This window comes from Peromyscus californicus, unplaced genomic scaffold (genome assembly GCF_007827085.1).
Source record: "Peromyscus californicus insignis strain IS unplaced genomic scaffold, ASM782708v3 Scaffold_22__1_contigs__length_63687245, whole genome shotgun sequence".
Classification (NCBI taxonomy): domain Eukaryota; kingdom Metazoa; phylum Chordata; class Mammalia; order Rodentia; family Cricetidae; genus Peromyscus; species Peromyscus californicus.
This window is the reverse complement of record NW_026294525.1, coordinates 14,130,716-15,284,148: the sequence shown is the minus strand read 5'-3', so window position 1 is coordinate 15,284,148 and position 1,153,433 is coordinate 14,130,716. Positions and strand designations below refer to the sequence as shown.

General features: G+C 42.0%; 5 protein-coding genes, 1 non-coding gene and 1 pseudogene across 25 annotated transcripts; 5 read left to right on the top strand and 2 right to left on the bottom strand.

Moving 5' to 3' along the window:
- Window positions 1–26,148: 26,148 nt before the first annotated feature.
- On the top strand, window positions 26,149–103,800 carry Ccdc170 (coiled-coil domain containing 170). The gene is made up of 11 exons (XM_052750954.1): window positions 26,149–26,263; window positions 47,641–47,769; window positions 49,292–49,548; window positions 54,511–54,655; window positions 59,430–59,615; window positions 73,392–73,709; window positions 82,580–82,780; window positions 87,894–88,067; window positions 90,413–90,655; window positions 98,187–98,423; window positions 101,071–103,800. Exons 1-11 carry the CDS (start codon window positions 26,198–26,200, stop codon window positions 101,269–101,271), a joined length of 2,157 nt encoding a protein of 718 aa, XP_052606914.1. The 5' UTR covers window positions 26,149–26,197; the 3' UTR covers window positions 101,272–103,800.
- Window positions 103,801–119,713: 15,913 nt separating this feature from the next.
- On the bottom strand, window positions 119,714–190,199 carry LOC128118730 (pecanex-like protein 4; annotated as a pseudogene).
- Window positions 190,200–260,558: 70,359 nt separating this feature from the next.
- Window positions 260,559–519,759, top strand: Esr1 (estrogen receptor 1). Of its 2 annotated transcripts, none has more exons than XM_052750952.1 (9): window positions 260,559–260,767; window positions 262,721–263,264; window positions 300,808–300,995; window positions 332,391–332,507; window positions 383,872–384,207; window positions 458,038–458,176; window positions 485,789–485,922; window positions 512,183–512,366; window positions 515,357–519,759. In XM_052750952.1, the coding sequence occupies exons 2-9, from the start codon at window positions 262,792–262,794 to the stop codon at window positions 515,589–515,591; spliced, it is 1,806 nt and encodes a 601-aa protein (XP_052606912.1). In that variant the 5' UTR covers window positions 260,559–260,767; window positions 262,721–262,791; the 3' UTR covers window positions 515,592–519,759. The 2 variants fall into 2 exon arrangements, with proteins under 2 accessions (XP_052606912.1, XP_052606913.1); XM_052750953.1 differs by lacking the exon at window positions 260,559–260,767 and adding an exon at window positions 262,052–262,505.
- A 19,162-nt stretch (window positions 519,760–538,921) lies between these two features.
- On the bottom strand, window positions 538,922–1,016,562 carry Syne1 (spectrin repeat containing nuclear envelope protein 1). 19 transcript variants are annotated; one of them, XM_052750933.1, is made up of 147 exons: window positions 1,016,281–1,016,556; window positions 1,007,268–1,007,550; window positions 934,072–934,133; window positions 920,356–920,451; window positions 913,753–913,836; window positions 909,727–909,747; window positions 909,170–909,262; window positions 907,760–907,938; window positions 903,318–903,514; window positions 899,538–899,647; window positions 895,337–895,387; window positions 892,240–892,347; window positions 887,449–887,586; window positions 885,302–885,466; window positions 867,166–867,278; window positions 866,459–866,627; window positions 861,118–861,214; window positions 860,076–860,278; window positions 857,600–857,764; window positions 856,998–857,150; window positions 855,879–856,022; window positions 853,184–853,357; window positions 850,679–850,837; window positions 849,945–850,109; window positions 848,175–848,309; window positions 847,847–848,005; window positions 847,459–847,667; window positions 846,742–846,850; window positions 845,241–845,405; window positions 843,105–843,272; window positions 841,272–841,436; window positions 840,031–840,171; window positions 836,977–837,137; window positions 834,912–835,062; window positions 831,433–831,660; window positions 830,961–831,059; window positions 827,191–827,378; window positions 826,704–826,827; window positions 824,571–824,737; window positions 821,319–821,472; window positions 818,827–819,449; window positions 815,756–815,935; window positions 812,788–812,938; window positions 812,251–812,409; window positions 811,007–811,189; window positions 806,400–806,501; window positions 804,060–804,263; window positions 801,555–801,762; window positions 800,248–800,360; window positions 797,022–797,227; window positions 796,215–796,370; window positions 791,413–791,704; window positions 790,205–790,377; window positions 786,436–786,745; window positions 784,512–784,676; window positions 780,682–781,038; window positions 775,706–775,842; window positions 775,050–775,227; window positions 772,570–772,752; window positions 767,601–767,744; window positions 767,112–767,267; window positions 764,984–765,148; window positions 762,547–762,719; window positions 760,991–761,144; window positions 758,683–758,826; window positions 757,285–757,449; window positions 752,990–753,307; window positions 751,910–752,065; window positions 751,579–751,749; window positions 750,367–750,693; window positions 748,586–748,738; window positions 748,042–748,209; window positions 745,342–745,518; window positions 742,791–742,937; window positions 737,962–738,087; window positions 736,716–736,892; window positions 735,277–735,542; window positions 731,368–733,528; window positions 727,825–728,162; window positions 727,485–727,629; window positions 726,199–726,417; window positions 724,397–724,656; window positions 722,157–722,322; window positions 721,702–721,854; window positions 718,047–718,199; window positions 717,081–717,263; window positions 715,819–715,956; window positions 710,085–710,270; window positions 709,792–709,914; window positions 708,819–709,001; window positions 706,770–706,913; window positions 701,955–702,149; window positions 700,774–700,914; window positions 694,170–694,340; window positions 693,811–693,972; window positions 683,474–683,680; window positions 682,138–682,311; window positions 677,840–678,031; window positions 671,021–671,155; window positions 668,661–668,773; window positions 665,031–665,187; window positions 661,730–661,861; window positions 661,178–661,333; window positions 660,436–660,645; window positions 653,468–653,569; window positions 650,459–650,578; window positions 647,679–647,879; window positions 644,792–644,965; window positions 642,768–642,899; window positions 641,158–641,354; window positions 639,892–640,024; window positions 638,924–639,106; window positions 637,050–637,199; window positions 635,901–636,077; window positions 635,168–635,323; window positions 629,539–629,694; window positions 625,110–625,280; window positions 622,234–622,367; window positions 621,670–621,874; window positions 619,294–619,476; window positions 618,589–618,735; window positions 617,452–617,606; window positions 616,277–616,424; window positions 613,839–613,933; window positions 610,427–610,661; window positions 608,536–608,730; window positions 604,327–604,452; window positions 601,314–601,469; window positions 593,839–593,997; window positions 588,087–588,253; window positions 578,178–578,340; window positions 570,829–571,016; window positions 569,475–569,625; window positions 565,951–566,133; window positions 565,556–565,693; window positions 562,635–562,826; window positions 561,077–561,407; window positions 558,776–558,844; window positions 557,046–557,188; window positions 554,709–554,832; window positions 553,907–554,118; window positions 553,298–553,498; window positions 551,558–551,686; window positions 549,548–549,760; window positions 548,433–548,525; window positions 547,007–547,065; window positions 538,922–539,876 (listed from the first exon to the last, which is right to left on the bottom strand). In XM_052750933.1, the coding sequence occupies exons 2-147, from the start codon at window positions 1,007,332–1,007,334 to the stop codon at window positions 539,636–539,638; spliced, it is 26,487 nt and encodes an 8,828-aa protein (XP_052606893.1). In that variant the 5' UTR covers window positions 1,007,335–1,007,550; window positions 1,016,281–1,016,556; the 3' UTR covers window positions 538,922–539,635. The 19 variants fall into 19 exon arrangements, with proteins under 19 accessions (XP_052606893.1, XP_052606906.1, XP_052606895.1 ...); XM_052750946.1 differs by having other exon boundaries at window positions 561,077–561,260; XM_052750935.1 differs by having other exon boundaries at window positions 671,021–671,152.
- Trnaa-agc (transfer RNA alanine (anticodon AGC)) lies at window positions 711,425–711,497 on the top strand. The gene has a single exon. It is a non-coding gene; the product is annotated as a tRNA-Ala (tRNA).
- Window positions 1,016,563–1,060,610: 44,048 nt separating the features above from the next.
- Window positions 1,060,611–1,072,649, top strand: Myct1 (MYC target 1). The gene is made up of 2 exons (XM_052751592.1): window positions 1,060,611–1,060,742; window positions 1,070,023–1,072,649. The coding sequence occupies exons 1-2, from the start codon at window positions 1,060,691–1,060,693 to the stop codon at window positions 1,070,532–1,070,534; spliced, it is 564 nt and encodes a 187-aa protein (XP_052607552.1). The 5' UTR covers window positions 1,060,611–1,060,690; the 3' UTR covers window positions 1,070,535–1,072,649.
- A 22,641-nt stretch (window positions 1,072,650–1,095,290) lies between these two features.
- Window positions 1,095,291–1,103,529, top strand: Vip (vasoactive intestinal peptide). The gene is made up of 7 exons (XM_052750932.1): window positions 1,095,291–1,095,441; window positions 1,096,604–1,096,720; window positions 1,098,472–1,098,594; window positions 1,099,283–1,099,387; window positions 1,099,729–1,099,860; window positions 1,100,849–1,100,930; window positions 1,102,710–1,103,529. The coding sequence occupies exons 2-6, from the start codon at window positions 1,096,614–1,096,616 to the stop codon at window positions 1,100,892–1,100,894; spliced, it is 513 nt and encodes a 170-aa protein (XP_052606892.1). The 5' UTR covers window positions 1,095,291–1,095,441; window positions 1,096,604–1,096,613; the 3' UTR covers window positions 1,100,895–1,100,930; window positions 1,102,710–1,103,529.
- The last annotated feature ends 49,904 nt before the right edge of the window (window positions 1,103,530–1,153,433 follow it).

Sequence of the window (1,153,433 nt, the reverse complement as noted above, 5' to 3'; positions counted from 1 at the left end):
CCTGAGTTCGATTCCCAGCACCCACATGGTGGTTCATAGCCATCTGTAATGGGATCTGGCACCTCCTTCTGTGTACATAATAAATAAATAAATCTAAAATAAAAAAATCACCATACTTGACCAAGTTGGTTTGTGGGGGAAGAATATGATAGACGCTTTTGGAATTTGGGGCTGGAAGTGCTCAGAGCTTAATGAGCTGTTGCAGGAACTTGGAAGGTAAGTATGTTCCGGAAAAAGCAGACAACGGAAACCTGGCTTGTGAAGTTTCAGAGTCCCTTGAAGACACTGTCCTTCGTGTAATTTTTTTTTTTTTTGAGGAAAGAATCTGTAGAAGGGAAACTGTCCCCTTATTGGGACAATGGATGCTGGTCTGCTAGGGCTCACAAACCAGTTGTGACTAATGAGAGATCAGTATCACTGAGGGGGAAGCTGGGGAACTATTTTTTCAGGGTCAGCTCACAGACGCTGTGGTCCTGAAGGGGCCAAGGCTGTACCTTGTGCTGGCAGTCAAACTTGCTAATATGGAAGAGCTTCCCCAGGTGGTGCTGGTTCTGAAGGCATGAAGGGGTCAGGGAGAGCAGCTGAGCCTTGGCACCGTGTAACAGGGTTGAAGTCCTGGCAGAGAGACACCGTACTTGGGAGGAGGGCACCTCAGTGGAGAAACTACCTCCATCAGGTTGGCCTGTGGGTATGTCTGTGGGGTATTCTTTGGCATAATGATTGATTTGGGGGGCCCACCCACTGTAGGAAGCGCCACCCCCCGGGACAGGTGGTTCTGAGTTGTATAAAAAAAGGCAAGCTGAGTACATTGGAGGGGCAAACCAGGAAGCAGTGTTTCTGTCCGGGTTCAGCTTCAGTGCCTGTCTCCACGATCCTGCCTGTGCTTTTTCTTGATGACGGGCTGTGCTTGCAAGCCAGATAAACACTTTCCCCTCCAAGCTGGTTTTGGTCAGTGTTTTATCAGAAAAGGCCTTAGGAAGGCTGGGCAGGGGTGGCACACACCTTTAATCCCAGCACTCAGGAGGCAGAGGCAGGAGGATCTCTGCGAGTTTGAGGCCAGCCTGGGCTACAGAGTGAGTTCCAGGAAAGGCTCAAAGCTACACAGAGAAACCCTGTCTCAAAAAACAAAAAACAAAACAAAAAAAAAAAACAAACAAACAAAAAAACAGAAAGAAATAAAAATAAAAATAAAAAAGAAGGCCTTGGGAGCTGTAGACCCAGAGTTATACAGGTGCAGAGATGTCAGGGGCGGGTCCCAGGGCCATTTCCTAGATCAGTTTGAAATAGCTTGAGTGTTAAGGGCAGAAGAAACTGCAGTTGAGCGGGAGCCTGGAGACAGTGGCAGGAGCCCTTCACTGGGGTAGCTTTCTTGGATGTGGGCTTGGGACAAGTGACGGTGATTAGTCAGTGTGCCTGCCACTGTTGTGGAATATCATTTTAACCAGGCAAAGCTGTGTTACATTTATTTATGCTGGGGAATATTACTTTAACTATGTGACAGTGTGTTGCATTTGTTTCTGCTTCCTTTGCTGACAATGTAAAGATGTGTTACATTTGTTTAATTATGTAAAGATGTGTTGCATTTGTTTCACTTTGCCCAGGCACCTGATTGGTCTAATAAAAAGCTGAACGGCCAATAGCTAGGCAGGAGAGGGATAGGCGGGGCTGGTGGACAGAGAGAATAAGTAGGAGGAGAAATCTAGGCAGGAGAGAATGAGGGAGGAAGAGAGGGAGATGCACAGGGCCAGAAGCCAGGCAGTCATCAGCCAGCCAGACATGAGCAGCAGTGAAGGTAAGATATACAGAAGGGAAGAAAGGTAAAAAGCCCCGAGGCAAAATGTGGATGAAGGGAAACAGGTTAAGTTATAAGAGCTAGGGCTGGAGAGATGGCTCAGCCATTAAAGGCTAGGCTCACAACCAAAAAATAGAAGTTATAAGAGCTAGTGGGACAAGCATAAGAAGGCTGAGCATTCATAACTAATAAGTCTCCGTGTCATGATTTGGCAGCTGGTTGGTGGCCGAAAAGAAAGCCTGCTCCATGCCACCTTCTAACCTCAGAGTGCTCCTTATACAGTCTCGGGTCGAGGGTTCCACTGCTTGTGGAACTGTGACTGAATGGCTCGTGTAATCCCAGGCATGGCTAGGCGTCCTTGTTTTCTTATCTATTAGTGCCTTCTGCACTGGCAGACAGTGGTTGTTTGTTTGAGCCCTTGAACAAGATGTACTACGGCTGTTCTTTGCTGGCATTTAGGCTCAAAATGGTATGACTCAGGTCAAGACTGTGGCTTCATGAAATGGGATCATTTTAAGCTAAGCGTGACCTGAAAACTGATATTACTTATTACAGATACTAAACCAGAGCAGGCCGCCTTCTGCTTTCACACCATGTGTAAAGAGCCAGCTCATGGCCTGACCATGATAATTTTGAGTCTGGCTTATTTTGCTCAATGTGATGATCTTCACACCCATTTTCCAACAGCCATTTCCTTCTTTTTTAAGGTTGAATGAAACTCCATTGTATGTTAGCCATGTTTTCTTTATCCATCCTCTGTGGGTACTTGCTTTGATGGTATAAGTTGGCTATTGTAAATGTTGAACATTTCCCCTACATAGTTAGCCCTCAACTCTTTTTTCCTTCCTTGAGACAGAATCTTACTATGCAGCTCTGATTGTCCTAGAACTCACTCTGTAGACCAGGCTGGCCTTGAATTCACAAAGATCCTCCTGCCTCTGCCTTCTGAGTGCCAGGGTTAAAGTCATGCACAACCACACCCAGCAGCCCTCAACTCCTAATGGCATCCTATTGGCCATTATTTCAATACCCAAATTTTGAAGGAGACATTTAAATCATGATACTATTTCCTATTAATTGCGTGGCCCCAATCATAATCTCAAGAAATACCACGAACCAGATGTTCTTTCTGGTCTGTTTGGGTTATGTTAAGGCTCAACTCCAGATTATATTAGGGAAGTTATCAATGTGGAAAAATATTCTAGCATTCTGGTATCCACTAATGGTCATCAGAATACTCTGTCAAAGCAGATTTTTCCTTCCTTAGTCACCTACATACAGGGAACCTCTGTGGCTCTGGATCCTCTGCAGTGACATCCTAAGCAGTCACATCAGAGACCATTCAATCTCTTTTCTCTCTGCCTTTGCCTCTTGATACATTATCACATTCCCCTGCTCAGTCTTGACTATTACCTCACCCCATCTTCAGACTTTTCACAAAATAACCAAGGGAACCAGTTCATCCTGAAGATACTTCTCACAGGTGAATCGCAGTAGCTGCACATTTCCTGGGCAGCCAAGGCCTGCGTCTTTGGTGATTTTAGCTCTGCTGGAATTCAATACAAAATTTAGGCACAAGGGGGAGACCCATTAGCACAGTGGAGTGGCTGGATTGTGCACAGAGATTTCAGTGAGAAAAGCTAGCAAATCGTGATTTTCATTTTGACCGCAAGGATTCTTGTGTCTTCACCTTTAACAGGACTACAGTGGAGCTAGCCATCTGCCACAGTGATCAAGGCAAGCATTGTATGGAGGTGCATGTCCTTGTCCATTCTTGGGGCTTAATTAATGCACAATTTCTTGCAACAACATATTACAATGATTAGTCATTAGGCAGACTGGAAAATAAAATTCAGGAAGAGGAAAAAAGATGAGAATTTGTTAATGGGACAAAGTAAAAAGTCACATTGTGGAAAAACCTTTCTATGAAAAAGAAATAGCTTTTCATTCTGCCAGCCTTTGCTTGAATGTTACACACAGCAAATTAGAGGAAAAGAATTGGACCAGGTTGGACTCGAACTCACAGAGATCTGCCTGTCTCTGTCTCCCAAGTGCTGGGATTAAAGGCGTGCACTGCTGCCGCCACCGCCACCCACCCGGCTCCCCTAATTTATTAATTGTGAATGTAACAAGTGATTTTTTTTTTTAAAAAACCCACAATTGAGTGGACTTAAAGGAATAACTTTCTGGGCTATATCTTCATTTAAAAAGACACAAATTGAGCTAGGCAGTGGTGCATGCCTTTAATCCCAGCACTTAGAAGGCAGAGGCAGGCGGATCTCTGAGTTTGAGGCCAGCCTGGTCTCCATGGGGAGTTCCAGGACAGCCAGGGCTACACAGAGAAACCTTGTCTTGAAAAACCATTTTAAAAAAAAAAGACAAAAATTGGGCTTGGTGCATCTCTAATGCTGGGATTCCTACATTGGTGTTCAAGAGAGTCAGTGGGGAGCATCTGAATGTGATGGTTTATAGACGGGGTGGGGGTGGAGGGGTGGGGGGGTCTTCCATATTTCTAATTAAGATGCAGTGTTTCCAGATCTCAGCGCTAGCTGTCGTTATGTGATGTTAGATGACAGTTATTTCAGCTGTTCCTCAGTGTTGAGTCTGCACCGTGTCCCGGTCAGAACCGTGGGACCATTCTCAAACTGATTTAAAGCGTTTAAACATTTATTTGGAGGAGTCCACACTACTGTACAAAAACAGCTTTAAAAATCCCGTTTTTCTTTTTGTTTTTTTTTTTTTCCTTTTCTCTGCACACTTCCTTTCTTCCCCTTTATGAAGTTGTTGAATAGGACAGTTGGGTTTGTTCTCATTTTTGTTTATTTATTTGTGTGGTGCGAAGGCTAGACTCCAGGGTCTTTTTGCTCACGCTGAACACACACTGTGCCATTGAGCACTTCCCTAGCCCCTCCCACCTCAGGCATCCAGGGCACAGATTAGAGTGTGTTTTCCCTTTTTACCTTGAATCTTAATATAAATGCTTTCCTTAATGCTCTCAAATGAATCCTTAAAGTAAATTATTCTTTTCTTTTGTGTGCGTGTGCGTGTGTGTGTGTGTGTGTGTGTGTGTGTGTGTGTGTGTGTGTGTGTGTGTTTTGTCTTTTGAGAGAGTATCTGTTGCTCTGGCTGTCCTGGAACTCACTCTGTAGACCAGACTGGCCTTAAACTGAAGATTTGCCTCCTGAGTGCTGGGATTAAAGGCGTGTGCCACCACAACCCAGCAAAGGAAAGATTCTTATGTATGCATATAGACTAAGTCATTGGGTTTTTTTTTTGTTGTTTTATTTTGTTTTGAGATAGGGTCTTTCTATGTAGTGCTGCATGGCCCGGAACTCTCTGTGTAGCTCAGAATGGCCTTAAGATGGTAACAATCCTCTTGTTTCTGTCCCTCAAGTACTGGGATTACAGGTGTGTGCCACTAAGCCTGACATAAGTTTTTTTGTTTGTTTGTTTGTTTTTAAATAAAACTGAAAAAGCCAATCATGGTGGTTACATTGCTGTGACCTCCTCATTTGGAAGGCTGAAGCAGGATAGTCATGAGTTCAAGATTAGCCTGGACCACATAGCAAGATCTTGTCTCAAACAAAACAGAAGTTGAAACAGAGTCCCAAAAGGGGTGTGTCCCTATAAACCACAGTAGTTGGGAAGGGCAGGCAGGACCATCAGGAGTTGGAGTTTAGTCTGGGCTACATAATTAGTTCCAAGCCAGCCTGGGCTATATGAGACACTGTCTCACAAATGAAATAAATCAGTAAAAAAATAAAAGCACAAGAAGAAGGCAAGAAAAGTATGAAAAAAAAAAAAAAAAAAAAAACAAACCCGCCGGGCGGTGATGGTGCATGCCTTTAATCCCAGCACTCGGGAGGCAGAGCCAGGCGGATCTCTGTGAGTTCGAGGCCAGCCTGGACTACCAAGTGAGTCCCAGGAAAGGCGCAAAGCTACACAGAGAAACCCTGTCTCAAAAAACCAAAAAAAAAAAAAAAAAAAAAAAACCAAAAAAAAAAAAAAAAAAACCCAAATGGAATGGTTTTCCTATTTAGAACCTAGAACCAAAATCCACAAAAGAATATTTCATTCGTTTTTTGACTTTCCCGGCCAGAGGCACATAAAATGCATCAGGCATATAAAATGTGTGGATACCACATATGAAGCTCTGCATTCCAGGCATAGTATTAAGCACCTTACTCATGATGTGTTGTAATATGCTAATACAGATACCTACAGCTGCCACAGGCAAATACACTTATTACATTCTGCACACAGACATCGAGTGGCAAGAGTGTTTCTTGCTGCTTTGAGGCCAGCCTTACACTGTAGCTCAGGCTGGCCTAGGACTCACTGTATATAGCCTAGGCTGACATCAAACTTGTAACAATCCTACTGTATCGGCCTCTAAGGGCTGGGATGTTGACCGTGAGTCACTGTGCCCAACTGAACACAGGATTTTAAGTTACAAACCCAATGTTATCCAGTTAGTCAATGAATCAAAATTTAAACTCCAATCTGCTGGAATCCAAAACTCCGTTTATATCTTTATAAATTATTTCATTTCAGCATAATTTATAGCCATGGTGACACGAGGCAGGGTTCTGGATGTAAGCCGTACTATGAGTTTCAAATACATCACAGCCTCACAAAGTCCCACACTGAAGATCGATGGTGGACAGATGGAGGCTGTTTTTTGGTAATGTTGCAGTTAGCATCATTTGGCACATTCGAATTCCTGGATTTTTACAATGAGCTGAACACCACATGAGATGAAAGCCTTCTCTAAGGTCTTCAGTGTAGAGAGCCCCAACATGAGCAACTCCCACGATGAGAAGACATGTTTCATGTTTCAACAGGCCACTAGCAGCTGGAAGCCAGTAGGGAAGAAAAAGGAAGTTATTTGGGGGGACAGATGGAAGCAATTTGACAAAGATGAACTGGCTCACTCTTCTAACCAAAGGGATGCTAATAAAATTTGCTGGTGAAATCCAAAATTTTGCTCATATAAATGATCCCAATTCCAGCCTGGTCTTTGACAACATTACCGACAAATTATTTAAAATTAAATGAGGTATACTTTTATGTTGATCTTTTCCATGTTTTCACTTCCTTAGATCTCAAACAGAAATCTTGGCTTGAGCTGCTGAAGGCCCAGAAACTGTGGAAAATGAACTTGATCATTGTTAAGATGGATTCTGACTCAGAGTTGAGCAAGGATTCAAGTCCTATTCCAATACTAATTAACAATGCCCTTGCAGATAAAGTATACGGCTTAAGTGTTCAGTTATTTTTGTACTTAATATCCTTTATACATAAACACTAAACTCACTTTTAGCTCTGTCTATAATTTTAGTGTCCAATTGCTTGTGTGTGTATATGGTTGTGGTGTTTCCTCCCTTCCTCCCTTTCTTTCTTTCTTTCTTTCTTTCTTTCTTTCTTTCTTTCTTTCTTTCTTTCTTTCTCTCTCTCTCTCTCTCTCTCTCTTTCCTTCCTTCCTTCCTTCCTTCCTTCCTTCTTTCTTTCTTTCTTTCTTTCTTTCTTTCTTTCTTTCTTTCTTTCTTTCTTTCTTTCTTTCGTTTTTATCATGTACCAAACAACATGACCCTATTTATCCCTTTTGCTTGAAAGTTGATACTTATTAAAAAAAAATTCCAAATCCCTTTTCCCACTAAGTGCTATTTTTCTTCATGGACAACTCCTGTGAGATGATATGATGATTGGTGGTGTCAACTTGTCAGAAATTGTTGGCATGATTGAGGGGGTGTTATTGTGATTAAAAAGGTGGGCAGAGCCTTCCACCTGTGGGCTCCTTACTGCTCTAGAAGTGGTGGGACCTGGGAGAATGAAGCCAGTAAACGAGGCAGACTAAAGTCCATGCAATAGCCAATTTTATTCAGAACATCAGACAATTTATATTCTGACACTTAAGGAGAGTCATGTGAGTAAAGTGTACAATCACAAGGACAAGACACACGTGGCAGACAAACTGCACATGGAAAAAGCATGTTCTTCCATAGAGGTGTAGCAAACAAATAACAATAGTCAGTTGTAACAAATAATCAGAAGTAAACTCACCCCTGTCTGATATACCTTGGAGGGTCATGAAAGCACAATCCAAGAACAGTGCCATGTTTTTGAAGAAGTTGAGGTCAGGAGATTCTTGGTTTCTTGGAGTGCCTTTTCCTACAAGCACACAGAAATCTCCTCACACAACTCCATTCTTGGACTATGTTCTGACAGTGGAACATTCCTATAGGGGGATCTTGGGCCAGAGAAGAAAGGGAGATAAGTAGTGGCATACATACGTGAGGTGGCTGCTTCTGACTTTGGATGTGCTGAGATCCGCTGCTACACACTCCTGTGCCTGGTTGGAGGGGTGGGGGAAACTGAGGCAAAGGCAATAATGTAATATTAGTATGAACTAAGCAATGGTAGAAAAAAATAGAGCAAAGACACACACACACACACACACACACACACACACACACACATAAATAAGGAAAAATTGAATTTCTTGCCTAAGAGGTTATACAGGTTGAAAATTGTAAATAAATTTCAAAACACAAACTGGTAGATAGTAGGGTCAGTCTAAGTTATAAGGGAAACTAAGTGTGCCCAGTGTGACTCTTCCTAACGTACCCTGATTGGTTGATATAACTGTGACTTTTATACTGTGCTCCCAAGGGCTCTGGGAATTTCCTTACAATGTTTCCAAGGGGCCAGAACCGGGTGGAAGCCATATCCTCAAGTCCCATTTCAACCAAGGCAGCACCCACATAGTCTGCTTTGCATGTTTGATTCCCTGTAAAACTTCATCAAGATAAAGTGTCGCAAAGTAAGAGTGTTATTGCACAACCAAACACTTTCTGTGTGATGAATGGAGTCTTAGTCCCTCCCACAGACAGAATCTACTCTGGCCTCATAGCTAGTGGGGAGAGGGTAATGCGGAATCTAGGCTTGTAATTTATGAGTGTAACTATACTTAGAATTTTAGTTATACTCATTGTTCAAATGTTTTGTTTTGACTTTTAGAAGTGAAAACGAATTCGCAGTAATCTCCCTTCGTAAGTACACAACATTCCCCCAAGAAAATTGAACACGCTTTCATTTCCAGTAGCCCCCCTTATCCCTGGAGCCCACCCTCCAATAAACAGGCTCTGAAAAGCCCAATAAGCTGCTGCCTCCCAGCCAAAAGGATGGCGTCTACCTCTAGATGAAGACATGGCGTTGTCTCTCCTCCCTTAAGACTTAATCCAGATGGGCAGGTCAATCTCCTGGCCAAGAGACCACCCCTAGGAAACTGGGCTCATCTAACGCTATCCTAAAGAGATGGGAGGTATATTTATCTCTTTAATGAGATAGTACTTTTCTTTCCCAGAATTCCTGGCTCCTGGGTGGTCCCATATGAAACCACAGCCATTCAGCTTCCTAAATCAGCCCTCTTTTCTGAATGAGTCAGGAAAGCGCATAACTTCTCCTTTTTTTCTTCCTCTTTTCTAAGCATGCTTTATAATAACACTTTGGGCATCCTCATGCTTTCACTAAAGACCATTCCTCCCCCTCTTTTGCCATGAAGCTTACTCCATTGCCCAACATGGCAACTTAACTCAAAGAGCATGATTTTCTGTCTTCTGTGTCTCCATCTCCCTCCTTTGGGTAGCTGCTAAGATTTATAGCTTGCATGCCCTGGATTCTTCCTTTGAACTGTAACAAAATTTTCTGTAAGTTTTCTTCTGAGTTTCTTTTTTTTTTCTTTTTTTAAAATAAGTCTAAGAGCCCTCAAAGGGGACCTCAATTTCCCTGGTAACATGAAGCAACCCCAATGGGACTCTAAAACGTTTCTAGGAACAGGATGTTTGAAATCCGTTCTAAATGCACTACAGTACACACCTACCTGTGTGTTTAAACCTGATAAGATTTAGTTTATAAATTAGGTGCAAAATGAGATTAGTACTAATCATAAAGTGAAACAATTGTAGTACTCTGTGATTTTCCTCCCTTAAAAGAATTAAGGCACATGCCATTTCTTTCAGACTGTGTTGACAAGGCCATCTGAAATGTTAGAAAATTCAGCTGCAGATAGTGGAGCTAAGGTACAGAGGTACTCTTTTTTTTTTTTTATGACAGGGTTTCACTGTGCAGCCCTGGCTATCCTGAAACTCACTCTGTAGACCATGCTGTCCTTGAACTCACAGAGATCCGCCTGCCTCTGCCTCCCTAGTGCTGGAATTAAAGGTGTGTATCACCACCACCACCACCACCACCACCACCGCTGCTGCCACCGCTGCTGCCACCGCCCCCACCAGCTCAGAGGTGTTCTTTTTAAAACGGTATTATTTTATGTATATAAGTGCTTTTCCTGCAAGTATCTGTGTCCCAGGTGTATACTGTGCCTGCAGAGGTCAGAAGAGGGCACCAGATCCCCTGGAACTGGATTACAGAAAGTTGTGAGCTGACAGGTGGGTGCTAGGAACTGAGCCCAGGTCCACTGCAAGAGCAACCCGTGCTCTTAACCACTGAGCCATCTCTCCAACCCCTAGTGTATCTCTATCTTCTTTTCTTTTCTTTCCTCTTTCTTTCTCCCATTCTCTTTCTCTTCTCTTTTTCTTTTTCTTTTTCTTTTCCTTCTCCTCCTCCTCCTCCTCCTCCTCCTTCTCCTCCTCCTCCTCCTCCTCCTCCTCCTCCTCCTCCTCCTTCTTCTTCTTCTTCTTCTTTTTAGGTTTTGGTTTTGGTTTTTTGAGACAGGGTTTCTCTGTGTAGTTTTGGTGCCTGTCCTGGATCTCGCTCTGTAGACCAGGCTGGCTTCGAACTCACAGAGATCCGCCTGCCTCTGCCTCCTGAGTGTTGGGACTGAAGACATGCGCCACCACCACCCAACTTTCTTCTCTTTTTCAAGTGACATTTCTTTCGTGTGTGTGTGTGTGTGTGTGTGTGTGTGTGTGTGTGTGTGTGTGTGTGTGTGTGTTATGCATGTGCGTGTGCACACATGCCATGCATGCTCTAGGAGGTCAGAGGACAATCTGTGGGTACCATTTTCCTCCTTTTACTGTGTGAGTTTTGGTGAGTGAACTCAGATCCTTACACTTAGCAACACACACCTTTACCCATGAGCCATCTCACATGTCCCCCATTTTCTTTGTTTCAAGTGACAGTACACCTTATTGTTAAGATTGTGCTAGCTGTGATAACAGCCGCAACTTAACAGCTTGATAGAATAGAAATTATTCTTATGACATCTACGTCTCTGGGATATGTGTGTGGAAGCATCCAGCTCTGTGAAGACAGGATGGCAGCTCTGGGCTCCTACAGAAATCAAGATCTATAAAGACTAAAAGAGAGCAGCCACAAGCACAGGTGATTTTTTTTTTTCTGGGCTGAACTTGGAAGTCATGTACTTCACTTGTGCCTACATCCCTAAGGTCATATTTCAAGGTCACACCTAACTCTGATTTGTGACCAGCAAAACAGTTGGCCACACTATGGCTGTGTCAGAAAAATGAAATTATACATTTATGCTTTTGATTGGGGCAAGTTAAGCTGCTTTTTGTGTTTTGTGACTGAGAGTGAATGCATAGGTGGGTAAGGACCGATACAGAGATCTGTGGGCTCATGGGAGGCCCAAATGGCTGTCCTGAGGCTCCAGCATATAAGCGAGGGAATAGCTTCTTTCTGTCTGTCTTTGACAGGTTGAGTAATATCCGCTTCCCGGGGAAGTCATTTTCTAGCCTGTCATCAAACTATTACCAGTAACATAAAAATCAAAATGGCTACAGAATGGGCAAAAAGAGCAAAAATCTCTTTCGAGTCAGTGGTTTTACCAACAGGGCTAAATTGCCACACAGAGATTATGCTGGGAACTGAATTTGCCAGAGAGAACAATTTTCCAGACTCCGAAAATACCTTGGAAAGTCTAAGAAATACCAGATTGGCACAGTTTGCCTCTTGACCTGGACATTCCAATGCGCTTGCAAAATTTATAACCACCCTGATTTGTGCCGAATTTGCCTCCGTCCACCTTATGTCTCGCAAAGAATTCTAAACCTTGCCTCCTGTTTCTCTAGGTTTCCCTTCCCCATGTGAGAAAGCTATGTTCGGTTTACTTGAGCAGCACTATCCATTTGCAAATCTCTTATGCATCCCCCCCAAAAATGTCTTCAATTTTTTTTTAAAAGAAAACTTCCTTGATCATATTTTTAAGTCACTTTATTACCTTGAGTTATGCTTTACCACTTAGCAAACTTTTCAATAAGCATATTATGCTTTTTCTTTTTGAAATCTCACCATTTCTTATTAGTCTGAATCCAGGAGGGCAATGTTAAACACTTGCCGCTCTCTTTAACTCACCAGCTTCATGATCAATGCGAGGTATTGATCAAATGAAATACAAGAAGTTGGTGTTCTGAATTCGGTGCTTTGCATCTAGGACGAAACTTCTAGAGCCGTGTCAAGAAACCCGGGACAGGCTCAGGGGCTTGCTTGTTTTTAAAATGGCCATCTGATGACCCAACTGCCTGTATCTCGCATGCCTTCTCTTCTCTGCTTCCTTCTCTTTCTCTTTGAAAGAGTTTTATTGACCAAGTAAATTCATGACTGGTAATGCAAATTTATAAATAGATTTAATTGAGATCAACCCATGAATCAGCAGAAGATAAGGATCTCTTCCAAACAAAAAATTAGACCAGTTTATTATTTGGATGTTTCTGGGAGGGATAAAGGAGAGTCACTTTATAGATACAGGCATGTGGTTGACTAACCGACAATTGCTTATAAAATCTGGTCTCATGTGATTCCGAAAAATCATCAAAAGGGTGCGGAATGCTGCTATGAAAACCTTGGCAGGAACTTAAAGTCAGCCCAAGAAGCTAGGGACAAAAGCAGCATGAGCAGGGACGGTCTCCCTCTTGATTTTTAAAAACGAGAACTGCTTTTTGTTTGAAAGTTGGCACAATTTTAAAAGCAATCCGGAACATGTCTAAAAACGGGGTCAGGAATATCCCACACTCCTCTCAACCCTACTCAGAGCCATGAGATTTTCCAAAATGATAAGGACATTTGAAAGATTCAGAAATAGCTGGGGCTTCTGCCTAAGTTTAGAAACCAGCTTGCTTTTGAAAGCTTGATTTTTAACTGAACGTTTGATCCGTTGTCTTCATGTTTTCAGGAACTTTTAACTTCACTCCTTTGAGAACTTTGTGGTGCAAGAAGGATCCTGGGCGAGGAGGGTGGCTCAGTGGGTAGGGATGCTCTCCTGCACAAATGTGGTGTCCTGGGTTTGATCCTGGGAACTCAAGGTGACAGGAGAGAAATGGCTTCAGAGGATTGTTCTCTGACCCCACACATGCGCTGTGGCATGTACGCCACACACCACGATGATGATGTTATTAATAATAAACCAATCTTAATATTTTCTCATTGCTGTCTCAGCATGAACTTGAGTAACTTCAAGTAGGTTGTTATAAGTCTGCTGTTAACCTCCTGTTCCTGGACCAATTACCTCCAGAATCATTTTACAAATGGACCAGCATTCTAGGGAAGGCAAGTTCATGGCTGCACTGTGACATGCACTCACCCACCCACCCACCCACAGATCACACATGTACACAAACCAGGGCTCTCTTGGATAGGGCTCCATGCCATTAAAATAACAACAACAACAACAAACAACAATAATAATAAATCTAAAGCATAGTGGCAAATTTCAGTAAATGGCATTAAAATTATCATTGGACAATTCCATGCATTTATGTAGTACCTTTTGATCATATTTACCCCTTACCCCTTTCTTATCCCTCTCATTCTCTGAATCCCTTCTTCTTCCCAACATGCTTTCCTCCTATTTTTGTATGTATGCATGCATGCCTGCACGCATGTCTGTATGTATTATTTTTATGATCCACTGAGTTTCATTAAGGTTGCTTGCATGAGCATGGGTGTCATGTTATTGACTGGGTCGTCAGCAGCTTCCCAGTAGCTTCACTCCTGAAGAAAAATGACCCTTCCACTTCTTATCAGCCTTAACTGCCAATAGCTCCTCAACTAGGGGTGAAGCCTGGTGAGCCCCTCTCCCATCCATGCTGGAATGTTGGCAGGCTTGATCTAGTGCAGGCGTGCTGCAGAGAACAGCTGCTGAGTTTATGAGGGCCATGGCCACGTCATGCCCGGATGACGGTGTTTCTCGGCACGCCTCTCCTCATCTGGCTCTTGCCTTCTTCCCGCCCCCTCTTTGAGATGTTTCCCAGGAGGTGGGGAGGATGTGCGACAGCTGTCTAGATTAGGGCTGAGCACTCAACCCTCCACTGTGAGACTCTCTGTATTAACTCTTGCCCACTGTAAAAGGAAACCTCCTCGACCAAGGCTGAGAGCAGCACAAATCTATGGTGTGGATCCAGGCACAGTTGAGCATCGTTGAAAGAGAAGTTCTTAGATCTCTCCAGCTCTAGCAGGTTCTGCTTGGTGCTGTGTTGGGTGGAGCCTTGATCTTTCAAAACTCAATGCCTACCTATTGTTTTAGATGATGACCAAAGCTACCGAAGGGACAAGGCATTAGTGACTAAAGTCCACAGCCTTCCCTGTCTCCTGTCCCCATTGTGGAACCACTTGTCTCATGGTGGCCACATTCTTTCTCTAAATATGATGCGATAGTTAGTTAGGTTAAGGTTTTTCTTGGGCTCAGGAAATAGTAGGGTTTTCTAAGGCATTCTGCATATCTCTGCTGTGGTTTAAGAAGAGGAGGCCCATCGGTTTGTATTTTTAATTCAAAAAAAGTTAGAAACAATGAAATCATTTATTTTCTTGGTGTGTATGCGTGTGTGTGAATGTGGGCTCAAGTCTGCCATGGGAGTGTATAGAGGTCAAAAGGCAACGCTTGGGGGTTGGTTCATTCTTTCCACTTTGCCGAGAAAGGGCCTCTTGTTTCTGCCACTTTGGGTACTCCAGGCTAGCTGGCCAGCAAGCTTCCGGGGAATCCTCCTGTCTCTGCCACTCATCTCACAGGAGGACTGTTGGGAATATGGGTCCACGTCACTTGCTACCTCTTCAAGGTTTTTGCATGAGTTCTGGGGATTGAACTTGGCTTATCAGGTTTCTACAGCCACAAATACTTTCAACTTTTAAGTCATCTTCTGGCCCTGTGTTGTTTTGAGGCATGGCCTCATGCAGCCCAGGCTAGCCTTAGATTCCCTATATAGCCATGGGTGGCCTTGATCTTCATGTATTTGCCTCTCAAATGCTGGTGTTACATGCCTGTGTCTCCATGACCAGTTGAATGTCTGATCTTAGAAGTGAGGTGTTTTCAACTCCTTTCTAAAAATTCTTGTTTTCCCAAAAGCAAAGAAGATGTTTTTAAAATTTATTCTTGTGCATTTAGTTAATATAATTTAAGATTATGATCTTCCAAAGTTGTTGGTCTGGTAGAATAAGAGTAAACACTGCTTTTGTGGCCCTTATGGGGAGAATTCTCTATTTTTAGGACAAATAATGCTAATAGCTAACACTTATTAACTTCATCCCAAATTCTGCATGCTAGGTACTTTGCACATGTTAAACAGTATCATCTTTGTATCCACCTCACATTAGTACCTCTATATCACTGATACCAAAATAGGTGTAAAGAGATTAAAGAATTTGTCCATCATCCTAAGACTAGGAAATAGCAATATAAGAATTTGAACCCAGACAGCCTGGATCAGGATGTGTCCACTCTGGTGATCTGAGGACCTCCAAGCCTAGGGACAAATCCAAGGACTTTCCATATTTTTTAAATGATAAAATACCCTTTACTTTATGGTCATTTTTTTCATATATGTGAAAAGATCTTGATCTCATTAATAATCTGATTTCAGTGAAGGGTTAATTGCTGATTGCCAACTTAGTTAAAGTCAAGAGGATGCTTTATTCTACATCATTTTCCTTGAGCCATCTATTATTTTTAGCCGTCAAGAAGAAGAGTTAGGCTTTTGTCTGGGAAAAAAAAATCTGCCATCTCCAGAGGCCAGTTTTGATTTCTCAGAGACCTATCTATTGAGGACTTTTGCCCCTGGCTGTCTTCCTCTATCATCATCCTTGGTGACATCAACATCCAACTGGGTGACCTGTCCAACATCTTGGCCATTTAGTTCTTTGATTACCTGCTTTGGGAGCAATGATTCCTCCCCCCCCCCATTTTTCGCCTGAGTTACCTGTTTCCATGGTTACAGCCTAGCCCAGGAACTGCACTGTCTCTGGTTTCAGACATCTCACTCTACCCCGCACCCACTGTCTTCTCAATTATTTTCTAGAATAGCCCACCGCTGCCGGGTTCTGACCTCCTCACATCTTTCATTCACCGCTCCTGTACTTTCATTATTACTCTGTAACTCTCACATGCTTTCATTTTTCTTCCGCCCCCCACTTCCTGTACTATCCCACTCATATTCCATATCCGTTATTATGACAACTCCCTTGCAAATACAATAAGGTCTCTGTTCTTCTCTCGATCTTACTGGCCTGGTATAACCTTGACCTTGGTTGAAGGTAAATGTGTTCCATTTTCCTCAAAAAATTGGAACGGAGGAGAAAAATCATACAATAGAGACCACTGGTTTCATTTTAAAACCTTGACCATAAGCCTTAGGTGTTTCCTCAATGCTACTAGGAAGTCCCACTATTTCCCAAATGCTAGCCATTCCCATGTCACCTAAAAGATATTTTTGTGTCTGAATACTTTCTATACAATGATTTACTACATAATCTACCTTAAATTGATTCTGGATGAAAATTTAAAGCTAGATGTGGCAGCACACACCTGTAATTTTTGCAATGAAGCAGGAAGATTACTGCAAGTCTGAGGGCAGCCTGTTCTATGTAGTGAGTTCCAGGTCAGCCAAGGATACTCAGTGAGACCTAGCCTCAAAACGAAAACAAAAAATAAAGGAAATGTGTCTCTATCTCAGATTTTGTTCTAGACTATAGGAAGCATGTAGGTCCTTGTGTTCACAGACAAGCCACAGGGAAATCAGGAATATTAACCTCACAGGGTTGTCTCTTCAAAGAGAGAGATGGATAACCTGTTTTCTGCCCAGAACGCTGGGATCAGATGTGGTTAATAGCCTGGTGACCTTTGTGCTGTTTGTATGGCCAGGCCACAGCTGCTACCCTAGCTCCTTGTCATGAGCTTGTTTACCTTGAGCCTCTTTCCTTGGTTAATCTACAGAACCTATCTTCGTAGATGACGTCATGTGTACTTTGCAAGAGTTTGGAGTAATCGCGTCTTAAGCTGTGTTGTACGCGGGGGTTTGAGTTAATCACCAGCAGGAAACTTTTTCCCAAGTTGTGCTGCGTTTAAATGTGCCTTAAATAAACTACTTGGGGTCAGATTCTCAAAGTTTGAACCAACACCAGCTACTGAGTCATGTTGGAATGGATTTCCTTCTTGTCTTCCTCCATTGATACTCTGCTGGCCATGGCATTTGCAGAGACCGTCCCCCACCCTCACACGTTAGATCAGGGATTACAGGTTGGAAGCATGGCCCATGGGCCAAATCTAACCTGCAACCAGTTCTGGGTGTATGTTTGTGCCCATGTGTGTACATATTTGTGTTTGTCTATATGTAGGACAAACAACATCTGGTCAACATCTTTTTTTCCCTCATTGACTTAGAATTTGCAAACAAGGCCACGTTGGTTGAACTAGCCTCCTGGAATCTGCCTATCTCCTAGAACTGGGATTACAATTGAGTATCACTACACCCATCTTTGTTTTATATGGATTCTGGGGATCAAACTCAAGTCCTCCAAGCTTGAAAAGCAAGCACATTACCAACTTCAGAAAGTTTTATAATCTCTTCGATGCTTTCCCGGATCTTTTGCCCATGGTATTAATACTTAAGATTCTGTTTTTCTTTGTTTAAGTGCATGTGTGTGTATAGTGAGTGTTCTACCTTGTTGGAGGAGAGGTCTCCTTTCTTGTTTGCTGCTATACTGTAAACTGTGATGTGTAACTAGTCCACAAGCTTCTGAGGAATTCGGTCTCCACCTCTCATCTTGTGCTAAGTTACAGTCATGAGCCACTGTGTCCAGATTTTTTCATGGGCACTGGAGATCTGACCATCAGGCTTATGTGGCAAATGCTTTTACCTAATAAACCGTTTTTTCCAGCTTTACTTTTGTTTTTTAAACACTACCAAAACGATCCAGTGCAAATACATCTAGAAGTTATTATATTGTAGAGCAATGTTTGGCCTATTTAAGATTTGTTATTTTTTTAAGTTTATGTGTATATGTGTGTGCCTGAGTGTGTATATGAATACCATGCATGTAGTGCCCATGGTGGTCAGAAGAGGGCATCACATCCCCTCGAATTGGTGTTAGAAGGGTTGTGAGTCACCATGTGAGTGCTGGGAACTGACGCTTAGGTCCTCTGAAAGACCACTGAGACATCTCTCCAGCCCCTTGGCCTAATTTTTTAGAATTCATAAGAAACCCTGCACATACATAAATTAATCCTCCAATCATTGTTTTCACATTTATTACTTATCTATTTTCGTGGAGAAGGGGTGCACCTGCTCCGGTGCATGTGTGGATGTGGGAGGACAGCTTTTAGGAGTCAGTTCTCCCCTGCCACTGTGGGGGTCTGGGAGATCAGACTCAAGCTGTCAAGCTGGTTGCAAGCACCTTTATTCACTGAACACTCTTGAGAATCCCAAGGTCTTTGCTTCTTAAAATAGCAATTATAATTCCCCTTAACAGTGACAGAGAAGGTGTTTGAGTGGGTTATTTCCTATGAAGTGAGCTCCCAATGGCTCTCTCAACCTCTCTGACAGTGAAGTTACAAAAGGATCATATTTACTTCTGTTATTAAAAATGTATGCTCGCATGTACATGAGGAAAAAAAGTGGACCTTAAACATAAATGGAACGGATGCTTGTGGTGATCACCAAAAGTGGCATTGATAAATTGTTTCACAACCAGCTGCCTATTACAATAAAAGACATAACAGATAGGGGATGCATTTGAGGATGAACTGATAGCCACAACCATTGTTCATTTATTAGAGAGTAGGGATTAACACACACTCAGGAGACCTTTCCCTGCTCTTACATAGGTTTCAGTAATGTGTGTTTAAATCATTGCTCTTTTCCTTAAGTGACTAAGTAGCTATTTGTAGCTTTGGGCTAGGTTTCATTCAGTTCCGTCTTAGTCCATGCTGGTTGCTATAATAAAATATAAAACACTAGAATGGGTCACTGTAAACATAAAACTATGTCTCATAGTTCCGGGGGTTGAGAAGTTCAAGGTGAGAGTGCCAGCACTTCTGGTGGTTGTGAGCTCTGCTCTTTGCAGATGATGACGTCTTGATGCCGTGTCCACGGTAGCTTGCTGGAGCAACTCTTACACTGGCACTGATCTCTCTTTCTCCTTTTTTAAAAATAAATAAATAAATAAATTTATTTATTAATTTTACATCTCAGCTGCAGTTTCCCCTCCCCTCCTCTCCTCCCAGCTCCTTCCTCCACTCCCCGACCCCCAATCCACTCCTCATCCATTTCTGTTCAGGAAAGGGCAGGTCTCCCGTGAGCATCAACAAAACATGGCACTTCAAGTTGCAGTAAGACTAAGCACTTCTCCTTGTATTAAGGCTGGGCAAGGTGACCCAGTATAAGGATTAGGGTTCCCAAAGCCACCAAGTGCTGGCATCAAAGACGTGAGATCCCAAGTGTTGGGATTAAAGACTTGTGCCACCATCGCCTGATTCTATTTCTCTTTTAGACTGGTTCAATCTCATGTAGCCCAGGGTGGCCTTGAACTCCTGATCTTCCTGCTTTCCTCTTCCCACGTGCTGGGATTAAAGGTGTGTGCCACCACTGCCTGGCCTCTAGGGTTAGCTAGTGGCAGCTAGCTCCATCCTCTGATCTCCAGGGAAACTATTTGTCAGAACACAAACAAAATATCATATAACAAAAGAGTCAGAGACAGTCCTGTTCCCAGTGTTAAGAGTCCCACAGGAGGACCAAGCAATAAAACTGTAACATATATGTAGAGAGCCTAGGTCAGTCTCATGCAGGCTCCCTGGTTGTTGATTCAGTCTCTGTGAGCCCCTGTGAGCCTAGGTGAGTTGATTCTGTGGGTTTTCTTATGATGTCCTTGACCCCTCTGGTTCCTAAAATCCTTCTTCCCTCTCTTCAACAGGATTCCCCAAGCTCTGCCTAATGTTGGGCTGTGGGTCTGCATCTGTTTCCACCAGGTGCTGGATGATGCCTCTCTGATGACAATTGGGGTAGTCACCAATCTATGACTCTAGCAGAATATCATTGGGCATTATTACATTGACATTGTAGTTTTTCTCCAGTCGTGTTTGGTTCTCTCCTAGGTCTCTGAGTCACCTAGCCTGTGGGTCCTGGTGCTCGAGGCAGTGCCAGGAGTGGGCTTACTCTCCTGGCATGGGTTTTAGGTTAGACTGGTCATTGGCTGGCCACTCCCTCAATCCCTAGATCACTCTTATCCCAGCACATCCCATAGGCAAGTCAGACTATAAGTCTAAGTCTGTGTGGCTGGGTTGGGTTCCCAGTCCCTCCACTTGAAGTCTTGCCTGGTCACAGGAGATGGCCAGTTAGGCTACATATCCACTGTTGCTAGGAGTCTTAGCTGGGGTCATCCTTGTAGATTCCTGGGAGGTTCCCTTGCACTAGGTTTTTACATGACCCTGAAATGCCCCCACTTTCAGTAGTCTCTTTCAGTACTCTCCCCATCCTTCCCCCTGTAACCTGATCTCTCATGTTCCCATCCATACCCACCTGCAGTCCACTCATGAAATCTCTTCTATTTCCCCTTCCCAGGGAGATGTAGACATTCCCTCCCCCATGAACCCTCCTGATTACCTAGTCTCTCTGGTTCTGTGGATTGTAGTATAGTTACCCTTTATTTTATAGCTAATATCCACCTATGAGTGAGTACATACCATGTATACCTTTCTCTGTCTGGGTTACCTCGCTCAGGATGATTTTTTTTTTCTAGTTCCATCCATTTGTCCTCAAATTTTCTGACGTCCTTGTTTTTAACAGTTGAGTAATACTCCATTGTGTAAATGTACTGCATTTTCTTTATCTGTTCCTCAGTCGAGGGGCATCTAGGTGGTTTCAACATCATGGCTATTACAAATAAAGCTGCTATTAACATAGTTGAGCAACTTTCCTTGTGGTGTGGTTGAGCATCTTTTGGGTATATGTCCAAGAGTGGTATTACTGGGTCCTGAGGTAGGTTGATTCCCAATTTTCTGAGAAACTGCCACTCGGCTTTCCAAAGTGGCTGTATAAGTTTGTACTCCCACCAGCAATGGAGGAATGTTCCCCTTGCTCCACATCCTCTCCAGCATAAGTTGTCACTTGTGTTTTTGATCTTAGCCATTCTGACGGGTGTAAGATGGAATCTCAGAGTCATTTTGATTTGCATTTCCCTGATAGCTAAGGATGTTGAACATCTCCTTAAGTGTTTCTTGGCCATTTGAGATTCTTCTGTTGAGAATTCTCTGTTTAGATCTTTACCCCATTTTTTAATTGACTTATTTGGTTTGTTGATGTTTAGATTCTCGAGTTCTTTATATATTTTGGAAATCAGTCCTCTGTTGGATATGGGGTTGGTGAAAATCTTTTCCCATTCTGTAGGCTGCCATTTTTGTACTATTGATAGAGTTTTTTGCACAGGCACTGATCTTAATCATGACAGTGAGGTCTTCCTAGAGGCCATACTTCTTTATAATTGTGTGTGTGTGTGTGTGTGTGTGTGTGTGTGTGTGTGTGTGTGTGTGTGTGCATTTGCCTGTGTGTGCATGTGTGGAGGCCAGAGGTAGATGTTGAGTATCTTCCTCTATTACATTCTACCCTATTTTTTGAGATAGGGCCTCTTACTGAACCTAGAGCTCACATAGTCTGGCTAGGCTGCTGACGCAGGCTTTCTCTGGGGTGCCAACCAGCTCCCAAATGAAGACATGGAGACTTACTATTACTTATGAATGCTCAGCCTTATCTTATGCTTGTCCCACTAGCTCTTATAACTTAGTTTAACCTGCTTCTCTTCATCTACATTTTGCCTTGGAGCTTTTTACCTTTCTTCCATTCTGTATGTCCTACTTTCCTGCTTCTTCCATGTCTGTCTGTCTGGCAGTTGTCTGGCTGACTTGACCCAGGCATCTCCCTCTTTTTCTCCTTCATTCTCTCCTCTTGAGCCTAGATTCCTCCTTCTACTTATTCTCTCTGCCTGCCAGCCCTGCCTATCCCTCTCCTGCCTAGCTATTGTCTGTTCAGCTTTTTATTAGACCAATCAGGTGCCTTAGGCAGGCAAGGTGAAGCAAATACAACACATCTTTACATGAACAAATGCAGCATAAACAAATGAAACACATCTTTACACAGTTAAAGTAATGTTCCCCAATGGGCTGCTACCCAGTAGTCCTCCTGAGGTCTTTCTCTCTCCTCCAGCCAGTGCTGTGATTACAAATGTATGCTGCTATGTATGCCCAGCTTTTTATGTGGGTGTTGGGGAACTGAATTCAGGTCCTCAAGCTTGCAAGACAAGCGCTTTACCCACGGAGCAATTTTCCAGTCCCCTACCTTTTAACGTTAGCACACTGAATGGAGTATTCCAACATATGACCTTGGAGAGATACCAACATAGAGCATAGCAAGTTGTACTCTTTAAATCAAATGTACTCTTTAAAAAAAAATCCTTATATAACCCAAGTGTCATAGGAGTGGTTTGAGTGACACACTTTTATTTTTGTGGTTTTTCCAGACAGAGTTTCTCTGTGTAACAGCCCTGGCTGTCCTGGAACTTGCCTTGTAGATCAGGCTGGCCTTGAACTCACAGAGATCTGCCTGCCTCTGCTTCAGGAGTGCTGGGATTAAAAGTGTGCACCACCACGCCAGGTGGATGACACACTTTTTTTTTTGGTTTTTTGTTTGTTTGTTTGTTTTTTGTTTTGCCTGTATGAGGGTATTAGGTCCCCTGGAACTGGAGTTACAGACAGTTGTGAACTGCCATGTGGGTGCTGGGAATTGAACCCGGGTCCTCTGGAAGAGCAGCCGGAGCTCTTAACCACTGAGCCATCCCTCTAGGCCCAGTACAAATTTTCTTATAAGAAGCACGTGCATTTGCAAAACACACAAATAAACAAATGTCATGATTTAGAACACAAGAAACTATGTCTGAATGAAAAACAGCTTTCCATCTTCCTTCCAGAAGCTACTTTCAGGCTTAAAAACAGAAAAATCTTGTCTCAGCATTTACTTAACATGGATGTGGGCACTCCAGGATTATCAGGGTACTTCAAGACAGGGTTAAACACTGTTGGAGAATGAGCTGAATTTCTGCTTTAAGCTTGATGTGCCCAACACTTCCCATTCCATACCACAAAATATTTGTCTTCTCCTCTCCACACCTCAGTCTGAGTTTGTCTGTGTGGTGGTTTCAGTATGTATGACACCCCTAGACTCATGTGTTCGAATGCTTGCCTCATTGGGAGTGGCACTATTAGGAGGTGTGGCCTCGTTGGAGGAAGTGTGTGGCTGTGGAGGTGGGCTTTGAGATGTCTTCTATGTTGAAGGTATGCCCAGTGTGGCGCGCAGTCTCCTTGTGCTAACTGTGGCTCCAGATGTAGAACTCTCAGCTACCTCTCGAGCATCATGTCTGCCCGCATGCCGCCATGTTTCCTGCTCTGATGATCAGGGACTGAACCTCTGAAACTGTAAGCCAGCCCCAGTGAAATGTTTTCCTTTATAAGAGTTGCTGTGGTCATGGTGTCTCCTCAGGCACTAAGACAGTCCCTGACTGAACTTCCCCTCTTCCCTCTTTTGCTTTGCTTGCTGTCTGATTAGGTCCCACTATGATCCCCTGTGCCCTGTGCCCAGATGTAGGTAATCTCACACATCTGGCTCCCCTCTCCTCAAGACTCCCCTACCCTCTGTTGAGTCACGTCTCCCCTTCCCTGTGGCAGTCTTCTCCCTGGGTCTCCTTGCCACCCCCCCTCCATCCAGCCCACCTCTGTCCTACTTGAAGTTTAACATTTATGATATTGCTCTTCTCAAACTTACTAGCTTTAGAACTCCTGGACCACACAGTTCAAATTCAGCCTGAGCCCAATTAGGAGCATTCCTCTTCTGCAAAAAGTTATATGATGTGTCCAAGGGAGGACAGCGGGTAGCTCATATCTCTGTTGTCACTGTAAAGAAGAGCATAAATGCACACTGGTGTATTACGGACCATAGTGTATTACTCACCCATGGATTGCTCCCACTCATGGAGTTCTGTGAGAAGACTGGATGGGAGCAAGCTTTACTCATTTTACTTCTTTCTTTTGCTAAAACGACCATCATAATGGAATGCTCCAAAGCCCAGCCCAGAGTGCTATAACATTATGTAGCCCCCTCTGTAATCCAGGCCTCTGAATCCACCTGCCCAACTGCCTAGACATTGTTAGATTCCAACATCAGATGGAGGCATCAAGAATCACTGGGTTCATGTCTTAACACTCCAGAAAGATCAAAGGCAATACTTGTCTCTGTCCATTACAGTACGAGTACTTATGCCTTCACACGGAGACAAATCTTTTCACAACAAGTCTTGAGAACAGTGAAAGTTGAGATCTCCTGTTTTCATGAAAAAAAAGTCTGCAGTCAACCAAAGTGACCACACACAGACTTCAGCAAATGGAATTCTGCGATAGGCTTTAGAGTTATTGGAGAAGGGGCTTTTACCAGGCTGGTTCTTCCAGAGGCCTCAAGGTCCATCTGCTTTGAAGTTTCTTGGACAGTATCAGTTCATTGAAAATTAAATAAATCCACAGCGATTCCCCTGTGAGGGAAAAAAACAAAAAACAAACCAACTAACTGGAAGGTATGTTTCCTATGAATTCCACTGAAAATAGGAGATTCTAAAAGCATAGTTTCCACTGGGGAAATTTAAAAATTAATGTGGCTTCGAGCGAGAGTACTGACAGGAGCTTAGATTGAATATATAGCTCTATTACTGTAAGGCTACAAGCCTCTGTCAAGCATTGCGTGGTACCCTGTGAATATGCATGGCTCTGATGTGTCAATTAAGGTAGTACAGGTTGTTTTTTCAGTACTATTCACAGTATTTAAATTATGGAACCATCCTAGATATTTAGCAACAGAGGACTGGATAAAGAATGTGTGGTATATATTCATGATAGGATTTTTTTTTCAGTCATAAAAATTCTGGAAAATGTGAAGATAATCACATCAAGTGAGTTAAGCCAGCCTCTGGAGGACAAATTTTCTCTCATTTGTAGTTCTTAGATTTTGTATGTATGTTCGTATAGGTAAATCATGTGTATATGTGACATAAGAGCAGAAATAAAACTGTCCTTGTGGCAAAGGGGACTCATGAGGGTGCAGAAAAGGTCGTGGGAGGTAGAATGAAAAGAATTACGCTTAGCATACAATTCATACTTGTACAAAACCTCAGAAAGTTAAACAATAATAACCACTTGCCAAGGCCAAGACACCCGGAGATACATCTAGATACATGTAATGGGTACATCGAGAATGACTGGATGGAACCTAAGAAAAGCTGCCTCAGCCCCGATATCACGTGTGTTTCCAACAGCACATGTGTCCCCCAGGGTTCTCAAACGATGCGACTGTGGGGTTCACTTCCAGTTCCTCTAACTAAGGCAAGCTCCTCCACCACACTTAGTTTTCTGGTCTGGGATGTCGCCCGTCTTCCACTTGACAGCTCTGTGTCCTCGGCTTTTATTTCATCCCACTGTGACTGTTTGCTAATTTGGAAAACGGATTATTCTAATACCCACTTCCAACTCTCACGGGAACACTTGGAGCTGCTGGTGAAAGGCCACCTGCCTGCGAGTATGTCGCAAGAAGCCACGAGGTTACACAGCGTTGCTACAGCTGTGCTTCTGGGCAGGGTTGTTGAGAAGGTGGGATGGAAGAACGTTCACTCACCCAGGACAGGCTAGATACTTTGCAGAGCCAGGTACAAAGTGAATGCATGACTCTTAAAAAAGAAAAAACAAACAACAACAACCAACCCAGCTGAGACGGTTGGACATGTGGCTCAATTGTCTAAGTGCTTGCCTAACATGCATGAGGCCCTGGGTTCAGTCTCCAGCGTTGCCTATGACCTGGAATTACACTCACCGTAGCAATGTGCACCCCTCCACCTCTTAAGAACGACCTCTGTCCCTAAGTGTCATTGGCAGCTAGGAGGACAGATCCCTAAGGGATAATTGCATTGTGGCCTGCGGGTCTCCGTGGTGGCTTTGGCCACTGGCTAGTTCAGGCAACAGGCGCCGCCTCCTGGTTCTGTTTACTTGTTGCCCCAGGAGACGCACCCGTGTCCCTGGCTCCGTGCGCTGCAGCACTCCGCTTCCTGGGTCCCAGCAGCATCTCGTGGAGGCCAGCCAACATGAGCCACAGCAGTTCCTTGGGCTCCAGGAGCCTGGAGCGCCCCCACGACGCCTCACCACCCGAGGTAGAGTTCCCGCTGCTGTTTCGTGGGAGGGGCACGGGAGTCTCGGGTTTGCACAGTGGGTGGGATTGAAGCAGCTCAACTCCTACAGGGAAAGTGGTCAGGAATGGCAGGTCTTGAGGTGGTGCCACACGGCCTCTCTAACCACTGAAATTGGCTGAATTCCCCAGAGTAGCCTCTTCTGGAGGTTCTTCCCCCACCCAATCTCCAGGGAACAAAGGGATTGATTCAAGGAACTGAATTTTCCATTTGGTGCAGCGTCTTCTAACCTAGAGGTGGCGGGGTCAGCGCTGGGCCTCACAAGGCCTCCAGCCTGCAGGCTGCTAATGGGTCCCCAAAGAGTGTTTGGTTGGAACTATTTGCTCGTTACTCCTAGGATGTACTAGGCATTGGGGACTTAAGAGGTGTCACACTCCCAAACAGGAAAGGGAAACTTCTGAATCTGCCTGGTCCTCCTTGGAAATTTGTGTGTGTGTGTGTGTGTGTGTGTGTGTACTGCTTTCAGAATAAATCTCCAACCTAGGAGGTGTCCACCATGTACATACTCTGGGCAAAATTAGATTAAATACATGGTTTGGAGCCGGGCGGTGGTGGCGCATGCCTTTAATTCCAGCACTCGGGAGGCAGAGGAAGGTGGATCTCTGTGAGTTCGAGGCCAGCCTGGTCTACAGCGCGAGATCCAGGACAGGCACCAAAACTACACAGAGAAACCCTGTCTCGGAAAAAATAAAACAAAACAAAACAAAAAACCCAAAAACCCATAGGTTGGATTCTCTAACATGCTATCAGAATTCAGTTATTTAGCATACTTGACTGTCACCCCACTTCTAGGTTTCTCTGATTCTTCACATACTGTGGGGAACCAATATCATGCGTGATATGCAGATACATCTAATTTTTCTTCTGACAATTTCATATTTGATATTACATTTTATCTTAATGTACTGTCTGTTCTCTGAATTAAGATGGTTGAATCATATATGTCATGTAATACTTTTGTTATTAATGTACTTTTAGCAAGCCCATTCAAAGTAAATTACAGATCCTATCTCCAAATTTGTTCTTGTAAGAATAAGGGAATTCACCAAAGTGCAGTGGTCAAATTCAGAATATTTAGCATTATTATAATCATATCGTCGAATGTATATTATCTGCTAAATTTCGGCAATTATCCCAAATATAAGATATTTTACTCCACCCCACCCCCCCACACGTTGTGTTTAGTGTCTTTAAATTTGAACCAGCTCCTCAGCTTTTTGCAACTGTGACTCCCCATGAGCTGATGATTGGTAAGAGGCTACATAGGAGATGCTGTGTCTTGGTACATTACTTCAGGAGCTGTGAAATATCAGCATGACCATTATTGTTAATGTTTCCAATGACGGGGACTATGTCTAGCGGATGCTTCCACTGTAAAATTCCCCTCAGTGATAAGTAAACGATTATCGGGGCTGGGAAGATGGCTCAGTGGTTAGACCATGTGTTGACCTTACATTGATATGGTGGCTCAAACCAGCTGTTCCTCTAGTACTGTGGGACCCACCACCCTCCTCTGACCTCCCGTGGGCTCCAGGCTTGTACGTGTGCACCTACACATACACTTGGCAACACATTCATACACGTAAAAGCACTTGTTTAATCATCATAATCATCATAATTGTGTAATTATCTTTTAGGATAAACCCCTACCTACTATAAAGGAGATTTTTTGATACACTTGATATTGGAGCTGGCTTGGAAGAAATAGACTTTATTGAGACGGGTGGAAAGAGAAAAGCCAGCATTTATTATCATTAGAATTTGAATTTATAAAATCGTTCGTCTGAGATGATTTTAGGTAGATAATAAGGACGTTTCAAATTATACAGTTGGGTTGCTCGGTTGACAAAAGACGCGACTAAGACTTAACTGTCTTCTGAAAGTTTTATGCATTTCCTGCTGTGCTGCACTGGAAAATGGATTAAAATGCAAAGCATGCACAGGAGGTCCCTTTCTGATAGCCTAGATATCAAAGGGACCGAGACACCAGGCTTGGAATAAAAGCAGGGCTCAAGCAATCCGGATTATTCTACTTCTCCAGAATATTTTGGTTAAAAATTCTTTAGGACTTTAGAACTTGAATGTTCTCACCAGAAAGAAGATGCATTAATGTTACCCTTTTTGCTATGATACAATATCATGACTCAAAATGGCTTATGGAAGAAGGAGTTTATTTGGACTTTTGGTTCCAGAGGGAGAGCCCATGCATGCCCTCTGCATGGCAGCAGGTGGCTGGAGCCAGGAGCTGAGAGATCACACCTTCAAACACACTCAGAAGGTAGAAAGAGCAAACTGGAAGTGAATTCTCAAAGCCTGCCCAGTGACATGCTTCTTCCAGCAAGGCTCCATTCCCTAAAGGTTCCATGGCCTCCCCCAAACAGTGCCATTAACAGGGGACCAAGTGTTCAAATATGGAAGCCTTTGGGGGGGGGCATTTCTCATCCAAATCACTACAGAGAGAGAGAGAGAGAGAGAGAGAGAGAGAGAGAGAGAGAGAGAGAGAGAGAGAGGAGAAAGGAGAGAGACTGAGCTCATAATACCATGTAGTGTCTTTGGGGGATTTCATAGTCAGTGTGTGAAGGGCACTTAACAGACTGCTATGATCCTAGTTAAAATTAGCATTAGTCTCCCTCCTGCTATAACCATCACTGGTATTTCAACCAGTACCTCTGCTGCCACCTCAACAATCAGTTTCTTGAGGATCCGAGAGTGTGACCGAAGCTAGAAAAAGCAATGAGTTCTTGCTTTTCCTGGAGAGTAGCGTTCGTGGTCAAGGGAACTGGAGTCATGAAAGGGATATTCCTTCTCTGGTGTCACTTCAGGAGGCAGAGTTCATGCTAAGATTTTCCTCAGTTGAATTTACCGAAATCAAATCACCCACCAGAAGAGCTTCCCGAGGCTAGAAAAATGTGAGAGCTGTGGGCGATGTTAGAACTGACCGGAGCTTCTCAGGCAGGGAGGAGGGGGCCGTGCATTGGAGAATTAATGAACAATGTGGGGGCCGTGCATTGGAGAATTCATGAACAATGTGGTAGAACTGGGAGTCCTCATGCACTTGAGACAGTAGCGAGGTGTGAAAGTGCCACCCAAGGATGGGGCAGCGACAACAATCAGCAAAAGCTATAAAGCGGGAATTTTGTGAAAAGTGTTTTGATTTCTTGTCAGGGCCACGAACTAATGGTAGCATTCAGGCTATTTTCCAATATTGCTGTTTTCACTCATTTAGAGGCTCTGAATGAAAATTATGACTCTAGTACAAGCTACTATTGGGAAGTGGAGCAAGTCTCTTTCCTCTGGGCGTCACAGGGGCTGGAGAGATGGATCAGTGGTTAAGAGCGCTGGTTATTGGTACAGAGGACCCGGGCACATAAGGAACCAAACAACTGAATATGTTAAGGCAAAAAGACATCACTCGAGGTGATGGTAAAAATTGATATCCTAAGATGATAAAGATTTCATTCACTGGGAAATTGTAATAGTTCTAAGTGTGTATGCAGGAAGTAATATAGCCTCAAATACCAGAAGAAAACCTGGTAGGTCTGTTAGGATGAACAGACAAATCCACACGAGGTAGCACATGCCCTTCCTTTTGAAATTGAACATTTACTGTGTGCATGTGTGTGAGTGTGTGTTTATGTGTGTGTGAGTGTGTGCGTATGTGTGAGGGAGAGTGTGTGTGAGTGTGTGTGTGTGTGTGTGTGTGTGTGTGTGTGTGTGTGTGTGTAAGCCAGAGGATTACCTGTCAGAGACAGCTCTCTCTCTTCACCATGGGTGTCTGAGTGACTGGAATCAGGCTTCACAGTTAGTACCTTCACTCCCTGAGTCATCTCATTGGCCCGAGAACACTTCAAGTATACCTCAGTTAGGGTCAGGTGGATCAACCAGTCAAGAGTTTAGTAGGGGAGGCGTTAAAGGGCTAAAATTCAGATTTAGTGAAGTTATTGTGAGAATAGACATGTGTAAAATAGTGGAAGGCTGGAAGAGGAATTGGAGAGGAGGGAAAAGGAGATGGGTTTGATGAAAATACTTTATGCACGTATATAAAGTTCTCAATAAACAAACACCAAGCCCCGAACAATGCTTTGAGCCTTTGAGTCTCTTCACTCATGTGGGTTGCTGTCGATCTTGGCAGCTGCTCCTTCCTAATCTGTATTATTTCTTCACTTTAAAGTTTTATTGCTCTGTTGCAATCCCTATGAGATAAAGTTATCAAGATGTTTTTCTCCCCTGTGCCTAAAGTGGTGTGTGTGTGTGTGTGTGCACACGTGCGCACGCTCACGTGAATCCTTAGATTATGAAATAATTAGACCTAAGCCTAGAAGTACTTTATTGGTAGGGGCTGAATGAAATGAGAGCTTTATACTATTATGAACGAAGGAAAACTATCAAATCATTTGAGAAAGTTAGATAACCCAGCTTTAAAGGAATTCTGCAAAATCCTGGCCAGTACCCTTCCAAAGTGTTGAGGCAGCGAGGGAAGACTGAGGGGATATGAAAGCCAAAGGTAATATGGGACCTGCACTGGCTCCTGGTCAGGAAAGGGTTCTTACTGCAAGAACTGTGAGACTGGATTAAGGCCTGCAGAGCAGTAATATTATAACACTCTAAGCTCTTAGTGTTGATAAATGTGCACAAGTTGTTTTCAGGGGAGGCTGGGGGAAGATGTCTTTGATCAGAAAGTCTTTGTTCGGGTTTTGCATCATTTCCAGGATCCTAAGTCATTTCAGAGTAAAATGCCTAAGAGGTAAATGAATAATGATGGCAGGTTTGCTCATTTACACTTTGACTTGGAGATTTTTATTATACCGTTCATCTTCTCCTGGCTCCTACTCGCCGGCCACCTGGCTTCAGAATGGAGTGTGAGATAAAACCTTCTGGCTTTGGAATGCAGTGGGAGATAGAACCTTCTGGCTTCAGAATGCAGGGGGAGATAGTACCTTCAAAGAATGGGCAGGACTTTTTGAACACCAAAGAGAGAATCACTTTTTTTTTTTTTCATAATATCCTTTAAAGAGATTGTCTTTACTTAGTGTCAGCAAATAGAATGTGGAGGCATTTCAAACAATAGTGGATGCTTCTTGATTTGAGTTAAATTGATAAATTTATAAAGACTTACTTTTTTCCCCCCCATGTTCAAGGACTAATTTTTTAAAAACTGTATGAGGGAGCCACACTGGGTACACGAGGAATTTTTTTATGCCATGTTCTTTTGCTCAAGGTTTCCTTCTTTCTTTGTTTTACTTCTAGTTGATCTTCTCCTTTGAAACTGGTGTGTTGCAGCTTTGATCTCAGGGTAGGGAAGTTCAAAGGCATTGCTGGGGTAGACTAGGACACTTCACTCTTTGAGTGACTGATAGGCCAGCCCCACTGGCTACAGTCTCGGTATCAAGATATATATTGCTTGAATAACTAAAGGTTGCTTATAAAATTATCAAATGGAATAAATAAATATCTCTTTAGGGCAGTAGGGAGGGTATTAGTTCATAAAATAAATACCTGCTTTATAGTTCTGAGTAACCCAAATGATTTTCTTCTCGTTGAATTTTCCTTTATATTTTTCTTCTCAAACCTTCCCCATGGATATTCATTTTCAGAAATGTGGCTTTTGGCAGAGGATGGTCAACATGCTGTAACCTCAGCATCAGTGCCAAAGGCAAGAGTTTTAAGACACAAGGGTAATTAGGGTGTTTTATAAATCTATAAAGGTTTCTATAAACCTCTTGGATTTGGGGTCTAGTAGGATTTCTGATAGGAGGTCCTGATGTTGAAACCTAAATGTTTAGATGAGCAAAAGTGAGAACTTGGGGAGGAAATGGGAACCGCAAGGGTTCTGCTAGTGAGTTGTTGGAATAGCCAGTCACAGGGCAACAGTCTCAGGAGTTGGAGCCCCTTCCTGCGGCCACCATAGGGCCTGCCTTAAAATCCGCCCTCACAGAAGTCGTGTATGAGTAAGAGAAAAGGGTTTATTAGAAACGAAGCAATGGAGAACAGCATTTGAGAGAGTGGCAAAGGCTTTGAGAAGACAACCAGACAGGGTTATGAGCTGAGATTCGTAGGGTGCAGGGCAAGACCCATTTGGCTAGGGTAAGGAGGGGTGACTCCAAGGAGATGAGTGGCAATGGCTGAGTCCTGGGTAACCTGGAAGGAGCGTGCCCTAGAAATAGCAGACCTGTTGATGGGAAAGAGATAGATGTATGCGGTGATATTTTATCTGTGTCCCCCAATAAAGCTCATCTGAGGATCAGAGGAAAAAGCCAGCCACTATAGTAAACACAGAGGTCAGGCAATGGCAGCACACGCCTTTAATCCTATCATCCTCTGTGAGTTCAAGGTCACACTGAGAACAGAGCCAGGCATGGTGGTACATATCTTTAATCCTAGCACTAACCAGACAGATAGGAAGTGACAGAGCTGGGCAGGAAGAGGAAGTGATGTAGCTGGGTGGAGAGAAGAAGTGAGATGGCAGAACAGAAAGGCATATAGGTACGGGTATACAGGAAGTAGATCTTTTTGGCTGCGGATCTCCAAGTGGTGAGAATGTGGCTGGCTTCTTTTTGCTTTTCTGATCTCTCGGTTTTAACCCCAATATCTGGCTCTGGGATTTTTTTTTAAATTAATAAGACCGTTTAGCAATTCGTCCTACAGATGTATTTATTCAAGAGTAGTTTGAGCCAGACATTCTGAGTTTCCAGCCAGAAATCCAAGAATTTGGGATGCTGAAGCAGGAGGATTGCTATGATTTGAGGCCAGCTTGGTCTTCTTGGTGAGACTCTGTCTTTAAAACAACAACAACAACAACAACACCCACAAAGAATCCTGCAAACAAAAACAAACAGCAGTAGATTGTTTTCAGAAGCGTGGCTTTTGGCATAGGAAAGTTAACATATTGTAACCTCAGCATCAATGCCAACGGCATAAGTTGTTGATTCACAGCAGCAAAAACAAAAGTTGTTTGTTGACTGATGTTTCTCAGTTTGGGCATGTGCAATGTCTCTCCATGACTGACAGTTCCATGGAGGCACACGAGTAGTCCATGACAGTTTATCCCATGGCTGAGGATACAAAAGACAAGCACAGGCTGAGAAATGGCTACTTGACAGCCACATGCCATGCATTCACTGTTACTCTGAGAGAACATCACTGGGATAATTGGTGCATAATTCTGCAGCCTTGTTAAACGTCTTGAATTTGACGTTACGTGGAAAGGAATGCTCTTGTTCTTGGGAAATATGTGTCGAAGGACTTGGGCGTAACGGGCCATCGTGTGTGCAAATTGCTCAGAAGTGATTCAGCCATCAGAATCGTCATTCACACACGAAGAGGTGAGTTAAATGCAGCCAAATGTTCTCATAATTGTTGACTGAGTCTAAACGAGTCTTGAGTTCATTGGATCATTCTTGGAAGTTTTCTTCATCATGAAGCAAGAAAACAAAAACAAAAAAATTCCCACCAGCACATGCCAGTCAGCAAAGGAGGTTGCAGAGTAGAAAGTACTGTTTCTGGCAATTGAGATTATAGCTTAGTTAAGTGACAAATAATGAGCAATAAGTGACGTGTGCACAGGGGAGATGCCAAGCATGGCGAGTGTCAACACACTAACTCATGGAGGAATCCAGAGGGGTAAACACGACGACGAAGCACACACATGTGTGCTTTCCTAGACTAGAGTGTGGGGTGTGCGTGGAGGGAAGCCTCGAGACGAATGACTTCTGTCTTTGTCGTGTGAGAACACGGGATAGGGTCCTACGAGCTAGGGAGAGTGCTCTCACTGAGAAAACCTTGGTTTCAGGCTTCCCAGCCTTCAGAACTGGGGACGAGAAAGGTTTTTGGTTTAAGTTGTCTAGGCTCTGGTATTTTGTTATAGTAAGTCTGAGTTGACTGACAGACAGCCTTTGCTGAAGTTAGAATCCTTATTCACGTACTCGGGTCTTACACCCAGCAGATCCGATTCAGGGCAAAGGCCTTTGGCAACATTCTGGGAAGTATCTTTAACTGCAGAATCATGCCTCACATGAGGGCTTCTCATAGCCTTTGACTACAAAATGCTAAATTGGTTCTTGGAAAAGTTCTTTTCTTTTTTCTTTCTTTTTCTTTTTTTTAATGTTTTCCACTTTTATTTTATGTGCATTGGTGTTTTGCCATGAGTGTCAATGGAACTGGAGCTACAGAGAGTTGTAAGCTGCCATGTGGGTGCTGGGAATTGAACCTGGGTCCTCTGAAAGAGCAGTCAGTGCTCTTAACCATGGAGCCATCGATTCAGCCCCCGAGAACTTCTTTTCTTAGAGGACTAGATTCGTGGTGCTTTGCCTTGCAGGACTGCAGGCAATGGCCGCTCGGACCCTTTGGTTCACCTGAGTTTTCTTCAGGTGGTCAGCAGATGATGGCTAAGTCTGTGGCGAGGGCCAAAGTCCAGGGCGGACAAATGCATGAGTGTCCACTTTAGAGATGATGTCCTTTAGGTGAGGAAAATGAAGCTTTTGGTCACGACTCCATTTATTATCAGGAGACATTAACTGGAGTGGAACTATATCTCTTTCCCTGTGCAAGGAAACCCACCCCATTGTTTTCTCTGTCTCTCTTACACTAATTTCTGATGGTGAAAATGATCATGAATATGTTGTCATGGGGCTGAAGATTAGGAACCCTCTTCATGACCTTGTGACCCCCAAGTCTTTCTTCTTGGCCCCCATGGACATCAGTGTTGGCTGAGTTCTCGGCTCTGCCCTGCTTCTGAGGGTTCAGCCAGCGACCTGTTCCGCACTCCCATTCCATGGTCCTTTGAGTCTCATATACCTTATTCTTTCAGTTTTTCTCTGGAAAATGGAAAGCCACATACAGTTTCCACCTAGCTAGTTGTCAACAGGGCTTTCCGCTGCCTCCATGCCCCTTAAATGGCTATGTTCCCAATATTCAGTCATCATCCATCCAGACAGAGGCACCTAATGCCTCCTGTGGAGAGAGAGCCAATTTAAATGCAAAGACAGTACTAGACGCTGAAAATAGGCCCTGAAGTCAGTTAATTTCCCTGCAACTTCTTTGAGTCCAGTTTGAGAACTATATTGGATAATATATACACTTCTAAATCTGCCAAATCCAACCTGTACGTTTCCGCACTTAGAGAAAAAAGAACTCATCTTTTAGACAGTAACTGGAAAGAGATTTATGAATTAAAGTCAAAGCCCTTAACATTACATATAGGATACAAGCCATCATTACAGTAGTCAGACTAGCAAATAGTAGTACTGGGGCTTAGGGACAAGTTCAATTTATGAAGAGAGATTATTTTAAACTTTTGACCAGACAGATAGAGGATAGTAATACAACAATTGAGAATATGGACTCTGGAGTCAAGCAGTCTTGGTTTGCATTTGGATGGATCATTCATTCTTTCATTCATCCCCCCATGCATTTGCTGATGGCTAGTCACTGGAAAAAACAGCAGTGAACAAAACTGACATTCTCTTGCTAATAGTCTCTCAGGGGAAATGGATGTTGTATAAATAGTCATTCAGATAAATCATAGCCACAGTGGTCATGACACAGAGGATAAAGGTTGGTCCCACGTGCGGGAATAACACAAGAACTTAACTTATGTGGAAGAGTCAGAGGACGCTGATTTAGTGGCTGAAGAGCCACCGTGGCTGGAGCAGAATGAACATGGGGGGTTAGGGTTGAGAGGAGGAAGGAGACAGATGGTTCCTTGTCCTCTTAGAGCCTTGTTTCCTTTTAATACGTTGTGGACAACACCGTCAGCATTACGAAGTCACTCCAGTATTAAATAATGCTGCATTGCATTATGCTGAGTCCAGGCTCGGTTTCAGTATTTAACACTTGGTGTGTCCTTTGTGGAATCCGTGAGATGGTGTAGACAAAAAACAGTGTGGGCCAGGGTTGGCTTCTCCAATGGGGTTTTGAGTACAGAAGGGTATATAGCACATGACTTATGGAAAGTTCAAGAAGAAAATGTATTTTAAAAACACTATCTTCATTTATATTTTTGTGTATTTTGGTGATAACCCAGATATGCACAGGAGTACACTTTATATAAACATAGTCCTGGCAAGGTACAAGCAAAATTATTTGTAGATCCCAGGGTAAAATCCTGGGTTTAAGGATCAGATGAGCAGGTAGACTTGAAATCAGGCTCTATGGTGCACTCCCTGTGGGCTCCTTGGGCAAGACCAAGCTGCTCATGTCTTGTGACATTACTGTAAGAGCTGAATGCAGTAAAATTAGTGTAATGATAGTTTATGTTTTCATGTATCCAGTCCTTGAGAAAGGATCACTAATTTTGTGTCCTTCAAGGAACAAATATTGAATACAGACATCTTTTTAAAGATGTGTGTGTATTGCCGGGTGGTGGTGGCGCACGCCTTTAATCCCAGCACTCGGGAGGCAGAGGCAGGCGGATCTCTGTGAGTTCGAGGCCAGCCTGGGCTACAGAGTGAGTTCCAGGAAAGGCACAGAGCTACACAGAGAAACCCTGTCTTGAAAAACAAAAACAAAAACAAAAACAACAAAAAAAGATGTGTGTGTACGATGCTTGTGTGTGTGTGCATGCATGTGTGTAGATTTGCATATGTGTGGAGGTCAGAGGACAGCCTTGGGTGTTTTGGTCTTCCCTTTACACTTTGAGTCGGGGTCAGTCTCTCTGTCATTGTATAGTTGTGCAAACCAGGCATGCTGACTGTGGGGTTCTTTTTCCTGCCTCCCATTCTCTTGCGGGGATTACAGACACTCGCCACTGTATCCAACTGTATGGGTTCTGTGGGTTTGAACTCAGTTCCACATGGTTGTGTAGCAATTGTTTTACTCACTGAGAGCTTTCCCTAGCCCTGGAAAATGACGTTTTGAAAGGCCTACAGAAATAATGAAAAGCTGGTGTCTAAATAGTGACCCTTCATCAGGGACTCCACGAGAACACGACCCACAGAATCAACTGCCTGGGACTCATGGGAGCTCACAGAGATCAGAGAGTCTGTAGGAGTCTGACCTAGGGCCTCTGCATATACATTATGGTTGAGGAGTTTGGTATTTTTGTGGGGTTCCTAACAGTGGGAGCAGGGACTGTCTCTGACTCTTTTGCCTACTTGCGGGACCCTTTCCCCCTGCTGGGTTGTCTCATCTAGCCATGGTGGGATGGTATGTTCTTATTGGTCTTATTGTAGCTTTGTTACGCTGTGTTTGTTTGGTTGATGTCCTGAGAGGCCTCTTCTTTTCTGAGGGGAGACAGAGGAGGGGTGGATGGGGGAGGGGCAGAGGAGGGATGGGACGGAGAGGGAGGGACTTGGGGGAGGGGAGGGAGGGGAAACTTCAGTTCGGATGTACTATATGAGAGAAGAATAAAAAAAAAAATATAGTGACCCTTCATGGGATGAATCTCAGTTTATTGGTGAAGTGTAAGTTGGTGTTGCTTTTATGTGAGATAAGCACCCAAAATCCTTAAAATGTTTATTACACAGCCATGTTAGCAGACATTGCTGAAGGTCAGAGGTCGAAGCCTCAGCAGGGCCTAGCAGCTTATCTCAGTAAGCTTCGCAAACTGGAGCTCCCTCCCTGGAGCTCCCTCTCTCCAGCAAAGTTCTCTACCCGCCCTTATCTGGAGAACGTCCCTGGGCCTGGAGGACTGGCCTTATCTGAAAGCTGTCTCTAAACCAGATGTCTGATTCATCTTTAGCTTGACCCTTGGCACAGATCCCTGCTAGGAAGACTTGCTCCAGGACCCTACTGCCACATACTAAGCCCTGTGATAGGAGTGTGACAGTTATTGTAAATTAGGGTTTGTCCCCAGGCTCCCCAATCCTATGTGTTCCTTATACTCTGGAGTAAAATTGAGCTGATTCACTGAAATCCGTCTCCCAGAGGGCTGTCTCCATTTGTGCTCATGGGTCGCCACAGCTTTCTGTTTCCCCATCTGCCTCTTTCCCCTCTTGACCTGGTGGCCAGAAGGCCGAGGGGGAAAGAGGACCTCCACACAGCCATTTCTTTTTCAGGAATTATTCCTAAGAATACATTAAAATACATTTTTTTATGCTGGAATATCATGTAGGTGGTTAAAACTGCTAGGATTGTGGGGACCGTTGGAGATGGACTAAATGCATTTCGTAGTAGAAGATGGACATAAACCTTTTGTGGGTCCTAGAGTAGAATTTTATGGTGTCTATTTGGGTCAAATAGACGTTTTGGGTGTCTATTTGACAAAGGGTGGACTTAAACCCGTGACGATTTATCCTGAATCTCAGCTTGATTGGGCTGTGAGATGCCTAGGGATTTCTAAAGTCCACTTTGCAGCATTTGTGTCTATGAAGGCATTTCAAAGAGGACCAGCTAAGGGAGAGAACCTGCCTTGGATGACTGTGGCACCATCCTGCAGGTGTGTGTGTGGGGGTGCTTTATAGACTAAACATGAACAAAGAGAAAGCTTCCTAGTGTAGGCAATCTGTGTCGGTCCAATTCCTGGCTGCCATGCCATGAGTTAGTCTCCTCCATCATGCCCCCACTCCATGGTGGACTGAAGGCTGGGCTAGACGTTGAGGATTAAAATAGAAATGAGGGAAATGTGGATTCTGGTTAAACGAGAAGTGTGTTATATAGAGCTTGAGGAGTTTATTTCTTACCTTGTTTACCTGGGAGGGTTTTATATGTTCCTGTTGATTGTCACCTTGCCAGGATCTAGAATCTCCTAGGGGACAGGTCTCCAGGGATACCTGTGGGAGTTATCTGGTTAAGTTGGCCTCTGGCCAAGCCTGTAGGGGATTATTGTGGTTAATTGATGTGAGAAGAATCATCATAATTATGGGCAGGATCATTCCCTGGGCAGGGAATTCTAGACTATATAAAATGGAGAACGAGAGCTGAGCATTAACAAGCATGTAAGCATGTACTCATCACCTCTTCCGATGGATGCAATGTGAGCAGCAACTTCAAATTCCTGCTGCCGTGAGGCCCCCTCCTCCACCTATGATGGACTGTACTTTGAACAATGAGCTAAAATAAACCTCCTCCTCTTCCTCTTCCCTTCTTCCCCATTTATTTACATTTTATGTGCATGAGTGTTTGCCTGTATGCATGTATATGTACCACATGCATGCCTGGGGCCTACAGAGACCAGAAGAAAGTGTCAGATCCCCTGTAGCTGGAGTTACAGATGGTTGAGAGCCGACACGTGGGTGATGGGAGCCTACCCTGGAGCCTCTGTAAGAACAGCAAGGGTCTAACTACTGAGTGTTGCTCCAGTCCCCCCTTCTTTATATTGAAGTTGCTTTTGTCGGGGAATTTTATCATAGCAACAGGAAAGAAAAAGACACCGAGGAAGTAGTGATCAGAGCTTCCCGGAAAGATCAGCACGAAGGAAGACGGAAGGAAGGGTGTACAGGAATTCTTCCTACTGTGTCAGTCTTGACTTGTTTCGGGGTGAGGTTTTGGTAGAGTCATTTCAGCCCTGACGTTGAAGTGCTTGCTTCAACTCAGGTGCTTGAGAGCTTGGTGAGTTGGTATTAGTCAGAGGAGGCTGCCACACTTGCCTCACAGAACACACCTTGCTATCTGTCTTAGGGTTTCTATTGCTGTGAAGAGACACCATGACCACAGCAACTCTTATAAAGGAAAACATCTCATTGGGTGGCTTACAATCTTAGAGGTTTAGTCCATTGTCATCATGGCAGGAAATAGGGTGGCGTGCAGGCAGACTTGGTGCTGGAGAAGGAGCTGAGAGTTTACATCTTGATCAGCAGGCAACAGGAAGAGGGCTATGACTCTGGGTGTTGCTTGAGCATAGGAGACCTCAAAGCCCACCCCCACACTGACACACTTCCTCTACCAAGGCCACACCTACTCCAACAAAGTCACACCTCCTAATAGTGCTACTCTCTATGAGCCAATTACATTCAAGCTACCACATTATCTCAACAAGAACCTGGGTTAGGTGATGAGGAATACACACCAAAGGACTTGAATCTTGGAAACTGGGGGCTGGGGCGATAGCTGGGATGGTAACACATCTGTCTCCCAACTGGCCTGAACTCACTACGTAGACCAGACTGGCCTCAAACTCACAGATCAACCAGTCTGTCTTCTGAGTACTGGGATTAACATGTTCAGTTTAGTCAGCTTTCTTAGACAACTGAATCACAACCCCACAGTGGGCTGGGCCCTCCTCCATCTGTTAACAGTGAAAACAATTCCAGACAGACATGGCCATAGGCTAACTGGATCTGGACACGCCCTCCTTGATGAGGTGAAGATAACTCTTAACTGTGGGTATAAGGACAAATGTTTATAGATTGTTGTCAGGGTTAGTTTGGTGCTTTTAACTGCTTTCTAGAGTCTCATCTTATGGACAGACAAAAGTTTGCTCTTTCCTATTGTAGCAAATATTACAGTGATAGGCCTTGTGTAGAGCTGGAAGGACTGTGGGGCAGAGAGTACGCACCAAAGCGACAGCCACAGTTTATATACCCATTCACAGAGTGCACATTGAACTCATTTTTATGTAGATCTATAGTTCTTCTTCTCTCTCTCTGTCCCTCCTTTGCTCACCTCCCCACCCTCTCCCTACTATTGGCTTTTTAAAACATCTGCCAATATAATTTTCTTTTGGGACCTTACTTTCCTCAGTTTTAAGTGGTGTTTTAAGGACAGCCCCTACTGATGGGGTCATTGTGAATGGGGACAGCTCCTGGATCAGTGGATATTAGTAGTGTATTGTTATCTAACACTTCAGGAGTCATTCTTAAAGCAAATACCAAAAGAGGTTGTCATTTATGTATTTGTTGGTGGAATTTTCTGTCCAGTCAGCCAGCTCCCAAATAATCACACAGAGACTTATTATTAATGATAAATGTGCAGCTGATAGCTTAGGCTCATTACTAACTGGTTCTTATAACTTAAATTAATCCATGTTCCTTTTCTATGTTCTTCTATGTGGCTCATACCTTTCTTCAGCATGGCATGTCCATCTTACTTGTCCCTGAGTCTCCTGGTGACTGTCCTTCATCACAGTGCTCTCTCCCTGTCCATAAGTCCTACCTAACCTCTTCTTGACTAGCTATTGGCCATTTAGTTCTTTATTAAATCAATGAGAGCAACACGTCCTCACAGTATACAAGAAGATTATTCCACAATAAACTATGGCTCCTGCTCACCATATAATGTCTTTAGCAGAGCAATACTATGAAGGTTGTTCAAGAATAATGTTTTCTTTTCAATGGGTATATTGAATTAGAAGGGCTTTTATGTGAATAATAAATAAGTCTAAGGGAAGATAATATAAGACAGCATGGTCAGCTTTGTTTGAAGTCCTTGGATTCATGCAGAAATATCTTCTGAAGTTTGCCTACGTCTGCTAAGTTGTAGATACTTGGACAGCTTTTTTAGGTCCTCTACCCATTACTTTGCCCCCTTAGGCATGAATAAGCCCCAGAGACCAAATGCAGGCAGAGGAGAAAAGCAGAAGGTTCAGGAGAGTCCTGAAAGATCATCAAAATTTGACTAGAACAGCCATGTCCAACCTCCAGACAATGGTCTACGTGTCTCAGTAAAGGTCTAAGTGTGGTCCAGTACATTTTAGGTTAATGCCATATTGCGACATCTAAAAGATAGACATCTGTGGACTGGAGGAGTGATCAGGTAGAAAAATTTGTTTTTCAAGATGGTCAATGTGCTGTGAATTAAGGAAGAAACTAGTTGGTGAGGAGAAGATGGACAGCAGAAAAGATTATCTTAGAAGGGGTTATTCACTAGGCAGCACTGGAAACCTGTGTGTGTGTGTGTGTGTGTGTGTGTGTGTGTGTGTGAGAGAGAGAGAGAGAGAGAGAGAGAGAGAGAGAGAGAGAGAGAGAGATATTCAATAATGGAAGAGTCTGTGGTAATTCAGTTGAACATTATGGTGTGGTGTAATGCTGGAGCAAAGGGGAGATTGGCTGTGGGACCCAGAGATGAGAATGGAGTGAACATGAGAGCTTTTGGGTGTCCCGTACTGGCAGTGACTTTCCTCTTCTCCTTTTTTCTTTCTATTTTTGTCCATGGGATGATAAGATAGCTGGGCACTGCAGTAGCAAGACTGGCCCAGACACTGCCCACAGGTCAGATAATTGGGCACATTGTGTACTAAATTATGAGTGAGCTCATCTTGGCTTTATGGCACCGAACTTCGAAACTATCCTTTATTCTGGAAAAAAAAAAAAAAACAACAAAAAGCCATGAGCCTCCGGAAAGCAATTTCATTCATTATCATAATAGTATCAGCGGCAGAATCAAATCATAGTTGACTCTCTAAAATTAATGTAAAATTGCTTCATGCTAGCTGGGTGGTACCTAATGGCTTCAATTGTCCTCATGGGAGGACAAATGGATGGGGCCTTAATTTTGCCACTGTGGGTAGAATGGAAAAAAAAAAAGATTGTTTAATACTTACAGGTAAAGTTGAGGGATTTAAAAAAAAAAAAGAGGACTGCAGGAGGGCTTGATTAAAAGAAACCTCCTGAAATATCAGTTCTTACCCGTGTTCCAATCTGTGCTGTCAGTCACCTCTTTGTCACTGTGGTCTTCGCAGAGAGACTGCACCGGAGGGCTGGTGCATTTTAGCTCTGCTTGACCCTTTAAAAACTGCTTAACGGGGATGGAGGACGCCATGAAAACAAGATCCCCCAAATCAACATGATCAAAGCCCATATGAACTCAGAGAGACTGAGGCAGCATGCACAGGGCCTGCACAGGTCTCTACCAGGTGCTTTGGGTATACAGTGTGGCTTCCAGTTTAGTGTTTGTGTGGGATTCCTGAGAGTGTGAGCGAGTGGGTCTTTGATTCTTGTGCCCTCTCTTGGGCTCTTTTCCTTCCGCTTGTCTTGTCCAACTCCAATGGGTGAGTTTTTGTTTTATCTTATTATATTTTATTTTGTTATCTTTTATTATTATCCCTTAGAAGCCTATTTGTTTTTTAGTGAGGCAGAAAGGGAGTGAATTCCGGTGGGAGGGGAGGTGGGGCGGGGAGAAGTGGGAGGAATAGAGGGAAGAATCACAGTATTTCTGGCCAGCATTTTAAAACTTATAGTTAACTATACAAACGATGCAAAACTAAGCCATTGCACTCTTACCCTGTATTCAACACTGGTGCCCCTCCTGGAGGTCATTATTACTACCAGGCAGGTGTGTTTTGTTCACTTTGATTTGTCATAGATGTACAAATAGGAAATACATAGTAGTATTTTCCATTTTCCTTTCGGTTTATGAACACAAGCATCAGGTTGTGGCTCTATACTTTCTTGGTTTTGTTCAGTGATGTCTCTTGGAGATGATATAATGCTCTGATGTGCAGATCTGTCTCCTGTTCCCCATTTTGTGGGGTTCTACAGTTCAGGAAGGCCTTTGTTTAATAACTGTCATGTGAACAGGAGTTTACAATGCTTTAATAACTTCCTCCTTTGTTGTTACTATAAATCATGTAATAATAATAATTATCTGTATGCTGTCTCTGTGCACATGTGTGAGTAGTTTTCAAGGAGAAATAGCTGGAGAGCTGAGCTGTGGGGTAGCTTGTTAGTTTGCTTTGGTAGTGCAAGAGATTGCCATCAAGGCTATATACATGCTTGGCAAATTCTCCGACCTGGAGTGCTTTGCACCCATAGCCCCGTTTTTAACTGAAATACATCCGTGTCCACCCATGAGCCCCTGAAGATGTTAATACTTTTGGTACAGAGCTCCTTTAGATCAGGACCTGCTAAGATGAAGGGCTATTTCTGAACTGTTTCATATGGCTCTCAATATTATATTCAGTGGGCACATTGCATTTATTAGAAGGAGATCTAAAACAATGAGATAATTACAGCGCTTCTTAAGTGAGATAATTACATTACTTCCTCAGTGAAATGTGCTTTGTTGTTGAAAGAGATCATAGCCATTGGAGAACTTATTCTCCTAATAAAATTTTTGTTAAGTGGTGGGCTGTGTACACTAAGGTTGAAACCTCTCCCGAGCACACTTGGGTCTCTCATGGCCTCATGTGGGAAGTGCAGCTGTGGTGTCGAGGGTCAGGAGGCCCTTCTGAATCCTGAATGAGGCCGGTAGGATGTGACCCTGCACCAAGAGCTTCCGTTCAACCTGTTCGGCTCTCTCCCCGGGAGTATTTAGCCACCTTGGTTGTGTTGGGACTGCAAACCCTGGCTGTCGCTTCGTTTCCCGGAGCTACACGTCCTGCTTGGCACCTTGTGGATTGCCACGCACAGGTCACGGCAACGTTTGTTTTCCGGTTCGGGGCTGCTTGACGACTTGTGTGCACCGAGTGCCTCGGTGGTTGGTGGTGGAGCCGTCTCTGGTGGTCATTAGTGATTTTACTCGTGTGTCCTCTGAGGCCGCTGGAATATTCCATGAGATTCTCCTTGCTGTGACCTCTTTCACATTCCTTCAAAACAAAAAAAAAAGTGAGTGGTTTTCTTGCATGTCTTTCACAAAGACTGTAGGGCCCGGAGAATTCACAGAGGTGGGCAGAGACATACGTCTGTTTTACTTATTTTTCTCATTGCTGTCGCAAGATACTCGACCAATGCAACTTAAGGAAGGAGTCGCTTACTCTGGCTTAGAGTTTGAGGGTCCAGTCCATCGTGGCCAGGATGGTATAATGGCAAATGCCCGCGGCAACCGGTCACATCGCACTCACAGTCAGGAAGCCCAGAGTGGTGCTTTCTCATTTTTATTGCCTGGGTCCCCAGCTCACGGGATGGTACCACTTACCGTCCCGTGTCAGCTCCCATCTGTGTTCCAGTCTGTGTTCCCTACAGTCATTTCACTGTCGTTGTCGTCGTTATCGTGTTCTGTGCAGACCAAACAGAGCAAGTGGTTTTCAGCTAAGCTTGTCAGCCAACCCAGTCTAGAGACTCCCTCACAGATACTCCGGGGGGTTTATGTCTCTGGTTATTCTAACTTCTGTGAAGTGGCTGGAGAGATGGCTCAGCGTACATCAAGGGGGCTCACTACTATCTGCATGTAGCTCTAGCTGCAGGGGATCTTATACCCTCTTCTGTACACACACACACACACACACACACACACACACACACACACAGACCCTGTCGAGGTAACATCGTTAACCACCGCAATGTCCAAACGAAGGGATCATCCTTACCAGATGTATACTTACACATGAGGAGCAGAAAGAGGACCAGAGGTGGCAGATTGGGACCCGCCCTGCCCAATCTGCTGCTCAGCTGTGTCCACTTGGCTCCTGTTTTTCCTGTTTAAACATTAAAGTTGGTTGCCAGGCTGCACAAACTGGGGAAGTTTGGCTTGTCTTGCAAAACTGGAATGAGGGGCTGGAGAGATGGCTCGGTGGTTAGGAGCACTTGTTGCTCTTCCAGAGGACCTGGGTTTGATTACCAGCACCCACGTGTCAGCTCACAACCATCTGTAACTCCAGTTGTAGGGAACCCAACACCTTCTTCTGGTCTCTTCGAGCATCAGGCACACACACGTGGTGCACAGGTATACATGCAGCAAAACACCCAGACACATAATATAAAACAAAATCTTAAACAAACAAACAAACAACAACAACAACAACAACAACAAAAAAGTGTGACGATTTGGACAGGCAGGGACCCTTACTTTTGCATCAGCAGCTGTCAGTGGAGCCCAGAACTGTACCTTCTAGAAGGGCCTAGACTTCCTGCGAATCTCCACCACCCCATCTCTCACCTCATGCATTCACTTAAGTTGCTTTCACGATCTGAGAGAGATTGTGATATTGAGAAAAATGGCAAAATGAGCCATTAGGAAGAAGGCGACCTTTTACATTTAAGCCGCACAATTCCTTGGCAAAGAAGTGAGATCGGAAAGCAGCCCATCATCTTTGTATGTGGAAGGACGGTGAAGCTTGCTCCACAGGATGCAGCAGTTAAAAAGAAGCTCTTTTCAGAATTTTTTGCTCTCTCTCTCTCTCTCTCTCCCTCTCTCTCTCTCCCTCTCTCCCTCTTTGGGTTCTTCGAGGCAGAGTTTCTCTGTGTAGTTTTGGTGCCTGTCCTGGAACTTGCTCTGTAGACCAGGCTGGCCTCGAACTCACAGAGATGCACCTGCTTCTGCCTCCTGAGTGCCGGGATTAAAGGCGTGCGCCACCACCACCCGGCTGCTGTCTCTTTTTGTTCTGGGCTGATGTAAGACCTTGTTTAAGTTAAGTAGAAGGAAATTTAAAAATACTATTTTAATTTAATTTTATTGTGCATGTGTGTGTGAATGATGTGTGTTCATTTACAGTCAGTGCCCATGGCATGGTCCTCTTGTGGAGGTCAGAGGAAAACCTTGGATGTTGGTCCTTACCGTCCACCTTGTTTGAGACAGGGTCTCTTTGTAGTTCAGTGCTGTGTATTCCAGACGGGCTGGCTGGCCTGTGAGCTGCTGGGATTCCTCTGTCTCTGTCCCGCATCTCCCTGTAGAATTGCTAGGACAGACGGATGCCTGGCTTTTATACGGGTCCTCAGAATTTGAACTCAAGTCCTCACATTTGCATGGCCAGTGCTTTATCCACTGAGCCGTCTTCCTAGCTAGGAAAAAACTAAACTAGCAACCTCCAATTCTTTCTTGCTTGGTTTCTTTTTCTTGTTCTTGTTCTCCTCCTCCTCCTCCTCCTCCTCCTCCTCCTCCTCCTCCTCCTCCTCCTCCTCCTCCTCCTCCTCTTCCTCCACCTCCTTATTCTGTTGTTTTGTTTTTGCTTTTTAAGATAGGGTCTCACGTAGCCCAGGCTGGCCTTGAAGTTGCTAAGTGGTCAATGTTAATCTTAAAGTCCTGGTCCTGTTGTCTCCAGCTCCCAAGTGCTACCATGCCTGGCTATCTACCTTCCTCTCTTTCCCTCTTCCTTCCTTCCCTCCCTCCCTCCCTCCCTCCCTCCCTCCCTCCCTCCCTCCCTTTCTTTCATTGGAGATCCAACCCAAAGCCTCACTCATGGGCTCTGCTACTGAGCACCCACATTATTTTTCTCACGGAACAGTCTAAGACTTATTTTTCTTGTAAGATACAAGGTTTTGCTATGTTGTACAGGTTGGCCTCACACTCTTGATCCTCCTACCTCAGCTTCTTGAGTGCTAGGATTATAGGTGTGGGCCATGGCACCCAGCTCTAAAGATCAATTCTTAAATGCCTTATCTCTCTACCATGATCTCCGGGGTGTGTGCATCATTATTTCTTGGGCTGCTTCTTGTTTGAACTTTGAGAAAAAGACACAGTACCTTCTTGGTAGCATTTTCTATGCATTTGAAATACAAAGATATTTGTATTTCTGAGATACCTTTGTGCAGTCTCAGATGACAGACTGTTTAACACTCCTTTTAATGCTTTGTCTTTTGGGGAAACTCTACCAGGAAACTGCCAATCATCCCACGGAATTCCCAGTCACCTGGGAACAACTGAACCACTACCGGGATGTGACTGAAAATGCTCGAAGTGAACTGGCAGCGACTTTGGTCAAATTCGAATGTGCTCAGTCTGAGGTGAGACGCTGTACACACTCATCACTCAGAAGTGAATCTTTAAAGCCTTTTATAGGGTAAAATGGGTTGCTGAGCATTAGAAACAAGATAGTAAACGAGGGCTTTTGACCTATTGACAAAGTTTAGACTTACTTTCCTTTTTTTTTTTTTTTTTTTTTTTTTTGTTTTGTTTTGTTTTGTTTTGTTTTGTTTTTCGAGACAGGGTTTCTCTGTGTAGCTTTGCGCCTTTCCTGGAACTCACTTGGTAGCCCAGGCTGGCCTCGAACTCACAGAGATCCGCCTGGCTCTGCCTCCTGAGTGCTGGGATTAAAGGCGTGCGCCACCACCGCCCGGCTTAGACTTACTTTCCTGTGTGCTTAGCACCTCCAACTCCATGCTGGCTTTTAGATTTTAGTGAAGTCTGTACAACCCGGGGACACCTGAGGACTTTGGGTTAAAGTTGCATGGGCCTTGGGGAACATGAAACCTCCTTCAGAATGTCTTCCCTTAATATGGATTCGCTTATATTCCAGAGCTCTTAGAAGGATTTCTGAATTCTCTTCCTGTGGGAGTTCTGATTGGGCAAATTCCAAGATTGGCGAGCGTAGTGGAGTTTTGGAGCCTCTCTGGAACCATTCTGCTCCAGAGCAGTGGCTGTGAGGGGTCTAGACTGGCCTGTGAGGTAACGAGTAGTGTCACTGAGGGTGCCAGGGACCAAATGAGAGATGAACTTGTAACATGTGTGTGACTCTGCATGCATGCACATTCTCAGTTCCAAAGAACCACATGTGTGTGAAGATAGTCCCGCAGAAGAGACTGGACATTCTCGGCCAGTAGAATGCAAACACCCACGAGCATTTTGATGCTTCAGAACCCACAGAAGTCCAAAAGTTCCCTTCGCATAATTTCCCTTTGTTGCCAGATTTCCCCCAAGAATCTGAATGTTATTTTCCTTTACCACCTACAATTATGGTCAAGAAGGCAAATGGGAGAAATACAGTGATATCCTGAACATCTGGATTTACTTGAGAGACAGTTGCGGCTGTGAAATCACAGTGTGGCTTGGAGGTTCCCCGAATCATTGTAAATCAGTGCTAAATGCAGCAGTACTGATAGAGTAACTGGGTTCCCACTGTGAAATATTTTATTGCTTTTTGTAATATCCACCACAAATGTTTCTCGAGTAGCATGAAATCAGCTTAAGATGTTGCTCAATTTTATTTTTGTCGTCTGTGTGCTGAGTATTGAGTTCAAGGTCTCTCACGTACTATACAATTATTCTTCCACCAGGCTATTACATTAGCCTTCAACTGATTTTCGTAAAAGATAGACTATGACTATTAGTCAGGAATTTATTCAGCCATAGTTTCCAATTTGGTAATGCAGACCCAAATTCAAGAAAGAGAAAGTGAAATTGGACTAGGTCATGAGTAAAAAGGTGAAAATTTAAATTACAATTTTGGTTCTTTTGGTAGGCACTTCCAATGGCACATTGTTAAATCTCTTTGCCCCCCCCTCCCTCCCCGCGGTCTCTTTACATTAGCTTCGAGAGCTCCGCTCCAAGATGCTTTCTAAAGAAGTTTGCTGTCAAGAGCTGAAGGCTGAAATGGAGAGCTACAAAGAAAACAGTGCCCGAAAATCATCTCTCCTCGTCTCTTTGAGGGGCAGAGTGCAGGACCTCCAAGAGGAATCGGCAGCTCTTTCTGCTTCTAAAATCCGAACAGAGATCTCTGCTCACACCACGATGAAGGAGAACCAGGAACTAATGAAGAAAGTCCTAGAATTGGATGAAAAATTACAGTAAGAAAGTTGGAAATGTTTCCCCGTTTGCTAGTGGCCATACAAGCTTTAGATCTCAGCCTATGTCTGGAGCGAACTTTGAATGTTATACATTATTTTTCCTTGAAACTCAAACTGAAAAAAAAATTACAGACCTCAAATATCTTTGTAGTCTTGGAAACTTTGCTCAAAGTTCAAATGTCTTCAAGTATTTCAACAAACATAGCATTGTCTTATGCATGCTTGGAACCTGTTGGTGAGACCCACAAAAGCTTAAGGCATATATTATATGTGAGATTTTCCTTAAGTATAAGCTTAACTCTGGAGTGACAGGGAAGCCCACAGGAGTATATTTAGAGGTTTGCTAAAAAAAATGCAAGGAAGCCAGACATCATCCCTAAATAGGTTTTATTGGCATTTTATACAGAGAACTCATGAAACTCAGGTTTTTTTTCCGCTTCATTCAGTCAAGAGGTCACTATTAAAACAAAATTGGGAACTGCTGACTCCCAAAATATATTTTAAAATTCTATGTATGACTTTATTTATTTATTTATTTAAAGATAAGAGTCTCTCCATGTAATTCTGGCTATCCTGGAATTGTAGACCAGGCTAGCCTAGACTCATAGAGATCTGCCTACCTCTACCTCTCAAGTGTTGGGATTATATTAATATGTTTTGAGACATGGTGTTGCTGTGTAGCATTGAACTTAAGATGGCCCTGCCTCTGCCTCCTGAGTGCTAGGATTACAGTCATGCCGTCCCATGACCAGCTTTAAATATCACCATTAATGAAGTAGTTGATACTGTTTATATGTATTCCATCTTAAAAATGAACGGGTGCTCCCAGCCCCTGTCCTTTTCCACCTATAAACAAACTTTTTTTGTTTGTTTGTTTGCTTGACTTTAAACCAGGCTCTCCCTGTGTAGCCCAGGCTGGTGTTGAATTCACAATCCTCCTTCCTTTTCCTCCTGAGAACTTGGATTACAGGAGTTCTTCAGTCTTTTTATGAACCGGTGTCTCCAGTTTATCTCTTTTCTCTGCTCCACTGAAATTCCTTGGTATGATCACCAGTGATGGTACAGGGCTGCTGGCCTCTGCAGCATCAGTTACGGCTGATCTGTGAACCAATTTCTTCCCTCGGCTTCCAGGACATTACACACAAATGGTTTATCTCTTCCTTTTCTCTTTTTCTGTTTTTCTTCTTCCTCTTGACTTCCAAATATTGGGGTGCCTTTCTCCCTTATTTCCATGCTATTTAATCTCCTGTCTTTTAAGTATGATCTAGATGCGGGTGATACCGCAGCAACTCTGTTCCAGCTTGAAACTCCTCTCACAGCACAAGGCACACAAACCTGGGCATCTTCATGTGGACGCCCAGCAGACATTTCAACTTTATGTATCTGACACTGGGATCCTGAGGTTCCCACCATATCTTTCTGTACTTATTTGATTTGGTGATAATTTCATGCTTCTAGCCATCAGGTAAAACATCCCTGGTTCTCTTTTTCTTTAATATTCTTCTCTATTTAGCAAATGCATTCACAACATCTTAAAATAAAACTAAATGTTAACTATTTTGCATTTGTTACCCCGATCACATTATCATCTCTCACCTGGACTTATTGTAGCAAGGATATACTACTTGAAGACCCTACTCCTGGTACCAGTTTATTCTTTGAGTAATTTAGGGTATTATTATAGTATAATGGGACATGTGGCTTAGCCAACAGAAATTTTCTTTTAAATATTTATTTATTATGTATACAAGTATTCTACCTTCATGTATGCAGGCAGGCCAGAAGAGGGCACCAGATCTAACTACAGAAGGTTGTGAGCCACCATGTGGTTGACTGGGAATTGAACTCAGGACCTCTGGAAGAGCAGCCACTGCTCTTAACCTCTGAGACATCTCTCCAGGCCCCAGCCAACAAAAATTTATTGCTTATAGTTCTGGAGGCTGGGAAGTCCAAGATTAAAGTGCTGACTGATTCATTTCCTGGTAAGGGCTCATTTCCTATTTGAAGACGAATTTCTTTTTTTTTTTCTCCCATGGTAGAGAAAGAAAGAGAGATAGCCTCTTTCTTGTTTCCTCCCAAAATATAATAATAATCTTATTCATAGGGATTCACATTCATGACTTAATAATAACCTCTTGGAAGCCTCAAGTACACATACCCTCTCAACAGAGGATGAGTAATTCAACATATGGGGGACACAGAAATAACCAGTTCAAACATGTTTTTCTTTCTTCTGTCAGTGTGCAACCCCAGGCAGAATGATCCAGAATTTAAGTACACATTAGATGTCATGTCAGTCCTCAGCTAGGACTCCTCCAGTGACTTCTCTTCTTACTCAGGGTAAAGACCTAGTGTTTTTACAACCAAAAAGGCTCAGACTAACCTGCTCATGTCACCCTCCTCTCCCTTATCCCTTCTGTTCCAGACCACTGGCTTCTTTGCTGTTCCTTGAACTGACAGACACGATCCTTCCTCAGGCCCTTTGCAATGGCTCATCCCTTTGTCCCCAAGGTTCTTGCGCAGAAAGCGTGGCTACGTCTGATCCAGACGCTCACTCAGAAGGACCTGTGCATCGAGTCCTTCCATGAGTGCTGTGTCTACAAACTTCTTACTCCCTTTTCTTTTTGATCGTTTCCCTCCAGTCTTTATATGACAATTACATGGATTAATATTTTGATAAGCTTCATGGAGCAAGGATTGTTATCTATCTTGCTCACTTCTGTGTGGGAGCCAACAGAGGTTCCCTCTAAGGCCTTACTCAAAGTCAGAAAGTCTGAGCTTGCCTCACCCAGCAGGGCTGCATAATGGGATGATTTGGCCAAAGGCGTGGTTACCAGGTGTTTTGAAGTGTCTACACTTGTTGCTACTTTATACCTCAACCTTGGAAGGGGAAGGTCTTTTGCCCCTCCCCTTGGTGATATTTAAAAGGCCCATCATGAATAAAGTCTGGGTGACTGAGTATGGACCCAGGGCCCTCCTGAAGCTATCCTGTGTCTCTGTCTTTTCTCTCTGTCTGTGTCTATATTTCTATGTAATAGTTCTTCACATCTCTCTCCTCCCACCAAGAACCCTTTGACAGGTCGGAGCTGGACCCCGACACTTCTGCATCTTTTGTACCCCGATAGGATCCAGTCATAGTTATGTTCATTAATTATCTCTACATAAATGTGTAATGCAAATGTCATACACTTATTGTAAAAACACCCTTTCAATACAGAAAATCTCAAGAAGAAATTAAAATTACTTAAAACCTTTGTTTATAGAAAATCTTATTAGCATTTTTGAATAGACTTTCGGATGATTTTGCTGAATTGCATGGTGTAAGCTGGTACTTTTTCTGACTGCTACATTGTTGATGTTTTAAAAAGTCATTTAATTTATCATCTTAATGGCATTTTACATTCCACTTCTAAAATAGCTTATTTGGGAGCTGGAGAGATAGCTCAGTAGATAAGAACACTTCCAACTCTTTCAGGGGAGCAAGTTTGGTTCCCAGCACCCACATGGCAGCTCACATTGGTCTCCTTATAACTCCAGTTCCAGAGGATCTAGTGCCCTCTTCTGGTCTTAATGGGTACTAGGCAGACATGTGATGCACATACATATAACTAGCTAAACACTCATGCCCATAAAATATAAATAAATAAATCTTCAAAAGCTTAACTTACTTAAAACTAGTTCCTTGGCTCTTTCCTTTAAATACTTAGATTAGTTTCATTAAAAAGTTTACCATAAAACAATCTGAACAGGACATCTGCAGACACTCATATTTTTAGTTATGTGGATAATTCCTTAGGGTAGATTCTTGGGACTTTATTTGGTCAGTTAAGAAGCAGATAGCTATGGACATAGTTTAGGGACCTTTGCAATAGAGCTGTGATGTTGAAATCTTGTAGTTAATGTGTGGGGTCACCTAGGCAGATCTATCAGAGCCATGGCAGGCATTGTGCTTTTTTTGTGCGTGCAGAAACTACAGATAGATCAACACTAGTCATTTATTAATGCACTTTCCTAAATGGAAATATGATATGCTTTTGAGTACGTGCAATTACATGCTTTGTTAATCTTTGAATAGAGTCAAAAATTTTTCAGTAAACACTTAACGTGGGAAAAAGAAAGCAATAATCATGATTATTGTCTAGAATACTGAAAAATGGTACTAAATTACTGAGATGATTCTAATTTGCTTTAAAAGTATGCCTGTTTTTTGATGATATCTCTCTGAACATTGAAAGCATTAGAAATGCACTGTGCTATTTCAATAGACCTATTGGAGACCAAATACCTGACATTTCATTGACTTGTCAATTTCCATACATTGCCAATATGCTAAAGATTCTCTGTGTGCCTGCTCATATTACTCTTTGCTGGTGCTTGAATATTTTCCTCTCCACAGGTGGAGTATCCCCTGCTTCGGATATTATCTTTGTATGTATGTATGTATGTATGTATGTATGTATGTATGTATGTATGTATATGTGTCCACCAGTTATACTTGGCTATGAACTAGGACCTTATAGATCACATAATATCTAAAAAGAAAATGAAACTTGGCCTTCTAGCATCCATACAGTGCCATTCTCCTCCTCTCTGAGGTCCCAGTAGAGGCCTCGGGGCTTGTGGATTGTGACCACACCCATGGTGGAGGGTCTGTGTGTGAACTAAGTGCTTGCCTTCATGTCTGCAGATCAGTTGAAAACAGGGGGCAAAGACTCTTCCCCTCCTGGTACTAAATCCAGGTACCATGGAGATTTTTATCTTCTGTAGACTGTAGGTGTGCTGAAGTGGCTCCGGCATTTCTCTTTTCCTGCCAGGACTTAGCTGTCAATCATTTGTACTGGGACATTACGACGTATTGAAAGTGGTAGTTATTCCCCATGGAGAGCTTTAGTTCCAACTTGGTTTGATGAATGTTGTCTGCTATAGTGCTAACCCTTGATCTATTTGTTATTTTACTGATAGAAACTGTTCAAAGGAAAATGAGGAGGCTAAGAAACAAGGCTCTGAGAATCTCCGCAGACATGAGGAATTTCGGACTCAGCTTCGTGACTGCTTGAGCCTAGATGAGAAGCACGAGGAAGCGTCCGATGAAGATTTCATTTTAAAGGTATTTGCACACAGGTTTAAGGCACTATACACCCAGGGTTATCCTGACATGTGACAGGAAAGGGCAGTGTGGTGGATGAGTCTAGGGTTGGCAGAAGACTGGACAGTAGCCCAAAGGGAGCATTAATTAATGGTGTAGACCAGGATAGACCACATCACCTCTATGAGCTTCCATTCTAGGTTCTTCACTAGCATTGTTTGAGATTAATTAGTGTCTAAAAGGGATTAATTATGTTGTCTAAAATGCATTTAGGTATTCAAATGTAATTAATTATCAAAATGATATGTTTGTGCATGAACTTTTTTCATTACAAACACACACCAATAAAATCAGACATATAAAACATTAATGTTTTAATTTTCATTGATATTTTTAAATGAACACATGTGGCATTAGACTTCACTATGTATTTTCAAATAAAATGTTTTTGTGGATTCTCCTCCTCCCTTCTGTTTTCCCGCCATGTTCCCATCCCATCTTGTATCCTTCAAGGATGGGAACAGGACCAGAGGACCCATGTGACACCAAGTGGAAAGACGCGGGCTACAGCTTGTACTTTCGTTACTGCCCCAGCTGCTGCCCTGTGTAGTGTGCTTAATAAAATATTTCCTATAGCCTAAATTTCTTGGGTCCCTGCCCAGCCCCCCACGGTCCAGACAAATCTCTCTCACCCACGGTCCACAGTCTCTTATCCATGGTCCCACAGCTGGTCAGTCCCAATTAAACACACAGAGGCTTATATTATTTACAAACTGTATGGCCTATGGCTAAGAATTCTTGCTGTCTGTCTCTTATAACTTAACCCATTTCTATTGATCTATAAGTTGCCACGTGGCCATGGCTTACGTCCCTCTCCAGACTCCACCTCTGTCCTTCCTTTCTCTCTCCTTGGATTTCCCACCTGCCTCTAAACTGCCTTGCCATAGGCCAAAGCAGCTTATTTATTAACCAATCATAGCAACACATAGTCACAGATTACAGAAAGATATCCCACAACAATTGCTCCCAACTCTGCCAAAAAAAAAAAAAAAAAGGTGTCATTTTGGGCATATGTAGTGAGTAAAAAGCCAGACTTAGTTCTAAAGTACTATTGCCTTTTACATCAGAACTAATAAAATCTTATCCTTTGGCAGATTGCTATTAAAGGTGGAAATTGATAATTCTGATGTAATACTTGGCTTGGTACATAGTGATTCATACAGGTGTCTGCTCATTCATAAACATTTTGTGTCCTTGTATCCTGACAGATACTCATACAGCCATTCTTAAAAGTCTCCTCCCAGCTGTCCACTCGTCAGCCCTACAGCGTCCCCTGCAAGCTGATTCATTTTGATTTAGCAACAATCCACTGCATAGAGTGAGGGCTAGAGTGCCAGGGACCCTTGTGTGTAGCTGGGGTTATCTCCTGGTCCTGCCTGGCCCACGGTCAGGACAAATCTCTCTCACCCGCCAGTCCTGCAGCCAAGTAAACACACAGAGATGCTTATATTATTTAAACTGTTTGGCCTAATGGCTCAGGCTTCTTACTATCTAGTTCTTATATCTTAAATTAACCCATTTCTATTAATCTATACCTTACCACGTGGCTCGTGGCTTACCGGTACTTTACATCCTGTTCCTCATGGCAGCGGCTGTCAGTGTCTCCTTGCCTCAGCCTTCCACCTCCCAGCATTCTCCTCCTCCTTGTCCCACCTACACTATCCTTCCTGCCTGGCTACTGGCCAATCAGCATTTTATTTATCAATCAATCATAGCAACATATATTTACAGCATACAGGACATCCCACAGCACTCATGGGTGATGAATGTTCCTACTCCTCCTAGTAAGTATAGGACTAGGTGCTCGCTTGCATGAGTCCACTTTTTGGTGTGGTTTGGGGGACTTGTACGTTTCTTAAGCCAAGTGGTGGGCAGAGCAAAAGGGAACTTAAAAACTTTGGGAATCCCTTCCCTCCACTAGTGACAACCTAAGCGTATTTCAGGAGGATCTCTGTTAATCATGCCCCTTTATTTTCTGTATTCCCAATGCTTTGCCATTTGGCCCTTACCTACCAGGAGAGCCCATCCCCCCCAAACTCAGCCAGCTGGTGCAAATGGTAGGTGAGTCACTTGGATGGCCACTTTCACGTGCAAACAAAAACAGAGGCCACTCCTCAGCCGCCTCCTGGATCTTACACTCTTGGCCACAGTCTTGCTGCTCTGCTCATCTCAGAACTAGATATCAGATGGCTCTGAGCAACCCCGGCCCCCCCTCAAGTCCTGCAAGTATTCATTCTAGCCAGTCCTCAGCCTGGATCACTCTATTTTCTTCCCACAGAAGCCATAAGGAAGCCGCTTGTCTGTATTTCCTTGTTCCTCTTCCTTCCCAGTGGCCCCAGGGATTCTGCAAGTACTGACCCTTGCAACAAAGACATGTATAATGAATAATCTCTTCTTTTCCAAAACATTTTATTTTTGTGGTTTGTGTGTGTGGTGTGTGTGTGTGTGTGTGTGTGTGTGTGTGTGTGTGTGTGTGTGTGTGTGTGTATGTGTGTACACATGTGAGTACAGGTGTTCCTGGAGGCCAGAGGTGTTGGATCCCTTAGAGATGGAGCCACAGGTGGTTGTGAACTGCCTGACATGGCTTCTAGGAACTGAATTCGGGTCTTCTGCAAGAGCAGTCCACACTCTTAACCACTGCGCCATCTGTCCAGCCCTGAATGGTCTTTTCAATAACAATTTCCTTGTAGGCCTTACCAAACCCAAAAGCGAGGGGACCTGTGTTTTAAAACAGAGTATCCCAGCTGAAGCAGGTACTCCTTTTTTTTTTTTTCCCTGAGACAGGGTTTCTCTGTGTTGTTTTGGTGCCTGTCCTGGATCTCGCTCTGTAGACCAGGTTGGCCTCGAACTCACAGAGATCCACCTGGCTCTGCCTCCCAAGTGCTGGGATTAAAGGTGTGCACCACCACCGCCCAGCGCAGGTACTCCTTTTTAAAGATCTCACTGTCAGACAGGAAATCTTGTACCTACTAAGCATCCCTATGAGAAGCAGAAGAAACTCCACACTATCACAGTCATTCCTTTACTTTCACATGTCTGTATAAACATATGGTAAAAAAAAGGGGTGGGGGAGCATTCTTTAAAAAAAAAAGACCTTAGTTTTAATTATGTGTGTGTGTGTACATCTGTGTGGGGGTGTGGGCATATGCTCTTGGAGATCAGAATAAGGCATCAGATGCAAACCAGCTCTTAGTCCTATATTAACTGGGAGGAATAGGAAAATTCATTCCCTATGAGGGTCCCTGGTACTTTAGTCACTCCATATAGTGAACTGCTGCTAAATAAATCAAAATGAATCAGCTTGTAGAGGACACTGTAGGGCTGACTAGTGGACAGCTGGGAGGCGACTTTTAAGAATGGCTGTATGAGTATCTGGCAGGAAGCAACTGGAGTTGTAGGTAGTTGTGAACTGCTTGATTTGGGTTCTGGGAACTGAACTTGGGTCCTCTGGAAGATCAGTATATATTTTTAACTACTAGTTCATTTTTCCAATATCTCCCACATTTTAGACATGGTCTTTCTATGTCACCCTGGTTGGCCTGGAGCTCTCTGTGTAAACAAGATGGCCTTGAACTCGAAGAGATCTACCTACCTCTGCCTCCTGTGTTCTGGGAGTGAAGATGTGTCACTATGTTTAGCCAGGAAGCAGGTTTCATAATTTATTTGATGTTCATGCATCCATTTTACCAGTGTTTAATGAATGTATTTTACATGCTGGGCACTGTTCTGGGGATGTGGCAGTGAATGCCACAAGATTAATTCTCCACCCCTGGGGAAACACCCAGCTTTCATTGTTATGGGGTTGAGATGGTGCCACGGTGAATAACTGTGATGCCATCCTATCTGGTGAAAGGTTCTGTGAAGAAAATCACCTTGTGATGCAGGGTTAGGGAATGAAGGATGCCAGCGGCGTGGGAAGCTGGCTTAGGCAGACTGGGGCACTACACCAGAGGTGGGGACTTAGATGGATGCTGAGAAGTGAGCACGGGAATGCGAGGAAGTGTGCAAGAGCGATGGACAGCATTGAGTTGTGAAATGGTCCCAAGTGCAGGGGCTGAGAGATGTACCACTTCCACGGGTGGGCAACACACAAACGCTGACCATGCCATCTGGGGTCTCAAGCCCTGTTACGGGCACTGTTAATGGCCCTAGAGTGTGAGCTTATCTACATGGCTAGTGAGTCTTACAAATGCTTCCAGTGAACATTTTTCAACACACAGCATGGAAAGCAAAAAGCCCTGCGAACGCTAACCCCCATGACAACCATTTTTAGCACGCTCCATAGGATGCTTACAATTATTTGGAAAGATATTCGTAAACACAACTGCTCTGTTTTCTCTGCAATTCCCCCCATGCCAGCACCTTGCAAGGTGCAAGTGGATGTGGGCTGAGGAAGGACAGCTCTCTTGGTCAGTGACCTTTGCCATCATTTTAGCGTGTCATCTCACCTCCAGCACACATCATCTGGCACTCGCCAAAGCTTACTCACCTCCCATCGTCCTTGCCTTGTGGTCTCCTTTGAATGATTTTAATTTGATCACTGGGTCTGCAAATAGTGGCGTTTAGAGGCTGCCTTTGAAAATGTGACTGTTTGGATCTGTCTTTCTTATTGTTCTGTAAGGTCACAACCTCATTAGGCTATAGATTGTGAGTTGCTTGGAGAAAGTGGATGGAATTGTCTGTCTTTGTTTTTTTGTGTTTCTTTTTAGCACAGCTGTAATTTCTTTCTCTTCAGCTTAGAGAGCTGTGCAAGGAAAACACATTCCTGAGAGGACAAATCAGTACTCTTGAAGAGACTATAAATGTCCATGAGATGGAGGCAAAAGCTAACAGAGAAACGATCATGAGGCTGGCGGCAGAAGTCAGCAGGGAGCAGAAAAGAGCTGCCTCCTGGGCCCTGGAGAAAGACAAACTGAATCAGGTACAGTGGGCTGAAGGTGCCTCTGTGGCGTGCTCACAGAGCAGAAATGCAGGAGCAGATGTCCGGAGTGCCCTGAAATTATGGGCTACCGTTTCAAAGGGCTGCTCTCAGCAGGAGGGGTGGGGCATCGCGGGGCTAAGTGATCCAAGTAGCACATTTGATATTTGAGATATACTTTTTATATATACTAGTTATATATTTCTAATTGCAGAAAAGATGTACAAAATGCTCTAAAGGATTTGTAGACAGGATGGCCTACTTTGATTAGATAATAAGGATGTTTTTCATATTCAAGTCTTAGACTTTGAACTAATAGGTAATGAGTTTAAAAGATGCAAAATTCTAGTTGTATAAAAGATATTAAATGTCAGCTCCTCCCTCTCTTCCCTTTTCTTAGGCATCCACTTCTCTTCCGGGGATACTTCTTATAATTCCTTTTTTATTTAATTAATTGTGTGTATGCCCGTATACACACGGGTGGAGGTCAATGGGTTAACAATGGCTGTCTTTCTTTATGTCTCTCCACCTCATTTTTTGAAACAGGGTTTCCCACCGAGCCAGGAGCTCGCCAACTGGCCATACTGGGTGGCCAGAAGGCTCCCAAAATCCTGACTTCACCTTTGGGGTTATAGTGTGCTCTCTCTCTCTTTTTCTCTCTCCCTTCTTCTTCCTTCCTCTCTCTCCCTCCCTTTCCCCTCTTCATACTTGGCTTTTTGCACAGATATTGGGGATCCAAATGTAAATTCTCATGTTTATGTAGAAGCAATCTGAGCAATCCTAGCCTTTTTTTCTTTGAAACACATTTAAAAAAATATATATAACCTGGAACTATTCAATGTACTTGTATATGTATAATACAATACACTACACACTGTTATCAATAAGACCATTATGAAGAATTGCATCAGTTGCTTTGCTGTTATGATAGAATACTCTAACAAAGGCAATTTGGGGAGAAAGGTTTCATGTTGTTGGCTTACAGTTCCGGAGGGGATATGGTCCATGATGGGAGAGAAATCATGGCAGCGGGAGTGAGAGGCCACCTGGTGGTCAGGAAGAAGACTGATCATATTTCATCCACACGCAGGAAGCAGAAAGGGAGGAAACAGGAAGTGGGGTCAGCTATAAAACCTTAAATCCCACCCCCAGTGATATACTTCCTCCAGGAGGGTTCTACCTCCTGCAGGTTGTAGAACCTCCCCAACAGCACCACCCACTGGGGACCAAGTGTTCAAACACATGAGCCTATGAGGGGCATTTCTCTTTTAAACCACAATAGTCCTATATAATTTTTCACATGTCATCTGTCATGTAAAACAAAGTCCTAGAAGACTTGACGGATCCAAGTACATGGATGCTGTAATTCTGAGAGGTGTCCACCAAAGGAATTGGCTCCTGATTATAAACTTTTGTTTACACAATGAATAGCTTGGTCTTTTCCAACTAGCTAGCCCTTGTTTGAGTGTGAGAATAAATACTGTATGTTTAACACTGTGTAATCTTTTAATTATGTTTTGAGTTACGTGATGAAGAAACTCATTATTGGATTAACACTAACCATTCACTTTCAAAAGCTAAAGTGAGCCAGTGCAGCCAGTTGGGGAACATGCTGTGGCTCTAGTCACAGATTGGGACTTTCTGATTAGGTAGTGACTGGATGTCCCAAAGAGGCTCCACAAGGGAGGAAGGCCCAGTGGCCTCCAGGCTAAGAATGATGTGAGTTGGTGTATGAAGGAGGCATCTTCCTTACACCTTCCTTGTCTACAACGACGTCACTGGGTCTGACAGTGATCTGCAGTAATGATGATGATTTCTAATTATTCCACAGTCATGATGGCCATTTCTCATTATTTCCAGTTCTCTTCATGAACAAATCCCCTTACCTTTGGCTCTCCTTCCCCGGTACTTCAGCACTGGGGAAAAGCAAAGACTGTCGTTTTCGTCAGCTTCTTGTCCTGGACAGTTTGTGCTTCTAGAACAAAATGCCACAGGCTTGGCTGGGGATCCAGCGCAGTGAGAGCACGAGAGTCTAAATGTGCAAGCCTTGGGTTCGTTTGATTCCCAGGACCATAAAACTATAGGAAAATGTCACTTAAAACAATTCAGAGCGTATGGCTTATACAACAGTGAGTTGGAAATGCCAGGTCAGGTGCTGGCGTGGCTGAATTCTAATGAGGTCCTCGTCTATGCTTATACACGTAGCATTTTTTTTTTTTCTGTGCCTCACATGGCGGAGGGAAACGGAAGGGGATGGAGCAAGGTGGAGGGAGGGAAAGAGAGAGAGGAAGAGGGAGAAAGGGAGGAGCTAGGGAGATAGATGGATCGATAGATAAATAGACAGACAGACAGGTAGGCAGGCAGGCAGACAGAGAGACAGACAGACATATTTGTCTAGCATTTGCTATGTGGCTCCAGGCTGGCCTCAAATGCATAGCAATCTTCCTTCATTAGCTTTCCAGAGGCTGGAGTTAGAGGCATACACCCCTATACCTGGCTCCCAACTCTTTAGTGTAATATTTTTTTTCCCTTCTGCAGTTACCTGAGGTATCTGTGGGGTAACAATTATGAGGTCATTTCTTGCTTTTTTGTTTGTGGTACTGGAATTGAACCCAGGGCTTCATGCATGTTAGGCAAGTGGTTTACCATGAAGCTGTGTTCTTGTCTTTGTTCTTCAGGATGTTAGCATCCACCAAATCTTGTCTTGATGAACTATCCCCCAGATAGTGGCAAAGTGATAATTTATACATTGATAGTTCCTTCTAGATCAGCTGCCCCTCCCTCCCTCCCTCCCTCCCTCCCTCCCTCCCTCCCTCCCTCCCTCCCTCGCTCTCTTGTTTTTCTTAAAGGACCCAGAATCCAGAACAAAGCGATGACTACATGGATGTTCAGCTGCTACAATTCGATAAAAAGCAGCTTCTTTTTCATTCTTTGACATTAACTTTTATTGTTTTATTGTCTTAACAGTCAAGCTTTTCTCTTGATAGTCCAAATTCTCTGATCTTGTGAGTCTGAAGCTCCTTGGAGATGGCCCCGTGCCCCTGCCCCATGACACTTGTTTAATACTTCCATACTTTCAGGACAAAGGCAATATACTAGGCTTACTTGAAATTTCCAGGTTACCAGCCCCAACCCCTCACTTCCCTAGAGAACTGACGTTCTACTTGTCAAGGAAACAAGGTGCTTTGAGACCATACTTAATCCTGCAGGCGCGCTCACTTCCTGTACGTTCACCGTATCGCAGCGACAGTGCTCAGTGAGATTGTGTGATCTGTTCAAGTTCACACAGTGATCACGTGGCAAGCCTGGGGCCTGAACCTGTGTCGCCACAGTGCTCGGCCTCTGTCAATCATCCTCTTTGCACGGCAGCCGCCACATCATCCTGTATATAATTGTGTTGGCAGGGATTATTTATTAGCGGAAGAACAATAATAAACAGCTGTGCAATTTCCTTAGTGAGTATAAACTTTCAAAAAGTGTCTCTGGACCTTAGTAGGAAATGAGTGAGAAAGTGTGTCAGAGTACTACATGAAACAGGAAAACAGAACCCAACTCCTTTTCTTATATAAGTGTCTTTACTTGGGAGTGATTCTGGAAACTCAAGCACTTTGGCTCTAGGTTCCTGCCAACATCATAAAAATTGTAAAATAAAAATATGGGCAATAAAAACCTGAGGTCTTTAATAAAGTGCTCATTCACAGAACTATTACTCTGATGATTTACTATCAAAAAATTCCGCCCAGTGCTTCTACTGACACGTTAACAGCCTCGGAAAGTCTCCAGACTGCTTTCCAAAGCTCTGTTTTTGAGGTAGGAAACTTTATTTTATTAGGAAAGTCCAGATGTATGGAAGAGGCTGGAGTAGCCTAGCCACACAGCTGGGGGGGGGCGTGTCTACAAAATTTGGCTTTATCGCTTTGTTTAAAGACTGTATTAAGCGCCAAGAGTGGTGGTGCACACTTTTAATCTCAGCATTCGGGAGACAGAGGCAGGAGGATCTCTGTGAGTTAATGGCCAGTCTGGTCTACATAGTAAGACCTTGATTCCAAGAAAAAAAAATCCAGGTGATTTATCATGTGTAGTAAATATATTCTTTGGAAATCTTTAGCAGTGATTTTGTGTGTTTGGGTACTGGGAACTGAAGTGAAGCTATTATGCCTGTTAAGCACATGTACCCCTCAGCTGCACCACAAATGTTGCAGTGTGTTTTAAAAGCTGTCAGAGCTTGGTACCTTTTATCTTTGTGATCTTAAAAAAAAAATTCAACTCTGTTCAAAGTAGCCACTTTGCCCATAAAAGCCACACACACCTTTCTTAGAGCCTAGAAGTTAAATACACACGTTCTACTTTAAACAGCCTCTTTTGTTTAACACCGTTCATATTTCCTTGGTTAGAAAGAAGAAACTAGGGGCTGGTACTGTTTTTGGATCCAGTCATGCCTAGGTTTGGAATGCTGACCCTTCTGTATTATTTTCTTCCTTATGCTACATTCAAGGAGTACGGACAGCTGAGCCTAATATGGTGGGCAGAGGAGTTAAGAAGCAGGCTGTAATAGCTCAAGATAATGGTCTCCTTCTCAAGACCTGGCATCCCCTATTAGAAAAGCCTCAGGGGACACCTAGGAGGGATTGTTTAGCCTCTAGGACACTTCATGAGAGACTACGTTGATTAGGTTAATTGAGGTTGGGAAACCCACAGTAGAAATGGGTGGCACTGTTCCCTAGGCTCGGGTCCTGGACTGTAAAAAGGAGAAAGCTAGCTGAGCACATTGTGTATGCAATGGGACCAGCTGCTTCATGCTTCCACTGTGTTGACTTCTCCAGCATGAGGGACCAACACCCTTAAACTGTGAGTGGAAAAAAATAAACCTCTCCTCTGGAATTGTTTTGTCATTTTATTGTTGTTGTTGTTCTTATTTTTTTTTTTTTTTTTTTTTTTTGGTTTTTCGAGACAGGGTTTCTCTGTGTAGCTTTGCGCCTTTCCTGGATCTCACTCTGTAGACCAGGCTGGCCTCGAACTCACAGAGATCCGCCTGGCTCTGCCTCCCGAGTGCTGGGATTAAAGGCGTGCGCCATCACCGCCCGGCGGTTGTTCTTATTTTTGTTTTGTTTTTCCAGACAGGGTTTCTTTATGTAGCCCTGGCTGTCCTGGAACTCACTCTGTAGACCAGGTTGGTCTTGAACTCAAAGAGATCCACCTGCCTCTGCCTCCCAAGTGCTGGGATCAAAGGTGGGCACCACCACCACCTGGCTATTGCTGGGACTTTGGTTGTGGCTCCAGAGTCATTTGATTATGAAGTCCTTTCCAGGCATGCAACTTTACTTTTGGAACCTTTGGTTTCTTTGAAAATTATCCCTAAAATGGGAATATGATTTAAGGCTATATGTTGTATGTATTTTTAGTATTAATTTCTAGGTAATGATCCCTTGATATCTGTGGGGACTCCAATCCAGGATGCCCCATGGAGAGCAAAAAAAAAAAAAAAAAAAATCTGTGGATGTTCAAGCCATTGTGTAAAGTACTATAGTTTAGTATACATATCATCTCATAGATTTTAGGTTATCTCTCAATTACTTCTAATACTTAATACAATCAGACTAGCACACAAACTATTATTTATTAAGAATTTACAAGGAAAAGGTCTGCACCTAATTTCCTTCCTGTGTATTTTTGACCTGCTGTTGGTTGGATCCATGTTTGTGGGAAGCCACAGCTACAGAGAACACACAGTAACATCTGTGTAGTACTCAGTGTGCATCCGGTACACAATTTACTTTTTCTTCTCTCTCTCCTTGTGACTCACTTTTACCTAGAGATTAAAATGAGTATGAGATTATACGAAGAGAAGAGGCAGGCAGAACAGTTCCTGGAAGTGAGAAATGGTTAGACATAGATTACTAAGGAAACTAAGGCCGTCTAATACCACGTGCCATGTTGGAAGAAACCTTCAGGTAATTTCCTATCTAGACCCCAGCTCTCATAGGAATGTGAATTATCTTTAGCTACTTGTTTTGAGATAAGTTCTCACTATGCAGCTAGTTGGGGCTAAACTATGTAGACCAGGCTAGGCTCACACTCACAGAGATCACCCTGCCTCTGCCTCCCAGGCACTGGGATTAAAGGCGAGCGCCGTGCCTGTCATATTTTATTATTCCAATTTATTAGTTGTTTTTGGCAGTTCTGGGGTTGACCCCAGAGCCTTGTGTATACTAGGTAAGCATTTTAAAGACTTATCTTTCCCCTGCTACCTGGTGGCTAGCCCTTCCTCAGGCTCCCCCAGAGGTGGAAAGTCCCTGATGCTTCTGCACTTCCAGCTGGGGCAGTTCCCCATCAAAAGAGCCTGAGACCAGAGTTTCTACAATTTATGCCCTAATCCTGGTAGTGTCTTACTTCACAGAACAAACGGAGATGTATTTTCTTCCTCTTCTCCTCTCCCCTCCCCTCCCTTCCCCTCCCTTCCCCAACTCTCTCCTCCCTTACCTCCCCTTCTCTCCCCTCCACTCCCTACCCTTCCCCTCCCTTCCTCCCCCCACCCTTCCTTTCCTTTCTTGTTTCTTCAGTTCTGCAGATTGAACCTATGGCCTCATTCATGCAAGGCACATGACCCTCAGGCATATTTTCTTTACTTAGAAAAAAAAATTCTTGGAGACCAGATCTTGTTAAATTGCCCAGGCTGGACATGAATGTATTCCATAGTCTAGGCAAGCCTTGACCCTTCTTCTCAGTCTCCCAAGTACCTAGGATTTCAGGCCTGTGCTACCAGGCCACATTGCAAACATTTTGAAGTAATTTCTAAGTTTCTTCCTTTGGCTAAGCAGTCCAAGGGTTTCCCCAGTGCTCTTCACTTGGACCCTCTCTGTGTTGTCTAAGAGGCTGAGGAGTTCCACTCTCCAGATGAGGAATTAGCATGAAAACAGACACGAATATAACACCTGCTCATGAGGTCAAAGTTCCAGCTGTTCCTGGGAGTCTAAAGTACAATCAGCAACTTTGCCAAGGAATGATGGATGAAACAGCAGAAGGTTGTTCATTGTGTTCCCTGCCACAAAACAGGAAGAATTCCATCCTCTTAACTTTTCATCCCCCTCTTTTTACTTATTAGCTTTTAATGTATTATTGTATTGACGTTGTCAAAGTTGACATTCTGATATTTATTAAAATTTATTAGATGATTTATCCTTAGGGTTATTCTAAAAATTTAAAATCAGAACAGCATTTAAAGATTACACGATACAATACTGTTTATTGTGGGTCTAATCTTATCCATGACAGAACCGATCTCATCTTGCTGAAAAAGATCCAGTGGGAACTGTCCGTGGTCCTCCAGGCACAGAATGAGCAGCCTAGGGCAGTGTTTGCAGCCCAGGAACACAGTGGCTTCTGGGGCAGATACATCCCCGGTCAGCCAGCACCGAGTTTGCTAATAATGAGACTTTCAAACTTCAGCTACCTTTGTCCTTTTCAACATACACAATGCCACTGGGACAGCCCTGATCTGGGAAAGGTCGGCTCATCTGAAGTAAAATGTTGCTCTGCAGCTTCTGCATCACTGAGCATCTGTTAAGAGTAGAACAGAGCAAAGCCTCCTGGACGACAAGGCAGCCTTCGGATCCCCGGAGGCATCTGCAGGGTAAATGCTCCACTTAAAGAAAATCTCCCCCCAAAACACAACTTCAAAACTTCCACCAGTCTTTCTGTGTGTGCACTCTAGTATGAATGTCCTCCGGGCTGTGGGCTAGGGTCATAACTCTTTATTTATTTTGAGTCAGCTCTTGACTAATACCTCTATAGATAGAAAAATAAATTAGGTGGAAAATTAACATTTATTTGCATAAAGTGCAAATCCAAATTTCAAGTGTTTGAAACCACAGCCTTAAAATGGAAGCGTAATCACTGTATGGAGAATAAGTGTGGGGAAAAAGAATCACCCAAACGGTACCCATCCTATTTTGAAAGTTTGTGCACAGGAGATTAATAATGAAGCTTTTGGTTATACAATGATATCTGAACAAAAGTTAAAACCACACAGCTTTGTGTTAAGAAGAAAACTATCTGCAAATATATTGACAAGGAGTGATGTTTGTGCCAGCATTGAAGTTTGCTTGTGATCACACACTAGCTTTGGGTTTGCCTATGAAGTGAGGAAGTCTTGGTTAGACCCATGATGCTTGCAGGAGGGGTATGCTTGGATTTCAAGACATTTCCAGAAGTTTCTGGCTGTGGTGACATGGTAATCCTAGCTTCTCAAGAGAGAAAGAGAGACAGGAGGATCCAGTTAAAGGTAAAGGCTAGCCTGGTCTACATTGACCCAAGATAACTTAAAGGCTAGCCTGGTTTACATTGTAAGTTCCAGGCCAGGCAGAGCTACAAAGAAAGAGTCTGTCTCAGCAAAATGAAACAATAAGAAAAACAAAGACACAGGACTAAACACTTCTTACAAAGGTTTGCTGAAACCAGGGTTGTCAAGGTGCAGCCTCGGAACTGGCTTCCAAGAGATTTTAAGGTGATTTCTTCACTTCCAAGATATTTATTTTTAATTTGTATCTAAATCAAACAAGAGTAAGTCTGCTTTCAAAATCTATCACTAGCCCTGTGTCGGCCGACAGCCCTATGCATTCTTCTGTAAGGTCTAGTGTCACCCAGGGACATATAACTGTATTCTAATTGAATAATTTGGAATATTTGTCACTGCCATACTTAGTAATTTAGCGTATAGTTATGTTTTGGGGACGGAATTGTAGTTTTAAAAGATGTTTGCATGTTATATTTTATATAAAAAATTTATACCCACATTGTCTGTGCTCACACGCGTGTGCTTACTTGTGGGCACTTGCAGGGTTTATTTGTTAATCTTAACTGCAGTGGGCAGAATTAAACAACTGACATTTTAATTTATAAAATTAGTTTAGAATTGGGGGAATGAAGCTTCAGCCAGAAGTTCCCACCTTGACAAGAACTAATTGTATTTTTCTTTTTTTAAGACAGGGTTTCTCTGTGTAGTAGTTCTAATTGTATTTTTAAGAGGTAATTTGATCGCAGAAATATGTACGTCCATATTGTAGTTAGCAAGTTCATGATAGGAAGCAATTGTGCATGTATACCATGCATGAATGTGTTTGTGTGTACCGGGCTTTTTCTTTTGAGCCACAAACCAGCTCCCAAATCATGACATGACGACTTATTATTAGTTATGAATGCTTGGTCTTAGCTTATGCTCATTTCTGGCTATCTTTTTCCCCATAACTTAAATTAACCTGTTTCTCTTCATCTGTGTTTTGCCTCGGGTTTTTTTTTTTTAACCTTTTCTTTCTGTATGTCCTACTCTGTGTCTGCGGGCTGGTGGCTGCCTGGCTTCTGATCCCAGACATCTCCCTCTCTTTCTCCCTCATTCTCTTCATTCTTCTTCTCCTTCTCTAGACTCTTCCTCCAGTTTATTCCCTCTGCCTGCCAGCCCCGCCTATCCCTCTACTGCCTAGTTATTGGTTGTTCAGATTTTTATTAGACCAATCAGGTGCCTTAGGCAGGCAGGGTGAAACAGCAACACATCTTCACATAATTAAACTACTGCAGCAGAAACAAATGTAACACACCTTTACACAGTAACATTCCACAGCAGAAACAAATGTAACACATCTTTGCCTAGTTAAAATAATATTCCACAATGTATGTGTGTGTGTGTGTGTGTGTGTGTGTGTGTGTGTGTATGTCCCGCATGAATGTGTATGTGTTTGTGTGCCTGTGGAGGCTAATGGTTGATGGAGAGGCTCTCCCTCTATTGCTCATCATCTCATTTTTGAGACAGGACCTCTCATTGAACCTGTAGCTCACTGGTTAGGCCACACTGGCTCCCCTGCCCGCTCTGGGGATCTGCCTGTCTTTCCCCACCCAGCAGATCTCTTGGCTCTTTCATGTGGGGCCTGGGGATTCAAACTCAAGGTTCTTATGCTTTTGAGACAGCTACTTTACCCACCGAGCCTTCTCTGTACAAACCATTGAGAGGCTTTTTTTGCTTCAGACAGATTTTTGTCTTCCACTGAACACTCCATGTTATTTGTACACAATTTTGTTAAATGTAATGGTGACATCATTATTGCTCATTTAGTGACTTAGAGGCCTGAGCCTAAAGATTTATTATTATTATTATTATTATTATTATTATTATTATTATTACTATTTTGATATTTTTTGAGATAGGTTCTTTCTATGTAGCCCTGCCTTAGAATTTGCTATGGCAGACCAGGCTGGCCTTGAACTCACAGAGATCCACCTGCTTCTGCCTCCCAAATGCTGGGATTAAAAGCATGTAGTACCACACCCAGCAAGATTTGTTAATTATTACAAAATGTTTTAAGCATTACCTTCCGCCAGGGGTGGGGGGGGCCTGCCCTTATTGCGCAGATGTGTCCTCAGTGGAGGCCACTTCTGAGCTTTCTGGGAAAGAAGGTGTGTGTTTCTCCTTCCATGTCAGTGTGATCTGACAATTGTCACCAGGTCACGCCTAGCCATGCTCATGTCACCTCATGTCTCATGCTTCAGGGCATCCTTGAGGTAGCCATGCAACCAGACTCCAGTGCGGTGGCTTGCTCCTGGGGACTTGGGGGAGGTAATTGCATTTGCAGTCCCGAGGACATCTATTTCCAGTAGACCAGTGCAGCTGAGTCCCAGAGTGATTAATCAGAGCACCAGGGAGTGGCTGTCCCCAAGGTCTGCTGCTGGCTCCGGTTCCTTCATTTCATAGAGAAACAGATTAGAGTTCACTGGGCTGAATGTTTCCAGAAAAAAAATCCAACCAAACTACTTTTGTGATTTTTTAGTAGACATTATGAGGGGCGCTTGGATTAAAAAGAGGCAGTGTTTTGTTTTAGGGTGGTTCTCAACCTTCCTACTGCTGTGACCCTTTAATACAGTTCTTCATGGTGACCCCCTAATCATAAAGTTATTTCATTGCTGCTTAGTAACTGTAATTTTGCTACTGCTGTGAACTGTAATGTGAGTATCTGATATGCAGGATATCTGATAAGCAACCACCAAAGAGGTCATGACCCACAGGTTGAGAACCACTGTTGTAGGGTGTTAGATTAAGTTGGTAGTAGATAGTAGGGTAGAAACAGTCTTCAAAGCTAAAATATTTTAATTATGTTTGGTGCTCTTTTGGTATTGGAGGACATTTAATTAATCTACTTCAAATTGTCAGCAAGTCTTTCATACTCTATCATCTGATAGATTTAAATTAAAAACATGTTATATCTATTTATTTTTGTGTGTGTTGCTAGCATGTTATGTGCATGGATGGAGGTCAGAGGAAAACTCACAGGTGAGTTGGTTCTCTCCTTCCACCATATGGGTCCTGGAGATTGAACTCAGGTCTTTGGGCTTGGTGGCGATCGCCTTTATCTACTGAGCCATCTTGCTCTGATAGTTTTGTTTTTTTTTTTTAATGTATCTTAAAGGCTTTTTGTAGAGCTGCTTTCAAATATCATGACCGACAATGAGAGATTCCCGCTTTTGCAGGAAGAGGCTTCTTTTCATACACAAGCTACTATGTAATCATCTATATGGCTTTGGAACTCATTCCGGTTAACGTTTATCCTTGCATCGAGTTTAGGGCATCCGTTTTCTAAGTAAAAACACGAGTCCAATTGATCATTGCCAACACTGCTTCTGGCTACCAAAAGTGAGCAAGTGGGCAGATACCATGTTCCTATCTGAAAGAAATCGGTAAATGCTAAAAATATGGTGTCTTTGCTAAAGGACCCTGGGTTGTACTTTAAGGCCTGTGATTTAATTAGCAGTGATGCGGGTGTTCTTGAAAGAGAAAGGGGAAACCAAGTCCCTAAAAAGCAAGGCATTTTACAAAATAAGCTCCCCAAAGAGTGATTACCCTGCAAGGGGCAGGCTTTTCTAACTACCTTGCCTCTGGGCGGCTTTGCTTTCCAACTGATAACTGAGACTTCCTTGTTTTATTTATTTAATTTTAGAATCACCGTAAGAAAAAAGGGAAGATGTTATATTTTCTCTATGAAATAGGAAGTAGCATTTCAGCCCACCCATTTTCCTGTCTCCCAGCTGTTGGTGGAGAGAAATTCCCTTTAAAGACCATTTCTAATGTAAAAACAATGATTGTATCTTAGCTAACAGCCAGAAATGTTACTGGCCCCGTCGGGTGAGTCTGTGGTCAAGGATGTTGTCTCTTTTCTGTGTTTTTTGCCCCTCACACTCTATTTTCATTACAAAATAAAATGAAAGATCCTTAACTAGGTAACTAAGCGTCAAGACTTATTTGATGTGAATTTGTAAGTTTGGGCACTTGACCCATAGTTAAAGAAGCAGGCGCACGTCTCTGTGCCCTGCATGTCATTTTTCTTAATCTCTGGCTACCTATGGTATTTTCTCAAGATTATTTTTCTGAGTGTGGCTCTTCTTCCTTTCAATCCACGTCCCCCCCCCTCCCCCCCCGCCCCCACAGGTCTTTCAGTCTTCCTTCTTCAGGCTCTCTCAGTTCCTGTTTTCTCCTCTGAGAGAAATCAGTCAACAAACTAGAAGGAAGACCCAGCTCTTCTCTGTGAAGTGACACTTCTAAGAGACTGCCAGTCTAGTTTTAAACACAGGATTAAAGCAGCCACTGTATTCATATAGTGTTTGTTTGTTTTTGAGACAGTGACCCTTGTAGTCCAGGCTAGCCCCAAACTTGTGTAGCAGAGGATGACTTTGAACTTGTGATTTCCTGCATCTGCCTCCTCATTGTTGGGTTTTCAGCTGTGCCCTACTGTGCCTGGCTTTCTGTGACGATGGGGCTAGAGCCCAGGGGTTTTTTTCTGTGACGTTGGGACTCGAATACAGGGCTTTGCGCATGCTAGATAAGCACTCTATTGACTTAGTCACATCCTAAGTACCTCAAACAGCTTTTTTTTCTTTTAAATAAAAAGATTTATTTGTTGATTTTTATATATGTGAGTGTTTTGCTTACATGTGTGAATGTAAATCACATGCACCCCTGGTGCCTGTGGAGGTCAGAAGAGGGTGTCTGTAACATGAATCTTAAAAGGTCTTATTAATAAAAACAAACCCAGAGCCAGGTATTGGGGTGAATGCCAAATGATCAGAGAAACAGAATAAGCCACAGCTTCTTCACCTCGCCAATTCCTCAGCTGATCCTGTTTCCTCAGACTGGATGCCTCTCAGCTGAACTGCTGCTCAAAAGCCTAAAAGCTTAACCAGCTCTAGTTCCTGGTCCTCATGCCTTATATACCTTTCTGCTTCCTGCCATCACTTCCTGGGATTAAAGGCGTGTGTCACCATGCCTGGCTGTTTCCAGTGTGGTTTTGAACTTACAGAGATCCAGACAGATCTCCGCCTTTGGAGTGCGAGAATTAAAGGTGTGTGGGCCACCACTTTCTGGCCTCTATATCTAGTGGCTTTTCTGTTCTCTGACCCCAGATAAGTTTATTAGGGTGCACAATATTTTGGGGAACACAATATCACCACAGGTGTCAGATCCATTGGAACTGGAATTCTAGATGGTTATGAGACACTGTGTGGGTGCTGGGAATCAAGCTGGGGTCCTCTGGAAGGGCAGCTAGTGCTCTTAACCACTAGGCTCTCTCTCCAGCCCAAACAACTATATTTAATAACTTTATGAAGCCATGGAGAGACCTTAGAACTAAGATCGTAAGATACACCTAACCCTAAGTTCTTGGACTCACGTGGGTAGGAGAGGTAAATGAAGACCTCATCCAGTGCAGATGTCTCCATTACTCTTTTCGTTCTATCATCTTTCAGGACTTGCTCAGTGCTGTGGAAGCAAGAACAGCTCTAGAAAAGGAAGCTAAGCTCTTCCGGGAAAGGCTGCTTGCTGTGCGGCGAGCCTGGGACGCTTCAAAGCAAGAGCTGACCCAGCTGAGGAAAAGCTGCCAACAGCTGGGCCTGAGCTTGACAGCCAGCAAGGATGCAGCCGCAGCCTCGCAAAGCCAGAACTCCTCCTTCAGGGAGAAGCTGGCGGTGCTTCTTTGTGGCGGATTGGATACGGCTGGGTCCACGGAGGGTGCCATATTGGAGAGAGTTCGAGAGCTCGGCATCCAGGAGGAGAGCAAGAAGAGGGTGAGTAGGCCATGGCCCCACACAACTTCTTCAGCATTCACTCTGCACACAGCATCCGTGTCTTGGAAGCAGTTACTATGTAATGGAGCATGTTTGCGCCACCTTTAGCTATACATTGGATGGCCCGAGTTCTTTTTTTTTTTTTTTTTTTTTCGAGACAGGGTTTCTCTGTGTAGCTTTGCGCCTTTTCCTGGAACTCACTTGGTAGCCCAGGCTGGCCTCGAACTCACAGAGATCCGCCTGGCTCTGCCTCCCGAGTGCTGGGATTAAAGGCGTGCGCCACCACCGCCCGGCTTGGCCCAAGTTCTTGATGGAGTTGGAGCTGTCCATGTTTCTCCTACATGCTTACTCAGGGTGGCGTGAGCTCTGGCAAGACCCTGAGGTCATGGTTTCTGAGATTTTCAGTGACCTTTCCTGTTTCTTTTTCTCTTCCTTCTCCCTTCACGGTCTCCATGTGTCTCTGTGTGATGTGTACGTGTCTATTTGTATGTGTCTGTGTGTGGTGTGTATGTGTCTGGGGCCCTGCAGGTGCATGGGCCTATGGAGACTGGAGGTACATATCAGGAGTCTTCCTTTGGGACTAGTCAACCCCAAAGCTTGGTGGTATGGTCAGCCTCACCAGACAGTTTGCTCTAGAGAGTCCTGTCTCTGCCGTTCAAGGCTAGGATGACAGATGAGCCACGGGCATTTAATGTCAGTTCTGGAATCCCACATTTGGCCTCTTGCTGATGCAGCGAGCACTTGAACCATGGGGCTATCTCCCCAGACCCAACGATCTCTTTTTCCTTTTTTACAATACTGAAGGCAGAACCCAGGTTCTCACACTGGGAAGGATGCTCTGTCAGTGAGCTACCGTCCCCACTTTTTAGATTTTTACTTTCTTATCTTATTAGCATCTGGTACAAAGTTCGCAGTTCCTGTTCCAAAATGTGAAATTCTTCAGGCTCATTGAGTGTTTTCTTTTTTGGGGAGTGAGTAGTGTTTTTGAGAAAGAGTTTCATTATGGAGCCCAGGCTGGCTTCCAACTCACAGGAACCCCCCTCCTTTATAAGGCTTCCCGAGTGCTAGAATTGCAGGCCTGTTCCACCACACTCCCAAGTGTGCTTTCGAATTTAGGGTACTCATGGGCTTGCAAACTAAATATGTAAAAAAGCCATATATCATCCACACACAGCTCTCCACAAGGGGTCTAGACTGTATCCCATTGCCAGCCACACTCACTGCGTTACAGCGGAACCTGCGAGCCCCTCAGGATGGGATGAATGGAGACTATAAATAGCCTGAGTCATTGAGGATTCGATGGCCTGCGGGGTCAGGTCAGGCCAAGTCTTGCTAGGAAATAAGTTACCAGTATTTGCCTCTTAAGGTTATTGTTTATTAGAGGCATTCAATGGAACAGTTGTTAAATGTTCACACACTGTCTGGCAAATCAAAACAACAAACATTAACTATTGCTGCTGTGTCTCCTCCCCCTCTGTCCTTCCTTCTGTCTTCTGCATACCATGTTGAGGCCCCAGCGAGGCAGTGAGGAGACCTACACTATAAACAGTAAAAGGGACCATTCAGGTTAGAGCAGATCCATGCTTAATTGCGTCATCATCCACACTGTCAGTAGCTGTCATCGGCAAAGCTCCACTTAGTGGTGTTGATGTCAGCCTGTTGCAGGGATCATCAACTCCAAATGATTGGGTCCTAGTTAATGAGGTCGAAGGTAAATGGCATCGCACGTGCATGTAGAATCCCGTGATGGCTAGTTCTTCTTTTGATGTTAAACTCATTCAAGAGGAGACAAATGTGCTTTTGCATCGGTCAGTGTCGCTCACCCACAGGTCGGTGCTGTGTGTTTTGTGTTCCCCCATCATCTCTCCTTCTCCTGTCCCAAGTAATGACAGCTTTATTGTCTACTGCTTTGTATAGGTATTTTAAAGATTTTTAAGATTCTGCACGTAGGTGAGATCATGCAATGTTTTTCTTTCTGTGTCTGATTTCTTTCGTTTTGCACAGTGTCCCCTAGGTCCATCCATGTTGTAGTAGAAAGGGTAAGAGGAGAGATGATATATGTACTAATCTGTTCCAAGGTGTTCACTAAATATGGATCTTGCAACATCTTTCTATACCTTAAATATACATACTACATTTTATTTTTAATTTTTTCTTGTTTTTTTGTGAGTGAGTGAATGTGGTGTGTGTGTGTGTGTGTGTGTGTGTGTGTGTGTGTGTGTGTGTGTGTGTGTGTGTTTATATGTGGAGGCTAGAAGTTGACCTTGGTTCAACATTGTTCAAGGTACCACTAAAATTTTTTTTTTTTTTTATTTTTTGAAATAGAGTTTTTCACTAGCCTGAAAATCGTTAGTAGGCTACCCTGCCTGGCCTGCGAGCCTCAGGGATCTGCTTGTCACCACCTTACCATGCCCTGCTTTTGATATGTAGGTTCTGGGGACTGAATTCAGGCCCTGGTCCTTTGAACGCAGTGATTTACTGACTGAACCCTCGAACTAGCCCCACAATGACTTTTTAAAAAAAAGTTAGTTTAAGAATGCATTTGTAAATTAAAAAAATAAAAGAAACCAACCTAAAATTCATGTGTATGTTCTACAAGTAATTCTCATGGCCTTTTTACCCAGTGCACAGTGTTTTTATAGCTGAGCTGCACTCTGTAATGTATGAGGTTAAGTCCATTTTTTTTTCCTGTGACTCAGTTTACACATAGGAACTCAGCTGAGGCCAGGAATTGTTTACCGAACTGGGAAGAACTTCAGGAAGTTGTCTTGAGTGGTAATATGTGTGCACTGATGGCTCATGTTCCCCCCACACTCATTTTATTGCTTCTCATTCTATATTTCCCAGCCTCCCCCTTGCTATTTTAATTCCAGTACGTGAACCATGGCATACGGTTACCAGCATGATGTATATGTTTATTTTCTAAAGCAAAGTGGTGTAAATTGGTTAAGCTGACTATGCCTCCCCCACTTCCCATACAAATGGGAATGATTCAGTCGTTTTAGTGTCTTTCTCGACCTCCCCTACCCTGTAATTTTTCTCAATAGCTGCACTTCCCATTTAAAAGCCCCAAATCAAGCATGTAGCTGGTGTCTTGCGTGACTCATCTTCAAGTAAAATCAGGAGAAAATGGATTTTGCGCATTGTCTTAGAAATGTTTTTGAAGAATGGGCGCTTTAGAAATTGATGAATCTGTTTGTGGAGGAAGCTGCTTCTCCCTGCCAGCTGCCATGGCTACAGGCAGCCAGCTGTTGAGTCATCCCATGTGAAGGCCCCGCAGGCTTGGCCTGGCACACTGTCCACTTCGTGTGCGCTCTCCGCCTCAGAACACCTACTCTTCCTGTTTCCTCTGGGGCTGTACATTCTCTCTCGTCTAGATGTGCAGTTCCCAGTGGAATTGGGGACACTGCCCCCACTTCTTCCCCACGTCGTTTCTACTTCTTCCTTCAGTTTCTGCTTCTGGCAGAATTTAATTTTCTCTTTAAAAATTAGCTGTATCATATCTTAGAGCAGGGATTCTTAACTATGGTACTGTTGATATTTAGACTGGATAGTTTCTTCTTCTTCTTCTTCTTCTTCTTCTTCTTCTTCTTCTTCTTCTTCTTCTTCTTCTTCTTCTTCTTCTTCTTCTTTTTCTTCTCCCTCCTCCTCCTCCTCCTCCTCCTCTTTCCTCCTCCTCCTCCTCCTCCTCCTCCTCCACCTCCTCCTCCTCCTCCTCTTCTTGTTCTTCTTTTTTGAAGAGAAGGTCTTATATAGCCAGACTGTTCCTGAACTCATGATCATCTTGCCTCAACCTCCTGGGTGCTGGGATTATAGGTGTGTACCCTCACAGCTAGTTCTGTATGGGGTAGTGTGTGTATATGTGTGTATGTGTGTGTGTATGTGCATGAGTGTATATATGTGTATGTATGTGTGTGTTGTGTATCTGTGTGTGTGTGTCTGTATATAAATGTGTGTGTGTATGTATGTGTGCATATGTGTATATGTGTGTGAGTGTTGTGTGTGTATTTGTGTTTGTGTGTGTGTGTGTGTGGCAGTTGGTGGTAGTGTCCTGTGCATTGCAGGGTGTTAGCAGCATCTCTAGCCTCTTCCTGTTAGATCCCAGGGCAACCCTCAGCCCCAATTTGAGACAACCATTGTGTCTCTAGACATAACCAAATGCCTCCCCACAAGGGCAAAGTCATCCCTGATTGAAACCCTCTGCCTCAGAGGAAAGTCCTACCTCTGGATTCCCAGGAATCCAAAAAGACTTTCTAGATGTTATTTTGCTTAGAATTTCAGGTCATGTAACATATGTTTAAGAATAAAAGGCTTCTTGCACAATGGCTGAAACATACAACATTTTTACATTTTACATTTTGAGGCAAAATTTTCCGCAATTTGAGGTATTTCCTAGCTTACTAATTTGAATGAGAATTGATTAAGTGTAGAGATGATGTGACCTGATCAATTTCTCCTCGTTTCCTAAACTAACTATAGAGTCACACAAGCTCGTTCACCTTGGTGTAGACTTCCTTTTTGCTGGCTTTGCTTACTGCCTCAGCTGGAAAGGCTCTGCAGGTGCCGTGGACATAGCCTGATGCTCCTGAAGGCCCGAGGGAAGTTCCACACCCCCAGTTCTTCAACTCTCATAGCCCACCATCATTTTCCTGGTACTCCCTACAGCAGACGTTTCCGAGAAGCACCAGCAGACTTCCACTGACGTGCCACTGTCAAAAGTTACTCTGCATGCTCACTCCGGGGTGCAATGGTGTCTGAACAGCCAGGGGTGTGGTGCCTCCAGCCTCCCAAGTTGTAATTGGTTCCTAGCACGTCATTAACAATGTGCCACTGACTGGGTGGTGTCAACAGAGCTTCCTAGTTCACAGTTCTGACGATAGAATTCTACAGTCAAGGTGTAGTTGGGGCTGGTTCCTGCGTTTGTGAAGCTCCCCTGGCTTCTGATGATGGCCCCAGACCCTTCCTGGCTGGTGCGTGGGTTCTCCCCATGTTTTGACAGTATCTTCCTTTTATATATGTCTGTTTTTGCATCAAAGTTTCTCCCTTTTATGAAGACACTGGACAAACTAACCAGATCTTACCCCAGTGAGCCAATGGTAACACTATCTCGGTAAAAAGCTTATTTCTAAATAAATCCTGTTCTGAGGGCCTTAGTTACACCAACCTTCCTTTTCTGCTGGTACCAAGTTAACCTGTAACAAAAGTTAGCTTGAACAAAGAGGAAGGGAGCAGGGTTAGCTAGTCGACACTGTTGGCCCCACATACTGATGTGGAGGAAGGAGAACTTGGCTGATATTAAGCCTGGTGTTAAGCTACTGGATAATTTACTTTATATAATTCCAAAATGAAAGATATTATTTGAATAAGAGAAAGTACCAGGCCTTGGGTGACCCAGGAGGCTTTTTTTCTGGGCACAGAGCTCTCACGTTGTTTGGTAGAGTCTCAGAGCAAAAGGCCTCTCTGTGGAGATCAACAAATCCTTGTCCTTGGGAGGTGAGTTAGCTCTGAGGGCATTATAACTTTGCTTCCCAAATCTCTCTTGTTTCTTTTTGGAGGGTAGCCTGCTGAAGTAAGTCTTTAATTAACAAAATTGAGGTATGTGTTTTTTTGTGATGCTCCCATCCCCAAGCCCCTACATCCTCAGTAGAGAAACTTTGAGAACATCCAGTGTACATTCAGACAACACTACAGAAGGACGGGAGAAGGAAAAGTTCATTGGCTCTTCACACTTCTTGGTGTGAAAAGCAACAGGTGTACAGTTTGGGTGGGAACACCCGGGGACCGGTATCTGGTGTTCAAAAGAATGGAGTCAGATGGTGCTCTTAGTTTATTTGAATAAGTTTATGTAACTTTAGTTCTGAAAACAACAACAACAACCATGTGCTGTGTGCCCTGACAGCTAGCAAAACTTCTGAAGCTCAGCTCTGTGATGGGGTAGATTGGGAAGGGCCACAGTGTGATGATGGGGTAGATTGGGAAGGGCCACAGTGTGATGATGGGGTAGATTGGGAAGGGCCACAGTGTGATGATGGGGTAGATTGGGAAGGGCCACAGTGTGATGATGGGGTAGATTGGGAAGGGCCACGGCTCTTTGCTCCACTCTGGATCCCAGACTCTCGAGTAGCGGTTTGGTACATTGTGTACAGTTCAACCATCCACTTACTAGTAGTTTGCAAAGTGGCCTGCGTTGGGCTTTCAAGGCTCTTTGGAGCATCCTCAGGTCTAACAGGTGGTGTGCAGGCAGGGGTCTCTTGGCTTTGACTCAAATGCTTTTGTCCCTCACTTGTCTTCTGTAGAAAGATTTCTAGTTGACAAAAGACTCCATAGCTAAAGAAAAATAGTTTGGGAAATATGGCATAGGACAATGTCTTTTTTTTTCTTTTACTACTTTGAGACAGGATCTTGTGTAGCCCAGGCTAGCCTTGGACTTGCTTTATAGCCAAAGATGACCTGTGTCAACCTCCCCAGTGCTAGGATTATAGATAGGCATGGGCCACCACATCTGGCCGGCGGAGGAAAATTCCTGAAGGTTTTCAAACACTCTTTAAGGAAAGAGCACTTGGTTGGTTGAATTCATACATCGGATCGGGAATACTGATGGTGGAAATTGTCACACCCATGAACTCTCAGCACAGCTACTGGCGATAGTTCTTAGAGCTGACAAGGTGAATCGAGGTTTGTCAGAGTCTTCTGCTCTGTAATAATAGTACACATTTCCCTGGGGGGAAAATAATTCCTCAAATATAGCTCTGAATGACTTAGCATCAGATACTGATATGAAATACCCACTGAAGTATAGAATGGGTTGTATTATAGGCTTGGTACTCTGAGAGCCATCAAAGCGGAGGATGAGATTTCAGTTTGCTTGGTCTAATGCCCTCCAGGTGTCACTCAATTCAGTCCACTCTGGAACAAGGAATTGATTAACCTCTGTCCTCCACTGACCTGGATACACTACCTGTTTGCTGTCTGGTGTGTTTAGACAGCTTTGGTCATTAGAAGAAACATTTTCTTTTCTTGTACAGGAATGCTTAGGCTGGGGGTAGGGGCATGGAGGCGTGGTCTCACGTAGATCAGGCTGGTCTGGAACTCCTGACGGTCTTGCTTCCATCTTCCAGTGCTGAGAACTTTTTCTTTGTTTTTCATGGTGAATTGTTTTAGAGATTGAACCCAGATTCATACAGGCCAGGCATGTGCTGTACAACTGGCTTATGTGCCTAGCTCTGTGGTGGATTCTTTTCAAAATCTTTAAAAAAATTATTTTTTTATTATTTTAATGTATGAGTGCTCTGCTGCATGTGTGTGTATGTACCTTGGAGATCAGAAGAGGTCATTGGGTACCCTGGGACTAGAGTTACAGACAGTAGGGCCACCATATAGGTTCTGGGAATTGAACCCTGGTCCTCTGCAAGAGCAACAAGTGATCTTAATGACTGAACCATCTCTCTAGTCCCTCATAATGAATTCTTAATGCAGCCTTTGCAATGCTAGTAATTTTGAATAATAGAAAATGACAGAAAATGATGCTTAAACCATTACTAGGTAAAAACAAGGACAGAAAGTTGTATACATGACACAATCTTGACTGTATCATAACAATACAAAACCAATACGTTATTTAAAATAGATAAATAAGTAAATAAATAATTGTGGTCTCTGGAGGATCATGGAAAGTTTTTTTTTCCAATTTATATTTTTGGCCTTTAATGAACATTTTACAGTATATATTTATTATATTGTATTATATTACATAGGGATGGATGAAAACCTAAGTAAACATGGACTTTCTTTTCTAGTTTATGCTTATTGGCCCTTCACTGAAGGTCTGAGTGTAAGTCAGATCAAACATTACATAAAATAGTGTTTCAAAAAAAATTGATGACAGCTTCAGTCTCTTGCATTTAGCATGTTTGTATAAATGACTAAGAAAAAAGCAAAGTCTGATTTCAGTTCTTGATTTAAACTCTAAAAAAGCCAAAACAGTCCAGGTCATTAGTACTGTAAAATGACACTGTAGTACCATTTAAACATCTATTACTCTTTTCCTTTACACTTCCCCAAACAAAAGAAAACATTTATTTACTGATGTTTTATCCCAATTTTATTGAGCTCAGCATTTTCCAAAAACCGAATTTAGTAAAATCAGTGGGTGGTCTGAAAGTGTGCTTTAAGTCTGTGATTTGACTTTTGCTCTTTGTTTCTGGGGACAGGACGATCAGGACCAAAGAGAGGAATTCCTGGGAAGGATGTAAATCCTGGGAGAATTTTTGGTCTCCATATTAAAAAGAATTTGACCTTTCAGATGCTAAAATGATAATATCAGTATATAATTGTACCACTGAAGTCTAGGATGTACATAACCAATATTCAGTAGAAGGCTAAATAGAAGAAAAATGTCTGTCTGCATTGGAATTCCCAATAACACCTCCAGGCTGCTTCTGACGATAAATTACCACATAATCTTTAATCAACTAGATGTGCTGAAAGAGTGTCTCTGGGGAAATGACATTTTTGTGGCTCTTGAAATGACTTTTCGCCTGAACCTTTTTCCTTCCAGCTTAGCTTTGAAATCTCTAAATTAATAACAATTTTGGAGACAAGTAAATATTATCTATAAATATTTATTGACTAACCATGTTGAAGGAATTATAGAAAAATGAAAAAAAATCCACCATTATCAGTCTGATAACAAATGTTGGTTTATTTCAAACAGGGGGAAACAGCTACAAATGACCTATTTTTAATTTAATTTTTACAAGGAATCGGCAAGTGGGTGTCATAGTGGTGAGGCTTCTTGGGCAGAGTGGTGGATCTGAACACTTTGTGTCATCTAAACAAGGCTTTGCCTTCTTCTCCGTCTTTGTTTCCAGATGGTCTCCCAGCTTGAAGCCCAGATATCAGACCTTGTCGAACAGTTGGGAAATGAAGCCGAGCTTCACCGGAAAGCCATACAGAGGGCCCATGAGGCAGAGAGCAAGTTGGAGGTCCTTCAGGGTCAGCTGAGTCACCTGGAGGGAGAGCTGCTTTCTGGAGACATTGTGAGAGACAACTTGAATCTTGAGAAACAGAAAGTAAGAATGGGACGGCGCATCCATGGTGCGAGTATCTGTCATGGGCTGAAACTGTACCTGAGAACATTCTGAACTTTGCAGTGGCTAGGGACTGATCATGTCTTGAATTACAAGCTAATTTCCAAGGAATAATAAGTCTCTTCCTATTGTTTAGGGTTTCCTTGATTGTTAATCCAGTTAAAGCCAGTATGTATTTATTGTGTGTCCACTATCTATGAGGTTGGAAGGTTTGGGGTAGCTGAAGTATGGGTGATGTATAATTTCTATTAGTAAAGGCTCAGCATTTAATAGAGGAGACAGACATTAAGATACCCTGCTGTACCCTAGACTATATGTATTATAGTTGTCATAGTGCATTAATAAAGTATTGTAGACACTTCCGGACAAGGAGGGGATTTTACAAGAGAGGAGATGGTTCAATTCATCTTTGAAGGCTAAATAGGATTATAGTGGGGGAGGGGGCAGATACTGTAGGTAGACACAGTTTAAAGGTGTGAAGTCTTGTAAGTGCTATATTCAGAGACTGCAGAGTGGGTAATCATATATGGTAGAATGTGGAATTCTTAGTGGAACTATGGCAAAGAGAAGAATGGGATGTGAAGATCTTTTAAACCTGAAGGTTCTTTTCTTCTATAGAATATAAAGTATAATTAATGACTGTGAACATCAGAGTGCAGTCATTTGCTGCCTGATGATGTTTTTGTCAGTGGTAGATTGTGTGTATGACGGTGGTCCTCTATGACCATGGCTGGGCTATTGTGTAGTGGTAGAGTGTGTGCTTACTATGCACAAAGCCCTAGGTCACATCCTCAGCACCTCAAAAGTTAACAAAGATAAACTCATCGAGTGGTGGTGTAACTGTCCATGATGTCCACACAATGACAGCCCTGTCTGATGCTGCAGCTTTCAGAAACTGGATCCATGGTTAAGCAATGCATGCCTGGTGGAGCTGAGATGTCGCAATGGAACTACTCAGAAGAAATAGTACTATTAGGTTAGAGGGAGACAAGAATAGCATGAGAGAATAGTCCACTCTAAGGACCTGAGCCTGGGTGGGGGGCAGCAGGACTTGGAAATGGTTTTGCAGAATGGTGAATAAGTGAATTCACTTGCTTTGCGCCGAGTGTAATTAGAAGGGAAGGGGTGCAGAGTCACAAGAAGAACATGAAAAGCAGGGTTAAAGAAAAGCTTTGTTGGTAATAGTGAAGACGTAAGAGCTTGTGAACTACAAGGGTCCATGGAGAGAGGGCAGGAACAGAAAAGGAGGTGCCTAGAATCAAGAATAGGGGGACAAAATTTGTCATAAAAGATACTCTTTGATTGAGAAGAGTGTACTCTGGAAACTCACTCCTTTTCATTCTTGTGAACTTAAAAGAAATTGAGGATGGCCATGGCTACATTAGGGGTCAGATAGGCAGAGATGCCCAAAAGGCCTCTATGGAAGCCAATCCACATGAGACAGGTGGACTAGGGCATGACTAGTACACTTGGTGCTCTGATGGAAATGGATGTGGAATGTGGTTAGAACTTGGAGGCAGGAGTAACAGCTTCTTTCTTATTCACATATATGGGGACATGATTCTCCTCTTCCTCCTCCTCCTCTTACTCCTCCTCCTCCTCTTACTCCTCCTCCTCCTCCTCTTACTCCTCCTCCTCCTCCTCCTCCTCCTCCTCCTCCTCTGGCAAGGATCAGTTCTCATTCTGTAGCTCAGGTTGGCCTTGAACACCATATCCCAAGCTGGCCTGGAACTCACTGTCTGGTGCAGGCTGGCCCTGAACCTCTGGCAGTTCTCTCGCCTCCCTCCTAAGTGCTAGAATTACAAATGTGAACCACTGGGACCCTCTCCATGTAGGTTGATTTCTCTTCCCTTCTTTCCACGTAAGTATATATTAGACTTCATCAAAATTATGCCAAAGTAGTTCTCAGCTATGAAAGCAGATTACATAAGTTAGTTATGTCCACAGTGAGTTTTCTGTGCAAGTAGTAAGGGCATGGTGATGTAAAATTGAAAGTAAAGTTGTATAGATTAAGTGCCAGATATACTCTAGATTAGTACAATATAGAGTAGAACGCATGGTCTCTAACTCATGGTAACCTGTGATGCAAATGAATAAAACACACAGTAACCCCCCCTTTTTATTTCTACAAAACTAAAGATTTTTAAGCCAGTTGGGCATGCCTGTATTACTAGGGTGCTGAGGCACAGGACCATGAGATTGAGAATAGCCTGGGCTACATACATAGTAAGTTCAAAGACAGCCTGGGGTATATGGTAATAACCTACCTCAAAACCAAAAAAAAAAAAAAAAAAAAAATTAGAAAAAAAAACCTTTCCATCAACTGCAATCTTAAAAAAAGATAGATTTATTTTATTTTTAATTGTGTGTGTGTGTGTGTGTGTGGGGGGGGGTTCATGGGTTTGTGCACATGAGTGTAGGTACCTGAGGAGACCAGAAGAGGGCACTGGATGCCCTGGAACTGGAGTTAGAAGCAGCTGTGAGTCACTTGAAGGGGTGTTGGGAAACAAACTTGGATCCTCTGCAAAAACAGTGCATACTTTCATCTGCTGAGTCACTCCTCTAGCCCCTCAACAGAACAACTAAAGGCCTTGAAAGAGGCACTTCCTCAAGCCAGGAGGCGGTGGTGCACGCCTTTAATCCCAGCCCTCGGTAGGTGGATCTCTGTGAGTTCGAGGCCAGCCTGGTTTACAGAATGAGATCCAGGACAGGCACCAAAACTACACATAACATTTTAGATATTCAACCTCTATTGGATATGTAATTGGTAAAGATCTTTTCGTGTTCTGTAGCCTGCCAGTTTGTCCAAATACCCTTGTCCTTTGTCACACAGAAACTTTTCAGTTTATTAGTTGTCCTTAGTGCCTGTACTTTCGGGGTTTTGTGCAGAAAGTCTTTTCCTATGCCAAAAAGTTCAATACAGTTCCTCACTTTCTAGTCTATCAGATTCGGTGTATCTGGTAATATGTTAAGGTCCTTGATCTATTTGGAGTTGAGTTTTATGCAGGGTGATAAGTATGGATCTGCATTCTTCGACATGCAGCCATCCAGTTTGACCAGTGTCACGTGGTAGAGATGCTGTCTTCTACCCAGGGTGTATTTCTGGCATCTTTGTCAAAAATTGGTGTCGACAGGTATGTGGCCTCATTTCTGGGCCTTCAATTCAGAAACATGTCTGTTTCTATGCCAATCCCACGTGGTTTTTATTCCTGTAGCTCTGTAGTGCTACTTGAGATTAGGGATGGTGATAACTTCAGCAGCTCTCTTGTCATTCAGGATTGCTTTAGCTATCCTGGTTTGTTTATGTTTCTGTATTGAAAATTGTCCTTTCCAATTTCTGTGAGGAATTGTGTTGGAATTCTGATGGGGATTGCATCGCATCTGTAGATTGCTTTTGGTAGGAGGGCCATTTTCACATATTAATTCTACCAATCTATAAGGGTAAGTCTGCTTCCTCCACTTAAAATGCAAGCAATACCAGCGAGGTCACGTTCAAGCACATATTAGAGGTTAAATAAAATCCGAAATGGAGAAACCACCAGAGCAAGAAGAACCGACAGTGTGACAACTCAGATGTAAAACTGTCTGTGGCATCAAAGCGTAGTGAATGATGCTATATTGGTAGTTACTGTAGATTCCAAAGATGATTAAATTGTATTTATCTATATGCTATTTAACAAAATTGAAAAATATATACTTGCAGATAATTCCATCCTGATGACTAAAATATAAATAGTTCAGGCTTTAAACTGATACACTTAGATGGCAGGAAATGATACTCATTTCACCATCTAATTGCCTGAAAGTGCCAGATGCTGAGAAGTTACTGCAACAAGAAGGTGATATTGGAGATAGAACCCCAATCCTGTAATTGCCGTAGAGCAAGAGCATTGATGGACCAGTGCGCTCATCCAGCACACACTGAGCGTTCTGTGTCCGAATATGCTCAGGTAAACAATAGCAGCTAAATGAAGGATGACCTTTAAGCTTTGTGCAAGTTGAGTCTGTTAAAACACGAGCTGCGGGGGCTAGAGAGATTCAAGGGTCAAGAGCACTTGCTGTTCTTGTACAGGACCTGGTCAGTACCCACCCACATGGTGACTCACAAAGAAATGTCTGTCTCTCCAGTTCTAATGGATCCGATGCCCTCTCCTAGCCACCTCAGGTACTGTCTGCATGTGGTGCACATGCATATACATATGATGGCAAAAACACACATAAAATAAAGATAAATATTTAAAAGATTTGCAAACTATGACATCTATCACACAGTTCTGTTTTAGACTGTTGTTCACCTAATTATGTTATACTGAACACTTTAAAGAGCATTTCCTGAAGCTCTCTCCCTATGTATGTGCATGTGTGTGTGTGTGTGTGTGTGTGTGTGAAAACATACATCTTCCTCAGTTGTGTTTCACCTTATTTTTTGAGACAGGGTCTCTCACTGACCTGGAAGCTTACTCATTTGGCTACACTGGCTGGCCAGTAAACCCCAAGGCATCCTCCCGTCTCTGCCTCCCTCATGCTGGAATTACAGGCACATTCAGGGTCTGGCTTTTAAAAACAATGTATGTTTTGCAGTTCAAACTCAAGTCACCATGCTTATACTGCAAGCATTTTACCAACTGAGACGTCTTTCCAGCTCCCTTAAAGCATTTTAACAACAACAAAGAACCTTAAATGATGTTCAACTTTAGTATACATGTGAAGAACTTTGGTTGTAGAGTGATTGCTAAGTGCTGGGACAGCCTGGGAGGGGCAAAGTCACAGTGGCTTTTTGCCAAGGCACATAGAGAGAGACCAGAGTGGAATTAGGGGCACAGCCCATTTGTCACGTGCCAGGGCTTAGAAGTGTAATTAGTATTAAGCTGACATCAAGGTTACTGGCCAGGACAGAACAGAGTGTTTGGACAGGAAGATGGCAGAGAATTGGTAAGGTGGTTCAGACATTCACTACCCAATCTTGGGGTCAGAATCTAGGCTCTGGGGTGACGTTAAAGAGAACAACCTGTAAACTTGTGTGAGAGAGAGAGGACTCGGTGAGACCACACCCTAACTCCCGTGTCTCATTTTCATTCTTGTTTTCTGGGTTTAGTATCTGAAGTTTCTGGATCAGCTTTCAGAGAAAATGAAATTGGGCCAGATAGCTGCTGAACTTGGCTTTGACATGCGCCTGGACGTAGTTTTAGCTCGCGCGGAGCAGCTAGTCCGCCTCGAAAGCAATGCTGTCATTGAAAACAAGACCATCGCTCACAACTTACAGAGAAAGGTAGGCACCGTCACACTTCCTGGGACCAAGAAAAGAAACTCCTGGAAAACCCGAGTGTTAAAATGATCTTATTACACCGTCATCAGCCGTGTGTTTAGGAAGCATATTATTAGAAGACTATCTGATGTGTGGATCTATCACTAGGCTCCTGTAAGCCTTGGAATTGCCCATCCTTGTGGTGGTCGTTGTCTCCGTGGTTAAAATAGTAACTAGAACCGTTTGTCTGTGTTCCATGCCGAAGGCTGGAAGAGGGGAAGACGAGGGAAGATGAAGACCCAAGTGATGGCTTGTAAAGAAGATTCTGGAAGATACTAGCTGAACTTACGTTTATACCGTGGCCAAACCTGGTCGCAAGAGAGACTTGCAGACACAGTCGTTAAATCTCATAGTTTCTGCTCCTTTGAGTGAGGAGGGAAGCCGAGGGGTGGGGGTGGGGAGAGGGGGCCACTGAGCGGTTCTGCACGCACTAGCTCTATTGAACTAGAAAGCACAGAGAGAAGCATTCACTTTCCATCCAATTGAAAGGCAGAGTTCGAAATGGTTTCGAGCACATGGGTGAATGGACAAATGCAAGCGATGAAACATAGTTATTAGTTGTGTAATTATCGGCCCCAGAAAAGGAGAAAAGGAAACACAGATGTGTTCTTGTAATCCTTCTTAGGAGAAACGGTTTGTGTAGAGGCTGTATGAGATGAGCCACATCTGGGTCCTTGGATCCGGCCAGACTGTGTAATCTTGGGCGAATCACGTACCTCTCTGTTGGTTTCTTCATATTAAGATGGGAAGAATGACACACCCCTCACGGGAGAGTTAATTTTAAAAGAGAAATTGTGAACTCCTGTCTCATAGAATAAACTTTGTTCTTCTCACTTAGCCCTTACACCAGCTCACTGTATCTGGAGGAATTTTTTTTAGAAAACAGAAACCATCAAGGATGTCGAATTGGGCCAAAATTCCTTCTTCACTTCTCCTCAGAAAATTGATTTTGTTCCTTAATGTCCAGTGCTATTCCTTCTTAAGAATTATATCATCATTAAAATTACCCATGTACAGAATTTATCAGTGGACATTTGTATCAGAGTGCAATTTGACATGACGTGGTTCAAGAAAGGGAGTTGGGGGTAGGCCAGATGGCTCAGTGGGTAGAGGTGCTTGCTGCTAAGCCCGACAAACTGAGTTTGATCCTTGGTACTCACAGGATAGCAAGAGAGGATGGATTCCCACATGCTTTTCGGTAACCTCTGTGGGCTGAAGTTTCAATAAGATCAAAATGCATTGTATATATGTATGAAAGTTTCAAAAAATAAATAAAAGCATTATTCAAAAATATTAAAAGGGATTTGATTAGAGAAATATCAATAGGTTTGTTAAGGAGTGACCCAGGTGTGGACACAGCTGTCACAGATAGGCAAGAAACGCAAAATAGTTTTTCTGTAAGTCTTTCCACCTCAGAACACTTAGGGGAAAATGAAGGGGTCACGTAACAGTCTCCAGCCTTTGGGCTTTGGGCATTGGACCATTCTCAATTCCCCCTCCTGGTGTTTGTGACCTGTGACAGAACTGCCTGGATTTAATATCTGCCTACTGAAGCGACAAGCAGAGCTCAGGAGGCTTTCTCCGCTTGTAGTAATTTTCTACAACCCACTCCAATGCCCTCCATCAATTTGATTGTCAACATCAGGGATGTTGTTCCAAGAACTTACTCCCCGCCTGGCTGGAGGAGCTCACAGCTTAACACAAAGAGTTCAGAGAAGCGAAATCTTCATGAAGTCCTGTTTCGGAGATTCAAAGTTTGTAAACAATTTCCTTAAAAGTCTCCTGCGTATATCTTCTGCAAGAATGTATCAACTCTCATCCTGGGAGCTACTCAGCCCGGTTCTAACTGGCTCAAATTATCTAGGGCAAGTTTCCAGTATGATGTGGGACCTCTTGTTTCAGAAGACGCCACTGAGCACTGGAGAGGATTTTGTCTGTGTCTTATTATATTTTACTTATTCTGCTCTTGATAAGCCTATTTTATTAGTCTTAAAAGTAATTTTGCATTTTTATTATGAGGCACAGAATATTGGACGAAGCAGCTGTGGAGAGCTGACTACTTCTCACATTTTCTGGGGCTCTTTTGTCCCGTACTTTGTAGCTACAGAATTAATTCTTGGAAAAAATACGAATAAAAAAATTCAATCAGGGAAAGGGACCCGGTGACCTTTTTTTTTTTTTTGATGGTTTGCAAATGAGTCTTATTGAAGTGCGGATAAAAATCGACATTATCTGGGTAATTCATTTATATTTACTGACTGTTCAATTATTTTTTTTTCAAAAAAAAAAATCCTCTTGTATCAAACCAGCTAAGGACTCAGAAAGAAAGGCTGGACAGCAAAGAAGTGCATATGAACCTCCTTCGGCAGAAAATTGCCCAGCTGCAACAGGAGAAGCAGGCACACACAGCCTTGGCTCTGGAGAGGGATGAGGCCCATCTCACTGTCAGGAAGCTGGAGAAGAAGGTGGAGAGGATGCAGAAGGAGCTGAGTGCATGTCGGGAACACAACACTGAGCTCAAAGCCAAGTTGGCTGACACCAACGAACTCAAGGCAAGTGTGTATGGCTCCTTTCTCTTTCTTTCTGCCAATGCACATCCAAGTGTACACTAAGGAATGGCGCCCTTGAGTCAGGCGTAGCTGTGCGTGCCTGTGATACCAGCACTCGGAAGGTAGACGCAAGTAGATCAGGAGTCCAGAGTCACTCTTGTTACACAGACAATTCAAGGCCAGCCTGGGTTATATGTATTTTCCTCAAACAAAAGAGGGAAAAAGGTGGAGCTGCCGAGGTGGTTCAGTGTGTGAAGTCTCATTCTGAAGTGGTCTGACACATGTCTGGGGCCTTTCCTGGGGAAATTCCCACTTCTCTGGGGTCCGCTGTTTCAATAGTCTGAAAGATTGAGAGACCCAAGTGTCTCTGTAGAATATCTTCATTTCCAGCAGGCCAGTGACAGAAGTCTTCATTAGATAGGAATTTGTTTAGGAGGGGATGAGAAAATAGAAGCTCTACTTACTGAGAATCAGAGTTTTGTCTTTGGGTTACCATTGTCATGAAGAAACACCGTGACCAAAAGTAAGTCGAGGAGGAGAGGGTTTATTTGGCTTCCACTTCCATTCCGCAGTTCATCATTAAAGGCAGTCAGGGCAGGAAGCTGGAGGCAGGAGCTGATGCAGAGGCCATGGAGGGGTGCTGCTTATTGGCTTGCTCCTCATGGCTTGCTCAGCCTGCTTTTTACGGCACCCAGGACCACCAGCCCAGGGCTGGCCCCACCCATGGTGAGCTGGACCCTTCTCCACCAATCACTAATTAAGAAAATGTCCCACAGGCTTGCCTACAGCCTCATCTTATGAAAGTATTTTCTTAATTGAGGCTTCATTCTCTCTGATGTCTCTAGCTTATGTCAAGTTGACATAAAACTAGACAGTACAAAAACATACCATAGAAGAGGCCCACAGACAGGGGAGATGGAAGGGTTCTGCTGTAATACATGTCTGACGTAGTTCAGTTCTGGATTTTTGCTTAGCAATTTCCCTCTTGTTCAGGGGAGGTTCATTTTATTTATTTATTTATTTATTTATTTATTTATTTATTTATTTATTTATTTATTATTTATTTTCCTTGTAAGCAGGAACTTCACTTTATTGGAAGATACCTACCCACACTAGCTGGAACAATCTGGTTTGAAATAGGTCTGGAGTCTCAATTATAATTGTAGTATCTCTCTGGGCAGTGGTGGCACACGCCTTTAATCCCAGTACTCAGGAAGCAGAGGTAGGCGGATCTCTGTTAGTTCTAGGCCAGCCTGGTCTACAGAGTGAGTCCTAGGATACCCAGAGCTGTTGCCTAGAGAAATCCTGTCTTGAAAGAAGAAAAAAATAATTATAGCATCTCAGAGGCTGATGCAGAAGGATTATGCATTTGAGGACATCATTGGCTACATAGTGGGAGTCTGTCTAGGCAAAGCAAAGTGAAACAAAACCCAAAACACCTACCTACTTTTAATATCATCTGCAAATATCCTCCAGGAAACATCTAGAACACCATTTTTTTTATCAAATATCTGGACATCGTGGCCCATCCAAGTTGACATATAGCATTAACTATTGTAAATCTTTTTGGTGGGTGAATAATAATCCATTACATAGATGTACCACTTTCTGTTTGTCCATTTAGAATTTAATGAACATTCAAGTTGTTTCTACCTTGGGGCTGTTACCAATAAAGCTGCTATGAACATTTGAGTTTCAGCTCTCATGTACATTCCCATGTCCATTGCAAATTAAGGCTGAAGACCTTGACTCCTTGATCTCCTTTTAAGACCCATGCATTAAGCTTTCTTGAGTTCTAGACTGAGAGAAAACAAAACCCTTTCCAGACGAACTGTTAAAATTTAAACCATTGAAAATTATCTTGGCATGCAAACCTAAGTATTATGGAAATATTTTTTGAAAGACAGAATTATCTTTGCAAAGATCTCCCTTTTTGTGTTAAATTTAGAATAATTCTATGATGTCACTTACTTAAGACTACATGGATTTGTCAATTGCATTACATTTTTGCCATTATGAAACCAAAACTGATTGAGAAATCAAAGGATTAAAACTCCAAACTAAGAAATTATTGATATTAATTCAGTATAACTGATGATGTTGTTTAACTAAAATCATCATTGACAAGAATGTGTGGTGCCAATTGTAGCTTTCAAGTTTGTCCTGCCTATGAATTCTCCCTGTATGATGAAGTGTGTTCTACCATATGCTTCATTTTACCAGTGTGAACCTCCTTACACACATGGTGATATAGTTTGGCCTTAAGTTTGCATGGATGTATAATTTATGAACTAACTGTACCTTTGTTCTTTTCTCATTAACCTGGAGTTACTAAAGTAGTGTCCCTATTTGGCACAAATATCATCTTATAAGAAAATGCAGGCACAGAAATCTTGTGGCAGAATTCTAGAGGATGTAGAAGAGGCTTTGTGTAACCTCTCTATAGCCAGATACTTCACAGCTTGCCATAGCTACAACCAGTTTCTAGGGAATATATTGAAACACCCCATAATGCCAGTGGCTCAGACAGGAAGGATGTTAATTACTGTTTCACTGAAAAGAATCAAGGAGCTGGGGTGGTAACTCAATGGTCGTATGCTTTCCTTGCATGTATGGGCCTCAGGAAAACCCTCAGCACTGATGGTATGTGGTGTGTGTGTGTGTGTGTGTGTGTGTGTGTGTGTGTGTGTGTGTAAGGAAATGGGCATGCCACATTTAGAAGGACGTCTCAATGGTCCTCAGAAGTCTGGCTTATTCTGATTTCAACTTGAGCATCCTAACCAATGCTTTCATTATCTCTCACCCTAAGTCCCATGTAGTTTCTGGGGCTCCAGCCTCATTCCAGGTACTAGCTAGGAGGAAGGCCTAAAAGACAACCTGTTGGCTAGTTTCTGGGAATGATGTAACAGCTCTATGTCTCCATTGCCAAGAACTTAGTCTCTTGACTTTGTTTAAATGAGATCAGCCTGAGGAATAGGTCTTCATTCTGGCTAGTGAGAAAGAATGGAAGACCAGCTGACTGGTGGAGAGCCTCAGCTGTCCGCTGTGGCCAACCCTTGTAGGAGCCAGGTTCCAAAATCAGCTCCAAAACTCAGGGGAGACATGTGTAGCTAAAGTTTTTCTGTGTCTCACCCAGTCCACAGCCACTCAGACCCAAGTAAACACACAGAGGCTTATATTAATTAAAACTGCTTGGCCATTAGCTCAGGCTAACTATTGATTAGCTCTTATGCTTAAACTCAGCCCATTTTTGTTAATCTATATGTTGCCATGTGTTACGTGGCTTTAACTGTGTGCCATTACATGCTTCTCCCTGGATGGTGGGCTGGCGTCTCCTGACTCAGCCTTTCTCTTCCCAGAATTCTCTTCTTTGCTTCTCCTGCCTATACTTCCTGCCTGGCTACTGGCCAATTTTATTTACCAACCAATCAGAGCAACACATATTCATAGCGTACAGAAAGACATCCACAGCAGCCGTGAGTGTCTCCTTTGTGGTCTCTCAGAAAGCACCAGAGCAGACAGTAGCCTTCAGCCACAGACAAAGCTTGCTTCTTTTTCTGACTTTTTCCATATATCCGCTATACGGAAGCTGCTCCCCATGTTCCTTCCCCGTGGACGTGGTTCCCACCCAGCCAGTGTAGCCCTTACTCACCTTCCATGGAGTCAGCTCTGTTCTACAGTAGCCCAGATCTCCTGGATTGCTTTTCTCACTGTGCACAGTGAATAGGGCCTGCAAAGGCAGACTGTTTGCTTTTTGTGGTGAGGGTAACTATACTTTGCCGGTTCCCAGAGTGTGGGCTGCTAGGGACAAGGAGGGGAGAGAGACCGAACAGTCGAATGCCTCCCCTACATAGCTGTATCTTTGTGGGCACAGCATCTGTTTTGGCCATCAGGACACTCCAGAACAGTAGCTTTCAGCCTGGGGGTCGTGACTCCCAAGGGGGTCAAATGCTAAGATGGTAGGAAGACACAGATCCATAAGAGCAGCAAAATGACAGTTAGGAAGTAGCAATGAAAGTAACTTTATGGTTGGGTGTCACCAAGACACAGGGAACTGTATTAAAGGGCCACAGCATTAGGAAGGTTGAGAACCACTGCTTTAGAACTTTGCAGCCCTACTTCATGCAGACTCATGCACTCTGCTTGATGCCTGTCAGGGGTTTTCAGTGAACTGTCTTTAACAACTGCAGCTGGGCAGTTAGACCCTGGGGTCAGCCAACATGGAAGAGTTCAGATTTAATCACCTTTCCTGTCTGGGCCTTTGGCACTTATGTATAAGAGGGAATTGCCCACCAGACTGCACAGTTCTTTCCTGGGAAGCAGACAGCACACAGTGTTCACCACGAGTGGCACCCTGGGAACCTTCCCCATCCTAGCTGGACTCTTGATGATACATCAATCTTGTTTATAGCCAGTTCTGTCTTGCTGCAGGAAAATTAGAGGCCAATTGCTTGCTGAACTCTGGGCTGCTCTGAGAAGTTTCCTCAAGGGGATTAGGAAACCAACTTAGTCCCACCCCACGCCCAGGAATCTGTTGTTGGTTTGATTTCACAGTCTCCGTCACTCTTGCTGGCTCCCAGCTCCATCCCGGTGGCTCGACTTGGCACTCCCTTCCTTCGAATCCAAGCAGTCCTCTGTGTGAGGAGTGGTGATGTCCTCAGTGAGTGTGTGTGTGGTTGACATGGACACAGCCATCTAAGGACCCTAATGCCTCAGCCCATGGGAGAGGTAAGGCCTTCCCTGATGAGGCCCAGAGAGATGGGAAGGTCTTTCTGTGGTCTGAGTGCCAATGTTGACAGTGAGTGCAGAAAATGTCCACTGTAGCTTTCTCCCCTGGGTGTTTATTGCCTGAAGACTGCACCTTCTAGAGACTGCTCCTACGGAGATTAGGAACACATGCCTCCTTAGTCAGTGGTATATAATAACTCTGCTCCTTGTTTATCTCTATGTAATAACCCCACCTCCATGTTCAGCTGTATGTAATAACCTCGCCTCTCTGTTGAACTCTATGTAATACACATGCTGAGCGTCTGGGTGCTGTGACTTCTCCATCTGAGAGTCCTGACCCCTTGATCTAGATGTATGCCCACGTGTTTGTCATCTCTTCATTCCCTGGTTGCCCTGAGTCAGGGTTCTGGGACCTAAGTTATACAGGGACATGACACCTCTGGGGTGTGAAAAGGCCTCTGATTATTCAGAGTCCTCTCCTCTTTCTTCTCCTTAGGACTGTCTCCAAGCTGTGACCTGTCACCTCTGGTAGACATTTCCCCATGTTTCCTCAATCTGAACAGAAAGCTGAATGTATCCATTCCAGTAATGCAAAGTTTCATACTCAAAATACCAATCCCAACAGCTTTGTGGTTGGGCACAGCTTTTCTCTGTAATAATGATGTAGTATGAATACTAAGAATCTCTGTTTTGATGGGTAATGCCTTTTTTTTTCCAAGGCAGGGTTTTTCTGTATACCCCTGGCTGTCTAGGAATTCACTCTGTAGACCAGGCTGGCCTTGAACTCACAGAGATCCACCTGCCTCTGCCTCCTGAGTGCTGGGATTAAAGGCATGTGTCACCACCAAATGGAGGGTAATGGTTTTGTTTTAAAGTTTAATAGGTGTTTAATTCATGATGCTTACCCAACTTGAAAAATGTTTGATAGTCTATACAATATATTATTTGAAGTAATATGTTTAGGTCATCTATAAATAAATATACATATTCCTTTTTTTGTGGGATCTTTAATCAATATAATTCCTTCCCATCTTTGGCTTTGAAAAGAAGTCTTCTTAAGTTGATTTGAAATATGTGTGTGTGTGTGTGTGTGTGTGTGTGTGTGTGTGTGTGTGTGTGTGTGTGTGTGTATTTGGTGGAACTAGAGGTTGGAATGAGAGCCTCATGCATGTTAAGAGTTCTACCACTGAGATATATTCGAAGTCCTTTTAAAACCTTTGTGTTTTGAGACAGGATCTTGCGAAGTTGTCTACACTGGCCTAGGGCCAGTGAAAAATTTCAAATCTATAGAACAAGTGCCAAGAATAGTATAATGGATATTCTTTTACCCTTCGTATAAATTGGTAACATTTGATTGATTACTATATTTTACAAAAGAGAATGAGAGAGTTAATTTCTTCTCAATCATGGAAAAGTGCTCTGCATATTTTGACACACCACCCCTTAATAAGTTCCCCAAGTTTCTTTTTAAAAACAAAGTCATTCTCACTACAATGGAATTAGCCATTCAGGAATTACCATTGAGATACTCTTTGGACACACTGGATTTGGCAGGAAATAACTTTCAAAATGTGGTTTTGACAACATGGGATCCATGAGTGGTCACCAACATTGGCTCCCGCAGACCTGGGCATTTCCCATCTTAATGGCTCAGCCATTTCACTCACCCGTTTCTCTATGCTGCCCTCACCCCAATGGCGGGCGCTTTACTTCCTGTCTATTCCCAGAGCTGTAGAAGGTGTTCTTTTGCCCTCTGGACTGTGAGTTCAAAGCTGTTGTCAGAGTCCCAAGAGAGTTCATATCACTCTAGAGCCGGTTCAGTGGCTGTGAGGTCAAGCATGTCTGCCATTGACCTCTTTCTGTTTAGATAAGTATCTTAGTCTTTGAGTGTCATAACAATATGCTACAAGCTGGGTGGCTTATAAACAACAGAAATGTAGCTCTCGGATCTCTAGGGGCTGGAAGGCCCCAGGGCCAGGTGCCAGCAGATTTGATGTCTGCTTTATCTTGGCTATGTCCTCATATAGTGTTAGGGGCAGAAAGCTCCACCTGTTTTGCCAGGACATCCAAATGCCTTGTTTCTTTGTGTTATGAGGGCATCTTAGTCACTGCTCTACTGTGTGAAGAGGCAACTCTTATAAAAGGAAGCATTTAATTGGGGGTTTGCTTATAGTTCCAGAGACTTAATCCATTATCATCATGGTGTGGAGCATGGTGGCATGCAGACAGGTGTTAGAGCAGTTTCTGAGAGCTTTACATCCTGATCTGCAGGCAGAGAGAGAGAGAGAGAGAGAGAGAGAGAGAGAGAGAGAGAGAGAGAACCTGGGCCTGGCTTGGGCCTTTGCCTCACGTTCACTAGTGGTGTCTAGAGACACTTCTGATAACTGCTGATGGAGAGCTGAGGCTTGCTGATGGGCTCCCCTGTGACACCATTAGAAGAGCGGGCATTCTACCGCTGCTGTCATTTGTCTGCAAGGCACAGGGACCCACTGGTTAGCATAGAAATTCCAACTTGCTCACAGGCTTTATTTTAGCGATCTCACTTCAGAACCATGCTGTCTGTAATTTTATTGAGTTGATTTCCCAAATAAGCATACTCTGCTTTATCGTTCATAAGCTGCAGTGACTGAGGCCATGCTTGTCCAGTTTATGCTCTTTCTGCAAGGTCTTTGTAGCTGCTTGGGATGAAGTCCATTCTTTATTCATAGAACAATTAAGTGAGTTCCATTGCCTTCCCAGCTGTCGTTGTATACCGTTCTCCTAAAGAAGAACAAGGGAAATGATCCTCATCCTCTTGACTCCTTAGATTAAAACTTTGGAACAGACCAAAGCCATCGAAGATTTAAATAAAGCCCGAGACAAGCTGGAGAAGATGAAGGAGAAAGCAGAGCAAAAGCTTATGTCGGTCAAGTCCGAGCTGGAGACTATGGAGCAGGAGGCTAAGGAGCACAAGGAGAGGGCCAGGGCCATGACAGAGGTGGTCACCAGTGAGCTGAGGACCCTGAAGAAGACTCTGGAAGAAGCTGAGAGGAGAGAACAGCAGGTAGATAAAAATCTGCTGGTTGGATCCTCCTCAGGACGTGACAGGATGGCTTAAAAGCTGCATGAGAAGTCACATACTTAGTGATACAGACGGCTTTGGGAATGGGTGTGCCATCCTGTGCAGGGCCATGCTCAGCTCCCCTGCGCCATTTTAACTTTAGTTTATGTGCTGCCAATGAGAGCATTATTCATACATTTCTCCCAACACAATTTGTAAAGATTTCTGTATCATTTCAACAGTTCCGCCCACTCCCCCGCCTCTCTTTGGGCATGCCAATAATCATTATGAGTTTCTTGGCCAAGAAAAACAGTTTATACTTGCATGGCATAGACTATAAGCAAGAAAAAGAAATTAATGTGCTTATCAAAGCAATAGAAAGCCAGTGTGGACCTAGCTTCTGGTGGTGATGAGATGTTTTAAATTGTGTTTGGTAATTGCCTCTGGAGATTGCCTTGTCACACATCGTTTATGGTTAAGCAGGGTTTGGGACTCATAGGGAAGCTTTATCTCCCACAGAGATCAGTTGCAGGAAAAAGTCTCCAATCTCAAACAGTGGCACCCAGACTTCATGGTTGACCAAGCGCAGATGTAGGCCATAAAAAAGTACACATCAGCTGTCTGGCTGCAAGAAGGAGCATTTTATCTCCTGAGCACATCAGGTCAGACATAGAGAACTCTGTCCCGGGCAGTCTGACCCCTACTGCCTTTGACTAGCATGTCACTTTCTGAAGCTGAAAGGGCAGAGAATGGACTCTGCTCCTAGGATTTTTTTTTCTCCCTACTCTGCTTTGGCTCATGTGTCAGGCAGAGCTGGGAAGAGCTAAACCATAAGAGCAAGTGTTCTCAGGAAGAAAACATCTCAGGAATTGTGAGTTTTGGCCGCATTCAAAAGGGTGGGAAAGTTGGAGAGAAACTCTTGCATTCGAGAGGCGAGGCTGGTGCCTTATTCTATTTAGGTGCTTTTACAAAGCATGGGAAATGGAGCAGCTTGTATGCAGGGCAGTTCTTTCTCTTAGGTCTAAGGCTGGAGATTTAAGGTCAAGACGTCAGCAGATTGGGTATCAGACTTATAAATGGTGTCTTCAGGAACCCTCAAATGGTCCAAGTTCTCTGGGGCTTCATTGACAAGGGCACCAAGTCTATCTTGGAGACTCCACCATGGTGACCTTATCCAAGCCTAATTACCCCAGAAATCCCCTTCTCCCAGTGCCATGGCACTGAGGATTATGTCTCAATGTACACTTTGGGGGTGGGGTGTGCAAGTAAGAAAAGCTTTCCTCTCCCATGCTGGACCATTCTCAGGAAGGAAGTTGGGGATAAATGTTTGGATGGTGTTCTGATGACACTCCGTCTACAGATTGGATCTCATCTTTTCTGAAATGGAAGGTATTTAGTGAGGGCTTGTCTTGATGATACCCCATTTTGCCTGTGTTTAGTCTAGGGCCACAGAAACGACCCTAGAAGAACATGAAGAGAGGTGATGCCCACTCTAACCACTGCCCTGGTTTCTACTTTCCTTTCTTGATGGACACCTAGCTACCTCAGTGTTAGAACTATACACAGAGGCAGCAGTCTTTGCAAGGTAGTTTGAGAAGGCCTGAGAAGCCCTCAGGTTTCCATCAGCTTGTTCTTTCTCTTTGAGTTTCAGAAATTCATTACCCAGTTAACATCCCAATGCAGAAATAGTTATCATTCGTGGACAGGCTCACACCAACATTTGTGTAGCACTTTGTGGGCCCCAGGGCATGTACTCAGTTATCATTTCACTTGTCCCGGATGTCAGAACAGACTTAGTGAAGGCAGAGTCCCAGGGATGGTTGTTTCCTGGGGTTCTTGACTCTGTAGCAAATACACACATGTGTGACTGATATAGTGTGCACCCCAATAAACTTATCTGGGGGTCAGAGAACAGAACAGCCACTATATTAAACATAGGTTTAGGCAGTGATTGCACACGCCTTTAATTCTAGCATTCTGGAGGCAGAGATCTGTCTGGATCTCTGTGAGTTCAAAGCCACACTAGAAACAGCCAGACATGGTGACATACGCTTTTAATCCCAGGAAGTGATGGCAGGAAGCAGAAAGTTATATAAGGCATGAGGACCAGGAACTAGGTCTTGTTAAGCTTTTAGGCTTCTGGCAGAAGTTCAGCTGAGAGCCATTTGGATGAGGACACAGAGGCTTCCAGTTTGAGGAAACAGGATCAGCTGAGAAGTTGGCCAGGTGAGGTTAGCTGTGGCTTGTTCTGTTTCTCTGATCTTCCAGCATTCACCTCAATATCTGGCTCCAGGTTTGTTTGTTTGTTTGTTTGTTTTGGAGCTTAGGATCGAACCCAGGGCCTTGCGCTTGCTAGGCAAGTGCTCTACCACTGAGCTAAATCCCCAACCCAGGGTTTGTTTTTATTAATAAGACCTTTTAAGATTCGTGCTACACATATGGCCACTTGACTCACAAGAGATTATGAAACTGCTGAAGCCTGGGGAACCTGCAGGGATTTTAGAAGTCAGGCTAGAGTGGGTCATTCGCCTACCTCATGCAAATCTGGGCTTCCTGCTTTTGCTATTGTTGTCGCGTTTGACCTGGCAGCAGTGATCCTTTTTTTTTTTTTTTCTTTCCCAGCTAACGTATCTCTGCTTGCTATCTGCAGCTGGTGGACTTCAGGGAGGTGATTTCCCAGATGCTGGGCTTGAACTTGACCTCTCTGGCACTTCCCGACTATGAGATCATCAAATGTCTGGAAAGACTGATCCACTCACACCACCACCACTTCGTTACCTGTGCCTGCCTCAAAGACATGGCTGCTGAGCCAGAGAATTGCTCGCCATGCCACTTAGAACTCCTGCATTGATCGCTTGCCTCCTGGAGGGAGGAAGGGAGAGACGGGGGACGATTCTCAAGTGATGCAGCTCAAAAATGCCTCGTAGTTTTGAAATTTGGCCAGCGTGTGTCGATTATAGACTTTGGTGACACAGTGAGAATGTATCATGGGAAAAAAAGGTCTCCCTAGGGCCAGAGAGATGACTCAGCAGGTGAAAGCATTTGCTACGAAGCCTGACAACCTGAGTTCAATCCCTGGGACCCCCCTGGTAGAAGGAGACAATTGGCTCTTGCAAGTTGTCCTCTGCCCCCCCCCCAATCTCTGTTATACAAGTACACACACACACACACACACACACACACAATAAATGTTAAAAAGTTCCAGTCCTAGTTAATATTCAGTACTAAAACCACCTATTGCTTCATTAGCTATAGGGCATTGAGACCCACAGGAATCCCCCAGGTTCATGCCTAGGTTGGGACATATGAGCACAGAGTTTAGAATGGCAGACCTGACCTGGAGCGTTACTGATGCCTTTACATCGTAAGATAACCATGTGCAGGAGTGTCCTGAAAAATATTGTTTAAAATTATTTTATTTTTAGTTGTGTGTGTGTGTGTGTGTGTCCATGTATGTGTATGTGTGTGTGTGTGTGTGTGTGTGCAGGTGCAGGCAGAGAGTGTAAGAGGGAGTCATATCCCTTGGTACTGGAGTTACAGGCAGTTGTAAAGCACTTGATGTGGGTGCTGGGAACTGAACTAAGGTCCTCTGCAAGAGTAGCAAGTGCTGTTAACAACTGAGCCATTTCTCCAGTCCTGTAAAAATTTCTCTCTCTCTCTCTCTCTCCCTTTCTCTCTGTCTGTCTCTCTCTCTCATCTACATACATACAATTTGACACATAATAACTGTACTTGTTTGTAGATTTCTGAGTGACATTCCAATCCATGCATACAATGTAATCAAGAGATCAGGGTAACATGGGGAAGTCTTAATGCGCTTACTACATGCTTTCCAAGGCCCAGAGACAGTTGAACTAACTCGGGGCTCTACGTGGTTAGCGTGGGAGCCAGGGTGTACAAAGCAGAGGCGGTGCCTCTTGTGCTCTGCAGTCTCAGAGTCTGCTCAGTTTTGATGCTGATGGGAATTGCTGGCATAAAGGAAAGGAGGCAACCCTACAATCAGGAGGAGAAGCCTAAAAGTGACAGATAGTGACTCATTTGAATAGCCATCACATGGGTCTGAGGGCTGCTAGGAAACATGGCTGCTTTCAGTACTGCTCCCAGGTTATGAATGGTGGTTTTGAAAGTCTGAACAGGGCTGACCTCAGTTTTCATTTCCTTGGGGTAGAGTCTCTCGTTGAACCTGGAGATAGGCTGGCAGTCACTGAGGTGCACCATCTGCCATGCTCCTGTCTCTCCAGGAAGAGTTATAATAACCACATGCAGAATCACACCCAGCCTTCGGCAGATCCAGCTGGGATCCGAACTCAGGTCCTCATGCTTGCATAGCACTCTTACCCACAGAGCCGTCTCTCCAGCCTCATCTTGTATCTTTATGTGCCTCATTAAAGTAAACAAACAAACCAACAAAAAATCTTAATGCCTCACAACACTGAGGAAAATGAGAAGTATACAGCTAAATGTTAAGTCTGAGTCACAAACAAGGCATAAGCTGATTCAAGACAAGGGCTTATGGATACCTATTGACCAGTTGTGAAGCTGGGAATGAGACTAGATATGGGTTTGAATGGGGAAAAAAAGCATAAATATATTCTTGCAACCACTGAGTAAATGGCTCATCCAATTGTTTTATAAGTTACACTGCTTCCCTCATGCCCAGTGGCATACTCATGTAATCTCAGCCCCCAGGAGCTGGGCCAAAAAGACTGACACAAGTTTGAAGCTACTCTGGGCCACATAGTGAGTGAGGGCCAGCCTGGACTACAGAGTGAAACCCTATCTCAAACCAAGCTAGCAAGCAACCAATGGCTGACTATCCAGCTAGGCAATCCTCCTGGACCCTAAACAAAACAAATAACCCTATTAGGCTGACTTTAGCTCAAGCAGTTACTCCTCAGGCCAGACTTTTATCTGTCTAAAGTGATAAGTGTGTTATGTTATTTTCCCTTTGATTGGTCATTAGTTCCATGTCAGGGGGTCATATAAGAGACCAAACATAACCCATATTGGTTATAACTATACTTTATCATGTGAAATTACATTTCGTTTATCCAAAATGTATGGCGCAAGTGTGTAAATAACAACTCTTGATCCATATATTAATAATTCAATATGTTGGACTATATACCCTAGAGACATTACTTGGAAAGGACAGATGGGATAAACATAAATAAGTCCTGTGCCTACAGATAGTTCGTGTACACAGTAACTGTTTGCTGTTTGGACAAACTGAATATGTGTTAGTAAAGCCGTTTCCTTCTCGTCAAAATGCCGGTTGTCTGCTTGTCTCCCCTTTGTGCATGCATTCCAGAGTTGGCAGCTTAGCTTCACATTTCTGGGCTAAGTTTTGTTTTTCTATAATATCCATGTATATTTTATATTGTCCAATAAAATGCCTTAGATTAATGTGACTTTTAGATAAGGTCTTAAAATATTTATTACTAACTCGTCTAACAAATGTACTCGCGGGGAATTGCTATTGAGGTTATTGTTCTGGTCACTGAGACATCAAAATATTCAGAAAATACCTCACGAAAAACCGTTCCCTTGGATCCATCTAAATTTCCAATCTATTCTTCCAGACTTCTGAGGAGGAGTGGCCAGTGATCCAGACCAGGGGGTGATGGACTGACGGGCTGCTAGGGACATCTGTGATACTGAGCCATGAGAACAGCATGCAAAAGAAGTATCTAAGTTTTACTGGGGTGACGTTTTATGGTGGCTAACCTTTAACCTAGAAGGCTTCTTCCAGTTTGTAAGGTCGTGTTTAAATGGAGTTACCTTATAATGGGGCAACAATGTCCCTACTAGATACCAGAGACTAGCAAACAAAAAGACCAGTGTTAGGAATGGGCTACCTCTTCTGGAGTTGCTTGCCAGTGAGGCCTGATAGACCCCCCCAAATATTACAGGCTACCACCAATGCTCTTGGTTACTCTCCAGAACTTGATGGTAAGATCCGATTGCTGAAGACACCACATACATGAGTCAGAGGACATGGAGAAATCAAACTGGTACTCAACTTGACCCTTCATCCCTATTGGCTAGGTTTCATAGTTCTGGAAGGTGCTCTGCACGCAACCAGAGGAGAAAAGTAATCCATCTTATCCAACTGTGAACCCTGTGAGCAACGATCATGACCAGTCTGGCAAGACATGCCCACTGGCACAATAGTGATGTGAATGTCATGGGAATACCCAAGCACTTTCTGATTGGATTTCAGGGCCACTGTGCAAGATGAAAACCGTGTGTGCCACCAATATCAGGAAACACCCTGGCTACCACATCCTAGTAACACTTTGTGTGTGTATACACACATGCGTCTTCTCTTTTCCTAGTTGAGCTGAATTCCACTGCCTGTGAGGGCACTCACATCCTTAGCAACCCGTTTCCACCAGCTGATTGATTCTCTTTCAAATGTTTGCATCCTCCCCGCCATTCATAGCTTATGCCCACCATTTTTAAACATATTCAGCTCTCTCCCCTCTTAAAACACATTGCCCCCCTTTCCTCAGAGCCCTCTCTCACCTTTCTAAGCTCTGGGGGAGAAGCTCCTACTACTGCCCTGATAAATGACCATGACTTATCGTTATAGATTAGTGCATCTCTCAACCCTTATCGTGAAAGCTTCTTTTTGCAGTAGATGGAGATTCAGAGAGAGAATCCAAATTAGTTCAAGTGCAGAGAATGAGACTGTGGAGTGCTCAGGCCTTAATGGTGTATCAGTATCACATGCTCTTCTCCTGGGCTCAGGGATCATTGTAGAAGAGAGTGTGGATAGATTCTCAGAGCTAGAAGCAGTGGGTGATGTCGAGTATTTTAAGGTGTGTTATTTTTGTTCACATTGCATTTGTTTAACTCCGTGAAGCTGTGTTACTGTGCCTGTGTGAAACACCTGATGGTTTAACAAAGAACTGGCCAATAGCAAGGCAGGAGAAAGGATAGGCAGGGTTGGCAGGCAGAGAGTATATATAGAAGGAGAAAATTGGATGGGATCTAAGATTGAGGAGCCAGAGAAGAGGAGGATGCCAGGGGCCAGCTACCCCGCTACACAGCAAGCCACAGAATAAGAGTAAGATTTACGGAAGTAAGAGAATGGGAAAAGCCCAGAGGCAAAAGGTAGACGGGATAATTTAAGATATGGAAGCTGGCTAGAAACTAAGCCAAGCTAAGGGTGGGCATTCATAATTAAGAATAAGCCTCTGTGTGTGTGATTTATTTGGGAGCTGGGTGGCGGGCCCCCCTAAAAAAAGAGCAAAAACCTCCAACAACAGGATGACTACGAGGAAATAATGTTTTCCAGACAGAACAGGGCAGTTGCACATATCAACCCACAGAAGTTGAGACAGCATACACGGAAACTTTCACAAGCCCAGGTCAGACAAAATCCCTTGCATGGAAATGGGAGTGGAGCATGATGTCTCACCCCTCGCTAAGAAGCTATTGACAGCTGATAACTGCTGGGAGGGGGAGAGCCAGTTTTCTTGGTGTGTGGTCCCTGTTAGCTTGACCACGCTCCAGCGGAAGGCCTGATATGCACGGATATAAATCCAGAGAGCCCTCACGGATGGGAACATTCAAATGTGCATCACCTTCCCCCAGCCCTTCACCCCACACTCTGGAATAGCTGGTCTTTACGTCTGAGTTTCCTGGTACTCCATTTCCTCCTCGCCTTGTCAATCTTATTCCATCTGCGGCCAGCCTGGATCTTATGGTTCATTTCTCCAGCCATTCTCTTTCTAGCACCTTTGACTTCTTATCCCTTTGCTCTTCTGCCTTCAGCTTTGAGTTAATCCCGGCTACCAGTGTTTCCACTGATTTATCTGCCCCACTGAATGAGGCTGGAGAAAATCACATAAAATCGCAGTTAAGTGGCATCCCAAATCCATGGCCCTTGATCTCCGCAGAGCTGTCTGCGCCAGCTGGTCATTCTACACTGTTTTCCTGGTTGGATCCCACTGCCATTTTCTGAAACAACTATTGAAAATATTCGTTTCCTCACCGCCTTTACCCCATCTCTTCCTTCTTCATTCTCAGGGGATAATATCCCCTGATTTCACTCAGAAAATAGAAGCCATTACAGGAAACACCCTGGCTACCACATCCTAGTAACACTTGCTGTGGGTCCACACACACGCATCTTCTTCCCTTTTCCTAGTTGAGCTGAATTCCACTGCCTGTCAGGGCACTCACATCCTTAGCAACCCGTTCCCACCAGCTGATTGATTCTATTTCAAATGTTTGCATCCTCCCTGCCATTCATAGCTTATGCCCACCATATTTAAATGTATTCAGCTCTCTCCCCTCTGAAAACACATTGCCCCTTTTCCTCCCTTTCTTCTGTATATTTGAGCCCCTTGAAGGTGTCATTGGTACTTTGCCTTCCTGGTTTCAACTCACATCAGGCCATCATGAACCGGCTGCCTAGCTCTGGCTCCACCCACCCTGCAGATTCCGGCTGGCAAATTTTTGTTACTTCCCCAATGCTGATCTCACTTGAGCTTTATGAAGCACCTTACCACCCTCTGCCTTTTCCTCTTCCTTCGGCTTCCATGCCGTGATAGTCAACCCACTTTTACCCACCTCTGTGTGCCTGAGCCAGGTCACTCGAAGGTTCTAAGACACAAAACCGTGGTGAGAGATTGGTGTAAGGCAAAGTGGATATGAGTGTCGGCAGCGGGAAGCTTGCCCTCGTAGTTAGAGCTTTGTGGAGAATATTCCGATGCTCTGCAAACCTGATGGCCGTAGACTGCCCTAGGAGTAGAGGACTCCATGAAGGGCCCCAGGACTTCTTTGTCCCAAATCGCTCCCAAAGTTCCAGGTTTCCTTTGATTCTGTCGTGATGGTCCCACTCCTCTCAGTTCCGGTCCCTGCCGCTTCAGGTGGTATTCGTCACTGTCTCTCCATTTCTCCCGTCACCTCAGGCTCCTGCCATCTCAGGCTTCTGCTATTGTGGCCTGCCCCCTTGTTCATGTTTTCTGGTACATTCTGGATATACTGTGTCTTGCTGCTGCTGTTCCCACATTCAATAGGTCTTATTCCTCTGGAGACCCTGGTTGGGTAGTCTCTCACTCTTGAATATAAGGGGCCCCTGATGAAGAGAAACACCATTGACAAACCTGTGGGTAGTCTGTCTTTAGACAAGTCACCTGTTTCTGGTTCAGTCCACAGTGGTGACAGAGTGGAGTCTTATGCCTGTCTCCTGGCTGGGAATGTTCCATGAGAGTCTGTTCTCTGCCTTCCTTTTTTATACGTCAATGCATTAGCCTCACAGTGTCAGGTAGATGGTCTCTTTGTGCCTTATCTCCATCTGTAAAATGGATGTTCTACCTACTTCTTTTGGGTTGAACTGTGTCCTGCCAAATGATGCCAAAGTCCTAACCACAAGTGTCTGTATATGTGACATTATTTGGAAATAAGATATTTGTAGATAATTATGTGACAGTGTTATTTAATCAGTGAGTCCTGATTAAAAAACAAAAAGGCAGATGCCTTTCTAGGAAAATATTGACATGGATGTAGATGCAGATACGGAGAGAATGTCACACAAAGATGGAATTAGACATCAGAGTGATGGCTCTATATGTAAAAGAAGCCAGTTTGTCAGTGAGCTAGGCAAGTGTTTGTACCTCTGAGCTACATCCCTGGTCCTGAAATTCTAGATCTGCCCAGAGATGCTGGCTCCCGACAACCCACAACTAAGCCCCTATCATGGACTTGCATCTTGTCCTTCTTTCATAAGGATAGCTCTCATCTAGTGACCAGTTGATGTAGAGGCACACAGACTTGGCATTTGTCCCTAGTGCAGGATACTCTGGAAGGTCCTCTCAGCTTTATACCCTTCCTTCCTCATAAGATTGAGTGATTGTTAGCTTTAATTGTCAGCTTGGCACAACTTAGAATCACTCTGCAGGACAGTCACAATTGAGGAATTGTCTAGGAATAATCAGGTTATTTGATGGAGGATTGTTTGGATTGTTCAAATGATGTGGGAAAACCCAGCACACTGTGGGAGGCACCATTCCCTAGGAAGGGTGTCCTGAACTATATGAGAGCAGCAAGCAAACAAGCAAGCAAGCAAGCAAGCCTACATGCATCGTTTCTCTTGTCTTGACTGTGGATACAATGTGAACTGCTTTGAAATCCATCCACTGTGACTTTCCCACTGCAATGGAACATAACCAGAATTGTAAACTAAATCAACCCTACCTTCCCTGAGTGCCTGTTGTGATCAACACATTTTACCACAGCATCAGAAACGGAACTAGATGGTCGTGCTTCTGCTGCAATCACACCCTCACACCACAGTGTCACCACACCATAGCCAGCCTTGCCTTCCCACTTTCTCACAGGTTTGGTTTCTTCTGTATGCAGCTGACCAACTCTCCGCCTCACAGTCTTCTCAGAAAACGAGACTCAAGATGGGAGTCACATCCTCTGGTGAAGCTAGGCCTGAAGACACTAAACCATCGTGGTATCTCTGTCACATAGTCTTATGACCCACCCAACAACTATTCTTCCATCACTCAGCACTACAGTGCCTACCAAAGCCCCTAAACAGCAAAACACACATATCAGTGACAAATTTTATTTTTCGCTTCTTTCTTTCACAAGTCTCCATGGGTACTCTTAACTAAGTTCTGTTGTAAGGCCGAGAACCAGAAAATAACCTCTTATTTGGAGTGTTCTGTGGTTGTAACAGTTCACAGTACAGAATAGCTTCTACTTAGAACCGGACAAGCAAGAAGAGCTCATTATGGGGTATAGCCACTTACAGAACCCTCTGAGGACTGAAGGAGCGGAAGTGTGGTTGAGCTTTCCAGGGGTATTCCTAAATGCACAGAGCAGGAGGAAAATAACCATACAGCCAGTGATACAGGATTGTACAATTCGTGTTCTGGATCTACCCTTCCCAGAGTTTTGTTGCTGATCCCAGATACCACCCAGTACACCTACAGGTATCTCAGCCAGGAAGTACATGCCAAGTACTCTTCTTCTCAGGGACCACAAATCTAGTGACCACATGTTATACTTTATGCTAATGATGCCACAGAAAACCAAATGTACATATCCTATGTCCAACAACAGTAGCTGTGTTAGTAGAGGTGTGACTACTGCCAACACCCAGACCTCACACTGAAGCATGGAACTGGCTAAACTCAAGTGTCTTCTAAGGGAAGATTCCAGGAAATACAGTGTTCTACATGTCAGAGGGACAGGAAGGCACACTAGAAGATCATTTCTCCAACGTTTTAACATATTCCCTTGGAAAACTCATTTTACTCACACATCCGCACAATCACATCCATGTCTGCCTGAAATAAAAGGTTCACAGGAAATTGTGATGCATCCTGCTGTGCGGTGCTGTGTTACCCTATGTGAGTCTGTTCCACTAAGAAATAGCTGTTTTGACTCAGTGTTTCGTGACCTCCCAATGGACGGCCACTGGCAGTTTGGAAAAACACTTTATGGTAAGAAAGAAATGGATGTTGATTGCCAATCACAACATCCCCAGTTCAGTGCTGCTCCTTCTTTTGTTCATGAATTAACAAAGAGGATTCAGGGCCATTTGCAGAGGGATCCAGCATTTCAATATAGTTCACAGTGCACCTAGGAGCAGGAAGGTGGCTCGTTCTCAGATCAGCACCTTTTCAGTCATAAGCAAGAACACCGTGACAGCTTGGGGCTGCAAAGAACCCCACTGGTGTTGCGTGGTAGGTGAATAGAGGAAAAGACCATCTGCATCTTGCAGTTTTTAGTACAGAGTGGACCAAGCCCACATAGTGGTCCTGATGCCAAGTGCATTGTGGGTTACCCACTGGATGCCTTAAATAAAAAATACTTGTCTTTCATCCAGTTTCTGACTTTACATGTAGATATAAAACCTAACAATTAATCCCGAGAGCGTCCTGGTATATACTGAATGGGAAATGTCTGGCTGGCCTCCTGCCCCATGTTAGGAGGTAATTGTTAATTTTACTGTTAAGGTTTGCAAAAAAATTTTAATCCCTTAATGTAGAGCTTTTAGATAAAAGCTCATATTTGCTAATGATCAAGTCTTTCAATAAGAATGATTTCCTAATGTGCTATGGCTTTGAAGGTAGTTTATTTTAAAAAAGAAAAGCCAACCAAAGACACGAGGCAAATAAACACTCAACATACACCTATTCTATGACAAATGGCGTTTGCAGGCACGCTTACCCCTATAATGTTCGCCAGGAGTTTTAGAGGTGGGATTGAGTCTCATTTTTGCAGACGAGGTAAAAGGGTAAAGTGATTATCAGGGACTCATCCAAGGTCATTAAAGTAGAAAGTGACGGAATGTGGGTTTATACTGGTCCTAACTGGCTCACATCACACACTTTGTGAATATAAGTGAAAAAAAAAAAAAACAAAACCCAGACTTGAAAATCTCAAAACAGACTTGATTAGCAAGACTACAATTTTTATGTTCTGGAGAAAATATGTTCTAATGGGTCCTCAAACTACTCATTTAATCCGCGTCCCAAGCTGTATTTTGTTTTTTCTAGGACCTTGACATCTTAAGTGCATTGCAGAATTGAAAAGATAATTTGCAGGCATTATTTTAGCCTTTCACTTTTTTTTTTCAGGCTTTTCCTCTGCTTGTGACACTGTTTAAAGTGACTAGAGGAATTTGCATGTGTTGCAAACTGAATGTCAGTACCTCTTGAAAATTCATATGATGAAAACCTAAGCTCTGCTGTGGTGATATTTCCTGGTGGAGCCAGGAAATGGGTAGTCATTTCTCAAGATGAGGGCATGAGGGTAGAGCTCCCCCATGATGTGATTAATGTCCTGGGAGGAAGAAGGAGAAGAATCATCATCATCATCACCACCATCATCATCACCATCACCACCATCATCAACATCACCATCATCACCATCATCCTTACCATCAGCAGTAGTAGCAGCAGAAGCAGCAGCTAGAGCTTGCTCTCTGCCTACCATGTGAGGGCCTACTGAGGTGGCATAGGATGAAAATCAGGAGAGAGCCATCACCAGAGCCATGGAGACATTAGGCTTGTAGCCTCCATAAGAGTGAGAAGTAAACTGGTCTTCTTTAAGCTCTGTCTGCTTCCACTTAGTCATGGCTGTCTGAGTTGACTAAGGTATTAACACAAGTCCCTCAAGCGCTTCCACTCTGTAATGGAGTGCAACGGCCAGTCACATGCATGGCATTTCAGTTCTGTATAGTTGTAGCAATCCGAAGAATGCCATGCCTGTACAGTATGTGAAAAATCCTACAAAGTATTTATGCTTCTCTTAATTCAATATTGAGTCTTACATTTTTCTTCTTTTGGTAAAAATACACAACACAAATCAAAATGCAAGGGCACAAGCCAATGGGGTTCCTCACCCATGTAATTGATTCTTATTACCCTCAGTGCAGGGGTTGAGCTCATATCAACATCAATACCATCTATAATTTATGGCTTTGGAAGACATTGCGTCATGCTTTTGAGAATCAAGATTTTGTTTTGGCATAGGCCAAGTTTATTTAGAAACAATTCTTGGATTTTTTTCTTATATATAAGTTAGTATTCAGCCTACACAATCCTGTTGAGAATTCTCAGAAGGTGGTAGTGATGAACTTTAGGATTGATAAAAAATCTCGTATGTGCCTCTCTCAGAGGATGGGATAATTAGCAAGGAAAAGGCAGAGGTTCCAGACAAGTTCTGAAAACCCACTCAATCATAATCTTAAGAATGAGAGTTACAGCCGGGCAGTGGTGGCGCACGCCTTTAATCCCAGCACTCGGGAGGCAGAGCCAGGCGGATCTCCGTGAGTTCAAGGCCAGCCTGGGCTACCAAGTGAGTTCCAGGAAAGGCGCAAAGCTACACAGGGAAACCCTGTCTCGAAAAACCAAAAAAAAAAAAAAAAAAAAAGAAAAAAGAATGAGAGTTACTGTTTATTTATACGTCAAGGTCTCCTTTGAGCACTTTGTAAGTTTTGTGAAAATTAGTCTTCTCCGAAGCTCCCAGGCAGTTGGCAGACAATTTTGGTCAGTGTTCACGTCAAAGAAAGTATCTAAGATGGGAAAAGTGACTGGTGCCAGGTCCCACACTGGATGATTTTATTCTAGAGGCATTCATTTTTGTGCATCGTACTTTGTTTTTGGAAGGTCCTCATATCTAAGTGTGTGTGTGTGTGTGTGTGTGTGTGTGTGTGTGTGTGTGGTCAGTGCCACATCTGCCCTATATGAGAGTGTATACTGAGTCTGTGCATAGGTCTCAGTGACACCAAGGAGAAGAAAGCTCCCTCCTGGCGGAGAGTCCTGCTTCTCTAGGAGCTCCCTCTGTATCCCTGCATTGGGTACCAGGCCAATTGACTTGATCTGGGTGTTAAAGACTAGTTTTGAAAGCCACACCTCATCATTGCAGTGGGATGTTAGATTTGTCATCACTGTGACAAAATCCTTGAGAAAACCAATGTACAGGAGGAAGTCTTTATGTGGTTTATGGTTTCAGAGGTCCTGGCCCATGGTCAGCTGGATTCATTGTTTCTGGGACACAGGGAGGCAGAAAAATCATAGCACAAGGGCTTGGAGAGAGAGAATTGTTCACCTTATGGTGGACAGGCAGAGGGTAACAGATAGGAAATGGTCAGAACAAGAAACCTTTCAAAGGCATGTCCCAGGGATTTACTTCCTTTAGCCAGGGTTCACCCTTCTACAATTTCATAACCTCCTAATAGTTTCTCCCAATTTTGACTCCATTCAGTGGGTTAAACCCATTGATGAAGGCAGAGACCACATAATCCAACCACTTCCCAAAGCTTCCACTGAGTACTGCTTTTACTGGGGACCAAGTCTTCAGTACACAGGACTTTTGGGAAGACAATTCATATCCAACACACACACACACACACATCATTAGTATGTATATATATATGTATCATTGGTATATATATATATATATATATGTATATTATATATGTACATATACATCATTGCTGTAATCAAAAGCACTTTAAGGAAGAGAGCTTATTTTGGCTCACAGTGTGAGGGCACAGTGCATCACAGGGAAGAGGGTGTGGTAACAGAACCAGGAAAAGCCATTCACATTACATTCACAGTCAGGAAGGAGAGAGCAATGCATCCTGGTACTCAACTCATTTTCTCCTTTTATTCAGCCAGGGAACACAGCCCGTGGACGGTGCCACCCATATTCAGGATGAATTTTCTATCTGCACTTAAGCCTTTCTGGAAACATCCTTGTAGACAGCCTTACAGGTGTGTTTCTAGGGTGATTATAAATCCAATCTAATTGACAATTGAGATGATCACAGTTGGTGTGGGTGTCAAGTGAGATAATAGATATGTTTAGTGCCCGGCATATTGTTATTGTCAAAGATCGATCAGGTATTTTTTTTAGGTCATCCAGATGCACAATCATCATGGTTTGTATTTAATAACCTTACTTCTAGACTAAATCACTGAACACCGACTTCTCTGCTCTTTGAGGTGGACTATTAGGTGGATAGTTGTATGATTTTTTTTTCCGTGGGGAGTTATGAATGAAATTGTACTCACCTTACACAGGGCACTGACAGTAGACCAAAGACATCATTCCACCCAAGCTTAGCCTAGTGAACCTGTGGGTTTGTGAAGCATTTACAAGTTTTCTATGTTAAAGGAGTGTGGGGGAGGGGTTGCTTGCAGAAGCATGGGATGCTCAAAGGCAGCTGCACCATGGAAAAGCTCTCCTCAGCATGAGTGATGGCTCAAAAAGATGTAGCCCATAGAGCTCTTTGTATCTTCCAAAGAGCTTGTCAGAGTCTCTTTCTTAGCAGCTTTAAAACACAGAGTCTGGCTGGGCAGTGGTGGTACACGCCTTTAATCCTAGCACTCGGGAGGCAGAGCCAGGTGGATCTCTGTGAGTTCAAGGCCAGCCTGGGCTGCAGAGTGAGTTCCAGGAAAGGTGCAAAGCTACACAGAGAAATCCTGTCTCGAAAAACGGAAACAACAACAACAAAAAAGGGCGGGGGGGGGGGGGGAGTCTGTAAATTTTAGGAACTTCCTGAGGCTTCTGAGGTTTGTTCTTTACTTCCCGAGTCTTATTCAGCTCACCTCCAGGAGGGAGTGCTTCAATTAAGATGAAATGCTACATAACCACGGTCTATAGGGACTTGCAGGTATTGATGCCCAGTGTAATCCTCCTCCAGTCCACACTAACTTTTGGTTATTTGACTTGGTTTAGGCCGTGGGATACTGTCAAGTGTGCTGTGAGCAGTCTTGATTGTCATTGTGTGCTGGAAATCACCTTCTTTGGATCTAGATGCCATACAAGAAGAACAAAATAAGCTAGTCTTTTTTTTTTTTTTTGAGAAGCACCCTAAGATTATTTGTACAGCGAGGTGCAGCCATGCCAATATTATAGTTGAACTCAATCACGAATCCATTTTTCCAGTCAAATGCAACCGCAAAGGCATTCTGGTTATGACCAGAGCTGCCAAATCACCCACAGACTCCTGAGAATAAGTTGGTATAGTTTCAAGCCCCTGCTTTTGGGGAGTGGTTTTCCATGTAGTGACTGATAACTGAAACACTCTCTGTAATGACATAACATGGCGGGACTTCACCTCACAGCACAACTGTGCCAATCAGAGTGAGCACACTCCTCAGTCCCCTGTGCAAGTGGGCAGCTGGAGGGTGGGGGCCTGGAGAAGAGATTTCAGAGAGCCTAAAGTCACACTTCTTTCGGCAGAGAAATCTATCAGAAGGCACCTGGGTGATTTCCCGAAGAGAAAGCCAGCACTGTGGAGGTTAGCCTGTGGGGAAAAACAAAAAACAAAAAACAAACAAACAAACAAACAAAAAAACCAAAAAACCAAAAAAAAAAAAAAAACCCAAACAGAACAAGATACCAAACAAACACAAAAATACAGGAACACCGACCGCCTCCCACAGTAATTACACTCATGTTGCTATTTGCTGTCCTACTAGTGATTATAATAGAAAATCAGGACAATTTATATTTTTAGAAACCAGTGTTTTATTTGGAAAATGTCAGTTGTCAATTGCACCCTAATGGTGTTTTTCTAAAATGTGTGGTTGGTAACATGAGCAGGGTAGAGCTTTGGGTTCTTTTAAGAGAACTTTGAGCAGTTGACTAAGCATTCTGGGTACAATTGTGTCTGAAGGGATTTAGACATTCTGTTTTGTGCTACAAAGTTCTGATGTGTGACACATGACATCCTCTAATTGGATGGGTGGCTTCAGTACATGTCCTGACACCACTTTATCCTCTGACTCAGTTTCTCTTTTCTGAATGGTTTTTTTTTGTTTACTATGTTTGAATGAAGGTAGGGCATTGGAAAGTATCACAATTCTTCATGAGAAAATACATATAATTCATGCTGGGAGGACAGGAATACAAAAGAAAATCCAACCCAAAGAACTAGGTTTTAAGAATCCCACTTTTTAAGAGTAGTTCTAGAGTTACTGAACACGCCAAGTGAGCCATACAGAGATTTTCACATCCTCTGTATGTCTACTTTTCCTGATGCTGTGAGAATGTACCTGACAGAAGTAACTTAAGAGAGAAAACTTGTTCTGGCTCATAGTTCTCGTCGTCGTAATAGGAAGGGGTGGTGGAATTCCTGGCAGGGGGAGTGTGCGGCAGGAACTGTTCATGTCTTGGTGGATCAGGAAACAAAGATGATACTGTATGTGGGGTCAGTCCACATCCTGCGAAGTTCTTCCCCCAGTGTCCCCTTCCACCAACTCCTAAAGGTCTCATGACCTCCTCAAACACTGTCACTAGCCAGGGACCAGGTGTTCCAGAATGTGAGCCTTGAGGGGACATTTTAGATTTTTACCGTAACATACTCCATCCCACTGGCATAGGCATAGACTCCCTCACTGTCAAAGTGCTGCATCTGAATGCTGTTATGATTAATGACTGTGCATCGATACAGTACTGTCACCCAATATCTAGAATTTACATTAGGGTTCAGCCTTGGTTGTTTATTCATGGGTTTTGACAAATGTATAATGATATATATAACACACACACACACACACACACACACACACACACACACACACACTCATTCCCACCATTATAGTCCATAAAGAATAGTTTAGTTGACCTAAAATAACCTGTGTTCCATCTCTTCATCCTCCCCTCTCCTCGGCTCCTTCTACTGTCTCTACAGTGGTGCCTTTTCCTGAATATCGTTAGTCGGATTCCTACAGTACTTAGCTCTCAGAATGCCTCTTTCTTAAGATTTCTCCTTGGCATTCCATGTCTTGAGAGTACATTTCTTTTCTGAGCTCAATAATATCTCACTGCCTGGATACGCCATGTTTACCCATTAATCTGCCAAAAGACACCTTTGCTGTATCCCAATTACGACAACAAAGGACAAAGCTATTATAAATATCCGTGTGTAGGTCTCCATGTAGATGCAAATGTATAGCTTGTGTGGGTAAATACCAAAGAGCCTGCCTCCTGCATGCTGTGGCTCATGTAGCTTTGTAAGGAAGTGACAAATTGTCTTCTAAGGGAAATTCTCACTAGCAGTGTTGAAAAGCTCTTATTCCAAACCCATGACGTCATGTTCTTCTTTAAGTTCGAGGTTTCTATGGCGTCTTAGCATTGTTTTCACTTGCAATTCTGTGATGACATATGGTGTTGAACATCTTTCCACACCCCCTTTTCCCCTGGTTTATGTCTTTTTTGGTGAGGTGTCTGCTGGAATATTTGGCTTGTTTTAAAAATTGGATTGTTTGTCTTCCTTGTGTTGACTTTCAAGACTTTGTATATTTTGGAAAATGGTTCATTATAAGATATATATATATATATATATATATATATATATATGTATATATATAATAAATACTTTCTCCTAGAATAGTTTTATAAAAATAATAATGGTTAAAGGCTGAAATTGATCTTTGCATTGTATAATTAAGAATGATTTGGAAAAGAATAAATGGAAACATATTAACTATCATGATCAAGTTTGGAGAAAGACTGTTAAGACATTGATTCTTTTCAAAAAATAACAATTTTATGTGAAGGAGAGACTGTAATAAAGTTTCTTTCTGAGTTCAAAATATGCTTGTGAGGGGGCCAGAGTGATGGGTTGGTGGGCACATTGCTTGTTGTGTGAGAATGAGGGCCTGAATTCAGTTCCCTCTTACCAAAGTAAAAGCTGGGCATGGCTATTTCCTGCCTGTAAACCCAGCACTTGAGGAGGGGACAGAGACAAGAGAATTCCTGGGCACAGAGTCAAGATGAAACCTGGAGCTCTAGATTCAGTGAGAGACCATGTCTCAAAATATAAGATGGAGAGCCACACAGGAGGAGACATGAAGTCAGTCCTTGGCCTCTACATGTGTACTCATATATACACACACATGCGTGAGCATTTGAATACACATGAATAGACATGCCACAAGCATACAAAAAATGTAGCTGTGAAATTCACCAAAAGACAGACTTTCTAATTGATTAATTAGGCGGTTTGAGCAGAGGTGATCTGTGGGGAAGGGGACTTGTTGGTACATGTCTGCTGTTTGCCCTCTCTTGGTTTTTGTGTTTGTCTCCCCCGCTGGCCTGTGAGCTCCTGAGATAATGTCTTCCTAACATGTTTATCTTCATGCAGAAAGGATAAGACATGGTAGATCCTAAAAAGTGTTTCTTCACTGAGTAAATAAATGCACTTATCTCTTGCTTTCTGCAGGAGGTTGAAATCTGCAGGGTTCTAGAATTCCCCATAGGTTAAACAAAAAACAAAAAACAAAATAAACAAATAAAACTATTACTGTGGATTCTCAAGTCCTCCACAGAAAACAGTGTAGTATTTGCGTATAAACCTTTCTACATCCTACCTTACAGATCTTACATGTTAAGTCATCTCTAGGTCCCCTGTAAGATCTATCACCATGCAAATAGTTGTTGAACTGTGTTGTTTAGGAGCAATGCTAAGAAAAAGCAGTGTGTGAGGGTACAGTGCAGTTTGGTTTTGCTAGGATCAAATCTAGAACCTTGCACATAGCGAGCAAGTGCTTTATCACAGAACTAAAGCCCCGTCCTTTGCAGACAGGGTATCATCATGTAACCCAGGCTGGCTTTTTTAAATTAACTTTTTTCTTACAATATATTTTGATTGTGTTTTCTCCCCCACAACTCCTCCCAGATCCTCTCCTCCTCCCTACCCATCCAACTTCACGTTCTTTCTTTCTCTGTTACAAAACAAAAATAAAACAAAAAAACCAGAAATAATAATAAACAAAACCCAACAAGACAAAAAATACTAAAACAACAACAATAAAAGAAACAACTCCCCCCCCAAAGCCCCCAAAACATGTGTTTTTGTGTTGGTCCATTTGTGTTGGTCAACTGTTCTGGGCATGGCGCCTGTATTGGAGTGTGGTTGAAATACCCGTGATACCCCATTGAATAAAACTTATTTCCCCTTTCCCAGTAGGAAACTGCAAACAGCTTTTTGGATAGGGGTAGGACTTTGTGTCCACTTCCCCTTCTCGGCAAACGACACCATCATCTGAGCCAAGTGGTGGTCTACAGAGTGGGAAACAATTCTTTCCCCATTCTATATCTGATAGAGAATTAGTATCCAGAATATATAAAGAACTAAAAAATAAAAAATAAATAACCCAATCAAAAATGGACTATAGAACTAAACAGAATTCTCAAGATATGAAACACAAATGGTTGAGAAACATTTTTAAAATGTTCGACACCCTTAGCCTTCAGGGAAATGCAAAATAAAATTAAGATTCCATCTTACCCTGATTAGAACAGGCAAGATCAATAAGACGAAGGACAGCACATGCTATCAAGGATTTGGGGAAAGAGGAACTCCTGGCTAGTGGGAGTGCAAACTGGTGCAGCCACTATGGAGACTAGTGTGACCTTGAACTCTTCGTAGGCCCCAGCTGGCCTTGAACCTGTGCCCCTCTGGCTTCCATCTCCTGAGTGCTAGGACCACAGATTTGCCAGATTTCCAAATGCAATTGTTTGAGGATTTCCTTTTAAAAAGTGAAACATGACTAAAAAGATGATTTGTCTTTAAAAAAAGTGTTTTTTATTATCTTTGGAGTCTTCAGCAAGACTTAATTACTTCTTTATAATATGAATATTTTATAGAGTTCATTCCTAAAAGATTAATCATCAACCTAACCTAAGTACCCCAGTAGTTTGGTCTTAATTCACTGATTCATCATTTGTCAACACTAAGAAGAACTCTCTCTCCAGGTACACTTAAAAACAAAGCATGCTATTAAGTATTCACTAAGTTTTTACCTGTGTGCAAAATCCACAGAAACAAAGAAAAATAATATGAAGTATCTTTATGAGAGGGATGATTTCATAAGTATTCTGGGTTTGGGAAATTGCAGTCTCTGTGGCGAGGCTTACAGTTAATGAATACAAATAGTGAATCAGTTCCCCCAGACAGCCATACAGCATGGTTATTCTGTCTAAGAGCAGATACCATGTTCTAAGACCACATACCAACCCAGCGAGAACAGAATGACAAGTTCTGTTGGGGAAACACACACACACACACACACACACACACACACACACACACACACACACACACACACACACTGTATTTGGCCAGGAATCATAAATTTGATGGTTTCAGCACCAGCACAACCTGTAAATTTGTACTTATCTTCCTCCGCTAAAATTTCTCTGGTTATCACCCTTTTTGTGCCACCACTGATTGGCTCTTGTCATACACACCTGTGAACCGGATAACAGATGCAGTAAACACCATCTGTCTGCCTGAAAGAGCTGCCACCGCCAAGTTGTCACTCATGATGCCTGGTTGGTATGAAAGTGTTCTTGTTCCACCTAAGGCCCATGGCATCAGCAAAAGGACAGTTTGATGAACACATAATGTAAGGAGGGGCTCCATAGCCTAGTTTGAGTTGAAGGTCTCCAAGAACAGTTTGTGGAAAGCGCTCCAGCAGGAAGTCCTGTTTGTAATTGTTCAGCACAAGGACATCTGGACTACTCATACTTCCCACTCAGGATTGTCTAAAAGTCACATCTTTTTCATAATCAGCAGTATCTGGACTCACTGGAGGGGAGAGGCAATGTGAGTGCATCATGAAACCATATCTCCCTCAGAGAACTCTGTTGGATGCTCTATCTGATGCTGGCTGATTCATCATTACCCAGAGGCCTCCAGGACCACTCCCATTTCCATGTCTAACATCAACTGCCTAAGTGTTTTCTACCTGTGGTTATTTGAATTTGTGGATGTTGAACCTACTGACACAGTGGGCTAAATGCATATGATGCCTACTAATTTAAAAATATTCTAAAGGGAGAGGGGAGTCCTGAAAAATTATTGATAAACATCTGTGGCTTGAACATCTGGGGGAACGTATCAGATTGCAGTTAGGAGCTTGGCTTTGAAATGTGTATGATCGCCAGGTGGTGGTGACACACGCTTTTAATCCCAGCACTCGGGAGGCAGAGCCAGGCGATCTCTGTGAGTTCGAGGCTAGCCTGGGCTACCAAGTGAGTTCCAGGAAAGGCGCAAAGCTACACAGAGAAACCCTGTCTCGAAAAACCAAAAAAAAAAAAAAAAAAATGTGTGTGATCTAACTTTGAGTTCTGAATTAGACCACAGGTAATGCCTGTCTCGTGGGGTACTCAAGAGGTTGAAATAAGAACATGGACGCACAGTGAGTGGGAGAAGGTCAACCAGTCTCTGTAATCTCAACAAACTTGACATGATTTGCAAACTATAAATTGTGTTTGCAGGAGTCAATGCCAGCTCTCTCTGGAGGAGACCGACTAACCCCTAGAATTCAGAGGCCCAGTTAGAAGTAGGTTGACTCTGATAGCACATAAGAGCAAGCCTTGACTTGGCACAGGGCATCCTGGGATAGCATGGTTTCTATGACATTTTCTCTCTGTACCACGAGTGGTCATAGGACAAGAACACGTGAATGTAAGTTTCTCTTGTGAGGCAGGCGTATCTGACCATGCTCATGTCAGGGGTAAGTACAGGACCAAGATATGGGCTGGCTTTGGTTCCAGGTGGCCATCTTTGGAAGGAATCCTCTTGTCCTTATAGATCCTAACTAAGCAAGATACTTTTGGAACCCAAGATACCAACTCCTTTGATTCACATCACCTGTGGGTCCCTTTGTTTTCTGTCTGTAGTCATAAAACTACTAACAGTAAGAAAATGTTGTTACTTTTGTTATTCCTAAATCCTGGCCACAGTTTGCTCCATGGTCTGATGGGGAAGAGCCTGCTGAAGAGACAAAATGTTTAATCATGTGTGTTATTGATGTTTTTAGAAGATGTCTAAACATGGACTCTTGAGAATTGCTGCACAGCCCATAATTAAAAGACTTCAGTGTAGAACTCTAGAGGCAGATGGCCATGTAAACAAATCATGTCGGTGTCTGTAATGGGTATCTAGAAAGGAAGACTCCTTAAGTGAAGAGCTGGCATAAGGCTTGCAGGAGAAGACTCTTGCTCCAGTCAGAAAGTGGAGCCAGCTTAGATGTCCCTCAAGAGTCTTAAAGAAAAGGGAAGTCATGGTGTTTTCAGGAAAATGGATGCAAATGGAAATCATCATGTTAAGTGAAATAAGTCAGAAAGATAAGTGGAACCTAGCTTAAATGATATATGTGTGTATTAGTGCATCTAAAGGGGGCTCATTAGAGGGGAGGCAACAGTGTTAGGGGAAATGGGAAAAGAGAAAGCAATGGATAATGCGATAAGAAAGCAGAGGATGAGGCGGGCATATCTCAGTGAAGGAAGGAAGCCACCCAGAGGGAGCAGCAAGCAGGTGAGGGCAGCGTGGGAGAGGAAAGAACCACAAAGCTATAATGACGTGGATATGAAACTCATTACACTGTGTGCTAACCTAAAACATTCATAAAAAATAAGTCCCTCATTCTAGGCTTGATTTCCACAGAATATTGGACCTAAGTGTGAGTCTCAAGGGCAGAAACATTGGTCGTGTTCTGAGTGGACGTGCAGTTCACACCGCCTCATGGCCAGCCAACTGCCTTTGTAAACGTGCTGTGCAAACATAAGGAGTTTTCCTATCTGATGCTAGCCTGGTCCCACTGGCAATGAGTTATGAGCTATAGTGTGATGCATATTTTAACACATACAGACAAAGACTGTCATGTGTATTCATCCATCTAGGCCCCCTCCTCCCCGTGGTGATATTTTAATTGTGCTGAAATGTGATTTTATTTGTATGTTAATAAATAAAGTTTGCCTGGAGATCAGAGGTCATAGCGAGCCAGGGACAGCAGTCAGGCAGTGGTAGCCCATGCCCTTAATCTGTTCACATGGCAGGCAGAGTCTCCGTGTGGTCAAGGACACAGCCAAGCGTGGTGACATGAGCCTTTAATCCCAGTACCAACCATAGAGACCAGGAGGTCTGTATAGATAGGCAGTGACAAGGAAGTCATGTGGCTGGGCTTAGAGCCAATGAGAAAGCAGAACAGGAAAGCAATAAAAACACAAGTCGGACATAGAAGGTCCCTCTCTCTCGGGGGAAGCTACTGCTGGTGGTAAGCTAAAGCTAGGTGGCTCTTGCTCTGATCCCTTTGGCTTCAACTCTGTATTTGGCTCCGTGTTTCTTATTGAATAAGACTGTTTAGAAATTCGTCTACACCTCCCCTCTATTCATTCATCCCCACACCCACATATCTATCTATCTGTCTGTCTGTCTACCTTACTGACCTACCTACCTATCCAGAATAAGATCTCTCTTACCTTTTGTCAAGTTTCCTGGGACTGGCTGTTCTGTGGATTCTTAAGATAGTCAGTTTTATTGTGTGTTTGGTATAACCAGAACTAGTAAATGCAACCTTGATCCTTCAAGGTGTTTTTAGATGTTGCATAGACAATACATGTTTAGTGTTCATAAAACCTCAAATATGGCCCAGTTGCTCATGAGGACAAAGAAGAGAAGAATAGCTACAGCCTGAGTTAAGAACTATATTTAATAAATAGTATGTGAACAGATTCTCCCTGAGAATATTAACAAAAAAATCAGGTAACGCTGAAATGTCCATCATCATCTTGATTGCATTTTTCCATCCAAATACAACTATCAGTTTTACAAACATTGAGAGAGAGAGAGAGAGAGACAGAGAGACAGAGACAGAGACAGAGAGAGACAGAGAGATAGAGAGACAGAGAGACAGAGACACAGAGAGAGATCTTTAGTAGGGGATTATTTTTGGAGTCTGTTTTGAAAATAAATGGCACTGTACTTCATGTGTCTTTCTGAAGATTGCTTTTTTATCATTGCATGTACCATAACAGAATACCACAAGCTGGGCAAATTAAACAGAATTTCTTTTCCTCACAGTCATGGAGGGTGGAAATCCAAGCAGGGCTGGATTCTGATGAGGTCTCTCTCCTCAGCTTGCAGAACAAATCTCCATAGTGTGTCTTCGTATGACTTCTCTATGCTGGAGGAGATGAGAGGGAGGAATGGTTATGAGGTCCCTCTTCTTCTAAGAACAAGAGCCCTGTCTCATTGAAGCCCCACCCTTATGACCCGTTTTAACCTTAATCACATCAGAGTTTGGGGCTTCAGCCTACAGGTAGTGGAGGGACACAGTGCTGTCCACAGGGATCAGGCAGTACGCAGCAGGATGTCCTGTGGGTCTTTCACTACACACAGACCTGTGATTGGCAAGTGTCCCCGCCATTCCAGATGCTGTCTTTCATTTCTCCACAGCTTCTTATGAAGTCAAAAGTTTTAGTTTTGGTGAAGTCCAAATTATTTTAAAATTAGTTGTTGGTGTTTTTTTTTTTTTTTTTTTTTTTTTTTTTTTGTGTGTGTGTGTGTGTGTGTGTGTGTGTGTGCGCGCGCGCGTGATATCTGAGAACCATTGTTTAATCTAAGATCATCTATTTTCTTCTAAGAGCTTTGTAATTTGTTTTATACTTAGGTCTGTGTGGTTCCCTCTATCCCTGACTCCTTCCTTCCTTCCTTCCTTCCTTCCTTCCTTCCTTCCTTCCTTCCTTCCTTCCTTCCTTCCCTCCCTCCCTCCCTCCCTCCTTCCTTCCTTCCTTATATCCTTCCCTCCATCCTTCCTTCTTTCCTTCCTTCCATCCTTCCTTCCTTCCTTTCTTGCTTGCTTCCTTCCTTCCTCCCCTCCTTTTCTGTCTCCTTCAACAGCCCAGGGCAGCCTCAGCTCCTGGCAATCCCTTCTGCCTCAGCCTTTTCTGTACTCAGCTTCACTGATAGTTTTTTAATAAATTTTTGCTTTTTTCTGAGATGGCGGCTTGCTTTGTGGCCCAGCTTGGTCTTGAACCCTTCTTTTGAAGATTTATTTCTAAATCATGTGTATGTCTGTGTGAGTATGTACACATGAGTGCAGGTGCCTGGAAGCTGGATGGGACACCAAACCAGGGTTCTCCGCTGGATGGTACCTCATTTCTCCCTGATCCTGTAACCAACCCCTATTGGATGTATGCAAGTTATCTCAGAAATAAACCTGTCTTGATTGCCAGATAAATTATGTGGAATTGTCTTGCTAATATCAGTAATACACCACTGCTCTAGCTCAGTGTACAGAAGGGAAGGCATGGTGAGTTAGTTCATGGTAGCAGGTGGAAGCTTCTCACATATTTTGCATCAAGCAGGTATAATCCTGCACTAACATGACATTCTTGAATTTATCTAGCACATGCATTGATGTTTTCCTTTTTTTATTAAATATCTTGTATAATTTTCTGAATCACTGACCAACTTTAAAAAATATTTATTTGTGCCTGTGCATGTATGCATGTTGTATGAGTGTAGGACAAAGGACAACTTTGGGAAGTCAGTTCTTTCCTTTGACCATTTAGGCCTCTGGGGTAGAACTCAGGGACTCAGGGTTGGTGGCAAGTGTGTTTACCAAACAAGCCATCTTGTTGGTCTGCTGAACAACTTATTGTATGAAAAAATTTGCACCCTTAGTTTAAGGGTTATATAATTTCCCCTTCTAAATCTGCCATAAAAATGAAGGAACTGGCATGCATTCACCTAAGTGGACTGTAAGTGTTATAGACATACCAATATATGCCTGGCTTAAAAAATTGTTCACTCAGTTTAAAGATGAATCTGATGTAATTTCTGTCCCACTTTGTATGTAAAAATGGTTAAATATAGAGAGTTTCCTTTTCACATTAAAACCTACTACCTTTCATTTGGGAGGTTCTTGGCTAACAGTTTGTGATGACTAAAAAAATATTACTCTTTTATCTTAAGCTTTTGATTTTAAAAATATTTTTCCATTTTAGAGGAATACAAACATGTTCCAAAGGACATTAGAATTTTTTCATGATTGCCCCTCATTTTTATTTTTAAGCTGTATCTTCCTCCCAATTAGATATTTTTTGTACAATTGAAAAATTCTAATTAATTTAGTGTGTGTGTGTGTGTGTGTGTGTGTGTGTGTGTGTATGTGTAGAAAGCATACCCTTAATGGCCTGTTCCCCAGGCTAGTCATTGTCCCAAAGTTTTCACAGCCACAGCCTACGAGGGACACTATACATTCAAGCCACAACAGTAGTCAAGCCTGCATCTACATCAGGTTTTATTTCATATTTATACTTTTTTGTATTGAGTATCAAACACAGGGCCTCATCCATGCTAAGAAAGCTCCCTACATTGTGGATAGTTCTTCAGTCCTTTTTTTTTAAAATCTTCATTTTGAGGCAGGTCTTTGCTACATTGCCCAGGACGGTCTCTAACCCTTTCTGTATCTTAGGCTAGCCTTTGATTTGTGGTCTTCCTCCCTTAGAGTCTCAGGTAGCTGGGATTACAGGCTAGTTTTAAATGCTAAATCGTATGTGTGCATTGAAAAGAAAGCAAAGGTTTCCTCCTGGGTGGCCAGCTCAGGGTACAGTAGATAGAAGCACACGGAAGCTGGCCCCTGCTATGCTAAGAAAGCACTGATTGATTGATTGATTGATTGATTGATTGATTGTGTGTGTGTGTGTGTGTGTGTGTGTGTGTGTGTGTATGTGTGTAAAACTAATCCAGTGTTGGGACTTTCCTCGTGAGAATCTACTATCCATGGCAGCATCCCTTTCTGGGTCTAAAGTCCCTCCTCCTAAGTTCTTCTAGGAAAGTCATGTTTCAAAAGTCCAGAACTTTCCCTATTGAGTTTTTCCTGGTTCACAAATGCATTGGCATTCTCTAGAACTCTGTGAGCAAGGCCCTGAATGGGAACTCAGTTCTCAGCTGAGGTAACATCTGGGGTCTTGCTCTTCATGGGGCAATTAATACTGCAAATATCTTTCCTGCCTGTATTCCAATCTCTCCAAGGAAATGATATGAAAACATCTTTGGTCAAGGTTCAGCCTATGTTTTCAAGCCCAATCTAGAAATGAATATTTAAAGACAAAAGCCAGTATTTTAATAACTGGCACAATTATGACCAGAAGAATAAGCCTGTATATTTTTTTTATCTTTTGCAAAGATTTAAAAAATTCATTTGGGATAATGACCACCATTTATTATTGTCTTTACAATATGCGAGAGTGTTAATGCTATGTATAACGTTTTATTCAATTTTTACGATCATCTTATAAGATAGGTATTATTAACTATGTGGTGGCTGATCTTGGTTGTCAACTTGACAACATCTGGAATGAGCTAAAACTCAAGCTGCTGAGCCCTCCCATGAGGGATTTTCTTTTTCTTCCTGATATAGGATTTCTCTGTGTAGCTCTGGTTGTCCTGGAACTCACTTGTAGACCAGGCTGGCCTTGAACTCAGAAATCTGCCTGCTTCTGCCTCCTGAGTTTTGGGGATTAAAGGTGTGCACCACCACCACCACCACCATCACTGTGAGGAATTTTCTTAGTCAGATATTTTGAGTAGGGTGACCCAACCTGATGCAGGAAGGCCCAGCCCTCTGTGGGCGGCACCATTCCTTAGACAGGCGGTCCTTTGCTGTGTAAGAACACTAGCTAAGCGTAGGTCTGTGAGTGAGCGGGCAGGCAGCATTCCTGCTTGGGTTTCTTCCCTGACTTCTCCCCGACTGAGACCAGATGAAACGAATGCCTTTGCTCCCTGAAGTTGCTTGAGTGAGCTTTCTCTTGCTTATCACAGCAAGAGAAAGGGAATTAGGACTCTATCTTCAAGGGTGTATACAGACCTCAACAGGAAAAGTCTTGTGGACTTCCTTCCTGGGACTTGCAGCTGAGAACTACTGGAATTTGCAGCCCCACCCCCTTTGCTCCCCTCACATTTCTTCAAATTTTTTTTCTTCATTTGAAAATAGATTTTTTTCCCCTCACATAAAACATATCCTGATTATGGTTTCCTCTCCCTCTACCCCTCCCAGTTCCTCCTCCCCTCCCCTCCCATCTGAATCCACTCCCTTTCTGTCTCTCACTGGACAACAAACAGGCTGCTAGGGGATGAAAATAATAAAATAAAATAAGATACCATAAAATGAGATATAACAAACAGAAGGAAAAGAAGCCAAGCAGAGGCACGAGAGGCACAGGGACACCTTTGTTGGCACACTCGGGAATCCCATAAGAGAGAAAAACTGGAAGCCATAATATGTATGCGAAGGACCCGTAGGGTAAAAAAAGAGAAAAAAAGAAGTAGAAATATAACATTAAAAAAAGCCCTAGCCTGAAATTATGACGCAAGGAACCCCCAAAGATGCCATCAAGATTGTTTTCTGTTGACCATCCACTTGCAGTCCTTTTTTGGCCTGTGGGTGAGTGAGTTCATGTGGAAAGTGGGAAACTTTACAACAGGATATCCAGAAACGAGGTAACTGGGGAGGAAAACCCAGCCTGCATTCTGTTCTTCAAGGAGGGTCTCTTGGTGAGGGTTATTTTCAGTGAGAAGAGTATTTTTTTCTTAATCATCATCAAGGTTCCCTAAGTGCTTAGCTGTGTCCCCTGGGTACAGCTCTAGTGCCTAAGATTATAGAATGCCACAAAATATATTTTTCAAACATCAGCAGTTGTTTGTAATGTCACAGGCAGGGATGAGCACCAGCTGATGACCGGTGCTGGCCCGTGACGCTGAAGGAGGGGTAAGTGTCTTCCCCACCACCTACGTACTGTCTTCCTCGAATCTGGTTCTTAGTTGTTGGAGGGAATGAGACGGAAGGGGCCAAACTGGCTAGGGGACTCAAGGTCATGGCCCCTCAGCTTCCGGTGAGGGGTTATCTCAACATTTCAGGGCGGCCAGTCCTGGTGTTCCTCTCATCTCCTTTGCCATCAAAATACATTTCCCGGGCCGGTGTGTTAGTGGTCTCATTGCTATGACAAAGCATCCAACAAGAGCAATGTGATGAGAAAAGCATTTGTTTTGGTTTATGGTTCCAGGGTACAGTCCCTCACAGCAGGGAAGGCATGGTGACAATGCCTGTTCACATCCCATGGTCACACGCAAAGTCAGGAAGTAGAGCTGACCACGGTGCACACTGCTCAGCTGGCTTTCTCCTTTTTTATTCAGCCCGGGACATCAGCCCATGGAATGGCGCTGCCCGTAGTCAGGGTGGGCTTTTTCTTCATTAGTTAAACATTTCTAGAGACGTTAGTCTCTCTAGAGAAGTCTGTCTCCTAAGTGACTCCGGATCTTGTCCAATTGATACCACATTCACCTTCAGTTCTGGGAAATAGTCATGGCAGTGGTTTCAGTTCATTTCATCTTCATATGAACATTTAGAGCCACAACATTGTAAGTGGGGAGGGCAGAGATTAAGACTCTGGTCTGCAGGGCCTAGGTAGGAAGTAGAAGAATAAGCCTTCAGTTGCAGTCTTGCCTGGGTCCTAAGCCAGGCTAGAACTCTGTGTTCTTTGGCTGGTACTTCAGCTGCCAATCTCCCTGCCTCCTCATCCCTCATCCCGTGCCTTCAAATCTGTAGGCATCCAGGTGGGAATTAGAGAGGAGTGTGGGTGAAGAAGCCCAGAGTCCCCTGAGGTGCTGGAGCTGCTGAACCCCTTTCTAAGAAGGGATGGACAGTGAACCCCGGACACCAGAGATGGAGAGAAACCTCCATAGGCAGAGCACTTCACAGGTTCTGTCCAAAATAATTTGCAGAGGATCATTTCAAAGGTCTCTAGCATGTACTTAGAAAATGAGGGATTTTGTTTAGAAGGACAGAAAAAAAAATGTGGATTGTTCCCAAGCTTCTCTAAAAAGCTTCTATTAAATTTTTGTGTAGCTAATAAATTAAGTCACTATTTATTCTATGTAATGGAATGCATGCCTGGGTTGTGACTCAAGAGACTCACTTGGCGGAATGGCCAGGCCCCAGGTTCAGGGTAACAACAGGGATGGAGTCTCTGAAGGCACAGGGGCCTCAGTGTTCTCACCTGCTAACCAGAGAGCTTGGTCTGGTCCGTCCCTCAGGACATGCCCTCGCCAGCACTTCTCAGCTGGTGGAGCCTCGGCTTTCCTTTCGGGAATTACCCAGTTCCATGCGATAACAAAAGTAGAAGATTTTATCCTATGCCTGGTGTCCGAGGTGTCTGAGGTTGTGTTGAAAGGAGGTGGTTCAGAAGTGAATAATTAATGGCCTGTGGATCTCAGTGTCGGTTGAGTGTTTAAAAAAAATCCCTAAGTGTGCTTACCTATTCAGCACTTTTATTCCCAAATCCTCAGGCAGACGCCAGCATTTTTCAATGTATTTAGTAAGAACTCAGCTTGTATTGATCAAATTCCACTTTCTTAGATTTGGTACCTTTTCTTTCAACATTCTGAAGTTATCTATCTATCTATCTGTCTGTCTGTCTATCTATCTATCTATCTATCTATCTATCTATCTATCTATCTCGCGTCCATCTACCTACCTATCACCATCTATTTGTCTATCTACCTGTCTATCTATCTATCTACCTGTCTATCTATCTATCTATCTGTCTATCTATCTATCTATCTATCTATCTATCTATCTATCTATCTATCATCTATCTGTGCGTGTATGTGCACATGGGGCATGCACACATGCGTGTAGGTGTGCCTCACTGCGAACAGGTGGAGACCAGCAGAGGGTGTCCGGTTTCTGGAAGCTGGAGTTAAGGTGTTTTCAGGATGCCTCACTTATTCTGTAGGTGCTGGGATCTGACTTCCAGAATTTATGATCATGTGGCGAGGCTCTTAACAGCTGAGTTATCTTTCCGGTCCCTGGTTTCAATTTTAAAAAATGTTATGAAGGATTATTTTTGTCTATGGTTCTGACCACACTGGGTGATGCTTTTCTGCTTGGCCGAGGTCCAGGGTGGCACAGTTATTCATGCCAACAGATAGGGAGCACCTCATCTTTTTTGACATTCACTGCCCGTAAGAACAGGAGCATCTGTGCAGTTTCTTTGGATCATTAAGTAGCCCTTGACATGGGGATGACGTCTGTCCTCCTGCTCTGTTCTGGTCATAGCCTGATGGAGTTCTCACTGCATTCCCGGAACTGTGCTAGGCTAGCTGTGGCCGCAGAAGTACGACTTTACATCCAGAGAAATGGCAAAGCTACTAGGGAAAAACAATAAAGGGCTTATTGACACATAGACCAACCAGGGACCAGCACAAAATTCAAGTTCTTATCGCAGCGCTTAAGACTGAGCTTAGAACAAACACCCTTTGTCACAGAAAGCTCAGAAACAGGACTGTGGGTGACGGACAGCAAAACTACCATGATGTAATTTTTATTTAGCTCTGTTTGATATAGGCTCCTTTTTGTGGTGGGTGCTTTTGTGTCCTTTTGCCTGGGACCCCATTTTTGAAGGGTTCCATTCCATGAGGGTTACTGGATGTGCCTCAGCAGCCCATGTCCCCCTCCCCAATTACACCCTCTATTATTGTGCCGGTTACATCACACGCTTGCTGAGTGAGTCACGTTAGCAAGATTGGAAGCAAAACAACCAATAAACAATGGCAACACAAGGAAGAGTGACGCAGAAGTCAGGAAATATAGATCCTATGGAGAACACCCTATTTGGATGGTGGGGTATGCTGAAAATTCACATTTCCACCGGATGGAAGTGAACACAGGAAGCGGTGGACCTGTTGTAAGAGAGAACAAGCAAGGCATCACCATGGCATGCCTTGGATGTGAAAGGTTTTCCATGGGCTCGGGTGTTTGAACTCTTGGTCCTCAGCTGGTGGGAAGACTATGGATCTTTGAGGATGTGGCCTTGTTGGAGGAAGTAGGTCCCTGGAGGCTGGCCTGAAGGCTTTATAGGATGGCTCTGCTTCTGCCTGAACTCAGTTTCCTGCTTCCCTGGTATGGAAGGAAGTGGAGTACCAGAACACCCTGCCACAGTGGTACCAAGCTGCCTGCTGCCATGCCTTCCTCGCTGTGATGGACTGTATTCCTTCAAAGTGTGAGCCAAAGCAAGCGTTCCTCCCTTGAGTTACATTAGCCAATTATTTTTATCACAACAACAAGAACAAACCAAACAAAAACACCTCTCCCCCAATATGCCACATTTTCAAGTAACTTAAATTACAGATCTTATGTAGCTCTGATACTGACAAAATTTCTAAATTATTATCTCTAATAATATCCCCAGTAGCTTACAGAAAAATGACCACGGGAGACACAGCTACTAAAATCACACCAGTTTTTGATGAGGATGAAGCCTCAGATAACACGAAAAGAGAAGACAAGTTTGCATTTGGGAGAGAAACTTCTCAGCACAGATTTATCGCTGATGGGATGACCTGCCAAGCACTTGGTGTTGTAGCCCATCTGATAAAGGTCACCAACTGGACACCCGACAAGCTGATACACACAGCACCTGCCTGACCCCAAAATCGCCCTCTTTTTCTCAACCCAGAGGACATCCTCCTGTTAGAGTTTAAACACCAATAAACTGAATTTCCCATTACCATGCTCAATGTTTTATCGTTAGGAATGTTAGGAAAGATGCCATGTGGCTGTTGTTTTCTGCTCTCAATCCTTAAAAAAAAAAAAAAAAAATCCCCAAGCTCTCCCACTTCTACACTGGGAAGGTGACAGGAGAGAAGGTCCCCAAAGAGTCTTTGAAGAGGAAGAGGGGCAATACATTGTCCTTCCATCAACATGACAAGTTCGGGTTTTTCAGTTAGAAGTATTTTCCAGATTAGTGCCTCCGACTGTTAAGTGGGTAGGAAATGTGCCAGTCGCACTCCCAGAGACTTGTAGACCTCAAAAGCTATTACTATTATTATTATTATTATTATTATTATTATTATTTGACTGAAATACCAGGTGTGACGTTCAAATCCAGCTTTGTGAACATCTTGAATTCCATTTGTGTGTGTGCCAGGCGTCGGTTTAGAAGTCATAGGATGTGCTGCACTCTTGCTCACAGCTGTCCCTAGCACGCGCACTTACATGCTACGAGCTGCTCTAATTTTCCTGGCCGGGAGCCTCCTCCATTAAACAAGAGAATAAGGTGGCAAGGATCAGAGAGACAGCGGGGTCACAGGGAACTGGACCTGGGCCTGAGCTTCATCCAGCCGTCGGATTTTTTTTTTAAGGGGTTTGTTGTTTTAGAAGTGTCTGTCATGAGCTGTAAATCATGGTTAATTTCATCATTAAGCAGGCCTCAGAGATTCCGTCTTAAAGAGACACTACAGAATTCTGATCTCTGAAGTCAGAAGCACAGAACCCCAGAACTGGGAGTGGCCGGACCTGAGCCGGAGAAGGACTCTGGGTGCTTGGTCTAGTAGGTTGGGATGGCTTTGAGTGTACAGCTTTCACTCTTGACTGCTCTCCCTCTGTGCCCCCTCTCTTTCCTGAAACAGCCTGAGATCAGTGGGAGTAAATGTTGATAGTTTATAATCCCTGTAGAATCAATTTTAATTCAGCAGATTTTTGAACTAGAGCCCCCACCTCATACCCTGGTCTTTTTTGCTGAGGGGTTAAAGAGGGTGGCTGGGGGATGGGAACCTGCCCTCTATGCCAAGGAGTTTTCTCTGCCTACTCTTTACTCAAGGGTTCCTTCCCTTTTCCATGCCAAGACTTAAAAAGAGGTTTCAAATACTTTTTTTTAAAAAAGTGGTTTCTAAATTATCTCAAGGCCACTAACACATAATGTTTTGTCAAACTTTCCTGAAGTGCAATGGTATATTAAGGTTGATTTCATTTTTATTCATATTCTCTTTTGGGGATGTAAGACATTATCTCAAATTATTACCCCAGAGACAGTCATAAGAATTTTGTGCTATTCTACCTCTCAAATCATTTTAAGTATTATATTTCATTTCATTTTGCCTCAATCTCTTAGACAGTTATTTTCTTCATATTTCCTTATATCATTTAAAAATTACATCTTACTTGGCCAGGGTCTAAAGAATTGTGTTGAAAGACTAAGGAATTATTGGGAAGAAAAACCCCATTAGTACAATGAGAATAACCAGAAGAAATTGGCTAATTTCATCCGTCTTCTCCTGGGCTCTTAAAAGAAAATGGTTGAAATGTATCCGCTATAAGCAACTGGCATTCTGAAATCGATTTAAGGTTGGAGCACAAAAAAAGAAGAATTCAAATGAATTCTGAAGAAGATTCAAATCTTAGGTTTGGAGATAACTTTTAAAGTCCCAACAAATTCCATGCCGAGGGGATGACAGACGTTGGCCCCCGTTCCCACCGTTAGACGTGAGGAAATGAGGCAAGATAGCTGGTGTGGAGCGAGAAAAACCCTCACCCTCGAGGCTTTTTAAAGTTGAAAGAGTGTTTTGTGATTAAGAACCCCAACTATTTCTATGGGGAAAGATGCATGTTCCCGATCTCTGGTGTAAGAGATAACCAAGGAAGTCAGCTTCGGCTACCTGTCTCATCCAGCAACGCCCATTGATGGTCAAGTCCTCCGGTAGATGCAGCCCCGGGAGAGCCCTGTCTTTTTCTGAAGGTGAGGCACTTCTACTGAGAGGCAGACTTCACCTGGCTGCTGACTCCCACCTACCATGTCCAGGCCTCCTCTTCCTCCAGGAGACACGTGGCTGGCCCAGTTCTTTGCAAACTGAAGAGCACATGCATGGATAGACACAGTGGAGCCTGAAGCTCTTACCACCCCACTGGACCTCAACCCAGATAGGTTCAAGGACACAACAGTTGTCATTTGCTCACGTGGGTAGGTGGGAGGCTGACAGGGAAGTTGAGTGGGAGGAACAAGAAGGCGAGGGAGTCAGAGAAAGAAGAGACGTGAAGTATGGAAATGGGGTTGAAATGTTATCAGGAAATCAAGGGGAGTCAGAAAGAATAATAATAGCAAAGGGAGCTGGAGGCCTCAGCCTCCCTCACCTTCCGTGAGCTACAGCCTGGGTGTAGGAAGTGGTACTGACAGGTTCTTAGACTTCCTTCCTGTAGTCAGAATCTTCCGCCTATATTTTTTTTGCTGACTCATCTTACCCGACTCCTTATGTATGACATCTGTTGGTGCCAACAAGGGGCACTGTATATTTCTGTAGAAAACAATTCCTTTTGATTTAGGTATTTCATTTTATGTATGTGAATGTTTTGCCTGTATGTATGTATGTGTGTGTTCCATGTGCAGACTTGGAACGGGAGTTATGAGTTATAATTGGTTGTGAACCATGTCAGTGCTGGGACTGGAACCTGGGTCCTCTGCAAGAACAACACGTGCTTTCAACTGCTGAGCTATTTCTCCATCTCCTAGTAAGCAGTTCTTTACACACCCCATCACAATGACATTTCATCAAAATTGCTTCTTTGCTTCCTTTCCCACTAGCCAGTCAGTTTGTGAAGGACCATGGGATCTTTTCCATTATGATGACCTCAGCACTTCACATAGTGACAGTTGCCCTAATAAATAACTATTCACTGGAGACCTATAGTTGGGGAAATTTCTAGTTCTCTGAGCTGTGGAGTCCTCGCCTATGCTGTGAGGGAGTGTTCTAGAATTTCTAAGACATCTTCTCACACTAGTCATCTAAGACTAAATACACTGGGCTTTCTGCTCAGTGCTGGAAACAATTCAACTAAGACAAAAATGCTACCCTAAGGACACTGAAGATCTTGTGAGACAAACTGTAATCCCCTGGGATACTGTTCAGAGAGGACATTGGATGGGGTCTGGGAGGATGTAAAGGTACCATTCCTACTGCGCAGGAAGATAAAGTCAGCCACGCCTCGTCACCCAGGAAGGAAAACGTGTCCACAGATCTACTCCAGTAAGCCAAGGCAAGTTCATTTAGGAGTAGCTTCAGAAGTTAGCCTGTTTCTCCAGAGTGATGGGGAAGAGTGATCTTTAGAGTGATGCGTTTGTCTATACGCTTTATTGTTGTATGCATATGTTTGTCCAGTAGATAAATGTTGCTAAATACATTCTTGGGCAAAAGGCTGAGGGGATCAAAAGATAAACCAATCTGGAGGGATGATGAGGTTTGATTATGAAAGAAAGATGTATTCATAATGAAAAAGTGGCCAAGACAGTAGAATATGGGATGAGATGGGTTATTTCTGTTCCGACCACAACTATCTTAAATCACCATAACTTACTAATGGTACAGTGTGTATATATGTATATGTGTGCATGTGTTTCTCCAAATTGTTGTGTTACACGTTGTGAATGTAGTCAACTGTTCTTTACCACCAGTATAAAAGAATGCAAGGGTGGAACTGGGTGTAGATACGGCTGTCGGGAATGTTACCGTAGAGCTTCCGGAGGAAGTGGCGTAGTGGAAAGGGCTGGGGCTTTTCTCAGGGGCGGAGAAGAGATTTTAGCACTGGACATTCTCAGGACAGGCATGTAAACCGAGTTGGCATTCTCACTTTTGGTGTTTCTTGCTCTGTCTTATTTGGATGTAGCTTTCTAGGGCTAGCTGAAGAGCCAACAGTGGCTACCGCCGTCTGAGTACCCGCTACCACCTCAGTAGAGTGTTGAGTCTTTGCAGACATTCCCTGCTCACCTTACTTACACAGTGACGCCCCCCCGGGTGGGGGACTGCTCATCGTCTCTTAGCTGGGAAATTGAGGCAGAGTGGTTAAATTACAGTCAGTAGGAATGTTAGGAAGCAATCCGGGGCCTGACTCTGCTGAATATTGTCTCAAGCCTTGGATCTAGGGTCTGCGAGGTTTCAGAATCTGGATTCATGTTTGAACGAAGGGATGGGGTGTTCAGGACTCCGGTGCCACTCTGCCTTGATTCAGGGCCTCTGGGACCTGAAGCAAATACAGGTCTTTGCCACTGTCTTTCCCCTGCATTCAGTAGGACTCCGCTGCCATCTCAGGGTGCAGACTCCTTTTCAAAGACTCCTTTTCAAAGAGGTTCCTAAATAGCCTTCCCTGCTCGCTATGATCTACTCAACTTTCTCCACGATTTCTTAGGTCAATTTTAGTAATTTATTTTTTCTAGGGAGGTTGACCAGGTAGATCTCCCCTCCCCGACGGTGGACACAGGTCTACCTGTATAATCCTCTGAAGCACCTGCTGTTTGCTTATTCTGATTTTGTACACTTTAATTCTTCCCCCCTTTCTTTGTGTCAGGCATAGAAGTTTATCAGATTTACTTTTTCTTTCTAGTTTTTGTCTTCCCTTCAGCTTCCCATCTCAATTTCTTTAAATTCGTTTTTATCCATTGTTTGGTTTTCTTCAACTGATATAAATATATAATATATATGTACACACATATATACTTACATAGGTATATATTATATGCTAATTTTTTGCATATTTTAACCATTGAGCCCTTGTTTTTATAAATCTTAAAATAGAATTTGAGACAATTGTTTCATTTCCATAGGCTGGAGCCATCTTTTCAGATTGTCTTCAAGGTAATTGAAATATTGCTGTTAGTTTCCTTGATTACAAAGGTTGTCAAAGCATATCACACATACACACACACACACACACACACACACACACACACACACACACACGCACACGAACACACACACACACACACATCTATTACAACAAAAAGATGTTAGCTATTGTTGTGCCCAGATTGAGACCCCCAGAGAGACCACCGAAGACGAGCATACCGGAATGTGAAAGCAAGGCTTTACTGGGGAGCAATACAAGCCTAGGCAGGGACCCCGTCAAGCCATCCAACACAGTGAAGGCTGGAAGAGGTGCCTGCCCCTCTGCAAGCTCAGTTTTTAAAGGCAAAAACCACAAGATTACATCAGTTAGGGGTGCTGGTACAGGTACAATTCTGATTGGCTCGCTTCTAGGGCCTTTCCAGAAACCTTATCTTCATCTTACTGCTAGGTGGGCTGTTGTTTGTCAGCATTTCTCATTGGCTGCCCAAGGGTTGGGGCATTCCGTGGTTAACCAGTCACTACCAGATGGCTAACTTGATATCCGCAGTTCTGAGAATTCGACGAAACTTGGACCTGTTTCAAACTGGGGTTAGGGGATTGCTTAAAATGGAGGTGCTTTGGTTCTTCACTATCTGACTCTACCCAATAACAACGATTTACAATGCATTGAATGAATGTATGACTTATAAATTGCTCTTTGTTACATGCACATTCACTGATTCATTCAACACACACAGACTGGAGTACTACTGATAACAAGTCCACCAGGACCTTGTGAAGGAGAGCTGAATGGGCCAGATAGTTAGGTGCTGGCTACTGTTTCAGGTAAGATTGGTAGTTTGAATGAGAATGGCCCCCATAGGCTCATATATTCGAATATCTGGTTCCTACTTGGCAGATTATTTGGGAAGGATTAAGAAGTGCGGCCTTGTTGGAAGGGGTGGGTTCCTGGGGGGTGGGCTTTGAGGTTCCAAGAGCCCATGATAGGCCCAGTCTTGCTTTTTCTTTGCTTCCATCTTGTGGATAAGATGGAAGTTCCAACTACTGCTTCAGGCCATGCCTGCCTGTCATTAGGCTTTTTACCATGATGATCATGGACTAACTCTTGACAAATGTAAGCAAGCTCCCAATTAAATGCTTTCTTTTATGGTGTCTGGTCACGGCAAAAGAACAGTGACTAAGAGAGAAGCTGGTGTCAGGGAGTGGCGTATTGCTGTGACAGGCCTGACCATGCTGTTTATTGGCAGAATGTGGACTTTGGATCACAAAGGTGATTGAATGGTGTAAGTGGGGCTTTACGGGCCGTCCTAGTAGGAACTTGAAAGACAGTAGAGCTGAGAGCAATGTTGACCATGGAGGTTTCAGAGGGGAAAAACATTAGAAACTATTCCTGTGATATTTTGGCAAAAGAGTGTGGCTGCTTTCTTCTTCTTCTTCTTCTTCTTCTTCTTCTTCTTCTTCTTCTTCTTCTTCTTCTTCTTCTTCTTCTTCTTCTTCTTCTTCTTCTTCTCCTCCTTCTCCTTCTCCTTCTCCTTCTCCTTCTCCTTCTCCTTCTCCTTCTCCTTCTCCTTCTCCTTCTCCTCTTCCTCCTCCTTCTCCTCTTCCTCCTCCTCCTCCTCCTCCTCCTCCTCCTCCTCCTCCTCCTCCTCCTCCTCCTCCTCTTCTTCTTCTTTGGTTTTCCGAGACAGGGTTTCTCTGTGTAGCTTTGGAGCCTGTCCTGGATCTTGCTCTGTAGACCAGGCTGGCCTCAAATTCACAGAGATCCGCCTGCCTCTGCCTCCCGAGTGCTGGAATGAAAGGTGTGTGCCATCACCGCCCGGCTGAGTGTGGCTGCTTTCTGCCCTTGTTGAAAACATCTGCCAGAGGCTCAATTGAAGAGTTTTGGACTAATATCAATTGCAGAGGAAATTTCAAGACTGTTTAGTATTAACTGCATCATCTGGTTGTTAATGATCACTCTTAAGCAGATCTACAATGAAAAAGAGCAAGCCGGGCAAAAAGAAATGTAAAAAGCAAGCTGGATCTCTGTGAGTTCGAGGCTAGCCTGGTCTACAGAGTGAGATCCAGAACAGGCACCAAAACTACACAGAGACATCTTGTCTCGAAAAACAAACAAACAAAAAAAAACAAAAAAAAAAAGAAAGAAAAAAAAAGAAAATATAAAAATCACAGTCTGAGTATCCTCAGGGTAAGACCCCACCCAGATAATCTTAAAACTTGTACAAAGGAAAGCTTATGTGGCAAAGGAAACCTTCAACAAATCAAAGCTTATGCAAATGTAGTTCAAGGAGGGAGCCAGATTCCATCTCAAGCAAGATGAAGAACTTGTCAGCTTTGGCTGTGTGGTTCTGGCTTTATCAGGAACAGTACAGGAGTAAAGGGCTTGTAGAATCTTCCTGCCTGGTAAAGGAAAGATGCTGAGGCCACGAGTGAGGAGTTTTGCATGGAGGCCCAGAGAAGCCGTTTCCTGAAGTTGTGAGGCCAATGTCTCGATCGTGTTGGGGATCTCAAGATGTTAGCGATCCCAGAGCCTTGGGATACTTGCCAAGGACTGCTACAGGCAGGGTATGGAGTCAGCCCACAAGAGAAGAGTGTACTACAGTCAACAAAGCTGGAGGGAGTTGGAGATCTGGAGAGCCCTCCGACTTCAGACATGGAGATGCAGGATTTGGAGTTTGCCCAAATTTGGATTTGGGGTTTCAGTCTTGCTTTGGTTCAGTATTTCCTCATCATGTCTCCCTTCCTCTCTTTTGGCATGGAAATGTATATTCTGCGCCATTGTATGTTGGAAGAATGTAATTAAAAAAAATTTTTTTTACAGGGATTTACAGTTAAGAGATTGCCTTTGACCACAGAAGGGACTTTTGACTTTTAACAGTTTTGAGACTGTGAAAGACTGTGGGGGCTTTTGAAGCTGGGTTCAAAAAAATAAGCATTTTTCATTATGATGTGGCTACGAGCCTATAGGGGCCATGGAGTAGAATGTTATGGTTTGAATGAGAATGGCCCCCACAGGCTCTTATATTTGACTGGTTCCCAGTTGGTGGACTGTTTAGGCAGGATTAGGTGGCATGACCTTGTTGGAGGAGGTGTGTCATGGGAGGGGGGATGGGCTTTGAGGTTTCAAAAGCACATGGCGGGCCCAGTCTTGCTCTCTACTTCTATCCTCTGGATAAGATGTGAGCTCTCGGCTACTGCTCCAGAGCCATGCCTGCCTGCCTGCTGCCATGCTCCCTGCCCATGGCATGGACTCACCCTCTGAAACTATAAGCCAGTCCCAGATTAAATGCTTTTCTTTTATAAGTTGCCTTGGTCAAATGCCTACATGGTTAGGACTGTGAGTAAGCTGCTGGAATGTATCCTAAGAAGTTTTCTAAGTGTCTAGGGAGTTCCAGACGATTCCTATCTTCCTCCTTCTCCCTTGACATCTTGCCCCAAACCCCCTTATTACCACCAGAGGATATTTGAGGTAGAATGAAAGGAAAATATCAACGTTATGATTCTGGAATAATTATATTAATATATGGTATCTTCACAATTTGAAAAAAAACCTATTTTAGGATTAAAAAATTCTTAATATACCACCACTGTTTTCCACTTATTAAAAAAAAAACAGCAATAAGGTATTACCTGACATAGCCCATTACTTTGTAGTATAATTTTGCCATTAAACATTAAGAATGGTTTGGGATCCATAAATTAAGTCAGGTTATAGTGAAAGAAAATTAGTCAAATTCAAATTGCCTTCAGGAATCCGGGCACTAGATTTTAAGGATGCTCGGTCAGATCACCACCGCAAGATTCTTATATGGACCAGGTGGGGGCAGCAGAGAGCCAACTGAGGTCTATGGAATGGAAGGCGGGCATGTGTCCTTGGAGTCCCAGGTACCTGAGAAGAGGCGATAACTTGGGAAGCGGGAGTCAAGGTTTCAAGTCTAGCCGAGAAGGGAGTGAAGAAAGAGAAACACTACGGAGATCTGAGTGCACCACTACACAGATGTGATGGCACCCTAAGAGCATGGTGCTAAAAGCAGAGGCAGAAAAAAGAGAAGAGAGGTGCTATGGGAAGCCAGAGTGCTTCACTAATGTTCTGTTTGGACCTTCCCTACATGGTGGATCAGGTCCCTGTTCATTCCTGTTGGATCTTCCAAGGGTGGTGCAAATGCACTGAGACCGAGAAAGCCCAGCCACCTATCTCTCCTGAGCTGAGATTGCCAGGGAGGCTCTTGTTCCCGTTAACAAATACCGACGCAAACTGAGAACTCTTGGACCACTTGGCCATGAACAACAACATCACGGCCTGGTGGTGTAGTCCATCTTCTGGAAGATTTTTCTCAAGTGTTAAAGACTGCGGTTTTGAGCTCTGGTTTACTTGCTGGTCTACTGCTTGCAACACTTTGGTGCGCTCCCTGTGTGGTCTCATCATAATTATTTTCAAACCGTGCTAATTAGCCGAGCCAACACTCAGGCAGCCCCCTCTCCCCTGACTTGGCACCCTCACACATTGAATTTAGCACCCCTCATGGGAAGGCATTCTGGAGAGGCCCCATTTGCACCCCTCCCCATCTTCCCATCTCCACACATGTAAATCTGTCTTACTAGAGAGACTGCGGTCCCATAAAGCACATCTTCAAATCATAGCAGATGGCAGTTTACCTCAAGGCACATAGACTCCCCCAAATCCTAGAAGAAAGAGGCTTTTGGACAGTTCCCTGGAGCTAATTATAACCAATCTTGAATTGTGTAGACAACCTGGAAATTGGAACAGAGTATGGAGAAAGAAAAAGTCAATACAGGAGAGAGTTCTGAAGAAGAAGAAAAGTCCAGTGTAGGCTTCAGAACATCCAACTATGAACGCCGATTCGTTTGAAAAAAAAATTGGTAGAAAGGTTTGGTTTTCATGATACCAGGAGCCCAGCTGGTCTCTAGTCTTCCCTGAGTCCAGACAGTTTAACTACTATTTCCTTAACAGAGGATTCACCTCTTCCTGACTGGATTTCCCTTTCTGGAAAGTGGGAATTATAGTGCTTTCTGACAAGGTCTCAAGAATGACAAGTATTCAGGACACATGAATGGTTCTCTGGTTGGAGAGGGTTCCTTGAGTCAATGCCAGCAGGGAGCGCATGTTACCAACAGGGGACGCCATGTTATTAGTGCAGCTCAGGGTGGGTAGTGTTTCTGTAGAGACAGGCACTAGTTGGATTGACTACTTCGAGTTGTTCAGCTGTGTTGTTTGTAAACTTTTGGAGTGATTACACAGTGTTTGTTCTCTATTGTTTGAAATACCCTTTAAAAGCTGAATATAGAATTCCAGGCCCCCTGGTTCTGTTCTTTTTGACTTGGCTAAGGTTGATTGAATTTTATTTTTCTTTTGGCCTGTGCTTCTTGGTGGCTTGAAATGAATGTGGCTTTCCTTTGTGTTTATTTACCTCTTTCTCCATTGTCAATAATAGATGCATGCTGTGAACCTGGTTATAATTTCTGTAACACAGTTTTCAGGAGGAGGAGGGCTTGGGATGAATTAAGAATATTGTGTTGTCTCAGCTTCATTTTCTCAAGGGCCTGAACTGATTCTTACGAGTTAGCTGTTTTTCACTAATGAAAATTCACACATTCTCTTGAGTGGTAGTATTGAATAGGTTAAAATCATCATGAAAAATCCACTAGAACCAATTAATCAAAGAGGTGGGAAGGAAGTGTGTAGAAATGGCCATAGGAGAAGCCAGTGATGTCACGGTCTGGTTTGCTTATATATGAATGGGGCTCAATGGAATAGTTTTTTTTTTTTTTTTTTTTTTTTTTAGCAATGGTAAGAAAAGATGAGTTCAGGGCTGGAGATATGACTCAGTGGTTAGGAGCATTGGCTGCTCTTCCAGAGGACCTGGGTTTGATTCTCAGCACCCACATGGAAGTTCCCAACTATTTGTAACTTCAGTTTCAAGGGATTGACACCCCTTCTGATTGCCTTGGATACCATTCATTCATGTGGTACACAGGCATACATGTAGGCAAAATGCCCAACACATAAAATAAGTAATAATACAAAATTTAAAAAGAAGAGTTCAATCAAATCTCTTTCACTTCTCTGCACATGTTAGAATCACATGGAGATTTAAAAAAAATCTTGATACCCATGTCTCTCCTTACAGACCAGGACACTTGAGGGTGTGGATTAGGAATGGACATTTGTAAATCTCCTTAAGGCTACAGAAAGGCTTGAGAACCACTAGGAACAGGTATTTTCTACATGTCTAGAAAGGAACCTTAGCTAATGGATCTGAAATTGCTTATGAGGCAAGCTTCTAGCCACAGCTGTGAGCGATTCATTTCTATTAGGTTAACCTATGAGCATGTCTGTGAGGGATCATCCTGATTAGAATAACTGAGGTGAGAAGAGCCACCCTAAGGGAGAATGGTACCATTTCCTGAGCTTGCATCATGGACTGAATAAAGAAGAGGAAGCTATCTGAGTACTCATCAATCTTCTCCTTCCTGGGTTCAGATGCAATATGACCCATTGCTTCAAGCTCAGGCTGTCTGGACTTCTGCACCAAAATGTTTTGTTCGGGATGACTCATCCTCCATGATGACTTCTCCTCCATGAGGACTTCCCCTCTATGATGACTTTCCCTCCATGAGGACTTCCCCCCTATAATGACTTCCCCTCCATGAGGACTTCCCCTCTATGATGACTTCCCCTCCACGATGACTTCCCCTCTATGAGGACTTCCCCTCCATGATGACTTCCCCTCTATGAGGACTTCCCCTCCACAATGACTTCCCCTCCATGAGGACTTCCTGTCCATGAGGACTTCCCTTTCACAATGACTTCCCCTCCATGAGGACTTCCTGTCCATGAAGACTTCCCCTCCATAAGGACTTCCCCCCTTGAACTGAGCCTAAATATATCACTCCTTCATTAAGTTGCTTTTGTTATGATATTTTATTATAGTAACAGAAAAATTAACTAAGCCTACTTCCATACAAGTCCTTGGGCCAACTTCCATGAGTGGATTTTATTCAAGTCCTTATGGGTCTCCTCTTTTGTTATTGCTTTTATGTTATCTGTCTCTATCTCTCTTTAAAAATCAAACTTTCAGGGGCTAGAGAGATGGCTTAGTGGTTAAGAGCATTTGCTACTCTTCCCAGCGCCCACACAACAACTCACAACTGTCTGTAACTCTAGTTCTAGGAGATTTAATACCCCTTTGTGCCCCTCTACCAGCAGCAGGCATACATGTGATGCACATGTATACATATGTACATGCAGATAAAATACACATAAAAATAAAAACATAAACAAATACCATTTTTTTCTTCAATTGAATTTCTGTGTCATTCAAAATAGTATGAAAATGCCCAGGGAAGCTGCCCCCCCAAAAAAATGGGTCTGTGATTGCTTTTACTGAAACTGGAGTAGAGGTTTTACAATGGTTCTTACTCACTTGTGAGGAGGTAGCTTTTCAGTGTGGAGGACACATTTGTATTTCATCTAACAGTTATAGCCTTCAGCCTCCAAGTGAGTTGTCCTCCCCCAGGTGATATACAGGGTCACAAGTCCAAAATATGTGTCCGAAGTATGGGCCACTTTTTTCTTGTTGACAAAGCCCTTATTACACTTGTGACCCTACTGTACCCACCTATTCAGTGTACACTGCCAGTGCGCGTGTGCAACCACAACCAGAGGACACAGCCCTTACTGACAAGAACTCATGTTGACTTGGGAAGAAATGGATGGACAGACAGACTTCCTAATGCCATTTGCGTCTGCCTGTCTGTTGTGATATGAATTTAGTATACAGCAGTTAGCACTTGAGAGAACAGGACTCTGGAAAAGTCAACGCGTTGGGGGTAAAAGAGGTGACAGAGGCGTGGAGAGCAAACCTGGGCAAAGGCAAATGATGGGGAGACCACCGCAGCCTGAGGTCAGGGAGGGTGGGGGGAGTCAGGGCCAAGCATGTAGAAGAGAAATGGTGGTGCCGTGTCACAAGCAGGAGTTACTGTTCCTGGAGTTTAATACACCATCCGCATACCTGTGGAATCCCCAGGCTTCGTTTAATCCCAATCCTTTCTGTTGACCTTTAATTTGGTTGTCTAATTGATGTATCAAATTTGTCATGTCTAAAACTAAATTCTGGAAACTTCTTTTCCTTTAAACCTGTATATCTTAGGGGGTTTCCTGTCTCTCTTGGGGCTTCGTACATGTTAGGATTTCTGAAAGTCAGAACACTGGGGTCATTCTGGCCTCTCTCTCTCTCTTAAATTAGGCATCCAATCGGTTCGCAATCATGTCAGCTCTGACTCTCAAATGTACCCAGCATGTAAGATGTGCCCAACATTTACCACCCCCAACTCTTATCTAAGCGCCTTCGATTCTCATCTGGAGCTGGGGGCAAACGCTAGGGTCCTTCTTGAATTCACACGTTGAAATGCAGCATTTCATGCCATGGTATCAGGAGGTGCTCAGAAGTGGGGCTTTGGGAAGAACATTAACAGGATGGAGCCCTCATAAGAAGAGACATGAGTGCTTGCTTCCTACCCATGCTCCCTGATATGTGAGGCTACGGACAGAAGAAGGAGGCCCTCACCATGCACCAGATCTGTCGGCATCTTGATCTGAGGCTTCCAGCCTCTAGAACTATGAGAAATACACACCTGTGGTTGAGTCCCCCATGGTCTTTCTTTCTTTCTTTTTCTTTCTTTCTTTCTTTCTTTCTTTCTTTCTTTCTTTCTTTCTTTCTTTCTTTCTTCCTTCCTTCCTTCCTTCCTTCCTTCATTTCTCTCTCTCTCTCTCTTTCTTTCTCTCTCTCTTTCTTCCTTCTTTCCTTTCTTTCTTTTTTAAAGATTTATTTATTTATTTATTCTATATACAGTGTTTTTTCTTGCATGTATGTCTGCATACCAGAAGAAGGCACCAGATCTCATTATAGATGGTTGTGAGCCATGTGATTGCTAAGAATTGAACTCAGGACCTCTGGAAGAACAGTCAGTGCTCTTAACCTCTGAGCTATCTCTCCAGCCCCCTCTCCTTTTTTAAAAATTTATTTTTATTTTATGTGCATTGGTGTTATCCTGCATGTATATCTGTATGAGAGTGTAGGATTCCCTAGCCTAGAACTGGAGTTACAGTTGTAAGCTGCCATGTAGGTACTGGAAATTGAGCCCAGGTCCTTTGGAAGATGAGCCAGTGCTCTTAACCACTGAGCCATCTCTCCAGCCACCATGACATTTCTAATACAGCTGCCTGAATGACCTGAAACACCCCAGTTGTTGAAATGTTCTCACTGGCTCTTACCTTTCCCCATTTTTCCCACCCACCCAGTCTATCCTAATCAATTATCGTGTGCTTTCAAACATAGGGCGGATCACACACCTGCTCACAAGCTTCTGTTGGTTTTCATTGATTCAGGACAAAAGTCACTCATTCTACTTAGGATGACCTGTGAATCACCCCAACTCATGACTCAACCATTTGGCAATGACATCTTTTTGGGGCTTTTAGATTTCAGCATGCATGTGAATTTTTTGGGGGGGGACATTAGCTTTAAATCCATAGCAATTTGTGCCATACCCTTACTCTACTCGAATCTAAGCTCTACAAGGTCGGATCTTCATTTGTTTTCATGTACCCAACAGTTAGAATAGTACTTGGCACCCGGTAGGTGTGCAATGAATAAGTCTTGGTTGAAGAGATGAACTGGAACACATAGTCTTTAAGAACCTATCCAAGCAACTGGGAGAGCTTTGTTCCCTTGTGGCCAAGTCTTGTCTTGGATACTGGTCCCCCAGGGGTGGAATTCCCCACTTGTGGGAGAGCTAGATGCTCTTAGGGTCTATCGATTTTTGGTTTTGTCTGAGACAGGGTCTCATGCTGTAGCCCAGGTTGGGCCTCCTCTCTCAGCCTCCCAAGTGCTAGGTTTACAGGTATGAGTCACCACACCCAGCTCCCTCTTACAGTCTCATCTACCCACTCACCTGCAAATTGCCTGGGATGGCATCAGGTCACTTTACTCCCAGCAGTCAGGACCTGTCTATCCATCTCTCATGGCCCCTTCTCCCAGCCTGGATCTTAACTTCTTACTTTCCCCTTAAACACAAGCACCATTGGCCCTCACTGACTGCTCAGCTCCTAGAGTGGTGATGCATTGGTCCCCAGTTGCGCCCGGGTACCGCTTTGAATGATTCTTGTGCCAACTCCTGGCTAGCCTGCTTTGCAGATCCTAAAATAACAATTGTTTCTAAGTTGTTCTTAGTCTTTGGCTTCCAAAGAACTAAGAGGACCCTGGGCAGAACCTCCCTTCTTCTGACAGTGGGGGCCTGCTAGGTTGCTGAGGATCCTCTGACTTCTGGGGTGTAAGGTCATTGCCAGGACTCTAACTGTTGGCCTTGTCGGCTAGAAGCCTCGAGAAGCACCCAGAACTGTGGAAATTGGAGGCTGTTCCTGGACTGTTTCACAATACCTTTCTCCAGGAAAAAGAAAAAAAAAAGACCATCTTTTGGCCTCCAGTGTTATATAACCTAACCTTTCCCCTGCTAGCTCAAATGCATGCCATTTCTATCTTTCTTTTTCTTTTCTCTGAATAGTTCACAAACACATAGGGCCACGCTGCTTTCTTTACTCCTGTGCTCCTGGGGGACTGGTCCCTCTCATGTTGAGTGGTGCCCACAGCTGCACACTGGCAAGACCTTCCTTTCTGCTTCTTCCTTAGGGTATGGCTTCTATGGGGACACCTGTTAATCACCCCAATGCATAGAAAGCTAGGTTCTGGCTGTGGTTGTAGCAGCAGCTTTGGAAGACCTGTTTACCACAGACGTTGGTGCCATTGGAAGCCTGAAATCTGTTGCCTGAGTCATCCCTCCTAAGGACAGAGCCTTGCAGAAGGCACTGAAAAGGACAAAGTCTGGAGTCACAGACACTCACGGGTCCATCCATCCATTGCTAACCCTCCATAGGGAAACATCTAAATAATGCAATACTGACTTTGGGCCTTTGTGTCCCGATGTGCTTTGGACATCCCATTGACCATTTTCTCACACTCAGGTAACTCTTTCTACAGTCTGTTCATTAGTCTGTTCATGTCTTCTTCTTCTTCTTCATTCTACTTCCTTTGTGTTTCTGCACAAGAAGAGTAGACAACACCATTGATTTGCCAAGTAGAGGCTGGTGCCACTCCATGCCAAGGACCACTCCTACGACCTTGTTTCCTCAGACGTGATGTTTCCTGGTGTGATGGAGAAGGGCAAATTGGATCTGCGTGTGGTGCTCACTGTGAACCTCAGGGTTCATGTCACCACTTGGTAATTACAAGTAGGCCCTAAGTTTTGAAAATGAGGAATCTCTTTGGATTGTTACAAGTGAAAATTTCAAAATTGAAAAAAAAAAGCTCAGTCATGGTATCTCTTCATAGCAAGGGGAAGAAAGTCTTCATGAAAGTCTTAGAAGAATTTTCAGACCTCATTGAATTGGCAAAAGGCATCAAGTTGGAAAAGTAAAATATAAGCTGTTTTTGTTTTTTTTTTTTTTTTTTTTTTTTTTTTTACAAATTGTGAATAAACAACATACATGATAAAACCTGGAATGACAGGCTCATTCATTTTATTCTTAATTTTGTGTAGCTTCAGTGATGATCTGACGAAGAAGGTTCCAGACTCTTCCTTCAGAAAAAAACATGTTCATGTGCCCCAAATCCAGGTATAATTTCAGGGGTTCCAAGTGCCCTGGAACTACCCATGTGGGTGTTTGTCTTGGAGGGCAGAGAAAGCAAACCAGTCGTGTCCAGAGTGGTTTTTGAAACAGAGGTAGCATTATGTAGTAATCAGACAAAGTTTAATTGAGAGGAAAATGATGTTAAAACACATTCATGCACGAAGTTGGAACCTTATTATTACGCATGTTATGCATATTTCCCACCTAAGATTATTTAGTAATCTAGATTCTTTCTCTTTATTTCTTAATTTTACTTACTATTATGAAACTTAGCTGTTATGTGGTAGCTCTGGTCTAACATTCTAATTTTTGTGTGTGTATTTGTTGTATTTATTTACGTGACTGTATGTATACATACTCTCCATCTTATTTTTGTGACAGGGTCTGTCTTAATTATTTTCCTATCTCTGTGAAGAGACACTCTGAACAAGGCAACTTAAAAAAGAAAGCATTTATTTGGGGCCTTGTTTACAGTCTTAGAAGGTGAGTCCATGGGCATTATGTGGGAGAGCATGGCAGCAAGCAGGTAAAGCATGGTACTGGAGCAGTAGCTGAGAGCTTACATCAGATCCACAGGCATGAGGCAGAGAGCCAGAGACTGGGCATGGTATGGATTTTTGAAACCTCAAAGCCTGTCCCCAGTGACACACTTCCTCTAACAAGGCCACACCAATTTCAAGGCTATACCTCCTAATCCTTCCCCGAAAAGTTCCACCAACTAGGAACCAAGCATTCAAATATATGATCTTACGGGGGCCATCATTCAAACCACCACAGGGTCTGTCACTGAACCTGGAGATCACTGATTCATCTTGGCTGGCCAGGGAGCTGCAGTGATCTACCTGTTACTGTGCCCCCCACCCCCTGCCAGTGCCAGGATTACAGACACAAGCTGTCGTCATGCTTGACTTTTTATGGGGGTGCTAAGAACATGAACTTGGGTCCTCACGCTGTGCAGCAAACACCCTGCCAGTGAAGCCACCTCCTCAGCTCCTCTCTAACTAATGTTCTCTCAGGAGTCACCAGTGCTGGTGGGTCACCGGTGTCTACCGGTGCCAATCAAAGTGCTAACCGGGACAGGGTGATCTATTCTGCTGTTAAGCCAAGGGATGCAGGACACTTCCAACAGAGCCGACTCTGCAGTCCATTTCCATTTCTTAATTCCTGTTCTAAGTAGCAGCAAGGCTTCCTTTGACTCTTGATGGTGGGCAGATACTTTTCTACTGGAAAACAGCATCTATTTTCACTGGCATTTGGGGAACTGAACTTAGCTCTATTTGAAAATTCTGCACTGCACTTAGAAAGTCACTTCTTTATGACTCCTTATCCTTGGATGAAATTGGTGATAATTTTTTTCTCACCAGAAGAAACCTAATGGTTGATGGAAACAAACTGCTGGAAGGAGCTACCCTTCTCTCCTTTTTTTATATAAATAAACAAATAATTTTATTAATTCTTTGAGAATTTTTATAATTGTTTTAGTGTAGCCGGAGTTTTCCTGCCTGGCCCACAGTCAGGACAAATCTCTCTCACCCGCCAGTCCCGCAGCCGCTCAGACCCGACCAAGTAAACACACAGAGACTTATATTGCTTACAAACTGTATGGCCGTGGCAGGCTTCTTGCTATCTAGTTCTTATAGCTTAAATTAACCCATATCTATTCGTCTATAAGTTGCCACGTGGCTTGTGGCTTACCGGTACCTTACCTCTCGCTTTTCATGGCGGTGGCTGGCAGTGTCTCTCTGACTCAGCCTTCCTGTTCCCAGAATTCTCTTCTCTGCTTGTCCCGCCTATACTTCCTACCTGGCTGCTGGCCAGTCAGTGTTTTATTTATTAACCAATCAGAGCAACACATTTAACATATAGAACATCCCACAGCATTTTAGTCATATTTACCTCTAACTTTTCCCCCTAACTCCTCCCAGATCTACTCCCCATCTCCTAATCCCCCAACTTTGTGTTCTTTTAAAAAAATTAATAACCCATTGACTACACTTGTGCTATTCATACACTTCTGGATATGGGGCCATGCACTGGAGTATCTCCTGGGAGCCATATCCTTAAAGAAATCTGACCTTCTTTCCCCCAGAAGCTGTTAACTGTCCCATAGCTCCTGAGTTAGAGGTGGAAGCCACATGCTCTGCTTCCTACTCCATGCTACAATGTTGGCTGGCTTGGTCTTGTGTAGGCAACCTCAGGCCATGCGTTCAGGAACACAGTGGTCCTGTTATGCTCAGAAGACATTTTCAGTTCTGGTCTCCCTTGACCTCTGCATCTTATAATCTTTCCATCCTTCCTTTTCTGTGATGGTCCCTAAGCTTAGGGAAGATAGTTCGATACAGACATTTGCGGCAAAGCACTCCAAAGACACTGAATCTCAGCACGACAATCAGTTGTGAGTTTCTGTGTTAGTTGTCATGCACTGCACAAAGAGATTTCTCTGACAAGGACCAAGAGATGCACTAATCCATAGGCAGAGAGACGCTAGTTTGGGGGCACGTTGAGACTATGTCCACTAAGTAAAATACTATTAGGAGGTTCAGGCCTGGGTCCTGTGAGCTCCCCAGCTGTGGGTTCTTGGCCAGATTGACAGTAGCAGGCATGTGTTTCTGTCATTCTTCTCTGACTTATAGTTGTGACCTTCCACAGAGAAGTCTGTGATGCCTGTGTTTGTGAATCTAGAGACTGGAAAGGATGGGACTTAGCGGGGAGGGTTTGGGAAGACTAGGGGAAGTCTGTGAGCTATTTGAGAAAAATCGTAATTGCATTTATTCCTTTAATGTGTGCATATGTTTGCCCATGAGGAGGTCAGAGGACAACATGCTGGAGTTGGTTCTCTCCTTCCAGCATGTGGGACATGGGGATTGAACTCAGGTCATCAGGCTTCGTAGCAAACATCTTTACCCACTGAGCCACCTCACTGGCCCCCTAGAGCGGTTTTTGTGTAGAGTGTACTCTGTCTTTATTGTAAACCATCATCTATGTGATTTTATAAGTGTGAAAGTCCATTTATCCTAACAGAAAACTTTCCATGGTGATTTCCTGGTAGAGGGTGTTTGCATCTTGCTATGTGTCTTTCTCTGTATTAAAAGTCTTTCCACTGATGGTGTAAGGTTGACTTGCATCTTAATCTTTTCCAAAGTATTGTCTTGGTATTTGTTTTCTGAAGAAAGATAGCCTCCCCACGTCCACCTTTCTTTCTCTTGAAAAAGAGAATGTCTTCACCCTTAGAAGTTTCAGGCAGAGCTTCAGTGCCGTTGAGGGGGCAGTAGAAAGCCTCTTCGGATGTTGGCCGTATCCTAGCTCTGTTGCCAGCCGCTACCCTGTCCCTGCACACTGAAAGTACAGCCGCTGGGTCTTGTGTCTCCCACGAGCAGCACCTGAGATCCAGGAAGAAGACACCATTAACCTCCTGATGAGAAGAGTTACTGAAGGCCTTGAGACATATGCGAGGGTGGTAAACACAGTGATGCAGTTGTGGGTCCAGGGCCCCATGACCACTCATCTCTGCTAATTGATTTTTCTCGGTCCATAGGTAACTTCATTCACTAGGAGTCTTCCTGCGTCTTCTACTCTACCCTAAGATGTCCTTGCCGAGGCTCACTACCCTGTTGGGGCTCGAAAACTCATAGCCCTGCAAGCTCCGGGGTGTTGGCCATTATATTAGTTAATTTTCTTGCTTCTGTGACTGAATACATGAGGAAACAGTTTAAGGTAGAAAAGACTTATATTGATGCTTATGATGAGAATGCATCCAGCCCATCAGGAGGGGAAAGGCATGATGGAGTTCACAGCCGCAGGACTAGAAAGCTAGAATTCCTCTCACACTGGGGTTCAAGAAGTAGAACTCAGGCCAGAGTTGGGGCTCAGCTACAACCCACAGGCCTATCTCCCAGCCGTCTCCTTCCCACAACTACACTCTACCTTTAAAAGGTTTATAAGCCCCCTAAGCAGCACAACAGGCTGAGAACCACACATGAGTTTGGGGGGAATGCTTCACTTTCAAGTCACACTATTCACTATCAACTCTGGTATCTTAGGTCCAGAGGTTGGCTTTTTTTTTTTTTTTTTTTTTTTTTCGTTTTTGCCAGATGCATAATAGTGGTCCAATTAGCAATGAGAGGTGGGGGATGGGAAGCCATCAGGACTTCACTTGGTTGTCTAGGCAACAGGAAGCCACGGGCAGGACAATTTCTTTAGCAAATTGGCTAAGTGAGTGGTCAGGTATCCTTGCTATCTCCAGGTAGGTGATCTCAATTTGAGTTTCTCTTCATGAGGAGAACCAGGAATTCAGGGCTGCTTTTCCAGGGTGGTGGAGCTGAGAGTTTTTTTTGCAGTTCTCAGTGGAAGCATCTTTGCTAATAAGGACAAATGGAGAATTGGGGCAATTACCTGTATATTTGAGTCTCAAGCTCCCCAGACAAAAGTACACACTCCAAATAAAAAACTTGATTTTTTTTTATTTTAGCCTGAATCACCCGTATCACAGCAAGATCTTACTTGAATGACCCAGACAGACTACAACAATTTTCAGCATTCTTTTGCTGTGGAAACTGAACTGTTAGTGGCCACTTTTGAAATAGGAGAATGTGTCAAAAAAAAAAAAACCCAAGGTTGTAACCTAGAAAAATTTCTAGAATTTCATTGTTTGGTATTTCTTAATAAAGTGTATGGCAGGAGGAAGGGATGCATGTGTTGGCCTTTTCTCATTATTAGTAAGGGTGTAGTAGATGGCATGCTTTTGATGAAACGTTAGTTTTAACTTTTCATGTGGAAGCGTGTATGTGAGGAAGTCGGGAAGCATGCCACTTCTCTTTGATTGGTCTTGAAGAGATTTAACGTGTCCTGTGTTTGTTTCAATTATATTATAGTCTACTTCTCCAGTTAAATTGTTCTTTATTTAAATTGTTCATTATCAAGTCAGTTTAATAGTGTTGAATACAGCATAATTCGACATTTTCTTTTCCCCTCAAAGGAGATGTTCCCCCCCATGAAAAACACAGGATATTTTAAAACAATGTTTTAGTCTTGGCAGATATCTTTATCTGTAGTGAACTCATGAGGAAGCTAAACCACAGCACAATTCCTGGTAGCCTTCGCCAACCTGATGGAGCTGATCTTCCACATTCTTGAGACTTCACCGTCTTCCCACGACACATCTGTGTTCACTGCATGTGTGTGATTCTGTGGGTTGGCTCAGAAGCTGCAGCAGAGGGCTGTGGCCTGGAAGCTTGACGTGGACCTCCTGAATTTGAGTACATTCTAGCTGGAGTGAGCACGATACATCTCGGCCTCCCATGATTCCTCTGTCAGTCAGTGGCGCCTGCCTCGGTGGGTTGTAGGAAGTGCTGAGAGCACCTTAGACATCTGCTTTTATCTGGGAGATAACATCTGCTGTTATTTTCGTCCCTTTCCTCTCAAGAAAGCATAGTCTAGAATGCAAAGGGCCATGATAACAGTCCCTTAAGGACAGACAACTTCTCATACATTTTATATATATTTTTATGTTACAAATTTGTATTTTAAAAGAAAAGGACATGGAAGACTAGTGAGATGCATGCTTGCATGTGTCTGTAACCCAGATTCTCTCTCTCTGTCTCTGTCTCTCCCTCCCCCCCCCCCCCATGTGAGTGCTAAGTAGATCCCAAGAGCTCACTGGCCAGCTATCCCAGCCAGCTTCTGGTTCAGCAAGAGACCTGTCTCAAGGAAATGAGCTGGAGAGCAACAGGGGAAGTCACCGATGTCTTGCTTTGGCCTCTGCATGCGCGGGCACAGGTGTGTACCCACGTACTTCTACATACCTGCACGCTCATGTACATCCCCTCCACAGAAAGGAAATAATGTACACTTGGTTCTGAAGCCAGTGGGTGTTCTACGTACCTGCACGCTCATGTGCATCCCCTCCACAGAAAAGGAAATAATGTACACTTGGTTCTGAAGCCAGTGGGTGTTCTATTTTGAGAATCCCTGCCCTAGGTAATTTTCTTCTCTGTATTGATGTACACAACGGATTCTAACAGGTAGCTAAATGCTATTTGAAAGCCTGATCCATCCATCCTGGCAAATCAAATAATAACAGAGGGATTCAATTAATTTTGGGGGAAAATACTTGGCTTTTAAAACGTTTGAACTATTCAAAACATTTTATTGAATTACTTACCCTTCACCAGAAATCGTAATAAAAACAATAAAGCTAAGGCTGTCCCTGCCATGCTTAGGCTATGTGATTATTCCTTGTATATATGAGTTTTATTAAGTTCAATGTTTGTTAAATTGAAATAAAACATTCTATATAACAACTAAAAGACATTTTATTCCATGTAGTCTGGGGGAGATAAATTCAGACACATTTATGCATTTGGGTCATTTTAGAGCTAAACTCACTTGTGTATAGAAAACTGAAGACAATTAAGATAATTTATTATAAAAGTGTTTAAATCATTAGTTATGAGACATTTGGCTTCATTTCTCCTCAAAGCCAGTTCTGATTCTTCTCTTACCCAGCATGCACCAGTGTGCATGTAGAGGGATTGAGGCAGTGGCCAGAGAGGTCCCTTCTGGTTTTTGCCTGTCACTATTCTGATTTCTAGAAAAGGACCCTTTCTCAGACTTATAGCATGGGAGAAAGCTAACACATTAAAACAACAACTCATCATTTAAAACACATGTTACATAAAACATAGCAGATTTTATAAGCTATTAAAATTTCAAATGTTTTTAAAACTGAGGGGTCTGAAGGTTGTGGACCAGAGGTAATACGTTTGCTTAGCACATCAAAGTTTTGGGTTCCACTCCTAGAAAATAAATTTAAAATATTTTCAATCTCATATTTTTACTCCAATCTGTTTGTCTTTGAGTCTAAAAGAAAGACAGACAAACAAACAAAATCATAAGTGTTTAAAAAGCCAGTCATGTGGGCTTACACCTCTAATTTTGGGTTCCACTCCTAGAAAATAAATTTAAAATATTTTCAATCTCATATTTTTACTCCAATCTGTTTGTCTTTGAGTCTAAAAGAAAGACAGACAAACAAACAAAATCATAAGTGTTTAAAAAGCCAGTCATGTGGGCTTACACCTCTAATTTTAGCACTTAGAAGGCTGAGGCAGGAGGATTGCTGAGAGTTTAAGGCCAGTCTGGACTAGAGAGTGAGACCTTGTCTCAATAACAAAACGAAACAAAACAAACAAGATTAAGTCCTAAAGCAAACAAAATACACCCGATCCCCATAAACTTGTAACTCACTGCAGGAAATGCCAAGCAGTTTCTAGAAGGCTCATATACATACGTGAGGGGCTTCGGAGTCAGCCTAGGGTTCCAAAATCAGGAACCTAATTAATCAGTGACAAGACTTGCTGAGCAGCTTGGCGAGTCAGTGACTGAAAGGGAAAGTTTGGGAAGCGCTCACCGAAGCAACGCCCTCAGGCCAGCTTCTTAGCTAGTTTTGGGTGAGGAAAATTTATGCGCCTGGAGAACGCTTTCTTATTTTATTTTTTTTCCAAGTCAACATGCCCGTCTAGACTTTGAGCTTTATTGCAAGTCAAGAGAAAATGGGCTGGATCACCTTAAAAAAAAAAAAGGTCTCAGCCAGCTTCACCGGAGGCTTGTCCCTCTGCAAACATCTATCTGTAGACAAACGCTGAGAAAGTTGGACTCGGGCCTGGCTGGAGAGAGGAAGGCCACCCCCTCCCCTATTATCCGGAGCAGAGTTTCCAATCCCAGTCAAGCGGTGGTGCTAACTGCTTGCTTCTGAGGCTCTGCGTTTCCTAATTTCATGGTCATAACAGCCTCGGAACGGATTCTACCAAAACTGAAAACACAAGGTTCCATGCTCAGCAGCCCTGTGACGCCAGGAGAGGCCAATGCCCCCTGCTCTGCCATTCTCGGGCACAAGAAGGCGGTCTCTGGGTGACATTCTTCCCAAGCAGGTATTTCTATCTCTTCTCCACTTCTTTATAGTCCCCCCGCCACCATTCTTTCTTTTGGCTGTAACGTGCTACTATGTGCAAGCAGGCTGGAGTCTCAGAGCTCACCTCTCCTGTGAAAATTTGTCATTTTCCTTCCTTTCATTGCTTGCAGGGATATATATATATATATTTTTTTACAAAGTTTCTGGCAAACGCTATCATGATGTTAACATGTTAAACCTGACCTTGGTCCCATGGAAATTCACTCTGGGAGCCACATTCAGCTGAGTCAGAGGGCGACACAGTTATCTTTTCTTAACTATAGCACTGACAGACTTCCTGCCTGCCCCAGATCACGTCTACTTATTGGTCCCAGGTCTAGCTATGGGGATTCTGTGTGGCTGAAACGGGGACGCGAGTTAAAAAAGTCCCTGCTTAGATTCACTTGGCACTTGCCCCAACACGACCTTGTTTCTTAATCTTTGGTGCCGTGACTTGCGGGAGCTTGATCTAAGCAACTGCATAAGTCATCGCTTGTTTTCCCCGAGGGTAGTCGAGTTTTCTGAAAAGCTATGCAATCTAGTAATTCATCTTGTCTTCAAGTTGCCCCATGGTTGGAGGCGAGTTCTGAGCCCTGGGGCTTTGGTTCTCTCTGATCTGAAAGTAGCCATGGGTGACTGTGTGTTTTTTTTTTCTTTTTGTATTTTTGTTTTTGAGGCAGCGTGGTGTGCATGTTGAGGATGGTGCCACACGGTGTGTGCCGCTCGTTGGTGACGTGGGAGTCACAAAGGGCAGAAAAGGATACTTTCATTTTGGCCACAGGAAAGCCACCCGTTTCCTGTAGTGGAAAGTCTCAAGCTTGATCAAGAAGTTGCCAATTGTTTGTTCTCTCTGACTTGCCTGGAAAAGCCTAGATGGTTAAAATTCATTTTTAAAAAAATTTACCTAGATAAGGGTTGGGCATTATTAAGATGTTCGATCGTGGCATGAAGTACCACTCATGGGTGCCAAACGTTTTAAAATTAGCTTCTTGGGCCAAATATAATAGATTTATAGAGCACCTCCACCCACAAGGCTGCTGGGAAATGTATTTAGTTTTGAACTTGAAACGATAATATATACTGAGAGGGTGGATGTTGGAGCAGCAAATGAAAGCATTTGAACTTATTTTTTAAAAATGTCAGTAGGGCGGGGACCTCTGTGATCTTAGGCTCAGCACTTATTCCTATTCATTAAAATTCTTTTCTGTCCCCCCCCCCCCAATAAAAGAGACAAATGTTAATGTTAATGTCCCAAGAAGGCCTGTTCTTCGCCCTGCCTAGATAGAATACTGTAGCGGTTGGATCCAACCTTGTAGTGATTGGTCTATTTTTTTTTTTTTGTCACAGACGTTAGAAATAAAATTGACATAGACACAAGGGACAGGGCAAACAGGAAAGAAAGGCAAACTATTGAATGTGAATATCAGGGTTGTATGTGGAATGTGGGCTTTGACCCTTGGAGGTAATTGTTCAACGTTGCTACTCACAACAGCAGAAGAGAACAAAGCCCCAGAGAATTAATTTGCTGCAGCAACAAAGTCAGACAACTTTTCTTGCAATGATCTCGGGCTTTCATTCATTCAGTTTAGGACTGAGAACCATCTGCTGTCCGTCTTCCTCCAAATGTAAACCCCTAATCCCTGTAGACATTCCACCAGGTACCTCCCTCCTGAGCCTGCTTCCGTGGGTAGTCATCTCTACCCTGTCTGAGTCCGTCTCTGTAGTTCTGGTCCAGTTGGCCAGAATGATGGCTTGAGCTGAGGCCATGGTTGGGCTTCTGTTTGTCCCATGGGTACAGAGAGGCTGTAAAGAAAAACAGACAACAGAGTGACCAGCTTGGAGAAGACCATCATGCCTTTGGTAAAACACATAGGAGGTGTGGCGGTCCTGTCCATCCACCTCTGCCTGGGCTGACTGGCTGTTTACTGAGAAAGAGATACAACCTGTGAGACTCCGTGCACAGGGACTTAACAAAGTGGTTTTTTTTTTTTTTTTTTTTTTTTTTGTGTGTGTGTGTGTGTGTGTGTGTGTATGTGTGTGGTGTGGTATGATGTGGCAGGGGGACATGTGTGTTCCATAGTGAACATGTGGAGGTCAGAGGACATCTTTGTGGAGTCACTTCTCTCCTTCCATCTTTACATGGGTTCTGGGAATTGAACCCGGGTCGCCAGGCTTGCACAGGGAGTACTTTTCTCAGTCATCTCCCCCTCCCCACAAGTTCTTTTTAAAGGACAGCACTTTACAGGTAGCCTTTGCTACAGGTGATGATGATGATGGCGACTTTGTCTCTTAAGTGACATTCTAGTCGTCTTTTCCTAGCTCATCTCCTGAGACCACAGCAGCAGAACTGCATGCACCAATGAATTGCACCACTCTTTCTAGAAGTCTAATATTTTTTCCTCTGAAAGTCTGTGACTTTTAGAGATCTGAGGGGGTTGAGCTCTTCACCCATCCCTAGATACATTCCCGCTCTAAAGCATATTCCACTGCCTAGGTTTTTCACTTCAGCTAACTTTTTGGTGAGGATTCATAAACCCATGGGAAGTGACCAAGTCCACGCCTTAATTCCTACTACTTTCTTTTTTGTGGTTTTTCGAGACAGGGTTTCTCTGTGTAGCCTCGGTGCCTGTCCTGGATCTTGCTCTGTAGACCAGGCTGGCCTCGAACTCACGGAGATCCCCCTGGCTCTGCCTCCCGAGTGCTGGGATTAAAGGCGTGTGCCACCACTGCCCGGCTAACTCCTACTACTTTCTAGCTGTGCTATTCAGGGCCAAGTTTCTTACCCTTGGCCTCTAATTTCTACTGCCAAGGAGGAGGAGTAAGAGAGTTGCTACCAGGTATCATTCCATGGCCTTAATGAGCTTAGAGCATACATTTAACTACTCGCAGCTTTCACGTTTTAGGAAGTCAATATAATGCTTGTAATAATACCAGAACTCAGGGATTAAATACAGGAAGGTTATGACTTCAAGGTCAGTCTAGGCTACCCAGTAAGTCCCTATGCCACTCAACTATCCCCACCCAAAAGAAAGAAAGAAAGAAAGAAACTCAAAACGGAGAAGTCTTTTCATTCTAAGTCTGACACTCAGTAAGTGTCATCCGAATAAATGGATAGAACCTAAGGGCAGCATCCTAGATGTGAGAGATTGATGTCCATCCAATTGTTACTCTGAGTTTGTTCTGACAACATAAAAGGGAGTCATTCCTGTCAGCTGAGCATTGTACCTACTGAAAACACCCCTCCTTTGTGATCCGTGTGGAAAGAGAAGACTGGATGCCCCCAACACTCAGCTCTTCATCTCCCCGTCGCCTGTTCTTTACATCTCTAAGCAAGGTCACACCCCTTGGTGATGAGCAAGGTCTTGATGAGATGAGCATTTCAGAGCCATGTAAGGTACATTGTGTTTGTCTTCACATCAAAAGATCACATGGAAGGGTGAGCTGCGTAGCATAGTGGCAAATGTTTAGCGTGCATGAGATCCTGGGTTAATTCCTGGCATCATTACTCCCAGAGAGAAGCACTTTGATCTGTTGATGGGCAAATGCTCCTCGTCCATGCACAGGTGGGCAAATGCTCCTCATCCATGCACAGGTGGGCAAATGCTCCTCATCCATGCATAGGTGGGCAAATGCTTCTTGTCCATGCACACACAGTTTGCATGTTAAGTTTCTAATTCGGCCCAAAGGCCTGAGATAGGCTTTCCAGTACTGGTCTTGCATATGTTTAATGTTCACAAGGTTGTAATAGTAATGGTATTACATTAATACTCTATATTTAGGGAGCTCTTGTTTTGCTTAACATCTTTATTCCCTAAGTGGTGAGATATGCAATACTTTTCTTTTTAGTGGATATTGTCACATTTAACTCTCACACCGACCCAGCTCACCAGCTAAATAATATGATTTCCATTATACAAAGGAGGAAATTAAGGCCTTGTACAAACATGTGGTAGGTCCCACACAGTTTCAAAGGTGACAGCCCAGTCTTAGGAGACAAAAGTTCATCCAATTTCCAAGTCTATGTTATAGTCAGTAATTGATAGAGAATATTTGTTTCTGAAGCATTTTGTTGTTATGAACCTTGTCCTGGAGGAACAGACTGAGCTCCTATCCCAGGAGATAGTATGCGCTCCTCCCTCCCCTGCCCCCAAGCCTCAGTCTCTCTGCAATGATGACACCTGAGTTACAGATGGTTAGTGGTTCCTGATACAAATTCAAGACAATAACTTGTATGCCCATTCACCTTCGTGAATGCAAATTCTTGGGTGATGCACAAATAACTACTTAGTTGTATAGTATAGTATAGTTGTATTGTATTGTATATTGTATTTACTTTCTTGCAAGTGAAGACAGCAAGGTTATGTGGTCCAGTGTGGTGCAGGGAGGTGCTATGAGAGGTGGTCTCACCAGTGCTTCTGAAGAACTGATCGTACGTGGAGATGGAAGTATGAGTGGAGAGAATCCCCAGGCGGGTACTAAAGCTCGAATATAAGATGGGTGTGGCAAGGAGACGTAGGAAGAAAGCCAGTCATCCCCATCCTGGGGTGCCAGCGTGACTTAAGAGATGTTCTCTGGTGTGAGATGACGGGTACTGGGTGAAGCCCTACCTCTTCTAGTACAAAAATCACCAAGAGTCTTGTTGGTTATACACCTGTCACTCCATTTTCTCAGCTTCAGCCTTCAGGAGTGTAATCTGGCTTTAGCCTCTCACTTAAATTCAGCAACTCTCAATTCTTTGATGTGAGTGTGTGTGTGTGTGTGTGTGTGTGTGTGTGTGTGTGTGTGTGTGTGTGTAGTTCTTCCTACTGACGATAGACATTACTAGGGTACAGTCTTCATCTGCCTTCCTTTGTTGCCCTGAAGTCAATCACAGAACCTTTTGGTTACTGCTCATCACAAGGAGATGAGGCAGATGGATGGGGGATGAGAACTCTGGGACCTCAGGCTGTGTAAGGTTAGTCTTGCTAAGAGGTTGGTGACCCTGGTTGCTGTCCTTCTCTGGAGTGTTGACATGCCATCCTCCCCCCTTTTTTTTATTTTAAAGATTTCTTATTCCCTGGTTCTTGTCAAACCATTTGATTGTCAGGTGGCAATCAGCTCAATTCTCGAAACAGACTTCCTTCTCCATTTGCTTCAGAAGAACCGCTCTGGTCCTTTTGCACATGGGACCTACGTGTCTGAGACCCTTCCTCCTTCTGTGCTCACTGAAGTAGTTTCATTGGGCTATTTCCCTTGAGAACTATGATAAACACTCTTAAGACATTGGCAAGGAATTTTAAGTCTCTCTGTAGGATGACATTCATCTTTTGAACTCTGATTTTTATTTGCTACAACCAATCATTCACTAGGATCTGCTTTATCAAAACATTACAAAGAAATGGAACCTATTAAAGCTGGTCATATCACATATACAAGAGTCCATTTTTGCATCTTTTGGTGCAAAGCTATGTGGCATCTGTAAATTCTTTCCCAATAAGAGATTTGGGGAATCCCATTTGCATGGGATGTCTTATTGGAAAAGATGTAGTTCAACTTGACTTAGTTATTAAATTCCTAATTTTGCTCAGGAATCATTACAGAGCCCCTCCTGTGGTTCCTTAAACTTGACTCAAATGAGTCTGCTTCAGACCCAATTGAGAGGGCCCCAGGTGCCAACATTGGGCTTTTGCTCAGAGTTGCATTGTGGTAACCTGGAACAAACCTGGTACCCATCCATGTCAGGTACACAGTTGCTGGGCTTGATTGAACACAACACATTCTTTGTTCTCTAGATGATTTTTAAAAAATCATATGTGAAGAGTTAGGCACATACTATGATGTATGATTGCTACAGAATAACTATGACGTGTACTTACTTAATTGAGTAGAAAGTGATATGTCTTTGATAGGGACAAGCACCACGGTGTGGAAGTGCACAGAGAAGAAGTTAATTCTGATTGGCATAGTGGAGTTGGGGACAGGAAGGGTACTGTTGCCCTGGGAAGATGTTAAGAGATGGAAGACTCTAATCCAAGGTACGGGACAATCACTTTGGGGAATTGGGAGTTGGTCTGACAGGAAGATAGGTAAAAAGTATGCAAGGAGGTGTTAACAAGAAATTAGGACTGTGGAGTTCAATGTCATTTTAAGGACCTTGGGTTTTATAATGTAGGCATTAAATATTTTTGAGTGAGCTTGAAATGAAATGATGCCTTAACTTTGGAAATACTGTGTAGACTGAAGTTTTTTGATGAAGAGTGAGCACATCAATTTGGAGGTGATTGGAATAGTTCAAGAGAGGTAAACTATTAATTTAAAGTGGATGACATAAATTGGGCAATTTAACAGATCTTTTAAGGGCTCATTTTTCTTTTTAAATATTTATTTAATTATTATGTATACAGTGTTCTGCCTGCATGACAGAAGAGGGCACCAGATCTTATTGTAGATGGTTGTGAGCCACCATATGGTTGCTGGGAATAGAACTCAGGACCTTTGGAAGAACAGTCAGTGCTCTTAACCTCTGAGCCATCTCTCCAGCCCCAAGCACTCATTTTTCGAATTATACTTGTTGATGGAGGTGAAAAAGAATTTGTTTCAAAAATGGTTAGTAGAGGAGTGGGATGGGTGTTAAAAGACATTATTGTAAAATGAGCCTGGTGGTGCACACCTTCAATCCCAGCTGCTCAGGAGACTGAGGCAGGAGGATCACTAGTGGAAGATCTAAATGGGGCATGTAGTGGGTTCAACACTAGCTTTGAAACTTGGTAATACCATTCTCCAAATAATGAGTTAGTAAAGGGTGAGGGACGTAGTTCAGTAGTAGAGGGCTTGCTTAGAACGCGCAAGGTCCTGTGGTCAGTTTCCAGTAATAGACAGACAGACAGACACATGCATACTAGGTACTCTGTTATCTTCATAATGGCAAGTCTATCCAAAAGCTGCTAGAGGTTACATTCAGGGATCACTAGGGACTAAACAGCACACTTCATATGTGCAAAATGCTTTTTTCCCTAGGATATTTTTATGGCAAAATAATCTTATTTGGATAGGGTATAGAGTCATATGATAATAGCTCCCATTTTTGTGAGATGGAGGCTACTACAATTATTATAATTTATTCATAGTTGTCAAACGTATTCAAACAGGTATTCTAAATTGAGTACTTGAGCAACTTTTTGACTGTGGAGGCCTAATTCCCTAGCAAATGGGCGAAGGCATGGCCCAAGGGGTATAACTCCCCTGCTGGTATCGAATTCTGCTTCTGTTAGCCCCTGTCTTCAGCAACTTCCATTTGGAATAGTGAGTCAAGACATTAGCATAAGCACAGGTAAACCCATAGGGGCCTGCCTGGGAGTGAAAGATGGCAGATGTCATTGGAGGCTCTCTTTGGGAAGGGAGCCTGTTACACCTCTCGCCACTACCGAAATACTCCAGGCTATGGGAGTTTGGAACTGAGCCCAGTGATTAGATTGCCCTTTCCCCCTTTCTCTTCTTTTCTTGTCCTTTAAAGGAGGAGGGTATTGTAAAAGGTTAGGGTGATAGTTATGTAAGAAAACCAGACAAGGGTCTATTAGGGACAGGGGTTGGGAGAAAACACTAAGCTTATTCAGTAATCCAATTCCAGTCGCAATGAATCTGGAGGGCTGCTGAGACGTGCTAAGAGTGTCCCATGGTAGCTGATGCCTGGCTCTCCTGTTTTGAGCAGAGAAGTACAGGGGGAGGGTGACACAGTGTCGTTCTCCAGGAGGGACATTGCTCACGTTGCCTTGGTGGCCTTCCCTCCGGTCCATTGAAAGTTCACAAATCAAGGCGAGAGCCGCTTCAAATCTAGTTTGCAACAATAACAAAGACAGATTCATAGAAAAATGTTTTCTAGGAAAGGAAAAAGCCAGAAACCAAAAGTCAGCTTACTGTAGTGCTCATGTTGCATAAGCAGGATTCAAGTGGTGGGTATTAATCACCGAGAACAGTTCACAAATTATTCCTGTTCAGATGAGACAGGCCCTCACTCTTCTGTCTCACCATCTGGACTCTGTCCATCTCACTCCTCCCTGAGCACTTGGAGTAGAAGGGACATTTAAATGTGCCAATTTTCTCCTTGTGGGAAGCCTTGGTCAGATGTTGAGCAAGGAGAGGGATTTATGTCGTTATACAGAAGAAGGCTGGGGTTCTCCAAGGCCTTAATTTGTTGGTAGGGAATCCTAGCATCCACCACCACTTACAATTGAGACTTAAGCACACTGGGCAGGTTTGTAGCTATATAAAAGTGTGGCTGGGCTGTACTTGGCTTTTTCATCCAGTTCTTTAGTTCAAAATTTATTACCAGTTTTTTTTTTAATTTATCAAACCTATTCTCAGAGGAGAGGTATTTTCTGTGGCCACAAGGAAACATCTGTGAGCTCCAACCTCAGAGGCAAAGAGCCAGTGAGAACATTTGGCATGTGAAGCTTAGATTACAGGAGAAGAAAATTAATCAAGGGAACCCTTAAAACTACGAAGAAGGCAAGTCAGAAAGGTTTCTTATCGCTGGCAAGCTGAAGTCCTGAGTTCATATTAATTAAGGGATGTCAGAATCCACCATAAATCAAGGAGGAGTGTCGTACTCTGGTAACTTTGGAAACTGGTGTCGGTCCTGACTGCCGGGATTTATGGTAGATTATATAATGGAATCCCGAGTTCTAAGACATCAAAGGAAAATTCTGGCTCTTTCGCCACTCATTCTCTTAGGTCAAGCCTACCCAGCAACAAGCCAAGTGGAGAGTTGAGTAGTTATCTGAAGTAGGCAGTAGAGACAGCCAAACCAGATAATGCGTAACCAGAAAGTCACCGTGGAGGGAAAAACATAGCCTGAAATTGGATAAAGACTGAGGGTAGAATGCCAGGCAACTTGGTCAATGTCCACAGTCCAGCTTTGCTGAACAGCAGCCAATGCCTTGCTTCGTATAGTTGTTTAGAACCAGTCTGAAACATTAGGGCAAAATTAAAAGTTCATTCCTAAGGTGGTTGCACGCTTGTGCAAATTTTCTCCGTATCAATATTATTGGCGATTGTGTCTAATTCTGAGTATCTCCAGGGAGTGCATTTCACTCTCTTAGAAGCCTGGGCGGAAGTGGTGGAGGAAGCCCAGGCCATCTGATTTGACATGGGGAAAGGTTTCTTTCAGAAAGTAGTTGAGTATTATCTTTTCTCCCAGTACATATGTTTCCCATTGAAAACACCGATGCTTTCTAGCACTTGGAGTTCATCATGTTTACATGTCTGCATTGTTTTACTTTTAGTAGAACACAAGAAAGAAGTATACAAGCCTACAGAATGAGGTTTGAATTACTTTAGTTACACACACACACACACACACACACACACACACACACACACACACACACAGTAGTAGAGTCAGTGTGATGTTTTCTGCTTCTATTTGATAGAGAAACCACAAACTACTTAATTTGAGCCGCTGTTTCCCACCCTGAAAACATAGCCACCACGCATTGTTCTTTGTCAATCTGCCAGTGTGGACCTGCTGATTCCAAAGACTCGTTCACTATTAGGCTTTCCACTTACTTTCTTCTAATTTGAGAAAAAGTTTTGAATAAGGTCCATTGTTTCTTGTCATCAGGGAATAAAGATATCCCAACCTCTTAGAAGGAAAAACACTAGGAAGCAAGTTTCCCCACTCTGTTGCGTCTTGTACATTTTAACCATGGCCCAACACTTTCCAAACAAGGAGCTGGCACCATTTTTCTTTCAGAAGCTCAGGATGATATATGAAATGGCCCATGGATCTGGTCCTAATACACTGTATGCATGTATGAAACTGTCAAAAATAAAAAAATTAAAATGTTTTCAAATTGGAAGTGGCTTCACAACCCTGTGGCCAGGATGCACTAACACCCATGGAATTGGGTAAATGGGCAAATGGTATGCTAAGTGAATTACTCATCCAATAAGGATTTTATTTAAAAATGGCCATGAAATATTTCCGAAGTACTCCTAAAGAGTCTACTAAGATATCCCTTGTAATAAAGTAAAAATGCAAGAACAATTTTACATCCAAGATAAGAAAGTTGTGAGGGTGGTGAGCTAAGCTGTATACTGAGTGGTGTTGAGGTATCCCTTCTTTTCTCTGTGTGGTGAACACATTTTCCACCATACTGTCATGTCTATCTGACAAACCCATGGTGCACATCTGGAGAGGGGCATTCTGGGGCTGAATGCTTGCTTTCAAATACTGTGGGTTAGGAGTTTTTGTTCTAATGGCAAAAACAGAAGTCATCCCAGGGGCCTGAGTTCAGACAGTGAGTCCTGGCCTGGGCAAGGATAAACCAACGTTACGAATTATGTCAGTGACATAAGAACTCATGTCCCACTTAGATTTTTGTTTTTACATATGTTTGTGTGTGCTTGTATGTTCACAAAGTGTGTGGACTCACTGTGTGGGCAGGAAGATAAACTCTGGTTTTTTCGTTTGTGTGTCAAATACTTTCTCCACTAACTCATCTCCTCCAGGCCACTACTTGTGTGTGTGTGTGTGTGTGTGTGTGTGTGTGTGTGTGTGTGTGTGTGTGCGTGCGCGCGCGCGCGTGTGCACGCGCACGCATGTTTATTCACATGCAAGTATTCAGGTGCAAGTAAGTGTATGTGTGCACATGTATATGGACACCTGAGGACAAAGTCAGCTGTTGATCCTCAGGTGCTACTCACTTTGGACTTTGAGTCAGGATCTCTCATTGGCCTGGAACTTGCCTCAGGGATCCACTGTCTCCATCTCTCCAGTTCTGTGATGACAAAACATGTGTCACCATACCTGGCTTGTTTTACGTGGATTCTGGGGCATAGAACTCAGGACCCTACACTTAGAAGTCAGGGACTTTACTGACTGGGTGATCGATTTAGCCCTTTATTGTGTAGGTGAATGTAATCGAGGAGTTCGATGTGAGTTGATGTGCAGAACACATTAGTTTTTAATTACCTCGTTTCCATTTAAATGGGGGCCCAAACCAGCATATTCCAAGGAAATCATTTGAAATCACCCCCATCGCTTCTGCCTCTCTGTTAGAACACAAAAGGAAGAAGACCCCTGGAGAGACATCAGCACAAGCACTTCTTAATGTAATTTGTACCTTAGCGTTCAATCTCAGTCTGGCTCTCCCAGAAAGGACGCAGCTGGTGATCTCAATGGAACTAGCACGAGATAGGTGTGGATGTGCTAGTTTCTCCTTCTTGTTTCTTGGGTTCTCCTTTGATACGTAAAGCCTCATGTGGACTTGAGTTTGGGGACGAGTTTTCAATGCTTGCTCCCTGATGAGCATTCCGCAAGTGTTTCCTGAGTTGAAATTAAGAACCTCTCACCCCAGTGACACTGTGTGATTGAACCTCCTTCCCTCGTCTCCTCCTCTGTCCTCTCTCCCCCACTCCCCTTTCTTCTTTCCCCTCCCTTCTCCCCTACCCCCCTCCTCCTTCTCCTTTTCTTCACTCCCCATCCTCTCCCTGCCCCTTCCTTTCCCTTCCATCCTCCCCTTCCCCCACCCCTCCTTTACTCTATTCCCTTCCCCGTCCCTCTCCCTCTCTCCTCTCTTCTTCTCTCTCCTCCTTTCCTGTTCTCTCCCCCCTCCCTTCCCTACTCTTCCTTTCCCTTTCTCCGTGGCCCTGGAACCCAGGGTCCGGCACCCTCATGGAGGTTGCTCTACCGCTGAGCTGCTTCCCTCTCCAGCCCTGGCTTTCTGCGTTATCACAGAGAGTCACCCACTTACCCACAATACAGACTGCCTGTCCTAAAAACAGACCCCCCCATGTCTTTAAAGCCTTTAAATTGCAGTTTTTCTCTCACAGCGCTGCAATAGCAGCCAGCAAGTGAAAACATTTCCCTCTTCTATTGCTAACTGAATGACACTGATAAGAGGTGTCATGCAGCCAGGCGGTGGTGGCGCACGCCTTTAATCCCAGCACTCGGGAGGCAGAGCCAGGGGGATCTCTGTGAGTTCAAGGTCAGCCTGGGCTACAGAGCGAGATCCAGGACAGGCACCAAAACTACACAAGAGAAACCCTGTCTCGAAAAAACAAAACCAAACCAAAACAAAAAGAGTTGTCATGCGAATTTTTTAACCCTAAAATGGAGAACAGACTTGTATTTTCGGTTGCTACCTAATAATACCTTCTCAATAATTAAGAACCTTTGCCACTGAACTTAGTTACTCAAAGTGGCAACGGAAAGCTTTGTAAAAGAATGTGTGCCGTGTAAGGAGACAAGCAGCCTACATTTCATACGTTTTGTGGACACCAGTCACAACATTTTCTACCTAAAAATTAAGACCGAAAATGTCTTACTGACTTTCAAATCCATCTCTCACTTCCTCACAGAGCACTTTTGAACCAGTCCACAAACACCCTGGAAAGCCATGCCCATATTACAACAAAAGTCCACATTGTCACCACTGCTGGCTGTGTTGATTTGCAGGGTTCGAATCCAGGAGCAGGCATGTGATAGAAAATATTAAAAGCCCCTCCGGTTTGCAAATATCTTGTGAACCTTCAAAGTGTTCAAACACACAGGAAATCTGAGTCAACGGAATAGTATGTAAGTTTATTTTTACATAACCTGCCTGAACTGTGAGGGAGGCGTGGGGCGTGGACCAGGCCTGCCTGCCAATCTGTGCTGCCAGTGAACTCGAGCTGATCTCACCGAAGGTCGGACTGGCAGGCTTTGCTCGGCATGCTGACTTCCTACTTGGGGAATTGGGCAGATCGGGGGAGGCACTTCAGGAAAGCTTCTGTTGGGCCCATGTCTGCCCAGCTGTGTAGGAAATGAAGGGTTCTAGCAAAGCCTTTACTTAGTGACTAATCAAGATATTAAATAATTTTGCCAAGTCTGGGCTTAGTCACTGTCCACAGAAGTGTTGTGGGACTGGTCAGGCAAGTCTTCGGAAGGTATAGATGATCAGCTGTCCTTAGGCACAGGGAACCCTCTGAGCCCCTTGTCTGCAAAGACGTGGCTGACTCCAGGCTGTTTAGGAGCACTCCCACCCCCAGTTCCTCTGGCCTAATAATTTAAGCAGTTGTGGTTCTAATTCCTCCATTAAAAGTCTGAGCAGCCGTGAATCTGCCCTCAGGAGAGTCTTAGTAGAGCCATGGGGATGGCGGCTGGTTCTTATTTCCAGGAAGACAGTGCCTGTAGCTGTTTGCCAGCTCAGTACACGCAGCTAGTCTGATTCTTCCTTTGGATAGCAAGGGGAAAGATGATGAGGAAAAGAGAAAGCGGGGTGGGAGTGGGGTGGGGGGATGGGGCTTGACAAATACATATGTCCTTTATCTTGATGGGGATGTGCAAAGTAGGCTATGCGTTACCAACCTGGGAGATATGGTGCCACGCTGTTTTCAGTATTCTCTCTCTCTGTCTCTGTCTCTCTGTGGTATATGCACGTGTCTGTATGGATATATGTGTGCTAGTACCCATGCTCGTATATGCATATGCATGTGGGTAGCTTCCCCTTTTTTCCACCTTAGTTTCTGAGATGGAGTCTCTCCCTGAATATAGAAACGATTGATTTGGCTAGGATGGCTGGCCAGTGAGTTCCACGGATCAGGTCACCACTGCTTCTTGGTGCTGGCATTACAGACCCATACCTCTGCACACAGCCTTTATGAGTGCTGGAGATTGGGATTCATGTCCTCATACTTGTGTGACAAGCACTTTACCCATGGAACCACCTTCCCGGCCCCGCACTTGTGTGTGTTTCTATGCACGTGACAGTCTCGGGGTTGTCTTGTGTTTTTCTTCTACTCCCGAGGTCCTTGATTCAAAGTTGATTAATTCCAGGACATGGTGTTGTTGCTAGGATTTTGATAGAAGTCTGGAAAAAAAAAAAAAACCCGTCGAGACTCATGACACCATTGAACTCATCTGCCCAAGTAACTGTGACACTCTGGCTCTGTCACCAGAATAACGCTTCCCTACTTTTGCTGGGGCTAACAATTAACCCAGAGCTTCTTTCTCCAATTCTCAAGTTTTTTTTTTTTAACTCTGTTAATATTAAATGCTCTTCTAAACTAGAAACTCTAAAGGGCTTAAAAATAACACACGAAGTGTTTGTCAATAGATTAGTGTAGAGTCCACATGCAGGACTGCCTCCTCCCCTTTTTTTGAAGGCAATTTTCTACAGATAGGAGACAGTTCTTTAAAGTCTTATTTCTTTTACAGTCTGCTTTTCACATTGCTGGATAAACTGAGCTGTCAGGTAGTTAACACCATATCTGAGGGAAATGTTTTCAAGAAGGGAAACTTCGTTTTGGCTCACGGCTTCAAACAGTTCAGTCTTCAGCCCCGTCACTGGAGGGCAGTGGTGAGGCAGAGCACAAGGGCATGGAGAGTGGAATATAGCAGAAATGCTCATCTTGTGGCATGAAGGAAGCAGAGGAAGAGGTACAGGAAGGTACTGGGGACAAAGTTTATCCTTCCAAGGCATGTATCCAACCAACTTCCTCCAAATGGACTCTATCTCCTAATTCTACCACCTCCCAACAATGCCATCAAATTGTGCTTCTAGCAATGGATTAATCCATTCAGGAAGGCTGGGCCACCTTCAACTAGTGCCATAGCTGGGGACGAAGTTTTTTACCCATGGACTCTGGAGGGGTACTTCATATCCAAACCACTCATCACAGTATTCAGCCATCACGGTATTTTCTAGTGTATTGTGCTTTACAGAGAGCAGCTAGTTTGGACATCAGCACAGCTTTAAGATAAATGGCAGGGTATCCCCTTGCTAGCATAGTAAACCAAGCTCCAGAGAGACCATGTAATTTCCTGCAGATGCCTAGTTGTGAAACACATGACAAGGCGAGCTTGGGAAGATCCCTCAGGATCTTGGCCACTGTAAATTGGGGTTTAGGTTATGAGTGCAAGCAAAAAACTTAGTTGGCTGGAAGAAATATGAACACTGTGAAAAAGAAGGCTCTTATTCTTCTTATCATCATTCTGAAAGGAAGAGCTCAGATTTTACTGTGAATTAGCATGCCTGTCTCTGGTGTGGGGCAGAGTTTTGTGATTTCCTTTCTCCTTGTTTAGAGCTTGTTTACTTGGGCTCTGAGTCTGAGCCTTTCTTCACGAGGCTTTATCCTTGTTCATCAACATGAATAGTTTTCTGTCTCCAGAAGATACCTAATAGAGTTGATATATACTCTTTCTGTCTCTTCTCTCTCTCTGTCTCTGTCTCTCTGTCTCTCTCTCTCATCTATCCATCCATCCATCATCTATCCATCTCTCTCTATTATATATCTCTCTATATCTCTTATCTATTATCTGTCTATATCATTTATCTATCTTCTATCTACTTGTCATCTATCATCCATGTCTATGATCTGTCTGTCAGTCTATCATCTATCTATCTATCTATCTATCTATCTATCTATCCATCTATCTATCTATCTTCTATCATCTATCATCAATCATATATTTATATATCTATTATCTACCAATTTTACTTAGCAAAAAGGCCATTACCCAGTATCTTCATTCATTAAACTCAATTCCACGTTGACTTCTCTCATATTGGTAAAAACGTTTCACAGGATTTAGTCTCAAACCTGAGAAGCAAAGGGACTCTTTGACCAGTAAACGCTAGGCATACCTCGGTTTTGCTTTCCTAGTGAACTCTGACATGGATTACTGGAACACATTATTTGGGGAGTTCTGGAAACACAGGAATTAAAGATGGAGATGACTCAGATGTACAAAGGCTGCAGAGGGAAGGATAATCCACAAAATTGCAAAATCACACACAAGTAATCAAGAACTGACTGAAGTATAACAATGCGTACTCCTTTCCACTAATAAGCCAGCCATCATTATGTCTCTTCATTCTCTGTTTGGGACAAATTACTTAGTGAGTTTATTTCTATTCTTACTGGTACCTATTGGCTGTGATTTTTTTCCCAGGCTCTAATCTTGTCTCTGAGTGAATTGCAGCTCAGAGAATGTATTCCAGCATTGTTCCTGCTATTCCTGCCTTTATGTGCCGTGGTGGCAAGAGTAAGAAGCTTCTTCTGTTAATTTGTTACCAGCAGGCAGCCAAAGAGCACTTTGATGATGGTTGATTGAGCCTACTAGATTGACTTTGGTTTATGTAATTTATCCTGGCCGAGGCAACAGCACTACACAGTTAAGTATACTAGTTTTCTGCTCGTATTGTTGACCTGACATGTAGTCATAAATAAGATAAACCAGAATGTTCTGTCTACTCTGGAGCTCCATGTATACAAATGGAGATCTCAGTCATCTGACACTTTGGGTGCCATGATGCCCGAGAAGGACTCTATTCTCTTAAGAGCATACATGGATGTCTACTGTCTTCCTTCTCCAGTTTTCGGCCATTGTCTTCATCCCTATTTATACCACAATGTGCTCTTGTCCATCAAAGTGTAAACGGCATTTTGCTCTTGGTTGGGAGCTGTTAGTGTCTACGGAATAGTGTTCTGATGTATTATTCCATTCATGCATACAGAACACACTTATTCTAATGACTCCGGCAACAGGAGAGATTGTCTACAATGCTTAAAGAAATGGGCCCATGTTCCTGATGATATTTCTTTAATTTCACTGAACAGTGGGAAGATGTGGCAAGAATCCTCTTTTTTTTTTTTTTAAATCAACCAAGAAGCAAGGTCCTTTTGAGGGAAGAGTAGGAGGATGTAAGCCACAGGCTTTCTGGAGCTGCTGTTTACCTTGCTGGCGTCATGGCCTTCCAGGTAGATTGGCTGCGATAAGAGCCAGAGTTTACAGGTTGTCCTCCTGTGCCCGAGAGCACGGAGGGTCCCTCCCACAGACTTGTTTACCTTCCCACAGTGCTGTCCTGTCTGTGGAGGAGCCAGATGATGGAGCTTCCAGTTTGGAGCCCTCACCCACACTGTAGGAATCGGTGTCACTGGCAATCTGAGAAAGGATGAGAAAAAGCTTCATGGCTGGCTTTAGATCATAGCAAGGCCGTGTGAGCAGCCTCTCCGAGAGCTGCCCTGAGGTTCAGCTTCCAAAGGCAATGCTTTGGGCTGTACTCTGCAGGGGCCATTCCAGCCCGGAGAACAAAAGGTTTCCACCTGTGTGCAGGGCCTTGTGAGACACAGTACAGATGACCCAGAGGCCCAGTGCCATTCTCTCGGGTTGAAGGAGCATCGAGGAAGGTGGTGCTTCTGACCAGTTCTCATTGTCCAAGAAAATCCTTGCCTTTCTCAGACTTCCATTTAGAAATGATCATTGTGCTTTTCCTATTGTAGAATGCGCGTTATGTGGAGCAACTTTAGAAAAGAGAATAGAACTTGTCTATATTCTCATTAGCCACAAATCATCACCAACACTTTAGTATATTTTATTTTAGCTCTTTCTTCATAATATGTATATATACATATTATGAAGTATACATATACATATACTGAATAACATAACAACACAACAACACTCCCATGTTTAGACAACATGTTAATAAGTTTAGGAAAATCCAAGATACAACATGATTTCAATTATTACATATGATATAGAAAATATATAGACACATAGTATGTATCTGTAAAATGCATACATGCAGACACAGGACCATATTTTGCACATTGAAATTGTGTCATATTTTGTAACTTTACATAACACTAGAATTTGTTTAGTTGCTTACATATTTTGACAAGTTTGGCTGTCTACATCTCCATTTTATTTCTTAAAAATAATCCCTAAAAGCAAAAACATCAAAAGGGAAGTTTTAAAAAATATTCTTCAGGGATATTGCTAGACTCTTTTTCCATTTTCTTTTAGAAAATTATTATGTGGCAGAAACTTATTAAAAAAAAATTCCAAATGGGGTTGGAGAGATGGCTCAGAGGTTAAGACCACGTACTGCTTTTCCAGGGGACCTGCTTTGCTTCCCAGCACCCACCAGGATCTGCTCACAACTGCCTATGACCTTAGCTCCAGAGGATCTGACACCCTCTTCTGGCCTCCAGAGGCACTGCACTCATGTGCACAAACACACACATAAACTCACATATACATAAATAATTAGCTCCAAAGGATCTGACACCCTCTTCTGGCCTCCGCAGGTACCACACTCCCATGTAAAAACCCACATATAAATTCACACATACACAAATAATTAAAAACTCTTTTTGAGACAGAGTTTCTCTGTGTGTAGCCCTGGCTGTCCTTGAACTTGCTCTGTAGACCAGGCTAGCCTCAAAATCACAGGGACCCACCTGCCTCTGCCTCCTGGGATTAAAGGCATAAAAAAAATTCCAAGCAAAAATTGTCCATGATTCCACTTAGACATAAAGTCTCTAAATTATTAGGGTAGCGATGTCACCTGTGGATGAAATGAGCTGATTACAGTGTTCTAGTGTACAGAATTTCATTTTCTGCATTTTGTGTGACCCTGTGCCATGCGTGTTTTCTGTTATGCTGCAGTCTTTTTGTCCCATTTTCTTATTCTTCTATTTTAAATTGATTCTTTGGCAATTTCATCCACGTATACAATGCATCTTGATTACCCGCACTGTTCCCTTGGTACTCTCCCTGGAGCTCCCCCAACAGGTTGCCCTCCTACTTTCATGTCCTCTTCCTTTTTAGTGCCACCCATGGAGTCCAATTAGTGCTGCCCACATGAGCGTGGGTGTGGGGCTATCGTCTAGAACGTGGGCAATCTATTTGTGGTGGCACCTCTCAAGAAAAATGACCCCCCCCTTTTCCAGCAGCTACCACATGCCGACAGCCCCTCAGCTAAGGGTGGAGCCTCCTGAGGCCCTCCTGCACTCATGCTGGGATGTTGACTGGCTTGATCTTGTACAGGTCTTGTGCAGGTAACCACAGCTGTTGTGAAGTTATGAGTGTGGTGGCTAGGTCGTGTCCAGAAGACATGTCATAACAACCCTCCCCCGGCTTCAGCTTTTACACACATCAGTTCCCTGAGCCTTTCTCATTAGGGCTGAGCACATATTCTCACATATTCTCGGCACTGCAGCCAGTGATGAGTCTCTGTGTCAGCGACTGCCCACTGCAGAAGATGTTCCTTTGACTAAGGTTGACAGCATCACTGATCTATGGACATAAAGATAAATGTTTAGAAGTCAGTGGGCTTGGTCCTGTGTCTCCCCCTTCTCTTTAAAAATAATGTGGGCTGGAGAGATGGCTCAGAGGTTAAGAGCACCGACTGCTCTTCCAGAGGTCCTGAGTTCAATTCCCAGCACTCACGTGGTGGCTCACAACCATCTGTAATGAGATTGGGCACCCTCTTTCATATACATAATAAATAAATAAATCTTAAAAAAATTATAAATTAGAAATAATGTTGCCACAGCTAATATCTGCAAACACTTATTCTTGGCTATTGGTGGTTTTGATTTCATGGTAAATTCCCAGATGTAGGGTTGCTGGTTCAAAATGTGTGTGTATTTTTAAAATTTAATGGCTTTTTCATTTTATTTTCTAAAAATATTATTGTAAATCCCCTGGAAGGTTTGAGAGTATCATTTTCTTTATATTTCCACTAACATTTTCCCCATCTAAAAAACAAACAAAAAACAAACTCAAGAATTTTTATTTCCCTACTTTCTAATTTTTTGATAGTCTAGTGGGTGTTATTAACATGCATTCCCCCCCTTTTTTTATTAATGGAGCTGGCTATCTTTACACACACACTACTGTTCTTCTGGATTCTGTAACTGCCAGTTACTTACGTGCATCCTTGACCCTTTCTCTCCAATATAGTTGCCTTTTTTCTTACTGATTTATGGATGCCGTTTGCTTATATAATATATATATATGTATATATATATATTAAAAACTATCAGAAAAACTTGTATTTGTCACATGAAGCATTATGTTTGTCTTAAACTGTACTTGAATTTCATCTATCAAATTTATTTTAAAAATTTTGTACGTGTGTATTGTGCTTATGTCATCTGCCTCCTTCCCTTCATAATGTCTTAAAATATGTCTACACTCTGAGATGAAACAGCTAATTAATATATATGCATCATCTTACAAAGTTTTCAGTTTCATGATGAGAACACAAAATTGTGTATTTACTGTGAATACAGTATAGTGTTATTATTATTAGTTTTTGCTTAATATGTAAGGATACAAGATAGCAAACTAGGCAACTTCTTATAGTAATCACTTGCTATATTTTATTTAAGATTTATTTTAATTATGCAGGTGTGTGTGTGTGTGTGAGAGAGAGAGAGGGAGAGAGAGACAGAGACAGAGACAGAGACAAAGAGGGAGACAGAGAGAGAAAGAGAGCGTCTATGTGTGTCTGTGTTTGGATATGTACACGTGAGTGCAGTTTTCCACGGAGGCCAGAAGGGGGCATCAGATCCCTGGGAGCTGGAATTACAGGGGTTTGGAGCTGCCCAACATGGATACTGGGATCTGAATTCAGATTCTCTGGAAGAGCAATCTGGGCTTTTAACTGCTGCTCCATCTCCCTGGCCCCAAAGTAGTGCTATTAACTACAGTCGTTATTTTGTGACAAGGGTCTCCTGAGCTTGTTTTCCCAGGATAACGTTTTGCATCCTTTACCGGAATTCTCTACACCTCCCCACCCTCTCACTTCCTCACCTGATGACATTACTGTTTATTATTTGCATCTTGGGAAATGGACCCAGAGCTTCGTGGATGCCAGGGAAGTGCTGTAGCACTGAGTGATAACCCCAGTGCTTAAACTCTCATTTATGAAATGAAATCTGTCTTTGTACCTGCAGAGTCTGTATTCCAGTCCTACTTTGAGAAGTCTTCCTGTCCTGTTTTCTTAAAAAATTTCCCTAAAGTTTCTACTTTCTCTTTTCCCAATCTTAACATTTCAATCTAGTTTTACACATGGAATTTTTTTAAATTTCAAAGTGGAAGGTTCATCTATCTTTTCTATATGGGTAGTGTATTTAAATATCACATATGGAACATGTCATCTTTACTCCAAAGAATTAACTTGTGTGGGTCTTAGTTTTCAGATTCTTTTCTCTAATCATGTATCTATTTTTCTCTTGTCAGGCCTGGGAAATATTGCTTTTATTGTAAGGAATTTGAATGGCTAACACGTTTCTGTTTTTTATTTTGCATACGGGAATTGAATCCAGGGTCTCACAATTGCCTAGCAAGCACACTACCACTGAACTAAACCACCCATCCACCTATCTAGCCCACACCTAAAATTAAATCTAATAACAACATTTGTGATAATTATTGATACTTTTGGTTCAAAATATTTAGTTTATGACTGTAATAAACATAAATATATGTCTCAACCTTCAGCGATTTGATGGCTTTGTGTTATCCTCTTTTCCAAGACTTGGTCTACCTTTATGTTGTTTAGATTTTGTGTTAGTTTATTCTGTGCAATTAACATTATTGGTCTCATATCTTTATGCTGTTTTCTTTTAGAGTAAGAATATGTCAGCAGGAGGGTTCACACTGGGAGGGCATGTATTAAGCTATCAATGTGACCAGACATTGGTAATGTTGGTTTTGAATGAGTTGTTTTCCATTCTTTTGGTTCTTGATGCTCCCAGCCTTTCCAAGCTGATCATATATTCTTTTTGTAGTGGTAAGAAAGGACTAACCTTTGCCCTTCTAAATGGGTGGGAGCCATTAGGTCTTGGAACATCATCTGTCCAGTAGCTGTGATGGTCAGTGTTGCTATGAATTTGACAGAATCTAGAGTCATCTGAAGACAAGCCTCTGGGCATGTCAATGGGGCGGGGAGATGGATTGTCTTGATTGTGTTAATTGAGATGAGAAGACCTGCCTCCCATGGATGGCGCTGTTCCCTGGCTGGGATCCTGGACTGAAAATATATGAAGACAAGGATCTGAGTTCTTTATACACTCACCATTCTGCTTTCTGATTGTGAATGCCATGTGACCAGCTGTTCCAAGCTTCCATTGCCTTTACCTCCCCACCATGATGGGCTGCACCCTTGAACTATGAGCCAGATTAAACCCACTCTCCCTTAAGTTGCTTTTGTATTTTTATTACAGGAAGTCACCTCGACAGTATATTATGGAACAGTCTACTGTTATCTCACAGTGTCAGTTACTCTCAAGGACAGCAGGGGCTGGGAGTGGGGAAGGGTCCATGTGGTTGCATGTCCTAGTTGGGGTTTTCATTGCTGAGATGAAACACCATGACCAAAGCAAACTCCATGAGGAAAGGGTTTAAACTGGCTTATGTTTCCACATCACTGTTCATCACTGATGGAAGTTAGAACAGGAAGTCAAACAGGGCAGGATCCTGGAGGCAGGAGCTCATGCAGAGACCATGGAGGGGTGCTGCTTACTGACTTGCTTCCCCCCCCCCCCCCCCTTGCTCGGCCTGCTTTCTTATAGAACCCAGAACCACCAGCCCAGGGATGGCCCCACCCACAATGGTGCCATCAATCACTAGTTAAGAAAATGCTCTATAGGCTTGCTGGTAGCTTGATGTTATGGAGGCATTTTCTTAATTGAGGCTCCCTTCTCTCAGATGACTTTAGCTTGTGTCAAGTTGACATAAAACTGTCCAGCACATCGGGTATACACATCATGACAGCGCTTCCTTCTGCTTCTCCTTCACAATCACTAAGTTGGCATCTAATAGCACTCAGTGAACACTTGAATGAATGAATGAATTGAGGGGTGAATGTCATAAAGCATTTTGACAAAATGTAAATTGTGCATTTGGAAAACAAACCCAAGGGCTGGCTTTTTTTTTTTTTTTCTGGCAACAAGAAAGGGGAAAATAAAATTTGATGGAAATGTCTTATATGTTGTTGGGGTTATACAAGAAATACCTTCCTTCTCTTTTGTGGTTGGATAATGATAAATGATTCTGAGGAAGCCAGTTCTCTCCAGCAAATTCTACTTGGAGACAAGAGCATGAGATTTGCCTATTGGTACAGAGAATGAGAGATAGCATGCTTTGGTACAACCAGGAGCCACCCTCACATTGTCTTATTAGTTGAGCAGCTACCTCAGAAACTAACTCAAGAGGCTCTTGAGGAGTACTCTGAATTAGTTGATAGTGGATTCTTTTTGGAAGAAGACTGAAGCCTTGGGCTTCTCATTCTGAATGCGTGGATGGAAATTCCTGCCTTTTAACCTGCAAATAACACATTATATTAGTGAGAAAAAATTATGCAAGGGCTGGGGGAAACACTGCAAGTGTCTTTGCCAATGGGCTGGGAGCAGAGACAATGAGCTGGTTTTACTACGCATAAGACTGAGACACAGGTTATGGTGCCCCAGCAAGTCCTGGTTGCTTGCTGACAATTAGTAATGTCTGTTTAAATCATGTGGTTTTATTGGGCCTGACAAGTATGTTTCAGGTGGTTTCGTTTTCGGCAATGGAGAAAGGAGGGCCGAGAATGTGGAAGGCCAGGCTGGGAGGTTAAAACGTTGTTTGCCCTCTTGTCAGACGTGTGTTCTTTACGGGTTTTCTTCTTTTCTTTCTCATCTTTTTACCCACCTCTCGTATGGCAGCCTTGCTTTTCTTTGCCAGTTTTGGGTTGAGAGAAACAGCCCGGATCAGTAATGAGTGGGAAGGGAAGAGAAGCATCCCCTTGCCGGTTCCTCATTCCCGCCTCTGTCAACTCCTGTTCGCCAAGGCCTGCTTCACCTCCAGTCTTCCACAGGAGCCAATTGACAGTCTTCTTTTCTTTGTTAAAAAAAAAAAAAAGGGCGCTCCTGCTGCACCCAGGAAGTGTCCTGCTGCTGAGCCCCTTCAGTGAACGGTGCAGACACAGGTCTTACCGTGGGGACAGGTCGAGGACCAACAAAGCCCTCAACAGGCAAGTGGGGATGGCTGGAGCTGGTGACAGTAGGTTTCACTTTCTACTTTCACCAATGTTAGGCAGGTGGCCCACCCGTGTGGTATGGAGGGAGGTGACCATAAGATGGTCCAGGTAAGCCTCCCAGAGAAGGGACACATGAAGAGGGGGAGTGAGACAGAGACATTTCTAGACAAAGGAAGAAACTGCTAAATCCTAAGCCCCTGCCTTTGGGTGGGATGGAAGAATCATGGGAGGGCTGGGTACTTGGAGCCTAGTCTGGAAGAAAAGTTACAAAGGGTAAGAAGTGGGGAAAGCTATGGACTGCTTATTTTTTTAAAGACTAATTAAAGAGTAATATTTTGGATAAATGTAAATGACAGCTTTCTCAATTTTTTTTTATATCCTCTATGTAATTACTTTCATGTGAAAACTTGATTGGCAAGCAGATAGCCACAGGATCTCTAGGGAAATTTTGTCTGTCAATATCTTGCCTTTCATTCACCAAAGGAGAAAGAATTACCAAGGAGCCGCAGAAATTTTCTTCAAGTTTCTCCCAGTGCTACTGAGAGAAAAGGGCTTAAGTTACTACTGTGTTTATATATTTCTCTTTAATGTGGACAGGGATGGAAGTATTCAACTCAGGTCAGCGGGCTGTTTAGGATTGAGAGCCCACGAGGTACATGATTAAACGGCGTTCGGAGAGAATGCAAGGTCAAAACTCAGTGGCTGACGGTAACAAAGGAAAGGGCAGAAGGTTCCAAAACGGATTTGGGCAGGCTGCTGGCATTTATTTATTTACTTGCTTTTAGGCCAGCCTACGGGCACTGGGTAATTATGTTGCTAATACTTTTATTTTTGCTGCGTATCTTCATCCCGTCATATTCCTGGCAATATCCTGAGCGGTTTAGCTCCCTCGTAGCATGTATACTGTGCAACCTGCTCGCGCTGACTTCGTTTCTGTAAGGAAAGTAAAACAAGGTTCAGAAAGATTAAATCTGAAGCTGAGGATCACGCAGGGGCCGGGGAAATGCACTCGGGCCTCCTCTCTTTCTTGCCCTGATTAAGTTTAATTGTGTGTTGAGAGATTTATCTCTGAAAACAGTATCTATCTTTGGAAATGCTTGCAGATCTCCACTGTTAAGCCTGCTGCTTCTCAGAGTTTTAACTCAAAGCATATAGCTTCCCTCCCTCCCTCCCTATCTCCTCCTTGGATGTCCGCCCACGCCTGAGCATGCTTTCCCTGACACGGATTTTCGACTGTTTCTCTGAAGACCCCTCCCGTTCAGTCTCCATCCAGCTGCACGTGGCCCTCAGTACTTAAACTTAAAAGGCTTGATTTCCTTTTTCTCCTCCACTCCCCTTCCCCTCACAGCTGCCAGGACTTTCGGCTTGCCTGCCTCACTCTTTTTTATCTCAAACTCTAATAACAATGTCAAGTTTCCTTCGGAATCCATTTTTAAAATTATTTTGTCAACAGGACTAAGAGCCCACAAAAGGGAACCCCAGTTCCCCTGTAACCGGCATACCTTCCTGAATACCTGTGAGCTGGACTTGACCATATCAGTTGTAACTCTTTTCCCTATCAGGTGTACGCACCCCCCACCGCCCCCAGGAAGATCCCTGTGATCTTATTTGTGACCTTTACTCATCCTTTAAAGATAAGGCTTCACCCCTCCCCACTCCATGTATGACTGTTGTAAAGGCAATGATGTGTGACTTTTGTTGTATTATTTTAATTTTGCTGTGACTTTTTCCTTCAGAGACCCATGCTCTCGGGTGCATTTTGTCCTTCTTGCCTGAGCATCTCTTGCTACAATATTGTAGCCTTTGTGCTCACATCTACAAAAGACACCTTTATTCAACCCAACTCTGCCCCGTTTTTTCTTTAAAGCATTTTCAGAAAGTAGTATGTACCAAATGAACTGCACAGGGGGCTCCAATACAAGTGTCTTGCTCACGGAAGTTTAGAAATATTCTGCAGCAAATTTCTTGGAGCGGAAGCATTCAGACATTGCTCCTTTGCCCTCGGAAAGCAGGATTTCTTTCAGGCTTAAGTGACGGTTCCAGATGGTTCTTAGCTATGTCCCTTACCACAGCAACTTTATATGTTTGTGATTTGGGTTTGTGAATCTTTCTAGTTTGTTGTATTGATGTTCTCATGTAGTAATTTTTAGTTTGGTTGTAAAAATAAAAAGAATAGCTCCAGACTACAATTAAATTTTTTGGGTTAAAACAAAAAACAAACCAACCAAAACCAAAAACAAAAACCCCGCTACTTCCAGATTTTAAAACTTGAAATAAAATTGAAAGTCACTGTTGTTTTCTTTAGAACTCTAGCAATTGAATTTTGATCACGTTTCATATCGAAGTGGGTAATATATAATTTAAAAAAGCATTGAAAACATCATTTGGGAGGCTTATAGGAAGGAAACCCAATTAACTTATTTATGCCAACTTTCGCCAAACATGTTTTATCATGCAACTCTAAAGAAATTCAGTATAATAGCTTTTAAATATTCTTTGGGAAATAGTTGGGAAAGTGTTATGTGAAAAGGCGTCATTGGGTAAGTGAAAAAAATAACATTCTTAAACATGACAGTAGTTTGGAAAAGGACATTGGTTTTTATTTTGAGGTGATCTGACATAGATTAGTAAGGGCATGTGTGATATATAGTTTTTTTATTTTCTTTTAAATTTTTGTCACTTTAAAAAAGTATTAATTGAACCATTTGTTAAGGGTCACACATTGTGTTGGGTACTGGCAATATGAAGATAGCATATAAACACACACACACACACACACACACACACACACACACACACACACGACTGAAACATGGGCTCACGTTACAATGAGAGGCACTAATAACTAATTCATGAGACTGAAATAAGCGCTACATTTATCACATCTATTACATGCTTTGAAACAAAGTAATGAGCACTTCACTGTACTCCAGAACTCGGTCCAGGGGATAAGGATGTTTGAGGTAGATTTTAAAGGAGGGAGAGATATTTATAGGGAGAACCAGGGCAACGTGCCGGAGGTAGGTGTGAAAGGAGGAGGTGACAAGAAACGTGTGGTAGGTAACAGGCTAGCACGTGGTGTATTTGGGCACTTGATAGTGATTCACAAAGGCTGGAGAGCAGGGTTCCATGGAGGGGTTGAAAGTATGTAAGCAGACCACTCAGGGCCTTGGTCATAGTCAGCAGGCTACCAAGACTGAAATTACACAAACCAGATGTGTTCAGACAGGGCACTTTGGCTGTAGTACCCAACTTGATGGATCGTGGATGCTGCAAGATTGCCGAGGAGATACATGGGGACAGTATGTGGCACATCTGCTTATGTTTAACATTCTGAAAAGAAGTAGACAAAGTGAGGAGAGACCTGCTTAGTCTTTGGAAATCGTTGGAGCAGAACGATAAGAGATGTTTAGGGCTTTCTCCATTTGCTTAACTCCATCGCATAAAGTGTTGGGCCCTAGGGCAGGGTGCCTGGCTTGGGGGATTAAGACCCCGTGTGGGCTTCTGGAAAGCTCCAGGCCCTCCTTTGCTGAAATTCAGTGTGGCTGACTCTGACATGTACAACCATGGGTTTTTGGTATAACCATCGAAAGCAGTGGTTCTCAACCTTCCTAAAGCTCCACCATTTAACACAGTTCCTCCTGTTGTGGTGGCCCTCCCCAACCATAAAATTATTTCATTGCTACTTCATAACTGTAATTTTGCTACTGTTAGGCATCATCATGTAAATATCTGATATGTAGGATAGCTGATGCGTGAACCCTGTGAAAGGGTCATTCAACCCTCAAAGAGATTGTGTGACCCACAGGTTGAGAACTGTTGATTCAAAGCAACCACTCCCTTTCAAAAGTAGCATTTTCATCCACCCAACAAATATTTATTAGGACTTAATAAATACTTAATTGATTTAATAATTAAGTAAATGCGTGTGGAGTCACAGCTACAGTTGGTTCACAGGGAGTCCAGTATATATGCCAAGGAGGTCTTATTCGTTGTTGTTTTCTGTTGGTCTCTGGAGTCAGTCTTTCAACATATGAGTTAGTCAAGTGTCAAGCCTTTCTAACAGTTGAGGTACCTACCCATTTCCCTGACAATCTCCAGTTCAGTGCAGAGGGGTAAGTACATCCCAGAAAATAGACGTGGTAAGTGAAGACATCATATCAGATGTGGAGAGCCCACCCCGCCCAGCCTCGCTTACCTCAAGACTTGACAGCGAGGTTTGTACCAACTGCTCAGACAGAGGAGCATTTCTGAGGACAATAATCACTGTAAAAGAAGGACCTTCTGAAACCAACGGTCCCTACCTCCTCATCCCGGAGATGTACGCAGAAAAATGTGATTGGGCAACCGTGGATTATCATGCGATGCTGGTAATGTGAAAGACAAACTCTCCAATTCCCGTTGTCCAGTTCTACTGGAGAAGCTGGAGAGTTACTGAGGGTGAAAAACATCTTATATCATTCTTCAGATACTGTTTGCCAAAAGGAATAGTTGCATGTATTCTTGGCCAAGGGAGCTCCACTCTGAAGACAGATCTGTGAAAGGCAGAGAAGTCTTTCTATTGCTTGCCCATGGAGTTTAGCATGATCTCTGCTCTGACTCATTTTTAGACAGAAGCTCATGATTATTTACATCACAAGGCTGGGGCTCTGTTTCTATGCTTCATCTTCTAGTTATCTCAGAAAAACCTGTGAAATACACCTACTACTTGGTTATCTGAAGAGCTAAGTTTCTGAATGTCGAGTACTGTATCCCATATTGCCAACAGACAAAAATCAGGGAACACACTCGCTGCTAACTTGTGTATTTTGTGTCGCGTTTCAGATTTGGAGTATTCAAAAACTTTGATTTTGTGCATGATCCCATGGTTTTCTACCACAGACTTTAAAAATTCTCCCACCTCTCATCTCTGATTAAGGAATTTCAAACTTTTCCATGACATCCCATTAAATCCATCTCTCTCTCCCCAGGCTCTACTCTTAGCCAGTTTTGTTGATTGGAGCTTAGCTTTTGTGTTTGCTGAACCACAGTCGGAGTGTTCTGAGATTGGGTAGGGTTGTAAGTTAATTGTGTCCCGCTAGTATTGTTCAACCTCCAAGAACATAAAACTTACTTAAAGTTCCTTGAGCCTCTTTGTTTGGTTTTGTTTGTTTCTTTAAAGCTAAACTCTTTGATTTGGGACTAGAGAGTTTGTGGGGGGAAGGTCTCTGATTCTTGGGGATTGTCAAAGCTCTCAAGATTGCTGTTTGTCATGCTCTTCTAATTAATAAGGAAAGAGGCATATAAATCTCTAAGATCTTGGTCTATACTCACACTTGGCTTGGGAGTATGCAAATCCGTATCCAGCAACTGTGTCAACATGGTTCCCAAGCGAGTCCTGTTTGTAAATGGAACTGATTTTTTTTTTTTTTTTTGCTTCAGAAAAAGAATTCTGCAGAGCTCAAAGAAAGATCTATGTTCTAAATTTTGTCCCATTAGAGAGAATGTTCTCATGGAAGAGATGGGTTGGGAAAAGTGAAATAACAAGTATTTAATACAGATGATGTGTAAGTCGACAAGTGTTGAGACTAATCACAGGCCAAACATTCTTACAGAGTTCAAGGCAAGAGAAGTGACTTTAAACGGAGCCACACGAGGGAGAAGTTATAAAAACAAACAAATGACAACACAACAACAACCCAACCAAGCCAAACAACACCCCCAAACCTACAAACAAACAAAAACACAGCCCCTGCTCCTGTTCGATGAGTGGATTTGGGCAGTTGGAAAAGATGGGCTCATAAAGTCGAAGGTGAACCCGGAAGCGTTTCTAGGAGACGGTCTGACAGCAAACTCCCTGATCTGATCCTTTGGCTCTTCTGATCATTCCATCCCTCTTCTCTAATGTTCTCTGAGCCTTAAGTGCAGGGTTGTTTTGTTGATGTATCCCTGGGATGAGACTCCACAAGTCTGGATGTTGGTTGGTTGTGGTTTTCTGTAATGGTCTCCATCTGTTGCAAGAGAACTTTCCTTAATGAGAGGTGTGGATTACCTTACTGTGTGTATATGGACAAATATTTGTTTATTTGTTTGTTTATTTATTTATGTATTTTTATGTATGAATGCGCTGTCTGTCTGTACACGTGCATGCCAGAAGATGGCTTTGGATCCTCTTATAGATGGTGTGAGCCACCATGTGGTTCGTGGAAATTGAACTCAGGACCTCTGGAAGAGCAACCAGTGCTCTTAATTGCTAAGTCATCGCTCCAACCTGAACAAATATTTAGAATGTAGTTAGAAATATTATTTGTGATGCCTATTTTTGGTTGTCAGCTTGGCTACATCTGGAATTAGCTAAAACCCAAGCGATTGGGTACAACTGTGAGAGTCTCTCTCTCTCTCTCTCTCTCTCTCTCTCTCTCTCTCTCTCTCTCTCTCTCTTTCTCTTTCTTTTTCCCCCAACATAATCTTTTTTTTTGATTATTTGGAAATTTCACATAATGCACCCAATTACACTTGCTTCCCAGTCATCCTAGGTCTACCCTACCCTTATGGCCTCCCCCGAGTAAAAAAGAAGAAAGAGAAAAAACCACAAGTCCAATTTGTGTTACCCATATCCTTATCGGGGCACCGTCAAACTCCCAGTGGCCAGCCCCTTAAAGAAAACTGAGTTCTTACCCACCCCAAACCCTATCAGAAGGCTTCAGTTACAGAGAGCTATACTTTAGCATCCTTATCACAATTTTTAAGACTTCTCTTCAATGGCTTCTTGTTTAGGCTGTAACTTTTGGGGGGGAGGTGGATGGTGGCGGGGAGGGGTTGTCACAAAAGCCTTCTATGTCCCTCTTTCTCAACTGTGAGTCTGCAGTCATCAATACCACTGCAAAAGTAGCTTCCTTGCCCTTACCACCAGCGGAAGCCCAGATCATGATCTTCCACATGGTTTCTGGTGACAGCATGGACCACAGACATCCACATGACTTCTGGCATCAGCACATGTCGTGGACCTTAGCATGGTCTCCAGTGGCAGCATAGATCATAAACATAAACATGGCCTCTAGGGCATAGGCCATAGACACCAATCTGGTCCCTATTGGCAGTCTGGCCCATGGACGTCAATATGGTTTCAGATGACAGCACAGACCATGGACATCCACATGGTCTTTGGTGGTGACATAGTCAACAGGCATCAACAAGGCCTTTTGCAGGAGACAGATTATGGACATCAACGTGGAATCAGATGACTTTGCATGCACCAATATGGCCTTCATCAGCAACCTCGACCACAGACACTAACATGGCCTCCTGTTATAGCAGAGACTATGGAAGTCTATCTGGCCTCCTTCGGCAGTGTGGGCTGTGGCATTTGACATGGCCTCCATTTCATCCCAGACCATGAACATCCGCATGAATGAACCTCAGGCTTCAACACAGCCTGGGGCAATAGTACTGACCATAGATATCAACATGACCTCTCTGGGGGTGACATAGACCATAGAGATCTTTTGAGAAGGTCCAATCTAGAAAATGAACTGTTCTTCATCTCAAACATCCTGTGGTTGCTCAGAGCCAGGGCAATCTTGGGGCTGGGTATTGTTTTGGGGGGCTGAATCTGCACAGGCTCCAGGCTGCTGCACACCATCCTGTCAGCCCTACTCAGCAATCACATGTTCCCCCACTGAGCACAATTTTCCCTCACAACTGTCACGTCTCTAGTTCTGCTTCTCTCCACTGTGTATGCACCTCTCTGTTTCTCCCTCTTTCCCACCTCTCCATCACATATTCATTTATTGTAATGGCCTTGGAAACTGCAGTTTGTCACACAGTAAGTTTTTTTTCATGCAAACAGCTTTACATGCAAATATTCATTGCAATAAGTCATTGGTCTGGTTCAAGGTTTCTGGTTTCTGACACACAATGACTACTGGACCATTGCCAAGACTCGTCTTGGATATCCTGCTGTTCCCCAGAGTCAGGGTGATCTTGCAGCTAGGCAGGACATCCGGGGGCAGGTTCTGTGTGAGTTCAAAGTTGCTGTACACCTCCCTGCCCTCAGTGTTGGCCCCCCAAGGCTCTTTGGGTTCCACCTTTGTGCTTACAGCCTGCAGGCAGCACCACTACCCTACACTCTCCATCTGCCAGCAGTAGGCTGTAACCACAGCATCTCCATGCTGGGGGTGGGCTGATGGACCTAGGACCAGCCATATACATGCATATATATGTACACACATACACACACATATATGCATACACACATATATTTCTGTCCCTCTAGACAACCATGACTAATACAATATTGCTTTAAAAAATGGTACTTGTGGGCTCTCCTACAAGATCCGTGATCTCACCAGCTCCAGGGAGTTGGTTAGGTTTCCAGTATTAGATGTGGTTTCCTTCTTGTTGAGCAGGTCTTAAGTCTAACTAGAGAGATGTTGGTTACTGCCAAGGTGTGCACGCCACTACAGCATCCTTAGGGTTAATGTGCCATGCTGGTCATTGATACAGACCATAGGCATCATAGTTGGGTAGGACTGCTAGTTTCTTCTCTCCTTTGGAAGCTTTTATAGTACCAGAGGCACCATGTTCTCAGGGAGGAGGCATTCAGTTAAGTTTCAGCTCAAGGGCCTCTGGACCCTGTGTGTGACATTTTGGTGTTTTCGGCAATCAAGACTTACCTTCTGTTTCTTGTGTTGGGGGAGCCAAATGCAATAGCAATAGTCTGTAATATTTTGAGAGACTCTTGGTCAATCTTGACCAACTTGAAAGAGGGCTTCTCATGCTCTATGTTGGGGTTTTTATTAGGTGATTTTTGGGCTCTTAAAAGGGAGCATTGTTAGCCCAAATGAAGAAACTTAATTTAAACTTGATATGTACATTTATACACAGAATTACATGTATAAATAGTGTTTTTTAGGTATTTAGTTAGTATTATGATACCTTATTACTCTTTCAGACATCTTTTATTGCTCCCTACCTCCCTGCCCCAATAATGGTCCCTTTTTTCCTTTCTTGGTATCTGTGGTTACTCCAGGCTTTGTACTCATATCTGATTATTTGGAGCAAGGAATCTTTGATGAAAGAGAATATGTGACCTTTGTCTTTCTGCCTCTGGGTTTTGCTCATTCAGTATGATCACTTCTAGTTCCATCCATTGACCTTCAAAGTTCATGATTTCAATCTTCTTTACAGCTGAATAGTATTCCGTAGTGTATATGTATCGTATTTTATCCATTTATCAGCTGATGGACCTTTAGGCTATTTCCATTTCCTAGCGATTGTTATTTTTACTGTTTCCCATCAACTGGTTTTAGGTTTGGCTTGTTCTTGTTTTTCTAAGAATTTGAGGTGCATCATTAAGCTATTTATTTGAGAGCCCTGATTTAAAAAACAATCTGTTATTATCATGTGTATCATTGTCTCACTTCCTACTGGATTTGTGGCTCATGAGAACTGTGGGTTTGTGAAGTGGGTAAAGTACCAGTCACTTCTTGGCGGGCTGCCTGACTTACTTCATAGATGAGGCGTCGGTGTTCTCCACCCCACCATGAGCAACCAAGGATGTAGCTGTGCTTCCCCTTCTCCTTTTTGCTGCTCTACCTTCCTCTTTGTCCACACGTTGCGGCTGTCCCATTATCTGCTTTGCGATTTCAGACACCCGCCCGTCCACTCTTTCCCTCTTTGGAACGGAGGCTCTTCTTTGTTACCCAGTGCTACTTGCTGGCATCAAATAGAAGGCGCTTCTGATCTGCCATCTCATCCTGCAAGCAGCTGCTTTCAGAGTTAAGAAAAAAAATTTATTGTGTTTGTTTGTATTAAAAGAGGGTCTTGACCCCGAGGGCGCTAAAGCAGGAGAATTGGCCCCGCCCCCTTGATGATCACTGTAAAGGGTGAACTAGCCCCAGCGACGCTGGAGAGCTCACCCTGGTGGTGAGGACAGGGGAGAGCTGGCGGGCTGACCAACCCTGCAACTACCCATGCCCTGAACCAGGATTATGAGTTTTGCTGTCCATTCACAAAGGATGGAATGTTTTCATCTCTCCTCAAATTCGCATACTCAAATCCTGGCCCCAAAGGTCTGGTATTGGAAGATGAGGTTTTTTAGGATGTGATCGGGTGAGAGAGTGTAACCCCCCTTGTGAGCAGGATCAGTGCCCTGTTGGTGGGGACCCCAGAGAGCTACTTCACACTTTGCAGTTTGTGAAGACGACAATGAGTGGACCTCATCTACAAACCAGAAGGCACACTCTCACTGCCCTCTACCTCCGGCCAGCCTCTAGAACTGTAAGAAATACATTTGTGTTTATAAGCCAATGGGTTGATAGTACTTTGTTACAACAGTCTGCACAGACTAAGCCACTATCAATTCAGTTTGTCATTGAGCACACGGGCCTGTGTGTCCCTGGCCCTGTGGCAAGGACCGGATGGGAGACACAGGGTCATTACATAGTTCTCAGAAGTACCTTTAAGAAACCCAGAGGATGGGGAGATGCACCGGAAGGAGTAGAGCACAAGGTGAAGGAAGTGATGATACATGCTGTGCTCCATCACCTGCTAGACATACTATCTCACTTAAATTTCTCAGCAAGCCTATGAAGTTCCTGTTTGCAGACAGGAAACTGAGGTTCAGAGAGGTTAAGTCATTTACCCAAGAGTCTAGGATTCTTTGTGGGGATGTTGGAGATGGTAAAGCCCTGTTTCTAGTCCGAGAGAGTGCGGAGAGCTAGGGATCATTCTTCCTCTAACAGCATTCCTTTAGTCTAGCTGTGGTCCCTACTTGGAAAAGCTCCACCTCTGCTTTGAGTCTGGTTCCTAGATTTCTGTTCCTATTAGGCAAACCAATCTGAATGTCTGAAGCCCCAGGGATCGAGTCCCTGCTTGGCTGTTATCCCTTCCAGGGCCAGACACCCATGCACTCTTGGTCTCTGTCTTTGGACCCAGTCTCTCCCTGTCCTTAGATGGGGATGCTGGTCATCATCTTGTTCTATTCTGCCTCCTACCTGGTTTCCCATCCTTCACCTTGAATCCGACTTGCCTGTTACTCTTGATAACGCCCCACCTCTGCCAGCTGCCCCGTTCTTTGGGCCCATGCTCTCTGAACATCTGGTCTGCTCCAGCCCCTCCTCTCTCACACTTGGTCTACCCTCCCTCTCCCCCGCCCCGGAGCGCTACTCTTCTTCAAAGTAGCCATTCCAGATGAAGCCAGCCCACGGCCAACGCCAACCCCTGCCCTCACTTGCCCTGTGTGACTTCACCACTGGCTCCTTTTTGCCAGGTTTCTCCTCTTCAGATCTAATGTTGGCTTTGGTGTAGGAAACACAAGCAGATCAGCCTGTGTTTTAGCGACTAATTCCTTCCAGTTTGCGGCCGAGTTTAATCCAGTAGATAATGAGGAAGCGCCGCCTCATGCTGAATGTCCTGACACCACTATGAGGAACCGAGCACCCTGGGCTTCATCCTCTGATGTGCTGAGGTTGCCGGACTCAAGCACAGCACTGGAGATGTTCCTGGTAGTCTCCCTGGTGAAATTTTCCACCGTAATTTTCCCTCTTATCTCTGAGGCCACTTTCACACAAGTTTTAATAGGTCATTAAATTAAATAGGTACAATTTTCTCTGTCTAGCCAGATTGCAGTTAGCAGGGTCTTTGTATAAAATTCATCATAATGAAGACATTTTACTTGTCTCTTTTCTCTGGAATTGCCCTTGTCACCCAAGGGTGAGAGGCACACTTGCTCTTTGCAGTCTTACTGCTTTGCTTCCGGGAACTGGATGAGCACACAGAAATGTGGGTATAGATAAGATTTCCTCTGCTTTGTTCTGTTATTAAATTTAGGAAGGGTTGGACTTGGCTGGCTGGGCAGCCAGAGCAGCGTGGTAATGAAGCAGCTGTTGAGAAGCCACAGGGTTGCGAGGAGGGTAGAGGTAGGGTCCGAGCCTGCTGCCTCATGCCAGGCCAATTCCCAACTTGAATATCACTCCTCTAAATCCTCAGAAAGATTATACTATCCTAGTGCCTCAGCCAGGGCTTACCCGTGATAAATTACGGATCAGATTTTAGCCCAGTTGCATGGAATAACAGCCACGTGATCATGGTGAGATTTAAGTTGCACACTCTTTGGTTGCTAACTGGCTTCAGAATCTTCATGTTCCTCTGGCTAGGGGAAGCAAAATAAGATGTTTGCATTCCTTCTTGTGTTATGCAAGTACAAGTGAGAGGTTAATCCACACTCCCTCACATCTTGATAGAGTGTGTCAGATCCCATAGCAGGCAAAAACACCATTATCTTCTCCATCACAAAGAGAAATCACTAGCCATCATGAAATGGGTCCTCTGTGAAGCGGCAGACAACAGACTGGGTGTGTGGAATCGCATAAGTCAGAAAGTGCTAGAATTACCCTTGTTAGCCTGTTCCTCACATCGCCTTCATTAACTGCCCGGTTTGCTCCGATAGTTTTCCTGTAATTTTTTCTGGGAAATAAACCCTGCAAAGGTAAGTTTCTTCAAGTTACAGTTGGTGACTTTTTATAATAGAGTTTTAGAAAGCCACGCGTCTTTCTTTTTCTAGGATAACAGTTTGATTTCAATTACAAAATCATCACTATAAATAGTTAGCTTGAGTTCATAGGGTGCTAGTCTCATCAGGCAGTTAATTTACATTGCAAAAAAAATGTATGAGTCACTTAACTGAAATAAAAAAGTGACAGCTTGTTTTCACATACTGCCTGTGATCCAGTTTGTCAGAAAAATGGAAAGTGATTTTGTAACTTAGCCTGTGTAATTCCAAAGAACTATAGACTTAGCTTTATTTGCTAATTAGAGTTATTCTGTTTATGAGTAAGAAACACTATGTCTGTGTTTAAAAACAGAAAGGACTTTCTGCTTCCAAGATTTGCATTTTGGTAAACAGGGTTCCCTTGGTGTGTGTGTGTGTGTGTGTGTGTGTGTGTGTGTGTGTGTGTGTGTGTGTGTATGTGTGTATCTGTGTGTCTGTGTTTGTGTATGTGTGTATTTGTACATATCTATTTTATGATTTTAATGCTTAATGTTTCTATGATAATTCATTTTAGTGATGTTTATCAGTTCACCTATTATATTTTAAGAAAAAACTTGGGCCTGCAGAACTAGACCAGTGGTTAAGAGAACATACTGCTCTTGCAAAGGACTCAAGTTAAATCCTCAGCACCCATGTTAGGAAGAGTTCACCCATATTAGGCAGAGTTACTACCTATGACTTTGGAAGCCTCTGACCTCCATGGACACCTGCAAGCATGTGCATGTACACACACACACACACACACACACACACACACACACACACACACACACAGAGTAAAATAGAAATAAATCATAAAAATGGAAATCTTTGGGTACAGCGTATTAGCCAAGAATTCACTGTACCAGCACAAAGGCTTTTGGGTTCTCACAGAGGCTCCTGGGGATGCACTTGGGAGCAGAAGTTTTTGCCAGCTGTCTGGTGGATGTGGCTGTCATCAGGACCCATGAAGGGCAGTACAAACCACGCTTCTGAACTGAGGGGATGGTTATCTGTTGAACATGAGGCAAACTAAAGACTTGTCCAGACACGTCTCCTAGGGTCACCTGGACACACACCTTATTCCATTCCCCTCCCACCAAGTCTACCATACTTGGTTTCCTTCATCCTGGAATTCTCATTTTCTGGTCCCGTGAAAATCCCAGATAACATTAACAGATGAGATCAGTTATACCACACTAGCTGTGGACTACCAACTCCTGTCATACTTCACATACATTTATTAGTTTAACCAGCCCATTCACAACTCACTTCAGAGTTGAGCAAATAGGAACTTAGGGTTAACTTGTCTACCTCCACACAGTCAGTGAGTAGGGAAGCCAGGATTTGACCTTGGCCAGTGTCATGCCGCTGTCCTCTGCTCAACTGGTTGTTATTTTTGTGAGGGATGGCCATGTGCAATCTCTGTCACTCGGGTCTACATACGTATGTGACTTGTGACTGTGAACTGTTGTTGTCAATGTCATTGTTGCCATTCTCTACCTGGCAGGCACATTGATGTGTCAAGCACATTTCACAATTCAATCATTAGATTAAATTCTACCGCATTCTTGTTAGATGAATATTGTCCCCAGGTTAGAGTTGTAAAGATCTTGCACCTAGAAGTGGTAGAATGGGGCTTTGGATCCTCTCTCCTTGGTTCCCAAATCCTTCCCGTTGAGCACCATAAACTACCTGCTTGTCAGGCTGTGGTGGTGCATGCCTTTAATTCCAGCACTTGGGAGGCAGAAACAGGAGGATCTCTGTGAGTTCGAGGTCAGACTGGTTTGCAGGGCTAGGACAGCCAAGGCTACACAGAGAAACCCTGTCTCAAAAAACAAAAACAAAAACAAAACAAAACCCAAACAACGCCCCCCAAAACCCCCAACAACAACAAAAAAACAAAAGCAAAAACAAACAACCCCCCCAAAAAAACTCAAAAACCAAAACCCAACAATTACATGCTCAGTTTATTAATGGAGAAATGAACTGAGAACCGGGGTTGTAGCTCAGCAGTAAAGCTCTTACTTTGGGCAAAGCCCCACATTCTATCCTCAGCATTGAAAAGAAAAAAGGAAAGAAAAAAAAATAAATGAATGATGATATGATGAATTTTGTGTTTCAAGCATTAGGATTCCTTCTTCTTCTTGCTAGACTCCCTGGGTGCTTGGATCAGGTTCGCATTTCTCTTAGGAGAAGGCCCACGGTCCTCTGTCCTTTATCAAATGCATCCCCTGCTTACTCAGTTATTTTCTTCCATGACGTCCGTTGATTATATACTCACTTGGGATAACTGGACTACCTCCTGCCCCCTTTAAAATGATGAGACAGATCAGTCAGCTTCCACCTTTGTGAGAAGCTCCTGAATCAGATCTGTTTGCTCGTAATATCTCAGCTCATGTCCGTATAGAAACGGGAGTGTTGATTTTCCCCGGGACTGGGCATTGAACCTATCACCCAAGTGTTAGGTACTTGGTTCTGGGCAAGTGTTCTATCACCGAGAAGTACCACCCTCAGCAGTGAGAGTTTTAATTTGCCACAATATTGAAAGACTATTTTGGAATATCGGATTACTTTAAGAAAGATAAAATGGTGTCTAAATAATGAAGCTTCTCCCTGGGTGTCCTCAGACAGCCACTGGCTTGTGAGAAAATGAGAAGGCGTTTTTAACATGAGTGAGGTGCAGAGAAAGGAATGGGCATAACCCAATCTCAGGTTCCATCATTTTTGCCCTGTGCCAAGGCCAGCTGGCGGCTATGAGCTGAGGGTCACGGCAAGGCATTTTCTTGAGCTGTCTTTGGAGATTCTGCCCCCACACCACCTCAGCTGTTCTACCAAGATTGATTTATGGTAGTTTTCAAAGGACCTGGCCATCTCTCCTTGACAAGACTCCTCAGCTGGCTTGCTGCTGCTCTGGGTGGGGATCTACCTCTTCACCCCTGCCTTGCATGGGGAGAAGATCACTACCACTGGGAAGGTTAAAGGTCACTTACTGCATTTTTTTTTATCAGCTTGCTTTTCCCTGTATATAGGCAAAGACAAGCTCCAAACAATTAAAAAAAAACCCAAACATATCAAATGAGAGACAATCTAGGACCTAAGGGGTTATTAGATGATTTAACAAAAAATTTTAAACTAAAATATTTTATAGACAGCTGTGAGCAGACAGAGTATATTCTTTTTGGCTATTTTTTTTTTTTATTAGAACAGGATTCTGTTCTGAAGACGTTGTTATTTGGGGATGGGGTGATGGCTAACAGGAGCAATCTAACACCAACAGGTTATTTTTTCACAGTTCTGGACCAGGTTTCTTAGCATAATGCATTGTTGTGGTCCTCTGGGTCTGTGATTCTCTCTTGCCAAGGCCGTCTCATCAGCTGCCTGTCGTCCCGCAGGTTTCTGAGGCACTGGAATCCTAGCAACAGATCTCTCATTTAAGTGGGATGGGCCTGATCACCCGTCTCCCACAGCTTGGCAAAAGTTTGTTCTTGTCAACCACAGAATATTTCTGGAGATTTTTTTTTTGTAGTACCTGTTCTTCCTCCAATTTAGTAGAAAAATGTGCCTTGATTTTTGAATCTGAAATCAGATGTCCAAACAGAATGCCTCCCTCCTGGAAGGTAAGATTGAAAGGTCCTGTATCTGGCTCTTCTAGGCTTTTGTTTGTTTTGTTGATTTTACATTAAGCTATCAATAATAGGAGATTCAATTACTTGCAGCCTTTGCATTATAAGAAACTACTAATTATACATATTTTTTCATTAAATGATTTTTATACATGTATAATGTATTTTCCCCTCCTTTCAGCCTGTCTTGTGATTTTTCCCCCCCTCTCAAATTCACGGCCTCTTTAAAAAATGTTATTTTTACATGTATGTATAAGTGTATTAAATAAATGAATATATAAATACAATTTACTGAGTCTAGTGTTAACTTGGATGCATAGTTTTAGGGATGATCACTTTGTATTAGATAATTGACTAGGGGGCTCATCCCTCGGAGCGGGGAATGATTCTCTCTATTATTTGCTGGTAGTTCTGCCTTATGAGATTTCCCTCATCATTTCTCAGGTCTTGTTAGGCAGCCATATCACTGAGATTTCATGTTGCAGCTTCCCTGTCATATATCGACAACACAATCAGGTGTCCTGGTCCTCTGGCTCTTACGATCTCTCCATGCCACCTCTGCGTGATGTTTCCTGATCTTCAGGTGTACGGGTTGGTGTAGATGTATCAAATGGGGTAGGCATCATCCCATTTTCTGCGTTTTGACTAGGTTTGGCTTTCTTTCATGGCCTCTGCTTTTTTTTCATTCATTGACTCCTAAATCTTATATGTTTCTTTTATTCTTAAAAAAAGATGGTTTTATTTGTGCGCACGCGCACACACACACGTACATGCGGCATGCACCAGCTATATGTGTGTGGATCTCCTCTAAATCCAGAAGAGAGCATTGGATCTGCTGGAGCTGGAGTTACAGGTGTTTGTGAGTCCCCCTATGTGACTGCTGAGAACCGAACTCAGGTCCTCTGCAAGAGCAGCAAGAACTTGTCACCACTGATCCGTTACTCCAGCCCGTCTACCCCCTCCCCTGAATAACATGTAGTAACATAAAAAGCTGAGATTATATAATAGATACTACACTATAACTCTTAAAAGATTTTCCCTCAAATTCTAAAAGTAACAGCAACAACAATTCTATATTCTAGGACCCGTTCTAAGGGCGCTGTCTCTGTAGTTCACTGAACTAACTCTAACGTTCTGAGGTTGTAGCAGTTACTGTCCCTTTCTTACAGGTAGGAGGAGCCAGGGAGAGGTTGTGAAACATGTACAACCGTGGCAAGGAGCAGCATTTGGTTCCTGGCAGTCTGGCTTCTGGTTCCACTCACCTCAAATTGTACCCTTCGTTTAATAACGAGAACATAACAAGATGAGGGGATGTAACTTTTCCGTTTTTCTACCTATCAAAGATGTTTGTTAAAAGGCAACATTTGATGCTTCACTACACACACTTTCCAAGTTTTCACGTGTGTGCAAATGTGAAAAGACCAGTCGTTTCTCTGCGTTGTTTGGTAGCATCCCCTCCCGCCCACCTTGGTGCTTTCTAGGATCGTGGCTCCTCTTCACCCTGTGTCTTCATCAGCTCGATGTTCCATTGCATGGAAGCACATAATTTCCATAATCCAATTCTGACTCAAAGATGCACACAGTATTGGCGAATCTGCAGGAAGTGACTGCATATTGTTTTTAGATGTGCACTTGGTTGTTTTTTTACAGTCGATTCTTAGAATCCTGTCAGGGTGATGGAGGTTAGGCAAAGGAGATGCTCAGTTTCGGTCTCTTTCCTGATCTTGTCAACTGCCCTCCAGAAAGACAGTCTCAAATTTCATTAATAACAGTAGTTAGCAAAGGTGCGCATTTCCCAGGATACTGGATACCTTGGGGTTATTATTCTTCCCATTCTATTTATTAAACAAAAACCATAGAAAAATGTCAATGTGCAGTTTCTTGTTTACAAGTTCAAAATTTAATTATTCCTTGAATGGACATAGGCATTTAAGTTAAAATCTGAAAAGAACGAGTACTACACCCATCAGTACCCCTTTCAGGGGCAACTACTTTTAGCATTTTCTTGAGTGGCTTCCATAAGTGGGTTATGTAGACAAAATCAAAGACATGTGTATGTGTGCATGCACATGATTATTTTTTGAAAATTTCATATATATATATATATATATATATATATATATATATATATGCATTGTATCTTGGTTATATCTACTCCTCTACTCCCTCCCTCCAACTTCCCTTGGACCCCTTCAACACATCTCCCTCCCAGTTATTTTTCCTTAAATAACTCACTGTGTCCAACTAGTGATGCCAATATGCACATGGGTGTGGGGTCCTCTCTTAGGACATGGGCAACCCCAAAATAGCCACCCTCCTCAAAGAAAAATGACTCTATTATCCATAGCCATCAATTGTCAATAGCTTCTCAGCTAGAGGTGGGCATCAAGATCCCTTCCCTGACTTGTGTTGGAATGTCTAGCTAGCTTGATCTTGTACAGGCAACCACAGCTACTGTGATTTTATGTGCGTCCCAGAGCATGGCACGCCCAGAAGACAGCATCCCCTAGCACTCATCTCATCTTCTAGCTCCTACATTTTTCCATATCCTCTTCTACAGTGTTCCCTGGGCCTTGGATGTGTGTGTAAAATATAAATGTCTCCTCTATGACTGAGCACTCATGATCATTTATTCCCGGCACTTTAAGAAGATACTTTTATTAATTCTTTGATAATTCTATATACTGCATTTTGATCATATTCACCCAATTCCTCCCATATCTTCTCTATTCCCACTTTGTATTCACCCCCGATCTCTCTTTTAAAAAATAGCCTATTGACTTCTTCCTGTGCTGTCTGCACAAACTGGTGTATGGGGTCATCCATTGCTGAGTGGCCAACTACCAGAAGCTACACAATTAAAGAAAATTGACATTTATTTGCTCAAAATTCATCCCCGCTGTCCGTAGCTTTATAGTTAGGGATGGGGGCTCAGGAGGCCATCTGCCTTCCATCCTGGAGTGCTGACTGACTTCATCTTATGATGGTCTTGTGAACGCAACCCCAGTTGCTGTGAGTTCATGAGCACAGTTGTCTGGTCATGTCTAGATGACCCTGTTTCTCTCCAGCCACCCCCGACCTCTGACTCTTAGAATCTTTCCTCTCCTTCTTCTGTGGCGGTTCCGTAGAGATGGTCCCTGTGGAGGTCTCCTGTGGGAGACCGTGTGATATAGATAGCTCATCTGTGGTTGGTTCTCTGTACGTTTAACACACAAGCTGAAACAAACCACGTGTGCTGTCTTGCCCTGGAGCTCTCCATTCAGCACTATGTCCTGGTGATTGTTCTATGCTTGAACACAAAGAATTGTCTTGTTATTTTAAATATCGACTTAAAATTGTATTATAAAGGAATGGCTGAAGATACTCACACATTTATTGGTTGTGGCCATTTCTTTCTTTATAACTGTATACTAGTATTCTTTGATTTTTTTTTTTGCATTGTGGTTTTAGTTATTTTATTATTTGTGATGATTTACCGGTCTTTATTATAAAAAAAAAATTACAAAGCTATTTGGGTTAAATGTTGCAAATTTCTTTTCACATTTCTTGGTTGTTCCTTTACTATTGGTTTTTTGTGTTCTTGTTGTTCTGTGTTTTCCCACGGATACAGATAAGCATTATAGAATCAAATCTATCTTTTTACCTTTGTTTTTGTTTAGTTTGTGAATAATTTTCCTTTATGATCAAAGGTCCCCATTGTCTTGTCATGTACTTGAATTGTTTTGGCATTGAGAATTTAGCTATTGTGAACAACACTCTGGTGTACGAAAATACCTTCGTGAGGTCTAGCATTCAGTTCTTTTGGCTATATACATAGAAGTGGGGTTGTTGGATCATCTCTCCTACATTTTATGTTTTGATGGTTTAGCCTTCTGTTTTCCATAGCAATTTCTCCATCTCAGAATCTGATCAGCAGTGCACAAAGATTCCCGTTTTTCACACCCCACCAGTACTTCATATTTTCTATCCTTTATTACTTGTATTTATTTATTTTGTGTGTGGAAGAATAAGTTGGGTGTGCATGCCATGGCACACATGCGGACACTGAGGACAACCTGAAGGATCTGGGTCTCTCCTTCCACCTTGTGGATCCTGGGGGTTTAACGAAAGTCATCAGGCTTGATGGCAAGCGCCTTTGCCCACTGAACCGTCTACCAGCTCAATATTTTCAATTTTTCTGAGAGTAGCACATTCTACTAGATGTGAACGTAAGTTATGCCAAATGGAACATTTTGGTCATAATTTTTAAAAGGTAGTACCTACCCTATTTCATATATTATAGAAGAATATCATAAAAAGTATAAGGCTATGAAGACTTGTTTTGGGAGATTTGTTTTATAGGAATCAAATCCATTTTACATATGCTTTATTTATGAACTAATTGCTAATGGATGCGAGCTGCAGTTCAATGCCTGCGGCCCAAGTAGGTGGTTTGTGAATTGGAGCTGATTAAGATGAAATGACTAATTGGCTTTATATTGACTTGGGAGTTGGTGCTGGCTGAATGTTCAGCAAAGAAAGAACTGTGGAAACTTTGTTTACCTCTTTTCCTACTGACTTAAAAGTAGGGTCCCCATTTAGCACCCAGCAGGTATTTTCTCGTCCCTGAAGGCAACGGAACACCTGTAATCAAGAGAAAGTGCCTCACTGAGTAGGACATTACCGGCTTGACAGCTGGGAGCTTAGGGGCAGACACTTTCCTAAGTTGTTGAAACTAAGTGACTATTGAGTGTTCCATCGTAAACAGGACCACTCTGTCACTCTCTCCAAGGCTCAGAGTCCATTGTGGAAGAGGGGGATGGGAAGACGTGGAGGATGGGAAGAGTGCTGAACATCACTGTCTTCTGGATCTGTCCGCTGCTGTTGTGAAAGCACAATAGCTTCACAACAAAGCAAGCAACAACAAACAAGCAAAAGGCAAGAAAGCAGGTGGAGAACTCACTGGGAAGAGGAAGAAGGGGCCAGCAGGAGGGGATGAGAAAAGGGAGCAGGGGTTGAATAGACGCGATATGTTGTATCCAGCTAAGGAGACTGTCCAAAATTTAAAGATGGTAAAACAGTTTTTAATATTGGAAATGGAGGTGACACTAACAGAGGCAATAATGCAGGCACCTGTCTCATAGAGCTGTGAAGACCAAAAGCTGAGGAAGGGGGGTATGTAGCAGTGTTTTCCTCCATGTGCGTGCCAACCAATTGTCCCAGTCTTGGTGTGGCATCTTGTGGAGGTGTTGAGGTCAGTCAGACTTGGCTTATAGATGTCCGGGATAAAGGTGTGAAGCTCTGCTGTGGGCACCTTCCCAGGGCACTTTTATTAATACCAGGAATGCTTTGTTCTTCTTTGGTGTAGCGGTCCCTCCCTCCCTCTTTCCTTGCTTCTCATCGTCCCTCCATTGGAGCTGAAAGTTTTCCTGTGTCCCGCCTGGTCTGCAGTCAGGACAAATCTCTCTCACCCACTGGTCTTGCAGCCTCTCAGACCCAAATAAACACACACAGGCTTATATTATTTTTAAACTATGGCCATGGCAGGCTTTTTCACTGCCTAGCTCTTACATCTTAAATTAACCCATTTCTGTAAATCTATGCTTTGCCACATGGCTTGTGGCTTACCGGTACTTTTACATCTTGTTTCTCCTGGCCTCAGCTGGCAGCGTCTCCTTTGTTCTCTTTCTCCTTCCTCGCTCTCTCTCTCTTTAGAATGTCCTGCCTAACCTTATTCTGCCTCACCATTGGCCAAACAGCCTTATTTATCAACACATATTCACAGCATACAGAACATCACCCATCACTCCTTCCTTCCCTCCCTCCCTCCTTCCTTCCTTCCCTCCCTCCCTCCTTCCTCCTCTCCCCCACTCCCTCCTTCTATTCATCAACATGAAGAGGTCCTAAGTCTAACTCTGCATGTGTTTTGCTAGCGAGTGTGAGGCCGCTTGCAGAGCCATGGCTACAACCTCTTCCAAGTACACCATGTAACGTAAGCCGAGGATTTGTTTTCCTTCCACCAAACCACGCTCCTTTGCTGTCAAAGGACGAGGATGTCCTTGCAGACTGTAACATCAAACACTAGAAATCCCCATTTCTCCAATCTAGCCCTGCCACAGATCAAGGCCAGTTGTTTAATTTCATCTCTTGACCTTCGCTTCTTCCCAGGCTGGGCTCCTCTTGCATATCTGTTTTCTGTATTCCATATTCAGTTTTCTCCCTTTGCTTCTTATTCTTCCATGGTGCATCTAGTATTTATCAAGAACCTACCGTGTGAGACACCAACACTGGCTGTTTGGAGGTTGTCTTTTCTTTTCTGTCACTGGAGACTGAGCTGATGACTTTAGATTCATGGTGACAATGTCACCAGAGCTCACACATGCACAAGGAAACAAGTGTTCTCTGAGTATGTTTCCGTTTCCTTCTTCTGATGACTGGGTTGTGTATTTGAGCTGTGTCCTGGGTCATTGGTTCTCCATGATATCCCTTAGCTAACAAGATGCCTCTGACCTCCCAGAGGTTCTCACTGCAGCCTTCTTTCTGCCTGTGGCTTCTCTCCTATTCCTTGGGAACATTCTTTCACATTTTTTGAAGCTTCATTAGTAATTTTGAAAGATTTATTCATTCATTTTCATTTCTTTTGAATTACATGTGCGTATATGCATGTGTGTGTGTGTGTGTGTGTGTGTGTGTGTGTGTGTGTGTGTGTGTGTGTGTGTGTGTGTGTGCATGTGTGTGGGTGCCCAGAGAGGCCAGAACTTATCAGACACCCTGGATCTGGAGTTACAGGAGATTATGAGGTGCCCAGTATGGGTGCTGGCAACTAAGTTCAGGTCCTTTGTAAGAACAGAACGTGCTCTTCACTGACCCATCTCTCTAGCTCCTCTTTAGCTATTAAAATGTTGTTATGTACGAAAGTGGTGTGTGTGTGTGTGTGTGTGTGTGTGTGTGTGTGTGTGTGTGTGTGTGTAGACAAGAAACTGATGTTGATTGCTTCCTCCATCACTCTCCACTTTATTTTTGAGACAAGGTTTCTCATGGATTGGCTAGACTGGCTAGCCAGTGAGCTTGGAGAATCCGGCTGGCTCTCCCTGTAGCTCAGTCCTGTTTACAGAGGCGCACTACCACAGCGTTTACATGAGTGCTAGCGATCTGACCTCGGGACTTCAAGCTTGTCTGAGACATTCTACTGATGGGTGGCATCTTCTGGGCCTTTCCTTAGTTACTTTTTGGTAACTCTATTTTCTTTAATTTTTTAAAACTAAGCAAACGATGAGGGCTTGTTTCTGACATGCTCTGTGTGCATGTCTGTGTAATCACTACGCCCAATTTTCTCTTTAATTCACAGAAAATATAAAATTTTTACTTAGGTACATTTTTAGCATTGGACCTCATCTCCTTGAACTCCAGGCTTCTAAGGAAAACAATGTCAAGGCCATTGCCCTGTTCATAGACCACCCATGCTTCCGAGGCGGCCTTTCATGGTCCCACTCCCTGTGGCCACCTGTGACAGCAGAGATAGTGCTGCAGCTGGTGGCCGAGTCAACCTCCCAGCCAGCAGGATCCTTTAGAGGGAGGGCCTGGCTTGGCTTCTGACCTGTGTCTTCAGTTTTGGCACTTGCCCAGTGGTCCATCCAAGGTCCATTCCCATCCTCTGTCTCACACCATCTTCCTCTCATCCTGATCCTCGCCACCTCTCTGCCTGTCTGGTCCTTCTCCTGCCTTTCTGCCTCTTCTTCCTTTTCTCTTCTCCTTTACAAGGCTTAGACGTTGCTCAACCTAAAGCCTTCTCTTTTTTAAAACTAGAACTCACCAAGTCCCCCTCTGCATGCCTCTGCTTATCTTTTTGGCATAGAATTTGTCACTTTGTTTTGTATCACCACCTATGACATCATGTAGGACGGTAGTATGGTATTATTGTTGTTTTGTAGCATGGGAAAAAATAGTGTTTTTTATTATTGTGACTCCAAGGTTTAATTTCAACATTTATGTCTCAGAAAACTTCTTCAACTTTAGGAAAATTGTCTAATAATGGAGGATTATTGAATTATTGATATTCCCTCTTTTAAGGCTTACTTTCTAGGTTTACTGAGGTATAATTAATAAGTAAAATTGTGAATATTTGAAGCATATAGTTTACTATTTTAAAAATTTAATTAACTTAAAAATAAATCTTACATATGTTTGATGTATGTACCAAGATGATAAAGGATGCATATAGATGGTAAAGCCATTGCTGTAGTGAAGTTATTTCATATTAATCATGTCATAGAGCCTATTTTGTGTGTCAAGATCCATTAATATAATCTACTCATTAAATAAAATTCAGTATAGTGCATTTTAAAATAAAACGACTAAGATGTTAACATTATCTGACAAAGCTTTTAAAAACATTTATTTCTATTTTATGTATTATGGGCATTTTGCCTGCATGTATGTCTTGCATCACATGTGTGCAGTACAAATGGAGATCAGAAGAAGGTGTTAGATTCCTTGGAACTGGAGTTACAGATGGTTGTTATCGGCCATGTGGATACTGGGAATGGAACCTTGGTCCTCTGCAGAAGCAGCCAGTGCTCTTAACTGCTGAGCCATCTCTCCAGTCCCAACAATGTAATTTTATTACCCATAGTCCTTCTCTGTACACTGAGTATCGAGACTTCTTCATCCTCCACATTTGCTACTCAGTATTCTTTGATCCCACCCCTCTCCAATTCCTCAGTCTTCTCCTAGCCATGACCATCACTCTTTACTCTATTCTCCCCACCTCTTTAACTAAACTTGATATTCCACACCTAATTGAGATAATACAATATTTTCCTTCCTGACCCTGGATTATTTCATTTAGCACAAGAGACTTCAGGTTTATCATGCAGTTTTTCTCTGTAGTCATCTGTTGATGGGCACTCAGATTGACTTCATAATTAGGCTTTTGTGATCAGTGCTGTGTTGTGCATGGGACGAGACACCTCCTTAACATGGTGGTTCCTTTCTATGTAAACCCAGAAGAGAGATAGAGGAGGAATATGCTAGTTATATTTTTATCAAGTTACATGTAGTGAAAGATTCCCTCAGATGTGATGTGTAGCTGAGGCTGGCTTTTCATTCCTGACCCCTCCTGCCTCCATCCTCTAAGTGCAGAGATTATAGGCATGTACCACTATGTCTTATTTTCATTTAAAAACATTTTTAGTGTGTGCGTGTGTGTATGTATTTGTAAGTATGTAAGGTGTATTTATGTGTGTAGGTCAGAAGGTGACATTAGGTGCCTTTCTTTAAAGATCTCCACCTTGTCTATCTGTCTCTGTGTGTATGTATGTATCCATCCGTCCATCCATCCATCCATCCATCCATCCATCCATCCATCTATCTATCTATCTATCTATCTATCTATCTATCTATCTATCTATCTATCTATGTATCTATCTATGTATCTATGTATCTATCTATGTATCTATGTATCTATCTATCTATCTATCTATCTATCTATCTATCTATCTATCTGTCTGTCTGGAGGCAAGGTCTCTTACTGTATGAGGAGCCCACTACCAATTTAGCTAGACTAGCTGACCAGTGAGCTCCCGGAATTCTTCTGTCTTTATATCCCTGGGCCTGGGGTAACAAGTGTAGGTTGCCTCCTCTGGCTTTTGGTTTGCATGCTGCTGATCCAAACTCAGGTCCTCATGATAGTGCAGCAAGCACTGTATGGACTGAGCCGTCTCACCAGCCGCTGACTCATTTATAATGATTTGGGTGACTTCTGTATTGGTTTCCCTGTGGACGGTACCAGTTCCTCATAACTACAACGAGCATACAGGATTCCCTGATCTTGAGTTCTCTAGTCTGCCTATGTTCATGTCTTGTACCTTCCATTTCTTTCTTTCTTTTTTCTTTTCTTTTCTTTTTTCCTTTCTTTCTTTTTTGGCTTTTGGTTTTTCAAGACAAGGTTTTTCTGTGTAACAGCTCTGGTTATCCTGGAATTGGCTTTGTAGACCAGGCTTCGAACTCACAGAGATCCACCTGCCTCTGCCTCCCAAGTGCTGGGATTAAAGGTATGTGCCATCACCTCCAGCTTGTATTATCTTCCATTTCTTAAATGGGTAGCCTTCAAAATGTTGCTTAACCTCTCTCTGCCTCAGTTTTTCCTCTGTAACATGGGGATGATAATTCTGAGGCTTAAGCAGCATTTAGTGAGTATATCAAATTCAGTATATTAATATCATGATCAGGATAGCTAGTCATGTGTTGGGTAAATGTATGTTTTGTTCACTGATGGTAGTTTCTTCTAGAATAGAACTCTGCTTATGGAAGTGTTCAATAGTATCAAGTCAATAACGAATGAGTGAATGAATGAATGAATGTGCTAGATGTCACAGATACAAAGAAACACGTGATTTCCCAGCCAGACCTCACTGGTTGGGAGCAGAAGACAAAGATCAGATGCTAATTAAATTGTGCTTAAGGTGCTGGGGAGATAGTTCCATCAGTAACGTGCTCACCTCATGCAAATGTGAGGATCTGAGTGTGCGAGCATGGTGGACCAGTACCCTTGTGAAAAGCTAGGCATGCTGGTTGGTACAAGTCTGTAATCCCTGGGCTGGGGAGATGAAGACAGTTAGATCCTTAAGCGTGTTCAGAACAGCTAGTCTTGACAAACTGGGGCACTCCAGGTTCAGTGGGAGATCTTGTGGTGGTTTGAATGGGAAATGTCCCCATAGATTCATGTGTTTGAACACCGAGTCACTTGGTGGTAATGTTTGGGGAGGTTATGGAACCTTTAGTATGTGGAGCAAACACATGACTTGGCATGGCCTTTGAGAGTTCATAGCCTAGCTCCACTTCTAGCCGTCTCTGTTTCCTGTGTTGTGGATGGACATGTGATCTCTCTGCTTCCTGCTTTGGTCACATGATTCCATACTGTTCCTGCCATTATGGGCTTTAACCCTCAGAAACCATAAGCCAACATAAGAGCTTTTATCTATAGGTTGCTTTTAGCCATGGCACTTTATCACAGCAACAATAAATAACTAATACAAACCCCGTATCAAAAAAAAATGAGGTGGGAAGTAGTGGAGGAAGAAGCTTTCACCTCTGACCTCCACCCACACTGCACACACGAACATGTATGCACGCCTATCACACACCAATTTAAAAACATGGTAGGGAAAGTGGCTATGTCTTTAAGCTGAGTGTCTGTAATCGTGCATGTAGCTAGTCAAAATGAATTCATTTATTTTTCCCTTGGTTTTCCAGATAGGCTGGGAGCACTTTCCCAAATTCACTAAGGAATTTTCAGCTGATGGCTTCCATTTTCCAACTTAGGGGCTTTCCCTGTCGCTGAACCTTCCTGTCTCAATACTTTGCTTCTTTCCAGAGGTCCTCCTTGTGGTAACCCAGAGAGATTCCTGCACGAACCCTCTACTGATCTCTACTTTCCTCTAAAACAGAGAGTGCTGAAACATTGCAAACCTAAAAATACAAGCGGATCAGTCATTCTTGTGTTATTAACTAGCTTCACACTGCCCTAGGAAAACACTGCCCAATTCAGGGGAAAATGTATCAGGTCAGTCACCAGGGAACAATGTGCTCAGGGGTGCATCTCAGTGCTTGCCCTGGCTTCAAACACCACACACACACACACACACACACACACACACACACACACACACACAGACATACACACACACACAGACACACACACAGACACACACACACACACAGACACACACACAGACACACAGACACAGACACAGACACACACACGCACATACACACGCACACATACCCCTTCTCTTATTTTTTGGCATTTAAAAATAAAAGAAATATTTGAATCAAACAAATATTTAATTTAAATTGTTATTTTACTTTTAAATTTGTGTGTTGCTTATAATTTTAGATATAGCTAATCAAGGGAATGATTAAATTATCCCTATAACAACAATTAAATTGTTTCTGTATAGGGTTTTAGTAATTTTCTTTAAAGGTTCATTTTTTATTTTGTGTTTGGATCAGTTTATGCATTTTAGTGCAAATATCTCAGGAATATTTGGTATCAAAACACAAGGTGCAGATGCCTATGAGGACCAGCTTGATGCTGTTGTGATCATGATTTTATCTGATGTGGTAAAGAAACAGATGTGTGTCTACAGCAGACAGGTTGTTCTTACTGAGTCTGGTCATAAGTCTTCAGTGAAGAAAAGTACGCACTAGGGCGACTACATGAATTTCACTTTAACTTGGACTAAAAAAATTTATTAGTTATTAAGAACACGTTCTGCTCTTCTGGGGGAATCAAGTTTGGTTCCTAGCACCAATGTTGGGCAGCTCACAACTCATGTAACACTAGCTTTAGGGATCTGACAACTTCTGAACCACACGCACACCACACACACACACACACACACACACACACACACACACACACACACACACACACACGCACACCACACACACACACACACACACACACACACACACACACACACGCCCCTTAAAAATATTATGAGAGAAAACAATATGTTGTAATTCTCACTTTAAAACTGGAACTTAGGTAAGGGAGGGGAGAGTAGGCTTAAAAACGTGGAATTGCATTGCACAAGTTCCTCATGGTCTCAGAGGTCATTCCTGCGAAACAGAGCTAATACTGGGCTGCTGTGTAGTCAGGGTTAGTCAGAGGAACAGAGCCAAGAGAGAATGAATACATATGATGGAAAGGGATTTACTAGATTGGCTACGGAGGAGGTGCTGGCTAGTCTGCCAGTGGCTGTCTGCATGCCAGAGAGGCTGGGGACCCATAACTGCCCAGTTCACCAAGCTGGATGCCTCACCAGTACCAAATTTGGTGCTGAAGGCCTGGAGGGTTCCTGAAGAGTGGCTGATCTTCAGTTTGTGCTGGAAGACTGAGGACGCTGGGCTCAAAAGCTAGCAAAGCACAGTGGCGGCGGCAATGTACTCACCAACAAGGAGATTTGCTTGGAGAGCAGCCAAACGCAGCCTCCTCCTCCTCCTCCTCCTCCTCCTCCTCCTCCTCCTCCTCCTCCTCCTCCTCCTCCTCCTCCGGGCCGCTTTCGGCACCGCCCACTCTGGGGAGGGGCTTCTCTGCTGGGTTATTCCTTCAAGGAAGTGTCTTTGTAGACTCATCCAGAGGCATGCCACTTGGTTGATTCCAGATCCAATCAGGTTGGCAATCAATACTAAATTTAAAAGAGTATACATGCCACGCACGGGTGCCAGATATCGAGAAAGGGCTGAAGAGAGACTTCGTCATGGATTTTCTAGTACAAGCTGTGACCTCTTAGGCTAGTCACAGCGTTTTTGCATTACTCTAGTTATCGACATGGCCATCTTTTCTTTTCTGAATGGTCTTAGAATGTAAGCAAATCAATGATGTTTTCCTTTTGGTGCTGGGTGGATGGAAAGAGCGATGGACAAATGTTCTGTACCCTGAAGTTGTCAGTTGGTGAGTGCACAGGGAAGACCAGGAGAGTCAGTGTGCATGTGTGCACACACAGATAGGTTCTGGGTGGCAGCGAGGGTTTTTAGTGAGTGAATCACTGCCTAGGCAAATGGGTGGTGGGAGGTAAGCCCTGAATACATTTTTTTTTTCTCTTACTACGGGATTGTCTCAAAGAAAGAAGTGCTCAGGCCATGATTTCATCCGTGATGGCAGATGTTTATGAATTTAAAAGTGACCATTGTTATTTTTTTCTTTCCATCTACCTGATCTCACTCGATCTTCATTTCTTTGTGTTTTCTGAAGCTGAATGTGGAGAGTGTATGCCATCATGCTGGGATAGTACTTTTAAACACTATTGTTCAGTTTTGTTGAGACACGTTTTATATAGCTTAAAATTCACCCATGGAATGTGTAAAATGTACAGAGCCGGGCAACCATTACTAGACTATAATCTAGAACATTCTTAGTCTCTTGTTTTCCCCCTACAGAGCCCTGCTTTGAGTTTTTCCGTGAAATGGAGCAATATAATACATGGTCTTTTAATCCGACTTATTTTACTTACCATGATGTTTGCAAGGGTCCTTTACACTGTAGCCTATATCAACTTTTGTTTTTTATTATCAAGGAAGAGCTGATGTGTTTTTCCTTTTTTTTTTATTAGTTCTTTGAGAATTTTGTACAATGTGTTTTGATCATATTCATCTCCCATCTCCCATCTTCTCCCAAATCTGCACGCCCTTCGGTACCCACAGAACTTTGTGTTCTCTCTCTCCTTTTAACCATCAAGTCCAATGTGTGCTGCCCACATACTCTTCTTGGATGCGTGGCCACACTCTGAACAGTCATTGATATACCAGGGCCACACTTTTAAGGAAACCTGATTCTCCCTCTCCCAGCAGCTGTCAGTTGTGAAGAGCTCCTCATCGAGGGGCGGGACTTTGTGTCCACTTTCCCCACCCCTTGCTGGGACTTCATTTGGCTCCCGTTTGTGTAGGTCTTGTGCATGCTGTTACAACCACTATGAGTTCCCATGGGCAACTGCATGGTTGTGGCTGCAAAACCTGTTTCCCTGTAGTCATCCACCGCCTCTGGCTCTTCCGATCTTTATCCCCTCTCTTCCTCAGTGATCTCTGATCCTTGGGAAGGACAGGGTGTAATATAGACGCCCATTTAAGGTTGAACTTTTCAGAGTTTCTCTTTCTCTGCACCTTGACCAGTCTGTGATAATTGCTATCTACTGTAAATAGAAGCTTCTCTAGTGAGGGTTGAGCGAGGCGCTAGTCTATGGGTATAATGATGAATCGTTAGAAGCTGGTTTAACACCATGTTCATTTAGTAGAAAAATAATAGTAGAGTCCTGGGGATCGAACTTGGGTGGCCTGTCTTGGCAGCAGGCATCTTCATCTGCTGAGCCATCTTGTGAGCCCTTCTCTAGGGATTTTGAAGGATCTCTTGTAGCTTTCTTTTAGAACCATCAGAAAGACATCTTGGAGTTAAATCATTTCCTAGCTTGTCAATAACAGTTTTTAAATGACTAGGTATCATTTTTCCCCAGGCTTTCAAGAGTGGTTTGCCTTCAAGGTGAGGAACAATCCTCTGATTTTCTTGAAGTTGAGGCCTCTTCTAATGCTGACCCTAAAATAAGACCTTTTCAGGCAGATTTTGTTTTGCTCTAAATGTGTAATTTCTGAAGAGACAAGCTTTGAGAAGTCTGTGCCAATCAGGTTGCCTTTGTTCTGGAAATCAGTCCTAATTTTGTGGCTGTGATTAAAAAAAAAAGAAAGAAATAAAGAAAGAAAACAAAACCAATACACTTTCCCAATGGGAAAACAAAGGTCAGGGTTCGGGGCATTCACACTGCCTCTGTAAACGTTTGTTCTAAGAGCTGAAGGTTGACTTGAGGAGAAACCTGGAAAGCTAACCCAAGTAAAGAAAAAACACAAAGACAAAAACACGAAAACAAAACCCAAGAAACTGCTTTCGTGTGAATTGTGGTGAAAACATTGCTCCTGAGACCTGGTGCTCAACTGGCCTCAGCACTAATTCCCAGACACTCAGACCTGCATTTGGACACAGTTTGGGTATTTAAGGAGACATGTTCATCAATTAGGCATCAGCAAGAGTGGCCTCAGGTTTTGGCTGAACTCTGTTTTGCCATATGACTCTAGATAAACTTGCCTAAAATATGTGATGTAGATTTCTTTAGGGGTAGGCTACCTGTTGGGGTTCCAGTGGGGTGTAACATGAATTGATAGAAGGTCTTATTAATAAAAACGAACCCAGTGCCAGTTATTGGGGTGAATGCTGGAAGATCAGAGAAACAGAACAAGCCACAGCCACCTCACCTTGCCAGTTCCTCAGCTGATCCTGTTTCCTCAGACAGAAGCCTCTGAGTCCTCATCCAGATGGATCTCAGCTGAACTGCTGCTAAAAGCCTAAAAGCTTAACCAGGCTCTAGTTCCTGGTCCTCACTCTTTATATACCTTTCTGCTTCTTGCCATCACTTCCTGGGATTAAAGGTGTGTGTAATCATGCCTGGCTGTTTCCAGTGTGGCTTTGAACTCACAGAGAGATCTCTGCCTCCTGAATGCTAGGATTAAAGGTGTGTGTGCCACCATTTTCTGGCCTCTATATCTAGTGGCTGTTCTGTTCTCTGACCCCAGATAAGTTTACTAGGGTGCACAATATTTTGGGGAACACTATATCACCACAATGGGGCCTGCGATCTGTCACAGCCTCGATACAGTAAGCATATGCTCATTTACATAGTGTTTAATCATATGATCATTTGCATAATGTTTATGTATATCTGGTCCCTACTTCTGGGGAAGGGAAAGACTCATTGAGAGTAAAGTGGGATCGTTTTAGTGATACTACTTTGGGAGTTTTCCCTCCTTGCTTGTTATCAGTAACATCTTTCTGATGGTTTGCCATCACACAACATACTGAAGACAAGTAGCCAACATCCTAAGGATCTTGGGAAATGACTGAGATCAATGAAGTTTCTGGAAAAGTCTTTACAGACCTTGAATGTTTCATGAAATCATTGCTGGGGAGTATCGTTCAAATGTAGTTTTTTAAATGGCAGCATGTATGAATGAAGCTGTAAATTTAGGAACACTGAATCAAGACAACCCAGACAGAAAGGGTCAATATTTAAGTCAGGGGACTTAAAGGATAAAATGTAATCAAGTTTGAAGTAAAACTGTAGCATTCTCAGAAGAAACACACTGCATAAACACAACTGCTGATCTCAGTCCACAGTATCTCCCCAAACCGTAGTGCACCAGTCAATTGGTGCACTGGTAAGAAGTGACTGAGAGTGTGGTAGTGGCATCTCATTTTGTAACCAGTTCCACATGGTACATGGCTTGAAGCACCATACTGTAAAGGGCCGCCACTACACCCATGCCTTTCAGGCTGAAATAGTTACCATGCATTTCAGAGGTCCACATTCTCTTCCAGTGACGTCTTTAACATTTCTGTCTCTATGTGTTTAAGGGATGGAGCTGGCTCCCAATTTTGGTTGACAAATTTTGTAGCTGCGGCTCTGGTAGAAGACAGCCAATAGCACCGCACCCTCCATGTTGGTGGAGCAGCCACATAGCAACAGGGGCTTTTAGCGGCTACCAGATTTGCTAAAAGCAGTCGCTCCAATTAGCAGTAGGAGCCGTGCACCTGGCGTCCTCAGAATTCTGTCTCTTTTAAGGCCAATTTTTAATGTAATCTATTTGTACTTTAAATAACAAAAATCTTATTCATTCTCTGGGAGGGGGGAGTGTATGAAGAAAACCCGGCAAAGGTGCATGGGAGCATTTCAAAATTGATGATTGATAGAGAACGCGGGGGCATGCTTGGTGAAAGGTTCTTTCCAACGGCAGAATTTGGAAATACTGTTTTCTCGTGGTTCACGTCTTGATTTTGACTATGATCATATTGATACTGCAGTTAGTTGTCTCCTTGGAAATCCTAACGCTGCCCCTCCAGGCTCCCAACGTGTGTAGGCTCTGCTGCCAGCCTTGTCACCCGGGCTAATAAAAATGATAGCTCTGAACTGCAAACATGTAGCAAAAGAGTCTTTTCTTCAACTCCCCTTTCAAGATGTCAAATCAATACAATGGAAGGAACGGCTACATACTAGCAAAACGCTGCAGTCCGTTGGGCGAGACAGCTCGGCAGGCAAAGGCACTTGCCTTGTCAGCTGGATGAATGGAGTTGGATGCCCGGAAACACAGTAGCGGGAAGGGAGGAAATGACTACACAAAGTTGTCCGTCTGTCTCCACATGGGCACAGGGGCCTTGCGCACCTCCCTCCATACACACTAAAACTATGCTATTGTCAACCTATAATACTTTAAAAAATGTTTTTTGGCATGTTTCTCCTTTAAACATTTGATTACCCACCTCCACCCCACTATGTTTATTTTCAATCACAAAATATTCTGGAGTGTTTTGGGTAGCATGATGGCTTTCTTGCAGTTTCCTGTCTTTTTAAGAATTATGTATGTATGTATGTATGTATGTATGTATGTATGTATTTATTTATTTATTTATTTTGTGTGTGTGTATGTGTATGTATGTATGCATGCCATGCTCATGCAGGTGTCCACAGAAATCGGAAGAGGACATTGGTCCCCTGGAACAGGAGTTACAAGTGGTTGTGAGTCTCTATATGGGTTCTGGGAACGGAACCCAGGTCCTCGTAAAGAGCAGTACCACTCTTAACCTCTGTATTACCTCTCCAGCCCTCTTCTGCTCTCTGTTTTAAGGACTTCAAAACAAAACAAAGCCAGAATAGTATCTGTTGAGTCAATATTTTCTGGGACTTCTAGGTTTTAAGAAGACTGATAAGCTAGAGTTCATCTTCCTGCGACTGGAGTGCATCTCTTTCCTTTATTCTTGGTCAGAATTCTTTTTTCTTTAAAACTGAAACCACTGAAGTAATTAATCAACTCAGTAGGCCTTACTGGCTCATCACATCCTGGGATTCACCCTCATGAGATATAGTTTCAGTTTTTTAGTGGGCTCAGTCCACTAATATCATAGTCACTGTGTGGCTTCTGTAGCTGTTGACACTCTCTTAGTCTCGGATTGTGACCTCCCACTGAAAGGATCCAAACCACGTTGGTTTGTACTGCTAACTATTGAGAACCAGACAGTTCTTATATAGAGAAACAGTTTGGGAAAAGTATTCAAGTTGCAAGTTCTCAAAATTTGTTCTTTATCTGATTTCTGCTGGCTCAACTGCCACCAGCTTGGATGCACAGATATTGCCAATAATGCTGATTTACTAACAATGAAATTATCTAGGTGAGATGAAAGTTTGGCAAGGCTTTGTTGGCATGGGATTTCCAGATTGTGCCATTCCTGGTTTATGTGTGGAATTGTGGAAACCTGTGGTTAAGTTTCCAAACTGCAGCGTCTCTTTCCCCCTCTTTGTACCTGCCCATCTTCTCTATTTCCCGTCTGTTCTCAGAATTCATTACGCTCCCTCCATGCCATGGATCTGCTCTGTGGGATGAGCGAAATGTTCTAACCTAGACTGAATTGCTTAGGACAGTGCAGAACACAGATGTGGGCACAGTCAGGGTTGGTGAATTAGAAACATTCACATAGTCATTGAGACTCTTCAGGGACTTGCAAGCAAACAGAGAACAAAATTTAGAATCGGAAAAGCTACTGGAAAGAAATGTGTGCCTTAGAATTATGATCGTGAAAAGAGATTTAAGTTTATCATTAATAAAGAAAAAAATTAAAGTCACCTGTAACTTCCAGAGTCTAGAAAATGAACTATAGCTGGACCTCATATGTTAAACTTCCCACTGTTAGCTAAGAGGTTTGCTATTAAGTCAGTCATTGAAGATAATATAAAAAATACTTGTCTGTCCATCCATCATTTATGATTCCTTTCTTTGGTAAGAATTCAAAAGAGAATGCTGCTTCTAACCAGCTTTTGGCCCGTGGAGTAAGATTTATGAGACAAAAAAATAATTAAAGATGATAATTCCCCCCCCCCATAATTTCTGTTTATTTGGCCCAAACTTGTTTGATTTCTTTCATGAAAGCTAGTTGCCATGTGGGCAGCTGGTCTTTATTGGTGCTGCTTGTGACAGGTGTCAATCTGCACTTCTTATCTTATTTAATCTAAATTAGCCACAGCAGGTCATTCTTGACATCTTGAGACCTTTCTTTTTGGTTGCACCTTCTCAGTCTCCAAACCCAGAGTCTCTCAGGTGGGAATCTCTAGGACCCGACTTCTTCATCTGTCCTTATATCATTCACACCGGGTGTCAGGGCTGTAAGTAAACCCCCATGGCTCACTTTCCTCTTGAACTCTAGACCAGAACATCTTTCCTCTTGAACACCCAGCTGCCCTCTTGACATCCTTGCCTGGTTTTCCAAAGCTCTCTTATATATTAAACAAATTCCTAGTCTCTCTTGGAAGGCCCTCATCGCACAGTAGATCTTACTTGGATTTGTAGAAGGTCCTTTCTCCCAGGGATCAGCCAAACCCGTGGGGATCACTCTCAGCCCCTCTACTGCACACTGTTACCCAGATGACAGAGCATCTGCTGGTGTTATAAGAATGAATCTAGAATGTAGCTCACGACTGGCATCCCCAGTCTTAATCCAGCTTTCATGGTTTGCTGCCTGGACCATTACGTCACCTTGGAACCGCCTCCTCTTTTCTGTCTTTCCTGTTGGAAAACAGTCAGCTCTGTCACGTGGAAATGGAAGCCAGGTGGTATCAGGACTATTTAGGATCTCCCGGTTACTTCTGGGGTCACTCAAGGCACACTACCACCATCTCATCCTCATTCTTTGGGCTACTTCATTGCTTTTTTCTCCATCTTCCTTCATTTCTCCCCTCTTCCCCTTTCCCCCTTTCTCTCTCACTCCTCTCTCTCCCTCTCTTCCTTCCTTCTTTCCTTCTTCTTTCCTTTCCTTCCCTCCCTCCCTCCCTCCCTCCCTCCCTCCCTCCCTCCTTTCTTTCTTTCTTTCTTTCTTTCTTTCTTTCTTTCTTTCTTTCTTCCTTCCTTCCTTTCTTTCTTTCTTTCTTTCTCCTTCCTTCTTTTCTTCCCCTCTCTCCCTCCCTCTCTCTCTTTCTTTCTCTTTCCTTCCTTCTTTCCTTCCTTCTGTCAGGGTCTTGCTCCATTAGCTCAGGCTAGCCTCAAACTCGTGACCCTCCAGCCTTGGCCTCCCACACACTTGTGCCACTACCTCTGGCTTCCCTTAGACTTCTCATGGATTTGTGCTATCTCTGCTTCAGGGTCCTGGTCTCTCTGGCTGCGGGTTGGATGCGATGAATGACCCTCTGACCCAGAGCTTTTCATGTGCTGTCTCTCAAACACACCCCTTGTTCCTCTTTGTTCATAAGGTGATCATTCCTGTTTCATTATGATTATTTTATCTGAAGTGGCAATTCTCTCTGTATCCCCATACTCTTTATATTTCACTCATTTATTTATCCATTTATGTCTTCATCACCTTCTAACCTACAGTAGGTTTTACTTACCCATTGCTCCAAAGCAGAATTGGACATCCATAAGGGCAAAATTCTGTTTTGTCCAATTCTATGTTGCTAATATTTAGGACATAAGCTGGCACATAGTTAGGCATTCAATTCATCTTTTTTTTTAATGAGTTGAGAACAATATGTGTTACTTCTCAGAATAAATTAAATGGCATAGTATATTATGATTTGATTCAAGGAGCAGGAAAGGGTGTGGTATGTGTGTGTGTGTGTGTGTGTGTGTGTGTGTGTGTGTGTGTGTGCGTGTGTGTGTGCGTGTGCGTGTGCGTGTGCACAGGGGAGGGGAGTTCATAGCTTGCAGAAGCCTCACCCACGTTGAACTCAGCTCTTTTGAGTATTTCAGTGGACTCTGCCACCCTCATTTCAATCCAACTTACACACTTGAACACACCTTTTACTAGTACCGAGGCTGTTTTTTTTTTTTTTTACCATTCTGTTGAAAACCATTAAAACTACAAAACAAGACTGTATTGCTTTAACTCTGACCTTACAAGACTCTCAGTTTTATAACTGTTTAGAGAAAATGTGGAAAGGTTGACTATGTTTGCTGGCCCCAATCGTTTTATTACTCATCTCTATAAAGAGGTTTTTAAAGCTCATATTAAAAAGTTTCCATCTCTCTTGTCTCATACTTTTCTTCTCATCTTCCTTCCTTGGGTTTCAAAGGATCCAAAGCAAGACCCCTGTGCGTCTGGAGAAAATGCGTTAGAGCAGGCTGGACCCTGGCCTTGGTCCTCAAGTCCTGACCTCAGGGTCACTGCTCACATGCCTGCTCTGTGCAGGAGTCAGCACATGCCTGCTTATCATCACCAGCCCTCGGCTGCTCTTCCGCCCAGAGGGCTGTCTCTTGTGGCCCTTTGCTTGCTTGTACTTCCACAGATGTGTCTCCTCAGCTCCAGCTAGAGCCAGGCTAAGATGAAGGCCTCGATTCTTAGAGCATGCACTGCAGCAGAGATGCCTCGGGGTGTGCACTGGGAAAACTGGGATGGCAGGTAGCTTTCCAGAAAACTTGCTAGGCCAGGAATGACATCACCCATTTCCCATAATAAGGCGATGGGCTGACCTTGAGGACAGAGGTCGTTTCGAGGGCTCCATGCAGGACAGTGTTTGCCTTCAGTTGCATCCCCAAATGAGGGAAGCTATAAACATTTACATCACCTACTGGGAACCTCAGAAGGGTCAAGTTCTACACTTTCCGGAATCCCCCAGAGTATGTGTGTAGCCTCCAAGCTGTCGTTTTCTGTCTTGACTATTTAGCATTCATTAGAGACAAACGCATGCTCGAAATTTAGTGGAGATTTGTGTGTAATTTTGTTAGTCACAGGCTGGCTTGTTTCGTTTTCCTAAACAGAGCAGGTAAACAAGCTAAAACGCAAGCTACTTTATTATTACCCGTGTCTCACAGGGCCCCTCTCGATCAGGGCTACTTAAAACACGCTGTCGCCTCTGTTCCTTTTTATACATTTTGTTTAATAGCCTTCAGCCGATGTGTTCTTTACAGTTCGGTCCACTGTGATTCAGGAGAAGCAACCGTCAGGACACATTTAGAATCAGAAAATTGTAGCGTGTTTGAGCTCCAGAGGATGCTGGAGAACACCTCGCCTAACTACTTCCCCTCTCCAGAAGAGGAGAGTGGGATGAAGAGGGGCCAGTGACTCACCCAAGTTCCCACACTGATTTTCCGGCAGGGTTAACTGTCTGAAGCTGCGTCTCCTAATCTCCTGTGAGTGTTCTCCTTGACGGAGCGAGTTAAAATGAAAATTACCATAAACCTGGGAGCAACAGCAGCCGCCGTAATGACAGTCACGACAAACTCATCAAAATATACTGTGTGGTCTGGAAAACCAGACACAAAGTATTCCTGTGACTTCCATTGCACAAGACAGAATGGGCCTGCTGATATGTTAGCATTGTGTCTAGAATGTTGATTATCATGTGAATGTGTGTGTGTGTGTGGACCCATGCACATGGCTTAGTGCCTGTGTGGTGGTCAGAGGACATGGGTTCCTGAGATAGAACTCAGGTAGAGATCACCACCCACCCACAAAAGGAAAGTGAAAGTATCTGTGTTTGGCCGCTAGTGTTGCTGTGATGTTTTGAGTGTTTATACCATGTGTATATTCACACTTGACAGATGTGGGCTTGGGGTTACCGACTGGCTGGATGCTGGTGTTCTCTCCATTGTATTAGAGAGATTAACAATAGAACAAGATTCCCCAATGCTGCAAAATGCAGAGATGTGCTGTTTTAGCAGCCACTTGCTGTTTTTTTCACCAAAAGGAGGTTCCTAGCTGGAAGAAAGCCAAGCCAAGGATGTTAACAACAGTACAGTGCTTTGTAAGACATGCAGCCTCCATTCATTCACAAAGTCAGCAAATATGCAGTGATAAGTCCAAAAGAATAGGCAGACATCAAGGTGTGCACGGTTGGCGGAAGGCATGGGGACCAGAGGGAAGATTAAAATTCACCATGCTAAGTACAATGTATTTTAACCTCGGGGTATGAGTGTGTCTGTCTTGGAGAGACACCTATGCCTGGAACATTACTGGAATTTGGGCAGGTGAGGAGAGGGGGCAGCCGTGTGGGTGAAAGGAGAGAGAGAGAGAGGCTGAGGACAGCAAGGCAGCACACATGCTTTTCTGTGGGTCCACCCTCTTGATTTGCTTTCTGGATTGGCAAGGAAGGAATCCAAGGTCCTACTCTGTATTCAGGACTGAGGGGGTCAGGAAGGGCTCCCGACAGTCTTGCTATGCGTAGGGCTGAGGAGGTTCCTGGAAAGTAAGACTTTCAATACTCATACCAGGACTGTTTTAGGCAAACAGAGCAGGACGGTTGGACACTGTATCTTTATGTGGGGATCTGCCAACTGAATCGAGGGCCTGCCTGCTTTGTTTTGTTTTATTTTCCTGTTGGGTAATAGGTGAACATGTTAACAATGGGATATGAAAAAGAAGGAAGAGGAGACATGGTATTTGTAGACTGGAAGAAGACATATTTGGTAACAGATGTGCCCATACTGTGGAAGAGGAGAGACTTCAGACACTAAGGACCAGGGAGGGACCCAGGAGGGAACATACCCTGGGCTCTGAGTATGAAAACCAGTGAGAGATGGTCTCTCTCTCTCTCTTTCTCCCTCTCCCTCCTTCCATCTATCTATACACCCTTCTATCCACACATCATCTATCTATCTGTCTGTCTGTCTGTCTGTCTATCTCTCCTATCTATCCAGCCTTCTATCCACACATCTATCTATCTATCTATCTATCTATCTATCTATCTATCTATCTATCTATCTATCTATCTATCTACTCACAAATCTATCCATCATCTATCTTCTATTATCTATCTCTGTATCTATCATTTATCTGTCTATGGCCTTATGACTGATATATCTATAGATATATAGTCTATAGTGGGTGATCAATGTGGAGCAGTAATGTTGGAAACTTTGGAAGAAATGGAACAGGAAATAACTTTAATCAAATTTCTATAAAAAGATGTCATTCCTGTTAGCAGTTCATTAACTCCGATAGAGATTATCACGTGACTGAATTCATTAAAATTAAATTTCCTATCATTTAAAGATATTCATTAGTCACAGTGATAATCATGGAAGGTGGAATTGAGTTATTTCCTCTAAAAATTGTGTTATATTAACCTATCCAAACCTCACTGTTTGTTACATGTTTTAAAAAATGAATCTTGTTTCTAGAATGTACCGGCACAAGTGTGCCATCTCAGCACTTGAGGGTGGAATCAGGAGGATCAAAATTTCAAGGTTACTTTCAGCCTTGGAGTGAGTTTGAAGCCAGCTGGGACTGTGTGAAATTCTGCCTTAAAACCAAACAAGTTCATCTTCCAGCGTGTAGTGATAGGTGCCTATAATCCAGGAACTCAGAGGCTACAGGAAGGAGGATCATGAGTTTCAAGCTAGACTGTATTATATAATGAGGCTCTGCCCCTTCCCCCAAACAAAATAAAGGCAAGATTCATTTTGATAGCAAAAAGGGCATCTGTAAACACAGTGCTTCAGGTGACTGTGTTAGCATGACAAGCCTTACCTATCTCTCTTCTCTGACTTCAAGTCAATTAACATAACAGCAGGCAATAGAAACATGCCGGCCACCTGTCATTTAGAATGTCCTGACAACTATATTCTTGAGAAAGAGAGAGAGAGAGAGAGAGAGAGAGAGAGAGAGAGAGAGAGAGAGAGAGTAATAAAACTAATCTTAATAATATATCTTAATTGACAAAATACACTTAAGACATCACAATTTTAATATGAAATCACCGTAGAGAATTATTGAGATACACCACTTTTTTTTTTTTTTTTTTTTTTTTTTTTGCTTTGTACTGTCTGTGATTCTGTGTGCACTTTTCAATTACAAAGCATCCCAACTCAAATACAAAATGTTTATTAGGAATGTTTGATCTGAACAGAGATTTTTTTTTTCAAGTTCAGGTATTTGAAAAAGTAGACTAATATATGAGAATTATTGGAGGCATATTTCAGTTTTTAATGATTGACTTGCATAACAGTTTGAAACCTCAAATCAACTTGATTAACAAAAACAAAAGGGTTATGAATAGTAACTTATAGTGGCTTATTCAAGTTGTACACTCAGAAGAAAACTAGTTCTCCAAGTATAAGCCTTGTAATTAGTGTTTAGTAGAAATAAGAACACAGCATGTGTCTCTTCATGTATATGCATATATATATATCTGAATATATATATTACATATGTATATGTATATACATATATGTATATACAGATGTCTGTTACATCTCTGAATACATGTATATCCAAATATGTGTTATCTATATCTGAAATATTTGCTATAGGCCCCATGGCAATTAGCAAATTCTTAAATAAAATCTTACAAATTCTGTTATATTGATAACCTTGAGTATCGAAGCAAGACATAGTAGCCATAGATTTCATGATAACACTGCTCTGACCACACCATCAGAACCTGAAAGTGGTAGTCAATATCCTTTAATTATTGATCAGCAATTCCAGGTTAAATTTTTATCACAGGAAAACAGTCTTTGCCCGGAAAGGGTCAACATACTATTTGATCACTTTCAAATAAAAAATGCTATAGCAGCGTTATTACTGGATTGAAAAGCAGTATGACCAAACTAAACTATCAGGCGTAAGAGTGACAAAGACTTGGCCAGATATCCCGTATGTCGAACACAGGTAGTTGGCATATGCAGAATGGGACGGCGAGGATGCAGGTCACATTAGGTTTAAGAGTTTGATGGCGGGCACGTTTTAGTCTCTCCTATGGCTTACCACTTCCTCTCCCGGCCCTCCCCACCCCCCCACCTGCTTTTGCAGACATTAGTTCTGTGTCCTCCCTGTAGATGGCAGCACTTTCTTCTTGAAGTTCCGAGGAGTACTTTTCACTTAAGATTCCTGCAGTTTTCATAGAAAGAATCATAATTCTCTAGAAAATTCTTTGGAAGCATAGGTCAGAATATTTTCAGTTCCATTGTGATTCTGCCGTTGGTTCAGAAAAGAATCCATTTGCCTTCTCCCTGGAGAGCTGCTTACAGCCCAGTGTGGAATGAGGTAGAAGAGACTTCAGGGATCCAATTAAAAACCCTTAGTAAACCTGTGATCGCCCAGGGCCACCCCTCCTGCAGCGATCAGAATGGACAAGAGACAGTTTCTGTATCCCATGCTGTGACAAAAACCCATGTTTTCATTTTCCACTGAACTTTGGTAACCAGGGTTTTAAGAGCTCCTGCAGAACCCAGTATTGTTTATATCACATATATAATACATATATATGTATATATATGTGTAATATATGTGTCCACATCTGGCATTAAGGGGGCCTAATACAGTGTAACTGAGGTTAATACTTTAAAAATTCGTTTACATTTATAAGTACCCTTTCTCTCTCCTTCACATCATGTTGGTGATAAAGAGAACATATGTAAAGAGTGAAGCTCTGAGGAAAGATGGAGAGATTCAGTTGTGTTTCCCAAGGACTGGCACACATCTGTGCCCAGCACGTGAATCCTGTGTGGAACCCAGCGCACTGTGAACTGATATCTTGATCCTTTTTTGACTGACAGTTTAAAATTACAGGCTCCCTTTTTCTGTAATTTTTGCTTATTCTGTTTCCCCAGTACAGCTTCAATGCTCTATTTGAATTTTAATCATAATTTTTCTTAGTTTAGCTTTGTGCCAACATTGTACTGTAGCTGGTATAATGAGTTTAAAGTGCTATGCTTTTGACTCAAGAAAAAAATCACTATTTTCTTAATATATTCTTTAATTTTTTTAAACTTGAACTTATGAGATGGATTGTCAACGGCTCTGAGTAGAGAGAGAAGATGAGGGAGAGGGGGAGCTGACTTTTCCCAAGCACGCACACGTCAGTAGATCTACTAAGTCCTTTGTCAGATATTTGCTTAATATTAACTTTTATAAACCACCGAGCATTTTTTTTTTAAATGAAGAATCTGGACTAAGAGAGTATCGATCTTTGTCATCTTGTAAATGACGAATTCAACAGAGAAAAATCTACTGGAACATTTTTATGCCTTTTGCTTTCCGTGGGGATTCCTTAAGGACGTGTATCTGAAGGCACCAGAGGACAGAAAATGCGGTGTCCCATTTCCATAATCTCTTGCCCTTCATTCTATTGAGACCATTTTTCCGTCTGCTTTCTTAGCATGTGTGTCCTTCTCCAAAACGCAGCCCTTGCTCAACATTTACACCTCCACTCTCACCCCCCTTTATTCTTAATAATCATATCCACCTTCCCATGCATACACCTTCCCATGCATACACCTTCCCATGCATACACCTTCCCATGCATACACCTTCCCATGCATACAGAAAAATTTCCAGATTTACAGCTTTATCCTTTCCATTCATCTGGGTAGGACGACTGCAGAACAAAGAACTCTCTAAAACTCATCTTGAGGCTGAGTGTCTTCTTCTGTCACACAAATTCTCGTGCAAATATTCCCCACCTGCTTTCCTGAGTGACTACACTGGGTGACTCAGGGAGCCACACCCTTCAGCTGGACTTATTTTATGTTTTGGACCATTTGGGCAGTCCCGGGAAGCCTGTGAACATCCTCCCAGAATGATGCTCCTAACAGAGTAAAGAAGACAAGGCTATAACAACATAACTCAAATGTAATGTCAATTTCAAATTAGTGGTAAGTGAATCTATTTCCAGGAAGCATCACTAAGTATGTGGGATTAGAAGGACAAGCTGCAGAGAACTAGCATCTGGTTACACTGTAATGGTTATTGCCTATGTCCATCCATGGAAGATATGCCAAACTCCAGCTAAAAGTTAGTGAAAATAAAGACGGATTTCCTTTACCCAAGTTCATTAGACCCCCTGAACTGTACAGGCACTAAAGTCCAGTGATTGTACAGTGAGTAAATCCTTCCTAGAGGCCCCTTCTGGATCTTATGCACTTATACAACCAAATGACAAGCAAAGTCCTTGTGGGGGTCATAGGAGACTTTTGAGGTGTACCACTTACAATCAGAGTCTGTGATTAACTAAGCATATCATTGCCCCTAGACTCGAGAGGATTGGAAACTCTGTTTCTACTACGTACGCAGGAAAAGGCAAAGGTACTGGGAACAGGGAGAAATTCTCATCTGTAGGTGCTGAGGTTAGCAAAGGCAGACAGATTGAAAATAAGTATCATCAAAAATCTCAGAGACAGGAAGAGGAAATCGAATGGAGACCCACCTCATCCCAGCATGGGGGTGTGTGTAGATGATTAGAACGTACTTCCCATTCCTATCATGGTGCACATAGGACAAATGATCACTTCTGTGATGTCCCTCCCAAATCTGTAATTTGAAAGAGACATTGGAAAAATCTCATATTGTGGGACACGTTACAGAAAGTGATAACACATTTCAAAATTGTCCAGATCATGAATAATTCCAGATCAAGGGAAAAGAGAGACATGTTGACCAAATGTGGACCCGATCCTAGACTGGATAGTGGATCAGAAAACAGGTCTTCATAAGACAGTTGACAAAATTTGGATACTACCTATAGATCTGAAAATAGTGGTGCATCTAGGTGAATTGCTTGATTTAGCGAGGGTACTGTGCTTAGGTTAAAAAAAAATGACCTTGTTTTTAGAAGTATGTACTGATATGCGCAGTCTGCTTTCAAATATCCTGGAAAAGAGATAGACGATATGATGAGAAAGCAGGGGTGACGTGTTAAACGGTGTTGTTAAGAGAACCCAGGTAAAATGCATACGGGGACATTTTGTTTGGTTTTTGTTTCCTTTAGGTATGGCATTACAAAATAAGTAAGCTTGGCTTTTAAACATAAACAGGGTGATGGAAACTTCCATGTGTTTATGGTGTCTCTCAGAGACTTCCAGTGACAATCAGAATCATTACTGGTGTTCTAATTAGCGCCAGAAGACATCTAGGCGTTCCTGGGCCACGTGGAAGGACACAGTGCTTCATGCTTCTGTCTGTTTTTGTGGTAATGGCCAATCCGTGCTTTAGTGTACTGACAGTGCCTGGTAGTTTGCGAAGAACCCACACATTTTGGAGCATTATTGTCACATCCTCTTTTGTATTTGGATAGATTTGAATGCCAGAACCGTCAGTCACTTTGCCAAGACTTCACAGGGAAATCTGGACTGGGAAGTCTGTTCTTCCAAGGCATTTCTTTAAGCATCTCTTCTGGAACCATAATAGAAACTATCTCATTAAACACACTTAGTAACAATGATCTATAGCGGTATTTATAATTTGAAAGTCTGGAATCAAACGAACCCGAAAATCTGAAGTTCTTTGAGCATCAGCATAATTGTCCTGTGTGGAAAATTCCACACTTGACCTGCTGTGATGGGATGCAGTTAAACACAGGCACACAAAGAACATTGCATAAAATTACCTTCAGGCTATATGTGTAAGGTATGTATGAAATACAAATGAATTTCATGTTTAGACTTGGGTTTCTTCTCAAGACATCCCGTTATGCACATGAAAGTATTCTAACATCTGAAAAACATCCCAAATCTTTCTGGTCCCAAATATTTCAGAAAAGGGCCATGAGGCTACAGCATTAAATAATAGTCTTTGATAATCCGAGGGATTAGTCACCTTTATTTATTTACCTTAAAAAGGAACTATTAACTCTTAGAGTCTTTCTACAGTTAGAACTGTTAAGTTAGAGGTGAGTTAGCAGTGTGCACTTGTTATTCTAGTGTTTAGAAGACTGAGGCAGGAGGATCACAAATTTGGGGGCCTGCCTGGGGTACATAGTGAGACTCTGACTTGGTAAAATATTGGTTTAGTATTAACCTTAATTCAGATCTTTAATATAGCGAGTCTTGCCTCTGAATCACCCTTCTCCGTAACACCAGTAAGATGGCCAATGGGGAGGTTAAAGTTGAGTAGATAGTTCTAGAACTTTTAAATCGTAATTTGACACGCATTTAGGAAAACTGTTGCTAGTGTTCTCACATCTATTTTTAATTAATGGTCTTGGGTGATAAATTTATTGAAACTGTCATTTTTTTTTTTAGAAATCAAGCATCATAAACAAGTAGACAAAAAACTCTAAAACCAAAAGATTCCCACACATTAAAAAAAAGGCTCTAAACAAGATCTGGTTGAGGCTGCCCACCCTATTCTACCTGATATAAATAAAAGAATTTTAGTTAGAAACAGGGATGAAGAAAAAAATCAAACCTGTGAAAAATCCTGTTCTCCTCATAGTTATATAGAAGCCTTTTGATGTGGAGTCTGTCCAGTTTGTTGATATGGAGTTGTTTTTGTAGTTTTAAATACGACATCTAACTTACGTTTTGAAATGATTACATTTTTTTAAAATTTTTTTTTATTTATTTTAATTTATTTTGCAATACAATTCAGTTCTACATATCAGCCACAGATTCCCTTGTTCTCCCCCCTCCCGTCCCCCTCACCTTCCCCCCAACCCCCCCCCCATTCCAATCTCCTCCAGGGCAAAGCCTTCCCCACAGACTGAGGTCAACCTGGTAGACTCAGTCCAGGTAGGTCTAGTCCCCTCCTTCCAGGCCGAGCCAAACAATCCTGCATAGGCCCCAGGTTTCAAACAGCCAACTCATGCAATGAGCACAAGATCTGGTCCCACTGCCTGGATGCCTCCCAAACAGATCAAGCCAATCAACTGTCTCACCCATTCGGAGGGCCTGATCCAGTGGGGACCCCTCAGCCATTGGTTCATAGTTCATGTGTTTCCATTCATTTGGCTATTTGTCCCTGTGCTTTATCCATCCTTGGTCTCAACAATTCTCGCTCATATAAACCCTCCTCATTCTCGCTAATTGGTCTCCCAGAGATCCACCCGGAGCCTAGTCATGGATCTCTGCATCCAGATCCCTCAGTAGTTGGATGAGGTTTCTAGCACAACAATTAGGGTGTTTGGCCATCCCATCACCAGAGTAGGTCAGATCGGGCTGTCTCTCGACCATTGCCAGCAGTCTGTTGTGTGGGTATCTTTGTGGATTTCTGTGGGCCTCTCTAGCACTTTGCTTCTTCCTATTCTCATGTGGTCTTCATTTACCATGGTCTCCTATTCCTTGTTCTCCCTCTCTGTTGTTGATCCAGCTGGGATCTCCCGCTCCCCCAAGCTCTCTTTCCCTCAACCCTCGCCTTTCATTACCCCTACTCATGTCCAGGCTGTTCATGTAGATCTCATGAAATGATTACATTTTAATTGATTGCTTTTATGTGTGCACATGCATGGCATAGTACTCATGCAGAGGTCAGAAAGCAACGTGCAAGGGTTGGTTCCCTCATTCTGCCATGTGGGTTTGGGGGATCGAGTCTTGAGTCTTGACTGGGGTCTTGATGTTGGCAGGTGCCTTTACTCACCCAGCAGCCACACTGTCAGCCCTGCCCTGTGTTTCTTGAACTTTGATTATTGTATGCACCCTTTAAATGTATCTACTCATCATTAATTCAGTGTAATTTCATACAATGTACACATGATAGCTGACTATGAAATTAAAAAAACTCTTGAATAAAAACTTATTAAATTCGTCCATTATTTGAGAGAGAACTTGGCATGTTTTTCATTTAAAAAAAAAACCCTAAGTAAAGTCCTCACTTCCTCTGTAGAGACACTGTATGTTTGTTACTTTTAGTGAATGTGTTGCGAGGGTAGATTCCCAGAGTTAGGATTCCTGTATCTAAGAATATGCATATCATCCATAGGTGCTGGGTAGTAGATAAATGCTTGTCTGTGTATTATTACTATGTCTTATGTCCATGATGTTCTCCTCAGGTTGTAGTGATATGCACATACCACGCACACCATTTTAAACATTGGCACTCTAGATGCATGCATTAGATTCTAATTTTTGCCAAGCCTAAATATGGAAGATAGCAGAGGGAGCTTGTGGTTTGAAGTTGCAGTTTCACAATACAGTCCTGGTTCTCAGAGAATTTACAATACTACTCGGCTTACCTAGCCTTGTTGTGTACCAGCCCAGCTGAGGAACATTTTGCCAAAGAAGAAAACCGAATAAATGCATACCCTCTCACTTTTCAACCCCACAACTTTCACAGGAAGAATTCTCTCAGTACACATAAGTTTAAGGTTAAGTTTATTGGCAAATGAGAAAATTCTCCCTCTTGGCAACATTAAAGACTGGTTAGTATTCTCAACATTCTTCTGAAAGCCTAGATCGGCCCCTTTCTTAATAGCCTACTGTTTGTAAGAAAATTATCAGTTAGGATGCATTTTAGCACACACATACACACACAAAACCGCTAAATTGTTTTCGGCAATTAGAAATTCAGTTCACAAAGCAGAACTTCCAGATGCGGGGTGGGATGGGCTAGAATCACTGGTTGACTAAATCATTGACTTAATGTTATCAAAGATCTGGGTTTCTTTCAACTTTCTATGCTATTTTCCATGTATCTATGGTACCCTAGGTGGGGTCACCACACTGTCATAGGATGTCTCCACTAGTCTCTAGAAAAGTGTTTGTGGTTCACGTTAACGAGAGGACGTGACTAAATTGCTCAAAGCCTGGAATGTTAGTTGTCCCATTCAGTCTGATGAATTCAACTGAAGTGATGGGCTCACCCCGGACCAGCTAATGGTCTAGATACATCAGAGTCTCCCTCTGAATATGTTCAGTTGTGGTGGTGCCAAGTTTGGGGTTGCTATAAAATGTCCCTAGGGAGATGTCCAAGGGGAGCTGCATTTTCATGAGCATGTTCCTGTCAGTCAGTATGCTTCCAAGAAAACAATATCTGGGGTCCTTTGAACAGAGACCAGAGACTGTAGTGAGATGTAAGGATATTTTTTAGAGAGGACTTTGAAATAAGATTTCTGGGGAGAACTCAGGTCATGTTATCTGGGTAGAATAGAGCCAGGTGGAGGCCTGGTAGGTGATTTAAGGGAGGCTTTGCTTCTGTGATGAGCTTAGGTGAGTTTTAGTGGCGTCTAGTGGATCTGAATGTACTCTTAATTTTTCATTTATAAATAAGGTGACATCATACAATACTTGTCACACTTCTCACAGCTGAGCTTAGAATGTTAATGAAATTAAAATTGAAAAGCTATTTCCTTGGGAGAAATTTCATTACAAATATTTATTAAATTAGGGCAAAATACTCTTGTAATTTTTATTATGCATAATTGAAAATATGGTTATCACGAATGAAGCCAGGCGTAATTTCAACTTTTTTTTTTACAATACTCTAGCTATTGCACATAATTGATATATAACTGTAACTAATATTTAATTTAATGTGAAACATCAGTAAATATAAAACTGAAAAATCAATATTAAATGATGAAGAAGATAGAGGATCAACTCAGGCCACCAGGTTCATGTGAGAAGTAATTTATGTCTAGAATTTTCTCAGCAGCTTCAAATGTTAAGACTCTTAAGCAAAAGTACCTTTGACATAACTCATTTTTGTATAAATGGTCATGTTTAATTTTGTTATCATGACTCCAGTGGAGTCTGGTGTTTTTCAAGGATTCTGTCATAATCGATCATGGATGGATAAAAATGACAGATAACAATCTGTCTTCATTCCAAATTGCACTTGGAGATGGTTAGTTTGAGAAAAAAAAAAAAAGGATGTAAATACCCAGAGTGGAAAGAAGAAAAGTTTGAAGAAGAGAGAAAAAAGGAGAGAAGAGAAAAACAAAACCAGCAGAGGTATAAGGAAAACCCTCAGCTAGTAAGATTCCCCATATATGTATGAATTCACCGGAGCTGCCCACGGACGTGCGGAAAATCACTGAGAAATAGCGCACAACTTATTTGCTTAAAATTTTCGGTTAATGCATTTTGCAGCATTTTGCAGATAACGACTTTCACTCTGCACTTTATTACGAAGCAGAGCTCTTTCCCTTTGTCCCACCTTCCATCCCGGGATATACTTTTATATTGCTCAAGAGCTATAGAATTGTATCCATGCCTATTGTTGCCCTCCTGATGGGAATTCACGTAATTGAAAGCGTTTATCCTCTCTTAGTAGAAAAATTGGGCACTTGGACATAATGAAAGCCCCCACCGTTGTCCAAGGCACAGAAAATACCGTACAGTCAGCTTTGTCCTCAAGTTCCCACTTTCCCCAGGACAACCTGTTGAAAACGGAGCCCAGCACCAGACACTCAGGAATGTCTCAGGGCAGGCTTGGTGTCTGGAATCATAGTGTTATATCTCACCTACTTTACCACTCATTTAAAAAACAACAACAACAACAACAACAAAACACCAAAACCAAAACCAGAAAACAAAAAAAAAACATTGTATTCTTTCCAAAGCAACAGGGAATGGCAGGAAGCAAGTTCTCAGCATCTCATGGGGTTGCTAAAGAAGTTTACAGTTTAGGTGTCAAGTAGAACCACTCCCCCCCCTCCCCCTTTAGATAAGCAGAGGTGGTTGTCACATTTAAATATATATGCTGACATATTCACTAGAGAATGGTGATTACCCCTGTGGAGTTAGGTTAATTAAAAAAAAAATCAAGTGAGGTTTTCACTTTCACATTATTCTTTATATCCTTCTGTATTGTCTAAAGTTTTAAAATGAACAAGTGTTATTTTGTAATTAAAAAAAAAACTCGACTGACAAATAACTACAGGGAGTAAGAAATTACTTGGAGTGGAAAATGTTTAAATAATTAATTTGTCGATATGCCGCTTGGCTATTATTTTCTCTTGCTAAATCAAAACTCCCCTGCCTTTCTCAGGAGGTTGCTTTGCAAAGGAAACGTAAATGTTTCTAATGAAATGAACAACCCAACCTTCCCACCTCCCGCCTAAATGCCTCGGTTTGGTTTTGTTAGCAACAAATGCTGCATACCAGTCTTAATGGCAAATCAAGGAATGTGGGTGTTTAACAGGCAATTACAACGGAAACCAAGCCTTTATAACCATTGATTTACCAAATTGAAGCGGGGGGGGGGGGGGAGGCTTGGGATAATAGGAACGAGGTGCCAGGAGGGGTCTCAGTTGTACTGGGCACTGTGACATGGCACCCCAGATGTCACAGAAGAGTAGTGTTTCCAGCATATGCCCTGACTAGAATCTCTCTGAATTTCCTTGAATACACCACAAAATAGTGAGGGAAAAGTTTTTGCCAATAACCTTTATAATAACTTTTGCAGCATATTACAGGGTAGACTTCATTTGTTTGGCCATAAATATGTGCCCCAAAATATGGGGGTTATATATGCAGATACTCTTTTGATCTCTCTCTCTCCTTTTTCAAAAGAAAATATAAATGACAGATTCTTCAGCCACTTATCAAAAATCATTATAAAAATCAAAAACATTTTTTATGTTAGGTAGATTTATAATGGAGGGAGTTTTTAGGGGGAACTTGAGGGCAATTTGGTACAGAAAGACAGAAGAGACAGCAGGGTTGACTGTCCCATGATGCCACACACCAGGAGGCAATTCAGAATTAGTTTCTGTTGCATGGAGAATCGTGATTAACAAATCAATTATCAAACTGGAAATTTGTCTCAGATGTTTCACCTTAATAACGTATTTGTAAATGTTGAAAGACTGCTCACCAGGGAGGCTCCAAGGAGAAAAGCCCTGGGTGACTGTAAATGGACACATCTCAGGCTTGTTGGTCCAGGCTTATTCTTTTTCCATTGGCTTGCAAAACAATCCTTTTTATCATTTCACAGTGCTCTAAATCAGTTGCATCTTAAGATGAATTTTATTTTTTTATGAGTTCATTGAGAATTCTATACAATGTTTTGATCATCCTCATCTCTCTTCTCCAGCTCCTCCACCCACCATTTTTCTCTTTCAGGATCTTTGAATCTTTCCATTATAGATGAAAACTATGCCCCTCTCAAGGCATGTTAAAGCACTGAACATCCCAGTACCTCAGGAGGTGACCTAATGCGGAGATGGGGCTCCCCGGGGCTTCCCTCCTACCTGAAGATCTACAGGCAGTTGATGTTTACTGTGGGAGGGAGAGAATTGTTCTTCAGTGGTGTAGCCGCTGAGAAGTTGTTCATGCTTCTGTAAATGACTCCCCATCCATCTTCTCATAAGCAAGGCTTCCTGAACTCATTGGCACCAGAAAAAAAGAGGAAAATAAAACAACCCTTGAAAATGGAAAGGGTTCTAGTTGGGAAGAGGGAAGGAATTAGGGGGACTAGAGGGAGGCAAGAGGAGGTATGGGTAGAGGGTTAATATGACAAAACACATTAAAAACGTGTTTGAAAAATGTCATAATATAACTAATTATTATAATAGTAACTAATAGTATAATATTAGTGTAAATTATTAGTGTAAAATATAATATTAGTATAAAAGCGACATAATGTAACTAATTAGCATATAAAAGTATATGCTAATAGAAACAGTACAAGGTGGTGGTGGTGGGGGACAAAAATCTTTACAGAAGTAATGGGGAAATATAGTGGTATTTGCTCTGCCCATGACCTTGGGCTATACGGCCTGAAGAAGGCGGTGCTCCTTGCCGTTGTATGCGATGTTACACCATGGTAAAAATTAAAAGAAAAAAGAAGAGAAAAAGGAAGAAGGAAGCATGTGGCCCCTCTCTCCTCTCCTTTTAAGGGCTTATAACTGGCTAGAAGCCCCGCCTCCTTCGGGCCATATAGCCCAAAGTCATGGGCGGAGCAATTACCACTACAGGGATAAATATCATGAGGGATTAAGGACTGACCCAAGCCAATGTGAAAGGGAAACTTGGGACTTTGGCATGCACAGGAAAGCAAGCCCTGGGAAGATAAAGGCAGGAAGCAGAGTGATGCTCCCACAAGCCAAGGCGCGCCAAAGATTGCCAGCAAAGAATCAGGATCCGTAGAACCGCGCAGAGCAGACTTTTCATCAAAGCCACAGAAGGAACCAGCCTTACTTATGCCTTGACTTGGGACATCAGCTTCCGGGACCGTGAGAAAACACATTTGTGGTGCTTTATTGCAGCAGCCATAGGAAATACATCCTCTCATCTGTTCAAATGCTCCAGAGCAAGTCTTCTCCATTCTTTCCTAGAAACAGAAAGTCTATGGATGGAGACTATTTTTGCACTACCGAGAGCCTGAAGGCAGCTTCATGGAGGCAATTGGAGGCAACTGGAGGCCTTTACCCTTGACCCAGTTGAAAGAAGGGCCATGGGTGGAGTTGGATAGTCTTCTTGGCAGGCAAAGCAATGACTCAGGGGAACTGAGGTTGTTTCCTCACTCCATGTATCTCTGTGCAAGTAGGAACGGAAGCATCTCTCTTTTCTACTTATTTATGGTGACCAGAGCATGCTGCTGTCATAGAACCATGGGTAGAACTTTGAGACAGAACCCGATTATCTTTAAAATGTTACCTCCCACGTCATCTACTGGTAGCTGATGAGGCTATGGGGGTTCTAGTTGGAAAAGTGATGTTTAGAGCAATTTTGGCACATCCCTGGTCAAGAGGACTTTTTTGAGGTTTGTTTTTAACAAGATGGTGAGCGGGTTGGGACATGATGCTCTGTGTGAAGTAGATATATTATCAATACCTGTAGAATTGGGGGAAGTTGGTTAAACAGGGATAGCATATGGGTCTTTGTTGTCACAGAGGAGAAAGGGACAGCCTGCTCAGTTTGACTCAGGCTGCAATGAATGGGGAGTCAACACTCCACTCTCTGGTATGATTTACTCACAGCCGGTAGTAGAGAATATCTCTCATTTTCCTTGTGGATTTACTGCCAAATGCATGCTTTGAAATGGTGCCATTTGGGGATGTATGTTGTCTCTCAGAACACAATGGACTTGGTGGTAGGTGAGGGACCTAGTGCTTGTTTTGTGATAATGAGTAACTGACATTTTGTTTGAAGTCATGTCCTTTGAACTTTTTTTGACTCTGGCCAAGCCATCCTATGCCAAGGGTTTCTGGATGACTGGAGACTCATTTGTCCTGGATGGGTAGTCGGCCGGTGTGAGGGCTTTCCTGTGTTATCCCAGAGTGAAGGAAGTCAGGAGGGATTCTTCGTTTTTGTACAACTACTGGGGGCCTTTCTGGTGGAGTTGTGTCTTTGCACCAGCTTGCATCTGTGGAAGTCTTTGATGAGCACACTGTTAGACATGTGAGTCAGACAGTCTATTTTTAGGAAAAGCATTCTCTACTCAGTGGAACATTTACAGGTAAAACTGAAGGAACCAGATCTTGCTGGCGCTTCACTGGTGTATTAATAGAAGTAGCTGATTAAGTGTGGGACCAGTTAGAGTCACCACTGACAACTGTCTAGGCAGGCAATTATGTCAGTGGGTCCTGTGCTTTGAATCCTAAATGCCCCTCACAGTCCCGTTTTTTTTTTTTTTTTCCTCAGCCGCTGGTGCTGTTTGGGGATGCTGCAGAAACTTTAGAAGGTAGAGCCTTAAGTGGGTCATTAGAAGTACCTTTGAAGGTTCCAGTCTGGCTAAGGTTCCAGCCTTGCTTTCTACCTTCTGGTCCACCATATCATGAGCAGCCTCCAGTATTGCCAGGGACTGCTCTCCACCATGGATTGAAATCCCCAAAGAGTGTGAGCCAAGATAACTTCCTCTCACAAGCTGTTTCTCTGAGCCTTTCTCACAGGTCACAATAGTGACTAACAGAGAGGGTAAGGCTACAGTTTCAGAAAAGGTCAAGGAGGAGGACAAGACAAAAGGTGGATGCTAAAGGAAGGGTTTCCCTCAGGGAGGAGCTGTGCCCCAAGTAACAGACAAGCACACTGACATACAGTACAAGAGATATAGACGGCTTGATTTATTATTTTGTTGTAGCCTACGCTGTTTCTGCTTCCTAATGGCAGAAATAATGTACATTCCACATGGGAGAAACTTCCCTTCCAGTTTTGAATGTTGATCTTTTCCTGTGCTCCCAATGCATGCCTCTCAATGCTCGGTCAAGAAACCAAACAGTTCCCTCCCAGCAACCATCACTCCACAATCCATCATGCTGCTAAGTCGGTGTGTTGAATAGGTTAGGCATATACAAAGCCTTTTCCAGTGAGGCTATTTTACTTGCTTTCTCCTCCCTGTGATGGACAACTTCCTACACGTGAAAGGAGAGAAATACTTATTTTGGCTCAAAGGGTCAAAGGCAGTGGGAGCCTGTGGCAGAGGGTTATACTGGGAAGGGGAGAGGGAGGGGCTGGGGAAAAGCTGCTCCCCCTGACCCACCTTGAGCGACCTACTTCTAGTGGGTCCGACTTTCTAAAATTTTCTGAATTCTTTCCAAACAGCGCCACCAGCTGGGGAATAAAGCATTCAAAATGTGATCCTATGGAGGACATTTTAAATTCCAGTCAGAACAGATCTATTCAGCTTGTGGTGGGTTATCAAGACATAACTGCATGGTTAGTTGAGGCGTGTTGGTACTAACAAGTTAAAAGTTACTGCCTAGAGCAGTGGCCAGAGAACAACAAAATGATGGGTGGAGATGGCTCCAAAGGCCCGATCATGGCAGGAATCAGATGATCTCCAGATAGGACAGGCCCAGTGAAGTCACCCCAGAGGTCTGATCTGACCAGAAGATGTTCTGGATTTGTATGGTCTGGATAGGCAATAGTGTGGTCAGGAAGTCAGTTAAATATGAGCAGGTGTGAGAACACTTTAAATTCCAGAAGGGAGACAGGGTGGCTAGTCAATTTTGATTGCCAGTGGGAAGGGTCAGGATTTGGGAGCCTTAAGAGAATAGAGGAAAGAAGGTCAGGGCAAGAAGGGACCGGCAAAAGGAGCTAGATGCCTTTGTTAGACGTGCAGGATACATAAGGGAGGGCCAGATTATAGGGTGGGGAATAGAGCCTGGGATGAGGGACGCTGCACAAGCTATCAGAAGTCAGAGAACTGGAGTGGGAGGAAGCAGGCCCTGGACATCAGTTCAGGGTGGAAAGGATTTTAGGCAACAGCAGTGGCTCCTGGTGTGTGTTATAGAGATGTTAAAACAGCAGCTACCCTTTCCTCTCCGTGACCAGACAAGGGCTGGGAGAATTGCTTGGCCACCAAAGAGGATTATTGTATTTCAGAAGTAGTGGCGAGTTTTCACGAACACCAGTGCAGAGATAAAAATGTGGTGTCAGGAAGACTGGCTTGGTTGGAGAAGAGGAGATTTTCAGACAGGAAAAAAGAAGTTGTATGGATGGGATCGGTTAGTTGGTGGGTATGTAGGTTTTATGCAACATCTGTAAGATCCAAAATTGTATTTGGGTATAAATGGTTTCTGAGAAAGGTTAATCCAGGCTTGTGTGGAGGCTAGCTCTGAGTACGAGAAACCCAGAGGTATCCCTGGCCAGCTCTGAGGCTTTGCTGATTTTTTTTTCTTCTTCCTTTACAAGTTCCAAATGTGAGTATTGGTTAGGATTATGGCTATGGAAATTGGAAAGAAGAAGTGAATGGAGAATTTTTCTGGACACATATGTTGAATGCTGGTGTTCAAAAGAGCAAAGGGTTGTGGCCAGAAAGATTTGAATATGGATGGAGAGGACCAGGAAGCCTAGAGTGGTGTGAATATCGGAGTGGGAGGGGATCAGAAATCACAATGGAGAAGAGCTCAGAATGATGAACCCAGGGGCCAGAGGTGACTGTGGGTATTATGTATACAATAGATAGAGTATGGAAAACCAGGAAGTCCATATCAGAAGAATTGCATCCCCTGGAACAGGTGGTTATGAGCACCTGATGGGGGTGCTGGGAACTGCAGTCAGGTCCCCCACAACAGCAGTTCAAGCCTTTGACTGCTGAGCCGTCTCATTAGCCCTAACCTCTTGGTCCTTTACTGGCAGCATTTCTGGATCACTCAGAGGCGTTTAAAAGAAATACCTGTGGCTGACTCTCTCTAGGTTCTGATTTTGTTGGTATGGAATGGAGCCTAAGCTTGACTAGAATTTAAAACCTCTGGTCATGATCCTAAGGGGTAGACAGAGTGGGAGACCATCAGACTTTCAAATGCTCGACGGGCAGAATGCAGACAAGGCTTGTGTTTACTGTCATTGGGTTTTTTATTTTTATTTTGAAGCTCCGTCCATGGAACATGTCCCAAGAGAACATTTGGAATCAATACTGTGACATACACCTGCTTGCCCTTTCTAGCCAAAAAGGCGTCTTAGTATTTGTCTAAATACTTTGAATATTGTAGGAATTTCCATCGAGACATCGTTTCATTTTTTTAAAATCTAGTTGTTTTTCTTTCTTTCTCTCTTTTTTTTTTTTAATAAAAATGTGGTAGAGCTGTTAAATAGAATTGGTTCTTAAAAGGTCAAATTTTGGCTCTTTTATGTAGGACACAAATGCTGATAAAACTAAGCTTTAATTTTTCTTTTAGGGCCATTTTTTTTGGGTTTCTTTTAAAATAGAATTTTTATAAGCGAAGCGTCCTTGAAGTTTATTTTAATAAAACCCTTTAATGTTGTATATGGGAAGCAGAGACTTGAGCCTAATTTTTTTTTTAATGTGATCCAAGTTTACACAGTATTTAAAAACAGATAATCTGAGACCCAAACCTTGAGATATTGTCCTGACAGTTCTTTCTCGCTCCTCCCGTCGTTCCCCTGTATCTCTGTTTTCATCTGTTTTGTTACACCTTTGCTAACTGCTACACATTCTAAACGTTACACAAGGTAGGCCAGAGTGATTCTCAACTTTTTTCCCCAATGGAGTAGATTGAGCATGTTCCTGACCAACACCGAAAAATGGCTGTTTAGAAAAGAGTTGTGCCCGAGCTCAGTTTCAGCTGGGAGGCTGGCTGTAACAAATCCAGCTTCCAGTTCGAGCCATGGAGCTTTTATGTACAGCTGGCAGAGTTTATCTTCGACTCTGCCTTTCTGTAAAATGACTGTTAATAGGACTGAGGAAGCAGTAAGTAAAAATTGCAAAGATGGGACCAGGCGGTGGTGGCACACTCCATAATCCCAGCACTTGGGGGCAGAGGCAGGTGGATCTCTGTGAGTCCGAAGCCAGCTTGGTCTATGTGGTGCATTCCAGGACAGCTGGAGCTGTAGAGTAAGACCCCGTCTACAAAAACAAAAAAGAAAAAAGAGAGGCGAAGTGAATGTAGAGAGAACATTCTCTTTCACTGCCTCTTGGAGTTGAAACACCTGTTTCTCTACCTCTTGTATTGGGAATATTTTTTAAAAGGAGAATTTTGTTTTCTTTTTTTTTTTAATTTATGAGACTAGCTTTTGATTGTGTGGAAATATAGGAAATGTTAATGGATACAAGACAGTTAGCAGTATGGTTCTTTTTATACTTTTGTTTCTTTGCATCAAATGATGAATCCCTTTTGGAATAAATAATTAAAAACTTTTTTTGGTATTATGGTATTATGATTCACTGTCAGAGCTAATGATTTTCTTTAGCTATTTCCCTTTTAATATATTTTGATGTTGTTTAATGTTTATTTTCAGGTATTTAGTGGGGAAGGTTCTAAAAAGCATCTCTGTCATATATATGTATATATCCATATATTATAGATACCAAATTTTATATATATGTATATATATTAGATTAATTTATCAAGACATCAAGTTACCTGTATTTTATTTATTCTTTGAGAATTTTATAGTGTATACAATGAAATACAATCATATATACCCCCAGTTTTCCACTTCGGCTCCCCACAGAGACCTTCCAACACAACTCCCTTCCAGTTTCACATCCTCAAAAAAAATTAAATAACCCACCAAGTCCCGTCAGTGCTGCCCATGAGTGCATGGATATAGAGCCATCCCCACATCAGTGGCTGGACCCTTGTTCCACGCTTTCATCTCAGCACATCTTTGTGGAAGCGTCCACTGCTGAGGTTTAAATGTCCTCTCAAAATTCTTGCTGTGCTTTGTTACTGTACAGTCTGAGAGTGGAACAGCATCGGGAGGCGAGGCATGTGAGGATGAGATCAGACCACGGAAAGGGCCTCGTGGGTGGGATGGGGCAGAGGCGAGGCAACATGCATCCTTCTGCCCTTCACCTTCTGCCCCGAGAGCTACAGGAAGAAGCCCTGCTGCCTTGGATTTCTCTGCCTCTGTAGTAGTAAGGAAGCAAGCGTCTGCTCTTTGTAAATCACTCTGTCCATGTTATTCTTGTAGATCACCACAAAACTGACATAGACTCCATCTCATCACTCCTTGTTACATGGAAATCAAGTTACCCCAGGACTATGCCTCTCTGTTAGAAATATAATCATTTAACCACAGGAAGTGAATGTGTGGACGGACAGTTAAGTTCTGATTGTATGAGGCCGATGCTCACAGAGAACCAAAAGGTTAAATGAAAATTCAAATCAATATGAAATTAATTTCTTTTTCAAATACCCCATGCCCGTTGCTAAAATCAGCTATGTTTATTATGATTCTAGAAATTTCAGACTTGGGTTTGTTTAGGTGAATTTTCTGCACCACAAACTGACTCCACTAGTCCAGTAATGCTGCCCTCATGTGCTTCCAGTGGTAGCTAGCCTGCATGCCATCCTGTGCAACCCACATGCACTATGATGCACACAGCTACTCCTGCTTGGTTCCCATCAGCTCTGCTCTCCAAACCCAAACCCTGTTGCATGGAGACCATGGGTGATTGGGGAAGGCTTGCTTCTTCATGCCACACGACAAAGACTCCAAAGGGTCCCTAGCTGCCCCATAGTGTCTACTTTTCCTTCTAGATGCAGCTATTCTGTGGACTAGAGATGGGCATGCAGGTTGTTATGTGCCAGTGGCCTGTGCCAGGCGAGAAGGGTTGAGGAGTAGAAGCCTCATACCTCTGGGGCAGATGAAGGTGAAATGGGCCAGTTTCAGAGTTCGATAGTTAGTAGTGTTAGAATCTTCGCTTATTTGGAGAATAGTTTCATGCTTCACTCTTCATAGAAGATATACCTGCATATTTGGATACACTCTTTTGGAACAGTTCTAGAGTTACAGACAAAGTAGGCAGATACTTAGATTCTGTGTGTGGCCCACACTGCTTTCTCTATTAGTAGCCTTCTATAGTCAGGTGGCATGCCACATTTAATCAACACAGAGTGACATGCTATTAGTGATTAAAGATCAACATTCTAGTTTCCTTAATTTCAACTTAAAGATCTTTCGATATTCCAGGGTCTCAGCCAGAAAGCTACAGCCACAAAGCTCTCTGTACTGTGACGTTTTCTCAGGCTTTCCTTGTTTCGGATGACCAGGACAGTTTTAATGAGTGCCAGAGAGGCAGTCCATAGAACATGTCCCTGTTGGGACTCGTCTGATGGTTCTCTCAATAGAGTGGGTCTACAGGATTCTTCTAGAGGAAGACTACAGTGATAAAACATGCCCTTCTTGTCACACCATGTCAGGTGCACACACCGTCAGTGTGACTTGGGACTATGATGTTGATCTTAATTGCAGGTTGGGAGTGCTTGTCAGGTAGGCCCACTATGAATCCTCCCCCTTGCTGCCCTTCTGCACAGTCTCCTTGGAAGGAAGTCATTGTGTGATGTCCTTACTAAAAGAGAGAAGAGCTGCTTTCTTCTTCCATGAGAATAGAGTATCTATGGGAATCACTCAGGATTCTGCCTGGGAGATTTGTCTACTTAGCCCCATTCATCTATTTATCCAATCATTTATATCAGTATAAATTCATGGATAATGACTTTATACATTTTATAACACAATACTGCACAATATCATACAATACTACTTTATCACTCAAATTGTTCTGGCTTTGGAGACATACACACATATACATACAATTATATATACACACAGATATGTATGTGCATATCTATATCTATATCTATCCAAAGAATGAAGTCAACAAAAGAAAATATGTTCTGTTTTACCCATTGAATAAACTTCTGTTGACTGTAACTTAAGAACTGGTGTTTGTAGTTTAATGTGTTAAGATCAGAAAGGAATGGAAGAAAAAGGAAAAGACAAGCCTGAGGGACACGTCTTCCAGGCTGGCTCAGGCAACATGTCTTATAGACTCACCTTCTCGTTCCCCACTTCAAACCTCTGTGGTGGCCATCTCTTCTGTAGCGATGACAAGTCTCTCTCCACGGATGTCCTTGGGCTGTAGGGTGCTGTCACTTTGACCTTCCTAACCCCACCTTGGGTTCTGCTTGCTGCCCATTCATTTCAATTCTTCTAGCATATTCTTCCCACCTTTCACATCCCTGAGTCCCTCATTTTGAAATATCCTGTACTTGCCCCCAACTCTACATTTTTGACTATGTATTTCTCATGCTTGTTCCTTGGCTCAAGCCATTTTAGGAGATGGAAAGTTTAAAACGTGTGGGACAGACGGTAAGGCTGGTAATGGCAGACTGAGAAACTTCCATTTGAACCAACTGGGTGAGGCCCACTCATGTTCCAGAGGAGAACCTGGAAATGATGGCTGTAAACATCAGCCACATTTATAGGATACCTTCACAATAATCCCATCCTAACCATGTGGAAACCTAAGACTGACTTCTATAGTGACCAAGATATAAAAAAAATATGTTCTGAGCAGGACCCAGGAATAGAACAGTGAGAGAAGAGTCTGGGGTGAAGGGTATTGTGGGGCAGGCAGAATGACTGAAACACTTGGCGTTTGAGTTGAGACATGAGATGCTGAAAACGGAGAGGAGGGATCAGTTACTGAGGTATGGCATTCCTACAGCTTCCAGGTCATCTTGGTACATTTGCTTCATGGAACTAATTGAAAAACCACTGACTATGGATATAGTTTTTTTTTTTTCATCATACAACTAATTCTGGGAAAGCCTGTGGGGTGGTTTGAATAAGATTGGCCTCAGCTAGGTTTAGTCACCAGGGAGTGGCACCATTGGAAAGGATTAGAAGGATTAGGAGGTGTGGCCTGGTTGCAGGAAGTGTGTCACCAGGAGTTGAGCTTTGAGGTTTCTAAAGGCCATGTCAGGCCCAGGGTCTCTCTGCTTGCGGATCAGGATGTAGCTCTCAGCTGCTGCTCCAGCGCCTGTGTACCACCCTACTCCCTGTCAGGATGATAATGGACTGACCCTCTGAAACTGTAAGTGAGCCCCAATTAAATGCTTTTTAAATATAAGAGTTCTCATGGTCATGCTGTCTCTTCACAGCAGTAGGACAGTGACTAAAATAGCCTGTGGGTTCTTAGTGCCGTCACTTCCCTCCAAAGGCTCCGGGGCTGCGGTTTTGTGGGAAAGGCACAATCTCAAGAGGAAAGTCAATAAGGCGATGCTGTGTGTGAAGATGAGGCGTAACTGGAGCTGACACTGGACACAGATCCCAGCTGTTTTAATGAGATAAGACCATAATTCTGGCTTGTCCCTCAGGGAAAAGCACTGAACATATGAGAGCCTCAGTTTCCCCATTGGTTCAAAGAGGTAGAAATGAATAAGTATGAGTGGGGTGGGATCTGTTCAACCACATGGCCTTGCTTGTCGCCCCAGCCCTGAGGTCCTCTAGGGACTTAGTACCACAAGGCTTCTCACTTTCTGTGATCTCAACATGGGAGCTGTGGTGCTCTAGGCCCCAGCGCAGCTTTACAGAGGCTGAATCCCCCACCCTGCTCCACCATGAGGTTGCCCTCTCTGGTTCCAGCTCGGGCTCAGGTAAGCCGCAGGCAGTGGGTGGGGGTTGCTTTCTCAAAGAGTGGGAGACGCAGGGGTCTGGACCTCTCTTAATTGAACACATACTTTCTTCATCCCACCCCACTGCACTTGATTTAGAGAGTGGCTCAGGAAAGAACATGATCATTCTCTCCCAGTTTAGTGCTTTCAAACATCAACAGACAACCACTTATGAACGCAAATGTTGCTGAAGGAGACATTTGGCTTTATACAAGGGTAAAATAAATGAATCTCTGCAGTATTATTTGTTGACTAATCTTAAAAGTCCGTAGTTTCATGTTTGAAGAATTTTTTTTTTTACATTATGGTTTTTTTTTTTTTCTGGTAGGTATCAAGTCTGCCCCTGAAAGGTAGTAGGCACAATGCTGACTTTCTTTGCATAGCAAACTTCTCTCCTTTGAGTCCAACACAGTGGTTCTCAACCTTCCTAATGCTACAACCCTTTAATACAGTTCCTTATGTGGCGGTGACTCCCAACCATAAGATGATTTTGTTGCTGCTTCATAACTGTAATTTGCTACTGTTATAAATCATAAAGTAAATATCGGATTTGCAGGATACATGTCCAGACCCACGGGTTGAGAACCACTGCTCTAAACTATCAGCCTGGAAATCCGTTTGTTTTATTTCTTAGGGGGAAAGGCGAGAAAGAGGCCTAATTCCTTAAGAGGCTGTTAGTGGGATCCTATGCTGGAGGGCGGGCTGTGTGAAATATAAATGTGGAATATCTCTGTGCCTCTACGTGAGGTCACTTCCTTCCCTAAAGGTAGTGTGAAGCAACCTCAAGAATTTCTGGTCACTTCCAAGCACTAAAGGCCCTCTAGTCACTAATTAATAATGCAACCAGTCCAATGTAAATATCAAAGTGTGAGTTTCATTTAATGTCATAACCTTTCACCTTTCCAGGACTCAGCCCAGACAAGCTTGCTAACTGCCTGCAGTGGGTTAGGAGAAGTTAGTCTCCTTCTTCTCTTCCCTCACACTTACTTATCTTTGTGTATCCCCCAGCCCATACTTCGGAACCCTGCAGGGTTGGCCCATGTGGGCCAGGAGCAGGGCCTGGCCAACACTGGTGTGAGCGGTGTGTGTGTGTGTGTGTGTGTGTGTGTGTGTGTGTGGTTTTCTAGACCTTTAGCGGGTGCTGGGCACTGTCCGCTTTCCAAGGGCTCATTAAGGGACTTTCTAGACTCACTCTTTTGTACCCAGCCTTGGGTCCTGGCACCTGTGGTCCTCTCAATGTATGTAAGGCCACACCCTCTGCCTGCTGAAGCATAGGCTTTAGGAGTCAGCTCTTAGAATTACCAGAGTACTTCTTGTTTGGTCTGTTGTCTTCTCCCAGCAACCTTCTTGGGGTGGATCCAAATTGCTGCTACCCTGATTTTCACTTAAAAAAAACAAAAAACAACTTGCCGGGTGGCAGTGGTGCACACCTTTAATCCCATCACTCAGGAGGCAGAGCCAGGCAGATCTCTGTGAGTTCGAGGCCAGCCTGGTCTACAGAGCGAGATCCAGGACAGGCACCAACACTACACAGAGAAACCCTGTCTCGAAAAACAAAACAACAAACAAACAAACAACAAACAGAAATTTTTTAAGAGAGGAAGAATTTATTCTGACACATGGCTCAGGGGATATAGTCCATCATTGTGAGGAAGGCATGGCTTGGTAGAAGGAATGTGTACCAGTCAGGAAATGGACAGCTAGAGCTGAGCTGGGGTCACTGTTCTCTGACCTTACTCCCACAGTCCCATGACTGCCGGCTAGTCCCCATGTCCCAGAGATTCCACAACCTTCCCAAAGAGCATCTCCAGCTGGGGACCAGATGTTCACACACATGAACCCGTGGGCGACATTTTACATCGAAACCGTAACAGTTCCTGGCTCATGGCCATCCCATGGCGAAAAATATGTTCAGTCCAAGTTCAAGATTCCCTGTAGTGCTAACAGTTCCAACACTGTTCAAAAGTCCCGAGTCCAGAAAGTCTTCTGAGACTCAAGGCAGTCTGCTGGTTGGAGCTTGTACAGCTGAGGCACTGCTCCCCCTACCCCTGCCAAGGAGCCCCACGGCTGGAGCAGCTTGGTCCTTGCTCCTTTCAGTTGGATGGCACTTCCACTTCTCCACACTTTTCAGTTGTCTTAACATCCACACTTTGTGATTTCTCACTCTCGTCCATTCTTCAGAATAGAGCTGAGTTTTTCCTTAGGGTGACTCTTTCTATCCACTGTGTTACAAAGGGACAGCTTCTGATCCGCCATCTTATCCCTGAATTCCATCAGGTATTCCCCTCTTAGATGCATACTTATTCTCCTTTGCACGTGATCCGTCACAGCTCTATCCATGGGCTGCATAAGCTCTGAGAACTGTCCAATCCTGGTATGATCTCTCCTCACCTGCCTTCAGAATAGGGGCCAGAATTCCTTTGTCCTTTAGCTTTGTGAGTGTGTGAGTGAGTCAGATACCTGATGTCCATCTGTGAATTCTTCATCGGGGGGTTGAATCAAACCTTTTCCCCTGGGCGTTGTTGAGGCAGGTTTGGTCTACTTCTTTCATCTAAAGTGGAAGGGATTTGTTACAAGCAAGTGCTTCAAAAAAATCCTCCAATTTCCCAATTCCTGATGCTTTCATAATGGCTTTGATGTACAAGAAACAATAGCATTCCCTCACCTTACCACTATATTAAAAAAAATAACCCTATAGTGTCCTTAAACCTCATTTTGAATATGCCACCTAATGTTTAGGGATTTAAGCATGGTAGTAGGAATAAACAGCCTCATTATCACACTTTGCATATAAATGTGCATTTGATCTAATACACATGCTTCAGCTTTTGTAATCTATTGACAATCAAATCACTTAACCCAGTTAATTGAAAGACTAAACTGATAGTCTTCCTAATACCCAAGCACTCTGCATTGCTCAGATTTGAATGGGTTCCTGGGCTTAGTTTCCATCTTTAAGGCGTTTTGTGATTGCATTTGATGAAATCAAAGCTCTAAAACTTTCTGGACACAAGAAAAGATCAGATAGAAAGTTGGATATCACATTTCCCCAAGAGCATCAAATCTAAGTTGTAAATACAGTGAAGAACGTCAAGAAGTTGGTGGCTGAGCAGGTATGGAGACAGAGAACCTGAAAGCCCATCATCCTGCTCCTGAGTGTGAAGTTTTAGGGGGGACCCTAGGTTGGATCCATGTCTTCACTTTATCAGCTATGTGGTGAGTCTGTTTGTTGGGCCACATTGTATGGAATTCTTTAAGTCACTGAGATGCAATATTGTGGTGATATATTATGTACCCTAATAAACTTATCTGGGGATCAGAGGACAGAGCCAGCCACTAGATTAGAAACAGAGCCAGGCAGTGGTGGCACACACCTTTAATCCTATCACTTGAGAGGCAGAGATCCATCTGGATCTCTGTGAGTTCAAGGCCACACTGGGACCAGAGCCAGGCATGGTGGCACACACCTTTAATCTCAGCACTAGGAAGGAAGGAAGATGGCAGGGCACAGAAAGGTAAATAAGGTGTGAGGAGACAGGAACTCCCTCTTTTGAGGCTGAGGATTTCTTAGAGGTAAGAACGTGGCTGGCTTGTTCTGTTTCTCTGATCTTTCAGCTTTCACCCCAATATTTGGCTCCTGGTTTTTTTTTATTAGTAAGACCTTTCAAGATTCATGTTACACAATATCAACCCTATGGGCTGATGTGAGACTCAAAAATCTCAAAGGGGACTCAGGACAATGACCAGAAAGCCCATGCCGATCCTGAGTGCAGGGCAGGGCTGGAGTCATACAGCTCTGACATCTGTTGCTTCGTGCTTGTCATCTTGCCCTGTAGTTCTAGTGAATCCATAGTATTCTATATTTCAGACCTGAAAAATGCTTTGTGACCCCAAGCAACAGGCACAAAATCAAAAACCATTCTACATGAAGCCAAACAGCAGATTTAATTACCGTATTCACTCATTCATTTGCTTCTACCGTAACTGCTGACTACTAAATGCATGCCAGTTAATATGGTACTGGCTGCAAAGCACCTCAAACTCTAGGGAGGATTTCAACATGAAAATTATGTAAATCGAAGAGAAAAGGCCTGTGCATAGCAGGTTGCCTAACTTCTTCTCTGCAGAAAACTGAAATTTACTTGGTTGGTTTTAGACCCATGTTCTTGCAATATGGAAAAAATATTCAAAAACATCAGGGCAGCATGATGCTATCGTTAATAATTTCCTCTTCATTGAATCATAGCAGTTTGGGAAAGAGTGCATGCAGCTATGAAGAATAGTTGTCCTATAAACCCCTCCTTCATGTCTTGATATGGATAAAAAAATTCATAAACACAAAACAGGTATGTTTTGTCTTAATACGAAAACAATGATTTGGCTCTTTTGAAAGGATGGAAACTTATATGTATATATATATTATAAATATATAGTTTCTTCTTTCTATTAGATGTAGGTCGAGATCATTGTTTTTCTCTTATTGGCTCTAGTGGGTTTCTATATACTTCAGATCTAGTTGTTCATTGATTATATGAGTGGGAAACTAAAGGGTATCTTTAAGAAAAACATGAAGTATGGTTTTCCCTCACTGATAATACTGTGCATAAAGGGATTCTAAGTGATATTAGAGACTTTCGTCATTCATGTTCCAAGAGCCTTAGCTAATACTCACAGGCTACTTCCAAATGCTTCTTGTTTTTCTTTTCGCCAGCCACAATCCTTTTCTCAACATGTCAGCGGTGATTTTTGCCCGCCATTTAGCACTTAGGTACACAGGTTTAAAATCTTGTGATGGGTGTTTACTCATGTTGTAAAATATTCCTTGCGGGAGCAATGGAAGGTAGTTTTCAGTGGATCTGTAAACATTGTTTCATAGTAAGAGCTGACACTTCAGCCCTTCATTTCTGCAGCCACATAGGAGTAGTAAGTGAGTTTCTGCTTTCCAAGTTTGTATAGCTGACTTCAGACGCCATTCCTCATGGAGATCTCTTACCCCCAGAGAAATAGTCCTGGATTGTACTGAATCGGAAGGACATCATGTTAAGCAAACTATCCTTCTGAAAGTGTTGCAAGCAAGTTCTGAACAATAGCTTTTTTACTGCATCTGAAAGTTAAAAGATATCTTAATGAATTCTTAGAGAACTTAATACAATGTATTTTGATCATGTTCATCTTTCAACGATTCCCATATCTACTCTCTCTACCCACACCTCGCCCACTCAACTTTGAGTTTTCTTCTGCTTTGCCTCCCCATCATGCCCATTTGTGTTGTCAACTCCTCTTGAGAGTGAGGCTGACCTACCAGGGGTTACCTAATTAAAGAAAGCCGACTCTCCTCCCAGCAGCTGTAAAATGCCAATAGCTCCTCAGTTAGTGGTGGGATTTTGTTCCCACCTCCTCCCTCAACTACATTCTGGGAGTTTGGCTAGAGCTTGCCCAGGGCTTGTGCATATTATCATAATTTCTATGAATCTGTTTGTGCAAGTGTCCTGTTGTGTCTGCAAAACACTGTTTCCTTGATGCTATCCACTTCCTCTGGCTCTTATAATCCTACCCCCCTTTCCTGCTAAGATCCTTGGCTCTTGGAGGGAGTGTTCCGATATATAAGTCCCATTTAGGGCTGAGGATTCCACAGTCTCTTATTCTCTGAACATTGACCAGTTGAAGGTCTCCGTGTTAATTGCCATCTACTGCAAGAAGAAGCTTCTCTGAAGACAGTTGACAGATGCACTATCTTTGGGTATAGCAATTAGTCATCAGAAGTCATTTTAATATTATGTCCATTTAACAGAACAATAATATTAGGTTCTCCTCTAGGGCCTATGACCTATCCAGCCACATGTTCTTGTTCTAGAAAATCAACTCCAGAAAATATGTTTTGTGGTCAAACATAGTTGAAAGAAAAAAAAAAGAAAGATCTCCAAATGAGATCGTCTTATTCACACTGCAGTAGTTAGTAGGGAAAAAGAAACCACTCTTACCATTACCTTGCTGACAAAGAAGTTTCTGGAATTTGGTTGCCTTGGCCAGCTTCCTTCCTCCCCACCTCCAGAGTGAAAGCAAAACTTGCCAGCGAGGTCTGTAAGGCATCTGGGTCGAAGACTGAGGAGGTTTTGGAGCAAGCTCCTCTTCAACAAAATGAAAAAGAGGTAACAGAACCTCAAGTATTGTTGGTCACCCAGAAAGTGTCTGATAACCCCAATGGATGGTGGTGGTGATGGGCAGAGGGGCAAGTCTAGCACTGAGTGAGGGTGAAGTGCAGCTGGTTGGGAAACACTCGCTGAAATGAACTCACATTTATATACAAGAAGCAGCATGTCCAGGCTCACTGAGCAAGAACTGTATTTAATTTAGTCAGTCTTCTATCCGTTCTGAAAAAGCTGAATTATCGTATCAGGAGTCAAAGATAGCATTTTGTGTGGAAGAGGAAAGAGTGAAAATGGGACCATTAGATTCAAACTTTGGGGGTATTTTATGCTACTGTTTAAAGAAGACTCCACTGCTACTAATGTTTCTGTCTACATAGCCTGCAGTCAATGAGTACATTTCCAATGTTGGAAATATGCTCACCTTCCATTTTCCTTTGGTTGAACCTTTAACTTCTCTAATCTTAAAGGGAGTTATCTTCTAGCATGGCTGTAGGTGGTGTTCATGCTTGTTCCTAATATGCTATTAATCATGGACACACAGATAAGGACCACCCTTGTGAAGGTAAATGTGACATATCCTTACTGAAACACAAAGAGTCTTGGACAACCCTCGAATGGTGTAACATGACTGCCACCTCCTCCTCTCCCTCCACTTCTTTTTAGAATACCTTTTATTTATTCTTTTATCTATTACAATGCAATATATTTTGTTCATATCCACCTCAGCTACTACCTTCCTCTTCCTTTGGACACACTCCAACATGTCACCTTCTGAAAAGTTGTTGGAATTTGCATGTGCACGTGTGTGTGTGTGTGTGTGTGTGTGTGTGTGTGTGTGTGTGTGTGTGTGTAAAATCTATTTCTTCTATTTTCTCTTTGAGATATACTATTCTTTTTTTCTCTTGATCTAATTTGTCAGTGAGACTTTCCCCTAAGCTTTTTTTTTTTTGATATTCAATTTCTCAGTTCCAGTTATATTTAAGTTTGGCTTTTCTTCAGAGGTTCTATCTGTTTTCATACCTTGAATTGTTTTTATTATTCTCATTCAACTGTTTGTGTTTTGGGAGTCTTCATTCAAGCATTTATTCTTATCCTCCTTAAGCCCCTTAATCATATTTATAAGTACCATTTCAAAGTTCCTTGTCTTGTGTATCAGCTAAGTTGCTTTTTTGAGGGGGCTCTTACAATGGGGGTACCCACTGAGTCCAGTTAGTGCTGCCTGCTGGAATATTGACTGAGCTTGTTGGCTTTGTCTTGTGATGGTGACCACAGTTGTGGTGAGTTCATGAGAGCAACAGCCATGTTGTGTCTACAAGACAACACTTCACAGCTCCTCCCCCGATACTGACTCTCACAATCTTTCTGGATACCTAAAGCCTTACTGGGAGGAAGGGGTTAGCATGGCTTCATCTCATGATATTTTATGTCTTGAGAGAGAAAAGTTGAGGAAATGCTTCCTTCAAGACCTGTGCTATCTTTTCTGCACTTCTGCGCTTCTATAAGTTAGAGCGGCTTCATTTAATCAGAGCTCTCTATAAGAGTAAAGTTCCTGCCAGGTAGTGGTGGTGCACACCTTTAATTCTAGCACTTGGAAGGCAGAGGCAAAGTTTTATGACATCTTGGTCTACAGAGAGAGTTCCAGGACAACCAGGGCTACACAGAGAAACCCTATTTCGAAAAACAAAAACAAACCAAAATCAAAAATCAAAAACCAAAAACCAAAAACCAGAGAGAGAGAGAGAGACAGAGAGAGAGAGAGAGAGAGACAGAGAGACAGAGAGACAGAGAGAGAGACAGAGAGAGACAGAGAGAGACAGAGAGAGAGACAGAGAGAGAGAGACAGAGAGAGACAGAGAGAGAGAGAGAGAAGAAAGAAAATCAGGAGTCAAATCCTGTATAAAAGGTATATTGGAAATTGGTTCAGTTAGAAAAGTGCCCCTATGCTGCTGGCTGAACAGAAGGCCTGAGCAAGCTAGAGTCATGATGGGATGGGGCTGAAGGGCTGGAAAGTCATATGGCTTGGCATCTATACTGGAAGTAAGGACTGTAGAAGCTGTATGTAAAGGTATCATTGGCTGGACCTGTGAAAGGGGGAACTCAAGGAGAGGCATCAAGGACCCACTGTCACAGAGCACCCCAGCCCATCAGGCACCTTCTTCTGCTTCATAATCAAATCAGAATCTGGGGCTGATGGGACATCCCACCATGATGAATAGGGTGAACATGGCCTGCCAGGAAAGACCATAGGGAACAGACAGGCTTGACCACATGGTAAAAGAAGATGGCCTGTGGTAGGAACAGGAAACTGAAAATAATAGAATGTAGAAAACGGGGTGGGAGGTGTGTGTGAGGAAACTGTACAATTTGTATGATGCAGCCATTTACTAACATTTGTAAAAACGTTTGTGGCGATATATTGTTTGTCCTCTGGATTTATGGCCCAAAAGTTACTGGCAAGTGTCAATAAAGGGTTGTCTTTGTGCTGTGGTCTACTGGGAGTCTGCCACTGAGTTCTTCTGAATCTTTGTGTGTTTGTGTTCTTTGCAAGCAGCTTTCTAATTCCTTTAAGGGGCTAATGACTTTCAGGAAGGAGAGCACTCTGAGACCCTAAAGCAGCTTCTCTCATCACTGCTGTAGCAGCTCAGACAGGAGTCTGAGCGTCTCTCAAATTCGATTCCCTTGGAAATGGAAAAATATCACGTCAAGTCAAGTAATTAGTTTTGTTTTTGTTTTTTGGTTGAAGGTGTTACATTTTCAAGTTTGTACAATTTAGCAGCTGCAGGAAGGATAGAAATGTGCTTGGTAGCAAGAAAGTTCAATTCAAATTATGTGGAGATAAAACACGAGCCCTAAATGAGCTGTCTTCTGAGGAGCAATGGGTGGAAGGCAGATTACTCATTTCTTCATGTTCTATTAAGGGAAGTCATGTCCCTGAACACAAGTTGCTCCTCTGTTTGTGGAAAACATGGTGTTCTCTTCACGAGTGATTTGGGAATGTCGAAAGGCAGTCTTCTGGTGTTTTCCAAAGAGATGGGGTTCTTTAAGGCTCTAAGAATAGCACATGGAGCCTCCAAAATGATGCCTTGATTAAATTTGTGTTGACCATGGGCCATACTGAAAAGAGGGTGTGGTATCCACTGAGTCTGGGGACAGGCTAGGAAGAAAGACATAATACCCTGTGCTCAGTGCTTCAGATGATGCTAATGATGCCCAGTGCTTTGCTCATGCCTTTCTTGGCCTCGGTCCTTCATAAGCACGTTCAAGAGTCTGGACATGATGAGCAGAGGTGCCATAAGTTGTAATGATCCTTTCTGTGCTAGGAAGCATAGATTGTTCTAGAAAGTGTGAGTCTGTTTCCAAAATGTCCTCCAAGCTCTGGATCTAAGTTTCAGCTGCAGTGATCACTCCTTCCGAATTAAGCCATTAAGGATGCCAGTTAGCAAAGCTAATAGGTTTGAGACAGCTTTCTAAATTTGTTCTTCAAATGGGATTTGTTGGGGGTCAACTATACATCATGCAACTATGCACTGAGACTTTGAAAAACCTGCCAGAGCCTGTCCTGCATTCATGGGCCATGGTAAGGCAGAGAGAAGTAAATAGGAAATCCAACAGAGTCACCAGGGATAGGGCAGGAGTGGTGGTGAGTACTATGGTTTGGATGCCGTCTTCAGAACTAATGTTGGGATTTAGCAGCCACTGCAACTATCTTAAAAGGTGCAGAACTTCAAGAGATGACCAAGGCCATTCTTGTGGAAGCCAGTTCCAGAAAAAGAGCAGTTTGGCTTGATTCTTCTCTGCTTCACACACAAGCCTTTTCATCAGAATCCTACCCGGATGCAGCCTTTCCATCAGGGAGTTCCAGCCCCCAGAATCACAACCAAATTAATTATTACTGTTTATTCATGACATGGTCTGTGATATTCTCTGAAAACAGCAGAGACAGACAAAGACCAGGGAAATATGAGCATTTGTAAAAAGCACCCAAGAGGAAATCAAGGCAGGCTTCCTGGTGGCTGTGATGTCTCAAGGAAGACTACCTGTGAGACAGATGGTAAAGAGAGACGGAAAGATTCCATTTAGAGCAACCTGTGTATGGGAACACTCACATCTGGAGCAAGTATTTGCACACTGTGGAAGTCATCTGCTCAAAGGAATGGGTGAGGGGAGATGGGGGGGTGACTTTTGAGAATCAAGGATGGCAACTCAAGTTTCTTTGCTTGTGAGGTAGACTAATCTTTCTCCAGTGCAGGGGATGGGAATGAAAGCAGAGGGGTGGAGGCAATGACCTGGAAGAGAAGACAGTGGCCTGGAAATCATGATGCGTGTGAGGATAGAGGGCAGACTCAAAAGAGATTGAGGAACTAGAAATAAAAGCTTATGATAGATGCATTATAAGACGGAGGAAGGGAGCTGGGGGATAGAGGGCTGATTTCTTTGGGCCTGTGCAGTGGTATGTATGAAGTGCTATCTACTAAGATAGGAAATGAAGAGGAAGATCAGGTCTCAGGAAAAGATAAATTAGCTACGAAGAAGTTGAACATTAAATGGTAAGTATACAACAGGTGCTCAATAAATATTTATGGACTGAGTGAACCTGGAGATAAAAATGTTCAATCTGGGAAGGGGTCTTTTCTCCAGGATGGAGATCTTGGGTGGAGATTTTCTAACTCTGAGGTCTTCAAAGCACAGCTGAAACTTAACTTCTGGGAGATGCTATGGAGATCCAAGAGGAGGAGACTGGAGAGGAGTGGAGGCTTGAGGTGCCAAATGCAGAGCAATTCCAACCTCTCAGGACAGGCAGGCCAAGAAGCAGTTTCAGGACAGCCTCAGGGCAAAGGGACATTAAGACAGATAGACGCAAGGAAAGGCTGGGGAGATGATACCACCAATAAAGGGTTTGCCATGCAAGCTTGAGGTTTGATCCCTAATAATAAATTAGATCAGTGGTGTACCTTTAATCCTGTTTCTGGGGATGCAGAGACAGGGGGATCCCTGGGACTTGGTGGCCAGATGGTCTGGTCTAATTAATTGGAAGTTTCCGGTTCAGAGAGAGACCTTGCCTTAAAATCTAAGGTGAGAGTGATGAAGGAAGACACTCAAAGTCTACCTCTGGCCTTTGCTTACATCTACCTCACTCAGACTAGTGCACACACACCAAATAATACACACACACACACACACACACACACACACACACACACACACACACACGAGATAAAGAAAAAATAAGCAGAAAAAGAAAACTACTGGGAGAAATTATAGGAAAAAACAAACCCTCTAAACTTTTGGTAGCTTGGAGGGCAGAAACTTTTGCTTGGTTTGTTTTTGAGTACTGACACTGATTGAATCATGTCTTCTCCAAACTCATAGTTTGAATCTGTATCTGCCTCATGGGACTATCTCCATATATCAGCCTTAGGCAGTTGAGTGAGTGATGCCATGTGTCTTATTAAGCCTTATCAAGAGGGAGTGCCATCTCTATCTTTCTTCTCTTGCCCTCATTCTGTGATGACCCAGTCACACTGGGAAGTCAAGCTACCTGCTCTCAGATTTCAGTTTAGTTTCCCTAACCAAGAGAAAGGAAATGCCCTGCTGTTTCAGCTCCCTGTCTGTGACATTTTGTGATGGCGGCCTGAGCTGACTAAGTCAGTACCTGACTCTTCAGAGTTGCTCTTGGTAAATATAGTAATCAATATTGTTTCAGTGAACTGAATGAATGAGTCATTCATTGGCATGATTGCAGACTCACTACTCCCTCAGCACAGCATGATTCGCAACTCGGGGTGGGGGGAGGGCGGGAGAGAGGAGAGCATCTGCTAGCTAGCATGAGGGTCCTGGGTACTCAGGGAGAGTGTGAGGCAACCATGACCGTGACTAAATACAAGGACAGGCTTAGACAAAGTCTCCAAACTCAAATGCTCTGCTACCCTTTGGCTTTTCTTTCTACCATTTGGTGGGCTAGGCTCTGAAACTGGAGACAATTCTTGGTTGATTATGTGGGGTATGTGTGTGTGCGTGTAACTCTCCTAACAGTAGATAAGCCTACCTGAATTTAAGTATATTTAGCCATTGGCTGTTGCACGGCACAAAGGAGTAACACCCTAAGCTGACAATGTGATTCCTCAAGTAAGCAATAGATAAGGAAGGAGAGGGACACTGTGTGACAATAATTGGGATAATTGCAGTTCATGTGTTACTCACAGCACTTACTTTGAAAGCCCTTTCTGAATGACCTTCTACCACATGCTATATAGGTAAGTAGTATAAAAAGTTTGTGAGAGACTTGAAAACATAAAATTTCCAAGAAAAGGTAAGATGAAAAAGAGACTGAATTCTATTAAGCTGAGCATTACCTCTGAATCACTCATTGATCTGTACTAAAGAGAAGCCATTATGCTGAGCAACCAGGAATTGGAATTATCTTCAAGCCACCATCAGGAAGGCCAGAGTAGATCTGAGGTTTCAGGGTTTATGAGAGGACTTTGGATGAGTTACTGGTGTACAAATATACTTTCTTTGCATTGGCAATAGGGTGGAACGTTAAGGCTTACCGTTGGCTTCAGGTTACTGTGTATCCTTTTAGGCTTCCAAGCTTAACATTTCAACACCTTCAAAGTCTACTATTCTTAAAGGGTCTATGAATGAAAGAATATTAGTAAACTTCAGGGGCTCCCGGGGGTCCTACCACAGGCAGCAGGCTTTGACTTAGGAAATGACAACTTTACATCCTGTTGCTAAGGGAAGCTGGTGCTAGAAGCCCAGTACCTGGATGGGCACACTGTAATTTGGAAACAGGTTTTATGTGCTCCACCTTGTAAGTTAGAAAAAAAAAATCATCTATGGAAACAAATCAGCCTGAAAAGCAGGGGATTGGTTACAATAGGTATTAAGGGGCTCTCTGGGTTGACTGGAACAGTCAAATGGTCTATAGTTTGATTGACATGGTTGTTATGGTCAAATCTAGCCGTGTTTGTCAGGCTGTATACTTAATATATGTGCATGACATTGTACATGGATTTTGCTTCAAAAAACAAAGCTCTAAGGTCAAAGTCTGGGAGGCAATTAAAAAAAAATCTATGTCCAAATTATCTTTAAAAAGAGGAGCCCTTTAGAAGCCAACTCCTTATACTTCTGCTTTAGAGGAAAACAGTATCAAATCAGGACTCAAGGACAAGTTTTTAGCTGGCATGTTCATTCATTCCTGTGATTCCAGTGCCCTGGAGGCTGAGTCGGGAGGATCATTATGGGTTTGGAGCCATCCTGGGCTACATAGTGAGTTCCAGGACAGCCTGGGCTTCAGACTGAGACTTTGTCTTAAAAAGAAAAGAAAGGAAACAAAGGACAAAAGGGAAGGAAAGAACACACACACACACACACACACACACACACACACACACACACACACACACTATTTATAATTAGGGTAATGTTCAATCCAAACGGAGCTAAAGCCTTCCCATCTCAGTGCAGGGACCATGTTAGTAGCACAAGCGATCATAGAGCTACATCCCCACTTTATTTCTTTCATGTTTTTGTAGAAGGATAATGTTTTTGTAAATGTAAAAAGCCTTCAATGGGGCTGGAGAGGAAGCCATGTCTGCTCCTAGTCCTGTCTGGTTAAGAACTGAAATGGAAAGCTCTCTGGTGAATCATGATGCTGAGGACTGCCAGCTTATGCCTCAGGATTAGATGGATTTGAAGTTTGAATTTTTATAGCTCCAGTTGCTGTGAAGATAGGAAGATGAACATCCCAGCAAAAACATAAAAACAAACAAACAAACAAACAAACAAACAAACCAGTTTGGAAAGTGCTGGATGGTCGTGGTCATATGGAAAGTTAGTTGTCAGAAATGGGCATTCAGACAGATGGGATGTTACTTTGTCACTTGAAGTATCTAGATAGGAAATTAGCCCCTATTTGGCGACTGAACAGTGGCCAGACAAGATGCTATGTCTTTAAGTTCTCAGAGTCAGACCTTGTGTTTGAGCTGTTCCTCTGTGGGCTGAGGTGATAAAAATGACTTCAGTTCGGGGAGGAAGGTGATAGATGACTGGGAAGGACAACAGAGGCTCAGAGGAGGGAGGAGGCTCAGAGGAGGGAGGGCTCAGAGGAGGGAAGGCTCAGAGGAGGGAGGGCACAGAGGAGGGAGGGCTCAGAGGAGGGAGGGCTCAGAGGAGGGAGGGCTCAGAGGAGGGAGGGCTCAGAGGAGGGAGGGCTCAGAGGAGGGAGGGCTCAGAGGAGGGAGGGCTCAGAGGAGGGAGGGCTCAGAGGAGGGAGGGCTCAGAGGAGGGAGGGCTCAGAGGAGGGAGGGCTCAGAGGAGGGAAGGCACAGAGGATGACCATGAGGATGCGCTTGGGCCAAACCTCAAGAAGGCGTATGTGTTTTCTGCCAAGCCAGGAAAGTGGATATTCTAAGAAAAAAAAAAATGAAGACAATCTTTGGGGAGGTCTTTTGAACAAGGGATTTTCATCTGACTGTGGCCCAGGCTACCTGTTGGAGGTGATAGACTAGAAAGGACAGGTCTAGGAGAGAGGAAGGCCTTGGCTCTTAAAGAAGCTGGGGTTTGGGATGATGGTGGAGCTGAGTTTGGATAAGGTAGAACCTGCAGCAACAAAAGGTCAGGAAAGGAGAGGGAGGCCAGGATCAGGGAAGAGGTAGAGGAGGAAAGAGGCAGAAGGAGCTGTCCTTGGGAGGTAAGAGGCAACCGAAAGGGGGCCCGGAACGCAATGGGAAGGGAGAGAGCACAAAGCTACAGGCTCAGGAATTGCTTCTTGGCTAGCTACAGAAGGCAAAAGAGTGTCAGACCCTAGAGGAAATGGTGATGTTTAAATGTGGGGGACCAGAGGGAAGCCAGTGATGCTGTGTCCAGAGACACTGAAGGGAGCACTGTGTTGAGGTGGGGAGAGAATGAAGGTGGGTGCGTGCATTAGCTAGGAGACCACTGGCGATGACATCTGGAGATCGCCCTGGGCAGGAGAGCAAGAGAAGCTCACGCTCTCTCCTTCACCTGGGCATGCCACGAGACCACAGCAGTACCATACACTCAGTGTGGGAGTCAAGAGAGAAGAGAGGTGAGAGTCCAAGAGAAAATCGTTGGCTAGAGCACCAGAGGACAACCAGCATAGTTTGCCATGCTTCCCCCCTCCCTGGTCCTGGGAGACTGAGAGACAGAGTTGACCAAGAGGAGTCTGAAAGCTATTCCTGGAAATGTCTTTCTTGGGTTATCTCAGGCTAACTGGGATCATAAACTTCTCCACAACCAAAGTCCCTGAGATGACAGCTGCTGTCTTACCCTTCCTTTGCAGGTCTCTACCCCCACCCACTTTTTCTCTTTTTAATTCCGTCTTCCCTTGACTCTCTTGTTTTCTATTCTTTCTCCCTCCTTTCTTGCATATTTTTGTTTTGGAGTGACTTGGTGAATGGTTGTCCACGGTTGACCTACAGGAGGTGCCACCGTCACCAGGATTCAACATTATCATCAACGAAGGGTTAACAACTTTTCTTCTCAATACTTACTTGCTTGTTAATCTGTGCAGTGCGGGAATTCAAACCCCGGGCTTCCCATATGCTGAGTGAATGCTTACTACTCACACCACAATATTTATATTAGATATTTATGGTCATTGCAGATTGTTGAGGGAACTTGTCTATGTTCTGATATTATGACCTTTAGTCTTTCCAAAAACAAACAAAAAAAATGTATAGTTGAAGCATGATATCATTAGTCTTTTTTCTCTCTATTACTTTCTTTGTACTGGTTCAAGGGCCACTCATAAATCTCTTGGTAACTGCCTAGGGTCCTAGTGCCAGAGACTGGCCACTCCTGGCATTGTGATTAGTCACTTAATACCTAAGGTGGTGACTAATGTCTGGCAACAGAGACTTCACTAGACCTCCTGAGTCCTGGGACCCAGGGTGAGGGCATAGGCAGGGTACCTTACTACTCTGCACTGTACTGTGGTGGAGAGAAGAGCTGAGAACCAGGTGCATCTATTTGAAAGTGCTGCTGGAAAAGACCTCTGTCTACAACCAACTTGTGATCAGTTTAAAGCAAAGCTGCTTTTCGTTCTCAGCTCTAAGATTAAAATATCTTTTTTTGGGGATGTGTTTATAGACAGCAGTCAGTGGTCTCTGGGTGGAGAGGCTCATGGGTTTGGTTAATGAGGTGGGGGAGTGTTGCATTTCAGTTGGACACATATCCCTGGAATGCCAAAATATTTATTGCAAAGTCTGACCTCCTTATGCCCCTGGTAGCATGGCCATTGAGCATCTCATCCAGAGGTGAAGTGGGGCTAGGGCATTTGATCCAAATGTATCCCAGAAGGCTTTTCTTGTTTAATTGCATTGTTTAGGAAGACACCTCCCTTCCCCCGGCATAGTTTGTAAACTTGATCTCCACACACTTCAACTGCTATTCCAGTTTATCTGTGGACCTGTGATTTATAGCCAGCCCTGTCTCACTCTCTATAGCAGAAAGCACGGGACGCTTCTGGCTCCGCAGGTAGGGAGCAAAGGGGGCTGGAGTTTCTTCTAGGAACGCTGACGCAGAGTCTAGCTGTGCTACTGCTGTCCCTCAGCAGACAGAACTCTCCCCTACTCCCCACTGCCATTCACCCAGCGTTGTGCAGAAGCCCAGCTGCCGCGTCTGCCGGGAGGGGCTGCCAAGTGCCCTGCCTACTGGCTGCTTCCCGAGAGTCCCTGCCACTCCACATACAAACACATCCACACACGCTCTGCCTTGATCATACACCGAGGCATTCGATCATCGGAGCACGTTCCTTCCTTCCTTCTTAACTGTCTCGGCCCTCACCTCTACAAACCCATGGAACATTTCTGGAAAGGCGCTCTTGAACCAGCAGGGTAGGATGGTTTTGTGATTTCTCTCTCTGTAGCTTGAGCATTTTGAGAAAGCAACTTACCTTTCTGCCTACTGTCTGTATCCCAGCCGGAAAGGAGGCTGTGCTATTTTTCTATCGGGGGAATCTGTTCGGCTCCTTTTCCCCCCTTTCTGGACTTGTAGGATTCTTTGTGCCATTTGTATATAATTTGGCAGGCTCAGATTTTTAAAGAGCCTCAGGAAATGCTTGCTTTTGCATGTGTTTTAAAAAGGCATTTGAAAATTGAAAGTGTGGTTTACGGAAACTAAATCATCTGTAAAAAGATTGCTCTAGAAAGTAATGGTTGCTGGCCATAAAGAGAAATATCTGCGATTCACCTAATGTGTGTTTAACCCTTTCTTTACTGTCACCTGTACTTAGGGGATGCTAAACTTAACTTTGTCTTTGGATTTAAATCAGCTTAGCTGTGTATCATCCACAATGATCTGTTTTTCTAAGAATTAGATAAAGTGTACTTGGTAGAGAATATTTTTAAAGTGTTACTATTAGTAACGGCAACCTTGACATTTGCATGTATCAGGTACTCTTTAGGGGGTATGTGGGATAGCAATTAAAGTCAAATGCTAATTGTTATTTTAGGGGCTATCAGGTTGGGGCAAAGGCAGTTTATTTAAAAAAAGTATAAATTTATATCTTTTGTTACATTAACAGGTGTGTGTGTGTATATATATATATATATACATGTACAATCAGAATTTAATTCAATACTGGATTATAAACTTGTTACCTCTTTATCATTAGAATATTTGATTCCATGTGCCTTACCCCAAGTGAGCCCAGAGGGTCCATTTGTAGAATTCAAGAGCTGAAAGACAGGGGAGTCTTTCCAAAGTTTCTGGTTAGACAGACAGGGTTATCTAATTGCCGGAGCTTTGGTTAAGGAGCCCAGGTGATATTTTATGGGAAAACGTCTCAGTCCACGTTCAGTTTTCTCAAGTTTTGGTTGCATAACCTGTGGAAGGCAGGGACACCCATGTGCGCCTAACTGAAGGTTTTTCTGAATCGTATCTGCATGAGAATTTCAAAAGGAAGCAAATTTGGTATTGGGGTCCAACAAAAACAGAAAAGCCAAGCTGGGCGAACCTGCGATGGCTGTGCTGGAAAGGACCCCTTGGGGAGCGCTTTTTTCTTTTTTCAGATGTTGGAAGCTGAAGGCTAGCAATTTTCTCTTGACTCCAAGTGAAGATCTTCCTATACATGCTCCATCTCCGCTCTCCTGGCCCTAGAAGCCTCCTATCTGTGTCCGCCAATGCTAAATATAGCTGTCTGTGGCTGGCTGCATATGCAACCACATACGCCATCCTATTGCCATATCTCAGTTACAGATACAGTTACGTCCTCCCTGGGTCATTCTATGCATACGCTACGTCCTTCCCAGCCAACAAGAACACCGAACCAAACAGAAAGAGACAAACAGAGACAGATTGGAGCCTGGCACCGGCGCACAGGCAAAAAAGGAATCAGGAAAAAAGCGGCCTGTGGCTTAGTCTGCATTTGTTGCAACCCTAGTCTTCCTGGGGTTGGGGGTGGGGGGCGCGGCTGCTGGAGATCCCTTAGCTCCCCCACACCCCTTGCAGCGAAATCCAGCAGCGAAGACCAGGAAAGTTAAGTTCAGGGAAGCGGTTCTTTGGGTGTGCGCGCGGTGTGATGTTTCCAGCGGTGCCTGAAAGCAGCAGCCCCCGGTCGGCAGCTTCCAGCAGGTTTGCGATGTCTAAGAGCAGGGAAGACCAGTATGTAAAGTTAAGAGAACCCGGGAGTGGCGGGGTGCGCTCGCTGGAGTTGGGCCACCTGGGCTCTGCAGGATCGCTCTGCCCCTGGGAAGGGGCCAGGGCTGGGGCCAGCGCTCGTGCCCAGAGGGACCTGAGCTGCGTCGCCTCTCACCGCCGGCTCTGCTCTCTCTTTTTTTTTTTTCCAGGTGGCCCGTCCGCTGCTGAGCGCTCTGCGTGCGCAGGGAGCCTGTCTGCACCTCGCCGGCCGCCCCTGACCATGACCATGACCCTCCACACCAAAGCTTCGGGAATGGCCTTGCTGCACCAGATCCAAGGGAACGAGCTGGAGCCCCTTAACCGCCAGCAGCTCAAGATGCCCCTGGAGAGGGCCCTGGGCGAGGTGTACGTGGACAGCAGCAAGCCCGCCGTGTTCAACTACCCCGAGGGCGCCGCCTACGAGTTCAACGCCGCCGCCGCCGCCGCCGCTGCTGCCTCAGCGCCGGTCTACGGCCAGTCGGGCATCGCCTATGGCCCCGGGTCCGAGGCTGCCGCCTTTGGTGCCAACAGCCTGGGGGCTTTCCCCCAGCTCAACAGCGTGTCGCCCAGCCCGCTGATGCTACTGCACCCGCCGCCGCCACAGTTGTCGCCCTTCCTGCACCCGCACGGCCAGCAGGTGCCCTACTACCTGGAGAATGAGCCTAACGCCTACGCCGCCACCGTGCGCGACGCCGGCCCTCCCGCCTTCTACAGGTACCCACGCCACGTCGGGTGGGCCTCTGTGTCAGCCAGGTCTGGCCCGGGGAGGGAGCGCGAGAGGGGGGAACCTCGCGGGCCACAGATCGCCCCCCTCCCACCCTTCGAGGAAGTCGGGAAGGATTCTTTGCGGAGCCCGCCTTTTCTCCTTTGGCAGCCCCAAAACAATACCACCACCACCAGCAGCAACAGCAACAAAATTCTCCACCCACAGCTGTCTGTGGGAGGGGCGGATCCAAAGGGCCCGTGTTTCCTAACTACCCAAGCATTGGAAAGCAGTCCAGAGAAGTTATTTACGGGGGAGAATACCCCAAAGCGAGTAAACCCCAGGTGGTCAGTACAAGGATCCCCTTTATTATTTAAAGGTGGAGGTGTATGGGGTTAGTGAAGCTCAGGGGAGATTTTTTAGTCATTATTTTAAAAAAATGTTTCAGTGGGTCGGGTTCAGTGTTCTTTCACCTAGAGTTTTGGACTGGAAACATGTAAGGTATATTGGAGAAGATGAAGTTTTAGGTAGCTCTCTTTTCCTCTCTTCTCCATTCCGGGACTCTGGATTGAGTTCAGATTGCTCAAAGGAGCTGGTCTGGGAGTTTGGGAGTTGAATGGGTCTCAACAAGTCTTGATATCTGGCCGAGTTCGAGTTCGAGCAGATTACTGGCATATGACTTCTGACAGCTGGGAATTTATAGGTGTCCTGTGTGTTTAGAACATGCCACATAGAAGCAACAGTGCAGTAATCCCCCTTCAGCTAAGCTGCATGTTCAGCCCAGCAGGCAGAGAATGCCCTGGAGTGGCACGCGGGTTAGCTCCGTCCTGCCCCTCAGGCAGGCACTGTGCAAGAAGCTGGGGCAGTCCGGGACACAGGGCAATCCAGGACACAGACTCTCCGTGACCTAAGTGACTATTGTTTTGTGTCCTCAGTTTTAGTTTCTCCTAAGAGATTATTATTATTAATTATTATTATTATTAATTATTTTGATGTCCCTTTCCTCTCATTTCTGCCTTGCCCCCGTTGGCCTGCAGAAGGCTTAGCTGGGTGGTTCTGGTAAACACCTACCTGAAGAGTTGCCTAGGGGACAGTAACACATGGGCCAGGTACGGAGTCTTCAGGTGCCCACATGCTGCCGAATCAAAGTCACTGTAGGATGGCTCCAGGCAGTTGGCTCCTGCCTTTGCCCAGACCTTCTGCATTACAAGCCGTGGACCATTTTTTGCTCAGTGTTCTGTTTCCAGATGTATTTATAGCAGAAGAAACAGGACTAAGGTGCAGATTGGCCGCAGAGGGGGATATTGAAGGGTGATTTCTTGGTGTATCCAAGCTCATCTTCAGCCCACTCACTCAGGGAACCAAGGCATCAGATACTGAAATGAGTCCAGGCCCAGTTTTTACATTCAGGATAAACAGTGAACAAAACTTTTAAAAAAATTGCTGGGTTCAAATTCATCTAATGTGCTTTAATTCAGGGTTAAGATGGAAGAGAAAAAGAATTTATTCTCTCGACTTTTTTTTCCCCCTCTAAGCCTGAGGAACAAAGTACATCGATTAAGTCTAATTCATACTTTCAAAATTCCTTGATGTTAAGGACAGTATTGGTAGAATGTGAATCTCTAACCTTGTGGTGGAGTCCCGAAAGTATTTTCTTTTCCATTTAATTTTCAGTTCTTTTATTGCAAATTAATGCCACTGAATTTCAATGGGGACTAATGAGGCTGCTCCTTGGCGGGTTATTTACTGCCTTGCTAATAATTGCAAAGTGAGCATGGGAAAATAAAGAAGGATCACATTTTATTCAACACTGCCCATCATCTCTGGGGCAAAGAATCTTACTATAAAATACCCCATCTTAAACTTGTACTCCAAATAATATTCAGATACTTAAAAAAAACACAAAATGACAAGGGATTCTTAAAAGTAAAGCTTAAAAAATATTGCACATAGGTGGAATTCTGGGTGGAAATGTAGTTTTAGGATGATTTTCTTATTCGGCTTATTTCCTATACCACCTTTGCTATTTTGTTTGAATTCTGCCTCTTATTAATTAGGGAAAAGTCTATGCAAGTGTTTCAATAGATGCTTTATGATAGTTTTTTTCTTTCTGAGATTTTCTTTTTTGAATAATTCTGGATTAAAAGAAAGAAGAAAGAAAACAGTTGAACAGAGCCTTTAAAAAAAATCTTTACTTTTCCTAAGTAGTTCTCAATAGTTTGGGGGCTGAACGCTGAGTTTTTACAAATTGCTTCTCATGACTCAGTACATGATGAAGTCAGTTTACCAGGTCTAAGTTTTGAAAATGGAACAAAACCTGAAAGATCTGAGTGTCTTAGAGCGCAGGACAACGCGGTTAGAACGGGCTTCACTTTCTTTGTCTATGGGTCCTAGACTAGTGAAACACTTCTTACTGTGGGTTGAGGTTAAAGAAGTTTGGGAGATACTGGCCTTAAAATGTATTCAGGAGAAAATAAACCATTTGGGCATGTGGCTGTAGGTTTATACAAACCAAAAAAAATTGTCCATCTTTTTTTTTTTTTTCCCCATATGCGTTGCCTTGGTGTCTGTGGGCCAGTCAGGCTAAGGTTTATTATTTCTGATGGTGGAATGGGGCTGCTTTGTGAGTTCTGCATCTGCATGTCTCAGTGGACCACAGGGATGTTCAGGAAGTTTGGGTGAAGTTTGAATTATTCAGCATCTACATGCTGTCGCTACCTTTTCCATTGGCCATGCTGTGCAGCCATATTTAGATACAAAGAGAAATAGCAGGTAGAATTGCTTGGGGCTTGTAATAAAGTAAGAAGTGCTGTCCCCGGCCAAGCTAACTTGCTACTGAGATGCGATACGTTCATAACAGACAAGCTGTGGTTTCATAGGCTGTAACTTACTGAAAATTTCATGGAGTCATTTTATCCAGAATTCTTCTTTAGATTTTAGCCAACTTTGAGAATTTCAAAGAAAGTTAAAGACGAAACAATTATCTTGGCCGTAATTTTAAAAATTTAACATAGGTGTTTAATGCTGCCTGAACATTTTAATTTTAGTTTAATTAGTCAGTATTTCTAACCCACTTTTCTACTAAAACAAAACAAAACTTAACAAACACACGTGCAAACCTTCCACATCGGCCAGTGCCGTGATAATTTGGATACTGATGTCTGTAGAGTTTGATGAACTAGTTTGTCTGTGGTGATTACCGAAGACTACTTCTCAACTTTGAGAAGGTCCAGGGAGAGAGTTGAGGGACTAATGTTCCAGTTTCCGATGATTCCTCCCATGCATTTGAATGATCTGGCTACTCTTTTTCTTTCGTCTCCTACATGCTTTAATCATTTAAATTGTCGCCGACTACTTGACATGTCAAATCGGTCTAAGAATAGCGCCACGTACTCTGGAAGGAGTGTATGCTTGGATCTAGATGGCATTGCCCCTCTGAGCCCATTTTTCTCTTTCACCGGCCCCGCCTCGAAGAGAGCTCTTATGGGGACTGCCACTTATTCCAAACTTCTGTTTCTGTTGACTTGACTCCAACTCCACAGTTTTTTGTTGTTTACCTTTTACGAATATATATTCATAAATATATGCTGCGACGTTCATAATTTGAGAAAATTCAGGTTGAGCGTATTTGATTTCTTATCCTTTAAAAACGTAGAAGGCAAGGGGTAGCGGACAGCAGGGAGATGGTGAAGGATGCCAGCCTTTCCAGGATGACGAGAACATAGTGCTTTTCTGTATGAGACTGTGCACGCGAAGGCAGTGTGATGTCTGCACAGCATTAGGCATTTTTTTTTTTATTACTTTACCCACATCTGACTATCTGTCGGTATGTTTGTGTACACTAGAGCAAGAGGAAAGCACAGATCTGAGCGGCTAGGAGTTTCGTTACAAATGGGGAGTGACGGCAACATGAAATCTTTTTTCCTGCAAGCCCGAATCTAAATGAAATCTTTATTACTACATGACATTTGTTTGCTCTCTGCTCATCATAAGGAACATGTGGGTTATAGGTACCTTTGTAGAACATCCAAGTGGTATGCGGAAAGTTTCGTATCAGGAATTTCACAGATCTGAATCATGTTTTTTTACCAACTCCACACAGTACACAAAATGAACCCTCTTCTGTCTTCCCCGTGATGGCAGCAATTCTTTTAGTGTGATTTGGGAAAGTCTCGTTTGAGAGAGCAGTGTATAGAGTGCCCCCCCCCCCCCCCCCCCCCCCCCCCGCCGCAGGAGACTGTGGATGGATGGCGAGAAAGAAGCAAATCAGTTTTTCATTTTAATGTTGAGTGTCAGTTCACTTATTCAGGAAGGGAAAATGTGGGATGGTTATACATGTTTAGAATCAAAATGCACTCTCCCAGAGAGATTCTAGACACATCCAAAAAGTACAGCAGTTTGCGCACACCCCGAACAGAGTGAAAGCATGTGGAATTTCACCAAGAGCCGGCGGCAGTTCATCCAAGTTCTTAAGGAGTTTTATTTTATGGGTTCAGCTCTTGCAGTGAGCTGATGGATGATTTTGTTTTGAAGAGTTCCCTCTTCAGCCTGCCGTCTTACTCCTGAGTGCTCAAGCGATCTGGAGGTTAAGGAGGGGGGCACCTGTATGCTTGGTCTCAGGATAGGGAAGTAAAAAGCATAATTGCTGTGTTCTGTGCCTGGAGACTATTATTAGGAATTCCAGGAATACATTTGCCTTAATCAACAGTGTTAAAAATGATGTTGACTTATCTATATTTCATTAAAATGTGATGGTTAGAAAGATAATTGTTTGGGTCCCAACTAACAGAATTTTATGTAGTTTAATAAAGTAGTGATTTCAAGTAAGTTGGTCTGAAAAATCAGGTTGTGGTTACCATTTATAATCAATATGGTGGCGCAGTGGTGATCTGTGATGAAAGTGTGGAAGATGGTGGTGATGATGGTACTGGTGGTGATGGTACTGGTGGTGATGGATGATGACGACGACGACGACGATGACTATGATGATGATGATGAAGATGATGATGATGATGATGATAACAGGAGCAGTACTGGGTTCTGTTGGGGTAGGCAGTGTTTTCTGCATACTGTGTAGCATGGGGATGTTTATCCTAGACAGACACCTAAGTCTTCTAATACCTTTGATTTATTTTGATTATTTGGCTATAATTTAAGAATCAGAAAATTCCAATGATATTATCAACCAAGTTGATATTGTAATCCTACTAAGTGCCTATAACTGCTAGGTGGAAATGTCAGACTTCCTCAAACCACAAACAAATATAGATTCCCCATCCTTTGAATTTTTAAAAGGACAAATGCTGTTATGTGTTTGTTCTCCAAACTTTTCCCTACTGGTCTCAGTCATCTTTTTCCCTGTAATTTTCTGGTTTTTGGAGTTGCTGTGCATTACCCATAGAAACACCGTGAAAGCTCACTTCGTCTTAATAAAGTTTGTCAAGGACTGTTCAGAAATAGGGGCATTAAAGCCAGTCCTTAAAAGTCGAGGACTCATTGTCGATTGGGAGAGTGGAGAGGGCCCTCTGCGGGTCTTTCCTCCCGTTTGGAAGTCACATAGCCGTCTGCCCTGAGCTCTTTCTCAGCTTCCATTCCAGTCCCGTGTCCTGCGGCCTCGGCTGGCTCATTCCTTGCTTCCCAAACACCAGTCTGTTTAGGGGTCCGGGGAATGGACTGGGGGTGTCCTGCACTAGTCAGCAGGCAACTTGTTGTTCTTTGAATCTTACAGGTTTTTTTTTTTTTTATTTCTTTTGAGACCGCAAAAGCAAAATTGTCTCTTAGTTTCTCACAGATACTAACCTTAGTTATTAGGTTAGAAACAACCATCTGTGTCATGCCCACTTCCTTTCTCATGGTCTCCCCTCTGCCCCAATTCATTCTCATGTTTTCTTATTTCCTTTGTTTCATCCTCAAATAAATGAGAGCTTTACACTCCCCTTAAACTTTTTCTGGCTTTTCATTCCATCAAACTTTCTTTTCTTTCTTTCTTTCTTTCTTTCTTTCTTTCTTTTCTTTTCTGTTCTAGTTCCATCTGTTTATGCTCAGATTTCTCCTCTACCTTTCCTGGCTTATTTCTTTAGAGACCTAGTTCATCTATTATTTTAACGACATTTGGAACAGGCCCTGAGACTTCCTCTCTACCATAGGAAAGCCGATAGTTCGAGGTGCTGATTTCATAACTCAGAAGGCCGTTAACTAGATTGAGAATTCCAAAAAGGATCCCCTGCCTCAGTTTTATGGATAGAAACTTGAAAGAAAATAAGGAAGCAATTTCCACTTAGTAGAATGCCTTGGACAGTTCATTTATTCCTCCATTCGGCTCCCCTGCTCTAAACTGAGAAGAGCGTGGGGGCCATACTTTACAATAAAAGATACTTTTGTGTTCACAGCAAGTCATATACGGTACTGCCTATGACAGGTGGACAATCTTCCTGACTGACATTTCAAATTCAGTTTTTTTCCTTTTTTGGCTGCGGGAGGGGCAATGTGTATGGCATACAGACAACTAAAAGTGTTTTTTTCAGCCATTGTTCTGTGGCGCAAGGCATTTATGCTAATTTCCTACACCATCAACAATAGCACTCATTTTAAAAAACAGTTTGAGTCTGCCTATGATTCATTTTACTTATATCATGAAAGCATTTTAAATGGTGCTTGGTGGAGACACTGTAAAACTTTCACAATGCTTTGTTGTCAGAAATGTAATTGATTTTAAAGATCTTCTGTGGAGACGGATTTTTGTTTTGGGGGTAGACTTTAGAGTATCTCTGTCAGGATATTTCAAACAGTTTGCAGTGGAGGATGCATTTCCCCAGTTGATTACAAGATGCAAGTTACTTCCATTCAGAAGATATTTTCTTTAGTTATAGGGAAGGGATTGTGGGGTCTTGGGAAGTCTCTTTGGTTCCTATAGGCAGGATATTTGGGTAACGACAGGTCCAAACAGACACTGAGTCTAATTCAAGTCCGTTCCCCTCAACACCCAGTGAAGCTGTGGGTATGCGTGTGCCGAGGATCCGTCGTTTGGGGAATGGATGGTGGTGGGTGGGAAGCCTCAGCTTGGACAGCATTCTGGGAAAGGCCATGCAGGAAGGGCTGGCTGTTTTGATGCCTTTGGAAGGATGAGGAAAGTGTGTGGGTCTCTCTCTCCCTGGATGATGAATACACAAAGAAGGGTCTAGAGGGTATTCCACACACAGTCAACCCTCATCTGGCACAGGATCAGCACTTTGAGAACTCAATCACGTACTGAAAAGGAACTAAAGCCCCCAAGTCAACAGAGAGGATGCTTTCTTAGTGTTTTGCTGACATGTATGGAGTGACAAAAACGTGAAGTCACCTAACGTGCATCCTGCTTTCTAAGGCTGAACGTGACAGACTTTCTTCTTGCTTCATACTGTAAGTGTGTCCTTTCAGGGGTCTATTAGTGGCAGAGTGTTGGCGTTTTTATCCCTTTTGTTTGTGATTTTACTGTGTGTGATACCCCCAGGCACAGTGCTGAAGTGCTATCTAGTGTTTCTCGGTGCAAAAAGCTGCCAGAGATAAGCTATGTTTAGGTATAACTTGCAATGCGGTTGACTGAGTTCAATGTTAATGAATCAACAGTTTATATTAAATGAAGTGTTTTAAACAGAAACACACATAAAGTAAGGTTTTGTATTGATCGGTTTGTAAACTGTGACCAGAGTCTTCCAGGGACCCACCCTGTTTTCCTCTCAGAGAGCAAGGGTTTAGTACCCATTAACTCTGCATTCACAGTGACTTCATAGAACATGACTACCGGGAATAATTAAGGGCATAATGAAAACATGTGTTTGGGAGCCAGGCAGCCTGTGTCTTGATTCTGCCTTGACTCTTGTCTAGCTGGGATCTTTGGCAAGTCACCTCTGTGTGCCAACGTACAGTCATGTGTAAGATGCCAATCAAAATAGGAACTACATATTTTGGATGTTGTGAGGATTGAATTCATAGATATCTAGTGCTCAAGACGTGAGCTTGTAACAGGCCAGTGGTTTTGTGCCAGCCTTTTATTTATTTCTCCCCACTTGCTTTCCCATTCTTTCTCTCCCCCCACCCCCATTTTTTTTTCTGTGACAAGGTCTCACTCTATAACCAAGGCTGTCTTTGAGTCCATGGACCTCCGGAACCCTGGAATCACCCATCCCAGAACTATGTATTCCTTCTTTAAAAGGAAGTTGAGCGCTATCTGTCATCATGAAGAGAGGGGCTCTGTTTGCGCCCACAGTGCTTGTAGCTTCCTTCTGTTTAATTTGCCTACAAGGAACCAGCCTTAATACCCTATTGTGATGAGAGGTTGAAGTTTTCCAACCAGAAGGAAGCAGGAAGCTAATATTTCTTGAAATGCTCAGGATATGCCAGGTACTGTGCTGGCAAAGGACAAAACAGGCAACAGCCTCCAAATAAGTGAGAACCAGTCAGTCGATAAGGAGGAGGGCAAGGCATTAAATCTGGTGTTGTGAAGCAATCCTAGAGAGGGAAGGGCGAGGCTAGGGTGAGCCACCTGTGGGAGAAGCGGTCACGTGCAAGGCAGGGAGGACATTCTTCTGTGAGTTGGGGCAAAGGAACACGTCTAAGCATCTCCAGAGGTGGCTTTCCACTGCTGGTGGCCTCGGAGAACGGAGGACCGTTGCCGAACCATGAACGTTATTAAGAAATGACTCAGACCTGGGTCTTACCTCAGAGGTTCTGATCCTTGCTCTGAGGTGAAAGCTGAGATAGGCAATTAAAGAAAACAACCCACAGCTCCATAGAGCTGGTTCGCAGCTTCCTGGAGTGTCTCTATTACTGCGCCCCCCTTCAGACCCCTTCATACGCATGCGGTTTTACATATGGAGATATGGAGGTGGTGGAATGTTCCTGGTGGGCTCCAAGGTTTTGTGATGTTTGAAACTCCAAACTGAGCCCTTGACTGCTTCCCCAAGGATCCTCTCCTGAGGTGCGGGTGCCGGAGGCAGGGTAAAGCGAGCGCTGAGGATAAAAATGACCGCAGCAGTGCTTTTGATTTCTCCTCTTTGCAAAAACGAAACGGAGGCGGAGCAATTGCAATTGATGCAGACGCAAGGAAGGCGAATGGGAGATGTGGACTTTTACCACAGATGAAATTAGGAAATAACCGAAAAACATGGTACAAACCCACACATTCGCTAATTACCTTGCATGGTCTGGGTTTTGCTCGGTGCTTCGATAGTTTAATGTGATGTAAGCCCTTGCACCGCCCCCCCCCCCCCCCAAGTAGAGGTCCCTTCCATTTAGGCCTTTCAGGGAGTTACTCCAGCATCAGGTTGTTCGTGGCAGATATAACCTCTAGAACCTGCAACTAAATTCACATCGGAGTAAATGGTTGACGGTATAAAAAAAAAAATCTGGTTGCACATCTGGAAAATTCCTGACTTCAAATTCTTGAGGGTGGTTTTTATTTGAAATAAAAAAAAAATCACTCCATTTTAATGAACTCACAAGTAAAATGACCACACAGCTGGATTAAGGTAGCCTCTCAAACAGCCACGTAACCCACTCCCAAACTCTACCCACTGCAGTGAACTTCTGTACAGATGGGTTGGCCATTCTGAAGCCATGGAGCTTCCTTAGGGTTTCATACTTTCACTATCAATTCCATTTTAATGTACTTGTCCACAACAAAGGAAAAAAAAAACCCTGGTAAGTTGAACTAGAAGAACAATTAGCTTTGTCCCCTCTTTTGGGAGTCCCTTTACTTACAATCCATCCTCCTTAGGTACCTGATACTGGCTCTTCTTGGTCTCCTTCCTAAATGTTGTGCTATACCCATACGTAGAAGTCTTTTGACATAGGAGGACTCACTTTTGGCATTCTGTCATGAAATATTTGGAAAAATCAGCAATGTCTTTAGAATGTATGATATTCTTGGTGTTTCTCTCCTTCTAATTTTTGTTTTAAATGGCTGATTTATCAAAAGCAGAAGGGACACTAAGGGCCTGTATCATGATGCATCAGCCTTCCACTCTCCCTCCTAAAGCTTCTTTCTGGATTAGTCAGTCCTCCAACCTGCTCCCTTCTCAGCCATTATGTCAGACTCCAGAGTTGGAATTCTTAGAAATATGGAAACATGCATCTCCTTGGCTGTCTTCTCCAATGCCTCTGTTTCTTTTTCACTGTGCAGTATTCCTTCAAATATATTTTAATTCTTTTTTGAGAAATTCATATAATGTATTTTGATCATACTTACCTCACACCTTTCTTCCTAACTCCTCTCAGATCTACCTACCTTCTGTAACTTCGACCAACTTCATATCCTTTTTTCTTAAATAGTCCACCAACTCTAATTTGTACTGTATATATATATATATATATATATATATATATATATATATATATATATATATATATACTCATGGGTGTGGGTCTGTCTACAGGAATGTGGTTGGCCAGGAGCCAACCAGGAGCCCCACACCTAAAGAAAACTGACTCTTCTTCTCCCAGAAACCACCAGTTGTTAATAGCCAGCAGTGGGGGCCTATGAGCCCCTTCTTCCTCCCTGTTGGAATGTTGACTGTCTTGACCCCATGCACGTCTTGCATGGGTAATCACAACTGTTTGAGTTCATGAGTGCAGTAGTCCTGTTGTGTCCAGAAGATACATGTTGGTCTGGTCCTCGCAGACCTCTGGCTCTTAAAGTCTTTCTGGCCCCCTTCTGTGATGGTCCCTGAGCCTTGGAGAGAGGGACCCATTTGCCGCCGAGCACTTCATAGACTCATACTCTCTGTACTTTGGCCGGGGATGTGTTTCTGTGCTAAGTGTTATCCACTGCACAAAGAAATGTCTCTGATGAGTTCTGAGAGCTGCTTATCTGTGGGTAGAGAGATAGGAATTTAGAGGGCAGTTTACTACTAGCTCCATATGGCAGAATAATAGTAGTAGGTTCACGCCTGGGGCCAATGAGGCCCCTGACTATGGGTTCTTGGCCAGATGTACAGCACCAGGCATGTGTTTCCTCCTGTGGAATGGGTCTCAAATACAACAGAAGGCAGTTGGTTGTCCCCGTAATATTTGTACCACTCTTATTATACCCATGGGCACGTCCTGCTGTTTGGTTCTAATTGTACCTCAGAGGTCTCACAGGGGACAATGACTGCACTTCTTGATTATCAGGATCTAGACCTCAGACAATAAGGGCTGGTGCCTGCTCTCCAGCCTAGGACTCCCTTGGTTTTCATTTCTGATGTGTAGGAATCATATTTTATGAAATCCAACTAGCTCCCCCACCCAATTTATCAAATTCAACCTTCTTCTAAGATGTCTGTGTTTGACATTAGGAAGTGGTTGGCAAATTTATCCAGGGACCCAGGGACTTGTGGAAACTCCAGTTTCTTGAGATTTTTACATTGACCAGCTGTGATGGACGGACATAAGGGTAGTGCCAGTCAGTTTATGGTTTGCCTTTAACACAGACATGACAGTTCTTTCCATACGCCTCTTGTGCTGCTTTTGTTTGTTTGTTTGTTTGTTTATGGTTGGTCCTTTTTTATTGCTGTTGGAGATTCTGGTCTTTCCACCTGAGGATTTATTGAATAATCCTTCAGCTTGCTGCCAGAATACCTAATTCTAAGTTTGCCTATCTGATCGGTCCTTCCCCGGCTTAAGTACCTGAGTGCTTTCCCAATGGTCATAGGTTGTGCATTCTAAGTGGGATGACATTCACACCCTTGTCATTTCATTTCAACCAGTCTCCTGTGATCAAGCCAAGACGCTCTTGTCCAGAGCCATGCACACCTTGCCTCTTTTTTGTTGGGATAATAGTATTGGGAAGTCAAAGTTCAACTCAAATGCTGCCTCTATCTAGTGTGTTTCATGGTATCTGTTGTATACATATTTGGCCTCTTGCTTTCCTTTATTGTAGTATCCATGGAGTTTCTTCAATTTGACTATAAAGAAATTGGTCTCTTCTACCTGTTTGTATTATAGATTACAGTAATTTCATAATTTTGTCCAGCAACATATAGATGTATTCACTCAACAAGCTCCATTGGGTTTTGATCAACTCCTAGGTCCTGTGGCAGGTACAGAGACCTGACACGTTGTTCTCAAGGAGTTTGCAGTCCAGTGAGGCAAATAAGGGTCTGTAAAGAAATGACTTGGACTAAGAATCTGTTCAGGAAGAAGCCACTAGAGGTGCTGTGGAGAGCATTTAACAAAATAGTCAGTCCTAGTTCCAGGAGGCCGAGGCCACAGAGGGTTTGACTGAGCAAGGGACACTCACCGGGGGGTCTTGAAGAATGAGGATGCAGCCATGTACAGGAGCTGGGCAAGGCGGTGAGCAGATACTGATCTTGGCTTGCACAGGCAGTGTGTCCTCGCCATCCTGTACCATGGAAATGCAAATATTTAGAGCCAAATTGTTTCACCGAAAGAATTACTGTAAATTATTAAGACTCAAAGAGGTAAATAATAGTACCAACAGCTTGTGTGCTTGGGGAGTTGTTTTTTTTTTTTTTGTTGTTGTTGTTTTTTGTTTGTTTTTCGAGACAGGGTTTCTCTGTGTAGCTTTGTACCTTTCCTGGAACTCGCTCTGTAGCCCAGGCTGGCCTTGAACTCACAGAGATCCTCCTGCCTCTGCCTCCCGAGTGCTGGGATTAAAGGCATGCGCCACCACCGCCTAGCTGGGGAGTTTTGAGTACAGTGTACCGGGCACCTTGTTGATAAATATACAGAGATGAACGTGTTTAATTTTTATGCCAGCCCTAATAGCCAGTGCTATTACTGTTCTCATTTATGGATGGAGCAACTGAGTTTCAAAGAGGGTCACAGGTCACAGGACCAGAATGAGAGGACCAGGGATTCAAAACCTAGAAAATGAAGCTGAAACCTTAAACCAGCCGAATTCTCTGTGGGAAAACAGACAGGGTGCTGTCTGCCACTGATCAGATCTCTGGCTCGTTGGTCTTTTAGATTATTGCAGTGTCCTTATTTTTCGGTTGTGACAATGCTTTAATCTTTGACTATGTACTGGGGCTGCTGCTTTTAGTTTTACGGGAAATGGCTATTTTTATGATTCTTACTAAAAGTGTGTTTAAACAATTTTCCATTAAGTAGGGGGATGTTTTCTCTTCTACTATCAGAAGGAGCTAGTAAATGTTATCCTAACAACGCTTGCTGATAGCAACCTTATTCATTTCTTTGCATGTGAGCTCAATCTGAGAATTTGAAATCGGGCTGGAGTCACAGTGTTCATTTGGTCCACTCCTCTGTCCATGTTTATACAATCATAAAACCATAGTGTTTTTAATCTAGAGGAGAGGCTAGCCATGCTCTACTTTAACCTTTTTGCTTCTGTAGAGATGAGACCTCAGAGTCTCAGCATTTTAACCTAAAGAGAGACCTCAGGCACGATTTCTCTCTACTCTTTCATTTTCTAGATGAAGAAAACGAAATCCCGAGAGGCAGAAGCGACTTTCCGCAGGTTCTCCAGCTGGGAGAGCCGAGTCAGGGCCGAGTCGATGACCGACTCCTGCCCACTCCGTCCCACTTAATAGATAGAAGCACAGTCAATCCCCATTCACCGGGGGATAGATAGCGTGTCCGGCTAATTGTTGGAGTTCAGGCATTTGCAGCTCAACAAAAACAAAGTGGAATGTCGGAATGCTTGATTGTGGTTGCTAAGAAATTAACACTAAAGCGAGTGAACTAGCTGCACCTGCCCAGACTGCCCATCTGTTTAATTGGTCCATGGGCCACGTGAAGAACCCTGACCTCTGTTTGGAGTTCAGCTTTAGCTCCACGGTGGAGACTTGTCTCCTATACTCATATTTAGATTGTTTTCTCTTGGTCCTTATTATTGTATCTTGTTTACTTTTGATTGAAGATGATCTTTCTTGTTTTCTCTTTTCTTTCTTTCTTTCTTTCTTTCTTTCTTTCTTTCTTTCTTTCTTTCTTTCTTTCTTTCTTTCTTTCTTTCTTTCTTTCTTTTTTCTGTTTCCAAAGCTGGTTAGGAATTACCTTGCCAGATTTCTCTAGAGCCTCATCCTGATGCTCTTCAGATCTCAAAGACAGTTGGATGCTATTTTAACGCTACTCTTACCGATGCAAAAATGAAACTCACATTAGGCCATTTTAGTAATGACAGAATTGAAGAAAACACATTGTCACTGTTGAAAATCATGTGTCTCGTCAGAGACTAATTTATAAGCCTAATGCTGATTTGGTCCTGTTTACTATTAAATTTTTCTCTCTGTGGTTGAATATTGTCCCCGAAAATGAAATGTAAATTTAATAAGCACGACAATGGTTGGAGCCACATGGTAGGCGTGTATAATTAGTGTTCCTGATAAATGTTTAACACGGTGGTTGTGGCTGGTGGTTTATAACTGCAAAATAAAATGACAGCTTGTTCTGTAGACATTTATATTTACCAAGATAGGATCTAGCATTAAGGAAGTGAACAACAGCTTTTTTTTCCACTTTAACATTTTTAACGAGTTAAGGAATTATTAGAACTGTCAAAGTATTTGAAAAGACATCAGAAATCATTCTACACTTCCCAACACTATAAAGAGAGTGAGTCGGAGTTAAATGTGCTTTGATTAGCATTTTATGTCTTCCGTGTGTCAAAGAGAGACTATCTGAAGGAAGAAGACATTATACGGGCGTCTTAAGGTTGCTTTTCAGGTTTCCTTTTTCTTTGGTTGACAATTGTAGATTAATAAGTATTTCTTCTGTTTTGAAAAAAGCGACTGTCACTACCTTTTCTGTGATGTGGCTTTCACTAGGGAAGCAGACCTACTGGGATATTTTGAGAGGTGCTTGCCCAGCGCCCTGCACTCTAAGGACACAAGTGGTACTATGTGTAAGAACGTCAGGTCAGTGACAACTTATAAGTCAATCCTTCTCTATGGAAGATAAATCTTGAAGTCAAAGTCAAAGTTCATCTGTCTGTCTGTCTGTCTCCTCTTCTTTCTCTCTCCTCTCTTTTTCCCCTTCTTTCTGTAAAGGTCACACTCATATGGTCCAGGGCAGCTTTGAACTTGCTATATAGTCAATCATGACCTTGGATGTCTGATTCTCATGCCTCTACCTTCCCAGTGTTGGGACTGCAGGCAGCTGCCACCACACTTGTTCGGTGTGGTGCTGAGCATCAAACCCCATGTATTCTAGGCAAGCACTCTACCAGTTGAGTTCCAGCTCCAGCTGCCGGGCTACAGCTTCCTGATGGGCTACAAAGGATAACATTGGCAGGTAGAGAGGAGCTGAGAGAGCATATTGAAACCCGAGTGCCTCATGGAATTTCACTAACAGGTGAAGAATCTTTTTGGTGATGGTGGTTTCAGTGAAAAGTGTCTCCCATAGAGACACTTGGGTTTGAGCACTTGGTGTGCAGTTGGTGGCACTCTCTGGGGAGGTGGTTCAGCCTTGCTAGCAGGAGTATGTCACTGGGGGCTTTGTGTTGTGGAAGAAGATGAGTCCTCTCAGTTTCCCACTCTTACTGCCGTTCCCATTGCTTGTTGTCATGACTCCCTGTCACCATGGACTCTTAAACCTCTAAAACCATAGGTGAAAAGAAAATCTTTCTTCCATAGATTGCTTTTGATCATGGTGTTTTTTTTTTCCCACAACAAGGTAATTAATACAGTGACTTAAGCTAGGTGGGTCATGAGGTGCAGCACTCTACCTCCCAGATAGTTACAATAAACAGGTAAGTGTTCATTTAATGTGACAAACTCCTGGTTCAGGTGTATGCTCCCATCACTTAAGTGGGAGCTGGCCTCTTGAGAAGAAAATAATGAGTAAGCCTGTGATCATTAACATTTTCTACTGTTGAGAGCTCAAGTATGTAATTGCGGTGGGACCCACCCGTCTTTATCACCTTCCTGAAAAGGGTCATATCTAGGGCTTCCCGATCAAATGCAAGCTGCAGTTTCAGTTAAGTAACAAATAACTTTTAAATTATTCTTCGTGGGACAGTTTGTTAAGCTATTATTTCTTTTTTAAGTCTGAAATTCAAATCTGACCGTTGCCTTGCATTTATTATTATTTTATTGGGATGATCTGACAGCCTTTCTTGAGTCTCCTGTTCATTGTGTTTGGGCTTTGAAGCCCGGGAAACATCTTTTCTGTTAGACAGAACTTTCTAGTTATGATGCAGAAGTCACCTGTCCCCTTCCACCTGAGTCTATGGGGACGGCTTTCAAGGCATATAGAATTTCCCACTCATTTGTTTTTTGCTATTATTATTGACCACAAGAGTGAACAATCATAGATCTAGATCAATGATAGACTTTGTTGCTCTATAGGTAATGATAAGTCTTGATGAGCATATATTTCAATAGTTATAAAGATAAGGAAAACATAAGGAAAATATTACAATATATGGGGGGCAGAAATCAAGGGACAGGATTTGGTAAAGAGGCCTTGTTTGTAACTGTGACTGTTACTGAGCACTATAGAAAAACATTTCTCTCAGTTGTCACAGGGTGGTTCTCTTATTTTTGTGGCATTATAGGACTTCAGAAATAGTGGCCCAGAAAGCAAATCTCAGAAATTTCCCCTAAAATAAGAAAAGTTTAGGAAGGCACACACATTCCTCTCTATGAGGCATTGATGAGCCCTTCACCCCCAGCCCCGACCTGTCTGTTCAGCTTGTGACACTTTGGTTGGCTTCTGGATGTGGCTTGAGAGGCAGCGAGCTATTTGAGGGGCTGCATGTGTGCGCACAGGCGTGGAAGCCTCCCCCCCCCCCATGCGCAGTGGGGTTTGTAGGGAAATCAAGGTCACAGTCTAAAACAACAGTCGCTGGAGTACAGACCCAGTAACTGTCCTTGTGTAGTTTTCTAGGGTTGGTTCTCCGAAATCCTTTTGATAAAAACATAGAGAAAAGGGACGGTAGAGTTCCTGAGCCCTTTGAGATATCTCCTTTTACCCTGCTCTGATGCAAGAATATTAAAGGGTTCCCAGAAACACATTCCAAGACGTTTCTGGGAATAAAATTGGCACAAGGCTGGAAGTGTGCCATCCATGGTTTCCAGGTGCTTAGAAAATATGTGGCCTTACCTCCCGGCAGCCTGGCCCAGTGGCTAACAGATGAATAACTGGCCCCAAGTGTGAGCTGCATTTGAAGAAAACACCAGGGATGGGGAAGACAGTGAAATCCAAGATTTCTGGTTGGCTTTGTTTCTTGGCTTTGGAACTTTTTGTAACTTAGAGAACTAACTGATGGGACAACCAGAGGATTTCTGACCTAATAAAGTGTTTGTTATGAATATCATGTATAAGAGAAATAAGGACATATAATGTTACTGTTGATTTTTCCTCTGAGCAAGGTCAGACAGAACAGATGAAGTGGAGGCTGGGAATCTATGTTCCTGCACCAGGAGACTTCATGTTGCTCCTGATACCACTGTGTGTACAAACTCATCAGAGGATGCTGTCTAGAAATGAGGTTTTCAGACACAGAGATCAGTTAGGCTGGGACAATCGGTGCTGGGGATCAGCAATATGGATGTTTTCAGAGTAGTCAGCCAGCTTTATCTGCTGTCTACCTTTGTTCCCCAAGCTCCCAAAATCTTTGTTTTATTAAGTTTGTGGACTCCCTGGGTAGTCCATGGGGCCCTTGCTCTTAGTTGTTGGACAGTATTGGAATCACTGTCAAACCTCTGATGGGCTGTGACCAACAGAGCCTGTTTGACATGCCCCCTCTTCACCCAATTAATATCGTCAAGTCTCCAGCTTGTTTCAATGGGTGGCTGACTCCGTTTATCCATTCATGCGTTAAGCATGTATTGATGGACTATTTACTGTGTGCGAGGCAAAGACAAAAACGTGAAGAAAACTAGAAGAAAGGATGACCCGCAGAAACAAAGAAAAAGAGAAGGTTTCTGTAGGTTTGAAATAGTCTTAGCTTCCTGAACTCTATCAACAATGACTGAGGTGGGAACTGGAAGGAAAGAAGAGCTGAGGTATCAAATCCACAATGACGTGTCAGAGACCATAGCACTGTCCCTAGGTCAGCAAGACTGGCTGGGAAGAGGCCTGATGCACACACAGGATTCTGGACAAGGTGACAGATCAAGTATGGTGCAAAATGAACAGAGATTCCTTCACACTGAACACCTATCTCGCTGTGGCAAGGCCACATCTTTACATAATCCCAGAGCAGCCACTGTGACAACTTTAGGTAGGTGTAAAATGCTCTCTTAGATGTGGAAGCCAAGACTAAACATCCCAGGTTACTCCTCCCTGATTTTCCTACCGTCTCTACCAGAATAAAGCCAAAGGGGAAATCATTGTTTGGTACAACAATAACAAAAACAGTCCTGGTCAGTTCTCAGAAGATACAGTGAGGCACTCCGGGTTAACCCGGAAATGTTTGCAGATAGTGTCACCTGGAGACACGGGAGCAAACACTGCATACACTAAAGCTGTAGTGAGTACAGGTTGGGTTGATGTGTGTGATACACCTTGTGAAGGGCAGCAATCCTCCAACCTGTTTGAGGTTTGGACTTGCAATTACTGTCTCTTTAACTTAGGATGCCATACAGCATACTCTCTAGAACATCTCAGCCTTCTTCCAGGCTCCTGTCCCCAGTGATCCCTTTTCCTCCTTCTGTGTACTTAGCAATCTGGCAACCAATTAACTGCCATTTCTCACATGGCATGCCTTGGCTCTTGCTGCCAGGACCATCCTTTCCCAGGGCTGGTGAGTCCAGAGCACTCCTCAGCCATTCAGAGCCAATGACATTGCCCTGCAACTTTAACTCATACCCCCCCTCACTGCACGACAATACACAGTTCCTCAGGCTTCAGATCCACTGGACTGTGGGATCCTGTATGGGGGGGGGGGAGTCAGTCAATTTTGAATTTATTTCAATGGGATTCCATTCAGTTAGATTACACATACCTAGCTTAAATGATAAAAGTTTTCTTTGACAGGGTTGATAGTCTGCCCTGACAAGTGTCCCATGGCCTTCTCAAATTCCCCACAGGCAAGAAAAGATGATATAGAATATAGAGCTTGGAGTTCTTCTTGGCCACTCCCATTTAGCAGGGACGTCTAAACCAGTCTCTGTGAGCCTTTAAAACAAGTCGCTAAACACATGACTTGGATCAGCCTCCCCTCTGGTTTTAATTTCCTTTCCTCTTGCCTCCTGTTAGGAAAGTGACCCGGGTGAGAGGCCGTCCTATGAGCAGTTGGTAATGGGATGGTTCCTGACAGTCCCCTGTGTCTGAGGGATGATGAGAAGACCTAACTGTGGAGCCTCCCTCTCCCCCAGACCTCCCTTTCCCACTTTGTTCCTCTTAGGAAAGAATTCTGAGAAATGGGCTGTACCCTCATGGGGCTCATTGGCTAAATTCTAGCTGGCCGCAGCTGTTCCTGCTGGTCTGAGCCATGGGAGAGAGTCTCAGTTACACGAATGTGGTGCCAGAAGACATTTAGGGAACACAGTTGTAACCTCTCATTTTAAAGATAAAACCCAGGATTAGGGAGGTCTGCTTATGCCATGCAGCTGTTACTGGATCGATTTCTGTCTAGAACTTGACAGGTCTGACTCAGTCTAGAACTTGGTCCCCACCGCCCATGGCCCTTCTTTGCTCCATCCTGAAGCTTGTCACTGTTACAGCCATGCAATCTCTATGACATCAGCTTCCCAAATGACTTTTGTAAGGAAAAATTCCTCCTTGCAGCTCTGGACATGTTTGTGTGAACTTTTATGTGATGACACGTTGATTCACTCTCGGCGATGGGATTATAAATGAAACAACTTAGAGCTCATCCTCAAAAGCAGGCAGGAGGTCAGTGCTTAAAAGGGGCTGTTTGGGGGCCTGGGTGTTGTGTGTTTAAGTACGGATGCTCGAGGACTCTGCCTGTGTATGCATTTACCCAGAAGCCCAGGCTTTCTAGGTTGTGCGATCCACTTCCCAAGGCCGAGGCTGGTCTCTCTTTTTCCTTCACCTTTTATATCTGTCCATTCCTGGCTGATCATACATCGCTGTTCACTCAGTACTGGGTAGAGGTGAGTGAGTTTCTTAATAATCCAGCACGCACATAAATTTATTCTTCTAACATACGTCACCTTACCTGAGAAAACTAGACTGGAGAGCAGACTTTTCAGTCTTTGGGAGAGAAGGTGTGGAGTCAAACTGCCGCTCCCCCTCTCTCTGACTTCACATCTTTTGTATCCTCTGCGTACCCTGCTTTCTTGCCTCTTTGGGCTTCTGGACCTCGCCATTCATTAGCGCTTGTAACAGATTGGTGTGAACGAGAAAGGGCAGATGATGAGACTCAAATTGGGTCATTTGGTTACACATTAGCAAGTGACAAAAGATAAAAAAGACAGTGAGCAAATGGGATTTTTCAGGGGCTGGAGACCAGGCTACTCTTGTTTCCCATTAGTGTGGAAAATGAACACTTGCTTGTATTTTGGGGTGAAGACATTTTTCTTAAGTGAGTGGGAAAACCTCTTGACATTTCATAAAAAGCCTTCCTTTTGAATGGAGAATGCTAATGTTCTTTGTGCATCAAGAAGTTTAGAACTCTTACCTGTGAGCGTTAATGATACACCATTTTCTATTTGCTTGTGAATTAAAATAGCTCTTTTCTAAACTGGGTGTAGTGGGGCATGCCTGTTCTTCTAACACTTAGGCTGAGGCAGGAGGTTTGCCGTGAATTTAATTCCAGCCTCAGCTATATTGCAGGTCGTCCAAGTTTACATTGAAAACCCTTGTCTCAAAACTTGGAAATGAAACCCAAATAAGCTGAAATCATATTTTAGGAAAAAAAAAACTGAAACATTCATCAATCCATCTTAGCTCACTAACTCTGTTTTCATGGAACTCAATAGAGTTTTCAACCTTTGCTCTGGAAATGAACATTTTCCTCTCAGAACGTATTATTGGCCTTGTAGCAAGTAATTACAGGCAATTACTGATGGTATTTATGAGTCTATGGATGAGTTCTGAGGCAATGACCTTGTTTCCAGATGTTAAATCTTTGTCTTGCAATGCTTTTGGGTGGGACTCCAAAGAATGGTGATTTGTGGAGGATCCTGGGCCTCTGGGTTCGGACTGCCTTGGCCCTAGTTCCTAAGTTCATTGACTGCGTGGCTGACATGTAGCCTTATCTCTGTGTCTTTGTTATTTTACTTCAGAAGCCATTGTGGATAGAGTAATATTGTCATCCCAGTGGTTTTAAGAAGAATATGAACTAGAGTGGTGATTGCCATAACCATCTATATAGTGTGAAAATCTGCTTGCCTACTGGACCAATTCATTTTGTCTTGTTAGACAAAGAGACAACTGGGTTTACCAGAAGTCTAAAGAGTGGGTTGGACTGAAGGATGGCTTCCATCATCAGGAATTCTTATTTTTTGAGGAAACTTTTGACTGCTCCTTTTAGAAAAGAGTTTCTGCTATTATTATTATTATTATTATTATTATTATTATTATTATTATTACTAGCTAAAAGACAGTAATTTAAAAATAAGTTAAACTCATTGTCTCAGTTAAGGTTTTTATTGCTGTGAAGAGACACCATGACAACAGCAGCTTTTATAATGAAAACATTTAATTGGGGTGGCTTGCTTACAGTTTCAGAGGTTCAGTCCATTATCATGGTGTGGAGCATGGTGGTGTGCAGGCAGACATGGTGCTGGCTACATCTTGATATGCAGGTCACAGGAAGTCAACTGAGATACTAGGTGGTATCCTGAGCATTGTAAACTTCAAAGCCCACCCACACAGTGACACACTTCCTCCAACAAGGCCATGCCCACTCCAACAAAGCCATACCTGCTAATAGTGTCACTCCCTATGAGATTATGGGGGGGGGCAATTACGTTCAAACTACCACACTCATTAAATGAATAGTATGAGTCAAAAGATAGCTAAATATTAATTGTCCAGATAAAGAGTAAAGAGCTAGAATCCCTTCTAAAGGAGTTAAAAGGACTTATTTTGGTCATGCAGCAAATAATTTATAACTTGCTTGTTTCAGCACACAACTATCATTGTTTTGGGGGAAGTTTCCCAGACTAGACTCAGGACCCATTTAATTTGAATTTATCTAAAAATAAAGTTCAAGATCTTCCTTTATAGACTCTATTAGTTTAGACAGAGTCTATTCTTATTGACTTTCTTAAATAATATTTATTTACTTCCATGTGAAACAAAGAGAACTAGACTTGGTGACATATTCCCATAATCCCAGCATTTAGAAGGATTGTCTTATGTTGAAGGCCAGCCTAGACCTACAATGTGAAACCATGTATCAAAAGTGTGTCAAAATCTAAATACAAAATTACACACAGATTAGATACACACCCAAGATGTGTTCTTGGTCCTTGGCAGAAATCATCTTTGGTTTGTGACCATCCACATGAATATGTAAGTCAAAGAGAAAGAAACCCAAGAGACCATATTCAGGTTGATTCACATGTTGGTAACAAACAAATGCCGATGCTTGGTTTCTCATTGCTTTGACTCAGCCTTTTGTTACAGCACTAGCCTTAACTGCGTCTCTGGTAAATTGTTTTAATCTATATGAATTAGTACATCCAGTGAGAAATGCAGGTGTGTGTCCTTTTTTCATTTCTGTTGTTGTGGTGGTTGGAATGAGAATGGCCTCCATAGGCTCATAGATTTGAAGACGTGGTCATCAGGGAGTGGCACTTTTTGAAAGGATTAGGAGGTGTGGCCTTGCTGAAGGAAGCGTGTCACTGGGGATGGGCTTTGAGGTTTCAAAAAGCCCATGCCAAGCCTCCAAGCCCAGAGTTGCTCTCTTCCTGCTCCCCCACCCCCATCCAGTTGTAGCCCTCTCAGCTACCTTATCTGCCTGTGTGCTGCCATGCTCCCTGCCATGAAGATCCTGGGCTAAACCTCAATTAAATGCTTTCCTTTATGAGAGTTGCCTTGGTTATGGCATTCCTTCACAGCAATAGAGCATACGACAGTTGCTGTGACAAACCCTGACAGAAATCACCATAGATGAGGAAAGAGTAATTAAGTTTACACTTCCAAGTTACAGTCTATTATTTCAGGGAAGTCAAGGCAGGGGCTCAAGCAGCTATCCACATCACATCCACAAAATTAAGAGTAAGGAGAGAATAAACTTGCTCTTATTTGCTTGTGTGCTTGCTTGCATTCAGCTAACTTTCTCCTTTCTTACATTGTTTAAAACCCTCTGCCTATAGAATGGTGCTGTACATAATGGGCTGTGTCTTCTATATCAATCAAGACAATCCCTCACAGATATACTTACAGACTAATTTGCTCTAGATAGTTCCCCATTAAAACTTTCCCCTAGAGAGGAAGTGCCTAGTCTTGCTGCAACTTGATATCCCATGGCTGGCTGATATATGCAGAAGGCCTGCACCTTTCTGGAGGGAAGTGAGAGAGAGTGTGGATGGGAAAGAAGAGGTTGGGAAAGGGGCTGGGGAAAGAGAAGGGAGGGGAAACTATGATCAGGCTGGGAAAAACTAATTAATTGATTAATAAAGAAACTTTCTCCTAGGTGATTCTAGGTTGTGTCAAGTTGGCAGTGAAAGCTAGTCAGCACACGGTGTTATAAACTGGTGGGTGATAAAATATATAGAGAATACAGTATCTATATTCTTGGAAAGCTTGTAGCCCATTTGGGGAAAGCAGTAGACATAATATGGAACTCTTGCTTATATCAGTATCATACAGATACCAGGAGCAACAGTGACTGTAGTGATGCCTCTTTGTTGGAGATTAGCAGTGATTGTACAGTAATACAAAGATGGCATAGATTCCAGAATGGTTCTGTATCAGCTCTTCTCTCTAAACAGGATAACTACAAGGATAAATCAATGACTGCCCTGTAGAAGCAGGAGTTTTCACTAAGAAACATTTGTCTTTTGGCTAAGAGAAAAAAATTGTGAACAAAGACCATGACATTCTCACTTGGTATAGGAATGGTGATAACATAAAATTAACCACTACATGACTAATAGGGCTGGAGAAGCACACAGGCAACAGATTGTGATGGAATAATGCTGGATATCTTGCATTTATTTTATGGGACAGTGAATTTTAGTGTAAAGTCTTTGGGGGAGGATGTCCATGGACTTCAGGACGAATGAAATCTATACCTGTAACGAAAAGTACTTTCCAGGGCTTCACTATCCCAATAGATTAAGAAGCCCTGTGGTAGATGATGAGGGCACAGGAATGAAGATCAATTGGATTATATTTCACATGGTAGAACCTTCACTCTTGCCATACTATGCAGGACAGGTGTGTGATACAGGAGTGCAGTGGACATGGAATTGGAAAGGCATGAAATGAGTGTAGTTGGAATGTTTCTCAAATCTGCCTGCCTCCCCCCCCCCCCCCCCCCCCCCCCCCCGCAACTGTGGACCCAAAGCTGCTTAGAAAATAATCATTCAGAGGCTTAATGTTATTTATAACTGCTTGGCCGTTAGCTCAGGCTTATTATTGACTAGCTCTTACACTTCAATTAACCCATAATTCTTACCTATATTTAGCCACATGGCCTGGTACCTTTTCTCAGTTCTGCCTTGTCATCTTGCTCCCTCTGGGTCTGGCTGGTGACTCCTCCTACACTCTTCCTCTTCCCAGCATTCTCCTAGTCTGCTCGCCCCGCCTAAGCTTCCTGCCTGGCTACTGGCCAATTTTTATTAAACCAATGTACAAGAGCATTATCCCACAGCAGATGAGACTCACTGTGACTGCATATTCATTTAGGTTACAAAATCTAACTGTGTGTCAAACACTAAGGATGAAGCTGTGGGTGTGTAGCAAGTAAGATAACCACAGTATCAGCTGTAATAAAGTCAATTGCTATGGGATACGACACATAATTAAAAAACTCACAAGTATGGGCTCATTGAATCCATGACTTATTTCCACACTTGTTTGTTCAACACCTGTTTCTTTGTGTTAGCCTCTTCCCAAAGTACCAGGATACATGAAGTTCACATTCAAGGGGGAAAACAGACGATAAAATAAACAGGCTTAGATAAGATTAGATGTGGAAAAGTTAAGTTCTGTCAAAAAAAAAAAGCATAGAAAGTAGGAGGAAGCCTGGTGTGGAGGGGATTAGGAAAGTAGCCATGGGAAAGGAATGGATGCTGACCTATAGAGGGAGGAAAAAGTCCCAGAGGAGGGTATGGCCATATGAAAATATGAATTGATGGTCCAGCTGCATCAGCATGGTAGCACCTGAAGCTGCGTGAGCCAGGGCAAGTGCTGTAAGAGACGGTCAGGGGACAGACTGTACTAGTACTTTCACACCTTGAAAAAGGCCTTTTCCTCTGGACTGATGGGAACCCACCGAATGTTTGAATAAGGAAGGGTAAAGTCCTGTGATCGAGAGGGTGACTGACTCAAGGTCTGTGAAAAGGGGGCCGATGGATCATGAGCTCCTTGGATGGAAACAAGCTTGAGCCCAGAAGGGACTGACCGTCAGAGTTTCTCAGAAGTGAGGTGTTCCAGGTAGAAGAAGCAGTAGGTTTCAGCACCTGGGCAGATCACAGGACCACATGGAAAGCAGGAGGAGGAGCTGGCTTTCTGAAGAAGACCCAGGGTTCAGTTTTATAGGCATCACACTTGAGATTTCTCTGAGTCATTCAAGGCACAGTGAAGAGTGGACAAAATAAGCAATTATCTCATGGTTTTGAGGCCTAGAAGAGGGCAATGGGCATGGCCATGCACACCTTAGTTCCTATAAAGATTGAATGTTGCCTGAGAATAGAGAAGCGTTGAGGGAAGGGCCCTGAGTGCTGCCGTTGAGAAGCCTGGCTGAGGAGGAACAAATCACAGAGGGTGTAGAGATGGGATCGTTGCAGAGGTTGAAGCTAGTATTGAAGGAGGTGTGAAGAGATGTGGTAGGAGGTGTGAAGAGATGTGGTGAGGGCATGCAGTAATGGAAGAATTCAGTCGAGGAGACAGTGTGATCTGGAGTGCTTAGGACAGGTCTTATGGATGATGGAACTAAAGCTTAATTTTCTGGGCGGGGGGATGAGATGAATACATGTGATGTAGGGCAAGCCATTCCTCACAGGTAGAGGCGATAAAATCTTTTTTTTTTTTTTTAAAGAACAATAGAGAACAATGCTAGTTAGATCAGGGAAATCAAGAACTGGAGCTGAAATCTTCTAATGATTTTTTTTTTTAAACTTGACTTTTCCTGGCTATAACTGCCCTAAGAACATAGGCAGAAACTTGAGAATTTTGTTTATATGTATTTTCCAGATGTTTTTAGAATGTTAGTTGTTCTAAAACTGGTCCATGGCCCTCTTAAAAGTAGCAATCCATTCATGTATGCTATAAGAAATTACTGAAAGATGAATGGAGTGTTCTGTGACAATTCATTGTGAAGTCATTGATAGGGTGAATTTGAGGAATAATGAGAGATAGATGGTCATTAATTATAATTCAAACTTTATTATTGGTCTCTCAGACATGAATGATGGAAAAGAAGGAATAGAAAGGAAAAGTTGGAGTGTTTTGAAGAAAAAGTTGACTAAATATGATGGGTTAAATACATGGGGGGATATCTAGCAAGCATTTATTCAGGACCACTGTATGTCAGTTGAGACTGGGGTAAAATAAGACATGACTCATTCCATATTGGTGTCTACTGTTTATGAGAGGAATGTACCAGTTACCATCCACCTGTACCATTGGAAACCATGATGAGTGCCATGAGGAGAAAGTAGAGAGAATTTAGAGTATTCATAGCATTGGGAATGGCTTTGGTGAGGAAAGATGAAGTTATTTTAATAATACTTAATTAAACTCTTTTCTAAGGAGTGGACACTTGTTGCAAAACATTTCTTCTAGAATCTAGGACTTTCAGCCTTGAACAAAACGCTAGTCTGGCAGAGCAATGATGCTCTTGGAGAGCTGGTACCATTGTCTATGGGTAGAAGAATGGTTTTGGATCACACTGAGTCTCAAACTCTTTTTTTGATTAGTGAAAATCTTTCCAACTAATATTTTTTATTTTGTGCCACTCTTCTTGATTCAAGAGAGTCTATTCTCTGGACTGTGTGTAAATGCTTTCAGATTTTTCTTTTAATTATGTTGATTATGTGGTACTGTTGGTAGGACAACCTCTTGAAAGTACTTAGAAATCAACTGATGTAATGGAAATGCAGCCACATCAAGGCAGGTGGGTCTACAATTTCCATAGGTGAATGATGCTGCTGCCTCCTTCTTCTCATCCCCAGTTTTTAATCTATCTCTTGCTTCTGTCCACCTTTTTTCCTGCCAATATTCTGTTCTTTAATCACTTATGTTCTTTATAATTGCAATGCTTTAAAGATTTCTTGATTATTCAGTGAGAAAGGCTACTATAAGAAAAAAGTTTTTTTTTTAATTTTGCTAAATAATTGATTTGTCTTTTAATTACAACAAGACAAAGAGCCAAAGACTTGGATAGAGTTTGTGAAGCTTTCACTCAGGAACTCAGAACCTAAAGATATCTTGAACATGAATAGTAAGGACAATTCATTTTGATTCTGTGAAAATAAAGGGCAGGATCTCTGAAACTGAGAGAGTAAAAGATTGATGTCAACATAGCTGACACACTTCCTCCCAAGGAGGTATGAGGCTGACAATGCCAGAACTGTGTGACAGGTGCAGTGGACCAAAGCTGGATAGCAATCACAAGAAAGAGGCGGGACTAGGACCTGTCACAAGGCTTACCTGTTGGATTGGGTCTAACCATAGGTACCCAGATAATCCCAGGTTAATGTCAACTTTTTAGACTGATTCTGACCCAAGATGGGGACTCCTCCCAGTGATCCATGGACCCCTCCTAATGATTTGCTATTGTGAACAGATCTGAGCTCATGTATGGACTCATTCTGGTGACCCACTGTCTTAGTGTTTCTGTGTCTGTGATAAAACACCATGACCACCAGGCAGCGATGGCACACGCCTTTAATCCCAGCATTCAGGAGACAGAGCCAGGCAGATCTCTGTGAGTTCGAGGCCAGCCTGGTCTACAGAGTGAGATCCAGGACAGGCAACGAAACTACATGGAGAAACCCTGTCTTGAAAAAACAAAACAAAACAAAACAAAACAACAAAAAACCACCATGACCATAAACAACCTGGGTAAGAATGAGTTTATTTCAGCTTTCAGTTCCACTTCAAGTCCATCATAGAAGGAAGTCAGGGCAGGAACTCAGATGGATAGGAACCTAGAGGCAGGAGTTGATGCAGAGGCCATGCATGAGTGCTGATTACTGGCTTGCTCTTTATGGCTTGCTCAGCCTGCTTTCTTATAGCACCCAGGACCACCAGCCAAAAGTAGCCTCACCCACAATGGGCCAAACCCTCTCACATCAATCATCAATCAAGAAAATGCACCACAGTCTTGCCCACAGGCTCGTCTGGTAGGGCCATTTTCTCAACTGACATTCCCTTTTCCAAAATGACTCTGCTGGCTTGTGTCTAGTTGACATAAATCTAGCCAGTATGCCTACTGTTGTGATAAAGTCTGGTGTAGACTTCTTCCAGTGACTCCTTAATATGATCAGGTCTGAGATAAGCTCTAGACTTCTCCAAGGACCCACTAGTCTGATCAGGTCTGTGTTCAGATGTGGACTCCTCCTACTGACCCACTATTGTGGGTTGCCCTACCTACCCACCATCATTATCAAATCTGTTTCCAGATGTAGTAGATGCCTCTCAACAACCAAGCATTATGATCAGTTCTGAGCCTAGATATAGACTGCATTCTGCTGCTTTGCATTACAGATGATCAGGCTAAGTTCCGCATCCTGAGGACCACAACTCTCCCTCTAGACTGTTGTGCCTCATTTGTTTGACTCTTGGGATATTCAAGTAACTTGAACACCACAGCAAGATGCCATAGGAATTTGTAACCCATGAGAAACTCTCCTTTGTCCTTTCCCCTTATCTATTTGAAATCAAGTTTCACAGTATTTTAAGAATCTTCCGAGAACAAGGTTGGTCCCAGTTAGTATAATTGCTAATGTTATATACATAATCTCCATCTTGGCTGACACATTGATTATGGACAGTAAACATTTCCTCCTCTTCTTTGGGATGCTTTCTGCTTTTGTAGCCTGTGTTCATAGTTGGTTTTGTGGCAATCCAGTGTCATCTCAAAGCTAAAGTGATACTTTTCTATGATACATCATGTATTTCCTGGACTTCTTGATGAATTTTTGTTTTTGTCTTTTACTGATACTTTAGACACAAATTTTACACATTCCATTTATACTGTGAAAATGACTGCTTCATTGATTCATTGACTGATGAACCTACTTATCATTAGTATTTACTGAGTCAGTATTTGAGTTGAGGCACTACAAGAGAGATGGAAAGGATTCAACTGCAGGAATAATGTAGCTCATAGCCGAAGAGGCAAAGTCCAGGTGAACCTTTGATGTTTAGAATAAGAATAAGCTATTCAAGGTTCATAAACATTAAGAGTGGCTACAAGAGAGGAATTCATGGCAAATGAAATCTTAAATACTGTAGTGTTCTTCTCGCAGCCATTGGGATGACTGCAAATTATAAAAGCAACAAGAAACTACCACCAAAACGCTAGCAAGAGAAAACAAAATGTGAAATGTTTGTGCTTGGTGGAAGTGTAAGATGGTGCAGCCATTATGGAAAACCCCATAACAACTACTTAATTCATTATAATTACAGGGCTAGGGAAATAGGACTGTACTTGCTGAGCAAACACGAGGGCATGCATTCAGTACCTGCCACTCACATAAAACCCAGTATGGTGGCATGTGTTTGTAATCCTAGTGCTGAGGAGGTGCAAAGAGGTAGATCCCTAGGGTTCTTCTGCCAGTCAGCCTATCCTGATGCGCAAGTCCCAAGCCTCAGTTAGAGACTCTGTCTCAAGAGGAAAGGTAGGTGATGCCTAAGGAACAGCACCTGAGGCTGACCTTTGACTTCTCACATGTTTTTGCACTTACACCTGAACCCACACTATACACTACATGCATGCCCACATATACATACCTTATAATTAGAATTATCTTCTGTTCTAGCAATTTTTTTACAAATATCTGAAAGAATTAAAATGTGAGTCTTTATATAATATTTTTTATAGCCATGTTCATACAACATTGTTTACAATAACTCAAAGGCAGAAATGATCCATATATATGATACATATGTATAAATGTATACGTATATGGGTATCTAATCACACATATATTCATACACACATATATCAATGAATAAAGGGTTAAACAAAATATGGTAAATATATAGATTGGAATATTATTCAGTCTGAAAGGGAAAGAAATTCTAGCCCACACAGTGTCAAGTTTGGTGAACCGATGAGTTTTTTTATTGGGGTTACTAACAGGAGTATGGGCGATGCGTTACTTACAAGGAGCAGGGGTAACTCAAAAGCAGCTGCATTACTAGGAAGCCCGACCCAACATGGGTGAGACTCACCAAAACTGCAGCCCTCGAGCTCCCCAGGCAGTTTGCAGGCAGCTCCACACTCTGAGCATCCTCTTCTTTCCTCCCTTGGCTGGTCAGTGGCCACCCCAAGCAACTATTTCCTCCTTTTTTCACTGCTGGGCAGGGACCCTCAAGAATCTTCATACTTTTGTGCCCCCCTACTCCAGACATATGGCATTTTGTTTACCTCCTGAGGCTCACGAGTCCTTTTCCCTCCAGGAGGAAATGCTTCAATTTGGAGGGCAAGTTGCCGTTGGGAAGAATATACCACACAGCACGAACCCAGACCCGTTTCTTACACTGAACCACTTTGATAAAACCCAAACCCTGGTTGTGATGACCTTGACCTCTCACACCCCCGCTAGTGTTGCAAGGGACACCGTGATGACCTTGACACCGCCCCCTCCCCATACCTCCTGCTAGTATTGCAAAGGGCATCTGCCGCTTTTGCTGGTCCTGTGCCACTGTCCATGGTGACAGCTGTGCTGCTGTGTCTGTGGCACACTCTCCTGGTGTGGTGATGGCGATCTGGTGGTAGGTGACAGCCACAGGTTCGGGTCTTCTCAGCCCTCCTTGGCCTTCACTCTGCTCTCATTACCATCACACTCCCTGTACAGCCGCTGGATTCCTTAAAGTGATTCAAGTGCTGAGAGCCTGCCATTGACAGGAAACCTCACCAATAATGTAAGCAGTCCATCATCATGTTCTGTGTACCCCATTTCTATAGGACGCAGTGGAAGACACTCAACCTGGAGACATTTCTTTTTACTGCAAGACAGTTCAGTGGAGGGATAAATTGCCCATGCATGTTCTTTTTTCTTTACATTCAACTCATGCTCAAGAGCCATGACAATAGGAGGTCTACCATAGTTTACAGTACCATTGCAGTTAGTTTTCTTCAGCTAAGGACTGATGCTACACCATCGTTCCTGTTTGCATGCCTCTCAGCTTCAGATGGTGCCACATAGAGTATTCATTTGTTGATGCCGTTGAATTTTCTACATGAGTTTTGTATATCTTATTGTAGTTAATTATGGAATAAATTATTGTCTCTCTCTGTTTCATGGCTTTGTGACATGTTAACTTTTTTCTCAATTTCCCCTACATTCCTAGGCTCTAGGTTTCCTTTCCCGCTACTTGTAAACAAACCTGTGTCTCCCAAACACCTGTTGCTCAGGGGGGCAACTCTATTTTACTATCTCTAGATGATTGGGAGGATATTTGACCCATTAGATCTCTTTCCCATGTATACTATTTGTTCATTTGTTCAGTCAACATACTCGTATTGAATACCTACTGCCTGATAGGCATGGAACTAGAGGTGCAACAATTAGTAAAGTATGAGACACTAAATTTGGGTCTGGAGAGATGGTTTATCACCTAAAATCTTATACTGCTCCTGCAGAGGATTGGAGTTTGGTTCCCAGTACTCATACTGGGAAGCTCTCAAAAGGCTGTAATTCCAGTTCCAGGGGCATCTTATGCCCCTGGCCTCCATAAGCACTTCTGTGCATACCTTTACTCACATGCATGCATATGTGTGCATATACACAAATACACACAACAGAATTAACAATGAAGATAAATATATTTTTAAAAAGACACTGTCCAGTTCACAGTTGTTCATTATCCATTCCCATCACCCAAGGCATTGAGCTAATCTATTTAAATATTCACAGCTGCTTCCTACTGGCTTGAATCATGCAGAAGACATTAGTAAACAAGCAGTATAAAGATTGGAGATTGATAGGGGAGTTCAACAACATGATGTTGAAATGGAAAGAGATGGGTAACAGAATATGAACAAGAACTGGAAGCTTTGAGCCAGTGCTCTCTAAGGATCATTAAAAAATAAAGAAATCCTATTTGAGGCTTCCAACCTCAGAGCTAAGTTATTTAGAGTGGAAAAAGTTGGCCAATCCAGCTGTACTCAAACCAAGGAGCCGATATTTTGTGAGTTTTATGGCCTTTGTAGTTTATGAACCATTAAAATATTGTATACAATATTAATGAGGAAGAAGGGTAGGGAAGGGTTATGAAAGCTGAGCTGAAAGGAAGGCTAGGGCTATGAGGGGAGGACCAATGAGAATCCATGTGGCTTTGCTGTTTGGGACATGGTGAGGATATGAAACAGGACACAGGATCTTCCTTAACTAACAGATTGTGCAAGCTCTTTCTCCATGTTAGTTGACTTTGAAAGTCTCATAGGAACTTTCCCACCTATTCCTTCCAATGTCTGTCAGCCTCTCTTTGATAAACACCTCTGTACATTCTCTTCATTCATTTAAATATATTATCACAAAGCCCAGTGCCAGGAATCAGCTTCTTCTTTTGGGGGTGTTGGCCATGAGGTCTCATAAGATCTCAAACAGTTCCAGCCATTGCCATTGCGCTCAGTTATCATCCAGAAGTTGACATTAAAACCCTATTGCTGAGCACACCCCAGACTCGAGGTTTCAAAAGCCCACACCATCCCAGTTAGTACTCTCCCTCTGCCTCACACTTGTGGATCAGATAAAAGCTCTCAGCTACTGCTCCAGCACTATGCCTACCTGTATGCTTAATGCCATGCTCCCCATCATGGTGATCATGGATTCTAACCCTCTGGAACCATGAGCCCCAATAAATGCTTTCTTTTATAAGGTCATGCTGTCCACTTACAGAAAATTACAGAAAAGTAATTAAGACTATAGCACACTCTCAAGAGGATGGCCACACATCCAAGAGTATATGAGAAGTACAAATTGGATTTGATGGGTTTAAAGCAAATAGAGTATACAAGTTAGGTATAGATCTGGGAGGAGATGGTAGGTGGTGAGTGAATATGATCAAAATAGATTATATGAGAAGCTGGAGAGATGGCTTGGTGGCTAAGAGCACTTGCTGTTCTTTCAGAGGACCCGTTTGGTTCTCAGCATCCGCATCAGAAAGCTGAAACGTACCTAAAGCACCACCTCCAGAGAATTCAAGGCCTTCCATCCTCCAAGGGCACCTGTACACACATGGACTGCACATAGACATGTGAAGCTAAAATACATCTTAAAAAATACATTCTTTGAAATTCTCAAATAATAAAAATCTCTGTATTATTGAGGGCAAACTTCATACCAGGTACTGTGCTGGGTTTTTGCCTTTGCACATTCAATTCTCTTATGTCATCTTTATTTGTCTGAACACATCTTGGATGTCTTGGATCAACACAATGTTAGCCCTTTTCAGGATCAGATGAGAAATGCAAACTTACTTGTAGCCGGAGGTTTCTCTGGTCCTGCTCAGCCCTGCAGTCAGGATGAATCTCTCCCACCTACATCCTTCAGCTGCTTGGTCCCAAGTAAGCACACAGAGGCTTATATTACTTACAAACTGTATGGCCTTTGGGTCAGGCTTCTTGCTAGCTAGCTCTTATAACTTAACTCAACCTATTTCCTGCAATAGGCCAAAACAGCTTTATTTATTATCCAGTGGGAGCCACACATATTCACAGCATACAGAAAGACATCTCACAGTACTTTTCCTTTCCTGTCTAATCAAAAAGGAAAGTTTTAACTTTAACATAGTAAAATTATATATAAAAACAGTTAGCAAGCAAGACTTATGGTTATATTATCTAGTCTATTTGTATTTGGCAAATTAAAGAAAGTATTCTATCATCTATCCTGTTTTTGTGAGTCTAAAGTTTCATATCTAATTTACCTTTTATCACGACTAAGAAAAACTATAATTATAACTATCTAGTTTTCAACTCCATCAAAGACCACAGAAGGATATAATATTACCTGAGTAAAAGGGAAGTACATTGAAAACACCTTTTATAATTCTAGAAATGACAGAGACATCTGGCTACCTGGACAGTCATCCAAAGTTTCTCTGTAACGTTGGGGCATCTATCTTCAGCCTACAGGCCTAGAGTCTCTGGCATAGCTTTCAGTGAAGCAGGAAATTTTAAAGATTGTTCTACCTATTCTGGAAAAGTTCATCAGTTGCTTCTCTCAGTGTGCTATAGAATGTCTGGCAGTCTCCTCTGTGAAGCAGGAACCTGAAGGACCATCTCACCTTATAAAGTTCCATGGTCATCTTCTTATGGGTACTGCATGTACAGTTTATACAACATTTTGTTTGTCAATCAGTCCAGGCAAGAGCAGTTGCTTGCCCAAATGGCTAACTTTTGCTGTAAAGAAAGCAACCTCCATAATGAGTTTCTTCAATGACTGTCATCTTCTCTGAAGTAGATTGGTGCTGCCAGGAGCAGACATGTCTCAATGTCCAGAAAAGTCTAATTCTTAAAACATTTTAAATGCCATATTCTGTTGGTCTTTGAAGTGTTTGAAGATAACCTACCTAATTGAAATATATCTATGTATGCATAGAAATCTTAACTAACATGACTGTAAGTTTGATTATCATAGATGACTAATTATCATCTGTATTTCTTAATTATGCATTACAATTTTAAATGAGTTGCATAAACATAATACCTTAAACAATATTAGCAATATATATATATATATATATATAGTATAACAAAATTAACTTTAAATTTGTATCAGTAAACCAAAATTCATAGCAATGTAAACATTTCAAACAAGTTGTTTCTCTTTAAAAGTAGATTCAATAATCTATTCTTTTATCTTATCATATCTATACCCCTTTTCTTCTTTAGAAAGAGATTGCATTTATAATCAACCTGCTTTAAATAAAAATAAACATTTATAAACAATATTTTGTGAACTTGGTTGTAGCTTCCCAAACTACTTCCTGCTGATAGAGGGCACTGGCAATCTTATGGGGATCCTAGGAAAATTAAGAATTATAGTTAAATCTTGGCTGTAGTAGTCTGTGAGGCTGTATTGTCTTAGCCAGTTGTTTTAAAACTGTTTTGGATATTGGATCATCTGGGATATGGCTGTCATCAAAGACCCCCAAAGGGGGGGTTTGGTTGACCAAACCATATTAGCCTGGAAGCAATCCACAGGTTCTCATCTTCTGTAGAAACAAAAGTAGAACCTCTTTTCCTAAGCAACATATCCTTAGACATAAATTTTGAAGTCAAGATACCTTTAAAATATACATATTGGTTTAACTTGGTAGCCTTCACAGTCAAATGTCTTCCTACAGTTAGCTCATTAACAGTCAAAAAAATTAAAGAAAACACAATATATACAATCTAGAGTCTCTGTGTAATTACCATCTCTACCTGGCTTAACTTTCATATTATTTTTATTGTCTTTTTAAAGACTTTATTTTTTAAAACTATCTATTTCTTTATATAACTGTCTATATTTTTTCATCTCTCTTTTAAGCCTATGGACGTTTTTATACACATTGTAAACTGTTTAGAGTTTTATTACATCTGACTCTGTCTTATTGTGAATCTGTAATCATTTTTGGACCATGGATTTAAACTGCAGTGTTGCTAGGACTGAAGCGCAGCCCTGGCTGCTGACTCCACCTCCCTCAGATTCCCAACATGGCAGCTCTGGGAGCCATGTTCACCACTGACTCTGGTCTATGCCTCCATCAAGCAGAGTGTAACCCAGAAACCTCTTTTTTTTTGTCTGTACTAGCAAAAGCTAAATCCACCATGCAGTGCGTTTCGTGGCTTGGAGACACCTCTTTGTACTGTGGTGGGAATCCGCCATGAGGCATAGCTCATGGCAGCCAGTGGCCAGCTCCATCTTACAGGCAGCTGTTGGGAGACAAGTCTCTGCACTGCTACTGGCACGAGACTGTGAGACTAGGAAGCCTAGTGTGGCTCCATTTCTGTGCATTCAGAATCTTTAAGCTTTCTTAGGTCTATGTGGATCAATGCCCGATGGTGTGTCACTAATGTAGCCAGATGTTTCTCTGGTCTGGCCCAGCCCCATGGTTGGGATGAATCTCTCCCAACTGTGTTGTGCAGCCCCTTAGTCCCAAGTAAACACACAGAAGCTTATATTACTTACAAACTGTACTTACTCTTCTTGATTTCATGTATTCATTCTCTGCTAGGGATTGTTCCCTTCAGTCTGCATGAGGCCTTTGCCAGTCTCTTTCATTCCAAAGACTCTTAGTCTTAGATTTGCTAACTACACTCTTATTTTCTCTATCCCAATCTTTATATAAGTTCACACACACACACACACACACACACACACACACACACACACACACACAACCAAAACAAACCAACAACAACAAAAAAACCCAGCCTTCCTTCCTCCTCACCTCCACACTCCATCCACTCCTCCACTATGGGGTTTTGGTAGGGGAGGGTACCTCTACCCTCCCCTTGAAAGTCCTTTGCTCAAGCCCAAATTGACTTTAGGAGTTCTCTTGTTGGATTTCTCTGTCCTATTTGACAGTATTGAAAACAAACTCATTTTGTGAAGTGTTCTTAAAGCTTTTTTTCTCCCCCATTTTCTTGGTTTCTCCAGAGTTCAGCTTTCTTACTGTGCATTTTCAGCTTCATTCTTGGGCTTTGATCATTCCATGAAAGCTTTAAAGGTTGGGGTAACCATCTGTGTTCCTCAGCTCTTCACATTCCACGTGTCTGAATATTGAAACATTACATCTTCAAATTGTAGTGTCAAGTTGTAAAAATGGTCACTCGGGGTTACCTGATTACAGACAACAGAAACAGAAGATTTTGAATTGTTATTGTTTTCTGTGTGTGGTCTCCACAGGTCATGATTTCATCTGAGTTCCAAATCCTCCAGCTGCTTTAGGCTTTGTCTCCATTTCCTAAAGACCCTTTGTTGGTCTAGAATGGGAATGAGATTGGTCTCTCTTGGTTCTGAATTAATTGTGAATCTATGAGAAAATGAAATTTGCTAGAAACCTGCTAACTCCATTTTGTTGCCTTATGGATAATCTATTCTGGGGTATGCAATCCATTTCTTAAACAAGTTTGTAAATAAACATTTTTTTCAAGGTTAATATAATAGGCAAACACCTTTTGTTGCATGAGTCCGCGAGAGATAATGAAAGATCAGCGTATATTATGAATCATTATTTCAAAATGTCAGAATAAAGTGGGTCTGCTACAATCCCCAGGTCTCTTACTCTTTAGAAGAAAATATAAGGCATGCTTCTCAAATGCTAATGGATTCACTGTATTTTCTCCCATCCCACGCCCAGGTCCAATTCTGATAATCGACGCCAGAATGGCCGAGAGAGACTGTCCAGCAGTGAGAAAGGAAGCATGGCCATGGAGTCTGCCAAGGAGACTCGCTACTGTGCAGTGTGCAATGACTACGCCTCTGGCTACCATTATGGGGTCTGGTCCTGCGAAGGCTGCAAGGCTTTCTTCAAGAGAAGTATTCAAGGTAATAGTATGTTGTCCAAAAATTACTCTATTTATAACTCTAAAAGCAGAAGAGAACAAGAAAGGGAGACAAGGTCTTTGTACAAAGCTATTTGTAGAAAACATGAATATCTAGTAAGTTCCTCTGTTATCCTTGGAAGAAACCTGGAGAAGAGATAGACTCCCAGGAGGAGTGAACATGCCAGGGAAGCTGTGACTGAGAATTTCTGCTTTTTCCTGGCAAGATGCAGACAGCTCTGAGGAATTCCACCTTAAGAATTAGTAGCTGGGTCTCTAGTGTACAGAGAACTGTCTTTGGCTTGATTTGGGGATTGCAGGTGTACATCCTTATTCTGTCAGCAACTAGGCTTCTATGATGTGGTGTGGTATTCTCTGCACATAATCATCTCTCTACCTTGTCCAGGTAAATATTCTGTTCTGATCTTTGCTCCAGACCAATTCTGATTCAAATTGTTCTTTTTCTGTCTTACATCTTCCTTGACTCAATGGATGACATGACCTTTTTGTTAACATGAGCAGACTCAATGTCTGATGACTTATAAGAGGGACATACCCATTGGTACCATATAGTTATTAAGAACCAATGTACTGTTTCATTCCTGCCTGCCTCAATCCCTTCTTGTATATAGTTTACCAAGTGCAGCTTTTCTGACACACCATCAGCTATATGCTATTATTTCAGAAATGTCAGCACTGTTACATTATACAGAATACCAGTGGAAAATGTTAGTCATTTTGACTACCTAAGGTATATGTGCTAAGGCCATCTTGACAGGGGCAGAGGCCTGTTGGTACTCTGGGCTTACCGAATTCAGGTTTTGTTTTAGCTGTGGGGTATTTTTTTTTCTTCTTACTTGTTACCCTCAGAGCTTAGTGAACCTTGGTATAGAAATACAAAGACTACATCTGCGATACCTTCTACAGAAATGCAGACTTAAGGAACTCGTTGAAAATCAGAACCTACTAGATTAATAGACACTGACCCAAGATGAGAGTCTCAGGAACTTTCTGCTGTGGCTCTTCACTGCTCTGATTCAGGGTAACGACCGGGTGATGGTACACACTATTTATCTTTCTTCCACAGCTGGAAGAACATTTTTTAAAAGCCATTCATATCTTAATAGAGTAGCCTGTGAGGTCAATGTGGTCCATTTTAAAAGCATTTTCCCTGACACTTATTGCTTTCAACATCTTTTAGAATTCTGCTGCAAGACTTGGACTCTTTTGTCTGTGTTCCTGCAAAAATTAATGATATTCTCTATAGCAACTCTCTCTATATATCTCTGTGTTTGAATGTATCGCATATAGACTATTAATTTTATTAGCTGATACCATTTTAATTCAGAAAAGTAAAATTTAAATTTGGCTTTAGGTTAGTGTAAACCTTATAAGCCTTTTGACAAACATCTTAATTTGTGGTTTTGCTTTTTACTTGATTTCATAAAATGTAAATTATCATTTTTTCACCAATAATATGCACAAAAAATATCAATGAAGAAACTTTAGGCTTTTAAAAACAAGTATTTGGACTCTAGGGAAATTGCTCAATGAATAAAACACTTGTCACACAAGTGAAGGTTGGAGTTTGAATCCCCAAAACCTATGTATGCATTCTAGCCAAGTGTATGCAGCCTCTGCGTGTAATTCCAGCCTGTGGGAGGCAGAGATAGGTGATACCTGGGACAAGCTGGATGGACAGACCAGTTAGAATTGGCAAACTCTGGTTTCAATGGAAGACCTTGCCTCAATAAACAAATAAAGTGGAAATTGATTGATGAAGACAGTTGACATCAACTTTAGACCTCCACACATATACCCCCCAAGAACACACATACACACATGAAAAAGATATGATTAGTGGATATCCTCAGCTGTGCAGTTGGAGCAGTCATTTAGTGAGAGTGAGTTTTTTCATCAGCAAACACTATTTAGGGCAGTGGTCATAAAGATTTTTATTTAAAGGGTCAAAATAGCTGCCATTTTAGCCTTTGCAGGCCATGCTGTCTTTGCTGCAGTCACTCAGTTCTAGTACCATAAGGAGAAAAGTGAGAATAAGCAGGAGTAGCTACATGGGATGATATGCAAATAAGTGGGAGTAGCCATGGCAGATAATATGCAAATATGTGGGCGTGGCTACAAACCCAAATAACTATAAATATAGGTAATGGACCAGATCTGGCCCGTGGGCTATAGTATTGGGATCCATGATTTAATTTTTATTTGCATTCATATACCCCAAGTGTCATTATTTATGAAAGGAGGTTCTTAAGAAGGTGGATTATTCCTATTTTTTTTTTTATAGGAACTTAGTCTGTATTTTTCTAGATGTTCTGAGGAGAAGTTCAAAGATGTGTAAGACACATGTAACAGTCTTGGAAAAATTTAGAATCCATTTGGGAAACTAGAGACAACTTACTTTCACGGTACAGTCAGAGAGTGGGTGTGTACGGATAGAGCGCTACCTGGACAAAGATGGCGGACACAAGAGAGTGCCATTGGAGAAACTATTGCCGGCTGTAGATTTCAAGTTGTTGAGACTGAAAGAAACAACAGCTATATTGTTTTCACATGGTTTCCATTATATTTTTACACCGGCAGGAGCATGCTAAATGAAATGCCACCAAACTTAGCACTGATTTTAAGCATTAAGGCAGCAGAGCAGAAAACAATGTATAAAAAGAAACATTAGACTTACAAAAACAGTGAAGAAAAATGAGCTTACATATGAACATTTTATTAGTATGGCATTATCTCAAGTTCAAATATATTATAAGAATTGCACTCACTTTTCAATAGTCAAAATAGGTACCTCCTATTTGATATAACAGATTAAATAAGATTTCAGCACAATTGTAGCCATAGAAGAGAATTTTTTACCTGGTTTCAGAAACTTCTTATACATTATGGTGTGGTCATGTAAAAGGTTTCTGAAGCAGGATAACTGTTGAGTCCAGAGTCCTGAAAGAAGCCTAGAAATAAGGCTGAGTATTAGACAGAGCATGGGGCCTAATAATGACTAAAGTCACTGTATTTATTAAGGTTATGTATTTATTGAATTCTCATTCTACACAAAGCAAAGTATGTAGACTTGAAGATATGAAAGCAGGGAAAGAACTGGTCCCTCTTTGCATTAAGCTTATAAAGTTAGAAATGAATAAAAAATAGCAATTAAATTACAGTATGACAAATGCTGAGGTAGAGGTGGAAGCCAAGTCTCATAGGAATCTAAACTTCACTCAGTCCCACAGAATGGTGAATTAGACTCTCTGAGAGTTTTTATTGATTCAAAGTAAGTCTGAAGAAAAGCATCAAGAGAGCGAAGTGGAGGGAGGCAGGAAGGAGTGTTTGTTTAGTCATCTGGGCAAACATATGATTGAGATCCAGAAAGACTACAGACATCTTGAGAATAACACTTCACAATGTTGGTTCACCATCATTGTAAATAATGATGTTCCTGGCCTGTGCATTTAATCTGAGACTGTGTCAAGGGGCAGTGGTTGATTTCTTTTCCATCTTGATAGTGTTTCCATATGCTTCATCTGTTCCCAACTATACAAAAGAATAGACCGGGCAGGTGCAGTGGGTTTCCAGTCATGTTTGCTTATCTGAGCCTTGATAACTTGGAACTACAAGTTTTCCTGAACTACTGTGGCTGTTTATAAATCACAGTGACCCTCAAACACATTTAAGGACAGTGAAGGGTCTGACTCGTGGGTGGAATGTCCTGAAGATGCTGAGACTCTGCTTGTTCTCCTTGTTACTTAAAAAGAGAGCTAGGAAGGAGTATCTGTCAGATTATTCTCTCTTTCTAAGTGTTTTGATTGAAGAGGCAAAGTGTTTGTCTTGAAAGTATATGTATTTTCATCCCTTGCTTAGTGCAGACTTGATTACTTGAGTTGTGGCCTCAGTTGAGTGTATGTCTTTTTAAAAAAGCAAAATATAGGATCCCATTTAAGTTAGAGATCTGAACTTGAAAATTTTGTTAATTTATTAATCCTTGCAGGCTTAGAATTGTTTCATTACACAGACACTGTGGACTGAGTTACCCAATCAGGTTATAGCTACAGCTATCAAGTTTTACCTTGGGTTTTATTGCAAGGAGAAAGCATTCTATAAACCCACTACGCCTCGTTCATTGTAATTCCAGAAGGCAACAGGGCACAGTGGAGACCAAGCCTATCTTCATACCATTAAACTATGCAATCACTTCACACTCTAACGGTTGTGTGGAGAAGTTGCTCAATATTGAATCAGACACACATAATGAAGGCATGTGCGAGCTCACAAGGTAGCTGGGACAAGGGGGGAAATGCTTTGAAGATATCTGGTTAAGGTTTAATGCAGTGGGTGCTTTGAATCCAAGGAGGACACCCTAGAGAGAGATACCTGGGCTTTCAAAAGCTTGACCGTGAAACCATCCAGCACCCTGGATAGCTCCTGCAGCTGCTGTGGTGGGAAAACATTTACTTTTCTTAAGATCTTTAGGTTTGTCCAGAGTCCATGGGCTCCCACTAGCTTGGGTCAGCTGTCTCTGTGATTTTTCCCATCATGATCTTGTCTCCCCTTGCTTTATAGTCCCTTCTCCCTCTCTTCAACTGAACTCCAGGAGCTTGGCCAAGTGCTTGGCTGTGGGTCTCTGCATCTGCTTCCATCAGTTGCTGGATGTAGTAGGTTCTATGATGACATTTAGGGTAGTCACCGATCTGAGTTCAGGGGAAGGCTAGTTCAAGCACCCTCTCCACCGTTTCTATGAGTCTTAGCTGGGGTCACCCGTGTGGGCTTACAGCTAGGGAGCCAGCAAGGAACCGCACTAAGCCCCTTGAACGAGGGTGACAGATGTGTGGCTTGATCTGTTTGTGAGTGCCCTGGCAATCAGACCAGGATTCATCCCAAGTATGTGAACTTTTTTTTTTTGAGCCCATTCCCTATTGTGCCATGCTTTACTCAGCTTTGATGCAGTGGGGAGGAGCTTGGGCCTGCCCCAACTTGGTATATCAGCCTATGTTGAATACCCAAGGGAGGCCTTACTACCTATGAGGAGTGGGTGGAGGTAGGATGGGGGGAGGTGAAGGGGAAATGGGAAGGGGAGGGAGGGGAAACAGTGGGTGGTATGTAAAATGAAAAAAAAAAACTTTAAATAAAGAAGTAAATCTTAAAAAAGAAAGATCTTCAGGTTTGGGGTTGGAGAGATGGCTCAGTGGTTAAAAGCATTCATTGACTGCTCTTCCAGAGGACCCCAGTTCTATTCCCAGCACCCACCTGGCAGCTCACAACCGTCTATAACTCCAATTCCAGAGGATCTGACACCCTCAGACAGACAGGCAGGCAAAACACCAATGCACATGAAATAAAAATAAATCATTTAAGAACCTCAGACTCACTTAGAGGGCTCTGTGTACCTGCATAGATCTATTTCTTCAATCTTGGGGCTCACCACTGTCCACTCAAGAGGGGCTGTGTTCCCATTATTTTTCTCTCTCTAGGCTGTTGTGTGCACCCATGGTAGGGTTAGGATTTGAGAAGCACCTATTTATTTACAGGATTATTTTATTTCTAAGATCTTTTTAGAGATATATCTGAAATCCTGTCAACACATAGGAAATATTAAACCTTTTGTTCTTCACACATGACTCTCTATACTCTGGCCCCCATATAACAGCAAGGAAGATCTTTTCCATTGTTAGCTAAATCATAGGATTTTGAGCTTAAAACTCCCAATGTCCTTAGATGAAAACTTCCTTTATCAGGGCTGAAGAGATGGCTCAGTGATCGGAAGTGCTTACTGCTCTTCCACAAGATCTAATTTGGCTCCCAGAACCCACACCAGGCAGCTCACAATTATCTGTAACTCCCCCTTCAGGGGATCTAACAGCGTCTTCTGGCCTCTGTGGATAGCTGCATTCATGTTTTACACACACACACACACACACACACACACACACACACACACACACACACACACACAGATAAAAATAAGCCTTAAAAATCCTTTATATAATTTAAATACCCCTACATATTTCAACTCTGGCTGACTTCTCCCTATTCACTGTCACTCAGCTGCTTTGGTCTTCTTTTCTCTTTCCTCAATATGACGAACTAGTCCCCCTTCAGGACCTGCGTGGATGTAGTTTTCTCACTGTCCCCATTTGGATTACCCAGGCACTTTCCGGGCCAGCTCTCTTCTTTGCATATGTGTGTATATGTATGTGGTGTGCATGAATGTATGTGTGTTTGTGTGTGTGTCGAGGCTCCAGGTAGACGTCAGAATTCTTCCTCGATCTTACCTCATATTGTTTTTCGAGGGAGGGTCTTGCTGAACCTGGACGTCTCTGTTTTGGCTAGTCTGGCTAGCCATATTCTACTGTGCAGGCATATAGACTGGCTGTTCCAATTGGGTTAGCTTGGCAAGGCAGGTATTAATGAAAGTGGTTCATTTGATGGATTTGGAAAGAAACCAAAGATTTTTTTATAAGCAATAAAAATTTTGGAACAAGGAATGGAGAAGTGGTTCAGGGATGAAGAACATTTTATGTTCTTGCAGAAGACTCAGGTTCAGTTCCCAGTACCCATATGGTGACTCACAACTCTCTGTCACTCTTGGTCTAGGGGACATTAAGCCCTTTTCTGTCCTCTGCAGGCACCGTGAACAAATGGGGTGAACATACATGCAGGAAAAACATCCACTCACATAAAATAAATAAAAATAAACAAATCTTTAAAAAACATTTTAGAACAGAATTCTCGATGAGTGAAATAGTATAAACCAAGAAATTGAGAGAGCCAGCTTGGAAGAATTTAGGGCTCAGCTTATTGTCTTTGGTCCCCTTTCCATTTTTAGCTCTGTAAGTGGGCCCTGTGTAGTCCTGGTCTCTGCTTCTGTCTTTCCTTCCTTCATTCTTCTCCCCAGTTTCCCAGGACTTTAGTTCATATCTGATATGGATTGAATTATGTCCCCACAAAAGAGATGCTGATGCCCTAACCTCTCATTCACCAGAACGAGACACAGCTGGAAAGTAAGGTTGTGGCGAGCATATTTTATAAAATGGAATTATTCTGGAGCCCTGGGGCTTTTAATTTATTATGCCTGGTATCCTTGTAAGAAGAGGGGGATTTGGAGACAGCCAAGTATGTCAGTGGAAAGAGAGATTGGAGTGATATATCTACAAGCAAAGAATGAAAGAGATCATCAGCCAGCTCCAGAAGGTAGGCAGAGACATGCAGAGCAAGCTGGACTCTGCTGACACCTTTATTTCAGAATTTTGTCTTGTAGCTCCATGAGACAATACATTTAGGTATTTTAATGGCACTCACTTGTGGTACTTTGTTATGGCAGACATAGAAAAACTAATTCTATATTTAAAGCCTAGTATTTCATGATTAGGCAAATATCTCCTAAGTCTGACCCCTGCCTTATTCTGACCATTCATTCCTGGGTGATTCCTCATGCTACTAGCAGCTCCCCGGCTATAAGACAGGTCTATTCCTTCATTATTGTCTCAGACTTCAAAGTTTGGAGTTCCAGCCAGTGTTCTGCTTTGCAACCCTCATCTCTAATGTTTCCCAGCAGAACTCTTGGATAGTTCTATTGAGTCTATTGTTTAAACACATACCCACCCAATTCCCTTTATTCCGACTTGGCTCCTTCACCCAAGATAATCACAGCATGTCAGTCTCTTTCTCTCCTCCTACACCATTTGTTTGGTTTGCTTTTCATTTCTATGAACCATTCTGCACACTGCCTGTCTATTAATCCTCTCAAAGAAAGTCACTCATCTTGTCAATCCTTTGTACAAAATCCCTTAATGAGTTTCATGGCCCACAGAATAATCCTTAGACAACAGTTTGAGGATTTACCTATGGACGTCTTGTTCTAGTTTTCCTTCCTAGGTGTCCTGGAGTCTCTATTTGTGCTTATATGCGGCTGACATGACACAAGCTGGGTTGTCAATCTGTTTACATTAGAATTCCTATCCAGACTTAACCTGTCAAAATTCTTAAAGTCATTAAGCATGGCTGTCATAAAAAAATCTCACATGCTGGTACAGAAGTTCTTTGTCCCTTGGCACCTCCACAAGGTACTGTTTCAATGGACTGCATACATTTGCATACATGTGTTCTTCCCATTCTGACCTCAGAGGTTGGGACCAAATCAAGACATTGTATTGCAGGAGTCACTCAATGAATGGATGAAAGCACAAACGGAAAGTTAAGATCCACTTGTGTTGCTTTGGGTGACACACACTTTTACCAGTAAGGTGTCCCTCTGACACAATACTCTCTGATGTGGTTTCAACTGTCAGAAGCATGCACAGGAGATGAGAGATGGGGGAGAATGGAAGGACACGGAAGCATCAAGATGAGCAGGCTGACATTCAACTTACTTAGGTGTTCAAAGATATGGGGTGTTTATAAAATGGGAAAAAGGGAATAGAATGGAGAGAGTATATTATATTAAAACAAGGAAATATATATTAAAATGAGTAATTATAAATTTTATAATAGTGAAAAGAATAAGTAGTGTCAAAGGGAAATGAATGAACAGGGGAATCAGACCAATGAACGGAGAGGTAAAGGAAGTTCAATTCTAGACATGCTGTGTTAGGGATAGATGGTAGCTTGATATACCACCGAATAGAACTGACGCTCTGCTCTAGTCCAGGGCTGGGGATTGGAGTAATTTCCTCAATTAATTTTAAAGGGACTCGATGAAAAGAGTGACTTCATTGTGAAGGTAGCACATTTTTGAATGATGGAAAAGTAACTGTCAGCTGGCTTCTATTACTTAGAAACCACCAAGATTATGAACTTAGAGAGAGGAAGGCTTATTTTGGCTTAGAGTTTCAGTGTGGGGTCAGCTGAAAGGCAGCATATCATGGTGGGAACCTACATGGAGGAGGAGGCCCATTCGACTCACGACTGGAACAGAGAGAAAAAGAACAAGCTTGTATCCCATATCCCCCCTCAAAGACATGCCCTAAGTGACTGGAAGAGTTCCTACCAGCCTCTATTTCTTGAGTTCCCTGACACATCTCAATAGTGCCATGGGCTTGAGGCCAAACCTTTTACATGTGTGTCCTTGGGACACATTTCCCAAATCATAGCTGAAACTCAAAAATCTTCCTTTTGGTCCTCAGAAAAACACATTCAACGAGATTTCTGGATCTTACCAAAAGCTTGTGAAAAAAAAAAAGACCTTCATTACCAAAAGTATGTTCACAAGAGCCTGCTGGACAACAGGACCAAGGGATGCACTTTAGGATTTTACAGTTAAAAAAAAAAAAGAATATGCTGGTACTGACACATTAAACTATACAAATAGGAAAGTGCAGGAACTAATATGATGATTTTAATGATACTGAAGAAAAGTCCAAGACTTTTGGTGGTTTGGGGAGGTAGGTTATATTGTAGGAGTTCATTGGCCCTTAGCTTGTGGCCCAGAGCTTGTCTAATCATCTGACTTGTCAGACTTCCATCTGAACTGTTCATCTTGTGGCAACATGCACCCTGTGTGGCACAGAAGCAAGACTATTTAGACCAAAGGCAGAGAGTGTAAGTCTGTGCACAGAGGAACTGTTATGCAACTTTTAAGTGAATACCTTCACAACGAACCTTCCTCAAAGACAGATATTATCCTCAGGCACTGTTCAGTTTGCCAGATGCTTGGCTCTTGAGTCTCATTAGAGGCAAACAGAGATAAGGCACAAAACTTAAGACCTGAAAACCTGATTCTGTTTAAGAATTCTTGTGACTAATTTTAACATTATGTTATAGATAGCATTTTATACAGCCCAGGCTATGGCTCAAACTCCTGATCCTCCTGCCTTCACCTCCCAAGGGCTAGGCTCACAATCACGTGCCACCACACCTGGCTGCATTATTGATTTTAGATGTTTGTCGCTCTTTACTGTGATAGTGCACCATTAGACATGTGCTATGCACGTGCCCATATGTGGCTCTGGAGAAAGATGGAGGAAGATATTCCATCTGTGAGAGGACACTGCTTCTTCCTTTCCATTTTTTTCTTTCTTTCTTCCTTTTGGCCCAGTAATCCTTATCTTGGAGATAATTAAGATAAAATGCCTCTGACAAATGAAATCAGTATAGAGTCCTGTTTCTTGGCAGGTTTTGTGGACATATCTAAGGTTTTCAGAGGCCTTTAAAAACCATGGCAACAAATGCCTCCGAAGGGTAATCAAAGGCTCCAAATGGTTTTAATCGCTGGTGTTTTTTATGCTTCCACTTGGAGCATTCTTCTTCACTTTTTTGTTCATCTGATTGAAATTAAATTTCCAATTTCCCTACTAAGTGGTTCTTCTGGTCATGGCATTGACTATTTCCATTAAAGTGGTAGCTTGTGCCCATGTATAGTGGTTCAGCTCATCAACAATCCATTAGAAAGCACCATTTATGAGTGGCAATAATTTTCCACAAGAATTATGGACAGGCTTTAATGGGCACATAGTCAAAGGGCATTAACTAGCCTTCAAAATTATTGCCTGCATTCTTCTCACGAGCCTTCCAGTGATGGTCTCTAGGCTTAATCCTCCCTGGCTTCCCCTTTCTTTGTAGGAAACTACTGTTGACACATTTACACCCTTTTAAAATGAAAGGCTTGTTCTCTGACCCCCACTCATTCAGAGGCAAGTGTATTCTGAAAAACAGGCAGACCCTTGCTGGGCCATATCCTATGCTATCACAGCACCAAACCTGGAGACTAAACTGGTATTCACTTGCCTCCATTTTTGTTTTGAGGGAAAAATATCATGCACAAGAAAGATCTATTTCATAAACCTGTGGTCTACCCTGCAGAACTTTTTCTTTCTTCCATGTTAATCCTACAACATGTTTGAGTAAACAAGCAGATCTGATCCAGTCAAAGGCAGAAGATACTCATTGCTGGAGGAAAGGAAGACACAGAGAGAAGAAGGAGCTGCTGTTTCCCCCACATGTCCACCTTCCTTTAGATAAAATAAAAAGCTTTTTATTTTTCACTTGCTAAGAAATAAAGAAACAGGAAACACAATTCAATTATTAAATTACAACCTCTCCCTGTAAAAGGCACTTATTTTCTCTATTTGTTTGGAGAAGGAGTAAATGGATTTTAAATTTTATCCAAATGAACATTATCCTTATCTGATACACTCAGCAGTTTCAAATCATGTACTCAAAGGTAAAGAGTGAATGAGATAGAATGGAGTCCAGTTATTTAAGAATATATGGATGCGCGACTGGGTTACATTTATAAATATGATCTGTGTGGTTGAAATGTAAATGCAATCATTTAAAATATGGCTAGACCTCTTTATGATATTTCACTAAGTGATGTACAAAATATTCTCCTTATATGCCATAGAAGATAAACTATAGTTTGTAAGGTGATCAGAATTCAGAATTATTTGTTCCTTTGACACCTTGGCGCTAGCAATAAGGGAATACACTTGAAAATGATTATGCTTTGCTGTTCCTATCAGCCGATGCTATGTGGTGCAATAAAATCACCATGGAGATAGTTTTATTCTGATTCCCACCACACATATCACTGTTCATGCCCTCTGAGCAGCTGTAGATAAGTCTCGTCCCCACTGTCTCTGTTCCAATCCTCCTTTCTCCTTCCTTCTCTCCTCTTACCATATACACCTGCGAACACTTCCCTGCTCACGTTCCTCAAATTCCTTTTCCCCAGAAAGGACTAACCTGTTGAGTTAAAGAACTTATATTTTTCTGTTGTTTTCATACAACAGATATTTATTAAATGGCATTTCATAATAGCACCATAAGACATCCAAAGATGCGTTGCCCACAATCTAATGAAGGAATCACATGATCACAGATGGAAGATTATGATAAATCACACAAGATTTAAGTTCAGCACTTGGAGCTGCCCCAGGACCTTGGAAATGGAGAAGAGGCTCTTACAGAAAGAAAGGCTAGGAATTGAGAGTTCGGGGTGAGAACACTGCTCCAGAATAAACTAGTAAATGTTATGAAAGACATAGTGTCCCAACTAGTATCTGTCCAAAGATGTCAAAGAGATCTACTTCATTGTAAATGTCCTTGAACTTGTTAGTCATCATTTTCTCAGCCCTGCCTGTCTATGTAGCACAGCATTAGATAGTATTTTAGAACAATGCATGCTTTAAAACTACTCATTACATAATTTTAACACATTCCAGACATACCTCTTTCCATTGTCATGAGCAAGAAGTCTCTGATGTATCCAGAGGTTGACAGATGTGTTCTTTCCAGGATGTGTGTGCAATGTACTATTTCAACTTACTTTTGAAGCTTAACATGGGAATAACATTAACAATATGTTAAGATACTTCTGTAGTAATATGTACTATAGTGATGATGGAAATAAAAGTGTTGTTTTATTATAATATAGAGAAAAACAGTTGGTTCTAAGTAAAGATTTATTTAGGTAATTATAGCTTAGAGTGTGATTTTTATGTTTATGATATTCTTGATTTTTTTCCCTTAGTTTTAATTCTATGAGATATTTATGAAGGGTGTTTAAAGATTTTTTTGTTTTATTATTTTTAAATTGTGTGTGTGTGTGTGTGTGTGTGTGTGTGTGTGTGTGTGTGTGTGTGTGTGTGAGTTTATGTGTTGTTGTGTGCATGTGAGTGCAGAGGCCCACAGAAGCATGATCAGAGCTGGAATGATTCTGAGCCTCCAAATGTGGGTACTGGATCCTTTGCATGAACAATCCATGCTTTTAACCAAAGAGCCATCTCTCTGTCCCCAAAGGTGCTTTGAACATTTGACAGAGACTTTATTTCCAAGAGTTGATCTTAGGCTTCCGTAATTACAACATGAGCCATCGGAAGATGGTAAAGTTAGATACCCCATTTAATTAATAAAATCATGACAGTAATAACTGGTTTCAGAAAAGGTAGACAATTTGGTAAGTTCTCATCAATTATATTGCAGTGTTTGAAAGATTTCTGTTCTTTCCCCCTATATTCTTTCAAATATTTTCCTCAAGGCTGGTTCTTCTAATCAAATGCTGTGCCCACAGGAGCAGAAGAAATATGTGAATCTAGATCCTGTCAACGGGTTCCTTTGTCTGTGTCCTGTGTTGACTGTGTGCCTCCTGACTGTCAATCTGTGAAAGAAACTGAGAGACTGAGATATATGTTAGCACAATTTTGGGGACAAAGTGCCCTTCTCCTTTTTACTAGTTTCACACCTCCCATATCTCCTTATTAAATCAAATAAGGTCAGCATAGTCACATGCCTTAATTTGGACTCCGTTTTTCTGAGAAATGGAAGTACTGTCAAGTGCTCTACATGCCAGCTGTTGCTTATAAAATGCTTTATAGATGGCTGCTTTTTCTGAACAGAATGCAAGAGAAAGGATTTGTATCAAATATTTTTATAAACATGTCTCCTTTATGTATATGTGTATATATGAGTATACATAATGATATATACAAGTATATGCATTAATATGTATGTGCATATTCTATCTACCCATCTACCTATCATCTTCTATGTATGTATGTATGTATGTATGTATGTATGTATGTATGTATCTATCAATCTTCATCATCATTTATCTTCATCATCATTATCTATCTATCTATCATCTATTTGTTGTCTATGTAGGTACCCATCATGTATCCTCCCTCCCACTTCCTCCCTCTACCTATTTATCTAAATGATATTTGGAAATGTGTTCTATAACATATAAATTGTCGCTACCTATGAATTACAGGATCATGAATAGCCTTTGATTTTATTTCTCTGTATTGTTATCTTCTCAGTAAGCATATTTTCCTTGTGTAATAAAGCATCATTTACAGATGTATGCTGCAGCTGATCAGGTGATTTAACAGCTGCATGTTGAGTGCTCTTTGCTCACCTTGTATCCCACAAGGCTTCATTCTTTACTTTAAAATATCTTTATTTTGTTTGCAAGATGACAAGTTTGTGCTTAAATACAACTCATCTCATTAGTTGAGAGGCTGTGTAGAATCGTATTGAGTAGACACTGGGTAGTCGCCTCAAGAGACTATTATTACTCTAGGATAGGAGAAATCATAGGAGAGGAGGTGAAGGACTTTGTGTTAATAAAGCCATCAGAAATCTCAGTGGTTAAAGCTGCAGTACTGGCTGGCCAGGTGAATCATTTTAGTCAATCACCTCAATTGTGACATTGACTCTAACTATGCACCTTGTTTGGGAAGGAGGAGCCAGCTTTCTTGGAGGGAGCTAGGTTGTTTGTTATCAGTGTGACTGTGGTCACATACCTGCTTGCCCTGAGGTCTGCACATATCAGAAAGAGTGTTGTGTGTATCAATTAGATATATGTGCTCATTGGCCCAGAGATAATGGGCTTCCATTGCTTACCCTTTCCTATGACATAGCAATGTCACCGTACTGGTTGTGTCAACTTGACACAAGCTAGAGTCATCAGAGAAAAAGGATTCTCAGGTGAGGAAATGCCTCCGGGTGATCAGCTGTAAGGCATTTTCTCAATTAGTCAATTGGGGGAGGGCTCAGCCCATGGTGGGCAGTGCCATCCCTGGGCTTGTTGTCCTGGGTTCCATAAAAAAGCAGGCTGAGCAAGCCATGAGGAGCAAGCTGGTAAGCAGCACCCCTCCATGGCCTCTGCATCAACTCCTGTCTCCAGGTTCATCCCTGCTTGAGTTCCTGTTCTTACTTCCTCCAATGATGGACTATGATCCAGAAGTTTAAGCCAAATAAACCCTTTCCTCCCCAACTTGCTTTTTGGTCATGGCATGTCATCCCAGCAATAGAAACCCTAAGATGGTCACCAAAGTAACTTATAAATGAACTCTAGTAACTCATTCCATCTCATTTCTTTGATTGCGATTAATATAACTTTTATTGTGAAAGCAGTTGGAAAAGGGTGTGAAACTTACCTTGAAGCACCTGAAAAATTGGAAAGAACAGAGCTATCTATATTGACTTTAATGGGTCAGCCAATGCAATGTCAATCATTTGCAGCCTTCTCCTCTTCCTCTTCTTTTTCTTTCTCCTCCTCATCCCCCTTCTTCTCCCCCTCTACTGAAAGTAAATCTAAGTAAACTCAAGGTGCTCTCAGGTCAGAAACTTTCTTGTTAGCTGGTCTTTTGGGGTCATATCAAAAGCTCCAGGGAATCTGAACTCAACACTGGTGACTCCTGGTTACTCCAAGGTCCCATCAATGGTGTGCCTAGAGATATGAAGGGAACCTTCTTTACGCTAATGTGCCTTTAAAATGAGCTGCCTTTTTTTTCCTAAGCAGAAAGGAAGTATTCTGTTGCATTAACACAAATTTTGGGAATGTCTTTCTAATTTTCTTTGTAGAGATAGTAAATTTTCCTACACAATTCCCACAATGCTAGGCCTCTTTCACTGAAGTTAATTGTAGCTTCTGAGGCCATGCAGGCTTTGTGAAACATCTTTCATTTTCAGACCTTTTCAAAGGAGATCTTTAAAAATAACAATGATAACAGCAACTCTACTAGTGAGTTGCTTTGCTCTTGGGCATTGCCTCTGGTGAAATATGTGGGAGGAAGAAAAGAAACTGAGATAAACAAGTGGAAAGAATACTGGATGGGCCAGGGAGGCCAGAGAAGGATCGCAGATATTAAGGTGGTGGGTGATGTGGCCAGACCTCACTTTGTAGAAATAAACTGGGCTTTTCTGAAGGAGGGACACAGTGAATGGGGGGGACAGAAGTAATAGATTTCCAGTCGACATGGGTTTAAAGACATGCTGGAGACGTTGCTGGGGGTATTGAGTCAGGAAGCTGATACTCATTTTTAAGAATGATACATTTGAGGATAGCTCAGCAGGGAAGGGGCTGGCTGGCAAAGCCGACAATTTGAGTTTGTTGGTAGAAGGAGAGAACTAACTCCTGCAAATTGTCCTGTGACCTCCAAACATCTGCACACTCACATGCACATGATAGATAAATACATATTCAAAAATTAATTAATCTATTTGAACAGTGAGCTTTGGGGCAGAAAGGGATCTGAAACCTGTTCTGGTTCCCGCATGCACCTCTTCATCCTGTCTGCTTTTGGTAATTAATCTGTAAAATAATAAGATGGCTATGTTGATTTCAATGACTTTATTTTACACCCTAAAGAGTTCAGCTTTGTATTTTAAGTAGAAGTGAGGCCCAGTCACACTTGATCTGGTACTGTCTTACTTGTGACTTTTCTGTGAGTGTAACTGAGTCAGAGATCACTGATTTATGGATCATGGTATGAAGCCATCTAAATTCTTAGTAGAGTATTTGAAATGAAAGGGGTAGGAATTAAAGACTGAATCATTTGCTTAGAAGTCACAAGTTAGATTGATTTGTTTCCCCAGGGATTGGTGGAGGTTTGTTTCTTCTTTCAAAATTTGTCTTTGTTTCAGTTACCAATTAAATCTGGTGAATGGCTATAAAAAGGTCTGTGGGCCAGGTTAGAGAAGCATTTTCTAAGCAAAGCTTTATAGAGAGTCATGTGTGTTAACTTTCTTTTTTACTTCCTTTCCCTGCTTTTTGTAATTTTCATGACTTATCATACACAAAATAGTACACATAGTCTTTACTCTTAGTATACTTTTGCATTTTAACTGAGATCATATTTTCTCACAATTTATAAAATATGGCCAATGAAACTATAGTATGAAAATTGTTTTACTATAAAATTATAGTTACCTTTATTATTAGTAAATAATTTCATGAATTAGTTAGGGGTTCTAGTTTCAAACCTCAACTGAGATGTGCTTTGGTTGATGGCAATGGGGGAAGAAATGGACATCTGCGGGAGATTCTGTGAGTGTCTTGCCTATCCTCACACAGGCCTGGGATATAGCAAGCGTTCACTCTCCAGGGTGCTAGGACCTTGGGACTGGGTGGGATCTCATCTTTGCCTCTCTTTCTGCCAGGGTGGCAGCTTCGTTTCCCATCTGTCAGTCTTCATTGGCCATCAGCTGGGAAGCAGGACTGGCCACAGCTGTCACGCGTCACAGACTGTGACGTTTTTCCAACTAGCCAATATCAGTGAAGGACTCTAGCCTTTCTCTGATACAGAGTCACATCCCTGGATCAATTGGCTACTCTTAGGAGGTCGAGTCACACGTGCAGAGTCCCTCCTGTGGGAGCATTGTGAGTCAGTTATACTCCCCTTAGCACCTGTTTCTGGGGTCTGTGACACCAAATGTTTGTCAACTTCCATTTCCTCAGATGTAAATGTCATAAGGGTCCCAGCTTTGCTGATCAGAAGTCATTCCGGCCTATACAGCACTCTGAAGAACCATCCTCATCTCTGCTTCCAGTTGGCTCAGCCAAGTACTTGTTAATATCTTCCTGCTTTGAAGCCAGGCAGAGCAGCTAAGTGTCACCATTCTGTTTTGCTGTCTGCCTTCATCATTGCCTCTTTCACACACTGAACTATTTTGAAAACAAAATTATAGGTTTTAAGACTATATCCTGATACTTTGATATACATAAGCATAATAAAATGGCTACTGCATTCAAGCGTCTCCCATATCAGTTTTCTGTTCGTGGTAAGAGCACCCAAAATGCACTCTCAGCATTTCCAGGCTTCAGCCCTGTGTTCCTAAACTACCTGCTGTGTGATCTACGGGATTACTACTCTATAGAAAGGAAACTCAGTACTTACTAGCCAATATCTTTTACTGATCTGTCTTCCTTGCCATTGAAATTGTATTTGAAGTTGGGATATTAACACTTTAAAAAGGAGAGCCTGTCATTGTAGGTGGTAGTATGAGTAAACCTTGAGGCCATTGTTCTAAGTGACATAAGAACAATGCCCTTTGCTTCTTACAAACTGCACCTGAAAAGTACCTACCAAAGCTCAAAGACCTGTTCCTAAAAAGATTTAATTACATTTATTTATTTATATATAAATAAACACGGCATGCTATAGATGCTGAAGAATGACTTGTGTGAGTTAGTTATGTCCTGGGGAATCGAACACAGATCTTTAGCTATGAAAGCAAGCATTGCTGTGCCATGCTGCCAGCCCTGGATGAGAGCTTTTAAAAACTTGGATTTCTACCTCTTCCCTGTGGTTTTTGCCTGAAGATTATTTGGTCTAGTCAGAGAGAGACAGTATACTTTTGAAACTGTTCAGATATCAAGGACATGGTTTCTTGCTGACGTGGAGGTCTTAGAAAACATCATGAATGAGCTTTCTTTTTTTGCAAGCTTTTGTTAACTTTTCCTTACTTAAAATACCATTAAATAACAATGATAGTGTCTAACTTGTATAGTAGAGAATTAGGAGCCAGTGATTTTAAAATTTAAATTTCTTTGATGGCCATATTGTTGAAATATACCCTGTCTTGTGGCAGGGAGGGTTCTTTTGGCTTGCCACATTTTCACTAACAAAACTAGGAATGCAACCTTCTCTTTCTATAGAGAATTGCCTCTGATTCTATGTGAACTTAGCATTTTTAGTAAATTGAAAAAAAAAAAACCAAACCACAATACCTTTTATAGTGGCTACTTCAAAGAAGAGTTTGGAGTTGCAGTGGATCTTTAATCAGTGGAAAGGGAGTAGGTTACAAAGGAGTAATTACACCACATTTAGCATGTCTTGAGATCGAGTCTGTTAAATACAATTTCAATTCTTCCCTGGGCTCATGTGTCAGCAATGAGGAAACTTCAGGTAGCAGGAATCAGGTAGAGGTGGCTTTTTCTGCCTTGCAGCTGGGCTCAGTTGTTTTGGGGTTCTTCTGCCCACAGATGGCTGTTGTCTTTTCACTTCTTTATAAGATAAGAAAAAATTAATCAGAATGTAATTGCACCCTCCAATATACTTCCCTCATGTCCCCTCTAACCCCTTCCATGTCTCAAATCAAAGACTTCTTTTTCCTTGTTTATTATTCTCTTTCTCTGTCTCTCTGTCTCTGTCTCTCTGTCTCTGTCTCTGTCTCTGTCTCTGTCTCTCTCACACACACAAATGAATAAATATATAAATACAACCTGATGATCCACTTAACGTAACTTATGTGCATATGATTTCAAGGTTGACCATTCGGTATTGGATGACCAATTAGGGCCTCATCTTTGGGAAAGACTAATTTACCCTCTCTCAGCAGTCATTAGTTGTCTGTAGTTTTTCTGTCTAGTGCTAGGGCTCCATGATATTTTCCTCTTCCCTGTTAGCATGGTTACTGGTATCTTTTTTAGGTCTTATTTATATATAGCCATGTTAGGGTGTAGCCTACCTGTCAATTCTAGGAGAAGAATCTTACAGCAGGCCTCCTGGTCCTCTGGATCTTACAGTATTTTTGCCCTACCTTCCTTGATGTGTCCTGAGCTCTAGGTACAGGAGCTGTATTGTAGATGTATCAGTTAAGATTGGACACCCCATGATCAGTTGATGTATGCATTTGGACCAGTTATGGCTTTCCGTAATGCTCTCCATTTTCTGCAAAGAGAAGCTTCCTTAACGAGGAATGAGAGCATCACTTATCTGTGAAGATAAGGATATGTTTTAGAATGCAGTTAGGTATTATGCTGATATAATAAAGTGCTGGTAGTAGGTTCTTCTCTAAGATCTATGACCTCACTAGCCCTGGATAGTTGAGAAATGACAATGTTTTCCCAGTGGTGTGACAAGGGTCATCTAAGATGATGTTCTCAAGAAGAAGTGTGACCACACTGTCTTGGGGGTGGGCGTCTGGATGCTCAGGAAGTTGTGTTTCAATGACACTTCTGCTTTTGCTGAATGACCATCAGATGTTTACTTTGCCCTTTGCCAGGCTACATGGCAACTGTAACATACCTCATAGAAATTGTTCCCAGCCTTGAGGACTATGAAACACAAGGACTAATCATGCCACCTAGGATGAAATTTACCATGCAAATCACTACATGGTTCTTCATGCATCTTGTAACTGTTCAGTGGCTGTAAGATGAACCAAAACTTTGTACTTGTTGACCACATCTGTTATTCTTCTTCTTTACTCTTGAAATTATCTGTGGAATTGAAATAGTATTAATTAAAAAGGAGGTCTTGTCATTTGCAAGAATGTGGGGAAATCTTAAGGTTATTGTGCTGTGTCATAGAAAGAAGATTGGCCACCATGGGAACTAGCATTGATTTATTCCCCTTAGTTAGAAGAAATTGTTGGGGTTGATAAAGTCGATTAGCTGATATTTCTTTTCTTTTTCTTTTTTGTTTTTGTTTTGAGACAGGGTTCCTCTGTGTAGCCTTGGCTGCCCTGGAACTCACTTTGTAGACCAAGCTGGTCTCAAACTCACAGAGATCCACTGGCCTTTGCCTCCTGAGTGCTGGGATTAAAGGCATGTACCACCACCACTTCTCAATTAGCTGGTATTTCTCAGGACAATAGACAAGCTATTTATTTAAGTATTGTTGAAGAGAACTGGGTCAAATTTTAAAAAAGGAACAATGTCTGAACTCATGCTACAGATGTGCTAGGGAAGCCCCTATTTGTGGAATCTTAAATGCCTGGCTTTTCCGCTCTTACTTTCCATCAGAATGTCTAGGCAGAGCATTGCCTATAAAAGAACTTGGGAGAAACTCCCAAAGACAGGTGAAGTTCTTAGTTAGGACTTTGTGAATCAGGAGTCCATTAAAAAATATGATCCAACAGTTTGAAGGACCTCTATATCTCCATATTCTGCACCACATCTGATCTCAGTCAACAATCTTTTCCATCCCCCGTAAAGCATCAAAATGACCCTGAACTGGAACATGAGCTTATCCTTGACTCTGAGGGATCAGGACTCTTGGCAGACCCCTGCTCAAGGTCTCTGCATATTTTTCCTGTCTGTCAGAATGCAAGAACATATTCTATTCCTTGCCTCTCAAGATGGGAACACTTTGAAATTCTTTCTACCACTTCTGGACACCAGGGTTTGGTCTTTATAGGAGCTGAAGTGGTAAGAAAGCTTGGAAAACTTCCTGGAAGCAAACAGTATGAAAGAGAATGGCCAGGATGTCAGAGGATTGCTGCCTGCCTTTGAATTAATCACCCCAACTATTACACCTTCCTCTTGGTTGCTTGATTCTGTTCTATTACCCCATGTTTTCCTTACTTTTTCCCCCATGGTCCCCTACACCTCCTGGAATCAAAGGTCTTGGGGCAAGGCACCATGTTCTTTTTTTTTTTTTTTTGGTTTCACCATGTTCTTAGGATGATCAAAGCCTGGTGCTGGACATCACAAGAGTAGGAGCAGCAATTTCAGAAGGTCCTATTTTGGGCTGTATAACAGCACTAACTTGTGTGCGGAGCTAGGAGAGCATTGCTGAAAGCGACTTACTGTCTCTTGGGTATTGTGGTGAGGTGATGGTCACTGATCCCATCATGACTGTCTTTATCACAGCTGTTGACTTGATTCTGTGCCAGGGGCTTGAAACAACTGTGGTTTTGCAGATGGACTCCAGAGACAGGACACAATGGTATCAAGTCCACATTTTCAGTAGATTAGGGTCTTGTGAGGACAGAGAGAATTCCTTCTGACTTCATTTCCATGTAGAAAAGGAAGCTGTCCAGGGCTATTGTCTTTCCTAGAATTCCTTCTTTTAAAACATCTACTGGGAATACAATTGGATATTAGTATTGCTTTCTGGTTCAGAGAAAAAAAATAAAAGCAAAATGACATTTGGATGTGGGTGTTGTCTCCGATGAGATCAATTAGAAATGACTAGTGTGAAAACAGAGTTTGGGGTATGTGATTAAGGCACCCTGTTTTTTTTTTTGTGTATGCCACTTCATACAGATGTGGTTATGAAATAGTTGAAATCAAGGCCCACTGAATGTCCTCACTGGACTTTTAGGAATGTGTTCACTAAGACAGCCAAATTTTATTTCATTTGGTTTGGCTCATTGTACTGGCTGTGAATCAGAAAGTATTCATTTTAATATCTGAGTGGAAATTTATTTACAAACACACTGCTGCAATTATTTCTTCAGAGAGTATAAAGGGTTTTTTTTTTTTGCTTAATTTCCTCAAAAATTTGCTTTCTAGCTTTTCTTTTCATTAATAGTTTGTGCTGGAATATGTTGAAGAGGTTTTCTAGAATTAAAAAAAATATACGCCCTGATCCCTAGATAAATATAATATCTTTTGTGTGATTTATCTTTCATGTTTGGTGAGATGCGACAGAGCATTAGGAATCAGAGTCTGGAGATGATTATGTTGCTGATTCCATAATGCTCTTAAAAGATATAGTGATTTATTAAACTGTGAAATTATTATTATAAGCAACAATTTAATATTTAAGTATTCTGAGTCAGTATTGAGTTCCTTCTACATAGCCAACCATGGCAGGATTCTACAAAAAATAGACTCACGAATGAGACAGACCTGTATTTTAACGATGGTTCTGCCTTCTACCAACCAAGAGACCTTGAACAAGTTAGCTCCCTGGAGTCTCAGCTTAGGACTCTGTAGCTGGAGTGACCCAACTCCGTGTTTGTGATATTGAGATGAGGCAAAGAGCTGGACTCACCAAGCACAGCTCCTAGTTTATGAGAAGCACATGGCCCACGCATGGTACCAGTCAGTCCTTGGCCACAGAGCACATGTGAGCACATGTGAGCACATCAGGACCAATTCACAGTCTCCAACTTTAATTCATTTTCTGGCTTTCTCACATAGACGCTTATGACAACTCCAAGTTCATTTTTTTTTTTCAAACACACAGCAAGGTATACACAACAAAATTTTACTGCTTGAACCATTTAAATGATGTAGTTCAGTGCAATTAGGTCCATTTGTGTTCCTGAGCAGAACGTTATCAAATTGAAACTGTGCCTTTTAAGCAATAACGGCTTCACTTTCCAGTGAATCTTGATAGCTACTCTGCTGCTATCACTGCGTATCTCTGTGAATGTGACTATTTTAGGTACTGCATGTACCCAGAGTCACTTTCGTCCTTTTGTGTCTGACTTATCTCAACATCATGTTTTCCCGACTCATGCTTGTTGTAGTGCATCTTAGAATTCCATTCTTTTTGAAGGCTAAATGGTAATTCTGTTGTAGCTATATACCAACTTTAGTTTGTTTACTTAAGTCAGTAGGCCTTGAGTTATCTCTGCTTTTTGGCTATTATGGGTAATGTTGCTTTTAGTGTCTGACCTGTATCTGTCTGAATTCCAGCTTTCAATCATTGACATATATGAATTTCTGATGTTGGCGATTGAGCCTAGAACATTGTTCTGATTTCATCTCTGTGGCCATGATAAAACACTAACCAAAAGCAACTCAAGTGAGGAAAGGATTTATTTTGTCTAACGGGTTACATCACTGAGGGAAGTCAAGGCAGGGACTCTGGCAGTAATTTGAAAGGCCTTTGCTGAAAGGCCTATGTTTAGCTAGCTTTCTCAGGACTCTTAGCCTAGGGAATGATGCTTCCCACAGTGGGCCGGGCTCCCTTATATCAATTAACAATCCAGACAATCCCCAACAGTTGTGCACAGGCCAGTCTGACCTGGGCAGTCCCTCAACATCTAACCCCTCCACTCATCGAATTTGTTCCTGAAAGGGGAATTACTGGGTATTTCATTTCATTTTGACTTGACTTTAGTACTTCATTTACAACTATCTGCTGGACAGCTGGTTTATGTCTTACTGAAGTCTCTCTTGACTTGTTTAGAATTGTTCTGTACCTCCTCTTTCCCATCCGCCCTCCCAAATCAGATCCTCCTGATTAACAGTAAGGACAGTGTTCAAGTCTTCCTAGAGCAAAGTAGGAGCCTTTCACTTCTTCCTGTTCCTCTTTGGGCCCCAGGTATTTGGCAAGAGGTTTAAATTTTCTCATCTTCTTTTGCTTCAGGTACTTTAGTACTACTAAAAGATGGTTAGTACCTATTCTGATAATGAGTTTTTCTTAGGCGTAATTATGAATCCTCCTAATCCTTCATTTTTTTATGTCAATCATTCCTACATTCTCACTTACACTTAAAATCCTTTTGAACTCTTTCCATCCTGTTCAATCCCCTGACAATCTTCTGTGTGTTCTGTTGGTGGCTTCAACAACACCACTGTTTGAACTGTCTTCAGTTTTGCCTGGCTTCGCTCAGAGCATTCCCTTCTTTTGGTACTAGTGATGGATGTGTGTGACAGTGCTAAGATGAAACTCCACTCAATGGGCAGGGGTCAACTCGGGATTTTCCCATTTTCTTTAGGGTATAAGGTAGATAATATGCCTGGTAAATCATATCCAGAGATGTGACCTGTGCCCATCACCCTTTAATGAATGTCTTTTTTTCTTATCCCAATGTCCAATATCAGTTTCTTTTTGACATGCCTTTCATATTTTTTAAATTAAAGGCTGTGACATCAGCTTGGCTGTATTAATGCCCTGTTTTACTTTCTTATGCACAAGTATCCTGGAACTCATAACACCCATTGGTCAGATAGTTGTTGAGAATCCTACCATGATTGCCAGCAGGAAAATAGATACTGTTCTTGAATTAAGATCTTGTTAGACAAGTTTAGGCTTCTGTTTATGAAGGTTGCAGGGATAGATGAGTTCAGTCTCTCATGTGAGGGAGACCTTGATTCAAAACTCGTCTGTTTTGCTGAGTGCTTTAAAATCTTTATCAAAAGCCTACCACTGTAAACTGTGGATTAATATAACTCCTTTTCCATAAAGTCACTAGGGGATTAAATAAAAAAAAAAAAAACCCGTGTATTACACAGCACTTGGTACATCATGTTCAGTATGGAAACAGTTGGTTATCTTGGAGAGAATGATCAGATGAGCTTGTGAAAGGGTCTCTGTGAACAAGTTAAGGAGAGCAGACTCTTTCCAGGACACAGCTGCTCATGTCTGCCTGGTGCCTATTTTGTGTAGCAGAGCTTTGACAATCTGCCCATGGGTTCTATGGTTTTCTCAAACACCACAACCATGTCTTGACATGTTTTCTATACCTTATCACCTTAAGAGTAACAAAGATGTTCCCTCTCACTCATAATGGTTTGACTCTGTTTATTAAGTTTGACAATGGTGTGAAAAGTTTATATGTTCACTAGAAGCTCTCCAGATGATGACTTTTGATTCTTTCTCAAGCCAGAAGTGTGCAGTTTGACTCTGTTGTTCATGATGGGCAACATCAGTGATCACAACTTTAGGTAACTACATGGGTGAAAGCTAGACTTTAGAGTGCTCTGTGTTAGAAAGCCAGGGTGCTTGGTAGGTTAAACACACTCTTAAGTTGTGATGTAATGTATGACAGATTTATTGGGATGTAATGCTGTCTTAAGTAAGTCATCGGATGTTTGTATAGTCTTTTACTAATGAATTAAAATGTCAGTTTTCTCTTGCTTAAATGTCTGGAGGATCTAAATGTAAATCTAATGCAAATCCACACAGGATTCAAAGCTGTATTTAACACTCTACAAATACATGCTAATGCTTGAAGAAATAAATCCAGATTTCATTTCTTCTTTGGCAATTTAAACTCTTCAGGCACAACTCCTGGATGCTTCAAATTCTAATGAACTCTTGTTAATTTTATGGAAAAATGTGGTAATGTCTCTGATAAAGGGAAGGTGGAGGTAGCCAGAGTTCATAGGTGTAACCTAAATAAATGGATCAGTGAGATATAAGAGAATAAGATGATGTGACATAAATAACAATGGCATGTTACTTGTGGGCCAGGATGTAAGAACACTTTTTGCCCAAGCTTAAGGATCTGAGTTCAATCCCCACAGCCTACAGAAATCCAGATGAGGTGTCTGTTATCTGAAATCCAAGCACTCCCATCGTGAGATAGGAATCAGGGACAAAATAATTACCCAGAAGCTCATGGACCAGTTGGCCTAGAGGGCACAGGTTGGAGAGATCCTGCCTCAACAAGGTGGAAGGAGAGGATTTACTCCAGAAGTTGTCCTTTGACCTCCACATGTGCACTGCGGTGTGGACACATGCGCAATAACAAATAAAATATTTTAAAAAGTGTTATTGGGGTTCTCCAGTGTGGTTTTTGGGCAAGATTGACTACAACTGGCTTTTATTTGATGTATAGGCATTAAACATTGTAGATTTCATTTATCCTCAAGAATTCACTTTGATTTACATGCCTTAAAGCATGAAGAGTGAGTGAGCTGAGTGCTCATTTGTGTGAACAAGTCTTAGGTATTTCTTGTTCATTTTGTTCTGAGTACTTGTGGTAGTTTGAAGGAAAAATATCTTCTGTAGGTTGAGATATTTGAACACTTGAGCACTAGTTGGTGGCACTATTTGGGGAGGTGGCACAGTCTTGTTGGAGGAAGTACATCACAGGAGTGGGGAGCTTTAGGAATTTGTAGCCTTGGTCCACTTCCAGTTCGCTTTCTCTGCCTCATGCTCCTGGTTGAAGATGCGCTCTCTCAGCATCTTCTAGCTGTCAGCCGCCATGCTTGCCCTAATATTGTGATATTCTCAGTCTCCCTCTCTCTCTGGAATGAAATGATAAGCCCAAATAAACCCTGTCTTCTATAAGTTGCTTTTAGTCATGGTGTTTATCACGGCAACAGAAAAATGACTAACACCATGATTGTTTCCTTTATAGAGCCCAACCTGTCTCCTCCCGAGACCTGAGTTGCACAGATAGGTTGGTGGAGAGGCAACCAGGGCTTTAGCGTGTTTGCTTGATTTAGCTAAAAGGTACTCACCGAGCTCTGCTCTGCGCCTGAGGATGTGGTGGGCACAGTAGGATGGTGAGCCAGGTGCGGTTCCTTGCCTGCTAAGCCTAAACCCATCTGCGGATTCAGACAAGCAATTAAAAGCCAGTGTGGTCAGTGTGATGCTGGGACAAAGTGAGCTTGGTTTGTGGGAGGAGAGCTGCAAAGGAGCCTATTCCTTGAATGGTGCACTTGAAATATGAGTAGCCGTCGTGGGTCATGCTCCTCCATGGATACCGGTGCACTGTCCTTGGAGAAGTAAGTAACCCTCACCCATGTGCATGTAGGAGACCCCAGTTAAATGCAGAGGGCCACAATAAAAGGACACAGAATAGGCAGACTTGGAAAGAAGAAAGGGGAGGGGGTAAGAGAGGATATTGTGCATTTGGGGGTGGGGGACTTTGATCAATGAACCTTATAAAGGTAGGAAACTAATGAGGAGTAAATACATTTTTAAAATAAAAAAATTGTCGGGAGTAATGGAGGAAAAGAGAAATGAAGGAAGATACCCCAAGTCTACCTCTGTCTTCCCGTACACCCCCATCCACACACAGCCACACACATACCCCTTCCCTCTCTTCCTCACTCACACACACACACATTTGTGTTTATTTAAATAACTGGCTCTGATTTGAAAAAGAATTAGAATAGTTGACTCGACCTCTTTCTTGGTGTCCGTGTGTGTGAGACTGTGTGGTGGGGGCATAGTGGGAGGGTCCAGTGAAGAAGGTGACCTCTATTGATTCTGTGTGTGTGACTTCATGGTGGGTAGTTCAGAAGAGATGGACTGCGGATACACGGAGATGGTCACTGTATTAGTTACTGTTCTGCTGCTGTGACAAGCTGACAGAGCTGCTCAGCAGAGGGATGATTATCTAGGCTCACAGGTTCAAATGATCTTAGTCCTTTGTTGCAGGGCAGGCAGGCATCATGGCAGCCTGGCTTGATCTGTGGTGGTGGGAGTCTGAGGCAGGGCCTGTCCGCTGGTGTCTGACTGGGAAAGAGAGAGTGAGGCTCAGCCAGGTTTGGGTGTAACTTTCAAAGATCCACCCCGTGGTGACCTGCTTTCCCCAGCCAGGACTCACCTTCTAGACAGCACCACAAGCTGGAGAGTATGCATTCAAAATACAAGCTGTAGGGGAGCATAGGAGATTCAAATCACATGGTTAGTCTGAGTGGTAATGCCAGTTTCAAAGGATCTGTGAGTCAATTTGGATGGATGGATGGATGGATGGATGGATGGGTGGATAGATGGATGGATGCGTGGATTGATGGGTGAGTGGGTGGATGGATGGGTGGATAGATGGATGTGTGGGTGGATGGATGGATGGATAGGATGAGCAGATGGATGGGTGGGTGAATAAATGGATAGATGGATGGATGGATGGATGGATGGATGGATGGATGGATGGGTGGGTGGATAGATGGGTGGGTGGATAGATGGGTGGGTGGATGGATGGATGGATAGATGGATGTGTGGGTGGATAGATGGATGGATGGATGATGGATGGATGAATGGTTGGGTAGATGGATGGGCGGATGGATGGGTGGGTGAATAAATGGATAGATGATGGATGGATGGATGGATGGATGGATGGATGGATGGATGGGTGGATAGATGGATGGATGGATAGATGGATGAATGGGTGGGTGGATGGATGGATGGGTGGGTGGGTAGGTGGATGGATGGATAGATGTTGGGTGCACTGACAGGCCTAAAGCCCCCCCCCCCAAGAAGATTTGGTCTGAGGTTGCTGCCCAAATGCCCTGAGGAGAAGGGAGACAAAAGGAAAAGTCCACAGTATTAGATTTCTCTCAAGCTACTGTTTGTTTTAATTAGGTCCTTGTTTATCTTCCTTTTGAGTGTCTGGATATGGAACGTTGTTTGTTTTCATAACTAACAAATCTAGGCTTTCTGAGCGATAATAATAAAAAAGACAACAGCGGCCATGGGAGAATAAATGAAAGAAGGAAAAAGTCAAGAGAAAGGAATCCGCAGAGGAGCTGAGGGAAAAGTCCGCGTGTGGCGTGAGCCCCGTGTTTCTTGGGAACCAGGTTTACCTGGCAGTTCTTGCTTGTAGGTGTCCCCTGTATCCTGTGCCTACACGTCCCACTACCCAAGCTGTATGTTCCTCCAAAGGATTTTTATTTAGTTTTTTTGTGTGTGGGGTGATGATGGAACCCAGTTCTTGTGTACGCTAGGCAGGTGCTCAACCACTGAGCGACATCCCCAAGGCCTCACTTTTTATTCTTATGAGAAAAAAAATAGTGTTTCCTTTTCTCACCCTCCAGCTCAATATTACGTTTTTTATGTATCATTCTGTAATTCTTCCAGGATTATCACAGGGTCACAGCTTCTTGTCTCTGCAGTTAAATTACTGTATGTTTCGCTCATATAATTGAGTTGGTTCTCAAAAATTAATTCTAGTTCAGTACAATCTTCTCATAAATTATTTTCACAAGGCCAAATAGGGTTTATAAAGGAGTCAGGGAAACCCTTGGTTTAACATCAGGCATTTACGGAGTTATTAAAAGGGAAAAACAGCTTTGTTGCTTTTTATCTAATATCAGTTGAAGACTTAAAAATAGTCATTGCTGGTGTTTGGTTAGGAAGGATTTGTTTTGGCTGAAGAGAGCAAGCATGTACTACTTGTTAGAATCTTTTTCTAGTCAGCATATTGATCGAACATCTTAACTTATTTTGAGCATTGTCATAAAAGACCCTAACTCTGGGCCTCTGCTCTCATTCCTGTTACGGGATGGAGTCAACTGCACGGATCTGATGCATTCTATGTCTTAGACATGTTAGTTCAAGAATTTCACCTGGTTTCCTGATGATAGCCATCTAAGGAGGGTAGCCAATCCAAACAGAGAGGCAGCCAGTTGGTTTCTGACTCTCTTCAGCCTTCTCTCTTCTTCTGGCTTGCAAAATACCTGGGTATCAGAGAGAAAGTGAGTCAGCATAGTGTTTGGGTTAAGTAGCTACTAAATGTTTCTTCTGTGGCTTAATAATGTGTTCTTAGTTTTTTTTTTTTTTTTAACTAAAATATATCGGTGTATTCCATGTAAACACCAGAGGAGGTAAAACACTAAAGATTTCCTTAGGGCATCAGAATAATGAACCATTCACTTATAGTTTGCTGACTCTAAGCCCAGATCAACTTTGTTTTTCATTCTATGCCTTTCTCAATTTCTCCCTGTTAATAAAGACAATTAAAAAAAAACAACCACTGTTTATAGGCAAAGTGATGTGTGCCTTGACTCCAGGCAGATCTCTGTGAGTTTAAGGCCATGTTGGGTGACATAGTGATACTCTGTCTTTAAAAAAAAAAATCTCTGTGCCTGGATTTTTGAGGCAATGTGCGGTCTCTTGCCAGAGTTTCAAATTTATAACCCTGCTTACTGTCTTCACTCGTCTGTCTTATGCAATCAAAGAATGAAGATGTTTGTTTGATCTGAGGCCTATTTACATGGTAGCTTTTGTAAAATACATCTAAAGATGGAGTCTTGCATTTCTTTTCAAATCCACCCTCCCCCACCATCCTGATCTAGTTGAGTCTGGTTCTTACGTTGCAAAAGGGGCAAAGAGCCTGTGTTCCAACAGTTCACTAGTGAACAAGGCAGTAGACGCCTGTGTGATGACTCTAAATTAGCATGTGGAATGTATTTTTGCTTTGTTTTGAGAATGGAAAACAGGTCATTCCCTCGGTCCTTAGTCTAAATTCAAGACTTTCCCCCTACAAAATGTTTGGCATTGTGTGTGGACTTCCCATGGGAGCAGTTAACGAGAGGTAACTAAGTGTAGAACCAATGACTTGTGTTGAGCCACTCAAGAGAGGTGAGGAAAGGTAACCCCAGAGTGGACTTCTGAGGAGTCCAGTTGGGTAAAAAGGGCATTGATGTAAGGTGGAAGTTAACATACATGGACGGGTTTGTATATGCCCAAGGCCAATGAGAAGCATTTGATGGAGAGAACCAATATAGAAAGGAAAGGAAAGAAAGGGGATTCGTAATTAGATGACTTGATCAACCTGAGCACTGTCATTATTCCTTGACATACATTGACTCATTTCTAAAGTCTTAGAATAATGGTGCAACAATTGTATAATATTATATATGTGTATCATTATCTTTTCTAGCTTAGACAGGAGGGGGATGGCCAGAAGCTTACTCAGCATCCTTTAGCCAGCACTGGACAGACTAACTTCTGCTCAGCCTTCCACTCTGAGCTGAGTTTAGATATTCTGCAACTCATTTGAATATCTAATGAATTTTAAAGATCCCTCATTTTCTCTTTGAAGTTCTGGAAAGTTTGATTTATGACAGTTCTTCTGATATTATTTTGTGAGTGGCCTGAGAAATCCCATAAAACCCAGACCCAAACCAACCCCAACGCCAAACAAAGCTTACAGAGAGAAACCCTGACCTTGTGAATATACGTTGCCTCTGACATTTTCCTGCAGAGCGGGCATGCTGTTCAGTGGCCGAGCACTCGCCTAGCATGTGGGAAGCCCCCGGGGCTCCATTTCCTGCACCACAAACAAAACCCACAACATATTGTCCAACACAGGTCATGTGGAGGGGAGAGGATTTGCTCAGACAACTCCTAAAGCCATCATCTGAGGCATAAATTAAAGATAACAGGGCTTTTGTTCACACGAGGCCAAGCCATGGCTCTTGAACACGCCTTATACACAGAAGCTTCTATGTCAATTCTGACTTGTTGGGTTTCCCAAAGAAACGATGCTGAGTTGACCTTCTCACTTTCCCTAGGACATAATGACTACATGTGTCCCGCTACAAACCAGTGCACCATTGACAAGAACAGGAGAAAGAGCTGTCAGGCCTGCCGGCTGCGCAAGTGTTACGAAGTGGGCATGATGAAGGGCGGTAAGTACAACGGCCTGAGGTGCCCATGCCAGGGGGCTGCTTGCAGTAACCCCAGAGCTGGCTCTTCCCGTTTTCGTACTTTATCTCTATTTTTTTTATCTATTCTTGAGTCTGAAAAAAAAAAGTTTTCAGGATGCATAGTATCTTCTTTTTAATTAGAAGCAACTAGAACCAAGAATTCTAACATACCACTTTGTGCTTTATATTTTCAAGGTAATTATTACATTTTTGAACCAAAGGTGTGTGGGAGGTACTGGGTAAAGGAGGACACTTCCATGGCTCACTCTGGGGGAGGTGTTACAGTTACTGCTGATATAGCTAATGCTAGAAAATGATATCAGGTGATGAACTTCCCTCAACTGAGACTCCCGTATGGGAGAGCGAAACAGCTGCTCTGTCTCCTTCTATCATTTCATGTTACTTAGGAAATCTGAATTTCAATCAAAAGGCATTGTAGAAGCCGAGTCGGCAGCCGTCCATAGCCCCTGGGTCTGGTGTGATGCCGGGAGCGGTTGGCAGGCTGCTGACTTTCAACATATCCCCGAGTACTCAGGCTGTGTGACATCGCTTTATCGTGTGGTCGCTGGTGTGTGGATACATATGCACGTACTCTCCTGGTTCCTCATGTATTCAGTCTCCCAGCTCTCTTGCATGGGACTCTGAAGTCCAATTTTCTTTAGGGGGATTGATAGATAATCCTACATGTGGTTATCCTTGAGTTCTTGAGTTGGGAATCTTACCTACGGAACATCGAGTCTAGTCTTGGGTAGCCTTCACTGGAGTGGCAGAGAACAAACAGGTATTGCAAGATGGAAGTCGAGTCCCAGATGCACTCAGATGTCTCCAAAGTGACATGAGGGAAAAGAAGCCATGTGGATTATCCTGGGGAGAAGCTTCTAGAAGCAGATGAGGCACGGGATGACCTAAAGTTATAATAGAACAGGGCAGGTACATATGTGGAAGTCAGAGGACAGCTTCAGTTATTGTTTCTTAGGCACCATCCACTTGTCTTGTTTTTTTTTTTCTTTCTTCAAGACAGGGTCCCTCACTGGCCTGGAACTGCTCAAGTAGGCTATATTAGCTGGTCACTAGACCCAGGCCTCTACCTGCCTCCATTTCACCCATTGATGAGTGTACCATTAATAGTTACTTTGTCTCAACAGCTGGTGCACGCCTTTAATCCCAGCACTTGGGAGGCAGAGGAAGGTGGATCTCTGTGAGTTGGAGGCCAGCCTGGTTTATAGAGTGAGTTCCAGGACAGCCAGGGCTGTTGCACAGAGAAACCCTATTTTAGAAAAAAAAGTTACCTTGTCTCATTGCTGGGATAAAATACTCAGACAAAAGCAATTTAAGGGAGAAATGGTTGATTTTTGCCTCACCGTTTGAAGGTAGAGTCTAATATGGCAGGGAAATCATGGCATCATATGCTTGAGATGGCTGGTCATAATGCAGCTACAGTCAGGAGGCAGAAAATGATGGCTGTTCACCATCAGCTCATTTTTTTTTCCTTTTTATGAAATCTAGGATCTTAGCCCATGGTATGACATTACGCCATAGTTAGGGTGAGTCTTTCCATCTCAATTAACATGGTGTAGAAACTCCCTTACAGACATGCGCAAAGATTTGTCTCCTTGCTCATTATAGACCTGTCAGGCTGACAGTCAATATGAGTCATCACACTGGGATTACAAGCCCTCATGTTCATACCCAGCTTTTTCCATGTGTGTCCTGGGGATCCAACTCACGTGCCAAGGCTTACCAGAGAAGCTGAACTGTCTCCCCAACACAGAGGAAAGCTGAGTTTTGACTGATTAATGCCAGCACAAAGAGGGAAGAGGGGAAAACCAGGAGTGGCAATTGAGATGAGGGCATACTTGACCAGTACACAGCTTACTTATGGAAGACGTCTTTGCTCCATGGCCAGGATGAGACTCTGAACACAGCGTTTGGAATCGTCTCTTTAGTTATTGAAATGTTGAGTTTATGCTTTGTGTGAGATATGACTATATGCCTCAAATGCCTGTAAAAGCAACTTGAATTCAGAGGGTAATTAATTCTTAGAATTGAGCAGTCACATTCAGAAAATGACACTTTGGATCGTAAATGGATTCAATATTTAAGGAATTCGTCTTTCTTTGTACTGTTGGAAAATTAGTCAGGCTTAATTAAACTCTCAAGAAGCTTCCTGTGGTAACTTGATAAGTGACAGGAATGTGACAGCTTCGTGGAGAACATTTCAGGTAGTAACAGGAGAGTCCACGTTTCTCCTTGGCTAACTTCTGATAGTTTGAGCCAGGGATTCATTCTCTCTGAAAGGTGAAAGGATCATTTTGAATATGTCCAGAGCATTTTGAAAAAAATGTTATGGCACTCATACATTGAGCCCCTTCCTAAAAACTATTCTTTTTTTTTAAATCCTAATTATTATACAGACAGAGCCATCCTGGCTACAGAAATCTAAATGATGCCCTTCATTTTCAGTCTAACAGGAATTCCAGTTTACAAAGGCATACTGCAAGGCTTCTGCTTTCAGATAGAAACGTAGATCATTTGCCTATGTTGGGCCAGTCTGTGTCAGCACATACTTGTACAATGCAAAATGTATGTCTGTATTAGTGTTCTGCGGCTGCTATAACAAAATGCTACCCACTGGGTATTTTAAATGACAAAAATTAACTTTCTCATGATACCAGAAGCCGCAAGGCTAAGGTTCACATGCTGGAGAATTTGGTTTCTGGTGTAGGCCTCTCTTCTAGGCCTGAGGTGTCTTCATATAACATTTTCTCTGCCCCCATAATTCTCTTTCTTAGAAAGACAGCAGTCCTGTTGAGTTAGGGGCCTACCTTTCTGACTTCATTTAATCTTTTTAAAAACAATTTTTAATTTTAATTTTATTTTTTGTGTGTGGGTACTTTGCTTAAATATATTATCTGTGCGTCACTTGCATGCCTGGTAGTGGAGGTCAGAAAAAGTCATCTGATCACCTGGAGTTGGAGGTACAGATGGTTGTGAGCCTCCATGGGGTGGGCAGGAATTGAACCTGGGTCCTCTGAAAGGGTAGTCAGTGCCCTTAACGTCTGAGTCATTATCTCTCCAGTCCTGACGTCATTTAATCTTAATTATCTCCCTGAAGGACCTGTACCAAATATCATTTTGGATGCTAGAATTTCGATACATAACTTTTCCTTTTGGGGGTAAAATTCACTACTTACAACCTGCTGTAAGAAAACACCACAGATCAGACAGCTTAACAGTAGAAATCCGCCTTGTCCTGGTACTGGTGGCTGGAAGCCTTCGACCTGTTTGGCAGCTGTGGTTTCTCCTGGTGCCTCCCCTTGGCTTGCACCATGCCACCCCCCCCTCCCCTGTCCTCATATGACCTTCTCTCTGCCCACATACTCTCTTCCTCTTTTTGTGAGGACACCAGTTATACCGGATCAGGGACTTATCCTTATGACCTTGTTTAAGTTTAATTAGCTCTTCAAACACCCTGTTTTCAATGACAGGTACACTCTAAGGTCCTGGGGGTTGGGGCGTCAGAATACAAATTCTGCAGGCATACAATTCAATATTTAGCAGTGTCTTTTTAGGGTCCCCAGTCAACTGCTCAGGGTCTGTCTATACACACTGGGAATGTGTGTCTTCCTGGCTGTTTCTATTTATATACATATGCTTTGATATGTGTTTTATCATAAAAACATAGCGTGTGAGAACATCTCATTTTAATGACCCATATAAAGCACCTTTTGTAAAGTATTATAATTTATTGCGCAGGGTACCACACATGACCTCATGGCACCATATGTATCAACTTCTCTTCCATTAAAGACTTAATTTACAACTGGAAGTACCATTATAGCTAACTACAAAATTTGTACTTGTAAAAACACCTATGATTGAATAAATCTTTGCAGCGTTATCCAACATGTTCATAACCATCCAGTTTCTCAACCAGGCTAGATACCAGTTGGGATACTGATTCTCTACATACGTAGCAAGACAGTAATTGGATTTTAGAGCAGGGCTTGATACACTTACCAAAGATCTATTCTAAAGATCTAAGCATGCATGATTTAGCTACCTGGGGAGATAATTTTTATGTTAGAATGCCTGCTGTCCCAGGAGTGTCCCATCATGACCAGATTTGTTCTGAGAACTGTGGTTCCAGAAGATGCAACGTTTAGGATGTGCAATTGGGATGCTTTTTCATCTTAGCGCCTATGCTGAGCTCTCGGTCTTGGTTTTTCCTCCTTCTTTGTTACTTAGTGTCTATTGTTTAGGAAGGTCTACTAACATCTATTGTTTAGGAAGGTCTTCCCTGTTGCCTCAGGCTGGGTTAGATTCTAGTGTTCTCACTTGCACAGCATAGCTCTCCTGGGAGAGCCACTTACTATTATTAGAGGCTTCCCAGTGTCCGTATTCCTCCATAGTTCACAAATTCCAGGCTGGCTGTTTGGAGTTCTTTCTTTGCCCTATTCAGCCCTTAAACGAGCCACACAGCAGAGGTTTAAGAAATTTTCAATGAATGGACTCAGTTTGCTTAAATAATTATGTGCTTAGGGCTTCTTATATGCAAGGTATTGTGGGTAAGGAGACTATAAATAAGACCCTAGTCTCTTCCAGCACTGTCCTCACAATACAAAGAGAACATCTGCAGGTCATCAAAATCCAGAAGACATGTTGAGGCTTGACTGTGTTGGAGGATGGATGGTTCAAATTATAAAACATTAGAATGGGAGTCAAAGCATCAGATAGTTGCTCCTGGATTTTATCCAACCCAGCAGATCACCCAGGCCATTTGGTTTCCAGGTATACGTTATTTCTTGTGTGTTTGACAGTTTTGGTTAGTGGAAAGGGGAAGGCTTCAGATGTGAAACCCTGATTCGAACACTGGCCCCTCCTCAGACTTGGTAGGCAGCTCTGCTTGAATCACTTTTATAAGCCACGCTGTTCTCAACTGCAAGATGAGAGAAACATTTTCTACTCAACCAGTTTGTCTTGAAGACCACAAATGACAATATAGAAAAATACCTTACAAATTCAGAGTTCTACGCAAACAAGGTGAGTGATTACATCTCTTCCTAAGAACTTTATCATCTGCTTGCTGCTTTAATATATATATTTTTTTAAATCAGAGGAAGATATTGGCAGGTATACATGTCTACTAGGTTAGCATGTCAAATTCCTTTGGAGGGTCAAAATCTGGAATAGACATATATGCCTTAACAAATCCCTTTGATGTCTGTACTGTGTACAGCTGCATAATGAATGAGCTTTGTGGTTTATCCTTTAATTTTACTAGAGATTTACAGAGACTTGTCACAATAGACCCAAAGACAAGTTGATGCCAATGTCCTCATTTTGAGGATGAGGAAATTGCCACCTGTTAATAGACAAGCAGAGTTTAATCACTAACTATTCTGGTTGGGTTTTTATCATGCCTTGCAGTGAAATTTGAGACAGTAGAAGCAGTGAGCTAATCTTTAAGTATTTGATGACAGTGTTGTCATCCAAGGTTCAGGATTATTTTAAAGTGATATATATATATATATATATATATAAAATCTATGAGAGTTGCTCTATTTTATTCATGGAGTAAATGGGAGCATGAGCTTTTTTGAGAGCTGTCAAGTGTTTGCTCAGTAATGTCCATTATAATGTTTTCATATCTGTATTATTCTGGGTAATAAAAGTTTATGTATGATCAAAAAATCCCCCACTATGTTAAAGAGGCAAGAAAAGTTTTTAAAATGTTTAATTTTTATATCTGGAGTATGTAATCATTATGACCAAAGTCTGCTTTTTTGTTTGTTTCTTTTTAAAAACGTTCCTTATTGTTGAACTTTTCATATGTCCAGTGAAATATGATCATATTTATACTTCATTCTCCTCTCCAAGTTCCCAGTGTGGCCTTCCCAACTTCGCGGCTTTTGTGTTTGCTCATTTGTTTTTTGACAACCCACTAAGTACAGTTAATTTTGTCCTTATATACACAGGTGTGGGGCACTGAAATCTGTCAGTGGCCACATCCCTAAAGAAAAAATAAAAGATTCTCCCTCTTCAGCTATCCGATGCCAGGAGCTCCTCAGTAAGGGGTGGGGCTTAGATATCAACTTCTCCATCTTGACTGGCTTGATTGTGTGTAGGTCTTGGGCAGGCTAACCACAGCTGCTGTGCGTTCTGGATTACGATAGCCATGTCCAGAAGACAGCATCCCACAGCCCTTCTCCCCGATCTGCCTCTTACATTCTTTCCACCTCCTCTTTTGCTTAGGGGTTATTTGTTTGGTTGGTCAGTGTGTCTGTATGCGATCACCTTGCTCTTGTGATTGTAATACCCTTGGAGTATAGCTTGAAGTCAGCGTGTTGCTCTATCTTTGTTCTGTTTGTTCAAGATTGCTTTGGACATTTAGGACTTTTTGTTTACACATGAATTTTAGGATTATTGTATTTTCTGAAAATATTCTTGAATTTTTGATACAAATTACATGAAATCGGTAAATTGCCTTGGCTACTGTGGACATTTTAACAATATGGATTTTTCTAGTCCACAAACTTTGAATATCTTTCAATTTACTAGCACCTTCCTCAGTTGGTTTAATTAATACTTAGTTTTCAGTACACAACTCTTTTACTCCTTTGGATAAACGTATTATCTTTATAGCTATCCTAGATGGAGTTGTTTTCTTGGATACCCCATTGTTATGGCATAGAAACACTACTGCATATTTGTAGACAGGATTTGACTATGTAGACCAGGCTGGCCTGGAATTTACCATGCAGCTCAAGTTAGCAGAGCCTTGATTCTTTTCTCAGTCTCCTGAGTGCTGGGTTCACAAGCACATCTCACCGTACCCAACTTACTATTGGATATTTGTATGATAATTTTATATCCTGAGACAGCACTCAATTTGCTTATTCTTTCTAATTCTTTTTGTGTATAGTATTTAGGTTTTTTTTGTCTATAAAACAATGTAAAAGTATAAATAGGGATAATTTCACGTCTGGTGCTTTAGTTTATTAATTAGTTGCCCTAGTTAGGATCACCAGCACTATGATGAATAAAAATGGCAAAAATCAGTATCCTTGCTTTGCTCCTAATCTTAGGTAAGGAATATTCAACTTTTCACTGTTGAGTATGTTTGTTGTGGGTATATGATATATGGCCTTTACTGTTTGGAGATACATTCCTTCACTATTAAATTTTTTGAGAGTTTTTATCAGAAAAGGAAGCCAAGCTTGGTTAAGGGCAGTTTTTGTATCTATTGAAATGGTTATGTATTATTTTCCCTTTATGATGTCACTGTAGTATGTCACATTTATAGGTTTTAAAGAGTCTGAGGAGGATTGTTGAGCTTTTAAGCCCTGAACTTAGATTTGATGGAGGACCTTTCATTATTCATTCATTCTTCACTCTTCTTACTCATCATTGGTTCACCTTTTATGATCCAGTTTTCATGATTATATGTGTCTAGGAATTCATCAGTTTCTTATTCTTCAGGTTTATCAGTGTGTCCTTATTAACTGTCTCCTTTTTATTGCTATCATTTATTTATAATTTTTCATCTTCTATTTAAAATTTTTATTTATTTGGGTTTCCTGTCCTTCTTTGTCTACTTAATATTGTCTATCTTAAAAACTCTTAGTTCTATTGATTTTTTTAACATTTTTTCCTAGTCCCTACAGTATTTTTGCCCTGTAATTGCTTCACTGTTTCTACTAATCTGGGCCTTAGTTCTTTATTGCTTAGTTTTCTAAAGTATAATATTAGGCTATTTAAAAATTTCTTTTTTGTACCCCATAACTTTTGGTATGATGTATTCCCCCTTTTTGGTCTAATAACTTATTTCTTCCCCCTCTTTAAAATTCTGACTCACTGAATATTTAGAATTATTTGTTTAATTTTCATGTTTTTGTGAAATTTTCCAAAATCCCTACTGCTACTGATTATTATTTTTATGCTGTTGAGGTTGGAAAGATAAAAGGTGTGATTTCAATCTTGCTAAATTTGTTGAAACTTGTTTTGTGGCCTAGCACGTCTCTTGTGTGTCATGTGACAGATGTACATTGTTCTACTGTTAGAAAGATATTACATATTTGCCTTTTGGTACATTGGTGCTAAAATGCAGCTCAAACTTGAGATGGCTTCACTGATTTTTCTGTCTTGATCATGTCTCTATTGCTCAAAGTTAAATAAATATTAAAGTTTCCTTTATATTATAGTTATGAGTGATGGTTGTTTTGTGTATTTGGGTTCTTGGTTTTTTGGTTGTATATTTATTTACAATTAGTACATTATCTTGATGAATTGACCATTTTATCATAGTAAATAACTTTCTTTTCAGTGTTTGACTTAAAGTTAGTCTTGTTTGAGGTAACTACCCTTACTTTCTTGTGACTTTAGTTTTCATGCAAGGTCCACGCCTACTCTGTCAGTCTATCTCTGTATCTTCTAGGTGCAGTGAATCTCTTGAAGGTAGCATAGAGTTGAATATTTGGTCTTTTGTTGTCCATTGTGCTGTTACTGAGAAAATTACTCTTCCTAGGTCATTTCATCTGAGAACTGTATCCGTTTACATTCTGAGAAGTAGAACTTACTAATGTTATTTTGCTAATTGGTCTTTTTTTTGATCCATTTCTACTCTTGCTATCATCTTTTGTGACTAGATGATATTTTCCTACAATCGTATGCTTTAAATCCTTGCTTTTTTGTCTTCTGATGCCCATCATAGGGCTTTTGCTTTGTGATTATCGTAAAGCATATGAAAACTTATTGTAGTTATAATTGGCTGTTCTAAACATTGATGAAATTTTTTTCTGTTTATTTAATTTTCTTATTTAGAGGTTGTTTTGATTTTGGAGAAGGAAAAAGGCTCTTTATTTAACTTTCAAGAATTGTCATTTTTTTACTTACCTAATTTTTTTTTTACTTATGTGTATGCATGTGTTTCTGTGTATATGTATATGTTGCATTGGTGACCAGAGGGCATTTGGTTCCTGGAAGCTGGAGTTATAGACAGTTGTGAACAGTCCGATGTGGATACTGGGAACCAAAAATAAACCTTCTGAAAGAGCAGTAAGTGCTTTTAACTGCTGAGACATCCCTCTAGTCCCATGAGCAAACAGCTATATCTTATCTTCTACATTAAAAGAAATGCTTGCAGTGACTTAATGCTGAATATGATTCATTGAAAAGTTCCTTCTTGTCCTTGTGTCTTTCATTTGTAAAATTAAGTAATGTTTTGTATGATATAATTATTCTTTCTATGGGTAGGATCTAATAAATACCCATGTTTAGGAGCAATATTATGAATGAATTGCTACTTTTGAACTCTATAAACTGAAGACCCCAACAAATTCCTTACTCTTACTCTTTGTTTCAATGGCTGTATCTAGGATGATGAATTGTTTTCAGAGTGGGAAAGAACTTAAGGATAATCTAGTTCACCTCATTGTTTGTCGGTCCATTGTTCTCATCCAGGTCACACAGCTAGTTAACTGCTCAGGCGAGAAAGCAGATTGCCCATTCTTGGATCAATGATTTTTTTTTTTTCATTGTGCTGAATGGCTTAGCTGACCTGATCGTGACATAGGTCATCATCAAAGATAGATGCATGCATAATAAGATATTAATTGACACAAATCAAAGTTGTTCCTTACAAACAATTACTCTGGACATAGGATACTACTTCTGCAACAAAGGCATCGATTACTGAATTTGGCTTCTTTGTACAGAAGCGGTACTACTGTGTAGGTATATAGAGATTATGATAGATATTTTTAAAGTATCTAATAGTAATATAATTTTAAAATGACATTTACTCCTTCAGGCCAAAGGCCACTTTTTGAATTAGGGGTCCTAACTAGTGGTCAGTATGTGCCTGGCTCTTCATTTACTGCCTAGGAACCTTTGGAATATTGCTTCATTTTTCTTCACTATTATGAATTTGATATGGTTTGTCTCTTTAGGCTTATGTGTTGGTGGAGGGGCTTTCTGTGTGGGAACCTGAAATGGAGCCTAGTGGGGAGTGATGAAGTCCTAGAGAAAACTGCCTTCAGAAGGAATTAAACATAGTTTTTGTGGGACTCCAGTTATTACTGTATCTTTCTAAAAAAAATTTGTCCCTTCCTGCTCTCTGGCTTCCTGTCTCGCCTTGTGGTTCCTCTTGTCATACTTATGATAGGATGCTGTCCTCCAGGAGGCCATGGCCAGAGGCTAGCCAATGGGGACATGTTACTGTCTTAGACTTCCAGCTTCCAAATCTGGGAACTAAATACACCTATTTTTATGATTCTCAGACTTAAGTATTTTCTTATTACAATGAAAAATGAACTAATACTGAGTATTTTCTTCTGAAAAATGAAGGCGCAGGACTCAGTAATCTCTAAAGTATTTTTCAAATCTTAAAGTTTATGTTTTTGCCAGGCAGTGGTGGTATATGCCTTTATTCCCAGCACTCGGTAGGCAGAGGCAGGTGGATCTCTGAGTTTGAGGCTAGCCTAGTCTATAGAGCAAGTTCCAGGACATCCAAGGCTACACAAAGAAACCTGGTCTCAAAAAAAAGTTTTTTAAAAATGTTTTTGTGATTTAAGATAAGATCGAGACAATGTAAAGATTGTGATGTGAAGATAAAGGGTATATGTATATATGTATATAGATCATCTATCTATCTATCTATCTATCTATCTATCTATCTATCTATCTATCTATCTATCTATCTATCTATCATCTATCCATTTATTTATCTATCTATCTGTCTATCTATCATCTATCTATCTATCAAATCTAAGAACACATTCAGTAATGATCACGATGATGTGTCCAGCTAAACTTGGCATAACTAACAACTGGAAATACTTGCAGAAATGGATGCAGCTATTTTCTTGATTAATATATATGATATGGGTGTGGATATCTTCTGAATGGAGTGTCGTGCAAATGAATCTGATGCTGTCCTCACTACATTGAGAACACTGTGAGCAGATGGTCGTGAAATTGCCATAATTTAGTTACACTAAAGGCAAGACTCCAAGGGGAAAGTTTGTTTGACAACAAGACTTTGAAAAGATAACTAAATTGTTTTCTACAAGACGTGCAGTAATGATGACTAAGACTTGAGTCTCAGGATCCATTGGAACTTTCTAGCTTCTGCCTTCTGGAAAGAGGAAGGAAGAGTTGAATATGGGGATTGCCAAGAGGTTTCCGAGTAACTACCATACATTCCAGTCCATGCACTTAATGCCCAGTTTATTAGAAACCACAGAAACATGTACTGTCCCTAAAGAGGGGTCGTGAGGTAAGAACTGCAGAGGGCATGATCTATGAAGTATTCGGTGGTGGTGGTGGAGCCTGGAGGAACCAAACCCATTGACTCAGTTTATGCTGAGTGAGTGAGAAGAATACTGAATTGCATTTAGTTTTTTTTTTTAACATTTAAAAGGATTATTCACGAGACTAATAATTTTTACATTTATTTCATATTTGTATGTTGACAGTTGTACTTAGATTATTTTGATTTATGGTTGGGATTGAACCCAGAGCTTCACATAGAAATGTGAAAGAAGGTCTCAACCAGGGAGCTGCATCTCAGTCTTTGTTTGGAAAATCTGCCACGCCTAGTCCAACTTTTCATTCTAAAATCATTTACAGATGACCCCAGTGAGCATCTAGATGTGAATGTGTTGGGGAGACAAGGGAATTGGAAATGTGGTCAGACTGCAAAGTCTGGACCATCAGATGGTAGAAAGAGAGAGTGTCAAAAGATGACCTTCATTTCAACTGGCCTAGGATTAGAACTTTTCTCGTGTATCAGTTTATTCCCTGGTACTGACTTTGCTCCCAGTGACCACGTGAGCTGCCCCTGACTGGCCTTTATTCTTTGTGGTTTTGTCTTTTCCCCAATGTTCTTGGCAATAGATTGCTCTTACCAGTGTAAGTCCTAGCCTCCCGGGTTTGTTTTGTAGACTCCGGTCTTGTAGAAAACATACCTGTGCAGAAATACAAGATGCCCTTTAAAGGTGCTCTGAGGGTCAAAGAGTGAACTGAGTCTTAATAATCACAGATAAATATGTGGATACCAAGTAGTAGTGTTTGTATAGGGTATTGATCTTTGCCTTCAATCTGGATTGAAATTTGAATATCCTTGAACATGATGCATAATGTCTTCAGATCTTACTTTCATTATTTGTCAAATGTGAACAACAATGTGACAATATCATGGCTGGTTCAATGAGGTCATAGAAGAGAATGTACAGCCTTTAGTATTTTATTTAGCTCATAGTAAACCTTCCCTATAAGTTGGTATGGTGATTAATGTGAAACACACTTAAATTTTACCTTTTGCAATTAATCTAAATCTCCAAGTAAAATGCAATTCCTGAATACTCTAATCCTAATTAAATAAGTATTATTATACAATTAGTCTGTATTCTGTTCCAGTTGGGGAATCGATGGCATATAAAATTAGAAAGATTTTTCTGGAGCACCTACAGTTTAGTCTCCTCCATCCTTGACCTTTATTGTTTTCCACTTTCTGAATCACAACTAATTTTTGCTTTCACGTTCTTCCTCCCCCTTTCTGAATAGAGCCTTTGCTGTAGTGCACAGATCTGTTTATTAGTTACAGAGTATATTTTGCCGTTTTATACATACCTTCAATCTTAAATCAGTTGTTATACCTTACTTAATAGGAATACACTTGTTTGCCAGTTCCCATCCCTGAGCTGGTTTAGGATTCCCCAGAAACCACACCCCTCCCCTTTTGGATCACTGTAATCCTCTTGTCATGTGCTTGACCTGACGGTGGTGTGTGCTGTCAGATCCCACGTGCTAATACAGGTACTGAGCTTCATACCCTGCCATTTGAGCACTGCAGGATGTATGGCTGTGCTAGCATCCTGTGAAAGCAGCTCTCTGCCATAGTGTTAAGGTGCTAGGCTCATACTGCTGCGTGACCTCACTTTGCCCTCTGTCCTCTGCCCCACCTCCATCCCTAATCTGTGGCATGCATTCATCTGGCTAATCATTTTTTATTCATTACTCCAACTTAATTGTGTATAGACTTTGCCCTCAGCTAGTGGGAGGTGTGCCGTCCTCTCCGTCCTGACCTACCCTGGCTGTGGGTAGCTGAGCATCTGCTCATCTGGCTCTGGGTCCTTTGTCTTCTCCTGCAAGTTGACCACTCAGTTTTGCACTCCAAATACCTTCATTTCCTGAGCGCCGTCTTGAATGAGTTGTAAACATCACTTTCTATACACCAAATAGTTCAGCCAAGCTAACAGCTTGGTGTGTGAAAATACATTTATTTATAAAAGTATATTTATATATCCTATAAATGCAAATAGAATTTTCATTTCTAGAGGCAGCTCATTGTTGCATTCATAACACTGTAGCAATGGTGAGTGTTTGTTGGTGGTGGTGAATTTCAGTGATAAAGAAAAAGTAGAGGGAGAGCTGACTTACCATTGTCTGTACCTAAGAACTCCCTGGATATATGAACATTATGCTGATCACAGAAATACGGCCAAAGGTTTCTTCTTCTCCTTCCCTCCCCTCCTCTGCCCACCCTCCCTTCCCTTCCCTTCCCCACCCTTCCCCTGTAATCCCAGTACTAGGGATGTGCAGACAGGATACACTCTGAGGCTTCCTGGCTAGCCGTTATAGCTAGATAACTGAACTTCAGCTTCAGAGAGAGATGCTATGCTTTAAAAATAAGGTAGAGCGATTGCGGAAGATAGCTGATGTTAACCTCTGGCCTCTGCATGCGTGTGTGTACACATGCCTTGCAACACCCCTCCTCATACATGTGCACGCAGAGCAGCATGTATACACACACATACACATACACAGAGACAGAGAGAGAGAGACAGAGAGAGAGGATGCGAAATTCAATAGCTATCATAGTAAGTAAAATAAACTGCATCAATGAAAAGAAAGACAGATTTTAGGGAATAAAACGAGCAATTCCCCAAATCAAGTCCAAGTGAGACTTACATATTATTGAATTATTTTAATGACATTCATAATAACAGGTAAGGTGATTAATTTTGTTGTCAGCCGGCACTTTTTTGTAGACACTGGTTGGAGAAATTCTGGATGTAACATTTCCCGTTGGATTCCTGTTTTTATTTTGCCCCAGCTTATGCTTTTTTATGCTTATTATTTTGTCTCCAGGGGGATCCTAGAACTTGCTGTTATTCTTTCCTGCAAGCACCTGAATAACTCTTCAGCTGAAATGCCATCTCCACTCTCTTATCCCTCTTTCTCTGTTCTCCTTTCTCCACATATGGTGGCTTTTCCTTTTCTGTTCTTTTCATTTTGAGACAGAGTCGAATTATGTGACTTGGGCTGGCCTCAAACTGGTGAACCTCTTGCCTCAGCCTCCTGGGTTCTGGGATTACAGGCATGCACCACCACACCCATCTCTAAATATGGTTCTAATACATTAACTGAAAGACTGAAAATGTGTTAAGCATTTTCTTTTACAAGAATTGATTTTGGAATAATTTGTTCTGTTTGGTCCAAGACTGCAGCTCACCATTTATGCAGTCCAGCCCTCCCCAAATTAAATGTTAAGTCAAATGCCTGTGGGGTTGACTTGTTTCTCTTGGATGTACTATTTACTTCCAAAGGGATGTCTGGTTTGGGGCATTTTAATAGAAGTAATGGGTCCAAAAATGCCTTAGTCTATCTGCATCGCATTCTGCAGTTGATCCCACCAGGAAAATGTTGGAGTGAGCAACAAAAGACTAGGCAACTATTCTTTGACTAATGTGTAAATAAAAGAATTTAGAGGGCCGGGGGAAATGGTTCTGCTGGTTAGCATCTTTGCTTCCTAAGCAGAAGGACCCGAGTTTGAGCTAGCTTGGGCATGATGGCACAAAGTGTCAATCCCAACTATACAAGATGGGAGGTGGAGACAGGGGGAATCCCTGGAGCTTGTTGGTCTGCAGCCTGGCCTGCTTGGAGAAGGCCAGTGAGAGACTGTGTCTCAAAAGGAGGAAAGCACCTGAGGAACAAACAGGACCTTTAGTTGTCTTCTGACACTCTGCCCCTCTCCCCGCCACACAGGGTGAGGGAGGAGAGAGTTTCCTGAAATGGGAAAAATAATTTAAAAAGTGAACAACAACAAAAGGCCAACAAAAAGGCAGTAAGGTCCCCAGTAACATAAACCTTAGAGTTGTTAAGAATACCAGAAAATTAAATAAAATAAAGTATCCGAGGGCCTTTAAAGTATTCATGTAAGAGAAGACAGAGCGAGTTGAAGGAAACCCAGCTACTGCCCAGGGATGGGGGCCACTGGAAGGGGTCTGGATGAAGATCCACTTCTTTAAGAGGATTGTTCCGGTGTGTGTGTCCTTACAATACTAAAAATAAAAATGGCAGCAGGTACAGTGTCCCATTAAGTATGCTAGCAAATAAATATTTGTTACAGAATTGGGCTGATTTGAGACTGCATAAGGAGCTAGTGGTAATTCAACTAGACCTACTCAAACTAAACAGTAGGGGAAATAGAGTCAAGTTCCAGGTGACAGGGTTGTAGAAGGAAATAAAACAAGCCCTAGGGTAATGCCCAGCTCCACTCCCATGACGAAGGACTGGATTTAGGGCCTAGTACTCAAACACAGACTAGTCGAATCTTATTTCTCATTAAATTAAAGAGAGGAAACTTTGTGTTAAAAGTATGATGTGAGTCTTTTCTAATCATTTGCTTCTGGATGTTTGGATCATAGAAGGATTTTTTTTTTAATTTTTTAAAATTTATTTTACATACCAATCACAGTTCCCCCTCCCACCTAAGCCACCTACCTCCATCTACTCCTCCAAAAGTGTAAGGCCTTCCATGGGAGTCAACAAAGCCTGATGCATTAAGTTGAGGCAGGACAAAGCCCCTCTTCCCTTCATTAAGGTGGAGCAAGGCGTCCTACCATCGAGAATGTGCTCCTTAAAGTCAACTCATGCACCAGGGATACCAAGCACCAGACTGAGCTCCAGGAGTCCAGTTGAAGAGAGGGAGGAGGGATTATATGAGCCAGCATGTGTGTGTGTGTGTGTGTGTGTGTGTGTGTGTGTGTGTGTGTGTGTGAAGATCAGGGCAGGGAAATCTACAGAATCAACTGAACCAAGCTTGTGGTAACTCACAAACTCGTAGAAGGATTTAAGGAGCAACAAGAAATTTGGGAAAGCAGGCATGAGAACCGGAGCAGAGAGGTGAGGCAGGACAAGCCTTTTCATTCAGAACAGGGTACCGTAGTACTGTCTCAGGATGAGAAGACTAACTTGGTTTTCAACTTTTGGGAAAACCTGAATTAGCTCTCACTGGTTTTGTGTATACACACACACACACACACACACACACACACACACACACACTCACTCACCTGAAAAGAAAAGACAGTTGAAAATAGGTAAAAGACACACACTGATTAACAAATTATCAATGTTTAAAGTTGAGGCATTAAGCTAGAAATGCCATGTTTTCTAATTCACAAGATTGAGAACGATGAGATGTTTCAAAGCTGCAGACGAAAATGATGGGGGTATTGAGAGAAGTTGAGATCCAAACTGTGAACTTGACAGCCCCCTTCAGAGTGGCTGGCAGGTTACATAACTTGCGAGGTTTTTGAAAGTAAATGTCTTGTTAACATGAGTGACTAGTTATGAAAAAAAAATCATGTTGGTCATGAGTGTCTTAAAGAAATAGTTAATGTTAATTTTAACCTCATTAGGAAAGGAACTGTTTAAAATACTGAAGTGGAAAGTAAAGAACATAATTATGAAGTCTCAGCACTTGGGAGACTGAGGCAGAAGGATTGTAGGTTTGGATTGGATGTAAGGTCAGCCTGGTCCATACAGAGAGACCCCATCTGAAACAAAAAGAAACTAAACAAAATCAAACAAAAGCAAAATTCACAAAAAACATTTTTAATGGCTTAATGAAAATGAAGTCACTGAAGGTTATTTTTTAATGGTATCACCTTACAGACAAAACATATTTTAAAATTCTGGAATTTATAATAATTTTTCTTCATAGTTCATGCTTTGAAATCAGTTTCACAGATCCTTCCCTGCCCACATACCATAAACTTCTCTGTGTTCTGTCTCAGCAGTCTTTAAGCTTGACATACCTCAAATTTCATTGCTTGCTACACCTGGGAGAGCATCTTGTGTGTTGTGTGAGGAAAGAGTATACCTTTGCCTTTTCCCACATGGATAGCCAGACTGTCGAGAGTTCAGGAAGTAGCTCAGCATTTCCCACTGACATGTCCATCACAACAGGAACAATCCGGCTCAAAGCTTTGTCTGCAGGTTCTCTGTCTCTGGCTTCGCTCACCCCACGGTTTAGCATAACTTTGTAATGACTTGACTTCACCATCTTGCAAAAGGACTTTGTTCATCTTCAGATCTGTTTTGTCTATTTATGGCTACATTTGCTTTCAAATGAATTTTAAATCAACCACTAATGAAACTGCATTAAATTTATAAATTAAGTTGAAGAGGATTGACATCTTTCTCATATTTTGTCTTCCCACCCATTAACATTTTGTAACTCCTTGTATGTTACGTCTTTAAAAAAAATCAATTTCAATAAAAAATTCAGATTTCTTCAAAAGGTCTTGCAGATTTAAGAACAGTCGTAGCCATCTCATTCTGTAATGTTTAAAATAAACAGCTTTTTAAAATTATATTATCTAATTATTTCAGATGTATCATGTATTTTTAGAAATTTTGTAAGTTTAGGTTACATGGCCTATTCATTTAACATTTTTCTATGCAGTTGGGTATAATTCAAAGAGAGAGTATAGAGGGCTGCATAAATATCCTAAAATGGAAATATTATAGTTTATTTCCTGGATAATTGAAATTCACCAACTTTCTAACTTTTATAACATTGAACATGATTAAACAGCATTAACTTGGTTAAATCTTTGTATACACTGCATTTTCTTTTTGGATTTACTTTTATAACTTACTTTCTGGGTTGAAAGGCATACACATTTCCATCTACCTGCCTATCTATCTACCTATCTATCTACCTATCTATCTATCTATCTATCTATCTATCTATCTATCTATCTATCTATCTATCTATCCATCCATCCATCCATCCATCCATCCATCCATCCATCCATCCATCCATCCATCTATCTATCTATCTATCTATCTATCTATCTATCTATCTATCTATATGAGGGAAGAAATATCAGCAAGTGCTGATGAGGATGTAGATCAAGAGGACCCCTTGTTCACTGCTGGTGGTGTGCTTATGAAAATCACTATGCAGAATCCTCAAAAAAAAAAAAAACTAGAACTAATATATGACCCAGCCGTACCACTCCTGGATACATCTTTGAAGGACTGTACATCAACAGACTAGTGATATTTGCACACTGGTGTTTAGAGTTGGATTATTGATAATAGTCAGCCTATGGAGCCAGACTAAATGCTTATCAACAAATGGATAAAGAAAACGTGGTACACATGCACAAGGGAGAACATGGGGCATGTACATATGAACATGCCTGGTGAAGATTTTCCTTTGCATGCTAATGTAACAACTGAAAAAAAAAAAGGAAACTCTCCTCCATGGTAGTTCTTTTTCTTTCTAAATAAATATCTATATAAATATTTATACCATTGTTTGAGAAAGATTGACCAGATACTTTATCATAAGAATAGTGTATGTTTTCATCACTATGTGTAGCTGGTATATCTTAGAACTGTTAATTATTTACTTTATCCTCTACTTCACACACACACACACACACACACACACACACACACACACACACACACACGAGAGAGAGAGAGAGAGAGAGAGAGAGAGAGAGACAGAGACAGAGACAGAGAGAGACAGAGAGAGACAGAGACAGAGACAGAGAAAAAAGTGTTTGAGACATAGTCTTACCCTGTAGCTCAACCTATTCTTATTTTGTAGCAGCTTGATTGCCACTTTGAACTTATGGCAATCCTCCAGCCTCAGCTTCCTGAATGCTGGGATTACAAGCATGCGCCACACCATTCACGACTCCCTTAACTGTAACTTAGGAGCTCACAAATATCAGAGAATGCACTCGTTCAAGGTGCTCGTCATTAATGTGAAAGGAGAAACCAGAGGCTCAGTGCTAGGGTTATGCTTGTTGGATACACTTGGACTTGAAGAAGAGCAGCCCCAGTGTGAGTGACTGCACCATCACGGAACCACCCGCTCCACACACTCTCCCCTCTTTGCTTCAACTTGAAGCATAGACGACCAATGTCAGTCACTCTGGTTACTACTTGCAGCTGTAGAGGTAAAGACCAGCATTTCCCGTCTCCGTATCAGTGTTGACTGTTTCTTGGAGGGTAAATTAGACATTAAGTGAGGATCAAAGAGGTTCCACAAACAATGGAAGCCTTCTAAACAATTGAGGTAAAATAGTTATGACATAATAACACATGCCCCGTCTTTGTGTTTGATGGCATTTTCATAAGGCAGTGACTGGCAAGGATTTCAATGATTTTTGTTTAGAGTATGTGTTTCCAGCAAGGTGTTCCATGGATACCATCAGGCTTCTTTTCTGAGGTGATTCTATATCGGGAGCACATTCTGATTGCCCACCCTGCTTCTGCTCTGAGTACAGGTTGTTCCAAAAACCTCAGAGTTGAAATATTTTTATTGGGCAACTTCTGTAACCAAGGTAATTTATCCTGCCTTCAGAGAATAAAATGGAAAAAGAGGCAATCTCTGTGACCTTAAACTTCCAGAGATGGTTAGCTCAGCTGGTAAGAGCTTGGGACCAATGATGCCCAAGTCTCAGGTTCTATCCAATTACAGAGCAGTGAATCTCAATGAAAAAAATTCATTGCACTGCCACAGACTCCTGGAGACATCTGCTACCCATACTCAGCGAGGCAGTGGGGGTAGATTTTTAAGTAAATCATATCCGTCATATTGATTCTCGAACTTGAGGCTAGCCGGTTGTGAGGCCAAGAGGGAGAGTACTTGAGCAAGTACTGTGGGGCAGAGCATGGGGAAGAATGAGAAAACCTGAGCAGGCTTCAAGCAGCAGGCAGCCAGTGACTGAGCAAAAGAAGAGAGGCCTTCCAGCACCAGTGGGACTTGCAGATGGCAGTGCCAAAAAAGTCAGGGTCAGCACATCTGTCTGTAGAGGGGGAGACCTTCGCCATCGACAAGAGATCTGGGAATGGAGACCGCGGAAGAAGTGTTAACTAAATTCCATAGAACACTCTCCCAGCTGCCACTCGGGTCTGGGCTGAGATGCACACCAGACAATCTCTGGTGGTAGTATGACTCAACTAATATGGTCAACTGGGTCATCAAGGAGGCGTGCAGGGAATAGTGGGGATATCTGGTGAACTGCACAGCTCTTCCTCTAGGCCTTTGGGTGAGAATGTAGAATTTATGCTCTATCTGTGAGCATCATTTAGTCATAGTCTTCACCAGATAAACAAACTGAGAATGATGATATTACCAGGGCCAGGAAAGGAATGGATAGTAGGTGACTGTCACCAGCAAAACCTGCTACGGGAACCCATGAATATGGAATAACAATAATCAGGAAGAGGTGTCCTAACCATGGCCACACCTGTGCAATTGGGTAGAGAACATGTTGTTCATGACAGTATCCTTTTTGTCTCTGAAATTGCTCCAGAAATATATGCAAGGCATCCAATGTTGTGGCACTCAATAGAATGTTTTGTGATGGTGGAAGTGCTCCAGTCTATGGCCATTTCAATTGCCACTAGATGCAAGCAGCTAAGGAGCTGGTGTGATCAAGACACTGACATTGTAATTCAACTTGGATTATATTTAGCTTTAGTTAGTGACGTGTAGCTGACGGCAGCTGGATTGGACAGTATAGATCCGCAGGCTGTTGGGATAGCTGGTGAATTTATGTGGAGGATAATGTAAATTAGTAATTCTAAGTAAATTAGAAGGAAGAAGCTGTAGAGGGTCTTCCCCATTGTTCCTGGAGGTGTACTGACCCCTAAAAAGCAGCACCCAACTTTAAATTTGTAAAATGTAAACCTATCTAGTAATCATGACATAACCCTCAGAGATAAGAGACTTCCATTAATGCCACCACATGTCTGTATGTCAAGAAGTGATTAATTTACATTGAAATCTTTATTAAGGAGTAGATAACAAACAGTCCAATTTGTAAACATTCCTTCAAGTTGTACAGCTGCTATTTTCAAAGTGAATTGGAAACAGTCAACTGGCAACATACAGTGTGGGAAGAAAATGAAAGAATGTCTTTTTTTAAAGTTACATTAATAAAATCCTATTTACAGCATCAACATATTAATATAATTCAAAAGTACAAATGTAACACAAATCTTAAAGGATCTTATTAATAAAAAAAAGTCTGTGAGCCAGATAGATATTGGGGTGAAAGCTGAAAGATTAGAGAAACAGAACAGTCAGCCACATTCTTACCTCTGTGAAATCTTCAGTCCAAAGAGAGCGAGTTCCTGTTTCCTCATACCTTATATACCTTTCTGTTTCCTGCCATCACTTCCTGAGATTAAAGGTGTGTGTCCTTCCCCAGCAAAGACATGACTTCTAAAGTCCTGGGATTAAAGTGTTGTGCCATCACATCTGGCTCTGTTTCCAGTGTGGCCTTGAACTCACAGTGATAGGATTAAAGGTGTGTGCCACCACTGTCCGGCCTCTATGTCTAATCTAGTGGGTGGCTCTGTTCTCTGATCCCCAGATAAGTTTATTAGGGTACACAGTATATCACTACAAAAATCCCTGGAGTATACTATGTAAATATTTTTCTCCTGGTGGTGATGTAAAATCCAAAAGTCTGATGCTCTGGTCAGCAGTGTGTAGACAGAACAAGCTCTCCATAGGCTGACTTGACATTTACCATAGCTGTTATAGCAACAGGGAACACGTCCATATGGTGTGACCTTTCTGTACAATTTCTGTAACTGTATTGGCTTGTTTACTTGTTATGAGCATTATCTGTGCTATGTTTAGCGACTGTCTGTTTTTTTTTTCCCAGATCTTTTCCCCATTGTTTCTCTGTATCTTCTCAGCTCCCTCAAATGTTCTTTCAGAGTCAACCCTGGTATTCAAAGCCAGGCGGGGCTCACTGCACCCTGATCTGACTGGCCTCGGGGAGGTTTCCTCCACTCACAACTGCCCTTAACTGGGCTGCAAAGAGGACACACCAGTGCCACAATCTCCAGTTCTTGGAGTCCCCTGCTTATGCAGACTCATCTATTGTTCTGATTCAGAGGCAGTAACACAAGCTCGGGGCCCTCCCTGAGCCAGCGGGTCATATTCTGGGGGTGTTCCCGTTATTAGAATTGTTCTTGTCGTTCCCCAGGTGACTGTGATGTACACCCAGGGGTGTCCTTGAGCACCACCTGTGAGTCATCAGGTATCATTTAGCTGTTGCCCTTTATTCTAACCCATGCCCCAAAAGGTAGCCATTAGCCACATGTGCCCATTCAATCAAGAGAAATAAAAAGAGCTATAAATCCAGCGTCTGTGTAGTAGCCACACCCAAGTGGTCAGTAGCATCATATGGTTAGTGGCTCTCCCATTAGACAGCTCAGCTACAGAACCCTTCGGCCATGGAGAGCTCTAAGGAGCAGTGATGGCCACAGGGAAATAGCAGGGCAGAGATGTGAAGGAGGGAAGGTTTGGGGTCACCCAGGCTCCCGGGCATTGATGGGGGTTATTGGCACATGCTGCCTTTTACACTGGGAACTCAGCTTATGGATTTCTTCACTTTCAAGTTCATGCGCAGTCATCATTGGCTAGTTTAAACTAAAGGACTGTCTGATGCTGTTTTAATTTTTAGTTCAACTTGCTCAGCTAGCTTTCCTTTAACAGGACTCTGGTTACAGTGCAACTAACACCATCTGAGTCCCTAAATGATTTTTTTTTTTTTTTTTTTGTGGTGTGCACCATTGAAAAACAATTGAATCCTAAAGGTCACTTCTGACATCTCTACTGTTTTCCAGGGGAGGTGAACAGCTGGTGAAAATAACTCCAAGGTCTCTAATCCTACCAAAGGAAAATATGGTATGAGTAACCACCCCCAGGGACATTTGCGAGATCCCATACTCTAGTACAGCAGGGTAGACATGATGTACACACTGCACCCCAAAAAGCCTTAGGATATCAGGAACATGAGGCATGGTAGACACCCAGTTTAAAGCTTTCTGCATTCATTTAAAAGGCAAAAGTAGGCATTTCAGTGGCTGAGAATCTACTGATTTGGAGCGAGAACAACCTGGGACCTAATCCTAGGACGCTTGGACTCACACTGTGGTGGAGATTTTTGCCTACAGCTTGTATTAGATTTCAAGGACTGTCTTGCTCTGTAAGTCCTTCCTCCACACTATCAGAACATATCAGTCCACTAATGGACCTAATTATGCTCATTTGTCTTTGATAAGAACTATTAAAAATGAATCACAGTGACTATGTAATTATAATTATAATCTCACAAATGCATATGTGTTATTTTTAACAAGGTCACTCTGTTAAGCCTCAACCCTACTTTGAAAAGTGGTACCCACAGTATAAGGAAGAATTATTAAAATGATAGTTTTAGTATTATTTCTAGCAGATAAAGCCAGCTATTGTAATCAATAATTGTAAATATTAGCTCGTTATGTATAGAAAATAATACAAAATGTTTATTCTGTTAGGACACTCATGGATAATGTATATATAATAACTGGTGAAGTTTATTCCGTTAGAACACCCGGAAAGGTTAATATGAGTAACTAGTTCCCTTAGGTCTGTGTTACAAGGGTCATCTCCTCTCCCTCCTTTGGCTTCCAATCTTTAATTTTAATTTAATTCTTCCAAAGATGGCTAAATCCTCCCCAGTGTGACATCTCAGATTTTCTTTTTGAAAATATCTCTTTTTCTTTTTGAAAAAAGAAGAATAACATACATTAGATCTTTTTTAAAACCACGTACTGGGCTAAAAATTATAAGCACTACCAAATTACCAGAAAATTCCTTTAACAACCAGCTCCATAGTTCAAAAATGATTCTTTTGAAGACTTGTGATAATCTTGTAATTCCAAAGTATCATCTTAGAAGGTTTTTATTATTATTATTATTATTGTTTCCATTCAGAACATTTCGTTGGAACTTAAAATCTCTCCTCTGCTGTACGTGGTCCTAATGTGCTTTCCTTTAGGAAAATAAAACCTTTAGTTTCAGGAGCCCCATGTTCTCTTCCCCTACTTTAAAATCATGGGAAAAATAACTGTCATTTCTTTATCCTGGTGTCCAATTCCCTCATCATTTTCTGCCAGCCAATTTTCTCCTTTTTCTTCTGTCTAGTCTTAGGAACTTTTTTACTTGGCTCCATTCTCTGCAATTCAGGGCTCACAATTTCTTTGAGCTTCTTAGATTATCCTTTGTCCTTGTGTCTACTTTTTCATTTAAAAAAAAAAGAGAGATTTTAGCTTTTTTTTCCTTTGAAAAAAAGTCATCTTCAAAATATCACCATGTTTAAAATCCATCTACATATTGATTAAACCAAACTTTGTCCTATTTAATTGTACTGAATTAAAAAGCTTCTGAATAACTTAAAATCATTACATATTGCAAAGTGATTTTCTAGCATCTTCAGGTAGCTGTGTGACAGGCAATGAAAGTGAAGTGTAATGAAATACAATACTAGAACGTAATTAGAGAATCTGCATATCTCATATGCTGCGGCTGCAAGCCCACAAGGCAAATGGCTATGGCATTAGAGATTTAACAAACCATGCAGGCATTAAGAGGAGGAGCAGGGGAGTGATACAAACACTGGGGTTAGCTTTTGCAATTGCAATTTTTGATTCAGTATCTAATTATGTATGTTTTGGTATAAGTCATTGTTACCTCCCCCAGCCTGCCTGCTTCCTTCCTTCCTTCCTTCCTTCCTTCCTTCCTTCCTTCCTTCCTTCCTTTCTTCCTTCCTTTCTCCCTCCTCCCTCCCTCTCTCCCTTCCTTTCTTCCTTCCAGCTATATTTGGTTTTTTGTTTATTTTGTTTCCACCAATAACACGTTCCTCAATAACTCTGAAGTTTTCAAATAGCATAATTCCCTGAATGTTAATTTTTAGAATTATAAAAAGCACAAATTTTTAAAACCTGTTTTTGAAATCAAGATATACTTATATCATTTCCTCCCATCCTCTTTCTCCTTCCAACTCTTCCTATGTGGTCTTATGAAGTCTCTTCAACATGGTTGCCTGAACAAGACCTGAACAAGGACACCACCAAGGGACATCCAGCCTTTCATTTCTCAAATGAGACCTAAGCTCCTAGATGTTTCAGTGGGGTCATGAATAAAACCCCTCCATAGCACACAGCATGATAAACACTCTATAATAGTAATTCTTTGTCTAAGAATGTTGTTTCCATGTGTGTTCCACAAATGTCAGCCCATTTATAACCAGTTCAAAAATGGACCACTCACTTCAGTCGTTACTGATAAATGTACGGTTCAGAAGGCTGCACTAACTTTATCTACACACTCAGACCAGGATCTAAAGAGTCTAGTGTGGACATTCCATCTCATCAAAACTCAATGCTTCTTCCTTGCCATAAAAGTATCCATAATGTAGTTATAAAGCAGGTCTGTCATCTGACTGGAGTAATTTTTCCCTCTGTTTTGGATTATTTCTTTAAGATTTGGGGGGGACATTTTTGTTTGCATGCATGCATGCATGCATGCATGTATGCATGTGTTTTTACATGTACACAACTTTGCGTGTGCACATAAGCACTGCCGTGGCATGCATATGTAGGTTGGAGTTGATTCTCTCCTTCCACCATGTGGGGCTTGAACTTAGATCATTGGACCTTTCCCCATTTTGACAATGAACTGACTCCTGCAAGATATCTTGTACTTCTTCTTACCATGAACCTTCAGGCTATTTTCTCTGGTATCAGGATCACAAGGGCCTTTTCTGGAAGGGTGGAATTGGGGGTCTCAGACATTGAGGTGTTCCTGGTTCCGCACCCAAAAGGCCGCCAGGGGAACTGTAATGGCTGTTTCTCTTTGATGAAAGCCCACCAAACTAGGATATGTTCAGAGTATGGGGCACAGTTGTAAGAAAAATGTGCTCGATATATTAGAAGTGTATCCAAAATGCAGAAGCCTGGAAAAGGTATCCACGCGCCCTTTTCAGTACCAAGATTAGATAAAGGTGGTCCTGTCCGAGGCCATGCTTCACTGAGACAGGATTACAGAGCCCTGTATTCTCTCTATCAGGGAAATAAGCACCCAGAGGAAACATGTTCATTCCCGAGAATGCTTGGAATCTGCTTATTAACTTTTTCACCTGTAGATACTTTTAGAACATGAACTGATTAGCTATAATTTTGTGAGCAATGAAGGAAGTCAAGGGCATTTCTGAAGTCATAGCGATAATTGAACCTTGCTCCCCTGTTTGAGGTTGCAATAGTCATTCTGATTCTTAATTCTTTATCATAACCACCAGTTTGTATTAAACACGGGCAAGATGAGCGGCTCTTAGAAGTGGGCATAGTAAACACAGGACTGGGGAGCCTCTCCACTGTCTTCATAGAGTGTCAGGATTTTAAAGAATCAAATGATGAAACGCAGCTTCCTCTCATTTGCTTCATTCTGCTTGGGCTGTGAGCCATCTCTGGTGACTTTCCTAAACCTTGCACTGCTTTGTAAATAGGTTTTTAAAGCGGCAAATACATTTTACCTAGTTGATTTTTTCAATTGTATTACATTTTCTTTCTTTCTTTCTTTCTTTCTTTCTTTCTTTCTTTCTTTCTTTCTTTCTTTCTTTCTTTCTTTCTTTCTTTCCTCCCTCCCTCCTTCCCTCTTTCTTTCTTCTTTCTTTTTCTCTTTCTTTCTCTCTCTCTTTCTCTCTCTCTCTCTCTCTCTCTCTCTCTCTCTCTCTCTCTCTCTTTCTTTCTGTCTGCATGTAGGTTCGGTGAGGTTAATTTTCTCTTTCCACCACATACTTCTCGGGTATTGAACTCGAGGTGTTGGGTTTGGTGACAAGCACCTTTACCTCTTGAGCCATTTCTCTGGCCCATCTTATCTCAACTGAAGACTATTCTGGCTAATTTGTATATTTTTGCACTCCCAACTGTTACGGAGATTAACTTTTCATTTTGACCAAGTTCCTTTTTCTCCCTTGCCTCATCCTCCATCCTGCATTTCCCATCCTCCATCCCATCTCCCATTCTCCATCCCCCATCTTCATTCCCCATCTTCTATCTTTTATCCTCCCTCCTCCATCCTCCCTCCCCCATCCTCCATCTTCCCTCCTCCCTCTCCCATCCCCCATCCTCCCTCCTCCCTCCCCATCCTCCCTCCCCACCCCCATCCTCCATCTCCCATCCTCCATCCTCCCTCCTCCATCCCCCATCCTCCATCTTCCCTCCTCCCTCTCCCATCCCCCATTCTCCACCCTCCCTCCTCCCTCCCCATCCTCCCTCCCCATCCCTCATCCTCCCTCCTCCATCCCCCATCCTCCATCTTCCCTCCTCCCTCTCCCATCCCCCATTCTCCACCCTCCCTCCTCCCTCCCCATCCTCCCTCCCCATCCCTCATCCTCCATCCTCCCTCCTCCATCCTCCCTCCCCTCTCCCCCACCCTGCATCCCCCATCCTCCCTCCTCTCTCCCCCATCCCTCATCCTCCATCCTCCATCTCCCATCCCCCATCCTCCATTCTCCATCCCCATCTCCCATTCTCCATCTCCCATCCCCCTGTCCTCTATCCTCCATCTTGCCTCTCTTCTCTGTGTTTTGTGTGACAGTGGCACTTAGTCAGCTTGCTAAGCATCTTGCTACCGAAGGATAATTATTTGGCAGCAGTGTGTATTTATCATTTGACATTTGATAAATAAGCTTATTTAAGATATTTGCAATATAGTTTCTGTACTAACAATTGTCAATAAAGGATCTGGTTGTTGTTTGGTGAGCAGAACAGATGTCAATGTGCTGCCTTCCTCAAGATGCTTTTATTTTCCTGAATAGTATGTAAGAACCTGTGAGAATGAATAATGGAATTCAAATCAGATTGGGTGAGATATTTGATATTCAGGAATAAATTGCAGTATGGTATATCTATTACTTTGTTTGGACTAGATGAAGATTGTTCAGGCTGAAGCAGAGCCAGAGGAAAGGAATATGGAAATTCTGTGGAGGAGAGGCTGGTCCTAGGACAGGACTCCTTTTCTCGTTGGTATCTAGTTTTTGAGTGGTACTGGCTTGGTTAATTCTGAGATATGTGGATCACTACTTAGGAAGGCTCACGTATTTAGAAGGCACAGAGCTAGGTATTGGGTATACAGAGAAGAGATACCTTCCCTATTATCAACACTTTTCAATGAGAAAAGCTTTGCTTGAGCCAGTAGATTATTCCTTTGGATATAAGCATGTTGAGAGACTTGCTTCTGTTACGTCAGTGTTAAAAGGGAGTGTTGGTGACTCAACTGAGGCTGGGAACATTCATCCATGACCAAATTAAAGACAACAGGGACTTTGTGTGTATCCAGCTCTTCCCTCAGCAGCACGAAGCAAATGAGACACATGGGGCGTTGGGGGAGACCAACTGTTTCTTTTCCAAGTTACAGAAGGAGAAATGACAGGCCCAAGTCGCAGAATTGCTAAAGAAGGGGAGAAGAGAGAACTTCACAGGCTGAACCTGGGTGTCTTATTTATTCCTTTTGGCTACAGAATGCCTGCCAGCGGGAGGCCCGTCACTAAGATATTACAGGGAAATGAAGCCAGGCAAGAAGGCCATGCAATGCTTTTCTCCTCACCCCATAAATTTTGTTATTAATAAATCAGATTCTTATAGAACAGTGTGTCACAGCTGCCTCTGGAAACAAGGTTTTATTAGCAGAATTTTCATTAAAATAGGACACACGGTAGTTTTAAGAGCAGACATTGTACTTTCTAGTGGAAATGGATGTCACTAACATCACATGCATCTGCTGTTACTTGTTTAAGGCTTTCCTGCTTGGTTTTCATTACTGGGATAATGTAACCTGATGTGGTATACATATCGAGGTGTGGGATCCTATGATGATTTTATCCTGTCTATGTTCTCTCCCATGACCGCTGGGATAGTTCAATGTTGCATGAGGACTCCATCTTTGGTAGCTTCAGTTTCCACAAGGGACACATTTTGAGCAGAGTGACAAGGCAAGGCAAGAATGGTGTAATGCCTTCTATGGATTCCATTTGGAGTAAAATGTCATCAAATGAATTGTACCTTTCCAGTGTGAGTTGGTTAAAGGAGAGAGGTGTATACTCCCCATGTGTTTGCTTGGTAGAAGAATTAATTTTAAAACTTGTATCTATGTATGCATGCGGTTGCTTCCGATTATAATAACAAAGACATGATAACTGCAGAGGAAAAGTCTCCATGGTGTCATGCATTGTGTCTGTCAAGTGTTTTCAGTTAGACCCTTGGCTGTCCCCAGGGCAGAACTGGCCTCTTGTGGATTTGTAAATCGTGCCCAGTGGTGGGGTGGGCATGGCCAGGCAGTATGCTAATTACATTTCTCTAGCCACACAGCTGCAGCTGTTCCTGTCCCTCATTGGCAAGTTCCTATTGCCATAGCAAGCAGGAAGCTAGCTGAGGGCTTCAAGTGAGAAAAGCTCAGTCTGGGCTGGGGGATGCCATCAGCCACTCTGGTTCTCCTACTGCAAATGAACAGTCAAGAGCATGCATGATGGAATCTCAGTGTTAGAGGAAAGGGAAGAATTAATCTCCTGCCCCTGAGAAGGAACCCTTACAAATTTAAGCACAATTGGCTCACTGTAGCTAATCACTCCAGAAGCCCCAGGGTTAAGATAACTGGCCAGTAAATTTGAATTTGGGTTGTGGCAGATGACACCGTGGAGCATTGTGGTCACGCATAAATGTGCTGTTTATTGAGAAGCTACATGACAGACTTCTGGGCTGAGGAGAACAGAGTTCATTGATAAAGGACCCTGGGAGCAACTGAGGTGAGCCCATGATTGGTTGGGATAGTAACCCGGTGGGAGATCTGATGATGAATTAATTTCAAAGAACTTGTGAATCGATCCTCTCATGAACTAATAAGCCAATGTTGTTCATTCATATACACAACTGCCCCCTCACTATTAACAGACTTATGGTAAACTTATATAATGAGAACAAAATTTGGTGATGAAAAGGACGGAAAAATAAGACCACACACTTAGATCACAGACTATTTAGGCTGTACCACTGTACCAAAGAGTCAACGCAGAAGGTCTGATCTGAAGTCACTGCCTTGACTTTATAAAGTGAGGGTACTTCATCAGCAAGACTTGAGTAGTAGCTCCTTTTCAGTTTCTATGATAAAACACCATGACCAAGGCGAGTTATAGAAGGAAGGGTGTATTTGGGCTTACAGTTTGCAAAGGAATAAAATCCCATCATGGTGGGGAGGCACAGCAGCAGGCAGGCATGGAAGTTGGAGCAGGAAGATGAGTGTTCACGTCTTCAAATGCAAGCAAGAAACAGAGAAAACAAAATGGAAATGGTGCAGGGGATTCTCAACCTGTGGGTCATGACCCTTGGCGGGGTCCTATATCAGATCTCCTGCATACCAAATATTTACAATACAATTCATAACAGTAGCAAAATTGCAGGTATGAAGTAGCACCAAAGTAATTTTATGGTCCGAGGTCAGCACAGCATTAGGGTCCTAAGCATTAGAAAGGTTGAGAACCACTGCTTTAAGCTCTCAACCCACCCCCACCCCTACCCCCACACCGCCCCTGCACCCAGTGATGTAACTTTCTCCATCCAGGCTGCATCTCTTAAATCTCCTCAAACAGTTGCCACCAGTTGCAGTTCAAGGGTTCAAATACCAGAGCCTATGAAGGACATTTTTCATTTAAACCACCACGGCCTGCTTTGAGAATTGCTAAAAAAAAAAAAAAAAATCATGAATAACCGATAATGTCTCAAATACATTTAATATATCAGAGCTATTATTATACTTTCTGTTATGATTATCAGTTATGCCCAGTGATGTTTATGTGTTGGACCTATGGCAGTCTGACAGAGATTTGGGTCAAAAGCAAAGGTGTAAATGTAGTCTGCATACCTAGCATCTGTAATTGAACGATCTGTGATAATTTGTTGTGATTATTTCATTTTTTTTAACTGGAGAAGTTTTTGATTTAAAAGTGTGTTAAAGAAGAAAAAATGGAAGCTACACTTCTAGAACTAAGTAATGGTGCTTCTTTTCATTTTCCACTGGGGAAAATTAGTGCAAATAGGCTAGAATTGGGGGGATTATGCAATCTATCATCTGAGATTGCAGATGATTGCAGTAGTGTTTGTAGTGGTCTGAGAGTGTTAGCTCCGGAAACTGTTATGATCATGGTATGATGGCTAATGAGACATGGGACAGAATTGGGTTAGATTTTATAAGCAAGCCTGTAACATGTTATCCCTTCCCCCATTGAACACAACTCGAGCTCCATAATCAAAAACATTAACCTGTAAGGTGATATTTTAATTTTAATTTGGACAAGCAGGAGTGGCACTGTGTACTATTGGCTGAGTAACTAGCCCTGAGAGTCTGAGAAGATGTCCTGGAGGGAAAAACATTTGGCTGGACTCAAGCAGATGAGTAGAAGTTAAGTAGGCAGAGCAAGAACATGCAATGTAGAAAGAGTAACTAGGCACATTCACACACACATGCACACACACATACACACATACAGGCCTGTACATACACAGGTACATGCACATACATACACACATAAGCACACCTCCACACACATACATACTACCATAGAGACACACACACAGACACACACACACAGACACACACACACAGACACACACACACTCACACTTTAGGAAACAGAGACAAGCTACACGGTTTGAGCTTGTGTGTGCAGTTACTAATTCTGAGTCTGAACACTGGGGTGGAATGCTTTTTAATAACAGAGATGGAATCTTTGTTGTTACAACTTAAAGGCATTTTGATGGCTTTGTTTCTCATCATGATTGACGTGTTAGTCTTCTGCTTCTACACTGAAATCATTATTATGCAATTACATTTTGATTCAACCATCAAGTAGGATGACTTAGCTGCGCTTCAAACAGTACAAATGGCAGAAAGTGGTGATTCTTAACATGAAGAGGCAGCAGAAAGCCAACTTTAATACCATGCAAATGATCCAGCCCTCCACTACATTCAAAACCTTATTTTGGATTAATTAAGGATTTATAGAAAATTTTCCAAGACGGTATGATGATTAATTTAATTGTTAATTACAATAAGAAATACCTCGGGCATTGTTGAAGCACACCTCTCAGTGTGCCTAGGAAGGCATCTCCAGAGATGTTTAGCTGAGGGGGGAAGACGCACCATCAATGCCTTCCATCCCATGTGCTGGGGTCACAGACTTAGTAAGAAGAGGAAAGAGAGGCAGTTGAGTGTGGACATTCTCCCTCATCTGCTTGGTGCTATGCATCAAGCCACCCCTTGGCTGCGCCTTCCTCTCCAATTGCTTATCTCTGAATTGCAAGTCAGCTTTTCTTCAGGGCTTGGGCGCCGGCTCAGTTGGTAGAGTGTTTGCTGCAGAAACATGAAGACTTGAGTTTGGATCTCCAGCCCCCATGTCAAAGCTGAGGGTGGGGAGGACTTCTGTAAGCGCAGCACTGGGGTGTGGGTGTAGAAACAGGTGGATTGACCAGGACGTCTAGTCAAAGACAGGGTTCAGTGAGAGACCCTGTCTCAAATGATAAGGTAGAAGTGACTAAGAAAGAGAACTGGTGTTGACTTTGGCCTCTACCACATACACAGATACATGGACACAGACATAGGCATCATACACACACACACACAGACACACACACACACACACATGAGATACATACATATCACATGTATGCATTCACACACATACACTACATACAGTAAACAAATATTTCTTCCTTTAATTTGCTCCTTGTCAGGTATTTGGTCAGTGATGATAAATGTAACTAATAAAGAAGCTGAGGGAATTCTCATGTCCTGCATACATCCCTCCATAATTAACATCTTACACTGCATGGTACATTCCTCACACTAGATGAACAAATTCAGTAATATTTTATTTGTTAAAGTCATACTTCATAGAGTCGTATTTCTGTTTATGTCATCAGGTGCAGTACAGTTAGAAGTCACTCTTCCTTAAATATCCCTTAATTGTGTCAATGTTTGATAATGAGGGCAGATTTGGTAGGTGTGGATCAAGTGTTTCATAGAATGTCTCACTATGTGGATTTGTGTGACTTTTTTACATGATTGGAGTGAGGTTAGTGTGTTTGTGGAGGAATTAAACATGGCTCTTATTATATTGTATGCAGAGTGTTGTACCAACATGGTCAGTCTCTACGGATGATTTCTTCATCATTCGGATGCTGTTTTCCTCTTCATAGACTAGTCTTTGGGAGGAAATTAAAGTGGTAGCTCATACTTAAAGACTGGGATGTTATGTTCCATTTATATAAAAATGGATTAAATACATAAATTACTTAGAAAGACATGCTACATCTATTATATAGTCATTCATATATTTATAAATAATCATTTTCTCTCATCTACAAAATCTCCTGTGTTTCCTTTGCCTGTTCAGACTCTCTCTACCCTTTGGACTCTTGACAAGCTCTGCCCTTTTCTAGATCATTCTGGTATTATCTGTTCTGGGATAGCCTATCATTACTGTCATGCAGCATATTAATGTTTCAGACTGGCTACTTGTACTTAGCTATAGGCACCAATTTTAGTCTCATCTTTTCATGGCTTGATAACTCATTATTGTTAAGCAAAAAAAAAAGTTTTCTTTCATATGTACCTTTAAAAAAAATCTACTCAGTTCTGAGGAAGGACATCTTAGTTGTTTCCAGTCACTGGCAATCAAGAATAAAATTGCCATAATATTTTCACAAGGCTTTTGCATTAACATGTTTTCAAAGCAGTGAGAGGATACAAAGAGATACATACCTCTTACATCACGTGGTAAGATGATGCTTCGACTCATAAGAAACTGCCAAGTTGTCTCTCAAAGTAGCTACACTGCTTTGCTTCCCTATTAATAAGAAATGATTATTTCCACAGCCCCACAGCTCTGGCAGTATTTGGTTATGTCGATGGTTTAGATTTTTAGTTATTTATCTTAGTACATGTCATGAGACTTAATGGCCTCTGTATTTATTAAAAAGATTATAAATTTGTACTTATTTTTTCTTAAATGTACAGTAGAAATCATCTTAAAGTCAGGTGGTTCTGGAAGTTCCTTCCTTGGAAAGTTATTAGTTATTCATGCTGTAGTATTTCTTCATTATCTTTTTATTGTCCGTAGGACCACTAATGGTAACTCTTTTTACATTTATGACTGATAATTTATGACTTTCCTTTTTCCTTAATTATTTTGGATAGAAGTTTATCAACATTATCTTCATGAAGACACAGTTTGTATTTAATTGATTTCTGTTATGCTCTTCTTTTTTTTCAATTTCATTTTTATTTTTAATATTTTTATTAATTCTGTGAAAATTTTATGCACTGTATTTTGATCATATTCACCCCCCCTCCATGTTTCCCACATCCAACCTCTCTACCCTCACTGACCAGCCCACCCAATTTTGAGTTCTCTCCTTATTCCCGATCGAGTCCCATTTGTGTCGGCCAACTGCTCATGGGAATGGGGCCTGCCCTGGGGTGTGGTTGACCTGCCGGGGGTCACACTGTTACAGAAAACCGACTCTCCCTCTCCCAGCAGTTACCAAATGCCAACAGCTCCAATGCTAGGAGTGGGCTCTCACGTCTGCTCTCCCACTCCACGATGGGATTTTGTCTGGCTTGAGGTTGTGCCGGTGTTTTGTGTGGTGTCACAATCACTGTGAGCTCATAGGTGCAACTCTCTTGTTGTGTCCAGAAAACACTATTTCCTTGAATTCATTCCCTGCTCTGGCTCCTCCAAAGCTTTCCACTCCCCATTCCATGTAAATCACTGAGCCTTGCAGGGAGAGCTGTGACATGTAAATTCCATCTAGGGATGAGCACTTCACTGTCTCAGACTCTCTGCATGATGACCAGTGGAGGATCTCTGGGCCAATTGTCTCCTACTCCAAGAAGAAGCTTCTCTAGTGAGGGCTGAGAGATGCACTGATCTGTGTGGACAGCAATAAGTCACTGGGAATCATTTTAATACTACCTCCATGTAGCAGAATGATAGTATTAGCTTTACCGCTGGGGACTGTGATCTGTTTAGCCACAGGCATTTGGACTTGTTCACGTCTCATGAAGCAGGCCTAATTATCATTTTTTTCTCTGCTTCCTTTGGGGTGTCCAGCCCTTTAAAGTTTCTTTTCCTGGGGTTCCAAATCTTAGGTTACAGAGATGATATTTTCTCTCTTATTTCATATATGCATTTACTTTTATAAATGTTCTTTTAAGCACTTTATCCTTCACCTGAATGCATTTCAAGTTTTATTTTTATTTTCACTTAATTCAAAATATTCAAAAATTTCCTTGAGACCTCATCTTCAGGGCACATGCCCTTTAAAAGTGCATTGTTTAAACTCCAAATATATGAGAATTTCCCAAGTATCTTTCACTTACCAATTTCTGGCTTATTCCCATTCTGGTGTGAAAAGCATATTCTCTATGGTTTCTATTTTTTTTTTCATGTGGTTTATGCTCAAAATCTGGCTCATTTTGTATTTTATCAAAGCTTGAGAAAAATGTGTATTTCACTGTTGTTTAGAAGTAGCAATCAGATCTAGCTAACTGACAAAACTGTCTGCATTGATTTTCTGGCTTGTTTGAACTACAAATTATGGAGAAAAGTCTCTAAATGAAACGATGGCTTTGACTTTTTCCTTTCAGTTCTAAAGCACTATTTTTAGCTACATACATGATCACTCTTGTATATCATTTGGGGGAATTGATGTTTATAGTGTTATGTAATTATCTGCACTTAACTCTTCACCATGTCCACCTTCCGTAATCTCTTTGGCCAGAATTAATGTAGTGGCTACAGCTTTATTTCAGTCCATGTTGGCATAGGGTTTCTTTCTCCAACCTTTTACTTTTAACGTATCAGATGCTTGATAGTCAAAGGAAGTTCTTGTGCAAACCCATGGTTCAAACTTGAGGATTTCTCTCTTTTAATTGGAGTCTTCGGACCATTTACCCTTAAAGTGCTTACTGATACATTATTTTTATTAGCATCAACCAGATGTATCTTTTTTGTTTTTTCCTGGTTTCAACTGAGCATTTTATATAATTCTATTTTATCCCTACTCTTAGAGGATCAATTATATGTCAAAATGTTTTTTTTAATAATGTTTCCACTGGAATTTATACTGTATGTTTTTAGCTAATTGAGGTACATGCTAAAGAGACATAATTCTGTTTTGCAAGTAGCATAGGTACGTCATAGCACCACATCCCCAATTCTTCCTTCCTGTCCCTGGAACATTGCTGTCAATCATTTCATTCTCTGTACATTATAGTTACCAAAAACATCACTGTTGTTTTAAGAACAGTTACTTCTTTGGGTTGCTTCAGAAATTGAAGACATTTACTTTACCTTGTTCTGTCTGACCCCTTCCAGGTTTATGCAGGTGCAAACCTCTGACTTCTAAATACACTCTCATCTGACCCAGGGACAAACTTTTTGACCTTTTCCACAGGACAAGCTGCCCGGTAACAAAGTCCCTCTGTTTTCTCTTGATTGATGTTTTTTTTTTTTTTTTTTTTTTAATTTCTCTTCCATGTTCAAAAAATAATTCCCCAGACCTGGAATTCCAGACCCCTCAGGTCTTTGAATAGTTGATGTGTTTCGTTGTGGGTTCTTCTGATGTTTCCTCCCCCGTCCTCTATTAGCAGGTCGTCCCCTCCCCCACTGGCTTATAACATGATTTTCTTTGTTCCTTGGAGATGCGGCTCTTTCCTCTCCCACCCCCACCCCCCCCCCGAGCTGCTGAAATGGACAGTTTGGTGTAGGTTACTAGCTGTGGAAATGTCTTGGCCATTGCTAACCAGCCCCTTTCTTGCCCTTTCTTTCTTGTCCTTCCATGGTTCTAATTAACCATGTCAGACCTTGGACTTTTTACTCTTCTGGTCCTTTACGTTTCAGTCTTGGATATGGCTATTGACTTATCATCCAGCTTTCTGATTCTTTCTTCGGTCATACCGAAGAACTGAAGACATCCTTTATTTTTACTGTAGTGTTCAGAGCCTGAGGATGTAGTGGGCAGTAGGTAGCTGAATAGCTCTAGTGAGTACTAGGTTCCATGTCTGAGTGCCAAAAGATGCTAACTGCAATTAAAAAAAAAATCTTTCTAGCATTTGCTTTTGTTTTTCTTAAGATGGATTTTATATTTCTGTTCTGTTCCTCACCTATTCCTGTGTTTGTCTGTCTTTCCAGGTGAACATGCTTTGAATATGAAATGTGCTCTATAATATCATATGTCTAGACATTTGACTGTACAAACAGATCACCCGGGGTAGGCCCTGAGGGTTAGAGCCCGACATCACTTCTGGCTTGCTCGCTGCTTCCTGAGCCATGAAGATGTGAACCAACTATGTTTCAGCCTCCCGTCCCAGCTCCCAATCCAGCTCCCATCCCAGCTCCTGTCCCAGCTCCCGCCCCAGCTCCCAATCCAGCTCCCATCCCAGCTCCCGTCCCAGCTCCCATCCCAGCTCCCAATCCAGCTCCCGTCCCAGCTCCCAATCCAGCTCCCATCCCAGCTCCCGTCCCAGCTCCCATCCCAGCTCCCAATCCAGCTCCCGTCCCAGCTCCTGTCCCAGCTCCCGTCCCAGCTCCCAATCCAGCTCCCATCCCAGCTCCCGTCCCAGCTCCCAATCCAGCTCCCGTCCCAGCTCCCACACTGGACTGTATCCCCTTAGCACATGAGCCAAATGAACCCTTCACCCGCAGTTGCGTCTTCTAGGCATTTGGTCAAAGGATCAAGAGACATAATCATACGGAGACAGTAGCATCTTAATCATGATGATTTTAAAATTCCCCTCTCTTCAAAGTCCACATTTAGTTAATTCATCTGCAAGCCTTGGCTTTGCATTCACAATCCATGCAGAACTCACGTATTCTCACTCTGTTCTACCATCCTAACGTAAGCGCCTATGATCTGGTTATCTGGTTAATTACAGTGACGTCTGAAGGCTCCTTATTCTGTAGCTTGGCCTCTGTCTCTGAGGTCTACCTAGAGGAAACAAAGCAATATTTTAAAACTCTCAAGTCTATCAGGTCTCTCCTCTGCTCACAAACAGTGGCGTCTCATCTCTCAGGACTCAGTACAGTCTTCACTCTGGTCTCCTGGGCTCTGTGTAAATGGCTTCCCTCATCTTCCTTCTTATTTGGGGGGTGGGGTGGGGTGCTGCCCGAGCTGTCATGTTTCTGATCTCTGGCCCATTCTCGCCTCGCAGTCGCCCCGAGTGTTGGTCCTTCCTCCTATGTCCTGGCTGAGTGCCCGGCTCGCTTTGCTCTGTTCCCCAGTCCTAGGGACACAGCCCCTGCTTTCAGTACCTTTCTCCCCCCTCCCCCCTTGTTCCTCCCCTCCTGCCACTGATCATTCCTGACATTATTCATTTATTCTCACACAAGTAGAGAACAGTGTGAGTGGAAGGACTTCGTCTTTTTACCCTACAGCAGTGGCCGTCAGTATCTTGGGTTGTATGAATGAATGAATAACATTGGAGCTGAATTATAGCACATCATTCTGTGCACATGCTTTAGTAAATCACCTAGAACCCCTTTTCAAGGCACATAGATTCTTCTAGCACTTTTCCCTCAGCAGTGGCACCTTAGAAAAATCATGGGAAGCATAATTGGGAGAGCTAATTTTGACAGCCCCCACCCCAAGCCCATCTACTGCATTTGGGGGAAAATAGCCTATCTTAATATATTTAATATTCCAACACCTAAGATCTATTAATATGCAAAGTGCATAAATAATAGCATTAGTGCAAAAATGAGGAAATACACTTTAAATGTTTCCATACCAGGATTTTTATAATTTAGAACCACTAATAAGAAACGTTATCGCTGGTAATTTTGTGGTAATTATATGGTCATGATTGCATCTATACTGGGTCAGGAGAAGCACTGACCTCCAGGAATTCCAGGCCCATTTGTAAACAGAGCACAGAACACAAACCATTTATTTTACTGATTAACAGTGTCTATAGGCTTGTGCAAATTGCACCCCTCAGTTTTTCCTGTGACAGGTGCCACGTGATATTTAAGTATGGGCCTGAAGCCAAGGTAATAGGTTCAAACCCCAGTTCTCCATCTCTGTTTCCATTCTACTTTCAGTAGTGAGTGTTGAACACACAAGGCCTTGTGTTTGGTAGGTAACTGCTCTGTTGCTGAGCTACGCCCACAGTCCTGTCTCAGTTTCCTTGGCTATTGAAAGAGATGTTGTAGCACTAACCTGACATTGTATCTTTGAAAATTAAATTATGTCATTTGGGCCAAGGGCTTAGATGAGCGCCTGACATCCATTGAATACTCAACAAATGTCAGCTATTATTATAATGATTATTGCTATTAATGATTTCAAGCAATACACACCAGCTCTCCAAAGTGATGTGGTTAGGTTTGATTTGGTGGGCAGACTGAAGGAGCAGACTTTGGAAATAGACAGAACAAGAGATGCATGGCAACTGGCTGGGCAGTCTGGAGTAGGGAATTAGGTTGTACATGGAGCCTAGGCCACCTACTTTTACTATAGACTTGGAAGCCACAGAAAGCAGTGATTATCCGTTTTGTACTGAAAGGCAAATTTGTCCTACCAGTTCATATATTAGGAAAATTTCTCCATGTAGGAAGACACTTAAGAAGCTAGGAAGACAAGAATTAACAAATGCCTATTATTACAGCAATTACTGAAAAAATTTGATTCAGTAATGTTTCAACAATGCCTGTGCAAAACAGCTGAATTTGAAGTCCTAAATAAAATGATGAAAACTCCCAGCAGTCTCCAGTCTTTTTTAATTACCATCACTTAAGATGCCTTGTGGTGATTCTAAATGACTAAAGTCCTGGAGACACTCGTGTGCAGATCTATTGAAACCCTACCATGGTTCAATCATGCCGATTTGTGCTCTATTTCACCGTGTAACATCAGCAGTAACATTTTCCCACCTTGTAATGGGAGCCTACTGCTCTCTAGGGATTAAACCATCCCACTGAATAGACAGTTACCTTGGCACTGTGATTCTCAAAGAGTGTGCGAAGGGCTGCATGCCTTTGGAGGTCCAAGTGCCTCTTTTGCAGCCACTGGCATGAGTTACGTTTCCAAGTTCCACCTTAAAGGTCTAGCCAGAAACATTGGACTGGGGAGTACCATCAGATAGCAAGGATGGAGTGTTTTGATGTCTGCAGAGGTGGAAGGTAGGAAGTTGTAGGAAGTGCATGCAGCTTGCAAGCGCTGAACCACAATGTCAGACTCTCTGGACGCTCTGCTCTTGAACTTACCATATGGGAGGAGAGTCAGGTCCAAGGTGTGATGTGTGGTGAGCTTAGCTCACTGAGATGCACTTTGCCTTCTCTCCCCATCAAGATATTCTAAGAGGGCGTGGAATTAATTTTGTTCACTGTTCTTTACAGAAGAAAGAAGAAGAATCCTTGTAAGATCCAGGCTGTTAAAATCCCAGAAGAGGTGGAGAATCTCACACTGACAGTTCGATAACAGAGAAAATAGAAGAACAATGAATTTATTTATTTATTTATTTTTACCAATCTAAGGATGGAATAATTCTTGGGAACATCTGCTTGTGCTTGCAATAGAGGGATAGTGCTAAATTACTGTCCAGTTAGAAGTATTGGAAACAAATAAAAACTGGAAAATTATATGATATAACTTGCTTGAAATGTAGATCCCTAGCAGTACATGATGATACACCAGGGAAACAAAACTAGCAATTCCTGTTTAAAAGAACTTTGTCCCCTAATCCTGATACAGTATCCATGCATGAGCTCCCACTGTCCTGGTCCTAGACACCCATCACACCATCATGCATTACATTACCTAAAGTTGTCACCCAGAATAAATCTTTTGTCCCCAAAGCTGCTTCTGTCAGTTAGTTGGTCAACACAGACATGAAAAGTAGCTAAGACAGACCTCTTGCTGAGGGTTTATTGAGTGACTTAAAGAAGGCATGGGACAATGGCTGCGCTGTGGAGATAAACCAATGACCAGCCAATTAGACTGCAGTAGAGAGTGAAGATAAGGCAAGTGACAGATTAGGAGTGGCTGCAATGACATGAAGCCAAGAGTGATAGAGAGAGGAAGCAGGATTGGGTGTCAGTCAATATTCTATTGCTGTAACGAAATACCCGAGGTCTTCAACCTATATGGAGGAGGAAGTTCTTTTAGTTCATGGTCTTAGCCCACATTTGTTTGGCTCTACTACTCTTGAGTGCTAATAAAGTGGCATGGGAACTCATAATAAATTGGAGGGAACTCATGGTGAAATTATTGGCTCATTTCATGGCATCTTAGAAGTGAAGGCAGTGACGGGAAGGAGCCAGGGTCCCAGCAGGTCCTTCAAGGTGGTGTCCCCAATGACTGAACTTTCTCTCATGAGGACTTACATTGGAAAGTTTCAACATGTTGCAATAGTGCCAGAGGTTAGTACCCATCCTTTTACACACATGGTCCTTTGGGAGATGGTGACTGACCACAGCACATGGCAGCCATGAGTAGAAATGAAGGAATTTAAGCAACAGATATGGGAGGAAATGCTTGGTCAGCTGGGGTGATTCTCCTGACATGAAACAATGTGTGGTGATATTGTGTTCCCCAAACACCCTAATAAACTTATCTGGGATCAGAGAACAGAACAGCCACTAGATACAGAGGCCAGAAAATGGTGGCACTCATACCTTTAATCCTAGCCTTCTGGAGGCAGAGATCCATCTGGATCTCTGTGAGTTCAAAGGCCACACTGGAAACAGCCAGGCATGGTGACACACGCCTTTAATTCCAGGAAGTGATGGCAGAAAGCAGAAAGGTATTTAAGGCGTGAGGACCAGGAACTAGCCTGGTTAAGCTTTTAGTCTTTGAGCAGCAGTTCAACTGAGAGGCATCCAGTCTGAGGAAACAGGATCAGCCGAGGAACTGGCAAGGTGAGGTAGCTGTGGCTTGTTCTGCTTCTCTGATCTTCCAGCATTTAACCCAATACCCAGTTCCAGGTTTGTTTTTATTAGTAAGTCCTTCTAAGATTCCTGCCACAGCAATGTTAGGTAGTTTTAAATGGTCCAAGTAGCTTTAAATGCACAGGTCCTTGGCACAGCATGCTGAGAGGCTGTGATAAATTTAATAATCTACAAAATGTAAACAGCATCATCTAATGTTCATGGAAGGCAAAGCCTCTTCAACTGTGAGTCATGATCCTACGTGACCAAATATGAGGCTGTGCCAAAAATGTATAACAAAAAGTTTCTGAACGCACAGTGACCAAGAAATTAATTCAAAACCAAATACTTAATGAACCCAAGGCTTTTCAGGCAGTGCTTGCCCACATAGCCTCACACAGCTTCCATGTAGCCTTGGCACAGAGCATGAACACTTTGTATTTCACATACCACCATGTCTCAGAGTGGCAGTGAGTGCTCCCTGGTGGCAGTGAGTGCTCCCTGGTGGCAGTGAGGGCTCCCTGAAACAGCTCCACTCAGATTCATAACTACGCTGAGTCATAAACTACAGTGCTTTACTGCATGTGTAACGTTTTTCTGCTCTTACAGAAACATCATGTTTTTATTACTAAAAACAAACACCCAGAGCATTTCCTGCTGGCATTCCTCATCTGTGTGTCAGATTCTTATCTTGGGAATATGTTGTATTAGACAAACGACCACATCCATATAGTTACTATGTGAGTTTTATTTCACCTTTAATATGGTAAAATTATATATAGCAAAGAATTACCATAAAATAAATTTCCTTTGGGATTTATTTTGAATTTATGTTTGATTTGTATAGCTGCATAGAAATTTCAATGGGTGTGAATCAGAAAAGTTCAACAGGTTTTGATATAGGGGTTTTACAGTCTATATTATGATACACACGCTCCGGAGTTAAGTAGAGTTGGGTTTAAATCCTCAGTTACTCTTGGAGAGATGATAACCCAGGCTTCATCCTCTTCTGTGCAGTGGGATGATGCCAGGACTTAACTCACACAGTTCATCCATCTTGAGTGTGTGTGTCTGCATTAGAATGGGCAAGGATGCTCTTCTGCGGTGGCTTTATTAGGTTGTTATCTTTAATTTTTAAGTAATCAGCACACCTATTTCTTTCAACACACTGAACTTAATAAAAAGCTTTTAGTGTATTTCTTTGCCTGGCTTTTCAATACCTCACGGATAATGTGAAGTTACTGAAAAACAAAGAGAATCAATTATGCAAATGTTTGAAATAATAATACATTGAAGTAGTTGCAGGAAACTGGGGGAAATTACTGATGTTCGCTAGTTTTTTCTTTTGAGACATAGGTTACTAAGAGGAAAAAAGAGATCATTCCAATGAAAGTAAATTTGAAAGACTACATTAGAAGCCAATAATCCAGAAAATTTTATCATTAATGGATATTCAGACAGTATATTAACTTTGCCCAAGATTCAATGGCCAAATCAAAGAATTCAAATGCTGACAAGATGAATGATTGAACTCTAGGTAGGCATGGTGATGTGTGCCTCTGAGACTAGTGTCTGTGAGACGGACACCGGGAGATGGAAGTTCAAGGCCAGCTCTATACCAAGCTCAAGATCAGCCTCTAGGCTACATAATGAGACCCTGTCTTAAATAAATCAACCAACCAAGGGCTGGGCATGTTAGCCCAGCAGTAGAATGTTTTCCTGGATGCTTGGATTGTACAGGGGCTCTGGGTTTTATCCCTGCTACCCTCACACTGCAAAGCAACACAAAAAGACCTCAGATAATCAGAAGTCACTTTTCAGTGTGTCTCAGACATTTGACACATTGGGATAAATGTTTGGTTTTAGGGCCAGGGCATAACCGTCTAAGCAGCTGGTACGGCTTCAGCCTCCTTCTCCCCAGGAATCAGCAGCCTCTGGCTTCATTCTAGCCACCTCTTGACTCACTGGTAGTTTTTGAAGTACTCCTCAGGACTTAGCTTCTCTAGGGTCTCTGGTCATGTTTTCTTTGCCTTTCAGTCTCTTTCTGGTTGTCTGGTTTTAGTGGCTTAGTAAATATCCTTCCATTAATGTCCCCAAGATGGATTAATGTCACTCAAATCCACACTACTAGAAAAAATCTACTAGAGGTTTTACATGTGACTTTTCTATGCCCTCATAGTAATATGAGGAGGACATTACCAGTTCAGACTGGCTACATTCACAGGGTTACAGGGTAGATAAAGTAGCTTCCAATCCTTTATTTAAATGTATGGCTCTGCTAGGACAATCATGAATATGTGTTAAATGACTTTTAAAAGAATAACTTTGCCTTGATGCAAGCATAATCTAATCAGTGGCACAATTTGAGAGTTAATAAATAGTGAACAGTTATTCTGATACCCAGTCACAGCTTTGGGATCAACCTGCTGAATATCTAGCTGCATCATCTCGAAAATGACATTTTCATTGCTAAATGGCAGTACAACATGTCTTGTTTGCATTACACATTACAGTGCCGTTTGGTACAAATAAACTTCTTGATTGCCATGACTTTCTCTGTTTAATATTTGCATACTCTAAACTATTATCTTTTAAAAGTATTTTTTTCTTCTTCTTATGAATTAGTAGTTTAGCCTTTTAACTTTTTCTTCTGATAGTTAAAAAAGAAATAGTCAAGCAGAGGTAGGATTACATTGCTGCCTTACAAATAATTCTGGAAAATGTCTGGAAGAAGTGTGATTTTAGTTTTCTCTTGGAACTTTAATTATTCCCATCAAAAAATTAAGGTATAATTATATCATTTCCCCCTTCCCTTTCCTCCCTCAAGCACATCCCAAATGCTCTCCCTCCAGTCCCTTCCATATCTTTCCCTTATTCCTTCTGAAGTTCATGGCCTCTTTTTCTTTGATGTTATTGGTACACACACACACACACACACACACACACACACACACACAAGTAACAATAACATATATATATATATATATATGTATGTATGTATGTATGTATATATATATGACCTGTTCCGTCCGCGTAGTTATCTGTATGTACATGATATCAGGGACTACCACTTGGTATTGGATAACCAATGAGTGGGCTCCTCCCTGGGGCTGATTTCTTCTCCTCTCAGTAGTCATTAGTTTCCTGGAGTTCCTTGTCACTTTGATGTGAGCACATTTATTAGTGTCATCCTTGTTCGGCAGCCATGTTATTGAGGTGCATGTTTTACAGGTGCAGGAGACACAATGTCACAGCAGACTTTTTTTTTTGGTGGGGGTGAGGGTTACACTTATCTATGGGTGTAAGAACAAGTACACCTCATCCTGTGTAATTAAGAATTAGCTGTCTGTGCTACAGAGATACAGCCTGTGGATGTTGGCGCTGACCTTGAGTGCTCACTTCATGGGGGTGAGATAGAAACAAAAGTTGGGTTCCCCCCATTGTCATCTAATTCTAACTAGAGTTTATTTGAACTTTTATAAAATATTGATATAGTATTACCACTACTAATGCATTCACTTGGCAGCTTACCAGAAGAGCCTGTTCCTCATTGGGCCACACTCTGGGATCCCACTGCACACAGTTGGCCAACAATGTGCATCATTTTCTATTTTATTTTGCTTGTAGGGATTCTGGCATTTGTAAAGCACCATGCCTTTGGAATAAATTAGAATATTTACAGGTGTTTATCAACTCCTCCTTTCTCTGTTTGGCTGCTTGGTGGTTTTACAAATACCCAACTCTCTCATCTTTCCAGCTGCATCTTAGGGCTCTGCATCTTAAACTTGGGGCCCTTTTTGGCTTGTGTTCAATAACCCAAGTCACCCCACTGTGAGAATCAAGTGGACACTGCAGCCCAACATGCTATTTTAAACAGTTCTACGATAAAACCATCCAACCAACTACTTGTAAACTCCTCCAAGAGAGGAAATTTTGTAATTTGATATGTGCACACATAAAAACTCCAGCCACCCTCCTGCTCTGTTTCATTTGTTGTCAACTTGACACCTGGGAAGAGAGAACCATAGCTGAAAAATTACCTCCTTCAGATGGCTTGTGTGCATGCTTGTGTGGTATTTTCTTGAAAACAATGATGGTATGGGAGGACCCAGCTCACTCTGGGTGGTTCCATCCCTAGGCAGGTGGGCCTGGGCTGTATAAGAACGATTGCTGTGCAATCTAAAGAGAGCAAGGCAATAAACAATGTTCCTCCATGCTCTCTGCTTCATTCTTGCCTTGAGTTTCTGCCCTGGCTTCATTCAGTGATGGCTGTAAACTGTAAGCCAGATAAACCCTTCCTCCTCAAGTTTCTTTTGGTCACGGTCACTAGACTAAAAGAATAACTAGAATGTGTATTCTCGGAAGCCTTCAGTTGTCCAGCTTAGAGTTTTTGAAGTGGCAGCCAATACATGTGTTGTCCTGCTAGTGCAGAATGCTTATTCCTTCTATGGTTTCTGCACAAAGCTTCTATTTCAGCTTTGGTCTGTTGGGTCACCGTTTAAACCAGTACAGGATCCAAATCCCAGAGCGATGTGTTTGCTTCCACCATGGACTCTAGGCTGACTCCTCATGTTCTACACTTGTTGGTCGCATTACCTGATATCATGGCTCCTCGGTGATCTAGCTACTCCAGTTGGAACAGGCTTATTGTTCTGAACTATGCCACATCCAGCAACAAGCATGATGTTTCACATGTGCTCTGATGAGCAAAGGTGATGGGACCATCATCTTCCTTAACTGAGATGTCGGCATGTTTGACTATGAGATCACTGAAATATGTGCACAGTGGCCGATCACCTGCCACTGCCTTCGTTTGCTTGACTTATAGGTCCCTACACTTGTTAGCTTTGTGTCCATGATAATGAATAAATTTCAAAATTGGTTTATCTGAAAAATAGAACAAAGTCAACCTCCTTTCAGAGCTGGCATGTGAATACAGAATAAACACCGAGGGGCTCCAAGTTGCAGTCTGTTAGCATGTGGCACCAAGTGCTAACAGGCAAGGCCTGGCTGGTGGTTTCCAAAATTTACCTCACGAGATTTTTTGTGAGGACTAATTACCTTAAAATATCCTCCCACACAGTGCACAGGAAGTACTTAAGATGCACATCACATGCTCAATGCATATTAATGTTTAAAACAACAATCTTTGGGATTGGAGAGACAGATTAGCAGTTAAGCACACTGACTCAGGACTCAGGTTCGATTCCCAGCACCTACATGGTGGCTCACAACCATCTGCAGCTTCACTCCCAGGGGATCTGACATTGACTTCTGGCCTCTCTGGACACCAGGCACACAGCAAACAGAACACCACTCACACACATCAAATAAATAGTATTCAACACCATTGAAATATCAACCTTCGTTATTATTATTATTGCTTATTCCAGGACTTGTAGGAAATGCTCATTTTTGAGCAGGAAGGGTTGGTGGTTTCTTTTCATTTATACATTATCAACTAATTTATCTAATTTGGACCTGAAACAGTGAAGCTATATCTTTAAAAAAATTTCCAGCTATACATTTTCCCCAGTGTCTTGACAAATTAGAACAAGGAGAATGAAGTTCTCATATTAATTCTTTCTCTGTTACAAGTGACAAACAGTTAACATATAGTGTTTATTTTTCATGTGTTCAATGTGAAAATATATTTGAATTAGTCAGGCACATCTTTAATCCCAGCACTCAGGAGGCATATGCAGGTGGATCTCTGTTGTTCAAGACCGTCCAGGTCTACACAATGAGTTCCAGGACAGCCAGTGCTATATAGGGAGACCCTACCTCAAAACAAAACAAAAAAATGTGCATTAAAATTTTACTAAAATATTAATTCCTAATTCCTTCCATGTAAGTCTAAAACTTAATATCCAACTGACTATCTAATTTTGGAGAGATAAGTCTGTAAGAAATACAGAGGCTTGTGTTTATCTTTGGTCTTTGAAATAGTTCTTTTTGCCAATAACATTTGGTCAGAACAGAATAGCCTTTTTCTGGGTAAGACTCTAAGTCAAAGGCTCAAAGAATGAACAGCAGAAAAATTGAACCACCTGCTCCCCTGGGGTCTTTAATTTAGTTAGTGAGAGTCACAGGTGGGTAAACCTTTGGGAGAAGATTATTTGGAACTATTTAAAATTTCATATTTAGAAAGAGAAATGTGTTTGTGAAGAATCCAAAGCTAAGAACACTGACAAACTTGGGTCAGTTCCTAATACAATAGCTCAGCAGCCATGAGAATTTGACTGAGCTACCCTGGGGACCTGGGACCATACTGTGCGTCCTGAGTAGATCAGCATTCTGTAGCATCTCCCAGCTAGAAGTCTATTTAGATGATGAAGTTATAAGTTACCTAGTGAATTGTGTGTGTGTCTGTGTGTGTGTCTGTGTCTGTGTCTGTGTCTGTATGTCTTTGTGTCTGTGTGTGTGTGTGTGGTGGGGGGCAGTATCTGTGTGAGTGTTTTGTCTGCATATGTACCACATATGTTTCTGGTATTTGCAGAAGACAGAAAAGAGTTCCATACCCTCCAGAATTGGAGTTAGGGTCAGTTGTGAGCTGCCATATGGTTGCAAGGAACCCAGCTTAGGTCCTCTTCAAGAGCAGCCAATGCTCTTAAGGGCTGAGCCATCTCTCTTACTCCTAGGAAATGTCTTTTATTATTATTATTATTGTTAATAAAAATAATCTCAAATGCTTCCAAACTTAGCTGAAAGGCTGTGGAGATCTCAAGTAAAGTGTAAACATGATGAGGTGAGTTGGGATCTCAAGCACTATGGAAAAGCCAGGTGCTGTTACACACACTATGATCATAGCACTGGGGATGTGGAAACAGGATGGTCCCGGGGTTAGCACCGGGGAGGTGGAGGCAGGAGGGTCCCTGACTTTGCTTGCCAGCCAGGTTAGATGAATCAATACACTCTAGGTCCACTGAGAAACTTTGACTAGAAAAATAAAATGGAGAGTGACTGGGCATACTGGACATTGACCTCGGGTCTCCATAGGCACATGCATACCCATGCACACACCCATGTACACATGTGTGCACATACCATGACACGAACACGCTCACACACACAGTTGTCTGGCGAGTAAAAATTGTACATACATGACAAGGACCATGTACTATTTCAATAAATGGTGTAATATTCACATCAGGGCAAGCATCTCAGTCTTATCATAGACTGATCATTTCTCTGTACTGATTATCTTTTATGAAAGCTTTTTCTTAAATACACACTTGGTTATCATTATCTCGTCACTGCACTGTGCAGCATAACACAGGAGTTTATTTCTCCTGTGTGCCTGAAAACGCAACTTGGCCAAGTTTACTCTAAGTTCTCTCACTTTCACTCCGTCTGGCTTCTTGGAATAGCCCTTCTGCTCTTGGTGTCTGGATAGCTATTTCATTCATTCATTCATTCATTCATTCATTCATTCATTCATTCATTTTGTTAATTTTTTTGTTTTTATATCCCAACTGCAGTTTCCCCTCCCTTCTTTCCTCCCAGTTCCTCCCCACCACCTCCTCCATGTGGTTATTTTATATTGCACATGAGTATCTGTTCATCTAACATACCATCTTCCAGCTCTACCCAATTCTTTGCAAATGACAGAATATCACTTCTTTTTTATGGCTGGATAGTATTCTGTGATGTATATGTACCACATTTTCTTTCTTCATTCATCAGTTTGTAGACACTTGCATTGCCTCTCTTTCTTGGGGTACCGTGGACAATATTATGGTGATATGAGTGTCTCATCAACATATTGACTTGGTTTTCTTTGAACATCTGGGCAGGAATGGAATTGCTAGGTAAAATAATAATAATAGTAATAATAATAATAATAATAATAATAATAATAATAATTCTATTTTTAATTTAAAGAGAAAAATTCTTTTTCTTTTTTAAAGAGTTATTTGTATTATGCATTTGGATGCTTTGCCTGCACGTATGTCTGTACCTCACATACATGCCTGGTGCCCATGGAGGTCAAAAGAGGGCATTGGGTCCCCTAGAACTGGAGTTACAGACAACTATGATCCACAGTGTAGGTCTTGGAGCCAAACCCTGGCCCTCTGTGAGAGCAGTAAGCGTTCTCAGCTCCTGAGCCATCTCTCCAGCCCTTTAACATTTTGAAAAGGAAACTATCTACTATTTTTATAGCTACTGGGCTAACTCGCCACTAGGCAAAGGCATCCTAGCGCTGAGTTTCCCCGAGTTCTCATCACTGTTTCTTGTCTTTTGTCCGTTGGAATTGTTGTCATTCTAACTGGAGTGAGGTGGCCTCTCATGGATTTAATTTGTGTTTGTCTGATTATTAGTGGTGCTGAACATTTTTGATATACTTGTTGACCATTATGTCTTCCTTTGAGAAGTATCTCCTCTGATTGACCGGTCATTTCTAATTGCATTATTGTTGCTTTGCTCTTTGAACTTATGTTTATGCCAATGATTGTTAAATCAATGTTTCTCTTGGGATTCAGACATTAGGTCTTACTCCACCATGGTGCTCCACTCCTTCGTTACTAAAAATACCGTTAGTTTGCTGTTAAAGAGTGTCTATAAAAGATGCAGTGTTTGATATTAAGTCATATTTTTATGAGTAACTAGTTATTATAATTCTATTATTTTTATAATATTTGCTATACACACAGACATATATACACATATATACATATACATACATGCACATATATACACATACATACAAACATGCACACATATACACACATGCACATACATAGACACATGTACACATATGCATACGTACACATACATACATATACATTCAGATACATACACATAGATAAACATGCACAGATACGTACACATATGACATACACATACACACACATGCACACACAGAGACACACACAAGTACTGGTATGTCAGATACAACTACTACTGGCCAATAAAATCCCATCATGACATTTTCAGAAGTTCTCACACCTCTTAACAGATAGGTGGCTTGAAATTTGTTACAATGACCTTATTTACCCCATGAATGTCACCAAATGCCACAAGTCAGTGCTGTTCACCTTTTCGTTTGGAGTGACAGTTACTAAACACTTCCTAGTTGGCGTGTGCTCTCAGTATTTATTTTCATAAAATAAAGGGCTATTATCTTTGAAGTTGGTGTTCGTACTGAAATTCACAGGAGAAAAAGGTCATTGAATGTGTTCTCTATCCTTCTGCATTGTCAGGGATACGGAAGGACCGGCGAGGAGGGAGAATGTTGAAGCACAAGCGTCAGAGAGATGACTTGGAAGGCCGAAGTGAAATGGGGCCTTCAGGAGACATGCGGGCCGCCAACCTTTGGCCGAGCCCCCTCGTGATCAAGCACACTAAGAAGAACAGCCCCGCCTTGTCCTTGACAGCTGATCAGATGGTCAGTGCCTTGCTGGATGCCGAACCACCCTTGATCTATTCTGAGTATGATCCTTCTAGACCTTTCAGCGAAGCTTCAATGATGGGCCTACTCACCAACCTGGCAGACCGGGAGCTGGTTCACATGATCAACTGGGCGAAGAGGGTGCCAGGTAAGAAGGCAAATCTCAACTTTGATTGTAAGCGTGATTAACTTTTTAAGAATTGGCTGTGATACTGTGGGGAAAAAATGACAGCATGCTACATGATTAGTGTCAATGCCACATTGGCCTTTGTCCCTTGTCAATATTAACGTACTATATTTCCCTTGAAACTTAAGATATAGCCTTTAAAAATAAATACCCAGGACAATAAAACCTTTGACATAGTATTTTTGGCCAGTTTTCTTTGCTCAAAATACTTGGATGGATACTACATACCACATGCACATGTGTGTCTGTCACGCAGAGATATCACGTACTAAAAGTACTTAATGCCCAGTGATCTATGGAATTTTTTGATTTCTAAGACTGTCACTCAAAACTCCTCTATTAAGAAGCAGTTCTTCCGTAAATAATCTCTTCTTTAAATATTGTGCGCTAAAGGGCTAATAAAAGGTTTATTTATGGAATGCCAATTATTTGTTCACTTCGCTTTATGCATTGTATGCTCAGAGAAAGGGAAATACAACAGGAAAATAAATGCAAGCAACCTCCCAAGGAGCTTCTAGAAAGATCCAGAGGCTGAAGTGACACTCTGTTCCTCCTATTGGTCTCTCAAGTGCTGTTTCTATAGCCCTTGACTGTTCTCATTTATGGAGAAGGACTCTAGTTATGATGGAAACAAGACTCCCGTGCCCCAACTAATGGATTTCATATACAGAATCTTGTGCTGAGGCAAGAAGACGTGGACTCTTTTGTATGGCTTAAAGATTAAATCAATCTGATTTGATTTGATTTAAATAGAGCTTTCTCTTCCTTGGGTTTTAATAGATGAGGTTATTTTCCATGACATGTGAGATATTTTCTTTTTTTTATAAAACTAAAATATCTATGGAGTTTTGTGCCTTCATTCCCAGAGTCCCTGACATAGGCTGAGTTAATGCGAATCTGCCCTTTGGGAGTCTCACATGTGTTTGCATAGATCCACATATAAACATGTCGTCCTGTGAGTAGGGAGCCAGCAGTGCCATGCAAACTTATTACAGGGCATCTATCTAGTTTGGGTAGGAGAGGTCAGAGTATGTGAAAGAATAAGGCTGATAGAAAGAATTTAAATTTTGAGGATAATTCTAATGAGCAAGCAAAAATCCCTGGCCGCCTAAGGAACTGCAAGTTTTATCAAATGCCTAGATATTTTATCATTGTTTTGTGAGATAGACACAACTACTTCGAGATTAGAATTATATAGGGCTATGTATTTTTCCTTGAACTTTATGTTTGTTTTTGTCCTGTTTTTACACATCAAGAGAAAAGAAAAAAAATGAAATGCACGAAAGATTTAATGGTCATACTCCTGCGAGCCAGTTCTTGGTGGCTGTTAAGTTTTTATCCATCTATAAACACTCCCCTCTGAGATTCTGGCAATACTGGTTCCAGAGCTCTAGAGCAGTACTGAAAACAAGTATATATCATTCATTTTTATCTGTAGAGACCCATCACAACATTTTATAAGTGGTATGTTGGTGGTGGTGGTGTTTTAAGTCAGAGTCTTGCTGCGTAGCCCAGGCAGGCCTTGAACATACTTTCCTGCTTGTGCCTCAGTAAATTCAAATGTATTACCCATTGATGAAAGATTTATGAAAGTAACCTCAATTCAGGATTAAAATGGAGGCAGAAGTCAAGCTGAGGAAGATTCTGTGGTCATGTTTATCTGTTCCATTGTTAAACACAGAACTAGACAAGTGCATGGTAATAAAATATCTAGCCAGGCTACTCTCAAATTTCTTTATGATATTTCAAAGGTCCAAAAATCTTTGGGATCAAACTATATTTTGTTGATTGGCACTTTATAAAAAAGAATTATAAAAGCAAAATGTAGTTACGTACAATCATGTGCTGTGTAACAATGTTTTGCTTAGCAACGGGCCATGTCAATGATGGTGGGTTTGTAGTGGTATGGATTAGAGAGAGAGCAGGCTGCCCAGTTTGTGGAAAATAGCAGATCCACCCAGGGATCCATTTCTCTGATGTATCCCTGTCATCAAGTGACTGTCACAAGCCTGTGTGTATGTGTGTGTGTGTGTGTGTGTGTGTGTGTGTGTGTGTGTGTGTGTGTGTGTGTGTCTGTGTGTGTCTGTGTCTGTGTCTGTGTCTGTGTGTGCCACAGGACTACTTGTCTGAGGAAAGTGAATGACAATGGCCATTGATTTAAAAAGGGTGAGAAAAAAAAAGAGAGCAGATCAAAGACCTCCATGAGGAATTCTAAAGATGACTGTGAAAATTTGCAGAGAAAGTTGTATTTCACAAAGGTTTTATATACCCAAATACAATCTGTCATTTAAAAATCATTTTAAAAGGCCACATTAAAGAGCAGGTATAGGCAATGTCACATTTATGAGCTGATAATTTGAGAATAATAATGGTAATTTCAAAAAGGGAATGAGAAACATCGTTAGGAAGAACAATAGCAGGGAAGCCGTTGTGTGGCATCAGCCATGTGATATGAATTTGAAAGAGAACAAGGAGGAGTATAGGGAGGCTTTGGAGGGAGGGAAGAGAGTGCGGTGATGTAATTGTATTATAATCTCACACACAAAAAAGAGAAACGATTAAAAAATACACACAAAAGGAGGTAAAGGAAAAGATTTCAATAAAGAAGTCAGAAGTGAATGACTACCAGTATGAACAGACTTCATTTTGAATGATGGATTTTTAATAAATATAATCAATACTTTGGGTTATTTAATTTTTTTACAATAGAATTTTGTTAGAATTCTCAAGAGTTGTGAATAAAATTGAATTTTCCCTTGTCTTACCATTTGGCCCTATTTTCTGACTTGATATGTGGGAATTAAGAGGTGAGGATGTGTAAAATGACATGCAAGCATGGTCCTCAGTTCTAATCCAGAAAGAACTTGTGTTAGCCCTAGGACAAGATGTCTATAAGGAATGAAAGTTTCCCTTTGGCATGTCTGAAGAACAGCTACGGGAAGAATGATCACTCCTACTTATCCAGTTCTGCACAAAGACTTTTTAAAAATAATTTTAGTTTTGAAATTGAAATATGATTATAGTATTTCCCCTACCCTCTCCTCCCTCCAACCTCTCTCATTTTCCTACTTTTCTCTCTTTTAAATTCATACCTTTTTTCTTAATTGCTCTTAAATCTACCATCTATCATCAATCTATCTATCATCTATCTATCCACCTACCTATCTCATCTTTCTATAATCTGTATCTATCTATCATCTATATCATCTAATATCTATCAATGATCTATACCACCTATCTACTATCTATCTATCAATCATCTTGTCTAATTATCATCTATCATCTGTATTTATTTATCATCTCTGTCTGTCTGTCTGTCTATATCTGTCTATCTAATCCATCTATCTTTATTTGTTATCATCCCTATCTATCTAGCAACCCACCTACCTACCTACCTACCTACCTACCTACCTACCTACCTACACCTAAATATGTAAACACAACCTGCTCAGTCTGTATAATTTTACTTGTAGATATATGATTTCAGGTCTGACCACTTGGTATTAGGTAAATGATTGGGGAGCTCTGCCCTGAGGAAGACTATTGCTTTGGCTCTCAGCATTCCTTAATTGCCTAGTTATTTGTCTAGGGTGGGGACCCTGTAACACAAATCTTAAAAGGTCTTATAATAAAAAACCCAGAGCCAAATATTGGGGTGAAAACTGAAAGATCAGAGAAGCAGAACAGCCAGTCACTTGCTTACCTCTATGAAATCCTCAGCCTCAAGAGAGCGAGTTCCTTTTTCCTCACACCTTATATAGCTTTCTGTGTCCTGCCATGTTACTTCCTGGGATTAAAGGTGTGTGTCACTATTGCCTGGCTCTGTTTCTCTTATGTAGCCTGGTGTGGCCTTGAACTCACAGAGATCCAGATGGATCGCTGCCTCCCGAGTGATAGGATTAAAGGTATGTGCCATCACTTCCTGACCTCTATGTCTAATGTAGTGGCTGGCTCTGTCCTCTGATCCCCAGGTAAGCTTTATTGGGGTACACAATATATCACCACAATTTTCCTCTTCCACAATGCCATGTCTATTGCTATCTTTCTTATTTAGAATTTGTTTAGGTGGCCATATTGATAAGACTTTATGGGTGTGACTTCCATGTCATTTCTAGGAGACACAATCTCATAGCAGACTGGATTCCTCTGACTCTTATATCCTTTCCATCCATACTTGTTAAATGTTCCCTGAACCTTAGGTACAAGAAATGTGTTGAGGGTGTATTAGTTGGGGCTGGGCACCACACATTCACTTGCTTTCTGCATTTTTGGTTGGTTGTGATTTTCTATAATGGTATGTCCATCTGTTGCAGAGAGAAATCTCTTTGATGAGGGGTGAGAGGGATACACTTAACTGTGAATATAAAGAAAAATATTTAGAGTGCAGTTGGGAATTGCGCTGGTCTAGAAAATTGGTGGTTGAAGGATCTCCTCCAAGTATGACCTTGGCTAGGTTTTCAATATCAGGCATGATTTCCCTCCTGTTGAAGGGGGTCTTAAATACAAGTAAAGAGCTATTGGTTTCCACCAAGATATTATGTGCCACTCTGCACCATTAAGGTTATCATGCCATGCTGGTCATTGTTGTGTTTCATAGGTGTCATAGTTCATTAAGACTATTGATTGGCTCCTTCCATTAGAAGCATGCAGGGTGCTTCTGGTTCCATGAAAGCCTGTCTTCAGAGAGGAGGCTTTCAGGTCAAAACAGCTGGGATCCTTTGTGTCCTATGTCAGAAGCATATACTATCTTCAAGATTAGATACTCCCATCTGTCTCTAAGAGGCCACCAAGGGCAAAGGCAATAGGCTATAATGTTTTGGGAGTCTCTTGGACTCCCCTGACCCACAACTATAAAGCAGGTTTCCTATGCCTGGTATTACAGTATTTGGTAGCTAGTCTGTGAGCATTGTCAGCCCATATGGGAAATTTTCATTTAAAGTATATACCTAAACACATAGACTTGTATACATTTTGTGTGATTTTAGGTAAATAAATAATAGATTCCTTTTAGATTTTTTTCAGACATCTTTCCTGAGTTGTTTTACTGTCTTCATTGTCTCCCTTCTTTGGTATTGACCTCTAACCCCTGCCCCCCCCAATTGAAGCCCCTCCTTCTCCCATATCCCCTTTCAAATCACTTGTGTCCTCTGTCTCCCTCTGGCACCCCTCTTGACCCTGTGGTCCCTCTTTACTTTCCTGGTTTCTGCCGTTCCTCTAGGTTATCTGCTTATACCTGAAAACTTGGAGCTAGGAGCCAGAGATGAGAAAGAACACACAATGTTTGAAGGAGACTTTAAATAACCCAGGCTGTTTCTGCATCTTAACGTCTAGCTGTCGAGATTTTGCCCTTTATTATGTGTGCTGTAATTCTTTAATACCTAGTAGCTATTTTCTGGTCCATCTATGGACAAAGGTTTACCATAAAGATTTTTTTTAATTTTTATTTAGTCTTTGAAATTTTCATACTTGCATACAGTGTATCTTGACCATATCTACCACTCAGCACCCCCCTGTTCTCCCCAGGACCCCCCCACTTCTCCCTCCCAATTTCAGGTCCTCCTTTTGTAATTAGTTGATTATTTGAAGCCACTGAGCTCAACTGGTGTAGCCCATATGCAAGTGGGTATGGTGTTACTCACTGAGGATGGGGGATCGAGCAGTGGCCACACTCTTTAAAGAAATGACTCTTCCTCTTGTAGCTGCCATTGGCTGCCAGCGAATCCTCGGCTAGATCTGGGGCCTTGGGAGTACCCTCTCCACTAGACGCTAAAATTTTAACCTGGCTTGATCTTGTATAGGTCCTTGTAGCTGTTGTAAAGTCATGTGGGCAACAGCCATGCCACTTCAACTTATAAATTAAACTCTTCCTAAAGTTTACTGCAACGTACATGCCTCAAAACCAATGTAATTTTTAAAGACCGTTCTCTAGTTACCTATGCTGAATGAAAACTTGGATAGATATGTATGCTCCTAATGGCCGGTACTGGAAGTCTGATGGCTTTGACCCCTTTGGGAGTCACATACCAGACATTTTGCATATCAGCTATTTACATTATGGTTCATAGCAATGGCAAAAGTACAGTTATGAAGTAGCAATGAAATAATTTTATGGTTGGGGCTCACCACAACATGAGGAATTGTATTAAAGGGTTGCAGCGTTAGGAAGGTTGGGAGCTGCTGGCTTAGGAGATGGGCTGAAGGCCTGGGCCAAAAAGGGGGAGGAAAGAGAGATGGCTTTCTGAGTTCTTGAAGACTTGCTGCCTTAACTAATCTCATTTCCTTAGTGGAAAACATCTGACTCCTCTTTCTTTCCCTCCTGGGCTCTCCCTGTGCAAATAGGTATAGGAGTTCCCTCTTCTACAGAGTCCTGACTCCACACCATTTTGCTTTGGTTCTCTCCTTGCTCACCTTTGACCCCACAGGCAAAGGATCTCTTTTGTGGACGTGTCTGCTTCAAGCCTCATGTGCAGTTGCTCAGCAATTTCTGGGTCATCCCCAAGAGTGCATTGTCGCCTAGCCCACCCCATAGCTCCGGACTTCTTGTTCACCAGTGTCTCCAGGAATCCACCAAACAGCCTCCCTGGCCCTAATGCTCACCCTTGTCATTCACATCAGCAATGAACAGAAGCCTGGAAACATGTGGATAAATAAACAGATGAAAGGTGACTTTGGGACTTTCTAATTTTAAGAAATCTGAGCCCTGTCAAGTACTCACTTGTTTTCCCACCAACTAGGACTACTTTTTAAGGCTGTGATGGTCCTCTTTATACCTCTCTTCAGGGTCTAGCTGTGCTTATAACATCTCTATGGCAGCTATGGCAGCTACCTCAGTGAGAACTCAGTTTCCATCCTTCCTTTTGGAAAAAGAGCAGAGGGATGTTGAAGTGTACAGACATGAACCCTGAGAACCATGACAGGTGTTGGCTGTCTATCCACAGGTATAATGAAGTGAGCGTAACTGGAAACGGAGGTGGGTACCGTCAAGAGGACAGTGAGAGGGCTCAGCACCACTCTCCTGGAATCAGGCATGAGCAGTGCTTTCTATTCGGTTTCCGTGCATGCTGGGGGCTTGGCAGAGCATCTCAGTCCCTGCTTCCCAGTTATAATCAGAGCAGCAAACCCTGGCCTCAGGCTGTTAGGACATTCTACCATACTAGGAAATGGCATGGTGATTACACAAGAATGTGGCATGGAGGGGTGGGTGACATCCTGGAGCGATGACAGATGCCATTATTAAGGGCAAGACTTGTTTAGAATTTGTAACTGTTCTGTATGGAGATCTCTAGGACTAGGCTGGTATCTCCTCACTCAGCACAGTACTCCGGGCTGCAGTACACAGCTGTATTGCTGACCAGGCATGCCCAGCTCCCTACTGCTCCTGTGAAAGTTCCAGGTAAAATTCAACAAAATCAGCTACTTGCCTGATCTGTCGCTTATGCACAGCTCTGACACTAGTATTTCAGGACCAGATATATGAAGCCTTTGAAAAGTCCCTTTCTCACGAGAGTGTTGAGAATGTTCCCATATGGATCCTTTTGTCACATATTGTCAAGGAGAATCTGAATGTCTGTGTGCCACAGCCGAGGGCTCTGGGTGTCCTCTGGCCACATTTCAGGGGGTTTTGGCTACAGTTTTGCCAATTCCAAAGAAGATGGGCATCTACTAGTCGTTTAAGTGCTTAGACAGATGTTACACTTAGAGTGTGTGGAATTGTATTCTCTCAAAAACACATGTTGAAGGCCTAGCTCCTCATATCTCAGATTGTAATTTTACTTAGAAACAGAGTCTTGTAGAAGAAGTTGAGATCCAATGAGTTCACAGGCACGGTCTGTAATAGACGAAAACTGGCATCTTGGTAAAAAGGCTCATTGGGTACTGACCTAGATGCACGTGTGTGTGTGTGTGTGTGTGTGTGTGTGTGTGTGTGTGTGTGTGTGTGTGTGTGTAGATTATTCCAAGAGACACAGGGAGAAGACAGAAAGGTAGTCATCACACTCAACTTCTTTCATGGTTGAACATGTGAACTGGACAGCTGACACATGTTCTCTCTAAGTCAAGGGTCACTAGAGTTCACCAGCAGATACTGGAAGCTGGAATAGGCAAGTATGAGCTCTAGCCTAAAAGCGTCAGAGACTGTGGCCCTGCCGACATTTTTATCTTCAGCCTGTAGTGTTCTGGTTTCATTCCATTCCCGTAAATCACCGACAGAAGCAGCTTGGGGGAAGAAAGGATTTCTTAGGCTTACACTTCAGGACGGGCCATCATTGAGGGAAGTCAAGGCAGGAACTTGAAGGCAGAAAATGTGGAGGAATACTGCTTGCTGGCTTGATCTCTGGTTCATCCTTAGCTATTTTTTTTTTTAATACAACCAGAGACCACCTGCTTAGGGAATGGTCCTGTCAGCACAGTGGACTAGGGCCCTCCGACATCAATTAACAATCAAGACAACCCCCCACAGACATGTCCATATACCATCCTGACCTTGACACTTTCTTCTCAGATGACACTAAGCTGTGTCACACTGATAAAGCTAACTAGGAAACCTTGCCTCTGAAGCTGAGACAACACACTTTTGTTTTAAAAGCCACAGTTTTTTGGCATTTTATGTGGCAGCCTGGGAAATTAATAGGAAGGATGCTAGCTATGTTTTTGTTTTGTTTTATTTTATTCTTTTATGTTGTTGTTGTTGCTGAGCTTTGAACCTGGGGCTTTACACAAGTTGGAAAAGTGATCTACTGTGGAGTGTTTTCCTCTACCCTGTTTTGTATTTTTTAAGTCAATAAAATACAATAAAATAATACATAGAATAAACTATTGACATAAAGAAGATGGAAGTTGGATGTGATACCTCACACCCATAATTCCAGCATCAAGGAGGTTAAGGCAGAAGGATGGCCACCCTAGGGTACATAATAAGTTCAAGTCCAGCCTGGGATAAGGGAAGTACAGAGTAGGACCCTGTCTCCAAAAAACAATGAAAGGTGGGTAGGATGGGCATAGGGACACATGTGTACCATCTCAGTACCCAAGAGGCTGACACAGGAACATTGCTGTGAGATCAAGGGCAGTCTGGGCTATGTAGCATAAGCTTGTCTTTTAACAAAAGACAAGAAGGAAATGTTTGGCTCCTCTAGCATAGACTTGGCTGGTTATTTACTCAGTCAGGTGTATGTTCTCCTCTGCTTCTACAACTCCCTTGGCTCACTTAACTTCTGCCTTTGAAGCTGATTCAGAACAGCAGCAAACCCGTGGCTCTCCCTGGCAAGCCGTGTGTGAAAGATTTCAACCAACAAAAAAAAATGACCTTACCTGCTGCTTTCATAGACTCTCTTTGCATTCATAACTGGCACCATTGGAACTCGTCCTGGATCTGGTATGAGGTGTGGCTCCCACATTGTTTTTATGCAGGTACTCTGCTGTTTCCACTTCTTTCACTAAATAGCCTTGTGCAGAAATAATTCGAAGAGGTTTTCATAATTGACCTTTTGAGTTGAAGGGCTTTGTTACTTGTTTCTTTCCTGTGGACTAAAAGCTTTGAAAATAAAGCAAAAACATTTGACCATCGGTCTACGTGTGTGGTTAAGAAAATAAGATCTATGCATATATATACATATACATATATATACATATACACACATATATGCACACACACATATATGCATACATATATATTTGCTTAATTTATGTTAACTGAATGCATTCTGTGACTTTTCTGTTGGGTACAGAGATAATTAGTAACTTCCAGTTCATTGGGGGAAGTAAAAGAAAAATTCTTACAGCTTGAGACATTCATGTAAGACCAGAAGTGGCAATTGGAGGGTAGGTTGGTTAGCTGACTCAGCATTAATAAGGCATACCATTTGTTTACCAGGAGAGAAAAAACACATGTGCCAGGCACCCCTTCTCTCTTGGTCCATCTGCTGCAGCTGCACCCCAAATATGCTTTCAGCCCACTGAAGTCTCTGCATGCTTTCCACCATAACTTCAAACCCTGTGAGTCCTAGGTTCTCTCTCAAGTCCCAAACAACCAAATGTTCAGCTTCTACTTTCAATTGCCCACAGGCAACAGTTCATACTTTCACCAACACATCAGAACATAAATGACCCGGTCCTCCTCTCTGCCCTTCTGATGGTGTCTGCTCTTGCCAGACCATCCACTCTTCCTGTTCATCCGCCTTAGTCTGCTGCTCCCTAGTCACCATGCGCCACTGAAACACTGGACATATGCTCCTTCTCCATTCTGTTGCCACTAGCTTTCTCTAAATCCCAATTGCCCTATGACAAAGAGCTGTAAGACCTTGTGAGTGTGTCTTTTTGTGTTCTCATCCATCTCCTTTCAATTGGTCTTTCTAGTTGCTCCTAAAATAATTTCTGGGAATCACTGTTCCAGGTGCTGTGTTTGGTTGGAAGTGCAGCTTGGTGATAGGAGCACTTGTTTACAATGGGCTATGCCCTGGGTTCATCCCCAACATTGCAAAGGCTGGCACTCCCTGTGTTAACTTTGCTGCAGCTCGCATGACAAGCGTCACCAGCAAGTTAGCTTACAACAGAAATGTATGCCCTCACAGTTTAGAAGCTAATGGTCTGAAATCACAGGGTTGCTGTCTCCAAAGGCTCCATGTCTGACTTCTGTGGCTCTGGTGGCTGCTGGTGTAGTCCCACGTGTTCCCATTTGCAGGTATTTCCAGTGTTAAGCACCACGATCCCATCATGAGGAGTCCCTCCTCCCAGGTGTCTAAGTTTCTGTGACCAAATTTACCTCTCACAAAGATGCCAACTCTCCGAATTAGCTTTAGCTGTCAACTTGACATAGCCCAGGGGTTTCTGAGAAGGAAGTCTAAACTGAGAGAGTACCCAGGTGAGATTGGCTTAAGGGCATGTCTTTTGGGGGGTTGCCTTAATTGTTCGTTGATATAGGAGGGCCCTGTGCACTATGGGTAGTACAATCCACCTGATCAGTGCGCCTGGGCTGTCTAAGAAAGTTGACCAAACATGGGCCTCTGAATGAGCCAGCAAGCAGAACATAAAACACTAAGCAGTTGTATTTAACTCTCACCCCAATGTAGTGTGTTTTTGTATTAATTATTTTTTTTTACATTTTTTTATTTTATAATTTAATTTAATTTTACATATCAGTCACGGATTCCCTTGTTCTCTCCCCTCCCACCCCCCTTCCCCCAGCCCATCCCCCATTTCCATCTCCTCCAGGGCAAAGACTCCCCTGAGGATTGAGTTCAACCTGGTAGATTCAGTCCAGGCAGGTCCAGTCCCCTCCTCCCAGGCTGAGCCAGGTGTCCCTGTATAAGCCCCAGGTTTCAAACAGCCAACTCATGCACTGAGTACAGGACCCGGTCCCACTGCCTGGATGCCTCCCAAACAGATCAAGCTAATCAACTGTCTCACTTATCCAGAGGGCCCGATCCAGTTGGGGGCTCCTCAGCTATTGGTTCATAGTTCATGTGTTTCCATTCGTTTGGTTATTTGTCCCTGTGCTTTATCCAACCATGGTCTCAACAATTCTCTCTCATACAAACCCTCCTCTTTCTTGCCAATTGGACTCCTGGAGCTCCACCTGGGGCCTGGCCGTGGATCTCTGCATCCGGTTCCCTCAGTCATTGGATGGGGTTTCTAGAATGACAATTAGGGTGTTTGACCATCCTATCACCAGAGTAGGTGAGTTCGGACTGTCTCTCGACCATTGCCAGTAGTCTATTGTGGGGGTATCTTTGTGGATTTCTGTGGGCCTCTCTAGCACTTTGCTTCTTCCTGTTCTCATGTGGTCTTCATTTATCATGGCCTTTTATTCCTTGTTCTCCCTCTCTGTTCTTGATCCAGCTGGGATCTCCCGCTCCCCTAAGCTCTCTTTCTCTCGACCCTTGCCCTTCATTACCTCTACTCACATCCAGGTTGTTCATGTAGATCTCATCCATTTCTCTGTCATTGGGCGATCCCTGTGTCTTTCTTGGGGTCCTGTTTTCTAGGTAGCCTCCCTGGAGTTGTGAGTAGCAGTCTAGTCATCAGTGTTTTCGTATTAATTTTATTATACTTGCAGAGACCTTCTTTCCTTCAGAGGTCAAGGTGGGCATTAATTTAAGATGGACAAACGGTCCATAGAAACTTGGCATTAGGACCTTATTATCTATCACACTTCTAAAACGCCTTAGCTAATAAATAGTAGTAGTATCCTCCCCAAAGCTTAAATTGTCAAACTAATTGATACTCTCTGGGATTCCTAACCCAAGGCTGACTTGTTGTGGACTAACCTTGAGCAGGCCTTTATGTGATTTCTGAGCTGTCCGCTGAACTCGGGATCCCCCACCCATCTTTCCACCTTACTGTGCATCATTGATGCTCTTCATTTTGCTTTTTGTTCAACACCTGCATCCTACTGTCTCTGCTCAAATTCCTTGCCCAGTTTTGTCCTAAAGGAGTATCACAACTCCTGGTTCTTTTCAGAAACTTCCCATTTTATGACCAATGTGGCCTCAGATTGAGTTTGCCTCTTGGGGCAGCACTGACTGGTCGGATGTACATTGCACCATTGTGTCCACTGGGATCTGAAGCACAGGGATCGCTCTTTACTTACTTACTTCATGGTAGATTTGTTTGTTGCTGGATGGTTCACTTATTAAGTAAATATTACAGAAAGCTGTTTGTTGTTTTAGGCTGAGCTCCCTCAGGAGGCCCTAGCAAAAGAAGACTCAAAAGTCAAGATATAGTCATTCACCATGAAAGACAAAATGAAATCAAGTTGTTACCTGGGTTCTGAGAAATAATGAGAGAAGTGAGGGAAAGGAGTAATATACAAACAGGATCCTTTCCATAGATGTGCCAACGAGGCCCCTCTGCTTTAGTGCTTACGCCCCAGGCTGGAATGTAGCTTCTTAGCAGAATGACTACCTAGGGTGCACGAAGCCCTGGGTTCATTCCCCAGCACAGTGTAAACTGGATGTGGTGGTGTACCCCTGTAATCACAGCCTTGGGGATGTGGAGACAGGAGGATCCATCACTCTAGGTCATCTCGAACTTAGAGTTTGAAGCCAGCCAGGGTTATACAAAACACTCTATTAAAATGCTGCTACTGTGAGGACTTGCAGCCTTTAATTCTTATAAAAAGTAAAACTGAAATCATCCCATGTTAACCATTCAGGAATTTTTCTATTTTTCTGCCTCCTTGACAAACTTTGAAGTGAGCAAAGCGTTTCTCACTCCTTGCCTTGTTCAGCCAATGTCTATCCATAAAACCAACCTCCTCTTCTTGGTCCATTGTAACATTCCATTTCATCAGAGAAAGCACTGACCTGATTCTAGAATAGCAAAATGAAGTTCCTTCAGACCTCCACACTAGTTGTCATTTTGAGTTTTGACAACTCTGTAGTGAAAATTCTTCTTTGAAAGGAACTGTGTTTCTGCCACCCGAATTTAATTTAAGTCACTAACTTTCTTTTAAAACTTGTGTCTGTATGTGCTAATGCAGTGACTCATCAGATAAAGGTACTTGCTGCCAGGCCTGATGGGTTGAGTTTAGTCTCCAGAACACACATGGTGGAAGGAGGGAACTAACTCCTGAAGGTTGTCCTCTGAGCTCCACATTTGTGCTATGGTATGCCTATACACACAAGTGTGTGCATGCAAACACACACACACACACACACACACACCACACACACACACACACACACACACACACACACACACACACACACACACACACACAAAGTCAATAAATAAAAATGCCATAAGAACAAAAGGTTAAATGATGGTATAAAATTTTTGATATCAAGAGTCAAATTATAATATAAAGATATCTTCCATTTCAATGAAACTAATGAAAGTAAAATAAGCATTTTTGTTACAAAACAGATGTTTCCTTTTGGATTGAAATATCTTTTTGATGAATGGATGTTTTGAACAAGATGACCATTCATAGGGTCTGAATTCTTAGAGGGCTTGAAGCTGTGTGACTTCTCTAGATTGAGTAAGTAGCTTTCTGGGGTGACTGGTCTAGGTTTATGTGCCTGGATCTCTGGAGTCTATTTCCTCCCGGTAGCCATCTGTTAAGACTCTGTGGCCAACCTGTGTGTCTTCAATGTCACCATGGCCGACTGAGTCTGGTTTGAATTTCCCTAATGTACAAGGAATTCATGCTTCAGTGATGACAGATGTTAGTTAGTATTTGTATTTTTTTTTAAGGATTAACCACTGGGGAACTGTAGAGAGAATATCAGTATTGGCCCTCATGAGATCTACGTTAGAGGAAATATAAGAAGCAGTGAGTCCTCTAGAAGGCTTCTCATATTAGAGTTGAATTAAAATAACTTACCATTTCCCAATCCCACCTACATAACCCATAACACTGTGAAGAAAGCTCACCAAAGAGACTTGAAGTATATTTCATATCACTACCGTGTTATTGCATTATTTCATAGGAGCCAAGGGTTTGTACTGTAAATCTTTATGCTAGGGTGTGGTATACACTTGACTGTTTACTTTGGGCACAGTAGTTACTATTCTGTGCTCACCCATGACTAGTTAAAAAATACTCATGTTAAGCATTTATTTTTCTTACTAAATATCAATCCAGAGCTTCAGGGATGTGGTTGAACATTGAAAGCAATCAACAGGCATTGGACATAGACTCCGTGGAGCTTAGATATGTGTTTCTTTATTTCCCACAGCAGATGGTGCAGTGGTTGTTCAAGGTAAGTCACAGCTGAAAGGTCAGAGTCATCAGGAAAACCAGGGCTCACTCCCACCCTGGTGGCCACACTGAGGGTGAAGTTTGAGAGTATGATGGTCAACTCTTTTTGTCTGGCTTATGGTGTTTGAACATTGACAGCGGGTGACATGGCCTTGGGTTGCTGATATTTCACCTCACTGGAGTCACAAGCTGCTTGGTGTTGAGTTCCATTTCCTCAGAAGGGTGACTGACCCAGTTAACTCTTGTCCACTTTCCTAGTTCCAGGGAATCTTTGAGCTTTGCTTCTGTGAGCAACCAAATTCTTCCACACAGTGTGCTCAACTTTGACTTATTCTCTTTTGTCTTGTTTGGTTTTGGTGCATGGGGTTGAACTTGGGGACCTTGCACACACTAAACACAGTCTTCCACTGACCAGTGCCCCTAGGCCCAGTTCAGCTTTGAATGTATACTTCTTTGTGGTGTAGGGGAGGTGTACATGAGGGTACACATATGTACCAGTGTATGTGCACATGGAAGCCAGAGGTCAACCCTGAGACTGTTTGCCAAGAGCCATTCCACCTTAATTTTTTAAGGGTCTCTCACTAGTCTAGAGCATGCTGATGGCTAGGATGCCTGGCCAATGAGCTCCTATCTCTGATTCCCCACCCCCTGCCCACCCAGTGCTGGAATTACAAGCATGTACCACGATACCTGGCTTTTTGTGTAAGGGCTAAGGATTGAACTCATGACCTGTGGCTTGGCAGCAAGTGCTTTACCCACTGGGCTATCTCCCAAGCCTGAACAGTTGCTTCTTTTAGGAACATCCGCCCTGGTGAGTAGACTGCTTGATGTGTTAAAACCTAAGTGCCGTTTAATAATTCTCGAGGCAAGCTCCCTGTGATTTAATTTTAAAAAAATCAAATGACCTTGTTATCATTTATCACTTAGCTGTACCCAGCAGGACTCTATCATAATAGCAAGGGGAAGAAAAGTGTGGCTGCTTAAGACAGACGAAGTTTAATGAAATGGTGGCAGCGCCTTCTCTGGAGGGAACTGAAGTCTCTTTTTGTTTCTTTCATTGGGTGTTTATTTTATAAGTATGAAATCTACTAAATGGCGGGCAGTTGCCTTGTTGGAAGGTGGGACGGGTGTCTGTTCTTGGAGCAGCTTGGGCTCTTAGTGTGGAAGCAGCTCTGTCGGCACCTAAGGCGAAGCCTGTTTCCACGGATTGTATTGTTTTCCGCCTCACATTACTGGCTTTTAGCAACATTTTCTTGCAAAACGTTTGTGCTCATATCTTAGGGGAGAAGAATCAAGTTTGGGATGAGAGAAATCACTTGGGGGAAATTTAGTGTCCTTTTTGTCTCCTTCTTTTTGTCTCATCTTTTGTCTTACCTGGTCAAGATGTTTGCCTACATTTTCTCAGGGCACTTGGAAGTAGGAGATAAATGGTTTGAATTTAGAAACGTCACTCAAGGCCTTGAGCTGTGGGGAGATACTTTCTGAAGAATGAGTTTAGGTTCTATCTATCAGTGTTTCTCTTCTCTCATTTATAAGGAATAATCCACTCCCTCCCAATGGAATAGTCCTTTTGATTTTTTCCCTTTATTTCTGACCATACTTCTGGGATATGAACTGAAAAAAAAAATCACCTTTTCCTGAGCAGATTTTGAAATACCCACAAAGGATTCCCAGAACTGTTGGGAGACTTCACTGAACTGGTTTCAAAGGTTTCAGCTGAAGAGATTTGCAAGCACATAGATGTATAATCAAGTATGCCAAAAACGCTATCACTATCTAGTACATGCCTATCAAAACTCATGGCTCTGACCTCACACAGCCAGAATAAGCTTCCTTAGAGTCTGTAATTGCTTCACCCTACACGTGGTGACAAGACTTAGAGGCATGTCTCGCCTGGGTGTGGTGGTCACAATGGATTACCAGTCCAGTTGATTTGGAGTATTTGCAATATACTAAACTTAAGAATGTGTCATGGAAGAAAACATTTTTATCAATAAGGTGTATGTATTTGGGATGTAGGTAGGCAGATATTGGCAACTGGCACAACAGTGTGGATGTCTTTAATGCCACTAAACTGCATACTTTCAAGTGACTAAAATAATAAGGCCTATGTTAGACATTCTTTAGTATAATGGAAAAGGATATCCAATACATAAAGTGCCTTATTAAAAAAAAGCAGACATGGCTGTAAGAAAAATTGCTAAACGGTCTTATTAATAAAAAAAAAAACCAACCTGGAGCCAGATATTGGGGTGAAAACTGAGAGATCAGAGAGCAAGCCAGTCATGTCTTACCTCTAGGAAATCCTGAGCCAAAAAGAGAGGGCTACTTCCTGTATACTCACGTCTATATCCTTCCTCTGCCCTGCCATCTCACTTCCTCTCTCTGCCCAGCTACATCACTTTCCTCTTTTTGCCTAGCTCTATCACTTCCTGTCTGTCTGTAAAGACGTCCAGACCTCTGTGGTTTACTAGCGCTGGATTAAAGGCATGTGCCATCACGCCTGGCTCTGTTCTCAGTGTGGCCTTGAACTCACAGAGATCCAGATGAATCTCTGCCTCCCGAATGCTAAGATTAAGGGCATGTACTACCACTACCCGACCTCTATGTTTAATATAGTGGCTGGTTTTTTCCTTTGATCTCCATGCAAACTTTATTGGAGCACAAATAAAATATCACCACACATGGCATGGTGTGTGATCTTTGTCAATACCCAAATTCCTAAGATAATCAGCTTATAAGGACAAGTTTATATTGACCCCCATGAGCCTTCATTTATAACCCATTACTTTATTCTGCGGCTGTGAGTATGTCAGTGGCACACCGTGGGGTAGGGAGATGCAGTGGAATACAACTGCTCATCTCAGGGACGCGAAGACAAAAAGAGAAAGAGGCAGGAGCTACACACTCCTTCAAGCCCACACTCCCAACGACCTAGAGATCTCCCACTAAGCCCCACCTCTTAAAGCTTTACCGTCTTACAGTAGTACCAATCTAGGATCAAGCCTTTAGCATAGGGGTGTAGCATGAATCTTAAAAGTTCTTATTAATAAAATCAAACCTGAGCCAGGTATTGGGGTGAACACTGGAAAGTCAGAGAGACAGAACAAGCCACAGCTCACCTCACCTGGCCAACTTCTCAGCTGGTCTTGTTTCCTCAGACTGGAAGCCTCTGTGTCCTCATATCCAAATGGCTCTCAGCTGAACTGTTGCTAGAAGCCTGAAAGCTTAACCAGCCAAATGCTTAACCAGTCAAATGCTTCTAGTTTCTGGTCCTCACGCCTTATAAACCTTTCTGCTTTCTACCATCACTCCCTGGGATTAAAAGCTGGCTTTCTGGGATTAAAGGCGTGAGTCACCATGCTTGGCTGTATCCTTGAACAGATGGATTTCTGCCTCTGAAATGCTAAGATTAAAGGCGTGTGCTACCACTGCCTATCCTCTGTTTAATATTGTGGCTGTTCTGTCTCTGACCCCAGATAAGTTTATTAGGGTGCACAATATTTCGGGGAACACAATACTACCACATGGGGGCCTTTTTGAGGCCATACACACTCATCTATGGATGTATATGTGTACGTGTATGTGGGTGTTCATGTGTGTTGTGCATGTGGAGACTACAGTCAACATCAGATGTCTTCTTCTATTGATAGTATTTGAGACAGGGTCTCTAACTGAACCTGGAGCTTACTGATCGGCTGGACTGGATGGCCACTGAGCCCAGGGATCCCCCTTGTTCTGTCTCCTCAGCTCTGAGATTATTGGTCATTGCTCTTCTTACGTGGGTGCTGGAGCTTGAACTCAGGTCCTTACACTTAGACATCAAGCGTTTAGCAACTAAGGTGTCTTTCTAGGTCTGGAGACAATTTAGATCCAAACCAGAGCACAAGGAAACAAATAGACAAACATTTCTCAGAAGTGACTTCTCTTACCTCAGACTTTACATTTATTTGGGTGTTTCTTGCAAGAAAATATTGCTGAGCCATTGAAATGGGTAGAACACAGCACATAGAGGCTTCACCCGTGGACTTTCCTTCAAATTAGGAGGCCCAGGAATTATTGAGCAGTTTCTGTGCACTAGATATGTTCTGTGTATAAGGATGTGCTGGAAACAAAACTGGGAGCATCTCTCCCTCTGAGGAGCTTCCACTCCACTACCCGAGTCATGCATGGAGAGTGTGAATGTGGTTACCGGCATCTGTATTTTATTTGTGAAGAAGTGAAATATCTACCTAGGAACAGCTGCTCACAGGCACCTGTACATGTGGAGATAGTGAGTGTTCATTGTATGCATGCTGCTGCTGAGTACAAACAAGTTAATAATTAGGAGGCAGGTTAACATTAAAAATGCTACTTGAGTTCTAGAACATTCTTTTTCTATGTGCAACCCTTAGCATAAGCCAAAAAATGTGATCGCACATATTTGTTTTGTTTTGTCTGGGGTGTGTGTGTGTGTGTGTGTGTGTGTGTGTGTGTGTGTGTGTGTGGTGTGTTGGTGGTGGTGGTGATGATTCATTTTTTGTTTTCTTGAGACAGGGTCTCTTGTATCCTAGGCTAGCTAGCCAAGCTCACTATGTAGTCAAGGCTGGCTTTGAACTTACGATCCTCCTGCCTCCATTCCTCAAGAGCTGTAATTATAGGTGTGATGCACCGTGCCTGACTTGATGGCACGTTTTCCAACAGTTGTCCTGTTTTATCATTATCTCATATCTCAGACCTTTCCATCTCTCCTATCATGGGGTACAAACGTCATCGGAGGAACTGTATACTGCAGCTAATTAAGAACACAGAATGTGTCTTGGAGAACCTGGACTTCACAGCACATAGCCCATAGTAATAGTTATTTCTGTTGCTGGTTTTGTGTTTTTGCTGAAATTAATTTTGAATACAATTTATTTTGCTTTTTTGTATTTATTTATTTATTTATTTATTAACTTTTTGCATATTGGGAGGAATTCCATGGCATGTTTGTAGAGGTCAGAGGACAACTGGAGGGAGTTGGTCTCTCCTTTCACCTTATGGTTTCCAGGGATTGAACTCAAATCATCAGGCTTGGTAGCAAGTGCCTTTACCATGGAGCCAGCTTGCTAGGCCATGTTTGGCTTTTTGAGGAGAGTGTCTTGCTATTTTGCCCAGGCTGGACTTGAACTTTCAATCCTCCTGCCTCAGCATGTTGAGTACAGGTATTATAGGTGTGTGCACCACACCCAGCTTGAATTCAACTTTAAGGAATATTAAGAAACTGTACACTAACATCATAAAATAATCCAAAATTTTGTAAAATTAGAAGAGTAACCAGTTTTTAAAAATACACTTACACTTCAGTTGAGCATGTATATTTCTTTTTATTTTGTATTATGTGATCTGCTTTCATGATTTTACTTTTGCTTTTCAAATAGTTGTTTCACCACTATGCAAAGCTAACTGAAGCTTGGAGGTTGTTTCTTTGTTTTGTTTTGACAAGATATTACAATAATGAGAAAGAAAATATTTGCTGAAGTCTCTCAGGCCCTGCCAAATTCCCAAGTTAGCATTAACTAGGTTGGGTCTCATTTGAGTTCTTGAGCATATCTGACTTAAGGTTAATGTATTCATGCAATACAACATATTTTACTTAAGCTTAATGTATTTGTGCATACAAATACTCAAATGAGGTAGACAAAGAATATATAGGCAAGGAAAAGTATCTATTGAGGAATAAATCCTATAGTGAGTACAACTGGCTGAGGATTAAAACCAAACACATATAACAGCAAGCCCCAAATAATAGCAGCTCAAACAGAACATATAGTACGTTTTAATTGACATAAGTGAATCTGAACTCATGTAACAATGGTTGACATATGTTTACTATCGTAAACTTCAGGAAATAATTTAATAAGAGGATATCTCACCTAATGAATACCTGAGTATGAATTTATTGTAAATGTATGTAAAATTCAGTTTAAATGAATGCAATGTATCATAGGCCATCATCTTAAAAAAAATCAAAACCTAAAGTTCAGTGCTGGGCAGATTGCTCAGTCTGTTAGTGTTTGCCATGTAAACACGAGGATCTGAGTTCAAACCCCGTGTAGAAAACACAGGTCTGGCAGTGGAGCCTCGTAATCCTAGCTCTGGAGAGGTAGAGCCAGGAGATCTGGGGTCCAAAGGCTAGCCAGACTAGCTTACTTGTTGAGGGAGACCTTGTCTCAAGGTCAGTGGCTCCTGAAGAATGATACTTGAGGTGGCCTTTTGCCTGCCACGCACACATGCACCACCAGTGTGCACACGTGCCTGTACACACATGAACATATACACAGAAACACACACAAACCCATAGAATCCAGACTAAAGCCATACTGGAGACAAAGTCTATCATTTAATGTTTCTTATCCTCACCACACACTTGAAGTTTCCTATTGCTACTATGGCCATTTTATGGAAAAAGACACAGGAACATATGAACACTAGCTTCCCAATAAGCTAGGCACTGAGAAAACACAGGGCATTTTGGGTCCTGATTCTGTGCTTGTAAAGCTGTCATTCAAAAGATATTGCGTGATGTTGTAATTGAACACCACAAGCAGGAAGTGACATCTTTCGAGGCTTGTAAGTACACATGTAATGTACTGTGTGTATGTTTCTAAAACTGCATATCATAACTCAAAACATACACATTCACATGCAAGTCCTAGGAAAGTTCTATCAATGAGAAGTTCTCTGCTAAGGGAATGTGTTCAGAAAACAAGTGATGAAGAAATATTTCGCACAGTTGTCTTCAGAAAGTATTACTACCCCAAGTCCCAGAATGCAGCATCAGTGCTGTGAATGTACATTTTTTATATCCTGACATGTTAGCATGCTGTTTTGCCCTTTTGGGCGGGCTTCCAAAGATGATGAATTGAAAGTGAGTTTTATTGTTTCCATTGGAATAGACAAATTTTCTGAGATGGGGGGGGGAAGAGAGAGAGAGAGAGAGAGAGAGAGAGAGAGAGAGAGAGAGAGAGAGAAGAGTGAGAGGAAGAAAGAGAGGAAGAGGGAGAAGGAAAGGGAGAGAAAGAGAGAGAGGGAGGGAGAAAGCTAGCTTGTGGCTATAGAGACACCCAGTTCATCTGTGGGGAGCAGGGTGTTGTCATATTGCCATTCCAAGGACAGTAGACTGAGGAGATCTCAGAGGCCAGGGAGAAGCCCGTGCACCACTGAACTGAATATGTAACTGAACATGCTCTCTGATGTATGAATTGGCCATCTAAGGACTGAAATGCTCAGCAGGAAATACCTCCTCTTCAAGCATTGCCTTCTGAGCTTTGGAGCTTGGCTTGTTTCTTCCATCTTTGAATAGTCCATTAATCAAGATTAGTGAGAGAGCGCTTAATCACCTTAGTCAAACATAAGCTCTTGATTGTTAGGAATCGCTGGAGCGATGCACACTTTTTAAAAAACCTGTGAACAAGTGCAAATATCTATTTTCTCATGAAGTTTTCTTTTCAATGCTTTTTAAAATATTAAACAATTGTAGTTTTCCCCTCATTTTTTCTTATCACACAACCCTCTCAGTCTCTGTATTCTGCTGTGTCACAGAAATGTTCCCATGGTAGTCTGACCGGTGTGGCTGGCTCCTTCCTAGCTACTAGCTTTTGAAGAAGTTGCAGATCTAAGTCCTCACAGGGTACAGAACTGGATTAAAAGGTCTTCCTGGAACAAGGATGCTCAACTGGAGATCCAGAGTCCCAGAAGTTTCACACATAATGTTAGTATGCTTCAGATTCATTTCTTCCCTAATTATTAGCCCTTCCCTCATATCAGGAGAAACATGGAATAGATTTTGACAGGAGGAGCTAAATACTAAGGAAGACTTCCTCAAGTATGTTGGGCGTTGAAAGATTGCAAACAATGACAGTATCTAAGACTTCTTAACTCCAAGATTAATCTTTGCCCTCCTGTAATAATTTCTTGGTTTCTGTAACTAACTTTGGCCCCTTCAGAGATGAACTTGCCTTGGAGGGGTGTGGACATTCTTGGAACATGTCCACTGCTCTGTATGAATATCAAACATTGAATAACATGCCTTCTATGTGTGTGGATTATGTGTTTGCATGCTTATAAAACCATAGAACCTAGAAAAAGTAAAGTTTTACAATGGAATACTTTTATTCTTTTTAATTAATGCTATGTTTCTAGCACAGTGTTTATAACATAATAGTTGATTGTGAAATATTTATTGAATGTTGAATCATTAATAAAATAAAAGCCCAACCTATGCATCACTAACCCTAGTATTTGGAGATCACTTGAAAATCTTTTTGCCTTAGTGAACCTTGGTACAGTTAGACATGGTGGATATCCATTCCTCCATTGTTTTGTCTATTCAGCTATTTTTGCTGGTCATGTTCTGAGCTGAATGCTTGAGATATATCCAGCCCCACCTCTGTGCTGCTTGTAGTCTATAAGGGAGACAGGAAAAGGGCAAATCTTATGGTCTGGTTAATTTTGGAAGATGCCAGAAGTGTGGACAAAGGGGAAAAAACACTGGATAGCAGAGCCATGATGATGGGAAGGGAAGTATAAGGGGCCAAAGTGGCACAGGCTTCATTGGGAGGCCATTTGAACAGCACTCAAAGCAGGGAAGAAGGTTGTTGTCCATGTGGCTGGAACTGTATTCCAGGCAGAGAACCCAGCAAGTGAGAAAACACACTGTGAGAGGGAAGGGGATGAGAAGCTACACGAGTCCCCATGACAGCTGGTACTTTAGCTTTTTCTTTGAGGGGCTTGGGGACCCATGGCAGAAGTTCAGGGGACACATTTTATTTGGCTGTTTGGGTAGAGGAAAAAACCAAAGTGGGTCAAGGTCGAAGGCAACCAGGACAGTGAAGAGCCTTCTACAGCAACTCAAGCAAGAAGTGAGGAATGGTGGCCGTTCTGAGGAGGGTGGCAGTAGAGACGACTGGGGGATGGTCATATCGTGGTTACACCCCAGGGTAGAGTTAACAGGCTTTTCCTGGTGGACTGGGTGTGGTGTCTGGGATGAAGAAAAGAGTCACAGATGATTATGCGAGCCTGAATATTTATGAGGTGTAATTGTCAACAGTAAAGGTAGAGAAAGTCTACAGGCAGAACAAGCCTTTGAGGAGGAAGAGCAACCCAGTGTTTGACATGTGCTGAGACTATTCAGGTGGTGTCTGGAGGTTGAAAGTGGGTCTTCATTTGATGTAAATCTTTACGTTCACAGGAGACAGGTGACAAATAAGATCGACAGCAGAGTACAAGGGGGTTCCAAGGACAGCAGTGTGGAACACAGGGACATTAAGTCAGAGAGGAAGAGAGGGTCGAGAAAAAGAGACTGACATGACGCCCATCTTCATGTGGCATCTTCAAAGACAGATGAGATACAGGGAGCAAAAGTGAGAAGCTGAAGCCAAAGATGATGACGATTGGTAATTGCCTATCTTATCAGGAGTGGGTTTATAGGGGAGTGGGATGGAGGCATCTTTGGGATTAGTTCTAGAGAAAATGGAGGGAAATGGATTGGAAAAGGCAAGTCTTTCAGAGGAGAGAGAAGGAAGAGCTACTGTCATGCCACCAGGAAGACCAAAGGTGGATTTTCATGCTCTAGCAAAGGAAAGTCAGTGTGGGTAGAGTACCTACAAGTTGGCATGGTACTTCCATAAAGATTCTCTTCAGATTGTCCCATTTCTTGGATGTTGGGAAGAAGGTTATTGGCTTAGAATGTGTGGAGGGAAGAAGGCGTGAGAGGCAGGCATGGTGACATAGTCTTCTAAGGGACAAGGAGAATGAATCTCTGGAGACCTTCTAGCACCATTTGATGTTGGAGTCAAGAAGGTGTCAGTATATCTTCTTCAGTCTGCATGTCTACTTGAGTGTCTGGTGAAGTTGGATTAAGCCTCATCAGAAGTTCTGGAAAATGAGAGGGATGAATTAAGAGATAGACCAGGGAGTCCAGACTGGATTCAAATGATGTCTGGGAGAGAGTAGTTGTCGAATGGCCAAGAGGCAGTGTTTTTGCCTAGGATTGGTTAGTTGCTCTGGGTATAAAACTTTCTAGCCTTTTCTCAGTCAGAAAAGCATGTTTCCTGTTTGATGGAAATAAAGGCAAGGCTGGAATGATGCCACCCTTTAGACTGCAGGCTGGTTTTCAGCTTTTTCCCTACTCCCTCTCTGCTGTGCTTGGGATCCCAAAGAATAAGACACCTCAGAGCATGTTTCTCCAGAGAGCAAAACTCCAGTTATTCAAATTCTTGGTCTGATGTGACCAGTTGTTTATTTTCTTAATATGTAAGAATTTGAAATCCCCATATATGGAAATATATTTAATATATAATAAGCATGCTGTCAATCTCTTACTAGATTTGGGGTTTGCATATATTCCCCCACACTCTTAGGCTGTCTCCTATCTCTGTTACTTCATTTGCAACACAGAAGTCTTTTAATTTGATGCAATACTTTCCTTTTGTTTTTGTTGTTCTTTCTTTTTTTTTTAAATATTTTTTTAAGGTTTATTTATTTATTATGTACACAGAAGAGGGCACCAGATCTCATTACAGATGGCTGTGAGCCACCATGTGGTTGCTGGGAATTGAACTCAGGACCTCTGGAAGAGCAGTCGGTGCTCTTAACCGCTGAGCCATCTCTCCAGCCCTTGTTGTTCTTTCTTAATACGTAAATGTTATGTCCCAGAAATCCTTGCCTATGTCAATATTTCTTTTGGTAGTTTTTCAGACAGAATCAGGTGTTCTGTCTCTGTCTTTACTCCATTTTGCATTGATTTTTATATATGGTGTGAGACAGGAGTTTTATTGAATTCTCAGCATGTGATTATCTAGCTTTCCAAGCAACATTGATTGAGGAGAAGGATCTTGACATTGTGTGCCTTGGCACCTTTAATAAAGTTAATTGAATGAAGTTGTGTGAGTTTATTTTGAGCTTCTTATTATGTTCCATTGGCTAATGAGTTGGTTTTAATTCCAGTTCCATACTGTTTTGACTATAATCACTTAATAATACATTTTAAAACAAGGGAGTATGATACATACAACTTTGTTCCTTTTATTCAAGATGTTTTTTGCTAATTGAGGTCTTTTGTGACTCCCAAGAAATTTTTGTTGTTTTTTTTTGAGGCAGGGTTTCTTTGTGTAGTTTTGGTGCCTGTCCTGGATCTCACTCTATAGACCAACCTGGCCTCGAACTCACAGGGGTCCGCCTGGCTCTGTCTCCCGAGTGCTGGGATTAAAGGCATGTGCCACTGCCACCTGGTGACTTCCAAGAAATTTAAGGACTGTTTCTTCCTATTTAAATGAAAAATGTCCCTGAAATTTTGATAGGTATTGCATCAAACACTGTGGTGATTACAGAAATGTGAACAATAACAATTCTTTCAATTAATGGACATGGGGTATTTTCCTGCATGTTCCTGTTTTCTTACTTTTACCTCATTGGTTAAATTTATCCCTAAGGTGGATTTTTTTTTCTTGTGTGAGTTTTGTCTTTTGTTTGTTTGGGACTGTTATAAATGGGATTGTTTTCTTAATTTCATTTCTTAGTTTATTATTAGTATGTAAAAATAGTAATGATTTATGTGTGTTCACTTTGTACCCTGCAACTTTATTGAATTTTTAAAATAAGTTCTAATGTCTTCTTGGTGGCAACTTTAGGATTTTTCTACATTGAAGGTTAGGACACCACAAATAGAAATAATTTTCCCTCTCTGTTTCTGCAATCATGTGGTATACATAGACTTTACTGTATATAAATATGATATATATATGTATATATCTATCCTTAAACAATCTTGAACAAAACAAAAAGAGCAGAAGACATATTTTTTTACTCTGAAGTATATTATAAAATTATCATAATCAAAAGAGCATGGTACTGTTGTAAAACAGGCCTACCTATTTGCCAGCAGAAGAAGATAGTTGAAAAAGAGATACACACCTACTTATATACATATACACATACACACATGCATTTTTTTTTGTAGCTCTAAGGATTCAAACCCAGGGCTTTGAATGTGCCAAACATGTGCTCTACCAATGAGCTATCCCTGGACTTCTATTTATTGATTTTGATTAGAGTTTTTAATTTATTATTAACTAATATGGTTCTATTTTATCAATTCTAGACATTTGCTAGTGAATGTTCATAGAAATAAAAGCTCTGTTTATTTGCCCTTCTTTCCAAAGTTCTTTCTTTCCTCCTCCGTTTTTAATTATGACTGCTGTTTGATTGACAAGATTTGTAGCTGCTGCTCCAATGTTACAAAATGCATTTCATATACTATAAAAATGTTTATTTCACAATGAGCTACCACAGCATTTTGGGCTAAATATTGATGATCGTTATACAGTGAAGCTCCAAAGAGAATTTTTGGATCCTTTTTTTTTATTAAAATTGGAATATATATTGAGGTAGTTTCTCAGAATGGATATGCATGCAAGTTACAGTAGTTTTGAACTGTTCCCTGATCCAAAGTAAATTGCTTTTGCATCTACTAATTATTTCACTGGCTACAGAATTCGAAGTTCAAAATCTTTCCCCCTCAGACTTTGAAGATACTGACCACTACATCCAAGACTCCATGGCAGCAGATGAGGTTTTTCTGTGTCAACATGAATCATTTCTTGGCTTACTGGGTTAGGAAGCTATGATTTATCTTCTGAGCAAGGAAACTCCTCTATGGTGTCTCCAAGTTCTGGTTATTGCTTTGTTTAATGTTCTAAGTCTTTAGCAGGCTTTTTAACGTTTACTGGGATTTTCGGATAGATTTTCATCATCTTCATTCAGCTCTGTGCTGTTCTGCTTTCTTCTTCTTCCCTTCTGTTCTCATACTCTTTTGCTAGCTTGTCTTTATTATAAACTCCCTTTGTCTTTGAGACTTGGTCTCAATCTATTGCCTAGGATGGCTTCGAACTTATGAATCTCCTGCATCAGCTCCTGAGATACCCAGGGTCACTGGCACGTCACTCCTGTAACTGGCTTTAGTTCCTTTCCCCCTTTTCTTCTTCCCTGCAGTGTATGTGGGTATGTGGTATGTGCTCATGTGTATGGGAATATGTGTGTTGGGGGGCTCCCATGCATGTGTATACATGTGGAAGCCTGAGATTGACATCAGGTATCTTTTTTAGGTGAGGGAGGGTCTCTCACTTGAACCCACATCCAGCTTGCCACCGGGTCCTCTTTCTCTACCTCCTGATGGCAGGGATTGAAGAGGGGCTGCCACACTGTCCTAGCTTTTACAGGACTACTAGGGATCTGAGCTTCAGTCTTCAGACTGGTACAGCAGACATTTCATCCACTGGGCCGTCTCCTAGCCCCTCACTGTTTTTTTGGAAGACACTGGATTCCCACAAGTACCGTCTACATCTTTGATATTACCTCCTATTTTGCTTTTCTTTTAATAATACATGTAGGAGTCTCTTACACATGAGATGACAGGTGCTGGATCTTCAGTCCTGTCAATTTTATTATTCATTCTACCTGTATATTTTCATTTTAGCAACCGTATTTTCGGTTTTTAAAAACATGCTCTTTGTGCTGAAGTTCTTTTTCCTGAAACCCTGCCTTTTATACCTTGCAACTCTAGGACTCCCATGTCACTTCTCTCCTCTTACATCCTGGTCCAGCTATAAAGAGTGATAGAAATGAAGCTGGGGTTTAAGGGCAGTGGTGAGGGTCTGAGGAAGGGGTGCTGATGGGGGCAGGGGTGGCAGCAGCTGGGCCCACGAAAGATCTGCAGACTGTAACAACACGTTTGCATCGTCGTGTTCAGAACTCAGTGTTCTAAAGACATGAACGAGTGAGGGGACACTTCGGTTTGTGTGGCCATCAGCAGCATCTCCAGTGACAATCTGGCTTTGCCTTCTTTATTTAGAGTGTGCGAAGAACAAAAGTCCAAAAAGGGGGAAGAATCCAACCCACAGAACTCCATTTTCATCACAGTTTTCTCCCATGCCTCACATGAAAATTAATAAATCTAAAGTGCTGTTCCATTTCCTTTCACCTTTTCTGCGGTGGTTGTCCAGCTGTGCATTTTCTTGCTTTCTTCCCTGTCCAGTAGTCCGTGCTTGGCCTGTTCGTATTGTTCGTATTTATTAGTAAGTCAAGGTTGGCATGGGCAGCTGCCCAGAGCTCTCGCTGTGGTTGTGTGATCCTGTTCCCATGCCGCTCCTCACTCTGGGTGAGCAGATCTGGTTCCGGGTCAGTAAATGGAGCATTTCCTCTGACAAGCAAGTCTCTGGACTGATGGTGGGGGCCAACGGGGAGGCTCACCCTGCTTGGTCCTGGCAAAGCTGCCTCCTTGATTTACTTGTTCATCTTCGTGTGTGTGTGTGTGTGTGTGTGTGTGTGTGTGTGTGTGTGTGTGTGTGTGTGTGTGTAGGTTTAGCTGCATGTACACGTGTGTGTGCAGGACAGAGGAAAATGTTGGGTGCCTTCCTCAGTTGCTTTCCACTTTATTTATTAATCATTTCACTAACTAGTTGATTAATTTTTGATTCAGGGTCTCTCAGTGAGCCTGGAGCTCATTAACTGCCTAGATTAGCCAGGGAGCTCCAGGGACTGATCTAAACCTCCACTTAGTGCTGGGTGCCCGCCACTGTGCCAGGCTTTTTATGCAGCACTAGAGATCTGAATTCAGGTCCTCATGCTGAGCTTGCATTACATTTCTTTTTTCTTCACTACAAGGATGGAGTTTCTTTGTCTCTGGCATCAAAACTTCTTGGGCAAGTAGCTTCTTCCACAATCACCTGCTGTGAAATAACCCTTCTGTACGCTGTGAATATGTATTAATCACATTGGTTAATAATAAAGCTGATTGGACTATAGCAAGGCAGGAAAAAGTTAGGCAGGAAAACCAAACTGAGAATGATGGGATGAAGAAGGGCGGAGTCAGAGGAGTTGCCAGACAGACAGAGAAGAAGTCAGACATACAAAATGGGATAGAGATAAAGGCCACAAGCCTCAGGACAGCACATGGATTAATAGAAATGAGTTAAGTTGTAAGAGCTAGTTAGTAATAAGCCTGAGCTATTGACCAAACATTTTTAAATTAATTTTTTTTGTGTTTATTTGGAACCAGGCAGTTGGGACAAAAAGCCCCATTTATCACCATAGTTTTAGCCATCAGAGCTCTGGCTGTGTACGAAGGCAAAATTTATTGAGTGACCCAATCAGGATGTGCTATTACATTGAATGGTCCTGGTGATCACCCCATGTGTTTCATGCTCATAAATTTCTGCCTTCCAGGAAGGACCTGGTACCTCTCCATGGAGGCTATGGTTTCCTTTGTTCTAATTTTTGGAGGCTGTCTCATCTGCCTCTTACCCAGAGAGACAGAGGAAGCTCATGGCCTTTCCCCTTCCTTCAACAAAACCTATCTCTGGTTTACCTTAAATAAGATTTTACATTTATAGAGATTCATTCATGGGAGTTTGCTGTGAGCCACAGCAAAAGCCCAACAAACCCCAACAATCAAAAATGGTCTTAGTCCTGTATTATGGAAGGGAAGAACAGACCAAATTAAAATTTGTATCCTGAATTTTGAGATACTTTTCCTTTTTCTTTTTTTTTTTTTTGAGACAGGGCATGGTAGTTTGAATGAGAAGGGCCTTCATAGACTCATATGTTTTAATACTTGGTCCCTCCTTGGTGGAACTGTTTCGGGAGGATTAGGAAGTGTGTCACCAGAGGTGAGCTTTGAGGTTTCAAAAGGAATTCTTAATTAACTCCCTCTGCCTTCTGCTATGTCTCAAGATGTGAGTCCTCAGCGATTGCTCCAGTAATCATACCTGCTTATCTGTCTGCCTGATGCCTACTGCCACGCTCCATACCATGATGGTCATGGACTCTAATCCTCTGAAACTGCAAGCCCCACTTTCTCCCACAGGTTGCCTCAGTCACGGTGTCTTATCACAGCAACAGAAAAGTACATAAGACACATGGTCTTACTAAGTAGCCTTGGCTGACCTGCAGCTTGCTATGTTGACCTGGCTAGCCTTGAACTCATAGAGATTGGCCTGTCTCTGCCTCCTGAGTGCTGGGGTTAAAGGTGTGTGCCACCATGCCCAGATGAGATACTTTGCTAAGTAAGCCATTCAGATGTAAAGCAACCCTGAAAACTTGCAATGGAGTGTGCATATTCACCTTTGGACACACAGGTGAGTATGAATACACACACACACACACACACACACACACACACACACACACACACACACACACACACACACACACGGAGCCAGGCATCAATTCTTTCTGGGCAGTGAGTGGTGTCTGTGATTTTGCTATTGGTAGTGCCTGTCCCTGTTAGTCTCAGCATAGTCAGCCATGCCAACCACAGAAGATGTGGAATCAGCAGAAAATGTGTCTTCCTCCCACTCATCTCTGCTCTCGGCAGCAGACACCTCCCACAGGCAGCAGAGGAGGGAGACGGCAGCTCCCGACTTGCTCTACCGGATTCCACTGTGAGCCATGAACACTTCTGTGGCTTTAGGATGCTGGGACTCAGGGAGCTGTCACTGCACACCTCACACACCTCGGTTCTTCCCACGGGGCCCGTCTCTCTTCCTGCCATGATTCTCTACCGCTTGGCTTTCCTCTTGATACACACTCGTCATCGTCCTTCCTCATGCTAAATTAAATTATTATCTTCCCAGTGTGTCCCCTCTTTCCTAGTGACATCTTCCAATCTCTGCTGGCTGCACCCCTTCTGCCTCCAGAGGGTCCTTTTGATTCCTGGCTCTGGCGGTGACAATGCTGGATACTTTTCACAGGCAGCATCCCTGTTCCGTTTCTCCTTGCCTTATGCTTGGCACAGTGCTCTGCATGCAGGCAGTAAGGTCAAAGGTCACCAACTGTAACTGCTACTTTGTCTATGACATTTCTAACCCCTGTCTCCCTGCAGATATCTTGACCCATCTTTGATTCCTGTCTTTATGATAGTATATCTCACCTTGAGCAGAGCTGATCATAAAATGCACACTCATTTCTCTAGACTCTAAGAATAAATCACTAACTTTTGAACCCCATGGCATGCTAATATGGTACACTGTAGGCAATTGATGCCTATTGATAAGATCTATATTAATATTTTTACCATTTATTTGTCTTGACGTGTGAATGCTCCAGTATGAGGAGGTAGAATGTTGCTAACCAATTGTGGTTCATGGTCTCCACCAATAAGTAGATGTTAATGGCAGTCCCATGATCATCCCCTTAACCCTCACTACTGTGTGATCTAGCTACCTGGCTGCATTTTAGGAGGAGGAAGCAGGGTGGAAGGGTTTCATTGAGCTGCTGACTAGATGGCAGGAGAGCTGTCACATTCCGTATGCATTCAGAAGGCTGTTCTGTACTAATCTCTCCTGAATTGTAAACAAGCGAGGGAATGCAGCCAGATTTTCAGTTTATTCACATATGCATAGACAAATCACAGGGCCAGCAGAGGGGATGGGATGGGATGGGGGAGGTAAGTATGAAGTGGGGGGGGGCAGTGAACCTGGGATGCAAAGAAAGAAAGCTGTGAGCTGTTTTTATGGGGGGGAGGCATCAGGGAATTCCTAAAGGTACCCTGGGCTGTGTCTAGGATCCACAATTGTCATCAAGCTGCTGCTGCTGCTACTTCTCATTAGGCCTAAGATGGCAACATTAGCTCTCTCAGTCACAGGCCCTAAGTTGACTGTCACCCTTATAAGATAAATTGCTAAACAGTCTTATTAATAAAAACCTGGAGCCAGATATTGGGATGAAAACCTGAGAGATCAGAGAAATAGGACAAGGCACAGCCAACCTCACCTCACTGACACCTCAGTCTCCAAAGAGACCTACTTCCTGTATACCCACACCTACATGCCTTTCTGTTCTGCCATCTCATTTCCTCTCTCCGCCCAGCTACATCACTTCCTCTTCCTGCCCAGCTCTGTCACTTTCTGTCTGTCTGTACAGACCTCCAGACCTTTATGGTTAGTGCTGGGATTAAAGGTATGTACCACCACACCTGGCTCTGTTCCCAGTGTGGCCTTGAACTCACAGAGATCCAAATGGATCTCTGCTTCCCGAGTGATAGGATTAAAGGCATGTGCTGTCATTGCCTGACCTCTATGTTAACTATAATGGCTAGCTTTTTCCTCTGATCCTCAGATAAACTTTATTAGGGTGCATAATACATCACCACATACCCCTTTCTGCAAGCTACTTAAAAGCAAGCATTGAAGACCAGTGAGATGGCTTGGGGGTTAGCCAGAAGCACTGGCTACACCAGCTGGGCAGTCTAAATCCCGTATCCTGGACTCATACACAAGTGGAAAGAGGGAACTGACTTTCCTATGATGTGATTTTACCTTCCCATGCACAGCATAGCACATCCAACCCCACCCCACACACACATTGTGCACACATACAAAAAATAGTGACAAATTTAAAATATTTAAAAGCAAGCACTGAGAAAGTTGTTGTTTCCTTTGTTACAACTTTGCAGGGGCTTCTGGAGGTAAACACAGCTTCATATGATAGCTAATGAGGCCATATTGTTGCCAGTAAGTGAAGTTTTACATGCTATAAACACTCTGAACTGTTCCCTGTCAAACAGCTCTGTGGCTGTCTCCAGTCACAGATGGACCCTGGACACTTTCTGCTTATTAATTCTTTTTACCTCACTGTAGATACATAGCAACTTGTTTATATAAAGCAGAAGTCATTAGATTTTCTGTAAAGGCCCAGATACTAAATACAGGCTTTGCGAGTATTGAGTCTTCATCACAAATGATCCACTCCGTCACTGTAGCACCTAATTAGCCACAGGTACCATGTAAACAAATGGCCATGGCCATACCCCAATAAAACTTTATTTGAAAATGGAGGGGTCGGCCTGAGCTGTAATTTTCCAATACCTGATATAAAGCAAAGACAGAGTGTGCTCTGCCCATTAACACCACCATCTAGGCTTCATTTGAGTTTTCTCTAATTTTCTAAAACTTACTGAGCAGGAAATGGCTAAATCGGTGACGGGGAGATCTAATTTAATCATTGAGATAATGGTGGCTCACCCTGCATGTTTGCCGTGTGCCAGGCATTCTGCTAAGCACGCCACATGCTTTATGTGATTTGTAAAGCAAGTGCTCTTATCATTTCCGTTTACAGCTCATGGAACCAGAGTCACAGATAGCTTCCACAGACCGCTGTGCTCATATGTCACCAATATATTGAAATGGGTGTCTGACTCTAGGTTCCTTGGGCTTCTTTGCAGACTGAAAGGATGTTGTTAAACTGAGAGGAGGGAGCATGAGGCTTACACTCAGAAATCTAGATGAATATGCCAACCCTTCCCTGAACAAAACATGTTAACACTGAAGCTCAGCTCTCTCTCCTGCCTACGAGAAGCAATTAGCCTTGGTATCTGCCCTTCTCCCTGAGAGACTAGGGTCAGGTAGAAGCCTGCATGAGTGTGCTCTCTGAATTGTGAGCATTCTGTGTGTGCTGTTAATGTGTGTTTACATCTAGGTTAGTCTTTTCCTTACTTGAAATGAAAACCTTTAAGTGAGTCTTTAAACTAGAAAAGCTTCATCTTTTTACGATTTTGTCCCTTGGAAGATTCCATCTCTCTTCTACCACAGCACCCAGCTTCTGTAGGTGTCCATCTGTTGTCTCTAGCTTCAAGACCTTTCCCCACTGCCTCACTAGGATGCAAAAGTGGAGTGAGCAAGCAAGCAAGCACACACAGACACACCCAGACACATACACACACATGCATGCCCACTTGTATGCACACAAACTTGCATACACATGCGTGCTCAGAGCAGAGAGAGCTCTGTGAAACAAGAATGAAACCTTTTCTGAAGGGCGCCATGGATACTTAAAGAACAGTAGACATGAAGTGAGCGGCGGGGAGGCCGAGATGCGCAGAATGCATGGTCAGGTTTTACAGAGCACATTGGTGACGCTGATGTAACTAAGTCTTGGTGAAGGCCGATTGTACTGGCACAATTTCAAGACAACCATCTCCCAGTGTCTTTCTGTCCCCTCAGTATGGCGTCTGGCTAAATTCTGATAGCTTAATCATTGGGATTAAATATTCCACAAACAACCTTAAATATGTCTTTTCTACCCAGGCAAAGTCCTCCGTGACACTGTGTTCAGGAACTTCTTCCTTTATTTTTTTTTCTCAGCATGCAGTTTTCTATATTATACTCAACTCTCTTTCACATCTATTAAAAATCTATAACTATTTGATACATTAGCGAAGGTCCTCCAGAAAAGCAGGACTAACAGGACTTATGTACATGTCTGTCCATCTGCCTGTCTGTCTATCCAGTTATCTCCAACCATGCATCATCTATTAAAGATTTTTAAATCTTTGTGTACACATGATGTGTGTTTGTTTACATGATGTGTGTGTGTGTGTGTGTGTGTGTGTGTGTGTATACAGGCTTACGTGTGTTACAGTGTGCATGTGGAACTCAGATGACAAGTCGGGTTTCTTCCACTCTGTTTGAGGTAAAGTTCGTCAGTGTTCTCCACTGCATACTCCAGGCTAGCTGTCATGTGAGCTTCCGGGGGTTCTCCTGTTTCTGCTCCCCATTTCCTCACAGGAGCCCTGAGGTTACAGACTTGCATCGCTGTGTCATGTCCAGCTTTATATGGGTCCTGGGGATTTGACCTTAGGTCCTTAAGCTTGTGTGGAAACCAATTCATTCACTGCGCCATCTTCTCATTCCATCCAAGGACTTTGAGAGATTGCCTCAAGCAGTTGTGGCATTGACAAGTCTGAAGTCTACAGGCCAGGCAGACAGGTTGAAACAGGCAGACTTTGTGCTGTGATCTTGAGGCAGAATTCTTTCTTAGAAGAAACCCCAGTCTTCACCCTTAAAGTCTTCAACAGATGGGGCAAGTCCCACCCACACAATGAAGTGAACTCAGCCCTTAGTCAATGTCTTTTAAAAATATGAATTACCTCTAAAAACACTTTCGCAGGTACATCAAGACTAGAGATTGACCAACAACTGGACACTAGAGTCCAGCCAAGCTGGTACATTAAAATGAGCCATCACATATGATAACTTATTGCATTCTGTCTGTAAACCTAAACTAGAGAGAAATGCTGGATGCTTTGAGTAGGCAGTGTGGGAGGTCTGCACTGTCCTGGGCTTTGCAGCTCACTCACAGGTGGATGGTCCCCTGCTTTGACCTTAGCATAAAACACATAGATTCATTTAGATAACACTCTCTGCTGAGGGTGGAGATGATGATTATGCACGTTGTTTGAGTTAGCGCAGGGATGCTAAGGGCTCCCTCCTGTCTCATCTTTTACGTTTTGTTGTGTTATGCTCAGTAAACGAAGCTTTACTATTTTTCATTAAAAACACAGAATCCGGGAAAAGTAAGGAGGAAGGAAGACAGTTGCAGCTTGTTTCCATCAAAATCTTGGTGTTTTAGCTTCAGTGATTTTGAAAGCAGAACAGGTCTGTCAACAGTGAGTCCTTTGACACTGTGCTCAGAGATGGTGGCAGGTCTGAAAAAGGCCTGTATCGAAAGAGTGCCCAGGAGGTTGACTTAATGAACTGCTTCTTTACACACTGGGATGACTGACCTTCTTGGGTTTTCCAAGCCCAGATTGCTTGGAGCCTGCAAACAATCTGGGCTTGGAAAACCCAAGAAGTTTAAGAATAGTATTTCTTGTACTGTTTTGATAAGCTGGCTTGGGTTAATTGGGAAATACTTTCAGAGCAGCAATTCTTTATTTCATGTTCTGTAGACATATAATAAAGGAAATATAACCCAAAAGTGAAAAGTTTTAACTATGGACCAAAATTAAGCTATCTTTATCCATTCTAATGTAACAGCTTAAATATTTAACCTTTTATTCAGTGTTTTCATCTTTACTTGGTTATTCCCCAACGGTAAAATGTTTTTTATAATGCCCATTTACTCCAAGTTTTTACCCACACACATATGATATATACAAGTATAAATATATAACAAAAATTAGATCTATTCTTCAACATAATGGGAAAAAATTTTGAATCGAGGCTTCTTGAAGTCTAAAAGTGTTTATTATCAATTTCCTTTGCTGGTGTTACAAATGCTAAGTGCTATGGAAAGCCCATTGAAAACTCCTGTAAGCACTGGATAATGTGTTGAAAACTCTCTTTCACAATGTTTCACTAAGTTGGCAAAAGAGTACACTGTTTTAAAGAACTAAAGAACATGAAAGCAGGAACCCTGGGAGGCAAGAGAGCCTCCTGATGTTTATCAGGCCTGGCAGCGTCCAGCATCCATTCTGCACATGGAACAGGAGAATAGCTTTACATGTATCTGAAGCTCCATGAGCCCCACCCTTGGGTGGTCTTAGAATGAATGGAAAATAAGCCCTGTGCAGGAAGGAACAGTAACCAAACTTTGCCCAATGCTGTTTTGGGTGAGACTAGAGGGAAAGAAGGTATGTTTGGTACATGGGGACATAGCTAACCTGGTAGGTGCTTGCTTCAAGGATGGAGGCTATCGGTGCAATCTGTAGAAACCACAGCAAGTGTTCTTGAACGTGGGCCTGTCGGGAGGATGATAGCAGAACTCCAGGAAAGGAGAGAAAGAGTCAGTACTGGGGAATGGAATTTCACGTTGGTTCTCAAGGATCTCCCACTAGAAACATTTCAAAGAACATGTGCCATAGTCAGAAATTGTAGAACACACATGCAATTTCCACACAAACCACCAGGAGTGAGACAAGTAAGATGATGGCTTATAGAGTTAGACTCAGGGCCTTCAATGGGTTTTTTTTTTTTTTCTTGGCATGGAAGATGACAGATGTATATGAAACAGGTTTAAGGAGTAAAAGAGTGACTTGAAGATAACAGCAAGGGGGGAGGGGGAGAAGATGCAAATCTGGATGAACAGGCTAAAAGACAGAGTAAAAAGTCTGAAAATGAAATAGTTTAACAATGGTAGTGAAAAATTACAGGCTAACAATGGAATGGATAGAACACAAAGACTGTTGAGATTGTTGAACTGAAGAATATGTCCATAGAAGAGATCCAGAAGGAAGCTTGGGAGATGATCACATGACACCTGTGAGGATCAGTTTAAGTGTTGATGTGAGGAAGTGTAGTTCATTTTAACCAGGGCCACATACGACACAGAGCAGAGAACAGGAAAGCACACTGCTCAGGGAACACAACGGCCAGATAGCTCCTAGAAATGTTGAAAGACACCAGACATTGGATTTAGAAGCTTGCAATATATAAGCAGAAATGGGAAAAAGAAACCCACAACCAAGACCCATATTAAGGTGTGAGCAGAACTTCAGAGATGAACAGCTGGAGAAAAGACATACCCTCTTTAAGGGCAGAAGAACCTCAATGAGAAGCAGATAACTCCAGTGTGGCGAGAGGACGTCACTTTCAAGTTAAAGCTCTGTGTATAGTACAGTCACCAGTCAGTCTGTCAAACTAGAGTGATGTGAGGATGTCATCAGACAGAAAGTATGTGTGTGTGTGTGTGTGTGTGAGAGAGAGAGAGAGAGAGAGAGAGAGAGAGAGAGAGAGAGAGAGAGAGAGAGAGAGAGAGAGAGAGAGAGAGAAGAAGAAGAAGAAGGAGGAGGAGGAGGAGGAGGAAGAGGAGGAGGAGGAGGAAGAGGAGGAGGAGGAGGAGGAGGAGGAGGAAAGTTTAGAGCATGTATTTTAAACCTAAAAAGTAAGATTCTAGCAAGGATGTCTGGTCTACGAGGGGTGATACTGAGATGAGGAATATATGAGTATATGAAAACAAGCCTGAGTTCGTGAGATAATGGATGGTTCCGATAACAGAACTAAAATATGGCATCATGATGATTTATAAATTTGAAACTGTATAAGGAGGCAAAGTACTGTGTGAATCTCACATCCTTGGCATTCCTTCTGTGTGTCCGAATGTTATCTTCTTGTTATCAGAAGGACTGACTTATGCTTAGCTAGAAATCTCATCTGTTCTTTCCAAGTAGTGGAACATAAATCTTGATATACTTGCTTTCTAAGTACTGGGCTTTGTAAGGAATTAAAATTTAATGAGATTTGAACTGCTATGATCACAACAGGGATAATTTTTTATGTTGATTGTTCAATGAGGAGTATTTTGATTTTGCTATAGGAACTACAGATATTTTTCTTTTTTAATAATTTTTTTTAAAAAAATAGGGGTGATTTTACTTCATATTCGAAGGCTATTTCATTGTTCAGACTTTCCACAATATACATTACTTTTAAAATTCTTTAAAAATTTCTCAATTGTGTAGAAGCCAGAGGGGTCAAGGACACTATGGGAAAGCTCAAACAATCAACTAACCTGGGCTATAGGGGATCGAAGAGACTGAACCAACAACCAGGAAGATGTTGTTAGGTCCATTTGATGAAATTTGATGAAAGGTTCAGTGCCAAACTGGCCATCTTCTGTAATCAGACTGGTCACTACCATTTGAGTCATAACATCTGTTAGTTACCTTATTTCTCTGTTTCGTTTCTGTCTGGAAGACCTGTCCATTGGTAAGAGTGGGATGTTGAAGTTTCCCACTATAATTTGTGGGGTTTGAAGTGTGATTTAAGCTTCTGTAGTGTTTCTTTTACAAATGTGGGTGCCCTTGCATTTGGGGCATAGATGTTCAGAATTGAGACTTCATCTTGATGGATTTTTCCTTTGATGAATATGGAATGTCCAAAGGTTCAGTGCCAAACTGGCCATCTTCTGTAATCAGACTGGTAACTACCCCAATTGTCATCAGAGAGCCTTCATCCAGTGACTGATGGAAACAGATGCAGAGCTCCATAGCCATGCTCTGGGCCGAGCTTGGGGAATCCTGTTGAAGAGAGGGAGGAAGGATTGTAGGAGCCAGGGGGGTTAAGGTTATCATGAAGGAACCCACAGAAACAACTAACCTGGGCTCATCAGAGCTCAGATTCTGGACCAACAGCTAGGGAGCCTGCATGAGACTGACCTAGGCCCTCTATATATGTGTGACAGTTGTGTAGCTTGATCTACTGGTGGGCTCCTAGTGGTAGAAGCCAGGCCTGTCCCTAAAGCTTTGACTGGCCTCCAGGAACCTATTCCTCATACTGGGTTGCCTCTCCCAACCTTAATACAAGGGAAGGAGCTTTGTCTTACCTCAACTTGATATGCCATGGTCTGTTGACACCCATGGGAGGCCTGTCCCTTTCTGAACAGAAACAGAGGAGGAGTGAATTGGGGAGGCATAGGGATGGGATGTGGGGGGAGGAAATGGGCGGAAAGGAGGGAGGGTAAACATCGGTTGGGATATAAAATAAATGAATAAATTTAATTAATAAAAAAAAGAGAAAACAACACAGGTCAAACAGACAAAATCTGGGCTCATGACTGATAGAAGATGGAACATTTGTTCCACTTCTGCCTGTTCATTCATTTTGGATTTTGGAAGTAAACAGATTTGATCAGTTGCATATAGCATTACTGTCTGGTTACTTGAACAAAGTTTTATATGACTTTTTTTACATGTTTGCTGAGTGGAAGGATTTAGAGAAACGATGCATTTTTAGCTGTCACATTTTAGAACGCATATTTAGGAAGGAGAGGACCCTTTAGAATGTTGGCAAATGATGGGATGTCTGGGGAGCAATTGCATGCTAATTTTACTAGGCAAGATAGTAAGTTCAGATAGTCAGCTGCATTCCAGTTCATATCTCCCTCCCTCTAACAGCCTCGCCTTTGCATTCTTGGATGGTGACACTCCTACACACTGGTTAAAGAAGCTGTTAGACTGTCCAAAGAAGCCAGCACAGTTAATTTCCTAGTCCCTTCTCTCTTTGATGTGTCATTATAGGGCTGTGGGTAATTTTTGGTGGCTGGCATCAGTTCAAGGACCATTTCTTGACGCTGGTGTGGGGGAGAAGCAATAAATGAACAAAAAAAAAATGTTTTCCTAAATGGGTTAAAATATGTATTTTGTTGAAATAGTTTTGAACCATCTTTTTTCTTACCTAAAATGGATAACTAATTGGGAGAGTTAAGTATGATCGAGACTCTTTGAGCAGGCACCAGGGACAGAATCAGACTGGCAGTCGAGATACATTGTGTGCCTGGGTTATCTTGCCCAAAGCTCGGTCTTACAAACCAGACTCGTCTGAAGTTTTCAAATGGCTGCAGGTGTCTGAGGAGGAGACTCATTTTATTTTCTGATGATGAGAAAGAATGACCAGATCCAGAGCTCTGAAGTTCTGCTTCGTTCCTTATGTCTTGGACGGCGTGTTCTGAGTTTCTATTTTCAGACGGACGGCAGCTCACTCTCCCTGCTCATTCTACACCTCCATTTCAAGGCTTGGGAGCATCTCATCTTGGCTTGTCCCTTATAAACTTGTATTCTCTCCCTCCCCATTGTCATTCCTATAGCAGTGACTTGTCTCTAGCAGAGCATAAGTGAGGAAGATGTGATGCATTCAAGGATCTGGAGACATTCTTGTTCATGGTCTTACTTACTTTTTAATACACTATACCGTGCTACCCAGCTGGCACTTGACTAATCTTTGTGACATTGAATTAAGTTTGGCCTTAGGATAAGTAACAATAAAAGACAGATATGACACTGTGACAGATACCTTCAACCCAAAAGAAATGTAACTGAAGGAGCTTGATTTTCTTTCTTTGGATGGAGCCAGTTTTTTGCTCCTTGAAAGACAAGTTCATATTTAAATGTAAGACATTTTTGGTGACAGGTCAAGTTCAATAAAATAGGCTTGAGAAATATATGAACAATATCTATTATACAGTTATGAAATATATGTAAATATGATATCTACATGAAATTTTTGCATCTCTAAGCATGTTGAACTATAAAAATTTAGTCATATGCAATGTTTAATATCCCTTATTCTGTTGGAATATTAAACCTTATTCAACATGGTCTGTTGACTTGTCTATCTGCTTGGACACTTGTCTATCTTAACATTAGTCTGTACTCTTCACATTCATCATGAGCCACTTTCTTCAAAACAGAACAGTTTCTTAGATCAATTATAAATGCCAAGATAAGGAGTTGTGCAGTGGTCCCAGGCAAATTGTGGCTCGTTTTCATTATCTACCTTTTTTAAATTTGATGCTGAGATTGCACACATTGCTTTACAGGATACAAACATACTTTACAGCCTTATTTTATTCATTCACTCTGAGTTTAATTCATTCAATAAAGTGTACGATGGTTGCTACCATGTATAAGTGGGTGAAGATGTAAAGATGGCCGTGACAAAGGCATCAGCATGATGAATGGCTCTCGGTCAAAGGGACAGGATTGGGCACAGACAATGGGCTTGAAAAGGGGGAAGGAACTGAGACTCATAAACTTGAGAGATTGGTCCAAACCCCCCAATTAGTACACTGCTGAGCATATTGCGTGACTTGACTTTGGGGCCCCTGGTTTTCTCACTGGTAAGACAAGCTTCACATGTAATGTGCTCACTTAAATGAGTGGTGTTTGGAAACTACTACATACAGTGGCCAGAACAGTGCTTGTCTGCTAAAGCCATACTAATTCCAGCCTCAAGTAACTTTACACTTTTCTAGTAGCCACATAAAAAGAGTAAAAATCAACCAGTCTAGTTACTAGCAACAATATCTGTTCAATACATAAAATGTTGGTATTTCAACATGTAATCGATAGAAAGTATTATTTTGCAACCATTTTCCAGATTTTGCTTTGTGCTGCCTTTGAAATCCAGTTTTCACTTTCTACTATCACCTCTGAATTTGGGTATTAAATTTTCACTAGAGTATGTTATGTTTTTGAGTATTGTTTGGCTGGCACCAGGGTTTCTCTGAAACGTAGTCTCTGAAGAAAAGAAGCTTGGAGTCTAAATATCCCTCATGGGTCCATTGGTTCAGAGAGATGGAGATGGATATGCCAGAATGCTGTCTGTTCCTGGGTCTCATATTTCTGTCTTCCAGCTTCAAGGTTTCCTCATGAGTAAACATTTTTTTTTTTTGAGGTACGATCAGATTTTGTTGCCTCTTTATTTCCTCAGTAAAACAACTACCTAAGAAACTCACATGTGGGCTGGGTATGTAGATCAGTAAACTGCTGGTTGTGCAAGTAGGAAGATCTGAGTTCAGATCCCCACCCAACATCTACACAAAAGTCAGATGCCATGGCATGTATATGTGACACCGGTATTGACAGGTCCCAGGGCTGGGGACAAGCAGAGACTAGCATGTTGCTGGATGGGCAGCCTAGCCTTTTGGTGAGCTCCAGGTTCAGGGAGAGACTCTGTCAAGAAGTGGAGAGTGGCAGACCTCTGGCCTCTGCCCATATGCTCACAGCATGTTTACCCAAATACATGCATACACACAATTAACATTTACTAGTTCTACATATTAGTGGCAGACAAGGTGCTATTTTAATAAAGGAATACAGTGTACCTGAATTAAACCTAGACTTCTTTAACCTACTATTCCCTCCACCCACTTCCAGCTCCAGTTTTCTTTTTAATTTCCACATACGAGAGAGACTATCTTGTGGCGAGCCCTTAAAGAGGATTCCTGATGTCAACATTGGGTCTATACACATATACACAAACTTACAAATACACATACCCTTCACATATGGTCCCATGCAAATGTGAATACACACACACACACACACACACACACACACACACACACACACTCATCAAATGCATGTACCCGTAAGAGAAAAATGTAAAATAGTCCTCAGAGTCTCACTTACTTTACAATTCTGAGTCCCTGGGAGAACCACAGATTTGAAGATTTCTGTTAGGTCAACTCTGGACTTTATCTGTTGCTTTATTTTAGTTAACTCTCCCCACAGATTAGACAAATAAACCACCAGAAAATTTAAGTCAAACAACCATAATCTCACAGACAAGAAAGAACTGGCACACCTAGAGAAATTGGAAAGATTCTCTGGAATGTTCTGTGCAGGGTAACCCTCCTTGCTTTAAGCTATTTGGTGAAGATTTTTTACTGACATCCTTGATGGTGGTTTTAGGCCCTCATCAGCTTTCTAGTGACAGAAATTGTTTCCTAAAATCTAACCTGCATGTACTTTTTCTCATGGGCATCTTTATTAAGGCTACTTCCCATTTATCACAAAATTTCCTTTGTCTTTGGAGAAATACAGGTTAAGGTAAAATCAGAGACTTTTCATAGAAAGTCGGGATAGCTATTGAAACCCAAGTATGAAGAAATAACATGTCTGAGCAGGATTCGATTTGAGAGCCAAAATACTAGAAATAACAAACTTGGTAATCAGTTTTGGCGCTTGAAGCTGGGCTGAGATCAACAGCTATGGCACCTCTGCATGAAAGCAGAACTTTTTGCACAAAGTGATTTTAACCTCTGTCATTATACACGCGCACCATCTCGGTAGACAGCCCGTCCCTGTGCCCTGTGGCCCCCCTGGGCTGTGTAATCTGTGCACCGGAGAGCTATTATTTGTGAGCATTATTCTGTCATTCTGTTCCTTTGTCTCAGAGATGGAGATGCCCATTTTCTTAATACGAGGCTTCTTTTCACACAGCCATAGTCTGTCTTTGTTTGGCCCCTCTTTCCACGAAGCAGTCTCTCTGAGTGAAATCTCAGGCGATTTTAACAAAGCAGTTGATTTTCTCTTCTCTTCTGAATGTTGTCTAACTGGAGTTTACCATGTGTGGATACCTTGGGACAACTTTAGAGGGAGCAGGCCATGAAGCCTGATTTAAGATCTGGTCCCTTGTGTAATTTTGCACAAGCAGTTTAACTCATGTTCACCCTTTGGCTTTTTCTTCGCCACAACACCAAGTAACTCCCACCACACAAGGGATATGATGTGAAATAGTGTGCCATGTATGCATAGATAGTACCACGTGAAGTACTAAATAAATGAAACACATCACTCGACATCAGTTCATGTGCTACTCCTCATGGTGGACAAGGCTTCCCTGTCACTGTCCTCTGTGTTGGTTGGATGACTGTGCTGTAGGTCTTGTGCTTGGGAATTTATCAACAGAAAACTGGATCTTCTGAGGGGTTACAAGGGACAAGGGTGGGCTTCAGATTAGGTTGAATAGGACAATAGTAACTGTATCTAGGGCGTCTGCTTACCCACAGGCATTAGACATAAGAAGTTACTTTTCTTGGTCACGTTCTTCATTGCTTACGTTTCCAGTGTGCTACTTCAGGATAAGAAAAGTCAGTGCTACTACCATTGCTGATGCACAGTGGGGTGAGAGCTTCTTCTTGCTTTAGAACATGGCCAGGACTGGGGTGAAATACATGACGTGTGACACCCTAATCTTGGGCAAAAAAAAAAAAAAAATGTAAGACACAAGACTCTATGTTCAAGACAGTTTTTAATGCAGTCTTTTGTAAATCAAATTACTGCAAAAGTCTATGATGATAAAACTTTAAATCAAGACCTTGTTCTCTCTCTTGTATATGTTGTAAGATAACATTGTGGGGAATAAGGGGGAATATCTCTGCATGGTCTTCCCACCTCGCATAGCCATTTATACTGGTCTCAATTTCTTCTTCTCCATGCCCAAGAGTACCTCAGGCACATTGCTAGAAGAAACACTGATCTATATTGGTAAGATTACAAAAACAAACAATGAAAATGTGCTTTATTGCAAATATGGTTTATAAAAATGTGGTTAAATAGGAAAATGTAAAGCATTTTGTGGACCAAATACTTACTAAAATCTATTTTTGAAAATTGTGGAGATTTGAGTATAAGATGCAAAAATGTTTGAAGGGGAGGTGGATATTTAATGAAAAAGTGTCCCTTTCTGACATACTCTTTGCAGTGTCTTTGCCAATAGAACTCACCTTAGGACAGTCCTCACGGTAGTCACACCGCCATTTTGGATATTTGCCTGTGTCTAAACATACTTATTTTCTAGAATGTCCTGACTTTTTTGCTATGAAAGAGAAAACACAGGTTTTTTCCTCATTTCTTTTTCTTTCTGCCTTTTCACCTCTTAATATTTTTCTATGCTCAGGCAGGGAGCATGGCTATTTGGGAGGGGTACCTACTCATCTGACAGCTTCATTAAGGACAATATGTCCATACCTCTGGCCTGACTTTCTGACCTATGAGCAAGGAGCCCTGTAACTGGAGTTTTCTCCAGTCCTGCTGGGACCCGCAGCCGCTCAGACCCAAGTAAACACACAGAGATGCATATTATTTATAAACTGTATGGCCATGGCAAGCTTCTTGTTATCTAGTTCTTATATCTTTTTGTTTTGTTTTGTTTTGTTTTTTTGAGACAGGGTTTCTATGTGTAGCTTTGCGCCTTTCCTGGAACTCACTTGGTAGCCCAGGCTGGCCTCGAACTCACAGAGATCCGCCTGCCTCTGCCTCCTGAGTGGTGGGATTAAAGGCGTGCGCCGCCACCACCCGGCTAGTTCTTATATCTTAAATTAACCCATTTCTATAAATCTATAAGTTGCCCCATGGCTTGGCTTACTGGGACTTTACATCTTACTTCTCATGGCAGCAGCGGCTGGCAGCATCTCCTGACTCAGCCTTCTACTTCCCAGAATTCTCCCCTCTGCTTATCCCACCTATACTATACTTCCTGCCTGGCTACTGGCCAATCAGCATTTTATTTATCATTCAATCAAAGCAACGCATTCAAAGCATATAGTACATCCCACAGCACCTCCCCTTTTCTGTCTAATCAAAAAGGAAGGGTTTAACTTTAACATAGTAAAGTTATGTATAACAAAATAATTATCAAGCCAGAATTACAGTTACAATATCTAGTCCATTTGTAATATCTAGTCTATTTGTACTTGGCAAAATTAAAGAAGATATCCTATCTATCTTATATTTGTGAGTCTAAGGTTTTATATCTAACTTACCTTTTATTATAACTAAGGAAATAACTATCTAGTCTTTAACTACATCAAAGACCTCAGAAGGATATAATATTACCTGAGAATTGGGAGAAGGATATAAGCAACTTTCGGGAGTCTTGCGAGAGTAGACAGAGACAGCTGGCAGCCTGGACAGTCATTCAAAGTTTTCTCTGTAAAGTTGGGGCATCTGTCTTTAGCCCACAGAGCCCTATCCAGGGAGACTTATCCTAGAAGCTCCCTGTTGTCTCTTAGTAGACTTTGTTTTGTCATACTTCAGTGGGTCCCATGGGCTCTGCTCTGAGCAGGGGCTTTTACACTCCAGCGGCCAGCTGGGCATCATTTCAGATGTTATATCTCATCCCTCTGTACCCACCTTTCAGTTTGCCCCCTCTGAAGTCCTTTCTTAGATATGTTATATACCTGTGATGACAGCACCTTTAAGAATCTGTCCATTTTCCATGTTATTATTTTAATAAACTTTCTGGTGGGAGTGCTAATTATTAAAAGCAGACTGACTTTTAAGTATTTGTTGCCTTGTTATTAGGGATTTTCAATAAGAGCTATCTATCTGTCTATCTATCTATCTATCTATCTATCTATCTATCATCTATCTACCTATCATCCATCTATATCTTTCTATAATCCATCCATATCTATCTATCACTTGTCATCCATCTATTATCTATCTATAATCCATATCTATCTCTCTATCTATCTATCTATCTATCTATCTATCTATCTATCTATCTAACATCTATCTCTATCAGTCTATTATCTATCCATATGCCCATAATTTATTTATATTAGTCATCTATGTATTTCATTTGCCCATCTATCATCTACAATCTTCTTCAAACAGAGAGAAAATTCAAGAAGTTACCGCTTTTGCTCATTGTTTGAGATCAATGGAGTTAAAAGCTTAAGACAGTTGTCGGGATGCATTTCCATTTATATGAGTTCTCAGGAATGTATCAATTTATTTCATTTTTTTTAGAACAATCGAGTCAGGTACACTGATTAGGACTTTCACCAACACATTAGGCAAGATTATAGCAATGAGTGTTAAAAGTACTTCCAAATGGTTGGCTGTTTGCAGAGTGCTGCCTCTGTGAAGAATGAGCCCCCACCCCTCCTTGCAAGATGTTTAGCTTCAGATAAGAACCTTGAAGTGAGGACGGACTATAATACATCTCTCTTTATTATGTTGAAGAGTTCCTCAGTAGAAATATGAATGTTTTTATTTGATTATTACTTTATCTGGCTCTGCCAAACTAAAGCCCAGGAACATAAATCTTAAGATCCTGTAAGTAAACCGGGCCTCAAAAGTGTAAAAGCATACTTTTTTTTGGTCTCAGTTATAAACATCATGTAGTCGATAAAATAATTTAAATACATGTCCTAAACAAAAATCAATGTTATTTAGTTCAGGTTTAATAAATATATTTATGATTATAGCATATTCAGTTTTCATTACTATCATTTTCTTATTCCTTTCTCTAGAATGAACTTCAAAAAATGCACTAGTACTGCTTATTTTATAGAGGAATAGTTCCCTCTAAACCTAACAGGTGATCAGCTTAAAAACCATAATGGTTAAAGTATTGCTGGCTTAAATTGCTGTTCACAGAAACAAAAAACACCCAGAGATAAACATAAGATTAGACTTCATCGCAAATATTTTTTCTGAAATTGAGATAGTCTCTCAAACATAGGTAAACTAGCTAAGTGATTGGATAGCCCTAATACTGATTCCCATTGTTTACTACTTATATTTAATTGATTTCTATCATGGCTTAAAGCAAAGTTCTCTATCCACTATCTCTATTAGTCTTGATGTACTTTCAACATCATGTAACATTGACACTCAAAAACTGTATTGTCTCCATTAAAATAATTTTCCACCATGTTTTGCATTTGTTTAGAAATGATAGGGTGATGAACAAGTATTCTGTTACCAACCCTCTTCTGTGATACCACACTCTCCTCTACATAATTGAAATCTTATTGATCATGTTGAGGATCAGCACACAGGCATTTCAGCTTGGACACAGTTCTTACCACATACACTGGATTGAACAAAGCTACATATTGTGGTGGTTTTTGTTTTTTTGTTTGTTTTTGTATGTGTTATTCCAGCTTTAGATTTGGAGGCAAATATTTTTACAGAGGATGCTAAAACCCAGTATCTCTGTATGTTGGGGAACCATTTTTAAATTACTTCATCTCAGGATTTAATGCTGTATACACTGAGTCCTCATATCTGTATCTTCTTATTTCCCAGCTGTGTGCCTTTCTACATTCAGAAATACATTCCTTATCATGTAGGTTTCCTGCACGTTCACACAACTATGCTTCTTGGGTTCTTAAGACACTAATGTGGTGTTAGCTGAATAGATGATTAGCAAAGTTAAAAAGTGTGAATAACAATAAATCATATTGTTTATATGTTCAAAATAAAATCATATTGTGAATAACAATAAATCATTTATACTGTTGCTAAATATAAACTTACTGAATTTGGGTAGTTTGCAGATCTTCTGAGAGGTGGTGAAGATCTTGATTAGCGGTTACCAGTGCAGTGTTTTTAACCTTTTAAGAGAAATCTCTTCGGGGAACTGAATGTGTGTATGTGTATATCCATGTGTACATTGTACACAGGGAGAAAGAAAAATAGAAAAACCACATATGTACATTTTTTTAATTTGGAAAGAATGATGGCTGCCCTAGCCAAAACTTCCAAATTTAGACAATTAACTGTAATAAAATGTTATTTATTGCAACCCAATCGTTCATTTCTGGGTCTTTTGTAGAGCTGTGGCTCAGTTCTACATGGTGATTCAGGAAAGCAGCCCTCTTCCTCCTGTGGTGAGGCTGTCTTGTGTAGCCTTGAGGTTCTGTGTATCTAGCTTGAGGAACAGGAGGTTAGAGGATGCACCCTTCTTCGTAACCTCAGCCTTGACCAACACATTTTTCTGCTCTCATTCAATTGAGAAGACCTTGGGTCGTGATGGTCCATAGATGCAGGAGTAGAGAAGCTCAGAAGTGTAGTCCCCAGATAAGACACTTCTCTCTGGTGGAAACTTAGCTATAAACTACAAGAAGGGCACATGCAGGTCCATTTAGCTCACAGGATTCGAGGCTGAAAAGCCAAATACCACAGAGGCAGATTTGCAAGAGATCATCTGGCTGCATTATATCATGGCAGATGACATCATAACAGAGGGGTGTGTGTGTGTGTGTGTGTGTGTGTGTGTGTGTGTGTGTGTGTGTAAGTGATCACATGATGGGAGAGCCTCGATCCTTCTTTTGAGAAGAATGCTAATCCCTTTAAGGACTTCTCCCTTGGTCACACTTCTTAAAGGTCATGTGACCTGTCAATATTGTCTCACCAGGGACTCAGTTTTCAGCATCTTCCATTGGATAGCAAACCAGGCAAACCAGAGCAGAGGTTATCTACAAACAGATGTATGAAGTAGTATTGTATATTATGCATAAACAACCAAGAAGAATTGAGTCCATTGTTCAAATACGCACAAAATTTCTCCACCAGAAACCCAAATGTTCTTAGTCCTATTCCACACCTCTTTTAGGGTACAAAGTTTTGCATAGTATGACCTCATAGGGGAACGTTGTTTTCAAAGTAGATGCTGGTAGCATTCTTAGCCTTCCCATTGGTGGTGGATAGGACTTTGTTAGTTAATAAATACATTCCAAAGATTTTTTTCCTTTTCCTTTTCAGGTTGTAATATAATCACATCATTTCTCCTTTCCCTTTCCTCTGTCTAAACCCTCCCATACGTCCCTCCTTGTTCTCTTTCAAATTCAAGCCTCCTTTTTTTTATTAATTGTTATTACATGCGTGTATTGAGATTTCCCCTTTCTAGAGGTAAACTATCTCCCTGATGTTTCTAACAATGTCTTCTTAAAATGTTTTGATTTTTAACTTCTTTAGTCCATTACCATAAAAATTCCATGAACCTACTTCCACACTGGAACATTATCTTTGGGAAAACTGAAATCTATGTTCCTGGGAGATGGTCACTCATTTTTTGGCTTCAGAATAAACTACCTCTTATTCCCTTTGGGGGGAAAAAAAGCAAATGTGTGGCCAGTGAAATGACTCAAACGATGAAGGCACCTTCAGCCAATCCTGATGACCTAGGTTCAATCTCCAGGTCTCCCACGGCAGAAGGGTAGAATTGACTCTTCCCCTCAAGCTCTTCTCTGGCCTTTACATGCTTGCCATGGCAAACACATTCCACACCTCTTACACACTAAATAAGTGTAACTCAAGGCTAATGCTGAGTGAAAAGCCCATTTCACATTAATTCTATACTGAAAGCAAATTAATTTCTAGGATCCTGGTACTTTTGTTTATTTTTATGACAGATAAGATGCCAACTGAGGTATGAATCTTGCACCACAATTTATTGTCCCTGAACTTCATTATCTACGTCTGCATTATTTCTCAGGAGGGATTGTGTTTTCTGTAGAACTTGGTTTTATGTTTCATTTTTCTTTAGAATTCCAGTCTGAAAATATTTATTGAAAAGGATTTCCTAATTTCACCTGCTAGATGCTGCAAGAGAGAAAGCTGCCCTTGAGAGGCTTGAAATATATACAGTGGCAGGAAGTAAGTCACAGAACAGTTTATCATTCGGAACAGGAAGATGGTGTTCAAACATTAAGAGTTTAGAGATCGTGAATTATATTGGGGGAGAGCTTCGGAGGAAAAAAAAATCAGCTCTGACCTGGCTGTGGGAAGATGAGTCAGGCTTGTTTTTTGTTACTATGTAAAGTAATGGATTTCTTTGTGGCATTTCATAGATACTTTGTCCTTACTAACCTACTCTTCTGACCCCATTGCAGCCACTGCCCCTCTAACGTCCCACACCTCCTCTCTCAACTCTCTCCCATCCCATTTCTTCAGCACTAAAGTCCTTGTATTGACCAGCATAAACCGAAGCTTCCCGTCTCTCCAGGCCAGTCTACATGGATGGATGGGAGCATCCACGGCTCCCTCTCCTCTAATCCCACCACTAGTTTCTCTGGACATTATGCAGACTCCTGGCCGCCTTCTTTTTTTACTTCTCTAGTAGAAACAGGTCACTTCCTCCAGGGATTGTTCCCAACACTAGGTTGAATGTCCCCTAATTCCTGGACTGCTAACTTTCTGTCATGGTTGTCTTTTTTTCACCAGCTAGTTGGGAGCACTAGTGAGGGCAGACATTCTACCTTTTAAATTCTTGCTATGCTCTACAACATGTTTTTATTGTGAATAAAATGTATAGAGCACACAATTGACCATTTTAACCATTTTAGATGTAGAATTTAGCATCTCAAGTATAATCATGTTACATAAAAACTGACATCATCCATCTGAAGAACTTTTTGTATCATCTCAGATTGAAACTCCAAGTCCATTAGACAGTAGCTCACTTCGTCCCTGGTAACCTCTAATCTACCTTCTGTATCCACAAATCAAGGTAGTGCATGTAAATGGAATCAAACTTTATATGTCCTTTTGTTGCTGGCATAACTTTTTAAGACTCATCCCAGCAGCTGAGTGAGTCCCAGGGCTCACAACATGTTGTCTCTATTTGGTTTTAATTTTTCAAGATTTATTTATTTTTACTTATGTGTGTGAATGATTTCCTGCATGAATGTATGTGCACCACATGCATGCCTTGTGCCCACGGAGGCTAAAAGAAAGTATCAGATACCTTGGAATTTGAGTTAGAGGTGATTTTTAGCTGCCATGTGAGTGCCAGGACTCAAACACAGGTCATCTGAAATCAACAAGTGTTCTTAACCACTGAGCCATCTCTCCAGATCCATCTTACATGGTTTTTCCATACAATCATCTTTCATAATACCTGGCACATGAGAAGTAACATGAAATGAGTATGAAAGACCGGAGATAAATATATTTTCATGTTATAGGAACATTCAGAGACATTCCTGGGAACAGAGACACTGTAGCTTAGAGTTTGGAAGATACCTGGAAGAGATGAGGGAGGCGAGGTGCCTTGGGCAAGGTTGGAAGGCTTTGGATTTCTTGAAACGTTTGGATTCTTCTGTGAAAAGTGGTGCCATCCCTTTTCTGGTGGAAAACATATACACTAGTACATGAACACACACACAGAAATATACACACATGCACAGACACAGACACACACACACACACACACACACACACACACACACGAGAGAGAGAGAGAGAGAGAGAGAGAGAGAGAGAGAGAGAGAGAGAGAGAGAGAGAGAGGAGTGTGTGTGTGTGTGTGTGTGTGTGTGTGTCTGTCTGTCTGTCTGTCTGTCTGTCCGTCTGTCTGTCTTGGTAGACTATCCTACTATCTTGACAGAATGCACTGTGTTTCATTGTATAGGTTCTGTGCTTACTTTGACAGCTCCATGGATTAACATTTGGTGACAGGTTCTGGAGCGCAAAGAATCTGTTGTTCTGCGTCATTTCACACAAGCAGAGGTCCTCTCATTACACCAAAGGACAGAAGAAACTTCAGTGAGCAAAAGGTTTCCAGACCATCTGAAGATGTTTCTAAAGATGGGGCGCTAAGGACTTTTTCTCTTCCTATTTCAGTAGCCTTCCCAGGTCCACCAAAGCAACCCAAAAGGCCACCCAAAATAGAAGCCCCGAGAATAGCCACCAGTTGCTATGGTTTTGGTTGGCCTGCCCTCCCTTGCTGAATCCCAGGATCTTTGTGCAAATCTCTGTGGAATTGGTGTGTTTCTGGCTTCTGAGTTTCCCCATAGTACAATTTGTTTGAATCTGTTCAATTAACATGTGATTTACTAATCAACTGCTAAGTAAATGAAGGTTCTGTGGTAGAACCTTCCAGAAATAAAAAAAAAAAAAAATGAGACATGAAGAAATGGCCCAGCATAACCCTTGTACTCAAGTTAAAGAGCACACACACACACACACACACACACACACACACACACATTCTTTATAGGCATTATATGTGTATGTGACAACTTCAAGAGAATTGAGATGATTTTTAGATCGATAAAAAGATTCAAATAAAAAAATCATATCCTTGGTCTTGTAAAGTAAGGCAGAGACAATGTCCGAAAGATTGATGTAACAGCTGTAGGAGCTTCAGATAGATGAGTAAAATCCATTATGTCTGCTCATTCTAATGCGTCAGGAGAAAAACTCACCCTGAGAAGTAGGTGTCGAGGAGCTACAATTGCCAGAAGCTAATAGACTTGAGAACCAAGGGTATTTCTCAACAAAACTCTCGTTCTTCTTTCTGCCTCTTTCCTGACAGTGACTGCTTTTAGCAGGGCAAAAGGTATTTGAAATTTTCTGAGTTCAAAATGTAAATCGTGGCCACTTTGCTCACACCCACTGTAAGCCGCAGGAAAGGAAAAACATGAACGAACGTGAATGTGAAGGCGAGGCCGTGAAAGGGAGAGCTTGGAGGGTACCCCAGCCTGAAGGTGGAGCAGAGGGGGACAGGCAAGGGAAGAGAAAGAGCACATGGTGGTGTGCCCCCACCCCCCACGTCTTTCAGAAATGATGAGAGAAAGTCCTAATGACCTTGCTTTTTTGTGACATTTTGCCCCTTTGATTATTCTGGGCAATCTTTTGGATTTCCTTCCTTCCTTCCTTCCTTCCTTCCTTCCTTCCTTCCTTCCTTCCTTCCTTTCTTTCTTTCTTTCTTTCTTTCTTTCTTTCTTTCTTTCTTTCTTTCTTTCTTTCTTTCTTTCTTCTTTTCTTTCTTTTTTGTTTGTTTTTCAAGATAGAGTTTATGTGTGTAACAGCCCTAGCTGTCCTGAAACTAGCTCTAGCTCTGTAGACCAGGCTGACCTCAAACTCACAGAGACCCATCTGCCTTGGCCTCCTGAGTGCTGGGATTAAAGGCGTGCGCTACCACCACCCAGCTCTTTTGGGTTTCTTAGGATCTCTGTTTTATTTTAAGTTGGAGGAGTTTTACATTTGAAGTCATTTTGTTTATTATTTTTTAGATAGGGTCTCAAGTAACCTAGACTGGTCTTAGACTTGTTATGTATCTCAGGGTGACCTTGAACTTCTAATCTTGCTGCCTCTCCCTCTGGAATGCTGGGATTGCTGGCATGCACCATTATGTCAGTATATGTGGTGCTGGGAATTAAACAAAGGGCTTTGTGCAAGTTAGGCAAAAGCTCTACCAACTGACCTTGGGTCACAGCACTAACTTAAATTTGGTTTAAACTGATACACAAAACAGAAAAATTATGCATAATAATGGACTATAACATATGCATCAGTTGCTTTTCTGTTGCTGTAATAAAACACCATAAACAAGGGAACTTAGAGTTCCAGGGTGTCTTAGTTAGGGTTCCTATTGCTGCGATGAAACACCAAGACCAAAGAGCAAGTTGGGGAGGAAAGGGTTTATTAGGCTTACACTTCAGCATTGCTGTCCATCACCGAAGGAAGTCAGGACAAGAACTCAAAAGAGGTCAGGATCCTAGAAGCAGGAGCTGATACAGAGGCCACGGATGGGAGCTGTTTACTGGCTTGTTTCCCATGCCTTATTCAGCCTCCTTTCTTATAGAACCCAGGACCACCAGCCCAGGAATGGTACCATCCCCCATGGGCTGGGCCCTCCCCTATTGATCTTTAAATGAGAAAATGCCTTACAGCTGGATCTCAAGGAGGCATTTCCTCAGCTGAGGCTCCTTCCTCTGATGACTCTATAGCTTGTGTCAAGTTGACACACAGATCCACTCAGCACACAGAGGAATGAGAGTCCATCATGACAGACAGGCCTGGCAGCCAGAGCAGGAAGCTGAGAGCTCAGATCTTCAGCTCCAAGCAGTCTTATTAAATAAACACACGGAGCCAAATATAGGGGTGAAAGCCTTAGAGATCAGGGAAATAGAGCCACCAACCATCTTACCTCATCAACTCTGTAGCTTCCAAATTCGAGCTACTTCCTATCTAACCTGTACCTTTATTGCCCTGCTTTTCTGTCTTCTCATTGGCTCTCAGCCCAGCTACCTCACTTCCTTGTCACTGCCTGTCTGTACAGACCTCCAGGTCTCTATGGTTTGTACTGGGATTAAAGGGGTGTGTCACCACACTTGGCTCTGTTCCCAGTGTGACCTTGAACACACAGAGACCCTACCTGCCAAGTGATAGGATTAAGGGTGTGTGCTATCACTGCCTGACTTTTGTGTTAATGACTTGCTATTTCCTGTAATCTCCAGGAAAACTTTATTTATTAACATACAAATAAAATATCACCACATTTCAGCACAAATAAAATATTACCACAGACCCTGACTCAAAAAACAAATCAAAACAAAACAAACTTGGCAAACAAGTCTTTAATCTTCAAATCTTGATGAATTTTCAAACATCCTTTTTTTTAGGTAGACATTAATAATGTCAATTTCTCTTAATCACTTACAAAAGGAGTCATCAGATGAGTCACAAAGGCCAGTTCATGAGTCTATTGAACAATAGTCATGTTAGTACATCTTGTTGCTTCTCTTTCTGATCTCTTTGCTTTATGTATTTCCAAATGTTTATGGTATGCTCTCTCATCTTCATTGATCTTATGGCGGGCATTTCAAGACCAGCAGAGGATGGGGGAAGGTGTGCAGCAGAGGATGGGGGAAGGTGTGCCCCATTGGTGATGTGGTGTGGATGAAATTTTCATTTAGTCTGTTGTACTTTACATCCAAGATAGGATATGTGATGACAAAGTGCTTCATTCTTCCAGAAGGGCATAAGAAACTCCCAGTGCAGTCTGATTTACCTGGAAGTCAGCCACTTCTGTCCTTACCCTATCAGGCATCCTTAATTTGAAGTCCATGACTTATTAAGAAGAATTTGGTTCCAGTATAGTTCTCTTTATTGATTAAAAATCTTTAGGGACTGGAGAGATGTCCCAGTGGGTAAAGCGATTGCCACAGCAACACAAAGACCTGATTTTGTTCCCTGTACCCAGGTTGGAAAAAAGACTGGTTATGGTATCCTAGGCCTGTAATCCCAGTACTGGGAAGAGGGAGACAGGAAGCTCCCAAGGCTGCTGCTTAGCCAGTCTAGCTGAATTGGTGAATTTCTGGCTCATTGAGAGACCCTGTCTCAAGAAAATTAGGTGGAAAATGATTGAGAAAGTCAAATGATATTGACTTCTGTCTTCCACATTTGAGTACACACATACAGGGACCTGGGGGGAGAGAGAAAGAGAGAGAGACAGAGAGACAGAGAGACAGATGGAGTGAAAGAGGGAGAGAAAGAGGGAGAGACAGATAGAGACAGAGACACAGAGACAAAGAGACAGAGAGACAGAGAGACAGAGACATATGCATAGAGGCAGAGAGGGAGATAAAGACAGAGAGACAGAGACACACATAGATGGGGAGAGACAGAGAGACACACACACAGCGGGAAAGAGACATGGGGAGAGAGAGAGAAGCAGAGGGAGAGACTTAAGCACTCTCTCCTAAGGTGTTTCAACGGAAAGTTTGAGGTGGTAGGCAGCTGCTCAGGTGGTCAGAAGAAACCTTACATCTTCGGAACACTTGACGCACTTTACTATTAAGAAGGGCAGTGATGACAGCACCATATGCCTGTCTGCCACCAGTTTGTTCCAGGCAATGTGACAGTTCCCTTAGAGACACTATTACAATTCTCATTTTTTTTTTTTTTTTTTTTGAGGAAGATGCCGAGTCCAAGAGCAATTCATAGTTTCATTTCACAAAGAGCCACAGACCGTGAAAACAGAAGGGAGCTCGTTGTAGGGAGGAAGAAGGGTGGTGGGGGCAGGAGGGACAGGGTGTGGTAGTGCAGGCTAACCCGAGGAAGGCACAGTGAGGTGTGTGTTCAAATATCCTAATTAATCCCATTATCTTGTCTGTCAGCTAAAACAATAAGAATCAATAACTAGAGAGTATACAGCAGTGTCAGAGACTGACTAATTCACCAAAGGTCATGTGACTAACCAGTGACTGTCACCAACTTGGTATCTTTATAATATCTTATTTCATGGTGGAAAAGTCAAAGTTCCTACTGAGACATGTGGAATTCTGAGAAGGGAGCCAACAGACATTTTTGTTCTTTATATAAATAAGAAATAAAAATTAGGATTTCCTGGAAAACGATGCTGCTTTTCTTTAGCATTGCCTGAGAAAACTGGCACCTAATTAGTGCTGTCCTGGAATAAACTCGTGTTCCTCTAGGTCAGTTTCTGGTCTTGTCATGATGTAGAAGAAGAGTGCCACTCAATGACAGCCTCTTCACGTCCCTGTACCCAAGAACATGTACCTAGTCCCCTGCCTTGTCAAGTATTTAGAAATCTTGTCTTTTCATTCAGTGTATATCATTGCAGCTTTATGGATATTTTGTCTTTCTTTTTAAATCCTTTTTGGTGATCCCAATCAGATCATCCCACATACATGTCCTGAAACCCTCCTGAGAAGGGCCTATACTGCCTCAAGAACTGGTTATACTTTAAGCCAGCTGGGGACAACCAGTTGGTAGCACGCTACCATGGCAACTCTAGGAATCTAAACAACCAACTAAAGAATCTTAGGACCTTCCAGTCTTTATGAGTAAGTATGTCTATGATCCTGTGGTAATCTTTGGGAAGTTAGCACTATGGTTGGGGTCTCATCTGTCCCAAAGTGGGGGCTGCATCGAGCTAGAAAGAAAAGCAATGGTTCTTGCTTCCCAGATAATCAGCACTTATAGACTCTTTTGGTCTGGCCTAGCCCCCACTGTATATTCGGAGTCATTGTTGAATGGCCAGGCAAGATCTACTGGGCTTATAAAAATAACCAACAGGAGATAAAAGGAAAAAAGAAGATCTCCTAATGACCTCTTTCTAGAATGATGTGATTATGTTTAGTAATCAATGACTTAGGCGTAGGTGGAAGAGAGGGGAATCATTCTTTTTTGTTCATTTCGGTGTGGAAATTTATGTAGGATGATGTAGAAAGTAGGAAGCTGAGATGACCCAAGGGGAAGGAACTGTCTTTTCTCAACAAGCCCCCAAGTTACCCTATGTCTGTAGCACCCCATGCTTGCCTGCAACCTCTTCTTGATACCCAGACTATGGCTTGTCTTCTCAAGCCTTCATGATGGATGGCTGTACAATTTCATACTCAGCCTTTCAGAGATATCTGTGTTTTGCCTTAGAAATTTTCCCATTATGACATGAATTTCAGTAAAATTATGAAAGAATCTGCCTCTTAAAAAAATCCTAATGAGTTCTAGAGCTAACTGTCTTCAGCTCATTATCCATGGCAGGTATTCTAGCTTTTAATTCAGGTGTGTGTGTGTGTGTGTGTGTGTGTGTGTGTGTGTGTGTGTGTGTATGAAGCCCCCACTGAAGTCATGAGTTTGTGCCAATTTTAGTTCTGGTAAAGGAATTGAGCCAAACAGGAGTAGGAGAAGAAAGTCATCATTGGTCATTTGTTTGAGGGGCTCGCTCTGAAAAGGAGAATGCCCACTTCCCTCTTGAGCTCTTTGTGTGTTTGACATTTGGATTGTTTACCCAGATCGCACAGTTTGGAACACTCGGGCTGATGTCAGAAGTCTCTGAAATGCTCCGCAGGTCTGCTTCAGGACAGATGGGGAAATGTATGTTCCCAGACTCAAGTGCTTGTTATCTTTGCAAATGCAACCAGTCTGCGCTCTTTGAGAGATAACTCCGAATCCCTCCACAGTGGTTGGCCTTCCTGTCCATTTGACAAGCACTTAAAAGGACAGTCTTAGGTACTTTGCTTTAGTTTATTAATATTTTTGTCCTTTACCTTGCAATATACTCTCAGAAACTGGAAAATAATTTCTTTTACTCCCCCATTTCTCATTTAAGCTGAAATTGATTTCTTTCTGAGCTTGAGAGGGGGGAGATTTAAGTTGTAGTTAATACAATTGCTCTTGCTGAAAAAAAAAACCTCATTTATCTTCAAGCTATGGTACATCAGAGTAGAAAGCTTCTTTGTCCCTCCCAAGAGGACTGTGACATGAGATATATAGAGTCTCCATAGAATAATTGCAACCAGTTCAAGCAGTAATAGAATTGTTTATTTGGGGATGGGGGTTGGTTTTCAGTGTGTTTGGAAAATTGGGAAGCTAGGAGACACTCATAAATTCATCAGCTTCTCCAGAACTCTTCTCAAATGCTTATTGTCATGACAACCATCTCTTCATAAACCAAGGCTCTGCTCGTCATACAGATGGGGTTGGTGACAGGTTAGTTGTACCATCTGTTTTGTTTTTTCAGAGGGACATTATTTTTGATCCCTAAGTCTGATCCTCAGATATACAAGTCTTGACTCCTCTTCCTTTGGGGAGGGAGACACAAATATAATAGTCATTTTTTTCTCCAGTTAAACTATTTCTTCCCTTGCTCTTTATCATATAACTTATTGTTACATGGATTTTAAAATGGTAGTTCTCTCTCTCTCTCATGCATGTGTGCATGTGTGTGGGAGAACAGTCATGCATATTTGAATGACTTATTCCTGTATGGAATTGTGAAAATGTGATACAAAGCACTTTGCAATATAATAATATAGCCAAAAGGAGGTGTGTAAAAAGTAGGAACGAGGCCATCATTTTTGCAGGAAGTAGATGAGCTTGTAACTGCTCTTGGATGCTGCTGATGCTGTTCCCAATGGTGGGGCCGCATGTGGTCTGCAATAAGCTTTGATGGATTTTTTTTTTTTTTTTTTTTTTTTTTTTTTTTTTTTTAGTAAACAAGAAGAAGCACAGTTAGTTTGGAAAGGAAAAATTGTCCTCTGATAGACTTTGGAGATAATTAGCCACATAAAGGAACATGTGCATGAAGGATGTGGCCCAGGATCTCTCTCTTCCCTTTTGTCAAACCTGCAATGACATCATAAATCACTTCATTATAGAATCTGGGTTTGCAAATTTTAAAGGATGATTACTAGTATTCCTCAAATTTAGTTTAGCTGGCAGCAGAATTAAAATCTGTTCAACCTTTGAGGAACAAAAGATATACACTAGCTGTGAAATTCATGTAGTTAAACTGAACTGATAACAGCTAAGGGAAATGCTACATGAAATCCCTATTCTAGTTAAAATAAAAATAATTTACCTCTTTGCATTATAATTATTTTACATATGCCACAGTTCATAATTGGAAACATCAAAATCTTGGAGTTTGTTTATAGTATATCTCCAATTTTTTGTTCCAAATAGAAATTCTATAATTGCTATTCTAGACTAGATGTGATTTATTTCCATATGCCATTTTTATGACTTTTCTGTTGATGTGTAAACATGATCAAATATTGGCAGAGTGAATAAGTTGTAATCACAATATGTCACACACACACACACACACACACACACACATGACAGGGGAAGAGGAGATCGACAGAGAGAGAGAGAGAGAGAGAGAGAGAGAGAGAGAGAGAGAGAGAGAGAGAGAGAGAGACAGAGACAGAGACAGACAGAGAATATAGATGATTAAACAGCAAACATGGGACATGTCCAGAGCAGAAGAGACTGTTGGAAAACTATTTTTGAAGTATGGTCCAAATGCACTTCAGAGGTTAAGTCTAATAATTTCTCAAAGGAATGTTACAGGGAGTGTGATGCTGGAATAGAATTCTGGATTGGCGTCCCAAGCCCAGCAGTAGTTAAACAAATTTGAACCTATTTTGCCCTAGGTACAGTAGCCTATGATCATAGGTCTAAGGACTTGTCATCAGAATATCTACCATTGGCATTTAATTTATATCTTACATATGCATTTACATGAAAGGTCCAGAAAGGGTATCTAGATAGCTGTTGAATTTTCTCTTTCTGTATAAGATAAAATTAGGAATAAGTGGAACTGCCACAAACAGTACCATACCTACTTATTTTAGATGTACCATAAACCTATCATCTCTAAATACGTGGGTGTACAAATGACTCAGATTGAATGATACAGATTTCTGCCTTGTTCTGAAGGAACCGGTAATGATGTCACAAAGGCCTTCAGTATGTGATATAAAAGAATACATGATACCATGTTTTGACAACAGAGCCCAAATTTGGAAGTTTAGGGGCTGAGGGGATGGCTCCTTTGGCAAAAATGCTTGCTGAGCAAGCATGAAGAACTGACATTAGAGATCCAGCATTCAGTAAAAAGCTGGGGATGATGATGCATACTGTTATTATTATTATTATTATTATTATTACCGTTATCATTGTGTGTATGTGCACAACAAATATATGTGAGTGCCCACATGCCACAGTGCATTATGGAAATCAGAAAACAACTTTATAGGGTCAGTGAGATGGCTCATCAGGTATGGGTACTTGCCACACAAACCTGAGTTTGGGTTCCTGGAACCCACCTGAAGTAGAAAGGAGAAAATTGACCTGGATTCCTGTTTTTCTCAAATTAATTGGCTGTTATGCTAAATGTGATGCTGTGGGCTGTTCTGTATGCTGTGAAAAATGTGTTGCTAGGATTGATTAATAAATAAAATGCTAATTGGCCAGTAGCCAGTGTAGCTAGAGTTTTCCTGCCTGGCCCACAGTCAGGACAAATCTCTGACACCCGCCAGTCCCACAGCCATTCAGACCCAACCAAATAAACACAGAGACTTATATTGGTTACAAACTATATGGCCGTGGCAGGCTTCTTGCTAACTGTTCTTACAGCTTAAATTAATCCATTTCTATTAATCTATACCTTGCCACATGGCTCGTGGCTTACCGGCATCTTCACATGTGGCTTGTCATCATGGCGGCTGGCAGTGTCTCTCTGACTCAGCCTTCCACTTCCCAGCTCTATTCTCCTCCTTGTCCCGCCTATACTTCCTGCCTGGCCACGGGCCAATCAGTGATTTATTTATTGACCAATCAGCAACACATTTGACATACAGACCATCCCACAGCAAGCCAGGCAGGAAGTATAGGCAGGACAAGGAGAGAAGAGAATTCTGGGAAGTGGGAGGCTGAGGCAGAGAGACCCTGCCAGTCACTGTGATGAGAAGCAGATGTTAAGATACCGGTAAGCCATGAGCCACATGGCAACTGATAGATCAATAGAAATGGGTTAATTTAAGATATAAGAACAGATAGCAAGAAGCCTGCTATGGCCATACAGTTTATAAGTAATGTAAGTCTCTGTGTGTTTACTTGGGTCTGAGTGGCTGTAGGAGCCGGGTGGACACAGGAATACTCCAGCTATAATGTGATGTAGTTTTTGTTTTGTTTCTGTTGGTAGGTATTGAAGGCAGGGCCTTATTCAGGCTAAGCAAGCCCTCTCCCTTTAAGCTACATCCCCAGCCTTGTGACATGGTTTTAGAATACCAACTTGGGATGGCACTTCCTGCTCTGGCACTGGGTTTGCTTGCCATTTGCCTGCAGAGCATCACTTGATCTCTCTAGGTGAGCAGTCCCTGGGCAAGTCTTTTTCTGTCTGTCCCAAGGCAAGTGAAGAGTACCAAACAGTGTGGAAGAATGTTAGGCTCCATAGAAACCGTCTCCTCCTTCAGTGTTCTGGGGACATCTAACATAATGAAATGTTTTGGGTTCCATAAAACCTGAAATATGCTCTCTTTTCTCATTTTTTTTCTACATACATATTTTAGGCAAAATATAATCCACATGCCTTTGTTCCCTTTGCTTTAAAATCTTGAGAAGTGTTGTTTCGTAAGAGCTGTTTGATGTCTGGGAAGTCTTTTATTGTAGCTAGAGTTTTCCTGCCTGGCCCACAGTCAGGATAAATCTCTGCCACCCGCCAGTCCCACAACCGCTCAAACCCGACCAAATAAACACAGAGACTTATATTGGTTACAAACTGTATGGCCGTGGCAGGCTTCTTGCTAACTGTTCTTATAGCTTAAATTAATCCATTTCCATTAATCTATACCTTGCCACATGGCTTGTGGCTTACCGGTACTTCACATCTTCCTTGTCCTGATGGCGGCTGGCAGTGTCTCTCCCTCCAGCTTCCTGTTCTCTCAATTTTCCTCTCTGTTAGTCCCGCCTATACTTCCTGCCTGGCCACTGCCAATCAGTGATTTATTCATTGAACAATCAGCAACATATTTGACATACAGACCATCCCACAGCATTTTATCTTTTTTATTACATTATTTTTTATGTGTATGCACACATAAAAATTAAAGGAGACAGAAAACAAACTATGACATCATGAAGCAGAGCCAATGTGAATGCTCAATTGGAATTAGAGATTCTACATCTAGTGTATTTTAAAACATTTCTCTTCGGGTTTGCAGGCTGTCAGATGGGGTATCGAGAAAATAGTCACTCTAGTATCCTGGGACATCTGCTAATCCCTTGTTTTGTAGTAACCTGACTGGTAGATCAGTCCCTCTGCATTATACAGATGGGAAGAGCTTTAAGCATCTTAACCCTGAGTGTGTCTACATTTTACAGATAGGAAATGATTTCAGAGAGCTCAAGAATAAGCAGAATAGGGATCCAGGTCTCCTTGAATTTTCAGTTCACAGTCTTTTCATAATTTATGTCCTTCTCTTTCTGCTGGGGCTGGGTGGATAGTACCTGGGGGTGTTGTCTCCAGATAGTCAAAAAATCACATGTTGGGAAGATACTTACAAAAAGTATAGTCATTATGTTAAAGGATGAGGGTTAGTATAGCCACAAGAGTGAAAGCCTTGTAGGAGGAAGGCAGAGAACACAGCAGTGGTGGTGTGGGGAACTCTGGCATTTTGAGTCACAAACTTTTAAATAAGTGATTATTTATTCTATTGTTTATTTGCATGTTTCATTTATTTTATTTTTAATGGTGGTAGGTATTTGATAAAAGTTTTGTGTGGCCTTGACTTAAATGATAAAATTAATTTCTTCCTGTTAATTTATCTTTAAAGATTTATTTCATATATTTAGTTATGTGTATATGTGTCTGTCTGGGTGTGGATATGTGCATGTGAATGTAATGCCCACAGAATTCCAGAAAGAACATTGGATCCCCTGAATTTGTTTTACAGGGTGCTGCCCTCTTTGGATGCTGGGAACTGAACTCTGGTCCTCTGCAAGAGCAGCAAGCATTTAGTCACTGAGTTATCTCTTCAGTCCCCAAACTCATTTCTTACAAAATAAATTCTCAATACTTATACTATTGCTTATACATTTTACAGTGTTAGGGAATGGAATTCACCACTCTAATGGGCTACCATGGTAATATGCATAAGAGAATATTTTTGAAGTGAAGGAAGAGTATATTCAACTGCACCATGGGGCCAGTGGACTATGGTATGGCATTAACTCACTGTTTTCTGGATTAAAATATTAAATGTAGATTGTGAAGACTACTTGTTATGTGATCTCAGGGTCTTCGGATGGGCTCTGTTCTATAGCATTCTCCCAGAAAGTCCAGTCCTATCCACCAAGTCCTTCTTACCTGAGGAAAAAATATGAATTATTCATTTCTTCTTCCATCAAGAAGTATTGCAAGACAGGAAATGCAGCAGGCAGTTTCATAGCTGACATTTTAGAGAACATCATGGTCGTATCACTGAGAACATGATTAATTCATTTGAAGGTCAGGAAGCTAGTAGATTTGCTGAGGGACTCAAACACCTGGCTTCTAGTTTTGTAGACAGCTCCTCTCTGAGGAAATGCTACTCTTTCATTTATACATGGTGTGTGTTGTATCTGTGAAGGTTGTGCTTTGTGTGGCTGGTGAGTTTTTCTCTTCGCTGTGACAGGATGCCTGACCGAAATTACTTACAGAGAAAGAGAATTACTTAAGTTCACGGTTGAGGAAACATTACTCCATTGTGGCAGGGGAGGCTTGGTGACTGGAGAGACTAGAACTTAGAACTTAGCACGTGGCAGGGGCACCTCTCTGCACACTTGTTATATCTTGGTTCATGGGGTAGCAAAGAGCTAGAGATGGAACCAGAAGTGGACATCACATTCCAAACCTACTTCTGCTAAGTAGTTTCCATGTCCCAAAGCCTCCATGGCTTCACAAAACAGTGCCACCATCTGGGGACCGGGTGTTCCAATACATAACCCTGTGGGAGACAGTTTATATCCAAATGATAAAGTTTTTTTTTAAGATTTATTTTTTCGAGGTGACAGTGGAGCACACCTTTAGTCCCAGCACTAGGGAGGCAGAGCCAGGTGGATCTCTGTGAGTTCGAGGCCAGCCTGGTCTATAGTGTGAGATTCAGGACAGGCATCAAAACAACATGGAGAAACCCTGTCTCAAAAAACCAAAAAAAAAAAAAAAAAAGATTTATTTTTATATGTGTATGTTTGCATGTCTGTCTCTCTTTCTGTGAGTATGTGCACACCTGTGCACATGTATGTAGATGCCTGAGGAGGTCAGAAGAGGGTGCTGGAGCTGCAACTGCATGCAGTTATGAGATGCTTCCTGTAGGTGTTGAGTATCTAATTATGGTCCCCCGCAAGAGCCGTAAGTGCTTTTAATCACGAAGTCATCTCTCCATCCCCTCAAACGATTACATTTGAGACTGGGCCACACGGGCTGATGCAGGTCACTCGAGGCAGGCCGTGAGGGCTCTAGATTGGCCCCAATTCCAGTGGGAGCTCTCTGCTTCCTGATCTACCATGCTGTGAAGAGAGACACATCTGCACGCTCCCGCCGCCACACACTCTATGGTGCCGTCTGCATCGTGATAGAGTATAACTTCAGAAAGCGGAAGACAACATAAACCTTCCTCATGGCCCGGGAATGAGAAAGGTGGATGGTATCCACCTCCCAAAGGGCTTCAGTTTTTCTTTAAGTCTCTATAGTTTGTATGTCATGAAGTGGAGAAATCTGATCCCTTAGTTTTCCTGAAGAGCCACTTCAATTTTCATTCATTCCAGGACAGCATAGAGCCTTATACATATGCAGATTAGTCGTTTTACCTAAGGTTCTTTGTACAGTTTGACATCATTTCTAAGAACCCGGCCATAGTCAGTAAGGGAAGGCAAGGCCTGAAGCATTTCTTTTTGTGCCAAAGCAAGTGTAAGTAATTTGTATAGCAGTGTATGGCAGACCACAGTGGAGCAGAAGACTCCAGATCTTGCAAAGCTCCAGGTGAGGTCTTAGACACACCTCGAATATTTTTAACACACGAGTGTGTATGCTTTAATGTGCTTGTATGTGTGTATATGGACCTGTGGAGTCCGGTGGACATCCTCAGATGCCATCCTCAGGAGCACCATCTACCTTCTTTGAGACAATATCTCATTGGCCTGGAGCTAGACTAGCTGGCCAGGGATTCTCAGGGGTCCTACTGTCTTTTCCCCCTCAGTGCAGGGGGTACAAGTGCCTTCCACCACAGCTCCGTATTTCTGTAAGTTCTGTTCCTTATGCTTGCAAGGCGAGCACTGACTGACTGAAGCATCCTTCCATCTTACTGTGCACTTCTTTCACAGTCAAAAGTAAGGGAGCAAGGGAAAAGTGCCTTGCAGGGGAAACAGTTACTGTTTAGTGGAAGACAGGAGCAGGGGTGTCTTTACTTGGTGTGGGTTAGTCAGGTTCCTGCCAGAGTGACAAAATCTACTTCAAATGCACAAGGACTTCTTTTGGCTCAGGGTTTCATGGTTTCCTTGCTTGGCTGGCTCTTGCTTTGGATCTGAGATGAGATGGAATATCAGGGTGTAGGGATATTGTGTTACCCAATATATCGTGCACTCTAATAAACTTATCTGGGGTCAGAGAACAGAACAGCCACAAGATATAGAAGTCAGAAAATGGTGGCACACACACCTTTAATCCTAGCCTTCTGGAGGCAGAGATCCATGCGGATCTCTGTGAGTTCAAAGCCACACTGGAAACAGCCGGGCATGGTGACACACACACCTTTAATCCCAGGAAGTGATAGAAAGGTATATAAGGCATGAGGACCAGGAACTAGAATCTTGTTAAGCTTTTGGTTTTTAGCAGCAGTTCAGCTGAGATCCATTCAATGAAGACACAGAGGCTTCCAGTTTGAGGAAACAGGATCAGCTGAGGAATTGGCGAGGTGAGGTTAGCTGTGGCTGGTTCTGTTTCTCTGATCTTCCAGCATTCACCCCAATACCTGGCTTCAGGTTTGATTGCATTAATAAGAACTTTTAAGATTCATGCTGCATCAGGGTATTGGGAGATTGTAGTGGGGGAGTGTGTTCACCTTGTGGTGGCCAGAAAGGAGGGAGGGGGAACAGAGGGTTGGGCCTGGGGATAGAATTTAGTTCCCAAAGGCACGCCTTCAGAATCTGTTCCTGCCAGGCAGTGGTGGTGCACACCTTTAACCCCAGCACTCGAGAGGCAGAGCCAGGCAAATCTCTATGAGTTTGAGGCAAGCCTAGTCTACAGAGCAAGATCCAGGACAGATACCAAAACAACACAGAGAAACCCTGTCTTGAAAAAACAAAAACAAACAGAATCTACTCCCTTCAAACAGGTCTTACCTCTTGTGTTTCTACCCATTCCCAATAGTCCATTAGCTTACAGACCTACCAACATTCAATCTATTCATGCAGACAGAGTTCACGATTCAATTACTTCCCCCAAGTCCGTTTCTGGCAGCTAATTCTTTGGCACATGGCCTTTAAAGGACATTTTAGGTTCCAACAATAATAACTGGTCTAGAAAGAATTATCTGATTTTATACATGGATGGCATCTTCCTAAGAAAGAGGCCACCATCAAAACCATTAGCTATAACAGTGCTTGTTCAGGGGTGGGGATAGATGTCTTGAGGCATCCCTGTTTGTTTTCAGTATATCACATCTTTGGTGACTTTATTACTAGGCCTGTGAATATCGACCTATGTTCCCTAGACTCAGGGAAAGGCCAGTGTTGTCGTTAATCTTTGTTTTTATTTTATAAAATAAAAATTTTGAGTATTGTTTCAGCCTTATTTCAATAATCTATGCTTAAATACTTTTATTCTTATGTGTGAATATGTGAGTATGTTATATGTACCTATGTGTATGTGTATTCCCATGTGAGTGGGCACATTTATGTGCAGGTGAGCATGAACACATGTGCACATGTATGTGTAGGCTGGAGATTGACATAGGATGTCGTCTTGATAGCTCCTTGTGTGTGTGTGTTTGTGTGTGTGTGTATGTATGTGTGTATGTGTGTGTGTGCACGTGCACACACGTAGGGTATATTGGGTCTCTCACACGGACTTGGAGATTGTCAATTCAACTAGTCTAGCTACCAGTTTACCCACGAGATCCCTGTCCCTGTCCCATTCCTGCCCCATCCTCCCATGTGCCGGAATCATTGGCAGGCTGTCACACCCACCTGGCCTTTATGTGGGTACTGGAGATACGAACTCTGGTATTCATGCTTTCGTGGCAAATGCTTTACCACTGAGCAGTCTCCAGCCCCATCATTACTAATGCTGTGGATTCTCAGGAGAAGATTATGGATTAACTTCCGCTGTTACTGTGTGGACCTCTGTCTTGGCTGTCTTCACTCGTACCTACAGAGCTATAAAACCCATCCTCCTATTGATGATGTTTTGAAGCCTTCAGAAGACAGAGGTTTACTTTTCAAATGTCTCTTAGCAGATCTACTTGACACAGTTTTTGTGTTCTTAAGGAAAATGGGGCAAGGAATTGAAACATGATGTCTATAAAACATTGGCCATATAATACATACATACATACACATATATTATATATTATTATATATTATATATATATATAATATGTGTGTATATATATAATCATTGTCTATGAGCTAAAAATACTCCTGGCTATTTGTCTCACATCATAAATGTATTTAGTTCCTGTGTGGATCAAATAATATGAGACCAGTATGTTGGAAGGAAGGAGAGGCTCCATGGAATGACTTCTCTTGACAACACACACATTCTTTGAGGAGGTTAACTGACAGTCTCTTTGGCAAGATCCTCCAAACTCTCTCTGAGGAACTTACAGATAGCATTGTGCAACAGGTATAATAATCCTTGTCTGCAGGCTGTGTGCACAGCTGGAAACCATAATTAAACAGAATTAAAGATGTCTACATTTCACAGAAAGCCCCAGCAATCCTACTGGCCTCTGACTCAAAGTATTACTAACAGACATATTCATAATCACCCTATTTAAATGGTACATATAGTTATGGGGAACTTCTCTAACTCCCCAAAAGTCACTGTAACTGCCAAGCCTACGTAGAAATACCATTTTGAAATCAAAGTTGAAGAATATGATCCTGTTTAAAGGCATTTGGTTTTCCACAGTTGTTTGGTTGCGCAACCCAGTGTAGTTCTGAACATGTGTGGGAGCACGTTCAGCTGCAACCTATATGAGTTTTGGAATAATTAATCCTAAGTTTAATCATGACTGACAATCACACACATTGACTATGTTTTTGTGCATGCACTAAAAAAGTCAATATCCCAAGAAGTAAGAATCAAACAAACAAACAAAGAAGGAAGGGAGGAAAGAGAGAGAGAGAGAGAGAGAGAGAGAGAATTGCTTTTGAGTGTTAACATTTCTGAGGGTAAATTTAATTTGCAGGGGAGCTCATGTTAGCTTTAAGAAACTTAATCAAAACAGTTCAAGAGATGGATTCAGGAATTAGAACTTCTCTGAGGACTCTCACCTCATGTTCTGCTGCCTGGGTTTGTTTTATAGGATAAGGGAGCAAGAAAGAGAAGCGAGTAATGTGACATGATCTTGCTTCTCCCAAGCTAGGCTGCTCCACATTGACCCAGTACTCTCTAGAGAGCTGCACCTGCCAGAGGTCCCTGCTCCCTTTCCTCCAAGCAGACCTCAGACCAAATCCTGCAGCCCAACCACTAAGACTTTTCTTAAGAGTAGATGCACCCTTCCTTGTTTTGGTAGCCACTAGTCCTGAGTCACATGAATGGAATCTGCTCTTGCCAATGGAAAGACATCTACTCTGATAAAGACTACACTGTTACGGACTTTGGAATGGCTCAGTGTGGCAGTGAATGGTGTGATGGATTAGAGATTTTTAAAAACAGGATCAGATAAAAATCACATGGCTTGTGTCTCTAGGAGATGAGCAACCTAGCAGGACTTAGACATGTGGGTATAATTAACCCAAATATACGGTACCAAGAAGATCGGATGGTAAATTTGGAAAGATACTTTACAGTAGGGAAATACAAATATAAACAGCCCCCATGTGTGATGCCCGTGTACCTCCACTGGCGTCTTTCAAATGAAAATGACCGGGCTAGCGAGGCAGCTCAGCATGCACAGGTGCTTACGGCTAAGCTTGTCGAGTTGGGTCGGATCCCCAGAGCCCACGCGGTAGAAGAGACCTGACAAACTGTCCTTTGACCCCCGTACGTGTGCTGCGGCACTCCCGTGCTGGCGTCAGCGTGCGTTTGTGTGTCAAGATAAGTAAGTGGGAGAGAATCATTAGTTTGAAACGGCATAGTGAGTGGTTGGCGAAGACAGCAGCTGGGGCTCCAGAGACTGCTGGTGGGTGTACAAAGTGACACACCCCTTTCGACAGGCATTGCTAGCTCCGCGCAACCACGGTGCTCTTAGCCATTTGTTCAAGGACAGCGAAAGCACCCATCCATCCAGAGACTTGTTCAAAACCTGCCTGTGACAGATTTAGGAGTTATAGCCAAAAAAGGGCAACAATCCAAATGTCCAGTGTAAGTATTACCTGTATGTATTTGCAGGGTATGTCTATGTGATGGAATAGCATTCTACGCACACAAAAGAACAGCCATTTTCCCCTTTTTTATTAAGAAATTTTTAAATTCATTTTGCATACCAATCAAAGATTCCCCTCTTCCCTCCTCCCACCCCTCCAGCCTCCCCCTCCCAACCCACCCCCATTCCCTCCTACAAGAAGGTAAGGCTTCCCATGGGGAGGTACCTTTAGTAGAGGCAGGTAGAACAGCCATTCTTATATCAACATGGCACAGATGAGTCTTAATTAAGAAGTCAGAAAGGGGGTAAGAGACTATTAGGAACGGGCCCTGTGTGTCAATAGCAGGAATAGAAAGGAGATGAAGATGTTGCGCGACTTCTCAGGTCTTGATGATGTTTGAGAATGAAGTGACAGTAATGAATGAAGTGACCCCGAGGTCTGTGTGTGGCTGAAGTCTCTATGTGAATTGTCATCAAGTAAGTCAGGATTATGTGAAATATGGCACTTCATGAAATGCATATGAAGTCACAAGCTAATGGTTTGGTGCTGAGGTTTGGGCAACTCTCAAGAATGCCCAAGAAAAATGTCTGCCTGATAAGTCATATACTGACAGTTCACGTCTTAGTTAATGTCTCAGTTAGGGTTTTTATTGCTGTGAGCATCATGATCAAAAGCATCTTGGGAAGAAACTCTTTATTTCATCTTGTACTTCCGGGTGACAGTCCATCACTGAGGACCTCAAGCAGGACAGGAACCAGGAGGCAGGAACTGAAGCAGAGGACATGAACAAGATGAGTGTGACTAACTGACTTGTTTCTCATGGCTTGCTCAGTCTGCTTTCTTAGAGCACCCAGGACCACCAGCCCAGGGATGGCACCACACACAGTGAACTGGGTCCTCCCCCATCAATCATCACTCACGACAATGGCGCACAGGCTTGCTCACAGGATGATCTAGTTGGGGGCATTTTCTCAATTAAGATCTCCTCTTCCCAGATATGTCCAAGATAGTGTCAAGTTGACAAAAGCACACCAGCACCATTAAATAAGAATAGATCCTAACAGAGGACAGCGACATCAATGGAACACAAAGAAGACAGCATCAATAATGAAGGATGTCCACAGCCGTTCTCCGGGATCAGTGAGAACAAGCAGTTGAAGAGGAGGCAGAGAAGGAAAAAGAGAGTGAAGGGATGCCTGCTTGTAAAGAGCAGGACACTGAGTTAGGAAGACTCCCTGAATACTGCTTACTTCCTAATCCTGTCACTCTAGCATCTCTGTGGTTGGACTTATCGAGTCACCTGATTCAAACTTCCGCAGCAAAGCTCAGAAAAGGTCGTGTCACTGGTAGTCAAAAGCACCAGCCCTGAAGGTTTCTGTTCCGAGTTTTTGTGGGATCCCTGACAGTAGGGGTGGAATGTCTTTGACTCTTTGCCTGCCCTTGGGACCCTTCTCCTTCTACTGGGTTGCCTCATCCAGTCATGATGGGAGGGTTTGTGGCTGGTATTATTGCATTTTGCTGTCCCACATTCAGTTGGTATCCCTGGTAGGCCTGCTCTTTTCTGAAGGGAGGCAGGGGAATTGATCTGGGGGAGAGGGGAGGTGAGGGGCACTGTGAAAAGTGGAAGGAGGGGAAGCTGTGATCAGCATGTATTGTATGAGAGAAGAATGAAAAAAAGAGACACATAAACTCTCAGAGCATCCATGAAATAGGAACGTCAGCTCATAGCTGTTCAGGTTGCTGTGTGAATAAAGATGAAAAGAGCTGGCTATAGAAAGCACTTAGTGTCACTTACAACCCACAGTGAGGCACTTAGAAACTTGTCTCTCCCCCTCCATTGTGTCCTTCCCACTTGTTTTTCCAAATTTGTCTCATCTTCTTCCTCCTCTTCATGATGCTTAGGCATCTACTGTCATTAGCAGTTAGAAGAAAAAAAAAACTTTATAATCTCCTAATCAGCCACTGGAAAACAAGAGCACACATCAATGGTTTCTCCAAGGAGTAATTGTAACATTACTTTTAGTCATCTGATTCATTCTCCAAGTGATTTATTTGCGTGTGTTGTTTCATTAGTCTTTGTTTTACATTTTATGAAAAAAAGATTATGGCTCAGTAATAAAATGAAGAAATAACTGATGACTATGGTCCTATCTGTGTCCCAATTTCTGCTTAGTTAAATAATTTAAGTTTATAGCACTTAAGTGTTTTCATTAAATACAAATGAGTAACAATAGCTATGTAAAGTTATTTGATATGCCCAAGTAGAATATATTTACTAAGTACAAATTTTATAGACAGTTAAGTGGGTTGTATAAGTGCATGTATTTTTGCAGATATGACATTAAAACATTAAAAAAGATCCCTTAAAGTCAGTGGGAACTCATTAACAGAGCTAGATTTTTACAAAATACTTTTCCCATGAAGTATAACTCAGTTTGTCTCACCTTCCTTTTCCTTGTATTGTGTAGGCATCTACCCTGTTGTCTTTCACAGTTAAAAAAACTTAAAGCTCCTATTCAGCCATTAGCAATAAAGGCACACATCAGTGGTTTTTCTTTATTCTATTTACCAAAAAGCAGCCCTCTAGTCCAAATTCCAAGTCACATTGATGTCACCAGTGATGAATATGTTCCCTGGACACTAAGTGGGGCTTTCCTTGTATTGCAGGCTTTGGAGACTTAAATCTCCACGATCAGGTCCACCTCCTGGAGTGTGCCTGGCTGGAGATCCTGATGATTGGCCTCATCTGGCGCTCCATGGAACACCCAGGAAAACTTCTGTTCGCGCCTAACTTGCTCCTGGACAGGTGAGTGTCCCAGCTGTGGCCTGGAGAAGCAGATCTGTTATAACCACTGGTTCGTTTCCAAAGCTCCATGATTCCACACTCCATGGAACTTCAAAGAGTCGTATAGCTAAAGTTTACTTAACAAATGCATATCTCTAGGGGAGGCACAGTGGACATGTTCATGGAAAGCTAAGGCTAGCTGTTTGCTTGCCATTGTCTCAGAATAACTCTAGTGTCTCCCATACAAACACGTAACTACAAACTAGAAGGTTCCAATTCTACCTTTATCTTCTGTTACGTTAAAAAAAATTTTTACATAATATTTTGGTGCCTTTACACCCAAACCACAATGACCTTTCCATTTCTTTCTCTAATTTTTCCATCATTAAAGTGAGGAAATTTGGCCTGACTTTAAGAGTTCTGAAGGGCACTAGCAGTTCTAGGAATTAATTTCAGCTTTCAGCTACCCGGTTTAACATATTACACTGGGTTGCCTTGGACTGTGGTCCTGGATGCTTTTCTTTTTTGATCATTTCTTAGAGTAATAGGATGTAGATATTATTATTTAAAGCACCCACCACCAATGGAGTCCTTGCCTGGCACCAGCTGCTATGCTAAGTGATTTATTTCCCAATTGCCTCATGTAATCACCACAGCACCCTGAGGAGGCAGGAACCTTCTCCTCCTCATTTTACCCGAGAAGCCACAGTCTCTACACCTCTCAAGACTCCTGGAACAAAGCTATCACAAAACTTAAGTGAGAGAGAACTGTGCAAGTCCTTGATTTCTGCTTTATTATATATTAATTTAATCTTTGGGAAACCTTGATGATTTTTCCCTAGAAAGGGGTTCTACTGCCCATAGAGTGTTTTGCCCAAACATGGAGAGAGGCCACTCGTCTTGTTCCCTAGAACTACATCTATACTGTATTCTGTCAGACTGTAGAGGATGTCTTTGTAACGGTAGATCAGCTGCCACTTCTATCCTTCTCTACCCTCCCCTGTCTCTCTTCTTAATTTTTTTTCCTTTTTCTTGCCTTCTCATTTTTCCCACTTTTTTTTTTTGACATCAAGACTGGCATGGGCCCTCAGTGTTTAGGCTTCCAGATGTTCATAAGCTTGGCGAATGCCTTGCTTATCCTTAGCCCTCTTCTTAGGTTCTTAATGTGCTTGCTGAGAATAGTCATAAAACATTGCATTTTGAATATGAAAGGCCTCTCACTTTGCTTCGCCTCCAAAACCTCATAGTGCCCATGAAGTGATACTCCCTGGTACTGCAACAAATCCTTCTCTCTCACTTAATTTCTTTCCTTTCCATGTATTCTGTTGTGATTAATTCCCCCACTGTATCTCACAGAAATATGAATAACTGTAAGTTTTCATCTTTATTTCCACCTTAAAAAAATCCAGAGTTGGAGTTTTAAATCCTTCTAGATAGGTGTTCTCAGCCTCTTCTTCCTTAGCATCCAGGGCCATTCTTTCTTGGGGTTGGAACCTGTTTTATGTATTGTAGGATTTTGGTAACACTCCTGGAAGTTGTCTCCTAGACCCTGGTAACAACCCATCCCATGTATGACAAGATGTTATATGTTCAGACACTTTCAGATGTTTCCTGTCTGTGACAGGGAGTGGGTGGAGGCCAAATTTTTGTTGAAAACTCAACTTCACTAGACAGTCCTATGTCATTGTCCTGCACACCGTGGAGACCCATCCCCAACACCGGATGCATCTTCTTTCTTATTTATTCTGGTTCTTTGCTTTTCTCTTCTATCTTGGTGACATCACCATGTAGACAAATAATAGCTCCCGCCTCTTCCCTTACCAAGTTGTCCAGCCACCTGTCAAGTTTTTCTCTGAACAGCTTCTGTATGCAGACCTTCCGTCTGTCTCCAGACCACAGCTGATGGCTTCCTCGTGGTCTCATCTTCAATATGTTTGCTTCCCTGTGTCTCGCTTCTTGTTTCCACTCCCTCTCCTTCAGTCTCCCATGCTCAGTGCCACCAGAGGTGATGCCCTGAATGTACCACTGCAGTCTCGGTGCCTGCCGACTAAGTCACCGTCGACACTCAAGTTCTCTCAAAAGTACTACATAGACTTCTTGCATGTGTGAGTCAGGAACATCTTTAATAAGCTTCATGAACACAGGTATTGCAAGCACAGTCAGATAATATAAATGAAGAAGGCCAGTGAATGAGAGTCCAAGAAGGAATGCTGGGGATTAGGTGACTTTGTCCAGGTTCAAGATATCTGGCTGCTGAAGCTGAACTGCAACTTGGCAACAAAATGTCAAATTCAAGTTGATTTGGCAACAAAATGTCAAATTCAAGTTCTAAACAATTGGCTTTGGTACTTTGATTTGCCTGTTGTGACAGAGTCTCACCATGTCACATAAGCTGTTAGTGAACTCATGATCCTCCTGCCTCAGCCTTCCAGTGGTTGGGGATTAGAAGTGTGCCCAGCTTCATAGATTTCTTCCACTGCTCTGAAAAGCTCTTCTTGTTAGAAACATTAAGGCTCATCATCTCAGATACCAATTTTCCATAAAACTTTCCTTAAAATTTCTCTTCTTGGTCAGAAAGCAGGTTTTCTTTTGCCTGGGTCCTTAGTGGCCAGTTTCTACTCCCTCTGGAGTCTCATCCTGCTAGATGGCAGTATGTCGTTTTATCTACCAGCTCATAAACTTCTTGTGGTCCAGAACCAAAGCTTGTCCACCTTAGCATTACCACTAACATATAATGTCTTCTGTGGTACTCAACAAATACTTTTTAATGGCCCTGGCCGTGGTCATCCCAATGACGTGTGCCTCATTGAAAAGGACCCACAGACTGATAAATATTTCAGCTGTCATTGTCATCAAACTCACGTATAATTTATTCCTTTGTAGACTTTGCAGAAATTAGTATCCATCTGTTTTGGAAGAGTTTTAATTTTTTAATGCATAGTTGCATTTAGCTTGTGATTATATTACCTCTTAAGTGACTTCTAAATTCCAAAGGAGATAAGCAACAGATCTTATTTTTCCTAGAACCTACCCATTATTTAAGATTTTAGTACAATCACAAATACTTAGAAAATGTGGGCCTGATAGTACATTCCTGTAATTGTAGCTCTGTGGGGGATGAGACAGGAGAATATACAGTTTGAGGCCAGTCTGTGCTATACAGCATGTTACTGTCTGAAACAAACAAACAAAAACCTCTACCTTAGGTACCATGCGAACATAATTAGAAAATGACAAACTCATTTTCTACTTTGGATAGGTATTAGTAATGACTAAAGTACTTAACCAAAGATGTATATTTAAGTCTGTAATAAAAGGTAAAATATGATCTAGAACATAAAATATTCTATATCCTCTAATCATTGACATGCTGTCCAATCTTATTCAATTTCAGCATTATTTAATTCCCTTCTTAGTGTTTGCAGATGATGGCCTCTGGTGACTCTGACAGATGCACCATAGGGAAGAGGATTGTGAACAGAAACCCCTTAGAAACTGTATAGCCTGGAAGATGCTCTGAGGGTTGGCCAGCAATGTGCTTATAAATTTCACTCTCCAGGCTTCCTACCTCTATGAGAGAGATAGTGCTCTGATTAGGATCAACTACCTTTGTCCTTCCCAGCATAATGTGCAATATACAATAAACATTTTAATAACAAAATACAGATACCTATAAGTTTCAAAGCACCGTAGTTGGTTAAGAGCTGGGATATAGGAACTGAGATTAGCATCTTCATTGTGGTTGTGTGTTCGGCTTTGGGATGCTACTTCTGAAAGGTGAGCCACCTCCAAAAGGACATTTTCAACTGAATAGAAATGGAAAAAGAAGACAGCCTCACATCCTATATATCCTTGTGACCTGTGGGTTACCATGGCTGTCAACAAGAGATGGAGTGTACTACTATTGGTTGTGTCCATGTTTTGTTTTCTCAGGTTTTCCCTGCTAATCCAAGCATTTGTGCCTTACAAGGCCATCACGAGAAGAGAACATGCCCACCCTTTCCTTGAGTCACTGAATTATTTGTATTGGCAAGTAGGAATTGGTGATTTTGAGACTAAAACCAATAAGCTGCCATGCCACGTTCGGGAGCAGAGAGCATGATTCCTAGCCTGTGTTCATTTAAAAGAGAATCATAGCCTTATTTACTCCCTGATGACAACCCATGATATCTTGATTCTGCTGGGTTATGACTTTCCTGGTAGCCACCAGCTTGTCAGCCAACTTTGTCCTTGCCAGGCTCCATCTGCCCACCATGTCTGGTCCTTTCTCAGATCCTGCAGCAACGAGGTCCATATAATCTGTGCCATTCAATCTTCTTGTGAAAGACCAAGAAAGGAAGGTTATTACATGGAATAAATTTTAAAAAGCTAGTAATTTCCCTTCGGCTGGTGTGTGTGTGTGTGTGTGTGTGTGTGTGTGTGTGTGTGTGTGTGTGTTTTATAAGAGGAAAGTTAAATAAGAATGCCTGTGAAAGTAATCAGGAAATGGAGAGAGCTCATTTTCCATTCTAGCACCTAATCCATTGGTGTGTTTTGGCGCTAGAAAGCACAAAATATGCCTTCTGAGTCTAGTAGGAATGAGTCTCTTCATTTAGTCCCATATGTGTTCTCACACTAGACAAATACAGGCTGAACACAGTAACAACCGTGTTCTTCATGCATCACTCTTGGTGGGGGTCTCTTGGCTTTTGTAGGAGCCAAGTTCGATGTCTCTGGAAGGCAGAGTCCATGTGAGAGGACACAATGCTAATGACCTGTTCCGAAGACTTTCCATTTTCCAAGGGGCTGTTTTGCTGGAGCCATCCCTGCTCACAAATTCTGAGAAATATTTGTGGATTTCTCCGGAAGCCAAAGCTCTCTCTTTTGATTCCCATTCACTCTCAGAGGGGAAAAAAAATGATTCATGCATCTGAGAAGCAGGGACTAATTCGACAAGCAGAATTCTACCAAGCCTCTGGCCAGAGAGTTGTTGATCTAGCTCTTTCCATCGTTCCCACATCAGGAGGCTCTGCCTGCAGGAAATCGTATTGAACAACAAAAAGTTCTTTTGCTTGTAGGCATGGAACAGGAATAAGTTCCCTTCCCTTAAGGGAAAAACAGGTTGCTCCACTGGACAGAACAGTCTGCTTTTTCTAAGAAAGAGTGGAGTGTTTTCTCATAATAAATTCATTTCAAATGAAAAAAATCTCATTTACTAGAAACAAAAGCATGCTCATTTTAGATTTTAAAATATATTTCAGAAAAATTGCAAATAAGAAATGTGCAAAAAATCCCTTTGCAATGCTTCCAGCAATGGCTTTATTGACTTCTCACTCCCTTTCCCATGTAAGACATCATTAAATTCTTCGTAGATTTTTTTTTTTTACTGGAAATAATTAAAAATATGTTGTTCTGAAATAAGTTAATGAATTCAGAATGGGAATCTTTCCACATGTATTTTTAGGGCATAAGGAGAAGGGCCTCCCTTTCTGTTGCCTGCTCAGAATTGCCTCCTGAGAAGGGTGTGCTATTGGCCATGAGGCTCTCACCAGACACTGGGAAGCAGGAGAGCAGGCTGTGGGGGAGGGGTGTAGAGAATGCAACACCTATGAGCAAATCTGGCCTTCAGTAGGAGATAGCTCCAATTATCCGGTAGATTTGTTCTAGGCTCTCACTCACTCTCCAGAGTATTGACAAAGGCCCGAAACCCTCAGCTTTGCCTGGCTCTGCCCCATTTGTCCCCGAGTTGACCATTACACAACATATAAATGTATTAATGGATGAATAATCATCATCTGTTAATTTAGCAATAGATTTGGAAAAGAAATTCTGTTCATCAGTCTTTTTTCCTTTCCATTTTATGGAACTAGATGGATGGGAAAGGAGAGAGAAAGAAGGTAACATTTATTCAACTTCTTTAATGGGCATGGTCTTCCCTGGCTTATCTTTGATGCTGTATTTCATTGAGTGCATAAGAATCTAGGTATGAACGCATTTTACTAGTCTATACTCTCACTCTGGAGCTGTTGATTAATTGTGCTTTTGTGACTTTAACCACTTACCAGGTGGATTAATTGATTATTTCCCAAAGTGTTTTCTTTCATGCCTGGACAAACCATAGAGCTATAAAGTGTAAAACTGGCACCAAAAAAGGGTGAAATTAGCGTTACGAAGATGGCTTCACCAGCACAATGCTTACTACATGAACATGAGGACTTAGATCTTATCCCAACCCCCGCCCCCATAAGAACTGGGTGTGGCAGAGTGTGCCTCTAATTCTAACACTAGGAGATGGAGACAGGCGACACTCAGACTCAATGTTTAGCTAACCTAGCCAAGTCTGTGAAGTCCAGGTTCAGGCAGAGACTGTTTCAAAAATATAAGGTAGGGAGCAATTGAGGAAGATACTCAGCATTGACCTTTGATCCCCCCACATGCATGCATCTGCGCGTGCGCGCGCAGCGCGCGCGCGCGCACACACACACACACACACACACACACACACACACACACACACTGATCTAAGTTTGGAGTCACTAAAGAGACAAATCTTCAGGCATGCCTGTAAGAGTTATTTCAGGGTAATTGAGGTAGGAAGACTCACCCTGAATGTGACTGGCACCATTCCCTCTGATGGGGTCCTGGACAAGATAAAAAAGAGAAAGCTGTCTCAGCATCAGCACTCTTATTTTGCGGCTCCCTCACATCAGTGCTGTTACCTCTGATGGGAGAGTAATCAATTTATCTATTGGACTAAAAACGGCTGAGCTATATACATTTAGTAGGACTACACCTAAAATGGTGTAGGACTACATCTCAATAAAGATTTAAAACATATATATAATAATATTTCAGAAAAATTATATTTGATTACCCATTAATCATGGAAGTGTAAGCAAAGACTCCATTGGAAACAGTTAAAACAACAACAACAACAACAAAAAATCAGACCAAGGTTTCCTCTTAAAAACAAAAGCAATCAAGCAATACTGTGTTATAGATGTGTTAAACCATGGGTGTTTAAGTCCTTAAGGGAGTTAAGCCCTTAAGCAGTAAGGATCCACTCAATATATATAATTGTTCCTGGGAAAGGCAGAATCTCAACCAAAGACTTAATCCTGTGTAGGAGGTTAATTTGGCTTTCCTTGAATTTTTATACACTGCTTTGTTTTTAGTTGCCATGTATTTTGAACAATTAAACATCTGCTAAATTGAAATAACATTTTCACTGTCTAATTTTAACATATGCTAATATTGTTTAAATCAGAACTACCAACACAAGGGTGATTGAGTAATTTCACCATCATATGATTTTATTACAGCAATTTATCCAGGTTGACATAGCAAAGAACACTTTTATCCCCCTACATAACATTAGGGTTGACCCAGGACCTATGGCATGCTAGGCACATACTCTGCCACTAAGGCATCTCTTAGTCAGGTCATTTCTTTTCATGAGTGCTGTGTAAGCACAACTGTAAGGGGAGGTGGCTAATTTAAAGTCTATGCTATTTAGAATTCAGTTCAATAGTTATTTACTGAATATAAAAGAGTAGCGTGATGGTTAATATTGACTTTGAACTTGACAGCAACTATAATCTGTAAAGAGACAAGTCTGTAGGCATTGCCCGTGCGGGATTATCTAGATTAGGTTAATTGAGATATACACCTAAATGCAAATGGCACCATTCCCCAGGATGGGGTACGGGACTAGGTTGCTGCTTTCTGCCTTAGGATGCAATGCATTCCGTTGCCTCAGGCTTTTGCCACCAGACTTCCCCAAACTGCAAGCCAGTTTGTTGCAGCAAACAGACAAGTAACTAGTAGACAAAGCCATAGGGGTTTGTGAGATCCTGGAAGGTACAGAAAAGGAGATAGAGTTGGGGACAGACATTTACTATCTAGTAGTGGGGCAATTCTAGTGTGCAAATGAGTGACTCAAAATATTTGGATTCCCCAATCTCAGAGTGTTCATGCCAACTTGATTTCTTTTATCACGTTTGCATGGCCATGGAGTCTGAGTGAAAAGCAACCCATTCTTCAACTGCATTGATATGCTGATTCCTTCTTGATGTTTAGCATGGAATGGGTATGCTCATTTTACAATCATCTTGCCTAGAAGTATACTGTAACACACACACACACACACACACACACACACACACACACACACACACACACACCCTTGCATATATATACACACAACTCTAAAGGTAAGAGTTCTATGCGCATTCTTTTGGGGTTGATGGGAAGGAACCAGAGAATGTTGATGACTTTATTAAGGTAAGAGAGTGTAGTTTACATAGCTCTGTAATATCACATTTGGCAGAGTATTAATATTAATCCATTACTTTTCTGATAGTCGCCTTCAATTTTATGAGTAGATAGGTATTTGGCTGAGGATAAAGAGCCTATTCCCATTGGTTGTGAAAAGCTGAAATGGTTTATTCTTGATGTCATGGTCTTCTTAAGTTTCAGTCTTGACCTTGATGTTACTTACTGTCTTCTCTCTGTGGGTACCCGTGACGCCATGGAAAAGGATCAAGTGTTTGTGATGACGCTTCTAAAGAGTTGTATTGAGTCAGTCTATATTCTACTTGGCTGTTTTATTCTCTCCATTAGAAAAGAGATATTAAACTCAAACTTTCAATGTCTTCTTTAATTTTACTCCACAAGAATGAAACAGTTTGGTGCATACCTTTAATCCCAGCACTTGGGAGGCAGAGGCAGGAGGATCTCAATGAGTTTGAGGCCAGCCTGGTCTACAGAGTTCCAGGACGGCCAGGGCTACACAGAGAAACCCTGTCTTGAAAAAACAAAACACAAACAAACAGACAAACAAAAGCCCAAAACAGAACAAAAAAGAATGAACCAGTTTCTCAACCTGCATGCACATGTTCACCACTAGCATAGAATCTAAGATCTGCCCATTGGAGAGATAATGCAGGAATTATGGTAAGGAAAGATTACTAACTGTATTGTTAATGTGCCCATACTTCCTAGATACTAAGTATCCATCTGGAACCTGGATAAACAAAGTGCTGTCAATGCCCACAGTTTGTCAAGACAAGCTTAACTACTGTCATAATGAGCCTATGTGTAGCAAAGGCTGGGCGAAGTCTTGGTTCAGCGTGGGTGTGGTAGATCATGCAGGAAGGACAACTTCCAGGTTCACAGCAGCTCAATTTGTAATAACCAGAACCTGGAAACAACCTAGATGCCCTTGAACTGAAGAATGGATAAAGAAAATGTGGTATGTTTACACAATGGAGTATTGCTCAGCTGTTAAAAGGTGACATCAGGAAATTTGAAGACAAATGAGTGGAACTGGAAAAAATCATCCTGATTACAATTTTAAAATATTGATATTTTCCTTTTTTTGCTATTGTCGATTGAATTATTGAATTTATTTTTTGATTTTTATTATAAAACTTTAGAAGCTGTTCATTTCCTATTATGAACAGTAGTGAATGAAGGTGGCTTGTCACTCAGCATCTTTTGATCACACTTCAGTTGCAGGTACTGGCATTATCTGTGCTAAACTTCATAATGTTAAGTACATCAAAGCTCCTACAGTGTGGTTGTCAAGACAGGGGATATGAGTTTACTTTCTGTTGATACCTGTGAGGGATCATAAGCTAATTACAGTATGCATGACTATTCTTTTCTCATCTTATGTTTTTAAAAGTATTTATTTTTATTTTATTTGTGTGTGCATATGTGTGTGTGTGTGTATGCACACCCGTGTGCATTCATGTGTGTCTATGGCAGTGTGTGTGTATAAGTTCCTATACATGCCAGAAAGGATATCAGATCCCTAAAGCTAGAGTTACAGGTGATTGTGAGCCACCTTGTGTGAGTGCTGGGAACAGAACTTGGGTCCTCTGGAAGAGCAGTACCTGCTCTTACCTCTGAGCCATCTTTCCAGCCTCTTCCATGTCTTCTTCCAGAGCACTTTGAAACCAAAAGACCACTGTTCCTTGTCTCCTCTGTATTTTCCTTTTAAATCCTTTTCCTCTCTGTTTTCACTCTTTCTCTTCCTTTGCTTCCCATCACCAATGATGTCCACAGACTCATTCACTGTTACATCTTGTGTATCGTAGTCCATGGGCTGGGTCTTTCTCCTCCGTTATAATCCCAAGAACTCGAGTCATGCACAGTTCTTACAAACAGCAAGCAAAGACTGCAGCTTGGAATGAACAGAAGCATGGCATTATCTGACGTTGGGTGGAGTCAGAACCACCATATAGGCTGTCCAAAGGGACTTAATATTTGAAAATTTATTCTTTGCCAATATCAGTCATATGTAATATATCATATATAATAATATAATGTATAAATATATAAAATACATATTGATCATATCCACTCTCTGTTACTCTCTCTTCTCTGCCCTCAACCACTTATGCTTCCAAAGCAAGTGCCCCCTTCCCAAATGGGCATTTTAATGACAGAATGAATTCTACTTTGGGGAACAATAGGTGGTTCCTATGCATGTTTGTGGTTTCAGCTCACTCAGAATAAGACACTTCAGGTTGTGTGTTACACTGTTCTGCTTTTATAGCTTGTTAGTCATGAAGAGAGAAAGCCTATGAGACTATTTTCCATTTTTCAACAATTGTACCCCATAAATTCCAAAATTCCATTTAAAAACATGAAGGATTAGACAGATTATATATTCTGTTCAAAACAGTCTTAGGTAAGAACTTCCTTATTTTTCTGATATTTGCCCTTATTAAAAATATGTAGACAGTGTTCTAATTCATCATCATGTCAGAATCAAATCTATTTCTGCTAACTTAAAAAAAATTATATATTCTTAGCAGTTGTTTGGGAATAAGTTTACTAGGGAAATTATAAGAACTGTACCAAGGAAATTATAAACCTTTCTTGGCAGACAGTTCATGAAGCTTTGAAAAGAAAGTCGTAGAATGTCTATGATGAGGAATATTCACTACTGAAAATGTGTTAATTCATCACAAATGGACCTATAAATGTGTGTGCTTACAAACCTAATCCTATGGTCATTTAACTTTCATATGGGAAGGTCAAGGACCACTCAATGTACCCCAAAAGGTTAGGCAATGGGTTAAGAGCACTCTAATATAGAAAAGTCACAAAGTTGTGTCATAATTCAGACAATGTGGTTTGATATGGAATTAAGTACAGTGGCTAGTAAAGGAGAGAAGAGAGCACAGGACCTGGGCTGTGTCACAGGAAGCACTGAGATGCTCAGGGAAAGGAAAAACATCAAGTCCTCTCTTAGGAGACGGTCTCTCTGCACAGAACAAAGAAGTCTGATTCCACGCCCCCCCATATGTGGGCATTTAATACTAGATGAAGGATGTCAAAGCCACAGGTGAAAATGTATAGAAAAAATATGTATCTCAAGGTTGAGAATTATGTCTTACACAATATACAAAAGGTTTGAACCACCAAGAAATGCCAATAGAGTAAATCTCTTTAACAACTTTCTTAAAGAAAATGAAAAGAGAAACAGGCTGCTGAGGAAAAGGCATTCAGTTTTATTATTCTCTCTAAAACTTTTATTACCAAAATTCTTTTGTGTGAGTCAAATATCACAGTAAAGTGTAGGAAGGAAAGAGAGATCAACCCCCAGCCTTCCTAAGGACATTCTCCATCTATCCATCCACAGCCAAGCCAGGAACCTGCATTACTTCTAAGTTCTCTGAAATGCGAAATGGAAATACTTGTGGAGGGCCCTCACAGATGCATTTGGAGAGTGTACGCCCAGGAAAATGGAATTGAAATGTTTTAGTAAGAGTCGAGGGCCCAATCCTTGAAGCAGATGTCTGTAGAGTTTCCTATAGCATGTAATTACAACACAATACGACTCAAAAGCGTTTCAATAAAGTGTGGGCGGAAGAGAAGGACACTGCCTCAAGAGTTTCATTAGCTGTCTGCAGACTGGAGCGCTCCACATTGGGAGGAGCCCTGTTTCCCTTGCTTCAGACTCCGTTTTAAGCCCCGACTGGGGTCTGGGTGGTCCGAGAGCAGCCAGGGTTCTTAGGAAGGACTAGGAGCTGGGGAAGAAGTGACAACATTTTCTGAAAAGCTGAGGGTGGGCTCAAGCCTTGTTCGCTCATGGTTTCCAGGACAATTCATTTTAGTGCCAATCATGGAGCACGTGGGAGGATTCTTTGCCTTTGTTTCTCAAAGAAGCTTCGGGTAAATTAGAACAATGTCATTGACTCACTTCCATAGTGTCCTAAAAGGTGATGATATGATCTCTGTGTGTTCTGTGGCTTGAAGTTGAGGCTTTGGAAATATTTCATAAAGGGGCAGTGGGGGCAGGGTGCTCGACATAATAATGATGAAGAGTAAACACAGTTATCCAGAGGAGACATCTGTACAATCCTGTGTTTCTTTCTTGAAAGTTCCACTCCATATGACTGCTACAACATCCTTCAGTGGGGTAGAAGGAGCTTGTTTGGCTATTGAAGCCATGTGGGCGATGGGGAGCCTTACCTTGATAAGGTTAGTAGATTTCTCTTGGTTTTGTTTCACATTCTGCTCAGCATACTTAAGCTCCTTCTCCTACACTGTATGGTTTTAAAAATATCTTACTAACAAACTATACAAATGATCCCCAAATTATAGTCCTTCTCTTACAATTAGCAGTGGGCCAGAGAGTAAGTGACAGATAAAAGCCCACCCTAAACCAGCTGCTCATACTATCCGCTCTAAGGTTTGGGTGTCACTGTGGAAGAGCAGACACGAAGCATGTTAGAGCCAGAAGACAGGGTGGAGAGATGTGAAATGTCATCCCCTATATGCAACACAACAATATTCTAATCATTGGCTTACACTAAATGTGGCATTGGGGGCACGTAAGACCAGCCCTATCAACAACCAGGCAAGGAAGAGAAGGGGTTCCGGGCCCTATCCTTTACCTCTGAGCTATTGGCTATTGATAGATTTGGGAGTGGGGGAAACATTGTCATTAGTTGAGTACATTGAGTACCCACCACTGTGTCGCTGAGCTCAAGAGGTTCCAGCACATAGGTCCAAAGCCACAGTCACACAGATGTCTTTGGTTTATCTTGATGTGTCCCAAAATAAAACAAGTGGACATGAAAGTGAGAGAGAGATTTGTGGAGGAAAGAAGGTTGACAGAGATGGTAGAGATGGGGCAATGAAGGGTGTGATGATCACCATGTGTAGTACATGGATGTGAAACTGTCAGAAAATAGGGATAATGAAATTAAACTTGGAAATAGAGTTTAAATGATAATTATAGGATATAATTTATATAAATAGAATTTAAATAAAAATTATAAAAATATTTAGAATTAAACTTAAAAACATTTAAGAATTTCATAGAATATCCAGAATTCTTCTGGAAAAGGTAGGTTTTAATTTGTGACAGTTTGACAAAAGACACTGTGATTGTGGCTTAAACTGTACTTCCTACCTTACCAAGTCTTTTATAGGTCCATTATTTTAAATTAATAATATTGATATTTTCCTAGGTGTTAGGTATATAGAATAAATATGACACACTGCTCTCTGCAGACAGTTTAGTCTATGCAGGTATGTGGTATAAACACAGAAGAGATTATATATATTCATATATATAGTGTGCATGCATGTTTTTAGTGCACATATATATATATGTGTGTGTTCACACCTATATACAAGCACGTGTGGAGGTCAAAGGTTGATACCAGGTATCTTTTGTTATCTCTCTCCACCTTATATAAAGTAAAGTAGCCTCTCTTATTTGAACCCTGTACTTTCTGACAGAAACCAGTCTAGCTTGCCCCAGCTGGCCCCAATCTCTGCCTCCCAAGTGCTGGGATTTAGGTGCACTACATATGCTCAAAGGAAATTGGGTGACTGGCAAACAAGGAGCAGAGATGGAAAGTAGCATCTGTGGTATGTACTTTACCCCACCTTAACGATGGAAGTGGCCGTGAGGAGGGACTAGTAGATAATCAGGCAGAGTATTGCCAGAAAGATGATGCAAACGTTTCAGACTCTTTAGTGATAAATCAGGAGGCAAGTCTCCAGGGCTAACAACTCAGAAGGTACATCAATTTGGCCTTAGAACCTTCAGAAAAGATAGGTGTAGCAGTCTTCAAAGCCTGGTTGTCATAGCAGCTGGAAAATGAGCAAGCTCATGGCTCTCCACATTGGGGTTTAGGTGTCCTCGGAACCAAAGACTCTTGCAGCTTGCTTGGGAAAGCTGAATAGAGGATGGGATGCCACTAAGATCAGGGCAGTGGAAGTGAGACCAGCTTGAGTTGTGAGTGGTAATGGAAGATGAGAGTCTCAACCATGAATCACATTGCAAAGCTCTCCCCAACTCATCGAGACTCCAAGTAGTCACATCATCTCCCAGTGCCTCTGTTTCCTTTTCTGGAATAGATCTTTGCTCATGGAGTTTGTAAGGATTCGGTAGCTGTTTCATGCCCCGGCTGTTTACTAATATTTCGTTTCAACTCAATAAATGTGGATAACCTTGTTATTTTATCACTGCTACTAGAGCTGGTTGTGGTGTTCACTGAGGTTTGATCAGTGCAAGAATGAGGAACCAAGGAAGAGGATTTGAAGAAGTTTGATCACCAGGGGGCGGAGCTTAGCAATCAAAGAACCCAAAGAGTGAAGGTATTTACCTTCTCAAAGGAGCCCCTGAGTCTACAGTATTTTGACTCTGGGTTTCCAGTGTCATTTTGAAGACTTTGATTTTCCTGTTCGGACTTGCAGAGGCCCCCCCGCCGCCCCACATCATTTTAGGATTGGAATAAGATTGAGGCCAGCACTTTTGACACTGTGTTTTGTGGGAATTTCCCAGAAGTGGCTGAGGGCTTGCTTGCCTTGGGGAAAAGAGGAGGGATTGGGTCTCTGTGGCCTTTTTTTTTTCCAGCTCTTCCAGCAAGGAGGCACTTTGCTTCTATTTTATAGTTGGAATACCGCATTTTACTTAAGAAGACCTCACTTCTAAAGATGGGTTGAAAGTCATTCATTTATCTGAGCCTTCTTACTTTGAAGATGAGAAATAGAATTCCAGAATTGCTCCAGGTGGTCCAATCATCTATTGACAGGAGAGCCATAATGGAAGACCTACTCCTTCCCTCATCACTGTGCCCTTTGCTAGCTACACAAAGGTATCTATTATTGACTGATACGAGACCACTGTATCCTTGGATTTAGCATCAGCAAAAGAAATATTTAAAAAAAAAAACCCACTTCCAAATTAGCAGTTTTATACATAAAGAATTTCTAAAAGACAAATTATCATTGACATGAGCAGATGACTCCCCTCTTCTCCCATTCCTCCGGGGGCTGCTTGCTCAGATTTCTTCAAGTTGGTGCATTTGTTTTGTCTATAGTGTCATTTGACTAACACTTAGATTAAGAAACCTGAGCTGAGCCAGGCGGTGGCGGTGCAGACCTTTAATCCCAGCACTTGGGAGGCAGAGGCATGCAGATCTCAGTGAGTTCGAGGCCAGCCTGGTCTACAGAGCGAGTTCCAGGACAGCCAGGACTGTTACACAGAGGAAACTCTGTCTCAAAAAAACCAACCCAAACCAAACAAACCATGAGATGAAGTAGTTATGAATTTGCAGTTGTCTAGCAGGGCTAGACTTGGTGGAAGTTGCCCATGATCTCAATGCTTGAGAGGTTGAGTCAGTAGCTTCACAAGTTCAGGGCCAGCCTGGGCCACATAGTGAGACCCTGTCTCAGAAAACAAAACAAAAACGAACAAAAAAGAAACCATTGAGCAAAACTGGAAATCTCATGATTGGCTTGAGGCAAAGACTATTCATAGTAACAGAAAAGAAAAGAATGAGACGTGGAGGAAAGAGGGGGGCACAGTGGTAGTAAGCTGGAGAAAAGATGCTCAAGGCTTGAAATGTGAGCAGAGGCTTCAGACGTTCTTTAGCACGGAAAGGCTGGGCTGCCTGAGAAGAAGATGGTATGTCGGCAGCTTCTGATTTTATTTAAAAACAAAAAACAAAACAAAACAAAAAACCACGAAAATGTAACTAGGCAGTGGTGATGCACGTTTTAAATTCCAGCACTCAGGATGCAGAGGCAGGTGGATCTCTGTGAGTTTGAGGCCAGCCTGGTCTACAAAGTGAGTTCCAGGACAGCCAGAGCTGTTACAAAGGCATTGTTTGGCCTTCTTTACTGATCTTCCTAGTGACTTCCAAAGCCGGAACAATTTCTCCTGTCAAAATAAAAGTTCTTATTTGCCCCAATGAAAACACATATGTCTGGGTGACCTCAAAACATAGTACTCAGGCCTTAGTGTGTGTGTGTGTCACCTCTTCAAGGACAAACTTGTTCAAGACCTTCTGCTGACTTGCCTGCTTCATTCTCAGTGATTAGGGATCATCTTGTTCATACAGCCTCATGTCTGCTCTCTGCCTGTCACATTTGACTCTAAGGTCCACAGAAGGGCAGGGCCTGACAAACCAGGTTGATGCGTAGGATCTAGGGGAAGCGTGCGACTCACTAGTAACTAGTCCGTGGGTGAGGCCTTTGCCTATGGAATGACTAGGTTACAATAATGTGGATTTTAGTTTCTTGCTGCTGTACAGACTTAAGGAGGCATTTACCCTGTGAGTTACTTGAAGGTAAAATCAGTGTAGAACAGAGAAGCCTGATTTTGTAGCTCATGAATGAAGGGGTAAATAAATTAAAATTATTCCATATGTTCCTAAGACCAATCAGAGAGCTTGGTATATATAATAGACATGCAGAACAGTGTTCAAAAAATTTCTTTAATGAACAAATAAAGTGATTAATTATATTTACTTTTGCAAAACAATGGTTGGTTTATCAAAACCAGAAATTCTTCTCATATGTATAATACCACATTCATTCATCTGCCTTTGTAACAGCTGGATTGGCTCAACTAAGGACAGTGGAGAGACACACACCTCCTTTGCACAATTCTGAAACATCCCAACAAAGGTGACTGACTAAGGCAGTCTTCCTCGTGGTCCATTCTTGATGTGGGCATTGTCAAAGACTGACCACATCTCTTTTCATCTGGATATTTGATTTCCCACAACCGTTAGAGGATTTTCGTCCAGGGATTCACTTTAGCTTGCCAAGTATCTAAACTGAACAAGCAAACTCAAGGGGGTCGTTTTCTATAGAAGTGCAGAATCCTATCTCCCGTTGGCAAACCATTCAAACACAGAAGTGTGTTTTACACACGCTGACAGACATGTCTATAATAACCAACCCCAGCCTCCTTTTCTTGCCACTTTATCACCCCAAGAGTGTAGGAAAAGAATGCATGTTGAGGCTTTTTTTGTATTAGACAATATCTCTCTGCTTAAGAACACTTTTGACTATCAGCTTTCTGGTGTATTAAGAGTACACAGCAAAGACTTCCATGAAGCCTTTACTTCCATGTGTCAGGTAAAGATAATTGGGCATTTTATGAGTGTTTGAAGCTCCTACCAAGACACGTTCTTCAGTAGGTCAATAGAACATTGCCTGTGTAATTTCCGTAACAACAATGTACGTTAACATGGACATAGAGAGGATACTCCTGGCTGAGTCACAGAGGTATCCCTTATTGATCCTTTGTGACCAGGGTCTGGTAAAGGCACACACTGACTCCAGCAAGGCTGAGGTCTACACTTGCAGCTGGCAGTGAAGAACAAGAGGAAGAAGATGAGGATCTTCTTGGCCTGGCATCAGGATGCGACTGGTGGGCAGGGGTAGTAAGACTTTCATTCTGAAAGGCACCGGAAGGTTGGAATAAAATGTGTGTGGGCAGCTGTAATAGCTGACATCTTTAGTAATAGTCTTTATGTTCCCATAAGGCAGGTGTTAGAAGGCGAATGCCCTTTCTCCCTCAAGTGGAAAACATCCAATGATATTCCCTGACAAAAATATTATTTTCTTTATTTTCAATGAACACGGCCTTTATTATATTAAATGAATCATTTGCACATTTTTTCATCTTTTCATTTCATTGTACACCTATGAACTCCTATGTTGGTTGGCTTTTCTTGATTATAGCGTCTCTCGGGTTTTAAATATCAAACAAACAAAGAATAACAAAGATAACGGCAAAAATAAACTAAGAGATGAGTGCAGGAAGTCCCCTCCCATAGCCCTGTCTCCCAGCTCCTTCCATATGAACTGCTGCCTCCAGAGGGGCATTTTGAGAGTTAGCATTTCTAAACTGCTGCTGGATCACTCTGTGCATTTACTCTCCTGGCCATCCTCTGTGAGCAGGGTCTGACTCTCTGTCTCATAGCAACTCTTATCAAGGTAATGGACCAAGAATCATTTCCACTCAAAATACAATTCTTCTAAATGAATCATGAGACATGGTTATCTCCATTTTCCCATAATAACCCCAAGAAGATGATCCTCTGGCTTTACTCTCAAAATTGCCTCCTGTTTGTATTTATTTTATTCCATTATTCCATTTTCCCTTTAATTTTCTATATAAATGTGCCCTCTCTAAGAGGGCTGATGGTTTTGGGTAGCTATTGTTATATTTGTAACTCGTTTTCCTTAGCATACAGCTGATGGCACCCTTGTTAAAGGGCACTCATGTATGACCATAGAGTTTCCCCAAGTCTGCTAGGTTTCCCCATGGGCAGACTGAAGGTTGAATACCAGGGAGATGTACACACTTCCATTTTAGAGAGATCGCATATCCCCTTCATTCTTTATCTTTCATACCATAGCCTTTGTTCAGTGTAGTATTTAGAATAAAAGCCTCAAAGCCAGGGGACCATCAAGGAGTTAGAAACAAATGATCCTGGGTCATTTTCCATTTTTTTTTTTTGGTCAGTTTGGAATCAGCTGCTTAAGACTAGGTCTTGTTAGAATGATGGAGACTTTCATCTCAATGCTTTAAGGGTCTGTCTTTTCAGTTTTCTGATCTCTCTACTGCTTTTGGAAGTATTGCCTTGGGAGGCCAACCACCCTCCATACATTTAGACAGAATGCCCCTCTTCAGGACCAGAAGCTCCACAGCCTCCTCAGTTCCCTCCTCCTACCTCTACTGAGCCTACTTGGTCTTTGAGATTGCTGTCTCTTATTTTTTCATTTAATTTATTATTTGAAAATTTTGTACTCATAGACAATGCATCTTGAGCATTTCCTATTCTTTATGACCTACAGTTTTATTGTATTTTTTAAACTAATTCATTCCAAGTCCTATTAACAATCACTGCAAAATCACCTTCTAGAATCTCTGCCTTCAACCTCATCCCATACTTCAAGAATCTGTTTCTGCCTTGGGCCGCCACATTTACTGTCTACTTTTCTTCTTTCCCATCCCCAAGGACATCACTTCTGGACCACAAACTTATGCTTATCTCCCTTGGTTTCTCTGAAATGTCAACACTGCTGCCACTTTCTTCTTGCCTTGAGATATCCCTCCTCTCTGGTTCTTTCCCGTCTCCTGGACTGTAACTCCTGTCTGCTCTCAGCAGGCTCATCCTGCTCTTAGATGTTCTGCCCTGAGATGATGTCTTTCATTCCCTCTGTGTACTCCAAAGCTGAGCTCCAGATCCACCATTTCCCAAGGTCCCTTTGGATATCACAGGGTCTATTTGGAAGTACAATTCTTACATCCTTTTGACTTTTTCTACGGAGATAAGTATATCATTGTGTCCCAAGACTTTTTCTATTTCTGAGTTGGAAGTAATTCAGGACAGAGAAGAGCCAGACACTCCTAACATTTCAGCTACTTTAGTCTAGTAACTGTTTCTTACCTAGATCCTTGTTCAATATAAGCATCTTCTTTGGCAGGTGACCCTTTCATTGAGACACCTAGAATCTTCTAGTTTCCATATCTACCTCCTATGAAATTTTTAAGTGCTCCAGACTCAGGTATGAGGTGGAGGAAAGATTAGGAAGCATAGGCCCATTTCTTAATATTCATCATAAAGGCAATTTTAATAGCTTCTTATCATTTTCCATTGGCCAGACTCTAGTGATGTTCCCATCCTTACTCTCAAGGAGATGAAGAAATGTCATCTATGAGGAAACCTGGGTGGGCAGGGGAAAAGCATTTAGCAATCCTCAGCTTGTGTCACAGTTCTCTTCTGGCTAGCAAATATCCATCCCCCAAATAGAGCATACCATCGACACACCTGAGGTGATGTAAGGCCACCTCAGATACACCATTCAACTCACAGATGTCGATGTACTTTCCTCTCTAGTGTTCTAGCCTCACCCACAAGTGCACCCAGTGACCAATGAATGAGCAAGGGTAAAACTGCTGCTACAAAAAATGTCTATCCAGAGAAAATGGTAGAAGGACAGGATCCATCCCCTGCTCCCACAGAAGCTGTGGAGTCTGATGCATAGACCTGGGGTGATTTCTACTCTGAGAGGCTGCAAATCTCTTTGGTCCTTAATTTTTGCTCCCTGTGGAAAACATTCAGGTTTTCTTTCAGCCTGATAAGTAGCCTGCAGTTCAGGCTTCCCATTTATTTGATGGGAAGGCTGTCTCAGAACACAGATGGCTTCTTCTTAGTTCCATATATTGAAACTTAGAAGCGCTAAAGTCTTTTTTTAGACATGATTTTTAGAGTGCTAATTTTGTTTTATGATTGTTGTTTATTTTTAATGGACAGGTATACAATTTGTATTTTATGTGTCTACGGTGTTCAACATGAAGTTTTGAGATATGTATATACAGTGGAATGGTTAAATGAAGCTAACTACCATAAGCATTATCTCATGTAATTATCACATATAGTAGTGAGAACACTTGACATCTACTCTCTGGGCACTTGCCTGTATACATCCGCTGCTGTTCAACATGGCTCTCATATTTTTTTCCATTTAACTGAACCTTTAGTCCTTTGACTATGTTACCCCCACTTCCCAGCCCTGGGCAACTATCATTCTACTCTCTGCTTCTAATAGCCAGACAACTTTGGATGCCACATGCATGTGAAATCTGGTGGCATGAGTTTTCTGTGCCTAAATTACTTCACTTAAACTAATGTTCTTCAAGTTCGTCCATGTTGTTGAAAATGGCAGGGTTTCCTCCATTTTACAGCTGAGTGGCAGTCTGTCATGAATATATATTTTTTTATAATACCACATTGTCTTTAACCATTTATCATTTAATGGGAATTTTAATTGCTTCCATCTGTTGGCTACTGTGAGTAATGTTTATAAGAACAAGAGAGTGCAGATATGTAGGCATGTATCTAGACATGCCCAGGGGTGAGGCTACTTGATCATATAGTAACTCTGTTTTCCATTTATTTCAAAATCTCCAGATTGCTCTCCATAGATGCTGTACCAATTTTTACTCCTACCAATAGTGTGTACTGTTTTTTTTCCTCACATATAGGTCTGATATTTGAGTGTGTGTGTGTGTGTGTGTGTGTGTGTGTGTGTGTGTGTGTGTGTATGTTTGAAGGTCAGAGGAAAAAAATCAAGTGTCATTCCAGACACACTGTTCATCTTATTTTGACATAGACCTGGAAATTGCCAAGTAGTCTAGGCTGGCTGGCCAGTGAGACCCAGGGATATTCTTATACCTACCCCTTCTGGCACTGAGATTACAAGTATACTACCACTCCTGGCTTTCTCAAACAATTTCTGGGGTTTGAACTTGGGTCCTTACAGTGGCAAAGCTAACACTTTCTTGACTCAACTGTCTCTACAGCCTCGAGTCTGGTATTCTCATCAACTCCTTAGTCAATCAGTTTCCTTCACAGAGTTTATTGTTGACCACCTTAAGAATTGTGAAATCATAAGTGTGGATGGAAGGCTTCTTTTGCATCTCTCTTTGCTATAGGACTGAGGGACAGTTGTATCTCTGTCACTATAGAACTCTGAAGAATGCCCAAATCTGTAGATGCTTAAGTTCCTTGTGCACAATGATGTTGTATTTACATATAACCTCTCCCATAGCCTCATACATTCTTCCCATCTTTAGGGTATGTATAGTATCTAATGCTGCAGATGCTATGTACATAGTGACTGTGCTGTATTGTCTAGGGAATAACAACCAGGAGAAAACCTCACATTCAGCACACAAGTTTTCGTTACAGGCTGACAATACAGTAAAGGGTTGGTTGAGTCTGCAGGTGTAGGAACCCCGGGCATGGAGGGCTGATTGTACTCTGTAAGCTGAGCAGTCCTATTAGGCCTTTCAGACCTAAGGTCCCTTTCAACTTCATCTCTTTATTCTTGCTTTAAGACAGAAGTGGTTAGCACTGGCACACTTGCAAGCCCATTCATTCATCTTTGGGTTCCCTGCATTCCCTTCCGTTCTTGCTTGAAGATCATTTCAGCCCCGCCTGCGCTGACCCTGCTCTTGTACTTCCTTCCCGATGGCACAGAGCCCACTGTCTGCCATTGTTCTGACCACTTCTCCAGGAATGCCACCTTCCTGCCAAGTTACCTCAGAGCAGTTAGTTTGCAATCCAGTGGCGGGACCCTCCCTTGCTCTGCCATCTGCTTCCTGGTCACCCAGCCTTAAGGAGAGCAACATCCTCTATGGTCCTATTCTTCTTCAAGTGCCAATATATTTCTTACTCTGCCTTGGCTTAGATATTTCTTACCAGACTTCCAGTCCAACATGGATGGCTCTGCCTCTGTGTTCAGTCAGGAACAAATGGAGTTATTGGTTCAGAGCCACATAACTTAGTAAGTGGAGTCACCAAGATTCAAACCCAGGAGCTAAATTCCAGCATCTAAATCATTTTCTTTTAAAGGTTCACACCTTTCAAAATTTTATAACATGCCAGTTCAGCACTTTCTTGCATATGACACATAAGCAAATCACTCAAATGTATGAATAGTCATGTGATTGACATATTTCAGATCATGGACTTCATGAAAGATGACATAGCATTAGAAATGCAGGTCTTTAAATATAGTCGATCTCACCTCTGTTGATTTTAAATGGCTTCTTAATTTGTAACTCCATTTTCTAACCATGTTGTACATTTTGTTTTCAAGATAACTAAATTAAATGTTTTATGTTGATCTCCTGGGCCTTCTTAATTCTGTTTGTCAGTTTTCTTTTACACAAAGAGAGCCTTCTATTCTGTAGGATGAGCTTTTCTTAAGATGTACAAGTGTAGCTTGGGTCAGTAGAGTTCTTTGTTTCTCACAAGGATGAAATGTTACCTTAAGGCTTCTGAAAAACAGGCTTTCAATTTTATAGAGGAGAAACTTCCAGAACATTCTATGAGCAAATTCTCTCTCAAGCCCTGCTTCTTCCCCCATGACTTAAGGGCAAATGGACCACATTTGAAGAGAGTAAGTGGCAGAACAAGGCTCCCCACAAGGGGATTCCGAGGCACGCTAAAAGGCGCACTGATATGATGCCTGGAGGAGCTGGTCCTTGCAGGATGTCACGTCTCACAGTGGGAGACACAGGCTGGTCTGCCTGCTAAACTTCTCCTCTGATCTGTGACCGACGCTGTGCTTCTTTTAAAAATACAACTTGTTTTTTTCCCATGCCCCGTGTGTTTCTCGGCCTCGAGAGCATTTCATGGATTTAGACTAATCTTATCTCACAGTACTGTCACTCTAGATTCATAGTTATCTATCATCCATTTCTCATACTCCGACTACATCTGTCCACTTGCAAACTAAATTAAATGGCTTGGTCTGAGTTTCTCCTTTGATGTTAGTGTAGAACATTCTGGCAGGACTTCGAAAAGAAACTCTGACCACCATGTGCAAGGACTGCAGCCAAGGGAGAGGGATTCCTTTATGTCAGCCAGGTGACAAGTGTCTGCCTTGGAAATTTACACAGATTAGGGCTGGCACAGAGCTTGATACACAGCTTGTTAACTGGATCACCAAGCACTATCACTAATGGAAAACCCATAGGTAGCACACCATCATCCAGCCATCAGGGTTCAGCTAGCATTCTGTGACGTGCTGAACATCTCAATGGGACCATGGGAGTGCCTAATTTTTATCTGCTTCACAAGAGGTAGGTGGCTGTAGTGTTTGCAGAGTTGCTCCCATCGAAAAGGGAAGATGAGTTCCTTTGTATGCAGATGTAATACAAACTTCTTCTAGCCTCTCATAGCACAGTGAAGACAATTTCAGTTCCATGGCATTGGTTATCCTCCAAGAAGCCTTCAAAACTCAGACTCGGACTCTGAATGCGTATTGTGCTGCAGGTGGAATGCTGTGGTTTTGCCTCTGGGGTTAGTGGTCACTGTGTGCTCCCTCAACATGCCCTAAACACACACCCACACACACACCCACACCCACACCCACCCACACACACACACACACACACACACACACACACACACACACACACATGAACTGAGTTGAGAATCTGGGAAATGCACCATCTCTAGCCTCTCTCAGGTACTGGGGAGTGAGCAATGTGTATCTCCAGGTAATAATTGCAGGTGAGGAATAACAGGCTAGCCAGGAAGAAGGGGCGGGAGGAGTTAAGCAAAACTCCTCATGGGAAAATGTGGGCTTCTGTTGTGAAGGGAGAACTGCTAAGCCTCTCCTTTCTCAGTTTCTGAGCTGAACTTTACTCACAGCAGGTGTGTACAGGCTCCCTCCCACACCCAGGCTCCCTCCCCTGCCGCTGTGCAGTCTGTTAAGTAAACAGAGACGTTACACTGAGAAAGGAACATTTCTCTATTTTGGCTGTGAGTTGTTATTTTTAAAGCTTCATCCTCCAAACATGTCCCCCATCCTTGTTTATTCTTTTCACTAGAAAGAAGATGGACTACTTTTTTTTTTAAAAGTCGACCATGTAACAAGAAAAACCCACCTATAGTCTGCACTCTCCAACCAAGGCCAAAAGATCCTTTGATGTGACTACCAACCCCACCCCAGGGTCGAGCAGTGTAGCTTCCAAAGGTTCTTCTCTGCTTCTACTGAACCCCGAACCATCCAGATTTCCAGTCCAAAGAATGCATGTGGCACTTCTGATACTCAGGATCAATGGCCAACTATTCCCTTGAAGACACATCCCTCTGTTTATCAGTATTTCTCTGCCAGACACTTAAATGCTGTGCCTTGTGTGTGGACACTCCATTGTATAGGAAAACTCAGTAACGTCAGTCTGAGAATGCTAAACCAGTTGCTTGACTATGGATGCAGGCTGCATTTGGGGAACTTGCTATTATATTTAGAGGCTCTTACACCGTCTAAGGGAATATGTGCACTGCATTGCTTTTATCTTCTTCCTTGTCATCTTGCTTCCATTCTTGATATGCTATCAATACTCATGCCTCTCTTGTCCTTCTCTGATGTCTAGCCCAATAACTGGTACAAAATAGTTCTTTGGTAAACCTCATGGAACAAGTTTAAATAGAACACGGAAGGAAGATAAAAGAAATTGTGTTGCTGGTATTCCATCCCCTGATTGGTAGAGCTATGTGGTTTGACTTACAAGTTTGGGTCTAAACTCTTTGATTGGAAAAACGAGAAAAAGCAACACGTTAACCGTGCTGGATGTACGTGAACATATCAAAAGTCCCTTGCATGTTTCAGTGTGAATAAAGGTGTTTTGCTCAATAAGTGACAGTGATCAAAATCACTTGCTACCTGGAGGAAAAATACTAAACTCAATCCTGTTTTACTTTTACCTGTTGCACCAAAATAATTCCCAAAGGCTGGTTGTGTAATTCTGTGAGCATATGAACATCTAACGAATTTTGCTTCTTACATGGGTGAATGTATGGCACGTAGTTATAGCTTGATAGAGCTGGCAGAAAAATAAATGTATCTCAGAAGATCAAAGATTGAAACCAAAAAAAAAGGTGGGGCATTTCAACTAGAAGGAAGCATAAGAGAATTGTCGTATGCCATCAGAATGGAGAGTGAGCCTCTCAAACAAAAGGTGTTGTTTTAAAACTATAAATGTAAAGTTGGACCTGCAATGAGTATTTTGTAAAGAAAATGCCAAGAGCAAAATTAAAAGAAATATATGACAAACCATGAAAAATACCTCTAGCACAAGACTAATTACTATAATACATAAAAAGTTCTTAATAATCAGTATGAACATGACTGATAACCCTGAGGGAAAATGTAGGTGAAGGGTCAGAGTAGGAAGGTCAGAGAAAAATTTCATGTTAATATACTCCATAGGTCGACCAGTGTAGCTCAGTAGTAAGATAGTAAAACGTGTTCGTAACACGTGGGAAGCCTACATAAACCTCGGGATGAAAAGAAAAGGAGCTTTTTCTACTGATTTTTGTATTTATAGATATAAGGGGTTTTTTTGAATGTTATATTTAAGTAGCTCACCAAGATTAATAATCACATCCTTTTACTTAGGAATTCCATTTCTTGAAGTATGTTTTATAGCTCCCTGTACATGACATAAGAGATAAACAAGAGGATTATTACTGAGTAAATTGTTGCAACAGCATGACGCTTGAAATGAAACTAAATGGCAGTGAAGAAAGAGGTGGCCCAAAAGATTTTCACCATGTTCTGCCAACAGTGTTTTGGTCAGCAGTGGGCCACGCGTACAACGTGGTCGCTGAGACTCTACACTAGTGACATCGTAGCTATCTTACTTTAGTACAGTGATAAAACTGCCTAATTAATGAGGCATTTCTCAGAACGTGCTCCCATCAAGGGACACATGATTACATGGTATTCTGTTCAGTGGTAAGCTATTCCTCTGTTGAGAAGAGCGGGGGAACTCTGAGACAAAAACAAGACACAATGCTCACGAGTGCATCTGTGCTTATGTTTGAAATGCTTATGTGTTTTATAAACGTTTGCATATTCACAGACCGTTTTAGCTTTTTCCTGTATTTTCAGTTCTTCAAACATATCATGTCTCAAAGTGAATTAATTTCTTCCATATATAGCATCTCATTTAATTTCTGAAACAACCTCATAGGCAAGATACTGGTGGGTGTGGTAGCCCCTTGAGATTGCTCATTTATTAGCTGGTAACACTAACGTTAAAGTCTTGAAGCCTAGTCTATGGTACAAGATAAAAGCCTGACTTATGCTGAGTAATACAGAACACACGTAGTTGGCCGACAGTTCCCAACTCTTACAAATGTGTTCCCTGTCTCCTCCGCAAGTCCAGTGCACCACTCTGTGCCCTTCCACATGAAGGTATGTCTCTCTTCCAATCATGCATTCTCATTTCCTGATTAAATCCTGCATCTCTGAGGACAAACTTGAATGTCACTGACTCAGCAAACCCTCACTTGTGCCATCCCGTGTAGCGCCAGTGACCCCAGCCCCACCACGCAGTCCATAGCTGCGATAGTTTTTCTGGTCCTCAAAAGTATCTCAAGACAGATTAGGAAGATACTGTCCATCAATGGAAAGCCATCGGCATCTCAGAGCACAGGATCTTTCTTCATCACTATCACACAGGCACTGTCAAGAACATAGCCGCAGGTCCATAGTCACACCCGAACCGTAAACATCCTTGATTACCCATAAGCCAGAGAACTCCACATTTAACACAGCGGATTTGGCCCATGGACATCAGAACTCTTGTAATAACTGTAAGGTTTTGTTGGTGGAAACCATGTTTTCTGCCTTGCCTTCTCAAACTTAAATGAATGCTCACACTCGCTGAAGGAAAGTGGGCTGCCGATGGTCGCTACAGATTTGAGGATGGGAGAGTCTTATGGATGTGAACCTTATGACTTGTGGGAGGTTTTTCTGTGCTTTAATGCTTTTTCAAATTTGTTTTCGTAGGAATCAGGGTAAATGTGTAGAGGGCATGGTGGAGATCTTTGACATGTTGCTGGCTGCGTCGTCTCGGTTCCGCACGATGAACCTGCAGGGAGAGGAGTTTGTGTGCCTCAAATCCATCATTTTACTTAATTCTGGTGAGTTGCTGACCCGAGAGAATTTAATGGTGGGTTGCTGGGAGGAATATTTACTTGTAATTTTTTTAACTAGATCCAATTTACTCAATATAATGCATAATGTTATATTCATTGAAAGAAATGGCACACACGTTTCAAATAACCTGCCATTACTCTAATTAGAGACACAGAACCACGTGTATCAAATATGGTGTGTGAAAAATATTTGTGTATCTGTAGATAGTTATACCTGTTAAAATGGAATTAGACTAAGGGACAGCCCTTTCAAGTTATGACCTAGGCCCTGGACGCACAGCTCAGTTGTGGAGTGTGCGGTTAGCATGCTCAAGGTCAGGGCCTAGCACCGACAAGAAACATGATGTCATCAAGATACTAAGGAAAGAGAGTTACTGGAGACAGAACATGTTTCTGCTTAAAACTGATGAAAGACACACTTGGCTTAAAGATTTATAAACAAGGAACAAAACAAAACAGTCCTCAAATGGAGGAACAGGAATGCTACAGGCAAAGCTTCTGGAAGTGCACTTCATTTAGGCTAAGTGGCTCACACTCCTTGGCTATTGTTCCTACACAGGCCTCCCTGAGGGATCCAAGCTAGCAGTCACTGCGTTGTGTTTAGCTGCTCTGTTTCTTTCCCTTTCTTTTTCTTTTTCCTCTGTGGTGAGGTTGGCTGTTAGACACAGGGAGTCACCACAGGTCACCCAGATGGAAATTGTGGCTCAGCCTGAATTAACACCCTTACCCTTTCCAGCCCCCCTGAGTGCCATGTAGATGCCCTTCACCAGGGACCTTTGTCCTGCAGCTCCACTTGGTTGTAGCTTAATGTCACCCTCTCGTAGAAATCATGTCTATTCCCAAGCCTCTGGCCTGACTTAGTTCCTCACCCTATCATGCTTGTTCTCAGATTTCTCAAGTGCCAAGTCACAGCAGGATCGTACCCAGAGAGAATCGGCTCTCTTTCCACAAATTCTGTCTCCTCCTCGCGACCCCGGGACCCTTCCCATCTCCCCGACGATTTTCCACTACGGTTCCCCACCAACGCTAGACCCCCATGTTCCTTAATAGTTATCACGGCAATCATCTTCACTTATCAGCCGAGGAACGGAAATTGGTACTATTACACTAGGCAAGGACTGAATTATGGGAGTGAAGTTCCATGAAAAAATAATATGATGTGTTGGCCACTCGGGAAGTGATTACCCTGCATTCAAGTTTCCAGTCCCACTCACGTGCATTGTGCTTCTTCATTTGAGCCGTTTGTCCTGCGCGTTGAAGGGTTCAGATCCCACAATGGCTCTTTATTGGATGAGAGTTCTGGGAGGAGAGCCACTCGGCTGCTCCGCGCCAGGTCCCGATCCCGCTCCTCCTTCAGTGGAGGGCTGGCATGTGTGGACAGCCTGCATGTGGGCAATCTGTTAACTTCAGGGACAGCATGCCTAACAAGTGTTGGGAACTTTTTTTTTTTCCAGTATTCCCACTCTAACCAGAAAAGAATAACCACGAGACAGGAAGTCAGTTGTGGAATGAACACAGTGCACAATTGTGGTCAAGAAAACTGTTGCCCACATACCCAGAGCTTTTCCTGAAGTTTTGTTGTTTCTGTATTTACGACAGTGTGGATGCGTTTTCTAATATTATTGCAAAAAATTAAAGATGAAACACTAGATTTGTGGGCTCTCAATTTTTTTAGCCCAGTGGGACAAATACGTTAAGGTCTCACCAGAAATCCTTTATTGAAGACTGACCCAGAGCTTCATACTATATTTCCCACCATAGAGTTGGGCTCCCAGCTCAGTCTTTGTGACACTAGACAAGCCTCCACCCATGTGTTTTTTTTTTTCTACCCTCTGTCTCAAAAGTCCTGCACACATGCTTGCTCTTAAAGGGGCGGGATGCAGTTTGGGAAATAAAAGGCCCTGTCTACTGCAGAGTTGACAGTTGTTGTCTCCTGAGATAATGGGTAGCAGCTTGCCTTTGCCATCAAGGACAGTACTGTCAGCTCAGGAGAGCTATGACAAAGCAGAAGCAGCTGCCCAGTCCTGACAGGCAAAGCCCCTCTCCTCACCACAAAGTGAGCTGTGTTCTAGAAAGACAGGCCTGGGCCTTGCACGGTTCCCAATGTCTGCTATTGTTCCGGGAAAAGCAGAGCCGAAGAGGATGAGACTCTGAGACACAATGGGCTAGTTCTGGGAAGCCTTTTCAGAATGAAAAAAAAATAGAGAGAAAGACAAGAAAAAAGAAATCTGCCACAGGAAGGTCACTACCATCAATTACTGCCCCCATCCCTCCCCCCACACACATACAACTGTAGGAGTTCCAGATGTTTTTAAAACCTTAACCAACTCACAGCTTTGAGCTGGGACAACTCTTGACCTATCATGAGACAAACGATAGAGCGGCTGTGACTCCAGGAACCTGTGACAGAGGCCACACAGGCTGTGATTCAGGGAATCTAGTTAGAAGATGCCTGCCCATCTCTAGCTAAGCCTGGGGCTTGGGAGGAAGCTCATGCTTTGGGCCAGTGTGTTACTGTTGCCCAGTTCTGATAGTTTGTTCACATCGGCCTCGGTTTGGAGGCAAAATTTGGAGAGGTGAAGGATTGTTTTGAGGGCCTGTTCAGAATGTCTTTCTAGAAGCCACAAAAAGATCTCCAAAGGCCAGAATTTCCACAGATATCCTCACAACTGTCTAGAAGAAAATGTTTAACACAATTCCTGTGTTAGTTAGAATGATTTATTTGCTTACAAGAGCTCAGAATCATCCCTAAGACAAACACCGATCCCACAGTGAAGGAGAGAAGCAGTCTTGGCTAATCCAGACAGGCCTTAGCAAAAAAAAAAAAAAAAAAAATCAATGCCAGCTTCAGGGCTTTCTGAGAACCAGCTGGACAGAGTCCAAGAGGAGAGCAAGTAGGAAGAGGGCAGATGAGCTCAGGGCAGGAACCTGCGGAGGAGCGGAAGTGAGAGGAGTGGGCATTCCAGCCACAGGAGGAGGCTGAGAGGCATGCGCCAGACCTGGCCACACTCTTCCTCCTGTCCACTGTGACGTCACGTCAGTTCTTCATGATCATTCAGACACACCCACTGCCTGAAGACCCAGCTCCCTAGTGTGTCTTCCTTCTTGACTGTTTGGCTTCTTAGTAACACACGGTCGAGCCTTCCAAGAGCTGGTTGGTTTTACTTCTTGCCTCAAAAATTTCATTCATTTCTTCAGTAAGTCTATATTTATGACAGTCTTGCTGAGCTCTTCATGTCAAACACACCCAAATGAATGTTATGATTTTGTGGTTATCTTTTTTTTTTCTCCTTAACCAAGGTAATTCTCTGTTTCTTTATATGTGCATTTCCCAATTTCCCTAAGAATGGTTTATTGTTCGTGTTTCTCATGGTCTTGGGGACCACACATTGTCAACAGACATTGCTTCATAGAAGCCTATTTGCTGAACATTGCCAGGGGATGGGCTGGAAGCATGTCATCTTGCTAGGCTCTCCCTCCCACTCGGCAGTACAAGCCTTCCCTGTGGACTGTCTCAGCACCCTGGGTTACTGAGGACAGAGGAGAATGATGGAGACATGGAGGATACAGTTGTCAGAGCATAGGAGGCCTCGTTCCGTGAAAGCTGTCATTGTCAAGGATGAGAACCTGGCTTCAACTGAAGAGGTCTCTGGCTTTTATAATGAAATATTTTAGTTTGAAATCCTCCCAGTAGGATCCCCCAAAGTGGAGAGACTTAAGGCTAATAGTAACAGGGGCCGTAGCAGCTACCGGAGACTTTGTAAATTATGCTGCTTAATTGGTGTAGAAAAGTTAGAATGACCTTGATCACGTGGGTTTGACCTTGTACTGACAGACTGCAGAGGCAAAACTGCGGAGTCACTGCACATCACTTACTAGCATATCTTCTCCTCAACCTCATGTCCCTTCCAAATCCACTCCCAGGCAGAGTACTACCCTGTCACTGAGTGTTTTCCAAGCCTCGGGAAAGTCATGTATTGAAGCTTTGTGTGTATACATCTGTTATCCCTCATGAATGTGCAGTTAAGCCTTCAATTCAACTTATTAATTATGTCTATCATTTTGGAGTCACCTCTCTCTCTCTCTTTCTCTCTCTCTCTCTCTCTCTCTCTCTCTCTCTCTCTCTCTCTCTCTCACACACACACACACACACACACACTCCTACAGTTCTGTATATTGTATTCTCTCTCTCTCTTACACACACACTCCTACAGTTCTGTATATTGTATTCTCTCTCTCTCTCTCTCTCTCTCTCTCTCTCTCTCTCTCTCTCTCTCTCTCACACACACACACACACACACACACACACACACACACACACACACACCCCTACAGTTCTGTATATTGTGTTCTAGAGAGCCTCCCTCACTCAGTCTCATTTCAGTCTCTGCTAACCTACCCAGTGGATCCCAGATAGCTTCTCCAGTTCCTGGTTCCAGCTCTCTATGCTGTCTGTCTTACTCTAGACCGTCTCTCTTCTCCTGACCCACAGGCTAATTCCAGCTACCCAGAAGCCTCAGTGCATCCCCAGCAGCAGGCTTTCTGGTTGCTCCTGGAGTTGAAACTTGACATCCTTGATTACCTATTCATCCCAAACTCAACTTCCAATGACATTTGTCTTTCAGTGGATGGAGTAATAAAAAGGAATAAGAGCTAAAACCCACAGACAACTGAAAATCTAAGAGAGAAAAGAAAGTTCGAGAAACTAAATGACAAAACCTCTAGACAGTGTAACCTTGGTGTTCATTTAGGGAAACAAGGCAAGGTTGAAGAAGAGCATACATGTCGCACATATACGTTAAAAGCATGGCAGCTGTCTTCTGTTGCCCAGTTCTGTTTTGCTAATATGCATGTCTTGTTTTCATGGTGCCCTGATGAAAAGCACATGAGGCCAGAACTGATGAAATCTGGTTTGCCTTTGCTGCATTCACAAGTGGCCGCATTCTTGTTAGAGAATTATTTATTTCATAATGAATTATAACAAGTTTCCTTCACAGAGAGTGTCCCCCCACTCCGCCACTCTGTTCTAGATTATTTGTACTCTGTATTATTAGACAACCACTCGGAAGCATTTAGATTTTCAAGTTTGGAAATGAAACAATGATTTAGAGAAGCTCTATATTTAGATAAAAGCACATTGAAAAAAACCATATTGACTTTAAACATCAAGGATTCATTAACTCTCTGCAGTTGAAAGTTTCTGACAAGACAAGGTCTGGGAAATAGCAAATGGACACACTGTCAGGGATGCCGATGTTGTCACATCAGAGAAGACTCTATTATCTCTTGACTTTTTTGTGATGCCAAGCATCCCGACCACGGAGTCTGCTTATTGTCATTATTTTGAGATGAATGGCACTTCATGGTTACCAAGTAGTTCATTGTCGGTCCCTCTGACTGAACTCTGCAGGCAGCCAAGTCCACTCAATTTTGGGCCTTTCTATTGTGAAAACTTCTGATACAACCTTAAACCTCTTGGGTGATATGGTTTCCCACAAGTGTGCTGCGACCCAAGCTCTGTCTTTAGAAATGTCTGGGATTCAGGGAATGGACTCTGCTGTTTACTTGAGGGGTAGAGACCCTTGATATGCTATCTCCCTAGCTCTAATGGGTACATTAGTACCTAGTGAGCCCAAGGCCTCAGAACTGTCATGGCCACTGAAAGAATGTCCATAGGGGATCTTGTCCTGCTCCTTGCATGTAAACAAAGGTTAATCTAGTCTGTTTCTTTCACAGATTCCAAATACAAACACCTTCCCTTGTGTGTTTATAAAAGAAATGGCTTTGTTCTTCTTAACAGAAGAAATAATGATAGTAACCATTATTATAGAGTAAATTACTAATGGAACATTGGAGGCTGCAGAATTCCTTCCATTTGCAGTGAAGGGTCCATTCACACAATGGACGTGCTCTTGCAAATAGACCATGTACAAGACTGAGATTGGTGACTCAGATCCAGTATAATGTCTCCGAGGTCCCTTGGAGCATATGAAACGTGGGAGAGTCAAGCTTGTGGTGTCCTTTTCTCATTGTTGTGACAGATACTTGGCTGAAGGACGTTAGGGTTTATTTTGGGTCACGGGTTAAGGGTGCAGTCCATTGTGACAGGGAAGACATGACATCAGGAGCATGAGGAAGCAGGTCACATCGTTGCCACAGCCAGGAACCATCAACGGATGGATGCAGGTGCTCAGCTTGCTCTCTCCTTTAAATTCAGTCCTAGACTGAGGTGCCTGTGAGATGGCACTACTCAGACTCAGGGAAGCTCTTCCATCTTCAATTAAACATTTTTTGGAAATATCCTTATGGATAAACCTAGAGTTATGTTTCCATGACGATTCCAAATCAAATCATGTTGACAAACCAAGAATAATAGTCACGCCAATCTAAGTGCCTACAGCCTACAGAGGAAAACACAGAGTTCTGGGTTTGAACATGACATGTTAAAACTTAATCCCATTAGGAGGTAACAAGAGTAGGGATGTTAATTTGACTATGGTGTGCAAAGATGAGGCTTTTGAAAGCTACCTGAGATAAAATTAGATAAGGCCATTGGAATGGTGCCCCTATGATTGACAGGTAGCTTTATAGAAAGGAAAGACAAGGATCAGCGTATACACACAGTGTACATCATAGCTCTTGCTATATGATGTCATGCACTATTTTGTACAACTTCAGACAAGTTGCTTAACTGTTTCATGCTCTGTTGTCTTGTCCAGGAAGTAGACACTTTAATCTGCTTACCTTGTAGGGTTATTGTTAATGCAATTTAGCTCTTAGAATAATGCCAACCGAAACTGACAATTGGTGCTAGATAAGATTATCTTTTCCTCTTCTATAGCAGATGAGTATTTTACAGATAGTCTTGTGTCATTTACAGACAGGGCTGCACCTGTGAAATACTTTCCTAGGTTATTTCAGTGTTATGTGCACACCACAAAGTACTCCTATGCAGAACTCAAAGCTACAGGCCCATTGCCTGGGGGCCTCTTAATGGACTTAAGAGATGGTAACCATGAGATATTCCAGGCTGCTACTGGCATAACATAGAGTGTGATACTAGAGTCATTTATTTTTTTTTCAACTAGAAGAAATGCATTCTAAAGCAACAATAAAAATGATCTTCTGGTAGACACTGAATCAGAAGCATAGCCCCTTTTCACTGTCTTGAATGAATATAATATAGTATATATATATAATTGTGTGTGCCTCACTTTTGTATGAAGGGCTGTGGTCAGGTCTCATCACATCAACACCAGCACAAACACGAGAGTAATTCATTGCACCACAGCACTGGGATAGGTGGTGGTCGTGTGTCACTAAGCACTAAGAAATGTTTAGCTCTATAGTAGTCCCATGGGACCACTGTATACAATGTGGCCCATCACCGAAGTGTCAACACGACATGGAAGGTAGGACTGTATTTATATTTACATACTTTATTCACAGTTATACACGAGTGTTTTTTTTTTCCAAAGCAAGCTTTAAAATTACATATAATTGTTTGTGATATGTTCAATGAATTTCGCCTTTTGAACAACTACAAGGAATTTTTTTCTATTTTGATAAGTGATACTTATTTTATTCTTTTAATGAACTGCTGCCCAGTTCCAGCTTTTAGTTTGAACATTTCAGTAGAAGTATATTTGCTGTGAGAAAGAAGTAGTGGCCGTTTGTAAAGCTATATGCACATAGTGCCTCCTGCCCCACGGACGGACATCGTCAGATCACTCTTCGTCAATCGCCGTGTAAGTGCTCCCAGATTGCTCCCGTAAGCCATTGCGCTTTGTGGACCATGAGGCAGATGAATGAGAGCTGCTGGGATGACTAGGGAGCTGCTAGCTTCCTCCTGGCCAGCCCCTGCTGGGACCCTTAAAAAGCCACAGTCAAGGATTCTACATATGCTGTCATAGAAACACCTCCTTTGAAAGCTACCTTTTATCAGCACTGGGCTTTGTGTGGCAGGCAGGTGAAGTTTAGTTTTATATTGTGCACAGACGCCATGACAGTGAACCACCCTTGTAAGCAATAAGCATGTTTGCATGGCGGTTCTCTTCTGTCTTACATTCTACCTCTGATTTTCCAAAGAGGATTGTTTTCAAAGAGCAAGGCATGTAGTTGAAGAACTACAAACACATCATTTAGGTCACTCTTTTGGAGTGAGAGAAGCAGACTTATAGGGACGTGGCTAGCACATGGTCCTGGGACTTCCTGGGATGAAAATTCCATTTCTTGGTCATTAATGATCTTGGAAGACACTGTTTGCCACATGACTTCACCTTCACTCCAGCCACACCTTTCTCTGCTAAAGCCCGAGTCTGTGGTTCAAACTGTGTCCTCCCCCACGTCAGCAAGCCCCTAAGGATCAAGTGACGTCTGCCTCTCCGTTCTCTGCGGATGGAAGTCGACAGGGCTCTGAAGGCATGAGGGTCAAGAGGGAACTCGGTTTTCTTTAGGATTAGCATGGACAACAGTGATGAACGACACCCAGAATGTCAAAATTCTTTTCACTGTGACAGATGAAGCACTGGTCTTTCTGGCTGGGATGGCAATGTGAATTCCCGAATTCGTTGAGCCTCTGTGTCCTCTGAAAGCAAAGCACATACAACCTTCTAGAGAAACTGTGGTGCTGTGTGCTCTTCTGGTATTCCCCTCTGCGTGTGCTCTGGGAACCACATACTGTCAGGCTTCGAAGCTCATCTATTATTATATTTAGCTATGCAGCTCAGATTATTGGTGACATCTCAGAATTCTTTCCAGCTAAGAAAACCACGGGATAAATTTTCAGTGACAAACTGATTAGCTTCATTTCCTGCTGAAACCACAGCCTTGGAGAGTCTCAGAAATATGAACCACCTTAGAGACGATGGAAATATTATGAGAAAAGTAATGAGTAATACCTCCTTGACAATCTTTGTATTCTTTGAAGGACCCATTCGCCAGGTGTATTTCCCACTCAACAGCTCAGGTGTTGACACAGTCTGTGAAATAATAGGTATAAGAGGTACTTTTTGTATTTTTAATAGCATTTTCATTCTTTCCTGGGTACCCAATGCTTAGAAATCGGAAAATATGGAAAAGACAGCAAGAAAAACAGTCTCTCAGCCGATCACAATTTCATCACACGGAAGTAATCATTGTTAACATTTTTGGTAAAAGTCTGTAGTTAGAGAGACTCATAGAAGCCGGGAGGTGATGACACACACCTTTAATCCCAGCATGTGGGAGGCAAAGGCAGGTGGATCTCTGTGAGTTTGAGGCCAGCCTGGTCTATATAGTGAGTTTCAGGACAGACAGAGCTATATAACAAAGAGACTCTGTTTCAAAAACAAAAAGCAGGACACAAAGAGACTCACAGGAGATGCCCAGTCACATCAGCTCCTTTTTGACACACCATCCTCTGACCTGTTTTGGAAAGCGGAATTGTTCCTAAATTGCTCCTAATACCTTTCACTATTAAAATTATTAGTGATCTCAAATGTCCAAGGAGGTAAGTCCGTCGGCAGTCATTTCTAGTTTCTCACAAGCCTTAGAGCTAAGAAATTCTTAGTGTAGTATTTGGGTGCTGAGCCAGAGGTGAGGCAGATCTGGATTCTAGTTCAAGCTGTGCCAATTATTTACTGGCTGGGTGACTTAGTCAAAGACAGAGCATTTGCCTTTCTGGAAACACCCCAGCCCTTGCGTTTGTACCCCTAGCCCACACATTTATAGGCTCCCTTGCTTCAACATCTTTCAGTCTTTGTTTCCCAGCTATTAAAATGTGATTTGCATATGTTCTTCTCCTTTGCGTTTCTGCTTTACTGAGGAAATGGTTCAGGTGGTAAAGCGCTTTAAGATCGAATCTGCTCTCCCGCACCCACATACAAGGTGTGAGCATTTGTAGTTTCAACCCTGGGAACGTGGGGGGCAAAAGGGTCACTGGGATTCGGGGCCAGCCAATCCAGCTGCAGGTTCAGTGAGAAAACCTGTCTTGGTTTCTTGTCTTAGGGTTGTGAATGATTGAGAAAGACACTTTAAGTTGAAGTCTGGCTTCCACGTACAAACATATCCACACATACACACACACAAACCCACACCCACACACAAACTCATACATATGTATGCATACAATTACTTTCACTATTTAATAGACTTTACTTTTTGTGTATAATACTTTTGTTAATTCCTACAGAATCTCATACAACATACCTTGATATATTCACCCTCACCCCTTTCCCAATTATTTTCAGATCAACTTCCTCCCTCCACTCTGTGTCCTCTTTGGGCTTTTTCTTTAGAACCGACTGTCTTTCAGCATCTGTCCTGGTCTTCTGGCTCCTATAATCTTGCCCCCATTCTTCTGCAATGTTCCCTGAACTTTAAGTACAGGGGAATTTGTGTTGTAAACATATTAATCCAGGGTGAGCACACCACCACCCCCGTCAGTTGATCTGTGCATTTTGATCAGTTATGGTTTTCTATAATGATCTCTGTCTACTGTAAAAGAAACTTCTTTGATAAGGGGTGAGAGATATACTTATCTGTGGGTTTCAGGGCAAGTATTTAGAACACAGTTAGACATTACATTGGCTTAGGAAACTTCAGTAGCCCTCTAGGTTCCGTGGTCTCACCAGCCACAGGTAGCTGGTTAACCTTACAGTGCCAGTCATGGAGTCCCTCCTACTCAGTGAGCTTTGAGTCCAATTAATATCGTTTGTTGTCCCCAAGATATGAGTGTTCACTATTGCACCTTTTGGAATAGCTCGCCAGGCTGGTCTTGGTTGTGGCTCATTGGCTTTATTGTTGGATAGGACTATTGATTGCTTTTCGTCGTTGGTGGCTTGCATTGTTCTTTCTGAATCTAAAAGAGCTAGTCCTCAGTCAGGGAGCTTTCGGGTCAGATGCAGATTAATTCCTTCAAATCCCACTTCTGAAATGTGTGGTGTCTTCAGCAATAGGGCCATACCTTCTTTTGGGGGGAAGGCACCAATGGCAACAGCAATAGCCTATATTGCTTTGGGGGAGGGGGTCTCTTGGACTCCCCTGAACAATATCTCAAGAGAAGGTTTCCCATACCTGACGTTGGTGTCTTTGTTAGATAGTCTGTGATTTTTGAGCTAGGGAGCTTTGTCACCTCCATTTGCATAACTTAAACTATGTATGTGTGTGCTTAGTTGCCATATGTATTTATAACTATATTCATATATATTAATAAATATATATGGTACATGTGACTTTAAGTAGCCATGAAATAACGTAACTCCCTATGGGTTTTTCAAGCACTCTCAGTGTCACTAAGATGTGTGGTTACTGGATCCTTTGGTGAGAGTTTGTTGCATTGTATTAGAAACTGTCCAAGTGCCTTCCAAAGTAGCAGTAACGTTTTCATCCCAATATCTAAGGATGTGTGTTTCTGCTGCTCCACATCCTTGTCAGCATTTTCTATTGTCAATATTCTGAAAGTTAGATATTCTAAGGGATATGTCCTATTACTGTCTTAATTTATAATTTCCTAAGCTCATATGATGCTTTTTAATTGCTCAATTGGTATCTATATTTCCTCTTTGGTGAGATGCATGTTAAGATTTCCCATTTATTTTTAAATCAGCTGATTTTTTTTATTGTTGAGTTTGAGCAGCTTTTTACGTATTTTGGACAATAGTCCTTTATTGGATGTGTCTTTTGCAAATATTTTCCTCTCTCTATAGCTTGTCTTCTCAGTTTTTACCCTTCTTTCTGCTGAAGTCAAGTTCTCTGGAAGGGGTTTCAGGGTTACCTGAGAATGAGGGACAAAAAAGCAAGAAAATCAGAGTGCATAGGTACCCCCACGGCTGTCAGTCCTGCTTTAGCCAAAGAAGAATGACTTGACTGAGTTTAAGTGTGAAGTTTCACAAGAGGCTGACTCGTCTGTCTGTCTGTCTGTCTATCTATCTATTATCTATCTATCTATCTATCTATCTATCTATCATTATCTATTTATCTATCTGTCAATTTATCTGTCTAATCTATGCATCTCTATCTATCTATAGATAACAGTCATATGGGGATCTTTTGAATCTTCAAATAATTTCTAAACCACCATATTAATTAATATTTTTAAAAACAGTTTTTTTCCTCAAGAACTTCATATGTGTTTTTAACAAAATATGATCATATCTTTCTTCTTATTCTCTACCCATATTCCCCTCAACATGGCCACCTCCAAACTTTGTCTCCTCCTTGTCTTCCTTCTTTTCTCTCTCCTTCTTTTCCTCCTCCCATTCCTCCTCTTCCTCCTCCTTCCTGCTCCTCTTATTCTGGATAACTCACTGGACCTAATTAGTGTTGTTCATGTGGTTCTGCAAACAAATGAATTGATCTTAAGGCATATTTTTAAATACATAGTTCTAGAGTCCCATGTCTCCATTTTTTTTTTTTTTTTTTTTTTTTTTTTTTTTTTTTTTTTTGGTTTTTCGAGACAGGGTTTCTCTGTGTAGCTTTGCGCCTTTCCTGGAACTCGCTTTGGAGACCAGGCTGGCCTTGAACTCACAGAGATCCGCCTGGCTCTGCCTCCCGCGTGCTGGGATTAAAGGCGTGCGCCACCACTGCCCGGCACCATGTCTCCATTTTTGAAATGTAGTGTAAGTTCTGTTTTTTTAGGAAAAGATAAAATAAGCCTGTCATAATCTTATGATGCCTTTTCAATGGAGTTTCTATCCAGTGGAGTATTTACTTAAAATGACAGCTAGAAGTGAGATACCTAAACATACATGTGACCCACAAGCTCGCTTGTCTCTTGAAAATGGAAAAATTTGATACAAGTTGTAAAAAAGCAAAACAAAACAACAAAAACCTAGAGGGGCCCCCCAGCCATTTTGATTCTCCCTTAGGAAAGAGAGGGCAAGTTTCTCTGAGGATTTGCCCTTTAGGGCATCAAACCCTGAAATGAGGACTGAGAGACTGTGACCTCGTTTCTTAGCCCCTGGTGCTGAGCATTACAGATATGTGAGCAGGCTATCCAGCTCTGCCTGATGAGGACATGTTCACATAAGCTCATTGTGAGTTCTTAGTTCTTGGGGCAGACTTTCTGAATCAGAGACTAAGTCAGATGAGTGTTGGATGATGTCTTATGAGCACTTCCATTCACATTAACTTTTTAAAAATTGATTCACAGGGGAAGAAGAGACATTTCCCCCTTTGTTTTATTCACTTCTTGGTATTCCATAGGATTCAAAAATATTTACTGACTCTCATGCAATAAAAAGTGACAAATTAATAGTTAGCAACTCCCATATAAAGGTAGAGTAGTGTGAAGAAATCACCAAGTCTGTGAGCTATATTAGCACACAGAAGTAAGTATCTCTGTTCCTAAGATGGGCTACAGGGTTTACTCTAATATTCTTGGCCAATCCAAAAAGAAGACATTCCATTGCAAGGCTCACAGGCTTTTCAAAAAAAACAGAGTACTATATACTAGTTACTCAACAGAACCTCCCTGAAGGAGGCAAATCTCTACAAAGACAGCTGTTTAAAAACCTGGAGTTGATAAAGATGGTACAACCGAGAATTCAGTCACCCATTCTCCCAAGGGAAACTGGAGTTGATAAAGATGGTACAACCGAGAATTCAGTCACCCATTCTCCCAAGGGAAACTGAAATGCCACTGTTTTACAGTTAGGGGGTGATCTATACATTCTGGTTTCCTTTCTGTGACTGTGATGAAACACTCTGAGACCAAATGCAATTTAGGGGAGGAAAAGTTTTCTTTGGCTTTTAATTCCAAGTCACAATCCATCATTGAAGGAAGTCATGGCAAGAGCTCACATAGGACCTTGGAGGAATGAATGCTGCTTGCTGGCTTACCCAGATTCATGCTTAGCTGGTTTCTTATACAGCTCAGCACCACCTGGCTAGGGATGTTGCTGCCCACAGTGGGCTGAGGCCTCTTATGTCAATTAACAATCAAGATTGTTATGCTCACAGACATGCAACAGGCCAATCTGATCTAAGCAAATCCTCAGCCAAAGCTTTCCTCTCAGATGACTCTAGGCTGTGGCAAGTTGACAAAACTTACTAGGACACCATATATGGGACACTTGTATAATCAGCTAGACTGGTTTAGTGAGGATAGAAAGTATCCTGTGAAAACTTCACCTGCACACCTATCCAGCAGTATGAACTCATGCTCCTACCAAAGCACCCATATGGCTTAGGTGGTGGGATTTGAACAATGGAGTAAGAAGTAGTCAAATCTATCATCTCATATCTGGTGGTACAGGACCATCAGGAATTAAATTTCCAATCTTCCTCTTCTTCACCAGTTTCCTACCTAAAAGTCTGATATGGATGATCATGTGTATTGTAGCTGCTGCTTTTGCATAATCAATTAACCCCAAACCTAACAGCTTAAAAAGTGTTTGGTCATGAATTTTGAAAGGACACTGATAGAATGGTTTGTGTCTTCAGCAAAGTGTCTGGAGTCTCAGGTGAAAAGACTCATCACATAGGGACTCTGAGAGTTGTCTATGAACATTACTTTGAGGCATCTTTATCGATGTGCTGTTGAATGATGTTGACTGTTATCTAGAATATTGGTGCAAGATATCAACTTGGATAGTGCTTTCTGTCTTCTCCACACTCGACCTCTTATGAGGTGACAAAGGTTCCTGATACAAGTGATAAAAGCAGTCCCCAAAGCAGCTACCAAGGCAAAAGCTATATGGTCTTTTATGACATATGCTTAGAAGACATGAAAGCCATTTCCAGCCTATTCCACCAGTTACAAGCAAGTCATGCATCTACCCAAACCTGGAAGAGTGGGCTTAGATCCACTATCTCTATAAGAAGAATGCTAAGAACCCACTGCGGGAAACAGGTATATGGAAGATATTGGTATGATGTATCTCTCTGAAAAATAAAATCTGTTTGAATGTGGCACAGCTGTGTCCTGCTGTGTAGGTATGTGCATGTGAGTGTAGGTGCTCACAGAGGCCAGGGGCGTTTATTTGGTCAGTGATAGGTGGAGTTATAGGTGGTTGTGAGTTGCCCGGTATGGGCACTAGGAACTGAACTTGGGCCCACTGCAAGAGCAGTATACACTCTTAATCACTGAGCCATCTCACCAGAAGGGCAGTAATGGACTGCTTGAAGAACAGAAAAGCCAGAACCTTGGATGTCTCTCTCAATATGTTACAGGTGTAACCAACAGAAGCAAAGCTCCAATGCCTAACATACACCAGTAGCAACTTTGTCCAAAAAGATTCACGCTAGGATGTTGTCTGTTGTGAAAAATAAAATTGGGGGTTTCATACATAGTCAAGCACATGATTGCATTTGAATGTAAAAGCCTGCATGTCCTATTTTGCCTCGAGTTAACTGAATCATCTCATCAGTATCTCCATCAGAAGTCATTAAGAGATTCATTGTCTGAGTCAGCTCGAATGTGTTGATGTGCTACACACTTACCTTCAAGAACATCTAGTACATTTCAATAAAAATTACACCAAATTGACAGATATTTCTGAATCAGACCTGTATGGTTTAATGGTTGTTGGTGCCAAGAACACACTTGTAGGGGTAGAGGACTCCCAAGTGAACAGGACCACCTGTTCCTGTGTTGGGTTCTGGCAGGGACATGCACTTTCAGTTATCAATTCCTCTGTGACTTCACACAGAAGGGACGTTGCCCACATGGGTCACATGATATGCACTAGCATAACAGTACGCATGTGCACAAAGACTTGGTCCCGAGAATGTTCTTCACCTTGAAGGTAAATACCTGCTGATCTGGAAAAGGATAAACGTCACCCATCAGTGGGCACATATTCCCCAGAGCAATACTCTTATTTTGCTAAGCACAAAAATGATAATTAAGTTCCTGAATGGCAGAAAACAATCTCTTTGAAGTCCTCGGCAGTGCTGTGTCTTTGAATCATAACAAACAAAGTATTTTAACACTCTGGGCTTGCCCTTTCCGCTTCCATGTGTTCTTTGAACACACTGGCTGCTGTGAAGTGTATCAGTATTCAGAATGAATAGTTAACATGACGGGGGATGACTAAGTGTTTCTAGAAACAAAATTGTGGCTTCTGTAACAAAGAATAGCAATACTGGCATTTGGGAAGAAAAAGAATTCTAAGTAAATGATTCTTTCTAAGGCCTTAAAATGTAGATAGTGTCAATGAGAGGAGATACAGTGCATACCCTTCAGATGTTATCCCTGTTTCAACATACTTGTTTAACTGTAAGTAAGTAGAAAATGCTTTTTAAATTATGTAAGAATGGGACACTTGCTATAACAGAGAGACTCCACACTGTAGTGAGTGACCCAAACACGTAGGTGTGTTATAATAATGCTAAGTCCATGAACAGGTTCATATTTGAGATACTGTGGAATACGTACATGTGTCTATCTGTTTATCTTTCTGTATTTCCTGGCATGCAACTCTTCAAACCTTTGGAAATGCCAAAGTGATAGTTTTTTTCTGTGCTAATGGGTTTACTGAGCAGCCAGCAGCCTCTAGATGGCATCAGGATGTGGTTGTCCCTGGAAAGATCAATGCATGGTTAGAGTTGAAGGTCTATTTGATCATCAGTGGCCAATGATTTAGTCAATCATTCTTAAACAGCAAATCACCTTCCCAAATCCCAAAGGCTAAGGTTTAGAGCTGCTGAGAATGAGGAGGTGTGGAGGATACAATGCATCCCCATGGGGCATGAAAAGCACCCCCATCCTCCTTGGTCCCAGCATCTCTTCATCTGCATCCCTCATCGCGTTCTTTGTAAGAAACAGAAATCATCGTTTCCCTGAATTACATGGGTCACTTGAGGTTATTAATCAAACCCCAGCAAGAAGGGGGTTGTGAGAGCCCCAACTGTTGGCTAGTTAATCAGAACGTGGATAAACTAACCTGGAGCTGGCAAGTGACAGCGAAGAGGTGAGAAACATTTCTGGGGACTGAGCCCTTCCCCATGGAATATTTTGCTATCTCCAGAAGGAAGATGCTAGGAAGGAGTTACAATAGATGACATAAAGTGGCTTCTGCTGGGGAACTGCTTGATTGCTGGTGAAGAGAAAACTCCCACACCTTTCAGAGTCACAGAAATTGGCTGCACTGGTTGCTGTGGTGTGAGAACAGAGAAAAACAGTGTCCAATTCAGTTCTGTAGTCTTTTATTATGTGGTCTTTCAGGGACTCAGGAAAAATGAAGACTCTGTCACTTAAACGAGTTGTTTCCTGAGACCTACCTCTAGTCTGACAACCATGACTGGAAAGGAGGGTAAGGAGAAGCCCAGTGCGCCTTTCCAAGGACACCCACAGAGAAGACACCCTTTAGTGCTGTAGTGTGGTGATAGGACAGTCTTCACAGAACAGTGATACACTCTACGTTGTCAAGATTTTGCCTTTTGGTGCCCACAAGATGTAAAACTCGAGGCAGTCATATGATTCATCATTCTGACTGTGGATGAGTCGCTAATGCAGAGTTTTATTAAAGCACAGATGTCAGACTGCACCCTTGGCTCAAAATGATCAGACTTTGATGGAGCCCAGGCAACTGTTGCCTCTTGTAAAACTTCACAGGAGATTCCAAGATATTCGTGATTTGAAGATGAATCAGTGTGCTTTTATAAGGAGAAATTATACTAAACTCACTTAAAAGAAAATGCTATAGCTGTACAATCCAGGGCAAATTATACAACGCTTGGCAAAAGTTGTTTGTTTGTTTGTTTGTTTTTTAAAGTGCTTAACTGTGGTCATCATGAGGAATATTTGAACATAAACAGTATCTGAAGCTTCCTGCCCAAGAAATACAGGACATGATAAATCAGAACCAGATATGGATACCAGAATAAGACACTGAAAGGCCAAGCAAAATCTATCTGCATATTTTAAAAGGAGAGAAATAAATCAATGTAGGAATAATAATTTATGAAAAACAAGATTGTTTTAAGTGAAAGAAAAAAAAGATGAATAAACAGTTTTTCAGGCCAGCTGAGGCTACCTAAAAGACATCTTGTAGAAGGTAAGTGCCAGAAGACAAGATTACATAGGTATCCTAACATCCCACTACAGTCAGTAGAGGCAATCAGTTTCTCAAACCTAAAAAGGCTTTAGATAGCAGATCCTTTGGATAAGCAATGGAGCTGAGATGATAGATTGGAAAAAGAAACAGCTAGACTTCAACATTGTCCTGAAGAGCCTAGGAGACAGAGCCTATGTAAATCATAAAGGCAAGAACCCCAAAGTCTTCAGTATTTACTGTTCACGAAATAGATTTCCAGTCTTACAAAATTACTTAAGAATGTATAGGAGTCAAGAACACACTATTTTATTCATGTCTGGCATTTTATAGTCATTGGCTCCAATATTCTTTAGGAAAGTCATCATCTCTTCTACATATCCATACAACCAATTCTGTCATGTCTGTCGTACCTGCTCAATCACACTGAAATAATTTCAAGTAAATGTATATTTAGGGAGCTTACATGGTACTCCCAGTTGAAAGAGTGCATCAAATACTCTTCTTAAAAATTAAATATTTTAAATTTATTCTTTGAAAATTTTGCACATGTATGTAATATATTTTGATCATATTCAAGCCCCATCACCCCTTCATATTCTCCTTCCCTTCCTCTTAACACCTTCTTTTTCACAACAATCCCTCTCTTACTTTAATGTCTTTTTTAATGACCCACTGAGTTTAATTAGGGTTGCTTGCATGGGCATGGGTGTGGAGTTATTTACTGGAACATGGGCAGCTTATTCATAGCTACACCACTGAAGAAAACTGGCTATTCCTGCCATCACCAGCAGCCACTAATGGCTAGTAGCTCCTCAGCTAGGGGTGAGTCTTCATGAGGCCCTTCCCCATTTGAGGAAGTTCTTAATAGCTTTGACAAATGTGTTCCGTCTAAGCTTTCCTCCCTATAAACTCATCTGCCTACTACATCTTTTGGATACAGTCTTGTGAAGGCATTTAAAACAGGTTCAAGTATACACATGTGTATATGTCTATGCGCGCGTGTGTGTGTGTGTGTGTGTGTGTGTGTGTGTGTGTGTGTGTGTGTGTGTAAGTGAGAATCAAATTCAAGGTCCTGAACATGGTTGTCAAGTGTTCTGCCAATGATCCCCAGCTGTCTTTTCAAAATGTCTTACTTCAAATTTGTATTTATAGTATATTCATTCAATAGGACTTTGCAGAGATGTACAGCTTAGGGGGCAAAATGATTGCCTGGAACTGTTCTATACTTTGTAGAACATCTAGAATAGCCCTTCCTGCTAAATAACAGCAGCAACCATGTTGCTGTCAAGGACAACTGTCTGTATTAGTTGCCTTTCTGTTGTTGTAACAAAATAGCATGACCAAGGCAACTTATAGAAGAGTTTATTTTGGGCATGTGGTTCCAGATGGTTAGGGTCCATGATGGTAGAGATGGCTGTGGCTAGAGCAGCAGCTGAGAGCTCACATCTCAAACCACAAACAGGAATCAGGGAGTGCACACTTGAAACCACACAAAGTCCACCCCAGTGACATACTTCCCCCAGCAAGACCACACCTCCTAAACCTCCCCAAACAGGGCTACCAACTAGAGACCAAATATTCAACTGCCGGAGACTTATGCAGCAACACCTCATTTAAACCACCACACTGACCGAAGACTCCATCAGGAATAGTACTGCCCCCAGGAAGAGCAGCAATCGAGGGAGAAGCAGAGAGCCAACCAGGGCCGATGACATCACGGTCTGCCACTAAGGCATTTCTGAGAAAAGACATTGGCTGTAGAGACCCTTCTCTGCAGTACACCTCGAAGTGCTGGTCCATCACTTAGTCTGCCATGAACTCAGCAACTTGCTCCTCATCCAAACTGAGTGACAGCACTGGTCCAGGTGACTCACAGCTCTGAGCTTTGTCGTCCCGCCTTTTCCCTTCGAACCATCCCTGCTTTTTCTTCCTTCCTTCCTTCCCTTCTCCCTCCCTCCCTCTCTCCCTTCCTCCCTTCCTCCCTTCCTCTCTCCCTCCCTCCCTTCCTCCCTTCCTCTCTCCCTCCCTTCCCTCTATTCTCTCTCTCCCTTTCTCCTTCCCTCCCTCTCTCCCTTCCTCCTCTCTCTCTCTCCCTCTCTCCCTCCATTCTCTCTCTCTCTCTCTCTCTCTCTCTCTCTCTCTCTCTCTCTCTCTCTCTCTCTCTCAATCAACTTTCTGTAGATTGAAGAACCTTTCCAAGGTCAGCTACTACATTATTCTTTTTGGAAAAAAAACAAAAACAAATAGGATTGCCTTGGTGGAAGAATTTACCCTCCAGCAGCTGGTAAACCCAAGGTCTCGGCTTTCTTCTTCTCCCTACAGTCAGATGAGCCACCCCAGTGGAGGTCAGTGTCAGGGCAGATGAAGAGCCCAGGGGTTGCCTAAGCTTCCTGTTGGGTATATCCAAGGTTGGGTATGCTTCAGTCTTCTTCTAACTTCTAGAAGATTCCACTGGGAGGAAAGAAAGCTGGGAAATAGAAAGGTGATTTCTGTGAGGCACAAAATTGAAAGACTGTTGTAATAGAACAAGGGGATAGTTGAGGTCATGTGAGCCTGAGAAAAAGCTAGATTATGTCAAGATCTCTAGCCAGCCCTGTAGTATAGTCCTATAATCCTAGCTACTCAGAAGTTTGAATCATGAGGTTCCCAAGTTGAAAGCTTGTCTAGACATCAGAGTCAATTCGAGGCTAGTCTGGGCAGCTGGGTGAGGTCCTGGGTCAAGAAAAAAAAAAAATGTGAGGCTGGAGGTAAATATATAAAAAAAAAAATGTAGTTCAGCAGCAGAGTGTTTCCCCACCATGTGTGATGCCCAAAGTTCAATCCCTAGTCACACACACACACACACACACACACACACACACACACACACACCCCTTACATTTGAGGGTTTCCTTGTGGTTTCCCTGTCATTCCTACTACCCCATTTCCTGAAGAGTCTTCCGATCTCTCCCAGTGGTGGCAACACAATCATAATATGTTCAGGTTGCCAGCTAGGCCTGAAGACAGACCCCTCCCCCTCCATCGCTGAGGTTTGGCATAGCCTGCAAAGTGACTGAAGCCTAGCCTTGTTGAATCTTTCTAAAGGCTCTTCCCATCTGCACCCTGGCCCCTGGAAGTTGCAAAGGGCTGTCTACAGTGTGGCAGAAACCACCTGAGACACAGATAAACCCGTTGCTTTGTTGCGTTCATGCTCATTAACAGTGGTTGCCAGAGCACCTGAAGCATTCTGGGAATCTGGGTGGCTTTTGTTTCTTCAACAGCTCCTTAAGGACACGGAGCAGCAAACATGGGATTGTATTTTGCCAGGAAAGTTCAAAAGGAGGATGGCGGCTGTTGTCAATTATTGGCATTTAGGCAGGACTGTATTTTTATTTCAGAATATATTTGCACAGCTAGGAAGCACATGTGGACAGGGATGAGGTGATAAGCTGAGCTGGTGCCAAAGCAGACTAGAAAAACAGGCTTGCTCAGAGAAACGGTCTCCGTTCTGGGAGTGTGTGTGAAGAAAATTCTCTCTCCACAGGCAGTATCTTCTCTTAAAACATTAACTCTTCAAAGGAAAGAAAGCTTGGAATCCTTGTCAGATAACATAGTGATATATACAGAAAGTTCTCAATAGGTGCTTGCTGGGTGAAGGAACCCAGGCAAGCATGCGCACTGTGGAGAACACCAACTCAGCCGCCCAAAAGAAAACTTGGCTGGCTGAGTCGGGGTATCATGTGTTTTTCCTGCATTGAAAAACAAAAACAAAAACAAAACAAACCACCAAACTATGCTGGCCCTGGGGTGTGCTGAAGTTGAGCACAAGTGTGTACAGGGGAAAGAAGCAATGTGTGTGTGTTGAAGGGGGCTACCTCCCTTGGCAAGAACCCAAAAGCTATTAGATGGTAGGTTCTGAGGTTTTCTTGAACAAGAGCGGGTTACTGTAGAAGGAAGCCAGTATCCTGGGTCATAACAGAAAGGAAGTGGGTCGAAATTTCATCACTTAATTTGAACTAACTCAGCTTCTGGGGCTGGGCAGGTTCCCAGGACATCCATTCTGTGGTAAGGCAGAATTCTAGGAGATGTGGGTGATGACACACAGGATAAGCCTCAGAGACAGAGCCATGGGGAGCTGCAGCCAAGCCCAATACACCAAGGCACACCTCAGTACCACCTGCAATTTACAACACCATGGCCACTGGACGCTCCCTTCATCTTCTGATGGACTTAACTCTTTCTTTGTTACCAGTCCCCACAGAACATAGGCAGGACACGACCCAGTAATTTCTTTATCTGTATAAAGCAAACCTTAAAAATGTGCTGTTGGTAAATCACACTGCAGAAGTATAGAATGTAACAATTTTTAGGAAATAACATGTATATGTAGCTATATATGTGTATATAACTTAATAGTTTTATAGTTTATGAGTACACATTATAGTAATGCTGAAGGAAAAAAAAAACATTTAAAGTAAAATTTTAATACTAGCAACACCTAGGAATAAGAAGAGAGACCTAATAAGGAAGCACACAATACAGGCTGTGTTTCTCAGGCAATGTATTTAATTTTTATTCTTTAAAAGTGATGTATGTGAAACATACTCTTTTGGAGGGGGGGGGTTGAGACAGGGTTTCTTTTGTGTAGTTTTGGTGCCTGTCCTGGATCTCACTCTGTAGCCCAGGCTGGCCTCGAACTCACAGAGATCCACCTGGCTCTGCCTCCCAAGTGCTGGGATTAAAGGCGTGCGCCGCCGCCGCCGCCGCCGCCGCCGCCGCCGCCGCCGCCGCCCGCCGCCGCCGCCGCCGCCGCCGCCTGGAGAATCATACTCTTTTTTGTGCATGAAAGGTTTCTTAAGAGGTTCAAATGGTAATTTTTTAAACAAAACTCTGTAAGCTTGTGAAGAAGAACAAAGTTCAGGTGAACTCTGAGATGCACTCTGATTCCATGTCAGGTGTCAACTCTCATGGTTGGTCTGTGGCTTTCTGAAGACCCGTGTTTCAAATATCACATGTTACAGCACATTGAGGAATGGAGAGGGGCCTCTAATGAAAGGCAGAATATTGTTCATTTCTTATTCTAGGGGTCAGGGGCCACCACAGCTTCAGAATAAAGAAGCAATTTACAATATTAACCCAGTGGCAACTTGCAAAATGATAAGAATTTAAATCAGCCCATTAAAATGATGGGTGATACTCATGTGTGCCCTCATGTCCAAGGCTGATTATTACTGGTTTGAGCAGAATGGTAGGTGTTCTGGGTAAGGGCAAAAGGGATTTTCTGAGGGCGGCTGAGATGTTTTAGACTTTGATCTGGATGATAGCTCTATACATTGGAATCTTTGTCAACACTCTAGAATGCTACACAGAGAAACCCTGTCTCATAAAAAAAAATTATACCTTCATTAAATAAAGATAAAATAAGCTGAAAGTTAAAAAGAGATAATGGGTTGCAGGCTTTGGGAAAACTCCATAGTAGACACAAGTCTCTGGACTTGGTCCTCAGCACTGAAAAGAATGAACTTAATGGTGTGTTACTACTGGAGGGTTTGCTATCCCCAGCACAAGCCAGAGACTTGAGCATGACTTCTTCTGAGTATTTAATGCAGTTCTCACCCATGCAGCTATTTGAGAGCAATGTAAGAGCTGCCATCAACAATTCAGCCAAGTTGGACTAAGTCCTATTAGGTAACAAGATGGATCAAAAACAATGGACTCTTCGATCTAACCTGACCAGCCCACAATGGCGCTGTTAGTGAAAATATGTCAATGATGCGTATCATTTAAACGATTCCCAAAAGGTCCCCAATTTTGATTCCTGTTTACTCCTTTTCCCCTTCACAATTTCAAAAAAATGTCCCCCCTTGGAATGGTCCATTTTCTCTGTAACATAAAAATTACCGGTTACAGAAATGAGCTTTCAGATTTTTGGGAGTAAAGAACAAGAGGGAGCTACCATTAAAACGTAGATAGTGAGCAGTTCAAGCTACAGGTAAGTGCCCAGTGTTCGGCAGCCAGAAAACAAGGAGCACACTCAAAAGCTGGACATAATCCGCCAAGATAAAGGAGAACATATGGGCATTTAAGGAGACAACAGTTCCAAAAGATAAAGGTTAGGACTAGCCTTGTAATTTATCAGCAGTGTCTTGAGCATCTGCCTGCTCGGGATTCTTTGCCGTACCTGCTGTGGATTCATGTGCCTGCCGGTGCCAGAAGCTGTGTGATTCCCCTGAGATCCACAGCAGCCAAGAAAGAGCAGGGCCAGCCTTCTTCTGTTATTTTGTTTGTTTTAAACGCGGCCATTTTCTACTCTGGGCAATTGCAACTGTTTACTATGAGTTCCTCAGGGTAGGCGTTTTCTTTCGGTTTTTCAACCCTCGGGCTGCAGTGCAGGCTGTCACTTGTCACAACATCAGCATTAAAGTCAGCCAGTGCTAACACTCTGGAGCCTTTAACTGGAAGGTGCTGATGTGCCTGAGCAGCGGGAGGGGCAAGAGTTATGAACCATCCAGTGTAGGGAGCAGAGAGAGAAGGAAGCCACGCTGCTGCATTATCAGAACTGGGGAGGTCATCCCTCACCCCCTGTACCCCATAAGGTGGTGCGTGTAGGCTAGAGGAACTTACTTCCACTGGAAAGGGGGAGTTGAGGGAAAAGCCAAGAGCACACTGCTCCATCCTGCCTTCCCTTCATTCTCAGTGCTCCTCACCTCCTCCTCCCTTCTCTTGCCCTCATCATTCTCCTATCCTCTTCATTCTTCCCAAGGCAAGTGACAGGAAGCCAGCTCACATGATCTGTAGCCTCACCTGTTGGGAGGTACACCGTGAAAGTTCCAAGGGCAAAAAGAATACACACAGGGAGGATCTGGGATGGAAACTGATGTATCCCTTCCTCCTCGCCCTCCTACCTCTCTTCCCCCTCCTCTCCTTTCTCCTCCTCACCTCTTCCCCCCTCTCCTCTTCCCTCTCTTCCCCCTCCTCTCTTTTCTCTTCCTCACCTCTTCCCTCTCTCCTCCTCCCCCTTCCCCCTCCTCTCCTCCTTGCTCTGCTCACCCCTCTCCTCCTCCTCATTTCCTCCCATTCTCCTCTTCTCTCTTCCCTCTCCTCCCTCTCCTCCCCCACTCCTTCCTCCTCCCCCATTCCTCCCCCTCCTTCTCTTTCTCCCCTTCCTTCTCTTTTCTCTCACCGGTTTCTCTCCCATTTCATCATTCACCTTGCTGTCTTCTCCCATCTCTCCTTTCTCGACCCATCCCCTCACTCTCTCTCATCCCCTTCTCTCGCCACCATCTCTCCATTCCTGCCTCCTTCCTCTCTCCCTTCACCCTCCCCTCACTTCTCCCTTCTTTTCTTACTTCCCCCCAATAAATGTATCTCTTTCTTCTGACTGTTGTTGCTGGGTGCCTTTTGCAGATAGGGCTTCGCAGGCAAAAAGAGGGTGGTTAAGCACCCTGCACAGCATCCCATTAAGCATCTCCTCCCCCAAAGTAGCACCCCTTGAGAAGGACTCTGATTGCCTAGCTTGGGACTGTGCTGGTCCGAGGAACAGACATCCTGAAGGTCTCTGCCCAGCCTACCTTTTGCAGAGACAGTAGAGAGTCAAGAGAGGAAACATTTTCCTGGCAAGAGAAGCAGCTGTTCCCAGAGTCCTCTGGACACACCCGTGTCACACATGTTCAGTCAAGACTAAAATTTGTGTAGACTCGAAACCTTGCCAAAAGCAGAGGCAAAAATAACCTCTACCTCAAGTAATTATCTTTTAATCACCTAGCCAATGACTCATAACTCCTGGTGAAGCTTATAAGGGTTGTCCTGTATTTCCTGGAGGACAGTCTGTCCATCATTACCAGAAGTGGAGTTGGTATATGAAGTATAGCCTAAGTACCCCAATATACCACTTGAGTACTCTTAGAAGGTAGCACATCCCTTTGTCCCTCCAAAGAAGCAATGATGGTTTCCCTTTGGGGTTGTGGTCAGCACTGAATGAACAGTCGTGTTGATGTTAGAGCTACCCAAGAAGAGATGGTCAATGTCTCATTATGGCTGCAAGATTAATAGTCCTTTTCGGAGGATCTCAGTTAGACACAAGAGGCTTTGCTGGCTTCTTGAGGCTGGAAGATGTACATACTCATTAAGAATGCTACGCCATCTCTTGGTGTCAAATGTGTCCACTGTATCCTCATTGTTGTACAGCTGTCAGAGGAAGCTTCCTCTCAGCATGGCATCCCAGGGATGCTTCTGTCTCCATGACCTCGTCCTCTTTGAATCTTTCTTTCTCTCTGTATATTCAGGAGTGTACACATTTCTGTCCAGCACCTTGAAGTCTCTGGAAGAGAAGGACCACATCCACCGCGTCCTGGATAAGATCACAGACACTTTGATCCACCTGATGGCCAAAGCTGGCCTGACTCTGCAGCAGCAGCACCGTCGTCTGGCCCAGCTCCTCCTCATTCTCTCCCACATCCGGCACATGAGGTGAGGCAGCTCTGGGTCTCACAGAAGGGACAGAAGATGCTGGCCCAACCAACTCTGTATGACAGCTGACACACGACAGGCTGCTGAATGAGTAGGCAAAGTACCCTAGGAAAGACATCTGACTCAGAAGGCTAGGGGAGGACAGAAGAGAGCCACAGAACCTACCTGGAGCAATGGACAAGCATCACAGAGGGGTCCCTAGAGGAAGTGATATGTACTGGTGGTTTGAAGCATATGCAACGCTCATTGGGTGGTGAGAAGAGTCCAATCAAAGGGCCTTAAAGAGCACAAGCCATCTCTCAAGTCATCAGGCATATCTGTTATGGTTCTGGCATTACCCCTTACTGACACGTACCGGGGAATGCTGCGTGAGAGACCCCTAGGCTAAAAGATGGATGCAGAGTCAACATTGATGCATCCATAGCTACCAGAGCCTTCTTGTCGTCTCCATTGCCCTTTCCCTAATCCAGCCATCATCAGTCATTTCTGCACCACATGGCATGTTTCCTGGTCTCCGTCTTTTCTATTGCATCCCCAATAAAGCAGCCAGAGTGCTCACTTTGAAATCAAACAAGATCATATCATTCCCCCTACTTTAATTATTCCAGGGGTTTCCTATTGCTTTTTGATAAAAGCATGTCATCCTTTGTTTTGCTTATGTTATTCCTTGTGATGAAGTCCTTCTTAGTTATCTTTCTGGGACTCCTTCATAATTGAAGCTGTGAGGTAGTGGTTATTCTACACATGATTTGTATAGCCCCACTGCAGACTGAGTGTCTCTAGAGGGTCTCAGCTGGGCTCACTTACACCGCTGTGGGTCATAGGTAGAAGACCTGCATTGAGCCCTACAACTGGGCCAGGTGACTCTGTTTTGTGCATGTCATTCTTCTTGTACCCCAGCTTAACTAGGACATGCTCTAGCATCAGCAGAGGCACAAGAAATCCAGCCCATTTGAGCAAGAGCATTGCAATGCTTCGGGAATGTCCCATCAGCTAAGCAAGTCAAGGTGGTAAGTCCCAGATTCTAGCTAGTGGACCACAAGTAGATGATCACATTCAAGGGAAGCATGTCCAACCCTTCATCAACTTCTGATGGTGTCCTAGAGAGGGCCGCAGAGAATGACTCAGAAGGATATACCCCTGCCAAAATACCCAGCTGAGAGAGTGGGTTTCTTCTTGAAGAGAACATGATGACTTATTCTTTGAGGGATTTATAGAAACCACATGACCCCTATTGAGTGTTTTTAGTTGATAAGAATCCATGACTTTTGAGATGTGTTATGTGCCTGGCTTGTCAGTATTAGCAAGCCTGGTTAGTTAACCCCAAGTACCTTCGCAATACATGCCAGCCATGGCTGGTTGTACTGACAATGTGATGCAGGAGGCATGGCAGAGAGCTTTGTAATTGTGAAATACAAATGAGAAGTGAATATTTTACTGAAAGCTTTGAGCCTCTCTCTACTCTCTCTGTGACAGTCCATACATGCACACATGCCTAATATAAAATACTGATTTTGTACAGATTGCCTCCCTGCAGCCAATCTGAACCACGGAATTCTTGTTTGGTTAGCTTGGCCCTCACCATGTGTTAGGGTCATAACATAAACAATTTAATGCCAGATTTGATCAGACTGTAAATGTGATTCATTAGGCTGTGGGGGAAACACAGTGGCAGAGCTGGGGTACTTAATGTCAACAGTGCTTTAAATTAAAAGGCAAAACAAAAACAAAATAACACTTAAACATGTGATTGAGGTTGGATTTCAGTTCTTGAGGGTTCTCATGTGTTTTGTGGCACTGCTCAAACCTGGGCTAGCTTGTTACCACCACAGATAGAAGTATTATTAGAACATTCTCTTTGTTATGTCTATGATATGCATTGCTGTAGTCTCTTTTATTTTGTTCTAGTTTTGGTTATTTTGAAATATGTTCTGATTGTAGAGTTGAAGCTAGCCTGGACAATACCACATAACTTAGGCTAGCCTTGAATTTGTAATTTTTACCCTACCCCGCTCCCAAGCACTAGGATTACAGGCATGCTCCATCACACCCAAGTTCATACTTTTTATAAAAGAAAATTTCAAGCCATGAAAGAGTCATGGTTTTCTGCCTCCACTGCCTACCTGCCTGAGAGAGCAAAGAGGGACAAGAGAAAAGAGAAAAGCCATTTGCCTACACTCTTGTCTTCCTATTTTCTCTTTTGTTCCTTGTTGTGAGCAGCATTTATTGTTCTGGACTGTGGTAGAAGAAAGGTGATGTGGAAGGAAACATCTGAGCAATAGGGGCTGAACCATTGCCATGAGGCAACAAAGGTGTCTTGGTCACCAGAGGCCTTTGAAGATTCCATGGAAATGCACCCAGGAAAAGGCAACAGATTGTTCAGATTTTCTAGGTCTCTGTGGGTCTTAGTTCCATCAAAGACCAGTGACAGAGAGTTAGTCAGTTCCAGGATGACAGATACAGTGTTCTCTGTGAGGGAGATGAGTGCAGGTCATTTGGTCCCCAGAGAGCCTGGATAGAAAATTTGATTTTATTCTGAATATTATAGGAGGCCATTGAAAAATGTAGGCAAAGACCCCAGACCATAGAATGATGCTTACAAAGTTAGGGTGGGTCTTCTAACCTAAATTAATGCAATTTAGAAATGACTTAATCAACATCCACAGGTATCTAGAGCTTGTCATGTTGACATTCAACATTAACCATCATAAAGAGGAAAATCCATGGAAAACCCACTAAAAAAAGCTGGAGGGAGAGTATGATTGTGGGGGGTGGGATGAGGAAATGAAAATACATGGGCATGAGTCCCAGCCTGAGTCTCTCAAGCCCTTTGGCCTCTACAAATGCCATCCTAAGATGAATCCCTAATAGGTAGAAAGATTGGGTCACAAGTGCCTTTGGAGTTTCTCTTAGTTCATCCTCAGAGAAATTTCAGCCATCCTGGAGTTCAGCTGTGGTCTAACCTGCTTTCCTCTTTGTCCCTTCTCCAGTAACAAAGGCATGGAGCATCTCTACAACATGAAATGCAAGAACGTTGTGCCCCTCTATGACCTGCTGCTGGAGATGTTGGATGCTCACCGCCTCCATGCCCCAGCCAGTCGCATGGGGGTCTCCCCAGAGGAGCCAAGCCAGAGCCAGCTGACCACCGCCAGCTCCACTTCAGCACATTCCTTACAAACCTACTACATCCCCCCAGAAGCAGAGGGTTTTCCCAACACAATCTGAGAGTTCCCAGGCTCTCCCAAGGCTCTGAGAATCCCTGCAGCATTTTCCCCATGTCATGTATCACTTTAGCAGAATTCTGTCTCCTGCATACACTCTGGCATGCGTCCACCACCAGTGGCTTTCTAGTATGAGTGGCCATTCATTTGCTTGCTCAGTTCTTAGTGGCATGTCTTCTGTTGGGAACAGCCAAAAGGGATTCCAGGGCTAATTCTTGGTAACAGCTGTTTCCCCCTTTGCTACATCGCTAAGTCTGAGGATTCCTGTAGTCTTCATGACCAAATTGAGATAACTGCGTTGAAGCTACTAGTTGAGACCCAAACCTAGAGAGTTAACATTTCACCTCTGATAAGCACTTTGTGTATGGCTCCAAGAGTAAGCCTCAGCAAAGACTTTGAAGTGGCTCCTTTAATTGAAGCCTTCGAGAAAGCTATCTCATGGGTTCCATAATGTACCCTCTTGTATTCCTATAGCAACATTTGACTTTGTTAAAGGGAACTATTGAGCCCCTATAGGAATACAAGATGCACACAGGGAAGGAAGTCCCCCCACCCCGCCCCCTGTTGTCAAGACCCTGTCAACTTAATACACTGCACCTTCCAGCTTCTAAAGTGTAAACTGCTGAGCACTGTACACAGGTCATGGGTTCTAGATAATTCTTTCTTCCCACGACTTGTGGGAACCAGTAAGTCAGTTTCAGTTAACACCCTGACATGAGGGCTATAGGGTATTTGGATCTTATTTGATTTTCATTTTATAATACCCTTCTGCCCCTGGGGTTTGCAGTAAAGGCGGCTTGGGTACCTGCTTTGGGGAGTCTAGCATTCATCAGCAAAGGGCGCTCTCCTTGTCTCCTCCCCATGTGAACTGCCCTGAATTGTCTGTCCCCTTGTAGAGCAACCAAGGGCAGTTACAACGAACCTATACTCTGACTATACCTTTTGTTTTACTTAGTTTTATTCTTGAGTGGAGAGCACATAATAAATGTACAATGACTGTGACTCAAAAGGAGTCTGAACAAGGAGAAATGTGCAGAAAGACCCAGCCATAGGCAGCAGCTTCCCAGGAGTGTCCGTCCTTCACAGCAACACACAGTGGAGCTGCCCTCGGATCCACTGGCTGGTGGCCTCTTCATTCTAGGTATGGGCCTGATCTGATGAGTCGATGGTAGATATCTGTGTTCCTTCAGATCCTCCAGAAGCTTGAGGCAGGCATGGGGGCAAGGTCTTGGAGCACTCATGACTCAGGCTGATGAGGGGTTGCTCAGATTAGAGTCTCCTTGTCTATTCGGAGCTCATCCCCAAACCAGCTGGTGTGGCCCTGGGGAGGAAAATTCATCCCTCTCCACAGCTCATGTTCTTAAACTTCATAAGCCAGAGACTGAGGCCAGAATTGGGCCATGAGAGTTCTTTGACCAAGGGGATAAAAAGAAAGGCCTACCCTAGCCACAGTCACCCACGCCCCCTGGGGTGTTGGCCTCTCTAATGAAACTAAGGATTATTTCCTGTTCTTAATCAAAATGAAAGTTTGGTTTCCTTCCCTGACTTCATGATCCATAATTTGAACTCCATCGAGCTGTGATGTGCTAGCCAACAACCCAGGTGAATGGCTAGGTTTCTCTTGGTCTGTCCTCTTTGGAATGGTGGGTTTCATTAATTTCTGGTCTCCCAGGTAAGGGACTACCAAAGAACTGGGAAACTGGGAGGGCCATTTTTTTTTCTCCTTTTTTTAATTTTTCCTATTTGTGCATCAAATTCTGGGACAATTTTATGTATCTGCTTTAAGAATATGTTTAAGAACATAATTCATTTGTTTGTATTTGTTTAAAAGCACCTTATATAGTATAATATATATTTTTTGAAATTGAATTGCTCGTTTATCAGACAATTGAATGTAATAGTTCTGTTCTGAGTTTTAATTTGACTGGGTTTTAACATTGCAAAAACCAAGGGAAAAATATTTAGGTTTTTTGTAGACTTTTCAAGCTATCATGTCATGTATGCAGTTATTAATACCTAAAGCCTGGTGATTTTCATTTCAATGAAGATCACATTTCATATCAACTTTTGTATCCACAGTAGACAAAATAGCACTAATCTGTATGCCTATTGTTGGATGTTGAATGATAGACAATCTTATGTAGCAGAGATTATGCCTGATAAGGAAAATTATTCAGGGCAGCTAATTTTGCTTTTACCAAAATATCAGTAGTAATATTTTTGGACAGTAGCTAATGGGTCAGTGGGTTCTTTTTAATGTTTATACTGAGATTTTTCTTTTACAAAAATAAAAACAAAAATATAAAAAAAAACTTGTAGGACTTTAGATGATGTAATACCAGCTAAATCCAAACAATACTCTAGTGGAGGGTTTTGCATTATCCATTGACTGTGTTTGTATTCATGTTATGATAACACATTTGAAATAGGCAGAGAACACCAGACAGCTGAAGTATTAGCCCACAAGTTTCAAATAATGTTTGGAAATCTCTTTTTACCCTTATCTGAAGTGCCAATTCTGAGCAGCTGACATATTTCAGCTGCTGTTGTGTTGGGGCAATGGGGACATGCCAGAGAGTCATACCTGTATTTTTCTCCCACCTGGAGGCAATTTAAAATTGGAATGCCATGATCTATCTAGAGTTGGGATGAAGTGGGAACGTAGATCTGGGAATTGGAAGAATGGAGGAAATGGTGATAGAGAGTACAGAGAGTACTCTGGCACCTTGACTGTGCTCCAGGTTTCAGAATTTCCTTTCTATCTGCACTGTAATGAAATAATAAGTAGCTCCATGGGTAGCCATTTCCAAAATGTCGGCTTGAATTCTGAGGAAGAGTGTGGAGGCAGCAGTAAAATCCAAAGAATAATCCAGCAAGGGGTCTGCCTGAGTTTCCTTTAGCCATTGCTTAGCCTGCTGATTTGATTCTGGTCATCCAAAGAGAAGACCCTATCAATGTAAGTGACAAAATCCAGTCCCCAAAGAAGTGCCATCTTTGACAGATTTCACTGATAACATTGCAGATATGTTTTTCCATGACATATCTTTTGTCTTTGGGGGGGAGGGCTGAACAAGTAAGTGACTTATTAATAATTTCCTTTTAATTACATTGTGGTGTCCACACTTCCAAGTCTTACACATTGAAAAGGTCTTTGACTCCAGCCATGGGTTTGGAGTTACCCATATCCCTGCGTGAAGTCAATGACAAATCTCTTCCTATTCATACTTTGCAACTCTGAGTTGTACTGTGGATACTGAGAGCGATCACTAGGACCATAGTAATGTCTACTATTCACAGTCAGATCTGCTTGGGGAACCTAAGTCTTTTAAAGGCAAATAGAGTCATACAGTAGCTCACAAGGTAACCATGATTCTCTTTGGTGCAAGTCTTGGGAGGTTGATCCAGCATACACATCCTAGATTAACTCCATGAAAATGTACTCCCTTTCAACTGGAGCAAATGAATCTAACCATGGTCCCAAACAGCCATCCTTTCATTAGTGTGAGTGTGCTCTATTTCTAGCTTCATATCTTTTCCATTTAAATTAAGGTATGGTCTCATTTAAAGTCCTGTAAACTTGTTTTCTAAGTGGTTGTTGTCTCAACTATGGAACTTCAATTTTGCACTGTCAGAGATTTGAGATAAATTTCTGTTCGCTTTTTTTTCTTTCTTTTGCATCCAAATGTGCCTGAAATTTTAAGATATGTAAATGCTGCCATGTTCCAAACCCATCTTTAGTGTCTTTGTACAGAGCTGTGCACCCTGGAAATATAACACACAGTCCCATGAGCAGGTGCCTAAGACATGGACCCCTTTGCATTCACGGAGAGGTCATTGGTCATAGAGACTTGAATTAATAAGTGACATTATGCCAGTTTATGTTCTTTCACAGCTTACAAACAATGCTTTTTGTGCACTACATATTCTTCAGTGTAGAGCTCTTGTTTTACGAGGAAAGGCACAGATGTCCAATTGTGCTTGATGGACTAAATGCACTCTGCTACTGATGCACACTACTATTGATGTGATCCTGTTTTGTTGCAGCTTTGCTTTGTTTAAGGAAACACACTTGTAAGCCTCTTTTGCACCTTGAACCAGTAAAGAATCCAGTGGGATGCTCAAGCACCTGTAAACCATCTTCTCAATGTATTTGATGTTCAAATAAAAAATAAACTAAAGGCAACAGGTTGTGCTGTTTTTTTTTAATGCTTTGTTTCTTGCAAATAGTTCATTGCTGAGCACGTGAAAACAAAAAAGATTCAAGGAGTTGTAGAGATCACAGTGGGTCTAAATGCCCAAGACCTTCCCATTTACCTGGCACCAAGTAGGGATAGGGATACCGATATTAGGGTGACTCACCCTCAGTTCAGAGCTCTGTAGTGTGCACGTGTTAGTATCACTATCAATCAATCAACATAGTTTGCATGGGATGGTTGTGAGGATCGTGCAAGGTATTCCTTAAGAGAGAGCTTCAGAGCAGTTATTATAAATGGATAAATTAATGAATGCATGCTCTGGCATGGGAATTGCCTCAAAAATCTCTCCCCTGTTGTGAAGGTGAATCAAGGTGACTGATCCATGCTAGGCCCGGTTTCCATTTTATGAGTCCCTTTCCATCTCAGAGTTACCTGCGAGATTCCTTTTATATGGCATCTCTATGATTTACCTCATGAAAGGGGAAGAGGAGATTCTGACATCCTGAAAGGCAACACCATGTACGAACACACTCTGGAGCGGGCTTGCTTAATTGAAACCTTAATTCTTCCATTGGATATGTGATCTTGGGCAGTTAAATTCTGCGTGCCCCAGTTTCTTGACTTGAAAAATGTTGGACCTGCCCACTTTGCATTGTTACAACAAAATACTTGAAGACAAGTAACTAGCGAAGTAAAATTTACTTAGCTCACAGTTCTGAAGGCAGAGAGTCTAAACAGCGTGGTGGAATGTGGGTCAAAAGCATCATGGTGGATGCTTGTTATAGTGGGAGTGAAGGCAAGGAGGATCACGTGGTGAGCCAGAGAAGCAGAGAGCTTGAAGAGGCCAGTCTGGCTCTGCTACAGTAACCTTCTCGCCAGGGAACTAACTGGGATCCCATGAGAACTGCACAGCCTTATAAGGTCACTTGTCAGTGCCCCTGATCACAACCCTGGCTGAGAGTTGATTCAGCTCACACACTGGCTTAAGACCAATTCCCAAGATTTCTTTTTAAGGTTTGGGGGCTCATTTAAACTCAGGATTGCCATGTTCAGATCTGCTTTTCTGGAAACACAGAATGTATGACTCAGAAAAGACAACATTTCCGTGTCTTCCACTGTGCGGCTTATGTACGTTAAGGAATTACTTTCAAGTTCATGTCCATGGTGGCTCTCAATGGGATACAAGTGATTCCTGCAGAATTAATAGAGGTAAGAAAAAGGGATGGGTGTCCATTCAAGAGAGAGATTTTCTAGTGGAACTGTCAATCTACAGGTTGTCTGGGACACCTGGTGGAAGGGAAAGGTGGGGAGAATTCCCTGTCACAGGAGGTGCTTTGCGTGGAACAGACAGGGAGTAGGCACAGCACTGTGGGAAGAAATTCTCTTCCTGTTGGAAACACGTTGGGTTTTCCTTTCTACCCTGAGAGGAAAATAGCGCACACTCCCCTACACAGAGCTTCCGTTCATTGTGTGCGACCCTCTGCTTCCTTCCCTGTCTCCTGGTCTTCTTTACAGCTCTCCCCTGACAATAAAAATGCAGTGGTTCTGACTCTGCAGGTGAGGAAATCAAGGCTTAACACAGCTCTGTGACTTTCCCAAGGTCACAGATCCAGGGAATGGCAGACACGGGATGAGTCTTCCTGAACTTAGGCCTGAGTGACAGAAAGTGGCCCCTTTTTGCTCCCTAGGGCCCACTGAGAGTACACATGGACTGTGGATTTTGCATTTAGACAGGCTTTTATGTTTATGAGTACAAAGAAAACACTGATGAACTTTGAGGGCAAAACATAATTCTTCAAAAAAAACCAAAACAAAACAAAACTGTGCCACTGTGGGCAGGAGGCTAAATGCAGTGCGGAGAGACGGCTCTCTGTGACCTGATGGCCTTTGGATAGGAAATCCTGACAAGCAAGCATGCTGCCCCTTGCACTTGGTGCCAGTACTTCTGGTTTCTGGGTTTGTCCCTGCTGTCTTCCTGCCTGCCCCAGGAAAAGCAGCAGGTGAGCAGTTTTTTTCCCTCTGGTTCAGTATCCCAGGAGGGACTGTTTCCACCAATGTCCCAGATCTTGAAGACGGAGAGTTCAGACTTCATGCTACATCAGGGCCTCTTTCAGAATCTGACTGTCCCAGGGCCAGGCTCAGTGGTTCTGTCAAATACTACCTCCTCCTATCTGCTGGCTCAGGATCCAGCCATGGCTATGGCACTGGGCATCTGTGTAGCAAAGACAAGACAATCCCTTTCATTGTAGTTAGGTAACTGTGAAAAAAGAAGATGAAGGCGAAGTAGCATTTGGCAACCATTTTCTTAAGGTTCAAAGTGGGGATGATAGCATCAGTGGTCCAGCCAGGCTGGGAGCCAAGCAAGCATCACCAAGTGGCTAACTTTGGGCTTTTTGCCAAGTGCCAGCTATCCACACACCGTGGGACAGACAGGGATCTGGGGACTGTGCAAATGCACTGTGTGCTCCTAGGTCTTTCTGCCATACTCCAACCTGTCATCAGCTGCCTTTTCATTGAGATGTCAACCATTCCGGGCCTAGCCAGTGAAAGGTTTGTGAGCTGGTAAATGTTTTTTATGGGCTGATGGAATTCTCAAATTAGATTCAGACTCAATGGAGTTGAAAGCTGTAAAACGCCCGGAGTATTTCCACATTTACAAGCAGAAAGAACATGATTGAAGACCTAGGGCCTCGGACCACAGGCTGAAGGGAGGGAGGACAGGCAAGTGCATGCAGTTAGCAGCAGGGCTGAGGAAGCAGGGGTCACTTCTGCAGGGACCCCTTCCCTCTGGGATGCCCGGCCCCGAGTAGATAGGCTTCTGAGGCTGAGTCACAGACTGGGAAACATTTTCTTTAAATGGAGGGAAAGGTTGAGGTGCCAAATGGAGATTCCATTTTTTTTTAATTTTGCATCTGTGCATGGGGGTTGGGGTATGGAGGTTCACATGTGTGTGTAGGGTGCATTTCCAGTATGTCCCAGTAATGTGCCTGTGGAGGTCAGAGGTCAAATTTGGGTGTTGTTCCTCATGATGGTCAACCACCATGTTTTAGAGTCAGAGTCTCTAACTGAGACCCGGAACTTGCAGGATAGAGTAGGCTGGTTTGGCAATGAGCCCAAGGCATCCTCCTGCCTCTGCCTTTCTATTTGCTGAGATTACAAGAGCATATGATCACAGGTAGCTTTTGAAGTGGGTCCTGGAATTGAACTCAGGTACTCACACGTTAGTGACTGAGTTGTCTCAGTCCCAGACAAGGAATTTGTAAGTGTTTCCCAAGGAGGATGGATTACAAATTTGAGTGACTTATAAATTATTATTTCAGATCACACCCCAACAACCCTTAAGGAAACAATTCATCCTTGAATGCTTAAACCACAGTTTCAGAGAATCTGATTCCCTCTCCTGGCCTCCTCCAGGACTGGGCATGGATGTGGTACACACACACACACACACACACACACACACACACACACAAAGATAATAGTAATAAATATTTAAAAAAATATATCTGCAAGAGTGGAAAGATCCAGTGTCCCCCAGCCCAGTAGCCATGATCAAAATCAATTTGAAACTAAAAGAAACAATAATAAAACAATAATAATAATTATATAAACAATAATAATAAACAAGATTGCCACCTGGCAGTCATCTTGCATGTCCTGACACAACAGGTACATCAGGGCATTTACCCCTCAGAGCAAACTGTTATTATCCCATTTTACAGAGGAGGCTGAAGAGCAGAAAGGCTAAGTAGTTCGCTAAGTAATTTCTTAGTTATTACATGAGTAGGAAGTGTCTGGGCTTCATAGTATACGCTATAGGTAGCACTTTCTCTAGGTCTTGGGCTGGCTTTATCAAAATCTAAATCATTCATTCCCCAGTCAGTTCCCTCACTCTGATTAGGGTTAGGTCAGGAGAGTTATGGAGGGAATCAAGCCCGTCGAAGCCAGGCAATCCTGAGGAGAATGTTCACTAGCTGGCAGCGTAGGACCAGAGCCCTAGGCTAAAGCAGGTTCAGCGTTCAGTGCCCGTGTTCAGAAAGAAAGGCACCAGGAGAAGCTGTTGGTGACTTCTGGGCCACTTCCAGCATTTCTGCTCCTTCTACAGTGATTGTACTGGGGTTTGTGGGCAACATGCTGCCTTTCCTGGCTTGGTTTCACCTTCTATCAAGTCAATGTTGGTTGGTGGTTGGAATTTAAGAAGTTCCATGTTTTTGACTGGGTGACATCTCTTCCAGGATACTTCAGGGATTGAGGTCAGTGAGCCTCCCTATCCCAAATCCATCATGTTCACCCACTTTGTGTATGCCTTGAAATTAACCAAGCATCCTGGCAATCACCTGGAACTATTGTTAGGATTCTGTGACTTTTAATAGATGGCCTGTCACCATTTATTTGGAATATATCAAGAAGTTTCTTATAAACTGAAAAACAAATCAAATCCCTCCTAATATGAGAATAAAGATGCCTCTTCCATTGTCTTTTCAACTTGTCATCATCATAACAGCAACTTGGATTTGAAAACCAAATTATACTCCCTGTCAAATTTAAATTATAAAAGCATATAAGTGTGTTTTTCTGTGTGTGAGTTCAGTCACAGTGCCAAGCCTTGTACCCTAACTGTGTCTGTTCTGGCTTCCTTGTATTGTGCAATGAACCACACACACACACACACACACACACACACACACACACACACACACACACACAGAGCATTTGTCTATAGATTTGGAATCCTATGACACAAACTATTTTAGATCTTGTTTGAGTGTAATAATATAGAGTAGGCATCTGTGGGGCGTTTACCCAACCACCCCCACAGTTCCCCAGAGTTTTCTTGAGTGCGAGCAGCAGGAAATATTAGATAGAAGGATTTATTGCGGAGAATATCACGGAGAGAAACAGATAGAAAATAAAGGATAGCCTCGAGAGGGCCTGGAACCTATTCCAACGGGCCCTGACTGTCTCTGCCCCAGGGTTTTTATAGAGACGCCAAGGGCTGGAGCAAAAGACCTCCTCCCCCAGCACAGTCAAGTGCAGACCATCCCAGACACCTGCACTTAGGCCCGTGGTCCTAATCATCCTCTATGCGGACCTGCTGGGTAAACCCACGAGGAACCCGAGAACGGGCTCCCACAGTTCCCCCTTTCTTAATATATTAAAAAAATAACTATTAATGGCTTACAGCAATCTTCATAGCTGTTACACCTCCCAGTATGGGAGTAGAGGATGATAAAGATGGCATTTCTCTTTTGAATTAGGTCCAAGGTGACTACAGCAGTCTTAGCTGCCTCAAGCCCTTTCTAAACCAAAAACTCTTAAGGCGACTACAAACTTGAATCTTTTAGCTTCATCATTACCATTAACAGGTTAACATAAATATTGCTATACATAGCCACAATTCTCTCAATCTTACAACTCAAAGTAAACTCTTAACAGAACCATTTGAATTAGCATATATGGTGCTAAATATAGTTAACAATTTTCTCTGTCTTACAACTTTAACTCAACCATTTGAATTTTCTTGCTAACAGAACATAGGAAAAACTTCGATGTATTCACATCAAACTTAAATATTTAACTCCACAAAACCAGGGTGCATTAATATCAATAGGGTAAACATAATTTCTGCAAACATAATTCAACCTCATAACTCCTCCTTTTCTTTATAATTTTTTAAACAAAATCTCAAACCTAGTTAGAAGAACACAAACTCATCAATTCCTACAAACCCATATTGAAAAACAATCTTCTCAATCTAACCATTAACACTTTGAAAACTTAGCAAAACATCCAAAAGCAGTTTCTTAATAAAACTCTTTACACTTTAAAAGTAGTCTCTTGGCCGGGCGGTGGTGGCGCACGCCTTTAATCCCAGCACTCGGGAGGCAGAGCCAGGCGGATTTCTGTGAGTTTGAGGCCAGCCTGGGCTACCAAGTGAGTTCCAGGAGAGGCGCAAAGCTACACAGAGAAACCCTGTCTCGAAAAACCAAAAAAAAAAAAAAAAAAAAAAGTAGTCTCTTAGTATACCCCATTTGCATTTCTTACTAACAAAAACATGACATTAATCCACTCAAACAACTTTTGAAATTAGACTAAGGAATATTAACTCTGCCCCTTTTCTTTATAATTTGAGCAAAATCTCAAGCCTAGTTATAAAACCCAAACTTTTCCATTTAAACAGTTCCATTTATAACACAAAACCAGTTCTGTAAGTAATTTCATTTTTACATAAACAGTTCCACAAAACAATTCATGAATCACCAGTTAATAAAGCATATATACATACACAAAACTGCATCTTGAGTCAAGGTAGAAACAATAAATTTCTTCATTTAAACAGTTCCATTTTTAACCCAATTCCAGAAAACAGTTCCTAGGTCATTACTATAAGTAAACTCAAAATTGTCCCATATCAATGAAATCTCTATTGTTCAATTCATTAAGTCCTAGAATTCAAATGATAAATTCTGGTACTAGCCTTCCAAATATGAAGAAATCCAGAACCAAAATCTTTCTGTAGTTTTATCTCATTTTAAGCTCAAAAAGTTCAAACAAGAAATAAATTCTGGTATCAGGCTTTCACTTCAAAATATGAAGAGACGTTTTTCAACCAAAACTTTTTGCAGTTAATTTTTGTTCAAACAAGCGTCTCTGAACTTATTCTTTTTTAGGTACAGTAGTATTCTAAACAGCACCGTTTTTGATGTTAGCTCAGGTTTTTCTGTGTTGCGTCGATTTTCCACGGATCTCAGCTGCGGATGCCTTGTTGTGCTGGCTCTGGCGTCCGCCATTCTTAGCTTCTTAGCGGCTTCTGGAACTTTTGAAAACCGCTCAGACTGCCTGCTTTGCAGTCTGCTAGGACACTAAGTTCTGTGTGTCTCAGGTTCTTTCACCATATACATTAAGAATAGACTCACACTTAACATTTACACTTTTTTACAAACACATAACATATCTTGCAAAGCATTTAGACTCACATTCAACATTTACATGTTTACAAACTCACATATAACATATTAACATCTACTTATTTATACTCCTTAAGGAAACTATAGAACTACTTTAGCAAATATATTTCTTATTACTTCTTATATATTTCTTATATTCACTCCATCTTATTCTTATTTAAACTTACATTTACAACTAGCATCTTTACTTCTTACAAGCTTATTACTATATGTCTTAAGACTGCATTAGATACTTCTTGCAAGCTTATATTCTTAAAGGAACTCTATAGATCTATTTTACAAACTTATATAGGGCTACCATTAGCATATATTTAACTTAGCAAACACCTAAAGATTTCTTAACACAGAGATCTAACAAGAGAATTTTTACAAACTCACATATCTTATTTTCATCTTTTTCTATTTCTTACTCTTAATTATTATCACTATATCTATTAAAAAGATTCTCTTAACTAGACAGGAATTACGTACATCATTTCTAAATTTTAGAGTTTATAGTCAGCGTTGTCATAAAGCACTGGGATTTAGTGAGTGTTGTTATAGAATTGTGATAGTTGTTGCTAGGGGACTGTAACCTTCCCAGGATGACGCCACACTCCAAAGTTGCCAGTTCTCTCAGCCATTCCGGACCGGCAGAGATGCACTGTCACTGGTAAACGGTTTTTAACTAGAGGCTGTCTCTTCACCCAAATTCATAGTAGTTCCCCTAAGTGCTTCAATTCAGACAAACGTTTCTATTACAGCAGTACTCTTGGTTTGCTCTACCGAAAAACTTCACTTCATGCTGAGGGTGAAATTACCATATTTAGCTGCCATAAAGCTCTTTGCCAAATACTGCACAGCTATTAGGTGATATAAAGTATTTTTCTAAAGGAGCTAGTAAAGCCACAAGTGGCACAGCTCCGAACTGTATTTAGTATTTTTACTTCATTAGCTTTAACTCCTGATGTTATTAGCAGCTGTGATATTTAGCATTGATTTCTTACAAGGAACTTTCAGGTGAATCAACTCTTTTGTAAGACAGCTAGATTTTCTGAAGTTTGTTTCCCATCTATAAGGCAGTCATTTCTTTTTGAATGCCTGTTTCTTATCCCCTTAATTAGATTTGCAAAGGAATCACTCATTGCAAGCTGTTTGTTCAAGAGGTAAATAATTTTTAATTTCACATAAGTTTCTTCATATCTTAGACAACGTTCAGTGTATAAACTGCTCTCTTGCTTGCTTAAGGATTTTAAAGTGGCTTGTTTGCTCTTAAAGGTAGCTTTTTGTCATCCAACTACCGTAAAAACTTTGCACAGCTATTAGGGTAAATAAGGCATTTTACCAATGGAGCCCCAAACCGCGAAGCACCTAGTTCCATATCCTTTCAATTTTTCCAATGGAACTGACACTTAAACTCTTTTCCTCCTTATTCCTTTAAAAGCTGTATTTTAAGTTTACCAGGAACGTATTTTCGAGCTGACAAGTGTTTCAGGGCAATGTCGCCATCTTTAGCGGAAAAACTACCTTTCCCAGAATGCATTTCCCTTATATCAGTCCATAATATTATCAGTCCCTTAAATCAGTCCTTTATATCATTTCCCTTAAATCAGTCATTTCCCATAGTTCTTTTTGGGTCTGAGAGTCAACTGGTTGTTTTACCAGACTTGTTTACAAATTCTTGCCCGGGAGGTTTGAACAAAGTTTTTTGCTTTTGCAACAGGAGATTTGAACAGCATTTTACATTTTCAGCTATGGCACATTGGGAGGTTTCTGGTTTCTCAGCTGGCTTCAACAGGTGTCTCTCCTTCATTTGACACTGGCCCCGGATCAGAACTGCACCTGCCTTGTTAGCGCGCATTGAGGTAGGCATTTCTGATAGCAACTTTCCTTGGGGCTTGTGTTTGTCTTAGCCAGTCAGTGAAAAAGATCATGTACAACAGCTTTTCCATAGCTCCTTCAGAGAGATTTTCTCCCACTGATTTTATTCTCATTTTGCTTGTTCCTTCCCCAGATGCAGAGCTTCAGGTATCTGTCTGTGGCTCTGTACCTCTGCTAGCTGCCTTTGGAGGTAGAGGCTTTTTTTTCTCCCCCAGAATCTGCCTCAAATTCTAGCAGCTTTTTCAGGTCATGCATTTTTCTGGGGAGGATTATGTCCCTTCTCTTTCTTCAGAGTCTTTCTCCCTGACAGTATCCAGTTTGGTCTCAATTTATCCCGCTACCCCAGAAAGAGTTTCCGACACTACAGTGGCGGCTTTCCCTGCTACTGAAGGTAGGGGCTTTTTGTCCGTTTCTGTTTTCGGGGTCTGTGTGGTTTGCGTACATACTGAAAATCTAACCAGGGAGGTTTTTGCCATCTCTAAACTCCCATTAGGACAGGTGTTTTGCCTTATCAGGCCTTCACCTGGCCCAGTCCCCCAGTGGGTTGTATTTGCTTGTCTGGGTGCTCAAGGACAGAGCTTATGCCAGAGGCAATCACCTCTCAGGGCTACACTCCCTCATCTCAGGGAGTCAGTCGAAACAAAGCTTTTCTCAAAGAAGTGCTTTCTCTGACAGAAAAGAAAGCTTTACTCCTTGATAGTTCTGTTCTGCCCTGCCTGGGCTCTTTCCCCAGACAGCGTTCTGACTCAGCAGCACAACTGCTTCAGACACAGTTCAGCTTTACTGTTTTCCCAGAAAGGTCCTTACTCTGATGGGAAAGCTTTTTCTCAGATTTCTTTTTGCAGCTGTGGACCTATCAACCCAGGACTTGTAGGAAAGTGGACAACTGTGCCGTTCCCACCGGCTTTAGTTTTGTTTGTTCATTAGCAATCTTCCCCTGAGTCCTGCACCTTCCTGCCTCTCAGCTCTGTGCTCCTGGAAGTTTACAACTGCAGGAACCCTAGTATCCCCGAAATGCACCCCAACTCAGAGACGCTGGCCAGTCTCCTCTGGGTTTTTGGTCAGAGAAGAGAGGATACAGTGCTAACAGTTTGCATTGCTTCAGGGGATCTTTGTGTTAGGAAGATTAGAAGCACTTTTTTTTCTGAAATGCTCACTCAGAAACAAAACCCTTAATGCCTCAGCTCAGCTGTAACTGAAAAGCTTGGCTTTTTTGCTTTTCTCAGGTAAAGTTTCCTGCCCTTTTGGGCTCTCCATAGCTCTTTACCCATACTCTCTCAAGCATTTCCCTCAGGGTACTCTGACCCACTGTCTTTTACCAGCTTGAAGAGACAGAGCTTAGAAAAGAGGTTTTTAGGAACTTGTCCCTGCCTCCTGCATTGCAGGGAGGATTTTTAAAGCTTGAAAGAACTTAGATTTTGCTGTCTTAAGAGGTTTGTTTTCCCTTAGAGCTAATCACAGGTGGTCCCCATACTAATATCTTCAGGTGATTCTAATTTTTGACCTTCTGAGAAAGTTAAAGGCTTTAGTTTTTAAGTTTAAGAGCTTTTAGTTTAAGATTAAGGCTTTTTAGAGAGTTTCCCCCCAAGTTTTCCAAGAAAAGCTTTTAGTTTAAGAGAAAGATTTTTCCCCCAAGAGAAAGACCAACTTTTCCCAAAACTTCCCAACTTTAATCTTTGGCTTTTTACACCCCCATTTTTGCCTCAGGGAGAAAACACTTTCTCCTGCCGCTTGGACTTAGCATTTCAGCTGTCCCCAGGTCAAAAGCTTCCATAGGAAACTTTTTCTTCCCCATAAGCTCAGAAAAGAGCTTTTTTACTACCCGAAAAGCCCAAAGAAAGTTTTTTTTTCCCAGTTTGCATTCATAGCCCCCAAAGTTAGAAAATTGAAGAGTTTTTCTGTCTAGTTGCCTTACTTATTTTTTCCTACACAATCTTACACTGTTAAGTTTTTCCTATACTATATTACTACCCTATGCCTTATTTTTCAGATAGAAATTGAGAAAGCGATACAAGATAGAAAATTTTGACAGAAGAGAATTTCGCTGCAATATCGGACATCCTTCCAGTCCTCTTTCCTTTTCTCTCGAGGATAAAACCCCTGCCTCTCAATATATACAAAAAATATATATTTTCCATAACACCAGCATGCCTTATCCATTGGCAGGGCTGAACTCAGCACTTTCGCCAAAAACTCTGTAATAAAACTATTATTTTCCTTTATCTTTAGTCCCTATTACTTTGTCTTTAGTCCCCCTTTTTTTAGTCCCCCCTTTTTTTCTTTAGTCCTGTTTTCTTTTTTCTTTAGTCCCTGTTCATGGCGTCATTCTGTGGGGCGTTTACCCAACCACCCCCACAGTTCCCCAGAGTTTTCTTGAGTGCGAGCAGCAGGAAATATTAGATAGAAGGATTTATTGCAGAGAATATCATGGAGAGAAACAGATAGAAAATAAAGGATAGCCTCGAGAGGGCCTGGAACCTATTCCAATGGGCCCTGACTGTCTCTGCCCCAGGGTTTTTATAGAGACGCCAAGGGCTGGAGCAAAAGACCTCCTCCCCCAGCACAGTCAAGTGCAGACCATCCCAGACACCTGCACTTAGGCCCGTGGTCTAATCATCCTCTATGCGGACCTGCTGGGTAAACCCACGAGGAACCCGAGAACGGGCTCCTACAGGCATCTTTGCTAATCCATCATGCATAGAAATCAATCTCATGTAAAAATAGAGCCAACAGACATTGCTCAGAAAGCAAAGGCACATGATGTCCTGAAGGCCTGATCAAATCCCTGGGAGCCACCTAAGGTGGAAAGAGAGAACCAACTCCATAGACCTGCCCTCCGATCTCCACACATACACTGTGGTGTGCATACACACACACACACATACATCACACATACACACACACACACACACACACACACACACACACACACACATTGTAATACATGAAATACAATGTAATAATCATACACACATACACATAATAGTAATACATGAAATTTCAAAAGGAGAACAAAATAGTTGCATTATATTACATACTAAGTGTGCAGGGTAATTCATTCAAGAAGCCCCCTGCAGAGTGACACCCAGCTTGCTATAAAAGACTGTAGGAACAGGAGGCATCTGTGTTTTGTTCTTGATTAGTTTTGAGACAACTATCTATTCTTCTGGAAAATGACAAAGTAATTTCAAACAAACACAAATCCCTGGTGTGCAGGATTTGATTGTTTGGAAATGTGGCCTGGAATTCTAAATTTTTAAAGTGCCCTGAAAGATTCTGATATGCAAATTATGGATATTAAAAATTTGATGCTGATGATTCTGTGGTTTGAAAAACACTGCTTCAGTATATGGAAACAAGAAAGCTCCCATCCCACAGAGGGTGAGGCTGTCAATCATCACAAGTTTTGAAGGAAGGAATATGGCAGAATTTATTTAAAATGCATTAATTAAGAGTTAGATTATACCTACCTGTTGATGCCGTGAACAAAGAATGCTTATTGCAGTACTGCTTAGCAAACTCCAGCGAGAAAACAACTGTGGGGAAAGAGATGATTTGTTGCAGCTAGCATAAGATCCTCCTTATTACCATCCACACTATGGTAAACACACAGAGACAGAGAAATAGGCAAGGGAGAAGAGGGAAGAAGGAGGGGAGACACAGGGTCTGTAGCAGACATACAGATGATCACATTTGCAAGCGAATATTCAACATCAGAAGGAAAGTTAATAGAACAGCGTTGCACTGGGCACTTTGTTTAGCTCCTCTGTCACACAAAAAGTAACTATGGGAGATGATAGCCATGCTAATTAGCTTCACTATAGTAACCACTTTACTCTCTATACATAATTCCCAAGCACCACACTGTAAATCTCAAACATACACAGTAAAAAGAAATATCCAGCATAGTGAAGACGGATGCATATACAGGGACATGTCTGTAGGTAGGTGTGCCCTATAGACTCATGTGCTTGACTGCTTGGCCCATAGAGAGTGGCACTATTAGGAGGTGTGGCCTTGTTGGAAGAAGTGTGTCACTGTGTGGGTGGGCTTTGAGGTCTCATTTATGCTCAAGCTACACCCAGTCTGGATCAGTTTACTTCCTGTTGCCTTCTGATCAAGATGTAGAGCACTCAGCTAGCTCTCTCCATGTCTGCATGCATGCATCTACCATGATGATAATGAACTAAACTCTGAACTGTAAGTGAGCCCCAGTTAAATGTTTTCCTTTATAGGAATTGCTGTGGTCATGGTGTCTCTTCACAGCAATAGAAACCTGAATTAAGACAATAAGTTACAATGCAAATCATGGAATAATAAAAATAGCCCTTGTTTTAAAAATGTGTAAATAGCAACAAGACATGGAACCAGACTAAATGCCTGTTAGTGATTAATGGATATAGAACATGTGGTATATACACAATGAAGTTTTATTATCTGTAAAAATGTAATCCAATTTTTATGTACATATGCACATAAATTAAAGTAAAATTAAAGAGAGTACAAAAAGGTATACAAAAATTGGATGTTGATCAAAGAAGAGATAGGAAATTGTTAAATTTCTTTAGAAAATAAGATAATCTTTTGTAATTAAAATAGTTGATTTTATAAAACACAATTAACCCAAAATAGAGAGATGGCTCAGCAGTTAAGAGAGATTACTGCTCTTGCAAAGGACCTGGGTTCGGTTCCCAGCACCCATATGATGGCTTACAACCACCGATCCCTTCTTATAGGAGATCGGACACCCTCTTCTGGCCTCCATGAGGAGTACATACATGGTTCGAAAACAGACAAGCAGGCACATACACATAAACATAAATTTAAAATAAAACAATTAACCTTTAAAATGGACACAAGCAGAGAGAAATGGCACTCATCCTAAGAGGTATTAAATCCTATGCTAAAGCCTTAATTATATACTATGCCAGTATACTGTGTACATTTGTGTTTATTTGTATCATTTGTTTATATGTTCGATATCACTTATAAGTTAGACACGCGATTATTACAATAATTAGTTTGCTATCTACTGCTATGAATGAAGCAATAACGAGGCTGAGTGTGGTGGTCCATGCCTGCAAGTCCCTCACTCAGGTGGTTGAGCAAAGACAGGTGTTCAAAGCTAGCCTGGACTACGCAGCAGTGCCCATCTCAAAAACCACAAAGCAAAGCTGAACAATGAGCAACTAAGGGTGGTGGGCTACCTTCTCGTTGCTGCAATAAAATAACTGAAATGCAACTTAAGAGACAAAGGACTTCCTTTGGCTCACGGTTCGAGGCTGTTCTGCCATGGCAGGAAGAATTTGGCGGCAGGAAGAATTTGGCGGCGGGAGCTCAAGGCAGATGGTCACCTTGCGTGTGCACACAAGAGTGACCAATGCTGTGCTCAGCACACATTCTCCAGGTCCCCAGCCTACGGGATGGTACTATGTTCATTTGGGGTATGTCTTCCCACCCCATTCTACTCAAGAAAATCCTTCACAGACAAACCCACAAGTTTATGTCTGTGGTAATTTGAGTCTTACCAAGTTAACAACCAAGTTTAACTATCCCAGACAGGTCAACTGCACAAGACGGGACTCCAGATTAAAAATCCAGCCTCCTGGAAAGTTATCTAATGAAGCTGATGTTGAGTTGTAGGGGAGGATGGGAACTTGTTCACACTACTGGCCACCGGGACGTGTTAGGAAGGGTCAAAGGGCTCTTGGATGGGGATATCTGGGGCAGGTGGTGGCCTGATGAGTGTGGTGCAGAGAGAAGGTTGCAGATGGCACTGAGACTTGATGGGAAAGAGCTGATCGGAAACCCTGGACCCTGGCATCCCTGTATGATCCCATCAGCCTGAACATCCCACAGGAGGGTTGGGTACAAGTGGCGGGAGGTGAGCTGAGCAGCGTTAGGAGCTAAGGTGGAGGTTTACAACCACTGTTAACATGAAAAGCTCCTTGGCGGCTTCACCTTATGGGTCCAGCATTTCCATCAAGAAGGTGTCTCGCTGGATTTGGGCCTGACCTTGGAGTCCATCTGCAAGACTCTAATGACTTCTAAGGAGCATCTGCATTTTGGGGGGACCATATATGACCTCATACACCAACACCTGCAGCACAACTGAGGAGATACTTTGATATAATTGTGATCTCAAGAGATATTTCGATATAATTGTCATCTCAAGTTCAATTTTGTTTTCTCCCTTATATTAGGTAACAGGTTAAAAAAAATGTATGATACTGACTCATTTTTCCCCATCACTCTCTTGCTTTAGAAAGATTATATCCAAAGCTACCCTGCTTCCTCAGATATGATTAAATGTTCTTCATTGCTCACTTTGCTTGGCTGTTTTATCAGTTGTATCCAGCTTCCCGGCTCCTTGCCCCAAAAGGCTACTCAACAATGACTGCAGGCATAGTCCTCTGGCCTGTGCTGCTTAGTCTCCTGAATGAAGGGTCTCCCCAGGGTCGGTCTGTCTGTGGACTCCTGATGGACACTGGGCAACTGTGCAGCAGCAGAAGAAAGCGAGAAGCTGGGGACTGTACGATAAAAGCCGTTCTTTTTCCATTTCACTATACCCGGGTGGCAGGAGGTATGACAGCCAGAGCTACCACAACGTATTATTAAATCAAAAATTGCAATGACCGCTCAGCTAAACACCTCCTCTCATGACCTGAATTGGCGCCTCGATGTTGTATATGACTAAGCAGAAAATTGTCTCCGGGCTTTGTAAATCGCCCTGCCTGCCTCTTTCCACAGTCTTACTGTTCAAAACTGCACCCCGCTCTACCGTACATCGGGGGCTACCAGCAATCGAGTGACAAGGAAAGGAAATTTGTTCCCAGAAAACAAAGACACATCTAATAGACACAATCTCGCTTCCCTGTTCATATTTGGTCAGAGTTCTCTGGAGTTCGTTCTGGCCTCCTCTTTGCTTCTCTTACACATTTCAGGATGTGTGTTGGAAGAATACTCAGACTTTTCTACATGGCAAGGACCCAGTGGGGTCTGCTCTGAATGGGTAATGAACAGGGAGCAGTCAGTGGAGCCCTAGCCGAGACTTGAGTCTGAAGAGTCTGGAGCTGTCCTCCCTGAAGAGTGTGAATGGGCTGCATGTGGTCTGTCCAGTCCTTGATTGACCTAATTACCATGCTGTCTGAGGCTGCTAACTACAGCACAGTTCCCTCTGGCTCTTAGGTGACAGTGGCTAGGTAGCCACAGAGCAAAGAACCTAATTAGCAAACTGTCCTCAGCTGTCCTCAGCTACACCCACAGCTCCTTCGAGGTTCTGATCACGTGGTCCTGGCCAGCTTTCCCAAATCACCTCCCTCTACTATTCTTTGCTCTATACTTTTATATGGCTTGTCCATGAAAGACTCAGTTTCTAATTTCTTACCATGATGACGTAGGGTGCTGGCTGTAAATCCATCTACTCCAGTCTCCTTTCTGCAATAACTGCTTGCCTAATTTCTCTGGGAGCTTTGGCAATCTGGCCCTTCTCGCTTCTTACCCGAGGGGAGTTACTGCTGATCCACCTTCCAGGAAGTCCAATCCTGTCCCCCAGTGCTGCTTTCCCAAAGTTTGGCACCCCTCTTGGGTTTCTTATTAAGTTGTCACCCAGAGCTCCTAGATTCTCTATCCTGTATTCCTCCTGTCTTCTCTTTGTAGATCTCCTCCTTGTCTGTCATCGCTGACAGTTCATGATTGGCACATCTCATTACCAACATGCCCACGCCCTTCCTTACCTACCCTATGCTTGGGACATTATTCCTCTCCCCAGGACATGAGTGGGGCACTGATGGTCCATACTATAGATATGGGACTTCACCAACTATCACTGCCCTCTATCCTTAATATTCTTCAGTGCATCCATTCCTTCCACTAAGCCTTTGATTAAACACCTCTGGGTTTCCAGGGCAACAACTGGGGCCAGGGGATCATGTTCCTGTGACCGTCCCTAAGCACTGAAGATGAGGAGAGCCCTGGGCAGAGGTCTCATCTGTCACTGGCATGGCAGTACCTCAGTGGCCAAGCCACCATCCGGAGAAGAGCAGGATCTCCTGACCCCAGGACTTAGGTACCAGATTCCGTATTTCCACATCCACTGTGGAGTCCAGTTTCTATCGCTTCATGGAAGTTCACACCACACACTCTGTTGGGTGCTTCATGGGTTAAGGAAAACCGTTTCTTTTCTCTCTCTAGGGTCTGGGATGTACTTCAGTTACAGTGTGTGCTTAGCATGTACCATGCCCTAGATTTGATCACCAGCATAGGGGAAATGTTTTTTTTCTTTCTTTCTTCTGACATACTTACTTAATACTGGGTTCTTCAATGATGTGAGCTGTGTGGAAGTGAATCAGTGGCACATGGAAAAGAGATGCCTCTGAGCTCTCTTCACGCTCGCCTTCTCTGCCCCTCCTGCTTCCCAATGCAACCTGGAAGGACTGAATCGAGCTGAAGGCCAAGCTACTGCTTGATGCAGGAGTGGCAGAGTCACGAGAGTGGAGTGAAACCTGCGCAGTGACTCATCTCAGACCTGTGCCCAGGGATTCTTCCGGTTCTGATTGCACACTGCTGGCGATCTTTCAAAGCAGCCTTTCATTTCTCTAAAGTATCATCATTTCTGGGAGCATCATGGGGGAAACTGGGTAGGAGCTGGCTGACAGTAGAAGGCTGAGCACATCGTGCTAGAAAAGTCAGGAGAAGAAAGTTCAGTGCAGGAAAGTCTAGTGTGGTTGAGAAGTGCCCAGAATAGTCTTCAACTGGGAGGTGGTTGGTGAGCTGTCTTATGGGAGAGGAGGGAAGGGACATCCAGAACAGAAGGATGGAGTCAAGAGAATACAGGGCAGTGCTTGTCAACAGCAGGGGTGACATCATCCAGGCCCATGTGTAAATGTGTAAATGCCCAGGCCTTGCCCCAGAGATGGATAAAAGGTCTGAAGTGAGTTCAAGTAGTTCAGATTACTAAGACCTGGAACACACCCTAGCTGAGATGGTACCCAATCTATTCCACTGCAGAAACTGCAGGAGACAGCTTTAGAGTCTTGTAAGGGCCCTTGCATGGTCTACATAATTTCAAGCAGAATCTATCTATAAACTCAAATGTTTAGGGGGCTAGTGTGGCAGAGATGACGAAGGAAGTGGAGAGGACATAAATGACAGGGACCTGTTCTCTGGAATTCAGAGAGAAGCCAGTGCATACCAGCAATCACTGCAAACTTAGAGGTGTGTTCTCAGGGCACCAGAACCTTCCACTCCCAGGAAAGGCTCCAATGTAGATTTCTATATGCCCCTCCTGAAATTGCTCAATGAAAAACTAAAATTTCATCTGCATCAAATCATTCTATGGGGGCTACAGCTGGCAAGGTCATAGGGTAGAATGAAATCAATTTTATTTCATTGGGTTTTTGTTTTTTTGAGGCAGGGTCTCACTATAAAATCCCTAGCCACCTTCTCTTAGCCCTCCTATCTTAATCTGACAAGTGTGACTGCAGACACATTGGCATCTTATGTACTCAAACACAAATGCTAAAGGAAAATTGTATCTTACCTAGGAGCTAAGGGTCAACAGGAGGCTTAATAGAAAGGGTAGGCTATAAAGAGAGGGCGTTAGGAGGACTCGGGGACAGTGTGCACCGTTGGGATGGATGGATGGATGGAGAAGGGGCCTCTGACAGGAACCTTACGGGGCTTTCCCAACTGTGCAGTGGGAACAAAGAAGAGTGTGAGAGGAAGCAGGAATCCATGAGAGCTAAATACACACTTCCTCTCGCCACCCTTTTCCTTAAATGAATCCTTAACTTCTAGCTTCATTCAAAAAAAAAAAAAAAAAAAAAGGTAAGTGTAAAGTACAAAAATTTAGAAAGGAGACAAAAAGGCGATCTCGGTGTTTCTGTCTAGTTTTCACGGTGGATATGTAAATTCAACTTTCTGTGCGCTGAAGTAGTAAGAACCATTTTGGTTTTTGTATTCCCAAAGAATGCAACATGTGTTATTCCTTGGAGGCAGTGATTGTGAAAGCCGGGATTTCTTTTCAATTCCATTGATCATGTGATTGGTTTTTTTTGTTTTTGTTTTTTTTCAAATTTGTTTTGGGGGGAAATTTGTTTTATAACTTCAGATTTCTCCCTCTCTATCTCTGTCTCTCTCTTCTGTTTAAAACTATACCAAATCATTCTATATGTTATGTAATATGTAAGTTGTATTATCACACAAAAAGTATGGTTTAACAATAACAACGAAAAGATAATTGATGTTGCATTCTACTGAATAATGAAAATTCAAGTTACGTTTTAGAGGAAGAAAAGACACAGACAAAGTACTTCATAGTGTCTATAATAAATGCAAAGAAATCAACAAACAAAACTTGGCTTTAGCAAACTGTACATACATAAATATCTTTTTTATACTGTAACATTCAATTTTCTTCACATAAAGCTTTCCATGATCTTATTTATTACATCCAGGTTTTCTTTATACTTTTTTTTTTTATGAAAAAGTGCCTTTCAGATTTACAGCTTGTGCCTCAAAAGCAATGTTAAAACATCATGCCTCAAAGTAAAACAAAGTAGGGAGGAAGCTGCCATATACGATCTTAGAAATGGTACATGAGGAGGTTCTCGCGCCTCCAGCAGGTTGGTAGATTGTATGATACTGACATGGTGCCCAGGAGGGTGAATTCTGGGTTGATGGAGCAGCACCATAGGAAAGCTGCCCAGATGGCTCATTAGAACCATTGGCTATGCCAAAGGCCCGGATCTCATGGGTCCAGGGGACTCTGTATGTCCTTAACTTAATCTCTTTAGTGTTAAGGCTCAGAGTGTCAAAGGACACTGTCCCAATTCTGTTTGTTCTTTCCCTGTTGTGTCCAGTCCATGTCCAAAGGCTTGATCTTCACACCCAGGGTATGGAGGAGAGCCCAGGCTGCCACCAGAGGCCTTCTGCCAAGATCCAACTCTTGTCTGGTAGCCGGGGGTTGTTTTGGGCCCCATTCCCCCTCATGCTGCCAGCACTTGTGTGGAGGATATCTTGCTTCAGAGTGGAGGAGGACCATTGGTGTATCTGAGCATGGGGTGGAATGATCGGGCAAAGTTGTTGGAGAGGGCACAGCTGTAGTCTTCCTCTGACATGGGGACAAGGCAGGTGAGTCCAATAAGGAGCAGCAGGAGCAACTGAAGGGGAAGAGCAGCCCTGAGGACCCGGAACAGGAAGGCTCGACCCACCCGTGCTGGCCTGGGTTCAGAAGGGGAGGAATCGCAGCCACCTTTTGTGGACCTAAGGGAAGAATTGACATCAACAACTCAATTCAAATACAGGATGGGCACTGTGTCTTGCTTTAGTGCCTTCCAGGGATGGAAAGGACCATGCAAAACACAACCCAACTTGGCAGTGAGTAGCGAACCCTCTGCGGGGTGCCCATGTCATTTCCTGACCACCAACCTAAGAGCTATGAGCCTTCTGCACTTCCCCACCACCAAAGGAACAGTGTTTGGAAAGGGCACTAACTCAAAAATAAACATCCAGTCAGTCAATTAAAGGTGACAAAATGCACTCAAATTATACTCCCTTTACTCAATTTGGTGGAAACTTTTCTATCAATAACGGTAATTGTATAAATGAAATAAATTCAGGATAATTAAGATGTGGATGTTTGATGGTTTGATGCAGTTTTTTTTTTTTTTTTTAAGAAACATTGTTAGGCAAAATTAATTATCAGAACCCCACAGTGTACCACAACTAAGCATCCTGCATATGATCAAATCTATGTAGCATAAGGACAAAAATGCCCCAGTCACATTGCTCAGACCCAGGAAAGCTACTTAATCTCACAGTAAGCCCTGGTTTCATCCTGCACCCCAGCAGCATCTGGTTCTGCATAAGCAGTTTCAAAGCTGCACAAAGAATAGCAATGGAGTCTGTCTAGGGAACACGGCCACCGAAGAGCAGATTTTAATCTGGTCCTGTCACCGACTGGATGGCTTTGAGAAACGGACACTATTTTTCCAGAGAGGAAAGATGGTCGCCTTGAAGCACCTTCTAGATTCAAAGCGCCAGGTTTTTCTACTTTGCTCTAAGTGCGTTAGAGAAAGCACAGAGGCTTTGGTATTCATAAGAAACAGTGGCTACAAAGTCCTGAATATGGAAGCAGGTTTGTTCTAAGTTGGTGTGACCGTTGCAGTTACTAATGCTCTGTTGGGTTACCTGTGGAAACGGCTAAGGATTTTTTTTTTACAAGAGATATTTTGTGGACATATACACCTAACAGCATCCTGTGAGTGATAAATATATATATATATATATATATATATATATATATATATATATATATATATCAAGAAGTTTTATTCCTAAGGGCCTAGTCTCTCTTCAAAAATCAATTTTTTGTGTGTGTTTGTGTATATGTATGTGTGTTTGTGTGTGTGTGTATGCATGTGTGGTTATGCACATGGAACATGTGTGTGTGTGTGTGTGTGTGTGTGTGTGTGTTTGTGTGTATGCATGTGTGGTTATGCACATGGAACACGTGTGTATGTGTGCATGTGTGTGTGTGTTTGTGTATATGTGTCTGTGTATGCATGTGTGGTTGTGCACATGGAACGTGTGTGTGTGTGTGTGTGTGTGTGTGTGTGTGTGTATATGCATGTGTGGTTATGCACATGGAACGTGTGTGTGTGTATGGATGTGTGGTTGTGCACATGGAACGTGTGTGTGTGTATGTGTGTGTGTGGTTGTGTACATGGAACTAAATGTTGATGATGTCAGCTATCTTCCTCTCTTGCTCACATCCCTGCTTTCTAAGACAGGGTCTCTCACTGAACCCACACTCATGGATGCAGCAAGACTAGCTGGCCAATAAGCTGCCTTCGGTCTTCTGCCAATCCTGCCTCTGCTTCCTCAGCACCAGGGCTGCAGGTGCACTTTCTACTTAAATGCTGAGCATCCAAATTCAGGCCCTCATGCTTGTACAGCAAGCACGCAGCCATCAGGTCTCTCTCCAGCCCCAGAACTCTGACTGTAACAGTAGTCAAATTACACAGTTAAAAAAGAAATCTATCAAGATCTTCCCCAGATCCCTGCCTACCACACTCCCTGTTATACCATGATCCATTGGTTGGTGACATGAGTGACAGGCATGCAGATCACACTTATGTTACATATATTTCACACATAGAGTCAAATAAGGCTTATGCCCTAAAATATTTGGAAGTGATTTTCTTGTGTTTAAGATCAAGTCATCAAGGCACTGGTGACATGCCATTCTATCACTATAAGGAGACTACATTTCCAGGAAGTTGCAGAATGCACAGGTAGCCAGTATGTAGCCATTATATACTAGGCTAGACCTAGGTCTCTGGCCTTCCTTTTCTCATTTGCAAAGAAGATGGATAGCTTAGCATATTAAATACCAAAACCATTTTTTCCTTTGGCAGCTTATATGATTCAATAATTTGCTTTAAAGTGTGCTGAGAAATATGAGATAAAAGGACAGGACAAACTCTGCATTGAGTTTTTCTTTGATATGATTCTTCAGGACATGTTGATGTGGAAACAGTCCCTGACAAATAACACTCACTCTTAGAACTGGATAAGTGACAGTACAATAACAGAACTCTACATTCCTCATGACTGAATAGCTAATTGATGTGTTTTCATCGGGGGACATTTGGATACTTTAGTGATGGGCAAAGTTCCACAAACAATTGATAATTCAATCAACCAGAGCTGGCTAGCTCCTCTTCATCAATGATTGGCTCCTGTGAGGTTAAAGATCAGGATGCCAACAGAGGCTGGGTCATGGCCAGTTCATTCCTAACAAGAACCGAAGTTCCTCCTTTGGAGACCATGGGCTCCCATGTGACAGACTCTTTTGAAGGACATGGCACATTAAACAAGATCAAGGCATTTTTTACTAAAATGTAACTGCCCCCTGACTTCTACTGTTGAGGAATGCCAACTTAGGGAGAGCTAATGGGCTGAGGTTGGGACAAAGAGAACATACAGTACTTAGGGGCTTGTCTATGCAGTTGACTGAAATGTCCAATCTATCAACTGAGAGAAGTGTCCACCCCACCTGGAATAACTACTAGAATTCCAAAAGTTTCAAAGTTCTTCTTCATCAGGGTGACTCTGTCCTAGAGACTTTAGTTCCAATAGGTTAATGATCTCAAAGTAAAAGGGTCCTTTGTAATATTAACTTATTGAGTTGAGATCATCCAAGTTCCAAGAGTCCTGGTAAGTTCAACGGAAGAACGAGCAAAAGTGATAAGAGGACTCTTTCCTAGTCCTCACGGGCTTTTGCATAGATGTGGATGACAATGTAGACTGCATTTGCGCAGGAAAACTTAAATGTGTGACTCTATCCAAAGAACTTAGTCACTGGAGATCTAAACTGGAATAAGCACAGAATAACATGTGCTTATTCTCTTTATATATATAGCTTCTGTCTTTCTCTTCTACTTCTTTCAAATTGATAGATAAATGGGTGTTTTGCCATTTTTTTTCTAGAACACACATTCACTTATGGAGGCAGGAGAACAGGAAGGGACAGAGCAGGGTATAATAACACACGACACAAAAGTACACGTGACTGAGAGAACCGAGAGGTCCGAGAATTCACATATAGAAGGTAACTCATTTTCCAAATTCTCCAGGACCAAGGCAGGTATAATGAGGTAATTCCATGCATACATCTTGTAAAGCTAAGGGGAAAATATTTTCAGTTTGTGTTTGACAATTAGCCAGCACTGGCAACATGGTAAATTTCATATGCAGAAATTTCTAGGTATACATCTATGGTTTTTGAAATCCAGTACTTACTCATATGTGGCTCAGAAGACAAATGGCAACAATCAGCTGAGGCCTCCATTATTCCCTTATTCCAAATTGAATGTTCACCTGGTCCTACGGACATATTGCTTGATTTACCCTACTATGGACACCCCAGAGGTAGAGAGGTGTAGTTTTACTATGGTAGGGTCCACAGTGTTGTGAGACCTGCATTCATATTTCTAATCACTTGTCCTTGTCTGTAAGTCAAGGAATCTAGCCATGTCACAGGGATTTAAGGTTAACTGAGATAACACACACAATGCTTAGCATGGTGCTTGAAACACTTTAAGTACTAAATAAATGCCAGCATCTAATAGTTATTCTCTGAATGGCTGTGCTGGAGGTGTGCCGAGTTATGTCCTTGGAAACTGTTGAATTCAGTCTATTCTTTCAGGAAAACATTTTTGATTTACTAATAGTGTTTTAAAAGGTATTATTTCCCAAACTGTTTGACTCCTTACTCCCAAACACTGGGACAGCTTACTTCACAAGAGCAAAAGAGAAGTCTGTTGGTGTCCCCGTCCCCCCCCCCCCCCCCCCCCCCCCCCCCCACTGTCCTGGGCAGGAAGGCAGCTGACCTCATAAGGGAAATGCTTTACGTTCAGGGTCTTTGCATGCTTTGAACAAACGGGCTTCCAAGAAGAGTCCAAAAGAATTGGGAAATAAATTTCAGCAGAAACTGAGTAGCACTTATGGGAATTCTTAGTGAACAAACAAAAGAAAACCCCCATTGGCTGGCTTCAATGTACTTGACCACCTTGAACCAATTGGAAAGGTCGTCTCTCGTCCCTCCTACCAGGACTTCAGCCAGTTCTCAATTCTCTATGTAGAAGATGCCCAAACCAAAAGCTCCCCGGGTAGTTCTGCCTTTTGCTGTTGCTGTTCTCAACTATAGAGTGAGGTCATCATTCATCCCACACGGAGAATTATAGTTTGCCATCTTGCTGAAAACTAGCATGCCATCTTCAGAGTTTTTAAACTATTACTCATCCATGCATATCTGTATGGAAGGCTTTTTGGTGACAGGGTTATAAAATCTTAAGTCAGATGCTGGCAAAAGGTACCAGCTGGACCAACAAAAGCGCTGTTCTGAAGGCACACTTCCACCTGCTTAATCTCAAATAAAAAAACCACCAGTATCTGAGTTAGTATAAATGTAGGCACAGTTTTTTTTTTGTTTGTTTTTTGTTTTTTCTGTTTCTTATAATTTTAGCAAGTTCTTAGGAAGCTCCTTGCAGTTGATTCTAGGAACCTCTGGATTGTGATACATTACAAATCTCTTAATGGAAGGAACCATTGTGTATTGATTTTGTAGGTTTAGGGCCTAAATAGTGTAGACTCTGAGGAACTACTGGCCTCCATGGAGTTAGACTATTACAACGCTCAATGAGAACATTAAAATTAAAATTACTTAACCTAACTTAGCTTAAAATTCAACTGAAATATGTAACAGGTGAGAATGTAGCTAACATTGAGTTGAAACAACAAAAAATGCAACCTCTCCCTTCAAACCTTCCCAAATTAGTTCCTTTTAAGTCTCAGAAAACAAACAGTATCTGTCTCTGAATCCCATGTTTCTTCAATAACCTTTTGAATTTGCTGAACCAAGTGCAAGATCAAACTCAAGGTCTCTATGCCAAGGATCACCAGGACAGCCTAGGCTGTGAGTGAAGTTCAGTTCCTCTCTGCACTCATAGTCAGGGCTGAGTGCACCCAGTCCACGGTGCCATGGACTTAAACCCCAGAACGTTCAGCCGCAGCTTGTCTGCCAAGGTGTCTGATGGAGCATGTCATTCAGGGGAAGTTTCTTTGTAATCTGTTCCCTCCCAGGTAACCAAGTGAGCACTGGTGAATTATCAGAAAGATGTTAATTAGCGGTGCAGGGCAGGATAGATCTTCCTGGTGGGTATCACAGCGAGAACAGGGCTGACCCCTTGGCAAAAGCCCTGCTAGGCACATGGAAGCCTTGGATGTCCTAAGAAACAATACCTCAGACATATTCAGAAGACCTACGTGACAAGGCAGCGTGCAATAGTTAGGGGAGCAGACATGTGAACCCAAGGGTGATGAATCACTCCTGGTATTGCCTAACAGCTTTCTCCCTTGTCATCACCATCACGACTGTCAATCAGAGACTGCATCCTGCATCCGAGGTTTTCTCAAAGGCATCCTGTGGGACAATTGTCACCTCTGGTCATGGCACATCCAAATTTGTGGGAGAAGGGAAATCATATAACACAATGCCTTGCCTAGAGCATGTGATTGCCTTTTCTTGTAGGTGGGTAAAGGGATATTAGAGTGCCCACAGATGGCCCGTCATGATTGTCCTGAGTCCCCGGGAGGTTTATTCTCTATTTCGTTACTGACATTTTTTTACAGATTGTTTAAAAAAAAACAAAAAATACAACATTGTTTTCAAACAAAAAAAAAGGGAGAAAAAATTACAGTAAAAGGAGACTTGAAACAGAAAGCATATAAAAATATGCTCTGTGTGTTCCTTCAGCTCGGGGATGACCTTATAAGACAGCTGGCTCCACGGAGCACAGCTGGTAAACTAAAACTGCTACTCAGGGGTTGTTTACAGCTACGCATTTCCTCAGCTCTACCCCTCCCTGCAGGCATTCAGATTTCTTCCCAGTGCTGATAAGTTTCTAGAGGGGCAGATTGTTCTCAGGGAACTGCCTGGGACTGGAATGAAAACCCAGCTACAAGTACAGTATTTTCATTTCACAAAAAAAAAAAAGAAAAGAAGAAAAAGGTTTTCTGGGGAAACGTAAGCTGAGCTGCGGCAGGGCAAAGGCGTATACACAACATGACACCAACAACAGAAAAGGCGAAGCGTTGCTAACTGCAGGGACAATGGGGACCTCAGAGGCAAGCATGGCAGGGGTAGCAGTGACATCTGTGGGTGTCAGCTCTCAGGAGGCGACTGAGCAGGGCAAGGGCTGATCCTGGATTCAGAGTGAAAGAGCTCGCCTAGTGCAAAGAAGGCCAGTGGCCCAGGGCTCGGGCAGGCAGAAGAGTCTAGAAAAGTGCTTTGGAATTTTTAAATGAAAAAAGAAAAACAAAAAACAACAAACCACCCAAATGAGGCTTTGACGTTTTGAAAATCCAAAACCCACAATCTGGATAAAACCAGGAAGGTAAAACAAAAAATTGGGAATGTTAGTATATTTTATGCAGATTTGTGGGTTCTGTGAGTGGTGAAATAATTCATTGATCGATTATCTGCCTTATGGTAAAATCTAGAAGGAGAGAGGATGATAAAAATCTGCCGTGAGTCAATGGCAGTTGTGCCACTAATTGAATCACGTATTCATTCATAGACACACAGAGCATCCTTTGATGAAAAGGACCAGACAGGGTAGATACAGGCAAACAAAATTTCGATGGAAGAGACAAATACCATTCGCTACGAGATTGACCTGTTCTCTATGGGGGAGACTTCTCTTCCAATTGACTAGGACATGGTGCAGTATCTCCACTACCCAGATTAGAGGCTTCCCTAAATCACTGGCAATTTTCATCATCCTCTCGGGATTCTAGAATAGGTGGAAACCAGGAGAACAAGGTACCTGCTCTTTGGGCTGCTGACAGAGGGTCCAGGCTGTGAGAGACTACATTTGCCTCGTGGCTGTTTGCAATGAACAGGGGTAAAGAAAGAAGAATGTTCAGTCTAGGCAAATAAAGACAAGCTAACCAATGAAAACAACCAAGAACGCAGCAAACGGCAAACAAATCAAACGCAATGATCGGTACCCATGCGCCAAGGAAACTGGCTTTTCTTCAGTGGATGGAGTGGGAGAGACTCGTATCTACAGTATCAGACAGGAATCCAACACGAGTCGTGACGGCGGCATGCACCCATGAAGGGCACAGCCTCTCCCACTCCTCCTGGCAGAAGCGCAGATGACTGTGTTACGGAAGATTCTCTGTGCACTTATAGTGATTCTCAACGTGAAATCCACTTCATCATTCTGCTTACTTCAGAGAGAATTCACAGAGGTCTTTTCATTTGGGCAACTTTGAGGGCACGGTCAATATTGAGAATTTTCATAGTAAAACGCGATGGTTCTTTGTAGAGAGGAAGCCCAACAGGTTAGATAAATCTCAAGACAAATCCAAGGCTAAATTTTGAATTGAAAAGCCAGTATTCCTTCACATTCTTAAACTAGGATCTATAGGAAACTAGTGAATGTTGGTAAAACAAAAACAGAACAAGATTCTAATAAGGATAACACATGTATCAGCATAGAACATAAGTATATATGACAAAAAATACAAATGAAATTATTACTTCTAAAATCTAAGGGAAAATGGAATGAATATACTTATAGAGCCAGACAAAAATATCAAACAAAAATAAAAACAAGCTCCTAATTACACAGAGAATCGAGGTATAGAGGGTAGCAGGGGCCGAATTTGCCTTTTAATCCTCTAGGTGTTCTGGTGAGGCAGTCCCCACCGTGGGCTGTGTATGGGGTTGGCTTGAGTAGTCGCCCTCTGAGGGTTAGTACCCAGAAGCCCTTGGGCACCGCCATTCAGAAGCCTCTTCACTTGAGAGTCAATGCAACTCCATCTTATCAATTCAGCTGACTCACAAGATGCTCACAGTTTGCCCCTGCTTTTTGAGGTACTTCCGGGCACTACAACCCACCTTGGTTTAGTGGACATGCTGGTGGTGGTTTGCAGAAAGGAGCCATCAAAGGGACACATGAGCGCCATTTCTAGAAATGGCCATTTGAGCAAGAAAAAAAAATTATTTTTTCTTCCTGAATACTAGCCACACAATGAGCCCATTAAAAACAAAACAAAACTCTCTTTTTCATTGCTGAGGACATGCGCTGCAAGGCTGGAGACATAAATTTACATGGGTGAATGCCCTTTCTTTCCTGTTTGGGGATTCCTGTTTTGAGCCTGTGGATCCTGTAGGCACAAAAACTGTCAACTTCCCACACTTCCTACCCATGGACCAACTGGAAAGGGCCAGCAGAAAGTTACCGATTTCTGTCTGTTTGGGGTACTTCTGCCTGATGTAGGACTCACGGATCCTGAGGTGTCCAGTTCATCTGTAGAAGACCAGGAAGACAAATCCTGCAAGAGAAAGGGATGTATTCAACAACTCCACATCCCCGAGCACTGGGGTCTCTGTTGCGTTTCCCGCTTCAGCCGTCTCCACCTTTATCTCTACATCTCCATCATAAAGCTCAGACCTAAGGTGACATAAAGAAAACCTAAGGTGATGGCAAGAACGAAATCTAATTCTTCTAGTTTATTGGGATGTCCTGACATAAGTTTAGCCCTTCTGTAAAACAAGTGAGTTGATAGTGGTCCTGGGTGGCGAGGTCGGGGGGTAATGTCTCCTTTATAAGTACAGGTCACTCAGGACAGACAGAATCCAATTCATTTATGTTTGAAACAAATGAGTTATCTAGGAGTCCGCTTTGTGAAATCAGGAAAACTCTACTGCTTCTACCCTGCTGTGACTCAGGGGAGGCTGTGCTTAGAATACTTCCAGGGGAATGAGCAGCTCTGTGTTCGTGAAAGGAATTCACAACCGAATGTTGTAAATCTTACCAAGCACTGCTGTAGCTACAGGTACAAGTCTCAAAACTAACAATATGACCAGGATAGAGTTGATCTAAGGGAAAAAATGGGCAAAATAAACACATCGAGGACAATTTCAATGAATGAATGAATGAATGAATGAATGAATGAATGAACAAATAGATTCAAAAGGAGAGTTCACGTTCTCCTGCATGTTTAGCAAAAAACCCGCATGCGATGACTATATTGATCCATGACAGCTGTCTAACTGAAAACATGTCATTTCTTAAATAAACAGTTGAAATAAAATGCCACAGTAGTCACAGCAACAGGGTTGACACTAGCAGGTTGAAGAGGTCTCTTGGATTTCACAGAATCAAAAGCACCGTTCTGTTATAAAAGTTTATGAGTCTACTTTTGTATTTCGAGACAGCTCTCGAGGCAGTGGTGATGGAGAGCGGCCACTCGGGTCTGACAAGTGGTCCATACGAGTCTCTCTACAGCAGGTGGAGATACGATGCTTCAGGTTCTGTGGGAGATGTGATGCTGCAGTGTCTCAGAGGGCTTACCTGCTGACTGCTTGACATGTCCAATAACTTCTCCAGATCCTTGATATGATGGCTGACTTCCTTCAAGAGAAGTTTGAGCCGGTTTCCAATAACATGGACTTTTTCTTTGGCTTCTAGACAATCTGAACCTTCAGCATTCACTAAGAGTTGGCGAGACATGTCTTGCAGTGAGGCCACTCTGAGCTGGGATTTCAGCAGCTCCTGCTTTATTTGCTAGGTACATAATAGGAGATATTTCTTTAAGAAGTTTTGGCACTTAGAGGAAGTTGCCCATGTGGGCCATAGTGTCTGAACCTCCCATGACATTCAGCTTCCAAATAGGACTGCAGCTCACAGCATGTGATGTGGAGATTCCATGCTAACCTTGCTATATGTTCTGAAAGATCTCTAAGTCCCTCTAAGCTCAGATTTCTCACTGAACACATGGTTTATAGTAAGAATTATGGGAAACTTTAAACTGAGTAAGGGATGTGAAGATACAAGGGAAAGTCCTATGCAAATGGGATCTAAGATAATCTGTTAGAAAAACAAAATGTTACAATCTAGGTAGAACAAAATGCAAATATGTCTAGCATATTCTGAGATCTAGCTAAATCTTTTAAAATGCTCTTCAGTGAGTCATCATTCACAGGTACCTGCCAGAGGTCAAGGTTGAGTAGAAACACAAGAGTACCACTATTGGTTTCAAAGATCCCTCTAGTAGTGAATTGAAAGCCACCAATTCAATAGTTTAGGTTAGTGAGTGCTAAATGCTATGACATAGCATTGTATGACCATGGAGACAGATCAGATACAAAGTATGTTCTCCTGATGGAACTCAAGTCTGCTTCCTTATCATCTATAAGAATTACCTAGCTACACTGTATGTTAAATTGTCTCAACAGCCCTGTGTATGAATTTGCACGGTATATTTCTGGTTGAATTTAGTGCCAGAAAATGCTTCTAAGAAACAGATATGTCTTGGTTTTGTAAGATAATGACGGTAAACTATCTCATGGCTTTCTGCAAACTTGCCAGCCAGGTTTGTGTCTCACCCGGAATATTTGATTCCTCTCAAATCTACTTAACTGTCTCTCCTCAACTTAGTAGCTTTAATTTCAGTTTTCCCATAAGGCACTAAATACACCGTGGTAGTTAGTGTTAACTGACAACTTGACAGTTGGATTATCTTGACTGAATTCACTCGTTTGTGAAGACCCATCTTAATAGCGAGAGGGGCAATTCCCTGGGAAGGGGACCTTAGATTGCATAAAAGGAGAACCAGAGCTGAGTGCTAGCATCCATCCATCCACTCTCTGCTTCCTGGCTGTGGATGCCATGCGGCCAGCTGCTTCGACCTCCCTGCCATGATGGACTGTATCCTTGAATTATGGGCCAGGAACCATTTTCTCTCCTCAGGGGCTTTTGTCTGAGTATTTTATTATAGCAACAGGAGAAGAAACCCACACCTACATTTCAAGGCTACAGATGGAGCATACAAAGTTTGGATCAAAAGTAAGTATAATTAATTCACTAAAAAGGCTACCTTGATAGACACAAAGTAACTGAGATAAAGAACACTTAAGATTAGAACAATTGAGCAATGGGCAATCATGTTGGCAGGTGTGATTTTACATATTTGCTTCATGACTAGAAACCCTACAAAATTAAAGAGACTTTAGGTAGAGCATAAGTTAAGAGCATGCAAAATTTTCTTTCTCTCTTTCTTTTTCTTTCTTTCTTTCTTTCTTTCTTTCTTTCTTTCTTTCTTTCTTTCTTTCTTTCTTTCTTTCTCTCTCTCTTTTGCTTTCCTTCTTTCTTTCTTTTTTCAAGCAGGGTCTCTCTGTGTAGCTTCTGGTACCTGTCCTGGAACTCACTCTGTGTAGACCAGGCTGGCCTCGAACTCACAGAGATCCGCCTGCCTCTGCCTCCCGAGTGCTGGGATTAAAGGTGTGCGCCACCACTGCCCAGCCAAAAGTTTTTCTTGTCAATGTATCTTTGTTTAAAAAAAAAAAAAATCTAGAATCTCACCCCGAGTTGTTTGTGACGGTCCTGAAGTATCTCTGGGTCAAGGGTAGAATCAATTGGGACAATCTCATTTTTCCTTCTGTCGATGTTTTCCAGCATGAGAAGCAAAGCATGGCTCATTTCATGGAAATCCTATCAAACAAACACAGAGCACTAAATAACTGTGGATGGGACATTTTCCTAGAATCTCTTTCAATTCCATTCATGGCTGTCATCGGGAAACACACAGCACCCTAGTGACCAGTACCCAACCCCTCTCGGAGAAAGGCCCCGGCTTGTTTTAGGAGGTATGGTAGCTCTGGCCTGATCTCAGCAGCCCTGGTGCTGTTATAACTGACATGGCATGAGTTCATCTTCTTACCTAGAGCATCTAATTTATCCCTCGTGGGGACATTTAGACAGGAAGCACACTGACATAAAACACTTAATTTCTGAGAAACGAAACAACAGCAACACTGATGGGTGATTTGAACAGAAACAACTCTCTTGTGTGTGCTCAGATTTTTCCGTGTTAAAACAAGGCTCAGTCCTGCGTCCTCTTCATTCATTTTCTTATGCGCTTCCCGGACATTGTTCTTTTTTTTTTTTTTGGTTTTTCGAGACAGGGTTTCTCTGTGTAGCTTTGCGCCTTTTCCTGGAACTCACTTGGTAGCCCAGGCTGGCCTCGAACTCACAGAGATCCGCCTGGCTCTGCCTCCCGAGTGCTGGGATTAAAGGCGTGCGCCACCACCGCCCGGCCCGGACATTGTTCTTGATGCGCCCCTGCGTAAAAGGCGCTGTCTGCAGTAGACCCGGGGGGCGGGGAACAGTGGCAGGCACACCCACTTCCCCGGAAGCTTCACACCCTGCCCTATCCTATCCCATACAATCCGAAGGCTGGCAGAGCCCCCTGGCCCTTGACCTTCTTCTGATCACTTCCTGCCTTGCTGGCTATCATCTGGTCAAGCCACCATCTTCCCACTACTCTTAGAGAGACAACACCTTTGCATACTTCATGGACCTCTGAGCTGTTGAACTCCTTCAGAGCAACATCCTCCCACCACCGGTCAAACAGCCACAGGATTTCTTGGCCCTTCCTCCTGGAATGGTTTTTCTCCACTACTGCCATACCCATGTTTATAAATCCTTGAATAACTATTTCCTTACCTTAAGTGTTTTAGTATATTTATTTATTTGTGTGAGGAGGAGGAGGGCATTTCTATGCCATGACACACAGGTAGAGGTCAGAGGACAACTTTCAGGTGGCCAGTTCTCTTCTTCTGCCACAGGAATTCCAAGTTGGTGGCAGGCATCCTTACCTACTGGGCCATCCTGTCAGTTTCTCCTATTCCGTTGCTGTTGTCTTTTTAATAGAAGCAAAGGCTAGGCATAACTGCTGGGAGATTTACCTGGCACACAGAGGGAGCTCAGTAAATGCAGTCATAAATGGATAAATAAATATCTGTAATGCTCGCCTTGTTGTGCAAAACCTATCTGCCTAAAATGTTGGTCAATATGTTTTGAACGAATAAATGAAATAACTGAATCCATCAAAGAAGGATTGTCAACTTGGTGAGCATTGGCTTTTCATCTAGATAGACGATGAGACAAAGCTCCTTGAACGCAGGTGACAGGTATAGGTTCCGCAATGGTAAGAAAAGCTACCTCCTTCCAACGCCGGCTCCGGAGAGCAGCCACATCCTTCAAGCAACTGTAACGTCAGTATCTGGCCTGCTGTCATCGCCCGCCCAAAGCCCTACCAACCTGGCACTGCATGAGTGCATCCTGAAGCAGGCCCCGCCAGTCCTCCAGCAGGGAGCACACTCGGTCCCATCGCCCGTTCATCTGGGATAAGCGATCCTGCAGGTCGCAGCTCTCCTTACTGTCCCCCTGGGTGAACTCTGAGCTGCAGAGGTTGATGGAGAGGATGATGGCTTTGCGGTGGTCCACGGCTTTCTGGAGCTCCTAAAGAGAGTAATCAAGTAAAGACAACACTGGAAACATTTTCAAAAGCACTTTCAAGACCCTTGAAAATGTTTTACTCAGAGCTGGGGATAGAGCCCCATTGTTAAAGGCAGAACTTGAGTTCAATCCCCAGAAGCCACATAAAAAAGCCTGGTGTGGGGGTGCATGCTTGTAACTCCCAAGCTGGGGGTGGAGACAGGAAGATGGCTGGGGCTTGGGGGACACCCAGTCAGTGTAGCCTAGTTACTGATCTGCAGACTGTCACAAACAAAAAGTTTTTTTATGTCCTCCAGACAAAAATCATAGGAGCTATAGAGCCCCCAAGAAAAGTGAAGTCCCAGGTCTGCCGGGGTCTCCCAAGGCTCCACGAGCGAGTGTAACTGTCAAAAGGAAGGCAAGAGCCGGTACCTTGAGCTTTTTGATGTGACACTCGATGGTGTGGATGTCGGTGCTGAGTGCCAGGTGCCGGAGCTGGTCCAGTTCCTCCTCGGTCTCACCTAGCCAGGCCCAGATGTTATTGAGGTCTGAATTGAACTGCTGCCATTTCTGAAGGTTCTGCTTCGTCCTCAACTCCTTGCTCAGTGCCTGGGCCTGGAGGAGCTCCCAGCGGTCAATCACACCTGGCAGGGCAGGCACAGAATGGTGAGCAGGAGTTCTGTCCCGGTGAGGTTCAGGAAACACTTCAGAGATACCTGGTGGCTAACTTTATAGGGCAACGGAAAGGACAGTAATACCTCTGATCATTTCTGTTGCCACCTGTAGTAAGGGCTAAAGGGGTCCAATGGCTCTGCTTTCCTCTGTATCTCTAATGACTGTGGTGTAAAGCACATTTTCTACATAGAATTTAACACTGTGACAAGCGTTATGAAAAACATAAACAGTGTGTGAGGAGATCAATCCATCCTTGACTTCTTTCTACAGAGTTTTCTGAAAACATACACAAGAAACGGGCAATGTAGACTGGACAGGGCATTTGGATAAACGGAGCAGAGGACACACTATGACACTCTGTTGCCCTCATCTGTCAGGGGATAAGATACTGTAGAGGGACAAGAAACTGACACTGTACATTCGGATAAATGGAGCAGAGGACACACTATGACACACTGTCTCCCTTTTCTGTCGTGGGATAAGCTGGTGTAGAGGGAGGCTAAGCCGCTCGGTGGAACTTGGCGTGACGCGGTGATTTGGGATCTTGTGGATCACTCACCGGCTGTCTGAGTCTCGGTGCTGTTGAGGTTAACGAAGCCAGGAACGCTCTCTTCCTCTGCCAGCTTGTGCTCCAGCCTCCTCACGGAATCTATGCTCCCGCTGCACTCACCCAGCAGCTTCATCTGTTTAAACACACGCAAAATCAGCCCTGTGCCCACAGTCCTCACAGGTACCAAGTGCTTTGGGGAAAGATCTTTGTGGTCCCTCAACAGGGCGGCGGCTGTGTTTTACTACTCGGTGTCACTCCAGTAAAAATAAATAAATAAATAGAATTCAAAACTATGCTGTGTCAACGCGCGCGCGTGCACACACACACACACAAACACACACACACACACACACACACACGCACGCACGCACGCACGCACGCACGCACGCACGCACGTGCAGACCCTTAAAGACACACTTTGCAGGCAAGATAGACATGTGAAAACCTTGAAACTTCTTTTATGTCAGTGGTTCTCAACCTGTGGGTCTCGACCTCTTAGGCGGTAGAACGAAGCTTTCACAGGGGTCGACTAAGACCATCAGAAGACACAGATATTTACATTATGATTCCTAACAGTCCCAGAATTACAGTTATGAGGTAGCAACGAAAATACTTTTATGGCTGGGGGGGGGGGGGTCACCACAACACAAGGAACTGTATTAAAGTGTTGCAGCATCAGGAAGGTTCGGAACCATTGTTTTATATGAATCTAAACAGATCAAACTGATCCGGAATGTAAAGTCTGGAATCCTCCGCTGGTAAGGCAGTACGTTTTGGCAAGCCGTCTTTTCCTTCTCTTTCACAAACCTAAATGTAGAAACACTGATAGTACCACAAATCTCACGGGGACAACTTTTACATTAAACAACTGAAATATTTAAGAGTTCAGAGCAATATCAAAGCCAGCTGTTTTACGAGAAAATTTATAGCCATGTTTAATAGTCATCAAGGGACTAAATTCAAACCTCAAAAAAAATTCATTATTCAAAGGAAGAAAATATAGCTAGGCATGCTGGCACATAAGTGTGATCCTAGGTATGCTGGCACATAAGTGTGATCCTAGGCATGCTGGCATGTAAGTGTGATCCCGGGCATGCTGGCACGTGAGTGTGACCCTAGCACTCAGTGGGCAGAGAGAGACAGACCAGGAGCTGGAGACCAGCCTGGCTATATGACAAGAATCTGCCTCAAAATAAAGAAAAACAAAATAACACAAGGTAAAATGAAACAGAAGAAAAACCTCAACACATTCTTGTGGGTAAAGTGTAATCTTAGCTCTCTGTGTTTCTCACAATCACAGTGTCTTTGTTACTTTTTGCTACTTTTGGTTGAGGTTAAGTGTCATCTCAGTGATGTCAACACGGTCATCATAAAGCTATGCTACACTTGATTTTTATCTTATACGGTGCTGGAGATTGAACCCAGGTCCTTGAGCATGCCAGGCAAACACTTTACCACTGAGCCGCATCTCCAGCCCTTGTGCTGCACTTTAAAAAGAGGTTTCATGCTAGAGAAGGAGGGTATGGGTAACAGCATGTGCAGCTAGAACAGCTTTCTCCTTGATTCCAAAATACAGAGCCTGTGAGATGTGATGAGACCATTAGGAATGAACTGTCTGTTCCTTTTGACCAAGAGCTAGGGGAGAGATTTACATGAAAACTCCCCGTTTAAACTATGTATAGGTATGTCGCTGACAACAGCATTCATTCCTCCGTCTGTGACTAGAATAAATAGATTGTACTGGAGACACTAGCAATTGAAAACACAGAGCTGCTAAGATAAGTAATCCCTTGCTGCCTTCTCCTGCAGTTTGCCCTAGGCAGCACCCACAATGCAGGAGGTGAGGCTGGGACGTAGCTCAGCCTCATGTATGCAAGGTTCAGTTCCCAGCATTGCAAAATCTCCCCCGATTAAAAGCAGAAGATTACAAACACTCCCAAGGTCATTAAACGAACTAAAAAAACAACAGCAACAAAAAAATCTCATGTTAGTAATCCGGGAATAACTATGCTTCAAAATTTATTAGCTGAATTTGGACAGGCACCTCGTGATCTTTGGAAGGGAAAGGATGCTGTTGTCTTAAGCTAAATGGATCATACTAAATGCTCAGTGACAAGCAACAGGCTGGTCACGACAATGGACTCCAAGGTCTGCAAACAGATCAGGTTCTTTCAAAAAGTAATTTCAAACAATGGGGTTTTGTTTTCCACATCCATGTCTATGAGTTCAAGGGCACCTCTGTACTTGAGACCTCACAGAGCCCTCATGCTGCAAACAAATGGACTGTTTTTGGTCGGAGTTCTACTCCAGGTCCAGGTCAAGAAGCATACTGGTTGGAATACTCACATAGCCCTTGTAGCTGGTGTCCAGGTCTGGCCCTGTGGGAGTTTTGCTTCTGAGGATATTTGCAGTTTGTTGAATCTGGAAGCGGCCATCACCCAGGGCTTTGTCCAGCTGCCTCATCTGTGACTCCAATGAGCTGGGATCCCCTGTGGTGGCAACCACAAGGGTCTTTAATGGATCACAATGTTCCACTTATTTCAAGCTTTTCAATCAAGAGGTCTCAGAAAGCATTTCAGCTATGGCGAAGCAGAAAGGGTGTGTGCTGGGAGAATCATAAAGCAGATTTAGTGCTATCCTGCCAGAGGGTTAGACATTTAAGGGGCCAAGCCAATGAGTGTGTTTTCTAAGGAGACTCAGCAGCCTGGCCTTGGCAGAGAACTCTGCAGTGGATCCCAAACAGCCTTGGCTGTCTGCTCCATCCTCTAGCCAGTCCCATGACCATCTGAGTGGTAGACACAGTGGAAGGCCTTCCTAGGAACCTGAAGAGGTACCAGCCATGTCCCAGGCACCAAGAAACAGATGTGTCCCACGCTCACTTAGCTAGCAGGGAAGCATTCACCGTCAGATTTGCACCTCAGAGATACCAGAGATGCCACTGAAATCCCTGGTTGCATCATTCACTTGAGCACGGATTCAAGTTAACCAAGAAAAGGCTAGCTCGGAATAGACATGCAGAGAGGAACACTTTGCTTTTTATGGGCTATCTGAAACTAGACCAGGGACAAGCTAAGCTTCTGTCTCTCCCTTCGGCATGTTCTTCTTCACTACCTAGGGTCCTGGTTCATCTCTTAAGATCTTTCAACTTACAGTGTGCCTGTGTGTGTGTGTTCGCAGATACATATCTGCATGCCTATTACAGTCATTGCTGAACAAGAATACTGATCACCTGAGTAGCACTAAGACTGGGTGGAAACAACAAATAAATTAAGCCTTATAAAATGTATTCTTAAATCTACCTAGAGACCACTAGCTGGAAATCATTGAGAATGTCGCTATAAAGCTAGCTTGGTTTCCGTCCTTGTGTTGGTCCTCAGAAACTTCAGACTGGTATAAACCAGACTATGACTCCTACTTATGTTGATGGTCTGACACACGCCCCAAGCACTGACTCAGACCTTCAGTGTGCTTAAGTATGGACAGGATCTCACACAACCTTGAGCAAAACTGGTTTCTCTTTTCAACTCTCCTGCCTTCAAAAGTAGTTCTAAATGGCCATCTAAGGATTACAATATTATGGTGAGCATTTCTCATCTGAGGAGGTACTACTTTTTAAATGAAAAGGAAATGTTTCATCTGCTGAAATGTGTCCACACCCTCACAAGAGGCTGTGGTAGAGGGTCTGCCCAGTGGCATTTGTCCAGCCAGTAGCAGATCACACACTGCACAGCTAATGCCCGCTTCCTCCAAGGGGAAGAGAAGAGCACACAGGCTCAGTGAGACCTTTTGCCTCATATTCTCAGCTGTCCCTGGGCATTGAGTTCTCTCTGTAATGACACCGATTAGCACTTGATAAGTCGAGGAGCTATTTCATGACCTGGTTATGGAGATCATATTCTTGGTGTTGATCAACCAGCAGATTTTTTTTTTCTCCTAATGCAAGAGGAAGAGAGGAGAGGGTTTGTGTCTTGGCATGCTAGAGCCCCAAAGCTGTGAGAGGCAGAGAGAAGCTATGCTGAGAGAGGGGGGTTGTTGTAAGGCGGCGTGGGAGGCTCACTCCCATTCTTCGTGCCTACCAGAAGTATTTCTGATTGCATTTTCTGTGAGTTTTACATAGGCCTCGGGGTTCTCAGGGATCACTACATCTGTAAAAAGAGCACAGTCTAAGTTGACAGCTATGTGCTGGACACCTCGATTCCCTTGTGGCAGGAAAGTAGCTTGCCTAAGAAAAAAGACATTAGTTGTTCTTGACAGCCGCTGGCACGGCAGGGAAAGAGTGCATACTCGCCAAAGGCTTTCTGTAACGAATCCTAATGCTAAGAATTCCTATCGACTGAGTGTTTTCTAAGGCAGCCGCGGTTTAAAGCACTTCTACCCTCACAGGAACCCTAAGAGAGCCTGGCAGTATTATTTCCATTTTATAGATGGGAAGACAAATGTCTAGAGGAATGTAGTTCCTCATGCAAACCTAGAAAGACACTAAGTGGCAGGAGAGGGGTCCCTTTGTTAGCATGTCTGCTTTGAGAGAGGGTCTCATACAGCACAGCTCTTCAAGTCCCCAGCTTACTTTGTAGCTGTGGTGGTTTGAATGAGAAACGTCCCCCACAGGCTCATGTATCTGGACACTTGGGCCCCAGTTTGTGGTGCTCTAGCGGGAAGCTGTGGCACCTTTAGGAGGTGGAGCCTTGTTAGAGGAAGCACCTCACTGGGGGCGGGCGTTGATAAGTTTATAGCCTCATCCCATTTCCTGTTCTCAGGCTTTGCTTCCTGTGCATGGATGACAATGTAACCAGCCAGGTTCTTTCTTGCTCCTACTCCCATGCCATGCCTTTTCAGCCATGATGGATCCTTATCCCTCGGGAAATAGAAGCCAAAATAAACTCTTTTTCCTCCAGTTGCTTTTGGTCATGGTGTTTTAGCCCAGCAACAGAAAAGTAACTAAGACAGTTACAGAGGATTACTCTACACTTTCGATGCTCCCGTATCCACTTCTTGAATGCTGCGTTGTTACAGATGCATGACTCCACGCCTGGATTAGAACAGGAATTTCCTCAAAGGCAGCTTTTAGAGGGGGCACTATTCCTAGAACTGTATGTGAGCCCTATATGGAAATGTAAAGGCTTAGTAGCCACATTAGGATAGTAATAAACAGGTAGACCGGTTTAATGCTAAAATATGGTATGTAATTAATATGAAGAGCACTAATAGTTTGTGTTCATTATTTGTACTAAGTCTTGAAATTTGGTCCATGCCTATAAGTGCATTTTCTATCAATAGTCAACCCAGTTACAGCGATCACAGTGCAGTGCTTTCTAGTCATGCTGGCCGAGGGCCACATGGTACATGGCATGGACAGCACTGTTCTCTGATTATCTTCTGCTTCTGTTTACCTTCTATAAGGTCTTCTTAGATTTTTTTTACTTTGTTCTCTCTGTTTCTCTCTAGATGCTTTTTCCCCCATGATTCCTCCCATGCACTCAGAGAATCCCTAGTTACACGTAGGAGAAGTCCTACCTAATATATGTCTTTAGATATAGATCCAGACCCATGTGTCTATTTCTAAACTGTAGGGTCTGGAAGTTCTATAAATATCTCAAAATAGGGATGAATACAACTGATGTCTGTGCCTCCACAACTTGCCACCCTCGCCCAGGCACACCGTGTTTTCTCTTTCTCATTTGTCTCAGAGCCTTGGAGCACTTTCGTCTTCCACTTAGATGCCTAACCCAGAGTCTCCTCCATCTCTCTTCACTTAGCTGGTAAGGGGAGGATTCATTTCTCATGATTTACCACCCCTTTCTAGGGCTGTTTCCTTGATCCAGGCTTAGAGATCATCATCCATGCTCATCAATCACATCCATCTAAACTCTCTTATCTCCGATCTGTGTTCTGTCCACAGAGCCTACATCCAAATAAACTAGGAAAATAATCAGTTGGTCACCTCTCCTTTCATCTTCCAGTGGATCCCTATGGTCTTTGGGATAAGGGCCAAACTCCTCTCCATAGTGGACTGGTCACTTCATGGCCAGACCCTTGTTCACTTTTCCAGTTTCAATTGTGCCCACTCCATGCTTTTCAACATAACCTTCTCATTCTTGACAAGTTTCAGATGACCCAAAGCACCGAGGCTGATCACTAACCAGGCAAGGGCTCCTCTCTCTCCCCCTTCCTCTGCATTACTACGTTCACCTCACAGACCCATTATCCCTCTAGTCTCACTCAAAATGCTCTCCCCAGCCCTAGGTCAGGTGTCCTATGATGTCCCTGTGTGACCGTATATACACACAGAACTTATATAGCACATCTTCAGGCATGATGAGTCCAGGGAGCCAGTGTGTCCCTCACACAGATTCTCAACAGGATGTTTGATCTCCTACCTGACAAGCCAACAGCTCCCCTGAGGTAGAACTCTTTGTCTTCCTCGCCCTCTTCATCTTCTGAGGGCAGAGTTCGTGACGCTGACTCCAGGTCCCGACTGAGATCGTAATCATGGTCCCATTCCAGGGGGATGGAGTCCACGCTGGCTGGAGTGTCTCGCCCTGACCGCTCACTCCGGAGGGGCTGAGGGAGGGAGAGGGAGGGGTTGGAGGAAGGCTGTGGGGAGGGCATGCCATCTGCAGAGGGGTCCTGCCAGCGTAGGTCTGAAAGAGCCGTGGAGTCTTCGAGATCTAGCTCTCGATCTGAGAGGTCATGGTCATCATCCGGTAGCTAAAAGGGAAGTCACACCAACTCTGTTACTGCAGGAATAGGAGTTTCCTCTTACTCCAAAGAGGTGTGACCTTCAGCAAATGCCAGCACATCCTGCTGTCCACATGGAGTTAACTTTATCAGCACATAGCTTGGAACTTCCTCATTACTTTCTGTGGTGGTTTGAAAGAAAATGGCCCCCAATGGGAGTGGCACTAACGGGAGGTGTGGCCTTGTTGGAGTAGGTGTGGCCTTATTGGAGGATGTGTGCCATTGTGTGGATCGACTTTGAGGTCTCCTATACTCAAGGTATACCCAGTGAGACAGATCACTTCCTGTTGCCTGCCAGTCAAGATGTAGGACTCTCAGCTCCTCCAGCACCATGTCTGCCTGCATGCCCCTGTGTCACACTGTGATGATAATGGACTAAACTTCTGAGACTGTAAAGCCACTCCAGTTAAATGTTCTTTCTTTGTAAGAGGTGCCGTGGTCATGGTGTCTCTTGGACACCAATAGAAATAGAAACCCTAAGACACTTTCAAAATACCTTATATATTCATCTATTTCAGCGTCAGTTTATCACTGGCAGGGTGGGACTATATTAAAACCTACTCCACGGAATCATTATAGGAAATTAAATAATATTAAATTAAAATGAAATGAAAAGTAATAGAAATAAAGGACCAAGTAGCATGCCTCCAATTCAGCTGGCACAAGATGACCCATTATCCTTTGGGTTCCATATGCTAGCTAAAAACATGTTTTTATCACAAAAAGTTTCAAATGTGATATATAACAAAACCTCTACAAGTGAAATGAAATTGTGGTAGCAAGTAGAAAAAAAATGGAGGAAAAAGATTTATTAAAAAATAATCTCATGAGCTGAGCAACTGCTTACACATCTTTCTTCATCTCCTCATTATTTTTTCTCAAAGCTACTTCACCTTCCATAGAAGAGGTATGCCATGCAGTTGGCCCAAGTCTTTGTAAAAATACACGGTCACTCACTGAATGAACAAAGCAGTTCTCCCTACAAGGTAGTGACTATGAATAAGTCCATTTTAGGGTTGGGAAAACTGAGGTGAGGTAAAGCAGTTTGTTCCAGGTTACATAGACAGTGGTATCAACACTTGGAACAAACCCAGACACACTGCTTCCAAACGCTGGACTCCTGGCCGTGTTATGCTACCCAATCCCACACAACTGCTCCTCTCGAGATTTAATGAGAAAGAGGTAAGTGCTGCGTACGGGCAGGCGGATCAGCTTCTTGTGGTATCTTTCCACACGTCCGAAGACCTCCTGGCAGTAACGTCGGAGTTCATCCAGCTCCTCCTCAATGACAGCCGCATCCAGGGGCTCGCTCTTCTCGATCAGCTGCTCCCCCTGGGCAATGATCTGCTCGATCTTATTGTGGTTCAGCGAGATCTCCTGCTGGAAGGCCTAAGGGTGCAAACACAATGTGAATTTTACACAGCGCACAATGATGTCAAAGCAAGGTACATGTTTCTCACAGTGTCAAAAAGACTATACAGGAGATATCTGACTTACTACATACAAAGACAAGCCAAAGATGGAGAAATTGTTCTCTAAAGTAAAATAGAATGTTAAGGCAGAATGGGAATCACAAATGGAAAGATCAGAAAATAGCCTTTGGCAATTAAAAAAAATCACCACAGATAGTGTGGGTAGAGAATAAACAGATAAACATTGACAACCATTACAGTATTAATAGTGCTGGTGACTCCTGGTAAAAATGATGGTGTGATAGGAACATTTTCATTTATTCCATATAATGTATAGCAGATGCCATACATGACTAAGGGAGGCCACAGAGTCGCAGACAATTCTTTTGATGTTTTTGGAACATAAGCATCAACACATAAAGTTATAGTGATTAGAAAAGCAAGGGATCTGGGAAAGATTATTTGCACTCCTTCTCTAGGATTTCAAAGAGAGCTATCATGGGGACAAGTTTCAAGGGACAGATGCTCACTTAGGACAAGAGTAAACCCTGGAAGACTTGAAATCGTCCACTAACAACAGACGGCCAAGGAGAATGGGGGTAGTGATGCGTTCCAAGATCTTGCCAGAATGTAAAAGGAAAAGTCCCAAATACCAACTGGTGGAAATGTCTTGTGGAAGTGTTCAAATGTTGATTTGCCTGTGGGATGAACTGGGACAGTGGTGTAGGGAGGGGGAGGGCAAAGCATTGGGCAGAACATGAGAGTTTATGATTTTGTGATTTAGTCTACCTTAATAAGGTATTATTAAAAGGGTAATTTCTTTTATTTTATCATGAAAACCAAGAAATTTTGGGCATTGTCACTTAGTCACTGTTCCATTGCTGTGGAGAGAAACCATGACCAAGGTAATTCTTATAAAAGAAGGTATTTAATTGGGGGCTTGCTGACAGTTTCAGGTTTAGCCCATTTCATCTTGGCAGGAAGCATGGTTAACACACAGGATGCTGGAGCAGTAGCTACATCCTAATCCACTGGCCAAGAGAGGGATCCTGGGCCTAGTACAGGCTTTTGAAACATCAAAGCCCACCTCCAGTGACCCACTGTCTCCAACAAGGCCACATATCCTAATCCTTCTAATCCTTTCAAAGAGTTCCACTCTCTGGTGACTAAGCATTCAAAGATATGAGTCTACAGGGCCACTCTTTTTCAAATCACTACAGCCAGTATCACTATGCTTAAAACAAAGGAACAAACAACAAACAAAAAAACCCACAGTGGAATATTATGGGAAATGACTAAATGGTATAGTTTATACTTAGCATGTGTGATATCCTGTGTTCAATTCCAAGCACAAGTAAATAAATAATCTATTTTGTTGTTTTTTTTTGAGACAGGGTCTCATGTAGCATAGGCTAGTCTCAAACTTGTCATGTAAGCCAAAGATGACCTTGAACTCCTGATCCTCCTGCCTCTACCTCCCTAGTGCTCGCATTACAGAAGTGTATCATCATACCACCCATTTTTGTTGATGTTGTTGTTGTTAGAAACAGGTTCTCACTTTGTAGCCCATACTAGTTTAGAACTCACTATCCAGTCGAGGCTGAGCTCCAACTCTTAGCAATCCTTCTGTCTCACTCTCCCGAGTGCTGCAACGATGTGTGTGATCCTCCAATGACGTGGGTGGCGGGGGGGGGGGGGGGGGGGGGGGGGGAATAAAATTTTAGAAACTATCTTGCAGATGATTGAGCTTGTCACTCTCCCTTTGATGCAATGCACATCTCTTCAGTGAAGGTTTCTACCTAGCCACTGTGTCTGAATTATTTAATGAAAGATACAATATGTATTTAAAATGAACTTGGCCACCAGGAATATAGAATGTGTAGAATGAAATCTCCAAATAAGAATATTGCATTGTGAGTCAGCAAAATGGCTCAACAGGCAAAGGTGCTTGCCACCAAGGGTGAGGACAGACTTGGCTTAATTTCTGGAACTCACATAAGGGAAGGAGAGAACCGACTTCCATAGGCTGGCCCCTGCTACACACATACAATAATTAAAATAATTAAAGGAGAAGAAAGTTGTGTTTTTCAGGAAAAGAGGGGCTACATAAACTCTCTGTAGATCTTGGAAATTAGTGATATGTTAAACAACAACAATAAAACATCCCTAACACTGACAACCAGCTTGATATTTTTCAAGTATTTATGTTAATGGTGGATCAAAGAACACTTTAAAAAAATTCAACATTGCTGGGCATAGTGGCTCATACATTTAATTCCAGCACACTAGAGGCAGAGACAGGCAGATCTCTGAGTTCAAGGCCAGCCTGGTCTAACGAATGAGTTCCAGGACAGCCAGAAATACACAGAGAGACCCCATCTTGAAAATAAAAAACAAACAAATGAACAAAAATTCATTATCTTTAGTATCTTCTGAATATTTTTCCAGTCATGAAGACCTGATCTTTAGTATCTTCTGAATATTTTTCCAATCACGAAGACCTGATCTTTAGTATCTTTTGAATATTTTTCCAATCACGAAGACCTGATCTTTAGTATCTTCTGAGTATTTTTCCAATCACGAAGACCTGATCGACTTTGCAAAGGCTCTCTGCTGTCCTCAATAGGACACAATAGGATCCGCAGACCCCTCCCTTCTCAGTGTTCCTTCACCCTGATAATTTGCAGAATAACTGACTTATGTTACCTTGAGTTGCTTTATTTTAGCTTGAACGTCGCATTCGGAAAAATGTTCGATGTTGGTGAGCTGTAGATCCATCTCTGTCAGCCAGACAAGAATGCTGTCCCGTGCAGTCTCAAACTCCTCCCGCTGACTAATAAAATGCTGGAAGTAAGATGAAGACATTAGGCATTAAGAGACATCCATAGTCACACATTGATATGGCCCAGCCAATTCCAACCTTGTGGGAAGTCCATGCCTCACAAGCATGGAGTACCCTAAATTGTCCTCATACCGCATCCCACTCCTTTCCTTCTGCCATTCCAACTCCCACCGTCCCCAAGAGCATGTCTCGTTACTGTGTGAGCTTAGTCTGGGCGTGTCCTCTAGCATCTAAATGACAGACACGTCTTAATGAGAACCTTGAGTCTGCGCAGGATGGAGGTGACACGCTTCTGTAGGTCATCCCATCTCTGGTTGCCTCCATGGACCATCTGCTTGAGGCTACATGCGGAGTCGGTGCGATTCTCTCTGGCCAGGCGGCGGTACTGTTTGTTGATCAGCTCTAGCTGGGTCAGGCTCTCATGGACCTGCCGCTGGAAAGCCTGAGGCCACAAAGAAGCGAATCAGTATGGGAGAGCCTTGGAGGACTCCAGGTTAGGTCTCTTGGTTTTCCGATTGCAGAGTCAGGGGGGACAGAAGTGATACCACCACCACGGACACAGCAGATCAACCAAGAGTCAGAAAGAAAACACAGAGCTATAAGGAACCATGGTATTTATACATAGATATATACATAAATAAAATGCACACATATACATTTGTCTATGAGTATATATACAAAAACATCGCATGTGTAACTTACATGCCAGCATACACATATAATGTAGTTTAAAAGTGATTAACTAAATTAAGCCATGTGTGATAGCACAAATCTGTAATCCCAGTACTCTGGAGTCGGGGGAGGCAGAAGAATCAGAAGTTCAAGGTTATGCTAGGCTACACAGGGAACTGGAAGCCAGCCTAGGCTACATGAGTCCCAGTATTGAAAAACAAAAAGAAATATATAAAAGAGGGGAGGAGATGGGGGATGAGAACATGAGGGAACCAGATGTTCAACTTGGGGGAGGGATGGAGAGGGAGAGCAATGAAAGAGATACCTTGATAGAGGGAGCCATTGGGGGTTAGGGAGAAACCTGGTGCTAGGGAAACTCCCAGGAACTTTGTTGACTCCCCATGGGAGGCCTTACACTCTCTGAGGAACAGATGGGGGGAGGGATGGGGGTAAGAAGGGGGAGAGCAGAGTAATAGAGAGAGGGGTTGGTATGTAAAATGAAAAAAAAAACAAAAAAATTAAAAAAGAAATATATAAAATAAATAACCTGGAAACAAATTTTCCCATCAACAAAACCATTACAAAAACATATACATGTGTTTACATGTCAATCAAAGTATTCAAGACTTCTATGGCCACTCTGAGAAATGATATTTAAAATCACACTGTTCAGTTATAGAATATGCAATTTTCTAAAAATGCAGAAATTACCTTAATCCTGGTGTGCCTTAGGAACAAAACTAAAACTGTCTTTGGCAGACGTGCCCCTAAAGCAAGCTGTTAACCCTGCTTTTAAGAAAATCAGTGTAGTATAAAACACAAGTAACTTTCCATAAAACAAAACAAAAAACCCCAGGTGGAAGCAGGTCCCACTTCTCTGCTCATGAATTGGCCAGCTTTCATAAAAAGATGCCAGGGCTGTTATCCTGGCATAATAGTGGATGCTCTGCCCTCAAGGACATGGCATGTAGGGGAAATCCTGCAGTTGCTAGTGCTTTTTGTTCTGTCTCTGTCCCTGCTGTGGAGCACAGCACTAGCCAAACATCCACCCAAATGAGAGACAGTTTTGCCCTCACTCACGCAACATGGTCTGTAACTGATTTGTATCTCAGACCCCAACTCAAATGCTATGAATAGCTCATTGAACTGTGTTTATGTACATCTCATACTTCTGTTCTCGCTGGCTCCTCACACTGCTCACAGATCACATACCTGTCCTGTAAATGATTCGCCTTCCGAGAGCTGCTTTAAGAATACCTGTCCTAGCAGATCTAATCTTCAGTGCTACCAAGTTAGGGTGTTCTGAGGCAGGATCGACTTCTGTTGCTATAGAGTCAGAGGATAGATCCGCCCACTCGGGGGACAGGGCGGCACTCAAGGCCAATATCCTAGCCCACCCAAAGCCTTCCCGAACATTTATGCAATTGAATGGATGATCCTTAAGCAGAATTTTGTTTCTGTGACATTTTCTATCTGTAAGAAGATTAAGTATAAGAATAATGAGAAGTAATAAAAATCAATTATTTCAGTGCTGGCTACCTGAGTAACCTTTTTCATAAAATCTGAGTCTAAAATAGCATCAAGAACGATCTCATCTAATCTGCTTTGTGGCATAAGCCAATTATGAAAGGTCTTAACCTTTACCAAGCAGAGTGCGACGAGACACAGGACAGGGTCACTTCTACTAACACTTGAGTGACCTGGATTCTCCGTCACTTCATGGCAGCTTGTTGCCAGAGAAAACTTTTTACTTTCATTTTCTGGATTTGGTGGTATAATTTCATATGGATCTACTCAGAATCACGCTTACTTATTCCACACAGCATCAAACACTATTTTAATCAGCTCCCCAGCTAGGATTCAGATCTATAAGTCAGACTGGAACAAGAAGAAATTTCATTTTTCCTCCAGTAGCGCAAGGCTTGGTTCACTGACGTCACAGGAGAAAAATGGAGTCATTTACAGACTTAGCCAAAATGATAGTTTCATTTATAAACATTTTGAAGGGGGCTGAGGAAAAATTACTAATAGAGTACAAGGAAGGACTGGCTAGAATGTGTCAGACACACTTAAGGTGGGTACAGGGACACACGCGTGCATCAACGTGTGTACAGAATGGTTTGTTTCACCCACACCAATGTCTACCGACATCAGAGTCAGGAGTGGCTGGAGTTCAGGGTATCTCAGAGCTACACAGTAGACCTGAGATTGTGAAGAAGGCTAGCAGCCTTTTAATGATTCCTTCCTAAATCTAACTAACCACTGCTATCTTCATCTCTCGGTAATGTAAAAGTCTTCATGAGTCTAGAAGGGTACCACCCTCTGCTGCCTTATTCAAAGTGGAACCTGATGATAACGTTCTGGTCAATTCTGGGGCCCGCTTTATGTTATCGGTGACCAAAATCATTCTTATATATTTAATGATTTAGTGTTTTGAGCTAGCCTACGAAGTACGTTTCTGTACGTCCATTTCAATGTGCTTCGCTTCCATTGCCTCCCTCCCACAGTGTGATCAGCCTGCCCCTCCTCCTTCCTCTTGCTGGTCTTCCTCATATATGTTTCTCTATACACACTCTAACTAGGTTGAAATAATTGAGTGAATAAATTTACAGGAGATTTTCATATTATGGACACAGTCATAGTTCCATATGACTATTTAGGAGACAGACGATTGTAGAGAATTCTGAAATAAGAATAATGCCATGAGGTTTGCAGAGAACTGTGTGTCTTGTTCTCTAAGAGAATTTTTTTTCCTTCCTCTCTCCTCCCTGCTCTTCCTTCTTTAGACAGGATATTACTACGTAGACCAAGTTAGCCTTCAATTTGAGATCCCCCTGCCTCAACTTCCTGAGTGCTGGAATTATGAAAATTTGCCACTGCATCTGGCAATAATTTTATTATCGTCTTATTTGTAATTCTGATAATCCCAATTAAAATCTTCACCACTCTTTGTCTACTCACGAGGCATGCTACCCATGGCTACCAAGCTGTTCCCCAGCTATTGGAACAGATAACATTGGCACAATTGTCCGTTCATGCCCTGGAGCATCAGCTATCAGCTGACTAGCACCCCAGCAGAATAAACAGTGAATATCTGGAATTATGAATCACCTCAAACTTCTTCAGCTCCTCCTTAGCAACTGTATACAGAACCCCAGAAGAACTGGGAAATGCAGCTGTCCTTTCTGAAATCTTCAGCCAGTCTTCAAAACGAGCATAGTCATCCAGAAACTTCTGCCACAGTCGCCATGTCTCTTCAATCCTGGGGCAGAGGATGGAAGAACACACCCCCGTTACTAAGACCACTGATGGTCAGAACCCCATCTGATGCCTTCAACAGGATTATGAGCGCCAAACAAGCAACTGCTGTGGACTGCAACCACGGCTTTGAGCCAAACCGCCCAGAGAAAAAGACAACTGTTGGAGCTAAAAGAAGACAGCTGCTGCTTTAAAAAGATGTCCTGGGGCTCTGAATTTGGAGTTAGTCAAACTGGATACTAAAGTACATTACATGAGCAGCCCTGGTGTGTGCGTGGGGAGGGGTGAGAAACCCTACGTGCAGACAGTGTGCTCAGGCCAGCATACCCCTCAAAAAAAAGAAAAACTGAAGTTGGAAATTTCCTTTAAGGCCAACATCAGACTCAGAGTGATAATAGTCACCTTTGACAGAGACAACAGAGCTTTTGGGACTGAACAGAGAGCAGCATAGTTTTGTGTTTTAGGCCACGGAGGTAATTTTGTGGTAATCCAGCGTGAGTTTTTGCCACTGTCATTTTCAAAGGGCTTAAAAGTAAAAGTGGTTATTATTCAATAGAAGCAGCACAGAAAGTTGGTTGCAATGCTCATTTTCATGTATATGCACCACTAGGCTTCTTCTTTGCTACCACAGACCCTCCCACTCTTGCTGGCCCTCTTCTAAATGCATCCTTCCACATCCAGGTCACGATATTCTGTTACCCTTTCTCCTCACTCCCTTTCTTCTAGACTCCTTCCTCCTTCCTTAGTCCCTGTTATCTATACATTTAAATGTAGATTTACATGTGTGTTACATTTAAATCTAGATTTATACATGTTATCTATACATATACATCTAGATTTTTACATCTAGAACTAGAGACAACATGGCTTATTTCACTTAACACTGTGAAGAGTGGAATTTTAATAAAAGAACATTACCTTTATATAACTACAAATCCCATAAGGTTATACTTACTTCTTAAGGGCATATTTTGATTTCCAATATAATAATTAAACTATCAGTTCCAATATAAATTGACTTATTATATTACCTCTATGCCTATTTATATTTCTAATTATATGTAGGTAGTAGCAATTTTGGGAAGCCAAGGCTAATTTTGGACTTTCTAACCAATGGAAAATAGTAAAGCATGGATACAATGAAAGGAAAGATGGATGGAACTTTTCTGTTTCTTTGTTTTATCTGTAACTACACATCCCAGCTCACTTGAGTCTTCTTTCCATGGACATTGCACAGATGTTCCTCCACCGACGGTCCAAGTTCCGAGTGGCCTGCTGGATGGAGTCACACTCAGCCTCAGTGGCACAGGCGTCACAGTCATGTAGCAGGACCTCACACAAGTTGAGGACAGAGGCGACACCTGTGCTGTGTTTCTCAATGTCTCTCTGAAGCTCCTGCAGGGGAATAAAGTGTGCTTTATTGTAAAAGTCCGTGTATGCAGGAATGGGAGCATCTCCAGAAGCTTGTGGGCCAGCTAACCTGGTAAACACAGTGTATACCTGTATATACCAGGTATTCACAGAGACCCTGTGTCAAACATAGGCGGTAAGCACCAACACTAGACTGGAGGCTGACCTCTGAACTCATGCCTGCATATATATAGAGAGAGAGACAGAGAGAGATAGAGAGACAGAGACAGAGAGACAGAGACAGAGACAGAGTCAGAGAGAGAGAGAGAGAGAGAGAGAGAGAGAGAATGAATCCTCCCTCAGACTCTACTGATATACCACTCATTCCAATTGATCAGACAATCATTTCACATGCACCTGTCAGTAGTTCGCACTTCAGGACCAAGATTGAAGCATCACAGACCTGCAAATGTACCAGATAATGTCAAGAGCTACTGGGACTTCAGAAACTGAGGTTCCCGCTGGGCAGTGGTGGCACATACCTTTAATCCCAGCACTCAGGAGGCAGAGGCAGGTAGATCTCTATGAGTTCCAGGCCAGCCTGGTCTACAAAGTGAGTTCCAGGAAAGGCGCAAAGCTACACAGAGAAACCCTTTCTTGAAAAACCAAAAAAAAAGGTTCTCTTTCTGGAATAAGATCATTACTACTTCCCTTGGAGCACAGTTTTAAATGTAGGACAGAAATAGAAAGTTTTTGATAAAAAGCAGGAAACTAGATTTTATCCAACTACAAGATAGGAGCTCATGTTAAATGCAGACAATGTGAATCAAAAATATCCATTATTTTCTCCCTTGGGCTTTCATATAATTTAGTTCTAGAATGTTCTCCAGAGACTCATATGTCAATGGCTTGGTCACCGGCCTGCAGCAATACTAGGAGGTAGCAGGACCTCTAGTAGACAGAGCCTTGAAGGCATATCCTTGTGAAGGGTATTGGGACCCCAGCTCCTTCCTACTTTTCTTTATGCATCTTGGCAGCTAAGAGGTCAACAGTTCTCCTATGACTCACTCTCTTGCTAGAGTGTACTTTGCTTCCATTGGACCACAGCAACAGAGTCATGTGCCCCACAGACTGAAATCCAGGAAACCCTAGGTCAAAACAAAGCCTTTCTTCCTGGAAGTTGGCAACCTCAGGTAATTTTTCACCATGTTGGAAAGCTAGCTAACATAGGCTTCAGGAGTTCAAGTTGCTTGAAATATTCCACTTTTAAAGTGAGGTCTGTAGTGTCCTATCCACCCCTAGGTGCCCCTCCTACTCCTGGGTATTTTTTTTCTTACTTTTCCTTAACAAATCTGCACTTTCTCTTGGGGGAAAAATGAACTTTATAGGTGTTATTTCTCCACTTGAAGGGACTCTAGCCAGCCTGAGCTTGGTACATGGCTCTGGCAGGCCTTGCTTTTCTCCCCCATTCCCTCTGCCTTGCTAAAAACCATTAGATGACATCCGTAAAGCTAGCCACCAAGGTCCAGTCCCTTATTTGGCCACTTCCTTCTCTTGAGGCCAAGGTCCAGCTGTCAAAGTATTGAAGTCCACCAATCAAAGGCCCCCTTTGACTGCCCTAACTAACATGCTCAATTAAAACTAAACATCTCATCCTAGCATGGGATTCCTCCTTTTACCTTTATGAATTATCATTTGCCTATGGGCCATGGCTGCTTCCTCTCTACACAGAGGCAGTCCTTTGTCCCCTAGGACAAATACTCCCCCCCCCACTTTGTTCCTTTCTCCCTCATCCTCTGTCTCCCGTCTTTATCTCTTATTCCCTGCCCTCTGTCCCTCTGGGGCAAATAAATATCCTCTGCACTGAGAACTTGGTCATGGGGTGTCCTGTGCTGAAGTCAGTCCCTTCATCCTACTTGTTAATACTCTTGATGTATTTTCCTTACGATAAAAAAGAAAAGCGAATCTTAAATTTGCCCAGCTTTTCCATTGCTCCTGCAGTCCCACGACTGATGTGGCTGCCTCCACAACGGATCCTGTGCTGTTGCTCCTCTCACAACGCTGCTCTCTAGTGTCTATGAAAAGACCATCTTGTTGTCGAGCATACTGTTTTTTATTAACTTTCGGAGCTTCTCTAAACTAGGCATTGAGGGATAAACTACACTAAAACCTCTCTATTTTAGTAAATAGTCTCTGCCATCCCCCATTGCCCTCTCTTTCAAGGACACACCAGAAATCTGATGACTCAAAACTTGAAATATAACAAAAACTTAACTGAATATTTGCTTAAATATAAAGATAAAGACATTTCTGTGGATGAGATCACTAGGCAAATTCAAAGAGTTGGGGTGTATATTTAAAATCAGCCTCAACTCCCTAAACATAATCCAGACACTTAAAGCATGGCATTGTGTGCAGTTTCCCCCAAATATTCAAAAGATTTTGAAATGGCAAAGCAATCATAAGGTGTGAATGACTTTAAGATCATACATAAGTACCCTAAGATGGAATAGAATTTAGTGTTGGTTTTAACTTCAATTGGTGATATGGTCTTGAATCATTTACAGCATCTTCGAATCAGCAAGAACAAAGAGAAATCTGGCCAAGTGTTTTCTAAAGTCACCTCGAGTCTGTATAAACTGTGGCTCCCCCAAAGTGAGACTGGAAGAATTAAGAATGTTGGCCAGAGAAATTCCACACAGGGAGAGAGAAGAAAATGCACTTCTTAACAATTTAATTTCTGCCATGAAATGTCTGTCAGAATTTTCTCCTTTAGAGACAGGTGACTTTTTAGTGGATCCTTTAAAACATGAATCCCAAGTGATCCAATCATCACAGAATCATTTCCAAACATTTCCCACCAAAACATAAACCATGGCAAAACTAAAATGATTAAAATAAAAGGCGCTGGGGCCAGAGAGATGGCCTGCTGAGCAAGCCTGACTACCTGAGTATGATGGTGGGAACATGTGCAAAGGTAGGAAGACAGAACCAACTCCACAGAGTCATCTTCTATGGATGACTCTACACACACACACACACACACACACACACACACACACACACACACACACACAGAGTTGCACATGTGCATACATACCCCAGTATACACACGCAGCAATAATAATGTTTTAGTTAAAAATTAAAAGGTACTTTGTGCTAGGAATTGTGCTCAGAACTTTTCTCATTAACTTCAGAATCAAACCCTTGTGGTGCGAATTTTAATATTCAGTGCTCTATAAATAAGGACTATGAGAATGAAAATGGCTAATTACACTGCCACCTGTAACACAGTTTTAAAACTGTAATTTTAAATTTAATTGAGAAGATACATATCTATTACAACCAAGTAAGAAAGTACTAAAAGGCTCTCTCAGGCCCCAGCTCCCCCAGAGGCAACCATCTCCTTCCCATGTAGCTCTCTCCTGATGTGCACTTGGCTATATCATGTGTATACAGCCATCTCTCCCCTTTCCACTTTCGATACAGACAGTTCTGCAGTAGGGAAGGACTGAGCCTCACGGTCACCAGGCTCATAGCACAGCTCACAGCAAAGGCAACCATCATTGCTTTTGTGATTAGGCTTACTCAGTAGTTTTCACATTTGAGCAACAAAGTATGCTATGGCTGCACTTCATTTTTTTTTCCCCCATGTGCTCTGGTTTTTCTGGAGTTAACAATCCTCTCTTCCTCGAATGTATAGTACTTGTTTATAATAAGCGTTAATTTAACTTCTTTGGGGGGAACCACTGTCTTCCTGCTTGACAATTGCCCCGCGAGGCCTCTGAGACCCAGCTCAATCCTAAACAGTGCTCATCGGGCTGCAGGACTATAGCCGATCTACACCCTCACCTGAGATTTACCTTTAAAAATTATTTATGTTGAACATGTACAACCATTGTGCTGACTAATAGGCTTAGGGTGTTATCTCAGTACATATCAGGTATGCCTTGATCAAAGCCCATCTCCCAAGCCCCAGTAATCACTATTTAATAGTCTAGATTACTTTTTTTTTTTTTGGTTTTTCGAGACAGGGTTTCTCTGTGCAGCTTTGCGCCTTTCCTGGGACTCACTTGGTAGCCCAGGCTGGCCTCGAACTCACAGAGATCCGCCTGGCTCTGCCTCCGGAGTGCTGGGATTAAAGGCGTGCGCCACCACCGCCCGGCTACTTTTTTTTTTTTTTTTGAGACAGGGTTTCTTTGTGTTGTTTTGGTGCCTGTCCTGGATCTCACACTGTAGACCAGGCTGGCCTGGAACTCACAGAGATCCGCCTGCCTCTGCCTCCCAAGTGCTGGGATTAAAGGCATGCACCACCACCGCCTAGTGGTAGATTACTTTTATTTTTAAACCACACATGTGAGAGCATTATCTCCCTTAATATTAAGTTCTTCAGTTCTATTCATTCCCCTGAAAATGACAAGATTTCATTTATTTGTTTAATTTGAGACAGGGTCTTATTGTGTAGCCCTGGCTGACCCAGAACTCACTATGTAGACCAGGTTGGCCTAGCACTCACAGAAAACCACCTGATTCTGCCTCCTGTGTATTAAAGGCATGCGCCATCACGTCTGGCCCTAGATTTCATTTTATTATAGCTCAGGAACATTGCAATTCTTCCTCCTCCACGATGTTATTTTTTTCTATCTCCTTACTTATTAATGTAGGTAGCCTTCCTCTCATTAACTCCCTAGAAATGGATGGATCAGAGGCAAATTTGGGTGTATGTAGTGAGAAGGTCTACAACTGCATAGCATAAACGATTTTCTCAGTCTCTAGACTGCAGTGGGCTGTTGTTTCCTGGCCCAAGAGCATGCTGGGAGACGGCAGATGCTTTACGTCTGAGGCCTCATCCATATTTTGTTTATCTGTTTATTATGACAATGTCTAATGTAAAAAGTCTGGGAGGATTTTTAGTGTATCTAATTTTCCTAGGCATTTATTTCAGATCTTTATGATGTGGAAGTGTGTGATTTCCACTTGGGATTTTTTTGTATTAATACTTTAAATAATTAATAATTTCCTCCTGCATTGAAAAAGACTTTTGGTGATTATTATCAAATAATTGCATTGGATTTTGAGATTTAGACATTAACTCTTTAATTTTATTGTCTTTATTGCCTATTTTTAATATTTTTATTTATGTTATAGGAGAGGATCAATTCTGAATGTTCCTTTTGGGGAAAAAAAGCAGTATCTATTGTTTTTAATGTAAAACTAATTTCTGTGAGTTTTTTTTTAAAAATCTTACATACATACATACACACATACACATACATACATACATAATATTTTGTTGTTTCTTCTCTTCCTTTTTCATTTTATTTTCCCTATTAACTATGGTCTTTCCCTTCATGGAAGAGACTTTCTTAAATGCTGGAGACTCTTGTCTACCTGCATGTAGTTAAGAATAGGTCAACAACACTGGTCATTAGCCTTCATTTCTCACCCCTGATGCATACCTTACCATATTCTCCATGAGAATTTGGGTAAGGGGGCACTGGAAGCCAGCCAAGACCCTCCCAATACAATCATCAAAATCTCAAACATCACTCACAGAGGACATTAATCTTATAAGAGTTAAAAATGTCTCAGCAAAAATGTTTTTAAAGCAATGATAACTTTAGTATAAAACCTAACACCCAAAAGTCCATTCATACATGTATGAAACTGTCAAGGAACAAAAAATAATAAATAATAAACCTGGTATCTAGGACTATACTTTAGCACCTATTCTAACTAGTGTATAATGTTTGTAAAAAATTAAATATGTTAATCCAATGTGGAGTTGTAGAGCCCAGTCCTAACCAACACATCCACAAAACAACTCCCACACCCAGGGCTCAGGAATTACTTCAAAAGAGAGGGTGGAAAGTTGTAAGAGCCAGAGGATCAGGGAGTTTGCTGTGAGATTGTGTCTCCTAGCAATGTAAGAAGCTACACCCACATTCTCACCAACATGACTGATGAAACATGAGCCAAACACAGAGAACAATAACAGGTATGTTCAGGTGAACTGGAAAAGAGCTTGAGGCTTTAACCCCTACACAAAGAACTACAGGCAAGTAAGGAATATTGAGGGTGGGAGAAATAGTCCTCTTCAGGGAAGAGTAGACCAATTGGTTATCCAATACCAAATGGCCAGCCCTTAAAACATGTGTGAGTGCATGTGTGTGTGTATATATATATATGTAACATTATACAGATGATATTTAGAAATATATATATGTATATATATATATATGCATGTAACAACAATTAATGAAAAAAGAGGTCAAGAATTTGAAAGAGAGCAAGGGGGTATGTAGGAGGGTTTGGAGAGAGGAAAGAGGAGAGGGAAATGATGTAATTATCATCTCGAAAGTAAATAATTTAATAAACACGTAGGCTTAGTAGTTTCCAGCCTATAGCCGAATATCAGTAAGGATTATTAGCCGTCATTCCTTCCTTCCCCCCAAAATAAATGTGTTAATTATCTTGTAGGATTTGAAAAGAATTTTCTCTTTTGTATTTTTAAGCCAAACAACTTGTCTACCATGGTGTAATTGCTAACAGAAGAAAGCAAAGCCTGGGTAGAATTCCCAAAGGCAATGAAGACATAGGGTAACACATTCGTGGCTGACAGCTGGAGTCCAGTACAGTTAGTAAGAATAAAAAAGGGGAGGACGTGGAAACAAAGTTCCCTCTGCTTGTGTGTTCAGGGACATCCTCCTTTGCTTTTCTGGGTTACATATTTTATGTCAGGGAGACGTGCTGCCCTTCCTGTATACATGAAGGTGGCATTACTACCTGAAGATCACACAGTCCTTCTCACGGGACAGAATTATTTGAGTCCTGAAAACCCTCAGTCTGCACTGTAGTATTTCTCTAAACACCCTACAGTAAGTACAGGGCTTCTTTCTAAGTCTTCAGTGGCGGGCTCGCAGAGAAGGAAACCATTAGGGGATGGTTTGGATTCCCCTGTGGTGTATTAGATTGCTTCCCCCTAGAGTACCAACGACACTAACACCAGGACAGCACACGCGTCTTTTCAGTCAATTCTGCAATGACACAGAACCCGTCTGTTCCCACTACTCTCCTACACAAAGCTCCTCCTTCATTGCCAGTCCTGCCTAACTTCCCCCTGATCTTTTATCCCAAGGCAACATCTTGCACCCACCCCATTATCCTGGCCAAGAGGACATGTGCTCTATGGCTTAGCAATCCTACCTGCTGCTCACTCAGTTTCCTCTGGATTTCTTCCGAGTTACAGGAGTCGTAGACTATGGGCTTGGCCAGCTCTGACTCGATGTGGGCCAGCCAGGTCCTTAGACTGCCCATGTTCTTATCCAGCTGCTGCACGGCCACCAGGGTCTCCTTTAGCTTCTTCACCCTGTGGGCAGAGAAGTGAAAACTGAGATGGTAAAAGGCCCTGTTCATGCTGTCTTCATGTGCAGAGGTGCATGATGGGCCTAGAGCCAAATTGTCCTGCAGAGTCCATCCGGGCTCAGTTCCTTCTGGGCAGTGTGACTCTGCTGGATGTCTTGTTTCCTCATTTTATAAAAAGGAATTTTATAGACTATACAAGGATCTATAAAGTTTAAATAAGTGGGCTAATGTAGAGTGCTCAGAGAAGGAGAACATTCAGCAAATATTTATGACTACTAGACTCAATACAGTTATAATAATGTAAATGTGACAGCCACCCCATGGCCAGCACACAAGTCATTCCCATGAATAACACAATTTATACTTTCAGGAAGAGGAATAACCTGGGAGAAACAGGATTGCAGGGCTCTTGAGGGCCCTTACAAAAATGTACAGAATGCCGTCTTCAGGTCTAGGAGTGAGGAATGAGATTGTACCATTGATTAAATTGGTTGGCATAGAGTAGAAGCTTCGAATGAGTATTGATTGAGAAAAAAGGATTTTTTTTAAAAGTTTCTTAAAGGAGAACTAAAGAAAAAATAGTCAGAAATGAAGGAGAGGACTCAGTTAGTAAAGTGACCTGAGTTTTGATCCTTAGCACCACAGGAAACTCCAGGTGAGGTAACCTGGGCCTGTAAATCTCAGTGTTGCAAAGACTGAGTCAGGAGGACCCCTGAGGCATGTCAGTCAGTCAGCCTAGCTAAAGAGGCGGGCTCCAGGTTGAGGGAGAGGCACTATCTTGAAAAGGTAGAAGGTAACTGAGGAAAACAGCTGATGTCAATCTCTGGACACACACACACACACACACACACACACACACACACACACACACACACACACACACATACACACACATGGATTTTTTTAAAAAGAAGGTGGAAGACCTGGAATGTATAATTAGACCAAAGACAGGATGCTCAAGGAGGGGTGTCAGTCAGTTAGAACAGGTGCTTGTACCAGGTTTGTCTGGAATCATTTCAGATTCCCACACTCCAGGCCTAAGGACTCTGAACCTCCAGGGATAAGGCTATAGAAAAAGCAGTTTAAATAATGCGGTTCTGACGAATGCTGACATTTGGGAACCACTGCTGTGTTCCACAGCCTTGTAAACAGTATGAGGAGAACTGAAGGGAGGGTCTCCTGTTTAACAGCCAGAAGGGCTCTGCAGGCTCTGAGTGAGCGCTTCATTCAGGGATCGGATATATAAAACAGGAACATTTAAGCTACTTAGGATGCTTTTGATAAGGAGATGTAAATAATTGTTACTGTGTTCACCATACTCATGTAAATGTCTGAAGAGGGTGGAAGACTTTAGATCCCCCAGAGCTGGAGTTATAGGCAGTTTTGAGCCTCTGATGTGTGTGGGTTCTAAGAATCAAACCCAGGTCCTCTAGAAGAGCAGCAAGTGCTCTTAACCACTGAGCCCTCTTTCCCTTTTTCCCTTTCTCCTTCTCTCCCTCTCTTCCTCTCTCTCTCTCTTAATGCATTACATCCTGACCACAGTTTCCCCTACTCTTCACAGCTTCCACTCTTCCCATTCCCCCTACTCCCCCACATGGACTCCTCCTCCATTTTCCTTCAGAAAAGAGCAGGCCTCCCAGGGATATAAACAGAACACAGGATAAAATGCTACAAGATGAGGCATAGACCATCAAATTAAGGCTGGACAATGCAACCCAGTAGAAGGAAAAGGGTCCCAAGAGTAGGCAAAAGAGTCAGAGATACCCTGCCCCCACTTCCACTTTTAGGTGTCCTGAAAGAACACCAAGCTATACAACCATAACATATTTGCTGAGGACCTAGCTCAGATTCATACAGGTTCAGTGACTGCCACAAGGACACTTGCTCAACTATGTTCATAGCAGCTTTATTCATAATACCTAGAAACTGGAAACAGCCTAGATGTCCCTCAATCAAAGAACTGATTTAGAAAATGTGGTACATTTACACAAAGAAGTATTAACTTGGTTGTTTAAAAAAATGACATCATGAAATTTGCAGACAAGTGGATGGAACTAGCAAATATCATCCTGAGTGAGGTAGTCCAGACCCAGAAAGACAAACATGGTATGTACTCACTTATAAGTGGATATTAGCTGTTAAGTAAACAATAATCATGCTGCAATCCACAGACCCTGGTGCCACGTCTTTTTAGTCCTATAATTAATCACTTGAAAAAAGTAGGCAATAAAGGTGAGGACATAAGCCATGGACCTTCTAGAAGGATCTATGTTTTTTTTTAAGTACATAATGAACATAGTTCATCATGGGGAATAACCTTATCATGTACTTAGAGGTAGAGGAAGAAGCCAATACAGAGGAAAAGGAGGAGAAATGTACAGATACATATAAACCACAAAACAAGGGCATAGAGGAGACAAGGGCACAGCTGTGGGGACAGCTGAAGCAGTTCTGAAAACAACTTTCTCCAGGTGGACAGAGTGTGAGCAGGAGGTTGGGATGGGAAGAGATTGTGCCTCAACTTCATTTTTATCACATGACTGGAGTCCCCGCTAAGAGTCTGGTCAGATGGACTGTCCATAGACTACAGAGTGGGCTGGTGGTCACAAGGAGTACACAACTTGGGTTGTGTTTTTTTTTTTTTTTTGTCATAGCTCTTCTTTATAGCTCAGTTCTCAGTGTAGACCATCTCCTCCTGGATTAGGATGCATGGGGACTTTACAGGAACTGCTCTTTGTGTACATAATCAGATAAGCAGATAAAGAAAATGTTTCCATGTCAAAGTGGCCTCACTGAAAAGGTATCTTCCTGAGAAAGAATGTCAAGAGCTACATGATGTCTAAGACTGCGGAGATGTTAGAGATCTAAAAGCAGATCGTCAATAGAATGTTCTCAGTGATTCAGAACTTACCCTCAGATGCCCCATCTCCATGACACCATCATGCTAAATAAGTCATTCTCTAGATAGAGTATAGAATCACCCCCAAGGTGCTCTCAGCTTCAGCTACAGATCTCAGCTCCTTCCACACCCACCTCCGGTGACTTTCTACCTTTCTCAGACCCAAAGAAGTCATTGTCCTAGAGACTCCTTTCACCATCAAAGTACTTTTAGCATATCGATTTACTTTTAGTTTTTTTAAAATTGATGGCAGCTATCACTTCTACCATCACAGGTACAATAAATCAGAACGCTTCTCTCAAATGAAACTAATCCTGATGGTACAGTTACATTTCTTGGGACTGCCCTCAAAACACCATACACAAGTGTTTATTTGAAAGATTTCTAGCCTCCTCTCACATTCCTTAGCTGCCTTGGTTCTTTATCTAGGGCTGGAGTTCCATGAGATTTTCCTCTTCCATTCTAGCATGTCTATTGGCCTCTTTCTTGTCTAGGTCTTGTTTAGGGAAGAGCCCCTCACCCTAATTGGTCATTCACTATTAAATGGTTAGCCTTGACACCATATAGATACATGTAACAGTACATGGATTGAACAGGTTGTATTTATACATTTAGGAATGTGTGTGTGTGTGTGTGTGTGTGTGTATTGAACAGGCTGTATTTATATGTTTAGGAATGTGTGTGTGTGTGTGTGTTGTGAGCATGAATTTGAGAGAGAGTAAGGGAAACACATGAGAGGATTGGATGGAAGAAAGGGAAGGGGAAATAACATAATTGTATTTTAATTTTATAAAGCAAAATGAACACTAATTTTCAAAAAGAGATGGTCAGCTATACATGCTAGCTAGTATGTGCAAGTGATAATTACAAGTGTTTGCTTGTAATATCTATATGTAATAACGTGGCTTCTAAAAGCACTCTCAGATGAGGTATCTTAGAACATTTTTTTGGGAAAAAAGTGTACTTAAGAAAATGTATGTTCATATTGCCAATCCACTCTTTTGATAAAGGGTAAAAATATGGTACTTTTTTTTTATCACGACTCATAATTTTTTATCACGACTCAAGATAAGAATTCCTTAATTAGCTTTAGGAGCAGTAGTCAAACTTGATGCTCTTGGGCATTTCATAGGACTGCCTTTGAATATTTCTAAGCACTTTCAAAAATCATCCATCCATGTGTCTGTCATTCATAAGACAAAATTCATGTGGGTAGTGAATGAATGACAACTTCAGAATAGAATGGCTGCTGATGCAGGTCTCAGGGAATGCATCCTGTGAGTGACCACAGCGTGAATACAGAATTGAACTTAATGCCTTTGAATACCAGTGGTCCCACTGGTACAGGACTGAAGAAAATCTGTCCTGAAGGTAGACCTGGAGGAATGGCTTCCCTCCCCTCTCACGTGACCAGCTTTCCGTGTCTGGGTTTGGCAGGGTTAGGTGCTAACTGTGTTTTGGAGTGGAATTTTATCACTACTTCACAATGTCATTAGAGTCCCCTGGAGGCTGTACTACCTGCTTTCTCTACATCCTTATTTTACTGACTGGCACCATCTGTGTCTAAGTTGGCCTTCTTCTCCATAGCAGTTCTTCAGAAAGCTAGAACTATCAATATCTACATTTGGATTCCTCCCACTACCACACTCAGCTCAGTGTTTTATACACAATTGAATATTATTTTTAAATGCCTGAGCGCTAGCTAATAACTAGTATTCTAAGTAAAAGACTTTCAACTAACATTTCTACCTTCAAAACCTTTTTGACAATGAATGTTTCCATTATCAAATGATCTAAAATTAGTTGATTCTTTTTACTCAAAGATCACAAATATGATCAAATATCCAAAGCACAAAAGGATGTGAGTAAATAATATTCTATCGGGCCAGCAAAATTAGTAAAAGGACTTGGATCCTGTGAAATATTGAATGAGGTCCAAGGCAGTGCGGTTAGTGTGTCAAGGGCATCGTGACACAGAAATGCTTGTTCATATAGTCCATTAGGGACAACTTCCTCTTTCAAACTAATATAAATTTAGTAAAGTCAATGGGTGAACACTTAAGTGGTTCTCCATAATTTTCAAAAAAGTGTATTTCCTTACAAATTACATAATACGTTATATGTACATTGTGGGGAGCAGGTGTGAGCATGGAGGAAGTAGACTTTAAAGTCTCATTTATTTGTAATAGCTTATTAAATTTGATATTTTCAGGGGCCATTCCTGCACAAAAGAAATGTCTCATTTTTTTTCTGCATTATTTCTTTGAAAGAAATCTTTAAAGTGTCAGAATCTTCATTTATTTACTTATTGCAAGAAAGCAAGAAACTTGGGCAACATTCCTTTGGATAGCATTCAGGGTTTTAGTTCAACATAGATGCCTGCATATGATGCACATGTGCAGGGTTTAACAAGCATGATTAATTTGTAAGTCCTTTCAGTTTATGTGTGTTCTTTCAGTCCAAAGCATACCTCAGGCTCTTGACATTCTTGAAAAGCACCATACTACTGAATCTGATTGCCGACCACATTAACACTACCACACAAAGGAACACATGAATATGTGTAATTACATATATACTTATATATTTAATGTATAATATACACACTTTTCTTCAAATAATTAGTATATCCACAACCCAAAACAAAATAGAATTCAGATTCTGAATATAATAGAACCAAAATTTCTATTAGTAAATCCCACCCACCTATGAGAATTAATTCAAGGGTGAGACAATAATAAAAGAAAAACATTTAAAAAACTTAAATAAAGATCCCTATCACATGGAAGAACTCTAAATCCTAACCACTAGACCACCAAAGGTGTTATTGTTATTCTAAATAATTTTTATACTCAATATTTACACTAAACAATAATTACTATTTTTAGATCTAAATTATAGTATCTGCATATTTTATAAGACTGTATGCATGAACAGCCTAAAGTAACCAACTAAGACAAATAGAAACAATTTTTCTCTGATAGGAAAGTCCTCCTACACATCCCTGAAACATGCTTTATTTACTATAGAGAAAGCTCTTGGCTGCAAAGCTGTGAACCCTTTAGCTAGCAGAGAGTGGCCTTGCTGAATCATTATCTCAATCATGTTCCTGTCTGGGCCTCTCTGCTGGAGCCATGATGCTTGCGTGAAACATATGGTCCAAACACAACTAAAATACCGAGCTGATCAACCTCCAGCACATGCCCAGTAGAGAAATGAGAAAATGAACCAACAAAGAACTCTTCAGCGTCCATGGCCTACAGTCTCCTAGTGCTACTCATTAACATCGGCATGAAACATTCTGCATTAAAGAGCCTAGTGTCTATCCCATGAGCCCCACGTAACTCTAAAGCTATGCCCAATAGAAGACACTCAAGAAGATGCCTGCCTGGTGACATCGCAGTCACATTCTGGGAGCTCTGCGTCCACACTGCCGTCCTCTGCCATCCTCAGGGCACGCAAGTCCTCTGCCACCACCATGAAGCTTCCACTTGCAAAAGCCAGGCTCTGCAGAGCAGAAGGCTCAGTCCTTCCTGGGTAAAGAGAGAGTTTCTCCCCTTGTCTATGCTAGAAGTATGAAAATGCTCTTGGTAGACAAATGGTTGCCTGTCTGTTAACATGACACTGGGCAGTCACAAGTGGTCATGTTTCTAAATAAAACCCACATTCATGAGCATGTGCCAGGCTTGATCTCCTGGAATGTAGGCCACGAGGGTAAGAAGGGAGAAGAAGCTCAGTGTAATCTGCCAGGAGGAGCAGGTTACAGGCCTAAAGAAAGGGTGGCAGAAACTGTGACGACTGCAGACACTCCACTGTTCCATGAGGACGGTCACCTTTTCCTGTGGATTCCTAGCTATGACAGCAAAGCTACGGGAAAAGAGGAACTAGCTGTGTACAAGGCTACGAGCAAAACCTTCCCAGGAGCTGCAGATTGCAGCAGCAAATGGAAGCAGACTCCCCCTGTCTTCGGACCCCTCTGCCAGCTCAGTGGTACAGTAGTGGGTCTAAGGGGTTGCTGGGGAAGGGAGGCAGGAGACTGTGTGGGAAAATCGTTTGATAGCCGCTTTCTAATAGACTATTTGATCATGGAAAATAATAAGGAAATACTCATCTCCACTTCATATATACAAAACCTTTGTCCATTTAGAAAATAAGGATACAAGGTGATCAAAAATAACACTATTTTAAGATAATTTTTTTTTAAAAAAAATTCCTTTGATAGAATTTCAGGAAACTTTATTTCGTGAATTTGGGGAATTTTCAAAATTTTTGCACAAAGCATATAAGAAATATGAAAAATGTACAAAGCATGGGCTGGTAATGTAGCTTAGCTGGTAAAGTGCTTTCCTAGCATGCATGAAAACTTGAGTTTGGTTCTCAACACAGTGAAAGTAGGGCATGGTGGTCCCTGACTGTAATCTTGGCACCACGAGGAAGGTGGAGGCATGAGGATCAGAAGTTCAAGATCATTCTTGACTTTCTGTGGAGTTTAAGGCCAGCCTGGGCTAAATGAGTCCTTGTCTCAGAAAATAAAGGTTCCGGGGGCGGGGGGGAATGGGGAGCAGTGAGATTACTTAGCAGGTAAAGGCAGCTACCAAGCCTTGATGATCTGAATTCCATCCCTGGAAGAAGAGAACTCCTCACACTAGCAATTTGTTCTCTAAATTCCATACATACATTGTAGCATTCCCCTGCCTCCACTCTGTGTAGAATATATAAATAAAAACATAATTAAAAAAAACCTCCAAAAGTATGTGCCAGGTTCTGTTCTGTTTCGTGAATCAACAGTTTTGCTGGAAAGGGGGAGAGTCATGAATGAGACCGAATAACAGAACTGAATAATACTGCTGGCAACTTACAGCTAAAGACAGGTGTGGAGGAAGTTCACCAAGCCCGAACACAGTAAACAAGGAAAGAGAAAGCAAATGTGATAGCCAAGTGTCTTCTGGGAGAAGCCGAAAGGCAGACTAAATCCAGCATGGCCTTAGACTCCAGAGCAAGTTGACGACCAGCCTATGATCCGCTCTAATTCTAAAGGTGGTGCCTAGAAATGGTCACTGTATCTATTCCAAAGTTTCCCACAGGAATGCATCTGCATCGTGAGATTCTAAAAAGTGGTCATTGATAAACTTCTTAGCAAAGCACCTATTTCTTATCAACACACAGCTGACTCAAGTTTGTTTATCCAAAGAACAATATCTAGAAAATTCTCACCTGAAAAATCACCCAGACATTCTGTAAATGAAGACGACTTTGACGTGAAAGTATCATCTTCCAAGTACTGTTAGCTAACAGCTGAGCAGAAACTAAGCCAGCTGCCCACAGCTGCACTGTGTTTAAAGCCCATTTGAAGTATTTTTGGCATAGTGCATCTTCCCTTTCCATATTATTGCTGAGATTCAGGAAGGAAATTTAACCAGTTTAACGGAGTTATATGGACAAGCACATCGGTCCATGAGTCAGAATCTGACACACACAAAAATCCCCAGGGTGTTGCCCCAGTGGGAGGTCCCTCTAAGAAGGGAATTTATAGCACACGAGGTTTCAATTTCTGCTTCAGAAATAAGATTTTGTTATGATCTTCATGGCTGAGATGAGAGACTAAACATCACATTGGGATTCAGAACTGTTGTGCATTTCAGCTGTAGGGTGATTTCAGTTGAGAGATACATTATTTCCTTCCCTATATGTCCCTGAGCAGGGAGCTTACTGTTTTTGTTCAGTTTCTTTCCATGTCTGCCTAAGGAAAAGGCCCTCTCTGGGGGCATTCATTCTCAGAGCCTACCAGTCTTTGTGACACTCAAATTACTTTACAAAGGGCCTTGCACATGTTACTCAAGCCTTCTCCCACTGAGCCACACCCCAGCACCAGGCTTTTGATACGCAATGATTCAATGGACAACGCTGTCTCTAAGCATCGACATCCCAACATGAAGGAAGGTATGCCTAAAATGAAGCCTCTCCATCACAAGTTCCTCTTTTATTATATAATAACCTCTGTGCATCTTTAAGTCACACTAGCGTTTGAACGGATGGCAAAGGCCCTCAGATGTTTTTCCTTTGATTCTTTTTTATTCATACCAGCTCTCTACAAAATAAACAGAATAGAATCTGCCTCTCTAAACATGAGACACCCATCATTATGGTCGATATTACGGCTAAGCAGAAAGTTACAAGAATGAAGTAGTTTATTTTTACGAATATAAGCAGAACGATGAACGTCAGCCTCACTCCCACACCCCACTAACTAAACCCATAACAGAGATGTGGGAGCTCTTTGTGTTTCCTACTACAGGGAAGAACACCTACAAATACTGATGGAGTGGCTTTTCCTTCTTCTCCACAGGTGGTGGAATACCCAGGAAGCCCCCAAATGAAGAACCTTCTCTTGTTTGGATACCATTCTCTTCCTCTCCTTAAATTCATTCGAAGTTAATGAAAGTGCCATGTATAGGAAGAGCAGGAGCACGGTGTCACCCCAGGCAATACAGTAATTCAGGAAGAAGGAGTTAGGTATTGCAGTCCCTTTAACTTGGTGGTTCTCAACCCGTGGGTAGTGACCCCTTCGGCAAGCCTCCCTCTCCAAAAACATTTACATTTAACGGTAACTATTTATAGCCTGACAGTAGCAAAATTACACTTATAAAGTAGCAACAGAAATAATGTTATGGTTAGGGGGTCATCACACCACGGGGAACTGTATTCAAGGGTCGTCGCAGCATTAGGAAGGTTGAGAGCCACTGCTTTGGTTGAGACGAATGAGGACGAACAGGCATTAGCATCCCACCCCACCCCCACACCCCCCACACCCCCACCCCCGCCGATGTCCTAGTACACCTGGTGCCTTTTACCTGGCCGCAATGAGGTCCAGGAGATGCTGCCACCTGTCGTTCACTTTGCCGAGCTTGTACTGAATCTCGGAGGCTTTGCTCTCGTGGCTGGCTTTAGCGAGCCGCTCTCCCATTTGCTGGAGCTGGATTTTGTTCTCTTGGGCAACAGCAATTTCCTCTTGATAATCCTGCACAATAAAAGCAATCACAGAGGTCAGAAGGCATATTCTTAATGCCTTCATCTGGCGTCTCTGGAAACATGCTAATTACAGTTTCTACTATTTGGACAGTTTGGGTCTGAGGAACACCTTGTGAACATTAGTCTATGTGTGCAAGAATTAATAGTGCCTATGGCTCCTGATAAGGTGGCATCCAGACTCAATTATGACATGGAATTTCTGAAAGGAACTGTAAGGCACTTTCTGTTTACTTCAAAGGGCACTAGGTTGGTATGATGGCGTATGACTGGATTCCCAGTACTTGAGAAGTAGAGGCAGGAGAATCAGAGGTTGAAGATCTTCTTCAGGTACAGAGTGAGTTTGAGACCAGCCTGGGTTGCATGAGACCCTTTCTCAAAACAAAACAAAACAAAACAAAACAAAACAAACAAACAAAAAACCCACTAAATAAACATATAGATATATAAATGCATGTTGTGGCTTACGTAGGGAGAGGACGGCCTTAAGGGAGGGAGAATATTAAAAGTGAAGGCGATCTCAAAGTAGAGAGAGAAGACTGGGGGTGGGAAGGCTTAAGCAAGCAAGGGTAGCAGGATAGGGGAGGTGAGAGGTTAGGGAAAGGTTCAGCCAAAATGAAGAGATTATGAAAAGGTCTTATGGAAACCCGTTACCTTATTATAACCAAAATAAAAATATAATTAAAACATTAAGTATTTCATGGGAGTTGGGCACAAAATCCCACCCTCAGTGGTGGAGCTACTGACAGTCGTTAGCTGCTAGGAGAGGAGGAGATGGTTTTCACAAAGAGTGTAGTCCTCGGTAAGCGGACCATGCTCCAAAGGAAACCACACACCCAAGAATATTGGGGCAGCACAAGTTTGCCTTGACATGTTAAAAAAAAAAAAAAAGACGCAAAGATGGGAAGGTAGGGAATGGGAAGTAGACCTGGGAAGAGTTGGTGGATGGGGTGAATGTGATACAAGCATGTTGTACCACATCCTCAAAAAACTAGTGAAAATTTAAAAATGCCATTTGAATGTAGATACCCTGAATAACTAGAGAAAGCTATTCCTGGAAGCTGTAGGTTATCAAATAAAAATCCCAATCCTAGGGATGGGAAGCCTAGTGAGTTGTTAGTCAAAGATGTCCTTAAAATAAAGCAAGCTCTGGCCATCCCTCCTGGCTATCCCCATCAAGGACAGGGTGAGAGGACAGAGCTGTGGCTGAAGACACCACACACCTTGCCTGCTAAAACTGAGCTGAAAGCTCCTGCCCTACCAGCTAGCTTTCAAGGTCTTAGGAGGTGCTATACAGGTTTATGGGAAAGAAAAGGCATCACCCACTGTTAACTCGATGAGCTGCAAGACCAGTCTGCCAGGAAGCATGTGTAATAGTGGCATTACTGCCATGGAGGTAACCAACTGTTTGTTCCCTGGCTGAATTTGAGGCCCACTCTGCAGGAGTCCATGTCAGATAATGTAAACATGATCAACACCCATAGCTGGGGAGATCATAGGTTGGGGAGGGTTGGCACGACTGAATGCTTTTACTTAGAAAAATTGTCATAGGGTCAAACTGCCTTCTAAGTATTTACTTTTATAAATATTTAGACAAATGGTATTCTTAGCCTTAATCATGGAAGCCTCCTTTTCAGCAAACAGGTAGACTCAGAGATGTGTTACTGGAGAAGATGCTGAGACTAAGTAACTAATGAGTGCTCAGCCCCAAGTAAGACATTTACACTACCTTCTTTAAGGCCAAGGGAACATTATTCAAGAGGGGACACAAATAACAAGGAGAAGGGCTGAGAAATGCCATCTTCTAGGAAAGGAACAGCCATGGCAACCACTGAAAACTTATAGTAGCTACCTTATACCTACACCAGAGCTACTTAAGAATGGATCTGTTAACAGCCAGGGATGGATAGAGGAAAGGCTCAGGGCCACCACTCCTCACTCCTGAATCACTGCCTTCAACTGTGCCCCTACTGATGGCCTACCAGGCTTCAGTGGAGAGTTCTAATCCAGTGCTGAAACAGATGGCCCTGGTTCAACAAATGGGTCACAAAACAAAACTAAAAGTCATGTGTCTGGGAAAGAGAGTGTGAGGGGTCAGTGTGTGTGTGTGTGTGTGTGTGTGTGTGTGTGTGTGTGTGTGTGCACAGGTACGTATGTGCATTTGATAATGATGGGAGAGAGAAAAGAAAGAGGGGAGAAAATAATTGAGCTTTATACACATGTATGAAACTGTGAAAGGAGAAAATCAATAAAAAGAATTTGTGGTTCCGTGGAGTGGCTCAAAGGTAGATTTCTTATGTAGCACTAGTGGGGACCTGAGTTTAAGCTCTAGCACTCCAAAAAGAAAACAAACCAAACACAATAGAAGAATATACATAGATGCAGAAGATGCAACTTGGAAGACTTCACATTGGGGAATTATATCTTACTGCTACAGTCACTAAAAAGATGATTTATGGTATACATAGAATTATTCAGCAGATGAATAGCTGAAAACAGGCTTAAAAGACACATGCACACATAGGCATGTCTGTGACAACATTACACATGTGTATCCATGAATGTGTACATGTGTGTTTATGCACATCACGTCACTTATGAAGACTTTATATATGTCAGTCATGTTATTTGTGCAGAATATTTTGAGTTCCTTTATTTTAGCAATATCTTCTGCAACACGACACATTAGTTTTCAAGATTAATAATTAACTTCAGCAAGTTAATGAGTCTCACGCCTTCTTGGTTTATCCAGCCTCTATGCCAGTCCCGCTTAAAAACCAGTTAAAGATAACAGGCCCAGCCAGGCGGTGATGGTGCACGCCTTTAGTCCCAGCACTCAGGAGGCAGAGGCAGGCGGCTCTCTGAGTTCCAGGCCAGCCTGGTCTACAGAGTGAGATCCAGGACAGCCAGGGCTACACAGAGAAACCATGTCTGGGGGGCGGGGGATAGGCCTTATATAATCTATTTGCAGAGGACACCAGAGACTAAACCAGAAGACAGATTCGGTTTCTAGAACCAACTTTGTCATGCCAATCAAAACACCTGCTATACAGCAGATAGTATCTTAGCAAAATAATAAAGGAGGAAAGATACTCCTCAGGTAAAGCATAAACATGAGGCCCAGAATTTGGATCCCTAGAACCCACTGAGCATGGGGGCTGCCTTGCCTGTAATCCCTGAGCACCGTGGGGAAAAAAAGGATCTCTGGAGCCAAGTGGACAGCGAGATTAGCCAAATCTGTGAGCTATGGGCTCAATTGAGATACCCTGCCTCAGTTTATAAGATGGAGAGCAATTGAGAAAGATGCCTAGCTTTGACCTCTGGTCTCCATAAGCACATGGACATACGGGTGTGTCACACACATGCAAAAATGCATATACACACATGCATGCGCACCACACAGACATGCACATGCAAAAAAAAAAAACACAAAAAATTAAAAAAAACCCACCAAAATTAAATTTTAAAAAAGTGAAGATGGGGTTTATATGTATATTTTAACTCTTCCCCTAAAGTTAGGATCCTCTCTAAGAATTTATCTGAGGATGGGGGACCCGAAAGAAAGAGGATGGCAGGCGAAGCTCTGTTCTGGCTCAGAGTTGAGTGCCCTGGCACACTTAGGACTCCTCGGCCCTGTCCACCCACCTTTTCATGTTACTTCAACACAAAGGGATCCAGAAACCAAAACACGGAGTGCATTTAGGTATAGTTTTAACATTCCATCCCAAAATTAGGATGGTTTTTATCGAGAAGCGTTGATGTCAAAAGAACCGCTCTGAACTTCAAAACGCACTCAGAGTAAAACCGTCCCCGAGGGTTGTCGTTTCCATTAAACTGCTTGTGTCGATGCCAATAGACAACGATCATGGGCTCCGAGCAGACTGTCACGTGGTTTTTCCTACGCGGTCAAGCATACTGAGCTCTTCCTGGCAATGCTTCACACTTACAAGAGAGACAAGCAAGGCTTTCGAGTTCCCCAACGTACTTTATCTACACACCAGTAGAATTAGTATTTCAAGGAGCTTTTCTTTTCTTTTCCTTCTTTACTTTTGTGCACTGGGAGTCAACCACGGGCTGCCTGCATGCTAAGGAAGCGCTTCACCGCTCAACTATGTTCTCCATGCCGCTCTCCACTACCTCATTGGCTTTTGCTCTTCGTTGTTGAAACAGGGTCTTACTACATTGCCTGGGCTAGCCTTGCAATCGCTTTTTAGCCTAGGCAGACTTTGAACATGAGATATCGTTGCCTAGGCTCACAAGGAGCTGGGAGGACAGGCCCAGACCACCAGGCCCACCTACTCAAAGAGTATTTCCAACAAACATCGTAGCCAATAATACAATACAATCACCCACATGAAAAACTGAAGTTTCAGTCATTTTCACGTTTCGGCTTTATTTTGTTCTAGAAAGTTTTTTTTAACTATTCCCAAAATGTACATTCTGAATTTTATCAAGAAAAGCAATGAGAATATAGACACACCGAATGAAGAATTACTCTTTAGCAGAATTTATAATGGTAACTAGTAGAATAGTCCTGCCTAAAACAACATTTTGACACCTAGCAACCAGCAAAGCCCCACTGTTAGTAGATGCTACAATAAAGCCTGTATCATCTTGGCCCAGGAATAAGGATTTTGACATCAAATAAACCAATTGGTTACTCAGAGATTTTTTTTCATATTTATATATAAAACTAATAAAGTCGTCAAAGGCTATATGTTGGCTTTGAAGTTTACCTTTGCTCTGTATGGGTGTGCGTTGAGAAAGAGAAATTTTCCCAATCACCATGTGTGTTGCTCTTCAGAATGAATAAAGCTGTAAACTCTGTGTTGAGCGAACATGAGCTGCATGCTTATGAGAAGTTAGGCTCGCTCTGCTATGGATGCAGGGCAGGGAGCAGAGAACGCCACAGACACTGTCCGTGTTCCAGGCAGGTTTGCAGCCTGATGGGGCTTTTGCACCAGGCAGGTAACAAACAGTAAACATCAAAAACACACCATACACGTGCTAATGACACACACAAATCAACATCCTGACATGAATATTTGCCCCCAAATGTAGAAACTTTACTGAAACCCACACAAACATTTAAAATTATGAGTCAATTCAGTGAGCCCTGCTTAGACAGAAAAAAAAAAGGTTTTAGGTCCAATTAAACCCACAAAATAATTTCATAATGCATGGATAGCTTGTAACAATAGGAATCCAGAATTCCCAGGAATGTCTTCATTTCTACTGACGGCCCATAGATCATATTTCCTAGGGGAAAATCAGTTTAATTTGCCCTTAGGATTTTCCCTTTTAATTCCTCTGTCGTGATGCCCGTCTCTAAAAACCAACTCATAAGAAATAAAAACGAGAGAAAAGTGGTGTGCATAAATGATTCCTCCAGGGCAGAAAGCAGGAAGTTGATTTCCTCACCAAGCAAACACACCCTGTAGATTTTGTATGTAAAGTGGGTCTTCCATAATGTATGTGATGAAGACTCGGCTTAATACGCAGGGACAGGAAAGCACTGGGAAGAAGGGAGACCCCCGGCCGCCTCCCACCGCTCACCCCACCTCAGCCTCCGCTCACCTTCTTGAGTTTTTCTATCATCTCTTCAATGAGGATGTCTCCATTCTGGGAGACTTTGCCCTCCATCTGGGTCAGCCACTCACAGAGCTCCTTGTTCTTCTCGCTGAAGACGGCCCATTCATTCAGCCGTTCACTCACTTGCTGTCGTCTTAAGGAGACCTGGGAAGATTAAGATGGGATGGTTATGAGAAGGGTAACACCAAGAGAGCACCTCCTACCCCGAGGAGGGAATGGCGTGCTGGAATGGGCAGGACCTGGACATCCCAGGAGGCCACTGTCTCCTGAAAGGCAGAATTTGCCAAAAGAAATACAGAGAGGGAAAGGGGCTGGAGAAAAGGCTGAGATCAAGAGCTGTTCTTGCAGAGAATCCAAGCTTACCTCCCAACACCCCAGGTTCACCGCCTAATACCCACGTGATGGCTCACAACCTTCTGAAACTCCAGCTCCATTTGATGTCCTCTTAGCAGTCAAGGCTACTTGCTGCTCTTGCAGAGGACCCAGGTTCAGCTCCCAGCACCCATGTGATGGCTCACAACCCCCTGTAACTCCAGTTGGGGAGTGGAGGGGAGGATCTGATGCCCTCTTCTGGCCTCCACAGGAACCAGGCACACACCTGGCGTATTTATATCCATGCAAGCAAAACATGCATACATGTAAAATACAAATACATAATTTTTTTAAATAGAGGGACAGAAGGACAGAATGGAATGGAGAGGAAACATCAGTTGGGTCTCCTGTATCTGGAGTGTGTGCTGAGGAGAAAGCCGCCAGAAGCAGACAATGACTCCAGAAGCAGAAGATGACTCCTGGCGTTCAGCTCTGCCCCTAGCAAGCCCCTTCACTTCTGCATTTTTAGCGTTTTTCTTTTCTTTTTCTTTCTTTTCCTTCTTTTTTTTGTATAATTTTGGTTTTCATTGTATAGACATAGGGTTTAGCTCTTAACCTTTAAAACACAAATAATCAACACTTCACATTAAACTTGTACAGGACACAGAATGTTTAAAAAGATGTGGAAGAGCATGCAAGCTGAGTTTCCTTTATCTGGAATTATCAGAACCAACAAGGCAGGGTTTTTGTTTGTTTGTTTGTTTTTGTTTTAGTTTCATTGATAAATAATTCACATAATACAATCTCTTTACAGTATACAACTGAATGTATTTTTGCATATTCAGAGGTGTACAATTATGACCATGATCAACTTTAGAATATTTTCATGCCCCATCCCAAATAACAGTGCCTGTCAGCAGCGTGGTGGTTAGTTTTGACTGTCAACTTGATGAGTTATAGAATCATCTAGAAGGCACATCCTGGGACCTGTCTGTGATTGGCTGAAGAGGAAAGACCCACCCTTAAAGTAGGTGGCATTTTTCACTTGTCAGCCCAGACATAAAGAGGTCTCAGAAAAACAGAGCATACACTTATGTGCCTTTGACTCTGCTTCCTGAGCGAGTGTGGCGACCCCCGTTCCTGCTCCCTCCTCTGACGTCATACTCTAGGTGCTTCAACTCTGCAACGTGGACTGAAAACCAGTGACTCTCTTGGGAACCTCCAGGCCTTCAGCACTGAGTTGGGACTGCCCAGGCATGCAGCATCATGTACCAGGTTAGCTTTAGCTTCCGCCGCGCCCCCCCCCCCCAGAGTCTATATAGCATGCAGACAGAGGTATCAGACGACCCAACCCCAATGGTATAAGCGATATACTATATCACCTTTTGTAACACACATATGTGGACACACACACACACACACACACACACACACACACACACACACACTATTGGCTTTGTCCCTCCAGAGAACCTTGCCTAATATGAGCAGTCATTCACTTCTCTCTGAACACATCTCCCAGCTCAAATCCACTCTCCATCTCTATGTGTTTGCCTATTCCCAACATTCCATGTAAGTTGGAATCACAGTTTATGTTCTTTTCTGGTGGCCTTCTTTCACTTAGCATAGTTTAAAGGTTCATCCATGTCAAAGGATATATCCATGGTTCATTCTTTCTAACTGTTGGCGACAGTTCACTATACAGATGCAGTATATTTTACTTGTCCATTCATCTGACTGTGGACATTTTGGTTGATTCTAATCCTGATTTACTCCGAATGCTGCTGCCACACATGCTCATGCATAAGTGTCTACACAGACACAGGTATTCATTTCTTTAGGTATATCCTTAATATGATTGCTGGATGATACAGCCACATCAACGATTTTTTTGTTCAAAGTGGCTGCTGTGTTTTACATTCACAACACAGTCATTCTTTGTCTTTTTGACTAGAGCTGCATTAGAGGTAAGAAGTACTTGACTACTATGATTTTCATTCATCTTTCCCTAATGGATAATGGTACTGATGACCTTTCTTGGTCATGTGTATATCTTCTTTACAGAAAAGTTAAACAATTCATATGCCCATTTAAGAAACTGGGCAGTCTACTTTTGAGTTTTCAGAGTTCCTTAACTGCTGCTGACACAATGGTTTGTTTCTCAGAGTCTAGAATGATTCGTTCTAAAATTCTAAAATTCTGTGCCTTCATAATGCTCATGATTTTGCAGTGCTGTTTAAGTTACCTAGGAGTGTTTCTAGCTGAGTGTCACCACCTATCAGTAAAATGAAGTACGATTAGTGTAGTAGCAGAAAGCCGGAGGATGGTCCACCGAGGCCCATGACATGTTAACCAGTCACTGATTCTGCTGAGTGAAATGCAAACCCATCAATTTCAGTGGTTTGGATTTGGGAGTATATAACTCAATATTTTATTATGAAAAGTTTCAAATAAGTTTAAGTGGAAATGCTGTATGTTAAGCATCCAAGGTACATGTCCTACTTGCCACTAAAATTGCTGACATTTTCCTACCTTTTAATATTCCTTTAACTATTAGCCTATTTACTAACAGCATATTGTGTTGCTGTTGCTTTAAGACAGGACCTCAGTATGGATCTCAGGCTTAGTCTCACATCAATCTCACAATATGTTAGCAGTCAGGCTGGTCTGGAAGACGATCCCTCTGCCTCAGCCTCCTGAATGCTGGAGTTAACAGCTATTGACTACCAGACCTTGCCTGAACCATTTATTCATTTTTTTTTATTTTTGTGTGTTTTAGTTTTTTGATATAATACTCCCCTGTGTAGCCTTGGCTGTCATGGTACTTTCTACACAGATCAGGCTGGCCTCAAATGTAAGGTGGTGATCCTTATATTTCTACTTCCTGAGTGGTGAGATTGTAGGCATGAACCACTGCATTTAGCATCCTATTTTTAATTGTACTTTAAATTAACTTCCTTTTAAATAGGGGGATAAAAACACTTCAAAGGTACCCTATGCTTCTTGGTTACCAATGCTGCCTCTGATTGGCTCTAACAGTGATTAGGTAGATAGTACTCAAGGTTCCATAGAGTCCCATTTGTCTATGATCTTATACCCAAGAAGAGCTGGGAAGCAGGTCACAAGCCTGGGATACTTTTCACAAGACCAACCTCAGGAACATGAGATTCCTGGAGAGGAGACCACATGGCCTACCACAGCTTTTGAAAAATTTCCATTAGAAATTCCCTCTTTTGAGTTAATTGTGCCCATTTAAATAAAATATTTCTCCAGGTTGGGGATCACTACTGAGTCGACCAGTGTTACCTCATCAATGTAACTCAGTTTGCCATTTAATTTTCTTTGAGGTGGAATAATACAGGGGAGACAAGTGGCGATGAACTCATTTGGGGTGGGGATTTATAGGGAATACGAGTCAAAAGGTCCTGTAGACAAATCTCATCTACTCCGAGCTCTACCCAGACTGTTCTATGGTACGGTCAGTCAGCATAGAAGAATCTGCTGTTCTAAAACCCTAAGACTGTGAGGCTCCCCTTCACCAACACCTGCAGAGGGGGTGATTATAGAAGGCTATCACCTATTTCTCTGAGGAGTAGGTGTACCCTATCCCAGGGTGAGTTGGACAATTCAGGTACCAGCTTTGGGCCAGTGAAAGGCAGGATCAGAAAAGCTGGTGTCTTTGGTACAGGCTGTGATGTACATTAGGGTCACACGTCCAGAAGCAGCTGAGACTCAAGGCCAGTGTCCACTACGCTGCTGAGGAGACCAGAGTGAGTCACTCCTCTTCTATAAGCCGCCTTCTTTTCTTGTTTTTTTCTTTTTTTTTTTTGTTTTTGTTTTTTCGAGACAGGGTTTCTCTGTGTAGCTTTGCGCCTTTCCTGGGACTCACTTGGTAGCCCAGGCTGGCCTCGAACTCACAGAGATCCGCCTGGCTCTGCCTCCCGAGTGCTGGGATTAAAGGTGTGCGCCACCACCGCCAGGGCCTCTTTTCACTTGTAAACTGACATTCCATTTTCTCCAAACACAAGCATTTAGTGTTTGCAATGGAGAGTCACCGTCAGTGTGTGGAGCGCTGTACTATGCTCCAGGATGTGGTGTGCAGACAGGAAGGCACAAGGAAGCAGACAGCTTAGAAAAGGCCGGTATACAACACAGGTTTGACAACTCCCCATCTCAGTCTGATCTCTTCTCTCCTTAGCATTCCTGTGTTCAGCCTCTCCAGGGACCAGCTTGAATACACGTCCTTCGTGTTTGTCTCACAACACGAAAGCATTGCTTTCGTGTGTTTACTGTGGAGCTACGACTGGAAAAAAAAACCCTAAATATGTGGGCTGCAAGCACTGGGTGTAAGCCAGGGCCCAAATCTTTTTGCAAAGATGTAAATTCATAAGAAGGGTGGCATTCGATGCTGTTTATACACTGAATATTTAGGCTATATTTAATGAACCGTTTCTTTCCTTGGATGCAGTCGAAACCCTGAATTTATCAGCTCAGCACACATTTGCATTTTCTTAAGGGCAGAACCACAGAGTATTGCCTCCAGAGTGAGACAGCTGAACAGGAAGTACAGATTTTTCTAACAGTAAATATTTTTATCATGACATTGTGGGTGTAAACACATACACACACAGAGCGATTCTAGTGGTGTGGTGTTAGATGTTTACATTACAGCTAGAATCACACATGGTTCTACAAAGAAACAGAGGAAGAAATGCAATATATAATCCGCAACTGGGCCCAGCTAGGACAGATCCCTTGGGGTGGCTGAAAACCTCATCCCTTCTGTGTTTGCTCTGAAGCGCCACAGCATCTACTTACGGCTTGTCTTCCTCATCCTCATCTGTGGGTCCAGTTACGCCTCACCTCTCCTCAGCTGCTTCTACGTGAGCAGGGCAGGCTCTCCCCTCCTTTAGCAGACATAACGTCACCTACGTTCAGCTGAGTTTGTTGACTTTTACGAGGAGCTGGGCACAGGCTTGTTTCCTGTTGTGGTTTCACATTTGACATAAGTTCACCGGAAACAACAGCCTCAAGAGCCAGTAGCTCCTCTGTGTCCCTCCCTGCTCGAGAATTATGACGTCTTGGCACCTGGCCAGACCCAAGGCTACATTCTCACTGGTTTAAATACATGTAGATCGGACTGGGACGGGTACAGGATAATTATGTCTCATTCTCATACTTTAAGACTCTGGCAGCGGAAGTTTCTAGAAGCACCGGATGTTCTATCGGCTTCCTCTCTCTCACGTTCCAGTCTGCTCACCACAGGTGCACAGGATTAATGTCCTCTCAGCGTGTCACGTGGCCAAACGCCACTTCCAAGCTGTATTGTCAGGCAGATTTATCTAAGTTTGGTGGGCAATTTTAGAACATATGAATGTCTGGCTTAAGAATTAGCAATAATGATACTTCCATGGCACTGTTCCACAATTTTCCCCCAATCAGAAACTATAGTATGATCATAGTTTTCTTCATCTCCCAAATATTAAAATTCTGTCACTATTTTATTCTCAGAGAAACAAAACTATCAGGACATGCATGCAGTTCATGGCCTTCATTATTAGCCCATATGCAGAGAACACTTAGCCGCTGTGGGCACTGGCTGTCCAGAGAAAAGGCCTGTGCATCTAAGGGCCTCCAAGTCCTGGGATCAGACTACAGACATTTATAAAAAAAACACGTGTTCCATGGTGGCACGGAACAAGAAGGAAATGGGAATTCACAGGATTATAAAAATACTAAGGGTAGAAAATTTCCAAAAAGGACTTCACAGAGTTGTAAGATAGGAGAGAAAATAGGCGAGCAAGCCAGAATAAAAGTAGTCAGTCTAGGCATGATCAAGGCCTCCAAGAAGGGATGTTGTGAAGGTTTATCAGGGAACAAGGAGGTGAATTCTGAAGACAAAGTAGTTGTAGCCTTCTCTCAAAATTAAGAAAATGATAAATAGGGAGCTGGAGAGACTGGGCCCTGCCATGGGCCCAGTCCTTCACCTTCTAAGACCCACACCTCTCCAGCCCCCACTATGCTTTAACCTCGTTAATGATGTATGTGTTCCCTGTACAACAATCTCTCCTCCACCCCCCACCTCAGCACTTAAGATTTACCCATTTCAAGAAACATTTTCTCTGCATTCACCAATGCCCGCCACCCTGAGCTAGCCGGCACCTTTATGCATTGTTTTCAACTGTTCATTATAGACTTTTCTTCATAACTGTATAGGACTTTCTCGGCTGACTTTAGTTCCAGTGCCATTAGAAACTTGATGGAAGGAATTTCTATTTACGGCCTGTGTTCACACTAATTGCAATGACCAATCCACTAAACAAATGTGTACGAGAGCCTGCAGCATGGCCGGAATGATGCTCAAGGTGTGTTATAGTCAGCAGTGCGGCAGGGATTCTACTCAGGGGGTGTTATAGCTTGCAGTGTGGCAGGGATTCTACTCAGGGGTGTTATAGCCAGCAGTGTGGCAGGCATTCAGGGTTATGTTATAGTCGGCAGTGTGGTCCTCTGGGCATAGCACTAAAGAACAAGGCACCAAGACTTCTGCCAAGTACAGCCGCGGGCTCTTAGGTGGCCAGCAGGCTTCACTGCGAACCTTTATCCGATGTTCCCGTTTTGCCCGGGATGCTCTCCTGCTGCCTTTGCATCGATCTTTCCCTCCCTTCAGAGCTTAAGTTAGAATCTTCTTTAGCAACTTGCACACACAGGAGGGCGTTTAGTAAATAAGGTCAGCCTAACAATGCCATGCACCCATGAATTCATAAGAAAAAACTATGACTGTTCCAACAAATAAAACTATCTCTAGAATATTGTTAATATTAAAACTAAAACGATGTGATTCTTCCATGTTTAAAATCCAGAACATACCACCAGTATGGACCCAGCTGAAAATTCATACCTAGAAAGCACAACAGTTTGGGCCAGGAAAGGAAAGAGCAAGAAATACTTCAATATAGATGAATCCAAAGCATAATATGATGATAAAGTTGTCATTATTCTGAAATATTCTGGCTATGATCACAGGTTTCTCTGTCTATACAGTGAGTCACAGGGCGAGTCCGGACATGCATCAAGCCTGTCTGGTGTCATGGATTGCCTCCCACCTTCCCATCCTGAGGAGCTGCTTCCTCCTTCTGACTACATCTTACCTGGTGACATAGCTCCTCCCACTGCCTTTGCAGAAGCTCCACGCGTTCATTCAGGATGGAGATGTCCTCGGCACTGATGTACACGGCCAGGGCGTCCCTCAGGAGCACGAGTTCCGCCAGGTCATCTGTCCACCTCCCAACGGCGTTTTCCAATTCCTACGTGGGAACAAACATCCATGAACCCCCACGACAGCTTTAACCCTTTGGAGGGGCTCTGGTGACCCTTCTTAGTACTATTCCCTTTCTACAAACTCTTTCTGAACGTCAAACTCGAGCTCTGTTTTCTTTGCATCCTACCTAACTGGAAAACCTGCCAGTGCTTCTGAGAAAACACCAAGGTTCCCCGCAAAACCTTTCTCCCATCCATTCACCACCACACTGATCTTTTCAGGATAGTGTTTGTTTTCTCAAAATCCAAGATTTTAAAGTGTCATGGCCGCCTTTATTCTGAATTTATATCATCCTACAACCCTGAGACCATGAACACATCTAAACTGATTCCAGAACCCCTTAACCATCCATTAGTTTGTCCGCTTCCTGATCACACAAATACAGTATTTACAAAGGGAAATTTCCTAGGCTGAATGTCATTGGTAAATGCTCGGTTGACACATTCTGTGATAAATGCTGACCACGAAATATCAAGCTTTGTTACAGTTTCTCTTCCACTTAAAGTAATTTATTAGGTACACATTCTGTAGGACCAGAGATTTATTGAAGCTATTGATTATGGACTTGTCCTTTGGGGGCATTATTTGAAGAAAAAAAAAAATCCCTGTAGCCATGTTCCAATGAGCAGATGTGGGTTTCGGCCACGCTTTGACAGGTGACCAGTTTCGCAATTTGCGTCACTCTCGCTCTCTGCCAGGTGTTGTTTTTAGATTCCAGCTCATTTAATGTATGAATGGAGAATTTCATACAGTCTATTCTCTGTCTTTCCCATCTCTTTACACCAGAGACAAGCTTCTAAAGGAAAAAGTAATTAACAGTACTATCTGGGGCTAACTTTCCAGGCAATTTAAGCAAACAAGGATTTAGCCAGAAATTTTCAAGTAATTGCCTTGTTTGGCTGCCGAAGGTGATTTGGGGAACAGCATAATGGAGCTGTGTGGTAACATGTCCTCCTAATCTCCAAACTCAAAAGCAGGACACTTGTCCAAGTATTTTACTGGCCAAAAGACCAGACTTTGCAGGTGAATAAATATATAGCATTCTGTCTATACCTTTAGCCAGATTAAATTGTTATACCAGTGTAAGGACCATATTCTTTATTATCAATCCCGCTCCTCCCTGCAACTCAAGCATCAGTTTATGAATTTAAAAAGAGAGAGTTAACTGTGGTGATATTTGCCTACACTCCCAGCACTAACTCCAGAGGCTGAGGTACAGGATGAGTTTGAGGACAGCCTGGGTTCCACAGTAAAATCCCATCTAAAACCAAACTAAACCCAAAGAACACACACACACAACACAAAACACACACAAACGCAAGCCCACTGGTTCAGACTCTACCCAGTAGTTCAGGCAGTGTGGCTGAAATACAGTCTTGAAATACAGATAAATCTGTCAATTACTAATATGAAACATTAATGTTATTCTAGACTCTTCCATTTTCTCATCTAGCATAAGAAAAACAACAATGTCCCCATGAACATGTGTCACGCCAAATGAGAGACCACTGGCCTACAGGAGGAGTCTGGTATTAGATCATGCCCATTCCTGCTTATCAGAAATTTTCTTTATTAGATTAACCTCACAGGTTTTTACTGATTTGTTTGTTTCGTTTTTTGAGACAGGGTTTCTCTGTGTAGCTTTGGCTGGTCCTGGAACTCGCTCTGTAGATCAGGCTGGCCTCGAACTCACAAAGATCTGCCTGCCTCTGCCTCTGAGTGCTGGGATTAAAGGAGAGCACCACCACTACCCAGGTAACTACACAGGTTTAAAATAAACTCATTTTAATGTTCATAGCCTTCACATCCTTTTCTTTTGAGGCAAGGGCTCATTATGTATCCCAGTCTGGCCTTGAACTCAGAGTCCTCTTGCCTTAGCCTCTTGAATGCATCACATCAGTTAACCTTCACATGCACCTTAGTGTAACATAGCAATATATTTCATTCATCACCTTTGGTGTAATGTGTATCACTTTTTAATTTTCCTAATGCTGCCTTTCTCAAATTTCAGTGAATATATTTTTATAACTTTTTAACTAGGAGTATCATACAGCAGTAATGTAAAAATGGTTGTGGAAACACCAGAAATGGTTAAGTTGAAAGGAAGCATTTTTGAAGTTACTTTTGATATGATCAGTATATTACTCAGGCAAAAAGTGCTGGCCAGGCACTCTGCTTGGTTACACAGGTGTGCAGGGAATAAATCTTACAGCCACTAAATCATGCTGGTCTTAGTGACCTCATAATCTAGGGAGTGGTCTATGTTACTCCTGATTGTGTCCAAGTACAATTAGAGGTAATGATCATAATTGCGATTAGAGGTGGCAACCACAGTCTGTAGGTGGTTGAAGCTCTGAGCGATTTAAGGATTAGGTCACTCCTTGCTTTGATAGAGATCAGCTTTTTTTTTTCCTGATTTCTGTACAGAGGGGTCTGCCAGGTAGGGTGTGCTCCTCTGCTCCCGTCTGTAGATTTTCCAAGATGTCAATCCTGTCCTTCTTTTCTTAGACTAGACTGTGTTGTTAGAACGACTCTCCAATGTGGATGTTTCAGAAAGATATTTATTGCTCTTAACTCAGCTTTTAAATATCTTTTATGTTGGGTCTTAAATTTTTCATTTGCTTCCTCTGGGTAATCCATAAACTGGTCCATAACTTAACCAACTATTGTAAATCAACAAAGGAGATCTCATTGTATTGCTGACTCCCCTAATGGGCTCTCCAAGGACTTCATATGCTCACATAGACAGCCCCCGGCGTCTCCCTGAGATGTGATTTCACAGGAAATATTCCAGCAGAAGTACGTGGCTAGGTGACAGGGACAGTCTCCATCCAGTCTCGTACCTTACACCGCATCTGCTCAGTGTGGAGTTCGTCGTGGTGGTCTGGTAGAGGCTGGGACAACTTCTTTTTGAAAGTTCGTAGCTTCTCCAGCGAATCAGCTATCCCTTTCTCACATTTTTCCCAGTCCTATAATTGGAGGAGAAAGAAATTGTATACATTTTTTGGTGAGAAATTACAAAAATATAAATGAAAATAAAGAATATAAACACTCTTTTTAATGGCCAGGGATATAAATACACTGATGAATTGTGGGAAGGCGTGTGCACACTCAATGCCATTTTGGACACCATGCCTTTGTCATCATAAGAGCTGAGTTCAATCAGGCGGTGGTGGCGCACGCCTTTAATCCCAGCACTCGGGAGGCAGAGGCAGGCAGATCTCTGCGAGTTCGAGGCCAGCCTGGGCTACAGAGTGAGTTCCAGGAAAGGCACAATGTTACACAGAGAAACCCTGTCTCAAAAAAAAAAAGCGGGGGGGGGGGGGGGGGGTCGTTGGAGAGATGGCTCAGCGGTTAAGAGCACTGGCTTCTCTTCCAAAGGACCAGGGTTCAATTCCCAGCACCCACACGGCAGCTCACAACTGTCTGCAACTCCAGTTCCAGGGGTTCTGACACCTTACACAGACATACATGCAGGCTAAACACTAATACACATAAAATAAAAATAAAAGAAAAAAAAGAGTTGAGTTCAACTTGACTCTGTTACTTTTAGCTGTCTGGCTCTAATAAACAGATGATAATACGTTATGCCTTAGTTTTCCCTGTGAAAATGGAAATAAAGTCTACATCTGTTGAGGGACTAAAGTTAACAATAGGTGTCAAGGCACCAACCCCACTGACCAAAGAATTATGGGTATCTAAATTGAAATCTATGCACAGAGTGCAGAGATCATCTCAGTTTTCTGTCTCTCTCCTAACTCACACACAACTGTTCCCAGGATCCACACTCTCCCAAATGTACCATGAGGGTGGGAAAAAAAAAGATACAGAATCTCCTCAGAATGCAAACGAGCATAAGGTAAGAGACAGAATATAAAAATGATATAGCCTTAACTCGGATTCACTCCAGACATAACTATGAGCTGCTCACACTTGAGAGCCGGCAGAAGTGCAGGCACGGAACCACCACGGGCATCACAAACATGGTGTCCGACTGGTTTTCACCTCGCTCCTGCTTAAACGTGTCTGGGAAGGTTAAGCGCAAGCGCAGAAACTGCCACTCAGTGAAAACTGGAAGAAGCGAGCCGATACACCATTTAGGACACATGTGACTCGTGACACACGCTCTGATAATACCACGGGATGCATGGTAGAGTGTGGCAGCCCAGAGCACACTGGCTCTCTGAGTGCAGGCAAGGAAAAATATGCACGGTGCGTGTCTACTAGGAAATGTGACACACCAAATTGGTACCAGGGGCTCCCTCTGGGGAATGGCAGAACAACTTGTGCTGGTACAATGGAAGTTTCAATTTTCCTGCTACATACCTCAACGACTACCTGAAGTTTTCAATAGCACATGGATTTGTTGTCTAACTTTTAAAATGCTTTTCTTTAAAGGAAAGTGAGAGTAACCACCCTGAATGTTGGGTTTTTATAGTGCCCTATTTGTACGTTATCTTGCCTCTAGTACCTCTTTTTAACTGAATGCCATGTCAAATAGCATTGAGTTAAATACATACCTTGTTTTGCCCAATTCTCCCATTTTGGTGATATCGGTCATTCCTAGTCACAGTGCTCCCAGTGCCCTCCCCAGACCAGCTACCCAATGGTCATTCCCCATATAATGGATCACTGAATTCCAGAGACGATTGGTTTAACAGCTAGTATGACCGAGAGCCAAACATGGTACCAAAGCCTGGCTCCTTCCCTTCCCACTCTCTCCCTTTGTCCCCTGCCTTCTCTTGCCTCAGTTCCTCCTACTTTTCATCCTAACATGTTCCTGTTAGCCACCCACAGGCAACAGTACTCCAGACATCTTTAGTGAAAGACACAAGTTTGAACTTAGTGTCTTTGCTTCCTGAGAGTTCGAATCCAGGTTCTCGTTTCTCTTTAAACTTCCCTGATGGAACTTCACAGAAGCCTAATGACATCGCCTTTCCCTAACTGGCACCAACAAAGGCTTTGCAAACCAAAACTATGGATGTTTTTGTCTATGAGGCTCAACTTTGTTTTAACTCCCCTGTTTAACAATATTTGGTGTGCCATTTTGCTGGCCAATAATCAGTACTGTAGAAATGATTTGTAAGCAAAAAAATTCTCCTCTGCATAGACTTAATGTTTCCAATTAAATCAGCACACACCCTAGAGCTGTCCATGCACAGACAGCGGCTGTTCATGGAGCTACACTGAGATGGTCAGCTCCTTAGGACAAAATCAACATTAGATAAGGAGGCAACACCATACAACTTGGGGCATATATCCTCAGAGCATTAGGCTAACAGCTAAAGACAGAATTTTTATAGCATTGGTGTAAAGATACATGAAAATAAGTCTGGGTAAAAATGAAATTTCTAACCGCTAAAGAATTCCTTGGGCAAACGGAATGTAATGCATGATTCAAAATTAAAGAAATTCTGACAAGAGAAGAATAGAGATTCCCTTCTTCAAAGATGAATTGGACGGTGAAGCCAACCACTGTGCCCCTTTTCCACACGAATGATAAGGAATTAAGTTCCTGTCCTGTTCTGCACACTATCCATCAGAGTGAATGTTTTATACACGAACTGACAGGTGAGACAAGCGAATCCAGTGACTCAGACACCATGCATTCTCACGTCTTGGGATTATATCCAAAAACCACATCACAAATTAAAATAAATATAAGATGAGCACAGTCTCACCAGAATGAGTTACAACATTTTAAATCCTTGTCTGACACCAAGATGCCGACAAATGACTCAGGCATATTATGTTACCAGTGAATTGTTCTGTAAGCAAATAGTGGTGTTTAATATGTGCTCGGTGGCATTTTTGATTTATTGTTTCCTATTCCAAAGGTCTATTGCATAAGATTCCCAAAGTGAACCCCAGGTGTGAATATTTGAAACAATAAAAAAAAATCGGCTCAAATACTGTGACCTATCTCCTTCCATCCACAAAGGTAGCACACTCTCCTTAATAATCAAGAAGAATCGGTGATAGTCAACATATGTAAAACTCCAACATTTCCTGGGTACAATTTTTAAGTGTTAATGACAGCAATGACGTTATTCATGTGCCCACTATCTCATGATTCCCTGGAATTCTTCTGGTAAATCCTCACAATGGTCAAATGGATGAGGTAAAATTATACCCGTTCTGAAGATAAAGAAAAAACTATGAAAAAAACTTTTCAACATGGCCTTATCTGAATTGAGGGTACATTCTTTTTTCCCCCATTTTTTTTTTTTTTTTGTTTTTCGAGACAGGGTTTCTCTGTGTAGCTTTGCGCCTTTCCTGGAACTCACTTGGTAGCCCAGGCTGGCCTCGAACTCACAGAGATCCGCCTGGCTCTGCCTCCCGAGTGCTGGGATTAAAGGCGTGCGCCACCACCGCCCGGCTTTTTTTTTTTCCCCCATTTTTATGAGCACATATTAATTATACAAAATCATGAGTTCCCTCATGAATTGTTCATACATGTATAACTACTGAACTAAAAACAAACTATAAATAGTATGAACATGAGGGTGAGAAGCTCATGACAGGCAGTATGGATAAATTTCAGTGTCCTTGGGTTCACAGTGTCTATGGCCAAAGAAAGGCCTAAGATTCCTCTTGGAGATTTTTGGCCAATGGTAGCCTACTTAGATAAACCAGGGAGAATCAAAAGACTCATTCTGGGTTAGCTTTTTCCTTGGCTATAAAATATGAGATATCAATCTATAAAGCCATTTTAGTCTACAATTTAGGGAATGGAATCTGCTTCTTGAGTTTCTGCCTGGCTCTCTAAAGCTGTCCCATGCTTCAAGGCATAGCATTGGCCATTAATCAGAACTAATCACTTGGACAGCCTTATTAGAGTTTAAATTACTTTGTTAGGCGATTTTCCTGAAAGACAAAGTGCTGAAAATTGGGAAACTTTTCCAGCTCATGCAAGATAGAACAGAGTCTTAAATAAAACAGAGGAGACACACTGGACGGTGTTGCTCAACGATCTTGCATGATGTGCATCTCACAGAAACAATGGGAGGAAATAGCACAACTCCTAAAAGGGGCCTCTAACCTGAACTTACTTTCAACAAGAAAGCCAGCTTTTTCTTCTGCTCCTCCAGATGCATGCTGGCTGACTTCCATTTCTCTTGGATCTCCATGAGTTCGGCCTGCAAGGCAGCCTCGGCGCCACTGTCGGCCGATAGCAGGAGCTGTTTGCCAGCCTCGACTGTCAGGATGTAGCTGCCTTGCTGGCGCAGGAACACCTTCTCTTTGAACTGAAAGAGACCAGAGCTTTTTACTCTTTATTCTTTTCTTCATCTGTTCCCCATTATAAGCACAATTAGATAACCTTATGTGTTAGAATGCATACATCACACTCCTGCATCCAACAAGAGCATCTTAAATGAACCAAGTGTAAATGAGTGAGAAGTATAATCTCAACACAATATGAACCCTGCTTATAAGACTAATGTCCAGGGATCGAAGAGTGACAGCTGTCCCATCATGGGTGCACACAGTAGGTCTCTTAAAGTTGTCAACGCTGAATGAGTCTTGAAAGACATGTGAATGTAATCAGATTAAGAAGAGATGAGTGTGACAGGGAAAAGGAGAGAAGACAATGTCTTCCTAAAGGGAACTGAGGAGGGATACATGGACTATATAAGAGAAACATGATGTATTCAGGAAACACAACATACTTTTCCATGACCGGAGTCCGAAGTGCCTGTGTAAGAATGGTAGCAGCATAACTTGCAGGAGAACTTTTAAATTTTATGTGTGTGAGTATTTTGTTTGCATGTATCTCTGTGCACTATGTGCATACAGTGCCTGAGGAGACTAGAAGAAGGCATCAGATTCCCTGCACTGAAGTTACAGGTGGTGGTGGCTGTCGTGAGGGTGCTGGGAATCAAACCTGGGTCCTCCAGAGCAGGCAGTGTTCTTAACTGCTGACCCATTGCCCTATCCCATCATTGTTTTTCAGACTGTGCTTTGGTAGGTAGCTCATGCTGGTCTTAAACTTGCAATCATCTTGTCTCAGTCCCCGAAATACAGAACTATGCTACCACATCTAGCTAGGGATGTGGCTTTGACACCATCACAGAACACTAAGCAGGGAGCGATGTGTTTGGATGCAAGTTATAACAAAAGCATTCACTGGTGGGGTAGAAAGTGGAATGAAGAATGTGTGCGCTGTACATGATGAGACAGGTTAGGCTACTGTCTACCAAGGCAGGAACTCCTGAGGCAGTGGCCACAGGGATGGACATTCACGGCGGGCTGAGTGTGGGGAGTGAGAGACAAGAAAGAAGTCAACCGCAATAACTCTTGGGATCCTGGACCAATAGATCAGAAAGGAGAACATTTCTTCTGATTAGGGACCTGAAATGTGGAGAATATCTGGTCCAGAGGTCACAGGCTCTATGCACACAGACATAAATCTAACAGGTAGTTGGATATATGAATCAAAACCTCAACAGCCGAACTTGGCCAAAGATGCCAGTTTGTCCCTTCTCTATTGGTCGTGGGTAGTTGAGGCCATGTCTATAGATGACTTTGTTCAGAGACATTGGGACAAGGGGGGAGCCAGATGAATCCTTTAAAGGAGGAAGGGCCACAAACATATGTGGACAGGCTAACAGTGCTGGTAGGGACCAGGTTACATGATTGAATCTCCCTGACCAACACCAAGTTATCTTTCCTTGCCATCCTCTTTCCATCCAACTGGGTGCAAGGAACTGCTGTGGGCCTTGGTGTACAAAGTAGAGGAATCTTTGGTGAGGCGTCAAATTGCTCGAATCCCCTGTTTCCATAGGAACTTGGCAATGCAATCACTTTGCATGATTCAGTTGATCCTTAAGAGTGTCTGTCACGACTTTCAGGTCACTTCAGAGTCCATCTGAAGAACCGGGGCCAAGGTCAAACGCAGCGGACATGCAGAGGAGGCTTGTGGGAATGGTGCTTGCATCTTACCTGCACTTCATCGAAGAGGGTCCTCACTTGTTGCAGCGGGACTGGGATGCTTCCAAGACCACTCAAGGGCAGGTAGGACACTTCAACCAGCCATTTACGGAGCTTCTCTGCCATCTCCCTGTAGCGTTGCCACTGGCGAATCTGGCTGTCGATGATGCCCCGTCTCTGCTGGGCCCTGCGAATCACTCCCTGCCACTGATTACTAAGGAGCGTCAACTTCAGGCTGAACTCATCCCTGGTGAGGAAATAATTATATAGTAAAAAACCTATTGTCTTGCATATTGTCAGCTAGTATATGTTTTCCGTAAATGGTCAGCCCTGAGACATGATCTATGACAGGAGATGTCAAAGAAGCCATGGTCTGTTTGCGCCGTTGCAAGTTGCAAGTCATTTTTCAAGTTGGGGTACCAATCTACAAATACTATTTTCGTATCTCAGCACCAACAGAAGGCGAATGTATGGTAATTATGATATACTCCCTCCATAAGTATGTGTGGGGATTGGGGGTGTCTCAAGAGCCTGTGACAGTCTCTTGCTGTGGATATCGCTCGATATAAATAAAGCACTGATTGGCCAGTGACCAGGCAAGAAGTATAGGCGGGACAAGGAGAGAGGAGAATTGAGGAAGGAGGAAGGAAAGGGGGACCAGCTGGAGCCACTGCCAAGACAAGGAAGATGTAAAGTACCGGTAAGCCATGAGCCACGTGGCAAAGTAAAGATTAAAAGAAATGGGCTGAATATAAGAGTGAGAGCTAGACAATGATAGGCCTGAGCTAATGGCCAAGCAGTTTAAATAACGTAAGAGTCTGTGTGTTTGTTTTATAAGTGGGCTCTGGGACTGGCGGGACTTGGTGGTGGGAGCTGGAGAAAAATTCTCCAGCTACAGTCTCTTGTACCCTACAACAGGAAAACACGTGCTATTAGACCTACCCTACAAACTCCCTCCTCAGCTAGAATTATAAGCCATTTTGGAAGAATCAAAACCAAGTCACTTAAATTACACTATATTAAAAGTTTTATGGTATTTTTTTAAAACCATAATTCATAAGCAGCCTCAATATTCCCTCACACGTGATGACTCCAATCTCAAGCAAATCAGTATTAGGAATTGTCCCTTGCATATTTTAGGTAAATTTCACGTTTTTTTTTTTTTTTTTTAGAAAAAAATGAACTTAGTCAACACAATATGGATGAAGATCATTCTTACACCTCGAGATAGTAAATTTCACTTGAACCTTCTCAAGGAAGGTTCTGAGGAATTGCAGATGTTTTAATGAATCCTCCCTGTTTCCATGCTAAAATGTACTGGCATTGCTTATAAAGTTTTATTTAATATACAAATTGTAGCATGGAAACAACTTTTAATAAGGATGTGTCAGGCATCTAAAGGGATGTTTCTTGGTTGATTTTAGTGCTGATCACAAATGCAGCATCTCCTTATCCTTCCACTATCACTCAGACACTGCTCTGTGGAAGGGATCACTATTCTAGACTCTGCACTACCGTGAAATCCTATATTACCGATACATCCAATATCTAAGTTGACTGTTAAGTCTGAGCTTACAACCAAATGTGCAATTACCTCTAAAAAAAATTGATTGAATGATTGGATTGGAACAGATGATTGTTGCACAGTAAAAGTCAATTATTCACTATAAAACATTAAAAGTACTGGGTAAAAACAAACAAACAAACAAAAACAGCAAAATAACTTCTTACATTCCTTTTAAAAAGGAGTTCCGTAGGGCAGTGACAAGGTTCTGATGATCACATTTGCTTGTGAACACAGATTCTGCTTTGCGTGACATATGCACATATCATAGTAGATTCTACTGTAGTCGAATCCATGCATGGGAGCTAACCTCATGACAAGTCCTTAAAGGACACGTCGCCTCAGAAAACGTGTGCCTCCAAGACTTGATAACAGCAGAGAGCATGAAGAAGTGCGGGCGTCAGGTAACTAACATTCAAGATCTCCAAAGAGCCGTGTCTTTAAGTATGTCAACTGTCCTGATCCAGCTGCCCTTGATGAGCCACTGGAAATGAGTCTTCCCAGTGCTGAAGTTCTAAGAACAAAATCCCCCATGCTGACTTTGATAACATACAGCCTTGTTGTCTGGACCCTTCCTGTCATCCACGGGTCCTATCCAACTTGTCTTTTATTTTTCACTAGCAACACTCAAGTTTCTTTATTTAGTTCCAACTCTCCCATTTTCACCCTTTTGTGTTTTCCCCATCCTAAACGTTAGCATTTAAAATTTAATAGATGTTGGCTTGAACAGGAAGTTTAAATTTTATTTCACTTAATGACTTGAATGTTTGTAATACTGCTCGAGGGTTGGCTACAGACTGATAAAGCCAGAGATAAAAAGGTAATTGCACTTGAATCTGTTGTATTTGGAGGGTCTTAAATTCTCGGTAATGTTCACATTTAAGTTTGGCTTGCTTAGAATGGAGTAAGTGCGGTGTCACATATTATTGTTCCAATCTCAACCATGCAAGTCTTTTGTGAACTTCCAAGGAAACAACCACTGAAGGCTGAAATTGCTTCTAAAACACTAAAGACAAAACTTCTAATAAAGATGATTTATTTTCTAATGATTTAAGAACACACGGTTAATTATAATTACAACAACTGGTCCTAGGCATGAGAAACCTATATATACATAGATGCTAAAATCAATTCCCCAAATATAAACATGGAAATTAGATGAGTGAATATCGGTCCTAGGAAATACAGACACATGACATTGTCAACTCGCATGTCGCAAGTGAGGTGAGAACTTCACAACTATGTTTTAAATAGAGTTTTTTGTGATGAGTAAGAAGGATTTCCTATTTAACACAGTGTGGTTTAAGGTGGCAAAGTATTTTCTAACAGACATATAGTCTGTGGAACCCGGTTAGAATGAGGCTAGGCCTGGCTAAGGAGAGCCCTTAATGCCAAGCCTGATTTTGCTTCCACTTAGCTATGCGACCTCGCTCAAATCAGTTCCTGTGTGCATCTGGAGTTTTTCACCTCTCAGAGAGTCGGACTAGTAATACCTTGCTTCTTTTAGGAATAAAATTTCAGTAAGTACAGGGGGATATTAGTAGCATCCGTTTACTGACCACTGATACAATCCATTCTGATCTATTCACTAATTCCAGTCCCTACAGATGAGTAGCGAAGGTTGGCTAGGTGATTTCCAATTACCCTACGTCCTTCATATCATATAATAGCATTTGCTGCAAAGCTTCAATACTCACTCATTTCAGAGACGCAGGCAAGCCTTTCCTCCAATTACCAAGGCCCTGTGATAATACAATTGCTGCAGGAAGATTGGATATATGCCCTCTAATCTTTCATTAAAAAGAAAATGACTAATTTACTGGAGAAACTTTCCTCATAACAATTTATCGAAGATCCTACCTGTCATCAACTTGACCTTGTTCTAGAAGATGCTGCCCATCAACAATGATGGAGTGCAGGATCTGCTGACGGCTGAACATCTCAGCTTGAAACAGCTGCAATTTGAAAGAGAGATATATTTTAAAGTCTCTAATTTCTTCTGATAAGTTACTGCAGTCTGTTTTTAGCAGGGCTACGAAAAAACATATTCAGCCCCATCTGTGGTGTGGGAGTAACCGTTTTTTAAAAATTACTAATTAGGATAAGCTTAAAGACAAAGTTTTAGTTTGGGGTTTTAATTAGATGACTAAACATAGCCTTATCTCTCCCCCCTTCTTTATTCTTTAAAAGTTAACCTAATAAGGTAAGCTGATGAATTTACAACTTGTGGTCTATTTTATTTTTGAAAGCTCACTGTTTTTCAGTGTAGTCAGGCTAGTAAAATCATCTCATTACATGTATAAAAACAAAAACAAAACCCTGCAGGGATTCAGGTGTTGCCCAGTGGTAAAACCTGAGGCCCTAGGTTCAATTCTCATTAGTTTAAAAACAATGAAAGATGAAATAATAAAAAGCCCCATAGAAAGATTGATATTTCTAATTATTTCCTCTGGCTATTAGTACTGTTTATTTGGAGATGGGTTTTCACCAAATTGCCCTAGTTGACTTTGAACTGCTGGGCACATGTGATCTTCTTGCAATATATGCCACTCCCAGGTCCCATTGGTTTTTTTAAAAAACAGCATTTTTTCAGATATAATTCTTATAGCATGCAATTAATACACTTCCAATATCCATTTAATAATTTTCATTATGTCTCAGATATGAATTGCAAGCATTTGATTTTAAAATATTTTCCTTGTCACCCAAAGAAATGCTGTATGCAATGGTAGTTGCTCCTCACTTCCTCCCAGCATCCAAGTGCCCAAGTCCAAGCCACTCCTTGACTATTTCATGCCTTTATGGAAATTGCCTACTATGCATATTTCATATGAAGTGAACCGTGTAACATGGTCTCTTGGGACTGGCTTCTTTCACTTAGCACAGTATTTACAAGCTCCATCTACACAGTCTTAAGTGTCAGTACTTTAATCTTTATTCTGAGTTATATCCTACTGGAGGGGTACAGCAGCACACTTCATCTGTCATTGTGGATGCACAGGTGGGTCCTTCCCACTTTGTACCCACTACGACCAACACGACTATGAACACTATGCCTGCATTTTTTCGTGGATGCATTTGTCTGAGGAGCAAACACCTGGGAGTAAAGGACTAAGCCGTGTGCTAAACTGTGTTTAGTATGTTGAAGACGATCAAATTCTTTCTCAAAGCTGCTTCCTCTTAAACCCTTGTGTGATTTTCTGTACCCCCTCTGCTTTTTCCCACCATCATCCGCAGTAAAGCTTTAACTATAATCCTTGCCGCTTTCTGAGTCCTCCTATCCCTCCCCCACTTCCTCCTCTTTCTCCTCCTCTCCTTTACTGCTCCTCTTCCTCTTCATAGTCTGCTGTCTCCCCTCTTCCTCCTCCTCTTCTTCTCATACTGCTCTTCCTCCTCCTTCACCCCCTACCCCACCTCTTCCGCTTCTTGACACAGGGTCTTGGTAGGCAACTAGAACCTGCCTTAAACTTGCTGTAAGCCTGAGTTTTGCCTGGGACTCACAATCCTCCTATCTGAAACTCAAGCACTGTGACTCCACATGTATGTGACACTATGTCTGTCTTTTCTTTTCTTTCTTTTCTTTTTTTTCTGAGACAGGGTCTTGCTATGCATTCTGAGTGCTCTGGAACTCACTATGTAGACCAGGCTCATCTTGAACTCCATCCACCTGCCTCAGGTTCCAAGTTCAGAGATTAGTCATACTTGTCTCTTTATAATTCAGACACTCTCTACACTTCAATGCAAGATCATGCCAATGAATGAATGAATGCAGACCTGAGAACCATGAGAAGAGAGAGCCAAACCACATGTCTTAATTTAAAATACTAAGATTGCCAGATAAAGGAAGAAATCGAAATTGGCACTTAATTTGAGTCTAGCAAAACCCACTACTCACATGCTTCAAAGATCAGGCTGGCCTTCACCTTGCCTCAATCCTCCTGCCTCTGCTTCCTGAGCGATAGGATTAGCATGACTGATGCCTGGCTAGGGGCTAATTTAAAAAAAAAATCTTCAAATTTTTTCTTAGCTTTTATTTATTATTTATTTGCGTGTGTGTGTGTGTGTGTGTGTGTGTGTGTGTGTGTGTGTGTGTGTGTGTGTGGTCTGTGAGTACATGCTTGCCGAGGCATACATGTGGAGGTCAGAGGACAGTTTGTTGGAATCAATCTCTCCTTCCACCACGTGGGTTCTGGGGAGCAGTCTCAGGCTATTGGGCTTGGCAGCAGGCACCTTTACCCACTGAGCCCTACCCTCGGCCACTAAAACTTTGTTGGCTCAAGGCTACTTGAATGACTTACCTCATGTGCCCTCTGCTGCTCCAGCAGCTGCTGATAGTTGCCCGAGATCTCCACTGCTAACTTCTGCTCTGTCTGAACCAGGAATTCCATCCATGTCTCACATTTTTCCAAGAAAGTCTGGTGCTGAAGCAAGAATGACTGCAGCTTGCTGACAGATGATGGACAAGGAAGAATAGTCACATGGGGACCTTTGTATCGCCCGCACATAAAATAGACTAAATACTCTCTGCCTCAGTTTCCATCAGACCACTACATAGATTTCATGCTGAGTGGTAAAGCTTTAAAATCCAAAGTCATCAACATTTAAAATAAGGCTTTTTGAATGCTTAGAACTGTACTTATCCTTTGAATATGATCTCATTTGAAACAATATTTATGATTAAAACATGGCTTACAGTTTTAAACATGGGAACAACTTGAGTTTTCTACTTTTAGTACACATTTTTTTTATTGCTGGAAAATTCTAGAATTTGCATATATATGCATGTATGTACATAATGAATTCATTGGTTATGTAGTTTGAATGTATCTGCTTTGAAATTCTTGTGTTAAATATTAAAGGTCAATATGACAGTATTCCAAAGGTGGGAGTTTCAAAGGCTCATTCAGCCCTGAGGCCCTCCCTCCTGTGAGGCCCTCCCTCCTGTGAGGTCCTCCCTCATGTGCTTTGGCTTTCTTCCATGTGAAGAGGTGGTTTCCCCCCTCTGGAGGCCTTGAGGAGCAGGAAGAAAGCAGCCCTCACTAGACAACCAAACATCCTGACCCCTTAGCATTGGGCTTTCCAGACCCATGGCTGTAAGACAATATACTCTTGTTTGTTTTTCTGTTTTGTTTTTGAGACAAGGTCTCATGGAGCCCACCTGGATCCTGAACTAGCCACATAGCTGAGAAGGATTTTAAATATCTGATCCTCCTGTCTCTGCCTGTCAAGTGCTGGGATTTACAGGCCTTTGACCCACTACTCTCAGTGTATGTGGATCTAGGTAGCTAAGGATTGAATCTAAGGCTTTATTCCTGTTTGGCAAACATTCTACCAACTGATCTACATCCCCAGCCCTAAGAAAATACATACATATATATATATGGATATGGATATCCATCCCAGCCTGTGGCACTTCTGTCACAGTAGCATGAAACACACAGAAACGACTGAAGGGACTGCGGTGTTTCCTCACCTGAATCTTTCTGTGGTCTGAGAAGATGCCAGGGACCACTGACGGTTCAGGTTCTGCATCCTCTTGATCTCCTTGTCATTCAAGGGTAACCGGTACCCCAACTCATTGAGACGGTCCAAATCTGGAGCCATGCTGCTAAACCTTAGCATCTGCCCCTGTTAGTGACATTGAAAAGCTCAGTTCTTGCTGGAAGGTACATGTACATGTGTGTGCACATAGAGACCAGAAGCCAGTCAACATCAAGAGTTTTTTTCTTCAATTGTTCTCTACCTAATTTTGTGACACAGGGTCTCTCACTGAACCTGGGGCTCACCAATTTAACAGGATGGGGATAACCAGCAAGCCCCAGAAACCCTTCTGTCTCTACCTCATGGGTGCCAGAAGGCACAGGACAGAATGGCCAGTTTTTTACATGCCTACTAGAGATCTGAACTCAGGTCCTCATGATTACGTGGCAACTACTTTACCTAATGAGTAAGCCATCTCCCCAGTCCCCACATGGAGGATTTTAAGCAAAAGGATACATGATAAAATTCGCAAGTCTACTGCATTTTTAAAGTCTGGTTTACTAAATATTTAAAATTATTGGCAATCCAATAAAAATTTTCTTCTTTTAAAAGTTGCATTAATATTGTTAATTGATAAAATTGTACTGTAAACAGTCATGGGATCAATGTAATGTTTTCATAGGGAAACAATGTGGGCTGACCGAATCCACATAATTAAGCAAAACTTTAAAGACAAAGATCTCTCTGTAGCTGATAGAAAGGAAGTGGGAGGGGTAGATGAAAGGTCTACAGGAATCCTCATAGCCTGAGATGCAGTAGGCTGAACTGGGAGGGCATCATGTTAGTGCTGTGGTGGGGTATGCATGGGAACTTAGAAGTTATGAAAGGCATGGTGGTGGGATGAGAAGAAGAAAGGAGGGTTGGGATGGTCCTTATGGACTGATCCTGGTAGGGCTCTGGTCACAGCTGGCAGCTCATCACCAATACACTGTTCTGTCCTCTCAGGGGGCAGGAAGGAAGAGCCAGGCAAGTTTCGGTGGGGTGTCAGAGGGAAGTGGTGGGAAGTGAGTTTACCTCAAGATTTTGAGGAGACAGGTAAAATGGGGAAGGAAGATTGGCACACACTTACTCTCAGTTCTTCCATCCTTTCCTGGATAGTGGAGAGGTCGGACGAGTGCGTAGGGTCCTGAGCTTGGAGGATGTCCTCGGCTTCCATGATCCAGGCCTCTAGGGCTTCTAAGCTCTCGGCAAATGTTTCATAGTCAACAACTCCAGCCTATGTTTTCAGAAAGAAATTGGCGTTTCAGTGAAGGAAATGGACGTTTTTATGAAAGCTAGTGAAAGGGCAAGTGTCTACTGTCATACTCCTTCATGAGAGGCTCTTCCTAAAATGACATGGCAATAGTGGTATTTTCTTCCTCATTTGTGTAGATTTCGTTTGTTTCTGTGTAGGATTCCCTAACAGCCAATTAAAGCCATTATTTAAATACACATAAACCGTTTTCAAAGTATCTCGGTTCTTGCTCAAGGCTATTAAATCCATATGAAGCCACTTAGTGTTGGCTCATTGGGTATACTGTGAAGGTGGGTATGATGTAGGAGTTGGCCTGCTAAACTAAACCAATTTTAAAAGCAAGTTGTAGAGAACAGTGAAAACCAGCAACCTTTCCTTGACCCCACCGGGACTTCTAAGTTTGATTCTTTTTTTTTTTTTTTTTAAATGTTTCCTTGTTGCAGGAAGTGTCATCTCAGCACTGAAGAATCTGCTTCCTGTGTTTGTCCCCCAGACATGACAAACGCCCAGTCCGGAACACTCTCACCGCTGGCTCCCCACCTGCAACACCGCTTGCTGCTTGCAGAGAGCCTGCTCCAGGCTGCAGAGGCGCTGGCTGAAGCAGAGCTGCTCGCACTCAATGGCTGCAGCTGCCGCGGCATCCACCTGTTGCCCGAGCTGCTCTCCCAGCTCGCGGAGGATGAAAAGCGAGTCCTTGACTGTCCCCAGTCCCTTGAGAAGGTCCTAAAGGAGAAGACGAGGCACTCATTGTGAAGCACATTACGTGTCCTCCTCGGTATCACTGGCATTTGGCAAAGGGCCACACACATAGGTAGGAAAGATTCCTGTGTGTGCATTACAATACCTTCACCTTCAGAAACGTAATCAGGGATTGGCTCTAATTTTTAAAAAATATGAATTATGTGTACTAACAGTTTAACTATCCATGTTACACACACACACACACACACACACACACACACACACACACACACACAGAGCACTCTTCTGATTAGGCTGGGGATGCAGTTCAGTGGTTGAGTACTTGCCTAGAATGAACACACACCTATCTCTAGTTCCAGGAAAAAGACAGAGGGCTTATAATACAAGCCACAGGAGATCATTACAGGACTTCAGAGAACCGCAAATGATGTACATAAGTAAGGGAAAGAGAGAAAGAACCAAACCAAGGAAGAAGGGAAAGGGGGGGGGGAAGAGAAAGGGGGAGAGAAAAGAAGAAAGGATGGAGGGAGGGAGAGAAAAAAGAAAGAAAAGGGGAAATGGAAGGAAGAAAAGAGGGAAAGGGAAAATGAGGGGATGGAGGGATCCTGTGAGAGAAGGAGATAGACATATATCTCCATATATATATATATATATATATATATGGTGAGAGAAAGAAATAGAAAAAGAGAACAATGAAAGAAAAAAAACCATGATACACTAGATGAGGCAGTAACTAGAAACCTCAGATCATAATTTTTCTTGCTCTCTCTCTCTCTCTCTCTCTCTCTCTCTGTATATGTATATGTATATATATGTATATATACATGTATATGTAAATGAACATGAAAATGTATATGTAAATGTGTGTGTAAATGTATATGCAAATGTAATTGTACCAAACATACATAAATGTATGTGTAAATGCATGTGAATGCATATGCAAATGCATATGCAAATGTATATGCAAATATGTATGTAAATATAATTGTATCAAACTGAAAACATGCTGCTTTTTGCCTTTCCTACTTATTTTTACAGAGGCCTTGGGCATTAGTCTAGCTATGGGTACCTCACTGTAGCTACAGCAGGGCTCGGGTACCAGTGAGGTGTAGGGGGCAGGGATGGTTCAGGTGGGCAGGGCTAAGGACCTTGTCCACCTTTATGTCCATGGCATCTCCAGCTGTGTTTTTATGAAGTCTAAGTGTACATTCATAACTGGGAGCCAATGGGGATTCCCTGATTCTGGGTTCTATGGTGTAGTAACAGATCACACTGGACTGCCACTCCTGCTGGCTGCTGGGGTCCCACTGGGGCAGGATGCAGAGTGCACATCCTGCTCTGCCTGCATAGTGCTTCCTGTGAGAGAAGGGCAAAGGGCACCTTCAACCTTGACACTGACAAAAAAGTGTGCCTCGATTCAGGGGCACCGAAAATGACAGATCTTTATAAAGATAAACTATGTCACCAAAAACAAAGATTATCTTTACCGTAAATAATAACCTGTCACTTTAAATCCGTATTTAAATTGATGGAACAAGCTGGTGTTTATGTAGCTTTTTTATAACTCGCCCAGTTTAATAAACTGATTTGGAAAAGCTTTTAAGGAAATCTTTGCAACAAAGATCATTAAAGACGAACAAGGACAAATAATAAGACCCAAGTAATGGGTGGAATAAGAGAAGGCCTTGCTTGAAAGCCCTAAGTAGGTTATTGGCAGTTACCGTGGAAAAGGGAATCGTTTAAAAGCTATTAAAAAGTATAGCAGCGAGCTGAGACAGACTTCTCTCTGCTGCTAAATTCCTGAATGAAGCTGTTGTCCAGAGGCACCCGTAGCAGATAACAATCTAATTGGATGATATCCTCAACAGTGGATTTTTTTTAAAGGCCTGATTTCCCCATATGGTTACATCTTATAGTGACTATTTCAGTATGAACAATAACCTACATTTTCCCCCATGGATTATATTCCATTAGGGAAAAGTGGGGAGAGCTACTCATTTTAAAAAAATGAAATGATGGGAAAGAAACTCACAAATGTTAAACATGTGTGGAAGGCTAGCAGGCACTTTAGTAAATAGGGTGACCACATGGGGATAAACCGCCTTGTGAATTCAGACTGCCCCAAAGTTCACACACAGCTACACCAGCCCTGCAAAACCCGTGACACGGAAGGACACCAGGTTGGGCAAGTCCCCAGCAAGTTCCTGGACATACATTGCAATCCTGAATCCACTGGGTGACTTCATCATCGGCGATGTCCTTGTTAGTGACGGCCTTCAACAGCGCACTGGTTCGATCCTCTTGTTGTTGGACAGCAGAGGCACACTGCTTTGTGTAGTCCTTGTATCTCTGCCAGAGCTGAAGAAGGGCCTTGCTGGAGTGCAGCTGCTCAGCAATCTCTTCCAGTAAGTTACTCCATCTACAAGCAACAGTGAACACTTAGGACATCACCTCTCACCAAACGCTGTCACATACTGCCTTATTTGTCTTGGTCCTGGTTCACATGAACATGGACGTAACAAAGCAATGACTCATATCTGTTTAACACAGTAAAGACTAATAGACCATGCTCGTATTTCTCGTATTCCAAGGGGATGAAAACTATCTTTGGGTTGAGAGCAGTTCTAATCTTTCCTAAAAGCCTTCTTTCTGGTCATTTTTCATTAAATTCATGTCGTAAAAAAACGAAACAAAACATTAGTACAATAGATTGTAAACGTCAGAAAGTTTTCATTCTATTCTATTTATAATAAGATGTAAAATTAGCCTGCTCCATACCTCATATTGACTTCCTGCAGGGTGCTGGAGAGTGTTTCTGTCACGGGTGGGTGACACTCCTTCAGTAACTGGCTGGTGATGGAGCTGAATTTCGACAAGCCCTCTTCCTGCTTTTCTAGGCTCTCATGAAGATTCTGCCCAAAGAAAGAGTCCCCCAGATGACCAACAGGAACTAATTCTAATGAGTGAGTTTAAAATCATTTAGTCATAAGCACGCATGTGTCGCTCCTCTGCTTTTAAAAAAGATGAGCATTTCTTTCTTATAATTTTGTTCTGCAAGAAGAGTCACAGCAATTGAGCTCTCTTATGCTACTATGTGGATTCTTCCTAGAAAATTCACAAAGGATGTCCTCCTTGCCTAAGGAGGAAGCTGGAGCAGCAGTCCAGGTACTGTCTCCCACACTGTGGCTCTTTCTAATGCTCAAAGCCAAAACCCAGGCCTCTGTGTCATTAAACATCTAGAGTGATTCTCCCAGGAACTGATAAGTGTGCCATCAGATCACAGCTTTTCTGAAAATCACCTCTAAATTCTATCTCATACAAAGAATTTTCCATGTTTTTATCACTTAACTGACAAAAAAAAAATAGCTGTACATACGCCATAGGTCAATCATTTTGGATAACTGTCCAAACCCATTCTTATCTGTTAATATTATAGGATGATTAAATTAATCTAATTAACACATCATCACCTCACATACTTAATGACTTTTGTCTAGAACAGTGGTTCTCAACCCTCCGAATGCTATGACCCTTTAATACAGTTTCTCATGTTACTATGGTGATCCCCAACCATAAAGTTATTTTCATTGCTACTTCATAACTGTAAGTTTGCTACCATTAGGAATAATAATGTAAATATCTGACATGCAGATGGTCTTAGGCAACCCCTGGGAAAGGGTCATTCAACCTCCAGGGACTCACAACCCAGAGGTGGAGAACCATTGGTCTACAACTCTCAAACTTACAGAAATAGAGTAGAATGATGGTTATTAGAGGCATGAGAAAGGAAAGGTGAGATGTTCATGGAGAATAGTTTCATCTGTTGTAGGATGGTCTGTATGTCAAATTACTCTGATTGGTCAATAAATAAAACACTGATTGGCCAGTGGCTAGGCAGGAAGTATAAGCAGGACTAACAGAGAGGAGAAAAGAACAGGAAGGTGGAAGGAGTCACTGCCAGCCACCGCCATGACAAGCAGCATGTGAAGATGCCAGTAAGCCATGAGCCACGTGGCAAGGTATAGACTTATAGAAATGGATTAATTTAAGGTATAAGAACAGTTAGCAAGAAGCCTGCCATGGCCATACAGTTTGTAAGCAATAGAAGTCTCTGTGTTTACTTGGTTGGGTCTGAGCGGCTGTGGGACTGGCGGGTGACAAAGATTTGTCCTGACTGTGGGCAAGGCAGGAAAACTCTAGCTACATTCATCTAGGCAAGAGAACTGATGCCCCTGATCTTCATGCACCAAATGGTGGCTGTGGTTAATAATACTGCATTGTATACTTTTGAAATCCCTTAATGCAAAGAGGATTTATTAGACAAGCTTGGTGGAGTCTTCTACCTAGCATCAGGGAGGGGACTAGAAGAAAGATGTTTCTCTGGACCAGGTACAACATCACATACTATAATCCTAGCACTAGAGTGGCCGAGGCAAGGGAATCGTGAGTTCCAGGTTACCCTGAGCTACGTGATGAGACCCAGTCTCATGCCTCTGTGCTGTGTTTTCCTGGAAATGTTGTTTAAATGGTAGCCTCAGTTCCTAGTAAAAGAGAAGTAGGCTATAAAAAAAATATAGTACTGTTTACCAATATCTAATTTCTTGCAAATCAAAATATTCAAGGAAAAGTCCCTTAAATCATCCCTATCTTGAGACAAATTTCAGGTATTAAATGCAGAATATGGTAATTTTAAAAGCTCTCCAAATTAAAAAAAAATGTGGTTTTCAGTTTACTATGCCCAACGTGAGTTTTAATGGTTCTTAGTAATGGCAACAAGTCTTAATTTTTAAAGAAACATTTATACATTTCAGTCTTCCTCTTCCCCAAATCCACCCTCAAAAGGCATCCCCTTATGAAAGTCTACCTAGGAGCTCAGCAACATATTCTTGCAGATGTCAAGCCAGGGATGTGGGCTATATGAAAGAAGGCATATGCTGCAAACCCCACCCCTCGAGGGCCCGCCCTGCCCAGCCCATGGTCTGTGTACGTTTAGCCCGGAAGAATGAACAGTGACAGGTCAGTGTGGCACAGTGCCCAGGTACGCGAGGAGGTGAAGACGGTGAAGACACAGGCCATGAACCTGAGAGCAGCGACCTGAGAAGTGAGCAGGAGCTGGATTTAAGACAGACAGCATCAACTGCATTCTGGGTGAATACAGCGTGGATAGAGACACAGGAAAAGCAAACAGTGAGTGCCCGAGAGAGGGTGGTGTGGTCATCGCCTTGGCCAACAGGATGCTACCGATGAATCTGAAAACTACGGTTTAAGTGTTTACAACCTGGCTGTTTTCCTTTCTGTTTTCTAGTTTCTTAGAAGATATTTGGAGAGGCAGAGTAAGGAAAGAAAGGGAAGCCACACTCGGTGATGGCAGTGGGACAGGGAAGTGGATTTGAGTAGCCAATCATCTCATTAAACATACACGTAAGTAATTTACATAACAGGATGTTAAAAACCATTTCTAGATCAGCTAGTCCAGTATTTGCTACCCACAAGCAGGTTTGATGAAGTTAAAATAAAGCAAGGAAATTAATATTTTAAATAATTAAATGCAAAGACTATAAGACAATATTTTATAATGATATTTTTACTTGCTAATTTTTTTGTTGTTTTCTTTAATGAAAAACAATGTTAAGGTGTAGTAAACTTTTTATTACCTGAAGATTGTCGACCTGAACTTGAACAGCTTCAGAGGAACCAGTCAGCAGACGGAATCGAGACAGAGCGTATCTGGCTTCCATGATGTGACTGTTGATCTCATCAAAGGCTGCTTTGTGACTGCCCCACTGGCCAAGCACGGATGTCAGCAGCATCTTTAACTGCCCAACCTTTTGGAAAGAAGAACAATTGTCATAACTACATACTACTTAGTATGATAGAACAGAAAAACATTAACTGCTGAAATACTACACTGGGGGTCTAGGCACTAAAATCAGATGAGGCTGTTGTGTGCTGCTCAATGTGGGTTTTGGGGATTGACCCTGGATCCTCTGAGAAATAAGTAAGTGCACTTAACTGCTGAGTCACCACTCCATCCCCAAAGGACTAACTTAACATTTTAATAGTGTATATTTCTTATATAAAACAATAAATGGGTTTCATAGTGACATCTGTGTTCAAGTCCATAATGTACCTTGACCATACTGATTCCTTACCACCCTCCCCTGCACATGCCTCCTTCCTCTCCCCAAATAGTCCCCTTCCAATTACATGTTATATATGCATGCATATAAAATGTAGGTTTCACATACAAAAACAAACAAAAAAGCAAAAAAACATGCAATCTTTGTCTAAGTCTGGGTTATTTTTCTTAATATGATTACCTCCAGTTTCATTCATTTTCCTACAAATGACACAATTTCATTCATCGTTAGGAAGGAACAGAACTCTGTGAACACCTGCTACAATTTCCATCCATTCATCTGTTGACAGACACGTAGGCTGAATCCATAGCTTAGCTATTGTGAATGTGCAGCAATAAACATGGGCATGCAAGTGTCTGCAGCACGTTGGCTTTGGTTCCAACGACTACATTTCTGCGCTTGTCCCTCCTCTGTATTTACTGGAACCAGAGAAAATCTTGCTTTGGACTTCTGCATTTTGTTACTAACCTAACATGGTCCTTTGAATACGGAGTAAGTACAGCGATGGATACATCATACACGTTAATCTGCATTTGGTTTCTCTACTTTTCTTTTTTCTCAACATAAAGGGAAAATGTTGAAATCAATTGGGATGCTATCTGATGGGCCACAGCATGAAGAATGTGCTGCCTCAGATGTAAGGTCCAGGCCACAGGTGCAGCAGGGGCAGGGCTGTCCTAACAAGCCCCAAAACAGACGTGAAGATGCGGGAAGAGGATCCGTGAGGTATTTTGCATAGCCTGCTTCTTCTCTGCATTGTTTGTTTTTCTTTTTCACAAGGCAATATTCCAGTGAGAGAAATGCTTAACTGATGACAATATGGCAAGTTTTTGTGGTGATTCATACAAATGCATAAAATAAAACAGATTTAAAGCTATGTCAAAGATAAAGTGGGGCTAAAGTGGAAGTCTGGTGCATGTGTGTGGATGCAGGTGTATGTGTGTGGATGTGCATGTGTGTGTGCATGCATTTGTAGATGCAGGTGTGTGTATGTGCATGTGTGTGGATGCAGGTGTGTGCATGTGCATGTGTGTGGATGCAGGTGTGTATGGATGTGCATGTGTGTGTGGCATGCATTTGTGGATGCATGTGTGTACAAGTGCATGCACATGTGTGTGCACACATGCCCTCAGCTATTTGCCCCTCAGTTCCAGTTTGCAGGATGTGGATAACTAAGCACTCAGACTCTGATGTACCGGGGACCCTTGTGACCTTGCACAGTGAGGCACAGCACTCACTGTCACACTTACTCTTCTTATCGGCAGATTGAGCACACTATTGAGGGTATTACCAAGTCTCCTTGTAGAAATTACATTTTACTGGCAGAGACTGAGGCATTCACGGGAATGATATAGTATGCTAGGAGGAGAAGCAGGCAATCCAAGGTCTCTGAGCTCAGGGCATGCCTATTGGGCTCAAGCAGAGAGTGAAACCAGTGTGGCTAAGGCCGAAAGACCTTGCAGGGTCAGAGAGACAGTGGGAAGTGTGGTCACCACCCAGCTCTGGTTTCATTCCTTGGGAGACCAGAAGCCATTGCAGGATTTTCAACACGGGGATGTTCTGATATGACTTCATTCGAACTGCCTCTTCTGGGATATTGATTGCTTAAGAGACCATGGAAATCATCCAAGCCAGAGATGGCAGGAACATAAATCAAGGTGCGAGCAACGGGGATGGGTTGGATTCTAATCTGTTCTGGGAATAGATCTGCCAACATTTCCTGATGAACTAGGTATGGGTATGAGAGAAGGCACAGAGGGCAGGGTGGCTTCAAAAGATTTCTGCTGTGGGATGTTCTGTATGTCAAATGTGTTGCTGATTGGTCAATAAATAAATCACTGATTGGTCAGTGGCCAGGCAGGAAGTATAGGCGGGACAAGGAGGAGAAAAAACTGGGAAGTGGAAGGCTGAGTTGGAGAGACACTGCCAGCCACCATGATGAGAAACAGCATGTGAAGATGCTGGTAAGCCATGAGCCATGTGGCAAGGTGTAGATTAATGGAAATGGATTAATTTAAGCTGTAAGAACAGTTAGCAGAAGCCTGCCACAGCCATACAGTTTGTAACCAATATAAGTCTCTGTGTTTACTTGGTCGGGTTTGAGTGGCTGTGGGACTGGCGGGTGTCAGAGATTTGTCCTGACTGTGGGCCAGGCAGGAAAACTCTAGCTACAAATGGCGCCCAACGTGGGGCAAGAGTTTCCACCTAAAACCTGAGAAAAAAGATTCTAAAACGGAGCTAAAAACAGTTCCTAGTTGTCTCTTTCAAGTTAGCGGCAGCCTGCTGGTTTGAGCTACTGGCGGGTTCCTAGCGTGCGTGCATGCTCGACCTGCAGTATGGTGGGAATGAGGCCTCTGCAAGTGGCACATTAAGCTGTGTGGTGGATTTAGCCTTTGCTAGTACAAAAAAAAAAAAAAGAGGTTTCTGGGCTACATGCTGCTTTGATAGAAGCATAGACCCACTATTTCTGAGAGTTGATGGCTCCCAGAGCTGGCGGAAAACGTATCACCGCCATGTTGGGAAGCTGAAGTGGGTGGAGCCAGCAGCGCCAGCTCCGTTTCAGGCTTAGAAGGCTACAGTTCAAAGCAATAGGCTCAAGCTAATATAAAAAAATAAGCCACGTAAAGATGGCTATCACACAGAGAATCTGGATTATGTTCTCTTTGATATTCGTAACTAAAGAAAAACATGTGATTGCAAAAGCTGTTGAGTTATGCCAAAATGTATATTTTAAAGGTACCTTGACTTCAAAATTTGGATGTAAGGATATGTTGCTTTGGAAAGGAGGCTCTGCTTTTGTTTCCACAGAAAGCCAGAGGCTATGGATTTGTTCCAGATTAAGATACATCAGGTTTGACCAGCCAAGACCCCCTGAAAGGTCTCCAATGACACCAAGGCCCAGATGATCCAACATCCAGAATGGTTTCAAGGCAACTGGCTCAGACGATACAGCCTCACGGACTACTCCATGATCCTAAAATTTTCTTTGTTTCCCCAGAAGATACAGCGCCCCCCTCCAGCAGGAAGTAGTAAGAGAAGCTACGCCCAAATTCCCAAATATACCAAGCTGACTTTGGAGATGTGTAAAGGTTAAAACCTTCCTTTTTAAGAAAAGAAAAGGGGAAGTGCTGTGGGATGGTCTGTATGTCAAATGTGTTGCTCTGATTGGTCAATAAATAAATCACTGATTGGTCAGTGGCCAGGCAGGAAGTATAGGCGGGACAAGGAGGAGAAAAAACTGGGAAGTGGAAGGCTGAGTTGGAGAGACACTGCCAGCCGCCATGATGAGAAACAGCATGTGAAGATGCTGGTAAGCCACGAGCCATGTGGCAAGGTATAGATTAATGGAAATGGATTAATTTAAGCTGTAAGAACAGTTAGCAGAAGCCTGCCACGGCCATACAGTTTGTAACCAATATAAGTCTCTGTGTTTACTTGGTCGGGTTTGAGCGGCTGTGGGACTGGCAGGTGAGAGAGATTTGTCCTGACTGTGGGCCAGGCAGGAAAACTCTAGCTACAGATTTCTGCTCACGCAATTGGCATGACAGAGTTGCCATTAACAGAGATGACAGCAAGAGTAGGTTTGTGGGAGAGAACTGTGGCTTACTTTAGGCATAATGGTTTGAAATGCCTGTTGGGCACAGGTTTCTCTTTCTGTCTCTATTAGAATTCTGGGAGAAACTGAAGATATGGCCAGTCTCACTGGAGAATTATCCGAGCCTAGATGGTATCTGTGACTATGAGGATGGTTCCAATGAGGAGAGTGATGTTTACAATAATGCTTATTACAGGAAACACTAGAAATTAAAAGACATTGATGAAACAGACTCAGCAATGCCAAGGGGTGACGCAGAGATTCGAGAATTATTTACTCGGTTGCTTTCAGCAGACGTCAACCCTGAGTTTCACAGGAGCAGGAGCTGGGTCTTGGGAGCAAGCCTACCTTGTGGTCTAAACTGGCCCAGGTCTGGCTCAGTTCCCGCAATGTGCTCATGACACTGCCAGAGGCCTCCTCCTTCTTGTTCTGAATCAATGCAAGTCCACTCTGCTCAATTTTCTCTACCTCCTTTTCTTTTGCTTTAATCAAATCTTCCAGTTCCTGAAAGATTAAAAAAAATATATATAGTTATTTTAAATTGTTCTATTATGGAACTCTGGGGTGCACCGAAATTGAGTCATTATAGTTTCATGTGCTAAAACCCTGCCACTAATCCAAAAAGATTACCATTCTCAAAAGAGAGACTGTACGGTGATACTTCTTCCTATACTTAAATGTTCAAAAAAAAAAAAGAAAGTCTTTTTATCCTTAGTAAATTAGCATAACCTGAAAAATATAAAATCTGATCATCTACCAGATAAAGCAATGTCATTATATATTTTTTTTCAAAAAGTTATGAGGAAAGAAATACATATCCAAAATTGCAATATGATTATATTCTCAAACCCAAACATGCTGATGCTTTAAAGTCACATGGCCTAAACCAGGACAGGATGGTCCCTGCAACTGAGACACAGTTTTGTGGCTCTTTAGTTGTGTCACTCTGTAAGTGAGGAACTTTCACTTAGTCTCAGTGTCTCCAAATGGGGACACTAAAGACTGGGAAGGAATTACTGTTATCTTCTCTTTCTCCGGTACTCTGATTTTATGCGGTTCCACAAGGCTACCGGTTTCCTGTGTCTTAAATCTCCATTTTCTTTGGAAGGCGCTTTTATGACTGTTAGAATAAAATGTTCAAAAAATAAAAAGTGAAATGAGGAAAGGCTCAGAGCTCATCCTTAAATCATACATTATAGGGGCCTGGGGTGGTGGTTTGTGGTTAAGAGCACTGACTGCTCTTCCAGAGGACCTGGGTTCAATTCTCAGCAACCACACAAACATCTAAAAAAAAAAAAAAAAACTAAAACAAAACAAAACCAGAGTTAATTTATTGAAAAGCAATCCTACCCAACTTCTATCTGAATGCCACTGAGGCTCAGTGAACCATCAAGGATTGCCTTCAACATTTTCTATAGATGGAGGGGCAAGAAATCAAGACATTCAAACTCCTTGAGGTCACAAAGCTGCTGAGGGCTGCAGTGGAAAGTGAGACTTTTTATGAGGGGCTTGTGGGGGGCCCACTAAACCCAAGTCTGTAGAGGGGTGTGAATCTCATATTGGGGTAATATGATAAACTAGGTATTAAGCTATGGTCACATGGTCAGATTCAGATACATATATCAGGAAATAAAGTGGATCTGAAAACCCTTGAGGTTAGAAGGGAGAATATTTCAAAATATTTTAAGTTCAGATAAAATTAACTATGCAAAAACAATATTTGACTTCCTCTTGATTCATCCAAATTTTAGTTGTTTTGTCTGAGTATATCCATGCATGTACGTGTATGAATATAAAAGCCATGTCAATTTGGGGTGTCTTCCCCAATCACTTATCTTCTGATACAAGGTCTCTCCCTAAACCTGGAACTCACAGATTGGGGCTTGCTGAGTAGCTGGTGTAACCAAAGATCCTCCTGTCCTCATCTTTCTAGTGCTGGGATTCCAGACACCATCACTCCCAGCTTTTATGTGAATGCTGACCATCTAAAACCAGGTCCTTAATGGTTGTACAACAAACAACTTACCAACTCAATGGATTCATATAAGGGTAAAAATATTGTAGCTGAGCAGTTATTAGTTAAGTGTTTATGAGAAGTCTCCACTAAATGAAGGACAAATATTGTGCTTATTTTGATATTATGGAAATGATTTTTATTGTTATGCCATTCTTTCATTTCTACTTTTGTCAATATTATGACAGATAACAGCATTGATAATCACTGGAGTGGGATCTAATGATTACTGAGGATAACAAGTATAGAAAATGTAATTAACTTCTCATTTTAAGATATTTCTATATTTTTCCTAAGAATGAATAACCATGCATGATCATCCCAATTCATATTTAATATGCAGTATACATTATATCTACTTACATGTTAGTATTTAATAGAGACCCACAGTAATCCTTCCTCTAAGATCCTAAGGTTGAATTACTAGAATTAAATATATCTTCATTCATCCACAGTGATAAACCTTCTCAGAGAGCAATACTAAATGGATGATCCATGAAGTATACACCTCAGAAGAACTGCCTGTACCTGGGCACAACCCATGAGCAAAGCAGGATTGAAATATATTTCTGTGCAAAGTAAAGGTGTGTTTGCCTTTCCTTTCAATAATATTTTTTAAATTGTTCTGGTTCTGATCAATGGAGGCAAAAGCCAATCCTAATATTTCTGTAACAGTAAATTATTTTCAACTTGGATTAATGCACAAATATCAGTTTTTATATTGCATTCAATCAATAAATCACCTCTAAAAGAGACTGGAAAAGTATTCAAGCTTTTTAAAACAAAACAAACCCTGAATCCAGTCACTGATTTAAGTACACTGGCTTGAATTTCATGCTGTGGGCCAAAGAAACAATTTCTCAAAAATGACAATAAATTTTATCAAGGTTTGTAGAATTGCCAATTAGGACCCGCCAGTTAGGCTATTGTGATTTACATATGATGTCCCAGAATAACTGTGTGGGCTCCTCTCTGGTCTTTCAGGTTTGAAAAAAATGGCTTTTCATTTCAATCAGGAATTGGCATCAGCATAGAGTTCTTTAAACCACAATGTAAGTTTTGTCTCTGACACTGCCTAAAGTGACCCTCTGGGAGTCTAAGACTTATGTCCCACAGGCAACAAAATTTGGCTAAACTTCTACAATATTTTTCAGATACCAATATGTCTCCCTGTTGAAAAGAAGACATATATAGGACTAGAATCAAAATAGAAAAAGAGCATGAAAGAGAAGAAAAAACTAGTGAGAAAGAGAAACTGGAAAGATGGCTTGGTGGTTAAGAGTACTGCTGTTCCAGAGGCCTGGAGTTCAGTTTCCAGCACTCATGTGAGGCCGTTCACAAGTACCTAAAACTCCAGGTCCGGGGGATGCAATGCCTTCTTCCAGCCTCTGGATACACACACACACACACACACACACACACACACACACACACACACACACACACACACAGAGAGAGAGAGAGAGAGAGAGAGAGAGAGAGAGAGAGAGAGAGAGAGATTTGGTAAATCTTTCTTTTAAGGAAGAGAAAACAAGAGAAGAGAGGAAAGAAAAGGAAGGGATCAGATGGCTACAGGATTAAACTCCAAGGAGAATGCCAACAGGCAACCTTTCAGTAGTAAAGTGACCTTGACCACGAGCCTGGGAAGCGTTCATCTTGCTGACGTTAACATGTAGGGGTTGCCTTTTAAAATTAATGGAAATATTTTAACTTTGAGGGCTCAGCAAAACTATCACTTTTCAACCTTAAAAGCAAATTTTTGAAACGCTGGCTTATTTTTCAGATTTGAGAATTTATGGTCTAAATTGGAAGTACCTCTGGCCTCCCAGAAGACACAAAATCCAATGAGAGCAGTTGACACGCACATTTGGTCTTCAGTCTTTTATACATCCATCTTCTGAAGGGAGGCATTGAAATGTTAAGTGTTTCTCACTGGACAGAGTGGGTGCGCTCCTGTAATCCCAGCACTCAAGAGGCAGAGACAGGTTGATCAGGAGTTAAAGACCAGTCTTGGCTACCTGCTGAGTTTAGGGGCCATCTTGGACTACATGGGACTCTTGCTAGGTGGTAGTGGTGCACACCCTTAATCCCAGCACTCAGGAAGCAAAGGCAAGTGGATCTCTGTGAGTTTGAGGCCAGCCTGGTCTACAGAGAGCATTCCTGGATAGCCAGAGCTGTTACACAGAGAAACCCTGTCTCAAAAAGAGCATTTTGACATCAGACATAGAGATGCAGAGTTTGGAGTTTGCCCAGCTGGTTTTCGGTCTTGCTTTGGTCCAGTATTTCCTCACTATGCTACTTTTCCTACATTTTGGAATGGTAATGTATATTTTATGACATTATGTGTTGGAAGTATGTGATCTTTTTTTTTAATTCTGATTTTATAGGTGATTATAGTTCAGAGACTGCATGAGTCTCAGAAGAGACTGGACTTCGAACTTTTAAGCATTGTTGAGACTGTGATAGACTATGGGGACTTTTGAAGTTGGACTAAATGCATTTTTGCATTGTGATATTGTTACAAGCTTATGGGGGCCAGGAAATGGAATGTGGTAGTTTGAATGTAATTGACCCCCCATAAGCTCATAGAAAATGGCACTATTAGAAAGTGTGGTCTTAGCCAGGCGGTGGTGGCGCACGCCTTTAATCCCAGCACTCGGGAGGCAGAGCCAGGCGGATCTCTGTGAGTTGGAGGCCAGCCTGGGCTGCCAAGTGAGTTCCAGGAAAGGCACAAAGCTACACAGAGAAATCTTGTCTCGAACAACCAAAAAAAAAAAAAAAAATTAACAGAAAGTGTGGTCTTGTTGAAGTAGGTGTAACCTTGTTGGAGGAAGTGTGTCACTGTGGGGGCGGGCTTTGAGGTCTCTTTTGCTCAAGCTTCCCTCAGTGTGATTTTCAGACCATTTCCTGTTGCCTGCAAGATGTAAGACTCTCAACTACTTTGGAGTACCATATCTGCCTGCATGGTGCTGCATGCTCCTCACCATGCTGATCATAGACTAAACCTCTGAAATTGTAAGCCAGTCCCTATTAAATGTTTTCCTTTATAAGAGTTGCCATGGTCAGGGTGTCTCTTCACAGCAATAGAAACCCTAAGACAAGGTCCTAGAAAAAGAACTGGGTAAATAAGTGTAAATCATTAGTGCTGGTAGGAGACTAAGTAAATGTTCTTTGACAATTATAATTAATTTAAAATGTAACTTGGATTTTTTTTAAACCTCAGTAAATATGTGTCTTTTTTCCCTTAAAAAACAAAAACAAAAAACCAAAAAACAAACCTAATAATTTCAGACAGCTTCAAAACTGAAACTACTCTTGGACCACAGGTCTCTTCTTTTTCTTAACTATCAGGCTTTGTGTGAGGGCTTAAGGTGGGCTATCACACCCAACCCGAACTTATTTGGGTCCTGGGGAACCCAAATGGATCCTCACATTTGCATGGCAAGCATTTTCCCCTCTGAGCTAAGTCCTCAGTCCCTATATTGACCTCTTTAAGGAAAAAATAATTCGTGTAAATGTATACATATATCTAAAATATTGGTAAGTATTAAATCTGATGATCAGTGTATGAGACTCTGTGTCTACTTATGTGAATATTTGATCCTTCCGGTAATATCAAAACTTTAAAAACAGGTGATGCAGCCTAATAGAGTTGGAAGAAGAAAAAAAGAAACCTAACAAGGCATGATGGTATATCACTGTAATCCTGGTGCCACGAATCCTGAGGCTGGAAGACTGAAGGTTTAAATCAGCAGTGGTTAGATAACAGAACTCCTAAAACCAAATAAACAACAACAACAAAGTGACTACCTGATCAACCTGATCATCCCCCGTAATGAAAGACAAGTGTCCGCAGATGCAATTATTAAGAACAAGTTAACCCCATAATGCTTGAACCAGCAATGCCCTCAGCACAGGCCTGAGGTGTGAGGCAGCCCTGGGAGCCATGCCTGGATACGTTACCTGACAGTCCTTCAAGGCATTCTGAACAGAAGTCTGGTCACCAATCTGCTGCTGCTCTTTCAGCTTCTTCTCCTGGTTTTCAAACCAAGCTTTCAGAGACTGTACACTGTTTTCATATTCTGACCAAGACTCCAACAAGCCTTCCAGCAGCTGGATCTAAACAAACAGAAAGACGCAAATTTCAAAAACTTTGTTCTAAAATCAAATCACTGGCACCAAAAAATTGCCCAATACAATTATTTTTTTTTTAAGTGAGGAAAGAGTTCTTGAGAAGCAATGAGCATTTGGGAAGGACTATGCTAGAAGAGCATCATGTACTTGCATGAAAATGGCCTTACAAAACCCTGCACGATAAAATTAAAATGTAAAAAATGGAATTTCTCAAAATACAGTCAATTGCATATATGAATGAAGAAAATGAAGTTTACCAAGCATCAATCAATGACTACTATTGGTAAAGAAGAGAACACTATAATCAACTGAAAGTAAAGGGGAGAAAAATAAAGAGGCATCTTAAAAAAACAAAACCAGACACACAAAATGTTCAGAGAAGGGAGGCTGTGTAAGAAAACAAAGGGCCCTAATGGTGTCCAGGGCGAGGTTACCTTCTTGGTACTGTGGGAGGCTCTCTGGTGCTTCATCTAGCCACACCCCTTGTGAAACGGTTTCCTGCCTTCCTGAGCCCATTCTCGGGGTCTGCATCCATATCAGAAGGACAGACCACCCAGCTCACCTTCTCACCCACTCGACCTTGCAAGAGCTGCCAACTTTTGTTCATTGCTCCGAGCTGCTCGGCAAAATCTGTCTTATCGCTGCGCTTGCTCTCCACATCCTGACTGCTGATCTGCAGCACTGACTGGTTTACAAAGTCTGCCGTCAGCTGCTTGCAGTTCAGGTCTATCTTGAAACCCTAAAAGAGAGGTGAGAGGTTCAGACAAGATTCTGTGTGTAAAAGTCTCAGCATGTTACCAGGAGTTGGAAAGCTTTTGCGAACCCACACGTGACTGTTATCACTCCCATGATGTCATCCAAAGGACACAGTCTTTGTTTCTTCACATGGCCTGCTAGGTTAGGGACTGGAATATGTATTCATCATGTTTATAAAGTTGTACACATGTAAATATCATATGCATGATATGTTGAAACAGGTAAATTACATCATTATCTTTCAGTGTGTTACAGTTTGAGTGTGTAATGTCCTCTATGGGCCCACGGGTTTGGACACTTGGTCCCCAGTCGGTGATGCTTCCTGAGAAGGTTATGGAACCTTAAGAAAGTGGAGCCTCAAGCCGGGCGGTGGTGGCGCACGCCTTTAATCCCAGCACTCGGGAGGCAGAGCCAGGCGGATCTCTGTGAGTTCGAGGCCAGCCTGGGCTACCAAGTGAGTTCCAGGAAAAGGCGCAAAGCTACACAGAGAAACCCTGTCTTGAAAAAACCAAAAAAAAAAAAAAAAAAAAAGAAAGTGGAGCCTCACTGGAGAACCTAAGGATGTATATCACTGGGGCCACCTTTGAGAATTTATAGTGTGGTCCCACTTCTTGCTCTCTATCTATCTCCTTCCTATGTACAGATGAAATGTGATTGGTCAGCATCCTGCCGCTGTTACCAGCCCTTTCCCTCTATTGCAAACCATATCCCCACTGGAACTGTTATCCAGAATCAACTCTTTCTTTTCTAAGTTGCTGAAGTCGGGGTATTTTGTCACAGCATCACAAAAATAACTGACACACAGTATCTGTACTTAACATTTCCACGCTTTTACTTTTGAATGTCTCTGTTCACTGTGTATAGGATATATACATTCTAAGCCCTGGTTTGAGTTTCTGAGTGCCTTCAAATGGAGGTCTAGATGTATGGAAATGAAAACCTCCATGTCCATTACCTTATATTTCTGAAGGTACTCATGGATTGCCTTGTAACCTATGGCATTCTTTATGTCCTCTTCGTCCTTCAGGATGACACTTTCCATTAGTGCGATCCAACTCATGACCTCAGAAATGGCATGGCGGGAAGGTAGCTTGTCCATCTGGAGCTGTGAGAGCCAAGACAGAATGAGTCCCGAGCACTAAAATTCAGACCAAACTTCTGGTAACACAGTGGTTCTCAACCTTCCTAATGCTGCGACCCTTTAATTCAGTTCCTCATGTTGTGATGACCCTCAACCATGAGATTATTTTCGTTGCTACTTCATAACTATAATTTTGCTACTGCCAGAAATCATAATGTAAATATCTGTGTTTTCTGATGGTCTTGGGCGACCCTGGTGAAAGGGTCTTGGACCCCCAATGGGGTCGCAAGAGAAATAACAGCCCTTTTATTTTTCAGATCTCTGAAGTTGAAACATCAGACAAACACAGTAACACTAGTCACCTAATGCTCACTCAACATCTAATGCCACAAACATTGCATAAATATTACCTAATTAATCAAAACACCAGCAAGAAAACATATTCTTACTTTATAGCTAGTTTTATGTGTTTCAAAAAAAAGCCTTAACTACAAAACATTCAACAGATGTATTTTATTAATTATCTTGTAAAATCTCTCTGTATTATGACTCAGGAATGTTAATAGAAGGAAGAAAAACACCACACTGAAAGATATCATTTTCCCTGCTTTTTGGCATTCTCACATTTATTACTAAGATTCAATTTCCTGAGTATTTAAGATATACTAAGAATTCTGATTTTTTACTTCATATACCAAGCAAGTATGCATATCATGATTACAATGATTTACAAAAATAAGAGCAATCATTTAAATATTTATAAATCAAAATTGTCTGTGATGGGTCATGACTATAACCCCAGCCCTTTCAAAGGCTGAGGCAGGAGGATCACCACAAATTCAAGGCCATCAGGGCTACAAGGTGAGAGAGACCTTGTCTCCAGATATATATAAATTTAAATATGTATTATCTAATCCTATGTGGAGGGGAAAGGACTAAAGAAAGATGGGATTGCTCCTCTCTTCTAGGAATATATAGCTGATTGGAGAGAAACAACGTGTATTAAAAACATCTATCATACCCAACCTACAGTGATGGATGCTAAAGAGACAGAAAGATTAAAATGTTCCAGGGTTCCAAGTAGGTTAGACATATTACCAATAAGAATGCTGTCATAAGCTGATAACATTGCTCAATGTGGAGCCCCAAATACAATGGTGGGCCCAAAAGGTAAGCTAAGGAGCCTGTGCCTATCTCTCAGTTTGTGGTAAGTACACTCTGATTTTCGAACAATGTTAAAATGGACCAAACACCTATTTATCAGAATGCATCCCTGTTGTAAATGATGTATGACTGTTCTTATATTGAGTTAAGATCCAGTTTCCTTCTTGGATGTAAGAAGGCAGGTCTTCTACGTAGGTTATAGATCTTCACAATTTTAAGAGGTGCCTACATTTTACCCATAAAATGTCAGTTTAAACAAGGTCAAAGTTTTTAATTCAAGTTTCCAACACACACCCAAATACACACACACACACACACACACACACACACACACACACACACACACTAACAGAGAGAGAGAGAGAGAGAGAGAGAGAGAGAGAGAGAGAGAGAGAGAGAGAGAGAGAGAGAGAGAGAGAGAGAGAAAGCACGAAAGCACTTTGGGAAGAAAAAGGGTTTTGTAGAATGGTTCTGTTTTGATACACAGTACAAAGCAGGAAGAAAAGAAACGTCCTGGTTGTTCTAATTTGCATTTGTGTGGTGGAAATCGACTGTTACCAAATAAACCAGCTTTATCTAGGTACCTGATGGAGCTTCTCCTGTACCACGGGAATGCTTGTCAGTAGGTCAGTCCACTGGCTGTCCATGCGGGACAGCTCAGCACGCAGGGCAGCTGTATCCACTTTCTTTAATCGAAGAAGTTGATTTCCAGTGCTCATGACTGATGATTTCAGGGAAGACTTGGCCTCTACCTCTTTAGAGAATTCCTTAAAAAAACAAAAGTCACAGTGTTCCATTTAGCATCAAATAGCTGGACTTTTCCATTTAAGGACAGGGACCAACCTTAAGCATAGAGCAATTATTTCCATGCATTGAGGGCTCGGTCATGTGGAACTCTTTGGAGACAAACGCACCACACCTTTATCTTCAAAAGAGGCTAATCCATGACCTGAAGACTAATTGCAAGAGGCAATCTGGCACCCCACTCACTAGTTTACATAAATACTAGATACACAGAGTTAACCTTGGTGCTGTGGAATGTTCTGTATGGCAAATGTGTTGCTCTGATTGGTTAGTAAATAAAACACTGATTGGTCAGTAGTCAGGCAGGAGGAAGTATAGGCGGGACAAGGAGGAGAATAAAGCTGGGAAGTGGAAGGCTGAGTGAGAGACACTGCCAGCCGCCACAATGACAAACAGCATCTGAAGATGCCGGTAAGCCACGAGCCACGTGGCAAGGTATAGATTAATAGAAATGGATTAATTTAAGCTATAAGAACAGTTAGCAAGAAGCCTGTCATGGCCATACAGTTTGTAAGCAATATAAGTCTCTGTGTTTACTTGGTTGGGTCTGAGCGGCTGTGGGACTGGCAGGTGAGAGAGATTTGCCCTGACCGTGGGCCAGGCAGGAAAACTCTAGCTACACCTTGGAATTGTCTATGACAGTTTAGCTTCTTACTGTGCCTGCAGACAGTTGGCTTCCTGCGCACTGTTCCACAAATCCAGGCTGAGAAACAAAACAAGATCAAATGTTCAAAGTTCTCAGACTTACCAGGAAAGCATTGAGATGATCCCGGACCATTTCTAGCTCTTGTGGGACTGTCACTGATTGCTCAGTCCAAAATGCCAGCCTGTCCTTTGCAGACTGTAGCCAATGAATCAGATCTGTAGATTCACTTTGATACCTTTAAGCATATTAAAGAGTTTATTAATGGAACATTCTGTCTGTATTGTCTGTTGTCAGTTAAAACGAGAGCCCCCAAAAGACCTGGAAGAAAAGTATATGAGGTTGATGCCCTGAAATTCTTGTCTTTTAATATTTATATCTTAAGTCTGTCCTGGGTTTCAGTGCCCCCATTGCTAAACTGAAAATGAGAATATCTTTCTCTCTCCTTGCATTGATGCTCTTGGGAAATATTGGGTCACGGTTATAAAAAACCTGTTTGAAATAAAGGTAACAAAAGAAACAATGCTACATTCAATAAAGTTCAAGTAAGTGCTTCCCCTGAATACTTCCCATTGGGATTTCAGTGTAAAATATTCCCCCAGGCATGTATATTGCAGGCGTGGTCCCCAGTTGGTGTCCCCACTATGTGGAGAGGGGCTGGATATCTAGAATTGGAGACTAACAAGAGGAAGGAGGTCACATGGAGCTGTCCTTGAAAGGCGCCATGTCTGTCTGTCTGTCTGTCTGTCTCTCTCTCTCTCTCTCTCTCTCTCTCTCTCTCTCTCTCTCTCTCACACACACACACACACACACACACACACACACACACACACACTTTTTCAGGCAGCTATAAGGTGAAATGTCTCTTCCATCATCTGTTCCTGCCACTACACTATTCTGCCCCAGGACCCAAGACAATAGTTCCGACTGACCTTGGCCTGAAACCTCTGAAATGTGAACCACAACAAATATTCCTTCTGATAAACTATTTTTCTCAGCTGTACATCACAGCAATGGGAATCTAAGATATTTCCCATGGCCTGTCAGGAGGCTACTCTCTTTTCATTCAACATTATCCTGTCTCTAAGGTTTCGCAGCAGCTAGACAAGGTGGGGGCAGGAGAGAGGTATGGGGTGGGGGCCTGGGGGGCTGGGAGGATGCAGAGCCAGCTGCATTGGGTGCCCATCTCCCCGCCAGCTTTAATCACACATTTAAAAGAGTAAGACTCCAATTGGGATTCTCTGGTTGTCTTTCTTTTCCAAACTATGCCATTTTCTAAATGTGCATATCTTTCCCAAGGCCGGTATCTACTAGTCTTAGTAATACACCACGGAATTATCAAAAGCGTGGGATGACTACTCATCCTATTACCTGGTCCAGTGTTTCAGTATGGTCTCCAGTCTGTGAAGTTCCTTGGACACTTTGTTGGCGTTACTGAGCCAGCGCTCCCCCAGCTGATTTAGCTGACTTTCAAGATCCGAGCAGCTGGCAGACATCAGCAGTCGCTTTCCATCATCCAACACTTGATACAATTTGGGCTGGTACTCATTAAGGCTGGATTTTAAATGCTGGAATGATTCATGACATGGAGTTAAAAGCTTGACTTCGTGTCCCTGAGCATTATCATTTCTCTGATGTTTCTAACATTGGTATTATTTGTTACCAAACATAAATTATCTTCACTCTGCAGCTCTGAAAGCTTGAAAACGTATTTATCAAAATATAGATGTTCTCTCTTTTTTAATTTGTTAGGAACTTGATGTGTTTACAGCTGTCAGGCTTAATTATCTCCAAAACAGTATGACACCAAAATAAACTACAAAAAAAGGCTTGGTGGAGGTTTGGTGAAAATGTTTTTAAAGATTTCAAAATGAGCTCACTTGTTACAAAAATATTGTCTATTTGTCATTTATCTATAATCTATTATCTATCATCCATCATCTATTATCTGTTGGCATACCTATTTATCTATCATTTTTATCTATCTATCATCTATCTATCTATCTATCTATCTATCTATCTATCTATCTATCTATCTATCTATCTATCTCTCTACCATCTATTTATTTTGCAGAGCTGAGAATCTAGCTCATGGCACCTTGATTATCAAGAAGGCCTCTATCACCATTACTGAGATATATAGTATAGATGAAGAAATATTTTTTTAAAAATAAATTCTGCCAGGTGGTGGTGGTGCATGCCTTTAATCCCAGCACTTGGGAGGCAGAGCCAGGTGGATCTCTATGAGTTTGAGGCCAGCCTGGGCTATAGAGTGAGTTCCAGGAAAGTCACAAAGCTACACAGAGAAACGCTGTCTCGAAAAGCCAAAAAAAAAAAAAAAAAAAAAAAGAAATTCTAATTAAACCCAGTGGTCACACAAACACACAAAAGGCAGGCAAGTAGGAGGGAGGCTTGTTGGAAACAAGGGTATTAGCCTTGGATAGAAGGGGATAAGAGGGGAAGTGTGAGGGTGTGAGGTGGGACTGAAACTCATTGGATAATGTATAAAACCATCAAGCAGTAATAAAAAAATATAGCCGGGGCGGGGCTGGTGGTGCACGCCTTAATCCCAGCACTGGGGAGGCAGAGGCAGGCGGATCTCTGGGAGTTTGAGGCCAGCCTGGTCTACAGATCAAGTTCTGGGACAGCCAGAGCTGTTACACAGAGAAACCCTGTTTTGAAAAACCAAAATAAATAAATAAATAAACTTAATAAAAATTATAATAATTATTATATATAATTTATTATGTAATATATAGTAATAAATATATTTATATACTATAAGTAATACAAACACAATCTATGTGCATCCATGAATTTTAGTAACTTTAAAGAAAAGTAAAAGATTCAATTAAGTTTAAACTAAACTATTCAATTAAGTTTAAGCTAAACAAACGTGCTTAAATTCCATTAAAATTACTGGCAAATTTCTTAGGGAAACATTGTCACTCGTAACACTAAGACACACTTGGAAGCCAGACCTGGTAGAGACTTGTCCTTTCCACAAGTCTGTCCTCACTCTCCTCCACGAGGCCCACGCTTGGGATGCTGCTTTCCACCACGTCCAGCTGTCTGCTGAGCTCCTGGCGGCTCTCATCCAGCTGGGACCACATCTACAAACACAACAGTAATTACTGGGATCCCACACTAGGGAAGCTGGCAAGTAGACCACAAGTTCAAGGACAGCCTGGGCTATTAGAGACAATGGGTCTCAGAGAAGCAAAACCAAACCACGCAAACAACACACAAAAAGAACGGCATTCCCCTATGCGTGTAAAAATCTGCACTTGCCAGATTCTGCTTCAAGTAATATCACGAATGTTTAGTTGGTATTTGTCTTGGGAAACAAAAGGAGTTTCTAAAGCAATTGAGGCAATGATGGCCCTTAAAAGTGGGCAGCTCTCTCTCTCTCTCTGTCTGTCTGTCTCTGTCTCTGTCTCTCTCTCTCTGTGTATGTGTGTGTGTGTATGCACAACAATAATAAAAAGAGGTTATGAAATTAAGAGTGGGGGTGTGGGAGGTATTAGAGGTGTGGAAATGATATAAATACAGTATTCATGTATAAAATCCTTTTAAAAAATGAAAAACATTAAAAGAGAAGAGGGAGGAAAGGGGGACAAACACAACTCCTAACACTTTTAAGGGAAATGGGGAGAAAAAAGCAACTGGGCAGTTCAGGGCAATGGACTTAATTACTAACCAAAGGAGGGCACTGATCTGCCAGCGATTTACACAGGGTTCTGGGGCTGGTTACTTAGCCTCTATTTGGTGTTCGAAGTCATACATTTGTGTCAAAGCTAAGACTCAATCCAAGTCTCTCTGAATCTAGAACATTGGCTTGCAAACTCTTTCTACAATAGACCACATAGCAAATATCTTCAACTTTGTAGATTAATTAGCATCTATTGCAAGCAGTCAGGACTGCCCATTGGATGAAGGCAGTAGATTAACAAGCAGACCAATAAAACTATTACATGAGAATAACCTTTACAAAGAACAGGCTACTCTTGGCCCAGGCGTCAACTCCTGTTCTAGAATCTGAGCCCTGTTAATAAATGGCATCCTTTTTTCTGATTATCTGTAAGATCTACTATATAAAAGGCTGTCTGCTTCCCTGTAGAGACGTCATCCTGTGTTCTGATTGTCGTCTTGTTGCATTGGACCACGACATTATCGAGGGCAGTCCTGGGAACATTTTTGCATTTCCCTTGCCTGGGAATCTGGTGGCAACTTGATAAATGCTGAATAAATAAATACTTGATTTCTTCACTTCTGACTAATAAGCAAATGCAAGTCAACAGGAGGGAATGGAATTTCTCAGGCAGAACAGCGAATTCCTAACTAGGACTAAGAACACCGTATACGGCAGCTAAGATCCGAACCTATATTTTATTATGTCAGTTCAGAGTTTCAGGTCTGTTGCTGTTTTAATTTGTAATGACATGCATATGTATGCATAGATTCACATGAGTCCAGATGCTCACAGAGGACTTACGGGCAGTTTTAAACCTCCCAATTTATTTTCTAGGACCCAAATTCAAGTCTTCTGTAAGAACAGCAAACAGCAAGTGCCCATTTTAACCACTGAGCCATCTCTCCGGCCCCCTGGATTGCTATTTTACAACAAATGAATCCTTCTTTTTTTTTTTTTTTTTTTTTTTTTGCTTTCAGACCATAAAGATTTGTACCCAGATGACTGTCCTCTAGCTTCTAGATTCCAGTGACAGGTCTTATCACAAGAACAATTGCATCAGAGACAGAGCCAGGGATATGTATTTTTCATGTTTTGTGCTCCTAATTCGGTTTTGGGCTTGAACCTCAAGCCTGCAAGCTTCTTCACACATACTCTGAGGTTGGGATTCATCCAGATGACTCACAGTACTGTACCACATACTGAATACAAAAGGAACACACCAACCCTAAACCATAGGAAAGTATCATTTCAAAGAAGGGAGCCCAGTGAGCTCCATTTGCGGCCAGACAGATGCTATGCACACGGTCTCACCTCTAGGATGTACTCAAGCTCCACGCCTCTCTTATGGGCCTGTTTCAGCACAGCAGATGCCTGATCCATGCGGTCCCTGTGCAGCTGAGTTTCCTTCACAACGGCGAAGCCAATGATCTTTCTGAAGAGTGTGTCAGTCAAAATCATATGAGATTCCAGACCCTGGAAGTACTCCTGTAAGTTTTGTCAGGCAGAAGAAGATCAGCAGCTCATTCAGACCTCCGCTCTAGATGAGAACTGTTTCAGCCGTGGAAGCTGATGGAGCACAGTTAACCCAAAGGGTGTACCATCTCAACTCCGCGGCACCTCATCGTAACTCAGGCACTGTGCTTCCTACAGGGGCTTCCTGCAGCATCAAGGCTCTGAGCTCCCAACTGGCCTGCCCTCTTGACCCCACTCAAGCACAACTCCACACCACTGTGCTGTAGACACAAGACTCCAAAACAAAGCCCTTCATCTGTGATTAGATGACAGAGGAGAGTTTCCTGCCATCATCCCATGCACAAGCGTATCAGTGACACAGTCACTGACCATCCCTGCCACACCACTGTCCTCCTGTTTCTCTTAGACACATTAGTGCCCTCACCCTCATCTTCAGCTCTGCCTATACACTGTTTTTCTTGAGATGTTCACATCTGGCACATCAGTGTCTCTCCTTCCATGTCTGGGTTGAGACCAACTCTCTCAACTTATAGTCTATTTGCCTTGTTTACGATATATTGCCAAGCATGACTGGACATATAATAATATGTTAACAGATATTTTAATTTTCCCTTGTATTTTACTTCCATGCACCAGAACTGTAACCATTGCATGAACTGATATTTTTGAAATATAAAGATTTTTTTATATAAAAAGATCTTGGAAGATTGGGATGAGCCCTATTCTATACCATTTCCTATACCCAGGACCATGCATAGAACTGAAGGACTGGAAATTGTTAATAATAGCAGACATTGAGTTCTTGTTTTTCTGAGGGCCCCATAATCTCTTTACTCAACTCATGTCACCCTTGTGACAACTCTGAAGCTGTATAAAATACTTGTATCTATCATTTTACAGGTGATAACACAGAGCCACTCAGTCTATGTAGCTGAGCAGAGCAGAGTTAGGTTTTAATTCCTATCATATGACTGTATCTATGCTTCTCACAAACACTGCAGAGGTCTCCCACAGAGCATGGGCTGGACAGTAGGGGGTAGACTCAACATCATCACTAGCATCATAATTGTTTTGCTATGGCCAGGAATCAAAACCAGGGCCCATTGACCACTAGGCAACCACTGAGGTATATCAGCAGCCTGTGCTGCTTTATTATTTTATTTATTATATTATCTGAGATAATATCTCATGTATTCACTCCTGCTGAACTTGCTCTTTAGCTTAGGTAGGCTTTGAACTTGAAATTCTTTCTGCTTCCACCTCCCAAGTAGCTGGGATTACAAGCCTGTGACATCAGGCCCGGCTTAGCATCATTATTTTGAACCATCATTAGTTGATGAAATAATCGTATGGTTGGCAATGGCCTATCAAGCCCAACCTGTACTGGGAGTTGAGCTTGCTTTCAACACAAGCCTACCTCCCACTCCGGCCTTGGCAGCATTTCAAAACCATGGCCAAAGGGTCCCTCTGCTCGGCCCCAGTGGCAGCTGCAGCTGACTCTTTCAAGAGCTCTTCCCTAACTGAGTACCATTTCTCTGTTATTCTATTGCTCCTTGATCCTAGCTTCCCTTCTGGAACAACTCAGAGTGATCTTTTATTGCTATGGTCAGATTTGAGAACAAACAGCTGTGAACTTTAAAGCAATGTTTTCCTAGCCAAATGATAAGGCTTTAATAAATCAAAAAACTTTTTGTACAGAAAACCTCTGGGAAAAAAAATTAGCAAAAAAAAAAATATAGTCCCCTTTACTTTTATGGACCAAGTCCACCATAATAGCCCACCAGAGAGCTACACAACAGTAGAATGTTAACCATCTAAAACTCAGTGAGATTGTTTTGTTTTCCTTCAGAGAACTCCCATAGCCTGGGAGGCTGAGTTTGTGACCTGGTAAACTGTGCATAGTCATTGCTAAAGATTTGTTATGTTAGGGGTGTGTGGGTGTGTATGTGTGGTTTTGTTAAATGTGTTTATTCACTAAGGAGTAATGAACCTGAGCTTCATTTGGGAACACACTGATGGAGCAATCTTGGGGTTCCCAAGTTTGATTGCATGGTAAAAGTTCTCGTCATGCCCAGGAAAATCTCTGAGGCCAACAGAATGTGCTTAAGTGCCAGGAGAACTGAATGATGCAAGAAACAGACATCAACTCAATGCCAAAGGTGAGCGGGCAGCTCTGCCTTCCCAGGGTGGAGTGAGGAGTCTAGGCCAATACAATGAAGGGTAGAGAGAGCACCAAGGTCCAGGTGGGCAACAAGCCCTGAAGGAGACACAGGGGACCACATAAACTTAAGCCTACTTGCATATGCCTTTAATTCCAGCTCTCAGGAGGTGAAGGCAAGAAGATCAGAAGTCCAAAGCCATCCTCAGCTGTACAGTGAGTGTGAGGCCAGCTTGTGCTAAAAATGATGAATCTGGGTCCCTCTCAAGAAAGGCTTTGAGCTTCTCCTTGGCTATATTTATGTATGAAGACATTTGGCTTAATATTTATGGGGAACTGATAAAGTTACTTATGTAATTACTTTTTCTTAATTTTACAAAATCATAAAAACATACTCTTAACCATTTCTCTATGCTCCAGATGCTAGTGGGTTTGGGCAAATATTTATAGCCTACTTAGAAGTGTAAATTATATAAGTATAACTCATAAAACCCGAGTTTATTAGGTTTTGCTCCATCTATATACGAGTTTGAGAATTTCAGCTACGTTTTCCTGCTCTCTTCTCACCTTGTGCTTGTTAAGCAGTTGTTGGATTTCTTCTTTGGAGGACACAATGATTTTCTGGTCCCCTGCCATCTTCTCTTGTCCAGTGTCCAGCAGGTCTGCCAGATCTTGCAAGGCCCTATCATATTGACACTTGAGAGCAAGGTTCTGGTTGAGGTTGCTCCTCCGGGAACTGATGGTCACCAACAGGTCATCATACATGTCCTGAGAAGCAGAGGCATCCATCCACACTAGTCTCAATCACAAAGCTGCAACACCAAGCCCATTACCTGCCCAAGACCCCACCAAGGACATGCCTCTCCACAAGTGCATCCTCCAGAGACCCTCTGCGTGGAAGCAAGCTGCCTGTCTTATGAGCCTCACTTGGAAACACTCCAAGAAAAAAAAAAAAAAAAGAAGGATGCTCTGGACATCCCTTCCTACATCTTTAATACATATGCACGGGATTGTGGCTTTCCTGGGGTTTGATCTTTGGTTTATTCAAGTTCTTTTGGTAATCTGGTTTGGCAATCTTACATACTCCTTTCTGTTTTCAATTTGATTTTGCTCTTAATGAACAAATCATAAATCACATAAGAACTGCAGGCACAAGGCCTTGGGTTTGATCACCAGGGCATGTTCGTGTATACACACACACACACACACACACACACACACACACACACACACACACTACAGCTTAACTTTTCAAGATTCTAAGCAAGGAGGAAGGGCTAAAGAGAGGCTCGGGCAGTTACCCGCACGGGCTGCTCTCCAGAGGAACCATCACCCTCTTAGAGGCTCACAACCAACTTTAACTCCAGTCTGCGGGGATCCAATGCCCTCTTCTGGCTTCTGTGGGTACCAGGCACACACAGGATAAACAGACATACCTACAGCCCAGACGCCCATTCACATAAAAAAAAATTAAAATAAATAAAAAAAGATTCCAAGCAATCTAAAACAAAGTATTTCCTAGAAATGACTCATGAGGTAATTTCCTGATTGTCTGCTCAAGCGGTTGCTTATCCATGATGAGATGCGGGGTTGAGATGCTGAACAAAAAGGTCCACAAGGTGAAGACAGATGTCATAGAAAAACTGATTCACCTTGTTATCATAATCTTAGCATTTATTAAATCTTGCAGTAAATGAATAGAGTATCTCTCACATTTCTGTCTGCTAAATGGTATCAGATTTTGGACCGACCACCTTTCAAATGAAAAGTCAAAAAAAAAAAAAGGGAAACAAAACCTTCAAACTTAAAAAAGGCAACGATTCTGCCAAACGTGGTAGAGTCAACAACTGTTTAATCTGGAGAGACATTTTAGGAGGTGGTGAGACACCAAACAAAATTTACTGGAGGCATATGGACCTGATTAGTGCATCATCCTGAGGCGGGGCAGCCAAAACCCTTCAATCTGGGAAAGTTCAGCTGGAATGCTTATTTACGGCTATGACGTTTGACTCTCGCACCTGACGCCGGAGCACTGTGGGAAAATGATCTAAGAGAAGGGCAGCAGGGTGGGGGAGGTTTGTCCTGGGACATTTCAAAATGCTAGCCAAAGAACTGAGACGGTCAAACTGAGAGTGACTTCTTGTTTATAACGCTGTGGTATTTTCTTGAGCGAAGGACTTGAGATTTTGTGCCTGATTCACCATCCCCAAAGTGTTCTGCAGGAATGCCTAAGAGATGAAAACACACACACAGTGTGTGGCCATGCCCAACTATACAGATTTCACACATCTTAAAAATACAGCTAGTTTTCTATAAGGTGTTAAACTTCACAGGCCTAGGGAGGCATTTCAGTTTCATCCTTCTATCCCATGTATAAGTTCTGCCTAGGTGTCAGAATTATGCTAAGTGGTATTTTTTTTTTTTTCATCCTGAAAGGTAATGGAAAATCTGCTTGGGTTTCACAGTTTGCTAAGCTTTATTGCGGTTCTAGAATTGAACATCTGTATTAGATTCCAGCATGTGCACCAGATAAACTCCCACTTTGAAAACCACGTTCTGCCAGGCGGTGGTGGTGCACGCCTTTAATCCCAGCACTTGGGAGTAAGAGGTAGGAGGATCTCTGTGAGTTCGAGGCTAGACTGGTCTACAGAGTGAGTTCTAGAATAGGCTCCAAAGCTACACAGAGAAACCCTGTCTTGAAAAAAACAAAAAAAAAAAAAAAGAAAAAAGAAAACCACGTTATAAAAAGTCTTGCCTTGAGTATTTACTATGTTAAATTGTCCTTAAAATATATTACAATATTGAACTAAAACCCTCTCCCTTTTAATTTTATTGGGTAGGAGCAATAATGATGATTATATTAGCAATATGCAATTACTGAAGTATAGCATGGTGTTTAGACATCATCATAAGAGCATGTATCAGAAAAAATACGAATGGCAGGAGCATGGGAATATAATTCATTCTATTGTATAAAAAATGACCAAAAGTTCAGAAAATTTTTCCCTTACTTGTACATAAAAGTTAAAAAACCTAAATGATGTGACTTTTGTTTTAAAAATTTCCAAGAGAAGCCAGGTGGATGGTGGTGCATGCCTTTAATCCCAGCACTCAGAGAGGCACAGGCAGGGGGATATCTGTGAGTTTGAGGTCAGCCTGGTCTACAGAGTGAATCCCAGGACAGCCAGAGCTATTCAGAGAAATCCTGTCTTGAAAAAACAAACAAATGGTGAAAATTTTCCAAGAGAATAGTGGAAACAATGTTTTCTTGATTTTAAATCAGGATGGGCCACTGAAGCTGAGTGGGATGGACCACTGAGGCCAAGAGGAGCTGTTGGAGGTGATACCTGGAGCTTGGAGAGTTCTTGCAGGGCAGGCTGCTCCACCTGCAACTTGTCAGCGCGACGCTTCAACTCCGAGATTCCCCCGTCCAGCTCTCTCAGTCCCTCTTCAGCCTGTTGTATGGCCTAGGTAAGATTTACAACACTTGGTTCAGACTCTGAGGAACACTTCCGCCCCACAGGAGGTGACTGCTTGACTTTTTGGTCTACCACTACACCCAAGAATGATTCTAAATATATAAGAAGAGACTAACTTCAATAAAACATGAAAAACATTACCACGTACTACTGGAAAAAAAGAGAAGGTCCTTTATTACATTACATGTCAGCCTTCTTGGGCAAAGAGGTAGGGTAGAGTGAGGATGGAAAGCTGGAAGAAGAGTGGTCCCTCTTAAGCAAGGGGATGTGTAGATAACCATGCCTACACAGGAAGCAGCATGTAGGAACAATGTGAACAAGGTATGTCCTTGAGATGTCTAGGGGGCAATGGCACTTTCTGAAATGCAACGGGCCTCCCTGAAGACTGTGCCACTGTGGTAACAGGGACATGTGAGGAAAGCTTGGCCAAGCAATGTCTGGTCCTCACCGTAAAGTGGAAAAACCAATTAGCAAGGATTTAAGAGGCTAAGCCTTGTTTGCCCAATGTGAGGTCTGTAGAAGAGGGGACCTTGTCCTAGACTTTAAGGAGCTGAAAGTCTTGTCAGGATGCCAGTAGAAAACAAAACAAAATGGATCTAATGATAATTAAGCACTAAACTTCATGATGCAACTCATCTCTGAGGAGTCGAGGAGGGAGGTACCAGACCAGCAGCCCTGGTCTAAGTAGGCTTTTGGAAGAATTACAACCCAGTTGCGCTTGACAATGAGAAGAGTCTGGATTCCAGATGGCAGAGGAAACACACGTCCACGTTTTCCTTTCTCGAAAGCTCTCCGCAACAATAGCAAATATTTTGTTTGCTTGGGGTTTTTTTTGGAGGAGTGCTTTCCTCCATAAGTCTGCTGGGGCCAGGAAATCGGGAAGATCATAAGCCTAACCAATTTTCAAAGTTAGGATTTGGACAAGTACATGAAATTTCACTGAGCCTGAGAAAGCTGAGTCCTAACCTAGCCAAGGAACTGTACCCAAAACATCTAGAGCATTGGGAGTCTCTGGAACTCAGAGGGCAGACACAGAGAACTGGTGAAAAGCCGCTGAGAATAAGATCCCCAGTTCCTGGTTCGTGCCATATCGCCCTCTCCTCCAGGTGAGAGGCTCGAAGCTTGTTACCTGGAGAAGGAAGGTGGGCTTTCTAAGACTAAGGAGTAACGGATGAGGTGACTGGCTTAAATGTTGGGTTGAAGAGAGCTGGACACAGTGGCTCACACATATCATCCTGGCACTTGGGAGGCAGCCCACCTACACAGTAATACCCTGAGGAGGAAGAAAGGAAAGAAGGGGGGAAAGGAGGATGGGAGGGATGAAGAGGCAGGAAGGGAAGGGGAAGAGGGATGGAGAGAGAAAGAAGGAAGAGAAGGAAGAGAGGAAGAAAAGAAGAGAGGGAGAGAAGGAGAAGGAAGAAGGGGAAAGAAGGAGTGAGAGATGAAATGTAAGGGGAGAAGAAAGAAAACGGGGTGTGGGAACAACAAAACACTGTCCACGAGACCTCGAGTCCACTTCACCTCAGGAAGGGCTGTGCTCACTCCTCTGCTGTCTAGAGAGAGGAGGGCTCATAAGCCCAACTGAGAAAGCTAAAAACCTGAACAGAAAGATAGTCCAACAAATGGCACAAGGAGCCAGAATCGCCTCAAAATTGTTGAGTTTCATCCCTACTTCAGGTTCCCAGTCAACTGTTTAATGCCCCAACCCAGGTGGAAACAGACAACAGAAGACGACCCTAAACCAAGAATCTCCAACGTGACAGAGATCATGCCAGCAAACTAATGAAGGGACCCAGGGAAGACAGATTATACGGGAAAAAATTAAATGCCAACCATCAAACCATGAACACATCCAGGTATGTTACAGAAAGGAATGCATTTGTTTACAGAAAGAACAAGGTATTAACAAAAGAGACAGAAAGAAAAAAATCTCAAAAAAAAATAATTAAAGCACTGGACAAGATATGCAATATCTCATTGAAGAGGGTTTCACAAAAGGAGGCAGATGAAAGGAAGAGACGAAAAGAATTAGATAAACCATTTAAAAGTTTTCAAAATAGAAAGACAGAAACCCAACCAAAAGAGTCTCCTCAGTTCCCAGTCCAGGGGATAAAAATAGGCCCTCCCCGAGGCATGCAATTGTGATATTTCAAAACCCTGGGGACCTCTGGGAAATAGAAAGATTTCTGGATTTCTCAAGTCAGCATTGGAAACAAGCATCTACAAACTGACAGAAATTTATGTCCGACCCAGAGTGCTATAAAGAGCCAAACAGTGAAGTAGGAGCAAAGAATAAGAACATTTTCAGGGACTGAGGAGGTGACTCAGTGGGTAAAGGGATCGACTGACAAAATCATAACCTAAGTTCAGATCCCCCAGGAACTGTGTAAAGCCAGATACAATAACAAGTATCTAATCAAAGTTCCCCCACAGTGAGGTGGGAGGTGGAGACCAAGCTGGGGGAGCTCACGGGCCAGCTAGCCTGGTGCATTCAGCAGTGAATAAGAGAAGAGGCCTGCTTCAAATAAGGTGGAAGGTGAGGACCCACACCTGAGATTGTCCTCTTTCTTTCCTACGTCATGGACGTGATGCTTGATCTCATTTGGGAGTAGCAAATTCCTTCGGGTCAGCAGCTATCACTGACGTCACTTCTGAACCCACATTCCATAGTTGCATGTAGAAGTGACCAAGTCAGTATCATCGGGCACATTACTCAAACCCAGTGTCGACACACAAAATATACAACAAATAAAAATGCCATAGCTTGCCATTTGTCGTTCAAAGAACATTTGATATCCCACAGTAAAGCAGTGATCTATAGATCTGCTATTCTGGGACAGACCTGTACATACCTATATCTGGGACAGCTGTACATACCTGTATCTGTTCCACAATGGGTTGTTCAAACACATTTGCCAGTTTCTGCAGGATGATGTATTTGTTGTCAGCTAATGATGTAAACAGCACCTTCAGGTCATTCTGGGGAAGAAAGCAATGGAAACACAACATGAGAAACAAGGGAAAAGAAATGGTTACAATGTCACACAGATTCATAGAGATGATACATAGACATCTCTCGGTCTCTGAATGTTGTGTAGCAGTTTCTTCCAAGAAGAAAACCTTCCAACTTGGGGAAAAACTGGTTAAGGTACAGAATGTTAAAAGGGTGGTGAAACAACTTGTTCTAGGAGGAAGGGAAAGATTCTATCCCATAAGGAAACACATTAAGACATAAATAAACAACTCGAAGGTTTCAGGAAGTCCCTGAAACTGAACAGATACACTAGGTCCCTTCTTCATCCCAAACATAGTTAAGTAAATAAGGACTGCTGGGTTGGGCTCTGGTAATACAGCTGTCTTTGAGTCAGTTCTGTTGCTCTAAGTAGCCCATCAGCCATATTCCTGTAAGTACTCCAATAAACTCACTGGTTCACCAAATTAGACTTTGGTGGTATTCTTATGTTGGTCTGCCATTCATTCCCCCCTGGGGTAAGTAGGCATTTGTTCACAGATATCCCCAGAATTCAGTGTCACAAACACTGTGGGAATTTCTTCCAGGACCCTCTGCAGACATCAAACTCCAGGGATGCTCAAGTCCTTTATGTAAAGTCACATAGTGTGTGTATATAACCTGTGCATCTCCTTCCAGATACTTTAATTTAAAAAACTTTCCATTTGGGGCTTCCAAAACCTATTTTTTAATTATAAAACTTTTCAGATTTATTTTTTTTATTTATGTGTATATGTATAAACATGTGAGTGATGGTGTCCAGAAAGGCCAGAAGAGGGCATCAGATGCCTTGCAACTGGAGCAACAGGTAGCAGTGAGCAGCTTCAGCAAGAGCTCTCCACTTGAGGATTATATTCCCAGAAATACAAGATAAAAAGGCCTTTTCCTTTTCTTTGTTTTTATTTTGGTTGCTGTTGCTTCTCTTGTTTTGTGGCACTGAGGCTGGAGCCTGAAGCCTCTCACATGCTAGGGACATGGTCTCCCCCTGAGCATCACTTCAGCTCTCTTCTTGTTTCAATTTTCTTCGGAGACGAAGTCTTGCTAAGTTGCCTGGACTGCCCTCAACTTGCAATTCTTCCACTGCAGACTCAAGAGAACGGAGACCAAAGGCATGTGCCACCAGGCCTGGGTCTCTCTCTCATGGGTATTAAACACAGGGTGAAGCTTAGCTTATAACATCCTCTTCAGAGGGAACTGGTCATGGACCGAGAGAAAACATTCCCCAATCAAGAATATGAAAATGTACTTTCCTCTAAGTGAGTCTCATTGAGAAAACTACTCTTTATGGCAGGCTGTGTGCCCAGAAGTAGATAGCCACAGAAAATGAACTCAAGGGCATCTCTGGAAGTTCTTTATCTCATAGTGTTGTCAGAGCTTTTCTTTTTAAGACAAATTGCATCTTATTATATATATATACACACACACACATACATACATATATGTATGTATACTCTCTATTTTGACCCTACAGAGCCTTCATTAAAATATATATGTTATGACTTACAGTTTAATGTTCTCAATGATTTCTAAGTATGTAAACAAGTGGGTCTCTTTCTTGTGTCCTTTCTTGTTTTTTTTTTTATTCAATTCTGGTGTGTTGGCTTTTGTTTTATGTTTTATATTATGTTATATTCCCACAGAAACCTGTCTGTTTCCTAATGAGAGACAGATAGGAGGTGGATCTGGATGGAAGAGGAGGTGGGGAAGACCTGGGAGCAGTAGAGGGAATGGTAATCAGAATATATTATGTAAGAAAATCTATTTTCAATAAAGGGTAAGAACATCTTGATTTATTCTTGAATAAAATTTGTTTAAATTGAAAAAAAATGTATGCAGGGGCTGGAGAGATGGCTCAGAAGTTAAGGGCACTTGTTGCTTTTGCAGAAGACCCAAATTTGGTTCCTTGTAGCTATGTGGCCTCTTACAGCTGTCTCTAACACCAGTTCCAGGGAATCCATTGCCCATTTTGGCCTCTTAAGGTATTAGACACCCATGTGTTGTACACACACACACACACACACACACACACACACACACACACACACACACGCAAAACATTCATACATATAAAATGAAAAAAAGTATAATCTTAAAAATGAATGTATGCAGGCATCATAATGCAAGGCTAAAAAGTCAAGTTATGTAGAAATCGAGTGAGAAAACTGAGTGCTTGGGGGTGTACTGAGTGGTGTAGCATTTATTTAGCATGAAAAGGTCCTAGGGCTTGATCACTAGAAAGGAAAAGGAAAAGGAAGGAGGGAAGGGGGCGCTAAAATGAGAATATAGTGTTGAATGGACTAGAGAAAAGTAACAGTTGTCACAAACCAAAACTCAAGCTCAGCAGCCAGCTAAATAGGAAATCATTCTGAGAGGACTGGAAAAATGATGAGTTTTTCATAGGTTCCAAATAGGTTCCTGTTACTCAACAGCATTCAAGGGGAGGTCACAGGCTCTTAGAATGACAAGGACTTATTTGTAAGCAAAATGAAAGATGTGTCTCACTCATTTGAATAGAGTCAAAAGCAAGGAGTCTTGACCACCCGTGACAGGGGTATTCTATTCCCTTCTGACTGTCCATAGTTATTTCTATATACTTAAGGCTGTATCAGTTAAATTCATCAATTCACCTAGATGAGTAGAAATAACCTCACATGGGTCAGAAATGAAGTGTGTACATTTACTTTACACCTAACTCTTAGTCTTTTCAACAGGGTATTTTCCCTGTGTTCTACTTAACATACCAGAAAACATAGTTCTTAGTTCTGGAAGCCATGGTAACTATTGGGAGAGATTAGCCAAGAAAACAATAATGTGGTTCATGTAGAAATTACCAAGTAGAAATTTCTAGGTGGTGTTAATGGTTTTATGCTTGTTATTTTCTTAAGGATAAAAACCAGAAGGAATAAAATCCAAAAGAGTCAACAAAGTATCATTACTATACTTGTGGTATAGCAGGAATTAAAGAATCAATATATAATAGATATAACAGACATTACAATTTCTTTCAATCAAGGAGAAAATGAAGGATGTGAGTCATTTGAAAAACAAATTCATAGGCATTTTGAAGCCTTAAAATCAGTAATGCTGACTCACTGTTATTATTAAAGAATTCCTTAGTGTCTCACTTTTAAAAGTCACTATTCAGTTACATACCCAAGAAATGTATTTGGGGTTAGTCTATGGGTAAATACCAGAATAGTGACGGCTAATTTGGTTGAGAGTCCACACACGTAATCTTCAAAACATACAGATCATCCAGGCAGTCTTGGGGGAAGGGATTCTAGAGCAATGTTTAACAGTTTGGCAAAAGGTAATTCTTATAGATGGCATGGAAAACAAAGGCATGCCGTGCCAACAGCTGTTGAGTACAAACAGCCCAGCAGATGCTCTGTACAAGTAAAAGAAAATGGTTTGAGCCTGTGACGTGATCCTTCGTTATGTTATCATTGGGGTTCTTTCTCTCAACTAAATTGGAGCAGGAACATCTGAATTGGAGGTTTTGTTCGTGATCTGGCCACCAACAAGTAGAAACTTCTTGGCAGAAGAAAAACAGAGAACATGATTTAAAGAGAATTTCGTGATTACATGTTATTTCCATGGACCTCTGCAACAAAATAAATTCCTAAGGAGTCATGCTTAGTTCATATTTTACTGTTATCAGTTATAATTACCAAATGCAAAACTGCAACAAACATTAACTTGGTAGAAGCAACTAGAGACAAGTAAATACAGCGTTAAGGGGTTCACAATCGTGCAGCTAAGCAAGCCTCTTGGATGGCTTACAGACCAAGATGCCGTAATAATCTGGCCTTTTTTTTTCTTTAAGGAAAATACATTTTAGAGTAATGAAAATTAATTTTTCGTAACATAGTGGTCCTTCTGACTTGACTGACACAGTCAGTATACATTCGTGCAAAATGTAACACCCAGATAATCAATCCTGCTTTTCTGATTCCTAGTGTATTTCTCTCTCCTTGTTCTGTATCATGTAACAGGCACGGATGTGAAAATACAGCCAAGGCCATTCCTCTGTGCCACAGAGTCGCACACTTTCATGCCTAGTGTGACTCTTCGTGTGCGTATCTCGGTGCCACCCACATCTCACCCCAAAGCAGTTCCAGCACAGTCTGCTCCACTGGTCAGTGCCTCTGCCATCTCTCCACCTTCTTTTTCTGTCAAGACCTCCAGTGTGCAATCCAGAGTCCTTCAGTTCCTTAGCACTAGTCCTTTCTCTCATTCCTCACACCCATGCCACCAGCAAATGCCTTTCTACTCACTCTGCTTTCAAAATGTATCTTGGGTTGATCTGCTAGTCTCCGGCTCTCCTGCCCACCATTCTAACACCATGCAATGCTAAAGGGCTCTTCCCCTTAAATCCCATGCCACCTCTTTACTGACTTTAGATCCTTTATCTTTACTACCACTACTCAGTAGCAAAATTGACGATTATAAAATTTGTTGAATGCTTGTTATGTATTAGTATTGACTGATCTCAAATATTTGAACGTATTGAAGTCTTAGAAAATGGTGAGGCAGTGGCTGTGGTATGACTTCCTAGTTGAGGACCCTGGGGCTCAAGATAATTAAGCATCTAAGCTTATACAGCAGCAAGTGACAAAGCTGGAATTTTAAGCTTAGCATCGAAGCACATGCCTGCTGAGATGAGAGAGCCTGGGCAATATAGTGAGTTAAAGCCCAGCCTGCAGGATCGGTTTTAAAACTAAGGAGAGCGCCGGGCGGTGGTGGCGCACGCCTTTAATCCCAGCACTCGGGAGGCAGAGCCAGGCAGATCGCTGTGAGTTCGAGGCCAGTCTGGGCTACCAAGTGAGTTCCAGGAAAGGCGCAAAGCTACACAGAGAAACCCTGTCTCGGAAAACCAAAGGAAAAAAAACAAAAAAACAAAAAAACTAAGGAGAGCAAACAAAGCCAATGAAACTAACATAGGATGTTAGCATCAGAGAACTTATTCTTAATTTCCACTCTGTTTGAAAAGCATTTACCCAAGATGGCTCAGAGGTTAAGAGCACTGGCTGCTTATCCAGAGGACCAGAGTTCAATTCCCAGCACCCGCATGGCAGCTCACAACTGTCTGTAACTCCCAATTCCAGGAGATCTGACACCTTCACACCAATGCACATAAGACAAACTTAAATAAATTATTTTTAAAAAAAGAAAAGCATTTGTCTAGAAGAGAGGTTACAGAGATTAAAAAATGATTCATATGAAAATTTGGGGACTGAAAATAATGAACCAATAAGAGTTTTAATAAATATATTTTCTATCATGTCATTTATTTATTTTATGTATACATGCCACAGCACATGTGTCAAGGTCAGAGGACAAGATTCGGGAATCAGTTCTGTCCTTCCAGCAAGTAGGTTAAGGGGATCGAACTCAGGTCTTTTCAGGCTTGGCAGCAAGCACCGTTACCTACTGAGCCAGCTCGTCATTCCTCATTACATATTTTTAAGACTATGGATTATTTGAAAGTGGTAATAATCTGTCCCTTTATGTGACTATCTAGAAAGTTCCATGTTTCCTGGTAAAAGCAACATTTGATACTTCATAGTAACTTTTTTTACAAATCAAAAATTCTCCTACGTTTGCTGAAAAGTAGCATCCGTTGAAATTTAAGGATCTGAATAGGGTCCTTTGTATTGGGCTTGAACGCCATCAACTCTAAAGGTTTATCGGTGACCTATCCATTTTTTTTTCCAGTGACTCAAGACAGAAAAAGTTTCATAAGCACATAATCTGGCCCTGGGATTCCAATATGACAGTAAAAGGTAATAAATCTGAAGAGTTAGGGTTGGAAAGTAATGTAATAAGTTTCCAGTGTAATTCTGAGAGAGGTAGAAGAAATTAGACCACAGCCATTTCCAAGACTCTTGAGTAGTGAGGTTTGGGGGGGGGGTTCCTAAATCCCAGCACCTTCTGCATGTTCTTGGGTAAAAATAATTAAATTCTACTATTACCAACTGGAAATTACAATAAACGATAATTTGGCTTTTATTGGTTGAATTTAAACTTTTATTCAACTCTTAGTTTGGCTGAGTGGTTTTTCTCAACCTTCCAATTCTAAAAGCATGAGACTTGGCTCTCTAAATCTTTAGCTCAATGCACCTGGTTTTCTGCAGGGCTCTAGCTCTCCATTACCCATTAAGAATTGTTTATAAGATGGGCTGAGAGATAGCTCAGACATGAAGTGCTTGTAGGGCAAACACAAGGACCTGAGTTTGATCCCCACGTCAACACCTCGGTACAGCAATGCACTTGTAATCTCCAGGCCTGGAGGCAGAGATTAGACACCCGGGATCCACTGGGCAGCCAGCCTACCCTAATAACAGTGAGTCCCAGGTCACTGTGAGAGACCCTGCTCCAAAACATAATGTGGAGGGCCAGAAAGATGGCTCGGTGGGCAAAGGCACTTTCCTCCCAAGTGTGATGACCTTAGTTCCTTCCCCAGGACTCACATGGTAGAAATAGAGAATGGACTCACATGAGTTGTCCTCTGACCTCAACATTCATGCCAGGGTACATGCATGCTGCCTGCCCCCATATATGCATATTAAATAAAAGAAATGTAATAAAAGTTAAAACAAATATGAGGTGGATGATTCCTGAGGAATGACACCCAAAGTTGACCTCTGTCCTCAACATTCATGCACACACACTATGTACATGCACCCACACATACATGCTCATTCACACACACACACACCCTCAGATACCCCACTACACACATGCAACACATAATGAATGTTTGTAAGATACTCTTTGTTGATTATCACTGCTCCTTGAAAATGGCACAATCCCTTTGTGTTCTCTCATTTACCTGGAAATTGAGGATCTGCTGGAGTCTTTCCTTCATCTGATGACATCGCTGATCCACTACTGAATCCAGCAAGGATAATCTGCCCAAAAGACAACCCAGAGTGTCTTCAATGACATCCCGGTTGTCACCATCCTCTGGGAATGCTTGGGAAAACAAGTTCTTGTTCTTATCCATTTCTTCGGACATTTCCTTAATGTCTTTGGCAAGAGCCTAGGGTTGATGAAAGCAAAGTTTTACTTCCTCATTTAGACCTCTGTAAATCAAGTCTTCTTCCCCTAGAAAGTCTATGAAAACTCCCACACTGACACAGCTGAATCTCTTTCAGGGACTTCTATGGATCGCAGGGAAAGTCTTCTTACAGAGATTTTTCTTGGGGACTTTATATCATTAGATAATAAAAAGATGCATTGGTAACAATTAAATTTTAAAAAGTGCTGGTTAGGAATTAATTCCTTAAGTTTTATGTTTCATACAGGGAGGATTTGAGTTGTACAATAACCCAGAATTCTCCATTTCTCCTCCTCTTGGTACATATATTAAAAAGGATGAAAGTACAAAGCATACATATTTTTGAGAGCTTTTTATATTTAAACAGTTCTGTTTCACACTCTACTTCTTGGGAACACACCACAGCACAAAGCTGTCTGGTTCTTAATAGTCTCCATATACAACATTAATTACCAGTTATCAACACTGCAATTACTTGGAAATTTCATACACAGATAGAAATCGTCAGCCTTACCTCCTGGTTAAAGAGACAAGCTTCCGTTTCTTCTGGCAAAAGCGCTGTGGCCACAAATAAACGCTCTTCAACGTCGTCCAACCAGGTCGAAGTGGCTGAGACCCCATCATACAACTTCTGCTCCAAGTGGATATTCTGTCCTTTGGCTCCTCCACCCTGGAAAAGAAACACACACGAGACACATAAAACAGATCAAAGAATCAATTTCAATCCAGGTATAATGGTACATACCTGTAAGCCCAGCCCTTACAGCTCATCTTCAGCTATATAGCCAGTTTGAGGGCAGCTTTGGCTACCGGAGACCCTGTCTGCACCCCTCTGCTCCCAACACATCTTTCAATAAAAAACAATCAATTACGGTGCTTTGAGGAACCACGGAGAAATACCAGGCAAAATGAGATTCAGGAATCAACATCTATAATCAGCCCCAGGACTCATCACTAGTGCTGGGCCTCAACAGTCATGTGCAGAGAGGGAATAATTTTGCAGAGAACAAATGAACCAATCCCAGAAAGACAAGACCAAGACAAGCACAGGATAGCACAATCGTACCTGTGACGACACCTCCTCGAAGGCCTGGTTCAGTCCATCCAGCAAGGATGTCACCGAAGACTTGTCTTGAGTCTGAGCTTCCCCTCTGTACAGTGGCACCCCTGTGAGGAGTCTGTTCTGACTGCTGTACAGCTGCAGGCAAACAGGGGCAGCTTACTTAAGAGCAGGTGAGCCATGAGCAGTTTTCTATGTAGGAGGTATTCCTAAGGAAGGTACTGGAAGCCTCATCCAGAGAAATGTGAATTTTATAACACACCACATTACTGGGTACAGTGGCCAGAGGATGTTTAATGATGCAATAGAAAAAAATAAATAATGGTGGGAATGCATGAACATTTACACAGCTACCCCTGAAATGTCTTCCCAGCTTTTTCTCTACCTTTAGAGAAAGAATTGATCCTAACTACCTGAGAAAGACTGGTCTCTTCTTTTTGTGTTCACCACTAATGGCTTTTAGATTCCCCCCATGAGGACCATGGCCAGGATAGGCATTCAAATGTTTCAGGGATGTCTCCAATCAAACTCAGTCCTATGATTTCTCAAAAACACTTCACCCTCATTTTTGAAGGCTGACTGCCCATCATCCTGTGAGCATGCCAGGCCACTCCATCCTGTAGCTTGAACATCTGTCACCCAACGCATCTTAATCTCTTCAATTGTTGCAGCCTTCCATACATGTTGTATCTGCTATGGTGGCTTTCCACTATTACCTTAACCTGGCTTTCCTTGGGATTCCTGTTTGTGGAGTGGAACCTGCCATGGCTACTTACTTCCTCAGGAAATGTGTGAAATAGTTCCTGGGTTGGGTTATGCGTTTGCAGAAGGTGGACCCATATTTACTTCAAATTCACAAAAATGCTTCTGCCTGGAGGCGCTAAATATTCCACAGATAGAGATGAAGAAAAACCCATCTGTAAGACAGAGGCCATCGACTCTCTGAGCTACTTAGTTTCAGGTCGCCCAAATTGTGTTGGCTTTTTTCATTCGAAAGTAAGTATATCCAATATATAAAGTTGCCAAGTCAGCAGGTGTGAAAGAGGAGGAAGTCTGGAGCACACAGATCCAGCATTGTGTCTCACAGATCCTCAGATCTTGAGGCCTCCATCCCCCTCCCCAGGTGAATAGAAAGCCTCTCCCACTTAAGTGTTGCTAAACATGCCAAGATCTAAGTGTAAAACGGGTCTGTTGATGTATCTCTCCCTTGACTCTGAGCAACAGGGACTCTGAACTTCTCGTCTACTTTCTGTTCACACCTCACACCAGAGGCAAACCAGTGGTTCCCAAAAGAAAGCGCAAGGCAGGCTGAAAAGGGGGACAGTTCAGGATTTCCTCTTAAAAGCTGGAGGGTCAAGAAGGTCGGGAACATGAACCCAAACTTGGACAACAGCCCGGGTGTCACAGAAGAATGATGGGGATGAAGGACAAGATGGGTCTAGTAAGCTCAGCATGGAAAACACTGGATACCAACACTGACAGGAAATCTACTTCTCCACGATGAGCTAGGTCTTGGGGGCTAGCAGAGTCAGGCAGGCACTATGGCCTGAGTGGACAAAGCGGAGCAGCAGGCTTAGGCCTCTGTCTAAGGGATGGAGAATAAGTCGGGATAAAATAGGCATGGAATGCAATAGGTTTACTTGGCATAGAACAGCCACGAAAGAATGAAGTCTCCAATCCAGGGCTCCGCCTTTTGCTTACAGCTAAAAGAATGGGAAAATACTGTGGCAGGAAGGCAAGGCAGAAGTCAGACTCAGGGAGTCTACCTCAGAAAGTCTAGCTCTGGATGTGAGAAACATTTGACTAGGCTTGTAAGGAAGGGCTAGTTCAGGCCAAGGTAGGAGGTCTGTGCGAAAGACATAGAATATCAGTGTCCGGGTGGATAGGATTCTGGCGCGGAGTCATCTGAGAACGGAGTGTTTTCAGCCAGAGCAGATGACAGTTCCTGCAGACTCACTGGCCAGAGAAGGAGAGCAAAGAGGTAGAAGATATGGCCGGCCACGAGTTTTTGGAAAGCGGAATGTGCATGCACGGCTCTGGAGGAAGAGAGGCCAGGATCGCAGGATGCGCGTCCACCATTAGGGCATCTTTCAGTTATCCCTGTCCTGTGGTAACCGCTTTACAGTGCGTGCTCTGTTGCTTCCTGTGCATCCCTGTTCAACTAGTATCCTTTGTTTTGTGTGCTGCTAGCTCCTCTGTCCCTTACCCAGTCCTGGGCAGGGAGATGAGAAGAGCAGAGTCTTCAGAACCAACAGCAGACACCTCAGGATTTACCCCACTGGAAAAAAATCGCTGTCCTCGGGTGAGCTAGGTAGACACGGCTAACTCAGGACAGAGGCCTGGGCCCGTGTCCCAGGGTCCCCGCACCACAGCTGTTGTAGGCATGAATGACAGGTACACCTGGGTTCCTGGCTTATCCATCACCCCTTTAAACACTCAAGTTCCCCTGACCTCCCCCTTGGTTTCTGGCTTCTGCAAAGACTGAACCAATAATTATTAGTTCTCTGGAACTTTCTGTTGCCTATAGAGTTCCCTTGGATTTTGCATGCTTGGTAGAACCAAGTCGAATATCACACAACATCCATCCCAGGAACCAGCCTCACAGACGGGCCAATAATTGGCCTACCTGACCACTGGCTCCCCCCCACACACCTTTTTTTTTTTCAAGACCCTCTAAGGCTCTAATATGTTTCTCATTAAAACCTTCTGAAAGTATTCAATACTGGAAGTAACCATGGAAAGTGGAGTGACCTGACAGTCTAATTTAGATGTGTGGAAATCCTCTTGATATGTATACCCTTGATTTGCAACCATAACTTTCATTGAAAAATTAAATTGAACTTTAAGGGTTCGTGCTAATGAGAAATCAGACACTAATCATTTTTTGAGGAAAAATACTACATAGAAATCAGATAAATTTTCACATACAAAGACAAGTATTAAGGACATGTGAAACATGCTTTGTTAAGGTACATATAGGATGAATAGCTTGCTTCACATTTATTTCAGAATTATCATGAAAATACAGATTACTATACAGTTTTAAGTCCCTTAGCATAAGCTGCGTATCTCTTATATTAGTTAATATATAAAAGATAAATTTAGGCAGAGCGTGGCGGGGTGGGAAGGGTGGGTTCGGTGTGGGGGCTCATGCTTGTCATCCCAGTTCTGGAGAGGCAGAGGTAGAAGGCTCTGAAGTTCAAGGCAACACTCAGCTATGTAGCTAGTTCCAGTGCAACCTGGGTCACACGAGGCCCTGTTTCACAAACCCAAAGGGAAATAAAGAAATAAACAAGACGTCTGATACCACTTGCTCTTGTTCCTGTTCCAGAACATTCTGTAGCAGTTTCTGCTTGGTACTAAATTCTTGATGTAGGCTTTCCCATTTCATTCTCATCTGGTCTTCAGCCAATGATTTTGTCCCTTCCATCCCCAACTCCTGGGATAACACAGCAGGTTTTTCACTATTAGAAGAATAAATAACCTAAGTTTACAATGTGTGCAAAAAAAAAAAAAGAAAAAAGAAGAAGAAAGGAAAGCAAGAAAGAAGAAAATGAGACAGATAACTTATTTGGTATTAATAGACCTGGCCTCAAAAGTTGGAAAAAGATTATCTTAGTCATTGGCTTGCACCTTAAAAAACATAAATTAAAATAGAAACATTGAGACTATAAGCATATTCATCTTCACATATCTGAATGACAAACACATGAATATTAAAAACCCATTGAAAGTGACTAAGTATGAAATAAAACAATTGCAGTCTTCAGAATCAGGAAGTATAGCATGACCATTGGTCAGGGTCCTTTGACAAACAGCCTATAAATTGATTCAAAATCTGGAAAATGTTGGCCTGGTGAGAGCTTTTACCATGAGTCCAAGGGATGATGAGGACACACTGTGGAGGGAGAGACGAGGGGATGCAAACAGTGTTGGGCGGAGGAGTAAGGCTTTCAGAGTAGGACTTTCTGATCTGAGGCTGACAGGAGGGATCCAGGGTGGAGCGCTTGCCTTGGCATGCGTGAGGCCCTAGCTTCCATCCTCAGCATGCAGGAAGCAGGAAAGGCAAGCAGAACTCCTGCGACAGCAGTTAGCATTGTGACCCTGGGTAACTTGTGTCGCATCTCTGAGCCTCAGTTGTCTCCACATATAAGTGAACATGGCATCTATGTTATCCAGGGTGGGTTTTTGTTTGTTTGTTTGTTTTGTTTTTCAAGACAGGGTTTCTCTGTAGAGCCCTGACTGTCCTGGCTCTCGCTCTGTAGATCCGCCTGCCTCTGCCTCCCAAGTGCCGGGATCAAAGGCGTGCACCACCACCGCCCGGCTCATGCTACACAGTTTTGAAAATTAATAGAACATATGTGATGACTACAACTGTATGTAATAAACAGCAACCATGCAGTATGTGGGGGTTAATAATCTATATGTTGACATACACTGATCTTAAAAATTAATGTAGAGAAAAATACCTCTAATTGTATGGATTTAAAAAAAAAAAAAAAGACTTTCAAATGGAAAGAAAGTTTTAAAGTGCCTATGAAAGTGATTTTTTTTTTTTTTTGTATTTTCTTCTGTGTTTGGTTACAGTGTACCTGTCTCCACTCATTCTGTTTACATGAAATTTCAGTATCAAACCAAGGGGGTTGTTACCATCCACAGTCTTATATTTCATGACGGACACACGTAAAAAATAGCAGCAATTAGTTTTAAATTGGAATGTGGTCTTTTCATTTCTCATGGGAAAATATTCCTCCATGTCAACGAAGTCCCAGTTGGTTTTCCTTCATAGCCTTGGAAATAACTAGAGACTTGACAGGAGCATGTGAACTGGACCCAATCACATTGAGGGCTAATTTTTCTAAGGAATTTATACAACCATTGAGAAGTTTGTGAGCTGTCTTTTTGAAGTGAATCTTCCAGAGAGCCAGCACAGCAGGACAAGTTTCTTTTTACATGAGGTTACTGTTTGAAAGAGCAACTTGTAGATGTTTATCTGTCATTGGGTTCTCGCCAGTCCTGAAGGCCAAGGAGAAGTGGGGGGAAGGGGGGAGCAACAGCAACATTTTTCTTTCACCACAAAAAAGTTGCACAAGATTCCCACAGCTCTTTTGAGGAACCAATTGTCTGTCAAGCAGACAGCACTGACTGTCCTCTGTGTAAAAACAGAAAAGCAAAAGACCTAAGAAACTATGAGGGGGGTGTGAGCCCCTCAGAGGACCTGGGAGTAGGTGGAGAAGAGACTCGCTGCTCTGCCAGCCTGGAGAAGTGTCCCCTTGGCTGGGGCTTTGCTGCTGATGTATCTTAAAGGCCTTACTGTAGATCTTTCTACACACGATGGACAGTGCTAATTATTTTAGCTCTTTCATGATTTAACACAACTTCCACACTTTTAGGGTGACTTAAATGTAAAAATGATGTATCCCATGACATCTGTGTGTACTGACACTCAGAAGCAGTGCTGATGTTGACTAAACTACAAAACTAGTTTAGTCCCCACATCTGCTATCTCCAGACTCAGGTTATTTCCATTGGATTTTCTGAACCAAGTGCACATGATACTCTCATTTAATTCACACTGTCCCTTAGTTGCCATGTGTCTGATTTCTGATAGTGTGATATAATTTTGTTATGATTATAGGCGTGCACAATTTTTTTCTTGATGCTAGTAGGTACTCCTGCATTTTTGATTATTTGGCTTTATAAATATTTTATAACATCTTTCTAATGTAGGCTCTCTCTTTCATATTACTTCTGCTGAAAACCATGTTTAGAATTGGTGAACCAGCCAAAGATGCTCTCCAAGAGACGCAGGCAAAGTCACAACCAGAGACAACACATCGTCGCATGGGTTTTACTGAAACCTTAAAAAAAAAAACAGTGCTTCAGAGCTGGGTGGTGGCAGTGCGCACCTTTAATCCCAGCACTTGGGAGGCAGAGGCAGGTGGATCTCTGAGTTGCAGGCCAGTCTAGTCTACAGAATGGGTTCTGGGACAGACAGGACTACACAGAGAAACCCTGTCCCAGAAAAGGAACAAAAACAACAACAATAAAAATGCTTTGGATTTTAAAAGGAGTTTTTCTTTGAATGGTTATCAAAACGCTTTTGCAATGCTGGTTGCTGCTTATTATTCTAACTCTATTAATAAGCAAGCCAAGACCCCAATGTGAGTGGCGCAAAATATAGATATGTCCCACCGGCTACAGTCCTTTTCACCTGGCAAATACTCTACTTTTCTAATATTTCATCTTTCTATATGTAAGACTTTCAAAGTGTCCACTCCAAACTGGGTCCCCAGGCTCAGAGACTTTACATGTGGAAATGATAGGGAGAGACCTATTAAGAGGTCACACCACTTAACCTGCACATACATGGATTTTTTTTTTTTTAAGAATGTTCTGGGCCGGGCGGTGGTAGCACACGCCTTTAATACCAGCACTCGGGAGGCAGAGCCAGGCGGATCTCTGTGAGTTCGAGGCCAGCCTGGTCTACAGAGCGAGATCCAGGAAAGGCGCAAAGCTACACAGAGAAACCCTGTCTCGAAAAACAAAACAAACAAACAACAACAAGAAAAAGAATGCTCTGGATGAGCTCTTGAGAGGAAAATGCTCTTCTGTGACTAGGTATAATCACCAGTTGGAAATATCATAGATCCAATTTGATAACACATGTTCCATTTGATTCTGAAAATGAGTGTCCCTGGGGATAGACGTGCTGAGCATCTAGAAAGTTAAACTCATTAGTCATTATTACTAGCCATTTTTCTATCCACACAACAACGTGCTTGGCAGTGCGGGAGCATTTACTATCACAGAGTGAAAGGGTGAATACCTTGTGTGGAAGGTGGGGAAGTAACTGGAGCGAGATGTTCAGCTTTTTTTTTTTCAAATGACAGGGAAACACAACAAGAAGAGAAAGCTGCAGACTTGCAAAACATACCCAAGGCCACCTGAGCCCTCTGCGGCGGCGGAATGCTGGGTTAGAATCTCCTCTCCACGGCTAGCTACTGAGCGGAGAAGGCTCTTCTGCTCCGCCAGCTCCTGCTCGAACTCCTGCACAAACACAAAGATCGTTGTCACTTCAGAGGACTGGCCACCATTGCTGTCACCGTTCTCAATCTACAGAACATCAAAGGCTCCAATAACTGCACTTGGAGCACAGCGTAAAAGGCATGACTTGGGCCAATTCTCCTGCTCTGACCGACGTATCTGGAAAAAGCAACAGGAACAGAAAGTTTTGCTGGACAATGGTGCCCCCATGTGGTGAAACATGTTCCTTCCTTTCAAAGTCAATTCTGTCCTGAGCCAGCCAGGCCAGAGACTCCATAAGACATCAGCTCACAATGGAACAGCAGCTGAAACAGTTATTCTTGAAGAGTAACTAAGCTCACGCCTCGCAATAGTAAACTGGCATTTGACAGAGGGATGTGGAGAAGAACGGGATGTTAAGATGAAGCCATATATACACAGCCAAGAATGGACAGCTGAATTAAAAAATCAACAACAATTTCCAGAATTTAAAATCCTGAATCATGACATGACACTAGTGGAATTCAGGTGTTTCTGGTACATGGACTGCTCTCACCCAATGTGAGGTTGAACTGTCGACCTTGTGTACATCCTACTTCACAAATGAGTCTGTCAGATATGCTAAGCCTATAGGCTGAAGATGATGCCCCAACACTGTGGAGAAACCTCAGGTGACTGTCCAGGCAGCTGGCTGTTTCTGTCAACTCACAAATTTTTTGGAAGTTGCTTGCATGCACTTTCTGTTTTTATTTTTGTTAGCTAATATTATTTCCTTCTTGGGTCTCTGAGGGAGTTGAAGATTAGTTAGTTATAGTTGAAGGTTAGTTAGTTATAGTTGAAGATTAATTAGGATAGAAAGTGAATTAGATACATTTTGGACTTAACAAAATAGGATAGATAATGAAATTATTTTCTCTGAATTTGTCAAATACAAATGGACTAGACATTGTTTAGACATTTATTACTTGTATATATTGTATATAGTCATTGTACTTTTGTATATAGTTTTTCTTTTGTTAGTTATAACCTTTTTCTTTTTTTTCCTTTTTATTAAAATAGAAAAGGGGAAAAAAAAAATGTGGTGTCCTCCTAAAAGCCTAGAACACAAACCTTTGAAAACTAAGTTATGGGAGCATGGGCCACATGTTCTACAATGAAGTCATGTTTTGATGGAAAGCTGGATACTGTATACATGACATCAATCATTAAATTCACTGTTTCAAAACGTGAAAAAAAAAAAAAAATATAGGGAATTGCTGTGGGATGGTCTGTATGTCAAATGTGTTGCTGATTGGTCAATAAATAAATCACTGATTGGTCAGTGGCCAGGCTGGAAGTATAGTCGGGACAAGGAGGAGAAAAAAACTGAAAAGTGGAAGGCTGAGTCAGAGAGACACTGCCAGCCACCACGATGACAAACAACATGTAAAGGTGCCGGTAAGCCACGAGCCATGTGGCAAGGTATAGATTAATAAAAATGGATTAATTTAAGCTATAAAAACAGTTAGCAAGAAGCCTGCCACGGCCATACAGTTTGTAACCAAAAAAAAAAAAAAAAGACATCAGCTCACACCAGTCTTCAGCTTTGTGAGCTGCATTATCAGCGGATCTGACTTGGTCTTTTCCTCATTCACAGTACATTTGTTTAAGTGTGCGTCTGACAGAAGAAATACTCAAGTGTGCCCATTACACAGAGTTAGTGTCGTCAAAAGAAATTCATCAACAGAAATCATTCGTATCGTAACCAGTTACGATCTGATCTCATGAGGCATCTCCTCGAAAGTTAAAAAAAAAAAAACACATTAAAACACATTTCATTTCATTGAAAGAGATATATGTACTTGGCCATTCTCAGAGGCCTTCCTGGGACTTTTTGTAATTATCATAGAATAGACGCAAACAAGGTCAAAACAAAGGGTAAAGTGTCCCCGAGGAGGCAGGTTACAGCTGAACCATATGGTGTAACTTTAAACACACACTAGCTTCACAATGACCAGTCAACCCACTGTCCCATCAGTTATGGAGAAGCATGCCAAAAAACGCTAGTTACGTTTTAATTCATTCAGAAATAAGGTAAAATCAATGAGTGAAGAACTGTGGAGACAATGCTGGGGATGTCATCCAATGGAACACTTGCCTGGCCTGGTTTCCTTTCCCAGAATTCAAAACAAAACAAAACCATGACCACAAAAGCGTTGGCCGTAGGAACAGCCCCCTGAGGTTCTTCTCATGACAGAGCTGCCGTCTAGAGGAAGGCAGGCAATGCTTTACCTTCTGTTGCTGGAGGCTGCTCTGCCGCTGCTGGGTTCGAGTGGTGTGGGCTTGGGCCAGCCATTCCTGTACTCCAGGGCTCTGAGCGGCTGTGAGGTCAACATCACTCTCCTCTTTCTCCTGTGTGGCTCCCTGCTTTGAACGAAATCCAATGAGAATCAAGGGCCATGCCACCCACAGGACAACCTCACCCCAGTGGAGAGAGGACCCCTCCGGTGTGGTTTGTCTAATGACTTCAAACCACCACCATTTTGGACATGACACCACATATTTTCAAAAGATGGTGACACAAAACCCATCCGAGTTGTCACATTTTTAGGAATGAGGAGAATAAACAGATGATTATACCCAGAAGCATTTACAGGGAAGCCCATCTTCTTCCAAAGTAGTCATCAAATATGTTTCCAATTTTTTCCACAAAAATATAAAACGTAACCCTTTTATGAACTTCATAAAGTCACATAAAGGTAAAATGTCACCCAGATGAACATTACATGTCAAAATTTCTGTCCTTCCTCTGGAAGTTTCACCCTGCCACCATCTGTCCAGGTCACGTGGCATCCACAATGGGTACAATAGCAAGTACTTGCTTCTCAAAGAGTTTTCTAGAAGGTTGCCAACCAAAGAGATCAATGCCTTTGAGAAACAGTTAAGTCTCACAGCTGCGTTTACATTCTAGAATTCAGGAAGAGCAAGGCATGATGGTTAATCATGACTGTCAACTTGGCTGGGTGGAGGCCACACAGGAGAATAGTAAGGCCTACTTCTCCACGTGTCTGTAGATCATGAGTGCTCCAACCTAATCCATGGTTTTAATCCACCTATAGATTCAAAAATCTAAATAGACAATTAGGGAACAAACCAAAAAAGAGCCCAGTTATAGGAAGAGGGTCATTGGAGGCATTTGAAGGGTGTATCTTAGTCCTGGTCCTATCCTAGTATTCTCTCTGTTTTTTTGGCTTGCCTGAGTTGAAAAGCTTTGCTTTGCCGTGCCCACAGGCCATGATGTACCTGCCTTGCCACAGATGTTAACATCGGGTCATGGAGTCAAACCTCTGAAAACACGAGCAAAAAATCAATCTTTTACCCCTCAAGTTGTTCCTGCCAGGCATTTAGTCACAGCGCTGAGACACTCAGTAACACGCAGCAAGAGCTTCCAAGATGGCCGAGTGTCCTCTGCCCTCCTCCACCCTAGCCTCGCCTCTTCAACTCGTCTTCAAGAGTTGCAGGAAGTGGTCAACCACCAGAGCAATCCTCAGAACACTTCAAGAGGCAGGAAGCCTGCACCCACCCACCCCCCACCTCTGACAATACCGCATTTCATAAGAAGGCAGCCCCCCCTAACTGGATGCAGTGGGTTAAAATGTAAATAAAAAGTTTTAAGAAAAGACATCGAGTTGGGAGGGAGATGTTTTGAGGGTCCTAGGGGCAGCTGAGGAGAGACGTAAGGAGTGAACATGATCAAGAAATATTGTATGCTGTATACATGTATGAAAATTTCAAAGATTAAGAAAAATGTCAAAAGCTCTAAAAATTAAAAATATAAAAAGCTTGTAAAATAAATATATAAAGACAGAAAGCAGAGTAGAGCTTCAGGTTCCACCGAGGAGACCCCTAGACTTGAATTAATTCTAGAACTCTTGATTTGTGAATGTCTGCTACTCAAAAAGATCTATTTATACACTTCTGTATAATAAATAGCTCCTAGTAGCCTGGAGGCAAAGAAAGACAGATTTCTTTGAGTTCAAGGCCAGCCTGTTCTACGTAGCAAGTTCCAGGATAGCCAGAGCTACATAATAGAAAAACACACACTGCCCCATCCTTCCAAACCACCCCCCCAAAAAAAAATAATAAATAACTCATGTTCAAACAAGAGTTTTCCAGTTCCATTCAAATTAGCATAATAAAGTGTCAATCAACTGTGGGCACAGCACTTACCATCCTACAAATTCTAAAAATTACCTGGGGGAGGGGTTAAAGGGACTTGGTGTGATATTTACAAATGATGACCCTAAAACACGCTGCTTCCTCTCTCTCTTCCATGACCACCTCGCCCACCCACTGCCTCGCTCGCCCACTGCTTCACTGCTGCTTCGGTAAAGTTCGGCTAGGGAAAAAGCCGGAAAGCGGTTACTTGTCACCCAGGCAGGCAACCTTCTTGCCTCGTTATTCTAATGGGATGTGGAAGGTCCGACTAGTCCCTTGCTTTACACTGAGACTAGGCGAGAGTAAAAGCCTTTCTTTCTTCTTATCCATGTCTCTATGTAAAGGGATGAATCAGATGTTTTTTTATACAACTCACTCATTTAATACTTATGCACGAGACACGGCTCTTGGAGGCCAGAGTACTCTGCAAAGAAGCAGCCAGACAAGGGCTTAGCTGGGGATGCAGTTCAACCAACTGACCAACATCCAAGAAAGGCTGGGTTACATACAAGGGCCAGAAGAGAGGGAACGGAGGCGAAGGGACAGAAAGTGACGGGAACGAACGGCCTAGCGAACATTTTCAGAGGACAACCACAGGGTGCCTGGAAAAGTAAGGAACCTGGCAGAGAACTAAGGGAGATTATCCCAGAACTAGAGGACAGCTACAGTCCCACTATGCCCCGTCCCCCACAGGAACTTAACTGAGAACATCGGCATGGAAGAGGCCACCATGGCTAGAGTCTAATGGGGTGGAGAGCTGGGTCATCCTACCACAACTCTGAGACTGACATGCCACTCTCCCTTGGTCACACACCCCCCACCCCTGGAAGTAGGAAGGCAGGTAGAGTCTACCACTCCAGTTGATACAGCCTATCAATGGAGGCCCTGCTTTCTCTCAGTTTCGGCATTCTAACTTACCACTCCAGGGAAAGAGCTTTGGTTTTCTATACTTGTGTATTCTTTGCTCCAATCTCATGAGTCATGGTCCCACCAGCTTGTTTTATGTCAACCTGACACAACCTCGAGTCATCTGAGAGGAGGGAACCGCAATCGAGAAAATGCCTCCCTAAGATAAAAGGCTGTCAACAAATCTTGGGGGTGTTTTCTTAATTAGTGATTGATGTGGGAGGGCCCAGCCTACTGTGGGTGGGGCTGTCCCTGGGCTAGTGGTTCTGAGTGCGACAATAAAGCAGGCTGAGCAAGCCATGGAGAGCGAGCCAGTAATTGGGACTCCTTCATGGCCTCTGTATCAGTTCCTGCCTCCAGGTTCCTGTCCTGATTTGAGTTCCTGTCCTTCCATGATGAAATGTGATTCGGGATGCAGCAGCCAAATCAGCCCTTTTGTCCTCAAGTGGCTCCTGGTCATGGTGTTTCATCATAGTAGGACAATACTATGTAGGACAAATACATAGTAGGAATGGCTGAGACGACAAGACTGTACCTTTGTCCCTGCCCCTTTGGTGTTACTGTTGTTTCGAGACAGGGTTTCTCTGTGTAGCTTTGCGCCTTTCCTGGAACTCACTTGGTAGCCCAGGCTGGCCTCGAACTCACAGAGATCCGCCTGCCTCTGCCTCCTGAGTGGTGGGATTAAAGGCGTGTGCCACCACCACCCGGCTAAGATGCTATTTATATCTTGCAAGCAATGTGTTCAGAGTAGGGGACTCATCACACCTTGTCCACTAAATGTCCCTGCTTCCCAAGAATTTCCCCCAGTGATAAACAGTGGTTTTCTGGACAGTTAGGAGTTTAGGTAAGTGGGCTTCTGGCCCACAGGAGACCGAGGAGCACCACCATTGCACAATGATTTCTCAGAGACCTGGCTCATTCAGGCAAAGATGAAACACCCACTTAGAAACCTTGCAGAATGAAAATATGAGACACACAGTGACATCTCAAGGAGTCAGCATACCAGACTGAAGTCCCCAGTCACAGCCATTCCAGCTATAAAACACTGGTCTTGGTGGCCATGACCTTCTTTATCTCCCCTCCTGGGATCCAGGCCACTGCCTCCCTCCCATTTAACTCAGCCAAGGCCTGTTTCCCAGAACCCATCTGGAAGACTCTCCTTTCAGGCCACAGACTCCACTCACACTTCTGCTTGGGTTATGCTCCGTGGACTGTCAGTGGGCCTTTCAAATCACCAAAGAAAGCTTGTGCTCGTAAAAAAATGACAATTGGAATGTGAGCCTTCACCACCATTGACATACACAGATGGACTCTCAGAGTCTAAGAATTCATCTGTCTGACTAAGCAAGTCCAGTTTCAGATGAAGAAGAAGAAGAAGAAGAAGAAGAAGAAGAAGAAGAAGAAGAAGAAGAAGAAGAAGAAGACGACAGCATTAAAAACTGTCACTTTGAATGCGTTTTCTGTGTTGTTATATTTGGTTTTTTAGCTAATAGGTTTTTCTGACTCACTTAGTCGTTTTAAAAGCTAAGACTTGATCCTCGGAAAACAAAGACGTGGAAGAATCTAGTTCCTATTTCAGCTTTCCCCTTGGGGTGAGGGGGTAGCCGCTGGAGGAACGCAAGCCTGGAACTACATTCCAGGGTGATAACAGCTTTCCCTTCTGCCTAGGGAGGAGGAAGTGGGGTGGCTTCTGTCACTAGAGACTCACTGGGTGGGGCTACCTAGGATGTTTATTTTGGAAAAGTAGAACAGTTACCACTTTTCTTCCTGGAATATTCCTTGGAAGAGCCGTGAGAATTGGGAAACGCTAAACCTGAGATGAACCGCTTCTTCATAAGGCAATTTGCTATATTTCTTTTATTTACGTGCATTGGTGTTTTGCTGGCGCGTGTGTCTATGTGAGGGTGTTGGGTCCCCTGGAACTGGAGTTACAGACAGTTGTGAGCTGCCATGTGGGTGCTGGGAACTGAACCTGGGTCCTCTGGAAGAACAGCCAGTGCTCTTAACCGCTGAGCCATCTCTCCAGGCCCACAATTTGTTATGTACATAGGGTGAACTCTATGCTCCTCCCATAGGTAACATTGTGTGAAAATGACCTAAGTCTCTTATGAAGACAGGCACCTTGTAACTCAAGAAATATTTTCACATGTCCTTAAGTCTGCATTTCTTCATGTCTGTCTGGAAGAAAGGGAGAGATTGGGTCTTCACTGATATCCATGCCAGTTCACTTTGTGGGCAAGGGGTACTTTACTCCACATATACACAACAGCATTGAGAAATATGGGTTAGGAGTGTAGCTCAGGGGCAGTGGATGCTGAGACCCACAGGGCATTTGATCCTGGGGTAGGGGACCAGGGGAAGATGGGAAGGTAGAAGAAAGAAGGGAAGGGGAGGGGAGGGGAGGGAAGGGAAGGGGAGGGGAGGGGAGGGGAGGGGAGGGAAGGGAAGGGAAGGGAAGGGAAGGGAAGGGAAGGGAAGGGAAGGGAAGGGAAGGGAAGGGAAGCATTCCCCATGCCCCCTCCCCTTGCCCTGTGCCCCGTGCCCTGTGCCCTTTGCTCTGTGCCATGACTGCCTCTGATTCATCCTTCAGCCTCTACCCCAGTCCACTGTGGGTACAGACTTATCATGTCACTCCTCTATTCCCTTCTCTCACAGTTAAGATCCAAGTGTCCAGGACACCTGGGATGTGGTCCTAGGCCCTTGGCTATCACTGAAACCTGATCCCCACTGTGATCCTAAATGGCAGGACCTTGGGAGGTGACGGCCATTGCAGTTATCTTTGCTATACAGGAGACCCCAGAAAGCCAGCGAGCCTCTCCCTCCACAAGAGGACACAGCGAGAACTGTGAATGAGAGCGAGATCCCTCACTGGACGCGGAAGCAGCTGGCATCTTCATCTGAGACCACCCAGATTCTAGAGCAGTGGGCCGTATGTTTTCTGTTTATAAACCACTCAGTTAGGGAACATTTGCTATAGCAAACTAAACTACTTAAGACATCGTTTACTTTCATTTCTTCCTATTACTCTGCTCTAGCCACACAGGCTTTAGGCAGACCAGGTATAATCCTATCTGGCATTTCCCTTTGGCTGGAATGTTCACACACACACACACACACACACACACACACACACACACACACACCCCACACACTGTTCACTCCTTCAATATGTACTACACAGTGAGTTCCAGAGGGCAGATGGGACAAAATATAGTAAAATAATACTTCACATAAGTCACCTATCACAACAAATTTAAAGGAGTTAAACATGCCGTTTGAAAGTGTGAGACAGAGCCGGGCGGTGGTGGCACACAACTTTAATCTCAGCACTTGGAAGGCAGAGGCAGGTGGATGTCTGTGAGTTTGAGGCCAGCCTGGTCTACAGAATGAGTTCCAGGCCAGGCAGAGAAACCCTGTCTCAGGAAAAAAGAAAGAAAGGAAAAGGAAAAGGAAAAAGGATGAGACAAATGTCTATAACCAACGGCTAGAGTCAGATGCTCTACATAAGAAAAAAGAACGTAAAATGTAAGGACACAGAGAAGCAGAAATCAAAAGAAAGTTAAGAGGTAAACGCTGCTCAGAGAACTCCATCAATGTAAAACAGAACTGACCATCAGGACTCACTGTTACAGAGGGAAGATTCATTCACCTGGCATACAGGAGGATTTGAATGCAGGAACTACCTAAAACAGGATGAAGACATCTAGAGAATGGACTGTAAGAGGAATCCAAAAGAAAAGCAAATTTGTCACAGTAGAACTACATCCTCAGATCTATGTGGTCAATCAACGCTGCCAGCCTAGCTGGAGACCCAGGCCCAAGGCAGACTGTAAATGGACAGACGTGCTGAGGTGTTAGAGAAACCGTGTGTATACATATGTATGTCTCAGCCTCCAACGTTTCCTCTCTATAGCCACTTACAGAGATGTGCGTGGTGAGTGTGTCCCGAATGCCGAGTCAGCCCGGGCTTCGGGTGGCAGCGCTCACCTGCATGTTGAGCTGTCTGTCATGCAGGGCCCGCTGCAGCTCCAAGAGACTCCCTTTGAGCACCCTCAGCTTGGCTGCCAGCTGCTCTGCCTCGTCCTTCGTGTGCGCCTTGCCCTCCAACAACAGGTTCTCGTTGTGCACGGACAGCTGCGACAGGGCCACCACTTTCTGTTCGATTTCCACGAGCATGTTCTGGAGCAAGAGAACAACCGCAAAAGCCTCACATCTGGCCAGCCCCTGGAGACTTGTTTCCGAACTCAACCTTTAATAGTCACGTACCACATCAGCAGGTGTCTGTGGCTTTTCCTACTTTAAAGAAGACGATATGCGCTTTGGGGGGTAAGACAACCTGTACTTCTTACCTTTTCTCTTTTTAAAAATTAGATACTTTATAATTAAAAATACATTGGAAAAGACATATAGAAAACACATTTGGTATAGCCAACAAGAAACACAAGAAAAGGCCACTGCCCGAAAGTTACACCATGATTAGTCCCAATATGTTAGTATTAGATTATCAATGTTAGTAAAATTATCATACAGTAAACTCCTCCTTTGTTAATTTAAAAAGGAATTTCTTTCAAAACATTGATTTTGAAGACCAAGCTGCCTAAGAACTTTCAATCCTCCTGCATCAGCCCCCTCTTTCTGTCCTCCTCCTCATCTTCTTTTTAAAAAAATGACACATCTTTCTTTGATCTTACATTTTAAAATATTTCCCACACTTCCATCACAGAGTTTTCCCTCCAGGATTGAGACTAAACAGAAAAGAAATGCAAAGTAACCTCCTGCTTTCAAAGTAAGATTTTTTTTATGAAACCAAAAAAGCCTGAAAATCAATCAATCAAATGGGCCATAAATCACTTTATTTTCTGCACAAATGATGTTGTTTTTATGTCCTTTGCCTCTAAACTCTTTGAAATGGAGGTCTGTGGTGGTTTGAAGGAAAATGGCCCCCATAGGCTCATAGGGAGGGGTACTATTATTACTCCTTGTTGGAGGAAGTAGCCTTATTGTAGGAAATGTATCACTAGTATCACTAGGAGGTGAGGGGGCGGGCTCTGAGGTTTCAAATGCTCAAGCCAGGCCCAATGTCACTCTCTCTTCCTGCTGCCTGCAGATCCAGATGTAGAACTCTCAGCTCCTTCTCCAGCACCATGTCTGCCTGCACGCTGCCCAATTATATGTTTTCCTTTATAAGAGTTGTCGAGGTCATAATGTCTCTTCACAGCAATAAAACCTTAAGACAAGGCCCTAGTTTTTATTCAATCAGTTAATTTATTAATGACAAATATATTTTACTTCCCTTTAGGAAATGTAGATTATTGCCATTCCATTAATTCTTGAGAATAAGATTTCTTACCAAGGAAGTAAAACCAATGAAAGAGCAAACAAAATGTTCACTAAAATGGGGATTAATGAATGATGTCTCAAGGATTATTTCTGAGAACTGAATATATTTCTGGGCAGGGTTGGTCTGGCATTGTGCTGAGGGTCCATAATACATTTTGAGGGCCAAGAAAATGTTTATTTTCATTTTCTTTTTAAAGTCAAAAGAGTCAAGGGATGCTAACATGCCTGAGTCCCTGCCCTGGATTTGAATGCCACCATGGAATAAAATGGGTGTGTCAAAGCAGGTTTTGAGTGTGGAGTCAGGAGAATATAGAGTTCAAGGTCATTCTTGGCTACTTAGTGAGTTCAAGCCAAGCCTGAGCTACACGAGATCTTATCTCAAAAGAAAAGGAAAAGAAAGGAGAAGAAAAGAATACAAAAGAGAAGAAAATCAGAAAAATTGATATAATAATGAATCCAGTGCAGATTTTATTAGTCTACATGTTCCTTTTCACCATGTGGGGGAAAGTTCTTATATTAGCGAAGTCTCCAGGCCAAAAAAGTCATTGTGTGGCTCCAGCTCTTCTTCCTTATTTATTTTCCTGAGACAGGGTCTCAGTATGTAACCCTGGCTAGCCTGGAACTCTCCATATAGACCAGGCTGGCCTTCAACTCCTAGATGTCTTCTTGTAGTATCTCCCAAGTGCTGTGATTAAAGGTGTGCACCACTTGGCACACACCTTTAATCCCAGCACTCAGGAGGCAGAGGCAGGCGGATCTCAGTGACTTCAAGGCCAGCCTGGGCTACAGAGCGAATTCCAGGAAAGGTGCCAAAGCTACACAGAGAAACCCTGTCTCAAAAAACCAAAAAAAAAAAAAAAAAAAAAAAGGTGTGCACCACTATGCCCAACATGTGACTTCCATCCCATGTGACAGCCAATTATAATTATGAAGCAAATGGTTTAATTCTGGATTTTAAATTCATAAGATTTTCTTTAATATTTTCATATTAAATTTTAACTTACTAGGGTCTGGATTTTAACTGGATTGATGTCTGTATTTTAAATGACTTAAAGTAAGTATTAGATCTGAAAAATCAATTTGACTAGTTTGCTGACTTTCAACGCCATATGCTTCCCATTCCTTAAATACTGTGAAAACACATTTTACTACTTTATAAATAGCCTGAGCTGTATTGTCAGAATAATGTCAACTGTACTGCAGGCTCTCTGAATTTCTTTAAAAACAGATATAACTAAAAGTGGGGGTGGCGACAACAATATCACACAAGTCTGAAATACTAGTTTGAGTGTTAATTTTAAGCCCTAGAAGGAAACGTTAAAATAGATGCATGCCTCAACTTCTGACAGCAGAAAAGAGGGTAGGAATCCTGGAAAAAGCTCCCATCTGGTTCCTCAACCTCCACCATCGAGACAGAGAAGAAAGCTGCTAGTACACAGAGAGGGGTGTGAAGGCATTGCCTGATCTGAGCGACAATGATCATATTATGAGCCTCAAAATATGAATAAGAAGACCCCCCTGGCATACTATACAATAAGACAGTAGACATCATTGGCTAATGCTATTTGCAGATCTCTTTTGATGCCACATAGATGAAATATGAATTTGTGCTCACTGATATTTAGCCCTGCGGATTGGGAAGGGTTTTCTAGAATCCTCTATTTGCAATTTTTTTTTTTTTTTTTTTTTTTAAATTTCACGGTTTTTAGTGCATGGGGTCTTGCCTGCATGTATGTCTGTGCACCACTTGCATGCAGTGCCTGATGACGCCAGAAGAGGGCATCAGATCCCCTGAGACTAGAGTTACAGATAGGAGTGAGCCAATATATGTATGCTTGGAATTGAACTTGGGTCCTCTGAAAGGGCAGCCAGTGCCCTTAATTGCTAAAGCCATCTCCCCAGCCCCTTAAATGAAAGATTTCAAGCGTATTTCACCCACATGTGAATATGTTAATAATCAGGAAGTTTGACAGTGGACACATGCGAGGTCAATGTTTCTTGCTGTATTAGATCTGGAGTGCCTCCTACAGGCTGGTATGTTAATAGCCTGGTCCTCAGCTTGGTGCTATTGAAAGGTGATAGAAACCTTTAGGAAGTGGGGTCTTGTGGGGAATTTTAGATGCCTTGTTTAAGTGGATTATGGATGCTTGTGTTTCTCTTTTGTTCTAAGCAATGAGATGAGCAGGCTTCTTCCATGTGCCCCCAACATGATGCACTGTGCTGTCTAAAACAGCACTGGAATGCATGGATGAAACCTCTCAACACCAGGGAAATAAACCCTTCTTCTTCTTCTTCTTCTTCTTCTTCTTCTTCTTCTTCTTCTTCTTCTTCTTCTCCTCCTCCTCCTCCTCCTCCCCCTCCTCCTCCTCCTCCCCCTCCCCCTCCCCCTCCCCCTCCCCCTCCCCCCTCCCCCTCCCCCTCCTCTTCCTTCTTCTTCTTTTTCTTTTTGGTTTTTCGAGACAGAGTTTCTCTGTGTAGCTTTGGAGCCTGTCCTGGAACTCCCTCTGTAGACTAGGCTGGCCTCGAACTCACAGAGATCTACCTGCCTCTACCTCCCAAGTGCTGGGATTAAAGGCAAGCGCCACCACCGCCCAGCTACCTTTCTTCTTTTTAAGTTGATTATCTCATGGACTTGGTTACAGTAGCAAAAAGTCAGCACAAGTATGCATAATACATAATAAGAAAAAAACCTTTATGCATGACTAGAGTTGTAGCTCAGGGGTGGGGGCCTTGCCTAGCACACATGAGGCCCTATGTTTAATCTGTTACTTCTTGAGAAGGAAGGAAGGAAGGAAGGAAGGAAGGAAGGAAGGAAGGAAGGAAGGAAGAAAGAAAGAAAGAAAGAAAAAGAAAGAAAGAAAGAAAGAAAGAGGGAGGGAGGGAGGGAGGGAGGGAGGGAGGGAGGGAGGGAGGAAGAGAACCACTGTTCTAGAGGATCTTAGTACCTGGCAGTCCACCAGTTGGGCATCCATGTCCATGGGCTCCTGGGGTGTACCAAGTGCAACATCCAGGGTGGCCTTCGTGTTCAGCAGCCAGTGGTCCAGCTCATCTGCCTCACAGCGGTACCTCTGCAGAGCCTGCTCCTGCCTCTGCTCTTCCAGCTGGTCATTTAGCTTCTCCTGAGGAACGAAGAAGAAGATAACTTGGAGGGAGCATTGGGCCGTGAGAACTTGAAGATTCCATACAAACAGAGCACCAGTCCCAAGCCCTGGCCCCACCCACAAACACCTGGGAAACAAAACCAGCGCCTAGACTCAGGCCACATCTCGGAAGTCTAAATCAGGATTTCTCTGTCTCTACATTAGTATGTGAAAATCCCCCATGCCCTTCCCCCAATGAAAAGAAGTTGAATTTTAGTATATATATTATTGTTGCCAAAATCTGCCTACCAAATAAAATTTAAATCAAGTAACTTTGGCAACAGAAGTACAAAGGTATTTTCATGAGCCAATATGTTTGGACTGGCTAAGAGTGCATAGGCAGGGCTATGCTTCACAGTATTAGTTCTATTCCTCATCGCAGAGTCTTATTTAATCACAGCAAACCATCACTCAAATCTGTAATTCCTGTCCATGGGGCTCTAGTCCACCAGATGCCAGCCTTCTGCATTCTCAGTGTCTCCCACCCAGAGCACATTCGTAGATATACCCTGACTGTGCTCTGTGCTCCAGACCCTGATGCAAACATAATACCAGCTTCTTGGGCCTGGGAAATAATGAGACACTTTCACTTGAATATCTATTCAGCACTCAAAAGAGTCCAACTGTGGATGCAACTGAGGTATCCAACAACAGAGAATGGGTAAGGAAAACGTTATGTGGCGTGCATGAGCATGTGTGAGTGTGTGTGTGTGTGTGTGTGTGTGTGTGTGTGTGTGTGTATGTGTGTGTATGTATGTAAATGTATGTGTGCATGTGTGTGTATATGTATGTGTGTGTGTTTGTGTACACAATGGAATTTCTTACAGCCATAAAGAAGAATATAATGACATCATTAACAAGAAAATTGACATGACCAAAGGAAATTACATGAAGTGAATTACACCTATTGTGGAAAGACAAATATTACATGCTTTCTCTCACATGTGGTTTCCATACTTTACACAAATATGTGTGTGTGTAAAAGCTTTAAAAAATAGATATCAAAAAAGAGAACAGAAACAAAACCCAATTAAAACAACAACAGACCCATGTAGTTCACATCAGAGCCAGAACTACTGCTAACAGACACTAAAGCTTGATTCAGACGCAGGAGCTGAAGCACCTCCAGGGCCCGAGCTACCTCCAAAAGCTGCCGCTTCCCAGCCGCTTTCATCCTGATGGTGGACATCCGTTCTGCCAGGACAGTGAGCGTGGACTGCAAGGCCAGCTGCTCTGCTGGGTCCGACTCCCGAGACTCGGCCACCAGCTCCTCTGCAAGAGACGCCTGGAGTCCATTGATCTCATCTTGGAGCATCTGCACCTCATCCATCAGGGCCTGTGGGGAAGACTGTGGAATCACACTCTTGACTCCGGGCTCTGCCATCGTACACCCACTGAGATCAGACTCACTCGGATGTCACGGATTGGGCCAGCCAGCAGGACTGTTACAAGTTTGACCTTCAAAATGACACTGTAGAGCTGAAGGCTGGGACAGCTGTGATTGAACGCTGGGGATGTTAGGAGCTTAAGTCACACTGAACAAACTAATGAGCATTTCTGGTTCTCAACAGGCTCATTCATAACAGGAGGTCTACACTCATTCTTCCTTCTGTACCTAATTCTAAAATGGGAAGTTTCTCGGAGCTGACTTCCAGGCTACTGGACCTCTCCAGAGTCTTTTCCCAAGGTTTCAAATGCTTGCTAATGCTGGCCACCTCCAAGGCATGCCCCCACCTAGCCTCTTGCATTCAGCTTGTGCAGTTCAATGGCATCCCCATCACAGCATGTATCTTTTAAACAATGGCATAATGCTCTACTTCCAGAACAGGCTCCTCCACTGGCTCACAAAACACCAGATTAAAAAACCAAATTGGGCCGGGCGGTGGTGGTGGCGCCCGCCTTTAATCCCAGCACTCGGGAGGCAGAACCAGGTGGATCTCTGTGAGTTCGAGGCCAGCCTGGTCTACAAAGTGAGTTCCTGGAAAGGCGCAAAACTACACAGAGAAACCCTGTCTTGAAAAACAAAAAACAAACAAACAAACAAAAAAACCAAATTGGAGTAGTCATCAGGTTGAAGTTCCCTGTCACTGGCTATAAAGCAAAGCTTCTGTCAGCATTCCAACTGAGAGATAGCAATCAATCCCCAAGCTGCCTGGTTTCAGCACACAAGATAACCAAGCTCTCTCTGCTTAATCCTTCAGCAAGAGGAGTAATTTAAAGTGACTACTCAATGTCACCTTCTCTATTCTACCTCGCAGCTCTGCCCTTAAAAGGCAAAGAACTTTGAAATGACCAATTCATTATCTGTTCCCTAATTCTGGTCTGGTTTGTTTTTGAGACAAAGTATGGCTCTAGTGCCCTAGATGCACTAAAACTCAGAACGTGGGCCAGGCTGGCCTGGAACTCACAGATACCTCCTCCCTAGCATTGGGATGAAAGGTGTGTAACACCACACCCAACCCTGGTTTCGTTCTTGTTTTTATAGTCCAGGCTGCTCTGAAACTCTGTTTACAGCTGAGGAGGACTTTAACTCTGGGCTCCCTACCTCCATTTTCTCAGTGCTGAGATCCCAGGCACACACTAACACTGCCCTGTTTATTAGGTGCTGGGGTTGGACCCAGGGCCTTGGGCATGCTGAGCAGTCAGTCAATGCCAGTCATCTGTCTATATCCCAGTCTTATGTCAGTCATTTATCTAATCTATATCCATCTATCTATCTTCTATTTAGTTTTTTCTGAGATTGGGGTCTTCAGAGGGCACTTCCTATTCAGAAATTGAGCAGCATGTTATAAAACAGTAGGAAAGGTGACCATGGCCCAGTGAAGTAACACAGATGATTCTAACAGCTTTGCCGACATTAGTCCACATCTCTTCCACAGACATCACAGTAAGCGCAGTACCTCCTCAGAGTGTACTGTCAATGACGTTAAAAGACAAAATAACAAGAAAAAAAAATCACCTCTCTTCCCTAATACCATGACCCATCCAACTGAATTTTAACTGATTGTTAGATCAACAGTATTACATAGACCTAGACAGGAAGTTTGTATGTGGGGGGGGGGGGGTCCCCTGGTCCTTCATAAGTTGTACACCTACATGCTGCCACCATCCTGATCAGGAAATAATGCCTTTCTGGAACTTGGCAAGGCCATTTTGACTTCCCTGTGGTTACCTCCAGGCATCCCAGCCACACTGTTTGACATGTAAACATGTCTGTCCTCAGCCTGCCACTTCTGTGAATAAGCTGTCCTGTGTGTGGACTGAGCTTTAAGCTTGCTCCTTGGAGAGAGCTGCTTACTCTCAGCTTTATTTAATATCTCACTGCCAACTGCTCTGTGAATCGTTTTAGTCTGAAGCTTTCTCCTGGGTTCCTAGCAGAAGCCCATGGAGTTTTATTTTGCAATTTCCTGTTGACACTTAAGAGCGACGCCTCCTCTGTGGTTGCCTGCTACATCTCTGCTTGATCTCCACTGGACTCTTTCCTTATCCACATGCCTTACTCAAACACTGGGTGCTGGCTGCCTCTTTCTTTTGGGTCTGTAGATTACACATGTCTGCTCTTACTTATGGGGACTGTCAGCTTCTCCAGTGTTTTCTTTACGGGTGTCTTTTGATACTCAGAAAGTGTTTTCTTTTACTGTTGTTTCGTTTGTTTTGTTGAGGCAGGGCTCCAGTGTGTGTATGTAGCCCTAGCTGTCTTGGAATTCACTGTATGTAGAACACAAAGACCTCAGTTTGCTTTGAACTCAAGGAGATCTACCTGCCTTTGCTGGGATTAAAGGCGTGGGCCACCACACCTGACTAAAACGGAAATTTTTAATTTGATTACAAAACAATTATTTGTCCTTAATAGTTAATTACAGATTTTGGTGGTTTTTGTTTTGTTTTGTTTATTTGTTTTTTTGAGAAAATTTTGCCTACTACATCATGATTGTGGTATGTCGTCTTCAAAAACGTTGAATGAAGAATGTAATAGCTCAGTGGCAGAATTCAGGCTTGATGTGTCTGAATCATGCCAATCAAAACAAACAAACAAACAAACAAAAGAATTCTCCTGGAGCATAATTAATGGAAAGGTATTGTTTTGAAAATGTCTAGAGAGGTTTATAATGAGAGAGAAACATGGAGAACAAGTGTTAAGAAATTTTACACCACTCTGGCATCATCATGACATCAAAGAGAATTTTATGAACTATTTGTATACGATGGATCAGAAATTAAGAAAAACCTCTTCACGGCAAGTAGTTAGGCTAGCATCATCTTAAGAGGCTTCTTTGTTTTTGTTTTTGTTTGTTTTAACTTCATACTGAGGTCTACTAAATCCAGCTTAATTTATCATACTATTTGGTTTCCAGTGTAGGTACAGATCAAGGTTTCACCTCCCCCTCCTGCCCCCTCCCCTCTCCCTTCCTTTCTCCCTTTCCTTCTCTCTCTAGATAGTTTTGCAGTATCTATGAACTTTTCCATACGCCAAATGTCTCTAAGTTGTTACTGCTCCCAGAAGCTCAGTGCTGTGCAAAGGACACTTTCCATTCTTAGAACTTTGTGAGTCTAAGTCACCAGTACTCAACCTGTGGGTCATGACCCCTTTTGGGGGAGGGGGTCACACATCTGATATCCTGCATGTCAGATATTTACATCATAACAGTAGCAAAAGTACAGTTATGAAGTAGCAATAAAACTAATTTTCTGGTTGGGGGATCACCACCACACGAGGAACTGTATTGAAGGGTCTCAGTGTTGGGAAGGTTGCGAAGGCTCTAGGTGGTAGGATATACTCTTTAACTTTAACCACCTTTTCCCGGCCTTGAGGGAACTGTTTGTTTGTTTATTTGCTTGTTTGCTTTGAAACAAGGTCTTACATAGACCAGGCTTCGATTTGTTATGTAAGAGGATGTCCTTGAACCTCTGATTCTCCTGCTTCTGTCCCCCAAATTCTGGGGTTACATGCCCTCACCACCACACCCCACTACGATTTCTGTCCTTTGGAGATATGATTTTCTTATATTTGCAGTATATTTTATCAATCCATATAAAACATACTACTGCAGTATTTGAGTTTATTTTTAAGATTTAGTCTCCATATATAGCCCAGAGTATCTTTGAATGTGCAATCCTCTGCCTCACCTGGCCACCATGCCCAGCCTTGGGGGTGATGGATTTTGAATTAAGATTGCATTGAACTTATAGACTGATTCTCTTTATTGTTCATTTAAAGTATTTTCATGCCTTATATTGTGATCATTTATTGGAGGCCCGATTGTCAAAAAAAAATATCAACTCCGTATTATTTGTTCAGACTGTATAGCCTCCTCTGTAATTAGACTGGCCTCATTATGTCTTCCCTTCTTCATGCAGTTCTGAACCATGCTCATCCTCCCACTCACTCCCCACCACCTTCCCACAGATGTACACACAATTCCTTCTACCCACTCCTGCCATTACTCTAGCTCTCAGGCTTGCTCTCCCCCACATACCGGCCTGATGTCATGTAATCTATTCCCTGCTCCCTTTCTCATAGAAATCACAATAATAGTTCTGTTTTCCTATTGCATGCTGGGAGTTCACACCAGTTACCCCAGGCTTCCAAATCATGGATTTATGAAAAGCCAGTCTTTCGCCTGATGGTCTAGGGGGTGTTCAGCACATGCAAGTGAGTTGATTCTAACTCATCATAGAGTTGAGAGAGAAAACACAACTCCTCACTAAATCTCAGTGGACTTGGCTGGTCAGGGGTGTAGCGAAAAGTCACTGGCTTCACTCCCTTCCTCTCTGAACACTCTTCAGTGAGGATCCGGGTGGTTTGGCTCCTTGCGACTGTCAGTTCTGCAGTGTTAAGGCAGTTCTCTCTTCCAACTGCTGGCTCCAGCACCCAAGCTCAGTAACGGGGCCAGGCCTTATTTGGAGTGATGAAAACATTTCTAGAAACAGATAGAGGTGTTTGTTGTATGGAACGACTGTATGTCAATGAGTTGTATGTTTTAATTCATTTTGTTGTGTGAATTTCATTTATCTATATAAAATCCATCTGGTGGTCAAAGACACCTTCAGTTCCATAATTCTGAGAAGAGTTCATGGCCAGCAGCTGGCCCACAGTGCCTGATGCAAATGAGGAGATGGACATGGAATCCTCTTTGGGTTGCTGGCTTGTAATGATAGAGAGGGCATGTGAATGACAGGCACAGAATTAGACAAGTGGCTGGAGATAAGTGGAAGTTAGGAAAGAGGTCTGAGAGAGTGTGTGTGTGTCGGGGGGGGGGGGATTCGATTGGCACACATGTCAAATATATATGTGTGTATAAATATATGTATATATAATAATTATAGAAAGTCACACTGGATCCCATTAAGATGCACATGCACTAATATTTTAATATAAGATAAATACATGGAGATTCACTAAATGCCCAATTCCTTTAATAGTAGGGCCACGTGTAACTCATGTTTATTCAATATCAAAAGGAAATGTTTATTCTGACTCTCACAACTACCTCTCAGAGCACAGTTCTTTCCACAATCTATTTGTTATAACAAAATAGCCTCAGAATTCTTCCCAAAGCCTGTCCTGAGCCGAGTGTGGCAAAGATGCCCAATGCTCCCAAACATCAGGTGTCCTAAAAAGTCAAATCCCAACCACGTGGGTGAAACATTGAAACACACATCACCAGCTTATGAACAGCACTGGCCCCTGCACTCATCACATCGGACAGATTCCAGCTGGAAAGAGGCCTGATGCTCCAATCAAGCTGATACATTGAGACAAGTGTCTGAGCAGTGGTTCTCAACCTTCCTGATGCTGTGACCCCTGAATACAGTTCCTCATGTCATGGTGAACCCCCAACCATTTTGTTGCTATGTCATAGCTGTAGTTTTGCTACTGTTATGAATTGTAATGTAAATATCTGATATGCAGGAGATCTGATATATGACCCCTGTGGGGGTCTTGACCCACAGGTTGAGAACCACTTCTCTGTAGTCTCCTAGTAAGAATTAGGTTAACAAGAAATAATCCTAACAGAGGGCTGGGAAGTAAGTAACAATTGGAGCACCTCTATCAATTCTTTTGAAGTATAAAAAACACAGTGGACTTTTCCACCACTGTTGAGTTGGAATTTAGAAATAGAAATTCTATAATGAAAGACTGTTCCAGACACCAAGAACAGATTTAGATAGTGTGTCGGCATTACCTTTTCATGTGGGCAGCTCTGTCCCAGAATTTGTAGAACTTAGGCACCGACATCGAAAGTGAACAAAGATAGCTGGGAAGGGAAATCTAGACAATGGGTATGTGCAGAACTGTACCAAATTAAACATTCTGACTCCTCCCCCTCCATTAGACCATTAACGAGCTACCTACTCCTCCATGTCTGGCTTGCTTACATCACTGAATCAGCTATGTCTCCTCACTGTGTGACAGGAGGCCCTGTCCTTGGTAACAGCAAAGGAAATAAAGTCATGTGATGGCCTCAATTGCAAGAGAAGTTACATGATGCCTTTCTGATTCATAATTCTTAGCAATAATGTACAATTTTAGGTGCTCAGATGTCAGAGAATTAGTAACTGTGAAGTGCTCAGTCCTAAATAGTTCTAAATGAGACATCTACATCTCTGTCTCCTCTACACACACACACACACACACACACACACACACACACACACACACACACACACTTCAAGGAATAGTGCAGAACACAAGGCAGAAAGGAAACAAAGGAGCCAGAGACTAGAAAGTCTTGTTAAGAAGCAGTGTCTGCTGGACACATCAGCGTGGTCAGCACTCATGAACTCACAAGATCAAGCCAGTCAAAACTCCAGCACAGATCGGGGACCCTCCCCTCCCATGGCTGAGAAGCTTTGGCAGCTGAAGGCTGCCGGGGTAGGGATAGTCTGTTCTTTTTATAGAAGTGGCCCCTGTTAAGTTGTCCACGCTCCAGTGGGTAGCCTTACATTCACACGTGGACAGCACTGACCAAACTCAGTGGGCTATGAAAACAGGGCATGATGTTGAGAGGGGGACATGGGAGAAGGGTCTGGGAGGAGTTGGAGGCTGAGTGTGGGTAGGTATGATCAAAATGCATTAAACACATGTATGGAATTCTCAAAGGATGAATAATAAAAATATACCTAAAATGACAATGTTCAATTTTGAGTTTCTTCCATGAAATCCTTGGACAACGATTTTGCTTCATGTGCTGGCTACCCTTATGTCCACTTGACACACAAACTAGAGGCATCTGAGAGGAGGGAACCCTCACTGAGAAAGGCCCCCCTAAGACCCAGCTGTAAGGCATTTTCTTATTAGTTAGCGATGTGGGAGGGCCCAGCTCATTGTGAGTGGCTCCATCCCTAGGCTGCTGGTCCTGGGTTCTATAAGAAAGTAGGTTGAGCAAGCCATAGGAAGGAAACAAGCCAGGAAGCAGAACTCCTCCAGGGTCTTTGCATCAGCTCCTGCCTCCAGGTGCCTGCCCTGTGTGAGTTCCTATCCCGACTTCCTTCAGTGATGAACAGGGCTGTGGAAGTGTAAGCCGAATAAACCCTTTCTTCCCAACTTGCTTTTTGGTCATGGTGTTTCGTCACAGCAATAGAGACCCTAACTATCTATGACTCTTCATGTGCACTATACATTTTCATACTAATAATGATGGATAGGGAAGTGGTGGTGCTGCTTGGAGCTAACATGCATGTTCTATTAGGAAGTCTATGGTATGGGCCACCATGACCCTGTTTTCTTGAACTGCATCACTCCTGAGAGGGTCAGTGAAGGGTGTTGGGGGAGCTGTGGTCAGTTACCTAGGCTACAGGGATGATAAACTTCCAACAGAGAAAAAAGATAACCTAAAAGTAGACAGAATAAAACTATTTAGAACTTCTCCCAGATCACTGGTTCTCAATAATATGCATGATTCTCAACCTATCCTGATACAGCCCTTAGATAACTCATCCTATATTATCTTTGGGCGCTTACAAGAAGCAGACATTTACAGGACAGCCATGAAAGCTGGCCTGCAGAACTGTATTCAAAAGAAGAGAAACTCTACTTCCTCCAAGTACTGTGACGCCCAAATTTGGAGACAACAGGGGAGAAGGGACTGGGACCCTGAAGAACAAGGAGTTCCCGGGTGGGGTGACATCAGTAGTGAGAAATGACTGTGACCCTGAGGTCCCTCTAGACGGGACAGGGATGTTTGGAGAGTAGCAACGGTTTAGTAAGGAAACGGGTGGAGGTCAGAGGAAAACAACATTGCAGTAGTCACCTGAGTGCCTGGGAGTCCTCGTGATTGTTATGATCTACTAAAACAAAGTGTAGTTTTAAGTTTATGCCTTGATGGCCATTTTCCCAAGCCTGGCAGATTGTGGAAACTCTAGGGTATCTGAAAAGTTGTTTATCAAAAGAAGGTCTAAATTAGATCTGTCCCATGCATTTAATCTCTACCCCAAGAAGTTATAAGTTTCAAAAGCCTGAAACCACGATTTCTCAATACACCATCTTTAGATGAAATGTCTGCATTTTTATCTTGTACTGAAAGGCCATATACTGCAAAAGAAAGCACTTGTATTCGGCAGCACATGTGAGCAACCCATGAAGTCCAAGGTTATAGTGGATTCCAAAAGAAGTGTGTGTGTGTGTGTGTGTGTGTGTGTGTGTGTGTGTGTCCCCTGGAGATCACACTCAGAGCCTGGGGCACGCTGGGCAAGTGTCCTACATGTGAGTTACGGCCCCAGCCCTAGAGCCTTGTCTCTGAAACTGATGAACCGCACTGTCTCTGATAGACACACCTATCATACTACACTTTTACGTCTCCTATTAAAATTAACGTTTTGTTCTCATTTGAAGATTTATACTTATTGTCTATTTATTTATGCATGTGTTTCTGCATAAGTGTATGCCACATGTGTGTGGGCGTCTGAGGAGGCCGGAAGGGGTCACCTCACCCACAGGAGCAGGAGCTCAGTCTCTCGGAGGAGTGAGGAGTCCTGGGAACCAAACTCAGGTTCACTGGAAGAGCAGGAAGTGCTCTTCACTACTGAGCCACCTCTCCAGCTCCTGTTCTGCTTTGTGATGGGAGCCCCCTAAGCAGACCCAGTTGCTCTGGACTGCACTTTCATCTCCTGAGTGCTAGAATTATTGGTGTGGGCCACACACCTGGCTTTTACAGTTCTTTTACATGTGATTTTTTTTTTTATGTGTATGACTGTTTTGCCTGCATGTTACATATATGCACTACTTGTGTGTCTGGTGCCCGCAGAGGTCAGAAGAACATGTCCGATCCCCTGATTCTAGAGTTACCCATGACTGTGAACCACCTACCACATGTATGCTAGAAACTGAACCTGCATTATAGACAAAAGCAACATGAGCCACAATACCTGGCCTATAGCTCAGTTAACCTCTAAAGACACCTTTCTTCCTCTTTGCTTTTTGGAGAGTTGTTATGTGCTCCTGGGTCCTGGGTAGAGTTAGGTAGCACATTCCTATGTCACACTGACTCAGCACACAGATGAGCACACGTCTGCATACCCTTAGGCCCCAGCTTTACCACATACGTGTCATTAAAGTACTGACCATGTTCTGTTGAGAACTCTAGAGTGTGGCTCTCACTGTTAGTGCCTACACTCCATGTATGTATCTTAGCACAGATTTTAGCTGATGTATTCCTAACCACGTCTTTCTAAATTAGAAGAATGGAATCAGCTCTTTTTTCACATAAATCTGACACTAACTTACATAAGGTTTTAAAAATGACTAGAGTCAGAACAACACAAGATGAAAACTTAGAACTCTTTCTCACTTGTGGGAGACTAGCTCCCACATTTATTTACCTGAAGGACTCTTGAGGAATGAGGGATAAGAGACTTAGTTAGAAAAAGAGAAGAGAAACAGATAGAAATGGAGGATAGCCTCGGATGGGCCTGGATCCTTATCCACTGGCCCAGAACTTTATTCCAAAGGTCTATTTATAACAATGCCAAAGGGCGGGGCAAAGGACCTTCCCTTTGCTAGATACAACCAAGTGTAGCCCCTTCCAAACACCTGGTACCCAGGCCTGTGAGCCAATCATCCTCTGCATGCAGTCCTGCTGGGTATAGCCACTAGGTAACCTAGATGGGCTCCACCACTCACTGAAGCCTGAGGCTCATGCCCAGAAGAGGCCGACTGGGGACATAGTTTATTCTTACAACAACGGCCTAGGGAAAGCAATCTGGCAACTATAAAGAAACACACCTTGTATCAGAAAAGTCCCAAAGCAAAGCCAAAGCATGTCGCTTTTTAAAAATTAGAATCCAGGTCTGCTTTTCTCTCTTTCCTTCTTAGTTCCCACCCTGGAGGAGTGGCGGCAACTCCCACCTTTGGGGATCTTGCTCACTCCAACAAGAACTACCACTCTGCTCTCCACCACGAGAGCCTGACAGGCCAACTACAGAGCGCACCGATTCCATCAGGCAGGAAGCTGAAGTCATCGAGGCTGCTATTTTTACCTGGTGCTCAGCCATCTGGCTTTCTGGACTCCGGCCGGGCTGGAGGCTCTCGCTCAACTTCGTCTCCATGGCCTCCATTTTGGTCGAGACCGACTGGAGAGAGTCTTGGTACTTCTGCTGGCGTTCCAGGGCTTCGTAGAGGGTCCGCTGCTTTTCACTGATCTGAACAAGAAAGGGGATCTTACCAACGGCTTCCTACTTCTTATCTCGCAGGTTGTGACATTTCTTTCCTCACCGCTTTCTTTACCCAAGGGCTTCTGACTGGGTCCTAGATGTGTGTAACTCCGCACGTATTTCATAAGGCAACACCTAAGTCGGGGGTGTCTTGGGGAGCTCGACCCATCATTTTAAAGGCTTACCACATTCTTCAAGGTTTCCCAGGAACGCTGTAAGTCACTCAGCTTGGCAGTCGCTGAGAGCTCCAGGCCTGGCTCATACAGCTCTTGGGATGCAGCAGCGGCCCTGGGGGGGATCCTTGCGGCATCTGTCTGTAGCCTCTCTGCAGACAGGGCTTGGTAGTACGCAATGTCCTGGGTGGAGAGCACAGTGTAGGAGTGGGAAAGGAAGGCCAGCTCGGTGGCGGCGTGCCTAGGGAACTATGCTTCACGCAGTGGAAAGGCCTGAGATTCACATTCGCTGTCGGGTGCTACCGCTCGGTAGGTTAGGACGTGCTTGCAGCAAGATTTAAAACGTAACAAAGTGCATTACAATTGCTTTAATGTTTTCATCAATATGAAAAGAAACCATGCATAGCAACATTTCAAATTGCCAAAATACCTTCTTATGTTTTATTTCGTAAAATGGCAATGCAAACTATTTGAGAAGAACTTCTATTTAATAGGTTTACTTCTACTTAACCAGTGAACCTCTAATTAACCGGCACACCTTTATTTAACCAGTACATCTCTAGTTAACCAGCACACTTTTAATTGACCAATACATCTCTAACCACCATACCTTTATTTAACCAGTGCACCTCTAACCAGTATACCTCAAATAACCAATATGCCTCTAGCTAACCAGTACACCTCTACTTAACTATTGCATCTCTAGTTAATTAGGCACCGTCACTTAGCTAGTACACTCCTAATTAACTACTACACCTGTATTGAACCAGTATAGAAAAAAGATATCTACCTGCTCTAGTTCCCAAAATATAGTTCAAACATTGATTAATGTTTGATAATGTTCTGAATAACAGCTGAAAGGATTTGTTTCAAAGATTAAATCTAGGGAGAGACAGAAAGAGTGGGGGTTCAAGGCTATCCTCAGCTACATAGCAAACTTGAAGCTAGCCTGGGCTATAATGAGACAGTTTCAAAAAAAATCTATAGTCATTAATTTTGAAAATGAGGCTAGATTCTTTATTCACAAAAATAGATATTTTAAATATTAAGTGGTGGGAAATACACAAAACAAAAATTTTAAAAGACCTGTCCATTTATTTCCTGGAAGTACATGAGAAATCAGCCAAGTTAATGTTGAAAACTCAAGATTTTGACTTTTTTTAATTTCTTGTGTTTTATATGTATGTTGTATTTCTTTTTTATGACATAGTTTATTATATTGAGACACAATTGTGCTGTTTTTTCAATAGTGTGTTTGTATATGTGTGCATTTGCATGTGGAGGTCAGAGGTTGGTTTGGGTGTCTTCCTTGATCAGCCTTCACTTTATTTTTTCAAAACAGGGTCTGCCACTGAACCTATTGATTCAGATAGGCTGCCTGGCCATTGAGTGCCAGGGATCCACATCTCTGCCTCCCCAGTGCCGGGATGACAGGTGTGCAGGACCATGCCTGACTTTTACACAGATGCTGAGGACCCAGACTCTCAGGAGGTACTTTACTGACTGTACCTTTCCCCGGGCCCCTGTGTGTCCAGTGGCTTCTGTGCGCACTTATCTGAGTCTTAAACTGGGAGCCGTGTTTGTGTTCCATCAGTTGCTATCTTAAAGGCTCCCTGCTTTTGCAGCTGTGCTGTTGAAGGTAATTACGGCAGTTTAAAACACTGAGCCTCGCTGATAACCACAATTGAGAAAATCTGTGAAGAAAAGTTGTAGCCACCTGGGAAAACGTAATAGCGGGAAGCAGTCTGGTGGCGGGGACGTGGGGGTGGGGAGTGGAGGGGGTGGCCTGTCTCAGGTCAGAAGAAGAGTAAGGCACCAGAATTGGATCAGATTTGGAGTGGGACACTTGAGCCTCTAGCTGGATTTTCCTCCCACGCTCTGTAATTGGAACAAGTTGCATCGATTCTGTGTATCGGCTCAACGCTGAGCGTGAATGTTACCTTCTCCTGGTCTTGTTATTGTGGCTGAAGCTTCCAGTAAGTCCCTGACAATTATTGATAACACACGGCAACATGGGTGCTGGTCCCTCCTCTTTCCTTTCCCTGACACTATCTTGATCAATCCAAATTTACCCACCAGAGTGCATTTGTTGCAGGTGCATGTCACGCACATAAAATGCACACATGACACACTACACAAAACACATAGAAAACACATACATATACAGTTCATGCGCACAATACACATGTACATAGTACACACATACAATGCATGCTTTATAGCCAGCTCCACTTCTTCTTTGCACTGATTCCTGAATCCAGATGTGATGCGGCCATCCCCGTGCCTTGCCCATCTGCCACTCTATCTTCCCCTCTATGATGGACCAGATCCCTTTGGAACCCTGAGTCAAAATAAGCCACCTCTCCCCGAGCCACTTTGTTGGTGCCTTTTAACATAGCAAAAAGAAGGTAACTACACACACACACACACACACACACACACACACACACACACACACACACACATACACACACACACTTCTATTGTGTTCACTGGTCTAGAATGATCTGTTCTAAACAAGTTCTGTACATAGCTGCTAGTTAAATTCCTCCCGTGGTTCACTTCTGTCCTCTGGATAAAGTCCTGACTCATTCATGTTGCATGAATTCATTATGTGGTCCTTCACAGTGTGGCTCCCACACCCCTCCCAATCTTAAGTTTTTCCAGTGGTACTGAAACCCCTTTGCAGTTGCCGTGATGGCTCATGTTCTCTCTGCTTCCACAGTTTCCCGCGTGGGATCCCTTCTGCCTGAGAAAGCTTCACCTCCTGCTCTCCTAGCATCCTCCACATACCTCACGATGCCGCCTTCCCTTACAGCCAATGGGGCAGGGTCTGACACAGACCTAAAATCACCCAGCTTGGCTGCAGCCTCTGTGGTCTCCCATGCCTCTACTTTCCCTTCCCAGGCCTCTTGCTACCCTCTAGCCCAGCGGTTCTCAACCTTCCTAATGCTGTGACCCTTTAATACAGTTCTTCATGTGGTGATTCCCCCATATCATAAAATTATTTTTGTTGCTACTTCATAACTGTAATTTTGCTACTGTTATGAATTGTAATAACTGTGTTTTCCAATGGTCTTAGGTGACCCCGTGAAAGGGTCATTTGATTACCAGAGGGGTCACAACCCACAGGTTGAGAACTGCTACTCTAGCCCCATCATCTTCCATTTCTCACAGACTTGTGAGCTCTTTAATAACTGTCATAATGCCCGAGGACTTTCCTTCTGAGCATGTTCTTTCTGTGTGTTCAGCAAGTAGCAGGCGGGGGCTGTGCATAAGGAATCGCGTTCCTAAATTTACTTTCTGGGAGTGGGAAGTGATACAGTAGTCACCCTTATCTACGCCCATGGTCTCCCTCTCAGCACTTTCAGTGACCCATAGTCAACCACAGTCCTGAAATTATAAGTGGAAAACTCCCTAATGAGCACTTCATAAATATTGTAAGTTTTACCAGGGTATGCTGATATAAGTATTCTCTCTTATTACTGGTGTTGGTAATCTCTCACTTTCCCGAATTTGAAAACTAATTTCTTGGTGGGGGTGTGTGTGTGTCTATGTCGAAGGAAACAGTGTGTGATTCCGTCTATGGAATGATGAACAGGAAGGAGTCTTGGAATGTAGGGTAAGGTGGGACTACTGAACTAGTACTGCCACCAAGATGGAAATCAGAGCCTGGCTGTAAATATGCTAAAATTCCTCAGTTACATAGCCCATTATAAATAAGGAAAGGCCCCCAAAGGGCTAGAATACAATTTGTTACCAAAAACCATGGTTTTTTTTTGGCTCTATGTGTATATGGCTCATGCCTACCGACACATGACAGCAGGTTTCTTAGGAGTTGAAAGTCCTTCATCTTTTGTATATGAATATTTGGGTCTGTTACGGGAGGATTACTGGAAATCAATAAGTAAATTACTAAGTAGCCCTTGTAAATAACTGCTATCATCGATACTTGGTATAATAAGGAATCACCATTAAAATTATGAGTCTCTGTGGCTCATGTGTCTAAGGTTAAAATGCCCAAGGAAATAAATTTGGCTATTATTCAGTCCACATTTTTCTAGTCTTCAAAGTAGCGGTAACTAAACATCTCATTTAATGTTGGCGATTTTGTGTTGACATGAATTTCCATTTATATATGAGGAATTGAGGAACTTCCCGGGGCAGTCAGCTTGGACACTGAAGGGCTATGATCTCATGGAGCTTCTGATCTGGAGGCCAAAGGTCTGACGATATTTGTCTCAGCTCTTCCATGGAATCCAGGCCATGGCTTGAGTCGATGATGGGGATGAGGGCTGCAGCAAATTCGGAGGACGCCTCCGTGTTTCTCCTCCCTCACAGTCAGCAGAGGGAACACACTGACGGTGAGGGGGAATCTGTTTGTTATGTAACAGAGATCTACTTACAGAAAGAGCAAGCACAGAGCCTCTCCACAGACGGGATGTTATGAAGCAGTTATAGCCGGCTCTCCCTTGAACGGCTGCGTACATTCTGTAACAGCGTTGGCAGTCTGAAAAGTGGGCTGAAGGGCACACTCCAGAAGCTCCTGGAGTTCCAAAACCAGCTCTGAAATCTAGTACAGCGCTGCCCAAGCTGTCGTAGTTTCTAATTGTGTTGATTTATACTGTACAAGAGGAACATGTGGCCAAGTGATGGGATTTGTGGGTTGATGTGATTGAACAATGCTATAGGGTCTTCCAACTCAAGCTGTCTGCGTTAGCCCAAAGAAGGTCACTTCTACCAACAAGATTGTTAGTAGAATATACTGCCCTATCTGGATGTGTTGCCTACCAATGTGATTTAATTGACACTGCCTTGTTGACATTGACATTGAAATTAAACAAGGAGACTTGTTAAAAAAAAACTAAGCCACAGGAAGTTTCACTTAGCTCCATTTAAGATGTCATTATGTACTATGATTGATGCCAATTAATAACAAGAAAAATGTGGATGTGTTTTGTCATGACAAGCTAGACATAACTCACATGTACATTGAGAGTGTATTCCTAGATGTAGCACAGAAGCAGACAACATTACAAAAGTCATACACTTCCATTAGCATACCGTCTCAAGATCAATACTAACTGTTCTACCTGAAAATGTTAAGAATATTACATAATCTTTCAGTATACTACCAGCTGACTATAGTCCATTTCCTCTGATTCTAATGACATCTATAACCACAGGAAAGAACGTATCATCAAAGGATGAGTAATTTATATTTTTAATTCAGAACTTGGGAAACAGCTGCCTAAATCTCCCAGGGAGCTCTGAACTTCTCCTTTCTCCTTGTTCCTGTTAATTTCCTCCTATGACGCTCGTCATTATTTCTTGCTGACCTTTCTGTCTGAGTGTAAGACAGAAGCTCTTTTGCTCAGCATGCTCAGAGGTGTTTTGTTTTGATTTGATTTGTTAGTTTTGAGACCTTCTCACTCTGGAACCCAAGCTAGAGTCAAAGGTTGGCTTTGAACTCATGGCAATCCTACCTCAGCCTCTAAGTGCTAGGACGACAGAGGTGAGCCACCACACCCAGCTAAGAGTGTATCTGAGGAATGGATGAAATAAAAACGTCTAGAGCCGGGCAGTGGTGGCGCACGCCTTTAATCCCAGCACTCAGGAGGCAGAGGCAGGCGGATCTCTGATTCAAGGCTAGCCTGGTCTACAGAGCAGTTCCAGGACAGCCAAGTCTACACAGAGAACCCTGTCAAACAAAACAAAACCAAGGAAACTTCTCTAGAACTGTATCAATTTCTACCAACAGATTCTTCTATTATCTTAGAGGTATCATCGATGTTATCCCCCTTGGTTATTTGCATAGTTGTTTGGCTTTAAGATAAAAGCGATGTGGTAGAGTCATAGTGTAGTCAGGACGCTTGCTCTAATTACTGCTTCCTCATAATGTTGTCTCAGCTCTCCAGCAGTTACATAACTCCCTAGCAACATCATTAAAATATGTCCATTTTTTTTTATTAGAAATACAGCATCACTTATCATGTGTTAAAAGTTTTGGTTATTTTTAAACTATTTTGCTTATATCAAATATGTATCACTAAACGTTTTGACACATAACTTAGAATATGCTCTATTTAGTATGAGGTTTGTTAAAATGCAGCCCGTAACAAGGTTCATCTTCATTTTTTTTTTTTTTTTTTTTTTTTGGAAAATAAGTCTCATGTGAATGACGAGGTTTTCTATTTATAGTAGGACATAGTGTTAGCAGTGTGATCAATGCATGTTAACTGGGCCATAGAATCAATTATACTACTGTGTTCTCTGTTAGGATACAGTACTCCTATGCCTGTGATTGCTTTAGGAAGCCATAAGGCCTTAAAGGGACCTTCTTCGGGCTTTAATTTTCATGAATGAATTTTCATTTCTATTGGGCTCTAATTCCCACGAACTAATTTTTGCATATCTCACTGTCAGTCGCTCAGCAGAGGTGGCAACATGTGGGGGGCCACTTGTCTCACTTGACAGTCGTAATTTGTGGGCTGAAAGCACTCAGTGATGTGCCCCTGGACCCAAATCCGATGAAGCCCCATCCTAATGGGGGTGGAACATGGAGTACTGAATCCAGCGGGAGCTCACAGCAGAAAGAAAGGTGAATGGGAGGTACCTGGTTAACAGACGCCTCTGTGTTAGCCACAGGTGATGGGGAGCGACAGGCGGGTGGAGAGGAAATCTCACTGTTGGTCCCCTCCTCCCCAGACTCTTCAGTGACAGGTGACAGCAAAGTGTGACAGCGACCTGCAGTCATCTGCCCCATAAAATGTAGCCCAGAGGACATAAAAATCAGTTAGCTAATGTTAGCACAAAACCTCATACACACACACAGCTCAGGACATCGTTATCCCCCCAAGGTTGCAGTGACGGAGGCTAATTTACAGATTAACTCTGAGTTAGTATTTAAACGCATGATCGTCAAGTGAATATGATATTAGTACTGTTTCTAAAACAGACAGAGATCCATGGCCTCGAATCACAGCCAAGAGTTATGCTGTTGTTTAAAAGTGTCTCTGTTTTTTTATTGAGTGTATTTGTGTCTTTATAAAATAAGTAAAAAAAAGCATGAGTCAAACAAGGGAAAGAGTATATAAAATAAAACTTGGTCTATTGTGACATCTTAAGTTCCAAGTATCCTAGGAAGACAAAAGCATCTAAAGTCACACATGGCCACATGGGTTTGGGTTGAGTTACACATTACCTGAGGCATGGCATAGGTGAGGAAAATAGCCATCACCAGAAGACACTTGTAGTTACCAAAACACTCGGTGTATTTTAAGTTGCAAAATGTATGGGGGAAATAATGGTACAAAAGATTAAATAGAGTCTCTTTCTTTTGACCCAAAACTAAACTTGGAATTCTCAATTTCCTTATTTTTCTCATAATAGCTTTTCTTCTATTTTTTACTAAGCATGTGGTACATGCATATATGTATATATCCAACTTGGAAAACAGTTAAATATATGTGTCATGCCTCCCACGTCCTTGTGGTGTAAAGGAATTGTTTTCAAAATAAAGCCTGCAGTAGGTCAGTATTATTGCAAGATTGCACATGAATGACAGGCGGATCTTGGACTCCAAATCTAACATTAACAGTTCCAACTGCCACTGTGTACAGGGTTAAAGATCAGCTCTGGCCCCCTGGGCTGCCTCTGCAAATGAAGGAAACAGCTCCTAAATTCCAATCTCCAAGCTCTAAAGCTAGTCCCTAAAGAAGCGGGGCTATGCCTCTTAGGGACACCACCAGCTCCAGTCCAAACAGCAAAGCGGGCAGGAGCAGACTTGATCCTTACCATGACCACGGAGGGGTGGGCCGAAGGTGTGGGGAGGAGCTCACGGTCCAGGTCCTCGGTCCCTTCCGCCAGCCCCTCGACCTCGGTCACGGTCAGCAGCATGGTGGCGTGCCTGGCTTTCATGGTCAGCATCTTGCATTTGGAATTCAAAGAGGCGATCTGCTCCTGGTAGCCCTTGATTTTCTGCGCCAGCTCCTGAGGAAACATTTCCCCCACTCTGTCAGCGCAGCATCAAAAGGAAACAGTAGTGGCGTTCATCTTCCTGCAGCCCGGAGCCAATGAGAGGCGGAGCCGAGCCCTGCGCCGCCGCCCGCCGAGCAGAGGCGGTCTGCAGCTGCCGGCTGCTGTACCTCCAAGCCCAGCCGAGCCAGACCACAGCGCAGCCCGGCCCAACTCCAGACAGTGCGCCCTGGCCAAGCTTGCGCTGGGAAAGTGGGGCTTGCAGAAGGGGTTTGAGCCCTGACAGGTGACCCCTATGTTATCATGAACTTCCGACACGAGGAGGAGCTGGCAACTTTAAAAAAAATACCTGAAGCCTCTGAAATTTACCAGATGGTTCATGCCATGGAAATTAGGTCATGTGATGACTAAAACTAAAAAAAAAAAAAAAAAAAAAAAATGCAATGCTCAGCTCTTATACTGACTACATCCAAGAGGTGGCAGTCACTAAGTAAACTGCCTGCTGGCTCCTGTGACCCAGAGCGTTGTTTTTTTATTACATATGAAGATCTGAATATTACATAATGAAATCTATAATACCTTAATTTGTAACCAACTATGGAAATAATCCCTGAAAGTATAGTCTTGATGTCTTAATTTATATGCTGACTGACCTTTGAGCAGACATATCACACCTCGTGTTTCTCATATTTCAAAGCAGTGCTCTAAAGGAACGAGCAAATTAATGACTTCTGATTTCATTTTGCTCTTGAAAGAAATATTATTTTGAGACGTAATTGAAGCTTTTTGTAACTATACTCTGAACAGCACACAGCTCCTTAAACAGGGTTAACTACAGACCAGTTCTGGAAGTATGGTGAGTCTAAATATTACAGCTATATTTTCTTGCTTGCATAAAAAATTACAACTATAAAATATTGGAATAACATTTCCTTGTATGCTTAACAGATTGAAAAAAAATGTATGTCCTGAAATAGATAAAAATGCGGAACTGCTCCTCTTTCCTTTCCCTTGTGTTTGGTTGGTTGGTGTTTCATGTAGAACTTTCTGTGAACGGGAATCAAGGTCCTGGAATAAAATTGCATCCGTCCTGAAGATGCCACAAGGCTGATAGTTAGAACTCCACGGACTATTGCCAGATTGGGGGCAAATTACCATAGACTGTCTCTAGTACCCTCAACATTTAGTATCCACCTCTGTGTGACCTAACCTCACGCTGACATCAGGTAAATCCTTTGGGATGTTTTAAGTTCTGACAGTGGAAAGCTAAGACTTCTCAGACAACATCTGAAACCTATAGAAGAGGTCTCCTGGCTTTTCTGTAAGGACCTACCCGGGCTTCCCACTAAGGCACTTGAAAAAATGCCTTGATTTAGGACTTTCTTTCATTCGCTATGTTCTATAGCTACAATATCATCATCCTTTTCCACAGTGTAGCATGTTATAGGAGGGCTGCCCGAATCTGTGTGCCTCAGGCATGGTCATTCATATATGGCACAAGAGTAAGCTATCGCTTATTCTTTTTGAGGTAAGACAGTGAACATCAAATTCTTTGTTTTCTTTTTCCTTGTGGGAGGTGTGGGGGGGGGCAGGTAGAGAGGATGGTTTTTTTAAAGATAGAGTCTTGCCGTGTAAATTCATCTGTGCTTAAACTCACAATCTTCCTGTTTCAGCCAGAGTGCTGGGATTACAGGTGTGTGCCACCACACCAGGCTAAATATCAATGTTTTATAAAATGATAGTATACAACACACACACACACACACACATTCTCTCTCTCTCTCTCTCTCTCTCTCTCTCTCTCTCTCTCTCTCTCTCAATAGGCTGTTACTGTTGCTTTGTTTGAAAGTAAACAAAGGGCAAGAAAGTCCCACAGAATCTAGCCAGCAGCTTGTCAACTTCATACGAGGAATTTTTAAACCAGTGTTTTAAAAAGCAGAAGTCATAAAATGTGGCCACTCCTGTGGCTGAAAATACTTAATTAAATCTAACTTTTTGTTTGTTTGTTTGTTTTAAGGTGCCTTGCCTCTAAGAGCGAAGCGGAGGGATCTCATGAAGTTCACAGAGTTAGACATAGCCTTTGCCCACTGTGTGGCCACAAGACAGGTGACAGTTCCCTCCTGCTGTGCCCTGCATAGGCAAGCTGTTGCTGATAGGAAGCGCCTTTCTCCAAGGTGACAATCTCAACTTTAGCATGTATGAAGGCCATCTGTGATCTTGGTCAAAAATGCAGCTCTGATAACCGCTTCCAGGACTTGGATTTTCTAGGCTTCATCAGAGCCTGTACTCCGTAGTCAACCCACGTGGCTACAGAGCTTTCCCCTGTGAAACCCGCCTGCCTCTCCTGACTAAGTAAATCCACTAAGATGAAACCTGGTGGTAGGTAAATGAGTTAACCCTTTACGGAAAAGAACATATGCGTGCATATTTTAATTTGGACTAGGAATTTCTACAAATGATTATAGCAGTGGGTGCTTCAGGGCCAATGTCCTCTCTGAAGACAGCAGCCCTGTGGGCAGCTGCCTATCCTCAGGAGCACGGCTTTGATGTCAGGTGCGAAGCTAAGAAGTCTGAGTGTTCTTTCCTATAGATTTAAAGTAGCCTGGGGTTTGGTTTTGTTTTCCAAATGAACTACGCCTTTTGAAATTTTCGAAGAGTAAAGGAAGCACAGCTTAAGAGCGCAGTTGTAATTGTATCAGACTCCTTAAAACTGAAACTCGATAAAACTAGTCGGCAAAGACAGGAAACATCCCATATCCCGATTTTTGTGGCATTATCACTGGGCTTTCTCCACTCGGCGGGCGGGCGCCTCCCTTCCTGTGTTTTCTTTTCTGTACAATGACCTCGGCGTGTGTCTACATCGTCGTTTATGTGACACATCTTCTAAGCCACAGGATGAAGCTGACAGATGTCAACATGGAGGCAGGAGAACCTGCGACAGGATGAGGCAGGTCACTATCTGAGTCTGCTAGAAATTCTGCAAAGAGGTGGCTCTGTGACCTGGGACGGTCATTTCTAGTCTTGCACTACCTTCCTCTTTTTGTGATGAAGTCACACGCAGTCTGTTACAGTGCACGGAAAAAGCTGTGGGGGAGGGGGCATCAAATTTTGAACTCGGAATACTGAATTTGACCAGCACTAGATTTGGGAGCTCAGGAGGTCACTTTTTTAAAAGTAGCTGTCTTATTGGCTTTCTTTCTTTCTTTCTTTCTTTCTTTCTTTTTCTTTCTTTCTTTCTTTCTTTCTTTCTTTCTTTCTTTCTTTCTTTTCTTCCTTCCTTCCTTCCTTTGCTTCCTTTCCTTCCTTCCTTCCTTCCTCTTTTTTTTTTTTAAAAGCATATTATAGGTTGGTTGTTGTAAGGGCATTCACCTGTAACCCCAGCCCTTAGAAGTCTGAGGCAGAAGAATCTAGAGTTTGAGGCTAGCCTGGACAACATGGTGAGAACTTGTCCCCTCCCCCCCACCCCACTGTCCACCAAAAGAAAAACCTAAAAAAAAAAAAAACAACAAACCCAGACTTCATAGGATTGAACAAGAGAGATGTAAATTTCTTAAATTATTTTCAAAACATAAGCTTCAGTAATAGCCAATATTACTCCAGACAAATTACAAAAATATTTGGGTCATAATAAAAGACTTATGGAAACAGCATTTTTGGATCTTATGAAACAGGAATAAAATAATGTATGGCAAATCTATAACATACCATGTAGACAATGATTTCATTACCAGTGAGTAAAAGAAACAGCTAGCCAGCAGACGATGGCTATAGCTGTAAAAATGAATATAAGCAGAATATTGATTTTGCCAACCACAGAAATGTACTATTCTGGTATACCATGTCAAGAAATCGTGTAGTTGGATGTAGAAAGCAGACTTGAGATTTTCCATGCTTCAAGGGAACCTTTCAATCCCTGATAAACTTACTTCCATACTGGGCCCAGAAAGATTGGTCTTATGATAAAGGTAAAACAGCAGAGAGAGAGGGACAAGCTAAAGGTCTGTCCTTGGCGTAAAGAAGTAAGATACCCTCTCTGAGTCACCCACCAAAATTTATAGAGCTTAGACTCAGTCCCAAGGGACAGTAAATTGACCTAATAGGAAAAGACAGGCCAGCAGAGGAAATTCCCTGCTGAATGTCACTGGGCTTTGTCACTCTGGAGCTGTGAGTCCTGAGACCAGGAGTATGCAAGGAATGTGTCTGGGGTCAAGGTCATGGTGATGCCCAAGAGACAAGGAGGAAGCACCTTTGCTTGAGGAACCACTGATAATTCTTGATCTTAGTGAAGGGGCCTAAGCAACGGACAAGTGCAAACGATTTTCCTGTAATATGACGCCACCCTGTGTAAGAAGGCTTGAAAATCAAGAATTAGGCTGTGTTTATACATTAACGGCTTCCTGCATTGATCTGTTTCCATGCATGGGGCACTTGGTGAGACACGCCATGAACAGCTCGTGGAGGCTGCCGAATGCAGGGGAATACCTGTGTTACTGAATAGCCTTCAAAATGTGAAGACAGCCAAAGTGCTGGAATCCAGCAGATCCCCACAGAGCAGGGGGTGCTCTTCTTCCAGCCACTAAAGGAAGCTGGTTTTCAGGGCTCAGTGCCCTTACCCTGCCGGCCCTTCTGTCTCACCTCGTGCCGAGAAATCTGTGCCTGTAGTTCCTGGATGTTACTGGTGGCCACGGGTTTGTCTTCGATCTCTCTGTGAGCCTCTTCTATCAGCTGCTGGAGATGCTTCATTTCCTGTTCATACTGTTCATACTGCACCACTGCCTCCTTTGAAAGAAAAAATGAGAATATGTTTTTCTCTAAAGTCACTGGGGAGTTTGGCCATTAACATTACCTTCTCCCAGTGCCCAGGAAATCAAAAAGAGATGGGTAAGGTACTTTAGATGGTACAGATTATCAGCTTTCACTTAGATATATCAACTTTATCTTTTTAAAAATATAATGGAATTATTAATGAAATCAGAATAAATGAGAAGTCAGGAGTCTCTCTGTTTTACCTACTTAGATTGTCCAGCAGTGTTGTAGGATGTTATTTTAAGATGTGTTACATTTGTTTAATGATGCAAAGATGTGTTGCATTCTTTTATGTCGCATTTGTTTAACCCTGTGAAGTTGTGTTACTTTGCCTGTCTAATAAAGAGCTGAACGGCCAATAGCGAGACAGGAGAAAGGATAAGCGGGGCTGGCCGGCAGAGAGAATAAATAGGAGAAATCTGGGAGGAAAATAAAAAGAAAGAACAAGAGAACAAGGAGAGGAGGACGCTAGGGACCAGCCACCCAGCCACCCAGCCAGCCATGGAGTAAGAGTGAAAGAAAAATATACAGAAGTAAGAAAAGGAAAAAGTCCAGAGGCAAAAGATAGATGGGATAATTTAAGAAAAGCTGGCTAGCAACAAGCCAAGCTAAGACTGGGCATTTATAATTAAGAATAAGCCTCCGTGTGTGTGATTTATTTGGGAGCTGGGTGGTGCGCCCCCCCCCCACCGGAAAGAGCCAAAAAAGTAAAGAAAACAACCAACAACACGGAAGATGAAAAACAGTGGCCGGCAAGCGGGTGGGGCAGGCAGGACAAGAGGCTTTCTTCATCTGTCTGTACAAGAGATCCTGACTAATGGGTTGGGGAAATGGCTCAGTTGGGAAAGTGACTGCCATGCAAGCATAAGGATCAGAGTTCAAATCCCCAGTGTTAAAATAAAACGCCACATCTGTAACTAAGAGGTGAGGATCAGGGGTTCCCTAGAGCTCATTGGTGAATCAGCTTAAGCAAATCCACTATCGCTCCAGGTTCAACCCAAGACTCTGTCTCAAGAAATAAAGTAGAGGGCAATCAAGGAAGACAGTGTTGACCTCTAGCCTTCACATACATGTACGTGGACATTAACCCACACCACACACACACACACACACACACACACACACACACACACAAGCACCCACATTGTCATGTACATATACCGCACACAAAAATGCAAAGCAAAATTTTAAAAAGTTGAATGACAAGACACCAGCCAAGAGCTCTAGGAGCAGATAATATTAATTAAGCATGACCTGTAGCCTCAGGGCTCTGATGTCTAACAAATTACAAGGTCATGGATGATCAAAGATCATTGTTCTATTGAGTATGTGTGGTTTTAATGAGATATATTTATTCATAAAGCAGGTGAGCACTACTTAAAAGGAGAGATTATAGCAAGTAGTATTTCTTCATGGAAATGCTTTTTTTTTTTTCTTATTACCACTAGGGATTAAGAGCTATGTTTGGATGTCCTTCTTAGGTCAGAAAATGCACAAATTATTTGAAACATGGAAGTAATTGTGTAATATAGAACAGCAACCCCATATCACCATACCTAGATTCTTCTCAGGTGCATATACAACCACATACAAAATTAATGTCTATGAGTCATTCTTTATAAAAAAAAAAACCAAAAGATAATTTTCACTAAAGGATAATTTTCAGAGAGCTTTCCCTGGGTTTCTGTGGATGATCCACATGATAGTCTTAGTCTCCTGATTTTATATAACTACAACAGACTGTCAAATTTAGCGCCCGGGGTGTTTTGATGGCTGAGCCCACACAATGCTAAGAAAAGCAGCCCATGACTCATGTGCACTCGCTCTGCCGGCCTGGGCCCGACTGCCTGAACTCATTGCACAGCTAGCTGCACCTGCCTGCATGACGTTGTACTGCTGGATGGCCGCGTGCTGCAGCTGGCTGGCCTCCTCCTGCAGCCGCAGGGCAGCGTGGCACAGAGGCAAGCTGGCGACCACGTCCTCGGGGATCCGGAGAGCACTCTGGCAGCGCTGCACGGCCTGCACCTTGGGCTTCAGTGACTCCATCTCCGACAGCAGATGCTGAGAGGGGCAGGATCGGGAGGGGGAGGAAGGGGGGGTTGAAGCTTTTAGGAATTCCATCATGCGTTGCACAAACAAAGACATTTCCCGAGTTTGTAGCTATGGGTCAACACAGTTTGCAAGGAAGGTATGCTCTCAATAATGCATCTGTGTTAAGACTAGCATTGGGCTTAGAACATACTTTTCTTGTTATCCTGTTTTTAAAATATTGCCCCTACCACCCCGTTCATCTTAAATTATTGCATGTGTATGTATGTATTCATGTAGTGTGGGGGGGGGTAAATGCACATATGCACTTGAGTTCCTATTTGCAGGTACGGAGTGGGGATTGTACATATACGTGTCCATGCATAAGGAGGTCAGAGAACAAGCTCAGATATCATTATTCAATAGCTGGTAGCATTGTAAATGCTAAGACAGGATCTCCCACTGGCTGAGAGCTTGCCAAGTAGGGTAGGCTAGGTAGCCCATAAGCCCCAGGGACCCACCAGTTTCTTTCTCCCCTGCACTGTGATTTTTAAGCACAGGACACCCTGTCTTGTGTTATTGTTGTTTTTCTGACACAGGATCTCACTATGTAGCCCTTGCTGGCCTGGAACTCACGTAGACCAGACTGGCTTTGTCTGTCTGCCTCTCCCGCCCAAGTGCTGGGATTTAAGGTGTGCTCTACCACACCTGGCCGCGCCCAGCTTTTTAACAGGAGTTCAGGGGATCTGATCCTGTGATTGCAAGGCAGGAACTTTGAAGGCTGAACCATCCCCCCAGTCCATCCTCAATTTGTTTTGCTCACCTGTCGATGGGACAGTTGCTCCTTGAGACTAAGGCGCCCCACCTCTGGGGAAGTCAGAATTGTCTGGGCTTGTTCCAAAGCTGCCTGTAAATTTCTCAGCTCTCCTTCAAACCTTTTCATATCCTGGAGAACAAACCCCTCTTGAACATTAATACATTGACTTGAAGTTCAATGTCATAGCTAAAGAACGGCACCATACTCAAGAAACTATCTCACCATGAGTGAACACTTTCTCCCCGTGACAGCATGCCAGTTTTTTGTTTTGTTTTGTTTTGTTTTGTTTTGTTTTTTACCTTAGCTGCATCTTGGAGACTCTGCAAACGAACTCTGATCATCTGCCGTAACTCCTCAGTCTCCCGTCCTGACTGTGCCACTTGCTGTGACATTTTTTCTGTGCAGTACACGTTGGCAAGGTATTGCACTCTCTCAGCCATTGCTTCCAGGTCACTGTCAATTTCTTCAGATTCTTCTAGCAGCGTCTAGAGTGAAGTGTTGATGTTTGTGAAACTGATACAGTGATGGGGGATACAGATATGTACAGTGCAGTGGAAAGGCCAGCAGAATAGGAAGGGGCCAAGGAGAACTAAGCTGCAATCCACGCTCACCCTTGATGCTGTGGGAGCTTTTATGAGCATGGCACAGTGTTTGGCCATCTCCCCCCTTGTGAATCTGCTTACAGGCTGTACATTGTTATCCTGATTGCAAAGAAAACAAAGCTGAGTGCAGGAATCTTAATAGCTTGCCAAGGCCACTTGTTATTGAGTGTGGGACTTGAGGGTTCATGCTTTCTCACACCCAGGCCCCCCCCCCCCCCCCCCCCCCGCAACCATGAGGCAGGGGGATTCTTGCAGCTGTGATGCTTGGTCACACTGTGTGTCTTGATCACATCTCTGGGCCTGCCTTTCCCCACATTTACACTAAAGAAGGACTTTCTAGCTCTTGTGTTGTACTACTAAGATCTGAGTGCTAGCAGAAACAAAAAGAAGCATGCGCATTGCAAACGAAAACCTTTTCGAACTTGTGTCAAGTAAGACAAGGAGGAAGAAGCCATTCGCAATGTTGAGGGAGGAGAAGCTCTCATCACTCAGTCTATACCACCTGCCGGGACTAACAATAATATTACAATACAAACAGTCAACACGCAAAGACAGACGTGCATCTGAATATGAAAAAGAAAATGAAAGAGTGGCCACGTATTAAGGGATAATTTGAACCAAATGTGGAACAACTTGTTGGAAGGTTGAGATGAGGGTCCAATAGTGGTCAAGAAAGATGTCTGCATTTTAACAGCTGAGGAAGGAGTGTGGTAGTTTCAATGAGTGTGGCGTTCATAGACTCGTGTGTTTGAATGCTTGTCCCGTGGGTAGTGGCACTATTAGGAAGTGTGGCTTTGCTGGAAGAAGTGTGTCAACACAGAGGCAGGCTTTGAGGTCTCCTATGCTCAAGCTATGACCGGCGTGGCTCACAGTCTCCTTCTGCTGCCTGTGGATCAAGATGTAGGGCCCTTAGCTCCCTCTCTAGTACCATGTCTGCTTGCACACTGCCATGTTTCCGTCATTACTATAACAGACTAAGGCTCTGAACGGTAGACCAGCCCCAATGAAATATTTTCCTTTATAAGAATTGCCTGGGGTTGGGGATTTAGCTCAGTGGTAGAGCGCTTGCCTAGCAAGCACAAGGCCCTGGGTTCGATCCTCAGCTCCAAAAAAAAAAAAAAAAAAAAAAATTAAGAATTGCCGTGTTCATGGTGTCTCTTCACAGCAATAAAACTCTAACTAAAACAAGGAGGAAGGGAAAGATACTTCATACTGACGGGACAGCCCATGTAGGGCACAAAAGTGGGGAAACACAGCATGTGCAGTTGGGGAGACGTATGATGAGTAGAAGAAACAGGGGTGCATTACTCTACTTAGATTATTTTCAGATAAAAGAAGCATTTTTCCTTCCACAATGAATATATTACATATAAATATAAGAAAAATAAAGTATCCCGTTATATCACGTCCTAGGCAGGGATGTCCAAACTTTTAACACTGTGACACAATGCTGTCATTGACAAGTATGTTGAGGAACATTCGTGGTTATCCTGGGATGCATGTAGACTGTGGGCTGAAGGCTGTACATGCCTGAAAGGAGAATTCTAAGAAATAATTGCTAGTACATCTGGGCATTTTTTTAGTTAGCTAAGAGCACAAGGTACCTCCTTATATCTCTTTTCCATCTGATACTAGAACAAGTGGATTTTTTACACTGCATTTGTTTCAGGGGGACGAGGAAGGGGTGAACCCAGGCAGCTTTGCCCTCTAATGGAAACACCTGAGGACTCTCTAACATGAGTTCCCTCCTGGGCTTCTGAGTAGACAATCCAGGTGGCCTAAGGTTGCTTTCTTTGGTCTAGGATGCAGTTAATCCGCCCAGTTGCCATGTCACGAACACTAACGTCAATCACGCCTAGGATGTCTAATTCAGGCTTTGCTCTCTCTCCGGTATCTCTGTCTCCCCATCTTCAAAGAGAGGCCTGTACTTGCTGCTGAAGTGTAGAAGCTCACTCCTCTGCTCCCTCACACCAGCAATCTGCTTTCCACTGCTGCACTGGCTTTCTGAAACCAAATCCTGGACTATACATCTGCAGGGAGAGAGTATTGTCAATGGCTTCAGGGTGCTTATGACTTAAAGGCCAGGTTTCTGAAGACTTCCATCCACCCTTCTTATCAGTTGTTCTTATAACTTCTGGTTCTTTCAAGTGTTCCAGGGCACCAAAGGCATTCTTCTGTCTAGCTGTTGGTACTTCCACAGGACAATGTGCTTCACAGGAAACGTGAGACAGGAGCAGGCAGCCGGGGCTCGGACTTGTTCAGTGTCACCTGCTCCAAAGAAGCCTTCCTTGGCCTTCCTCTTCAGTCAGGCGGCTATGATTCCCAAGGTTCCCGGTACCTGGAGTCTTCCCTCTCTGCACTTACATATTCTAACTGTTTCTCTCTCTGTCCCTACCCCACGCTTTTTTTTTTTTTCCATTTTTCGAGACAAAGTTTCTCTGTGTAGCCCTGGCTGTCCTGGAATTCACTCTGTAGACTCACAAAGATCTGCCTGCCTCTGCCTCCTGAGTGCTGGGATTAAAGGTGTGTGCCACCACTGCCCAGCTTCTGCCCCTTTTTTAACTGGTCGCCTCTGTGGGGACAAGGGACAGGGAAGTATCCCTTCCATTCCAAATGCTTGTTAAAAATTTCTAGATGAGGAAAGTATTGCATAATTGTTTGTTAGGCAAAAAAGGAATGAATTAGCTTGGGAACTGTTAAAAAACTACTTCAGTTTTGTTTTTAATTGTAAAGAAGGATGAAGCTACATCGTTTGTAGGAAAATGGATGTCACTGGAAATAAATCTTACCATGTGAATTAAGTCAGGAAGACAAATAACACACATTTTCACTTGTGGGTCTTGGACTTTACAGGTACACAAAATCAAGCATGTTTAGATGCCATGAAGGGAAAAGCCAAAGCTCTCTTGGGAACAATGGAGACTGGTGGGGAGGGGTAAAAATTGGGAGGGTCGGGGGCAGAGAAGTTCAGTGGCACTTGCTGCTCTTGCAGAGGACCCAGGTTCTCTTCCCAGCACTCACATGGTGGCTCACAACTGCCTGTAACTGCATTTCCAGGGGATCATATCCATACCCTCTTATATACATACAGGTACACACACACACACACACACACACACACACACACACACACACACACAAAATGAAAATAAATAAATCTTAAAGAATAGGGAGGGTAGTGGGATATAGGGAAATATTCTCAAAATATATTATATACATGCATAAAATAGACTTGTTTAACCCTGTATAATAATATAATAATAATCAAATAATTTAAAAAATCTCATCAGATAGGCATGGTGGTTTATGCCTACAGTTCTAACACTCAGGATTGCAGTGAGTTCAAAGCCAGGCTGAACCACACAGTAAACTCCAGGTGTTCCAGGGCTACACAGCAAGACTTCATCTCAAAAGGCAAAAACTACAATGAAAAATCTTCATGATTTCTTCTGAACCCTGCATTATGTTCCACTATATGCAAACATCTTACAAAAGCACTATTTGACATTTGAATTTCCTTTAAAAGTCCACTCCAGGGTCATCAAGATGGCTTAGAAGGTCAAAATCCTTGCTGCACAGGCCTGATGATGTGAGTCTAGTGACGGGATCCCACAGTGGGAAGATGGAAGCGACTGATAGAAATTGTATCCTGATCAGTACATGTATGTGTGCCTGAAGCCTCTTCCTCTCTCACATACACAAATGGATAAGAAAATCCCACTACAGTCCTTGATATCACATTAAATATTTTCAACATTTTGGATTAAAGCCTCACGTAAGGAATCCAGGAATTGAAATCAATAGGTCTGAGCCATGCCATCTTTGATCATCGCCATATATAAAGGTAATTGCTCTTCAAATGATTTTACTGAATTACTGGCATTGTTAAAAATATAGCAGCCGGACAGTGGTGGCACACACCTTAATTTTGGCACTTGGAAAGCAGAGGCAGGTGGATCTCTGCATTTGAGTCCAGCCTGGTCTACAGAGAGAGTTCTAGGACAGCTGGAGGCTAACACAGAGAAACCCTGTCTGGGGTGGGGGGGTGGGGATGTAAAAAAAAAAAAAGCAGTGTTATCTTGTCATTAAACGTTAAAATTTCCATTATCTTTTCTGTTCTTAAATCTGCATCTTTAGATTTCTAGAAGTCGGTTATATTTCCTTTGTTCACCAGCTAATTTGTAGCATTAGTCTAGTCTGCCAGCATCTAAGCATATCTCACAGTAGATGACCAAAGCTGTCTGAAAGATACTTGTCTGTATCTTGGAGGAGTGCACTGAGTAGGGAAATGAGAGATAGGGGCGGGAATTTGAGCCGTGGAAACATTCCAGGAGGAAAAAATATCCAGAACCCAGAACCGTATCAGGTCGAAGGAAAAAAGGAAATCTACTTTCCCTTTGTAAATAGGAAAAATTTAACCATGTAACCTAAATGAAAACCAGCCTGCATTTTGTGGCAAGTCCTGTTAGAAATATGCATTTAATTCAATCGTAACTTACTAAAAGGATGAAGTAATTTCCAGAGAGTATGACCAAAAGAAAAGGAACATTTTTGTCTCCTAAGGTCAGAGGAAATGAAGTCATGTATCCTCTGGGGTGTGGATAGAGGGTCTGTTCTCAGCTGCTCTGACCTCGTGAGTAAGCCACATGACTCAGCCCTGGCTGCAGCTGAAAGGAACCAGGTATGAGAACCTGCCTGGAGCACCAGCGTGTGCCAGGTAAATGCTGGGTGTCTGCTCACAGCTGACTGACACAGGGATATTATTGGCATCCCTGTATTACAGGTGAGGAGGCATAATTGGGAGACAGTATTTTGTTCCAAGGCACACAGTACCGGTTGATAGAGTTTGGGCTTTCTCTCCTTCCGGATGTGACGCCTATCATTTCTCCACATGCCCCTGTATCTTTTCATGTGAAAGAATTTCCTGCATGTAACTGTCCATCCCAAAGAAGGTTCTACAACAGCAACTACAACACAAAAACACAGGGACCACGGCATGGGGCTGGCTGTTTTCAGGCTCTGGGAAAGGGTGGTGGAAAGAAACTAGAGGATTTGTATTTATGTACAGTCTCGTGAACTCTCACCCTTAGCTACTTGTGGTCAAACCAGAAGAGCAACTGGTTGTTTGGTTGTTTAAATACTGTTTTTAAAATTACACTGGGAGGGTGAATGTCAAGTGCACACAGAGCGGTCAGAGGACAACCTTCAGGAGTCAGTTCTCTCCTACCACCATGTAGGTAGGACCTGGGGATCAAACTCAAGTCATTAGACTTGGTGGCAACCACCTTTGACCCCGATACATTCTTTTTAGGTGGCACTTACAATCATTTTACACTATGGCCATTTACATTTTGGGTCAGTCTGATCAGTCAAGTGAACTGTTTCTTTTCATTCTTTGTTAACTTTTTTTTTTTCCCTTTTCTGAAATTACCTGGTGTAAGATGTACTGTTCTCGGAGTTGGCTTGCAGAATTCCATGCGATGCTTCCATGCACCAAGACTTTAGCTTTCTCAATCCACTTCAGAATGGACTCAAGCATTTCATTGTATTCTTCTAAGTGTGATGACGCCTGAAAAGTCATTAACGTTCAGATGAACGTAAATCCTATCAGTGAGTGGGAAATTCAGCCCTACTCTGTGTCTTTGGATACAACCATCTCAGAGGGTGTAGTTATATCTATGATATTGAAAGGGATCCTGGGGGCCGGGTGGTGGTGGTGCATGCCTTTAATCCCAGCACTTGGGAGGCAGAGGCAGGTGGATCTCTGTGAGTTCAAGGCCAGCCCGGTCTACAGAGCGAGATCCAGGAAAGGCGCAAAGCTACACAGAGAAACCCTGTCTCTAAAATCCAAAAAAGAAAAAAAAATAAAGGGATCATGGAAAGTCACCTGCCTATGGAAAATCTTTCAAAGGTTTTCCAGTGTCTTTAGGGTAAAAATCCAAGTTCATAGTGTGCTTGAGTTATTTCCCTTTTCCTCACTCTTCATTCTCATCTTATTCTTTTTCTTTTCTTTCTATCCTCTTTCTACATTCCATTGAGTAAAGGAGGAGGCTAGCAGGGACTGCATCTTGCAGAATCTCAACACTATAATTCACACTCACCAATTCCTAAGCTGGGAGCAATAGTTAAGTACAGTGCCTGTTGTCCCAGTCTGGGAGGCAGAGGCAGGAGGATCAGGAGATCAAGGTCCTCGTTGGCTATATTGAGTGATGTTGAGGCCAGCTTAGGCTACGTGAAAAAAAAAATTAAGAAAAAGCTGAACTACTCATTTTAACTTTAACCTGATTGTAAGATTAATGCTTAGTAGATTTTCAAAGGCCAATGTACAACTAAAAATTTAAGATGATGTATATATGGGAATGTATGTAACTTTAAAGTATTTAAATCTGTCCTAATTTTTATAACTGATTTTTATAAAACTCATTAGTGGATGGTTATTCTTTGTACCATTACATCTCCAGTTTACAAAGTACATACAGCCAAGTCTATTCATGTGAAACTTTGTCAAAGTATAATATAGTTGGTTACGAAACAAATGTAGGTTTATATATAAATCACAGAAACACTGTAGAAAATAAACCACAGTAAACTTCTTACATCATCTCTAGTAATGTCTTTTTATTTATTTTTCAAAAGGGAAATGGTGATAGTGTCCACCTTAAAGCATTTTGGTTACTAGCCTGGGGCCCATACCTGGTGGAGTTTGGATAACCGGCTCTCAGCCTGCCTGATGGTTTGCTGGTGGAGTTCCATCAGCTTTCCTATCTTCTTGGCCAATGGCTTGCCCAGCTGACCGTGCTGTTCTGAGAATGTCTGTACAGCAGCATCCAATTCCATTAACTTTGAATTACAGCCATCTAATTCTTCTCCCAGCATCTATGTGGTCATCAACACGAAAGAGCAAGCAATTACAGAAAATAATACATTTCCCAGGCTTTCCTAAGATCGGAAGGATTGTATTTCAGGTGGTTTGTGGGAAAGGTGAGAATTATAAATAATCACGCTACTATGGTTTAGCTGTTTGCATCTCTTGGGTGGGAGCAGCAGAGTGGGGTGTGTTGTGAGCCTCATATCTGTTTTCCTGGGAGAGGACTGCTTTTGCCTTCTGCCCCACCCAGTGGATTTGAGCTGTTTAGCTCATCAACAGGGTGCAAACACAAGATGTGACTGATTCGCCTTGGAATTTATAAATTTGGACTTCTAGACCACTATGAATCTTTTGCTCTCCTATTACACGTATGTATATGTATATCTATTTATCTATTACAATGATAAATTACACAAATGGACTGGTGTTATTATTACATTTATATAGTGTCTTAACTGTCTCCTTTTCCCACTGGGTTTTGGTGGTTTGTTAAGAACTCTCTATAACCGGGTAGCACTAATAGAGCAAAGCAATTTAGCCAGCAGCCAGCAGCACCCCTTGCCTTTCCATTTCCCCGTCTCCTTACCTTCTGGGCCCTCCTCCTTACCTTTTAGCCCCTCCTCCTTACCTTCTGGCCCCTCCTCCTTACCTTCTGGCCCATCCTCCTTACCTTCTGGGCCCTTCTTCTTACCTTCTGGCCCCTCCTCCTTACCTTCTGGCCCCTCCTCCTTACCTTCTGGCCCCTCCTCCTTATCTTCTGTACCCCTTTGTCCTCTGCCCCGCCCCCTTACCTTCTGGTCAGTCTTAGCTTGAGCAAGATTGTCGGTTTTGGCTTTCAACTTTGTTAGAATGGTGGTGAGATCTTTGGCCACCTTCTGGATCTGCCGACCAAACTCCTGGCTCGTGGCCTTGCCCTGCTCAATTTCCTGTACCTTCTCTTGGATCTACAAGAACAAGTGGGAACATCAAAACCCATCATTGTTGAAATCAGAGAAGAGCTATTAAAATTCTCAAATGCTGTTGATGAGTCACATTTTAAGTGGACAGTGTGCTGCTTGACACTGATGGACTTCATGAAAGTAGGTATGAGGGGTTGCAGAGACCGCTCAAGGTTTAAAAGTACTTGAGCAATTGTGAGGACCAGATTTGGATCTCAGAATCCAGGTAACAAGCTGAGTGTTCTGTACCTGTCTGTGACCCCAGTTCCACAGGGAACAGGGACAGGAGGATTGCTGAGGGTGCTGACTTCTAACCTCGATGAGTAAACAGTATCCCTGAGCTCGGGAAGAGACCCTGCCTCAAAAGGGTAGGTGGAGCATGATAAAGGAGGACACTGGATGCTTCCTGCTGGCCTCTGTGTGTGCACAGGCACACATATGCATGTGAATATGCACACACATAGAAATAAATAAATATTTTTAAAATCTCTAGAGGAAGCAGGTCCAAGCCCCTAAGGCTTCAGGGCTGATTTACTCTCAGTAGCTGTGTGCATGTACTATGCTCTTTCTGCTGTTCCAACAAGAAAAAAAAATCAATGTCTGTTCCCTGAGTCATTCATTAAATATTTACAGATGCCAGTTAGCGTTGCTCTGTAGGCAGCTGACTCTAGCTTGTCTACTCACTGACTTGTGTCTGTGATACAGACTCTTCATAGCTTTTCTCTCCTTTTTACTGTGTGTGTGTGTGTGTGTGTGTGTGTGTGTGTGTGTGTGTGTGTGTGTAAAACAGCACACATGTGAAGGCCAGGGTACTGACTCTTGGGAGTCCTTCCACCGTGGGAGTTCTGGGGACCACACTCAGGTCATCAGGCTTGGCAGTACGTGTCTTTCCCATCTGAGCCATCTTGTCATCGCCTAAGATTTTTTTCTTCTTTTTTTTTTAAATTTATTTATTTTTGTTTTGTGTACATGGGTGTTTTGCCTACATGTGTGCAGGTGTTGGGTCTTGGAGTTACAGACGGTTGTGAGCTGCCATGTGGGTGCTGGGAATTGAACCCTGGTCCCCTGGAAGAGCAGCCAGTGCTCACAACTGCTGAGCCATCTCTCCAGCCCCTTTTTTTTTCTTCATGAAATAGAAACCTACCCACAAATGGTTGGAGGCATGTGGATTGCTTTTTCAGCACCCTTTTGAAGTGTCCGATAGTGAGTTGGCAACTTTCCCTTAACTTGCTGTTGTATTCCTACCACATACCACCAAAGCAGGGAGCGAATATGGTCAGAAAACAGGTGACGAAGGACGACTGAAGAGTGTGGCTTGGTGCCAGAGTACTTGGCCAGCTGCATGTGTGAGGCCGTGGGTTTAGTCCCTAGCAACACACACACACACACACACACACACAGAGAGAGAGAGAGAGAGAGAGAGAGAGAGAGAGAGAGAGAGAGAGAGAGAGAGAGAGAGACTACAATGGGTTGGATTTGATTTATAGCAACATTTACTTCATGTATTTTTTTTTTTAGAATATAATTCTGGGGAAAAAATAAGCAGGAGCACAAATGTAACTGGGCATGGTGATGCACACCTATAATAATCCCAGCACTCAGGGGCCGGAGGCAGAAAGGTCAAGCTCATGAATTTGAAGCCAGGCTGGGTTACAATAGGGAGCCTGTCTTAAAATAAATAAATAAATTACACATGCTTGTCTCTTTTCTTCTATTTATTTATTTTGGTTTTTTTAAGACAGCGTTTCTCTGTGTAACAGTTCTGGCTGTCCTAGAAAGAAATGTTTTTCTTTATATATAAGAAAGGCCTTTCGAATTCTCAGAGAAGCAGCATTGCATCAGGACCGCCCTGGCCTGCGTCATTTTGACTTGAATACCAAAATAACTAGATTGCACAGAATAACTCTAGCAAGCAACAGGTAAACAGAGACAAATACATTTAAATTTCGTTTTCAAAAAATGATTTATTTTAATGTGTGTGTGTGTGTGTGTGTGTGTGTGTGTGTGTGTGTGTGTGTGTGTGTGTGTGTACGTACCAGTGGGGTCCAGAAGAGGGTGCCAAAGTCCCTGAAGCTGGAGTTACAGGTGGTTGTGAGTCACCTGACGTGGGTGCTGGGCATGAAACTCAGGTCCTCTGCAGGAGTGGCAAGTGCATTTAACTGCAGAACCATATCTCCAGCCCCCTAAATGACTTTTTAAAGACCTTAACTAGTTTCCAATGTCCAAGAAGTCTAATAGGCCAGTTAAATATTCAAAACAACAAAACAATAACAACAAAAACCAGTATGTCTTTGTTTAGCTCAAAATCCTGGTGCAGTAGAACTGGATTCTGATATGATTTTCAAACCCTCTGCCTCCTTCACTGGAGATTCCAAAGTGCAGCATAGATGTATGAATTCTGTGCTCTATGTTTTCTGATCCACAAAGCATTTTAGCAACCCTGTATGTATACTCTTAGTGCCACATAGAGTGGTCTATAATTGAACTTCAAAGTCTCTAGCAATCAGCCACCAAGACAATTCTAAAAACCCACTACACTTCCACCTGGATGCCATACAACATGATTTTTACATGATAGTGAATCTTCTTTATGAGAGCAAGATCTCAAATCTCCTGGTCTTCGCACCCAAAGGGACTATGTATTTCTTGTTTCAAACAATTTTCAAGTCTGTAATCCTGAATTCTGATTATAGTGCACCTTCTGTTGGTTGTTAGGGAGGCAGGGCAGAATGGAGCCCTTCCTCTAGTGGTGTGGACCTCAGCACGCACACCAGTGACAACTGTGTCCCTGGCCTTAGTTGTTTCCTTCCCATGAGTGTCCACTTCCTTCAATATCTTCACCCACCCACCTTACATCTCACCGGACTAAAATCACAGTTAAGAGTGACAGGCACACTCTGGTTACTCAATATTAATGTTGGAACGTGTTATATCTTACTTTTTTAAGATATTATTTTACTCATGTGGGAGAAGCAGATAGATTCTATTTCTTTGTTTATGCCTTGAACACCAGGTTCCCGGTTATTGGGTTGTTGGTGCCGTTTGAGGATGCTGTGGTCCTTTTTGAACATGGGGCTTAGCTGGAAGATGTGGGTTCCTGCCCATAGCACTTGAAGTTTATAGCCAGCTCTATCATAGCCCAAGATTTCTGCTTCCTGTTCTCCAATAATATGAGTCCCCATCACACATTCCTACCATGCCTTCCCCACCATGACAGAATGTCCTCCTGAGTCCAAACAAATCCTTCTTCCTTCACTTGCTTCTGTTGGGTTTTCTGTCACAGTGATGAGAAAAGTAAACAGTACATTTTTATAGCATCACTGTTTGTAGCAATGGTCATTTGATATGTTCCTTGCCTGGGAATAAGTTACAAGCAAATGCTAATAGTTTTATAGTGGTCAATTTTTTCCCTTGGTTTCCTGGGAAATACGATCGTACAAACCAAAATCCCTCTTACAGGACTAACCCTGGGGAAGAACAGAAAGCTCCCCGCCCCCAGTAAGTTTACCTGATCATGGATCTTTAGGTCCAAAGCAGCTTCAGCTAGCTGGAGGGAGATTTCAGATGGTAATATAGTGTAAAGACCCAAGTACTTATTCTTCTGTTCTTCTGCAATTTTCTCGATGCTCTCTCGGTGACTTGTGGCTTCAGCTAGGAGGGTCTGAGGAAAGATGGCAAAACAAGAAAGAATAGGTACCTGATAAGGAACACACTTTTTACAGATCTAGAGATAAAGCTGTCTGTTTTTCATCAGGTATGAAATTAGAGAATCATCTTAGGAGGGGGATGAGCTTCAGCATGTCCCTTTTGATCAGGCAGCTAATCTCAAGAAGGAATACGACATACCTATATAATACATGCCTAAAAATTCTAATTAACAATTCGTTAACTATGCACAAGAGTAAGCAAGAAAAAGGCCACATATTGACATGATGGGCAAAGAAAGCGAGGAGACTTTCATACCTTCAGTTCTTCCAATTGTGTGTCTATCTCTATTGTCGGATTCCCTAAGTATTCCTTTGTTTCTTGAACCCAAGACTTCACAGAGTTGATTTGCGTCTCCACGGCTTCTCGCTCCTGGAGCTCCTGCTTCACCAGTTTGCCATGACTCTTCACTTTGTCTTGCATGCTTTAAAAACCAGAGGGAGAAAGCACAAGTGGATCTGAAGCACAAGGAACTCTCCTGGGCGTGACACAATTTTATAACGGACATAGAAAGGGGGAAACCTAGTATGTTTGTGGCAGGTAATGTTACTTCTGGTTCTGTCAGATATTGTTTAGTGACACCAGGGTTCAGTTCAAGTATAACAGAAGAAGTTGCGTCACTGGGGTGAATAATTGATCCCTGGAAATTTGAGAGTTGACTTTGTTCCCTGCCACTAAGTTGCTATTTATTTCCCTATGCAGAAAACCTAGAGATAGACAGATCCTTTGCTTCATCTTTCAGATCTGCTCAAATGGTACAGTATCCTCACCATTTGAAAGTCATGTGCCATTGGATATGTGTGTGGCTTTAGACATGTCACCGTGGTTAATGTCAATGTCATGATTTGAATTAATGGGACAAAAGGCTTTTCAATACATAGTATCAGATTACCCTAACACCATTAATAACTGAGAGAGGTCAGAATATATATTTGTATGAGGTAACATTACTTAATAAAGGAATAAAATTATCTAAAGACATTTGTCCAGTGGTCCAAGAAGTGAATCAGGTCAGTTCTAGGTCATCAAGATGAACTTTCTCCTAGAGTCACTACCAAGGAATGGGATTAATTGCCTAGATTTCTGTATCATTCTTGCTCCTATCCCCTTATATCACCAATGGGTTATCAAGCTTTATCAAATCAACATTTTAAATAATGCTCAGTTGCTAGAGGCCCATGTCTAACCTGGGACTTACTAATAGCCAGGCTGACCTCAAACTCATGACCCTCCTGCCTCATCCTGTGGGTGGTTAGGATGATAAGCATGTGTCACCATGTACTTGTTCTCTATTGAATAGCTCAGCCTCTTTCCCACCGCCCGAGGGATTTCTAAACTTGGTGTATGTGTTTCCACCCCAGTGTCAATCAAGCGCACTCAGTCTCCAGCTGCAGGAGACACCTGCTTTGCCATCTGCTCTAGGCGAGGTACCTCTGCCTCGAGTCTCTCAGTGTTTGTGGTGGTAAATCTTTATTGTCAGCTTCCCTGGGTATAGAGTCACCTGGAAAGCACACTTATCAGCAACTTCCCAGAGGTGTTTAACTGAAGGGGGATGCCCTCTCCTGAACGTGCATGGCACTACCCCACAGGCTGGGGTCCCAGGCTGAATGAAAAGGAAAACAAGAGAAGCAAACGGAGCACAACCATTAATCCATCTGTTTCCTGACTGGGATGTAGTGAGAGTAGGGGGGTGGGGTGGGAGGATCGAGAGGGGGGCGCCTCATGATCCATCACGCCTCCCCTCCTGTGACAGGCTGCATCCCCTCAGACCATGAAGCAAAACAGAACCTTCCTTCCTTAAGGTGATTTCGTTACTGTGACAAGAGAAGCAACAACTTGGTGCATGTTTTGCAATACTTTCCTGAATTGGTCCTTTGGTCTTCTATCAGTACTTTAAAATGCAGGAAGGTTAAACAATGAGTCTGTTTGACTTGTCAGTGTATCCCCGCCTCTCGTGTGTGTGTGTGTGTGTGTGTGTGTGTGTGTGTGTGTGTGTGTGTGTGCAGATGTGGGGGAGTATGAGTATACATGTATGTGCAGATGCATGTACGTGTGCATGTACATAGAGGTCAGAGGTCCGTCCTGGGTGCAGTTCCTCAGGAGCTATCCATCTGGGTTTGTCAGACAGCCTCTCTGTGTCCTAGTGTTCATGGAGTAGGCTAAACTGCCTGGCCACCTAGCCCCAGAGATCTGCCTATCTCTCTGTCCCTGTTGTTGGGAACACAGGTATGGGCTACCATCATGCTCGAGCAGCGGGCACTTGACCAACTGAGGCAGCCTCCCCACTGACTCTTATCGTTGTTTAATATTTCTATTATCAGATATGTACTTGTCTAATAAAGAAAGGAAGAGTTAAGAAAACCTGGAAGCAGAAATGATAGGAATAGATCTCCACCTTTTGCAGCTGGCATGATGGAGCACCCCCATGCCTGAGTAGCCCAGATGTGCCTTTGAGTCAAGGCCAGTTGCAATAGTGAGCAAAACAGGGGTGTAATTACTTGAGACATTGATCCTGCATGGCAGTGATTTCCTGCAGGATGGGCGCCTCTTCTCCCGCACCGGGGAGGGCTCCGTCTTGCAGCATGCTCAGCGCTCGCTGTTGTAGCACGCCTAGGGCCAGCTGCTGCTGCTCCAGCTCCAGCAAACACGTGTCGTGGTATTCAAGGAGGGCCGTGAGCTCCGCTTTTGAGGTTTTTTCTGGTGAACTCCCAGGTAATTTACCTTGCAGCTGATCCATCATTTCGGTGGTTTCTTTAATCTAGTGACAAGTAGACATCTTATAAAGCTCAAAATTATATTGAAAAAAGTATGGCAAGTCCAGTCAGGGCCACACTAGACATTGTTAACCATGACGACATAAATTCCAACTTTTAGAAATGAAAACTGACATGGTAGTTTTAACAGGAAAGGCCACCTCCCCCACCCTGGGTTTAAATTATTAATCCTCAAATCTTATCAAGGCAGTCACGGACTACATGTGGCAGAGAAACTTTAAATGGACCAACACACAAAACATCCATTCTTAAAGTTAACCTGAGCGTGTGTGGGAGTCACAAAGAAGACACGACTAAAACATTGAACCTTCCCTGATGGGTGGAAGAAATTACATATGGATTTGAGGAATGAGTTTGATTCTTATTTTTACAACAAAGGAAAAAAAATATTTTGGACTTTTTCCAAAAATAGGTTAAAAACAAATGGGGCTTACACTGGTTTGTCTTCCTTTCAAAATGTTATTGCTTAATTTTCTTTTTAAAAATTCATTTATGTATTTATTTTTGAAGTTTTATTGGTTGTTAATGAGTATGTGTGCACATGCATGTGTGAGACATGCCCAAGAGCACAGGTGTACATGTAACACACATGTGGATGTCATAGGACAACTTTTAAGAGTCTGTTCTTTCACTTCCCTGTGGGGTCTTGGGATCAAATCAAGTCATGGGTCTTAAACCACAAGCCCCTTTACATGCTGAACCATTTAGCTGGCCCTTATTTATCTTAAAACTGGTGTGCAAAACAACATTTTCCCTTATAACATTTTCATATGTATTTGGTTTTGGTGGCTCCAACCCCCTCCTCACACAGACCTCCCTTTGCACTCTCCCTGTCTTTCCCCATCCTACCTCTTATATTCATTCTTCTGTCCCCCATTTTCTTTTTTTCCTGCTCTCTGTCACGTGCATTCTATTGCCCTCCCCATGCCCTCTGGTCCTAACTTAAAACTAAACTGTACAATGCACATTACATTTTGGTTCATAATTTAGTTTGAAATGGAAAAAAAAATGATGAAAGTTTCCTAAGACTAATTTCAAAAGAGAAGCATGTGGCTGTTTGAATGAGCAATCCCCCACCCCTGACCTCCAGCCTTGGGTATTTGAATACTTGGTCCCTAGCTGATGGCCCTGTTTGAGAAGGTTTAAGAGGTGTGGCCTCAGTGTTGGAAGTATGGCACTGTGGGAGGGCTTGGAGAGCTAAGGTGCTTCCCCTACTCCCAGTTTGTGTTTTCTGCTTGGTGCTTGTGGTTCAAGACGTGAGCTCTGAGCTTTGCTGCTCCAACTGCCAGGCCATGCCTGCTGCCTGCTGCCACGCCTCCCCACCATCTAGAACCCTAATCCTCTGGAACTGCAAGCCAAAACAAACTCTTTCATCTCAAGGTTGCCTTGGTCATGGTGTTTTTATCACAGCCACAGAAACATAACTAACACAAAGGCAAAAGGCAAGGTACCAGTTTTCAAAATACATCCTAATCTTTGAGAAATAAAACAAAACACAACTTAAGCCGATCCGTAATCCAAGTTACCTTATCGCTCAAGCCCTTCCACTCATCTATTGCATCCTTCAGTATCTTCTCCTGGTCCTGGGCCACAGCACGGAGACGCGTCCAGCGCTGCCAGGCAGTGGTCATCGACCTGCTTAGGGTCGCTTTGCTTGCATCATTTCCGGTTTTCTCTAGATGTGATGCCTTTTCCTCCAGGGCCACAATTTTCTCATGGAAAGAGTCAACTACAGACACTAAAGCCTAGTGCAGGGTTGGGGGTGAGTAGAGGGGGTTAGAGAAAGATTGATTTTGTTTTCAAAGTTCTAAGGGCTTGGGTCAAAGCCCAAAGACACTTTTGCAAAAGGAAATATTTCTCTATAAATGTAGGTTCCTCAGGCACATGTCTATAATTCTAGTGGTGGGGAGGTGGGGCAAGAGAGTCAGGGGATCAAGGTCATCCTCAGCTACATGTTGAGTTCAAGACCAGCTTGGGCTACCTGGAACCCTGCCTCAAAAACCCAGAAGTAAAATTAATAATTATGAGTACATTTTGCTGCCTCTAATAACTCTAAAGTTTTACTTATCAGAGTTTGGATTTAGGTGAATATTATTTATTTACAAAAGTTATTTTCTACTTGAGATGACTATTTTTCATGATTTCTGGCAATCAACAAGGAAGGAAATTTTTACTTTGGTATTTTAGAATGCCATTGTCTTCCTTATGATGCTCTGCCAGTGAGGGACACTCAGGTATTTATTTCTCGGTTTTGTTTTAGTTAGTCCAAGTTATCAAGAGACGGTATTTACTGACGTTTTAAAAGGTTTAGTTAGTTGTTATTCTGAGGGCTGGCAGGATATGGGCAGGAGTTAAAGATGACTTTTGAAGAGTCAGTTCTCTCTTTGCACCTTGTTCTCTGGTGCTACCCTGATTCCGGGAGCTCCTAGCTGCCCTCTCCCTTACTGTAGGGGTGCTAGCTAGGACCACTAACCTGTGCCTGCACATCTTGCTTCTTATGTGGGACCAGGGGACCCAACTCAGGTCGTCAGGTGTCAGGCTTGCGTGGCAAGCACTTTTACCCACCGATCCACTTCCCTAGCCCTTCACTGTCATTTTTAAGAAGCAGATTGCTTTGAATTTTTCTGTTGATCCTTAGCTATGCATTTCTTATGAGCATCCCCCCAACTGTGAAATGTATTTATTTGTGTCTGTATCATACCGAAGGAAGCCAGATGGAAATAAAGATTTAATGATATGATTCTGGAAACATCACAAAGACTTGTTGCAATTAACATTAAAAAGACACTAAAATAACAATGACAAAACTGACCTTGTGTTTTGACAGCTTTTCTTCAGCTTCCTGGCTGGAAGAAGTCTTCAACAATGAAAACTCAGACAGCTTCTTCTCCGCATCATTCATCAACTCGATGACCTCTTCCCTTGCTTTCTGGTACTCTTGCCACTGAACTGTACATCTTGAAAGAATCCAAGAGAAATAAATAAGCTATACAAACCCAGCTATCTCCCACACAGAGCTCTGGTGTCCACATGTCTAATGATAAGAGAGAAAAACAAATTTACAGGCTAATGTATGTTACCGTATACATTATATTAGCACACTATTATTTTTTTTGTAGCAATATCTTTTTGCATGAACCTACTCTAAATACCTCTGCAGGAGGTCCCGCTGGGCATGGGAGTCCTGGAAGACCCTCTGACTCCTCCTTTCCAGGGAAGCCATCTTCTGGGCTAGCTCTTCCCTTCCAGCTGGCTTGATGAGTGGGTCCAGCTTGGTCACAAGACCTTGGAGCTCCTCCATGTTGCTGTGGAACTGACCCTCTGTTTTGAAAAATTCCACGTGACTTTTGAGATTTTCCTCCGCACTCTCAACATCTAGGCCGTTGCCTGCCAGCTGTAACATTTCTTGGGCATCCTCAAGCCAGTCATTGGCTGTTTGGAGCACTTGGTAGTACCTTTGACAGTGACTGTATGATTCTGTCAAGGTTGCCTGAAAGACAGTCATCGTGAGATAATCAACTTCCATTTGCAGTAGATTTGTAAGAAGTCATTTTATTTTTCTATCTCTTTCCTAGGTCCCAGCTCTAGAAACGCCATGAGAAGTTAACGCATAAGCTGGGACAACTGTTTCCATGGTGAGTGCATCCGAATCCTGTATTCCTCCCTTTGCTCATCTTACTTTAATTCTACCAGTTGATAAATACATCGCAGATAGGAGAGAAATGGACTATAAGTTTATGACAGCATCTTGACTGGTTCTGAAACCATGTGTTTTGTTTTGCTTTTTCCTCAAAGCAAAATACAAAGCTTAGCAGCTGGATAATTTGTAAAGTCGTTATGCCTCCGTGGGTTAAAAGAAGGATAACATTCAACGTCCAAACTAGCCTTTGCCAGCTTCTGGAGATGAATGGCTTTCCCTTGAGTCCTGAGACAGAGACTAAAATAGAAGAAGTAGAAATCCACAAGGCTTGCTGCTTCAAAGCCAGAAGGAATGGAAATGCTCTAACCAGCCACCAGTGACTGGCTAAGAGGCGCCACCCTGAAAGCAAGGACAGCTGTACAGTTGTCAGGGTCGGCTGCAAACAAGGAGCGGACGGGAAAGGAGAGCGAAGGGGGAGCATGTGGGTTACAAATGCTCCCCATAGCATCTGGATGGAGGCAACCAAGACACAGGGGCAAAGCAGAGACAACCGACCAGATTGTAGCTTGTGTTCAAGAATCGCCAACTTGAAACAAATAATCAATGTGATTGATCAGCGGTTCTCAATCTGTGGGTGGTGACCCCATTGGGGGTTGCATATCAGATACCCCGCATAGCAGATATTTACATTACAATTCATAACAGTAGCAAAGGACAGTTATGAAGTAGCAAGGAAATAATTGTATGGTTGGGGGTCACCACAACCTGAGGAACTGTGTTAAAGGGCTGCAGCATTAGCAAGGTTGAGAACCACTGTGATAGATGATTTTCAAACAGAAGGGGTCGGTCAGTCCTCGCCCTGCACTCAGGGCCTGTCTCTGTATCTACAGCTGTAGGAAAATAGTTGTTAAAGTTTAATGATGGCTGTGAGTTAGCATGGAGAGCAAGTATGCTAAGCACACTTTGAAAAGCCAGCATTTTATGTGTTTATTACAGTCTTACATAAACACTGTAAGTTTTGCTATTTAAAGTGTTTGAATTCATCTACATTCGACGTAAAGGTAAATGATGGGATGATTCTGCATGCCTGATGCCCAAAGAGGCCAGAAGAGGCATCAGATCACCTTGAACTGGAGTTTCTGGTGTTTCTGAGCCAGCTTAAGGTTCCCAAATCCAACTCCTGCATAAGAACATCAAATAGTCTTAACCACTGAACCATCTCTCCATGCCAGGATTATTATTATCTTTTGTGACAGGTTTGCATATAGCTTATATGTAGGTGTTTAATTTATGATCCTCTTCCAACCTCTCTCTACTTCTCAAGTTCTGGGTACACGGCCATCTACCACCAGGCTCCATTTAAGTAGTGCTGGGAATTAATCTCAGAGCCAAGTGCATGATGGGCAAGCAACTGAACTTTACCAGCAGAGCTACATTCCTAGGTCCTCAGCCAGGGGATTAAAGGAAACAAGTCTATAGTAGCCACTGTATCTGTTCTCTTAGACTGAACGAGGAGAGTGTCAGGGCCTTGAGAAAGTCCCAATAGGAGGGCAATCTGGGGGGTTCTCCACGCACTCCCATCCCTGTAGTTCCCAGGTCTCAGGAGCAGCAGGTAGCGCACTCTTGTTCCTGCTGGGCTACCTGAAGAAGGGGAGGAGAAACAGGGCAATGGATGGGACCGCCTACAAAAGAACACACCTCGGCACCCAGTTAGTCTGTGTCGTTCATGTGGCTTCACTCTCTTTGGAGCCTCTCCATCTGATGTGATTCTTAAAATGCCAGATTTCATGTAGTATAAAAAGGGCACTAAGTGTCCACTGGTCATACATTCTATTAATATATTCACAATGCTTCTGTGTGGGAATTATTCGCAGGGGCTCTGCTGGTTTAGAATGTTCCAGGCGCTTGTGTAAAGCATATACCTTGAAGTATGTGCATATACCTTACACCTCGTGTCATACTTGAAGTCATCTCCATATCCCTTCTGACACCGAATCGTTAAAGGAATCATGTGAAAGGGTAAAGGTCTGTACATGTGTCAATTTTTAAAAAAAACATGCCAACCACATTAATCTGGAGGTTCCTCAATAAATTGCAAACAGGTCCATTATATAAGCCAGCCATACCACTCCTGGGTGTTTTACTGAAGGGCTCTAGACCAACATGTCACAGAGACACTTGAACATCTGCATTTACTGCAGCACTGTTCATCATGCTTTAGTCATGGAATTGCCTTGAGGGTCTGCCAACAAGGAATGGATAAAGAAAATGTGGTATGCATAAACAACAGAATTTTATTCAGTCATAAACAAGGAGAGGGTGTCTTTTGGAGGAGAATGATTGCAACTAGAGAGTCTTATATTATGTGTGCGGAGCCTAGATAATTTTTTTTTTGGTACAAACACATATACACATGCATGTATATGACATGAGAAGGAAGACATACTAGAGAAAAGACGGGAGACAAATGGGGCAGGGTTTAATGCATGAAAATGTCCTTATGAAACCCAGGACTGTGTACAGTGACTATATGCCAATAAAAATAAGTAAGTCAGTTGCAAAAAAAGGAAATTTTCTCTGAGGTCGGTTGAATCTGTTGCAAGCTACATTATCAAAATCATTGATTATCTCTTCCAAATGTGAGGGGAAAAAAAAACAAACAAACCAAAAAACCAGCAAGCTACACCAATCTAAGTAAAATGTATCCAATATGGGACACATGACAATGACCACGCATAAACAATAAAAATGGTCTTTGAAACAGTGTTCTATATTTTGGGTTTTTTGTTGTTGTTGTTGTTTTGTTTTTATGTTTTTTGAGATGAGGTCTCCTTGTAGCCCAGGATAGCCTCAAAGTGGTTTGTAGTTTAGAATGACCTTGAACTCCTAAACTTTCTGTCTCCACGTCACAAGAGCTGGGGTTATATGAATGACGCACCATACTTGGATAAAATAAAGCACTGGGCTGTAAACAGAGAACTGACCCTAACCAGATTTTTCATGTGTGGACAGATAGGCCGCCCAGAAAGAGAAAGGCAGAGCGCCCCCTACAGACCTGCCGGCTGCGCAGGGCTTCCTGCACATCTCCATCCAGCTCCTTGAGCTCCGCCAAGGTGTGCTCCAGGTCTGCAGAAATCAGATCCTTGGCTTTGGTGAACTTCTCCTGCTCCTTGTGACTCAAGGCACTCATGATCCTCAGGCTGGAGAGGACTTCCTCCTGGTGGATCTGGATCTTTCGGATCTCCTCCTGGATGTCCTGGAGGCTGAGGTCAAGGCACACCGGCCCACTGAGCTCCGCCTTCACCCTCCGAAGCCAGTCCAGGGAGCGGCTCATTTCCGTCTGGAAATCTATGCTCTGTACCATTCTGCTCTCGCACTCTGTCACCATCTCCCCGACGCCAGATGTCAACTGTTTCAGCTCCTCCTGCCAGGACTGGACCTGACCCTTGGCTTTCTCGTAAGCCGAGGGATCGAGGTGTGGAGTAAGATCTTCCAGGTGGACAGCCACTCGTTTGAGCAGAATCCCCGAGTCCTGCAGACTTCCTGCCAGCGAGTGGTAGACTTTGAGCTTCTCCTCTGCAGGCAGCGTTTCCTCCTTCACTTTGGCCTGCTGTGTTTTCACGGCTTCCAGTTGACGCTCCAGCTGTCCGCACATCCTCGCATGCTCTTTGTAAGCGCTGGTGGTGTCTTCTAACAAACTCACCCTTTGCTCGGCTTGTCGCTTCAGTCTGTGATACAGGGTGGCCAGCTGTAGCATCTTCTCTGGCTTCCAAGGCTGACCTGTGCTGCGAAAACTTTCTTTTTTCTGGTTCAGTTCGTTCACGGCTTCCCCAAGGCCTACCACCTCACCCAGAAGGGCTCTGCAGCTCTCTTGAAGAGACAGGCTCTCCTCAACGATCAGGTCGGAGGGCATTTTTCTCATCTTCAGGAACTGGTCTTCTAGTTCACCCAGAGACTGGGTTGTTAACTCGATCAAAGAAGCATATTCCTTTCGGGCCAGAATTGCTTCCTGGATTTTATAGAACTTGTCCTTGGCCAAGGCAACAATGACATTGAATTGTTGGGGCAGAGCACTGAGTTTTTCACTGAGGTAAGAATGGTCAACTTCATTTAGCGATGGGAGCATGGCTTGCCCAGTCCTCTGCAGTGTGAGCAGAAGGTTTTCATACTCGGGAGATTGTTCTAGAATGTTCTGGTATTTGTCCAGTTGTGCATGGAGCTCAACCCCCTCATTCATGAGATTGATTTCGGGAAATGTGATGATGTCTGCTTGTTTAAGCCAATGGCAGGCTTTATCAAAATCTTCCTTAAAATGCTTTCTAGAAACTAGGCTCTTCTCTAGCTCCTGCAACCGGTGACTACATTTTTGCAAAACGGTGTCATAGACACTCTGCAACTCTTGAAGCTTTCCCAGCACTTCTGGTCTTTCTGGCTCTATTATTCCTTTCATTAATTCACGACCCTGTGCCCAAAGTCCAGTGACCTCATTTTGGTAAGTCTTAAGACTGGCCTGGGCGGTCTTACATGTTTTGACCTGCTTGCTCACATCATCTGGAAGCAGGCAGATATATTCCCGGAACATGATCTTTCGCTCATGTTGTTGGATTTGGCTGGTGGCCTGAAAGACTGCCATGAGAAACTGGGTTTTCTCAGACAAAGCCTTGTTCAAGTACTTTCTTCGCTGGCCCACTAGGTCACTGAGACAATTCACATGCTTCTGAGCATCCGAGAGTGCCTTCTGGATTACCTTCCGCTCATTGAGGCCAAGGTCAGCCATCACACGATCTGCATCCTTCATCAGTGACTTCAGGAGCATCTGTTTGGCCTCCAGCTCACTGCAGATGGCCAGGTGGTCCATGAGGAGGTTCTGAGCCATGTCGGGAGGTGGGCTCTGCTTCAAGGCCTCCACAATGTTGGGTTGTTGCTCCTCAGCCCACTCCATCAGCTCCTGGAACCTGGATTGTACCACACTCAGTTCCTCCAAGTTGGTGACCGACACCTGGATTTTCCTTTTGACAAGGTCCTCGAGCTGAAACCAGCGTCGCTCGAAGTGACTGGTCTGCTCCCTCACCAACTCTCTGTCCTCTAGACTCAGGTGCTCTATCAGTTTCTGCTTGCGGTCTTTCAGGTCTTCAATGGCATACTTCTTCTCCTGCAGTGCCAAGGCTAACTTCTTCAAAGCCTCCAGGTGGACAGCTGTGCTTTCTGCATTGGATCTACACATACACAAACAACACAGGAGCAAGTCAGTTCCTTACCCTCTTAAATAACATTTCAACATTTTCATTGAGTGGACATTCATAACTTAGATTCACCATGGCTACCTCAGTTTGTGGTTGACTGCTATAGCTGTTGGCATCAGGAATTCAAGTCTCATCTGGCCCTTGAATCAGATCAAGATGTCTATGGGCTTCTCAACTCCTTACTAGACAATGCTGCCTTCCAACCACATCTCCATGTGCCTTTAGCTTTCCCTGGATCTTATAATCTTCCTAGAAATATGATATGTGCGGTGTCACATACAGAGAAGCAGATCTACTGACTCATGAAAACAATCAATAATAGCATTACAGTCATTCTTGTTGGATCATGGTACAATAAACAGTAAAGTGCTGGATGGCATATTCTAGAAGGTATACCCAATGGCTCAGAAGCTGTCTATATGTACTTGGATATTTATATGTCTCTGTACTTAGATATAAGAAAATTTTTTAAATAAATGTGTGATTTAAATCATCATTTTGTTTTTCATTACAAAGCTGGATTTTATAGTCTCTTGAATTTACAGATGATCCATTCTGAAGTATGAGAAATCAGACTTGTCAGTATGATTGAGTTTGGTCTTGGATACATTGTTTAAAGTACCTATAGAATTAATGTAAGCCAGATTTATGGGGACGTATAGCTGATATTGACTGCATCTATTGAAAAAAAAAAACCAGTAAATTGCTGAACATCAAGAAGGAGTAAAAATGAGAAAATGGTATGCCAAAATAAACAAGAGTAAAACATCACTATTATCTACCTACTTCTAAAATAATTTTGGTGTTTTGTATTGCAAAAACCTAATAGGTTATATAAGAAAGTTCATTTTTAAGTAGTTGTAGTGTTCAAAAGCATGGGGGTGTTTTCATATAATGTACTAGTGTGTGTGTGGAAGGCGGGCACTTACTTTTAAGAAATAAAAGCTATGAGGGATTCAAGGACCAGACATAAAGGGCATAATAATAACTGAATAAATAATAATAAAGGGCATAATTTAACTGAATGGCAAAATAATTTTCTAGGATATAACTGATGTGAATTGAAACTGAAATGTTCCCCCATAGGCTCCTGTGTTTGTTTTAGTGCCAGTGGGTGGCGCTGTTTGGAGAGTTGCAGAATCTTTAAAAAGTGGAGCTTTGCTAGAGAAAGTAGGTCACACGAAAGAGTGTTGTATAACTTAGTTTACTTCCTATCTGCTCTCTGCTTCCTGTTCCAGGACGTGATAGGCCAGATACATACCCCTGTCACTGTGGGGATGCTTATCACCTCAACTTCCCTCTACAATGGACTGCATTCTCCCAAACTCTGAGCCTAAATAATACTTGGTCAAAGCAATAAGAAAAATATCTTCTATAGTGACCAAACATGATGAAAGTACATGGAATATATGTAGCTCAGAGACTTGACAGACTTGCAGAGAAACTTCCGGGACATGAAGGTTCAAGATGGATCCACTTCAGAGTCATGGATGGCAACCAATGATGGGCAGTTAAACATAGTAGAAACATTCAGAGTTGTTATCTCTGGAACAGTGTCTGAGACCACAGACAAACCTGTCTCTCTTGCTTATTGGTAATTAGTATTAAATTAAACCAGGGACACCCCCCCCCATCTACACAGGCTCAACATTAGGATCTTAGCAATATTCTATCAACTTCTGACTTAGCATCATGGTGGCCCACTGGATAATTTCTGCTACCTGGCCAGGTTATCCCATTCTGTAGTAAATTTTTCGAGAAAGTCTTCAACAATATCCATGTGGTCGTGGTAATCGCGGCTTCTCTGAAGGTCCTGCTCTCTCTGTGCACACAGCTTGTCAGACTGGAGGCAAAGATCTTGCCACTGGTCGTTCAGGTGGCTTATGTCCTTGTGTTCAGGGGACTCCTGGCTCTTTGTTAATATGTCCACCTTTTCCACGATGGCACTCACGGAAGCCTGTTTGTCCTGCAGCTGCTTAGCAAAATCCTGAGGGTGAAAATGCAAAACAGACCAAAACACAGATTCAATACTTTTAAATATAGTGTAAAAAAAATCAGAAAATGTAAAAATCACCATTATCTCTGCTGAACATTAATTTCCAACTCTGGAAGACAAGGGTAACTTTGATACTTCCTTGCTTTGTGCTATTTTGAGAAGTACAAACAAAATCTAAAAGTGTGTTTCTTTGAAGTAAGGTCTTAGTTTTCTCAAAATATATTGTATGAAAAAAAAAAGTTTAAGCCAGAAGGTGGTAGTGTACACCTTGAATCCCAGCACCTGGAAGGCAGAGACAGGCGGATCTCTGTGAGTTCCAGGACAGCCAGGACCACACAGAAAAACCTGTCTCGAAAAAAAAAAAAAAAAAAAACCACCACCAACAAAAAAACCCACCAAAACAACCCCACTTTTAAATTAAAAATTTAAAGAGTTTATGCTTTTTATGGAAAAAATAAATTTAATTTAGGATCCCTCCATTCTTTTTATTTTGTAGTTACAAATAGTATTCAGCAGAAAATATAAATAACTCATCATCAAAGAAAATAGTCTGAAGGTTTATTTAAAATAAGATCCTCTTTCCAATTAAGTTAATATTCTGATAATAATTCTCAAATATACACATTATTTAGATTATAAATTATATTTCTGCTTCATTTAAATTAATTGCACATTAGGGCTGCATTTAACAAATGGGCTTACATCCCTCCAGCTGTGGCTATATGGCAATAAAAATCGGAACAATGAGGCCCTGTGTTTGTTGAACAGCAGTCTCCTAGTTCTGTGGGCCAAAGGTCAGCTATCCTGCTTGCACAGAGTGAATGTTTCATATGAAAATGTCCCTATAGAACCCTGAGAATATACATGAAATATTATTTGTTTACTTACTGAGACAGGGTCTTGCTATATTGCCTGGGCTAGTCTTGACCTCCCGGACTCAAGCCATTCTCCTCCCCTAACCTTGAAGTATGGAGGACTACAAATGTGTGTCACTGTGCTCAACCTAGTTCTGTTTGCTGCTCACACTCTTAGTCCTTCAGTGGCTGTCCTAGTGTCTATGGACTCCAGCACCCGGGCATATTGAAATGAATGTATTGAATACATTGCATCTCTTGCTCTGTTCCTGGCCTCCGTTATACTCCTCGGGGAGACATTAGTTCCCACCTTTACTTGAGAGACCATGTTCTGAGCAATATTGAGCTCCAGCTCCGAGTGCCTCCTCTTCATGTTCTGCAGCTGTTGGTCAGCGTCCTGCAGGTAAATCCAGAGCTCGGCCTTCAGGTGCTTGATCTCTTCCCAGCCCTGAGTTAGGTTCTGTGCTTGGACCAGCCTTTGTTCAATCTGGAGGAAACACAGTTAGATGCTATCAGTTTCCCACAGACACATCTCTGTTCAGTGACTCGGAGGGGTGGGCTGTCAGTGGGTCCACAGGCAGAGCCCAACATCGTGCTCACAACCAGCTAGATTTGGAAAACATTTCTTTATTTGTGTTGAGAAAAGCAGACTTCCTTTATGCTTAAGGGTTTCTAAAGAATTAAAACATCTATGAGTCCTCCCATGTGATTTTAACCAGTGCTGTGAAGATCCAAAACATTTTAAAAGTGTATGAGATCAAAAGCTGCCCCAAGAGCTTTTCCCATCAGGCTGAGCAGTAGACACACTATTTTACTGGTAAATTGGGGTTGGAGTAATTAAGAAAGGCTTACATCTCTAATACATGTGTCTTTTCATCTCATAAAACTCTGAGGTTTTGATGTTTTTTGTTTGTTTGTTTTGTTTTCTGAAACAGAGAATCATACAGCCTAGGGTGGCCTGGAAGTCCTGACAATCCTCCTGCTTCAACCTCCCTGACCCCCACCTCAGCTGTGGGATCACAGACTCACCACACTGCTACACACTGCCCTGTTAATGTTTTAGATTGTCTTTGCATCCGCTTTGCTGGCTTTTGGAAGCATATAATTTGTTTTATTATGTCTATTAAAGATACTTAGATTGCATCACCTTTTGGAAGGATTTAAGCCCTAACCCCTAGCAGGCCTGATGCACAGAAGCCAGGACACAGGGTGCTCTGGGCTGAGTATTACTTCAAGAAGAAAAGAACACCAGAAAAGGTGTGAGAGAATACGGAAATGGCAAGAGGCTGCCAATCAGAGTGGAGAAAGCTACAAACGGCAGTGATTGCACCGACTGAATGATTCAGCCGTGATCCCACTACATTAGTGTCCACTTTCATCTCCGTGGTGGCTAAAATTCATCTATTAATTCACTCTTATGATCTAAGAGGATTATAGCAAGAATATCCCCAGAAGTATATTCTTTAAACCTCACAGCCTTTGAAGAAGATTTGAAGAAGAGAGAACATAACCAAACAGACAATGTGCTGTGATCATGAATTTTTTTTTTTTTTTACCAGCTGCTCCGTTTGCTGAATGTCTTTTGCGGTGTTTTTCACTGAGGAGTTTGACAAGTCGCACATGGAGCAAAGGAGATCCAAATAGGTCCTTGCCTGCTCTTGCAAAGCTCTGAAGTGTTTGACCTGAAAGAAAAAAAAATGTAATGGTCAGAGTCCATTAGCCAGGTGCACTGTTTAGGCAGCACAGCGTGTGGTTGGTGGCATTTTATGGATGTTTCAAAAATCATCTTGTTTTGTCAGTGTTTTTGCCGCTGTCCTGAAATATATTGGTGACTCACGGGAGAGAATTCCAAACACACTGGCGGATCTGTTTGTCCACCATCTGGTTTGCATTATAATTAAAGCCGTCTGCGTGGTCTGGGAAAGGGGGAAAACCCAAGGCTTGTCTCCAGTCTTTCCAGATTTTCTCACAGCATTTGCATGTCTTTTTTGCATCAGGAAAAGAAGTCACAGCCTACTCTTCTCTGCTCATTCACATGCTTGTGTATAGCGTGGAGTCGAGACCACAGCCAGGGTGAGCTGGGAAGCTTCTTTGGAGTGATGTGCCCTGTGTATAGTGTGGAGATGAGACCACAGCCAGGGTGAGCTGGGAAGCTGCATTGGAGTGATGTGCCCTGTGTGTAGTGTGGAGTCGAGACCACAGCCAGGGTGAGCTGCGAAGCTTCACTGGAGTGATGTGGCTATTTAAATCCCAAGAGTGGCTTATGTGAGTAGATTTTTTTTTTTTATAGAAACACAGAAACATGCGTCTCTATGATGCTTATCATCGAGGAAGTGTACGTTTTAGATACTGGGCATAAAGCAGTCCACACAACACAACCCCTGTGGTGATATATTGTGTGTCACATAAAGCTTGCCTGAAGATCAGAGAACAGAACAAGCCACTATATTAAACACAGAGGCCAGGCAGTGGTGGCACACACCTTTAATCCTAGCACTTGGGAGGCGGAGATCCGTCTGGGATCTCTGTGAGTTCAAAGCCACCCTGGACTACATGAGATTGACTCGGTCTAGGAGAGAAACACTGGTAGAACACACCTTTAGTCCCAGTACTTGGGAAGCACATACCCTTACTGGTTGGGTGGAGAAAGGTATATAAGGGGTAAGGAGACAGGAACTAGAAGCCTTTTCAGCGAGGAGGGTTTTTCAGGCTGAGGAGTTGGTGAGGTAAGAGGTGTTGGCTGTGGCTTGCTCTGCTTCTCTGATCTTTCAGCATTTACCCCAATATCTGGCTACAGGTTTTTTATTAAAAGACCATTTAACATTTGAGTTACAAACCTGGCCATCACAGAACTGACATTCTTCTAAGGGCAGACAAGGTAATATGTCATTGTGCTAAACACCATGTAGAAAAATAAAGCTGATGAGAGGATTGTGCGGAGGAAGCCCCGCTACCCCACAGGCAGCATATCTCCAAGACTGCTCAGAGGATTAGATCTGAACATACTGAGGAAGCTAGCCATCAAACAGGGTAAGGACAATCTACACAAATGGACACTGGGTACAAAGTCTGGAGCAGAGGGAACAGAGCAGAGGTCAAGGGAGTAGACAGAGACCAAGTCACAGGGGCTCTCACAGGGAATTAATTACATCTTAGTAAAAAGCTGAAGACAAATGGCTCAATACAGCTCACAGTCTAAAGAAAATGTGCTGTGTGCCTACAGTGGGGTTTTATTCTGCTCCAAGGAAAAAATGAAAGTATGTTCTGTGAACGTGAATAGATAGAACTGGAATCTACTATGTTAAATGAAATAAGCCAAACATCCCAGTGTACTGGTTTCTGCCTCTAGTCAACATCAACAGTCTCCAATCTCAGAAACATTGACATCTTAGGCAAATAGCTCTTTGAGGGGAGGTCTGTCCTGTACACTGTGGGATGTTCAGTAGCATCCTTAGACTGTACCTGCTCAGAACCAACGCCATCTCAACTACTGTTAATCATGGTGTCTGACTATGTGCTTAATCATGACTAAATGACCCTGGGGTTGGGGGTAATATGATGTCACCCAAGTCTAGACCACTGTACCAGTCTCATCAGATTTTAGAAAGTAAACTCTTTGCTACCTCAACTCTTCCTTTGTTAGACAAATTATGATGACAGCCTACTTAGAGACTGTGGAGTAAAATTTCTAATTTTGGCTGAAGGATAATGGAATGGTATTGGAAGTATCCTGACCAGGTCTTGGCCCAAGTGCTACTCTTAACATGGAGTGAACAGTCTACAAGAGGACACACATAGCAATGGAGAGCACAGAGGACTTGTTGGCTTCTCATGTGGATATAATAAATACAGATCTATTTCCCACCATGTGAGAAGCAGTGCCTTTGTATTCAACATGCAAAGTGACTGGTGTTTCACTTCCAGTTAGTCTTACTCATCAGTAACCAGTGTGAACAGCATCACCCCACGTCCCGTGACCAAGGCCATGACCCATGGCCCAGACAGATGAATGTTTAGAAATGACAAGAGAATAAGCTGTCAAGATTTGAGTTTTAAAAATACATGTAGTTTAAAGGATAATGATTTATTCTGTGATTAATAAAGTTATTTTAAGTCTAACCAGTAGAAACAGTTGCAAAGGATTATTGCTAGCATTAACTTCCAAGGCAAATCTGGCATACTTTTTCTCATCTCCCCAATTCCTATTCCATGCCTTATAAAAACATGTAACTCTGAATGGGATCAAATCACTGTGTCAATCTCTTGTGGTCACATGGAGTGTTGCTGGTACGTGTTTATGGAGTACTTAGTACAGGAGAGGTACCAGAGAGTCAAATGCAACTTAGGGCCACAGTGCAGATGCTGGTCAAAACCTGACTCCGAATCTGCCTCTGTGTGGAGTGCTCCAGCCATATGTCTGTACTAGTCAACTGTAAGAGGCCTGTACAGTTTGGCATGAAGACAGTATCCAGCAAGGAAAACATTAACTAGTTGGAACAAAACAAAGAAAGAAGAACAGAAAGAAAATTTGACAAAACAAAATTCCTTCGTCTTCAGTGTCTCAGATCCAGATGGCCCACAGCCTCTAATTCTCTTTTGTGGCTACTTTCAAGTGGGTGGCAGGCATACAGAAAGGCTGTGGGAGGGCAGCAGGGCACAGAGCTACAGACTCAGGAACCTGAGCAAGATCAGCGTGTGCCTCCTGGTTGGAGTAGTGCGTCCTGCCCTGTTCTGGCAGAAAGCCATTGTGAGAAACACTTTTTGGGTGGGAACAAAGAAGAAAAATTGAGCTTTGTTTTGGAATGTTTTAAATAGAATACATCAATAATCAAGGCCCACATAGAAAAGGACTGACTCAAGGAAGCTCACAGTGGAAAGAAAATGTGGTCAGTGGATATGATGGAGATTTAATATTCTGCCATAAAGCAGAATGACGGAACTGAGCACTACCATGTCAAGCAAAACAAGACAGACAAAGAGGGACAAGCATCATGGATTTTCTCACACATGGAATTTAGAGATGGAAAAGTGGACTTGAGAGTAAATGTGGGCTATTAGGGACACAGAGGGAGGCAGGGGAAGGGTAAGAGAAGGCAGAAAAGTTGTGTTCAGAGGATGTGCAAGAATGCTGTAAGGAAACTCCTGTTTCATATAATTTAATATACAATACAAATTACAAAATTGAAAAACCAGAGTCTAAGTAGCCTTTAATTATTTTTTTTCTTAGCTTAAAAAAAGGCACATTTTCCCCCCCGTTACAGTGCTTTCCAAAGTATAATGTGTGCACTGATGTGAACTTAAATAATGTAAATCACTTAAGCCAGTTCACACTGGGAATGGAATAAACGGGCACGTTCTCTATGAGGATTACATGACCAAGGGTGTTCTATTGATCTCCGAGGTAAGAAAATTGAAAATTTTTACTTGATACCATGAATTTATCTGGCAGTAATAACATTTGCAACTAAATTCCTCTATGATATTTTCCCACAAGATTTGCACTGCATGTTAATCTGCTAAGCACAGAGGTTTTTAAATATGTCTTCCTATCCTAATGAAGTTTCTGTAGCATGATTATGAGCCTGCAGATGTCATATTAATATGCAGTAGACTCCTTTCACGGGACAACCATTAACATTCCCTTCATCATGCACTCAGCAACCACTTCCTAAGCACCTCATCTGTGGACAGAGAGAAACGACAGAGGGGGAAGTCACTATCACTTTTCTGTTTACAACTCACATACTTTGTGAGATGACATTTGAATTTCGGCATAGTTCGGAAGCGTGTGTACAGCTGGCTCTCTGGCCTGAGATTCTGCACCCACAGCCTCAGTCCACTGACAACATTGAGGAAAATCAAAGTTGTGTCTGTCGGGAATCTGCACAGACATATTTCCTCATCATAGCTGCCTACACAACTTCACGGCAGCGATCTCTGCAGGATTACATTGCATGAAGTACTCAAAATACTCTATAGATAGAAAGAGTCTGGGTGGACATGGGTAAGTTCATTGCTGATATCACACACAGCATTTTCAACAAGGGACTGAAAACCTGCATGTTGTGGTATCCACAGGGTCGCTGGAACCATTTCCTCATGCGTGTTGAGTAACCGTTGGACTTGCAAGCATCATTTCACATAGGAGAGAACTCAGGCTCAGAGAAATGAAGTGATAGAGTCAATAGCCACCTACTGATAAGGCTTTAGAGTTGAGCTTTGGTGAGAGAACCATACTCTTTCTATTCCACAGGTCCACACGCCTGTGTAAGAACACCGGCTGTGAGGTCAGACTTCATTCATAACTTTGCTATTCCTAGAAGCCAGCACAGTTTTGAATGAATGAGTGACTCATAAGAATAATAAACTTCTCAGACTCCACTACCTGCTTAACAGCTTCTGCCCTGCTGAGAGGTGGCTGTGGGCTGGGCTTCAGGTCTGGCTGGACTGCAGAGATCCATGCTTGGCACTGCTGCAGGGTGTCTTGCCGGCTGACATGCTTCTGAAGTTCATATTCCAAACTGCGATATACCTGAGACAGAATGGTGCCAAGATATTAGAGTTGACGTCTGCCTCTGCACACATCACTATAACTGAAGAAGCATGAAATCCTTAGGACTCCCTAGCACCATGTCCATATCTAACATGACTGAATGAGTTCCAAAAGGATAAAAATTACATTGGCCACAGCACACTTTATAATTCCTTGATCTATCCACACATAACAATGTCATATATAACAGGCCCATTGTTCATATACAGGACAAAATCAGTTAAAGTACATGAGGTCATTGAAATAAATGAGAACATAAGACAGAGGTTCTCAAAGCTTCTCTCTGTTTTATAAATACTGCAGTTTTTGTTTCAACTAGGAGCTAAAACTGAAAGAATGAATCATCATCTTTTAAAAACAATCTAACTTCTCTAACGCTGATACTTTTGCTAGAAATAATAGCACATGGAGAAGTGGAGGAGTTTGGGCACACATTCCACCATGGAAGCTGTATTTAAGAACTACAGTCCAGGGACTTGGTGGTTCAGAACACTTGTCCCTCCAGAGGCCCCAGGTTTGGTTCCCTGCACCACATGACTGCTCACAGCCATTTGTCACGCCAGTCCCAAGGGACTAAGAGCCTCTTCTGCTCTCTGGAGGTACCGTGCACATTCGTAGTACAATACACACTCGGGCAAAACACTCCTACACATAAAATAAATATGTTTAAAAATTTTAAAAGAACCACAATTGGAATTCATTCATCTATTTTTTTCTGATATGACCATTCAATTAATTCATTTTCAATCATTTGATCAACTTGGCTACCTTAGTCAATAAAATGAGCTCGAGGCTGGCCAATATAACGTAATACGTCCTCGTTTCAAAAGAAAAAAAAAATGTTACCAAGGTAATTTTTCAAGTCTAAGAAATCAACTATATCATCTATAATTTATGTTTTTTCTCTCATTATAAACACAGATCAGTCTCTCTCCGAAGTGTGTCCCATTAGTTCCTCCTGGCAAGCCTAACATAGTCCTTTAAAATCAGACAGAAACATCTGACATCGTTTAAAAATACTATAATAGCTGGGTGTGGTGGCACACACTTCTAATTCCAGCACTCTGGAGGGAAACATAGGCAGATCTCCGAAAGTTGGAGGCTAGCCTTGTCTACATAGTAAATTCTATGCCAGCCGGGGTGACGTAGCAAGACTCTGTTTCAACAACAACAAATAAACAAACAAATAAGAAAACCCACCACCACCATCAGCAAAAAAACAAAAAAAAAAATCAAAGTAACAAAATCTAAAGCCTACAACAATAGAAATCAACTTGCTTACAATGCTAGTTTCTATTAGAAGAACAATTCTTATTTATTGTAGATTTATTTCTATGACATTGAGAATGTAGTTTTGTGGAAATACATCCATTAAAGTATAATTCAAAACTGATACAGACTTATTCCATGTTTTCAATTTTTATACAAGTGCCCCAAAATACTGAGTTAGAGTAGAAAACCAGGCCTTACAGTGTTAAAAATTAATGATGATGAGAACAAAAATGCATTTATTTTAGTGCTACAGGATAAATAGCAAACTATGGGGGAAATTTGATGTTGTGTAAAAAAAATAAAACTAAAACTGCCAATATAACTTTTTCTTTCATTTGCTTTGAGACAGGGTCTCACTTTGCAGCCTAGGCTGGCCTTGAACTCCTGGCAACCATCCTGCCTAAGCCTTCCAAGTGTAGGCTTTATAGGCATGAGCCATCACACCCAATTTAGCAAACAGCTTCTGTCTTTGTTTTGTTTTGTTTTTTGAGACAGTGTATCATGTCACCCAGGCTGACTTGGAACTTGCAATGTGGTATAGTATGGGTGACTATGACCTTCTGTGGCCTCTATTTCCATAGTGTTAAGAGTACAGACACGCCGGGCGGCGGTGGCGCATGCCTTTAATCCCAGCACTCGGGAGGCAGAGCCAGGCGGATCTCTGTGAGTTCGAGGCCAGCCTGGGCTACCAAGTGAGTCCCAGGAAAGGCGCAAAGCTGCACAGAGAAACCCTGTCTCGAAAAACCAAAAAAAAAAAAAAAAAAAAAGAGTACAGACACGTGGCACCATTCTTGGTTTATATATGCTGAGCCTCAGACCCTGGGCTGCACACTAGAGAGACACTGTACCAAGTGAGCCACATCTGGAGCCTACTATGTTAGCATAATTAATCCTTTGTTAGAAGGATTGGATAGAAGTGAATGTCTGAATTTCCAAGCTTCCTCACATGGAGCAGACGATGCCTGGCATGTTTGTTTTGCCATGAACTCCATCTTTTTTCTGTCTGCCAAAACACCAAAACTACTCCAAAGATTTAGGCATCAACCCTATTCTTGAAAACCTAGCCTTCCTCTTCCATCCATCGCTACATGGAACACCCTGGAGCACTCACCCTCTGGGCTGTGCTGCAGATGGCCGAGTAGCTGTCCTTCGTGCCCTGCAGGTGAGCTTGCACACTCTGTTTCTGCTTTGCTTGTAGGTGGTCTGGACACTGCCCGACCAAAGTATCGCCTTTGGTTTTAAGGTCATCCAGGCGGTCTTCAAAACCTGCTATTTCTTCCATCATCGCCTGCAAAAAATGAAGCAGAGAGCCCGCAGGATTCCATTTTCAGCTTGAAACAACCTCTTTATTAAGCATCAAGTTTAAGGTCTAATTTTATGTGTCTAACAAACCTTTGAAAAGAGTTTTGTGATTTATCTTGGTGATGCATTAGGTAAAAAAGCAAATGAGTGTTTCAGGAAGCCACCAATGGGAAGAGTGAATGAGTTGTGGATTAGTCACATGACAGTGAGTTGGCTTTAAGACTAGACTGTGTTCACAGCTGGTCTCAGAGTGACATTGTTAAGATAACGCAGCCAGGGTAAAAGACGTCCATCTGTGTGTCAAGTCTATGTTATAACCTAGATATAGCTCTTACCTCAGATGATAGCATTACTATTTAATTTACTTACTGCTCTAGTTTCTGTAATAATATAATACTTACACCCAATAACATTTATATGAATAAAATAACTATCATGCTTACAGTTAATTGCCCACTGCAGTCCGGAAATCATAATAAGTGAGCTCTAATAGTATGGGTTGCCATTGCCATGTGATGAGGGGCTAAAGCAAGGAAGGTCATATCAATGTAACTTGGTAGTAAACAGCCAAGCCTCCCAGTTTTGGGCATGTCCTTCTGGACTTCAGCTCCCACCACTTTTCTCACATGCATTATCTAGTGAGCATGCTCACAGATTGTTTAGGGAGTAAGAAGCGAGCTTGTCACACGAGGCTTGAATCATTATTGGTCACACAATGCTCATGACAAGTGAGACATTCCAACACAAGGGTGCCTGGGTGGATACATCATCTCTACATAATGGAATCGCAGTTGGGCTCTCAGCAATGCTGCGATTTCCTTTTGTCCAGTGGGGGTGGGTGAGTGGATGTTAGACTCAACTGGAAACCACTTTTGTCTTCAGCTTAGGACAGACATGTTATATCCTAGGCTGGAGAGGGAGAGGGAGAGGGTGGAAGAAGGAGGGTGGGGGAGGGAGGGGAGGGGAAAGGAGAGGGAGAGGGGAGGGAGAGGGAGAAAGAGAGGGGAGGGAGAGGAGGATGGAGAGGGAGAAGCAGAGGGGAAGGGGAGGAAGAAGGAGAGGGAGAAGCAGAGGGGAAGGGGAGGAAGAAGGAGAGGGAGAAGCAGAGGGGAAGGGGAGGAAGAAGGAGAGGGAGAAGAGTGAGAGAGAGGGGGAGGGGAGATTCCTGCAGGAATGGACTTTAGGTTAGTATACATTAGGTTAGTATACATACTGGTTAGTCTTTTGTCAACATGACACAAGCTAGGGTCATCTAAGAACAAGGAACAGCAATTGAAAAAATGTCTCTATGAAACTGGTCTCTGGGCAAGTCTGTAAGGCATTTTTTTTTTTTTTTTGATTAATGACTGATGTGGAAGGGTCCTGTACACTGTGGGTGGGACCACTCTTGGGCAGGTGGCCTGAGTTCTATAAAAAAGCAACTGAGCAAGCCAGTATTCTGCATTCCTCCATGGTTGTTGCTTCTGTTCCTGCACTGAACCCCTGCCCTGACTCCCCTTCCTGATGGACCATGAGCTGTAAGGTGACATAAACCCTTTCCTTCCCAGGTTGCTTTGGCTTCCCATGCTTCCCGTGGTGGTTACCACAGCAACAAGATGCACAATAGGGCAGTTTATTCTTACAGCCTAACAATATCAGCACGAGAGTTGCTCATCTCCCATCTACGTACTGAGCATAGCCAACCCTACTTAGCTTCCAGGATCAAATGAGACCTGGCGTGTTCATAGACGTCTGGTCATAGATTAGTAGTTGGTTTTCTATTTCTATTTGTGAGGTTGAAGTTTTTCTCTGACAAAGAGGCTTATGGCTTCCCTGGCACACCACAGGGTATCGATCTACATCACAGATAAAATTATTTCTCATTAAGATCATGGCAGGTCATTCCATAAAATGGTCCACATGCCATCTGTCACCAGTACGTGTAATTACTAAGAACACAGACCTGCCAAGATAAGAAAGTCTGCTCTCAGTGTTGCTCTTTGTGGGTCACAAAATGCGTTCATGGATGCCATTCCCTAGAGTTTCCAGCACAGTTAGGAGGTGAGACAAGATGAGGACAAACTGTCCCCAGAGAGGCTCAGGTCCCAGCGAGGAAGGGTATGTGGCTAGCCTAGAATGCAGAATGACTCCCAGTCCTGTGTTCCATGGTTGGCATGTGTTTCTAAAGCAGAAGGAATCTCTTCCTGTGCTAAATGATCCATGCAGACTAAATTCCAAGACAGGAAAAAAAAATCTACGAGCTTAACAAAGTGCAACATGTTCGGAAGCTGAGTACTGAGATTTGAGTCATCTTTTTTTTTCCCCCCAAGTATCAAGTCCAGTGGCTCCAAACTGTCAGCTGCACTTGAGACTCACACCAGGTTCTTGAAACACGGTCATAGTTCAGAGCTGCACTTGAAGACACACTTGTGCACACCCACATGCATGTACGCATGCGCAGTAATCCACATGCAGACACATACGCAGTTGCAGGGCAGTCAAGGGCTCCCTGTGGTGAGATTAGCTGTACCTTGTGATGGGCGAGCTGCTGGGTAATGGTCTCTAGGCTGCTGGCCTCCAAAAGGTCAGGGGCTACCAGCCGGCTGGACATCTGCAGCAGCCACTTTTCTACCTCTTGGAGTTCACTGTTGTAGTCTTCGTGGTCTTTGACTTTGGCCTCCAGACTGGAGACACGCTCCTGCAAAACCAGGTATGTGTCAGAACTGGCCTTTGAGCCTACAACCTACTCAGAATTGTGTTATCTTTAAAATTGCCCAGGGGAGCTTGTAAGCTAGGCAGCTCGAATTGTGTCAGAAAACTACCAGGATGGGGCTAGGGTGCCGTTCCGGGGTAGAGTGTATGGTTAGTACATTCAAAGCCATTGGTTCCATCCCCAGCATCTAATAGGGAATTAATTATGTAGCAAATCATCAGGAATGGAAAGAATCAGCCATCATGCGATTAATATGCCTCTGACCCATGCCGGTCCTCAGAGGTCTGTAGTAAAAAGGAGGGGGACAGGTTTCGTCACATCCTGAGCAGTCAGCACTCACGGTGCTCCTCTCTCCCCTCACCTTTCCTACGCTGCAGAGGTCCTGGAAGTCACTTTGAAGCTTCTCGATCTTGTCCTTTAACGTCTGGTCCTGTACCAGTTCCAGGAGTGCCTCACCCTTCTCTCGCACCGAGTTCACAGACGGCTCGTGGGACAGCACCATTTGCTGCAGTGACTTGAATCACGGGGACGAAAAGGGAAAAGCAGCCATCTCATTTGGGTGAACAAGGAGGAGATAACACAGGTGCCTGTGGCAGCCACGACAGCACCTACCTCAGAGAAGGATCTGGCAAATACTGAGTCAATTACGTACAAAGCGGTAAAAGGAGAATAGTTTATCATAGCTTGTGCCATTTTAAAATATTATGAGGTTGGGGGAGCACATGGAACGGCCTCTCCGCAGTGGAGGGAAAATATAAAAATTGTCATTTAGCGAAACTGAACACAGCTCATATTTCTGCCTCCCACTTCATTACTTTCAGCAGAGACAAAGGTCAACAGGAAGGACTGTCTTTCAGTCTGGAGGTCACCATGTCGGTTGCAGCTGGCATTAGAGTTGGCCTTAGGTAGAGAATGTCCAGCACCATACTTGCTCAGACAGGCTCAAAGCATACTTAACTACACTAGGAAATGGATCCGAACTGGGGGAGGAGAGCAGGCGATTCTCATGAGTGCATCTTCAGGGACAAGCTGCCAGGCCTGGAGGGGAGGCCAGGCACAACACAGAAGCCAGAAATGCCACCAGCTTCTGCAGACACAGTTTGGGGTCAGCTTGCATGCTGTCATTCCTAAATCTGCTGCTAAATCCTTCAGGGCTATTTTCAAACCCAGATGGCCTACAACTCCGTCAAGGTATTGCGCCATGAATTTGAGACCACACACACACACACACACACACACACACACACACACACACATATGTAAATGTATATATACATGTATGTATATGTATATACATGTGTGTGTGTGTGTGTATATATATATATATATATATATATATATATGTCTTTCTATCATGATATTTATGCCAGATTTTCTTTAGTTAAGACCAGGTGGGCAGAAATGTGTATGGCATTCATGACAACACATCACATGTAAGTGGAAGCCAGCTTTGGTGATTATTTTGAAAGTCTGAGCAGGTAAAATCTATAACTTTCTTTACCTATTTATATATCCTCTCTATCTCTAGAATGTATTACTGCTCCTCCAAAAACTAAATTGCCCTGTGCTTAAGTATAATTGGTCAGTTAGAAGTTATTGTCTTTAAACTGTGCTATCTCATTTTCAATTTGCTGTGAGTCAGATTCCAGGACTGGGGAACCAAAGACAAAAAAACAAAAACAAAAAACAAACAAACAAACAAACAGAAATGACTACATGGGATAGATGTGTCGTCAGTGACAAAGGTCACATTTGGGAATCATGCAGTCAAGTTACAGGAAAAAAAGTTACAAAAATTTCTCAATAGATTTTTAAGCTTATGTGGTTGGCTTCATTCATAGCTACCTTCAGCTACATGAGGCCCTCAGGCTGGGAGTTGAACACCTTTGAAAAGATCCATATATCTGTATCACAAAGGTGTGGTGAATGATTTTATCAACTTTTGAATATTAGTCCCTAATAGGAAAAATCAATGCCAAAGCTATATATTTAGCTAATTATAGCTACATAAATCATCAGCAAAGAGGATATATAGGGGTCGCCTCAGTACCTCTGCAGGTGAACACTTTAGGAACAGACTCTCTCCCATTCAGTCCCTGCCTGGTTTCCACATGCATGTGTTAGTAGGTAGCAAGGGACTACCTTGTATTTGGATAGCTGCGCCTTTTTTTCATACAGTTCCATTTTGGGTTCTTCGGGCGTGTGCAGGATCTCCTGGTATTCTGCCATCCATCGGGTGAGCACTTTGCATTTATCTGAGAACTCTTTGGCTAAGTGAAGGCCCTTCTCCAGGCTCATGTGCTCCTTCCTCACGGTGCCGGTCAGGTCCTTCAGCTGCTCCATGTGGCCATGGATCTCCTTCCTCAGTGCCTCAGCCTCGCCCTCCTCCAGGAATTTCACAGCCCTCTCCCCTTTCTCCCGAGCCGATTTCAGCAAACTGTGGCCCTTCTCCATGTCTTTCAATAAAACCTGAGAAAGAGCGTGGGTTACTACTGCTGTGAAATAACCAAAAGCAACCTGAGGAGGAAAGGGTTTATTTCATTCACAGTTCTGTACAGCAGTTCATCATTGAAAGTAGTGAGAGCAGCTGCTGATGCTCAGCCTGCTCTCCTATAGAACCCAGGACCACCAGCCCAGGGGTGGCACTACTCACAATAGGCTGGGCCCTCCCCCATGGATCACCAGCTGAGAAAAATGCCCTATAGGCTTTCCTACAGCTCATTTTTTCCCACTGAGGTTCCCTCCTCTCCAAAGACTCTAACTTGTGTTGATAGAAAACCAGCCAGCACAGAGTACAAGTGTTAAGCACATGCAGTGTGGATCTTATTCTCTGCAAATAAAGTTTTTCAGATTCTATTTGCAATAATTCTGCAGGTCCTTAAAATAAGTTTTGGAATTTTTTTCCAAGTTGGACCTGTCAAGGAATCTGAAGTTCCCTTCTTTAATTCAACAGAAGATTTAAGTCTTCATCAATACACCCTTTTCAAATCAGAGACTTAAAAAGGAATCCTGTGTGTCTTTTATCCCCAGCAAACTTTTATCTCAAAAGATTTTGTTGACTAGTCTGTTAATACACCAGGATGTGAATTTAACATGCTAGTGTCAGGCTTTGCCTACATAAGATCTGGGGGACAGGTGCACATAGGCCATTCAGATGACTGCACATCACACCTGAGTAGCATCGGCTTTGGCCTTAAAGCACGTATAACCATATTTGGATTGAAGGTCATCATCCACTTGAATTGAAGGTCATTAACCACTTGGAGTCAGGAAGAGCACACATGGTTCTAGATCTACCCGGTAGAATAGGATCATGAGAGGAGGGAGACTGGGGCCAGAAGGATGCATGCCTACCTCCAAAGTCTTCAATTTTTTCCCCATCATTACTTCATCGACTTTATCAATTTTGGTAGCCACATTCTTGAAGTTTTTAAGAGTGGAGCCATACCAATCCGAATAGGAACTGAGGGATGATTCTGTTTCCTCGAGAGTCTGGATTTCCTCTTCTAAGAATTTTATTTGCTCCTGTGAAAGCAAAGAGAAGATTGAACCATGGACGAAAGTCCCAGGGCCAGGGCCACTGTGGACCATTAGACATCTTCTGTAGAAGTTGGTAAAGAAAAACCACTTAGGCTCACGATGTCAGCTGTCCCCTGTAAATGGCAGGGGTGTGGGGGCAGCTCACCAGCACTTGGAGCAGCAGGGCCTGGTACCGGGAAGTCAGCTGGGTGGCCTGGCTGCCCATCCTGCTGCTCACGTGGCTCTCCTCCAGGATCTCCTGGGCTCTCGTTCCTACCTCCTCAACTTCATCTCTGTGCGCTGACAGGTCTTCATGCCACTTCTGAGATGACGTAAGAATCAGAGAGAAAGGAACTTAGTCCTGGACATTCTTAGATAAGACAAACACTGTGTGTACCTCCTGAAGAGAACATGACTTCCACGTGTGTTTATGAATATATTTATTCCAAGATGCAATTTTGAAAGTGTGTCAGATATAATCTTTGTGAAAAATTATGTTACAACCGTGTGATGACGATTGTGTATCTATAACTCTAGGTACCTTTCTTTATATATTTTACTTTGGTGCAAATGCCTTTTTAAAAAAAGGGTTTCACATGTTGCAGTTTAATCAGTTTTGAGATACTGAAATGAATAATGCAAACAAATTACCAAGGGCTATACATTATTTTGGAAGTGTGCAAGGAACTTATGTAAACATTAGAAAGAAACTAGTCATGAATTGTTAACTTAAGGAGCTATGTTAGATCCCTTTCATATCATAACCATAATTGTAAAAGTTTGTCACTTCCATATTTTTATAAAGGAAGTCAGCAGACATGGGAAATAAATATAATAGTTTGATAAAACTGTATTCCTTTTTACATTTTTTTTAATAATTTTTAAAATTAGTTACTAATGTGTGTGTGCTTGCACGTGTGTGTGCTTGCCTGTGTGTGGAGGTCAGAAGACAACTTTAAGGTGGCTCTGTCCTTCCGGTATGGGGACTAGGGACCAAACTCAGGTAATTAAGGATTACCTGCTGAGCCAGCTCACTGACCCAGCACCAAACCACATTCTGTCTAGAGGAACCTGAGAAGTGATCGTTGTGAGGGGAGCCATTTCATCTTTTATCAACGTCCTAGATAAGCACAGAGAAAACCCGGAAGACATCCACCTCGGACAGACAACCACCTGATGTTTTCATGAAACAAACTGTGCAAGGCCCTTTGCTTTGACGAGGCCTGGGAATTCCCCGGAGTTGCACCTTCATCTGAAGCAACTGTATCTCCTTGGTGGATCGGCTACTCCGGCATTCGCTCCTGACGCTGGTCTTCTCCTCCATTCTTTCGAGCCACTCATCCACTTGCTGGAACTTTTGCTCCATCAGCCTCAGTTTGTTCACCACGGTGTTGAATTGCGTCCGGGTCTCAGCCAGTCTGTGCTGGTAAGCCTGCCAGTCCTGCCGAAGGGACTCCAGCACTCTGTCTTCCGCCTGGGGGATGCCCGAGGGGATCACGTCATCCCGGGTGTGCAGGACCGAGTTCAGCAGGGCCTGACCCTCTGCACAGTGCACCTGAAGCTCCTGCAGGAGAAAGGGCATGGCCATCACGACTCACTCCGCGTTTGCACCCGTCAGCACATCTCAGCTAAACCATCTGGGCCAGCTTGTAACTCACACTGGACATGTGATTTTGTTCTGCACTATTAAACGATGCATACTTGCATACCTAACAATGAACATGGCCTTCCTAAGTCTGGAGAAAGAGCCTGAAAATCTCCCAATTAAAATAACAATTTCCACTGGGCAGTGGTGGGACACACCTTTAATCCCAGCACTCAGGAGGCAGAGGCAAGGGGATCTCTGAGTTCGATGCCAGCCTGGTCTACAGAGTGAGATCCAGGACAGCCAGGGCTGCACAGAGAAATCCTGTGTCAAAAAACAAAATAAACAACAACAACAACAAAAATCAAACAAAATAAATAAATAAATAAATAAATAAATAAATAAATAAATAAATAAACAATTTCCCAGTTAAGTTTCTGAAATTTGATTTTTCAGCATGTAGGCAAAAGCAGTCATGGCAGAAGTGATATTGTTTAAAACAATAACCTAGGCTTATGACAGCTCAGACTCTTTTTACATAGCAGCAAGGCTAGTAGTGGCTTTGGCATTAACTGGGCGCTACAATTACTGCTAAGAAAGGAAGTGTGGCTCCTCTTTATTGCAAGGGGTAGGAATCCTCTTCCAGGTTTATACTCTAGAGAGTGTGGTGGCCCAGAAAATTTGGACCAGTACCCTTTGTAGGCACATACACCCAGGAGGCTGAATTATTACACCAGCCTACTAGATACTCCTATATAAATATAGTCTCTTGACCACAGTATAAGCCTTGACGATTCACCCTAAACAAATGAGTATGAACGTATCTTAAGTAGTATATATTGCTTTTTATAGAAATATCATATCTTAACTATTCTGGCAAAATGGTATTATATACTTTAAGTTCTAGTCATAAGAAATAAATCCAGCCAGGCAGTGGTGGCGCACGCCTTTAATCCCAGCACTCAGGAGGCAGTGAGTTCGAGGCCAGCCTGGACTACCAAGTGAGTTCTAGGAAAAGCGCAAAGCTATACAGAGAAATTCTGTCTTGAAAAACCAAAAAAAAAAAAAAAAAAAAAAGAAAGAAAGAAAGAAATCCATGTGGTTGAATGAAACAATTATCTATAATAAAAAAAAGAGCCATGTAAAACCCCACCATGAACATTAAAGACAGCAACATATTCAGTCAGAATGTAGTAATGTGCATGGCCCTTTAGCTCAGTGTGGTGCTTGCTCGGTATGCAAAAACCCTGGCTTTCAATCCCTAGTACCATACACACAAATGAAAGACCAATAGAACCAAACTTGTGCGATGGTGTACAGATGTGAGCCCAGGATTCATAAGGCACTGAGGCAGGAGGATCATCAATTTGTGAGCGTATATATGGATATATGGCCAGCTGAAGGCCACCCTGAGCTACCTAGGGGGACTGTCTTAATCCTGCTCTTAAAAAAGAAGTCTGCACTGTTGCCTACAATCATTTGAAATTGCCAATATATAACGGTTTTTACAGCCAGATGCAGCAATCTCCCACACTTCCTCAAGTGCAACGTCAACATCAAGAGTGTTGCACTGTGTGCTTTTTATGTGCACACGAAACAAGACAACACATATTTACATAACACTTCCCCAAACATAGAAGCTTTATTTTAAAATTCATAAATTTCTTTCAAGATGATGTTCTATAAATACTGCTTAATTTGTTTGCATGTTTTTTCCCCACCAAAAAGGCTTGAGAATAAATGCCATAGGTTTTGCAGTGTCAAGGAGTGTGGCTGTGTGCCAATAAAACTTTTCTTAAAGCACAGCCATTGGGACCATACGCTGTAGTTAACTGATACCTACTCTAATTTATTAATCTTAATTTATCTCCTCTTCCATGTTTTATAAAAATATAAATATAAAAATAGTTTTATCTATTACATAAATCACCATTTTACTAGATAAATTCTCATGTATCCTAATATATCAAGTATTTGGATATTTAAGTATGGATATATGTTTCATGACTCAAATTAGAACCTCAGTTTATATAAACTAATTGGTGCCTATGGTCTACAAAATTGTGACTCCTTCAATGTCTAGTATTTATTTGCTTCATGCACTCGTCAGTTGTTTAAGTAAGGTCTTCTTACTTTGCATGTAATCTCACTATGTGGCATCGGGGAGGCTGTCTTGTGTCTGATGTCACCTAGTAGCAGAGTCCACACGCTCCTGGGCATGCCTGGGAGGGCATAAGGATCCTGGGGAAGGCCTGTCTTGTAGCTGTGTAGCAGAGTTAGGGTGCTCCACGGCTGTTCCCTGCCACTGCCTTCCTCCTTCCTCTTCTGTGTTTGTGGAGACTCAAGTCAGACACATGGGTGGCAAGGGGCTGGAGTTTGAGCCATGCTGATGCGGCTTAACATGCTTCTGCCCAACACAAGAGAAACGTAGGCAGGAACCTGCTGGTTCAGTTTGTGCATAGCAACTGAAAGAGTTCAGCGTTTGCTTCCCAGGGTGTCTGAGGGAGTGCAGTGAGAGGAGAGTTATTGAAGGGCACAAAGTCAACTGCTCTCAAGTGAACGGCAACAGCTGCTGGGTGTTGGGAAGCCTGCCTGTAGTCCCTGCATGCAGGAGACTGAGGTAGGAATATCCTGAGCTCAAGGCTAGACTGGGCTGTATGACCCTGTCTTAAACAACGGTAGCATGTGTTTGTACATGCATGTGTACACATACACACAGAGTGACAGCCGGGCCTGTAAGATCTCACAGATCAGAACACTTATTATTATTATAAGGCAAGGCAGATGAGACTCTTAAATCGGTTAATGAAATTGTAACTTCTATAACTTCTAATGTTTATTTATCTGGTATTTATTATCTTTAAGTAAGATAGAGTTTCTTTTCATTTCATCTTCACAGTTGTGTTGAGGAAACTGAGTGAGAGAGGTTCCTTCTTCGTGTCTGAAGTCGCCTAGTAGCAGGTCCCATGGAGAAGTAGAGTCCAAGTTTCCTAACTCCAACCTGTTTGCTTGACATTACACAACACTGCTTGAAACTCAGCAGAAGGTCATGGGGATTGCATATACCGGAGATAACCATGAGAGTCTTTACTTCTCCTACCTTGTCCTAGCTGTAAGGACCGCTTGCTAGCCTTGAACCAATTCTATTTGGGGTCAACAGCATGTTAAGAAGTTCCAGTACACTCCCCTGTGGGGCACGGGGGTGGTCTTATCAGCCTTTTCCAATTCTTTGTTGTGTGCTGCTAGAAGCCTTTTCCTGGAGACTTCCCCGACTCTACCAAACTCTGCATGCATGTATGAATGATTAAGGGTTTAATGCTGCCATAAGACCCCTTAATGTACTCATGGGTTTGTTTTCCACACTGAACTGTATGAGATTTAATGCCCAAGCCATCTTTACCTGCTACTGGAAAGTACCTGCTTTGTGTTAGGCATTGAGTAACTAACTGAGTGAATAAGGACATGGGCTGTGAACACTGTACTCAGTCTGTCCGCAGTGTCCAGAGCATCCACACGTTTCCCAGCTACTCTGATTTCTTTTTCTTGAATTCTGAGCCAAGTCCCACACCCTCAGGAGTGCAAGAGGTTTTGACTGATGCCCAGTGGCTACAGATCATGCTATCGGTTTCACTCAGAGCTGGCCATCTTTTGTTGGCTCTTGCTGTTTCATCCTTCATCTGAAACTGTCCTGGTGAGGGCAACAGGCAGGCGTGTCAACGAACACCATGCACTAGCCCAGTAGCCACCCTGGTAGCTGCATGACTCCTCCAAGAGCTGGTTTTGTTGGTTGAAATTGCCTAACAAGTGGTGGGAACTTGAATGTCCCAGATCAAGCCTTACCTTAACTGAATGTCTATCAGCTCTCTGTAGGAACCAAGGTCACATTAACTTCTCATAGCTAGAAATTATAACTCCATTTTCATAGAAAGGGACCCTTGGCTTTCTGACAAAATTACCTGGAGTTCCCGCAGTGTTGTCTCGTGAGTGCGGGTGTCACCCTGAAGAGCCGAGCATCGGTCCAGCCTCTCTTGTTCTTGCCCCAGCCAATTTTCAAAGGTCTTTAGGTCTCTCTGATACTCCTGGTGAAGGCGCACCAGCTTTTCTAATTTTGTTACTGCTTCCTGTGATCAGCATTCAAAAGGGTTAAGAAAGAAATGTATCACTGAATGCAGAATTCACTTTTGGAGTTACATTTTCTTTTATGTTTATTTATATATGTATTTTGTGTGTGTGTGTGTGTGTGTGTGTGTGTGTGTGTGTGTGTGTGTGTGTGTGTATACATGCCACTGAATGCCTGTGGAGGTCAGAGGACAATTTTTGGGATTCAGCTCTCTCCTTCCAACTTAGGGGTCCAGATCAAACTCAAGTTGTCAGTTTTGGTGACAAGAGACTTCGCTTGCTGAAATATCTTGTCAGCTACATTTTTGAAGTTTTAGAAAAGCATAATTATTAAATCATTAGAAAATGCATAATTTCTCTTTTTAAAAGAACCTTTAAATTCCCCATACAGAAAGAGGACATAATTGAAGGCTGGTAGGGAGTGGGGTTTGTAAATACTTTCAAAATAGATTGTATGAAATTTTCAAAGAACTAATAAAAAAATAAACAAGAAAAAGAAAGGAACTGTATTTCTAAGAAAGAAAAATAACAGAATATAAAAACCAATACTTAAGTTTGGAAAGATCTCGGGCTGGAGAGATGGCTCAGCCGTTAAAGGCTAGGCTCACAACCAAAAAAATATAAGTTTGGAAAGATCTCGAAGATCATTTTGAAATAACTACTTCTGTGAATTTTCAATAAAATGTTAGATGGATATGCCAAAAATGAAGGGATTTTACTTTTCTTAAAAATTCAATTAGCAATAAAAACTGAAACATTTACATGGGGTCTTAATGAGAATTTGGAGTTGGTGGGCTTATTGTCCTGGACTTCGTCTAATAAAGCAGAATGTGCTCCTAAAAGGTGTTATTATTTTCTCTGGGAATCCTAGGGGACAAATGGTAAATGCTACCAGGTGATTGTCTTCTACTTTATAAAACTGCCATAGCCAGACATCACACAGAATTTAGGAGTTTTCAATGGCATGCTCCCTGAAATGTTTGTGAAAATGTTACATTTCTAGTTGGGTTTTTGTTGAGAATTATTTTTCCACCTTCACTTTCAGGTACTAAAAAGATTTGAAGTTTTGTTTAATTTGGTTAGTGATACTTTTAAAAACACTAAAATTCACTTAGTTTATTTTACACTGTTTTCACAAGGCCGTTGGTCTTGGCAATCACTGAGTGTTTAAGCGGTCCCAGCTCTCCCCACTCCTACCTGGGTGAATCCACGGGACTCTGGAGAGCCAGCCGTACCTTAGCCCTCTCTTTGATGGCTTGGTGTCTTTCCTGCAGATCCTGCAGCTCTAACTGGGTGACATAATGCTCTGTCATGCCGGCGCTCTTGACTTCGATGGTCTCCAGCAGGCTGCTGTGACTCAGCACTTCTTCATTTAATAGCTAGAGAATAAAAGAATAAAAAGTAAAATGAGTTACTCATGCACCAGCACAACAATGATCTTGCAAGAATTAAGGGATATTAACTGTGCTGTGACAAATGACCTTTAGCTATCCATCCATTCACTTTCATTATACAGACACATGTGTGTGTATAAAAAACTATGTATATAATGTTTCTATATGTATTTCATATCTGATCCATAATGTCTCTGAGACACTATTTCCCAATTATCTACTTTATATTTCTGCTTGAATATTTAAAATTTCTTTTCTTTTCTTTTCTTTTTTTTTTTTTTTTGGTTTTTCGAGACAGGGTCTCTCTGTGTGGCTTTGCGCCTTTCTTGCAACTCACCCTGTAGCCCAGGCTGGCCTCGAACTCACAGAGATCCGCCTGCCTCTGCCTCCCGAGTGCTGGGATTAAAGGCATGCGCCACCACCACCCGGCTTAAAATTTCTTATATCTAGAAATGGCCTCCTGATTTTCACCCTCCCACCATCCTGCCTCATCAAGCCTTCTCCCCAAGCCTTCTTTTTTAAAACAGTAAATACCACCACCCACCCACCACCCACACCACCTCTCAAATAGCAGGAAAGAGTCTCCTGTTCTCTCCACCTACTCCAGGCCACTCTTAACTTTCAATTGGATTTTAACAGGAGACTCTCAGACAGAAGTGAAAGACTAGGTAGGCTGGGATATGGAGTCTACTGGAAGCCTGAACACACTGCAGGAGAGGGTGCCTCCCCCTCCCCCAGGACACCTCAGCACCCTCCCCTGCTATCTCTGCTCTAGCAATTCTCATCCCATAGTGCATCAAGACCTCTCCTTCCTCAGCCTAGGGACACCATAGACTCTGTCTTCCATTCCTTCCAGATTACTCTTGAGCTCAATCCTAAAGGGTATGGCTGGCCTGTCTCCTGTTTTAGAAACATTTTCTTGTCCGTCTGCTCTGACCCCAAACAATCTATGTTAACCCTTTCCAAATGAGTGTCTCACACCTCACAGCATATCCTTGTGATATTTCCCAGTGATAATTATTTACTTAAATGCTTATTAGTGAGTGTACACATCCCTATAACAATACACCTTTGCTTGTTATCCTAGAAATACCTGAGGGAGCTCAATGTTATACTGTAAACAATGGGGAACCAATAAGGGGGGCTCTGAGGCAAGTGAGATGCTCACTTTTACAGGAACATAGCAGCCAACTGATCAACAAGAAGCAAGGTGAAAATGAGGAGCCTTAGAATTCAGGGGAAACAGAGGGATCAGCAGTAACTAATGATGATCTGGGGATGGAAAAGAAGGATCCTGGGGTGAGGAGGTGGCCAATTTAAGATGTTCCTTATAAGATGATACAAATAAGTAGAAATAGAGTGCTTGAAGCATTTCCATTTGGAATATAGTAAATTCAGTTCAAGACATAATAGGCCAATAATTATGTGGAGGTGTGGCTACCCAGCAAGGGCTCTAGCATGTTGTGTTTGAATACTACTTCAGTAAGAGAGGTTTTTGGTTTGGCGAGACAGAGTTTCTCTGTGTATCTCTGGCTGTCCTGGAATTTGCTCCATAGACCAGGCTGACCTCAGACTCACAGAGATCCACCTGTCTCTGCTTCCCCAGTGCTGGGATTAAAGGCATTCATTACCATTACCCAGCTATTCAAAGAGGTTTTTAAAAACCTCTTTACATATTTTAAAACTTTTTCGTATAGTATTAGAACCATATGATGTTGATCAAAATTGCCCAAAAGTAGTAATACAGGGCCTATGGTTTAGCTCGGTGGTTCAATGCTTGCCCGACATGCACAAGGCCTTGGGTTTAATGCCCAGCATTGAGGGTGAGAGAGCAGGCAGGAAAACAAAAACAAGAATAAAACAAAAAAACAGTGGTAGTACAAAAGAATGTATTAAAAAGAAAGCGCGCTTACTTCTGACACTAAGTGACATATTTTAAATAGAATGTGTCATAAAACATGGGTCTATATCATTATACCAGACAAGAAAATTTCACTCCTGAGTAAAATAACTACAAGCAAAATCCTACTTTAGAAAGTATAACACGAGGTTCAAATATAATTTCCCTGTGTGTGCATCTCTGGGGCCTGGGTGACCACTTTTGCCCGAAGTTTATGATAGACTGCGGAGTGTGTAATCCAGTTCGAACCTTGGCTTTTCCCAGAGCGGTCACTTTCTCCCGCAGCTCCGGGTGCTGTCTTTCCGATTCGTTCAGGCTGCCTTCCATGCCATCCATCCAACTGGAGAACTGCCGCACGTCATCCTGATAACTTGTCCACTTAGAGAGCGCTCCTTCCAGCTGACTGAAGGGGAGACAACATCAGTACCCTAATCTGAGTGTCTTTATGGGTCTAATGTATGCCATGGGCATTCGGTCCTTGCTGGCCAGCAGAGGGTGGAGAGGCCTGGGATAGTCAGCTGGCTCAGGTTTACCAAACCCAGCTCTAAATTTCTGATGAAAACAGCTTCAGAGAACAGGGTACATTTAAATCCAAAGTGGGACTGAACAGGACCTCTAGAGGGTCAAGGGGACACCAGGCACTGGGAGAGGCTGAAGGTCATCCGGAGTAAGATCTCTAGGTCAAGTCAGAGCAGACCTGACCAGAGAGGGAATCCACTCACTCCCAGCTGGTCAACCTATGAGGTCATTCAGAGTAGAAATGACAGAGAAAAGTGACAGAGCAGGAATGGCCAGAAGGAAGGACAAATGGGAAAAATAAGCATGGTGCTCATTTTGCATGAAGTTCAAAAATCAGAAAATCGCAATAGAAAATGGTGCCACATTTCCTGAAGTGGCCTAAATACTAAAACTTAACACTTCCCTGACAGATAAATACTTCCTCCGCTCACTGCACACATCACATACTTAAAGCTGTGAATGATTGAGACTAATTTTCATACTGTGATTGGCCTTGGCAGACACGGTCAGTGGCCACTCACAGATGTCCTTAGATCTCCCACTGCGGAGGAGGACTGCCACCAGACTTCCGGTTGCTGGATGCTGGGTCTCACAGGCTGAGGACACTCCCTGGCCCCTACCGCGCTCCCAGATTTAGTGCTGAAAACAACGAAGGCCAAAGAACTGTCCACCCCTAGTGCACAGCCCTCACCCCCTTCCTGTGTCCTGGGGACTTCTTCACCAGTGTCCCCACTTTCTGCCTTCAGAGGGGGCAACTTGGAGGCACTAAAACAGCACTCAGGGTCACCCAGCCCAGGAAGCCCCAGCTGTGCCCTGTAGGACTGGTTTGATGACATTCCTTTTCCTCCTCACTCCTCCATGAGTGTTTCCTTAAGAATCCTCCCAAGTGAATTACTTGGTTTGAATTGAAATATTCCCACCTTATGAAGCATTTATTATCCTTTGATTTTTAAGCAACAATCAGCAACAAAGAGATACACATTTTAGTTACGTTAAAATGTGGGCACAATATTTCAGGTCAACTGAACACAGGACCACACCTTCTAGATTCTCTTGTTCATTAGAGCTCTTATCAGAAGAGAGACAGAGATGGAGGAGGAGAAGAAGAAAGGGAGGGAGGAAGGATGAGAGGGAGGGAGGGAGGCATGGAGGAAAGAAAGAGAAATAGGAAGTAGTAAGAAGGAAGCGGGGAAGAAAGAGGAAGCAAGGAAGGAGAACAGCCACTGTTGAAGTATTCTGTCATCATTCAGTCATGGCTCCCTGGCCCTGGACACAGCCTCACCCACCTTTTACATCGAATGGCTGCAGACAAGAGGGACTCCCACATGTCCTTCACAGCCTGCAGCTGCTGCTGAACAGCTGGGCTGCCTTCTGGAGAGGTGCTCTGCAGAACGTACTCCCCCCGGGTCATGATCATTTTCATCTGAATCTCCTTTTCCTGTTTCACCGACAACAGCGCCTGTTGAAAACAAGTACAGAAGCCTTTTGTACGTCTAAATTCTTGGCTCCCCCTAGTTCGGAGGCTCCGAAGATGATAGTGTGATGTTCAAGCATGCCATGGGGCACCTGTGGGAAGACACCTGGGGTGACTGCCAATAGCTAGGCTCCAGTCACCGCTGGTCTCTGAGTGGTTTGGCACAGCAGTCTGGAGTCTTCTGTTTATCCCTTCCTTCCACATCCCATTTTCCTGCTTTAACAGGGGGACTGTGTATCCCTGGACTCTCAAAGTTGATGATGGGAAGAAACTCATGGGCATCTAGTGCAGCCTCCCATGGAAGTGGGTAACACGGACCAAGGGTTTTATAGGCACTGTTCCCTTTAACCGGAAAAGGACATTGAAAGTCAAAGGTGCCAAACTGGTAGCAGCATCTGTCAAAATGCGAAACTTCTGGACACTTCCTAACCTATGTCTTATACCCTTTGCAGCTCAGCTGAGACTCTAGTGGCCCTGTGCCTGCTCAGTCACCATGCTGGTTCTTCCCTCTGGCTTTTACTTCCATTTCTTCTCCCTCAAATCCCTATCCAGCCATCTGCACCAGGACACTCTCTCCCTCTTTAGAAAAAAAAATGCATTTACTTTGTGTAGGTGGGATGGGGAGGGAGGGAGAGAGAAAAAAAATGAGAGGGAAGGGATGAGACAGACAGACAGACAAAGAAAGAGACAGACAGGCAGAGAGAGACACAGAGAGAGGACAAGTTGGGAGAGTTGGTTCTGTCCACACACCATGTGGTGGCAAGAACTGGGCTCAGGTTTAATGGTGGCAAGTGCCTTGTAACCCAGAGCCATCTCACCAGCCCATCCATCCATCATTCCTAAAAGCCTGGGATACTTGCTCCAGTGTCCAACCCTCCTCTCCTGTACTGTTCCATTCCCGTGTATATCTATAAGCTACACACACGCACGCACGCACGCACGCACGCACGCACACGTGCATCACCACCTCCAATCATCGTCTCCTACACTTCAGCCTCAGCAGCAGACAACAGAGCTGTGGAGAAGAAAGGTTATATTTCATTCACTTTTGATTCCTCGGGGTCAAAACAGAGTGCCAATCTCCTGAGAGGCACTGAAGTTCTGAGGCAGAGATGAATGAATGAAGATTAATCATTTTGATTGCAAATGCAAAATAGAATTAATATTTCAAAATGGGGGAAGGGTTGACTAAATGATACTGGCAGGAAAGTCAGTTGAATAAATAAATGTTCCATCAAAATATTTCCTCAGAACATATGTTTGTGATGGAATTTGCAGCTAGCTTCTTGACTAACAACTGAGCAAATAAACACATTTGTGTCTTATTTTATTTTTTGTAGTGTCTGTGGATGAATGTGTCAGGGTTTAAAAGAATGATAAATGCTTAGGGATTGGCATATTATGAAAGCAGAAACTGTGGTGATATTTTATTCGTGCTCTAACAAATAAAGCTTGCCCAGGGATCAGAGGATAAAGCCAGCCACTATATTAAATATAGAGGTCAGGCAATGGTAACACACGCCTTTTACCCTAGTATTCGGGAGGCAGAGACCCATCTGGATCTCTGTGAGTTCAAGGCCACATTGGGAACAGAGCCAGACCTGGTGGCACATGCCTTTAATCCCAGCACTAGTTAACCATAGAGGTCTGGAGGTCTGTACAGACAGACAGGAAGTGATAGAGCTGGGCAGAAAGAGGAAATGATGCAGCTGGATGGAGAGAGGAAGTAAGATGGCAGGGCACAGAAAGGCATATAAGGCGTGAGTATACAGGAAGTAGCTCTCTGGAGGCTGAGGATTTCCTAGTGGTAAAAACTTATGGGCTGGAGAGATGGCTCAGTGGTTAAGAGCACCGACTGCTCTTCCAGAGGTCCTGAGTTCAATTCCCAGCAACCACATGGTGGCTCACAACCACTTGTAATGAGATCTGGTGCCCTCTTCTGGCCTGCAGGGACACATGCAAGCAGAATACTGTATACATAATGAATAAAAAAAAAATTATAAAAAAACAAAAACAAAAAAAACCTTGTAGCTGGCTTGTTCTACTCCTCTGATCGTTCAGCTTTCACCCTAATATCTGGCTCCAAGTTTTTTTTTTTTTTTAATTAATAAGATCTTTTAAGATTCGTGTTACAGAAACACATCCACAGAGCATCCAGAATGCTCTTGTAGACTGACTGCATAATCACACCAGGCCAATAGGGACTTGAGAAAAGACAATGTGTGTGAGAGGTCTCTCAGTATACACACCTCCAGCTTGAGCATTCTTCCATCCAGCACACTCTTGTCGGACGTGGGGAGGCAGTACGAATCCAGCATGTGAACGGCATCTGTCATCCAGTCCTGCAACTCTTTAACGCCCAGTGAGAACTGGCTGTGCTCAGCAACAATTCTGTCCAGCCTGGACACTTTCTCCTGGAAATGACAGAGATGGTTTTTTAGCTGTCAGCTCCACAGAGGCTTCACAGTCCTTAGCCACTCACATTGGAAACTAACACTTCATCAGAAACTATCACAGTCAGTCTCAGAGGCTGCCCAGAAAAGGTTCCAGCCTGGCCTCCCTGCTTGATGTATGTGACATACCTTCCTAAGCAGTGAAGAATTTGTAGCATAACCAGGTCAAAAGACATGACAACTGAGATTCACTGCCCTAAACAGATGTACTTATGAGAGTCAAGATTTATGTTTATTTAGTAGAATTTCTTCCTGATGTCGATTGACATTCAATTCAAAGTCATCTTTAGCCTTCACATATTATTTTTTTTTTGGTTTTTCGAGACAGGGTTTCTCTGTGTAGCTTTGCGCCTTTCCTGGGACTCACTTGGTAGCCCAGGCTGGCCTCGAACTCACAGAGATCCACCTGGCTCTGCCTCCCAAGTGCTGGGATTAAAGGCGTGCGCCACCACCGCCCGGCTAGCCTTCACATATTATATTTGGTTCAACTGAGACCTACATTGTAGACAGCATCTTAAAAAATGGCATATTAAAAAATCTGAGATTTTGTAATAGTTCTAAATTACATGCATAGAATACATGTATATTTAGTCGAAAGAAAGTTTGCGTAGGTGTGGAAGAGAGTGTGAGACCTCAGTACACGTGTGGAGGACATAATGCATACACTTGTTTAATGGCAAGAAAACCTATGTGTTTTTCCTTACTGGCTCACTTCAGGTCATAGCCAGCAAGGTGGATGAAGACTTTATGTAGCATTCAAGCTCTTGAAGCATTAAAATATCTCTCGCTCTTTAATGTCTAAGCAAATGCAAATGGTTTTGTTTGGGAAAGATTTCTTTTGTTTTTGTATTTTTGCATTTTATTTTAATTTATTTTATTTTGGAGATGTGCTCATGCGGTCCAGCCTGGTTTTGACAGCACAGCCTAAACTGGCCTTGAACTTGCAGCAATCCCCCTGCGGTTGCTTCCTGAGTCCTGGGAGTCCAGATGTCCACAAACACACCACTTGCAAAAAGCGGTTCTTAATTCATTCTAACAGTAGGTATGTGCCAGATTTTCTAAAGTTCCATGAAAGCATCCTTTTCATCAAACAACCGTGGGTACAAATGGAGACAGTTCACAACATGACAGTGTGAAGACCCGGATTAGCAGATCGGAAGCAACTTCGCTGTAAAATGGACGAGGCCACACCAAGGGCTAAATTATGATAGCGTCCCTAAATGCTAATGCCTAAAAATTTTAAAACAGAAAGCACACATTACAGTTTGTGCAAGCTTGAAAAGGACTGTCCCATTCACAGGGTCTGTCCCACGCTAGCACAATTCACTCAATGAGGTCTTGTGTGTACCCGCTACTTTATTCTAAAATCCTTGACAGATTTATTCAGTTAGACTAGTCATTGCCAATTCCAAACTATACTTTAGACTCTTAGCTGAAACTATCAATTAACACATCTTCATCTACTACAAAATGAATATACAGAAGCTAGATGACATTCTTAAATTTCCCTTAGACTTATTCTATGGCTCCCAATACATATTAAACTGCTTTTGGGATCATGGTTTTCTAGTGTAATTTAACCTGATAGTCTTCAGCACAGGAACTCTGAATTTTGTTTTAGAGTTATGTATTCAGTCTTTGGAATCAAAGTGCTGTGAAACGCATCATCTTATTAATGATGGAGATTGGCAGTGTTTTCTGTCTTTGCCACATCCCTCGCTGACTTCAAAGAACCACATTAAGAACTATGGTAAAAGTTATGAGTCCAGTTTCAAGATGAGGGAGATGTCATGGTTACATGCCATAAGGTTGACCTGGAGACATCACTCTGTGGGAGCGTCAGGATGGACCCTGCATGACCTTTGGGCATTCGAGTTTTGCGACATAAGTATCACACTCACACACAGCACATGCCAGGCGTTACCTTGGTTACATTGCTTAGCGCTAGATACTGAGAAGACAGCTGCGACACTCTGTGCACAAAGCTCTTGCTGGCAGCTTGTCCTTCCCACAGCTGCCGAGCTTTCTCCTTCAGCCTGTGGAGCTGAGGCTCGTAGCACTGTATCTCCTCAAGGACAGACTGGAAAGCACAAGCGAGTTACCATTCAGAGGCTGGGACAAGCACATGGAGGACAAAGCTTGGGCCTATGGAACATGGAAATAAACATCGACAAGCAACTGGAGTCCCCTACAGACTGCATTATTTTCAAGCTACACACAGTGGAATGTCACAGGGAGAAAACAAACCGCGTCTCAGAGGAGAGACGGAAAACATTAATTCTGTCAGAACAAGGAGAAGGCACACGGCATCCCAAGGTGGTGTCAGCTAAGACCAGGGCACCCAGCATGCATCTGGCCACAGAGTGGAGCGAGGAGGGAGTGAAGATGAGGCCAGTTGGCCAGGCCCCAGCACCTGGAGTTTCTGCTGCTCTCTCCTCTTGGCGGGCAGGTCGTAGAGGCGATTGCTGCTCTCCTGTACCAACCTCTCGGTTTTACTCAGCCAGTTTTGCACAGGTTCTGCGCTGACTTCAAAGTCTTTCATCTGGATCTTTAGGTTCTGCAAGGGTTTAGATAATATCAGAGGTGACTGAGCAAACCCAAACCCCACCAGGCTGACTGCCCTCTCAGTAAGGACTCTCTACAAAAGTGCAGGGGAGTGAACTTAATTCGCAGGACCAATGCAAAACAAACAAACAAAGCTAGCATGTGGGCATGGGTTTGTAATCCCAGGATGGAGAAGGTCAATACAGAAGGATCTCTGGAGACTAGCAGACTCTAAGGCATCTAGGCTCAGAAAGAGACCCAATTTTTAAAAGGAGGTTGAGTTTGATTGAAGGAGATACTTGGTGTCAATCTATGACCTACATACATGTGCTTGCATGTGCACGCGCGCACACATACACACACACACACACACACACACACACACACACACACACACACACACACGGAGAAGGACACACAGAGAAAGACAGAAAGAGAGACATAGACAGAGAGAGAAAATAGAGAGATAGAGAGAGACAGAGACAGAGAGACAGAGAGGGAGAGGCAGGCAGAGAGGGAAAATTAGAGAGAGAGAGAGAAAGAGAGAGAGAGAGAGAGAGAGAGAGAGAGAGAGAGAGAGAGAGAGAGAGAGAGAGAGAGATTCAAAGTCCTTCACTTGGCTTATTTATCCAGTGCTTACTCGATGTGGTCCAGCTGTTTCTTTCCTTGTGTTTACCTCTTCCCAGTGTCTAGAATATTTCATCTGTCACTTTAGCACCTATATGACTTTGGAACATCCTTTAAGAATGTTTATACCTTTACTTTTCAAACTATAACCATTGCCTTTAATTCTCTAGCTCTTCTAAGAGAGTATGGCTCTTTTCAATTTCTATTCATTTGCTCTTTAAACCACAGGATTTATCATAGGCAGGGTTGGGCTGTACATTTCCATGTGATACAGCCATGTCTGGCCTCTACCCCGAGACTATAGGTTCCAGGATGGAAGGACCCATGTCTTGTGCTTACTGGGATACATCATCTTTCTTTATGGAATAACCCAACATCGGTAAGGATTGATTAATGATAGGGCAAAAAGCACTATATATAAATACACACCTATATAATTTATGTGTTTATTAAACTTTCTCTGCATGTGAATATTTGTGTGTGTGCACAGGTATGTGAGAGTACACATGTGCATGAATGTGTTCCTATGAGGTCAACATCTTGGGAACTTTTTCTGTGATTACTTTCCACTTTAATTTTTATTATATATATTTTTTAAAGATTTATTTTGTGTGTGCATGTGGGTGCAGGCATTTGTGGTGGCAAGAGGGATTTAGATCCTCTGTAGCTGGAGTTACAAGTGGTTGTGAGCCTCCTGATACGGGAGGTGGGAACTGAACTCAGGTCCTCTGCAAGAGCGGTGTGTGCTCTTAACCACTGACTGTTTTTCCAGCCCCCATACCTTATTTGTTTTGAGGTAGGGTCTCTCAGTGAACTTAGGGCTTACTAATTTGGCTAGACTGGCCAGCCAGTGAGGCCCGAGGACACTTTTGTTCCCACTGCCTCAGTCCTAGACATTTATGGGGGTGATAGGAATTGAATTTAGGTTCTTCTACCTGTGCAGCAAGCACGTGACTAACCGAGGCATCTCCCCAACTCCTCATTTATTTTGCTTTGAAGACATTTATTCTATTCATTAAGAAATGATAAGAACTGTGTGCTCATCACATAAGGATAGTATAAACATTAATCCTTTCATAGACTCTATAAATATATAGATATATAGCATGCTGATAACGTGTTACACATTTCACTATGGAAAAGAAATCTATTTTTTTATGAAGTTCTAGATTCATATGAATTTGAATTTGTTATTAAACTTGCAATATGGACCAAGAAAAGAAGAATTTAGGTAGTTTTAGTAAAGCACCAGGTCCATAAAATGTTAGCTGGAAAACTGAAGTGTGAGGAATGCAGAACCTATTGGACATTGCCTCAAAGCTCTCACTGTATTTGGTCCAGGGTGTTTAGAGCAATGGCTACTTGATCATGTTTTCCATAGGGAGATGAGTTAGCTATAGGCATGCACCAGAGAGTTTAAAACACCCCACAGAGGGAAGATTATTAAGGATGACTCCCGATAAACTGCAAGGTTCATCGGAGCAGAGGGTGTGTCCTGTTTTAGTCTGGACTAATCCTTGACAAATACTAACGGCGTAACTGAAAGCATCTGGTAGTCCAAGGCATGTCCGTCTTTCTGTTATTGCTGTTTCATGGAGCAGCTAAACTTGGCAAACTAGGTAGGCGACCATGACCAAAAACTATGGGTTTGCAAATATCTCAGGGAGTACAGAGAAAGCTGGGTGCTTCATCTGTGCACAGTGACTGCGTGCTAAGCTCTCAAACCTTGTGTCAATGTGTAAATATATCCAGGAGTCTCCATCACTCACCAGCTGTGCGAATTTGGCAGATTTTTAGCAATCCTGTACCTTTGTCTGTCTCCCCCTGACCTCTTTCCTTCCCTTCATTCCTTCTCTACCTACCTTCTTCCCCTTTTCTTCTTTCTTTAAATTATTTACTTATTTTGACAGGGCCTCACTGTATGATCCAGGATGGCCTCAGATTCGCTGTGCAGCCCAACCTCCTAATCATCCTGCTCCCCATCTTTTTGTATGACAGTTCTGCACCACCGTGCATGGCTCCTTTATTTCTTCATCCATATGACAGAAACAAATGATTTATAGTGATCTATAGTGGCTCCGACCATTAAATGTACTGGTGTATGGAATTGCCCACAAGTGCCAGGCACAGGTGGATGTTTACTATCACTGGTTTCTCAGTTCTACTGTCTTTTCTGCCCTTCATGCTGCTGTTAACTGCTGCATCCCTGACCGTTAGTCACAGACCACTTTCCAGGTACACAAAACTGAGTGTGGAGTAAATTGATTAAATCATGTCATTCCCCAAGACCATACTTCACAACATATTTATATCTCTGTTCATGTTCCAGTTAATAGCCTCCTCATTCACACCTTCTTCCAGATGAGAAACCGAAGGATCAAACCTATCTTGGGCACCACCCCATATGGCTAATTGCCAAACCCTGCTGTGTTTTGTCTTAGAGATGAATCATCTACACTATGACTGCCATTTAGACTCTCCCATTCATCAGTCCCACTATAGCAAGTTTCCTCTGCTTTCCTGGCTGTGTATGACTCCCCACTCTTGTTTACACTACAGTCAGAAAGTGGACATGTTTGTCTCCGGCTTTAAGGCCTGCAAATTCCTCATTCAGTCTGCCTCAAAGCATCTTGAGGGAAGAAATGAGTCCTAGTGCCCTAAGTATCCACTGTATGCAATGAGTCCCAGTGCCCTAAGTACCCACTGTACGCAATGAGTTCTGTCCTCTGCATCTGTGATAGTTCATGATAGGTTCCGTCCCAGGAAAACTGTGTCATGGGTTCCTATGAGGGAAACAAGGCACCCAGACATTTTACTATATGGTCCTAATCTGTGCCTCCAGTTACCTCTATGGTTCCTCTGCCTAAACTTCGTATCTGCATCAAATTTCTCGACATCTTCCACATTTCAACATCATTCACAATTTCCTGGTCCAATGGACTCAGTTCCTTCTATAGGAAATGTGTGCCAACCTTGGAAAATTCAAAGGGCACATGGCCTTCAAGGTACAGTTTAAATGTCACTTCTCTGGACACCTTCTTTGACTTCTCCATTAGAGTCAGTACCATCATTCTATGAGTCTCCATGCCTTATCCTGAATATTCCTGCACTGCAGTCATCTCTTTCATGGGAATTACCTTCTAGAAAATGAAATTCTGGAAACAAAGAAAAGACTTTCCCTCCTCTGTTCTCTCATGTTTTCCTATTACCGAAAGGTGTACTATGTCTATTCCTATTAGGAAAAGAAGGAGGAATGGGGTTGGGATTGGGTCAAATAGAAGAGTTCTACCTCCCATGCAGACAAAGCAGATTAACAAAACTGGCAATCCCTGGCCTTCCCTGTTCTTGGGCACTATTGGAGTAAGATCATCTTGGCATGAGAGCCAGATTCACTGCACAACTCTTGCTTTGGAGGCCACATGGAGCTAATGATTTTCACAGGGTCACAGGTAATTTCCATGCACTGCATGGTTACTACTGTTTTTAGTGGAGGATGCTCACCATGAACAACAGCTAATGACAAAGGAGAGCTCAAAGCTCTTAGCTTAAGAAAGAACCAAGAAAGCCTGTTTTCTCTTCCTGATGGCAACTCCCTATTACAGTCTCCTTCCTGTCTTGTATTGATTGTGCTCATCATCAAATTAAGGATCTATCTTCCCAGGAAATGTTTTTCTGGGAAGGGTAAGACACCTTCCATACATCTGAGAGAAGAGTTAATACAAAGAATAAATGATCTCAGAAGAAAAGACATTCTGCATTGTGGTAGAAATGATGATATAGTATTAGTAAGTTGTCTTTGTAGGAAATGAAATCACATGAATGTTGTCTTCCTTCGTACTTAACACCCCAAACCTGATGCTAGTGGGTGTTATATGAACTCTGAGCCAATATTTTGTAGCCTTGCAGGACTTCTTCTGTTCATTCTAGAATAATTGCCCAAACTGCAGCGTTTCAAATGCAAGATTAAACGTGATGCTCAGACGTGCAGTTGGCTGTTCCTACAGGGGTGTGCATGGATGAATCCGTGGCCACAGCCACTGTGCAAGAAGTTGTCTAATCCCTCAGGACTACTCAGACTTCCAGCACTGGGCCCATCTTTCTTTGTCTGGCTGCCTGTTCCTATGCAAAATGTGATGCATTGAACCACTTTACCCATCCATCACCATCACCAAACCCCACAGAGCATGCCCAGGGTGGTACCTGTGCCGTACCTCTAAGGCGGATTCCTTCTGGTGGAGATTGGCATGAAAATTTTTCCAATCTTCTTTTGCGGTTATAACTTTGGCCTGGACGCCTTCTGCTTTCTCTTTGGTCAGCAGGGAGCTCAGGAGCTCCCCTTTGGACAGCATTGTGTTTAGCTTATGCTGCCCATTTTCACTCTCTGACAGAAACTCCTATAAGAAAAATATAAAATTAGGTACCTTAAGACACGCGATGCGTTAATATTCTTTGCCTGTATGTCTCAGTGAAATCAAGGAGAACAAATGACTATTTTATTGCCTAAGTTAAATGACCCGGTTTTCCTTTAGCAATCCAGTTGTGAAATACTTCGTTTCCTAATATAAATTCTCGATGGACCGCAAAACATTGGGAGGTATTTTATGAACTGTTATCACTTGTTTAAAAAAAATAAACAGGAGAAGTAATGAGGATGAAGAGACAATAATGGCTATAAAGTAATCTCTGGCTAAGTTTAGTATAGAAAAATAAATGCCACATGGCTCTGTATAATTGGTGGAGCTGTATGATATCTTTGGCTCTGAGCAGTCTAGCTGCCAAAGCAAGAATACACACAGGCAGGTCCATGACTTACAGAGCTCGTATGATAAAATAAAACTACTTTGGCAGAACAATCACCCCATCAGAAGATGACAGGAAAGCTTCCATTGTGGGGAGGGTTCCATAAAGTGGATGCTATTAAATGAAATAGGGGGCATTGTTGTGAGTAGTTTATAAAAAAAAAATAGTAACAGGGTATTTTATAGGGTTGTTCTTACAAATTCATGACATAATGGCAACATGAAGTGTGGCCACACTGTGTAGCTTTCTCAACACTTGAGTTTATCTAGAGGTTAAGTTTCTCTCTTGATAAGTAAGTATGTTCTCTGGGTTAGAGTCGATGCTAATTATTATTCCCAGACATTAGAGAAGAAACAAAATAAATAAGCAGCTAAAGTTTATCTTTTCTGCGAAGAAACATCAATGTAGAGACTCTATGCTTTGGACTTTAGTGAAAGCACATTGGTTTAGTTTGAGGGGTGAGTTGTCCCCCATGGACTCGTGTTGAAATCTTGGTCTCTAGTGTGGTGATGCTTAAAAGGAGGGACCTGATGGGTGGTCCTGATGCAGTTAGAGCCAGACCCTTGAGAGAGCTAAAATAAACACATACATTTAATTTTTTATTTATTTGTTGTGTTTTCATGTGCATGTGGGAATTGGTTCTCTTCTCCCTCCATGTGGGGTTCCAGGGATTGAACTCAGGTCTTCAGGCTTGGCAGAGAGGACTTTTTTTTACTGGCTGAGCCACCTCCCTGGGCTGGAGAGAATTCTAAGAAAACAAGCTGGCCACTTCCTAGTATCATTTGCTTCCTGTCTGATGTGGCCCTGTCCTGCTGGCAGGTCTATATGCCATGATGGAATCCTAGCCTTCGAGCTCAACTGATTCCAGAGTTGTTTCCTCAGCCTTCAGGATGGTGAGCTAAATCAACTTGTTTACTCCGTAAAGCAGGCTACACAATCATGCAAAAATGGACCAAGACAGGACTTCATGAAGACATCTCTTGTGATGGATGGCTACTTCCTACAAGCCACTGGGCTAGGAGTCACAGAAAAGGCTGTTGTCAAAAACGGAACTGGGTTTCATAATCGCAAATAAACTGGTGGTTGAATGTTTCCAGCTCTACTCCCTGGCCTGGAGCAAAGTTGGAGGAATTTTAAAAGCACCACATTTCCAAACGAAATCTGTCTTGTTACATCACAAACCGAGATTCAAAAGAGTGAACTAGGTAGAAATAAACACCATGATTTCAGAGCCTGTGTCTGGTAGACGAGGTTCTCACATGGGCCCTTCCTTATTCATAGTTGCCCGTATTCATATGTTTTCCAGCAAGTAATTCAAATTCTCCAAGTATTGGCTCAAGATCGCTGGTATGAAAAGTAACCGGCCACATGTGACACATCCATGAAAAACAAGGTCACTACAGTGTCTAGAAGTGCGGCTGCTGAAATGGCACTATGGAGCTGTAGTTAGCTGAGGGAAATATTACAATAAAATCAAGCAAATAAGCAAACATCACGTGTGGCTGCAGCTCTGGCTGCCTCAGACCCAAGCCTCCGACCTCACTGAGATACCTTTGTCCTACTGGCAGGCTGAGAGCAATAATATCACACACCAATATTGCATCATGGTTGGAGTGAAAATTAATGAAAAAGGACCCTCAGAGTGCTCAGGTGCAGTGTTATTACGTTCAAGGAACTCTTATTGTTTTCCAAGCCCTTATTAAAACATAAGATAGCATAAGGTTATGTATAGGAGTGGGCTAGTTTCCCTTGAGTTGTTTCAAGGGTGGGTCTATCTGAAATTTCCATTTCTTAAGCTAAACTTGAATTTGTAGTGCTCTTACACAAAGACCCGGAGTAGCATCTTAGTCTAACTCAGCATGGCTGTTGGCAGGGTCAGCAGAGCTCTTACCTGGATTTTCTGAAGACTTGCAGAGACTTCGCTAAGATTCTGAGGTAGATCGAAACACTTGGCCGTGGTGATTTTTGCGTTAACCAACCACTGCTGGAAGCCCCTGAAGGCCTTCCGAAATCTTTGTTGCAAAATCTGTTCTTTGTTCTGGCAGCCCTTGGATGCTTGCAGACAGAGACTGAAAGGGTGATTTGCAAATTTGATGACAGAAGAAAAGCAAAGAAGTTGATTCAGGTGATACCTGACGGAGTCCGCAGTTCTCAGGAATGTGCAGTCAGCTAATTTGTTTCTCTGTTTCACTCTTAATTGATATTGTCACTATAATCACACTATAAACACATTCTAGCTTCTTTAATTATTTTTGCGCTGGGTCTCACTATGTCACACAGGCTGTTCTCCATCTCTGAGCTTAGATAGCCCTCCACATAAGCCTCCTGAGAAGCTAGAACTGCAGACACCCACTCCATGCTCAGCTTAGCTCCTACTTTATATTTTGAATATTTTGAAGCCAGATAGAGCTAATTTATTTATTTATTTTCCTGGAATCCTACCTATAACTGAGATGGAAGGAAGGGCGTCTTGGCGACATACCAAGATTCTGTCATAAAGGAAATACCAATGAAATTATTTTGAACAGTGGGACGGTTCATGCTTACCAGTTGTATTCCTTAATTAAGCTGGAGACTTTCCCACTGTATGGACTCAGGTCCCTGGAAAACCGGCAAAGTTCATTCAACTGAGACTTGAGATCCTCCGTCATAGGCTCTGCCTTTTGTAGAGCATCCAGGATCTCCTAATAGAGAAAACCAAGACAAGTACTGAACTGGGAGACTTCCATATCTTCACACTCTACATGCATACACTGTAAGTTATTAGTGAGGGGAAAACCAACCCAGTGAACTCAGTAATGGGACAAGGTCTATTTTCAGGTTTTTGTCCTGATGGCATGTGGGTCATCTATATCTACTTCTGGCCATGGAGAGACACTCCTGCATCAAGTATAACGTAGTTAAATGATTGAATCATCAATGAGTTAAAGCAAGAACAAAGAGAAAATACCCTAATTATTTAGAAATTGGTCCAACTAGACTATTTGGAAAGTGTCTATCATTTAAGACATAAAATGATCATTTAAATAAAAAGCAACATATTTTTACTTATAATATATATTCCAATGGATTTTATGTAGTATTTCCAGTGAACACTGATATGAACAACTTCTTATAACCCACAGGTCTTATTTACCTACTTGATTATATACCTCATGGTTTCTTTCATATAATCATCAAATCTTTGCTAATGTCCAGTATGACATTCAAGGACTCCCATGAATAAAGGTATCATTCTCCTTCTGGAAGAGCTCATAACTTAACCAATGAACAGTATACAAATAATCATGACACTAAACATATTTAAACCAAAATGAAACCCTAGGATTGAGGAGCACAATTCTGAAATCAAATCATGGTCAACTGGGCTTTGCAATTAGAACATTCCTCTTATATGATTAATATCAAGGGACAAATGAGACCCTGCATGGCCAAGTCCTTAGCACAATGCCTGCTACACAACTCAATGCCTACTTTGTAAAATTAGAAGAGGAATAACAGTCAAATACATAATGAAACTGTGTCAATGTCACCAGAACAAAGCAAATTTATAAAAAATGCATACACGTGTGTGCATGCACATACACAGTTTAAACTGTGGAGAAAGGACAAGTAGATACGAAACTACTTGATGAGTAGTTATTGCTCCTACTATTGCTGTTCTCAGTGGTTTCCGGAGAGATGGCCCACAGCCCTCCTCAACACACCAATTCATGTTGTGTTGTCATACTATAAATGACGTCACTATCCTTGGGTTGCTGTCAATCAGAAGATTTGGCACCACGCTGTGGTATGTAGTTATTTCCTCTGAATTCAAACTGTCCCTCCTGGAGGGTGGGGAAGCCTCAGAAGATGCAGAAACCTCACAAAACTGAAAGTGACGAGGATCCGAAGTCCCCTCCCGCCCCCAAGGTTATCCAAGCAGTGACTGAGTGCTGGAGGAGGGAGATGATTGTCAGGGGAGCTGTCTGCAAGTCCAGCAGAGAGTTCTATGTCTGCAGCTTTCATGAGTGAGATGCAACGCTAGGGGAGGTCTTCAGTGATGCAGCTGCTTCTGAGGTATCCATGTGAGGAGCTCCACATTATTCACTGGCTCACCAAGCTACGCTTAGGGGGGCTTCTTTCTTCAGTGTATCATCTGTGATGTATTTGGGATGAATGAATGTCTGCTCACATCTCCCCAGGAAAAGTCACGTGACACACTCACTTGTTCCCCTCTCACTTCATGCAGAGACACCCAAGCTTCATCTATTCTAAGTCACAGCTCTTTGAACTACGTGCCTCCTCGCCTCCTCACATTCTTTCTCCTGGCCCCCACTTACGTCTTCTAATTTCCTAGAATGGCACAGGGCTCTTAAGTGACTCCTGTTCTATTCTCCTTCCCTACACTTCTCCTTCCTTCATGTTATTCCTCCACATCACCTATCTGATCAAGTTGTAATCACCCCCCAGGATTCTGCTCTACCACTGGTCCTTCAAGGGATTCTCTGTGGTCCTTCCATCTTCCTGGGGATGCTTATCTGAGGATGCTGTGCTGGGTAGTTTTATACCAATGTGACACGAGCTAGAGTCATTTGGGAAGAGGAAACCTCACTGAAACAATACCCCCCACAAGACTGGCTTTGTAGGCAAGCCTGTGGTACAATTTTTTCTGATTGATGATTGATGTGGGTCAGCCCAGCTCACTGGGGGAGGTATCATTTCTGGGAAGGTGTTTCTGGGTGCCATAAGAAAGCAGGCTGGGCAAGCTATGAAGAACAATCCAGTAAAGCGGCTCCCCTTCACGAGCTCTTGCCCTGAATTCCCTCCGTGATGGAGTGTAGCCTGAAAGTTGTAAACAGAAATAAAACCCTTCCACCCCCAAGTTGTTTTGGTCATTGTTTCCTCATGGCAATTGAAACCCTAACTAGGACAGATGTACAGCACGTCTGGAACATTTGTCATGAGGACTGTCTCTACCTGTTTCGTACTTCTCTGTCCACACAGATTATGATCTTGAAGGCAGGGGCAGGGTTCTAGGAATGTCCATGGAAAGTAGCTCAATGTCTGAGCTAGAGGCTCTAAAACATGCCTTGGCTTTTTTTTTCCCTTTCCATCCCCTTTCATTTTCTTTTATTCTCTCCATTTCCTTTCTTGTGGCGCTGGGGATGGAATCCTGGGTCTCACAGCAAGCCATGGAAACATTCTTCCGCTGACCTGTATCCCAAAGCCCTCTTTTATTTAGAAAACTCACAGAAAACAACCATACGGTTTCTCTCTGAAACTCTAAACACTAACCCAAAAATAGCCAATTTATTTTCTTACCATATTGAATATTTTAAAAGGAAATATCACGAGAAATGCAATTATCTACCAAAAATTTTTAAAATGAGATTTAAGTAGGCCAAGCATAAATTAGGTGACATTGAAAACAAATTTTTTTTCAGTCAAAGTTTACATTTAAAAAATACATTCATGGGGCTGCAGAGATGGCTCAGTGGTTAAGAGAGATTTTGACTTTCCCGCGGAGTCCGAGTTGGGTTCCCAGCACCCACACTGAAGGACTCACAACTACTGATAACTCCAGCTGTAAGTGATCTGACCCCCTCTTCTGTCTTCCATGGCACCTGCACACATATGTGCTTACATACATGCACACACACATACACATAAATAAAAAAAATCAATCTTTAATGACTTCATCTTCAATCCAGATTTTAGTCGAACCTTGACTCTCACAAATACTGCGTTGGCTCATATGCTTTTGTTTCCATCAAGCTCTGAAGGCATTCTTTTCTTTGTCCGACTAAAGGAATAGAGCTACATCTCCAAACTAACAACCCCATAGTTTGAAAAGGAATTTTATAAATACAATCAACAGGATGTGTGGAGTGTTGTATTCCATAGCTGACATCCACCGACCTTAAAGGGATTTCCTGATGACATAAGATAAAACACTTACAATGGCCTGTAGTGCTCACTCTGATGGGCAGGAGTCATGAAGCCTTCCTAACAGCAAGATATTGCTGTCAGAGCCCAAGTCCATCTATTTTATAAACATTTTGTTGCACACTCATGGAGTTTGAAATGTTATCTTAAATTTTAGAAAAAATTTCAGCATTAGACTATTGACTGTTTTTCTTGTTAGATGACTATGACTATTGAGAGGTAATGTCCTATTGTCCTCAGAATCTACAGCCCTGGAGTCAAACGTAGATGTGACAGCAGGGACTGCCCATCATCCTGGACTCAGCACAATTGAAAACCTGTATTTCTGATTACATCAGCACGTGTATCCTTATTAACCCTTGTCTATTATCCAATAACAGTCCCAACATAGAAGAGGATCACTGAGGATAGTAATGTAATTCTAGCTACAACCAGACATTTCTTTAAAAGTCTTTTCACTCACATTAAGAGAATGGGAGAAAAGGGAAACAAAAAAGAACTGAAACACTGTGACTTATTATCATCATCATTATCATCATCATCAGACTCCATGGAACAGTTCCCAGCCTCTCTTTTTGTCCCTGTAGAATCAAGTGATTTTGATTTTGGCTTGATTCTGATGGTAAGCCTAAAGTCTGAGGAAAGCCTTAGAAAACAATCCAAACAGCTGAGAAACATTCTCAGTAAAACAGCACCCGGCTAGTTACGCACTTTTATTTCATAGCGAACCACGCCTGCCCCCAAAAGTTGACTTAAACAAGACGGCGCTGGAAATACTCCGTGACTTCCTAATGGGCTGGAGCTATTTCGAAATGATTATAACATAAATAGAAGCAGGGACGCTTACTTCACTAGACTTCCTTTTAAGGACAGCCGCGATTCTGAGCGTTATTATAAAGCAGCAAATATTGAGAGGATTGCCAAGGCACCCAAGAGGACTCCAAGAAGGCAGAGACTGTGAAACTTCAGCTCATTCTCCCTTTCCTGCTTCCCTTTCTCACATTTTAAAAGAGGTAGCAGTTAAAAAAAAAAATACCTGGAAGGCGACTAGTAAGCGTTAATGTGTATTAACAAGCTAACTCAAGTTCAGCTGTCAAATCCACAAAGAGGACAAACAGACCCAGTGAACACTACTAGCTGGTGCTTCAGTGGATCGTCAAATGTGTCTCTCAAAGCGATGAATTCAATCAGTTAATTGTCTGAAAGAGTTAACTAGCAAGAAAGCAGCTATGACTCTCAGTCTATTTATGCCTCTGCCCACAGGCCATTTTCCAGGCTGAATGGCTGGATACAGTATTGCAAATTCTTACACCATCAGAAAGAAAGTAACGTATCTCCACCAGAAATAATGTTCCCTACAGGATATAAGAGCACTGCCCATGTATGTTAACTTTTACCGAAGTTTGATTTATAGAAGGAGGAGGAAAAAAGTTCACACTTGGGAAATCTGTTAAATACTTTTTGCTGCCTCTGAATGCGCCATGCTCTTACTTAGCACGGGCTTTTTTTTTTTTTTTTTTAAAGCAACCACAGAGCCAAAGAAATGTTTAGCTTATCCACCCCAGTGGTAAACAGGAAGGCAAAGGCCAACTTACATGTCCTTTGTGCCAGCATTCCACTATCTCCTCATCCGTGTTCTTGCCTTCCAGGAGGGTGAGCTGCTGGGCCCAGGTTTTCAGAAGAGTGTTGAACTGCTCCAGGGCCTGCTCAAGCTGGGCCACCTGGCCAGAGAATTCCTGCTCGGAGAGGGCCATTTCGCTGACCAGGTTCTCCAGGCTGCTCTGTGCTTGGAAGAGGCTATCTTCCCACTGCCTCCAGTCAGCGCGCAGGGCCTGCATCTCTGAGTTCAGAAGCTCACACCCACTGGCAGCTGTGTTCTGTTTCACTGCCGGGGCCAGCAGCTCCACTCTGCTTAGGCGGCCTGCACCGATCTCTCTGGAATCTATCAGCTCCTGTAATGGAATATCGCCATGGAAACCAAGGAGGCCCTTAGTCACTTGGGCTGCCAGTTTTCAAATGTGTGCAGAATAGGACTCTGTCCTGCTATGAAGTCTGAGGGAATGCGCCAAAGGGACCAGAGCTGTTGAGTCTACAATCGCCCACGTTCTATTAGAAGCAATCGGTATCATGAGGGCCTGACTTATTGCAAAATCACTCAGGGAGTCTCAGTGTCTTCACAGGCTGGACAGGCATGCTGAACACAGGCAGTATCCAGATATGTGAAGTGGGGTAGTGACTTATTCATCTGTGGTGTTCAGCTCCTCTAGACTAAAAAGAATCCCAGAGAACCTTATTTCCCCATACTTGGATGTACCAGGGAACTGTGTCCTGTTTGAGAACTCTACCTTAGTCCCATCATCTTCCATAGAAGGGTGACTTAAATCACATTTCTTCCTGCTGGGAGTCAGGCTGACCCACGTCAAGAAGGGAACAAGCCCTCCTCAATCTCAGATTTTCCTGTACCTAAGGAGGCATTTTTACGGCCACTGAAATGAATAATTCACAGACTGACTTAATTAACCATTTATAGCAAACTCCAGCCTGGGTTTGCTTATTGCTGTCATGTTTCCCTCAGAAAAAAGAAACCTCACTAGAAATTTGACAATTCAGATACCACGCTTAGCCTCGAGGCTCCCATTGAGAAAGGACTTTATGATGTAATTAGAATAATCATTGTGAAATAGGCGAGTCAAGGCACTTTCTCTTGGAAATGGATGCTTCTGATGACATTTTTTCTCGCTAAAATAGTCATCTGCATACATATTTGTAACATGCATTGCTATAGCTAGATTTCGGTTGGTGTTAATGCACAAGTATGTGTTAACTCCTGAGTTATGTAGAGTGAAAGGTGACTGTCGGAGACAAAAACAAGGAGAGGGAGAGGAGGAATGAACAAGACCAGTTACCAGTTAACAACAGGAAACCGAGGCGTTTCATATCATCATACATGTGTCATAGATGTGTGAAGCAGAAAGGGTATTTAACTAGTCTACATAACATACCTTGCATTTCACTTAATTAGCCTGAAGTTAATCTGATTTCTCACATGTACAAACAATAGAGACACATTTTGGTGCAGATCATTCACAAGGCCTACTTCTATGGTGGTCAAAAGCACCATCATGTGAGATGGGATTTTACACACTTGTAAATGTGTTCTTACACACAGGACTTTATGTGTGTGTGTAGTTGGCCTTTCTTGGCAACAGGATTCTAAAAGTCATCTTTTGCTATCAGTACATAGAGTGGTTAGTAGCTAAACAAAGCAAAATTATAACCTAGAAAGTGCTATATTTAACAAGAATGTTTTAGAATAGAATATTCAACCTTCTGAGCATTTTCAAATTTGGAATTCAGAGAGTTTCTACTGTCAAAAGCCATTTTTCTCAAATATTTATTATCTCAGTTTCAATTGGTGTGAAAACAGGTCCATGCTTGCTAACTCTAATTCCATTCACATAGATTATCTTTGTGTTAGTGTGGGCATGTGTTCATGTTATGCACATGAGTGTATGAGTGTGCATGGCTTATACATGGGCATGCAGAGATCAGAATGGGACTCTCTCTCTCTCTCTCTCTCTCTCTCTGCCTGACTTTCTTGAGATAGGATATCTGACTGAACTAGGAGCTCACCATTTTGGTTAGGCTGCTGGCAACCATGTGTCTCCACTCCGCAGCGTCAGGGTTACAGGCACACAGCCATGCCCGGATATTTTTACACGAGTGCCAAGAATTCAAACTCCAGTTCTCCTGCTTGCAGAGCCAGTGTTCTTACACACGGAGCCATCATCTCCTCAGCCCTAATCCAGATCTTCAATAAGAACCTTGGAACTACAGTGTTTTAAATTAGATTTTGCATACACTTTCTTGCCTTGTATTTGAACGCTCCATACATACATGCACATGTTCATTCATGTCTTCATCCATGGAGACACTGTGTTTCTGAGTTACACATTCTGAGTGATTGCTTCTGTCGGTTGGGAGTGGTCACAGGCACTGAAGGGCAGGAGGGGTACTTTCTTTACCTCCTTGGAGGTTTTTCAAATGAACTTTTCCCAAAACTTGGTCCGTCCTTGGCTGTCTTCTCTCCCTAACCTGGCACTCCTTCCTGAACCCAGGCAATCTGCTTGGGTTAACTCTTCTGCCTGCAGTGGGAATGGCTCTCAGGCTTGCCAAAGAGGGTGATCCTCGGCCTCTGTGGTGGTGGTGACCACATCCTCCTTCCCCCCCTGGCCTCTTTCAAAACTCAATTAAACCTTAGATATGCCTGGGTTTGGGGTTTGTGTCCCCTGTTCTGTCTGCTGGACATGCCATCGATCCATCCTGTCCCCGGACATCAACTACAGACCATGGGATATTAATTGATAACGTTATCTGTTCCAAGGAGCTTCCTGACCTGAGAGAATGATGAGAACTCACTGCTTCCTGGATTGTACTCCCACCGGGTGGTGCACGTTTCATCTGTCCATCACTGAACATCCATCTTCCCCTCACCACGGGCTTCTCTACATGTACCCATTTTCCTTAGATAACGTCTCCATTGACTTGGGGTAAAGGCTTAACTTTTACCCCCAACTGTTTTCTTATTTGTTTGTATGTTTGATTATTTATTTTTATTCATTTGTTTAATTTCTTTGTTACAGGATCTTACTATGTATCCCTTGCTGGTCTCTAACTTGCTGTGTAGACCAGGGTGGCACTGAACTTGTGGGCATCCTCTTAAGTACTCACCTGATAAGTGTATGCCACTGTGCCTGGCTCACTCTGGACTCTTTCAGCCTGGCATTCCATTTCGAGTCAATCCCTCCCTTTCCCAAACCCATCAGACTTTTTTTTACTGAGTACACTCCATAGCTAGCCATGGTGCTAAGTACTTAGTACAAATGATCCTAGTCCTCCAAACAGCTCCTTAGAGCTGATTCAGAAAATTACAGTTTTTTTTTTTATTATTCTTTATGTATTTCCTATGAGGCTTCAGGACATCGACAAAAGTGATTTTTCCAAAAACATATAGAAAGTCAGGAGGTGAAAGATGCTGCAGAAGGTTCCTTGGCTTCAGAGCCTAAACTTTAAAAAAAAAGCTTCTCAAGCTCTGGTTACACTGGTTTTGTCAGCCCAACAGGGTGGCATGTATTTCCTAGTCTCTCACACTACTGCAATAAGTACATTTGCATATAGAAACACATACACACAAGGCCAAATTTTGCTCATAAGTGGAACTAAATTCCTTCCAATTATTTTCTTAAATGTTGATGTTCAGAAGTACTGATGTGTGGAGCAATAAAGTACCAACCAAACTCAGGAAGAAAACATTAAAAAAAAAAACAACCAGAATCATATCCACTAAGCCCTTATCATGAATCTGCCACTTGTGGACTGAAGAACCTGTGGACCAATGCAGAAGAGTCTCAGCCTGTTTGCTCACCTTAATTTTCAATAGCTTTTTCTGAGTAACTGATGAATCTCCAGATGTGTCAGACCACCGATGAAGCTCTTCTTTTGCGGAGTGGAGCCAATCTGTGAATTCCTGGACTGCATCTAAGTACATGAGGTGGTCTTTGACAATGTCCTCTGCCTTCCTCATTTTCTCCTAGTTAACAAAGAAAAAGCACACCAGCAGCCCGAGTTACTACCAACATGAAATCGGGTAAAATGGCAGGCTCGATAGAGGTCTCGATTTATCTCAGAAGACCTTGAATGTACTCTTGGATTCTCCATAAACTTAATGTCTCAAGAAGAAATCATTACAGAAGAGGCAGAGGCAGGTAGATCTCTGTGAGTATGAGGCCATCCTGATGTACATGTGGAGCTCTAGGGCCAGCCTTGGATACATAATGAGATTTTTGTCAGAAAGAAAGGAAGAAAAGAAAGAAAGAAAGAAAGAAAGAAAGGAAAAATAAATGAAAGAAAGAAAGAGGAAGAAAGAAAGAAGGAAGGATGGAAAGAAAGAAAAAAGAAACAGTAAATCTAACACTTTGGGAAAACAACCATTTTCCCACAAGTCTAGTATTTTGTAATGTGTAGCTCAGCATAAAGATCTATGCTTAATAAAAGCTAATAGTCCTCACAAGCTAATTCATCGTAATTATTATAGTAACTACTGTTACTTTTCTCGTTGCTTGAAATAGCATTTTCCACTGCATTAAATCCTATCACCATCACACTTGACACCAGGGGATGTGCAGGATTAGGGAGAGGCCAGGAACACACCCAAGGCACATACTCAGAGAGGGAAGGTTCAGAATCTAAACTTACATCTTTCTGACTCATAGATAAAAAATAAGGATAAACAAGCACTCATGTTGATAATAACAGTATTGATAACTCGGAGTTCTCAAAAGGCAAACCAAAGTAAAGAAAGACAACCACAAATTCCCATGCCTTAATTTCTATAACATTCATGAGTACATAAAAGTAAATCATGGAGGAAATTATATTGAGACATATATACATATATGGAATTCTTTTAAATTTTCCATAATTCACACACACACACACACACACACACACACACACACACACACACACACACACACATATGCCTAGAGTTTAAAGAATAGGAAAATACAGGTTGTGTTAATGGTTAAATAAACTCAATTCTTTTTCCACAGTTGGAATATGAGAGGTAAGGAAACTCAACAATGGTAGCCAGGTGGTGGCGGCGCACACCTTTAGTCCCAGCACTCGGGAGGCAGAGCCAGGTGGATCTCTATGAGTTAGAGTACAGCCTGGTCTACAGAGCGAGATCCAAGATAGGCACCAAAAACTACACAGAGAAACCCCGTCTTGAAAAACCAAAAAAAAATAAAAATAAAAATAAAAAAGCAGGGGAAACACAAATTAACAGCTGATGCTCAGTCTTGGAAGGAAAAGGAAAAGTCTGACAAGAATGCAGAGGAGGACAAAAATAAAAGGTGATGAACATTCCTAGGGCTGCAGAGAGAGCGGTGCATGGGAGTACTCGTGTGTACAGCTCTCTTTGGTTTAATTGGGAATTAATCTCTAGGTTAGCATACACAGCAACGGGCTTCGTCAGAGCACCTTCATACACATGCATTATGTATTACACACATATACATTACATGGTTCTTCCATTCCCCTTCCCCACAGCCCTCACAAGTGCCCCCTCCCCTAAGTCTAACTGTTTCCCTTTCCTCTCTCAGGCAGCCATCCTGTCTGGTTCCTGTTTGTGCTCTCTCTATTTTCTACCTTTCTGAAAAATGATCTTCATGGGATTCTCTGCCCAACAAACTTACACATAGTTGCAGACCAGCCAAATCCACTAACTCACTTCACGTTAAGCTTCTTACCTGTGCTTTGAAGCTTTTGTGTGGGTCTACAGTGCTCACCTTGGCCACGGTCATTATGTCCTGAAACTGTGTTTTCAGTTCCTCCTGGCCGGCTTCATCCAGGGACTCATCCTGAGTCTTCTTGTACAGCTCCCTGGACCTTGCTGCTAGTTGCTGCAATGCGCCCACATGATCCTCTGCCTCGGAGACGATGGACTGAAAGTGGTCCAGCAGGGCAAACTTCTCCTTCAGCCCCGGCTGCAGCTGGAGGGGATGCTCCACTTTCTGATCCACCGATTCCATCCACTGCTCCAACTGGCTTTTCTTCTCTAGATAGTCATTCCATTGGTCGATCACAGACTCCAGGGTGCTAGGATGAGTGCCATGCATGGTAAAACTGAGTTTCAACCTTGGTATCTCTACCAAAAACACAACTACAGGGCCAATGAATCTATTTAAAGTGCTTTGCTGAATACTGCTGTGCTGAAGTGTTTTTGAGTGCAGAAAGAAATGACTTTTTTGATCTGCCACAACCAGGGTACAGTTGCTTTAAACAAAATGAAAGAATGCTGGAATTTGAAGCAAGCTGTTGCATACACACACACACACACACACACACACACACACACACACACACACATACACACACCTCACACCACACACCTAGACAACTATATTACAAATGCTAATTGTCTCAATTGAATGTGTAATTCATATATTACCTTGTAGTTATAAAAACTCAACACTATACTGTTAATTAAATTCTGCTTAATATATACCAGTTCTTAAGTAATCTTGTGTTTAGTCTATACTACTAAAATCAGAGGGCAATTACTTGTTCACTAACATTTAAACTTAAGGTATTTTTCCTGGTAAATACTATAATTTAAGACTGTACACACATAAAGGCCAATTCTTTCATGTTATGTATGTGAATGAATGAAGACTCAATGTACTTATGAGAAAAATAGTCACAAATTTAACAGTCAACTTGCCAGATTTCTTAATAGAAAGATAAAATGCTGTCCAGGATGACATTAAGAAAAAGCTCCTATTATTGAGCTTTATAATAATCTCTCTTCTCCCCTTCCTCCCTCTCTCTTTTCTTTTCTCATTCTCTTTTTTTCATCCTTACTTGTCCCCCGCCCCCACACACATACATCACCACTCAAACTCCAGACCTGTAGCTTGCTAGGAAGTGACCTACTACCCAACACAGAGACCACTCCAAGCTCGTGCTCAGTGAACACCCTGGCCTCCCCTGCATAGTATCTCACAATTCTGGCGTCAGGACCACACAGTCAGTAAGCTTCCATCACTTGCTCAAACTCTTGATTCTGTTTCAGAATGTTCGTCATCGTATAGCTCCAGAGTTCTACCCTTCTGGAGAGTTTCTGAAGAGTCTCAATCAGTGTCATACTCCAGAAGCCTCCAGACCCACTGTCTCCTGTCCCAGCTGAGTGTCTTTTGACAATTGTTGGTAGTGCAGTCTGAGTCAGTTTTCTGGAATGTGTATGTCTCCCTAGCCTCTGATGTCCTAGGAGGCCAAAAGGATTTTTGCTTCGGCTCATTGCTTGCCACAATCACTGCACCAAGAAAACCACCCAGGTTGTAGCTGTCGGATTTAATTTCTTGCCGAACTAAGAGGCAGAGCTCGGGACCTGTTTCTTGAACATTTTATTCTAATACTTGAAAACAATTCTCCCACATCTCTATTCAGTTCCACAAAGCTGAGAGCTGGCCAATGCCAACCACTGGGAAGTTATTTATGCTCTAGCAGTTTACTGTAGAACGGGAGAGCCTCACGGGAACTGAGGCTTTTCTTTGCTGATCGCTAGGAGTTATGACAAACATGCAATGTCCCGTTTGCCTAGAAAGCTACTTTCTCTTAACATGCAAACCAAGATTCAAAGCAAAGACAACCCACGCTAATGTCAGATGCTCCAGCTGCTGCCTGCGTGGCAGGAGATGGCTGCGGCGGGTCTTCTGACCTGCAACGACCCTTCATCACCTGTCAACTGTTTGCTGCCGTCACTCTGGGAGCCCAGCTTTGGAGTTGTTGACTGTAGAGAGCTTTCAGAATATGGATTCTGGGGTGTGGCTTTGTTTAATTCTCAGTGGAAGTTATTTGCCCAGCAAGATGGCTGGATAGGTACAGATAATTTGAGAAAACACCCAGGGAAGGTGAAGGCTTCCATTCTGAACAAACAACCATGAAAATTTTCTCTACGCCTTTATCAGTGACCAATACAGGGCAGGCCTGCACTCTGGCCCCTCCTTTCCGTTCTTCTTTCTTTTCTTCTTTCCTGACAACTAAATTTTTTAAACAACACACAATAGTTGTGTATCTAATGGGGCCATGTAGATGAATTTCTAAATGATCTTATAAAATAAAAAAAAAACTTGGAGCCAAATATAGGGGTGAAAGCCTTAGAGAGATCAGGGAAATAGGGAAAGTCACCAGCCAACCTCACCTCACCAACTCTGCCCCTTCCAAAAGCGAGTTACTTCCTGTCTACCCACGCATTTATTGCCTTGCTGTTCTGCCCTCTCATTGGCTCTCTTAGCCCAGCTACCTCACTTCCTCTTCCTACACAGCTCTGTTATCTTCTGTCTGTCTGTACAGACCTCCAGGTCTCTATGGTTGGTACTGGGATTAAAGGCGTGTGTCACCACACTTGGTTCTGTTCCCTAGTGTGGCCTTGAACACCCAGAGACCCTGCCTGCTAAGGGATAGGAATAAGGGTGTGTACTACCATTGCCTAACTTCTTTGTTTACTTAAAATGGCTTGCTAGTTCTTCTGATCTCCAGGCAAACTTTATTTATTAAAGCACAAATAAAATATCACCACAATTCATCACAAATAAAAGATCACCACAAGGCCATACTGTATTTTGATACATAGATACATGTGTTTAAATCAAGCTAAACACATCTCTCTTGAAAAAGCTCTGTGTTCATTCTATGGTGAGACATTTTACATTTCCTCCTAGATTTTCAAAGTGTGTACTACATAATTGTGACCTTTTCTCATCTTGCTATATATGGAGCAGCGCTGCTGATTCTCTTTCTCTTATCTAACTTTGTTGGTACACAAGGAGCATCCTCTCCCATCCTACCTCCCCTAACATGGTAATTCCTGGTCTCTGGTAATCACCATTCTACTGTGAACCTCATTGGGTCACCTTTATAGATTCCATGTATGAGTTGGATCAGGCCATACTAGAACAGCTCTCTAGAATTCTGAATGGGTTAATGACTGGCAGCGTAAGAACATTTCCCACTTTGTAGAATTTCAGCTCTCCACGCCTTAATCACTAAATGCCTGGATATCTGTATCATTGTGACGTTCAGAAACATGCCATACATCTCTGACATCACCAGCTAGGTGTGATGATGACTCCGGGGTGAGGAACAGATGAACATGTTAAGCTCAGTTGTCAACACTACAATTAGCAGGCCACAATGCCCTGCACATGCCTTTAAATAGCTAAGAGCTATTAAGGAATCACATTTTCTTGGCTTAAAAAGAGATATTTCCCTAAGTTTGTGCAAGAGTCCATGAGAGACACTGGGGTGGGGATGTGAAGGCTGTAGGACTGGGTTGGGGGGTGAAGGACAAAAATTTTGAAAAGAAAACACACTAACACACCAGCACTAATCTTTGCCCTATGGGGACTATAACACAGGCAAAGACAGGCATGCCTGTGCATAGGAAAAATAACATGCTTGGTAACTCCACCAAAGGCTGTCTTGGTGCTGTCACATGGCTTGATGAAACCGCTGGGTTTTATTTGGGCAAATAAGCACTAAGAGAAGGTTTCGTACCTTTGCGCATGGATGGCAGCACTCATGACATCAGCCCATGTCGTTTTAAGTGTCTCCAGCTGAGCCTGAATTGCCTGCTGACCCTCCTTGTTGCTGCTTCTTAAGGCCTGGTCCCCTTTGCCAATGGCCATGTTCAACTTCACTTCTCCTTCACCTTTCATGAGTAGAATGTCCTAGGGAAGGAGAAGGAGATGTTGTTAGTGGGACTATGAAAACCTGCTCTGCTAAACCATGACTGTTTCCTAGAACTAAGGAGCCGAGGTCTGGAGTGGTAGCTCAGTTTGCAAGCAGATCTGAGTTTAATCCCCAGAACCTGCATAAAAAGCTGGGAGTGGTGGCAGGTGTATGCACTCTTAGCTCCGGGGAGGCAGAGACAGGCAGATCCAGGGATCCCTAGCTAGCCAGCCTATCCTGCTACAGGAGCTTCAGGCTAATGAGAGACTCTAAGAAGACAAGGTGGATGGTGTCTGAGGGATGATAGGGCCACAAGCATGTACACACTTATGCATACACCTTCTGCTTCCCCGCCAAGATAATTAAAGTAGGAATACCTCATTGTAAAATGCAAACAATACATTTACATAAATTCTATGCTAGAATAATAGAAGCTAGACACCAGGAAGTATGAGGTCCAATGATCAACTTAAATTCTTGGAAAACTTTGGGCCACCGGCCAATGTATTACAATTTTGTTGATGGATGAGAGAAAATAAACTCAGGCAATGAAGACACATCTGTCAAGAACGTAGCCTCGCTTCCCTTCGATGTCGGGCTGATTCCCCCTGTTCTAGGCCATGTTGACTGGAGGTCTGCCTTGTGTTTGCAAAGAAACCTTGTCATTCCATTCACAGACCTCTGCTCTGCAATTACAACTCACACACTGGTCTCTGACCTCTCGGAACGTGGGCATTACCTACTATTTCTATATTTCCAGCAATTCTCAGAGTACTTGTAACAGAGTGGGTATTTGGTAAACTTTGGTGGTTAATTACTGAGTGAACCAAACAAACAAATAAAACTAAAGCTGTTGAAACAAACAAACAAAAATGTTCCTTTTCCCAAAAGGAAAATAAACACTTTCTCTGAGTATTTTATCTATTTTCCCCACCTCCCACATTTTCATTTGATACTTCCCAGACAACGGAGACCAATTCCAGCCTCTGTGCATCCGGTCAGAGCAATGGGCAGCAGTTGTGGGCTGCACATACCTGAATCTGTGACAGCCGTCCCTCCAATGTCTCCTTGTTCCCGACGGTGCTCTCTGCACAAGCCAACCTGTCTTGCACATCCTTTACCCGGGACCACATGCTTTGCGTGGCTTCCTCCAGAGCCTCGTGTTCCTGAAGGGCCAGCTGACAGCTGCGCAGCCTCTCCTTGGTTACTCTGAGGAGCTTCTGGTAGCTGGTAAGGAGCTGGGTACTCCGGCGGCCTCCCTTCCCCGCACCGTGGCTTTCCTTGCTGAGAAGCTGGCCTCTCTGGGAGAGCTTGTCAAGGGACTCTCTGGACAAACAGAATTTCTTTTTTTAGTCCCAGGATTCTGGATCCAGGGGAGTGAAAAATGACTGTTGACATTGGATCAGGAACCAGACGAGAGCCAGTGGCTGATATGACTTTAACAGTAAGAGGCTGGGGACCAGGCTGGCTGCTTGACTTCTTAATGTAGTCAATATGAGTCAGGGGATATGAGTCCATTTCTGCCATGTCTCCCTCTAAATCCCACAGGCAGAGTCTATGTCTCCCTAGGAATTCAGTCCAGAAAGTGGGCTCATCTCATCTCTAGCATCTCTCCATTCCTGTTTGATATCCTAACCATGAAAAGCCCCCATGCTCTGCTGTGGATGTTACAGTTCGCATGTGAGATGTTCCCCCATTGGATCACGGATTTAGACACTTGGTTCCCAGAAGCTGGTAATGGTTGGGAAGTTTGTGGACGTTTTGGGAGGTGGATTCTTGCTGGAGGAAATGGGTCACTGAGGGTGAGCCTTGATGTTTTATAGCCTAGCTCCACTTCCCATTCATTCTGTGCATCCTGACTGCTGATGCAACATGACCAGGTGGCTGGCCTCCTGCTCTGTCTGCTATGCCTTTCACACCACAATGAACTATATCTCTTCTAACATTAAGGCAGAATCAAGCCTGCCTTTTTCAGGCAGCTTCAGTCAGGTATTTTGTCTCAGCAACAAGAGAAGTAATTAATAAAGTTGACCTCTCTCCTTCATGACAATTCTGCTTGCCTGTTACTTTCTGAGTTGCTTCTTCCCTACTCAACATAGGCATCCCATCCCTATATCCATGACAACCGGGGGCAGGTAAGTGATGCAAGCAGGACTCCTGTGCCTCTATACTATGCCTTACTCCCTAACCTTATATACCTGACTCTATCCAGAGGCCATCCCTGTCTAGAAGCCAGAGTGACTGCACCCATCTCCATCTTCAGGACCCGACACAATGCTAGGCAGAGACAAAGGTGTGCGTGTGTGTGTGTGTGTGTGTGTGTGTGTGTGTGTGTGTGTGTGTGTGTGTGCTGCTTTCAAATTTCATGGTAGGAGCCAATGGGCTTCCTTGGTGTATACCTTGAGCACTGTGGCCTTCACAGCTTGGAGCTATGTTAATTGGATCCAGAGGAAAGAACTCAAACCCTTGCATAGCTTGGTTGTAATGTTCTGAGTTCTTAGTGCAACTTGGCCAGCTGTTTTTTTTTTCCTTTTTGTGTTGTTATTTCCTTCTTTTAATTATAAAGTAACAGTTCATAATCATGTAAATGTATGGTTTATAAAGCAATACTGTGGCTTATGAGCATAATGTGGAGTAATTGAAGCTGGTTAATATATCCATCACTTCACATACTTTACATATTTTCCATGGTGGAAACATTTGAAATTATTTTCTTAGGGATTTTTAAAAATACGACTTTCTATTTTCAGCTGCATTCACATGCATTCAATAAACTACAACTGAAACAGAGCAAAACAACAACCCCCTATATTCCTTGTAAGTGGGATTTTGTACCTTTTGGCTATTATCTCTTCATTTCCCCCTTAGTTCAAAGCGTCTATAAACACCAGTCAAGGCAGCCTGAACTTATCACAAGCATATTTATTAGGGAAAGCCTTGGTGATTGGCAGGAACAGGATGTCTTAATCAGAACTGTTGGGTAGCTGGAGAGGGAGCTCAGTTGGCAGAAGTGCCCATTATATATGTACAAGGACCTGAGGTTAGATTCCCCAAAATCCATGTAAAACTCTGAACATGCTGACACACACTTGTAATCCCAGTGCCAAGGAGGCCGAGACAGATGGGTCCCTAGAGCTATCTGGCCAGTTAGCTTAGAAGAGATCTTGTCTCAAAAACTAAAGGGGAGAATAACTCCTATATATACCTGTTGCTGACCTCTGGCCTTTACATGCTTAAGTGCAGACATGCATAAATTACACACACACACTAGAAAAAGAACATGATGTATACCATCTATAACTGGGGCTGTTTCTGAATGACTCCTATGTAAACAGCATCTTTTGAGCCACTCTGAGATAGCTACCCAACATGACTTACCCTCTGTAAGACACTGAGACGTTTATAATCGATCTGCTTTAGTAAGCAGGAAGGTGAGTTACATGATATAGTATACCTGTCATGAGTTACGTAATAACTAATATAAAACATTTCATTGCTATTACAAAATGGTTTGCTCAATGGATGCTAAGCATTCCTGAACCTCAGGTCTTTATGCGTTTTCACAGGGTATGTCCCTCTAATATTGGAAGGACTGGCGTTTTATGATAGGAAGTACCCAGATGGTTGGGAGGAACAAGCAGCATACAAGGAAACAGTAGGGTTGGCTCAGTGTGGTGGTGTACACTCATAATCCCAGCATTTGGCATATTGGGGTACAAAAATGGTTAGTTGGAGGCCAACATGGTCTACATAGTGAGACACCAAAAAAACAAAGACGTAGGTGACATAGCATGAGGATGTAAGCGAGGAGCCCTTTGCTGCTACAGGAAATGCCAGTTGGTAAGGAAAGACCCCAAGTCAAACACACTAGAGGTCACTTAGCATCTGGTCCTAGAATACCAGAGAGTGAGACTTCAATAATTATGTGTCCCTCAATGTTGCAATTATTAGAAAAAACACACTTAGAATTCTAGTGCTGGGAGGTAGATGCAGGCACATGATGTCTCTAGGTCTTACTCTCCAGCCAGCCTAGTTTACTTGAAGAGTTGCTGATCAGTGAGAGACCTCCCAAAAGAATAAGGGGAACCATGTCTGAGGAAGACCAGCTGATGTTATCTTCTGGCTTCCATGTGCACACATACCCATGCACGCTTGGGTACTAATAATGGGTGCTTGGTAATGAGAGGTACAAAAAGTCAATGAATTTGGTGTTGGGCTACTTCCTCCTGTGCAGTTTTAGAAGAATGACGTCAGGAGAAATAGTGAGAAATGTAAACAGCAGCTTGTGAAGGAGTGGAGTCAAGAACAGAAGTCATTTACAATGTCTGGAAGAAAGGCAGGTGTGGGTTTGATTATATAATAGTGTGTCTATGCAAGAATCAAGATTTGGGAAGCAAAATACAGTTTAATTTTCAGGAAGTTAGTGAAATGATGGTATCATTCTCTTAATTCTGTCAACATTTTCTATTCTTTCCAGACAATGGGAATGTAAAGGTGGTAAGAAATGAAGTCCCTGAAAGGTGCCCAGAGGAGGAACCAAATCATGCCAAGGGCATGTCTCAATAGTTATTAAACTGGAGTACCATCCAGTACCATGCCCGTCAGTACTTTATCCTTGGGTTCCACATCTGCAGATCCAACCAGCAATGTACTGAATATATATTTTAAATAATTGTGTCTGTATTGAATGCACACAGACTTTTCTCTTTCTCACTACTTGTTGAACAAGAGCACAACAGCTACTTCTGTAACATTTACTTACAGCAATTACTATATTGTAAGTAATCGAGAACTGATCCAAAGTGTGGGAGGGTACAAGCAGGTTAGATGAAGCAATACCCCATTTCATGGAATTGGGTGCTCACAGATCTTGGTCTGCACTGGGGTCCTGGACACAGCGCCACAGATACTACAGAATGATTTTAATCACGATACATGCTCTGCTGTACATTTGTTTACATGGCTGTCCTTCAAATCAAGGAGCACCGGCATGTTTGACCATAAACAGGACTCAGTGGAAATAGAGAAGGAGCATGGTCGAATTAGACAGTTTTAACTCAGGCTATGATGTGACTGACTTGTTTGATTCAACAGAGTGGGTTCTGCCATTTTCTGCTTTGTAGACAAGTATTGTTCTCCAGGGGGGTCACTAAAGAGTCCACGTTCTGGATCAAGCTGCACTTCCTGATGGGAAGCCTTTTATCTTACACTAGAGAGGCAGAAAGGGAAAGTACTGGGGGTGGAGCAAGAATATAAGGAGCCAAACACTGCAGACACAGCAGAGGTGTCAGAGGATAAGGGGACTCTACCCGGGAGAGGAGCCAGGGCAGAAATGAAGAGCTACTGTAGGGAGACGGACCAAGGGAGGATGAGACCTAGTGGTCACAGCTCTCGAGACACTATCAATATTGTAAGGGTAGGGCTGGAAGCTACAACATGTGAGGAAATGAATGGAGTTGGGGTTCCCAGCTGTCTTTTTCTCAGTGTGGTTCTGTAGTTTTCCTTTGTCAACTTCTTCTGGCAATAATCAGCACAAGCTAATACCAGGAAGGGAAGGGAAGTTTTCTCAATAAAATCCCTAAGAGCTAAAACTGAAGTTAGAGAGAGAAGGGAGTCAACGGAGAGAAAACAAGGATACAGACATGCTACTTACTCCTGCCCATGCTTTCTGTAGAATACCACATGGCCATATGCAGCCTGGTCATTGCGATATTCAGGGACAGAAGAAACCACCCCCACCAAACCAGTCAGATCAACCAAGAATCAAGCCAGTAGCTAACGAACCAGCCTAAACCGTGTTGGCAAATCAATAACCGACTCCAGTTCTGCACCACACCTGGCAGCCAGGAGTTCTTCCAGGAACATCTCGACTTTATGGACTTCGTTTTTCTTCTCGGGCATATGCTGTTTACTCTCCCCCAAGTTTTCTGTGTTTAACCTTTCCTCCATCTCATGGATCCACAAGCTCAGTTTTCTTTGCTGGTCCTCAAAGCTAAAGAAAAGAGGAGCATCTTAGAAAAATCCCAACGTGTCTATGACTGTTTCAATGGCCAAGGTTACAATCTCTTCTTGTGGCAATTAAGGCTGCATGAATTTTAATTTTCAGTTAATAAAGAAAATTCAACAAGAAGCTTGCTTAAATGATCAGACTGTCACAAGGAAGATGATCATGCACACACACACACACACACACACACACGCGCGCGCGCGCGCGCGCGCGTGTGTGTGTGTGTGTGTGTGTGTGTGTGTGTGTGTGTGTAACTCATTGGATTCTTGATCCATGAAATCCAATAGTCATTTTCTACGAAGATTCTCCCAGCAGACATGAATACAAGGGGGAAAAACTGGTTCTAACACCCTGAGTTAGCCAAATTGACTGACATGGTTTGTAGCCAGGCCATTTGTAATTACCAGTGGATATAAATCCTTGGCTTTTTCTCCTACATAGGAAACAAAGCCAACTGTCAGAATCAGTCATCAATTATTTTATTAGAATTAACCTGTGATGAAGGCAGGCCAATGTTCATTATAATTTAAACTCAGAGTTCGAGTACTATTGTGTCTTCACGTGAATTGTTCCCATGAAGCCTTTGAAAAACTCCTTCTGGGTGCAGTGAAACCCACGTCTACTGTAAGAACCTACCTCCCCAGCTCCGAAGCGCAGTCCTGAAGAGCCTGCTTGTCTTTAAGGCACTGTTTTAGAAAAGCCTGGAACTCCTCGTTGGCTTTTGTGATCTGCTCCTGGATGCTGCTCACCATTTGCTTGGGCAGATGTGCATACAGAGTTTGTCCTTCCTGAGTCACTGCATCCAGCTTGCTCTGCCCTTCGCTGACTGAATCAAGGACACCCTGGAGGTCAAGGTAATATTGATATCTGCTATTATACACGGGGTTCCTCAGTACAAGGCTGAGCTGAGGCAATGCAGTAAGGGTGAAATGAAGCCTACTGGGAAAAGGTCTAATGGGGCTAGGTTGAGAAGGATGCACGCAGTTGACAAAATTGAGACTCCTCATTGACAGGACAGCAATTGGAGCTGAGGAGAAACTGAAAACGGTAAGCTGGAAAAGAGGAGTTTCTCATCAGCGTCCCATTCTCAGTGTTTTCCTATTCTTACTGCTCCGGTCTCCCAGCTCCAGCTCCCTTCTCCTCAAGGGGTTGCTGTAACAGCCCTCTAACAGGAGATGGCCACTCTGCCCCTTCTCTGGTCTACTCTACACACAGTCCAGTCCTCAGGATGGAGCCTTCCTTTCCTTACATGTCCTCAGAAAATCTATGCCTGGGCTTCCACAGGGCAAGGGAAACCCAGAACTTAACGCTGGTCATATCTCCCTTGAACTCCAGAATGTTCCTTCAATTATCGCCTGGACATTCCTGTGTGGAATTCCACAATGTGGAGGACAGTTCTACTCTGAACTTACCATGCCTCTTGCAAAACCAGCCCTGAACATGAAACACTAACCTGACTTCTGACACAGTGGGCCATTGACAGTATTTTATCACACAATGGAGCATACAATTCTCATGTTCCTTAATAGAGTTTTTTTCTTTTGGATAGCTGTCTCATGGAGTGTAGGCTGGCCTTAAACTTGGAGCCTCTTGTGCCAGCATCCTGAGTGCCAGGACTACAGACTTGCGCCATCATACACGGCTAACTAATTTTTAAAAATAAACATTGGTGTTGCATGAATTCTAAATGGTCTTATAATAAAAACCCAGAGTCAGATATTGGGGTAAATGCTGAAATACCAGAGAGACAAAGGAAAAAGCCACAACCACTTCTCACCTCGCCAACTCCATGAATCCTCAGACTGAATGCCTCTGAGTCCTCAGTGGAAAGGGTCTCTAGAGTTCCTGTCTCCTCCTGCCTTACATGTCTTTCTCCGCCCAGCCGCTTCACTTCCTATCTCAACCTGCCTAGTGCTGGGATTAAAGGTGTGTGTGCTAATTGGACTCCCAGAGATCCACCCGGGGCCTAGTCATGGATCTCTGCATCCAGATCCCTCAGTAGTTGGATGAGGTTTCTAGCACAACAATTAGGGTGTTTGGCCATCCCATCACCAGAGTAGGTCAGTTCGGGCTGTATCTCGACCACTGCCAGCAGTCTGTTGTGTGGGTATCTTTGTGGATTTCTGTGGGCCTCTCTAGCACTTTGGCTGAGGGGTCCCCACTGGATCAGGCCCTCTGAATGGATGAGACAGTTGATTGGCTTGATCTGTTTGGGAGGCATCCAGGCAGTGGGACCAGATCTTGTGCTCATTGCATGAGTTGGCTGTTTGAAACCTGGGGCCTATGCAGGATTGTTTGGCTCGGCCTGGGAGGAGGTGACTAGACCTACCTGGACTGAGTCTACCAGGTTGACCTCAGTCTGTGGGGAAGGCTTTGCCCTGGAGGAGATGGGAATGGGGGGCGGGTTTGGGGGGAAGGTGAGGGGGACGGGAGGGGGGAGAACAAGGGAATCCGTGGCTGATATGTAGAACTGAATTGTATTGCAAAATAAATTAATAATAATAATAATAAAAAGAAATGTTAAAAAAAAAAAAAAAAGGTGTGTGTGCTTCCCAAATACTGGAGTTAAAGATGTGTGCCACCACTGCCTGGCTCTGTTTCTCTTCTAGACTGGATCAACCTCATGTAGCCCGGTGTGGCCTTGAATTCACAGAGATCCAGATGGATCTCTGCCTCCCAAGTGCTAGGATTAAAGGTGTGTGCCACCACTGCCTGACCTCTATGGCTAACTGTGTGGCTGGCTCTGTCCTCTGATCTTCAGGCAAGTTTTATTTCTTAGATTACAAATATCACCACACATTGGAGCTGGGCATGGTGGCACATGCCTTTAATCCCAGCACCCTGGAGGCAGAGGCAGTTGGATCTCTATGAGTTTGAGGCCAGTCTGGTCTATACATTGCCTTCCAGGATAGCCAGGGTTGTTACGCAGAGAAACCTTGTCTCAAAAAACAAATAACCCAAACCACAAAAAAACATAAAATGAAGCAAAACAAAACAAAAACCAAACCAAACCAATCAAACAAAACCCCAAATCCATTGGTTTGACAATACTTAGCATTATGCTCTATTCAGAAAAGCCGCTATGAAACCTTCGCCAAAACCTTTTTTGAACCCATTCTTCTGAAAGTTAATCTTGACTTCTGCTTTACAATAGCCACCTTCCTGAATGCATATATTTTTCTTAGTCAATAAAACCCAAATAACCTGTAATAGCCATTACTCTGGTTTGAATACATTCCCACATATAGGCCACAAGTTGAAGAAAAGGACACAAGGTATTTTTTTTCCTTTTAAAAATAGACAATAAACAACTCCCAAAGTTCCCCAATAGTGCTAGAAAATATTAATAATTTCACTGCTATAAAAGTTTAAATAAAGTTTCATTTTGAATGACTTTTAAACAATGGCCAGTGGGTTAAAAAACAAGATCTAAATAGTTTCTAGCTTGATTTTGTTTTTTTTCTGTGATTTTCCTTGTTGCCTAACATCTTCTGACTCAACAACTCAACTCCATAATGGGAAAAAAGATGAAACAAAATAAGAAGATTCAGGCAAGGAAAGAGTGGGAAACAGTCTGGGTCTGAACCAAGGCAGTGAGTGCATCTGGGAAGGAAGAGCATCAGCATCACAGCATCCACATCAGCACCACAGCATCCATATCAGCATCAAAGCATCCATATCAGCAGCATCCACAGCAGCATCCATATCGGCAGCATTCATATCCGCATCATGGCATCCATATGAGCATCACAGCATCCATATGAGCATCACGACATCCATATCAGCATCACAACATCCATACCAGCACCATGGCGTCCACACCAGCACCACGGCATCCATACCAGCATCACAGCATCTATACCTGCAGATCCTGAAGCCTGGCTTCTAGAACTTGGCTGTCACCAGTTAGATCAGAAGAGTCTCTGGCTGCTGCTTTTGCTCCCAAAAACCATTCTTGGAATTCCTGCATAGAATCTTTTGAAAAATAAGGAAAAGAAGAGATAAATCCAAAATGTTGAGTGAGCTCCTAGGACTGTCACAATACACTATTTCTGTGTTCCAGCCCATCTCATCCTGCTTTTTAAAAACACTTCAAAAAGCAAATAATTAGACAGAAAATATTATAATGTAATCTACAGCTATGAATATTTACAGTAGGATGGAAAAGTTACCTCAAAGACTGAAAATTAGTAAAATACTTGGAATTGATTTTACATTGTGTTCCTTTACTTTGGGAAAGAGTTTATAAGAATTCAGGAGAAACATGCTCAGGAGTGTTAAAGACATGTACATGCATGTTCATGTGTGTGCACATGTATGTGCTTGCATATGCATGTGTGTGCCTGTGTGTGGAGGTCAGAAGTCTACATCAATTGTCTTCCTCTGTTTCTATCCATCTTTATTTTCTGAGCTAGAGTCTCTCACTGACCTGGAGTTCATACATTCAGCCAGACTGGCTAGTTAGTGCACTCCAGGTGTCTACCCATCTCTGCCTCCCCGGCACTAGGAATACAGACATGGGCCACCAGAGCCAGTTTTTTGTGTACATGTAGGGAGAGGATTCACACTCAGCTCATCATGCTTGAACAGCAAGTTAATTACCCATAAGGCCTTTTACCAGCCCTGAAAGGAAGGTTTTCTTTATGGCCTGGGCAGGAACCACTTCCTTGTTTTGCTATGTTGACTTAGAAAGCCACTATGTACCCACATCAGAGTGGAAAACAGCTTCTCAGAAGCAGACTTGGGGAGTGGGAATTTTCTGGATCATACGACTGTCATTGCTACGGCCTCTTCCAACATCCATGTTTATAGAAATGATTCACGCTAGCATGAAAAAGTGTCCTTAGCTATTTTGGGGAGCAGTTGCTGACCACATGAATGGAGGGAGTTCTTCACATGCATAAGCTCTTATGTAGAAGATTCAGGTAAAGTTCAGAATAATCAAGATGGGTAGACTCCTGTTCTCTCAAGGAGAAAGGGGAAACATTCTCTGAGAGGTTAGAGCCTGTGGAACAGAACTTTTGTTACCCAAATCTCAGAGCACGAACGAATTTAAAACACTATTCCAACTGGAAGGTTTGCTCAAACTTTGGCTGGCAGCTTCTGGCCAGCATTTGGTCCAGACAACCTCTCCTAAGCAGTGATTCAGACTAAAGCCCTTCAACTCACTGCTGAAGTGTTTTTCCAGAGAATCTTGCATGCTGGCCTGCGTTTGGGAGCACAGCTGGCTCGTGGCTTCATGTTTCTTTATTAGCCCAGTCATTGCCTGGCCCAGGCTCTCCAACTCCACTGAGTGGTACTTCCGGCACAGGCTGTTGAGATTTTCTTGGGTGGAGCTGATGTTGTTTTGTTGACTCTGAAGTTCTTTTTGTATGTCCTACGTGATGAAAGCACACTATTAATATGCTACGAAGGACGCTCATCCCATTCAAGAGAAATACTGTCATTATTTCACTCTGGTATTTGGTTTTTCAAATCTGAAATTGACAATGTAGAAATCTCCTCAGTTGTGTATACCTATGGGTGGGATTCAAGAGCATCTTTTATATATGGCAAGGAGCTGCACTACTCATGAAATCTTATCAATGTGCTCACCTAAACAAAGATGTACAGTGACAATACCAATTGACATCTCAACATAAATGGAGGGAACCTCATAAGGCCTCACCACTAGACAAAGAGCTACAGGGAGTCAATGACTGCTAAGGTAGAGAGAATCAGTCTTCTCTAGGGATAGGTTCCCTGATAGGTTATCTAGTCCCATAGTAGGCCATAAACATACGGACATATGATCAATACTAAATGGACTCAGTAGGTTACAAACACACACACATACACACACACACACACACACACACACACACACGCACACACACACACACACCAATAATAATAATTTAAGAAGAGGTAATGAATTTGAGAGGAAGTGGGAGGACAGAGAAGGAGTAGGAACGGGGAAAGGGTTGGGATAGGAATGATGTAAATATAATACTCAAGCAAAAATCTCAAGAAAATAATAAATATTAAAAAATTAAAAAGAATTTATGTAATAGATATATTTATATATTACAGACCTGTATGGATTCTATCCTTTTTAGTGTGTGTGTGTGTGTGTGCGCGCGCGTGCACATTTATGTGTGTACAAGTATGCATGCACATGTAAGTGGGGCTTAGAGGACAGCCACCAAGAGCTTTCCATCTTGATTTTTGAGACAGGGTCTCTCATTGAACTGGAGCTCACCTTGGTTTTTTTTTTTTTTGTTGTTGTTGTTGTTTGTTTGTTTGTTTTTGTTTTTTTTTTTTTTTTTGAGATAGATACGTTCTCTCATTGGACTGGAGGTCACCTTGTTTATTTGAGACAGGGTCTCTCATTGGACTGGAGGTCACCTTGTTTATTTGAGGCAGGGTCTCTTGTTGGAATGGGGCTCTCTGACGCAGCTAGGCTGGTTGAGTCCCAGGGATTTACCTGTCTCCACCCCCTGCACTAAGATTACAAGTTTGAGTCAAACACACAGGGTTTTTTTGTTGGTGTTGTTGTTGTTTGTTTTTGTTTCTGAAGTCAGTTTAGGTCCTCAGCCTTGTCCAGAAAGCAGGCTAGCAATTGAGCTATCTTTCAGTCCTGTATTGATTCATTAATAAAAATATATCAGTCCTCCTTGGTAGCAAACAGCTCCTGGAAAGTGGTTAGAATCTGGGTGCTAGTCTAGGATCTCAAGAAAATTTAGCAGGTTGTCATAGCATCTCAGCTATGATCTTGAGTTCAGGGTCTATTTCAGGAACCATTGCAGCTCACGTAGTTCAGTGGGTCACTGGATGGCTTTGTATAGGGATTATACACACACACACACACACACACACACACACACACACCAGCAGTTGATTTAAAGCTCTATGTTCTTATCTATCACACAGTATAAAACTATGCTAAGGAAGAACAGTGGCCAGGGCTGGAGAGATGGTTCAGTGGTTAGTGTTCATGCTGCTCTCTCAGGGGACCCAATTTCTTTCCCAACACCCAGGTTGGGTGGCTTACAGCCACCTGTAACTCCTGCTTCAAGCCCCCTTCAATACTCTCTGAGCACCTAGATTCACATGTGAACACACGCACACACCCTCACACACAGGAAGAGAAAAAGATCTTCAAAAGAACAACGTTGAGAAGTCAATACAATATGTATGCTTTACAAACCGCTGAGCAGGATTGTCATCTGTTAACATGAAGAGAGGACACTGGGTGATTTCCTTACTTAAAAAAAAAAAAACCCACAGTGCCCTACAGATGAAAGTGTTCAAATTAAACACAAAGATAAGGAAGTGATGAAAAACCGTTTGAGGCTCAGGCTTAAACGTTGATGCAAAGTCCAACAGGCTCCCCATAAGCTTCCCCCTTTCACCAAAAGGAAGATACATACGTGCATGGCCATAGCCAGCAGGCAGGGCCCACAGCAATGCACACCGTCTACTTTTTAACCATCTTTCACTGCCTGACGCTTGCATTTAGCTCTTCTCAGGCCACTTACCCTGCTGTGTCCAATGTTATGAATTAGTTAGTCTGGCTGTTAATACTTTAAATCTGGGTAGTTGGAAGCAGACACTCTGTGTTTATCATAGCTAGAAAACAGGAGAATGAATATACACTTCAAGGAGAAACATGAAAAGCTGAGTTCGACTTACCTTGACTTTCTTCAACCCTTCACATGTCCCAGTTTGGGCACATCTGGTCAATGATTCTTCCACATTGGTCAGCCACGTTGTTATGTCCTTGACGAATCTCTCCACCTGGGTACTTTGAGCAGTGAAATCCTTCAGGGTCCCCTTCGCTTCCTCGGTGATTTCTTTGGCGTGCTCCAGCTTCTGCCGTAAGTCGGCTTCTATAAACTACATATAAAGCGAGAGTTCGTGAAAATCTGGGAGGACTAAAAGCACACTCACCCGCTAGGAATTCTGTTTACGTGTAACTCCATCAAGAACACATTAGACTCACCATGGAAGCCACTCCAAGACTAATAGCTTTTCCCAGGATGGAAAACCAGGGAGTGTGGCCTGCCAAACACATTGAGTGAGGGGAAAGACCAGAGCTGCAGCTAACCCTGGACTTGAATAGAGTGTGGTTTGGATAGAGGTTCCAGGGAAGGGGAGGTCACATCCTAAAAGCAAAGCTTGACCAAAAGCCTGCTGTTAATTCTCCACAAAGAACACTCACACAGGCCTGCCTGGCGGGGACTTTGATTGGAGGAACCCCGCCATAGATTTAATGGTGAACCAATTTTATCCCGTGAGATGCGCAGCTTCCTTCTCCTCACATGAGGTATTTCAGGAAAGTTGATTTTTGTGGCTCCCGAGTTAATAAAGGGACTTACAACCACTCTACCCTGAAAAAGCAGTCCTAATCCCATAATTCAAAGGTCAGCACTATTTGGCAAAGTCATCAAACACAAAGGTTTGTTGTGTTTTCTTAACTCCTAGCTCAGAGCAGCTGTGAGCAAGGAGCTGGGAGCCTCTTTTCTGGCTTTGCTGTGACTCCATCCCTGCTTGGCACAGCTGTGGACTCCACAAGCCTGCACGGGTGGGAGGTGAGTGAGGCATTCTGAACCAAAGACTCACAGACAAGTGAGAGCCGCCTCTCATAGCCCCACTTCTCTCAGTTTGTGGGGTTTTTTTGGGAGGGGGGAATGTTCTCATTGCTGGCATCCCCAGCTGAAAGTCCCTAGATGAGCCTGCACACTCTCTACCACCTCTTTATTCTCCTTTCTCAGTCCAAGGCATCTCTGGGTTCATCCCCCTAGTGAGGCTTCTTAGACAACTTAGCTGTCCTCACACTGTGGGCTCGAAGAGCGGTCTCTTCCTTCACTCCTAACTTCTGGGCTGAGGCCACATGCTGGTACTCCTCGCCCTCCATCTGCTGCTGAGAGGCAGGCTACCCATACCAAGCATTTACTCTTTGGCAAATACATCAGAAGTCAGTAGAGGGGTTTGGAAACCAGATAGCAGTGACTGCCAACTGTAGGGGACAAATTATACTGCCCACTAAGGGGCATCGCAGAAACTCTTCTACTTATACTAGAGGCCAGGAAAGACATCTCACACCTCTTCCTTGGGATGGGGGAATGGGGGCAACTAGAGAGAAAGAGAGATGCAGAACCACCATAGCCCACACCCCAAATCCTTGCCTAATCCTCACTCTGCAATAGCTCATTGCCCACAGATGTCCCAAATATATGTGACAGTAATCAGCACCCCTTCTTCTCAGCTGTGAATAAGAATGCCAGTCACTTCCTTTGCTTCAGGTGGAATGTCCAGCATTCCCAGCCCCGCCTGAGATCAGTGCCAAGCACAACTACGTCAGTTAAAGAGAGAATCAGGGACAACTGATACAGCAAGAAGAGAAAAATCCATGGATGCACCTAAAAAAAAGTGGGGAAAGACTCCCCAGAGACCTCAGCCAGGAGCTGCTGAGGTGTCAATCAAGTCATACCTACCACACTGGGCACTGGGCTCGGACACTAGGGAAGCCCGGTTCCCTGGCCAACCCAGCTCCTTCCTGACCTGCCTCAAGGTCCTGGGACTGAGACCATCTACAGGAGAATGAACGGACATTAGCAATCCTAACTCTGTCACTTAGCCCAGTTACTGTGTAAATGAATTAGCATATTATTAGTAAGAATGCATACTCATGGGGGGGGGCAGTCTATTCCTGTCTAAACATACAATGTACCAAGAAACAATCGGACTGATAATGCATCCAAAATTCAGTAAGGAAAAGAGAACTACCCTTATTATAACGTTATGATATCTGAAATGTAAATATGCTATAAATATTGGCACAAAGAATTCTAGTGATGTTAATGTTTAACCCATATATGAAAAACTCCACGATTGCTGAGAATTATGGTGTTATAGACACATAAACACATATAACAGGTACACACACATACACATACATTTTGCATTTTGGGAGCGATGCTGTGATTGTCTGTTACATGGTATTTATTACAGAAGTTATCTTTTGCTTACCTGAAGGTCCGTTGGTGTTTCTGGGTTTTTCGTTAGTTCTTTAAGATCACTGATTTTGGAATGCAGTTCTTCCAATTTCAAGGCTTTGTTTTTAACTTCAGACTATGAAGGCAAAGACACAGGGAAGGACATCACTAATCCAAAGACCGACAGGCCACGCTTGGCATCTCATACTGAGCACTAACAGACATGACACCAGCTTCCAGCAGTGATTAGAAAGTCCGCCCAACTTTTTCACTAGTGTGGAAAATGTTACCGTTAACGTTCACTCTGAATAAGAGCGGGTATGTGGGAATTTCTCCCTTCCCACCCTCTTTTATTGGGAAAAAAAATTCCCCTGGAAAAAATGAAACACTGACCAAAAGCACTGAGTCAGTGACGATGTCCACCAGGCCGCCATTTATTCATTAGCAGTATTATTACCAGTTACTATGGCAACGGCAAAGTCTTACAGAAGCATGCTAAAATAAATGCACATGGGGACTGCTCAGCGACTGTCAACAGCACACAGAAGACATGCTTCACATAAATATTTACAAGACCTTGAAGCAGAAATAATTTTGAAATTTGATATTTTACCTTCCCCCTTTTGGAATCAACAATTAACATATGAAAGAATACCAAACCAAGATTCATTATCGAGCAAAGCCACTTATAAACTTCATAGTTTTGAGTCACAAAAGAATATTTAATGCAAGAGTCCCCTCAGCTTGAAAAACAGGATCTAGGGCTCTGTGACCACAGAATTTCCAATGGCTTGAGCTCAGAAAGCAATTTATTGTGCCATATGGAACTCCCTGCCAGGGCTAGTGGCCTTTGACAGAAATGGCTGGGTGTTTAGGGAAGTCACCTGCTGACCTCCACTCACTTAGAGCATGGTGGGAAGAAAGGCAGTAGAAAGGACAGGGCCAGGGACTGGGCTGACTCTAGTGCACTGATTTATTAACAGACATGTCACAGGGTCAGCAACAAAAAGCCCGTTTCAGAGAGACTGCACCTTATCACACCAAATAAGGGTTGGCGGCACACGGATAGCAGAGTTCCTGCAGTCCCCAAGAGGCTGATTTGACAGCTCCCTGTCCTACTAAAAATCATACTGCAGTATCTACCACCGCCGGAGACTCTAAGCATGGGGTCGCTATCCTCATGGAGCAGGAAGATGCACCATAGAGTAGCACAGCGTTCCGTGGCTGGGTCAGCTGCAGATGTAACAGATATCAAGAACCCAAGGGCTTAGTGCACACTAATGTGTATAATAACAATTAACTAATGATAATGTTTTTCTTTTTGAGATGTGGTCTTGCTATGTGACCTTGCTAGTTTCTACCTTGTAAGCATCATCTGCCTCAGTCTCTTTAATGCTGAGGTTAGAGCTTTGCACCACCATTGCCTGACCCCCCCCTCAAAAAAAAGTATGCATTATTTTGTTTTTAAGAGAATTTATTTAACTGTAAATGTATTTACAATTAGGCTTTTTAAAAATGTGTTTGAGTGTTTTTGCCTGCAAGTACGTGTGTGCAATGTATGCAAACCTAGTGCCCACCAAGGTCAGAAGGTACTTAATCCCCAGGAACTGTAGGTACAAATGGTTGTGTGTTGCCATATTGGTGCCGGGAACTACACCCAGATTCTGTACAAGAGCAGTGGGTAGTCTTAGCCAGAGAGCCATCTCTTCAGGCCCTACAATTAGTTTTGTTTTGTTTTTTGAGACAGGGTTTCTCTGTGTAGCTTTGTGCCTTTCCTGGAACTCATTCTGTATACAATTAGTTTTTTAAAAGATTTATTTTATTTTAAAGATTGTATGGATATGTGCACACGTATGTATGTGTGTGTCTGTGTGCATGTGTGTATAATTGTGTGTGTGCACATAAGTGCAGGTGCCTGTGGAGGCCAGAAGCATTGTGTACTCCTGGAGTTACAGGTTGCTGTGAAATTACCAACATGGGTATTGGGAATTGATCTTAGGTCCTCTGCGAGTTGATATTGATACATTCTTACCACTAAGCCATGATTCCAGCCATTCAGCTGGGTTTTTGTTTTGTTTTTTAAATTTATCTTTATTTTATGGTATGGGTGTTTTTTCTGCATGTACATCTGTGCACCACAGGCATGCCTCGTTCCTGCAAAGGCCAAAAGAGGGTGTCATAGCCCCTGGAACTGTTTCAGATGGTTGTGAGCCACCATGTGGATAATGGGAACTGAACCCAGGTTCTCTGGAAGGGCAGCCAATGCTTTTAACCACCAAGTGAACTCTCTAGCCCACAATTAGTTTTTCCTTGTGTGTGTTTAACTCTGGCTTGCACAGTTTCTAACAATCACCCTTTGTGAGCCTGAATACCCAACTTCAGCACAGAACACTATGTGAGCTGCAATACTAATTTTAACATCAGCCATAGCAACTAAAAAGGATCTTGGGATTCTTCATTATGTCTGAATGTTTAGTCTGTATCATTTTCTTGAGTTCTGATACCTTTAGAAATTGGAATTAGATTACAAGATCTCTCAAAATCTATTTGAGTCTGAGATTGCCAAGTAACATAGGCAGTACGGTTAAACAAGACTACAGTCATCCATTCACTTATCTGTCAAGTTCTTCATATGTGCCAGGCCGGGGTTGGGGTGGGGGTACCAGGCTGCTGAGTGTGGATAGGATCTTCCCTCACTTTAAGGACAGTCAATTACATGCTTTTTGAAACAGTTCTCTCTGTAACCTGTCTCACTTCTTTCCTTTCCTTCCTTCCTTCCTTCCTTCCTTCCTTCCTTCCTTCCTTCCTTCCTTCCTTCCTTCCTTCCTTCCTTCCTTCCTTCTTTCCTTCTTTCTTTCTTTCTTTCTTTCTTTCTTTCTTTCTTTCTTTCTTTCTTTCTTTCTTTCTTTCTTTCTTTCTTTCTTTTTTTGATTCTGTTTCTCTGTGTAATTTTGGTGCTTGTCCTGGATCTCACTCTGTGGACCAGGCTGGTCTCGACCTCACAGAGATCCGCCTGGCTCTGCCTCCCGAGTGCTGGGATTAAAGACATGCGCCACCACCCTATTGTCACTCTATGTTTTCTCAATTATGTGTAATGTGCATTTAAATGTGTATGTGTGTGGGCATGTGTGCAGTCTGTGCACCTGTGTGTGAAGGCCAGGGGTCAAGTTGAGTGTCTTCCTCAATTGCTCTCCACCTTATATACTGAGGTAGGGTCTCTCACTTGAACCCAGAGCTCATTGACTTGGCTAGTCTGGCTGGCCAGCTCACTCTGGGGATCCCCTGCCACTGATTCTTGGAGATAAGATTACAGGCAGACCTCCACATCTACAGGCCATATGAGAGTTCTGGAGATCTAAGACCAGGGTCTCAAGCTTATATAGCAAAAACTTTACTTGTCATAAACACCATGACCAAAAGAAACTTGGGGTGGAAAGGATTTTTTTGGCTTATACTTTATGTCAGCGTCTATTACTGAGGGAGATCAGGGCAGGAACTCAAGAAGAAGAGGCAGGAACCATGGTCAAAAGTTTCTCACTGGCTTGCTCCGCATGCCTTGTTCAGCTTGCTCCTTCATACGACCCATCTGCCTAGGGATGGCTCCTCCTACATAAATCATTAATCAAGAAATGCCCTAGAGGCTCATCTGATGGGAACAATTCCTCAGTTGAGGGCCCCTCTTCCCAGATGGCTCTAGTTTGTATCAGGTCAGAAAAAAAAAAAAACACAAAAAACAAAAGCAAAACCAGCCCCTCCCCTAAAACCCAGGTAACTGGCAAAACGTTTGCTAAGAATTTCATGGATGAACTTTAAAAACTGACACAATAAATGGGATTAAAAGTAGTTTAGAATAAGTAACCAAGCACAATTTTCAAAGTCTGGGCACTTTCTAACCTTCAATTTTCTCCTGTTTCCATAAATAAAGTATAACATGGCACCACAGTATAACCGCAACACAATGTAGGTTCTCAATAGAGATATTTCTTTTCTGAATGAAGAACATTAGGTGCAAAAAGTCACAAACACTGCCATTTGGGTTTCACAAAGGAAGGTGCCATGTTTACAGAATAACTGGATACTCAATGTACTTTTCTTTTTATATTAATGTTTGAAGTTCCTTGATAGGAGTTGAATGAAAAATGTCCCCATATGCTCATGTGTTGGAAGATTTGGCAGCCAGTTGGTGGCACTGTTTGGGAAGGTCACTGAAGCTTTAAGAGGTGAAGCTTTGCTGGAGGAACTACGTCAGTGGGGTGGGCTTCAGGAATTTATACCCTGGCCCCACTTTTAGATGTGGTGGGCCAGCCTCACATCCTTGCTTCCATGCTGTCCTCGCTAAGATGGACTGTATCCTTCTTGGAATTATAAGCCTAAATAAACCCTTCCTCTCCAGAGCTGATTTCTGTCAGGGTATTTTATGACAGCAACAGAAAAGTTACTCATATAAGGCCCAACTAAGAAATGATTATTAAAAATGCTTAACCAGAGCCTAATCAATTTTTAAAATCATCAGTAGGTGACTTTTGTCATATTCTTCTGTGTCTTTGAAAAGCAGAATGGACTTAGAATACCCATTTTTTTCCCTCTCTTATTTTATATAATCATGTACCCCTACCTCTGCATGTATGTATTGTCAGTTACCTCGAATTCTTTCAGGAATTCTTCAGTTTTGAGGCTGCTGTTCAGATCGCTGATGTTTTCAGCCAGTTGTGGAAGAGAGCTGTTGGACCATCCTTCAATCTCATCTTTACTTGAAAGGACATCATCCCAGATGGACATGCTTACTCTTAACCTGTCCATGTTTCCTTCAATTCTCTCTGATACCTGGGAAGGAAAACAGGAGCCAGATCATCAAAATAGGAGGTTCTGGAACCCTCACTCCCCTACCAATGCTTTCATGATAAGAAAAATGATATTCTGACAAAATTATACACTAATTAGTGTATCTTAAATGCTAATAAATACACAGACTAAATCCATCAATGGGAGAGTTGTTTGAATCCTGAGACAGTCACTTTTCATTCATAAGTTGGGGTACTAATGACAAAGGGTATGTTAGAATACACAGAAGTGTCACTCACTACATAGGAGTCTACAGGACTGAGGTCCGTATAGGATGGCATTGAATTTATTTTCTTTATTTTTTAAAACTTATTTTTATGTGTACAGGTGTTTTGCCTGCTTGTATATATATGCACTACATGTGTGCAGTGCCTGCATAGGCCAGAAGAGGGCATCAAATCCACTGGGGCTAGGGTTACAGATGGCTGTGAGCTGTTGTGTGAGCGCTGGGAATCAAACCTGGACTTTCCACAAGAGCAGCCAGTGCTCTTAACTTCTGAGTCATCTCTGCATTTGTTTTCAAGGCAGCACTACAAGCACTTTTGTTTGTAATGCTGGGATACAGGGGTGGACATCAATTAGACTTGAGCATATCTGTGATACAGAAAATATTTAGTGTCTGGCCATGGAGCTAGTGAATGCTGGTGCAAGAATTTAAAGTCAGACTTCTAAAATACAAGCCTGGTCCTCCTCAGTGCAAGACTACAGCCTCTATTCTGTAAATTCACATTTATTGCCATTTAATTTTCTACCAGATATGGATAAACCATCCAGTTTTTATCCATAACGCCAACATTTTGAGAAGGGAAACATTCTAAGTTATAATTTGTCATGCTTGTAGTTATCAAATGAAATTCCAGAAATATGCCAGTAAGTTTTGTCAAACTAGTTCACGGAACCTTTTCTATCTCCAGCTATTATTTTTCTTCACTTTGGAGTTAACTCTGAAAACTCGGGAGTCCCAATCTCTGGTTAATCCTCTGCCGGTTTGCCTGAAAGACCCTGCATGTAAGCCGCTCACGGACTCCAGGGGGCGCTCTTACATCCAGCCACTTGTCCAGGGTGCTCTCCATGTCAGTCTTGACCAAGCTGAAATCTCCGCTGTGGATTCTTTTCAGCTCAGATAGCAACTGTTTGCCTTTGCTGGTAAAACCATCCAACTCTTTCTGTTTAGAATTCATGTCGTTCCTGGCAGTTTCATGCTGTGGACATAAATGTTTCCTTAATTAGAAAAACAACCAGTGATGAGGGTTTAAAAACATTTGCCCTCCACTTTGTTCCATTTTATGCAGAAACTAATGATAATATGTGAATACGTATATGTATTTATACACATGCCTGTATATACATATAGACAGGTATATATATATATATATATATATATATATATATATATATATATATATATATATATAATTTTCTTGAATAATTATTTTTTTTTTTAGAATATTAGTATTCTTAGAAAAAAGGTTGAACTGCTAACAGGAATTATCCACATCTAGATGGACTAACAAGGAATAATTGTGCAGAGAGTTGCTTTAAGAGTAAAATGCATGAATGAACATTGAAGACCATTTTACCTTGGAAAAAGCCCACTTGAGGTCCTCCTGGTCCTTCACGGCAGCTCTCATGGCAATAACGTTGCCAGCATTTTCCAGAACTTTACACACAGCTGACTTCAAATTCTGATACTCTCTTATTAAGTCAATAAGTCCACAGCACTGACCCTGGCTGTAATGATTAAAGAAAATATCTCACTTATCACACATCAGGAGGGGAACGAGTTCTCTTGGATTAGATCATTGCACAAGTGTATTCAAAAATGACCTAATATATCATTGTACAAATGTATTCAGAGATGAGTGTGGGTACCCAGAGAAAACCATGCTCTCCTCACCGAGATCAATACTGTTGTTAGTTAATACTGCTAAATTCTAACCCCAATCTGCTCTCCAACTCAACCTTACAAATACTTCAAGTTTTAAAATGGTTTTCCATGCTGCTTTAGTTATTTTTTGATACTATAAGTAGAGGGGAAGGTGGGGAGAAAGAAACCATAACAGATAAAAACGTTTGTGTCACATGGTTAAATTAAAAACCTATGTTAAAAGCCATTATATAAGTCATTCCAAATTTTCTTTCAAAGGCCTTTGTATATATGCATTGGGGTCTGAGGCTCACTTCTTTAAAATGCAAATGGGTGGTGAAATATCCTAGCATCCTTCATTGAAGAGATCCTCTCCATCAACTTGCTTATGTGACACTGTTGAAAATGAGTTGATTGTGTGTGTGAGTGCATTTCTCCATCTTATTTGTTCTATGCTCCATTTAATTATTCTTCAGCTAAAATATCGCAGTGACCCAGGACATGGGAATCCTGTAATGCCTTTTTAAAAATTAAAAATAGGTATGGTTAGATGTTCCTGTTTGTGTGTGTATATGCATGTATGCGTGTGGAGGCCAGATTTCAATGTTGGGTATTTTTCTTAATCTATCTCTACATTATTTTTTGAGTCAGGCTCTCTCACTGAACCTGGAGCTCACCATTTCATTTAAACTGGTTGTCTAGCAAGCCTCAGAACCCTCCTGTCTCTACCCGCCCAGTGCTGAGAATATAGGCATACACTCAGTTTCATGTGGGCGCTGGGTTGGTACTTTCACTCGGGTCTTTGTATCTGTCTAGTAAACACTTTACCAACCAAGCCATCTTCCCAGCCCCACTTCCTCAAAAAATGACTGACTACTCAGTTATTTGTTTTTACATATAAAATTTAGAATTGTTTGTCAAATTCTGTAAAATTATGTAGAGATTCTGTCTGGGATTATACAGATATAAGAAAGACAACAACAACAAAATCCCAGCCAATGTCAGTAAATACTAATTAAAGAAGGTACAGACAGATAGCTATAAAGAGAACTCTGCACCTATTATCATTAATTACCAGGCAAATGCAAATTAAAAACACGAGATACTGCTGTGTGTCTGTTAGAATGGCGACTACTGGATCACATGTGTAAAACTTGACAGTAGTCAGTGTGGGAAACAAGTATACCTGCTGCAGATTTTACCTGCCTGGAATAGGTATTTTGTTGAAATTACTTGTCAGTTTTTTATACATTTAAGCAAACTTACCCAACAATCCAGTGGGATAAAAAAATCAGAAATGTGAATGTCCATAGATGTTTAATATTTAATGATCTAAACCAGAAAGACTCCACTTGGCTATCAATGAGTGACTATATGGCCTGTGGGACATCCATTCAATGGAGTTTGCAACTACATATCTTAAAACTGAACTAGTCACACTCTGTGGAAATTAACTATTAAAGATGTGTTACATCTGTTTATGCTGCAGAATATTACTTTAACTGTGTAACAGTGTGTTACATTTGTTTATGCCTCATTTGTTTAACAATGTAAGGATATGTGTTTAATTATGTAAAGATGTGTTGCATTTTTTACACCTTGCCTGTCTCAGGCATCTGATTGGTCTAATAAAGAGCTGAACGGCCAATAGCTGGGCAGAGAAAGGCTAGGCAGAGTTGGCAGACAGAGGGAATAAGTAGGAGGAGGAATCTAGAATAGGGGAAAAGAATGAGAGAAGAAAGAGAAGGGAATGAGGGGAAAGAGAGAGGGACACACCGGGGCAAGAAGCCAGGCAGCCACCAGCCATGCAGACATGAGAAGCAGTGAAAGTAAGATACACAGAAGGAAGAAAGGTAAAAGCCCTGAGGCAAAAGGTAGATAAAGAGAAACAGGTTGATGTAAGTTAAAAGAGCTAGCCAGAAAGGAGCCTAAGTTAGGTCGAGCATCAAAACTAATAATAAGTCTCTGTATCATGATTTGTGAACTGGTTGGTGGCTCAAAAAGAAAAAGCCTAGTATATTCTCTCTCTCTCTCTCTCTCTCTCTCTCTCTCTCTCTCTCTCTCTCTCTCACACACACACACACACACACACACACACACACACACACACAGCAACATCCATTACATACAACTGGGGAGAAAATGAAAGGACAGATACAAAGTGATCCGAGGTTGCCAGGACCTGGGGCAAGGGAGAGAGATGGGCTCCGTGAGACACGAGGGGCTTTTTCTGTTGTTAGAACCGATACTGTGAAACTTGATAGCTGAGACCACTAAATGAATTTGTCCTAGAACCCCCTAGGAAAAAAGGAGGAGCTTTACAGTAAAACGTATGATGGAAAGTTAAAATACAATGGACTCAATTACAGGTAATATAACAAAACAAAGTTAAAAATTCTAATTGTAGCAGCTTACAATGGCTGATAATTATTGCTTTTCAGGCATTTTTTTTTTTTTTACATTAACTTCACATACATTTGCAATACCAAGAGAACAACTTCAAACACAGTTCTGAAGGACTGATGTTTTAATGTTACTAACAGGGCTTAGAATACCGAGGGCGACAAAAAACCGTTAGACTGTTGTTCACATCTTCAGGAAGCAGCAAGTTAACGCACAGCATCACAAAATGAACAAAAGTTGGAAACTTTGACAACAAGATCAAGAGGCGTCTGACTTACTTCTCATGAATTAGTCTTTTAGTGTCTTCCCAGGTAGCTTCTAAGCGATTTATCTCCCTATCCACCTCAGGTGCAAAAGCCATGTCCTTCTGAGCAATTTGTTTCGCTTTGTCTTTCAGCCAAGAGAGCTCGTGCTCATGGGAGTTTAGTTCATCCTCTAGCTGGTTGAATACTCGCAACCTGTAAAGTCAAATACTAGGTTAGTGCCAACCTACCGAAACCAGAAGTCCCTACTTCCTCTAACTACATGAGCTCAGAAAGCACATTTTAACACAGCTAGCAAAACTCTCAACACAGCAATTAAACCAATGCATCTTAACGGATAGAGAGAATTTTAAAATGGTTTTGCAAAATAACCACATATCAGAAAATATTGAAAGTCACCCTTACTGTTTGTTTCCAACATTTTATTGAACTTTTTTCTCCTCCTCTTTTTTGGTGGTAGAAGAGTTCTCAATGGAGACTAACTTGAGAGGCCAAGCAGGTGAATTCTTCTTTTGCAAGGTCAACATAGGAAATCTTCCTGAGCTCTGGGGTCCAGGTCGCATTAATAATTTTGCTTCATTATTACAGTTGTTTCATTTAAAATCAAAAGAGCTCTATCAAACTTTATGAAAAACATCTACTCTTAAAACCTAAATTACCCCCTTTAATAAAAGATTACTGTGAGAAAGCAATCCTGATTTTATGTCCCCTAATATATAATCATTTGCACATCTGTAATATGTGGCCATACAGGAGGCTACTGACTCATCCATGCATTTTGGTGTCGTGCTGTAGTGTATACTATGCACTAGCCCATTGATTCCCAAGGTGGCTGCAGGCAGATGTCCCAGTCTCCACACCTTGCAAACATCATGCGAAGTTGCCTACTGCAAGCAGTACAGGAGGCTTCCATATATCTGAGACTGAGTAAATCCAGAAATTTATTGTAACCTTTTCTTAGCCAACGTGTGCTTTTGAGTGGATTAGAGAAGCTGACAGGGCTCTTGAGCCCAGCTTGAGCCTCCATCTCCAGCAGCTTGAGGATCCCCCATCTGCTTGGTCTGAGCTGGCCAGAGAGGGTTAATGCTATCTTGCGTCCTCAATGCTGCTGGTAGCTTCCAAGATGAGCTACCAAGGAAGCATCTCCATCCCTCTTTACTTGGAAATGTAGTTTAACTTTCTCAAACCTTAATCTTTCTTGCTAATTTATTGTTAAACTCATCTGAATGTGTTGCTCTGATTGGTTAATAAATGAAATGCTGATTGGCCAGTAGCCAGGCAGGAAGTATAGGCAGGACAAGCAGAGATGAGAATTCTGGGAACAGGAAGGCTGAGTCGGGAGTCACCAGCCAGATACAGAGGAGGCAAGATGTGAAGGCAGAACTGAGAAAAGGTACCAAGCCACATGGCTAAACATAAATAAGAATTATGGGTTAATTTAACTGTAAGAGCTAGTCAGTAATAAGCTTGAGCTAATGGCCATATAGTTCATAAATAACATAAGCCTCTGTGTGTTTACTTGGGTCTGAGTGGCTGTGGGACTGGCAGGTGAGAGAGATTTGTCCTGACTACCAGCAGGCTGGGACACAGGAAATCTAGCTACAATAAGAGGTCTTCTGTATTTCTGATGTAAACTGCATTTCTGTTTTGGCTTCCTGTCCGGTTCTGATTAGAACTGGATAAGTGACAGTGGCGTTGGCAGAGACAGTGATCCTCATCAACTGTGGACGTTGGTGTAAGTGTACTTCCAAGTTTCTCTGCCTTCAGAATCGGAGACTGATCTCAAGCTCTCGAATAGGGACAAGGTTTTGTTCATGAAGTAAAAGAAGACTGTAGTGGAGTCTATAGTCATAGGTGAAAATCACTTCCAAATTTACTAAGGGAACTGACTCCTTTATTTCTTTACACGGCTCCTTTGCTTCTCCACTGAACATTCCTGGAAAAGCCCCAGCTTAAATCGAACTCTTTTGCCTGTCTCCTGCTTCCATCAAAGCAAAGAGTTAAAAGCAGTTGTGGAGAACCATTTGGCCCAGCTGACTGACATCACTTTAAATGAATGAACATGGCCCTCAGTCGGCCACCTGCCTCTCTGCTACACTCCTCTTTTTAAGGGAGAATGTTATCCATCTCCTCTCCTTGGCCATTTGTCTTCTCCTCTCAAACAGTGAGCTTGCTCCAGTCCTTACTGAAGCACTAGTAACCTACCTCTTTAGGGAGGAATTTACCAATACTTTCATCATCAGGACCACACATTTATATGGATCTCTGCCTGCATTCTTTAATTTTTTGAAAAAGATTTATTTTTATTTTATGTGTACGTGTAAACACTTGTATGTATATCTTGTACCATGTGCATGTCTGGTGACCAGAAAGGCCAGAAGAGGGTGTCAGATCCCCTGAAATTGGAATAAGAGCTATGGATGGTTTTGGGGCATCATGTAGGTGCTGGGAACCAAACCCCAGCCCTCTGCAGGATCAGCAGGTGGTCTTAACTGCTGATCTCTCCAGCCCCTCTACCTGCATTCTTGATAGTAAGAAATTGCTTGCAATAGATAATAGGATGTGCAGGCAGTGGTGGTGCATGCCTTTAATCCCAGCACTCGGGTGGCAGAGGCAGGTGGATCTCTGTGAGTCTGAAGCCAGCCTGGTCTACAGAGTGAGTTCCAGGACAGCCAAAGCTACACAGAGAAACCCTGCCTGCATCCGCCACCCTCAAAACAAAACAACCACTGCAAAATAAATAAATAATAGATAGATAGCTAGATAAATACAACAACAAAAACCACCTAATAAGTAATAGGATGTATGGGCCTCATGTAGGTGAGGTCTCAGAGTGTCCACAAATACACTGTTCTTAGAAAGGTCCTTACAGAAATCAAAGACATGTTAACAGTTCCCAAGTGTCACATTTACCTTCACAGAAGGGATGGGGGAGTGGATGACACAGAGATACACACAGAGACAGCAAGAAGAGGAAGTTGCCTACAGAGGGCACTATTTACTCTTTGCAGGAAAATGAGTTTCAGAACAAATGAAGCCGAGAAGGTGGGCCTCCCCCCTCGTTCCCCCACCCCCAGGTTTCTGACCTGTGCTGCAGAGCCTGGCGGGTGGGTTCCTTCAAGCGCTCCTGGTCAGCCCTTTCTTCCACGTCTTCAATGCTTCTCAGCAGCTCTTCCTTCTGTTCTTGGAAAGCTTTTTTCAACATGGCCAGGGCATCTGCCTCACTCTGCTTGGTTCCCAGAAGGTTCTGGATCCTCTCGACTTCTAGAGAGAGCTGGTCAGTGGTGGCTCTGCAGGAGGTCCTTTGCTCTGCGCTTTTCAGGTGGTACTGGGCTTTGGTCAGGATGCCGTCGAGACCGATGGCGCTGGATTCTAATGCTTTCACATCTTGAATAGCATCATGAAGGTCTTTTTTCAGGGAGTCTGACTGCTTCCTACTCATGCTTTTGGTGGCTTCCACTGTTTGCCTGAGCTGGTGGAGAAGAGTGGACGCAGAAGCATGGCTCTGGAGGAATTCGGCTAGCTGTGTCAGAGCCAGCCTCCGCCTCTCCACTACCTGGTTGGCCTCCTCGAAGAGCTGGAAGCAGTCATCAGCCTTGATCTGGAGTGGGTGAAGGTCCTCGGCTCGGCCCAGAGACTGCAACTTCGCTAAGTGACCTTGCAGACTCTGTGCTTCTTCCCTCTTCTTCTCTATTTCTGCAGCGTGGTCCTGGAAGGGAAAAGAATCTTTGATTCTCAAACACACTACGGTTACGACAGATAAACAACAGGGTTTGCGATCTCAGGGTAGATAGTACATGCGATGGATAGCCTAGCGTTTATTTATTTATTATTTATTTCTATTTCTGTGTGTGTGTATGGATTTATTCATGTGTGCCTTGGCATGCATGTGGTATTATTTATTTCTATTTCTGTGTATGTGTATGAACTTATTCATGTGTGCCTTGGCATGCATGTGGGCATGCATGCGTGTGTAGGTTAACGGTTAACGTTGGGTGGCTTCCTCAATTGCTCTCCCCTTCATGGTCTCTCAGTGAACTTTAAGGTGTCTGATTGGGTGAGACTGGCTGGCTAGGAAGCCTCAGGGATTTTCCTTTCACTGCCTGCTGGAACTAGGACTCTAGGCACATACTACCATGTCTGAATTTTGTACGTGAGTGCTGGAGATAAAACTCTGGCCCTTGTATGGGCATGGCACCTCACTGACTGACCCCTTTCCTCGGCCTTTAGCTTAGCAGTTAGAATTCATCCACAGGGTGCCTAAGAGATGGCTCAGTGGTTAACCATGATTCATGCCCTTTCAAAGGGCTCCCAGTTGCCTGTGACTCCATCTCCAATAAATCCAGTGGTCTTTTCTGGCCTCTGTGGGCAGCTGTATTCACATGTATAAACACACACACACATATCACACGCACACACATATATACATAATTAAAAATAATAAAGTAAAAATTTTTAAGTTATCTATAGCAAAGCTTTCAGAAACATTCATCAGCTTTTCCATTTTGCTCATCTATGTGTGCCATATAGAACACAACTCTGATTTAATTACTTTCCAATCATATCTATGTTTTATTCTGACCAGCTCACAATACACCATGTTTAAAATCCAGCAGAAGATTGTCATCAGTTTTAGCACGGCTCCCACCATAGAGAAACCATCACTGGTTTTAACCTTAACCACGATGGCTTTAGATGGCTCCCAGCTTGACAATTAAATCACTTCTTCTCACTCCAAACCCCTGACTTCCTTTGTACTTAGAGGTTTTTCTCTAGAAAGCCTACCCAAGTAAGTCCATTCTCTCTGTACCTTTGAGATGTCAGTCTTTGGAAAGCCTCTGGTTTTGGTCAGCTGACCAGCCTGAGAGCCATCCCTTTGAAGTACCGTTAGTCAGAAGGCAGCACCTCTCGGGTAGTCTCTTTGGAGTGCCAGAGGCTTTCAGCCTGTGCCATCCATCAAGCAGTAAAACTCTCCTGTCCTGAAGACTAGAAGGTTTACTTTTCCTTTCTTAGAGGGGGCATTCAAAGCCACCATAGAATAAACACTCAGAGATTATCAAATGTTTTATATGGATTCTATATAGAAACTCTAGCATCTCAATACTTGGTCAATATCTGATGTTGAATTTTAATAGCACTAAACAGATATTGTTCATAGGTTATAAATAAGGGAAATATCAATAATTCATGAACTTGGAACCATTTCATACTAAGTAGTTAATTCGGAAAATGAGCCTTTAAAACACTGGAATTTGTATCAGTCTTTGGTTTTGGACCAAAACAAAATAGAAAACCCAAAAAGGGAAATTCTTAACATTTTGTGCTAAAAATTACAGTTTTGTTTTTGTTTTTGTTTTTTTGAGTTACCCAGCTGTTTTACCTGAAGTAATTTTTATCTGCTTAATCTACCTGCTTAACACAGTGGCTGGGTCCATAAGTTCAATCATTAAGCCATTTTTTTCATACAACCAAAAGCTGAATTGTTGCTGTGTATGTATTTAAGTGTGTCGTCCCTTTGAACTCAAGGACTCTCTTCTCTGAATATATCTGTTTTCCACCTTGAGAGAACCCATTTTACCTTGTGCCGGGTAAGAGCCACTTGATGGTCCCTTACGCTTATCTCAGAAGTCGTTTGTAATTCACTGAGAAACTGCTTAATCCAGACCGAGAAGGAAAACAGCAGCTCATCAAACTGCTTGTGCTCCGCCAGCACGGACTGGAGGAAGTGCATCCTGTGGGGAGAAAGGGGGCAATAAATGGTTGGCAATGACCAGAATGGTTCCTGCTATACTTTGGGAAAGGAGTTTACCCCCTGAGCAAAGTTATACAGTTATACAGACACAAGCCAGACCTCTGGGTATATTCAAATCCCCAAGCCCTGTCTTTCTCATGGTTTTCCTGGTCTCAGTGAACCCCTGTCCGTTCTGGTAGGTTGCCCTCCCTCCTCTGTGCTTCCACACCACATCGGCATCACCATCCCTGAGCTGGGCCTGATACTCTAGCAGCACCACAGCACCACATGCAAAGTGGTACCTCTCCCTGTGCCCTATCCCACCCACCTCCAGTCTAAGCCCCTTCCTCTCTTGCCCAGTTTCTAGAAGTACTCTACACAGGCAGTCTTGCTGCCTCCAGACCTCCCCACTGCCTGCACTCAAGGTGCCAGCCAGGCAGGACTTACTGGATTAGAGAATTCCTCTTATGTTTCCATACCACTTCCTGTTAGAACTATAGCTCCTTACTGTGCTCTAGTGGTGTCCTGCTTGATCGATCTTCTCTGGGCTCATCTCATATGGCTTGCCTACACTCCCACTGATCTTTCTTGTATGTGCCCACTCACTCCTGCCTTTGAACTTTTGCCCATTTGCTCTCTCTGCTGTGTGTGGGTCCCCAGAGCAACATTAGTCTGCTCTGGCATACCACTCAGATGTGTCTAAGGCGCCACATTGTCTTATTTTGTTGCCTTATTAGTATTTATCACCAGAAACAGTCTCATTCATGTGTTTAATGATACATTTATCTCCTCCAACCCAGACTTGCCCCTCTTCCCACTCCACAAATGCAAGAACTTACTTTGTTTTGCTAACTACAGAATTGGAAAACAGGCTCAGTATATTTTCAGAGACCAACCAACTTATAAAGTAAGTGAATTAGCTGATTAATAATAGGTTACTGAGATCAGAATCCAAAGCTGGAATTAAAAAAATAGTAGTCCTCATATATTAATACATAATCTGGTAGTATACATTCAGAGTTTATCTATACACCATCCTTATGTTGCAGTTATCTTTAACGTGGTTGTGAACTGACTTAGAAGGGCCCAGCCCACTGTGGGCAGCCTCATTCCTAGGCAGGTGATCCTGGGCTATATAAGAAAGCAAACTGAGGGCAGCCCTGTCAGTGAGCCGGCAAGCAATGTTCTTCCGTGGTTTCTGCTTCAAGTTCCTGCCCTGACTTCCCTCGGTGATGAACTGTGACTTGGAAGTGTAAGCCGACATCAACCCTTTCTTCTCTTAAGTTTGTTCATCATAGTATCTTATTACATGGGTAAATGCAACAGAACAGGAAGCAGCTAGAAGCAGCACCTTGCCCGCGTAGCTTGGACTTTCAATGTCTTCGCACGCTTGTGTCAGTTAGAAAGTCCCTCCATTCTCTCTGGGAGTTAGAGAACAGAGCCTACTCTGTTTGAAGGGAAATTCCTTGACTTTGGAGACTTGTCACTGTTTTTTCTCTGTGCCTTCCCCCAGCTACTCAAAACATCTCTCTTCTTCCTTCTCTCTAAAGTTCTCTGTGCTCCCCCTCTCATGGGTTTCTTCTTATTCCCATCCTGATTTTAAAAATACTCAAGGTTAAGTTTTGTTCATTTTAACGGCTTCAGTAGCTGGTGTGGTGCCTGGCATGCAGCAGGTACCCCGTCAACAATCTGTTGGTTGATTATGAAAGATAACAATAAAGCAAACACAGACACTATGAAAGTGGAGAATGATCTCCATGCCTAGAAACAGAATTTCATTTCAGAAACTCAACAAACAGTTGCTGAATAGGTGAACTTCTTCTTCTTCTTCTTCTTCTTCTTCTTCTTCTTCTTCTTCTTCTTCTTCTTCTTCTTCTTCTTCTTCTTTTCTTTTTCTTTTTGTTTCCCCCGAGTTGGAGTTTCTGTGTGTAACAGTCCTGGCTGTCCTGGAACTTGCTTTGTAGACCAGGCTGGCCTCGAACTCACTGAGATCTGCCTGCCTCTGCCTCCCAAGTGCTGATTAAAGGTGTATGACACCACTGCCCGGCTCGAATAGGTGAGCTTTTAAGCAGCCAGAGAGGTTAAAGAGTAAGCAGAACCACATTGGTTGTTGCTGGATATTTGATCACGCACTGTGTACCCTGAGTTTGCGTTAATTGAATAAAATCTTAGGTCAAGAGGCAGAGCCAGCAACTAGTTGACAAGAAGTAGCCATAGAGAGTAAGGGGGAGTCTGGGAAAATGGATAGAGAAATGCACACAAAGTAATGAGGAGGGACTTTGAGTCTGGTGGCATTTTTGGTCTGGGGCAGTGAAAGAGATGTTCTCTTGCTGGGTCTAAGGAGAAAGGTCATCTGTTGCTTCTCGGCCCCTCTGAGTTAGCAGGTTTTCACCTCAGTATCTGACTCCGGAGTCTTTATTGTAAAATACAATGATATGGACTTAGTTAAAAACTACACATGGCTGCAGAGGCTGTTCTGGCAGAACTTCTGCGTCCCACCGGACCTCACCCTGAGCAGCTGGGCAGTGGTTGCGAAGCCTCAGTCAGTAGCTGAAACAGCAGTAGATTCAGGTGCAGCTGCTGTGCTGACAATAAAACAGTTGGTAATCAATACCAAGTACAGACATGCTTTTAATTAGAAATACCCATATGCCAAATACTAATCCTCAACTTAAGATTTAATCTAGTTTCACCTCCATTGAATGCAACATCATTTTACTTTATTGGAGTGATAGGGAGTAGCAGTTGTGCGCAAAACACTTCTGATTGAAAAATAAATAACACATGAGGCAAAATATTAGTAGCTATTTTCTCCCAGATACAATAAATAATGCAAACAACAGCAGCCTTCTCTATTCAATGTACTGCACTTGGGTTCCTCACTTGGCCCGTTGTAAGACCAATGCCTTGAGTCTTACAGGTTCACCAGCAATGTTCACTTCTGAGGACATCCTGGATTCCAACATGACAGAGAGAGTAGTTCTCGTCTCTTCTATCATCTTCCCTTGAACAGCCACATTAAATAAAATCAAGCAAAGCACACCGGCCACCCTTGCAGACGAATGAGCTTCATTAGAGGCCCTTTTGTGAAGAACCGACCTTTTGTTGATTATCTGTGGTAAGTCTCTCCAGTGCTCATCCAGCTGTTCCAGCTGCAGCTTGATCATGGCCACGTCATCTCTGGAGGCCGCGGTGAACAGGGTTTCCTTCAGCTGCAGGAGATGGCTGTAGCATGAGGCCTGGGACACCACTTCCTTTTGCAGAGCCTGGAGAACAAAAATCAAGACAAGCTTCACTCTAAGAGGACTGACCCAGAGGACCGCCTGAGGCTGGTTTTACACTCCTGTGCAACAGATCAGAGAGACTTATTACTTGGCTTATCATTGGTTCTAGGTCACCTTTAACACACTTTTTAAAATGATATTGAGGTCTGTAGGGTTTCTCAGTGCCTGAGTATCAGTTAGGCAAATCTGGAAGCTGTGAGTTTCCCTCACAATGAGGAAACTGAGTCGACAAAGAGAATCAAGGAAAATCTATTGCAGAAGAGATCACCGTGCACTGGGTTAAGTTAAGATGTCATTCCGGGCACTGGGAATGTGGCATTGCTCTGTATTAGAGGCTTTCTTAGGCAAAATTGAAGAACTTAGGGGGTGTTCACTTTATCTGCATGCAATACAACCACTTTATTTTTATTTTTGATGATACGGTAATAAACTTCTTGGGTGCTCTGAGGCCATGAAAACCGCTGGTTCTTGCTAACAAGAGAAAAATCAAAGGTGACAGCCATGAAAATGACCACAAGCGAGATGACACAGCACATAGTGAACACTCGTCAAGAGGCTTCTTCCGCTTCCCTGCGAGGCCCCACCCAGGATGCAAACAAAACTGAAGAGGCAGGGAAGGGTGGAGTACCCTCCCAGGATGAGGAGGAAGACCCCCAGCAGCTGCTGGACTCAGCGTTGGAGAGGATGCAGGAGAGAGGCAGCCTGGGAAACAAGGCCAGGCAGTGAGCAGCACATGTACACTTTTGTCGGGCCAGTCGAGAGGAGACTTGGCTGATACTGCCGTGTTCAGACCCTGCGACAGAGGCCTGTGGACTCTTAGTCTTCTCAGCGCCCAGCACGTGTTCAGTTTTATGGCTTCAGGATTTGGTGTGACACCTGGCTCACAGCAGGCACCCATGAATATATATATATGTATATATATTATATATAATATAATATATATAATATATATCTTCATTGAACAAATGGAAGAATTAACAATGGGATAAACACAGCAGGAACCACCCTCCCTCACTTGTAAAGAAGGTCAAACTGAGCTGTGATCCACTTCAGCCTTCGGACAGTCCCAGCGTTTCTGGAAAGTAACTTTTGGGAAGATGAAGAGCGTTCATAAGTTGGAGTGGGAAAGGATGTGAGCCAGGGCAACCTTCCGAAGTCAGGGAGGGGAAAGGCAGGAGGCAGGTGGCAGGTTCAGATGCTATAGATGCCTCAGGTGGACTTTTAGGAAAAATAGAAACTAGCGGGACGCTGCTTCTCTCGCTAGTTACACTAAAGGATGATATGGAAAGTCGAGCTACGACTCTATCACACAATCAATCTCTTTTTAGAAGCAATTTTGCCTGCTGACTTTTCTGGCCCAGACAGCATCCTCCAAACACATTAATATCTCAAAACCAGCAATATTGTCTGCAGCTTTAATAATAAAAATGTTTTTTTTTTAAATTTAAGTTTAGAATATGGACTTGTCAAGGATGTTTTAAGTCACATTGTCTGTCTTCCTGTTTGGGCTTCATTTTTTTTCCTCTGTCTTTCTTGAATGTAACAGTCACTCTTGATTTCTTTTTACATTCTATTCTTTTTTTACAAAAACACTTTTTGTTTAAAAAAAATCACCTAAGTTAAAACATTGAGCGATTGTATTTGCTGCCATCCTCTCCTTAGCTATATACTTCTGACTCTCCCGATTCTCCTCCTAGAATGCCAATTCTCTTCAGGTGCTACACATTGTATTGCAGGAATTTCTAAGGCACCACGGACACAGGTCACCACACAGTTCCCACTGTTACCGTGTCTGTGAGTCAGGAATACCTTCTTTGTTTCTGTATATCTTGATGTCACATGGTGTTCTCAGGATGGTTAAGAGGCTTAGATATGTAATTAATAGATTAACTTTAAAACGCAGCCACACAAGACCATCCCATTCCCGTCCTCGTTCTCCTTGACTTGCCTGTATTAGCTGTAGCTCACTCTCCACTTTGACTCTGTCTGCAGAAATGTCCCTCTCTGGTGAACTGGCTATGGCCTCACATCGCTCCAACCAGGTCAGAAATGGGGACAGGTTCTTCTCCAGTCTAGAGAAAGAGAAAAAGGACACGACTTCATCCAAGACTATCATACTAGAGATGAAATCTCTCTAGGTTAGCAAGTCCGACATGAACTGTGACAGATGATGCCCATTGGCTGTGTTATTCCCAAACCAAAGGGATTAGCTTCATTCACTTTCATGTTAATCCTCACACACTTGCTCACACCCGTACAATGTGTAAAGATACACATACTTCCTCCCTACTCTCAAGCCTATGTCTCGATGAACACCCCACAGTAGACATTCAAGTTCACTCATCTTGAATCTAGGGCGACTATTTCCCACCACAGCTCGTCCGGATGCTCCTATCGCCCATGGAGAGTAAGCCTACTGAGCTAACACTGCTGACCTCTGCCAGTGGGCCAGCAGGTCCTCCAGCGTCTTCTGTCTCTCTTTGGCCTTGTTTACCATCCCCTCGTACTGCTGCTGTAGGGCCGCAGCCTCCTGGGTACAGGACTCTCTGTTCACCACCTTCTGGGCACTGGCTGAGAAAGTGCTGACTGTGCTGTTCAGAGACTCCAGGGCCTGACAGAGATCCTGAGGAGAGAGCAGAGGAAATGCAAGAGCTTCCTAATTCACAGGAGGCATGGGCCAAAAGGACTTGCAGTACCTGCAAATGCAGGTGGCGACCTATGCACAGTGTCGCTTTCTCTACACCCATGTCAAGTTGAATCTATAAAATGTGGGAGCCCACCGAGGTTTCCTAGTAAGATCTGAGCTTGCTTTACCCAGCAGGGTTGCATAAGGGGATGGATTGACCATTTGCGTGGTCACCAGGTGTTTGGAAGGGTTTGCACTTGGATGTGCAGTATGCTTCGATGTAGCAAGGGGGAGATCTTTTGCCCTGTCCCTTGGCATTCCTTTAAAAAGCCCTTTGGAAGAGACAGATGGTGCCGGTAGATTTGGATCCAGGTCCTCCCGAAGCTATCCTGTGTTTCTGTCTGTCTCCTCTCTGTTATCTTTCTATCTACTAATTCCTTATCCCTCTATCCTCCTCATTGGAACCCTGTAAAAGGTGGGGGCAGGCCCCCCTAACAACATAAATGAAGACAGAACAATTGTAATTATATCTGATAATTGGGATGGTTAGTACTGATTGTCAACTAGATTGGATCTGGAATCAACTAAAAGACACATGCCTCTGGGGTGGGTCTATGAGGATTTTTCCTGGGAGGATTAAATCTCCATGAGCACTCCTGATATGAGGAAGTCTGAGGGAAACGTTGTCCCAATTTGTCCTTTCCATCTTCATCATTTACGGGTGAGTATACCTACAATGTGGTTGCTACTCCTGCTGCTGCTGCTGCTACATCCTTTGCCTTCCAATAAGGAAGACAGCAGCTCTCCAGGCATCCTTCAATGCCTGTTGGGAACTGCCAAGAGTCCCGTGGACTAAACAGTCAGGCTCTCAGCCACTCCAGTGTGCAGACAGTCATGTGGGACTACCCAGCGTGTATCATGTGAGTCCATCTAGTAAATTCCCTTTGTGGTATACAGTCATTTCTGTCAGATCTTTCCTAGAGTCATGAAGGTTATTTAAAATGTATGAACTACTTGTTGCTAGAATTTTCACTTTAGTATCTTTAACTGGTGGTTGATCAACCTCTGGTAACTGAAATCCCAGAAGTCCTAACTGTGGCTGAGGGAGACAGGTAGACAGCAACAAAGCATGACATGAACAATGAGGCCCAGTTTTCAGTGAGACCCATCACAACGAAGTCTTTTCCTTCAGCCGCAAAGGCAACCAAAGTGTTCAGCAAGTGAAAAGTGTCCTACCGTGACTTGCAGCAAGACATGGTGAATGTGAAGAGAAAGGTGCTTCCGGGATGCAGAACTCTACAAAGATAGACTTTCCCCAAGCTATGGCCTGGGAGATATCTCAGGGGGTAAAGGTGCTTGCCATCAAGCAAGATGCCTGACTTTGATAGCCCTGACCCACAGAAGAGAGAATTGATTTCTGTAAGTTGTCCTCTGATCTCTATACCACCCCTGGTAAGAAATATGTAAATATAATTTTTTTTTAAAAAAATCATGACAACTATGTTCAGGGCAAGATCATGTCTTAGACATAACACATTGAAAAAAAGAATATAAGGCTGTACATTTGCACAATCTCAAAATTAGATTTGTGAAAATTATTATTCATTATATGCTGAATAGATGAAACTTTAAAATCCCATTCTTCTCTTATAAAATCCACATTTAAGGTGCTATTGTATCTATAGAAATATACACAAAGGTTCACAGATGTGGTTTTTGGTGCCGGGGATGATGCTGATGATGCCGATGATAAAGGAACTCAGAATATAGCAGGTGTTACATTATGTGCTTTCCATGTGTCAATTTAATCATTGTGGCTCAGCAGTTAATTCCCTGGAATGCTCTTCTACAGAACTCAAATTCAGTGCCTAGCACCTACACTGGGCAGCTCGCTGACACCTATAACTCCAGCTCCAGGGACTCCAGCGCCCCCTCTGGCCTCCACAGGCACTGCACTTACGTGCAGATAGCTCCTCATACACATACATGCAAAATCTAAAAAATAAAAATATTTAGAAATTAATCTTAATACAAATCCTGAGATATTTTAAATTTTCACATTAGAAACTCAGGAAAGAAGAATGATCTGCTTCCAAATGTCTTCCTCTAAAATCTAAGTATTGGAAAACCAGAATGTGATCTTTTCTGGTATTCGAACATTAGTTGAATGTTAAAATAATCACATTTTAATGTTTAATGTTAAAATAATCAAAATTTCATCAAATTGGATTTTCCTACTTCTCTCTCTTTTGTATTAAAATATATAAATGACAAAAAAGCTTTCTTGCTGAACATGTTCACGCAATATAGATCCTACCATTCTTCTAGGTGGGGGTTTGCTAACCGTTTGTTTTCTGTCCCTGAAGCTGCCTTCCTCTGTAATACAGGCAAGTGTGTTGCATGTATGTTCATAAAGTCGGGACAATGTGTGTTGTTTTGCTCATCAGCCAACGTGTTTCCTGTTAGTGTTTCTTTGTGCATAATTCTCTATTTTTGCACCTTTCCCCACATTTCCTAAGGCTGTTGGTTGTCTTGCTGAAGACTGACAGTGATCAGGAGTTAACGTAGCCAGGTTCAAGAAGCCAGTTCTCAGAGATCAGATTCTCTCACATCTAAAGGTGGCTGAAGAAGTGTCTAAACTCTGCTCTGCACACGTTATTTTTTTCTTGCACATATAATAGTGGAGAGCGGGAAAGGGATTCATTGAAGAGATAATCTGAAAACATCACGTATTCTGATGAGAAGAGAAACATTTATACATATATATATATATATATATACATATATATGCACATTTACACATCATGTGTATCTGTGTATGTGGTGTGTGTTTGTGGTATGCAAGTATGTGTTTGTATGTGTGGGCATGTGTGTTTACACACATGCAGAAACTCAAATTTGACGTTGGGTGTCTTTCTCAAGCACTCTCTACTTTGTTAACTGAGGCAGGATCTGTTTTGAACCTGGAGCTTTCAGTTCTGACTAGTCTAGCCAGCCCTCCCGCCCCTGCTATCCTGTCTCTGCCTCTTGAGCATTATGGAAGGCCACCGTGCCTGCCCTGATTTTCTGTGGGTGCTTGAGATCCAGCAGATACTTAAGTACAAGAACTTTATCAGCTCACCCATCTCCCCAGCCCAGTAAATACATTTTTTTTTTTTTTTTTTTTTTTGGTTTTTCGAGACAGGGTTTCTCTGTGTAGCTTTGCGCCTTTCCTGGATCTCGCTCTGTAGACCAGGCTGGCCTCGAACTCACAGAGATCCGCCTGGCTCTGCCTCCCGAGTGCTGGGATTAAAGGCGTGCGCCACCACCGCCCGGCAGTAAATACATTTTAAATGACTATTCCCTTAATATATATTATTCCCTTAATAATATATATATGTATATATATATAAAGATAAATCACTTGCATACTCAGATATCTTGCTATAAGAAATGATTATGTTTGAACCATTTAATTCCTCAACTAACATAAAATATTTCCAATTTTAACTCTTGCAATATTTACTGTTTTCCTTTCAAGTAGGAGTAACCAAGTTTTTGAGTGGCTAAATATGAAAAAGTGTGGCAATACACTCTCACCATATGCTCCTGGAGAACTTTGTATGTCTCTGCAACTGAGGAACATATTTTAACAGGATCAGCCAGCCTCTCTGCAAATTCAGACACAGATTGCCGGATCTAAAAAAGAATGGTGGGACATAAAAATAATTTAAGATGCATAACAAGGCAGGGGAGGTTACTGGGGACACAGCGACCTTCCTGTTGTAGATGAGTTTTCAATGCCATGATTGCACTTTTAAAAAGTCATTTTAATAAAGTCTGAAATCATTGCATCTTACTTGAGAGAAAAAAATGTGAAGACTTGATCTTAACACAATGTATAATGACATTTGTACATCCCAAAGGTGCCATATAAATAATTCTGAATGTAGTTACTAACCACTTGTTGGGTGTGAGTATGTGGTCTTTCTTTATTGCTCCCTTTCTGTAGTGTTTACTGCATTTCTAGATATTAGATATGTAACTATAGCTTGCTCGGACCAGGTCTTACCTTTATCAGATTCTCTTCAAACTTTCGCTGCTGTGATAAATGCCCCAGGATCGTCCCTTCCAGGCCCCGTGCGTGCTCTCGGAGGTCCTCCCAGTATTGCCTTATTTGTGTCAACTTGGCTTTGATGCGAGCAGACTCTCCGGTGGTGACGAACTGAGCAAAGGACTGGGCTTCTTCCTCTAACCCTACAATGCCGTCGATTTTGCTTTCTATTTCTTGAATTGTGACCTGATGTTTAAAACAAGAGAAAGTGTCAGTGTGGGCTGAATAGGCTCACCTGCATGAAATGACAGATCCCTAGCAGAGACTACCAGGACAGGTTGCTTAACTGACACCTAAACATATTCAGGTCAGGGGCAAGCAAAGGCCACCTGCTTCCTGACCTCATTTGGGGAGACCAGATGCATAGAAACACATGGAAAGTGCACAGCAATGGTGGTTGTGTTGGCTGGATGGGGAAGACAGAGAGGTGGCTACTTCTTGTGACGAAATAAGCAAAAGGCTAACCCTGTGCTCTCTCAGTGCCTCTGGAGACAGGGGTGTGGGGTTTCCTTATCAATCAAATATTCCAGTCAGCTGATCTAGGAAAGCTGTGTGTTCCAGGAACTTACAAAAACAGTAATATTTGCACATATTTAACTTTGCCAAAGTTAATTGAGTCTGTTGTATTGACTGAGCCCTTTGCACTCACACGTGAAAACAGCCTTTGGCAGTTTATCATTTGTACCTTAGGCAAGTGGTTTCCTACTATATAACTCATCAGTATATGAGCCTCCATCATTGGGGACCAAGACACTTGGTCTAAGAGTTTTTATAAAATCCTCATAGGACCTTGGATACTGCTGCTTTCTTCACTGGCTAGGTACTCTGTAGAAAAATAATGTGTACATATCATCCATTTAATCTGGGATAGACAAGATATTTTATATATTAGCCAATGTAGGCAAAAAACAGAGAGCAACTTAGGATGTGTGTATATATGTTGAGCAGCAGTGTGTGTGTGTGTGTGTGTGTGTGTGTGTGTGTGTGTGTGTGAGTCTCATAAACATGAGAAAATGCAAGTCATTTCTCCAAGAAGGGGTGCAAATCAAACCAAATAATGTGAAAATATTAAATGGAAAAAACTGTTACCCTAGGAAAGAAAAGTTTGTGACTTCTGTTGAGGTGAGACAACTTGAAAGAGCATGTGTCCCCTCAAGGGGCATGACCTTTTCATTTTCATATGCATGGGTACAGTCCCTGGCAGATCATTGATATCTGAGCATTAATAGAGTCTCTATTTCTTTTGCTGTTTTATTGGATTCTTTTTGAAAAAAAATACTCATAGGTTCAAAATGTATATTTTCTAATATGCATTAATAATTTGTCTACATAATCAGAGCACATAACAGAAAGAACCATAGTTAAGAATAAAATTACGAGTTCTCAGACCCATTCATGTCATCAGCAAATCTGTGGACATAAGCCATGGGATTAGATCGTGAGGTTGTGAATATTTATGTGTGTGTCTATGTGTATAGGATATGAGTATATATATATGAGTATATGGCCTATCAGAGATAAGATGGAAGTGAGCCAAGAAAATATTATTGCTATTTATTAGTATTGACTTGGAAATATATGCAATGATGAACAAGGATGGGTAGATTGTCTTTACAGCCATGCAAATACTCCATTGATTTTAGCCGTAAGCTTGATTTAAGGTGGAAAGGATATTGCCAATGTAGTTTTAATCTTTCTGAATAGTATGGCTGTTCAAATCATCACTTTGAAATGAGAATATGAACCTTCTAAATCAAAATCTTTTGGATTCCACTTTTCCACTCTGTTGTCACTTCTGTTGACACACATCTTTTTTTGTTGTTATTTGTATCTGCTTAATATATTTCAGATCATTTTTGAAGTGCCATTTTTGGTGTATCAAAATGTATTTCTAGCTTGATGCTAAGAAAATCCACAACTGACTCTATATTTAAGAATTAAATATTTCTAATTTGTCCGAGGAATGGGATGACATTTGATCAATTTTATAATTCAGAATTGCTGTGATAAGGCTAAATATTACAGCAAATGAATTTCTGAAAGAATAAAGTAAGTCATAAAGTGTTTGTTAATCTCTGGAGGGAGAAGTTTTGAGACCCAACAGTTCAAATGTGACATTGTCTTTTTCTTAGACTTTAGTGAAAATGATTAAATGACAACTTTTTATTAGAGTTAAGATATTTTGTGAATTTTACTGGCAGTGGCAGCTGTCTTCCTGGACAGGTCAGAGGACAGCTGGCTGTGCTTGCCATGTCCTCTGGATCTCCAATTGCACAGGATGCCTGATGAGCAAGAGCAATGCCAGCTGAATGACACCTCACCTTCCCGCCCTGCACATGGCTGTCACTTGTTCTGAATCACACTGTGAAATGTGTCCTCACCTTGGCATTTATTCTATTATAGTTAATGGCAGAGGGGTTTTTCATTAAAGAAACAAAACAAGTGAACAGAGCTAGCAGAAGGAAGTGGCTGAATCTGAACCTGTGTGGCATGAAATTGTATAAAACAGAGAATGTATATGTAAAAGAGGACATTGAATTCGGAAGGAGGACACGCTGGGAGTTCCAGAAGGAGTCAGAAGGGAGACTAGCTGGTAGATATGTTCAAAACACATTGTACGCATGTAGAAAATTCTCAAATAATATATAGATAATTCTCAGTACACATAAAGCAAAGGACGATCACTGCAATCTCAATTATTGCAGCCCATATTTTTTAGCTGCTCTACTGGAGAGATCAGTGATAACCTGTATACCTAGTTCTTCGGGCAGCTGGAAAGCTAATGCAATAAATGACTCTGTCCAGGCAGCAAGATCATCAGTGGAAAGAAAAACAGCCAAGTCTAAAGGCTTTCTCTATAGAAAGAAGTCTCTCTAGCTCCCCCTTCTGGTTAATAAAGGTAAATGCCACTAATGCATTTTTGGGAAGGTGGAGAGGGTTTTTGTTTTTTTGGCTTTTTGAGACAGTGTCTCACTATGTATCCCAGAGGGGCCTGGAACTCACTATATAGATCAAGCTGGCCTTGAACTTGTGGCAATCTTCCCACCCTTACCTTGTGACTTTTGGAGTTAGAGAAATGTACCACCATGCCTGGCTAACACAGCTAATAATGGGTCTGACATTTGGAGTTGTTCTTAAAAAGTGCAGTTAGTTGTAGATGATGAGTATACTTCATGATGTATAAATGTATGAACAGGGCACTCCATGGGCATCAAACCAAAATCAAGGAAAAGAATAATGCAACCATAAAAATAGTTTAATGATATTGCACACAATATTGATTTGAATCTGTAAGTCAGACAGTATTAATACACAATTTCATCTATAAAGTATCATCAATCATGACTGCTTAGTGGGATCAAATAGCTTTTGGTGATATAAACGTAAGACAGATGTTCTTAAAGAGAGATTATAAGCATAACGTGTGCGCAGGTCACCTTAATTTGGCTGATCTGCACGTCCATGGCAGATGCTGAAGTTTCCAAGGCATTGAGTTCGTTTTCTTTCTCAGTTATCCAGACGGACAAGGTCTCAAAATTACTGCCAAAATGATCCCACTTGATTTTCACCATTTCCATGGTTTTAATACTAAAATTAACCAAATTAAGTTAAAAAGCAGTATTTCCATAAAGAATAGCAAGACATTTCTTTCTCTATACATCACCAGGTGAAAGGTTTTGGGGGATATTTCTGATTTTTACAAAGCAGAAACTATCATATGTACTTGATCTGAGTTGCCTGTCTGACCCCAGCCCCCCTGTCTCTTCCTGGAACAGGCACTGGAGGAGACAGTGCACATGCTACATTATGAGTAGAGCTGCCCTTGGAATGCAATTTTATGCTGGCACCAAAGGGTGTGAGCCAACATGGTCCAGTTCTGTGCAGGAGCAGCAGCTGCCTTCAGAACTTAGAGTAGGGGACTCTCCCAGGATAGCTTTTGGGGTTCAACAGTTTGACATATTGCCTTTGCTTTTCGGGGTGGGGGGAGGTGCTCCTGGGACACTTCATACTGAAATACTTTGGTACAGTCCATGTTTGTGAATGCAGCTAGAGCCGTGGTCTGATTACAGGCTGCACAGAATCCTGCCGTTGTCAGCCTGGGGAAACCTTTGGTATATAACCTATAATGTTCTCTGTGATTCACGGATTTCCTACAGTCCTGACTCCAAAAGACTTTCAGAAACTCTCATTCATGAGCTCCCTAACTATTTACAGACGACATTGACTCTGTGTGTGGTAAGCCTAAAGAATAGGATTTCAATGGGAGAATCTCAGTTGGTATTAACTCTGGATATATAACCAGTTGAGCATGGCTTTCAGTTTAGAAAGAAACTAGGAGACTAACACTTTAACACTCAGCTAACCGATGTCCTTGGGTGAAGGAAAAGTAACAGAGTATACCTGATTACAGAAGGCACTTGATACCAAAACAAACATGGCATCAATTGATTGTCAAATTCAACAGTGTCACAGTGTCAAATTTGAACCCTGTGTATGTCTAATGTACTTAGCACTGTAAGAAACGCAAATGTAATCTAGTAGTGAGTGCAGGTTTTAACATAAAATTTAGTTTCAAATGGGTGTTATAATCCATTTAGAAGTAGCTTATTTTCTAATATAGTCTCAGATTTGCTGTTTACATAGTTTGGTGGAGTTTATCAAATATGAAGTTGTCAAAGTTTGAAGTCAGAATTTGTTTCAAATAAAATATTGATCAAAATTTAAAGTTTAGGCAAATACAAAATGTTAAATGCAAGGCCCCAAGAGTACTGAAAACAGTTTTCACATTCTGAAACCCTTCCTGTGATTACAGTCTTGTTTCTTGAGAGTCTTAGACTATTATTCAATGTGTCACTAAATAAAAATGTTAGTGATATTATTTTAGAAAATGTTGACTATGATATCAAAAGCTTATCTCCAAGCTCTGTAGAAGGATTTCTCAGGGACACAAGATTATTTCTTCTTTTCAAATAAATATTAAATGTTTAAAACCAAGATAGAGTTTTGTAGGTAATTTCTGGAAAGGGTACATGAATCCATGGTAATTTGAATACTGAGGCACTATGGACATACTCATGAACTTGGAGTTTGAGATATTTTTTCTACATGATGTGTGCTGAGGCCTAGAACTTATGCTATCAGGATATCTCCTCTTCTAACAGGTAACACTAGAATAAAACAGTAAAAAAAGTAAATGTGGGTTATTTTTTGTTGAGATTGCCTCTGCATGATACGAAGGCCACAGAAATGAATAGATATGGCTTAGTGATGAATATACCAGTTCAAGATGTAAACACCACATCGCTTGTATACTTTCACTATTATGGATACCAGTTCCTGGGCTGAGAACAATTTCCTTTTGGACCGTGAGTTGCTTTCCTCAAGACAGGTGGGAACATACAGACACCTTGAGATTTTTGAGAGACTGGCAGAGGAGACACAGGAGAGACCGCATGGGATGTGATCCCAGAGAGGGGAGTTTAGAAGGTGTGAAGCACATACTCTTCTTCAAGTGTGTCTTCCAGCTTTTTGACCTGCTCCTTGATTGACTTGGCCTGCTGCTGGAGCAGGTGTTTGTTCCTGGGCCCCAGTGGCATCTCTGAGGCTTCCTTGACGAGGTTCTCAGCCTGGGTGGAAATGCCTTCTGTCCGCTTAGAAAACTCCTAGAAAACCAGAAACAGAACAAAAACAACAGCAAAAAGAAAGATGGCGGAGCTGTTAGGCATGCATCTTAGACTCTTGGACGGTGCATTCAAGGAACCGAGTATTCTGCAGAGATTGACCAAGAGATGGTCGTGTAATGCTCTGAATAATAGGATGGACTCACATGGGTTATGTAGAAGCTCTATTGAAATATTTCCACAAACTCTTGTAGAATTGGTTTTCCACTCTTTCCTGATTTGGGCTTATTGCTCCGAATTCTGAGACACTTACAGCCATTAACTTATCCTCAAATATGTTCATTTACTTCTGGCCGCTTCACAAAATAACCAGCAGTCATCTGTTCTTTGAATATAGGGACAGTAGATCTCTAGGCTAACTAGAAAGACTTATTTATCTAATAGAGGGGTATCTTATCTTATACTGAGCACCAATGATTTTTCTTATTTATTTTTTCTCTGTAAAAAGAAATTATTAGTTCCTTGAGATGTCATATAGTCTGTTTATGATGCTGTGGAGTTTTATTTTATTTATATCCATATACAACATGCTGGAAAGAAGTGCAGGTCTTCTGCTTTGCAATTGAGACAGAATCTCATGGAAGCCAAGCAGGTCACAAACTTGCTACTGAACTGATCCTCCTGCCTCTACCTCTTGAGTGCTGAAATTGTAGGCATACAACACTACACTAGACTTACCCACCGAGGACTCGAGCTCAGGGCATCCCGTGTGCTGGGTCAACACTCTTCCAGCTGAGCTGCATCCCCAGTCCTGGCATAGCTGATTTTTGAATGAGTCAAACCTGTACTATGATTCTGAATCACTCATTCCCTCTCTTTGGTGAATTACTGTTCAGGCTCTTTTGTGTGTGTGTGTGTGTGAAATGTACGTAATCACATTTTTTTTTTTCTGGAGGGGAACTTAGCATCCACCAGCAGATTCTTCTTTGAGTGCCTTCCACTGGCAGGTACCAATTATCATTTGTACATCTTTCATAGGGACGAAAGCTGGTTTATCCCACCTGCTGATTTTCAGCAGCTCTGAGCTATTTTAATTCAAAAGTCTTAATTGTATGAGGCACTGCTACATGTTAGGTGCTGCCTGAATCTTGTCAGGTAAATAATGTTGGCTATTAAATTAGAAAAGATAAACCTTAGTGATAACCTTAAGTGGAGAAAATTAATGTCTTATTTCTTCTCATGCAAGCAAATCTGACAGGAGGTTTAAATATTCACCAGCTTCCCCTTTTTAACTAGTCAGCACAGAATTGCTATGTAAATATTTGTAGAAGGCAACCTGCCACTCAGAGCATCTCCCTAAATTCTATAATACCATATGAGAAGACTGTACTTACGAGGACCATTCCTAAAGTCATAACAATACCATAGAAAATAAAAGTAACATCATAGAATCATTATAGCTGCCTGTTTGAAAGACTCAATAGTCTCACATGAGCATCACTGTTGCTGAAAAAAGCCACCTATGGTTCAAATAAGACTAGGCAGAGCCTCCCGATAGCACAGAGATGTACAGTATCCTCCCGTACAATGCTTGCTGATGTCATAGCATTGAATCCGGCTTATGACTACCTGTGAGCTCCCGGGTCGCTGCTTGTCCATTTTTGAAGACCATGAAGCTCAGTGTAATTCCTCAAATGCAATCAAAAGTGTCAGTCAGTGTGGCTATGCCCCTGTGTTTTCCAGAGCCATGGAGAAGGCAATGTTTGAAAATGCTATATATATATATATATATATATATATATATATATATATATATATATATATACATACATATATATACATATATATACATATATATATATATAATATTTTGCCTGTGCTACCCACAGCAAATTGTGATTCAGAGGGCTTCAAAGAACAGAAGAGGATTGGAGAAACCAAACTAAACCAAAATAGAATGATGCTGTAAGGCACTGTCACCAACGTCCAGAGACTATGATGTCCAAATGGCTGCAGAAGGCATTGGGAAAGAATTGGCTCTCATCAGGGAGAGTTATAGCTGAAACTAGACTCTGCCCTTCAGTTGTGAAGCAACCTTCAGCCCCATCTCTGTAAACATTCACTTCCATGCCAGGCCATGTCTGTTGCGAAATTTAACTTGGCCTTCCCGTGTGAGCATATCACCCGCCAGCACATGGAAGAAACGAAAGCCCCTTAGCACAGCCACCCACGGGTTGTCAACTAGAATAAGAGTTGTCAAGTAGAATAGTGAACAGGGAGGTCAAAGAGAGCCCTCCATGTCATTCCACACGCTTGTGTGACAGTGTCTGCAAGTACATAGCTGGGCTCTGAAAGCACTTTCTAACCGCACACAGCACCCCAGTCTGGCACCCTTGCTACTTGATTTCTGTTTGCTTAGACATCCCCCCCCCCCGCCCCCCGCCCCAGGCACATCTATTGCTGTGTGACCTTCTTAAGAGCTCAGATGACCCAGCTCTCTGTTGCCAGGAGAGTAATATTTGGGGTTTCGTTGTTGGAACGTTGCCCAGCCTTCCATGTTAATGACCCTCTATCTGGAGCTACAGTACAGTCACCATGCTAACACTTTTCACACCTAATGTTGTTCCTCTATCCAGGAACATCTGTCTGTCCTCCAGCTCCAACACCTGCTTTTTTCAGTCTTCCCTGACCGAGTCATGAATATCGGGTTTATCCACACCTCTGTCAGGGGACTGCTACTTACCCACTTTCGTGAAAAAAATCTTAGTTCTTAAGGTGTAGATGCCACCCATGGTCTTGTTTCACAGTGTACTGAAGAGAGCAGGTCATCAGTAAATAGTAAGAATTCATTAAATGTGTAATAATGGTGAACTACAAGAGTGGAGATAAAGCTTTTTCTGAATGAGCGACAAGAAACCACGTGGCCTCGATGTACCTTGGTCTGCTCCAGCTCTGACGATAAGCTTTCCAAACTGCTGAAGCTCAGGAAGCGTTCGTGGCTGGAACCCGTCTGGAAAAGGTATCTGACCACTGTCTCCTTGTTGGTCTCAAATCGCTCCCATTTCCTCAAGCTGACCTAAATGACAAATAAATAAACAACAGGACATGTCGCATCACAGATGTGATCAGGCTGAATCCTAACACACTGCAGCTTCTCACTCATTTCCCCAGCTTTCAACCGTAGCAAGTGTGACATCCCATGGCCACACCGACTGAGGATGACCCTGGTGTCTTTGATAGCATTTCCTTCCCACGTCTGGGTCTTCAGATGACGTCTGAGTTCCCCAGCGAATGTAATATCTTGTGTTTCTAACAGATGAGGGTATAACATGTAGATAACTGACGAGGGGGAAATAGCCCTTCAATCATTGTCAAGAAAGGGTTGGGGGTGGGGTGGGGGAGCAGGAAGGAAGCAGGAAAGAAAGCAAGGAGTGATAAGTAGCAAAAACTCAAAGTCACTTTTTGGGTGGTGTATCAACAGCACTCTGAAGCACAGGGTGCCTTAAAGGTGTGGCTGCCGGATTTCTGGGATATGAAAAACAGTATGACCAAGGTCGTGGATTCACATGAGTGTGCATCACATCCTGGTTTCCATTGTGTGTAGCATGGGGACAAGTCACTAGACCCTGTCAAGCATTGCTGTGATCTGGATGTGACACGTCTCCAGTACGGGCTCATGTGTTCGAACACCTGGTCCACACTGATGGGCTGACTGGGAAGGGTGTGGGGACTTTAGGAAGTGGAGGCCTGCTGGAGAAAGTGGGGCACTAGGGGCAGGCCTTGAGGTTTGGTACCCAGTCCCCACTTTCTGTTCACTCTCCGTTTCCTGACTGTGGATACAACATGACTAGCCAGCCCCTGTTTCTGCTGCCATGCCTTTCCTACCATGATGGAATGTGTCCCCTGAACTGTAAGCCAGAAGAAGAAGAAGTCCTTCTACCCTCCAACTGCTCCTTGCCTGGAATTTGGTTACAGGAATGAGAAAAGCAACCGAGATAAGCATCTACATGTACGAAATACGCTGTTTACAAGACCCCCTCCAGAAGCTTGTCAGGACTGAAAACAATCCGGATAAAGAACTTAAAACGCCACTATCAGCAGTGCAGGTGACACTGGCTCTTGTTGGAGACAGGAAGTCAGTCCAGCCAGAGTGCCCCTGAGCCAGCCCAGCCCTACCTGGATGCGTCGTTCCTGCCTCTCCCTGCTCTGCTCCAGGCCTGTAAGGGTGTTCGCCAGCTTCCGTAGCTCCTCCTGGCCTGGGCCTGCCTGCCCACTCTGCTGCGCTTGCTCTATCTGCTCCTGGAGGTCTCTCTTCTTCGCTGAGATCATCTTCGTCTTTTGCTAGAAGTAGGTGTTCAATAGAAGAGTAGAAAACGTGTTCTCTATGAAGCTATGCAAGGCTATAATCTTGCAGCTCTCAGATGTATGAAAGGCAAAGCCTCACATGGTGTAGGCTTGAACCATGTTTTAAAGGAGAGGTCAATAGTTAAAAATGTGAATATCAGGAACCCTGAATTAACCAAAGATGGGTGTTTCTTAAACATGGCTTATGTTCTGAATGGTCAAAATGTAGATAATTTGACTTTAGTATTTTAATTGTGTGTGGATTTGGAGAACATTTAACATATGCAACACTCAAAAATAATGTGGTTAAACAATTGATTTGACAGGCTTCTTCAAATAGTTGTTTTCTGACTTTAAAAAGCCTCACTCCATTTTATTATCTGTGTTGTAAAAATGCAAATGTTATGAGTTTTCCTTCCTGAGTATATATTTGAATGGTTAATATACTGAGGTATTTGAGGGAACTCTACATTCAAGAAAAATTACCATAAAACTTTAATAATGCCATACAATTTTATGTAAGTATTACTTTCAGATAGAATAGTACACCGATCTCAAGTGTTGAGTTTATATATCTTTACAAAGTTTGCACACTCACGTAACCAAGTCCTGGCCCAAGAAATATGGTAAGTTTTAAAACATAATAAATACCAAAAATCTCATCTCTTTGACTTTGGAACTCTGACACCTTTCCAAGGATCAAAAAACTTTTAACATCAGATCTTAATTTCTTGAACTACACAAAACCTAGATGCTGATGTTTTACACGAATATTTAAGAGAATTAACATTTTGTGTATACAATGTAATGTTAGCATTTTCTACATTAAATTAGCTAGAATTTCATCATTAAATACTTTATTTGAATAATACTTTGATTTATATTGAGTTAGACAAGCAGTATAATCATATATACTACTATACAAAAGCATTTATGCATTTATGTAAATTTTATATTTATATTACTTATATATATAAAGGATGTACTTGTATATAGTTATATATAGTATATATACAGCTATATATACTTATATATGTATGTACTTATGTGTATATACTTATTTTAATTTTAATGTCTGCCACCAGAGTAACAGGAAACAAGTTGACTAAAATAGTTTATTATTGGGGACTAAGGATGTAGTTCAGTGGAGAGTTCGAGCTTAGAGTTGAGGTCCTGGCTTTAATCCATCACCAAAAAAGTTTGAATATAAATACATGGATATAAACATACAAACATACACATATACACACATACACACCTATACATAATACACCTATATATACACATATGTATACAATTATACACATACATATATTCACACATACATCTATTCAAATATACACATAATGCATATATATACATGTATACAACCAGATATATACACATATACATATATGTGTGTATATATACCCACATATAATTCCTTTGGTTTTGGTTCTAATCTTTTGCAAGAGCAAACTCACCTGAAACATCTGGCATTTAAAGTAAGTTATAATTTTGCAAACTAAACTGTCTAGGTCTTTTTCTTCCAGGGTACCCTGAAATATGTATTGCTTATCAGAGAGAACCGAGAACAGACCCCACCCCCCACCCCCCGACCTCAGAATCTATTCTCCATCTCTAATCAGCATCATGCACGCACATGGGGAATTAAGAGGACTCTACCTGGTGACGAAGGAGCAGCTGCTGTGCCTCAAACAGATTTTCCGTGTCTAGGATCTTCTCAGCCTGCTCCTGGCTCTCTTGGGAGCCAGACATCAGCTCCTCAAGGGAACTTTTCACTATTTCTTTGTATTGAACGCATTCCCCAAAGTTGCTTAACATTTTTTCAACCTAAATTTTCATAAAAAACAAAAGGAAATCATATGCTAATTAACAAAGTTTGTGGAATATTTTTAAAATGGAAATGAGATTGACAAATTAACTTTACATACGACTAAGCTATAGTGAGATGTTTTAGGGCACATTAGAAAATGCTTTAAAAATTTACTACATTCATTTTCATTTTATGCAAATAAGTGTTTTGCTTGCATATATCTCAGCACTACATGCATACCTGGTGTCTGCAGAGGTCAGAAGAGGTGTTAGAGCCCCTGGGGCTGGAGTTACAGATGGTTGTGAGCTGCCACATGGGTGCTAGGAACTTGGCCTTCTAGAAGAGCAGCTAGTACGCTTAACCGCTGGGCTAGGGCTCCAGCTCTCAGAAAGAACTTCTCTAATTAAGCTAATTACCCCACACATGATCATTTTGTGTTTGTGAGAGACTCAAGGTCTATTGTCCTAGACAATTCCAGATATATGAAACAGTTCTGTTTGTTACACTGTACATTATACTTCCCAAACTCATAACTTCAAAGTTTATGGCCTTTGAATAAAATTACTCCATTGAAGTCTGTGATATAGTTAGTATATATTTTAAGTGTATGCGTAAACTGTGTCTCAACAGCTAAAAATGAGTTCATATGTATCTAATATCTATTATTTTGCATAGTTTTAAGTCTTATTTGTTATTCAATGGCACAGCCACTTAGAGGAGCCAAGAGTTTCATTTCATTGGACAAGATTCTGCACCCTATTAAAAACCTATTCTAAAATTAAGAAAAGAGAAATGTACATGGCTTGATAGCCAAAGCAGAATAATAAAGTTGTATCTATTTTATACTTCATATCTTGAGGTCCTTTGATTATAATCTCAGGAATATTATCAGGCTATGATAATACCTTATACAAAATGTTGAGTCCATACTATTTAAAATGGAGAAAAATCAAGAAGCAAATAATAGAACATTTATTGAAATGTTCTTCCAATACTACTTTGTCCTTCTCTACAGCCTTCCCTCTCAACCCCATGAGCTCTAAACTTGTCCCCTGTTGCCTTCTCAAACTTCCTACATGCACACAGATGAGTGGGAGAGGCCCTGCTAGACATGATATTTGAATGTTTTAACCTATAATGGAATATAGCTTATTCCATTTGAATGCATATTAAGTCTAGAATGAATAGGCCTTTGCTAAAATGGAATTTTTCTGGTCTCTCAACTAATCATTGATGATGACGATGATGATGATGATGATGATTCATTATTACTGGTTAGAAGCTAATGAAGACTTATCTGTCTCAATACTCTTCCAAGTCCTTGACCTAAGGTACTGAAGTTAGTCTTTCTCACTCCCTTATTAGTGTATTTTAAACTCTGTTTTAAAAGTAAGGAAATTGGGCCCTAGAGACATTGAAAAAAATCAAGATTATATGAAAGCAGGATATAAACTATAAACTCTGTTGCTGGGTTAATCTGATTTTTTAGCATCTTTATTACTTTTTCCTTTTTTTCTTTTCTGCTATTTCTTTCTTTCTTTGTTTGTTTATAGATATACACTCTTACCATGTAGCTTAGGCTTGTCATGGAGCCCAGGTTGCCCTTGAACTTCCTGTTCTCCTGCCTCAGCTAGGTGTACAGTTATGCATCATGACATCATGCTTCTCAAACCCCTTTTCATAAACTTTGAAACATATCTTTAAGTGATAACAAAATAATGATGCTTTCAATAAGAGCAGACACTATTTGACTAGTCGTCTTTGGACTTGAGAGATAGGTCATTAACTTGAACTAACCGGTTCAGTAGCATTGTCCATAACTCAAGCATCCTGCACATCTTTCCTAATAATCTTCATATAAGTAACTAAGGTTTCTTTGTAAAACTACTTGCTAAACTACAATCAAAACAAGGATGGTCCTGCAGCCTCCTCTCTCAGCTAGAGCCTCCTCCCTTGGACTCTGTTGAGTGTAGTAAATGACACACCTCTGATTGTAACGCCACAAGAGCCTTGAAAGAGCTTGACAGTTCTGCCAGCTCATCTCCTCGCCTTTGGGCTTCATTCTCAGAAGAAACGTCCATCAAATGTTTAAGCCTGGATTTCAGCCAGCTGAGAGTCTCTCCCTTTTTGGTAATGTCATTTCTGATCTCCTGGAATGAAAGGACGCTTTTTATGAACAAAGGGTGATCAGGAATCACAATTTTCTATCAGGAAAGAATTCAACCCAAGAAGGTTTGTAAAACGGCAGTAGTAACAGAGTGAGGCAGCTGTTCTATCACAACAGAGCCAAAGAGCTCATGGTACTCTTCGTACTCATAGTGAATGAGTACTAAAAAGAAGGGCTTCCCAATGGCCGTACCTAATGGGCAAAGCCAACATGAGCATACTTTTAAAAATTACCTTCAGAATTAAATTAGATGCTATATTCCCCTTCATTACAACAAACTTGTCTGAAACTACATGAAACTAGTCTGCAAAGGTTCATAAGCGGGACCAAGCTCTAACTAGCATAGAAGGTTCACTTCACCACAACAGTGCTGGGAGGATTCCAAAGCCTTAAGTCTCCAGGACTGGTTATAGAGGGCATGGTCCTGGGGCAACCATTTATACTCGCTATGGTTAGTCTGGAGCAGGGGAAAATGCATACCAGACAGGAAACAGCTGACTTCAAAGTTGGTCTCTGCATTCTAAGATAAGATTTTTTTTTTAAAAAAAAGAACTAAAACAGCAACAAACAGAAACTCATTTTCTGCATGTACACAGTGATGTTATTGAGTCCTCTAGTAGTACCTTGGGCAACCATATGAGTTAGTCAGATAAAAGAGGACCCCAGAAGACAGTGGCAGAAAGACAAAGCATTCTCTTTTATAGTAGTAGATACGTGACTTTGAAGGATTAGAACGGCTGAAAGAGAATTGCACTCTAGTCTACACCAAGTGAAGGTCTTTCTAAGGGAGAGGGCTGCAGTGTGCTAGTCACAGACTAAACATGATATTCAGATCTGGAGCTCTGTTACCTTGGCTGGGTTTGTTGCTTCTAAAGCAACAGAAATGAGCCAGTTCAGTTTGGTTACAACAGAAGAATACTCAGAGAATCCCCTGTCTCTGTGTCCTCAGGTTGTCTGGTTAAAACTGGATTGTACAGAAACACACAGCATTCTTGTTTCCAGTGACAATTCTTAAATCTATGCTGTGTTGTACAATTGTGCATGCTACTTCCTGCTCCAGCATTCCCCCTTAGGCAAAGCTGCATCAGAGACATCATTAAGTGTGCTTAAATCTCAAAGCTATCAACAGCTCCATGGTGGTGGTGGTGGGGGACCTACCCTTACCACAGTAATATGAATAGACGCTGTCTTTAAAGAAATTTATAGAAACCTGATTTTTATAGAATGCACACACCAACAAACAAACAAACAAACCAGTTACACTATGAGCGTTTAATTTTTGGAAATTTTCCTCTAGAAAGGACCAGCTCAGAACTTACATCCACCACACGCTTAACCTCATCGTGGTTGGCCGTATCGATGGCTGCATCCTTGATTGTCTTCAACTGTGACTCCTTTGCAGACACCCAAGAAGAGAACTCAGAAAACCTGAAAGCACATAAGCACTTTATGATGAGGGGCACACTCTCAGGAAGGTGTAATACATTTCCTGTTTTGAATTCATGGATGTGGAGCCAGTGATTCCCAAATTGAGGGCACTTTCTAGAAACTTTAATACGAAGCCCAAGGCAAGTGTGTTAATATCTGAGGTCAATAACTCTCATGGAGCTTAGCTGATGTGTCTCAGGGCTTAAGAGGAAAGGAACCAATTGAGGTCTGGCTTCATACGTCTCACCAGAGTGACATTAACCAAGAGAGGCAGACACCCTCCTGTGAGGAGAGGATATGAGAAAACCAAGAGGAATGGGATTATTGGCCCTCAAGAATACCTGGGTTATTTTGAAATAAAATCCAGACCCTGTTTGGACTGAAACCCATTAAACAAAACAAATAAAACGAAGTACCTTTGTACAAAAGCATGGGCAAGATTAGAGTAATCTGAAACGAAGTACCTTTGTACAAAAGCATGGGCAAGATTAAAGTAATCTGCTTTTCTTACTGCCCGAAACAAACTCTATATCACCCCCTGTTTTATAATAATCTCTGAAGGAAAGGATCAAGATGGACTGGAGCCATCTCAGGAAACGCTGCAGTACCTGCTGGTATAGTCCTTCCACTTGTCTGGGTCATCCACGAGCATCATGTAAGTGCTGTCAATGGAAGCTTTGAGGTCTCTGAGAGCCGTGTGACAGGCTCCGGATGTGTCCCTGACTGGGTCCCGGACTGGGAGCTTCACACACAGTTCCTCTATGAGCTGCAGCCTCTTCTCACAGAGATGAGGAGGACCCTTGTCACTGAAGAAAATCTAAGACATGACAAACACTTTCACTACCTTTGGCGAGAAGGTGCAGAATACCTCTATATTCTCACAGAAAAACTAAAGGCAGATTCACAGGCGGGACCAATGTAAGACCATTTTCCTCAGGCCATCACATCTTTAGGTATCTTTACATAGTTATGCACTTTCTACGGTGTGGCACATACCCTGTGTTCCTTGATGACCTTCTCGCTGCCTTCGTGGGGCACCAGCTTGGTCTCTCGCTCCAGTTCAGCTCTGCACTCTTCCACGGCAGCTGAGAATTTGTTCTTTTCCACATCGATTTTTAGATGGAGCAAATGATAAGGTGCCTCTCCTTGGAGATCCTGCATCCACAGAAAGATCCAGAAAAACAGAATGAGGCTTCTGAGTAGTCATCTGTCCCATTGAGATGCCAAAATGTCCTAAACTAGTCCTCTCTTACTTGGAACTCTCCGAACTGCAGGATCGATTCTAGGACACGGATTTTTCATGTTCCCATAATCCCCCACTCACCTTCCACTGTTTGTGCAGCTTCCTCACGGCCTCCTGAAGGCCCTGCTGCTCCTGTTCTGGGAGGATGTCAGTGAGCTCATCACAGGCTTTCAAGAAAGCGTTGAGCACCCTCTGGTCCAGCTGGCTGAAGAATTCCTATCACGGAGGGCAGGAGCACAGTTAGGATGCCGTGCAGAGCAAAAACATCACAAGACACGTCACACTGAGCCTTGCAGCTAGCAGTTGCCTTCATCAAAACTTCAGGCAACTCTATCCTTCTCCGGGAACAAACTATAACCATCCTTGGTTATGAGTCAGAAGTCATCACATCTGACATTTCACTATTTCTTTCTATATTTTAAGAAAAAATATCTTTGTGGTTGCTAAACTGGTGGGGTAATCTGAAAAGCTACTAGATTACCCCTAGACCTTGATTCTATGGTGATAGGGATATAGGTCCTCTTTAGTAAATTCAGAATTACAGTATGGGATCTCCATCCCTGCCTTCCTTACCTGTAACATGTGTCAGTCATGATGACCATCATTAACCATCCCACACTCTCCATGTGCGTACCTTAATACTTGTGCTGTGGATGGAACTGTGTCCCACACAGAGCTGTATGTCAGAATCCTAAACCCAAGGGTGGTTAGATTTGGAGCCAGGGCATCAGGGACTATTAGTTTTAGATGACATCATGAAGATGGGACCTTTATAAGAGTGATGAGGTAACAGGAAAGACCTTCCAGGTCAGGTCTCCTTCCTGGCCTATGACAACATGGAAAGTGTCCATCTGTGAGCCAGAAAGAGTCCTCATGGGAACCCCTCCATCATGGCAAGCCAAGCTCAGACTGTAATCCTCGAGAATGGTGAGAAAATCCACTTCTGCCTTCAAGACCAGTGAGCTACTATTTTCTAACAGCAGAGTGGGCAATAGAAGCCACACATGTATGCACACTCAGTCTTGACCATCCTCAGCAGTATGTATGAAGAGAGATTTCAAAACCACAGTGATTCAAAGCTGTGAGAACCATAACATTCACAATTATAAAATGAGTAAGATCGATCCCTTGTGCTTTGTGGCCACAGACTATGGCAGAGCTCTAAAAAACTGTGTCCCCAATACATGCACCGTTTTTTTTGTCAGTATGGTTTATATCCAAATGCCTCTGAAATCTCAAGAAATACAATTAAAGTACATATTCTCACTGCACTACCCATTACCCAATACCATTCATCCATTACCAGTGTCTTCAGTACTAATGAGATTTAAATAAGAGAGAGAAGCATGAAGGTAGTCCCCCAACCTTCTATGACTGTGTGTCAGTTACTAAATATCAAGTGACATGGAGTCTACACTATGTTATAATATGCCATGGTGGTTTATTAAATGAGCATGAAAGGCTTAGTCACTCAGTACCCAATGACGTGGCATTTATGCTATGCTATAATATGCCATGGAGATTTATTAAATGACCAATAAAGACCTAGTCACTCAGCACAATCTATTTAAGAATATGTTTAGCAATGCAAAACTCTCTGAGCTTATAGTTTAAGAGTCTAAATCATCCTTATGCTCTGCTATCCCGGGAGCTCAAGAATGGTCCCAAGTTACCCGGCAAAGCAGTTTCTCTTGCAGTTCTTTCGCTGCTGTTTCTTGGGTCTGATGCCTTTAAAGTCCATGCCCTGCTGGCTTCCCCTACTCCCCTACATTAGGTCAGTCTTTTTATTTTACAATCTGAGATAAGTTGTCCGCACACAGGGGTCAGATGTGCCACATAGAGCAGACTCACTGTGTGCTTCCGAAGGAGTTCCTCAGGATCCCCCTTTTCTTCTAAGCCTTCCTGAGCAACCCGTAGCACCTTCTCCAACTCTGCCCGAGACTCCTCAAATTTCTTCATCAAACGACTGTTGGCTTCCACATGTTTCTTCCATTCTCCAGTTTTCTTGATCATATTCTTAATGCAAAAAATAAGTCACTCCTTGCTACCCTTGCATTCCCTCCAGGAGCCCCAAGCATACCAATATCCACAAAGGTAAGAGTCTCTTACATAAAATGAGGTGGTGTCTGCATGTAACATAGACACATGATCTGGCATCCTCTAAAACTAACTCATCTCTAGATGACTTTTAATAATACATCAGAAATGCTATGTAAATACTTGTATAGAACAGAGAGATGTACATGACATGTTCAGTGCAGAGGTGAGTTTTTCCTTAAACTTCAACTTACAGTTGATACAACCTATAGATGGGCCACCTATAGGTTTGGAATATACTAAAAACCAAAATTGGGGGCTGTTTTCTAAGTATTGAGGCTTCATTTGGCCAATTATTAATATCATTATTCGTTTAGAAAGTACTCAGAGGGAAGGTATTTCATTAGAAGGTTAATTCATTATAAGGATATTAATGTTAGGGAAAAAGTAATAAAACATTTGGTTTTCAAGTACCAGAGAGTGAGGGGTTCTGTCCTCACTCTCTATTTTCCTGGACTTACATGTCTAAAGCAGGGAGATGAACTTACCTGGAAGGCATGATGGACATCTGCTATCTGTCTCTGCAACTTTGTGTGGTCCCAATGCTTTAACACAGGGCTCAAGGTGACGAGCTTCTGGACACTCTGGCTGCCCTTCTCAATGAGTGTCAAGGTTTTCTTACAGCTTTCTTGACAAGCTAACAGTTCCTACAGGGAAAGGAAAGACACGGTGGTATTAGTTACATGCTGGAGTGAAAGGGATGGAGATGGGGACGAAAGGGAGGGAGGGAGGGAGGGAGGGAGGGAGGGAGGGAGGAAAGGAGGGAGGGAAGGGACAAAGGAAGGGAGGCACCATTGTAAGTAACAGTATTGCACAGTGTTTAGACCTTAGTGAGCAATAAGTAAAATCAAAAGTACAGAGAAACAGTTCTTTTCAAAAGAACTTGATTTAAGCAATCATTGAAATCAGTGCTTTTTATACAAGGCATTTAAATGTCACAGTGAGGTTTTAGACTTCTTTATGTTTCATGCACATCTTATTAACATTAAGGAAATGACAGAACATAAAAGTTGTCTATTTTCTGCATTCCTCTAACTGGCTGTTGGGCAGGCCTACGGCTTTTCAAGAGGACAATCAAAACTAATATACTTATCAGGTTTTAATGACACTAAGTAAATTTAACACAATGCACACTTCCTTTAGTGAATCCAATGCAACAGATTTTACATCACTCTCGTATGCTAGATTGGAAAGGATGCAGTTCAAGCCATCCTCCTTCCTAATGAGACCTAATCAAAGCAAGTGGAAGAAGACTAACAGGCCTGGGGAACTGCTTGCTCTTGCCATACACTTCAGATGGGATGCAGCAGTGACGGACAGGACCCTTCTCTCTGCTTCTCAGCCTTACATCCTACCAATCTTGGCAGTACTTAGAGTGGACACTGGAGGCAGTGTAGAGTCCACCTGGAGATAGAGTCACTTCCACCTTGAATGCATACCACTTGCACTTCTGTATTTTCAAATGTTTTGAAAAGAATATTCCAACTGTTCATTTGGATACCGTTTTGCCCATCTATAGGCAGATATTTAAAGCAGGTCTCTTGTTTTGACAAAACAGAATTAGGGCATACCTTTTCCTTTTGAACAATTAGAAGTTCAAAGGGTAGAGATTGAAAATATATTATAAAAATGTTAATATTTATTGTCAATAGTATGACTTTAATGATAGAAAGATTATTTAACCATATTTTAGAATAATTTAGGAGCCTAGGGAATGTTACCATTCCTCAATAAGTGAATTTTTATTCTATATGTCATGATATCATTAGAATAGATTGGTATCATTAGAATGATGATTGTAACTATACTATTCATAATAATAATAATGTTACAAATTATTGAATATTTATTGTAAGATGCGACCACTGTTGGCTTAATGAAGAAACTAAAGTTAATAAGTACTTAGCCATGTGTTACAGCACCTAAACTCTGATTGTTCAGTTACTCATTTCAGACACACTGCTCAATTTACTAGCTGAAGCTGCCCCTTTCATGAATTTATTTCAGTTAGTGTGGTGGCAAAGGTTTTCTACACTTATACCCTCATCAGAAGGACAGACCCATTTACAATAAGTCAAGTAAACAGCTTATTTAATTGTACTTCTCGCTAGGAGATTCTGAGCACACAGATCTGCTCACTAAATGTAAATATAAAAATTCATAGCAAGCAAATTTCCATAGCTTTATGGTTATTCAAACAGACTTATTCCCATAGTCAAAGAAAACATACCATAAGACATATATTATAGACACCTGGTTGAAATGGAGTACAATTCATAATTAATGTATACATTTAAAAAGCATATACACAAGGAATCAAGACATGAAAAACTTGTGCATTTTTCGAAGAAATTAACTATTTTATCAGCTAGTGAGGTAACTGATAAGGCCCCAAGACACATGTGTAGAGCATCACTAAGAGAATTCCTAAGAGAAAATCAACAGAAAGATGAAAAACTCGAACGCTTACATGTTTTTCCTATTCTCCCTAAAGTACAAATGAAAATACTTTACATTAAACTTTCATTGAATTTTATTCATGAAATATAATCCATAGATTTGCTGGAGGAAATATCGAGTTAAACAATTAAGTAGCCTGTGTTAGAGGGGAAACAGAGGCCTTTCAACTATGGGGGGCCCTTTCTGTTTCCAGACAAGGCAGCAGATTTGGCTGAAGAGCCAAAGTTTTTCTGAGAGCCATCATGGAGATGCCACCTCCCACATTTGGCATTCAGAATGTCCGGTCTAAGTGTACGCAGAACAGACAATGAGAAATGGTGCCGATTGCCATCACCTCAGGTGGCTGGCTCAAAGATACAGAGAAAGTTTTCTTCTCTGGATAAGACATACACTTTAGTTTGAGCTACTTGAACCCTATTATTCTGGAAAAAAAATACATTTCACACTAACTGAATTCTATTATCATAAAAAATGCTCCAACCATATTAAGTACACTTTAAAATGAGGATATCTCTGAAAGGGATTTTTCTTACCTGGTGTTTTTGTTTAAAAAGAGAGCTAGACTGGGCCTCATGCTCAAGAATGGATATAATCCCGTTGACTTTCCCAAGTGAGTCGTAGAAGGAGGTGATCTGTGTCTCCAGCTCTTCCAAAGGAACTGACAGCTGCCGGGACTCAGACAACAGTGGCGAGTAACATTCTTTGACCTTTGAAAGTGCAAAGAACAAAACAGATCCATGAGAGGCCATTAGGTCCTCAAAGTTCCAGCACTGTGCTTAGTTCTCAAGAACTCTGAGTGAGATGTTCACTTGGCATTTCAACATCTCTGAAGATGGTTCTCTTATTTTGTGCTATGTGATTCAGCTTTGCTTTTTAAAAAAAAAAAAACACAAAAATACTATACCACTGAGATAAATGAAGGGCTGTGGAGCTTTCTCATGAAATTTCATCTAAGTTGTCCATCTGGATGGCACATCACCATGCGAATTATTACAGTCAGAGAGGCAGATGGTATCAAATTCCTCTTTAAACACCATGCTATTCACTTTCACTGAAATCTGATCTGAGGCAGTCACGACTTATTACCACATTGTCTAGAGGACATGGGGCTTCTAGTTTGATGTTCTTAAGCTTTTGCCCATGAACTCTGAGCCTAGACAAACCTGTTCACCACCTCTTCCTAGATACCCATTGTCCTTCCTCATCAGCTCTAGGCTTTACCTTTCTCTGTTTGTAAATGTTGCACCCGTCCAAAGAACATGCTGTACACCAATTTATTCATGGAGGTTCCCATGTCAGAGGATGTGGACCCAGTCTAAACTGCCCATTCCTCATCTGTCTTTGTTTTCAACATCTCTATATCTACATTATCTTCATGATGAGGCCCAAAGTTCTTGGTATTCCAGAGTTCTATAAGATCTCTGCCTGACTGCCTTTGCATTGAAGTCTAGATCTTACAATTTTCAAGGCAATCCCCTCCCTCCTTGTTATCTTAAGACTTCATCCAAAGTACTATTAATACTCTCAGAAGACCAAGAAAAGGGAAGTACTCTACACTAACAATAAAAGTAATGATGGGCTGACTACACCAGCACTGTTCCACAAACAATGCTGTTGCAGAGGTGCACATGCAGAAATATGTTCATATTCTAGAATATATGGTTGAAAGATAAGCTCATCAACTGAAAGCCACTGCCTCTCTGCTGCAAAGAGACTCCACAGCCATTCACTCGAGTAACCCCGAGAGAATCTACTGTTATCTACCAACTCACTGTGTTTTGTTGATCTTTCCTGGGTTGGAGAGAAAGGCTATCAGCATGCTGCATCCCAAACAGCAGGAAGAAAACATGGCTTAAACCAGTCTGGGTAGACACTCCTGTCAACCCAGATTGACAGAAGCGTGAGTCCAGCTTATGTCCCTAGTGAACTCTAGGACAGCCAGGAACACATAGGGGGATCCTGTCTCTAAAAACAGTAATAGTATTAACAACTAAAAGAGAGAGAAGAGGCGGTGGGGAGAGACAGAGAAAACAGAGACAGAGAGACAGAGAATCTAGCTTAGATGAACACAGGACACAATCCACTTTCTCAGCTGTTGTCCCAAACCACTGGACCTGGACTAGGATGAGAGGTGCAAGTCGCAAAGCCACAGGTATGCAGCCCAGCAACTTACTGGAAAGTTGAAAACAGTGGCTTTTTATTGTACCTGTTTTTATTTATTTATTTATTTATTTATAGCAAATTTTGCTGGTGCGTAAGACTAAAATTGTTCATTACTGTTAAAACTAATTCCAACTAGAATGTTAGAATAAAATGAACTGAACGTGGTATTTATAAACTATGCCAGACTGACAGTATTTTTAAGCCTATTATTCTTCTATTTTCCCTTTTCTTTGCATTTGTTCATCTTTTCCATTAATTCTGCAATAGTCATTTCCCCTGCTGGTCTCTTTACTCTCACTCTTCCCCCTCACTTCATTGACCTTCATTTACCCTCTGCCTCCTCCTCATACAATCCTGAGATTCACATGCTGTTCCTCTTACTTACTAGAAGGTGATCACCTGCACTAAGTTAATTTTGAAAACAATGAACTCTTAACATTTATGTTTAGATAAAAGATTCTAATGGAGCTCTCAAAGCTCTTAATAAGAAGACCCTCAACAAGAGGGCCTATGCTAGCAGAAGACATGCATAGACAGATCGGATTCATATGAAGTAAATCTTTTTTAAAAAACTAATTTATTAACTTTATGTGCATTGGTGTGAAGGTATCAGATCCCCTGGAACTGGAGTTCCAGACAGTTGTGAGCTGCCACGTGGGTGCTGGGAATTGAACGTAGGTCCTCCGGAATAGCAGCCAGTGCTCTCAACTACTGAGCCATCTTAATAAAATCTCAGCTCAATACCCAGTCTTCTCTTCTTCCTCTTTGCCCTCACCTGTGTCCATCTCTCCTTTGCCCTCTCTGTTTTATAACATTGAACTACCCTCTCCTCAAAAACACAGATTTTTCTACTGAAGCAGAGCCTAAATTAAGAGAGGTCTCAACTGGTATCGGCATCCCATTTTATTTTTCAAATATATATTGAAGTTTCTAAATCAAGACTCACAGTATGGCTCAAAGGGATAATTAGTGGACCAGTCAAGGATGGGTAACCAATGAGGTAGGAAGCATCTAAAGGCAGTACGGTTGTCCCACAGCATGTCATAATGTGAAGTATTTTCCCACCTTGGCTAGTTGTTCTTTGAGTCTGGACATGGTTGTAAGCATTTCATTAGCTTCTTCTTGGGGACTTTCTTTGGCAATGAGATGTGCTGTCTTGGTAATCATCTTGTACTGAGCATCCATTACAGGCACCCTCTTCTCAATATCCTGTGTGAATCATTAAAGCCGCTTAATTGGTGCACAACACATGTCATATCAGTTGCAGAATCCCACAAAAGGTGGGGTAAAAGTCAATATGCACCGTGTAAAATTCTATCCTCACCACCAACTCCTGTAGCAAAGCCTTTACTTTCCTTTTTAACTGTCATGCAGGCAACACTATCCTAAATGCATACGTTAAGAGTTCTTTTTTAAAGTAATCGAATATTCTTAACTCAACACCAAGATTAGTTGACATAACATTTATACTTTCTAAAATATGTTACTGCAATATGGAAATACATATGTAAATGCATGTAAATAACATAGGGGAAATACTGACTTTAAGAATTAAACTGATATTTACTTTTTTTAAAAAAAGCTATTGTCACTGGAGAAAACTTAGAAATTTAGTATGGTGGAAATTTCAATTTCTTATCATCTCACACAGTGGCAATTAAAGTCAATACCTTACTACAGTTGCTACTCTTTTCTCTTATGTGTGTTTATACCTTTAAAAGTTTTATAAAAATTAAGACAACACTTTGGTCTGCTTTTCTCATTTAAAAAATTCTTCAAGTTTCTTCTGTTATTAGATAATTCTGTTATTTCACTTTTGAGATCCATCAGTTTTTAGGAGGATGTAAATGCCAAATTCATGCACCAAGCCATTCATTGTTTAGGGCATTTATTTGGAACTCCTGTATAACATTATTTTTGTTTTTTTGGGTTTTTTTTCCTGATATTTCATAAATTTTATGGAGGAAAAGAATCCCATGTTGGAAAATTACTTTGAAATTACTTCATATGTTCAAAAGATACCTTTTTAAAATTCAAGTTTATTTTCTGTTAAAGTCAACAAATATGTAGACCCATCAAAATGATCCTTAGGACACAAAAACAGCTTTTTTGATGACCTGAGCGACCTAGCTAATTTTTATTTTCACAGTATGCTTTTCACTTTTTGATTCCGAAAGTTCTTACCTCCAAGTCTTGAATTAATAACTTGACATTAATTAGAGAGACCTCTAAGGGCTCAGAGAGTTTTCTGTGGGCTTCGGTTGCAAAGCCAGAGAGGGTGGTGGTGTAGTCTGTGTATTCTTTCTTCATCCTGTCCATCTCGTCAGCTCTTGCATACTGTGAGGAGAGCATGGAAAGAAGCATTTGAACGCCATGAAGCTATGATTCTAGACACTCACAGCCTTCACTGTGACATATTCTCATATACAGTAAGAAAAATTCTAAACTCCTGTTTCTTATTTTAGATAAGTTTGAAATAAATCCAGTTACTTTGACAGAAAAAAAAAAAAAGGAAGGAGAAGGCAGTGGAGAGCCAGGATTTGAAAAGTAATTCTTTCTGTCTATGCAGGCTCCATATGTCAGTATAATCCTTAACCCAACGCTACATTCTGTGAATGCCCCTCCGTCATACACAGCAAAGAATGAATAGTTGGCAATGAGACACAAACAGTTTTAAACACTTCTGTCTCCTACCTTAACAAGCCCAGTAAAACTGCCTCTCAGCTAACTGCCTGTCACATCGATAACACACACATTTGAAGTGAGCGTAGATTTGAAAGACGTACTTGCTTGACTTCCATGAACAGCTCTCTCCACCGACCGTTTAGCAAGAGTAATTGCTGTTTAAGGTCGCGGGAAACGATCTCATCACAAGTCTCGATCAGGAAATTGCCAGCGTCGTTCATGGCTGTGTGCTGCTGAATCCAGTGGGGCAAATTTCGAAAAAAATCCTAAGCAAGAAAGGACATGCACTCGTAAGCCATAAGCCAAATACTAATAATGGATATGAAAATAAAGTGTTTGCAAGCTTTAAGATAGAATTCAACTCTCTTCCAAAACTCAGATTTTAAATAAAATTTCAAAGTATGAGCTAGAAGCACCAGATGTCTTTGTTTTTCTCTCTCTCTCATTTTCTTTTTTCACACGTACACGTACACATGCATGTTTCATGGTTCTACGGCTGCACTTGTGTGTGTATATATATTTGCACATGAAGGCTGGAGAACACGGGACCTTAGAGTACCTTCCTGCAAGTATCAGTGGCTCCATCATCCACCTGTTTTGTTTTCTGTTTTCTTTTGAGCTGGGGTCTGGCCTGGGACTTGCCAAGTATGTTAGGCTGGCCGGCCAGTGAGTCATAGAGATCCATCTGTCTTCGCCTCCCCAGAACAGGAATTGCAATCAATAGCCACTACATCTGCATATTTTAACATGGATTCTGGGGACTCAAATCAAGTCCTTATCATGCACTTTACTCACTGGACTGTCTCTGAAACCCAACTTTTTTTTTTTTTAACCATTGAGCTCTGCTCTGCCACCCAGGCTAGTCCCAAACTTGTAGGCTCAAGCAATCCCCCACAGCGAGGCAAACAAGCATCTGGGACTACAGGCACACGCTAGTGCACCTGACTCTGTGTCATCATCTATGAACATATACGGCGCATTTTGCTCAAGGCAAAACAAAACAAGAGACCATTTTCTTATTCTCATTTTTCTGTAGGAAGCAGCAATCAATGCTTCAAATGTCAGAGACATTTTCTTGCTGTTCATACCAACAATAATGAGTGCAAGCTGTCTAAAATTGGAATATGAATGTATGTATACACATACATACATATATACATACACACACACACACACACACACACACACACACACATATATATATATATATATATATATATATATATATATATATATATATTACATTCAGAGATCAAACAAAACATTTTCAGGCCAGACATTTACATCAAGGACACTAAACACAGTAGCCTCCTTTCTTATTTACGTAAGGGAATGCACTTGGCGGTGAAACAGCTTCCGTCTCATTTCAGACTAGGCGCTTGTGTTCACACATGCACACACTCATCTCAGTGCCAACGTAACTCAAACTTCATTCCATAAGCTGTGTGTGGGAGGCTTTCCCACACAAGTAGCTGGGAACATTCCTGTTTCTGGTTGCTGCATTTCTTTGGATCAAACCAACACACATGACATGCACCAGGGCATTGTTTCATCTGATTAGTAAAAGCCCAAATCTGCATGGGTCTATGCTAATCACTGCCTTTAGATGTACAAGAATATTTAATCCATATCAATGGAGAAACAAGAGAAAAATACAAAAATGCTGCATCGCTTGGTATAAACACACAACAGATGAACAAATCTTGGATAATTGGTAAATAATAAAAGAGGTAATTCATTCCAATGTATGTATTGTACTTCTTTATGGGAGCTTGACAGTATAATGCCTTTTATATGTACATTGATTTTCCATGTGAAAACATCAGGTTTACATAAAAATCATATACATTGTATATACAAACAAATTTGTATGTATACATATGCATATACACGTGACTGTCCATTTTATTTTACATGTATTTCCATGTAAGGGGTGTTGGAGTAAGACAGTTACTGTTGTGCACACACTCATATGTGCTTAAACATTGTAAAAAGAAAAATAAAAGAAAAAAGTCTCCCTCCTATGCAGAATTGATTGAGTGGTTATAATATCCAAAAAGAATATCTAAAGAGATCAAGGTGGTGGTGGTCCAGCTATTCCATGGGTATGTACTGTTATACAGATTCAGTCCCATGTCTGTGTGTGTGTGTGTGTGTGTGTGTGTGTAGACCTTGTGTAGGTAATCACAGCTGTGAATAGGAAACCTACAAAGGCTGAGCCCTAGACAGGTCCATCTGTACAGACCTCAGTGTGCATATAGCATATAGACCTCTACTGCCCCTTAGATTTGGCTACCCTTTTATCAATAGTTGATTACTACTACTTACTGCCCTTCTGCATTAAAAAGTAGAATGGATTTACTTTTATTTAATTAAAAAGTAGAATGTTTTAACACAACTTTTACTAGCCAGTATTTGCAGGTCTAATTTCATTTAACTCACCTAGGGGTAAATCTCTTCAGTGAGAATTCTTGAGTCACACTTGCAAATATCTGAGAACCACTAGTCAACTACACTGTGAGAAATCTCTCCTTCATGAATCTGCAGCATGTCTTTTCCTTTTGTGTGAAGTCTTACCTTCTTGGCATTTTCCGATTGACTCAGCATTTTTTCCGCATCCTCTAGCCAGGCTTGAAGACTAGCCACAGTATCACCATAGCGATCCCAGTTGGAGATCACCTCCTCCAGCATGCTCCTCACGCTCCTCACTTCCACAGAGAGATTTCTCCACTGAGCGGTGGTTTCATTCATGAACTTCATCACATTCTCAGCTTCTCCCACTGAATCAGAAACAACCAGTTTACTGTCTCCATTCTGTACTTAAAACCATCCCGAGGTGTTTTCCTGTGTTCTTACGCACTGGCGGCAAGAGCATCTATCAGACATACGAGATTCTATTCCCAACAATTACGGCAGAAATTTACAAATTGTAAGCAAACATATCTTCCAAAGTTTATCTTCATAGTAATTTAAGCTCTCATATCTATATTCAAGTTATTCTACCTTTTTTTTGCCTTTAATCCCCTTGGAATTGAAACTAGGCTGAAAAACTGCAACTTAGAAAAATGAATGCTTATTTTGTTCTATCATAGACGATTACACACAGAAAGACTGTCATTATGCAAGACAAATTCCTCACAAAGTCACTCTGTCCTCTTCAAGTTAAAAGCATAGCCACAGCCGGGCGGTGGTGGCGCACGCCTTTAATCCCAGCACTCGGGAGGCAGAGCCAGGCGGATCTCTGTGAGTTCGAGGCCAGCCTGGGCTACCAAGTGAGTTCCAGGAAAGGCGCAAAGCTACACAGAGAAACCCTGTCTCGAAAAACCAAAAAAAAAAAAAAGCATAGCCACAAAGTTATTAAAAAAAAATCACCATAAAAAATAGTTGATCTGACTCCATAGAAATTTTAAATTTAAGTTTTAAATTCTACTTAAGTCCACACCATACCAACTTTCTTTTCTTATTAGTGGCTACTAACTGTATAGGATGCTCAGTTTCATTATGACACTTTCATATATGCATGGAAAGAACGTGGACCATTTTCACTCCAGTTATCCTCACTTGCCCTTCTTCTCCCTCCTACCACAGCCCCCTCAGCAAATCCCACAGTGTGCGTTACCTGAGCCATCTGCCTTGACATACATTTCAGCTGTCTGTTTCAGGATCTGGTATGTCACTTCGTATTGTTCAAAGAACTTGCTGTTTTCTATAAAAGACTAGGAAGAGGGACATGCTTGGTTAGTAGAGAGCAAACATTAGGCCTGTGCACAAACGACAAGGTTAATTCATAGGTTTATGGGCACCGTATCCAATTCCCCCAACCTTATTCTACTGGGAAACACAAAATCCCACTGTCATGGATTATTCCGGTAATACGAAGCCCATATACTGTGCCCACATTTTCAATACCAACTCAACACCAGACTGAGAAAATGTTCTATTTCTTCACCACACACAGAGGCTGTTTTTTCCTCAAGAACAGAACTTTCTCTAGAGGATCTGGGTCTAACATTTAAAAAGTGCTAAATTTGGGGGAACATTTTAATATCCCACTGTGCTAGAGCTGTGGAAGTCTGTTGTTCTTTGAACATTAGCCCTGCTGGATGACTGACTGCTTTGAGGGACTTCCAGTTAAAAATAAATGACAGTGAAAACGATTTCCTTAAATAATAAAGTAGAAAGTTTAAAAATAATCGCATATGCTGTCCATATTATTGATGCTTTCGTATTCCAATTACCTAGCACAAAAATTACAGACTAAGATAAAGCAACACGTGTATCTGCATACATAATAAAATCAGTATTAGCATATGGAGACCATGAAATCGGGAACACACACACACACACACACACATACACACACACACACATACACACACACACGCACGCATGCACGCACACACACAAAATCTTAGGTTTTTATTAATATTGTTTTTACTAATGCTCAACTCCCTTCCTGTTCAAAAGATTACTCTTATTACTCCAAGTACAAAATCAATACAATTATAACTGGCAATGTGTCTCCAAAACCTCTTTAAATTCTCCTACTAGCAGAATGGATTTTTAAGAGTTTAATCAATTAAAATAGTCAAGAGGGATCATCACTATGATAAAATGACAAGTTATGCTTCACAAACTGGACTCTTGCATAGTATGCTAGGAGTCCTGTATAATATGCTAATAGATGCTTCATGTAGAGGCAAAAGCAGTTCATAAAGCAATTTCATAGACATTCCTAGATTTTTACCACTGTTTACCTTGTTTCAATCTAAAATTTTAAAGTATTATATATTAACTACAATGAAGACTATTTTATATTTACAGAACATTTATAAACTAATTCTCTAGAAATAAAGTGAATGCAGAAAGCTATGAATTCCATGGTCTGAGACCCTTCTGTGGCTGATATTTTATTGAATGACTTTAATATGTTTTATTGTGTTTGGCTGAGACCAGATTATGATAATAGTAGTCACTGTACTGACCAGGTAAATTTAAAATATCATTTGCCTGACTAGTTTGCAAATTAACTACAAATGAATAAAATATACTTATTTTTATATTTATTTTGACCTAAAAATAGGAGGGGAGGTAAGAATACAATCAAATGATTCATTATCTTTGAGCTTTCCCATTAGAACAGTTAGACAATTGATTTAAAAAATAAATCCCATTTGTTATTTCAAACTTTAATTGGCCTTTAATTTGGGCTCCTTTTTTTGCTAACTATGGAGATGTCATTGAACAATGACGTTTGTCTGGGTAAGTCACTTTCACAGAAGGCTTGCTAAGCCTCCTGTTTACTGTGCTAGACATACCTCTCAGGAAAATGCACATTTTAAATTAAAGTGACAAGCTTAATTTGCTTTATTAAAAGTTTGGCTAAAACTGGCTTACCGAATCAAATGACTATTGGCATTGATGATAAGACAAGAAAAGCTGAAGTGGCACTATTGACTTTGAAATTAAAACATTAGAAGTAAAGACATTTCTGCCTTCAAAGTATAGACACAATAAATTAAAAACTTATTAATTCCACTGAGAGAGCTAAACCAGATACTTATAAATCCTTTAAAATTTAGTCAGGGCTGTTTATTTTCATTAAAAATTGTTGTGAATTGTAAGGGAAATATTCATGTTATTTATGTTGAACTTTGCAATTTCCACAAATTCAAGAGATCATCTTTCTTTCATATTAAGGATAGAAGTGTTATGTTACTGTTTACATAGCAAAAGTGGACATTACTTGTTAACTAGCAAGATCACTGTAAACAATTCTGAAATCAAGGACCAAATCAATGCATCTGTAATCACTGATCAATAGCGTATGATCTAACTTTTAAATATAAAAAAGGCTATTATTAGATTTATTTATTTGTCCATGTGCTTTGTATGTCAGCATATATGTGCCATGGGGTATTTGTGAAAGTCAGAGAACAATTTGTGGGGGTTGGTTCTCTCCTTCTACCATGTGGGTCCCTGATTGTCCTCAGGTTATAAGGCTTAGTGGCAAGATTTACCTGCTGAGCCCCCCTCAATGACCCACATGTCTACTTATTTTCATAACAAGTGTGAGTGCATTTTTCAAGGATTTAAAGTACTCATTAGCTCATACCCCAGCTAGGAAGCATATTCTGCAATTCTCCAACCCTAAAACATGTGTTACCCTCTTCTTTTGCATAGAATTAACGTCACATTTAGAACTGAAACCAAGGATGATGACTCTTCATAGCCTCAGTATCAGTTTGCTTATTAGAAAACACAGTAACACACTATGTTTATATTTTTCTGTTTTTTTTTTTTTTTTGGTTTTTCGAGACAGGGTTTCTCTGTGTAGCTTTGCGCCTTTTCCTGGAACTCACTTGGTAGCCCAGGCTGGCCTCGAACTCACAGAGATCCACCTGGCTCTGCCTCCCGAGTGCTGGGATTAAAGGCGTGCGCCACCACCACCCGGCTCTATGTTTATATTTTTAAGTGAGGAAGAAAAAAATTAGATGTAAATAACAGACTTTATAGTTTCACTGAAAATCTTGACACTTTTTGAAATTGTCTCTTCTGAAATGAATAATTTTCTTTAAAACTCCAAAAGGATGAGAGATACTTTGTGGGGTGTGACACAGAAGGAAGGCGGTATACGAAGTCTACCCTTTAGAAGGATCTCTATCATTTTTGGTTGCGGTCCTAGTCTTTAATGGATGAGCCATCTCTCCAGCCCAGCATCTCTCATTTCACTACCACTATCATCATGCTAAAATGTGAAAAACTCAGGACAGACACCATCATAGAAGCGTCAATCATTCACAAAGTCATGTGGGCAGTGCATAGCTGAAACATGGTTAGAACACACTTCACTATGGCAATCTTCCAGTTCCCCCCAACTTTCCGCCATGTTGCCTAGACCACAGATAAATAGCAGTGGTAATCTAGCCACTATGGTGCACAAGAGTAAAATAGTATTCAATTTGAAATGCATTACAAGGAACTAATGATTATGAGAAGAACATTCTTTAATTCACTACAATTCAATAAACATCAAAACTTTGGTCTCTAAGTTAAATTTGTTCACAGGTTATATATTTAAAGAATAATATTGGTAACATGCCTGCAAAGGCTTTTGGTTTGGAAATATCTAGACTCACATTCTGACTCCATTTGTTGCCACTGTGTCGGCTGGAGCACAGGATTGGGACAGTTAAACTCCAGAACCAGCTGCACGGTGCTTCATCAATGTTTACTGTAGGGTTTACTGGAAACAGCCTGTAGGGTCTTCCTTGAGGTGGAAAGTGGAGCACTCAAAGGGCCACAGTTATTGAAATGATTCAACAAAAAGGACCTAACACCACTTATGGAGGCTTTAACCAGGGCCTCTTTATTGGGGGACTAGAGTACACACACAGTGAAAGCTGCTGGGAATGTGGGAAGATGGTCCACTTTACACATATTCGAAATTTCCACAGCAGTTTGACGTTAGAACCTCAGTGAACTCCTTAACTCCATGGAGTGGGCAGGCAGTGCTGACTCTCTGCCGTTAACATCAACTCTCTATTTATATATCTTTCGAGACGTTTGAAGAGAATTATTAATATCATTGTTTTAGAACATCTACCTGGTAAGGCAGTCCTATTAGTTACTCAAATCTGATTGGCTGTTCTTAAATAGCTAGAACAAAGGATGGAGCCGGTGTAATTAACTCCTGGGCTCAGAGTGCATTATTTGCTATGACTAAAACTGAAGATACAAATCCATTCCTCCATTTAATATTTATGAGACTAAAGCAATTGCTAGAATTTTAAAAATGGATTTCTTATCCTTACCAAAATAGCTACAAATGAATAAAAGAACACATCCTAACAGAGTTCACAACTTTTGAAACAAATGTTTCCTAGACCATTTTAGAGAATCTAGAGAAAAGTACTAACTGCCAGGCAAATTGTTTGTTTGTTTGTTTCGAATTCATGTAGCTCAGATATCAGTTAAAGAACAAAATTAAAATATAACAAAGCCGATTATGTTTCCAAGGTGCTTGCAAAGAGACACAGTTTTAATATGAATTAAAGCACATACTCTGTGAGTCACTATGACTGGTCAGGTTGTAACAAGCTAGTATGTTAAAAGTTTAGTGTTTATAATTTGGAATCTGTGTTTAAAGATAAATGTTAGAAGATAGGACAGAGATGCACTGTTAACATGAATACTTTCAACCTAATGTTGCAAATAATTTGTGTAGGGGCATGATTAGTTGATTAAGAGGAAATAAATGGACTTTATGAAACATATTATATTAATTATATATAAATGGAACAGCCACATTCTTTCTATTGTTTAGTTGTTGTTGTAGATAGAATTGGGATTATTTAGACCAGAACATGAGATACTCTTTAAAAATTAAATTTGTACATAGATTTGTAGACAAAATTGCCCAATATCTGGGTACACCCAGACACAAGTTCTGGGAAGAGATTCATGCAGCAAATGTAACATGTGTACGGTCCCCATGTGGACAACTGAAAACAGTTAACTATTTTCTCATACTGGGAGCTTAGATGGCTGGAGGATTGTCTTTAAGTATAGTAATTCAGTTTTAAAGGACAAATGGAGTTACAACTAAAGATATGTGAATACACACACACACACACACACACACACACACACACACACACACACACACACACACACACACACACACACACAGAGAAAGAGAGATAGAGAGAGAGAAAACCCAATACACACAAAACTCTTTTGGTAAGTAATAAAGCACCATTACTAAGGTTTGGGGACGATTAATATGGGGAACCCTCCCAAAGTCAGAATTTGCAACAACAAATTCCAGAAAATCCAAGTTGCCATTTCCATGTGCTTGTGAAAAGCTCCACACCTCAGATCCACCCCACGGGACAAAGTGGTGTTTTTACACTTAGATTCCAGGTGGACCTCTGTCTGTCAGAGCGCAAGAGACTCACAAGATAGTTTTGCAGCAGCAGCTCCACAGACTCTCGCCTCCCGTACTTGATGATCCAGGACTTCAGCTTTGACTCAGCGAGGACCAGCAGGGACAGCAGACGGTACTTCAGTTCCAGAAACTCCATTTTCATTAAGTGCAGCTCGGATGTGGAGGACACAAAATGAAACCTAGGAAGAGACAGGGAGAATTCACAGGATGTAACTAATAGTAACCGAAGGAGGCTGGCCGAACCTGTTACATGCAGCCTTCTAAATATCCCTGCTCGCGGTCAGGGGATGATCCGATTCCTTTCTTAGCTCAGGGTTTCCAGGGAAAAGAGGATTGATTGAAGCCTTTGGTTTGGTTCTCTTCCCTGCTAACACATCTCTCATCTGTTTCTTTTATAAGCTGTTTTTGCAATGTTACATAATGTTCCTTACAGTATTGAATAAAAATACAGCCTATGATGAAGAAAGCGTTTCTGTGATCTGCAAGCTGTGGGAACATTCCAACTCACTCGCTCCAGTTAATAATATATTAGAATGTTGGCACTCTCAGTGTCTGTGTGGGAACCCACTTTGCATTTACCAAATGTAAGCATCCCTGTTAAAATTATAACAATTCATTTTGGAAAAGAAAAAAAAATACGAAAAAGAATACAAAAGCATCCATCTGACATTTTATTTTTTAAAAGAGCCTTCATATAAAAATCGGACATTCTCTTACCTCTCAGCCATGTCCTCTAGCTGATCAGCAGGCATTGGGATCCCATTGACAGACCTGGTCTGGTAGATTTCATGGAATGCTCTTTTGTGGGCATCTGTATTTTGAAGCAGATCCTAATATACAATTTTAAAAAATTTTTAAATGAGGAAACATGTTCCCAAGAGGCTGAGAAGCATAATTTCCCGGCTGTACTGATGAGTCAATGTATTCAACAATTTGTCCCTGCTACCTCCTTCTCACGCAGCCGGTGCCTGTCATGGGCTTTTACCTAGAACGGCAGCCCGTGACTGTGGAGAAGCCACTCTGGGAGAGCTGGGTCTAGTCATCACGGCATCTTTAAACACACATGACACTTGCCCAGAAATGCATTCAGACCTCTTAAAGGTGTAAGATCCAGGGACTGTTTAATCACTGCCAGAAATAACCATTTCAGTGTTTTGCCTGGGGTTTGGAGAGGCGGGGGCTTTTGTTCGCTTGTTTGCTTTGTTTTTGTTTTTGTTTTTGTTTTTTTCCCCCTGAAAACTGAACACACCAAACTTAACCCCTTAATGGGGACAGGATTTAGCTTCCCTACTGTTATTTTCAGGTTGAGTGTGTGAGGGCTACTTTAAATACTATTTCCAATTACAATAGACTTTGAAGATACCGTTTGGTCAGAAACTTCCCCAACATTACGGGAAACAACCTCCAGCTAACTGAGAAGAGATCAAATGTGATGTTTATCAATGCTGTTTCTCAACTTTATGCAGCGGCTTTCCATCTCTTTAGGTTAATGTGAATCTTTGGTCTGTTGTATATTTTACCAGCCACACACTTTTTTATAAAAAGAATACATCTTTGCTGCCAGCCCAAGGCTATTTCTCTCTCTCTCTCTCTCTCTCTCTCTCTCTCTCTCTCTCTCTCACACACACACACACACACACACACACACACACACACACAAACACACACACACACACACACACACACACACACACACACACACACACAGGAAAGAGTAGGGTGAACAAACAAAGCTTATGACATATTTCCTCACACTTGGTCAATTTTCCCCTGTAGCAGAATAAATAATAGTGTGTGAGTTTAAAAAAAAAACAAAGTAATCCAACAAGGAGGATCAATTCAAATTAATATTATTTTTTCTCAACTATTTTCCACTGGTACAGTGGTGAAAGAAGCAGGGAGGTAAAAGACACACACTTGGGTAGACAAATGAAAGCATTTAGAACAGGAATTAAAATGTAAGAATCTGGGCCAGCAAGAGGGCCCAGTAGTAGGGTTCTTGCCCCAAACATTGACGATTTCAATTGGATCCCTGAAGCCCATGTGGTGGGAGGGAAGGGCTGACTCCCACAAGTTGTCTTCTGACCTCCTCCTGTGCACAGGCATGTAACATTCACATAAATAAATAAATGAACAAATAAAGCAACAAAAGGCTTATAGATGCTTGACTCCCTAACAGACAGGTTAATGTTGTCAAAAACCTCAGTCTAAACGATTTCTGTCCTGACAGATTTCTCTGTGTTTACATTTTGAAGTCTTTAGGAACCTAAGTAAACACACACACACGCACACACAAACACACAAACATGCACGCACGCACACACATATTCACAAGTCATTCACACCAGATGGTGGGATCTTTGACCCCCCAAAGGAAAGCAGAGACAGGGCTATTTTAAGAGCAGTTGTCGATGGTGAACATTGTCGTCCCTCTCCCAGCTTTTCAGCATGCCAACACACCTCCACGGCATACGATCCTGGCTCAAACGACCCTCAAGTGACTTCAGAGGAATTTGTACCTTCAGAGCTACCTCTCATGTGCTGTACCTGACATCTCGCATACCCCGTGCACTGAGAAAATTCTTTACAAAAATAAGGCAGACACAAACATTTCACACATCTGCACGGGAGTGTCTATAGCTTGCATACGCTACTTGTTCCTAAGAAGTGCCCTCTCGCTGTAAAATGGCTGGATGCATGCTAATTCCACTGGGCGTACAGCAATGCATCTGAGATGTCAGGCAAGAGGAACAAGCAAAAGCAGTTCAAATGAGAGATACAAGCATATTTGTATGTAGATGAGAAAAAATTAAAAAGGGAAGTTTTTGGAATTTTTTAATAAGAGATACATCTAACCATTAAGAATATAGGAAGGCTGGAATTGCTAGAATGCAAAATACATCAGGAGACTCTAACTGGAAGGTTTCACAAGTATCATAAATAATCACAATAAGTAGTGAATTTATTGATGATCAGAGTTCCACATTAATAGAAGATACATTAATTCAGAGGTTGAATGTACATAGTAAATGTCAAAATATATAAAAACTGATAAAACAGAATAGAAGAAGCTGGTCCTGGGTATGGGTGTGGGAGAGCTGGTCCCTGTACCTCATCTGGACACTACAAGAACTTGCCCTGGTGGCATGGGTGTAGGAGAACTGGTCCAGATGGTGTGGGTGCAGGAGAGCTGGGCCCGCCCCTTATTCACTGCAGCACTCTGGAGAGCTGCCCCTGGTCACCTGAGTACAGGAGAGCAGGTCCTACCACTTGCCTGGGCAGGGTGGGAGAGCTGGCCCTGGTGGTATGGGCACGGGAGAGCTGGTAGGCTGACCAATTCAGCTACCACCCATGCCCAGATCCAGGGCTTTGAGCTGGCCTATGCCAATATCTATCTCATTGATGAGCTGTTGGAGTGGGTGAAGGGGCCCATCCTGCAGAACCTACAGGACTCAGGGCAACAGCAGGATATCTAAGGGGAGTCTCAGTGAGGCTCCAGTATTGATAGTGTGGCAGAAGTCAGAGGCCTCAAACCAGACCAATGACTCATCGCAATGAACATTTGCAAGTAAAGTTTGTTGGACTAACGGGCACACTGTGTGACACACTGTGACACATTACAGCTTCCTAGAAAGGCTTTTTTTTTTAAAGTTTTATTTTCTGTTTTCTTTGGGAGGAGGCTACAAGGGTAGAGCGCAGATATGGAAGGTCTGGGAAATGAGTGGGTTTGGGGTATATGATGTGACATTCACAAAGAATCAATAAAAATTATGGGAAAAGCCCCATAATAAATAAACAGCATAGGGACTGAGAAACCTCCATAGCTGTGGGAATTATCAACACACCTCCTGCAGTTACCAAGATGGAGCAATGGGAACAAGTGGGATTCCACATTGTGAGGGAAGTCTTGTGAAAGCCCAAAGAAGATGAGGAAGATGGAAACAGGAATATCAGTGGAGAGAAAAAGCCTTACGGATGGCCAGGGCAAAGGCATCATGGTGGAATATACTTGCCTCTGAGGTAATCATTATGGTGAGTTTCCACCAACCTCTTATTTAAAATTAAAACATCAACATTCCCTGTCCTTTTTGCCCCCCAATTTTTATTTGCTTATTTACTACTTTTATCTGCATCTTTTCAAGATGAGTCATATAATGAATGTCAGGGATCTGAGTCTCTCTTCATGCATATGGGCATATCACAAATGCTCTGAATGCTACTTGGTGTTGTGCAGATGCTCACTAGAAGTCTATTGGAAGCCAAGACTAGAGAGAGAGAGCATGGATGAAAGAGGGAAGCCAAAATGAAAGAAGAGTTTCAGGGACACAGAAGTCCTTTGTAAAAAGTGTCTGATGGATGAAGAACCAGGGGGACTAATAGCTAGCCAGTGAATGAGAATGCCAATCTTGTTCAACTTGGGTGTGGGTCACGTGATAGTGATGGTTTATGCCAGTGGTTTTCAGAGAGAACTTGGAAATCAAGAAGGAGACACAGAAAGGTCTTAAAAGCCTATTTGTGAAAATGGAACAAGGGCATTTGGACAATAGCTGGGAAGGTAGGTAGGGTGAAGAAAAAGACTTAAAACGAGGGAAAAAAACATTGTGTGTGTGTGTGTGTGTGTGTGTGTGTTGTTGTTGTTGTTGTTGCTGTTGTTAGGGGGAACTCAATGGAGAGGGATGTAGAAAACAATGGAACAAGAGATATATAACTGTGCATCTTTCAGAGGAAGGGGAAGGATAGTATCTAAGACTCATAGAAGTGGCTGGCCTTGGTTGGGAGCACAGATGGTTCATCCTCAGCAACAGAAGTGAGGATTGAGTATTTGGGCACAGACACAAGTAAGTGGGTTGATGTATTTGCGGGAGCTTGCGGAAATTCTTTTCTGATTGCTTCTATTTTTCTTGGGGAAATAGGAAGCGGTGTCATCAGCTAAGAGTGAGGACGGGGAGGAGGTGTGGAAGGCTGAGGAGACAGGGTATGAAATAGATGTCCCAGAAATGGAGAGGGCTTGGAGTTGGGAAATGCCTTGTGACTGCTACACAGCAGTTGGGTTAGTCACTATGTCAGAACGTGGGGATTCTCCAGCCTCATCACCTGCCTGTGTGGGTGCATGGTCTGTGCAGAAACTGTTTTTAATCAGTGTTATATTTTTACCAGGCTAGTAAGAAAGGGAAAGACGTGGTCAATGGAATTGAGGATGATTCCAGTGAGTGACATTTTGAACACTCAATTTAAATAGTACAAAGGGAAAAGATGAAATGAAAAGGAAGGCAATGGAATCAAAGGGTGATGGCATTAAGAACTGCAGGGTCCAGACGGATGAAGACTTGTTTGACTGAAGAGTGGAATGCTTGACAAAGCAGTTGTGGAGGGCTTCAGCTGCAGATACACTAGGATGATGGAGAGAGTAGAGGGAGTTGGTCACGGCATAGGATCACCAGAGAAGAGAAAGTGAGGGTATTGAAAGGCCACAGTAGTATGAGGATCATCTATGGGTTGTTGAACTTTCTAATTATCGTGCCAGGAATCATCATCAGGAAACGAAACTCTCAAGAAGGAGAGAAAGTGACTTGGGTGGGGTTGATAGTACAAGGAGACTCAGGAGATGATGGAGACAGAACACTGTTCTCATGGTTCCTTAAGACTTGAAATCCTTGCCTCGCCAAAACAGTATGACTCCTGCTAAACTCTACATGTGCGACAACTTTGTGGGCACATTTAAAGCTTGAAGCTTAAGACAGTTATGTGGCTTTTATGTGAAGCATTTGTTTTCTCCCTGCCTGTAGACATTTACAAAAGAGGATGGTAATAGCTATGTCATAGCCTTATGTTAAATGTTCAGTAAAGCTAATTACTTAGACTAAATTACATGGCTAAATCCTTCATAATCACCTGTAAGGCACATTTTCTCTTTCTAGATAACTGAGCATTAAGTTGTCTAGAAAATAGGAAGGATAACACTGCTATACTTTGTGTATATATACACATATAATTAATATACTCTGATATACATTTTAGTTAACTTTAAAATTACAATAGAAAAGAGAGCTACTCATGGGATCCACTGCCCTCTTCTGGCCTACACACACACACACACACACACACACACACACACCCTCACACAGACATAGACACATGTATAGAAACATAGAAATAAAATAAATCTCTAAAAACTACACAGTTAAAGAAAACACCATAGAACTGTTCATAAGGAGAACTATCTGCAGTATACATTTTTAAAGAATACTTAACTCTAACTTGTAAACTCTGACTATGTAGTAACTGAAAAAACATGCCATGTAAATATATTTTTTCATGTGTGGCAAATTCAGAAAAACAACATTCTAGGTTTCCATAGCATGTTCAAGTTTTCTGAAATCAGAATTACTTTTTATGCTGGAAAGGCAAGATGATGCTTTCAAACATCCTGTGTATGTACACAGAATCCCCTGGTGTTCTCTTCCCAGGTTACTGAATCTCTGACTGAGTCTGATATGCCAGAGTTATATCACACTGATAGACTGATTCTGTGCTACTGAGTAAACTTAGACTTTTAATTAACAATGATCCAAACTTTCCATCTTCATAGCTCAATTTCTTGTGAAGCATCTAATAAGTATATCCTGAATAGATTAGAATAGATCTCATAATTGTAATTACTCTGATTTATGACTATACTACTCTAAACACCTGTGGCCAGGTCTATTGAAAGGTCTACCTCAATAAAAATGATCATTCTGTGATTCACGCTGAACTTGTCCTTGACACCTACCTGCCTCTGTTTGCTTCTTGTTTTCTCACTACTGCACTCCTCTGTTTTCTCATTGTCTGTTCCCCCTTCATTTTACATCCTCATCTTCTCCATCACCCATGCCTATGCATCTCCCTGCTTTCCATCCTTTCTGGACATTGTGTCTTGTTTATCATGTTGGGTAGATGCTTGGGTGGCTAGCATAGGCACATGTGTGCTTTCTCTGACTCTCTCTCTTTTGCTATCTATCTATCTATCTATCTATCTATCTATCTATCTATCTATCTATCTATCTATCTTATCTACCTACCTACCTACCTACCTATCTATCTTCTATCTACCTACCTATCTTCTATCTCTATCTATCTATCTATCTATCTATCTATCTATCTATCTATCTATCTATCTATCTATCTACCTATCTATCTATCTATCTATCTATCTATCTATCTACCTATCTATCTATCTATCTATTTATCTATCATTTATCTATCATCTATCTTCCTCTCATCAGAATGGCTCATATAGTCAGTGACCCACACAGAGAAGCATGTGAATCATCCAACTGAAAAGTCATTCTGTGGGACAGTCATCACCATCTGCAAAACCTTCTATAATGTTCTAGTAAATGGCACACTTGCGTTTGCTCTATGCTCAACATTTAAGTACATAAACAACAGTCACATGGTGTTTGCCATACTTCTAGTTTGGAAGCACCACCGTGCCTACAATATGCTTCTGTCTCCCCAAGGCTGGAAAGCTACCATAGCATAGACCTTCGGTGAACACGTCTCAACTCATGCACATTCTACATTGCATTTAAAATTCTAAGGTAACTTCTTTTGTGTCAGACACATTAGGTTAAGGTACTTTCAGTTGTTACATACTTCACATGAAATCATTATATAGAGCACATATTTACTTACTAATTTGTGAGAGTGGTAGTATTTGTGTACTGCTGTCTAGAACTTTTCTCCCATCTATATATACTTTGTATCCCATGATGCAATGGGCCCAAAGCCTCTGATGCTGAATGTGTGATGTGTCTTGAACTTAGCTGAGCTTGAACTCTGGTTCCTGTACAACCTGACCCCACAACTACTGAGAACAGAGGCACAGGCAGGAAGGTCCAAACTGTGTGTGTACATATTAAGATACATGGAGTAGACCTCAGAGTTACACTGTCACTTGAGAAAGCAGATGGTGACAGGGAATTCTGCATGTCCATTTGTGCATATTGATGGTGACCGAGAAGAGATGTGGAAAGAGATGGTTAGCAAATCAAAAGTTGTTTGAGTGCAGTCACTCATGAAATAGGACAGGGAGCCCAGCAACAAACCCACATATCTATGATCAATTGATTTTTGGCAAAAGTGCCCAAAATACACAATTGGAAGGGCAATTCTTCAACTGGCAGCTGGAAAAGCTGGAAATCCACACAGTATGAAAATAAATCCTATCTCACTGTTTGTCCAAGAATCAACCCAAATGGTTTTAAATGAAGGACCTAATACTATAAAATGGCCCAAAACAAACAAACAAAAAGTGTACCTGTGAGAAGCTTAGAGAGGCATGCATCTTTAATCCCAGAACTCAGGAGGCAGAGGCAGGCAGATCTCTGTATCTGTAAGGATGAGGTTAGCCTGATCTACATATTAAGTTCTAGGCTAGCCAGGACCACATAGTAAGACTCTGTCTAAAACAAAAAGAAAGAAGAAAGGAATGAAGGAAGGTAGGCAGGCTGGCCTGTGACATTAGGCAGAGATTGTTAGGACCCCCAAAGCAGGGACAACAAATGAAAAAAGAGGCAAATGGGATTGTGTCAGGCTGAAAATCTGCAGAACATGGAAAGTAGCCAACAGAGATTGTCAGAAACAAATATTTGCAAGTCATTCACAGAGTTAAGGGGGCTTAGAAGACTCTCATCCCTGTGACCAGTTGCCAGATATAAACTAGTTAAGGAGGGAAGGTCTGTTTAGCTTGCAGTTTCAGGGGCTCCCATCTCCCACAGTGGGAAGGGTATGGCAGGCGGCTCCTAGCACGTCCACTAGAAAACACAGAACACCCTTTGCCTTTTCTTCCACTTGGGCTCCAAGTCTGCGGGGAAGGGAGCTGCCCATAGTCAATGAGGGACTGACTTAGTTAATGTTCTTTGACTTGTCCTCCCAGCCCCCACCTGATGTACGCTTTGCTAACACCCTAGGTGCTTCTCAAACCAATCAAGTTGGCCATCCAGATCATCCATCACAAGGGGCTAATACAAAAAAGAACCAAGGATCTTAATCTAACAAGAACGAGAAACAAATACCTCTGTTAAAAATGTCAAAGGACTTGAACATTCATCCAAAAAGACAAAGTAGGTGGTAGATTGCTGAAAAAAAGTTCAACATACCAAGTGATAACAGAAATCTAAATTCCATCCAGTGAGCTACGACTGTAGGTCTGCTCATGTGGCTATTGTCATACACATGAAATATAATGAGTGCTCGTGAGGACGTGGAAAAGGAGAAAGCCTTATATCGTGTTGACTATACTATAGATCAGCGGAGCCGTTTTGGAAAAGAGTGGGAGTTTGCTGAAAAAAATTAAAAATAGGAATTCCAGGGTAAGATGGAGGAATAGAGGCTTATTGTTGGAATCCGTGAATGAGAGGAGTTGGGACAACACAGTATTCCAAAAAGTAAAATGGAGAAAGCTCTAAAGATCAAGAAAGGGGTCAACGGGACAGCCAAGAGCAGAGTAATAGAAAGATAATCAAGTAAGCAGCCCCCAGTTCTCACCCCAGCTGTGTGGGTTGGGGCAGCAGGCCAAGCCTCAACCACAGTGTAGATCCAGTAGGGTTCCCAGTCCTAGATGCAGGAGAAATAAACAGCCCTCTCAAGCCTCAAGTCACTGGGGGGTTTGGTGTGACAGTGAGTGCTCTGGTTTATGTATAGGGCAGCATCAGAAAAGGAAGTCATTTAGCCACTCCCTACATCTGGAGGGCTATAGCCAGGCTCCATGTATGAAAAAGGAGGCATATGGAAACTGAGTCACCCTCTCAGACCTGAAAACAAGGAACAGCCATAACTCGGGGAGGCTGGGGGGCATCCCGTTACAGTGGCTGGGGAGGAGATGCCACAACAGGTGTTCCCAGAGAGGAATGTGGGTAAGCAAGAGTGAGTGAGAAGAGTGGGGCACAGGGGGCTTGGGCTGGAGAGGGCTCAGTGATCAATGCTGTTACCCTCTTGGTTCCTGGGTGATTGCTGGGAAGGCTGAGGGCTCCAAGCTGAGGCAGGCAGGAGATGTCTCACACACACACACACACACACACACACACACACACACCACCCCCGGGTTGCCTCGCTAACATGTGTTATTTGGTGCTTAGCATGACTGAGCTCTGAACAACTGCTTGATTTTCCTAGCAGGTAGTTATGGGCAGGATTTCAAAGTCTTAAAACCCAGAGACAAGATACTATATCCCCTGCATGGCAGATCTGTGTCCTGCGTATGATCATTGCTCTGTGATGCACTTGGTGTTTGGTTTTTGTGTATTCACACATTGGGGCATACTGTAGTGAGGGGAACCCTTCCCAGGACTACAGGCTATGGAGGTCATTTGGGCCAGTGCAGTTCCCGGTACACAAAGGAAGAAAGCTTCTAAATAAAATGCCATCTGGAGGTGACAACTGATCCTGACAGGCTCAGGCTGTGACTCACGACTCTTCTGTCCAAACTTAGCAGGTTCCAATATTAGAGGAGTTGGAAAATGGCTTTTTTTTAAATCCTTTGTCTTTAAAAACAAACAAAAAACAGGCTTTCTTTCCTTTTTATTCATTTTGGTATTTTTATAGCATTTTGTTTTGAAAAAGGCACTCACTTACGCTATTGACCATCTCACCAGTTCAACTTTATTTCTGCATTTTCCTTTAATCATACTTCTGCGACCTGTCCTTTTCTCTTTCCTCATTTACTATTCCGTTTTTCTCAAACTCTCTTCTTTTCCCCTTTCCTTGTCTCAAAGACTATCAATACTTTTACTTTCATTCATATTTAACTCTGTCCATGTTATTTATTCTCCATTCTCTCTGCCATTTTCTTCTCTGTAGTTCTTATGAATGAAAATTCCTGAAAAGAAATTGGGTGCCAAGACTGATTGACTAACTACAACTGCAGTGATGTAGAGAGGCTGGGATGTTGCGGGTCCAGAACTTGATTATACCTTATCTTGGACTAGCACTGAACCTCCCTCGCCCTTCCACCGCCAACCTTGACTCCATGAATGGTCGTTTCTTGCCACCTCTTTATAGGATATTCTATGAGTCACAGATTTAAAAAAAAAAAAATCTTGGAATTTATCAACTTGCAGATCAGTAGCTTCCACCAACCTGAAAGCTAAGAGTATCACCGAAAGCATCTGAGGCTGTAGAAGACATTCCCCCATCTTGTTGAAACTTGCTTCTCTGATGTTTCCATCAATGTATTTTTTTAAATGCATATATTTATAACTCTCTTCATTCTGTTACTATAAAAACTCTATGAAACTGGAACATGGAACCTGGGGTAACCTAGATCCATGCTTCCAAGGTTATGGTCACTCAAATGTGGCTCCAGAAGACAGTATCTCTTCCCCTCTTTGCAGTGAGAACTATATATTTTGTGTTGACAATGGAGTACTAGTTAGCTTTAATGTATTGTTACTGCACTTATTTTGTTATTTTCCCTCTCTCCCCTTGGTCAAGGGAAGGCCAGTGATGGAGCCCAGAATTCCACCCTTGTGGGGAGCTGTGACTTTAAGCCTGATTTCAATTGTATTTCCATGTTGGCTTTTGTTTGGTGATGTTGCTGTCATGGTATTTATTTCTTTTCTCTGGGTGGTACTAGATATTGAGTCATCGAGGAGAAGCGCCTCAATAAGAAGACACCCATATGGAGTTAGAATAGATATTCCCATTCAAGTACTAACCAGGCCCGACCCTGCTTAGCTTCCGAGATGAGACGAGATCGGGCACGTTCAGGGTGGTATGACCTTGGTGTAGGGATGAGGAGACTGGACCTGCCTCGGCTGAGTCTACCGGGCTGGGCTGATTCCAGGGGAGACCTTGCCTTGAAGGAGGTGGGAATGGTGGGTGAATTGGAGGGGAGGGCTGGGGTATGGAAGGAGGGAAGACGGGGGAATTGTGGCTGATACGTGAAATTAAGTTAAGTATAAAATAGAAATACATATTTTTTTTAAAAAAAGAATAGATATTCCCCTGTAGGGGGGAAGTTTCTCAGTCCTGCCTGGGCCCATAGTCCAGACAAATCACCTGCAGTCATGCAGCCGCTTATAAAATAATTGCTCAGAGGTCTGTTTGGGCTATGGCTTAGGCTCATTATTAACTAGCTCAACCCATTCCTATTGATCTACATTTTGTCATGTGGCTTCATGGCATTACCTGTTCTCTCACATCTTGCTTCTCCTGGTGGCAGCTCAGAAACACTACTCAATGATCAGCTTTGGACTACAAACTCTTCAGGACAGTTCCAAGATGAGATGGTCCATCATATTACAGTTCTAGCCAGAACCTCAGACCAACTTTATCCATTGTTTTGAGGCTGGCTACAAACATTATAACTAGTCCTCGTGAGACTTAACCATTGTGTTAGCTTTCTTTCTTTCTTTTTTTTCTTTTCTTTTCTTTTTTTTTTGTTTTTTGTTTTTTGTTTTTCGAGCCAGGGTTTCTCTGTGTAGCTTTGTGCCTTTCCTGGATCTTGCTTTGTAGACCAGGCCAACCTCGAACTCACAGAGATCTGCCTGCCTCTGCCTCCCGATTAAAGGAGTGCCCCACCACCACCCAACTGTTTTAGCTTTCTTACTGTCACCCCCTAGATAGCAGGAAGCAATTTTAAGAAAATGATGCTCCCTCTCCCAAAAGGTTTTATTTTCTTAGGGTTATGGATAATTGTCATCTGTTAGGGGTTGGTTATAATTTGCAATAGGGCTGGGGTAGAACAATAACGTTTAGACTCAGGATTCTCTTTTTGGAAAAGAAAAGAGGGGAAGAGATAGGATAGGTCATTAAGGGAGATTATTGTATCGACTTGTAAACTAATTTAGCAAACTATCAACCTTAGATAATTTGCACTGGTAGGGATTCTTGTATATTGACACAAATGTAAACTATTTTTCTTTTCCTATTTAAGATAATTTGTATATTGACACAAATTCCAAACTATAATTGTCATATTGTACATACGTTCCTTCTCTTGTTTGAAATACTTTGTATATTGATACAAATGTATAATTATATTTATCATACTGTATGTATGCTCTACCTCTGTTTAAGCTATTTTGTATATTAATACATGTTAAGGATGTTGTTGTCATATTGTACTATACATTTCTACCTCTGATTAAGATATTTTGTATATTGTCACAATTTGAGGTCATTGTCCTTATACAGTACATTTGTTGACAGATTGTTTATTTTAATGTGAAGCCTTAGTCCTTAGGTTATTTAGGTAGATAAGATTTACAGATTAATAGTCACCCATGCTTGTCATATTCATAGTTACGTTAGTTAGATTTTCCAGATTTACAGAAATATTTGTCAGATGGATAGGTAACCTTCAAACACTTCATAGAGCTAGAGAAAATGGCATTTAGATGTTTTAATAACTTAGAATTCTGTTGACATGAGACACAATTGCTCCTGGCAGCACCAATCTACTCCCAGGAGAATGTTGGGTATCAAAGACACTCCGTATGAAAGTTTGTCTTCTTCTTGGCAAAAAATGTCCTGCTGGGCAAAGAACTGCCCTTGCCTTGACTGCTGACAGTTTGTACACTGTCCTTTCCAGACGAGCAGGACACAAGGAAAAGCGACTGCTGAACATTGTCAAGACAGGGTAAGACGGTCTTTCAAAGTTTCTGCTTCTGAAAATAGCCTGTCAGATATTCTAGGCTTGTAGCCAAAATGGAAGCCCAAACAGTGCTGAGAAACACTAGGCAACTGTCCGGGCTGCCAGCTGTCTCTGTCAGTTCTTGCAATTTTTTTTACAAGTTGCTTGCTTGCACTTCCTGTTTACTCAGGTAATATTATTTTCCTTTTTACGTCTTTGTTGGGGTTGAAGACTAGATAGTTACAGTTATAATCCTCTCATATCTTAGCTAAGAACATTTTAGGTACTAAGGTTAGCTTCTTCAGGATAGGACAGATATTGGAATAATCTCTGGGACTTGCCATTTACCTATGGTCTGTACATTTAGTATGTGTTTCTTGTTTGATGTTGTTCTTGTTGGTTGTATTTCTATTTTTGTATTTGTTATTACCATTCCCCTCTCCTGGACAATGCTTTATAATCATTCCTGTTGTATATAGCTTTGTATTAGATTAGAAATTTCTTATTTAGACAAAAAGGGGAGATGCAGTGGGTACCTGTTCCACCTATGACCTTGAGGTTCCAGCCCGTAGGACATGGCCTCTGAGCTAGTTTAAGACCAGAGGGGCACATACATGTAGATCTCTCATTTCCCTCATGGGCTTGGACAGTGTAGACTGACCCAGGTGGCAGAAGCAGCGTGGGACTAGCCATCAGCCTTCCAGGACTCTGTGATAATTTTGCCTATCCTGTTTAGTGAGTTGTTCTCCCCAATTTATATCATAATAAACTCCCTATACCCCTTAAGCAGACTCCCTTGGATTTCTTGTTATATTCCCCACCATACAATAGTTGTGTACAAATTGCAACTTAGAAACATAAAATATAAAATATGAAAGAGCAAAGCAACATGATTCCTCCAAAAGTTAATAACTATACAAAAACAGAATCTAAATATGTTAAAATGGCTGCAATTTCAGGTAAATAATACAAAAGTCTAGCTTAAAAATGAGCAAAGACTTCAAATTAAAAATCCAAATTAAAAATAAATCATGGACAAGAAATTAACAAAGGGGTACCTAATCTTTAAAAATAAAAGGAAATCCTAGATATAAAAATTCAGTTAATCAAATAAACTCAATTCACCTGAAAGCCATCACCAAAAATAGCAAAACCAGATAAAAGAAAGAATATTAGTATTGAGGACCAAGTTGAGGAATTGTCACACTCAGATAGCAATAAAAACAAAAACACACAAACACAAAAACAATCACTGCTACAACCTTTAAGATTGCTGGGACACAATTAAGAGACAAAACTTATAAACTTGTGGAATTTAAGAGAAAAATCAAGCTTTAGACTAAAGACATGGGGAACTTATCCAACAAAACAATAGCAGAAAATGTCCTCAATCGGGTGGGGGGCGGGGGCGGGGAACGGACATCAGAGTATATAAGGTGTTTAGATCCTAGATAGACAGAACCAGAAAAGGAATCTCACTAAGTTTCATTATAAAATGATATGACTATAAAACTTAGAGGGAATCTTGAAAACTGCAAGAGAAACCCCTATTAACTTACAGTCTGCCAGAACAAAGCAGATCTCTCAACAGAAATGTTAAAAAACCAGGACAGCCTGGACTGGGAAAGTTCAAACTTTGAAACAAATAACTTCCAACCAAGACTATTATCACCAGCAAAACTATCCCGCAAAATCAAAGCAGAAATAAAAAATCTTCCACCATGAGTAAAGCAATTTATCACCAACAAGTCAAAATTGCAGAAGATACTGAAGAGAAAATACATAGGAAAAGAAATTAATATATACACCAGTAAAAAGAGATTGAAGATGATAAATAAGTCACAATATCAAAGAATCAAACATAATTAACTCATTAACCTACCAACCTGAAAGACAAAGAAAGAGATTTAGCACATACCTTTCAATAATTACTCTAAATGTAGATGTTTTAATTCTCCCTTTAAAAGACTCTGTCTGGGTAAATGGATTAAAAACAAATCCCAGTTATTTGCTATCTACAAAAATCTCTACACATTGTCAAAGAAATACATGGGCTGAGTCTTGTCCAACAACGCTTCCCAGAAGAGCCATAGCATAATTAACAAACCACAGCACCAAACATGAGAAAGCCTCCTTTGAGCTCTTGGTCAGGGTGATCGAGAGACTCTAAAACAACACAGCCTATTGCTGTTGCCCTTGGTTGCCTCCCAGAAAGGGAAGGTAAGTTCCTATTGCTGAAGAGACCATGCACTTCAGACACAGGGTCCAGAGACCTTGGACTTGAATGCCTCCTCCCTGAGGAATAGCTTTGATAGTACTGGAAGGCACCCTACAAACTTCCAAGGGAGTGAAGCAACCAACTGTCCTACCCAGCTATGATGTTTATAATCAACAATGACCATTTGGGCACAATAACCATAAGGATTCAGTAGTGGCACACATACGTTGGTAACTAATAACTTTCTAATTGGATTTAAAAGCCATTGAACAATAGGGATAGCATGCCTGGTATTGGAAACCTAGACAACTACCTGGGGTTAGTAAAGTCAAGAGTCTTGGAGGAGAACCATCGCTTTACTAGATCAACATAATTCCTTATCCCACTCAAAATTTGACCCTCATATCCACAGTTAAGTGTAGCCCTTACACCTCATTAAGGAAATATCTCATTGCAACAAATGGAGACCACTACAGAAAACCACAACCCATCAAAATGCAGAGTTGTGGAGCCCAGGCCCAACTGATGCAGCTATAACACAACTCCCACATCTTAGGTTCAGGCATCATTGAAAAAGAGGGGAACAACTATTTTTAAGAACCAAAAGAACCAGAAGTTTTCTGTGGGGTTGTGTCTCCTAGGAATGCCAGAGAAGCTATATCCATGAAGTCTCAGCAACATGGCTGCCTGAACATGAGCTGAACAAGGACACTCAGAGACATCTTAATGTGGAAGGGGAGAGACTCAAAAGTCCTCAACCCTAGACAAAAATCTACAGGCCACTAAGGATTGCTAAGAGCCAGAGAAATAGTCTTTCCTAGGGAAGAGCACACCAAGAAGTTGCCCAATACCAAATGGTCATCTCTGAAAACATACACATATAACTAGCATTATAAGAACTGAGCAGATGGTATTTATATATTTAGGAACACACATACACACACACAATAATAAAAAAATAGAACATGCATTTGAAAGAGAGCAAGGGGAATATATAAGGAAGGGTTTGGAAGGAGGAAATGATGTAATTATAATATCAAAAATACAAAAATATTCTTAAAAATAAATACATAGACTGAAAGTGAAAAGACAAAAAAAATCCCAAATTGAACTTGAATATCTGACAAATCAATTACACACACACACACACACACACACACACACACACACACACACACACATATATATATATATTTTTTTTTTTTTTGTTTGTTTGTTTGTTTTTTTGAGACAGGGTTTCTCTGGATAGACCTGGCTGTCTTAGGACTTGCTCTGTAGCCCAGGCTGGCCTCAAACTCAGAGAGAGTTTATCCCAAGTGCTGGGATTAAAGGCATACACCATCACCTCCTGGCTAGCTTACTTATTTTCAAATCTAAAATGTTAAAGTTATAGGAGCAGAGAGAAGCATGGTGATTGCCACAAGCAACCAGGACCAGAGGCAGAGAATAGATGGGGACAGGAAGATTGTATTAAAAGGGGAAAGTTTCAGTTAAAGAAGGGACAGGCTAATGCATACTCAGAATCACTGAAAGAGATAGACAGTACTCACAAAGCAATGGTAACCATTTGAGGTAATGGATAGCACTAAGTAGCTTGGGTTGACTGTTCCACATTATTACATCACAATGAGGTCTATAAAAGTATGCAATAATTGTATCAATTAAAGTCAACTTTAAGAACTTTTTTTTAAAAATGCAAGTGTCTGAAATCACTGAGCATATCTCAGGAAGGCAAAAGTGTAAATGGAGGTGAGTGATAGTGACGTTCCTGATGGTGCAACATGGCTGTGCCAGACTGTTAGATGAGCTAGTCTGGGATTTTGCCTACTGAAATCAAATGACATGGCATGTATCTCTGTATCAGGAATTCCAAAACCAAGATCTCTGATGCATGAGACAAATATGTCCTGACTTTGGTTTTTGATTATTTTCTAAATAGATAAGAATTTCTCCTTCAGATAATTAAAAACACATCAAACAGTTGATAGAAAAAATATTTTTGACAACAATATGAGGAGAAATCTCTACATATCATCTTGTTTTTCATATATTTGCTAAAACAGAAATACTGCCAGAACAAAAGGGGTATAAAATATGCACAGCTGCATTAACGTTTGGTCAATCAAAAATAGCATGTGTTGTGAGTTAAGCTTGTATCTCTCCAAAATATTCGAGAACAGTCACACACTAACCACACACAGGTCATCAAAGCCCTCAACTCTATCCCAAGGCCTTTATTCCCCCCGTACAACCTAAGTATCCAGACTGGAAGCTTTTTTTTGTCATTCTTTGAGAAAGAATACAGAGGTGAGGTATAGAGTCAATGGTCAATCATATTATTACATAAATTCATATAATCTGGAAGCTTACCTTTTTAAAAATATGAACATAACCTATAGCAACAGAAATAATGATGGCTGCAGATACAAAAACCTACCTCAGAGTTATTGGGAGATATTTTAAGAAATCAAAGTACTGAAATTATCAGTAATGAGTATAGGCAGGAAAAATACAGATTATAGCACCTCCAAGAAAGATGTATGCAAACTACATAGGGTGGGCGTTCAGAGGGGCATACCTGTGTGAGTTCTGATGACCTGCCTCTCTAGGGACTCCAGGACTGTCACGCTGGAAAGGTTTCTGTGGTGGTTTGAATGAGCATGGTCCCCAAAGGGTCTATAGTAGAGGCTCCTGTGTTTGAATACTTGGTCCCTAGTTAGTGGAACTGTTTGGGAAGGACTAGGAGGTGTGGTCTTGTTGGAGGAGGTGTGTCACTGGGGTGGACTTTGAGATTTCCAAAGCTCACTGCATTTCCAGTTAGTTCTCTCCTGCTTGTGGATCAGTTGTAAGTTCTCAACACCTGCTCCAGGACCATTTCTATCTCCTGTGTAGTGGTCATGACTGTGTCTGGAACTGTGAGCACCCGCACTAAAGGCTTCCTTTTGTCAGTTGTCTTATTCAGTGTCTCTTCACGGCCATAGAAAAATAACTAAGACAGTGTCAAAGCAGAATTTTACCTTATGTTGTTCAAGTTTCCGTTGTATTGTGTTTGCTGTTTCCTCGTGGGCCTGCTGAATGGTGATCTCTTCTCTCAGGGCCACCTCTGCCCTGTACAGCCAGGCACCTATGGTGCCCAGAGGTGCAGGAAGAGATTTATCCAGCTGTATATGCCAATCAAAGAGCTGAAACAGAGAATACAGTGTCTCTGCTTCAGAAGATAATTCCTAAAATTTCCCCTAAATGAACTTAAAAATCTACAGAAGGCTCAAAGAGGGTCTTGGAAGACAGCTCAGAAAAGGGAAGTGCTCCCCACACAAGCATGAGGACCTGAGTTTGGTTCCTAGAACGCACACAAGAAACCTGTACATGGTGGCATCTACTTGTAACCAATCCTAGACCTGAGGAAGTAGGGATGGGGGGGTCCCTGGACCACCCCTAGTCAAATTTAAAAACTCTAGTTCTGTGAGAATTGCACATGGCGATGCATGCAAATGTATGAATGTACATCTGTGAGTATCTTGTATACATGTATGCAATTGTGTATACACACACATACATGCACACACACCAGAGTGAGGGGAGGGAGAGAGACAGAAAGTGAGGTTGACTGAAGATTAAAAACCCAGGATAATTCAATAAATATCATCAAAGGAAGTATGTTCAGAGTTTGATGCTGTGAGCATGAGAAGGAAATCAAAGTCACAGTCAATTTTGAGGAAACAAAATACATATTAGAAATGGACATTGTTAGTACATGTAAGTGATTTTTGTCTATGGGGGTAACTTAATGACTACTGATGTCAGTGCGACAAAAGTCACACTGAGTGGAAGTGGCCAGGTCTGCTGACAAGCCCAGAGGTTGCAGCATTAACACACCAGATGTGAGAACCCCACTGAAGTCTCCCATACCATCAGAAAGACTCCAGAAAAACTGAGGTTATCTAGATAGCTCTAGACAAAGACAAAAGTTTTAGAAAATTTTTAATATCTTTCTTGTTAAATATTTATTTAGTGTGTACATGTATGCATGCGCACACACACACACACGCAAGGATTAGGGGCAGACTTGAGTGTGTCATGACAGGTGTGTGGAGGTGAGGGGACAGCGTTTCATGGGTTTGTTCTCTATATACATCGTTTTGATGAAAGGTCTGCCTTGTTGCTGCTGCTGTTCTGCATGCCCTAGGCTTCCTGTGTCTACCTCATATTTCTCTGTAGGAGAACTTGAACTACAGATGTTCACAGGCACATTCAGCTTTTCACATAGGCTCCAGGGGTTGGATTTGGGTTGTCCGGCTCACATAACAAGTGATTTTATCCACTAGAATTCCAGATTCGCATCACTGTGCCTGGCTTTTCACAGGGGTTCCGGGGATTGAACTCAGGTCTTTAGACTTGTGTGGCAAGTGCTATGCTAGTTTAACCATCTCCCTTGTCCAGAAACCAAAGGTGTTTTGCTAAATTTTCTCCATTTCTTCATTTCCCCCCAATTCTCAGGAACCATCTCCTGGCCTGCAGGAATTCCAGCTTAGAAACTTCCTATTCCTTGATAAAGTTTTTAGGAAACATGAAATTATCAAATTAAATAACACGGTAGATTCAAGTAAAATATTTCTGTTGGTGCTAGAAGATGTCCAGAGCTTTGCATTCTTAATGGTTAAGGTTTGATGAAGGATGGTAATATATAGATGAAGCAGCTTTTCCTTCACATTTTTGAATGACCAGACAAGCAGAGATGCTCCAAGTACAGAATATGAGCTTGCCTGTTGGTACAGGAAGGTCCCGAGCTGCTCATAAAACAGGATGATAGATTATGAGAAGCGGTTTGACTATTTCAGAAAGTCTTTTCCAAGATAAGAATCACCTTTTCTAAACAACCGGGGAGGGCAGTCTGGACAGAGACAGAACCCAGGAGGTCTTTCAGGAGTTCTGTCTGTCCCCTGCTAATGGCAGTCATGTCTGGGATGGGGAAGCCGGGAAGTGGCTGCTAGAGCATGCACTTCCAGCAATGGACAGGGGACCTGACCAGAGGGCAAGTGTTAATCCTCCCATGGTTAATCCTCTCTAGCCTCAGTCAGAGGGAGCAGGGACTTATGCAATAACCCCGTGTGAAAGACAGTGGAACAGAGTTTGGCTGAGACACACAGATCCAGATGAAGCTTACCCTGGAGGACACTCTTTCCCAGCACTGTTTCACCAAAGCTTGCTCAAGCGATAATTTGCCGTCTCTCTGCAGTGGTTGTAGTAAATGTTCCACCTGTTTCCTTTTTATCTCATACTGAACTCTGAAGTGCTTAAACGACTAAAAGAGGAAACACAGCAACAACGTGGTGATGAGTCCCCAAAACCCGAAACAAAGGAGACCCCACCCCCCAGGTAAGGATCCTGTCCATTTGGAGAGCACTTGGCTATGTTGTTGACAACATTACCAACACCACTTACGACACTGAGCCTGCCTAAGACCTTGACAGTGTTTAATGCTTTCTACACATCATCCTCTCTGGCTCTATCTACACACACACACACACACACACACACACACACACACACACACACATTATTAGGCAAGTAGCAAAAGCAAGGCTAACACCTAGAAATTACAAAGTCTGGGTAGAAACAGACGGAACTGAAAAAAAAAAAAAAAAACAACAAAAACCAATTATTCTGACTGAGCTCACTGGGCCCAGAAAGACACACTCGGACAGTTCACTTGCATATGTAGACTCTACCTTGAAATGTTGTTGTGGTGGTGGTTTTTTTATATTTAACCTGGAGTCCATGTGGAAGGCAGGAAACTGGAAATGGGCCACTAAAAGTAGACAGCTAAGGGGCGAGGATAGTAGAGTACAGATAGAATGAATGGAGAGGGAGAACACTGGGAGGAGATCAGGGAGAATGAATGGAGAGGGAGAATGCTGGGAGGAGATCAGAGAGAATGAATGGAGAGGGAGAATATTAGGAGGAGATCAGGGAGAATGAATGGAGAGGGAGAGAGTACTGGGAGGAGATCAAGCATGGAGGGGGGTGGGGAACAAGAAAAGGAGGTATTGGGGGAAGGTTAAACTAAAATGAAGGGTGCATACCAAAATTATACAGAAGCCTATGATCTTCCACATACTCCCCAATTCAATTAGAGGGGCAGTACAGCATAGGTGACATGGAGGGAGAGGTGGGATATCCTCAGGGTTAAAGGGCTAAATTGGGATAGAGGTCTTGGGGAGATGAGAATGTGGGGGGGTGGGTTAGTCAAACTAAGGATACATGGTGACACCTTATGGAAATCAACTAGTTTATAATATATCTTTGCATACACACACACACACACACACACACACACACACACACACACACACACACAGGAGTTTGAACAGAAGTACCCTGCACAGGTGGACAATGATGCTCCCTGAAGGCACGGGTTATGAAATGAAAATCTCAGTGTCAGGCATAAGCTACCTCCTCAGGAGTTACTGGCATCCAAAACAACACAGGAGCCGGGCGGTGGTGGCGCACGCCTTTAATCCCAGCACTCGGGAGGCAGAGCCAGGCGGATCTCTGTGAGTTCGAGGCCAGCCTGGGCTACCAAGTGAGTTCCAGGAAAAGGCGCAAAGCTACACAGAGAAACCCTGTCTCGAAAAACCAAAAAAAAAAAAAAAAAAAACAACAAAACAACACAGGCCACTGTTTTGTTTGTCCACCATAACTAGAGAGCAAGACCCTATTGCTGAAGACCCCACTAACTTGGTTACAGGACATAGAGAAATCTCCAGGAAACTCTCTCTCCTGGCTCGCTCACACAGTGCCCCCAGGTTCTAAGGAGGCTGCTGAGACATCAACACTCTTATCTAGTGCTGGACACAGCATGCTTCAATAATGACCCACTGACAGGTCGTGCCTATTGGTGTGACAATGGTATGGGCAGTGGTTATGAGGGTCACAGGTGCTTTGTGATTGTGCCCCCTCCACAAGCACGATCTTGTGTCTGTTACTATAAAAATGGTCAAAAACCCATGAGTGTGGAGGTCGTAGACCCTAGTAGGAGAATCTATTGTGTTTGCTAAATGGACATGCTGTCAAACTGCCTTCTACTTGTAGATTTGGACTGCTCTTGACTTTAAAGAGACACTTCTTTTTTTTTTCCAGTGGGTTGTAGCTAATGCAGAGATTCATAACTGGTCAAAGTGAAGAGTATAAGCAATTCTGAGTGCTCTGCTGTGTGGGGGACATGTATCTCAACTTTCAACCATTCAAGGATCAGGGAATGTCACCATAGAGAGCAGAAAAAAAAAGTAATAGCTGGTGTATGGGAAAGAAAGCTGTGGGGTGCCCACTTCTGGACATGGCATGCTGTTGCACTCATGAACTCACTGCAGCTCTGGTTATCTGCATGAGACCTGCACAAGATCGAACCAGTCAAAATTCCAGCATGGAGGGCACCTGAGGCCCCAGCCTTAGCTGAGGAGCTATTGACTCTTGATGGCTCCTAGGAGAGGGAGACTCACTCCCCCGTTTGGACGGCAGCTGGTAGTTTGCTTATGCTCCAGTTTGTGGCCGTACACGTATGCACACAGGGGCAGCACTAATTGGCTCAAGGGGTTGTCAATAACAATAATAAATAAAAGAGGACATGAAGCGGGGAAGACATGGGGTGAGGGGCCCTAAGAAAAGTCGAGGGAAGGTGGTGGTGGATGCATATATATGATGCATGAAACTTTTAAAGAGTACAACTATTACTTAAAAATAAGTTTAAAACATGAAAAAGGATTAATTTCTAGTTAAGTCATTTATGAACCTGTTCATGCTTGCCAGGGAAGCATAGTTAAATACAACTATGAATTTATATATTCTAATGAACAAAATAATTGCTTTATCAAGAGATAATATTATTTATAGTACATCATATTATTATATAGACATTATAATATTATCATATTGATTACATGTGTCAAATAATGCTGAATTAAACATACTTAGATTTACATTTCAGAAATCCTGTGCAAAGAGGTTACATTTGGGGCCTTGTTACTTAAATAATAATCATTTAATTTTATGCCATAAAATTTTAAGTATGCCACAGAATATTTAAAATTTCATTATGTTTAGATCTCTAACCATAGGCTTGAAACTAATATAAAAATAGTCATCCTGAAGTTGTACATTTTTTATAATAAACTAGCACATATACAAAGTGATTCTATTCACAGATAAGGAATGGAAAACAACCATTAGTTATAAATTTGAACATCTAAAACGTGACTCCACTTCCAGGTTTGAACTGGAAATGCCATTAAGATGTACAGTTAGATTAGAGAGCAGAGGAAACCCTCCAGGGTCCAGCAGACTCTGGAGAGAATTTCAGTTACAAACATGCAAATTCCCTTGAAGGACACTGGGGGGAGTTGATGAACACAAACCATAACCATAAGCTCCATCTTCCCTCCCTCTGACTTAATGAAATTCAGAGGATACCAAAATGTGAAAGCAATCTTTAATTCTGTCCTACAGAATTCTGTTTTTGGAAAAACTAGAGCTGTGTTGCTTCTGACGAGCTGAATAAGAAGAAAATATGGATTACATAATAGGAACATGAAGGAGAATTTCCCTTAGATGCAGACTGTGGATAGTTCAGCTTTGTTTTAAATGCTGACAGTCATGGGTGCAGAAGGAGACTTTCTTTTCCTGTTTGTTTGTTTTGTTTGCTTGTTTCCTGATCCCCTGATAAAATTACACTTGGTCCTGCTGGGAGATTTAGTTTTTGATGGTTTGTGCTACAGCTAAAATTTACTCACAAACAAAACAAACCCATCTACTCTGTTTCTATACTCTGTTCTCAGTTTGCTGGCTTAATCATTTTGTAATGCAGCTCCTCGAAGAGAATTTTATTTTGGGGAAACAAAAAGATTACACTGAGTTTCAAAGCAAAAGAATCCATGGAAACTAAGTATAAACTAAAACTTATTGTTTTGCCAAGTTGAAAAAAAACATATCAATGATGGCATGGCCATCTGAATTTAGGTATATTTATAAAAGTTGTATAACATTACACATTCAAGTCCTTTATTGTCTGCCATGTTGGATGTCTCACATCACTACACCTTTCTGGTAGAAAAAAAAGAAAAAGGGCTGAACTATAACAGGGTGGAGTATGTGAGAGAATATTGCTCAGAATGTGTTACATTTAGCTTGCCCACTAAAATGAAGTGGAATTTGAAATGGGAGGAAAATGGCCACTCGGCAGGGAAGAAGTCACAACTTTTTAATGGGAAAAACCTGCTGTGGCAAGTTCTTCTTGGAAGTGTAAATTGAAAGCAGAAAGTCAGCTGGTGACATCGTAGGGAGACTGGACACAGTACTCTGACCTCAGCTCAAGGGCAACCGTCTTGACCTGGACAGGTCACAGAAGAAACTCATTCCCTCTGTGGACCCTCAGCAAATACTTATGAAATTCTTTTTTAAACTCCATTTATTTTAGTAGTTCTCTGGGGTCTCAAATCAGTTGTTTATCTTAGTGGATTTTTATGTCCATTGACATCTGTAACCCCAAAAGGTCTTTGAAAATAATGGCTCCGTGTTTTTGTCCTGTGTTGTGGATAAAATTGAACTGTCAAAAATGATGGCAACTTCAGGCGGATCTCTGTGAGTTCGAGGCCAGCCTGGTCTCCAAAGCGAGTTCCAGGAAAGGCGCAAAGCTACACAGAGAAACCCTGTCTCAAAAAACCAAAAAAAAAAAAAAAAAAGATGGCAACTTAATTCTCTGTAATGAGGGCATAGTGCAACCTCAAAGTACCCACTTAGATAGAATCAGAATTGTTCTGTTCAAACTTAAGTTAATGCTTGTTACTTATTTAAAGAATTTTCTTATTAATATGATTTGGCAGATTAGGCACACATTATGTGATATATCTTCAGTTCTTCATGAAAAGCTTTGGAAATGTCTAGATCTCTTTTGCACACTTACCTGATATTTGTCCTGCAGACTTGACTCAGTCATCTGTGCTCTTGTCAAATCTCTCTCAAATTGTTCTATCCAGACTTTGGTTTCCTTCAAAATTAGCTTGTCTTCTCTCTGGAAACCAGGGAAACATTGCAATGTTATTAGTAACCATAAAATTAATCTCTGATTATAATTAGTATTTGGTACACACCATATATTTCTGAAAATGTTCTTCTCCTTGTTCTTCATCTTTTTGAAGTATAAGAAATAAAACTGATTTGATGAGATATCTTTTAAGCACTAAAATTATCCGCCTTCCTTCCCTTCCATCAACACTATGGGTAAGTTTGTGTTGACTTAAGTTAGGGCACCAGCTTATTAATAAGGGGAAAACATGCTCAAAACAGAACATCTTGCATCCAAAATATACCCAGAAAAAAAGTGGTATCTGTAACAGAGACATAAGCCTGAGGGTTGATTCCCAAAACATGGTCATTGATTAACCCAGGGAATTGCTATGGATGGGATAAATTTTGGTTATCAAGAAGTCATCATAAAATAACATTAGACAAATTACACATATTACTATTTTAAATATACTATTACTGTATTTAAGATATACACAGAAAACACACTTAGACTGCTCAATATTATTTTCTACACCCTTGCTGCATGATTCCTATTATAGATGTACCAAGTCATCTGCAGAATGAATTGTCCAGTATTCTTTTACTTACCCATATCTAAAAATAAAAGCAGAAACGTTCCAGTATCAATGAAGTGAAAATTCTAATTTTTCATGGGATTTTATTTCTTATATGAATGCCAAAGTAAATAGAAACTGATTTCACGTGTGTGTGTGTGTGTGTGTGTGTGTGTGTGTGTGTGTGTGTGTGTGCACTTGCAAATGGCTGTCAACTACAGCATCTTCCTGGCCTGACCAATCACACATCCTTAATATTATTTGGGCGATAACTTGATGTCGCTCAGGACGGAGACAGGCACACAATATTGGTATGATCTGTGACCTGTCCCATCACTGGGTCTTGTAGATGTGGCTCTATTTTTCCTGAACACTTATTTTTCCCTGTTCCTGAGATCTTCTCTGAGAGTTCTTCCTGAAATACAAGTCTGAGCTGGGAGTTTCTTAGGCTAGTTCATCTCAACATTTAAAAGGTATTACACTCACCGGGAGGGACTGTGACAGGCCAGATGGTGAGCACACACCCAGACTTCCTGGCTCAATAGATGTGGGAAAGACTCAAGAATTTCTATCACAAACAAATATTCAGGCAACCCCCAGGCTGCTTGTTATCAGCATACAGAGCCACCTAGAGGACTCTCCTCTATGAACCTGTAGCAGTCTTAGCCCCTATATCCATCCAGCCTGCTGTCTGCCATTGTTTTTATCTCCAGTGGCTAATGTGGGGCTTGACACTCTCAATCTCTCAACAGATGACTATGGAATAATGATTAATTGGTAGGATATTTATCAAGAAAACACTGAAACTGGGGCCAGCCTGCAAACCCTCAGCTCTAACCCATGATGCTCTTTTGAATGAGCAGGCGAATATAATCAAGGTCACATTTTATTATTGTTTGGTTTTCATGCACACAATGAACTAAAAATGAATGCACAGTTGTGGTCCAGCAGGGAAAATACCCCGTTTATCTCTCAGGAATGAGAGGTCAAAGTGGCCGCTCACCCTCCCTGGCCTCTGTCACAGTGAGCTATGAATGTCACTGCCAGCCTTCCATGACAGGTATCTTGTCAACATCTGCTTCTGGCATACACTGGGAACTGACCCTAAGAGCAGCTGCTGGTTACTGATTGAAATGACTTCAGGAATCATGGAGGATTGTGCTCTGAAGTAACTGTAGTGGAGTCTGTCCCACGGAACTAACTCCCATGGTGATGGGGAGGGACAGATCATCTGAAAAGGTAAAGGAGGCACTTTTACAGTCAATGTCTCCCTTGGTAAGAGGGAAATGAAGTTCCAAACAATACCAAGAGTCTCATAAACTATAGGCTGAATGGCTTTTCTTCAAATGGTGACTTCTACATGCATTGAAAAGGTACGGAGGTCTCTTTGCCTACATTTCATGCCAAACATCATAACACCAAGCAGCTAAACCGCCAGTATTCCCTTCCTTTCTCCCTCTCAAACACAAAGGCACATTTATATTTTTATGACATGTTTATAAAGGCCAAAACTTAGGTTGTGTGGATCAGGAAATAAAGATAATTTCATATTTGACATAAAATTAGTTACTTCTAGCTTTCTTTTTTTTTTTTTTTTTTTTGGTTTTTCGAGACAAGGTTTCTCTGTGTAAGCTTTGCGCCTTTCCTGGAGCTCACTCTGTAGCCCAGGCTGGCCTCGAACTCACGGAGATCCGCCTGCCTCTGCCTCCCGAGTGCTGGGATTAAAGGCGTGCGCCACCACCGCCCGGCTACTTCTAGCTTTCTATCCCCATGTTGGCATAAGTCTATTGCACTGATAGATATTTATGCCCAGGGTCTAGAAATTATTTATGCCCAGGGTCTCTAGAAATTATATCAAGAAATATGGAGATGTTAAAAGATAGTCTAAGCACTCAAGACCTTGAACACGAACATTCATTCTGCAAATACTTCTAAGTATTTACTACATAGATTGACTTTGCTGAGCCACATGATCCAATATTGAGTCAAAGAGATATCCTCACACTGGAGATACACTGGATCTTTACCTTTTCAGTGGTTCTCTGCTTAATAGTTTAAGATGTCAAAATAGTCATTTTGCTTGATTTCTACTTTTGTTTGTCACATTTCAGAAAAGTCAACGTAATCATTATAAATCTCTATTAGTGCTATTAAGTACATTATTTGATACCTTATTTTAATTAAAAATTAGTGGACTTAAGTTGGCAGTAATGTTTAGTCACACAGGCACATATTATTTGTTATGCTAGAAAGTAAAAGAATTTGCATGATGGAGGAAAATTAATATATTATTATATTAACATGAAATTAACATATTAAAAGAAAGGTAAGCATGAAAAAATACATGCAAAGAAATGATGAAGAAGCTAAGGAATGGAGAATATTCGAAATGCTTGTTCAAGGCTCCTTCAATCTTACCTTAGAATTTTGTATAAAATTTGCAAAAGTTGGGAAAACTGGAAATAATTCCTAACAATATGAAAATATACAGACACATAACATAAATCAGGAGCAAAATTATGTAGAAAAAGATGAAAATCATTGGGGAGGCATCTGTCTATTGATAGATAATAGTTTAAGACATATAATGACTTAAAAATGTTTACATATGGCTTCCAGTAAGTCAATGAAATTAGCTGGCGGGTTATGTTTTTTTTTTTTTTTTTTTGGTTTTTCGAGACAGGGTTTCTCTGTGTAGCTTTGTGCCTGTCCTGGAACTCACTTGGTAGCCCAGGCTGGCCTCGAACTCACAGAGATCCGCCTGGCTCTGCCTCCCGAGTGCTGGGATTAAAGGTGTGCGCCACCACCGCCCGGCCGCGGGTTATGTTTTTATTTGAACTTGAAATAGTCATATGTGGCAATATATATAATTTGTAAACATGCTTTGAAATCATTTCAAATATTTATAAGAACTGTGTAAGGAAAGATTATATAGACTCATTTTCCCCTGACAGAATATGTGTTTCTCTATGAGTACCGCAGTTAAGACTGTGCAGTACCTTCTGAGGTTGGCCAATAATATTCTGAGGGAAAAAAAGTAATTGAAAGGTTATTAGGTAATTTAACTGAGTCAACTGGCATATTTTATTCATTTATGACTTAGTACAAATTGCCCACGGAATATCTTAAGTGAAAAGCTTCTTTACTGGTTTTATTGGTTGAAGAATGGCATAGTAAGTATACACTTTCAGTAAGAAAATTTATATATATATATCTATATATATGTGTGTGTGTGTGTGTGTGTTCATGTATGTGTGCATGTATGTATACATGTATGAATATGCATCTATTTACATTTGCCTTATTTTGTACGTGTGTAAGGACTAGGTGGGGAGTGCGTACATCCACTGCATGTATATGGAGGTCAGAGGACAACTTACAGGAGTTGGTTCTTTCCTCCCACCATGGAGGCCCAGGGATTTGAGCCCCTATGTCAGCCTTGACAGCATGCTTCTTTACCCACTGTGCCAAGCCACCGGCCCAAGAAATCAGATTTTCAATGCATCCATAACATATTTCATTGAAATAGAGTCATAGAAGGGATACAGAAACCAAATATACAAAAGTAAGCTATTATTTTCAGATGGACTAAGAAATTTACTAAGACCCAAGTAAACAAATACCAAAGACTCTGAAGGGATGGCATGTGTCACCTAATACAGAAACCAGTAAAATATGCAAAGTTTATTTATACTGGTAGGCACCATTAAAGGCATTGAGAAATGCAAGCTCTAAAATATATTTTATTAAAATATTCAGCTTTAGATGCTTATTTCCTATATATAAAAGCTCACATCAAGGAACAAAGTTTATGAAACATTTTCTTAACGTTAATTTTAAGATGACCAGGAAAATGTCATTCAAGTCTTACTATTAAGGAAAAGGATGGAGAAAATATTTTTTAAATAGTCAAAATATATTTCCTACATTATTGTTAATCTCTTAATATTGAAGCCTCTTTCATGAAGTGTACTGAAAAGTGTGTCTCCTGTGTGTGTGTGTGTCTCCTTGGCATGTGTCCTCTGTGTATGTGTGTGTTCTGTGTGTGTGTGTTCTCTGTGTCTGTGTCCTTTTTCTATGTCCTTTGTGTGTATATCCTGTGTAAATGTCCTGTGTGTGTGTGTGTGGCATGTGTCCTATGTGTGTATGTGAGTGTGTATGTGTGGTTTTTCATTTCTAAGGATTTTTGCCTTAATTCTTGCTCACAGATATCCTATTTTGCTCATCAAATGTCACTAGCCTAGAGTTACTTGTCTACAAAAATTTCATATCAGAGACACCCCCACAGTAAAAACTGAAAACCCAGATTATGGTGATATTTTATTTGTATTAAAATGTTATTTGTATGTTAATAAATAAAGTTGCCCGGGGGTCAGAGCTATTAGCAAGCCATAGGAAACCAGGGCAGTGGTAGCGTACGCTTGTAATTCCAGCACTTGGTAGGCAGAGCTGGGTAAGTCTCTGTGTGTTCAGGGATGCAGCCATTATTGGATACACATGCTTTTAATCTTAATACCAATCATGGAAAACCTGGAGGCCTATACAGACAGGCTGTGAGGAGGCGGTCATGTGGTTGGGTTTACAACCAATGAGAAGGCAGGACAGGAACTCTATATAAAGACTTTAACACAGGGGTAGCTCTGGTTCAGAGAGGTAGGACCACCGCAGGAGGAAGGGTAAGGTTTTAGCTCTTAGCTCTGACCTCTTGGCTTTCTTCTTTGCATTGGTTCTGTGTTTATTATCTAATAAGAAGGTTGGATACATCTACACCAGATCACTCATAAATCCACTTTGGGGAACATATACACATTTCAAATATGAAAGCACTGGAAACCTGTGCTGTGTGTGGGTGACTCCAGTACTTTAAATAAAATTTCTCACCCACACAGCAACTTGCAAGTCCAGGTTTGCCATCAAAACCTATAGGCCTGATCTACCACACCCTGATATGAATCCACACTAGCAAGAGCATGGGCTTCGCTTGAGTCTTTCCTGGGCTTCTCAGGAACATTCGCTTTATAATCACGGTAAACTATTCTAATGGTCAGTCTTTTCCTGGATGCTGGAAAGATCAAGAACAAAAAAAGCTTTCTAAACCATAGTTCTAAGAAGCCCAGTTCTACCGACCACTCTAGGAATTCTGCCCAGGGGCACCCTGAAACAGCGGTCACCTTTGCTTCACTCCATCCTTTCCTGAGACACTGACTCATCCTGTCGGCACAATACCTGTTGTTCTTGCAGACTTGGCTTCTGCTCCCTGACTCTTTCCTTCTCAGGCCTGTTTTTAAAGTTTTTATTATTTACTTCTTCAAAAGCATTTGCTTTGTATAGATTTTCTTTATATTCTCAAACAGCTCCAAAATTCCAATTGAAATCAGGGCAATGGAGACAGAGGCATCGCAGAAACTCATTCATCATGTGCCCTGGGTTGCTTAACCTTAAAATAAAATTTAAACTGTGTGGTGGCAAATCCATTATGCTATAGTTTAAAAGAATGCAACACGAGTTCCAAGTATTAGAACACTGTGTCCGTCGTTGTCACATCCTAGGAAATGAGGCATCTGGTGGGCCAACTGGAATGCAAAATAGGACAGGCATTCTCCATGGAAGCCTGATCAAGACGTCAAACATCACTGACAATTTAAAATTCAAGCGAAAGTAGGAACTGCACTCCAAAGAAATAATCTTCTAAGACCATTTCATCCTGTTATTTGTCCCAGATAATTGGGAATTTACAAGGCTTAAGCTTATACAAATAAATTATTGTCCATGCCCACAATGACCTGCGCAGTTTTTCATATTAATGCAAAAAAACCTGAAGGTGCAGGGGTGCTGTAACTTTTTTCTAAAATACTGTGAGTCTACATATACATAAACATGCTAGAAAGTAATAGCAACACAGTACTTTAGTTTGCATTTCCCAGAACACATTCTCTCTAGAAGGTCAAATACAGGTCATTTTCTTTTTGTCCAAGATTTTAAATTTTGTGACAGTGAACGTAGGTCATCTGAGCATGTTGAGAAGCGAAACGTCACTTGAACTATTGAAAGCTGGAAAATCTAATTACAGTGAGTAATTAGAACTTGTGCAAATTATGCCTTATGTCTGTGTTTTCTGCAAATATATAAACTTTGAAATTCTAAATTAAATTTCAGCAGATCGAGTAGCACAAGGAACCACCAGACTTTGTGTACACTTGATGTGGTGTATTAAAGACCTCAACTGCTGACTCTCCTTAATTTCCATTTAATTATAACATTTATTACTGACAATGTTCTGCCTGATGTACCTGTCATATGAAGCAGAGAAATCTTTGCTAATCCCATCCTATCTGCAGATACATATTCCTTACTCAGTTGTAATTAAATTTACAGCCTTGTTCTCATATTACAATTCAGTCTGATCAACTTCTTCAAAACAGTATGCATGTATAAAATATGGGAGGCCTTACCTTCTTGTAGGAGGGAATAGGGGGTGGGTTGGGGGAAGGCTGGAGGGGCAGGAGGAGGGAAGAGGGGGATCTGTGATTGGTATGGAAAATAAATAAAAAATTTCTTAATAAAAAAAGTATGCTTTCTTCATGGAGTGGGCATCAATTCAGAGATAACAAATCCCTACCTCGATGTCTTGCCCATCACAGCCTGCACCATGGATATCAGGATATTGCGTCAGAAACTGGGCTACATAGGTCATAATAGACTTCTCATCTGGCTTGTCCACATCAACATCTGCAAAAACAAAACTCAATTATGATTTAATTCATTTCTTAGGTGTTTATTGACATTAAGTTTTGAAATGTAGCTGTGGTACCCCAAACTTCCATCCTGAACCAGGAAGAAAATAGAATTACTAGTAAGAACAGGTTAGTCTGGATGATACTGGGTAGAAAATGTTGTCACACTGAAAAGTGACACGTATTGAGACAGAGTTTTGGGGAAGGTAGCACACATTTCTTGTAGGTCATTTTGAGGCCAATTAATCATTCATTGAAGATACTGCATGATTACTTAGGTAACCTGTCAGTTAATTAAAATACAGTAACATGGGAAGCTGAGAATCTGAGTGAGCATGTGGGATCACAATGCCCACATGTGTAATGCTAGCGACTGCTTGCATAGTCGTAAATATTACCAAATCACAAATAATGTGCTCTGATCAATTTTACTACATGTGACTCCTCAGAGAGCTTCTTCACTGTGGACATTCCAAATTACAGTGCTTTAGACAAACACTCTTTAAGAAACAGCCTTAAAGCATCTCTATCAACATCGTTGTTGAACCTACTAATATTTGTGCAAAATCAGCATAAATCAGGCAAAAAAATGTATGCGTGTTCAGTAATTATACATGGGGTGGAGCTACACACACCACTCAAATGTAAATAAGTTAGTAAGTATCAAATGTAACAACCCCTTTGCAAAGCAATGTGTGCAGCCAGAAGCAAACAAACAAACTCCAAATACCACAATCAAATACGAAACTAACTCATTACTTTATAAAGCCCCCTTGAGACTTGAGATTTAATTTCTAGGGATTTATAAAGAGTGAGATGACTCCTGTGACTTAATAAGGGAATAAAATGAAGAATCTGAAATTTCTGAGGTGAAGACACAATGTGAAGAGGGAGTAAAATTGCTTCTGGAAATGTGAAAATGGAAAGAGAAGCTATATTTAACGTATGACCTATGTCATGATTTAATATATCTTGTTAATTCTGTACTAACATGTAATGCATAATTTAGTGATACCTAATATATTCCATTAATTATACAAATATATATATATTTCTAAAATACCTACTATAAAAGGTATTATTCTATTTTAATCCATCTTTCTAAAAGTTTATACATTCAGATTGGCTATATGGATTTTGAAGAGTCTGCATTAAGAGAATTGCGCACTTGGGAGTGCACTCATTAGATGTCGTCAACTTGACACAAGGGAGGGTCGTCTGGGGAGAGGGAGCTTAAACTAGAAAAAGAAATGCCTCTGTCAGACCCTGTGGGCAATTCTGTAAGGCATTTTTTTTTAATTAATGATTGAAATGGGAGGGCCCTGCTCACTGTGGGCGGGGTCACCCCTGGGTGGGTGGGTGACCTTGGGCATGTAAGAAAACCAACTGAGCAAGCCATGGAAAAGCTAGCTCGTAAGCAGCAGTCCTCCGTGATCTCTGTTCCTGCCTCTAGATTCCTGCATTGAGTTTCTGCTCAGAGTTCCTGGTTCTTGATGGACCACCATAAGCTATAAGATGAAATAAACCTCTCCTTCAAGTCACTTTTGGTCCTGTTGTTAATTGCAATAATAGAAAGCAAACTAGAACAGATAAACTCAGTTTTATGTTTTCATTAATTTTTTTTTTTTTTTTTTTTGAGACAGGGTCTCACTATGCAACTTTGGCTGGCCTGGAACTCACTATGTAGATCAGGCTGGCCTTGAACTTATCCTCCCAAGTGTTGGTATTAAAGGTGTGTCACCACACCAGGCTTGGTCTCAGCTTCTGATCAAAAAGTTGTCTTATGTTAGGGGATCAGAATGATTCTGCACTAGGAAACTTGGACTTATAAAAAAAAAATAAAAGATGTATTTAAGTGTCTGTGCCTGAGTATATGCATATGTAAGTGCCAACAGAGCCAGAAAAGGGCATCAGATGCCTGGAACTGAAGTTACAGGCTGTTGTGAGTCACCCTATAAGTACTGGGACTAAACCCAGGTCCTCTGTGAAAGCAGCCAGTGCCCTCAACCATGGAGCCACGTCTCCAGCCTCATATTTTTGTCTTTCTTTCATCCTCTAAGTTGATGGCTGAAATGTGTAGTTTTCCACCTGATTTTCTTGTGGAAAAAAAAAAAAACCAAGGCCAAGATCTTGCCTGTGCCTGTGCTAGTGAACACTGGACCCAACACAGGATCCTCACTCAGGCAAGGATTTTCACAGGCCTCTCATCTGAGGGACCCCACACAGGTGTCTGTGAGTTTTTCTTGGAAAATGCAAGGAAATATTCTTCGCTGTAGAGTCAAGGGAGCTCGTTCTAAAAGCTCATTTTAACATGTTTGTATTCACTGTATGCTTATATTTATACATAATGAATGTGCAAATTACTAATTAAGTAGAAATCCCATAATTACCAAGCCAAATAAAAAAATGACCTATAGCACTTGGATAACTTACTTGGCCATTTTTATTTCACCGTAATAAACAACTTACTCTTCTATTAACACTTATTGAAGGTATCCGAATTGTCTCTGAGGCCTTGAAAAAGCCAACCCTATTTCCAAAATATCTTCAGATTGCCAGCCTTTCCAATAACAACCAGAAGGATAAATATTAGTCACTCCTGGGAACTTTGCTGACTGACTTCCCAACACTGGGTGGTTAGCAGCGTTTCTAAGTGCTACCCATTCTATAAATATGTGATTTTTCCTTTATGATCTTCTAATTCTTTCAGACTTTGGGGAGGTTATAGATAAATTTTTTACCCTATCACAGCCCCCTCCCTCACACACAGAAGATCTTTTTAAAAAATTATTTGATACTTCATATACTATATTTGATCATATTTACCCCGAATTCCTCCCAGATTCATTCCTACCTGCCTTCTCTCAAACTTCATGTCCCTTAAAAAACCTATCGAATTCAATTTGTATTACCCACATATTCCTGGGTGTAGAACTATCTACTGCAGCATCATTGACCTACCAGGAGCCCCACCCTTAAAGACAAATGACTCCACCTTCCCTAGAAGCCATTAGCTGTCCATACCTCCTCAGTTATGGCTGCAGTCATGAACTCCATCCCACTCTGTGCTGGAATGTTGACTAATCTGATGTTACACAGGCAACCACAGCTATTGTGAGTTTATGAGTGCGGTGGTCCAGTCATACTAGAAGACACTGTTTCCCTCCTATTCTAACGACTGACTCCTACAAGATTTCTGCCATCTCTTCTGCATATTCCCTTAGCCTTGGGGAGGTGGGAAGGATACACATGTCCCGTTTGTGACTGAAGACATCACTGATATTCATTCCTGACACTTTGATTGGCTGTGTGCTCCTGCATTAACCACCTTCCATGGTCAAAGAAACTTTGATGAGGTCTGAGAGTTGCACTGAACTTTGGGTAGAGAAATATGAATTTAGAGCCATCAAAAGGGTGTTTTAAGTTCTGTGCACCAAGCTGATATGCCAATGGCAAAGAGCTGCCTGGAACATTGGCATCATAATCTATTCCCCCCCAACAGGGTGACAAACACATAAAAGACACAGAACAGATTGTTATTATTCCGTCATGCCCTCTCCAGCTTCATGTTTCTTTGTGGAATCCCAGAAGTCATGCAATGTGTGGGTCGGGTACATACACACATGCTATGGCTCACATATAACACTTGAGGCTTTCTTGTGTACCTTCGGGATCAAGTAGTCTTGGGATGCCCAGTTGTGTTTCGGCGATAGTGAAGGCGTCCTCCAGGTTTTCTCGGTTAGATCTGCCTTTCACTTTCTCCAGGTCCACCAGCTCAGGCCGGATGGCATGGATGACTGAATGAAAGGCCAACCCAGTTCTCCAACTCTTCCCAAAGTCTTTCACCTCTATTCCGATCTGCCTGAGTGTGAGCAGCAAAGAAAACAATGTCACATCCTAAACTGATAACAGTGCTTCCTTTAAGGTTTTGAATAAAACCCAGTCACTTTCAGCAAACAAGTACTATGTTAATCAAAGGCAGAGTATGTCAGTCACAATTTTAGAGGGTATTAAGATGAACACACTTTAATTATATAGTTTTCTTCTTTTTCTTCCTTCTTTCAGTTTCTTCTTTTCTTAATTTGTTTTGAGAGAGTCTTACTATGTAATTCAGTTTGGCCCTGACAATTCTCCTATCTCTTACTTGTGAAAGTCTGGATTAGAGGTGAGTATTACCATGCAGTATTTTCTACATGTTATTTTTCAACTATTGTGATACCTATTTAGAGCACATTTTAATGCTTGCTTTTGAAAGGGAAAAATGGAATTATATTAAAATGTATGAAAATTTTTTAAGAGGGAAAAATATTAAGATATAAAATATATTGTCTCACTGTGTCCTGTGAGCACAGGCTTAACAGACTAAGATGGTGTGTCTAAGTCATGTCAAGCACATTATAGAAGGTGAAGACAAATCAATGTAATCACATATGCAAATCCATGTAATCACATATGCAAAGTGCTTGCCAAGTAGCTCATAGGCTACATATGTCCAGACAATAACTTCAGTTACTCCACCAATCGAGTAGTTTACAAACTGTTTGTTTGCTTGTCTGTTTGTTTATTTATTTAATTTTCTTGAGAGAAACTCCTGGTAGTGAATCCTTTGTCTTTGGTGGGAAATTTCATGAATGCAAAACCAGTTCTAATTAATGCCGCTGTTCAAGCCGGTGATGGTATTTTCTTGTTGGAAACAGAAGCAACGCAAGCTTGCAGTGAGAACTTCCTCCAGTGCATAACTGACCAAGTCTACAGGGAGCTGCAGAGCTGATTCTGAGCATCTGCAGAACCTCCTGGCCAAGGGTAAAAGCCACAAACACCATCTTAGGTCACACTTGGCAAATACAATCTTCCGTAAGTTTCTTCTCTAAAAATTAGTCCCAACAGCCAGTGAAATGGCTCATCAGGTAAAAGCACCTGAGTGTGATCCCATGTGGTGGAAGGAGAGAGAATCAATGGCCAAGGGTTGTCCTCTCAGTTCCACATGCATGCAGCGACATAGCCCACTCCCCTCTGTCCCGAACACACACACACACACACACACACACACACACACACACACACACACACACACAAAATCAATAAATAAATTTGAATTAAAAAACATTCTTGTTAACTGTATAGATGTTTCTAAATGAAGCAGAAACATCATTTAGTTTTTAGCAGATTCCCAAGGTTTCCATGAAAAATATACTCTGGCACAGCCATGAGTAAGCTGGTAAATGATCTCCAATCATAGCCTATAGAAGAATAAAGTTTGACTCTCAAACATACTGTGTCTGTGTGTACTGTTTGCACAAAATGTATGTGCTAAAAGTAGCACCTTTGGAACTAATATTGACAATATTAACTTTGTAAATAAATATGCTAAAACTATATCCTTGTTTTCTGTTCATTTTAATATAACCCCTTCATCTTACCTTCACCCTTAACACTTTCCCTTGCCCACATATTTTCATGTAAAATGTTTGTCTCTTTAAGCCACTACAAATTAGTCTTTAACCAAATAAGATGAAGTAATTAATAAATAAACAAGCTAATGAATATTCACCATATAATTAGCTATGTTTTCTGATTTTCTTGAACTTATATTATTGGAAAGAAACATATAGTTCCTTAGATATTTATTATCTTAGAGTAATTAAAATGTCAGTTCATTTTCTTCTGTTCATATATGGAAAATGCATTTGTCAATATAAAGGTATATATACTGTTTCTCAGCACATCAAACCAGTAGCTTGTCCTTCTAAAATAATTTTGGTTTCACCTCAAAATTTATCATATATGAATTTTATACAGAAACACAAATAAACTTAGGTACATCACTCAAAGCAGTGACAAGTGGGTCCAGTTCATGGATTTTTCTGACCTGTACTATATATTTACTTTGAACTATATGTGTTAATCTGGATGCACACATCTTCAGTTGCTTGGTTATATTATTAGTTTCTGCCCAAAAATATAATGGTTCTTAGTTGGCAGTGACATATCAATGCTACAACTCAATGCTTATATTTCTGATAATATTTGTAAAACTTGTTAAAAACGTGAAGGGCTTAATTATCTTGCATTCTGAAAGACATTTTTCATTTACTTTTGTGTACTGTTAAAGTTTGTGAGAAGACAAAAATCACAGTTAGACAAGTGATTACTGGCTAGAGCTCCACACAAGATGATTTTAGGAACATTGTCATTCATGTGCTGAAATGGGGATGGAATCTAAAATCATCAGTCTGTGTCAGGTAAGAAATTGAGAAGCACAGGCTGGGACAGCACAAAAGGCAATTTATGTAAAAACTATTGGCAGTTGGGCAGCATATTAATATCATGTGTTCTTCAAGAATTTTCATAGCACAGAAGAATCACTTCCTGCCCCTCTACAGTTCATGTAGATATCAAAGAAATGACTCTTAGTAAGGCATTGATGGATAGAGACATCTCAGGCCCCCAATTATATATATTTAAAGATAAGGAAAATAAAATTTTCATTGATATCAGTAAACAAGTTGTAGGAACGACCTTGAGGTGTCACTATATCTATACTCATGCCCGCGGCCATCATGCAAGCAGATCATGACGAACACAAACATGAGCTCACCAGTCTGCCTAGGCTGAGGCTGTTCCCTGTCTGGTAAGACTGTAATAGGTGCCGGGCGGTGATGGCACACACCTTTAATCCCAGCACTTGGGAGGCAGAGCCAGGCAGATCTCTGTGAGTTCGAGGCCAGCCTGGTCTACAGAGCAAGACCCAGGACAGTCACCAAAACTACACAGAGAAACCCTGTCTTGAAAAACAAAACAAACAAACAAACAAAAAGACTGCAAGACTGCAATAGATGTAGGGGTGCCCAATGCAGTCGCAATGAAGTAATGTATAAGCAATGTAGGAGGACTCCCACATTTAATGTCTACTATAGACTCTAAAGAGAAACAAAACTTTGCTTTTGGAAATATTTCTGATGACATCTTGAGTCATAGATGCCCAAATTAGAAAGCCATCAACACACTTTAAAAGCCAATCAAAACCACATACATTACTAGCATTAATTACATCTCCTATGTCCATCTTCTCTCCACTGAATTTTGTTCTTAAATTAATTAACACTTAAAAAAAAACAGAGCTCACTATATTCAGTGCCTTAATATTTCATAATAAGGTCTTGTTTACAACTGTTTTCCAGAAGTAGATAATTGGATTCGTATTGGACTTTTGCAAGCAAACCTGGGAGAAAATGGATTCATTTGCCATGTCATTGGGGAAGAACAAATGAAAACAGCATTTTTTTATATAAAGAAGTTTGTCCCAAATGACAGCAAACCACAAAATAGGCAGATCCACTGAAACCTCACCAAATCTGCTATAAGAAGCTCCTGATGACTAATTAAATTTATATACACTACAATAATAATAATAATGGACCTCTATAAATTTAGGCTGTATGTAATAACACTAGGGTGGATAGAGGGATCCGTGTTCCAGATAAAGTCGGGGAAAAAAAGTGTCTAGAAAGTTTCAGAAAATGTAACCTTTCCCCCAGGATCTGAACTTTAGCTTACATTGTCATTAAATAGAACTCAGAAGCCTAATGAAGACATAACCAAGTATAAACGTTTTTCAACCTTCTAAATGAGAGCCAAAATTCAAAACAATGGCCTGATTAAAATTAGCCTCCATGCTGTGAATCAAAGGGGGATGATGAATCAATTTTATTAATCAGGCTTAATCCCATATATGAAGGAAGAATTAATTTTATTGCAGGGTTTTCCTGGAGCATTAGTGGTGCTTGTGTGCCTATATTCATTTTTTTATTACTCTCTGTGTGCGTCCTGGTGTGCTTGTCAAGGTCAGAGGACAACTTGGATTAGTGCTCACCTTCCTATTCTCCTAGGATCTAACTCAGGTCATCAGGCTCAAAAAACAATTGATTTTACTGGCTGAGCCACCTGGCCAGCACTTGTGTTTCTAGCTTAATTAGAGGAGAGTAAACAAAGGCTGAAGAAGAGATGCTCATACAAATAATCCTCAAATCCCACGAGCATGAGGAGCTATGGGAGCATTCAATTGGCCTTTCCAGGGTTTCAGGTTAAGCAAACTGTTGGCACTTACTTGCCTGCTGTGTGTTGGACCCACTTTAACAGAGTCTTCTTGGCATTGCCTTGGATCTTGGTGGTCACCTTGCGTTTGCTGGGTGGGCTGGCCGTCTCGGTGCTGACCATGCTGTCTACAGAGGAAGCACTGCTGGACAGAGACTGTAGCTGTGGGAGGTTGCTGGTCAGCTCTTCGATCTGTGTGTGTGAGCAAGCAGAAAACAGTTAAGATGACCTTTGCTCCTCTTTGCTCAGAGTTCACTTCCCCACAGAGAACTATCCATGTTAGCATCCTTTATACCTCAGGGAGAAAAATGAGTTCTTATACAGGGTATGGTTGGTATCTTAGTCTTTTTAAAATGTTTTTTTCTAAGGCTTATTTATTTTATTTTATGTGTATGAGTGTTTTGTCTGCATGGGTGTATGTGCACCATGTCTCTGGACCATGTGTGCCTGTGGAAGCCAGAGGAGGCCATCAGATCCCCTGGAACTGGAGTTACAGAAGGTTATGAGCTGCCATGTGTGTGCTGGGAACTGAACCCAGGTCCTCTGGAGAAGCAGCCAGTGCTCTTCACCACTAAGCCATCTCTCCAGCCCCTCTTAGTCCTTTTTGTACTTCATATTGCATTGCTGGGTATATCTTACACACAGAAATAAATATTGACTAGCTGAGCAGATTAATTGATGCTGCCATTTGAGCTGTTTCCTGAAGGTTGGAAGACTTGTCCCCTGTGTGGTGATATTAAGAGGTACTGACATATTCAAAGGTAGATCATTGAGGGAACCACTCAGAAATCTGCATTGGGAAGGAGCTGGTGAGTCTTAGGGTTAGTTCTCAGGAGTGCAAGTCTGGTACTTCGCTTGTCTCTAAGGCTTCTTCTCTCACCATGCTACTTCTTCTGGTTCATGTCCCTGCCCTAACGTCACCCCCCATGATGTGATGAAGCCGAGGAGCCTTTCCCAAAGCTGCCACATGTTGTTCAGACTTTGAGTTTCCAAAACTGTGGCCTAAATAAACTTGTGTACAGATCCTTGGTTATTTTGTTATACCAATGGAAAAGATATTGATGTAATCAATAAAATAAAACCTAGCGATTACTCTAGATACAAAGACAGGTTAATTTCTTCCTGTCCCCTGCCAGGTAAACATAAAATAACATTTTCCTGAGCTCCTTGTATATCCACACATATCTCCACTGTGGGATGGATGCCTATGTTTCAGATTTGTTGCCTCTGCTTTTCTTTGGGTGGAGGGTTCACATATGACAACTAAGCGGGAGAATCAGGAACTTTTCTCTTATGTGGGGAGTCCCACCTCTCCTGAGTCAAGGATCAACCAAAGGGTGTGGAAAAGAGGGCATTATGAACATCAGCCATCCTATCCATCTTTGATGTCACAGCAAGCAAAAATGTAAATGCAATACCACACCTGGAAATACAGGATAATGGTCCACATCAGCCCGAGAACAATTGACGGTCTGCCATCAGCGATATCAGTAGCATTAATGTTGACTAACTTAATCTGTTTAAAAAGAAAAGCTATACTAGTTATCCACCAGAATATTGTGACTCATTTAATTATGCAAAATTAGGATGCTGTTAGATAACAATGGTATTGGGTCGTGCCTATGTAATAGCACACAAAAATAATAAGGCAAGCCATAGAGACAAAGAGGCACATACATGGGCTTATGAAAATTACAGGGGCATTTGTTGAATATACAAACTGAAAACAGCTGTGAAGTGGATCTCAAAATTTTATTCTATTTAAAGTTAAAAAGCACAACATCACACCATGCAGGGAATTACCAACAAAAGTCAAAGAGAAATGCTCTTTATATTTAGAGTTGACTAAAACAAAAGAAACATGGTAGGCAGCATTAAAAGAAACATTTCCTTTGATGCTTTTTGCCAAACAGCATATCACTTTAGGTTCTATTTTAACTATAAGAGTCATCAGTTGAGAATTCTAAACTTTGTACTAACCGGCGATCCTCTGTACATGGACTGACATGAAAAAGAAAAGGAGAAGATCATGTAAGCATGTAAACAGACTACAGCAGTGTTAGGTGGTCAGCAGGAACAAAGGGTAGACCAGTTAGAGCATGGCGAGGAGACGGGACTTACAACAGAACAGAAGAAAGCCAGGCAGCTTCCGGACAGAGAATATAAGAACTGTGGGGTGAGAATAGAGAGCTTTCAGAGCGGAGGGCACTCGACTCATAATTGCTCCTAATTGTCCACTGGGATGCTTTCTCTACTATTTAAAGGTCCTAAGAAGCACTATGAACTTAAGAGGACCATTCAATATGTCGGTCTCCAAGCATGCAAAGGGTGTTGCTCATCACCCTTCCCACAAGTCCTAACAAAGATAGGAAAAAGCCATCAATGACTTCTCAGGCTCTGTGACCAGTAACTCCCAGCCAAGTTTTCAAAGAGTGTATCACTAATAAAGTTCAGACATTCGTAAATGGTTTTCTTCAATAAAAGTTTGTCAGACATTGAATTGTGTTGTTTTCTATGCTTAGTCAATACAATATTTAATATATGATTCCTGTATTTTTTAAAGTGATGTAGGGTTGTTCTATGAAATCAGATATTGGCAAAGGATACCTTCTCTTTATAGATGATACCCTCTATAAATTAAGTCATTAAAGTTTTTACTGAGATATTAATTAAGCAGAGGAAAGTTGTTCTTTTGTTGGAATAATAAATATACCTCAGAAAGAAATAAGGTTTTATTGACAGACAGCTGCCAGTACGGGGAGGGAATTCCCTGAAAGCCTCTCATATCCTATCCATTCCACTTTCTGTGGAAAACCCACTGAGGGTGAGTGAGAAGAGATTCACTCTGACTGAAGATGAGAGAGCTCTGAATATGGTCCCAACACTGCACACAAGGCTACAGTCGTTTACGTACACATCTGGTACCTGGGGCTTTCCAGGGCATGGGATTCACAAGATCCATTGAGTTGGTGGTGCAATGGACACAAAATAACTTTGTTCTGAGTTCCCAAGCCCTAGAAAATATTAAATTACATATCTGTGGAGCAATGAATTTATTCAGTGCATAAAGATGTGGAGGAAATAATTCAAATATTCTGGTTTCTGGAAGTCCGTGCAGGTTCACTTATAAAGATGGTTTGGATATTGCTCCATGCAGACATTCCATGTTCCCACAAATGAGATAGGGCTAAATCTGAGAAATACAGCCAGTCAGGAGGGAAGTGTGGCAATAAATAACGAACGCATGCATACTTAACTTCTGAACTAGGTGCAACATCTAGGGATCTACCTGAAAATTCACCTTCAGTGCCGTGCAAGAATTTTTACTCACTGTTATAAATTGCATTCTTGTTTCTATTTGAAAATAATCAAAACTGAGAATGGTTTATAAACTACATCATGTCCACGGAGAGGAGTACTATGCAGCCATAAGAAATGGACAAGGAAATCTATATAAATAGATTTGGGGTGACTTCTTAAATACACCTTTAAATAGAAAAGCGAAGTATACCTACAGTATTCTATCTTCATGTAAGAAAGGATGAGGTGTATAAAAACACACCTTACATGTGAGAAGAGATACAGAAAGGACGTCAGAAACCAGAGATTGGTTACCTGAAGGTTGGAAATCAGGGGAATGAAAATGGAAGCGTGGGGGAGGTGCTGGGACTCTGCAGTATTGTTAAACTTTGACTGTAAAAACAAGATGATAACTAACTTCTCCCAATAAACAAGGAACTAAAGGCAACCAGTGGTGTGTGTGTGTGTGTGTGTGTGTGTGTGTGTGTGTGTGTGTGTGTGTGAGAGAGAGAGAGAGAGAGAGAGAGAGAGAGAGAAAGAGAGAGATGTAAAATGAATATAAACAGTAACAAATGAGCATAAGTCTTTTACATATACAATATAAATACAACTTAGTGGATCGGGAAGAATAGAACTTACCTAGGCCAAAGGAAAATAGTTTTTGATCAATACTGACTGTAAGGTTAAACATAGAAAGACATGCACATTAAACATAGAAAGATACCTCTTTCTGGTTGTTCAATGCAGTCCCACTGGTGCATGGATTAGCAACTCTAAAACTATTTTGCATTTAGATTAGAGTTGAAAGGCGAGAAAACATTGTTGATGAAATCTAGGTTTCTCATTATCAGAGAAAGCTGAAGCAAACAAGCATAAAAGGTTTGGTGCTGCCCTGGAATCAGTGCAAAGTAGTAGTTCCATACACAGAGAAATACACAAACACGCACACACAAAGACAGGTAGATACACACAGAGATACTCATATACATAGGAGTAGCTATCTCTCTCTTTCTGCGTGTGTGTGTGTGTGTGTGTGTGTGTGTGTGTGTGTGTGTGTGTGTGTTTGTGTGTGTGTAAAGAGAGAGGGGGAAAGAGGGAGGGATGGAGAAGTGTAGATAGGTGTACACACATGGATTAGAAAACACGTATTTTCTAGATCCGTTTCCCAAGAGTCTAGCTGCAATCACATCCCAGGTACACACACATATCCAGCACACAGATCTGGCTCACAGATACCATTCACAAATAAAAAGAAGAAAACCTTCTCAGAGAAGTGGTCAATTTCAGACCCATGGAAGAGAAAATAGGAGACAAGCCTGAGCATATGTGGCCATATGGCACAAAAGAGACAAGGCCAGGTCTACAGGATGCAGATACCAACTGACTCTCAACAGCCAAAGCTAGAGCATCAAAACAATACAGCATAGTAACAAGAATAAAATATAACTAAAAAATAAAACAGGTATGCAGAGTGAATACCAAGAGAAATAAGTAGTTAAATATAGAGTTCATTTCTTTTCAGAATAGTTTCAGTATGTACATGCAATGAGAAGATCGTACGGTCACCAGTGGGCAAGTGGAGCCATAAACATTTGAAGGCAATGGGCGTTAAGTTTTGAGAACTAAATAATAGCATGGTCTTAATTATCTCCCTTAAGTTTTTTCTCCACTGTAAGTGGAAAAATAGCAACATCACCATATGAAAATATCCAGATGCACTGGGATTTGAATGTGTCACTGACTTTATATGTGAAAACATAACCCTTAGATTCATGTCAATAGTACTTGTTGAATTAGACTCTGGTGGGTCACTAGGGTCAGAGGAGGGCATTATGGTGGTGCTTCCCATGGCAGGAAGAAAAAGGGACCTGGGCTGACACGGGGTTGCTCCATCTCACTATGGGATATCCAGCATCGCATTGTGATGCAGCTAGAAGACACGGGGTTGCTCCATCTCACTATGGGATATCCAGCATCGCATTGTGATGCAGCTAGAAGGCAGATTCCTTCACTAAGCTCTTGGATCCTCTAGCTTCCGGAACGGTGAGAAAGTGATGTTCTAGTCTTTACAAGTCATCCATTCTTAAGTATTTTGTGATAGCCACAGCAAACAGACTAGGAGACCACCTAATCAAGTGACGGGTGTTCACTTCATCAGGATTAAAAGAGGAGAAGCCTAGATCCATCTGTATGATATACAGAAATAATGTAACATTGCTTCCTTGGGATTCTTGCCAATAATGTGGAACCACAATCTAACAAGAACATACCACATAAACCCAAACTGAAAGTTTCTAAAAATAGCTAACTAGCAGGATTAAAAGTGTCAAAGGTCATGAAAGACTAGGCATGCGTGGAGCCTTGCTGTAGAATGGGAGACAATGAGATGTGATTGATGGTGTTGGATTGAATCCTGGGACAATGGTGCATAGTCGACTGTTGATGCTTTAGTTAATGACGTCAGGCTGATTTAAATTTTCTTTTTTTGATAACAGTTCCATCATTACCAATGTTCTTAACATGGAAGGAGTTGAGTGAAGTGCAGCTGTGAAGTCTCCTTTTTGCAACTTTTCTGTAAATCTAAATTATTTTACTCCACCACTGCATGTCTGTACAGACAGCATGTAGTTATTGCCCCACAGACAGTAGCGTGAACGCCAGTGAACTCGAGATTTCTTCTTGCAGTGTGCTCATTTTGTTTCTTACCTTCCTTCCTTCAAGGAATTTGAGGGCCGTGCCGATGTTAGCCACAGCATGGATGCGCTTTACTCGGCGTCCTTGTTCACAGGGCTGGGGAAAGAAAGGAATGGCCATGACAACTAGTACGCTGATGTTCCAGAGGAACCAGGTTCAATTCCCAGGTTGTCAGGAGTCTGATCATGCCAGGACAAAAATTAAATAAATAAATAAATAAATAAATAAATAAATAAAAGGGAGAGGGCAGCCGGGAGAAGGAGCATGTGACCCTTTCCTTATAAGAGGTCAGGTACAATGTCAAGAATCACCACCTCCTTAGGGCCCTATAGCCCAAGGTCATGGTAGAGCAAATGTCACTACAGTATGCTCATTAAAAGGTCTCAAATTCCTCTCAAATGTTTAAAATATGTATTGAAGAAACTTGAAGAGCAACCACCATGACTCCATGTCAGTGAGGCGAGCAAATGTGTAAAGGCATGTTATCCCAGCAGCACTTGGGAGACACACACTTCTCAATAGAGAGAGGTTCAATCTCAGAAGAGCTGTAGTGTGTTTTCCTGGCTGATTTCCAAGGATTAAAGTACAACCCATTCCCATACTGTCTACTGAGACAGTCACTCCTGCACGGCAGGAAATATTCATATGAAAAGTACTTTTGGTCACTCATCCCCCTTTGCTTTAGCTATGAGGACATGCAAGGATATTGACCATTGCTAGTGATCTTTCTTGATCTGAATGACCAAAAAGTTTGAAGCAAATGAACCAAGAGGAAAACTTGGAATATGAGAATTAAAACGGTTATCTTCTTTTCATTTGCAAGTGTCTGTTCCACACGTCTATGTTTATGTGATGAAATTTATTATGCATGTTGTCTGTCACATGTAGCATGAAGATCCAAAGTATTTTCAGTGAGGTAAATGCTGTGAGCCTCTTTTTGTGGGCTGGGACCACCAGCGTTAATGTGGGGAAGTTGTTCTAGCCAAGGTTCTCGTCTGGCCATGTGGCCTTTTCTCTGTGAGCCTAGAGCTCTAAATAATATGCCAGGAAATCAAATCATGCTTTATGGTTCCACTAGGTGATAATTTTGTATCATGATTTTTAAAAATATTTAAAGGAAAGATATTTTTCTGTTATTTTTGGTGTTCTTTCCTAAGGACTTATATCAATACATATATGTATTGTTTCATTATTGCTCTGTGCACAGAACACTGGTTCAGTTTATTTAATTAACTAGGCTTTACCATGACAAAGGCATCTGTGAATCCACCAACTAAGAGAGCCAGGAATCATAAGTTCCAACACTTTGTTCTTCCATCCCACCCATACCCATTCTTACTTCCTGTCTTCCCACACCCTTGGCAACCATTTTTAAACCCAGCCCAACACTCGCCTTTCTTCACGGATTCAATTTATTTCTATGCAGTCCTAAAACAACTCAACATCTGTCATCCTAGCTCCCAGATGGCTAATATAGGAAGGTTGCCGTGAATTCAAGGCCAGCCTAGGCTAAAGACAGACCATATCTTAAGAAAAAGAAAACCACTAAAATGATTTGAGCTGTTGTCTTCATTTAAAGAGAATCTCTACACTAGTCCCTTGAGGCTCTTCCCCACACCATTTTATTGACACTATTTACCTGAACTGTTTCCTTACAGGGCCTTCCTTCACAGCCAGCCATGGGTACATGGGTCTTGTCTACACTCTCCTGATAGAAGCTGGATCATTTCCAGAACATCGCTGGCTAAAAAATCTCCTGTTTCTCAGCTTTTGTGTAAGCACACTTTCTCTTGGGGGTACTTCCCCTAGAATTGCTGAGTCAGGGGCAATACAGTGTTCAGTGTGTAATGCCACCCTTTCCCAGAGGGTAGTGCTATGCTCACGTTTGCAAGAACGGCAAAGATAATTTCGCCAGTCTAAGTCCCCTTCAGCACTTGAGTTGACAGATGGTCTTTCCATTTTTTTTCGTTCAGCGTATGTTCTGTTCCCACTCCAGTGCTCATCTGCATATCCCCACCAGCCAGCGTTGGCGCAAAGATCTCTCCCTCCGACCTGTGGATTTCTTTTGTCAAATTCTTTTCCACCTCTCCGGTCCAAGGTTTCCTTTGAGTCATTGCATCCTTATTGTTTAATAAACGAACTTTATATATCCTCGCTCCAATCCTCTTTAAGCCTCTCCCAGCGTAAATTGTGTCTGTCTTAAATAAGCAACTTCTTTTGTTGTCATTTTATTTTGTTTTTATTTATGCGTTCTTAATTTCATTTTAATCAAGTTAAATGAAGAAAATTTTCACATCCAGAACTTTTGGCCATGTATTATTTTTAAAACTCTGCTTTCTAAAAGATGATCACCTGTCTTCTGTAAGTGTGACAAGACCTTGCGCCATCAGGTCCTGAAAGCACACAGATATGAACTGTGCATATGTTTAGGATCTAAAGAACAATTTCATCTTTTTTTAATTTAAGTGCTTCTCTGTTCTATTTATTGAATAATCCCCACTTTCTCCTGTATCTGACATGGACCTCTAAATTATATTAAAGTTCCGCTATGGTTTCTATTTCTCAACTCTATTAAATTTATCAATATGAACAGCCCATATCAATACAACATATTCTAAATCTATCCATAAATATGGTATCCTTGCATGAGCTGATGTCTAGTCAGCAAACATTTCCTGCCTTTCTTCTTCAGAGGTACACTGGCTCAGTGAAGAAGAGATGAGCATCTCTTGTGCTATCTTGATTCATATTCTCATCTGATTTTCACACAATAATGGATCCTAGCTAGCAGCTATTCTCACTACTAGGCTGTAAGCTCTTGGGGACGTCAGATATATTTCATTCATCTGTGTTTCTCCAGAGCCATAAAGTAGTATCACATTCAGACTGAAGATGTGAGAAATGTTAGCTTGTCAATAGGCAATGTGAATAGCAGGACCGAGGTCTGCTCAGTGATGAACAGTCCTGGGATGAACCTGAAGGGCTATTGGTGCTCAGGCTTTCCCAAATATCTACTGGTCATGTCTGAGTGGATTATCAGGCTCCCCTCAATGCAAAGTGCTAAAGAGTCTTCTAGAAAGCATGATTCCAGGTCACTAAAGAGATTTGAAGAGTCTTCTCCACAGTTGTTAATATGTGTCCATGGTGTCCCTATTGTTTTGCATGTTGTTTTGGTTTTGTTTCCCACGTGGCAAACGCTCAGCTCGCATTCTTTAAAGGTCTCACAGTTGACACTCAACTAAGCAGGGGAATCCAAGAAGAATAATTTAACATATTTAAAACTTCCTTAAATAAAATCACAGCCACGGGAGCCACAGCAGGCCACTAAAGGGGACTAGAATATGGAGACCTCACCCTGAGATGCTGGCAGTACAGAGGATGCTGAGTCATTTGGCCACATTTCCTGAATGCTTATCAGAGCCAGAGGCCTGGGCTGCACTTCTGTGATGCTCAGGGCAGCACCCGCTACAGAGCTGCCCCCACCCTGGGATAATTATAGAATTCCCCACTGTGCCGACACTCCTAAGGACAATGCTTTGTTCACAGTCTTGCTTTGAAAACCTCTGAGAAAATGCCTAGGGCCTTCATTCCTTTGCGCCGTGTTCTTCATCTCCACGGGATCCTGGACCACAGCACCCACATGTGGGAAACTGAAATCATGCATTTATAATCTCAAAGTAACTTCAGTTTATGTGGTTGAGAATCTTAAAGGGCTTAATGTCAATAAATAATAAAAAGGTCAGCTTAGAAGATGCTCTTACATCCTAGCTTCCCTCTCTGCCAACTGAAGCTATTAAAAAATTTTGTTATCTTTATGATCCTGTCATTCTAACTATACATGGATAAATAGGACATTTGAACAAAGGAATGTTTTATCAAAAGTCCACTACCCCTTTTCTAGAATAATTTAACCCAGAATTTAAATGCCCATTAAACACTTGGTAGGTGATTGGTTAAATACAATGGCAGAGTTATATTTGACACTTAGAAGGGCAAGGCTACTCCTTCAACACTCATATGAAGACTCCTTCAATCTTGAGGTAAATTCAGGAGGATTTGGATTGGGAAATCAAGGGGATGTGCTTTCAGTGTGATATTTTCACATGCTAGTACTTCTCCAGTTTATATGCCTATATGCTCTGAACTGGCTGTTCACATGTGATCTGATGGGCTCATTCCACAGGGCAGCACAGACAAGCATTTGGGTGCCTGTGGTTGATTGAGGGGGCATTCTCAGGTAGCTATGAAGAAAGATGACTTGCGATGAGACTGAAAAGGAGGCGAGATAACTTTCTATTGAGGACAACTGGAGCTAGGTCTCACTGGGGACTTTACTGAGGATGCTTCTGAGGTCTCTGTGCATGTCTCAGAAATGTACTTCTGAAAACTTTAAGGACCAAGCAACCATTCCTGGGTTCCAATCTTCACTACATAAAAATCCTGAGGATTTTTTTTCCTGCGACCTACATTCTCTTATATTTCAGACCGACAAATCACTTTTGTGGATCTGATCAAGCCTGAGGCAGTAATCCAGAGCGGTATTGTTGCAGTATGCACAAAGATACTTCCCATCACCCAAAGCAGAAATCAAAGGTGAGCCAAGATGATGAACACCTGTCCACAAGCATCTGATGCCCCATGAATACAACCAGAGTGATTTGCACAGAATTCTCACCAGCTTGCATTTTCTAACAAACTCTCACAATGTCCTACGTTCAGGAGAAAAAGTAAAAACTCAATAATCTCTGTGGCAATGATTGTAAAGATCCAAGAGATAAAGTTGAGGGACCCCAGACTCTGGGGTCACTGGAAGGAACACGACACTGCTTGTTCTGGATGCAGTCTAGCCTGTCCTAGAGGAGGCGGAACCCAGGGTCAGGGCTCTGCTGCTGCTGTACACTTCCCATCCCTGCTTATCTTATTGGTTGTCCCATTTTCGTTTTTCTAGAACAAACTCTGGAGCCCACACAAAAGCAGAGCCCCTTCACGTAGACTTTACACTAACCTAAGCAGAGAAAGATTCAGGGAGATTTGGAGTCCCCCTCCTTTGGAGGAGATGGAATGGCCCAAACACCTAGGTGATGGCTCCTGCCCACTCCTCCTCTTTAGGTGTCAATCGTGGAGCTTGTGTTTTGCCTCTACAAAGGACGACCTTCATCTGAAGTGTGGCAGATCCCAAGAACGTTGGTGTTCCCTGCCTTATCTGTGAGAGAGTTGTCAACTTATCAGAAAAAAAGGCCCTGCATCAGCACACTTCTCTACCAGATAGACAGCATTAGCAAGGGCAATGGTAGATATCCATGTTATAATCTCAGCTACTCCTAGACTCTGAGCCTGAGGACCCCTTGAGCATGAGCTAAAAGTCAGTCTGCTCAAGGCACTGAGGCCTGATTGCACCTTCTCCATCCAAGAAGCTACATTTGCTGAGATTTATTTTATCTCACAAGCACAAGGTTTTACCAAAAAGATCCTAACAAAAGAAAAGGAAATACTGTCAGTTCTGGACTTCATATCTGGGTATGACAGGTCATTTTGAAATTATTTCCTGAACCTTGTTTCCGAATTATAGCAAATATTTACTTATAATGTATGTACTTAAGTATGTCTGCAAGCTGCTTATTGTTATACTCTGATATCAAAAAATACATATTTTATATGTATTTTAGTCTTCAATGATATAATGAAAATACAATCCACTGCTCACTGCCAATGTTATTTGCACTGTGTTGGGTCTATGGGATATAAAAATGCTGCTCTGAGCATTCTGTTCTTGTTACAAATGATTGATGATAGAGGATGTCAGCAAGAACATGGCAAGTGCCACATTGCTTTCAGACTTAATTTCCATCAGACAGCTATATAAATACTAAGAGGCAAACCCACAGTTCTTTCAAATAGGAAACAGATACTGTCATGGTTAGTGTCTTGTCAGTTTGACACAAGCTGGAGTCATCTGGGAAGAGGGAACCTCCATCAGATTGGCCTGGAGGCAAGTCTGTAGGACATTTTCTTGATTAATAATTGATATGGGAAGACTCAGGTCACTGTCAGGTGACCCTGGGTTGTATCAGAAAGCAAGCTGAGCAAGCTGTGGAGAGCAAGCCAATAAGCAACATCCCTCCATGGCCTTTGCTTCCATTCCTGCCTCCAAGTTCCTGCCCTATGCTTCTATCCTGACTTCCCTTCAGTGATGGACTATGACCTGAGAGTTTTAAGATCAAATTAACTCTTTCCTTCCCTAAGTGGTTTTGATCAGAGCTTCATCACAGCCATAGAAAGCAAAGGAGGGCAAACACTTAAAGTAGTTTTTAGTTTGTAATGTGTAACCAAGATGATCGTCCCAGATACCTTCCAGATGCATTGTCCACCCTCTCAGGGCACTGATGACATCTTCTCTCTTACACATTGCCACCACTTCAGTCATAGTGCTTTCTGTTCACAAGAACAAGAGGCTAAAATACCCTTAATTCCCTAAGTGGGGGAATGACCAGTATTTCTGGGATATTAATAATTACTAAGGAAGAAGTTTCTCCTATGGGTAGTATCCTCTTGGCCCACAATTCTGTCATTCCAGATGGACATGACTGAGCAGGTACGGTCAAAAAAGATCCTTACCAGTTTCTGCCCAGACAGGACCTCCAGCAGAGCAAGCAGTTTGACACCATCTTTCATGTCTTCAAAAAGGTCGTCCACCACCATGGGGGGCTTCCGCTGCAAGACAAAATGCCACTCAGTGGGGTGAAATTCATACATCCCTTATCATCCATCCATCCATTAGTTATTTGTGTTACAAGTTAAACCAAGGCCCTTTTATGCTAGGCATATGCTCTACCACTAAGCTATACTCCAGACCCCTTGATTATCTTTTTATATAATTACCAGTTACATGTTGAAAGCTTCAAGAAGAAAATTAGGTTAGTGTAAATAAAACTGGATAGCTAAAAAACTCATTATATCCTATTTCTGAACACAGAGAAGTCAAGCTGGTGCCCTCATAGATCCTTCACCCCTACTGACTAGTGTTCATGGCACTGGAAGGTAGTTTGCCTGCTGGCAGAGGAGAAAGGTAAACACCAACACAGCCTACAAACCCTAAGATCTGCCTGCAAGATCCGCTAGTGTAATAGCGGCACAATAGCTGTGGGAGTAACCAAGCCCTGACTGGAATGAAGGCTCACTCCATGAGAGGGAACCCATGCCTGACACTGATCAGGTATCCAAGAACCTGCAACAAGATAGGTCATGGACCTGTGGGAAGGTAAAATACTACTGTTCTGCTAAGAATGTAGCAATAAAATGATTCCTAGTGACATTCTGCTATACTCATAGATCAGTGTCTTGCCCTGCCATTTGTCATCAGAGAAGCTTCTTCCTGCAGTAGGTGGGCATAAATATAGAGACCCACAAGTGGACAATATACAGAGAGTGAGAGATCTTCAAGCACTCAGACCTAAACAGGATATTTCCATCATATCCCCCACCTTGGGACTCAGGGAACTCTGAAGCGGTGGGGAAGCAGAAAGATTGTAAGAGCCAATGGGGATGGAAGACATCAAGGAAACAAGGCCTTCTAGACACAACAGGACTGATGAACATCTGTACCCATGGAGTGTTTGGCAGCACACCCAGGGCACGCACAGGTTGAGACAGATGAGGTCCTAAGGGGAAGGAGACACAAGCCTGCGTCCCTATCCCAGAAGCTATCTTGATAACTGCTCACATAGAAAAATTAGTTTCCTCCAATGGAGTCTCACTGGGAATGGCCAAAACACAAAACAAGCTCAGGGGTGTTTGTGGAGGGTTTTTTGTATCACAGTGCTTTTTTTTTTGACCCCCCCTCCCCACTTACAGATATTTTGCTTGTCTACTAACGTTTGCAATTTTGTTTCTATGTGTTTTCTGTGTGTACAAATTTGTGTGTCTCAGCATCTGTATGTGTTTCCTGTGCCCTTTCTGTGGCTCTCTCTTTCCCTGTTTGTTTCGTCCTATTCTGGTCTATTTGGTTTTTTTTTTTTGGTTAATTTATTATTGTTATTATTATTATTATTATTAATTATTTATCTGTATTCTAAGGAGAAAGAAAGGGTGTGGATTTGGATAAGTGGGGAAGCATAGGGAATCTGGGAGACTTGGGGAAGGGGAAACTGTAATCAGAAATATTTTGTATGGAAAAATGTATTTTCAATAAGTTAAAAAAATTAAAAACTCATTACATTTAATGCGTAGGCTTCATGCCAGATCCTTTTGAGAAAGAGAGTTTTGAACAGAGGGTGATCTGGTGTCAAATAAGAGGGGGTCAAGAGGACACTATCAACTAAAAAGTAACAGTTTATAGCAGAACCCCACAAAACAGCACGGGTTGCTCCAGACCAAAGGGAAGTAAAGTCACTTCGCCATGAACAAAGCACCTCATAGGACTCAAGGGGCTTCAGCCTCTGGAAAGCATTTCCCACCCCCCACCCCCAAGGCTATGGGAACACACGGGTGTTCCTGAAGTGTGCAGGCAGGCTGGGTTGTGATTCACAAAGTAGTACACCCAGCACACCTCCTCTTACAGGATCCAGAATTAGGGGGCTCTAAGCGCAGTGGTACACAAGATCACTGAACCCCTCACCATTCCTGTATGCAAAAGAAAAAGACCAGTTCAAGTCACCGACATCTCTAATGTTATCATGAACATAAATGAGTGTTGTTGAAATTTCTGAGTAGCCTGGAGTTCATCAGAGAGCTTGGGAGAGTGAGCAGTAGGTAAAGATGTAATGATTTAATGTTGATGTCCCAGAGAGAGGGATGTGCTCATCATTGAGTCCCAGAAACAAAACTTTGGCCATTTGTCAGCGTTCAAGCTCCATGGTTTCCTGACTCCTACTGAACTTAGTTAAGGCCTAATGGTTCACTGTTAACTGTTTTTCTCTTTTTAAAAAATGTGTTCTATGTAGAGATACTAGATGCACAATGTTCCACTGAGGTCCGTTTTCTCCTCCACCCGCTGACATGAAGCATTTATATTTTTCTCACTGACTGCATGAATTATGGAGGCTGAATGCTATAGTTCTAATTTTAAATGTATTTCTCTTTCTTTTTGAAATGAACAGCTGAACACATTTTGTCCTCATGCTGCGAAATCCATGTTCAAAAATAACAGCACTTGAGTTTCCAATCATTCCTTGTCGGATCCCACCATTCACGCTGCTTCTTAATTATATAGCAAAAATTTAATATTGACTTTACATCCCAAGCATGTAAGTCAAATTATTTAGAAGAAAAAGGCCATTACAATAAAACAATGTGGTATCAAGCAAATTATTGTATTACCCATTTATCACCATTATAAATAGAATGCAGGTATCCCTCAAAGCACCAGCTTGTATCTTAATAACTTAAATAAAGAAAAACAGCAAAGAAAAGTTCATAAATTTATGATAAATTTAGTGAGAAAATACAAATGAAGTTTTACTTGGATACATAAGGAAAACTAACGGAAACTGCAAATTGCCACAAATAATAAACATTACAAGAACTTTGGCACCAAAGCTATGATATTGCATGAGGTGATAGTATGCATGGATGATAACATGTATAGATGATAGCACACATAGTGATAACATACATGAGTGATAACATGTCTAGGTAGTAACCCGCATGGGTGATAACATGCATAAGTGAAAACATGCGTAGATGATAGCATGTGTGGACACACAATTTGGCACTAAACACACACATCTCTCTCCATCTTTGGAGGACAGTGCTCCATGGTGCTTCTGGAACTGGTTTTCAGAATAATCAATAGTGATTTCTGGACAGGTCCTGAGCCCACTGGCCTCTGCCTGGTGTTACTGATACCATTCTCCTCTTGACCCATTCCTCCAAATCCTCTAAGATCTGCCAGCCTGGTTCACAAACTTCTTGCCTACTCTCTTTTCTCTCTACTTCCTTCTTTTCTTACCTTTCCTTCTCTTCCTATTTCCTTTCCATTTCCCTCCCTTTCCTTCTCCCCATCTTCCTCTTTCTTCTCTCCTTTTCTTCTTAGTTGTGGTTAAACTCAATTGGGTGTCTTGGTTTTCACAAAATGGTCTGCATACATTTGACTCTTGAATCCTTCCTTCCTGTCAGGAGTGAACTCCCTTAAGTACTGTCGAAAACGCAGCAGACACTTTATATGTGCTTCTGGCTGCCTGCTTGGATGACTCAGTGAATGAGGGTAAGCATTGTATGAAATCAATAAAATACGTCGATTTATCAAAAATCACTCCAGAATTAAAAAGAAACCCCATTTTGTATCAAGCATTGCTGTGGATATCGTTCCGTATAAATAAAACACTGATTGGCCAGTGGCCAGGCAGGAAGTATAGGCAGGACAAGCAGAGAAGAGAGTTCTGGGAAGCGGAAGGCTGAGGAAGGGAGACACTGCCAGCCGCTGCCATGACAAGCATCATGTGAAGATGCCGGTAAGCCATGAGCCACATGGCAAGGTATAGATGTATAGAAATGGATTAATATAAGATATAAGAACAGTGAGCAAGAAGCCTGCCACGGCCATATAGTCTGTAAGCAATATGAGTCTCTGTGTGTTTACTCAGTTGGGTCTGAGCTGCTGTAGGACTGGCGGGTTAGAAAGATTTGTCCTGACTGTGGGCCAGGCAGGACCAGAAAAACTCTAGCTACAAAGCATCATTTCTGATGCTAACTTTCTGATGGTAACTTTGATGACCACCTCACATTTATTTTTCAGGAGACAGTCAGATTTGAAATCTTTTAGCTGAAGTATCTCTGCGGTTACATGTACAGATATAGTGCCAACATGACTTCTTTGGGAAGACTTGGATCACAGGGTTGGAAGCCAAAAAGCAGATAGAAAGAAGGAGGATAACTGATTGGAGCCTGATGTAACAGAAAGTAAAGACCGTGGTTTTGTTCCCGCTGCTTTTCAAGAACTGATAGAATCATGACCACAGTTCATGCTGTTATCTTTTTTTTTAAAGAATACTTAGAAATCTTACTCATCACAGTCCCCTTTGGTCTTAGCAATCCATAATTAGTGGAAACAGAACATTTTTCTGCCAAGTCTTAGGTGGTCAAAAATGAGCCTCTTCTTGCACCAAAAGTGAAGGGCTTCACTTTTATGCCATTTTTTCTAGAAGCTTCACCAACTAAGGTCTGTGTCCTATGATGCGGCTCAAAAAGGGTCGCCTGCCCTCTAATATTTCCAGAAACTCAGAGAACATGCACAGATCTCTGTGGCTGAGGAGCTGGCACTGCCTGGTGAGTCCCTGCATTGTACATTCACTCAAAGGGGCGAGCCAGGGTGTGGTTCCATCTACCTCCCGTCTGCCTTTATTTTCACCACAGTAGAGATGCTTTTTGTAACAAGGACCACTCTGCCTTCCTTTTAGGACTGAAAGAAGATCAGATGTCTTCCTCCTTTTAAAAATAGTTGTCTTTGTTTAGACAAGTGTGTGTGCCAGGGGAAGTGGTGTATTTCTAGTGTGAGTGTGGGAGTGTGTGTTCAGTTTGTGTGTGTATGGCTATGGTGTGTGTGTGTGTGTGTGTGTGTGTGTGACTTGCATTTCTTTACTAGTCTGTAGGCACCAGCACATATTGAGTTCTTACCCATCATTTGCTTTGTAATGTTTTTCAAAATAGAATGGCCATATTTGCTATTTTATATTAAATTTTACGTCCTGAGAAGAAATTCCTTTATGGGGGCGTGGGGAATAAGAGAACAGTTGAAGAAAAAACGTATCAGAAATAACCATTTCCACATTATGAAAATTTAAAGAACTCTCATAAATGAAAAATGTTGGTGCATAAAGGAAATATTACAAAATAGTCATGGAGAGTGCATATATGATACCCAGTGCTGAGCATCTACAAGTTAGACGATTACGCACTTAAACCTGCTGGATCTTTGAATAAGGAAGAGAGTGGAGTAGAATGGAGAAGGGAGAATGAATGGACTACTGTTGGGCATCCAAATATCCTTAGAACTCTGATATAGACTGTGCACATTTATTATATTTTATATTTACAAACAAGGAATCTGAATCTCAGCAAGACCGAGTCACTGGCCAAGATCACATATGCCGAGCAACTGGGACCAGAGCCCAGGTTTGCTATCCTGAGAGCCACCTTGTTAGGCAGCAAGCTTAGGATAAAGGGGAAGGTATTAGTGTTCATTTTTCAGAATACATGAGCCTATAAAGATGATTTATTTATTATCACTAAGAAAAATATTGACTGATGAGCTGAAGAACCAATTAACTCGGCTAGAAACAATGACTTTATTAACTAAACCCAGTTCCCTGTGTGGATTTGAGAAAGACTGGACTGTAGCAAGAGGAACATGATGTGTATTTACCATACTGGCATAGGTACAAGTCAGTCTGGCTCACAGTATGTCCCCTGACAACCACGTTTGTGCCATAGTCCATCCTGAGCCCTTCACATTTTCTCCCCTTAAGTACAGATGATGGCTGAGGCCAAAGTGGCTCACGGTAGTGACATGCAGATGCAACATCTGACTCGTGTTGCGGAGGCTGTAAAGCTACTCTACCCTGTGCTCTTCTCCATAGTGGGTAAAACAGTGTGCTGAGTCCTCAAGGCTATTCTCAGGATTTGGGCTCATTGAACATTGGGATTGGGAATACGCATTTCAACTTTATTTCAATGAAAAGAATGTGAGTGAAGCCATTGCAGGGGAGAGGCACCTGGAGTGAGGGGCAAGGGAAGTTACAGGCTTCCAAAGTGAGTCATTGTGTCTTCCTAAGTGGAGTCTTGTGGGCATGCGCATGCACGTCATTATTTAACAATGATCTGTGACAACCTATGTGAGTATTGACAGCCTGGAAAAGCCACCCAAGTGTCCAGGGTCTTTAATGGGAGTCTGTGTGGCCCCATGACTGACTGTAGATATGCAGAATCTACCATTCCTTCTCGCCTCAATTTCAAGGGGAAAAATGGTGCTTATCTAAACAGTGCTGTCTATAATCAATGACCTGGTCAGAGGAGAACAGCATGGCTGGAGCACTGATGAAGAAATGACATTTGTTGTAAGTAGTGCGCAGCACAAGGCCTTGGCATGCTGTCTCCCAGAAGCCACCAGGACTGTTTCCTAAGGATAAGTCTTCCCCTTCCCTCTCCCCACAAGGGCTGGGGGCAAAGCAAGCCTGCAGAGTGCTGCTGGGTTAACCTTTGCCTGCCCAGTCAGCATTTCCTTCTTAGATTGAGATATCTGGAATCCCTTCAGTAACATCCCCTTTTGGGCAAATCTTCAAAAATGAATTTTGTTCACTTGCTAAAGCATGCCTCTCTGCCTAACTCTCAGTTAGCCTTGAAGTGTTGTTGTTCTGGACATGATCATTCATGTTCCTGACATTTCTCCCTCCCACTGGATGATGAAATTTGAGTAAGTGACTTCTGTGAGTTGGGACTGGATGTGATCAGAAGGGCTAGGCTGTCTTTTTATACTAGTTCGATTATTAAACATTTAACTATGCTAATGTACTCATAACCTAAAAACCACCTCCTGTTCCTTTTCAGTAGTTTTGACTACTCTTGATACCCCATAAAAGCAGAGTGGTGAAGTATTTGTCATTTGGTGACTGGCTTATTTCACTTAGCACAATGTCCTCGAGGTTCCTCCACTTTGTGGCAGGTAGTAGGATCCCCTCTGCTTCCACTGAGTAAGATTCCATTGTGGTACACAACATATTCTGTAAATCTATCCCTCTGTCGGTGGAAATGGTGTTGTTTCAGCCTTCTAGCCACAGTTGCAAATAGTTGCCACGAACTGGGGGTACTGATATGTCTTGACCATTGTGTTCTCAGCTCTTTAGATACAAACCCAGCAACAGAATTGCTGCAGAGTGTGGTATTCTATTGCCAATGTTTTAGGGAATAAGCCACTCAATGTCACACAGTTATAAAGTAGATTTGCAGCATTAAGGATTTAGCAAACTAAGGGTTTTGCTATCCCCGGGCAAAAAGTTGACCAAATATTTTATGCCACAAAATGCTATGGCATGCCACTTTAAGATGATGAACACATATCCCATGGTTATTATTAGTGATTGTTAGCTATTTAGTGATGTCAGTAAAGCTGGAGTAGAAAATGTCTAAGGGGGAGCCCATGTCACAGATGGCCACTTTCTTTAGGTGGGACACACACCGTAAACAGAACTAAGGGTTGCTAATGCACGATATAGATCATGGCCAGTTATATTCACAGTATCACCTTCTGTACAAGGTGTTGGAAGGTGCTGAGGAAAAGGATGCCTCTAGTCTTATGTACCCCTGAGCCCTCTGTGTATAAGTTGGCCCCTCATTTGCAGAAAAGGACAAACTACTCCATCTGACTTATATATAGCTTGGGTAAGAATATAGGCTAAGGAAGAGTATAGAGGATAGGTTTTTCCATCCTAGAGCCAGCACAGGGAGCGCTCATTCCCTGATAGTTATCTCTAGGGGGAGATAACACATAAAACAACAGGAAAAGAGAGAAGAACAGAAAGGGAAGAGAGGTTGACCAGCAGGTGTCCGGGTGAGTTACCTCTGGAAAGGTTGGCCAAGAGCCTACTACCTAAAAATGCATCGAAGTACCAAGCTAGTCTTGGACCAGATTGATCAAGACCAGGATGATCCCCACAGGCAAGATATAACTAAAATTGCCATGTCATTCACAAAATAAAAGATATCCCCAATAGCTCCACAAGCAAGGTAATTCAAATATTTTGTGCGCATCTATGTCTCATTCACTGCTTTTGTGGAAGTGCTTGGTATTATTTTCCACCAGTCTTTGGCAGAGGTGGGGAGACACTTCCATTCTATTTCATTTCCTCTAATGGTGAGCATAACCATTTCCACTTCCTTGATTATTTAATTCAACATCAAATAAAGGTCCCAAAGGCACTATCCCCCTTTGGCTGGCCCAGCTTCAAGAGTGCCAGAGAAAGCTCTACTAGTAATGAATTTTTTTTTTTGTACAACAAAATGTTTTCTACCATGTAGCACAGAGCCAGCACACACCCTCATTTATTTCCTCTACACAGTCTCCATGGAGCTGTATTTGACACCTTCCTATTGCTTACACTCAGTTGTTGATCCATCCTCAAATCGCAATGACTTTATTTTTCAAAATTCATCCAGAATCCAGTCACCTCTAGCTACCTACACTGCTGACGGCAATTATTTTTCTGTTTTGTTCATGGCTTCATTTTCAGTCCCTAGAATATCACTTAGGCTGTCAAACAACATTCCAAAATAGGTGTCAATGTGTGAATATGATGTGGTTTTAAGGAAGAAGCTGTGACAACCTTTATCGAAAAATTTATTAATCTCCATAAACCTGTGTGTACTGAACTCACATTATCCATACTCTAACAGTTCTCATGCTAATGAATGTAATGCATTTTGAAATGGGTTTCTTTTGTGACCATTTAATTGCATATTTGGAAATTACTAATTTTCGATTCAGCTCCCCTAGAGTTATTAAGGTATAATTTACAGCTAAAAATTGAATATGTTTACAGCATATGAGGTGATGTTTTGATCTGTGTATACACTGGAAAAGTATGAAAAGCAAGCTCCTTAACATATTTATGACCTCACATGGGTACTATAGCTTTAAGGAAACAAGTGAAGAGTAGGGTGGATTTGGGCACTATTTTGACCCCTTTGCTCTATCGTCTTCTTGTATTGGCTCACTAATAGGCCCACCAGAGTATGTGCAAGGAAAGGGATGAGAGCGAAACTCTACTAAGAAGGTGTTTTCATGTAATACGCTGTTGGTGGAAAGATAATTGGGAAAATGAAATCAGCCATTAAAGTGAACATGTCACTTAGTTTAATCAGCATAGATCTATAGATCTTTAACCTAGAAATCCTAACTGGTCCTTTTAAAGTCATAATCAAATAAAATTTGGCATAAAAACAAAATGTTATCTTAATAGATGTCTTCTACACAGTGTTACTGTTCCCACAATGCACGTTGGAACCTGAACTCCCGTTACTTTTAGAATGCTGCCGTATTTGGAAATAGGGTCTTTACAGAGTTCATCAAGTCAAAATGGAATCATTAGCATGGATCTTAACCCAGTGTGTCCAATATCTTTATAAGAAGAGGGACTTGGGGGCATAGACTATGATCCACACAGAGGTAGAGGCTACAGCATTGCAAACCCAGAAAGTCACCATCAGAAGTTAGACATGAGGTGAGGATGATTCTTCCCAGAGTCTCAAGGGAATGCTGGCCTTCTGGCTCCCAGAATGTAACATAATACATTTCCCATTTGCTCTGTGAACCAATGTGTGTGTGTGTGTGTGTGTGTGTGTGTGTGTGTGTGTGTGTGTGTGTGTGTGTGTGTGTGGTCTCAGCTTGCATGTATGCACAGGTTCATGCAGGTGTGTGTGTACGCATCTGTGGAGTCAGAGGTTGATGTCAGTCTCTTGCTCACTGTCCAGCTTTCTTATTTCAGGGACAGGTCTCTTGGTAAACCTGAAGCTCGGTGATTCAGGTCGACTGGCTGGTAAGTGGGCTCTAGGGATCCACCTGTCTCTGACCCCACAGTGCTGAAGTTACAGACATTTAGTGTGACCAGCTTTTCACATGGGCTCTGGGTGGGTGTTTGAACTCAGGTCTTCATATTGGGTAGCATGCACTCCACTGACTTCCCTCACATGACCCCAGGCCCTGTCTGCTTGACTATAGTTATCTGTCTACCCTGTTACCAGGGCTACATCACTGCAGTCATAGTTCTTAGCCTTAATAGATGCCTAATACATTCCTGATGAGAGAATAACTAAATAAAGTACAAAATTAAAGTACAGCACAGTCACTGCTTGTTAAACACCAAATGTCTGTACCTGGCCCCAGTTTACCTGCTACAGACTGGCCCTTTAGTGTGGAAGTGAGGGGTGGGGTTCCGGGAGATAACTAAGGTAAGATTGTTAAGGTAGGAGTCCTTGGACAAGACTGATGAGCATCCTTAGAACAGGAACGAGAGAGAGCAGGGTTCATTCTCTGCCAAATGAAGCCAGAAAGAGCAGCAGACCCGTAAGCCAGGGAGACTAAATACCCCAGCACCTTGACCTCGGCCTTCTTGGCATTCAGAACTGGGTAGTAGCTGCTGCACAAGCTATACTGCCTAGCGTGATTCATTACCACAGCTAACCTGACCTCCAACACCCACCTTTAGGAGTTATGGGATCAAACCCCAGCTTGTCATGTGCTGAAGTGCCAGGCTTATTAATTAACTCTAAGCTCCAAGTACTTGGCCTATAAATGAATGGAAATAACACACTTGGTTGCTGTGAGAATTAAATGAGATAAAATATAGACGGGCTGAGGTACCGTAGTCAGCACACGAGTGCTCAGTACACAGCATTACCACACTGTAAAATCAGACTTTGTAATTCATGCTAACAGGCTAAGTACAAATCCAGAACCTGGCCTTGAACAACTCTCCCTGGAAACGACTACCAATGTTAATGGTGACAAAAACTTCCACTTCCTTTAATTAGCAGAATTAAAGAATAGAATGCTACAGATTTCTTATCAATAAAAAGAGGATTATAGTTTTCTCACCTAAAAGAGAAGACTCATGTTGAAAAAAAATGATCAGCTTCATAAAACCACCCACTGTTTTATCTAGGACTATATTGCATGATATTGACCATTTGTGATTTTCAGCGATTCAGAAAATTACAGTCACGGAGAGCCCAAAACAAACACAAGAAATGTATGATTGTGCACACAAATTTAAAAACTTTATAGCTATGTACTAAAATGGCATGCAATCATACACAGAACATTCTTAGGTTTCTCCTCCGCTTCACTAAGATATATGGGTTAATAAAAGTGTATTTTCAGAAGCCATATTGTACACTTGCCATCTCTTCATAACTGCTGTCATAATATCTATAAAAAAATTGTCACAGCAGAATGCCTGCCATCAATAAAAGGGTTGATTATTTAATTATACATCATTTATAGAGCTGCAACTGAGGAGAGCAGTCAGAAAAACACAAATGAGATATTCCCATTAAAAACTCTAGGACAAAGGGACTCAGCATGTAAAGTGCTTGCCTCGAGGGTATGAGGACCTGAGTTTGGTCCCTAGCAGGCACAGAAAAATCCAGACACAGTAGAGTGCACCTTTAAACAGAGACAGGGTGGAGGAGAGGGGGAGGCCCTGGATTTCAAAGGCCATTCAAAAATAAAATAAAACAGATCTTTCAAATTGTCCGAATCAGTGAATTCTAGATTCAGTGAGAGATCCCGTCTCAAAAAATAATAGGAAGAGTGATTGAAGAGGCCCACATCAGCTTCTGACCTCCAGCTGAGCATTCATGTGTACACACACACACACACACACACACACACACACACACACACACACCTCACCAAATTAACCTCTATGAGTATCTCTGAATATGTCCCCATGGACCCAAAACTGGATGACCTCAGACAGGGCAGAGATACCAACGTTTTTGTAATTTTAACTCTGTATCTCTCTCTGTATATCTGCCAGGATCTGTTATTAGAGATGATTTTGAATATAGTCAATTTCCTAAGGTGATTTTGAGAAAATAGATACATTCCTTAAAATAATAAGGGCCATAAATTATTCTCTAAAGTATTTTTGAAATAATTTTAGTTTGTTAAAACACTAAAGATAGCAAGATATTATCACAGAAATTAGGGTTTACCATTATACTTTAAATCTACAACATTTCCCATGGTTGTTGTACCTAAGCTTTTAGACTGTCAAAATCCTGTACATTTATAAGCTGTGTTCCAGAAATAAGTTCATTTTTTCTTGGATAACAACATTTTTCTCCTTTCACGTTCACAGAGATGAAATGATCTGACCTATCATGGAAAATTAAAACTAATATTTAAATTATCAGAAAGAAAAAAGATTCAACAATTTTGAGGCATTGGTCATTTTTCTTACTTTCATTGATAGATGCCAACAGAAAATTACAGGATGTGTAAATGGCAGGAGGGGGCGGGGCATGTATCGAAGGAATGCAATACACTTTAGCTTTTTTTTCAAATTGTTTACTTATCAGATTATCCTTAGCAATCCCAATGCACAAAGCTATCTATGCTAGGGATTACTACATAGGGAAACGTCAGCCATGACAGGAAGACTATCCCTGGGCTGAGTTCCCAGTGTATATTAGGAATGTGAGAGGAATGTTCACTTGCTTCAAGTCTAAAGATGTCACACTAAACTTGGGGCCTATCATAGGCTAGATGTTTGGATACCCTCTAAATCCAGATGCTGAAACCCTCAACCCAAGTGTGATGGTGTTTAGAGGCAAAGCCTCTACACAGCAAAGAGGCTTGGGCAGAGTCACAGGTGGGTCTCCGTGGTGAGACTGATAGGTCCTTGCAGGAAGAAGAGAGACCAGAGCTCACTTTCTTACATTCATGTGAGGACACCAGAAGAAGGCAGCAGACAGCAAGTCAGGAAGCCCTTCATGAAAAGAACTGAATCTTCTGGCAGATTGATCCTGAGACTGTGAGACAGTAATACTTATTGCAGAAGCCACTGGACCTTTGAGGAATATTTAAGATTCAAACTACAGGAGACGTCTCCCAGGAGTTGCTTTATGTACTCCAAGCACTACCCTCCACAGAATTCAGACAACTGTCCTGTCAAAGGAGGCTATTTTATTTTAAATATGAAGTCTCTCATTTTGCTTGCTTTTTATATCAATCAGCAGCATAGGGGAATAATTTTACAGTGACCTGCTAAGGTCAAAAGTCACTTTCTGTTAGCATTTATATTCAATGACAGTGCCACATGTGGACACATGTTCACCTAACAACCTCATGTAGACACTCTTGGGTGATTTCAGTGTTTCTAGTGTCCTACTATCTAGGTTACAGTTTCACCAAAGCCCCCAGAGGAAACAGAGTCAGGACCTTAAAGCTCCTTGCACAGGGCAGACTGTTCATTGCTCCTTTCTGTACTAATTGGAATCAACACAACCAAACAAAAATCCAGCACGAATCTTCCTTCCGAAACAGCACATACAGAACCGTAGAAGCTGTAACTGAGTGGATTATTTTCTCAAGGTTCATAAAATTATGTAAAATAGTATCCCTCGGCCAGCTGTCAACTCATTTCCCCCAGGGGTGGTTAACCAAACCCGCCCTTAGGGAGCAGTTAACCAGCCCATAATACCACCAACATCAGGGATCAGTAGTGGTGACAGCAGCCCTCCTTTATAATGTGCTCTCTGTGAGCTCATTAACGTGAGGCTCCATATTACTGTTAGTGCCAATAGTATGAACCTCTACCTCTGGGAGGTTTTCTTTACCTTGGCCAGGTGGGAATTGATCCATTTTGTGAAGGTGCGCTTCTGTACAATCTCTTGTTCATCTAGAAGGCAAAGAATATTTTTGGTTAGATAGTAGGACAGGTTACAAAGTTGTTCACCAGATGTTTGGTTACACACCTCTAAAAGAGGTCATAAAGTTATTTTATCTTCTAACTCAACTTACTAATTATTGTCTTGAAGGTTCAACACAACTCTACATATATAAATCACTAGACCCATCTTTTCAAAGTTGTTAGAAAGCTCAAGCCAGACAAAATTCCAGCTTGGCATGGAAGCAGTGGCCACAAAGTCCCATGCCCTAGCTGAAGAGCTATTGGCATTTGTCTTTAAGGGCAAAATCCCCAGCTAGGTTGGTTCTGCTCCAGGGCAGGCCCACTCCCATAAGAGATTTAAGCAATACCAACTGGACTTAGGGAGGTGAGGCTGAATCTGGGAAGGCTTAAAAGAGGTGAATATAACAAAAACACATTGTATGACATTCTCAAATAATTACTAAAATTGTAATCTTAAAAATTATTAGCAAATACCTTAGATATGTGATAGGCTAGCCCTATGTTTAGCTTCATTCACTAAAACCTTACCAATGAATTACCCTCAACAAGTCTGTTAGAAACAAAAGTTCACTGAGATCAACTGAGTACTAATTTCTTCACTAAAGGATACAGTCAATGCTAGGTAAGAAGGGAAAGGACAGATAGATATGAATAAGACTGTTTGAGGAGACAGAGATGGAGATGGGCAAGGAAGGCAGATGCATGGAGTCACCCAATAAAGCATTCAGATAGAGCGGCATGCGTGACTCTCTTCCCTGCCGCTCACACTCCAGTGTAGGCAGAGCCTGTGACTTGTGTCTAGCTCACAAAGTATAATAGAGTGGTGGCATACCAACCCCATGATGTTACTTTAAGTTGCTGATGGGAGTGAGAGATTTTCCTGAAGATTTGGAGACCCACAGTTGTAGCTAGAGTTTTCCTGCCTGGCCCACAGTCAGGACAAATCTCTCTCACCTGCCAGTCCCACAGCCGCTCAGACCCAACCAAGTAAACAAAGAGACTTATATTGCTTACAAACTGTTTGGCCATGGCAGGCTTCTTGCTAACTGTTCTTATAGCTTAAATTAATCCATTTCTATTAATCTATACCTTGCCACATGGCTCGTGGCTTACCGGCATCTTCACATGCTGTTTGTCATCGCGGCGACTGGCAGTGTTTCTGACTCAGCCTTCCACTTCCCAGCTTTATTCTCCTCCTTGTCCCGCCTATACTTCCTGCCTGGCCACTGGCCAATCAGTGATTTATTTATTGACCAATCAGCAACACACTTGACATACAGACCATCCCACAGCACACAGTCATGCTGTGAACTCTCAGTAGAGCAGGGTGATGGCAGGAACCTGCAGGCCACCTGCTTTAGGAACGGAACCAATAACCAGTGAGAATCTGGACCCCCAGGTTTCCACACTATGGGAATGAATAGGACTTCTGGAAGGGCCTCCAAATAAGAATGCCTCCAGCAGACATCTTGTAGCCTGGGCAATCTGGAGCCAATGCTGGTGAGGGGTTCACAGACTCCAGGCCCACAAAACTGTGGAGACAAAAAATGTGTGTGGTTTTCCACTGCCAGGTGTGTGGTGACTTGTGATGCAATGAAAAACCAGCAAAGGAGGAAAGGACCAGTGTTGGGGAAGGCACTAATTAGAGGTTTGGGATGATGACCAGAGAGGGAGCAGCTTAGCTCCCTAGACAGCATGGTCCAGCTCATTGTGCCCAATCCACCCACCAGCACCACCTTTGTAAAATACTACACAGGGTGCAGATGGACAGACACAATCTTAGCACCTTTGCTGAAAGGGCAGATGCTCAGAGCTCTAACTCTGCCTCTGACTTTCCTTGGCATTACCTTAGAACGGCTCAGAAGGTCGGACTGTGCGCTAGAACTCAAACTTCATCAAGCATGATGATCAGGAGGAAATGGGCAAATGAATCCAGAAATAGATAATGAAGCCTTTTAACTTGGAGAAAGTTTGGATTTATCCACAACATTTGCAGAATGCCATTATGTATTTTCCAACTGGTTTTTGTTTTAACTTTGAAGTTCATTATATAACCATTATTATAGTAGGCAAAATTCCTATGTATCAGACATCGATATATTTTAATTAATGATTTATTTTAATTAATTATATAGTTGTCATACCTAATATATACTAAATGAATGTATTCACTCATTAAACGTGTGTGTGTTTGGTATATTCTGTGGTATATGTGCATGTGTGGGGGGGTTACACCCATGCGTGTGCATTCAAACAACAGAGAATGATGTCATGGCCTCCCCTTTCACTCCCCATATAATTTTCTGAGACAAGATCGCTCAGTGAACCTAAAGGACACCATTTCAGCTAGGCTGGCTGGTAGCAAACTCTAGGGATTCCACTTTCAGTGTCCCAATACTGGGTTACAGGGGCCCATGGCCATGTCTGGCTTTTATATGGGTGCTGGAGATTAGAACTCACTTTATCTCTTTTACACAGGAAAAGCTCTGAGTCACCTCCCCACCCCCAACTCACTCAGTTCTTACAGCCAACACATAACCAAAACTAATCATAGTTTTCAGTTTGAAGAAAAGAGAACTGATGATCTAAGGTGAAATCTTTTGACCAAAGTCACCCAACAGCAGAACCTTGTTTTAGAATCCAGAAAAGAGGTCAGATCCTGCAACACCATACTCAAGGATAATGTGAAACTAGACTATTAATCTTACCCAATGTGAACACCTGAAAAATACATAAACTCATGGTTGAGTAGGCTTTAGTCTGACCTTCAACCTTTGGACTCTATAAATAAATACACATTGCAGCAAAGTCATCTTAACGTGTAAGCTTGATAAAATTCAGAGTTTCATAATCTATAAACTCCATTTCTAAATCTATGACTACAGATACAGTGAGAACATGTGTGACATTTTTCATTTAGCTGGGACTGTATAGTATTTTATAAACCATGATGGCATTGCTTTAAAATGCAAAAAGAAGTAAGCATAATGTTTGCATAGCATCTCATAAATTGAGGGATGCCCACTGGAGCTGCCGTACTAGGTTGCATCAATCTCATTGGAAGCTAAGTCACTGGGTCTGCATTTTGACTTCACCTAAAAGGTTTTCTTTTGGCACAGATTCTCTTGTGAGCCTGGTATACACCTAAGTACCAAATTATCTGCAAGCTTCCTTTTATCTTATGCATACAAAGATAGACTTTACTGAGACACCAAAATCCACCCAAAGTCATACAAAGTCCACTGATACTGATATGTATCACACATCACCAGCATAGTTCTAAGTAAATAATTTCTAATTGTATTACTGTTTTCCTAAAAGAAAAAAAAATATTTTGAACCTTCCCCTTTCATCAAATTCTCATTTTTAAATGTAAAAGTGAAATAATTCACTTACAGACTTGGCAATTGAATCTCACAGTAACAATCTAAATGGCTTAAGTTGCAGAAGAAATACGGTCCTGCAGTGAAACTCAAACCCATCCAAAGCCTAAGTATAAGATGTTCCTATACTGCTATCGACAAGGAATCACCCTGTGACAGCCAGTAAGGTTCCTTTATGCACACGTCACTGTTTAAATGCACTGAGTAGGAGTAATATGAGTGACACCCTTCTGTCTTCTGCACTTCCGAACAGTATAATGCAGCTTCAGGTGTTACTATGCATGCACGCGACCTCACAAAGATGTCTTTTTCATACGCTTCTCCGTATCTGCATGTTCTGAACACAGTGAACTGGATCTGTAGTTCATAACTAAATGCAGCACCCTACTTCCAAGAATCACAGGGAGCGAACTGTCCATCTGATGCCTGCTTTATTTCCTATTTTTCAACATCGTTGGTTGTTTCTTCATCATAGTTTTTTTTTTGTTGTTTTGTTTTTACTTTTTAAACTAACTTTTAATGCTCTAGACACCATTAGAACATTTTGGAACAAAATATTGTTGTTGTTCTCCTTTCCCGCTCTGTCTATCCCCTGCTACCTCGCCCGTGGCCACCCCCAGCCTCCCCCACCACAGACTCTTCCACTTTCATGTCCCATGTGTTTTTTTTTTGCCTACTCTCTAGTCTTCCCCCTCATCCAATACTTCCCTCTCTTGATCTTCTTTGTAGACTTTTAGACTTCACACACACACACACACACACACACACACACACACACACACACACGTAGACGAATTGTTAAACAGTCTTATAAAATAAAAAACTTGGAGCCAGAAATTGGGATTAAAGCCTGAGAGAGATCAGAGGAATAGCAAAAGCCACAAGCTAATCTCACCTCAGTCTCCAAAGAGAGCTACTTCCTGTCTACCCACGCCTATATGCCTTTCTGTTCTGTTCTCTCATTTGCTCTCTCAGCCCAGCTACATCACTTCCTCTTCCTGCCCAGCTCTGTCACTTCCTGTCTGTCTGTACAGACCTCCAGACCTCTATGGTTAGTGCTGGGATTAAAGGCGTGTATCACCATGCCTGGCTCTGTTCCCAGTGTGGCCTTGAACTCACAGAGATCCAGACAGATCCCTGACTCCCAAATGATAGGATTAAAGGCCTGTGCTACCATTGCCTGACTTCTGTGTTTACTATAGTGGCTGGCTTTTCCCTCTGATCCTCAGATAAATTTTATTGGGGGACACAGTATATTGGGGGACATAATACATCACTACACACACACATGCACATTCTAGGCTACGATCCACATTTACATATACATAATGAAACACTACTCATCTATGAAGAAAAATGAAATCAATTTGTAGTGAGATGAATGGATCTGGAAACTCTGATGTTAAGCAAGGTGACCCAAACTGAGAAAGACAAAAACTGCATGTTCTTCCTCCTGCCTGAACCCTCATTCTTTTCAGGGAAGCAGAAGACTCCCTGTCATTCAGCTCATTGCTTGGAGGCCATCCTGGAGTCTTTGTCCCTCCACGCTTCCACAGTAAATCTGTAAATAATTTGTGTTTGAACTTCCTATCTCTCCTATACCAATATCACTCTCCTCAAACTCACCAGTGCCTTTCCACCTCTAGGTTAAGTCGGACTGATTCACCCTTGTGCAACCCACCACTGCGAAGAAGTCGCTTAAATAAATGAATGAGCTGGGGGTGTAGCTCCTGCTTGCTCAACATGCCCTGGCTTCCATCTCTAGCACCACACTGCCCCCAGTGCCAAAAAGAAGAAAAAAGTAGACAAACTTGCAAAGAAAGGCTTAGCTTCCACTCGGGACAAAATGGTGGTGTAGTGGAATGGTCATGCCAAGCACAGGAACTCCAAGCAGCCTCTCGGGATCAGAAAGGAGTGTACAGACTGTCATTACATTCTAATCGTGAATATTTTATACACATTTGCATATTTATTATAACTCCAACATGTTGAACAAATTCTTTAAGAACATATTTCTGAGACATAAGGAACTTAATATATGCATAAGTGTAATAGACATCATAAATTGTATCCAGAATTTTAAAAATGATAAAAAAGCCAAATAGTGAATTCCTAAGGGGATTCATCTTTAATCACTGTCATCTTTAATATTGAGAGCCCCCAAAAGAGAAAGTATTGTGTAAGCAAACAGACATATCTTGGGTTGAAAATTGTCATGCCTCATAAAAATAATATTAAATTCAGAAGAGGCTTGCCTTAGATTAGGATCCACAGCTTTTAGATCTGAAGGGTGTCACTATGCCCAGAAAGTATCTTTAATGCAAAGATACTTATACAACACTCTTAGACATTGTGCTTATCTGAAAATGGAGATGTCAATTTAGAGAAAATAACATAGTTTAAGTCATAATGTGGGTTTGAGTTTGAGAGGTGGCTCAACAGTTAACGCTTGATGCACAATCATGAGGACCAAATATATTTTCAGTACATCAACTGACATCAAAGAGACAGAACAGCTCAAATGAACAGAAGACATCAGATTCATGGCATTGAATTGCTAGGATAAAGGTTAAGAAAACATGAACTGCAGCCAATAGCCACTGCTAACTAGAAACATTGAGAAACGTCCTTGCCAGTAGGTTACAGTGGCCACATGCATCTTGGTGAAGTTCAAAAGGACTTTGAATCTGACGTCTACCATCTCTCCCTTCTGTTCATTCTAGAACAGAAATATCCACTGCAACATTCTGACCACCTCATCATTGTAACCAAACAGGTGGGGGACAAATAACCTCTTTTTAGATTTCAGGTCTATGGAGGGGAAGAAATCAACATCGAGCTTCATCTGAACTTGAACCAGATACAGATGGCTTAGTCTAAGATTTAGAGCTTGATGATGGGATTGCTGATAGATGAGACTTTTGGCATATTGAAGGAGCCATGTATTTTGCATGTAGAAAAATACAAAGAGAGGTAACCGGAAATCGAGTTTAAATGTTAAATCACAAAGTCTTGTGGTTCTTGTATGCATTCACCTCTGTGTTATGAATTTGTACTTCCTCCCACCAAAGGGTAGAATTGATTTTTTTCCTTCCCTTCTGTTGATATCATATTGTATTGGTGGGATTAATAATGCAGTAAGAATGACTCCAGCCTTTAAGAGATCAGCTCATCCATCTTAGTGTCCAGGATCACTGCCTGAGAATTACTGTACAAGAAAAGCAGCCTGTTTCAAAGCATGAGAAGGACTGAAATGTCACATCTTATAGTTATTGCCAACTGTCGGATGAGTCATCTTGAATGCTAGAGTTCTGCAAATGCTACAGGTGAATTCAGCTTCAGGGGAGCCCAGGTAAGCCAGCAAGCCATCTGGTATTCACTCCCTCCCATCCCCCAACAAACTGAAGTGTATGGTCCTCATGGGAAGAAAGCTTTCTCCCCGGAGTTGTCCCCAATCAACTAATCGACTTCTTGTCACATTGTAGTAGATAAGCAACCTTTATAAATCTATTCATATTTGCTTATAATTTACCAGCCAAGCATACTTTGATCCAGATGTGATGGATTTTTTTAAATTTTATTTGCTTGTTTGTTTATTTTTGAGACAGAGACTCACTGCATAGCCCTACCCAACTGGCTTGTAACTCACTATGTAGACAAGGCTGGCCTCAAACTCAGAGATCCACTTGCTTCTGCCTCCTGAGTGCTGGCATTAAAGACTTGTGCCACCACACACAGCCCATCACTGTTCTAAGCCACAAAGTTGTGGAAGAGTTTGCTATAAAAAAAAGACTAACTAAAATATTTTACTATGTGACAGACCCGTTAATACACATGTGTAGCGTGTGTGTGTGTGTGTGTGTGTGTGTGTGTTTTCTTTCTGTGATGAAAAGATTCCAGGTTTACTTGCTTGGGTTTATCCTCTGGCACTTTGGTGTTCTGATGAATAAATAACGAGAAAAAAATGCCAAGAAACAGGAAATTCAAGTTTCTGTGCATAAGACCCAGCATGAACTGAGGGTAAAGTCAGACAGAGGAGAGAGAGCAAGGATCAATAGACTCCCAGAGAGAGAGTGATGCCCATGAGGGAAAGGAGAGCAAAGCACACTTTTAGGACAGTGAATGCTCTGATTAATGCTTCCATCCCTTTTCAAGTAGATGTCACTAAACACAGACTTTTCCTAAGACTTTAGGAATTAGAATTGCATTTCTTTGGTATGTAAAGCCAGTGACTAGATCCAAAGAACCCAGTTCCATTAAAATCATTTTGCAAAATACAGTAGTACCCTTCACTTTAAATGTAAGGTTCAAAGGGTAATCAGAATATAATTATCTGAGTCTCTAAGACAAGGTCTCTTAGCCTCAACACTGTTGACATTATGATCAAAATAAAATTATTGTGTCAGGTTGTTCTTGCCATTACAGATGTTTGATGGCATCCCTACTTGTTGCCCTTTAGATGTGAGCAGCCCCCCAATTCCAGTCTGGCAGTTAAAGACATCTACAAGCATTGACAATTTCTACTGGAGGTCAGAATCATCCCAGTTGACAGCCATGAACATAAACATGCCCTGTGTGTGTGCATGGGCATGGACCAGCATGAATCCTGACTGTTACTGTTAGGAGACTTTTTTGAGAAAGAGACTCACTGTGTAGATTTTCAATTTAATTTAATTTATCCCAAACTATTTATCATATTTTGCTATTCCTACAATAAATCTGCTTATATGGGTAGAAATTTTTGTTCTTATAACATGTTGCTTATAAAATGTCAAAATTCAGTGAGTCTGGGAACTTTGGTGAAAGTTCTATAGAAGTTTCACAACTTTATCTAATCTAATTGAAATTTTATATGATATCTGACATACTCTTCCAGCTAAATCTAATCTTTTGTGATAGAAAAGAAATGGGTGGGGAGAAGGTGTGTCTATTCTGATATTGTGTTTGGTTTATGTTGCTATGATAATTTTTAAAAATCTTTTTTTTCAAAAAACATACAGGGCAAATGAATAAAGATATAATTGATAAGCTTGAGGTAGTTATTGTTGGCTAAAAATACAATGTGAACTAATTATCATAAGATTTTTCACTTGCCATTCTCAGTGTAGGAAAATTATACAGCATGTCACTCAGCTACGTGTGAGGATGCTTCATTAGTTGAATAGTTGTATTTGTTAGGGTGGAAACAGTTAAACATGGATGATTTAGTAAGGACACACATCAGATGATGTACCCTGGCTTAGCTGTAGGCATGAAGCTGTGGGGAAACACTTGGCTCCTGTGGGAGATCTCTTCTCTCGTGAGGAGGCACAATGGCTGGAACCCGAATTGAAGCTATTTATAATCTTACTTTTATCTGATCTAATGTGAATACTTTTCTGTGAAGAAGAAATACCTTTGATTTCCAGGGGCTGCCACTGGATTCCAGTTGAGGGCCACACATAACAAATGTCAAGGGTATCATGTGATAATTTTTAGATCCTAAAGACTCTGGGATTGCTTGCTTAGATGTCTTCGTAAAGGACTATGTGTAGGATAGTGGCAGAGATGTGTGCCTGGAAGAGAAACAGTCATAATAAAGAGGCAAAACCAACACACATAAGCAGAGAGAGAACAGTCTTCTGCGGCAGTTCCTGCTGGTAGCTCCTTTAATGCCCGTCAGGTCTAGATAAAGATAATATATTGAAGCTGCTTCAGCACATTTTTAATACTTTGGGCATCCTTTATTTATGGGTACATGGTTGTTGTGCTGCAGTTTTTGCAAAGAAAATGGCCGCACAGGGAGGCCATCAGAATGCTTTGTATCTGTAGAACAGGTGGACTGACACATCCCTGCATATTCATCTCATTTGGTTTCATAAGGGGACTGCTGAACAGAGCAGAGCATATGTCATGAACCCGGATATAAACAAGGAAGCCAGAGCAAAGTGGAGGCTGAGCAACGAAGATGTCCCCATGGGCCTGGAGGGACTGTGATGAATGAAATTAGAGAGACAGAGAGAGAGAGAAAACACCCTGTGAACTCACTCCCCTGAGAATCTAAAGAAACTGACTTCATAGAATTGAGGTGTAGAATGGTGGTTACCCCCGCCCAGTGAGTGTGGTGAGAAGAAAGGGTCAGAGGTTGATTAAAAGGTCATAGGTCATAGATAGTATGAATGAGTTCCGGCGTCCTATGGCACTATAAGGTGACGTATTTGATAATAAAGCATTATACCCTGAAGTAGCTCAGGAGTACATTTGAACGTACTCCTTATAAGGAAATGACAAAAGTCAAAAGTGATGTATATGCTAATTACACAAAATTCATTATCCAATGTATACATACATCAAAACATCGCCTCACAATATGCAAAAAATCATGTGCTGGTCAAAAATAAAACTGACTTTAAAAGAAAATAGGTAGATAATTATTATCAATATAAATAAAATTATAAATTCAGATATTTATAGAATACAATTAAGTCTGGAGAATAATAGAATTTAGAGAAATCAATATTCAGGTATTCAGACTCTCGCACTAAGTTAATTTAATTTTAACCAGATATAGAAAATGATTTTCTTTTTTTTCTTTCTTTCTTTTTTTTGGTTTGCTTATGCGACAAATTTCCCTGGACCCTTCCTGTCCATCCTGTGTCCATCAAACTGAAAGGCTGGGTTTGGGTCCTTGAAGTCTAGCCTGGGATACAGAAATCAAAAAGAATTTCAGTCCAAGTTTTGTGTGAGGAAAGAAAAATTAACAGCTGCAGCACAAAATATATTAGCAGGTTAAAAAATAAAAGTAAAAAACTGACTGTTATAAGGTCGAAGACAATGCAATTGAGGAAATTCCCCAGCCTGCTCCACCATGTGCTAATACGGAAGCCATGGGGACTACTGCTCCGACAGCTGAGCCGTTTTTTCCCTATTCAATTCCACAAGAATGTCATGAACACAGCTAATCCTGGTGCATTTCCAGTAAGCATGGAAGCCACAGAAGAGCTAGACCATCTTGTCACGCGCAAAAAAAAAGTCACTTCGCAAACATGAATACCGCCAGATTGTATGAGAAACACACAGCCATGGATCTTCTTTTTCTAGTTAGAAATGGAATATCGAAAGTTTCCTGAAATACCTTCATGCGAACACTTACATCAGCGTTAATACACTAACATCCTAGAATTCGGGCTAGGGAGATGGCTCCGTGGGTAACAGGTGTTTGCCGCCAGGCTCAGTCTTCAGACTCTCCCATGATGGAAGAAGAGAATCAACTCTCTTGAGAGCTGTACTATGGCCCCTACATGTGTGCAGTGACAGGGGAGCCCCCACCCACACATACACACCAACACACAAAATAAATACATAGATGTGAGAGACCATCTGTGGATCAGAATGCAGTGTTTTATTTGCTGTAGGCGAAGAAGGGGAGTGTAGTAGATCACACTGTTAAGAAACTTAGTACCTCCAAACCAGTGAAGGTTTAAAAACCAATCGTGATTCTCCCAAGAAAGCATAACTTTTCTGTAATGGGTGTGTTCAGTATTTGGCTTTTTTTTTTTTTCATTAAAATTTATCTTTTATCTTAATTGGATTCAAGATTATAATCCTGAAGTTTCATCTTTTGAGACTATATTTTGCATTATTGCTAATACCATTTCTCATTCTCACCTAATGCCAAGCTTCTTTTATTTTAATATTTTGTCATTTTCCAAATATAAGTAAAATAACTTGATACAATTTGACTTATATTTTATGGTGCCCATCCCTTGAAGATGTAAAAGAAATTACAATTTAACACTAACTGGGAATAAGATGAGGTGAAAAAACATTAAGAGTCTAAAAGAGGAAAATGTAAAATACACAGTCAAACTGCAGTTTAATGAGAGATATTGGAAATTTCAGTCTCAAAAGATTCCATCCCAGCATGTGTGCTCAGGACACTGGAAGACATCACTGGGCGACCAGTCACGCAATGACCACCAGAGGGCACTGTAGCTCCCCGCTGCTTCAGGAGCATGGTGCCATCCTGACCCCTCTGTCAGTGAAGATGATCCACTGAGTCCCAGGACCCTATGCCACTTCTTCCTGCAGGGACTTCCCTGACAGATGGCATCAACTATTACTAGTGGATATTTTGGGCCCCAGCCCAATGACATGCATGAGTAGGCATATTTGCAATGTACTTGAGTTTATATTTTAATAGTATAAATCTATCATCTAGTTAGAACCTCTGTGGCTGGTATAATGTTGCAGAGAGTCATCACCACCATTATCTAATTTAAACATTGTAACAACTCAGTGAGGCAATGTCGACGCCTGCCTATCCCAATCGATCACCCACTGGTAACTAGGAGGAAATGGCACTCCTTACATCTGAGCTTTTTCCTCCTAAACTCTGAGTAAAAGAACATGGTAAAGACACCATGAGGACAAGTGAGCCCTCACTAGCTCCAGTCCATCAGCATACTTTAGGATACTGAGGCTTGCAAGGTAAACCAACTTTGCCGGAGGTGGCACCCGTGACACCAAATGACAAACCATATGCATTTGTCTACCACCCAAACCTGGGCCTTCAATCACTTCGTTACACTCTCGTGTACAAATTGCCCAGAGTAGTTTCCAAAATATTTTCACATAAAACATCTGAGCCAGCAATAGACAAATCCGACTCTGTCCTAAGCCGAGAGATGAGGTGCTCCAGTGTCCAAAACAGTGTCTCAGTAAGTGCCTAAGTCAAGTGAAATCCTTCTAGTACTTTGTCCCCATCACCCACATGAGAAATGATTTGAACTCAGCTGAGTGGTAGATTTGACTGCTTATCTAGGCCAGATATAGTCCACCATCTTTCCACGCTACAAAGAGTGCCCTGCCCAGTGACACTTTGACCTCCTCTCTCTACTCCTCTCCCTTTTTCCATCCTGATTCTCAGTCTCTCATTGCTGCCCCGGGCCCCTCAACAGGAAACAGAATGTGACCAGATGTTCTCAGAAGTTGGCTCACGTAGGAACCCGCAGTGTTATTTCCCTTCCACACATATCCACCTTTGCAGCTGCCTTGTAACCCTGTGAATCTATGGAAACAGTGTTTGGAGAGAAGGTTCGGGGGATGTGCTCTCAGTCACAACAACTTTAGGGGTATGAGGGAAGCAGGAGTAGGTGGAGAGAGATGCCAAACTGAGATGCAATTTTAGCTCTGAAGTGAGGGTAGTCTTGAGTAATGTTCTCAGTAGATGCAAGAAACAGAGATGTTCCAACTATTGATCAGCTGCAGGACACGGGCTGGCCCTTGGGAGGGGATAGATTCCTTAGAGGTTGAGGGTGAGTTCTGAAGAAAGACTAATCTGGTAGCCTCAGCAAGACAGAGAATGAGTGGTTCTGCACTGAAGGACACAACCCAGCCTGTACCACGGGACACCAGCTCTGTTAGCTCCAGTGTTAGTCATTAAGTGTAAAAGACAGAGAGGAAGGCAGCTCTCATTTGTTGCATGTCACATTAGAGACATTACACTCAGAGGGAATCAAACGTTGTCCCCAGGTATGCTTGACACCCAGAGCCAAGCCCTTTGTCCCCATGAGACACTGCCCCTTCCATTTATTTCAAAGTGAACGATGTGTCTAGGGCCCTCTTTGTGTGTCTTGGAGCCAAGCGGATGTGAACATATTGGGTGGTGCAAGAAAAAGGAGAAGACTACACTTACCAGTCAGGAGGCTGCCAGTTAGATCAAGCTGTCCGAATCATCCAAACACATTAGCTTATTTACTACTTAGAATCTTTTCTTACTGATTTATACACTTCCTAAGTTGACCCAGCCATGCCTGCTGTACCTTTCCACACTCCGAGCCAGTCAGTGCACCCTTCTGACTTCTCCCACCACAAAACACCAGCAGCTGCCCTCTCCCTGACCTCCACACTGCCACCCATCCATGTTTGGGGTTTCTATGCAAGAGATGCCAATCTCACAGCTTATAAATGTAATCACCCAGGAGAAATAAAAATGGAGGACTTGCCAAGGAGTGACAGGTAGGTAGAATATGAACCAAAAATGTGCTTTTTCAAATTGTGTGTAGGCGTGCATGCGTGTGTGTGTGTGTGTGTGTGTGTGTGTGTGTGTGTGTGTGTGTGTACGTGCGCACGCACGCGTGCACGTTGTCTTAAACCGTTACTTTTCAAATCACCTGAGTATGGGTAATGAGTAGAAGATAGTTATCCAAGAAGATGGAATTCCATGGTTGCAGATGGGAGGTAAGAGAAGGAAGCAATAGAATAAGAAATCACAGAAAGGGGTGATTAGCAGAACAGTCATTCCTTAACAAAGAAATTGAACTGTACTTTTTGTTATGAGACTTGATTGTACTTTTCATTATGGTCTTTGTGTCTATGTTATTCCTTTTGCCAAAGCATCAGAGTGCTTTTAAAAATCATATCCTTATATTCTCATCCCGACCCCAGTATTTTAATACTATTGAGTTTAGAAGGCACATTATTTCACAGAAATTCTAAATGATTAGAACCAAAGAAATCTTAACTGAAATTCTGCAAGAAATAAACTCACATCACCTGATAAATGTGTGACTAAGACTGTAAAATATGATCAAAGTACCCAGTATACTGGATGAAATTTTCAGAGACTAAAAAAATTAAAAGACTGTAAAAATTTGGCATATTTTTTGTGTAGCCAATCAGCATATTCCAAATTTTAACCAGTTCATAAGTAGATGGTGCATTTTATTTAAAAACCATAAACCTACTGCCAGGCGGCTGTGGCACATGCTTTTAATCCAAGCACTCAGGAGGCAGAGGCAGGCAGATCTCTGTGAGTTTGAGGCCAGCCTGTTCTACAGAGCAAGATCTAGGACAGGTACCAAAACTACACAGAGAAACCCTGTCTCAAAAAAAAAAAAACCAAAAAAAAAAAAAAAAACCCCATAAACCTGCAGCAGGAGCAGGCTTGTACTAGTAGCCTGTATCAGAGCAGCAGAGGACTAGTGTGCCCATGTTTGTTTTCCAGTTAGAGGAACTGACTCAGCTACCTTTTTATGTACTATGAACTAGCACTGAACAGTTTCTTGTGATGCCACAGATCCTGGCTTCAGGACTGTTCCAATGCACCCAGATCCAGGCCCACTCCAGCTGAGGCAGACTTTCATGGACTCAGTCAAAGACTTACCCTCATACTAGGACAGGTGCTGTGGACTCACAGTTCAGAATACTTTCTGTAGACCCCATTGTCAGGTTCACCACAGTGGACAATAGCTCTGGCCCATCTCAGTAGTACAAGAAAGTCCCTGGGTACCCACGTAACAGATCTGAATATTCCATGATCCAACCACCAGTCCATCCTGCTTTAAGACACCAGACACCTACTTTAAGACACCTTTAGCTGGTTTGCCTACAATCCATGGAAAGAATGACTGGTGGGTGAACGGTTTTGTCTGCAAAGACTGGAATAGATGCCAATCACGTCAAATTCTCAGGCACCAAGAGAAACCCAGAAGGTTCACAAATAATCATATGACACCATTGAAGGAGCAAAATTAAGCAATAGTAATCGACTTTAAATGCATGGAGATATATGAACTGCCTGACAAAGAATTCAAGGTATTTTTAAGGAAGAGATAAGAACTTTCCTAGCTGAGAGAGTTCATCACTTCTAGGTCTACCTTAAAGAAATGGTAAATGAGTTATTCAAATAGAAATTGAAAGATTCCTGTAGCATGAAGATATGAATAAGAAATTCACTGTAAAGCTAACGGTATAAGCAAATTTGGAACAATCAGTACTGTGATGGCCATGTGAACAACCTTTAAGTACAGCAAAAGCTAAAATCAAAAGTATTTAAGATAACTATGAGTAATAAAAATAATGTGATGATGGTTAAATAAAAGATGAAAATTGTGACATCAATAAGAAAACAGGGGAGAAGTAAAAGCATATTTTTAATACAGTCAAAGGTACAACTTTAGGATGTTTCATATAAATCTCATGTTACCCATGAAAGAAAAGATACATAGAATTTTTTTGTATACAAAATATAAAGGTAAAAAGCAAGCCTGTCATAAAAAACAATCATAAACTCACAAGAGACAGAAGATAGAAAGAAGAGAAAGGGGGCTGCAAGGCAGTCAGAAAACAATGAAGTGGGAGAAATAAGTCTTATTTACCAGTAACTTTAAACATATATAGGTTAACTAATTAAAATACATAGAATTCTGGGGACAGAATTAAAAGAGTCTACACCAGAATAATTTAATGGCACACACAGGCTGTAAGTGAAGGGGTAGATTAACAGATTCCAAGGAAATTGTAAATAAAAAAGATCAAAGGTTACTATATATGTATCAAACAACATACATTTTAAGTCAGAAATGTCACATATTATATAAAGACAAATAGTCATTAATTAATAGGCTATAACATAGCGTGTGTGCCTCAACATTGGAGTGCTTAAATATGTACAACAAATACTAACAAAAATGAAAGTTGGCATAGATTACAGTACAATAATAGTAGCAGAATTCAATACTTCACTTTCAGCAATAGACAGGCCATCATGACAGGAAAGTAAAGAAATGGCAGAGTTGAAGAACACCTTAAACCATAAAAAAACTTTTAAAAAATGCATCAATAACTGATGAGAAAAAAGACCAAAAGTGGATGAATCATACTAATTTCATATTGTCTTGTAAAGTCGTAATATTCAAATTGTATGGTTCTGGAATCAAAACTGGCACAAACAAGGGGCCAAATAGAAAACACGGAGAAAAAAAATTATGTAAAAGGCAGTGAGTTCATCTTTGACAAGGCGCCAAGAGTACACAATGGAGAGGGCATCTCTTTAATAAAAGGTGCTATGAAAACAATGTTTATACATGGAAAAGAATAGATTGATTTGTACCTTAAATTACACACAAAAATCAAATTGAAATGGAACAAGGATTTAAATATTCCAGATACCAAAGCCAGAGAACTACTAGAATAACACATAAGGTAAAAAGCTTCTTGACATTGGTCCGAGCCATAATTTCCTAAGAGGCATTTCCCCATACCAAAAACTAAATGATATTTTATCAAGTGACAAAGCTCCAAAAATTCTTTTCAGCAAAGTAAACAATGCACAGAGTGAAGAGTCAGCCTATGGATGGGGAGAAGACATCCACAAACCATTTATCTGATAAGGGGTTAATATCTAAGATATGCAAGAGATCAAACAACTCCAGAGTAAGAAACACAAAACCTCATGTAAAAGGGGCAATGAACTTGCCCAAATATTTTTCAAAAGAAGACACACAGGTAAAGAACAAAGAGATGAGAAAGATTCAACATCAAATCATTAGAGGATATGAATAAAAACCACAATGAAATGCTGATCTCACATACGGAAGGATGACTGTTACCAAATAACTAAAGAGAAGTGTCAAGAAAGATGTAAAGGAAAGGAAATGGCGGTTTCTTGTGGGTGGAAATATAGCTCGGTGCAGCCATGATGGAGGAGAGTATAGAGGTTCCTCATGAAGTTGATAACCGAATGTCATATGATTGGACAATCTCAGCTCTAAGATACATCCTAAAGTTATGAAATCAGTGCATTAAAAAATGGCATGTTCATGTAGTATTGCTTGTGTTATGCAAGTTTGTAATCAATTTAATTGTCCTCTAATAGATAAGTGGATAGATAAAACATCTATATGGATAATAGATTATTAATAGATAGATGGTAGATAAATACCTAGAAGATAGATAGATTATAGATAAATAATAGATAATAGATGATAGCGATAGATAGATAGATAGATAGATAGATAGATAGATAGATAGATAGATAGATAGAGAAATAGAGACATAGACAGGCAGATAGATGATAGATTCAATATTATTCAGACTTCATAAAAGGTAAACCATCATTTGTGACATTTTGAAAGAAACTGAACAGTGTCATGAAGAGCAAAATAAGTCAAATACAAAAAGGCAAAGACTATATAATTTTACTTATGTTTGGAATCTGAAGAAGCTGAATTCAAAAGGGGCAGAAGGAGGAATACAGGTTATCAAAACTGGGGTTTGAGAAACATGGAGATACGCTGCAGTAAATATCCAAAGGATGAACAAGACCTGCCGATCTACTGCAAAAATGGTGAGCACAGACAGTAATTAATATTAGATGCTTGAAATTGGCAAGAGTAGATTTTAAGTATGTTCAGCACACACACTGTAACTTTGTGAAGTGATGATATATTAATTATGTTGATATTGGTAATCACTGTGTATGTCGATCAAAACATCAAGTTGCATACATCATCTATATACAATTTATTTGACAGTTGAAACTCAATAAACTTGGGAAAAAGAAATCAGGAAAAATGAAGATATAATGAAATAGTTCCATTATATTCACATGAAGACATGAAATATGTCAAAACACTTAAAAGTTAAAGCCATTGTATAAGAAATTAAAAGGAAATAGATCCACAAAGAGACTATGACAATTTTTGTCCTGTGAGTCAGGTTTCAATAGCATCTTTGTTTATCAGTTTAAGGTATTCCTCATCTCTGTCAGAATGGTCAATCTTCATGCACTGGTATCTTAGGTTTTAGACACCATTGAAGAATCATAGAAATTTTTGCAATTCAGGTTTTTATTACACATAGGATTTTTTTTTTTAGTTTTCCAAAGCCATAAATACAATTAATACCATTCACTTCACTTGTATTCATTGGAGGTTCAGATGCAATAATAATAATAATAAATACTCAAACTTTCTGAGTTATTTTCAAGTCTACTCCAAGCATTCTTTATATTTTTTTGTAACTGTGAGTCAAGTTGAAGTAGGAACCATGTACACATACACACACACACACACACACACACACACACACACACACACACACACACGAACAACCATGAGAAACAGTACCTTTGATTGCACCTGGAGTCTTGTAGTATGTTTTTCTCATATTCTGCCTATTTCACTGACTTTTGAAAGTTGTCTCAACTCAATCAGTATCCAAACCAAACACAGTTTTCACTAAGGGAACGTCAGCTTTCTTAGCAGCCCTCTCCCTCAAGGATCTCTATGGCAACCCGTCTGTCTGTGCAGGCATTCTATTCCCTCGTTCCTCAGCCTTACCCCCTGCACACAAACCAAATGCACCACTCCCGTGCCAGCCTTTCTGCCGGAGCTGTTTGCACATCAATTTATGAAAAATGCTTTAGCAGCATTTTCGGAGTAGGAAAAAAAAAAGCCGGTTTCCATTGTATAATTCAGAACTCGGCTGTTTTTGTTATGTTACGCTCTTAGTGTTAATTTGATTATGGCAATCATTCCACAGTTTGTACAAGCATCAGATCACCACACTGTTCACCTTGGAGCACATAGTTTTGTCAATTAAATCCCAACAAAGCTAGAGAAAATAAAACATGAGTAACTTCTAAAGGTTTTATTTGTTTGTTTTGCAATAATCATTTAAATTAAATAAAAACACCCAGAATTCTTACTTTAGAAATATGTTCTCAATTTTAATTTTACACTATGGGAGAAAAAACAACATGACTTTTTTGTCCACCAATATCATAATGTTGTTTAATTGATTTATATTTACACAGATATAATAGGTTTGTTCTTAATTTCTTAAATAAACTTCCTGAATTTTCTACAAATATCTAATATTGACACACACATTAAAAACTACAAGTAACGTATTTATATGCAATTCGAGCGAGTTGGCGGGGTAAAAAATTATTATATATTCAAAAAATATATTAGAGCACTAATAAAGAGGTTTTACATTATTTGAGCATAGAAAGTGTCAGTTAAGAAAAGTCGTATAAGAGGCAAGTGTTTGGAGTGTAAAAGGCTCAAGGGGTATTTAAAAGTTCCCTATAATACTGCCCAAGGCAGTTCAAGATCAGGTCACCAAATAAGACACGTTCACAGAAGTGTTGGTCTTTCTAGGACTCAAATAAAATAATCCCTTGACCTGAAACTTCCATGCAAAACAGGAATCAACCAGAACCTGACGGATGTCTGTTACTCTGATGCCCAAACAAGATGAATCCAATTCATTTTCTTTTCCCACTTACAACGGTGATGCTTTTTGTTATTATCAAGCTTGTAAATGCCCTGGAGTTCTCAAAATAATATATGTTGACTATTACAGTGACTTATAGAAATGCAGCAGCCAGTCTTTGAACAAGCAGATGGAAGCCACACATTTTCTCAGCAGTAGATCTGGGGCTTTGGGAAGGCCACACTCTGACTCAGACTTGTAGTGGTGTCATTTACTGTGAGACTTTAAGAAAGTGAATAGACTCTTCATGCCTCAGTCTACCCATTTGGAAGAGAGATGTGCAAATAACATCCCAAGCCTCACAGAACCACTACAAAGATTTCACTTGATGTTTTAACATTTAATTTTTGAGATTGATGTATATTTTATTTTATTCATGTGGGTCATTTTTCTGCATATAGGTCTGTGCAGCACATGCATGTGATGCTTGTTGGAGGCAGATGAGGGTGTGAGATGTCCTTAGAACTGGAGTACAAATGGTTGTCAGTCACCACGTGCGAGCTAGGAATTGAAGCTGAGTCCTCTACAGGAGCAGAAATGCTCTTAACTACTGAGCTTCTTCTCCAGCCCCTCACCCGGTGTTTTAAAGGAATGCTTTGTTCCATTCTTCACCTTGGTTCTGTTCCTTAGTTGTTGTTATTCCTTGTTATTCTAGACTTCAGTTTATCTAATATCTATCAGTAGAGGAACACAGACCCCTGCTTTCTCAGAACTTGTTAGTGGAATATGCTTGAGCAAAGGCCGGCAAGCTCAGACATCTCTATAGGTCAGGAGAAGCCAGCATCTTTATTTAAGTGGCTTGTTATCCTCTATTTTCTTCATGACACCAAGAATCAGGGCTTCTTGGGAAGTTTTGACATGCTAGCATTCATTACCTGAGCAAATCTGAACCATGATTTATCCTAATAATGTTCAGAGCAAAGAAACTGAGTAATCTCAGAACCACCCGGAAACCTTAAGGGCAATGCACCTCGTCGCACATGCACCCCCAAGGGGGCAGCCTTTGTCCTCTGGAGTAGCCAGTTTACAGGCAGTGAGAAGATGGACTTGGGACTCTTCCATGTTTGCTATCAGGGTTAGTTCATCTTTTCCGCTATGTCTCTCCCCATCTAATGTCAACATCATCAACACCGACTCTTCAACCTTATTATTATTTTCAGCCACACTTGAATTTAATGAAGAACCTTCTCTTAAAGAGACAAAGGATGAGCAACTTGGAAAACACTCTTCTGTTGCTTTACAGTCACACCATCGTCCCAATGAAGACGTGCCTGAGAAACGGAAAGACGATCTGGGAGAGTTTCGCTCCTTTCAGATTTCTCATTCAAACTCCATCTTCGTTTGGTGAGTAGCTACTTAGTGCTAGGGGAGGGCTGTGGGAGTGAACAGTGACATTTAAAAGGACTACTGTCTGGGTGTCATGGGGACTTTCTGGTGGGAAGAGACATAAGGGTGAGGAGAAAAAGGAAGGTACAGAATCTGCAGTCAGCATCTCTGAATGCCTAGTTTTACAAAAGATTTAAAAAGCTCTTTTTTTTCTTCAACAAACAGCAGTACATCTACTTGTGTATGGGGGAGGGCGAGAATTAATCAGTTGGAGCCCATTTCCTCACCAAATTGCCTTCCAACACAGAACACTGAGGTATATTTGCTAATTATAAATTGAGCATCTCTACCCATGACGAAAAGCAGTGAGAAAGAGCTTGGAAAGACCCAGGAGGCTATTGGTTTGTTTTATAATAACCTGCTTTTTCTTCTTAAACTCTAGTGAGCAACCAACCTGTCCTTCCCTTTTATTTTCAGTTTGCTGGGCTTCAAGGGTGCTGTTTCTTTTCAGGGAGAAATAATAGCAACTTCAAGACACTGTTACCATTTAGAAAATAGCAGTAGCAGGGGGGCGGGGCTGAGAGGAGGCACGGGGGAGACAGGAAGATTGGGGAGCAGCAAAATATAGATTCCGAGGCAATTTCTGTCCAACCTACCACCTTTCAAATGACATAAAAGCACCACTAAAGTAGGAGCTTGGCACTGAGTCTCTCAGGTTTATGGTGCTGCCAGATAAGGCTTAGCGGAGTCCTTCAAGGATGTGTGGATGCCAAACAGATGAGAGGCAGGAAGAGAAACCACAAATGAACTTCCAACAAGGTGTCTTTGGAGTATCACTCCACCGTGAACCTCACTAACAATAGTGGCTGCAGAAGGGACTCTCATCACTCAAGTGTATAATCTCAGAGGTCAAAAAAACACTGCCCCAGCTCTGTTTTCTGTGCCTCCCAAGAGAGCATCTTTTATCTTTCCAACACATTATTTGAAACATTGACTTTTAACATTTATTTTTAGAGTATATACCACATTTTGACACATACACTCATATAAAGTGTGAAATGTTGAGTAAAGCCAGGCATTACTTATTTTTTATGTATATTAAGAGGACCTGAAATCTACTCGGAAAAATTTCAGTGCATTAATACATTATTATTAGTATTATTATCATCATTATTATTATTTGGTTTAAGATACGGTTTCTCTGTGTGCCCCCTAGCTGTCCTGGAACTTACTCAGTAGAACAGGCTGGCCTGAAACTCATAGAGTTCCACCTGCCTCTGCTTCCCAAGTGCTGGAGTTAAAGGCATGCACAATCACTGCCCAGCTGCATTAATATGTTATTAGCAATAGTCAACAAACTGAACCTGACTTAGATCTGTAGACCACTCATCATACTGTCCCACATAATTAGAACTTAGCACCCTATGGCCCAAGCTTTCCTGTGTTATCCTCTCCACATGCCCTTGGGAACCACTGTTTTATTTATGCAGAAATTCTATTTGTTCAGAAATTTATGCAACATGTTTCCTATATCTGGTAATTTCATTTGGCATAAAGTTCTTCAGGTTCACCCATGTTGTTGAAAGTAGATGATTTTCTTTTATAAATGCTGAATAATAGTGATATGTGTATATATGTATATATGTCTGTATACATATATGTTTACAATGTCATGATACCCTTATTCATTAAGCCATATGGATGGGGGGTCTGGCATTAACTTTTTTTTTTTTTTTTTTTTCGAGACAGGGTTTCTCTGTGTAGCTTTGCGCCTGTCCTGGAACTCACTTGGTAGCCCAGGCTGGCCTCGAACTCACGGAGATCCGCCTGGCTCTGCCTCCCGAGTGCTGGGATTAAAGGCGTGCACCACCACCGCCCGGCTAACTTTTTAATCATGATATTTAATGAAACACAATTTCTTTTTTCAAAATAGCATAAACTTGAACACCATTTCCTTAACCTATTACTGCTAGAATTTTCATAATCTTAACAGCAAAGAGTTTTATTGGACAAATCTAGCAGATGCTCTGATGTCAGTACCCAGGGGAGATCATTTGAAAGCGTCTATGAACCCTTTCATCTCCATTCTTACTGAAACTCTCTCTACTATCTGCTGAATCGAAGGCAACAGAAAAAAGTTAAGAGGATGAAAGAATGTTTTTTAATGTCATGATGACTTTAGCTCCAAACTCCCGTGTTATCTGAAACGGCAGCTAGTTATTACAGCAGAAAATTGGCATGTATTGATGGTGTTTGTGTGTGTGTGTGTGTGTGTGTATCAAATCCCAAAATTGAAATGTGATTATTAAAGCAAAGAGCGCTTTTTTGGTGCTCTATGAAGGTAAGAGGAGAAGCAAGACTCCCCTCCCCCCACCACACACACCGTGATGATCATCTTAGATCTGAAAGGTGAAATAAGGGGATGACTGTACTACACTTCTTCTACCAAATATTAAAAGACACGGAAATGTATATTTATTCCTTAGCACTTTGTGATAGCAGAGGGAGAACATGCCACGGAACAGAATGGAATGCAGAGTCCAGAGTGACATTTTGGTCTATCTGAACAGGTCAGAAGATCACTAAAGAATGGTTCTGGCATGAGGGTTCAGGTGAGGGTGGAGTGCGGGAGGGTACTGAAAGAGCCAACTGGAAAGGGGGTCATTTCAGGGCCGGGTAGAAACCTGGTAAAAGGAAAACTCCCCAGAATTTACAAGGATGACCCCAGCAAGGACTCCTAGCAAAAGGAGACACATAGCATGAACTGGCCACCTCCTGTGACCAGGCAAGACCTATTGTCTGTTCTGCCTATGGGATAAGGGTTGACACGGAGATTGTGGGAGTGGATAACCAATGGTTGCTCCAGCCTGAGACCCAGGCCAAGAGAGTGAGCCCACCCCTGATGCTGCCTGGGGTGCCAGGACCCAGAGGCTGGATGACCCAGAGACCGAGGATAAAACCTAACACTACTGGAGAAAAAAAAAGTCAATGTAATGATGCCTAATGACATTCTGCTATACTCATAGTTGATGGCTAGCCCAACTGTCATCAGAGAGGTTTCATCCAGCAACTGACAGAAACAGATGCAGAGACCCACAGCCCAACATTAGGTCAAGCTCAGGGAATGCTGCTGAAGAGAGGAAGGAAGAATTGTAGGAGCCAGAGGGGTCAAGGACATCACAAGAAAACCCACAGAACAGAATCAAGTTAACCTGGGCTCATAGGACTCACCAAGACTGAATTGACAACCAGGGAGCCTGCATGGGACTGATCTAGGCACTCTGCATCAGTTGCGTAGCTCCGTCTTTCTGTGGGACTCCTAACAGTGGGAGCAGGGGTTGTCTCAGACTCTTTTAGGAGCATTTGGGATTGTATTTCTCATTGAGGGAAGCCAAGACAGGAGCTCAAGGCAGGAGACTGAAGCAGAGACCAGCAGATGGAAGCTTCTCTCTGGCTTACTTGGCTTGCTTAGCTGCCTTTGGTTATACAGCTGCATCCTACCTGTGCAGGGATGATCGATACTGGGGATGTCACACATATAAAGGCAAATGTATAGGGAAATGTTTACCAAAATAGAAGCTAAAAACTTAAATAAAGTCAATGAGGTAAAACCTTTAAAACCTATTAAAAGAATTTTAAAATTTGTGAAATAAAGCTTGACGTGACTGAAGTTAAAAATAGAGATTGAAGCGGTGAAATATGCATAGCATCACAGGGAATTTTTGAACATAGAGATTTCTGAACACCAAAGAGCTTCTATTTCTAAAATCCAGAACATTGTTGATTCATCAGTGGCTCTCAAAATACCTGGGTCAGCATCATTGGTATCACCAGGAAACTGGTGAGAGAAATCACAGGCACCAAAGCAGCCTTCAGCATCGGATACGCCATCCACACTGAAAAGATTCCCAGGCTGATGAGCTAAAAGGTAGTTGTGTTGGAAAAGTGCATGCTATGCAAGCTTGAGGACCTAAGTTCAAATCCCCAGCACCCATGTGAAAAGCTGGATGTGATGGTGCACACCTGTCATCCTAGTATGTGTAAAGAGGGAGATAGAGACAAGAGGATCATTGATGTTCATTGCCTAGCTAGTCTCCATCTAGTTCAGTGAGAGACCCTGACTCAATACCTAAGAGGGATAGCAACTGAGGAGACCCGACGTCAACTTCTGGTCTCCACATGCTCATGCACATAGATGCATGTTCACCTGCACACACACACACACACACACACACACACACACACACACACACACACACACACACACACAAAGTCACAAGTGAATTTTATGCATAATAAAGTTTGAGGGTCACTTCATGGATTGTATGCAGTAGGAAGTTCTGTGAATTTAGCAGCAGTTATCCAACTTTGACTCTTTCTCCCTCCACTCCTTGGACCTTAGTACCAACTCTTTCTACTTCCTCCTGTAAATTACGAATATTACCAACATCAGCCTCATAATGATATCATTATGGCCCTGGAGTTAATAATTGAAATGCACATGAAACAACAACAAAAAAGCACTTTTAATCATAAAGGTCAGAGACCCTCTTAAAAGCTGTTACTAATAACATAAAAGGCACACTATTGAAAACAATGAATGGCCTTGTACATCTGTAGCAGGAAGATAAAAGTAGGTCAGAATAGTGTTTGATTATGTTGAAATGACTAGGGGGAAAAAGCAAGGTGGGATTATAAAATAAATACACGCAAATCACATGAGGTGTATTCTCAAGTAATTCTGACAATAGAGGTCCACACACTTAGTTCATTCACACTGAGATCTCTTGGGAGAAGACTCTGGAAATGTGAGTTCTTATGCTCATCTAAACTGAGTTAGAATAGGAACCACCTCTCTCTGAGAGCACGCTTGTGTTCACTTGACTTGCATCTGCTGATAAAATATCTTCAAGGAATAGAAAAAGTAGGAGGACACACTATGATGTCATAAACAGGCTCTCATTAAGTGACCTGCGATCCATTGCAATCTTAGCTTGTCATGGAGATGCACTCTTAGTGAGTTTAGTCTAACTAATTACTTGTTGGATTTATACTTGACCGAACAACATGATTTTAAAATCAAAAAACACCAGTCTAGAAATTATCTCACTGTTGTCTAGACCGTCTGAGAGCCTCCCTAAATTCTTCAGTGGGTTGTTGTTAATAAGATCTAAATAAATTATCATAAGTTCAAAGCAAAAGAAATGAAAACCACAATCATATGTCTGTTTTTGCTCCTCTGTTCCACACTGAATAATACAGAAATTAGAGTACTGATACTTTGTGTTCATCGTGTAGATCTGTGATGGTCTAAAACACTTCAAAATATTTTTTGTTATGCTTTCCAACACTCCTCTGAGGCTCTTTCTTCTACCCCTAAGTTTGACTTTCATGTCAACAGCTTACTCAGTCTAGCCTGTCTTTTGAGTCTGATAGACAGGAAGTCACTAGGTCCATGAATAAAACCAGAGGTTGCCAAAGACCAAAGCGGATGGCCAGCTTAGCCCAACTGAAGAGGCCCAACCAGTCTTTATCACTGGAGACTGGACTCAGGGAGGCCATCTTGGGTCTCTGGCTTCATAGTGCTGTGTCATTCCAATCCTTCAGTCAGAATAACCTTGGGGTGGGTGTACTCCACCTGCTCCCACAGGAATTCAGATTTGCTCTAGAAACCTTCAGCAGGAGCAAGTGAAACAATGGACCTCTGCTCCTTCTACAGGCCTACCCAGGGAGTTGTCCAGGAAGGGATAAAAACGTGGCAGAAAGCTTTCTGCGGTCACTCTCCTTGGTGAAAAGAAGAATATGGTAAAATCTGTGCCCACAGCATCATGGAGGATGGCAGTAAAAGGAACGTCTTCCCTGGACCATTTCCTCCAAAGGACCCAAAGGTGGAAGTACTCGTGTGACACTACCACTTTGCTGAGATTCAAGAAGAGGTGGACCAAGGAAGGCATGTCTCCCGTTGGAAAGCAAGAAGGGAAGGACCTTGGCTCAGAGACAAAACTGCTGCCTCAAAACTATTTACCCTGGCTTTATTTTTCATCCAGGCAGAAAATACAGAGATGGTTTCCATTGGGCAACTCTATCTCACTGACCTAAATTCAGTCAATACAATGCTAAACACTATCTTACAGTGTGGTCCTGGGGGTCCTTGCAAACCAAGGGATTGGAAACAGTCCCTTCTGCTTTGGTGATTGTTTTGTTTGTTTGACTGATTGATTTTGTGCTCTGGGGCTGTTTAAAGCCAGAAAACACCACACACACTTCTAGTCTTGCTTAAACAAACAAACAAACAAACAAAACTAACTTTGGCAGTGCGTTCTCCCAGAAAAGCAATAGTCTTCCATTGTACTGGGGTATTCATAAGAAGAAAATCAGGCAACAAAATAAAACATATGATAACCAAAAGAGCTAGAAGATTCTTTAGAGAATGGGACCAAACATCTATATAGACTCTTGGGGTGCCAGCAACCATGAACTCCACATCTGCAATGCTTAGGAGGCATTTCTAGAGGAAGAGTAGAACATGCATACACACACACACACACACACACACACACACACACACACACACACACACACACATACACATATATATATATATTAATCCCACCTGAAAGGAGCAATGTTGGTCAGAGAGCTGGTTCAGCAATTAATGACACTTGCTGCCAAGCCTGATGACATGCCTTCAATCCCAGGACCCACAGGGTAGGAGAAAAACTGACTTCTTCTGTTCTGTAACCTACACACGCATGCCAAGGAATACTCATACCCACGTGTGCAGGCACATGCATGTATACATATACTAAACAAATAAATGAAAAAACACAAAAAGAAGAATGTTTCTTATCTTTTCTTATCATGAGACGCAGACATGTGACTGCTCGGTGAAGCCCATGGCTGTAAAGTGTCCACACAGACAGAGGGAAGAGAGTCTCCAAAACACAACTGGCTTACTCTGGCTGTATTTGAATTGGATCCATTACTGGGAGAGAGGTGGTAGCTTCTCTAGCAGAAGAAATAGTATCATTTTATTGTCCTAAGTTTTCAGAAAGGGTAGCACATAACTAAACTTAGATTTAAATTGTTACCTGCTTTCGGGCAATAAGCAACTCATTTGTTATTTAGAATGGATTTTTAAAAACGGATGATATTAGCCTACTCATCCCCATAGGTTTTCTAACTGTCCTTTCCTAGAGATCATCCTGCCTGTAGGCACAAGAGCTAGACTTTTTCCTTTCACTTTTTCAGCTAAGGGTGGGGTGGGGCAGCTTCCTAACCACACTTGGACTGTCCTTTTGCCTTGAGCCTTTGAGAAGACAAGTAGAAATTATATTTTTATACCACTCCTACCAAATCGAATTACTGAAGGTATTTGACTGATATTCTCTCTCCTTTTCTGTCTGTGTGTAAATACGTTGTTTCATATCTATATATTATTTATTATATATATTAATATATATTATTTATATATACAGATACAAAACAACACACATAGATATAAGATATGTATCATACATATTTATATATGCACATATATATCTATATGTGTGTGCAGGTATTCATCTTGGGAACCCAGGGAGGCCAGAAGTCAACATCTGGTGTCTTCTTCTCTCACGCCAACCTTACTTTGGAGAGCTTTTCTCTATGAACCTGGCACTCACTGATTGGCTGGAGTGGTTCACAACAACCCCACACAGCCTCCTGTCTCTGCTCCAGTGCTGGCATTACAGGCAAGCACCACCTCACCCAGCTTTTTAAGTGAGTGCTGGGGATCTGAATTTAAGTCCTCATGTTTATGCCACAAACACTTTCCCCAGGCCTTGGCAGGTATTTCTATTGTCATGATGTAACACTCAGTATTTCAGGGACATAGCAACCAAGTTGGTGCTTGTTACAAAGTTATGCAAATAGAAACATCTACAAATGAAAATGTGTTTCTGCTTTTGTCCATATCATCCTCAGATCTTCGGTTCTTTTCAGGATCCTTTTTTAAGGATAGCCCGTTAATTGTCACAGAGCTCAATCCTAGAGGCCTTCCTCTTTTGTAAAAAAAATGTTCATTTCTTACTCTTAATGGGAGAGATTCAAACTGGAAGGCCTTCAAGGAAAATAAACAAAATAAAGGAATTCCCCTCACTGAATTAAAAACTGTAGTGCTTTTATGGATTAAGAAATAATTCTAGGGTTCATGAACTGCCCAATGTCACAAAACCAGTTAGTCACAGAAAGCCGTAAATGAAGTCCATCGTCGCCCACACCCAGAAGTTCCTTCCTTTGCAGCTGGAAAGACTGACCACGGAAAAAGTCTTTCAATTTACCTTCTGCTAGGGGAAGAAGAGACACCTAATGGGAGAAATGGAGTTCTAGAGAGTTAATGTAAAGCCCCAAACTGTAGCATAAAACTGGCTCCCTGATTTTGCTTCCTGATGTTTTGTGCTAAGTAGGTGATGTGTGGTGGCGTTTTCCTGTCATTTATCTCACTAGAGAGAAGGCACAGGAGCATAAAACCTGTATCAGTCACAAGTGCTGGGACAGGAAGCTGCTTTGGGTCCAATAAACATTTCAGGAATCAACAGTGAGTGGAGAGGGCAGGTCTATGAATCACTTGCACAACAGTGCCAATTACGCTAATTAGGCAACACCTCCTGCTTGCCTGGGGCCATGGAAGACAAAGGAGAAGCTGCTGAGGGAGAAAGGGATACTTTCTGGGGATGAGGCACTGGACAGATTCTCTATTGATAGAATAATTCTGGTTAGAGTTCCCGAAGAGGAGATAAGCACCCTGAATAGATGGGACAGTGAGTGGATTCTGCTTCTTATAACATCTCTTGTCACCACTGGCCCCTTTTTAGTCAGTTTCTAAGTTTTGATTTTATGATTAATGCTAGAGAAGCTTCTAGAACTTATCCTCAAGAAATGCTGACAACCTGACTTTAGTTATCCTCCTGTCTCTACCTCCAGCCCCACCTCCTCAGTGCAGGAGTTACAAGTGTGTATGGCCATGCTCTCCTTCTTACATGGGTTCTGGGAATTTGAACTCAGGCCCTCTTTGCTTTTATAGCAAAAGTTTTGCCCACTGGGCCATCCTCCCAGCCCAGAAATAAAACTTTTGAAAAGGCAAACACATGGGAGCTGGAAAGGTGGCTCAGTGGTTAAGAGTCCTGGCTGCTCTTGCAGAAGACCTTGGTTCTAATCTCAGCACTTGTATGGTGTCTCACAATAGGCCATAATACTTGCTCTAGAGGATCTGGTGCTCTTTGTTGGCCTCTTGGGATACCAGGGGTACATGTGGTGCACATACAAATATGCAGTCAAACACCCAGTACACACAAAATACACATAAATCTTTTTTTAAAAGCATTAGGAATATTCCACCAAGCTCTGAGTCAACTTTACTAGTTGTATGTTCTGCAAAACAAATTATAGGAGGCCCAGGGAGTCAGAATCTCTTGCATCCAGCCATTAAGTGAACACTGACACCACTTAGCTATCCTTTCACAATTACCTTTGAGCTTCAGTATGAAAAAAAAATGAAGAAGGAAGACGTGGAGAAACCACACTGGTCCTCAGCTGGAAGCTTCATCCCTATTGACTATCTCCCATAACGCTGAAAGATGCTACCTATGCATGCCACTGGAAGAGAAAAAGAATCACCAGTCTTGTGCAGCTGAGAACCTTGAAAGCTGCAAACACGACAGACCTGGCATAGTGGCATGAATGTCATGGGCGTAACCATCTTTCTGATTGGATTGAAGGCTCACTCTGCAAATTGGAACCTATGCCTGACGCTATTATTGGCCAAGAGCCTGTGGCTGGACAGGTTATAGGCTCTAAGAGAGAGCCTACTACTATCACGCTGCTAAACAGACATACTCTTAAACCAAAACAGACTGCCAGTGGCTGAGCATTATATTCATAGGTTAGTGCATCTGTCAGCCATCACAAAAGTTTCCTTTTGCAGTAGATAGTCATTAACTTAGAGACCCATAGCTGGTCAGGGTACAGAGAATAAGAGACTGTGGAACATACAGCTATAGAGACATCTACATCACAACCCTCCTCCCAAGGCTAGGGCGTCATTGTAGATGAGGAAAAAAGACTATTAGAGCCAGTGTGGTGGATGACTGTTAGAAAACAGAAAAAAGGAATAATCCTTGGCATCATTCTTCCTTAAACAGAGGTATAAAGACTGTATCAAAACATTATCTACAATACCTCCCCATATGGTATGTAAATCATATGCCTGAATGACAGTAGTCTGCATAGTTGAGGATTTTCCCCTCTGGCTCCCATACATACTACTCATTTTCAGTACAGAAAAACCAGTAGAGGTCCTGAAGGACACCTTCAAGGAGAGTGAAATGATAAACTCCAGGTTCAGTGGGAGAGAGACTGTGCCACAAAAGTAAGATGAAGACTGAGGAAGAGACCCATGTCTGTCACTAATTCCACATGTGCATGAACAGGTAAGCCACCCATCTACCATACAACCATATGCATACACCCACAAAATAGTAGACACTTAACACTGTGAAGGCAACAACCTCACACTAACCTATCACCTAATATCTGCTGTGTGCATCAAACACCCAGACGCAGAGAATTCCTGACTATCTCTGGCTCAGTCCTCACTGTTTACATTGCCTGCTAGACTGCCATCTGCCCACCTACCTGTCACTAGTCTAAACCTGAACCGGAGATTTCCTGCACTGATCCTGCCTTTCATCTCCCAGCTAGATTCCATCCTTCATTTTCTCTCTCAACCCTGATTCTCCTATGGCCTCAGTGGCATATCCTTCCCAGGATTCATCTTGAGTTCATTGTATTATCAATGCATTTCTATTAGCCCTCTTTGGGAACCTCTTGAATTCTGCTGTAACCTCTTTAACTAGTATTCATTCTGTAAGATGCTTATATGCATAGGTAGGTAGGTAGGTAGGTAGATAGATAAATAGATAGATAGATAGATAGATAGATAGATAGATAGATAGATAAACAAGACAGACAGACAGGTAGATAGATAGATGATAGACACATATATGAATACATACATGTATATATATATGTATATATATATACATATATATATATATATATATTAGGTCGTGTAACATAAGAGGTAATAATTAGTAATTAGGATCAGAACAAAAGAACCTCCACTTTCCTTAGCCAAATCACCAAGATATGTGGGATTATCTGGCAAAGTGCAGGCACTGAAATCACTGCACCTCATGAATTAATTGCCAGTTGATAAATTCTGATATATAGAAAGACACAAATGTGCTTCTATTTGCTTATGGCATAGCACACTTGTGACCCAATTCCTAAAGATTGTCCTTTGACCTCTGTGCATGATGGAATTCATACATACACACACACAAACACATACAAGCACACACACACACACACACATACACACACACACCCCCTCACACAAGTGTTGAGATCAGGGTATGCCTTACTCCAAGCTCCTCCATGTTGTATAAAACACTGGAAATTCAAACTCACAAGCAGCCTTTGACTCCATTTTGAGGAAGAAGAATGGCTGCCAACCTTGGGTGGACCCATAATCTGCATCATCTGTCAGGCACCAGCCCTCTATCACAGACAGATAAATGACTTAGTCCTTGGAATAGAAAGGGCACTATCCTGTATGTTTATCAAAGTTAACTGAATCTGTGGAACATATGGGTGTAGTACAGTCATATCAGGAATGCCAGGACTAAAAACTTATAGGGCATACCTGAAAGAGAGAGGGTATAATTCCCTTACCTGGACCCCATAGCGTGAGGGACCCCTAACACTGTGATGGCATGGTCCCACCCCACACTGACCTATCATCATCTGATTCCTGGTGTGTGCTTCAAGGGTTGATGGTTTCCAGAGGGCTCCATCCTTCATGATTGACATAGCCTACTGGGCTGCCTGCTGGTCCACCTGTCTGCCATCTGGGCCCAGACCTGACCTGCTGCTCCCTGCTCTTGATCTGTTCAGTCTTTCCATCTAACTGTTATCCAACCTGCAACTCCAGCACCACCCCCACCCCCAATCCCACCCCAGCACTGGTCTGGCTCATTATCTTGCTAACTTGTATTCATTCTGTAACCCATATGTATGTAGAGATACGCAGATGTAGTCACTGTGTGCCCTGTGAGGTGTGATGTGAGATTAAATGTTAGCAGTTAAGACCAGACTAAGAAACTTGCGTTCACTTTGGTCACACTCTCGTGGTAGCAGGGTTTATGACAAAGTGGTGTCACTGAAACCTCTAAATCTTGTGAATTTATTGTTAATCAGTACATTCTGACATTGTAGAAAGAACATAAATGTGTTCATCTATGTCTTTGGCAGAGTGTGCTTGTGACATTTACACACAATGGCAATAAAAAGTAAATAAAATAAAAAATGTTTTATATAAAATGGGAACACTGGCAACAGCTGCCTTCAGGGTTTCCAGGGCCTAAATTGTGCTTGCAGTACAGTATCCAAACGACATTACTCACTGAGCGCATGCTACATATTACTGTTATTATCCCTGCCACAGCAGCTCGCTATGACTACAGTTGTGTTAAAATATTCAGTTTAAATGAAGTTTCTCTCCCAATTCTTGGAGACTGATCAGTAATGTTCTGAGAAACAACATTCATGATCTGCCAAATGGGGACAAAGCAGACCTGGCGACCATCAGTGAGCATGCCCATGCATGTCTTTCTGCTGGCCCTCCTGCTATCTGATCGCTCCTGCTGTGGTTTGGTGCTTGGTTTCAGTGTTTGCAGAGGCGCGTTTCTTCACTGATGCTGACTGTAATCCACATTGGCCCCATGCTTCCTGCATTCCTTCGTGTGCTTTCACACTCTGGATCTAAAGGACTGCTCCAAAAAGTAAACACCAAACTGCATGAGCAGGTTCTGTTAGTGTTCTGACCCGCACCCTGGAAACCCACCCTGGAGATCCGCTCAGTGTCCTGATGTAAAGTCCCTTTAAAAAAGAGAACTGCCCCTCCCCCACCCATTCCCATGAGGTGTGACCCCTCTCCTACCCCTTCTCTCTCTCTCTCTCTTTCTTCCTTTCTTTCTGTCATCCTCTTTCCCTATTTTTCTCTTCATCTCTCTATTATAATAAACTTATTTCCATGTGCAGTGCCTAGGGTATGAGAGACCGTCCACAGCTGCATCTACCCGGCATGTTTCCCTGCATGCATGGGATACCCTGGCCTGGCTAACTGGGGTCCCCCATGAGCAATATCATAACAGGGTCTCAAATGATGCAGCTAAATGTTCCAGTGTTGAGTAACTAATCCACCATGTAGTATGACGAGGAAGGCTGGGGGCAGCTCAGAAACCAATACGTGGGCATTTAAGGCAGAAAAACCAGTGGGCATGAATATCTTGGTGTTTAAGCCCTGTTGCATATACTTTGCAATACTCTCATGTATATGACGTACGCAAGGAAGAAAACCACACTTATGTTAAAGGTTTTACAAGGCTGGAGTAGAACTTTGTGATTCTGGGGAGCTGGAGTTCTGCAGAACTAGAGCCAAATTATTTGTAGCTCTCTCTATTCCTTACCATCTATTCATCGTCCACCCGTGTCAAACCAATACTCTCTAGTTTTCAGGCAAAACAGTTGCTATGTATTAACTTAGCATATCATAGCTTCCACCAAGCCAAAAGATAAGAACATCATCAGCTGTCATCAAAAACCTATGTTAGAATTTGCCTACTTTACTGTATGTAACCCACATGCATGATGTTTTCATGAACATATTTGAACAATGTCTTGGCTTATGAGTTCCTTTAGTTCTTTAACATGTAAATATTTCCACACTGGAGTACATTATTAGAGCAACCCGAGTCTAGGTTCCTGAGATATGGTCACTTATATTTAGTTCAGAATAGATTATCTCTTATTCTCTTTGAGAGAAGGGCTGTTTTTTGTGTTGATACCATGTTCCTTTGGTTTCAGTCAACTTCCAAGAGTGCATCCTACCCAAGTTTCTCAACATGAGCCATGACGCAAGGTGCAATATTTAGCTTGCAAAACCTACTTGGTTTGTTTGGGACCAACTTACCATGCTTTTTTCCCCTAAATATCACTGAAGAATGGAAAAAATGGCTTGCCCCAAAGGCAAAGCAATTTCCAATCAAAAAGGACACACCAACCAAAGGACTTTCCAAACCAGCATATATTGGGTTGTGGCAGATGCAAGGAAGGACAGACAGACTTTTAATCTTTGTATGAAATCAGCCAGAGTAAGTACAGTTTTTATTTTCCACCACCATTCCCAAACTGAGAGTCAGAAATCTTTGGAGAAATCCAGCTTCATCTCTGAGCTTCCCTGGCTCCAGTCACACACAGTTCAGTTGGACTGAAGAAGAGTGGATAGCCCTGGAAGTGAGCAGCAGGGACGAGATGCGATTTGACTTAATGATTGAACACTAGCAACTTATCAATAAAAAGCAGATTGTGAGCCCGGGCAAATAGGGTTTGAAGCTATCATCTTCATACAAAAGAGCCTTTTAGAATTAAATTGAGGCATGCTGAAAATGCCAGCTTTTATGGTCAGACGACCGAAATGCTCCATACTTAAGAAGAGACTGTGTGTGTGTGTGTGTGTGTGTGTGTGTGTGTGTGTGTGTGTGTGTTTAAGAATAAAATCAAATGTTGGAGAGGACGATAATTCTTAATTACTAGGGCTAGTGTGGTGTTTTGAAAGAAAATGGCCCCCAAAGGGAGTGGCACTATTGGGAGGTGTGGCCCTATTGGAGTAGGGGTGGTCTTGGAGGAAGTGTGTCACTGTGGGGGTGGGCTTTGTGGTCTCTTTTCTCAAGTGTGACTCTGTGTGATTGTCAGTCGACTTCCTGCTGCCTTCTGGTCAAGATGTAGCCAGCACCACGTCTGCCTGCACACTGCCATGCTCCTTGTCATGGTGATAATGTACTGCACCTCTGAAATAATAAACTGCCACCTCAATTAAATGTTTTCTTAGTAAGAGTTGCCATGATCATGATGTCTCTTCACAGCAGTAAAAACCGAAACTAAGACAGCTAATGAAGTGATTTTGCTACTTGCCAAGAATAAACTGGTTACCAATGGCTCCATGCTTTTTCTTGGGAGTCATAATTAACAGTCCCCCAAAGAGGCTGGATTGCGTTTTAAGACATAAATACATTTTCTATCATTAGAAGTGTTTCTAACCAATGTGACGATTTTCCAGACAAGATTTGGAGTGAAACTGTGTTCACTGAACTGATCTCCCATCTTCTTGTTGTCACAGGTTGGGGTATTGTTTATTTGCATATGTGTTTTGCTTTCTCAGCTTAATAAGTAATGTGCCAATAAACACTTTAGTTATGGGTTATATTCTATATTGTGTGGTTACAAAGGCTTATATTGTGTGAGAGGCTTATACTATGTAAGGTTACCTGACAGGTAACTGCTGTGGGGTAATGCTCTTGTACACTGGTTTAACAAAATGTTGATTGGTCAGTAGCCAGGCAGGAAGCATAGGAAGGGTGAGCAGACCAGGAGAATGATGCAAAGAGGAAGGCTGAGTCAGGAGTCACCAGCCAGACACAGAGGAAACAAGATGTGAAGGCAGAACTGAGCATAAATAAGAATTATGGGTTAATTTAAATGTAAGACCTGCTCAGTAATAAGCTGGAGCTAATGGCCATACAGCTCATAAATAATATAAGCCTCTGTGTGTTTACTTGGGTCCAAGCAGCTGCGGGACTCGTGGGTAAGAAATATTTGTCCTGACTGCGGGCCAGGCGGGACACAGGAAAACTTTCAGCTACAGGTAACCATCAGAAAACTGCATTGCTCAGAATATACAGCTCCATGCCTTCCTTTGGTTCCACCTTTCCTTCCTCACTGCTGTGATGTGATACAGGGTTTGCATGAGGAGAATGGAATATGTATGGCTCTGGACCTCTGTAAATGTCACTATCTTTACTAAACACACAAATTAGATGGCAGAACAGTTCTTCTCTATGGTGGACATGGAACAACAGCAAACTGTTTTTGTATTAAAAAAATCACACAATACAAATCCATAAAGTCTTTAAGTCCAATGTTTTGACTCTGATATCAAGGCATCCACTTTGAGAGGCACTAAGCCTTCCAGCCCCAGTGGGGCTATATAGAGATGCTGCCCTCCTAGTTTCTGTGTTTAAGATTTTTGACCTCTCTAATTACTATCCAGATGTCTATTATATGGATGCATGTCAATATTTTACATGACTCTGAGGTCCTTGTCAATATCACTATGAGAGCCATATCACATTTTAAAGATTTATTTGGTATTTGTTTTATGTGTGCTTTATGGCATGTGGGGGGAAAGCTGTGGGGGCCAGAAGAGGGTATCAGATATCCTGGGACTGGTACTTACAAGCTGCCAGATGGAGGTGTTCAGTCCTGAGTCATTGCTACTGTTTTCAAGAGCTATATCTTACTTCTAAGGTGTCCACTTAAAAATCTACCACCTCACTGCATGATAGTAATTTAATATTCTCAATCATCTCAAAAGATGTTCGATTTCATAGGCCTTCTCAAGAAATGTGAAACTTCAATAAATATAATGAAACTCATCTACAACTTCTAATTTAATACTCTCAGTTGATTCAAATTTAGCAACAAAGATATTTCATTTTTTTTTAAAAAAAATCCTTATCATTTTGCTTCCTAAGTAAGTCCTGACCAGCTCCAAGTGCCTAATTACTAGAAAGTCAGAAGAAAGCACCTAGTGGGAACTTACTCTATTAATATCCAGCTTCAATAGATTTTGAAATGGAAATATCTATCTTCAATAGATTCCTATATTCATTTCTAAGAAATTACATGTTTGGGCAAAGTAAGTGATGGCTCATAATTTATGTAATTATGAAGAACATGAGTCACAGAATGTGTAGTTAGTTGTGCTCAATCATGTCACATCAGTTGTTCGTCTTCACAGTTTGATCATCACGGGTCATTTCAAATTACAGTCTTTTAAGCATCTGCTGGTATTCAGAGTTGTACAATGAAAACACATTTTGTAGTTTTTAAATGTTTTATGGAAAGTTCCAATCATAGTACTTGGAGATAGTCTCTTAAATCTAGTTCTTTGGTGGTTTCCATTCAGTTTGGTTCAAGTTTGGAGACGGCCTCTTCCTAGGTAGTTTAGGTTAGCCTCACACTTATGATCCTCCTGTCTCAGCCTCCCAAGTGTTAGTATTATCGGCATGTGCCACCATACCCAGGTTTAACATGTTAAATATTTCGTCAGCTTGTTACATGTAGCATTGTTGTCTATAAACATGGACCAAGTCATGAAGTGCTATTACAACTCTATTAATGTTGTTTCTGAAGTGTCATAAGTCATATGGGCTTCATAAGTATTAACAACAAGAAGTAATAAGTTGCTCCTTAACATAAACTTTATTTTGCACCAAAGGAAATATGGGAATCTATATTCTGAGTTATCTTTATTCAGGTTCTAAAGCAATTCCCTTTATGAAGGAATCACCTGTTGTCCACCTTGGCTGCTGGGGCCACACTCTAGAATTAAAGAAGCCTGGGGTGGAATGGTCTTCAGGACCATCACAGCCACATTACTTTCTTATACCCCAGTCCACAGATGTTCACTTGAGAGTGTAGACATTACTGACATCTCTAAAGTTACCAGTTGAGTATCCTTGAACAAATTTCCACACTGCTTTAAGGCCCATTTCTTTACTTAAGAAGATGCTAACATGACTGTCAGCATCCTAAAGTTCTTCTGGGGAGTATGGAGAATCATGAGAAATACATACTTATCACCCATTCTAACAGGCCCAACATCTGTTCTTTATAAGGTCTAATCAGAAATTTTAAAGAATCAGGGAAACCGCCCACCTCTAGAGGTTGGCAAAGAGGTGCTACCTGTATTGACAGACTCCAGAAAGCCTCCTGCCTCACATGCTCCCTATCAGCCTCAAGGTCCTGAATATTTCGAGCAACTGTGTAGAGCCTCCCAGGCTAGAGAATGACTCATCTCCGTGACAAAAGAGGGTATTTGGAGAAGAGTGCTTATTGGTCACTGGATCCTCTACATCAGTGGTTCTCAAACTTCCTAATGCTGAGACCCTTTAATACAGTTCCTCATGCTGTGGTGACCCCCAACCATAAAATTATTTCATTGATACTTCATAACTGCAATTTTACTACTGTTATGAATCATAATGTAAATATCTGAAATTTCCGATTGTCTTGGGGGACCCTTAGGAAAGGGTTGTTCGACCCCTCAAAGGGGTCGTAACTCACAGGTTGAGAACCACTGCTTTGCACAGTTACATTTGTTGCCTCTATTCCTGATGGCCACTGGGAACAGATTACAGAATAGCTGGGGACTGGGGCAAAAATAAAGGAGGGATGAACTGGAGGTGAGGATTCATCCAAAATCTTTATCAGACAAGGTGGTTTGATCACCAATTCTCTCTCTCTGTCTCTCTCTCTCTCTCTGTCTCTCTCTCTCTCTCTGTCTCTCTCTCTGTCTCTCTGTCTCTCTCTCTGTCTCTCTCTCTGTCTCTCTCTCTGTCTCTCTCTCTGTCTCTCTCTCTGTCTCTCTCTCTCTCTCTCTCTCTCTCTCTCTCTCTCTCTCTCTCTCTCTCCCCCTGTGTATTCTACTCAATTTGTCTAAAAACTAGTTATATCCACATCATAAAGGAGAAAAGCATTTTCCTGCATAAGCCTATGTGATGGATTTTTATGTGTAGTTAATAGGAAGGCATTGTTGCCAGGGGTAAACTCCGAAGGCAGACTGCCTGGTTTCTCGCTGTGGCTCCAGTATACACTAGCCCCTTGATCTTTGGGAATTTACTGAACTTTGCCTCTTAATATCCACTCCCCCTTAGCCAATATGGGAGCACAAAGGAGATGTTCTTTAAGACTGTAATACAAGTTCCATGAGATAGCACACATGAAATACATTTTCATGTCCTGTGTTTGGCCACAAGTTTGGGAAAAAATACAGAGCTATAGAGAAGGAGAGAGAGAGAGAGAGAGACAGAGAGAGAGACAGAGAGAGAGACAGAGAGAGAGACAGAGAGAGAGACAGAGACAGAGACAGAGACAGAGAGAGACAGAGAGACAGAGACAGAGAGACAGAGAGAGAGACAGAGAGACAGAGACAGAGAGACAGAGAGAGACAGAGACAGAGAGAGAGAGACAGAGAGAGAGAGAGGAGAGAAATAGAGAAAGATTACAAAGTAAGATGATGTCCTATATTATCTAACATATTCTACTTAATTCATCTCGATGCTAATACACACCTATTTCTTCTCTGTGTCTACATCAGCAATATATTGTTTAATATAGTAAATGACTAATATTTAGACATGCCTCCACACACTCCACATTTTCTTAGTCATAGAGACCCTTTAATACAGTTTCTCAGGCTCCCCTAACCATAAAATTATTTCACTGATACTTCATAACTGTAATTTTGCTACTGTTAGGAATCATAGTGTAAATATTTGATATTTCCAATGGTCTTAGGCGGCCCCTGGGAAGGGGTTGTTCTACCTCCCAAAGGGATCGCAACTCACAGGTTGAGAACCACTCACAGAGACTAAGAAGGGGATGAATAAGTTGTATGTGCATGCTTCTTCACCTTGCTGTGTGTATAAAATGCATAACGTTAGCCGGGCGGTGGTGGCGCACGCCTTTAATCCCAGCACTCGGGAGGCAGAGCCAGGTGGATCTCTGTGAGTTCAAGGCCAGCCTGGGCTACCAAGTGAGTTCCAGGAAAAGGCGCAAAGCTACACAGAGAAACCCTGTCTCGAAAAACCAAAAAAAAAAAAAAAAAAAAAAAATGTATAACGTTTCATTACATTATAAAGCACTTCGCTGCTGTTGAAGGGTTATCCGCAGAGAAACTTAGGGTGGCATATTAAAATATGCATGTATATATGCAAACATATGAGCCCCCAAATGCTACAATCAACAACTCTGTCGTTGTAGTTTTACAAACAGAGACAAGAACATTTCTACTTGGAGGAATATCTCCCCCATACAGATGTTTTCTCACATCTGATGCCCATTTTGGTTGACTTCATTTTCTTACTGATTTATAAACACCTTTTTCTATTACAAAATGATACAACTTTTGGCATCCTTGAAAAATACGTTTCCCTAACTCCATTTGTTCTTTGTTCAGTTGCACATTTTTACTGTATATGTATTTCCTTTCCACTTAAACCTATTTTGTTGACATCTAATAATTGCATATATTTATGTGGTGTGTGGTAATTCAGTACATGCCTACTCTGTGTGGTGACTGAATCAGGGACATGAGCACGTCTAACTTCTAAGTATTTAACATTTTGCTGTGTCAGGAAGCCTCAAACTTTTCCTCCCCTCTTGTTCATTATAACCTGTATGATAAAGTGCTCTGAACTCTAGTTATCCTATGCTTCTATATTAGGGCTAATTCTCCTATCTACCTGCATTTTAGTGTTTAGACGCTGTCCTAGGGTTTCTATTTCTGTGAAGGGACCCCATGACCATGACAACCCTTATAAAGGAAAACATTTTATTGCAGTTGGGTTATAGTTCAGGGGTTCAGTCCATTATCATCATGGTGGGACATGGTGGCGTATAGACAGACATGGTGATGGAAAAGGAGCTGAGAATTTTATATCTTGATCTTCAGGCCACAGGAAGTGAACTGAGACACCAGGTGTGGCTTGGGCATATATGAGACCTCAAAGCCCACCCCCACAGTGACATACTTCCTCCAACAAGGCCACACCTTTTCCAACAAAGCCAAACATCCTAATAGAGCCATGCCCCATGAGCTTATGAGCTTATGAGCTTATGGGAGCCAATTACATTCAAACTACCACAGAAGCCGGGCGGTGGTGGTGCACACCTTTAATTCCAGCATGCAGGAGGCAGAGGCAGGCGGATCTCTGTGAGTTAGAGGCCAGCCTGGTCTACAGAGTGAGATCCAGGAAAGATGCCAAAGCTACACAAGAAACCCTGTCTTGAAAAACCAAAAAAAAAAAAAAAACCCAAAAAAACAAGCTACCACAGCATCCAACTTTCCTCTGCCCCCCACTTTTCCTCTCCCTAATCTCTAATAACCACATTTGTGTTCTCTGCTTAGATAGGGTGAACATCGTTAGCGTCTGCATGTAAGTGAGAATATTTATGTATTCAAATGTATTAAGCAGTTCCTTCTGTGCTCTGGGCTTTTATCAAATGAGGAAAGGAAGATCCTACCACAAGTTTATAAAGGACAAACTTTATTTCCATACTTTCTTTTAATAATTCTATGATTCATCTTTTTAAAATAATTGTTTCAATTATATATGACTATGTACGTCTGTGGATGGGTATGTACATGTCATGTCAATGTAGTGCTTGTGGAGGCCAGATGAGGTCACCAAATCCCTTGGAGTTGGAAATAGAGGCTGTTGGGAGGCACCAGCTGTGGATGTAGGGAACTGAATTACTGTCCTCTGGCAAAAGCAGTGTGTCCTCTTAACTGCTTAGTCATTTCTCCAGTCCCTGTTGTTCATCTTTTAAAAGGTAAGTTAATAATGTATGAAATAGTCACTCAGCAGTTTTTGCATGTAAAATGTGTGTGTGTGTGTGTGTGTGTGTGTGTGTGTGTGTGTGTGTGTGTGTTCCACTGAAAAGTCCCTGTGTGTCTGATTGGAGCCTGTTTGGACTACATACTCCATCTCAGGAATAGCTTTGAAGTATGGGACTGTCAAACACATTTCAATTCCTAGTAGATCTAGTTTTCCTCACACCTCTTCTTTCCTGTGTGCTGCATAACATTCACTTTTGCCAAACCATGACAGTGCAAAGAATTCTAATTCCTAAGTCTATCTCCAGAATATAACCTCAGCTTACTTCAAGAAAATACGGCATAGCCATAGGGAGTGTCCTGCCCAAGAGCAAAATATGTCTTTCCATTTAATTGTCGTTTTACATCTTTCTCGAACATACGTTCAAATGTTTCTTTGGACGATTTCTCCACATTTGAAACCTGCCATCTGGTCAAATTTTGTTAACAGTGTTAACAGTTATTCTCTTAATCTCATTATTATGACGATGGTTATGATTATTTTATGCTTCTGGGGATCAAGCCTTTTCATTTACATACTAATATTACATGTAACTAGAGATGCTACATATCACTACATCAAAATATAAATACATATAAAAGTATAAATTTCATATAATTAATTTTATACTTGGATGTGTATGATTTTTTCTCTTTTAATTAATTATTAAGTCATATTAATAAAATTTATAATGTTGGGGCGGTGGTGGCGCACGCCTTTAATCCCAGCACTCCGGAGGCAGAGCCAGGCGGATCTCTGTGAGTTCGAGGCCAGCCTGGACTACCAAGTGAGTTCCAGGAAAGGCGCAAAGCTACACAGAGAAACCCTGTCTCGAAAAACCAAAAAAAAAAAAAAAAAAAAAAATTTATAATGTTGAAATAGTCTTTCCTAGGAGAAACTTCATGTGGGTGTTTCTAATATTATTATTAATTATTAATAATAGTATTGTTATATCTAATATTATTTTGTTTGCTATGTTCTATTTATTCCATACCAAAAAGGATAAAAATATATCAGCCATCTTCATGCCTCAGTAGCTAATGTTCAAACCTGGGAGAAAGTCCTGTTTAGAGGCTTTCTACAGCTACAGAGGCTTTTTCATGGAATCTTTGGAAAGGAGTGCTGGAGGACCACCATGAGGGCTTTCAGAGAAGTCCAGGTCCCCCATGACTTCTCAATGCCCTAGATTCCACCCTTGACCTGCTCTCAAAGTCATTATGCTTTGGCACATATTCCTTGGGCTTGGATTATAGCTATTTTCAAATTTGCTGACATGACAGTTCCCCATCATGTTTACCTTTTGATTTGTTGGGTTTTTAATATAAGACTCGGGGAAGGATAAGGACATCGCTCTTCACAGTCCCTTCCTGGCACTTCTACTCTATTGCTTTAAAGGCTGACCTTCTCTCCCTTGGGGTTCTTTACTTATCCAGTCCATCTCCTTCCTGCTTTTAGATATTTAGGTTGCTCCAAATTTTTACTGTGACTAATGTCCCTGAAAAAAAAAAAAAAAGGAACAATTAACTAGACCAAGACTGGAGAAAATCCAGTTCAGTCACACAAAATAATGACTACCCGGGAAGCAGAGGGTACACAGAGTAATGAGAGGGGGACTGATGGGTGAGGGTTGCTTTCACGGGGTGAGCTATCCTGGCAGAGTAGACCAGAACGGGAAGGAATCTCTGGGGCAAGTTCCTCTTGTTTAATGCCCTCTTTTGCTTCTCCTCCCCACATCCTCTTGCAAGCAGCATTGTCTGTGGTAACAACTTAGAACAGAAGTTCTCAACCTGTGGGTTGCAATCCCTTTGGGGGTCCTGCACCAGGTATCCTGCATATCAGATCTTCACATTGTGATTCATATCAGTAGCGAAATTATGGTTATAACGTAGCAACAAAGAATGATTTCATGGTTAGGGGTCAGCACAGCATGAGGAACTGTGTTAAAGGGTTGCAGCCTCAGGAAGGCTGGGAACCACCGGCCTAGCAGGTGCTAAGCTAAGACCTGGGAGCCAACGGTGCTCTGTGATTCTGTTTCCTTGAGTCCTAGATTATTTGAAAACGAAGAGTTGCCGTTAGTCATCACAGGAATGGGTCGTGGCATAGACTGTTGTATGGAGGAAGCTCCTCTCTGGAGACTTGGGAGTCAAGGGCTGTAAGCTGTGATTGTGAGACAATACGTGGATTTAGTCTGGTGGTCGTCTGGTGGTAGTAATCCACAAGACTGCTTCAATTCTTTTGGTGGACACGAGCAGGTGTTCTAAGAGCAGTGGCAACAGTGTAGTGTGGGCCACCTGTCCTGGACACCCATGGCAACAAGCTTTTAAAATGTTTCACTCATGGCCTTCCTTTCTCTGAGGAAGCTGTAGAGTCTCACAGCCATTAAAACTCTTCCTCGGTGTCTCCCCATGTCTCAGATACAGATGTCTCAAGTCAGGCTGAGTACTAGGTGGACAACAGAAAATAAATGAACATCAACATCAACCCCAAAAGCCACAGACACTTCAATAACCCCACAACTGAGTCAGGAAAGGTGGGGAGGCATGTCACAGATCTTTGCCTTGTGTCTAAGATTGGGTAAAAAAGCAACAACATTAAAACATTCATGCAGGTAACAGCCTTCGGTGTACGAAATATTCAAAGATGGGTGAAATAGCATCACACAGAAAGATGAGAAGGACTCCATGGGTGCTTTAGTTTGAATTCTTTGTTAGTTACTTGAGCAGCTAGGAGCCAGACAGTTAAGGAGAAGCTTTACTAGTCTTTGTGTTACAGGGTGAGCGAGGCCCAGATTATACTTGGAGAGGCGGGAGGACGTCATCTTAGAGGGCCAAGCTGGCCCTACACAGCAAATGACACTGGCTAGGGGAAAGGGGGAGGGAGAGAAGAGAAAGGGGGGAAGGGAGGAGATGAAGGGGAGGGGGAGGGGTTGTATAAGACTTTACAGATAAGCTCTTTTGAAACACATGCCCGGCTTCCTCCTTCTGCAGCTCCCATAAAGCATTATGGAGAAAGACGCATGCAGATTTTAAAAAATGCTCCTGAGCTGACTCACTTTCTTCCTTCAGTCCCCACTCTTCATCTGTGAAAGACCAGTGGGACCACGGACGTGGAAAGCTCCATCCTCCTGGATCCCTGGAAGGCACTCCGCCCCTGGAGCATCCTCAAGTCATCCCTAGCTCTCTACAGCCACAGAGCAAGCAAGGAGCTACCAGGCTAGGAGACTGCAAGATCAAAACCAGGGATTCACAGATCCAGATGTGTGCACCTCTGTGCTTTCAGAAGAGATTACAGGCATTTTCAGCCATTTCATAGGATTATATGGGAGACATGAATAATAAAGAAACAATCTGTTAATAGGTTTGGTTATCTGGGGAAGAAAACTAATAAACTAAAAAAATCATTGTAGATCAGGAAATGTAACATAATCTTGTTTATTTTACAACTTTATCTTTATGGTACCTTTAAATAAAAATAGATTAAGGTGAAGATGCATCATCCTCTTATTAAAAAAAATCATTTCAAAAAAATGGATCTAAAGATTAATACCAGTCAATCAACTATAATGCTAAGAGACACAAAAATAGTACTGAATAGGTATTTTGGATTTGGTTTTGCTTTTGGTCCAAGAAGTCTACAGTGAAATTTTATACATCAATTCATTTCACCATTAATATTTAATACTTTGTGTTTATTGACTTATATAATAAAAAGTACATATTGCTTGTGTTTATGGGTACACAAGTATGTGTATGTGCAAGGGCATTTGTGCTTACCTGTGTGTGGAGGCCAGAGATCAACCTTGGGAGCCTTGTACCTTATTTGTTGAGAGAGAGTCTCTCACTGGGACCTGGGACTCATTGATTCAACTAGACTGGCCATTGAGCCTATTCTAGGCATCCCCCTGCCTCTTCCTTCCCAAGTTACAAGCAAGTGCCACCAAGCCTAGCTTTTTACAGGATCCTGGAGATCTAATCCAGGTTCTCACACTTGTGTGGCAAACACTTTACTAACTAAACATCTCCCCGGCCCTGATGCCTGACACTTTGAGGAAACAAAAAGTCCTATGTACATGTCACCATTGCTAAGGGACACCAAGGGATGCAGAAGCCCAGTGTGACAATCTAGTAGGACATTCTCAACAAACATAAATTACAACGTCCACTTGAAACATTAGCTCAGAAGGAAATGGACAGTTTATCAGTCTCAGTTGAATCATTGTTTGCAATAAATATTCTTTCAGATTGAATCCATCTGTTTGCTTCCTAGTTTGAACACATAGTATAGTACGTAAATGTGTCCTTCAGTTAAGAGAGGGATAAGTACCAGTTTCCTCTAAAGTTGATTTCTTCTTCCCAGTAACTTTGTAAATGGTGTTTATATTATGAAACAACTACTTAAAGTATATGAAAACATCATAGATGAAAACGAAACATGTAAATTAAAAAATTATTGAGCAAAATCTGTCTTGTTCTGAAACATTCAGCACAGTATAGCATATACTTATTCTTACATGTTAAATGCCTTTACATATTATACAAAAGGCAAAATGTAAGTTCTTTTAACTGAAATTTCATAACCCTCCTCTAAAATCATTTTTTGTTTGTTTGGTTTTTGTTTGTTTGTTTTTGTTTGTTTGAGACAGGGTTTCTCTGTGTAACAGCTCTGGCTGTCCTGGAACTAACTTTGTAAATCAGGCTGGCCTCGAAGTCACAGTATCAGAGATCTTTCCTGACTTACATTAATGTTTCTCATCTCCACCTTATTGCTTAGGCCCCTGGCTAGATGTGCAACAGGTCTGCCACAGACAGCCACATTCACTCAGCCCTTGACACGTGTCTCCTATCACAGTTTATTTATATAGAATGTCCTTGTCAACTCCACATGGAAATCTAGAAGCGAGTGAATTTGACAATGCCTCTTGTTGGAAGTATCTCTTATATCAAACTTTATACAGACAGCCCTTGGTTCTGTAGGTTCCATAAGCATATATTCAATCAATCATTGATCAATAGTGTCCCATCGTTGCCAACATGTGTCATGTGGTTATGTGGATAGGGTTGCAACTGTAAAGAATACATAGACACTTCTTGTTTTTTTTTTGTCATTATTTCCTGAGCAATGTGGTGTAACCACTAGTCACATAACATTGGTGACTTAAAATAATCTAGGAGTGATTTCAAGTATATAAGAAGGTCTGCATAGTTTATGTGCAGATATTATGTGATTTGGGTACTGTGCATTCCATTTTATTGGAATGGAATCTACCAGAAAACCATAATTATCATTGTGTTTGTGTAGAGTTAGAACTATATCATGCAAAGAGTAGATGACAGACAGGAGAGAATACAAGCCTATTAAAGAGAAGTGCTGAGGAGCCCAGGGTCACCTCATGAACAGGTGTGGTCAGACAGAGTGTGAGTAACCAAACGGGATGGATAAAACTAAGACACAGGCATGACGTAACAAAGAGAAAGATATATAAGACATGTAAAGAACCTTCTTTTGATCCCTCATCTTTCCAGAGATGGACTAGGATGTGGATCTGAGAAAAGGTCAGTCCCTACAAACACATGGTCATCCTAAACTTGGCACCCAATAAATTAATGAAATCTCTAGAGAATATTTTTGTGTTTGGGGCTACAAAAGATTCAACTTATTACAAATAGGATAGGCTATTTAAATTGTGGAATTTTGCAGAAAATTTGTTTTCAACTATAAAGCATCTTTCAACTGTCTATTAAAATAAACACTCCTAGCCCCATGCCCTGTCTCCCTCTAGGGACCATCACTTTCTCTCAATCCTTGCATGGAAAGCTCTTCCAGAGATTTTTCTAATACATGGATGCTGACTTCTTCACTCCTTGGTCTCTTTTGTCCCCTCCAGACTTCTGTCCTTACTATTTCAGTGAAAACAGTCCTGAGTATGTCACATCCCCACTTTACATTGTTCCAAGAGTGAGTCTCTTCTCATATTACAGGACTTCTCCAACTGGGGATCTTGCTAGCTCCATTCCCACTCTCAAAACTCCATTTACCTGGATGCCGAGCGATCCCTCTCCAATTGTTCTCCTTACTACACTGTTTCTTCCCTTCTGCCTCTGTTGGATTCTTGCACTGAACTACAGACATTGAAGGTACTATGTTACATTTTATAGAGATGCAGAGAGAAAGACCTTTTCGTCCCAGAAAGTACATTAACAGATCAAAGGAAGGATTCCATCTAAGTGTGATGGTGAATTAATGAATTTACTGGGGCTACAGGAGGGTGTGTGAGGGACTATGTGCAGGAGCACAGTTGAGACATTACTTAAAAGAGCATGGATGAAGCCGGGCGGTGGTGGCGCACGCCTTTAATCCCAGCACTCGGGAGGCAGAGCCAGGCGGATCTCTGTGAGTTCGAGGCCAGCCTGGTCTCCAAAGCGAGTTCCAAGAAAGGCGCAAAGCTACACAGAGAAACCCTGTCTCGAAAAACCAAAAAAAAAAAAAAAAAAAAAAAAAAGAGCATGGATGAGTCCAAAGCAGCTGTATCAGAGAATGATCTCACCCCAGCATGGGTACCACCAGACTCCCATCCTCACTTGATCTTGAACCTCCCCTGTACTCTAGCCACCCCTTCAAGATCGTATAAAGCTGGGGGTATAGGAGGGGGTAGTGGGTGAAATCACAAACAAGAGTCAAGAAGGCCTATTAACGCTCCATTACCGGTATTGCACACCTAGTTACCATGGTATCATTTGCTGCTCTCACAGCCATGGCAACAGAACAAAGGTACTCTGTATGTAACCATGGCCATCTCTGATCTGTGATGGCTCACGATGATCATGATAATCTCAGAAAGGAAATGGGCACACTCCTACAAGGAGGGACAAGTGAGAAGCAAGGCCACTCCCTTCTCTACTGACACTCTTCCTTCAATAGCTTCCATCCAGATCAATGTCATTGATTAGCCTCTCAACCACTAAATTCTCAAACTCAAAGGTTTCCTCCAAGTCCCAGCCTGCTACATAAAACGGATTTCCCAGCATCTCACCAGATGACTCACAGCATCTCAAAATGAACATTCTAAAATTCAACCCTTAGCCCCACACCTTCTTCATCCAGTTCCAGGTATACTGGCCAAGCTTCAGTGTGGATTTGCCTGTGCTCATCACAAGTCCTGGGGTGTCCTCATTCGTCCAAGGTGCCATCTTCCCCATTCAGGCCTTGGACTGAACATCAACTATCCAACAGGTCTCTAATGGCAACCCCATCTCAAATAACATTGGAGAACTCTAATAAACAGTTAGTAAATGAATAAATGAGCAATCTATGTTTTTTTATTATGATACCAAAAAATGCTGCTACTAACTATTCCAAACTGCCTTGCCAGAATCTATATATTCTTTCCTAAATTTGGAAACACTTGAACAGAAGTCTGTCAACAGAGCTGTTTCAGGAAAATGCAGTTGGTGCTGTATCTGCCCATCCCATTGTGGTGGCTCCGTGAGCTACCCAAGGTGATAAGGGCAGCTAAACAGAGGTCAAGTTCTGACAAGGCATTAAAATTCAACTTATGAAAAAAATTTTTTTAAAAATTCAACTTATGTTTCCTTGGACAGATGTGGCTGATAAGCCCACATCTTCTACACAACTCTTAAGATTCTATGTTTTTATGCTTCAAATATCTACACCACAATTAATTAATTGGAAACAGTGGCTTTCCATGGACTTGTACATAGTGAAGACTTGGGCATCAAGCTGGCTCCCCTAGTGAGAACCATCATAGGGGCAGAACTGAGAGCGGAGGTTGTTCCAGGATGCTTCTTCACTAATCCTTGACTTTATCTCCCAAGAGTATGCTTGTCCCAAAGGATGGATGGTCTTGAAACAGTGGCCCTCTTTGACCTGTGTTCCCTGTATGGAACTTCCTTTGAGGAGAGTAATGATTGGTATATACCCCAAAACAAATTTCACATGATGAGTTATTTTTTTTCTTCTAATTTTAAGAGTGTTGTGGACCGAGATGTGAACTTGTTTGGTGGTATGCTTGCTTAGCATACACAAAAGCTAGGTTTACTCCTCTAGCACCTTGTAAACTGGGTGTGGTGCCCACACCTTCCCATCACTTGGGCAGTAAAGGCTGGAGGAGAAGGAATTCAAGGTCAAGATCAGCTGAGCTATATGAGACCCTATCTCATGTTTTTTCTTGGGTTTAAATGTCTTAAAAATAAAATAGGAGAAAATGGCTATGTTCTAGTTTTCTCTCAAGGCCACATCTATTATTTTCATATCTAAGCTCTCCACCACATACAATGAATTTTAATTGTTTCATCTAGTTCACATAAAGTGTTATTTATAAGCACGGAAAAAGGAAAGGGGTCAGAAAACATAATGTGTGGGGCAGTTTACTCACATCATCATAGCCCTGACATCCATCCAAAAAACAATTTTTAAAAGTGATGCAGAACAAATCTAGTCTCTTCCCTTCAGGTTAGATTGGGTAGCCTGGCATATAGACTTTCTCATTTACTCTAAAGCTTGGCTTATCTCACAAAAGGCTGGTGTTCTTGTGATGGGTCAGAAAGGCTACAAGCTAAAACACACCATGTGCCAGGAACCCAAATGTCTCCATATGTGTGGGGAAAACGTGAGCATCTTGGTGGGCAAAATAAAACCACTTATTCTCTTTTTAAAACATGGGTATTTTGGCCAGGTGGTGGAGTCACGTGTCTTTAATCATAGCACTCAGGAGGAAGAGGCAGGTGGATCTCTGAATTCAAGGCCAACCTGATCTACAGAGTGAGTTCCAGGACGGCCAGGGCTACACAAGGAAACCCTGTGTGGAACCCCCCTAATGAGGACCGTAAGAGACAAGCTCCCAGGATCTGCTCAGGGTAATAAAAGGAATGCCTCAGAGTAGCGAGGGTAGAAAACTTTTTTCTAAAGGTAATTAGGAATACGTTTTAATCTACCTATGACTGGTGAAATAAGGAAACACACCCGCTTTCTGATGTGAACTTTCTCTTTTTCTTCATCTTAAGAAATAGTATTTGACTCTGTTCGCCTCCACACAGGTACAAATCTCCACACAGTCACAGCTCAACATCTCATTTACATAGCTCTCTCTCTCATCATACAGCACTTTACACAGTTCCTAGGCACAGCTCCTCGAGGTAGCAGTAGCTCTTTCACACAGCTCACTCTCTCTCTCTCTCTCTCTCTCTCTCTCTCTCTCTCTCTCTCTCTCTCTCTCTCACACACACACACACACACACACACACACACACACACACACATTCACTCACTCTTTACTCACTCACTCCTTCACCCACTCACTCCCTCACACTTCTCTCATGCTTCTTCTTCTTCATGTTTCTTCTTCATTTCTCACTCAGCATGAACACACACACACACACACACACACACACACACACACACACACTTCACTCACATTCTGCAGCAGCTCTCACATAGCTCTACACAGCCATCTCTCTCTCTCTCTCTCTCTCTCTCTCTCTCTCTCTCTCTCTCTCTCTCTCTCTCTCTTTCACTCACACACACATACTTCTTCATTGTTCACTCACTCTTTATTTACTCACTCTTTCACCCACTCACTCCCTCACACTTCTCTCATGCTTCTTCATCTCTCATCCAGCACACACACACACACGCACACGCGCGCACACACACACACACACACACACACACACACAGTTCACTCACATTCTGCAGCAGCCCTCACATAGCTCTACACAGCCGTCTCTCTCCACACCACACTGCTGCCCACAGCCAAACTCAGGACAGTCGTAAGTTACATTTTCAGGGTCCTACCTGTTCTCAAAACACAAGATAAGTTACAAAGTTTCTCTTAGGCTAGTAATGTCACATTGACCCGTGCACGTAGCTCTAAGTTGGTGAGAGCTCCCAAATATTAACTTGGCTGAACCTTGAGCAGTCAGGGTATGCGCAGAAAGGGAGCTACTGCAAGGACTCTGTCTTGATGCAAACAGCCTGGCCTTGATTTAGCAATAAACAACACCTGGGGATTAAGTCTTTGTGTATATTCTGCAGGGGCAGCTTAGTCTGTTTTGGACTAGTTTTAAGGTCTTTGCAAAATGTGTAAAAGGCTGTCTTTGAGACTGAGAATACCATTACTTTCCTGTATCGGTAAAGAAGAATATTCTGGTAATATTTCTGTTCATCAGAATTAGATAACTTAAACAGAAATGTTATATTAAACACAGCTAATGTGTGCCCAGAGATGTAAAACACACCATCAAAGGGCTGTGAAAAGCACCCTACAGCTGTTCTTTTTAGGCAGGTAAGGTAGTGAGTGGCACATGAGAAAGTTACAGACAGAAAAGAACCAGTATCCACAGCCAGTCACCCCACAGACTTTGCCTAGTGGTGCTACCCCACGGACTTTCCCACAGACTTTGCCTAGTGGGGCCACCCCATGGATTTTGTTTAATGGGGCTCCACCATGGACTTTGCCTAGTGGGGCTCCCTAACACAGAGTTATTCATTTGGTGGGTCATATCTGTAGAATACTGGTTGTCACCTGTTGTATATTCTTTAATGGCCTGCAGCACTCCCAACCCCCCAAAAACATAGGTATTTTTAATGACAGGACAATCACGTTAAATTAGATATATAATGGAGTCTTATATTTAGAGCATTGCTCTGAAAGGGTCTGGATCTCTTAGTAAACCAATAGACCCCCAAGATTTAAAATCAAGATGTATTCCCATTAAGCACAGATGGGAAGTTTATTTGAAAATATTAAACAGACAGACAGACATAATACAGTAACTAAAATTCCTAAAACAATTTCCACTCTGCCATAAGTATGAAAGCGTCTCTTTGAATCTGAGCAAGAACATGACAAACATTTGTTTAACTGGATGGTGATTTCAGTGGTCCAGACATGTATCAAGCTCTGAGTTAGTGCCGGGGGGTGGGGGAAACTCCCAAGACCACCCGGATTTACCCTAGCCATCAAGGGCATACCACCTAAGGAAACAGCTTTGTGTGAAGAGTTCCATCTTTTGTTGTAACTATTGCAAACATAGTTGTATGAAAAAAACCCTCAAAGAGCAGCTCAAATACACACTATTTCAGTCAGATGAAAGGCTTTCTCTCTCCTTAAAACTTCCTTTTTTCTTTCTTTAAAACAATGATGTTACCATTTACTCTTTATATTATCATAACCTGTATTACCTTTTTTCATATTTTTTTTCTCTTGAGTGTGTATGTGTATTTATGTGAGTAGGGGATATAGCAATCAATCTATCTATCTATCTATCTCTCCATATATATATACACACATCCATATGGAGGGCTCTCTCTCTCTCTCTCTCTCTCTCTCTCTCTATATATATATATATATATATATATATATACATACATACATATATATATACATACATATGCATATGGAGGGCAGAGAGAAATCTCAGGCATCTTTCCTCAGCTTTACTCCACCCTTTGTTTGAGATGGGGTCTCTCCTTGGCCTGTTAAGCTAGGTTGACTGGCTAAGAGTGGTAGAGACACAACCGTCTCTACCTCTGAGCTTGCCATTTCTAGACTAACAAGCCATGTCTTGCTTTTTTTTTTTCTTTCTGTAAGTTTTAAGGATCTGAACTCAGGTCTTCATTCTTGTAAGGAAAGCACATTGTTGACTGAGCCTTCTTCCGGGTCCTATTGTCTTCATATTTCTGAGACTAGAAATTGACCCATGAGCTCCATCTAATTGGCTGCAGGACCAGAACCAAGGCATTGATGGAGTGGTGACACGTGACTGGCCCTCCCCCCAGCACTGCATTCAGACAAGGAAGAGAAAGCTTAGGATGTTCACACTCTCAGAAACCAGATATACATACTAACATATTGAAACGATTCTTTAAATAATTTCATGAAATGCCTGTCTGAGTTCCTCCTGGTCTTTCAACAATATCTCTTGTGGTGAAAATGGTTTTGGTTCCAGAGATTTCAACATAGCATGATATAAACAGGGCACAGTCTTAGTTTTCTAGATTAATTAAAGCATGTTCTACTTGTAGAGCACAAAAGGAGGAGACAGCATGCAATTAGCAATTACTCATCACAGAGGACAACTCTCCCAGCCCCTGAAAGTCGGAGTTAGTCTTCCCTTCTTATGCAGGAAGGAAACCAGATAGGTTCAGGCACAGCAACTTGTGACTATGCATTCAATATTTGCTCTGTATGACAGGTCATCTGGTGGCCAATGGGAGACATATATACCATAACTGACAGCGTTCCTTATCATCAGGATGAATCTCTCCATGGCATCGCAGAGAGATGTAAACGAAGAGCAAATCCAAGTGACGTTATGCTCTTGCATCAGAGGTCAGAGGCCTGTTCGGAATCTTCTACAATCATCAAATCACAAAAACATCTGGGTTTAATTCTCACCCTTCACAGAAGCCAAGTAAACAATGCAGTCCAAGAAAATTTACTAGGTTAAAAAATAACCTCAGTAATAAAAACTCACAGGAGGCAAAAGCCACCATTCTGAAAGTCTATAAAGTACTAAATGCAAGCTCTGGGCCGTGGGTGCCTCACATTTTCACCACCCTCTGGCTAATTATGGCTGTCCCCAACTGCCAAGGAAAACATGGCCACAGGCTGCCTTCCGATGCTCTCAGAAGACAGGGGAGGAATGCTTTTGTGCAGTTCTTTTAGGACCTCCTTATCTGATGGCACTGGGTTATCACCCACCCACAGGGCTTTCTAGGCCTCCCCCCACTTCCCTCACTGGACATGCTGAGTAATCCAACCTCCCTAATATTATCAGATCAAAGAACCAAAAATGTCTTCCATTCCCTAAGGAACTGTGGCAAACAATCAGGATCCTTGGACTTTGTGCTCTGGACATGTTTATCGACCAGGCCAGTGCTCTAGTTTCATTTCTGTTGCTGGGAGAAAGAACCCTGACAAAACGCAACTTGTGGGAGAGAGGGGCTTATTGCATCTCACAATTCCACGTTACAGTCCATCATCGTGGGGAAATCAAGGCAGGAACTTCAAACAGCCAGTCACCACATATCCAGAATCAAACGCAGGGAGAAATGAATACATGCAGGCTTCCTTTTTTTGTGTGCTCAGCTTGATTTCTGTAGTCTTAGACAGTTCAAGAGCCCCTGCATAGAGAATGAGGACACCCACAGTGGGATGTAGGTTCCCATATCAATTCACTTAACTAGTAGAGTCCCCAACAGGTAAGTCCACAATACAACACAATGTAGACAATCCTTCACTGAGACTCTCTTCCCAGGTGTTTGTAGGTTGTGTTGAGCTGACAACTGGAGTTAACTATTACAGCCAGGGAGATTCAGTGATTTTCAGATAAAAATGAATAAATTGCACAAAAAGCCACGTGAGACTTTGTCAATTCCTTTAGCAAGACTCCATAAACCACAAATTATAAAATTGATCATTTATAAAACTAAATTTCTCAATATGTGTATATGTTTCACCTTCCCTCCCTCCTTCCCTCCCTCCCTCCCCCATCTTTCTGTGTGGGGTGTGTGTGTGTGTGTGTGTGTTTGCATATATACAAACACACGAGTGTGTGAAGGTCAGAGGTCAAAGTCAGGTGTCCTCGTCAATCACTCTCCACCTTTTCTTTTGAGACAAGATCTCTCACTGAACCTGGAACTTGCCAGTTTGATAGACTGGCTTCTCAGCAAGCTTCCAGGGTGCACCTGTCTCTACCTGTCCAGAACTGGGTTGCAGGCATGGACCACTGCATTTGGCTTTTTATGTGGATGCTGGACATCTTAACTCTGGTTCCACATTTGTACAGTCAGTGTTTTACCAACGGAACCAACTCCACAGCCCCACATAACTAAAATCTGTTGCCTTGCAGCGATAAGGATTAGGATCCATTAAGAATTGAGTTTAATCGAGGATATTGCTTCGTTTACATCCTGTGTCCTTCTACTGATCACTTGAAATCAATGCCTCATGTTGAACTGAGCTTTTCAAAAAAACTGTGCTTTAAAACAAACAAAACAACAACAATGATTCTACAGCACAGTGGTCAGCAAAGGGGCTACAAGTTGACACGTGAGTATTAGACTCATGGACAGACATCTGATAGGCGGGAGAGCAGACGACTGGCTGAAGACAACTCTGCAGGCTGAAGCAGAGATCATGTGGGGCGGGAGGAGATTTCCTCATGTCCTCACACTCTCCCTTTTGGAACGAGCAAGAAGCCAGCCATGCCAATAATATTAGCCAAGACTGAGCATTTCAGTAACTGTCACACTAAAAGTTCACATGTGGTAAAAAAGAAAAGATCAACCGTTTGACAGGCTGATGTAGAAAAAGCCTCTTGAGAGGTAGCAAAGCAAGACACCAGACTAGGAGGCCACAAGCCCAGGCAAGAAAGAATAAACCCCCAATGTTCCTTTTGCACTCTTTTCCTCTAGACATAGGAGTCTAAAAATGCACCATACAAATAAGCAATTTTGTGCTGGTGGGTAGTGAATGGTGATGATTACCTTCGTCAATACTTCCTATAGAAAGCACATAAAACCTTCTCATGTCCTTTCTTTTACTGTGTATAGAGAATTTAAAGCAGAATATCAAAAGTAGTCCTGTCTGAGTAATAGCTATGGCAACTCTTTATGCCCATAGTAGAAATGTTTGCCGACAATATGCAAAACAAAGGTAAAAGGAGCTGATGAAAAATCTACTCTGTACATTTCTTCTAAAGCCATGGTTCTCAACTTTCCTGATGCTGCCACCCTTTAATACAGTTTCTCATGTTGTGGCGACTCCCAACCATAAAATTATTTTCATTGCTACCTCGTAACTGTAATTTTGCTAATGTTACAAATCATAATGTAAATATCTGTCATTTCCTATGATATTAAGTGACCGTTGTGAAAGGGTCATTCGATCCCAAAGGGCTTGTGACTCAGAGGTTGAGAACCACTGTAAGAAATTCCAGACAATTTTCAGCTCCAACTTCTACGTTCAAATTCCCTGATCTTCCTGATACTGCTCCATGCTCTCTACATTCTCTCTGAGGCTCAGGGAGATGAGTAAATGGGAAAGAATTGGGGTGGCTGCAGGAATAGTTTCTCTTGGTGGACCTTCATTTCATAGAGGAGAAGGGACTTTGGGAAGTTCCCAGAGATTCAAAAAACAAATCCATGCATGGTAAGATGAAGAGCTCTCACTTAAATAACAGCTAGAGTAAATCCAGATTCACCCCCTTTCTGTCTCTCATTAGAAAACAAACAGGCCTCTATGGGATAATAACAAAATAAAATATAAGAAGATACAACAAAAACTAACAGATCAGAATTGGATTAAACAAGCAGAAGGAAAAGAACCCAAGAGAAGATACAAGAAACAGAGACCCACTCATTTGTACACTCAGGAATCCCATCAAAATACTAAACTTGAAGTCATAATATATACACAAAAGACCTGTAGAGTAAAAAGAGGGAAGAATATGTATATATTTTACATTTATATATTATATATATATTTATAAAGAAGAATAAGAGGAGGAGGAGGAGGAGGAGGAGAAAAGGAGGAGGAATTAAAATATTTACAGAAGAAAAACAAGGAAGAGTCCTGACATAACATTTTGAGACAAGGATCCTCCAAAGATGCTGTTGACTTCATTTTCTGTTGGCATGCAGCCCACCCTTAAGAGTAGTGTGTTTCCCTAGTGAGACTTCCATGGAGGATTCTAAATTTTCATTTGCAAATGGTTATCAATTGGAGATTGCTTCTGAGTTAGAAATGGAAGAGTATGTCACTTCTCCTTTCAGCTCTAGGAACCCGTCTGGTGCAGACCTGTGCAGGTCTTGTGCATGCTGTTTCAGTCTCTGTGAGTTCTTATGTGCATTGATCCTGCTGATTCTTCCCATATATTATGGTGTCTTAAAACTGTAGACTTACAGTTGGGTAATGTGGGAAGATAGATCACCTTCCAAATCTCAGATGACACCCCGGACACACGGAAATGAGAATGATATCGTTGTGTTGCTGTTGTCTGAAGTGAGGAAGCCTTGCTCGGTCAAGTGAGGACACGATATATGTTAATGATGTTCGCTAAGAGGGGTGCAGCCTTTCCCATCAAAAGTGGGAATCTTGTCAGAAATTCAACATGGAGTTGCACGCCGAAAACATGAAGAAGACAAGCATTTGCTGCCTATTTCAAGACAGGAGTAATGAATGATGGTGACAGGTGTCAGGACTATGAGCAGGAAAAGACCTAGCTGGGTAGAAACCCAATTTCATTAAAGAAACGGCAGCTTGCCAATCTGGATTTCAACCTTAACCATGGAATAATGAGTTCACTTTAAATAACAGAGGGAGAGGGAACAGAGGTTGGGGCTGACAATGAGGAACAGCTTTGAGATAATCTAGTAGGGAGAAGGGAAACAAGCAAGACAGTGTGTGGCAGTCCATAGGGGATGAGGGAGACCAGCATAGGGTAAGCATGCAAAGGATGAAGGCTCCAGGAGGGAGGTGGTCCTGTCGTATAGCTAAGGAGAATAATGAGGCTCAAGCTATAGGCACAAGGAATACCTCATAGACAAGATAGCAAGCCATAACCCGGAGTTTCAGAATCATTACATTTAGCAATGGTTCCCATGGGAACCTTACCTGGGTAGAAGTTCCAACGGGGCTGAAGCATCTGCAGGCTTTTAAAAAAAAGGAGTCTGGTAATAAGACGATGACATGTGGGGCTGGAGAGATGACTCTCACTTTGCTATTTTTGCAGAGGACCGAGGTTTGGTTCTCAGCACCCATGTGATGTCTCACAACAGTCTCGTTCCAGGGGATCTGAGCCCTCTTCCACCCTCTGTGGGTACCCACAGACATCCAACAAAAATGTGCATGCACATAAAATAAAAATAAATAAAGCTTTAAAAACTGTGATATTCTTGCCAAAAGCAAGAAGCAGGCTTGTCAGCATCTTGTCCCTTGCATATTGAAGACCTCATACAACTTCTCACTTCCATTCACAGAAGAGAAGCACCTGAGAACTGAGGTGGCAGGGAGTGGGGATGTTTGAATAACTCCAGACGCCATTGCCTCACTTGTCTGCAGCACACAGTAGTTGAGGTGAGTTTCACCTCTGTATCTTGATCAGGATGCTGCATTTTGCATAATGACTAAACTCAGCATTATGGAGTACAAGTGGCAGTCACCCTGCTGAACTGTGTTTGTGTGTGTTTAAGTGAAGTGCCCTCAGAGACAGAGGAAAAAGAAAAGGGAGAGTCAGCTCTTGGCAAGGTTTCCCTTCAGCCTTCCCCTGAGGTCTGGCACTGACGCTGGGAGGCTCCATCCTTCTGGGTTTAGCAATTTGGGCACTTGGGAGAAAGGGTTGGGCACTTGACCGGAAAACATTCCACAATAACGGAAAATTGACCCAATTTACTGCAAGTTTTTAAGTCACCAACATTACAATAGTCAGGCTACCATGACCTTGGAATCTTACCTGTTTGAGTGATTATAAAACTAATTCTCAAAAAGTACAAAAATGTATTTCTTAAAGAAAAATTTAAATCAGAAAGAAACTATGTTAAAAGATGACCCCATTTATTTCTAATGGTGAACACAGTTGAAATCAAAACAAAAATATTACATTGATAAGATGGAGTATTATTCACTATTTAGTTACTCAATGACAATATAAATTTATATTTTCTGATGCATAAAGCTATGTATAATGTATTGCTTTCTACAAATGCCCCAGATTATAAAGCAGCATTCATAACATAAATTAATTTTTATGCATAAATATTAGAGACAATCAACAAAATATATTCTTCTGTCTATTTATGCATCTAGTCTCTACCTTTCTAGTCATGTTGGGTGAGATTTATCACTTTCTTTCTTTATTATTTTCTATGTTGGTTGGATCTTGAGAAATCTGAGTTAGAAGAAATTGTGTTTTCAAAACAGATTCATTTCCCTCTCTTAAATCATAAAGGACAGCAAAGTGGTACTGCAGGGTACTGATTGTCCTTGAAGCAGAGCGGGTGTGGCTGTGTTCTGCATCAATAATCTGACCCACATCAGGAGCTATTTTGGATAACAGGAAATAGTTGTATTTATCAAACACATAAAGGCTCACATTAGTGAGTGCCAGATTTCAAAGTGGCTTTGCTGAGAAGAACAGCATTCTAGCAATTTAGTGGCTATTTAGGCTCAGTCAATGTTTCCACTAAAATACTCCAGTTTTGAGTATCAACAACTAAGCCATTTAAAGCCAATTCTACATTAAAACTCTGAAGATAGTTTTCTAGGAAGAAAGTCTCCTGTAGAGTGTGAAACACAGAGACAATTTTACTTTTCTGAGTTCTTATACTTAAATTTATTTATATAGTTGTGATTAAGGATTGACACTTTCACAAATTTTAAAAGAAAATTTCCCCCCTTGGAAACACGTGTGTGTGTATGTATGTATATATGTATGTATATTAAATGTAATAAAAATATATAGTACAATATAATATATATTCACTACAGTTTTATCTTGTTTTAAATTAAATTAGTACAACATGCTATTCATATAGCTCATATCTTCCCAAGACAAAAGTTAAATATTATAAGTAATCCTTACTAATTGTTATTCTCAAAGATTGTAAACACAGAATAAAAGCCAGCATTCCCCAGCATAATGAAGACTAGGTTAACGTTACAAAACTGTAGTATAAATATCCCACTGATTTGCCACAGGGAAGGAAGTGAGCAGCCTTCATCCCCCACATTCACAGTCTCTGGCTTGGCAGGGCTTGGGGGTAACAAGCCAGTTTGCTGCCTGCAACCCTGTGGCCATCTGGAGTGTGACAGGGAAGGAGCTCATTGGCAGTTCTCTCAGACTGTGGCCTAGTTCCTAAAACCTGGCTTGAGAATTAAAGTGGGAGGGGCCAGCACCTACACAGGAGGATCAGCCCAGCATGAGCTGGAAAGACATTGAACCCACAAGGATCTTGGACTGACTTCCAGAAGTCTGCTGACCCTTGCCCATAGCACCTTCTGGGGAAACGTCACAAGGGCAAAATTGTGGCTACAATCTCCCCAATGGCCAAGGTCCTAAGGGGCCAGGACACAGATGGCAGTGACGGAGTTGGAGTCCCAAGGTTGGACTGGATCTCAAACACTGAGACTTTTCCATATGTGCTGTAAAGGAGGGTGTTGTGGGATATTTGTACACTGTGTGAAGATATATTGCTGTGATTGGTTTAATAAAGAGCTGAAGAGCCAATAGCTAGGCAGGAGGTATAGGCGGGACTTCCAAGTAGAGAAAGAAAGTAGGAGGAAATAATCGAGGTGCAGAGGAGAGGCTAAGAAGACATGGAGGGAGTCGGACATACAGAATGAAAGAAGAGTAAAAAGCCACATGGTAAAGTGTAGATTAATTAAAGCAGATTAATTTAAGTTATAAGCGCTAGCGGGACAAGCCTAAGCAAAGGCCGAGCTTTCATAATTAATAATAAGTCTCTCTGTCACTATTTGTGAGCCGGCAGCCCAAAGAAAAAAATCCAACTATAGGAGGGAAACCGCATGATTGTGTCCCATAGCTGCATTTTATAAACCAAGATCACACAGGAGGAAAGAAATGCATCAGACATACAAGCAAAGTTTTCAAGAGGAGGAGTGCTGTTTGCCAAACTCTAGACCAGTAGAATAACCAGTTCAACTGGCAAATAGAGCGAATAGGAACTCTAAAGGAACTTCTCATTTTCACAGCCCCACTGAAAGTCACAATTAAACCTGATCTAAAATAAAGATATTATTTCTTCGTATTCTGTCTCATTCTCTTGATCGGTCTCAACCATTACCTCTGTTCTACTTCTAGTAACCTTCGAAGGCACACAGTGAATGAACTGGCTAATCTAAAATGCATTTAGTAGAAGTTCAAAAGGCTGGAGAGACCCTTCCACAGATAAAGGCACTTGCCTCCAAGGCTGACCACCAGGATTCAATCCCCAGGATCCATGCAGAAGGAAGAGTGAACTGACTCCTGGAAGTTGTCTTCTGACCTCCACATGTATGCTGTGGTATGTGCTCTTGCACGTACACACACACACACACACACACACACACACACACACACACACACACAAGTAAATAAACAAACAAATAAAATAAATAAAATGTAAATAAATACTTAGGAAACATGTGCCATATTCTGCAAATTGAAAAAGATACTAGGTGTGTGTGGATTGGGGTAAAGGCCTATAGTCTCAGCCCTGGGAAGGCTGAAGCAGAGGAATCATGAGTTCAAGGCTAGCCTGGCTGGGCTATCTTGCAAGATCCTATATGGAAAAAGCAAACAAAACAAAAACCCATGGCAGGTAAACAAATCCCTATCAAGGTACTGGGTGTGTTCTAAAGTATCTGTAATATGTCCTAATTACTGGTTCCATGGTTTGAGGTTGACTGGCCCCCCAGTGGCCCTGTGTTTAAGGTATGGTCCCTGGTAGCATCACTGGGAAATTCGATGACCTCATAGAATGTGGGCCTTTGGAAGGTTTGTATGACACGAGGGCATGCCCTCAGATGTCATTGTAGGACCCAAGTCAGTCCCATTTCTCTTCATTGTTTGGTCATGGCGTGACCATATCTGCCACCCCCTTCGCCAGAGTCCCAAAGCAATGGGGCTCCTTGATCATGCAGTGTAATATCCAAAACTGTGAGCCAAAATAAGCCTTTCTTCCCTAGAATGTTGTTGTTTCAGGTATTTCAATGAAGTAATGGAAAATTAATATGATGGATAAAGTTCATAATTTTATATAAATGAGGCACACACTATTACTCTCACTCTTCAACTGTATAATTAGCACGAATATATTTGGAAGCAAGGAGAGTAATTGCTCATTTATCATCATGATTAATCAGTTTGACCTAAGTGTTTTGGTAGGAAACTAGATATTAAAATAATTAACATTCAAAAGCTAAACAAGCTTTTTTTATTCTTTATCCTTTTTTTTAGAGAAGTATATAATTATGCTCATTGACAATTTTGTAGCCATACAGACAGATGATCTAGGTTCTAGTCTTGTTTTGCCTTAACTAAATGCATGGTTTTGCATTAATCAGTCTCAGAAACATGAACTATTTATCTTTAAAAAAATAAGTTAGAGAACATAATCTTTATCATTCTAAAACATGAAATGGTATACTCCTCAGAACACTTGCATTTCAATGGTGGCCCCCAATTAATTGTTAAAAACATACATCATGTTTGTAAATCAAATTGAATCCTCAAAGTTTGATTTTTAATAATTTCCAACCTCTAACATCTTGCTATGTGACTTAGTCTTGACTCAAAATTGTAGGTTCAAGTAACTCTCCCCCTCAGCCTATTGAGTAGTTATGACCACAGTACGTCATCACATTCCACTTCAACGGTGACTAGTACTCACTTCATTGTTCTAGAAATCTGTTATTTCATCTCAAAAATAAGAACAATAAATTGTGAACTATGAGATTCTTTTTACAAGCACAAAATAAAAAAAGAAAAGAAAATATATGACATTTCAAAATTCACCAGAACTGACAATCCTTTGTGTAGCTAGAGTTTTCCTGCCTGGCCCACAGTCAGGGCAAATCTCTCTCACCTGCCAGTCCCACAGCCATCAGACCCGACCAAGTAAACACAGAGACTTGTGTTGGTTTCAAACTGTATGGCCATGGCAGGCTTCTTGCTAACTGTTCTTACAGCTTAAATTAATGCATTTCTATAAATCTATACCTTGCCACATGGCTCGTGGCTTACCGGCATTTTCACATGCTGTTTCTCATCGTGGCGGCTGGCAGTGTCTCTCCGACTCAGCCTTCCACTTCCCAGCTTTATTCTCCTCCTTGTCCCGCCTACACTTCCTGCCTAGCCAATGGCCAGTGTTTTAATTATTGACTAATCAGCAACACATTTGACATACAGAACATCCCACAGCACCTTTGTCTGACTAGGATAGTGGGGTTAGTGATTATTTCGAAAAGTAGTCATCATGTGAGTGGGATGCAAGCAATGCATCGAATAGATTCCTGAGATAAAACAGGTGTTAAAGTGTGTGTGTTCCAGTCTGAAATGGCCATGCTTCCTGTTAAGTGGAGCCCATAATCATGATGTGAACGAACCAGGTGCGTCACTGGTGCACGGTGCAGAATGATGTCAGGGTATCTCGTTAATATTGTATAAGAACCATGAACTTGGCAATGATTTCCCAACAAAAATAGTGCCTTGCCTTTTGATTTGCAAATTCAGGACCCATGCACTCTGTAGGGATTTTTCACAACTTTGCTGAATGAGATAAAGTTAGGAAAAGGAAAAAAAATGCAATTTTTTCTTTTTCTTCTTTTCCTCTTTCCTTTCTCTCTTTCATTGTTTCTTTGTTTGTTTGTTTATTTGTTTCTTTCTTTTATTTTTTTACACAGTGTCCCATGTGCCTCACGCTGGCCTGGAACTTACAATAATAACTGAAGGTGACCTTGAACTCTGAATTCTCCTGCTTCCACTTTTTGAGTGCTGGGATTACAGGCTTGGGCCATCATACTCAGTTAATGTAGTGCTGGGGATGAAACCCGGGGCTTTCTTCATACTGGGCCAGAATTCTACCAACTGAGCTACATCCTTTACCCAATGTATCTTTTTATAAAGCAATATATCACAATTGTTATAGAATTGACTACAGTATTATTAATGTAGGGACTAATAAAAGGAATGTAATTGGTTAATGTATTTCTAAAAATAAAAATAATTGATACTCTTTCATCATGGTCATTGAGTATAACCTAAATATTTTGGGTGTGAAACAATATAAGCAATAATATTCAAAGTGATTTTCCCTTTGGAAGGAAGACATGGGCAATTTTAAACTAAGTGATAGCAAATCTACTTTTATAGTAGGTTGTTTTGTACTCTGAAAGATAAGGCCATTAATAATCCCAGGTTTATTTAATCTTTGGTGAGTCTGGCTTGCCTTGTTCAAGAATTAGTTGTGAGCTCAGCCATGAGCTGAGATGAAGAGGAGAGATGGTCCCCTCATTTTCTCTTTCATATGAAACCAATTTAAGGTGCATTTTTAAAAAAATCTAGATTTAAGGAGCTCTTCACATTTCATTTCTCCTCCTCATTCTTTCCACCTCTTTTTGGATAGCCTAACATCTCCAGGGTCACAGGTCCAGTCCTACAGAGTATCATCTCCCAGGGTTGGCTTTATGGATGTCCAAGCTGAGTCACACAGCAGAGCCCTCCATCTGTGGGCCCCACACCAACTTAGGCTATGCTATATATGAAATTAGTCTTAGAAACTGAACAGTGAGTCCTGTGTTTGCACTTTTTCTTCTAGACCAGCAGTTCTCAACCTTTCACAGAGGTCACATATCAGATAGCCTGCATATCACATATTTACATTAGGACTCATAACAACAGCAAAATTACAGTTCTGAAGTAGTGACAAAATAGTTTTATGGTTGGGTGGTCACCAGAACAGGAGAAACTGTATTAAAGGGTCACAACATTTGGAAGGTTGAGAACCACTGTCCTAGACCCTGAAAATTATAAAGCTAGACTTGTCTCCCGTCTGTGAAGACCCCAAGATCTGTGTAGCAACTATGCAAAAGAACAACCTCAAAGAAGCATGCACTATTTATTTTCTTACAATTCCATAGAGACTAGAACCCTGTTGAGATCTGTTCATGGCCTTGGTTTATCACTTCATAGCTCTGAACTCTCTTCATTCATTCACAAAGTAAGATAACAAACTGTAATTTATAGATCCACTTCCGATCTAAGTAACCCGACTAGTTTATGCAGAAGTAGGAAGCTGTGCTTTGTAAGAGCAAGATGTTTTCAGGAAGCTGAGGCAGGTGATCACTGCAAATTCAAGACAAGTTTGAGCTAGCTATGAGGCAAAATCCTATCTCAAAATAATAATTAATAGTAATAATAATACAATAGTAATAAATAAAAAGAAGAAAACAATAATCAAAAATGAATAATCTTCAGTTCAGAATAAAAAAAAACACAAGAAAATAATTTGACAGTTTTTTTATTTGCCAAATTTGTGCAATTACACCTCTCTGTTCCGTGGAAATTTCCTGACTCACTCAATCATCAAGTCTGTACTCACCCATCATCATATCTGTCACTGTTAATCAATTCTTTGATAATTATCTTCTCATTGCTGGAGTTTGTTGCTCCCTAAGCATAGGTGTTCTGGGCTATTTTCATGTTTGTATTGAGAGGATCTGGGCTCAGTGGCTATCCATGTAATATTTCTTAAATGCATGAATGTACAGCTGAGAAGACGGAGCCCTTAATAAACACCGCATTTGTGGTAAAAAAAAAAAATCTCAGAAGCTGAATCATCTACTCTGGAGTTACTAAAATTCTAAACAAGCATAGATAAAGGAGCAAACACTTGTACACTGGCGCAGCAGATGCTTTAATATAAAAGTTGTTTAAAGTAGAGCGTGGAAAGAGAATGTCTTATTCCGACTGATCATAATCAGTATTTACATTTCCTAGAGGAATATTTGAGCTGGGCTTTGAAGCCTGGGAAAGACAGGATGGTGGGGAAGGGAATGATGTAATAGACAAATGAGTTCAAGGCTTGGCTGGAAAGGGGCTAGGACTGAAACATCATAGTATACAGGGATGAAGCAAAATGAAAGTAAGGTGATCAGTGGTGAAGATCGGTTTTAACCACGATGAAAGGACCTTAGGATTGGTCCAGGCTTTCAAATAAGGAAAGGAACAAAATGGAATGGAACTGTGAAAGATCCATTGCTACAGTATCCAGGGTAGAGCCTTGCCAAGCTCCCTGGCTCTGGCAGTACAGTCAGAATTTCACTTTGCTTCTTACCTTCCAAGAAGTGCATGGATAGTCATGCAATGGACTATCCATGCCCATCTCCCTGGAATCTGAATAAAATGAAATCATCTGTGAGAAGTCCAGAAAAAGCAGAGGATCTGAAGATGCTAGCTACACTTGTGTGATTATAGTAATTCTTGGCAAAAAATGACTGCTGTGGCTCACAATGTGAGAGAGCACGCACAACCACAAACAAAACCAATAGCAGAAGCAACTGAGATAAACGCTGGGAACTGCAGAATTCTCCCCAAGTCAGTGAACAGGCCAACACCACAACAAAGAATAGGCAGATAAAGGGAGCCCAAATGTCATGTGGACAACTCTGGCGACTCCTATGATGAGAAAGGAAGCAAACAGAAGTGGGTGATTTCAGAATTCAAGGTAAATACTGTTTTTCACATGGGTGGAGACCAGTGTTTACTAACACGAGAGATTGATATCAGAAGAGGAAGGAATTGTTTTTAATCCAAGAGGTCATTGTGAACAATAGGGGAAGAAAAAGAACACAAGTTAAGATAGAAACCACTTTGAAAATACTTAAACGTCACTTCACCCACACACTGTTGTACATAGATCAAAGTCATACAAACATCACTGGTTGTGGAATCTGTCTGAGATGTCACTACCTTCTTTCATGTTTCTATTCACTTAGTTAAGAAAACAAAACCATATTATTGGCTTATCTTCAGTCTTTTTGAATGTCTGTCTATATTTTTACTGTAATTTCCCAACTACTTAAAATAAAATAGCACATGGTTAATTAAATATCTACAAATTGCTTAAACTATGGATTATCATTCAATAATGGGAATGGGAAAGGGATATTTGTATATTTAGATAGGAGTGTGTGGAATTCCACACAAAGCAGCGATATATCCTACAATCGTGGTGCTATCATGTGCTGGAGAAACTTAGAGCAAGGAGTAAGAATTACTTATCATATTGATGAAAAAGCTTCCCCTGGCACAGCTGTATTTAAGTTGGGCTTTGAAGGTAACCAAGTTTCAGGAGCTCTGAGCTGAACTCATATCCTGAAGGTGCCCAGAAGAGTCAGCATACCTTCAGGGTATGGCTTTAACACAAGATATGTAAGGGACCTAAAATGGCCAATAGTTAGATATGTTTGAATGGGAAAGTCAAGCAGTTGGCTGAGACTTCACTTGGGAGGTTAAGAAAATGAATTTATTGTCACGTGGGTAAGAATCTTAAAGTAGTATATTAAAAATAATTCATGTAGAGGCATATGATACATTGGGATGTGTTATTTTATAAACCTTTGAACTATCTCAAGTGTCATAAAGTATACCCATACCTTATACAAGATTTATTAACACACAAATAATTTATGACTCAATTTGATTTCTATTTGACTAGCTGACACAATGGTGTGTGGGAGCTTTGGTTGTTTGGGATTTAACATTGTTTTTCCATTTTATAGCCAATATTAAGTAGGTCAGTGAACACCCTGGAGGCCCATGGCCTTCATATAGCAGGATATATCAAATGGGTCTACAAACAGAAAGATCTGCAGCCCAGAGCAGTATATAAGTATAGACACTTTAGTACACATAAAATTAACACTAACATGAACACACAAATATGCCCCAAACATCATAGTTCCAAAACTACCTACAGAGCTAAGTGGCAACATATTATAAAGATGTGTGTTCTCTAAGGGATGTTATGTTCAAACATTCTTATAACTGAACACTAATTCAAATGTTTTTAAAGGGTAGACAAATTGGTATCCAACTTAAATCATTTCTTCCTTTGCTTTTAAATGTCTTGATTAATTTTATCTTAATTTCAGTATTTAAGAGGTCCTAACTCACTGCTTTTGTTATCAAACACTTATTCATCTACGATTTCCCAAAACACAGAGGAATGATGCAAGTCTGCTTCAACTTGAGAAGCTGCTACAGAGCATTCCTATAGGAAGAAAAGGGAGTCTCAAGCAGACTTTCAGTCAACATAGAATAATTTTGGCTTGGTTATTGCTTTGTGGTTGTATAAGAGGGGACACTGGGTCAGAGTAATAAAGGATAAAATTTCATATCTCAAAGAATTACAAAAGAATTAGAAACTTCACAGGGCACCAGGTTCCTCCTACCTTATGTTCCTGTTTCCTCATTTTATTTTATTTTTGATTTTTCGAGACAGGGTTTCTCTGTGTAGTTTTGGTGCCTGTCCTGGATCTTGCTCTGTAGACCAGGCTGGCCTCGAACTCACAGAGATCCAAGTAGTTCTGCCTACCAAGAGCTGAGATTAAAGGTGTGTGCTACCACCGCCCGGCTGTTTCCTCATTTTAAATAGCAAGAAAGTGAGGTTTTCATTTTTCATTATTTTATTTATGTATTTGTTTGTTTGTTTTTGTTTTTGTTTTTCGAGACAGAGTTTCTCTGTGTAGTTTTGGTGTCTGTCCTGGAACTCACTCTGTAGCCCAGGCTGGCCTCAAACTCACAGAGATCTGCCTGGCTCTGCCTCCCAAGTGCTGGGATTAAAGGTATGTGCCACCACTGCCCAGCCTTCATTATTTTATACTACTTTTCAATCAAGTGCTTTGTTAGTTTGATGTTTTATAGTGGACTTAGAGAAAACCAAACACCGAGATTTAAATTACTCTTTTGTTGTTTGTATTTGTTTTTTGTTTTTCAAGACAGGGATTCTCTGTATTGCCCTAGAGGTTCTGGAACTTGCTTTGTAGACCAGGCTGGCCTTGAACTGGGAGATCTGCCTGCCTCAGCTTCCTGAGTGTTGCATTATGGGTGCCACCAATGCTGGTTTAACGTTACACACTTATGAGACCTCTTTCCATATATGGTTTATCATGCTGATTGCCATCTGTTTTGGTAATTAGCACTTGTTCTGTAAGATTACATCAATACCACCCTGTCATTGACATATTCATCTGGAAATCCATGAAATTCAACATTTTCAAATAAAAGAGAAGTAGCTGGGAAAAGTCAACAAATATTCTAAGTAAATGCTACCCAGAGGCACTATGAAGAAATCTTTAAAATACAGTCTCTGTCTACAAAAATATTTGTAAACAAAAGGGTTGAGACACTTTTTTTCAGTATACCCAAGGTAATCTCAGGAACTTCTATTAAGTGTGTCTTCTTAGCATTTAAAATATATACATACATATATAATATATACACTAATTTTATGCATTTAAAATGTTTAGATGTCTATATTATATAATATCTTCCCATGTTTTCCTTTAAGCTTAGATCGAAATTGATCGACTAAGTTATAGAACATTTATTTTCTTACGAGTAAATGAACTCTGCAATGCAGTCTGGCTGCTCATCCATAATTCAGGATCCCAGCCTAAAACATTATGCTCAGACAAGCACAAATATTGGCAAAGGTGAAAGATTGAACTGCTACAGTAGCAGTGGAATTGTGTCACAATCTGTGTCTGTGCTTGAATTCAGGGAGCTGGGACTGCACATTAAAAGCAGAGAAAACCGTCAACAACGAAGCTATAGATAAAGTAAGCAAGAGGGCAAAGCCAGGTTGCCATTGTTGAAAGTCCTTTGCTCTTTATTGGTTATTCATGATTCTGAAGTGAAAATAAAATCTGGGGGGAGGGATAAAAAAATTGTGTGTTATCTCCTAAGGCAATGAATATGGAGGCTCTGGAAAACGTTCTTATAGATTTTTAACTTTGAAAACAGCCAATCTGGCTCTGTTTAAATTAGTACAAATTCATATCTCCTTAAGTTCATTTCTTCATTGGTCTTAATTTTCTGGATGATAATGCCAGTCCTCAGTTATGAGGATCTCCATCACTTGTCAGTAGGTTCCAGTGAGTAAGCAGGGCTTCCAAATCCCCTTGACAGATGACTCTTCTCCTTTGCCAGAAGGGCTAACCCCTTGCGGATGTAAAGCATCTTGGGGACGTACAATGAGAACAGAAAATGCCCTTTGCTGGCTGAATCAGCGGGATTAACCCAGCAGATCAATGTGGTAGCAGACAGCCAGCACGATCATTTTCACGTCCCGCCCTCTTTCTTCCACTGAAGCCCGATAGAGGTGACATTCTGCAGCAGACCTCACACCCCTGCCCATCAATCAGCTATACAGACAAGATGATTCACGCTTAGAAATGTTCTCTTCCCAAATTCCAAGGTTCGGCATTATTACTGTCAGATATCCCTCTGACTTTCTATAACTTTGATTAAAAAAAAGATGTACAAGTATAGTCATTCAATTATATAACAAAACCACCAGCTTTACACAGCACTCAATACATAAAACCATTAACAATCTTCTAAAAATAATCTAAACAATAAAAAAACGAATGTGACACATCACAAAGCTATTATTCTTCTATGACTATCTAAACAATTCACCATACTGCAGCACTTATAGATTATATCACAAATTCCATCTAATATCCTTGAGCTTCACAACATAGTCCTGGGAGGGTCCAAGAGTAAGGGACTGGGTCTGTGTTTTGCAAATGGGACATGTAAATGCACAGATATCAAGCAGACCTGGTGTGGAGTAGAGATGGAGCCTCAGCTCTGTTCTCTCCTCCACAGATTTCTCAGGAAAAGCCATTTATACATCCATTACAAAAAATAATAAAACAACATTAAAGCATAAATACTCTTCAGTCTCTCTCACCCCCAGTCAAGGCCTCCATAACAGGGGTTGTCATTCACCAAGGACAAAATAAAGAATACAGCGTAGGACTGTAATCTGACCCTGCAGGAGTCCCTTCAAATCTTTCCACATCCGTTCTTTATTGTCAGTCTGTAGCTTGGCTGGAAAATTTCACCTTTAACGAACTCATAGGTAAATCTTCCACAGCCAAAACAATCTTCTGCACATTTTGATAGGGGTCCTAATCAGGTTCCCTCCCATCGTTTGTAAACGATGCCACTGGGGCATGATATGATTCAGTAATTTCTCCCAGGCATACAGGCAAAGACATATAGTCAAAGGACACGATTCCATCTACACAGATCAAGACGTACAACTCAAGTCTGAGATCATTGGTGCTGAATAAAACCCATCAGAACTTTCAGTCTTGTGGGGTGGGGGGTCTGTCTATGTCCTATTTTCAGCCAGATCTGTTGTTTTATTGGACACAGATTCTTCAATAATAAGCAGGAGGGAGGTCCAGCTCATACTGATATCACAAATCAATCAGTACAGACAGAAGCACAAGGTTAGGGCACCTTACTGGAAGTTCTCAGTGAACCTGGGTCTCTGATTGGACAGGGAGTTGCTTGTCCAGCGTTACCATGGCAACCCCGTCAGGACAGCACTAGCATAAGTGATTTTACAACCGGACACTAAAGCAGAGACACAATCATGATGAGCCATATCTTTCTTTTCTTTGCACATGACACACATGACATCTCAAGACAGCATGGACTTATTAAAAATACTAAAATGAAAGACACCCAGTCTAGTCTCTTCTTTGCTATAACTCCATAAAGCTGAATGAAAGACCAAGAAAAAAAAAAAGAAGATATTCTGAGATAAACTGAGACTTTTATTTGAGTGTGGGAGCCCATTCTCGGGTTCCTTGTGGCTTTACCCAGCAGGTCAGCATAGAGGATGATTAGACCACGGGCCTGAGTGCAGGTGTCTGAGATGGTCTGCACTTGGCTGTGCTGGGGGAGGAGGTCTTTTGCTCCACCCCCTGGCATCTCTATAAAAACCCTGGGGCAGAGACAGTCGGTGCCCGTTGGAATAGGTTCCAGGCCCTCTCGAGGCTATCCTTTATTTTCTATCTGTTTATCTCCGCGATATTCTCCGCAATAAATCCTTCTATCTAATATTTCCTGCTGCTCGCACTCAAGAAAACTCTGGGGAACTGTGGGGGTGGTGGGTAAACGCCCCACATTTGAGCATATTTAAAAGCTACATTTCCAGCTCACCTTGTAGCCTCTGCATCACGTTGGTAATATCCCGATGGGATCTGGAAGATGCCCTGGCAGTTGCCATGGTTCTTCTTGTAGCATGAAACGGACACCAAGGATGTCCCTCAGTGCAGGGTGATACTATGCTGCTTCCGATGACATATGCAGTCTTGTCTACAGCCTTCGAGTCTCAGCCAAACCGCAAGTCCTCATGGTGATCAGTGAGGAGGCAGCGTTCTAACACGGTGGGCCACACATTCTCCTTTTTTCTAAGAGAGCGTTCTTAGGTAGACTCGAGAACCTGAAAAACAAACCAACAAAAGTACAATATGAAAAACAACCACCTTAGTCAGTGCAAAATGAGAAGATCCCCTATGGCACTCTAATAATGTCTGACTCACTGTCAAGGGAAACAACTAACAGAGAAAACATTAGAAAGTTTAAAGCACTAAGCAAGCTTTAAAATTCCTATGCTATGTGTGGTGGTTTGAATGAGAAGCATCCTGCATAGGCTCACGTATTTATCATGTGATCCCTGTTTGGTGGTGCTATTTGGGAGGTTATGGGACCTTCAAGAGGCGGAGTCTTGCTGGGGGAAGAATATCAGTGGAGATGGGCTTTGAGGGTTAACAGCTTCGCTCCACGTTCTGGTTCCTCTCTCGGCTTCCTTGTGTGGATGACATGTGATCTCTGTTTCCCACACCTGCTACCATGCCATACCTTCCCCACCGCGATGCATTTTGGCTTATGCCTCCGGACTAAAATGTGCCCCTTTATCCTTAAGTTCCTTCCAGTCATGCTGTTTTATCACAGTAACAGAAAAGTAACTAATACAGTATGTGATAAAACAAAACAGAAAGTAGGTTGTCTGAAACAAGTCAGCTCGTGAATATGACACTGGAAAATGTACTCTGCACAAGAGAGGCTCGCTTGTATTGTTTGCTTTTTAAAGTGCAAATTTACTAATTTATAACTTACAATCAAAATGCTGAACCTCATTTCTTGATGTTTAGATATCCCCTTATCTATGCGATTTTAATTGTTTTAGAGACTTTTTTATTGTTTCATTGTATACCTTTCAAGAATGATATCGTGTCCTAGCTTCTGATAACAATTTGATGAATTAATGCAGGATAGATAGAGCTAAGGATGTAGCTTCATTGGCAGCCTGGCTGTCTGCATATGAACAGGCATAGGTTCAATCCTCACCAAAAATAACCCAGGCATAGTGGCTCAGGCCTGTAATTCCAGTGCTCAAGATGTAGAAGCAAGAGGACCATGCATCCAAGGTCATCACTGTCTACATGGGGAATGAAGGGGAGGGCTTTTTAGGCCAGCCTGGGATACACGATATTACCTCAAAAATTAAAACAAATAACAAAACGTATAAATATATAAATTATTCCACTCTAAATATGACTTCCAAATATTCTCATTTTAGGAAGTAAAATTAGGCCTGGCTTAATTTTTTTTCTTCCCAATACCGAAAGATTCCAAAGTAAATAGTCAGACTGGGATAGGGTGAGTTAACCAGACGGCACATTGTCTGTCTCGCACCTCTCTTGAGTCTCTGCAATTGCTCACTCTCATTCTAGTGGTGAAAAAGAGGTAGGCAAGTAATTAGTGAAACCTTGACGTTGAGAAATGGACTGTGAACAAGGGTTTCTGAACCCTGGGATGAGCTGAACAAAGTCTGGCTATGAACAAGATAATTAGAAAGAAGAGTAATGCCTCCAGAGACGGAAACTCAACGAAGGTCATACTGTGTACAGCCAGTCTTTATGGTCAGTCGCTCTGCGTCTCCAGGACGTGATGATGATAGAGGAAATAGGGATGGGCTGGGAAAAAAGGACAACGGCCAAATAAAAAGTCTAAAGCAAGCACAACACACACACACACACACACACACACGATGTTCCATTCGCTTGAAGGGAAAAAATTAAGTAGGATGAATCTACATGTGCTTTAAAAGCATATAATGAGTGAATAAAGGATTGGCAAGTAATTAGACTCAATGACAAATTGTTATTTATTTTCAGTGACATTCTAAATACTCATGCATATTGGTCTCTGGTTGGAACTGCATCACTGTGAAACTGGTCGTATCTTTTGGAGATGACCATCTGCAAAAGGGTGGAAAACATTACATGTGTGTTCAGATGTCAAAAGGGTGTGCTGAAGAGGAAGACCTCACTAATTGTTCACTTCAGTTCAGGAGACAGAGACCCACTGAGCTAGGGAGACAGAGGCTACTGGAAAGAATATGTATAAGGAGTAGGACTCAGCACTTGGCATCTTGAAAGTGAGAGATGTATTATTCAGTGGGTGGATCTTCAAGAGGTGTGGAGGGGGAGAAATAACTATATATAACCATGCGTCATGACCTATACCTCAACCCAATAACAGATCGTATCTCCTGTAGGAAAGCATTCCACCTGCCTACATACAAGAGCTACTGTAATTGGCAGACCAGAAGTAGGAGAAGCATCTCAGGGGACCTCATCATAATTCACTCCTCGAGGGCTTAGAAAGTCTGCTTCCTTAAAATGCAAGGCTATAACTCCATGATCTCCATCCATGCTGACTTACCTATCTAGAATCTACCCACCATGTGTATATCTATTGACATCACTATTCATAACACACAGTAGAGGTGGAGGAAGAAATTGGGTTGGAATATAGTTGAGTACTGGGCTGCTTGCCTAGTCTGTACAAGGCTTTAGTTCAATCCCAGACACTAAGAAAAAAATTAAAACAGGAATTTGTTTCAATCCGGCTACCCTACGACACCCATCCCTAATCAGCTCCGGAGTTTACAGATGATTAAGGCAGCCCCACACTTTCTCCCCAGGAGTGCAAGTTTAAAAGTTGCTGTTGTTTTGTTTTGTTTTTCTGTAAATTACTGCATCTCTCTCCTTCCTCTTGTTCATATCCATGTCACAAAAAGACTAATCCTAGAATAAATTGATCCCACTTCTCCCCACATGAAACTATGATTTCTCTGCTTCTGTTCACATGTACCCAGTTTTGCTGCCACCACACAGCTCACACATTCTGAAATCCTGAGCTCAGAGTTGAGACCATACAGATAAATGTGGCACAGAACCTACTTTTGAGGAGTGTAGAACATAGTGAGAGAGGAATTTAGAAGAGATATTTAAAAAAAAAATTTTCAGGAGCAAGTATGAATGTAAAACTACAGGGACACAGAAGATGGGGACTATGCCAATCTCGGGGTTCTGGAATGATGTCCTGAGATGGACTTAACATCTAAGCTGAGTCTAGGTGAGTGGATCAAGTGAAAAGATGAAAGTCGCTTCCCAGGCTGCACCTGGTTCAGGAAAGGCATTAACATGAGAAACAGCATGATACCTCACTACTGAAGTACTATGCTCTGACTTTTGTTACTGAAGTACTATGCTTTGGTGGAGGAAGAGGGCAGAAGGCCCTTCAGGCATTCTCAGAAGCGTGGCTCTGGTTTTCACCAAGAAGCCAGTCAGGGACCTTGGGCCAGCAATGAGAAGGTATCATTTAGAAGTACAACTACTGATGCTTGTATGTTTGAGATTGGATATCATGGAACCCAGGCTGGCCTTGAATTTGATATGGAGCTGAGGATAACTTGAACTTTTCTTCCTGCTCTCAACTCTCCAGTGCTGGGATTATGGATGTTCACTACTCTGCATCATTTGTGCCATTCTAGAGATCGAAATGATAACTTTGTTCATGTTAGGCAAGCACTTTACTAACATAGCTACATCCCCAACCTGACTACTATTTTCAAGGTTATATTTGGGGTGGCTAAGGTTGGAAGACCCAGGAAGTTGGGTAAGGAAGACATCTCAGGAATAAAGGTGGGAGACAGATAGGAGAGACAGTGAATAGAAGATAAAGTTGAAGAAATATGGAGGAAGTGAACTTTACAAAGCTTGGTAAAGAGTCAGCTAGGATTAGGCAGGTCTGGGACAGCCAAGAGTATGGGATCTAGCAAGATACATTCCCATGGTGAACAGAGGAGACTGAGGTGTCTTAGGAGACACTAAGGATTCATAATGCAATCAGTAATATTTGGGGGGGGGGGGTCTTAAGGTCCCTTTATACCACCTCTCCGTAAAAACTCCAAGCTGAAGAAAGAAACTGTATCGCTAATTACTTCACCTAGGACGCCATTTGCCTTGTGCCTTCTCTGGCTGCCCCAGTCCATATTGCTTTAGAAGTAATAATCCATATGAGGGTAAGTACACGTTGGCTCATTCTCATCACACCGTAAGCTTGCTTCACTCTAACAAGGGTGCCAGCATCCCTGGCAAAGGGACTGGAACATGTTCTGTTTTCTTTCTGTACTGCTGGCACCTAGGACCTTGTACATGTTAAAAACTACACCCTAACCTTGGGACTTCATCTTTTCTTGCCTTCCCCTTTCACCCATTGACACCAACTATATCCATGGACATGTGCTGAGCATTCAATATTGATTTTTTTAAAATTATTTCATCAAGGGCATAATATTTTGGCTCTATGAAATAATGCCTCCCCACCGAACCCCTTCCTCTTTAACACAGAGTTGGTGCAATATCCTTCCTTTTTCCGCGCGGAGATAAACTATTTCACTTTCATCATTTGCCTATGCACACGCACCCAATATTGTGAAATTATGCTTTGCTTGCTTTTGACTGGCACAACAGGGTCATGTGATTAATAAGAAATTTCAAATTAACGAAAAGGAAATTTTAAAGAGAGAGAGGGAGAGAGAGACTGGGATTCTGGAAATACAAGTTCTAAACTCCCCTCTGTGCCAGCTAGCGGGGTAGTTTTGTGAGGATCTCGCATGTGGAACTTTTCAACAATAGCTTGCCAGAGGATGAAGTTCCAGAAAATGCACAGATTCTGGCAAAGGAAGACCTAGAGCTGACTCTTGCATTGTTCACATGATCTCTGATCTGCTTCTGTATGTGCTGATGAGGGGGGGGGGGGGAGTAAGCCATAGTCAATATCTGGTGTTATTCAATCACTCCCCACCATATTTTCTGAGAGGTCATCTCTCACTGAGCCTACATCAGCTCAGCTTGACTGGCTGGCCAGTGAACCCCACAAATCCTACTATGTCCATTACATACCATGGTGTCTGGCTCTTAGGTGGGCTCTAAGGATCCTCATGCTTCTGTAGCAAGCGTTTCACTGACATCTCCTCAACCCTGTTCACACAATCTTAAGGAGCATAAACTTCTGTGAGCCTTGCTTCCTTACCAATAATGTAGAGCTAACTTGTGAAGATTTGTGTTTAATTTTATCCTGCTTAAATTAAGTTTTGGAAAGGTAAGCATGGGATTGGGGTTATGAGACTCTGCGATAGGCCATTTGCCTCCCATGTGTAAGGCCCTGAGTTCATCCCCAGCACTGCCAAAATAAATAAGGAGGCACATATGTAACATTTGGCATGCAGCTTCAGAAAAAAAAAATCACTGGTTTCTCTTTTTCTTTCCTTTGTCTTGTTTTCTCTACCTGTGATGTGAGAACTCATCCAGAACTAGGAAAGGGCTCCCAGCTGTGCTTGCCAATAGTATGAGTGACAGCCAGGCAACTATGGACTCGTGGTCCTTGGGCCCTTGAGGAGACTGGCTCTGCAGCAGCAGACATGGACATGAACTGTCTATGCACATCACGAAGGGCAGGTCCAGAACCACCCTGATCTATCTCACTTTGCCAATGTTATAAAGGTGGTTTTCAATAGTTGCCAGAGATTAGGAGATGAGGGATGTGGAGATGGGAGGTAAGGCTAAGTTATTGGGATGGACAGGAAGGACATCATCAGTGGGTTGATGAACAAGAAGGACATCATCAGTGGGTTGATGGACAGGAAGGACATCATCAGTGGGTTGATGAACAAGAAGGACATCATCAGTGGGTTGATGGACAGGAAGGACATCATCAGTGGGTTGATGAACAAGACGGACATTAGTGGGTTGATGGACAGGAAGGACATCATCAGTGGGTTGATGAACAAGAAGGACATTAGTGGGTTGATGGACAGGAAGGACATCAGTGAACTGATGAACAAGAAGGACATTAGTGGGTTGATGGACAGGAAGGACATCATCAGTGGGTTGTATGCCAACTGATAAAACAGTCCTTGCCCCATCTCCACATCTTCCCAGAAACCACTGAGGTTTGGTGTGGCTACGTATATCTACCTTACTACACAGAAAAGCAGGATGCTCATGTCGATTGTTTCACAGAAATATATGTAATAAAGAAACTATTTGTGAGGGATAGTCGTACAATATCTAGTCAGTCAGCGCAGTTAGCAAGGCAGACAAGCCCCCTTCTTGCTTAGGTAGCAAAGCAGCAGGTGACAGACACAAACAGAGTAGGCTGACTTTGTAAGGGTGCCGCCCAGGTCAGTGTGGGAACAGGCACCATCTGCTGTCCTGGTGTCGCAGGAAGCAGGGGCACTTCAGCCTCTGTTATTTGGATTCTCTAGCTGAGCAATCCTCTCCTCTCAACACCAGCACCTGTGAAAAGCCCAGTGATGAGGTATCACGATGTCACTTTCCCCATTTCTACTCAAAATGCACAATAGGCTACTCCAGCACTCCCTTGTTTGTGCAACTAAAAGGGGGTAAACTGAGGCAGTAGGAGAAGTAGTACTGGATCACAGAGATTCACCCCAGTGCAATACAAGTAGCATTTTCAGTACTAGGAGACATTAGCAGGAAAGTCCAACCAGGCATTAATCAGGCGTGATGTCACTAATTTATACACAGAAATCAGGAACTGAGACCATAAGCATGTAAGTAAGTTTACAATGAAGTGTGACTATTCATTAAATGTCTAAGCATGTAGAGAAATCCATGATTTAAACTGAAGTTATCTTACTCTCCTTTCTAATAAAGTTTGTTATGGGAATAAGTTCGAAATAATGCACAATTTTAAACACAATCTTTTTCTCTGCCCACCCATTAGTACTGGCATGAATTAATAAGCATTAAGACGGCTAAAACCAGAAAAGGACTCCCTTGGGTTACTAAAGTATATTATTAATGTATGCATGGAGGTTGTCAGGAAAATGCTGTTTATTATTCACAATTAAGAACTACTTGGGATAATAAGAAGAAATGATACTTTTCATAGAAAGATAAGAACGTGAAAAAATAATCACAAGGCAGCCCAGCTGAAAACCAGTGTCATGATTCAACCTCAGCGTACGAATTACACCCCACGCTATCTGCCACCCTTGTTTCTTACTTTGGGGTATGCATGCATTTCACCTCTTGCTCAACGTTAGTTCTCGTTAGATTCAACCGCAAGGAAGCACCAATAGTTAAGAGGAGGATGTCCACACAAACCAGCCTTGAGTCCTGCATGCCAGTCACAGGCAGGCCACTGGGTGTGGCAGCTGGAGCTGGAGCTGTGAGCATGCCACCCACCTTGCCTGGTGATGGGCTTCTCAGGTTCTGCCCAGTCATACCTCCTCCTTGTAGGACGCTGGGTATACTGAGTAATTATGAAAATGCAGGACCCAGTAAGGGAGCCAGCAGCCAGCAGTTATAGATGATCTGGAAATGGTAAACTAGCTTTTTCTGAACCTCACTCCCTGGGAGTAAGAGAAGAGCTCTTTCTAGGGGACAGTGGGGATCTTGAGACAGCTTGTAAAGAGTCCTTAGTTAAAAAAGATACAAATGAGGCTGTAACCCCCAGGGGTAAGCAAATGTTTCTTAATGCCTAATACTATCACAATCAGTCTGAATATTTTTTTTTATCTTCAACAGGAAACATATTAAGTTAGTCATGACCAGGCACATTTTGTTCTTCATCTGCCACAAAGTAATATAAACAGACATTAAACACAAGAAAAATGGATGTGCATCTTAGTTGCGTGTTCTGATGTTAGGAACTTTTTATCCACATTAATAATTGTTTTATCATGGAGAATAAAGGGCCTCTCACAGAGAACAGTCCTCATGACTCACAATTAAATCAGCATTTCATAGAGATGTAGGTCATATTAATAACCTTTGCCTGATTGAAAATTGTGTTTTCTATAGCATAGGTCTGGCTCCCATATTAAATGTTGAGTTAAATCTACATTAGGTAGATTCTCCTTAGGTCAAGAGGGAAATAGGTGAACCCTTAAAGGTAATTTTTTGGTGGGGGTTTTGTAGTATTCACAGATTTTCAGATACATAAAAGTTTTCCATCCCAAACAGAAAAGCTCATCAAAACACGATCCAGGGAGCTAGGGTTGAATAGCTGACATTTCTCAGTAGGATGGGCCTGGTATGGACCAGACTTGAACTTGAAGCATCAAGCAGTTATATCCAACCCAGCCTCCTTTCCCAGGGGTGTTTCCTCGATGGGCCTCTGGTAGCTGCTGCATTTTGCACTTTCCTGCCCTTTGCGATGATGCACCTGCCTCCCTGTGAACCGCCATTTCCCAGGACTCCTCCCTCAGAGGTGCAGAGCCTCTCTGGAAAACGTCTTTTTGGAGAGTAGATGAAAGTTATCTTGCCCTCTAGTGTAGGCTCCGCCTGGAAGCAACTGCATGCACCAGGGAAGTCTCCTGGGCCTCTACGCAGTCTTCCAGCCCTAGGCTCTCCGCTACCCATCTTCCCTCCCCCAGCCCTTCTTAAAATAGTCTGGGGGTGGAGGAAGGGAGGGTCCTAGAATTTGTTCAACACTCTCGCATCTCCCCGTCTGATAGTAGCAACAGTGAGGACCGTAACAATAAGAGGGTGGCTGCCTGCCGTTTGGGCATCTCTGGCGCCCAGGGGATGTGCAGTGAGCAGCGGAAATGACAACTCAGAGAGCGGGTATTAATAGGAATATGTACGTACGAGATGCAAAGAGGCTAGCCAACCTCCCCGTCGCCTTCTCCAGGAGTGTCACACACGTACACACACCGCCGCCACCCCCTCTCCCTGAGGTTCGCGGCGCGTCAGCCTGCGAGCACAAACTTGCTGCAGTGTGTTGCCTTGCACCTGTCTCTTCCTCCATCTCTCTCCTCTCTTGTCTCTCTACCTTCGCTCTTTACCTTGATCCGGCCTTATTCAGGTTCCAAGCAGCGAGGTGACGCGCGAGCGAACGCCTCCTCCCAGCTGCGTGCGGCTCCGGGTATATGCGCTGCTACCCCGGCCCTGTCACCGGGGCTCCGGCGCTGTCTGCATGGCTGCAGGAGCCAGGATGCCCTGGTGACAAGAGTACAACAATTCCAGCCCGGTGTGGGCCGGTGCTCCTGGCTGGCGCACACACGCACTGCTCTGCGCTGGCTGCTGGTGGCTCTGCCCTCCCTCCCTGCCTGCCTAGAGGATCGGTCCCTCCTCCAGGCTGCACACCAGGGGGTTAGGCCTCCCCCACCTCCCGCCCCCTGCAGCTGCTGCTCCCGTCGCCAGCGGAGGTCGCCCTGGCGGGGTTCAGCTTCTGAGCACCCGCCCAGCACCTCCGCCCCCAACCCCGCCCGCCACACCCCCTCCTCAGCCCCAGGATGTGCAGGTCACCACGCAGAGCTAGGGGCGGGGACCCGGAGGCGCTTTGCGGGCTTCTCCCTACCTCCTCGAGAAGCTTGGCCACTGATTCTGTCAGACAGAGTCCTTCTGTGACCCACTTTCTGCGCAAGCCTTTGCCAAGGGGTCCCCTTCCTGGGGGACAAGGTGGTCTCAGCAGCTTAGGGTTGACACATGATACTGGCTGGTAACTTTTGCCCGTGTTTTCCACAGCACAACTGGCCTCTGAAGATAACTTGTTTGGAATGGCCCAGAGGTTCCTGATGGTCCCAGGAAGGATATACAGGAGCACGGGTGCTATGGACTCTTTCTTAATCTGCCTCAGAGAACATCCTAACTGCTGACCTCTGGGCTGTCGAATCAGTCACAAGGATGCTGGGGGACTAGGCAGACTTTTCTGTTTGGATACTGTTTTATAAAACTTTGATTTCTTGAAATGATGCTTGACATCGTCCTGTTAATTCCTTGGCTATTCACAGTGGTGGTTTTGAGAGCATCCGTAGATTCTTTGGACCCACTGTTCACAGGGTGGAGCCACTACAATCCTTCATGAGTCCTTCTCCTGGTGCAAGAGAGCCCACGTTGCCTAGGAGCCTCGAGAGATTTATTTTGTTGTGGTGTGGTGGTTTCCAGGCAAAGTCAAACACGGCCTTTTTTCACCAACAATGAAGTCCAAGTCCACAAGGATTACCGAGGCTGGTTGAAGCTCTGTTGCAAGAATCTTAGAGATAACAAGAACCCTCTGCACTGTCAACAGAAACAAAATCATGTTTGCTCTCTAAATTCACTGAATGGATTACTTTATAAAGGAGATGTGGTTTCTCCTCGTCTCCTGCTCTCCGTCACCTGCAGACATCACCCCACTACTTACCTTCCTTAAAAAAAAAAACCATTTTCTAGATCCCATCAAAATAACACTACTTGTGATGGCTGGTTCCAAAGGTGAGCCTGAATTCTCTAGATCAGGCTGGCCTGTGTGGCATAGCTGTGTGTGATTGATTTGACTTTTAACTTGCCCAGCCCACTGTAGGTGAGAGTATCATTTCCCCAAGGTTGGCCCTGCACTGCATGGTAAAGAAATTCGGCTGAGCTAGTGAGCAGGCAGCATGGGTGTGTTCATTTCTCTTTCTCGCTGCTCTTGACTGTGGATATGGTGGACCCCTGCCCCAAGCTCCCATCTCTGTGACTCCCCTGCAGGGGTGGATTGTGACCTGGAGACATTTGCCAGATGAACCCTGTCCCGCCCTCTGCTGCTTTGGGTTGGCATATTTGTCAGAGAAACAGACATAGTTTTATTTATTTGTTTGTTTGTTTATTCCAGTTTTGGAACAAAACTCTAAACAAATCAGTTAAACCAGTGTTCCCTTTCCTTGAGTTTCACTTTTAATTTTTTGCAAAAGCAAATACTTCCTATCACAATAGATTTTATTTATTTATTTATTTATTTGCCACTGGTCTGCCACGAACCACATTCCTATCCCGGAAATAAACTCTAATTGTAGAACCTTATGGTTCAGGATGTTTGAGTTTGAAATGACAACCCATGTATTGCCTGCCTCTCCCTGTCACAGCTCAGAGCAGTCCTGTAGGAATAGACACCAGAGCCTGACTGTTCCCGGCCACCAGACTGTAAGCCTGTCCCTCAAAAGGAAAATAATCTTGGTTCTCCCTCTAAATCCCCATAGTCACAGACTCAATTTGTCCAGCTGGTCTTGAAAATGGAGTAAGAAGATGAGCTACAGGTAAGATCCTCTGTGTTCAGAGCTTGACTTGCCCGAGAAAGAAGACATTACAGGGGAAATCTGAAACGTAGCTCCAAGTAAGAGAAAGTCCTTGATGGCCCTTCACCCCTCTTCTTTCAGACCAGACAAGCATACTGTCCCTGTGTGGCTGATGCTGGCTCCCTGATTAATTGAACTGCGATCAGCTCCACTTCATCCTCCACAGAAGGAATGAGCTCATTTTAGACCGCTGGAAAGGGGTTGCCATTTTTGCCCAACCAGGGAAGGTTGTTTACAGCTCCCTTTATCCAATAATTGTTGCTTAAACACACAGCACCTGGATAAAAGTGTGCTGAGCACTTGGGACTCTGTGGTAAGTCAAACCTAACCTGGTTCTTGACTTAGTAGGTTGTGCAGTGTCACCAGGGAGAGGGAAAGATTGATTGATGTTGATCATATGTACTTATAAATCATCAAGACTTTCCTAGGGAGATAAAACTGAACCAAGACTTCACAGGGGAATGGTACTAATGAGGAAAAAGAGAGCCGCAGCTTGGGGGATGGGGGGCTTCAAAGTTCAAAACATCTAAGGGCACACAGTACCGCCCTTCAAAATTACAAGGGATGGATATATACTTTAAGCCTTTAGAGTATTTTCTGTAGCTAGCAGGTGCAGCAGAATTAGATTTGTGCTTTGAATTTCTCCTGTCAGATAGAATGTGGAACACAAATTAGAAGTGGGGCCAGATCCGTGAAGGCAGACTGTAGCTTGAGTTTTCCTGCCTGGCCCACAGTCAGGACAAATCTCTCTCACCTGCCAGTCCCACAGCCGCTCAGACCCAACCAAGTAAACATAGAGACTTATATTGGTTACAAACTGTATGGCCGTGGCAGGCTTCTTGCTAACTGTTCTTACAGCTTAAATTAATCCATTTCCATTAATCTGTACCTTGCCACATGGCTCGTGGTTTACCGGTATCTTCACATTCTGTTTCTCATCGTGGCGACTGGCAGTGTCTCTCTGACTCAGTCTTCCACTTCCCAGCTTTATTCTCCTCCTTGTCCCGCCTACACTTCCTGCCTAGCCAATGGCCAATCAGTGTTTTATTTATTGACTAATTAGCAACACATTTGCCATACAGAACATCCCACAGCAGTAGACCAGTTAGGAGAGTCCTGCCATCATTCTTTAAAGAATATCACATTTGCTAATAGAATGGTGGCAGCGGGTATAGTGGATGGATTGATTTGAGCGAGTTAATAGAATTTATAGGGCACATGGTTGTATATGCTGCTATGGACACCCCCCCTCAAATCATAGCTGATACGATAGTGTTTGGAGGTGGCGGTGGGATTTGAAAGGTGGTTAGTTCATGAGGAAGGCGCCCTCATGAAGCAGATCAGTGCCTCTGTAAAAGGGATTTGGTAATTACTGTGTATATTGTGTTACATAAGAACACGGCAAGAGGACAGCCCCCTTTGAACCAGACACTGCGTTTTCCAGATCCTTACTTAGTCTTGGGCTTCTCAGCCTCCAGAACTGTAAGAAGGGATGTTGTGGATAAGCTGACAGGCTATGGTATTATTACAGAAAAGCCCCAGTGCTCCCCAAAGGCATAGACCCAAAGAAATTAGAAAAGTCATACTTTGATAGTACAGTGTTTAACATCTTGGATTTGGAGTCAGGAAGGCCTCATCCCAGCTCTATCATTAACTGTCTGTGTGTTGTCAAGCTGGCAACTGCCTCTCAGAGTTTCAGATTACACAAACCTATGATTCAAGGTCAGTGCCTCTTCATAGAGCTCTTGTGGCAGGGACTCAGTGAGCTAATACCTGGAAAGTCCTTAGTCCTTCAGTGCCTGGCATCTGTCATCCAGTGCAAGATGTAATTAGTAGTGTCATCACCAGTATAGTTATTACTATTGTTCTAGATGTTTCTAAAGTTGACAAATTAAGGTAAAGCTATCCCCTTTTGTATTATCTCAATTGAGCTATGATCCCTCTTCCCCCAAATAGTAAAATACCTTGCGGAGCCATCATGAGCCTAGGCAGTCAGCTGAATCCCTCCTTCATAAACCCAGGCTGTCCTCACCCTTGCTTTCTTTGAATAGGGGCCCACTGTGTGTAGAATGCTCCTCACACATCCCTGAAGCTTGGCCTAACATTGAAGACCATTCCAGCCCAGCTTTATTCTAAAGCCTGCCTCATCCTGCCCTAGACATTGGAAATTACAGGCTACCTACTGTGCTGACATGAAATCAACAAGTGACCATTTCTGTTTCTATCATGTCTATTTTAAGTAATTGGGCTAATGCCATGGGGAACTTGCCATAGTTTAGGGGGAAAAGTGTTGTTTATTTATCAGAAGTCCTACCAGGGGTGTATCTTTGCCCCTATGAGTACATGTCTTCTGTAACAAGTAGTCTTTTCTCCTAACTTCTTTGCTGGATCTTAATAGTCTCCAAAACTGATTTGTTTGAAAAATGCAGTGAAACTGAATGTAGCATCTCCTTAGCATTTTGAAGGTAAAGGGGTAGGACATGACCATCCGTCAGGGGCTGGAAACAGTTAGCAACGGTTTTGATCTTCTTCAAGAAACTGGGGTTCCTCTTTCAAGGCAATGGCTTCAAGGGGAGTCACGGCCATGGAGAATGTGGTTGTAAGGAAAGCCTAGAGCAGTGTTTTTCAACCTGTGGGTTGTGACCCCTTAGGGTTCAAATGACCCTACCACAAGGATCACCTAAGATCATAGAGAAACACAGATATTTACAGTATGATTCATAACAGTAGCAAAATTACAGTTATGAAGTAGCAATGAAAATAATTGTATGGTTGGGGTCACCACAACATGAGGAACTGTATTAAAAGGTGACAGCATTAGGAAGGTTGAGAACCACTGGCCTAGAGGTTCTCTGGATCTCAGACCACTCCCTGATCCAAGTGTAATGCTTCTGAGTTTCTTATCTCCTTGCAGTCCTAGCCAGTCAGAAGTAACTGGTGTCCCCCATGGCTCTCATTCCCTTTCCTCCACAACCAACTTGATCTCCTGAATTATTTTCTTTAATAAGCTTTTTACAACCAGGGTACTGATCTTAAGAAACCTAAAGAGGTCATCGTTGTAGGCAAATACAAGCAGATCAAATGACAATAGTCCCACCTTTGACGGTCTAGAGCTAATCTGGCATGAAATCTGTCAGTCAGGAATCAAGAAGGAAAACACAAAGCAAGTTGAGGATATAATTCAAGGAGGTGGGTGACCACTGTTGCTGGGAATGGGGAGGCTATCATCCTTGTGAGGGCCTTTAGCTTTCAGAAAGCAGAAGTCCAGGTGCACATAGACCTCTGCAGGTGGCTGCTGCCACCCAGAGGTCAAGACACTGCAGCAAATGCCTGCATTACACAGCCATGCTCTGAGCTGAGCCAGCTGTGAACCACATTGAAGCTGGTAGGAAAATTCTCAGCTGCTCCCTCCCCTTCCGAATCTTTCACAAAGGCATGACAGAATGTAAATTTCATCCACCCCCCACCCCCACAAAGGTGGGGAGGCTGAGGGAATGCAATCCCCAGATTTCTGGCTTCTGAGATGCAGGAGAGAGACGAGAAATGAGTCTGTATGGAGATCACTTTCCAAAAACCACTGCCCTGCAAGATGCAACCCGGAGTTGAACAGGTTTCGGCAAATGTTAAAGTTAAAACTGAGAAATTTCTTTCAAAAGTTGGATCTCTTTAAGATGCTATAACTTTATTAAAATTACTTTCTAATTTTAACTCGGGGCTTTACAACTAATTTTAAAATGAATTCAAAGCATGGGATCACTCACTTGCTCAAAGTCCTTCAAAGCATTCAGTCTCAGTGATCCCTGTCTTATCTACATGATTGCCCCCATCCTCCCCATGAACAATCCTCAACTACAAATCTCCCCATACTGACCTGCAACCACATATATGCCTCAATGTTTCTGAAGATCAGGGAGCAAGCCCCTGCCTCAAGATCTTCTCATAGAATGCTCCCTCTGCCCGGACATTAAACTCTGGAGTTACTCATGGATAATAAACTAACTTTATATCAGACAATCATCTTAGTGAAGACTTTCCTGAATGACTTGCACAACATTTAAAAATATTCTCCACTTGGTTTTGATACTCAAGTTTTCCCGTTAGTTCTTAGTACTAATAGTAGTGTACACCCACGTACCTAGTTTATTATCTGATAGCTCTTCTAAAATATGAGTTACTCCAGGGCAAATACTGTTTTCTGTTAACTCATATTTTCAGCACTTAACGACATTCAACACATAAAAATTACTTGGGAACCTTTGTTGACTAGGACCACTAATTTGTATTTGTTGGATGAGCCACTTATCACTATATGTATGTGTTAGTATGAGCTCACGGATGCTCACACATGAGTAATGTGCCAGTTTTATCATGTATGTGGAATTCTACTGTTGGTGAATTAGACACAGGTTAATCTCAAACCCACTAGAACTCATTGATGTATCTGGGATGTCCTGATCCTCAATGGATAACCCACACAAGAGAATCTCATGTTTCATGATGGAAAGTGATAGGAAGTGCTATTTTTCTTTCTTCTTGGTTTTCTTTGTATTTGAGGAGTGTTCAGCATCTCAGAAGTAGTTCTTCGGCAACTGTACTTTAGGGAATTTGGATGCATTATTTCATGGCTGAAATGGATCCTGATAAGTTGACAGCTTTGTGATGTCTGGGAGAAGTGCACTTCTGAGACCACACGGTGCTGGTCATATTCCTCTTGGGTCAGTGTCTCTGCCTGGATGCATTGGAATCTTTTCTTCTTTCTTTGCCTATATTAATATCATCTATCTTTTCTCTTTTTTCAAAGGATTGTAACATTTTTGAGGTAGTTCTAAAAGTATTTCTATCAGGCACCAGCATTCTGTCCAGTCTTGTGAACGACAAATTTCCTAAAAAATTGTTTATAGCTGGACATTTATTTATAGAACAGTGGTGCCAGTAATGACATCAGGCCATGGATGACTTTGCAAAGGGAAGCGATCACGTGGCTTGGAGAACTTCTTCATTGGATTCCTCCAAAGTGAGTTCTAGAATGGAGGAATAAGCTCACTAGCACAAGGTTTATGGGCCAATGGAAACACTTCCTGGAATCTCTAAGAGGGAAAAATAATTCTTATTAGTGAGTTTCTCCTTCCTGTCTGATCTGGTTAGCCATTCTTGATAAGCTGGAAAAAAAAATGAGAATCACCAGAATCAAATTTCAGGTCAGACCCATGATGACCCAATGAGAGAAAAGCCAGCTAACTCTGGCAAAGGCAATACCAAGGAATTATTAACCCGTGAAATCCCAGAAAGGTATGCTTCAGGGCTCACTGACAACCCCCTCAAATGTTCCTATTACTGTCCCTTCTGCGTCCACACATTGTGCTCTTTCTCAAATGACTCACATTTGTAGGATGCCTGTTAGCAATAATAGGGACCGAACATACTTGGTATATCCATTGAGAAAAAAATGTGTGAAAGCTCCAGGTGAAAGTCTTACCTTATGTGCTCAGCAATCCCCTTTCATTAATCATGGTAGCCAGGAGGAATAACATGTTTTAATTTGCTTTTATCTAAATGAGGTTTGTATGTGGCATTCAACTTGACATGTCCTCCCAAAGCAAATGACCTATATATGCAAGGTATAGATATTTGCATCTGCTACTAAAAGAAACAGAAGTGATGTATCCCATCCTGCATCCTGCATCCTAGAACCCATCCTGCATCTTGGACCAATATCCTGATATCCCTCCATTCCATCTTGCATCCTGAACCCAAATCCTGCATCCATGGACCCATATCTGCATCCTGGAATCACATCCTGTATCCCTAAGGACCATTTGAGTGAGGTGTGTTTGCTTTTGTCTTCTCCAAAGTGCCAGATCACAAGTGTGAATCGGGCATAGTTGAAACATTTGACATAACACAGGATTTTAGAATAGACAGCAGAAAAGCCATTACCATCGTAGACCCAGAGGAAAACAGAGAGAGAGGGTGGTCACTACAACTCAGTGTGTAGCGTGAAACATATTGGTGGGAGCATTCAAAGCAGCCCAGGGCAGGAGCTGGTGGAGTTAATGCTTGGATGTTCTCCTCTTCTCCTCTTCTACCAGGACTCTTCTTGTCCAGACCAAGCTAGTCTGAAGATGCTGGGGCACCACTGTGTCCATGGCAGTCCTTCATCCAGGGCAGACCTCAGAGTAGAAAGGGACACACAAAAGGTGGAGGGACACAGGAAGAGTAGACTGGGCAGTTTTAGAATCAAAGTCTGAGGGTTGTGAGAAAGATAAGAGAAGATGATGAACATTGGAGAGACAATTAACCAATGTTCTCTGCTCGTTGACCTTACCAGGAAATTTTAAGAAAATTATGACTGTATCTATCATCTCCCAAAGCAGACAAATGTACCCAAGAACGCTTTCACACACATTCATATGTACATATGTATGTATAATATTCACATGTATATAAATTCTTCTACTCCAGTGATTAGAAGTGTGAATTAACTATCTTTATCATCCAGATGTTTTTTTTTCAGCTATAATTTATGAGAGCAGTTACAGAAAGATGATTCACTAATTAATGGAGAAATATTGCTTGACTTTTAGGAAAGCTAAAAATTTTTCTCCATGCAAGAGGTTATGACATGGGCAGAGATGCTTCTGTAAAGAGCTCTGACACATCTAGTCATACAGGAGTAGAGTCTATGAATGTGTAGCATATAATGCTTCATCATAACTAGTGACAAGTTGCTTATCTATGTATTGTCAATGATATGCTTTTAATTATTAATCTAGTGTGTACCCACCCTACTTATAAGAGTCTAGAGGCTGAGGAAATAGCTCAGTGCCCAGGAGCCCATAATGCTTTTGCAGAGGATCCAAGTTTGGTTCCCAGCCCCCACATTAGGTGACTCACAACCCCCCGTTTTAGCTCCAGCTCCAGGGTGTTTGACACCCCCTTCTGGCCTCCTCTGGTACTGCATTCACATGCACAAAACCACCCACAGACACACAGAGACACATAATTAAAAATAATCTTCGGAGTGAAGAGTCTGTAACTGTAAGCTGTGTTCGCATCTCGTGTTTACAATGCTTCTCTTGACTGTATCAACAGGGCTAGTGTGGGTCTTTGACTCAACACTGGTGCCCTCTGATTAGGGCCTGTGGTGAGTCATATGAAAATTGTTCCCCATACTTTCACGTATTTGGACACATGGTCCCTGGTGGGCGGTGACGCTTGGGGCAGTTATGGAACAGTAGGTCACTAGGATGGGCTTTGGGAGTTTATAAACCTTTCCTCATATCCAGTTCATTGTCTGCTTCAGTTTGTCAGTGAAGGTGTGACCTCCCAGCTTCCTGCTCTAGCCGCCTGTTGCCATGCCTCCCCAACCATTATGGATCCTCTCAACTGTAATTATAAGCTCAAATAAACTTTTGAAAGCAACTTCTAGAAGTTGCTTCTGGTCGTGATGTTTTATCAGAAAAGTAACTAATATAGCTTCCATCTTTAGGAGCTCACATGTCCTTAATTGTCCCATTAAAGGCCCTGTCACTAAATACAGGCACTTTGGGGTTAAGGCTTCCCATATGAGTTGGGAAGGAGGCATCATTCAGTCCAAAACAGAAGGACCTGAAAGTCTTGCAAGGATATCATTGAGTTCCTAGTGGGAGACACTGTGCTCTGAACTAAGCTGTGGCAGTCGGAAGGAGATAATAGTGGGCAGAATTTCACAGGTAAAGGATGCAGCCACCGAGCAACGGATCAATGCAGAGGTAAGAAGGGGCATCCTTGTTAAACCTGCAGCACAAACAAAAGGAGGCTGTATTAAGGGAAAAGTAGGCCTTTGTTTATGTGCATTTCTGTATTTCCTCTAGATGCCAGCTCCACCCCTCTCTGTTTCTGTTTCTCCCATCTCCTCCAAACTGCTCAGTTGGCAGAAAGTCTGGTCTCCATTTGGTGTATCTTATCTTCCCTAAGAGAATCCCGGGAAACCAATTCTTCCCGGCATCCTCCCCTGCCCTGTACCGTCCCACTTCCATCATTTCTTCACGGCCGTGGCAATTGTTCTTTTTGACTCTCTTATCTATTTACCAGTTCCTGTGTTTTTCTCAGTTAATGCTCCTCCCCACAGCCCAGCATTTGCTGTCCTGTCCTATTCTGTCTGTTATTGTCCTTGAGAATGCTTACGTCTGGGCCAGCAGGTAAACGTGCCTGGGGCCAAATCAGATGAATTAAGTTCAATATTTGGGACCCACAGGGTAGAAAGAAAGAACTGATTCTAGCAATTTGTCCTCTGACCTTCAATCCATTTGGGTACCCACAGAAACACTCTCACATACTCATGAGCCTGCACACACACACTTTAAGAAAGAAGCCTTATGTCCAAGTCTTTGCTTGAAGATTTACGTGTATGGGGATAATTTTGCTTTGTTTTGTTTTTCGAGACAGGGTTTCTCTGTGTAGCTTTGCGCCTTTCCTGGATCTCGCTCTATAGACCAGGCTGGCCTTGAACTCACAAAGATCCGTCTGCCTCTGCCACCCAAGTGTTGGGATTAAAGGCGTGTGCCACCACTGCACGGCGGGAATAATATTTAAGGCAATCTATTTTGAAGGAAGGGAACATAAAGATGCACCACTTTACAAACTACTCATGTGATATGCCTTTGGAATGCTTTCTCCCAAAGACTTACTAAAATATAAATAAGTAATATAAATGCAAGAATGAGGGAATCTACATAAAACACTATACTAAAGATGACTTAAATAAATTTATGGATACTTATGATACAGATTATGATTTAAATTGTATGATTCGAGAGTCTTTTTATACCAAATCTGAGATGTTTAAGCAACAGCAACATTTTCTACATGGCACTTCTGAAATATCCAAGGATCTTGATAATTTGTCCCTTCCTACACAGCATCCCATATTCTAAGTCCTCTGAGATGGGATGAGTTTGAAAACTTGCACTCTAGGTGACCTCTGCAGGCAGTTCAGACACAGTTATATTTGGAAACAGGCTAGGAAGAAAACTATATATCTGTGGCCAATATCAGGAGGTGAAGGCTGGTCATGTGAATGGCAGTCTGGCAATTTTAGCCATTTTTTAAATTCTCTTAAGAGAGCAGCAGATGAGAGAGTCTATTGACTTTGCCTGTAGAGTTGATGAAACAGCAATATCAGAGGAAGTTTTGGAAAGATGTGTCATATCATTCACAGTGTTGAAATGTCTCTCTTCCCTCCTCCCCCAACAAACAAACAAAAATAAAGTAGAGAAAGGAAATGAACTGTGCGATGTGAGTACAAACGCAGTCTCCTTATATTTTGAATGTCACAGTACCAGTAGACATATATATATATATATATATATATATATATATATATATATATATGACTTGTTTATGTACTATTACTATTTACATACTATTTGTCACTGAAGATGAATACTGACCCTCCACTTTACCAATACATCAGTGCCTTGCTTGCACCCTTCAAGAGACTTATGGATGGATGACTATAGTGCTATTAGAAATAATATCACTTATTTGTTATATGCAAGCCAACCTACTAAAACTGGCAACATATAAACAAGGTGTGTAGAGCAATACTGTGCTCTGATTTATTTTAAAAAATTAAGTATCAAGCATTCACAAAGAAATCACATAATTACAATTAGCCTAGTTAAATTTTTCTAGCTCTATATGATCCACAACCATAATGTTTTATTCTCTTTGTGTGGATGTTTGTATATGTTGATGTGTGTGTATGCACCTGTATGTGTGCATGTGTGCATGCATGTTTGTATAAGTACATGTTGATATGAGTGTGTATCTATGTATGTGTCTGTGTGTGCACCTGTGTATGTGTGTATGCATGTTGGTGTATGTAAATGTTGATGTGTGTGTGTGTGTGCATGTGTGTGTGCATGCATATGTGCATGGAGAAGCCAGAAGTCAATGCTGGCTGTCATCCTTTATTGTTCTCTACCATATTTTTGAGACAGTCTTTTGCTGAAGCTGGAGCTCACAGACTCAGCTATGCTGATTGGCCAATGGCTTCAGGTGTTCTTCTGCCTCTGCCTCCCTAGTTGAGGGATGATAGACACACACCACTATGCCTAGCTTTTAAGTAGATGATGAGGGTTCAAACTGAGGCCATCGTGATTACACAGTGAACACTACAGGGCTGTCTCCTCAGACCTCATGTTTTATCCTCTTCAACATATGGGCCATCGCCTTCATCTCCTTATAGTTTAAAAGTGAAAACAATTCATTTTCTGTTTAATGTTCTACCTGTTCTTTAAAGAACACAAAAGTAAAACTTGAATATGCAGAATAGTGACAAAAAGATAAATAGACAGCAAACAAAATCATTTTAGGCAACAATACAGTAATACTTATTCTTGGAGAAGTTTAATCCTAAAAATTAATTCTCTTTACCTGTAAGAGAGTAAAAAGAAAATTACCCTCTATAGCTATTGTTTTTGGTCTCCGCCAGCATGCCTAAGTTATTTTTATTTTAAATTGTTGTATTTTTCAAAGAATTTACCTAAATCTTTACTGTAATCTTTAAAAAGCAAATGATTGTAGAAGTCTAGTATTGAAAAGAGTAAGTAGTCATTCTTCCTTACTTCTCCTATTTTTCCTTCTCTGGGGGAATTATATCAGAAAAATTAGCAATACTTAATTTTTACTTACCTCTGTCCATAAACAACTCGCTCATGTTGTTCATTCTTGAGGTTTAAAAACATTTATCTTACATGCTTTTGCTTGTGTGTATGTTTGTGTGCCACATGCATACATGTGTGAAGCCAGTAAAGGGCACTGGGTGTCCGAGAACTGGAGTTACACACAGACAGTGGTGAGCTGCCATGTAGGTGCTGGGACCAAACCCAGATCCTCTGGAAAAGCAGCCAGTACTTTCAACCGCTGAGCCATGTCTCCCTCCCCAAATTCCTGATTTTGCTATATCAGGCATTATCTATTGAGTTCTCATCGGAGAAGATGAACAGTCAATTCTAGCACTAGGTTCTCATCTGTCCCTCCTGTATGCTTATACTTCCTGAGTTTATGACAAGTCTAGTCTGACAAAGGCCCAGATTTGAAATAACCTCAGCAAGTGGAGCTCACAATGGGTCCACAGCTTATACAATGACTTCTCCTCATTCTTGGCACAAATCCTTGCTTTTGTTGGAGTTAACCATTCTCCATTGTTTGTTCTTTTTAATAAAATGTTGGGATTTTAGATCCTTATATTTCCATGCCACTTGTCAAGGTTTCCTAACAATATGGACAAAGGCTCTGATATCCCACCAACAACTGTGCTACAATATCAGTTCAGTCACACTCTTTGAAAACTACAATGTAGTCAGATGTATGCTCTTTATGAAAGGCATCTGGGAGATGGGAAAATGGCTCAGTGAATAAAGCACTCATTACACAATCATGAGCGTGTGAATTCAATAGGGGCAAGATGGAAGATAGAAAAGGAAAAAAAAAATCTTCAGAAAGTTATAGGTTGGTTAGCCTGGAAGAAACAGCCATGAACAACCAAAGAGACCCTGTCTCAAACCAAGTAGAAGACAAGAATGGAGACTCAACATTGTCCTGTGAATATCACATGCACAAGTCACACCTACATACATACCTTACACAAAGATATATGCCTTACACAAAAAATTAAATTGCCGGGCGGTGGTGGCGCACGCCTTTAATCCCAGCACTCGGGAGGCAGAGCCAGGCGGATCTCTGTGAGTTCGAGGCCAGCCTGGGCTACCAAGTGAGTTCCAGGAAAGGCACAAAGCTACACAGAGAAACCCTGTCTCGAAAAACCAAAAAAAAAAAATTAAATTAAATGAAAGGTGTTTTGTAGGTAGAGTTTTCCTGCCTGGCCCACAGTCAGGACAAATCTCTCTTACCTGCCAGTCCCACAGCCGTCAGACCCAACCAAATAAACACAGAAACTTATATTGGTTACAAACTGTATGGCCGTGGCAGGCTTCTTGCTAACTGTTCTTACAGCTTAAATTAATCCATTTCCATTAATCTATACCTTGCCACATGGCTCATGGCTTACCGGCATCTTCACATGCTGTTTCTCATCATGGCGGCTGGCTCCCCCACCCAGCTTCCTGTTCTCTCAATTCTCCTCTCTGTTAGTCCCGCCTATACTTCCTGCCTGGCCACTGACCAATCAGTGATTTATTCATTGACCAATCAGCAACACATTTGACATATAGACCATCTCACAGCACTTCCCCTTTTCTTTTCTTAAAAAGGAAGGTTTTAACCTTTACACATCTCCAAAGTCAGCTTGGTATATTTGGGAATTTGGGCGTAGCTTTTCTTACTACTTCCTGCTGGAGGGGGGCGCTGTATCTTATGGGGACACAAAGAAAATTTTAGGATTATGGAATAGTCCATGAAGCTGTATTGTCTGAGCCAGTTGCCTTCAAACCATTCTGGATGTTGGATCATCTGGGCCATGGTGTCATCGGAGACCTTTCAGGGGGTCTTGGCTGGTCAAACCTGATGTATCTTAATATGGAACAAATCCATAGCCTCTGGCTTTCTGTGGAAACAAAAGCAGAGCCTCCTTTCCAAAGCAACATATCTTTACATCCAAATTTTGAAGTCAAGGTACCTTTAAAATATACATTTTGGCATAACTCAACAGCTTTTGTAATCAAATGCTTTTCTTCAGTTACAAATATCAAAGAGAACATAATCCAGATTCTCTGTGTGGTAGCCATCTTTACGTGGCTTATTTTTTTTTATATTAGCTTGAGCCTATTGCTTTAAACTGAAGCCTTCTAATCCTGAACCGGCGCTGGCGCTATGGCTGCTGGCTCCGCCCACTTCAGCTTCCCAACATGGCGGTGGTACGTTTTCCGCCAGCTCTGGGAGCCATCAACTCTCAGAAATAGTGGGTCTATGCTTCTATCAAAGCAGTGTGTAGCCCAGAAACCTCTTTTTTTTTTTTTGTACTAGCAAAGGCTAAATCCACCACACAGCTTAATGTGCCACTTGCAGAGGCCTCATTCCCGCCATACTGCAAGTCGAGCGCACATGCCAGGAACCCGCCATAGTAGCTCAAACATGCAGGCTGCCACTAACTTGAGAGAAACAACTAGGAACTGTTTATAGCTCCGTTTTAGAATCTTTTCTCTCAGTTTTTAGGTGGAAACTCTTGCCACCACGTTGGACGCCATTTGTAGGTAGAGTTTTCCTGCCTGGCCCACAGTCAGGACAAATCTCTCTCACCTGCCAGTCCCACAGCCGTCAGACCCAACCAAGTAAACACAGAAACTTATATTGGTTACAAACTGTATGGCCGTGGCAGGCTTCTTGCTAACTGTTCTTATAGCTTAAATTAATTCCATTTCCATTAATCTATACCTTGCCACATGGCTCATGGCTTACTGGCATCTTCACATGCTGTTTCTCATCATGGCGGCTGGCAGTGTCTCCCCCACCCAGCTTCCTGTTCTCTCAATTCTCCTCTCTGTTAGTCCCGCCTATACTTCCTGCCTGGCCACTGACCAATCAGTGATTTATTCATTGACCAATCAGCAACACATTTGACATACAGACCATCTCACAGCAGTGTTTAGATCATAAATGGAGTAAAGTTTAAGTACAGAAATAACACCCACAACTGTAAGCCTGAGTTGCTGCTCCCTACTGGCACCTTCACTGGATAGATTTCTTACCTGGTGGACAATCCAAATGGACAGCCTCTTGGCTTAGCTTTGTCTTTGACATGTTGCTGCAGTAGTTAATTCAAGAATGCTAAGCGTTAGCAGATAAAGACACCCCAGTAAATTGACACTCCAATTCTTTATGACCTGTTGGATAACAACAACCCAATTTTCCCTGGGATTGGGACCCTTCTGACACTCAGGAAAGAAGAACCCCTATTCTTTGCTTCTTGTCTCACAGACATGAGGAGCGACCATGGGCAATTCAATTTAGGACACACACTGCCTTCTGTGAGACAATAACTTAGTCTTGCCAGATGCTGTCTCCATGCTCGCAGAGTGGTGGGATTTCACCATTACCTTTCATTCTTCCATCAAGCAGTGGATGATGAATCCATCCATCTAGGTGATGAATATGTGTCAGGTCAGTGGTTTTTAAGAGGGTGAAATGGTTTTCACATATCCTTGACTATAAATTGTGTCCTCTTGAGGCTGAGGATTTTGATCCCTAGCAGAGCATTTGCCTAGCATGTACAAGTCCTTGGGGTCTACTCCAGCACAATGGAAAAAAAAAAGTGCAACTTGTCTACCCAGAGATGATAGGTGGAGTTCTGTGAAATGGGTAAGCATTTTTTAACCATCCATAATGGAGGCAGTGAAGAAGTCTATGAACAAAGAAGGCAAATTGTTACATAGCTTTTGTCTTCACTTTTCTGTATACAGATAGATAGAGCCTCTGATGGAAGTAGTCCAAGGCAATCAAGCTGCCACTGGGTGTCTCACTGATCCTCTGGGGAAGGGTGTTTTCGAGGAGGTTAGTGTTAGCTGCTGCTGCTTGCACACCACATACTTGGCAGCTACAGCAGAAAGGTCAGCTTAATAAGGGAGGTTCATGCACAGCCTCGTCTGTGTCATCGCGATCTTTTCACAGGAGGTCCTTTAAGCAGCCAATGTAGGTGAAGGGAATTGAGATCCCTCAGGGAAAGTAGTATTACCCACTTGATCACTGAGAATCTTCCCCGCCATAGTGTGTTCTCAGGTAGACTCCTAATGAGGGAGATGTATACACGAACACTCTTCCTATTCTAATAACTGTCTATGTGGTTCTCTTCTACAAATACTAAAATTGAAATGAATAATTGCATTTTTTTTTCTGAGACAGGGTTTCTCTGTGTAGATTTGGTGCCTGTCCTGGATCTTGCTCTGTAAACCAGGCACCCTCAAACTCACAGAGATCCGCCTGGCTCTGCCTCCCAAGAGCTGGGATTAAAAGCATGTGTCACCACCGCGCCGCTGAATAATTGCATTTTTTAAGTTACCCTCCAGCTAACACATCTGTGATGATCACTGCCCAGAGTAAACAGTAGTCCAGAGTAAAGCATCCTGCAGATACTCCTGCAAACCTCCCCCCCCCCCAAATGGAATGATTCACCATCACTGCAGTTTTCCCAAGAACCCTCCAACTGTGCCATAAGGCACCACCATTCACTTTCACCTGAGTGGGTCCAGGAGAAATTCTTCTTCATGCTGGGTGCAAGCTTTTCTTTAACTAGTCATATAAAGCACTATATGGGAGCATAAGAATGGGATTACCTCTACAATACTCTTTCTACTCTGGGATGGGATTGGTAAGGTACAGTCACAGGTACCCTTAACTAAAAGAGATGTCCTGACTTGTCTTATAATATAGCACCCCTGGACATTTAACCAGGGAGGTAGGCTCCTAAACCTACAGAACATTCATCTTTTAAATCAGAGAAAGAAATACATATTACAAAGGGATTTGATGAGCTTTCTGCTTCCTGCTCCCTGAGTCCAATTAGAATAATGTTATCAATGCAGTGGATCAGTGTGGCATCCTGCAGAATAGTAAAATGATTGGCTGGTCAGACCTCATTAGGGTAGCAGGAAAATTGATACAATCCCTTTGTAGTGCTCTTTGTGATGTTTTGTAGAAATGAAAATTGCTTCTAATTGCCTTGCCAAGGGTACAGGGAAGATGTCCAGGCCAGGATCTGCATACTAAGTCCAAGGGGTTGTTTGTATTTGCACAAGCAGAGACATCCATCTGGAAATGGAGGGTGGTTGGCTTCACAATGTGATTAAAGTGTTGTAATCTACTTTTATCCTCTGTATCCCATCTGGCATGAGTGGATGATGAAATGGTAAGAAGTACTCTTAAGTCTCAGATGGAAGTACTTATACCTGTGTGTTCCCAGGTATTTGGGACTGCATACTGTTTACCATCCCAAGAGAATCTGAGGGTCAGGGCCAGGTTCCGTCTTCTCTTCCTACCAGACTTGTCCTTACTCATCCGGAGAGAATCAGCAGAGATTTACTAGGCCTTAGCTATATTGTCTCTCCCAGATATTTGAGACATTGGGTTTAAATATGTTGATAGACAACATCTTAAACACATATAGAAAGCCAGAGAGCTACAGCACATGCATCATGCCAGGCAACAAGTAGACCTGGATGAAGCGTACCACTGACATCAAGTCATCCAGAATCAAAATAAAATCCAGTCACTTCTGAAACACTAGGTGTTTCTACTTCCTGGGAATCTTGGCCACAGCCTTAGCTTCTTTTGAGGAGGTCCTGAGCAAGATAGTTTTCACTGTGGCCAATTTCTCAAACCCTTTGTCAGTGGTACCTGATTTTTCTTCTCAAAATATATCCACTAGTCAATGTGGTTAGATCTGAAAACAAAGGCTGTGTGTCCCCACTTTGCCCATGTGGATGGTTTCTGCTAAATACACCTTGAGTTTTTCTTCCAGAAATGTCATTATTCTATTGGTGTTATAGGTGCTTTGCAGTCTTTTGTATGGTCTTTAAATATCATAACTAAGGTCATTGCTGTGATGAAGTATGTGAGGCTGGGAAGTTCATAGAGAAAAAAAAGTTTAGTTACACTTCTAGGGTTTTAATGCTTTGTGTTGGTGTTGACTTGAATCTGTCAAGGATATGATGTTCAATAATAAAGGCAGCTTCTATGATCCCATTTTTTAAAAAAGGAATCTGGTGAGTGTTTTGTGAGTCCAGGATGCTCTGATAACTGCTTTCCCTCACAATTCCTTCCTTAACAGCTTCCAAGGATAGAACTTTCAAAGGCCTTAGAACCACACGTTTTACCCCATCTCCTCAAGGCCCCAGCATCTTCCATCATCACTTTTCAGAGAACCTAGCCTCCAGCACAGGAGCAAGTGCAAGTGTGTGTGTGTGTGTGTGTGTGTGTGTGTGTGTGTGTGTGTGTGTGTGTGTTGGGGGGGGTGCTATCAAACAAATCAGAACATGTGTAATTAAGAGATGATAAATAAAGGTAAATCTGGACCTCATTTCTTTGTAGATGTTCCTTTTTCATTTCAACAGCAGTTAAAATAATTTCTTCAATAATCTGAAATGTGAGGAGGATGATGCAACTCCTTCTGCATCAGCTGGAAGTTTTCTGTTTTGAATGGGTTGGGTGTGTCCTCTCTGAGCGATCCTCTTCTACTTTGTAGTCCTGGTGACCTCATCTCTGTTCTTTTTCTGGGAGACTGTTTACTAGAAGTTGGATTTGGGGGGTAGTTTTCTCTCTTATTTCTACTCTCATTTTCAAAATCTGTTATTAATTCTAAAGAATGACTTTACCCTACTTTTTGTTCTTTATGATTTCTTATAAAAAATCATAATGTTCATCTTTGAATTTTTTTTGTTGTTGTTTTTGTTTTTTTTAATCACATCATGCTGCAGCATCTGTCTTATTTACACTCAAACAACTTCCTAAACAGTCTTCAGGGTGTTAATCTGGGCACCTGAAATAGCTCAGTTTCCTCTGATAACAGTTTTTGTTTATTGTTTCTCCTCCTCATTTTCTATGGCCATTCTCATGTAGTTGCTGATTCTTGGATCTCCTGTATGTTTAAGGAAGGACAGGAGAGATTTTCTTCCTGTTGTATCTAAATCTGATTTTTAGAAAATATTTTCTAGACCTGTAAGTATGTAACTGGAAGATATATGGAGAAGGATGAGCTGTTGCTTAATAAGCATCTCAATGGGAATCTCCACTTGCAGGCAACTCAGTTGCCAGATGGAGGAGAGCTTTATTCTTGGGCACCAACATTTGCAAGAGAAATCTTCACCACGTTTCCATGGAGCAAATTCAGATGCATTAGGAAGTGTCATCACATTTGCTCCTCCCCACCCTCCTCACTTCAGTCCTTGGCAAGCCAAGAATGTCACTCATTCTAGGGTTATGTAGATGAGGTGGGGTGGGAGGGGCAGCTCTGATCCTCCATCCTATTCTGCTTTGCTGCCTGGGCTTCTTCATGGCCTTGTCCATGAATGAACACACATAGAGGCATACAAACTTCATTTGGTCTTCAAGAAATCTATGAAAGTTTTTCCTTAGTAAAAGTCCTCACATCCAATCTCTCTGCTATCTATCTATCTATCTATCTATCTATCTATCTATCTATCTATCTATCATCTATCTATCATCTATCTGTCTATCTATCATCTATCTAACTACCTATCATCTATCTATCTATTATCTATCTATCTATCATCTATCTAACTATCTATCACCTATCTATCTATCTATTATCTATCTATCTATCATCTATCTAATGGTCATCTATCTACCTATCACCTATCTACTTGAAGAGATTTATTGTGAAGTATTGGCTCATGTGATTTTAAAGGCTAATAAGCTAAAGATTCAGAAAATAGCTGCTGCTATGATCATAGTCCAGTTATGAAGACCTTAGAACTAGGGAAGCTGACCACACAAAACCCCATCTAAGAGAGAAGAGGGATGTCTCAGCACACACTGGCAAACAAGGATCAAAGAGGCAAATTTCTCTTTTCTCCTACCTTGTGAATGGATTGGGTAATGCCCACATTGGGAAAGGAAATCCACTTTACTGAGTTTATTATCTAGAAATAAGATGTATCTAGAAGTACATCTATAGACACTTCCAGAACTAGCATTCCATCTGAGTACCCCTTTGGCCAGTCAAGTTGTCACATAAAATTAACCTTCATACTGACATCCTGGATAATGTCTTTGCTTCCTCATAGTGTCATAGTTCATGTAAGTGGAAGTTAGCTTGAGAGTTTCCAGTAGTTCAGGCAGAATCCTTGCTGGGATCCCATGAGAGCTGTACAGTATGTAACACCAGCTAATGGCAGAAAGCCCATGATTTCTAGTTGTTCTCTTTGCTATGCTATAATTGACTGGTGGTTTTAGGTAATGATACCCTGGTGCCTTTACTATAACATTCTCTTTTAGCTTTCCTCTCGGTGAGTATGCTCCATGATAACCCTTGCTTAATTGCTTCAGTATGCACTGCAACTTTATTTTTTTAAATTCTATTATTTCTCCTGCAGCTAGAACTCAGTAATCTTCTGTAAGAAAACTGGCTAGTTCAGAGATAACTCCCAGAGCTTGCCTTTTGGTTTAGTTTTCAGGTAGAAATTACTGTTTTCCAGCTTTCTCTCAATTGCCATATTAATTTTTTTTTTCTGAAAGAATCATTTTAAAGGACTTTAAAATTGCCTGGTAGTAAGTATATTTTGTGGGTTTTTTTGTTGTTGTTATTGTTTTAAGTTCCAGTTTGTTTATTTCTAGATTTACTATCTATTAATACATTTTTTAATTGTGTGGATATCAAGTTCTAGATAGTACTATATATTACCCTAAAGGATCTTTGACGGGATACTGGATAGCAGTGTCCCTGGAGCTAAACCTGGTGGACAGATCACTTAACATTCCTGATGTGGATACAGGTCTAGTTCTCAGACAGAGGCCAGTGATCACACTGACAGTCTCTTGGAAGGGAGAGGGCAGGTCCTGTTGAGAATGATCACGGCAGAACTGACACAGACTGGGCTGTCCGGTCCCCTGCTGCCTCCAGCCTCATCCTGGAAACAACATGTCCCAAGGAAAAGGAAATATTCTGGCTTTTCCGAGACTAACTGGATTGTTGGCTCTAAGTAGACATGATGTAGAAGGGCTCAAATGCTATTTTGTTCTTTACTCAAAGAGCAGGTCATAGTAGCCAGGGGTTAAATGGGTTTCTTCCTAAATTTGAACAGCAGGGTACACTGGTTCATCATATGGTGACTTTGCTCTTTCTGGAATATATAACTGTTAACAGCCATATTCAGTAACTGGAAGACCACACTTGGGTTCTGTGGAGAAAAGTATGTGTATTTCTTGGTATAACAGATATGTTTAGTCTTCTAATTAGTCTTCTAATGTTGTTTGTATTTCTTCCTTTTTGCTAACTTTGTGTTTAATTCTCTTTCTGACTCCTTGAAGTATAAGGTTGTTTATATGAAATCATCACTCATATAGAATAGGTATATGTCATATTTGAGAAAAGCTAAAAATTGTCTAATATTATATAAAACGCATGAATCTATTTAAGACTAAAGTTTCAGAATAAAACTTCTTTTTTTGTTGTTGTTGGTTAGGGGACCAACATAGGTTGCCTTTGGTACCTTCCAGAAAAAGAAGACAAGCCCTTATTGCTGAAGACACTACACACTGGGCTTGGGGAAGTCTATCTGGGTAGCCTCCTCCCTGAGTACAGTCTCTCACAGTATTGGTAGGAGCCATGCAAACTTCCAAGAGGAAAACAACAGCAACAATCAATAGTCCTATCCATCAATAAAGGCCACAGACCACAACACTGACTAGCAAGGTAGTCTGAAAGATGCAATAGTGGCACTTATATCTTGGGAGTAACCAATAGCTACCTAATTGGACTTGAATCACACTCAATAGGAGAGAATTCATGCATGGCACTGTAAGGTTGGCCAACTACTCATGATTGGGGAGGCCACGGATCCTAGAGGAGAATATACTGCTACCACTTTCCTACACCAGTATAATCTCTCACTGCACTCTGAACACATCCGTAGATACATGGAGCTCTCACCCCTCACCAAATAAGCTTCTTTTATGCAGCAGAGGGAGACTGTTACAGAAAGCCACAACTGGTCAAAATGCAGGGATCAGCTGACCATGAGGTGCTGGCCACCAATTGCTACATTGATAACAACACAGTCCCTATACTCAAAGCTCAAGAGACAGTGTGAAGAAAGGGGCAGCACGATTGTAAGAGCCAGAGGGCCAGGAGCCTGCTGTGAGCTAGTTCAGTCTTTAAAATAAAGAAGACTTGAATTGGGGAGGGGTAAGCAGAGAGAAGGTGGTGTTGGAGCCCATCTAGGTTTCCTAGTGGCTGTACTCAGCAGGACTGCATAAGAGGTTGATTGGACCATAGGCCTAGGTACCAGATGTTTGAAAGGGTCTACACTTAGCTGCATCTAGCAAGGAAGAGGCCCTTTGCCCCTCCCCTTGGCATGGTTATAAAAATGCCCTTTGGAATAAAGTTCTGGGCCAGTGGATAAGGATCCAGGCCCACCCAAGGCTATCCTGTGTTTCTGTCTGTTTCTCTCCCCTCCTTATTTCTACCTAAGTCTCTTGTCCCTCATTCCTCAAGAGTCTCTGGGGTAAATAAATGAATGTGGAAGCTGGTCTCCCACAAGGCAGTTGATCTGGGAGGAATTTGGAAGCGAAATAGAAGTGAATATGATCAAAATACACTGTATGAAATTCTCAAAGGGTTGATAATTTGTATTAAAATATTAAATATTAACACGTATATATTAAAATCACTGATTTTGTTTGGATAGTTCCACTCTACCGTCCTGAATCTTGCTATTGTTGAATCTTGAGCATTGTTGAAATTAAGGAAGGATGGAGGGCAAGAAGATCACAGGATGGCTTTCTACAGCCTTCGGATTTGAGATTTTCCTAACATTTCCTAACAGTGTAGCCTTGTGTGTCTGACAGTGACTACATCGCCCAGTGGCAGAGCATGCAGAGTGTGCCTAGTGCACGTGGCTGAAGTAAGGCGCTGTCCAAAGTCAGAATGCAGGAGCTGTGCACTGAGTACAGAGTTGGCTTTTAGCTTTAGTAGCTCCAGCAGAAGTAGGAAGCAGCATGTTGCCATCTTCTGGTGAGATTGGGCCATTCCTTTGTTGCACTCACTGGAAAGTCTGAGGACAGAACATAGGCAGTTGACTTTTAGTGTGCATCCATCCATGCAAGTGCATGTGGGGGTCAAAAGTGGATATTAGGCCTTTTCTATTGCTCTCTACCTTATTTTTATGAGATGGATATATCCTTGAGCCCTGAGCTCTCTGTTTTTGCCAGACTCTCTAGCCAGTGAGCCCCTAGGACTTGTCTGTCTCCATCCCTACCCCACCACTGGGGGTTCACACACATGCTGCCACACATGTAGGAATTTGGGATCTGAACTCGGGTCCTCAGGCCTGTGCAACAAACAGTTCACTCACTGCCATCTCCCCCAACCAATAATAATAGACTTTATAACTGCTGTTGGAAGGTCCTGACTTTATTTCCTAGGATCAAATGGACATTGGGTCCTCAATCTGTGGCCTCAAAATCATTTCAGCATTTTCCACCCACGCTCTCAGCCTCATGGTTTGCTTTACACAACTTATCCCAAGGCTTCTGGACTTCACTCAGTTGCCATCTCATAGTGAAGGGCTGACTTGCTCTCCTCATCAAGCCTCTGGTCTCTCCCAGTGACTAAGTTCATTTCAGATAACGATGTTTTCCCTGTGGGATTTGTACATAAGGCCAGAGAAGTGCCCATCTCTGAAGCATCATCAAACTGATTCCTTCGTCATCCATGATGTCACATGAGGACATAGAAACACATTCTCAGTTTCCAGGTCTATGCTATTTCACAGATGTGCTCTCCTGCCAATGGGGGGTCTCTGTCTTGACTGGGCCATCTCTTTGTGATGCAACATCTCAGAGAACACACTTCCTGATTGGCAGGGGCTGTGACAAAGAATACATATGAAATCCAGATGGCCATCATCTAGCGCACTAAGCTCATTTTGAATAACATGAGACAGCAGCCAGCAGTTTGAAGACTTGCTGAACCCTAGGACACCCAGAACACACTCGGGTTCTTTAATTGAACCATCCTCTTTTTCTCTCTCAAACCTTTTGGACATATTTGTCATGGTAAAATGCTTTTCTAACAAAGGCGTGTCCCCACAGTCTTACAGTGAGAAATCATTTCTCCTTCCCTATTGTTCATAGTGTTGTGCTGTCGCGTGTTTGCTGGTACTTTTCCAGGAGGAAATCTGTCTGAGATTAGCTCTTCCTCTTCTGCCCTTGTGTTCTTGGCCCTCCTTTATAATCTCTGTCTTTCCTCTTCACACCGTGTTAAATCCTCTTTATTCTCTCCCCATTGCACAGACTCCTTTGTGGTGATGCCTTCCTGGGACAGTTCAGTCATTTCCTTGCTGTGTCCTTATGATGGTCACAAACACTTTTAGGGTGATAGTTCAGAAATGAGAGGAAGCCCTGTAAGATGACATTTTTGGGGATCCCGTAGCCTGGGAGATGGCTCAGTCAGGAAAGCACTTACCACACAAACACAACAGCCTAAATCCAATCCCCAGAAGCCCATAGAAAGGTAGAAAGCCCAGCACAGTGGTACATATATGTAATTCCAGCACTGGGGAGGTGGAGACAACCGGGTCCTGGGAGTTCTCTGGTCAGCCAGGCTAGCCTAACCAGCAGGCCTAAGGGCGCAGTGAGGTGACTCAAAGAGCAATGTGGATGGCTTTAAGGAATGACACTGATGGGTTGGGGATTTAGCTCAGTGGTAGAGCACTTGCCTAGCAAGCGCAAGGCCCTGGGTTCGGTCCTCAGCTCCGAAGGGGAAAAAAAAAGGAATGACACTGAAGTTATTCTGTTCTCTGACCTCAGCATTCACATGCCAGCACACACACACACACACACACACACACACACACACACACACACACACACCACACAAACACGCACACACACACACACACACACAACACACAAACACACACACACACACAACACACACACAACACACACACACAACACACATACACACACACAACACACACACACACAAATAATCTATATCCTATTAAAAACTATGACTTTTATGTGTGTGCCTGTGACCCTTCGCAGTCCAATTATCTTTTCATTTGTCAAATAAAACAAAGGTTACTATATATCATACAACATGGGCAACATTTTCCGTATTTCTAATATGAATTCATTATGAGGTCAGCAAGTTATCACTCCATTTTGTAGGTAAAGGAAAAGAGGATCAGAAACCAAAAGTCCTGAGCCCCTAGGCAGGGTGAGAGGAGAATGCGGAAATACCTCAGTCCAAACTTCATGTTCTTCCCTTAACGTGATATAGTCTTTCAACACTAGAGAGCCACACTTATACTATTGCTATATAAAGTTTAAATGAACCCAAAGACATAATCTATGGGTTACTACCGTGTTCTTAAAATATGGTGATTATAAAGCAGCACTGGCCAACAAAATTGTTGGTGTTGACAGGAACGTATGTCTGTGATGTGCCTGTGCCCCACATTGGATGACTGAGCAAATGAAACATGACCGGCATGACAGGTGTCTTGGTTAGGCTTTTTCTTGCTATTTTAAAACACCCTGGCCATAAGCAACTTAGGGAGGAAAGGGCTTACACTTCTGGGCAACAGTCCATCTCTGAGGGCAGCCAAGGCAGAAACTCAAAGAGGGCAGGAACCTGGAGGCAGGAACTGAAGCAGAGACATCAAGGTACACTGCTTACTGGCTTGCTCTTTGTGGCTTGCTCAGTCTGATCTCTGGATCACCCAGGACCACCTACCCAGTGGTGACCCACCCACAATGGGGTGGACCCTCCAATCATCAATCAGTGAATTGTCCTACAGGCCAGTCCAAGGGGACATTTTCTCAGTTAAGATTGTTTTCTTTCCAAATGACCTGAGCTTGTGTCAAGTAGATAAAACATGAGCCAGCACAAGAAAAGGAGAAGCTGTAATTTTTTCGGGTGACTCAAATTTAAATATAATTAATCAAATGTGAATTACATGTTGAATAGAAGGTGAGTGACCACTGGAGATTTCCCTTAATGGTGTCTCATTATGCTGGCATTATATATCACCTGCTTACCTTCAGGTCTCCTGCCCTGCTCCGTTCATCCACTTAAATTACTGTGAGGACAAAAGAAACACCTTCCTTGAGTTCCTGATCATTACCATAAGAGTGAGTGTTAAGAGCGCTCACTTACATTTTTGGTTGTGAGCCTAGCCTTTAACAGCTGAGCTATGGTTAAGAGCACCGACTGCTCTTCCAGAGGTCCTGAGTTCAATTCCCAGCACCCACATGGTGGCTCACAACCATCTGTAATGAGATCTGGCACCCTCTTCTGTATACATAATAAATAAATAAATCTTTAAAAAAAAAAGAACGCTCACTTTTAGATATTGACTTCAGGAACCGTCTTATCACACGGTAGAGTCAGTCTCCTGCTCTTCCTTAACTCCTCTTAGTGCTAAAACCTCCACACCTTTGTCTTTAATTTGGACTTAATTAGCCTCAGGGTGCAATGTAAAGGTTTTCTTTTCACACCACTAATTCACAGCTTATTTAGTTTGCAGCGTGGCTTCTGATTCTCTGTTTGCTTTGGATGTGCTCATTTTGTGTTTACGGTGCAAGGGTGAGAGGTTTTATTCTTGCCCACTTTGGAGCCTCGTCTATGTTAGAAATCACTCCTTTTCAAAACGATTTCTGTGTGTGTGTGTGTGTGTGTGTGTGTGTGTGTGTGTGTATGTGTGTGTGTTTGCACATTTTCATGTAGGTGCAGTCAGGGGCCATCGAGGGCATCAGATCCCCTTTGGCGCTGGATTGACATGTGGTGGTACGCTGTCCAGCATGGATGGGGTGGGGGGCAGAACTCAGGCCTTTTGTGAAAGCAGCAAGAGCTCTTTACTGCTGAGCCCTCTCTACAGCCCTTAGAACCCCCTCTTACATATAAACAGTAAGTGCAGAAAAGCTCATAGCCAATAAAGGAATGCTGTTTCTCATAAAAAATGTTAAATGCACTTCTCAAACCATTCATAAACAAAAACATAATGAAATCTGTTTGCTAAAGAAAAACTAAAAGTTTTGTAAAGACATAACACACTATGTGTTTCTATATTATCTTTTTAAGTTCATTTTTATTGAAAATAATTCCTTTTATATGATATGTTCTGATCATGGCTTCCCCTCCCCCAACTCCTCCCAGATCCTCCTCACCTTCCCACCCATCCAACTCCTTGACCTATCATTTATTTGATTTTGTGTGGTCATGGCCATCCTCTCCGGAAAGAAGATGATCTGTGAAGACACTAGTGTCCTTACCTTTGGCTATCAGACTACTGGGGCAAAGAGTCTCAGGAATTGAATTTCTCCAGGAATCTCATGCTGGAGGAAAGGAAAGAGTGGAGCCAGAGGAGGAACTTGACTTCCAGGAAGAGAGTTCACAAAGTTCTGACAATTTTTCTCACTCCCTTGCAGATTAAATTGGAGCTAATGATTGATGGACGGTGGGCAGGACTCTATCTTGACTAGGACCATATAACTATACATACCTCTCTCTGTCTGTTCACACCCAAGCCTCATATCAGTACCCTAAAGATGGACTGGACCTGAGTGTGTAGTCATTGGCTACACACTCTTTTGTTTTTTGACACCTCTTTATTTACCCCTTTCCCAGTGTGCTTACACTGAATCAACTTTTCCCTGTTGTTCAGTGTTGTCTGTTTGATTAATGAATTGAGCATCGGTGGCTGGGCCTGACTTATTAATGCTTCCAGAATCCCCAAATCTCAATTAATATACAACACATTTTGCTACAATATAATGGTCTAACGTTCCCATGAAATCATGAAATCATATATCTTACTAAGTAAGTCACAGGAGGGCTCTGGAGAGATGGGTCAGCAGTGAAAAACACTTGCTGCTCTTCCAGTGGACTGGAGTTCAGTTCCCAGTACCCACAGCAAGCAGCTCACAACTGCCTGTTGTTGTTTCCTGTCAGCTGATATGTAATCTACTGATACGTTAATTATCGTTGGCCGCCCCATCGCCCCTCAGCCAGTGCCCGAGTGGCTGAGGCCTGGCAGGGCTTCAGGTCCTAAGTTTAAGTCTCTCTCATTCTATTTATCAATAAGACTCAGAAGTCGAAGGCTGGGGTGAAAACCTGCTAGCTCAGACAGGCTGATTAGCAACTAGTTGACCTTGCTTTTTGGCCGGAGACACCACAAGAGATGCATTTTTCCCCTCATCCCAGAACCAAGAGAGCTCAAACCCTTTCCTTCCTGTGCATCTTCTCTATCAAAATTGCTGGCTTCTTAGGGCCAATCGAGGTCAGCTAGTCATTGGCTCTGACCCCTGATTCAAGGTATAGCTTTACTGGGCAGTCTCAGGAGTGTCAGAGGGCAATCAAAATATCCCACAACAGGCAGCCAGGCAGGGGGATCGGGATCCGTCCCTGGTGCATGGGCAGGCTTCTGGGAACCCGGTGCCTGTGGTGTGATGCCTTGCGCAGGCTTGGTGCAGTGGGAAGGGGCTTGGACCTGCCTAGGTTCAGTGTGCCAGGCTCTGCTGACTCCCCATGGGAGACCTTGATTTGGGGGACGTGGGGATGTGGGGTGGCTTGGGAGGGAGGGCTGGGAGGTGGGAGGAGGTGGGATCTGTGGGTATATATAGAATGAGTAGAAAATTTCTTAATGAAGAAAAATGAAAAAAAAAAAAAGAAAAGAGAAAAATAATCCCACAACAGCCTGTAACTCCAGGTACAGGGAATCTGGCACCCCCCTCTGGCCTCCACAGGTACCTGCACTCACATATACATATACCTCCAACACCATCCAAAAGACACATAAGTAAATAATACACACATACAAATAAATATACACATAAATATATAAATTTAAATTAAATTGAAGTAAGTTATCTCTTTCTAAGAGTATATTTGATGTTGACGTATGGTACATCTAGAATTATTTTGATAAAGGCCAGTTTGGATTAAATAGTAAACTGATCATTTCAAGAGAATATTTCTACTACAAGATGCGTCAGAATATTTTAGTCCCCAGATGAAAAATGTTGAAATTTTGTGTACTTTACATTGGTGGTGTTAGGACCCGCCCAGCATCCTGATGTCATCTTATGTAAAACTCCCTTTAAGAGGAAAAAACCCCTCCCCCTCCTTCTTCCTCTCTCCTTCTCTCTCTCTTTATGAGGCTGCTCACACCTCTGCTTTCCTTTCTCTCCATTTCTCTCTCTCTCTTTCCCTCTCTTTCTCTCTCTCCCTCCCCCTTTCTCTCTATTCTCTCTCCTCTCCCCCTTTAATAGAGCTTTCCATGTGGATGCTGGTGCCTGCATGGTGTGAGTAACTTTCCAGCATGCCCCCTTGGCCACCGCCCTCGTGGCATGTCTCCTTGACTCAAACTTGCCAAGGTCTCTCCTGCACAGTTTCATAACAGGTGGAGCTTGTTAACCATAAATATAAACTGTGTATGATTTTTAAAAAGCCAGTCTCAGCAAAATACTATTCTACTGATTATGCACGGAGCTTCTGGGATGCTCTCTACTATGTTCTGTGCTGAAATTACCCACTGAGGGTGTGAACAAAGTCAGAGGAAATGAGCCTTGAGTATGATTTAAAAACAATGACTTCAGTGCTAGCTAGCCTTCTGCTTTCAAAATTTTAATGACCTGTGAGCGTGAGCAATAAGAGGAAAAGACTGAGGGAAGAAAAAAAATAGTTATATCTTTCTTTTAATGTAACAACTCCATTCTAACTCTCAAAGTGTGTTTTATTTATAATAAAAAAAAAAGTACATCTGGTCGAACACACAACTGGGAATATTTTGTATTGAGGAAATGTATATGAACTTGCATCAGGCACTTAGAAGCTGATTTTGTTGAAAGGCATTGATTTTTCACTTGAGGCCACAAGGTATCTAAACACAGAATGCAAACATGCCATGTCTGTGTCTTCATTTCATGTCTGTCTCCTTGCCCTTGTCTCAGCTTCCTGCTTAACTCTACACAGGCAGGGCAATTGTCAAGGAGTGTCTCTCTGTGACTTCTCTCATGCTCCTTCAGGGCCTTAGGCTCAGAAAGAAGTCTGTGTCCTTAATCTGTTCTCTGAAGTCACCTTAGATTCCAGGAACAACAGATCATATCCAGATCCATAAGCACCTTTGTGAGACAAGACGAGGGATTGGATCTACCCCCGAGCAAAGGAAAGCATGCAGAACACGTACTTTCCTCAGGGATTATTGTGCATGGAGAGGCTACACCTTGTGGGAACTGGACCGGTCACCTTTGCTGTGGTGGCTTGGCTAACAGTTTAACAATTTATCGGACCACCCTGAGACACCTGAGCTGAGACAGACAGTGGGGCCACTTGACCAGGACTGCTAATTGATTCATGCCTCAACCATTGCCCCAATTCTTCCTCTACATGAATTTAAAGCTCATGTCCGCTCCTGGAAGATGGACTTAGGGTCACTAGACTGATGTGCTCTTCCCAATCAGTGGCCACACTGATTACATTTCCTCTCTTTGCTTTTGGCCATTCAGTCAGTTGTCTTGTTAATTGGTGTATTGGGATGTGCGATGTGTGTCTGAGCCTAGACCATTGGGCTTCTGACCTCTATATATGCGCCGTGATCTATGTACCCTCACACATACACTCAAGTAAATAAATAAATGTTAAAATTGTTATGCCCAGATCCAGGGGACCCCCAAAAGACTACCACAGAGACTGAATCCTGCATGTAAAAGCAAAGAGCCTTTATTTTCAAGCTCTGGAGCTTGGTCCCTCTGTCTGTCCCACACAGTGGCGAGAGCAGAGAGCCCCGAACTTAGGTGGAGTGGGGTTTTTATCATACCAGAGGTTGGGATGAGGGGATTTCCAGAGTTCAGGACCCTGATTGGCTGACAATTGTCTAGGGGTATCTGTAAAACAAAAAATAGGTGTGTGCTAGACTCAAGGACATCTGACCACCTTATCTAATGGTTGAAATGTTTGGGATGTTAGGTACTTCCTCATCCCTGGGTGGTATCAGCTTAAGGCTTTTCCTGGATCTGGGTGTTGCCTGTCAGTAAGCCTGTCACAGAAGCTGTGTCTAGACCCTAAGCCTCTCATGGCTGCTGTGTGGTCAAACTATTTTGGGGCCCCTCCACAAAAATGTATTTTAATTTGCTCAAGATCATAAAAATCATCCCAATATAAGACTTAATAATGATTTATACTCTGAACCCAATATTTACCAGAAAAATCTTTTTTCTGTTGTTTTACTTTTTCTTTCTGTCTCTACTAGTCCCCCATCGAGGCTCTTCTTCTTCCCAAGCCCCCATCCCTTCATGTGTCTCATGTCATTCAATAAGGGTTGCCTCAGTGTACGAGGGGGAGGGTTACTAGCTTGAGTGAGGGCAGTGTACCAGTGGCTACGACATTGAGGAGTATGATTCCTCCCCCCCACCCCCCGACAAACTTTAATTATCTCTAGCTCCTCTGGGAGGTGGGGTCGTCTGAGGCCCTCCTCTACCGATGATGGAATGTTGACCGGCCCAGTCTTGGGAAGAGGACAAGGAACTGTTGAATGCTCAGCCTTAAATGGGACATGTACACCGCCTGTCAGAGGCCCAGAAAACATCAAGGAAGAAGAGGTGGAAAGAATGTAAAAACAAAAAATGGAAGGCTACTGTTGCCCAAGGCTCTCTTATGACATGACACTGCTCTTGGTCCCACGGGCTCTGCTCTTTCCAAAGTATTCCTGTTAGATTTTTTGCTGCGTTGTGTTCTTACCCTGCAAGGAAATGCCACGAAACACGACAGAATCCGCTAACAAGAGTTTTATTAAAGGTAAAGGGACAGAGAGTGAGCAGGCCTGCAGGAAACACGTGTGTGGAGAAGAAGGAGGAAGAAGAAGAAGAAGGAACCGGGAACATGGCGCCGGATTTTAAAGGCTGGGCGTGGACAGATCAGCGTCACTACTACACGCAAGTGCGTAGATCACATGGCCACGTTGCGCGCCTACGTAGCCAGTGGAACGTCACGGATCTTGGTCACGCAAGATGCCCTGACCCGGAAATGGCTATCCTGACCTGGAACTGGCTAGGTGGAAGTGTCTGTTGGGCATATGCGAACACGCCCGACCGTGGGGGCGTGTTGTAAACCTTTCATCCCTGACTCTTCCTTTTTTAAAAAAGAAAAAAATTGTGGTTGGCTGGGTATGGGGGCGACGTTTCTCTCAAAGACTGCTTCCAGCTGAATAGTGGGCGTTGGTTGGCTCTTGGGGGGGCAGGGGGATGAGAGGGTATCTTGTGAAGTCCTGGGATGTTGGTGGGCAGGTCCTGGAATGAAGTTCTGCCGTCCCCTCGTTCTGCGGCTGTCCATCCGTGCTGTGGCTGGGAACCTTCTGTTTGACAAGATACTGTTGACATAGAAAAGGCTTAGAGAGAAAGAATCATTATTATTTTATTTTGGAGTTGGCATTTGTCTGAGGTAGATCTGGCCTGTCCAGATAGAGACATGTGGTATTTACCTGAGGTAGATCTGGCCTTAGTACTCTGCTTAATTTTTATCTGAGACAAACCTTATTAGAGGTAGTTTATTTAAGGCACCGGTTTCCCTTATTAGGTTAGCATTTAGGAAACGCAGGTGATCAGTTGCTGAGTATCGAACAATGATAGATTATTGTATTACATTATTCCTTACCGCCTGGATATTTTTGATGGTCCTTTTTGCCTCCGGCTCTGTGTGTCTACCTGAGAGACTGTGTCTACCTGAGAGACTGGTAGGGGAAAGGAATTGTTAGAGTCAGAAGAGTGAGTGGCTAGGAGGAGAAGTAAAGGAGCCGCTGGCGCGTCTGGGATGAGGCGAATGTGTGGAGCGAAAGAAATGGACGCTCCTACCTTAGCTAGAAGATCCCTCCCCATTAAAGGTACAGGGCAGCTTGGCACCACTAAGAATGTGTGTGTGAGAGGGATGCCTCTGAAAATGCAATTGAGTGGTGGTGTCTGATGAGGTAGATAAGGCTGTCCCCAACCCCGACAATAGGGAGACGAGCAGGAGAGGTGGGCCTCCAAAACTCTCTCAGGACAGAGTAGGTAGCTCCGGTGTCCAAAAGGAACGAGATGGGGCCGCCCATTGACCTTTATAATTACCCTAGGTTCCCTGTGTGAGATGGGAGTGGCCGGGGCAGAAACCAGGCAGCAGCAGTCCTCGCTGTAAGCCAAGCCTACAAAGTCAGCTGGAGGGTGGTCTTCATCTGGCGCTCCTATGTCGCTTGGGACATTAGGACAGTCAGCTGACCAGTGACCCTTTTGGCAACACTTTGGACAAGGCTTTGTCGGTGCCCTTCATGGGCCGGTGGTGCAAGCCTGGGCCCAATGGCCTTCTCTCCCACACTTGAAGCAGGGACCAGATGGCTTTCGGGGAGCCGGTCGGGCAGTGCTTGCCAGCATCTGGCAGCTCCTTTTTCATCTCTACCATGGAACACCTTAAACACTATCACCAGCACATCTGCCTGTGGAGTTAGAGGGCCGCTCTCCAAATGTTTAAGTTTATCCCTAATGTTAGGGAAGCTCTGTGAGACAAACTGGGTTATTAGCAGCTGCCTGCCCTCAGGGCTCTCCAGGTCTAAGCTAGTGAACTGAAGTAGAGCCTTGGTGAGCTGCTCTAGGAAATGAGACGGATTTTCGTCCTTATCTTGATTAACCATTTTTAGTTTTTCATAGTTTACTGGTTTTAGGGCAGCCTTACGGAGACCTGTCAGGAGACAGATAATAAACCTATCTCTGGCTAGACAGCCACCCTGGGTGTTATAATCCCAGTGTGGCTCTCGGTCAGGAACCGCCTCAGCTCCTGGAGGGTGTGAAAGGTTAGTTTGATGAATTTCGTCTGCATGAATCCTAGCCTGCTCCCAAACCCGCCTGCGCTCCTCAGGAAGTAAGTTATTAGAAAGTATCATGAATATATCATGAAAGGTAAGACTATAAGATTGAGTTATATATTGAAACTGTTTAATAAAGGCAGCAGAATTAAAAGTATAAGAACCCAGCTTACTTTCTATCTGAGAGAGTTCTGCTAGAGAGAATGGAACATGAACTTTAATCAGTCCATCCACACCAGCCACCTCTCGCAAAGGGAGAACAGTGGAAGGTTTTGGATGGCTGGAATCTGGCAATTTAGCAGCCCGAGAGCGGGTGGTAGGAGGAGTGAAGTTTGGAGCTAGGGCAGGGCCTTTGGAACCGGCCGCTGCCGAGGAAGGAGCAGCTTTAGAAGAAGAATAATCTGGAAGGGGAGCGGAAGGAACGGTTTTCTAGGAGTTGGAGCTGGAGGTCGAATAGGTGGAGGTTCGTTAGCAGGATCTAGAGTCAGAGATTCCGGAGTCAGAAAATCCTCCGGTTCAGGCATAGCCAGGAGCATATGAGCAGGAGAGAAGGAATTCAGAAGAGACGGTTTAGCACTGAGAAAGAAAAATGCTATAACATAGGGCAACTCTTGCCATCTGCCTGAGCGCTGACAGTAATTAGATAACTCCCGTAAAATATCGGGATCTAAGGAGCCGCTCGGCGGCCATTTTTGTTGTTTTCTAAAGCATACTTTGGCCATTTTTTAGAACATAGACGAGTTAGCTTAGGAATCTTTATGTAAGGCATTAAACTAAGAGGTTTTAAAGCTTCAACAAGACAGCCTAACGGAGAGGAAGGACTAACAGGGTTGGAAGCCTTGTTTCCCATGTCTGCAGCAGAGAGGCAGAAAAAAAAAAAAGATAAAAAAACAAACGTGATCCGGAGCCAAGGCCCCAGGCGTCCCCAAGGCCAAGGACGGATCCCGGGCACAAGCCGCTCCTTGGCTCGTCAGCCACAGAAGCGGGGGCCCCTGCCACGTGAGGAAAGGATTCCCCGGGAATCCAGACAGCGTCTGCCACTTCGTCAAGTCGGATGAACGTGTCGGCCCCACGTGGCCCCCAGGACGCACCCAACGGCGGTGGTCCCAACGCGAGAAATATCTCAGGCTGCAGACGTGGGAGAGGGCTAGAAATCTGAGGCCTGCGATAGGGGCCGACCGTAGCCAATGAAGACCGTGGCCGGGGGTTCCCCCGGTCTCAAGAATACTGGTGAGGTACCGGTTGTTCTCACAGATTCAGGAAACCGTTTACACTGGCCGAAAAATGGGGGGGACTCACCAATCGGAGAAAGCGGTGTTGCATGGAATTTCTGCGGTCAGGCGAAATGGAGAGCGGTCTGTCGCGTAAGGAGCAGTGTTGCAGTCCCCGGTTACGGGTTTCCAGGCGCAGGGCGCCCGGAAGCGCCCGCTCGGTTTCGGCACCAAAATGTTAGTTTTTCGGCTGCGTTGTGTTCTTACCCTGCAAGGAAATGCCACGAAACACGACAGAATCTGCTAACAAGAGTTTTATTAAAGGTAAAGGGACAGAGAGTGAGCAGGCCTGCAGGAAACACGTGTGTGGAGAAGAAGGAGGAAGAAGAAGAAGAAGGAACCGGGAACATGGCGCCGGATTTTAAAGGCTGGGCGTGGACAGATCAGCGTCACTACTACACGCAAGTGCGTAGATCACATGGCCACGTTGCGCGCCTACGTAGCCAGTGGAACGTCACGGATCTTGGTCACGCAAGATGCCCTGACCCGGAAATGGCTATCCTGACCTGGAACTGGCTAGGTGGAAGTGTCTGTTGGGCATATGCGAACACGCCCGACCGTGGGGGCGTGTTGTAAACCTTTCAATTCCTTCTCCCTGTCTTCCAAGAACAGGACATCCTCCAGGGCTTTTTTTCTTTGGTTGCTAACTTTTCTATCTTTCAGCCTCATCTATCCTTACTTCACTGGTGCACGCCAATGTTTCTTAATTGAATTTCTTAACACACATCTCTTCAAGGACTTCAATGGACAAAGAACAACAAAATAAAACAACTTTCTTCCCCAGACACCCAAGGGAGTTGTGTACCCAGACTACCACATCCCTCTAGAAATCTAGACATTCCACTCAGCTGCTAAACTGAAATCTCTATTTGGATACCCACAAGACACTGTAAAGTCAGTTTGTCCCAGTCTCAGGGGACTCTCACCCTCAGCTGCCCTCAGGAATTCCCAGGCAATGCTGCCCTTTCAATCCCATCTAATCTCAAGGGCATCTGCTCTGATTTATCTCCTAAATATTTCTTATGTCTGGGAATTTTCTGCAGCTCTCCTGCCATGTTTTTTAGAACCTCACTTTAGTCAGCTAGGTGCCTCTTTCTTCCATCTTTCCACTCTGGGGATAAAATCCGTCTGAAATGAACCTGTGCCCTCTCCCATCACACACATTCATTCTCTCCACTCCTCTTCCCCTAAGTCAACAACTATTTCCCCTAGGATTCAAAGTAAAACTGATACTGTTAAATGCATTTTGAAACTCTCTGCGAAAAGACAAGTCCAAAGGCAAATAATAATAATATAATATATATATATATATAAAACACAAGCAAGAGATCATCACAAACAGAGTCACACAAAAACTAGATTAAAGAAAAACTTCTGGAATTCCAATGGTTGAGGAACAAAATGCTAGAAGCTGCTTAGGCACAAATAAATGCTGAATTCCCAATCTTAAGGACTAGAACTTAACAAGAGAAAGTGAGAAACAAAAACAAAAAAAGGCTCACTTAGTCTGAAATACACACAAAAAGCTGTAACGTTTGAAAGGATTCCACTTTAGAGAAAGGATTCACTTAAAAGAAAAGAGAGCCGGGCGGTGGTGGCGCACGCCTTTAATCCCAGCACTCGGGAGGCAGAGCCAGGCGGATCTCTGTGAGTTCGAGGCCAGCACCAAAAAAAAAAAAAAAAAAAAAAAAAAAAAAAAAAAAAAAAGAAAAGAGAAAAGAGAGAGAGTAAAGGAAAGAATGTCTCCCTGGCCACAGTACAAGGCTTCTGAAGACAAGATTAAGCAGAGAATTGGTGGTCATTGATCTGTCACCAGGCAAGTACAGACTTGAACTGACAGCCCTTGTAGAGAAACTCTAAACTATAATAGAGTGTTCCCTCCCAGGACAGAAGTGTAGTCACTACCCAGCACAGAGAAATAAACAAGAAGAAAAGTTTTGGTCCTGCTTCTCAAAATTCCTATGGATGACAGCAGGCTGGGGATTTCACTCCGTTGACACAGTGTTAAGCTATCGTGCCCTGGCCCCCATTCAAAGTAACACACAACACACACAGCTGGTTGTGGTGCTGTCTATCTACAATCCTGCCACTAAGAACGACAATGGACATAACAGGACCGCTGCGTGCATGAACTCATGGTAACTGTGGTTGGCCACACAAGCCCTACATAGATCAAGGCAGTCAGCATTCTAACATGGAATGAGAAGGGGCTCATGAACCCCCACATCTAACTGAGGAGCTATGGACAGTTGACGGCATTTGGGGGTAGGAAATTCAGTTTTCTCTAAGGGTGTGTTTCCTGGTAGATTAGATATCATGTTCTAGTAGAGGGCCCCACACCCAGGAGTATATGGGCAGCACAGACTTGAATATAGGGGTTTTTTTTGTGTGTGTGTGTGTATGAGAGAGAGACAGAGACAGAAAGAGAGAGACAGAGAGACACACACACAGACAGAGAGACAGAACACACAGAGACACACACAGAGAGAAAACAAAATGGAAAGGGGTAGGAAAGTAGGGATGGATCTGGGAGGAGTTAGTGAATATGGTCAAAATACATTATATGAAACTAAAAGAATTCATAAAAATTAACAATACTGTACTTATGTGTGAAACTTGCTAAGAGGATAGATGTTAAGACTTTTACCATACACACAGGAAAAAATGATGACTCTGGGGTAATGGATAAATTATTTTTTAAATTATTATTAATTATTATTAAATTAAATATTATTTTTTAAAAAGATATATTTGTTTTACTTTATGTGCATGAGTGTTTTGCCTGCACATATGTATGTACATCACATTGGTGCCTGTTGATCCCCTGGAACTAGAGTTACAGATGGTTGTGAGCTACCATATGGGTGCTAGGAATTGAATCCTGGGTCTCTGCAAGAGCAACAAGTGATTTTAACCACCAAGTCATCTCTCCACCTCCCCATAAGGGATAAATTAATGATCTCAGTTGCAGAGATCATTAGATACATATAATTTTATTTATTACTTGTACCATATTAAATGTGAAGAAAAACATCCCTGGAGTTGACGTGTATCCAGAGGTTGGCCGTCAGATGATAAAATACAATCTAGAAAAGATACAGTTCTGCAGGAGAGTCTCTCAGTCTTTCCTTGTCTCCTGGAGATGAAGGATGTAAACAAGCCTTCCATGAAATTCCCAGTGGACAAGCTGCACCCATGGGTGTCAGGAGCCTGTGCTCAGCACTCTTGTCCCATCATGCCAGAAGGTGTTAAGATGCAGAGTTCATGAAGTCAGCTGGGTTATCTGTGACCAACAGGCCCAGAGAAAGACAGTTTCCAAAGGAAAACACAAAGTTTCAACAAATTCCCAGCCATAAAATTCTATAAAGGATGGGTTATACCTAAACTCTTATAAAATTAAAAGTTTGTTTAAAATATGACAGTACATTTCAGAAGAGGCCACATTCTTTGTACTCTGAAGTCACCTTGCGAAAGATAATCCTCCCACTTTTACCAAGTGACTTTCTTCTCTGGGAAAGAATGAAACAACTACCTGTGAAAGAAAAAGGACGAGGACGAGGAGGAGAAGAAAGAAGAAGATGAAATTAGATCAACAGCTGTGGAGCTTGCATGGGACTGGACTAGGTTCTCTGCATAGAAAGACAGTTGTGTAGCTTGATCTGCTTGGGGGGGTCCCCTGGCAGTAGGATCAGAATCCATCCCTGGTGCATGAGTGGGCTTTTTGGAGTCCACTACCTATGATGGGACACTTCACACAGCCTTGAGGCACGGGGAGGGGCTTGGACCTGCCTCTACTAAATGTACCTCCCCATGGGAGGCCTCCTTCTTGTAGGAGGGAATGGGGAGTGGGTTGGGAGGGGGAGGCTGGAGGAGCAGGAGGAGGGAAGAGGGGGATCTTGGGTATGTAAAATGAATTAAAATTTTTTCTTAAAAAACAAACAAAAAAACTGAAATGAGTTTAAGTTGATGGGGATTCTTTGGAATTTGCAGATGATCCAAGAAGTAGACATTTTAGTAATGTTCTTCCAATTAATGAACACAGGATATCTTTTTTTTGTACCTTCCTGAATTCTCTTTATCAATGTTTTATAAATTTCAAATGTGTAAACGTTCAAATTTTTGCTAAGTTTATTACTGGGCAGTTTATTTTTTTATTGGTAATGTGATGATTTTTCTTAATGTCTTTTTTAAGATTATTTTCATTTCTGTATAGAAATACCACTGCTTTTTTTCATGTTGGTTTTTTTATGACATAATTCTGTATTGATCCTTTGGGAATTTCTCATCATGTACCCCCAGTCCTGCTCACCTCCCAGACCCTCCATATCTACCCCTCACCCCTACAGCATCCCCCCAAAGGAAATCCCCTCCAAATTAATTAAAAACAAAACAGACAAAACCCCCACCTCTCTCCTTCATCTTTCCTGACTCCCCAACACCTCTCCGTTCCTCCTAGTGGCCCTGGGAGCTGTGGTGTGTCCTGCAGTGTACATTTTTGTCCAATCAGCCCCACCTGCAAATGTTCACGGCAATGAGTCAATTGGTCTGGTTCAAGGACTCTGGCCTCTGACACACCATCATCACTGGACCCTCACCAAAAGTGCTCTTGGATATCCTGCTGTTGCCCCAACATGGAGATCCTGCGGCTGTTTTACAGGACCCCTTCACCTACTCCATATGGGTAGATATTAGGGTGGGCCAACCCAAGGCCCAGGATGTGGGCCTGGGTGGAAGCCGAGCTGGTCAGTCTGGGTCGCTGGGACTGCCTCCCTTAGGTCAGACCCAACTTTCCTATACCCATGCCATCAGGGCAGCTTTCCCACACCTGTGGTGGCTCCTGAGGCCGATCCATGCAGGCTTCCTACAGGTCAGCTTTAAGCCGATGCCTTGCTTCGGTCTGTTGGTTCTCCCCACAGCCCCACACAGGCGCTTACAAAGACCAATTTACTGTGAAATATAATGCGGGCTGGAACTCATTTTTCCCCCACGGCGCTCTGTAAACTTTTCTAACCCGGCAGTTCTTTATTTCACATAAACAGTCTTATTTTGATGGTTCGATCTTCTTTAAAACTTTGCCAACCCTTCCCAGAGTGAGTGAGTTTAAGGAGAAAGAAGCCAAACTTCGGGACGTCTAAAGAGGGGAGCCACAGTGTACGTCCACTCAACTTGAGACTTCAGATGACTTTTTTAAAACTTGAAGTTCTTAAAACAGATTTAGACGTTTTTCCTTTTAGAAGTGGCTCTTACATGTTCTAAGAACACTCTCAGATCAGACAGTTCATCTGGATCAGTTCAACCTGAGAGTCACTAAACCCATGATAGGTTTGAAAGACTTTCCAAAGCTAAACAGGACATTCAGAGTCAACCCTGCATCTTCTCTTAAATGTGACAATGCTCTTTTCTACCAAGTTATCTCAATGTTTTAAAATATTGATGTCTAAGAACAGAACTTTTCAACTTTTGTTTTGAAGTGTTAGGTGACATATTTACTAACCTGACTAGGAATATCAGAAATATTTCCATGTTAAGTATCTTCAAATTATCATATTTTCTTATTTAATAATTATTAATTCAAGTTCTACTGTGTTGTTATTGTTATTTTAGCCAGCAGAGACAGAAATGAGTATCAAGATTAATACATTTCCTCAACTGGTCCATTTTATGTTGCTATAAAATGCATCTAAGTCAGAGTACATTATAAATAAAGAAAAGAGGTTTATTTAGCTGACAGTTCTGGAGATTAAAAGCCACAGCACCGGCCTCTGTTGAGCTCTGGCAGGTGGCATCATGTGACAAGCTCACCCAGGAAGCAAGACTCTGGGGAAGGGCTCTCTTTTACTATTTAAACATTCTTCCTGTCACTAAGGTATTACTGCCCTACACAGCAGAGGTGATGGCATTAGGAGGAGGGACCTGAGGCAAGGGAAGCCTGGACAGTGAGAAAAGTGCTCTTAGGAGAGAAGCCAATGGCAAGTCTTTTTTTACCTGCAACCTTGAGGGTAAAAAGACTCCAGTTTCAAGAGGAAGTGCCCACAACAGACACCAAATCAGTGCAAACCTCGAACTCAAAAATCCTAGCTAGACTTTGGACTCAGTAAAATAAGCTTTGGCTGTTTTAAAATCTTCTTCCCCAAGTGTGTGGTATTTTGTTAGAGCAACTGGAACAGACAAAAGCACATATACAATGTGGTTATTTTTCTTTACAAGAGTCGCCATGGTCATGGTGTCTCTTCACAGCAACAGAACACTAAGACATATAACATAAAGCCATAAGGTGGGAAGTGAGCTCTTTGAATAAAACAGTCCCAGAGGGTCAGGGACAAGGGCATGGCACTGACTTCTGGTAGAAGCCTGAATGATGATAGCAAGTGATTCCTGGAACGTCCAAGGTGAGAGCGCTTACCCTAATTCATTTCATAACTGCTGGAGAACTCAAGTCAAAAGACCCATGGCGTGAAACAGTGAAAAGTAGAAAGGCAGACCTGACATTTTTGTAAAGAAAAAAAAATCAACTTCCTGTTATGGCAGGATAAGTCATGGGACCTGAAAATCCCACAGACACAAACACTCACTTGTGTGGATCTGTGCCAGGGAAAAATACAAATCCTTACCACATGGGTTATATGCACAGATAAGAGCTAATGCTACCAACGAGCTTTACACAGAAGAGAAATGAATCCCCAGGTCACCAATGGACAGAAAGCAAGTTTTCTTCTGGGTTCTGACCATCTGCAAAAGTGAAAATATATTGGCAGAAAATCTGGATAGTAAAATAGCAAACAATACCAGGAAGTCTCGGCCTCCATCCCAACCCCGAGACAGAATAAGCTCCCTTCCTCCACAGACAAAGGGGGAGTCCTCCCTTCCACTCTCCAGATCAGCCTGAAGAGATCAGGTGAAGTTAGGAATACTTGAGTATAATCTCTTTGACATTAAGCAGCCTTTGGTCACATAAAACACACATTTAAAGTACATACAGCTTAGGAAGGTGGGGAGTATTTCAATACACATGTATCTTAGACACAGCAAGTTCTTTCAAGGTCCAGTCTGTACACAGTTTGTCAACAATATTACAAATTAAAGGGGACTGTGGAAATGTGGGCTCTTTTTCCTTTCTTGAGCAATGGCATGATTATTTACTGGAAAGTGTGGAAATAAACATTGGCAAAAATATCATAAAGACATCATAAAAGTAAATGCTATTAAACAAAGATATAAAAATATCTTGAAAAACTCATAAAGCTGAGTGTGTTCTCAAATTTTCTATAATTATTTCATTCTCTTTGAGATCATCAGTTGTGTATATTTTAATCTGGTGAATTTGTAGTTAAATCTATGAAAATTGATAAAAATGAGCAGAAAACAGCCCCAATTTTGGAGAATTGGGGCTACAAAATGAGTTGTCATGTTGCCCTTTAGTTTTTCTCGGGTTTCTCAGGAATATGTCACAGACCTCAGAAGGGTGACATTTGCTTCAGCTGACCATGAACCAGGGTTCATGCAAGAGTTCTCAAGGGTGAGTGAGTGCGTGCTACCAGTTTTCAATCTAGGGATGTGTTTTAGTGTGCTTAAGTGACATTTAGCACCTCTTTTTCCCACTGCCAGTGTCTTCTGATGCAGAGGACCTTATGATGAGGTTGGAAGGACATTGGCTATGGTTTTCACTAGCCATGGGATTACTGCAACCCTGGCCAGGCATGAAAACACTGCTGTAATTAACGTTTTGCATTCCTGTTCCCCTTATCTGGTCCCATAGAAGTGATCTCCATTTCGCACCATTTGCATCCCAATGAAAAGGGTAACAAAATCACAAATAAGCATATTTAAATATGCATGAATGAATGGAAGGAGTACATTTTCAAAATCAATATACCAGATATAGAAAAAGATTACCTAGGAATTTTAATATCTGAGATTTATAAATAAAGGATATTAGTTTTTAAAAAAAAGAATTGAATATGGGCTTTCAACATAGGAAAGCCATCTATTGCTCAGCATTACACAGGGATGATGTTAAGTGTTGTGTGAGGACCTTGCTTTCTTCTTCCTCATGTAAATGAAGGATGGGGTCTCAAGAAAAAGCCTCTTGTTCCCAAACAGCTCTGGATGGAGCTGAAAGGAGGGCACTTAGTAACAGGGTAGGAAATGACGAGAGGGAAATAGTTCTGTGTCTGGGAGCCATGTGGAATTCCAAGATAAGAAAAACAGTTGCTAATTCGAGTATAAAAGCAGGAAACACGATACACTTGCTTCCTTCTATGTAAACACAAGTATATGTGGGGTGGCGTGAAAATTATTTTTCTCTTGCTGAACCACGAAGGCATAGAATCAAACTGCTTGTTTTGGACACACTGGCTTCTTCTTTTTCTTGTGGACATTATGGCTAATAACACAACGAGTTTAGGGAGCCCATGGCCAGAAAACTTTTGGGGTAAGCTACCTTTTTTTAACTGCTTTTAATTTAATAAATTAAGATGCACGGAAATTCTCTGCATAACTTACTACAACACTGGAAATCTCTGAGGCTCTTTGCTTGCCATAACTGTCCAATGACTTTTTCATAGATTTATTTCAAGAAATATACTCATAAAATGTTGTCAGAATAAGCTACAGAAATAGTAAAGGAGGGTCAGACATATAAAGTTTGGTTGGTATTAACAAAACTTAATTAGGAATAATGAGGTTTTTTAAAGTGAAACTTTAGAAAAAGAAATATAAAGTAGAAGTCCTTGTTAAACGGAATATAACACATGAAGTTTTGTTGGAAAATTATATTTTATTCACCCAAAAGTGATGGATTATGTGTTTTATTTCACAAAACCAAGGTAGGTGTTCTACAGAGGGTTTTGAAGTCTGTGTTTTTGTTCATGTTATTTTTTTTAATTTTCAAAGTCAAAATTTAAACAAATCTATGCTTGAATGAATTTTGCATATGGTAATAAAGATAAACTGTAGAATTAAAAATGAAATTATGAACCTAGAAAAGATGAAGCATTAATAACCTAGACTAATACAGTGGAAGCCTATCACAAAAGGGAAGAGAAACTATCTCAAAGCATGCTTTGGCGGAGGCTGACCCAGCTCAAGATCTAGTGTTCAGTGATGCTAACTAAGAGCAGGAAGGTGCGGAGGTCAAAACCACTACCTTCTCTGGGCCAGATTTAGGATACAGGGGCTAGGATGTACAGTGACACTGACATGTCTCTGTGGTCCAGAGAAATTTAAAAGTAAAGGGAACAATTTAAGTCCAATCCAGTTAAAGGAGTTCTGGAGTTTATTGAGAAATCTATAACCCTATTATATGTAAGATGAGTTTTTAATCATCTCAGAAAACTGTATCGAGCTTCCTGCTCCGATTGGAGGTAGGTAGGGCTTTGGAAATTATTTGGTAAATACTGAGTAGTGATGCCAACCTGGCCTGACAATCTGTATTATTTATCTGTTATCACAGGTATTGACATGAAGGGAGTTAACTAATTAATTATTTGTATTAATTAATGTGCTTGCTTCAAGCTTTAAGAGATTTATCGATGATATCGTAATAAAATTGCATAATAAAATTAGTGAGAAATAAGTTATTCCTACAAACCCTAGGTAGACATCAAGAGCCAAGAAACCTTTGAATTCTGGATGGCCTAATGGTACATTTGTGAAAAATGACATTTACTGTCCTCATTTATATTGTGATGAACACCAGCTAGACTGCATCTAAGTAAATTCATCATCACAAAACAATTGTAAATTATTCCAAAGTAAGTCATTCCAAGTGTAAAAATTAACACAGAAAAGCCAGTTCTGTCTTTTCAAACTATTCAAGTTAATCTCCACATTTATCTAGGAAAAATAATTCATTGCTCATTGGTTAGAGCACAGATGATTTTCATTAAAATAAATCTTACATCGATAAGATGACCATATGTAGTTCATTCCTTTATCCTGACATTTAGATGTCTTAATAAGGAAATCTGTTCTTAACAGGGAATTCAAGATTCCTATGTCAAAGACAGGCATTAATGTTCCCTTTTCCTGGTATATAGATATGGTGGAAGATAAATTGAGGATGGGGAAAACCCAGAGACTGTTGTGTTGCTAAATACTTTTAAACAAAAGCAAAAATGATGGACCAAAAATATGTTTGATGCTTTGGGTGAAAGAGGTGAAAGATTGCATTATTATTTCTGGAATAAAAGTATGAAGTATAAAATGTCATTATAAATTTAGTGTATGAAATGTAAATATTTCCTGACATACAGATGTCAGTTTTTTTTCTATTGTCATTTCTGTTTTGTGTCTAAATTGATATCTATTTTGATCACTGGTCCTCTCAAAATATTAATTTGGGGCTGGAGAGATGGCTCAGAGGTTAAGAGCACTGGCTGCTCTTCCAGAGGTCCTGAGTTCAATTCCCAGCAACCACATGGTGGCTCACAACCATCTGTAATGAAAACTGATGCCCTCTTCTGGTGGGCAGAGGTACATGCAGACAGAACACTGCATACATAATAAATAAATAAATAAATCTTTAAAAAAATATTAATTTGAAAACAATGCACAGTGTGGTGGAATACAGCACCTGCATCCAAAAGGACTCTTTTGTGTGGCCCTTTGAGTTAAGAGAATAAAACAAAGTGTCATAGACTATAACAACTTACACACAGAGCCAGAGAAACTTCTCAAACTTAACATATTGAGGTGCACAAAAACCTCAAAATTCAACTTTCTGGTTTACTTAAGGAATGCAAAGAAATTAAGTAATGATATTCAGTTGCTACAAACAATGAAGGCTTGCACTTTTTCAAAGCTATCACTCAGTCAAACCTACTAAAAGTTGTGCAAGCGCTACAGCCATTGATGCTAGCCGCCAGTAAGAGTGGCCTGAGACTGATAACACAGATGACTCCACCTTGCATTCTGCCTCTGCTCTACGTAATACACGTCCCTTCTCTGTAAACCATCCCCTAAAGGCAGCAGGAACCAGAGACCCTCAGAGACTATTGGGCTGACAATGTTGTAGAGCTCAGGCGTTCTCATCATACTTGGGAGTACACACACACACACACACACACACACACACACACACACACACACTTCTGGTTCTCTCTGCTGTCTTCTCACTGTGTTGTTGTTGTTGTTTCCATCCATTTGTCCAGCACTGTGAAAAGCTGAGACAGTGTATTGGTATATGACTTGCACTTACTCATCTAATCGATCCTCCCCCAAAATACGATTTCTCTTTTAAAAGAATTGCATTCTGGGAGGTGATTAGGTGTTCCTACATATGCAAATAGGAGCCTATAAATAAATCAATAGATAGTATCAACAACCTCTGTTTTGTCATATATTATCATGATATTACACAAAATGACCAAGAATGAGAATATGGTATAGAACTTAAAACATAAAATGGTCCCTGAATCATTTTTAGGGGGAAAAATGGGATATTACCTGTTGCTAGGAAATCAAAGAAGTTCCAAATAGAAAGATAATTCTACAGATAACATTCTGGTCATTCGTTTCTGACGTGGTAACTCAACCTCCTTCAGTCCATTCATTCACTATGAAGCTTTAGATGACCTTATTAGGCAACAGATCAAGATGATACGGGTCAGAGGTTGCCTGAGAATTTGGGAGCACTCAGGAGAACTGTTATCAGCAAATATGTAAAGTAAAAACTCTAGGGTATGTGTGCAAAGAAGCAAATGGCAGATCAGAACATTCGGATGGAAATTACAGGGACAGAACTGGAAATCAGAATGGAGAGAGGCAACTGTCTTTAAGATTCTGAATAGCGTTGTACAAGTTTGAGGTACTTCTTGCACTGTGGTGACTCTATGGCTCCTCGTCTCTGCCTTCTTTGGGTTTCTCTCTAAGGTTGGAGATAGCTTGTAAGGGCTGAAGATGACGGGTACTTCAGGTACAAGAGGGACCATGATCAAGGTCCTCTGCTGACATCTACTGACAAATGTGCCTCATCTGCTCTGAGGGTGTTTTTCTCTCCCTGTCTTCATTGTTGGAGTCCTTAATTGCAAAACCAGGTTCTTATGATCTGTGCATTTCTGACTAAGAACATAATTTTTCTTTTTTGGTGAGACTGTCTGGTCGGTCTACTGACTCTCATTCCATTACTCTCCCATCTGTCTCAGTGCCCAGAGCAACTTTAACATTCTCCTGTGATGCTGGAATTCAGGAGACTGACTCTTATTCTGATCTTCTGGCACCCAGTGCTTCTCATGGGGACCTTTTAGCCTCTCTACATATATTAGCCAGGAATCTAGGAGAGGGTACCAGTGGGTACTGGGATTCCCTAAAGGATGGAGGGATGGAGGAATGGCCTCATTCCTAGAGCCCTCATAGCTCATATACTGTAAAGCTCTTGTCTTTCTCTCCCCAAAACTTCTCTTTACACTGTTCATGAAAAACCATGCAAATGATACTTTCTCTTTCCTGCTACTGTTTATGGCAAAAACTTACATTTTTGAGTTCTTTAGGCTTCTAGTGTTTTGAAGCTGGAACAGAAAAAGAAACAAACCACAAACACTGTCTCGGTTATAAAACACCTTGTTATTGCAGAACAGTGCTGGCTTCCAAAATGATGTTCCAGTCTTCGTATTTAGTGATTCATTTGGCAGTTTAGGAGTAGAACACACACTTCCATGCCTCCTTGTTATTGCCTTACTCTGCTCTGAGGTAGCTGAGGGTTACAAACTGATTTGTTGGGGGAGCTAGGGCTGTCAAGGGGTGGGTTCCTCAGCCTATAAAAAAACATGTTATACCTCAACCTACAGCAAATGATGTGCCCTAGCCTGCAGAAAAAAATGTGACTTTTAGGGGTATAGCAAGCATATGAGATAAGATGTTCACAGGGTATTGGGATGGTGGTGGAGCAGGCATGGGCAATTCATGGGTCTCCATAACATCCTCTCAAAACAGCAAGCAAACATTGTCCATTTCTCCAGCTCATTTCTTTGGTTGTATGCATAAAAAATTCTTCAACAATTATGCATTATTACATATGAATAGCCTGGTAATTATTTCCATATGTCTATTACTTAAAGACTTTGAAGAACAAGTGTTTACAAATGTAGGTTCTTAAAGCAGCTGCATCTGGATTCTGAGGAAGAGTCAAGAGATTGCGTCTCTCCCTGGGCTCCATGGAGCTAAGGTTATCATTGAACTAGAGCTCATAAGTCTGTGTGTACTTCCTCGTGCATCCCTGGTCTCCAGACTTCTGCACTGAAATCATGAGAATTGTCTTTGTTTGTGAAAATTAAGTTAGATTTGAGTATCAACATCATGCAAGCCTTGTAAAACAAGTCAGAAGTATTTATTAATTTTGAACTATCTCAAAGAGTGTATATAAAATTGGGTTGGTGGTTATTTATTATCTAAAATATTCACTACATATTCATTACATATGGTGTTTTTAGCTGGAAGTTTTAAAATAACACATTTAAATTTAAAATTTTATTTTAAAATTGTGTGTGTGTGTGTGTGTGTGTGTGTGTGTGTGTGTGTGTGTGTGTGAATGTATATGTCTGTGTAGGTAGGTAGGTGCCCACATAAATAAAGGTACCCCTGGAGGCCAGAGGTGTTGGATCTCCCAAAGCTGGAGTTACAGGTGGTTGTGAGCTCCCAGTCAGTGTGGATGTGTGGGTGCTGGAAACCAAACTTAGGACCTCTGCAAGAGCAGTGACCACTGAGCGATCCCTCCAGCTCATCAGAGGACCACTCAGATTTTTCTGAATTATTTAGTAGTCGTGACAGTTTGTATTTTCCAAGAATTTGCCACTTGAAATTATATTTTCAAACCTATCTGGTAGAAGTCATTTATGCTATGTTGACATGTCTTCTCAACTTCATTATGAAAATATTCACTGGACAAAAACGTTCAAAGAATTCTACAGTGAAGACTCGTCCATTCTGTGTCTCACTTATTTAAGTTTCTATGATGCCTTTTCAGATTCATCTATATTGTTTTAAAGTACAGAATTTCCTTTCTGTTCTTTTTAGGTCCAGTAATAATATTCTATTATTATACACTACTCATACATATTCATAGGCTACTAAATAACATTGGGTTAGTTTTGAGAATTGCATTATTTGGATTTTTGTCACGCAGGCGTTACACACTGCACACACACTGCACACACACACACACACACACACACACACACACACACAATCTAAGATGTCTTTGACTGTGCTCAGTGATAAAGTCCTTTGAAACCATTGTCATAAAGGGGACCCACCACTCAATAAACCATCACTATGCCACTCAGGACTCCACAGGCTCCATTTCCTCAACTTACTCATCTGGCTATGGGCACTTGGGTTGATTTCATGTCCTGGGAATTGTGATCAAGCACCGTTGGATAAAAACCACACCGGAATCTTCCAAGCCTGTGTTTTTGTCCACCACCCTATTCAAGGTGTCAGTGCTAACATTATTGCTTTCATTCATTCCTTTTTACCATTACAGACAGAAGTCAGCTTCCCACGTTTCAAGTCTGAGGGCTTGTAATGCATAGACATCTCATTTACTTATTTTTCCAGGAATATGAATTGAACCCGCTTCCTGTAATGGGGAGGGAGGGTAAACTGAGTGTAAGAAATGGGTCAGGATATAATTTTGGAATGAGGAGGCCTCAACAAGAAGGTTAGGTAATACCTAAAGGAAAAAGGAAGAAAACAAAAGACATGGAAAAAATAACCATGTAGATATCTACAAACATATTTTTGAAAGAACAGATTAGAACTAGGCACCAGCCCTTGATCAGAAGCATATTTGGTAAAGAACAAGAGAACGGAATCAGGTGGTGAGCTCAACCACGGGGCAGCAGCTTTCAGATAGGAGAATTTTAGGAGCTGGCTTTTACTCTGGAGGGGAAGTCGTTGGAACACATGTGTGATGTGACTGGACCTATTACATGATTGAAAAGAGAGGGCAGCTGGACACACATGGATGATGCTGCCAAGGCAAGAAGCATAAAGCATGAAGCCCATCTCAGAATTTCCCAGATGATGTGACAAATGCAGAAACTACTTATTCTTTGCATAACCAGCTAATTTTAACCATTCACATTTCTGTACACTAAAGCCTATTCCCCCAAAAGTCCTTTCATCACAACCTTCCTATTGATGAAACCATCCTCATCTACACTTTCGGAAGTGGAGATAGGGTGGTCTATTTGGGGACGGGGTGAGCCCATGAGTCCTGCAACTGTAGAGCTTTGAATGTATTAACCAGCATTCCATTTTATGACCACTTATGAAAACCATGTTGTGATGTTGCAACAATTCAACAGTGGTCCACTAGATGGTGACCTCCACTAAATGTTCACAGCATTGAGGTTGTGATTATGTTCTCTGAGAACCGTGGTCAACTTTAAGACCTTCAGGTTGGAAGGCACAGTAGCAGTGGTAGTTAGGAGCACAATTTCTGAAACCTCTTTATAATCAGAATTTTAGATTTGGGGACATTGATAAAGTTAAGTTTGAATCATACAGAGTAAGTAAGACAAATTTTTAGGTTCAATTATGTTTATTTGATTTTTAAAATAATATCTGATTCTATGAAATCTCTAAGAAGATGGAACTTCAATGCTATAACTCCTTACTTTTGTGAGGAAGATTTCAAAACATCAGTACTGGATTCAGTAACTTTGTCCTAAATTGTCTTAGACTTCAAAAGCCATCTCATAAAGAATCTAGTTTATGGTTAATGTGAAGTGTTTTGGAAGGTTTTCATGTGATTATATGTGAAGATATTTGCAATAACAACAAAGCTTTGCCACAGGACATTCCTGTGGCGATAGGAGGTAGAGGGGCACTATAACATAAATCCTACAGTTAGGTAGTGGTGACTGTGCTTACATATGTATTAGCATTTATTTGTTTTATTTCTGCATTCTAGATTTTCTACATGCTACATCAATAAGCTGGAGAAAGGATCGGCAGTTTTAAAACCTAGCTTTTCCCCCACCTTTAAAAAAAATGACATCGGTGAGATTAAACAAACTCATCAATATTTATTCAATAGTGCTGGATCTGCAATTGTGTAACCTTGTAATCAATGAGCATTTGCTAATCAATAACCACCTCAAAGCAGAGTTTTGTAAAAATAATAATGAGGTAATTAGCTCATGGTTTGGGGTTGACAATTCAGCGTGGGGCCAACAAGATGGATTTTTCTGCTGGTCTTTGGTTTGCCCTGTAGTCAGATGGGGTTTGCCAGCATCTGAATGACCTAGAGCAAATCATTCCATTGTCATGTCCAGGATAGCAAGCCCCCAGTCAGAGCCATAGGGATAGTACTCAAATAGCCCTGTGTCTTTCATTGGCTACCACGCTAGCTTGGCTTTATTCCTGTGTCTGCCATGGAGAAATCCCCAAACCAGCCAGGGTGGAAGTGGAAAGTCTCTTGAACTTTAGACCAGAACTTACAAAACCTCAATTCCATTGCTTCCCATTGGTCAAGTGAGTCCCATTGATGCCCTTAGAGTAGGGAATAGGTTCTATCTGCTAGTGGGATTACAAACAAAGATTCTGTGCCCGTGGCCCCAGTACTAATACCTTCATAAACATGTTTCCTGTCTATAGCTCTTTGCCTACAGAATCCTTGTATAAGCAATTTAATATACACCTTACCTTTCTACTTAATGGCTAACTCATTTTTTTTTTTTTTGTACAAGAAAGACAGTACTTGGAATAGTTCTATAAAAATGAGTTCCCCAGGTGAAGAAATTTATGTCCCTATATAAGGAAAATTATATGTGAAAGCTCAGAGGATTGGAAAGAATCACAGGCTTTGAGACAGAAAGCAAACAGCAGTTGGCGGTTGGCACATGGAATGCAGGATGAGGAACGTTCTGAGCACTAGCTGGAAGGGGCTTCAAATATCTAGAGGGTTTCCATGTAGAGTAGGGCTCAGCCACTCCAATAAATTCGTTAAGAATATGCTTTCAATTTCTAATTGCTAAGGGGCAGCCAGGTAGCACCTCTATTGAGAGAAGAGGAAGATATGCACGTATATGTACTTGTCTGCAGAGGAAATCAGAGCAAATCCAAGCTCAGTGGAACTGGAGGACACTGGTGTGCAGAGGAAATGGTGTGGAGATTCAGGAGACGGAGTTTTATTATCACAACACAGACATAAGAAAAGCAGGAGCTGGAACCACACGGGTCATGTCATTGTGGAGTCAGGGCTCTGAGAGTCTGGGTGTTAAGGAAATACGACATAAATCAGTCAGTCCTCCAGATGGTTATGACTCTACCTATGACAGAGCGCAGGAAGTGAGTTGCCATCAAGACTGCAGGTGGGAGAAATCATTGTGATGGAGCAAAGCAGACAGGGAGGAAGGCATGCTGAATGTTGTGATGACCTTCTTTCCCAAGGGGCACGTTAGCTCCAATCATAATTCAAAAGGAAATGAGCTGTGGACATTTGCAGTTCTGTAAGAAAAACTGGTAAGTTAAAGTTGAGCTTCAACGAGACGTGCATTTCTAAAGATGATACAGGAACATGAGCCAATGCTTTTTATAGCTTTCTGTTTGAATAAGGCGAGTCCTGATCATTCTCTATTTCCCTAATTCCAAGTTTGTTAAAATTCAGAACTCATTCCGTGATTTACAGTTCATACTCTGCCCTGTGTTTTTAAATGAATTGTTTTAGAAATTAGAGCTGTTGGTTTATTGACTATTCTTTGTTTTAGAGGACCTTATAATGTCCTTCACTGTCTCTGTGGCGATTGGGCTCGCAATCGGAGGATTTCTCTGGGCGCTCTTCGTTTTCCTGTCTCGAAGAAGAAGAGCTAGCGCTCCCATCTCACAGTGGAGTCCCACCAGGCGACCCAGGTCCTACAACCAGGGCCTCAACCGAACTGGATTCTACCGCCACAGTGGCTGTGAGCGTCGAAGCAACCTCAGCCTGGCCAGTCTCACCTTCCAGAGACAAGCTTCCATGGAGCTGGCAAATTCCTTCCCCAGGAAATCAAGCTTCAGGGCTTCAACTTTCCATCCCTTCCTGCAATGCCCACCACTTCCGGTGGAAACGGAGAGTCAGCTGATGACCCTGCCTGCCTCCACCACCCCATCCGCCATCAGCACCGGGCACAATCTGAGCCGGCCTGACTTCCGCTGGTCCAGCAACAGCTTGCGGATGGGCCTTTCCACACCGCCCCCACCTGCCTATGAGTCCATCATCAAGGCATTTCCCGATTCCTGAGTCTGGGCTTTCGTTGTTTTTAATTCTCTTTTTTTTTAATTTTTTTATTTTTGTCTCATCTAGAAAGGAAATGATATATAGGGTAAACAGAATTTGGGGGTTATGGCACTAAGGACTGATTTTCCAAATTGATAGGCTCATGAAAGCTGAGCATTACTGAGTAAGGCACAGTGGCTTTTCAACACAGTTTTCTCACTTACGTCTCACAAGAGTATTATTTTCTCAAAAAGTTCTATATTTATGTATTTTGAATTCAGTGTGAGGCGTTGAATTAAAGATACCGATTAAAGATTCTAACGTACAAATCATGCGTATTTGTATGTTTTCAGTGAAGAAGACTTTAGCTGTCCGTTGCCTGTGGCTGCAATCCCCATCCACTTTCCCATGTGACTGCTGACAGACAAAAGCCACTAACATCAAGGAATTTTAATGTTACTTTCTGGTTAACGAGTTGAGTCAGTAGCATCCTAGAATCTCGGAGCTTTAATAATGTGTGTGTACAAGATGATGGAACAGTGAATGTTGTAAAATCCCGTGATTCTACTCAGTTATGTATGAGAATTAAGCAAAAAAGCTAAGCTCTGTTGGTGTCTTAAGACGGTTCAGTTTTGACACTTAATTTTTTTTCCCCAGCCAGATAAACTCATTTTCAAGTTCTTCCTGGTATAATTACCCATATCATTGAAGTAAAACCCTTGAATTTAGTAACAAGAGGATTTAACATGACTGTTGTAGTTATTACCAAAGCAACAGCCTCTCCATTTGTCCTAAGAGTAAATTTTTATTTAACATCAAGTTATATTTTCTTTATTGAATTTGGATCTAATGGCTAGGAAAGCATTTTATCTAGGGCAGTGTTTTTCAACCTGTAGGTGATGACCCCTTTGGGAGCTGAATAGCCCTTTCAAGTTGTTGCCTAAGACCATCCAAAAATACAGATATTTGCATTATAATTCATAACAGTAGCAAAAATTACAATTTATGAAGTAGCAACAAAAATAATTGTATGGTTGGGGGCCACCACATATGAGGAACTGTATTAAAGGGTCACAGCATTAGGAAGGTTGAAAACCACTGCTCTAGGGGGAATTTCCCTGTTAATTCTGCGGTCAAATAAGGATTATTCTACAGAGAGATAGTCCACAGTGGAAACATGCTGCCTCTCCAGAAAGGAATTCCTCCAGGTCACCTCAGCCCTCAGGTACCATCCCCCAGGTGATGCTCTGTGAATTCCATCTCCCCCTTCTCTAAAGTCTTTTTAAGGTGACTAATACAGGCTAAATGGTCACTGTTTCGGATGGTCACCCAAGGAGTCCACATCAACAGATGGAGGCATCTTTAATGTGGGCGCCAAAGACTTTCAGTGGTCCTTTTACTCCAAGGACAGGAGTTCACTGGGGGGTTATTTAGAACCTGATACATCAGATATTTAGCTTGTGTTGTTGTTTAATCTTCTGTAGGTTGGGGTTTGCGGCCACTGGTCCCAGCTAATAGTGTCTGATCATAGCTCAAGAATATAACTACTTGCATAAAAGATCCCCTATAGACTATCTTTATTAATTTCATGTAATTCGTACTATCCATTGTTCCCCAAGAGAAATTATTCTTCAAAAAGCCTACCAAAATACCTTGTAATTAAGTATATAAGAGAAGAAGGGAGGAAAAAAATTAAGCAAACCAAGAAGCTAAGATGCATTGGCAGCTGACTTTTTTTACTAAGGAAATGTAGAAGCTGTAACATAGCCCCGGTAAGATTTTGCAAGAGCATCAGCTTAGTAACAAGGCTAATTTTAGGTTGGATGTCATCCTCAGTGTTTAACATGAGGAGCAAAGAAGGCATGCTTTTTATCAGTCATTCATACTGGGAATGAAAACTGTTCCTACCTCCCAAGGGAAGGAAATGAGAGAAGAAATCCTCTGCTTCATTTAGCTCTTCAGCAGAACTCTTGCTAATTTAGCCCCTGTTATAAAATGACCAAGAGGAGTATTTTATAAATATTGTGCACTGTATGAAATGAATGTGAAGCTAAAACCAAAGCTGGAAGTGCTTTTAGTTGTAATTGTTTTATTTGAAATGTTTTGTCAATTATGAAATAAAACTGATATCAATTTCAATTCACAGTTTATTTCTTGACTAGTAAAAAACATCTTCCACCAAGAAGCAAGGCATTTGTAAAAATAAATGTAAAACAGAAAAAACCCTAATTTTTGAGACAGAGTCTCACTATTAGCATTGGCTGACCTGGGAACTTGCTATGTAGAACAAGCTAGCCAGTAACTCACAGGGATCTGCTTGCTTCTGCCTCCTGTGTGCTAGGATTAAAGCCTTGCACTACCATGCTTTCCTTAAAAAGACATGATGAAAAAATAATGTGGAGCTTAAGAATTAATTATTAATTGACCTTGGTATGATGGCACATGCCTGTAATTCCAGAACTCAGAAAGCTGAGGAAGGAGATTGCACCATGACATTGAGTCTAGCTTGGATTATACAACAAGACCTAAACTTTAAAAGCACAATACCTGTTATTAAATAAAAACATCTGGTAGGCCACTGTTTGTAAATGAGTGCACCAAGTTCTTTTCCCCACAAAAACATCTGGCAGAGGCCAGGTAATAGATAATTTAAAAAAATAGTAACAAGTATTTACTATGGAAGTTAATGTTTTTCTTGAGAAGGTGCCTGTGTGCATTTAAACTATTCTAGCCACTTTTTGTCTGCTACATTACTTATTTAAAAGAGAAAAACATATCACATCACTTTTAGCAAATGTATGTAGAAAAGAGGGCCCCTCCTATGCTTCTGGTGACTAGGTACATTGGGGCTGCCCTTTGAGAAGACTCTGATGAAATGTACCAAGAGTCTTGAATAGCTGAGTGTTGCATGTATCCTAGTACTTGGGAAGTGAAGTAGAGGTGGGAGGATCAGGGGATCAAGATCATTACCAGCTATATAGCAAGTGTTAGACCAGGCTAAGCTATAGGAGATCCTGTCTCGCAATTAAAGTAGAATAAGATCCCTATGTTGACCTCAACATGCCTATCAGGCACACAATTTTCTGTTTAAGAGAAGCTCCAGTTTATTTTTAGGCAGACCAATCCTGATATAATAGCCATGTATGACTGAACCAGAACATTCTATAACTTGGTAAGCAACTAACCAAATTTACCAAGTTGTCCTTTGAGGCAAGAAATGATTAGGAGGGAGGGAGCAGGAGAATTGCTACCGTGGGTGACATGGAGGGGGAAATGATACTGGAGAGGCAGAGGCATGGAGTAAAGGGACTATAGTGTCCTTCCAACAAACCCCCATTCCTGAAGGTGACATGTACCATTTTATGACTCTTTACTTTGAAAACAATTGACTCCCCAGCTTGTTAAAATGACAGAAGATGAGAAGTACTTTCTCGGGTGTGCCCTGGGACAGCTCCTCCCTGAGTCAGACAATTAGACTCTTGTGGCAGACATAACCCTCTCCTGGGAACACTCTCTTTAAATGTTTCTAAACCTCACTCAAGAGTCAGGGTGGTGCTGTCCAGGGCTGACAATGCTTTCAGGACAGGACACCTGTGAGGTTCCTAGCCCCCCGAGTCTCTCCTTTCACGTGTACTGTGATCCTTTATCTTCTAAGCAAGGATAACTAGGTGCCCTGGGAACAATGTGACTTTTATAAATCCATCACTGTGGCAGAATCCCAGTTCCAAAAGGAAATCAGAACACATCTGCAGAAACAGATTCATTTCCTTTGTGGAATTCCGTGGCAAGGGACCCATAGAACAGAATGCAGCTGGCATGTGATTTAGCATTTCTCCATTCAGACTTCTCGTGGGTACTGACAGAGTAATGAGCAACTACAGGCACATTTCTTCTCTTCCTGTTTAAAAACTCATAAAACAATCACTAACACGTTTCCATGAATTCCGTAGAACAGTTTTCCATACAAGGTAGTGCTATACCACATAGCATTTTTCCAGGGATCCATATACCTTAGTTGTGTTCCTGAATTGAGACAATGTAGGGAAACATACTCCATTTGTCTGATTTGACTTGAAGAGCATGGCACCTCTGCTTAACTGTAATAAAAGGAATGCCATCTCTGAGTCTTTCAGTATAGACACTGTTTACTAAAGAGCCTATAATATTGTAGATGGTACTTTTAAAGTGGATTCCACAGTCAAAACTGTTTAAGAGACAGGAGTCGGTTGAATCTCTCTTATTTGGGCAAGTGAATAGAAGGCAGCCATGGGAAGCTCTTGCCTATAGAGGCTGTTTTAAGGTACAATGAGGAAATAACTGATCATGTTCTAAAAGGTGTGACCAGGAAGACCCAGGACTGCAGGGTTAAGGTGGGTCACTACAGCCAAATGACCTGGTCCTGTACCTTGTCCTCTACAACAACTGAAAATAACCTTAGAAACAGAGTTATGAGCACTGGGATTCCCAGAACGCTCGGGACATCATGATTCTAGAGTCTTCATTGAAAACACAAGCTATTCAAGGAGGCCTGTGCTTAGCTAAGCCTGGCAGTGGGCGGGCTGAAGCCTAAATTGATTTCCTGACTACAGTGAGCACAGGAGGCGCTGGAGTTGTCCACTCTTAATGAACAGAAGGCAAACAGTGGAGGCGTCCATGCAGTCCACGGTGGCCACAGGCAGATGTTCCTTCAAAGACGAAGAACAAAGTGAGAGACAGTTTTGATGAAGTGCAGAACGGAGAGCTAATGCTGTTTGCAGAAATCGCTCAGAAGATCAGGGGGAAAGCCAGTGTGAGAGAAAAGTTAGAAAATTCAATAACAGAATTTAGCAAAATGTCTCCTAAATAGAAAAGCATAAAAACAAAACCCCCCAAAACGTGGATGACCCTGAAAGTAAAGACAAACAACCCGAAACAACAAAGAAAAGCTCTCCTACTAAAAATCCACAGCAAGGGTGGGAAGTGTAGCTCAGTGAGTACAGCATTTGCCTGATACACTTTAAGGCCTGGGGTCCAGTCAGTACTATGAAAGCAAACAGCGGCACTTTTAACACTAGGGAAATGGAGGCAGGAGGATCAGAAGTTCAAAGTCACCTTCTGGTACACAGGAAGTTTTAAGTCAGCCTGGAATACATGGGACTCTGACATCTCTCTCTCTCTCTCTCTCTCTCTCTCTCTCTCTCTCTCTCTCTCTCTCTCTCTCTCTCTCTCTCCCTCCCTCCCTCCCTCCCTCCCTCCCTCCCTCTCTCTCTCTCTCTCTCTCTCTCTCTCTCTCTCTCTCTCTCTCTCTCTCTCTCTCTCTCTCTCTCTCTTCCTCCCTTTCCATAAATGAATCCACAAAAAAATAAGACACATTAGAATTTTGATGATTGATAGTAGACGGCTCGGAGACACAGTATGCCACTGTTGAGAACACCTCACATTGTTTTAAATCAAGAAAATTAAGAGAAAGGGCCCAGATGAACCCTACATGGACTCACACACACTGTGCAAAGCTGCAACTATTTACCATGATGTTTGGAACAAATACTTCTAAAAATTTAACTGTTTCATACTGTTACTGGAAATTTGCCACAGATTCAACTGTCAACCTCATTTTTACGTTTCCCTCTGCCCCCCCTTCTCCCTCTGCTTCTCTCAGCCTGTTACGTCATCTCTTCCTTTGCTTCACATAATGCAAGAGAGAATTTTGGTCACATGCTAGTGGACAAGATAAAGCCAGAAGCTTCCAGAATGACTTTCTTGGACAATGGAGGAGAATGGTTGTGTGGAGAACACAGAACATGGCTTTGCTCCCTCCTGCCACTTCTCAAAGCTGAGTTCCCACCACTGACCGTCTGCCCATTTGTGGCAGGAACAATCTCCACACCAAATGCATCTCACTGCTTCGGTTACGAAGGCTCTTGGACAGGTAGTAGCAGTGGTGGTTTCCACAGCATGTTTGGGAACCTGGAGGCAGGAGAAGTAGTGTCTTACAAACGACTGAAACCTTAAGAAATGATATTTAAAAGCCCATTTCTTCTGTAATAACTAGAAAAAATAATTACGCTAACCCACAAAAGAGAAGAAAAAAAATCAATGAAGTGTCAGTCATGTTGAAATTCTTCATCCCTGTACATCATGAAGTCTGACAACATCTCCCTCCTTCCTATGGCAGGGGTAATTCAATTATCCATCAGGCACAGCAACAAGTTTCTATCAAATTCCCAGGTCTATATAAATAATGCTAGGTTGGATTATGAAAAACCTGTCAAACCGCTAAAAACACAGAGGTTTTATGTGTTGCTTCATTTCTAAAGTTTGTAAACTGAGAAATACGTACATAAGAAGCATATTAAAAAGAAATTATGCTAGCAAGTGACCTACTTTTGGGAAAATAAGCTTGAAAACAGATAAATTATGGGTCATGTCATAAATGGTAGAAAACAGAAAACAATAACAGAAATAAAAGGTGAAAATAGAAGACACCAGACACAAAATTAAGTCAGTTGTACTCATTCCCTATAAAAATCAAATCTGAGCCCGATGGTGGTGGTGCACACCTTTAATCCCAGCACTTCTTGGGAGGCAGAGGCAGGTGGATCTCTGTGAGTTCAAGGCCAGCCTGGTCTTGAACTATAACAGAGTTAGTTCCAGGACAGCCAAGGCTACATAGAGAAACCCTGTCTCGAGAAAAAAAAAACAAAAACAAAAACAAAAAGCTTAAATCTGATGAAATATATGCAGTCACACCAAATGATGGACTTCTGTCCTATCGGGACTTACCAGCCCATAAGCCAATATCCTGCATCTTACTTAATTTGAAATGACTAAGCAAAGTTGAAAGTAAAGGAATATGTAAAGGGATTGAGGAAATAGCCCAACAGTAGAGGGCCCACCTAGCATGTATGAGATCCTAGGTTCTATACACACACACACACACACACACACACACACACACACACACAGTTTTAAATGAAATTTCAACAAACATTCGCATAGAAATTTTGAATGGATGGGTAGAAAGCAGAATAATCATCTTTGCAATATCAGGCCTTTATATCTGAAACCTATTAATGTAGTGTTATTTGGGGAAATGCTTTTAGAAGCTGTGATGAACAATGTACTAATGCAGTTCAATTATCATTAAATTACTAATCTAGTCAATGAAGGATTTGGGTTTTTGTTTTGTTTTGTTTATTTATTTCTTTAGACAATGTCTTACTATGTGACTTTGGCTGCCCTGGAACTCCTATGTAGACTGGGCCCTTGAACTCACATAGATCCTTCTGCCTCAGCCTTTCAAGTTCTAGTTTTAAAACCATGAACCGTAACACCCAGTAGATAAAGACTTTTGAAATGGAGAGACTCTTAGATCTCTATGGTCCCTAAACACTATAGGAAGTGTCCTTACCATTTACCACTGATACGTAGGTAATGTGAGGCCTAAACACAGAGACATTGAAAATTCTGGCCTCAGAGACTGGAGTAGACATAAGCCAAGGAATCCTAGCATCTACCCAGACCCCAGGCGAGATACAGATATATGCTGTTGTATTACCTCAAGGTTAGAGAGAAGTAAGGTGTGGACCTACTCAGCTACTCCCTGGCCACACACAAAGCCTTCACTTCTGTGTGGGTTTAGAGATACCCAAGAATATGTCAGAGCACACTGTCGACACTTCCTTACCTTATTTTCTTCACGACTGGCTTGGTCATCCTATTCAAACTGATTATTGCATTGGGCAGCTATAAAAGTAAACAACTACTGTTGGTTATTTTCAACAATTGTTTTGGTAGAAGGGACCCTCAAACTTAGTGAACTCTGAATGGGATTGGGGAAGGATGAGCCCTGGGAATGGGGTTTTCACAGGTCCAGTCAGACACTGGCTATTTATGGAGCACAGGTCTCTCTCACTTACTTAAGCTCATTTTGACTTCTCTGCTGGCTGGTAGGCAGCTGGTTTTAACAGACACTGTGATGTCAAATCTGATGATTTCCAAAGCTGTCATGGAGCTGATAAGAAAGACCGGAAATGGGCAAATTAAAATGTCATAAAACTCATTGTTCTTATAAAGATTCCGTCATTTTTCTTTGCTTCTTGAATCATTGCAAGAATTTAGGTCCCTTTCCAGATGACTGACCAAGTAGACACATTGTCCCAAGTGTCCCCACTGTTCATTATGGGTGAGACATTTTCCAGAGCTCAGTCGGTCATTCCAAATGCTCCTGCTTATTAGTGGCTTGGTCTCCAGACAGTCTTATTCTTATAATCTGCTGGGACAAAGTGCAAGTGTGTCCCCAAAGATTAGAAACAGACTCTACCAGGCCTTCACTAGAACGGTGTGGGGACTTCTGGCTTTGCTTCTCTCCTGACATAAAACAACATGTGAGGACAACCCTTTGATAGTTTTTAAGGGCATACACCTCAACCAGGGTTCTCTAGTGAGATGGGATTGTGAGACATCCACAGATGGTTTAAAGGATACCACCTGGTAGCCAGGTTCCCAAATCTGGATTATACCATTTCAAAGATTTTAGACATTCAACACTTCCGACTAAATCTCCACCATCCTTAGATCCGTCTCTTCAGTACAAAGAACAGAATTTATTGTCCAAAGTCTCCCCAAAGTGATTTTTGAAGTGGAAAAAAAATGTTCATATGTGATACAAATGAGGACAAATTCATTGCTTGAAACAAATTCACTTTTGTGTGTATATGTGTTTAGATACTCCTCTTCCTACCCAGAGAGGGGGAAATGTAGCTAATGTTCTTGGGGAGAAAGGGGGAGGGGACCCATATGTGGTGGCTTCTTTGTTCTTTACCTTTTCTCCATGTATGCTTTCTCAACAACCGCTTCGTGCACAAATTTTCTTTACAAAAGACACTCTGGGGATAATTTCCCACAAGCTTTGACATGCTTTTGAGAAAATTTTTTCATTCTATTGGGTTAATTCCACCCTAAGGTATTAACATAAGTGCTGTGACTCTGGCCTTTGACGTTATCTTCCTGAGTGACTACCGATTACTCACTCGAGCAGATTGTAGACACACCGTCTCATTGAATCTGTGCTATCTTTGCCAAATCAAATCTGTAAAGTTCACTTGCAATGTAATGTATTGTTTTTGAGTCATCTTGACATTTTGACTTCGTAAGTGTAAACTGAAAACTGCATTTACTGGAAATTTGTTTTTAAAAATAAAGCAACATATGCCAGAGCCCTGATCTACGGATGCTTTATAAAATTAAGTGATGCCCATGAGGGAACGCTGCTGAAAGAAAATTTAAAAAGGAAATTTTATCTCTGATATCTCTGTGGCACATGAAAGAGCAAGGCTGTGTTGAACACCAGGAGAAAAAATACCAGGGAAATTATAAACTACTGTAGTGGAGTCCATAATTCAAGGGCAAGCAGAGTAATGGCATGAAACACTAATGGTAGAAGCTTAACCGTGTTGAAAGAACTTGACAAGAAGCCTCTATTTTAAAGCTGTAAATACTATAAATAGATGAATTCCTTGCTGATTGAGCTTGCATTGTGTTACGAAATCTGTGGACCCAATTCGGTGGTACACACCCACACCTGCAACTCCAGAACATAGGAGGCATAGGCAGGAAAGACGGCAAGATTCAGGCCAGCCTGGTCTACACAGTCAGAACCCATCTCAGAAAGAACCAATGTGTACTGGTAGAAGTTAACAGAAACTGGCATTTTCATGGAAGATTCTCTCTGTTAATGAGAGGCAATTTAAAATGAACTCTTGCAAGTGAGTAGGCTGAGCTCATACTTCATGTAGATTACCATTTTGCCAGACCCATGCATTCTGGTGTTCAGTGGCAATAAAATGACTAAATAGAGCCAAAGGGTAGTATGTTTTATTATTAGCATTTATCCATTGTATAAAAGTGTAAGTTTCTTTATTGCATCTTCATACACGTCTATCATTGTACTTGACTCACATTCATTTCCCCCTACCTCTCTAATCTCCCTCTTCTCCCTTCTGCTGGTCTCTTCCTCTTCTGAAATATTGCCTATTATACATTCATGTCATTAGTATGTATACATGTGTCATATATATACACATATATATGCATACACACACATGAATGCTTTATATATTTTACATATGAGAGAAACATGTGATACTTATTTTTCTGTATCTGGATTATTTCCCATAACTTGATCTCCAGTTCTATTCATTTCCCTACAAATGACATAACGTCATTCTTCTTTAAGGCTGAATAAAACCACAGTGGAGTGTGTGAGTGTGTGTGTGTGTGTGTGTGTGTGTGTGTGTGTGTGTGTGTGTGTGTGTGCATCTGCCTGCCTGCTACATGCTGTCCATTTATCTGTTGATAGTCATCTGTACTGAGACTATAGGGTGGTTGTTGCCATAATATACAATATGTAGATAGCTGCGTTACATGATGACTAAGATTCCATCAATACATACTGGGGAGTTTTTGCCTCACATGCTCCAAGGCAAACAGTAGGCTGAGGACTATAGTTCAGTGTTAGAGCAGCTATGTACAAGGTCCTTGGTTCAATTCTGAGTGTGCATGCTTGTACACACACACATACTTACACACACACACTTTGGCAATCTGTATGTTGCAGCCATCAAGGATTCAAATAAACTGACAAAATAATAGTTACCATTTTTTTCTGTTCATTTCCAGATTTTTTAATCTTATAAAACCTTAAAAGTCTTATCCACTTAATTGTTTACATTGAAAGAAATTAAATCAGTGGAATATAATAGCTGCTATCTTTTTATTTCTTCATTCTGTCTCTGATTCCCTTCCTCTTTGCATTGCTGAACTATATGCATAAAATGCTTCCACACATGGTACCACAAATAAGAAAGAGATGTAAAGTTAGTGTCAGGAGCAAATAAATAGAGTAATCAATCAGAGAGTTCTCACAAAAGTGTCTTCCACCCTAAAGCTTACCAACCACTGATCACAAAATAGCTCTTGGTATTCTAGAGAGAGAGAGAACAGATATGTCACAGCTGTCACGAGGCAAAGCCAAAACTTTCATTTAAGAGAGCAGTGAGTTCTCAGTAACTGAAGTTTATCATAAAGAGACCCTCTATGCTGTAACAACAGAATGCTAAGGAATTTCCTCAGAGAATCTGCAGCAGGGGGTCGGGGGTTGTGGCAGTAGTGATCATCATGAAGAGTACTTGAAAATAATCACATTGAAGCAAACAGTACCTTTGCATTTTATGACCTCTGCAGCACACCAGTGGTCATAAAAGAGATTTCCAGAATTCTTCAGTAGACTCAACAACCTAAGGGAAGTTAGCTGAGAGCAGTGTGGGAATCCTTCAGTGTGTGTACATTAGTGAGTGTTTGCCGGCATGGTTGTGTTTTCTCAGCCTTCAGAAACCCTGCTTCACAGAGGTCAAGCAACATGATGAGGTTACACATCCTCCCTGGATATCTTTTATAAAAAAGGAACTTTTCCCAAGTGTGTATAAAAATCAACTTTGAGTTTGCGCTGTTTCCTCATCCCAAAGAACTTTCTGGATGTCACCATAAAGATGAAAGCAAACACTCTAAGCATCTGTTAGCCACACTAGATCTGACCTCCTCTTAGGAAAGCTGACTTGTTGATGTAAGACTAATTGGGAAGCAACTCTGCTTCATTACACTTGAAAGTAAACATAAGGTGTAGTCACAGGAGAGATACAGATCTTCATGGAAAATAATACAAACTGTTTTTCAAATGAAATTCCAGAGAGCTCAGGTATATACCATGTCACATGTTAGTAAGTTTCATGTGAGTATTTTTAAAGCAGGCATAACCAACAGCCATCTTGAACATGGCAAAAGAGAGTAGAATAAATCATCCACAGACTGTCTGGCTTTGAGCAATGCAATTTCCCGGGACACGCTAAGACAAATTGCTCACTAGATGTAGTTCTCTGTAAACGAATGAGATACCATATCAAATGAGACTATTAGCTCTAAGTCAATTAAAAGTTTTCTTTCCGGAGAGGCTAGAAGTTTCCTAAAGTCTCATCTAGATCATAAATATAAGAATTACAGGAAAAACTGCTGTGAGATTGTGTCTCCTAGAAATGGTAGAGAAGCTACATCCATACTTCCTAACAATATGGCTGCCTAAACAAGACCTGGGCAATGGCAATACTAACAGATATTCTAATTTAGAAGGAAGAAATCTCACAGGGTTCCACCCCTAGGCAAAGAACTACAGGCACCTAGTGACTGCTGAGGGAGAGAGAGAGAGAGAGAGAGAGAGAGAGAGAGAGAGAGAGAGAGAGAGAGAGAGAATTAGTCCCTCTCAAGGATGAGCCTCCAACTGGTTATCTAATACCTAAAAGTCATATACACAGAAGCAACACTAAATGGACTCAGCACATATTGTATCTGTGTGTGTGTGTGTGTGTGTGTGTGTGTGTGTGTGTGTGTGTGTGTGCAACAATAATAATCAAAGAAAAAGAGGCCATCAGCTTGAGAAAGGGTTGCAGGGCATGGGAGATTTTTGGAGGGAAGTGACTTGGGAAAGCTTAGAGAGTGTAAAGAGAAGGGGGAAATGATAGAATTACTTTAAAAATTTTTTTAATAAAGAATGCTAAAATAGCAATAAACCAGACTTGAACCCTGAATGGATATGACCTCACTTCTCTCCTGGATATTTTCTGGGAATGTGACAAAAAGAGACTGTTACCCATGGTTGACAGTGAAGATATCCTAACTTCCTACATCCCTGTGTACATCCCTGTGTACTCAGCTGTAGCTCAAGAACTACCCAATGATCTCATTTAAACTGCTGAATAACTCCACAAGGATGATAACCACCCGAATCCTGCCTGCAGTTGTTGTATAGATGATGAAGTACAACTCTACCTTGAGGAGCCGACATCTATGTCCGGGTGTGTCTAACTCTGTCCTTGAATACCTGTTGTTCTATTAGCCTCTGTGCTTATCCATGTTTAAAATGTCTTTTAATAGACTCTCATTCCAGTTCAAAACAGAAAGTGCATTGCTTAACGTTTGTGTATAAATTGAGATTTAGTAGAGATTTGTGCATTAAGAAAAAGATTTGAATTATGTTCTCACTCTCTACAGAACTGTATCTATACACATTTGGCTCTCAGCTTTAACAGTGTCTGTAAATGGCAGATCGGGGATTCAAACTAAGACAGTGTGGTTTAGCACCTACTCTATGTGTCTACAAAAGAATAGTCTATTTCCACTTCCTATAAAAGGAATTTAGCAGAGAAATACTACTTCTGTGTCATTTAGAATATTCAAGCGTTAAAGAACAAGTTTTCTTGAAAGAAAAATATCTCCACTGATTTCTCCTAGAAATACCTAAATTCTTGAGACAGTACAGTACATGTTTTTGTCTAAGGTTCACCATTTTAAGACCCTAGCTCAATAAAAATAACAGAGGATAATGACAGCTGAATCAACACAATGAAACATTATTTAAACACTAGAGATAATTATAAACATAGTGGAAACGCATGGACATATTTGTCTGAATGCAATGGAAGGATAGCTATACGCTTTTTTAAAAAAAACTTACTTTTGACAATTGGTGCATTTCAGCAATTATAAATGGAAACACAAAAGGTGGAAGTAGTCAGATTAAATATTTTTATCCTTTTCCATTAATATTTTGATTTTTTGTCTTTCCAATGAATCTTTGAAAATTCCTTGACAAGCTCCCAAATTCATGAGTCACCAGGAGACTTTCTACCTTCCATGTATTGTTTCTGGCACTCAATAGCTGAGCGAGCATGCCAGTTAAGCTGAGGTTTCTTCTTTGCTTAAAATGGAGTTATTAACACTTACATAACAGAGTTGTTTCTTACCAAATAATCCTCACTAATGTCTCAGAGTATATATTAAGTTCTTAAAACACAACAAATAACACACAAAGATTAGCAAGCTTGGCTACTGTTTGTTGGAAGTTCATAATTTTTAATTAATACATAAGATAGCATAATTTAGTAAGGGAAAATACAGCCAAGAAAAATTAATTTTAACCTTATCTTTATAGATTGTGAATGATATCTATTTGAAACTGCAACTGTGTTTAACATTTTGCATTTTACTTTTTATCCTTTTTTATAGCTTGGGATACTTTCAAAAGTAATAAAAATGATAGTGGTATTTTTTTTTACTTTTCTTTCCACTTACTCTTAGAAACATCAAAAAGAAACTAGCAGTAGACAGTTTTCCTTGGCTGGAGAGTGCAATTTGTTACATCTGAGTATGTATCACAAAATACATATGGCTTTTCACTAGTGAAGATAAGGCTATGCTGAGCACTTTTTAGCATTAAGATGTTTTAAAAGGGTGCTTCATTATTTCTTTAGTATGATATTTGAGAGTCATATTTATCACCTTAAATTATGAATATGTATTTACAAGTCCTGGGGATAGAACCCAGAGATTTGCCTATGTTAGACATCTGCACTTGGCCACCGAGCCATAGCTGCAGCCCAACCATGGCATTTTCAGTGATTTCCATCTAGACTTATATACCATATTGTTGGCGAAGAATGGACAAATGAATGTAGCTATTCTTTTGTTGCTATGACGAAACATCATGACCAAGGTGAATTATAAAATGAAGGGTTATTTGGCTTACAGTTCCAGAGCGATGCTCGTCTGCTATATTAAGTATGTGTAGCAGCAGTCAGCAGACACCAGTCATGGCTGCAGGAACTCGATGATGAGTGTTCCCATCCTGAACCATGAGCATGAAGCAGAGAGAGCAAACTTGGGAGTCGGGCAAGATCTTAAACTCCCAAAGTCTGCCCCACAGCGACACACTTCCTTCAGCAAGGCTGTACCTCTTAAGCCTCCCTAAGCAGCGTCACTAACTGGGAACCAAGTGTGCAGCCACATAAGCCTGTGGGGGACATTCCCGTTCAAGCCATAACATAAAGTAAAGATGAGATTGAAGACGATACAATAAAGTCAGAAGAAATTCAAACTGTGACCTTTTGAGTTCCCAGCCTTCTTGTCGTCCTACTTTGTCTTTGTGCCTGTGTAATGGAAGACTTCTTACTGTTTTTGTTGATTATTTTTGGGTGGGTCTATTCCATCCATCCATAACTACCTATCCTATTTCTCTTTCTCAAGGAGATGTATCTGCCCTCACTAGTCCCTTACTCTATACCTAACCTCCTTGGTTCTATAGAGTGTAGCCTGGTTATCATTCACTTGGTTAATATCCATATATAAGTGAATATATACCATATTTGTCTTTCTGGTCTAGGTTACTTCACTCAGGATGATTTGTTTTTAAAGTTCCATCCATTTACCTATGAATTTCGTGATTTTATTTCTTTGAACAGCTGAGTAATACTCCATTGTGTAAATGTATCATACTTTCTTTTCGTTATTGTTTTTTGTTTGTTTGTTTTGTTTTTTGAGACAGGGTTTCTCTGCGTAACAGCTCTGGCTGTCCTGGAGCATACCATATTTTCTTTAGCTACCTATTCTTCTGTTGAGGGATGTCTACATTGTTTCTGATTTCTGAACATTGTTGAGTGAGTGCATCTGTGACATAATGAAGCATCCTCCTTTGTGTATATGCCAAAGAGTGGTACAGCTGGATCGTGAGGTAGATTGATTCTCATCTTTCTGGGGAAACTCCACACTGATTTCCATAGTGGCTGTACAAGTTTGCAGTCCCACCAGCAATGGATGAGCATTCTCCCTTACTCCACATCCTCGCCAGCATGAACTGTCATTTGTTTTTATTGATTTTAGCCATTCTGACAGGTGTAAGATGAAATCTCAAAGTAGTTTTGATTTCCTTTTATCTGACGGCTAAGGATGTTGAACATTTCTTTGAGTTTTTCTCAGTCATCTGAGTTTCCTCTTTGGAGAATTCTCCATTTAGATATGCACCCCTGTTTTTAACTGGGTTATTTATTTTCTTGATATCTAGTTTTTTGTGTTCTTTATATATTCTGTGTATTAGCCCTCAATCAAATTTGGAGTTGGTACAAATCTTTTCCCATTCTGTAGGCTGCCAATTTGTCCAAATGATGATATCCTTTGCCTTACAGGAGGCTTTCAGGTTTGTTGATAAAGCAATGAGTTGGGGGAAGGAAGTTTGGAGGGGAAGATCTGTGAGATCCACTAGAGATAGGAGCAGAGAGGAAGGGAAGGCCCCGGTAGGTTGTCTGCTACAGAGCTGGGGATGAGACTGGGGGATTGGACTCAGAGAAGTGGAAGGAGAGGTGATGATCTAGAGTTAGGTTACCTCCTTCCTTGAATGGAGTGCCGGGTGACCTTCTTAATTTGAGCTAACTTCTAAGGCTTAGGTGATTTCCATATTCTGCTACATAAGCTATCGTTTTGTATAGGAAATTAAATTTCGTTCACAATTATTTAGATTCATAATTAATTAGGCTCATAAATTAATCAGGCAAAATTTCTGGAAATGAAATTTCTGGGTCAAACATAGGACACATGTTCAAGTATTCTTAGCATTTGTATATGTTTTTCCAAATTAACCTCAAGAATAAATAGCTTATAGTTTTGATTTCTTAAATTGCTGTTCCCCCCCTCAAAGTGCTATAATTCCTAGATAAATTTTACCTTCGTGTTTTCCACCGTCTGTATAAGCACGGTTCTTGCTCCTTTTTAAAAATGCAATAGTGCCTCACTAATATAATAACCGTTTGCATACACTAATGATTGTGTCCATCATATTTGGCCTTTGTACAAAAGCAGACAAAGAGTCGCCTCCCTGCCAGATGGTGAAGTGGAAATCTGGTTATCTTACTTGGATAATGGGGACTTTCTTTGTCACCTCTGTCTCCCTCAGATCAACAGACAGCAGTGCCCTCCACCTGTGCTGATCAACCGTCACTGTGTCCTGGCCTCTGTAGTCACTCGCCTCATGTGGACAGAGGAGCTGAATCAACAGCTTCCCTCCTTTCCACACCTTCCTCCCAACAAGTATAATGAAACCAAGACCCCATTGCTATTCCTAATTTAGCAAATTTTGTGTTTCTTTAAGGCATTAGACTTCTGACCAAAGGTGGTAAGAATGCATGTTAGTGCCTTTTCTCACTGCCGTGACTAGATTCCCAACAAAAGGAGTTGAAGGAAGGATTGGGTGTATTTTGGTTCATGGTTTGATAGTACAGTCTGTCATGGAGAAGACAGCATGGCAGGGGGAATGTGAGATGCCTGGTCACATTGTGTGCACCACCAGGAAGCAGCGCAAGATGAATGCTGCTGTGAGGTTTGTTCTCTCTTTTTGCTTCCTCTCTGCTTCCATCAGTTAAGGGGATGGTGCTGGCCACACTCGGGGTAGGTCTCCTCAGTACAGTCTATCAGGAAACACCCTCACAGACACAACCTAGAGATGTCTCCTAGGTAATTCCAAACGTAGTCAAGTTTCTGATGGAGTTAACCATCACAATGGGTGTTCTGATTAAGGAACTGGCAACAAGTTAGATCAAGATGCCAGGGAGGCTCCAAGGTGAAGGTCTAATGCAGGCTGTTTTCTGGGAGGGAGGTTGCCCTGGTTTCATTCGGTTGCTGTGACAAAGCCATGCCAAAAATCAGCATAAGGAAGGAAGGGGTATATCGTCTTACAGTTCCGGGTCATAATCAAACAATGAAGAACACTAAGTAGGAACATGAAGACAGACCTGCTTTAAGCCACACAAGCATTACCTCTGACCAGTGAACTATTTCTAAGCAAAGGAGTACAGAACAAGGCTTGGAGAATGCTACCGGCTAGCTGACTTACAGGTCAGCTCCTACTTTGTGGCTGTTTTTATACCGTTCAGGACTATTTGCCTGGGGATGGTGCCGCCTACTGTGGGCTAGGCTCTCCTACATCAATTAACTATCAACACACACACACACACACACACACACACACACACACACACACACACACAAACCAACACAACAGTCCAAAACCAACACAATTCCTCGATCAAAGCTCTCTGCTCAGATGATTCTATGTTGTGTCAAGTTGACAGCTAAAGCTACCAGGACAGGAATGAACACACAAGCCCCTTCTGGTAGCAAAAAAATAAAAAAAAAAAGCAAGATTGGATAGAGGAGAAACCTAACAACATGTAGTTGTTATAAAGGCCTTGGCTCGTGCCATGGGTAATTCTGGACCTAGGTTGACTTTCCAGAGTTGTTCCAAGCTGAGGCACATTGGTTATGAATCATATTCCACACTGGCCAATCATTATAAGGGGACTACTACTATGTGGGTGAGGAAACATGGACTTGAAGAAGTTGATTCTTGTTTCCCAAATGAGTTAAACAATGTCAAGATAAGCCACCATCACTCCCAACACTCCCTTTAGTTATAAAGCAGTAGAAGAATCCAGGCACTGTTGTATAGCATTCATTATGTTCTACCAGCAGGCAAATGCAATGCTTCCTTAGCAATTTCTAACAGTCTAGAAAATTATGACAGGATAGCAGAGGTAAAACACAGTCCCTGCTGCTGAGTCTGTCCTGCAATTTGCAATTTAAGCTCCAACTGGTGCACTTTATGCCTCCCCTTCCAGATTTCTATTACTTTGAGACTGTACTGCTGGTGCGGTCTGTACTATACCCAGTAGAGAGGCAGACCATCATCCCTCGGGTATCTGAGTCCCTGTAGCCCATTCCTATCTCAGGATGTGGCTGCTATATTTGTCCACTTACTAGATGGAGTCGAAAAGAGACTACCAATAAAAAGTGTGACTAGTTGACTGGAACACCCAGGGTGTTCCCAGGTGGAAGAAAACTCCTTGTCCTTAGCAAGAGCTCCAAACAGGAGTCATTTTGTAGGGAAGAAGACCAGTGATTCTTCAAGGGGTAGGTCCCCCTTCCACCTACCAGTTCCAGACTTCAAGAGTTCTACTTACTGAACAGCATCTTCTGGGAGGGGCAGAGGAACTATACCAGTGGTCAAGCAGCAAAGTGGCCATACCCTGTCCCCCACTGTACCTATCACTTCTGTCTCTACAGTACGTTCTCTGGTCAGTTGTATCTTAATTAGATGATTCCATAGTCCACTTGAAGAGGGAAACAGAACACCCCAGTTTTTCCTCATGTGAGATCACCTGTCTCTTTTGGACATGGAATTGCTATAATTTCTCAGAACAGTTGTAACTTAAATCCTTCTCTAGCTGAAAGCTATGGTTTTAAGAATTGGAATGAGGACATTGATCTCCTAGACTGTGAAATGCCATGAAATGATTCAGATGCAGAATATTAGAATGGGGATTAAGAAGGAATGGGTTGGTCAATCAGTTATAGCTCCTGCTTCCCTAGATAATCAGTTTCTTTCCTTAAGGACAAAACTAGGAGCTGGAGAAATGTGCACATTGTGTTTGCCTTGGGTCTCCTTCCCTAGAGCTGTTCTGTGCCTGACAAATTCCCCAGCAATAATCTGGTGTGGAACTTCTGCCAGCATCCTGACCTTTCCTCTGGACATGTGTCAGCCGTGAATCCAGCCTCCTTTCCTGAAGAAATGTGGGTGACAGCAAGGGCCTGGATTGGCTTCAAATTTATTCATGTTTTCAATCACAGTCTTCAAAAATCAATTGCTCATCAATCTGACAGCTTGCTAGGAGCTTAGATGACCTTTTCCCACGCTTCCATGCAGAAAGTTTTGAAGATTTGTCTAAGGAAGATGGTGATGTCCATACTGGAGATTTGGGTAGAACTGGCAAAAGTGGACCAGAACACGTGGCTGTCAGTGGCAAGGGCAGTCTCCATTCTCCCACCAGTCTTCACTCCAGGACACAGCTCGGTGGCCAGGTTTCTGCATCCTTTAAGCTGATTTTGATACTATGTGTAATACAGAATCCTGGAAAGCTCCCCCTAGCTCCTACTGAGTAGCAAGGTAAATATTCACAGCTCCTGCAGTACCAAAGCATTTGCTCACACTTCTGTCTTCGCAGAAAATGTAAGCCTGGTTACTGATGTGCAGATGCCATCACTTTCAGATGTCCAGTTCTGTCATTCCATGAGTTGCCTTCTCTTTTCTGCTCATTGCTAAGTGTTCGCTGTGTCTTATGGAATCTAGTCAAAGTGAAGCCATGCTGCCCTCCACTGTTCAGCTCCGAGTTTAGGAGATTGAGTGTCTAGTACACACCCTGACCAACACTTCCCACCAGATTTAGAGCATAGAGGTGTTGTTGTGCTATTAATTTCTTCTGTGCAGAATGGGTGCAGTGGTGCAGAGCCCATAAGAATATGCCCAGCAGATATTCTTGTCCAGTCATCCACTTAACCAAATAGACTGCAGAAGTTTCAAGCCGACCATTAGAAATTATTGTTTCCCATTTTCTCCATTGGTGAGTCTAGGAGACCACTGAGTTAAAGACTGGCTACTCAGGGTGTGGGCAGGGAGTACATGGACATATAGGACCAATGACATTGTGAGGATAATCAAGTTTTTTTTTAATTAAACTATTCTTTCTTTAACACACACAATCACATCTCTGAACTTTATGAGGTAGTAATTTCTCTACAGCTTCCTCTTTTCGCAAATCTATTTTGAGAAATACTCCTGATAAACAACTTTAGCAATATAGGAACAATTCACAGAATTCCTAGCACAGAAATGGACAAGTATGTTAAAGCAAGGGGATTCTAAAATGAGTAATCTTTGTAAGATTCCCAGCATCGGTGAGTAGGGTGGATCATGACATTTCAGAGTCAAGGGAGAGGTTGTTCCCAATCATGTCCCTGAAATCACCATTGGTCCGGCTGCTTCAAATTAATGGAATTAGTTACTTTTCTCACCTCTGTGACCAAATACTCAACCATAATCAACTTCAGGTTTATTCTGCCTTTCCACCCAGCATGGTGGGGAAGCATGGCAGCCTAACCACGAGACAGCTGAGCACATTCCAGTGGCACTCAGTAAGCAGAGAGATGAATGCTGCTACTCAGCTCATTTTCCTTTTTCCCTCCGCCCAGGGCCATCGACCATGGGATGGTGCTGCCCACATTCAGGGTGGGGGCTCCCTCCTCAGCTAAACCTCTCTAAATACAGGCCTTCTCAACTGTATCTTAACACCCAGTGGCCAACCTTCCTCTCTCGCTCGCTCGCTCGCACGCACGCACGCACGTGCACACACACAAGCCTTCCCGATTCCTCGGGTAACCATCCTTATTAACTTCCATGACATCAACTCTTAGGTGTCGTGTGCATGAGATCATGTGGCTCCTGTCTTCCTGTGTGTGCCTGACTTGTTTCACTTCATGTAATAACCTACAGCTTTATCCACGTTCCTGGAAATGACAGGCAGAAAATGTCAAAAAGAAGTTGCTTTGAATGTCTTCATCATAGAGAAATGATAAATACTGAAGGCTATCAGCTGGCCCTGACTTGAAGCTTACACAGTACATACACATGCCAAAGCATTAACACACATATGTGTCAACACATCACAATGACACAATAAAAAAGAAAGGGGGATTACAAGTATAGGTACATGTTCTCATATAAAATATACTTTGTGTGCATATTTTATATTTCTTTTAACGTGATATATTAGATCTTATACATATAAAGATATAATATGCATGCATATATCCAAGTTATAATACAACTTAATTATTTAAACTTTAGTAATGAAGGATATTAAGATATAGTTTATAAATATTTTCTTAAACACGAAGTCCTAAGCTAGAGGTTGATAAGCACTTTTAAAAATATTTATTTCTTTTTATTTTATGCGTATGTCTATGTGCCAAATGCATGCAATGTGTGCAGAGGCCAGTAGAGGGCCTTGAGTCTCCTGGAGCTGGAGTCACAGAAGGTTTTTGAACTGTCACGTAGGTCCTGGGGTCTGAACCTGGACCCTATGGAAGAGCAGCCAGTGCTTTTTTATCACCATGGAGTCATCTATCCAGTCCTGAGAAGCTTTATTTAATGAAAGCTCAGAGGAGACATTAGGATTTGAGGGTTTCAGGTGTTGTCGTTCAGAAGCAGCCACAGCATGTATGCACATGACCAGCATTTCCCTGTTCCAATCAACAATATAGGGACATGGACATTTAAATTGTGTATAATTTTTATGCACCCAGAGTACTTTTATGTTTTTGATCTTTTTAGGATGTAAATGCCACTCTCAACTTGAGTGATGTAAAAGGCAAAGAGGTGAGTCTATTTGATCTTAGATGTAGGCTTTGACTCTCTGGCTTCCTGTGGTGACAAGGTGATAAGGTCTTAGAACTGGGGTTGAGTGCAGGTGATCACACAGCCACAGGTGTCCCAGACACAGGCAGTAGACCACAGGAAGGCTCTCATTGCCCCTGGTGACAGCGGTGCTCAGGTTTGCAGTAAGAAAGTGAGGGTGAATTTGGATTTCTACCTTAGCCTTAGATTCCCTTCCACATGACCCCCCCGCCTTAGCTTACAGAGTGCTTTGACATCGCTTTTGGTTCCTTTGGTAAGAAAGGGGAGAGGAGATGCCGAATCTCCACAAGCTATTTGCTTACCTGACATGCTAGCATCAAGAGTGCTGGTGACAATAGGTACAGAATCGGGCCAGCTCTTACTGGAAAGATGTGCCCTCAAGGGTGCAAGGCCTGGATTCCAATCCTGTAGTCATTACTAAACAGGAATGATGCAAAAAAAAAAAAACTACTGTAGGCATCAGCTTGTTTGGAAAAGGAATATATTGCCTTCACTGTACAGATGAATGAGGATTTTCTATGTAACAAATACAGCTTTGCTGAGAATTCTTAAGTAGGGAAAGCTTTTGAGAAGGCTGTGGGGAAAGAGAGGTATTCAAAAGTAAAGAAGAGGCAGAGTTAAATAGTTGATTCATCCCCCCCCCTTGGGTTTTATAATAATAGACTATTCATGACAAATTCAATATAGTGATTTTTTTTCCTTATGGTTAACATAAGAAAAAATGTCTCTACATTAGCTGTTCAATGGAGCTCTGGTTCCCCCCATACACACATTTCTTTAAACAAAAGAAAACAAAATGGAAAGAAACACATTTTTGTAAAATCTATTGAGTTAAGACTTTGAACTGCAGGTGGTGCTGTGATTCTATTTGAAATGATTTTACGCCCTGTCTAAATTCACAGCCAAAACTATTTCTTGCTGGCTGTTTAGTTTATTTTTCTCCATAGGTAAGAAAATTAAATTCTCTTTATTCTCTCGTTTCATTGTGATGATGGGAGAAACCATCTTTATTATTGCAGAAATATATCACAGTTACTCTTCCTGAATACTTCTTAGACCAAGTGGTGAGCAATCTTGAGGTCATCTTTCTGCTTATTGCTCAGGATCGATTCCTCCGTGATCCCTAATCTATTTATTTTGCTGGTGCAGCTTTGAAATGAAATTGTTTGGCTGAGGATTTGGTGACAATGAGCTCAGAATGAAAAATTCCATATGAGAACCATTTTAACCTCTAGTTTGCAACAATTGGTTAAAAAAAAAAAAAAAAGATTTCCTGGAATTAAGCCACAGGAACTCTGGCTTAAGTCAGAGCTGTCAACTGGAAAACAAAATTCCAGACATTTTGAAATTTAATTCATTTAATTTTTCTTGTAACTGGATTAGAAATATGATTAAGCCGAGCAAGACAACTCTCACTGCATCAGTCGGCCTTGAGTGCAGCAAGAGATGCTAAGATCTCAGAGCAGAAGAAAGTAAAGGAGATTGAGGGCTATATTTCCCCAAGGAAAATACATAAGGAATGTAATAGAGTGCACACACCAGGACTGTTAAAAGAAAAGACAGTCTTTGTTTTTTGTAGCACTCTTAGGATAGCTGCATTTGGACGTAAGTCCCAATTAAATGTATGTCAGGCTACTTTGGGTGCAAAAATCAACAAAAATAAATTAAGCATTCATCACAGTACTCTACAAAGGTTTCAAACAAACTGATCTTTTAAAATCACCTTTATATAAAGTGATTGAGTCAAAGATGTTAAAATTCTGAAGTAGGGTGAGTTTTGAGGGCAGCGTAGGAAACAACATTATGCAGAAACATAAAATGAGGAGGATACCTTTGAAGAGAAAGAAAAACTTGATCCCTGGAGTGTACAGTCTGATCATTATTTATCGTTGGAACGTTTGATATAAGATGTGAAGAAAGGCAGTGGGAATTACAATATTTTATACAAAGCATGGAAGAGTGATAATGTCATTGCTTAAACAATGGTGAGCATACTATCCCATCTTAATGACTTCATAGAACTTTCCCTGAGGACTAGCTTCCACATAAAGGAGATGTTATAACAGAAAGATACAAAATCATTTGTGGTTGCTTTTAAAATAAAAATATGGTTCAAGAAGACATTGATTCTGATCTGCATAAACAGCATGAAGATAAAAAGGTATTAAGGGAATTGACATTTCATGAAAAAAGGAAGAATTATACTATAAGCATAACAAACACAAGTGCTTGTTTTCTACATTTTTTGTTTTGTTTTGTTTTGTTTTGTTTTGTTTTGTTTTACAAGAAACCCTTATTTTCTAAGGAATCCCTGAGGCCCTAGGCTATGACATTATAATCATCCTTTAATTCATTACAAGGAAGTAAAGCTGAAAGCAATGCACATTCGGCTAGGCACTTTGTTTTGTTTTGTTTTGTTTTTTTTTTTTAAAGTGCATTTCCTCTATCTTGAACTGGTTTGCTATAAATGTATATAAATCAGGCATGATGACAATTTAATAAGAACTTCAAGACCTGTTCATCCCATGGGATCACCACTGTGACGTCTTTCGGGCAGCCTTCTGATTGCTCAGCCCTAAGCACAAGCCCTATAAAATGAGGGACTTTGAAATGCTGGTCAGGTTGGAGTGCAGAGCACTAGCTGGCCACAGCCATCCGTTCCCCGGACCAGGGGCAGACTGGTAGAGCCTTCTCCCGTCCAGGACTTCAGAACCCTAGACAGCTCCCACTCTCCCCAAAGACAGCCCTGCCTGAAGGAAAGAGCCAAGGGTAAGTAAAATCTTTCCCTTCTTTTCCTCTCTGCCTCTGGGACTTTGTATAGGAGGGTTTTGTTTGTTCTGAAATTTTCTCTCTTAAAAAGAATTTTACAGTGTTCATCTTTTGCAATGGGAAAATAAAATAATAATGATAAGCCACTCGATAAAGACAGAAAGAAATGCCTCAATTTCTCTTGTATGAACCCATCTGTTCAGCAGATTCTTAGCCCCACTTAACCCTTTGTTAGCTGTTGCCTCTTTTAAAAGTGATGTAAGATGAGTTTGCTGGTGTGTGGAGTTCTGACCAAAGGGTTCAGTTGATGCCTTTGGTTTTGAAGTTTCCAACTTACGTTTAAAGTGCCTTTCTTTCTGGTTCTCATGTTGATTAGACCTGGAGGGGACTCACTTTCTTCATCATTTAAATTTCAAATGCTGTGACTTTTATAGTTATCAAGAGACAGAATCCGTGAACACCTGTATGTTAGCTAGAAAATGTTTAGAAATACAATATATGAATGGATCAAATGCAAGATTCATAGGCTCTGTAGATACACACACACACACACACACACACACACACACACACACACACACACACACACACACATATGGGGGGGACTTGTACTAATGCCAAGTAACTCTGAGGGCATTATCTTTCATCCTTGATTCATTTGCTTAAGTCTTGGCTTAAAGAAATAAGTCCTCAGTGATATCTAAAATAAATGCAGGGAAAATAAGAATTTAACTATATAATATGTATACAAGATTTTTGCCTTAATGATTGCAGATCTATACTTTATATCCATATGTACATATGAACATGCAAACTTGCAAATACAATTTACTAGAAATCATTAAGTGGGTAACACTCCAGTTTTATAGCAATCAGACACTAAAGTTTAAAGGGGAAAAAAATCTAACCTTTTGAGTAGGCACTAAAGTTGACTGAGTGTCTGCTGAGGGAAAGACAAAAGGGAATTTAGTTTGTATTCAAATGTCTTAACCCAAGGGAAATCTATATTTTTAAAAGTAATCTTATGGCAATAAGTTTGGTACTTTTCTGAAGATGAAGTGACTCAGTTTTCTCAATTCTGCAAGAGCCCTTAGAAGTATTGCTCGACCCTCCGAATGTTGCCAAGTGTGGCTCAGAATGCCAGCACTCTTTCTCTTTCCAGAGGCACTGAGATGGAAGCCAGAAGCAAGGCCCAGTTCTTGGCGTTCCTGACGCTTTTCAGTGCGCTGTTCTCTCAGTCACTGGCCTGGCCCCTCTTCGGACCACCTTCTGCTGTGAGGTAAGTTTCATTCTGGGAAAGGGCACTCTCAATTCAGACAGGCAGGCATTCCCTCTGTATCTAAATGAGATTTCCCAAATGTCATTTTGGAGAGTGCTGCATTTTAAACTACATATTATTTATTTCAATACTTTGATTATAGTGCTAAGCAAATTCATTTCCAACCAAACTCAAAATCTCCAGATGGGCTCCAGAATCTACCTTCAGTACATAAAATACATCAGTTTTGCTCACCAGATGGATCCCATTTCCAAACTAGTGTTAGAAAACAAATAAAGTCCTGTTTTTTTCATCTCAGGTCAGTTCTGTTTCTGGTAGAAAAATAGCTGTTCATTTAAATATTTTTATTTTTATTAAAATGATTATAAGATTAATAGTTCATTAATGAGATATACACATGTGAAATTTTGTTGGGCAGAAATAGGTCTAGGAAAAATCACCTTGCCAATATTACAGATCATGAGGAAACATATGTACTAAGCTACAATTCTCATAGTATTCTCTATTTGAACCAAAAATTCTCAGTTTTACTGTTTGATATGTTGAAGTTCATGCTTCACATTCATAAATCATCCCATAACTCAATTTAACCTAAGGCAAAATAGATTTATGTTAACAGTCAAATCGTGCTTGACCTTTCTGATCCACAGGATCACAGTGATCATCATTTTGGTTATTTGTCTTTTCTTATGTCCAGGATAGTAAATAGTCTCTTAGCTAATGTTCTCTGTAAAGTTGCTTAAAACGCCACCCAGCCCCCATCATGCGTTGACAACTGGAGTACCAATGCCCATATATCAGCAGATGAACAGTCACAGGAATGCTGAAATTCACACTGACTGCCCAACCTCAGGCTATGAATGACTACTTTTTACCATCTGCTACATCACCACCCAGAGATACAAAAGTGCCTGAGAGCTGAAACTGTTTGGAGGTTTACCCTAACACTGAACACACACGCACACGCACATGCACACGCACACACGCACACACACACACACATACACACACACTTTTAAAGTAGTACAGGTATTAAAAATACACATGTAGGTTATATTAAAAATCCACAAGTAGGTTATATTCTATATGTCATAAAGATAATTCTTATTTTGTGGTATAGCATAATACATCTCTAATCAGAATGTGCCAACATATGTAATATGAAGAAGTAGAGGGGCTCATTAAATCTACTGTATTGTAATAACCACTCACAAATGTGGAGATCTCTTGATGAATAAGGAGAAATATATCGTGTTGACATAAAGCTTTGTGGTACACATCAGGGAACTAGAGAGAGAAAAACAGCACACTGCTCCTGTGCTGAATTTGGTACTAAATATCATCCCTTACATGAATAAGTGTCAGTTTTCATATTGAATACTCGCTTCTTTGCATGTTTATATTCTGAATAACTCTTTCTACCTGCTAATGCCACTTCACAAATGGACGTAGGTACACAGATGCAATGTGCTTTGCTTACAACTTGGCTAGAATCGAATTAAGTAGAAATTATGTCTGGTTTAGCAAGCTTATCGAAGTTGAATGACATCATTTTTGTGAGCTCACACAAAATTATGACTTATATCTTCATTAAACATGGAGACTATGGAGTCAAATTATCCCATTCTTATTTGGCAAATGGATGATATGCCCCAATACTTTGTTCTCCTGTTTCAAATAGTTCCAGGACCATAAATACCACCTTCTAGGAAAGGACAGTATTTCATTTCTAGTGTGTTTTACCTTAATAGGTTGGATGACAGGGTGCAACTTGAAGGAGCAAGTGATCCTGATCAAGTCTCGTTAAAAGCAGACTCTGACATCTTGCAGAATGCCTTAGCAGAAAATGACACACCTTATTATGACGTATCCAGGTAAGTTCACTCTTGTTTATCTTATTTAGGAAACACATTTGAAAAGATTAAATGTTCTAGTTTTATCTTACCAAGGATAAGATAAAAGATACCATGGATAGCTTTCCATGACTCTGCTCAGCCTGATTGACATAAACTCACTTAAAGCCTTTGAGCATCATTTCAATAGCTCAGATTAGGCAAATGCAGATCAAACTGCAGCAGTTTGGATTCCATGAGGGAACAGATACAAAGGGTCAAGATTTCTAATGGTGCTGTTCACTCACGCAACTGCTTGTGTAGAGCAATGCTTCAGAGCAGACCAAAAGATGTCACCCTAAAGACAAAGTATAAACAAGGTTCTTTGTGTGCTTACAAAGTTCACTGGTGGACATAATAAGGTCTTCTATTTTGCAAGAGATTTGTTCCCTATTATTTGTGGTGGAAAAGAATAGTTAAAATACAGAATACTGGTGAGTTTGACCAAATTAACGTATTTTTCCATTGCATGTATTTTTATTTAAGGTAGCATCAAAAAAACTATATAAACATATAGAAACTATAAATGAAGTTTAAAACAAAAATTTTGTCTTAAGTTTTAGTGAGCAGTTCTGTAAGGAGCTTGCAGATTTCTTTGCCATTCCAAAAGCTAGGATGTTTCTTCAGGAGACTTAACGAAGCAATCATGGTGTTTGCTTCCTTGCTTTAGAAATGCCAGGCATGCTGACGGAGTTTTCACCAGTGACTACAGCAGGCTCCTGGGTCAGATTTCTGCCAAAAAGTACCTGGAGTCCCTCATTGGAAAACGAATCGGGTAAAGAATACTTATTATTTTTTAACAAGTGCTCCATCTCCAAATTCTATTCTCTTTCTTGAAAGTTATTTTCCTTGCTCAAGGCTGACAACTCTTGCATTATGTTCAAATTATTGAGAGAAAATAATGCATATTATTAAATAAAACACAGCAGCAGCCCCCCCCTGTCAAAATAAGAGTTTTTGGTACTTATTGACTCTAAACATATTTTTCTTAAGTAGCCAACATTTACAAACTAGTCAAATTGAGCTAAACTTAGCAGAAAAAAATACAGAGCATTGATGCACCTCCTACTTCCTATTGACGTCTTTACTTTTTTTCCTCACTTTTTTTCTTTTTAGCAGTAACATCGCAGAAGACCCCATGCCAATCAAACGACACTCGGATGCAGTCTTCACGGATAACTACACCCGCCTTAGAAAGCAAATGGCTGTAAAGAAATACTTGAACTCCATTCTGAATGGAAAGAGGAGGTAAGGGAAAAATTTGATGAAGGGAAAATGTGTAAATGACCTTCAAATTTCAAGCTCTGTTTGGAGATCTCTCCCTCCTTTCTCCATCACGCTGTCTGTCTGCTTTGTGCAAACTGTTCGCTCATTCTCAACTCGGACTGATATCAGACTTCCCTGCCAAACGTTTAAAACACTGGCACATCAATGTTAATCCAAAGCCATTAGAAAGCAGTATCTCTGGGAATACCAACCTGAACACTCCTACTCTTGTTTTGTTTTTGTTTTTGTTTTTTCGAGACAGGGTTTCTCTGTGTAGCTTTGCGCCTTTTTCCTGGAACTCGCTTTGGAGACCAGGCTGGCCTCGAACTCACAGAGATCCGCCTGGCTCTGCCTCCCGAGTGCTGGGATTAAAGGCGTGCGCCACCAACGCCCGGCTTGAACACTCCTACTCTTAAAGATTACTGCACTTGAATTTACACGTCAACAGGGTTGAAAATGATAACTATTTTGAATCAGGGAGCAGGGATCAGTGTTCGCTTTTAAAACATGGAAAGTACAATTAGCAAGTTTAGCAAACAGGAGAACGCTATCATATTTGTATCCAACAACCATGCTTTATCACATTTAATCACGGTTTGTCTGTGTGTTCCAGTTCTAAAAGCGTGTGTCTCTATCGTGTGTAAATATTGGACACAGTGATAGGGGTGGAGTGTTCTCGCTTCTCACTCCAGTTGTCTTTGTGCACATGGTGAGTGTTAAGCATAGTTCTGTTTGGGTGAAATCAGACAAGAGTGTCCTCTTTGTTCACTAAATGAGAATTCCATAAGGCTGATTTTAGACACTAAGGTCTTGGAACAATTCATGGGCAATCACTAGCTGCAGAGATCTGTTCATCCCCAGCGTGTCTTGCAGAGCATAGATAATTACCTAGTCATGGTGTTATAATTGTTCCTTTGGAAACTTCCTCGGCTGAGAATTTTAACACATTCATTTTCCTTCTGGTCTGTAGCAGCGAGGGAGATTCTCCAGACTTCCCTGAAGAGCTAGAAAAATGATGGAAAGACTCCTCTGAGCGGAGCTGAAGATCAGAGGTGAGTGTGCCTATGGATTCTTCCTGGATTCTCACAGCTGCCATGAAGAATAGATGTAGGAAGGAGCCAGTAGGCAAAGACATCCTAGGGCTAAACATCCTTCTACCTGGAGATATTATCCAGTCCATATAACACCTCTACCTGAGGCAGATCCCACCCCAGTGAACACCTTCAGGTGATACATGCACCATTGTTATCACGACAAATGCACTAGTCACCATAAGGAGTTTGGCCTCTGCAAGGGACCTTCTTGTCTATTCACCTTTATCACACGTGTGTATTGAAATTAAAACACACAGGATCCTGACTCATACTCATGAGGGAAAATGACTTAGTTCTGAGACAACTCAAGTCATGCTGCTTTTATTCATTTAAGATTTAGTCCCATGAATGCCTGCTAGGTCTTCAGTTGAGTGTGGAGAAATATCACAGTATGGTGATTCAAGGCATTCTGGGGTGAATTATAGTACTTCAAACATAGCAGCCTTCATGGAATGAAGGTCAAAGTTTGATCTGTGAAGTGAGGAGAAGCACAAAGCTCTAGCAGCATTCATCATGGAATATTTTTTAATAGGAAAAAAAGCACTATTTTTTTCCTTTGGTGAAGCAATATGGGCTGTTTTTCACAATTGCTTTTATATAAATATGGATACATGGTATATTATTTTGTGAGCTATGTAAGCATTAACAATTTCATTGTTTCATCTGAACCTACTCACAACATTTGGCAAATGGCAAAAGTATGTCCTATCACTGTGTCAAATGTCAGCATACTTTTCTCTAACGGGCTCTGGAGAGATGGTCACAGTTCTATGGGCTATATCTGTTACAACCACTTAACATGGAAGTAACCAAGAACCAAGAAAAGATATAAAACAGAGGGGAGTGGCTGGCCACGGTAGAACTTAGTTTGTAGAACCTGAAAGTTCCAGCCTTGCCTAAGTGTAGGAAAATAGCTTGTCCTGTGTTTGGCCTAAAGTTAATCCAGCCACACCTTAGTTTCTGATGTGGTCCTCTAAGATTTTAAGAAGGCTATCAGGAGCAAACAAGTCTTCAGAAGTCACTTGCCTGGGTACTTTGTTCCATCAATTACATTAATTATTCCTTTATCTCTGAAGGAAGCATAGGGTCAGGAGCTAGCCATAACAATGCTATCATATACAGACATTTCCAAGAACTTACTCCATGGTTCAAGAATAAAAGCTAAGCTTAGAGTCTCACTTAGTGGTAGAGCACTTGCCTGGCCTGCACAAAAGCCTTGGGTTTCATGCTCAACACCAAAAGAAATAATATTGTTTTTTATGGTGAATATTTCTCTGTCAGATAACAAATGTGTCAGGCACAAAAATATAAAGGCAGACTCCTTTAAAAGTGTAAGGTCATTTACAAGAGACCATTGTTATTATGGAAGGATGGCTTTGAATAGGTGTCGCCGGTCCTGCTGTGGGTAGTCCATTTGTGAAAATTACTAATGCTTCATTGTTAATGATTAAATAGAGAGGCTTTGAATAGGTGCCGAGGGTCCTCCTGCGGGCAGTCCATTTGTGAAAATTACCGATGCTTCATTATTAATGATTAAGTAGAGATCCTCTTCATCCTCTAGTTCCTTTGTGACAGTTAGTGTTCTGGAAAGTTCTTTCTTGACTCTGCCAGGCACAATCTCAGCAGAGACTGTTGGCAAGGGGTAAGGAGACATTGGGGTTTGCTAAATGAGTGGGTGAAACTAACACAAATTTTCAAATTGTTTATATTTAAAGCACCAATTCTTTCTCTTTTCAGAATTCTTGAAGGAAAACAACCAAGTGATTACATTATGAGTTCTACATATCTAATTCAAGAAAACAACTTCCATAGCAAAACCAAATAAAGTGTGTTGTGAATATTGTGATTTCCTTTATGTAATAACTGTGATGTTTACATTGTAAATATTATTTGAGCACTCTGAAGTTCATCTTTAGCTCATAAAAGGCTTGTAATTTCATATGCTATGTATTATTTCTAAGGAAAATATATTTAATGATAAGTGTACTCTAGATTAATTCCACTTATCTGGAGCTTTCTGCAAGGGTAGCAATAGAGGAAAATTGATGTGTTTATTTATAGCATGTAGTTATCTATTCAAAAGAGAAGAACAGATAATCAGTGTGACTAAGTCTGAATGTTAAGCAGATAGGATGATGTGTGAAATAAAGCAAAATATCTAAGGGGAATAACAAAAAGAAGGATTTAAAAAAGATACTTGTAAAAAGGATTTTCAGAATTGTATTTCCACAGTGATAGGGACTCCATCTCTCATGAATTAGGCTCTCCAACCAGGATTTGCAGTCCATATAGGCTTCTTCAGATCTGCTTCAGTTAAGAAAAGCCCGGCTTCAGAACTGGAGCTTTCCCCTTTTGGCTTGTCTTATGGGTGTGTGAATTAGAAGCTGAATGGAGTACTTGATTTCCAGTGATAAATACTTTATCCATAATCACTCACAATAATATTTTGTCTTGTTGGCTTCCTTTGCTGAAAGTACATTTGTAGACACAACTATTTTTCCAATGTGATTGTATGAAATTAAAGACAGGAATGAAGATTTTTGGTTATCATTGCAAATGTGTTTTCTTCTTCTGATTCTTTGAAGGATACAATGGCACCTCCTCTTTCCTCTATACCTGTAGGATTGGAACTGTTTTTGTGTGATGCTTGAGGTGGGATTTTATTTGTGAATCCTAAATTAACAGCTACTTAAACAAGAGGGAGATTTCTTTCTTATATAACGTTGAAGGTAAAAATAAAAGGGGAAGCACTGTATCTGCTTCTGTTCCAAGCATGAGGGTTCCCTTGAGCCCTGTTTTCTACATTAACATTCCTTCCACATGAATGTTAGTCTTAAGGTCACAGTCATTTGCAGGGAAGGCTGGAAAATGTGGCTGTTTTCCTTAGGAGGGTATGTACCCAACTATAAACTTAGGGATCTAGTCATATAAAATAATGAAGGGACAGATGAATAAGTGTGTCCGTTTTTAAACTCTCCATTCTCACCCCAAACCCTTAAAGAATAACAGAAAAGGTGAGACTCAAACTCTGCCAATGAAACAGCATTTCATAAAAACATAGGAAAAAAAAACAACACTTGGTTCATTCTTACTTGTTATATTTACAATGGAGGGCCTGATCCAGGATTCTTAGTGATGATAAAATAGCTCACACAAGTGAAAACGAGTTGTACTTACTCTATCTGATCCCACAACTTGGATATTCTAATGGGATCTCAGAATTAAAACAGAAAACTAACATGTGTTATCTGGATACAAGGGTCTTGAAATATCAGATGGGGCTTAACTTGGAAGTAAAGTTAGAGTTTTAATTCTCTCTTATTCATGTGGACTTTTACAATTCATTCCCTCCTTGGTCAAGGCACATTGCCTGAGTTGCTATGATGCTTTATGGGCACATAGGAAGAGGGTTCTGAGCAGAAGGAACAGTAAGTGGTAATGAGGAATAATCTTGGCATTACCATGCAGCACAAGAGGTCAAGCACCCAGAGCAGTGAGAAGTGGAAACTAAGTATGAGATTGGACTAAAGAGGCGATGCAGGACGGTGCAGATGTGGCCACACACATTTTAACAATGAATCAAATTTTACTATGTGGCAGCATATTGAAGTATTAATAGATATGCTAGCGTTTTATGTGCCAAAGATCAAATTTGCCATGTCATTGTGTTAGGCAGAATAATGATTCCTGAAAATGGCCATGCCTTAATGCCCAGAACCTGAGAACGAGTATGTTGCTTTGATGTGGCACAAGGAGCAGTCACTTTCAGATCAGCAGGGGGGTTATTCCGGGCTATTTAAGCAGCCTAGCAGAGTCACACGGGTCCATAAAAGATGGATGAGGAGGGGAGTAGTCAGAGAAGGAGCTAAGACAATATGACAGAGACTGGTATAACAGGAATGTGTGAAGTAGACTGGAAGTCTCCTTCAATTCCGGAAGCTGGCGAAAGCAAGGAAAATATTCTCTCCAAGATCTTCCAGGAGGGTCACAGCCCTACTGCTACCTTAGTATTCGCCACATGACACAACACTCAGACTTCTGATCTCCAGAGCAGTATAATAATAAGCGTCTGGTGTTTTAATCTCTCCGGTTTTAGCTTGTCTCTGCAGCAGCAAGGATAAACACAATCATCATTCCCAAGTCGCAGTAGAACTTGAATCTAGTGTCCACTACATTAGGGAAGAACAATCTACCAAAATGAAATAGTCCTTGGGGCTGTGGTAGGATCCAAGAAGAGAATAAAGTGTCCAAACATTAGGATATTTGCTTGGACATTTCTTCAGTTGTGAGAATAAATATGAATTGATTGAAATTTGAGGAAGGTCAGCATCTAATGTAAAAGGTGGTTGAGAGTTATTCCATCCTAGGGATGTATGCTTAGTTCAACATATGCTTAATGATAAATGTAATATACCATATAAATAGCGCTAAGGACAGAAATAACATGATAATCTCAGCAGATGCAGAAAAAGCATCTGATATAGTCCAATACACCTTCCTGACAAAAGTCTTAAAGAAAGCAGGAACTGAAGAAACAGTCTGTGGTGTGTATAAACAATGGAGTTTTGCTCAACTACAAAAAAAAAATGAAATGATAACAGGGTCAAGAAAGTGGACTAAACAGGAGATTATGTTTAGTTAAGTAAGCGAGGCTGAGAAAGATAGACATGTTTTCTGTCATGTATGCATTCTATATTTTGAGAGAGAGAAAGAGAGAGAGAGAGAGAGAGAATCTGTGTTGTCTATGTATCTGTGTTGTGTGTGTGTATGTTTATGTCTATATATCTGTGTATGTATCTATGTCGTGCGTGTGTGTATGTGTGTGTGTGTGTATGTCTGTGTATCTGTGTATGTATCTATGTCGTGCGTGTGTGTATGTGTGTGTGTGTGTATGTCTGTGTATCTGTGTATGTATCTATGTCGTGCATGTGTATGTCTCTATCATGTGTATATGTTTGTGTGTGTGTGTGCATGTGTGTGTGTGTGTGTGTGTGTGTGTGTGATATGAAACTAGAAAAGGGACCATGAGAGATGAAAAAGAGATGCTGCTGGGGGAGAGGCACGGGGAAGGAGGAGGGTCTCGGAAGAAGTGCCATGAAGGTCGAAGGTTACTGAGAGAAAAGGGAAGGTAGAGGTAGGGGCAGGAGGAAATGTGGGGAGAGCGGGAGGAGCGCAACAAAAACTGAGTGTGTGCCAGATGAGACCCGTTCTTCATCTGCTTATCTTAAAAGCTAACGAAGGTGGAAACACTATACCATACAGAAAGTAGAAAGATGAGATTCCAAACAGGCTTGCTAGTTACCCCGTCTTCATTTTTCCTCCATTTTCTTGATTATCAAACAAACCTAAGTTAGTGGTGGAAAGTGCCACTGTAAATGCTGTAAATGCCACTGAAAAGGGGCCAGAACAGTCAAGAAATCCTCAGCATTTGAGGAAAAGCTGATGAAAGATCAAAACTTGTTTTTAACGACTATAGAGAAACAAGAGATGCCAGAGTTCAAAAGACAAAATCCCAGAGGTAATCAAGAAACTAGTGCAGGTACAGAGCAGAAATCACATGCAGAGAAAAGGAGCAGGCTTCCAGACTTTACGAACAGCCTAAGTCAAAGTCAAATCCTGTAGAGCTCAGAGGGAGAACAGTGTGCAAGACCCTCCTTCAACCCAGCACCACAAAAAACAGATTCAATAAATAAATAAAATTTAATAAAAGGTTCTGTCAAAATCAATCAAATGACTTGAAACACTGGACAGGAATCAGAGGTTAAAACACCGGTTGTAAAAAATGAATAGAAATACCATGTCTGATAAATAGAGGTTTCAGAAAAAGAGGATGGATCAAAGGAAAAGAGAGAATAAATAACATAAAAGTAATTTTCACTTCCTCTGGGTTGCATTTCTTATGAGGCCTGGCCGCATTCCTTCTCCATTTGTGAATCAGTGCATACACTATATGAAAGAGGCTCTTCTTCAATGTCTATTGGTTTTTTGCATTTGTTAGTTTCAGATGATATGCTTTCTTGGAGGGCATTGATTTCCTTAATATCTAGTTAGTAGTATGGTCAGTTGATTCCTTTAATGTTTCTAGACACCTTGACTATATTTATGTTTGTAAGTCTTGGGGTGGCATATTCCAAGTATTTAGCTTTTAGCTTTTAAATATTTCTATAACAATTAGAGTGAATCGATCCATTCTAGTTAACAAGATTCTAATTTTTCTGCTATTAGTTTTTACATAAATATATAGTACATTACTACAAACACTATTATCTGCTACATTAAGGTTAATACTATCATACACTATTTCTTAACAGGGAATCAGAATTTCTGTCTTGCAGAATAGATCAAAGACGAAGCCTAAGAATTGTATAATCATATCCATGAATTACTAAGAACTTTGGGACTGCACATTCCACTACATCTACGTCTTAGAAGAAATTATACCCAGTTACTTATTTGCCTATTATGTATTTGGTGTAGCCAACTCAAATAGTAGTCTGTCTGGCTCCCCAACGGCAGGTGCAGTGTTTTTCCAAAAGCAGAAAGAGGGAAGGATACATTAGAGGCATCGGTCTTTGCACAGCCTTCTGCTGCCAGCTTTCTCTTCCCGATTGTTAGGAGACCACTTCCTTGGTCCCTCTCTTTCACCTGTGTAATTGCAAGTCCCCTGCAAGACACATCTCTTTTCACCAGTTAGCTTCTCTCATTTTCCCCCACACAATTATGTTCTCTCTGCTTCTCTTCCCCGGACACTTGCCCTGGTTTCATAATGTTGTTTCCTTTGCCTTTGCCTTTCTCCCCTCTTCGGGGTTACAGGTTCATTCATTTGAGTTTCTTGCCTACCTATCAGTCAGCTTCATTTGTTCCAGTGGCAGGAGATGCACATAAATCCCTCGGACTTCTTTTTGTCTCTTCGGCTTTTCTCTCTATTCAGCCTGTGACACTAGGAATGTGTTTGACCACTTACGTTGCACTTAACTGTCTGTGTCTGCTAAAAGTTATAGCATCTGGATTAGAAGTTGCTCTTGCTTGTAATTTTCTAATTGACTGCTAATAATAATTGTCAGGTTCTTGTTTTTTTACCTCAAAGATATCTCCCCTGTCATTGTATATATATATATATACATATATATATATATATATGTGTGTGTGTGTGTGTGTGTGTGTGTGTGTGTGTGTGTGTAAAGAAATTCTGATCATACCCTTATAAACTTGGGTAGAGGTCAGTAGAATGGAGATTAGTAGTAACAAACATGTAAAGAGAAAGCAAAGAGACTAAGGGAAAGAAGGAATGACTGTGTGTTTGTGTGTGTGTGTGTGTGTGTGTGTGTGTGTGTGTGTGTGTGTGTGTGTGTGTCTGTGTGTGTGTGTGTCTGTGTGGTGGGGTGAGACTTACCATCATGAGAAAATCTGAAATTATGAATAGCGAGTAAGGATGAGTAAGGTTAAGGATTAAGATAATTGGAACAGAAGGGTGGACATCCACATTTTCAGATCTCAAGTCTTAGAAGGATGCTGACCTGAGACTATACCTGAAAAAAATGATGATAAAATGGTAAGTGACATGTGAGACAAATGATTGGCTCCATGCAGAGGCTACTGTAAAAATCACACACACACACACACACACACACACACACACACACACACACACACTCACATACAAACACACACACAAACCACACAAACATATACACACATACACATACACATACACACACACACATCCATTTATATATGTTTGAGACAGAATCTCACTATGCATCCCAGGATGGCCTTGAACTCACAATTCTCCTTTTTTGGCCTCCTGAGTGCTGAGATTAAGGTATGCATCACCTTGCCCAGCTTTAGTAATCATATTTTTAAACATTACCTATTATGGGTTTTAAAATGAAATAAAAGTGAGAATTTTTCCACAGTTGAATATTATTTAATAAATTGGAACAAAACTGTTAACTTGTTGATAGCTAGAAAAAAATGTTTGAAACTTAATTATAATGTGACTAATTTATAATCAAAGCAAAATTATCTAGATGGCATTAGTTCATTCAGTTACGTGGGTGAAAACGTAAACTCAAGTTCACCAGGAAGCAATGACTATCGATAACAACAACAACAACAACAAAAAGTCGCAATGAAACAAAGCAAAATTATCATGTACATTTTGCATGCCCTTCTGTTCAATGTAGTAACAGCATCAGGACCAAATAAGAGAAGCTGTTTCTCAATGAATAATATCCAGATAGGAGACCAGCTCCTTGTACATTAGTTCAAATAAACTAGAAAATTACTGTCAATAATCACTATGTAAATGGCTTATCTGTGTGGTCTATATTATAAGAGTAAAATACTACTTTAAAAGCAAATTACTACAAACTAATATACATTGATTTTCCACTTCTGGGAAGTGGTATTCCTTGTCACTGACTTGGCCTTTATAGAATGACACTGAATGCTCAGAGTCCTTTCCTATGACTTCTGATGTCTTTATGCATTGTCACTGGGACACAGGAACATGTCTTTAAGTTTTCAATGCATCCTCTGACTATAATTAAGACAAGAGCATCCATCAGATAGAACTGCAAACCAGAGCCTTGGACCCACTGAGAGACCAGAGCAACCTAAGTGCCCACACAGACTTCTGAATATACAAATAAAGGGCTGATACGGCCTCCTTGCAATTTTCTTTGCTGCCTCCTTTAGGTTGCAAGTTCCTTCTGGACAAAATGAGGACTTGTCTCCTTACAGAATCAAGGCCTGATGGGGCCATCAGCCTCACTGCCGGGAATATATCAGAATAGCACAGTTGAGGATACAGATATGAGTGTTTTGAACTAAGATGCGTACATCTACAGATCTGGGCTTGCCGAGAAGCAAGCTTAACTTTGCCAGGAATCAAACACTCTAGGTATTAAGCAGGAACTTGTTTGCACCAGGGCTCCTTCCCCAGGGCCCTGCTGAGGATCACTGAGCTGCAGAAGTCAGGGTTTGCTTTTAGTCTCTCAGCAAAGTGACCTTTCTGCTGGCTCACTGGCCAGCACGGGGCCAGCACCTCCCGCTGTGGTCTGAAGAGGGTTGAGCGGCCTCCAGAGCCTGCCTCAATCTTGGTCAACAGTTCATTTCTGTTCAAGGACCAGCCTGCAAAGACGTTGCTTACCAACCCAGCCCACAGATAAAGTCAGGGACAGAAATAGCTCTTCCTGGTTCCAGATTCAATAAAACAGAGGGAATATTGACTTGGCCTTCACTTTCTCATAGGGATGGGGCTCCATTCCATCTTCAGAGTTTTCATATTGCTTTAGCCAGTTCTCCCTTAATTTGCCAGAAGTTCTTGCAAGGAAATGGCAAAGTGAGATTTAGGCAAAAGAATCATGGTGAGTTTGTGTGTCAATTTTATAATTCAGCTCAATGAAAAGGGAAATTTGATCACAATTTCTTACTGTGACTCAGAACACAGAAAATTGCTTTGAAATTTGGATAACTTGCCACTCCATCCTGATCCTCTTGCTTTAATTAGCCAATTTTGATTAAAAAATATTACCAGGAACAAAATTTAAATTCATTGCATAGAAAATGTATGGTAATGAGGGCTCTAACAATATTTTTAAATGTGTGTGAATAGAGTAAAAATCTATTATTTTCATCAGTAATACAGAGCACTAAAGACTCCCACATTCTAAATTCTCTAGTCCAATTCCACAGTTAGATTTGTTATCTAAGAATGCTCACATCAGTGGAGTGTGGCAGGGTGTTGTCTCTAGATATAGCATGCCATTGCATCATGAATACACAGAAAGTGTGGTTTCCTGCATGAAGCCTAAAAATAAAAGAGAGGAAAGGAAAAGAGAGACATGAGGGTCAGAGGGGCCGAACTGAAGAGAAGAGAGGGGTTGGTGGAAACAGGATGGAGGTGGAGGGTCGTGGGGACAGGTGTAATCACAGGGTATTGCATACAAGCATGATATGTTAAAAATATAGATCAAGGCCTTGGGGTCTCACAAATACAAAACAAAGGTCGCCAAGACTAGTCTGACATAAGGTACTGAAGCACAGCTATGGTATAAGAACCTGATTATCCTAAGTTGTTTTAATCATTCCCATTACTGTTAACTCCAACCTTTATGAGTACTCAGAATATCACTTTAGATTAATTTAGAAGCATATCATTTCCCTGAAGAATCAAGAGAGACATGATTGACCTTCAACGATGACATGCATGTTTTATCAGAAGACATGTATTTGTACACAGGTATTCACAGCAGAGTTCTTCACCATCCAATGATAACCAAGGAAAATAAAGACCAGGATATACATAATAGACAATGCCATGGAAGCAGCCACAAGGTCCATGGATGAATGGGTAGACATGTGATAGAGGATGTTTTACCACTAAAAATAAAGGAATTGTGACATGTGGATGAGCATTGAGGAGACTGCGTAAAATAAGCTGCCAGAAGTCAAGGGAATACAAACCAAATAAACAAACAAAACAAACCTGTGTTGTTTAACTAGTGTGAGATTCCTAGAGTAGTTAACCTACATAAGGACAGTGGAGTAGTATTTGATCAGGGCTTGTAGAAATGAAAAGGAGGCGCTATTTAATGGCTGACAGCCTTCCAGTTCTGCAGAATGACTAATTGTTCATCAGCATGGCCACACCTAATCAACCTTACTCAAGTGTACAACCCAAACAGAAACACCAACTTCTGATTGGCACATGGGAAAAATCACAATGAAAACCACACAGCAATCCAGACACATCAGCAGACACCTGGAACCCCAGCACTTGGGAAGTGGACAATGAGGGGGAACTGTAAAATCTAGGCCAGGCTAGGCTCATAGTGAGTCCCAGGCCAGGCTGAGCTATGACACACCCTGTTTCAATAAAAAAGAAAAAAAGCCACAAACCCAAGTTAAGCCAGAAAGATCACAAATTTTTAGGAAATTGTAGCAATCAAAACTTTGCTACAAAAGACTTAAAAATCATAGAATCACACCCCAGTGATTTCAGTCCTACAGGACAAGCATATTGCACTTACTCACTTCTTTAATCACAATTGGAAAATACTTTAAAAATTATCCTGCCAGAGTGGTGGCAGTTTCACCAAGATTTCCATGGGTAATAGGGTTGATTTACATTTCCCATTGCCTGTCAAAGTTCAAGGTCACTTTGAATGCTTTTATGTTCTTGTTCTAGCTATTGTTCTAGAAAACTCTATTAAAAAATAGCAAACAAAAACACCAATTGAAGGTAATTTTAGAAGATGAAAGGATTTGTGTTGGTGGTCCTTTCTAAATAGCCATGTCATTGAAACCATGACTTATCAGTAATGCACACTGTTAGACAATGGTCAACTCTATTCTTTGAATGCACAGAATTGGAGAAAATTGGGCTCCTATAATTTCAGGAAGATAGTTTAGAAATTTATGTATGGACCACAAGATGACTTAGGTTTACCTGGCTATCTGATCTGATTTTGAGATTTGGGTCTCTGCTTTAGGAGGAAAAGCTAGGCTGTGGTTCTTGTCTATTCTTAGTAGATAAATTCACCTTATCAGATAAAGAAAACCTTGGCCAAACCAAAGCTGAAAGCCAACAGAGGAAGAATTGACACTAATAAATGCTGCCTGGTGGCCCCTGTTGCTGGAAGCCATGGCTTACACCAGCTCCCAAGTACTAGGGCCACTATTGGTTAAAACCTTCATTCTGAGTCTCTAAAGCCTCAAGTCCTGCCGTCAGAGCTTGGGGCTATGAGCCTTTGGGTCTGTTAGCACAGGCCTCTAGGTCTTAGACACTCAAAGGCCCAGGAATGCCAACATAGAGGCTTCTTGTATGCCCATAATTTCTATCTGGGAAGAGCAAGCCAATTGAGAGCAAAACCAGTCTTTTGTGGAAAAGAAAAAAAAATGTTTTCTCAAATTAAGAATTCTTCCTTTTATCTAAGAAATATGATTTGTATGTCAAAGGTGCTAACTTTTGAGGTGTCAAAAATGTCTACATTCAAAAGAATTCTCGTGATAACAGGGCTTTAGCTAGCTATAGGCTTAGATCATTCAGACACAACTGTAAGTATTATGTGTGTATGCCTCCAATTTTCTGGAAGATTCTAAAGGGAGAAACACCTGTCCTTATCAGTCAATCCATGCTTACAGATTTTTAAGGAGCTTTCTTTCCTAACATTAATTCTTCAAACCTACTATAAAAGGATTTTGTCATTCCCCATTTCAGGTCAGTAGCTTGGATCTCTAAATCTAAGTGTCAAAACTTGGAGCAGAAAATATGCAAACTGGCTCTGGTTCACTTGTTTGCTGTTATACTTGGCCCATGAAATTTAAAAATTAGTTTATAAGAAAAAATAAAGCTATCTAATATATAGTGTGTTTTTTTTCCTGTCTCAACAGTTCAGGGGTAGAAAATGTGAGATAAATTAATGAGAAAATCAAGCCAGCTTTATGAAAGAATTTACCTTTGCTCATTCATCCAGGAACATGCTCCCTACTGCATAGGAGAGAAGCATTTGATCTTGCCTGGTCCCTGCTTTGGTAGAAGGGTGTAGAGAAACAGGTACCCTATTCTCAGCCAGGGAGGGCATCTTTCCTAGAAGATGCATACTACCCATGAAAGCTTGCAATGAAAGAGATGGTCCTGAGACTGTACCACACGCTGTGAAGGATACTGTTACCTTGTGTAAAGGAAGGCTGCTCTCCTTCCCTTTCCTGTGTGCTGATTCTACCCAGACTGACTCTCTGTGTCCCCTATAATTTCAACCTTTGTTCCTTCCCACTCAGTGAGTTTGTGCCAGCCAAGGAGAAAATTGTCACCCAATGATTCTTTAATTAAAAAAAAAAACTTTTGTTTTATTTTATATAATAGCACGTTCATCACTATAGAGGAAGTCTCTCTTATTGTGTACAGACCCTAAAGTGTAAGATACTGGATTAAAAAAAAAGTAAACAGTCAGGTTTCTCCTCTATTTCTCTAGGATGGCTTTGGCAACAAGATTCATTTTGGTTGATATGATATTCTGGGTTATGCTCATCTCCTTGTACTGTTTAATGAACAAGGTGCAAGGTAAGTATCTAAAAGCAACTGTTCCAGCATTAAATTTATTAGATATACCATTTATTGACTTAAGTATGTTGAAATTGATATTCTTAATTTGCATGTATTCAGATTCCTTTCCAAACATTATCTAGTAATGAATTCTGCATCCTTATTTTAACATTTTAAGTTCTGCTGATCTGTGATGCATTACCATTGTTTTGAAGAATAATGAATTATACACAAAAGTTTACAAAAATGTTTGTATTTTAAATCATCAGTGTGGGAAGGAATTCTCTCATTTTCGTAGAAAATTTGTCTGGAAATTATTGTTATAGCACACATTGAAGATAAAAGTCAAGCATGGGTATTTGTTTTTAATGTGAATCTAATAGCAGGAAAGGCAAGTTTCAATTTGAAAAACCTTCATGGGAAGCTATGGAATTCGTTTTTAGACACTGTTACTTAGCAAGCAACGTATTATTGCAATTATGGAGCAAGAAGAGATTGTGAATACAGATATGATCTGAATGCACTACTGACCATGCCACTCCAAAGATGAAGCATCTCATGCTTCCCCAAAGATGAAGCATCCCTTGTCTCTTCGCTGACAGGTCTGCTTAGCATCATGCTGGGCCAGCAGCCAGCTCTTACCAATCAACAGTGATGTTTCTTCTCTGAGCCAATTTAAAATCATTTTTAAGAGTCCAAACAATGAAGACTATATCGTCCTAGATGCTATCTTTGTGGTGCACTGACATGACTCACATGAATGATTTTGCCTCTTAAGAAGAGGGTGAAAACATTACAGTATAACTTGACCCAGAGCCTTAAATATTCAACATCTATATTCTCTTATAATATATATATATATAATTCTTCCAAGTACTTAACAAAATTGAATTTAGGGTATGCTACTAGATTGGAAATCATTATAGACTACCCAGGATCCAGCTCTATGGATCTGAAGTTCCACAGAGAAGTGCTGGCCACATAAAATTTGGTAATAATAGGTTTAAAAAATAATAGGTTTTGGTGCAGCAGCTGACATCCACCAGGGAGCATGGAAGAGCAGATGGCACATAATGCAGCAGAGCTGTTTCTTTGCTCAGAGGTTGAAGGGGTCAAGAGTTTATTCTCAGTGAGATCATGGAAGTGAACTCCTAAGCCCTGGTGAAACACCTCGAAGACCACCACTCAAGAGGAGGTTAATTGCCTGGATGTACACTTGCTCCTGCATTTTCCACAGATGACTAGGCTTGATAGAAACCACCAGCAAGAAGAACCAAGGAGAGGGATGCCAACGAGTAGACTGTTAAATCGAGGTCAGTGTGTGTGTGTGTGTGTGTGTGTGTGTGTGTGTGTGTGTGTGCCTGCAGTGGCCAGAAGAGGGCATTAGATCTCCTGTGACTAGAGTTACAGGTAGTCATAAACTGTGGAGGTGAGGGTATTGGGAATGGTACCCACATCCTCTACAAGAACAGTGCCAGCTCTTACCCACTGAGCCATCTCTCAAATCCACATCCAATGGCCTTTAGGTCTGAACTTTGAAGTCTTTGACATAATCAAAACTCTTACAACCCTACCACTTTTGGAAATTCCTATGTGGGATTTCTTAAAGGGAAACCTGAGGGAATTAGCTTGACATTAGATCTAGGAAACGTCAAGCAAGTATGGACAAATGATTTAGCTATCTTAACACCTGAAATAATGAACATTTATGTGAACTATACAGAGAAACCAGCTAACCTTGAACTAGAGGACAAAGAGACTCTCCTGAGAGCTCTTATATGTACCAGCTTATTGGAGAGGTTGAAAATCTCCAAAGAGAAGAAATCAGCTATACCAGGGAATTAGGGAAGCTTCCCTATCATTGAGAAATGTCATCGGTTTAGCAGGTTGGGGGGGGGGGGTGGTAATTCTACATTACTTAGTACATAATGATGGTTCTGGTTGTAAGCTTTGCAGCTCAGATGGAAAGGGATCCTGGCAGTCAGGAGCCAAGGGATACCACAAGTCACAGGAAGCATAGCAGTTTACAGCTCTGCTTCAGGGAAAGGTTTCCCCAGGGTAACACCTCTACTGGGATTGAGTTGTTAACAGTTCTGCTCTGGTCCCCCAGAGTGTTAACAACCCTGCTCTGCTAAGGTAAGGTTCCCCCAGTGAAAGTGTTACAGCCTTGCTCTGCTCCAGCAAAGAAGATCTCACCCAAACTTCATACAAGAGGTTTATTGGGAGGGAAGAATTCAGGAGAGCAGCGCCTCTGCCAGGGTGGAAAAAGGGCAGCAGCAAACTGAACAGGCTCAGGGCTTATACAGGGCTTTTTAGGGGCGGAGTTTTTCCAGGGCGAAGACTTTCAGGGTGGGAATTGGTTAGATTTCAATCCCCTTGAGCTTGGACAAGATCAGGTTGGCTAGATTTCGTGCTCAGGGATTGGTTGGTTTTCCTGCACAGGGATTGGTTGGTTTCGTGCTCAGTTGGTCAGCGGAAGATTTGGCTCTGGTTTCAGAGCCAAAGCATGTTTATTTCACTGGCCCTTTTTAGCCTTTTGACTCTAGTTTTAGGGCCAGGATGGGTTTCTTTCACTGGCTCTGGTTCTAGAGCCAAAGTGTGTTTCTTTCACTGGTTATGGGTTCAGGGCCAGGGTGGGTTTCTTTGACTGGTTCTGGGTTCAGGGCCAGGGTGCGTTTCTTTCACTGGCTGTGGATTCAGGGCCAGGGTGGGTTTCTTTGGATGGCCCTTTTCTCCTACACTAGTATTATCTACTGGACTTCTGTCACTGTAGAGAATGATTTTATTTAGCTCCCCGAAGATTTCTGCCTTGGAAATGAAGAATACTAAGGTTCATAGTTATAAGATAATTTACTCCAACTTGCGTTACTAGTATGTGCAAATAAGGCATTTTAAGTCAGACCTCGTGGCTTGGAAGGCTTTATTTACCACTTCCAGGAAGCACTGGATCTTTTAGGAATCAAATGCCTGCCTGTGCTGAAAGAAATGAGGGCATGGCCATGATGCCTGAGAAGCAGCTCTGTGATGGAGTAAGTGGTCATCGGACTGAGTTGTGCTTCAGGGAAAGTTCAGACAGGATGATGTCCTCAGTCCCTTCCAATCTGGGCCTCCGTGACTCTAATGTTCCCTAAGAAGTGGTCTTGCAGAATGACTCAGTGGCTGAAGGGACAAACATCACTCTGACTCACTGTATCCCTTCCATTGTTTGACAGATAAGCTATTAGGCGTTTGTGTCAAGGATAAGAGCAGGAAGATTACTTGTTGGGATAAGAAAATGTGGTTTCACTTCAGGAAAATAGACAAGGAAAATGAGGAAAGAACAGCTGGAGAAGAATCTGGAAGGGTTTGTTTCACAACCAAGGTGTGAGTTCCGGCTTTACTGTGTGTCTTATGGTGCATATTTAAATGAGAAAGGGTGTAATTCCTTCAGTGTAAAGAGCTGTGATCTGAACAGAATGGACACAGTAGGAAACTTCTACTTGTTCTACTTCCTGTGGCTAGCTATGCTCCATGACCTCAGATGTGTTACCCAGTTTCCACACCTCAAGAATGTTCTAGACAATATATTACTTATTCTAATTCTAGTGAGAATTGAATTTGAAAAATTTGTTCATCTAAATAACATAAAACAATCGCTTGACCAGACAATGTAGTAGATATGTTATGCTGTAAAGTGATAATGTTTCCTTCTTCATTTAATTTAAATTCAAGGAGAAAAAACGCTCCAAAAAGATTAAAACCTGGTAAAATTGGACGTGAGGGATGAATGCCCGAGATGACAAGGAAGGAGAAAATGTGAGACTCCTCAGTACCACAGAGGGAGGAGGGAGGTGTTCTCCGCTCAGACAAGGCTACTCTTTCACCCCTGACTTAGAACTGGATTCTGCTCTGGTTCATGACAGGTGACTTAGAATGAGGATGTTTCAGTTAGCACAAGGGATAAATGCATGTGTTAAAATGAGGAACCAATGGGTAATAAGGACACATTCCTAACAGTAATGGGAGAAAGGGACAAAGGGAGGGAGGGAAGGAGGGAGGGAAGGAGGGAGGGAGGGAGGGAGGAAGACCCACTGTTCTGAAGAACTTCAGGCCGCTCGAATGATTTTTATTACTTTACTTAATGTTTCCAATTGTCTGTAATTGCCTCTCTCTGACATTTTTGTTAGTAGATTTTTTTAAAGGCATTTTAAAAGATTTTAGATAGGAAATTATTGACACAGAGAATTGTGATACTGTTACCCTATGACGACATATAACAGTCCCCTCAAATAACTCCTTTTACTAATTTAGAAAGATATGATTTTATTTCTTCACACTGTAAGTTCTGTATACACTCACTCCTGGGGTTTTTGGAGGAATGTGGAAGACTTTGGGACTTTGGAGCAAAGAGCAGTTGAATGCTGTAAAGAGAGCTTGAATAAGCCAACCTAGTAGGAGCCTGGAAGACAGTAGAGCTGACAGCAATGTGGACCGTGGAGGCCCAGCTCCACAGGTTACAGAGGGGAACAATATTAGCACTGGATTGGAGACCATTCTCCTGATATTTTGGCAAATAATATGCTGTTTTCTACCACTGTCCTATGAACTTGCCTGAGGCTAAATTGAAAAGGAATGGACTAATTTCTTTGGCAGAGGAGATTTTAAGACAGCCTACTATTGATTCTGTCATGTCGTCATTAGTGATCACTTATGTGGGTCTACAATGGAGAAGGTTAAGTAGCCAGAAAGAAATACAAATAGTTAAGGTGCTTAGGAACATAGTAAGAGGCTAACTCTGTGTTGGAATAAAGGGAAGGGTGTCCTCAGGGCAAGAGCTCACCCAGTTAAGCTTCCAATTATGAAGGAAAAGGCATAAGGAATTTTCTGTTCCTAGAAAGAAACAACAAACAAGAGCTACTGAATTGTGGTTCAAGGCGGGCAGGGTCTACACTAAGCTGGCAGTTGAACTTGGAAGTGTCTCCTACAAAGTTCTGGCTTTAGAATCATGAAAAATACAAGAGTAAAGGAGTCGTGGAGTCTTCCTCTACGGTTTCAGAGAGCTGCTGAAGCCAAGCTTGTGGCATAAAGTCCCTGCATGGAGGCTGCCAGAGGCCATTGTGTGGAGCTAACATATGAGTTGCATTGGACACTCCCAACAGGAAGGGGTGCCAGAGCTGTGAGATATCTGCCGAGGAAAGCTGCACATGGTTAAGTGGAAGCAGCCCCAGAGAAAAGTCTGGCAAAGGTATTGAAGTTGTAAAGGCAGAGCCATTTAAGCCCTTTAACACTGAACATTTACTATAGAATTCGAGAGTTACACTGCTGGGTTTTGATCTTGCTTTGGTCCAGTGTTTCCTCACTAGACCTTGATGGGTGATATCGCTCTGTATGCTGTGAATGTGTTGCTCTGATTGGTTGATAAATAAAACGCTTATTGGCCAGTAGCCAGGCAGGAAGTATAGTATAGGCGGGATAAGCAGATAGGAGAATTCTGGGAAGAGGAAAGCTGAGTCAGGAGTCGCCAGCCAGACACAGAGGAAGCAAGATGTGAAGGCAGGACTGAGAAAAGGTACCAAGCCACGTAACTAAACATAAATAAGAATAATGGGTTAATTCAAGTGTTAGAGCTAGTCAATAGTTAGCCTGAGCTAATGGCCGAGCAGTTTTAGTTAATATAAGCCTCTGTGTGTTTACTTGGGTCCAAGCAGCTGCAGGACTGCAGGAGCTGGGCAGGTCGAGGAAAACTTCAGCTACAAGACCTCTATTTCCCTGCTTAAAAATGTTAATGTATATTCTGTGCTATTGTATGTTGGGAGTATTTAATTTTCCATTAGATCCTATGGTGGGCTGCAATTAAGAGATTTCCTTGAGTCTCAGAGGACACTTTTGAACAGTGTTGAGACTATGGAAGATTATGGGGACTTTTGTAGTTGAACTTAACGCATTTTGCGTTATGGCATGGTCATGAGACCATGGGGACCAGGAAGTAGACTGTGGTGGTTTGAATGAAACGTCCCCCATATTCTCAAGCATCTGAATATGTGGTACTCGGTTAGTGGGGCTGTTTGGGTAAGTCTAGGAAGTACAGCCTTGCAGTAGAATGTTTAGCACTGGCAGAATGGTGACGTGGGGGGGGGGGGGGCTTTGAGGTTTCAAAAATGTGCCACTCTCTGCTTTCTGTCTGAGGCATGAGATGTGAGCTCTCAAGATGAAATGTGAGCTTTTAATTGCCTGCCACATGCTACCTCCACTCTGGCACTCTGGATGATTACCCCACTGGAACCATATGCCAAATAAACCCTTTTGTCTATAAGTTTCCCTGGTCATAAAGCTTCATCATGGCAACAGAAAAGCAACTAATTTAACACCTCTAATATCAAAATCTAGTGTTGTGCCTGCAGCCAAATCTTAGCCAATCACAGTAACCAACTGTTCAGTCTGTGTCCTAAACAGACAAATATGGACATAATTGAGTTATCTACAAGTTCATTTCCATTTTTTTGCATGTTATCTCTTTTACTCTAGTTGTAAATATAAGTCTTCACCTCCCATATTGTGTAGTAGATTGGGGTGTTCAAAATTTTGTTTTTGAGATAGGATAGGGCTTGTCTATGAAGCTCAAGCAAGCTTCAAGATCTTGCCTCAGAATCATAGATGGTGGGATTATAGCACACATTGCCATGCCTAGCTTCTAAACTTCAGAGCTGTTTTTAATTTGGACTGCCACCTGAACCTAGAATCACAAGTGAAATCAATTAAAATACCTGTAAAACTAGTTTGCTGTAACTTTGGCTTTTAATACACATCTTGTCCTTGGATGAGTATTTAGGGAACATCCATGTACAATATGGAAGCAATTATGTTGATAGCTAATACAAAAGACATTTGAGAGGACCTTTATGAAGGCAGTGAAATCAGTGCAGCAAAATCACTGAAAAGAGCATGAAGTGGAGCGGGGAGATGGCTCAGCGATAAAGCACTTGCTATGCGAACCCAGAGACCTGAGTTCAAATCCTCACAATCGCTATGGAGCCAAGGCTGGAAGTACTTCTCTGCAATCCTGTGCTCCTACAGCAAGATGAGAGGCAGACACAGGTGAGTCCCCAGAAGTTCATGGGCTAGCCTGGAGTACACAGAGGTAGATAGCAAAACACCATGTCTCAAAGAAGGCAGAAAAAGGTATCCTTTGACCTTCATACATGTGATATGGCATGCCTATGCATGCATATGCACATGTGTACGTGAGAGTACACACACATACAAAAAAAATAGCCAATTGCTCCATTTACTCATAATATTTAAAAAACTACTTTAAAAATCCCTTAAAATAATCATCCTGACATCATTGTCAAATTATAATAAAACGTAATTAAGTGTCTTTAAGTCACAATTTGATTCTAAGACAGTATATCTCGCTAGTTCTAACAAACTAACTGCAAGACAGAGGAAACTACTGGCTTCTATATGATTATCAAAAGCATGCAGATAATTATTACATCATTACATTAAAAAATAAGCTACGTGATGAATCAATATAACCTGTATATCATATAGAGATATTTTTCACTAGGGTATGGCCTCTTACAGTTGGAAGAAGTGTTAACCAAATATATTAAATGTGAAGGCTGTGTATGACATTTGCAGGTACTAAAAATGACACTTAGGTACAAACACTGTTTCCCACCAGAGGATCAGAGCTGAACTTAAGAACACAGGAGTATTGGCAAGATTGTATTCACGTGAGCTCTCAAGGATCAACTGTTGCACTGAATTGCTAGGAACTTCAACACTACACATCCTTGTGCCTCACAATATCAGGGAAAATGAGAAAATTTAACATTTAAGATATGTAAAAATACCTATGGATAGTGGAAGGCCTTACATTATAATAATGCTTCCTTTTTAATTTCACATATAAACTTAATTATAAAAAAAATCAACCTGGGGGCTGGAGAGATGGCTCAGCAGTTAACAACAAACTGCTCTTACAGAGGACCCTAGTTCCCAGCAACCATACCAGGCAGCTCACAATTGTTTGTAACTTAAGCTCCAGAGAATCTGGCACTTCTGGCCTCCATGCATACCCAAACACACAAGTACACACTCATACACAGGAGACACACATACATACATGATTAAAATAAAAAGAAATCTTTTAAAGTCAACTTGTCTTCTCTCTACTGTTCTCATGTATCCTCCACACAAACCAAACTGACCTGCTGTGTTTGCCCTTGACAAAGTATCATATCTGGAATTCACTTTTTTGTTTACACTGTCCCATCCATCTTCTGGGTCCCATTTATCTCACCGCTGAAATGCTAATATTTATTCTCATCACAAATTAAAGCTGAAGTCCTTGGTGGAGGCGTACATCTCACAGTTCTCTGAGCATTCATGACCTGATGATACTACCCTAGATGAGAAGATGGGAATGTCTACTCCCTAAGTCTCTAAGCCTACTGAAGATAGGAATCATGCCTTCTCTGGATCTTAACAACTAAACATTGAATGCACAATTATCAGTGTTGGAGGAATTATTAAAGGGAACATTTTAATACACTGCTCAAGCGTATGGGGGAATACAGCTTCCATAGAACACAGGCACACACACACACACACACAGGTACACACCCATCTGCACATAAAAATTAAAATAAAAGATTCACATGTGAGAGAAAACATGCAGTGTTTGTCTTTCTGAGTCTGTGGTCCTTAACATAATATTTCTCAGTTACATATTTTTTTTCTGAAAATGTCATGATTTAATTTTTCTTTATGGTTAAATAAAATTCCACTGTGTCTCTGTACGTTTTCCTTACCAAGTCGTCTGTTGATGAACATCTAGGCTGATTGTGTTTATTAGCTATTGTGAATAGAGCAGCAGTAAACATGGATAAGCAAGTATCTCTACAGCAGGTACCGAGGCTTTTGGGTATATGCCCAGGAGTGGCACAGCCAGATCTAGTTTCAGCTTTTAGAGAAATTGCCACACTGATTTCCATAGTGGCTGCATAGGTTTATACTCTCATCAACTATGTGTAAGGGCTCCTCTTTGCCCACATCCTCACCACCATTTGTTGTCATTTGTTTACTTGATGTTCGCCATTCTGACTTGGGTGAGAGAAGTTAAAATCCTTCTGCACAATAGAGGACACCACCAGTAGACTGAAGAGAGGCTGTAAAATGAGAGCAATGTCCTTGCCAGTTACGGTATGCGTAGGGGATTAATACTGGAAATATATGAAGAACTACAAAATATAAACCCTCAAGCCTCCCAAGTATCCCAACTTATAAATGGATCGATGAAATGAAGAGACGGTTCTAAAATGGAAAAACACAAATGATGAATAAATATTTAAAAAGTGTCCAACATTTTAGTCATCAGGGAAATGCAATTAAACTACATTTTGCAACGGGGGTGAGGCAATCATTGTGAATTGTGCTTGCATTTTCCTGTTGATTGGTGGTGTTAAACATTTTTTCATGTGAAGTGTTGCTTATTGACATGTTCTGTCCTTTCTTATCAACATATTTGGTTTTGCTCTTAAGTTGTTTGAACTCCCTCTGTATTCTAGATGCTAAGCCCTTCTCAGATGTATAGATTGCTTTCTCCCGTTCACTAGATTACCTCTTTACTCTGTTGATTCTTCCACTGGCTATGTAGAAGCCTTATTGGTTGGAGGTAATCTCATTGTCTATTTATGATTATGCTTCCCATCCACTTAGGTTCTTTTGCAAACAATCTTTGTCCACTCTGATATCATGGAGTATTTTATATGCTATAGCTATACTTACTTAAATGAGAATATAGATGATCCATCCAAGTTAACCAAAGACATACGCTTTTAGTTTTAATATTTATTCTTAAATATATCTTTGTCATCTGCCCAAATGATAAGACATGGAGGCGGTCTTTTACATGACAAATGATACTTTGTTGACTTTCTTTAAAAATTACTTGAAAATAAGTAGGAGTCCCCATTCCTCACTCTTCATGCTAACAAAGCATTTTATTATTGTATGTACATTGAGTGGGCTGTTATTGCCACCGGAGTTTCTTTTTGCTGACTTCAGTGGTCTTAATGAAAAGCTTTGTGCCAGGTGGCAGCTGGGATTGTCCGATTGTGTGCCTGTGATCACATGTGTCCTTAAATAAATGTGAAGGGCATGGCTCTGTAAACAGGCTTTCAATTTCTTGACTTCAAGTCTTACTTCTAATCATTGAGGCAATTGGAATTTTCCTTATGGCCATTTCAGAGACTATTATCAACTGTTACTATCTACCTGCTTTTCAGAATTAAAGAATTCGAAGCGCTTTCCTTTATCTCTGAAAGGAGGCAAACATCTCTATTGTCAACACCTGCCTCCACACAGCGTGATGGGGATAGCCATGTTTGCTTCCTGGGAGGACTGCATTGTCCCTTGGCCTGCCTAAGATTTGGGAAGTGATATTTGTTATCTGAATTTCCAGAAACCAGTAAATACAATTTAATAACTGTGATGAGTCCAGTCTCAAAGATCTGGGCTGTAACATTTACTCCATGCAGTTACATAAAGAAATAAGCCTTCATAGAATAATATGAAGTTTTAATCATACAAACTCAAAATTATAAAAAAAAGTCTTTACATCTCCCACACATGCCAATTCCCTTTTTGCCTTCTTCTCTAGTCCATGTCTCTACCGAACCCAGATATGTCCTTGTCTTATACCCTTGTATAATTTTTAACTGGTCCTATCTATCCATCTTGCAGAGTCTCATTTGCTGACGTAATTTTCTTTCTTTTACATAGTGATGGAGATTGGACCCAGGCCCCCCTCGTGCTAAGGTCCTTTATCACTAAGCTGCATCAGCAGCTTTTCCACTTATTTGTTATTTCATTTCAGCAATCCATGAGAATGCTTGGTGGCTGGCTGCTGCTTCTTCCTCCCATACTTCTGTGCTTCTTCCCTTCCCAACAAGGTGCTAAGCAAGCTTCTGATGGGTAGGACACAGGACATGGTGTCAACCTGACATCCAAGCACCATGTAAGTATCCCTTTATTTTTAATATGGATAAACAGAGGCACAGAGTCTTCCATCCACTCATGTAGTAACTGATTGTTCTCGTAATGCCTGGTACTAGGCCAAATCCTAAGTGAACAATACAGCATGAAAACTGAAAACTTTTCTGTTCTTGTGAGCTTCGGTCTGCCGGGGGGATTTGGCCACTAATTAGTCAAGTCAAATGTGAGCTTTGTAAAGGTTTTCAAGCATTTGGCCATGAGATTTAGAGGGGTGGAAAAAAAAACAAAAAGGAAGTGACCATTCCGTTTTTCCATCATCAGCTAACACCAAGTATAAGTTTGAATCCGGATGCTTGGAAAATCGTCCCTTGGATTGTCTACCTCGGAGTTCAAATTTATTTGTACATTTTCTAATCTGTTGAATAAGCAGTGCTGGGACTTTAAAATTGAAGGCAAGAATCATACACAAAGTTCAGGACTGAGGTCATTTAACACTTTAGTCCACTTTTATCTTGTTGTTCTTTCTCCTCTGTGTTCTGTGATAAAGGACTTAGAAATCAGCCAAATACATTCATTCACCAGTAGATGCCTGGAATTCCAATTCAGTGTGGCAGCCGCAGGCTCGTGTATCCTTGCACAACTGTAGTGTCCGGATGAGACCTCTCACCACAGCATTTCCATAAGAAATGAATTTACTTAGAGGAAAAAAAATGGTTGCTGGGAAATGAGTTCCAGTATAGCTGTCTTCTGGGGGTTGGAACTCAGTTAAGCACCTGTGGAGGTGTGTGATGAGTGAGACGTTACATGCCATGTTTATGCACACTCTCGATTCCTGTGGAGATAGCATGTCAGCATTCTGGCTTTAATTTTACAAGTTTGAGAGCAGTTGGTGGTGTCAATCGATAGGGGAAAATAATCCAGGACTGGTTAAATATCCTCACACATCTGTTTTAAGCAATACTTAGCAATAGCTGGCAAGCACCTGTGAGCAGGCATGCGTCCACCAGCATCTCTCTGCTTTGGAAGGAGTTCAAGCGGAAAGCTACTGCTGTCCTGCTTCATAAGCAGCGGCAATTTCTGACAACCACCGACTGTGCTGGGCCTCAGCGGCTGCGTTGTTATCTGCGGCAGCACAATTTAATTAGAGGCCTTAGTCTGATTATCTGCCCGCGCACACTACCTTAACTGCTCTGCTCTAGTTGGAGGAATAAATTTTATCTTATCATGCTAACCTATTTAAGAGGATGCCTAAGCATTTTCAAGTGTTTTAGTCTTCATGCTATGTCCCCTCTTCAACATAACTGTATTAAAAAAAAAAAATCTTTGACGTCAATTTGAAGTATTCTCAAAAGAATCAAACGTTTATTTCTGGGCATAAAAATCGAGTTTGTATCAGGTGTAATTTCCTAATTCACAGTGCTGTTTAAGTAGGGTGGACAGAAGGGGGCATAGTGATATGATTTTAAGATAGTTCTCAGTGTGTATATAGTGAGTATGTATGTAAAAGCGCATGTGATCGTGCAGAATAAGTAGTGAGTTTTGGTTTGGTTTTTCAAGACAGGGCTTCTCTGTGTAGTCCTGACTGTCCTGGAACTCACTCTGTAGACCAGGCTGGCCTCAAACTCACAGAGATCTACCTGCCTCAGCCTTCTAGGTGCTGGGACTAAAGGTGTGTGTGCCACCACCCCCACCACCTCCTGGCAGAATAAATGGTTGTAAATGGCTCTGCTTGTAGGGGGTGGGGAGGCAATAGAAACAATCAAGCGAGGTAGAGAAGATTCTTCCACATAAGTCTGGCTTCAGATGAGGAAAGGAAGTCTACCCGACAGGAAGCAAGCACAATTGCTGGGAAGTCGGATGGAAGATGGTGGAGAGCTGATCCAGGCAAGGAGCAGGAAGCAGGAAAGCCCGAAGAGCTGTCGGGAGAGTTTGCTGGAGAAGTGGAGAAGGAGATGCCCACATCAGCAAGGTTGGCCAGAAAAGCCCTTGTCTGCACTTCTGATGCCTAAGTAAGGGCCCAGCCATCAGAGTGGCTTTCACTCTCTCTTTCTTTTCTTTGCTTTTCCTCCTTCCTTCCTTCCTTCCTTCCTTCCTTCCTTCCTTCCTTCCTTCCTTCCTTCCTTTTTTTCTTCCATTTGAGTCTTAATTTTGTTGAGACAAGATCTCACCCTACAGGACAAGATGGCCTGGAATTCATGGTACTCCTCCTGCCTTGGCCTCTGGGATTACAGGCATGATGTATCCAGATTCAGGTTAGCTCTTGGTGGAGAATTTTCCAATTGAAGAGCCTTCCAAACATTTCTGTGTTCACTGATGTTTTGTAAACTCCCACATGCTGTTTATAGTGATAAGCAGAAAGGTATGGCCAGATGTAACCACTAAAAATATGAACTCAAAGAACATCCCAGGAAAGGCTGAATGAAATAAGGGAAGCTTTAACTAACATAAATTGTATCTTTATTCTAATATTATAGAAATGCAATAGTTCTAGTTTTATAATCTTTTTAATTATTATTTTTAAATCTATTTATTTTTACCTTATCCATTCTCACTACATCCCTCCCATCTTCATCCAAATTTCATGTCCTCTTTTGTAATTTTTATTAATAGCCTCCTTGAGTCCAGTTAGTGATGACCATGTGTGAACCAGTGTGAGGTCATTCCTTGAGGCATGGGAAACATTTCAGCAGCTACATCCCCTAGGCTGTCCCTTTCTCAGAAGCCACACACAGCCTGCAGCAGCTCAGCTAGGTATGGGTCCAGGAAATACCTCTTCTATTCATGCTGGAATTTTGACTAGTTTGATCTTTTGCTGGTCTTTTGTATGTAATTACAGTTTCGGTGAGTTCATGTTTTCAACAACCGGACCATGTCCAGAAGACAGGATGTTACAGCTCTGTTCCATCTTGGGGCTCTTACACTCTTTCTGCCCTTTCTCCTGTGATAACAACTAAGTAATTTTTAAGTTTCTTCCAGGCTTAAATTTCCACAACTGAGTGCAACTTTGCTGATGGCCATTGCAAGTTTGAGTTCCATTCTGGTCCAGGCATTTCCTAAAGCAAAGTTTGTCTTGCTCAACTTCTAAACTTCAGGAACCATGTTTTCTCCCCAGTCAGTAATTATTTAGTCAAACTCTGGAATCATTTCCCTAGTCCCTGATCAATATAACATATGTTTTCACTCCTGTTTAATTTGTGGCTTCTAATTCTTCTGACCTGGAAATGCATGATAACAAAAAGAGTCCTCTAAACTCTACATCTATATTGCTTTTATTGCCCAGTATGTCAAAATTGTACCACCTCAAAAATTCCTGATCCTAAATTTAAAAAGAAAAAGTAAAGTATTTCTTTTTATGACAAGTTTTGATTTTTTCCATCAACTATAAAGACTTATATAATGAATGAACTGCATTTTAAATTCAGAATGATCCAATATATTTAGACAAAAAAAAAAGACACATGGGCATCCACACTAAAGAGGCCTGCACATATTAATGAGGGTAATGAATCTCACTTGCTGGGCTGGGCACTTGCTTTGCAATAAGTCACTGATATTCTGTGTGTGTTGTACATTATGATTCATTGATTCCTAAAGCAGCCCCATGAGGTGCAAATCAATCATTTCTTTAACATTGTAGTAGGGAAACCAATAAACAGAAGATGTCAGTCACTTACAGGTTTATCCAGCTGGAAATACAATCAACCTATTATAACCTGTTAGCACTGGCGTAATTTTTTTTTTCTTTTTTGAGACAGGGTCTCACAGTATAGCTCTGGCTGGCCTAAAAATCACTACATAGATGAGGCTGGCCTTAAACTCACAGATATTCTGCCTCTGAGTGCTGGTATTAAAAGTGTGCCTGGCACTGTAAGTTTTTAACCTTTGATACTGAACAACTAATACCTTAAAATCTGGATAACATTCTTTAAAATATGGTGACATAACTGAAGACAACAATTACCTCTTCCCCAGAGTCCTTCAGTAACCCATAGTTAAACATGAAGCGGCAGGGCCCATAAGCCCCTCCTCAGTCCATAATTGACAGGTGACGGGCCCAATCTTGTGCAAGCCCAGTAGGGCAATCATAGATGCTGTGAGATTGTGTTCACAATGTCCATGTTGTGCCCCAGGGATAATATTTCACAGTCCTTATCTTCTGGCTCTTACTTTCTTTCTGTTTCCTGTTTCAGGAAGTTCCCTGAGTCTTAGGGAGGGTTACAAACACCTTGCAGAAGACTGAGCACTTAATTGCCACTCATTCTCAGCACTGTGACTATCCCTAAGCTGTGCATTGGTCTCATTTCACTGCAAAGAGAAGCTCTTCTGATGAAGGCTGAGAGTAGCGTTTGTCTATGGGTGTAAATATCAAAATTTAAAGACAGTTTGGCAAAAAGGCAGTTTAGCTAGAGAGTAGTAAGTCCACTTGAGCTTATGATCTCCCCAGTTTTTGACTGGGTTAGCATTACCAGGAATGTGTTCTATCTTGAGAGCTGGGCTCAAATCCAATCCAAGAGCAGCTGGTTACTGCCATAACAGACATGCCATTGCTGCAGACACATCTTGCCCAGAAAAAGGTTGGCACTATAGCTCTTTTGGCTTCAAATAAACCTAGTTTTGTGGTGCTGATATGACCATGTTATCATCTCAACTTTTATGACCCTTTAAACAAAAGCTCACAAAGGGTTAGAATATCCCCCTCCAAAAAGTTGAGTAGAGCAAACAAGAAACTAAACCAAGACTGGTTGTCTGCTTGTTGCAAAACTAGAAATTAAACCCAGGGCCTCACTCACTAGTTAAGTGCTCTACCAGTGGGTTGGAGGCCAACACTAACTAGCAAGTTTCTCTGCTCTGGATACAGAAAGTGAGAAATAGTTTCATGTTTCTGCAGAGCTGGATCTCCACTGCTACCAGAGATAGCTGTCCTGGAAGGGAAGGCGCACACATGGAGGTGAGAAAGCCTTTCAAATCCATCTTTCCTAAGCTTCACTGTAGAAGGTGAGCATGATCTTTCTGGCTACTGAGTTGAGAGCCAGTGTACCTGCCCTTTCCCTCTGCAAAAGCAACACTACAAGTGTTTTTTTGTTGTTGTTGTTGTTGTTGTTGTTTTGTATTGTTTTTGTTTTTGTTTTCTTCTTAGAGAAAACATGTTCTTCTATGGGGAAATGAAAAGCAATGAAAACCCCCAATACACTCTTGATTCATTACAATGTCTGTGCCTTTTGTTGCAAGCTGAAGGGCCTCCAGCATCATGATTCCAACATCTAACACACAAACACAGATTCAGTACATCCTTTGGAGCATATTTAAAACCTCTTACATGAGTGTGCCTCCAAAGACTCCAAGCTACCTGTTTAACACATACTGGCCCATTCTGGGAAGGCAGCAGCTGATACCTTACTTTCACCATAAAGCAGGGTGTTCAACCATAAACAAAAATCTGAGCATTCATTACAGTAATATTTACATATATATAATATATAGTGATGTATATACATATAATTCCAAGCGAATATGGTTGATTTCTTTATTATATCATACTTTCATATGACCACAGCCCATCTATTCTCTGTATTCTCCATTGGATCTAAATGAGTTTTAATCTGAAACACTCAGAAAATACAGGCTGATTAAATTGTCACCAGGTGAACCTCTTACATTCCTGGAAGACTGATGTTTTCAGAGTGACAGTGCATACTCTGAGGTAGGTGGTGGTGATGGCTGTTAATTTTGATAGAGTGAACTTTGCAGATGAGTCGAGCATATTCAGTAGCTCTTCAACCATAAACATGCAAAATAAAAGTTTCTTTCTTGGATAAAGAAACCCTCTTTGCCTCTCAGTGGCTCTGGGACCAGCGGGCTATTGAAAGGATAAACGGCTCTGGTTGGTCAGTGGAAGCGTCACGGGCCATGGTTACCAGAGTCAGAATGGGCTTTATTAGAAAGAAGAGAGGACAGGAGGGAGAAGCCAGGCCTGGTGGAGAGAACAGAGCAGGGACAGAGAGAGGAAACACAGGAAGGAGAGGCACAGAGAGAGAGAGAGAGTGTGGGGGCGCCTATCCGGCTTTAAGGCTGGGACACAGTTGCCCGCTGATGACATTTAAGACATTAAATCTGGAAGAGTGAGAGCAGGATCCTAACAGCTATGTTTATTCTTGCAAGTAAAAATTAGTTCATTAAAAGACAGCCCCTGGCAAAGCCAATTCCATCTACTCAAATTCAGTTGATTTAAGGAAGCTAAATACCTGTTTGCACTAATGCTCTGTTGTGGTAGTCATCATACCAAATGTGATCATTTATACTCAGTAAAGGAACATTAACTGCAAAGAGCCAAAACTTCAAGGAATTGTGGAGAAATTCGTCTTCAAAATGTTTTCTCCCTGAAAAATTTTCTTATCTGTAAATGATAAAATTGACAGTGATCACTTCTTACTTATATAACTTTTTAAAAGATTTGTTTCATTTGTGTGTGTGTGTGTGTGTGTGTGTGTGTGTGTGTGTGTGTGTGTGTGTGTGCATACATGTTTTCACATGTGCATGCAGGTGCTTGTGGAGGCCAGAAGGAGGTGTCAGACCCTCTGGAGCTGGAGTTGTAGGCAGTTCTGAGGTGCCAGATATGAGTGCTGGGAACTGAACTCAGCTCCTCTGCAAGAGTAACATGGGCACTTAATCACTAAGTCATCTGCCTAGATCTACTTATATAACTTTTTAACAAAAAGATTTACTTATTTCAATGCTATGTGTATGGGTGGGTGTTTGCCTGCACGTCTAGGCACCACATGTGTGCAGCAGCACCTATAGAGATCAGAAAAGGATACCAGATCCCCTGGAAATGAGTTACAGGTGGTTGTTAGCTCCCATGTGGGTGCTGGGAATTGAATCTAGGTCCTTTGAAAGAGCAGTGTTCTTAACCACTGAGTCATCTCTCCAGCCCCCTTATATAACTTTTAAATACTGAAATATTCTGTATAAACCCTGTTCAATTATGAAAACTTAAGGTTACAGACTTGACAAATCATTTATGTTTTTGGACCAGTAATTTTTAGGGTTTTTATTTTTTTCTTACAAAGCACATAACTACTGGTGATCGTTAGCTATCGGCCACAATCTCTTCACATACAATTTGAGTGAAATACAATATTTATAGAAATGTAAAGGATGGCAAAGTTCATGAATGCTGGGGTTACTGGTGACACAGTCATATACAAAAGCACCAACCTGTGGTGTGTACACTGGTTGTATACACTGATCACAATCAATCCCACACTTTCTCTCACACTCAGGAATTTACCAAATTCTGACAATAGCCACAACCATTCTTAAATTGAAAAGAAATAGATTATTTTACTATTTAAATATTTATAAAAAATGAATTGCAGGTAGTATGATCTGCTAGCATGTCATTAACCTGAAATGAAAACCTTCTGTTTAAGAAAGTAGTTATTCTTTCTTCTAATGCCTGTTGTGAAATGTTTCATGTTTAAAACTTCAACATTCAACCTATGCTTGATGCATAAAAACATGGTTATGGGGCAAATAAATCCTGGTATATTAGACTCACATTTTGACATCTTTACAGCTCAGAGAGATTAAAGTATTAAACCATACTGGCCCATATGAAAAAATAATTTAAAATTCCAATTAATTTAATTGGAATTTTGCTGAATGTAGGAAATAATAATGTTTATCAATCTTTCTAGGGTTCTAATTTGTTCTAAAAGAACAAATTAAGAATTTCACACAATAAAAATCTCCAAAAATTATACAAAGAATCTCTTTAAAAACAACTAAATCCTCCAAATAGTGACATGTTTTCTTTAGTCTCCCTTTCCAGAGATAAATAAATATAGGTAGTATAACATGAGTTATATTACAAAGATTACCTGTGTTTGCATGTATATTGGACAGTATATAATGTCTCCACAGAAGTAAGGAAATCTTCCATGAACAATTTACAGCGAACTGTAGCCCTTTGCCCTTTGATTTCTCAGCCTGAATCCTCTCACACAGACAATGCCTTGTCGAATTACATGACTCTGGTCACAGTCAGGAAATTAACTTTGGTATGCTATTATCTCATGAACAGACTATTCAAATCTCAATAATTTCCCATTTAATGATGGTTTTATTTTAAATAGGGGAAAAATGTTCATAGTGCTGAGTCTCCTCCAAGACCGTCCCTTCCCCACAGCTTTGTGTTCAGCCCCTTCAGGTTTAGACTGCTCTTTATTGTGACAGTCAAGCAAAGATCATTTGTCCTGATTCATGGTGTTCCTTTCTTTATCCAACACTTCTTCCCAATGAGAGTCATGTACCTTAGGTGGAAGCAGCATCAGAATCAAAATGAACTATGTCTGATTTCATTTCTATGTTCCTTCATGATCCCTTGGCTAGGATGTGTTCACCACTTTTCTCAGCCACCAAGTCTCTATTTTCCCTGTGTCACTTCTAAGAATTGTATAGGTATACACTGGGATTCTATGAAATTATCTTTTTCATCAATTTATGTCCATCCAGTTTAGCTCCCATAGAAAGTTCTTGCCTGATACTATTGCTGTTATGATTGCACAAAACTGATTTTTTATTTATGTGTTTTCCCTTGAATGTGCATAATTCAATATTTCTCTATAAAGAGTGCCATCATTTATTTATTTTTAATTTTGGTAGGTTACCCTCACTTCCTACCACCACATCGCTTTCACTGGCACTAACTGTGCATGGTAATGAGATTTGTTATGATATTTGTGTACATTCATATAGCACACAACAATCTCATCCAACCACTGTTCCATATTTTATCTGAAAAATATAGGAAACAGAAGGGAAAACTGAGAAATGAAATTATATCAAATGAAAACACCTCCGCTCAGCAAATAAAATAATCAACAGAAAAGACAACCTGAAGAATAGGAGAAAGTATTTATCAGCTAGTCATTGGACAGAAAGCTAATCTCCAGAATGTATAATGAACTCAAGACAATTAAGAGTAACCACATATATGCACCTACACACACACGGGGGGGGGGGGGCAGGTGGACCGGCAAATATATCTACACACAAAATTAACAGTAGTAAAATACTTCAAAGTAATAATATTATTATTATTGTTTTGATATTCAGAGAAATCATAAGCTTAGCTAACTGGTACCTTTCAGGTTGACTTCTATATCCTTTTGCACATTCTCATTATTCTTTTAGGACATTCTATTACCAAAAGCTGCTTCAGACTCTTGCAATCTTTTACCTCTTTCCCTAGAATGATTCATCTCTCTGGGAGCCTTTTAGAGGAGGCTGGTGCTTACAAATCAAGATGTATGGGGCTACAGAAACACAGAAGCAATCGACAAAGACGTTTCCAGCTCCTGTCAAATCCATATTTCTATATACACGGACATTTGCATCTGTCTGCCTTCACAGCTCACCATCCCTCCTTCATTGCTCTAACCACAGTCAAAGGCTGTATGTGAGGGAGTAGCCTCCTTCAGACTCCCGATAGGATTTATCTCATTTACAACCTAACAGTTTCCATGTTACTGTTTTGTGGAGTGAGAAACAAAGGAAGTCTGTCAGGGAGCATTTTCTGTATCAGTTCTCTCTTGGGCTCAAGTCCCCCAGAGATAATGCCAAGGACCTGGTGAATACTAGACCCAGACACACACTGGGATGTCACTCTAGCTGAACAGCCCTGGCTTAGCAGAGCTCGGGGTCTTGTGGCACTTAAGCAAAGCTTCTTTGCCATAAACGCTGTGACTTCATCCTTCAAACTTGTTTACACACGCCAACCCTGAGAAGCGCCCTTCTGAAATGTCGTTGGGGCTTGCACTCTTGGCATACCCTGAAGAGGTTTGCATGGGTACTCAGGGCTCCTGGTTGGTTGCCTCTCTGAGACTTAGCCCTCCTATTTGAAAATTTGAGCTCCAAATGCTCCAAATCCTGATACATTTTCAGGACCAACATGACACCACAAATGGAAAATTCCCCATTTACCTTCATATGATATAGTAAAACCCTGCTGCATCATGTTACACATGAAATTATTTTCACCACATGTGTACAAGAAGTGTATGAAATACAAATGAATTTCTTGTTTTATATTTGAGTCCTATCCCCAAAAAAACAATCCATTATGTATGTGCCAAAAATATGAAATCTGATAAATGAGTACCAAGTATTTCAATTGGCAAATGTTCGCCCTGTCTGTCTGTCTGACAGATAATGAAAAAGTAGACTCCTGTTGGAATTATTACACTTATGTGTTTGCTCAACCACAGGACATGAATTACATGATGCAGGATGTCTATTCTTGTGAAAAATGAGCTACCACTGTAGGTTTGTCATAGTCCTTGTTCATCCTAAATTAATAAAACTAAAACACTTGTCTAGTTGACTAATTGTGCTGGGTCTGTTTCCTGCTTGAGTGTGTCATATGCTTCTTTTGATTCTGTTAGTTTTCCATATTCCTCCTCATTTTATTTATTTTCTTTTTGAATATTAAAAAATAATAGGTTTGAAGAAATCAAAACTATACCAAAAGATACACCAAGAGAAGATTCAGCATCTTGTTGTCCTTCTCTCCCATGCATTATATTGTAGCTCAGACCAGCCCATCCCCTCAGACCACCCCATCCTCTCAGACCACCCCATCCTCTCAGACCACCCCATTCCCTCAGACCACCCCATCTCCTCAGACCACCCCAACCCTCAGACCACCCCATCTCCCAGACTACCCCATCCTCTCAGACCACCCCATTCCCTCAGACCACCCCATCTCCTCAGACCACCCCAACCCTCAGTCCACCCCATCCCCCAGACCACTCCATCTCCTTAGACCACCGCATCCCCTCAGACCACCCTATCCATTCAGACCACCCCATCTCCTCAGACCACCCCATCCATTCAGAGCACCCCATCCATTCAGAGCACCCCATCCCCTCAGACCACCGCATACCTTCAGACCATCCCATCCAGAGCACCCCATCCCCTCAGACCACCCCTGTCAAAGATGAATTTCTCACTTTCCTGCTTTGTTCCCAACTTCAACAGCTCTTCACTGTCTCTATCCTGACACCTTCTACATCGTTCTCTTGGAAAGCACCAGGCTTTTGAGTTATTTCCTATACTAAGTGAATGAGAGCAACAAGTCAGCTGATGAAAACATGGTGTTGTGGAACTAATTCTGAGAGATTCGGAGGGAATTTTTAAATGTGTCGCTTGTCCTCATGAAATCCTCTGTCTGACAGAATTCATCCATGTTGTTACAGCAGGTGGACGGGATTGATCCCACAGGAACTCACAGACCCATCTTCACATCATGGGATGGGGGTAGAAACATCAGATACCGCTGAACGTGGGGGACACACCTGTAACCCTGAAACTTCGGGAGGCAGAGGAAAGAGGAGCTGCAGGAGCCTGGGCTGCAAAGCAAGACCCTGTCCTAGAAACAGTGAGAGAGAGAGAAGGGAGGGAACAAGGGAGGGAAGGGAACAGAGGGAGGGAGGGAGGTAATAGAGGAAAGACAAACCAGATAACATATGCCACCTGACAGGACAAGAAGAAGTATATACAGACACCTATGAAGTATCCACAGCCAATGAATTAAGGATTTCTATTCAGTTTTCAAGAAATTCATATATCCAATGAACATATTTAAACAATATTAAAAGCCACTGTCCAGGTTGTGGATAACTCTAACATATAAACAGCAACAAGAAGTGGGGGGGGGGCTGTTTTTTGATAGACATACTGAAAATATGTAGTGGGCAGACTTTGTATCATGATCTGAATACATGAACTGGAACAGTACACTACAATATAATCAGGAAAAAAATGGAACACAATTGTCCAACCAAAATATTTTCAGAGCTGTAGACTTTAATTCAGTTTCTAGATAGGCCCCCTTACGACTGCTAGGTATTTATAGGTATAATGATAGCATATGTAGAGACTGAATTAAAATATGTTACTTGGGATTCTTCTACAAGCATGGCAATACAGGGCATCCCCATATACAACTACAGTACCAAAATACAGAAGATACCAGAACAGCAGGTACTCGCAGTGAAGCCAGAAAATGAGGGAAACTAGATTGCTCATCTAGTCACAGTTTTGAAGTATCTCTAATGATCTATATCTGGAATTTTCTATGATGAATAAGTTAAGTCAGATAACACAGGAGGGTAAGGAACTGTGAACAATGGCAAAGGTGTTTAAGGTCTACAGCTCTTTTTGGCTGGAGGCAGAGAAGTTTTAGTCAGATAGTTTAGTAAGGAAAGTACTTCCTCCCAAGCCGGTTCAGTTCCCAGATATCAAAGCGGCGTGGTAGTATGCACACACGTGATCCTAGCACCAGGAGAATGCCTGGGCTTCTCTCACCATCCGGTCTCACCTAATCTGTGAGCTCCAGGTCCCAGTGAGGGTGGGATGGAAATCCATCCAAGGAGCAAATCCAAGGTTGTACTCTGGGCTCTGTATGCAAATGCACATATGTGTACTATATCTGCACACACAGACATTTCAAAAAAATTTCTCTGTTAAATTCTATGGAGCTAAGGAGTTTCTGATATTGATGAAGGGTGCCACTGTTTGTGTTACTTCTTGGTCCCATGACTTACTGTATCCATTTAAGTCCTGCCATGTAAACACAGAGGATGGGAACAGTATGCGGATCCAGGGGGAAATTGATCCCAAAGAAGCCAAAGTATAAGCATTCTAGAGTTTCATATCATAAACATTCTAAACATCAGAGCATGAAATATTTTCATGTAAATGTGGATTCACAATAATTTTCTGCTTTATTTATTTATGTATTTATTTATTTATTTATTGCACACATGCATGCACACATACTTGCACATGCATGCCACCAGTCAACCTTAGGTTTGCTCCTCGGGTGGCCTTCCATTTTGTTTTGAGACAGAGATCACAAGACAAATTGTGTGAGTTGGTTCTTCCTCCACCACGTGGATCCAGGGACTCAAACACAGGTGGTCAGGCATGGTATCTAGAAGACTATAAAACTCCAGATCCTCACTGTGCAGTTGGTGTGACATGGCTTGATAGGCTACTCTTTGCAGCCCCACACAGAGATCCCTCTTGTAACCACGAAGGCTCACATGCACAAGTGATACCTCTCCCCATTGGCTTGATTTTTCTTTCTCTGTAGTGCCAAGGGACACAGGTCTAGTTATCGTCTGTTGAGTTGATGACATTCATAAAATTCTGAAGAGAAATGGGACTCCGTCGGTGGAAACCCTTGTCAAACAGGTGCCTGGTGGGATCACTAGCCCCAAGATTTTGATAGGAATCCTGACATCAAAAGGGGCATGGTCCTTTTGATGCCTTTGGGGGGGGTCTTTCCATAGTTTGGTTTAAGAGCTGAAAAGTTGTTCCAGGGTCACAGCAGATAATAGAAGATAATAAAGGATGCCTCTAATGAGATGACAGGCTCCTGACTTGGCTGTTGCAACCTTTGCTAAACAGCAGTTTCCTGTGGACAAATAGCTTGGAAATTGGAAATTATCAGGAAATGGCTAAAAAATGACAGAATGGCTTCATATTTTAATGCCAAGTAGTTTAAGCAGTTGTACTGGAGACATACAACAACCCAGAGGCCGGTTCTGAATTGTATAATTAAGTTTATTTCTTCAGTGTTCCATTTCACCATAGGAGGTCCAGAGCTTAATCACAAAAATACCTAGGAAGAGAGATTTTTTAAATGTTCTGGAAGAAACAGAAAACTTAGTTACAAATCTACAAGAGAGAGGAGATGTTGTAAGAGATACGTATTATTCACATCATCCATTTCAGAGGCAAAATTGCCTCTACTGAGTGGACACAATATTGCCAGAAATTCTGGAACAATTTTTGGAGCAAACCAGTCAGAAGCTCTCTAACGAAAAATGGCCAGAGACAAGCAAGATTTCTGCTATATATATAAAACAATGCTGCTCTTCAAACTTAGACAGAAGTGAGCTCACCAAGCCTACAACATGAATGTAGAAGACTTATTTATGGCAAAACACTGTCTCCGATATAGACCCTGACTTATTTACAAACCCAGAGAATCCAAAAACCAAGCAGGAAATACTAGAAGTCCCATTTCAATAACTAAGACTTTCTGATAAATACTCATTCTGGGATGAGAGGATCACATGGTGGATTTTTAATTTTTCAAGCCACATCCACTCAATAATATTTTCCATAGTGCTGTCATTCATTGTGAATTCCTAACCAACAGTTTGCATGGGTTTTAATTTCTGCAACAGAAATGACTCTTTCTTAGCTGGCATATTTCTTCCCATCTGGGGAATCCTTCACTGAGTCTGCTACTGTACTGTAGGGTACTGGAGGTCGGTTCCCAGCATCCAAATCAGGTAGCTCACAACCTCCTTTAAGCCAAGTTCCAGGGGATCTGGCCCCCTGTGGCCCCAGAGGGCACCTACAAACACAGTGCACAGAAACTCAGGCAGGTACACACACACACACACACACACACACACACACACACACACACACAAACACACACGAGTAAAAATAAATAAGGAAATAAGTCTTCAAATGTGTACATTACTTTCAATATGCTGCTCGATTTTACTTGATTTTATTTCCCCCCTTTTTCCTGTTCATACTAGGGACAGAGCCCAAAGCCATGTACATGCCAAGCAAGTGCTCTACCTATGAGTTCCATCCAGCCCTCAAATCATTTCACTGTAAACATTTTAGGCAGCAAAGTATTTCCCATACATCTTATTACAAAGGATTTTTTTTATAATTTAAGAAGAAGTTTTCCTGAGGGTAGCTTTATTCTTACATGACAGTTCACTTCTAGTGCCCCACCCTGAGTAACTAAAGTAAAAGTACTCAAGAGACAGCGGGCAGTTTTTAAAGTGTGCTGCGCCAGTAGCGATCCAGGCAATGGGAGCACAGCCCACTGTGAGAACATGTAGCATTTTAAGAGATGAATTCCAAAGCTGCACGAAATAAAATCATCAGCGAGTAATGAAATAGAAGGAGAGAAACGTGGACCTGTAGTTGCTGCTCAGAGACGCCAAAATCAAATCATGCCAATCTAAGTGAAGCAAACGCATCTTGCTGCATCATTTAGCAGCCCCTCGGGGTTCTCCTACATAAATATTTGATGACAGGTAAGGCCTCTCTATAGCATTCCTTTTCCAGTTCAAAGTATTCTCTGGCCTGAAGAACTGGAGCTTTATAAGTCTCCAAGTGTACAAGGTTCCTATAGCAACCACCAGGGTGGCGCCCACTGGCCTATAAGGGATAAGCAGTGGACCAGGGTAGCCCCTTCAATATGTCAGCATGTGTAAATCACAGGAAGCCACACAGCGAATCTGTTAACATCACATCTGGGGAGCCCTCCTTGCTGTCTGTGGGAATCATCCCTGCTGAAATACTGTGAGCCTTGGAGGATTTTTGAAGATCTTGGTTAACTCTTTACATGTAACTCAGTTACTCGCTAAGCCTGCTTTTGATGATGACTCTGATCCCTTTCACTTACAGATGTTATACCTTTAGGTTGAAAACATGTAGTCATGTTGCAAAAGGAACCCCTTGGTGGGATGGTGGTGACCATGGGAGTGGGTGGCCACTGTGAAGGGCAGGTCTGGTCCTGCTAGAAAAGGAGCGAGGTGAGGAATATGTTGGTAAACTGAAGAAGTACAGCAACTTGAGAACCTGGGAGAAAGGATTCTCTTGGCTTGAAGAAACGTTTACTTCTCTGAAAGCAAAAGAAAAGCAAGGAACTGTGTTCTATATATTATTACAGTTATGAGGAGAGGAGAGAGCTGAGGGAGTGTGTAGTGAATATCCTTCAACGTCATAAAATCCTGGTCACTGGTGAGTAGTAGAAGGGTAGTGGATAAACAGAGGGATAAGAGGTGAAGGAGAGACGTGTGCATTACTTTACTAGTTGCTGCAACAACATGCATAACAGAGCAACTCCTTACGGAGAACCGGGCTGCTTCGGCTCCTTGTTTCTCGCACAGCTGGCACGGTGGCTGAAGAGACTGAGGCGGTGGCTGTTTGGACAGTGGTTTATTCACATCTCGGTGGACAGAACGCAGAGAGTTTGGACGGTACTAGAGCAGATAGAACCTGCAGGACCTTCCCACGCTGACCCAATTCTGCCAGCTAGACCACAATCCCAAAGTTCTCAAGACCTGCCAAAGTGGCAGCACCAGCTAGGACCCAAACAATTAATTAACCACGTGATCCTGTAGGGGACACAGCAGATCCAAACCATAACAGTGGGGGCTTAAAACCAAGGAGGCTTTTCAAAAGTTACAGTAGGCGATACAATAAACAGGGATACTCGAGGAAAGAAACAGCTAGCTTTAGCCAAGATCCCGCTAAATGTGAATGGTGTGACTCCAATGACTGGGTATTATGTGCTGACCCAAGGTTAGAGATCAGCATGTGACTTGCAGGAAGCTGCACCCAACTGTGAGTTCTCACTACCACTCAGCACCAGCAAATAGCTTGCAGCAGAAGACCAAATACCAAGGTCTTCTCTCAAGGGCAAATAATTTTTATAGAAACATTCTCCCTCTGGCACAGTAATTTTACTATTACAATGAGGTTCGAGGTTATTGTATTTAATGGAAAGTAAAATGATTTTATAAAACGTTCACACATCGGCTACATGTGTGCTCAGCATTCATCCCAAGAGTGAGCATTCCTTTTCCACCACTAACAGTATACTAGAGATGTTCTGGAAAAATCTGTGTTCAAAGGCAAGAAGTCTGTGTGACAAAATTCATCTAAGATTTGAAGACAAAATAATGTTAGTTCTAAAAAGACATTTTTTAGGAAATGCAAGAAATTTAAAAACACTTGGGTCCTGTGTACTCTTTGTAGCTGATTCCCAATGGTTAGACCAATGGACCCATTGGAAGGGCTTCAGTTTGCATTATAGGGAAGGAAGTGCCCAATCTTGTCATTGCGATAATTAATTTGCTATCACTGCCCTGTGCTGAGAATACAAGTGCAGAAAAGGAGCAGGGACGGAATTGCTGACAAATATGCCGTGTGTATTGAAAACCAGAATACATGCAGCTGCCACCCAGACGCCCCCATTGTACCTTGGCAGACAATAGCTTTCAACTAGGATTCAGCACAATGAGCCACAAAAGGGGCATGAGGTAAATGTAGGGTGTATGCAGCAGGCCATTTTGATGAAATATCTAGGGGACAATTTGCCATGAAATATCAGCTGGTAAAAGAGACCAGCTGCTGAGTAAGGAGGATGTGTCAAGCTATAACCACAGCTCCTATTTTATAATTAGATTGGCAAAATGTGGACCTTCATTTGTCCACAAAACACTGCTGAGTTTGAATGTGTCATGGGTATGCCTACAGACTTCAAAGTTTGGAAGGAACAGTGTTTTTCTGAGCTAAATTAACATTGGGAACCCAGCAGGCAAAAGCTTCTGTAGACTTTCCTTTATTCCTAAATCATGTGATATAAATTGCATGGAATGTCAGTGTTGTCTCAGAAACATAAACTGAATTTTTTTTGACACAGAGACAGTGAATCAATCAATCAACAATCCTCCTGTCTCAGCTTCATGGTTCTCACTTTCAGGGTAATAGACACACCCAAAGGGTGATGGATCAGCACACATCATCTTGTGTTTGGATAAGCTCCCCACCCATGGGGTGTTGAGCTCTCTTCCTCCTACAGAGTTAGTATCTCATATTTATCATTTTTTCAGCTTCCAGAAGTGTGTTGCTATCATCTCGTGGTACTTGTAGCTAAAAATTCTTACAAATTACAGGTGCCTGTTCAGTCCATTAAAGCTAAGAGCAGTTATGTTAACTTTGAACAACAACAATAATAACAACAACAAAAACAGAAAAAAAAAAACATTTCAGCAAAAAAATCCCTGTCAAATGTGGAAATGATAAAATAAGTAAATAAATAAATACAATACCTCCTAGTGTTCTTCAGATTCTTTTGTATCTACCTGGTCAAAGCACTCACGGTTTTATAAACTCATACCCTGAACCCCACTTCTCCTGTCTGGCCCTCCAATGCCAGCAGCCCTCAGAGAAGACAGCTTCTGGAGCTGCTGCTCACCGTGGAGACTACTCAGTTAGTTCATACACATTTCTCTTCCCACTTTAAACCCAGGTATATTTCCTTTTCTTCGCAAATGACCTTTCTTCCCTCCATTTCTTAAAACTATGAACTTGCTCTCTTGATTCTAAAATGTGTTTTCCCTTGGCCTGAATCCTCCTCTCTATTCTTTGGCTTCTCAGTCTCAACAATTTGACCTTTTGTCTAAGAAGAGCATTATATTTTACTAAAGTCATCAAAAATAAAAACAAAAAAATGTGTGTGTCAGGGGGAAGGGGGATATGCCTTTGAAAGCCAGAGGTCAACACTGACTGTCTTCCTCAAACATTCCCCACCCAATTTACTTATTTTTATTTTATTTATTTATTTGTTTGTTTGTTTGTTTGTTTATTTTTGGTAATAGTATGTCTTTTTGACCCTGGAACTCACCAGTTCTGTTGAACTAACAAGCCAGAACCTGCCCCTGCCCCCAATCCTCTTGTCTCTGCCCCTCACAGTGCTGTGATTACAAGGACACACTGCCACACCCAGACTTTCGCGTGGATGGTGGGAGGCTGAACTCAAGTCCTTCCCACTTCTCAGCTTCCACCTGTCTTTGTACCCTGAGAACATGGCTGTTAGTATCTTTCTTACCATCTACCCTTAACTGATCCCATGTTCCAGTCTCCCCAACTAGTCTTTTGCCTTTGAAAACCAAGCTTCTGGGTTCTCAATCCTCTTAACCTGTATTCAAAGATACTCAGAAATCTAGTCAGCAGGAATCCTGGACCTGTGGTGTGGCTTTTATCTGTCTTCCTTTTCCAGGCTCTAGCCTCTGCAGGTGTGCATGTTTTCTCTTTTACTTTCCCATGCTAACTTCCATCTTGTTTATGCTCAATTTTATTGTTTGCAGCAATCAATTCACAACGTTGTGGAAGTTTGGAACTTGAATTACAGTCCTTGATCTGGATAAAATACTGTTCACATGTACCGTCTATCCACCACTATCAATGGTGAGAGGATGTAGGTTCTACAGACAGACAGACAAACAGACACAGAAAGTTGCTAAAAGTCATAGAGATGATTTGACACAGAAAATTCGTGTATGGAGGACGGAGGGCATTATTAAGAATTATCAGCAGGAAAGGCTTTTAGGAAATAGTCTCTCAGATACATTTGTTTTGTGGAATATGCAAAGGAAATAATTACTTCTTATTAATTTGTAGGTTTGTTGAAGTCAACTCAAGGAAAAGTGGAAGAGAAAATTCATCTAAAATAAAATTAGTAGCTTAGAGACAAAGTTTTTTTTTTCTTTTTGAGATTAGCCAGATCTCTCTGAAGGTTACCTCAACAGGCAAGCCTGGATTCAAAATAATACCTCATTGGCTCTACATCATTGGGTGGGTACAGTACATGGCCACTAGACCATGGGGGAAATCTGTCTCATGATCTTCCAAAGACAAGCTGGTTGTTCTAAAAAAAAGTGAATTTCCTATAGTGTATTGATGCTATCTCCAAGTTATACTCATCGCTATTTCAAAATTACATTCCATCCTTAAAAAAATTCCTTTAGAGAGGAACAATTGAACGAGTTCTCCTCTTTCCCCCTTCCTCATTTACAATGTCTCCCACTGAAGTAGTCAGTAAGAGAATTAGTCAGTTTCCTTCGGGAAAATAGATAGATTCCTGGGAGACGTGCCCAGGTATTAGATACAAACTGTAGAATGGATCAGTTCTAGATAAGTTCCTTGGTTTATAAAATCCCACAACATAGTTAACTTATAAAATAGATCCCTTTTCCAAAATATAGAGAGTCCCTAAAAATAAAAGCACAACGATGTTTATGGCCGATAATACTATCTCTTCAAACCACATGGAGAACAGAATCTGCCTGTACACTCCACCTTGTGGGTAGAAAGCCAAGCCTAGAGCCCAAAGAATTCAGTGTGCAGATGCTTCTGACTCATAAGTGAAAGTCCGAGAACTTATGTGGAAATTTGTTTTAGAAATGACGATCTAAGATGTCTCTACCAGGTTAGAATTTAGAGTCTGGTCCTCATACAGGTCAACCCTTCCTTTGAAAGCTTCCTCTTTAAAATTGAAAACTGCTCTTTAATTTGATTTTATGTCTTGGAGTGTTTTGCCTAAATGTATGCCCATGCACCATGGGCATGCCTGGTGCCTATAGAGGCGAGAAGAGGACATTGGATCTCCTAGAACTGGAATTACAGATGTTCGTGAGTCTCCATGTGAATGCTGGGAACCGAACCTGGGTCTGATGCAAGAGCAGCCAGTGTTCTTAAAAGCTCACCTACCTCCTCTCCAGACCCTAACCTTTCAAAAAAAAATCTGTTTAATAAATATCATTTGCAAAATGAATTCACAAACATCTAGCTATCTTTTGCTATCTGAAGGTCACAACAAGGTTATATAAAAAAATAAAGTAATAAACACCTTCAAGTGTTCAAGGACACAATCTGTCTCTATAGGAATATGTAGAATGCTCTACATAAAATTAACATCAATTAATGTTTTTTAAAAATTCAGGAGTTGAAATACTTCTGAAAGTATGTGGTAATCAAGTGAGAAGCCTCTTGAATTCTCTGGTTGCAAGTTCATAGCTGAAATCTTCAAACAGAGCTAACTCTCCCTCAATAGATTGTATGAAACCATGGCATGGAAGTTAGAGGGTAGCTTTCATTCCTCTGTGGTTCATGGAAAACTCCTAAAAGTGGCTATTAAGACTCTGAAAGGTGAAAGGGCCAGGAAAATATCATGACAGCCTGACCTAATAACTCAGTTAAGAACTAGACTTCCGTCCCTGCTTTTGGGAACTGAGCAGGCAATTTCTGAGGAGGAGCCATGAACAAAGGACAATCAATCTCCAACACCCTCTGACAACAAGGACGAGTAGGCCTGGTACATACCAGGCCTGAGCCACAGTCAACAAACTCAAGGTGTTAACCAAATAAGGACAAAGCCTGGGACTTGTCCAGACCTGCCCCCAATGGAAAACTGTAGCCTAACCAGCCTCTAACTAGCCCGAGCCAATTAAAACATACTAATATGATTGCCACTTACTTGAACCAATCATATCTAAAGTGACCTAACTTCCTAGGACACTCCCCTTAGTTAGGCTTAGAAGGAGCTCACACATCTCTCTCAGGGTCTAAGCCATCTTGCTTTTGTGTGGGATGGCAGGCCCCAGCATGCTGGAATAATAAAGGGTCTTGCTGATTGCACAAGTGGGTGGTGGTCTTTCGTGGGACTTCTCCAGGACCCTAACAAAAGTAACATCAGGTTTTCTTTTCTTTTTTCTTTTTTTTTTTTGTCCCACTAAAAGAATGGGCACATCTACCTGAAAGCAAGAACTCACAAAAGTGTCCCATGTGTGTGAAATCTGAGAGACATGCTCATGTGGCTCTGCACTGTCTGTGGAAAAACAAAGAAAATGCAAAAGCTGTTGCATCAAGGGAAACATTGGGAATATTTCCCAAGGAAAAGGGTAAATGGCCAATACTAGGAAAAATGAAAATACAGAGGTGTATAAAAGTAACTGTTATTTTGACCTAAAGTTTAAAATTCACCATGACTTTGACTACTACTGATTCTTTGAATGTGTTCATTTATAGTTTGTGGTAAATCCAACTTACATTTTGGAGGGTTGAATGGAGGCTGGAGGGCAACCTCATGAGTTGTCACGCTAGGTCTCTCACTGGATCTGGGGTTTGCTCCTTAGACTAGGCTAGCTGGACAAATAAGCCCCAGAGATCTGTCTCCACCTCCCCAGCACTGGGTTGGCAGATACAAACTATCATTCTTGGCTTTTATGTGGGTACTGAAGACAAAACTCAAGTTCTCACACTTGCCCAGCCAACACTTTATGAATCTAACCCTCTCCCCAGACCTCTATACTTTTTCTCAAAGACATAAAAGTGGGCATCTAAATTCAGAATATTTTCTGGTTGCTATACAAATATTTATTTATATAGATATTAACTACTGTCAACTGTTTAAAAATATGTAAATAAAAAGCACTAAGACAATAATCCTAAATTCATGAGCATTGCTGCTGATCTTCTGGAGTCATTTTAACTCAACCCACCTGCACATGCAGCTGTTCTTACATGTCTAAGATTTTTAAATGGAATTCAAAAGCTGAAGTGCAGAGTTCTAACAAACTCACTGAGGTTTCAGGGATTATTTCTGCTCAGAGAATTAACTGACCAAAGAAACTAATGCTGAAAAGAATTCTCTTAATGACTTAGGTAGAAAAAGAAGACTATGAAAAATTGTCGGAATAATGGAGAAAAAGGAACTAATCTCATTAATCTCAAAAGACTAGGTATTTTTGTTTCTGGGTATGTGTTTATTTTTATTTCCATTGCTTTTGTTTCTGTAGCTATTTCTGGACTTGCCTAGGGAACCAAAGCCAGAAACGTTATCAAGTCATGGTCCATAAAACTAACCTGCTTTTATGTTTTCTCTCTCTTTGTCACTTGCCCAATCCCCATCTCCTTAAACCCCCACTAATATTTTTTCACCTTGACTTTGCCTTGAGCTCAACTGAAATCTAAAGTCTGGAATACAACTTAGTTACTTTGAACCCTGAACTCAGGCTGCCAACCAGTGAGGGTAGATTCCTGATAGAACTGATGCCCCGTGGGCAAAGAGTGTGTAGGTGGAATCTAGAAAAAGTGAATTTGAGACTCTGGACTCTGTTCCTGGTTCATTAACTTATCCCTTGTTCTATAGAACTTCTTAGCATATCCAAGGGAGGAAAGGGGAAGACTCTTGGATGTAACTTGATGAAAAGCTGTAAGCAGACAGGAAGAGCCTTATATAACAAATTTCCTTTTTTTTCTTCTATAGGGCTGGCATCTATATCTTTCTTACAAAGAACTTATTAATGACCAAAGAAGTTGCCAACACATTACAATATTCCAATAGCTTTTCTTCTAAGTCTTAAAAGTTTCAGCCAAGGCTAGAAGAGTGTAACCAACTGATTTCACACTACCACACCTATCCTCAGCTGAAGTCACACATCTTTATTTCATTCATAATGACACCCACTGTCAAGTACAAATTTCCTGATTAAGACTTTGAGTTGCACATGATAGGTGGAAGGAACTCAAAATAGTTCAAGCAAGACTGGGAAATCCATTATGACTGGTGTGGTAGTTTGAATAGAAATAGTTCCCATAATGGTCATGTATTTATATACTTGGTCATTAGGAAATGCCACTACTTGAGAGGGATCATGAGGTGTAGCCTTGTTGGAGGAAATGTGTCACTGGAAGTGGCCTTTTGTTTTCAAAAGCCTATACCAGGCCTAGTGGTCCCTCCTCCTGCTGCCTAGGGATGGATCCTAATGTAGAACTCTCCGCTCCTTCTCCAGCACTATGTCTGCCTGCATGCCACCATGCTTCCCACCATACTGATAATGGACTAAACCTCTGAAACTGTAAGCCAGCCCCAATTAAATGCTTTCCATTATAAGAATTCTTGTGGTCGTGGTGATTCTTCACAGCAATAGAACAGTGACTAAGACAACTGGCTTGAATCTGGAAAAACCCAAAAGGATCAACTTTATGTCTTGTCTCTGCTGTCCTTTCAATGCAGAGCCTCCTATTATAGATAAAACAAGGCAGCTATCATCAGCTTAACATCCACACAAACAGCTTCTTGTTTCCAGAACAAAATTTGAAAATTTCTATCATTAATATCTCTCTCTCTCTCTCTCTCTCTCTCTCTCTCTCTCTGTGGGGGGGGTGGGGGGTGGGTGTGGGTGTGGGTGAAGGCATAGCATGGTGGCATGGTAAAGATATGGAGGTCAAAGGATAGCCTTAAACATTGGTCTTGGCCTTCTATATTGTTTGAGACAAGGTCTCTTTTGTTGTTCACTGCTATACACCCAAGGCAAGCTGGCCCTCAAGCTTCTAGGGACTCTCCCATTTGCTGTGGGATATCTTTCTATATTCTGTGAATATGTGTTGCTCTGATTGGTTGATAAATAAAGCTGTTTGGTCAATGGTGAGGCAGAATAAGGTTAGGCACAACATTTGAACTGAAGAAATGGGAGAAGAAAGGGGAGTGAGAGTAGATGTCAGTCCACCTCCCAAGGAGCAACAAGATGCGAGCAGACTGGTAACATCACCGCCATGTAGCAATATATAGATTAATAGAAATGAGTTGAGTTAAGTGATAAGAGCTAGCTAACAAGAAGCCTGACCCATAGGCCATACAGTTTGTAAATAATATAAGCCTCTGTGTGTTTACTTGGAACCAATCGGCTGCAGGATGTGGGTAGGAGAGATTCGTCCTGACTGAGGAGCTGGGCAGGACCAGAGAAACTTATGACTACACCCGTCTCTGCCTATCATCTTGCTTCAGGGAGCACTGGATTGCAAATTCACTCCCCCACTAGTTTTACATAGATTCTGAAGCTTTGAACTTAGGTCTTCACATTTGGGTGGCAAGCTCTTCACTCATGAGAGCCTTCCCCAGCCCTTTATTATTAATATCTTAACACTCTGGACAACCTACTTTCAGTAATAATTTAGTGAGAATCCTCCTGACTTCTCAGGGCTCTCCTTAGTAATTATCCATCCACTGATGACTTACTAATATTCTTTGAATATGAAGTCCTACCTGACCTTGTGTTGGGCTTAATACAGATCTGTCGGTCCCCTCTTTTCCAAAACCTCATTGAGTAGCTGTCCTACAGCCGTCTTTATCATTTTTGTCATGGAGTGTTGTTTTTAAAACTTTAACACTATGTGCTCAGCAATGCATTTTATTTTAGGAAAGCTCTCCGCTAAGGATACAGCTTCCATCAAATAATAAGAGTGCTATCTGCATATTCTATTAACAATGGAATATTATGTAATTAACACAAAGGACTATTTCAGTGGATTAAAGGGCGAGATGCATAATGAGACCTTAATTATAGGGAGAGGTTCTTCCTGTAGATATTTGTAGAATATTCTCTTGAAAAAATGCAGAATATTTATGTGGCATTTACATAAATTGACTCTCTACAATGAAATGGTGCTGGAAAAGATTGTTTTCCTAAAACAAGAGGAAGTATTCTTGATGCCCGTTATTTCATAATTAAATTTCCAGTTCTTTTGTAGTCAACCAAAATACAAATGATGCCTTTGCCACCTGGGTGCTAAAATAGTGCTAAGAATGGTTGGAAGTTATTTACCACCCAGAAGTCATATTGTTTATGCTGTTGCTAAACTGTTTTCTCTCCTGAACTTTCTGATAAATAATTTCTCACTTGTAAGACAAAAAGGAACAACATTAACTCAGTAAAACGTTCAGATTGTCTTACCTTTCCTGTATTTCATGACTTAATACCTGCTTTGGTATGTCTGAGATTTTCTCAAAAAATATGAGGACACCATTTTCCCACTCATCTTAGTCCCACCTTGCCACCCAGCTAGGAAGCTACCATAGTCTCCAGGGCCATGTGAAGTCAACTCTGAATAGCTCATGAGTACCAGGGAGGCACAAGCTGGGATGCTTTTCTGTTACTTTCTGTAGGTCTAAGTGCTAGGTAAACAGACTTAGAAGCTCACAGTCATGTGTCAGTATATAACTGATACTGTATCTCCTAGAATAAGAATGAAGTCCCACAGCCAAACACACAGTTTAACAATGGTCAGATGAAAAGTCTAGATTGTCCTGCAACATCTTATTTGAATGCTATGTGAAATAAGTTATGTAATAGCTATAGGAGAAATGTGCATTTCCATAGAACATTTTAATCAGAGCATTGTATTCATATCTGTAACTACCTTCCCTGGCTATTCCATAAGTATCTTAAAAACAAGTGCTTCTTATTTATGCACATTATAATTCTCAGGCTTCACAAGTTTATGGACAGGATCTCACCAAGAATTCCTCCTTAGATACCCGAATCCTGGCTCTGCAAAGCTCTCAACTAACTTCTAAACTTAATAATGCCAGATTTATTTTCTTTTATACCCTAAGCCTTGACAATAAACCTACTTCCTATAGTTACTTCCTCTATCTTCTGATTTTAATGTATCCTCTCTGACCTGAATTTCAGACATGCAAACTTAATAGCAAATAGAGTATGTTGTATGTTAAACATATTAAAAAAGTGGAGATTTTAGTAGATAACTCCCTCTTCCCTTTGAGGTCTGACAAATGACATCATCTCATCCTTCCTCCAAGGCTAACTTCCAGTGGATAAGCATTTTGATCAGGTACTATGTTGCCATACGCATGTTACTGCCCCAAGTACTGTAGACATCCCTGAACTAGAGTATGCCATCATACGCATGTTACTACCCCAAGAACTGTAGACATCCCTGAATTAGAGTATGCCATCAAGCAAGATGGATTATACCTTGAAAGAGAATGAAGTGATGAAAAAAAGTCAGAGAGCTATGAAAATTCAGAGATCAAGAGACATGCACCTAGGGAAGATCAGAAATACAACTAACATTTGTACCTGAATCTGTTGTAGTTCATCTGTGGCTGCTTGAGTGCATGCTAATTATACCAGGATATATTAGAATTCAATAAGCACAGATTTGAAAAGTACCATCCCTAGAGTTGGGGAGATGGCTCAGTAGTTAAAATGCTTTCCTATTCAAAACATGGGGACCTGAGTTTAGATACCTAGTACCACATAAAGATCTCAGCATTGGAAAGGCAGAGATGGGAAGAATCCTGGAGCCTACTGGCCAGCCAGTTTCCATAAATAAATGTAGGTGCCTTTGTGTGCCTGCACACTCACACCCTCACACACCATATTGACCCTCTAATAGGAGCTGAGCTTAGTGAAAGGAGCCCAGATATAGGTTCTCATGCCTAAAGGATGAGCCAGCAGAACTTGATCAGAATGGCTGCAGCACTTGGTAAGATTTTAAACTCTTGAGATCAGTTCCCAGCGTTTCTGATTTATTGATCTGGATGAAAGAGTGCAAAAAAAAAAAAAATTCCATGTGGCCTGTAATGCCAAAAGTCCTTGTCATCCCTGAATTTGAGAGTTGATGCAAGGGGCTGACGACATGCAGTGGCAGAGTAGAGAAGCATCACATTAGTGGTATCCGGTGTGACAAACGGACTCGGGAGAGATAAGGATGTAGATCCCAAGAGACCTGCACATGACATCCGACCTCTTCTCTGGCTCTGTCTGCTAGGACTCTGTTCCATCGGGAACCTGAGGAAAATTTCGACTGAAAGACAAAGTAAACTTGACAGAATTGTGGTATTCTGAGGAGGACTTGGGCACCGGAGGACAATCTCCTGGTTCAGTTGTTAGAAGCAAGTGTAGGAAAACAGAAGCCTACACACGAGGAGCTACTTCCCTTGGGTTTGTTTTAATCTTGGCTCATTACTATAACTGCCTAAAATTTATAATAATATGTACCACTAAGCCTTACCCTGATCTTAAACATCTGAATCATGTAGGCAGAGGTATGAATGTTTTGTAAGCATTCTTCTAGGAAATTACGATATAATTCTAGTTTGAGAAGCAATAAACAACCCCCAGGATTCTCTCTCCCTACCAGTTACAGGCCACAGGGGAGGTCAGACCTGTGACATGAGTCTCACAGCAAAGGAAAGTTAAATTTTTGCAGAAATCCAAGTATCTGCAGCACTCAACGTCATCAAAGCTTAATATTATTACTGCTTTGTTTTCTTACAGTTTTTAGAATTTATATTAGAGTAAAAAAAAAACAAGTAGCAATCTCATTGACCTTTACTCGATCTGTTCTATCTACTATAACAAAATGCCGTAAACTAGGTGGATTATGAACATCAAAAATTTATGTTTCATAGTTCTGAAGGTGTGGATACCCAAGATAAAAATTCCAAGTTTGGTGCATGCTGAGGCTCCTTTCCTTCTTCAGAAATGGAGCCTTCTGTCCTTATCCTGACAGCACCAAAAGAGCAAGGTCACTAATGTCACTTGTAAAAGTGTGACCCTCACAATCTACATTCTAATGGCCACCTCCTTGTCCCATCACCTGAGGAGTTAGGATCATAGCATGAATGGAGAAGGTTTCCAGCATCTTTCTTCAACCACTGTCATTTTCAGATGCCACTGAATTTTCTTCCTCAGACTTTTATTTTTTTTTTTCAGAGTGGCCATTGAGCACTCTTTCTGATAAATTAAAGAAAACAACATTGGCAGTATGCATATGCTTCATATGCTTGTTCTGAGATTCCACATCACATTTTTGCTATCTTTTTCACCAACATTTGCCTTCCATCTTTATCTCTAACTTGCCTCTACCAGTAGAGCTGCAGAGGGAGAGAAGGAAACACTAGAAACAGCTGAGCTACAGGCTGAAAAGTCTTCCATTGGAAT

Excerpts from the sequence above, each read along its gene's own strand:
- Vip (XM_052750932.1), top strand. The coding sequence starts at position 1,096,614 with ATGGAAGCCAGAAGCAAGGCCCAGTTCTTGGCGTTCCTGACGCTTTTC. Across the intron at positions 1,096,721-1,098,471 it reads GGACCACCTTCTGCTGTGAG|GTTGGATGACAGGGTGCAAC; the intron begins GTAAGTTTCATT and ends TTACCTTAATAG. Across the intron at positions 1,099,388-1,099,728 it reads CTCATTGGAAAACGAATCGG|CAGTAACATCGCAGAAGACC; the intron begins GTAAAGAATACT and ends TTTTCTTTTTAG.
- Syne1 (XM_052750933.1), bottom strand. The coding sequence starts at position 1,007,334 with ATGGCAACTGCCAGGGCATCTTCCAGATCCCATCGGGATATTACCAAC. Across the intron at positions 857,151-857,599 it reads TGTTCATGGAAGTCAAGCAA|TATGCAAGAGCTGACGAGAT; the intron begins GTACGTCTTTCA and ends CTCTCCTCACAG. Across the intron at positions 848,310-849,944 it reads AACTCCTTCGGAAGCACACA|GAATTCTTCAGCCAGCTGGA; the intron begins GTGAGTCTGCTC and ends CCTCCGTGATAG.
- Ccdc170 (XM_052750954.1), top strand. The coding sequence starts at position 26,198 with ATGAGCCACAGCAGTTCCTTGGGCTCCAGGAGCCTGGAGCGCCCCCAC. Across the intron at positions 82,781-87,893 it reads TGAATCTTGAGAAACAGAAA|TATCTGAAGTTTCTGGATCA; the intron begins GTAAGAATGGGA and ends TTCTGGGTTTAG. Across the intron at positions 90,656-98,186 it reads CTGACACCAACGAACTCAAG|ATTAAAACTTTGGAACAGAC; the intron begins GCAAGTGTGTAT and ends TTGACTCCTTAG.
- Esr1 (XM_052750952.1), top strand. The coding sequence starts at position 262,792 with ATGACCATGACCCTCCACACCAAAGCTTCGGGAATGGCCTTGCTGCAC. Across the intron at positions 300,996-332,390 it reads CTTCAAGAGAAGTATTCAAG|GACATAATGACTACATGTGT; the intron begins GTAATAGTATGT and ends CACTTTCCCTAG. Across the intron at positions 384,208-458,037 it reads CTGGGCGAAGAGGGTGCCAG|GCTTTGGAGACTTAAATCTC; the intron begins GTAAGAAGGCAA and ends CTTGTATTGCAG.
- Myct1 (XM_052751592.1), top strand. The coding sequence starts at position 1,060,691 with ATGGCTAATAACACAACGAGTTTAGGGAGCCCATGGCCAGAAAACTTT. Across the intron at positions 1,060,743-1,070,022 it reads ATGGCCAGAAAACTTTTGGG|AGGACCTTATAATGTCCTTC; the intron begins GTAAGCTACCTT and ends TCTTTGTTTTAG.